Source organism: Ursus arctos, unplaced genomic scaffold (assembly GCF_023065955.2).
Source record: "Ursus arctos isolate Adak ecotype North America unplaced genomic scaffold, UrsArc2.0 scaffold_6, whole genome shotgun sequence".
Taxonomy (NCBI): domain Eukaryota; kingdom Metazoa; phylum Chordata; class Mammalia; order Carnivora; family Ursidae; genus Ursus; species Ursus arctos.
Genome location: NW_026623078.1, coordinates 52,535,200 through 53,688,632, shown reverse-complemented (window position 1 = coordinate 53,688,632; position 1,153,433 = coordinate 52,535,200). Strand labels below are relative to the sequence as shown.

The 1,153,433-nt window shown below is 42.2% G+C and overlaps 6 protein-coding genes, 3 long non-coding RNA genes, 1 other non-coding gene and 2 pseudogenes across 37 annotated transcripts; 7 read left to right on the top strand and 5 right to left on the bottom strand.

Annotated features, from left to right (window-relative positions):
- Nucleotides 1–31,301: 31,301 nt before the first annotated feature.
- Nucleotides 31,302–37,969, top strand: KLF10 (KLF transcription factor 10). The gene is made up of 4 exons (XM_026495608.4): nucleotides 31,302–31,491; nucleotides 34,627–34,860; nucleotides 34,975–35,887; nucleotides 36,367–37,969. Exons 1-4 carry the CDS (start codon nucleotides 31,456–31,458, stop codon nucleotides 36,624–36,626), a joined length of 1,443 nt encoding a protein of 480 aa, XP_026351393.1. The 5' UTR covers nucleotides 31,302–31,455; the 3' UTR covers nucleotides 36,627–37,969.
- A 12,779-nt stretch (nucleotides 37,970–50,748) lies between these two features.
- On the bottom strand, nucleotides 50,749–62,795 carry LOC130542942 (uncharacterized). The gene is made up of 2 exons (XR_008957869.1): nucleotides 62,620–62,795; nucleotides 50,749–51,376 (listed from the first exon to the last, which is right to left on the bottom strand). It is a non-coding gene; the product is annotated as an uncharacterized LOC130542942 (long non-coding RNA).
- A 23,616-nt stretch (nucleotides 62,796–86,411) lies between these two features.
- On the top strand, nucleotides 86,412–109,951 carry LOC123000844 (uncharacterized). The gene is made up of 6 exons (XR_006409190.3): nucleotides 86,412–86,613; nucleotides 97,835–97,957; nucleotides 98,966–99,087; nucleotides 101,284–101,337; nucleotides 102,965–103,115; nucleotides 106,876–109,951. It is a non-coding gene; the product is annotated as an uncharacterized LOC123000844 (long non-coding RNA).
- ODF1 (outer dense fiber of sperm tails 1) lies at nucleotides 104,926–113,395 on the bottom strand. The gene is made up of 2 exons (XM_026495609.1): nucleotides 113,079–113,395; nucleotides 104,926–105,367 (listed from the first exon to the last, which is right to left on the bottom strand). The coding sequence occupies exons 1-2, from the start codon at nucleotides 113,393–113,395 to the stop codon at nucleotides 104,926–104,928; spliced, it is 759 nt and encodes a 252-aa protein (XP_026351394.1).
- A 44,180-nt stretch (nucleotides 113,396–157,575) lies between these two features.
- LOC113252684 (40S ribosomal protein S12-like) lies at nucleotides 157,576–158,888 on the bottom strand (annotated as a pseudogene).
- A 61,473-nt stretch (nucleotides 158,889–220,361) lies between these two features.
- On the top strand, nucleotides 220,362–355,046 carry UBR5 (ubiquitin protein ligase E3 component n-recognin 5). Of its 10 annotated transcripts, none has more exons than XM_057308118.1 (59): nucleotides 220,362–220,467; nucleotides 261,955–261,999; nucleotides 262,371–262,452; nucleotides 262,913–262,989; nucleotides 263,963–264,082; nucleotides 275,193–275,382; nucleotides 275,587–275,746; nucleotides 276,330–276,479; nucleotides 278,352–278,545; nucleotides 288,023–288,139; nucleotides 288,223–288,333; nucleotides 288,964–289,118; nucleotides 289,933–290,050; nucleotides 293,751–293,935; nucleotides 296,294–296,403; nucleotides 297,247–297,359; nucleotides 298,755–298,898; nucleotides 298,995–299,106; nucleotides 299,347–299,501; nucleotides 300,034–300,231; nucleotides 302,472–302,682; nucleotides 303,767–303,893; nucleotides 307,883–308,034; nucleotides 308,511–308,555; nucleotides 308,899–309,022; nucleotides 312,628–312,725; nucleotides 313,522–313,670; nucleotides 314,200–314,291; nucleotides 315,397–315,543; nucleotides 315,633–315,751; nucleotides 315,830–315,956; nucleotides 316,046–316,175; nucleotides 317,269–317,429; nucleotides 317,548–317,787; nucleotides 321,928–322,051; nucleotides 322,637–322,748; nucleotides 323,768–323,899; nucleotides 324,308–324,565; nucleotides 325,117–325,385; nucleotides 325,558–325,769; nucleotides 328,756–328,986; nucleotides 329,440–329,513; nucleotides 330,723–330,895; nucleotides 330,999–331,112; nucleotides 332,099–332,319; nucleotides 333,656–333,776; nucleotides 333,867–333,971; nucleotides 336,657–336,900; nucleotides 338,553–338,664; nucleotides 339,248–339,392; nucleotides 340,273–340,403; nucleotides 341,732–341,792; nucleotides 344,031–344,206; nucleotides 344,434–344,518; nucleotides 345,869–346,024; nucleotides 346,669–346,782; nucleotides 348,254–348,398; nucleotides 349,641–349,726; nucleotides 352,789–355,046. In XM_057308118.1, exons 1-59 carry the CDS (start codon nucleotides 220,406–220,408, stop codon nucleotides 352,999–353,001), a joined length of 8,334 nt encoding a protein of 2,777 aa, XP_057164101.1. In that variant the 5' UTR covers nucleotides 220,362–220,405; the 3' UTR covers nucleotides 353,002–355,046. The 10 variants fall into 10 exon arrangements, with proteins under 10 accessions (XP_057164101.1, XP_026351398.1, XP_057164099.1 ...); XM_026495613.4 differs by having other exon boundaries at nucleotides 308,460–308,555; nucleotides 333,867–333,965; XM_057308116.1 differs by having other exon boundaries at nucleotides 308,460–308,555.
- Nucleotides 355,047–376,693: 21,647 nt separating this feature from the next.
- Nucleotides 376,694–441,538, top strand: RRM2B (ribonucleotide reductase regulatory TP53 inducible subunit M2B). 2 transcript variants are annotated; one of them, XM_026495615.4, is made up of 9 exons: nucleotides 376,694–376,955; nucleotides 387,233–387,388; nucleotides 391,128–391,244; nucleotides 392,011–392,144; nucleotides 392,565–392,659; nucleotides 399,318–399,451; nucleotides 403,539–403,643; nucleotides 411,415–411,528; nucleotides 418,113–422,129. In XM_026495615.4, the coding sequence occupies exons 1-9, from the start codon at nucleotides 376,908–376,910 to the stop codon at nucleotides 418,263–418,265; spliced, it is 1,056 nt and encodes a 351-aa protein (XP_026351400.1). In that variant the 5' UTR covers nucleotides 376,694–376,907; the 3' UTR covers nucleotides 418,266–422,129. The 2 variants fall into 2 exon arrangements, with proteins under 2 accessions (XP_026351400.1, XP_057164093.1); XM_057308110.1 differs by lacking the exon at nucleotides 418,113–422,129 and adding an exon at nucleotides 441,200–441,538 and having other exon boundaries at nucleotides 376,729–376,955.
- A 33,301-nt stretch (nucleotides 441,539–474,839) lies between these two features.
- NCALD (neurocalcin delta) lies at nucleotides 474,840–865,300 on the top strand. 13 transcript variants are annotated; one of them, XM_057308107.1, is made up of 9 exons: nucleotides 474,840–474,912; nucleotides 555,111–555,190; nucleotides 591,030–591,082; nucleotides 681,185–681,233; nucleotides 709,694–709,774; nucleotides 786,224–786,269; nucleotides 845,164–845,560; nucleotides 859,373–859,478; nucleotides 862,675–865,300. In XM_057308107.1, the coding sequence occupies exons 7-9, from the start codon at nucleotides 845,183–845,185 to the stop codon at nucleotides 862,770–862,772; spliced, it is 582 nt and encodes a 193-aa protein (XP_057164090.1). In that variant the 5' UTR covers nucleotides 474,840–474,912; nucleotides 555,111–555,190; nucleotides 591,030–591,082; nucleotides 681,185–681,233; nucleotides 709,694–709,774; nucleotides 786,224–786,269; nucleotides 845,164–845,182; the 3' UTR covers nucleotides 862,773–865,300. The 13 variants fall into 13 exon arrangements, with proteins under 13 accessions (XP_057164090.1, XP_048068665.1, XP_026351408.1 ...); XM_026495623.4 differs by lacking the exon at nucleotides 786,224–786,269 and adding an exon at nucleotides 605,519–605,610 and having other exon boundaries at nucleotides 474,853–474,912; XM_057308106.1 differs by lacking the exon at nucleotides 786,224–786,269 and adding an exon at nucleotides 483,311–483,384 and having other exon boundaries at nucleotides 474,873–474,912.
- LOC113253111 (small nucleolar RNA SNORA67) lies at nucleotides 512,141–512,282 on the top strand. The gene has a single exon (XR_003315247.2). It is a non-coding gene; the product is annotated as a small nucleolar RNA SNORA67 (small nucleolar RNA).
- A 3,838-nt stretch (nucleotides 865,301–869,138) lies between the features above and the next one.
- Nucleotides 869,139–1,025,374, bottom strand: GRHL2 (grainyhead like transcription factor 2). 3 transcript variants are annotated; one of them, XM_057308103.1, is made up of 16 exons: nucleotides 1,025,138–1,025,374; nucleotides 981,379–981,574; nucleotides 976,072–976,139; nucleotides 971,387–971,780; nucleotides 961,023–961,078; nucleotides 957,785–957,941; nucleotides 953,544–953,655; nucleotides 931,641–931,735; nucleotides 913,766–913,924; nucleotides 907,594–907,681; nucleotides 906,993–907,132; nucleotides 902,576–902,607; nucleotides 891,541–891,635; nucleotides 887,428–887,513; nucleotides 874,438–874,502; nucleotides 869,139–872,541 (listed from the first exon to the last, which is right to left on the bottom strand). In XM_057308103.1, the coding sequence occupies exons 2-16, from the start codon at nucleotides 981,544–981,546 to the stop codon at nucleotides 872,427–872,429; spliced, it is 1,830 nt and encodes a 609-aa protein (XP_057164086.1). In that variant the 5' UTR covers nucleotides 981,547–981,574; nucleotides 1,025,138–1,025,374; the 3' UTR covers nucleotides 869,139–872,426. The 3 variants fall into 3 exon arrangements, with proteins under 3 accessions (XP_057164086.1, XP_026351402.1, XP_057164085.1); XM_026495617.4 differs by having other exon boundaries at nucleotides 869,140–872,541; nucleotides 1,024,935–1,025,374; XM_057308102.1 differs by having other exon boundaries at nucleotides 869,140–872,541; nucleotides 891,541–891,632; nucleotides 1,024,935–1,025,373.
- On the top strand, nucleotides 1,024,773–1,044,850 carry LOC130542953 (uncharacterized). Of its 4 annotated transcripts, XR_008957884.1 has the most exons (5): nucleotides 1,024,773–1,025,076; nucleotides 1,028,005–1,028,069; nucleotides 1,030,091–1,030,264; nucleotides 1,039,464–1,039,674; nucleotides 1,040,615–1,044,850. It is a non-coding gene; the product is annotated as an uncharacterized LOC130542953 (long non-coding RNA). The 4 variants fall into 4 exon arrangements; XR_008957886.1 differs by lacking the exon at nucleotides 1,039,464–1,039,674; XR_008957887.1 differs by lacking the exon at nucleotides 1,028,005–1,028,069 and having other exon boundaries at nucleotides 1,024,774–1,025,274.
- Nucleotides 1,044,851–1,053,036: 8,186 nt separating this feature from the next.
- LOC113252685 (40S ribosomal protein S15-like) lies at nucleotides 1,053,037–1,056,310 on the bottom strand (annotated as a pseudogene).
- Nucleotides 1,056,311–1,153,433: the final 97,123 nt, after the last annotated feature.

The window sequence follows — 1,153,433 nt, the reverse complement described above, 5'->3', positions numbered from 1 at the left end:
CCTGTTTCTTTTATCATGCGAGTAGGTAAATCTGAGCAAAAGTGCCAAGGAGACCATAAAGTTGAGACTAATAAAATCAATAAATCCAATGCTATTATTTTAAAATAAATAAATATGCATGTTATTAAATTGATGCAAGTATAATGATAACAATACCCAATATCTGAATGCTTACTATGTATTAAGAACTAATTGAAACACCAAGTATATAATCATAATTTGGTCCTCACAGGAACCCAGAGAGGCGATACTACTATGATCTCCATATTATACTCGGAGAAACTGCAACACAGTGGCTAAATATATCGCCCAAGTTCACAGCTTGTCAGCTGTGGAACTGGCATTAAAACCCAGGTCTCTTAGACACCTGAGTCCTTTGGGGTAGATGGTCTCCCAAGAGAGAATATATACACAGGTGCTATTCTATGCATGGGAAGCTTCTGAAACTCCCTGTAGGAAGGAAGACCAGAAACTAGAATGGTGGGGGAGGATACAAGTTCTCATTGTCTGCCTTTTCTTATCATTCAAATTTTTTACACTCTAGCTGGCCACCAATACCCATTCTACCCTTCTTACTTTAATTATAGAAATCCTGAGTGTTAGCTGGGCGTGTGGGAGCCCACCTAGAAAGTGTACTTCCCAGCCTCCTTGGTAGAAGGTATGACCATGTGACTAAGTTCTAGCCAGCAGAATGAGGGCAGAAAGGATATGTGCAAATTCTGAGCCATGTCTTTAAAAGGAATGGATAAAGATTACCCTAACATTTTTCCCTCTGGATTGCTGGGATGTAGACATGATGGCAGGAGCACAAGCAGCCACCTTGGACCTAGAGACAAAAGGAATATATTGAGAATAAGAGAGCTACCTTATCAAATCTGGGGAGTTTATTTTTCAACCTTTACCTGAGGGAAAAAAATCAAATTTCTATCATATTTGTTTATTTTTTAAAATATTTTATTTATTTATTTGACAGAGAGAGAGCACAAGCAAGGGGAATGGCAGGCAGAGGGAAAGGGAGAAGCAGGCTCCCTGCTGAGCAGGGAGTCCAATGCAGGACTCCATCCCAGGACCTTGGGATCATGACCTGAGCCAAAGGCAGATGCTTAACTGACTGAGCCACCCAGGTGCCTCAAATTTCTATCATATTTAAACCACTATACTGGTAGATCTATTTTTAACAAGCTTCTACTGTATCTAACACACATGCATATATTGCCTTTTCCAATGAGAAAACCAATTTAAAAAATCATGACATAGGGAACATAACCACAGTTATATATTTGAGACAAGTATTCAGGGAAATAGTAGTAAGTGTTTATTTTTTATTATTTATTTATTTATTTTATTTTATTTTTTTAAATGATTTTTATTATATTATGTTAGTCACCATACAGTACATCCCCGTTATCTATTTTATTTTAGAGAGAGAGAAAGAGTGTGAGAGCTGGGGGTGGGACAGACAGGGAGGGAGAGAGAGAAACCCAAGCAGACTCCTAACTGAGCACAGAGCCCAAATTGGGGCTCAATCTCACCACCCTGAGATCATGACCTGAGCCAAAACCAAGAGTTGGATGCTTAACCAACTGAGCCACCTAGGCGTCCCAGTAGCAAATGTTTAAAAAATAGCTCTTCTGGGGGCACCTGGATGGCACAGCGGTTGGGCATCTGCCTTTGGCTCAGGGCGTGATCCTGGCGTTACGAGATCGAGCCCCACGTCGGGCTCCTCTGCTGGGAGCCTGCTTCTTCCTCTCCCACTCCCCCTGCTTGTGTTCCCTCTCTCACTGGCTGTCTCTCTCTCTCTGTCAAATAAATAAATAAAATCTTAAAAAAAAAAAATAGCTCTTCTGGGGCAGGGGGTGGGGGAAGCCCTGACCTGTAGAATTTTCCAATTTCCCTGGTGTAAATACTCCTCCAGGGCTGATTTCAAGCTACCAATGTGAGGTCACTGGGTACAGAGTTGGGAAGTGATGGTACACAGTTGGCTCCCAAGAGTTAATATGAGCTACCTCTAGCATACCATTGCAATGATCCCTGTAACCTTTGGAGAAAATGCTTTAAATACGAATTGCAACAAACTCTGGACATGATCAAATAGGATTCGCAGGAGCCTCTAGTGTAGATAAATTAGAAGGATTTTTTTTTAAAGGTGTTTCCTTAACTGTAAGACATTGCTTAAGTCAGAAAACTTTACAAAACATGAAAGATAGTTTTACTTATCAAACTATGGGTTTGAACTCTCTATAAGTTTCAGACTTACTATAATGGTAGTATAAAAAGATGAAAGCTAGAAATGATGCTGAGAACACATAGTCCTTTAACAAACATTTATCATACCTGCTAGAATGGGAGGGCAAGAGGGAAATTGAACATGGCCCCTGCCCTTGAAACATTGGTGGTTTCTCTCTCTCTCTCTCTCTCTCTTTTAAGATTAATTTATTCATTGTAGAGAGGGGGTTCCAGAGGGAGAGAGAGAATTCTGAAACAGACTCCGCTGAGTGCAGAGACTGACGAAGGGCTCAGTCTCAGGACAAAGATATCATGACCAGAGCTGAAATCAAGAGTTTGCTGCTCAAATGACTGAGCCACCCAGGTGCCCTGAAACACTGGGGGCTTTAACAAGCAGTGTCTAGAAATGAAGCTTCATTTATCAGTTGGTAAGATTTCTGATGGTTATACCAAAGAAGAGTATTTCTCTCTGTCCAAAACCACAAATTAAAATGAAGTCTTCCCTGTTAGTATTTTAATTTAATTTTACATGAATTCACTTCCCCTCATCATAAGAAGCAGTGGCAAGTTCTACCAAGAGCATACTCCACGGGAGGAAGTAGAAAGTGGGTACCGTTGGGGTGCCTGGGTGGCTCAGTCAGTTGGGTGTCTGACTTTTGGTTTCAGCTCAGGTCATGATCTCAAGGTCGTGCGATTGAGCCCTGTGTCGGGCTCTGTGCTGGGCATGAAGTCTCCTTAAGATTCTCTCTCTCCCTAGGGCCCTCTCTCCACAGAGAGCTCCCTCTCTCTCTCTCTCTCTCTCAAATAAATAAATAAATCCTAAAAAAAGAAAAGAAAAGAAAGTGGGTACCCTTGGGAAGGGCTGACCACACAGAGCAATGGCCATAGTTACAATGTTTTTAAACCTGAAGGACAGTGAGATTACAATAACAAATGCTGGAAACTTATGGGGCTTCAAAAGTTTCCCTAAGGAAACGGTGGAAGCCCTCTTGCCTCACCAAGTCTCACAGATAAATTTCAAAGAATCTGAGATCATAAACATCAGCTTATCAAATTTCCACAGGTCTTTTTCCCCATGAACCAGTGTCAAAACAAAAATACATCTGGGTGAAAATAGCTGAAGAAATGCTATATCATGGTCTGAATTCTTCTTTTACTTGAAACAATCCTCTACACCTAGAACTTGCTTTATTTAATCTAGAATCAAGTGTTTTAATCCATGGCTCTGACTACAAGGTCTGGTTGGGACGGGATTCATACATCAACTGAGACCCACATGAATAAATGTCCTCAGGGTTACTGCTGCATTTGAAAGGGTAGGAGCCATCTCTACTCTCTAGGAGCTGCATAGAAAGGAAAGGAGAAGCATGTTGGATCCCAGGCTGTCTCGCTACTGGTGTCTGGTGTCATTGCAGAGGTCACCTGTGGCCCAGAGTAAGTCCAGCTGGCAGATGGTTGGATAGCCTACAGGGCTACCCTGGGCTTATCTTCTTGGCTGCAGCGTCTGAGCTGTGGGGCCGTGTCTGAGCTGCCGGATTCCATACCAGCAGGGACTTATGCCACTAGTGACATCCAGCCAGTCAGCAATGAGCTTCTGGGCAATTCTTTCAAAGGACTGGATGGACACCTGGAGCCAGACTTTATCAGACTTACTGAAGTTTGACCCTTATAAACAGTTCAGTTTTCCAGAGTTTTCTGGCTTGCATGTGGTTGGAAGTGGGACTGTGCCAAGTTCTGAGTCCAGCTTTGAAATGTTTATCCTCTACCACCTGCTCCAGAGCACGAGGTGAGTAAGTGGCCAAGGCTCATGGGCTGGGTATGTGTGGGGCTGCCTGACACGCCAGGGTCACATGTCCATACAGATGGCCACCAGCCATGCTTCTGGGCTTTTAGCTCCTGACAGTTTCCATTTTGGCTCCTCTGACAGGCTGTGGTTCGGGATGATATTGGGGGACTATGTTTTCTTGTGCCTACTGCCATCAGGAAAACTGCATACTTTGTGCCTATAAACATCGTTCTTCAGAGTTCCCTGGGACTCAAGGGCAATGACAATGATAAAACCAACTTGAACAGTTTACCTGAGTTCAGTTTACCTGAACCCCAGTCAGCAAAAAATTACTATTGCCTTCTAAATACAAGGTACTGTCAGGGCACCTGCGTGGCGTCTGCCTTCGGCTCAGGTCATGATCCCAGGGTCCTGGGATGGAGCCGCACATCGGGCTCCCTGCTCAGGGGGGAGCCTGCTTCTCCCTCTCCCTCTGCCTGCTGCTCTGCCTACTTGTGCTCTCTCTCTCTGTCAAATAAATTTTTTAAAAATTAAATACATACATACATACAAGGTACTCTCCTGGGAAGTATGATGTGGGGGAGACACTAAAAGAAGTAAAACTGGGTACAAATACAAAGTAAAAAATGTGGTCCTTGCTTTTATGCAGCAGAGGAGGCAAGATCTGAAACAGTACTTCCTGTGTCTCTCCTCCTCGGTGAAGTCTGATCACTGCCCCCAGCTCAGTCCGAAGTATTTAGGTTAAACCACATTTGTGGATGCACCATACAAAACTGCTGTTTTTTCAGTCAAAAAGGTAGAATGTCAGCAACTTCATTTGGTTCAACCTAATAATCAGTTCTCCCAAAACACTTTGCCTATTCCTGTGTGTGTGTGTGTGTGTGTGTGTGTGTGTGTGTGTGTGTGCGTGTGTGTGTGCGTGTGCGTGTGCGGTGTTCCAAGCAGTGTGCTGGCGCTGTGGATGAAAGGCTAAATCAACAAGGTCGATGTCCATGATGAGCTTGGGTCTCAGTGAGAGACACAGAGAAAATTTCATACCATCAAGCAGGGTTCGAGAGTGGTACTGTTGGTGTTTCCGATCAGGTAGTTCCTTGTCGTGGGGCTGGCTGAGTCATGCCTTGCAGGATGGGCAAGCAGCGTCCCTGGCCTCTACCCGCTAGATGCCACTGGTATGCTGTCCACCCCCTGACCCAGTTGTGACGATCAAAAATGTCTCTAGACGTTGTCAAGTGTCCCCTCAGGAACAAAATCACCCCGATTGAGAACCACTGCAATAGATGTGCCGGATGCCAATTGGTGATTCAGAGAAACTTCCTGGAAAGGATGACACCTGGGGTAGGTCTTGAATGACGTGTAGGAACTAGCAAGGTGAAGCAAGACAGAGGCCACGGCACAAGCAAAGACATGACATCTCACCTGCACTTTACCTTCACTAGGCACAGGTGTGGCCCACACATGCGTGAAAGCCAGCTTTCCAAGGTGAACTCAAACAAGAATATTAGCCCACATACGCACTCTTTAAAAAGTAGATCTTGCCAAGTCTTGGTTTCCGATATAAACTTCTTTCCATGAATTCCTCTACTTTCAACAGTGCTTGACCCAAACATAGGACCTTGATGAATTAGGTGAGGTCCCTCAGAATGGTTTTAATACTTGTGCAGAAGCAACTTCAAGAGTTATAATAATACTATCTTCTTTTGTCAAGGTACTTTACAGGGCTTTTTTTCTCTCCACTATTTTCTTTTTGCATTAATGTTTTAAGTGCTTAAGATGTTGAATACATACAAAAGAATATTTTTTTGTTTTTTATTTTAATTCCAGTATAGTTAACATAAATACAGGGTTACATTAGTTTCAGGTATACAATATAGTGATTCAATAATTCTATACCTTATTCGGTGCTCATCACAAGTGCAACCCTGAGTCCCCATCACCTATTTAACTCATCCCCCACCCACCTCTCCTCTGCTAACCATCAGTTTGTTCTCTATAGTTAAGAGTCTGTTTCTTGGGGCGCCTGGGTGGCACAGCGGTTAAGCGCCTGCCTTCGGCTCAGGGCGTGATCCCGGCGTTATGGGATCGAGCCCCACATCAGGCTCCTCCGCTGAGAGCCTGCTTCTTCCTCTCCCACTCCCCCTGCTTGTGTTCCCTCTCTCGCTGGCTGTCTCTCTCTGTCAAATAAATAAATAAAATCTTAAAAAAAAAATAGTCTGTTTCTTGGTTTGTTTCTCTCATTTTTTCCTTTGTTCATTAGTTTTGTTAAATTCAACATATGAGTGAAATCATATGGTATTTGTCTTTCTCTGACTGACTTTTTTCACTTAGCATAATACCCTCTAGCTCCATTCATGTTCTTGCAAATGGCGAGATTTCATTCTTTTTTATGGCTGAATAAGATTCCATGGTGTGTGTGTGTGTGTGTGTGTGTGTGTGTGCGTGTGTGTCTGTGTCACTTCTTTATCTATTCATCTATTGATGGACACTTGGGCTGCTTCCATAATTTGGTTATTATAAATAATGCTGCAATAAACATAGAGGTGCATATATCCTTTCGAATTAGTGTTTTTGTATTCTTTGGGTAAATACCCAGTAGTGCGATTACTGGATCATAGGATAGACCTATTTTTAATTTTTTGATGAAACCCCATATTGTCTTCCAGAGTGGCTGCACCAGTTTGCATTCCCACCAACAGTACACAAGGGTTCCTTTTTCTCTACATCCTCGCCAAAACTTGGTTCTTGTGTTTTTGATTTTAGCCATTCTGACAGGTGTAAGGTGATATCTCATTGTAGTTTTGATTTGTATTTCCCTATGATGAGTGATGTTGAGCATCTTTTCATGTGTCTGTTGGCCATCTGGATACCTTCTTTGGAGAAATGTCCATGTCTTCTGCCCACTTTTTAATTAGATGATTTGTTTTTTGGGTGTTGAGTTGTGCAAGTTCTTTATATATTTTGGATACTAACCCTTTATCAGATATGTCATTTGCAAATATCTTTTCCCATTTAGTAGGTTGTTTTTTAGTTTTGTTGATTGTTTCCTTTGCTGTGCAGAAGCTTTTTATTTTGATGTCTCAGAAGTTTATTTTTACTTTTGTTTCCCTCACCTCTGCAGACATATCTAGAAAAATATTGCTACAGCCGATGTCAGAGAAATTACTGCCTGTGCTCTCTTCAAGGATTTTATGGTTTCAGGTCTCATATGTAGGTCTTTAGTTCATCTTGAGTTTTAATTTTGCATACAAGAGACTATTTAACATGCAAACACACAGAGTACTGATGAAGCATGTAACTTCCAGGCAGCCATAGACCTAGAATACCACCTCCACCTTTGACGTCTCCGCGTGCTCCTTCCTGATCCCATTCCTCCCTCTACCTCCGAGGGAGAAAGATTTTTTTTGTTCACATTTATTCATTCAACAGACATTTTCCTGAACACCCCACTAGCTATGGGTCAGGCTCCGTGCTCTATAGTAGTGGACAAAACAAAGCCTTCCCCTCCATAACTTAGAACACCTTCATGTCAGCCATTTCTATTTGATTTCATGGTCTTAATATTCCAATGAGATACATATAAGCAACTAGTAATTACTCTTTCCCTGGCCTGCTTCACGGATGAGGAAAGGGAGACTCAAACTATTGACTTGTCCCAGGTTATGCCATTTGTAAGTGGCAGAACTGGAGCAAGAAGACAAGTGGTTGCATCCCTCCTTTCCGCCTCCTTCCATTGCGCCACATCTTTCCTCCTCCTCTCCTGGCTTCACCTGATAGCACACTGGGGGTTCGGCTGCTGCCAAATGCCAAGCTTAGCAGCTAATGTGAGGCAATTGCAGAGCAGGGAGGTGGGTGGGGTCCAGAGACCCCTAACAGCTGTGATAGATTCAAGACAAACCAGCCTGCATGTTGGGAGGGGAGAGTCCTCTGCAGTGAAACAGCCCCCAGTGGGGCCAGACATGTCCCCAGGCATTTGAGTCCATATCCAACCCGCATGTTAAAGTTGCACTGTATCATACTCACAAAGCCATCTTTTTGCCTTTTCCATTTGGGGAAAAAATGGTCTATGTGTGTTCCTTTATTGATTACTTAAGTTGGATAAAGTTGGGGCCGTTTATGTATGATTCAATTTCTGCTTCCCTTATTGGTATTCTTTGGTGAAGGCCTCCAGGTAAACAAAATGACTAATGCCTTGGATGGCCCAGACGACAGGAAGACAGCTCTTGGAGGCTGCCCAAGGGTGAAGAATGGCCTCTATCTAGTGTAGCTGCTCTGCACCATAGGCAGTAACTATCTGGGGTGTTTGTTGTCTTGAGAAGGTTTGAGGACCATAATAGATTAGCAGTCATGGGCTCTGGAGAATGGAGCGGGGGCTCTTACATCACATATTTTATCAACCCTGAGTGGCCTGTGATTAGTCAAGATTAACCAAGAACCAACAAAGGCCTCAGACCAGAGAGGACTACGGCACCCAGTAACTGGCCTATCCCTCTGTGTGTGAATCACATACTCAAAGGGAGGCAAAGATCTGGTTCCCGGTTCCAACCCCTTCAAGCGAGGATATAGCATGATAAGAAAGTCCCAGCTCTAGAACCAGATGTGACCTCTTGCGACATAATAAAACATATATATTTGGCTTCTGTCTGCAATTCCTGACACAGAGCTCCTAAAACCTTTATAATCTCCTGAATGGTAAAGATGCTAGGACATCTTTTGCTCTAATATTTGGTCTTTGACACTAGTTCCTGACAGAGCTCCTAAATCTCTAGGAGTTTCCTGGGTGACGGGAGCATCTTTTGTTCCAATGAGGTGACTCTTGGTGAGTTCCTAGATAGCTTCAGGATGGGGGCTGGTGACCAGAAAGACCACACCATGATTAGAAGCTTGGAAATTTCAGCCCCACCCCAACCCTCCAGGGAGGGGAGAGGGACTGGAGATGAGTTAATAATCCATCATGCCTATGAAATCCCCCATCATGCCATAAAAATCCCTCAACTATGGGGTTTGGAGAGATTCTGCACTGGTGAACACTTCCATGTGCTGGCCACCCTATGGAGGTGCCCCAACTCCATACGGACAGAGCGTCCTGCACTAGGAATCCTTCCAGACTTTACCCTATATACTGCTTCATCTGGCTGTTCATCTATATTCTTTACATCCTTCATAATAAACCAGTTAATGTAAGTGTTTCCCTGAATTCTATGAGAAGGTCTCAAACCTGAGGAGAAGGTCATGGGAACCCCTGATTTATGGCCAGTAGGTCAGATATAAAAATGACAACCTGGGACTTTTGATTGGTGTCCAAAGGGAATAGAGGAAGACAAGAGTTTTCCTTTAGCTCTGTTTGACTCATTAACTCAGTCCACAAATATTCATTGCATGCTCTTCTGTGCCAGGTGCTCTGCTGGACACTGGGGATCCAAAGGTGACCAAATCAGAGACCCTATCCTCGGGGTGCTTGCTTACTGTCAAGTGGGTAAAACAGACATTAAATAAATAGTAACATTGAAGTATGGTGAGGGCTATGATAGGGGAAATGAAGGATCCTACCAGAACTTGGTCACATGGGTGGTCAGGAAAGGATGGCTGCCCTCAACACTGGTGGCAGAAAAAATTGTACAATTGTGCAAAGAATCCCTATCCTCCCCTGAAGCATGTTGGTGAGGTTGTTTTGTGACCTGCCTGTGCTTGATGATACCAGGAAAGCAGTTAGAGGCTGGACTCTTTGAACTAAAGGGCAGAATAGGTACCGCGGGCCACTATGAACAGTTATGCAGGTTACGGCTTGCATAGGGGAACCAGCTAAAGGGAAAAACAGGAGGAAGGAAAGGGTGATTTTACTAATTCTGCCCAAAGAGGTCACCTTTTCCCAATTTGCCTGAAGTCCTATATTTGCCAGCAGAGAATGTAGGGGAACTGTATTTGTCAATTGCCCTGTAATCCTGGAAGGTAGGACTGATTGGATTACCTTTTAGCTGCTTTCATGGTGTCTACACCATAATATCCTTTGGATCTAAGTGGACATTTACACACTTCTTTGGATCTACATGGAAGGCTAATTCCCAAGCGTTTCTTGACTGGTCAGTCAGGGTTTATTCAGAGAAGCAGAAGCTGTGGGTTCTGGTATAAGGGATTTATGATAGGCGTTAGCCTAACTCGACTGAAGGAGAAGCTGGAGAGATGAAGGCTCAGGAGGGCCTGAGGGTCAGAGAAGGAGCCACCAAGCACTCAGACAAATGAAGTCGACCTGCCACTGTGGAGGGAACAGAAGGAGAAGCCTGTGGGAGGTCTTTTGGGGACTGTGCCCTGTGTGGGTCCCTCTCTGTAGATACGTCACCGAGCATCTGAGAAAGTGTCTGGGGCTGTTGTCAGGTCTAGAATCAGCAGTCAGTAAAAGAAGCTTGATGTGGAGTGGGGGAGAATGAGGACAAGCGGGAACCTGGCACTAACCCTAAGGACCTTCCAAGAGTAATGGCCACTGCTTCCCTTTCACCTTCCAGACCCTGTGCAAATTCCTCCGTCAGCCAACTCGAACTCAGAACCACATGGGAAAGGGGGTCCGGGAAAGGTAGTTCCATTTTAGCCAAGTTGCCAGAGTACAAAGCACCACACTTGAAGAAAAGGCCGTGGGTGAGGGCAGCTCCCACCCTGCTTTAATAAAGGAACAATATAATAAATTTAATAAAGATCCTGGCTTTAATAAAGAAACTAACACTGCAGAAGTTCCTACTTCAAAGCACCAGAGGTTCTGAGACTCACGTGTGTGGCTGAATTGCTTGCGGAGCTGTTAGAAAGACCAATTCCCAAGACTTATCACTCCAGATTCCAACGTGCAGCTGGGCGCCTGTTTCAACAAGCTCGGTAGATGATCCCGATGGGCATGAAAGCTTGAAAACCACGGTCCTCAACCTTACAAGCAAATAAATAGGTTTTTAATCAATTCAACTCAAATGGCCTTCTGTTTGAAGCCCTCAATCAATAACCTGACGTTTAGGGACACTGGGATGGTGACCCAGATGTCATCACTACCCCAAATTCCCTCCTGAGCCGGACTTGATGGGTCCTCCATCTCCCTGCCTGAGCCCTTTCAAAATCAGAGTCAAGATTCACCCCTGAACTCTTCTCGAAGGAAGCCGGGTGTGGCCGGACAGCAAGAGGAATCTCACGCTGATACTGCCAAGGGGCTGATGGATTGGGAAAGCCGAAGGTATGCTCCACCCTGCAAACAGGGTTTACTGGTAATCACACAATTGATTTATTTCATTCAGGTGATCACATTAAACAGCATGCATCTGGGGGCGCTTGGGTGGCTCAGTCTGTTAAGCATCTGCCTTCGGCTCAGGTCATGATCCTGGGGTCCTGTGATCAAGCCCTGCATTGGACTCCCTGTTCCTCGGGGAGTCTGCTTCTCCCTCTCCCTCTGTTTCTGCCCCCACTTGTGCACATTCTCTCTCTCTCTCTCTCAAATAAATAAATAAAATCTTAAAAAAACAAACAGTATGCATCTGACACCTTGAAGTACATGGGCATCCACGCAGGGTACTATGTGAGGCAAGTAAAAATGATAGGTGCCTGCCCTGGAGGTCAGGGATGACCAGACTTGCAGACCCTCCCACGTTCCTTGTTGGCCCTGGGGCTCTCAGATCCTCGCCCAGGCACATATCTACCCAACTTGCTCCTCCCCAGCACCACAGAAACTTTTGACCTTCCAAAGCTCCTGGCAGTGGCAGCCTCTCACTCCTTAGGGAGGTAAGGGAGGCAACTCCAGAATCTCAGAGGAGGATGGCGCAGGGCCTGAAGTGCTGCAGCTAAGGCGCAAGCAGAGCTGAGAGAAGATCTTCCGGCAGAGTTCCACAGGGTCGGAGTCAAGGCCAGCATGCACCCCTCAGATTGCCCCCTTCCCATGCCTGCCTTTCCTGCCTTTGCAAACAGAATCACAGAGGAACTGAAGCACAGTAAAATGCCCTTCTCCCCCTTGGTCAGTTTTCGCATTGCGGACTGAGCACATTGGTGAGGGGGCTCAGATCCTCACCCTGCAAAGTGCCCTGACCCGCCAGGGAGCTTGTCAGTGATGCACATTCCTGAGTTCCACCCTCAAGAAACCTGACTCAATGGGTGAGACTGGGATGCTGCATTTTCAATAGGTGTCACCAGGGATTCCCACTGAGGTGGTCAGAGAGAAGATTCTGGACAACACTGTCCTGGGCAGACTGCCTGTGGAGGTGGGGTGAGCAGACGAGGATGTGCAGAATATGACTTCAGCCGAGGTGGGAAGGCAGGTGTTACACAAATGAAAAAGACTTAAGGATGGACAACATGCACAGCCTCACCTGGGTTCACCTGGATCCGTTCATCTGGGTCTGCTTTGTTCACGGCTATATAGCCAGCAGCTAGTAGAGTATAGACAAGGGGGAGGCAAGCGAGGCACCCAGGGCACAACATTTAAGGAAGCTCTCACGCCCAGTTTCCGGCCCTGCATTTGCACAGCCCTAGAGAGGGCACCTGCTAAATGTTGCCCCCCAGCATAGCCCAGGCACCTGCAGCCATGCCTGGCGCATAGTACGCACTCTGTAAATATTTGTTGAGTGAGTGAATCAATCTATTTCACAGGCATTTCCTGAGTGCAAGCCTTTACACTAGGTGTAGGAGGTTGGGTGTGGGGGTGGGTCCAGGAGAAAATCACAGCCTCAAAATGAATAGGACACAGATCTAGCTCTGAAAGAGGTTTATGATCTGGTAAGTTTGGCAGGTCCGGAAATAAAAAATGCGAGGAAACAAAGGCTGGTGGAAATGGAAGTCTGGGGGCAGCAGGGAGGGGTCTGATAGATGCCTGCCAGCCAACACCCTCCGTGAGAACAGGGACCCTGGCTCCTCTGACAGTCTCTGTTCCTGCACAGCGCAGCTACGTGGCGGACACAATATACATTTGTCAAGCGACTGAATGCTAAGTGCCAGCCCCAAAGTTCTGGAGATATACCTTGGTGTGCTGTGCGGTTTTATAACTGAAACTAAGTCCAGAAAAGCCAATGCTTGGAATTAGGTGAGGCTTATAACAAAGGCCCCACTAACAATCCAGCCTAGTGGTTGCCACACTTGGCTGATTATCCAAAACACCTGAGGAGTGTTTGGAAAATAATGATTCCCAGGCTGTGCCCCAGAGCTACCAAATCAGGATCTTTAGGGCCAGAACTCAGGGATCTGTATTTGAACTCCCTAGGCAGTTCGTGAGCACCCAGGCTTGGGAACTAAGGCCCTAATGGCTCTAATCAGGACTAAAAACTCCAGCTTTTATTATTTTTTCAAAAAGATTTTATTTATTTGAAAGAGAGAGCACAAGTAGGCAGAGCGGCAGGCAGAGGGAGAGGGAGAAGCAGGCTCCCTGATAAGCAGAGAGCCTGACGAGGGGCTCGATCATGACCTGAGCCAAAGGCAGACACCTAACTGACTAAGCCACCCAAGGACCCCAAAACTCCAGCTTTTAGAGAGCACTGGACCCCAGCCTCCAGGAGTGGCCACAGCCCTCACACAACCCCAGGCCAGGTGAGGAAGCAGAGGCAGGCAGGGCAAGGAAGGCAGCCTGCCTGGGCTCAAACCCAGCTGGATGACTCATTTTGGCCTTTAAAATTATTTATTTAATAGAAATTAGATCAGAGTATTCATGATTAGATTACTAATAATTATTTAGCGTTAATATAGTAACTATTAATATATAACAGTAGATAATATTATTAAATTAGATCAGCATGGATCATAGTACTGGTGATTATATTAGCTATACTTATTGGTTATTAATGTATTAATTGTTATTGATGCATATATTAGATAATTACTGTAATTAGATTATTAATAGTTATTAGATTATTAATGTATGCTGGAATGCATTTAATGGTATGCTTTTTTCCTTTCCCCCCTCAATCTTTTACTGTGATAAAATACTCATAAAATTTACCATCTTAACCATTTTTAGGTGCACAGTCGGCGGCATTAAGGACATTCACGTTTTTGTGCAGTCATCACCACCATCCAGTTCCAGAACTCTTTTTTATCTTGCAAAACTGCAACTCTTCACTCATTAAACAATGATTCCTTGTGCCTCCCCTTCCCCAGCCTCTGGCAACAACCATTCTATTCTCTGTGAGTTTGGCTACTCTAGGTACCTCATTGTTTCAGTCTGTTCAGACTGCTCTAACAAGACACCATAGGCTGAGTGGCTGGAATAACAAACATGTATTTTGCACAATTCTGGAGACTGGAAAGTCCAAAACCATGAAGCTGGCAGATTAGGTGGCTGTGCGCACCCACTTTCATTCCATAGACAGCCATCTTCTCACTCTGTCCTCACGGGGCAGAAGGGGTAAGGTAGCCCTCTAGGGTCTCTCCTGTAAGGGCACTAATCCCATTCACGAAGGCTCCATCCCCATGACCTAATCACCTCCCAAAGAGTCTACCTCCATCACCTTGGGGGTTAGGTTCCCAAACATATAGATTTTGGAGGGATATATTCAGTCCATACCATTCATACAATTGGAATCATACAGTATTTGTCTTCAAGTTTCATCCATGGTGTAGCAGAATTTTCTTCCTTTTTAAGACTGAATAATATTCCATTGCATGTATAAACCACATTTTACTTATCCATTCATCTGTTGATGGACACTTGGGTTGCTTCCACATTTTAGCTACTATGAGTAATGCTGCTATGAACACAGGTGTACAAATATCTCTGAGAGGCCCCACTTTCAATTCTTTTGGGTACATCCCCAGACATGGAATTGCTGGATCATCTGGTGAATCCTTTTAGTTTTTTGAGGACCCACCATACTGTTTTCCACAGGAGCTGCGCCATTTTACTTTCCCACCAATGGTGTGCAAGTGTTCCCATTCCTCTGTATCTTTACCACACTTACTTTCTGGTTTTGCATTTTGTTTTGTTTTATTTTAATTGCAGCCATCTTAATGGATGTGAGGTGGTATCTCCTTGTGGTTTTGATTTGCGTTTCCCTAATGATTAGTGCTGTTGAGCATCTTTTCATGTGCTTATTGGCCTTTCACAGATCCTTGTTAGAGAAATGTCTGTTTGAGTACCTTGTCTATTTTTTAACCAGGGGTTTTTTTTGTTGTTGTTGTTGCTGCTGAGATTTAAGAGCTCTCTATATATTCTGGACATTAATCCCTTATCAGATATATGACTTGCAGATATTTTCTCCCATTCTGTGGGCTGCCTTGTCACTCTGTTGACAGTGTCCTTTGATGCACAAAAGTTTTCAATTTTCATGAAGCCCAATTTGTCTATTTTTGTTGTTGTTGCCTGTGCCTTTGGCTTCATATCTAAGAAATCATTGCCAAATCCAATGTGCATGAATTGCTTTTAAATTTCTTTCCATGTGTCTCAGTTCCTTCTGCTGTACAAAGAGAGGATACAGGTAGCTTGAATGAAGCTAAGGGAGGTAATCTTCATAAAGATTTAGCCCAGGGTCCGGTGGTAACATGTGGTCATTGTCATATGTGCCTTTCTAGCAACATACCCAGCTTCTCAGTTTCCTTTTCTCTTCTCTACCAAAGCCAGAAGTAGCATCAAAGGATTGGATGCCTATGGTGGAACTTCACTGATGCTTGGAAGCCTTTGCAGGGAGTTCCATCTGGGACCCAACTGAGGCTCAGAAACCTGATTTTAGAGCAGTGCTAGTCTTACTGACGTTTTCTTTCAAACACAGCTGCACCCCTGTGCACTGTTCTCCCCTCCGGCTCCTTTCTGAGTCCTCTTCCAGCATCCCTGCTCTTCCTGCCCTGCACCCTCATCTGGGGTACCTGGACATAGAGGGGATGGGACTTGTGACTTGGGGAATAGCCAAAGCTGTGGGCCCACAGGGCAACCTCAGTGGGCCTTGGTTCCCCTTACGAGGAGGGGAGCATCCTTCATGATGCTTTCTTGGGCTGGTTTCTTCCCCCAGGTAAATGATGAGGAAACGGGGCAAAGGAAAGCCCCTGCGTTCCCAAACCTGGAAGCATCCTTCAACTTCAAAAATAAGAAAACCCAAGGATGACCTTCTCCCTTCTACATGCTGTCCACCAGCCTCTCCCGTCTTCATCCAGGGAAATGAAATTGCCAAGAGGCTCCTTCTTCCACTGTAACAAGCTCCTTCGATTTCTAAAAGGGAAGAATCAGCCAGATGGTAGCTACCGAAACTCAAGTGCCATCTCTTAGAGAACCTCTGCTTTGAAAAGAGGTCAGTTGTCAAAACAAGCTAATTCAGAAGCGCAGCCCCTGGAGGCTCTCAAGCTGTAGGCAGAGTAGGAAGGACGCCTGGGTGAGGCCCTAGAAGTGGATTAACAACCTGGGACCTTGCTTTACTTCACTCCTATTAGGAGTTCTAGACCCTTTTACATAGTTGTCTGGGGTGGGGGAGACACCCTTTGTTTTGGAGGATTATGCAAACACTTCTTCAAGTGATTTATTGGCCTGTGTTTAACCTTTACTTAATTGGTCCTAATTCACCTTTACTAATTGATGCCCAATGCCAAGAAAAGCTCTGGTTCTAAGTTTACAGCCTACTGAAAAAGTGATTAAGATGTGTAAACACAGCAGGAAGATTCTCACCACAGTTCAGGTGACAAGGGACTTCAAATACAGGAAGGGCATCCCCACAGAAAAGGAGCTTTATTTGTTTGGGGGAGGAAGCCCACAATGGCAGAACTGGGAGTAGTGGGGATGGGAGCTACAGGAAGGAAGATACCCACTTGATACAAGGAAAAACTTTTGAACAAGTATAATCATTTTAAAATAAAAATAAAAACAAAGTGCTGTGGGAGGTGGTGAGCATCTGAGCACTGCAGTGTTAAATCAAGGGGTGGAAAGATCACCTGTCAGGATGCTGGGAGGGGGTTGAGCTGAGGTCAGAGGAGGTCCAACCCAGGTCTGGGATTCTGTGATAAAGGTGTGGGCTGGAAAGCTATATATCTTATCTGGGCAGAGTTATCTTCTGTCTAGGGCCAGGGAAATGGTTTTCAGACTGGACAAAGGAGAAGGGATTTCTACCTCTGAAGACCTGTTGTAGAACATTCCCAGTTATTTCAACAGGTAGTTACCAAAATAGAGCATGCATGTGAACTTGTTTACAAAAAGGAGATGGTACTATGCACCTCAGCCACAGGGCTGCTGTAGATCCCAAGTGAGAAGATACGGGATTGGGCTTGGAAGGGAGCCTTGGCTCAATACGAGTTAGTGATTACTATTAGCATTATAATAATGCATAAAAACTAGCGGTCAGTTTCTTTCTTAGGACACAGTTATTAGACAACTAGAGAAACTACTGGAAAGAGGGGTGCCTGCCTGGCTCAGTTGGTAGAGCATGGAACTCTTGATCTTGGGATGGTGTGTTCAAGCCCCACGTTGCGTGTAGAGCCTACTTAGGAAAAAAACAAAAGAAATTATAGTAATCTATGAAAATTGCCAGTGGCAGAGTATGGGGAGGGAGGTTTTTGAGTTTAGAAACTAAAATTTACAATAACTTATGTTACATGGCATATACTTTACAATGTACATTTACCTCTTTTGTGTATATATGGGGACATATGGGATAAGTATTTATATGTATATTTATATATATACTCAAGTGTTCATTATCCAATTCCTTAAAGTTAGGAAGTTGAGTAGTGAAGATATATTTTAATAAACAAATCACTTATAAAATTGGTCCCTACTAAAACATTTCTCAGCTAACACTCTTATCCTGTCAATAAGGTGTATGTGAATCAGTCTCTTGCTATTTAAAAAATTTAGCCAATATAGTACAGTAAAACTGCCAAACTTGCAAAAGATGCAGGATTTCATGAAGTTGGACAAAAATACTATTGGTGAATTGCTTGCATCTCAAGCAAAGACATTGGCAAATAAAGAATTGACATTTTAAAACCAGTTTACAATTGAAAAACAGAGCTTTGAGAAAGGCGTGCCATATAAGCCCTTCAGAAGAAAATGATTTAAACATCAAAGGATAAAGAGAAGCTTTAGGAAAAATTGATAAACTTCAATATTTTGCAAAAGCAACAAACAAAACCCCAACACCCTACCTCTTCTATGACAGGGCTTTAAGTCAAAGTGAAAGTTGCTATGGTATATAATTTTGTCAGCTGAGAAAAATAACTAATACCTAATTCATTCTTTAAGAATCAGTGCAATAAACTGAGGGTTGCTAGAGAGGAGGGGAGTGGGGGGATGGGGCAACTGCGTGATGATGTTAAGGAGGGCATGTGATGTAATGAGCACTGGGTATTATATAAGACTGATGAATCACTGGACTCTTTCTGAAACTAATATATGTTTATTAATTGAATTTAAATTTAAAAAATAAAATAAAATTTAAAAAATGCCAAAAAAGAATCAGTGCACATTTGCAATTATAACCTAGATTTGTTGAACTCAAGAAAACATGTTTTAATATCATTTAGTATCATTTTTCAATATGAATTTTCTTTCTTTTTTTTTTTTTTAAAGATTTTATTTATTTATTTGACAGAGATAGAGACAGCTAGCGAGAGAGGGAACACAAGCAGGGGGAGTGGGAGAGGAAGAAGCAGGCTCCCAGCAGAGGAGCCTGATGTGGGGCTCGATCCTGTAACGCCGGGATCACGCCCTGAGCCAAAGGCAGACGCTTAACCGTTGTGCCACCCAGGCGCCCCTCAATATGAATTTTCAATCAAGCCCCCCCTGACCTATTACCAAACCGTGATTCTCTTTTTAAGTGGATTCATATTAAATGTCTTTGATAGCAATTATCCCCAGATGTGGGAAGAGAAAGGGAGGGATTGTGAGCAAGCACTAGAGACCTTTCTCAACAGTTGCCCAATTTTTCAGCTAAGTAGCAATGTGAGACAAACAGACCCACTGTCCTTCCTTTAAAGTCTTGTGAAATGGAGGCAGAAAAACATTTACTAGAGAAAGCCCTAGAAAGTTACCTGGGTTCTTTGACCAGACTTGTGCTGGTCAAACTCTCCCAGAGTTTGTAGGGTGAGTCTGAAGTAGATAGCAACATTCAAGTCAGATACTTAAAGACATTTCAGGTTGACTTTCAACTGCTATTTGACTGTATTCTTAGAACTTCAGATCTAGAAAACCATTTTACAAAATGACCCCTAAGGGTCAAAACTGTTGCTTTTGGTCAAATACATTTGGAAGCAATCCTTTCATTTCATAGGTAGAAAACTAAAGAGAAAGTGAATATGTGACTTCCCCAGACCACACTGGCTATTAATGGCTTGATTAGAATCAATCTTCTGAATCTAGAGCTGTGGTTCTCAACCTTGGTTGCACACTGGTGTCACCTGACAGCTTTTAAAACTACTGATGTCTAGGTCTCATCCCCAGAGGTGCTGACTTAATTCATCTTGAGTGCAGCTAAACTGGGTATTTTTAAGTGTTCCCAGGTGATTCTGACATCACCTGATGTTGAGATCCTGATCTTTCCTAATTTTTGCTCTAGCAAAATGACCCATATCACTTTCCACTATAGTCCTTCGTATGCTTCCACTCTTCCCTCCCAATTAATCCTTTTTCTTCTCTAGTGTTGTCATATCGTAGTAATGATTAAAGCCCAATGCTCGAAAAGGAGAGCTGTGGGACCACAGAGCAGCAGGCACCTAGTCGCCTCACCTGCTTACCCTGGACAGATGGCGAATTGCAAAGCCGAATGTAGCACAGAACCAATGCCACTCTAGCAGCAGCCGTATACCCAAATTTAAGTTTAAATATTCTGCATATGCTCGGTTTTGGATTCTCTCCTGGAGCTGCAGGCAGCAGAAGGTAACCACCCAAGTCCTAGCAGATAGCAATGACTTTTGGAGCTAAAAACTGCACACTGCTGTGGCAACGGGAGCATGAAGCCAGGCCCTGGAACAACCCATTTCACCACCTAATTGCCCTTCCCTCAGCTGTGAGGCGGTCTTTTCGTTCCACTTAGCTGGGTATATAAAAATGAGTGTTGGATCCCTGCACAAGAATAGCAGTGGTGAGGGGCGCCTGGGTGGCGCAGTTGTTAAGCGTCTGCCTTCAGCTCAGGGCGTGATCCCAGCGTTTTGAGATCGAGGCCCACATCAGGCTCCTCTGCTGGGAGCCTGCTTCTTCCTCTCCCACTCCCCCTGCTTGTGTTCCCTCTCTCGCTGGCTGTCTCTCTCTGTCAAATAAATAAATAAAATCTTAAAAAAAAAAATAGCGGTGGTGAAAAAGCAAACCTAAAAATTAATCTCTTTTTGAGAAAAGTGATCAGTACAAGGAGACAAACCCATCCCAGAAGCCCAAGCCCTTGCAGGGTTGGGTTTTGGGCCCACGTTGATCATAACCGTAAGCAATCTCTCCACCCCACTTTGAAGAGCACCAGGGCCAGGCTCTCCAGTCTTGTGAGAAGATCTGACCCCGCCTCTTGGAGAACGAGCCAATCAGAACAGGCCCGCTGTGGTCGGCCCTAGTGTGGTGGATTCCCATGATGCTCTAGCACAGAGACCTGTCCTCAGGAGGTCGGTGCTGATGGCTGCTTTCTGTTCCCGCCACTTGGAAAGTGGAAGTGCAGGCTTTCCAGTGAACAACCAACCAAATACCCGAACTGCTGGCCCTGTGCGCTCCAGACCTCACTGTACAGAAGGTAGCTTCCATTTTCCCCAAGACACAAGGGCCCACTGATGAATACCCACTCCTTTCCTGTGTGGGCTTTCACCTTTTCGGCGATTCGGATTTCCATCCCAAACCATGGGATTCCAAGAGTTCACCTTAATGGTATTCAAACTCTCTTTTTCGTTTTATCCAGTCATTTCTGGAGCATTCATTCCACAGTTTCTTGAAGGATAGGAAAGTAGAGACGGTACTTTAATGCCTCAGGACACAAAAACTTGAGCAACAGTCATATATTAATTTTGTGACATATCCTAGGACCGTAATACAACGCGTAATATAAACTCCCACCAATTATAGTTTTGAATTAGCTCCATAAGCTAATCAGAGGCCAGATTGCTCCACGTTTTGGTTTGGGGGTCCAGAGAAGCCATTTCTCAAAGCTTATTAGAGAGGTGCCCCTTATGTGATTAATTCTGGACAGTGGACACAGACGAAGTTCTGACCCTCCCTGAGTTTACAGCCTAATGGAAAACAGAGATCCTTGAATTATAGATAACCACGCTGTGTGGTAGGTCCTGCAGGAGAAAGATGCACGATTAAATGACTTTCTAAAGTTCTCTGTCAAATCAGCGGTGTCACCCAAAGCTCAGGAAAGCAAACCCCCTGACTTAACATAGCCTAACATATCTTTGGCTAAAGTTGGCCACATGGCATTGGGACACAGCCCCTGTCTGCTAGGGACCAATTGAAGGTGAATGTTGCAAGAGGCCCCGGTGAAAGGAAGCGACTGCAGCCCAAAAGATGTCAAAGAGAGGATGTTGTGATGATGTTGTGACCTGTTGTGGGGTAACTGTGAAGAAGATGGCACCTGAAATGGGGAGTTGATTTGGGGTTAGGTCACGTGGGGCTGGATTGTAAAGCCTTTATACATGTGGTAGAGGAGAGTTTTAGGGGGTTTTGTTTGCTTTAATCTTTTTGGGTTTTTTTTTTATCCCAGGTGAAGAAATTTTAGTTAGAAACTCAGTTTTTAAGCAATTCCTCATTAATCTATGCAAGATTCTTCTCTTATTTTACTTTTTCTTTTTACTTCCAAACCCTGCTTTTATTTTCCTTTGCCCCCGTAACACCCACTCATGTTTAATATATCTTTATATGTACATATATACCTTCTTGCAAAAGGTATATCATTTTTATGCCAGTGTGTCTTTACAGAGATGATAATGTGCTCTAAATCCCACTCTGTCTCCTATATTTTCCCCTTGATGCTAGGTGTTTAAGACCCATCAAAGTTGCCGTGTACCTCTGGTTGACGCTTCTGTTACTTAGTTTTCAACAGCGTGCATCTGCCATGTTTCACTCATTCCTTTCTCCAGTGATAAGCATCTTCATTGCTTCCAATATTCAGCTACCCCAAGAAATTCCATGATAAACATCTTTACAGGCCTGTGGGAGAACTTCCTAGGAATATAGATTGCAGAGTTTTCCCACAGATCATAAGGCATGTGCATGCTTCATCTCAACAGCTGCCAGATTCTTTTCCTGAGTGGTGGCACCAGTTGGCACTCCCTCCAGCAATGCTCCAGAGTTCCATCTTCTACATTCTCAGCTGCACCATTATCTCCCTTCTGACCTTGCCCATTCTTAGACATTCAAATACAGAGCTCAGAGTAGATGGAAACTATCTAAAGCTCTTCACCTGTGAGTGCCATGAGAAAGAGGATGCTTTGGAAAAATTGTGCAGGAATGATCTGACTTGCAAAACCAAAAAATGCAACATAAACATATTCTCTGGGAAGTATAGGAGATATTTAGCATTACAAAGAAAAATATTTTCTACATATACTTTTTTTTTTGGTACAAATATCCTATTCAATATTTGCTCCCACTTCCCATGTTTGGTTAGTTTGTATGACTTGGTTTGAAACCTGATTTGACGTGGCCATGGCCAGTCTTCACCATGGCTGGTAGTGGGAGGCAGGCAAGGGGAGGCAGAGCTAGGAGATCAGAGTGTCCCGCTGGACAGAAGCCTGACCTCACTTGATGAGCTGTGCCTCCCTCCCTATCTTTAGCTATCATTCTCCTCGTGTCGGAAGGTTGGGTGGAATATTACAGTGATAAAGAGTAACAATGAACATTTGTAGAGTACTTGCTACTCAAAATGTGGCCCTCAGACTGGCAGCTTAGGCATCACCTGGGACATCATCTTGGATCCCACTCCAGGCCCACTGAATCAGAATCTGCCTTTAGCAAGATCCCCAAGGGATTTTATGCACATTAGCACTGCTTCAGTCTTTGCCAAATATTTTCACCTAGACTGTCTTGTTTACACTCTTCCCAACACCCCTGATTTCTTTGGGTATAGCTATTATGTACTTCTCATGTTACAGTTGAAGAAACTGAGGCTTGGCAGGTTAAAGTGACTAGCCCAAGAGTACCAGAAGAGCCCAGAGCAAACAGATTTTCAAACTCTGCAACTGCTCTCAAGGTCATACTTTGTTTATACTCCCATCTCCCCATGCCCATTTTCCCTCTTTCCAAAAGGAAAACACCCAGCAAGAGCTCATTTCAGAGCCAAACAAAAGTGGAGTGGAGGTGAAGCCTCCCAGTCTCCCCAGGGATGTAAACTGCTACTGAGACAAGAAGCAATCACTGCTGTTCAGCCTCGTTCCTCCTCCTGCTGCGTGGCAACTTTGGGTTAAGGGAGGCAGCCAGATCTTCACTGAGTATGAAGTACATGGAGATATTGGTGGGTTCCTCCCTTGAGTGAAGTGTACCAAATTCCATTTTTCCTTCTTAAAAGCAGGCCAAGCAGGGGTGCTTACTCTGGGGTTCCCCAGATCCCCAAGGCATTCGTGGGTAGAATTGAGGAGTCTGGGAACTTAGCCTTTTCTGCACCATAACTAAAGGAAACAAACCCACAGCAGCAGCAGCAGGACCTGTGACTTTGTAACTAACAGAAATCACAGATATTTCCATACCGAGTTGCAACTGTTGCACATCTCCAAAGCTCGTTTATGCTCATCGTGACTTCAGTATTAGGTATTAGACCCACACTAGATCTTGTTATTGAATGTGTTCAAGAAAGGGCCCTATATTGCTTAATGACAACTGTATTTTTTGATATTTTGGTAATAGTATATCAATATAATGGTTTTCTTTGTGATCTTACAAATTTCATCTATGAGCATAAAAACACTATTCTGAGAAGGAGCTCATAGCCTTCATTAAACTGTAAAAGGATGCTGTCAGATTTTGGAAACTATCACATCCCTCAGTCTGGTTTTGGTTGGTTTGGTCACCCCCCTGTATGTGTTTACTGGTAGCAACATAGCACCTAAAGCCAAAAGGGACTATGTGCTTGTCTTCAGGGGTGGAAGAAAGGATTTCCTGAGAAGGCTGTACTCCATTGCACAGCCAGGCTTGGTGGGAGTGAGGGCTGAAGAACTCCAAGGGAGAACATTTATGACTATTCTGTTATTCTAGAAGATCTTCTCAACATTCAGAAGATTTCAATTAAAAATGCCATTCCACTTGCTGGGCAGAGGGACCATTAACCTTAGCTTTCTTTGGTCACTTGCTCTTCTGCAGGTTTGTGTTATGGTCTCGATTATAATCGACAAAGAAGCTGGAAGGTGTTTGGCCTTTGAAAAGGAGGACCCTTGTTTCATACCCATAACATTAACCAAGATTACCAGGATTCTGAAGTCTGAAAAGGTAAGTTAGTAACTGGCACTATCCAGAGAAAATGCAAGCTCAGACTTTTAAGTAAGCTGTAAGAATTCTACCTTGATAATTATCAATGTGCGAAGAGATGTCCATGATAGATTAAGCCTTTTTTTTTTTTAAGGCAGGATACAAAATAGCACGTTTTATTATATAGAGAGAGGGGAAAGTGAGAGGGCAGGGCAGAGGAAAAGAGTCTGAAAAAATAAATATCAAAATATCAGTTGTTAATTCTGGGTAGTGGAATGATAGGAGATGTTCATCTTTTATTTCTTTTTGTATTTCTTCCTTTTTTATGATCAGCATGTATTACTTTTGTTTAAAGAAAAAGACAAGGCAATGAGGCTATTTTCACTTTGTAAAAGTCAAAATGTTTAATGACTCTTTTACTGCTAGTCGGAACCTTGCAGAGCCACTTAACCACTTACCTAGCTTCACACCTCTTAGGGAGATAAAAAAGAGCAGAATGGAAAGTGGAAAAAAAAAAATCTGTACCAAAAAAAATTCTAACATAAAGTGCTGTAATATACCATGGACTTTGTATAGTGGGTCAAATTAGGTCCCCCATATTGTTAATACACCAGGCAGCCACTGGTACATAGCAAGCCCTCCATCAAAGTGAGCGCCCTTCCTTCTTTCTATTACACGTTTATTTCCATCACAGAGCACTCAGTAGAGTGCTTGGATGGGGGGGGGTATATTTTCCCTTCCAGATCTACATACTTTCCATTTTTCCAAGTTATTTCTTACTCCAGTTGTTCTTCCTTTCCTATTTCATCAGTTTTTCTAGTCCTCCTTCCTGGGCCTTTCCCCCAGCTGTTTTTACTTTTTTTTTTTTTTTTTTAAGTATTCTTATAAGATGAATATTTTGAACACTGTGGCTGCCACTGCAGAGCTGATACAGTCACACACCCACTGTTTCAGTTATTTCTTGTGGCACAGCAAACCACCCCAAAACCCAGGGACACTCCTACAGGCAGAAGGGGGGGTAGTGCCTCTCTGGTGGAGGGGAGGCAGGAAATGCTGCGTGGGTTGCCCCTCCATATATCGTTCATGATTCTTTGGGTCAGGAATTCAAGTAGAGCTCATCTCTGCTCCAGGCTGTGTCAGCTGGGCCTGCTTGGCTGGTGCTGGAGGGTCCCAGGTGGGCCTGCTCATGCATCTGGAGTCCTAGGCCTGGCTGTCAGTTGGGGGCCTTGGTCTCGGTAAGGCCATTCTCCGTTCAGATGTTCTTATTCAGTAGTTCAGTCTCTGCCTAGTGGCTGGTTTCCAAGAGGGTGAAAATGGAAACTCCAAAGGCTTCTTAAGACCTATGCATGAAGTCCCACAGCACCACCCCCCTGATTCTGTTGGCCAAAGCAAGTCACAGGGCAGCCCCCGTTCATGGGGTTGGGGAAACAGATTTCACCTCTTAATGCAGGAATAGCAAAGTCACCTTGGAAAAGGTTATGCAGAGTGGAAGGGGTTGGTGTGACCATCTTTAGAAACAATCTACTCCACATAAAAATTTCAAGATTTTATTATTCTCATTTTTATTTATTTATTATTTTTAAAAATTAAGCTGTATACCCAGTGTGGGGCTTGAACTCACAATCCCACGATCAAGAATTGCATGCTCTACCTACTGAGCCAGGCACCCCTGAGAGTTCAAGATTTTTTTTTTTAATTTTAATGAGCTTAAAAACCATGGTAATTAGTGTAATGAAAATAATACATAATACTCATTAGTCAGAGAGGATGTTTTTCCTAATCTGTGTGACACTTTCACTTTCTGAATCAGCCCTTGCTTGCCTCTCACCTCTACTTCATGTCATAGTAGGCCAAGAAATCCTAAGTTCTGGGTATGGAAGAGAAGTCCTTGTGTGTCACCCTTCGCCAGCATTTCACCACATGGCTGTTGCCTCTCAGCCTCGCTCCTGAGCCTGTAGTTCTCCAGAGACCCACCCTCAGTTCTCTTATCTCTTGTTTACTCTTCCGAGGGAATTGCAGCCACTCCTCTGGCTTCAGCTGCCACCTATACCCTGATTACTCCCAGATTTTAATCTCTGGCCCAGATCTTTCCTGGGCTCCAGACCTGAAATTCCAACTGCCTCCTGGGCATCTCTATTTGGATGTCCCACAGGTAATCTTATCTTTATATGTCCTAAGTCAGATTTGGCATTTTATTCCTTTCCACCAAAACCTACCTCCCTATGGCCTGTTGGTTGGGCAACAGGGTTCTGTTTCATCCAGTGAATCAAGCCAGGACCTGGCAATCCTCCACATCTCCCTCTTTCTCATGCCTCCTTCCAGTGAATTGCCAAATTCTGTTGTTTCCTGCTATTTCTATTCTGTTTTTTCCATGCCTGCCACTGTTTCCTTCATTTAGGCCAGCATCATCTTTGCTGCCTACATGACTGCAAAAGCCTTCTCACTGGTGTTAGACCTCCACCCCTCTGGTCCATGCTCCACACCGCTCCAAAATGGGCTTTCTATACCATCATTCCTTGCTAAAATCTGCCAGTAGGTCCCCATTATCCTCAGGATAAAAGTTCTACTTCCACATTCCTTAGCATGTCAGGCAAAGGCCCTTTGTGTTTGGGGCTGCTTCCCTTAACGCCCTAAGCTCCTCATCCTACCTCACAAATCTGTGATCCAGACAGTTCCAAGCATCCTGAATCCCCAACGGTCTCTCTAGTCTCCACCTCCACCCCTCTTCTCCTCTCCTTTAAGAATCAGCTGAGGGGAGCCTTCCCTCATCCCTTTCTTGGCCCTCCTAGGACACTTGGTGCACACCCCTTTCCTAGCATTTACCACACTCTGTAGTCATGTTGGCCTCATATATTTACTTCTCCTGCCATACTGGAAGCTCCTTCCACGTACTTTTATTATTTTTCCTCAGTGTTCAGTTAGTGCCTGCAATATGGTGGGGCGATGGATGAATGGTGATGATACCCACTGACTTTAAGGAGCAATGAGAAGATGCTGTCAGTTACACCATGTTTTAATTCCATAACTACACTGAGGGCTCTTTACATGTCAGCCCCACCGCCACTTCCTTCATTATTCTGATGGAAGGAGAAATCAGCACCATCAGCAGGAAGGGTCAGCATCTGTCTGAGTACTGCTTACTACTGCCCAGAACTCTTTTTTAGTCATGCCCGAGATGACAGCTTTGCATGTATGTTCCTAAAATGATGCAAGCTAAGGGTAAGGTATAGAGAGATCTATACTTCTGCCCTAGGTATTTGTCCACATTCTCTCTGTAACGCCTTTGGGTCTTCAAAGACAACCTACAATTTTATTTCCTCCATTAAAAAAATCTTGAGTGCCTTGTATAGAACAGACACTGGACCAGAGAGATTGTGACATGGCCACCACCTTGAAGGAGCTCAGATCTGGGTGTAGTATGAGCAGGTTTCAATACTGTAAAATACTTCTTGCAATAAGATGTGATACGTGCTCCACACCAAGCATGGAGTGTGGACAAAGTGCTGTGGGAACAGAGAACAGTGGATTCATCTTGAAGTTATCAAGGAAGGCTTCAACAAGGTGGCAGTAGAACAAAGGAAGCCAAAAGAGCCTTTCAAAGATAAAAATATACATTTCTTCCAAGATACCATGGCTCCTGTTACACTTTAAAGAAAAGCTGTATTTCACGCTGTGACCTATAAATTCCTCAGTAATCTGGCTCCTCCTGCCTCACTCTCCAGCCCTGCCCTCCGCCATCCCCCACTTCCCCCAGCATCCTCTAACCTCCAGCCACAGTGCATCACAGAGCAAACTTCTTCCTGGTAGGACGCTGTCATAGCTGTTCCCTCTACTCAGGCACATTCTCACTGAATCTGCCTGTCCTCTCACTAGGTTTTCAGCTTAAGTCTCTTCCTCAAAGCAAGATTCTCTTATCTCCTAAACCAAACCACAATCATAGGTACAATCATATTATCCTCTCACCCCATTGCAATTCTATGTGTTGTAGTTAACTTCACCTTCATAAGTGATTTTATTTTAGGGGCGCCTGGGTAGCGCAGTTGTTAAGCATCTGCCTTCGGCTCAGGGCGTGATCCTGGTGTTCTGGGATCGAGCCCCACATCAGGCTCCTCCGCTGGGAGCCTGCTTCTTCCTCTCCCACTCCCCCTGCTTGTGTTCCCTCTCTCGCTGGCTGTCTCTCTGTCAAATAAATAAATCAATAAATAAAAATCTTTTTTAAAAAAAGTGATTTTATTTTATATATATATAGAGAGAGAGAGAGAGACAGAGACAGAGACAGAGAGACTTGTCTTTGTCTTCCCATCTAGGCTTTTTGAGAGCAGGGACCTGGACTGTTTTGTTCCTTGCAGTTGTCGGGGTACCTAGAACACATAGTAGGTGTTCAATAAATACTTGTTGAACAGACTGGATTAATGAGAAACACAATCTTTACTGAATGAGGACGTGGCTTAGAGATGTGGAATTGTAGCATGTTTGAGGAACAGCAAGTCATTTGCTATGGCTTTGGGCAAGGGTATGTCTGCGTGGGAGAGGAGCTTGGAAGGGTCGGGAGAGTAGTTGGGGGCAGACTATACAGCTTTGAATGGAATAGCCTCTTATCTCCTAGGCAACAGGAGCCAAGGATCCTCTTTAAGTAGGGAGTGTCATGATTGGATCGTGACTTTCAAAACCCCACTCTAGTGGCAGTATGGAGAGCTTGGGCCCTAAAAATCAGCTGGGGTGGGGAAATTGCAGACTATTTAATGCAAGGGAGAGTTGATACCAACTGACCTAGAGTGACAACTGAAGGACAGAAATGAAAAGTGAGGAAAAGATAGTATAGAGGCAAAACTGTCGGGATCTGGGGACAAACTGGACCCAGGGCTTTGAGGGAGAAGGTGAAGGCTGGATGGGAGATGACGAATCCATACAGGAAGGAGCAGAAATGATTTTAGTTTTGGTAATGTTGAGTCTGAGGTGCCTAAGGAACATCTTTCTCTGAATCTCTAGGAATTGTGCCACCACACTGTTCCTCCTACCCCTTTTCTCTTTTCTTTCCTGTCTTGAATCACTCCCACAAGCCATGAATGCTCCCTGCTTCTCAGCGTGCTGGGGCATCATGCCAGCAGGCCCCACATTCCTGAAGAAGGGACTAGGTCCAGACCTGGAGGGGTGGCTGGCTGTGGCCACCCGAGGGGGCGGCTCCCTGACAGGAAGGAAGGCTGGCCTGCTGGTTGGGCACAGAGGGGAGCTTCCACTGCTGTAGCAGGTGCCCAAGGCCAGCTGCTCCAACCCCTCAGGCTGGGATCAACAGGATGGGACAGCCCAGGGGGAAGGAAGCCTACAGGAAGGGACACCCCTGCAGACAGAGTGGGGGCATGGGGTGGAGGGGAGATAGGAAGAGCTGCCTGGGGTGCTGAGCTGGCACCCCTCCAGCTGATTCAGGAAAGGCAGTGACAGGCGGCCATTCAATCCCCAGCCCTGGTCAGCTGTATTATTACTAGTGTTGTTGGCTATCCTGGGCCTTAGCTACACCAGAAGGAATCACTGGAAGATGTTCATGGATTTGCCAGTTTCTAAATTCCCTTTCTATGCTCATTCTGTGGTTATTGGGAAAGAAAGGTCACTTGAGTTAGCCTTTCAGTTACGAGAGGTGAGACAGCTTGAAGGAGGGGCAGTGATTTTTGCCACGTGTTCAGCCTGTCCAAAGGAGATAAAATCTCTAGTTTGCTTTAAGCCGGGTTATCACTGCCCGACTCTCCCAACAACAGCTGCTGTGAACTGGCACCCAACGGCCAAAAGGGGGCAAATTGGGAACGAAAACAGAGTCACCGGCTCCAAATCTGAGGCCCTGGCTCCCCTCAGACCAGCTCAGGGGGTCGGAGGTGGGGTTGAGGGGAGAGGAGGGCGGGTGGCACCTTAGAGGGGGTGGTGTGTCTTTGACTAGGCGGGCGTCCCCGCAGCAACCCCACCCCCAGGCGCGCCCGGGCGGGCGCTGGGCGACCCTAAAAGACCCCTCCCCACAAACAGTTTCCAGGCAGGGCGTTTCCGGAGGCCTTGGCCCGGGGTGGGGGTGGGGTCTACCTTTGAAACAGCTTGTAGACTGCAATTTAAACTTCCATCGAGCTCAAAACTCGATTCTGCAACCGAGAGTCGGCGCCACAGAAGGATAAAAACTCGGGTCAACAGCCCCTCATCACCCCATTGGTCCAGTTCTCAAGGATTCCTGCAGTCCCCACACCGTTCTCTCGGCTGCCTGGAGGAAGGATGGGCGGGGAGGGCAGGGGCGGGCACTGCTGCCTGCAACCTAGAAGGCGAGGGCGAGCCCGCGCCGGTGGCCGGGGCGTGGGCGGGGGGCGCAGGAGCAGGTGTCGGCTCAGTGACAGGGTTCCCACCCCTGCCCTCCCCGCCTCAGTGCTCCCCACAGCTCAGGGAAGCAAAACCCAGCAAACGCTCCAGAAATGCAGCTCAGTCGGTCAGCGGGCTCTGCTTTCTTGCCAGACGCCTAAGAGGACGGCGCTTCCAAATGCAAATCTCTTGGCTCGGGTGCCTTGGCTAGCAGCCGCCGCCTCCCCCGCCCGGCTGCCCGGCGTCCCGCCCACCCCGCGGCGGGCCGAGATGGGGCCCCGAGCGGAGGGGACGGGGCGGAGCGGGCATCCCTCCCCACCTCCCACGTGGGGCCGGCCCTCCGCAGTGCCTGGGCGCGCCACCGCCGCGCCTCCGGGCTAGGCCGCCGCCCGCGGCACCGCCCCCTAGGCCGGGGCGGAGGAAGGCAGGGGAGGGTGGGCGAGGGGTGGGGGGCGTCACTGAGTCAGGTGGCGGCGGGAGTTCCCTCGGGCAGGACTGAGGGAACACGCTGCCTGGGATTGTGTACACGCTCCACTGACACAAGCTTCACGCTGCCGGGCAGCCGCTGATCACGCGTGGCCCCGGGAGCCCATTGGCCGGCGCCTCACACACCTTTGTCGCTGATTGGCTGGCCTCAGGCCCCGCCCCCACCCCCGCCCGCGGCGAGGGGCAGGCGGAGAGGCTACCTGAATGGGGAGGGGGCAGACGGCGCGGAGCGCGGCGGCGGCGGGAGCGGCGTCGAGTGTCTCCGGGCGTCCGTCTGTGGCCAAGCAGCCAAGCAGCATAGCAGCCAGTGAGCTCGCCGCCGGCGGCCAGGCAGCCAACCATGCTCAACTTCGGCGCTTCTCTCCAGCAGGCTGCGGTAAGTCACCTGGGGATGCCCCTGTCCTTCCCTTCCTCACTGCGTCTGAGGGGCCAGCCCGGGCACCAACCCCGAGCCCTTGACATCAGCGGCGCCAGAGGACCGGGGCTGCATTGGAGTCGTGGGGAAGGAAGGGGCTTTCTGCCTGCACACTGGGCATTGGTGAGGGCGTGTGTGTCACGGAGTGGGTCAGGACAGGAGGGTTGGGATCTACAGACGAAGGGACAGGGGTTTTTGCTCAAGGTGCAATGAGGAGGGGAAGGGGCAGCTCCGCTGGGAGACTTGAGGCAGGTGAGGGGGAGGATGACTGGAGGGGCGCGAAGAGTGAGGAGGAGGCTGCTGCCCTGGCAGCGAGGACAGGGGAAGGTGTGGAAGGGAAGTGGCGGGGGGGTGTGTGTGAGAAGGGGGCTACCCTGCACCTGGCACCCGGGAGAGATGCCGCCGTCTGGATCAGGAATGCGACCCAGGGCGGGAGGGGGCTGCTTACTGGCATTTGAGGGGCGGGGTGTCCACAGGAGAAGCGAGGGGGCTGCCCCTCTCGGGGGTCTGAGCGGAGGCTTGTGGTACTGGGGTTGCTCAGCAGACAGCCGGGGGGCTGGGGGAGGGGGGCGCCCGGCGTGGGCGCGGAGCAGTGGCACGTGGGGCCCGGACCGCCCAGGGGGGACGAGGAGGTGCGCCCCCAGACGTCGGCAGGGGACTCCCCATCCCCCGCGGAGCAAGTGGCCGCCTTTTGAGGACCCCCTGGGAGGGGGTGTAGGGAGCTGCCTTGAGGATGAGAGGGTGGAAAGCGAGAGCCAGCAGCGGGGCGGGGGATGTGGGCGGGGGGAGCCGGGGCCGCGAGACGCGGGGGCCGCGTGTCGAGGCGGGAGCCGCGGGCCGTGGGGCCGCGCGTCTGGAGCCGGAGCCTGTGGGGGCTGCACGTCTGGGAACCTGTGGAGACTCGGCGGGCGGAGATGGAGCTGCCGGAAACCGCGGGGAGGGGGCGCAGCGTCTGCGGGAAAGACGGGGTGGTCTGAGGTCCCGCGGGCGGCGTGGGCGGGAAGCGCCGAGGGCTCGGCCGGATCCCCGGGGGCTGCGGCCGGGAGGAGGGCGGGGGCCGGGTTTCCGCGGGGACCCGGCTCCGCCTCCAGCAGCTGAGGCGGAGGCTGGGGGGTGGGCCGGGAGCGGGTGCGCCCAGGGAGCTTCTCGTCCCCGAGTGACCCAGCCCCGGCCTCCGCCAGGGGCGGCAGCGAGGCCCAGCCCCGCTGTCGGTTCCTAAGGGAACGGCGGCTCTCCGGGAGCGGGGAGGGGCGGGCGCTCCCGGAGCCGGCGCCCGCAGCCCCGCCCCTCCCCGCGGGCTCGGGCGCGCACTGCCGGGCGGTTGGCGGCGGTGCCCGCGGCCCCTCCCCCCCGGCCGGCGCGAGGGCGGGGGCCCGCGGGCTCAGGAAGTAGGTGAAAGGTGATGGCGCGGCAATTCCCAGTTCACGTTTCCTGCGCGGCCCGGAGCAGCCGCTGATCACGCTTTGTTCACATGCCTCGCCCCCACCTCCCCCGCGCCCCCCGCCCTTCGCGGTCCAGCCAATCCGGGCCCGAGCCGCCGGGCAGGCTGGCCAATGGCGGGGGCAGGGGCGCGGGGACGTGCGAGCGGCGAGGAATGTTCCCAGTGACTCACCCGCGAGCCTCATTGAGGTTAGGGCGGCCCCATCCGTCTGTCCCCGCCAGCGAGGATCTCCCCCGCCGTCCGCCCCCGCCCCTCGTCTGCCTCCCCCGCCCGCGCCTCCACCCGCTCTTCCCTTTCCTGCCTCGAGCCCCACTCCCTTTCCTCCCCTCCCCGCTTCTCTTCCTGCCCTTCCCAGCTCACGCTCCCCTTCCCTGCTTGCCTGCCTTTTCTGCTTTTGCTTTTCTTTGCATTGGCGTCTTGAGGCTTTTACACATACAAGCGCTGTCCATTGCAGCTTACATAAAGGGGCGCGCGATTATGCAATAGCGTTATTAGTGAAATTTCAAAAGCGGTGGCTCCTTTTCTAAGGATTTCAACACGAAGGGTGTATGCATTTTTTCAAACAAGCATTGAGAATAATACCTTGCAGCGTAAAGAATGCTTTTCGGTATTTTTACAAGATCTCTACTCAGACCAAAAGAATAGGATCACGTTAATGGAAAATGGGAGGTGGTGGGTAGTACCATTTTTTTTTTAAAGTGCAGTTTAAGGAACTTTAATATGAATCGTTGAACACTTGATAGAGGGGTTGTATAAATAAAACTGCCAAGCATGTGCTGTCATTCTTGTCATCAAACAGTTATTTTAAAAAGAAAATATGTTCGATTGGACTATTGCAGACTCATTACAGTCAGTTTTTTGCGAATTCTGGGTAGAAGATTAAATTTTATGATTGGCCATTTTTTAGTAGTAGTGCAGTAGCTGGTCATCGTTGTGCATAGCAAACCATTGTGTTAAATAGATCTAGTGAAAAGGAACATAAACATGAAAAACCTGAAGTTTCAAAAAGCTTTGGGATTTTTCCACATATTTCACTCTTTGTCTTTACCAGAGATAATCAAGCTATGAAAGATTTCAAATAACCTAATGCAGTAATTTTAAAGAGACTGAGGATTCAATGCTGTTGATTTTATTCTAAAGTGGAAGGAGACTTTCCAAAGGTCATGCCTATATCATCAGGCCAGAGCTCTGTCCACTGCACTTTGCCTTTTTAAGAAAGTTGTGGGTTTTTTTTCCCCTATTAGGAACTGGTATCTCAAAAGTCCTCATGCCACACCTGTAGTATTGAAAAAAGAACTTTTGTGGAGCCTTCCCTTAGTTATTTTGTCTGACCCCAGTTGCAGATAGCTACTCTGGGAAGAATATAAAATTTCTAAATCAGGTTCTTCTCTTTTTTGGATGATGTATGCATTGTTATCTTTAGCCTTGGTCTCCTTAATTGTAAATAGGAGACCTTGCAAGCATATCAGTGTTCAACTCTAAGTGAGAAAGAATGAGGAAGATTTGATTTTTACCATTATTATTAGTTGGGGTGAGAAAATTTATTTCAGAAACTTGGAAAGTTGTGCAAATTGTAAAGAAAAAAGTTGTGTGTTGCTCTGTGTGTTATTTGGATGACAAAAATATGCTTATAATCATTTGATATTTTTTTCTAGGAGGAAAGGATGGAAATGATTTCTGAAAGATCAAAAGAGTGTGTTTATTCATGGAACAAAACTGCAGAAAAGAGTGATTTTGAAGCTGTAGAAGCACTTATGTCAATGAGCTGCAGTTGGAAGTCTGATTTTAAGAAATACATTGAAAACAGACCTGTTACTCCAGTATCTGATATGTCTGAGGAAGAGAATCTACTTCCGGGTACACCTGATTTTCATACGATTCCAGCATTTGTAAGTATCATATATCATGTTTTTAAGATGAGAATGCAGATGATGGCATTTTTTGTAATTTATATAATGAACTTAATTTCTCATGCCCGTTGCCTGTATGTTTTTCTTTTCTAGTGTTTGACTCCACCTTACAGTCCTTCTGACTTTGAACCCTCTCAAGTGTCAAATTTGATGGCATCAGCGCCATCTACTGGACACTTCAAATCATTCTCAGATACTGCCAAGCCTCACATCGCTGCCCCTTTCAAAGAGGAAGATAAGAGCCCAGTACCTGCCCCCAAACTCCCCAAGGCTCAGGCCACAAGTGTGATTCGTCATACAGCTGATGCCCAGCTGTGTAACCACCGATCTTGTCCAGTGAAAGCAGCCAGCATTCTCAACTATCAGGACAATTCTTTTCGAAGAAGAACCCACATAAATGTTGAGGCTGCCAGAAAAAACATACCCTGTGCAGCTGTGTCACCAAACAGATCCAAGTGTGAGAGAAACACAGCGGCAGATGTTGATGAGAAAGCAAGTCCTGCACTTTATGACTTTTCTGTGCCTTCCTCAGAAACCGTCATCTGTAGACCTCAGCCAGCCCCTGTGTCCCCACAACAGAAGTCAGTGTTGGTCTCTCCACCTGCAGTATCAACAGGGGGAGTGCCACCTATGCCAGTCATCTGTCAGATGGTTCCCCTCCCTGCAAACAACCCTGTTGTGACAACAGTCGTTCCTAGCACTCCACCCAGTCAGCCACCAGCTGTCTGCCCACCTGTTGTGTTCATGGGCACTCAGGTGCCCAAAGGCGCTGTCATGTTTGTCGTACCCCAGCCCGTTGTTCAGAACCCAAAGCCTCCAGTGGTGAGCCCAAATGGCACCAGACTCTCTCCTATTGCCCCTGCTCCAGGGTTTTCCCCTTCTGCAGCAAAAGTCACTCCTCAGATTGACTCCTCCAGGATAAGAAGTCACATCTGTAGTCACCCAGGATGTGGCAAGACATACTTCAAAAGCTCTCATCTGAAGGCCCACATGAGAACACACACAGGTACCAATCATTTCTTATTTGTATCTTAGAAATTTAGATGAATATTTTTAGTCCGTGATCACAAATACAAACCAAGCCTGTTAAAGAAGAACTTGCTTTATTAGCCAGTTCAGGGGCTGGTATTACCAGGACAAGTTCCTACAAAAGATTTCATCAAGGTGTTTTTGTCTTAATTTTGCAAATGATTCTTTAAGTGAATATTTACTTTAGTAAAGCATTTCTAAAGTCTTTGTACCACAGTTGAAGTCAGAAAACCTTTTTGTTTTTGGCTTTTTATACAGGGAAGTTTCCTATAAATGTGACAGTGAAAGTCGAAAATAGAGCAGTACACATATTCACTTAACAGTTGATTCATTTAGTAGCTTTTGTTTTGAGAAGATTCTCTTAAGATATTTTAACATGTATGTATTTAGATACAATTTGATTTCCAGTGATTTGGTAAATGCATAGTAATGATGATCTGAATTTGTTTGTCTCAGGAGAAAAGCCTTTTAGCTGTAGCTGGAAAGGCTGTGAAAGGAGGTTTGCCCGTTCTGATGAACTGTCCAGACACCGGCGAACCCACACAGGCGAAAAGAAATTTGCTTGTCCCATGTGTGACCGACGGTTTATGAGGAGTGACCATTTGACCAAGCATGCCCGGCGCCATCTGTCAGCCAAGAAGCTACCAAACTGGCAGATGGAAGTGAGCAAGTTAAACGACATTGCCTTACCTCCAACCCCTGCCCCCACGCAGTGACCGCTCAGAAGGCAAGAATCAGAAGTAACTTTGGTCACAGCCAGGAGCCAGTGGTGATGTAAAAATGCTTCCACTGCAAGTCTGTGGCCCTCCAGTGTGGGCCGAGAGCAGAACCCTGCAGCCTGAGGGGAAGGCTCAGCCTGGGTTAGAGGACAAGAAGTGCTGCAGCCACAAGCAGGTCACAGAGTGGCAGGATTCATTTCTTATCACATAAGAGAGATGAGAAAGCTTTTATTCCTTTAAATATTTTTTGAAGGTTTCAGATGAGGTCAACACAGGTAGCACAGATTTTGAATTTGTGTGCACAATTTATTACTTCATTTTCACCATTTATACTTGAGACCAACATTTCAATGTGATTCTTCTAAAGCACTGGTTTCAAGAGTAGAGAGACTGGAAATAAACATTACGGTACAGAGATGGAGATGGAAAATTGATTTGTATTATTACGAATATTGGCATCTTTTCCTAGTTACCTTGTTTACTATTCCTAGTCTTTCCAGTCAACTTTGTGGATGTAGTTGTTAAATATATCTAGAACTAGCATTTTTGTACTTGCTAACATTTGGAATTAAGCAGCTGTATATTGCTAAAGAGGGCCCAAAGAATTGGAATCCTCAATAATTTAATTGCTTTGAAATATAGCTACAATTTTTTTTGCGTTTTTGTTTTGAAAGTTTAACAGATGACTATATTTAGGCATTTTATTATGCTTTGAACTTTAGTTTGCCTGCAGTTTCTTGTGTAGATTTGAAAATTGTATACCAATGTGTTTTCTGTAGACTCTAAGATACATTGCACTTTGTTTAGAAAAAAAAAATTTGAAGATAAAAATATATATTGTAAAGAAGGGATACCAAGAATTTTAGATAACTCCTTGGAAAAGATGGCTTATGTCATCAGTAAAGTACCCTTATATTATGAGGATGTAATGTGTGCTTTATTGAATTAGAAAGTTAGTGACCATTATTCACATGGACAGATGTTGTCCTGTTAATTTATAGGAGTTTGGGGTGGGGTGGTAGGGGGGGAGGTGGAATTGGGTGAGTAGAAGTTGGTTAAAACATTCACTTTTGTTAACAGTATTTCTGTTACATTCTGTTATATAGTGGATGATACAGTGGTAAGACAAAAGTAAATTGTTTAAAATATATAGTGAAAAATGGCACTATCTTCCCATTTAACATTTTTCTCTTGGGTATTGATTTCTGACATCAAAACTTGCTGGACCCTTCGAAAACAATTTTCTTTTAATAAAAAAAACTTTGTGATTTACAATTTGCACAATATTTCTTTTGTTGTACTTTATATCTTGTTTACAATAAAGAATTTCCTTTGGTATATTTACTTGGTTGATTGCTTTTGTTGAAAACCATTCTCAGTCTAACTGTGACAGCGATCACTTACGGTACTATCTGAAGACTTAGTGTCTGAATTTCTCCAGGAGCTTCATTGAAATTTAGAACTGTAGGAGTGTCTCCTTAACATGAATCAATTTACAGAGAGTATACAGAGTGAGGCCAGTCAGTATCCACATATTCATTGAGATAATTTGCAAGCCTGCCCAGTCTAAGAAACCACCACATTTTAATCTTTAAACATTCTTCTACATTTTGATGATTTGGGATTGAAATATAGCTTTGGCTCTCAGCAAAACCTTAAGTAGCATTAAGTTAAAGGGCATACCACGGTGAATAATTACAAGCAATGAGGCTGCTGCAGCAAATGAAAAGGAGCCTGACCTATTAAATAGAGCGTAAATTACTCACCTCTGGAAGTTAGATTAACTCAGGCCATTAAGTGAAACCTTAAATGCAATAAACATACTGGTACTTAAGCTGCATGAAAGGTAATACACCTGGGAAGAGAAACACTTGCTAGTCACTTGTCAGTGGAACTAGGAGCTGTAAATGCTACTTGGTGTATTGAGTAGAATTCTGGAGATTGCTATTTTAGTTGGCTCTGAAACCCACTTGTCATGAGAGAACATCTTTCACAGTGTCCAACTTAACCATTGACCTGAAGTCTGACTCACTGTTGAACACCCATGGTAAGGGGCAATGTAATGTACTCACTTGGCACCAGTTACAAGACAAGCATCTCGGGTTATCTGTGCACCTGTTGCTATTTATTTCTTGGAAACTTAACACCACCCAAGTACAACACAGCTGCTGGGGAGGGGCCTTGCTGTTCTGCGGCTTCTGTGCTGGGAGCCTGGACCATCCTGACTCAGTACCTCATGACGGTAGGTCTTCAGAAGTGGGAGTACAGGAAGGTAGCTGACCTAGTACCCACCCCCTTATAATGACATGACCAGCAGAAATGTGCCACCCATTGCTGTGTTCCCAGTCCTAGTTGGCATCCGAGACTTTTCCTTAAGAATTTTGTAAATCAAATCTTTTTAACAGTAATAAACTTGAGTTGAATGTTCATGCAGGCTCTGATCTTGATGCAAAAGTTGCCCCCAAACAGGAACATCTGGAGCATGTAATAATGTACTAGTGTAGCTTTAACACTCGTTTTGGTGGTTTCCTGTCTGATATATAAGTTGGACTGTATGAAATCGCTGATATTCAAGCTGTTTTAACAGTTAATTCTTTTTGGATAATTTTAGACTTGGAGTTGCAAAAATAGTTTCCGTTTACCATTTATCCAGCTTTCCCTTGTAACATCTTACATAGTCCTAGAACATTTATCAAAACTAAGACATTAACCTTGGTACAATACTATTAACTAAAGTATAGAACTTGTTTGGGTTTCACTAGTTTTTCTACCAATGTCTTCTTTTCTATTAGAGGACCTAATCCAGGATCTCTAACATTGACTTGTCCTATCCAGTTTTCTCAAATCTATGGTCATTCTGTCTTCTCTTGTCTCTCTTGAATAGTGCTTGTCAGTTATTTTGTAGAATGACCCTCAATTTCGGTTCTCATCATGTTTTTTCATGACTAGATTGAGATGATGTGTTAATTAGGAAAATAACCACAGAGTGATGACTTCGGTGCTTCATATCAAGAAATACACGATAATCTGTATCACTGTATCAAGGTGATGCTAACCTGGATCACTTAGGTAAGTGATGGCTTCCAAAATTTTCCACTGTAACCTATTTTTGTCTTTATAAACTACTTGGAGAGAGGTACTTTAAGACGAATAACCTGTTTCCATTTATACCTTTGCCCACTCAGTATGAGTAAATAGATCTTGCTTATGGCAGTTATTACTGTGATAGGCTAATAGCAATTTCCTATTTCCTTCATTATTTACTAACTGGAATTCTGGGGGAAAGAGTTATTCCTCCCCCGTTTATTTATGTGTTCAGTTATTTATGTCACTATAGGATTAGGGATATTTATGTCATTCTTTGAATTATAATATAATACTTATTTTGTGACTCAATTGTTCTAACTTTTGCCCTTGTTACTTCTTTCACTATTCAACCATTTTTGATTGACAAAGATGGAAATTTCATAGAGGTTCAACCTATCATTTCTCACTGGAATGAGAGCTGTTTGATGTTAGTAATTTGACTTTTTGAAAGTTTTCTCTATGCATGTTGCTACCACTCATCTAATCCACCCTCTTTCACTTAAACAACCGCAACTATCCCAAACTGGTCTCATCTTGTCTCCCACCATCCAGCCTCCTCGCCAGTCTTCCGAAAATGCAAACCTGACCATGTCACTTCTCCATTTAAGACATTTCAAAACCTTCCCAATGCTCTTAGGATCAAGTGTAGGTCTTAACACGGTCTAGAACAGTCCCGTCTAATAGCAATATAATGTGAGCCACATATGTAATTTGAAATTTTCAAGTAGCCACATCAGAAAAAAATTTAAATTAATTTTAATATTTTTATTTGACCCAATAATCCAAAGTATTATTGTTTCAACATATAATCAATATAAAATTATTATTGAGGTAGTATATCTTTTTTTACACTAATCTTCAAAATCCAGTATCTATTACATGTGCACAGTACATTCAGTCAGAACTAACCCCATTTCAAGTGCTCAGTAGCTGCAGGTGCTAGTGGGGGCCGAAGGCACCGAGCAGAGCTAGAAGACCCGCGCTGCTGCACTTCCACCAACCCTGCACCACTTCCCACCTTGTTCAACACACCATGTCCAAGCTCTGAGCCTCCACCTATGTATTTCTTCTGCTGGAAATGTTTCCCTGCCCTTTCATGTTGACATTTCTGCTCTAATAATTACACTTTGCCAAAACTGCTTAATGTCTTTTTCCCTTGACTGTAGAACAAGGACCCTGTGAGTCTTGCTCACTGCTCTATCACCAGCATCTCACACAGTGCCTGACACACAGCAGGGGCTCACTAAATTTTGTCAAACTGAAAACTGAACTGAGAGGAGCTCTGTGCAACTTTAGGGAGTAAGAACAATTAAGGAGTTGTGAAATGACATGCAGGGTACAGACAAAGGCGATGACAAGCTGAAAACTGCCTTTTTCTTATTCCCATCGATCTCTACTAGTGCTGGAAGGACCTTCCAAGCTCTCAAAGAGGCGCATGGAATTTAAGTTCTTGTCATTGTATTTTTAACTGGGCAGGGAAGAAATCTGATCAAGATGGACATACACAAGGTTCACCAAAGCCCTCTCTGTGAGTCTAATTCCTCAGCCTGGAATGGCTCAGCTCTCACCCCACCCGTTCTCTTTGGAGGAAACTCAGAATGAGGCAAGGTCATCAGTGGGGATGTTCGTTGAGAGCACTGGACAGTCAGCAAAACCTTGGAGTTAAGAGAAATCTTTTGGGAAATGAAATCAAGGGACACCTTAAGGGAAGCCTTTTTTCTAGAGATGTCTCACTGATTTTGTGTGTATGTGCATATGTGTGTGTGTGTGTGTGTGTGTGTGTGTGTGTGTGAATCCAATTCTGGCATTTTTCTGACCAGCTTAAGAAGAATTTGGGAAAAGGCTTAGAGTTGGTTCTCCAATAGAAATGCCTCTCCTTTTCTACACAGGTAGCTGTGCCCAAGAGAAGGCGTAGGAGAAGAGCACCGGTGGAATTACAAGACCTGAGGTATTAGGGGTCTCCAGAGAAAGAGAACCAATAAGATTTATATAAACAGATTAATGATAAGGAATTGCGTCATGTGGTTACCGAGGCTGGCAAGTGCCGAGATCTGCAGTGGGCAAGCTGGGGACCCAGGAGAGCCGATGGTACAGTTCCAGTCCAAATGGAGACAGTCTCAAGACTCAAGAAGAGCTGACGTTTCAGTCTCAGTCTGAAGGCAGGAAAAAACGAATGCCCCAGCTTGAAGGCAGTCAGAGAGCAAGTATTCCTCCTTGCTCAGTCTTTTTTTTTGTAGTCAGGCCTTCAACGGATTGGAGGAGGCCAACCCACATAGGGAGGGCAATCTGCTTTACTCAGGCCATGGATTCAAATACTAATCTCATACAGAAACACCCTCACAGACACAACCAGAATAATGTTTGATCAAATATCTGGACACTCTGTGGCCCCATTAAGATGACACACAAAATTAACCATCACACCTGAATTCTAGTTCTGATTATACTGATAACTAGTTTAGTCCTTGGGAAAGTTGCTTTATTTTTCTCGGTCTCTGCACCCACTTTAAGAACAGGGCTGAACACACCTGTCTTATTCAGCTCACAGAGCTATTGGCAAGCTCAAACAAGGTTATGTATACAAAAGCTGTTGGGGGGGGGGGGCGCCTGGGTGGCTCAGTCTGTTAGGTGTCTGCCTTCAGCTTAGGTCATGATCCCAGGGTTCTGGAATTGAGTCCCACATTGGGCTCCTTGCTCAGTGGGGAGTCTGCTTCTCCCTCTGCCTGCCACTCCCCCTGCTTGTGCCCTCTCTCTCTCTCTGACAAATAAATAAAAATTTAAAAAAAGAAAAGAAAGAGAGAAGTTAAGAATAACCCAAAGTGGTGAAGGAATGATCACTGGTAGGCTTTTGTAGATCAGATGAGATTCTCTGATTAGACTATCTGAGCCTTGACTATCACTTTTAAAAGGTACCCTTTTATTTTGCACAGTCTCACTGAAAAGATAAATACAAGCATTGAGTGTTTATCACCACCGGACAAAGTAAAACAGTGTGGCCCTGTAACGGGAAACTTCTTCTGGGGCCATGGAGCCCGTGTGCTGCTATCAGCTCTGAAATGTCCGTAATTATGAGCTCAGCAATTTAATTTCATGGCTCTGTTTCATCAGCTATAAAATGGGGATTTTAATGCTTATCTGACCTGCTTCTCAAGAGAATTAGATCTGAAAACTGAAAAAGTAAGCAAACCAATGCTAAGAGATCTATCCCAGTACAAGGGGTGGGTACCGCACTGTCACAACTCAGATCAAATCATGAAGACAGAAAAGGCTCCAAAGTTTTTAACATGAGTTAGAAATTGTGATGGTGTGGTCCCTCTTAGGAGGGATGGTCAAATTCCAAATGTTCACAAAAATGTTCACAGTTGGAGGCTAGAAGTCTGAGATCAAGGTCTCAGCAGGGCTGGTTTCTTCTGAGGCCTCTCTCCTTGGCTTATAGGTGGCCATCTTCTTGCATCTTCGTGTGGTCTTCCTTCTATATCTGCCTGTGTCCTAATCTCCTCTTCTTTTACCGACACCAGTCATATTGGATTAGGGCCACTCCAATGACCTCATTTTACCTTATTAATTCTTTAGAGACCCCATTTCCAAGTACCATCACATTCTGAGTGAATTTTGAGGGGACGCAAAGCAGCCCATTATATTGGTCAATCTGTGTCAGTCTGTACTGTTCTGTCTTAATACACAGGAAGCAGTATTTTCTAAACTGGTTTTAAGTTCCTACTTCCAGTGTCTGGTAAATTTCCGATGAGAGCTAAGCATCTTCAACCCCCTACCCCATGTCACACAGCGACATCATGCCCAAAGCAGTGCGTCATTCCTCGCCATCAGGGAGATATATTTTTCTGTGGTGCACTCAGGTATTTCTTAGTCATGGAATAATCTTTATCCTCAACAAAGTTTTCCTTCATTACATACTTATAAACATTATTTGTAAAGTAATTTGACAATCCCTTCTTTTCTCTCAATTATCTCAAAAGATAAACTTGTTCTGCCACGGATGTAAATCAGATTCAGAATTCTCTGCCCAATCCCAGCAATATCGTGAATGGAATAGGCATCATGATGGTCTTTTGATATTCTTGTTTGGATTTGCTCATTTTTATTTTTTTTTCTAAGAGATTAAATATTCTCTTCCCAAATTTTAATTTGATTCAACTAGGAAAATTCAGTCAAGGCTGGAGTCAGCCTTGTAGGTTGGAGATATAACCCAGTCCTGTTGCCTTCCAACACCATTAATCACATCCATTCTGTTCTTTGTCAGTGTGGTTCTAATAACAGCGATCTTCAAACAGAAAGGGCGCCTGGCGGGGTGCTTGGATGGCTCAGTCGGTTGAGCGTCTGTCTCTTGGGTTCAGCTCAGGCCCTGATCTCAGGGTCCTGAGATGGAGCCCCACGTCGGGCTCAGCGCACAGATGAGATCTGCTTGCCCCTCCCCCCCGCCCCACTCTCTCTCTCTCTGGAATGGATAAATAAAATATTTTTAAAAATAAATAAATTAAAAAGAAGGGGAGCCTGCGTCCCCATCCCTGACCCCTAGAGGGGTCAGAATAGTGAGTTCATCAAATGTTTCAGGCTCTTTGCTCTTTGGACACGTGCTAGCATTGCTCTTCTCCCTTGTGGCTGGGCGGGGTCATGCATTCAGGTCTGGTTAATTCAGTTCTGTGAACGGAAATGCTGTGTCACTTTCTTGACCAGAGTATGTAACTGCCCATGTTAGGCCCTCCAGATCTTTCCCTCCATTATGGCGACCAGCAAAATTCCAGCTAGTCAACCTTAGCTCTGGAACGTGTATGACAAGGAGTGAGAACTATATCTTGGTAGTTTTTAAAACATTATGATTGGGGGAATTATTGGTTGCCAAGGCATAAGCTTGATTTAGAAATGTATACTGACTGATACAAGCCCTTTTGTCCCATGAGGCTGCTTTGCTCCCAGGGAATTTATTTACCCCCCTCCAGGGACCATTTCACCATAACATGAGGTATTGAGGGGTATGACTTTAAAGGGAAAAAAGATCTGTTACACTTCCCCCCATGACATTGGGTGCCTTATATTTGCATAACTAAACGGGGCCACATCCCCGTTCATGGATCCTGAACAAGGAAGCTCTTCTGCAAGGTGTTTGCTCATGTCTAGCTAGTCTACCTAGAGAGAGCAAGCTGCTTTAGCACCCCCTCCCCCCCATGACACCACCAGCACGCTGCTGGAGACAAAGCAAAGGTTATAAACCACTGTTTGAATAGCACGATGATACCATCCTAGATAATGCACGAGACATCTTGGAATTAATGCCTTAGTTTTGAGATTCACAGGTATTTAATGGGGACAGTCTACTCCTTTCACCTGAAGCATCTTGTGTGGAAGGAGGAAGGCTGGAGGGTGGAATCCTCTGGGGAGTGCGGAAGCTAACAATGAAGGGTGAGCAGGTCTCTCCGGCGTTTTGTTCGCAGCAGCTCTAAGGACTAGGAGAGAAAGAGCACAGTGTAGACAACTGCTGCCTTGTGCCTGGCTTTGATGGTGAGGGTATCACAAATGCTAAGTGAGTAAAATGCTGATCCCCTTCCCTAAATATTTTAAGAAGGCAGAGTATCATGACGGCCCAAAGCGTGAGTTCTGGACGGTCGTTGACTTGCAAATCCTAGCTCTACCATTTTATGGCTTCGCGACCTAGGGCAAGCTCGGATTAAGTATGAAGACAAGTGAAGTAGCATCTATAAAGCACTAAGAATGCCTGGCACAGACTGAGCACAGCCTGGAAGTGTGGATGAGAATGGTGGTATTCCACATTTCAGATGCCCCAGCCGCAAGGATCCTGTCCGGACTAGATCACCTATTTGCTATCTCTACCTTCAGGGGAAGAAAGAGGGGGTTCTAACAGAGGGCTTTAGAGGCATTTGGACTAAGGGAGGACTTCATAGGCATACAGTTTTTGCAGGACACGTGTGCTCTTTAGTCATAAATTCCAGGTTGGGCCAGACAGCGGAGTCCCTGACCGTCCCCTGCTTTGAGCTGGAGCTACAAGCCAGCTTCTCCCCAGGCCTGTCGCTTGGGTGAAGAGGTGTTTAACCTTTTTTTCTGAATCTGAATGTTTTAGGGATTGTTTGGTTTTGTGTTCAGGCTTTCCTTGGCAGCTGTGAAGTAAATCCTTTTCAGCAGGAGTAAGTGTGGCTGCTCTCAAACCACCCTGCGTCTCTTGGCCAGTGTGCGGGCAGCCTGGGTGGCCTCGGCGTAGCCACTCGTCACTGTGGGAGAGACTTGGAGCAAGGACTTGGCCCCGGTGCTGGCTCCTCTGTTCTGGTTTGGCTGGCTCCACGCGGCATCTGCCCAGTGGCCATGTCTGGGATAGGGATCACAGGGAGGATTGACTTCCGACTTCTGGCTGGGCTGGTTCTAGAAGATTCAGCCCAGCCCCAGGCTACAGGCCCAGGGAGCCCAGGCCAGCGGGAAGATCCGAGTGAGCGTTAGGGCCCTGTCCCACCCTCCTGTGTTTGGAAAGTTGAAAACATTGTGATCTTGGGTTCAAACCATGGTTTTCTCACTGACCTAATCTTGGACATATTGTTCAGCTTCTCCGAGCCACATTTTTCTCATGCATCAAATGGACTGATAGTAATACTTATCTCGAACACATTTGTTTTAGGGACAGGCGGATGTACTGTGTTTGACGCGGGAGGCACGGGAAAAACTGGCACTGTCACCTGCACTCCCGCCTCCCTCCCCGTTGCAAAAGCATCGTGTCTGGGCTCATTTCTGCTCACCTTACTTCTCTCGTCTCTTGTCTAGAAATCTCTCTCTCTTTTTTTTTAAGATTTTATTTATTTATTTGACAGAGATAGAGACAGCCAGCGAGAGAGGGAACACAGCAGGGGGAGTGGGAGAGGAAGAAGCAGGCTCATAGTGGAGGAGCCTGATGTGGGGCTCGATCCCATAACGCAGGGATCACGCCCTGAGCCGAAGGCAGACGCTTAACCGCTGTGCCACCCAGGCGCCCCTAGAAATATCTCTTTCCTCTACACACGCAACTCTCATCCACTATGGAAGTCCGTTTCCGAGCAGGAACGGGGAAGGGCCCATCCTGGAACCCCTTGGCTCAAATCTGCATGAGTTCACCAGGGCTGCCGTAACAAAGCACCACAGATTGGGGAGCTTAAGCGGCAGAAACCGAGGTCCCACAGTACTGGAAGCTATAAATCAGAGATCGAGGCCTCGGCTGGGTGGTTCCTCCTGGGGGCTTCTGTGCCACTCAGCGGCTGCTGGCGGTTCGCAGGCAGTCTTCGCCTTCCTCGGCGGCACCCGGCTCTGCTTTCATCTTCACAGGGCGTTCTCCCTGTGTGCGTGTTTCTGGGTCCAAATTCCCCCCTTCTATAAGGACATCAGTCGTGTTGGATTAGGGCTGACCCTCACGACCTTATCTTAACTACATCTGCAACAACCCTATTTCCAAATAAGGTCCATGCACAGGTCCTGGGGATTCAGACCTATGAATTCGGCAGTGATTGGGGGACACAAATGAACCCATACAGGACCCAGCTCTAAACCCGGGGATTCCTCCTCGGGATTCCTCCTCAGGATTCCTAAGGCAGGCCTCTGGGAACCAGGGACCCCACCTGCTTTCCTCTCCTGGGCCCACGCCCCCCCCGCCCTTGGTCCCTGCTCATTCTGGTTTGGCTGCAGACGGGGACTCTGGGGCTCCCCTTCCCTTTCTCTTTGCTGTCCCCTATGAAACTCACAGGAAAGGCTTTCCATGCAATTGAGTACTGAGAAACAGGTGGCCGCTGACAAATCAGGAAAGGTCTGAGCCCCGGGAGCGGCTGGGGATCCCCACAGAAGCACACTGGACCCCTGGATTCCCAATGTTCAAGCTCTCTTCCCTGGGGAGGAAGTAATATATAGAGTGGGTGGTATAGGTTGGCCACCCTGAAAACCACTTTCCTCCAACCCTGAGATTCTTTTGGAGAGGAGAGTCCAGGGTCTCAAACCCAAACATCTGTCGGAAGGGTGGGGTGGATCCTATAAAGGACCCAAGCCTCACGTGTAGGAAACAAGCAGAGATGGCCAAGGTACCAGTGTTGCTATGAGGAAAAGCAATTTTCAGAACAGTCCTATTTTTTTAAAAAGCCGGAAATCTGGATTCTTTTTTATTGTGGTAAAATATATGTGACACAAAATGTTACCGTTTTAACCATTTTCAGTATACAATTCAATGGCATTGAGTACATTCAGGATGTTATGCAATCAACCTCACTGTCCATGGAAATTCAGATTTTTGTATCAAACGTCCTGATTTTTAACTTTGGCATCTAATTCATATAAAAATAAACCCTTTATGTTGGCAGGTAGCCAATTTGGAACTTCTAGGCCCAGGAAGTGATTATTTGCTGTTTTGGCCCCGGGATGGAACGGATGCCCGGGGCAAAGGCAGGCCTCAAACACTGGAGCCCGGAGGCACAGCCTGGTGGGGGGTGGCCTTTCGGAGGAGCGGGCCCCTCCAGAAGCAGCTGCCAAGTTCGTGGGCACAGCTGTTAGGTAGGAGAGCACCGAGGTTTCTTGTGCGGAGTGGAGGAAGGGGGCCCCTGAAAGGACTGACTTCATGTTTCTCCCCACCTTGGCAAGTAGAAGCCAGAATGGATTGAATTTGATAAAAGGTAACCTTTCTTGCATTCCTAGAGTCCTGGGGGCAGTTTGTAGCAGTTATAGGTGTGATGTTTGCAGGCGTTCGCACTCGGTTTCTCATCTATGGCTCCCAGCTCCCCTAGCCCCTCCTGCTCCCAAGATGGTCCCTAGTGGCCATTGGAACCTCTGTCCTCCGTGATTATTTCCAAGAATGGGGCTCATCAGAACTCCCCCTCTCTTTGTGTCCTGCCTAGAGAGAAGCCTCTGAAGACTTATCCCCTGATGCAGTCACGAGGCAGGGAAGCCAAGGTGTGGGGTGTTGGCAGCAAATACTTGGTCCAAAGGCACAGTCTGGGCAAAGGCAGAGTGTCCCCCCCAGAGGGTCTCGGAGGCTGGGGGAGAAATCTAGCATTACAACTGAGGCAGACCAGATTTTGGAACAAAGACTACAGCAGAAGATCAGAGTAAAGGAGCACAGATGCTCCAGAAGGATGGGGGTCCAGACCCCAAGCCTCCTGAGCTGGGAAAGGATGGAATTTGAGCAGCTCTGGGTTTCTGTCCAGTGGGTCTTTGTACCCACTTGGCCTATTCTGATCCTTCCTCCAGGGGGGCCAAGACCATCCTGGATGCCACACCTTCTTGCCATGCTTATGCTGAGCTCCATCCTTTCCATAAAATTTTCTCGGGAGTCTCTGCCCTCCCTACCACGTTTCTCTTTCCTGAATGTCCACTGTCCTAAGCTCCTCAGCCCCTGGCAACACCCTGTCCTGACCTGTTGCCATCTAGGCCCATGACCTGTCACCTTCTCTGGGTAGCTTCAGTGTCTGATGCAATGTTTATCTCACTCCCTGCACAGAGCTTTGGGCTGGACATGTATGGTGTTGACTCAGCCCCACTGAGTTGCCCAGGACTCTCCCTCAACTTAACCTTCTTGAGGTGAGGGATTTATTGCTAGCACAAATGACCCACCAGGACTTCTCTGGACCATAGACTTCCAAGAATATTCTCAGGCCAGACAAGTAAAGGAAGAGAAGAAGGGAAAAGAGAGAGGAGAAAACAACAAAACCCTGGATTCCAAAACCCTGGAGGGGCCTGAAATCTCCACGTGAGCTGGGAGCGGAGCCGCCTTCTGACTCCACCACTGGCTGGCATCCCTCACCAAAGCTGTCCTACATGCACGGGGCACAAATGGAAGATGACGTGACGTCGTCTGTATGGCTGACGTAGACTTTTTTCTGACATCGGACCTGGCATTTCCGATCCTTACCCTCGGTGACCTCTGTCTCCATGGACTCACTCTCGGGGAGCAGAGCTTCGCATCCCGCTAGCCGCTGGGGAGCCCACTGGAAGCCAGCCAGCCAGCCACATAGTTTCCTGCTTTCAGCGGGGGTGGCTGGGAGGCTGGGGGGCGCGTGCGTGCGTGCGTGTATGCGTGCGCGTGCGCGAGTATGCGTGCGCGAGACTGAAACACGCTGTGTGGCGAGCAGCAATACGGCATTTTGCTTTCATTCAGCTTCGCAAGTGTTTCTTGTGGTCTTACTCTGCAGGTATGGCTCCCAGAGTTGGTGTTCTACAATACAGATCTTACAAGCCACTACTGAGAGTCACCCCAATGTCCACAGAGTGGGGTTCAGTCTTCCCTCAGCGTTCGGGGGACTTCACAGCCTGACCTTGGCCTCCCGGTCCAGCAGCCTGCATGACCACTGCTTCCTGATCTGCAGGAGCGGGGGTGGAGGGGAAGACGACGCAGAGCGTCCAACAGAGCATATGCCTGCCACCAAGGAGCTCGGTGCTGGGAGGGAGGCCTTGTCTCACCTCCAAGGGTCAGGTTTACATGGCCGAGCCCCGCTAGAGAGCAGCTTACGCTGCACTCCACGGGAAGGAGCCTGGAGGCGGACAGGGCCGGGCGGAGGTGCCCAGGGCTCCAGCTCCTCGCTCACCTTCCTTCGCTCCATTCTTCCTCTCCTGCTGTTCTCAGAAAGAGCCTGCCCTCCCCTCTGCCCTCCTGGCCCGCCTGCTGCTCCTTCCCCCCAGCGAGCCCCACGTTTGCAGTCGCTGGGGAGGAGAGGACCCGCTCAGCGGCACACTGTTTCCACCCAGGAGAGGCGGAGACCGGGATGCGTCCTGGCTCCCAAGTTGGCCCAGCCTGGCCTCCACTCCCTCGCGCCCCGTCCAGGAGCAAGCGGGAGGTTTGGGGGCCGTGGGAGAGACCACGCTAAGGGGTGTGTGTGGGGGGGAGAATCTGCCAGAGGGTGGCTGGGTGCAGACTAGGCCCCTGGCCCCAGTTTTGTTTTTTGCGTTTGGAGGATTAGGGTTTGCTTCTCGGCTTCCCAGTTCTGACAACAGGACTTTCAGTGTATTTATAGATGGTCTGTCTTTTCAGAGGCAGACGAGAATTACAAACTCCACAAGACTGCTGTGCAAACCAGAATGCCAATTTATTGCTTTTCGGGGCAGGGGAGGGGGTCGTTAAGATAACTCTGGCCGCTGTACAGATACATCCAGAAGGGAGGTTTACTGCAGCTAACAGGGCTTCTGGCCCACAGGTGTTCCTGCTCCCTCCGAAAGGTGAGGCAGGGACCCAGGCTCATTCCGTTGGACCTCTGAGGGCTTGTCTCGGTGCCAGCCAGCCAGAGGGGCACGAGCAGGGAAGACTGCCCTCGCGAAGGGTTTAGGGCCTGAATTAGTGCCTAGGGCTCCCATAACAGATCACCACACCCTCATGTCTTAAAACAATAGAAGCTTCTTCTCTCACAGTTCTGGAGACCGGAAGTCCAAAATCAAGGTGTCAGTCTTCATTCCTTCTGGAGACTCTCAGGGAGAAGCTTTTGCAAGCCTCTCTCCCAGCGTCTGGTGGCTGCCAACAATGCTTCGCATTCCTTGGCTTGTGTATGCTTCGCTCACTCTGTGCCTCTGTTTACTTGGCCTTCGCCCCTGTGTGTCTCTCTGCGACTTCTCCTTTGCTGTCTCATATGGACACTTGTCATTGGATTTAAGGTCCGCTGTAATCCAGATGATCTCATGGATCCTTCTGCCGAATAAGGTCCCTGGGACATAAAAAGAAATATATATTTGGTCTCCATCCCTAGTTCCTGACAGAGATCCTGATACCCTTATAATTTCCTGAGTGATAAAGATGTCAGAACAGCTTTTCTTTTAATATTTGGTCTTTGACCCTAGCTCCTGACAGAGCTCCTAAATCTCTAGGAATTTCCTGCGTGACAGGAGCATCTTTTGTTCTAATGAGGCGACTCTTGGTGATAGCTTCAGGATGGGGGCTGGTGACCAGAAAGACCACACCATCATTAGAAGCTTGGAACTTTCAGCCCCACCCCAACCCTCCAGGGAGGGGAGAGGGGGTGGAGGTGAGTTAATGCTTACGTGATGAGCCTCTGTAAAAATCCCTCAGCTACAGGGTTTGCAGAGTTTCCAGGTTGGTGGAGTTTCCATGTGCTAGGAGGATACTGTATCCCGACTCCATGGGGGCAGAAGGTCCTACAGTCAGGACCGTCCTGGACTTCGCCCTTTGTACCTCTTCATCTAGCTGCTTGTCCGTACCCTTTATTATATCCTTTATAACATTTCCCTGAGTTCTGTGAGCAGTTCCAACAAATTCTCAAACCTGAGGAGGGGATTGTGGGATTCCCCCAATTTAGAGCTGATTGGTCAGAAGTATGGGTGACAACCTAGGACTTGGGATTGGTGTCTGAAGTGGGGTCAGTCTTGTGGGAGTGAGCCTTCAACCTGTGGAGTCTGTGTTAACTCCAGGTAGTCAGTGTCAGGACTGAGTTCACTGAGAGGAGACCCAATGGGTGTCCACGGAGAAGTGGAGAATTGTTTGGTATGGGGACCCCATTGGGGTCAGAAGTATTCAAGTCTTTCTTTTGGTCACATCTGAGGTTCTGGGGAGACGTGAATTTTGGGGAGACTCTGCATCCCACTATGGAGCCTACGTGGATATGCTGCAGCTCTTGTGCTCACTTTCCACTGGCCAGAAATTAGTCCCATGGCTGTACCTAATTATGAGAGACACTGGACACTGTCATCGAGCTGTGGCCAGGATGACTAGGAAACTGGTTTGGGGACCAGCTACCAGTTTCTGCCACATGGGGGAGGGTTCTTGTCCAGGACCCAAAAGCTCAGGCCTCCGGGGGAGGAAGGACTCCCCCTGAAGCAGAACCAGTAATATACTGACAAGATCTCTTATCTAGTCCCCTTGTCTGTGGCAAACACTGGCTGATCTGCCTCAGACATTTTCTCTTTGATTCGCAAGTTTCCAGGTCTGTTGCAGGTGCTTGCAGAGCTAACGAGCTGGTTGCACCACTCGTGCTGCAGGTGAAATCCTTCAAGGCCCTAGTGTTCCAGAACACCTGGGTCCATTGCAAATTTTTCCCCACCCTCCAAGGCAATCTGGCCCTCCTCTTGTTTGTAACTCTTGTCAGGGGAGAATACATCTTCCTCATTGCAGGTGCTTCCTTCGCGGGACAGTGTTTCCTCGGACCGTGCGCTCCTGGTAACCCCCGTCTACCACTTGCTCCCTGGAAGGAGACGAGACCCATCAGGTTGGTGATTGTGGAAGGTGGAACCCAGGCTCTTCCTCTATCCTTTTTCTCGGGTGCTAGTTTGTTTGTTTGTTTCTTTCTTTCTTGTTTTTTTTTTTTTTAAGATTTTATTTATTTATTTGTCAGAGAGAGATAGAAAGAGAGAGCACACAAGCAGGGGAAGTGGCGGGCTCCCTGCTGAAGGGAGCCCGATGTGAGACTCGATCCCAGGACCCTGGAATCATGACCTGAGCCAAAAGCAGATGCTGAACCAATGGAGCCACCCAGGTGTCCCTTGGGTGCTAGTTTCTAATAAGGAATGCAAGTTATCTTCTGTTCCTGCAGTTGAGTGTGCAAGCCTGCCTGATTTGAGGCTTCAGAATTAGGAAGCCAGTTTGCCTGCAGATATCAGCCAGATGTTTCAATATCAACTTAACAAAGATGATATTTTTAACGCTAAACACCTTACTCTTTTGTCATATTTCTCATTTGGTTTCGCATCAGGCTGGGAAGACGGGTGCTGTTGATTAAGACTTAATATCCCCAGCACCCCTGCTATAGTCTTTTTTACTTCATGCTACTTAACTGGATACATTTTTATTTTTAAGGGCCTTGCCCAGTGCCTGACACAGTCAGTGTTTGCATTTGTTGAATGAATAAATGAAAACTGGGAAAATGATACACATTACAGAGAAATATCACCTCTTTAAAAAAAAAGAAACCAGGAAACTGCAAAAATGGGACATTAAAAATTCCTCGTTTTCTGGAGCATAATTTGGCAACATTTATCAAGAGCCTGGAAAATGTTCCTACTTTTAACTCAGGAATTCCACTTCTAGGAATTTAACCTATAGAAATGGATAGATATGTACAGAATTGTGTCCAGCGATGTCAGCCCCAACATTATTTAAAATGGCAAATGCTGAAACAACATAACCATATATATTATCTCCAGGAAAACCAGGGAATCAGGCATGGAGGAGGTCAGAAGTAACACTCAGAATAAGCCACAGTATATCTAATGAAGACACCCCTGCTGACACCCCTGGGCACAAACACTGCAGCTAATGCTGTCAGCACCACAGCTGCTGAATGGCAGGGTTCTGGAACCTTCTGGAACCTGTTGGAGCTGTCACCCCTGTCCCACCTTAACCAGCTGGAGGCCTGAGATTCCTGCTTCTTCATGCTCCAGTTTCTGGGGCAAATTCAGCTCATTGGCATGGCCCAGGATATGGGACCACATTCTCAAAGCAAGATAGCCGGGAAAAGTATTCTCTCCAGCTTCCCTTGTGGGAGGCAGGTTCTATCTCACTGGGTGGAGAGTAGCTAGACGTAGGAAAAGGGTTCAGATACAAAGCGTACTAAGTGGTCCACAAAAATGGTGATTATCCATTACAGTGTCCCCTCAGGGCTAGTGAGTACATTATGGTACATTCAAATAATTCCATTCTATGGGAGTTTCTAAAAATCATGCTTTAGAAGCTGTAATGACCTGAGGAACGTAGCATTATATACAAGTGAAAAAAATTTGAGTTATAAAATAGTGTGACCCCAAATACATTTTTTAAAACTTGACGGGCATAAAGCAGAGAAAGACAATTATCATATGATTTCTCTCATCTATGGAACATAAGAACTAGGAAGATCGGTAGGGGAAGAAAGGGATAAAGAAAGGGGGGTAATCAGAAGGGGGAATGAAACATGAGACACTATAGACTCTGAGAAACAAACCGAGGGCTTCAGAGGGGAGGGGGGTGGGGGAATGGGATAGACCGGTGATGGGTAGTAAGGAGGGCACATATTGCATGGTGCACTGGGTGTTATACGCAACTAATGAATCATCGAACCTTGCATCAGAAAAAAAAGAAAGAAAGAAAGAAATGGCAACTCTGCAACATCTTTAACAATCTTACATTCCTTCAAGACTTAAAAAAAAAAAAACAACTCGACGGATATGAAAAGGGAACTATATACAGCAGAATGTTAATAGAAGGACTCTGGGTGGTGGGACCTTTGTGAGGGTTTTTTTTTTTTTTTCTATTTTATACTTTTCTGGGATTTCCAAAGTTTCTAAATGAGCATGCATTTTTTATAATTAGAAAATAAGTAATGCAAAGATTTTAGAGAGACTAGAAGTGAGCAAAACAGAAACAGTAAGAGAAATATCTTAGTAATCAGCCTGTCAGGCACACACTAGCACTTCACTTGGAAAACACTGACTGCAGACTTCTATCAAAACTTCAGACCCACCATCGTCTCTAAGTCTGGAAGACTGTAGGCCTTCATTTTCACTAATTCTTATCTTGTCAGTTTTGCCCAGAGGAGGCTCTTATCTAGAATAGGCCTGGGGGGCTGTGTGGAGGTACCATCCTCCACGTTCCCCAGGGAACACAGTTAAAAAAAAAATTTATATATATAAATACCACAGGTGAGGGGAGGGCACCTGGGTGGCTCAGTGGGTTAAGCATCTGCTTTTGGCTCAGGTCATGATCCCAGAGTCCCCAGATTGAGTCCTGCATCAGGCTTAGCAGAGAGCCTGCTTCTCCCTCTGCCTCTTACCCCACTTGTGCTTGCTCTCTCTCTCTCAAATAAATAAATCTTTAAATAAATACCACGGGTGGCCTTTGCGGGGGTGGGTGGCAGGGCCAGTTCTGGGCCAGAGGTTTGGCTGTGGGAAGGGTGTCAATGTCCAAGTGGGACACAGGTGGAAATGAATTGATTGCTCCGATGTGAGCCCCAAGACATTTTCAACTAGGGAGCCTTTGGTGTGTGAAAGAAAAGGTCAAGCTTTCAGGAGTTTGAAAGACGGGATAAAAAATGTGACAACTGAAGGTGACTTAAAAACAAACAAAAAAACCAGCTAAAAGCAAAAGTGGGACAAAAATCAAAATTAGGCTAAGAACATAGAGCCAAAGGTTACTGGCATTGAAGAGAAGGAAGAAAGAAACCAACACTTACTTGTTGAACATTGCCAAAGTACCCAAGAGGACTAAGAGCTTTAGGGTATATTTATCTTCTTTTAGTGGGTTAATCACTCTGAAGGGGCCCCCAGCGTAGCGTAAGCCAAGGGCTTGAGGGTTTCAGACACCATTTTCCTTTCAAAGGGCTTCCAAATTCTCACCACTAAAATCCTTCGTTTTTGTCAAACCACAGAAACCAGTGAGATCTCCAGAAGTATGTTAGAATGCCTCTTCATTGTTCACTTCAGTTGGAGGGGCGTCTTAAAAGACAGATTCCTAGGGGCACTGAACCCACTGGATGCTCTGAGGAGGGTCTGGAGATTGGCAAACACACTCCCCAGTGAGGGTTAATGACGGTCATGTTTGAGAAGCATGTGACCAGCTGCCTCCCCAGGTCTTCTGGCCGGGCTCTGAGCAGAGGCACAGACCTTGGTCCTCTCAGCAGGTCTGTGACTTTGAGCACTTGCTCCACCTCTTTGTCCTCTCAGATACCCCTGTACTTCCTGGAGGACAAAATGAGATAACAGAGATAGCAGAAATGAAAGTGTGGTGAAAGCTAACTGCTCTCTGCAAAATGAGGCAGTGTGACCACATCAGATAATTTCATCAACTTAGTCCAGAACTCAGTGTTCGGGGGGGGGCCAGGATGGGGGAGCTGCTGTACTGCATTAACTAGCTAGAGCTGGCTCAGGAAGGCCAACCTCGCTCCGGGGAAGGCTGGATGGCAGCTCTGTGTGGTTCAGTGGGGTTAAACCTCTGGCCTCTCTTTGGGCTGACCCCAGCACCTCCCTCCTGGCTCAGGGTGGTGTGGCTGTCTGCAGACCTGAGGTTGGTTCCTGTTCTGTCAAATTCCAGTCCTGAGAGCCCAATGTGGTTGGTCTGGCAGTTTGTTGGAGAGAGAAGCATCTGACTGCAGGGTGGCCTTGCTAGGCCCTGGGCCAGGGCTGGGGCTGCTCAGATGTGGCTGAGCCGTAGGGCAGGGCAAAGGAAGGCAAAAGGGGCAGAGACGCCAGGCCCCACATAAGAAGAGTTCAGGAGGCCTTGCCCTGGCCTAGGCAGGCCTGAGCCTTCCAGGAGACCCTTCTTCTGCGAGCTAACTCCCACCCCAAATGACGGGGATATAGCTCCCGGTATTCATTCATCCATCCCCTAAATGACTGCTGATCACTTACCAGTCACAGACCCTGTGCCAGGCTCCAAGAAAACCACAGCGGACAACACACCATTCCTGTTTCAAATTGCTTGCAGTTCAGTGCTTCTTACCCTTGAGTTTGGATCTAAATCCCTAGAGAGCTTGTTAAAAGGGCTGATTCCTGAGCCCAAGCCCCAAGATTCTGACTTAGCAGGGCTAGAAGGGGGACGAAGCATCTTTTGTGATTCTGCTGGGGGCGGGGGGAGAGGTGGGGATCTTGCCACCAGGCTTGGAGAAACACTGCTCTAGCCCAAAACTTTGAGGAAGAACGAGGTGAGATGAAGCCTTGAGAATGTTGCATGTTCCACGGGGACCACCCATAGGGTCAACTTTGGAGGGGGAAGGAGAGGGTGCACCCTGTGAACAAGGCTGTTTGTTGGAAGTTGGGGAAGCACTTTTTCTGGATGGGGTTACCCACCTTCCACCAGGCAAGTCCCTTGCTAGCCAGCCTCCTTCCTCCTCGCATTTTCAGCACCCTGTGGGGTGAGTGAGATGTCTTGCCTGGCTGGAGGCTCACTTGGACTGGATTCCCCTGGAGTTTGTAATTGTCTACAGCCGGCCCAGCTGGTGCCTTTTGGGTTATTTTCTGGGTGCCTTGCCCCTTGATTATTTTCCATCCTGGTTTTCTGGCAAACTGTGAATCTGGGTAACTCTGTACTTCTCATGCATTCTAGAATTTTATACAACATGTCTGGATTTAGATTCAGAAAGCTACTGTAATTAACCCAATCTACCCTCTAATCCATTTTAATGCAGAATCTGGATTAGGAGACCTATTACATGCACTGTGAAGACTCTATTCCCTGACCACCACCCACCCCCGCCCACAAGTTTTAAAAGTTTTATTATCAAAACTAGAACATTTCTTTAAATGGAAAATAAGCAGGTTTAAGAAAAATTTTAGTCTGGGATGCCTGGCTAGCTCATGGGTTAAGCATCCGACTCTTGATTTTGGCTTAGGTCATGATCTCAGGTCTGTGAGATGGAGCCCCATCCTCCTCACCATCCATGATCAGTGGGGAGTCTTTTTCTGTCCCTCTCCCTCTGCCCCTCCCCCTACTTGGGCACGCATACACTCTCTCTCTCTCCCCAAAATAAATAAATCTTTTTAAAAGAAATTTATTTGTTTGAGAGGATAAATCGTTTTTTTAAATTTTTATTTGAGAGGAGAGGGAGCGAGCATGTTCAGTGCTTGACAGGGGGGTGGGGCAGAGGCAGAGGGAGAAGCAGACTCCTGGCTAAGCAGGAAGCCTGATGTGGGCTTGATCCCAGGACCTGAGCCCAAGGTAGACACTTAACTGACTGAGCCACCCAGGTGCCCCTAAATAAACAAATTTTAAAAGAAAAGAAAAATTTTAATCTGGAGGAAAAGAGACTAGGGTCTTGAGTCTTGTGTCCAGAGTACATTTGTATAAGATTTTTGCTGTGCCTGGGGCAAGGGTCTCCAAGAATCTCAATGTTAATTATTTTTAAGGGTTTTTCTAATACCCAATAAAGGGAAGGGGCAGTCTCTCAAAAGTTTCTAGAAAAGAAAATGAAAGAAAAGAATGAAAAACAAAAAGTGAAGCTTCCATATTTAGAAATGTTTAGATGGTTTGTTGCATCATTGGAAAAATAGCACTAGTGTTAACTACAGTGATTTGGAAAGGATGGAAAACAAACCAAAGAGGTTCTATGCCTGGGCTCCCCTCAGGCTCCACCACTTACTACATGACAGGCTTCCTAATTTCTGAAAAACTCAGCTTCCTGACTGGTAAAATGAGGATATGAAGACCAGCTTATAAGTTGATTAAATGAGATAATTTGTGTAAAGAGTTTAGTGCAGTGCCTGACACAGAGATGTTACAAATCAATGCCTACCATCCTTATCACCATCACCACCCTCATCACCACCCTCATCCTCATCTTCATCCTCATCACCATCCTCATGACCATCCATCCTCATCCTCATCACCATCCTCATCACCACCCTCATCACCATCCTCATCACTATCCATCCTCATCACCATCCTCCTCACCATCCTCATCCTCATCACCATCCATCCTCATGACCATCACTACCCTCATCACCACCCTTGTCACCACCCTCATTACCATTACCATCCTCATCGCCATCATCTCTCAATGTTAGAGAGTCCACCACTTTGCTCCTATAGTGAAATGTAGCCACTCTAAGGAGTAGTTTTCTCTTGTCCTTAAGGTAATAGGCCCTTTAGTTCTGTCATTGAGCTAAGCTTTTGGGGATTTTTTTTTCCCCCCAAAGTGACATTTATTGACTAGTGTAATGCCAGGTTCTGAACTAGGCACTTTAGCTGCCAATTCTCTTTTCATTCTCTCAACACTCCTATACGGTTAAGTTCTCCTGTTGTTAACGTTTAGTACAGATCAGGAAATTGAGTCAAAGAGAGGATTACAATTGTCAAGGTCACACAGCTATTAAACGGCAAAGCTCTTTAATTCAGGTCTACTTGAATTATTTTGCTTGAGGAAATACTTCACCACTGTGAACTCTGATCTTCATCTATATAGAAAATTATAGAATCATTGTTAAGAGCAACTTACGAATGATCGATAAATTACTCAAAAATTGAAATTATTCATTTCATCTTGAAGATGCAGGATTGTTATGAGATTTAAATGAGCGATCATATTTTTATAAAGCATCTAGCATATTATAGTCATTTAAGAAATGCCAAAGTCCTCTTATTTATACCTTAGTGTACCACCCCATCCTGGACCTGCCATGGGGTATTAGGAGTAAGTGTAGTATTCATTTCTTCACTGAATGAACCTGAGCTTCCTGAAGGGCTTCTAACTGAGAAAGTGTCCTCCAACTCTTGGTTGCCCGCCCTGTCCCACAGCAGACCCTTGGGATGGCAGGGCCCTAGGCACTGCTGGTCCCCTCTATTCCTTGGGGTCTCTTGCCAGAAGACTGCTGGAGAAAATGAGGAGCAACAACGAATATTTGGAGGGTTGAACAGAGGTTGCAGGAGGGGAAAGGTTAGAGGGAGCAGATGGAAAAAACCAAGGAGACATAGAAGGAAGGTGAAGGCCATGGCCTGAGAAACAGGGCTTCTTCCTTTCTTTCTGCTTACGTACTGGCATGCTCCAGGTCCTGGGATGCCTTCATGCTGTCAGTCGGGACCCTGTCCATTGCAGCCTTTCCTCCATCTTCCCTCTATCTGTCCCAGTGGCCTCACTCTTCAGGTCCCAGTTACCAGCTAGCACTCGAGTAGCCTGCCTATCACGTTACTTAGGACACAGGCTGGGCTGCTGCAACAGGGGGCTGGGGTTTAGTTTCCTCACAGAACGGTTCGGCACTCCAGGGTTGGTGTGGGGCTTGGTAGTGCCAGAGGCCCGGGCTCCTCCCATCCCGCTGTCCTCCCACCCAGCTGCTACCTTCCCTGCACAAATATGGCTCAGCCCCAATCCACAGCCCATGAGGAGAGAGGAAAGGGAAGCATGAGCTCCTTGCTTTGAAAGCACATGATCTGAGAGTTGCACATCCTATGCCCTCTGACCCTGCTGATCACAGGGATTTTGTAGTATTTTGCTGGGGCTGTCATAAGTACCACAGACTGGGGGGGGGGGGGGGGGCTTAAACCATGGAAATTTGTTTTCTCCCACTTCTGGAGGCTGGAAGTCCAAGATCAAGGTGTTGCCATATTTGGTTTCTCCCGAGGCCTTTGTCCTGGGCTTGTGAATGGCCATCCTCACTCGTGCTGTGTCTTCACATGGTCTTTCCTCTGTGCATATCACTGGGACCCCTCTGTGTCCAAATTTCCTCTTCTTATAACAACACCAGTCCATCTGGACTAGAGCCTAACCTAAGGGCCTCATTTTCATTCAGTCACCTCTTTAAAGGTCCTATCTCAGTCACTTTCTGAAGGAATGGGAGTTAGGACTCCCAGCTGACAAGCTGGCCCCCTCCTTCCTGCCTGCGCCCTGGGCCTTCTGCCTCCACGCCGATGCTTAGGCGGTAGGTGTCCCTGAGGACATCTTCCTCCCACACTGAGCCTTGCCATGCTCCCCACCTCCTCCCTCGGGTTCTTCAAGGTCCTAAGTGCCATGTCCTTGATAAAAGTTGTCCTTTTTAAGTCCCCATAAAATGTCATTCCATTTCCTCAATCATGCATTCGATCAGCACATTCCTGTGACACCCCACTGTGCGCAGGGCTGGATGAGAGGCTGGGTGCCCCAGGGAAATGAGAGTCCCTGCCCCTCAGTGCTCACAGTCTGGCCACAGAGTCTTCACCACTCTGCTCTCCTCAGCGTACAGGACGGATCGCGCTCAGTTTCTGAGGGCCCACTGTTGTGCGTCCCCTCTACTCTCCACGCTCTACTGCAGGGTCCTTCTCTTCTGACACGCATCAAGCAATCCGCAAAACCTGCTGGCGTCCTGAAATTCAGCTCGATGCTGATACTATCTACCTGGAGAAATAGGCCCTCGGGTCAAGGACTTAGTCCACGGGTCTGCCCTGCCGTTCATGTCAGACCCTTGTCAGGAGCCCAGATTATCCCCTGTGCTTCTGACCCCCTGGCCATAAGTCCCAGGGTTCCATGACCCCCTCCTCACGTTTGATTAATTGGCTAGAGTGGCTCACAGCACTCTGAAAAGTTCACTTACTAGGCTACTGGTTCGTTACGAAAGGATATAACTCAGGAACAGCCAGACAGAAGAGAGGAATGGGTTGAGGTACATGAGAAGGGGTATGGAGCTCCCCTGCTCTCTGAGTGTTTGGCCCCCCTGTCCTTTTGGGGTTTTATGGAGGCTTCATTCCATAGGCATGACTGATTAAGACATTGGCCATCGGTGGCTGATTCAACCTTCAGCCCCCCTCTTCTCCCCAGAGGTGGGGCAGTGGGGGTGGGATTGAAAGTTCCATCCCTCTAATCAAGGTTGGTGCCCCCATCCTTAGGTTACTAAGGGCTTTACAAAAGTCACTTCCTTAACATAAGGTGTGGTTGAAAGGGGCTCGTTATGAATAACAAAATAACAAAAGATACCCATTTCACCCTTCCGGCTCTGGAGCCACTTTAAGAACCAGGAAGAAGAGATGCCTCCTTGGCTCCTATCACTTAGGAAATTAAAAGGGTTTTGAGGAGCTCGTTCCAGAGCAGAAGACCAAGTATACGGTTCTTATTAGAAATCACGATATCACAAATGCCTAGGCCGAACTTTGCTGTGTGAGGCTGCTGTTTACACGCTGGCTTTCTCTCTTCTGGAGTGGAAGGGCAAGGTCCAAGGATAAGCATACACTATGAGCTGTCTGAGTCAATAACATTTAATTTTAAAAAGTAAACTTGATCCACTTCTGGGTATATGCCCAAAAGAATTTAAAGCAGAACTCGAGCAGATTTTTGTACATCCACGTTCCTAGCAGCATTATTCACAAGAGACAAAACATAGAAACGACCCAAATGCCTGTGGATGGATGAATGGATACGTAAAAACTAGTATATCCATACAGTGGAATAGAAGCCGTAGAACGAGGGGAAATTCTGACACAAGCTACCATGCGGATATACCTTGAATCCATTATGCTAAATGAAATAAGCTAGTCACAGAAGAGTAAGTACTGCATGATTCCACTTACACGAGGCACCTAGAGTAGCTGAATTCGTCGGGCGCCTGGGTGGCTCAGTCGTTAAGCGTCTGCCTTCGGCTCAGGGCATGATCCCGGCATTCTGGGATGGAGCCCCGCATCAGGCTCCTCCGCTGAGAGCCTGCTTCTTCCTCTCCCACTCCTCCTGCTTGTGTTCCCTCTCTCCCTGGCTGTCTCTCTGTCAAATAAATAAATAAAATCTTAAAAAAAAAAAAAACCGAGTAGCTGAATTTGTAGATACAGAAAGTAACACAGAGGTTCCCGAGGGCAGGGGGTTGGGACAGGGACGTCAGAGATATTGTTTCATGGGAACTGTTTCCGTTCAGGAAAATGAGAAAGTTCTGGAGATGAATGGTGGTGACAAATGCACAACAATGCAAACGCATGTAATGTCACTGAATCGCACACTCAAAAGTGGTTAAAACAGTGAATTTCATTATGTCTTTCACCTCCCCCCTGCCAAGGAAAAGTAAAGCCGATAAGGTGGGCGTCTTGGGAAGCACCCCTCTCCCATGGCCAGCCCAAGCCCGCTTCCTGTCCGAGCGCCGTGGGAGGGTTACCCCTGCACGCTTCGGTTCGGTGTCAGCCCTGGAGAATCGGGGTTATGATGGAGGAGAGGAGCGTGAACAGCTACTTCCCGTTCGCCTGGAGACATGGGTGACCCGCTACCAGCTGCACTCACAGAAAGCAGAAAAAAACACATGAGCTTCAGTTGTGGCAGGAAAATTTACACATTTTTTCCTAGCAGTGTATTTTTTTCTTTAACTACTAGAACAATCCGTCGACATCAAAGACGCAGAGTTTCTATTGGTACGAAGGACAGAGTCGTCGTCCTGGTCCCGGCATCCCGCAGGACGCAGTGCCTTCTTGGAGCCCTGGGGTCCGACTGTCAATAACCTTGTGGCTCAGCCCGCCCACTCCCTCCAGAAAGATCAGTGATGGACCGCAATCCTCCCCGGGGCTTCACCTGTACCTCCCCCCGTCACAGGAAGGACCAAACTTTGAATCCAACTAGGTAGGTGGTGGGCAGGGAGGACCCTTCTTTGAATACGTTTTATTTTTTTTAATAGTAACTTTTTATTATGTTATGTTAGTCACCATACAGTATATCCTTAGTTTTTGATGTAATGCTCCATGATTCGTTATTTACATATAACACCCAGTGCACCATGCAATATGTGCCCTCCTTACTACCCATCGCCGTTTTAAAGAAACATGGGCACCCTTTCTTGATGCCTTGCTGACCGCTCAGGGAGGGCTTTGGCCGCCCCAGACTTGTTCTGTGAGCTTTCATAAACCTTTGATGCAGCATTGACTTCCAGAGCTGGCCTGGCCCAGCTATTTTTAGGAGAACTTCTGACCCCCGTCTAGCTAGGAAGGAGTGTCTGACAGCCCCCAGCTGGCTAGGCCTGGAGGTAATGAATGCTCCTGTCACTTTCTCGTCCGGGGTTGCTCTGCCTAGGATGCCTCTTCATGCCAGAAACCCAGGATGAGCTCGTCCCGTCAGAACTTCTCCTGCATGTTAGGGGCACACTCCTGTGCCCACTGGGCTAGCTGAGGAGTCCTGTTTGGCTTGATCCCTCACTGTTCTCAATCTTCCAACTTCCTGGAACCCGAAGTATGTGGAAATTAGGGATTTCCTGTGTTTGTTGGAAGTAGCCACTATGGAAGGCATCCTGGTCCTATTGTAAAGGAATGAATTATTAATGGAAATGAATATGCCACGTGTGGTCCCACACATGGTGAAGTTTAGAATGGAAAGGAGTGAAAAGCTCGTCTTCCTGGGTTTAAACCCTAGTCGTGTCACTTACTATGTGACCTTGGGTAAGTTATTTGACCTCTTTAGCCTCATTCTCTGTATCTGTAAAATGGGACTGCTAAGTAGGTACCTCATTGAGATATTGTGAGGCTTAAATGAGATATTACATATAAAGTGCTTAGCAGGGTGTCTGGAATGAATATGTTAGTTATTGCAATTGTTATTTTGACATTCAAGCAGAAGAGTATATTCATACCTAACTTTCACTCATGATATTTTCTAAGACACGTTCATGCCCCTGTCTGAGGAGGCAGTCAGAGGCAGAGAACTTGAAGTTCTGAACCTTGCCCTCCAAAGAACACAGATCTAACCCAGGACTCCCACCACCACACCACTCTGGGAGACCAGGCTGGAGTGCTCCATAGTCCTTAACCTGTTTTACATGGCTCATCTTTAAAGGCAAGACAGATTTTTGTGAATGAGAGCCTTCTTTACCAGTGCTTGGAGCCGGCTTGACAGAATGCGGGGATGTTTGTCATACTTTGGCTGTATACAAAGGTCAAAGTTTAGGATCCTGGTGTGAGATGTTCACATAATATAGAACAATACAGAGAAGACCGTTTCCATTGATGTGACCAAATCATTTCAACAACTGGCTTTTACTCTGAAACCATGAATAACGGTGCTAGTTAAAGCTGTTGCTTGGTGACATGCCCACGGGTCCATGTGGCTACTACTAACTTTATAGGACATCTTTTTCTTCTTCTTCTTCATCTGGTAAGGTTAATCCATATTTAGCAATAGGTTAATCTCCTTATGTAAGCGTCACCCCGAAAATCTTCCCAAACATTCACACATCTCATCATTTTCCGCAACTGAAGTGTGTAGTTCGTATGACCAAACCTACGAGCATGACTTTGGACCTCATTTTTATGTTTCTGGTGTTTGAAATGCCCTCTAAACATCAAACCACACAGTCTGATTAATGTCCAACATTACACCTTACAGATCGTTAAGTATTACAAATCCTAATTGAATGTAATTGTGCCAGTATGATTTCCTATAGCATCCTCAGTTTTCCCTTTCCTTTCGTGGGACTCAATTATTACTCTATATCTAGATGATGCTAGTGGCCCCTTGCCCCTTTAGAAGGCCCTTCGTATACTCTAAATTGCCCTCCTCCCATCAAGAGTAATGATGAACTTGCCCTGAACCGCATCTATCTCACGCTTGTATGCAATGGCATTCATTTCACAAATTGGGAATGTAGCGGGGATTTGTCACCTCTGTTGGCTCTGAATTCATTTAAATTTTTTAAAAAGCATCTGATTTTCCTTAGGAAACCACGTATTCCCCACTCTGAGTGCATGTGGTTGGAGTGGCTGAATCCACGACCCCACTCCCAACGCCCCCTCCCCTCTGCTCCATGGGCCACTGTGCAATGCAAGCCTCAACTGGCTGTATAATCTACCCCTAGGTGCAGAGATGGGCAGGAATGAGTGCTTGCTGCAGATGGCCCCATTAGACTTAGTGTAGAGAGGTTTACTGGAACACTTGTAAAAAGAATCTTTGTTTCCCGGGGCTGGGGGTGGGGGTCCAGATTTACTGGAATGGGAACCTGGAATAGCTGGTGGCCCTTTCATCTCTGAGTGGGAGGAGCCTGTTTAAATGAAACTAACACAGAGAAAGTAGAGCCAAAGGACAGAGATGGAGAGAGACCAAGTCCTAAGGACAGCACTGGAGCCCCTGCAGATTCCCTAAATTTTCCTCTGGACTTTGGTTATAGGTACTAATCATAGAACCTTTTTTTTTTTTTTTAACTTAAGTCAATTTGGGTTGTGTTCTAGATGGGTGAATGAATGAATGAATCTGGCCACACACCAACAAACACCAAGAATACCTGCTACCATCCCAATCGGTTTGTGTGCCATGGCCTTGTAGAACATTCTGTCATTGAACCTCAGTGAGACATTCCCATGTATGGCTAGTCATTGTTAGTTGCCTGCCCACCTGCCGCTTCTCCCGTCCCCTCCCTCCCCATTTCTTGTTAACAGGGCAACCAGGTTCCAGCCTGCAGGGATAAGTCATCATTGCTCTCTAGTGTGTGATCTCAACAGACTGCACATGACAAGACTTTTAGGATAGCTGGTCCCCACTCATTAAAAGACAGTAGCCATTTTTGACACCTAAAAATGCCGTCTGCACTCTCCACTGTCCTCCCCCACACTTTCAAACCCCTGTTACTCCTTTTTGCCAAATACTCATTTTCCCAAATTTCATTATTTCTTCATAAGATATAAGAGGAGTGAAGTTCTGCTAAAAAAATAAAATTCTTTCTGGTCCCCACTCTCTTTCTTCCTACTTTGAATACAAGGGTGTGGGGATGTGATATTTGATGAGTCAGCAGCCATATTTAGACCATAAGTGTATTCCTTTTCTAGAGGTTCTGTAGCAAATTACCACAAACTCAGTGACTTAAAACAACAGAAATTTATTTTCTTGTCACTTTGGAGGCCAGAAGTCTGAAGTCAAGATGTCAGCAGGGTTCGTTTCTTCCAGAGCCTCTGAGTGAGGATCCATTCTGTCTTAGCCTCGGCTAGCAATCCCTGCAGGTCCTCATGGACACATCACTCGGATCTCTTCCTCTCTCTTCACAGCGCCTCTTCCCCTTCTCTTCTAAGGACACTTGTCATTGGATGTAGGGTCCATCCTAATTCGAGATGATCTCATCTTGAGATTAATTATATCTGCAACGACTCTTGACTCTTGATCCAAATGAGGTCACAGTCACAGGTTCTGGGTGGACACCTCTTTCATGAGGCCACCATTTCACCTGCGATAATGTAACAAATCGAGGACAGAAAGTCAACGTGTGAGAATGCCAGAGAAGACTGTTAGAAAGATCCAGGGTTCTCAATGAGATTATCCACTTGTGGATGGTTCTTGAACACTTGTTCAAGCCTAGAGTTTGTCACCTCCGAGGCTTATGTCAATTAATCAAGAAGTCTTAGAACAGTTCTTCCTCAGACAGGTCACTGCCTGAAGATTTCACTGTAGTTCATTTGCGGCTTTCACCTAACAGTCAATTTAGTGGAACCTGGCAGATTCCGCAATAAGACAGGGAAATTCAATTTAATTTAAATTACTCCTTTCGGTGGATGAGGAATGGTGTGAGAAACAGGAAAAATAAGGGCACTGTATCATTCAGTGTTGATTTATTTTGACTGGGAATGTTTAATTTCAATTATTCATGGTAAAATTTTGTAGGCAAGCAGCTAATGTGTTCTAGGAAGCTGTGTTAAGGGAACACATGAAGCCAAACTACAGCTTGTGAGCTTGCAGTCCTCCGCACAAAAGCCTTCCCTGGGGTAAGACCTGGAAGAAAGGAGGGAAGAATTAAGCCCTTCCTGCAGTCAGGCAGCTGGCATTTTTTTTTGTTTTGATTCTTTTAAAATCACCCAAGTAGCATGTATATTGTCTTTGTCTTTTTAATTTTTAAATTTAATTTCTTTATACATGCCTTAACATATGCAAAGTTTGTCCAGATGTATGAGGTTCCTCTTTGTTTTTCTTTTGCTTTTATTATTGGCTCCCCCTGCCCTCTCTGGTCTTCTGGTCTTCCCTTCACCACATGATCCCTAACCCCTACCCCTAACCTCACCCCTGTAACCCCTGTTTACAATTATGTGTCTGTCCACCTCATTCCCCATCTACACACATACCGTGTGAAGCTCTAGCCAGGCCTGCCCACAGAAAACTCCTCCATGGCCATGAATTGTAAAGTCCTGGATCCTGCAAATGCAGACACAGATAACGGGAAGCCACACAACCTGAGACTCAGGCACCACAAAGGGGAGTCCCTCAGTGTGGACAAGCCAGCAAGGGTCAGCTCTCAGGCCCTGGATGGTGGGCCTGGCTGGCAGAGTTTGCAGAGCACCAGAATGTTGAGTGATGTGTGATGTAAGCTGAGATGCTGGCCGGGCCTTTGGGGGTGAGGGGGCGGTGGAAGGCAAAAGCCCAGGAAGCCTCTATTTTGGGTGGCTTCCTGCCCTGGCAAACCCTGCAACTGCCCTCTCTCAGATGTACTCTCTGTGCTGTTCTCATCTACTTCTTAGACTCCATGGAGCTTGGAAGTAGAACTGAGCTGGACTCAAGGGCTTCCTTTCCGCCATCTTTGAAGCCAGTTCAGGTCTTCTCAGATTCCGGTATAAGGCCTAAATACAGAGGAGTGTCTTTAAAATGAGTTTGTACATCAAAACTTGGATTCGAGTATTTTTTGCATTCTTCTGTATCTTCCTTCTTGCTCAAGGAATCCCCGTCAGTGTAACGGGTGTGGTGCTGCTGCATTCTTCTGTAGTTGTGTGGTTTCCACGCCCCTGCTGATGAACCAGCAGCCGGGGCACTTCTGGTTTTTTCTTTCTCTTCCTTTTTTTCCTCTGTTTTTTCTTACTGTTGTGAAAATTTCTGCCGTAAACATTCTTGTACGTATATCCTGAGGCACGGGTGCCTCTACTGCTATGGAATGGACTCCCAAGAATAAGATTACTGCAACATGATGAACCTTGAACATATGATACTAGGTGAGAGAAACTGGTTATAAATAATCCCATATATTTTTTTAAAGGTTGTATTTATTTATTAGAGAGAGAGAGAACAGGAGAGAGCACAAGCAGGGTGAAGGGCAAAGGGAGAAGCAGACTCCCTACTGAGCAGGGAGCCCGATTCAGGTCTTGATCCCAGGACCCTGAGATCATGACCTGAGCCGAAGGTAGACACTTAACCAACTGAACCACCCAGGCACCCCAAATAATTCCATTTGTATGAAATGTTCAGAGTAGGCAAAGCCAAAGAGACAGAAATAGGTTATTGGTGGTTGCCTAGGGGTGGGTGGGAGAAGAGAATTGGGAGTGATTGCTAATGGATGCAGGGCAGGGCGGGGGTTCCTTTCGGAGTGATGAAAATGTTCTAAAATTGGTCGTGGTGACGGTTGCACAACTCTGAGTATACAAAAAACTATAGGACTGTATACCTTAAACGGCCGAATTGTATGGCACGTGAATTTTAGCAAGAGAGCTGTTATTAAAAAAAAAAAAGAATAAGATCACTGGATCAAATGTGTATATATTTTTATTTTAATAGGTGCCACTACTCCCCAAAGAACTGTAGCTCTTCCCATTTCCAGCAGCACTGTGAGAACACCCTCTCCCCACAGTCCACCAGCAACAGGCCTTACACTTTTTTCCAGTTTCACCAATCTGTGCAGAGAAAGTGATTTCTCATTTTTACTTTAATTTTGTTTTTGCTGAGTGGGTATTCCAATAATACTTAAGTATACACAGTAACAAGTACAAGTTCCCTTTCACCTCCTATGTCACTCCCCATTCTCCCTTTTCCCCAGCCCCTGGCAACCACCAATCTACATTCTGTGTCTATGGATTTACTTATTCTGAATATTTCATATAAATAGAATTATACACTATATGACCTTCCGTGCCTGGCTTTTTTCACATAGCATTTTTTCACTTCGTATTTTTGAGATTTATCACCATTGTAGCACATATTAATACTTCATTCCCTTTTATGGCTCAATAATATTTCATCGTATGAGTAGACCACAGTTTGCTTATCCACTCATTCATTGATGGGTTGTTCATACATCTTTGAACTCACACATCACTCATGCTCATTGAACTAATGCTCATTAATGATGTACCTGGAACTGTTCTGTTGCTTTAAATGTAGAAACTCATTTAATCCTACAGCAGTCCTATAAGGTAGGTCCCTTATTCTACCTTATATCCTCAGTCCCAGACATCACCGAAGCACTAAATTCACCAACTCTCAGTTTGCCTACCTCCTCACTTCTTATGCTATATGATACAGCCCTTATTGCTTAAACCATTTTGAATTATTCTATTACTTAGAGCCAAAAGCACCCTAATTTGTCTATAATCACCATCTGCCTTCCCTCCAGCCCCACCTAGACTCTAGGTTCCATGAGAGCAAAGACTGTGTCGTTTGAGTTCATCAGCTCTTGGCCCAGTGCCTGGCACATAGGAGTTGCTCCACCAATATTTGTTGAAGGGTGAACAAATAAAGTGCTTTGAAATTGAAGCTAAGGAAACAACAGTTTTTGGGTTGAGTATTGAGAAAGTCATCTTCATCAACCTCGGAGATGAATCTGAAAGTGGGTGTCCATTGGGTGAGAAATGGCACTCCTGCAGAAGGAAAAGTCTATGCAAGCGTGGGACCTGTGAGCCTGTGCGGCATGGTTCCAGCACCAGGGAGTGGGTCTATGTGAATTGAAGAAATGGGAAAGGCAGGAGATGAGGTTGGAAATGTTGGCTCAGATTCCAGAGTCTAAGGAATGCCAGGCAAAAGAATTTGGATGTTCTCCTCAATGGCTGGGAGTCATTGAAGAGTTCTGGGCAGGAAGACATGTGTCTAGATCAGCAGTGTAGAAAGATCCATCTGGAAGCCGTTCAAAGGATGGGTTGGAGTCTGGAAAGCCTGGAGGCAGGAAGACCAATTAGGAGATACATTTTTAAAAAGATTTTATTTATTTATTTGAGATACTTTTTTTTTTTTTTTAAGATTCTATTTATTTGTTTGAGAGAGAGAAAGAGAGATCACAAGCAGGAAGGAGAGGGAGAATGTGGGGCTGGATCCCAGGACCCTGAGATCATGACCTGAGCTGAAGGCAGACGCCTAATCGACTGAGCCACCCAGGCGCCATTAGGAGATACATTTATCAGGTCCATTTTTGCTGCAATTAGCAAAAATCCAATTCAAATGGCAAAAAGTGGAATGTACTGGCTCACTGGCCACAGGAAGGGCAGTTGTATTATTGGACTTCAGGAACACCTAGAACCTGGGTCTGGATCACTGCCAGGTCTTCCCTTAGCTGTCCTGGTCACAGTCAGAACTGCAGGTTTCATTGTCTGCCTGGAGACAAGTTCCCAATGGGAAAGGCTTGAAGCTTCTCTCTAGCTGAAGTTGAGGCTGTTGCCCTGGGCAGGAAGAGAAGCCCAGTTTCCACACGGCTGCTACCCCCCAGTGGCAGCCTCCCAAAGAAATACCAATTGGAACTTTCCACCTGGCCTTGACTTTGGGTGGAAAGAAGGCTGGGGGAACAGAGATGATAGTGTCCCTCCTGGTTGACAGGAGGGCGACGTGGTTGTCCTCAGCTCACCCTGTTGTGGCTACTGGCTGAAGGCCTCTGGCAGGCTGGCTGGGGCTGAGGGGTGAGAAGGGGCGCTCAGCCAAGAGAACTCACGGGGACTGGCGTCTCTGCCCGGTGTCTGTTAGCAGAAGCATCTGGCTGAGAGCTCAGCAGTTCCACCCAAGGCCTGGGAAGCCAAGGGAGGGGCAGGACCCACTGCATTCCCCCAGCCCCAGGGGGAGGGAGAAAGCCAGAGGCCTTCCCCAAACCTGGGCCAAGAGAGTCTCTCTACTGGGAGAGGAAAGGCCCCAGACAGTTTAGGTGAAAGTGAGGTGAAGTTGGTGGGGCTGGGTCGGGGGTGGAGGGGGATTGTTTTAAAGCATGGGCCTGAGCTGCCAGGAAAAGCTTACCCTACCTGGAAGATCCAAGGAGGCTCTTAGTGGGTCAGACCTTTGGGTTATTTTTAACTCTGGATCGGGTTACAGAAAGCATTTAGCCTGCAGTCTGCACAGCTCTGGAAGGCAGACCACTGTGCTGGCGGGAGCTGGCGAGAGCAGGCCCAGCAGCTGATTCTTCGGTCACGCTGACGGGAACAGCTGCCAGCACCGGGGCTAGCCGAAGTGCAAACCCACAGCGTCCTGAACCACAGCTGCGACCTGCGTCCAGCTCGTGCCATGGGCCCCCTTTCCCCTCAGGAAGTTTTGCACTTTAGTAAGAAAGTGCTGAGAGAGTTAGATTCACAGCAGGAGGAAGGAGCGTGTAGGGCAGGGAGTGTGGCCAGGGGCAAAGCTCAGGGCTATCCCTCAAGGACGAGTCATCTGGGCACATTGAGGCAGGCTGGGTCAAGGGCCAAACAAGAGTCTATAAGCAAAGGGCTACAAACGCAGAGAAGAATGGGTGTCTGGGGTGGGGGTGGGGTGGGAGCGAGGACTCAAGGCTGGGACGCAGGAGGAGACAGCAACCCCTTGGAGGATGGGGAAGGTTTGCCAGGCCCATGGGGAATGGGGGGCACAAAGGGCTGCAGAAGAAACAGCCTGAGCCAGAAACAGGAGGGTTCTGGGCCCACTGGGGAATGGTGAGATGTTCTTCTACCCATAGTTTATGACTCCAGGAGTCCAGGAGAAAATCCTGGAAGGGTCAATTGTAATTGCCTGTCAGCGAATTTGGACTTTGAGCCATAGGTGGCAGGAGTCAAGGAAGAGTTTGAACAGGGAGTAATGTGGTCTGAGTTACACTTTACAAATGCTTCTTGGAGGCTGTGGGTAAGGCGGGGCTGGAAGGGGAGAGCCTGGAGGAGGAGGGAGTGGGTGGGAGGCTGGTAGAGCAGCTCAGGTGGTGGGAAGAAAGAAACAGGAAATAGACAGGAGCCCCTATCTGGGGGTTAGAGTAATGTGGGAGCACAAGGCACCAGGGCACCAGGAGGGGAGTTGAAGATGCTACCGGATTTGGGGCCTGAGGGACCCGGCGGGTGGATTCTCCTCCAGAGGATGGGGAAGGCAGAGGGAAGTTGTAGGGAAAGCATGCAGGTTGATATGGGTGTGGGGTATGCCCGGATGCAGTCAGGCTAGAGCCTTGGGGTCACTGTGTGGAGAAGTGAGCTTCTGCAAGGAGCTGGGGCGAAGTACCCAGGGAGAGAAGAGAGAAAACGAAGACAGGGAGGCTGGCAGAGACTGCTCACTGTTACCAGGATCCACCGTCCCTAGTTTGAGCTGGACACCTGGCCACTCAGCTTGAGATGATGAGTCCCAGGTTCCCCCACAGCTTCCTGTGGCCACGTAAGCAGGTTCTGGCCAGTGGGATGTGAGTGGAAGTGGTGACGTGTGCAACTCCTAGGTCATGCCTTTTAAAAAGCAAACGGTTTCCTTTCTGCCATTCTCCTTCCCTCTTCAGCAGGCTGGGACACTGGGAGGCAACTCTGAACACGGAAACATGGGTACCCCAGGGTGCCTGGGTGGCTCAGTCGGTGAAGCATCTGCCCTCAGCTCAGGTCATGATATCGGGGGACCTGGGATCGAGCCCGGGGAGTCTGCTTCTTCCTCTGCCTCTGCTCATTTCTCTCTCTCTCTCTCTCTTAAATAAATAAAATCTTTTAAAGAAAGAAAACACAGATACGGCTCCTAAGGATGGTAGAAGAGCAAGGCAGAAGGAAGCCCGGCTCCTGGATGTTCTGTGAAACATGGTGCCTCCGCGCTCCAGGCTAGCAAGTGAAGGGGAAACACACTTCTCTCGTGTTGGGGCTGCTGCTGTCGCTTACTCCGGGGAGAAGGGCAGGGAGAGAGTGGCTTTTTGTTATAGCCACTAAGCCTGTATCCTAAGTACTACTGAGTTTTCGTTCTGTAGAGAATAAAACTCTGAGAGATGCCAACACCGGTGAGGTACCACTGGGGAAAGTGGAGACAAAAAAGAGAAGAGAAAAACCAAAGAAGCAAACTGTTAGAGAATCCAAAGGAAGGGCAAGCAGGGTGAAACACAGCAGGAAAGGCCACAAAAACCAGGATCACCGGGAGACTGATTTGGCGAGTTCAGCAAACTGATAGGGGCTTCAGTTAGGCGTAGGAGCTTCCACCAGCAGAGAGAAGAGTAACATTTCGCCCATCTCCGGGCAGACTTCGTGTCAATGTGTCCCTCATTTGGACATTTTTAGTTCTGCATTGGCCTTTTGATTAAGAAAAAAAAAAAAATCAGGGTCGTGCATGCTTGTGCTCATGAAATCATCCAAGTGTGCAAACGGGTGCTTACCTGTATGAGTCATGATTTCTGCAGTATCATATGCTGCCAAAACAAAATTTTTTAATATTCAAGTGTTTATGTTCATCAAAGAATGCTCACTTTTCTCATCAGTTGACTTTGTAATAGTAAAGAGTTACACAGGCTGAATTATAACGTTGGTGAACTGAGCTGCACTAGCTAGGGCTTTTTTTATTGCAAGTGAAAGATGGTAACTCAAACCAAACTTTTTTTAAACAGAAGGAGAATTCACTAGCTCACCAAACTGAAAAGGTCAGGAGTAGGTCTGGCTTCAGGCACGGTTTGATCAGGGGCTCCCATTTTGTTACTGAGACTCGGGTTGTCTCTTTCTTTCCCTCAGTCCTATGTCGGCTTCATTCCTAACCAAGCTTCCTCCCTGTGGTCACCAGATGGCTGTACTGCTGCTCACATCTCCCCCACTTCAAGCGCGGGGAAGAACAGAAGTGTCTTAGTGAGAGGCCCCAGCAATTGCATTTAGGCTTTTATTTGGTCATAGGTACAATGCTGAACCAATCATACCAGTCTGAGGAAAATAAAGTATTAGCTGTGCACCTTGGGCAAGGGACTTAACTTCTCCATTTCTTAGTTTTCTTCTTTGTAAAATGGGGGAAAATAGTACTTATCTGATAGGTTTGTTATGAAGCTTAAATAAGTTAACATTTAAAAAGTACTTAGAAGAGCACCTAGCTCAGCATAAGCACCATGTAAGTGTTTATTGAACAGATCTGTTGACCAGGCCTGAGTCACAAGTCCCCATCACTACCCCCTTAGACCACAGTGACCGTGTGGGAGGAACAGCAGCTGTGGGACAAAGGGGAAGTGGATCCCGGGGACACAAGTGACTCAGGTTCTCCAGAGAGCTGGAATGGCGGGAGTTGGATGAGGCAGACGGATAGATTCGGAAAGGTGGGAGATTCTGATCCGGGAGGGGAATTTCAGGGTTGGAGGCTTTAACAATGCTACGGTTCTGTGATGCAGAGGCTCTGTGAGCGGTTGTATTTTGGGGTTACTGAAGTAGAGGTGGAAGGTAAAGACAACTAAAGGGCCAAGTTATCTGAAGATTTATCTGTGACAGTCCTTGGAGACCTTTATCAACTCAATTGGGCTGAATTTTCTAAAAATTATATTTTTAAAAGAATGTTAGTTTTTAACATTCTAGGTTCTATACCAAAATATTTTAGGCTAAGTTTTAAATAGCCCAAAGCCAAAGCATCTTTTTTTTTTTTTTTTTTTTTGGTAGGAGACTTGCCCTTATTCCTTTTTCTAGTCTCTTTTGTCCTTTGAATCAATTTCATAGGATTTTAGGCCCAAAGAGGTGTACGAGGTCACCACCAGCCCAGCTCCTTCAGGCCTTGAGGGTAAAGGGATTTAACCTGAAATTGAAGGGTGGCGGGAGGCCTTATTGTGGGATTGAGGGCCGCCATCCCTAAATGCCCTGTCCCTCCTCTCCCTCTCCTGGGCTTTGTCAAATAGACAGGAAGAACAACAGCAGTGAAGTGAAGCATGGGTTTCATGGCCAGTAAGATTAGATCAAACAACTCAGGACACTTGGGGTGGAAATGGGGTTTCTTTTCCTCCCCTCTCAGGGTTGAGCTGTCCAGACTGGCTAGCACGAGTGCCCCAGCATAGGCTTGCGAGTGGATGCATGGCTCTTGGCTGTATCTGAGGCCGGGCTGGAACCAGGCACATGGAGGCCTGGGGAGCAGTCAGAGCAGCCCTTCCTCTCCAAGGGAAGGTGAAGGGAAGGGAGAGGGTCTGAGTTTGCTGGCTCAAGTATCCCACTCACTATTGTCTTTATGGTTCTCATCTCCTTAAGCTGTGTCCATGGAGAGTCCTCTGAGAACCTAGATATTCTTCTGTCAAAGCACGGAATCCTTCTTGCATTTTTGTTTAGAAATCCAATTTGGGGAAGACTCCACCCTCCTTCCTACATTGATTCCTACTGTTTTCTCTTTTCTCTCTTCATGTTAAAACGTGCCTAATGGGGCAGTGTAAGGGGTGGGATGTTAAAAGGACAGCACACAGACCTTGACTGAATCCCAGCCACGTCCTAACCATGTGACTTTTGGGAAAGACAGTAGACCTCTCTGAACATCAGCTCTCCTTTCTGTAAAATGGGGATCACAATGGCAGTTACTTCGCGGGGCTGTACAGGGGGTGGGGGTGGAGGGTTACATGGAATAATGTTTGCAAGGTGTCTTGTGCATCCCTGGAACATAGTAACATATCAGTAAATGTGGGTGATTGTCTTACTTCCTAGAAATCTGTGAAAGATTTGCATGGAAGGCTCGACTGGTTATGGCCTCACACCCTGTCTTCACTGGACGGCTCTCCCCTGACACATGAGTCTTTGTTTTGAAGAGTCTCAGCGGTGTGGTCTCTTGTGGGCTCAAAATTGCTTTGTAGCCTCGAAATCACTTCCACAGCAATCTTGTTTGCCCATCATTAATCCTGTTTTTAAGCAGTTTCCTCTAGCGATTAAAACAGAAAAAATGATGTGAGGCAAGTTGGCGAGTGTGTGCCCCACTGAAAGCGGTGGTGAGATGTAGTGTGGACTTTTTATAAGTGTTAGTATTGTTTGTTTCATAATAAGCAAGGATTTGATAGTTGGATCATATTAATATAATAAAATACATTTATATGTTTCTGAAATGAAAGTATAATCCCCATAAGCTAGTTTCTATGTAATTTCCACAACGGGAATGCACTTAGAACCTAAAAATAGAAACATTTAGAGGTCTATTTTTATTGCTTGCTTTCGTTTTTAGTCTGTCAAACCTGAATTTTATTTTAGCCTTTACCTTGTTTAAAATATTTTTTAGACATTTTATTTATTTATTTGACAGAGTGAGAGTGAGAAAGCAGGAAAGCGGGGAGGGGCAGAGGGAGAGGGAGAAGCAGAAGCAGACTTCCCGCTGAGCAGGGAGCCTGACTAGGGGCTCGATCCCAGGACCCCGGGATCATGACCTGAGCCGAAGGCAGACACTCAACTGACTGAGCCACCTAGGTGTCCCTCAAATATTTTTTATGAAGCTGCAGATGTTTAAATTTTATACTGTGAGGCTTGAGATGGAAGCCAAAGAAATAATCTTCTGTGAGCAGATTTTTAGGGAGACAGCTTTATTTCACTTGGGTATTTTCTATGGCTACAAACTGAAATCCAGGACCTGGGCTCCATGTTCTAAGAACCAGGTAGTCTTTCTAGTTACTTTATCTTTGAACTCAAACTACTTAACTTTTATACTAATGGGAAAAAATAGTTCAAGAAGCAACTCCTCTCCCTTAGCATTGCATAACGGCAATTAACGTGCAATTTACAGCTGTAGGTAAAAAGAGAAATCCATCCCTTCCTCAAATATGGAGAGCCAGGTGTCTTATGTTATAGGCGAAACTTAACACCATTTCACTCTATTATATTTTTTGCTGTTTATAAAATTATCTTATCCTTTTCTGACTGACCCGGAATCAGTGCTTTTCAGGCAACTTGAAAAACAGCATTATCTTTTGAGCTGATCCTAAGTTTTGAAATAATTCACCTTTTAAAAATCTTTCCTTCAAAATCGACGACATAACATGTGACTCAGAAAGCAATAATCAGAAATACACGTAGAGATTTCATACAGAGATGTTGTTTCATCACAATGAGATGATGTAACAAACACAGTTTTCATTTATTACAGGGAAAAATTGCCAGCCACCCGGATGTTAGGGAAAGGTAATCTATTCCTACCAACTAAAGTAGCTATTACAAATAATAGATTATGTAGCATGTTTCCTTTTTATTTTCATTATTGGCTCCTTTTTATTTATACATTAACTCAGTACAAAGTGTGCTGACTGAAAAGCTTCACAGCACAAACCCTACACGGGAAGGCCTGATTTTTAAGGACTTTACTCCTAATCCAGTGATAATCGAGAAAGGAAAAACGTAAAATTCAACATACAGCTTGACCTCAGTCACATGTATTTCTCTGGGGTAATATACCATAATAATGCAGGCTGCCTCTGGCTGGTAGAATTCAGATCGTTTTTCATTTTCCCTCTTTCTCTTACTTTCCAGCATATTCCAGAATCTCTATAATAAGCATGTAAACTTTCATCATCAAAATGAATAAAAGGTAAAAATTTGAAAAGAAAAATATCTAGTAGAAAAGAAAAAGACAGAAAATACAAAGGCCAAAGCATTTTTTGGATGTTGGGGAGAAAGACCACACCCGCCAGTGAATGTGTTTTGGGCTGTTTTATCCAAACAGCCCTCAGCCCCGGGATGGTTTCCGATGTCATGAACAAGCTTTGTTCCACCACTAAAGGTGCTCACGTGTCAGCCTGGCTGCTGCCATGTGGCTCTTCTCAGGCAAGCCGTTTCATCTTCAGGGCCTTACTTCATCCTTCCGAAGGATGGGGTCCGCCCAGGGTCAAAGTCCTAAGATTCAATTTCATATAATCTAATGTGTATTTTTCTAAAACCAACTGTTGAAAAATATTCCGCTTTGGCTAAGAACGTTGAATTCTATTGCACACACTTGCTTTCTGCCAGGTCCTGGGATGAATTGGACATAGTCAGGCAAGGAACGATCCCGGCTTTAAAGGCATTTACCATCTGATGAGACGGCCAGATAGGAACAGTGCACGGGGATGTGTTAAAAGGACCTGCCGAGAGCTGAGAGCACAGAGATGGGCCTTCAGACCAGTCCTGGGCTTGGAGACATTCTCCCCGAAGAAATGATATTCAAGCTGCATTGTAGAGAAAAAATAAGGACGCCCGAACCAGGAAGGTACAAATGGCCTTCCCTCCTTGCAGTACACTGGCGGTGCTTGGGGAATGAGAGTGGTCAGTTTTAAAATTCAAGGAATTCAAGGCCAAGAGACTTTCTAGTGGTTACTCTATAAGGCCAGTGAGTAGTTAGTACGAGGTAGAGCCTGTCATCCGTTGTGATGCCTCTCAACATCTGGGAGGACAGGAGACACTCTTTCTTTCTTTTAATTAACATACAGTGTTGGGGGCGCCTGGGTGGCTTAGTCGTTAAGCATCTGCCTTCAGCCCAGGGCGTGATCCCAGAGTCCTGGGATCGAGCCCCACATCAGGCTCCTCCGCTGGGAGCCTGCTTCTTCCTCTCCCACTCCCCCTGCTTGTGTTCCTTCTCTCCCTGGCTGCCTCTCTCTCTGTCAAATAAATAAATAAAATCTTTAAAAAAAATACAGTGTTATATTAGTTTCAGGTGGACAGTAGAATAATTCAACAATTCTATAGGTTACTCAGTGCTCACCATAAGTGTGCTCTTAATCCCCTTTATCTGTTTCACCCATCTCCCCTCCCATCTCACCTCTGGCAACCACCGGTTTGTTCTTCGCATTTAAGAGTCTGGTTTTTTTGTTTCTTCTTTCTTTGTTCATTGGTTTTGTTTCTTAAATTCCACATAGAAGTGAAATCACATGGTATTTGTCTTTCTCAGTCTGAGTTATTTCACTTAGCATAATACCCTCTAACTCCATCCATGTTGTAAATGGCAAGGTTTCAGGGTTTTTTTATGGTTTAGTAATATTCCATTGAATATATATATATATATATATATATATATATATATATATATATACACATATACCACTTCTTCTTTATCCATTCATCTACGGATGGACACTTGGGCTGCTTCAGTATCTTGGCTATTATAAATAATGTTGCAGTACACATAGGGTGCATGTATCTTTTTGAATTAGTGTCTTCATATCCTTGTGTAGATACCCAGCAGTGGAATTACTGGATCGTATGGTAATTCTGTTTTTAATTTTTTGAGGAAGCTCCATACTGTCTTCCACAGTGGCTGCACCAATTTGCATTCCCACCAACAGTGCACGAGGCTTCCTCTTTCTCCACATTCTTGCCAATATTTGTTGTTTCTTATCTTTTTCATTCTAGCCATTCTAACAGGTGCGAGGTAATATCTCATAGTGGTTTTGATTTGCATTTCCCTGATGGTTAGTGAGGCTGGGCATCTTCTCATGTGACCATTGGCCATCTGGTTGTCTTTGGAGAAATGTCTACTCAGTTCCTTGCCCATTTGTAAATCAGATTATTTGGTTTTTGGGCGTTGATTTATATGAGTTCTTTATATATTTTGGCTATTAACCCCTTCTTGGCTATATCATTCACAAATATCTTCTCCCATTCAATAGTGGCCTTGTTGTTCTGTTGATGATTTCCTTTGCTGTGCAAAAGCTTTTTATTTTAGTATAGTCCCAATCATTTATTTTTGCTTTTGTTTCCCTTGCCTGAGGAGACATATCTAGCAAAATGATTCTATGGCTGGTGTCAAAGATATTACTGCAAAAGGGGCACCTGGGTGGTTCAGTCGGTTAAGTGGCTGCCTTTGGTTCCGGTCGAGATCCCAGGGTCCTGGGATTGAGCCCCATATTGGGCTCCCTGCTTGGTGGGGAGCCTGCTTCTCCCTCTGCCCCTCCACTCCTGCTCCCCCTGCTTGTGCTTGCTTTCTCCCCTCCCCACTGTGTCAAATAAATAAATAAAATCTTAAAAAAAAAAAAAAAAGAAATTACTGCAAGAGACACTATTGTTAACAGGAAAAAAAAAATATCTGACTTCGAGGGTAGTCCTTAACTTTTCCCATGGAAGCATTTTAACATTCCTACCGAGAGACCACCTTCCTTTCGGAGTCTTTGCCTCTCTGATATCCTCCCCATTACCTTTCTCACTGACCAGGCTACCACCATCACCACCGTCTGTAAGACAGCCTAACCCTCCTCTTGCTTAATTAGACCTCTCAGAGCACGACTTGCATGAACTGGGCCACAGAGAGCTCTGTGAACCTGCCCTGTATCTTTGGACACATGCCAAATGCCCTTGCCCTTTTCCCCATTGATAAGATATAGAGAGAACAGTAATAAAAGCTGGATATTAAACTAGGCCAAGACACTCCCCACTGGTCCTGTGTCCAGCATGCTCGGAGAGACGGGTGGCCGATTAGTTATGCAGAGCCCCCAGCAGGTGCTGGTTTACCAGGCAAGGTTTCCCTCGGTGCGCGCCCGTGCATTTCCCTCCGCTCTCACCGCCCTAGCTCACTCCAAAATAGACACAAAGATTGTGTGCAGCCTCTGACCTCAGTGTGAGTCCTGCAGGCTTGCAAGAGAGCTGCTCAGCTCTCAGAGAACGGTTCAGACTAGGGCTGTGGGAAAGGAGAGGAAAAAGGGAGGCAGAGGAAGGGATGGAGTGGCTGCTGTTTTTGAAATCAGGGCAGGTGGGAAGGACACATTGCCTCCAAGACAAGTGGAAGGAAGGGAATGATCTTGGAGATGAACGGCCCTCGGCTGTGGTCCCCTCAAGGGTCCCTGCTGAGGGAACAACTGTAATACTCAGGCTCATGCAAGCTGCTGCTTCTCATCAGCCGCAAGATGTTCAGTGCGGTGACAAAGGTCTCTTCCTTGCTCCCGTGACAGTTCCTTGCCCGCATTCCTGAGCAGGGGCAGCTTTGCTGGGACAGACACTGCGTCTGCTCACTACAGGGAGCTTTGGCTGCAGGGTATAGGAGGCTTCGGAGGGGAGGGAGGAACAGGATGAGACTAAACAGCCATCCTCCAGTCCCTCCACAGAGCCCTGTGTGTCCGCCCTGCCTCCCCTTCCGAAACCTGGTCTCGTGGGGGCAGTGCGAACAGACGTTGTAGTCAGATTCGTGCTCAGATCCCAGCTCTGTCACTTGCTGGCTGTGCCATTGGGGGCAATTTACTCTCTGAACCTTGGCCCCCTCACTTGACAAACAAGGATGCTAACACCCCACACGGTTGTTGTGAGGATAAAGCGACGTTTAGGACATTTACATCAATACATGTTCTTCCTCTAAGCAGGGCCCCTTGACTGGCCTTCGAATGGCTCTTGCTGCTCCAAGGAATGCAGAGAAATGGTGTTAGGGTCACGGCCACCTAGAAGAAAGCAAAGCAGAATTTCCTGCCTCTTTCCTCACCCTCAAATAAATCCAAGATTCCTCTTATTACTTGGAGTGGATGCTCGTGGATGCCTTTCTGAGCATGATTCAAAACCCAGAAACTGTGCAGGGAAGCAATGGTCAATCTAACTATAGAAAGATAAATATCTGCCGGGGGAAAAAATAGATGCAGTGACAGAGAGATGACACGTTGTGAACATTTGCGACCCTATCCAGAAGGGCTAATTTCCTTAATAAATAAATAATTCCTATAAATCAATAAGAAGAAAGCTAACCACCAAATCGAAATGGTCAAAGCCTTAGACGGTTCCCAGAGAAGAAATACAAATGGCTTTTAAGTTGAAAAGTTGCCCAACCTCCCTCATAATAATATAAATGTAAATTACGACTACAGTTAGACACCAACTTAAAATCTTCAGACTGGCAAAGATCAACTACTTTGGTAACACTGTGAGTGAAGGTGTAAGGGAACAGCTTTATATATATTGCTGGTAGGGGTGGAAACGGAGTCACTCTCTTAGGGAGACTGGTCTGATAATTCTGTCAACATTTAAATTTCATATACACTTTGATTTAGCAACGCTACTTTATGGATTTATCTCGTAGATGCATAGCTATAAATTACTTAAAGATTGGCAGCAACTTAAATATCCATAAATAGGAAAGTTGTTAATGAGAATATGATAATGGCACGTAAGCAAGTGCAGGGTTAACTATATGTGAGGAGAGGGAGACTTTGCCAAAGCAGAAAAAGATGAAGAGTGTAATGTGTGTCTGGGGTGTGTTTTCTCATTCAGGTTTTGACAAAGTAGTATCGTCCCCATTTTACAGCTGAAGAAAGTGAGGCTCAGAGGGAGGTAGGCAGCTAGGCCTGAGTCATCACATAGTCTGTGGCTAAACAACAGAAGCTGGCCAGGTGCAGGGCTATCTGGTCTCTCTGGTAATGAAATCCAGGTTCTTCACACCATCCCTTAGGGCCTTCCCTAACCTTGTAAGCAAGGGACTTTCCTACCCTGTTTCCTACTTCTTTCCTTCAGATACTTCCACAAACAAGACTGAACTTTTGTGCATTTCTTCACACACGTCTTTCTTTACTTTCCCACACATCTCTGTGTCTTTGTTCATGCTGCTTAGAGTTCTGGATGAGCCGGATCAAATGCTTCCTCCTTCAGGAAGCCTTCATTGGTTGTCCCAGAGAAAATCAATCTTTGCCTTTTCTAAAACCTCTAGCACTTTATCCCGTTCAGAAATCCTCGGAGGGTGGGTTCTAGAGGGAGTAAGACCAAGGAAGGGAGAAAAGAAACGAACAGTTATTGTGAGCCTACTTTGTGCCAGGCACAATGCCAGTGCTTTCACACGAGTCTTCTCATCTAGTATGTTAAGTATTTATGATTGGGCCATAAAATCACTGAGGGTAGGATCCATGTCTGATTGATCTGGGCACCTCTCCAAGGGCCCAGCACAGCTCCGTTCCTTCAATGCAAACAATGTTTGAGATTCTACGACATGTCAGGGACTGCGTTGGGTCCTGGGGAACCAAAATGAACAGGGTAAGCAGGGCGGAGTGTCAGGCCTCCAGCTGCGGACTAGCGGGGGAGGCACTAAATCATATTTGAACATTGTTCATGAGGGGGCGTGGAAGAGGTTTGTCGGCTGGTTGGATGCGGGCATCTGCTTGCATCTGTCTGATGCCTACCTTCACTTCAAAACTCGCAAGGTTCATCATGAATCCAATCCTGTGACTGCCCATCTCACGCTCAGTGCTGCGGTTACAAAGGTCTCCCTCTCACATTGTCTAGAACTACACTGTCTGATGCCGGTAGCCAATAGCCACAGGTGGGTATTTAAATTTAAGTGACTTATAACCTCAGAGAGGTGGGAAAGGCTGAGAGGCCGGTAGCAGCATCCAACATACTGCAGAGTTGCAGATAACTAGCTGCTTCCCTGAGAAAGCAAGCACCCCCTCTGCTCGGAGCCTCTCTGATCCTTCCTACTGCCACCACGATAGGCAGCGGATCCAGGCTCCTACGTGGTGCGAGGCTTGCCAGCAACCCAGCCGGGCCACCCCTCGAGCGTGGGACATGGGGCCACAGAGGACTTTCAACTCTCACGGCAAGCCCACCAGGGGTGCAGCCAGGCGAGGGGCACCCTGAGGCCACAGTGCCCCTCTTCCTTCCAAGCACAGGACAGAACCTCAAGGCAGGAGTGGCTTCCACGCTGGCTCCCCTTGCAGGCTCGGGCCCTCCTGCCATTCCCAGGGCTGAGGCCTCCTGGGGGCTGCCTGGAGTCAGCAGGAGCTCCTGCAGCTGCCAGCAACCCGGCCTGTTTTCCTGCCTGGGGGTGGGGAGTGGGGCAGAAGAGCCTGGCACCCCCGTGGGAGTAATTTCCCTCTCTCCCTCTCCTGAGAAGGAGACCTTCTCAGCCTCTCCTCCCCAGGGACGCCTGCTCTGCGCCATCGTTGGCCCAGCCTCTTGGCAGTTTCAACCTGGCTCGGAGTCCAGAGCCAGCCACTAGAGGGGAGTGAAAACCCTCTTTTTCATCCTGAATAAAGTGGGTGAGAAGGACAGCTCCCAGGGTGCTCCATGCTCCCAGCCCTGCAGAAGCAAAAATAAAGCAGAAAACATTTAAGAGAGAAATTAATGCAAACTCTATTTTCATGTGTTATATGAATTTCCAGGTAGATGTGAATCTGAAGAAATCCCTCAGGAAGTCAAATAAGAAACCTCCCAAAGCAAGATGTTTCGTGCCCGCTTATTATTGTGGAATCTGTATTAGTAAATTCCTCTGATACGTGTCCTGCACAGCGCTGACAAGCGAACAGCATTGCAGTAGAATACTGTTTGTTCTCCAGGAGCTATTTTCCAAGGAAGGACCAATATGTAGGTTTCCCTCCCTCCCTTGGCATTCTGCAGTCTCTTTTATTATATTTGTCACATGGCTTAAGAACTAAATTTAGAAATGAGACAAAAATTCAATACCTGCTTCAGCTACTTCTTGACAATTAGCTGTGTTCTGTCTTTTCTACCCACGCCAGGGAAAGCCGTGTCACTTTGCGATCAGGCCCTTTTTGTTTCCACACACGAGCGCCCCCTAGTGGTGACACCGAAGTCTGACCAGGGACATCACCTTTCACCTTTGACCCAGCAAGCTGGGGGTTAACTACCAATAGAACTGAAAAACTCCCCAAGCTGCTTTTCTGTCTGCCTTTCGGAATATAATCTGTATTGCCATGTACTATTTTTTATCTCCAATGTGTTTGCATATCTTTGGAGAGAAATAAGTTCCATTCCTTATGAGGCTGTTCCATTTTTTTCCCGACAGGCAAAACAGCACAGAAAAATTCTTGCGTAAATCCTGAGAGCTAGATTGCACGGTGGCATTTTCAAAACAGCCCTGGAAGGGATGCATTACTCTCCCTATGTTGTAGGTGAAGAAAGGGGAAGTGTCCCTGGAAGTGTCTCAGCCAAGGCCACACAGCCATTCCCCCATGAAGCCGGGATTGGAAACCTGACTGCTTTGTTCTCCCCTCTGATGAACTCCTGGAGGACAGGAAATGTGTTGGGTCAGAGTCTTTGAAACCCTCTGGCACCTGGCCCCACCACTGGCACATCCTAGGCCCTCAGAGCACTGGAGTAAGAAGAGGGTATGGAATTCCCAGAATAAGAGAGGGGTAAAAGAATCAACAGGCCCATTATGGAGTCCCTTGTGCTAGACCCACATCATTAAACTGGGACTTAATACCTCACCTAATTGCAGTTTCAACCCTTCCCAGGAATGTCATCTTAACTGGTCAGTCTGGAATTTCCTGGTTAGCACTGGTAAGAGAATTCAGCAATTAAGGAAGGTCTTTTTGTCCGCCAGAGGGAGGTGATCTTGCCCAAAATAATCTTTTTCATTTTTTATTTATTTATTTTTTTATGACTTCCTTGTCTTGCCTTTAAAAACCTTTCCCTATCTGTAGCCCTTTGGAGCTTCTTTCGATTTGCTAGATGGGATGCTGGCCTGATTCATGAATCATTCAGTAAAGCCAATTATTGTCTTGAAAATTTACTCAGTTGAATTTTTATTATTTAATAGGAGAGAGATCAAGAAATTACCAGACCCCTGGGACCTGAGGGATATATTGTGCTTTAGCGAGCTTGCTGGGGGCTGGGGGGTGGAATACAAGGTCTGCTGGCCTCTCATTCCTGCCTGTTCCTTGCTGATTCCATTTTGCAATCCTCAGCTCCGGCCCAGGCCACAGAGAATGGAGGCCACGCACTGATGGGACCAGGTGGGGGCGGGGAGGCAGAGAGAAATCCAGGGATGTGCCTGGACTTGCCTGCGTGCATCTCAGCGGATGACAGCCCTGCTCTACCGGGAGCCAGGTGGGTTTCTTACCTTCAGCCAGGACTGAGGTGGTTTACTGAGGACCTACTTGGTGCCTCTGATGTTTGGCAGTTATTTTATTTAGTGCTCTCAAAACACAGCAAGGCTATATCCTGGCTACAGTAAGAAAAATGCATCAGAGAAACTAGTTACTTGTCCAAGGAACAAAAAAGCTTTTTTTTAACCTTCCTTTGTATACATAGTTCCCAATTTAAATGTGTTTTTATAAAAAGTGGATGTAGGGCAAGGAAGTGGAGAAAATGTGGAAATTTTACTGGGAACTGTGGTTGAAGGGGGTAGGGGGTGGGGAAAGGGTTTGCTTTGCTTTGCTTTGTTAGAGAAGAAGAGGCGTGTGTTGGTGTGGGACTGGGGAGGCTCTAACAGGGAGAGAGGAAAGGATCTTACCAGAGAAGGACGGTGGGTTTGGGGTGGCAGGCTTGGGAGTTGGATAGCGGGAACAGAACCCAGGTGCCTGGGAAGGTCTCATGGTGGCCCGGGCCACTTCATCTGGCTTGCTCCCAGCTTCTGGCACCGGCTAGAATTGGGAGGGGGCAGGCAGGAAACCGCTTATTCTTTCTCTGTCTCTAGGGGTGTTTTACCCACTGGGGGTGCCTCCTCCCACTTTCTGCTTACCATCTTCCAAGTCAGTGTGGGCCATGAGCCAGCAGCACAGGCGTCGCCTGTCAGAAATGGAGAACTTAGGGTCCCCTCACCTGCCGAGTGAGAATCTACAGGTTAACAAGAGGCCCAGGTGACATGATAAACAGTCAAGTTTAAGGAGCTCTGGCTTACAACTCCCCACAGCCCCCCAACTTCCAGCAGCATCCCTCTTTGCTGGGTCACCTTGCCCCTCCAGACAGATTCTTCATGTGTGTCCCTTTTTAGGCCCCCCAAGTCCAGCCTCCTTCCACCCACTGACACCTGGCCCCTGGGAAACATGTGTGTGTGGGGGGACTTTTTCCTCTGCCCATTTTCGGTTCTTTGGCTGGGGCCCTTGGAATTAGACTGACAAAAGACAGAATAATTACAAAAAACAAATAGAAGTTTAGTAACAGGTACATTTGCATGGGGAGCACTCAGCCATGAGTAACTCCGAGGGGTGGTTAGAACTTGGACTTATACAGCATGACAAAAGAACAAGAAAGTTTTAGATAAGTGATGAGACAAAGGAAAAGAATTTCGAGCTCCCAGGGATGGCAAATTGTGGGAAAGCATATATACGGGGAAATAAAGGCTACTTTTAGCAAGGTTTGCTACATAGACTCCTTTGGTGCTTATAAGAGTCTAGAGTTATCTCCAGTGATTAACTTCCGTCCTTCCTGGTAGAGAGGGCAGGGGGAAAACCTTTACAAATGTCCTGCTTTTAGGCAAATAGGGGGGAGGGTAGGGAGCTTTTCTTGTATCTGCTTCTTCTCAATTGCCTTTAGCTCAAAATAATCCTTATACCGAAGTGACATATTGGGGATGGCATGGTCTGCTATTCTGCACATGCTCACCTCCTGCCCTCTCAGATCTGCAAGCCTGGTGGAGCCACCCTTAAGCAGAACGGCTCCCTTGTAGAGTTCCCAGGTGGGGTCAGGTACCAGCCACTCTTCCCCCAGATCCAGGGGACACACTTCAGACTCTCTGAGTGTTCTCTCAAAGCTTCTATAGGGAAGGAAAAGGTTTTCCTTGACCCTCTTGGGGTACCAGCTAGGTCTGAAAATTAAACTGACAAAGACATGAACAGGAGGAAAAACATCCAGATTTATTTGTGGTGAGTTTTATGTGACATAGGAGCCTTCATACGGAAATGAAGACCTGTGTATTTTAATGCCACGTCTGATGAAGGGTGGTACAGACGAAGTTGTGTAGAAATACGGTAGTATGACGTAAGGGTCGTGAACGGGGTGGGGGGGCTGTTTATTAGGGTTCTTGTCAGTGTTGAAGGGGAGCAGATTTTGCCACCCCAAGATATGCTGCTTTGGCATATTGATTATTTTAAGCTGGTTGTTTTTAAGAAACTGCAGACACATAATAATCTTTGAAAACTGAGCCGTTTCCCTTTCACAAGGGACATTTAGATTTAGAAGAGGCATCTCCATTAGTAAGGGCGCCTCCCTGTCTGTCAGAAGGCGACAGCTTAAATCTGCATAGCAACCTTGTCCTTGTTCATTGTGCTTTTCCTGGGACTCTCCCATAACGGACTCCTACCCCAACATCTTCCTTTGTCTTTAGCTTGAGATGGTACTTAAGGTGATGGCTTTAGCCATTTTGGAGAGTTCCCTCATTGTCCTGGGTCTCTCCCATGTATACTGGAGGTATACATGTTATTAACCCTTTGTTTGTTTTCGTCCTGTTGATCTGCGTTACGTCAATTTAATTACCAGGCCAGCCAAAGAGTGTAGTAGGGAAGATGGGAAAACTTCGAGTCACTACACGAGGACACTACAGTGTCCTGCTGTCTTCAGATACTAGGATGCTCCTTTCCTCCAGGGGCAGGGAGGGCTTTAGGACTGATTCAGAGAAGGGCAGGGAAAGGTCAAAGTGAACTTTTGGCTTCTGCTGTTTTCGCATACACCTCCAACTTAACATATCCAAGAGGCTGTTTCAAACACTTAACCTGAAGAATAAAAATACCAGTTATTTTACCAGCAAAAATGAGTTTAGTTGGGAATAGCAGAGGTCTGCAATCTAGGATGAGCAAGCTAAGGCAAAACCATTGGCAAGTCCAGAAAACAAAGGTGAGGAATGCTCTTTTATGGAGGAAAGGAGAAACTGGAAAGGCTGGTATAAAGGAAAAGTCCATTGAGTAAACTAAGAGTTTGAAGAGCAGTGGCTTTTTGTTGGGACAGTGTCTCATTGGCTGGGCTGTTGCTTGGGAGAAGAAAAGCCCTTCTTGCTCTTGCTGAGAGAGGAAAGGGGTATGCAGGTGCCAAGTCCTCTCCTGTTGGGTCTGGGATTGACAGTGAGGAGTGGTAGGTTATGAGGGCTCCCCCTGCTGGCCTCCCAAATCCATTCTAGATGAGGTTTCCTTTTATTAATTTTCACCCCAAAAAAACCCAAAAAACAAAACAAAACAAAACAAAACAAAACGAATTTCAGCTGAGTAAATCTGAAGATTTAATTGACCTTATTCTATGATTGGCAAATCGGACAGCATCCCACCTAGCAAATAGAAAAGAACTCCAAGGAGCTCTACTAGACCGAAGGTTTTTTGTAAAGGCAGAGGGGAGGTGGGACAAAAGTCATAAACAACAACAGAAGGATGATTTTGGGCAAGGTCACTCCCTTTAGCAGAGTGGTACTAGATGATGGGGGAGGGGGTTCTTATCAGGTGGATCACCTCATGTGCTGACCAGGAAATTCCAGACTGACTGATTAAGATTACATTCCTGGGAAAGGTTGAAACAGCAATCACATTAGTCATTAAGCTGTGGTTTGGTGGTATGGCCCTAGCACCAGTGACTCCATTTTGAACCTGTGGTTTTCTTCTTAACAATGCCAAGGTGCCATATTTTGGGGTAGCATGTCCTGAACTCCATCACTTCCCACACTAGTTGAGGTGAGGTGAATGTATTCGCACACCAACATATATCTCTCTTTATGGAAAGCCTCACTACCACCTGCTTCCATGACCAGTGAACCTCCAGCCTTCTTAGAGATTAAATGAGGTCATAAGATGGGCCATGATCCAATATGACTGGCATCCTTATAAGAAGTGGGATAGGTACCAAGGCTTGTTGCATAGAGAGGAGAGGCCATGTGAGGACACAGAGGGAAGGTAGCCATCTGCAAGCCCAGGACAGAGGCTTCGGAAGAAACCAAACCTGCTGACACTTTGATCTTAGACTTCCAGCCTCCAGAAGAGGGAGAAAATAAACCTCTGTTGTTTAAGCCACCCTGTCTGTGGGACTTTGTTATGGCGGCCCTGGCAAACTGATACACTGTGAGTCAGCAAAGCACAGCTTAGCTCAGTGCCTTAGGCTTAGGCTCTCTCCCAAGGCTGCAATCAAGATGTCGTTTCAGGCTGCGGTCATTTCAAGGCTTGACTGGGGAGGATCCACTTCCAAGCTCACTTTCATGGCTGTTGGCAGGCCTTGGGGCCTCACTGACTGTTGGCCAGAGATGTCAGTTCTTTGCCAGGTGGGCCTCTTCGTAAGGCAGCTCACAACAACGGCAGCCAGGTTAACTCAGAATGAGCAAGGGAGCCTAACAGAAGCTGCAGTCTTTTAATAACCTAATCTCACAGTGACATCCGTCACTTGTACGCTATGCTATTTATTAGGAGTGAATCACAAGGCCTAGCCCACACTCCAGAGGAGACAACTACAGAAATGCAGGAGGCCCAGGAGATGAGGATCAGGGGGAGCTATCTTAGGGGCTGCCTGCCTCTGTAGACTAGTACTCCGCTTTAGGACTGAGGAGTACTTAGCGCCTTTGGCATTGTTTTTTGTCTCTGTCTTCAATCAAAATGTGGGCAACAAGGAAAGGACCATGTGACATCCTGTTACACTAGTGACAAGAGAGAAGACAGAGAGTGTGGATACATATCCTGGTGGATTTGGTGGTAGGAAAGGGAAAGATCTGAATGGTTCTATTTTCCACAGGAGTAGGAAGTGTGGTCATTAGCTAGAACTGGGACTGTGAAAGGTGTGAAACCTTGGCTACATGTACAGCAAAGACTCACACTCCCTCACGTTCCCCTTCCATATTATAGTGTTGCCCTGCCAGGAACTACATATCCCAGACTCTCCTACATCTAGAGGGGACCACATGACTAGTTGCCAATCGTCGATAAGGAGAACCAGTTTGTGGCATTTCCTGGCTAAGGAAGTTATGCGTTTCTCCATTTTCTCTCTCATATATATGCACAAGTTGTGGGGTGGGTCTGGAGAACTTTAGGGCTCTAGAAGAGAGGAGCCACAAGATGAAAAAAGCACCTGGTTCCTGGAAGCCATCTGCCAACCAGAGAATTCCTGTCCCGGACTTTTAAGTGAGCAAGAGATAAACTTATTTTCTAAGCTACTGAAAATTTGGAATTTGATTGTTGCATTACTCTAGGTAGCATTACTCTAATCCTGGTGTGGTAGATTTGAGAATTGGGAAGCAGTATGAAATACTGGTATTGGTGAGTAGGCATAGAGGGAACAGATACTCTCAGTGGGACAGACCACCACATGACAGGACACAGGACAAGGCTGACCCACTCAGATGTCTCCAGAGTCAGAGATGGGCCAAGGAAGGGCAGAGCTGCTCAACAGAGGCTGCGGGCCAAAAGACTCCTCAACCCTCAATGCCCCGGACCCTAAGAGGAGGGTGCCCTCAAGATGACTGAAAATGGACTTCCCACCACCCACATGAAAAAGGAGTATGAAAGTGCAATGACTCGCCCTCCATAAATATAGGTGTGCCAGAAACATCCCACATTTTTACTTTGAATCAAATTTAGTTGCTAAGCCTCCACCCTGCCAAACTGGGTGGAAGGTCAATTCCAGGCGTTATTGGTGCTCCAGCCCTCTCCCTAATGTTGCATAGTATGCAGGAGGCCAACATGGTGTTCCAACCAGGCCAGGCCTATCGTCTTTGATTCAGGGTGATCAGTGCCGATACTCTTCAAGTGAGCGCCCCAGGTCCTCTGCAGCCCTGCTATATTCTCTGGGCAGTTGTAGGAATAGGACCAAGTCCTTTAACACTTAGAAAGCCACCAATCTCAGGAATTTCACCTTATCTCTTTCTACTGCCCAGGACCCAGTCTTTTCCCCCTGCCATCTTTCCCCTGGAGCAACTCTGTTATACGTCTTTGTCCTCTGCCTTCCACCGTCCTTGATCTTGTCATCACGAAAAACAAGCTGAGTGAAAGTTTCAGGCAAGTCCTAGAAAAAATTTAAATTCTTCCTGTTAGTTACTGTCCTCACTAAATAAGAGGTGCCACCACTCCATGAATGATGTCATTTCCATAGTCCAAACATAGACCTCAGGCTTAGTTCACAAACGTTTGTGGACAAAACTGAGGATGCCGCGGTGGCCGCGAGAATGCATCACTCACGCCCAATGGCAGGGAGCGCAACTGACCAACAGCCTCAGAGGCGCTCTGAAATCTTTCACGTGTTCACACCAAGACCACGCCTCCCAAGGATGCTTCCAGCCACTGAGGGAGCGGGCCCATGGCGGGCGTGGTCTCCTCTACCTGGAGCCTGGTTTGGGAACTCCCTGACAGCCGTGCAATCCTTCCTTAGATGCAAGGCAATCCTAGTCAGCCCCGACCCCGACCCCCCAGAGTGCCTTCTTTTCCTCTCTCCATCACATAGCGCCGGACCCCCATTATGGTCTGAAGCCAGGCTCCCCCAGCCTCTTCCGACTCCCTCTCGGTTTTCTCTTGCAGATGTTTCCCCAATAAATTTCTCGCACCTTTCTTCATCTCACATCTCCTTGGCAGAGGACCCAGCCTAATCTGTTCTCCCCATTCGGTACACTCACTTTACTTTTTATAAGTATATCATGTATTTAGATAGCAAATATCAGTCAAATGTACTTCCTGTATTTCAACTGTGAAGTGCTATATACAAGGATAAATGTTTTAAGTATAACTGTTAAGACTTCTTCGTACCTTGAAGAGTTAACTCTTGTTTCAACTGCATTTTAACATTGATTTTTGCTAAATGTGGCAACTGCTACTATTCAGTCTGAGCTTTAAAATCTCAAGTGGCTGTTGAGTTCCCTCATGGCCCTTAACTCTCCCTAGAAACTTTGAACTACTTAAAAACAAAAAAGTCAATGGCATTGAAAATACATAAAAGCAAGGTAACGTCATTCAGAGTAGTGTAGAAGACACAGGAAGGGGATTTCCCAGGATGCCATCATCCTAACACAAGAGCTGCCATTTTAGGGGCCGTGTCTCCTCCAGTACCTCTCCTTCTCTCCAGGGCCTACTCCTCTCTAGATGGTTGTTCACAGAGCTGCCTGTGGTCAGCAGGAGCCTCAGGTTCTCAGACCTGTGAGCACATCAGAATCATCTCTGGAGCTTTTAAAAATGATTAAGACCTGGGGCGCCTGGGTGGCTCAGTTGCTTAAGCAGCCAACTCTTGGTTTCCCCTCAGGTCATGATCTCATGTATCATGGGATTGAGCCCATCAGCGGCTCCAGCTCCTCTTGGAGTCTGCTTGGGATTCTCTCTCCCTCTCCTTCTATGCCTCCCACTTGGACACGCTCTGTCTCTCCCTCTCTACAATAAACAAGTAATTCTTTAAAAAAAAAAAAAAAAAAAGAAAGAAAGAAAGAACAAGAAATGGCGAAGCGCCAGGCCTGAGCGGGCTCTCACTGACCGAAATCTTCTCTTCTCCCGTTTTGGAGCCCAGGTGCAGAGCTGAATTGGTCAGACTCTATCATGTGTACCACTTTACCAGCACTGGGTTATTCAGAGAGCCTCGTTTTTTACTTCCTTTGACCTCTTGGTCCCTGATCCCTATCTCACCCCCAAGTGTACCCCATGGGCATTATGTATGTTCTGAAGTCTGCATACATGCTTATGAATGTGTAATGTTCTTTGGGTGTCTGTGTTCTTAATGTAGAGTCATAAATTTCATGATTTCTTACCTTTTCCCCCACTATGTTTTAAGGTTCTGTCTTTATTGACATGTGAATATCTACTCACGCTTCTCATTACTGCACAGTATCCCCCACATTTTGCTTTCCATCTCCTAGAGATGGACACCTGTGTTGCCTTTAGCTGTGCTCTGGCCCCCGCTGTTCTGCAGCGAGCGCCCTCATGCATGTCCCCCTGTGAGCCTGGGTGAGAAGCCCCCCTGGGGGAGTGTTCTGAGTGTCCTTAGCTGATTCTTATCTGATGCAAAGCCAGGGTTTGAGGACAACTGCCATCCCTCAACAAACTTTATGATCTTTGAAGGTTTTCTTCACACTTATCTCCTATGGGACGAACTCTTCCCCATCTGAAGTCTGAGATACTTGGGCTACTTTTTTTAAAGTTTTTATTTATTTATTTATTTATTTATTTATTTATTTTTATTTATTTATTAGAGAGAGAGAGAGAGAGTACGCATGAGCAGGGGGAGGAGAAGAGCGAGGGGCCAGAATCTCCAGCAGACTTTGGACTAAGCACAGTGGGTTACCTTTTTTTTTTTTACCCCATAAAAATCTCCCTTTAGGAACTCAAAATACTAAAGTAAAAGTGATGGATATCTTAAACGTGACCCTGTATTTATTTCCTACCATGGCTCTAGCAAAGTACCACAGTCTCGGTGGTTTAAAACAGCACAAATGTATTTGCTTACAATTCTGGATGTCGGAAGTCCTAAAAGTAAAACATCAGCAGGAATGTGTTCCTTCTGTAGACTTTGGGGGAGAATTCATTTCCTTGTTTCTCCCAGCTTCCAGAGGCCACCTGCATTCCTTGGCTGGTGGCCCCTTGGCTCACATCACTACAACCATTGCTCAGTCCTACCCTGGATGGGACCCTCCTGCCTCCTTCTTCGAGGGACCCTTGTGATCACATTGGGCTCGCTTGGATACTCTCTCCATTTAAAAATCTTTACTCACACTTGAAAATGTGACTTAAAACTTTTTGCCACGTAAAGTCACATATCCCCAGGTTCCAGGGGAAAGACTGGTATCTTGGGTGGGTGGGGAAATCACTCTGCCTACTATGTGACCATTACATTTTTCATTTTAACTTTATTAAATTTCTTAAAATTAAAAAGTAACCCACGCTTGTTTTGTGTTACAAACACTACAGAGCGGTATAAGGAAAAAGATGACGGCTCAGCCCACCCTTTCCTGATACTCTTGTGAGTAAACAACACTGCATCCATTTGGAACACGGCATCCATACCTAACCTCATACAGTCTGCATGTTGTGTTGTGTGGTATGGAACCAGAGCCATAAACATGAATCTGCAACTTTTTCCTCTTCATTTGTCGTGGAATCTGTCTAGACCAATCCATAGGGACCTCACCCATCATTTATTTGAAGTAGCTATATATTCCACAGGATGGGTAAACTGTAACCGATTCAGCTATTCCCTTATCAGGAGAGATTCAGGTGGTTTTCTGATTTCCACACCTTCAAATCAGGCTTCAAAATGTGTCCTTTTGCTTGCATGCACCAGTGCTGTTATTTCTGGAAGATTCCCTGAAGTGGAATATGACCTCCAAAGATAAGTGCATTTTTAGTAGACAGTGCCAGATTATTTTCCAAAAGTTTTAGTAATTCACACTTTTACCAGCAAGAAATGAGTGTGTCCACTTTATTGCAAAACTGCCTCTCAGCCAGAGTAAAATAGCATCACTCTCTATAGTTTATGCTAATTTGATGTGTGAAAAAGAGGACGCCATTGTTTTGATCCACATTTCTATGAAGACCACAGGCGTTGCGATGTTTTGTCCATGTTTATTGACTATTTGCATATTCTTGTCTACAAATTGCCTATTTGTATTCTTGCCTATCATTTTTGAAATTTTTATATTATTATTTTATAAAGCACTTTAACAACAGTTTTAGATTTGCAGAAAAATTGCAAAATTGGTTCAGAGAATTCCCATATAGCCCAAACCCAGTTTCCCCTATCAATAACATCTCACATTACTACGGTACATTTGTTACAACAAATGAACTAATATAGATACATTTTTATTAAAGACCATACTTTATCCAGGTTTTTTAGTTTTTACCTAATGTCCTTTTTCTGTTCCGGGATCCCATCTAGGATCCCACTTCACAGTTCGTTGTTAGATCTCCTTAGGCTCCCCTTGGCTTTGACAGCTTCTCAGACTTCCCTTGTTTTTGACCTTCACAGTTTTGAGGAGTACCAGTGAGGCATTTTTTAGAATGTCCCTGTACTGAGATTTGTCTGATCTTTTTCTCATGACCAGATGGGTATTGGACCACATACCGTCAACATGATTTATCACTTTTGTTATTGACCTTGATCACCTGGCTGAGGTTGTGTTTGTCAGATTTCTCCACTACAAAGTTATTCTTTCCCCCCTTTTCCATATTGTGCTCTTTGGAAGGAAGTCACTAGAAACAGCCCACACCTAAGGAGTGGGGAGTTATGCTCCACCTCCTTGAGGGTGCAGTCTTCGTGAATTATTTGGAATTCTTCTGCATGAGAGATTTGTCTCCTCTCCCTCCTTTAATTATTTAATCATTCATTTATATCCATATAGATGCATGGATACTTACTCTACACTCTGGGTTTAATCCAATACTACTTTACTTATTTTCGTTTTTCATATTGTTCCACGTTTGACCACCGGGACCTCTTTCAATTGGCTTCTGTGTCCCTTTGACGTACCCCCAACAATGTGGTTTTTGTTTTTTTGTTTTTATGAGTACTTCCTTCAGCAACCACGGTCAGAGCATAAGATATGCTCATTGCTAGTTGGGTGTTGCTGCTTCTAGGTCTTCTCAGCTGACAAAGCAAGGAAATATATGTGTGCCATACAAACCAGTGTATATATACATATCTATAAATAGTTCTATATGAATAGGAGCTCATTTCTATGCCTGCAACTCTAGTCCACAACCAAATGGATCATTCTAGTCTCCTCCCCTAGCTTATTCATAAATGACCACTCCAACAGTGAGAAGTCTGGCTCCCACCATCCACCAATATTTATTCAACTGTTCATTTCCAGCATATGGGTATAATAGTAACAGAATTGTTAACCCTGTCCCCTGATGGGAAACAACTCCATCAACAAGAGTACAGTTTTCTGTACAATTCTTTTTGCCTTTAGTTTTATAATTCCGCTTGTTTCCAAAGCTACTTAGGTCACCACCTTTTCTCCCACCTACTTCAATGAGATACTTTAATACATTTGTAGTACAGATTCTTTTGTGACAGTGTACATTCTATCCTGGTAACCCTTGACCTCCTAAATGTTTTTTTTTTTAATTCGTGTATACTGGTTCACTCTTTGTGCTTTAAAGTTCTGTGGGTTTTGATAAATGTATGGTGTCCTGTACCTACAGTCACAGTACCATACAGAATGGTCTCACCACCCTGAAAAGTCCCTCTCCATCTATCCAAGCCTCTACCCCCTCCTACCAACCCCCTGACAATCACTCTTTACTGTCTCTCTAGTTTGGCTTTACCAGATCTCATATCACTGGAATCATACAATAGGTCACCTTTTCAAATTGGCTTCTTCATTGAGCAATATGTATTTGAGTTTTATTGTCTTTTTGTGACTTGATACTCTTTTTTTTTTTTTAAGTAGGCTCCACACACAGCATGGAGCCCAATGTGGGGCTTGAACTCATGACCCTGAGATCAAGACCTGAGCTGAGATCAAGACCCGAGCTGAGATCAAGAGTTGGATGCTTAACCAGCTGAGCCACAGGTACCCCTGTGACTTGATACTTTAAAATATATATGATCTATCACAGAATTATATCCTGTTCTGTGGATGTACTGCAGTTTGTTTATCTATTTGATGTCCTGTTCAAGGATATCTTAGCGGCTTTCAGTTTGGGGAGATTATAAATAAAGCTGCTATGAGCATTCTTTTTGCCCATTTTTGAGTTGCTTGTCTTTTGTTTTTCAAATTGTCTATTAAGGTTATATACTTTGTCAACTTTCAGCTATTTTTTCCTAGCCTATTATTTTCCTATTGACTTTACAATTTTTGCCTCGATATTTAAAAATGTAATTGAATATATCTGTATTTTTTGTTATGGCTACTGAATACCCTGTCTTTTTTTCTTCTTTTTTTGAAGTATTATCAAATTATAATTACATTTTTAAAAATAGAAGTACAGTTGACATACGTTTTAATCTCAGGTTATAACATAGTGATTTGACATTTTTATACATCATGAAATGTTCACCATAAGTGTAGTCACCATCTGTCACCTTACAAAGTTATTACAATACTATTGACTATATCCTCTATGTGGTACTTTCCATCCCCATGACTTCCTTATTTTATAACTGGAAGTCTGTAGCTCTCAATCCCCTTCACGTATTTTGCCCATTCCCCCCACCCCCACCTCCGGCGACTACCAGTTTGTTCTCTGTATTTATGAGTCTGTTTCTGTTCTGTTTGTTCATTTGTTTCTTAGAGTCTACATATAAGTAAAATCAAATGGTATTTGTCTTTGTCTTTTGTCTGATTTATTTTACTTAGCATAATACTCTGTAGGTCCACCCATGTTGTTGCAAATGACAAGATCTCATTCTTTTTTATGGCTGAGTAATATTCCGTTGTATATATATGCCACATCTTCTTTATCCATTCATCTGCCAATGGACATGTAAATGCTTCCATATCATGGCTATTATGGGATAATGCTACAGTAAACATAGGGGTGCACACTTCTTTCTGAATTAGTATTTTCATTTTCTTTAGGTAAGCCCTGGGTGGCTAACCTCATTGGACCACATCACTGGGCTCCCTTGCCTTCTGGTCTCCTCCTGTGGTTGGCCAATGGGATGTGCCCTCAGGGAACTGGAAGTCGGGAGGACAGAGAGGTGAGTTTTTATTTCTCTCATGCCCCACCTGCTGGCCAGTCCTCTTGGCAGCAGCTACATGCTTCTATAACCCCTTGTCCAGGGCTCCAGATGTCATCTGGACACCAGTGGTCCCATTTCTTCCCTGCTTCTGCAGGTCAGGTTGAGAGCAGCTTCCCTCTGTTGCTAGTTACCGTAGGCATCAACATCCCTTTTTACTTAAGTCTTTAAAAAATCCCAGCTGAGTGTTGGCTCAGTTTCCTGCCTGGACTCTGACAGGTCCCTAAAGGGCAGGAAATAGGGAAAGCAGCAAAAGGAGCTTTGAAGGATAAGGGAGCTCCTCAGAAGAACTCACACAAACCCAGGAGGAACACTTCTTATTCCTCTCATTCGTCCACTGAGGGAAAGAGGACTTAGAAAGAACTTGTGTGAGACCTGCCAACCACTGGCCCGCTTGAGTCACCCCAGCTACCCCGCAGCTAGTGCCTCTGTCCTCTGTGTGCCCCTCAGTGCTTGGTTCTGTCTCAGTAGGAGTCCTTGATAAGGTGTAATTATAATTTACCTCTTCATGTGTCTCCCACGCTGGAATGAAAACTCCTCAAAGGCAAAGATTTGGTTGTGGACCATGTGTGCATCCTGCCTTGCTTCTCTCGGCTGCTGGGCACAGAGCGCGTCCTTGCGTGGGTTCACATGAAGAAGGAATGAAGGCTGCTCCCACAGATGGACCCTATGGGCCCACTCGTCCAGAATCCACCCCTTCTAGAAGGTAGATCCACCTCAGAAGGCCCTGGCCAGGCCCTGAAGGCTAAAAATATTTGACCCTGATAATACCAGAAGGTGACTAAGCTGCTGACTCAGGAAAACCAACTTCCTCTTCCAAGACAGTTGCCTAATCTATCATCAAGTTGTTTTGCCCAGACACAAGCTAGTCTCAGGCATTCCTGCTGCCTTTGAAAGCTTCTTCAAGGGCTGCCAGTTTGGCTCAACTGTCTTTTTTTGCCTTTATTCTGTTGCTGTTATCTGAACGATCTGTCCCAGCCCCTTAACACCTCAATCAGGAGACCCTGACCACACACACACAGGCAACACGCATGGCCCACACCCTTCCATTCCCAAACCAGGACACCGTCACTTGGAATCTGGGCTGTTCCAGAAACTCTGTGATATATACTCATTATATTTATAGAAGCAACGCTAAGCCTTGATCCATTTTCAATTCAAATGGCTTTAATAACCACAAACATATGGGAAAAAAACTGGCAAACAAAACTTATTTGTGTTTGACTGTAGTTGTTTTCACAGGCATGGTGACCATATTCTTATAATTTTCTCATGCAGTATTAATTTCAAATGTTCCATGAGTGGAAATCTTTTTAATGCTAAATATTATGACTTTTTAATATTGTTGTATTGCTTTCGATAAAAGCAGTTGTTTACATGTATAATAATGACATTTTCTGCACCACTGTAAGACTTTTTCATCTAAAATCACTGACCAGATGACCAACCCTGGAGTCATCCCAGCCCAGGTGCCAGATAGCGAGTGAAGCAGCCTCCAGAAGATTCCAGCCATACCCTGTCTGAATTTCTTACTTATGAATTAATTCAGGAGTGTAAAAAAATAGAAAAACCAGGGTACCACTCTTTTCAGACCATTTTCCTTAGGTTAGTGTGTGCAAATGCAGTTATCACTGAAGTTTGAGCTGAAGAGAAGGGGTATCTTCCCCCAGAACCCTCCAGACTCGTCATTCCAGGTACTCCAATGCTTAGTGGTCCCCATTCTACCTAGAGCAGAAGTAATTCCAACCAGCAGGTTTATGTTCATGCCTCTGGGGGCGCTCCCTACTGTGCAGAGAGAAAGATGACCAACCAGAAGAGGTTCTAACTGGTGGATCAGTTGCCTCAGGGCCAGTGAATGCTGGATTTCAAACACCCTTTTGACATCCTAGTTCTAGGACTCTTCCTGTTATGGGCACGTTTTCTGAAGCACACCCAAGGCCCTGGCATCATGGGCTTCATCACCTGTCAACAGCCAGGTTTATGAGCCTTCAAGGCATAGTGCTACACCCGCCAAGTTTGCTGACCTCTGTGTGACTCATACTGGTGCCAGACCTTGGGAGTGATTAGGGAGAAGAGTACGCACGTCTAATTGTCAATTTTCGTCAGGATCCAGAGACCTAAGCAGTGATGTATTTTGTTTTTGTTTTATAATTTCAGGGACAGGAACCAATACTTACTGTACAGCTTCAGACTGGAAAGAAGTGCTTCCAGGTCAGCATGGAAAGCAGTTGCCCCCTGAGGGTAACTTCTGAGTTGATCTTCCAGCCATGATCACAAACCATGTGACCCATCTAAGAGTCTGTTGAGAACTTGCTATGATACATGCCAACAACCCTACAAACTTTGCTTGACTTCATCGAGGTCACCCAGCAAGACTGTCCCTCCCTTCCTTTGGTTACAAACCCACAGTTTCTTCTGGTTTCAGTACCAATTTGACCTTAACTTTCAGGGTAATGTCCTCAGCCAAAAGGCTAAACTGGACTGTCCCTACCTTTTCCAGTCTGTGACACTCATAGGTTTGTATGGGAGAGAGGGAGACAGAGAAAGAGAAACAGACAGAGAGAGACAGAGACAGAGATGGAGGACTTTTTGTGTAGGGAAGAGAAGTTGAGATCATTTAAAACTACTTATTCCATCAGTTCTGGGGACATGAACAATTTGTAAATAAGATTACTTTATGACTGAAGAACAGTCAACTAAGGATCTTTGATGTCATTTTAGGGAACACTACATGAGTTTTAAAAGAAGCTCTCAAACAGTGTGTGGTAGCCAGTGCAGTCCCCTCAATCCTGTATTTGAGAAACTTTTTAAGTATAATGCTGTTAAGCAGCTCTTTGGCTCCGGAATGTACCCTGTGTTCACTCAGAAGCATAACTACTATCTTCGGCTTTCGTTCTAGAATATTTACCCAGCATGTGTATAAGAAGGTGGCATATTAATATGGCCTTTCGTTGAAACATGCTGGACAGTGAAGCAGCTCAGAGGCTCCCTTGTCTTTCAGTTACCCCCCAGGCCAATTTCTCACCTCTGCCCACTCAAGAGTCTCCCTGCCCTTCCCATCTCCCACCCTGGTGGATGAAGGACGGTGTTTCAGTGGGACTTGGAGCTGCAGAGCTGTCTGAGCCCCAGGGGTCCATCCGACCAGGGATGACCAGGGAAAGACAATTTTGAGAACAGCAAATATTTCTTCTTCTCCCTCATATCCACTTTCTCCTCCTTCTCAGGAACCTGATTCATTCATGGAATGAACCCTGCTTTCTGCCTCCCCTCTAGGATGCAGACAAGACCCACACCCAAGCTCTGCCTCCTCTGGCCACGTCACCTCCCAGCCCTCCTCTCTGAACTGAAGGCACTTTGCACCTACGCCAGACAATTTAGTTCTTGATTCCACACTGTCAAGTGTCTTGACAACTATATCATGGGTGTTAGTCTTGTCTTGGCTAGGAGAAGCTCCTGGAGAGGAACTGCTCCTTGATAATAGCTCCTGGCACTGTGCTTTGCTCATAGCAGGTACTCAACAGATAAACATTTGTCTTTATATCAAGTCTTTCCCTGTGAGGCTGGTGAGCAGACTCGGGCAACCAACCCACTACAGGCCAGGCTCTGAGCTGAGGGGTGGCCTCCGGCTTCCCCTGAAGCATCCTGCAAGGCAGTGGTGTCAGCACTGCATTCCATGCAAACGCCCAAGCTCTGGAAGGCCCCTCTGGCCTCTCCTAGCCCTTGAAATTCAGTTTCTTTGGCATTCCCTTCTTCCCCAATCCCTCCACACTACCCCTCCTTGAATTTAATTTGAGGCCTTTGTGAAAGGATTGTTTTCTTCTCTCTATCCCTGATGCAGAGCACAGTCCCTGGCACTTAAAATCATAAAGTCTGCGGGGCTCCCCACGCAAGGGCAGACGGGGCAGGAGATGCCATGGACCCAGCCCCGGGTGAGGGGCCCAGCTGATGCCTCCTTAGCCGGAGCTTGGAACAGACTCACAGCCAGCAAAGTGAGTTCAGTGGCTGAGGTCACATACCCTGCCCAGGGGGCCTCATAACCCAATTCAGACTACTCTTCCCTGTCCTCTTTAAAAGAAATCATAAAGACTCACTGGTTGAATGAATGAATTTCTGGGCTAACAGGAGGGTGAGTACACGAGTGGGGGAATGAAGGAATGAACAGCTGCCAGGAGCGCCTTCCAGAGGACAGAGATTACTGTTTGTCTAAGACCCACGTGGGATTTTGTTTGACTCCACAGAGTGACATTTTTTCAGAACCATTTTTAAAAATGTGTAACTTAGAAACTAGAATATTTATAAATGAAGTTATGGCAAGACGCTTGTAAGGGTAACTCTACAATTTGGTTCACACGAACATACTTATTTATACCTGGTTCCTAGGTAATAAATTTTTGAGATGTTCAATGTTTTTTATTCACCACCTGTATTAGAGGGCCATTACTTCCCTCAATTGAAAGCAAAATATGTCTGCCATCACCATCAATATTCTTTAACCTTGAACTTGAAGGAAGCTTTTAAAGAAAAAAGGCTGGGAGAGCTTTAAGATCCCATGCAGAGTTTCTCAGCCTTAGCTGCATGTTTCAGTTACCTGGGGAGGCATTTAAAAGTCTTGATGCCCAGGCTGCACCTCAAATCTATTACATTAGAAACTCTGGAAATGGGCCCCAAGCATCAGTATTTTTTTTCTTTTTTAAAAAAGGCCTCTTTTTCCTTTCTCTTTTTAATATTTTTTGCTCTCTCTCTCTTTCTTTTCTTTTCTTTTTTTTTCTTTGGTTTGGCAACCATATTTTTAAAGCTCCCCCAAGTGATTCCCATGTGCGGCCAAGGCTGAGAACCACTGCTTTAATCCACATGCAGCTAAGACCATTGAAAGACTCACTGTGCAAACATGAGAGTTTTATGTTCCCTTCACGAGTCAGCTCAGAAACTGGCTAGTGTCTCATTCTGACCCCTCCCAACAGGTCCTCCTTCCTTTACACTTATTTCTGTCGTGACCATCATGGATGGCTCATGGGTGTATCCGTGAGGGTCCACCTTCAGGTGAAATAGGTTATCATTTTGTGATACACTAGCATGATGTGAAAGCTGTAGTTTTTTACTCATGAACTTTGAACTGAACTTCTGTGCCTACAAGAAGTTTCAGGGCTTGAGAAAAGCAGATATTTGAAATCACTCACAAGGAGGTTGGCAAACCAGCCTGAACCAGGGCTGGCCATTCCCCCCAAATCATAAAAATGTTGAGAAATGAAAAGCTGTCTATGGACACCCAACCTTAAGTCCCTGAACGTGCTTCCCCCCACTCCCGTGCTTTTGCACTCTGATCTGTTGACACAGGAACACCCCAGCTCATTTCCCTGGGCAGAGCATGCGCCTTAGTGTTCCCCACTGTGATAGGTTTGCAAAGTGCTTGCCTTCACTGGTCTCCATGTCTGCCTAACCAGTTTGGTTTCTGAGCTAGGCCATCTCACTGGATGGCTTGGAAAAACTGTCTGGGGATGCTCACCCAGAGAGTATCTTTTCCTGGAAGTTGGCGGTAGCTGGTACGGGGGGACACAGGGGGCAGAACTCCCCTGCTGCTCTTCCGTTCCTGGCCGTCAGTTCTCGAGATGCCCACTAACCGGGCCGCGCTCCCGCACTGGGCTGAGCCAAGAGACTTTCACACACCACCGGCAGGTTGCAGTTATGTATTCAGTTTCCTAGGGACTTGCGTACCACGGGCGGTGGGAAGGGGAAGAGAAACACTGGAAGAGCTGCCTGGCTGGAGTACGGGTTTTCCACTAAGTCATGGGCTCCTACGCTTTACAAAATCATCTTTCTACAGGAAAATCTGCTCCCGCAGGGATAGCACGGGCTGCAGGGGTCACAGGGGTTACAGGGGTTGCAGGGGTTGCAGGGGCTGCAGGGGCTGCAGGGGCTGCAGGGGTTGCAAGGGTTGCAGGGAGACGTGCAGGGGTAGCATGGAGACTCGATCTTGACGCAGCTGCCCAGCCCGTAGGAGTACGTCACGTCCTTCTCATCCACGCAGGGCGGCAGGCTGAACTCTTTGCAGATGTTCATGTAGCTGTACTTTTTCGACCCGAGGCAGTCGTACCTGTTCTCCCGCTCGGCCGACACGCACACCTTGCCGTCCTTCACCCGAACTTTGACTTGATCAGGCTCAAAGCCGCACACGTTTACTGATCCTAAAATGTTACTGCTACAGCAGGAGGAGGCCAGAATTCTGTTTGTTGTTCTTCTCAGTCTGGAATTTAGAAAAAGGAAAGGGTCTCAGACACAGATCTCAGACACTGCTTGAGAAGCAAGATTTTGATCTCTATTTTTTATTACTATTATTTCTTAAGTAAGCACTTGGCCCAACTTGGGGCTTGAACTCACGACGCGAGATCAAGAATCACGTGCTCTAGCCAGCGAGGTGCCTGATCTCTATTTTTTTAAATAGCAAAACTAAACACTAGCCATTGTGGAAAGTCAAACTTTACAGAATTGTATAAAGTAAAAAATGAGAGCCCTCCCATGTAAATCACACTCTCCCACATGTAAACCTCTATTAACAACAGATGGCTGCTTGGCCTTCCAGATCTTTCTCTTGCATTTGAGTCCCAGGTCCTTCTCTTATTAATTATGGAAACTTGCCTCAGTTTCCTCATCTGTAAAATGGAAATAATAATTATAGGGTTTTTGGAAGATTAGATGAGATTATGAGTTTTGCTTAATGCCATCCTTGACACATTATAAATCTTGCTTAATTATTACCGTGATTATTATTAGTACTACTATTAAATGTAGACTCTTAAGACTTTTTTTTAAAAGGGATCCAACTGATAGATGATTTAAAATCTGCATGTTAAAGATGTCTGTCAGCCTCAGAACCCAACCCTGCTACCCGCAAGCCTGGTGCCGCCACCGGGCCATTCCACAGACACGGCCTGAGAGCTCCATCAACAAATGACAAGGCGGAAGTGCCCAGCGGGCTCTGTCCCCCAGGGGCCTGCCTCCTTCTGCTGCTGTGAGGCTGCTGCAGGCGCGGGATGGCTGGCACTGGCAGGGACAGTCAGCTTAGAGGGGCCGAGCCGGGAGCTGGATCGGGGTCCCACCAGCTTTCCAGGGCTCGTGGTGCCCATCGCTAGTCCCTCCCCTGCCCCCATGCACTGGCTTCGTGTTGACAGCTCGAAATCAGTCATGGGGGGGCATTTACACGATGGAAATTGGAAAACACTACAAATCAGGGCTCTTCTCCTTCACCCCCCCCCCACTTTGCTAATCGTCCAATACCACTGTCTGCAGCCCCTGGAGGAGCAAACACAGGTCCCCATGGGTCCTAGAGAGCTGCCTTGCTGCTGCTCAGCTGTCCTGTGTGAATCCTTCATAGTCGACGAAATAACAGCAGCCGCTCACGCCGCTTGAACTCTTGCCGTATATCGAGAAGTAGTAAAGCCAAGTGCCTAAGAGCACAGGTTCCGGAGCCAGAGTTTTTAGGTTCAAGCGGTGGCTCTGCCATATGGATAAGTTACTTAGCTTCTCTGTGCCTCAGTTTCCTCATCTGTAAAACTGGAACAACAGTAGTTGCCTACTTCTAGGGTTGTGAGGCTTAAATGAGTTAATGAACAGAAAGTATTTATAGTAGCGCTTGGCACACAGGGTGGGCAGCCGTGCATGCTTGGGCCTTCCTTAGGGTCCATTTCTTTTCTATTTGCTGATCTTTCCAAAGACAACCTAATATTCTGAAAAGGTCTTTTTATCCCTTAACAGGAAAAAAAAAAATCCGTGTTCTAAAAGACAGTCCTGGCAAATCTGCTTGCATCTCTTGGCCCCCGAAGGTAGGTCTTGGAGTGTGTGATTTCTAGGCCCTCTTCCAGTTTGACAAATCTGAAGTCTGCAACTAGATGACTGGTGTGAGATACCTTTTTAATTCTTCCCTTTTATGCTGAATTTTATTTATACTCTTCTTTTTGTTATATTAAATTATATGAGTTCATTGCAGAAAACTTAGAAAATATACAGATAGGCAAAAAGATGGAATATTTTGTAAAATACCCATAATTCTATATAGCATTTAACATTTTGGTGTTAGATTTTCTTCTCTGTATTTCTACATACACATGTAGATTCTTGTGTGTGTTCTTATGAAATCATGCTATACATACTGCTTTGAATTTTTATTTTTCACTTGATAATCCCTAACAAGATTGGTTTAACAAGTGTGAGGCCTTATAACGAAGGTTACAAATCAAAACTCATAAGAGGCTAATTACAAATGATTAAATGGAATAATCTCCTAGAAGACATCGCGGCCAACAGAAAAAACTGTGCAAGGCACCCAGAGGACTGTGACACTCAACTTCGCTTCCACCTCCAGCCCCAAGGAACGTAGGGTGCATGGGGCACCGATGTCTCTCATGCCCGGAGTGTGCCAGGATACCCACAGGCCATACTATGGAGAAGGGAAGAGAACCAGACTTTAAAAAAAAAAAATCTTTATCTCTATGGAACAAAAGAAAACAAACAGGAGAAAAATGCACTCTATCTTCCCTGGATGCACAGAAAACAGCTCACAAAGATGGCCCGTGTCCTCTCTGGATGGTTCAGGGCCTGGAAGCCTGAACAGCAAAGCCAAGAGGGGAACAGAGTGCAGAATGGGTGCACCTGGATCTCTCAAGAAGCTCCCATGGTGTGGACATGGGCTGAGAATGAAAGTTGTTCTGCTCAGCTCAGGCCTTCCTGCTGGAGATGAAAACATCACACCCTGCCATAAAGGGGGCTGGGCCTCACAAAACAGGGCCGAGGACCCCAAGCGGGATTGCTAGAACACCTCACTACTGCCTTACTGATTCCGTCAAAGGCCTCCTGCCCTTCACAGGAGATGGATCTGAGAGCCAGTTCTACAAGTCAAAGCCAGCTTCCAGATCCTTCTCCTCCTGTCAGCAGTCTAAGTCTTGGAGTGCAATTGCATGTGTTGTCGTTGTTGTTGCTGTTGTTTTGCTCAGGTCCCCCCGCGTCCTCTGGGTCTGTCACTCTCACCCCTTTGCCCCTGCAGCAGCTGCATAGACATCTTGCTAACACGAGTCTGCAGGTAATTGCCTATAAAGTCTTGGCCAAGTTAGGCATCTTCTTCCTTTGGCTTCTTGGTCAGGGGTTATCAGTGGGGGTGTGTAGGTTTAGGAGAAATTGCAGGAGCCACATTTTACTCCTCAGCTATAACTCTGAACTTGCAGCTTGGCTCCTGTCTGGCGATGTACCTATCAGCCCGCAAGGGAATTTCCATGGCTCTGTGGTGTTCTGGGCAAAGGGAGATCGCCGCCTGTAACTGTTATCATGAGGGTGACGCTGGACCACAGTAAACGTAGGGAAATCAGCCCCTTGGTTCGTTGCGGAAGCCTCCCAGAGAAGCTGAGGGAAAGCGAGTGACCGACGGTGTCTGTGTCTGGGATGCCCGCTGCCCTCCCCGCGGCAGCTGAAGTTCTCCTGAACGTACCACCAAGCTCCTGAAAGTGACCCACCCTGCCCATGGCCATGATGAGCTCGATCATCAGCCATGTTCACAAAGGTATGAATGAGGTCCAGCCTGGTGCTAAAGAAAATGATGAAGATGTCAAAGACGCCTAGCTCTGTGCAGGAGCAAAGGGAAGTAGGTCTTCTTGTAGCCGTCCTTAGAGGACTTGGCTTTTTCTCCTAATTTTAGACCCTTTCCAAAGACCCACTAAACTCCATTTTTCCTTTCCAACTCATCTTTCATTTTTTCTTCTTTTTTCTCCCTCTTCCCCTTTCCTGCCTTGTCTCTCTTCTGACTTTTGTTTGCTCCTGAAGAACAGCGTTGCTCGTCACTGGTGGGAGCAGAGTCGCAGGTGCAGGTGCATTGGAGTCCCCAGCGGTGCCTTAGATCACAGGTGGCTGCACCCCACCCCCAGTTTCCAATTCAGTGGGCTGAGGGTGGAGCCAAGAATTTGCATCTCTAACAAGTTCCAGGTGATGCTGGTCCAGAGCCCACTCTCTGAGCACCGCTGACCAGGTGGTTAAGCACATGGATTCCAGACTCAGGCAAACCTGGCTTCAAGTCCTGGCTCTCTCAGCTCCTAGTGGTCAAGAACATTGCTCCTGAATCTGTTTCATCATCTCTAGGACAGACAAGATGTTACAAGGATCAAAATGAAGATGGAATGTGGCACCGAATTTTCGCTCAACAAAGGGTAGGTCTCTTTATCAGGCTGGACCTAGCTCCACCTTACTCCAACTTCCCTGTTGCCTGAGGCTTCAAGTCACCAAGTTCCACGTCCTGTATCATTAAACAATAAGTCAAACCAAATAATAGACATGCTTTGGCTTAGTTGGGCTGCCATGCCTCCCCCTGCCTCACTGGGGGGGACTGGGCTCCGAGACCTGGGGGTAGGAAAGGATTATGAGGAGAAAGGAACAGGGGGCCACACTCACTTCCTCTCTTGCAGGGACGCTGAGGGAGAGAGTGCTGTGCTCTGCCCTGTGGGTCAGAGCTTGGAGGGAAGGAGAGATTTCCCGAGGGCTTAGACCGGGGGAGGGGCTCCTAGATCCCCTGAGACTGACAGTCATCAGCCACACCAAGTTAAGAGTGAGTCAGTGAGTCTTAGAGCATGAAGGAAAACAAGGAAAGAAAGGAGAGGGCAGATTTTTGAAGTTTGCAGAAGATGGCGCCCCTCCTGTGTGGGGATTTTCGAGGGAATTTCTCACTGAGATTCAGACCAACCATAGAGAGTTGGGTGAGTGAAGGGAAGCGCAGTCTCAGTCTGAGTCTCCAGGTATTAATTAGTAACGGGTGTGAGTTTGAGCCCAGTGAACCCCTACAGCATGGCTTAAATCAAGCATTTGTCTGCAAGGACTAGCGCCGCCGCGGGAGGGCGGGGGCAGAGCCAAAAAGGAGCATCCATTCTTTAGATAACCAACTCCTCTTCGCAGGGCCCGGGAGGGGCTGGCTTTTGTTTGTTTATGCCCCTTCTGTACAGAGGATCGGGAAGGCCACAAAGCGTGGTGGTGAGTCAGGGGCAAACTTAAGACAGGCCAGTGGTGGGGCCTCTTACAAAGGAAGCCAGACTCCATTCCCGCAGTCCCTCTAAATCCAGAAGAGGAAGGAAGAGTCAGGGGGACCGCTGGTGCTTACAGTGCAAAGTGTAATTTGGGGAGGAAAAGAGAATATCAAAGAAGCTAAAGAACAGAAGTACTTACTTGAATCTCTACTAAGGAAGTTTCCGCCAAGGTGTCTTTTGAAGCAGCTGCTAGGTACACAATGGGATGGATTGGACCTACACCTAGTCTAAAAACACACACGCGCATCAGTCAAATAGCATACACTCGGGAATGCTCAAGCAACTTAGGGGAGAAATGTCAGCCAAGCCTTCTTACTAGTATTAAAAGAGCAGATTGACTCTCACACAGAAAAACAATTGCAATGGGGCTGTGGCAGCTATAGACCAGGGAATTTTTCCCATTGGACAAACAGCCTGGCATCTGAAAGGACGTGTCCTACCTAACGAAACTGGTAGGATTATTTAAAGGGGCAGAAGGTCATGTGAATATGATTTCTAAACTCACAAGGCCTCGGGCAAGTTTTCACACCAAAGATTGTTTAAAAAAATTGAATCAACATGATATTTCTGGATCTATTTAGTCATGGATTGGGAGCTAGGTGAGAGATAAGGAAAAAGAGGCATTTTATTGGAATAAAAAATAGTAACAGTAGGAGTCTTCCGGGACTGGGGCTAGATCAGGGTTTAACATTTTCATCCATGGTCAGGAAAATTGAATATTTAGTTTGCAGGTGACACTAAGCCCTCCCGGATAGTGAAATGTCAAGCTGTCAAAAATAGAGCATAAGAGGGTTTCACAAGGTGGTATGAATGGGAAGAAAGTGGCCGGGAGGAGGCACAAGAGGGTAAGCCTGAGGTCATCTCCAGAATGGACTCAGAATTATCAGTTCAGAGAGGGGGGAATCCACGTAAAGACATGACCAACTTCATATACGGCCTCCGGCAGAGGAAAAAAAAATCAGCAAAAATCCAGACATTGTTGAGAAAAATATCACAACCCATAGAAAGCAATATCTCTTGTATAACCCACACTGCTGAGAATTAAGCTTGAGGTTGGGTCGACTGCATGACAAGAAATAGGGACTCCTGGAGTTGGTGGAGGGTGCCTGGAGGGTGAAGAACAGAGAGGCATTCTCCTTGGAGAGTCTGGAGAGGAGGGACAGCCAGGAGACAAAGCCTGGAAGGACTTGGATCAAGGGTATTCAAGGATTCAGAGGCACAGGGACAGTGGATATAGGCCTGCTCACAAGTAACCCTTCACGTAGACCAATTAAAAAAGGAATCCCTGACTCAGGGGGCAAAACTTACTTATGTAACTTGATACTCTGAAGGGTAAAAATAAAAACTCTTTCAAATTGAGTGTAGATGAGTTAATAGGCAATACCCATCCCAAACTATTGAGAGAGGTTCATTCCTGACCTTTGGTGACCGATGACTTGGACAATAGCTGCCCTATTGCTTCTTCTGGTGGAATATCCTAGTCACTGTTATCAAGTGTCTGTCTCTGTCTCAAACTCTCTATTTTTCCATCCATCCATCCATCCATCCATCCATCCATCCATCCATCCGTCCACCCATCCATCCACCTACCTATTTGCCTACCTACCTACCCATCTACCCATTTGATCTATTAATCTACCATGGGGATAGGAAGGATGTTGTTTAAGGACAGAAACTTGCAATAAGTCCCGGAGATCTAATGCACAATATAGTGAATATAGACAACAGTATTATATTATAATCATCAGACTTGGTAAGGGACTAGAATGTAATTATTCTAACCACTAAAAAGAAATGATAATTATGGAACATGATAGAGGGGCTAATTATCACTACAACGGCAATCATCATAATATATTAATGTATCAAACACACTATATACCTTAAATTTACACAATGGTATATGTCAAGTATATTTCGATCAAAAAAATCTATCATCCATTTGTGCCCATCTTGTTAAAAGTAGTAGCATATTAAGTCGTTTTCCTTGCCTCTCTCACTCAATACATCGACGCATAAAATGCTTCATCATTCTGCTTTACATCCACCTAGTGTCCAAGTGTATGGTTTATTTATTTATTATCATAAATAAATGTATTTAACCAGAGGACAGTTCTTTCAATAATTGTTTTCATCAACTGTACCAGACTAGCTGGCATACAGTGGAAAGGTAGAAACAGAAAGCTTTCTCCAGGCCATCAAAGGAAATGTAATCAAACAAAATTGTAAAAAGGGGCTTTTAAAATTACCCAATTCAATTAAAGCCCTCTCAGCTCTGTTCTGAAAGCTGCGACTCTCGGTTCTAAGGTTCCTGGGCACAACCTTTGCTGCTGCTCGAGGGAGAGGCCGACATAACAGGCCCTACCCCAGATGGATTTTAAAGCTGCCTGGAGTTGGGGAACGGGAGAAGGGTTCTCCTACAAAACCCAGGGAGCGCCTCTGTTTTCAATTTGCTCCCCTGCTCTTAAAGCCTCTGGCAAACATTAAGGATTTGATCAATTGTTATTGCTTCTCCTGTAGTCATTTCTGTAAGCCCAAATATACTCAAATCACTTTACTCATAAACAGAAAAAATGTTTAGTTTGCTTCTTCCAATAGCTTTTTAATGACACCCCCTATTTCTTTCCCTCATTAAAGCCACATTATTTATCATGTTGGCACTCCTGCTACAAACCCACAACCACCTTGCCAATCGACATCATTACACTGTCTTTGGAGAATCTCACAATTCCCGTCATGGACCCATTTACTCTTCTTTTCTTAAATCTTTGCTAAGTCACCAGAGTCATTATCTGGAGCCCTTTCCATCTTTGTTCAAGTATCCACTGTTCCGTCTCCTCCCCCACTTCGACTCATAAGGCTTAATACAGCAGCTCTAAAAATCTTAAAAAGTTCTCTTACTTGGCGAGCTCTCTCTTCTCATCCTCTATGGCTCTGATGGCTTTCCTCTCCAGACTTCTGAGCGACGGTCGCAGGCAGTAGAGCTTGACGTCACACAGGCAGCACGGGTAGAGGTCGCAGAGGCCGCAGGAGCGCGCCCGCTTGGAGTAGCAGAGGCAGTAGGGGTAGGGGTGCAGGTCGCAGCAGCAGTAGGGGTGCATGTAAAGATCGCACAGACACCGCGTGCACTCGTCAATGCATCGCAACTGCCTCAGTTCTCGGTCCACCTTCTTGATGTCCCTTCTGACACTGTCCAAAAGACAACTCAGTGCAGCCATTACAGTCACACCTTATTGTTTTGTGAGTACCTTTGGGAAATGGCACTCAGGGGGAAAAAATTGTTCTAAGCTCTTCTCAGAAGTTTCTTTTAAAAATAAATGAGGCACACATGGTTCACTTACTTTAAAGCTTGGGTTCTGTGACCTCACCACCCTCCAAGTATGTCATAGTCTTCTGGTTACCGTGTGAACTGTGCACAGTCATGGTCTCCAGAGACCCTCCTTAGAGTCACCCAGCTACTCTCAGAGCCATACTAACGTTGAGATTTCACTTACCCTGAAGTCGGGGGGGGGGGGGTGTCCCTCGAGCATTTACAGCTCTTTGGGATTCATGGTCACAGCCTTCAGTGTCCTCGGCCTGCGTATGTCCTTAGGACTGGCTATGACTGCCAAGATCGCAGGGTGGGGGGATGGAAGGAGCTGCTCTCCAGCTCTCCCCGCTCCAGCCTTGCCTTGACCCTTAGCCTTGCCCCTTCTACTCAGAGTCAGGAGTCATTCTGGCTCCTAGTCTATATGTAGGAAGCTCTCTTTCTTTACAGAGCTTTCTTGTGTTCTTACCAAGTCATTTTCAAGTCAGCCTCGGTCCTTGACCTTCTTAGCTCCATCTCTAAGTCCTGCCCATTCTTTTTTTTTTTTATAAAGATTTTATTTATTTATTTGAGAGAGAGAGATAGCTGAGAGAAAACACAAGCGGGGGGGGGGGGGTGGAGAGGGAGAAGTAGACTCCCCGCTGAGCAGCAAGCCCGATGCGGGACTCGATCCCAGGACCCTGGAACCACGACCTGAGCCGAAGGCAGACGCGTCCTGCCCAATCTTTGCTATCCGGCATCCTTGTTGTCCTGGAGCTTCAGTTCTCCAGTGCCCGGGGTCCTGCTCTTAAGCTCCCATCTCCCAATGCTCAGGGTCCTATTGGTCACTTCCTCCCAGCAATTTCACCACCGGTCTTTTGTCCAAACCTCTAGAGGCCTTGTCCCCAAGTGCTTCTCAAGTGTTGCTCCTTGATACTCTGACAGCCAACTGTCTGAAGCTGCTTAAAGCCAACTACCTGAAATCCTCACCTAGGCCAGTTTCCTGTGCTCCCAGCTGGATCGGTATGCTGGACCTGGGGCTCAGCCTCAGCCTTGGCTCAGGCACTTCTGCTCTGGGCCAGTCCCTTTAGCCTGCTATCCAGCTCTCAAATCCCCTTTTTGTGGAGTAAGGCATAGGGTACTTGAGGACAAGCAGTTGAATGTGGCACCGGAGGAGACAAGAGCCAGGTTTGAAGGGACTTGTGGGCCAACTAAGGGGTTTGAACTTTATTTTGAGCACAGTGAAGAATCACTAATTTTCTTTTCTGTTGAGAGAAGTTGAAAGGTAAGTCCGAAAGATAGATATATACAGCCCCCAGCACTGTAAGGGGACAACAGTAGAGATGACTTCTGTGGGAAAGAAAGGACAGTCAAAGACTGGAATGGGGTCATGGCCATAGGGATGGCAAGAAGGAACCCAGTGGGATCCCCTTCCCCTTACATCCACTCAGACCCATCCAATCTATTCTTCACATTGCAGCCAGAGTGATTTTCGTGTATGAATCTGTCACCCCCTACCCCCACACCCTTCTCTGTCCTCTTAGAAAAAGGACCCAAATCCTTATAAAGTGCTGAACAATAGGGCCTCCGCCTCCCTCTCCATCTCCTCCCCCATTATTATTCCCGTAATTCATGATGCTTCAGCCACAATGGCCTCTCTCAAAGTCTTACCATTTCACTTCATTCTGGACTGGTGTGCACACTGTTCCATCTGTTTAGAAATTGAACTCCCCAGCCCGTGCCCTTGATCTAGTAGTAGTTAACTCCTGAGGCATTCTTAGATATCCTCTTAAATGTCCCTTCCTCAGAGAAGCCTTCCAGGCCCACCTGACCACATTTTATAACTGCATATTCCTTTTACAACATCATTTGTCTGTCTCCCCAACTAGACTGTAAGCTCTAAGGAGGCGGGACCTTGTCTATTTTTGCTCACCATTAGATACCTAATGCAATGCCTGGAGCATAACAGGGGCTTAAAAGTCATTCACTCAGTGAACAAATGACTGACTTAAACCGAACTTAGTCAACAGAATGTGGATGAAGTGAGGCAAGCAGCAGTAATGCCTCCTAGGTTTCTACTTGGCAGAATGGTTGCCATTGACTGAGGAAGAAGAGTAAGTTTAGCAGACATGCTACATACAAGGTATTACTGACAACTTTCATGTGGAAATGTTGAACAGCCTGCAGATAAGTGGGTCTGGAATTTAAAAGAAAGCTGGGCCAGAGATATAAATGCAGGAGCCACAAGTTCATACCCCATTGGAACCCTGGAGTAGACAAGATCATTCAGGAGAAGGAGTAGATTCAGAAGAGAAGAGGGCTCAGGTACAATCCCAAGGAACAATAACAAGAAATGGAGGAAGTGAAGGGGCTCATGATTACTCATAGAAGGAGGAATCAGAGAGGTGGGGGCCTCCTGCACCACAGGCTCTTGTGACCAGACCAAGCCTAGTATTCCCCAGTGTTCCCCAGCTGGGACCCAGGGGGCCCCTTTCTGTGCAGATGAGGTGTCCTTGTACAGAAAATAAGTTTCCCTGGAGGTATTAGAATGGGAGGCTGGCCCCTGACTCACATTGGATATGGTAAAGCAAAAGTGAATCATCCTTCTCTATAGACAAATGCTTACGTCTTTCAAGAGGGATCCCACCCAATTCTGAAGAGCAAACTCTGTTAATAGGAATATGGCCCACTCTTTCCTGGGAGTTCACTGAAGGAATTATACAGATTTCTTTAGCTCCAAGTGATAGACTTCTAAACTCTTATATCACGACGAATTCTATCCCTTAGCAAATGTCAGCAAAGGTTAAAACAAGCAAGTTTTTGGTCTTAGACTCTTAAATACACAGGTTCAAGAATTTAAGTACACGCATCTGTATATACATGGCATGTTACACAGAAGGTTACAGCTTTATTTTAGCTAGGATTCTTCCATGATCCTATCCTCCTAGTGATTTTACTCTTCACCATAAAGCATATTCTTGATATCATTTCAAGTGACTTAAAAAAGATAATATCTCCTTTAAAGATCAGATGGAAATGTGACCTATCCATGTCAGAAGGAGATTGTAGAAATTCACCGATTCTACAGAAATTCACAGGAATGATCTACTCACTGTCCCCTGAAACGTACACACAAGGAGCTTCCATGGGCTCTCACATGGAGATAGGGGCCCTTTCTTACATAGAACTCTAGCTCTGGAGGCTCCCATCCCCCCTGGCTCATGCCCAGATAGAACCACCTCTGGGATGGAAAGCAGGCCTTGGCAATTTCCCAGGCTGGGCAAAGTAGATGCTTGGTCCTCAGTGTCGGTGAAACTATGAGGCAAGGAGGTCATTCTACCTCTTCCACCAGCTGGACAGTTACAGGTCAAGTCCATTCAATGGGCCTTTGTTACAAAGATGCTCCTCTGTCAATCATCTGATTGATATGCGATACTTACCCATTGAATACAAAATCCTATACATGATGAGTTCTCAACTAGTTAACAAGAATTCATAGAAGGTGAGAAACCCCTCAGAAATTAGCTGTGGTTATCTCTGAGAAGTGGAATTATAGATGACTTTTTAAATTCTCTTTTCTAGACTTTTTTGGTGATTTTTTAAGTGTCTTCAATGATGATACTGCCAATTTTAGAATGAAACTTTTTGAGAGTGTACTGTCTGTCACACTATCAGCTTTGCACTGAATTGCTAAGCCCACCTCTGGCTTCTGCCTCTAAAATCCAAGTGGGCTTCAGGACCACCCTCCAAGGGTTGCTGTCCAGGAAGTCCTCCTATAATGGACATCCACTGTTTGGTTGAAGGTGCCTATCATCCAGGGCACCTTCTTTTGGTTAACTAACTATCTGCCCTCTGCCATTAGGTACTACCAATAAAGTTGCCCAGTCAAGGGGGAGGTACACAACCAAAGATGGCCAATCCAACTCTCTTCTGAGAATCTGATCTTTCACAGGGAGACTAGTGACAGCTGGAGCTGACAGTAGACCCTAAAGAGATGATACCTTAGTTACCTGCCCTATGCTGTTGTTTTCAAATTTGTTCTTCAGCTTTGCTTTGAGTCTGCGAACTCTCCATGTTTTTCCAGTAAATTCTTGTTTCTCTTAAGTTATTCTGTCACTATTGTTACTTATAACTGAAGAACACAACTGATACGACAACCTGTTCCCCCGGACCCGTCCAAAGAGAACCACTCCAAGTTGAACCTGTAGGTCACCTGTTGCTCCAGCGGATGTGGTCCCGTGCTAGCCCAGCTCCTTCCTCTTAACCCAGAACTAGCTGCATCAAGGTAGCCGCCATTACTGAAGGCCCTAAGTAAATGCACGAGAGCATTTTATACCACTGATGAATCAAAACCTGATGCTGCTAAGAAATGTTGATTCATAAAAACCAACTCTCTCTCTCTCTCTCTCTCTCTCTCTCTCTCTCTCTCTCCTCACTCTCTCTCTGTGTCTCTCATCTGGGAGGGAAGAAGCTAAGGAGGGGAGAGAGCAAACATGGAAGGCTCCCAGAATCTGCTATTTGTATGACCTACAGTTGGAGCTTGGGGAGGAGATGAGCAAATGGACCAATAGTGGTGATTCAAACTAGGGAAGTGTCTAGAAACACCCGGGAAGGCCCATCCATGGGCACTCTCTCTGGGGCAAGAGAGACGTCACTGAGGTCAGAACCTCAGAACTTCAGCTTTGGAAAGCTGGAGTCATCCAGAACCGCTTCCTACTGAGCCAGGAATCTCTGTTCAAGCACCTCAGGCAGAGAAGCATGGAAGAACTGGGGGTTGTATATGGAATGGGGTGTCCCCTTAATGGTTAAGGATGACCAGGACTCTTATGACCAATCATATTGGCTCATATAATTTTATCCCCCCACCCCAGTCCTACAAGGTCTTTAACAAATATCTTCCTGCTAAATAACGTGAGAAGGGATAACAAGGAAGAGGATGTTGTCGCTAGCTTTCCAGCTACTTCCAACAGGAGTGAAATTGGGAGGGAGTTTGCTCTTAACAGACAGGGTCTGAAAAAGCATCTCAGCAGTTAGTTCCTTCTTTTCTTTCAGCAAATAAGATCATTCAGGAGTTATTGGGAAGGAGGCATGGGAATTTTATAGGCCAAATATATACACGAGTAAATTTCCTCATTAAGATCTAAGGAGTGGACATGGTGTTAGTGATCACCGTCCTGCTTTGCCTGGGACTGAATGCTCTCCTGGATGTGGGACTTCAATGTCAGAGCTGGGGCAGGGGATGCAGGCAGGAGAAGAAGGCGGGAGTACAAAGTGCCTCTCGTGGTCCGTCCACAATGTGCCCAGTTTAAATGATGGGGCTAGCTTCCGTGGGGTCCAGACCTGTCTTTCTGCTTTAAAGGCTAGTAAGGAGCCTCATTCTAAGCACTGGGTTCTCCATGACATCCATGGGCTCTGACTCCTCTTTCCCCCTCCCACTCAGGTACCCACTTGTCCCTTCTCCTCCCCCTCCCCTTGAATTCTCCAAGAAAAATTGTTAGCTCCAATCTGGATTGTTCTTGATGAGGACAGAGACCAAAACACTTCCTTGAACTTCACACTGGAATCATTCACACATAGGAGCACATTTCCTTGTCCCCCTGCCAGAAACAGAAGGCCTTGTTTCTCCTGCAGACAGTGTCCCAATGAGCTCGAGGAGGGTGAGAATGTTTATTCTCCAACCACCACCTCAGGACTGCCCAACTCCTAACAGATGCTTATTTGAACGGTAATGATAGTTTCCATTTAATGAGTGTTTGAGCCTGTGTCAGGCTCATCTCACAACAGCCCTGTGAAGGAGAGACTATTTATCCCCATTTTACAGATGAGACTGAGGCACAGAGCTCACACAGCAAGCGGCAGAGCTAGGGTTCCGCCCAGGCAGTCAGCCTCCAGTGTCTTCGTCTTCAAAGATCAGTGGCCCTTAAGACGATGTCTCTTGGGGTGCCTGGGTGGCTCCATCCGTGAAGTGTCTGCCTCCGGCTCAGGTCATGATCCCAGGGTCCTGGGGTCAAGTCCTGTGTCAGGCTCCCTGCTCAGTGGGGAGTCTGCTTCTCCCTCTGCCTGTCCCCTCTGCTCATGAAACCTCGCGCGCGCTCTCTTTCTCTCTCATGCTCTTTCTCTCTCAAATAAGTAAATAAGATCTTAAAAAAAAAAGATGATGTCTCTTCCCTTTCACCTTAAAGATGAAAGAGGAATTCAGTTTGAACATTAGGACTTTTGGGTTTCCTGCTTCTGTCATTATCCACACACCTGTGGCTTGATTGCCGCACACGGACTTGTTCAAACGGAGTCATGTGCCTTTCTGCGCTGCTGCACCCCTGGGTCCCACCTGCGGTCACCTTGCCGTGGGTGAGGCTGCTTCCCGAGCGCCTCTTCAGGGACTCAAATGCTCTCTACTGTCAACAACCGTTTCCCTCTCTCCCAAAAGAACACCTCTGAGCAAGAACTCCTTCCCGCGCATAGCTTATTTTGTGGAGAAGCAAGAACTCCGTCAACTCCTACCGAGGAAGATGCATCCAGAACCGATCATTCCCACAGAGCAGACGCTGCATCTTCCTGCCAGCAGCCTCTGCACGCAGTGGATTTGCCACCTCTCGCTGGGGCTGCTTTTAACCAAAGAACATGATATACGAAACACTCTTTTTACCTCATGTTCGTCTGACTCAGCTTTCCAGGGAAAGTGCCCGGGAGCTGAAGTATGCTCAGATTCCTGACTCCTTCCCAAGTCCCTGCAGAAGCCCAGCAGAGAGAGAACGAGGTGGGACCCTGGATGCCAGAGCTGGAGAGAGGCAAGACCCGGGGTTCCTTTGAGCTGTGGGGCAGGAAGCCCAAGGAGGAGGAAATGGTTATGTGGGTCTTAGTTATTGATATGCACCGTATTAGATATTAAAACTGAGAAGTTTACAGACTATGCAGTCATTTAAAAATAATCATAGGGCGGCTCAGTCGGTTAAGTGTCCGACTCTTGGTTTCAGCTCGGGTCATGATCTCAAGGTCTTGAGATCAAGCCTCTCTTCAGGCTCCACACTCAGCGGGGAGTCTGCTTGTCCCCCACCCCCACCCCCGCCCCACTCAGGAGTGCGCTCTCTCAAATAAATACTTAAAATCTTTTTTTTTTTTTTTAAGTAGCAATAGGGGGCGCCTGGGTGGCTCAGTTGGTTGGGCATCTACCTTCCGCTCAGGTCATGATCCCGGGGTCCTGGGATTGAGGCCCACGTCCTTCTCCCTCCCCTCCCCACTTGTGCTCTCTCTCACCATCTCTGTCGCTATCTCTGTCTCTCTCAAATAAATGAATAAAATCTTTTAAAAAAAGGTAGCAATAGTAAACATGTTAATATAGGTAACATTTTTTTATAGGAACTCTGTTTCCAAACAGAAAAAATGAAAATGATGGGGCATTATTTTACATTTTTACAAATCTTTCTAATGTCTGGCTTTATAGAAGAGAGCTGAAATATCTCCTTCTGCCTTCCAGTCTGTTGCGATATGTCATCTTTTGTTACAGTATGTACGCTTGAGGTATAAGAGAGAATCCAGCTTTACATCCACATATGTGTAGTTGAAAGAGGAAGAACATCCCATTCTCCTGGAAGGGTCTTGGGGATCACATGCTGTGAATCGCTGCTTCACTTACAGTTCTGGAAGTTATATGGCACCCTGGCCCCTCAGAGCCGCAAGAACTAAGCTTTCCCTAAAACATTCCGTGCAGCCTTGCTTCGTAGAACATTGCTATAGAGCTTTGGGGCATGTGCTTACCTGTTGATCCCCTTCTCTAAGAACTGAACCCACTCCACCCATCAGGGGGAAGATTTGGGGGAATCCTGGCAATAATCCTTCTAAGACCTGACCTGCTTCCCACCCTAGGTATAAATTTCTGCACCAAAGGATGTCCCCAACCACAGCTAGTCAGCCAGGCTCTTTCTTCTGGGACTTGAGCATTTGGGAATGTGGACTAAGGGAGTATGAACTCAGAAATCAAGGCTGCCATTGTGGGTCAATCCCCTTAGCTGTGAGCCCTTGGTTCTTCACGGCTTCTAGATCCTGCTTCAGATCTCCCCAATGACGAGGCTCCTGTTTTAACACATTGCTAATTTATCCCATTTATTTGTTCTTCTAGCAAACATCCAAAGGTCAATAGCAACTGTGAATCTCAAAAGAGGAGGAAGAGTTAAAAGTTCAAAATCCAGGTGTGAGTGTGTGTGTGTGCAACTGTGGGTATGTAAAAGAGAGAGGAGAGAAGGTCATTAGTTATAAGTGAAATGTAAAAATGTATGCAGCAGGATCCTGGCTTCAGCCAAGTTGTAACGCCTTTAGGGATTTGGTTGGGTCTGATTCATCCGTGGGCTGGAATGGTATAGTGTCCGTTTGCTTCTTGAGAAGGAACCTGCCTAAAGGAAGAGGGAGCCCAGACTGGAGGGAATCCTGGACATAGCACAGCATGGAGTCCATGGCCCGATTCTGTTCTCAGCCCCGTGCTACGTCCAATCCCTCCCCTGCAGAGATTCACGTTGCAATCTCAAGTGCGAGGACATAGTCAGAGCTTATGACAGAAAAACAAACAAACAAACAGAAAAGAGGCCTTTTTTGTTAGCTATTCTGTAAGATAAGTGCTCTAAGCAGTAATGATAGCTATACATCCCAGGCAATATTTGAGGTGCTGGTCATGTGTTTGTGTATTCGGTCCTCACTGCCCACCCTTTGAGGTGGGTGCTGCTATTATCACCGTGTCACAGGTGAGGGATCTGCAGCACGGGGCAAGACTGCCCAGCTGACAAGTGTCACATAACCCCCAGAGCCGCTGCCCCCATAACGCCTTCAGTGAGGAAATGGTATTCTTGGAACCTGGCACAAGGATTTCCCTTAGGGAAAAACTCTCTCTATTCAAGAAGGGGAGGTGGAAAGGGGATCAGGGGAGTGAATCCTGAGGGGTCAGGAGCCAGGGATGAGACAGCTCACTTCCTGTGCCTTAGAAACCAACAAACAGGGGCGCCTGGGTGGCTCAGTCAGTTTAGCGTCTGACTCTTGATTTTGGCTCAGGTCATGATCTCAAGGTCGTGAGTTCAAAACCTGTGTCAGGCTCCATGCTCAGTGGGGAGTCTGCTGGAGAGTCTCTCCCTCCGTCCCTACCCTTGAACGCACATGTGTGCGTGCTCTCTCTCTCAAATAAATAAAGCTTAAAAATAAAAAGAAAGAAAAAAAGAAACCAATGAACGGGACTTGCAGGTTCCAAGACATGAGTGGGAAGGGAGAGGAGAAGGAGGAAGATGAGATGCCAACATAGCCGATAGAAAATCCCTCCATGGCAGGAGGACTTTAGTTAACATACCCATTATTGAAGAATAACATACATCTTGAAAGTGACACATCACGAGCATTCACCAAGAGGTGAATTCTCACAAAGTGGACGTACCCACAGAACCCATACTTACCTCAAGAGAAAGGACATTCTGAGCCTGCCGGAAGTCCCGGCCATGCCTCTTTCTCGGCCTTAGCCTCCCCGCCAGCTCCTAGGTGCCAAAAACTCATCTTGCCTGGTTTTGAATGTTCTGTAAATTGGAAAAATACAAAAATCTCCCTTTCATGTCTCTCTCGTCTCTGTCAATGGTCTAGTTGTGAGGCTCACCTCTGTTGGCGTCTGCAGTTGTGCTTTCCCGCTTTCCACTGCCGTGTGGTGATCCTATATGCCACAGCCTGCTTATGCTTTCCACATGGATGAACATTCCTGGGTGGACTTCAGGCATCCTCCATCCGGGGCTGTTGTTGGGACTAAGGCCACATGGTCTTTCTCACACACATCTTGGTGAACATTCGTGGCGTTTTTGTGGAATGGAGTTGCTGGGTCAGGGTGCAGGGTAGGCATGTGTTCAAATGCTACTGGACACTGCTGAACAGTTTCACAACGTGTGTATGCCCCTCTATAGTCGGTAGTGGGTTGTTTTTAAGACTAAGGAATGTCCAATCTCTTTATGAATTTGTGCTGCTGGGATAGAAACTTCCATCTCCTCCTCAATGTTCAGTAATATCTAGCCCATCTCACAGATCACTTCTATGAATGGAGGGTGGGGTTTTTGGACAAAAATCGAAGAATAAGCTGAGGTTCATGGCAGGGCCACACTGGTATAAAGCACAAAATATCACATGGGAGCTGGTGAGGGACACACGGGCTGTGAGTGACAGCAGACACCCAAGCCCGGACGTGGCTGTGAGAAGGCCAGCCCCCTACAGCGGTCTTGGAGGGCATCTCGGGCATGCACAGAGGGGTCCAGCCTCTAAGTAGCCAGAACCAGAGGGGTCCCAGCTGACTTGTGGTCCCACACACAAGAAGGGGGGAAAGAGTCTCCTCATTTTGACATGTAGTGGGAGATGGCTTTCTTGCATCCAAGGCTCCAAAAGGCAGAGCAGAGCTCTGCCGCCTCCACCCTTCACCAGCAACGGCCCTAGATGTGTCCAGAGCTGGCCTAGGGGAGGTGCCAGCGGTGCGAACAGAGGCATCCAGGGGCAGTGCGGTTCCACGAAATTGCTAGAGGCAACAACGGCGCTGGGAGTCCCAGGAGATGGCACCCTTGGCTAGGATGTCAGAGTCCTCAGGCTAGCGCTTCCCCAGGAGAGGTGACTTCTAGGCTAGAGGACCAGGAACCTCCCTAGAGTGAGCGGGAGTAGGAGATGGGCAGAGTGGCAGACTCCAAGTGGGGCCAGAGAGGGCCATTTGTGAGCTTCTGGAAACACTTGTGCAGAGATCCCAGAAATAACTAGGAAAGACTCAGCAGAAGGCTGGGGGTGCTTGACCATGGGTGGGCACCACCTGAAGAAATGTGGTTTGTTACTGTTTAAGTTACCCTTCCAGGGGTGCCTCTGGGTGGCCAGAGAACCAGGGTACAGTCAGAATACTAGTAATCCCTGAATTTATGTTTCTTCTTTTTAATTTCATTTACTCCTACTTTTGGAAACAAATGTTTATCTCTTATGTAAATAAAGCTGGAGCGCTGTTTTCCTGATGTTTCTCCAAGGTCTGTCCCCAAACCCCAGCTTTCACTATGATCCAAATTATGCCACACACACACACATACACACACCCCACAACAGAGCAGTCCACCACCAGAAGCAGGGACAAACCACGGAAGCCTCCCTTACAACCTCCCTGTGCTCTCCCAGGGCCATGGCGATGGCTGGAGGGTCTGTGGTCTCAGACATGGTCTTTTCATCCAGCAATCCTACCCTCGCCTCGGCCAGGTCATTCTCCGTCTCCCCCACTAACTCCTGCCAACTCCCAGGCTGGCATCTCTCTGGGTTCTTAGTGTCTTGACTTGCTTGCTTCCCATTACCTTCCCCTACCTCTGGCCCAGCCCCAGCCCGGTCCCTCCAGCTTCAGTGACCTCTCTGATCTTCATTCCAGAAGCTCTACTTTCTGAACATAATCTCTTAGTCTCCAACTTTCTTGTTTTTTTAATAATACACTGAAGGGTTTTGTTTTCTTTACCTTATGGAGGACCTCAGTTCCTGAAGAATCCCACCAGCCACCCCCACTCCCGCCTTGCCTAGCCTGTGAGCTCTTCCTGGCCTCTCACCACCTCCCCACCATGCCAGGGCTCTGGCTCATCTGAGCTGCGTGAGGCACGGCAGGAGAAGTTCCCGAAGTGAAAGGGAGCACAGATTGCAGACAGCAGCACACACCTCCCTCTTTCTACCTCAGGGTCTTGCTGTGTCCCCCACGTGTCACCCCCGCTGCTTAGCTAACACCGCTCGTGCTTCAGCTCTCAGCTCCAACGCCGCTTCCCAGGGGTCAGCCGCCTCTGTCCTCCTGTGCCAGGCTATGTCTCAAGCACACATCACAGGGGTGACCATGGGCTTCCATGTCCAGAGAGTCAGCCGGCCTCGTGCACGTCTGTGTGCATAGTGCCCAGCATGGGACCTGCCGCACAACAGACACGGAGAGGACTGTTTGGGGGTGAAGGGCCTGCCAGAGAACACACAAGGGGCTGTAGCTGATGGCGGAGAGGCAGAGCCCAGGCAGGGGTATCTGTCAGGGTCAGAAGAGAGACTCACGCTCCTGGGCTCCCTAGCCAGAGGCATGTCAGGAGATCCCCTCAGGTAGAGAAGCTCCTCGCCCTCCCCTGGGACCCTCTCCTCCCTGCTGGGTGTGGACCCCTCTGGCCTGGAGCTGTCAAAGCCCTGCCATGGAATGAGATCGGCCTCTCCCGACACCCCTCCTGACTCAGCTGGGGCACATCCTTGTGGCAGTTTCTAAGGTCCCCACACTGCTGGTAGCTTCAAGGGCCCCGCTGAAGCGGACTTCCTCTGGTTCTATTGCCATAGCTCCCGTCCCGCAGGACTGTTCCTGCTTCCCCCACCGGGCCGCCACCTCCATCATATGCACCTGGGAACCATTAGTTGGTTGAGATGGGGACAGCGAGTGATTTGAATGCGTGCATGATAAGGTCACTGAAACACCGACCTGGTACAAACAGGTTACATGAACCACCTCCCACCCACTCACATGGAACACTCTTGTGTTATCACCCCGAAGAAGATTATTTTCACTGTAAGTAACAGAAAACACAGTGAAAGGGAAAACAGGACTGACAATAAAAGGGACTTGTTAACCAACACGATGAGCATATATAACCTGCCTGTGTGCACAGCAGAGCTGCAGGCATGGTTTGATCAAGGCTCTAGCTCCATTTCTCTGAGCTTCTTCCCTCGTGCCCTCCTCGGCATGTTGGCTTCATACCCGGGCTTGCTACCCTCATGCTCCCAGGATGGCTGATAACAAGAACCAAGGTTACATGTCTCCTGAGTTACACCTGGGTGAGAAACAGAGTCCACTCTACAGTGCTCAACCAGAGTCCTGGGCTTTGTCCTAGTGGCACCTGCTGATGTCACATTACTATTAGGATAATGCTCAGCACGTCCCGAGTAAATACTTGGATTGGAAATTTGCAAGTCTATGATTCTCTGTGACTCCATCTTTAAGAACAAGGCTGATAGCCACTGCCCTGTTGCCTCTGTCGTACTTCACAAAGTTGTAAATGATGCAGGATCCGGCGCCAAGGTCTCCCAGGGCTCCGAAGACGAGTACTTCCTAACACTTACCTTGCTAGCAGTACCACTGCCGAATGGAAGGCTTCTTAATTCCACAGTATTAAGAGCCCCCTTCCCGTGGTCTACCAGGCCAGCAGGCTTGAAACCCCTATGCCTACACTGCCCTAAAAGTAAAGTGCACCGACCCCAAGTGCCTGTCAGAAGCGTAATGGACTGAATTTTGTCACCCCGAAATTCCTGTGTCAAAGCCCTCACTCCCAATGTGATTATATTTGAAGGTAGAGCATTTAAGGAGGTAATTAGGGTCAAATGAGGTCATATGAGGGACCCTAATTCAGTATTACTGGTGTCCTTCTCGGGAGAGGAAGAGACATGAGGGTTGTGAACAGAGGAGAGGCCGTGTGAGGTCCCAGACAGAAGAAGGTGGCCCTCTGCAAGCCCCAGACAGAGACCTTAAGAAACCAATGCTGCCCATCCCTTGATCTTAGACTTCTAGCCTCCAGAACTGTGAAAACAGAAATTTCTGTTGTTTCGGCCACCTGGTCTGTAGTGTGTTGTTATGGCGGCCTGAGCAGACTAATAACATACATGGTTATGATCCAGCCTCTCACTGGGATAACCTGTCAGCAGCGGCAGGCCTGGAACAGCTGGCTCCCCAGCGACGATCTGCCCGATGTGTAGGATTTGCCAGTTACCATGGTGTAAATTTTCCCACTAGGGCCTAGTTCAAGCTATCAGTGTGACGTCACTGATGACACATATGGTCCGGGGGCCGTACGCCGTTGGCTCTCACCAGCCAGTGGCTCCAGCATGTGTCAGCCAATCCCAGGAGCAAATATTTAGAGTAGCTGATTGTATGGCAAGATCTCATTTGCTTGTTTTTTTAAAAATGGTATTTTACGAGCTTTCCCTCATTCCTACCCCAAACACACACACCCTAGGCTCCGATTCTCAGAACAGGAAGTGGCTTAAAAATGAAGCGATCCATCTATTCTCCTGTCCCTCAACTCCTTATCTTTTACTCCAAATCTGTGCGGCACGTTAACAGAACACAGGAACAGAGCAGAGTTGTACACTGTTAGCTACCTTGGTTTTTTTTCTGCCTTTTGTTTCAGAGCCAACCAGTTCTCCTTAAGGGCCAAGAGTGGGAAAGATATTTCCCATCCAGCTTGGGAATCTGCATTTTTGTTTCTTCACTCGTGCAAAGGAGGTAATTCCCAGAGACCTCTGCTTTCTTTTCCACTATTTACCCAACACATGCTAGCCTACTTGGGAAAATATGTGCTAATTTTATTTCCATCCTGGGTTTCACATCTCTCCCCGGAGCAGTTCTTTAAAGTACTTGAAATTCATAACTGAGCATCATGGTTACTTAGACACAAATTTGAATGATTAATTGGATATCTTCCATTCCACTTCAATTCAGGTTGTACAGAATGTGTTAGACTGAGCTCTCCCACCTCTGCCTGCGGCTGTGGCTAAGGTTGGAGAATCGGCTTATGCATGTACCAGGGCTGCTGGCAACACCCCCATTTCCTTTACTGCGAACTCGGAGTCTTTATTGAGTGATTACTAGCAGAGTTCCAAAAGAACGCCCTCCCCTCTTCCCCATCCTGAGATTCTGAGTGCCTGTTTCTTCTGCATGTCCCCCCACTTCGCTAGAACACTGGGCTCTGCCTTAGACAGACGGCTGACTTTTTGTTCAGGGAGTGTGTGCCTGGGCATCAGGCATCAGCTCCGGGGGGGGGGGGGGCACCTGCGGAGCTCAGTGCGTGTGCCCTCAGGCCCAATTACCTCCCAGTGTCTGCCCCGTGGGGATTCCATTAGAGTACGCTTTGGTGATGGTGCTGCAGATACTGCCGGATCAGGTGTGCTGGAGCAGGCGTGTGCCAGGGAAAAACCTAATTCTGTGCATCTCTTGACGTCGCATTCAGTGATATCGCGGTGGTAGCCTGAAATCGGCCACGGAGGGAATATTTATCGCAGGGAAACCAGCAAACATTACAGATCAAGACTAATTCGTTTTTTCCCCAGGGCACCCACTTCCCGCACACCACTGGAAATACCCCTTTAAAAGAAATCTCTCCGAGGAACCAGGAGCCTGTGCAATTAGAATCTTCTCCATGCCACTCCCCACCTCTCTGGAAGCCCCGGTGCTATGTGAGAGCAAAACAAATGTGAATTACACAACCTCTTTGCAAAGGCCCATTTTCTTTTCAAGCCTCATCGAATGCTGTCCCCTTATTCGGACATCTGGTAGACTCCACTGACTGCAAACTTACAGTTCCCCTGCCATGTGATATCTCCTTTCTTTTCTTTACATTGACTTCTCTGGGGGTTTCTCTCTAACAACCCTATGAGCCAACAAGCAGTGCTGTCTGTTCACAGAGGTTCCAGAACCCTAGGGAGGATTGCAATGAATACAGATTTCAGGGCCCAGCCTCCAAGACAGTCTGTCAGTGGCTCTGGGTTGGGGCCCAGGAATCTGTATTTTCAGTGAGCTCCCCAGGTGGCTCTGGTGTAGCCAGCATAGGTCCAGAACCCTGGGTTGGGCTGACATTTGGAAACCATTGCAGAAAGATCTGCGAATATGCTGGGCTCCTCGGCAGCCTCTGAGTGGCGAGCCAGCTGGGGTGAGGCTGCAGGACTCACTCAGCCTGTTCTGTTTTCCGGGTTGACAGGCAACATCTGAGAGCTTTGCTCTGTCATCCTTCAGCCCACAAGACACGGCGAGTCTCGGTGACTTTCCTGATTACCCAGGGACACAAAGACTGGCTCTGAGGTACAGGAGGGGGTGAACTGATTACCTGCCTCTTGAAAAGCTTAATTGCACATCATTTTCTAATTTGTCACTTCCAAATGGAGCACAGAGGCTGCCAGGTGACCTCAGCTGCACCCAATCAAAGGTCAGGCACATCACTCCATGACTCACAGTTACACCCCAATTTTTGCACTGATGATGAGTGAGGTGCCCCCCCAGTGACTCCCAAATTTCAGGATGCTAATGAATCACCCAAGGAGCTTGTTAAAAAGCCTGATCCCAGGCTCCTGCCCAGGTTCCTGTTTCAGTAGTTCTAGCGTGGACCCGGGAATCCCCTTGTTCAACAAGCTCAGTGGGTGAATTTATTTGATATAGCTAGTTTGATTGAAAGCAAAAAGTTTTACGTGAAATGTCCAGTCTTTAGGGTATTATCTTCCCTTAAGGAATTCCTCTAGAGTAACAATGAATCAGCTTTTTCCATAGCTCTTTTTAAAAATACATACTGAGTTTCAGAAACCCAGCCATGCATTCCAGCAGAAGAAAGTGAGTAACGTTGGGGGCCATCTGCCCAGCGACACGGCCGCTCAGAAAACTGGTATATGGTGAGCGACACGGGAACACCCCCCAGGCAGGTGGGCTGTTCCTTCCAGAAAGCCCTGGCTGTAACAGCTGGATGCGATGTTCCCCCACCAGGGTTAATTCAAGTGGTTTCTTTTTGTGAGGGTAATCACCAAATTAAATGTTTTAATTACCGAAATTATATATGCATTTCTTCTGAGAAAAGAGCATCATCGGAACACAGTATCCACTCCCCAGAGGGTAAAGCTGCTTTGCTTGCTGGGAAGGGGCTGTCTGGAGGAGTCCATTTTAATTTCATTATAAAACCAGCTTGAGAAATAAAGGCATAGATTGACACGTATTCCCAGCCAGCTGTGACTTAATGAGCACAATTCAGAGCTTGGAACCTGCCAGCCGCATCCATATTAATATGTCTGTGAAAAAAACAACAACAACTGAGAAAGTGACAAACTACTATTTCTAGTATTTGAAATGAATTTTAAATTACTGTTAAAATGGCTAACGCGGGTGAGCATCACTTCGAGGCAGCGCAGCTGTCGGCCTCCCCGCCTGTCAGTAATGCCCCTGGCTGCGACAGCAGACAGGGTCCTGGAAGGAAGAGACTGTCTTCACGCAGACTGGCAAGCCCCTAGTGCTGGGGACAGGTCAGCGGGTTTAGCAGCAGAAGTGTGGCTGCTCCTGGTTCTGAGACAGATCTGTGCCCCCCCCCCGCCCCCCTGCGCTGAGCCAGATCCGTGCCCCCGCCCACCTCCGGTGCTTTCCTCTTTTGCATTGCTTGCTGCATGACCGTCCAAGTCATCACGATCCTAAAAGTCTTTGTGATTCTGATTTCCCTAGTCATGAGCACAGGAAAATAATAAAACTGTGTTGTTCCAACATTTTGAGATCCTAAAAATAAAAGGTGCTGGGTAAGCCTGCAGTGTTAATAAGTACAAAGTGAGAGGGTGGGTGGGGGAGACAAAGGAAATGCTGCGTGAAGAGAAACCTCGGTCTGTGCATTTCGACATTCAACGAGAAATAGCCACCTGCTCCGGGGGAGGGGAGAGGGCCCCTGGGTGAGCCATTCTTATAGGACCGTGTGGGTGGGGGGAAGGCCCCTTCTCGTGGTTCTGGAGAGCAGGGTGTGAACACTCTCAAGGTGACGATATTTGCAAAGGTGACGATATTTGCATCTCCCTAAACTTGAACTCTGCTGAGTGTTTGTTGTTGGTGGTGATAGGTGTGTGTGTGGGTAGGTGTGTTGTGTAACTGGGGGGCAGTCATGATTCAGAGCATGGGCTATCAAATCAGACAAATCCTGACTCTTCCACTTATAAGTAATTCAATTAGACAGTGGGCCTCCATTTTTTCATCTGGAAATGAGGCTAGAATACCAATCTCATTGGGCCTTTTCTGTGAGTTAAGTCAGAAAATATAAGTGCACACTTAGACTTGGGGCGTAGTCACGATTCTCGGTACCATCTCTGACACAGGTCCCAGTGGCGTGGAGTTTCCGGTTATTCTTCAATTAAAAACATCTTCCAGCACATGTGGGGCCATCAAAAGTCAGCATTTCAATTCGGTGCCTGGTCATAAAACTCTGAGAGTTGCAGCTCCTTTGAGAAAAAAAGTACAATGTTTCACTTCTACTTTCATATGATGCTCATGGTTAAATCCAGATAAAGGATGTGACTCAATGAGTCATGTCTAAAATGAAGAGATGGGGGACTGTCTCCAGAATCACTGACTAGCTTCTAAACCCACCTGCAGTCCAGGAATGGAAGTGACGTAGGCATGGCCACAGGCAGCAAACCCCACTCTCTCTGGTAGACCACAACTAGAATCCCAGATTGATTAAGTCCTAGTCTATAGACCTCACCAGGCCTCAGTTTCCTCATCTGTAAAATGGTCATGCTGACACCTACATCACAAGGGGAGAGTGTGGAGTTAAGAGGTGATGTTGGCAGCGTGTTTACTAGAACACCGTGCACATAGCAACACTCAACATACGCTAGGTCCCTTTCTCAGCAAGGTGCAGACTCGAACGTTTCCATGTGCCTGAGGCCTGGTCAGTCCCTTGGGGACACCTACGGTGCTTAGCAGTCATCCTCCAAAGCTTAGCAGCTTGGACTGTCTTCATTGCCATCTGTTATGACTTGAATCATGTCTCCCCTAAAAAAGATATGTAGAAGCCCCACCCCCGGTACTTCTGAATGTAACCTTATTTGCTGATAGGCTCTCTGCAGAGGTAATCAAGTTAAAATGAGATCATTAGGGTGGGCCATATGCCAGTCGGACTGGTGACCTTCTAAAGGGGAGCTGTGGACACAGAGGACAAAGTGAAGACACACAAGGGAACACTGAGTGAAGACTGGGAACTTGAGCATCGTGTCTGCAAACCAAGGAAGGTTGGGGGTGGCTGGCAAACACCTCGAGAAGCTGAAAGAAGCAAGGAAGGATTCCCCTACAGGGTTCAGAGGAACAGGCCCCATCAAAACCTTGATCGCGGACTTCTAGTTTCCAGAACTGTGAAAGAATAAATTTTTGTTGTTTTAAGCCATCCAATTTGTGCCAATTTGTTCGGGCAGCCCCAGGAAGCTATTACACCATCCTTCTCACAGAGGAAATTTGGTTATGCATAGGATAGAAATGAAGATTTGGGAATGAGGTCAAAGCAGGGTTGTGGGAACGCACCAGAGGGTTCCTCAGGGATAAATTGAGCAACCGAACTGAAAGGAGGAGGTCACTTTGCTTTGAGATGCACAAACACACACTCATTTTCACCTCCAACAACTATTTCTCAAGCTCTATTCCCTGAAATCTTCAGGTTCCTTGCAGAATTCTATATACAGTTGCTTTAGGGTGCCTGGCTGGCTCAGTCAGTAGAGCATGCAACTCTTGATCTCAGGGTTATAAGTTCGAGCCCCAACATTGGGTGTAGAAATTACTTAAAAATTTTTTTTTAAATTTGTTTTTGATTTCCATTTCTTTCATATATTTTAATTGTTTTACTGGTGTTAAATAGCAAGGTTTTATCAAGTTCTTTACATGAATAGCTCATTTAATCCTTACAACTACCCTCTGAAGTGGGTGCTATTGTTACACTCATTCTACAGGTGAGAAAATTAAGGCATAAAGAAGCTAAGCAATTTTCCCAAGACCATGTAGCTAGTAAATGGTGGAGCTGGTATTCGAACCTGGGGAATCTGACTCCAGAGCCTTTGTTTGTAACTACTTCACTAGAGTGTCTCTAAAAGCTCCAACACACACACACACACACACACACACGTACACTCAGACATTCCATATCAGATTTCAACATGGCGGACACTACCCTCACACAAACTTGTGCTCCAGACTAACCCTTCTGTAGAGAAAATCTCATTCATTCATTCATTCATTCAGTTAGCATATGTTTATTGGCTGTGTATTACATGCTTCTGTGACCTTCCTATAACTACATTGAGTAGGAAGATCATAGTTTTATCTTCATTTCTGAAGAATATTCCGTGCATATCCATTCACTTAAAACTGAACCCGACATCATAATGAGTTGTGCAATAATTGGCACTTCAGGTGGTAAACACACCATATTAATCATCTTAATGTTTATTATAGTTTTGGATGATATCCGATTGCCTTTTTTACTCATGGTAAGAAATACTAGCAGTTAGAAGAGAATGCTAGTGATTCAGTTTTTGAGACAAAAAGTTTCTGCTATTCTTCTTTCAAGCTTTTAGATCAGTTTAATTGGAGAGTATCCCGAGGTTGCAAAGCAGGCAGTTAAAAGCTGTTACCACTTACAAAAACACACACGTGGAAATCAGGGTTTTATTGATTCCATGCAACAGAAGCATAATACAAACATAATCTAAACCTAATTTCAATTTTAATTTTTAACCAAACAGCCCATTTCCCTTGTTGTTTGATTACTATAAGTGGTAAATACTGCCATTTGAAGTTATAAAATATGGGCGCCTGGGTGGCTCAGTCGGTTAAGCATCTGCCTTCAGCTCAGGTCACTATCTCAGGGTCCTGGGATCAGGCACCACAGTGGGCTCCTTGCTCAGCAGGGAGCCTGCTTCTCCCTCTCTCTCTCTCTGCCCCTCCCTCCTGCTTGTGTTCTCTGTGTCAAATAAACAAATAAAATCTTTTTAAAAAATAAAACTGGGTTTATATATACTGGAATTCAGTGTAAAGTTTGTTTTGAAAATAAATAAAAGGTTTGCCAGACCACCATCCGTCCAGATGGCTACTGGGCAAAACGGACAGGCTTCATTTTTCATCTCTGTTCAGCTGCCTGGATCTCCTCTACCCTGTGATCATGGATCCAGTCTTGGGATAGTTACTTCCAATCAAGTGTGCAATCTGCTCTAGAGTATTTCAAGCGGCAGAATGTCAGATGCTGTGGTTAGAGGTCACCCCAGAGGCCACTCATTCTGCCTGTCCCCACAAGGCAGAGCGGGGCCTCTGAAACGTCTGGTTCAACCTTGTGGCGGATAAAAGTGTCCTGGAAATCCTCTGCTCCAATATGGTTCTGAGGAAAACACAAGGGCTTCTCTTCATGGAAAGTCTTCAGTGTCAAAGCTGTTTTCCGCTCCTAATGAGAAAGAATGAATTTCATAGAAGTGAGCCTCCTTCCCAGGCAAGAATGGAACAGAATACTTCTACCAATGACACATTTATCAACTTGATTGGAGGAATATTTTCTCATTATAGAACCGATTTCATAGATAGCTTATTTTCTTGGTTACATAGTTAATACGTGTTCATCGCCAATAAAATGAGAACATTCAAATAGCAAGAATAAGAAATAAATTAAGATGTTCATAATCTAAATACTCAGGAAAGCCCACTGTTAACATTTTGGTATACAGCCTCTGGATCCAAGCTCAGCAAATTTTTCTTTTAAGGACTGGATAGGAAATATTGTAGGCTTTATAGGCCAAGAGCTAAAATGGAGGATATTATGTAGGTACTTATACAACAAGAGAGAATACAAATTGCCCTAAAATTCTTACTGACAAAATTCAAAATATAACAATAACAACAATAATAGGGGCACCTGGCCAGCTCAGCTGGTTAGGCATCCGACTTGATTTCAGCTTAGGTCATGATCTCAGGGTCTTGAGAATGAGCCCTGCACAGGGCTCTGTGCTCAAGGGGAGTCTCCTTCTCTCTCTCTCCCTCTTCCTCTGCCCCTCCCCCCGCTCCTGCTCTCTGTCTCTCTCTCGCTAAAATAAATAAACAAATCTTTAAAAGAAACAACAATAATAATAACAATGCAAATAATTACCAATAACAGATAATTTTTGGTAATGTAGGTCTACTAATGGTAAGAATGGAATTCTTTTTTTGAAACTAACGTTTTGCTTAATTGGAGTTCAAAGTTAGTGTTCCTACTAGCATTTGTCAAGATCTGTTGCAAGTGTTCATCTGTTAATACTGATCTATAATGAGATTTTGTGTATTTCATCTTTGAAAATGTCTTTTCACACAGCTATGTACTACCAAGTACTGCTATCAATCCACAAACATATAATGTTAATTGAGCGCATTATTAGAAATCTTTTAGATTCTCTTCCTACTGGCCTGTTCACCTATCATTACAATGCAATAATCACTTCCAATTGAAGGTTATGTGGAAGTTCCTCAATTAGATTTTAATATGGAAATTCCCTTTATACTTCCATGGAGGTTCAAAAAATCCTGCTGCAACCGTAGTTTGAGCTCTGACAATATCTCACCTGAAAATCTATGTGGGACTGGAGGGCTCTCTTCTCATTTTAACTTTCGAAAGCAACTTGACACTACTTGTGATTCAAGCAACATTAGGCGTCACCAAATGACTACTGCAGTGTATAAGTTTGGTACATACACAGTGTAGTCTTCTAATTTTAGACTGAATTCCTTAAGAAGCATTATCAAGCCTGCTGCCGAAGTTAATTTTCAAAGCCATTCAGTGTTCAATAATAATGATTGCTAAATAAATAAAGATAGATAGATAGATAGATAGATAGATAGATAATAAGGGGAAATGCTTCTCATTCAGAAAAATGTGAATCTCAGGCCCAAGTTCAAAATTTGCTATAAATCTTTACCAGTGCTAAGTCCCAGAACTGTAGTGTAGTAGTGAAAGTCAGGGTATTCAGCTTCTATTTGGGACAAAAATCCACAGACTGACAACGACACGACGGATGACACTACCAGTTCAATACCACATGATGGATTGAAGTATTTTCTACCAAGTACCAGCGGATGAATAATACAATGAATAACCATGGATTTTTAATATTTTACATTTCCACAAGCTTTGTAAAAATTTCCAACTAATACTTTCTCTTTCTGCTCCACACCTGTTTTTTATCACCATCAGCTGTAATACATCTTAGCAGGTTCCGCTTCAGTTTGTACTGAATTAATTAACTTCTTTGAAAATATTCTCAACTCTAGTTGTTCCATGCAGACTCTTCATAGAGGCTCAGTCCTCAGCCACTTCAAACTTGGCATTGACTTCTCAAACAGTAGACTGGTATCAGTAACATCTATCATCTCAGCAAGGGCCACAGAAAACCACTCAATATTATTTGCTTTGTTTTTTAATTGACTATTTATGTTGCCCTCAAAGTCCTCAAAGTCTTTAAGCAATTGAAGAAAATCTAATAAACAAGTTTATTTTCTCTGGACCTGTTTCTTCAGCTGTTGTGATCAAACGTGATTTAATTAACCCATTATCAATAGTTGGTTTTCCTTGTTTGGCTAAGCATGGGCCACTCAAAAACGAGCCACTTTGGTTGTGGCTTCAGTTTCATTTTTTATGTTTGTGAAAGAATTCTACTACCATGAGGTATGCCATTTTAAATTTCCTAACTTCTCTGATTGTTGCTTTCCTGTGAGTGGGAGCACTGTGATGAGTACTTAATCTAGCACTGCTGACGTATACTGTCTTCTTTTAGCAGAGCTGTGGTGTGATCATGTGCTTTGCCATCAGATTCAACAATAACCCATGCTCCACTGTACCCTAAAAGATGTGACATTCCAAGTCCACTTTTCTTTTTTTTGTTTATTTTGACAGGACTGGAATACACATATATACACATATTGTGTATCAAATAATAAAATACATTTAATGCCACCACATTGCAGTGTGATTTGACCCTGAACACACTGTTGAGTTGCAACTGTGCCACTGCAGTTCATTGGGCGCTGTTGCAGTGCGGTTCTGGCTCCAACTACCTAGAGGTGGACCAGATTGCACAGGGTAAGGGCACAGTTCTCGGCAAGATTCCTCACACTTTGGACACCAGTCTCGGGCCCTGGGGTTTCCAGGTCATCCACACTTCTGACCAGCTGGCTATAAATTTAGAAGGCCCCACTGCCCCCTCAAGTCTAAGAATGCACTAGGAGAACTCACAGAACTCAGGAAAGTATTATACTTCTGATGACTGTTTTACTGTTAAGGATACAAACCAGGACCAGCCAAATGCAGAGATGCAGAAGTTTCCCCAAAGTGAAACTTCCCATGTTCTCAGGATGTGACACCCTCCCACCGTTGCGATGTGTTTCCACAACCAGGGAACTCATTCAAGGTTTGTGTCTAGAGTTTTAATTGGAGTTTCATTACATAGACACGATTGAATCAATGGCCAAGCAAATGAACTCAATCTCCAGCCCCCCTTCCTTCTCCAGATGTCAGACTGATATCACGTGGGTCAAATGGTTCTAATCACATGGTTGGCCTTTCTGATGTGACCTGTCCCCAATCTGTACCGTCTCATTAGCATAAACTATCAGGCCCCACCATGAATATCAAAAACATTCCTAACACGTGGGAAATTCCAAGAATTTAGAGGGTAACTTCCAGGAACCAGGAACAGAGACCCGGCCATCTTTAGTACACAATAGCCACTGAGCGACGTGCAGATCAGTGAGGGTGCCACTTACAGTCTCTGTGGCATCTATTCAATTCTGCCTTTGTAGCATGAAAGCAGCCATGGCTGACATGTAAACAAACAAGTGTGTTCCAATAAAACTTTATTTATGGACACTGAAATTTGAATTTCCTACAATTTTCATGTGTCATAAAATATTCCTCTTCTTCTCTTCATTTCCCACTCATTTAAAAACATGTAAAAGTCATCCTTAGCTCACAAGTTACAAAAACAGAACACAGGCAAGATTTGGCCTGTGGGCCATAGTTGGCTGGCTCCTGTCTCATTTAGATAAAGTATTAACCAACAAGGGCTTTTGGGCCAAATCCTGCACACTGCCTGTTTCTGTAAGGAAACGGTTACAGGCACAGCCATGCTCATTCATTGATGTATCATCTGTGACTGGGGGCTGCAACAACAGAGTTGTGTAGTTCCAACTCGGACTGTGGTCTACAAAGCCTAAAGTATTTACAGTTTGGCCCTTTATAGAACAGTGGGCTGACCCCTGCTAGATCCATGAAGAGCAGGAATCCAGGTACTGCCTTGAACACATTGATGTCATTGTTTCATCTAATCCTGTTAGCACAGGCAGGTAGGAGATGCTATCATCACCTTACGAACAGATAACTGAAGCTTAGTGAGGTGAAGGAACTTGTCCAAGGTCACACAGCTTATAGTGTTGAAGCTCAAATGCAAACCTCTGGCAACTCTTGGCATTTCTTGGCTTGTAGCTACATGACTCCATTCTCTGCTCTGTGTCACGTTGCCTTCTCCTGGGTCAAATGTCCCTCTGCCTCTGGGTTATAAGGTTACTTTGTGATTGCATGTAGGACACACTTGGATCCTTAATCACATCTGCAAAGATCTTTCTTCAGTATATGGTAACACTTAAGAGGGTCCAAGGACTTGGACCCGATTGTTGAGAACCATTACACGCTTCCTAAAAGTGGTAATGCCGAATATCTATACAGGTATTATAAAGAAATAGCTGCTCTTTCACACTGCAATTGGGTGTGAAATTAACATCTTTCTTCATGGCACGCTAACCTCAGTTTGCCTCTCCAGATGCACTCTTCTACCCTTCTCCATCTTTCTGTGCCTCTGGGGGCTGACCAGTGTGACCCTGGGTTTTGGCCTCTGGCTGAGCCCTGCCAGTGAGAGTTACGGGAAGGGCCTGGGAAGATGGGAAGAGGGTGAGGATACTGTTTCCCTGGCTTCCTCTGCTGCCTAAGCTTGCTGCATCTCCGCACCACAGGGAATAGCTCCTCTCAGGTGACCCTACCCATAAGTTACCCTGTCCAGCTTCTGGCAAGTGCTGCCTCTTTGCCCCCTCCAGTCTAGGGGTGGTAATCTCCCTGGGCACTGTACCATCCCTAGCTGGTTTCACACCTTTATACACCATCCTTTTATTAGACGTCCCTTCATTACCCAGTTTTAGTGTGCCACCTGTTTCCTGTCAGACCTGACTTATGCTGGCAGTGTGTGTCAAATCAAAGATCTATTTATAAGAAAGTTCATTAGCAGAATTATTTATAATAACGGAAACTCAAAACAGCCCAAATAACCAAAACAGGAGACTGGTTACGCAAATAACGGTGCCTTCACATAGAACATAAAAATATATTAACAATCAGGGCGCCTGGGTGGCTCAGTCGGTTGAGTCCAACTCTTGATTTCTGCTCAGGTCCTGGGATGGAGCCATACGTCTGGCTTCTCCCTCAGAGGGGAGTCTGCCCCTCCCCCTGCACACACACACTCTCTAAAATAAATCTTTAAAAATATATATATTAACAATCATATTGTATAAGAATATTACCAAAAGTATATTCCAAAAGTAAAAACCCCACAAAATTGTATATATAATAATGTCCCATTTTTATAAAGAAAAAAATGGGGAAAAAATTAAAACCATATATATTACATTTTAGTAAAAATATATCAATATGTGCTTGCATATCTTACACGTAAAATGTGAATATTTGGTTGTGTATGTGTTTTATACCATATGTTATATAATGTAATCGTGTTACATTTATATAATATATACTGTATATTATTTAGATTTATTATATTGTATATGATATCACTTTTGTAAAGAATGATCTAGGTATCTACTTGTACATGTTTTGTCATGTGTGTTATATATAACATAACACGTAATATACATGTGATAGAAACCATGCGTGTATATGCATACATGAATGTATATCTCTTCCAGATGTGGGCTGAGGTCATTCAGCCCTCTGGGCTTGAAATAGAATGGGTTGTATCCTTTAATTCATATTTGTGTTAAGTACAATGTACGATGTCCTACTCAAGATTCATCCAGATTCCCAGGGGCTCACTGCTGTCTTCAGAATCTCAGCCCACCCAGGCTTCTTTTCCCCTTTCATTGCCCCAGCTCAGACATTGGATTCAGCTACTTCTCTGGAATCAGAGAAATTCGAGATTTCTCCAAAACCGCCTGCACAAGGCAAATGTGTGCGTGGTGGACTTTTTCTTAAGGTTCAGAGCACTATTCGGCTACCTTTCCTGCTGTTGGCATCTCAGGGGCCGCCGCCTCTCAGGGTCTGCCCACAGTGGGGGCGGGCGGGCTGTAGGGGTGGTCGGACGTGGGTGGGCGTGGCCGTGGAAAGCCGTGGGTGGGTGTGGCCACGGACCCAGCCTCAGGCTAGACGCCACACCAGGGCAAGCCCTCTCTCTAGGCTCTCCTCGGGCCAGCTTTCCCCACCCCCTCTTTATCTCGTGCTCTCCACCACAAGATTACAAACCAAGATTCCTTGATGACTCTGGCGGAGGTCACTCTGGGACAGAAGACCAACCGGGGGAAACTGAACCGTGAGTCCCTCCCCTCTGCTAGTCTCTAGAGGGAAGCAGCTGAGCCCTTGCTTCTCGCATAGGCTGGAGCAAATCCCGGCTCGCCACTTGCCCGCAGTGTGATTTGGGGCACAATTCTTCACGTGCCTCAGTTTCTCTATCTACAAAACAGGGATGGCACTAACAAATAAAGCTGTACTGGGAATTAAATGGGTTAAATACAGATGAGTATCTTTGGATTTGGTGGTAGGCAAAATTTTCTTAGAGTTAATATGTATGAAGTGTTCAGGATGTTTGGCTCAAAGTAAATATTATTAAATGTTAGCTATTTTATTTTATTTTTCTCCACAGATATGCTTTATGTCTCCCCCTCCCCCTCCCCGGAACATGCAGGAGTGGTAACTACAGTCAGTTTGGTTTTGAGTTATACGTACACAGCTATAGCTATATCTAAAATATCAGAGGAAAATATTTCAATACGTGGGAGGCTGGATTATGGTGTTTACTTTTTCCTTTGTGCTCTTTCAAGTTTTCCTAGTTTTGTACATGGAGCATTTGTTATTTTTGCAACTATGGAAAATGCAAATTTTTTTCAAAAGAAAGGCAAGTGAAGCCTCTTGGGATTGTGGTGGTGTAGGTTAGGAGAAATCTGTCCCCAATGTGTAAGTAGATTAAACCCTGAAGACTAGGCACGGCTTCTTGGCTCCTTGGGAAATGGGTAGACCTTTAAAATTAATGATTCCCCACTGTTTGAATTTCATAAGAAATCTGTGATTATTTATTGCTCTTCAGACTTGCCATTTCAGCATCTTAAAAAGAAACCAAACAGAGAAATTAAAGTGCAAGACTCGATTGCTTCCTACAAACCAAATTGTTCTGAAAATTTCCCCTTCGATTCCTAGATTTTAAGAGGCTTAGCCTGCTTCCTGCCCCCTAATTGCTCTATTAATTTAATCTGTTCAAAGTCTCCCCTGAGTCTAAATCATCGGTCCTCAGGGCTGGTTCTGGCTGGTTCTAGCTGGTCTGGTCTCTTCCACAGACTTGTGCTGAGCTGTTTTACACGTTACCCTGAGTTCTATTTTACTGGCTTTTTCCTTCCAAGAGGGTTTCTCCTGGCCTAATTAAGTGAGCTCTGGTATTTGCACAAAGTTGCACATTGAGTGAAATGATGTGCACTCATTTTCCTTTTCTCAGTAGATACCTGGAGCTATGTATTTGTCCTAATTTTCCTGTTTTGGTTCCTGATCATTTCTCTTATGGGCACTCAGTAGCTTTATGTTTATGTAGCATAAATCGGTTCTTTGCACAAAAACAGACCCCAAGCAAGTGAGTTCACGTTCATTTCCTTACCTATAAAGTGGGGATAAAAGCATATGTATTGGTTTCCCAGGGCTCCTGTAACAAATGACCACAAACACGGTGGCTTAAAATAATAGAAATTGATTCTTTTCATAATTTTAGAGGCAGGAAGTACAGAATGAAGGTGTTAGCAAGGTCAGACCCACCAAAGGCTCTGGAGGAGAGTCCTTCCAGCTCTGGTCTTCCTCGGTTTGTGGCAACATAACTCCCACGGTCTGCCTCCAGCTTCACGTGGCCTTTCCTGTGTCTCTCCTGTCTCGTGTCCTCCTTTCTCTCCTAAGGTCACCAAGTCATCCAATTTAGGGCCTCCTCTAAATCCCCGATGATCTTATCCCGAGATCCTTAACTTAATTATATCTGCAAAGACCCTGTTTCCAAATAAGATCATAATCACGGGGACTTGGGATTATGACTCGGGCATATCTTTTGGGGGCCCCCCGGCCACCATTACGACCTGTCGACCTTGTTGAGTTGCTGTGTGAATATTAAAAAAAATGATATGATAATACACGTAATGTGGCCCTCGCAGAGCCTGACATACAGTAGGTGCTCAACCAGAGAAAATTATTATCACTGAAAGAATACTTACACTGGGCCAGGCCTGACACCAAGCCTCTCTCTGCCTCACCCCACGTACTCCTGCCGGCATCTCTGTGAAAGAGATGACGCCCCGCAGTACAGATGAGCAAGCTGCAGGTTCAGGAGCGGCGAGGGGATGGTCGTAAGAAGGGGAGCTGGCCCTCAGACCACGGTTTTTGCGACCACAGAGCCCACGCCTTCTCTCCATTGCACTTGATCACCTCAGTGCTGCTTGTCTTTCTGCTCCTCTGCTGTGACCCGGCATCTTCCCCTCACCCCAGCACACTTTGCACTCTGACCCAGAACTGGGTTTGGTGGGAATAATTAGCAATGGAGAAAGAAAAGCCAAATGCTTCTCTGGGTTTCCACACCTGCTTGAGTGTCCTGGTGACATGGCAGCTGGCTTGTCCCAGGGTGAGTGACCTGAGAGAAGAAAGTCTTGGTGCCACTTATGTGCTCACCTGGGAAGTCACACACATCACTTGTGCCACATGAGTCTGTTGGAAGTGAGTCCCTAAATTCAGCCCGTACTAAAGGGGAGGCGAATTTGGTATCACCCTTTGAAAGACCTATCTGTGGCCATATTTAAAACTACCACACTCCATGAGAGGAAGATGGCCTTCATGGAGGAACTTAACCTGGCTATTTAAACTAAGTTAGTTATGCATAGGTTTAGGAGAAGGAGCTGAGGAGAGCTAAATTGGTCCACATAAACAAGTGGAAAGATTTGAACATTAGGTCAAAAGAAGGGAAGAAGGAAAGAAAGTGAGGAGAGGGAGCATGCGCCTGCCAAAGACTTGTAAGAACAGGTCTCGCTAATATGTTTGATGTTGACCAAACGAATAAACTTTTCTAAACACACGCACACCATCTTTTTTTTTTTTTTTAAGATTGTATTTATTTGTCAGAGAGACAGAGAGCACAAGCAGGGGGAGAGGCAAGCAGAGGGAGAGGCAGACTCCATGCTGAGTAAGGAGCCCAACAAAGGACTAAATCCCAGAACCCTGGGATCATGACCTGAGCTGAAGGCAGACACCTAACTGACTGAGCCACACAGGTGTCCCACACACACCATCTTGTGTGAGAGGCTTTTTTTAATTGTTTTTTTTTTAAAGATTTTATTTATTTATTTGAGAGAGCGAGAAGGGGTGAAGGGGCTGAGGGGGAGGGAGAGGGATAGAGAATCTCAAGCAGACTCAGCGCTTAGGTCGGAGACCGACACGGGGCTCCATCTCATGACCCTGAGATCATGACCTGAGCCAAAATCAAGAGCGGGACACTCAACCAACCAGGTGCCCCGCGAGAGGCTTTTAATGGTGATTATAGAACGACAGTTTCAGAGCCTAAGCAGGGACCACACTTGAGGACAGTAAGCCGATTTGTGAATTTACACTATGTTACAGAAGCAGATGCTAGAAGCCAGAAGGCCCCTGGGAATTCTCAGAAATCTTGAGCAAAGCAATGACATTTGCATGAGCTTGGAAAGGGAGGCCACGTGAAGAAGCAATAGGCGGGCCATGCTCTGGAGTTGTTGCTGAGCGAGAGGGCTTCACCTGGGAGGGCAGAGCCCGTCCTAATTTCCAAGAGCAATCTCAGGCAAGAGGATGGGTACTAGCTGCTTGGGGTTAATTTCGCTATGAACTCTCTTTGGAGGATTCAGGGTTTCTGATAAAATCCTGAGATGCCATTTTGTAGTTTTTCTTCATTATTTCAAGTCATCTGCTCCCCTCTTCTAAAATGATTGGAGATGGGCTATTTTGGGGGCTTCAGCCTTAATTAAACCTGAAAGATAAATTCAGTGTCACTCCGCTTCAGGCATGATGTCGACATTATTGTGCCCATCGTTCTGTTTCATGTAGTTACAGTTACTGCATTTGTACATCTCCTCTCTTCTGAGAAACATAAAGCCCTACTGAAAAAGCTCTTGAAGAGCATCCCTCATATTTTGACATTTAACAAAAACCCTTTTCACAAGGAGAGGCACCAAAGGAAAGAGGGTTAATTGGAGGAGAGAACATCATGAAGCTCAAATGTTGACCATTTCTCCAAGACTCTATTTGGCCCAGTCATTACACACTTAAAAGTCATGCCTGGCTTCTTTCTTGGAAGTCGCTGTGCCCACCGAGGGAGGGTCCTGGCTCTCCCTGGAACCCCAGTGCTCCACATGGTCTGTGCACTGTAACTATTTGTTGACTCGGGCATTCCCAAGAGATTGTTAACACCGAGAGATTAATTAGGATCTAGTTCTAGAGAATTCCCAAAGGTAAAAATACTTTGGAATAATGAAGCCCCTGAGCAAAAGGTCCTGAATTTCCTCGTTCTTCACCAATTTTGATCAAGATTCAGGAAGGCAGAGGGGGCATATCCCAGGGTGGGATTTGGGGGGAAAGTGGGGGAAGATGGCAGAGGGCTGGTGGATCTGTCCATGCTATATACACACATTTAGGTTAGTGCTTTTTGACATCCTTTGGCCTGTTTTCAAAAACCTTGCTACTGAAGGTCATTCAAAATAACTGAATGGTGAATAGACTTTGAAAGAGTTCCATCACCCACTGAATTAGATACTGTCTTGTATTATTCTCCCTTACCTTTACCCCTACATTTTGAGTCCCCAAATAGATGTTGAGTTCCATGAGAATAGGGCTGTATCTTTCCTATCTCAGGCCCCTACAGCAGCTTCTTTGGCCCTACCCTCCCTCCGTTACCGACCTTCTTCAGGTTCACAGTACGTCCTGCCTTCGGGCTCAGCACACTGGCCCAGTTCCATAAACAACGGATGCATCAGCTGGAGCCTTCTTATCCCTTAAGACACAGAGAAGATTGTCTCAAGTACCCCATTCCATAGACTTAGGAAAGCCTGGTGCCTTGTGCATGTTCCTGGGGGACCTACATTCTGGGTTACCTCTTGTTCTGACCTTCTGTTCCTGTGAATTAGTTCACCTCAGGGCTTGTCTTGCTGTTTTGTAGAACCCAAATATGAGACTTGGCCATTTCCTTATTTTCTGTAAATCCACATGGACATATCTTTGTATGGATGGCAGACTTTATTTTTACTAAAAATTCGGGAAGACGGAAAGTTATGTGTCACAGAAAGCCAAGCAAGTTCCTTTACTCATTCTTTATAGCCTCCTTGGTCATGTTCTTAAGAACATCCAGTGGGGGCACCTGGGTGCCTCAGTCAGTTGAGCATCCAGCTCTGGATTTTGCTCAGGTCATATTCTCAGGGTTGTGAGATCAAGCCCCACATTGGGCTCTGCACTGGGTATGGTGCCTGCTTGGGATTCTCTCTTCCTCCTTCTCCTGCTGCCCCTCCCTACCCCTACTCCCATCCCAGCTTGCATGCTCTCTCTCTCTCTCTCTCTCTCAAACAAAAACAAAAACAAAAACAAAAACAAAAATCAAAAACCAAAACCAAAACCAAACAAAACCAAAAAACAGCCTTTTGCCAATTCTTCTGCCAGGTTATGTAATCCTCCTCTCCATCTTCTTCTCTCTCCTTCTCTCTTTTCCTTTTTCTTTTCTCTTACGAGAAAACAAAACTATGCAACCCCTCCCCTCCCCAGTTCTTCCCATTTTCTGAGCCTCCCATACATATTCAAGGACCACACTAAAGGTTTAAAATTACCACCCCCAAGGAAAAGCTCTTCTTAAATTCTAAGACAAATCAATTCCCATGCTAGTTTTTGTTTGAATATTAATTAGTAGGAGATATGGTGATGGTTTAGTTTCCGAGTTATTCTGATCCCCAGTTTCCCCACCTATTAAATGGGAACACTGTAGCGCTTGCTTCGTATAGGAGATATGGGAATGAGTAAGTTAATGCTTAAAGTCCTTAGCAGAGTGCTTGGTGCGCGATCCACCCACTCTTATTTGTTCCCGCTCTTCCTGCTTATTGAGGTTCTGTTCAGACATTTAGGCCCAAATCAAGTGCCAGCTTCCCCGTAGAGACTGTGGTGAGCTCTCCTAGCCAGAGCTAATGGGTCCTTCTAATCACTCCCTCCTCCACGCATTCCTGTGGCACTGGATCTGCACTTCCCTTTGGGCAAATTACAGTGTGCAGATGCATAAGGCAAGCCCCTAAATGAATTTACAGTCGGAAGGGAAAGACAGACACGGGCATATAGATAGGGAGTGACCCAAGGAAGCTAGAAATGGGTGGAGGAAGGACGAGCAAAGAGGTGCACTCACAAGCTTCAAGGTCTTAAGTTCAAAGTCAGCAGGGTGATCGTAATGATGCCGGTGTTGTCAGCCCTGAATACCATTATGCAGTTCTCTTGTCAGGTTTTCGTCTGGTGCAGATTTTACCGCGGTGTAGTTTCAGGGCTTGCCGCTGTTACACTGTATTGATTATTTCAGCATGTGTGTATCAGTCAGGGCTTGATCAGGGAAGCAGAGCTGCTGTGAGTTATGGGATAAGGAATGTATGATAGGAAATGGGCCTTACATAATTTTGAGAAGAGGTAGGGAAGGAAAGGTCTGGAAAGAGGAGTTGAAGATTCAGAGAAGAGTCGCTAACCAGACCTGGCTTACAGGGAAATGTGGAAGCCAGGCAAGTCCAGCTGCTGGAGTAGGATTGGGAGGGGAGCCAGGGTAGAAATCTATAGGGGATTGTTGGCTCTTTATGATGGCTTCCTCTGTATGTTCCCAGCACAGCATCTGCTGGCAGGCCCAGGGTTGCTGCTGGCAGAGCAGGCAGACAGGAAGGATGCAGGGTGGGGAAAGATGAAGGCAAACTGGAATGTGCTAGCATGTCTATTCATCTCGCCACCTCTTACCAATGGCCACCGTTAGACTGTAACATTACCTGCCTCATTTCTGCTTTCTAAATCTCGTACCACTTCACTTCTGGCCAACTCAACCCAGAGTCACACAGAGAAAGGAATTCTAGGAAACAGTTCCCAGTAGAACAATCCGGCAAAACATTCATTATGAATCTCAGTATTCATTGCAAATTGGAAAAATGGCTGATTGCTAATATCTGCTTCTTGGAACAAAGAGTAAAGAACAGAGAGGGAGAAGTTATAGGATCTGGGTGAATGGCACAGTCAGATTTTTAGAACAGACAGTCCATAATCAGATTCACACGTGTACAGATACGTGATATATGATAGAGATGGTTCTGTGCAACAGTGGGGGAAAGGACAGTGCTTTCAGATTAATGGTGCTGCGCCAATTGGATGTTCAAATGGAATAAATATTAATCTTGACTTTCTATCTCACAGCATATATAAATATCAATTCTAAGCACATTATAGATCTGAATGTGGAAGATAAAACAGTAAATCTACAAAAAGATAAAATAGGAGGTTATTGGGGTGCCTGACTGGCTCAGTTGGTAGAGCATGTGATTCTTGGTCTCAGAGTTGTGAGTTCAAGCCCCATGTTGGGCATGAACTTAAAAAAATAATAATAAAAATTAAAATGCAAAAAAAATTTTTTTTTAAAAGAAGACTGTCTCCATGACAGGTTATCCAAGTTGGGTAAGATTTCCTAAATAGAACCCAAAAAGCACTAATCCCTTTTGAAGAAAATGCAGAACAATTGTAAAGTACAATTGTCGGATGGGGTGTAAATTAATTCAGCCACTTTGGAAAGCTGTTTGATGGTGTCTATTAAAGTTGAATATTAGATATGTACCCAATATAAATATATGTGTAGGTTTATCAAAGTATTTATCTAAGAATGTTCATAGCTGCTTTATTAGTAGTCAAAACCAGGAAGCAAGCTAAATGTCCATTAACAAAAGAGCAGATAGGGACGTCTGGGTGGCTTGGTCGGTGGAGCATTTGCCTTCAGCTCAGGTCATGATCCCGGGTCCTGGGATCGAGCCCCGCATTGGGCGCCCTGCTTAGCCGGAAGTCAGCTTCTCCCTCTGCCTCTGCCCCGCCTTCCTGCTTACCCTCCTGCTCGTGCTCTTGCTTGCGTGTGCTTTCTCTCTCTCAAAAGATTTTTAAAAAATTAAAAAAAAATTTTTTATAAAGAGCAGATAAATAAATGTGGGTACATGTATGGAATACTATACAGCCATGAAATGAACACCTGTTCCAGGCAAAACCCAGATGAATTTCACAAACATGATTTTGAGCAAAAGAAGCCAGACACGACTGAATATACAGTGTGTGGCTATATAGAGTTCAAAAGGGATAACACTAACCTATCATGCCACGAGTCAGGAGAGTGGTGTCCTTTAGGTAGCGGGGGTTAATGGCTGAGAGGAGGTATTGAGAGGGGGCTTTGGATGAGCTGGGAATATTCGGTTTTTTACCTGGAAGTTGGTTACAATCTCTGATAATTCATCAAGCTGTACATGTATGATATGTATGCTTTCTCTATGTATGTTTTACATCAAACTTTTTCAAAAGCTTATTTTTTGAAAAACTGTTAAAATGTCTTGTGTTATCTATCTCCAACTGTCATATCTAGTAGTCTTTCTCTTACTTTTTACCTCTTTTATCCCTCCTACATTATTTGCTACCCTCTGGCTCTAAACATGTGTTTCCTTTTATAATTCTTCTTGTACATTGGACCCCTGACTTTATTGCTCGACAGATATTTCTTATCTACAACATGCCAAGCACTGACCAGGCCTAGAGTTCATGATGGTGACTAAGCTAGCAAAGGCTTTGACGTCATGAAGCCCCGGCTTCCAATGGAAAGAGGCTTCTAGATAGCTAATTGCATCATACTGACTCTTCTCTCCCCCTCTCAAAATTTAGGCCCTCCCCAAATTTCTAGATTAAAGCCAGCTTCTCAAAATCCACTGTTTGTGCCCATTACTGACCCTGTTTTCCCCACATCATTGCTGTGTAAGACCTCAGCAGCAGCTGTGACAATTTCCTTCATCCCGCATCCCAAATTCTGCCTCATCCTGCACTTTTCTACCTCTGAAATGTATGCATCCACTCCTCCCCTCCAGCCCTGTTGCTTCCAACCAAGTTGAAATCCTAACTCCTTCTGTTGCCCCCTCATTTAGCGTTAATTTGCAGAATAGAAGCCACTCGAGCTGGTTTGATCAGAACTCAGGTTCAGGGGCGCCTGGGTGGCTCAGTCGTTAAGTGTCTGCCTTTGGCTCAGGTCATGATCCCAGGGTCCTGGGATCGAGTCCCGCATCGGGCTCCCTACTTAGTGGGGAGCCTGCTTCCCCCTCTCCTGCTTCCCCTGCCTGTGCTCTCTCTCGCTCTCTCTGTCAAATAAATAAATAAAATCTTAAAAAACAAAAACAAAAAACCACCTCAGGTTTAGGTAGCTAACAAATTGTCGAAAACTCTGCAGAAGGCTTCTGAAACAGAGCTTCCAAGAACAACCCCCAACCCTTGGAATCCTACTACCTCTGTCAACAATTGGAAAGTGACTCCTGGCTCTCTAGAAGTCCTCGAATTAGAAAGCAGGTGATCCCAGCACCTTGTTCCCTCTGTATCATCAATGTCCGCAACATGGATCTTTGTCCAGAAGCCCAGCTACAAAGAGGGCTGTGAATTATAGTTTCCAGCTTACCAGCCTTAGGGGTACAGGTTAGCATGGATGTCGAGCATGCCAGACCTCACGGTCTCCCTCACCTCCTAGCTAGACTTCCGGCTTCCCTGCTCTTGCCCACAATTTCCATTGTCCTCATTGCTTCTGGCTCTGATTATTATCACTCTGCAGCTCAAAAGCCTCCCATGACTCATCCTCTCCACTGAATTAGGTTAAAATGCCCTCACCTATCATTCAAGGCCCTGTGTGATCTGATCCCAACTGGTTTTTCTGTTTTATGTCCTCCTCCACTCCTACATTTTCACTTACACGTTCTGTGCTTTCCCACCTCATGCCTTTGTGCATTCTCTACCCTTCCCGCCATCATTTCCCATTAAAATACATAATTTATTTAGACGTTGTGTCTGACAACAGAGATGTGCTGGAATCTTAGCTCTGCCTGGGAAAACAAGATCATCCTGAACTCAAAGCCTTAGTTTTCTGCCCTATAAGATGGAGATAATAATAGTACCTACTTTACAGGCGTGTTGGAAGGAGTGGTGGAGATAAGAACCTGAGCTGCTAGTGCACATCCTCTGCAGGGGGCGACTACAGGACTGTCCTCTTGACCTTTGCACCCCCTGACCCAGCTGCTCAGGAGATACTTGTGTAATGAATGGACAGGCCAAGCCAAGCAGCCGCATGGGCCTTACCTAAGCTAAGGTCAAATCAAGGTGATACTTGGTCCCTTCCTGGTCAGTATCAGGACCCTGGGTGGGGTCAGTTTACAACACAGGGATGAGTGGATGAAGAGTTTCCACTTATTTTATCAAGTCAGGAGAAATAAGAGCTAAGAATCTCAACAGTTGGGCTGGGACACAACCCGATGGTGTAGGCCACAGGAAGTTACCAGTGCCTCATGGATTGAAAGCAGTTTGGCCAAGATTCCCTTCCCAAGCCTTTATTTGGAGGGCTGTCATCTCTGTGCTCAGAGAAATAGCTACCCAGACACAGAAAGTGGAAGGAGGCAGGAGGTCTCAGATCAGGAACATGCCCATGTGAGCCCCAGTGGAAAATCTTCACGCAGTCTCAGATGCTGCTGGAGGAGGGAAAATGGATATGCTCCACTTTGGAGATCCATTTGGCAGGATTTATTAAATACGAAGGTGCACATGCCCTATGGAGCAGTTCCGCTTTTAGGTCTCCGCCCAGGAAGACGCTCTCACAAGGAGACTCGCTCAAGGAGACGTTAATAAAGTCCAGGAGTATCCATCAATGATGAATAAATAAAATGTGCATTTAAACATTAAAACAGAAAATAGCAAATGGGAAGGCATGAACTAGATTTTTGTATATCAATATGGATAGGTTCCAAAAGTATAATTTTGAGTGAAGAAAAGTTGCAGAGCGATGCACTCAGAATGTTAAATATATAGGAGCGATGTATATATCGTTCAGGGATACATGTCCGCACAAGCTTTACACAACGGGCTGAAGGGACACAAGCTGAACTCATCATTGTAGTTGCTTTTGGCAACAGGAATTAGACCAGGAATCAAGAGGACTTAAATTTTGTCTATAATATTTTTTTGTCTTTTAATTAAAAAACAAAACCTTAAAACCTTAAAGGACAAATATTAACAACTGAATTTAGTATGATGTTTGGGGTATAAGAACACTATTCTAAGTGAGAATACTCCTTTTGCCTCAGAAAACAGAGCTACGGCAATGAGTCTGATTTGGGGTCTCTGTCTGTGCGGTGAGTCGTGCTGTGCTGGATAAGGAGGTCCTGGTGAATAACTTTCACCGTGGTCCTTGAGGAATGTCCACGCGCAGACAACAGAAATTAATCATGGCCATGGCATTTAAATGTGAACAACTTAAATACCTATGGACCTTTGTGACTCTCTGATGAAAGTTATGGCCTCTTGTTTGTAGGGGTAAAATATTCATGCATACAATTTGGCATATCATGTTGTGGGGTCTGGAGGCTTTGGGTTGAATCCTCACTACTGCGGGAGATCCAGAGGTTGGCTTTTTTTGACCTCCAGAACCACTATTAGAAATGCGTGGCAGGGAGACCAGAGAGACTTGTTAACATAATATATAAATATGACGCTGTCTTTGCAGAAAGACAGTTTGAAGTGAGGGAGGAAGGGAGAGAGAGAGAGAGAGTGTGTGTGAAAGCTACTGAAACCCTATAAGAAATACGCACAGCTCCTCAAGAGCTGTTCGTTTGCATCCTGAAGTGTAATGCCAGTGTAAATGCCAGCATCCCAGCATCCAGCATCCCAGGCCTTGGAATTTGCTTCTCTCACCCTGGAGCAGGACGGTAGAGAGACCTGTTTGGTCTCAGTGGTGTCTGTTCTTCCCGCAGGGACCTCACAGCGTCCAGCTTGCCGCACGGCCAGTTTCTGTTGCTCCTTGCTGGAAGGCCTCCGGCTTTCACCCAACATCCCTGATGAGATGGAGACTCCCCATGAATAGCATACGCCACCCCTTTTGCCCCCTGACCTCAGGCAGGGACTAAGATGGCTTTTGAAACGGAATGTTTTCTAAAGAATCATTTTGGTATTTGGAATTTCTGAATTTGACTTCTAGCAAAGGAATTAAAATAGAGGCTTATAATTGAGAAATAATTTGAAAATTTTAGGTCTGCTGCATCTTTCCTAGTTGATACAAAGGTCTGTTGAGCGGAGAGTGACAAGGTGCCAGCCCCCCCCCCCCCCAGTACCCCAGGGCAGCTTCCCGACAGTCGCATTCCCAGTGGTATCGCTGTGGCCAAAACACTAGAGAATGCATTAGACATTTAGAGGAAACTTAATCTCTTCCAAAGACCCAAAGTCAGATGTAGCCTTAAATATTTTATAGGAAAATATTTGCAAAAAATGTGACTTGGCAATAAATCACAGGATGGTACTTATTAAGGTTACTTGCTGACAGAGACAACTGGCATGATGGTCCAGGCCCAGAATTATTTTGGAGCCATGAAAAATCTATGAGATATATACATACAATCTTGTTCTTTCATTTTGCCAAGGCGAACTTCTCTGGGGTTGGGTGAATAAAGCCCAGTTTGCTCCACTCTGAAATCCAGAGAAGCAGCGTGACTGGGGCCGCTCACGCAGAGCCCTCACTCCGCTTTGGCTGAAACAGAAGAATTGGCCTCCCCATCCCTAGTGCAACCGACTCTCCTTCAGAACCCCACCTCCGCAGGTGGGGGCAGATTTTAAAGAATTCCTTGCCTGTAGACCAGCTCCGGTTCCCCAGGGCCTCCCCTGGAACCTCGTGTGGGAGGCTCTTGTTCAGAAGCCCATCTGGGGTTCTGAACGCACACAGCCCTGTGCCAGCTCTCGGGGCAAGTCTTTATTCCCAACAAACACGCACCCGGAAGTGCCGGGAGCCAGATGGCAGTGGTACCCCGTGCGCCTCTACCCCAGAGAAGATCCTAAGTGCCCCTCCTGCACGTGGTGCCTTCTTTGTGCTCACAGGCTCCGTTCTGCTAACCTGGCTGCCAGGGCGGATGTCAGCGGCTCCTAGCAAGAGCAGTGGTTCTCAAACATTAGCTTCAGAATCACCTGCAGGGCTTGTTAGAGCAGAGGCTATTAGGCCCCATCCCCAGGGTTTTTGATCCAGTAGGTCTGGGATGGGGTCCCCAAATTTGCATTTCTAGTAAGTTCCCGGTTGATGTTGATGCTGCTGGTCCTAGGACTGCACTTTGAGAACCACTGTGTGTGCTTTTCGTCTGAGATACCCCTAATTCCTCAGCTTGGGTCCAGTCCCAGAGTGTAGCCCTCAACAAACAGCCCTCCTCTACACAAACATCTTGGAAGGAAGGGCAGTGCAGATGTAGTTAGCCAGACAGAGTCCAAAGTTATGTATAAAACAGCCCTTCCATTTTATGTTCAGCAGAACATTCTAATCCATTCTGGAGACCACAAAGGGAGTCTGGAGCGGCCTCTCTGCTCACGCCCACCAGCTGGCCCTTCTTGGGACTCTCTCACTAAGGAGGGGCCTCCCTACGAACCTCAGGCACCCAGGTGGCAGCTCCCTCCCTTTGGAGGAAGAGCCTTTTCTTCTAGACATATTGTCTTGTCCCCCTTCTCCACATGGCCCCTCATTTGGTTCATTTCTTCTGCTCGGCTGTGCCTTGTTCATTTCCATCTTGGTCTCACAAGGCTTTGGGACCTGGGGAATACAAGATGGAAGAGGGGAGAAGAGGCATCCCATCATTTCTGCCCTCAGGATGTGTGTATAAGATAATCAGAACTTTCACGCTGCCCGGTTAACAATGCCATGACTATGTCCCGTGGTTATTACGGTAAAAGAGTCTGTTATCTTAGACTGAACTGTATCCAATCCTAGGGACAATTCCAGGAAAGGGGAGAGGCCATCTGCTGTCCTGCAATAATGGATCAGGGTGCTGTTGATCTCCCTGGTAGCTGCTGCCTTACCTCTCAAAGGGCGGATTTAGTGCTGGGAATCCCTACTCTCAGTAGCTGAGATGGTTTTGCACAGAGGTTTTTGTTATCCTTAGACCACATCCAGTAGGCATCAGTTACCTTTTGTATGACATATTCACCCTAATTAATATATAATTCCCTAGCCATGGTTCCACCCTGGCTGTCCTCAGAATTACCCAGGAAAATACAATAATATGTATTCTGAAAAAATACCTACAACACAGAAAGTAAGGATATGCTTGTTTTCTTAATATAGAAAGAGTTCTTACAAATCAATAAGAAAAATACTAAAAACTTGATAGGAAAAAAAAAGGACAAAAGGTATGATTAAGGAGATCATATACATACAAAAATTCTAATATTAACCTGAAAGTACAATTGGTATCACTCATAAAGGATGAACATTGAATTACCATTTTTCACATATCAGACTGGCGAAGATAAAAATGTTTAACAGTATTAACAATTTATTGCCAAGAATGTGAAGTAAACACATTCTCATACATTGTTGGTGGGAGTACATGTTACTATAACCTTTTTGGATGGCAGTTTGTCAGTCTAGGAAAATACGACAGGCATATACCCTTTGGCCCAGTGTTTCGCTGCTACTAGTTCAGCATAGTGACGTCTTAACACGTGAATGAAAGTGTACATACAGGACGTTCATAGCAGCATTGCTTGTGATAGCAAGATGCAGAGGCAATCTAAATGTTTATCAATAAACAGTGGGTTAAATAAAGTATGCCATGGCCATTCACCAAAGCTCTCTGCCACTATAGAAAAGGATGATGTTGATGTGTGATCATGTAACAATCTCCAGGATGTTTTGTTAGGTGAAAACAGCAAGGTGCATTAATGTGTAGCAGACTGTCATTTCTGTAAAGATATAGGTGTTTCATATGTGTATACATATATGCATATTCAGAAATATGTGTAGATTATTCTGAAAAGAGTTATAAGAAACTGGCATTAGGTTTCTTTTGTATAAGAAGATTGATAGACTCTCACAATATATTGACATACATACATATATACATACACGCGCACACACACACACACACACACACAAACACACCCTTTGCATTGTTTGAATTTATTTTTACTATGAGCATGTTCTATTTCATTTAATTAAAAAATAAATAAGTGTTCTTGAGCTCCCTCCCTAGACCAACTGGATTTTAGTTTCTGAGGTTGGGAGGCAGGAATTTATATTTTGAAAAGGAACTCTAGGGGCACCTGGGTGGCTCAGTCAGTTGAGCATCTGCCTTCAGCTCAGGTCGTGATCCCAGGGCCTAGGATCGAGTCCCACATCAGGCTCCCTGCTTGATGGAGAGTCTGCTTGTCCCTCTCCCTCTGCCGCTCTCCCTGCTTGCGCTTTCTGTCTGTCTGTTAAATAAATAAATAAAATCTTGAAGAAAAAAAAAAAAAAGAAAAGGAACTCTACTGGGAGAAATAGCTGATTCTAGAGTTGGGGTAGGACATATACAAGATGAGCTTGGAGCACCTTGTTAAGATGCACAAAAAACCAAAGGGTGGGGTGTGTCAAAGGGACACAGAGCTCAGTCTGAAAAAGCTTCAGGTGACCAAAACTGGAAAATTTGAGCATAAAATACATAACATAGTATTGGATTATAACCTAGAATGTAGAGTAAATATCCATGAGCCCATATTGGTATACATAAATTATTAAATAAGTAAATAAATAAATGGGGAAGAAAAGATACATCTCCTTTACAAAAGAATTTCAAGAGTTCCAAATAATTTATGTAGATAACTCTCCATTCCAGCAAGTGAACCTCAATTCCCACCTCCCCCTTTGTTGTGGGTTGTGCTTTGTGACTCCAAAGAGAACAGTGTTGGGGTAGAGAAGTACTTACAGTGGAGAAACATGGCAAACACTATGTTGGTCCGATAATCGAGGTTAGCATCAACAGTGATAAGTCTTGTTGAGAGTAGTACCTTTGATATGATATGATAAGAAGGATACTTCCCCTGTTATTCGTCCCCCAGCCCATAAGCCCGGTATTACTATGGGAAAAACATCAGACAAACCCAAGTTGAGGGGCACTCTATAAGATAGTGGCCAGAACTCATCAAAGCTATCAAGGTCATAAAAATACAAGGAAACCCTAAGAATCTGTCACAGACCAGAGGAGACTGTAAAACACGATGACTGATGGGGCGCCTGGGTGGCACAGCGGTTAAGCGTCTGCCTTCGGCTCAGGGCGTGATCCCGGCGTTCTGGGATCGAGCCCCACATCAGGCTCCTCCGCTAGGAGCCTGCTTCTTCCCCTCCCACTCCCCCTGCTTGTGTTCCCTCTCTCGCTGGCTGTCTCTATCTCTGTCAAATAAATAAATAAAACCTTTAAAAAAACAAACAAACAAAAAAAAAAACACGATGACTGAATGTAATGTGGTCTCCTGGATAGGATCCCGGAACAGGAAAAGGATTTTGGTGGAAAAACTAGTGAAATCCACATCAAGTATAGAATTAAGTTAATAATTGGGGCGCCTGGGTGGCTCAGTCGTTAAGCGCCTGCCTTCGGCTCAGGGCGTGATCCCGGCGTTATGGGATCGAGCCCCACATCAGGCTCCTCCGCTGGGAGCCTGCTTCTTCCTCTCCCACTCCCCCTGTTTGTGTTCCCTCTCTCGCTGTCTCTCTCTCTGTCAAATAAACAAATAAAATCTTTTTTTAAAAAAAGAATTAAGTTAATAATTAAAAACAAAAGCAAATCTCCAAGCAGGTCTTCTGCAGCCAGCTGGCCCCAGGCTGCCGTAATGCACTTTGATCACCCAGTACGGTGGAGGTTCTCAGACCTTGGTGTGCAGTGGAATCACCCAGGGAGTTTGTAAGCTCTGTAGATCCTGCCACAAAAATTCTAAGGGGGTTCATAGTGGGCTTGAGATGGACATTTTTTTTTTTTAAAGATTTTATTTATTTATTCGACAGAGACAGAGACAGCCAGCGAGAGAGGGAACACAAGCAGGGGGAGTGGGAGAGGAAGAAGCAGGCTCATAGCAGAGGAGCCTGATGTGGGGCTCGATCCCACAACGCCGGGATCACGCCCTGAGCTGAAGGCAGACGCTTAACCGCTGTGCCACCCAGGCGCCCCGAGATGGACATTTTTTTAAAACAAGTGCCAAGTTTATTTGTTCACTTTTTGCATTTGAAGTATTCTTCATGACATCCTTGAGACTCTTTTGCGCTTCACCACACAACTGCAACTAACCACTCTTCAGGGTTTCCCCTCTCTGTCAGTTTTACGAAGGCCTGTCCATCCCCCTAGTTTCTTATTGTCATGAGCCTTAATTAGGCTGATTTGTTGTTCGCCATGAAGGGCCTCCACCAACTTGACATACATGGACTCATCACAGTTGGATGCAAGCACACAAAGATGGGCTTGGTGCCAAGACACGGGCAGCTTTGCAAATTCCATGTGCCAGAGCATGGTGGAAGAGGGCAGTCTTCAGCACCTCTTATAAAGCAGCATTGCTGTCCATTACCCCTCCAGTAGCAATGCCATGGCGGCGCGTTACGGGTGAAGCCAGATCTTGAATGGACCTTAGCCTCTGCCCAGTTTGTTGATGGCAGGGAAAGAGGGAATATGCATTTTTTTAAAAGATTTTATTTATTTATTTGACAGAGAGACAGCCAGCGAGAGAGGGAACACAAGCAGGGGGAGAGGAAGAAGCAGGCTCCCAGTGGAGGAGCCTGATGTGGGGCTCGATCCCAGAATGTCGGGATCATGCCCTGAGCCAAAGGCAGACCGTTAACGACTGCGCCACCCAGGCGCCCCGGGAATATGCATTTTTAATAAGCACTATAAAGGCTTCTGAAATGCCACATGTTAGACACACTGCACTGGAAACCAAATCTGATATTCTACTCATAATTACTATGTCCATCAATAAGATGTGAGTTCAATTGGAACAAAAACCTTCTGAAGATAAAAAGATCATGAACTTCCATTCATTATGTAACATCTCTAGTCTATTTGGGGCATTCAATGAGTTTCTTAATAGAATTCTTACCACCATTTGACATGTGATAAGTGTGAAATGAACAAATACTGAAAATAAGGAATTAATAGGAAACCTCCTGACACATTCTTTCTGATCATCCTGACCTGGTATAGCCAGGAGAGTTTATTTCCTATGGCACTTGATTCACATTTAGGTGATACTCTTATTTTTCAATACAGGCACAATGTCACCCATGAATTTGTTTGCAGAATTAGAGCCCGATGAGTATGTGTTCTTTTTTCAAAGGTATCCTATGCCCTCTCTCTTCAGGTTCTTCCTGCCCACAGTTCCCTCTCCCTGGGACTGTTTTACCAAACCAATCCATAGTACCCCCACCCTCCCAAACACACATTCCTACTCAAGTCTTAACTTAAAGATCATTTCCTCATCTGGCCTCTCACATTGGTAAGGGCCCCTCCAATATGGTCCCAGGGCTGTAGTCATTCCTGCAATACTACCATTACTTAAAAGAAATCTAGAATCCCTTTTTTTTGTGTTTTGTTGTTTTTTAAATCTGTTGCTTGTGTTCCAGTACTGTCTAGTAGAACTTTCTATGATAGCAGAAACGTTCTTTATCTGTGCTCAATCCAAGAAACCTGTTGCTTAAGCCTGTGCCCTAAACCACCATAGGAAAACTACCTCCTGACACCAAATAATTAATTACTTCATTTGTAACTTACCTTTTCTGTTAAGTTATGTGTTTCTTCCTATATTCATTCATTTGGCTGAGGGGGCAGGAAAGATTAGAGGAAACTCTCACACAAGAGGTGACATTGGAGAAGGTGGAGAGCAGTGAAGAGGTATTTCCTTGCAGAACAGAGAAAGGTCCTTCAGGCAGATGAAACACCATGGACAAAGGTTCAGAGCTTGAAACAGCAAAACAAAGTACAGGAAGTCTCACAGTCAAAGACAATGTCTAAGGAAGATGTGAATGGAACCCAACATAAAAATTTCATATAAGATAGGGGAAATTTTGGGGCACCTGGGTGGCACAGCAGTTAAGCATCTGCCTTCGGCTCAGGGCGTGATCCCGGCGTTGTGGGATCGAGCCCCACATCAGGCTCCTCCGCTATGAGCCTGCTTCTTCCTCTCCCACTCCCCCTGCTTGTGTCCCCTCTCTCGCTGGCTATCTCTATCTCTGTCGAATAAATAAATAAAATCTTAAAAAAAAAAAAAGATAGGGGAAATTTTGATTAGAACTTGATACTGGAAAGTGAAAAGAAAAATTACAAATATAATCTATATTGTCATATATATTTAACAGAAGTTAGGTAGTGGCTGTGAGTCTGTCCTCATTTTTCAGAATAAACAAAATTAGTTGATTTAGGGCTTGGGAATCTACTTTTAAAAAACAAAACATATCTAGTAGCACATTTGATGTGGTGAAGTTCTTCATTTTTCTCAGCTGCCTCCCTTAATCTATGATCTTCAAATGCTTCTCTTTTGACGATCCTATTATGTCCATTTTTTCCTCTTTAATTATAAACCGGTCTAACCCTGCAAGACTTATTTATCAGTGTTTGCCTGATTCTAGCATTTCTCCAACATCACTTCCATTAATTTCATGAAACCCTGAATCAGGGTTATTCCTATTATGATGATTTTTGTGTCCCAAACTAACCAGAGACATTTGGATAACGATTATCAGTTTAGGAACTGCCTACAGTTCAGCATGGCCGGAGTGTTGGGTGTGAGGTAGGGAGCAGTGGGAAAACCTTGACATTTATAAGCTGGAGGTGTTCAGTAAGTAACTGACTTTTTGACCTTCAGATTTCTCTTCTATTTTGAGGAAGCCATTGCGAGAGTTCAAGAAAACTGCAAAAATGAAAGTATATGCCAGGAGGATGATGGTCCCTCAGCAAACACTCATGGTTTTTCCTACAATACTTTGGCTATCCTGTATTTGATAGCCACATTTGATGGATTGATTGACTTGTGCATGATTGGATTTTTTATCTTGTTACTCTGTCAAATAAACACAAAACCTGATAGATGAATTTGTATGCTGCAAAGGGACAAAGTAAGGAAAGGCCTGTCAATTTTTAAGACAGGGGTTTCTAAGAAGCTAGTTTCACATTGAATATATAGAGAAAAGCAGAACAGGAATGCAAGATATGACATATGCTGAGGATGATACCACTGAGACTAAACAGAGCTGGCATCTGTAAGACATGCAAAGATTTTTTTATTCCAGGGCCAAGGGATTCTGGAATCCAGCCCTTCCTGCCTGTCATTCATTCTAGAGAAATAAGTTAATTAGACAGTGAAAGAGGAGGATGAGCATGCCTCATTGCAGTCTTAAAATTGAATTTATAAATAAAAATAAGAAAATGGAGCTCATCCTAGGCTCTTCTGAGGAATTATTGACAAATTTGGGACTCACTGACATCTAATCTGAAATGCAATTTTTCTGTCTATTGTTTTCTAAAATCATTTTTGAATTCATATTTTAACATACTTGTTTTTAGAATGTTTTATTTCCTTCCCTCAAGAACAAAAGAATTCTTGGAAAGGAATTGTATGTGAAAATTAGCTGAGTGGTTTGCAACCATTTACAATGGAAATTTCTGTGCCGTGGCAGTGTCTAGAATATCGCATTTACCTTATCATACAATTCCCATTACTACAAAGATAGCTCAGAGACAAAATCTCAGCAAGGTCCTGATTTTCTAATGAGAAACTGAGAATAATAATGAGATTTGTTATGAGATTAGAATCAGAATCATGAAATCATGGACAGAGGAAGGAACAAATTTGAGATTTTAATCTTTGTGTTTTGTGTTCCAACCACATAGTAAAGTATCTCGAAAGAAATTTTTTGTAATTTCCATGAGGTGGTATTTGGAGCTATTTTCCTGGTGTGGGTTAATTTCTTGGAAATAAGTCCTAAGGATGAATGATCATGTCTAAAGGAGAACAATGCTAATAGGCTGTATCTTAATCATATACTTCTCCTTGGGAAAATTTTAACCAAGAATTGAGCATGGAAGCGTTGAAAGTCATACTATTTTTTTTTAAAGATTTTATTTTATTTATTTGACAGAGATAGAGACAGCCAGCGAGAGACGGAACACAAGCAGGGGGAGTGGGAGAGGAAGAAGCAGGCTCATAGCGGAGGAGCCTGATGTGGGGCTTGATCCCGTAACGCCGGGATCACGCCCTGAGCTGAAAGCAGACGCTTAACCGCTGTGCCACCCAGGCACCCCCTGAAGGTCATACTATTGATTTGAGAAAAACTGTTTTGGAAGAGCAAGACCAGATATTAACAACAGGGCATAGTGAAAATCTAAGCTTCCTGACACAAATGTTGTAAAAGAACATTCTTTTAGGTTAATTTTATTAATATATAAATAAGCTTTTCTAAATTGATAAGAGAAAGCTCAACAATTCAACAGAAGACATGAACGTGCAGTTCACAGAGAAAGAAATGGCTTTTAAATAGGAAAAATGCTTTAAGTAGGCAATTATTAACTCAAAGAAAAATAGAACGTTGTACAAGAGATGCAATCTTCCTTCACAATTTGGCTCAGCAATAAATTATATAGAAATAATAACCTAAATGCTGAACCTAATATACCTGTAAGTAGCTTAGTGAACAAGATGGACTTGGAAGGCTCCTCTGCCATCTTATTTTTTCAAGCTCCATGTATGGAATATCAGACAATTTCTATCACTTTTCTAAGTACTTTTAGGTTATTAATGAAAAGTCTCAATTTTTTTTCAGGTTATCCAAAGTCCAGTGTAATCTGATATCAGACAGCTAGCTCTTATCCAGTTTATACTTCTCCTCTCCCACAGCTTGGGCCCGATGCAGCCTTGAAATTTGCAGTGGGCAAGAAGTACAGGCAGGGCTGCCAAATAAAACACAAAACGCCCAGCTTAATGTGAATTCCCGAATGCAACAAATACTTTTAGGAAAATTATGTCCCAAATATTGTATAGGGTGTACTTATACTAAAAAAAAAAAAAAATTCATTGCTTATCTGAAAGTCAGATTTAACTGGGTATCCTGTACTTGTATTTGCTAAATCCGGCCTCCCCGGGTAGAGGATTGACGTCACTTTATTCCGTCTTGCTCACTCTGCTGCCTCTGGCTCCTCTAGGGTTTGATGTAGACATGGAAGGGGTACAAAGGACAGGAAGGATACTCTTGGCCTGCAGGATTGTCATCCATGATGGGTACCTCCTCATATGTCTTAAGTCCAAGGCTCACCCATGGGAGCACCTCCATCTTTGACCACTGACAACTGTCCAGTTGGCACCTGGCTTCTGGTTGTCCACTCTTTGTGGGAGTCATTTTTTTATCCTTCCGTATGGTACTAATGGGTGGGAAACTTTTGAAAGCCACCTATTGGCAGCTCTCCTCCACAGAATCCAGTCTGGCCTGCAGAAAACCGCATCCTTGCTCCACCAGTCCTCAGAAATGCTGGCCAACCTTGACACTTTGTCGTGCTATCGGGAAGGCTGCTCCTGCCAGCTTCTGGCCTGCCAACTTTTTTTCAGGTGTCAGTCACCAAGTATGTGCTTACCCCCTCAAACTTCAGGGAACACCTATGGTTCTCTCTGAGGAACCTCTTGAAATCCCCTTTATCAACTTTAGGATGAGTAGGAGGAGTGTTCCCATCCTGCCTTGGGGATATGGTGGAAAGCAATGCTGCTAACTCCATCCAACGTAAGCTCTGACACAGGCCACTTCAACACCCTAGTTAATTCTCTCTATTTTTTTTTAAGATTTTATTTTTAAGTAATCTCTACGCACAATGTGGGGCTCGAACTCATGACCCCAAGTTTAAGAGTTGCAATCTCTTCCAACTGAGCCAGCCAGGTGTCCCCCCTCCTTAGTTAATTCTTGAGACCGCAGGGGGTTAGTGGCTAAGGCTGGAAGAATCACTCTGGGGCCACCTGATTTGCAAGCCTTGCATGGATTGTGTAGCTTCTCTAGTTGGAATGTGGGCGCTCTGTACCTATTGTTCTCATCTTCGGAGTCTCAGTTCAGTCTCAGAGACTTAGAAAATCTATTTTAACAACCTATTGCATAACTAAAAATGGTTATATAATCAAATTGTGACGATAACAAGAGGGTGTGTGTGTGTGTAGGGATAGGGGTTGTCATAAATGAAAATCCTCATTTATCATAACAGGAAGGCAGAAGAGAGAATTTCAAACTGATAAATCAAGAATTAACAGTACAAGCACATTACTTAGAAATATGGAGATATGGGTGGGGGGATGGGTTAGCCTGGTGATGGGTATTAAGGAGGACACCTGTTGCAATGAGCACTGGGTGTTATACACAAATAATGAATCACGGACTACGTCAACAACTAATGAGGTACCGTATGGTGACTAACATAACAGAAAGAAAGAAAGAAAGAAAGGAAGGAAGAAAAGGAAGGAAGGAAGGAAGAAAGAAAGAAAGAAAAAGAAAAGAGGGAGAGAGGAAGGGAGGAAGGAAGGAAGGAAGAAAAGAAAGACAGGTGGAGATAAATACCAGATGGAAGATCCGAGTGATTCAAAATGTTTGCCTTTGGGGAGTGAGACTGGGGGTTTGAAGATGAGTAAAGAAATGTGCTATTATTATTCATTGTAAGCCTTTAAGTACTAATTTTTTAAACAATGCTGTGAGCTTGATAATAAATATTTAAATGATAAATTTTGCCAAAACCACAGGAAAAAATATGCAGTCGTTAAAAAGCATGAGGCAGATCTCTACAATAATGACAGCTGACACGTATGCAGTATTTGATGAGTGTCAGGCATAGTCGAAAGTCTGGGCACATAGTAACCATCTAATCCACGTGAGTTTGTTGGCTAGGGCCACCGAAACAAAGTACGACAAACTAGGTGGCCGGAACAACGGATATTTGTTTTCTCACAATTCTGCAGGATCGAGGTCAGAAATCAAGGTGTCAGCAGGGCCCTGCTCCCTCTGAAACCCGTAGGGCGGGGTCCTTCCTGTTCTCTTCCAGCTTCTGGTGGCCCCAGACGTTCCTGGGCTTGTGGCAGCATCACTATCACCTTCACATGGCTTTCTCTCTGTGTGCACGTCTGTGTCCAAATTTCCCCTTTTAATAAGATCATCAGTCCTTATAGATGAGGGCCCACCCTCATGACTTCGTTTTAACTTGATTACCTCTCAAAATACCCCATTTCCAAATAAAGTCACATTCTGAGGTATTAAGAATTAGGACTTCGACTTTTCCTTTTTTGGGGAGACACCATTCAACCCATAACACCATGCAGAAACCCAGTGAGGTAGGTACCATTATCAGTACCATTTTGCAGAGGAGGAAACGGGAGCACAGAGTGGTTAGGTAATTTGGTCAAGAACACACAGCTAATTGAAGGTGAATTTAAACCCAGGAAGTCTGGCTGCCAAGTCCTGTACTCTTAGCCACTAGGCCACACTCTCTGTATTAAAGGCACAAAGCAAGGCAAGAGCAGTGTGTAGAGTGTGCTGTCCTTTGTGTGAACAAAATTGGGGATGACTAGGGGTGCCGGGGTGGCTCGGTAGATTAAGGGTCTGCCTTCGGCTCACATCATGATCCCAGGGACCTGGGACTAAGCCCCACATTGGGCTCCCTGCTTAGTGGGGAGTCTGCTTGTCCTTCTTCCTTTGCCCCTCCCCCTCCCCTCCCCTGTTCCCCACTCGTGCTCCGTGCTCTCTCTCTCAAATAAATAAAATTTTTAAAAATTGGGCATGTCTATTACACACTTGCTTGCATATGTACGGTACGTCTTTGGAAGAGTGCCCAAGAGGCTGACAGAAATGTCACATCTGGGGAGGAGAATTTGGGACAGGGAACTGAAACTTTTCTTTAATATATATATTTTTTAACACTCTGAAGTTTGTTGTGGGTTGTTTGTTTACCAAATATAGGAATTAATTTAAAACATTTATTTTTATTTATTTTTAAAGATTTATTTATTTTAGAAAGAGAGTGCGTGCAAGTGGGAGGGGTGGAGGGAGAGAGAGGGAGAAGCAGATTCCCTGCTGAGTGTGGAGCCTGGTGCGGGGCTGTGTCTCACCACCGGAGATCACGACCTGAGCCAAAACCAAGAGTCGGGCGCTCAACAGACTGAGCCATCCAGGCGCCCCTAATTTAAAATATTTAAAAATGAAAGCAAGAAGAACGTCCTTTCACTAACGCCATCCTCCCAGACTACAGAGCTACTTGGATAATATTTTAGGCAAGTGTGTAAGGAATCTGGGCAGAAATGATCTAAGTAAGCATTGGTTCCCAGACATGCTCTTTAAGAAATACCAGTGCCTTAAAAAAGGACTGTTTTGGTGGCTATAGAACTTTGGAAAGAACTTTGGATAATGGAATATTGCGTAGCCCTTACACTTCATATTTATGTAGCATTTTTAAATGATAATGAGAAATATAAAATATTAAGTGAACTTGTATGGATAGGTATTTGTGTCTCTTTAAAAACAATGCGAAATAGAAAAAACCAAAACCAAAGCAAACAAACCAATGCTGAGTAGGAAAAGCTGGAAGGAAATGGACCTAAATATTAACCATGGTTATTTGGGGGGAAGGTGAAAGAATCATGGATAATGTTTCTTTTTCACACCTTTTCTTGCTTCATTTAAGTCTGAAGATAGAATTTAAAGCATTTCTTAAAATGTGCTAGAAGTGTTTCTGGTGAGCTGGCATCGTTCCTACATCGACCGACACCGGCTGCCCTGAAGAGAGCGTAATGACCGGATGAGTGTGTCTGCCTCATGGTTTCTCTCCCTCAGAAGTCAGCCTAGACGTCTGTTTCCCCGTGTAGGCACGTCCGCTCAAACTGCCTCTTTCCTAGCTTGAGCCCTCAGCGAGATTTTGTAAAAGGGGAGCCAGAGGTGCGAGGGTATTCTGTAGGGCATCAGCATTGCACTGGGGACTCCAGAAGGATGCTTCTCTTTCAACTGGCCGCAGGACAGAGCTCGGTCGCACAGGCCCAGCCCCAGCTGACCGGCCGTGGGGCCGACCCTTAAGGCGGTAGCACCGTAGACTCAAGCTTTTGACCACGTAGACCGATGAGAATAGTGTGTCCTAACGTAACCCACGACAGCTGTCAGCTTAGCTTCACCACCAGCGGTGTGTGTCTGCATGGTGGGCTTCCCTGGTGCCCGCTGGCCCATGGCTCCAGCCCAGAGCCCACCTAATTCTCCCAAGAGCTGGGGCTCAGGCCCTCGGGTCTGAGTCGCTGGCCAGCAGGACTTCTGGGCTTGCATTCTAGAAAGGATTTTGTGGCGTGCTGAAGAATGGCTATGTTTAACGTCAGACTAAAGTAAAATCTGCTATGAAGTAAGGCAAGAGTCCTTCAGGGATTGGGAACGCTCTGATCTGGAGTCCTCCCTTCCAATCCGCCTGGGAGGCTCCCATCACATCAGCCTTAATCATTCTAATACCCGGAGGGACGTACGTAACATTGTGAAGCCTATATAGGGCTGCTGACATCCAGGTCATGTGATAGAGCCGAAAAAGTAAAATACAGAAGAAATATTGCATGCTTGATCCGGTCTATGCCATGATAGCCATAAATCAATATGATCTAATTATATAAATATATGAAGAAATATTTGGAGGAAGTTCACTTAAATATTATCAGTGGTTATCTCTGGATGGTAGAATTTGGTGCTTTTTTTTTTTAACTTTTAAAAAGTGTAATTCTCAGTCTTATGAGAACTTTTAAAAAAAACCATAAGCAGGGGTGCGTGGGTGGTGCAGCTGGTTAAGCATCTGGCTCTTGGTTTCCACTCAGGTTATGATCTCAGGGTTATGATCTCAGGGCTGTGAAATCAAGCCCCGGATTGGGCTCCGTGCTCAGCACAGAGTCTGCTTCAGATTCTCTCTCCCTCTCCCCCTCCTGCTTGTGCTCTCTGTCTCTCTCTCTATCTCAAATAAATAAGTCTCTTTTTTTAAACCAATAAGCATGCATCTTTTTTATAGAGTAAAAACAGAAATATTACTTTTCTAAAGAAAAATTACATCTCTTTTGACATGTGTATAACCTTAGGCAAGTTAGTTAACCTCCCTATGCCTCAGTTTCCTCCATTATAAAATGGAAATAATAAGTTTCTACTTCATGAGACTGTGAGGATGAAATGTGTTAATATATGTAAAGTACCCAGAACAGTGCTGAAAACACAAGCCATCAATGCTGTTACTATTTTGGTGGTGATGGTGGTTGGTATTAGTTTTATTATAACCCCACATTATGCAATGATGTACATGGGACAGGACTTACCTGGAACAGAAAAGTCAAACTATTTTTGCAAGGCCATGAGATGGATTAGTGATAGTTGAAAAGAAAAATACAAGTATGTGGACCCATTTCCATAGAGAGCCAAGCGGTCTAATATGTTAGTATAACTGATGATTAGTTTGCTAGTAAAACCAAATGTCAGGGGGTGAAGAAGCTTCAGTTGGGCAAGTTTCTAAGCATAACTTTCCAGGAAAAATATAGCGATTTTTAGATCGATGAACTTCAAAGAAATGTATGAAGGTCACAATGAGACAAAAACTTGTATGTGAATGCCCTTACCGCACAGCCCACCTGCACCTACCTGGTCCGTCTCATCATCACAGACCCTTAAGAATCTGGGAGGGGTGGAGGGCCAGGGCTGGGTATATTCACTCCGTAGGCTTTTATTTGCGGCGGGGGTCTCTGCCAGGCGTGCGCACGTTGTGAAAGGCGCAGCGAGTGGATGGTTGGTTAATGTGCACAGTTCAGGGCACCAGGTTCTCCACGTGGTTGGGCGGCTGGAGCCGACCCCTGCCATACTTTGAAGCTCTCCCTGGTTCAGTTCCGGGCTCGGATGCCTCTGGCCGCAGCTTTCTGGCGGTGAGGGCCCCTGGACTTGAATCCCCGGTCCGGGTTCTTGTATCCGATGACAGCTGGTGGAGGATGTGGTACAGAGCTGTCATCATTCAAGCTGATTCGAACCAGAGACCCAGGTGAAGAGACCAGTGTGTGTGTGTATCGCCGCCAACGATAAACTCTTGAACAAAGCCATTTGCCCATTGAGGACATACAACAACCGAGATCCATTATCATTCCACTTAGAGGAATTCTGGGCTGAAAATTCCACAGTCAATGTAAGCACTTTTCACTAGCAGTGTCACGGCTGAAAAGAGGAATTACTGTCAGCAGCATGAATAGATAATGTTTATGAACTCAGCCACGAGAAGGGCTTCCTTCTGGCAGATGAATTGCTTTGTCACCCAATGTCACCCCATGACAAAAGTAAGCTATCAGAACCACTGGTGGAAAACAGACAAATGCAGACTCTTTACAAGGAGGAATAAAAAACTATTTTCATGTATATATATCAGTTCTTATAAAGACTACGAATATTTTGAAGTGATATTTAGCTTACTGACCTACATGCTTTAGGTTCAATGTTACCTTATTTTGTTTATTTACACCCTACTGAGGGTGGAAAGGATGACTTAGAAAATTATTTGGGGCCTAGTCTAATATAGATCATGGGAAAAAGCCTCAAGCCTCCACCCCCATAGAGATACAGAAATGATTTTGACCTTGAAGGGTTTTAGAGAAGTTATACCAATGACCACCTGGGTCAATAAAAGAGAAATCTTTATTGATCTGAGCCACACGACTTTTTGGGGTGGTTTCCAAGATAAACAAGTCACAAAATATTTGTTTGTCAGTATTTGTTGGGTACTGAGATGAATCCCAAGCGTCTGGAATAAGATGGTCCTCTGAGAGCTAAACTATAAAATCAAAACACAGTGGATTGAAGTGGAAATCTTCACTGACAGAGAATGCTGCCCAGGTGGGGCTTGGCATGGAGGGAAATACAAGCATGGCCCAGGCACGGGGCGCTGTGTAGGAAACTAGGAAATCTTAGTCAACGACTTTTGAATCTTGACTCTTTTTTTTTTTTTTTTTTTGCCTGGAAAGGCCATTCCCCGTGTGGGGGAAGAAGCAGGAGATTGTCACCAGGTGACCGCAAATGTTCAGATTCCTAGACAAGAACTTCCCCAATGCGAGCTGGGTGGATCACGCTGGGTGTGCCTGACACCATTAAACATTCAATTAATCCCACTGCTCTTGTTCTCTTTCCATGTTTATGAGCAGTGTCTTGATTACTGTGGCTTCCCATGTCAGTGGCCCTACGGAGGAATTTTGTATGGAGAATATGGGCACCATGTATTCCCATCAGAACAATTATCTTTGATGTGGTAAATGAATTTAATTGTTACTCAGTTTAAGACTTGGCTTCTCATACAACTTGACTACAGAGAGAAAATGGGCTGCTTGTGCCCACTTGGGTATTCCAGTCTATAGTCTCCATTACGTTTTGATTTTGTAGGCCTCGGTCTCAGCGGGCAACACCTTTTTTCATGGTTCTTAGAGAACACCCTCTTTGTAACCTCAAAGCATTGATGAAAGCATGTATGGAGCACGCCTTTCGGTACATCACTATGTTGGTGTTTGGGTTTTATATCTAATCTCATATGGCTGGTGAAGGTGAGCATAACAAAACTAGGTTTCTAAGCTCATAAGACCAAGGACCACCCAGGAAACCATGGAAAATTGCCAAAGGTAACAGGTGTCACCTGAGACCTCCTGAGAATCAGTCTGACCGCCTTCCCTGCAAAAGCACACTCTCGTTTCTATGTGGGCAGATCATGTCCCTCTTCCTTTTCTATATAAATCTCAGATTACAGATGAGCTCACTGGTCTTACGGGATTATTTGAGACAAACTAGTAAAAAGTTGAGGGATAGCTACTCAAAACAAAACAGTGAATTTGGCTTTTGGATAATTGACCTGAAGCTGTTCTATTTGTCAATAATTAGCCGTTAGGACCGAATGCCTGTTAAGACCACCCTTAGAGCACGATAAATCCACATGTGTAGGCTGCGTACAACAGAACGTTTGTGTTTCTGTTCTCCATTACAGGAAGTTAGGCGTCCAGCTGACCCAAAAGTAGTAAGAACGTTATTGTGATCTAGATGAAGTCTAAGGCTAAAGGAGGGGAGGCCAGAGCAAATCCGGTTTTATCCCATTAGTGATTCTTACCTGATCTTCCTATTCTGACTCTCAAGGTGGTTTATGGTGTAGGTTCTTACGAGCGTCACTGGTCAGGGGTCATGCAACTTAGCCCGGACCCATTTGAAGTCCATAAAGTCACAGCCCAAGGAAAAGCCTGTTAAGAACCACCATTCATGTTGTTATGGACAGATTTCTTTTCCAGGTAGCAAAGAATCTACTAGTGGCTTATAGTGGAACAGTTATACCTAAAACCCCTGGCTCACGTTAAGGACTGGCCTGCAAACCCAGACCTATGTTTTATTCCATAAAAACTGGCCACCTGTTCGGGGTGCCTGGGTGGCTCAGATGGTTAAGCATCTGCTTTCGGCTCAGGTCATGATCCCAGCGTCCAGAGATCAAACCCCGCATGGGGCTCCCAGCTCAGCGGGGAGCCTGCTTCTCACTTGCCTTCTGCTCCCTCTGCTTGTGCTCTCTCGCTCTCTCTGTCAAATAAATAAATAAAATCTTAGAAAAAGATTTCTTTAAAAAAAATGGCCACCTTTTGCCTGGAAGATCTAATAAGTTGATAAATCTGTAATCAGGCAAGGGAAAGGGTTTTCCACCTTTTTTCAATGAATCATTTTGTTTGGAGATAGCTGTAGATTCATTTGCAATGGTAAGAAATAATGTAGAGAGATTCTGTGCCCCTTTACCTAGTTTCCCCCGGTGGTAATATGCTGTAAAACTGTAGAACAAGATCGTAACCTGGATCTTGACATTGATACAGTCAAGATATAAAACATTTCCATCACCCCAAGGATTGTCATGAAACCTTTCCATAGCCACACCCACTTCCCTCCCATTCCCATCACTCCGTGACCCCTGGCACCCAGTAATTAATTCTCCATTTCTGTAATTATGTCATTTCGAGAGTCTTATATAAATGGAATCATGGCTTTTTTCATGCAACGTAATCTGGAGATTCATCTAGGCTGTTGCATCTATCAATATTCAGTTCCTTTTAATGGCTGAGAAGTTTCCTATGGTATGGATGTACCACAATTTGTTTGACTGTTCATCCATTGAAGGACAAATGGGTTGTTTCCAATGTTTGGCTGTTCTGAATAGAGCTGTTATAAATATTTGTGTTCAGGATTTTGTATGAACATAAGTTTTCGTTTATCTGGGGTAAATGCCCAGGAGTGCAATCCTGGGTCATACAGTAGTTGCATGTTTCATTGTTTTAAATAAATTGCCAAAGTGTTTTCTAGAGTGACTGTAGCATTTTGCATTCTCACCAGCAATATGTGAGTGACCCAGTTTCCCCACATCCTTGCCAGCATTTGGTATGGTCACTATTTTTTGTTACACATTTTGATGGGTATTAATGATAACTCATCGTGGTTTTATTTTTTTTTTTAAGATTTTATTTATTTATTTGAGAGAGAGAGAGCATGAGTGGGTGGGAGCGGCAGAAGGAGGGAGAGGGAGAGAATCTTCAGCGGCCTGGGTGCTGAGCACAGAGCCTGACTGGGATTGGTTCTCTCAATCCTGAGATCATGATCTGATCTGAAATCAAGAGTGGGATGCTTAACCGACTGAGGCACCCAGGCACCCCTTGATGTCCAATTTATTAATTTTTCTTTGTATGGATCTTGGTTTTGCAGTCAGAACTCAGTTTTCTTTTTTTTAAAGATTTTATTTATTTATTTGACAGAGAGCAGGAGAGCACAGGAAGGGGAGTGAGAGAAGCAGGCTCCCTGCTGAGCAGGGAGCCCCATGCGGGCTGGATCCCAGGACGTGGGATAATGACCTGAGCTGAAGGCAGTTGCTTAACCAACTGAGCCACCCAGCCGCCCCAGGACTAAGTACTTTTATCTAGTTTCAGGTTCTGAAGATTTTCTCCTGTTTTTATTCTATAAGTTTTATAGTTTTACATTTTACATTTAAGTCTGTGATCCATTTTGAGTAATTTTTTGTATAAGGTATGATACTTAGATTGAGGCTTTTTTTGTTTTTTTTGCATATTTGTCCGACTCTGTTTTTCTTTTTCTTTTTCCCAAAGGTTTTATTTGTTTATTTGTCAGAGAGAGAAAGCAGAGAGAGAGCGAGAGAGAGCACAAAAAGAGGGAGTGGCAGGAAGAGGGAAAAGAAGGGAAAAGAGACGCAGGCTCCCTGCTGAGCAAGGAGCCCAATGTGGGACTTGATCCTAGGACGCTAGGATCATGACCTGAGCCGACGGCAGATACTTAACCGACTGAGCCACCCAGGCGTCCTTGGCTCTATGTTTTGGTTCTCTAGTCTGTTCTGTTGATCTAAGTCTATTCCTCTGTAGTGCCTCACAGTTTTGATTACTGTTGTTATATAGTTAAGTCTTGAAATTGGGTAGACTGATTTTTCCCACTTTATTCTTCTTTATCAAAATGGTTTTAGCTGTTTTAGTTCCCTCTATCTTTCCATAAAAATGTTATAATAATCTAATCTAGTAATGTCTACAAAATCTTTTTGGGGTTTTTATAGGAATTGCATTAAGCCTATATATCAATTTGTTGAGAATTAATAATGTTAATAAGTTGAGTCTTCTAATCCATGAATACAATATGTCTATACTTATTAGGTCTTCTTTGATCTTTTTATTAGCATTTTTTAGTTTTCAGCTTTCAAGTTCTATATGTATTTTTTTTAAGATTTTATTTATTTGAGATAGAGCACATGTGCATGAGAGAGAGAGAGAGCATGAGCAGGGAGGAGGGGCAGAGGGAGAGGGAGAAGCAGACTACCCACTGAGCAGGGAGCCCAATACGGGGCTCGATCCAAGGATGCTGGGATCATGACCTGAACCGAAGGCAGACACTTAACTGACTGAGCCACCCAGGAGCCCCTATATGTGTTTTGTTAGATTGATAACCTAAGAATTTCATTTTTTGAGTGACTTTAAATGGGATCATATTTTTAAATTTTGGTATTCACAAGTTCATTACTCGTATGTAGAAATACAATAGATTTTTACATGTTTATCTTCACCTGGCAACTTCAGTGAACTCACTTATTATTTCTAGGGTTTTTTTGGGGTGGCAAGGATAATTTCTCAGGATTTTCTATATAGACAATCATGTTATCTATAAATAGGGACAGTTTTATTTCTTCCTTTTCAATCTGTATGTCTTTTTCCTTTTCTTATTATTCTGGCTGAAACTTCCAGCATTATGTTGGATAAAAGAGGTGAAAGCAGAAGTCCTTGCCTTGTTTTCTATCTTAGGGGAAAAGCACTCAGTCTTTCATTATTAAGTATAATGTTAACTGGAAGTCTTTTGTTGATGTTCTTCATCAGTTTGAGAAAGATCCCCTCTAATCCTGTTTTTCTTTTTTTTTTCCTGTGTGCTTTTATCATGGATGGGTGTTGAACTTTGTCAAATGTTGTGTGTTCTTTTTTTCATGAACTGATATGATCAAGTGGTTTTTCTTTTTCAGCCCATTAATATAGTAGATTACATTGATTTTTGGGTATTGAACCAACCTTGCATTCCTAGTATAACCCCATTTGACCACGGTGTATAATTCTTTTTGTATATAGCTGCATTCTCTTCACTAATATTTTGTTAAGGACTTTTGACTCTATTTATGAGGAATATCTCACTGTAGGTTTTTTCCTTTTTTTGTACTGTCTTTGTCTAGTTTTGTACATGCAGTCCCCAACTTAATGATGGTTCAACTTCTGATTTTTTGGCTCTACAATGGTGCAAAAGTGATAAATATCCAATGGAAACTGTACTTTGATTTTTGAATTTTACTCTTTTCCTGGGCTAGCAAAAATGGTACAATACTGTCCCATGGTGCTGGGCTGCAACAGCAAGCCACAGCTCCCAGTTAGCCATGTGATCACAAGGGTAAACAACCAATACACTTACAACCATTCAGTACCCATACAACCGTTCTGTCTTTTCACTTTCTGTATTCAATAAATTACATGAGATATCTAACTCTTTGTATTAGATAATTTTGCCCAACTGTAGGCAGATGTTAGTATTCTGAACACATTTAAGGTAGGTTAGGCCGAGTTATGATGTTTGGTAGGTTAGGTGTATTAAATGCATTTTTCACTTATGATATTTTCAACTTACAGTGTTTTTTTTTTTAAGGTTTTATTTTTTTTTTAATTTTATTTATTTATTTGACAAAGAGAGCACAAGCCAGGGGAGCAGCAGGTGGAGGGAGAGTAAGAAGCAGGCTCCCCACTGAGCAGGGAGCCCAATGCAGGTTTCCATCCCAGGACGCTGGGATGACCTGAGCCGAAGGCAGATGCTTCACTGACTGAGCCACCCAAGCACCCCTACAATGGGTTTATTGAGACTACAACCCTGTAGAAGATGTAAACTGTTATATAATTGAGTCAAAGATGGCCTCTATGTATTGGCCCCTAGGTTGTTTATTTCTTCACTGCAGACTGAGACCCATTAGCTCACTGGCACTCAAATTTTTACACATCCAAAATCCAATTATTTAACAATAGTATCAACAAGCAAATGTTTAGCCATTCTGGGTTTGCCTGCTCTGCATATTCCACAAAACCTAATCCATCATCTCCTGGTCTTCGATAAGATAGAGCCTTGTGTTGTAAGATACCAAGCTGCTGCCTTTCAGAGTTCTCTGACTCAGAGATTCCCTACCGTGCTGCTAAGAGCCATCACCTAGGCTTACATGTCTAGGGACATATAACTCCTCTGGGAGTTCCCCTGTCCTCCTCCCCTTCTGGATGGTGGCCCTTTTGCCCTAAGCTTCTGGATGGTCTTATCCTGTAACGGACTTCCCTTCATATGTAACACTGTCTAAACATAGCCCAATGAAGTGTGCATGTTATTTCCTTTGTGGTGATATCTTTTTTTTCCTTGGTCATCCCTTAAATCCTTCAAATCCCTCGTAGAAATCAGAGTAATATTAGCTTCATAAAATGAATTGGAAAGTGTTCTATTTTCTGAAAAAGATTGTGTAGAATTGATGTTAATTTTTCCTTAAGTGTTTGGTAGAATTTTCCTGTGAAAGTCCATGGGCCTGGAGGTCTCTTTTTAGGATCTTTTAATTAAAAGTTCGGTTTCCTTAGTAGTTACAATGCTATTCAAGTGATCTATTTCATTCTAGGTATAGTTAGGTTGTTTTTGTTTTTCAAGAAATCCAGTATGTTTTCATTACTATCCTCTTTCTCTCCTCCTTCCAGGAATCTGATGATAGAAGTATCAGGTCATTTGTTGTAGTCCCACAGGTCCCTGAGGCTCTGTTCTTCTTCTTCTCCCCCTTCTCCTCCACTTCTTCCTCCTCCCCCTCCTTCTTCTTTTTCTTCTTCTTCTTCTTTCCTAGTCTGCTTTCCCTCTGTTGTTTAGATTGGGTAATTTCTATTGCTCTATCTTCAACTTCACTGGTTTGTTCCTCTGTCTCCTCTGTTCTGCTGTTGAGCTCATCCACTGAGTTTTTCATTTCCATTATTGTATTTTTCAGTTCTAAAGTTTCTGCTTGGTTCTTCTTTCTATCTTCTCTTTCTGTGCTGAGACTTTTCTATTTCTTTGCTGAGTCTCTTTTGTTTTGTTTCAAGCCTGATCTTAATTGCTCATTGAAGCCTTTTTATGATGGCTGATTTAAAATCTTTCTTAGATGAGTCTGACATCTCTGTCATCTTGATAATGGCAACTCTTGATTGTCTTTTCCCATTCAGTTTGTGCTCTTTGTGGATTTGGGTGGGATGGTGAGTTTTTATTTAAACCTGAAATTTGGGATATTATGAGAATGTGGATCTTATTAAAAACTTCTGTTTTAGCTGGCTTTTTCTGACATTGTGCTTTATGGGGAAAGAGGGTGCTGCCTCATTACTGCCAAGTAGGGGTTGAAATCCAGATTTCTCTCTCAGCTCTGCTGACACCTGATGGGGGGGGGGGCGTGCTCCTCATTACTACTTGGAGGGGGATGGAAGTCGCAGCTTCTCACTAGGCCTGCACTGGTACTTCTCTGGCTGGGAGAGTTAGGGGTGCCTTGTTACTGCTCTGCATGTGGCCTTATTCCAGCTGAGCAGCGGTAGAAGTCCTGACTCCCCACTAAGCCTCTCCTGATATCACTCCAGTGAGAAGGAAAGGGGTGGCACCTCATTGTAGGCAGAGGTGTAAGTGAAGCTCCCTCCCTGGGGTCTGGTTACTGCCCATTGCTGACGAAATTCCTGGCCTCTATTCTGCCCTCTCTCACACCACCCTGGCTGTGAGTTTAACATTTTACGTTCACAGTTTACATTACAGCCTCATGAGGGTGGACATCTAGGCTCCCCACGCAACCTTCGCTAGCATTGGTGGGGGTGGGCACAATTTTTCTATGGTGTTTGGCCACTGTAGAGCAGTTTCCAGCCAAAAGTGTTCTGTTCTTGCTAGGCTGCCCTTTTTCTGTTCCTTTGGCTGGAGAGAGCGGGCTTTGTTGGGGCTTTTTTTTCCTTCTTAGTTTGTTGGCATTTCTAGGTTGCTGGCTTCTTTAGCTCCAAATCTGAGATATACAAGGCAAACAAAGAGCTCAGAGAACTCACAACTGTGCTGTTCCTCAGGCCTCAGTGTTTCTAGCTGGTCTGCCTTCTTCTCCCCACCTTTGAGTCTTCTTATGTTTATTTTATATGTAATGTTCAGGGGTTTGTGTTGGACTTAGTGGGAAGAAGTATATCTATATCTTTTCCATCTTCCCAGCAGCAGAAGCTCCTGGATGGCTATTTTGAAAAATAGAGAGACCCACACTCTGGGTCATACCAGAGAGCAGCATATCCATGGGATTCATGAAGGTGGCCCGGTTAATAATCACCTGAGCCAGCTGTTTCAGTTGGTCCTCCAAGTAACTTTGAGGGCTGGAAATTTCCTCCAAGCATTTATTCAGCTCGAAGTTTTTGATCAGCTATTTGAAATGAGGTACAATACCAGGTTCCAGTCAGGGAAAGAGCTGAGAAGTGACCTTGTTTTGTAAATCAGTGGGAGACACCCGCATCTCAAGCAGGATCTTTGGCTCCACGACCTCAGTCATCAAGCTTATATCTTTGCTAACTGTCCTTAGATTCTATACTCGTCACTGTGTCTGACAACCAGACCCACATCCTCCCACTGGGATTTATAATTTCTATTTTTTTAAATGATGAGAAACTTATAATAAGCTTCAAATCCGATGATATTTTAATCACATGTATATCATCAATCTTTGTCAGCGTAAGTATATGGAGAGTATCTACCACATTCACCAGGACCCTCTGCACGTAGAACTGATTTTTGGTTATCAACAATTCATTAGTGAGTGGCCTCAAAGACAGAGTTTTAAGTAGATCTCAGCCAGTCATCGATCGCATTGAAGGTCTTGGCTCTAACCTCCCCATTCCAATCTCGTGTGCAGGTAGACTCTGCATTAGAAAGAAAGGGAAAAGAGCTCTTTCTGCCTCATCCAGAATATTCATTCTAAAGATGGGAACTTTATCAGGATTCGACTAAGCTGCAAATGAGACAAAAATCAGAGAGAGAGAGTGGTTTTAACAAGATAGTAATTTATTTCTCTTTTATATAAAAATCGGAAAGGGCAGTTCAGGGCTGGTGTAGTGGCAGTCTGCTGAAGGGACTCACACACCTTTCCTCTTCTTGCTCAACATACGGCTTTCAGGTTGTGGTTCAGAGAGAAGTAGGACACACCCTTTCCTGTAGTAAGACTTCCTCAAGGTCAGGACTGCCCCTTCCCACTGGCCTGCTCTGGGTTACGGGCTTACAGTTAGTGGCGGGGGAGGCTGGGTAAGGTTGTGCCTATTCTGAGTAGCTAAGTGCCCACATAACTCTCCATTCCATTACTGAGAAGGAAAGGGAGAACAAATATGGGGGGTGAATAACAATTTCTGTCACTGGGACTGACAATAATAAAAATCTATAATGCTGGGGCGCCTGGGTAGCGCAGTCGTTAAGCGTCTGCCTTCAGATCAGGGCGTGATCAGGGCGTGATCCTGGCGTTCTGGGATCAAGCCCCACATCAGGCTCCCCCGCTGGGAGCCTGCTTCTTCCTCTCCCACTCCCCCTGCTTGTGTTCCCTCTCTCGCTGGCTGTCTCTCTGTCACATAAATAAAGAAAATCTTTAAAAAAAAATCTATAATGCTAACTATGGGTGACCACTCAACCCCTGATTTACCATCACATGCTATCACCCCTAAGTATTTGAGGATTTTCCATTTGCGACTACATCTGTCATTAAGAGTAGGGTCCATAAAGGAACAACCCTCCTCTTCTCCAGCAGCTCCAAATGAGTATGATATGACTCACCAGCAGGTTTAATGTTCAGGTTCCAAGAACGATTAATTCTGCCATGGAGTCTGTGGAATAATACAGAATAAATATTATGGCATAGAGATCAGAAGTCCAAGCAAATAGCATGCCCTTGGCAGGGGAAATACAAATGTTAAAAACAAATCACATCCAGTTGGCCAGAGAGCCAGATCAAAATTGCAGGAAGCTCCAGTCTCTCTAAACTAGTAGAGATTTTAGTGACCAATTCAGCTTTCTCTTAATTCCTCACCCCCTCAAATTCATAGAGAGACAGATCCACAAATATTCTAAGTCTGGCTCAATTTTAGGCATATGATGTGAAAACCTACCTGCAAAACTAGTGTTAAAAGGTTTATAATTTCAGGGTACCAGCTTGCTGTGGCACCCAGGGACTCAGAACTAAATAACTGTATCTGAAATTTACCAAAATGAAAAATTGCCTGCTGGGGCTCCTGGGTGGCACAGCGGTTAAGCGTCTGCCTTCGGCTCAGGGCGTGATCCTGGCATTATGGGATCGAGCCCCACGAATATGGGGGGCTCCTCTGCTATGAGCCTGCTTCTTCCTCTCCCACTCCCCCTGCTTGTGTTCCCTCTCTTGCTAGCTGTTTCTATCTCTGTCAAATAAATAAATAAAATCTTTTTAAAAAAAAAAAAGAAAAGAAAAAGAAAGAAAAATTGCCTGCTGATACATCTCTACTTTAAGATGAATATTTTTCCTATTTACAACCTCTCACTTTTCTAGAGCTCAGCAATCTGCAACCTCTTAGGAACATAGCTGAGAAACACACGTCAATGAGAAAATAAAATCGGTGTTATAAGAACTCATGTATTTTTTTCCCTAAGGAAGTCAAGACTGTCCACTGGGTCCTGACTCACACTCCATGTAGTCTTGTACTACATACAATTCTAATAAGCGTGTTACCTGGCTTCCAACTCCCAAGCATATTGAAACTATAGAAGCAAGATGAGGGCTGTGCAAAATGGCATACGAACAGCAATGGAAGTGATAATTATCAACCTGCCAGCAGGAGAGGAGACAAAAATCTACAAAAGATAGAAGGGAACTCCAGTAAATCTGGTTTCCACAGACATGTAACGGAACGACAAAGAAACATGCACCTTAGCAAGCACTGGTTAAAGTACCATGTCTTCACTCAACAAACATTCATGGAATACTTACCCTGTTACCCTTGCATCAGGACACCAGTGAATTCTGGCCAATGGATGTAGACAAAAGTGCTGGGTGCTGTATGTGGGTATGGTTTTTAAAAATATCTTGTAAGGTATTTCAAATTCTCTCTCTCATGTGTTCCCACATGCAGAGGACACAGGGATGGAGTCTGAAGCCCTAAATAATATTAGAGCCCCAGATAAAAAGAGCCTGGTTCCTGAATGACTGCATGGTGCAAAGTACCTCTACTGACCCACACTGGACTGTGATGCCAGCTAGAAATAATTTCGTTGGATCAAGCCACTGAGCTATGGGGTTGTTTGTTACAGTAACCAGAATTTCTCAACCCAACTAATACAGAAATTAGTACTGAAAAATGCCGTTAAAAACGACACCCCCAAAACACCCAGTAGGCAGCAAGAAAACAGATCTAGCAGGCTGATGGCTAGAAATCCATGTAATACAGAGGCAAGACTTTGGTAAAATTGTCACCTGTGATATTTTGGATGCAGACCATGTACCTATTGAAACTGTAACTCTGTGGGAAGAAATTAGAAGACAAAATATTAGTAGTATATGTTGGTTGTTATTGGCTGCATTTGACAGGCTATTCACAGAAAGAGACGAGCAGGGGGAAAAAGGCCAATATGCAAGCAAAAGTGAAAGGAAATAGAGAAAGTCCAGAAAATCAGAGTCTCACAGAGTTGGAAAAGCCAACCTTTGTTGGGCTTCAGACTGGAAGATATAAGAGCAAATAGGGCTTTGGGCAACAAAGTCCAAAGAAAAAATTCTCCGTTGAACAAATTGGCTGAGCCTGGCATCAGAGTTCAGATTGAGGGTATTGCCTTCCATCCCAGGTCTGATAGTTTGAAGGCAGCCACCATTAAGTTGAAGAGGCATGGGTGAAGAGGGTGGGTTGGGAATAAAGAATAAGGCAGGCTCAAAAACTGTAAGAGGTATTTTGGGTGAGGCTACTGGGACATGGAACTCGCTGGAAGTAAAGCGATGAGAAGCCTATGAAGATTTTGAAGCTGGAACCCAGACGAAAAACCTTTTGCCTAATCAAGCTTGGAGCCCCTAATCTTATTCCAAGGAAGGCATCCTCCCAAATACACACTTCAGTTGTAGCCAAAGAAAATCACGCATAACAAAGACCATGTCAGAGGCTGAATCTAGGAGCCACGGAAAACAATGGGAAGTTCCTCCCAGAGAATAGAATTAGGGCCTAATCAAGGGTAAGAACCCCTAGAGGATTTCAGATTTTTATTGACCAATGACTGTGGTGTGTTTTTCATTTTGTCTTCCAAATGTGAGTGATTTATGTGGCAATTTTGTGTTCCTCCATTTTATATTAATATGTGTAGAAGGTAGGGCCAGGACCAGGATGAGCCAAGTGAGTTGCCTAGAGTGTGAATTTAAGATAAGTGCTCATTCTCAGCGGGTGCAGGTGCTGACTTTGCACACACAGAACCATAGCCAGACTGGATAGAACTGCACATGAACACCTTATCTGCAGATCCTGTTTCTTGAGCTGAACGTAGTAACTGACTGAGACTTTGGATTATTCCTCTTTGAGGGTGAAGGGGCAGCGTTCTGTGTGTGAAAGAAGGAATGAAACAGACATTTGGTTACCAGAAGAATTGACATTGGCAGAGACTGTTAAGGCATTCCCCAGTACCTATGCTCTCTCTTCCTTGGCACACTGGTAGGCCACATTTTTTGTCCCTATGCATTGGCGGCGAGGGATGGGGGGGTGGAGGTGGGTTGTGCTCATGACTGTGTTTTGCCCAAAAGAATGTGTGCTGCTTGAAAGAATAGTATGCAGCTTTAGGCCTGGACTGTAAAACCTCTGGTGCAATTATTACCTGCCACCTGATGCAAACAGTACGGTGAAGGGCTCTCAGACTCTAGAAGGCAGCAGAACCTCAAGGTAGGAAGAGCCCTAAAATCTATCTTGTCAGCAGAACACGCGTTTTTCTCAAGCTTACACAGAACATTCACCAAGAGAGACCACACTGTGGGCCACGAAACACATCTTAACAAATATAAAACAATAGAAATCATACACTGTCTGCTTTCAGACCACAGTGGAATTAAAGTAAAAATCAATAACAAGAAGATAATTGGAAAATCCTTAAACACGTGAAGATTAAACAGCACACTGCTAAGTAACACATGAATCGAACAAGAAATCTTAAGGGAAACTAAAATATATTTTGAATAAAATGAAAATACAGCTTATAAAAATGTGTGGGTTGCTGTAAAAGCAGTGCTTAGAGGGAAATTCGTAGCATTGGATGCATAAATGTAGAAAAGAAGAAAGATCTAAAACCAATAATCTAAGATTCCACCAAAGGAAACTAGAAAAAGAAGAGCAGGTTGAATCCAAAGTAAACAGAAGAAAAGAAATAATAACAAAGTTGTAGTCTCTCTGTCCATCACTCCTCAACTAGAAATGCGTCAGAAAATGAACAGAGCTGGACATTGTATGTGTATTTTGCTTTCATCTAAAAGTTATCCGTAGTGCTACTCACCCCTCTAAATAAAAAAAAAAGATGAAAGGAACCTGAAATCATCTAAACAAAACTGACCTAAGTTCCCCAACCACTGATAAATCCAAAAACCAAGTATACTAAATTCCAGTTGCTAGGAGGGGAAATTGAATGAGGTTTGAAGTTGGGGAAAGTAAAGATGAATGAGTGCGTATGTGTTTCCATTTAAAGAGTTCAAAAAAAATCAATCTTGATTTTTACGTAGATTTCAAGAACTGGGATTTCTAGTTATGTCTATGGTTTCAAACAGTTTTTGAATCGTGGACCACTCTGGGAATCTAATGAGAGCTATGGACTTCACTGTGAGAAAAATGCCGATATACACATACATAAAACTTTTCATGTAATTAATTATATTGCCTTGGAATTTTTTCCCCCTTTTCTTAGAGGATTACAAAAATGTAATTTTTTTTTCAAGCAAAAACTAATGACCACTTCTTGAAAAAATTACAATAAGCACAAGTGCACATAAAACTAAGTTAATTCTGCTTGAAAGTAATTTTAATGAAAAAGATGCTGTTCCTTTGGTTTGTCTATTTTGCTCTTTTTTTTGGTGGGGGGGGGGAAACCGTCTCATTATTTCAGAGTTTCTGTTGGTCAGAAGTTAGAGCACGGTAAAACTAAGAACCCCGCAGATGTCATTGGAAATTTAGGGTACCCTTCAAGGCCCATTCTGATTGTTAGCAGAATTCTAATTATAGGGTTGAGATCCCCATATTCTTGCTAGCTGTTGACTGGGGATCACTCTCAGCTCCTGCGTGCTGCCCTAAGTTTCTTACCGTGTGGCCTCCCTAGGCAGTTCCTGGCATGGTTGTTTGCTTGCTTCCAGGCCAACAGGAGCATGTGTCTCTGCCTTCTAAAGGGCTCAGTTCCTTTTAAAGACTCACCTGATTAGGTCTGGCCCCGCCGGCTCATTTCCCTTTGGCTGAACTCAGAAACGCTGATTAGAAACCTAATTACAGGAGTGATGGCCTATCATATTCACAGGTTCTGCCTGCACTCAAGGGGAGGAGATGATACAAACTGTGTATACCAGGGTGGGAGGGAGTGGGGGGTCAGCGGTGGGTGGTGACTGGGATCAATGGGGGCCATCTTAGAATTCTGCCTACCACAGCTACTTTGCCACAGCTGCCTCCGGGGAGACTCCTTTGGTTTAATATGCAGTTGTGTGGTTTTTAAAAAGGTAAGACAAACATCATTATTATATAATTGACTTTAACTTTTGTTTTAATGGAAATGGCGTTGCTGCCCTGACTCACTAAGGTCTGTGGTAGCAAATGGAATCAGTGACCAGTTAAGGATGGACCTGGATCTAGAACACGGGGACGCTAAAATTCTTCAAGTCGAATTCATGTTACTTCATTTCTTTTGTTCTCAAGTCAATGAAGTCATCTTTGGCAAGGTCTGCCCCACTGCTGCTATCTGTATCAACAAGGAAAGGATTACGGATTCACTTTCCACTTGAAGATTGAGCAGAAGGAACATTCAGAAGTATTCTGAGGGCTTTCAGGTTGCTATACTTTATGGACTGCAGAGAAATCAAGAATGCTTCATTGTCGCTCTCAATTCCAGCCTGTAGAAGCATTTGCTTCAGTGGTAGGGAGTTTGAAACTTCATCCCTCCAAGTTATTCCTCCAAGTATATAGGCTTGGCCCAAAGAGCTTGTAGTTTTGTTTTATTTTTCTTAGCAGAACTGCACTGCTGACTCCAGGACCTTGAACTGAAGGGTTTACCTCATTCAGTATGATCAAAATGATCTGCCTAATCATCTAGGCTGGGAGCAAACTCCTTCCAGTAGCATTGCTTGGATGGCTCTCCTTTTCTTTTTGTCTAAGCACCCGCAGGAACTTCTGCTTCAAGTTCAGTAAGCACTTCGTGACCTGCCTTATTCTGTGTGGTTGATAATATTCTGCTACTGTTTTTCGACGAAATCTCTTTAAAAGGTGGTGGTTCAAGGTCCTGGCTTGGAGGAAGATAAAGATACCCACTGCTTAGACAAGGCTGTCCGTAGAGTCTTTGGCACCAATTCCTGCTGAGAAACGTGTAGAGAGCTGCTTTCTTCTAGAAGACAGTGTGACCAGGTGGGCAGCTCAGCTTCCAAGGGTGCTTCCTAGAACCTGAGCTGGGAGTTTTCTTTCCATCTAAGTTTGCTTGGCAAAGACTTTTCAGAGTTTTGTTGTTGTTTTTGTTTTTTTAATTATTTATCTTAGTGAGCGAGAGAGAGAGAGAGAGAGAAAGTGCAGGGGGGAGGGGCAGAGGGAGAGGGAGAGAGAAACTCAAGCAGACTCTGTACTGGGCAGAGCCTGATGCAGGGCTCGATCTCATGACCCTGAGATCATGACCCGAGATGAAACCAAGAGCTTAACTAACTGTGCCACCCAGGAGCCCCCTTTTCACAGTTTTAAAGAAGTTAGTGGTATGTATATTTTCAAAAATGGGCTCAGAAAGCATGGGGTTTTTTCTCCAATGGCATTGGTCAGTATGCAAATAGTGAACAAAACCCAGAAGGTCACGGAGGAATGTTTAGAGTTTCCTTCTTTTCCATGACAAAAAGAAACACTATCACTTTCAATTATTCGAAGATCTGCTTCAAAATATGAGAAAGGAATATCACATATCTTGGACTGGATGGCACCAACAGTAATATTCCGTCTCCGCTTCAAGCCCCCAGATGGTCCAGGTTCTGGGTATGTGACTTTGCCAAAGTCTCTCCAATCACTTGTGGATTCTGTGGCTTGGCAGTAGGATGAACAATCTTGTGGGATGCTTCAAAATAAGGTTCTTGATTTGAGATGAATCCATGGATAAGATTCTGATATTTCCAAAACAGGATTCTTCTTGTGAATCTACACTGTCTGACATCGATTTTAGGGTGTAGAAGCATTAGGTCTTCCTTCAGCTTTGTTGGTCTTGGGTTTCCACTGGCAGAATCCTACCCCCCAAGGCACCAAGACTTGGTATCTGATTGCATTCAGCAATGAAAATAGACCAGGAAGCACAAAAGTTTGGTCATGTTATGCTTTCTTTCCTTCAACATTTCCAACGTAAGCTAGACCTAATAAAAGCAAAGGCAGATATTGGTATTCAAAATACAGAGTATGTTTTATTTAATTCTCATCAATGGTAAACTATTTTAGAAATCCTAAAATGGCAACAGTGACAACTGTATGTTACCCAACCACACACCTAACTACGCACGTGATGAACACAATTTCAGCAAGCAGAAAGTCGAGTTTGGAAGTTTATACCAGCTAAATATTCCATTCACTAACTACCTGTGTAATTAAAGAGCCAATTGCAAAACCTTTTTGAATCTTCCAAAAATCTCTGGAAGTTCCTTACTGCTGATAAGGAACTATGATGTCCAGTTCTGTAGGTTTAAAAAGAATCGCATAGCTTCCAGTGTATTATACTTTCAACCGCATTTATAAATGTTTTTCTATTGCCAGTATTTTCACAGATACATGAGCAGTAGAAAACAAAGACGACAGTATTGAGAGAACTGTGATGTTCTTTCACTTCCCTGCAGACCTCCTATGACTAGTATAGAGGACGAGCATGACATGGGCACCTGGGGAAATAGTCTTGGCTTTTCTTATGCTTCACGGAGACTCTTTGCTAACTTGGCCATTCTTGTTAGCAGCACAAAGGTAGACAAAATCGTATTTTATTCATATTGACTCTGATTTACTGCAAATAATCTTATAACCATGGAGAGCTAGTGTTGGCCCTGTCTTTATCATCAATGAAACTTACTTTAAGTGTAGAATGTGATGTTTTCTGTGATCACCTTGCATAAAGCAATAGTTGTGCTTTTTCTTTGAACTATCGGTCTTTTGTAAAGTAGTATTGAATAAGCCGAGGAAAAGGATCCATTTATCACATCTTGCAACGATCCTGTCTTTACCATTCCAATGATTGTGAATTTGTACATTTATAGAAATCAACTTGTGAATGCTAAAAAAATTGCTTTTATATATAGATGAAATAAACTGTTAAAGGTCAATGGTATTTTCTAAGAAAAACAAAATATTTTCACCTAAGAATGTCAGGTATATTTTACTCTTTCAACTTGTCTTGAGTGAGTGAAGGTGTAATCTCTTATCAATGGTTTTACTACCAAAATCAATATTCACTTTCGAGTTGCAGTATGTTCAAATGTAGAACTTCTTCATGGTCTCTGAAAATTTTCAATGCTTCCTAAAAAGTCTCAAAGCTCTTTTCCATCAGAGATTCTTAATGACTCACTTTTTTAAGTGGGGGAGACCAATAGGTATAAGTAATAGGATATCGCATTCTTTGTAATACCATATTCCAAACACTGAAACAGTTTTCTGAAAGCTTTGCCATTTACCCAGGATGTTTTGTAATCTTCAGGTAAATTTGTATTGCTACTTCCTAACGTGTAGTTTCATGAACTTCAAACTATATGCAGAATCTCAAGTGAAAGCTGAGTCGGTCTCCCGTATGGATGAGCTCTGGTCAGTTATTGGTGATGATAGAGGCCTCCATTGCCAGTTACCAGCACTGGCATCATTCTTCAATTTACAGTGGAATATTAGCACATTTTGTAAAATGTAGCAGTAGACTTTTGTTTTTACAATGTTTTAAAACAACCACAGTTCCAGCAGCACCTGGCTGGCACAGTTGGTTAGGCGTCCAACTCTTGGTTTCGGCTCGGATCATGATCTCAGGGTCATGAGATCGAGCCCCATGTCGGCTCCACACTCTGTGTGGAGTCTGCTTGAGATTCTCTCTCCCTCTCCCTCCGCCCCTCTTGCTCATGCTCTATCTAAAATAAATAGATAAATCTTTTTAAAAAGTAAAAAATAAAATAGCTACAGTTCCAAAACACAAAATTCACGCAGGTATACACAACTGACCACAACTGAAATGTCGCACTTCTAAAGAAGAGCGACGGTGGGGGCGCCTGGTGGCTCAGTCTGTTAAGCATCTGCCTTCGGCTCAGGTCATGAACTCAGGGTCCTGGGATCGAGTCCCGCATCAGGCTTCTTGCTCAGTGGGGAGCCTGCTTCTCCCTTTGCCTGCCACTCCCCCTGCTTGTGCTCTCTCTCCCTCTCTGACAAATAAATAAATAAAATCCAAAAAATAAAGAAGAACAACAACAATAAAACGTGCATACCAAGCCTTGCAAAACTGTTAACAGAAGAACAAATCCGCATTAGAAGAGAGAGACAAAACATCCATTGCACAGCAATGCCAGGTCTCACGATCATTGCAGGTGAGACGCTCCACAGTGCCCTCGGTGTGTTTAGGCTGCTCTAACAGAAACACCACAGACCAGATGGCTTACAAACAACAGAAATTCTGAAGGCTGCAAAGTCCAAGATCAAGGTGCTGTTAGATTCAGTGTCTGGTGAGAACACTTCCAGGTGATATCTTGTCTCTACATGACAGAGAGCGGAGAAGGGAAGCAAGCTGTGTCATGACTCTTAGGAGGGCACCTACCTCGTTCATGAGGTCTCCACCCTCAGGACCCATCTAATCTCAACTGCCTCCCAAAGCCCCCACCTCCTAATACCATTACATTGGGAGGCAGTTTCAACATGTGAATTTTGGGTGCACACAAACCTTCAGTCCATAACATATCCCTAGTTTGTCTTTGTTTTTGTCTACATGAAAAATTTGGGTAATTTTGCATTTACATTTGGATAATTTTACATTGTCTGCATGAAAAATTTGGATAATTTCACATTTTCACAAGGCAAATGGAACCATGACTTACATTTTATCATTTTCATGGCTGGTTTGAGAGGTATAATCACTGTTCCCTCTGGAATATTGGGTAGCCCCATGCCCATCACATCCCCATCTCCACCACTACCTCATCCTCAACCTGTCTCGCCATTCCATTTATGTAGTTCTTCCAGAAACCAGATAATACCCACTTAGGCATAGGCCTGTTTTTTAGTATATGGTACTTTTTACAAAAGCTTAAGTACTTTAGGGGCACCTGGGTGGCTCAGTCATTAAGTGTCTGCCTTCGGCTCAGGGCGTGATCCCGGAGTCCTGGGATCGAGCGCCACATTGGGCTCCTCCGCTATGAGCCTGCTTCTTCCTCTCCCACTCCCCCTGCCTGTGTTCCCTCTCTTGCTGGCTGTCTCTCTCTGTCAAATAAATAAATAAATCTTAAAAAAAAAAAAAAAGCTTAAGTACTTTATTATTTCATAGTTGAGAAAAGGAGGCTGTGGTATTGTCCTTTGAGGTCATTAATCAGTAAGATTTTAAAGTATGCTTTCAAGTGCCTTTGACAATGATTTCAGAGAAGAAATGACAGGGTTACAAAAGGAGCTAGAAGGAAAGGAAGCAAAGCTTACTAGCGAAATATCAAGTGTCCTTATTTGCCACAGATATGCAAATAAGTGGCAGGGATATCACAGGGGTCCAGAGAATGGTTTCGCAGGCAAATGGAGTACTCCTTGCAGAGTTAAGAACTTCCAAAGATGACCTGAAGACCGCATGAACCATTTCACATGTAAATCAAGGGCTCAAAGCCAAGGAAACTGATAGAGCTTTACCCCTCACAGAAAAACTGAGAAATGACAACATGACCAGCTTAGTGGGCCACTGCTGTAATGACACCTCTTCGTAAGTGAGGCCTGGGAACCCACAGCACCCACTAGGGCTTCCCAGGTTCGGAGGAAGAGCTCCATGCTAAGTGGTATTCCTTGCTTCAGAAAGTCGCAGTGACCTTTTGGGCCTGGGCATCCATTTCTTGCACTAAGGTTGTGTCAAGTGTCACCAATAACTAATGTACATAGTAACCAAATGAAGAGCAGAGATCTGAAATACAGACTGGGAATTCATGTTGGAAAATGAGGATAAATAGACTATTTTAAAAAGATGCAAAATAGGGGCACCTTGCTGGCCCAGTCAGTGTAGTGTGCGACACTTGGTCTCAGGGTTGTGAGGTCAAGCCCCGTGTTGGGTGTAGAAATTACTTAAAAATAAAATCTTTTTAAAAAAAGATGCAAAATAGAAAAAGAAGCAAGGTATTCTGTGAAATATAATGAAAAACAATGAAAACATAATTAAAATACAATTTTAAATAAACTTTAAATGTTTGCTTATTGTGATGGTTGTTTTTTGTTTATTGCTGTGGCATTTAGAAAAATCACAAACAGGGACACCTGGGTGGCTCAGTTGCTTAAGCATCTGCCTTTGGTTCAGGTCATGATTCCAGGGTCCTGGAATCAAGTCCCACATCATGTCAGGCTCCTTGTTCAGCGGGGAGCCTGCTTCTCCCTCTCCCTCTGCCTGCCATTCCCCCTGCTTGTGCTCTCTTTCTCTCTGACAAACAAATAAAATCTTAAAAAAGAAAAAAAACAAAAGAAAAACCACATTCAAAACAAAAAAATTACAAACATTCAAATCATATTTAGAACTTTCCCAAATAAAATTCTTTACCTCCATAGTACACCCTGTGAAATCAGAATAGTGGTTATCCTTAAGGATGGCAGTACCTGGATAGGGTAGGAGAGGTCGTCTGGGCTACTGGTAAAAATCTGTCGTATCTGGAAAGAGTTGCTCAGGTATGTTCCAGTAGCATGCTGGAGTCCCTGCAAACAGGCTATGAGGACTGATTATTTTAGTTTTCAGGAATGTGTGGGCCAGTTGCTAAACACAGGCATCATTAAAAATTAAACAATGTAGGGGCATCTGGGTGGCTCAGCACTTGAGCAATCAGCTCTTGATTTCGGCTCAGGTCAGGATCTCAGGGTCGTGAGATGGAGTCCGGCATCAGGCTCCACCCTCAGTGGGGAGTCAGTTTGAGATTCTCTCTCTCCCTCCGCTCCTTCCCCCGCTCGCGTGTGCAGGCTTGCTCTCTGTCTCTCTCTCAAACAAATCTTTTTAAAAAATTAAATAATGTAAACTTACAATTAAATAAAATACACTAAAAAGGGTCCTCAAAACTTCCCAAGTATTTTACTATATTTTATTATGATGCATGCTCTTGAGGTTATTTATACATTACGTCCGTATGTGGGAAATATAGACGATACATAGACGTTTATGTTCTTGCACATCTCTTTCCAGCTCTGCATTCCATGATGTCACGTTGCTAGCTTGAAATGGGCCATGGTGGCCCCTTTCATTTGCACCCCAGAAACTGACAAATGCTACAAATCAGAGCTTGAGTTTTGCTGATTTTCTAAATTTAGGAAAGTAACCACAAAAACTCTAATGATGCAGGTTAAGCGTAAATGTACCTCACATCTGTAGCAATTGCATTGTAAATAGCACAGAAAAATGAAGAAATATCCTTCCAATATTTGAAAACTATTATCCAATTCAGTCAAGTTGCTCACATCATTGACAAATGAAGTTCAGACACACCTCGTCATTCTTTCACTTCTGTCTTACACTTTAATGTAAAGAAAAATATTAACCAAGACTCATGTTGGGATTACATTCACTGTCAGTTGCAACCTGAGATTGTCTCCAGGTACAAGAACTCAGCAAAATCCAATTTTTCCTTGTGATTTCTTTATTTCCACCCCTTCCCCCCCCCCCCCCGTTCTCTTTTTCTGTAATTCTAATTAATGAGATATAGACCTCGTTACTCGTGTATTTTCCACCTATTATTCTACTTTCTGAGAGATTTCTTCAACTTTATCTTTCAAGTTTTCTATCAAATCTTTTAAATTTGGCGATCATTGTGAATTTCCAAGATTTCTTTCTCGTTCTCGAATTCTACCTATTTTTACAGCACCCTTGTTTTAAAAGTGCAATCCATATTTCTCAGTTATTTTTGAAAATACACAAAGGCTGTTTGTTTGTTTGTTTGTTATCCACTATTCTCAGAATCTCTTGTCTCTTCTTGGATCAGTTTCTCTGTTTAACTTGGTCCTTCTTTTTCTTTGTTGCAGCCTTTTCTCCCAGTCTTGTGATCCTTGGTTGCTCATTTATATTTAAAAATGAAGCAATAGAAAAGCTCATTGGTTGGGAGCTTGGCTTTGTGGATGGACTCTTGAATGCCAAGCTTTGTTTTCAGGTGAGACCAACCAACTTGCTTGGGGAACTCCAAAATGCCAAAATGCAGAGGTCCTGCCCTCTTATCTAGCTGTCTCCAGGCAGGTGATCAATTTCCTTAGATAAGTACCTTCCTGTTTATCTTAAGTTTGGGGACAGCCTGGTATTCTGTGACAGGGACGGGAAAGATGACTGTTCCATAGTCAGGCTCCTGTGTTCCGCTACACTTGACATCTGCCATCTGAAGTACCGGCCATTTTTGAGTCTTTGTGTTTTTGAACCTGAGTTTCTATAAGCAAATGAGCTTCCTTCTTGGTAGCAGGCCACCTCTTAGGTAATCCAACAGAGTTTCCTTCACCCTGCTTTATCAGTCAACACTCCATTTTCTGCTTTCTGTCTCCAGAATTGTGTGGAAATTCTCAGTAGTTGATGGCCTCCCTCATCAGTTCACCATCTTGAAACAGGAGGCTCAACTCATTCCTGACCCTGTTTGAGACTTAGCTTCATAAACTAGAGAGTTTCCTTTGTGGGGGGAGGGCGTAAGAAGAGTTATGGGTATGGGGGTGTTATTATCACTATTTTTTAAGATCTGAGCTAATATTTCTGTAATTACCAGTTCATGCAAGGCCTCTCTCTTGTTTTTTTTTTTTTTTAATGCATTTATCCCCTTTCCTCACTCCTCTCTCCCCTTCCACTAGGCAACCATTTTACTGTGTGCAATAAATATCCTTCTATTTGCAGGTACACCAGTAAAATATGTATCATTATTCTTTGTCAACTTATTTTTAATCCATGCAATGGATATTGTGCTAAAGATCTCATTTTCCTTTTTACTTTTTCCAGTGAGCTCAAACCTCTTACATTTTTCAGAAATTCCCTCATCTCTATTGTTTTTTATCCACTCGATCTGGCAGTTAAAAATCTCCAACTATAACTTTTGATTTATCAAAAGTTGTTTATTACATATTTGAGACTGTTTAAGTGCTTATATGTGCATGATGGTTCTATCATTTTGTATTTATTACTAAGCATACTAACTTTTATGCTATTTTTTACTTGGATTTTATTTTGTTGGATATTTAGATTGCTACCTCAGCTTTCTTTTAATTTCTCACTTTTGCCTGGTATATTTATTTCTGCTCTAATTTTTCTGTGTCTTTCTGTTTTAAATGTGTATTTTATGTATAATATCTTTCCTTTATTCCAACATGGACAATCTGTTTTTTAATCAGTAACTGTGATGGTTAATTTTATGTGTCAACCTGATGAGGTCACAAGGTGCCCAGATACTTAGTCCAACATTATTCTGGGTGGGTCTCTGAGGGCACTTTGAGATTAGATTAATATTTGGCTCTGTCGACTGAAACAAAGATTGTGCTCCCCAATATGAGTCGGCCTCAACCAATCCGATGAGGGCCTATATAGAATAAAAGGCTGACCCTCCAGCAAGTGGGAGGGAATTTCTTCCTGTGCGACTCTCTGGAGCTGGGATATTGGTCTTTTCTTGCCGTTGGGCTTGAATTAAAACATAGCCCTTCCTGGGTCTCAGGCCTACCAGCATTAGGACTAAAAATACATCATTGGCATTCCTGGGTCTCCAGCTTGCTGACTGCTGGTCTTGGTATTTGTCAGCCTCCATAATCACGTGGGCCAATGTTATATATTTATATGTAATTATATATATAATTATTTTTTAAAATATTTTTTCACCTATTTCACGCATCCTCCCACCCGCCTCCCCTCTGGTACCCTACCGCCCGTTTGTTCTCTATATTTAAGAGTCTCTTTTGTTGTTTGTTTCTTTTTCTGTTTGTTCATTTGTTTTATTTCTTAAATTCCGCATATGAGTGAAATCATATGATGCTTGTCTTTGTCTGACCGACTTCTTTCACTTAGCATCCCAGGATCCCTTAGATCCCCCCATGTTGTTGCAAATGGCAAGATCTCATTATTCTTATGGCTGAGTAATCGCCATTATGTGTATATAGATACACCACATCTTCTTTGTCCATTCATCTATAGATGGACACTTGGGCTGCTTCCATAATTTGGCTTTGTAAATAATGCTGCAATAAACATAGGGGGCATGTATCTTTTTGATTTAGTGGTTTTGTATTCTTTGGATAAATACCCAGTAGTGGAATTACTGGATCATATGGTAATTCTACTTTTAATTTTTTGAGGAACTTCCATACTGCTTTTCACAGTGGCTGCACCCATTTGCGTTCCCACCAGCAGTGCACAAGGGTTCCTTTTTCTCTACATCCTCGCCAACACTTGTTTCTTGTGTTTTTGATTTTAGCTATTCTGACAGGTGTGAAGCGATAACCCACTGTGGTTTTGATTTGTATTTCCCTGATGATGAGTGATGTTGAGCATCTTTTCATGTGTCTGTTGGCCTTCTGTGTGTCTTCCTTGGAAAAATGCCTATTCATGTTTTCTGCCTATTTTTTAAAATTGCATTTTTAATACATTAAAAACCATTATGTTTTATTAATTAAAATGTATTACATTTATACATAGATTAAGTTACGCATTTCAAATCTATGATCCTTGTTCAAAATACAGAATATAGGCATTCAACAAGCATTCTTTTTTTTTTTTAAAGATTTTATTTATTTATTTATTTGACAGAGATAGAGACAGCCAGCGAGAGAGGGAACACAAGTAGGGGGAGTGGGAGAGGAAGAGCAGGCTCCCAGCGGAGGAGCCTGATGTGGGGCTCGATCCCATAATGCCGGGATCACGCCCTGAGCTGAAGGCAGACGCCTAACCGCTGTGCCACCCAGGCGCCCCTCAACAAGCATTCTTATGCTGAAATAATGATTTGGGAGTGGTGATTTCCATAATTTCAGGCCTGAGGTAATTATTAAGAAATGTGGGTATACAATTATGTGCCCTATTAAGGAAGAGTTAGCTATCCTCTGGTATCTGTGAAGATTTCTTCATTTCAACCACATCAACTATTATTTTCTACTTCTAATTATTGCTGTTATGAAGATATGTCAGTTTTTTACTGGCCTGCCACCTCTTTTTCTTAAAGACCAATGGATAAAACATTTTATTTATCCAATTCAGAATGTTCCTTAGTCTTACTAACACAGAATAATGATGCCCCAACACCTATTTCATGGTAACTTACATCAATGTTGTAAGTCAACCGCAACATCCTCTCCATTTAGATCTTCTTCATATATATTATATTATATTTTGTTTTTAATTAATTTAATTAAAACTATGTTTTAAATATATACTTTAGAAAATACCAGAGAGTGTGTAAAAGAAAGTAACTCGAAGATACAAAAATATAAGGAAAGTAGTTAAGTGAAAATCAAATGTAAATAAATATAACAGAATTCACAGTAGAAAGCAGTAAGGCAGTAACTCTTTTCAGGCATTATTTTAAATCAGAGTATTTGTTATAGGGAGTAATCCAAAGTTAAACCCTTAGATAAAGTATTTGCTAATATGCTACAAAAGATTAAGGGAATGGATTTTGAACAGGTATAATTAATTTCAACATAGGCTTTTTTATATTGACCCTGTTTGAGATTTGTGACCAGCACATATTAATGTATTCTACTCTCAAATCCCTCCATGAAGTACCTTTATTCCTAGTGGGCGTATGAAATCATGTGGCTGATTATTGCTGCATCAAATATATGAGATGTCCTTTTTCATTAGGTGGGATTCATGCATATCTAATTTTTCATGGAAGATTAAGGACAATATAATATGCAGTATATGAAGAAGAAAAAAATATATCTCATTAGTTCTGTTTCTCTGGAGAGCCCTAATGTCATAGCTTTACCATTTACTTTAATTAACATTTTATTGGGATTGATTTCTTATTTGACATTTCTACTTTTATTTTTAACTTTTCCTTCTTTCCTGCTTTCCTTTTCTTTTCATGAAGAAAGTATATACTACAGAATGCCTCTCTAGTCAATGTTTTATCAATAAAATGCTTCTTAATTTTTCATACCCAAATGTCTGAGTACATAAGTATATCACAATATAAGATTTTGGGGGATTGATGTTTATATAGCAAAAACATTTGTTTACATTCCCCAAGCTCAGTACAAAAATTTTAACAACACGATGTGAGGGAAGTCTCAAGTTACAGTTACATTCCCAATAAAAGTGGTAAAACGTCCAAATCATGTGTGGACATTTTGAAAAGTGCACTGTGTGCCAAGCAAGGGGACACATGTTTCAGATGTTGTAGAAACAGAAACAGAGGAAACAGAAATTGTAAAGCTGTAAGGCGTATGGCTGAGTGGTAGGACGGAGTGGGGAGGAGAGCCAAAGCCTAGATAATTCAAGCAAGAAACTCAGCATGATCTGGCAGAAATCAAGCATTTAGCAGCATCAGGTCATTCTGAACACAGGGAAGAAGTATAGTCTGAAAACAATGGCAGAATAAATTTTAAAGTCTACGTTCTATACCACTGGCCCCTTTCCCAAGCTCAGCTCTCATAACACTAAAGGGCTGGGCTTATTCCTATCACCAGCTCCACCACAGACTAAGTTCTAGAGGATTACCCTCCAGAGAAAGTGATCAGCCAACAAAGAAGAAATCTCAGACACTTTCATCTGGGAGGGTTGCCAAAAAGAGGCTGGGACCCCATCCAATACCCTTTAGAAAATGCCATCAGAACAATCCCCAACCACTCAGAGCTTCCAATCAGCAGCTATCAAGTGATCACATGACTTTTCTCGTTTCATCTGTTTCACTAGAGTTCTGTCAACCAACTTACATTCAACTGATCAATACTCACCCTCTCTTGGGAAAACGCACTGACAAATGTTTGTGCCGTATTGCACGCTCATAGCTAGTAAGCTACTCTCTATATAATTACATACTTCTCTTCCTCCGAATTGAGTTGTTCAGTTGTTGTTTGTGCCCAAATTGCTTTTGCCACTTGTAATTGTTATTTTAAACACTTAATTAAATCAAATATTTCATGACTTGTGAACTATGAGTATAAAGCAAGAGAGCTGTCGATTCTATTTAGCATAAGCAGAATTCTAAAGATTTTCCCAAAGATTCCTGTGCCCTGGTTATTCAAACTCTAGGTGCTGATCGAAAGGATGGAATGAAGATCATTAATCAACTGACCTTGGAATAAGGAGATTATCCTGGTTTTTCTGGAAAGGTTCAAAGTAATCACATAAAAGCAGAAGAGGGAGGCAGGAGAGCTGAGGCAGAAGCAAGGATCAGAAAGATTAGAAGTGTGAGGACACACCCCACACTTGCTGGCTTTGAAGATTGAGAAAGGACGCCAAGAGCCAGGGAATGTGGGTAGCCTCCAGAACATGACAATGACCCCTGGCTAACAGCCCACCAGGAAACAGGGACCTCAGTCCTACAACCTCATAGAACTAAATTCTGCCAACATCCCAAATGATTCTGGAAGCGATTCTCCCCCAAGAGCCCCTACTAAGGAATGAAGCTCTGTGAACACCTCTATTACAGCGTGTGGGACCCTAAGCAGAGGCCGCTGAACTGCGGACCTCCAGACCTATGAGACAGTAAATGGGTATTGTTTTGAGCAGCTGCAGGAGCGGCAGTTTGTTACAGCAGCAATTGGAAAGTAATACACTCTTGAAAACTAAATTTATTACCTCAAAAAGATTCAATGAGTTGCTGAAAAAGCTGGTTTTGAATTCAATGTGAACACCACAATTGTAAAAGATTGGAAAGAAGATTGGAAAGATCTTGCAGAAAAATGCATTCCATTTGCTTCACAAATGCCCTTCAGATTTTGCTCTGCGTTAATAGGACTCAAACTGGAACTTGAGGGCAATACATAAGAGTGTGTGGGAAAGACATATGCAAGAAAGACAACTCAGACTTCCACTGATCATTCCACAAGAAAGGAACTTCGCTCTACATTTGAAGACTGGTGTTTATATGTTTTAAGTTAAAATAAAATATAAAAGTGTCTCTATTGTCTTTTTTTTTTTTTTAAGATTCTATGCTCTAAGTGAGTTGTTTGATGAACAATCTGTCCGCCCTGATTTCCTCTGAAAAGAGAGCATCTCAACTGCTTTCCTAAAGTTCTACGCCCCTGCTCTGACTGGCTCTACACTATGTCTTTCACTGTAAGCTTTCTGCAGAATGGTGCCCGTTGCTCTGGTGAGGCCTTTCCTTTCTGGACTGAACCGTGGCCCCCTCCCACTGCAGCTGCCTATGTTGTAAGTGTGAGAATAATTTCCTTGGTCATCATGAAACTTCATAGGAATTTTCAGTTCCAAGTTGGGTAGGACCTGAAGTAGCCTCCCCCCTGCACAGAAGTCCTTGGATTGCCGAGGTGACACATTCCTGGCTTCAGCATTTCAGGTTTTTACTGTCTCAGGGGCTGCAAACTGAAATACTTTCAGGGTGAGGCAGGGAACCTGAATGAGAAAAGCAGGAGAAAGGGAGGGGTGAGAGCTGGCGTAAGCAACAGGGAGTGGTTAAGTCCAGCCACTAAGTCCAGCATGCCTTCCAAAAAAAAAAAAGAACAGAGTGCCTGTTAGTGACCACTGATACTAATTTCATGCCCGCTGCCAGCTGCATTTTAAATCTTTTTTTAACTTTCACTTTTTCTGCTTTTAAAGAATTTATTTATTTATTTGAGAGAGAGGGAGAACGAGAACACAGAGGGAGAGGGAGAAGCAGGCTCCCCGCTGAGCAGAGAGCCCAACGTGGGGCCCCATCCCAGGACCCTGGGATCATGACCTGAGCTGAAGGCAGCCACTTAACTGACTGAGCCACCCAGGCGCCCTTTAACTTTCACTTTTAATGGCCACTTTACTGACCAAAAAAATATGCATGATTTTATGAATAACTAAAAGGTATATTCAATGAATCATGGAACACTACATCAAAAACTAATGATGTACGGTGACTGACATAACGTAATAAAATAAAATTAAAAAAAAATTAAAAAATAAAAGGTATATTAATTACAAGTAGTTGCCTAAAGCTGTGTTTCGTAATATAGCACAATATCTCACCCTGTGCCTCCACGAATAACTGATACACTGTTTTGTCATTGTATTTTATTTTCATATGATGAAAAGTAACCAGAAGGTGTCGGAGGAACAGTTTTCTGTTTGTGGAGTGAAAGTTGAGAAAAGATAAGAGGAAATTGAAGGAAGAAATGAAAAGAACGAGCAAAAGAAGAATTTTGAGAGGCACTAGGTGTAAAGGCCTTTGAAATTTTTAATCACTAACTTGGAAAGCACAGTTTTCTAGATTGTAGGCACATAGGGTGCTCAAGAGTAAGTTCAGCTGTAGACCATGACTTCTTAAATACTGCTCTATACCCTGCAAAGGGTCATAAAATACTTCTGTGTGCTTTTGAGGAAATCTTGAGAGGTTCTTCTCTGATCATTGGTGAGAAATTTATTTTAAATGACTTCTGAATCCCTTCGAGAAAAAGTTGTATCTATTCTTTCCCACAGCTTAATTGCATTAGAACATTAGCCCAGAGATTTTTGGCAGAGCAAAATCTAGGGTATTCTGACTATTTAAGTGTTAAAAGTTTTAGGGCGAGGTTTCGTTTTGTTCTACAAAGTCTGCCAAACTCTGGCTAAAACAAAGCAAATAGGCCAGCAGTGTAATTTAGGCACGAGTTACCCGTCTTTTTTCATGAAATCCATTGCAAGTAGATAACTGTGTAAGAAAATTATGGGGGCACCTGGATGGTTCAGTCGGTTAAGCCTGTGCCTTCAGCTCAGGTCGGGATCCCGGGGTGCTGGGATGGAGCCCCATGTTGGGCTCTCTGCTCAGCAGGGAGTCTGCTCCTCCCTCTCCCTCTGCCCCTCCCCTGGTTTGTGCTGTGCTCTCTCTCGCTCACTCTCTCTCTCAAATAAATAAATAAAATCTTAAAAAAAAAATTATGGAGTTGTAGTAGTGAAAAGAAATTAAAAACTTTCTGAGATGCGTCCGACCCAAAGGTTCAGAAAGAGCTCTGCTTCTTGGTTCAAGCAAATGATAACCAAAAGGTATAGAAGTAATTCCCTTATTGCATTATATTTGGAGGAGCTATTGAAGTTGCTGAAGATTAAGGATATTGAAACAATTAGAATTTTAGAGGCTGTCTTGTGATGTTATGTGGTTTGAAGCAGGATGTGATTAGGAGGTAATTTTTTTACTAAAAGGAAATAGGCAGGAATGTCTAGAAAGAAAATTTAGGATAATTGCAAATTGACAACTTGTATAATTCATGGATTAATTATTAATATTGAGGATAAAAATATTTGATAGTGAAACCTGAATAACTAGATGAAAATGAAATTTACTCATAGTAGGGAAATTTCGTTTTTGACATTTTATCTCTTATGTGCACTTAAATAAGAGTTTTACAATAAGCATTGAGTTTTCGAGGAATTATTTTAGGGAATAAGCCAGGATAGGAATAAAAGGCTAAGTAATGTCAAAATCAAATGCCCTTCATGAGCCAAGCAGAAGACATAGTGATGACGGTGGTCCAGAGTGAGAACAAGGGGAACGGTGGAAATGGGGACCAACTGGGAGGATGCATTCCATCTGAGCGGGGCAACTGTTGACATGTGGGAATCTGGGTGGAGGGCTCTTCAAAAACTTTAAAGAGATTTTGGATATCTGGATTTTATGTGACACTTTTGGTATTTAATTCAGTAAACATTTCAATTTTAAAAAATACTCTGAATCAAATTAAAGTCATGTACTGTCTGGATTCAGCTTGTAGACCATCCCTAGATTTCCAGAATATGGTTGACATTAGTATTAATCGAGCACTTATTTCATGCCAGTTAACAGACATAAGTTTGTTTTTATCTCAGGTAACTCAGCACATTAGATACAGTCATCTCCAAACACAATGAAGAAATCAAGGCTTATAGAGATTAGCGTATTATTTTTTTAAAGACTTTATTTATTTATTTGAGAGAGAGAGCGCAGGAGAAAGCGAGCCAGCATGAGCAGAAGGATGGGGTAGAGGGAGAAGAAGAAGCAGACTCCCTGCTGAGCAGGGAGCCCAACGTGGAGCTGGATCCCAGGACGCTGGGATAATGACCTGAGTGGAAGGCAGATGCTTAACCGACTGAGCTACCCAGGTGCCCAAGAATAGCATATTATTGGTAATCACTTCCCTGGGTAGCAAAATGTTTAATAAGAAACAAACAAATCGAGTGATAAACAGACCACAAATGACCTAGTGTAGAACAGTTGTTTAACAGTAATGGGGGAAATTAAGGATGAAACTGGTATATTTCACAAAACTCACTTATGACTGTATGAATAAGATAATGTTTTTGTTTAGCCTTCCTTAGGCAATTTAAACTTGGAAAGGGCTCTCTGCATTTGTGGGCTCGATTTCCATTTCAGAATACTCAGTTTTACTGAGACGGCTCCGTGGTCTTTCTCTGACTGTGATCCTGTTTTCTGCATTTCCACTCACAGTAGAAGAGAGAGGAGTGGAACCCCCGAAACAATGTGTAGTTACGAAAAGAATCTCTTCTCTCAGGGTATTTGAATACCAAGTTCCAGAAGAAAAGGTTTTCAAGACCAATGGCTGAGTTGGTGTAATGTAGAAATACGGTAGACATGCTCTAACCATATCATTGCATTAAGGATTTGAATTCTTCCTTATACTCTCTGAATTTAATTAAAAATTTTTTTCTTTTTCTTGTACTCTCTGAATTTTAAACATACATTATTTTAAAATAATAAATGTTATTTTTGATGTTTATTTATTTTTATTTTTTATTTTTTTAAAGATTTTTATTTATTTATTTGACAGAGAGACAGCCAGCGAGAGAGGGAACACAAGCAGGGGGAGTGGGAGAGGAAGAAGCAGACTCATAGCGGAGGAGCCTGATGTGGGGCTCGATCCCAGAACGCCGGGATCATGCCCTGAGCCAAAGGCAGATGCTTAACGACTACACCACCCACGCGCCCCTATTTTTGATGTTTAATTGATACAGGAAATAGCATACAGCACATATAAATCAAGCATCAAGTATGTAAACGTCTTAAAGAAACACGTTTCCTGGATGACTTAGCCACTAAATATTCAATCATCCCCCCTTTAACCCCTGAGCTCCCGTGTCTGCTTCTGTATTCAGGCCTTTCAGCCTCCTTGGAACTCCATGACCTTGGTCTCTTTGAAGACTCACTCTGGATGCATTGTTTCTTCTCATCTTGCCCCTGGATTTGTCCATGATGGCTGGCCAGTGTGGGTAGGGAATTCCTTCTAGATCTGCCCCAGTCCAATTGCCTTCCTCCTCTCTGAGAACACTGTCCATTTTCTTCTCTTCTGGTTTAGGAGTCATTCATTCAATTTCTCTCTCTCTCTCTCTCTTTTTTTTTTAAGATTTTATTTATTTTTTTTAGAGAGAGAGAAAGAGAGCACAAGCAGGGGGAGAGGCAATGGGAGAGGGAGAAAGAGAGAATCTCAAGCAGACTGCACTGAGGGCAGAGCCCCATGTGGGACTTGATCTCACAACCCTGAGATCACGACCTGAGCTGAAACCGAGAGTCCTCTGTTTAAGCGACTGAGCTACCCAGGCGCCCCCATTCAATTTCTATTATTATCCTGGTTACCCTTAAATCTTTGGTTAAGCATATGTAATTTGACAAAGTTTAAGTTAACCCACATTGCCGCATCTATACCCTCTCTCAGACCAGACTAGGACGGTAGAGTGTCCTTCTCCTTCTAAACATACTTTTTTGTAGTCCCTTCCGTAAAGTCCTCATGGTGGGGAGCTCTCTCTAATGCCTGAAAACATGTTTCTATTTCACTGTTTCTCTACCATGGTAGGTAAGCTAGGTTGGCAGTTATTTTCTCTCAGTGCTTTGAAGATATCATTCCATTAGTTTCCAGTTTCTCCTGTTGCTTTTGCTGTCAGCCTGTGTTTTTCTTATGTGGGTAACCTGTTCTCTCACTCTCACTCTCTTTGGTGTTGTGAAATTTCCTGCAACGAGTCAAGGTGTGAATTTAATTGTTATTTATTCTGCTTGGGACTTGGTGTGAATATTGAATTTTCTATTGTAATCTCACCTTCAGGCTTTTACCAGGAGAGCCCCTGTGCCTCCTGGGCCGAGGGCGTGCTTTTCAGAGCTGTGTACTGGAGTGAGTGTGTGTTTGCTTCTGCTGCAGGGCTAGGAGAATCATTGGCCTAGAACCACATTCTGTGTTAACATCTTAGCTTGAAGATTTGCAAATCACAGAAGTGGAATACACTGGAGCCCCAAACTCCTGTGAGGGTTAAGCCATGGCGACAAATAACCAGCTCTCTTTCTTATTTCCACCTGGAGCTGGGACTGAAACAGACATGCTTCCTTGTGGTCTCGCTAGGATGGTGGGTAGATAGTTTCTAGTTCTTCCCCTCCTCAAGGACATAGCCCTTCAAGGGGTGTAGGCACAGGCCTGGCTCTCAGTTCCAACTCTCTGCCCACTCTCCTGTCCGCTTGTGGCCAGAAAACCCCGAGTGTCCTGATGACCTGGCTGGGGGCAGACACGCCGTCTAAACTGCTGCGGTTGCAACCCTGGCCCTTCTCTCGCCACTTTTCAGTCCCATCTTTCATTTGGACCTTTGGATTTTGCTTGCTTTCTTAGGAGCTCAGCTATACATTTGAAGGGATGTTTGTTGTGTTTTATCTAGCATTTAAAGGAGTTTGTGGGGGCACCCGGGTGGCTCAGTCAGTTGAGCGTCTACCTTCGGCTTGGGTTATGATCCCCGGGTCCTGGGATCTTGCCCCAGGTCTGGCTCCCTGGTCAGTAGGGAGCCTGCTTCTCCCTCTCCCCTGACCCCTGCTTGTGCGCGCACGCTCTCTCTCTCTATTAAAAAGGAAGAAAGGAAGGAAAGAAAGGGGGAAGGAGGGAAAGAAGGGAGGGAGGGAGGAAAGAAAGAAGGAAGGAGTTTGTGGAGGGAAGGGTTTTATGCTCTGACCCCTGAAAGTTCTGGAAATGAAAGTCCATGTGGTTCCTCTACATTTCCTTCTTTTTTCTCTTCCCCCGTCCAATCTCTCAGACCAAAGACTCCTGCATCCAGAATGTGGACAGGAGTTCTAGACTTGGTTTAGAATTCTTCTTACAAAGTAAATCCCACCCCAGTCTCTGGGATTAAATATTTTATTGCAGCAGCGACAGTTCATTAGAGAGCACACAAGCCACCCAGGAGAGTAGCTTCCAGGGAAAGACCCCAGGTCTTCTCCTTTTATTCTAATTTTTGCAGATTCATTGAGAATGGGGAAAAAAATCTTTTTTAAAATTCAATAGATGCCCATTAAGGTTACATCTCATCCACATCTTTGAGATTCCGGCAGTTGGGGAGGCAAGCTCTTTCATTGAGAGGCCGAGCTAGAATGATGGGGAGGGCCTAGTTCTCAGAGCCGCTCTTTGACAGGCGGCTCTGATTCACTTTCTATTTATTTGGAATGAAATTCACTGAAACAAGCTGATAGTCTTGTTTGTTTGAGAGGAATATTTTTTTCTTTTTTCTTTTTGGTTCAGGTCAAGAAACAGTGCCTTAGGGCGTGTTCCTTTCATGTAGATTGATTGCAATGATGCCGTTGAACAGTAAAGGAATTGGCAGGGGTGGGGGGGAGATTAGGAGCTTTGAATTTGTAAAGTAAGGATCAGAGTTAAGGAGGAGGGAAATGCTGGAGACTTTCTGTGAAGGGGGTGGAAAGAAAACAGGTTGAAACCTGAGGAGGAGCAAGCTTTCCGATGGTGTACTGGTTGGGGGTCTGCCTGAAGTCAGATGGCCTCTCAAAAGAGGCGATTTAATAAAATGTAAGGAAGGGACTATGTGGAAAAACCAACAAGTGTTGGGGAAGCACCTGGGGGAGAGCAGCCCCCATGTTCTCAGTCCCAGTTGAAGAAGAAAGGAAAAGAAACAGTGACTGGAACCTGGGGAGAGCCTTAGCTGTAGGAGACAGCTGAGCCTGTCAGTCGGGAATGCGCATTCCTCTGAAACCTTGACCTTACAGGGAGGGAGCTGGGGGTGGGGGGATAAATACCGATCATTCTCTATCCTCCAACACTTTGATCTCCCCAGCTCCACCTCTGACCTAAGACAAGTAGAGGCCAGAGGGCAGGGGAGCCCCATTGTTGCAGTCCGCAGAAGTTAGCGTCTGAGGACCAGAACGCTGTGGAGGGTGTGCGTGATGGGGAGGCAGACAGACCTCCAGCACAGGTGCCCCAGCAGCTGGGGGCATGAGGCTAGTGTGGCCACAGGGCAAACACAGAAAGCAATGGCACTCTTTGACCACCTTCCTTTCATTTTTTCTAATCTTGGTTTTTCAGTGCTTCTAATGGCTTTTCATGTCAAAATAGTACCTAAATAATTATGAAGAGGCGCCACTTTGGGAGACCCATCTTCAGGGGGTGGAAATGCTTTTCCTGTTCCCCACTTGCCCTTCCGAGCTACACTTTTTCAGGGAAAGGTGACAAAAATCAAGTCCATCCATTAAGTAGGGCACGTGATGAGCACTGGCTGTTATTCGCAACTAATGAATCATTGAACACTACATCAAAAACTAATGATGTACTATATGTTGGCTAATTAAAAAAAAAAAAGTCAAGCCCATCCCCCGGCAGGTTTCCAGTGTCTGGTAGCAGTCAGAAGGGCACTGAACAACCGCAGCGGTGTGAGTTACCCTCCTGTGGAGGAATGTATGGGGGCAAATTCTCCAGCGGAAATGACAGTCTCCCCGGTCTCCCCGGGCCACCAGGTCTGGTCTACCCTCTCCAGTTTAGCCTCTTGTGTCTTCATTGAGTAACTGTAAAAAAAGAGTAAAAAGAGGAGAAGGGAGAAACGAAGAAAAGATAGCACATGGCCTTGTCCTCTTTCTCTCTTAGTCATGGAAATCATACACTGCTGATTTTCCTAATGCATGGGGCTGGGAACACTTGAACCCGGTCAAGGGAGGCTCCAGAGCCAACCTTGAATCATTTGTTGATTCAATAACCATGGCCTCTAATATTATTCTCAGCACTGATGATGACATTATTCATAATGACTGCTATCTTTGTGTGTGAACAGGGCTCGTAGACCAAGGCTAGGCTCACGTTTCTTCTTGGGCTGCGCATACAAAATCTATTTTCTAGTCTGTGGGAACAGCCGCTAATTGAAGCATCTGGTGCCGTTTGTGAGCTGCCTTTTTTGCCCTATGGCAGGTGACTTCCCTTTTGTAAAACTGGTCACCCCGTCTCTGTTGACAAAGTATGAGGTTGGTCTTTCTGCCCCTGTCACTTCTCAGCTAATCATAAATATGATGTCCCAATTCTGGTAACAGTGCCGTGTCTTACACATAGGTGCTCAAAAACATCTGTTGAATGAATAAATGAATGTTCTCGAGAGTTACATTTATGACTTCAAGGTGAAAGGGTATAAGAATAATACAGCTGGGAATTTAAAACCAATATTGGGATAATTAATAATAGTGTCTACCTACAGGGGTTGTTGAAGATTAAATGAACTAATATATGTGAAAATAAAACTTTAAAGCCCTTAACACATGTTAAGTATTGCCATTATATATAGATGTTGTCTATAACTAGTCTCTCTGAAAAGAACATAAAGCCCTATACACATGTTAATTATTACCATTATATAGAGATATTGTCGATAACTAGTCTCTCTGGAAAGAACATAAGATTTAGACTCAGAAGATACGTCCCCTCTTCACAGTCCTCAATTGTGTGACCTTGGAAAGTTGCTCACAGTTGCTCTCTGAGACTTGTTCTTCTCATCTGTAAAATGGGGGTATTAATATTGTTATTTTCCTTCCATATGAAACTCTGAGAATTGTTGAGAAATGCTTTGAAAAGTTGTAACGCCCAATGTAAACATTGATTTTTGTTTTTTTGGTGATTTGTACGCTGTGATCCAGTGGACAGAATCTCCATGGGATACACATATTACTCCAGAATGACAATAAATGTGAAAATATGCATGACTCAAAAGTGTGTTTATCTGAGACCAAGACCATATGGTTGTTGAAGCTCTGGGCAGCCGGACCCCTGGGTGGCTCAGCTGGTTAAGTGACTGCCTTTGGCTCAGGTCATGATCCCGTAGTCCTGGGATCGAGTCCCGCATCGGGCTCCCTGCCTATGCGGGGAGCCTTCTTCTCCCTCTGCCTGCTGCTCCCCCTGCTTGTGCTCTCTCTCTCTCTCTGTGACAAATAAGTAAATAAAATATTTAAAAAAAAAAAATTGTGGGCCACCCAAGGGTGGACACCATGGCCTTACTACCAAAGCGGATGTGCCAGGCGGCTGGCCTGACAGAATTCAATCTGTGGGAAACTCCTCCTCCTCGTGGTATCAGGAAACCACTCTCCCATCCAGCCCTTCCTGTGACTTCTAATGGAGAGCAAAATGGGAAATTTGCATTCCCTGATGGGTTTAACATTAACGACACTGGACAGAGAATCAGAAACTGGGTTCAAGACCCAATTGTTGTACTTTCTGGCTGTGTGATCACAGACAAGTCATTTATCACTGCTTAGCTGGAAAAGGAGAATAATGAAATCTATTGCACAGGACTGTTAGGAGGCTAAAGTAAGTTTGCCTATGTAATGTCATTCTGTAGACTGCAAAGCACTAAACAAATGGAAGTATTAGTATTCTTCCCCAGACGCCGAGGGAGATGTTACTGAGCAGTAAAATTTCCTCACACGTAAATAGCAGAAGTGAAGAAGAAAAAAAGCAAAAGGGCTGGATTATTCACAAACTGGAATAACCAGCTCCTGAATCATATAGACTCGGCGAGGCTGGGTCCAATATGGAGCCCTCGTGGCAACTTCAGTGGCGGGAACATGGGGCTTATGAGGAAAAGCCAAAGGGGTTATTTCCTCAAAAGATGAGATACATGGGAGGGAACCTGTGATTTCCAAGTACGGGTGAAGCAGGCAGCTGTGCCCCATTCCACAGAAAACGGGGCTTGTAGGCGGCCGGGATGAGGACCTGCGGGGTCAGGAGATGGGAGTTTTCTGTACGTGTGATGGAGCAATGGGGCCGAAGCCAGCGCCAGAGCTGTTGTGACTGGAATACGTACTCGGCCAGACTGCCCCTTCCAGACCTGGCTTGGGGGGAAGAGACTGTCATGGAGTTTAATCATGTTTCTGTTTTTGTTTTAAAGATTTCATTTATTTATTTGAGAGAGAGAGAGACCGTGAGTAGCGTTAGGAGTGAGGAAGAGGGAGAAGCAGACTCCCCACTAAGCAGGGAGCCCGATGTGGGGCTCCATCCCAGGACCCTGAGATCATGACCCGAGCCAAAGGCAGACGCGTAACCGACTGAGCCTCCCAGACGCCCCTAGTTTAATCGTGTTGACCAAAGATGGGCCGACCCTTAAGACTGAAAGGTTAATCTTTGTGAGATGGAAGCTAAAGGGGCCCATGGGACGGGAACCTTATCTGAGCAGGTAGCTCAGCCCTAGACCTAAACTATACTTTAATCCCTGCATTGGTTACGTGGGACAATTGACTACAGACGTTCATAACCTTGAATACAAAACAAAATTTGGAGATAGCCGTCATTCATTCATGCACGCATGCACACATTCATTTTTTTTTTTTTTTTTTGTTTTACCTATTGAGCCAATACTGGTGACAGTTACTCAGGGGCAGAAAACCCCAGGTGAACACGGTAGAGTCATTTCCATGAGGGAGCGGGAGCGCACTAGCTGCGTACGGAGGGGAGTTAAGCCCACAAATAACAGGGACAGTAGATGGTGAGAGGGGAGGTGTGTAGCGTGAACCTGGGAGGTTCCGGGGAGGGAGCAATCTCACCTGACAGTGGAGATGAGGGATACCATCAGAGAGAGAGTGGCATTTGGACCAGGGGCTGAGGAGGGGCTGCTTCGGGCAGGATGTTTGTGGCAGTGGCTATAGCACGAATTTTTGTGCAGAAGTATTTGATTTTTTTTATTCATGGTTTTTCGTGACTGTGTCTTTAATCAAAGTGTAAATCACTTTGCAAAGACTAGTGATTGTGCAGGACACTTCTTTTATGACTGTGCTGCTCGCCCCAGTCTTCCTTCCAGATTCAGAACGAATGTCCCTTCTTTCCACAGTTTCTCTGCAGAGACTCTAACAAAACCCTTCCCTTAGGCTTTTATCTGTCATTCTTGTGTTCAGATCATATCCATCTTGCAGACCACCTTCCCTTTTGTTCCTGGGGAGAAAAAACTCAAACGCTTTCTAGCGCTTGTTTATAAAGCTGAACTATACTCAGCTGTTGTTTCTGTAGATCAAAAATGGTCAAATACTGACAGTTTTATATGGGTCAACCTAACGTAGTCTCGTCCACTGAATTGGCACTCACTTGGTCCCACTTTCTAGGACTTCCCATGAGTAGAGTTTAAATTACCTTGTTTCTTTCTTTCTTGGCTTGCCCTGTCTCCCACCCCTACTCCCACCAAATGTAAATACCATGAGATTAAGAAAGGTACTGTCTTACCTTCACTGTATCCCTAGCTTCTAGGGACTGTAGGGGCTCGATATTTGTTTAACGACGAATAAACACCCCAGGGTTTGGGCATTAAACAGATTTTTTTTTTTTTTTTTTTTTAGGATTTCATTTATTTATTTGTCAGAGAGAGAGAGAGAAAGGAGGAGGGAGAGAGGCAGGCAGAGGGAGATGCAGGCTCCCCGCTGAGCAGGGAGGCAGACATGGGACTCGACCCCAGGACCCCTGGAATCATGACCTGAGCTGAAGGCAGACACTTACCCGACTGAGCCGCCCAGGCATCCGGGGCATTAAACAGATTTTATCTAGCTGTGGGATTGGCTGAGTCTTTCCAGGTTCTCACTGAGCTCCAAAAGCTAAGTTGTGGTGTGTACTAGGGCAGTGGTCCCCAAAGCTGGCCGCTCACCAGACTGGCCTTTGGAGAGTGTTAAAAATGCAGATTTCAAGGCCCGCTCCAGGCCAATGGGATCACTATAGTGGGGAGGGGCCCAGAAACCTTAGGTATCTTTGCCTCCCAAGATGACTCTTACAGAGCCACCGAAACAGCCGTCTGCCTGCGCTTGGGTACCACCAGACCCCAAGGAGTCATGGGGAGAGGCCTGCTCACTGCCGGGTTCGCAGTGCGAGGCTTCATGTCTAACACGTGGCAGACAGCGACGATCAATCGTTGAATGCACGTTGGAGGGCTTTTCCATTTCTGAGGGGCATCTTAGGCTGCCAAGGCCCATTAGGTTAGCTGAAAGAGGTCTTACATGGATTGACCTTGAGAGTTTTTGAAGGTCTGAATTGAAGATGCTTGTATATTTGTGACAGTGTGTAACACGCCACATGTCATTGGGCGGTTTCACCTCTCTGAGCCTTAGATTCCCCTGTGAAATAAGGGTATTGGGTTAAAAAAAAGACCACCAGGGTCCTGTTGGACTTTACCGTGCTTTCCTTAATGACTCTCTTACTGTGTGACTTTGGGCAAGCGACTTCCCTCTTGCTAAAGGACCTGTAACCCCATTCTCTCAGCGCTCACTGCCCGATTGTTAGTACCCCCAGCGCAGAGACCTTGCCCATCCCACTGCAGCTATCCACGCTACTTATAAGTGCTTGGCATGATTCATCACTCAGGAAATCATTTTTTGGATGAATGACAGAGACTTTTAAAAAAATGCAATGAGTAGATAGAAGCTAGCTCCCTTAGTTAGAAATTGTATATATTAGCCTGAGCTCCAGGCACTGGTGGCGGAAGTATACGGTCATACAACAACTTTTCTTTCCATTTTTGAATGATAAATTTATTAAGATACAATTAACATATCTTAAAATTAACCCTTTTAAAGTGTAAAGTCAGTGGTTTTTAGTATTTCACAGAGTTGCACAACCATCACCACTCTCTAATTCCAGAACATTGCCATTCCCACCCCTGCCCCCAGCCACAGCCCCATGTCCCTTAGCTGTCACTTTCCCTTTACTCCACCCAGCCCCTGGCAACCACTAATCTACTTCCCGTCTTTATGGATTTGCCTCTTCTGGGCGTGTGGTATGAATAGAAATGTACTATACTTTTGGCCTGTTGTGTCTGGCTTCTTTCACTTACCATAATGTTTTCAAGGGTCATTCATGTGGCCTGCATCAGTGTTCCAACCCTTTTTATGGTAAATAATATTCCAATGTATTGATATCCCACATTGAATGTATCCATTTATCAGTTGATAGACATTTGGGTTGTTTCCACTTTTTCTCAGTTAGGAATAATGGTACTACGATCATTTGTGTACAAATTTTTATGAGGACAGAAGTTTTCAATTCTCTTGGGCGTCTACCTAGGAGTAGTCGTATGGCTACTACTCTGACCTTTTGAGTAACTGTGAAAACTGTCAAAACTGTCAAACTGTTTTCCACAGTGGCTGCTCCATTTTGCAATCCCATCAAGAACGTAGGAGGGTTTCAATTTGTCCGCATCTTCTCCAGTGTTCCCTATTGTCTGTCTTTTTGATTTTCACTGCCCTTGTAGATGAGAAGTGCTATCTCTTTGTGAGCTTGATTTGCATTTCTCTAATGACAAAAGATGTTGAGCATCTTTTCATGTGTTTATTGGCCATTTGTATATATTCTCTGGAGAAATGTTACTCAAATCCTTGGCCTATCTTTTTCCTCAAGATTTTTAAACTTTTATTTGGCAGCGTGGTGTATGTTTAGATGGTTCCGGAGGCCTGTCTTCATTTAAGACAACTCGGTGCTCTCCGATAGTCTTTTTCTCCTAATCTGAGCTTTAATTGTTCACCTTCAAAATCTGTATTTTCCTATATAGGCCAGACTGCGCTCTTTGATGGAGCAATCAGGAGTAAAACACTGTCTTTTGTCTGCTGCTTGTTAATTTTTCTACACCTTCACAAACCAGTGCTTTACCCTTTCTTATTCATCTTCTTCCATAAAAGTTAGCTCATCATCAGCCTTTTCTGCCCCCCCCCCACACCCATTTCTAAATCGGATTTTTGTCTTTTGATTGTTGAGCTGTAAGAGTTTTTCGTATAATCTAGATGCTGGTCTCATATCAGATACACGATTTCCAAACACCATCTCCCATTCCATGGATTGCGCTCCTACTTTCTTGCTTGGTGCCCTTTGAAGCATAAAAGTGTTAAATTTTGATGAAGTCTAATATATCTATTTTTAATAATTGTTTGCGTTTTTGTCCCTAAGAAACAATCGCCTTATCTGAGGTTATGAAGATTCACTCCTGTCTTTTCTCCTAAGACTCGTAAGTCTTCAGCTCTTACATTTAGGTCCGTGATCCATTTTGAGTTAGTATTTCTATATGGCGGGGGTGCCTGGCTGGCTAAGTCAGTAGAGCATGCCACTCTTGATCTCAGGGTCATGAGTTCACTGTTGATTTCAGGGCATAGTTCGAGCCCCACATAGGGCATGGAGCTTACGTAAAAATAAATAAATACGTAAGATTAAAAAAAATTTTTTTAATTCTCTATGGAATGAAGTAGAGACATCTTTCTTTTTTCTTCTAATTTTTTTATTTTTTTGAGAGAGAGAGAAAGAAAGAGAAGTGGGAAGGGGCAGAGGGAGAGAGAGAGAATCTTAGGCAGTCTCCATGCCCAGCATGGAGCCTGACGTGGGCTCCATCTCAGGACCCTGAGATCATGACCTGAGCCAAAATCAAGAGTCAGACACTTACCTGACTGAGCCACCCAGGTGCCCAAGCCATCGTTCCTTTCATTTATTTATTTATTTAAATATTTAATTTATTTATTTGACAGGGAGAGAGAGAGAGAGAACAAGCAGTGCGACAGGCGGGGTGGGGGGGGAGCAGGCTCCCCATGCGGGACTTGATCCCAGGACCCTGGGATCATGGCCTGAGCCGAAAGCAGCTGGTTAACCGATTGAACCACCCAGGCGCCCCTCATCTTTCCTTTAAAATATCTTTTTCTGTAGTGAGATGTAGCACACGTATAGAAAAGTACACCAAATAAAAATGTATAGCTAAATAGATTACCGTAAAATGAACATCCTGTAACCAATCTCCAGGTCAGGAAATAGAACACTGTTAGCATTCCAGAAGGTCCCCTTGTGCTGCTTCCCAATTAATATCCTCCCGTCCCCATGAAGCACCTACTACCCGTTAAGGTAACCTCTTGTTTGCTTTTCTTAGTTTTACTACCTAAACAGACGTCCCCAACCATATAGTTTCACTTTGCTGATTTTTGAAGCTTATATCAACAGAACTGTACATCTCTGGCTTTTACTCAACATTATTTTTTTGAGATTCATTCAAGTTTTGCAAGTAACTGTAGCTCATTCATGTTTATTACCGTATTGTGTTACTTTGCATGAACATACCATAATATTCTATTTTTGATGGTCATTGGAATTGTTAACAGTTTGGAGCTTTTATAACTAGTGATGTCATGAACAGTATTTTTCTTGTCTCTTGCTGCACCGTGCATGCACGTGTGTTGAGTGTATACCCTGGAGTGGAATTGTTAGACACGTGTGTGTTTCACCCATGCAGAGAATGACAGACTGTTTTCCAAGGTGATTATCAGTTTAAGCTCGCACCAGCTGTAAAGGAGTCCTCGTTCCACACTCTCCCCTCGCCAGGACTTTTTAGTGCCAGTTTGTTTGATGATAGCCATCCTGGAGGGTGTTAGTACTATCTCATTGTGGTTTTTTTTTTTTTTAATTTTTTTTAAAGATTTTATTTATTTACGTGACAGAGACACAGCCAGCGAGAGAGGGAACACAGCAGGGGGAGTGGGAGAGGAAGAAGCAGGCTCATAGCGGAGGAGCCCGATGTGGGACTCGATCCCGGCACGCCGGGATCACGCCCTGAGCCGAAGGCAGACGCTTTAACGACTGCGCCACCCAGGCGCCACTCATTGTGGTTTTAATTTGCTTTTCCCTGATGGCTGATGAGGTTGAGCACCTTTTCATATGTTTATGGCTCATTTGTGCATTTCTTTGGAGGAGTGCCTATTCTTGTCTTTTGCCCATTAAAAAAATTTTGGTTCTCTTTTACTTTACTATGTGATTCCTAAGAATTTTAAAATATATTCTGGATGTGAGTCCTCTGTCAATAATATGTACTGCAAATATCTTCTTTCATTCTGTGGCTTATTTTATCAATCTCTTAATGGTTGTCTTTTTGATGAACAGAAATTCTTATTTATAATATAGTCTAACATAATGATCTTTTCTCTTTATGATTAGAGCTTAAATGTCTAGTTTAGGAAGTCTTCCCCTATCCTAAGGTCGTATACATATCCTTTTATATTCTCAGAGATTTTATTATTTGCTGTTTGTTTGTTTGTTTGTTTGTTTATTTATTTATTTATTTAAAGTAGGCTCCATACCCAGCGTGAAGCCCAGTGCAGAGCCCAATGCGGGCTTGAACTCACCACCCTGAGATCAAGAACTAAGCAAGATCAAGAGTTGGCTGCTTAACTGTCTGAGCCCTCCAGGTACCCCTATTATTTAATGCCTGATATATTCAGATGTACAATCTACCTGGATTTTTGTGTATGATGTGGATAGGGGTTAAGTTTAATTTCTTAAAATAATGATATCCAATTGTCCTGGCACAACTTATTGCAAACACCTTTCTTTCCCACCTGCCCGGAAGTGCCTATGATATTAACGTCATGTGTTCATTAACCTTTAGTCTATGTCTGAGCTGTTTATTACTTCATTGATCTCATTGTCTCTCCTATACTTTTCCACTGGGGTGGAGAAGTGTCAGAATTTTGGCTGAGATGATGCTAAATCTATAGGTTAGGGAGAATTCACAGCTTCACCATATGAGTTGTACTAGCCCACGAGCATGCTATATTCCTCCATTTATTTAGATCATCTTTGACTTCTCTCAAAAATATTTTTAAGTTTTCTGTGTAGGGGCACCTGGGTGGCTTAGTCATTTAAGCATCAGACTCTTGATTTCGGCTCAGGTCAGGATCTTGGTGTTGTGAGATTGAGCCCCACATCGGACTCCGCACTCACTGTGGAGTCCGCTTGGGATTTTCTCTCTCCCTCTGCCCTTCTCCATGATTGCTCTCTCTAAAAATAAATAAATAAAATCTTTAAAAAATTAAGTTTTCTGTGTAGAGGTTTTATACATATTTTATTGAATTTGTTCTTAGATATTAGATATTTTTAGTTTTCATATCATCTTACATGGTATTTTAAATATTTCATTTTCTAATTCTTTTTGGTTTTTTTGGTATATAAAAACAGTTGATTTTTGGTAGACATTAACCTTATTTCTGGTTATTTTACTAAACTAGCTTACTAATTCTAATTTTTTGTGTATTAAAATATGTCCTATGAAAATAGTGATGCTTTTATATCTTACTTTCTAAAACCTATACATATCTTTTTTTTAAAAGATTTTATTTATTTATTTGTCAGAGAGAGAGAGAGAGAGAGCACAAGCAGGGGAAGCGGCAGGCAGCGGGAGAAGCAGACTCCCCACTGAGCAAAGAGCCCAGTGTGGAACTCGATCCCAGGACCCCGGGATCATGACCTGAACCGAAGGCAGTTGCTTAACCAACTGAGCCACCCAGGTGTCCCATAAAACCTATACATATCTTTTAAGGGATGAACAGTTTTTATTTGTCTCAGATCAGGGGTCTATGAGTCTTGGAGATCTCTGTTCATTTGTTGGTTTTCTTCCCCATGTTCTCCTTGGATTGTTGGAGTGACTCCTCCCTACAGTGAATGTTGGCCTCATTCTACTTCTTGTTCTCCAGGGTGGCTATTAACATCTGGTACTTCTGGCCAGTCTCATAAGTCAGGTGCCTCAAGTAGACGAACTTATGTGTGGGCTTCAGACACACAAATTTGAGGAGAAATAATCACTTGCTCTTTCTTGTTAGACATCCTCAGGTACTCTAAAGTGGCCTAGCAATGCTTGATCTTGTGGGGTAGCATGCATCATACATTCTACCTGAAGATGTGCTTGGGGACCCAGAAATGGTAGGGACCATGGGGTGAGTTGGTGTCTGTGTGTTTGTGGAAGAAATCCAAGGCCTGGTACCTCTCCTTAATTCTATAGAAGTTGCCAGAAATGTTGTCCTTATAGTACATGACCACCACTTTCCAGTCCAGCTCTACCTGCCTAGTCACTCTGGCCTCCAGGTGACCCTATAGATGGTGTTAACCATTGATTACCAGCACTGCCCCTCTGCTAACTTTGGCAGCTGCTTTGGAAAATTAATCCCTATACTGTAAAATTGTTTTTCTTATCTTGTTGCACTAGCTGGAACCCTAGTGTGATGTTGAAAAGAAGTGTTGAGAACAGACATTCTTGTTCCCAGTGTTAGGGGGAACGCTGTTAACATTTTGCCATTACAAAAGATGTTTTCTGTAGGGTTTTTAGAAATACCCTTTATCAAATTAAAGAAGTCTTCTTCTATTCATAGTTTGCTAAGGAATTTTCTTCATGAATAGTTATTGAATTTTATAACATTTTTCTTACTCCTTTGAAATGATTTAATTTTTTCCTTCTTTCTGTTAGTATGGTGAATTACATTTGTTGATTTCCATGTCAAATTATCCAACTTGTTTATGATCTATTCTTGCTATATCCTGTTGAACTTGTTTTGCTAATATTTGTTTAAGATTTTTTAATAAACTTTATATTTTAGAACAGTTTTAGAGTCACAGCAAAATTGAGAGGATAGTACAGAATTTTCCATATACTCGCTGCCTCCACACATGTATAGATAGCCTTGTCCATCATCAACATCCATTACCAGAGTAGTCTGTTTGTTAAAACTTATGAATCTACATTGACATGTCATGATCACCCATAGAGTACATTAGGATTCACTTTAGGTGTTATAAATTCTATGGGTTTAGACAAATTTATAATGAAATGTATCCATCATTAGAGCATCATACAGAATAGTTTGATTACCTCAAAAATTTTTTGTGCTTTGCCTATCCATCCCTCTTTCTACTAATCTCTGGTAACCATTGATCTTTGTACTGTCTCCACAGTTTTGTCTTTTCCAGAATGTCATATAGTTGGAATCATAGAGTATGTAGCCTTTCAGATTGGCTTCTTTCACTTAGTAATATGCACTTAATATTCCTTCATATCTTTTTATGCCTGATAGCTCATTTCTTTTTAGTGCTGAATAATATCCCATTGTGCAGGTATATAATAGTTTACTTATGCACTCACCTACTAAAGGACATCCTGGTTGCTTAGAAGTTTTGGCAATTATGAATAAAGCTTCTATAAAAACCTGTGTGCAGATTTTTGTGTGGACATAAATTTTCAAGTCCTTTGGGTAAATATCAAGAAGTGTAATTACTGGATCATATGTTAAGAGTATGTTAGTTTTGTAAGAAACCACCGAACTGTCTTCTAGAGTGGCTGTACCATTTGCATGCCCATTCTTGTTGCTCTACATTTTTGCCAGCATTTGGTGTCAGTGTTTTAGATTTTTAAGCCCCATTGTTTTACTCAGCTTTTATATACCTACATATTTTCTTCCCTTTTCATTCTTCTTCATAACTTTATGCCTCTCTGAGCTTACACTGGGGCATCATTTTCCTTTTGCTTAAGGAATACCCTTTTAGATGGGTTGACTGTCAAAAATCGCTCACATTTCTTTTCTTTCTCTTTCCATTTTTGGGAATGTCTTTTCTTTCATTCTTTGGCCTTCTGAGTATGCCTTACCCACAAGTGGGGAAAGTGGAAAGTGTCAAGGAGCCAACCCAGGAACAATCCTCAACCACTGAGGGATGGAGTTGATGGATAAATACCTCTAGCTTCCTCCCCACTCAGTGAGAGAATTCTGAGGTGTGTCCCCCACAGTCTCTCAGATGGTCCCCAGTGGGATTGCATTCCAGTTGCCCACAGTGTTAAAACATGCATCAGCCCAATTTTCATTAAGCTTTTCCCCATCCCTGTCTCATTTCTCCATTCATTTGTTTTCTTTTTTTTTTTTTTAAGATTTTATTTATTTATTTGACAGAGATAGAGACAGCCAGCGAGAGAGGGAACACAAGCAGGGGGAGTGGGAGAGGAAGAAGCAGGCTCATAGCGGAGGAGCCTGATGTGGGGCTCGATCCCATAACGCCGGGATCACGCCCTGAGCCGAAGGCAGATGCTTAACCGCTGTGCCACCCAGGCGCCCCCATTCATTTGTTTTCAAAGGGAGATTTAGTCCAAATTATTAGAAGAGAACCCTCTCTCCCCCAGTCTTGTTTTCTAGGCTTGTGTGGTACTTTGATACTTCAAAGAGGCTCTGCTTGAGCCCTGCTTAGCTCCATTCTCTATCTGTGTTCCCTCCTCCCCTGTCTATGTGATGGGCTTGCACAACTCCATGCCTTTATTCTTGTTTTTCTCTGTAAAGTGTGACCTACCAAAGTGTTGGGGATCTAGAAGAGGAAAATTCTCCCTAACAAGCCAGCCTGGGACAACAAAAAGGTTGCAATTCCAAAATGGTCATCGAACACCAAATGTGCAGTTTGAATGGACTGTCTAGAGTGAGAAGACTGGCCTTCAACCAGAAGAGAAACTCTCAGAATCAAGGAAACAGTGTGGAAGCACAATGAAAAGATGAAGAAAAACAGATATGGAAGAAAGAAGCAATGGATAGGTGTGGTGTGGAGTTTGTTTGGGGGCAAATATAAAATAAATTAAGTTTAAGCTAGATACTCTATTTGCCCTGAACATTCTTGAAAGCTCAGCTTAAATGACTTTTCTTAATTGTCTTGGCTTGAATCACTTCCTCTGTTAACTTCCATAGCACTCTGACTGCATTATCATATCACATTTTTGCTATGGCTTTGAATAATCTGTTCCTTTTAAATTATTAACTAGATGGCAGCTGTGGCATAGTGGAAAGAGCAATGTAATCAGAGTTAGATGACCTGGGTTTTAGTCTCAGCTTCAACACTTACCTAAAAGTGCTTGAGCCTCAGTGTTCTCATCTATATAATGGGGATAATAATAATTACCCCATAGTGTGATTTGAGTATCAAAAGACGTGAGTATATCAAGTGGCACATAGTGAGCATTGTTGACACCTAAAAGCTTCCATTTGCTGAGCCTACTGAGTGTTATGAGCTGCTCCAGGTGCTTGACAAACATTATCTTATTTAGACCTCACCATAACCCTATGTAGATCTGTAACTCGGGATATTTTACAAATGAGAAAAAAGACATAATAATAGACTAAATAATTTAAATAAGGTCACATAATTAAGTAGCAGAAAACAGGACAGAAATCCAGTGCTGTCTGGCTCTAAAACTGGCAGTGTCCATTGGTCTACCCTGCTTCCTATGGCTTTCCAGGACTAAATGCCAGCCTTGAAATCACTTTTTAGTCTAAACTAATCTGGGCCAGTTTTGGAGCTGGTGACCTACAAAATTGTTCCATTATCTGTCTCAAGGGGGTACCTACTCCATCCTGATTTATAAATAAATGTTCATATATTTTGCTCAAAAGAACTTCCTAAGCAAAAGTGTGTGTGCATATGTAATACATTAACAGAAGAAAAGTGACATTTAATATTAAGAACGTTTCCCAGGACCCCTGATTTAACAAACATTCACACAAACTGGGGAAGCAGCTTAGTTTTTCACTCTTTGCCTTGAAAGGCGTACTTGATTTTTTGAAGGAGCCATGGAAGCCTTTGAGAAGAAAGCTATGAACTGGTTCCCTAGAAAAAAGGAGTTCCTTAGAAAAAAGAGCCATTCAAGAATTTGCTGTTTTGATCCCACTGATCATGAGTTGAAGAACGCTTCTATAGAAGAGATATATCATCTTTCATTTAAAAGTAGTTAAAAAACCCCATGAATCATCTAAGTCAGAAAATTAGTGGAAATTTCCACATTTTGTCTTTGTGCGGGTATGTGATGGTGTTGCTGGGGACACTGGAGAGACTAGGGTGATTAAAGAAGTTGCTGCAAAGTCAGCTCTCTGATCCTACGATAGCACCTTCTGGAAAGGTCCTTACATAACTACCTTACTTCTCCAATAAAAGACTGTGTATTTCTTGCCCCTTAACTGATTCTGCACTTCCACTTTAAATATAACTGCGGATGAACGGCGAGAAACAACAAAAACCCCCTAAAGATCCGCAGAATAATTAGGGCTGCCCCAGGGAAATCAGAGCGAGAAGCGCAGGAGCCCCTCTTCCTTCCCACCTCCCCGGGGACACACACTTAGCCTCCCTCCCAGACTTCTTCCCCGCCCCAGCGGACTCCCCTCCTCCTCCTCCTTCCCTAACACGTGCTCTCCGGAACACTCACTCGGGAGCTATCCCACCCCCCAGGGGGCTGGGCTCGGGGCCGAACGGACCAATCCGCACGCGCCTTACAGTGCCGTGGCCCGACAACGTTGAGCCGCCCAATCGAAAGGGCCTTACCGCCCGTTTCCCGGAGCCCCGCCCCCTCGCAGCCGTGCCCCCGCCCGCCGGTCTCCTCCCTCCTTCTCCTCCTCCCGTTCGCCCCTCCCCCGCCGCTCGGGAGCGGAGCCTGCGAGACGGAGAAACTGGGGCAGAAGTGAAGATGGCGGCGGCGGTGTTGGCGGTGGCGGCGGCTTCTCGCCAGTGACGCGCGGTGCGGGCTCATCTCCCTCCCCACCTCCCTAGTCCGGACCCCGTCCGCCGCCGGGACCACACCGTCCCCGCAGCCCGCCCCTCTCCTCCCTCCCCAGTCGCCCCCTCTCCCGACGACCGGCCGCCGCTGGCGGCGGCGCGCCCCGGGTCCCGGCCGCCGGCCTCGCACTCCTGTGCGCTGTCGCCGGGAGAGCGGGTGGCGTGTTGATCCGCCCTGCCCGCCCCGCTGCACCGCGGGGCCGCGGACACACGCCCGGCAGGGAGGCGGCGGCGGCCCCTGCGCATTTGCTTCCCTCCATTTGGGGACTGGGAGGCGGCGGCGGCCGTGGGTTTTGGGGAGGGGAAGGGGGTTGGGGGGGGTGGGCGAGAGCGGGAGGGGGCCGTCCTCGGGAGGAGGACGAGAAGGAAGCACCATGACGTCCATCCATTTCGTGGTTCACCCGCTGCCGGGCACCGAGGACCAGCTCAATGACAGGTAATAGGGCCGGCGGGCTGGCGGGCGGGCGGGGGGAGGGGCGCCTCCCCGCCCTCCCCTCCCCCACGGGGCCGCGCCGGGGCGGGCACCCGTGTTTACGCGCCGGCCGGCCGGCGGGGGGGGTCCTCACTGCCCCCGGCTAAGCCCCTTCCGGGGTAAACTTCTGGTCCCGGGCTCCGGGGCCGCGGGGGGAGCGCGGTGTAGACGGTGCCCGTGGTGTAGACGGGAAAGCGCGCTGCAACCTCCTCCCTCCCTCCCTCCCCCCCCCCCCCCCGTCTCCCTCCGAGGAGCCGCGTTGAACTCGGCGGAGATGGGGGGGGATCCGGCTCCGGGGGGGGGGCGGGCTGTAATTACCGCCCGGCCCAGGCCCGAGGAATCCATATTAGTCAAAGTTGAATTGAGACAGACAATGCGGATGGGGGATGGTGGAGGTAAAAAGAGAGGGAAGAGGAGAAGCGGGGCGAGGGGCCCCGGGGTAGACCGGGCTCGTCCGGGCCCCCGGGAGCTGTGTCCGGTGGGGTGGTCTGGACCTGCCAAGCCTGGAGATCCCAGGGGAGGGGGAGGCTGATTCCCGGCAGATCGCGTTGCGGGGGGGGGGGGGGGGAGGAAGCGCCATGATTATTGTTATTATTATTAAATTTGAGCTCCTGCAGTGAGGTTTGCCGGCCTGGGGAGGAGATGAATTCAGGCGGGGGTGGGGAAGTGGATTGGATTCCCTTTGCTCTCCTTCTTCCGAAACGGGGCTGGTGTGCTCCCTTCTCCCAGCCCCTATGGTGCGAGCTTTTTTGTTTCCTTTTTTATTCTAATGATAGTGTTTTCCTGAGTTGTAATTTGACAGCTGAAAACCGTGCGTAGAGTCAAAGGAAAACTCTTACGTTTGCAGTTCGCAATGCTGCTTTCTTAACAAGCTGTAAATTTCTGGGATGGGTTTGCTATGGGCGGAGGAGGACTTATGATTTTTTTTTTTTTTGTCTTTAATAAGAAGGCTATTTTGGCTGTGGATTCCTCCCTTTGCCTCCTCCGCCGTTCCCAGCCAGTTTAGGATATTGAATTGCAGGGCCGCATGCTCTCAGGGAACTAAGATAAAGCAGGAAAAGTTCCTTCACTGTTGCAAAACAGAGACTCGGAGAAGGTTGAGGGAGGCCTCCATTAAAGTAAGTCTTTGAATTTAGGACTCCAATCTAATGATGGGCTGAATATTTACGGGGCCAGAAGGTGGGGCATTTTAAGCCTCCCTCTCCCCCAGTGATATAACTGCTTTCGATTTCTTTTGAGTATAAATGGCCATCCGGACCCAAGTTTAGAAGTTAGATACGATTTTTGCTAAGTGACTGGGTGACATAAGTTGCATGACGCCGTTTGTCATGCGCTTCCCGGAGGGAGGAAGAGGCCTAACTTGCTGCTAAGATATTGGCCTCGGTCTCCGAGTATCTAACCGCCTCAGGTGGGGCGGACAGCTGCTCAATCCGAAAGCTGGCGGCTTAGTTTGTGGCTCTGGGTTCAGATTTGTCCAGTCTTTTCTGTATCTATTTTGTATTTTAACATGTTTGTGAAACTTTTGAAATACTTTCTAAAAATACTGAAATAAGTTTTGTCATTTAGCATTTTGTTTTACGATCCTTACTCTGATTTTAATTTCATTAGATTTAGAGATCTGTGAGATTTTAACATAAGAAATTTTTGTAAATTTTGGAACCAGACTATTAGTGAGGATAGCTCTACTGTCATTCATGGAACCACGTTAGTAGTGCTTGTAGTGTAACTTGTCTTGTAACTTAGAAAATTGCACCAGGCAGGCGAGAGGTAGGCCATGTTTTCTCTATTAGTCCTACTTTATTTATACCGAGAATCCTGACTAGCTTACTCAATTGACTGTGTATGCCAAAACCTATTTTGCCAGTTGTCTTGGCATTTTGACTAATTTTTGAACATTCCTTTTACTTCAGCTAGTCTAGGGAATTTACAAGTAATGTATCCTTTTTTAAGCTACTTTTTTTTTCATTCCTAATGTAAACAAGTAGTCAGTTTTGGTTTTGATTACTGCAGTGTCCGTACACAATATTAAGAATATTTAAAGCACCTTGAGTTTTTATGAAACAGAAGTGGATCTGATTCATAGTATAAAATATGTGTGTTGAGGTGGCAGATATTTGAGGAAATAGAAAGTACTGTAGGTAAAATTTTGGGAACATATAGTTGAGCTGGTAGCAGTAAAGAATGGTCTGTTGAGATTTGTGAGGACAGCATTTGAGACAGCCATGCCCCCCTTTTTTGATGTAGCTGACTTATGGTGGAGCTGTTCTGTGTCTTTCCCTTCAAAGGGAAAGATCCTCTTTGCATACCTCGTTGCAGAGTTATAGGAGAAACCTATTGCTGCGTTGCTTGACAGAAATCTGTTTACAGAGCAGACTGGCTTTCTGGAGCTTTTTAACTGGAACCAAAAGCCCAGAATATTTTCATCTTCAGATAAAAACTTTACCAAGATTTAGTAAGTTTTGGTAATCAGAAAGAGTGTGCCACTATAGCTTGACTTTTATATGAGAAATGTATCCATGCCAGGAATGAAATGATAAATGATATTTTTGGATGAAAAATGGTATAAATAAGTAGACTTTATTCTTTACATGAAAAGCAGTAAGATTGAACAGGCATTATGGTATTGCAAATAAATTGGTGAGTTAAAGAAAACATAAGGGGCCTCAAAACATCAATATTTTCTTCTCCAAAAAAGCTTTCTTTTTAAAGTAGCCGCATCCTGTTAAAAGTCAGATATTTTGTTCAGTATAATGATGTGATGTCTTAAATATCTAAAATATACTCGTATAAAAAAAGTTTATGTGATTTTTTTTTCCTTTGTGTTTTCAGACTTGCTAATTCTGCAGTAGTCTTTGTATATTGGGTTAAAATCTGTAATCATTGCCCTGGGAGACCAAATAATGAATGCAGTTGATGAATATAGGTGGGGGTGGCTAGGGCAGAGCAGAGGAATTCAGAGAGCCCAGAATGTTGGCTGTGGCTTCCCAGAGTGATTAGAGAGTCCCTAGTGCGGAGTGGCCGGCCCTATGTAAATACTCACTGTATTGAATTGAAACCATCCCTGCTCAGATACTTTTGTGACATTTTGATTTTCTTTCTAGTGAATTTCTTGAGTTAGTACTATGTTCCTGCTTAAATCATTATTTCAGAGAAACAGCCAAAGGATATCAAGAACATGGGTTCTGCTGTGGAGTTTGAGGGAAGAGCTGGAAGTGCCTGCTAAGATCTGGAAGGTGCCAAAGAAGTTATGTAGACCAGTCTTTTCACTAATGAGTTGAAAAAGACAGTCCTGGAGCTTTGTAGAATTTATCCAGGGGTACACAGTGAACTACTGACAGATGAGGTCCACATGATGGGTGTGCCGCCCCCCTCTCCCCCCAAGTCCAGGTCTCTTCCCACTGTTCCACATGGCCTGTGTTCTGAGATATTGTTGCCGTTGGAGGCATGGCAGCCTTAGACCTTTCTTAGAGTTTTGATTTCTCCTTCCCTACACCTCCTCCTTCCACTTACGCCTTTTGTCAGAGGGCTGACCCTCTTAACCCTTTCCTAGAACTGGCCTAGGAGAGGCCTTTTTAAAGTGATGTGGGTATGCCCTGACTTGTCCCTGTCCTGAGTTACTCCTCACGGTGTAGGTTGGTTACAATAGGAACCAGTTCTCATTGTCTGTCTGTGGAATTTTCCTGTGAGCCTTGCTTTTTGGCATTGTAACATGTTGTGCAATCAAACAGTCTGGGTTTAGATTGTCATATCAAAAGGATTTTCTCTAAGGAGCTTCCCTTTAGGTGCTGTAAGGCTACCAGGTTAGATAATACAGAGAGGAATTAGAAATTCGGAATTCCTGAATCTGGGTTTGTCTCAGTCCTACTGCTTATTAACTATGTGCTGGTTGGCAAGTCATTTAACCACTTAGAGCCTTACTCCCTTGTCTCTCTCCCTGCCCCCCCATCTCTAAATCAGGCGTAGTACCCATCTCAAGGTTGGTAAGGAACAACTGAGATAGTGGGTGGGAAAACACAAATATTATAATGTGGGTAATGTGGAAAATATGAAGAGATGGTTACTTTTAACTCTTATGTGTTGTCGGATTTTCAAGTCAAAAAAGCAGGAAATCAAAGAGCTTGCTCTAGAATATCCTTACCATTGAGTACAGAATCCAGACTTAGCCTTAGATCAGTGGTTCTCAATTGGGTGCAGTTTTGTCCCCCCCAGGGGATATTTGGCAGTGTGTGGAGCTGCTTTTTTTGATTGTCGCAGCTGGAGCATTGCTGCCGGCCTCTAGTGGATAGAGGCCAGGGAAGCTGCCCACCGCGACAGTGTGTAGTACAGCTCCCACACGGAAGGTTGTCTAGTTGTGCTGGGCTTGAGAAACTCTGTCCTCGCTTATCTTGAATATATGCAGATGTAAAGATAAATGGAAATGACTTTTACGAAGAAAAATTCCAGCAACGTAAGTTGTTCGTCTCATAATGTGACTATTGAAAGTTAAAATTAAAAAGTCCGTTTCTCGGCAACACTAGCTACATTTCAGGTGCTCTGTCACCGCATGCAGCTAGTGGCCACCGCACAGGACGGTGCGGATGTGGACCGGCGCCACCACTGGAAGTTCTGTTGGACAACGACGTAGGAAGTGCTTTTTTTGCGCAGGGCATGGCATTCAGTAAGTGGTCCTGGTTTTTATTAGGAACTGTTGGGTTTTAAAGACTCAGGGATATCCTTGCCCTCTCAGTAGGCGCCTGAAAACGTGCCAGGGATTACATGGAGCTGAACAAAGGTTGTGGTGGGTGGATGTTATAATAGTGGAAAGCTGCCTGAAATGTCACTGCGCTACACCAAAAACCACAACTGTTAGTCTGTGTGGGGTAGAGCGTCACATCGCCAAACCAGAGGGAAATCTCACTGGAGAGTGTTAGCCAGACAGTCACACTAGAGGACTGTACTGGGAAGGTACAGGCAAGTTTAACTGCAATGATTAAATGGAGCTGATTAAGGAAAATAAGCTTAAGGACAGGGTATGAAATAGCCAAACAAAAACTTGAAAAACAAACAGGGGCAGATCAGTTTTATAAATCAAGAAATCAGAGACTAAATTGTAGGCTTAGGGGTAAACACACTTGTGCAGGAAATTACACTGTACACGGAAGTGCAACTAGGAATAGTGCAGCGAATTTTAGGAAAGATAGAGATTTTTCCCTAGCAGTTAGGTTATTTAGGAACTGGTCTCTAAAGGAAAGTGGAATCACTGAAGGCTGCGTCAAATGGCACTTCAGTGGGGGCGCCTGGCTGGCTCAGACGGTAGAGCATGTGACAGTTGATCTCCCGGTTATAAGTTTGAGCCTCATGTTGGATGTAGAGATTACTTAAAAAAAATAAAATCTTTAAAAAATAATTACACTTCAGTAGCTCCTATGGGGTGTATTGAAGGAAGCAGTTTTATGTTGCAGGAGAATGTACTTACAGCTTCTTTCCCCCATTTTTATCCTATCTACTACTAATGAAGAAAACAAACTCCATTTGTAGTCTGTTTTTCTGTCATTTTGCCACCTTGGCATTCTGAGCAAGTGAAAACAGCCTCTCCTGGCTCGTTGTGATTATGAACTGTTGATTTATTATTACAATTGATTTTCAGGTTTTACTCTGAGAATTGTTTTTAAACTTGTTATTATGGAGAGTTTCAGGCATTATACAGAAGTAGAGGCCATTGTGTGATGAACACACAGGTACAACAGTTGTCCCCTAATCACGACAGTCATCACATCAGTGGCCCTGTCTGGTTTCAACACTTTCCCCATCAGATAATTTAATCAATATATCTTCAGGATGCATCTCAAAGATGAAAACTTAAAAAAAACCCAACCCACCTAAAATGGTTCCTTAAAATCAGAATTCAGTCTGTTTAGGTTTTCCTGTTGTCACATAAATGCTTATTTTTCATCAGCGTTTTACATGGTAAGACTAATTGGGTTGTGGCATGTTACAAAAATTTGACTTTTTTAAGAATAAGACAAAATTTGTTTGGATTGTAGCCTTAGAAGGAGGGGCAGCATTGCATTGGAAATCTGAAGGCTCCTTGTAGCTTGATGGGGTCACTTGTCAGCCTCCAGTGAGAGCATTGTGTTAGCAGTCACTTGTGATGAAACTATGAGATTTTCTGTAGGGCACATTGAGGAATAATAAGTCATGTGAAAAGTTTGCAAGATTCTTCTAATTTAATGTATAGAAGTGAGACTATTAGTAAATTGAACTTGGCTATGAGACATTATTCTCTAATGAGATTGTGTTTCATATTACTTTCTTGATAGAATTAGTGTTGTGGTTATAAATCTCTTGAAAATGAGAGATATGGTAAGTTCATTGGTAGCTGTGTTTTGCGACATTCCCATTTTTATCAGAATATTAAATAAAGTGTTAAAATTTAATGTTATTTCACGTGTAAATAAGACACAATTTGTCTTATCTATGTAGAAAAAGTAAAGTTGTTTGGTTTCTGATGGTATCATTTACCTTAATAAAATGTTTTCAACTTTCTCTAATTTTATTTTGTAAATCAGCTTTATTGAAGTATAATTGACATACAGTATAACTCACTTATTTAAAGTATACAGTTTGATGAATTTTGACAAATGTATACAGCTGTGTAACCACCACAGTCAAGAACATAGAACATTTCCACCACCCCAAAAAGTTCCCTGATGCCCCTTTGCATTCTCAGTCCTTCTCTCTTGTCCCCGTCCCTGAAAACCACTGTTCTTTGTCTCATTGTAATTTTGCCTTTAGAATTTCGTAGAAATGGAATTGTGCGTCTGGTGTCTTCTACTTGGCTTGCGTAGCATGTAGTAGTTTTTTTCCCTTTTGTATTAGTGGTGGTATTTCATTGTTTGGATATGCCACAATTTCAGATCTGTTTTTTTGCTAATTTAAATTTGGGTTGCTTTCAGCTTCTGGCTACTCTCTAGTTTTTATTTATTTTTAAAAATTGCTTGTTATAAAAAACATTTTTGCAAAAGATCTGGAAAATACAGAGGATAAATTTAAAAAGTTTACTTTTTAAATGTTAACATTTTGGTGGCTTTCTAGTCTCTTTTTCTGTACCTGGATATTTTTGTTTTTATAATAGTTGTGATCATCCTGGGTATGGTTTTGTATCCTTGAAACTTTTCTTGACTTTAATATGTTACAGTATTTTTCATATGAAAAATCTGCTTATAAGAAATCTGCCTTTTTCTCGACAGCAAAGTTTTACGTTAATTAAAGTATTTGTATATGTGAAGCGAAGATCTTTGGCACCGTTGGGAGTGATGGTACTCCAGATTGCATATAGAGATAGGACAGTGTCCCGCGTAGGAAGCAGTGTGGACCGAATGAATGGATAGATTGAATGGATAGGTGTTCCAGATCGTTATGGGAACTCAGATACTAGGTCTTCCTCACAGCCGATCTGAAACTCCAGAGATGGCCTTTGTGTGAATGGCTCCCACGCCCCCTTACTTAGGGGCTTGGTGGAGATTGATCTGAGATTTTCTGTGACAGTCTGCTTGCTATGGTGTGAGACGTGGAGGATGACGGGTGTCCTAAGCCTTAAGAAAAGGCCAGATTGGAGATTAGGAAGTTAATGTGAAGAAAGTTAAGAAAGCAGAGACAGGGATGCCTGGGTGGCTCAGTTGGTTAAGCGTCTGCCTTCAACTCAGGTGGTGATCCCGGGGTCCTGGGATCCAGCGCCTCCTCGGACTCCCTGCTCAGTGGGGAGCCTGCTTCTCCCCTCTACCTGCCGCTCCCCCTGCTTGTGCACGCGCGCTCCCTCTCTCTCACTCTCTCTCTGACGAATAAATAAAATCTTTGGGGAAAAAAAAAGAGACTATATGGTAGGGTTATTTTAATGTCTAAATGATGAAAACCGGGTTCTCTGAAAGGCTTTTCGGGTTGTGATATTGGGTTTTTGCAGTCAACATCTATTTTCTTATATTGTAGGAATGGCTTTGTTTCTTGTCCAGAAGTAATTTGAACTAGTCCATTTATTGCTCTGTATCATCATCTGCATATAGAAACGCTACTTTGTCTTTAAAAGCACCAATCAAGTGATTTTTCTTAAATTGTGGGCGTATTTAGTGTAAACGTTCCATTCCCTTAACATGCTTGTATTTCTAGTGGTGTTCAACCTGGTCTTCATCTCCTGTCGGAGATCCCTGTTGTTTTCCTTAAGCGGTTGTGTTTTTCTTCTTACCGGGTGTTCTGATTGTTATGTGTAGACGGAGGATAATCGAGGGGGAGTGAGTACTTGGATGCTGTGGACAGTGTGCTCTTGCCTTCCTGGGGGGAGGTAGAGGAACCACTTTTTCTTTGCCTCCTGCAGTGGCAAGCAAGGGATGAATCCGCATTACTGCCGCGCGTTCCCCCTGAGTCCCTGGTAGGTTTCTGTCACTTCGGAAGGGATGCGGACCCGGGAGCGGGTGTCTTCATTGGGCAGCCTGGCAGCCCTGCGTGGTCTGTAGGTCAGAGATGACATGTGGGCTGATGTTGCTGGCAGCAACTGCTCTTCTTTCTGGCACTTTGAAGAGCTGGAAGCTGCTGAAGGACGTGCATGACACCTGCGTCCAGAGACAGGAGTCGTATGTGGTTAACAGCCACCCCCATACCATTCCAGAATGTTTCTGGATTCACAAAACTCTCTTGAGTGGAGGGGCTAGGGCAGTTGGTTTTTTTCTTTTCTTCTCCAGGGCCTCTTGATTCCTCAGAAGACTTTTGGAAATGTAAAAAGCTTTCTCAACTTTCATGAAGATTTGATCATTCTTTGGTGAACTTAGGACATTCTTGAGGGGTGATAGCATTGGTTTTTGGGCGTGGTATGTTTAAACCGTTTTTTTTTTTTTTCTTTGAAATGGAGTTTTTCTGACAACATTGAATTTTTGTAAGAGTAACATAACCGAACCAAATTGTACTAAAAACATTTATTGTGGCTTTTCTGATTAAGAGGTTCTTTGATTTAAAGTAGTACTTCTCACAGTGTCTAAACGGACCACCATCATCAGGAGCACAAAAGCTTAAGGATTACTGTATAAAAGGCTCTTGTTCACATTCCTTTGTATTACAATTAAAATAATTGATGACAGCAGATAGAGCGGTGCTTGCCAGGGCCTCACTGCCCCAGCCTTCCTCTCCCCCTTAGACTACAGGTTCTGTGGCTGCTGCTTGAGAATAGGGTATTTTCTTGCTCCTCGAGGCTAGAGTAATTTTTGTTTTTTCCGCAGATGAAATTTTAAAAGTTTGAGGAGAGTTACATAAATATTAGGTCCTCCCTAGAACTCTAAGACACTGAGAGGGGTAGCTTTTTAACAACACCCGTCAGTCCTAGGGTTACAGTCCAGCTGGGGGAGTGAAGCTGGTCCAGACCACTAGCAAACTTCGAAAGACCGGTGCAAGAGGTAGTCGAGTTTAGCCTGCGCAAATATTTGCCGTGTGCTGCCAGCACAGAGCTGGAGAGCTGCGTTAGATTAGTTTTCCTGGTTCAGTAAATGTTTGTGTGCTTCTCACCCTCAAACGTTGTGCTAACCCAGGAGTGGGTTTCACTTGTTGCACCAGCCCTTTCTGGAACTTGGGTTGAGAGGCAGCTGGAGCATTTTCTGCCTCATTGGGCAAGTTTGGAGAATAGTGAGGCGATAGTGGGCGCAGGGAGTGGCATCAGGTGGGTGTGCCATGTACTTTTTTTTTAACTGTTTACTTTGAAATAATTATAGACTCACGAGTAGTTGCAAAAATAGTGCAGAGGGCCCGTGTCCCCATAACCTGGCTTACCCTAATGGTAACATCTTGATTATACCACGTATTTTTGACATCCTTGCAAAGCACTAGAGAGTTAAAGGAGCATTTTCCCCATGTGCATTTTTGAAAATTGCTTATTTCTTTGCTAAGATAGCATAGATTAGAAGACACAAATTTAGAGAAGACTTGGTATTCTTAGATGAGTTTGAATTGATGAGCTATATCCTAGGTAGTGATTAAGTTTTTAGTCATTTGGTCTTTGACATGATGGTGACTGGAATATAAATTGGAGGAAGTCAGTGGTCAGGGATTTGGGTTTTTTTTTGTATCTGACACTAATTGGCTATGTGACCGTGAGTCAGTGATACACCTGTTACTTGTAAGTGAGTGAATTGGGCCGGATCATGTAGGTTTTCTCTGCTCAGTTTCTATGCTCTTAGGGTTGTGCTAGGGCAAAGGATTTTTGTATTGTAGAATGGTTCAGAGGGAGAAGAACTGTGTCTACGGTTGTCTATGATTTCTTTCACTTAAGTTTCATTGATGAATGGAAGATGAACAAAGAAAGTGGGAGAATAATTTTTTACTCTTTTACTCAATTCAATAACTATTTTGCCAACTAAATTACATACATTGGGATACAAAGATAATGGCCTCTGCCCTCATGGGGAATTCATTTTACAGGAGAGGCAAACATGTCAGAGGGAAATAAGTGCTACTAGATAGTATAAATGACAGGGGAGACGGACCTGATGATTAAACCTGGTGCTTACGACGGGCTTTGAAGACAGGGTTGCAGGGTGTGGAGACTGGTTCATCCTCTTACTTCTGTTCTCTTTGAGCCTAATGAATTTTCTTTTAGAGGCGTGGAAGATACTGTCAGCAATCAGGGCTTCACCAGGGGTGATATTGATAATCAGAGTTTTAATAGTAGTGCAGAACTCTTGTTCTGTGTGAGAGCAGTTTACATATGGACAGTGGATTTTTTTTTTTTTTTTGGTTCTTTTGCTTTTTGTTTGCAAAAGGTACTGTCGAGGGATAAGACAAGAAGATAGGACTCAGTGGGGTGTGAAAACAGGTTGTTTCGTCCTGATGCTTAGACTGACTTATTGTTGGAGTTGGCAAGGAGGGAAGAGGGTTGAAGAGCTTATATGGAGAGTCTGTGCTCCTTTCTGCTCACTCATGTTGCACAGGCTGGGATTGACCCTGTGACCACCTTGAATACTACCAGGAGAGAGACCCTAAAATGTGAGACTGTGTCCTCTGATTCCTTCATTGTTATTGTCTTCATTTAAAATACTTAATTTCAGGGGTGCTTGGGTTGCTTAGTTGGTTAAGCATCCTACTCTTTTTTTTTTTTTTTAAAGATTTTTTATTTATTTGACAGAGACAGCCAGCGAGAGAGGGAACACAAGCAGGGGGAGTGGGAGAGAAAGAAGCAGGCTCCCAGCGGGGGAGCTCGATGTGGGACTGGATCCCAGAACGCCGGGATCACGCCCTGATCACACCCTGATCTGAAAGCAGACGCTTAACGACTGCACTGCCCAGGCACCCCCTAAGCATCCTACTCTTGATTTCAGCTCAGGTCCTGATCTCAGGGTTGTGAGATCGAGCCCTGCTCTGCGTCTAGCTCTGTGGTGGGTGTGGAGCCTTCTAGAGATTCTCTCTTTCCCTCTGCCGCTCCTCCCTCTTAATAAATAAAATACTTAATTTTATATAGCACTCTGCCAGAAATATTTCAAGATTATTTGTGGTTATAGATATTCGTGGAATAGAACTGTTTTAATGGATATGGAATTTCATATCAGATTTAAGACCCCAAGGTGAGATGAAATAGTCAAAAATATGTGGGGGCACCTGGCTGGCTCAGTTCATAGAACATCCAACTCTCTCTCTCTTTTCCTTTTTTTTTTTGGGCAACCAACTTTTGATCTCGGGGTCATGAGTTCGAGCCCCAAGTTGGGTGAAGAGATTACTTAAATGCATATCTGAGTTTAGATATATCTGCTTAATCCTTTAAGTTTTGTACTAAGTTTTTATCTGTCTTTAGGTTTGTTTTATGATACCAACATTCATTATCATTAAAATTCCTACAGAATTTGGGTGTGTTACTGTGTATGTGTAAGATTTTATGTACGGTAGATGGGTCCTGATGGGAAGAGCTGTGAGAACTAAAAAGCCCCTGGACTCGGTGTCAGGAGGCTTGGTCCTTCTGCTAACTAGTTGTGTAGTCTTGGGCAAGTCATTTGCCTGCAGTGATTCTTAGTTTACTCATCCGTCAGATGAGGGGATGTGTTTGATGTCTGAAAGCTCATTTCCGCTTTGAACCTGTGTGACGGGAGGGCTGTACATAGTGGTTTATGAGCCGTAGTTGATGGGTGTTTCTCAGCTTCGCCACTTCAGGATTTAACTTTTATTTCCTGCTTTAGACCTGCTCTTCTTCCTTTTTTGTACTCCTTCTAATAAGTATGTAAAAGCAGTGGACATTCTAAATTCTTACCACCTTCTTAGGTTAAGTGGAGGGGAGCTCTTGAAAACTATCCCAACTCTTCTGTATCTTTTAAAAATATTAAACAGCGAGAGCCGATGTATTTAACTTGACATAATGAATTCAGTGCAGTTGTATTATTTTTTAATTACATTTTCCATGTAAACTTAATGGGAAGTTTCCGTGTGGCAAAAGCTTATTTGAAATCAGGTGTGATAAAGCGAAAGACATTGACAGCGTTGCCGCCTCCCGGGATTGGGAGTGTTTGTTCCCCTTTGATTTCCAGTGAAGTTGAGACTGTTCTTTTTGGAACGCTGTTTAGTAGGTCCCAGTACTGTGAGGTGCCCATCAGGAATTTGTTCACATTTCCAGGATACCTATTATCATTCTGTATATTAGTCTGTAATAGTTGATGTTCGTTTTTAACTTGAGTAGCCTGCGAGTCTACTTGACATCAACTGCTGAGTCATTTTTGAGATGTTCAGAATTTTACACCAAGGGGTATCTTAGGGTTTTCATATTTTACAGCTGAGGAAATTGAGGGCACAAGGGCCCAAGTGATTAGTTAAGTGGCAAAGACTAGACTCTGCACTAACTCAGCTTTTTTTTTCCCCCCAAAGATTTTATTTATTTATTTGAGAGAGAGAGAGAGAGCGAGCGAGCCGCCGCAAGAGAGAGCACACAAGCGGGAGGGAGTGGCAGAGGGAGAAGGACAAGCAGACTCCCCGTGGAGCCGGGAGCCTGTGGCAGGGCTCCATCCCAGGACCTTGGGATCCTGACCTGAGCCTAAGGCAGACGCTTAACTGACTGAGCCACCCAGGCGGCCCTGTACTAACTCAGCTTTATTTCTTTTCCTTTTCTTTTTGTTATAGGCATGCGAAGTTACTTGTTTTTCTGATACATATTTATTACCATATATAAATGCAATTAAATATTGATATACACACTTTGTGTACACACATGCCATGAAAACAGCAAATTTGGGGTGGGCTTCTGCATGTCGGTTCTAGTCTTGGGTGCACGGTGGTGGAGCTTAGTTGGTGGGAAAGACAGGCCATTATGCGGCAGTGTGATGAGTACAGTGAAAGAAATTTGGGATTCTTCACCAGAGGTCACCATAGCCTGGTCTCGTGAAGAAGGAAAGCTTTTCAGAAGAACTGTCAAAAGGAGGACCAGGATTCTGAGTAGGAGGTAGGCTGAGAGGGCCATGGCAGAGGTGTGGCACAGGGCAGGGCGCTGAGGACTGGAAGAGCTTTGTAGGCAGAAGGGGCTGCATGTGTGAAGACCCTAAGGTGAGAGAGGGCAGTACATTTGAGGAACTATAGTTCCTCCTTATAGTTAAGGAGCCCCGACTGTTAGAGCAATGAGTACAGAGAGTTTCAGATCAGTTGAATAGTTCTTGTAGAAAGGGATACAGTGTTAACTATCTTAAAAAATGAGCTTGGTATTATCATGAAAATAAATTTGATGTGCTAGGTTATATATTGGCTGTAACTGACTTATTTAGTGGGTTAGACTTAGCAATTGAACCAGTGCAGTAAAGGGTGTGAATTCCATCCCAGTTTAGGACAGTTGCTTGATTTCATGGCTACAAGTAGCATCCTTTACCTCCATCCAGCCTAGTTGTTGGGATTTGCTATTGTTGATGAAGATGAACCAGCTTGGGTGGATGATTCAGTTCAAATGCTTCATTGCTGTTGGGAAAACACTGCAAATTCTACAGATGAGCTAGTAATATCACTGAGATGAATAATAATGCATTTTTCTAAGAGAGAAAATAGCCTATGATCTTAACCATGTTAAGGACAAAAGTTTCATAAGAAGTGATTGAGGAAAATGACAGTGCATTTGTCTCTGGGTTATGGATGAATTACTTTTGATGTCTCAGTGTGTTTTAGCATTTTATATGCTGCTATATGTTTTTTAAATAACAGAAACAATAAATCCCTAACCAAGTGTTTCAGTTCAGTTAGCTGGTCACATGTACTGTTCACATATCTACTAACTACAGTGCCTCAGGTACTGGGAATGCAGGGACCACCCACAATAACCCTGTCCTCAGAGAGGCCACCTCTCAGCGTGCCTGCAGAACATGGAAAGCATTGAATAAAGAACACTTAATTTCATTAAATTTTTCTCTAGAAACCTCTTATAAGGGGCGCCTGGGTGGCTCAGTCGATTAAGCATCTGCCTTCAGCTCAGGTCATGATCCCAGGGTCCTGGGATCGAGTGCCACTTCCAGGCTCCTTGCTCAGCGGGGAGTCTGCTTCTCCCTTACTCTGCCTGCCTCTGCCCCAGCTTGTGCTCACTCTTGCCCTCTCTCTGTCAATATAAATAAATAAAATCTTAAAAAAAAAAAAAAGAAACCTCTTATATGAAATAAAATTGTTTGTATATAACTGAGGGGTGATTCTATAAATAAATTTATTTTTAAAAATTTATTTTGAGCTTTGATATTGAACAGAGTCCTAAATTAAGATTAGATATTTGGGCATAATTTTTGATTTGAGCTTAAGGAAATTTGTTCACAGCCTGCCCCCAAAGGAATGGTAATGAAAGCCTGTTGGATTTTGGACAAAAACTTATTTCCATTTTACATTCATAGTTCACCCAAGGAGAAGACAGCTTGTAAAAAACAGTGTGGTAAAATTTAAGCACTTATTTTTCTAGTAAACTGGCAGAATTTTTATTATAACTTAAATATAAATGAACACTATGAGAAAGCATTTTTAAAAATGCGGCCTAAAGTTTGATTCATTCGTTCATTCATTGTTAGTCAACAAATACTTAATTGAGGCCTTGTTTTGGGCCAGACTCTTGGGCTACAAAAATGAACAAAGGAGGCAAAAATTCCTGCCCTTGGTGGAGCTACGTTGTAGTGACATGCTTTTTGTGTGTTAATAATTAGGAAACCCTGCTTTTAAATGAGAGGTGTTTAATTTCCATGTTACATCTATTCGAAATGTATCCTTATTAAAAATTGTATTCAGTTAGAAATGGGAAAGCCCACTGAATTGAACTGTTCTTTGTAATATCCCTAAGTGGTTTTTTAAACATTTTCATCACTGTGCAGGGCCATTCTTTAAACTTGCTTTCCCTTTACTTTGAGCCTGTGAGTGCCATCTGGGAATGCTGAGAGGTGGTGTCTTTGAAGACAGGCTTATTGTGCGTGGTCGTTGCATTCATAGTACCTGAGATATCATAGTTAGTACATATTTTTATTAAATTAATTTGAACTTCAAAAAACAGAATATTTTAATAAAAATTGATTCTTACAACTGTATTTTGATCTTTAGAATAAGGAATGAATTAAGTGTATGGATTTTTTTTTTTTGCATATACTATTCCAATAATAATTGAAAGATACCGCAGTATAACTTCAATGCCCCCTCCCATATTTCATGTCGGAGGCCTTCCTTAAATGGTGATCCTTGACTCTGCGTGTGTGTGTGCGTGTGCGTGTGTGTGTGTGTATTTTTGGTTAGGTTGATTCCCCCCAACATTCTATTATGAACATTTTCAAACATGCAGAAAAATTGAAAGAATAAACAATAAATTACCTGGTAATACATCTTCTAGATTCAGTAATTCTTATCATTTTGCCAAAATTGCAAAGTGTGTGTGTTCATATATATATATATATATATATATATATATACACACAAGATAGATACCAAAACTTTGGATTATTTGGAAGCTGCAGTCCTCATGATGCTTTATCTTTTAAATACCTGTACTTACATCAACCACCATAGCATTATCACACCTTAGAAAATGAACAAGAATTCATTAATACCGTCCAGTAGCTAGTGTATATTCAGTTTTCCCCACTTGTCTTTATATAATATATAATATATATATAATATATAATATATAATAGTTGGGTTTTTCAAATCAGAATTCAGTCAAAGTTCACACATTGCATTTGGCTTCATTTGAATTTTGTCATGGAGTCATTTTTACAAAATATTTGCAATTTTTACAGGAGTCGCCCTTAACGATCGAAATATGGAAGTCCTTCTGTTTGAAAGTGCAATTGTCATTGTTTTTAATTTCATGAATTTTTAATTGGTCTGTGTATACAATTTTCATTTGTCAGTGGTGTGTGGATATTTTGATGAATTTTCTAGTATTGCTTTTCCTAGACCTCATGAAATCTTGCATCTTTTGCAAGATTTACAGTTTCACTTTGCATCTATTTTGCATCGGATTACATTGTATTGTCAGATGGCATCCCATGATCAGCAACAGCTTGACTCCAGAAGATGTGGAAATGATAGCCAGGTTATGTAGGGATGTTTGAGACCATTTTAATAAGAGATAAGTGGTTGGAGAAGGTTTGGGCCTTGTCGGTTTTTGTTTCCTTATGCAGTCTCCTGACCACAGGGATGAGGAAATGAGAACAATCTATCAGTGTATATTTCCTGGTGTGATTGACAGGAGAGTTGGTTTGTCAGTGTTCTATAAGTTACTGGGGAATATAGAAGTGAGGGGTTTTGTTGATGTCACATAAAGATTGGTTTTTATTTTGGCTAAGATTTACTATTCAGATAAGTTAAACAGATTTGTTAAATAAGCTACTTGAAGTACATGTTTAAGGGAGTTTACGTGTGTAGATAATACAGAGTTTTGTTCTTAAACTTAGCACAGTTAAAGGAAGCTGGCAAGAAAGATATCAAAGATTAAGTATAAACGAGGCTTTATTCATAAGCCAGTGGAGCTAGTACCAAAGAAAATGGTGAGGTTTGCTTTGATCTTCATTCTGGTTTTTTACTGCTGTGTAAGAAACCACTCCGAATTTAATGGTATAGATCAACAGTCATTTATTGTTTCTGGAGATGGACAGTACTCTGCTGGGGGGTCCTTACTGTAGGTTTCTTATGCAGTTGTAGTCAGATGGTGGCCGGGAAGACTCAGACAGCGGGGACCTGGAACTGGCGCGGTTCCTCAGGCATTTCCACCTTGGGTGGGCTCTCCGAGTGGTCTCTGCAGCGTGGAGGCTCCGAGGTTGCTAGACTTCTTAGGTGGCGGCTCAGAGTTTCAAAAGCATGTGTCCCTGTCCCAAGAGAGAGAGTGCCAAGCTGGACTGCTTTTGTATGCCATGGCTTTAGAAGTCCTGCAGAATCACTTCTGTCTGCCTCATGCCCTTCTCAAGAAGCAAGTCAGAAGGCCTGGATTAAAGAGGAGGTAATTAGAGTCTACCTCTTGGTGGGAGGAGTGTCAAAGGATTTATAGATTGTTTTTAAAAAGGACCTTGACCATTAAAAAAGATGATAAACAGGGGTGCCTGTGTGGCTCAGTTGGTTAAGCATCTGCCTTAGGCTCAGGTCCTGATCTTGGGGTCCTGGGATCAAGTCCCACATTGGGCTCCCTGCTCAGATTGGAGTCTGCTTCTCCCTCTCCCTCTGCTCCCCTTCCCTTGATTATGCATGCACTCACTCTCCCAAATAAATAAAATCCTAAAAAAAGATGATGAACTAATACTTACCAGAAGGAGATTTGGGTGCCATGAAAGTTTTAGAAAAGATTGATACCATGTATTTGAAAATAGAAACAATGCGGACTTGAAATTTACTGCACTGGACATAATGCATTTTGTGGTAGTAGTAACTGTTAATGAACATAGTATTTCCAGACGGAAGTACTGAACTTGTCAGTTCAACAGGTGAACGTCGCAGAGGCCCCCGCCCCCAAAGGCATCCAGGTCCAAATCACAAAGAAGTTAGTATAATGTGTTCTTTTGACATCATTGGTATTACTCACCAGTCTGGTGGTTGATTGGGTGCATTTTTTAGGAAATAATGAAACATTTGATATGTTCTGAGACCTTTAAAGATTGCCACATGGGCTAGTGGTTATTAGTTCTTTACTATAACTGTGCTCAGATGTAGGATGTATTTCCTGTGAACCAGAATTTTCTTTGGACTAGAGCTTCTCGGCTTCATCATCATTTGATTAAGCTTTAGGACTGAATGTTTCCTATTTGCAGACACCCATGTGCCCTGAAATGACTAGGTTTTGATGCTGAGTCTATTTATCTTAATACTCATTTGCATGCCTACTATGTGCCAGGCATTGTACTAGGTATGGCTATGCAGTGGCATTCAAAAGAAACCTTCTAGCCAGTTCCAGAAGGAGAGCTGCAAACATTTTTGGGGCAGGGTCATTATGATTGAAATAAAGGCATTGCTTAACAGTATGATTAATAGGAAGATGATGTCTATTTGTACGTAATGTTTGTTAGAAGTAGGCCTTCATATTATTTCATAGCTTTGCCTGAGGTGGTATTTTGATATTATTTGTGGTCAATTTTAAAGGAATGTTAGTCGTGTGCCGTTTTTCTTGGTGGTTTTGCTGTTTTTGTTAGAGTAGGTGATGAAATTGCAGCATCTTTTGTGTCAGTGTGAAAAAGAAGGACTCTGTATTTATTTTGTACATTCGGTACCTTCTGTCGTTTTGTCTTTTTCTAATCAAAAGAGGCTTTGTTATTGTCATTAGAAAATGAGTGTATGGGATCAGATAGTTATTAAGGGCCTTCCCAGGTCTAACACTCAAAGCTGGGGAAGAGAGTGGGTAGAAGTTCTGGTTGGTGAAGGTGGCAGGAGGTGTCAGTGAAGTGTCAGTTTAAGTTGATTCATATTTTAGACTTTCTAGAAGCTGAGACAAGCAACGGCTGAAAAATAACATTGCTTATTATGTTACAGCAGAGTGAAACTTTTTCTTCACAGAGAAATTTCTGAGAAATTCCTGGTGAATCTTTATTACATTCAGAGACATTAAAAAGCCCAATGGACAGCGAGTTTTATAATTGACATGCAAGTTTTCTTGGTGATTATATTAAGCATTGGTAAAAACTGAAGTTATAGTAAGTCCTTGTTTTGTTGAGACCTTCTTTAGGGATCAAAGAGTGTAACTTTCTGGGTTAGAATTCAGATGTTTGGATTTTAGAGGCTGATCCTGTACATCCTGAGGTTTACTTATTTATTTTATTTTATTTTATTTTATTTTATTTTATTTTATTTTATTTAAGATTTTATTTATTTGAGAGAGCGAGCACGAGCAGGAAGGAGGGGCCCAGGGAGAGGGAGAAGCCGACTCCCTGCTGGACCCTGGGATCATGACCTGAGCCGAAGGCAGATGCTTAACCAACTGAGCCACCCAGGCGCCCCTGAGATCTGCTCCTTTTAAACATTATTTTTAGCGTTGTTATTTCTTACTACGTGCAAAGCGCTATGGTTTCCAAACATCTCATGCAGCACTCTGTGAGTTGCAGGAGGTTCAGCGCGCTTCCCAGGCTGCACAGCGGGGGAGTGTTCGGTGGCTCTCTGAGCGCAGGCCCTTAGTTATTCAGTTGCATCAACAGGCTCTGCCGCTGAGGCTCATGGGTAGTTTTATGTGAACGGAAGTTTTAAACATTCATAGATAAAAACAAATGTCGTAGTGAAGACCTGTAAGCAGTACATTAGCAGTTATCTCCTACCTACAGGAACACATTTTTTTATTGCTTTAAAATTTTGATCTGTTTGCAGAGGACAGGGTCATCATTGTGTCTTTTCTTCCGTCTTGCCTGGGATTTGTTGGAGGAGAGGGGACCACCGTGTGAAGTGACGCATAGTCTCCGTGTTCAGTTGAATGTTGAAACTAGCACCACGTTTCATTTCTGAAGCCAGTATGCCGATACCTACTCATTAAGCTCTTGCTGCGCTCTGTCCTGACACGCTAGCGTGTGAGGTGGTGGGCTGGGGCGTGCATTGGAGTCACTGACGTAGTGACACTGAATTGTTGCTATCCTTTATGTGGCGTTTGGGTGAGAAAGGTTGTGAACAGTTGGGCTCTGGTTTTGTATAATAGTTTAGTATTTTTAATCTATGCAGTACTTAGGGTGTACTTAAATACACAGATGTGCAGAAAGTTAAGTCATAGGTCATACCCTCAAGGAGTTTACCTGTATAGTTGGGAAAACCAAATAGATCTCTAAAAAGTAGAATAGCAATTTCAGAGAGAACAGTTCAGAGTAGTGAATGATTAATTGCACAATTGAATAATTAAGTTCTGGAGGCGGTCAGAAGAGGAAGCAGCTACTGGACAGTAGTGTCTTAATTATATGTGTGTGTGTGTGTGTGTGTGTGTATTATATAAGATTTTATTTATTTGTCAGAGAGAGAGAATGGGTGGGGGGGGTGGACAGAGGGAGAAACAGACTCCCTGCACGACCCTGGGATCATGACCTGAGCTGAAGGCAGACGCTTAACCCACTGAGCCACCCAGGCGCCCTTAATTATACTTTTTGTAGATATTTCATGGGTAACTTGGGAAGGCTAGAAGTAATTCCAAATGTAATTTGGAGAAGGTGAGATAACCAGCATTTTAACAGATGCCATCGCATCACCCTTTTACAGTACATGGGAACTGAGAAGTCCAGTTTTCTCCAGGAGCTTCAGTTGTGTCTCATTGGTCTTGTCACGTGTCAGTTAGGAGAGCTACTTTGGATGGCTCTCCGTGCTTGTTTTTTAAAAGGGTATGACAGTAAATACTTGGAGTTGTGCTTTGCTGTCTTCATCCAGAATGGTACTGCCCATCAGTTAGAGAGTTCTCCCCAGATTCCTCTTAGTGCAGTTTTTTCCCCCTTGTATTCGGTCAGAAGCAGTAATGACTGAAATAGCAGGAGCAGCTAACATTGAGTACCCGGCTGGGTACTAAGCATATTGTGTGCCACAGTACCATGTTGGTTCAAATGTGTAAGTAAAATTTGCCGTGATGGGAGTAAATTTGTGGTCTAAATTATTTCTTGGATGTGTTGAGGAACTCAGAAACCCTTTGTAGATATTTCAGATCAAAATGCTTGATTAAGTTTAAGGGTCAGGCTTTTAAGTCCTGATTGTTGTGGTTAGAGTTTTTCTGGCTTGTCTGTTTTATAGACTCCGGTCAAGCCAATAACTCATAGTAAGAGAGTTTAAAAATAAAGAAGTAGGGGTCAGGGTGCTCTAGACTTGCTAATTTCAGGGAATGTTCACAAGAAACTCCTCTAGTTTTTAAAGAGACCTTTGTCCCTAGGGTTTGTTTTGTTTGTTTGGCTCTGTTCCTTGCTCTTGTCCCTTACCCCAGGCTCTTGGCTTTGCTGATACTCAGTCATCTTGAGAGTATTTAAGGCTGTCCAAAGTTGCACATATACATTAAAACACAAATAGTACCTTTACTTTTCTGTGACTTTTGTAGATGAGACCACAATCACTGCTGGGAGGTTGGTTGGACAAGTGAATCTATTTAATTTCTATGTCCGAAAAGGGAGGCGGACGGAAGTTTTTTGTCTGTTTCTCATTTAGTTAACTGTTTGGTGACATGCTAAGGAGTTTTGGATCCGGTTTTGATAGTTTGTTTTAAAGAGGTTTTGTTTGTTTGTTTTAAAGCTCGTACCTATTCTGTGTGCCATTTTGCTACTTTATTTAGATGGAAACGAATTTAATTTTTGTCTGTACACTGTTCCTGGCTAAGTATGTACTTTCTGGTTGAGAATAATTTTTCCTCAGAATCTTGAAGGCGTTCCATCATTGTCACGTAGCTTACAGTATTTCTTTTGAGGAGTTCAGTGCCACGTTGACTCCTGATCCTTTCTACTGCACCTACACCCCCAAAGCTTTTAGGGTCTTTCTTGATCTCTGTTGCTGAGAAGTTTCATGCTTGATGTAGGTCTTTCCCCTATTCACTGTATTTTGGGCCCCAGACACTTGGTAGGTCTCTCTATTCTGGAAGCTCCTATCTGAGCTTCAGTTACTGGAAACTTTGTTGCATTATTTAATACTTTTTTCTCCCATCCATTTTCTCATTTTTCTTTTTTTTGAGGGGGAGAACTCCTCATATTTGGATGTTTGACGCCTCTGTTGCTACTCTGATTTACTTATCTTTTCTCCCCTATGTTCCATTGCTTTGATTTTTTTTTTTTTTTTTTTTTTGCTTTATGTTGAAGCTTTTTTTCTTCTGTTGGGCCGTTTCCTCAGAGAGGAATCCTGGAATTTAGAGTGTGGCCGTAAGCATCTGGGATGGGGGCTGGCTTACTCCTCATTTCAATAAATAGCTTTCACTTCTTCCAGTGTGCCCATACCTGCCTAGCTAGATATCCCCAGGCTGTTGTTCTGTTTGAATTTCTGTAGTAGGGAACAGTTCTGGCAAAGTCTGGAAGGGACAGTCTCCTCATAGGGTGAGCATCTTAATTGCTCCTTATGCAAACTCCAAACAGTCTTCCTGTTTAGGTACCCCCAGACTTCATAAGTTCTTGGTGCTTCCAGTTAAAATTGCGGAGACACAAGCAGGGGGAGCAGCAAGCAGAGGGAGAACCCACCGAGCAAGGAGGCGAATCTGGGACTCGATCCTACAACCCTGGGATCATGACGTGAGCCGAGGGTAGACGCTTAACTGACTGAGCCACCGAGGCATCCTGTTTCAGTTTTCTCTTATCTGCTGGGTCCTTTGCCACTTCCCCATCTGCTTTCCAGTTTCCAGAATTATTTTGGCTTCTCTTGCTCGAATGCACTAGCCTTCTCTTTCTCTTTGTCCTTGTAATTTTAAAATTCATTTGTTGTCCTTTTAGAGGATTGCAGGAGGTAGTGGAGAGAAACAAGTTTAATTAGAAGTCCTGTACAAGAAAATGATTCCTCCTTACTGTAAGTACGCTAGTTGTCCGTGCCCACTGTCACAGTCTGCTGGCGCTGCTGTAGCACAGGACTCGAGACTGGGGGCCTTAAGCAACGACGTTTATTCCTCACGGTTCTGGAGCCTGGAAGTCTGAGATCAGGATGTGGTGTCATAACGGCCCAGTTTTGGCCAAGGCGTGCTTCTTGGCTTGTTGATGACTGTCTTTGCGTTGTATCCTCACATCATCAGAGAGCACAGAGTGAAAAGCCAGCTCTCCTCTGTCTTAGAAGGGCACTAATCCTATCACGAGGACCCACCCTCATGACCTAATTACTAGCCGGAGACTCCATCTCCCGTTGCCATTACTTGGGCATTAGAGTTTTACCATATGAATTTTGGGCGGTGGTGGGGGTGGGGCACAAACATTCCCTCCATAGCAGCCAGTGTGATTTTTTTTTTAAAAGGTGATTCTCTCTTTAGCTTGTACACATTTCCTGTAATCTCTGCTTATGTAGCTGTGGTTCTTGGCCATGGCCGTGTTTGCTCCAGAAGTGGCTTGAAGTGTACTATTGGCTTCCCTGTAACCCTTTGTTTTCCTCCTGAAAATGAATATCCTAGGATGTGCAGGCTTGATAATTTTTCTTTTTCTTTTTCTTTTTTTTTTTAAAGATTTTATTTATTTATGTGACAGAGAGACAGCCAGCGAAGAGAGGGAACACAGCAGGGGGAGGGGGAGAGGAAGAAGCAGGCTCATAGTGGAGGAGCCTGATGTGGGGCTCGATCCCGGATCGCCAGGATCACGCCCTGAGCTGAAGGCAGACGCTTTAACGACTGCGCCACCCAGGCGCCCCAAGCTTGATAATTTTTCAAAATGTACTCAAGCCTGACTCAAAATTTAATTTTGGGAGGCCTCTCCTGGTCTTTGCAGATGTGACAAAGGTCCTTCAAAATTTATTATGATCAGGGCTTGTTTTCTCTTTTACTACTTTTTTTGGAAATGTTTTCTTATTTTTCATCCAGTGAGGAGCAGGAAGAACGAGTTTCTTTTACTATGTCTTCTTACTTATTAAGGTTCTCTTCAGAGCACTCAGGTTCTTCTTTGCAGCCTTCATTGTGTGTGAGTCCCTGGCCGCACCAGGTAGCCAAGTGCAAGGAGTCTTGTGTCTGTGCCCCTTGTATCGGCTGCGTTAGCGATGCCCACATCTGCGAGGTACAGTCATCTTTCTTATTTGTGTTTCCGTCCTGCCCGCTGCCTTTAAGTAGTCTGTTTTGATACTTACTCAGTTGTAGTCAAGGGGAGATTTTGATTCCCAAAGAGTAATTAGTTGAACACAGGAAGGTGGCGCGTAGTTTGCCTTTGTTACTTGTTGTCGTAGTTGTAGGTTATTTATTCTTGTAATACTAGCAGACTGCGTTAGCGCTGTCCACTGTTTGGTGACTTGTCAGAAAAATGAAATCATTCAGATCTGAGAATTGTCTTCTTGGCTTCTTGAAGTGTTTTGGAGAACTTTATTTTTTTTTTAGTCATGTAAGAGCCAGTCATTCTTGTTGTTGTTGTTTAATAAATCATCATAAATGTTTTCACTTGAATATGCCCCTTTTGTGATGAATGCCAGCACCCTTTATGGTCCATTTCAAAATCCTGGTGCCCCTGAAAGCCCTGGCGCTCCTTCATGAGATCTTCCCCCCTCTTTTAAACTGATCTCTTGGGGCTTGAACTCGACCCCAAGATCGAGAGTCACATGCCCTACTGACTAAGCCAGCCTGGAGTCCCCCTCGTGAAATCTGACCCCAGATGAATCCTGTCTTCTCTTAGTAATTCACGCTTAGAGCGCTCCTCTCAGCCCCTGGTTACTGTTTTATTTTTTATTTGTCTTTCTGTGTGTATAGCTTGTTTTTACAAGTAGATTGTAAACTACTTAAGGTGTGTGGATTGAATCACTGGGTTTTCAATGTTCCTTTTTTCCCCAGGCTTCCCAAGGGGTAGATCCCACTGTCTTCCTTATGTGGCTCATGGTTAGGGGCAGTATCCCCACGTGCGTAGAAAACTCCCTCGGGTGGTTCGGTTTGGCTCCGGTCCCTCCTCAGGGTATTTTATTGGGCAGTTTATTTCCTGTAATACTTAACACCAGGCCTCAGACTCTGGGTGTTCGGGAAGTATTGTTGATTGAACGGGACCTTTGGCAGATGTGGTATGATGGCAAGAATAGAGGCCTGGAAGGGTTTGTCTCATACTCTCCCTCCCATCTTTAAATTGATAATTACAGGTAAATCGATCTCTATAGCCTGCTGTTTTCTCAGATGGAGAATAAGGACACTATCACATCAAGGACTTGATATTAAATACAAAAATCTGTGTGTTTGTTTTCCTGAAATCAAATTAGGTACAAATTAAGTACAGTTCTGTGCTGGAGCAGTTTCTAAGAAAATTTTCAGAGTCCATAACATTTTAACCAGTCCATGGTTAGAAAAAAAATATGTGGATTGTTTTTACTACTTCTTAAATTTTAAAATTTATCTTTTTATGAAGTACTGGTAATAGTGGCTTTTTCCCTAAATCTTACTTGGCAAAGTGAAAAGTTGGCAACCTTGTCTTTGTCTTTATAATTTGAAGAAAATTTTATTTATCTGTTAAATCCACTAGTCAGAGATAACATGATTTATACCTTTAAAAGAAAATCTGTGACACCCCTTTGGAGACAGTTTTCTATATATTTATTTGTTAGCTCAAGCTTGTTAATGTATCTTTTCAAAGTTTCTAGCTTTACTAATATTTTATCTGCTTGAACTATCAGCTTCTGATAGAGGTATGTTAAATTTCTCATTGTAGTTGACCATTTCTCAAATGGTCAGTTTTTACTGGGTATGTTTTTGAGGTTATGGTATTAGGAGCATTCAAATTTATGAATGTTCAATGTTCTTGGTGGATTCTTCCTTTGATTGTTATATAGTATGTCTCTTTATTCCTATTAATATTTTCTTTCCATTACTCTGATAATTTTTGACTTTAATTAAAAAAAATTTTTTTTAAACCGTTTAATTTATTTGACAGAGAGAGACAGCGAGAGAGGGAACACAAGCTAGAGGAGTGTGAGAGGGAAGCAGGCTTCCCGTCGAGCGGGGATCCTGATGCGGGGCTCGATCCCAGGACCCTGGAATCATGACCTGAGCCAAAGGCAGACGCTTAACTGCTGAGCCACCCAGGCGCCCCAATTTTTGACTTTTAATTGTGAGATGAACAATTTGAATAAGTAGATTTATTTCTCCTGTCTGAATTTCATAACTTCTGATCCCTTTTTTCTGCTGCTTTTTCCCCATTCTGTTAGAGCCCTAGTTTTCTGCATTCCCTTCCCTTTTACCTCCCTCTTGGTTTGGAAGCCGTAGATTGTATTTCTGTTCTTTTAGTGGTTACCATTAAAATTTTCAGCTGCAAAGTCAACATTTTCGAACAAAACAGGCAGCCCACCTCCAGCTTCCACAAGGAACCTGGCTCTGGTACCCGGTCTCTCACTGGGGAGTACCTTTAGCTTTCTTGCCCTCCTGAGAAGAAATGTTGATCTTGTGTGTGGTCTCCACTGAGTCTTTTGGTTTTCTCTTTTCTGCAGTTGTCTTTCATGGCTGAATATTTAGAGGAGGGGAGGTTCTCCCAGAGTGGACTCACTGTACCAGCTCTGCTCTCCCCATTTTTCCTCCCCTCTGGTCTGGATGCCTATACGTAGTAGTCACTAAGTACTTGTTACATACATTGTGTTCCTTCCGTTTGTTTTAGTTTTAGCCACTTACTTTTTTTTGGCCTCAGGTGGAAAGGAGGGGAGGAACGGGACCACCCAAACCTGTGGAGGGCCTTCACTGACTGTCCACCTCAGGCTTGGTGGAGTGCTTAGTGTTAAGAGGAGGGAGGTACAGAGAACTAGTCCAGGACAGAGCAACTGTAGGGTCTTGGTGCGAAGTGCTCATCTTTCCGAATCATATTCTCATTGTAGCCTGGCTCCATTTTGTTAGGTTTGTTAGCTGTTTTGGTCTGTCAGCACTCAAGTAGTACAAGCAAGTGGGAAGGCCACGCTACATGTTGTAGCTGTGATGATGCCGACTAAGTTTTACAGGCTTTCCTGTTCTAGCCCAGCGCTTGCACTTGCAGCGGGATGGGGATGACTCTGGAGAGCGCCAGGCTGCAGGGCGGTTTGTGTCTAGATGTACCTCAGTCATGATTCCGCCATCTTCTCCTTTCGTGGAATTGACGCTCGTCATGCAGAGAGGAGGTAGCTGATAAACCAGTCAGCCTGCGAGGGTCTGGTGCCGCAAGGTTGAGAACTTCGTTCTCTGGCTACTAAGCAGTTTTCAGGCATTAAACAAAAGCATGGGGACAGAATTGAGCAGTTTGGGGATGAATTTACGGTTTGCGGACGGTAATAAGGGCTTGGCAGGGACGAGGCTGATGTCCTTCATAATGATCTTCCCCAGGGTTAGCCCTTTTAAAGTATCATTATCCGCACACTGTCTAAAAGCACTAGTGTGTGTGTGTGTGTGTGTGTGTGTGTGTGTGTGTGTGAAGTGGTTGAGAGATGAACAGAGTGGGGACTGAGATGGGGTGCAGACCTCTCTGTCCGTGATGTCAGTCTGGAAATCAGAGACTTATATTAGGTTGAGTGTTTATTGTAAGACAGAGAATGGGAAGCATTTATTGGTGGATTTCTGAAGGCCGGACTGGGGAGCCAGGCCTTTGCGCTGGTGGCTGTGTTGCCAGAGAGAACTTTGTATTCATTTGTGCTCCATAGTGATAAACAAAAGGGATCTGGTAGAGCCCTTACATCTCACGCTGCTGTTCTGGAGTTTTACATTAGTTTGACTCCTTCAGGTTAGCTCTCTGAATTGCTCCTAAAGGAAGGCTTTCTGGATGAGCGAAGCGGTGTCGAGAACGCTTAGTAGGTGCAGATTTTAAGCCATTTGATACAGCTTTCGGAACCCCTGTGGGCACACTGATGAACATGCTTTTGTTAATAAGTGGGGTTGCTGGGCAGTTTGTGACGTTTACTTGACTCGTCTGGCTTCATGAGAATAAAGATGCCCAGCAATGTCTGCTTATATTGTAAAAGGAAAATGATACTGAAATCTATTGCTGTCTCTTAAAAATAGATGATTTCGAATCATAGTTAAAGATCTTTTATTTTTCCACTCTAACGAATAAAAATGCCTATTGCCATATTATTTGGATTTAAAAATGATCTGCTGTAGGTAGTTGCATTTTTTCAAACAATATAATTTTAGGCAGAGTAGGATTGGTTATGCTATTTACTTTTTTTTAATCCTTGAAGCTGATTAAACGGTAAGAAAATTGGGACATAGTTTTGGTTTAGGTAAAGAGAAAAGACAGTAAAGACAGCCTGTCACTGTTGAGCTCAATGTTTTGGGAAGGCTTTTTGTGTGTTGGGCACTCTCTAGGGTTCTGGGGTAGAGAGATGGTTTCTGCCTCAGGGAATTTGGATCTTTTTTTTTTTTCCTTTTTTTAAAGATTTTATTTATTTATTTGACAAAGCGAGAGAGCGCAAGCATGGGGAACAGCAGAGGGAGAGGGAGAAACGGGCTCCCCACTGAGCAGGGAGCCCGATGCGGGGCTCCATCCCAGGACCCTGGGATCACGACCCAAGCCGAAGGCAGATGCTTAACCATCTGAGCCACCCAGGCGCCCCAAGGGAATTTGGATCTTAAACCAGTGTCTTCTGGTTCTCCAAGATCTTACTAGAAAAAAATGACCTGAACAGTGTTTCATGTTCAATTTCAGTTTGGGAAGCACAAGATAAGCATAGTAAATGGGTTTCTTTATTGTAGGACTTATAAAAGTCTCATAGAGGTATGTGAATTGTGAATTTCTGAGACGGAGCTATCCTAAGCAACATTTCTAAAACTTGAAATAGTAGGGTTATTAATGTCTCCCTAAATGAACTACTAATCTTACGACTGTCTTAAGCAATCCTTAATGTATTTGTGGTATTTAAGAGTAGTGATTTCCAAAGTTAGTTAATCACCAGAATCACTTTGGGTACTTAGAAATTTAAAAAAAAAAACAACACAAAAAACTTTTGAGTTGAGAATACGTTTTTGTGGTTTAAAATTCAAAAGTGTACATTGGCACACAGTGAAAAGCCTCCCTCCCTGCTCTGTTCCTTAGCTGCCTGCTTCCTTTTCTCATAGGTGACTAATGTTACACCTTCCAGAACTCTTTCATGCATGTGCCATAACTTATTTAGCCAGAATAGCAATCACTGAGCCTTGTATTTGGAGATCTCTGATTTAGTAGATTTGAGTGGGTACAGGGAATATGTCTTTTAAAATGTTCCCTAGAGATTGTGAGGATTAGCTAGATTTAGACACTATTATTTAAGATGGCACACATTACTTTTACATGTGGCGTATTATCCAGTTCTTAAGACATGGTGATGACCATTTTTGGCAGAGGTGGAAACATGAGAGCAAGTGTTAAATGACCTGCTCAAGGTCATGCTCTGTCTTTAATGGTGGAGCTGAGACTCACAACCCAGGGCTGTTGCTCTGTCTAGGTAGGACTGGGCTGACACTCGTGTTGACTTCATGGCTGCCGTGCTGGTGATTGGCTCTGCAGCCACAACAGCAAAACCAGACAAAAAATATGGACACATATATCTGATTCTTCCTATTTTGATACCACATTACATGTTAGAATATTCTATTGGATTACTTGCCAATTGATGTCCAGTGACCAGACTTTCTCTAGTTTGCATTTTAAGGCACTTAGCCTGTTAGACTCATGTTACTGATTTCAGGTACCTAAACAGGACTTTTATCTGTACTGTTGCTTCCTGGTGAGCCCTCTTTCTCTCTTCCTTTTGCTTCCAACTTCCTTCGGGCCCCTTCAGCCCCTTTCCCTAACATCAACCCAGAGTAAACTATAGAGGGGGGAAGGAGGGAAAAGAGCCCCTCCTCTAGGTGGAAGGTACTGAGAGAGTATCCCAGGCTGTGAAGTACTGCGTGGTTTTCCTCACTGCTCGGTAAACTCTTTCTGTAGATGAATCTTGAAGGAGTGTCAGAGTTTCTCATGGTATTGCAGGGGCATTTGAATTAGGTCAGAGCCTCCAGGGGATATTTTGTAGGACAATATTCCTTTGGTGTATTTTAAAAAACGTAGTCTCATAATATCGGTCACATAAGAGAACATCTAAAAATCTTTAAAAATAGCTATGAATCCATCATTTTGAGGTAGTGAGGACTTGGAGCCAAGAGGTATGAATGTCCATTCCTTTGTTCAGCCGCCTGTCCATCGGCACATGGTTCAGAAGGATTTACTATGTGCCAGGTCGTAGGGATTTAGAAGTTAGTAAAACATGTTTCTTGCCTTCTTAGAATTTGTTAGGCGGTGAAAGAGACAAATATTTCATCAAACAAGTAGTTACATCATGAGAAGTGCTCTGGAGGAAGTGTGCCCAGGTATAAAGTGGGACTCAGAGAAAGGCCTAGGTTAGCTGGGAGTGAATGGGGAGTTAAGGTTCCCCACAGGCTGTTTCGGCCTGGCCTAGAGGGCCTAGTAGCTAGGTGTATAGGAGGCAGTGGGGTCTGGTTACTGTAGGCTGAGGGAATAGATGTACTCAGAAAGTGAGAGTCGTTGATGAGATTAACCTAGTTAGGGAAATGGGAGAGTGTAGTGATATTTGGAGTATAGAATGCTCTGGAAGAGTGAAGAGATGAGATTAGAGAGGTAGTAGAGGCGAGAAGAGGAATCTCTCGTGCTTTGTGAAATAAGAACCCTTGCACAAGAAACAGGAATTATTGTGCATGTACAGATTTCTCATACCAGGAATTCCCGGACTTAGCTCTCATTCCCTGGATGCCATTCCCTGGATCCTCAGGTTCCTACCCTTGATCTCAGGGTTTGAATTGGGCCCTGTTTAGTTTGGCAACCAGTTAAGCCAGAACTTGGTGGATTTGAGCAGCAAAATATAGCAAGCTGTCTGGGGATGAAGAATATAAATATAGTTCAGTGATGTGGACGGCTGTCATTTATTGAGCTTTTAAGTGCTTGGCTCGTTCCGAGGTACATCACAGAATTCCCTTTAATCCTTGTGGCAGCACTACCAGACAAGTGGCTTTATCCCCATTTTAACAGACCAAAAGACCTTCCAAGTTCTGGGAGGTTTGAGTAAGCTTGCCCAGGGTTCTGGAGCCAGCTAATGGCAGGGATGGAGTCAGACCCAGGTTGGTTTGTCTGACACCACAGCTCATTCTTTGCCAGCCCTGTGCCCCTCACGAGACTGCAGCTGTGGTCCCTAGGGCGGGTGGAATGGTGGCTCAGGAATGTAAAATGACCATTTCAAAAGCAGTAAAACTGCAGTTTTATCTTTGATGTTAATGTTATCAAGATTCCTTGGTTAGGAATATAACCTAATTGTCTTGTTTCTGTGGGAAAGTTGGGTTTCATTACAGGTGTTTTACTTCAGTTTACAAGTCTATCTCAAGGATCGTGTAACTTGCCAAATGGCCGTAGTTGTACTAGGACGAGTATCAGTTATCTCATGACACGTTCGATTTGTATATAGAGTTGAAATTGGGATTCTAATGATTTGAATACATTATCTGCATCTGGCAGATACTTTAATGAGTGATGTTGCAGATATTCAGAGTGCAGATATGGCCTAAGGGTGAAGAAAACCAAGAATTTCCTCTTGAATTTTTGGCTGGATGCTAGCAACCCTTTTTGGATGGTAGCTCAAAAGAAGGCTTCTCATCCTGTTAGCATACTTCCATTCCTGTATGTGTGTATAGTCTTACTCTTACCAAGATGGAATTAGGCAGAAGGACTTAAGAAATTGTCAAGAAGAAGTAATGTATAAAGGCCATATCTTGTATCTTTTTCTACCAAATTTCTTGTCCATTTGGCATGTGTGTTTCCCTTTTCCTGTTTTGAATGGAGCTGAAAATAACATGGTATTTTGGCTTTAAAGGAAAATGACTCATTTTGTTGTGTTCGGCATTTAGTTTCTGAGAGATGTATTTGGCTTTTCAAATGGCACAGGAGTTTGAGATTTTGGTCTCCATTTCATTTTATTAGGAAAAATGTTATTTATGACACTATATAGGAGTTTGTAAGCAGGATATTTTCCAGGTTAGGGGAAGAAATTATTTGTGAGTGGGATGCCATTTTTTTTTTTTTCCTGTGCTGGTTTACAGAGCATTTCTGTAAAATGAATTTTCTTATTTTAATTTTATAGAAGTCTTTTAACAGTTTCAACTGAAAACCATTTTAGGGGAAATAATTTAAAGAATTTCCCATTTAAAAAAATGTGTATCATTTCATGAATTTATAGTATTATTTAGAAACTTCTTTTCTTTTTGGTCTTGAATGCATCGTGAAGGTGGATGTCCTTTATCATTTACTTAAAGTGAACACATTATATAAACTAGCATTTGTCATCTCCATAAGCATGAAGTATGTATATATAGTTCCTACCTATAATTGTCATTCAGGAAGCTGACAGATGGATTTTCCCTCTATAAAAGCCGTCATTTGTGTGATTTGGGGTCTTTTAATAGTAAAGTCAGATGTTTGCTGCTAGGCTTAGATCTCTTTGGGTAGGCAAAAAGTGAGAAAAGTCAGACCACTATTTTAGAAATTGTAAAGTCAATTTAAAGAAATAAAATGTGCTTATGACTTATGGCTGAGCAAAGATATATTAGGGATCACTGTACGTGCTGAGATTTGAATTATAAAACTGAGCAGATTCCTCTTCACCAAGCAGATACCTTTTTAAGGGGCTGGGAGGAGTATTCCATATCGCTGGCCTCAACCCAGGTGCCTGCAGGTGCCAAGGACCTCTAGGTTAGGGTACCTCTCGTCACCATACGGGAACAGAAGGGCAGTTGCTCGATCTCATTTTTCAAAAGAAGCTAAAAACCTGAAATTCTGTGCAAAATTCTCCCAAGTTTAAATGTTGGCCAAGAATTTTTAAAAATCTTTAAAAAATTTAAAATGCCGTGTGATTCAGTATCATGTGTATATCTGTAGGCTGGCAGTTTGTGACATCTTGAGGCTCCTCCTGCCCCCTTTTAGTAATTAACTGCAGCTTTTGCATACAGATCTTAAAAGAGGCTCTTCTGTATCCTTACCCCCAGTGCCTCTCTTCATCTGTTGAAACCCCTGGTAGGAGGGCGCCTGCGGGGCTCAGTCAGTCAAGCGGCTGCCTTTCGGCTTAGGTCATGATCCCAGGCTCCTGGGATTGAGCCCTGCATTGGGCTCCCTGCTCAGCGGGGAGCCTGCTTCTCCTTCTCCCTCTCTCCTCCTCCCTGCTTGTGTTCTCTCTCTCTCTCTCTCTGTCTCAAGTAAATAGAAAACCACTGGTTAAGTCAGTTATAGTCACTTAATGTCTTTCATGGGATTTTAATACTATCAGGGAGACACTACTAAAAATATTAATATGCTTTATGCTGCTTCATGCTACTTTATGGTGCCATTTTATTTATTTATTTATTTTAAAGATTTTGTTTATTTATTTGACAGCGCGAACACAAGCCGGAGGAGCGGCAGCTAGAGCAGCAGAGGGAGAGAGAGAAGTAGGCTCCCCACTGAGCAAGGAGCCCGATGGGGGACTCGATCCCAGGACCCTGGGATCATGACCTGAGCCAAACGAAGGCAGACACTTAACCAGCTGAGCCACCCAGGCGTCCCTGTGGTGCCATTTTCTATCTAAACAGAATCATACATGGGTAGATGATTTATTCAGAGTACAGGGCAAACTGGCAGGTTTTAGTATAAAACAATATGGAAAGTTCATTGATAGGGTTTCAGACTCCACATTGCAGCCAACCTTTAAGAAACTGTCACTTGCTGAGTTTTGGTGTAGTATCAAAGACTATCCGTAATTTTAAAGCTATTTTAAAAGTATATCATTATTTTGGTTGACATAGTGGCTGTATTAGTAAGATGAATGAACGATTACTTATTTTTTCCAACATTGACTTAGCATTGGCTGCTTTAATGGCACTGTGTATTTTTTTTAATTACTTTTATCTGCTGCCTCCCCCCCCCCCCCCTCCGGTGCATTTTAGAAGAGAGGACTGCCATTCTGAGTGTGGTCTGCAGGCTCTGGATCTCCAAGACCTTCTCATGGGCTCTAAGGTCAAAACCACCTTCATAATAGGGGCGTCTGGGTGGCTCAGTCCGTTAAGTGTCTGGCTTCAGCTCTGGTCATGATCCTGGGTCCTAGGATCGAGCCCCATGTTGGCTTTCTGCTCAGTGGGAGGTTGTCTTCTCCTTCTCCATCGGCCTCCCCCCGCTCGCACGCCTTCTCTGTCTTGCTCTCTCAGATAAATAAATAAAATCTTTTAAGAAAAACTGTCTTCGTAATAATACTGAGACTTTGTCTTTTTCACTGTTCTGAAATTTGTGCTCTTGTTCAAAAGCAACGGCAGGTAAAATATTGGCTTCTTAGCACACATCAAAGTAGTGGCACCAAACTGTATTGAAAATTATTGTATTCTTCACTTTTTTGCACTTGCAGGAAAAGATAGTTTTCACTCAAGGGTGTCTTTGATGAAGTGGTAAAAATACTAATTTTATTAAATCTTAACCTTTGGGTATACGTCACTTTAATATGCAGTATGACAAAATGAAAAGAACCTTGGCTGTCTTGAAGAAAAACACTTCCGCAGTTGTTTTAGATGCAAGCTGAGCTAGCTGCTTTCTTCAGGAACACTTATTTTACTGAAAAGACTTGGGTACTTGACAGATGTTTTCTCAAAAATGACCATAGTGAGCCTGTCACTTGAAGGAAAACAACTGAGGTTGTTTGTTGCCAGTGATAAAATTAAGCTTTCGAGCAAAAATTAGAATTTTGGGAAATTTGTATCCATCATTGTGAGTTAAACAGACATGATTTTGAAGATCTGCGTAAGTCAGCAAAGCCATTATTTTCCATATGACCAGCACATGCTGTTACAGACTTGCACATGGGCAAAAGATTTGATAGGATTCCGCAGATTTCACATTGCCCCCAGCCTTTAAGGAAGAATCACTTGTCAAGTTTTGGTGTAATATCAAAGAAAATCTACAGTGATCTGTAAGGGGTAGTGAAATATCGCTCCCTTTTCCCGCAAGTGATTTATATAGGGCCAGCTCTTCTCGCAGACTTCAGCCAGAACAGTGTACTGTGACACGCTGAATGCAGAGCAGGGCAGAGCATCTGGCTGTCTTATATTAAGACCGATAACAAAGAGGTCTGCAAAAATGTCAAACGGTCCCCCATCAGGAATAGTTTTTGGGAAAACAGTTACTTTCCATAAGGTAATTTTTGTCTGTGTAATGAGTTTATTATTTTTGTAAGAAATATTCAAAAAATTTCTTGGTACTTAATATTATAAATATCAGTGTTTGTGACCCCCATAAACAAAAGCATTTTGGGGTCCTCAATTTTTTTAAAGATTTTATTTATTTGGAGAGAGTACAAGTTGGGGGGGCAGAGAGAGGGAGAAATAGGCTCCTATGTGGGGCTCAGTCTCAGGACCCCAGGATCATAACCTAAGCTGAAGGAAGCCGCTTAACTGACTGAGCCACCTGGTGCCCCTGGGGTCCTTAATTTTTAAGAGTGTAAAGTGGTTCTCAGATAAAATTTAAAATTTTGAAGTACATTATGAGGGGTCAAGAAGGGAGGCTTTTGGGAAGACTCTTAAGGAATATTTGGGGAGGTGAAAAGTGTGCATCCAGAGATTTTGATTTACTTTTAGAGAAAACCCTTTTATAGGAGATACAAAGAAATAAACTAAATGGTCTCTGTGTTCTTGAAGCCTAAAATCTTTTGTTTCTGGTAAATTTTTAGTCTCTCTTTGGCCTTTGCCGTAACCTTATTCCTTGGTTACTTAGTGTTAAACTTCGAAGTTTTCTGTAGTCAGCTGTGACATGAGAACAATTAAGGACAAAATAAGAGTTTCTAATACAGCTAAATTTATTTAGTTTCTATTACTCTAAGATTATGGCCTCCTTACATTTTTGCTGTGAAAATGAGGTGTAGTGATTTTTTTTAACGTGTGTGTTGTCCGTATAGCTACCTTGCTTCTCTCATTATTCATCCAGCTCCACTCCCATTTACTGTTCTGGAAATCCCGAAACTGGGGAACCCATGATCAGGGGTACATTCAGATAGAAGCAGTACAAGATGGATTTCAAAAAATGTATCTGAAGGTTGGACGTCTTGAAGTCAAATTTCAGACCTCCAATGAGTCATAATCACAGAGATGGAGAGAATTATCCCTGATGTGTTGGTGCTTCTTGCCTGCCAAGACAGCCCTAATCTTTCCAGGTTCTTCCCAGCCATCCTCAGCCCCATGGGTCAAGGTAGCTCTTAATATTTAAGTCATAACACAGAGTTGGGTAGGTAGCAAGACAGGTTTTATCCCCTTCCTAGAAAAACAGATCCCCAGTGTAGCCTGAGAAGACTCGGTTGACCCCTTTCTCCCCAGCACCTCCTAACGACGCTTCCCCGTAAACACGCCTCAGGTGGTTTGCTGTCGGCTTGCCCCAGGACTGTGTGGAAGGGGTTCGGGGTTGGATGCTCTCCGGGCTGGATTGAGTAAGGCAGCACCAGAGTTCATTTATCTGGTGGGGCTGGGAATGTGCCTACTAGATGCTGGCACAGGAATGACCGTTTGAAAATAGCCTCTGCAGCTTTGCCCGAAGCAAAGCCTCTTCTCCCAGTGCCAGTGGGACCGCCGCACGATTGCTGGAACTTATTGATGGACTGACACGTTGTACTGAATGTTGAACAGCTGACACGCAGAGTTCAGAGGTGGCCGTGTGTAGTATGGCGTGACATTTGTCTGAAGGAACAATGCGGAAGTTACGGACTGAGTGCCTGTCCTTAGGGAAGTGCAGGGTGACATAGCAGAAAAGACCTTAAGTTTGACTCCTGTCTCTGCCGTCCATCTAGCAACATCGTTGCTTGAAGAAAAAAAAAAAAAAAGTTCACTGCTTCTTGAGTTTTAGGCTTTAATAAAGATTTAGAGTTTCCTTTTGGGGAGATGCCTGAAGTATTCTTGCAGTATTTCTTTTCCACAAGAAAACAACCTGGGCACGGGTTTTGAGTGTGTGATGTAGCGTCGTAGGTAACCTTTACCGCTGGCTGTTGTTCCTTTGTATGGGTTAGTAAGCCCTTTCCTCCAAAATTAAATGATACGGGTATGTGAAAGTTTTATTCCGAGGATGGCTAAGTAGAGGTCGGAGTGAGGTCACTTTAAAGGCAGGTTGCTAATATGATTGGGTAAGTGGTGAGTTATTGAATATTTTCTTTATGTTAACTGGTCTGCTTATAAGAGCTAATATGGGCAACTATCCTAAAAGAAACCTGTATGTTCGTACTTTTCTTAACCTGTTTTAAACTTCAGTTTGAGGTGGAAGACTTGGGGAGTTAGTTTTGTTGAGATTGGATCAGGAACCTGTTCTTCCTCTGAAGTGGATTGTACGCGAGTATTCTGCATTGTTCGCTGTTGCAGCTGTAGCCGAAGTCGTGTAAGAGTGGGGAAGGGGGTTGTTTTCGCCTGTCCTCCCTGGCTCTGGAGCCAGTTCAGACGGAAACAAGTGAATGCAGAGTAGGCACGAAGGTCCTCTAGGAGGGAGAAGCTGTCGACTTCTGTAGGAAGAAAAGTAGGGCTGTCAGGACAGATTCATGGAGGAGGTAACATTTGAGCTGGGCCTGAAATAAGCAGGAATGAGACTGGAAGAAATGAACTGGTGGCAGATTTTGTCACTTCCCCGTTAAGGTGATTGCTACTAAACATGAAACATGGCTGGGTGGGTGGGGGTACCCGGGCTTACACTTCCATATATGCTAAGACCTTCGTCTTGTAGAAGGTGGGGTGTCAGGAATGTCTCTATGTCCTGGAGAAGTGAAGCCTTTTTGGGATCTAAATGTACCTAAATTTTTTTCATTTTAGAAATACAGCTAGAAATCCGTCAGGTTTCATTCAGTTTAGGGGTATGTATGTGTTAACATGCAGGTGTGGTATGTGATGGGTAGACAGAGAATTCTAAGACTAACGGACCCGCATGATGCTATTCCCAACTGAGGATCGGTGAGAGGATGAATTATCTTTGAAATTATAATGTTAAATTTGGGAAAAAGGAGACTGGACTTATAGGGGATTTTTAGGGCAGCGGCGAAACATGTTAGATTCCAGCAGGTTATACTTTGATTTCTTGTCTCTTTTTAAACATTAGTTTGCTGTTACCCTAGGTGCTTTAAGAAAAAAAAATCCGGCCTCTGGATCTGTAAAAGTCCTGTAAATTTAAAGGAATGAAATAGGTTATTGAATTGGAATATAGAATAAATCTTTGGTGTAGGAGTACTAAGGATTGTCAGAAGCTTATTGCTAACCTATCCATTGTGTGTTACAGCCACCTCACAAAGGCTTTCCTACCTGTCCCTGAATGAGATTAAATGCTGAGTTATGAGGTTATTTTGTTATGTTATGCTGTACTCTTAAAATTGTTTTCCATCACAACCACATGTAAAGATTTATTCTGAAATGGAATTTGGTGAGTTCTAGGGGAGTTTTCCTTTTATTTTAAAAACAAGGGAGACTTTTGTTCATGTTGCTACTAGAGGAAATAATAGTTAATGACTTTAAGCATTGTAAGCTTTTGGGGAAAGATCCTTTAAAGTAGACGAGTGGCTTATAATTACGTGAAGACATTCAGTAACTTAGTAATTGAATGTGATCTTCATATGCAGCGATTCTGTGGTTTCCGTGTCTGCTGAGGACTCTAATGGTAAAGGGGGAGCTACATACTTGTTATTTTATGGTTTCTTATTTGTGGATTTTTTGTCACTATTGTCTGGGATTTATGCTTAGGGGGCCAATTTAGTCCTGATAACTGTTTTGAGATTTGCAAGCATGATATATTTTGTGTAAACTTGGGGAATTGAATTTAAGAAATTAAAAAAATTTGGTATTTGGGAAAACATCCTAAATGACCGTGTAAATCAGTTTGAATATGAAAGTTTCAGATGGGTTAGATGAAATTGAATATGACAGTAAGTGCTAATCCCATATAAACATTATATATGTATCCCCGCTGATCTGTTTGCTTTTCAAACATTCATAAGAATTCCAGGACTAAAAAGAACCACAGATGACTATTAATCTTCCCTTACATAGATGAGAACCTGAAGCTTAATAGGCTCAAATGAGCCCGGTTGGTACTAGATGAGCTGGGAGTAAGCTCCAGATTTCTTGTTACCCATTGGGCATTGTTTCCAGTACAAATGGGTGTATATTTCAGATGTGGTTAAGAGTCCACCATGATTTTTAAGATCAGAAAATTGAATTGATGGGAGTGACCATTTCCTCTGTCCCCTAGTGGCCTGAGATTTGCTGTCCAGTTCTTGACTTCATACTTTTAGCGTTTTGATGCTTTCAAAAAGCTTATTTTAGTGTCATAAATACTGTTTAGGTGGAATGGAAGGCATGAAAGCAGCATTTAATTTTTAATCAACGTTATTGCCCAGTTTTAAAAAAGCTTTGACAAATATATTTATCTGCCCGCCCCTCCCCTCCCCACAACTGTATACTTTGTGAAAGCTCTCAAGACCATGTTGGGCGAAGAGAAAGGAATGGGAATGAATGGTTTAGTTGTGTGCAGGAAAAATGTCCCTTCTTGGAGTACTACTATGGTTTTGGGGAAGTAAACCTTTCTTAGCCTTCTCTCTCCAGCTCTCCTCCTGCCTCTGCTCCAGGATTCTGAAGGCTGTTGTGTGGAGCCTCCCAGTTTATTTGATCCCCATTTTCTAGTTGGCCTTCTCTAGAGCTCATGAATCCCACACAGTGCATTACTCTTATGGCATTTTATCTTTTCTCGGAATCCAGAAATGTGCCTTGTAAATGAGCAAACTGGGATTTGGTGGAAAGACTTGACTTTATAGGCTAAGGAAAATACATTTTTGTTAATGAAAGTAAATGCAACACCAGGCAACAAAATGAAAATGTATTTTATGGGAGGCCAATTCACACATGGTCAGGTTCTGTTCTTTAGGAATGAGAATAAAGTCACTAATGAGTGGGAGAGAAATTAAGTATGGCATCATTTTAAAGTTATTTTTGCTTAGGAGTAAGATTCAGAATTGGAAAGTAACTGTGTATATGTTAGTGTTTGAAAGGTGCCTCCTCAACATTAAACAGAGGATAGAATTTATAAGGATAAAATAAAGTTGAGAGACAGTTGTGTCCTACTAGAATCTCTTACTGAAATAATTAGGTCATTTGCCCATATATATAATATATGATTTATGGCAGCTTTGAATCCTAAAGTGGCTTTAAGCTGTGATTTATTTTTGGAGTATGTATAGCACTTTCATCTGTTAGTACAAATGATTGAAATTTGATTTTTTGTATTTTTGTCACTTTTCAGAAAGCAGAATTCATGGAATTTCCTATTTAAAAAGTTTTTTTAAAAAAGATTTTATTTGACAGAGCGAGAGTGCATCGCACGCACAAGCAGGGGGAGCTGCAGGCAGAGGGAGAGGGAGAAGCAGACTCCCCGCTGAGCAAGGAGCCCAATGTGGGGCTTGATTCTAGGACCCCACGATCATGACCTGAGACGAAGGCAGACGCTTAACCGACTGAGCCACCCAGGCACCCCCATGGAATTTCCTGTGGATTTAATATTTTAATTTTTTTCTATTGCTTTCTAAAATTCTCTTTTTATTTTTAAGAGAATCATTTATGAAAAAATTTTGAAAGACCAGACAGTTGTTTTGGTAACTTGATAGACTCAAACTCTTAACAGTCTCTGCATATGATTACATCTTTACATTATAAAATGAGTTCCTTAAGTTGACCAAAGTGTCTGGTTTAAATGAGTATTATAATATTTTGTATTAATCCAAGGCTGTTTTCTTGAGATAAACAGCCAAATCATAATTGATAATATGAACTAATATATTTCAGTTATGCAGCCCTTTGAGACTTTCTGAAGCATATTTGATACTCTTGTAGAAATGGGGGAGGTGTTATCCTTGTTTTATAGATACGGGCATGGAGGTTTTAATTTGTATAGTTTTGTGTCAGAAGGCCCTTCAGGAACTTGAAACTGTGTCTTAAGTCAATTAGGCTTTCAGGCTATTTCCTGCCCCATTAATGTTAAATTCTTAATAGATTTATGCTACTCCAGTATCTTCATTTTATGGTACACATGCACATTTAAGGATCTCTTCTGGCATATATAACACAGTGTTTAACAAGTGCCTTCCGTTGGTGTTGGTTCAATTACCAGTTCTGTTGCCACTTTGTGTATTATAAATACCAGGAGCCTCAGTTTCCTCATCTGTAAAATGGGATTAATATTATTATCAAAGTTGCTAATGGGGTGGTGAGGGAAGGGAATTGTAGAGTTGACCAGGGATATTTGTTGGGACAAAAATCAAAGATAATATAAAAGACATTCTTGCCATAGCAGATTTTTTGTATACTACCGTTAGAAATCACCAAATAATGATACAAGTACCTATCAGAACTATTTTGTTTGAAAATACTTTATACATGTGGTTTATTCATATTTCATTTTGTTTTTAAAGGTTACGGGAAGTTTCCGAAAAACTGAACAAATACAATTTAAACAGGTAAGAGTTTTAAGATATTTTAAATTTTCTGAAAAGAGCATTTTTTCTTTATTAGGAAAAATTATTTAGGCAGAAGCTCCCAGGAATATTTTAATCTATCAACTTTTTATGAGTTGGGTTCGTTTGAATAATAGGTTCTATTCATACTGATTTTTAAAAAATCTGGCATACCAAGGACATACAGTCACTGTAAGAATATCATAATTAATATTTTTCAATTATTGCTTATTGTGATATGTAAATATTAATTTTTAAAAACAGGTTTGGCCAGCTCTTTTTACCTTTGGTTAATCAGATAAAAACAAACATACCAACCCTAGAATGTATTTGCCATTTAAAAAATAATTTTGTTTGACTTTTTTATTCCTTAGCCACCCCCCTTTGAATGTATTGGAACAGGCTACTATCAAACAGTGTGTGGTAGGACCAAATCATGCTGCCTTTCTTCTTGAGGTAAATTGTTCACTGTAAGATACAGAAATGAAAAGGGACTTAAAATACAGTCATGTATTATCATGTATCTTCCTTTTTAACCAGGCAAAATAGAAGTTTCTTGGAAGAGTTATTTCAGAGATCACCCAGTTCCATTTACTTACTGTGTACATTCTCTGTCTCAGAGAAAGCTTCAGTGATTTACTACAGCTTGAAACCATAGTACTGGAGAAGTTCCTGATACCCAGTCATTTCCTTACTCTGAATTCTGTTAGAGATACTTTAAATTATTTTCACTGGCATCCTGATAATGTAACGTAAAATATACTTCCCCACGTCAGGCATGAGTGCATTCTGGAAAGGAACTTATTTGTCGTCTTCTGTATTGACAGCGATGGTGACATAATCTGTTTATTGAATAAATTCGTATTTTAATACACATTTTTACTCTGGCGATTTCTTCTATTTTCTTGGCTTTTAGGATGGTAGAGTTTGCAGGATCGGTTTTTCAGTACAGCCAGACAGATTGGAATTGGGCAAACCTGATAATAACGATGGGTAAGACATTAATGCCCTTTCCATTTAATAAATATTTAACTCTTAAAAGGTATTATATTAAACCGTGTTTTGATTTTGATAGCCTTCAAGTTTAAAAAAAGGCATTGTAGAAAATGAGGCACTTAAAATAGTGAAATGGTTATCTTGTAGTTTGATTTTAATTTTTCTGCAAGCAGTGATTTATAGCTAAAATACTAGTATTGAAAATAGCAGAGAAGTCGGTCACTTAACAGCAATTGAGTTATCAGAGAATGATTTATGTATGTGGTAGGTCCCAAGTCAGATCTGTTCTTTGATTGAAATGTCTTTTTAGATCTTTTTTTTTTTTTCTTTTCCCCAAGATTTTATTTTTAAGTAATCTCTATACCCAGTGTGGGGCTTGAACTCACAACCCTGAGATCAAGAGTCACATGCTGTACCAACTGAGCCAGCCAGGTCCCCTTCCCCACCCTTTTTAAAGTAATACCTATATCCAATGTGGGTCTTGAACTCAGGACCCCCCAGACTGAGTCACATGCTTTACCGACTGAGCCAGCCAGACGCTTCGTGTTTTTTCCTTTTTAATGTTTCCAAATCAAGTAACTCAGTTTGAAATTGACAAGGGTCTTTAAAATTGTGGTTCTTTATAAATGATTACATATAAAAAAGCATTGCTAGATAACGTATGATGAATTTCAGTTGCCTGCCTCTAAGGAAAGCATGATTACTTTAAAAAATCTAAAGAGTAATTCGTTTGCAGTTAAGCCATGCAAACGCTTTGAACCAGGAGGGAGTGCTGGATTGCTAGGAGGCTGTAAGCTGTTAGGCTTGCTCTTTGACAGGAAGGACACATTCTAGGAGAAGCAGTCGGAGAAGAGCGAGGCTGGTGTTTCAGCACAGTCACTTGCAGAGTAGTGAGGCCGGGAGTCCCAGGCTTGTGCCTAGCGAGTTTGGGACTGTTCTGTGACTGTTGTACCTTCTGTTTTTTTCCCAGGTCAAAGTTGAACAGCAACTCGGGGGCGGGGAGGACATCGAGGCCTGGGAGGACAAGTGACTCCCCATGGTTTCTCTCAGGTTCTGAGACTCTGGGCAGGCTGGCAGGCAACACCCTCGGGTAAGTTGTGGTCAGGTGATGGCCTGCACTGGTCTGGGCTGGCGCTCTGTGAGTGCTCTCACTCGGAGAAATTGCTTTCTGTATTACCCAGCGGTGCAGTGAGGAAACTCCTGAACTCTGGGCAGGCGTTCTTGTTGCTCATGGCGGGGCACCGTGATAAAAATAACCCATGCAGGCTAATTACAATTAACCCAGGCTCTTGCCCTTTTAAAAGTGTCTGATGTTAAGATGTGTTTGTTTTATCGTTTACCATGTCACTTATGTTATTTCAGTTTTTCAGTGGTGCCGATTTTGGTCTTACTTATGCTAAGTCCAGGGTAAAAAATCTAAAATTTCTTTCTTTCTAGGTTCCAAATCTGGTAGTTCTTTTTGAATTAATTTAGTGAGGTTTGAAAATCATGTAATTAAATTAAACCTGACAGCCTTTAATTAAGTTATTTTTATTTTTAAAGATTTATTTATTTCTAGAGAGAGTGCAAGTTGGGGGGGTGGGGCAGAGAAAGGGGAAGACAAGCAGACTCCCTCCACTGAGCAGGGAGGCTCCCGATGTGGGGCCCGATCCTAGGACTCTGAGAACATGACCTGAGCCAAAACCATGAGTCCGATGCTCAACTGACTGAACCACCCAGGCACGCCAAGTTATTTTTATTTTTTATCAATATACAGTTGACATGTAACATTATATTAGTTTCAGATGTATAGCGTAATGATTTGATATTTATGTATTGTGAAATGATCACCACAATTAAGTCTAGTTAACATCCATCACCACACATAGTTTTTTGTTTTTGTTTTTTTAAAGATTTTATTTATTTATTTGACAGAGCACAAGTAGGCAGAACAGTAGGCAGAGGGAGAGGGGGAAGCAGGCTCCCTGCTGAACAGAGAGCCTGATGTGGGGCTTGATCCCAGGGCCCTGGGATCGAGCCTGATGCAGGGCTTGATCCCAGGGCCCTGGGATCAGGACTGCAGCTGAAGGCAGACGCTTAACCGACTGAGCCACCCAGGCGCCACTTTATCACCGTGCATAGTTACAATATATTTTTTTTCTTGTGATATGAGGACTTTAAAGATTCGTTCTTTTACCAACTTTCAAATACGCAATACAGTATTATTAACTATAGTCACCATGTTGTACATTACATCCTTGTGACTTACTTATTTTATAACTGGAAGTTTGTACCTTTTTACTTTTAAATTATTTATAACGTGTATACCTCTTAAACTAGATAATTAACTTTTTCATTTTATCTAAAGTTGATAAGTTGTCAAATTAAAGAAATCATACACAAATTCTAAGCCAGATGATTTTACTCATTTTATACCTTGATTCTTGAATACCTAGATTTTCTGAAATTACCTGATGAGTGATTAGATAATGCCAAATCAGTCAAGTCAGCAAATGTGTTCAAAGGCTGATCAGAAAAATATAACTAGAAGCAATTTAAATTGTTTCAAAATATGGCAAAAGGAGGAATATTTTAAAAATATTTTGACACTGTGAATTTCTAGGTAAAGTTAGATTTGAAAATTGAGAGCCCCAGATGCTTATTGTTTCTTTGCCTTTTTGTTTTTATGCTGAACTAAGTTTATTTTGAGGTCAGAGGAAGGTCACTCAGTGGAGTACATCCTTTATTTAGCTCCTTCAGTGCTAGACCTATTAATAGGAAACCTAGATCTGGTCTTTATTAAAATATTAAGCATCTCCGTGCACACAACTAACATAGCAGTGTATGATAAAGAATTCTGAAAATGATATATAATAACAAATGAAATTGTCATTTCATTTAATAAACCTGAAGAAGTTTGATTATGTTTACTTAAGAAGGAATAACTATTATGTGTTACACCATGTCAAACTATACCTTCTTTAAAAATTTGTTTAATTGCAGGGTCGGCAAACTACAGCCTACGGGCTGAATCCGTTCCCTCTTGTTTTTATTGAAACACAGGCATGCTTGATACTTTACTGTCTGTGGCTGCTTTGTGCTGAGATGGCAGAGATGAGTAGTCTTGACAAAGACTTCAGCCCACAAAGCCTCAATAAATTATTTGCTTGTCTGCTCTTTACAGAAAAAGTTTGCTGATCCCTGTTCTAGCTTATCCATTTATGTAGTGGCATTTGTTAACTAATTTGTACTCTATTTTTAAAGTAAAATTTTTATTTTGAAATAATTTGACTTTTTTTGTTGTTCCTTTTGTTGTTCTTAAAGTACATTACTAATTCGACTTTTAAAAAGTTGTAAAGGGGCGCCTGGGTGGCACAGCGGTTAAACGTATGCCTTCGGCTCAGGGCGTGATCCCAGCATTCTGGGATCGAGCCCCACATCAGGCTTCTCCGCTATGAGCCTGCTTCTTCCTCTCCCACTCCCCCTGCTTGTGTTCCCTCTCTCGCTGGCTGTCTCTATCTCTGTCAAATAAATAAATAAAATCTTAAAAAAATAAATAAATAGAAAGTTGTAAAAACTTTCACCTAGTTTCCCCAGTTGTTAACATTTTACATAACCACAGTACAGTGTTCAAAACCAGGAAATTAACATGATCAGTGCTTAATCTACCAAGTTATTCACATTCCACTAATGTCCCACTAACACCCTTTTCTCTAGTCCAGGAGTCAGCCCAGGATCCAGTATAGCATTTAGTTGCCATGCTTCTGTAGTTTCCTCTAGTCTGGGGCAGTTTCTCAATCTCCTTACTTTCTGGACCCTGATGAGTATGAAAAATGTCTGATTATTTGTAGAATGTTGAATTTGTCTATTTCCTCATGATTAAACCCAGGTGATGGCGTTTTCTTTTTTCTTTTCTTCTTTTTTTTTAAGTCTTCTTTTTTAGAGTGGTTTTCGGGTTCACACCAAAAATGGGAAAAAGATACAGAGATTTCCTGTATACTCCCTGTCTCTACATGTGTATAGTCTCATGTTATCAACATCTCCTACCCGAGCAGTCCATTGTTACGATTGCTGAAACTACATTGATACATCATTATCACCCAGAGTCCATGGTTCCCATTATGGTTCACCCTAGATGTTGTATGTTCTGTATACAAATGTATAATGACATGTATCCTCCATTATAGTATCAAACAGAGTAGTTTCATTTCCTTAAAAATCACCTGCACTCTGCCTGTGACCCTTCTCTCCCCTCTGACCCCTGGCAATGGCTGACGTTGTTACTCTCTCCATAGTTGTGTCCTTTCCAAAATGTTGTGTAGTTGGAATCCTGTGTCTGGTGTACTGCAGGTTAGTTAGGCACTCACCTACTGAAGGACGTCTTGGTTGCTTCCAAGTTTTAGCAATTATGAATAAAACTGTTAATCAGCATTGTGTGCAGGTTTTTTTGTGGATACAAGTTTTCAGCTCCAATACCAAGGAGCGCATTGGTTGGAACATATGTTAGGAGTGTGTTTAGTTTTGTAAGAAACTGGCTACTGTTTTCCAAAGTGGCTGTTCCATTTTGTTTTCCCACCAGCAGTGAGTCAGAGTTCTTATTGTTCCAGATGCTCAGGCAAAATTGGTGTTGTCAGTGTTCTGGATTTTGGCCATTCTAATAGGTGTGTAAATGGTATCCAGTTGTTGTAGGTTGCATTTCCCTCGTGGTAAGCGATGTGGAACGTCTTTCTATATGCTACTTGCTATCTGTGTATCTTCGCTGGTGAGGTGTCTGTTAAGGTCTTTGGCCCATTGTTTGATCAGTTGTTTTCTTCCTTTCTTGCTTGCTTTCTTTTTTTTTCTTTTCTTTTTTTTTAAAAGGTTTTATTTATTTATTTGACAGAGAGAGAGAGAGTGCAAGCAGGGGGAGCTGCAGGCAGGGGAGAGGGAGAAGCAGGCTTCGGGCTGAGCAGGGAGCCCCAGGATGCCCGGGCGGGGCTCCATCCCAGGACCCTGGGATCATGACCTGAGAGGAAGGCAGATGCTTAACCGACTAAGGCCCCTCTGTATGAACTTAGAATCAGTTTATTGGTATCCACAAAATAATTTGCTGGGATTTTGATTGGGATTGCAGGTGATGGATTTTTGTCAAGAGTAGCACAGAAGTGGTGCTGTGCCCTTCTCGGTGCATCATATCAGGTGGCACGCGATGTTGATACGTCTCATCTGGTGATGCGATTACCCCTGATTAGTTAGATAAGGTGATGTTTGCCAGGTTTCTCAACTATAAAGTTAGTATTCTCCTGTGTAATTAATATGTATTCTGTGGGGAGATTTTTTGACTATGTAAGTATTTTATCTTTATGCTTGATTTTAGCATCCATTGATGATTTTTTGCCTTAAGTATTTCTGTGGTGTTGGCCAAATAGTTATTTTTTTAATTTTCCATTATTCCTTTTACACTTATTAATTGGAACTCAAGCATAAGGAAGAATTTTTCCTCCTTGGTCCATTTATTTCTTGTTTATCCTGTTCTGTTTCTCTTCTGTTATTTATATCATGGTCTCATGGATATTTTATTCGATAGTTTATAATTCATTACTGTTTATTAGGTTGCTCAAATTGCCTTAGATTCAAGTTCTCTTTATAAATAAAACTTGGATATAACCAATTATAATAGAATGATAAAAATAGCAGTGGAATTTTATGATTTTGCTAATAAAATATGTAACATATAATAATAAACTGTAGTACATTTGATCTTGAATAAAACCCCTGTAGATCTACCCTAAAGAAGATTAGGGCTAATCTTAAGACTTTAAAATGCAGAGAGAAGCGATTTTTGAGTCCCCCTAACGCGTCCTTGCCCACATTGCCTTTCTGCCCACTTCTTTCTGTCCCTTACTCTCTTATCCACACATATGCCCAGAACAAACTTAGCGTGAGGTTTCTTTGGCATTTGATTGATGAGTTGCAGTATTGAGAAATGTCACAAATGTCAAGGTGTCCACTGACTAAGTCATTGCCAGTCGTTTGTTTACCTTTATTTGGTCTTGTAGGTGTCCGCAAAGTGTAAGCGCTTGAGGGCTGATTGTTTCTCTTGGCCTCTGTGAAAATTCCCAGTTTGTTGATGGTGAGATTGTGATCAAGTTATTTTGTAAATTAAGGAATTTTATAGAGTCAAAAATATTTTTCTTCATTATACGTTTTTTTTCACCCATGAGTTGCATAGTGAGTGTTTGTTCCTCTTTCTTTGTTGATTACAATGAACTTTAAAGAAGTTTGCAATTTATAGCATGCAATAGAGAATCTAGGACAGGCAGATCTTGAGACCCCAGAGGGCATTCTTATCCACAATTTTACTAAATGCAGTCAAATAAGAAAAAGTCCATCCCCATAGCCTGTGGTTGCCTGCCCCCTTCCTTCAGAGTCCAGGCTTGCTCCCTTTGGGTTGTGAATCAGGGAGTGAAAGGTCTCTGTATTTGAGAGCTACATTTGAAAGAGTTGGGGATAGTTGGTTTTTCTTTCCCATCAGCATAGGTAATTGATAATTGATCATTTATTTTGATTGATTTTTCTTAGGAATGCAGAGCAGACAAAATTTATGGGACTTTTAATATTTTTCCCTTTGGCCTTTTCACTGTCAGCGGGTGTTTGTGCTAAAGATTTCTAGTTGCTCCTGTTTCCTCCCTTTCATAGTTACTCAGATTTATCCTGGGAGATATTTCCAAAATCTCCTAGGTATTTTTGTTAAACTCATTGCAGACCAGGTTAAGGGTAAGAACACCAAATTTACTTGGGGAAGAGAGTTAATTGTGCTCCATAGTAAGTTTAAAATGGAGATATTAGTATCTGAAGTCTGTTCATTCTGTTAGTGGGCACTGGATATAATAGATGATAGGTGTAAGCTGCTTTTCATTCGAGCTGCCATATTTCCTTTGGAGTCTCACTGAGCTCATAATTAGCCCTGGATTTGGAATGTAAAAGCCAAGGAGGTCACTGTAGTTTTAAATAGTTGAAGCTGGCCAGGTGGGTAAGGTAGTACGTAGTAGGGCTGTGACAAACTAAGTGAATGTCCCTTTTAAAAGTAGGCAGCTGATCCCCTGATTATTGCCACAGGAGAATACAGAGCCATTGTTATCAAATGCAAACTTCCATGCCTCCCTCCACTGTTTCTTTTTCTTTTTTTTTTTGAAGTGAGCTCTACGACCCTGAAATCAATTGATTGAACCAGCCAGGTATCTCTCACCCAACACCTTTTTTGGTCCCCAAAAAAGCTGTAATTCTGGATCTTTATGTGAATATCTTGACTTATATGTTGGAACTAATTAATATTTTCATGGAAATAAATATATACATGAGGCCATGTACCAATCATATACATGGTGTGTGTGCACGTCTGTGTGTGTATATGCTCTTTCAAATAAACTTTTTAAAACAGTTTGAGATGATAGAAAAATTACAAAGATAGTACTGAAAGTTCTCATATATCCTGCACCCAGTTTCTACTGTTACTAATATCTAACATTGATATGGTAAATTTTTTATAATTAATGTATATTGATACATTATTAGTCACTGAAGGCTGAAGGTTATTCATATTTCCTTAGTTTACTCCTACTGTCTTTTTTCTGTTCCAGGATCCCGTCCAGGATATCACATTACAATAAGTTATCTCCTCAGGCTCCACTCGATTGTGATAGTTTCTCAGACTGGCCTTATTTTTGATGATGGTGTGTGTGTGTGTGTGCACGCGTGCGGAGTGTCTTTCTTTCTTTCTTTCTTTTTTTTTTTTTTTTAAACTAACCAGCCAGGTTTATGGACAAGACTTGGTCCATGGGCTTCAAGTTTGCAGCTGTGGACTAATTCCTGTGGTGTGATTTCCTCAGTTGATTTTGAGTCATTCTGTTACCCCGAGTACTGTGTAATGGGATAAAAATTGTAGGATTAATTTTGATGAGCAAAGTACAAGTAGTAGAAACTCGTTTTCCCAGTACTTTTGAGTTTAATGTTAAAAATTACATAGCTCACTAAAATTACAGATTAAAATAATCACCCATTCCCATACTATATTTCTTGACCACTACTTAATCTATTAGAGTATGCTTGTTGGTTCAATATCTTATTTTTTTTTTTTTTTTAAGATTTTATTTATTTATTTGCCAGCGAGAGAGGGAACACAAGCAGGGGGAGTGGGAGAGGAAGAAGCAGGCTCCCAGCAGAGGAGCCTGATGCGGGGCTCGATCCCAGAACGCCAGGATCACACCCTGAGCCGAAGGCAGACGCTTAAGGACTGTGCCACCCAGGCGCCCCCTCAATATCTTATTCTCTCTAGATAGCGAGTTGATCAGAGGAAGGAATGATGAGGAGCAATTTAAGTAGGGAGACTGGTAGGTTGTTTGCATCGTGATAGAAGAAACACTCTACACAGTGGGTGTAAGTGGGAAAACATGGTATGCTCCTTGGTAATAGGTTAATGGGCAAACCAGAGATATTTTGACATCCATCTTTCAGCTAGCCTCTGTTGAGGGTTTGTATAGCAGAGGTTGCAAATTGGCAACCATTGGTGTTTTGATGGAAGAATCCACAAGTGAATTTGGGTATTTTAGGTAGGCTGATACTCTCCACTCTTCCCTTTTATCTTAACTTCACTTATTTATGTGACTTATGCACCCCTCATGGAGATTTGTGTTAATGATACCTGTAAGGTCTGCCCAGGAGTAGATGTGTATTTGGATAGTATATCTAACCAGGTTTCTAGCATTATTTGCTTGGGGGAGAAATGGTATGCATTCCTTGGTGGAAGTCACAAACTAGGACATTTTGGAGTGAAATTAATAATTAGGCTCAGATAGTAGGCTTAAACAGGCAATATCTCAAACCAGGACATATTGTCACCCTGATTATATATTGTTAAGACTTTGAGAATATGGTTCTCCCTTTTTTCAAGTTGAAATAATATATTTAGCTATGAATGTTTAGAAATTTCAAAAGTAATTCTACTTGGAAGACTTTGTTTTTAGACCTTAATAGGAAACCATGAAGTAGAAATGCTGATTGAATATTTGATTTGAATACCTGTTTGTTTCATTGATCCTTTATTATTTTCTATTGCATAATTGTTACAATGTATATAACTTGAAAAGAAAATATGTACTTTCTAGGATATTGCTTTCTTTAATAACACATGACTTAATTTTTTAAATCAGGGTATAAAACACATAACAAAATTTACTGTCTTAGCCATTTTTAAGTGTACAGTTCAGTAATATTAAGTATACTCATGTTGTTGTGAAACAGATCTCCAGAACTTTTTCATTTTGCAAAACTGAAACTTTACACCCATTTTAGCCCATTTATGCCCTCTCCTTAGCCCCTGGCGACTGCCATTCTACTTTCTGTGTCTATGAATTTGACTACTTTAGATATCTCATATAATTGGAATCACATGGTTTTTCTCTGTGACTGGCTTCTTTCACTCGCATGTCTTCAAGGTTCATCCATGTTGTAGCCTGTGACAGGCTTTTCTTTATTTTTGAGGCTAAATAAATTCCAGTGTACATATATACCACATTTTTGTTTATTCATTCATCCTTTGATGGACATTTGGTTGCTTCCACCTCTTGGCTACTGTGAATAATGTTGCTGTGAAAGTGTGGGTATGCAGATACCTCTTGAGACTGTTTTCAGTTCTTTTGCATATATATCCAGAAGTGGGCTTGCCTGGGTCATATGATAGTTCTGTTCTTAATTTTTGATGAACCTCCATACTGTTTTCCATAACATTGCACCATTTTATAATCCGACCAATAGTGCATGAGTGTTCCAATTTCTACACATCCTTGCTGCTAACACTTGTAATTTTCTGGTTTTGGTTTTTTGTTTGTTTGTTTCAATAATAGCCATTCTAATGGGTGTAAGGGGATATCTTACTTGGTTCTGATGATTAGTGATGTGGAATATCTTTTCATATGCTTGTTGGCCATTTGTGTATCATCTTTGGAGAAATGTTTATTCATATCCTTTACCCGGTTTTGAATTGAGCTATTTTTTGTTGTTGAGTGTAGGAGTTCTTTCTATATTCTGGATATTAACCCATCATCAGATATGTGATTTGCAGATATTTTCTCCCATTTTGTAGGTTGCCTTTTCACTCTGTTGATTATGTCCTTTGAGGCACAACGTTTTTATGTTTTGTCTATTTTTGCTTTTAGTGCTTGTGCTTTTGGTGTCATACCTTAAGATCGTTGCCAGGTCTAACATGAGGCTTTTCCCCTATGTTTTCTTCTAGGAATTTTATAGTTTTAGGTCTTATGTTTAGGTCTTTAATCATTTTAAATTAATTGCTGCATATGGTATAACATAAGGGTCCAGTTTTTATTCTTTTGCATAGAAATACCTCATTTTCCCAGCATCATTTGTTGAAGACACTGTCCTTTCCCCATTGAGTGGTTTTGGCACCCTTGTCAAAGATCATTTGACCATACAGGCAAGATTTTATTTCTGGGCTGTCTATTCTATTCCATTGGTTTATTTGTCCTTATGCCAGTACCACACTTTCAATTACAGTAGTTCTGTAATAATGTTTCAAAATCACTACTTCTTTTTCAGAATTGTGTTGGCTCTTGAGGGTCTCTCAAGACTCCACATGAATTTTAGGATGAATTTTTCTATTTCTGTAAGAAAATGCCATTGGGATTTTGATAGGGATTGTGATGAATCTGTTGCTTTGAGTAATACGGACATTTTAACAATATTAAGTCTTCCAATTCACTAACATGAGATTTGATTCTTTTTATTTGTGCCTTCTTTAAATTTTCTTAGCTGTGTTTGGTAGCTTTCAGTATACAAGTCTCACCTCCTTTGTGAGGTTTATCCTTAAGTTTTGTTGTTTTTTTTTTTTTTGATGCTATTGTAAATGGAATTGTTTTCTTAATTTCCTTTTTGTTAATGTAATATACTTTTAATATTCCTTTGTTTTTCTTTTGGTCTGTGAGTGGTTCTTACATTTATGAAATCTGGCACATAGCTGAGGTTAAGTGATGGTTCATACTGTAGCCCTGAGAATGCAAAAATACTGTTTTTCTCTAAAATTATCTTGGACAGTTCTTAGGCCATAGATATAGATACATATAAACAATTGATAAGAGCACATCAGAAGTAGAAAAACCATCAAAGGGTGACACCAGGTTTTCTGGAGATTTTTTTCCATTTTACCGTGGAAACTATTATAGAAGTTTTTTTATTTTTATTTTTGTTTAGACAGAGGTTGGGCTTTACAATTAAGTGAGAAGAGATCGAGTAGTTGTGTATTAATTTGAGAATTGTTATGATTAATATAGTCAAACATTTTTAAGGGAAAAAAGGCTTGGGAAATCAGATTTAAACTAAATCTCTTTGCAACGGGAGGTTGAAGGTTTCAGTCTTAGTTGAGTACAACGAAGAGTAGTTGAGAGTAAAGTAGCTTTCTCTAGATTGATCTCTAAGTATTAGATTCATTTTAAAGAGGCATCAACTGTACTCAAAAATTTTAAAAGAGACTGGCACTGTCATGATTTCTAATTTTAATGTGATTTGGGGGAACATTTTCTTTAAGATCCGATTGAATGCAGAAAAGCAGTTGTTTATGGTTATCTAGCTCAGTTGATTTGAAGATCCTTAACACTCATGTTGGGGGCAGAAAGTGAAGATGGAAATGTCATGCCCTTTCTAAGTTTTCTCATACTTAAGAAAAAAATGATTATTTTAAGTAGTAGTTTCTTTTTGGTCAAGGTAGTTAATAGTACTAAATATTAATGGACAAATATCTTTGCAAATTAATGTTTCATTCCATGCAAAGCAGTTTGAGCCCTAAACTCTGAATACACTTCTTGTGTAACACACTGTTGGTAGTTATGTCCAGTGAGTCTTTGATGTAGAGGCAAGGTGTGTCCTATAACTCATTCTAGAATTGTGACTAGAAATACTTGGTATGTGGAGCTTTAAAACATGATTTCAAAAGATGCAAAAGTGTGATATATATCTTTCTAAAGAGTGAATTTACATGTAAGCATTTTAAAAATTGGAACAGTTTTATTTTAAGGCTCAGTTCTGTTACCTTGTTCTGTTAAAATACTGTAAAATATATGTCAGTTAGACAAATAGCTTTGTCTTCACTTAAAGGGAATGAATGTGAGACACAAGGTAATCTTTTCAGAGTGATTGTTTAAAATGCTAATTCTCTAAAATTCTTTACTGTTTAGAAGTCGATGGAGTTCTGGAGTAGGTGGAAGTGGAGGAGGGTCCTCTGGTAGGTCGTCAGCCGGAGCTCGAGATTCCCGCCGACAGACCCGAGTTATTCGGACTGGACGGGATCGAGGATCTGGGCTTTTGGGCAGTCAGCCCCAGCCAGTGATTCCTGCATCCGTCATTCCAGAGGAGCTGATTTCACAGGTATAGATCTTGTAGAACACTTCACATAAGGCCACAGGAGAAGATGAGATTTAACTGAATATCCTGGGCTATAGTCATGACTCACAGCATGGATTGGGATTGTGAAATACTGCTTTTCTGTAGTTGCCCTTAGAAAGCTGATTTTGAGAAAAAGTGTAAGCAAAAGAGAATTAGCGTAGCGCTCTTCTTTATTTTTTATTTCAGGCCCAAGTCGTTTTACAAGGCAAATCCAGAAGTGTCATTATTCGGGAACTTCAACGAACAAACCTTGATGTAAACCTTGCTGTAAATAATTTACTTAGCCGGGATGATGAAGATGGAGATGATGGGGATGATACAGCCAGTGAATCTTACTTGCCTGGAGGTTGGTGGATCACCATCATGGTTTTCTCATCTCTGGAGGGAGAGACGTTTTTGACTGGGGAATGGAATTTTAAAGTACAATGGATTTTCTGATGGTTCTTCCCAAAGTGGTAGATATTTCTCACTGGAGTATTTAATTTGATTGTAAAATACTTTTAAGGGAAAATGGGAAATGTTTTTGTTCAATAGACTTGTGTTTGGTTCCAGTAAAGACATGGATGTATGTGCATGTCTTTATCACTGGCTGATGGATGACTCTGGAATGTTGTTTTTGGTGCCCTTATTATTATGTAAAAACTCCGTTTAGAGTTTGACTGCATTATCTCTAATACAAATATATTAAATAGAGATTTTTTTTCTTGTGATTATTTAATAGGTAGCCCAAGTGGCAGTCATGCATTTCATGTTCCTTAAAATCTTTGTTAATAACGTTAACTTTATTGCCTAGGTAGTTACTACTTTTTTTCTCAGGGTATATGAGTAATGAGTGTTATCATTTTTATCTGATTTAATTTTCAGAGACCTTTTGATGGTCTACAGATATTTTCAGTATCTGCTTTATTTATATTTGTTTCTGTTTATAGAGGATCTTATGTCTCTTCTTGATGCTGACATTCACTCTGCCCACCCAAGTGTCATTATTGATGCAGATGCCATGTTTTCTGAGGACATTAGCTATTTCGGTTATCCTTCTTTTCGTCGTTCATCACTTTCCAGGCTAGGCTCCTCTCGAGGTAATTTTGCATTTATTTCTTTGTGATCATTGGCTGGCTGAATGGAGAGACAGTGGTAGAATTCACTGTGTTTGAACTTTTAATATTACAGTAATTATACAATAATAAATTATTACTTATTAGTGTGTTTGAGTGCTTTGGTATTAAACTAGTTATTTTTGATTTCGAAGAGCCACAAATAGTACTTTACTTCAGAGATGATCTTATCAATATTGTGGAATACTTATCAAGGGTTACAACTTACCTACCTATATTTTTAATTAGGAATATGGATTCTGAACTAAAAGCAGAATTCTACTTTACAGTGACATGCAGCATTCAGAAAACAAGTCTCTCTAGTGTATTTGATTAATAAAGTGATTATTCTGTTCATTTTAAAACTTGGTTAGATGGAAGAGTGAAATAACAAAAAAATTTAATAGAATGGGCTTGGCCAATAATAAATATGTAGAAATGATTATCTTATTAAAATGTTATTTTCAAAAGTTTGAAATCCTTCAAAGGTATAGTACATAGTAGAGGTTAGAAGATTTTGAAATCATATAAATGTAAGACTTTCTCTGTTTATGTTGGTATAGATTTAGCTTGCATTTTAACCTTATTAAGTCAATATTTTTACTTTCCTGAATGTAAAACTGCTTGATTCAAATAACATACACAAATCGGTTATATATTATTTACTGATCATTAGTAAACTGGAAAAGATGCCATGTTATATTAGGACCTTCCTGCAAATATCTAGTACTTAAAAGCAAAGTTTAAAAATAATAAATCTATGATGATCTTTTAATATACTGAACCTATTATTTAATAGCTTTAAAAATTTTTAAATAAGTCCATACTTTATTGCCTTAAATATATCAAGTGTTGCATTTTCAAATATTCAATATCGAGCACAAATAACTCCTTCTAAATTTCTCCCTTTTGCTTCTCCATAGGTCATTCTGTGTAGGCATTTCTTTTTATTTGAACCATATGAAATTGCTGGTACTTGACCATGTTTGACCTGCACGGATGGCAATTTCATATGGTTCAATTTAATATGATTGTTTCTAGTCCTTTGTATCCAAGTCCTGGAAAGTATATTTTGATCATGTACTTAAAAAAAATAATGTATGAGCAAACAAAAAAACAAAACCAAAAACAAACACAAAACAACTAAACTGGTGTTAGAGAGTTTGTAGGTCAATTGCAGGGGAAGCATTTTTGTAAGGAAATCTTTCTGTAAAGATTATTTAAAAAAGAAGCTTGTCTGGTTTCTCAGAAATGTGTAAATGAGACTGACCATGAAGATCCAGCCTGTAAAATTACTCTAAACAAAGGCTTGAATTAGAAAAATTTTTATAATTAATGTTAATGGATTTGTATTTTAGCTTTTGCAAGTTTTTTCCCTGTATGTGTAGGGTTTTGTTTTTGTTTTGTTTTTTAATAACTGAAGACATTCTAACAAATACTCTTTTTTGGTTTACATGTGTATCTAACATGTTGAAATTCTAATTTATGAACATTTTCTAATAAATAAAGTTATGGTAAGCATTTTTAATGAAAGCCAAAAATTTTAAACTCCATTTTAAAAATCCAGTTTAAACAAATAAAGTAATTCTGTTCTAAAAATGTGTAGTTGGAATTCAAAAAAGTCTGCCTCTACATAGTTCTTAAAAATACTAGTTTATAATTTTCTTACCTTCACTTTAAAGAGTTAATGTTTTGAATGTTGCATGTCAGGCTTATTAGATACATATTTAAACATTAAATTTTTGTGAGTGGATAAACTGCTGTTAGTTGCATCCTGAAGGGTCTTTACTAGAGAGTGGCTTACTTTTATCCCACTGGTGTGACCCAATTGCATACCAGTTCTCCTTCTTCCCTTAGAGAGAGACTCTGAGCTGTTGCGTGAACGTGAATCCGTTTTACGTTTACGTGAACGAAGGTGGCTTGATGGAGCCTCATTTGATAATGAAAGAGGCTCCACCAGCAAGGAAGGAGAGCCAAACTTGGATAAGAAGAATACCCCTGTTCAAAGCCCAGTATCTCTAGGAGAAGATTTGCAGTGGTGGCCTGATAAGGTATTTGGAAAAATTCCCACCCTTTCTATTTAAATGGATTCCTGGCAAACCCCACCCCCTCAGAAAGGTTTCTTTTTTCAGATTTTTGTGTTATCATTATTTAAACACACACACACACACACACACATAAAGTGATATTTTTGTTTTAAAATATACATAGAACATCTTTATTTGGCACTATATGAGTCATCTTAGTGAGATATGCTCAGTGGTGCTATTATTTAGGTTTTTTTGTTTTATTTTTGCTTTTCCTACTTGATGAAGTAAATCAGAGAAATCGGAATGGGAGTTCCAGATAACACATCAGCTATTTTGTTTCAGGACTTCTTTTCTGGTGATAATTTTGCTAATAACTGATGGCCCTTTGTAGAAATTTGTTTTGTAATGTCACGTGGACCCCAGTTACTGTGTGGCAAGTTCGTGGTCATTGATACAAGCATGCATGTCAGGGCAAGATTAGGGAGGGACCTGTGTTTCTTTGATTAGTTAGCTGTCCTGTTTCATGGTGAATTCCAGCAGACCCTTTGCTCGCAGTGCTGTGGGAGACAAAGCAGTCTGAACAGGAATGGACTAGAGGAGTTCTGCTCTGTGTCCTGACGAGAACTATAATGACTGGCTTCTAGAAAGCATCCAGGATTTGTTAAGTTTATTTGAATCTTTAAAAATACATTACTGCCGCATATGAAGCAGAGTGTCTACATCCTATTGATACTGTGTGGGTTTCATTGTCGTAAGTGCTTGGTGATGGCTCCTGTAGGAAGCCATGTTTTCTCTCTCTCTTTTGACATGCCATTTTCGTATTTCCAGAGCCAGTGGGTAGGAAATTTTCTTAAGTAGAAGTAAAGTAAAAGAACATAAGAACTTTGAGGTTAATCTCTAGCAGATAAGGAGATTCTGATAGGGATTTCTTTTCTTTCTTTCAAGTTGAATTTGAATTGGGGATATTAAAGGAAAATATTGTTTAGCTTTCTGAATTTGTTTATTTTTCATAGTAATTTTGAATCTTGATGTAGTTCATTTATTTTCCTCTGTATTCAGCTCATGTGGAAAGCCTGAATGCAAGAAGGAACATGAATTTTAATCAGTCTCTTTGTAAGGAAAAGGTTATTCTGTTTTCTTTGGCAGCTGACAAACTTTCCCTGAATTGGCATTCTCTGACTTATTTCCATAAAACTAGACATGTCCTAAGTTCTGCTTTTATTCCATATGGTAGAAGGTGATTTAAACCTAGGCTCCCCCCCTCATTTTCCTCCCCTTTTTTTCGTACATTGTTCTTTGTTTCCTATTTCTCTTGCCTGGATCATATTAGGCTGTGTCTACTTCGTGTTGGGAGGAAGTAATAGAGGATTCATGAATCTTGTTTTAATAGTGCCATCACATATATATTAGTCTGGGCTTCTTTATCATGTATTATTTTTGATGAATGAAAGTGTTTTAAACAGTACAAGTTTAACAAGCTTCTTCCCTGGCCAGTGTACGCCTCATAGATTTAGCCAGTGTTTGTTGGTCTTTACTGATGGGCATGTTTTTAGTACAACTTGTTTTCATAGACAGTTAATAAGTACATTGTGAAACACACTTAGTGTGTTATTTCCTTGATGTTTGGATATTGAAAGAAGGAGGAATAGGAGTGTGTGAAACAAAGTACATCCTACTATAGCTTTTTTTTTCTATTAAAGCCCTAATTTAAAATATTGTTACTGAAACAGGATCATAGGGGAAGAGAGGGAAAAATAAAACAAGATGAAATCGGAGAGGGAGATAAACCATAAGAGAGTCTTAATCGTAGGAAACAAACTGAGGGTTGCTGGAAGGGAGGGGGGTGGGGGGGATGGGGTAACTGGGTGTTGGACATTAAGGAGGGCACATGATGTTATGAGCACTGGGTATTATATAAGACTGATGAATCACTGAACTCTGCCTCTGAAACTAATAATACATTATATGTTAATTGAATTTAGATAAGAAAAACATAAAATATTGTCGCTGGAAAAGATCTACTTTTTATTAGCTTATGTTTGAAATTTAGACATCAGAAATTTCAATTTAGGGAAAGAAAATAGCTTAAAAGCCTAATCAAACTCTTAAGCATTGTCAGAGTTATCAACAAATACCAGTAAGTGATGTGAGGCTGACTGCTCCCTCAGAGAGTGCAGAGAGCTAACTATTGAAGGCAAAAAGACCTGGCCTGCAGATAACTTTTAGACAACACGCAGAACTGTCTTGAAAGGGCATAGGACCAGTGCTACATGCAGAAATAGGTAATATGTGGGACTGTATTGGTCCCCCCAAATTGGGGGTAGTGATCCCTTGGGACAAGGGTTTTGGGGGAACGTTTGATAGGTGATCGAGAGTCAGGTGGAGAGTACAGGGAGGTAGAGCGTTGTCAGCACACACTACTTAAAAGTAGGGTCTTTCTCTTTCTTTCTTTTTTGAGGGGAGTGAAGGTCAAAGAACGCCTCCCAGCATAATTGCAGAAGTGACCTAATCCAATATTTTTTAATTGTAAGTTTGGGTAGTATCCATAGTATTTCAGTCTTTGTTTTGTTAGGGTTCATGAGAAATTCCATTGGTAAATTATCTGGATCAGTACTGACTTTCCTACCACCTATTTAGAGAAACAGCAGCTTCTTCAAAATTTCACCGTTTTGTAGGCTAATAAATTAGTTCCTTTAATAGTGGAATGAGTGTTTTCTTTCCTTAAGCCTTTTGTAGTATAGTCTTGAACTGAAAATATTTTAGGTAATCTTAAATTTAAATATTTCCGTGAGTTATTCTTTGAGCTAAATGTCAAAGCTAGTATATATAAGAGCATACTTGGGACCACTTATGCACTGGTGGTGGGAATGTAAATTGGTAAAGCCATTATGGAAAACAGTATGGAGGCTCCTCAAAAAATTAAAAATAGAACTACATTATCCAGCAGTCCACTTCTGGGTATTTATTACAAAGAAAATGAAAACATCCAAAAAGATACACGCACTGTCGTGTTCATTGCAGTATTATGTGCAATAGTCAAGATATGAAAATAATGTTAAGTATCCATCAATGAATGGGTCATGGATAAAGAAGATGTAATACATACATATACTCACACATACACTTGAATATTATTCCGCCATAAAAAAGAAGGAAGTCTTGCCATTTGTGACAACATGGATGGTACCTCAAGGGCATTATGCTGGGTGAAATAAGTCAGAGAAACACAAGTACCGTATGGTCACTCTTATCATCTGGAATCATCAAAACAAAACAAAACAAAACACCAAGCTCGTAGATACAGAGAATAGATTGATGGCTACTAGAGGCAGGGCACTGAAAGGTAAAAAGAAAAAATTTTAAAAATTGTTAAGAAAAAAATAGGAATAAAAGTTTTATCCTTACCAATTTTTTAGCATCTTAAAAATATGAAAATTGGAAATTATCATAGGGATGTTGAAAGCGCCATGAAGACAGAGGTGAGGGTCATTCAGTCAGTGTTAATTTAGTAACCTTGATTCATTGCGTACTTTCTGTTAGGCCTTTTGCTCAGGTGTTAGGGTAGGAGTTTGTAGAAGGCAGAACAATGATGCTAATGCTGTGGAGTAAGTACCATTACAGAATTAGGTACAAGAGGCTTTGGGGAATCATTGGAGGCCAGGGCTAAGTGCTAAGAGTGCGGACTGTAGAGCCCAGACTACTGGAGTGTTTGTATCCTGGCCCTGCCACTTACTAGCTATGTGGCCTCGGTCAAATCCTTTAACCTCCCTGGGCCTTTGTTTCTCATCTATAAGATGGGGATAATAACAGTTCTTATGTTGCGAGATTGTCATGAGAAGTAAATGATTTGGTATATGTAAAGTGTAAAGGGCAAGGAGAAGCAGGGTCCTGTTCTACAAAGAGAACAGGCAGTTTCTGTGGGTCATAGAAGAGTAAGAGCCATGGTTTGGGTATTCCAAGTTGGACCATGTGACAATAGTATTTTGTGTGCCAGATTCTCTGCTGGTACAGAGTTGGGCACAAGCTGAAAGAGATACGGACCATGTCCTTAGTCTGACTGGGCTATAAAATGCAAGAAATGAAAACATTTCATTACAATAATAATGTAGCATAATAGGAAATTAACGGGTAGTCTGTATCTACCTAAGGAAGAAATGGAGGGAGGGCCTTTAAGTCAAAGATCTTGATCACAGTTGAACTAGCCAAGTTTATACTAGTTTCTTTCTTTTTTTTTTTTTTTTTTATATTTTATTTATTTATTCGACAGAGATAGAGACAGCCAGCGAGAGAGGGAACACAAGCAGGGGGAGTGGGAGAGAAAGAAGCAGGCTCATAGCAGAAGAGCCTGATGTGGGGCTCGATCCCATAACGCCGGGATCACGCCCTGAGCCGAAGGCAGACGCTTAACCGCTGTGCCACCCAGGCGCCCCTATACTAGTTTCTGAAGAGTTTTACAAAAACCGAGAATCTCAACATTCTTATTAGGCTGCCCTGTCTCTTCATCTGTCATTCCTTCCTCCCTCCCTAACACTTCGCTATCCCATTTCTATCCCTCCTCCTGTTTGCTTTTTGTACCGATATTTTTGGAAGTAGTTGTGATAATTCAGTTACCTTGATAAGAAGATGCAGTCTTCCCATTAGGTAATTCTGTCACATGGCTTCGTTTCACTTCTCAGTCAGTTCTGAAATTTACTTTTCTCAGGCTAGAAATTTAGTTTTATGTTGCTGAATGTCTACATGCAAACTGTAACTATGTACGCATCTATGCCGGCCTACTTCCAACCAGGACCTAAGGTGACTTACAAGGGAAAGAAGCTGCAGCCGCAGTCACGAAAGACTGTTACCAAGAGAACGCCCAGATGAGAGTGAAGTAGGAGACGTGGGAGGGAGAGGAAGGAGTCAAGTTACATAGAGATCCGTGCTGAGTAAATCTGCTGAAACTGAACATAAAAATAAAAACTTCGCTTTGTGCCCCATAACAGGCGCTTTCAGTGAAAAGCACGCACATATCCTTTATTTTCAGCAAGTGGTGAGAGAAGAGTGTGGTGAGAGTTGTGTGGTGGGCAATGAAGGAAAAAACTGATGGGGCAAGTCCATGCTTTTAATTTGCAGCCCCATTCCTTAGTGTTGTGCGCTCGTTTTCATACGGTCTGAGGGAAATAAGGAAATGACATTCGCACTGGTCTTTTGAACTGTAGAGTTGCATGTGAGTCTCGGTTTCTTTGAGTGGCATTAAGAGCAGATAGCGCCACGATTCTGGTTCCTTTCTTAAGCTTTTGGAGCAGCCTCACTTTTGGAACCAGTTATCAAACGTATTGATCATACTGCTTTACCTTCTGGGTTCTAGAAGGTAAAGTGGGGAGAGGTCTTTGTTGGTGTTGTTTTATTGACACTTGGAAGCTTCCTGTAGTACCTGTTAAGAATTAGCTAGATGTGTCACAGATGTAATTTAATAATGAAATAAGAGCAAAAGGAGAAATGGTCATAGAAAGGGAAAGAAGGCAGACATAAGGAGACTAGGGCAAAGTAGATAGGCCAGGAGAAATGAAGTGTGAATAACTAGAGTTGACCAAATACCACAGAGGGACCTGTGGTTGTATTGCATCCACTTCAAGCATAATACACGGTACATCGCTGTTGGTGCTGGTACTTACTGGGAAAGCTAGCGTTGGCTGATGGTAGGCAAATTAAAGCAACTACAACAAAAAGATGAAAACGAAGTTTTATGGGAGAAGTTTAGGACTAGAAAGACCAACTTTTCCAAAGTAGAGGTCACTAAATGTAGATGTGGTCAGCAGGAATTCACGCTACCGGACTATGCGCTTTTCAGATTTTGGCCTGTAGGTAATTTCTGCCATATTTTTGACAGTTTCCATCTCCTTTTGGGGAGAGATTTCTTGTTCGATTGATGACCTCAGTTCAATTATTTAGTGTTCTTCAGACAGTTGGAAATTTATTGAGTACGTCAACCACTAGTGACTTGATCTTTGTTTAAAAAAAAAAACAGAGCTACAAACTCCTGATCTTTAAGGAAACATGCATATCTACTTTTTCCAGTTGGGTTGAAGCAAGCCCCAACTTGTTCAGAGGCAGCCGTTATGATTTCATTAAAACAATAAAAACAGTGTTTTCTATGACATTATGAAATGAGTGAGCTAAAATACTGTTCTTTTGTGTTGTGTTTGATTGTTTTCTATTTCTTCACATAACGAATCTAAACAAGGCCAGAAGCAATAGGTGATTATTCCATCATCTTCCTGTGGTTGAACACACAGATTTTCCACATTTGTCCATAAAGGATTTTAGGGCCTTTGGGGTTCAGTTAGCTCATTCAGGACTTACCTGCGGAACGTTGGCTATCTTGGGAGGATATAGGTAAGTCACTTCTGAGGGGCCTCATGCACCATGCTCTTGCTGTAGGGATGATTTGTTCAAGATTGTACTGCTCTGGTGAGGCATTTTACTTGAAGTTGGGAGTTGAAATTCATTTGTTCATTCCATTATCCGGGTGCTCCTGCTGTGCTGCATGCAAAGCTGGCCTGTGGGAATGTAGAGGTGAATAAGACACGGACGCTCCCACAGGGGATTCAGTGGGGAAGACAGACATTCACAGACAATATAATGTGTTCACAGTATGTGATCGGTGATAGACTTGATGGTGTGAATGCAGTGCTAGGGGCTCACAGTGGGGGATGACTGATACCACCTGAGAGATTTGGCAGAGACTTCAAAGAGGCAATGATATCTGAGCAGCATTTTTAAGGTTAAGTAGGCATTGACCAAGACGCAGAGGCATTCCAAACACATCCAGCATGGGCCTCGAGCATGAAAGGGCACGGTGTGTGTGTGGAACAACGCGAAGTTCAGGCTTGCTGCATGTTGTAGGGAGTAGAAGAGCAAGGTGGAGCAAGACTGGGAGTCCCCCAGGCAACTTGCCACAGGGTTAAGATGTTCTGTAGTCACTAGGAAGCAAACAGTTCTTAGAGAAGTGACATGGTGAGATTTGTGGGGTTCTGTTTGTTTTATTTTTTATGAGGCGAGCATTGTGGGAGAAAGATAGGAATAGGAAAAATCTGCAGTCTTTTCAGAGACTGGTAGAATTGTGGAAAGGAATTGTGAGCATTTCAATCAAAGCAGTGGCAGTGGGGACAGAGGAAGGGGAGAATCTGAGGTGTTTGAGGCAAAGGCAGCACTGGTTTACTAGTCACTACGTTGTTGAGAGAGAAGAGGAGGAGATGACAAGAGTGCCGAGGTTTTCATGTCTGTCTCCTGTTACAGGGTGGGTGATGGATGTCATTCATGGAGAGGGACTGCAAGGGGCGTGCGGCTTTGGAGGATATGGTAAATTCGTTTTATGGATGTTAGGGTGCTTTAAGACATCCGGGTCTTAAATAGATAACTCTTGCAGGTTATCTTTTGCAGGTAGGAGATGTACATGTTTAAAAGCATGGCGCCCCAGTGGCTACAGTCCATTAGGCTGAGGGTGAAGCATAATTTGAATAAGGGACAAGGGCAGAATCTGGGGTAGGGAGTGCATGGTGGTAGGGAGGAGATAGAGAAAATAGGCATACTGAAGATTGGAAGAAGACCAGTAGGGAGAAGTGACCTGTGAACGAGGGACAGGAGAGGTTCCAGAACAGATGAACAGGGTCAAATGGTTCGAAGAGTTTAAAGAGAAGATGGATTAATTAAATGTGGGGCTGATACGGTGCCGTTCTGGCTCTGAGTGAAAGCTGGTAAAGTGAAGCATATGCCATGGAAATCACTTTACCATGGGTAGGATTGAAAGAAAGATTAGTTTGGATGGTTGTTGGGATTATGAGAGAGGCTTACAGCCCATGTGTGGAGGTTACCTTTAAATAAGAGAGAAGGATACTTGTTTTCTCAGATGAAGGGGGGGAGGAGAGGAAAGTGGTGTTTTTTTTTTTGTTGTTGTTAATCAAGAAAATAGGAATATTCAAGCTTGTGCTTTTCTGGGTGAGTAGGAGGTGAAGTTGGGGGCAGAGTAATCATGATTGAATTTGATTGAGCGCTTATTGGTGCTGGGCTCTGTGCTGTGTACTTTATAAATGTTAGCGGTCTTTGGTTTTTTATCCTCTGCCCCTTAGAGGTGAAGAAAGAGGGGGTTCAGGGACATTATAAAACTTACCCAAAGTCACATACTTGATAAGTGTTAGATTCTGGTTTGGGGCTCACTTGGTCTGATTCCATCATCCTTTAACCAAAGGAAGGAGAAGGAAGTGTGAGATAGAGATGTTAGCAGCAAGCAGCCGTGGAGAGAGTAGATGAGGGTTTTCAGACACCTATGGTGAGGGGAAGAGAGAAATTGCTAACTTGCAGAATTTCAAATTTGGTCTTCCATCCCTCTGTGGAATGACTTGAAAATAAGGCTGGCTGATATTGGTGAAATAGATTAAACTGCATGTTCTTTCAGTACACCTCTGCAGCGTAATCTCTTGTTACGTTATAAACTGTGGCAGACTTCATAGGCTTTAGCTGAGCATTATAACCCATCTGACCAAATAAGATTGGAATTTGACAGAAAAGCAAAATGACACCATTAGTTTAGCATACTTCAGAGCCAGAATTCCAAAGAGAAGCAGTGTATAGACCAATAGCAAAAGTACAACCAGAAATCTCTTACCTGGCAAGTTTTGCTGTATCATTTCTGGGTAGCTTCACGACTCCGATCATATTAACATATTATGTTAAAAAATTATTATCGATAGTCATTTACATTTATTGTCCAAGATTTTTAGAATTTAACTGCATTGAACTCCTGGCATGTGCATCACCTTAAAACTAAATGAACTTCTGTGAACTTCTGCCTTTAAAACACACAAACACACACACACACACACACACACACACACACTGTAGACCTTTGTTTCAGCAGCTTGGAAGAGCCTAAAGGGAAGCAGTCTTCTGTCTTGACTCTCCCAGCTTCAGTTTCTTCTTCTTTTTTCTTCATTTATTTGGCAATTTATTGAGCGCCTACTCTGTGCTCTGTTCTACAAAGTGGGGATATGGTGGTGGACAAGACGAAGCTTATATTCAAGTGAATAGACTATCAGTGAGTAATACAGTATGTCAAGTTGTGAAATGCAATCACCTAAAAAGAAAGTAGAGTAAGGAGATGGGATATGAGAGTGGTGGTTTTGTAGGTAGTGTGGCCAGATGTCTCATTTGGATAGGCTTGATTAAGGAGAGGGATGAGTCACCTAAGAAACAAGGCAGGGGACTACCAAGGACATGGCAGGATCCTGCGGACGTGGTCCAGGAGCTGAAAGAAGGCTGATGTGACTGGAGGACAGAGAGTGGAGTTCAGGGAGGGAGCCAGGGTGTCAGTCCGGAGGGCCTTGCAGGCGGTGCTCGAGACTTTGCATAGCTGCGGTTTCTATGTTCACAGAATTAATCCAGATTTGATGAAGTGACTAAAACCATTAGGTTTGGCAATATTGTTATATTTATACTCTTGTATTATTTTTTACTTTATAGGATGGAACAAAATTCATCTGTATTGGGGCTCTCTATTCTGAGCTTTTGGCTGTCAGCAGTAAAGGAGAACTTTATCAGTGGAAGTGGAGTGAATCTGAGCCTTACAGAAATGCACAGGTATGTTGTCATATGAAACTTGCATTGAATGGCTCTATATATTGACACACAAAATGGTAATCATTTTTCTTATGCTTTTAAAGAATCCTTCACTGCATCATCCACGAGCAACATTTTTGGGGCTAACCAATGAAAAGATAGTCCTGCTGTCTGCAAATAGCATAAGAGCAACTGTAGCTACAGAAAATAACAAGGTACAGAACAGTGTGCATTGATGGAGAAACATTTCCTGCTTAAATTCTTGGTTTTCTTCCTCTCCCTGCCCCTTTTCTATCTTTTCATTTTCTGTCTTTCTAACTAGATCCACAAACACAAAGCATCTCAAACCTAAAGAGAGTAATCCAATGTATAGTTTTTTTATTGCTGGTTTATCCCTATATTATAATCTAGCTTATGGAGAGGGCTTTTTCCTTTAAGGGAAAGAAACAGTATTCAAGATAAGGGCTGACAAAGCCAGAAGAGATGCACTGGGAAAGTACGGGGTATTATACCTTAGACTGTCAGTTTGGCTTTCGAGTCACTAAATTCTTTTTGAAAATTGTTGAAGCAAATGTTTAATTTTGATTAATTTCTTAGAGATGGCTTTAGACATTCATATCAATAACTGCTACTTTGATTTATTTGTGTGAAGAAAATATTTTAGGTTCTAGTCTTAATTAAGAAAGTTTTCTGAATTACGTATTTTTCTGACATTTAACTCAAAGCATTTTGGAATTTCAGTCCATAGAATATGTATGTATGCCTTTTCCTAGTTTTGACCACAATGCTTTTCCAAAGATTACTTGTATTTTATTTATTTAAGCCCTTATTATTTTACTCTTTAGGTTGCTACATGGGTGGATGAAACTTTAAGTTCTGTGGCTTCTAAATTAGAGCACACTGCACAGACTTACTCAGAACTTCAGGGTGAACGGATTGTGTCTTTACATTGCTGTGCCCTGTACACCTGTGCCCAGCTAGAGAACAATTTATATTGGTGGTGAGTACCACAGGGAAGGGGAATTCCGTATCAGTGAGTGCTTTTAGGTGCATAGATAGGTGCTTTGAGTAGTGGAATACCAACATGAGAAGGCCGGTCAAAAGATAATGCTTTTTAGGGAGGGAAATTTCACTTTGGAGCAAAGTAATATTAGAAAAGAAAACACCTTAAAAAAAAGAAAACCTTATACAAGTAACACATACTTAGTGACTATAATTATGAAATTTTACAAAAGTATGAAGTAGAAACGAACATCACCTACCATCCTACAACCTAAAGATAACTACTGTTAGCATTCAGGAGTATTTAAATCTTATTTTCCTATACGTGAATGTGTACTTTGCTTTTATGTAATTGGAAGCATAGGCTATAAGGTATCTTTTCATGCTTTTTTTCATTCAACAGTATTGCTTAAAATACAACTTTAAAGGTTATTCAAGTATTTTGTTGGATGAATATTCTGTGCCTTCCTTAATTATTCCTTTACTGTTAGGGATTTTAAATGTATTTTCTGTTGTGTGTTAAGGAGTTAGTAGTAAATTTGCATTGACAGAAATATTATATAGGGGAATCTACGAATGAGATATAATTATTTGGAAGAAATTTTGGGTGACCAATTTTCTGTAAATTTTAATCCCTAAAGGCTTAATAAAAATGGATCCAGTTAGGTGTTAAACTTGTGATCAAGTTATGATTAAGAATGAGTTGTACATGTTGATACTATTCTGAAGCAAAAACCCTATTATATGTGTAATTTCAGATTTATTTAATAGGCTTTTTGCTCGCTTGACCAGTTTATCCTTTTCCTTTTCAGGGGTGTAGTTCCTTTTAGTCAAAGGAAAAAAATGTTAGAGAAAGCTAGAGCAAAAAATAAAAAGCCCAAATCTAGTGCTGGTATTTCTTCGATGCCGAACATCACTGTTGGTACCCAGGTAAGTGATTAGAATGAAACCTGTCCTAAGGGACGTTGTTTCTCTTCAAAATCGCTTTCTTCCCCTGTTCGCAGTTTTACAAATGAATGTCATTTGAAGGAGCAGGTTCCGGTAGCATGTGCTCTTTATTCAGTAGTTGAGCAGAGAGATTTCTGCCCCAGTGTCAGTAGATTAACGTATGGGGCAAGGTTCCCAGATTTGCCTCATTTTATGAATTACTCGGTACTTAAATGCAGAACGTGGAGCTCCTTACCTGAAACGTTTCTTCAGTTTGTCTGGGGGTACGGCCCAAGCATCATCGTGTTTCACAAACATCGCAGGTGATAAACAGCCAGGCAGTTTGAAAGATACTGCGCTTGGGGATGCTGTCAGCATAAGGCAGGAGGCATTGTCAGATCTCTGTTTCTACCAGTTTCTTTTTTTTGATTCTGAGACGGTTTTATGCTCCCTATTTTATAGATGGGTAATTTTTCTGAGACCTCAGTGGACCAAAGTGTGGTCCGAGGACTTCTGCTGGCTTTTCCATTCTTTCAGGGAGTCTGCAGAGTCCTTTCTCTCTCCATTTACATATCTGTGTGAAGCTGAATTATCTTCCTACACTTCAGTCAGACTAATGTAGCACAACAGATGGAATGCAGACGCAAACATGGGAGTGTCTTGTGTTAAATCAGACATTAAGAGATTTGCAAAATTGTAAATAATGCCACTTTTCTTGCTATTATTTTTGAAAATGTAGTTACGTTTCATAAAATTGTTTATATTAACTGTTAAATATTTAAAGATTTCTCCGTTTTAATTAATAATACATTAAAAACCAGCTAGATAGGACCCAAATAAACGAAAGATTTTTGGGTCCTCAGTAATACTTAATAGGGAAAAAGGATTCTGAGACCAAAAGAGTTCGAGAACTGTTATTACATTTCTCATTCATAGACTTTCTAGAAGTTTATCTTCAGGATAAAATTCGATGCCCATATTCATTACAGCAAATGCTGCAATAAATGTTTAAGGGTTTTAAAATTCCTATCACTTAGACAAATTTTAATTTTTTTTACACAATTTTTTTTTTTTTAAGATTTTATTTATTTGACAGAGATGGAGACAGCCAGCGAAAGAGGCAACACAAGCAGGGGGAGTGGGAGAGGAAGAAGCAGGCTCCTAGCAGAGGAGCCTGATGTGGGGCTCGATCCCAGAACACCGGGATCACACCCTGAGCCGAAGGCAAACGCTTAACCGCTGTGCCACCCAGGCGCCCCTTTTTACACAATTTTTATTACACAGTGTGGTTCTAATTTTGTCATCTTGCACTTTCCTTCAATTTTTTTTTTTTTCCTGATCACAAGGTGGTATTACTTATATTCCCTATGTCTTAAAAAAAATAGTCACCACTTTAACTGTTACTTTTCTACAAAGCCCAGCTTGAATGTACCCAATTTTCTTTGTGGCTCTTTTTTTTTCTTTTTTTTCTTTTTGGGGGTCATATTCATGGTTGTCTTGTTCTGATTCCTTTCTTGTCCTCCCAGCTAGGAAGTCTTCAGTGATTACCCACTGTTTTGAATAATATTGTTCAGCCTTCATCATTTATGTCAGTTGCTTTGGGCAGATCTCTCTCAAGGAGGCTCCCCTTTTCCTGTTTAGTCCAAATTCTGATTTCTGATGTTCTCAAAGTTCCTTGTTCACTGGACTCACATAATAGCAGGATATCCTAGCATTTGCCTTATTAGCTTGTAGGATGACATTGTAGGATGACGTTACTATAGGTAGGGAGGGTAGAAAAAATACTTTAAAGATGCATTGAAAAAAAGTTTTGTTTTTTTTTTTTTAAGATTTTATTTATTCGACAGAGAGACAGCTAGCGAGAGAGGGAACACAAGCAGGGGACTGGGAGAGGAAGAAGCAGGCTCATAGCAGAGGAGCCTGATGTGGGGCTCGATCCCATAATGCTGGGATCACGTCCCGAGCCGAAGGCAGACGCTTAACTGCTGTGCCACCCAGGCGCCCCTGAAAAAAAGTTTTAAACAAAATAGCTTCACACTAAATCGCTGAGAGGTAGTGATGTATTAAAATATTTTGGTCGTAAAGCTAAGATTTCGTTTTAAAGCTGTAGGAAACTAGAGTTTAAAGATAGTCACAGCCACAGAACAAGGAAAGTGTCATTTGATAACTGTTGATCACTTAGAGTTTTCAGCTACACCTGCACTCTTGGATCATAGTTGTTGCGAGTGATGTATTTAGCAGTTATTCATTTGCATGTCTTGCTATATGCTGGACCCTGAATACACATCTCCTTGTCTTTAAGGTGCATTTATTTTTTTTATAAGAAAGCATTAATAAATAACCTATCTTCTAATATAATGCCTTAACACATTTCTCTTTATAGTATAAACTTTCCTTTTTTTTTTTTTTTTTAAAGATTTTATTTATTTATTTGCCCGAGAGCGAGTGAGCATAGGCAGAGAGAGAGGGAGAAGCAGACTCCCTGTTGAGCAGGGAGCTGGATGTGGGGTTCAATCCCAGGACCCTGGGATGGGATCATGACCTGAGCTGAAGGCAGACGCTTAGCTGACTGAGCCACCCAGGCGCCCCCAGAATATAGACTTTCTTATTTAAGATTTTTATTTATTTGTTTGAGAGAGTGAGCGACAGAGAGAGAGAGCACAAATGGGGAGAAGGGGCAGAGGGAGAGGGAGAAGCAGACTCTCCGCTGAGCAGGGAGCCCGACATGGGACTCTATCCCAGAACCCTGGGATCATGAGCTGAAGGCAGATGCTTAACCACCTGAGCCACCTGGGTGCCCTGTACCACCTTCTTCTATGTCACTTACGGTTAATTATAAACCACCAAACGCATGATCTTCACATATGCCACTGTCAAGTACAACATAATCATTAGTTACTGGATGACTGAACAGAATGTTGGTAATACTGAGCTATTGGAGAAATCAAGAGATTTCCAGAAATAATGTTTGTCTCTCATTTGGAACTATTGTTGGTGTCTTTGACAATGCCACCTTGCAGGTTATTAGTTTCAGGGTATGACCTAAGGGTGCTCGTTGGCAGTGAGATGTTTTAGGTTATTCAGTCCTGAACTCAGTTAACTTCTAACACTGATGTTCTTTTTTAATGTAAGAAAAAACATATTATCCAGTGAAGCGTCTGGTTTTTAGAAAACAGTCTTCTGGAGGAAAGAAATACCCATAGAGATGAAATTACAGAGCCTGTATATACTGTATAGCATCACGAATTAGGAAAGTAACTTCAAATTAGAAGAAACCGACAAAAAGTGTTACTGTTTTGTTCATATTTTATTTTTTTAATGCCAACCTTTAAAAAAAGTTTCTTCTCTATTTCTGTTCTATTTCCTTATAGCGGAATTGTCAGGATATTTGTTGCATGAAATTTGTTTTGTTGCATGAAAAGTTATTTTTTAGCTAATGTGCTAAAATCATTATTGCTCCTTAAATTGGGGAACAAATTCTTGATGGAGACCTTTTTTGTTTTGTGGGGTTTTGTTTTGTTTTTGTTTTTGTTTTTTTGATGGAGACATTTAAGAATGCTTTATCAGCATTATCGTTGGTATAAGACTGTTTTGGGAAAACCTAGGAAACAATACTTTCATGTATTATATTCATACATTTGAAGCAACTCTTCTAGTTTTAAAATTATGTCATTTTGATGGTGATTCTTCTTTCGTATGCTAGGTATGCTTAAGAAATAATCCTCTTTATCACGCTGGAGCAGTTGCATTTTCCATTAGTGCTGGCATTCCTAAAGTTGGTGTCTTAATGGAGTCCGTTTGGAATATGAATGATAGCTGTAGATTTCAACTTCGATCTCCTGAGAGCTTGAAAAGTATGGACAAAGCTAGCAAAACTACTGAAGCTAAGTAAGTACTATAATCTAATTATGGTTTTATAGTAGTTTCCAGTTTGCTCTGTATATGAGGGGCTAGTCAGGGCTGACTTAGAGGTGCACAGTGACATAGAAGTGTGCTCCCGTGGTGGGTCTCATGAGGATGCCTAAGAGTTTTGAACAGAATTGGTCAAATTAACTGTTTGCAGCTTGGTTACTATTTGTGTATTATAGTTCTTAATGTTCAGCAGCTGGAGTAGAGATGTAGGGATCTCCTTTGGTGTCTTTGTCTGTCATTAGAGTGTGTCCTTTGCCATTGTTGTGTGGCAGTAATAATGTTTTCAGCCTTACTTGTATCGGCCAACTTTGCCCTTCTCTCTCTGTGTGAAATCATCTTAATTTCTACCTAATGTCTTATCTGCATCTAGATCCTTGGAAGGGTTTTACAAGTTAACATGCCAGGGAGGGAAATTCTATAAAGGATTTGTAAATATTGGGGTTGGAGGGATATGTGAACAGAAATACCACAGAATTGTGTGGAGCCCACACAGAGTCACACAGAATTGTGTGGAGCCCACACAGAGCCCACACAGAGTCTGGCTTATTGTTTGGGAGCTGGATACTTAGATCTTGTTTAACTCTGGTACTTCTTAGAAGCATCTACTTGTCTCTTAAAATATTGGTATGTAATGTGATTTGGTTATTATATGAACTTTAAAAACATTAATAAAGTTTATAAATAACCTTTTTTCTTAATCTTACATAAAAATATGTGACCATTATAGAAACATGGATGAGTAATGTTATATTTCAGAAATAACATTTTAAATGTTATTATGTATTTCCTTTTTTAAAAAATGTACACAGGTGTTGAAAAGACATGATGGGGATTGTACCATACATACAGATTTTTAAAGTGCTGAAATTTTTTTGTTTGCTCAAATGAATGTAATGAATGTAAATTTGCTGTCTTTATCGCTACTTTTCCTCTTAATGTTAAAGATGCAAATTGAAGTTCAGAAAACACAGGGATTACTGTTAAATAAGTTAAAAAAAAATAATCTTAAATAAACCAAAGCTATTATAACTTCTGCCAAATTAAGGCTTCTTGCTTTGTTGTAGTGCTCTCTCTCTCTCTCTCTCTCTCTCCCTGCCTTGTTTTACAAAATAGATTTATAGACTTCCTAATCACAGTGATTTTTATCCTAAAAATAAAAGTGACAAAAGACATTTTAATTATTTATGAAACTTTGTAAAGAATGGTTGAAATATTTTTGACGTGTACAAATATAAGTGAGTTTAAAATAGGATATGCTATTGAGATCGTGTGATTTATGAAGTTTTTCATGTCTTCTTTGAAATTTTCCATCTTTATTAATTAACTTAGTAAAAGAGCTTAGTGAAATTAAATGTTAAGAACATAGTCATTTTCATGTGAACAGACTCTTCTTTGCTAAGTCGTTGACGTGCGTTCACTGTAAAGGCATGCTAGTGATGAGTCAGTATCGGCCCGTTCGCAGCATCGCAAGATTTGCAGAGCAGCCACGAACGAGTGTTCACGTGTGCTTGTACTCAGCGCTTTGCCAAGATGCTGGTGAAAATAATACTGGTTTTCTCTGGACTTTTTCTAAACTCAGGTGAAATTTCTGGTGGAGGTAATAGGAGACGAGTAGGTTAAGATGATGGCCCTGATTATAAAATATACCAGAATGATCTATATATAACACATTTCTTAGTAATAGGTGACTTTTCTGACTAAAAATTGACTTTTGCCTTTTAATGACTAAACATATTTATGTTTTCACTATCTGTAGAATATCGTGTAGTTGCTGACTGTAGGTATCTTCTTAGGTATGGTAAATGAAATAACTCAGTGCAAAGGGATAGTTTACTAATTCTGTAATTTCTCATTTCGGTTATAACATAATGGTTCAAGAATACATTTTTGTAAACCATTGTGAGTAGAGTTCCTTCTTTGAACTCTAAGAAATTAATGATCTAGTTGGCATTTTATTTATTTTCCTTTACCATTTTCTTATGTCCAAGTCAGAGTTCACTGAAGTGTGAAACTTGTTTGCTCAAGAGGCTTAGGCTAAATTGAGTGTAGTTTTTGTTGTTATTCCGAGATAAGGCTTATCTGAATCATTGTTCCACGTTGTTGATAGCTTTATGTGGTGTATTTTTCTTTCCTTTCTTTTAAAACATTCCTGAGAATTTAAACTATGCACTGTGTACCTTTTTCAGTACCTTGAGTTCTAGAAATAGACCACTTTGTACAAGTTTTTAGTATTTCATTCCCGTACAAGAATAAACTTGAGTCTTAAAAATCATCTGACAAGTTCCTCATATTTCATTTTCCTAATAATGAGGAGAATCTTATTTCTAATCTCAGGCCTGAAAGTAAGCAGGAGCCAGTGAAAACGGAAATGGGTCCCCCACCGTCTCCAGCGTCCACGTGCAGTGATGCGTCCTCAATTGCCAGCAGTGCATCGATGCCATATAGTAAGTTTTATGTGTAGTGTACATTGGTCAAAATAAGGTCCCAGGCAGACAGCTGTGTTCAGTCTGTTTATGGTTTGAGGCAACTCATATACCATTTTTAATATCTTTTCATAGAAGTTGTATTTCTACCAGTTTGATTTTTTTGTGTGTGCACAGCTTTATTTAAATGAAAAAAAAAAAAAGCTATTTACAGTGTTGCTATTCCTGTTGTTTTTGAGAGTTAGAGTGTTTTATAATTTGTAAAATGCTTCATAGTAATAGTGGGAAATAACTGCCACTAATTAGAATATCTGCCCACCTTTGTTGAGACTGCTTTTATTGTAAATTGGTTATGGTTCGGTCACAGTTTTTGCTCTGAATTTGTAGAATTCATGAACCTATACTCACTATTGCACCTTGGATTTAAAGAGTTTTTTTTCGAAAAGTCCTCAAAATAAATTTATTTTATAATGTATTTGCTTTGCACCTGAGGAAACTGAAAGTTAGACTTTGAATAGTTATGTTAAAGTTTTAAGAATAGCCTAATAGATCTTTTATTTTAAACCTTGGTCAGATAACTCTAATTTTAAGGGTTCAAAATAAGTTTGTTATTTCTTCTTTGTGGTGTTTGCAGTAGTATTAATATCACTAGGCATTAACAGATAGGGTTATTTTTCACTACGAGGTCATTTGAAGTGGAAGTTGGTCATAAAACGTCATAAAGCAGTAGTTCACAGCATTGTTATTTAGATATCTCAGTTATGTATCCCTTTACAGATGATCTTTTTTCACAAATTTAGATGAAATCTATAAAGTCTTTTTTACATTTTCTTTTTGGTACTTACCATTTTGTTGTTGTCTAAGAACGACGACGGTCCACCCCTGCCCCGAAAGAGGAGGAAAAAGTGAACGAAGAGCAGTGGTCTCTTCGAGAAGTCGTTTTTGTGGAAGATGTTAAGAATGTTCCTGTTGGCAAGGTTTGTTCAAAATATCTAAGAATTAATTATTACCAGAATTAGAACAGTATCGTTATCCAAGAATTTATGGTTGGTGAGTGTTCAGCCCTTTCCTCAAAGCTGCTCTGTTTATCACTTTCAGTGAGCCCTTAGCCTGTTGCAGATATCTTCTCTGTCCCTGAGATGCATAGATGACTCTGAGGCCTCTTCTTGAGCGTTTATGGTGATATGTTGCTTTCTTAAAAAAGTGTTATTTTGGAATAATTTTAGATTTGCCGAAAAGTTGCGAAGAGAAAAAATATATATATTTTGAGATTACATGTTACTTTTTGATACACTCCGTTCTTTGGAGCTATTAGTTCTGAAGAAGAGATCATCTTCCATAACATTTAAAAACTTCCTTAACATTTAAAAGTCTTTGGTGTCTTCAACTCACCTTCTGGGTTCTTTTCCCTTCTTTCTGGAGAGGGTCTCACTTTCTAAGAAAACAAGTGGGTAGAGTCCGTCAGCTGGAATGCCATTAATTTTGCCATCAGTTTCACCTTTCCCGCCACACATACTGAAAAACAAAATGGATCTCTAGCTGCAGAATATCTGCACAGTAAAGGTTTTTCTGATTGTTCATTTGTTTCTGAAGTTGATGGTCTTTCATTTGTACTTAAGGGGAAGAGTAGGTATGCCATCCCCTGGAGTTTACAAAGGCCTTTTTCACACACTATTCCATTTGGTTCTCAAAATAGAACTGTAGTTTATGGGCAGGTATTTCCTCTGAGAAGATCACACTGGCTCAACATCAGAAACAGCAAGTAGCTGAGGTAGAACTCATGTACTCTGGTCTCAGGTCCTGTGCTTATCTTTCTGTATATTGCTGACTCTCTACCTGTGTTGTCCAAAACGGTAGCCACTAACTATATATGTGGCTAGTTAAATTTACTAAAATTAAATAACATAAAAAAGTCAGCTCTTCAGTCACATTAGCTCCATTTCAGGTGCTCAGTAGCCGCTTACGGCTAATACCTACCATATTAGGCAGATATAGAACATTGCCATCATCGTGAAAGTTCTTTCACACAGCAGGGCTCTGAACGAATAAAGAGGAAGGATGGGAGAATTTCAAGGGTTATACTTCATTTTTTCAGTTGATTGCTAAACATCTGCTGGCCGTAAGCGCTGGCTATGTGGGTCAGTTGTGGTCTGGTAAGCCTCACATGCAGACATCAACAGCAAAGCTTTGGTGCGTCTGTTTAGGTTAATTTTTTTCTTTCCAAGCTCAGATTAATTTTATAACTTGGTGATCATTAAGAAAATATAAGAAAATAAATGCCTTCAACGTTAAATTAGTTCAATGGATATAATTTGCACATTAATTTCATATAAGTTGGTGTTAATACCCAGCATATTTGCCTGTACTTCTAGGTGCTAAAAGTGGATGGTGCCTATGTTGCAGTAAAATTTCCAGGAACGTCCAGTAATACAAACTGTCAGAGCAGCTCTGGTTCAGATGCTGACCCTTCTTCTCTCCTGCAGGATTGTAGGTTACTTAGAATTGATGAACTGCAGGTAGGTGTAGAGGGATCACTCAGCAGGTGAATGTTGGGACTGACTACTTGAGTGTGTTCCGGAGTTTGAGAGCAGGTTTCCTTTTGTGTCATGTAGGTTGTCAAAACTGGAGGAACACCAAAAGTTCCTGACTGTTTCCAGAGGACTCCTAAAAAGCTTTGTATACCTGAAAAAACAGAAATATTAGCAGTGAATGTGGATTCCAAAGGTAAAGATTTTGTAACTTTTTCAGCTCTCCTACTTTATATCCTATTAATACTTGTGTAGTTAATGGGTATAGGATACAGCGGCTTGAGGTGTTTGGCAGTTTTTGTCCCTTGTGTGTAATGCTACAGAATGAAATGAACCTACATTTCAAATGTGACCAGAGATGTTGAAATTTGGTAGGCACTTACTAGAGATTACTAAAGATGTACAACTTTTTTTTTTGCATTTATGTTTTCTGAAGGTGTGCATGCTGTTTTGAAGACTGGAAATTGGGTACGGTACTGTATCTTTGATCTTGCTACAGGAAAAGCAGAACAGGAGAACAATTTCCCTACAAGCAGCATTGCTTTCCTTGGTCAGAATGAGAGGAATGTAGCCATTTTCACTGCTGGACAGGTATAGAGGCTTATTTTTGCTTTCGAAAATTGATAGGACAACATTGACATTTTTGTAAAGCCTAGGGTTGAACTCTGATATGCTTGTAATTAAACTGTTGAAGAATTTAGACTATCAAGCACAATTAATACTGGATTTCTTATTTGATCCATATAAACTAATCTAGGGGCACCTGGGTAGCTCAGTTGGTTAAGCATCTGCCTTTACCTCAGGTCATGATCCTGGGGTCCTGGGATTGAGCCTGCATTGCGCTTCCCTGCTTAGTGGGGAGTGTGCTTCTCCCTCTCCCTCTGCTGCTCCCCCTGCTTGTGTGCACTCTCTGTCAGATAAATAAAATCCTAAATAAAAAAAAAAAGAAATAGTAATATGTAAAAGTGTGTGTATATATACATATATACACATACACACATAGACTAATCTAATTGAAAATCTAATTTGAATCTAATTTGAAAATAAATGTACCTGCTGTAAAAATAAAAATCAAAGCGTTTTTGATTGGGAGCCAAATTTTATTATTTCCCCTCTATTATAGGAGTCTCCTATTATTCTTCGAGATGGAAATGGTACTATCTACCCAATGGCCAAAGATTGCATGGGAGGAATAAGGGATCCTGATTGGCTTGATCTTCCACCTATTAGTAGTCTTGGAATGGGTGTACATTCTTTAATAAATCTTCCTGCCAATTCAACAATCAAAAAGAAAGCTGCTATAATCATCATGGCTGTAGAGGTAACTTGACTTTTGAAACTATGTGGCATTTTAGTTCACAGGATACTGCTAGAATCTAGGGAAGACAATCTTGAATAGATTATTTGTTAACCCTCGCTATAGGTGGTAGTAGTCTCTTAGGACAAGAGATAAGTGAACGGGAGATGACACTCAGTGTGTAAGGCATGCCCAGTATTGTAAGAGCACAAAGGGGAGGGATATAAATCAGACTGTGACTGGAGAGAAGGCTTCTCTGAGGAGGTGATGCATGAACACAGCTTTGAATAGTCAGCTAGGAGTGTCCTTGACAACAGCTAAAGGTGGGAGGTGTTATCCCTAGCACCAAGAACAGCCTCTGTGAATCTCAATATGTTGGGAGACCGTGTACATTCTGTTGATATAACCAGAAGAGAAGGCTCATATGGGTCAGTGAGTAGCAAGTTGCAAAGTCTGGAGAAAGGCACTAGGGTACCTTGTGTGCTAACCTGAGGGGTATGAGCTTTCCCCTGAAAGTCGAGAGGAGAAGAATTTCAAACTACCTTTTTAAAAGAAGTAGAGACCAGATAAAAAGGCTTGTGAAGTTATCCAGGTTAGAAACAAAGTAAGCTTGAACTCTCGGAAATGAGGAAGAGGGGTGGATTCAAGAGATCTTAAGGAAGTAGAAGCTTTAAAGCTTGGTGCTGGTCATCAGCAGTAAATGACAGGAAGGAGTTACAAGGCTTCTGATATCGGTGTGGTTGTGGGGAGAGGAAAAAATAGGAGGGACAAAAGGGATGAGGGAGTGCCTTTGGGATATGCCTTTGACATATTCTCTCAACATGTGAATTGAATTGTTCCACATATGTTGCTGGACTTTGGAAAGTTTAATCTTACGCGTTCTACCTCAAACTCCTGAACTAGAGCTTAAAATGTATGGTCTCACCTCAGTGTTTTAGTGCCACAGTCAAAATGGCCTGTCTCCCATGGGGCAGGTACTGAAAATAGTTTTTTAACTGTATTTTTTGTCTTTCCTCCCCCACCAACCCCCACTTTTACGTTTCCTCCTCTCTGTAAGATTGGGGGAAGGGATAGATTATTTAAGTAGTTTGGGGGAGAGGTGATAAAGTTGTTCAAATACACCTTTCTTCTTCCCTTTGTATTCCACACACTCTTTTCCCACTTCTTAATTCTAGTTAAAATGAACAAATTTATGCATTTTCCAAAACTAATGCTTTATATTTAGTCTGTTAAAATCTCTTAACTACAGTGTTAACTCTGGAAGAAGTACATTTCAACTCCTTGATTTATTCATGCTGTGTCTTAGTCTGTTCAGGTTGCTATAGATTAGACTGGCTTATAAACAACAGAAATTTCTTAGAGTTCTGGAGGCTGGAAGTCCAAGATCAAGGTGTGGGCAGATTTGGTGTCTGGTGGGGGCCATTTATTTTTTCATAGACAGCCATGTATTCTCATTTGGTGGGAGGGGGAGAACTCTGGTCTCTTCTATCCCTTTTAAGGGCACTAATCCCACCCACGAAGGCACCACCCTTGTGACTTAATTACTTCTCAAAGGTCCCACCTCCAAATACCATTACACTGGAGATTAGCTTTCAACATATGAATTTTGGGGGCCATAGATACTCAGTCTGTAGCATGCTGTTTCTCAGGTAGTTCTTGAAATGTTCTATAAATTACTAGTATTATCATGTCTTTGATAATGAAGTATATTAGTTGTCACCTCTGAGGCATTCCATCTGCATCTGTCGTGATTTCTGGGGGACTTGAAGGTTTTGGTTTTCACGTACCACATATGATAGAACCTTCATGAGCATAAGAGGGTGTGAGTAAGCCTATATAAAATACATACTCTTTGCCTAATTGATTAACAATACTAATAGAATTCTAATTCGTTAGTTACATAAGATCTAATACAAACCAGGAGTTGGCAGACTGAACTGCAGGCCAGATCCAGTCACCGTCATTCATTTGTGTATTGTATATGGTGGCTTTCCTGCCACAGCCAGAGTTAAGTTAGTTGCAAAAGCTGAAAATATTTACTGGTCCTTTACTGAAAATTTATCTACCCTTTTCTGTTCCTGTCAGTTATATACTGTGCTTAAAGGATATCCTTAATTTTAACTCCTTTGACAGGCTACCTTGTCTCCACTTACTTTCAGAGCTGATTATATTATTGTGTGAAATTATAAAATGAGGAATTTTTGACACGTGTAATGTGCTATTCAAATTCATTGAAGTTTTTTCCCTAATTTGTCTGAGCACAGAAACAAACCTTAATGCAGCACATTCTACGCTGTGACTATGAGGCCTGTCGACAGTATCTCATGAATCTTGAGCAAGCGGTTGTTTTAGAGCAGAATCTACAGATGCTACAGACGTTCATCAGCCACAGATGTGACGGAAACCGAAATATTTTGCATGCTTGTGTATCGGTTTGTTTTCCAACCAGCAATAAGGAAACTAAAGAAGAAGAGGGTGAGAATAAGAACTCTAACAAGGTTTTAAAAGGAATTTTAGGCAGTTTTGAAAATATAACAACTATTAAAGGAAAGAAAAGGAAATCACTGTGAAGATTTTGTGTGTACTTTTTCTTTGTTTTGTAAAACCTAGGAGTTTTCGACATTCATAGGAGGTAAAGATGTGTGTCCTCTTGTTAGGATGAGTATGTAACATAAGCAGATAACTTTTTATCAGTGTGTTTTGTTGTTTTGAGTTCTATTATCTGATACATACAAACTATATGTGTAATGCTTAATGAGATTTACTGATTTTGTAATAGCAGATGACTTTTATGACCATGAGAATTAATTTAGCTAGTTAAAGCAAGTTACACTGAAGCAACTTTTATCCCAATTTTCAGAATGTAGAGGGAAAAACCACCTAGTGAGTTATGAGATGTTTTGGGAAAAATAACCTTTTTTGCCCTAAAGGTTTTAAATGGTTAAATGAAGGGGAAATCTGCAAGCCTAAGTGCAATTATGTGGTTCATAATGTTTTTCCCCATTCTAAATTCCACCAATGATACTCCGGTAGCTAGTAGTGGTTTTGCAGGTTTCTTTTTTCTTTTTCTTTTTTCCTTCCCTTCCCCTTCCCTTCCCCTTCCCTTCCCTTCATTTTCTTTTCTCTCTTCTCTTCTCTGTCCTTTTTTCTTTTCTTTTCCTTTTTCTTTTTGGTTTGTAGGTTTCTAACCTTTATTTCCTTATCATTAAAAAAGGATAAGTAGTATATAAGCCAAGACTGAGGTGCTGAATTGTGGGTCTTCTTCTTCCTTGGTAGTGAAAGCTGATTTCAGTCTACTTATAAATAATCTTATTTTTTAACCTTTGGGGGTTGAAAAGTAAGGCAGAATAAGGAAATAATTCACATATTAAAGGTCATAGTTAAATCTATCTTAAGTGTCTGTTGCTCCAAGGAGGAACAAATTAAGCTATTCATTATCTCATATGTGAATTAGAGTACTAAAATACATAGCAGTTAGCATTTAATGGCCCATACATACTTAATCTCTTAGTTATTTTTGAGGTTTAAATTGATCCTAATTTCTTCTCTTATGTTTCAGAAGCAGAGCGCTCTGAAAGAAATACATTTGCAGAAAGGCTTTCTGCTGTTGAGGCCATTGCAAATGCAATATCAGTTGTATCAAGTAATGGCCCAGGTAATCGGGCTGGATCATCAAGTAGTCGAAGGTAATGTGATTTTTACCAGGAAAGTTTAATTGGCGGAAACAGAATCCAAATACAGAGAAATGTATCTCTTACCTATCATATGCATGAATTGGTGGGTCCTTCTGCTTTGTTTTTGTTCCTTCCGGTATCACCCTGGGAAAAGATCTGATAATATCTAATAAGGTTTTAAGTGTAGAACAGTAGGATCTAGGATGCTTCAAAAATTTGAGATAATTTAGACCAGTAGTTCAACCTTGATTCTTTGAATGTGTTTTAAGTTTATCATTCTTGTTTCCTAGGAAGTTATTTTCTTTAGTTGGAGATCAAGTAATAACAGTAATCGAAAGAACTTCAATCTTTTATTTTCAGATTACTTATTTAGGTCAATTTCTCAGATGTATTAATGATCTGGGAAGAAGTGAAAGGCTGGTGTGTATTGTGAATGTTGGTATTTTAAATTTTCAGGCTCTCTGGGTTGCGGGATGGACAAACCTTAATAAACATAAAACATTACTAGGTGTTTGAATAGATGAAGAATATAAAGAATTCAGGATATAGTTGTTTTTTGTTTTTTTTGTTTTGTTTTGTTTTTGTTTTTGTTTTTTTTTCTGAAGGAAAAAGCACGTTTATATTAGACACGAGAGCCAGAGTTCTTGGACACTTGACAGAGATCATTGACGGGAGCACTGCTCACTGTGCTGTGATAGGTTGTAAAGTCTACTTAAAATGAAGACTCTCTTTGCCTATTTTCTGTTTCATATCCAGCTTTCCCTTTAAAAATGATTCTTCTAAAATCGATAGCTTCCCAGGTTCAAAAATGTCCTGAAGTGAGATTTATCACAAACTATTTATGGGTGACCAAATTATAATTTAAAACAGTACAAAGACCTTATGTAGACTATACAAAATGGAAATTATCACCAGCTTATTTGTTTAGGATTACACTAGGCAGACAAAATGCTTGGTCTAAAATGGAAAACAACTTAAATTCTTCATGAAGAAATTAGTTTCTGAATTATTTCAGGTATTTCATTTCCTCAGGGAAAATACAGGTGCAGATCAAGTTGGACTCTGATATGGTTGGTCCAATGCCAGTGCTGCCATCTTTTTTTCATGTAAGGATTATTTTGAAGGCAAAGACTAAAAGGAGCTTCAAGAGTGGGTGATGTGTTGCTCACAGAAATAATTTGCAGAGTAAGCTCCTTTGAGGCATTTGCCGAAGATTTCACTGCAGTGCTCTTAACCAGTTCAAACTCAGGGCTGCCGGTTGAACAGATGAAAGCACAGGAGTCTTATTATCCACGCCGGGCAGTAGGAAGTCCACAGACTGCTTCATTGAAGTGAAACCCTCCTCTAGCCTACAATGGATTTTCTAGGCGATGCCCCTTGATGAGTATGCAGGCTGGGATTCATGAGCTGTAAGCTCAAAACTGATGCAATTTCAATATTGAATGGAGTACTGTTAAATGTCTTCAGATGATGATTTGACTCAGAAGTTTTGTTATGTGACTCATAGTTCCTGAGTACAAAGGGCAGATTTAGTGGAAAGCTTGATTGATGCATCTGATTGCAGGTGTATGTACTCTAGAGATTGTTAATCTGGAAGACACATGACCTTCGCTTTTTTGTCACAGTGGTATGTTTGAACATGACTGGATTCTAAGGCTTCTGTAGCATGGATATAACGTGCTTACAAAGAGGAAATTACATCATCCTTGAATTCTTCCATATTGTCAGAAAATACGATGACTCCAGGCAAGCCTTTACGAAGAAATGTCAAAACTCTGAATCTTAGCAGCCAAGGTGGTATCTCCTCAGTATTGTCCTCAGCCACTGAGGATACAGGTGAATCTTCATGAATTGTGTACAACATCTTGAAGAATAATTTTCTTTTTTTTGTTTTTTGTTTTTTGTTTTTAAAGAATCTATATGAGGAGCTGGGCATTGTACTTAAAAATGTTCCCAAGACCTAATGAAGAAAAGTGGTTAAGGACAATTTTTTAAAATGACAAAGGAATGACCCCCTCATTTAATATTGAATTGACTACATCACAACAACAGAGTTGGGAGTTTGCAAGTTCAAGATGAGACTATGGTCTCAATTTATCTTCATTTTATTCTTAGCCTACTCTAAGCTAGAGGTTGGAGAATAGCCCACATGTTTTCTTTGTCCTGTGCACTGTTAAAATTTTTTTTCTTTAAAAATTTGAATGCCTTTAGATAAGCATGTATACCTCTAGTTTGCCATTACTCCCTACTTCTTAGACCTGACTGCCCTTTCCTCAGTTGATACTGCCTTCTGGGCCCTGTAGGCATTGATTTTGTGACCCTGATGTAAGCATTCTTCTTAATAGGCCCCAAACATGCATTTATTTTCAGGTTATTTGCAGTGCCTCCCACTTAATTGCTGCTTTTCTCTCTCTCTCTCTCTCTCTGTGTTTTGAGTAAGACACACTGGGATACCAAGTGTCTGTGTTGAGCTTAATTAAGATTATTTAGGAACATCACAGTGTGAACAGTCACCCTGGTGTGTGCTGTTACCTGGTAAGGAGCCTGCCTTTCTCTCTGGATGAGGTCTTCGGACAGAGAAGTGACCTCGACTGAAAGAATCCCTGTGCCCTGCTCCCTTCCATATTCTAAAAACTCTTAAACTCAGATTTCTAAATTGGGAGAGGGAAGACATCGATTCCATAAAAACATTAACTGTAGGTATTTTTTGATAGTGTATACTATAATAATGAATATATTATTTGAGACATTAAAATTTACTTTGCAGTATCTTTCCAAAGAATGTTTCTCTTCCCAAAGGTACATCATCATACATAAGCTTTATAAAATAGATGTGTTCCTGAAAGTAGCCTCTAAAAGAAATTTTGTAAAAGCTTTTAAAAAAAGTCCTTATAAAATGGAAAGTGTATCGATATGGAAAACACATTTACCCTTGGATCACACAACAATTATAATTAGAAGATTCAAACATTAATAAAAATCTCTAAATTACTTATTTGTAGACATATGAGGGTCACCTGGTAAGGTGGTAGGTCTTTCACATCAGAGAAATGTCATGTCTTTGGGATTAAATCTGCATGGGAGAATGAAGTCCCTTACGTGTTACCTGGCCCTTATACTTGAATTTTTAGTCTTTATTCATTTAGAGACTCTAAAATTGTGGCTGATGGAAGGGATTTGCCTTACGTGCTCTCTTAATTGCTGTTAGTGTGTAACATTAATTTTGTAGGCTTTGTAAGCTTTTATTCAGAGGTATAGATTTTTATACAGGTAGTTACCAGTTCCCCTAACAAGGTCTGTGTTTGTGATTATTTCCTTTTCTTTTTAGTGATGTGCACACCTGTGCAGTATTTTTTTTTTCTTGTATAGCAGGAGAAAAAAAAAATCACACCCAGACATTAATCTAACAACACATTTTACAAGCTCCAGTTTCAGTAATTTCCTTGCGATGCAAGTTGTACTGTTAAAACTTTTTTTTTTTGTATAAAAAATAAATCTAAATTGGTCTTTGTTTTAAAACTACTCACTGTGTGGACGTTAGTTCAGTTGCTTTTGAGATCACAGCAAAGGGGTTTATTTAGTGAGCTAACAGTTTTGGTTTTGTGCTAATCAGTATGTTTGCTGATGTCTATTATTAAACTTAATTCTTACTGATTATAAACAGGGGACAGAAAATTTTTTTGTCTTAATGTTCAGCTGTTCATTTACCTTAACTGTATGAAAGATTATTTTCTAATCTTCACTGCAAGTTTTGTTCCCTGTGCTTAAGTTTGTGTGGGAGCTTAATATAGTGGTATTAGTGCTGAACTGGGTGCCCCCAGTTTCATTTCTATCCCTCACTGACTTACTCTGTGATTCCAGAATTGGTATTTGTACTTCACTTCCCTTGCCTGGAGTATTTGCTTATAGAACAAACTTTGATCTCAGATGAGAAGTTCTGTGCACCTTTTCATTACATTTAGCCATGGTAGTGAGCACCAATTTTGTCCATGTTCTTCTAGTTTGAGATTACGGGAAATGATGAGACGTTCGTTGAGAGCGGCTGGTTTGGGTAGACATGAGGCTGGAGCTTCATCCAGTGACCACCAGGATCCAGTTTCACCCCCCATAGCTCCCCCTAGTTGGGTTCCTGACCCTCCTGCGATGGATCCTGGTAAGATCTGTTATTTTATTTAGTGTTTAACAAAAAAACAAGGTCCTGAAAGAAAGGAAATTGAACATTTTAATAGGTTATTTAGAAATCTGATGTATTTAAAAGTAGCATAATGAGTAAACTATAATTTAGTTGTAGAGATTTGGTTTAGGCGGTTTGTAATTTAAAAATTAAAATTCTAGAAGCTCTTTCATTGAAATATGTATTTCCATACTGGCAAGAAGCTTATTAGTAATACATCAAAATAAATCAATAATTTGTCTAGTGAATTCCTTCTCTTATAGTTTGGAAAACAAATTTCCACTTAAACCTCTGTCCGATTTGACCTTTGGCTTGCAGAGAAAAGCCGTAAGGCCAGTTATGAGAACATGTTAGGGATATGTTGCCTATAATGATGTACATCCTGCTATTCTGTTTACTGAAAGATGGTGACATTGATTTTATCCTGGCCCCTGCTGTGGGATCTCTTACCACAGCAGCGACTGGCACCGGTCAAGGACCAAGCACCTCCACCATTCCAGGTGAGAATCTGTACTATTTTATTTGCCTAGGCATTTGGGTTTCTACAGATCCACACTTAACCTCAAGGAGATGTCCTTGGCTTGAAAAACATCTAATTCTCTGAATTAGATCTTCCATATGTCAGTGAAATTGTGGGGTGTATGAACATACATTTCATCAGTCGGTAGTTGTAAAATGTGTTAATGTGTTTAAATTCTCTATAATGAAGTTATTAATTTATTACTGATAGAATATTTTTCTGGTGGCTTATTTAATAGATACTTGGTATGTTATTCCAGAATATTCTTTTACTTTGTCTTGTTTACTCCTGTTTTGTTACCAAATGGATCTGCTTAATTACAGGTCCTTCCACAGAGCCATCTGTAGTAGAATCCAAGGATCGAAAGGCCAATGCTCATTTTATATTAAAATTGTTGTGCGACAGTGTTGTACTGCAGCCCTATTTACGAGAACTCCTCTCTGCCAAGTAAGAAGTTTAACATACTTTTGATATAAAGATTTAGCATAGCTCTTTTTACTATTTAAGTTGATCTTGCAATGTATGGACAACAGTTATCTAATGTGAATTTAAAATAATTGATCAGAATCTAGCATTGTATTCTTCTATAATTAACGAAGCTCTCTTCAGTGAAAGGCCTTTCTTAATATAATTCAATGTACACTAAATGAATACAAACCCAATTTTATGGAGCTTTATAATATATATACAATATGTATACGTGTTAAAAAGATGACAGTAAAGTTTTTTTTAAGTTTTTGTTTTTTTTTTTAAAATTTATTTGACAGAGAGAGACATGAGAAAGGGAACACAAGCAAGGGGAGTGTGAGAGGGAGAAGCAGGCTTCCTGCCAAGCAGGGAACCTGATGTGGGGCCCGATCCCAGGACCCTGGGATCATGACCTGAGCTGAAGGCAGACACTTAATGGCTGAGCCACCCAGGCGCCCCAGATGACAGTATAGTTATTCTCAAATGTGAATTCATAAATTTTATCACTGTCACCCGGAGAGCTTTAAAAATAATACAGATTCTTCCCCAAGCTTTGTACTGGAAGTATGATTGAGTAGGTCTGGGATGGGGCCTGGAGTCTGTATTCTAAAACTCTGGATGATTCTGATGGTTTCTTTGGACATCTTTTTTGGTTTACAAAATCATAATGAGATTATGCAGAGTTTTTGGTAAGTATTATGGGGCAAATGCTCATTAACCATTGACAGATTATAGCTCTGCTTTCAGCCTGATTGCTTATGTTCCTTTACAAACTTATAATAACAAGCATTTTTATAAAAGTTAGCTCTTATTTGTGCCAAACTGTACTCGTATTAACTCTTCTACTTCTAGCAATAGCAGCATGGAATAGGTAATATTATTTCTATTTTATATTTGAAGTAATGGTCTTAGAGGTTAATTAACGCGCTCAGGGTCATGAAACTAGTGAGTGGCACAGCTGGAATTCCAGCTGTGGTCTGTCTCTTGATTCCAGAATTGAGACTCCCAGTCATCGCCCTTATGCTCCTTCCTCATATTTAAGAGCAAGAAGGTGTTTGAGTTTTTTATTATTGAGGGCAAGGGAGTTTTTGTTTAAGCCTTATTGGCCTTAGGCCATAATGACCCAATGTATGAACTTACTATTACTTTAATGAAGGCTGCCCCACTAGTAAAATAAATCACTGAATTGGAAATAAGTTATTACTCCAGAAGCAGCTTACTAATTTAATTTATTAGTGGTTTGGGGCAGAGATATTTGTATATATACAAATAGATACTGTTTTTTCTATTTTTTCTCAATCAGTTTTAGTTTCTATTTATGGTGTTTTTAAGGATATTATTTTGTATCATTTCTTCAATTGTGTTACCTAAAAATTTATCGTATATTCTTATTCCCTTTCTCTTTATCAGTATTTTAAAAATAATAATTAGAAGGACGCCTGGGTGGCTCAGTTGGTTAAGTGTCTGTGTTCGGGTCAGGTTATGATCCCAGGGTCCTGGGATCGAGCCCCGTGTGGGGCTCCCTGCTCAGCGGGGAGTCTGCTTCTCCCTCTGCTCCCCACCCTTCTTGTGTTCTCTCTGTCTTTCTGACAAATAAATAAAATCTTTTAAAAAAAAAGTCTTAAAAATTGTTTTTATTAGAGTGAGCACAGGTGTGCACGAGTTGGGAGGGGGTGCAGTGGGAGAGATAGAGGGACAAGCAGGCTCCCCCACTGAGCACGAAGCCCTACATGGGGCTTGATCCCAGGACTCTGAGATCATGACCTGAGCCTAAGTCAGATGCTTAACCAGCTGAGCCACCCAGGTGCCTCCCTTTCTCTTTTTAACCCATTTTGCATTTCTAGTTCACCAGTCCTTTCTTTTAGTGCCCTCCCCAAGCCCTTATATGAGAAAATACATAAACTATCTGGAAAGCAATCAATATGCCATTCTATTAATAAGCTTGTATTATTGATGACGGCTTTGAAGCAAATTAGAGAAAAGGGAAAGTTCTTTTCCTTTTTAGGTGATAAGCATAGGAATTCTCAAACTGGTCCTTTGTTTCCTTTTTATATTTCAAATATAGGAGAATTCATTATTTCCAATTTAATTATTCCCCCCCTTCTCTCCAGTCCCAGGTGTGGGTGGTTGGATTTTGCTTTTATAAATAAGCTAAAGAAAGCAAATTTTTGTAAAAATTATCCTGGTTAGTAAAGATGCAGAGGATTTTATTCTCAACCAGCTCATTCTTACCTGAGCAGAGAGGTAGTATGAAGCTTGGGGAACAGGTAGGGAGAAGAGTGAACAACAACCTAGAAATGGAGAGGTATAAACGCTTTTGATGCACCTGATTAAAAGTGGAGGATTAGAAGAGGAGAGCAGTAGCCAGTGAATACGAAAAGCCACCACTTTGTTCTCTATTCTTTGGGCTTGAACCCTCAGAATAATGGCTTTGGTTAGACTAATACTATCAAAGTGGGTTTAGTAAGAGCGGTAATGTGTTGGTTGCATAAGAAAGAATTAAATAGGCAAGAGTAGAGACTGGAGTTGAGGTTTGGTTTTTATGCCCATCTGTTGTCTTTAGTATGCGTGTTATAATAAACCGAACTGGAAAATGGAAAAGAAGGATTTGATGCAAGAGCAAAAAAGTGTTTTAGAAGGAAGACTTCATGAGGAATCCAAATTTTTTATCTTAGTTCCTAGGAACAGTGGTGCTGTTGGCTGACATAAATCAGTTAAAGAGCAGGTTTGGGGAGAAAGGTGATTTTAGTTGTTAGACATGTTGAAAGTGAGGTATCACTGGGAAATCCTAAGTAGACTTACCAAGTAAGCAAGTGCAGGTGTTGGTACTGTGTTACCATCATAGAAGGGGTGCTCGCTTTGGTGGATCAGAGAGGGAAGCACAGGTGGTTGAGGACTAAATTTTGGGAAATGCAAAGGATCCAGAAGGGAATAGAAATTCATGGAAGAATACTGAAGGTACATTTTTAAGAGAAGATACATAATAATTACTGAATACGTTTTATTTGCTAAACATTGTGTTAAAAGCTTTTAAGTAATAATTGATTTAATCATCATCATAGTTGTAGGCTATTGCTAGCCCCACATCTAGAAAATATTAGTTTGACTCTAGAGCCCTATGATCTATTCTTTAGTTTCACTAAGGCCAAGAAAGGAGACCATGGTTGAGAGAGACAAGGATTCTTAGAGAGATGGCTTTTTTTCTTAGATAGTAGGAAACTAGAAAATACGACCAGTGATTTTCTTTGAGTGGTAGGACATTATTATTTAATACAGCAGAACTACTTTTTTGTGTAATCATGAATATCCATTTCTTTATAATCAAGGAGGAAAATAATTGATCATTATTTCTTTAAAAAGATTTTATTTATTTGAGAAAGAATGATCAAGAGAGAGAACACAAGCAGGGGGAGCAGCAGAGGCAGTGGGAGAAGCAGGCTCCCCGCTGAACAGGGAGCCTGACGTGGGGCGCAATCCTGGGACCCTGGTATCATGACCTTAGCCGAAGACAGACGGTTAACTGACTGAGCCACCCAGGTGCCCCTGATTATTAATATTTTTATGTATAATTTTTCTCATTTTAGGGATGCAAGAGGGATGACCCCATTTATGTCAGCTGTAAGTGGCCGAGCTTATCCTGCTGCAATTACCATCTTAGAAACAGCCCAGAAAATTGCAAAAGGTAATTTATTTCAGGTCCTAAAAGAGTTATTTTTTAATTTGGATAGACTCTCTTCTACATATATATTATTCAAACCTAATTTCTGTGTCTTGAAATGATACAATTGAGTAGAAACAATTTATTCTTTCGTGCATTTGTGTGTGTGTAAAATTCATGTTTGCACTTTTTCTAAGTATTGTGTCTTCTAACTTTCCACCAAAAAAGCTGGTATAATTTTTTAAATTAAAAAAAAAAAATTGCATAGTGGATAATGTAATGACTACTACTTAGAAAATAAAGATGGATTACTGATAGAACCTGTCAGTGGTTAATTGGTGGTAGTGATAAAATTTTATAGAAATAATAGGCCAGATGTCTTACTGTTCTTCCTTCTGACTTGGAATTCATGCTTAATAGAATGCAGTAAGGAATATCAGTTCCTGCCATCCAGCCTTTAAAGGACTAATGTAGTTTAAAATATTGGTTATAAGATTTATGTGATTATAATTTGTTACATGGAGCTGGAACTTTAATCTTAACCGCATAACGTAGAGCTATGTATTCAGCCTCTGTATGATGTATTGTCGTCATGTGGTTATGTGGTATAATTACACTTTGCTTTTACTTTGTACCAGAATTGACTGGATTTCTTGCACATTAACTTGTATATATCAATTTTAAAACTGTTAAATTAATGTATAGTAGTTTTTGATCTATACTGTGTAAATGTTAGAGCTTTTGCATTTGAGTAGAGTAGTGATGGCTGTGATTAAGGGCTTTTGCGATACCTGAACTGCTGTGTTCTTAATCTTTTTAGCTGAAGTATCCTCAAGTGAAAAAGAGGAAGATGTGTTTATGGGAATGGTTTGCCCATCAGGTACCAACCCTGATGACTCACCCTTATATGTGTTATGTTGTAATGATACCTGCAGTTTTACATGGACTGGAGCAGAGCACATTAACCAGGTAAGTTATTTTTTATTTCCTTGTATTTATGCTGTCTTTGGGTATTCTTTTCCTTTTTTCCCTTTCACCATCACTACATTATAGTTCTTAGCTCTGGAATTCTAACTCTAGTATTTCCTTTTATTCTAAGTTACAAAATTCTTTAAAGAAAATTAATTTTTATTTAATTCCTAAATAAGTGAGGAAAAGGAGGTGATCGTTAAGTAAATTAGGAGATACCTTGAAAATTAGAAATCTTCACTCTAGTCTAATCTGATCCACAGCTCTTGATACAGATTTTATTACTATAATTACTTTTTGGGGGGATGATAGGAGTTATTTTTGCCCTACTGGTAATCTTTGATTTCCACTTGTATAATATTACAAGGTGTGTATTTGCTGTACCCATTTATTATTCTGTGTTTACAGAGCACATGAGTTTTGCTCTGCTTTCGTTATGATTGACTTGTTTCAGAAAATACCAGAAATAATTATGATGATGAGATGTACATATATTCTTCTTTAAAAAAATAAATCCTTCAAATTTTAGGATATTTTTGAGTGTCGAACTTGTGGCTTGCTGGAGTCACTCTGTTGTTGTACAGAATGTGCAAGGGTTTGTCATAAAGGTCATGATTGCAAGTGAGTACAATTCTAGTTTTCATTAATATTATAAATTGCTTAGATTCATATTGCTGTATTAAAATAATCTTTAACAAGATAATGTTCTGTTTCTTAATTAAGGAAGCATGAGGTTTTGTCAAGTTGTTCTCCTTAAGCTACTTTATGTATTAAAATATGGTGGTTGATTTAGAACGTACTTTGAAATGTTTTTCATTTGCTTTTGTCTGTATTCTCCAGCCAAAGTCTCAGGCCCTTGTAGTAGGGTCTGCTAGCAGGAAGTCACTGCAGGTATTAAGTGAATCATGGTGTATGTTTATTTACTACTGAAAGTGAATGTAATAACCTTTCATCCAGCAATAGAGTTACCATGGCTAGGTTGTTTATTTTCACAGACTTAAGAAGCAATAAAATACTCCAGCATGAACATTTGCAGTGCCTCAGAGTCTCAACAGAGACATCAGCTATAACTGTGCTACAAATGTGTAGATGTTACAGTTAACAGAGAATTGGTTTGTAAAAAACCATCTTTTTTGCTTTAAAATAAATTATACAGGACAAGTAGAAGATGTTTATAGATATTGCATTGGTCCTTATTTATGATTTTTATTAAAAGAACTTTGGCTAATATGTTTGTTTTCCTTATTTTAAACCTCTAAAAGTGATAATCTATTTATTCATTGATTGCTTACTAAGTGCTCTCACACACTAGATGCTCGCGTGGTGGTGGACAAGAGAGTCCTTGTCCTAACAGGGTTTACAGTCCTTTGAGAGGACACAGGCAAGAAACATCTGCCCCTAAGGGTTTTTAGGGTTTATTAGATGCCTATAAGAGGACCACCTACCCTGAATGGGGGATGTGGGGAATTAAGGAAGACATTCCAAAGGAGGTGACTATACCCAAGTCATTATAAGATCCCTCCTCTCGTGAGAGTTTCTTTATAGACTTCATGCCACTAAGTAATCCTTCTAATTAAGTATGCTTTTAAGAATTACATTTTGCATTTAAAAACTAACAAGGGTTCTATCTGATGTAAGTTATACCTCCATAATTTCAAGGGAGATTTGTGTGTGTGTGTGTGTGTGTTTCATTTCAGTTTTTATATTGTGCGTGAATTCTTTCTAGACTCAAACGGACATCACCAACAGCCTATTGTGATTGTTGGGAAAAATGTAAATGTAAAACTCTAATTGCTGGACAGAAATCTGCTCGTCTTGATCTACTTTATCGCCTGCTCACTGCTACTAATTTGGTCACTCTGCCAAACAGCAGGCAAGTGGGATTTTTCAGGACGTAAATTGAAATAACACAGCACGTCTAAGTAGCCCTCTCCCTGCTCACAACAATGTTCTATTTTGCAGGGGAGAGCACCTCTTACTGTTTTTAGTGCAGACAGTTGCAAGGCAGACAGTAGAGCACTGCCAGTACAGACCTCCTCGGATCAGGGAGGATCGTAACCGAAAAACAGCCAATCCTGAAGGTGGGTGAGTCTGACAGTTACGACACACATGAAAAGCATTGTATTTATTTCTGTCTTACTCACTATTTTTCATTTTAGATTCGGATATGCCTGATCATGATCTAGAGCCCCCGAGGTTTGCCCAGCTTGCACTGGAGCGTGTTCTACAGGACTGGAATGCTTTGAAATCTATGATTATGTTTGGGTCACAGGAGAATAAAGACCCGTATGTATTCATTAAAAACGTTTTAAATTTATGTATTTCCCATGTTAATATAGGTGACTACAGTGCATTGTCTTTCTTTCCCCCTTAAGTCTCAGTGCCAGCAGTAGGATAGGCCATCTTTTGCCGGAAGAGCAAGTTTACCTCAATCAGCAAAGTGGCACCATTCGGCTGGACTGTTTCACTCATTGCCTTATAGTCAAGTGTACAGCAGATATTTTGGTAAGTTCTTTGGACGTTTATATACAAGTACATGAAAAGAATGTTTCCTGACTTCGTTTCCCATAATTTTATTGATCTAAACTCCTAAGTACTGATGAGCTTTAATTGAACAGTACACTAAGGGGAGTAGAATTTTGGGGATGATTTAAATGTCTCCGTTAACAACAGAAACTCCTTTTATTCTAAACAAAAATTCTAAAATGTGTTAAAAAGACAACAGTATACAAATGTATGGAACAGTGTTCAAAACTAATAGTAACGCGGTGTAAATTTTTGTCAAGTACTCCTTTTTGCTGTGAAATTAGAAAAGAATATAAACCATAAAACCTAGTGCTGGTGACATTATGGTAAAAAGAGCAACTTCAGACACTGATGGGGTGGCATCGCATCTGATATTTTTAGAAAACAATAATATCACGAGCCATAAAAATATCAGTGCCCTCAGAACTTGTCATAAATAATTTATGATACGAGAAAGAAAAAATCATGTCACAGAATAATAAAATACGAAATACTTGATGGATCCACTAATAGTGGATTACTGAATCAAATTATACCCCAGCCACTTGTTGAAATGTAGCAATTTAGAAATAAAGGTTATTTTAAGTAACATGTAAAATGAAAACCCAAATAACGTGAAATTGAATGTTCTCTGTAATTAATATGTATATGATTGACGATACATAGAAATGAGACAAGAAAGTAACAATAATAATGACTAAGTGAGAGGGATGGGATTATGAATTTATTAATATAAGTATTTTAATCTACTTTGCTTTTTCAATATGTACCCTATAGTGAGTGAAATATATTCTTTCTTTGACTTGATTTTTCTTCTAAATATTGATATTCATAGAACTATAAGACTATAAAGGGAAATCAGACATTGGAGACCCACTGTAGGTCAAAGACATGGAAAGCATGTGGCGTAAATTAATCACTGACGTTAGAAATGTTTTGGTTAAATTTATTTGAGATTCTTATTATGAAATGTTAATATTGAAAAAGTGTTGGAACTTTTTACTTTATAAATATTTGTCTAAACATATTGAGATATCTCAACATTAATAAGAGTGATTACAATTTTTTAAAGCTTTTAGATACTCTGCTAGGTACACTAGTGAAAGAACTCCAAAACAAATACACACCTGGACGTAGAGAAGAAGCTATTGCTGTGACAATGAGGTTTTTGCGTTCAGTGGCAAGAGTTTTTGTCATTCTTAGTGTGGAAATGGCTTCATCCAAAAAGAAAAAGTAAGACCTCCTTGATTTGGGCTTTTGTATCATTTTACACACATTTTTTGTGATAATGATAACACTGTGTATATGAAAAGATTCATAAAAGATTCCTGGATTTTCCTTTTTGCTCTAGCAACTTTATCCCACAGCCAATTGGAAAATGCAAGCGTGTATTCCAAGCACTGCTACCTTATGCCGTAGAAGAATTATGCAATGTAGCAGAGTCACTGATTGTTCCTGTCAGAATGGGGATCGCTCGCCCTACTGCACCCTTTACTCTGGCTAGTACTAGCATAGATGCCATGCAGGGCAGTGAAGAATTGTTTTCAGTGGAACCACTGCCACCACGACCATCATCTGATCAGTCTAGCAGGTAAATTTCTACACGGTAACAGATTCTGATTAATTCTATCTCCAGAAATACCACATTTGACTTACTAAACCTTGGCGTAAGCACTCAGGTGGTGTCCATGATCATTTATGCAACAAGTGGAAGAGATTTTATTTTGTTTGGAACATGTGAGAGCACTTTAAAAATTAAACATTGTGTCGACACGTCTAAGGTAATAGACACATAGTTGTGGGTTTTATTTTTAGTTTGGAAAAACACTATTTTTATTATGCCAATAAAGTAATCTGGTAAGAAAGTTCAGACCTCTGTAAGCATCATTATTTCCTGTCTTTTCTTACTTTAAATAAAGCAGTCTGTAAGGCCAACTTGAGAAATGAAAAGACCTGTAACTTTCTCTGTGTCCAAAGGCTTGGGCTAGGGGGCAACTTTTTATTGTGTAATATAAATAACCAGAATGCTAGAATTCAAAAATATTCTTTACAACAACCATATTATCTAAGATAGGCCTAAAACAACTCAATAAGTAAATGGTCCTAGTTGTAAGATTATTCTTAATTCTCATTCATCTTTTCCATTTGTAACTAGACCGTAAGCTTGTTGAGTCAGAATATTTAGAAACTGAAGTGTTCTGGTGTCTTTTAGCACAGTGCCTCTCAAAATTAAATATGCAAATCACTTGGGAGTCTTATTAAAATACAGAGGCTGATTTTGAAGGTCTGTGTGGGTCCTGAGGTTCTGTATTCCTTATAAACTCTAAGGTCGTACCAGTGGTACTGGTTTAGGGGCTACACTTGAGTTGCAGGGCTGTAGTGATCTTTAGCAAATATTTTATCTTTGGTTTTCTCAAGTCTGATTTTGTCATTGTGTGTGTGTATAATGGTGTTTAATAAAGATCTTTGAGACCTAAGGACCCTCTTTTTCTTTCTGGAAAACATCTCTGGGTTTCATCTGGGTTGATGAGTTGATTATCTACTCTCTCACTGTTCTCCCCTTACTCCACGTGCCAATATGTGTCCCAACTTTCCCTTTATTGTCAGGTCTCCTAGGATACCCTGGAATCTAAATCCAGGTTTGTCTGTCAAAGCTTTCCCACAGTAGCCTTGTCACTGTTATACTTCCAGGAGTTGCTAAAAATGGTTACAAATCAAACTATGTATTTTCAGACTCACTAAATATACTTCATTATCCAGTGATTCTATTAGCAAAATCTGCTTGGGCTCCATATGATATTCCTGAGCCTGACACCCTGTGAGGAGCCCTCTAGTTACTTAAGTGATATTACTTTGTGAATTCTTTGGGCCCTCTCCTTGGTTTTGCTCCAGAACATAAATGTTTTTTTATCTGTTGAACAGACGTTGGAATGATCTCATCTTTAAACAGTGGTGATGAGCCTGTTCTTACTAAGTGTCAAGACTTTGTCCCTCGCCACTGCTTCTTAGGCTCTTTATTTAAGTACTGTGCACTCCTTAGCTCTCCTCTTCACTCCATTCCCCTTGATTGATTCTTGAGTCAGTCTCTCAAGTCTTCCCAGAAGGACGTCTCATTTGATAATCAAGAGAGATAATAGTGTAATGTTTTCTACAACTGTTGATATAATATAGAAATCCTTCATTATAATACAGTACAATCATCACTCCTTCTTCTAAGGGTGTATTTTGATCAGTGTTCCAAGCATGTATTAAATAAAAAGTACACACTTGACTAGTCTCTGTGATTTCCCTTGTGTTGGATGGTAGATGGTATATATCACTCCACTGAGCATAAAGTTTTGAGTTTAGTATTTTTGTGTTTTCTGTTGCTTCCCTTCACTCTTTAACTCTTAATGTCCTTATTAATTAACCTGTTTCTCTATCTCCATGCCTCTTAGAAAAACTGTTAGCAGAAATTTTATTATGAACTAGGAACTTTAAGTATTGTAAATGCATGACCTGTTTTAATCTTCCCAATAATTCATAACCACTATCATCCTAATTTTTAAAATGAGAAATCTGAGGCTCAGAGAGGTTAGGTAACTTGTCCAAGGTAAAATAACTATTAAAATTTAAAGATAGTTAGAGATAATTCTAGACAGATTTTTTCCTCTTTTCCTATACTCCTGAATATTAGATGGCAGAGTAGGGGGAGATACTGCTTTTTGGTGCATTTTTTTTTAAGATTTTATTTATTTATTTGAGAGAGAGTAAGAGAGAGAACATGAGCAGGGGGAGGGGCAGAGGGAGAAGGAGACTACCCACTGAGCAGGGAGCCCACCTTGGGGCTCCATCCCAGGACCCAGGGATCATGACCTGAGCTGAAGGCAGATCCTTAACTGACTGAGCCACTTAGGCACCCCCGTTTGGTGCTTATTGACAGTGTTGAGGCATTGGATGAATCCTCACTGAAGCCCACCCTACCTCACAGCACAAGCTGTAGTCCTAAACTCTCATGAGTGCAGGTTTGTAATTAGAAGTTCTCTGAAGAGACGTTTTTCCTGTCCGCATCCAGCCATGGCTGATATAGGCAGATCTCTTGAGATCAGTTGCCTTCTCCTGATTTATGTTTGGCTTTATGTATGTGAGGGGGACAGAAGAGGGAATTTCTATGAGATAACTTCCTATTTTGCTTACATCCTAGACTGTCTCCTATGAAATGTGTGGCTCCTTGAAACCCTTCTAGCCTGAGACAGGAGCAAATGCCTTTGGTGTAAATGGTGGCACCACTGCTCTCAAGTTTAGTGACATAGGATTGTTTCCCTTTATCACCGGGATAGTTGTGCTTTGTTTTTTAACATTTTATCTAGCGTATTTAGGTAATCTACACCAAGGGGGATTTCTCTGCCGTTTGGCAAATTGCTAAAACTAGAGTTCCCAAACTTAGAAGTATTTTAATGGCTCCTGTTAGACTGGGTTTCAGGACTGTAGTTGTGCCATGAAATCTAGTGGGGAAAAGAATTGAATCATGGTACGAAGAAAACTGAAGCTCCTTTCTGAATGGGAAGTTACAATACATTTTGGGAATTAGTAGTATCATACGTACTTAGTGCATAACTCCGTTGAGGGGATAGTAGATCTTGCGGATGTTCCAGTATTTTTTTTTTTTTTTTAAGAAATACTAATTACTTGTGGCTTCACAAATGTTGACTTTTATTTTTTAATATTGGAAATGTTGAAATCTTAGGTTGGAAATACCCTTTTCATCTTTTCAGATTTTCTTTTAGCCTTCTCATATGCTTTGTAATACACTGTCTCTGTGAAGAACCGGTTACTTAAATTTCTAGTATTAAACGCCATATTGAGACTGCTTGTGTGTTTGAAGGCAGTGCCTCACTTGACTCTTCTTGTGTAACTGGTTTCTCATTTCTAAGAGCAGCTGAGGTGAGGAAAGAACACTGTCCATGTAAACACCTTTAAAGGTCCTTTAACTTTAACCTCTCTTAAACTGTGTTTCTTAATCTGTAAATAAAGGGTAATAGTAGGTTACAGGGTTGTTTTAACATGCATCTTCTGATCTCTGACTTACATTTTAAGCTGCATTCTCTCATTCTCCCCTTCCTTTTATAATGGAGGCATCTGTCCTTTCTTGGCTGTTTCCAAGGCATATTTTTAGGGAAGTGGAACTATTTGGCCATCCACCTTTTGTTATGATTCTGTTTTCAAATTTATACTTTTGAACTGATGTTTTTCCTCTGCACACAAGTCAGTGGTTAATAAGCTGATACAAAGTAGGTCTTGTCAGGTCTCTTAAAAGAGTAGATCACTTGTAATTATAAGCGCACTTATTACCACACTTTGTTAATGGAGGAATGCTACAGTTGGAGCCTTTGGAAGTTGAGGACTGTTGGCATTGAAAGCATGGAGAAGGAAAAATATTTCCTGTAGAGCATTTCAATGGGAAGGACTCCTAAAAGGATGTGCATTAACAAATTTGAAGTGACTTACTGAAAAGTAAAAACAATTCTGAGATTTCTCAGTTAAATCTCTATGGTAAAATTAATTTCTTTGGGCTTCATATTTTCTGATATGCTATAGATTAATTATTGTTGGTTTCCAAGAATTTTTAGGTCAGATTTAAAATAGATTTCCTAGCAAGTGGGACACACTGAATGACACTAGAAACATAAAAAGTGTGCTGTGTGGCAGAGGTGTGGCAGCAGCGCCCTCATAAGCTCCTGTTTCTCCACAGCTCTAGTCAGTCTCAGTCTTCCTACATCATCCGGAACCCCCAGCAGAGGCGCATCAGCCAGTCGCAGCCTGTGCGGGGCAGAGATGAAGAACAGGATGACATTGTTTCAGCGGACGTGGAAGAGGTGGTTGTAATTGTCTTCACTGTGGTAGATGAGAGGCTTTTATATGGGAGGGAAGAAGTTTTAGTAGTAGCTTACTACCATTATATATATTTGCTTCCAGGTTTTAGACTTTTGTTACATATTCTCATTTGTGGTTATACATATTAAAAATACTTTAATAATCCTCAATTTAGTGGAGAATACAAAATTGAAGCATAAGCTTATTTTTACTTAGGGTTAATTTTTAGAAAAGATACCCTTAAGGTTAAAAAAAAGTTTTAGTAGTTTTGTGCAAGGCAGTTTTGAAGGCAGAGAGGATACTGCATCTTCATTAGGTAAGTTTTATAACTGGAAGTTTAAAAAACATAGTCTCTACACAATTGTTATAATTTTAAGGTTCTGTATATGGACAATAATTACTTTAGGGTATGTTGATACAATTTTTGATAGCAAGTTGTCACTAGCCAATGATTTTCAAACTCCTTAGTGTTAAAATTCTCTGTAATTAGGGATCTTCGTATTGTAGTTACTTATTGCTGTGGAGGAACACTGGTAGAGATGTGGGTTTATTATGTACTTTGTCTACAAATAAGATTCTGGATTTAGGTTGAGGTGGTGGAGGGTGTGGCTGGAGAAGAGGATCATCATGATGAACAGGAAGAACATGGGGAAGAAAATGCTGAGGCAGAGGGACAACATGATGAGCATGATGAAGACGGTATGCAGGTTATTTGAAAAATTATTCAGTATGAATAAATCAGGTACTTTTATGGATATTAATACACAGAAAAGCCCCATTTGATGTATAATGAACATAATGTTCAGCATGTTTTCAGCCTAGGGATTCTGTAGCATTCGTTCCAAAATTTTAGGAAGCAGCTGTACACACATACACAAATATATACATATATGCTTATATATATTTATACATATAAAATAATTTATCCTCTTCCTCCTTTACCTTTTGGTTTTGACTTAAAAGTTTTGAGTTTCTCTTTTCTTAAAAGACTTTCTAGAAGTTAAAATGATCATAACCACATTAGTAAACATTTGCAAATTAGAGAAATGGAAAAAAATGATCCATAATCCCACCCAAAATAGTTTGTATTTTTATTTTCAGTCCTCCCCTGTGCTGCCCCATTCCCATGCATGTCTTAGATATTGTATGTATAATTTTTGTGCCTTTCTTTTTTCACCAACAATAATCAATAATTACTTTGGCCTTTTTGCTACATAGTCATCATAACTGTTCTTATTAGTAGCCATCAGATAGACTTTTTGGGGATCGGCTTTATTGAGGCATAATTGACATACAATAAACCACATATTTAAAATTTATAATTTTACATGTTTTGACATGTATATACTGTGAAATTCTAGACAGATCTTTTTATCTTTCTTCCCCTTTTGGAATCCCTATATGTAAAACAGATGAAAATGGAACAGTGGACCTAGCGCAGAGCTCTGCCCACTGGTGGAGGTTCCCCTGCCCAACCCTTTTCACCTCAGGCTATGCAGAACAGATTCTGAATTGGAGTGTAATAGTCTCCTGAGTACCATAACTTGCCTAGTCATTTTTCTCCTACTAAGCAGGCAGTATACTTACTATAGTAGTAATCCCTCCTCTCTGCCCTTTCCTCCCTTCCCTTTCGTTAACGATATTCTGGCTTACTGGAGCCTGTCTTGTTCCACAATGAGTTTGTACTTTTTTTCTCCTTATTTAAATATATTTTCTAGGGAGTGACATGGAGCTGGACTTGTTAGCAGCAGCGGAAACAGAAAGTGACAGTGAAAGTAACCATAGCAACCAAGATAATGCTAGTGGGCGTAGAAGTGTTGTCACTGCAGCAACTGCCGGATCAGAAGCAGGTATGTTACCTTACTCATATCCAACTTTTTTGCTTATACTAAGGCTGTGTGTATATTTAGCATGAGCTGGTTAAACTATACTCCTTATGATTTGCACAAGGGTGGCTAAGTCTTTTATAACTTAATCCTTTTTCCTTGTGGATGTTAGTAAGGAAGATATTTTAATGACTTTTTTTTTTCTTTTCTGATTTTTGAATAATGGATTAATTTTAAGGTTCATTTAGAAGAGTTGTTTTGTAATGAAACTATTTTAATGATGGGTTTTGTGGACTATTGACTATTGACTCTGTTCACAGTATGGCCTGGTGTTCTGTTTAATATATGTATATTTTCCTAAATGAGGGAGTACACTGGTTTTAAATATCAACAAACTGATAATGGTTTCGGTTTTAAAAATAAAAAATTTAGGTGCGAGCAGTGTTCCTGCCTTCTTTTCTGAAGATGATTCGCAATCAAATGACTCAAGTGATTCTGATAGCAGCAGTAGTCAGAGTGATGACATAGAACAGGAGACTTTTATGCTTGATGAGCCATTAGAGAGAACCACAAATAGCTCCCATGCCAATGGTGCTGCTCAAGCTCCCCGGTCCATGCAGTGGGCTGTCCGCAACACCCAGCATCAGCGGGCAGCCAGCACAGCCCCTTCCAGCACATCCACGCCAGCAGGCAAGTTTGAAAACTTTGTATTCTTAAAATACTTAAATAGGTTTTTAAAATTAGGTATGTTCACCTAGACCAATTAAGTAGTTTCATAATAGTTCTTCATTGTTTTGCTGGGTTCAGATACAAAAAGTATTTACATACGCTTATATCAAGGTTTCTGTCTCTGTATTATTGCTACTTTGGGCTGAATAATCCTTTATTTGTGATTGTGCGCTGTAGGATGTTCAGGTCCTTGACTTCTGTGCACCAGATGCCGGTAGCAGCAGCCCCCCCTACCCCCTGTGACAACCAAAAATGTCTGTAGACATTGTCAAATGTCCCCTCTTTGGAGTGGGGGCAATAGCAAAACTGCCTCTGGTTGAGAACATTATAGTAATTCTTGTCCCACCTCCTCATCGCCCTCCCTAATCTAGTGTGGTTTAAGGAAAAGTTTTTTGTTCACTTGCCACATTTGCCAGTGCAATTGATCTTTTAGCTTATTTAAATATATACAGTGCTAGAGAAACACAATTAGCATCTGACAACTTGTTGTGGTTGTCCTTTTTTCTTTATAGCGAGTTCAGCGGGTTTGATTTATATTGATCCTTCAAATTTACGCCGGAGTGGTACCATCAGCACGAGTGCTGCAGCTGCAGCAGCTGCTTTGGAAGCTAGCAATGCCAGCAGCTACTTAACATCTGCAAGCAGTTTAGCCAGGGCTTACAGCATTGTTATCAGACAAATCTCGGACTTGATGGGCCTTATTCCTAAGTATAATCACCTAGTGTACTCTCAGATTCCAGCAGCTGTGAAATTGACTTACCAAGATGCAGTAAACTTACAGGTATGAAAACATTGAAAAGTTATTCATTCAAATAAATTTTTTGGCTGTCATTTATGAGCATTCCAGTATAATGGGAATTAATGTTACAAATATTTAAATGTTTACATACTACTACTATATCAATTTTAACTTTATTTGGATAGTTTTAACTATTTTAGTTTGGTCTTCATAGAACTATGTAGAAGAAAAGCTTATTCCCACTTGGAACTGGATGGTCAGTATTATGGATTCTACTGAAGCTCAATTACGTTATGGTTCTGCATTAGCATCTGCTGGTGATCCGGGACATCCAAATCATCCTCTTCACGCTTCTCAGAATTCAGCTCGAAGAGAGAGGATGACTGCACGAGAAGAGGCTAGTTTACGAACCCTGGAAGGCAGACGGTATGAAATTCTTCATATATGCTTATATGTTTAGACAGAACCCTTATGTCCTAGAAAGTTAGCGCTTTTTGATTGCTCTTATATAAGATCTCACTCTGTTTTGAAGAAGGGAGGTACCTTGTATTACTTCTTTTTAAATTGTGTAGTTGAAGCAAAAATAAGTTAATTATAATCCAGGCTATTTTTAAAAAATTCATTCATATTGTAGGAATCTGATGCTACACACTTCTCATTTTTGAAGTAGTTGATATATATTCTTGTGTCCTTATCCCTCAGGTGTCCCCCCTCCCCCTTGAAAGGCATGTATTCATGGGAAGACTTATTTTGGCCATGGTTGAATATGAATGCACGTTGTACTCGGGAAGAGGAGAGTGTGTGCAGTTACCAAAGCTGCTCTTTGATTCCCTCAAATCAAATTCCTTTTCCAACATCTCCCAGTCTGTTGAATTGTATTTAAAGTATATTTCTTTATGTATTTTTTTTGAGATTTTACTTACTTTTTTTTTGGTAGTATGTGCACGTGCAAGAGAGTGAATGGGGGGCAGAGGGAGAGAATCTTCAAGCAGACTCCCTGCTGAGCACGGAGTCTGACATAGGGCTCAGTCTCACGACCCTGAGATCATGACCTGAGCCAAAATCAAGAGTCAGACGTTTACCTGACTGAGCCACCCAGGCGCCCCTGTATTTGTTTTTTTTCTGTTCAGTTATAAAATGACCTTTTTCAGGACTAAGAATTAGCCCCAAATTGAACACTAGAGCAGTGAGGCAGTGCTGTATATTGAAAGCACTGCATACCTGAAGTTACAGTCCTAGGATTTGGTTCTAGTTGTGGCTCAGGTGAAACAACCTTGCTACTTTGGGAGGAAGACAAGGGCTTAGGAGACTGCTTAGAAACCTTAACAAGATTGTGGTTGGAGTCTACCATTGCAAAGTAATAGTTATTTAAGTAGGGCAAGTGAAGGCCAGGAAGGTGGAGAGAGAGAAGCACTGAAATCTTATAAACAGAATTGAGGGTCTTGTTGAAGGATGGAGCAGGAGGAGGCAGAATTTACACTTAGACTTTGATTCTAAATAAACTAATAGGAAAATTAAGAGAAAAATCTAGAAGAGTATAGAATGGACATACTTGCTTTTGAAAATACTGAGAACTGGGAGAGGATTTGGTGGAAATGTCTAGAATATAAAGTTGAATGCTTGGCAGAGAGCTCTGGACTACTTGGGAAGCCTCTGCTTTCTTGTCCTGGGAAGCCTGCTCCACAAAAAGACACAGATTGTCTTTGTTAGGCTAGTCACTCCCTGAAGAACAGAGTTCTGATAATAAATCTAGATTGGTGACAGGGTTCTCCCTTTATCTCACTATAGCTCTTACATTAATAGAATAGCCTTATTGAGATATAATTCACATATTGTACAATTGACCCATTTAAGTGTACAGTTCCATACTTTTGAGTATATTCAGAGCTATGCAACCATCATCACAATTAATTTTGGAATATTTTTATCATTTCCATGAGAATATCTATTAGTAGTCATGTTCTATTTTCCTCTACCTTCCCACCCTAAGCAACCACTGATCTACACTTTCTTTGTAGTTTTTCCTATTCTGGACATTTCCTATAGATGGAATCATACAATATATATGGTATTCTGTGCCTGGCTTCTTTTACCTAGCATAATGGTTTGAAGGTACATCCAGGTTTAGCATTATCAGTCAATGCATTACTTCCTAGTAATATTTCATTGTATGGATGTGCCACATTTTTTTTAATCCATTCATAAGTTGGGTTTTTCAACCTTTTGGCTCTTGTGAATAATGCAGCTGTGAAAACTTGTGTACAGGTTTTTGTATAGACATGTTTTCAGTTATCTTGGGTAAATACGTAACTGTGGAATTGCTAGATCATATGGTAATTCTCTCTTTTAACCTTTTGAGGAACTGCCAGACTTTTCCACCGTGGCTACACTTAATAGCAGTGTGTGAGGCTTCTAATTCTCTACGTCCTAGCTAACATTTGTTACTAACTTTTTTATTGCAGCCATCCTAGTGTATGTGAAGCGGTATCTCATTGTGGTTTTGATTTGCATTTCCCTAATGGCTAAATGATGAGCATCGTTTCATGGGCTTATTGGTCATTTGTATATCTTCTTTGGGGAAATGTCTGCTTAGATTCTTTTGCCCATTTTTTAATTAGCTTGTCTTTTTGTTATTGAGTTGTATGAGTTACTTATATTTTCTGAATGTAAGTTCCTTATCAGATACATGACTTGGCAGAAATTTTGTCCCATCCTGTGTGTGTTTTCTTTTCATTTTTTTGATGGTGTCCTTTGAAGGATGTAAGTTTTTAATTTTGATAAAGTCTAATTCTGTGTGTGCTTTCTTGTTGTGTTTTGGTGTCATGTTAGGTAGTAGTTCTCACCATGTAATTCCGCAGAATAGCAGCATCAGCATCACCTAGGAGCTTGTTAGAAATACAAAATTTGGGGCCCCACCCTAGACCTACTAAAAACTTACGGAGATGTGGCCACAGTCTGTCTCAACAAGGCCTCCAGGAGATTTTGATAAGACACTAAAGTTTGAGAACCATTGTCTTTAGGGAAGAAGTTCCTTTTCCCATTCCAAAGGATACTGGAAATCCTTTCCCGAATAAAAGCATAGGACAGTGGGGCGCCTGAGTGGCTCAGTCAGTTAAATGTTTGACTCTTAATTTTGGCTCAGGTCATGATCTCAGGGTCATGAAAGTTCCACGTTGGGCTGAGCTCAGCAGGGAGTCTGCTTAGATTCTCTTTATCTCCCTCTGCTCAGCTCCCCCCCACTCTCTCTCTAAAATAAGTAAATCTTTAAGAAAAAAAAGTAGAGGACCACCCAGGGTTAATGAGTTTTGATTTATTGATATTCTCAGTTCCTAATTTTACATATTTATGATTGTGGTAAGTTTCACATTTGTGTCCTTTTTAAAAACATTTTCATTTCTTTTTCCTCATACAGACGTGCCACATTGCTTAGTGCCCGTCAAGGAATGATGTCTGCCCGAGGGGACTTCCTCAATTACGCTTTGTCTTTAATGCGGTCTCATAATGATGAGCATTCTGATGTTCTTCCAGTTTTGGATGTTTGCTCACTGAAGCATGTGGCATATGTTTTTCAAGCCCTTATATATTGGATTAAAGCAATGAATCAGCAGACAACATTGGATACTCCTCAACTGGAACGCAAAAGGTATCCATACTTACCATGAGGTTGGTTTAGGAAATACTTAATTGCTCAATGTGGTCTTTATTAGTATATTGTCCGACTTTGGGAGCGAGGAGAACAGCGTTGCAGAAGAGAAATAGTACGGGAACATTTCATGTGGGAAAGAGGGCTTGAGTCTCCATAGCTACTCCTCACTTAAAACAGGAAACCTGAGAATCCAGTTAAGCTTTATGTTTGATGTAGTTTGTCATGTTTTCTATTAGAGTTTGTGTAAGTACTCAATATTTCTTAATGTGATTATCCATTTGCTTCTTTGAGCCTATTTTGTAATTGGAGTACATTTGGCTGGTCAATCTACCATTCCCAGTGTTTGAAATTGGCTAGATACTTAACTGACTTTTTCAGTGCTTTTTGCTTATAGTTCCCATCACCTTTGCTCCATACTTCATGTAAAATGACTCACTTGTCTTTTTAAAGGACACGAGAACTCTTGGAACTGGGTATTGATAATGAAGATTCAGAACATGAAAATGATGATGACACCAATCAAAGTTAGTGTACAGAAAATCTGCTAATCTACTTCAAGAAATGGCTGCCTCAGTATTTCCCCTTCAAGCTTTTTAACTTCATTATTTTCTGTCGGGGTGGGAATTTCTCTTTTCTTCTCTATGTCCCATTTCTTTGCATTTTCTGTCCATTTTTCCTTATATATCCTTGAGTTATTTGCTTCATAAATAAGGATGAATTAAATGTTATGAACTTTTTAACAGTTGGAATTTTTTTCTATTTTATCTTTGTATCCTTTGTATTTTAGTTTTATGTTTGCCTTTATATTTTTAAGTATGTAAGTACAACATTTTTAAAAGTCTTAGCAGAACCTTTATTAATGCTAATGCAAAATAGGTTTAGTCAAGGAAATGAGAAATACAGTTATATATCCAAATATCAAAACTCTTTAAGAGTTAATGCAATAAAAAGAAAATATTCCAAACTCAAGAAATTTTGGGATCTTCTGCCGTCTCTTTGTAGTTTTTAGCTATTATTTAAGTGGAATTAAAAAAAACTTTTTTAAGTGGGGTCAAATATCCTGTCCCCTTGCCTATTTCTTAACAGCTAGTACTTTTATTCAGCCCAGAGAAAGACAACTGACCTAACTGCTGTTGTTTGAAAACCCACCCCATAGCTCACTATTTTTACAGCATACTGTACACTGTCTAAAGTTTTATTCCATTAAGGTGTTCTTGTTCTGACTTACTGTTGAGATGAATGAGATGTCCAGACATTTTTGTCGTGTAGAGAAAGCAGAACTTAAAAGTAAGCAAATGCTCAAATCTCACCTCTTGACCTTTTCCTCCTTTTAAGAGTCATTAGTGAGCCATGTCCTGAATATGCTTAGGAAGCTAGCTCTATTCAGGTCTGAATCCCTAGAGAGAGAAAGATATGGGAAATGTTTGTCTAATACAAAAATGGAATAATATTTGTTACTGCTAATACTTTTTTCCCCCTAAGTTTTTATTGTTGTGTTAAAATACACATAATAGAATTTACCATTATACTCATTTTAAATTGCTGATATTTTGAATTATCACCTAAAGATATCAAAAGTTTGGACAATCAAACTTGTTTTTGGTTTTTGGGTGACATTAAAATTTCATAAAGAGGGAACAGGAATTTTGGATTGAGCAGATTAAGATTCTTTTACCCTTCCCCAGTAATTAATATTTTCTAAAACACAAACACTTTTATCTCTTTATGTTTAGGTGCTACTTTGAATGATAAGGATGATGACTCTCTTCCTGCAGAAACTGGTCAAAACCATCCATTTTTCCGACGCTCAGACTCCATGACATTCCTTGGATGTATACCCCCAAATCCATTTGAAGTGCCTCTGGCTGAAGCCATCCCCTTGGCTGATCAGCCACATCTGTTGCAGGTGATTTAGATAAATTAGTCTTACAAGGTTTCTTTTTAAGTGACTTTATTTATTTATTTTTTAAGTGTTCAGTGTAACTAGAATATTTCTGTTAAAATTCCAGCCAAACGCTAGAAAGGAGGATCTTTTTGGCCGTCCCAGTCAGGGTCTTTATTCTTCATCTGCCAGTAGTGGGAAATGCTTAATGGAGGTTACAGTGGATAGAAACTGCCTTGAGGTAAGATAATAAAAATCTTCACAATATAACATTTGTGTATGAGAACTTGTCCCAGTATCTAGAGTTTTTGGAAATGCATTAATCCAGAATATTGTATTGCCTCAAATAATGGAAGTATCAGAAATTCCTACCTTATGACATAATGCCATATAATTTCATAATTCCGTCAGTGTCACTAACCTGCTTTGAGACTAACTTGTTTAATGTCAAGTGTCTTTGTCTATGAAATGGCAGTTTCATTATGTGTTTTGCCGATTTCACAGAGTTGAATTTTGTAATGCTGCTGGAAATTAAATCTATATATGTAATGCATATTATCTTATATATATGAGCATATAGTGTAATGGCCTGAAACTTTTCTTTATAACTGTAGAATGTGAATAAATAAGGTAAAATTATTCAACAAGACATTATTAATATTATCTAGTAGGTGAGGTCTCAGTCTTTATAACCATGTTGAGTAGAAAGCATTTTTATCCTGATTTTATGGGTAAAAAATTAAGGCTTACGGAGATTACATAAATTTCTTGTGGGAATGTCTGTTGTTATACAACTAGGTAAGTAGCAGATCTAGTTTTCAGATAAAAGTCTGATTTGAGAGCCTAAAATTACACAGTCCGTACTGTTTTTCCAGTGAAAACGTAATAAACACATTTAAGAGCAGAATTTTCTTTATTATATAAGTGATAAAAGAGAATGCAATCCTGCAAATATTGAAAATACATAGGATATTATAGTAACCACAGATACTATAAAGAATCCTTTAAAAGTTCTCTGAGGCTGGTATGGTAAATGCATATTCGTGCAGTTTTCATTAGTGGTTAGCAAAGGGAATCAGAGAAAAGAAACAGGCTGCATCTTTGTAGTTGAAGCACTAGAAAGGAATTACTTAACTCCCATGTGATTTCTGTGGAGTACCAGTAAGTTGAAAAGGAAATCTAGTCATTTTTTTTTAATGCATAACTTTTATATGTAAAAATTCATAGGTTCTCCCAACTAAAATGTCTTATGCTGCCAATTTGAAAAACGTAATGAACATGCAAAATCGGCAAAAAAAGGAAGGGGAAGAACAGAATGTGGTGCCAGAAGAAGCTGAAAGTTCAAAACCAGGGCCATCTGCTCATGATCTCGCAGCACAATTGAAAAGCAGTTTACTAGCAGAAATAGGACTGACTGAAAGTGAAGGGCCACCTCTTACATCTTTCAGGTATTTGCTAAGTGGAGATAGTTTTTCTGTTGCATTACTTTATGGGTATTATAATTCTTATGAGAATTTTTATTTAGTAATTGTATGATTTTATTTCATTTGTATGTAAATAATAAAGTGTTTTCCTGATTTATAATCAGATATTTAAATATGTGAGTTTTCTGGATTTTGGGGGTGACTATATAGTCATTGATTGGCATTCTGATTTTCTCCTCACTTCACTGAGGAAATTCTAAGACTCTGTCTTTTAATGTTCAGTACTGAGTTAAAGTATGTCCATGTCAAATTGTCAATTAATAGACGTGTTACCAGCAGTTCAACAAAGGAAAACATGTGAATGACTAGAAAAGAGCTTTCTAGATTTGTGACTCTCACACTTGCTTGGGCTCCTTTGCCCAGGTTCACAGTTGGTTATTATCTTGTAAGAAAGAGGTAGGTTCTTTGCTTTCCCAATAAAAATTTGCTAGTGCACACTGTGGCTCAGTATGGCTGATCATCAAATGATTTGTTGAGTACAAATGGCTTACAGAATGTCAGAAAATTATTTTTGCTTAGGAAACTATATACATTTTATATACACAGTCCAACAACTATAAAAGGCAAGGAAGAATTGTGGACTGGGGGGGCCCAAGCTTTTTAGAGATGATATGGCTTGAGCTGAGATGGTTAGAACGTGTAGAAGCAAACACTGAAGGAGAGAAGAATGAGAGGTTAGGGAGACGAGGTAGAAAGCTGTTACTAGTTGAGGCTAGTGGTAAAAAGGGGCTGAAGTAGAATATTGCGTTTGGGGATGGATAGGAAATTACAGAGAGAGAGAAACACATGAAGGCCTTAATCACCGTGGAAAAGCAGGGGAAAGAGACATTTAAAATTTGTTTCAAGTTTGTGCAATAGGGAAGTAGATGCCACTACTGAAAGAAAGCAAGAGGCAGTGTCTTTGAAGTTGAAGAGGTTATATTCAGTTTTCCTTTGTTGAGTTGGACTTGTGTGAATACAGTGGAAATTCTGGTCTGTTATGAAAATTTGAACTGGAGAGGGATCTAGGAGTCACCCAAATGAAAAGGGATGATGGACTTTAAGAAGAGGTAAAATTGAAGATGAAGGTAGGCAGCTGGGAGATGTATGCTTATATAAAGGACAGAAGAAATGATGGAATAAAAATGAGAAGTTCTGTGATGAATGAGTAGTTACAGAAAAATTCTGTTAGGATGTGATTTGAAGTACTTAAGACTTCAGAATATGAAAAGACCAAGAAAATTATTGTCATTGACCAAAAATCAGGGAATTTTTGTAGTTGGCTAAATTACTTCCCACTCTCCCCTTAAACCTCTTGCAGGCCACAGTGTAGCTTCATGGGAATGGTTATTTCCCACGATATGCTGTTAGGACGTTGGCGCCTTTCCTTGGAACTATTTGGCAGGGTGTTCATGGAAGATGTTGGAGCAGAACCTGGATCAGTATGTATTTTGAGCACTTTTAATTCTGTTCTGCCTGGTAAGAACTTATGTCAGAGAATAATTCTGTCGTGCACTTTTTTTTTTTTTAAGATCTTAACTGAATTGGGTGGTTTTGAAGTAAAAGAATCAAAATTCCGTAGAGAAATGGAAAAACTGAGGAACCAGCAGTCAAGAGATTTATCACTAGAGGTAAAGGTATTCAGATTTTCTTATACTATACATACAGTGTGCCATTTATATGAAGTTTAAAACCAATAATCTTATTAGGGATATGTTTTGTGTAATTAAAATTTTAATAAATGGTAATCACCATATTTAGAGTAGTGGTTATCTCTGGCGGTTGGTTTCCTAACATCTTCTCATGATCAGTGAATATTTTCAGTTTTTTTAATGTTTTTGATGTCCTTTATTCCATTGAGGTTATTATATACCATTGATGTTCAGATTGTCTCTTTGGCTAGTGGGAGTCCTGAGTCCTTTTTGGCTCCTCTGTCCTTTTGACAGGACTCCAACAATCTTCAATAACTTCTTTACTTTTTGGTATGTTTCATCTTTTGTATTTCCTGTCACAGACCTTAAATCAACCATTTCTTCAAGAAGCCTTGGTTCCTTTTAGTAGGAAAAGTATTTCGAGATTATAATCTGGGCTGTAGGTTGCTCATTGCCTACTAGGTTGGTCATGGTTTCTAGGTCTTTTCAGTGGATAGAGCTAGGAAATTTTCCTTTTAAAAAAAAAGAGAAATTACATCATAAGTGCATACTTGATACTTCCAATTCAAATTCAAGATTTAGGATCACATAATTGTTTTATTGCCACCTCTTAGTCTTTATCTCCTTTCTTCCAAACCAAAAATCCAACTTCCCAGCTACACTAAGAAAATTTACTCATTTGCTTTTATCTTAACAGCATATACCCGGCAGTCTTAGAATCATGACATCAACACTACCACCCCAAAATGATTATTGAAAATAGCTTAAGATTTATTTGCAGTTTTTTGTCCTTAGAGATATAGTCAGATTACTTCAAGTCACTTGAAAAAATTTTTCTTTGCGTGGTTTTGCTACTAATCTGCATATAATCAGGGCCTTTTTCTTTTTGCTTTCAGTTTTTAGGGATTGCTTTCTCCCCTTTTCTTGGTTTGATTTTGTCATTAATGTAAAATATCTACAATAGTGCAAGGCCAACTCTACAGAAGAAGTTATATTTAGGGAAATCTAGTTTCTATTTCTGTCTCTTTTACCATGCCCCCAACTTCTCCCCTTCAGGGTTGTTTTTGTGTTTTGTTCTTTTTTTGTTTTCCCTCCTTTAAAAAAAAAAAAAATAATCGTGCATGTGTGTGTATGTATTCATTACCCATCTCTCTTTCTACTCCTGACCCTGAGTGTGCTATACATTTTACTCCATCTTGCTTTTCCCAGATAACAGTACATCCCACTGGTGAAGCCATCACTGTATAGAGCAGTGTTCTGCCTTCCTTTTACAGCTGCTATGTCATAGTACTGCATTTTATGGTTTTATCAGTTTTTTTTTTAAGATTTTATTTATTTATTTGAGAGAGACAGAGATAGCGACAGAGAGCATGAGTGGGGAGGAGAGGGAGAAGCAGACTCCCTGCTGAGCAGGGCACGGGACGCGGTACTTGATCCTAGGACCCTGGTATCATGACCTGAACCGAAGGCAGGCGCTTAATTGACTGAGCTGCCCAGGCACCCTGCCAATCTCTTATTGATAGACATTTGGGTTTATTTCTAATCTTCTGCTACAAATAGTGGTTTGTGTTTTTCTTTTTGGCTAGTGTGTATGTCTTTGAGATAGATGCTTAGATGTAGAACCTAGACATGGGTCAAAGGGTATATATATGCATATATAATTTTGGCAAATACTGGAAGATAACTTCTGCGCAATGGTAATATATTTTTGCACTTGCAACACATTAATGTGAGATGCCTCTCTATTGTCCTGCCAGCAGTTTGTCAAATGTTTAGATTTTTGCTAATCTGATAGGTAAGAAATGGCATCTCGTGTAGTTTTAATTTGCGTTTCCCTTATGAGCAAAGTTAAACATTGTTTCATATATTTAAGTATATTACTTTTTCTATGAACTGTTTGGTATATCTTGCCCATTTTTTTCTATTGTTTTTTTCCCTCAATTTTTTAGATTTTTATAAATATGTTATTTTAGAATGCTATGTATACTATTGGATGTATATCTTTGTCTGTAACAGAACACACCCACCAATCATTTTCCCAGCTTGTCATTTTTCTTTTACTTTGCTTGTGGTTTTCTGTCACCAAAGGAATATCCTGTGTATTTGCTGGTTTTTTTTTTTGTTTGTTTGTTTGTGTTTGGTTTTAAAACACACTTTTGATTTAGTTGGAATTATCCTGGTATATTCCAAAATTGAACAAATTGGTGTTTTCCAGTAGGCTTATTAAGAAAATGTTAGACTGAGTTAAATTCCATTATCCTGATCTAATAATGCAAGACATTTTTATATGCTTTAGAGTGTTTTTTTATTTGGGGCCGGGGGTGGCGAGTGGGTGGCTCAGTTGATTAAGCGTCTGAGTCTTGATTTCAGCTCAGGTCATGATCTCAGGATCGTGAGATCTGTGTGATACTGAGCCCAGTGCAGAGTCTGCTTAAGATTTTCTCTCTCCCTCTCTGCCCGCCCGCACCCCCATGCTCACTTTCTCTCCCTCTCTCTCTCTCTCAAGAAAAAAAATTTTTTAATTTGGAACTATAAGCTTCTGAGAACCCAGATTACTTTGTAGTTAAACTCTCAAGAAGAAACTAAAATTACAGTTTCATATTTTATATAGAAAAATTTCAAGGTGGTTTCTAACATTGAACTTCACTACTTTTTGGTGCATTTTAATAGGTTGATCGGGATCGGGATCTTCTTATTCAGCAGACCATGAGGCAGCTTAACAATCACTTTGGTCGAAGATGTGCTACTACGCCAATGGCTGTACACAGAGTAAAAGTCACATTTAAGGATGAGCCAGGAGAGGGCAGTGGTGTAGCACGAAGTTTTTATACAGCCATTGCACAAGCATTTTTGTCAAATGAAAAACTGCCAAATTTAGACTGTATCCAAAATGCCAACAAAGGCACTCATACAAGTAAGTACTCTACAGATAACAAGCATCATAAAAATTATTTGGATGGATGGACTTAGTAAAGGGGATTAAGAGGAGAAAAATTCTTGTTTCGTCAAAACAATTATAATCACAGTTAAAAGTATAGTGGGAGCACGTTAGTGTACATTCACAACTTTATACAATTTTATTCTAGATTAATGATTTAATCTTGTTTAAACGACTGTAATCAAACAGTTTAGCACTTCGCTCTTTTACTGCCCCATTTATTTTCATAAATGTGATGGTAGTAGTGAGTTTCTCATCTCAATTGTTACATGTTTGGGGAGTGGGACATTGTAAACTCTTTGGTAATAGAAAAACTCATTGAGCACATTACAGTATTTCCACCACCCCGTGTATTTAATTAGCCACATACACTTACGAAAATACTATTCTCTAGAGCAGTGCTATTCAGAGTACAATTTGCAGAGTCGCTACCAGTCCCCAGTGAGATAAGGAGCTTGCAACCAAATATAGATTGGCTGACTGTATTACTAACCTCACTGTATAATTTAGCGAGACTTTGTTTTTTTTGGTAATAAGATTTTCTGTTTAACATCCTGGCTCAAGTTCTATCTCCATAAGGACCAGCAGTTAGGGATTAGGATTCTTACCTAATTTTCAAATTAAAAAAAAAATCTGAAAATTAGAGATGCCTTAAGTAGGTTATAATTAGGGATTCATGTAAAGTGGTGGCAGAAATTGTCATCTTGTAGGTGGATAATTCAGCGGGAGGGAATTACTAAGAAAATCCTGTATTTCACCTAGACTGTAGTGACACTGTATTGGGAGTTCTGTAAGCAGCCACCATAGAGGCTGAATGAGCTCCAAGAAGGACTGAGGATGAAAGATGCGTATAGTACTCCAGCCTTTCATCATTAGTTTTACCATTTGACTTTCTGTAGTCTTATAATAAAAAGAAACTGGCAAATGTGAATGAGGGAACCTGGGAAGTCATAACACTTCAGAAGTAACTTTTCTGCACTCTCTTTAGGAAACCGTACTTTGGCTTATTTTGCTCAAGGTTTTGAAAATAATAATAGCTGATGTTTTGGGTGTCCTATAATGCTTTATGCCCAAAACTAAGCATAAAGAGGGGCGCCTGGGTGGCACAGCGGTTAAGCGTCTGCCTTCGGCTCAGGGCGTGATCCCGGCGTTATGGGATCGAGCCCCACATCAGGCTCCTCCGCTATGAGCCTGCTTCTTCCTCTCCCACTCCCCCTGCTTGTGTTCCCTCTCTCGCTGGCTGTCTCTATCTCTGTCGAATAAATAAATAAAAAATCTTTAAAAAAAAAAAAAAACTAAGAATAAAGAAAATAGGACTCTAAACACAAGAAATCTCAGCATTATTTATGGTGAAACTAACAGCCCTGGTTGCTACATATTATTTCACAATTGTGACATAATTCATTAAATACTGAGTGAACATCTATTACATGCCAGGTACAGTCTATACAATTACCCCCAACCTTCAAAACTAGAGGGAGAATCAGAGAAAGGTACTAACACAAATGCTACGAGAGATAACCTTCACCTGTCATGTTATTTGTCTCATGTCCTCACATAGACTTTGAAAGTTAAAGTAGTTGCATTTACATGTATCTAAGCAAAGCGTGTTTCATATTTTCTTCCAGGTTTAATGCAGAGATTAAGGAACAGAGGAGAGAGGGATCGGGAAAGGGAGAGAGAAAGGGAAATGAGAAGGAGCAGTGGCTTGCGAGCAGGTTCTCGGAGAGATCGAGATAGGTGAGATCATTTTGTATCTTTTACTGAATATCACTTTTTTGAGTGAAATTGGAGGTAGGCCTATAATGAGAGGGTCTCAATTATGGACTGTTTTTTAGAAAAACTTTTAATATTTGGGTAAATGAGTAGTAACTATAGTGTTAGTATAATGTTCTGCTTTTAAAACCGTGGGGCAGCTGAAATTACATAACTTAATATCACTCTTTCCTAAATTTGTCTTAAAATTTTAATTGTGGAAATTGTGTTATATTTAAATCTCTTAATTTTTCTCCTATTAGGGTGGGTGGCATTTTACTTTGGACTAAAATTTCCAGGAAATGTAGATGGATTTTTGATTTCTGGTATTTTATGGTCCTGTTCCCTTAGAGTCAAATTGAACTTTGCATTGCAAATTTATAGATTTTGAAGTAACAACATCTAGAAAATCTTTATTTCCCTTCCATCATCTGTTAGGCATTCCACCACTTTAATCCAATAACTGGAGCTACCTGTATGCTCTGGTTTTTCATCTTTATTACCAATTGTGCTGATGTTATTTTGCCAACAAGGGAAATAAGATATAATAGCTTTGTTCTTCTTACAGAGACTTTAGAAGACAGCTTTCTATTGACACTAGGCCCTTCAGACCAGCCTCTGAAGGGAATCCTAGTGATGATCCTGATCCTCTGCCAGCACATCGTCAGGCGCTCGGAGAGAGACTTTATCCCCGTGTACAAGCAATGCAGCCAGTATGTATGGTGCACTTAGCTTCCTCTTAACTGTGCCATTTTTGTTTTTCAATTAAAGTTGGCATTGTAAAAGTGTTAGCTACTGGCAAGCCATGTGATTAAGGAAGTAAAAAAGGAAGCTTAAGAGGGGAAGCAGCAAAATTTGCTGGAGGGTAGCTTGAGGGAGGTTTGTTTTTTCTACCTATGCTAAGTTGGCATTCTACCTAATAAGTTCCTTTTGTGCTAAAGTAATTATCTGTGCATTTAATTTGTACCTTTATTTGTACAAATTGTTACTTTTTGAAGCAGACTTTTTAATCTGTTAACAAGTTGTAGCTAAAACATATTGCAAATAATGTATGTTATTGCTGTTATGTATTGCCAGAAGATTTTTATGTAGAATGTTCTGTCAAAGGTTTCTTTCATATAATATGAAACAAACTAGTGTTTGTTTTCCTTTATACATGATTTACATGTGTTATAGCAAGAGAAAATAAAACAGAAAACCAATTATAGTTCTTTCAGTAAATCGTTAGCCATAAATACAGGCATCTTTTCCCTCTTTCACTTCCTCCCTCCCTTTCTTATCTTCTACTCGACATGAAAGAAGTGTTTCTCGCTCTCTGAGGGGGAAAAATGGAAACTAGGTATTTGTATGTTTACTCATGGATAGCAAAAATCTTAAAAGGCTTGTCATACAAATTTTAAACTAGCTTTAACAAGACTACCAAAGTTCTCTATAATTAAGCTTCCAGTTTAATAAAATATCTTACTGGTTCAGAAATTTTTTTGTTATCTCAAGTGTCTTACATTTTCTTCTTCTTTTTTTTTGGATAAAAGATTGTTGATTTAGACAAGACGATTCAGAGTAGGGACAACTAACTTTGTTCATTGTTTACAGGCATTTGCAAGTAAAATCACTGGCATGCTGTTGGAATTATCCCCAGCTCAGCTGCTTCTCCTTCTAGCAAGTGAAGATTCTCTGAGAGCAAGAGTGGATGAAGCCATGGAACTCATTATAGCACATGGACGGTAATGTGTATAATTGGGAAGTCATTTCAGTTTAAACGTCAACTACTTTAACTTTTAGGATGTATCTTAAAATATATACTATACACAACATCAAATGGTTTTATAAGAGATGGCTTAAAATCCATGAGTGAGACAGTTGAGTTTCACATGTATTAGAAAGTTAGAATTTTAGCAGTGACTTAGGTTCTAAAAAATACCTGATGTTTAGAAATTACTTATAAAAAGTACATCCCAAATTCTCTACCAGAATACCCCTAATGGCAGAGGCCAGATACTTCAAGGAATTGGGGTGTATGTAGTCCCGGAGTTCTTGCCACAAGCATGAAGTTCCTTTTTGATCTCCTAATTTATCTTAAAAATCCGTGCACGTTTTTGTTTTCTGTTGTTAATATATTTGTTTTAATATAAAATTTAGAAGTATCTAATAGTTATTCTTTTCCCAAGGTGACAGGTAAAAGTGACCTCAGGAAGATATGCCAAACTTACTCTGTGCCTTCTATCCTGAGGCTACTCTCATAGCCAGTTTGAGGCCTTTTAGATGCAAATTTCTGTCTTTCCTTCCTAGTCATGATTTTGCACAGGGAACTTAGATTGGATATAGTCCTAGAAATAGATAAGTGGGTAGGCTAAGCACTGAAATGTAACAGCCACTTACTTACCTATTTCATAGCTTTGGAATGGTCTAAGCCAAAAGACTATTGCTAGAAGTTTATTTTCTTTGCTGGTGATTACTGTTTTTCTTCTCTGGACTTTTATGTACTGTTTCTTCATTCCTTTTCTATCTCTGGAGGTAATCAGCACCCTGATAGAACTCAGCCCATTATAGAAAAGGTTAAGAGGAATGTGCATTTTGATAAAAAGATTTTTATATGTAAGGATTGCTAATTTAGTAGTATTTTCTGTTGAATGCAAGTAATGCATAATATTGATTCCTTTTGGTTGGCTATATAAAGTGAACAGTGAATGGATTCTAGAATTAAACACACTAAAGAATTTGATTCCTATTCTGAACATTTTCTGTTCTTTTACAATGCCCCCTGTGAGCCTGAGCTTCAGTACCTCTATGAAGACTGCATTATTTTTGTCTTAAATCAGGTAGCCCTTAGCTCATTATCTTGAATCACACATGTAGCATCTACATTTTTGTGTATATAATACTGACTTTTCTGTTCCTATAATTGCACTGACTAGTAAGTGTCCTGGGTATTCTTTAAAACCTTTAATAAATGTATTTATAAATCTTTATAAATTCAAATGCATGTTTCTCTATAGTAAATTCTAGAAGTCTCAATTATCTGGACTGTGAAAGGTTTCTGGTTTATTTTTAGGGAAAATGGAGCTGATAGTATCCTGGATCTTGGATTATTAGACTCCTCAGAAAAGGTACAGGTAAGAGATACTGTGTACATGCACTAATAATAAGCACTTGGAACTCCAATTTAGCACAGCCTGAATTAAGCTTTAATTTAGAGATGTCATGAATTTCTTAGGACTTGTTCCTCAAGGAAGAAGTGAGTGCCAAAGATGCAGAGAAAATGAGACATGTGGAGGAGCAGTAAGGAAGGCTTTTTTAGTTCCCTCAGAACTTCAGTGCCAGCCATAGTTTAGCAAACCCAGTATAATCTTATCTCTTCCACTGATTACAACTAAAAACTGAACAAAACATGAAAAGGAACTACCTGAGGATTCCGAAAAGTAGACAATAGCACACAGGTTATAGAGGAAAGTCAAATTGAAAAAACAGCTGGTGGGGTGCCTGGGTGGCAGAGCGGTTAAGCATCTGCCTTCAGCTCAGGGCGTGATCCCGGCATTATGGGATCGAGCCTAAATCAGGCTCCTCCGCTATGAGCCTGCTTCTTCCTCTCCCACTCCCCCTGCTTGTGTTCCCTCTCTCGCTGGCTGTCTCTATCTCTGTCAAATAAATAAATAAAATCTTAAAAAAAAAAAAAGAAACAAAAAACAGCTTGGTATGGCATTGTTTCAGGTGGAAGGTAAAGCTGATCTCTTTTACTCCCATCTTAGTTGGAAGAAAGAAAAAAGGCTTTGAGAACTAAAGTGTAGTATTAAACCATTGCCCAGGTCCCAGACTATCCATGGTGCATATGCAGGGCAGACCCAAAAAGTATAATAAAAAAGACTTTGAAAATTTGTTATCAGAACTGTTGCACAGATGATAACACTTCCAATCTGAATCTAATCAGGTTGATTGCCTACTAAACCCCAAAATGTCAACATTCTCCCTATCATTTTAACAAGACCCAGAGTTTCACAACTTAATATTCAAAAGGCCAGGGTATGCTCCAAAATTACAAAAGACCCACCAGTTCTCCTGGGAAAAGAACCTGTAGATGCTGACTTCAGGATGACCTACTTGTTGAAATTATCAAAGACTTCATCTCATATTCTGTGAGATGGGGGTATCTTTATCTGATAGACTATGAAATAAAGTTAAGCACTAGTGAACTGAAAGAGGATCACAGCAGAGAAATAGAAACTTCAAAGGAGAACCAAGGGAAAAGTTTAGAATTAAAAAGTACAATGTCTAGGGATGCCTGGGTGGCTCAGTCCGGTGAGCGTCTGCCTTTGGCTCAGGTCATGATCCCAGAGTCCTGGGATTGAGTGCCACACTGGGCTCCCTGCTCAGCAGGGAGCCTGCTTTCCCCCCACCCCGCTCATGCTCTTTCTGCTTCTCTCTCAAATAAATAAAATCTTTAAAAAAGTACAATGTCTAAAAGAAAAAAATTCAGTAGATAGGTCAATAGCAGAATGAAGATGATAGGAAAATGTCAGTTTGAAGATTATCTACTCTGAAGAATAGAAGATTTTGAACAAAAGAATTTCAGGAATCTGTGGGACCATAATAAAAGATCAAACATCCATGTCATTGAAGTACCCAGAAGAGGAGAGACTACTACAGGAAAGTATTTGAAGAAACAGCAGCTGAGAACCTCCCAAATTTGGTACGAGACCTAGATTTATAGATTCAAGGTGGTCAGTGAACCCTAAATAGGACAAAGGGAAAGAAAACTATGTCTATATATATTATGATTGAATTGCTGTAAAACTAAGCAGCCAAAAACAGTGCCTTACATATGGAAAACAGTGATTTGAAAGACAGTGAATTTCTCTTCAGAATGCTACGGGCCAGAAGACAATGGTTCATTATTTTTATATCCAGCAAAAATATCTGTAAGGAATTAGGGTGAAAGAAGCTACCAGTTTCATTAGTGATTTTAAAAGGACAGAGAAATTAAAGATTTAATAGGCATGAGTTCTGAAAGGATGAATTAAAAAGTTTACATTTAAATATAAATGTTGCTTTACCTACCTCACTTCACTTTGAGTGATTTTAGACAACTAGTTCATGTGGTTTGTTTTTAAAATCAATCTTGGGGCACGCCTGGGTGGCTTGATTGGCAGTGTCAACTATTGATTTCGGCTCAGGTCATGATCTCAGAGTCCTGAGATCGAGCCCAGCATCGGGCTCCATGCTCAGTGCAGAGTCTGCTTGTCCCTGTCCCTCCCTACCCCCCTTGCATGCACATGTACTCTCTCTCAAATAAATAAATAAAAGCTTTAAAAAAAATAAAGTCAATCTTGGGACTTAATATTATGTTCTATTATTAGGAAAACCGAAAGCGTCATGGCTCTAGTCGCAGTGTTGTAGATATGGATTTAGATGATACAGACGATGGTGACGATAATGCCCCTTTGTTTTACCAACCTGGAAAAAGAGGATTTTATACTCCAAGGCCTGGCAAAAACACAGAAGCAAGGTTGAATTGTTTCAGAAACATTGGCAGGTAAAATAATGCTAATCTTATATTTGAATTTTTTAAAAATTTCAGTTTGAGACTTTTCTAAAACATACTAGTTTTTTAAATGTGTGTATGTTCTTCATACTGATTAGAAATGAGGCTGTAGAAAATTTCTCAAAATACTGTATGTATATTATGTATGTATATGTGGGGTTATATGTGTTTTAGAATTATTTTCAAATTTAAATGTATTTCCCTGTTTTTATTTTTAGGATTCTTGGACTATGTCTGTTACAGAATGAACTATGTCCTATTACATTGAATAGACATGTAATTAAAGTGTTGCTTGGTAGGAAAGTAAGTGATTTTAATGAACCTAACTGCTTTTACAATTGCAAAAATTTCCTTTTATAGCCATTATAAATCATTTTCAAATATTTAATGACATGGGAGAAAAAATCTCAGTACATGGAGGAGATAGCATAGCAGAGTGGGTGACACTGGTGGGTTTGGGGGTGTCTGACAGACCTGGATCTTGATGCAGACAAATCCCCTCACACCTATGGCATATTTTTCCATTTGCAAAATGGTAAAACTGTAGTGCCTGGTAAGTGCTCTATAGATTTTAACTATTACTATTTGTTCAAACAGGTGGTAGTGGAAGTAGAAGTTGTATTTTATTGAAAAGAGTGTTGTTGGCTTCAAAAATATATGTAAAATGTACAGGAGGGAGAGGGGACAAAAGAATGTGAGAAAATACAGCATAGCATGCTTGATATTTATCTCTGGGTGATAGAATTAGCTTAATTTCTTTATGTGCTTTGATAGTCTGACTGCCTGCACATTCTTTTTATATGGGGTGGGGGAGGACCACATCCTTTAAAATTAATGTATAATACTAATTATGCAGCTTTTGATTTAAAACACAACTGCCAGTGTTCCTAAAGGTATTATAAAGAAATTACTTGATACAAAACAATGAAATATTTTAGTCTTTTCCAGCAATGTATATCACACGTGTGATATGAATTAACATTGTTGAAGCTGTCGTCTAATAATTTTCTTGAATCAAACCCACTGATGAATAGTTTTCTATTAATACAGCATATCATTATATATGTGTGTGTACATATGTATGCAGGTACATATAAAATGGTGTAAACTCTGACCCTGTTGAATTCTTGAAAGTATTCCAGCTAAAATGTTCTTGTGCAAAGAAGAACTAGATTTAATTCAGCAATAGCTCAGTAATGTTGATGCATTGAGCCTTTTTAACAAGGTTTATGGAAAAGATGGAATCAAGTAGACTCAAGTTTAACCCAATGATATATCCTTCAATAAGCTACTGAATTCCTTTGAGCATCAGATTCATCATCTAGAATAATCTATATTTTATGATTATAATCAAGACTAAATAGGACGTATACTAAGGAGCAGCTGCTCAGCATGATCACTGTTTGATAATTAGTGCAGGTTTTTGCAAATAAATTATTTTGGAACTTAAACTCCTCCACTATTGGCTTTAAATTTTTTTCAAAATATATACTTATTATATTTTGAAAGTTAAATAATTATCAGAGCCAAAGATTAACATTTTACCTCTTCAAATCAGTTATATTTAGTGGAATATTATTCTTTATATCTTCAAATTAGATAAAATTCAGTAAAGATGTTTCATAATTGAGTTTCATATGATTACTTTCTTAGGTCAATTGGCATGATTTTGCTTTTTTTGACCCTGTGATGTATGAGAGTTTACGGCAACTTATCCTCGCTTCTCAGAGTTCAGATGCTGATGCTGTTTTCTCTGCAATGGATTTGGCATTTGCAATTGACTTGTGTAAAGAAGAGGGTGGAGGACAGGTAAAGCAAATATGTAATTTTCTGATTCTGGCAAGAGAATTTGATTGGTCTGTTTGCTTATCTTATACAGAAATAATTTAGATGGGGACAGAACAAGAGACACAAACATATGGAGAAAAAACACAGCAGATATCTGGACAGGCACAGAGAGAGAGAGATGGAGAGTTAATGAGACAGACTGAGAAGTAGAAGAGTTTTTTGTACTTATTTTTTTGTATTTCTTAGATATTTGTCAGATACAGAATTATCTTACTTTTTTACTTTATTTTTTTTTTAAATTTCAGAGACAGTGAGGGGTGGGCAGAGGGAGAGGGAGAGGGAGAGAGAGAAACTGTGCACACAGCGCTCGATCTCACTACCCTGAGATCACGACCTGAGGTGAAACCAAGAGTTGGGACGCATAACCAGCTGCGCCACCCAGAGGCCCCCAGAATTGTCTTTAGACTTTAGAATTTTAGGAAATTGTTTTATTTATTTTTTATTGTATTATGTTAGTCACCATACAGTACATCCCTGGTTTTTGATGTAAAGTTCGATGATTCTTTGGTTGCGTATAACATCCAGTGCACCATGCAGTATGAACTGTGGACTTCCTACTGCTTTGACAAAATAGCTTTTAAATGGCAATGCTAAATTTTTTACAGGTTGAACTTATTCCTAATGGTGTAAATATACCAGTGACTCCCCAGAATGTGTATGAGTATGTGCGGAAATATGCAGAACACAGAATGTTGGTAGTTGCAGAACAGCCATTACACGTGAGTACTCTCTTGCAAGTGCTCTTTGACCTGATGAGGCTCTTTGTGTCTTCATGTGTGATAAACTAGTTAAGAGTGTATTCAGCTTGCCTATCAAAGGTTAGAACTTCTAAACCAAATTAATTTATGTACAATGTAAATTACACCTGACTCCAGACCAAGCACTCTCTTTTCAGTAAAACTATTTGGAAAACCCATGTAATCGTCAGAAAGTCTATTTGGTGAGTAAAAGTTTGGAAAGGATTCTTGCGGAACTGAAATGACTACTGTTTGGGGGTCCTACCACCACCCATGTCTAGGTGACTGACTAGATGGAGTCTAAGGCAATTATAGTCATGGTTTATTATAGCAAAAGGACTCAAAACAAGGGAAAAAGTACAGTAGACCAAGTCTGGAGAAAATGTACGTGCAGCCTTCCAAAGTTCTCTCTCTCAGGCTGTGGGCTATCACAAAGAACCTATTTCTTTCCTTCAGCAGTGAATTATAGAAACACACGTACAGTGTTTATGTTTAAAGAAGCCTGCTTAAGAGCCACAGCCCAGGTTTTTGTTTTTTTGGAGGCCAGTCCTGTAAGCATTTTCTGCCTATGCATCCAGCCATGATTATTGAAATTCAGACTCTTAGAGGAAATTCATCATAAATCACACTGTTTGCACATATGGTCTAGGCAAGCTGATACAGCAGGGTTCATTGCTCCAGGCATTAAAAATAGCCATATCAGTAAAGCCAAGTTTCAGATGCCAGCCAAAGACACCCCCCCCCCCCCAGTGAGGGCCTTCTAAAGAGAAACATCAGGCCTGCTGTGTTTGTCAAATGTTTTGTTTTATTATTTGTCAGAGAGAGCAGGCACACAGGCAGGAGGGAGAAGCAGGCTCCCCGCTGAGGAACAAGCCCATTGTGGGGCTCCACCCCAGGACCCTAGGATCATGACCTAAGCCAAAGGCAGATGCTTAACTGACTGAGCCATCCAGGCGTCCCTTGTCAAGTGTGCTGGGAATAACTGTGCAAGTTCTAAAGTCCTACTGTCAGGATTCAAATCATGGCTTGCTTAGAACAGTTCTTGGCACATTGTAATTTCTTGGTAAGCTTCTAGATTTCGGATGTGTTTTTTTTGCCATTATCATACCTTTCATAGGATGTGACAGGATAGCATGTTTGACACATTGAAGCTATTTTTATTTAATGACTAGCCTGTTATTAACATAATTAAATTATGTTCAGTTAAATCCTACTGTATAATAATACTATTTCATTTTTGAACCTGTAGCCTATTCATGATGCCTTTTTTCCCCTCTGCCTCTTTTGAATCTATTAAATTCAAAATACAGAACTTAATTTCTTTCTTTCTGGTTTAAAATGAGAACTAGTATTCTTGTTCTGCTAAAATTAGATATTGGGGTTTAGCAATAATGCTACATGGAAAATAAAGTACTGAGATTAATAAAAAGGTAATTTTTAAAATATTCTGTAGGCAATGAGGAAAGGTCTACTGGATGTGCTTCCAAAAAATTCATTAGAAGATTTAACAGCAGAAGATTTTAGGCTTTTGGTAAATGGCTGTGGTGAAGTTAATGTGCAGATGTTGATCAGTTTCACCTCTTTCAATGATGAATCAGGTATGAAATTTTTTGAATGTTTAAGGAATAAACTCGATAGATATATTTACAGGACTTAGAAATGCTGTTACTCAGGTGTTTAAAACGTTTTCGGTTTACATTTTTAAGATTGAACTATGATGACTTGGCATTAGGTTATTCTTAATTCTTTTAATTTTTCTAGGTTTTAAAGAATATATGGTTTAGTATAAATACAAGTAAAAATTCTTTATGGTGAGCAACTACATAAAAGGATTTTTATATACTAAGAAAAAATAATCCATGTGACAATTCTACTGGCCTTTCCTAATTCGCTTCTCTTAGACTCTCTCATTGAAGAATTTGACCATATGGTGTTTGCTTTGTAGAACTGGACCCAAAGTTCACTTACAAAGATGTAATAACACACAAACACACGGAGAATCTAGAAAGAATTAATAAGAGGTAGTGATAATCCTCCTAGGATAACATTGACCTTCAGGGCCTGATTTGTTGCAACTCTGTTTTCAAAGTCCAGTAAGCCTAAGGATAGAATTTTAGCTGTGACCGTACTATAAAACACTGGAAGCTCCAAGAAATTCCTTACAAGATGTAGCTCAAAATTAACTGTGTACATGAAGGTACTAGTTTTCCTCCTTTACTTACATTTTATAAACAGCTTTTTGGATTAATTCTCTGTGCTCGGCAGCATATAGATTCATTGTATTGTAGTTTTTGTGCTACTTTTTAATATAGTTTTCAGTACTTGTGAGATAAGAATTGTCTCATTTACAAAACAAAAACCTAAGAGGGGAAAATAAATACAAAAGCCCCTCCAGATATGATCCTCAGATAAGCAGCATCAGCATCATCTAGAAGTTTTTTAAGAATGCAATCTCCTTTCCTTTCCTCCTCTCCCCCCCCACCCCCGACCTAGTAAATGACAATCTGCATTTTAAAAAGATCTCCCAAGTGATTCGTAAACTCATTAAAATTTGTGAACACTGGTTTAAAAGTTCATGAAAAGAATCATGAATTACATATGGGATTAAAGTCATGTGATTATCATTTTTGAGGCTAGGCTGGTGGTCCATTTTTCTTGGTCATCTTAAGTCAGGATTGACTAATGAACTATTATAGGTTTTACATTATGCAAATGGTCCTAATTTCCTGTATTAGGAATTAGACCTCTGATCCTAAATTTCAATTTTAATCTATTTTTATAAGAAGCAATTTTTAAATATAACTGACATAGTATACTGGATTTATATTCTTCATTCTTAGGAGAAAATGCTGAGAAGCTCTTGCAGTTCAAGCGTTGGTTCTGGTCAATAGTAGAGAAGATGAGCATGACAGAACGACAAGATCTTGTAAGTTAAAAATTTCACAAAATTTGTAGCAAAGATATGAAATTTTAAAATATTGTGTATGATAGCCTTTTAAGTTTGTAAACAAATGGTCATTTTAATTTTGGCTAAGGAAATTATAGAAAGGTCAGAAATATAAGGCAGTTTTAGTTTTTCTACTCTAGAACTGAAAACCTAAAGGAGTAATAAAGCCTTACAGGCTTTAAATGCAGAGTAAAATGCATTTAGCTATTTGATATGTTATCCTTAGTTCCAGAAGATAATACCAGTTAATTGTTGAGACAGGTTTCTTTTTCCCTATAGTGCTTATATATGCTGGCTGCTCCTTTTATATATCCTTAATCCTTTTGACCAGTGGCAAGTCTTAGCAATCAAGATACTATTCAAAAATTTTGAAGTCTGTAAACTAGGAATAGAATAGCTTGTGATATGTGGGTATTAAGTCTATGATTTTAATCTTATTAGAATCATTAACTAGATAATATAGTGAAAAGCCTACCAAGTCAGTGGAATCTATGTCCAGCCTTGAGTATATAACCAAATCAACCTGTCCATTAATCTTGAAAGGCAATCTTCACCAGACTTTCTTTTAGAAATTTGAGGGACGTTCCTTACCTGGAAAATCCTAGGGAATCCTTTCTACTCGTATTCCTCATGGTTCCCTGAAACATATCCCCTGTCGAACCAGCCTTAGTTCTCAGTAACTAAAAACAGACTACTTGTGGAATATATAAAAATGATCCAACTATCCTCCAATTTTATTTGAGAGGGAAAATGGTTAGTTGTGCAGGAAAGCACGAAACTTGCAGTTTCCCCTTTATCTTCAGTTGAGTCAGTAACTTTTTTTTGGGAGGGGGTTCTGCATTTAGGACTCCTTAATTTTTACATGGTCCCTTCTAATATTTCTGCACTATAGTGAGACAGATTTTTTGGTAGTCCTAGCTGTCATGTCTGTTGGTTCTGTTCTTGGTTTTAGACACTCTGGTAATTTCCACTTAGGTTGTCCTCTAGGTAGAGTCCATATACTTGGTTCCATGTAATTCAATCTTGTGGATTCTAAAGTCTCTGCCAGTGCTAATACCGTATCTGTCCTTTTCGGTTTCATTGTCAGGGTTCTACCACCTATAGTCAGTTTTTTGATTCCGGTACCTTGTTTCTTAAAGCAAGGGGCCATATCAGTTCTATAAGACATAGCAAAAACAGAAATGATTGGCTGTTACAATTCTAAGGTTTTAATGGACTATTTTTTTATCCCCTAGTTTTAATGTTCTGTTTTTAAACCAGTAAATCCTCAGTTCTGTCAGTCAAGTTAAATTGCACTGCAGTTTCTGCCTTCTACTGGAAGATAAATTTGCTAACTATTCAGTTTTTGAAATGAAAGAAAGAAGATCTCCCTTTGTAAAAAGCCTCAGAATTTCCTATAAACAGCTTTGATTTGTGTTATTCCTCAATTTGTAGGGCTTAAGCAGCATATTAAGGGGTCTTTTCCCTGTCCTCTTTTGGGAAGAATGCTTCACGGTTGTTGGTTTTATCCTGATGTATCTGAGGAGAAGAGCTGAAGGACATAAGAATATCACAGATTATTCAGAGTAAACTGTTCTCCCTTGAATTATTAGTCCTGCAAGTTATAGGGTATTTTGGGCTAATGGGCAACACATAGTTTATTCCCCTCTTAGTCACAGTTTACTAATAAAAGTTCTGAAAAATCTTGTAGTATGGATGTCCAGCAATGGTAGTTATCTATCTACCCTGGCTAACCATATCCATCTTTGGAGGAGCACTTTAAGTTTGTTCTTTACTTGTAAAATGAGTGAATTGGACCAGCTTTATCTCTAGAGCATCTTTTATAAAGTTCTTTGAAGATTTTGTAGACCCTGACACTTAGCAGGGATTCTTTTCTGCCCCCTTCTATAGAAGTTAGAGGAGATTTCTCATAAAACCATTCTTCAGGATAGCAGGTTACAGTTGACCCTTGAATAATATGGAGGTTAAGGGCACCAACCCACTATGCAGTTGAAAATCTGAGTATGACTTTTGACTCCCCCCAAATCTTTACTATAATAGCCTGCTATTGACCAGAAGCCTACCAATAACAAACAGTCCATTACACATATTTTGTATGTTGTATGTAATATATAACTGAATTCTTAAAGTAAGCTAAAGAAAATGTTAAGAAAATCATAAAGAAAATATATTTATAGTACTCTATGTTGTGTATTTATAAAAAAAAAATTTGCATGTGGGGCACCTGGCGGTCTCAGGTTGATGGAGTATGCAACTCTTGAGATTGTGAATTCGAGCCAGACACTGGGTATAGAGGTTACTTAAAAAAAAAAAAAAAAAAATCCACATGTAAGTGGACTCATGTAGTTCAAACCCATGTTGTTCAAGGGTCAACTGTAGTTCATTTAGGTCTTCTAGTCACTCTGGGAGATTGGATATATTTGTCTTTTTAGTTGTGCATTTTGGAATGCATTAGATTTAAAAAGGCTTACCTTTAAGAAATAGGCACTGGGCACTGTAAGAATGTAACGTGTGTATATATGTATAGATCAATGAGGAATGATGTAAAGTACAGAAGTTAACATTTATCTTATTTACTCGATGTCACAAAATGTGTAGTAAAATTCAATGTGAATATGGCTTATTGCGTGGATTTTATGTACAGTAGATACTCCCCAACACTTTAATTATTCCTGTGTCACAATATAGCACTGAAAATACTGGATTATTTTGCTGGTACATAAAATGCAAAACAACTTTTTTGATAACCTTTGTGAATTTGAAAACTTTTTTGGGTACCTTGTGCCCTATTTCCACTAAAAGATACTTCAAAAGCCACTGGAAAGGCCCATTGAGAAACTGAGGCCCTAGAAACAGTCACTTTTCTACATACCTGACACTTTCTTTTCTGACCCCGAACCTTTTCAGTACAAGAAATAAATTTAAAACCCAGTTCAAAATAATATCCCTCTGTAGGTTTTAAAGAATGGGGCTCTCTCTATTGCCAGAATTAATATTAATCTTTTAAAAGCCAAAATTGTAATTATTATATTCCTGTTTAGGTTTACTTTTGGACATCAAGCCCATCATTACCAGCCAGTGAAGAAGGATTCCAGCCTATGCCCTCAATCACAATAAGACCACCAGATGACCAACATCTTCCTACTGCAAACACTTGTATTTCTCGACTTTACGTCCCACTCTATTCCTCTAAACAGATTCTCAAACAGAAGTTGCTACTCGCCATTAAGACCAAGAATTTTGGTTTTGTGTAGAGTATAAAAAGTGTGTATTGCTGTGTAATATTACTAGCTAATTTTGTAGATTTTTTTCCATTTGTCTATAAAAGTTTATGGAAGTTAATGCTGTCACACCCCCTGGTGGTACCTTAAAGAGATTAAATGCAAACATTCCTTGCTGAGTTTGTAGCTTAAAGGCCTGAGGAGCACTAGCAAAAATTTGACTAATGGTTTGCTAGTCTACAACTTCTGGGTCTAACCCCAGCCAAAGATGACAGCAGAACAACATAATTTACACTGTGATTTATCTTTTTGCTGAGGGGAAAAATGTAAAATGTTCTGAAAATTCACTGCTGCCTTTGTGGAAAGTGTTTCAGCAAAGGTTCTTGTATAGAGGGAATAGGGAATTTCAAAATAAAAGATTAAGTATGTTCTGTGTTTTCATTTTAACTTTTTTTATGGTGTTTAATTTGTGGTTGGCTGCAATTGTGTATCATGTATATGGAACTTGTAAAAAGTTCTGGACATTCAGATCTTAGAGATGAAATCACTTTTACCTATGAAAACCACTTATTGCGGTTTATTTTAGCTGCATTGAGCTCTAGGATATTAAATGATATCACTAATATTTTGCATGTAATTTGTTCATTTGAGTAAGGGCACTTTTTTGTACATATGATGGGGCCAATGCACAGTACTTTATCACAATCAACTTTTTTTTCTTTGTATCCCTATTTCAATGAGCAGTCAGTCAGGAGGTTACTGCACTTCAGCTCTAATTAGACATTTGTACTAAGGTATTTCAGTTATGTAAACTCAGCCTGGGCACTTTCTGATAACTGTAAAATGTTTTATAAGATCATGATTATTGAAGATACATTTTGGAAAATTTTAAATGTTCGTGAGCAGCTTAACTACTTTTGTATCTAGCCTTTTTTAAGTATCTTGTTACATTTACTTTTTTAAATAAAGAAATTACAGAAGAAATGTCAAGTAATATTGAAGAAACAATAGTTTTTATTTATGTAGTTGTACATTTTTAAACTAAGGGTAATACACCAACATGGTTATGTGCATAAAAATTTTTTGATTTAAAGAACTGAAAGTTTATATACACATGGACTATAAGAGAGAGAAGAAAATCAGTCCACATTTTACAGTTAGCAGAGAATCCTGAATGGCACTGGCCAGGCCATCTTTTCTTTTTACAAATGAGGGAAGTGAAGTGTGACCCTTACTTGGCATAGGAAGTTAATTCACTTATACTTAGCAACTAAGTGACAGGTTCTTTTTTGATGACCCATTAATTATGTAGCCTAGAACCAATATCTCTAAATTCTTGTGGTTTTAGTAGCTTTATTCAAAGGCATAAGGAACACTGTTTTCTCACTAAGTCTTCAAAAAGTGACTTAAACTAGTCACTTCACATATTGAAAATGAGAGAAGTTCTCTGAAATCTCTACCTTTCAATTCCTTTAAGAGGACTCCTGGCCTTTGGGATGTTTTTCATATTCAAAGGCACTATGCTTTTGTTACATAACTTCCTGCAGAAGACTGAACCATGTGATATTCTCAGCCCTGCTGACACAATAAATATTAAAAACTAAAATGATAGTAGTGAAACTCATTGTATTACTTAAAAGTTACACAACATGCTGTATTAGATTTGTGTAAATTAACCAAAGGTTATTTTACAAAGTGAGACACTGGTTTTTATGTCTAAATGCTATTTCTGAGTAAATGAAATAGTAATTAGATTAAGAGCTAATTATCATCAATGTGTCTGAAAGAGATAAAATTTATATATCTCCTTAACTTCTGTATGCACATGATGGGATAAAATATTAAATGAAAACAAACTAGATATGATTAGGACATTTGAAACCCTAATTGTGAATTTATTTTTAATAGTTACTGAAAGAATGAAAATATTTAAAATAATGCACAATGTCTTAAGTCTTCCTAAATCAAGATTTTGGTTAAAATGCTTTTAGGACTATTAAAAGCAGAGTGAGTTTTTTTTTTTTTTAAAGTAAAGCATAAAATGGTTCTAAATGGAAAATAAAGTCATGTAAAATAAAGTTCTCTTTTGGTCTTGTTTAGTGATTAATAGAATTGAAAACAAATTTAGGACGAGAAGACCAAGAATGAACTTTACTGAGGGGTTTTCAAAGTTTTGCTACTTATACCCTCTCCCTCCCCCCCCCCACGCCGACATAAACCATCTGACTATCTTGACTATCCAGTATAATAATAGCTTACTGAAACTGACTTGAGGTTTTTAATAGTATGATGTCACTATTTAATACTTGCCCCTCAACATTTCTCTTCTAAAGATGATCATTTCTGTTTAAAGGTAGCCAGTGATTTCTAGGTCTGAACTCAGAACAGATCTTCCCTTGAGGTAGTATTTGTCAGTGCAGATTTCCCTAATCTTTGCCCATTCTTTCAATCACATTCTGATTCAATAAGTCTTCAGTGGAGTACAGAAATCTTTGTTCTTAAAACAGCATCCCAGGTGATTCTGAAACACTGCAAGAACATTCTTTTTCACGAATGTAAATCCCCCTGTTGTCTCCTACTTACAGCCTATGGAAAAATACTTCTGTCAATCATCTAGTCCTGGATTAGGTTCTTTCTCCTAATAAAGGACTTGGCTGGAAGTGTCAATAGGCCGATTGAAAATATTTTCAATGTTTACATTAACCTAAGCAGGTGGGCATGGACAGAGATTAATTCTTCTCTAAACATCATTTGATTAATGTAGAGATATATTTAAAATGTGATTTATTTATTCATCTCAAGATACTTTATAAGAAATTACCTTGTTACCTCTCTTCAAATTAAAAATTACTGCATTGCTATGACTGTGCAACATGAAGTTTCTCTTAATTACTAACTTCTATTCAGTACTATGTGCCAGGCACTTTGTCAAGTGCTTTACATACAGTATCTCCTTTTATCCTATGAGATGGGGGCTGTTGCCATCCTCACAGGAAACTAGACACAGGTTAAACAATTTGCTCAAGCTTACACAGTTAATAAGTACTAAAGTGAGATGACATTAGGCATTCTGGAGCTTGCATTCCTAAACACTGGGCTATGCTATTTTGTGGAAAGTATGATTATAAGCAAGTGAGTTGGTCGATAAGGGTTCTAATACCCAATTTGTGTGTGTTCACGGGATTTCATCCATACCACCAAACACTGGGCAATTTTGTGGAAGATAAGCTTATAAGTAAGTGAGTTGGTCATTAAGGATTCTAATACTGTGGGGAGGGGGCGGGGGGATTTCTTCTATACCACCAAGCATACCCACAGTGTGTGTGTGTGTGTGTGTGTGTGTGTGTGTGTTGTAGGGGATGTCCTCCATACCACCAAGCAATGCACCAATACTAGCACAATTTAACTCATTCTGACACTACCTACCTGGAAATAGCATCTGATTCTCCAGGTCAAGGGCTCAGTGCCACAAGACTGCCCTTCACTTCAGATGTCAATTGCAAGCTCACGTTGTTACCGGTACTTCTGACTGACCAGTTGTAAATCAGAGGTTCCTGTGAACCCCTCCTTGGGTTTGAATGATTTGCTGGAGTGGACCACCAAATTCAGAGGAACATTTTGCTTACTAGATCATTGGTTTATTATAAAAGGATATAACTCAGGAACAACCAGATAGAGGATAAGTATAGGACCAAACATGATTAAAGGGTGTGGAGCTTCCATGCCCTCTCTAAGCATGTGACTTTTTCCTGCATCTCTACATGTTCATCTGGAAGCTCTCTGAACCCTGTCCTTTGTGTGTTTATGGAGGCTTCATTACAAAGATTAAATCATTGGTCACTGATACTGATTCAACTCCCACTACCTTTCCCTCTCCCGAAGTGTATGTGTGTACATGGACGGTGCACGTGGGACTAAAAGTTCAACCCCTGAAATTACAGGGGATTCCCCCTGGCAACCAGCTTCCATGTTTAGGTGTGGTCCAGAAGTTACCTCATTAATATAACAAAAGACAACTTCACCACTCTCATCACTTAAATTCCAAGGGTTTTAGGAGCTCTTTGACAGAAAGGAGGACGAAGACCAAATACATATTTCTTACTATAAATCCACTCCTGAGTCTTCAAACATGGGTACTTTTATAGCAAAACAATCAAAAAGGTCAGAAGATACCAGCATATTACTAGAATCCAATGTCATTAATAACTATCTTAGTCTACCATCCTATCACATGAAAAATGTCTTCCAGGGCGAGACCATTTAGGTTTGCAAGCTTCCATTGTTTCTTGTCAGGTTCCAAAAGCAGGAGTGGTGTCAAATGTATGCCTTCATCATTTGAGGCAGCTGGTGTCATCAAGCTAACAGACAACACAGTCTCTTGCTCTGAGCCTCTTTCTAGGTGTTAAGGTAATACTGGATTTCCCTCATTACATAGCCCATTTATTCATTCTTTTGCCCATAGCTACTGTTTTTCCTTTTCTCCATTTATACCCAAACTTTTCCACCTTTGGAAGGGACATTAGGTTTGGCCACTGTGCTTGTCTAGATTGCAGGCACCAGTGCTAGTCTAGCAAGTCCCTCCCCCTCCAGTCCACTTCTGTTCAGATAAAGTAAGGTTACACAGGTGTAAAACTAATGGACTATTTTTACTATCAGGCAATATAGCTGAATTCAGTTAGTCCGAATATGGCAGATGGGGCAGAGGTAAATCCTGCCTCATCAGGCCCTTAGAAATTGTGACATAAAGGTTTAAAAACAGTTTCTTGCTTAAGAATCACCCCTGCTTCCAGCCCTGTAGTTGCAATAGCCCTGATCTATGGCCAATGTATCAAGTAGGAGGGAAAAAAATGGAAGTGATGTGGGGAAGAAAGAATATTCGTACCTTCCCCCAGCCTCTCTTCCCCAGATTTAACAAAAAAATAACAGAAATCTATCTAGTAGGGACACTTCTTTACCCCCACTCAGGTTAATGTTGAGTGTCAATACATACTCATAAAGGCATAAAAGCCAGCTCTTCAGCCCTTTATTCCCCCATTTTAGACAACCAATGTTTTTTGTTTTCTTGTTTCTTTTAAAGATTTATTTGAGAGAGAGAGAGAGCACAAGCAGGGGGAGCTGCAGGCAGAGGGAGAAGTGGGCTCCCTGCTGAGCAAGGAGCCTGATGCAGAACTCGATCCCAGGACCCTGGATCACAATCTGAGCCGAAGGCAGACACTTAACCAACTGAGCCCCCCAGGCGTCCCTAGAACAACTTTTTTTTCAAGTTAGGAGAAAACCTAACTGACCCCTGGTTTGAATGGGCAAATGCAACAATCCTTGTGAATGAATCCATTAACAGTGCCACCTTAGTGGAAGTGGTTTGCCCAACAGGATTTATCTTTGTAGTGGTTATCATTCTCCTTGGGTCTATGAATGCCTCGATGGCTACTGCATAACAGGGCAATGCCTCTTAGGTTATTCAATTATGCCCCTGTTACATCTCATTGGTCAACTCCCCTGAATTTACACTGTCAAATTAGAAAGGAACTACGAGGATGGCTGGGAAGATGACAGAATAGGACCCTAAGCTCACCTCCTCCCACAGATACAACTAGATAACACCCATATCAGCATAAATAACTCAGGAAACAATGCAAAAAATGGCAGAACTCCACAACTAAAAGGCAGGGAAGAGGCCATATTGAAGAAGATAGGTAGGGTGAAGATGTAGTCTGGGAACGAAGTGGACCATGGCCATCTACAGTAGGGAGGGAGTTGGTGGCATGGAGAAGGGCAGAAAACAGACTTCCACACCAGGGAGCCCACAGAGGGGGAGGATGACTCTCCGTAATACTTACCTTTGAAAGTGAGAGGTGCTGAATTTCATGAGTTATCAAAAACAAGTCAGACTTAAAGCCTGGAATTTTAAAAATCAGCAGGCTCAGCTCTGGGTGAGCCTGGAAGGCATTAGAAAGCCAAGTCCCTACCCTTAAGACAAATAGCCCATGCAGATACAACTAGAACCAGCAGTTTGAAAAATGCTAGGGGCAGACGGGAGGGAAAATGATTTGCTCATCTCAGAGTGTGCCCAGAGAGACAGAGATCACGGAGACTCCCCGCCCCCTCCAGGAAGAAAGAAGTTGGCAGGTGCCATTTCCCTTCCCCATCACCCAGCATAAACATCCACCTGTGGAAACCAATGCAGCACCAACACTAGTTACCTAACTTGCTTGCACCAAGCTCTGACTTCCTGTGCTTCCTTGGAATCACCCTTCCCAGTTACACTTGCCTGAGTCCCAGCACTGTGGGCTCCTCCTCCAGAAGACCAGTGCAAACGCTGCCAGCACCACATCTCCTGACCTGACAGATTTGAGGGACCTCACTTCTGGCAATGGTGGGGACAGGTCTCATTTTGCAAGCAGACCACCACGTACCTTGCTGCCCACAATAGGCAAAGAAAACTTCTGTAGACAACTAAAGAAAAAAAGAGGCCAAGACTCAACAGCAGAGCACATACAACACATTGTAGACACCCACTGAAGTGCCAGGCCCCGGGGAACAGGGGCCACTGGACTGCAGGGCACTACAGGAGCTCTTCTTTATAAAGCTATTATTGTTAACAGCAAGAGAAGTAGCTGACTTTCCTAACACACAGAAACTGATGGAGAAAGCCAGGCAAAATGAGACAGAGAAACATCTCCCAAATGAAAGAATAGGACCAAATCACAATAAAAGACCAAAGTGAAACAGAAGTAAGTAATATGCCTGATAGAGAATTTAAAGTAATGATCATAAAGATACTCACTGGACTGTAGAAAAGAGTGGAAGACATCAGTGAGACCCCTAACACAGAGGTAAAAAAGAACCAATCAGAGATCAAGAACACAATAAATGAAATTAAAAATACACTTGATGGAATGAACAGCAGGACAGAAGAAGCAGGGAAACGAATTAATGACCTGGAAGACAGAGTAATGGAAAGTAACCAAGCAGAGAAAAGGAGAGGAAAGAGAATTATGTAAATTGAGAGTAGTCTTAGGGAACTCAGAGACTCCATCAAGCATAGTAACATCTGTACTGCAGGGATCTAAACAGAAGAAGACAGGGATAAAGGGGCAGAAAATTTATTTGAAGAAATTTATAGCCAAAAACTTCCCTAAACTGGGGAAGGAAACAGATCCAGATCCAGAAGGCACAGATATTCCCCCCCAAAAGGAGCTCCAAACCAAGACAAAGAGTGATTAAAGTAGCAACAAAAAAATTTTTAAAGCACCAAGAAAAGAGAAGACAGTTACACACCAGGGAAACTCCATAAGGCCATCAGTGGATTTTTCAGCAAAAACTGTAGGCAAGAAGGGAGTGGCATGATATATTGAAAGTGCTAAAAGGGAAAAACCTGCAGCCAAGAATAGTTGCATTCAGAATGGAAAGAGAGATGAGTTTCTCAGGCAAACAAAAACTAAAGGAGTTCATGACCACTAAATCAGCCCTGCAAGAAATATTAAAGGGGACTCTGAGTGGAATGGAAAGACCATAAGTGAAAATATGAAATGTAAAAAACAGAAAAGCAGTAAAAATGAATATGTTAAAAAAATCAGTAAAGGAACTCATAAAAGGATGTAAAATATGACACCATATATCTAAAACATGGGAGGGAGAAGAGTAAAGAATGGGTTTAAACTTAAGCAACTATTAAGTTAATATAGACTGCTATATGCAGATGTTATATACAAATCTAATGGTAACCACAAATCAAAAACTAGTAATAGATACACAAAGAATAAAGAGAAGGGGATCCACGTATATCACTAAAGAAAGCCAACAAATCATGCAAGCGAGCAAGAAAGGATCAGGAAAAAAATCTATAGAAACTACCACAAAACAAGTAACAAAATGGCAATAAATATAAATCAATCAATAAATACTTTGAATGCTCCAGCCAAAAGACATAGGATGACAACATGGATTCAAAAAAAAAAAAACAAAAACAAAAAACAAAAAAACCCCAAAAACAAGACCCATCTACATGCTGCTTGCAAAGACTCTTTTTATTTTAAGAAGATGGGGGAGGGAAGGGGGGAGAGAGAATCTTAAGCAGGCTCCACACCCAGAGTGGAGCCCAATGCAGGGCTTGATCTCACAACCCTGAGATCATGAGCTGAGCCAAAATCAAGAGTCGAATGCTTAACCACCTCACCAACCTAGCTGCTCATTTTAGACTGAAAGACACCTGCAGATGCAAAGCGAGGGAACGAAGAAACATTTATCATGCAATGGTTGCCAAAAGAAAGTCAAGGTAGCAATACTTATACTGGACAAAACAGACTTTAAAACAAAGACTGTAACAAGAGACAAAGAAGGACTTTATATAATAATAAAGGGGACAAGGAATGAAGACGACAGCTGCAAGGAGGACCCTAGGCTCACCTCATCCCATGAATACAACTAGATAACTATAAAATCATCCTAAATACCCCAGAAATCAATCTGAAGACTGGCAGAACAAACTTCACAACTAAAGGTAGAGAAGAGGCCACACTGAAGAAGGTAGAAGTGTGGAGATGTGGTCTGGGAGAGAAACAGATTGTGGCTGCTGCAGTGGGGAGAGAACCACAGTCACAGAGAAGGGCGAGAGACAGACTCACACACAGGGGAGCATATGGGGAAAATGAATCCCCACAGCAACTGGCTTGGAAAATGAGAGGGCCTGAATTTTGTGAGTTCTTGCACCTAGCAAGGCTTAAAGCCTGGGGTTTTAAAGTTCAACATGGTTTAAAGGTCTGGGAGAGCTTGGAGGACACTGGGGCTGCTCTTGGAGAAGAGGCAGGGCAAAGAGCCTGCAGACATACAGCATGGGAACAGCAATCTGAAGAGCCCTGGAGCACACAGTGGGCAGGTTATCTACTCATCTCAGAGGGTGCCCCAAAGAAACAGCATTCACGGAGAGACCCCTCCTGGAACAAAGGAACTGGCAGGTACCATTTCCCTCCCCCACCCCTCAGCATAAGCACAGAGCCACCTGTGGAAACCAGCACAGTGTGGACACTTGTCACCTAACTTGCTTGCACCAAGCCCCTCCCCTAACCCCCATGCTAATAGTGGAGCTGCCCTTCCTAGTCATGCTTGCCTTAGTCCCAGTTTGGCAGGCTCCCTACCCCAGAAGACCAACCCAAACCCCTACCAATCCTGGGTCTTCCAACTTGGGAGTTTTGTGAGGCCTTGGTTCTGGCAGCAGTGACAGGTCTCATTTCACAAGCAAACCAGAGCCCATTTAGTTAAAATGTACCATATTCAGGTCAGAAACCAAATGCCCATAATGGGCAAAGAGAGCCTTTGCAGATGACTGGCCTGAAGGATAAAGCAGCCAGGACACAACAACAGAGCACACACAACACATACTGAGACACTCCAGGAAGTGCCAGGCCCTGGGGAACAGGGCCTATACTGCAGGGCACTATAGGACTTCTTCCTCATAAAGCCATTATCCTCAAAAACTGGAGATATAGCTTTCCTAACACAGAGAAACAGGCACAGAGACTTAGACAAAATGAGAAGACAGAGGAATTTGTCCCAAATGAAAGAACAAGACAAGGCCACAGCCAGAGATCTAAGTGAAACAGATATAAGTAACATGTCTGATGGAGAATTTTTTTTCACTTATTTTTTTAAAGATTTGAGAGAGAGCATGCACATGAGTGTGCAAGCATGCAGGTGGGGGAGGGGCAGAAGGAAAGGTAAAGGCAGAGAATCTTGAGACTCCCCACTGAGCAGGGAGCCTGACATGAGGCTCACTCTCGTGACCCCAAGACCACGACCTAAGCTGAAAATAAGAGTTGGATGCTCAACTCACTGAGCCACCCAGGTACACCTTCTAATGGAGAATTTAAAGCAATGAGCGTAAGGATACTCAATGGACTTGAGAAAAGAGTGGAAGACATTAGTGAGACCATTACATGGAGATAAGGAATAACATAGCAGAGATAAAGAGCTCAGTAAACAAGATGAGAAATACGCTTAATGAAATGAACAGCAGTCTGGAAGAACAAGAGAAATGAATTAATGACCTACAAGAAAGAGTAATGGAAAACAAGCTGAACAAAGGAGAGAAAAAGAATTATGCACAAAAAGAATAAACTTAGGGAGCTCAGTGACTCCATCAAACATAATAACATTTGTATTATAGAAGTCCCAGAAGAAGAGAGAGAAAAGGAGGCAAAGAATTTATTTGAAGAAAGAATAGCTGAAAACTTCCCTAATCTGGGAAAGGAAACAGATATCTAGATATCCAGATACAGGAGGCAGAGAGAACCCCCAACAAAATCAACAAAAGCAGATCCACACCAAGTCATATTGTAATTAAAATAGTAAAATATAGTGATAAAGAAAAAATATTAAAAGCATCAAGACAGACTCTTAGCTATAGAGAACAAATTGAGGGTTGCTGGAGGGAAGGTGAGAGGAGGGAATGGACTAAATGGGTGATGGGTATCAAGGAGGGCACTTGTGATGAGCACTAGGTATTATTTAATGATGAATCACTAAATTCCAGTCCTGAAACTAATATTATACTATATGGTAACTAACTAGAATTTAAATAAAAACCTGAAACAAAAACAAAAAGTAGCAACACAAAAGAAGTCAATTACATACAAAGGAAATACCATAAGGCTATCAACAGATTTTTTGGCAGAAACGTTCCAAGACAGAAAGGAGTGGCATGATATATTCAAAATGCTGAAAGGGAAAAACCTGCAGCCAAGAATACTCTATCCAACAAGGCTTTCATTCAGAATGGAAGAAGAGATAAAGAATTTTTCAGACAAACAAAAACTAAAGGAGTTCATGACCACTAAACCAGCCTTACAAGAAATATTAAAGGGGACTCTTTGAGTGGGACAGAAAGATAAAAAAAAAAAAAAATAGTAGTATGAAGGTAGGAAAAACAGAAGCAGTAAAAATGAATATTTCTGTAAAAAAAAAATCGGTCAAGAAACTCATAAAATAAAAGGATATGAAATATGACACTATTCAGCTAAAACATGGGGAGGAGTAAAGAATGGATTTAAGCTTAAACACCATCAACTTAATATAGACTGCTGCATGCAGAAGATGTTATACACAAACCTAATGGGAACCACAAATCAAAAACCACTAATAAATATTCAAGGAATAAATAGAAAGAAATCCAAATATATCACTAAAGAAAACCAGCAAACCATGAAAGAGCAAAAGACAATAAAGGATCAGGGGAAGTCTTCAGAAACAACAACAAAACAAGCAATGAAATAGCAATAAATACACATCTGTCAATAATTAGTTTGAACGTAAATATACAAATACTCCACTCAAAATACATAAGTCTTGTTTTTTTTATTCATTCTATCACCCTATCTATATGTTGCCTATAAGAGACTCATTTTAGACCAAAAGACACCTGTAGGTTGAAAGTGAAGGGATGAAGAAACATTTATTATGGAAATGGATGTCAAAAGAAAGCCAGAGTAGCAATACTTATATCAGACAAAATAGACTAAAATGAAGACTGTAAATTGTGGCGTCAGGGTGGCTCAGTCAGTTAAGCATCTAACTCTTGATTTCAGCTCAGTTCGTGATCTCAGGGTTGTGGGATCGAGCCCTGCATTGGGCTCTGTGCTGGGCATAAAACCTGCTTGAGACTCTCTCTCCCTCTCCTGTTTTCTCTAAAAACAAAAAAAACAAAACAATAAAACAAAACCCAAAGACTGTAACAAGACACAAAGAAGGACACTATATAATAAAGTGGACAACCAACAAAAAGATATTACAACTGTAAATATTTATGCACCCCACATGGGAGCAACCAAATACATACAAACAGTTAATAGCAAACAAAAGAATTAATTGATAATACAATAGTAGTAGGGGACTTAACACCTCATTTGTATCAATGGACAAATCATCTAAGCAGAAAATCAACAAAGAAACAATGGTTTTGAGTGAGACACTGAACCAGATGGATTTAACAGATATATTTAGAACATTCCATCCTACAAGAGCAGAATATACATTCTTTTCAAGTGCACATGAAACATTCTTCAGAACAGATTACATATTAGGCCACAAAAGAAGCCTCAAAAAATTCAAGAAGATCAAAGTCATACCATGCATCTTTTCTGAACGTAACACTATGAAACTAGAAGTCAACCACAAGAAAAAAAAATCGGAAAGACCACAAATACATGGAGGTTAAACAACATGCTACTAAACAACGAATGGGTCAACTGGAAAAGAAAAGAAAAAAATACATGGAAATGAATGAAAATGAAAACAATGGTTCCAAACCTTTGGGGCACAGTGAAAGTGGTTCTAAAAGGGAAGTTTATAGCAACACAGGCCTACCTCAAGAAGCAAAAAAAATCTCAAACACCCTAACCATACACCTAAAGGAGCTACAAGAACAAAAAAACCCAAACTGAGCAAAAGGAAGGAAACACTAAAGATTGGAGCAAAAATTACAAAACAATAGAATAATGATCAATGAAACCAGGTGCTGGTTGATAAACCTCTAAATAAACAAAATTACTAATGAAAGAGGAGAAATATCAACACCACAGAAATACAATTATAGGAGAATATTATGAAAACCTATATGCCAACAAATTGGACAACTTAGAAGAAATGAATAAATTCCTAGAAACATACAAACTACCAAAACTAAAGCAGGAATAGAAAATTTGAACAGACAAATCACCAGCAATGAAATTGGATCGGTAATCAAAAAACTTTCAAAAAACAAAAGTCCAGGACCAGATGGCTTCACAGGCAAATTCTACCAAACATTTAAAAAAAGAGTTTATACCCATTCTTCTCAAACTACTCCAAAAAATATGAGGAAGGAAAACATCCAAATTCATTGTATGAGGCCAGTATCACCCCAAAACCAAAACCTGATAAAGACACCACAAAAAAGAAGAACTACAGGCCAAGATCTCTCATGAATAGATGCAAAAATCCTTAACAAAATATTAGCAAACCAAATCCAACAATATAATTAAAAAACCAGGGGCGGGGGCACCTGGGTGGCTCAGTCGGTTGGGCATCAGACTTGGTTTCTGCCCAGTTGTGGTCTTGGGGTCATGGGATTGAGCCCTGCGTTGGGCTCCATGCTCAGCACGGAGTCTGCTTGAGACTCTCTCTGCCCCTCCCCTCCACTCTCTCTCAAAAACAAGTAAATCTTAAAAAAGATAAATAAATGATGCATTTGTTCCTGATGAAAGGCAAGTGATCTATAGAGCTGCTGTTGTGGGAAAATGGAGTCCTCTATCCCATGACTGGAATGCAAAAGACCATACTTCATTAACAGTTACTACAAAATTCACACCGATGCAATATAGTTTCTGCAAATCATCACCCATTGCTTAATGTCATAAATTTGAGGTCTACCATTCCTACAGTTTTGTTTGCATTTATTTTTACTTTTTAGTTGTATAAAGCTGTAAGAATTGGTAGTTTATAACTGGTATTTAAGTATTTATAAGCTTAAGACAACATATACAGCTTAGGTCAACACTGAATGGCTGTGAGAACTTTTTTCTTTAAAAGAGTTTGGGATATAAAGTCTGAGATATGAGGATCTACTCATTGAAGGATACACAATAAGAATAGCTTGAAATTACACATTTTCTGTACCATAGGCTAAATTACCTTCTTAGGCCATTACCACACAAATCTTTGTGAGTGGAATGGAGGCTGTTCCAGTTACTATGGTTGCAAAACAAATTATCCCCAAATTTAGCAGCATAAAACAACCCTTTATTATGCTCATAAATTCTGTGGGGTAGGAATTTAGACACAACACAGTCATGACATCTTGCCTCTGCTCCAAGATGTCTGGGGTTTCAAGTAGAAGACTTGATGACTAGGGGTCAGAATCCTCTGACAGTTCCTTCACGCACACATCTAGAAGTTGATGCTACCTGTTGGTTGAGTGCCTCAGTTCCTTCCCACATAGACATCTCCATGTCATCTCTCTTTGTGGGCTAGTTTTTGGCTTCCTTAGAATGTTACCTAAATTCCAAGGGCAAGAGAGAGAGAAAGAACCAGTCAAACACTGTATTGTATACTTTATGAGCTAGACTTGGAAGTCATGTATTTGTTAAAAGCCACTCGACTCCAATGGAACAGAATGAAAAGCCCAGAAATAAACTTACGCATACACAGTCAACTAATATTTGACAAGGGATCCAAGAATACTGAATGGAAAAAAAAATAGGCTCTTGAATAAATGCTGCTGGGAAGATTGGATATTCACATGTAAAAAAATTAAACTAGACTTCTATCTTACACTACTCACAAAAATTACCTTGAAACAGATTAAAGACTTAATTATAAGACCTGAAAACATAAAACTCCTAAAGAAAATATAGGAAAAGTGTTCTTTGACATGGGTCTTAGCAATGATTTTTTTTGATAGGACACCTAAATACAAGCAACAACAACAACAACAAAAAAGTGGGACTATACCAAACAAAAAAGCTTCTGCACAGCAAAAGGAACAATCAACAAAATGAAAAGACAACCTACAGAATGGGGAAAAATATTTGCAAACCAAAAATCTGACGAGAGGTTAATATCCCAAATATATAAAGAACTCATACAACTCAATAAGAAAGCAAATAATTCAATTTAAAAATGGTCAAAGGACCTGAATAGACATTTTTCCAAAGAAGATACAGGGATGGCCAATAGGTACATGAAAAGTTGCTCAACATCACTAATCATCAGGGAAATGCAAATCAAAACCACAATAAGACATTATGTCACACCAGTTAAACCAGCTAGCATCAAAAAGATAAGAGATAACACTGGAAAGTAGGAAAAAAAGGGAATCCTTTTGCCCTCTTGCTGCAACTGTAAATTGGTAGTCATAATGAAAAACAATATGGAGGTTCCTCAAAAAATTAAAAATAGAATTACCATATGATCCAGCAATTCCACTTCTGGGAATATATGTGAAGGAAATGAAAACACTATGTCGAAGAGATATCTCCATCTCCGCGTTCATAGTAGCATTATTTATAACAGCCAGGCAAGGCATGGAAACTTGTGTCCATTACCAGATGAATGGATAAAGTGTGTTATATATTTTATATACATATATAATGGAATATTATTCAGCCATAAAAAGGAGGAAATCTTGACATTTATGACAACATGAATGGACCCTGAGGCCATTATGCTAGATGAAAGAAGTCAGAGAAATACAAAATGATCTCACTTATACGTGAAATCTTAAAACAAACTCATGGAAAAAGAGATCAGATTTCTGGTTACCAGAGGTGAAGGGTAGGAGGAGGAAGAATTGAATAAATGTGGTCAAAAGGTACAAACTTTCAATTATAAGATAAATAAGTACTAGAGGTGTAACATACAACATGATGACCATAATCAATCCTGCTGTATGGTATATATAAAAGAGTATAAATCCTAAGAGTTCTCATCTGAAGGAAAAATACTTTTTTTGTATCAATGGATGATGCTGACTAAACGAATAATTTCACAACTTAAATAAGCCAAATTATTATGCTATATACCTTAAACTTATACAATGCTGTATGTCTATTATATCTTAATAAAACCAGGAGGAAAAAACAAGTCTAAGGACAGCTTACATTCAAAGGGAAGTATCTTAGTCTGTTATGGTTGCTATAACAAAATACCACAGATTGGGTGGTTTATAAACAACAAATAATAAACAACAAATATTTATTTCTCACTGTTCTACAGGCTGGAAATCAGAGCAGGGTGCCAGCGTGATGGAGTGAGTGTGCCCTCTTCTCACAGACTTCTCACTGTACCCTCACTTGGCTGCAAGGGCCAGGGAGCTCTCTGGATCCTCTTTCATATGGGCACTAATACACTAAATTCTCCAACCAAAAGACACAGAATGGCTGAATGGATTTAAAAAAAAAAAAAGACCCATTTATATACTGCTCACAACAAGTCAGCTGTAAGGACATACAGACTGAAAGTGAAAAGATGGAAAAAGATATTCCAAGCAAATGGAAACCAAAAGAAAGCTGGGGTAGATACACTTTTCTGTAAATTTAATTTTTTTAAGATTGTAATCATTTATTTGTCAGAGAGACAGCACAAGCAGGGGGACAGGAAGGCAGAGGGAGAAGCAGGCTCCCCGCTGAGCAAGGAGCCTGATGCAGGACTCGATCCCAGGACCCTGGGATCATGACCTGAGCTGAAGGCAGATGCTTAACCGACTGAGCTGCCCAGGTATCCCTACATATACTTTTAACAGACAAAATAGACTTTATTAAAGACTAATAAGAGACAAAGAAGGGCATTACATAATGAAAGCAGGGGTTAATCCAACAGGAGGATATAATATTTGTAAATATTTATGCACCCAATATAGCAGCACCTAAATATATAAAGCAAATATTAACATATCTAAAGGAAGACACAGCAATACAGTAATAGTAGGGGACTTTAATATCCTGTTTATATCAATGGATATATCATCCAGGCAGAAAAATCAAGAAGGTAACATTGGCCTTAAATGACATGTTAGACCAGATAGACATAACAGATATATACAGAATATAACATCCAAAAGCAAAAGAATACATGTTCTTCTCAAGTGCACATGGAACATTCATCAGGACAGATCATATGTTAGGCCACAAAACACATCTTAAATCTAAAAAGATTGAAGTATATCAAGCATCTTTTCTGATGGCAGTGGTATAAAACTAGAAATCAATTACAAGTAGAAAATGGAAAAATTCATAAATATGTGGAGGTTAAACAACATGCTACTGAATAATCAATGGATCAAAGAAAAAAAATCAAAAGAAATAAAGAATACCTTGATTGTACAGTGAAGGAAACCATCAACAAAATGAAAAAGCAACCTGCTGAATGGGAGAAGAGATCTGCAAATGATATACCCAATAAAGTGCTAATTCAAAATATACTCCTGCATCCAACACCAAAACAAACAAAACATGATTTAAAAATGGGCAGAGGACCTAAACAGACATTTTTCCAAAGAAGACATACAGATGGTCAACATGAAAAGATGCTCAACATCACTAATCAACAGGAAGATGCAAATCAAAACCACAATGAGCTAGCACCTTACACCTGTCTGAATGGCTCGTGTCAAAAGACAATAACAAGTGTAAAGATGCGGAGGAAAGGGAAAAAGGGAACCCTTGTGCCCTGTTGGTGGAATGTAAATTGGTATAGCCATTATGTAAAACAATATGGATGTTCCTCAAAAAATTAAAAATAAAAATACCATATAATACAGCAGTTCCACTTCTGGGTATTTACCTAAAGAAAACAAAAACACTAATTTGAAAAGATACATGCACCCCTATGTTCACTACAGCATTATTTACAATAGCCAAGATATGGAAGCAGCCCACGTATCCATCAATATATACGTATGATGGAATATTACTTGGCCATAAAAAAGAATGAAATCTTGCCATTTGTGACAACATGGGTGGACCCAGAGGGTATTATGCTAAGTGAAATGAGTCAGACTGAGAAAGACAAATGTCATATGATTTCACTTATATGTGGAATCAAAAAAAAAAAAACAGATTCAAATACAGAGAATAAACTGGTGGTTGCTGGGGGATGGAGGGATGGGTGAAATAGGCAAAGGGGATTAAGAGGTACAAACTTCCAATTATAAGTCACAGGGATGTAAAATATAGCATAGGGAATATAGTCAATAATGTAATAACTTTGTATGGTAACAGATGGTAACTATATTGTTCTAAGCATTTCATGTTATATAAATGTTGAATCACTATATTGTACACCTGAAACTAATATTGTATGTCAACTATATTTCAATTAAAAATAAGTTAATTTAAAAATATCTTGAGACAAATGAAAATACAACATGAAAATTTATGGGATGTAGCAAAAGCACTTTCTTGAAAAAGATTTTATTTATTTATTTACATGAGAGAGATAGAGAGAGACAGGAAAGTATGCAAGCAGAGGAAGCAGAGAGACAAGCAGACTCTGCACTGAGCACAGAGCCTGACACGGGACTCAATCTCACGACCCTGAAATCATGACCCGAGCCAAAGAAAATCAAGAGCCAAAATCAAGAATAGGACACTTAACTGACTGAGCCACCCAGGCGCCCTAGCAAAAGCACTTCTAAGACATAAGTTCATAGTGATAAAGGCCTACATCAAAAAATGAATTATCTTAAATAAACCTTGAGGAACTAAAAAAAATTACACCTCGAGGAACTAAAAAAAAAAAGAACAAAGTTGGCAGAAGGAAGGAAATAAGAAAAATTAGAGCAGAAATAAATCAGAGACTAAAGAGACAATAGAGAAAATCAATGAAACTAAGAACTGAATCTTTGAAAAGTTAAAATTGACTTTAGGTAGACTTCCCAAGCAAAAAAGAGGGCTCAAAATCAGAAATGAAAGAGATGTTTCAACTGGTATCACAGAAATACAAAAGATCATAAGAGACTACTATGAACAATTATATGCCAACAAATTTGGCCACCTAAAAGAAATGGATAGATTCTTAGAAACATACACCCTACCAAGCCTGAATCATGAGAAGATATAAAATCTGAACAGACCAATCACTAGTAGGGAGGTTGGCTCAGGAATTAAAAACCTCCCAACAAACAAGTGTCCCGTACCACAGTTTCACTGGAGAATTCTACCAACATTCAAAAAAAAAAAAAAAAATTACACCAATCCTTCTCAGACTCTACCAAAAAAGGTGAGGGAACTCTTCCAAACTCATTTTATGAGACTAGCATTACTGGACAATAAAACCAGATAGGGACACCACAACAAATTTACAGGCCGATATCCCTGCTGAACATAAATGGAAAAATCCTCAACAAAATATTAGCAAACCAAATTCAACGATACATTAAAAAGAGCATACACTAAGATCAAGTGGGATCTATTCCAGGGATGCAGGGGTGGCTCAACATCTGCAAATCAATGTCATACAACAAATTAACAAAATGAAATATAAAAAATCATGATAATCTCAGATAATGCAGATGGAGAAAAATCATTTGACGAAAAACAACATCCACTTATGATAAAACTCTCAAAGTATAAAGGAAACACACCTCAGTATAATAAAGGCAATATATAACAAGCCCACAGCTAACATCATATTCAACACTGAGAAGTTGAAAGCTTTCCTTCTAACATCAGGAACAAAACAAGGATGCTGGCTCTTCTTGCCACTGATTAAACATAGTATTGGAAGTCCTATCTGGAACAATTAGTCAAGAAAAAAAAATGGCATCCACATTGGAAAAGAAGAAATAAAACTGTCACTATTTGCAGATGACATATTATACGTAGAAAACACAAAAATCTCCACCAAAAAAGTATTAAAATAAACATTCAGTGAAGTTGCAGGACACAAAATTTACAGAAATCTATTGATTTCTATACAATAATGAGCTACCAGAAAGAGAAATTAGAAAATACTCCCATTTGCAATTGCATCAAAAAGAATAAAAACCTAGGGATAAATTTAACCAAGGAGGTGAAAGACCTGTACACTGAAAACTATAAGACATAAGTAAAAGAAACTGAAAACACAAATAAATGGAAAGATAGTCTGCCTTCATGGATTAGAAGAATATTGTTAAAATGTCCATTCTACTCAAAAAAATGTCCATACTACTCAGAGCAGTCTATAGATTCAATGCATCCTGTATCAAAATTCCAATGGCACATTTCACAGAAATAGAACAAACAATCCTAAAATCTGTATAGAACTACAAAAGACCTTGAACAGCCAAAGCAATCTTGAGAAAGAAAACTAGAAGCATCACACTCCCTGACTTTAAATTACATAGATGTAATAATCAAAAGAGTACAGTAGTCACATAAAAACAGACACATAAGTTAATGGAAAGAATAGAGAGCCCAGGAATAAAACCATGCATACATAGTCAATTAATTTACAACAAAAGATCCAAGAATATATAATGGGGAAAGGACAGTTATCCAATAAATGGTGTTGGGATACCTGGACAGCCACATGCAAATGAATGACACTGGCCCACTATCTTACACCATACACAAAAATTAGCTCAAAATGGATTAAAGATTTGAACATCAAATTAAAGATTAAAGACTGAAACCATAAAACTCTAGAAGAAAACATAAGCGGTAAGCTCCTAAACATCGGTCTTAGCGATGATTTTTTACTGGATCTAATACCAAAAACAAAGGCAAGAAATCCCAACATAAGCTGAAAAGCTTCTGCACAGCAAAAGAATCCAACAACCAAATGAAAAGGCAAACTACTGGATGAGAGAAAATATTTGCAGTCATAACCTTTTTAATAGGTTAATATCCAAAATATACAAAGAACTCCTATAACCCAATACCAAAAAAAAAACAAAAACACACAAACAAAAAAACCCATAACAATCTAAGGGCACTAATGCCATTCATGAAGGCTCAACTCTCATGACCTAATTATTCACCTCCCAAAGGCCCTACCTCCTGAAACCATTACCTTGGGCATTAGGTTTTCAACATAGGGATTTCAGGAGACACAAACTCGTAGACCACAGAAGAGGAATTAGACTCCTTTTTTTTTTTTTTTTTTTAAGATTTTATTTACTTGAGACAAAGAGAGCATGGGCAAGCATGAACTGGGGTGGGCAGAGGGGAGGGAAAGGGAGAAGCAGGCTCACCACTGAGCAGGGATCCAGACAAGGGGCTTGAACCCAGGACTCTGAGATCATGACCAGAGCCGAAGGCAGATGCTTAACTGACTGAGCCACCCAGGCGCCCCAAGACTCCACCCTTTGACGGGAGGGATATCAAGTTTCTGAAACAGCATGTGGGATCAAAAATGTTGAGGGTATTCTTGGAAAATATGCTGCAGGGGCTATTTGAAGATGTAGAATCCTCTTACTCCCAGAGATCTTTCAGTTGCACATTTTATATCTGCCCTATTAACTTTAAACATCAAGGGAAACTTACACATACTGCCTACTATGCACCAGGCACTGTTAAAAGCACTGTAATGTGTTTTTCCTATTCTAAGATTATTCAATTCTGCTGTAAAAATTGAAAGAAACTAAGTGTGGGAACAACTGGATTGTAAGACCTATGGAGATTCGTTAAGATATGTTAAGTATAAATAGTAAATAGGTTATTAACCTACGAGGCATGTTAAAGACAAATAAATGGAACATAATTACGTTGAACATAGATTAAAAAAAACAATGGAACAAACGTTAAAGAGAGAAATGGTTGGAAGGAATAAGTAGATCTTTAAATATTCAAAAAGTAAAGACCACATCACTTCCATATTGACAACTATGTTATCCCTAAATCAGCCACCAGTTGGTGACATCCATTTTGGCCCCATATCTGCTCTTCCCAGGAAACACAGATAAAACCCATAGCTGCTCAGCAGGCTAATTTACGGCAAATTACACCTGTGAGCAGGTCTACTTGATCCTGCATCTCCAAAAGAGCAAGTGTATGTTGGCTTCACCTTCTGTCTGTTGAGACCCCTTGTTAATCCTTAGCTGTTTTTTTTTCTTAAGATTTTGAGAGAGAAAGAGAGAGCACAAGTGGGGGGAGAGGGGAGGGAGAAGCAGACTCCCCGCTGAGTGCAGAGCCCTTTGAGGGAATCGATCCCAGTACCCTGAGATCATGACCAGAGCCAAAATCAGACACTTAAACGACTGAACCACTCAGGCAGCCCTTAACTCTGTTCTTAATAACTATACCACTAGTCAGGAAAGCTGATGCAGCAAGGGCAGGATACATGAACATTGACTAACACTGAGATTTGGATAGTAGGGTCCTTTCTTCCAGTCCCTCCCCTCCCCACACCCTATCTTAAATATGTTAGCTGCCACAACTCTTTCCCCTTGATGTAAGTTTTAAATTAACGTAGTAAACTGTGTTAATTCCAGCAACTTAATTTGATCTGAACCCTTCTGTTCCATGACCTCCATGATTAGTAGCACAAGTGTACTTGGAAGCTACCATTTTAATTCCACACCCCAGTAAGTGCTTTACAAGTAATATATGATTAAATCTACACAACAATCTTTTAAGGAAGGTATTATCATTCTTATCCTACAGGTGAGGAAACTGGATCTTGCAGAGGCTAAGTAACTTGTCCAAGGCAGCACAGCTAATAAATGGGGGAGCTAGAATTCAAGCCTATGAGGATATCGCTCCAGGATCCATGTTCTTTTTCACTAGGTTCGTTCATTTTTGTTTCTTCAATACCAAATACGTTGCCTGACATATAGCAGACATATTGTTTGATAACTTTAAATGATATAATCCTTGCTCTTAGTTTATTTGCCATGTGGCCAATAAATTATCCGAGTGAAGACTCAGTTTCCTCACAGAATTTAGCTATTATTTGAAGTCGATATATGTAAAACATTTTCCTCAGCCCTTACCCCTAGTAATTGCCTTAAGAAAGATAACTCTCATCCCCCACTCTGGGGCAGGTTTTTAGAAAGAGCCGTCGGGCACTTTCAAAGCTTAGTTTTCTATCCTATTTTACCATACTTCCCACGGCTATCCACAGAACAGGTGCATGGTGTTCAAGGCATGACAAGGTTCTCCCAATATTTCAGCTTCAAGCTAGTGAACCTCTTTCACCTCATTTTTATTTGCTAAACTATTTTTTCTTTCTGTTGTAGTTATCTTTAGATCAGCCCGCCCCCCCGCCGCCCCCGAGGTGGGTAGCAGTCAATTCAATCCCTTTATTGTGACTCTCGGCACCGACTCCTGCCAAGACACGGGGTGGGGGCGGGGGGAATCTCTCTGTCGCTTCTTAGTTAACTAATCTTCGTGATTTATCCGCCGCCGGCGGCGTGTCTTCACCTGTGAGGAGGGGCACGGCTGCACCCACCTCACACGGCAGTCCCGAAGCCGAAATGCCTAGCTCACAGAGGCGCTCAGTAGCTACTTCAAAAGCTTAGTTTGTTGAAACAATTTGCCAGAGTTTCCACGACATTTTCCTAATTTGAGTCCTTTCTGCCTCTCGTCCTCACTCTGGGAGCCCCACCTACCCCATTCACACACTTTTCCCTCAACCATTTCTTTCCGGCAGCTGAAATACAAAACAAGGCAGCCTTTTCTCCTCATTAATTTTTTTAACAGTGCGGTTTTCTTTTTTAACCAATAGTGTGGCTTTTCCCACCACCGCTTCACACGCGAAGAGCGCTTTCTCCTCATCTCCTCCCGCGTCTCCTCCCGCGTCTCCTCCCCCCCGGGGCAGTCTCTCAGGACACGCCGAGTTAGCGCGACTTACCGTGTTCCTGAGGCGCGGCTAGAGCTAGCTGGGGAGTCTCGGCTCGGAGGGGCGACCAGGCGCGTCCGGGCACCTCCCGTACGAGCGAGTAGAGCCCGGAGCCCGCCACGCAGGCGGGGCCAAAAGCCGTAGACCGAATCTCTCACGCCCCGAGCGAGGAGGCGAGGCCCTCAGGTTCCGGGCGAGTTCTTCTGCGGGCCGGCGGGAGGCGGGGTCGGGGTCCGGGTAGCGGTAGCGGAGTGGGGCGGGGCCTCCTGGAGTGGGCGGGGTCCTGAGACCGGGGAGGCGGGGCCAGCAGGCGCGGGGCGTCCCTCACTGGGCAGGCGGGAGGCGGGGTCCGCACGACGGATGCTGCGGGGTTGGCCGACACCGAGAGATGTCCTCAGGCCGCAGGCGGGAGGCGGGGCCGGCCGGAGTAGGCGGGTCCCTGAGGCGGGGGAGGCGGGGCCAGGCCGGCGCAGGGGGAGTTGCTCCATCGGCTGGCCAGAAAGTGGGTACGGCGGGAGTAGGAGGGGTCTGTACAGCCGCAGGCGGGGCGGACTCCTTGGACCCGCGGGCCACCTGGGTCCTGCCATAGTTGGAGGTGGCCCAAGGCTCTCAGTTCCTTCTGCTGTAGCTCTGGCGGAATCTGCGCGATGGGTGACCCGGAAAGGCCGGAAGCGGCCAGGCCCGAGCTAGATGAGGTAAATGTTGCTGCCGTTCCCTGTCCCGCCCCATAGTCACGCCTGGCCTTTAGGTTGCAGGTTGCAGCCGGGACCTGCGAGGTGCAGGACTGCTGTAGGAAATTTTACCCGTTGTGGTCGGCAACCCAGTGCAGGCCCAGCCGCGAGCCCTCGCCGCAGCCTGGTTTCGTGGTTGTGAGTGCTCGGGAGGCCGTCCCCGGGGAGGGGTGACGAGGGAGCCGGGTTTCTGCTCGGTTGCTCTGCTCCGGGGCCAGACAAGGGCGAAGCTCTGAGGTTTCGGGGCGGCCCAGGAGCGCCCCGCCCCCGCAGTCTGCCCCGTACTCTCCTCCCATCTTTGATCCTCTGGAGCCCTGGCTGGGGAAACCCAGGCAAGGAATGAGGACAGGTGGATTTACTGGAGAAATGCATCCCGAATCTGTGAGATGGTTAAAAGGAGTTGGAGGCCGGGTGTGGAAATTGACTCAGGTGGATGGGGTGGTGACGATAGGTAAAAGGGCGACGGGAAGTCCTCACAGCAATGAAAAACATCAGGTTAGGAGGCCATTTGCTCACATTGGGCCACTTAACTAGCTGTGACTCTCTCGGGTGTCACTTCATTTATTCAGTGGACGTGATACTTCCCTCACAGAAGATTAAGTCAAAGGCTTTATGCAAAGTGCCACGGAAGTTGTGGGTGCCTCCTAAAACCCAAGTTAACATGTTTATCTTCCGCTTCTATAATAGAAGTACATAATAACAGGAAATCAGTTTATTAGACTGTTGTATGGTAGTTCAAATTGTTGCTCTATAATTTTCATACCCTGTTATTTCACAAATACTTCTAAACCATTTGTGTACAAGAGAAATACTTTTTGTATTTATTTTGAATCTGTTGGCTGTGTGTGAATATCTTTGTTTTAGCAGTTTCAGCTTACAGAGACTCATACTTAGCCCTACATTTCTTTAGAAACTTGTGGAGTCCAGATTTGGGGTTTTATATTATTTGATTTTGATTTTGTAAACATTTAGTAACTAATTAACAAGTTGTAAATATCCTTCAAACTTTTTCTTCCTCTTTTAAAAAATACATTGAATACCAATTTCCTCACTCCAAAAGGACAATTCGGATTTTTCTTCTTGTGCTACAGTCATTCAGACTTAAGACCTGGAAGTTAACTTTTATTATCCCTTTCTCAATGACATAGGCCCACAAAGACAGAGGCAGAATATTAGCTGTAGAATGAATTCTAGTGAGCATCTGGTCCAAAAGTTTTTAACTTGAGTTGCAAGGATGCTTCAAGCACGTTGTTTCTCTAGATATGATGGTGCAGCATGGGCCACCTGCATTAGAATCACCTGGAGTTGTAAAAAATGTAAATTACTGGGCCTAGATTCTAGACATGGTAAATCAAAATCTCTTGGGAGGGTTTGGGATTGCATTTTTAACAAGGACTTCAGGTGATTCTGATTCACATATTTTAAGAAACACTGCCTTGGGCTTGAAGGGTGTTTATGAATCTCCTGAAGTTTATAGATTTTGTATGTGCCCATGTGAAATCTCCTGACAAAGAGGTCCTTAGCTTTCATCAGTTTCTTGAAGTTAACTTTCATTAATCTAATTGATAGTCCCTATTTTCAAGGTAAGAAAGTTTAGGCCGGAAAAGATAAAATGACATGCCGAGGACCACATCATTCAATAGCAGAGCTGGGCTTAAAACCAAGTTCTTGCTTGTGGGCCAGTATTCTGTTTTATCAGATTTGGTAGGAATAGAAAAATGAAAATGAAAGTGACACCTGGGCAAATACAAATAGTGTATGACTATAGCAGCATCCAAATAGTCTTCTTCACCTGAGAAGAGAGGCCAAGGCAAACAAATGAAAGTGGTGGAATTGGGGCTGGATTGAGAGGGAGGGGCCTTGTAGCATGACAGCCTACACCAGGAAATGGTGAGTGCTAGCTGGGGAATCTGCTCGGGCATATCCTCTTGGGATGAGGTGACCAGAAACTAAGGCAGGCAGAAACTAGAGGCACTAGTCTGGAAGACACAGTGGAATGTTGCCAAAGAATGCTTGTGTGTTCTGAACTTTATTTCAGGGTTTCATCACTTTACACCGGTGCAGCTACAACAACTTGTCTGCCTACCTCCAGTCTTACCCACTGTTTAATCCTTTTTACCATTCCTAAATTCATCCTTCACTAAACCAGTGCCTTTATGTCACTCCTCCCAAGTAGAAACTCTTGAGATGGTCTCAATTCCCACCAAAAACACCCAATTCTGTAGGCTGGCAAAGCGCTGTTGAAGCAGCTTTTTCACGCTGACCACCACATCTTAATTCAGGCTGCCCTGACATTTTCCCGAAGAAGACATACAGATGGCCAACAGACACATGAAAAGATGCTCAACATCATTCATCAGGGAAATACAAATCAAAACTACAATGAGATATCACCTCACACCTGTCAGAATGGCTAAAATTAACAGCACAGGAAACAACAGATGTTGGCGAGGATGTAGAGAAAGGGGAACCCTCTAACACTATTGGTGAGATGCAAACTGGTGCAGGCACTCTGGAAAACAGTATGGAGATTCCTCAAAAAGTTAAAAATAGAACTACCCAATGACCCAGCAATTGCACTACTTGTTATTTACCCAAAAGATACAAAAATACTGATTCGAAGAGACACATGCACCCTGATGTTTATAGCAGCAATATCAATCATAGCCAAATTATGGAAAGAGCCCAAAGGTCCATCAAATAATGAATGGATAAAGAAGATGTGCATACACACACACACACACACACACACACACACACACACAGTGGAATATTATTCAGCCATCCAAAAGAATGAAATTTTGCCATTTGCAATGACATGGATGGAGCTAGAGTGTATTATGCTAAGGGAAGTAAGTCAGTCAGAGAAAGACAAATACCATATGATTTCACTCATGTGGAATTTAAGAAATAAAACGGATGAACATAGGGGAAGGGGAAACGAGGGGGAGGCAAACCATAAGAGACTCTTAACTATAGAGAACAAAGTGAGGGTTGATGGAGGGGAGGTGGGCAGGGGATGGACTAAATGGATAATGGGTATTAAGGAGGGTACTTGCTGCGATGAGCACTGGGTGCTGTATGTAAGCGATGAATCACTAAATTCTACTTCTGAAACCAGTATTACACTGTATGTTAACTAACTAGAATTTAAATAAAAGCTTGAAAAAAACTAAACAAAAATTCAGGCTGCCATTTGTACCTCTGAGATCAATACCATGGTTGCTACCAAAATCTAGGGATTTTTCTTTTTCCAGTTCATCCTGGATAGATATCCAGTGAATCTTCCTGATGCCACCCCTATTCCTGCTAATTCATATTCAGAAACTCTCCATGACTGTCCACAGAAATGATTTTCAAACTGCCCTACAGTGAATGTCAGTACCTGGGGGTTGGGGTCAAATGGTGAGTGTTGGAGTATGATCCTCTCAATCCCCCAGATGTTTAAAAATCTTTGGTCCACAGAATTAATTTCTAACCTCTTACCCTGATTGATATCCAGAGTGTGGATCCTTTACAGAATTCTTCTCTGTTCCATCTGTTGACAGAGATGGCTTTAGCCAAATCAGATCACTTCTGCCTTTGCTTTTGATTGTCCTACATCCATTTCAGCCACTCTTTTTCTTTCTTTTTTTTAAAAAGATTTTATTTATTTATCGGAGAGAGAGAGATTACAAGCAGGAGGAGTGGCAGGCAGGGGAGAGGGAGAAGCAGGCTCCCCGTTGAGCAAGGAGCCGGACGTGGGGCTCAAGACCTGAGCCAAAGGCAGATGGTTATCCAGTTGAGCCACCCAGGCGCCCCTATTTCAGCCACTTTTAATCCCAACTGGCTCCTCTTCTTCCATCTGCCCTTCCAATGTCAGCATTTTCTCAGCTGCATCCCCAGGTGTGCTGCTTCTCTATGTTTTTCTCCCTGGGTAATCCCTTTGGTGACTACTAATGGGACGGATAGCCACCACTCCTCTGCCATTGTATTATATTTTTAGCTACCTACTGGATATCTTCAAACTGAACAAATTATGTTTTTTATTGACCAACTTGACTTTTTAAAAACTTTTGTGTTTGTAACTATTGTTGTTGTGGCTTGGGTTGGTGGGGGAGTTCATTCAAATTAAGCTTTTTTAAAACATCTAACGTGAGAAGCAAGAAATTTGGCTCATTTATTCAATTATTCTCCAGATGCTGAGCACTTTCTCTGTGTCTCTTATTTCTTGATATGATCATTCAGTTGCTGGACATCTCAAGGGCCTCTTCAACTGTTCCTTATCCTGTTCTTCAAAATCCAAATTTTTAACAAGAATGATTAATTCTACTTCTGAATATCTCTTATAGCAGTCTTCTTTTGTGTTTCTACTGCTGGTACCCTAGTTCAGGCAAGATTTGGGTAGGGTAATGATTTTTTAATTGTTCTCTCCACCTGCAATTTCTCTTCTAATCTGACCATATTTCTGGATAAGTGATTTTTAAAAAGATTTATTTATTTATTGAGGGGTTAGGCAGAGGGAGAGAATCTTCAAGCAGACTCCCCGCTCAGCACGAAGCCCCATGTGGGGCTCCATCCCACGACACATGAGATCATTGACCTGAGCTGAAACCAAGAGTCTGATGCTCAACCAACTGAGCCACCCAGGCGCCCCTCAAAAAGGGATCTTCAAACAGATCTGGCTATGTTTCTTACATAATTCAAAGTCTCCCAATAGTCTATGTGATAGAGGCCAGATGCTAAAGTGTTCTGTATCAAAACAGACCACTTTGATTTCTGAAAATTTTTAAATATCAACATCTTTATATCTATTTACTATTCAAAATACATACCCACCTTAACCTCAGATAAAGCTTAGAAATGGAGTATGTATTTTAAAAGCTAAAAGTTAAAAATCTTTGCTTGTTTCATTTCATCAGAATGATGACATTGAGGTAAAAAAGTGTCAAAACAGTTGTATTGGAACGGCTACAGGAAAATAGTTGTGGCAAAATTCATATATATTTACATTGAAGGCCCTCCTCCCATGGCTTTAACACATGAGCCTAGTTTTCGAACAAACTTATAAGTGTAACACTAATGATAAAACCCACCTTTATTTTATTAGTATTATTTTACTTAAGTTAATATATGTAACATTACTTATAAAATCAATTAATGGAATAGGGAGGCTATTTTGATGAAACCATCATTTTGAACTGGGGTATGGATGATTAGTGAAGATTTCTATCAAACTTAGCAAGCAATTTCTTTGCATATTCATCAGAAGTTTTCTTAATCAATTTACTACTAGCCAGGTCTGTGGATTTATCAAGCCTGTAAAATATGTGGATACCCATTGGCTTTAGAATGCATGAGTAGCAGCTTCTTCTCTGATGCACCCACATATTTCTGTTCCCACTGATTGAGTTATACCTTACCAAATCAGTTGTCTTATTTCCAATCTTATTTATACCTATTGTATTTGTATTGTAATTACTGTAGTTTAATTAAGTGTGTAAACTAATATATGAGAATGAGAAGAAAGTTGTTTCTATAAAACCTTAAATTGAAAGCTTTGGAAAACTCAGTAAAGATGACTTGTTAAAAACAAATTCTGGGGTGCATGGGTGGCTCAGTCAATTAAGCGTCTGCTTCAGCTCAGGTCATGATCTTGGGGTCCTGGGATGGAGCCCCACATCAGGCTCCGTGCTGAGCAGGCTCCCTGCTTCTCCCTCTGCCCCTCCCCCTGCCTGTGTTTTCTCTCTCTCTCTCTCTCTCTCTCTCTCTCATAAATAAATAAATAAGTAAAATCTTAAAAAAAAAACAACCCACAAATTCTGTAGAATTAGGTGTAAGCAAGACAAGTATAATAAGATTGGGAGGGAATCCTACAAGAGATAAGAACTCTGCACTCAGACTATTCTACCTTACGTATGTTAAAACTAGGAAGTGTAAGTGATGCATTAGGTCGCTTTGACTCTATAGCAGAAAATGAGTAATGAATGTAAATTACATGTTTAAGTTAAATAGTTTAAGGCATATATCATTTTCTTTTCTCTTTTTTTTTAAGATGGTACGTTTTATGTTATGTGTATTTTTTTTTAAAGATTTTATTTATTTATTTGACAGAGATAGAGACAGCCAGCGAGAGAGGAAACACAAGCAGGGGGAGTGGGAGAGGAAGAAGCAGGCTCCCAGCGGAGGAGCCTGATGTGGGGCTCAATCCCAGAACGCCAGGATCACGCCCTGAGCCGAAGGCAGACGCTTAACAACTAAGCCATCCAGGCGCTCCCATATATCATTTTCTTATGATTCATTCCTTTAGAAAATTTCTAACCACCAGTTTGGATCATTTCAAATAAGAGGGCTTCTACTGTATTATTATTACTATTGTATTATTGTTTTTTCCTTTTTGTTTTTTTAAAGATGTTATTTATTTATTTATTTGACAGATAGAGAGAGCGAACAAGCAGGGGGAGCAGCAGGCAGAGGGAAAGGGAGAAGCAGACTCCCCACTGATCAGGGAGCCGGATGTGGGGCTCAATGAGGGGCTTAATTCCAGGACCCCAGGATCATGACATGAGCTGAAGGCAGCTGCTTAACCAACTGAGCCACCCAGGCACCCCTCCTTTTTGTTTGGTTTTGAACAAAATCTTGGTTCACTTCTTTTTTTTTTTTTTTAAGATTCATTTATTTATTTTAGGGGGTGAGGAGGAGGGAGAGAATCTCAAGCAGGCTCCCTGCTGAGCGCAGAGCCCCGAGGTGGGGCTTGATCCCATGACCCTGAGATCATGACCCTGATATCACAACCCAAGCTGAAACCAAGAGTCAGATGCTTAACCAGCTGAGTCACCCAGGCGTCCTTTAGGTCACTTCTGAAAAGCAAATACAAATGGTTACAGGGGTTTTGTTTTTGTTTTGTTGTTGGCTTTGTTGTTGTTTTTGACTGCCTTTCTCTTCATCTCATGTATTCTTCAGTTAAGCAGAGATGGCTAGAGAAACTTTCATCTGGGGTCATCCAAAAAAAAAAAAAAAAAGGAAAGAAAAATGACAATCTGGAAACACAAGTTTATGCATTGGTGGCTTTCTGTATAGTTTAGAACATTTCTGTTGTTTTTTACTACTATTTTAACAGGTTAAAAACACATTTCATGGTGAAATCTTAATCTAGCATTTAGTGACATTAGAGGGGCTGCAGAGTTCTTCAGAACACATTTGGGAAGTCTCTGCTTGCTTTCTGGTTTCTTCTCTTTCCATTGTCCCTACAAATGGTTAAGTCCAGACTTAGAAAGTTACTTCCAGTTCTTTAAAAATGTCACATTCCTGGGTGCCTGGGTGACTCCGTTCGTTAAGCAGCTGCCTTCGGCTGGGGTCATGATCTCAAGGTCCTGAGATCAAGCCCCACATTGGGATCCCTGCTCAGTGGGGAGTCTGTTTCTCCCTCTCCCTCTGCAGCTCCCCCTGCTTGTGCTCTGGTGCTCACTTTCTCTCTCTCAAATAAATAAATAAAATTTTTTTTAAAAAGTCACATGCCATCATGCCTTTTTCCCCATTGCTTTCTGTTCTAAAATATAGGTTCTTAGTCCAGGTCCATAGAGGATATTCCAGAGATCCTAGAGCTTTGGAATGTATGGTCCTCCTGACATTGTATTAAAATGTGTGTGGATTTTTTAAAGCATCATGAAAATAAGCAATATATCATCTTTAGCTCAATCCAGAGGTTTATGTTACTTAAGCCCTCCTCTCTTCACCATTGCAAACTCTTTCATAATGCTCTCCTAATCCAACTTCTTCTCTTAACAATGCACACGTTATCAGAATGGAACAGGAAGAATATAGGTACAAAAGTGAGTTTCATTCTTTTTCTAAACATTTTATTTATTTATTTATTCATGAGAGGCAGGGAGAGAGAGAGGCAGAGGGAGAAGCAGGCTCCCAGTGGAGCATGATCCTGGGATCATGACCTGAGCTGAAGGCAGACACTTAACCAACTGAGCCACCCAGGCATCCTGAATTGCATTCTAATTGAAAGGTGCTAGTCTTCAGCAGTTTTCATAGATCCTAACATTGATCAATTATTCAGTCAGTATTTAAAAACTCCCTCAGGGCCAGGGTGCTTGGTACCAAAGAGTTACTGCTTATGATGGTTCACAAAGCAAATACAGTGAAGGTAAGGAATTCCAGCTCTGAATACATGCCCGTACCCCAGGGACAAAATATATAAAGGCAACACAAACAAAAAACTTGACAGCTTCCATTTAAAAAATTTGCTTAAATATTTGGGGGAATGAATATCAACTAAATGCCAGGTACCATACTGGGTTCTAGGGATTCCACAAGAGTAAAGTTGGTTTTTACTCTCAAGAAGCATAGTCTAGAGGAGACTATAGACGAATAATTAGGAATTAAATTGCAGTGAGCTGTATGCTATGTTAGGGACCTAACCCAGGCCTTTAGGGCGATGGGGGAAAGGGAAATGTGGGAGCACTCAGAAAAGGCTTGATTTGTGTGGTTATCAGGTTATCTCAGTGATGTATTGTGGTCTTATGTTAAATTAAATTCAAAAGGTATCCAGTAACCCAATCACAAGATAAAGAGAAATTAGCAGCCCATTCACTTACTTAGTTAATGGTTTTGTTTTGTTTTTAAGGTTTTATTTATTTTATTTGAGAGAGAGAGAGACAGCCAGCGAGAGAGGGAACACAAGCAGGGGGAGTGGGAGAGGAAGAAGCAGGCTCCCAGCGGAAGAGCCTGACAAGGGGCTCGATCCCAGAACTCCGGGATCACTCCCTGAGCCGAAGGCAGACGCTTAACGACTGAGCCACCCCGGCATCCCTTACTTAGCTAATGTTTATTGATGTTATGCTTGACACAGTACTCTGGGAGCATCATAATAAATAAAAAGTGGTTTCTACTCTCCAGGGCCTACAAGTGGTTTATCTTGGAAGGCCTACACCTTCAAATAAGTAGTTACAAACTAAGACAGTCTCTACTCTAACGACCGTATGTGTGCAGTGTGCAAGCCTTACCTGCATTTGTATAGCCTCAGGCTTTGATTTTTTGTCTTTTTCTCATCTTGCCTTGCCTTAGCACATTTGCTTCAGAGATGTGTGATTGGCGGAAGCAATGATAAGGACAAAAGAACGTGATTGACCTGGCACTGGGGAGAGAGAGACAGTTTGAGTTAGGAGTCCAGAATTTAAATGTATCCCAATAATCTTGATTTATACATTTTAAGCCTAATTGTATATACTTTGCATATATTCATTAACATGCAAGGTACGACTCTTCTGATACTCTTGCTGACTATTAAAATATACACATATATTTTAAGTACTTAAAATATGTATATACCTGGCACTGTCCCTCTTTGGAATGCCATCATTTACAAGTAGTATGTATACAGGTGTATGTGCTTCTCACTTGATTCCACAAAGCTTTGAGCCAGCCCACGGTGAGACCATCTGTAATAATGTTAACAAGTAAATAATAATAACAAATTGGCATAAGGGAGGGTTCAAATGAACAAAGGTTGGTAATTTGTTGGTAAGGAGTTTTCAGGTAAGTATTATGATAGTTCAGATTAGTAAAGAAAACATTAAAATAAGAAAATAGAAAAAAAAAATAAAGTAGGGGCACCTGGGTGGTTCAGTCAGTTAAATTCGGTTTAGGTCACAATCCCAGGGTCCTGGGGTCAAGCACCCTGCTAAGTGGGGAGTCTGCTTCTCCCTCTCCCTCTGAACCTTCCCCCTACTTGTGCTCTCATGTGCTCTCTCTCTTAAATGAATAAATTTAAAAATCTTTAAAAAGAAAATAGGAAAGTGGTTTATAATAGTATTCTGTTCATGCCAGCATCCTATCTCTGAGAAAGGCATTGAAGGGGCGTTCTGTGCACAAACTTAGAAATTTGCACACCATGACATTTATGGATCTAGTTTTGTGCTTATCCTTAAAGTAGCAATAATGACAATTTTGTTGCATGCTTATTATGTACCAGGCTCTGTTTAAAGCACTTTTAATCATCAAGATTAACCTACGAGGTAAGTGTTATTTTACTGATAAGGAAAAACCAAGGCTCAGAGAAGTTAAGCAACTTTTCTATGGTCACACAACTAAGCAAACACTATTAACCAGGAACAGATAACAGTAAAGGATTCAACCCAGGCAGAGGGGCTCCTCAACCTATGCTTCTCTTTAACTTCCCCCAGTGTGTGTTTAAATATGAATAAAGAGGGAATGTCTACACAAAATGGGTGTTTGTGCTTTATTTTCCACAGAGATTATCTTCAGATACCAATGAAAATGAAGCAAAGTCAGATGAAGAGCCACTCCTACGAAAGAGTTCTCGCCGATTTGTCATCTTTCCAATCCAATACCCTGATATTTGGAAAATGTATAAACAGGCACAGGCATCCTTCTGGACAGCAGAAGAGGTAAGTGTCATTACCTTTGCCGGCAGGCGCGTTCTGTAGTGCAGTGTCACATCTGCTGTCATGGGACATGGAAAAATGTTAACTTAGATTGTAAGATACATTGAGTAAGACAGTTGTATAAGATAATGCTTGAAATTACAGAAACTAAATGCAGTGTTCTCCAATGTTTTATGTTTAGATTGCAGTCTGTAAACATGCTTCCTGCTGCAAAAATGGTCTCTCAGTCTGCCAGGTTTTTACTTCCAATATATTTTAGAACATTTTCTATTTTTAAATAGGCTTTTGATTTGCTGTGACCCAAGTAAGACTAGTCTTTATTTATGGCCAGCAGCAGAATCAATAAAATTGCGTTATGGCCAAAAAATGAGAGTGAACGCCTTAGGCACCCTGCTTTCCATTGAGAAACTTAGCTGATTGTGCAGAAAGGGCCAGAGCAGAGAATCTGACTGCACTCACTTCTGAGCGGCCAGCCGGAGCTCCTCCCGGTCCAGCCCCGCTCTCAGTCACATGAAACCTGGCACTGCTGCCCCAGCAGCCAGGACAGCAGGAGAATGCTGGATGTTAGGGTGGGATTTTCCACCTAGAAAATGAGTTGAACACAATAAATTAGAAAATACTGAATGGTTTGGCAAGGACAGTTGGTCATGTAAGTGGTTGCTCTGTAGTCTTGAGTGAACACGCAAATAATCATTGTCTTCATCTTTGAATATGATGGATGATACCTGCATTGCGTACTTGCTGTGTGTGTGTGTGTGTGTATTTATCTATATAAATAGATAGAGATATGTATCTATTTTTCAGAAGATTGTTTCTGTACACATAAACACGCACTGTTAAGAATGTACGCTCTGGAGCCAGATGGCCTACGTACATATTCTGACTCTACCACGTACTAGCTATGAAACTGGGAAAATTGCTTAACCTCTCTGTGTGTCCTCATTGGAAAACTGAGCTAACGGTACCCGGTTCATTGGGTTATTATAAGGATTAATGAGATGAGTCTCATGAATGAGATCAGTGAGATGTTTAGAATGCCACATGGTGCTTAGTAAGCACTAAATAAATGTAAGCTATTTTACACAGAATGAGGGAGATTTACATTAGAAATCAGAAGGCACCAATTGTTGGAGCTTCGATGACACTAATTTTACCCATTTATCCACCTGTGTTATATTGTTAAAAATCTTAGTTATACTCTCTCTAGTTAACATACAGAGCAAAAAACCCAAAACAAAATAAAACCCAGTATTTTCAAATTGGGTCATACTGCTTGGCACACCTGACTGTTCCTAACTGTGGTTTTCTAGGATGTCCTTTTTAGATATGGTTAACAGAACAAGTGGAGTACACAGGTGGCTTTTTCATTCATCATGTTAAAAAGCTACTGTGATACTTGGGTTTCTTAAAATTTATTTGAAAATTACTTGCATCTTTTAGCAAATGTAATACATGTTGTATTATGACTAAGAAACACTAATTAAAAAATTAAAATACACAGGTTGGTACGTATTTTGTTTAAATACACATTTTAAAAGGAAGTCAAACATATAGTTCCACATATTTTTCCTTTAAACAAATTATGACAGCTTTAGACTTCATTGTTTTATCTGTGGTTTAACTTTATTCCTAAATATGGCAATCATCAGAAACCTTGATTCAGAAGAAAAATGTCTAGGGTTTTGGATTTTTTTTTTAAAGCTACCAAGCAATTCTAATAACCAGCAGTTTGGAATCAATATTTGAAAGTGAAATTGAGAATTTGTTCGAAGAAGATATAGCTGGGTAGGAAGGTTTACATTTTAAGAATGGGACATGACTATTGTAGTATAAATGAAATGTATAAGACTTTTTAAAGTTGAGTGTTGGAAGAGTTTTATATTTAAGAGTGAGCATATTATAATATAAAATTTAATATCAGGAGTATAACACATAAAAATTAGGAAGGTGTCCTTCAGTTAATCCTGAGTTGAGCTCTTAAGAGAATAGGACCTGATATCTAGCTTCTGTGTTTTAAAAGATACGTACAGGTATACCCCCCAACCCCATTGTATCTCCAACACTTATTTTTTTTTTAAAGATTTATTTATTTATTTGAGAGAGGGAGAGCAGAGTGGGGAAGGGACAGAGGAGAGGGAGAATCTCAAAGAGACTCCCCGCTGAGTGTGGAGCCCAATGTGGGGCTCAATCTCACCACCCTGAGATCATGACCTGAGCCAAAATCAAGAGTCAGATGCTTAAATGGTTGAGCTACCCAGGTGCCCCTCCAACACTTATTACAGAGTCTGACATGTAGTAGGTGCTCAGTAAACATTTAAAGAATAAAGTAACAGGAAAAAGAATTTCAAAAAAGAACACAAATAAGGAAATGTTAATCCTTTTTGGAATGGTCAAAGAGATTAGGGCTTTGTTAGATTAAATAAAAGGACAAAGGACAGCTATATATTTCAAATGTTTATGAAGTTTTTGTGAAAAATACTTAGAGATCTTCCTAAGACAAAATAATATCTATAAGGTGTATTTAAATACTAGTTTAAATTGTAGATTCCATCAAACTCTAGAGTGCCTTACTCTATTAATTCCAAGGACTAGTTCTAATAAACATATTTAAAAATATATATATTTTAAAGATTTTATTTATTTATTTGAGAGAGAGAGAGCACAATTGGGGAGGGGCAGAGGGAGAGGGAGAAGCAGGCTCCCCACTGAGCAGAGAGCCTGACGTGGGGCTCTATCCCAGAACTCTGAGACCATGACCTGGGCCAAAGGCAGACGCTTAATGGACTGAGCCACCCAGGTGCCCCTCTTTTTTTTTTTTTTTTAAGGTTTTATTTATATAAGAGAGAGAGAGCACAAGCAGGGGGAGGGGCAAAGGAAGGGGGAGAATAGGCTCCCCACTGAGCATGGAGCCCATGCGGGGTGCCATCCCAGGACCCTGAGATCATGACCTGAGCAGAAGTCAGATGCCCAACTGACTGAGTCACCTAGAGGCCCCCCATTTTAAAAAATGTCTCTATTCCCAGAAGAAGCCATACCTTTAAATTGCTTTAAAACCGAGGTTGTTACATGCCTGATATTATTTTTGGTTATAAAAGTAGATTGGCTGGTGGTAAAGTAGCAGCTACTATTGCTTAACAGGTAGCTAATCTAACACTACAGTAAGTATTATATGTCATGTTAAAGCAATGGCTGCTGAAAGTCATTAGTTTATTCTGCCTTAGTTAGCCAGAATATAGAGTCCTTCAAAATGCTTTTATTTTATTGTGTTCCTTTGTAATAGTCTTAGACAGTTATGGGTTGCTATAATAATATCTTAGATGGGATGGCTTACAAACAACAGAAGTTTATTTCTCATAGTTCTAGAGGCAGATTTGGTATCTGGTGAGGTCCCAGGTCCTTCTGTTTTTCATATCGCAGAAGGGGTGAGGAAGCTCTCTGAGGACTCTTTTATAAGGGCACTAATCCCATTCATAAGGGCTCCACCCTCAAGACCTAACCACCTTCTAAAGACTCCATCAATCTCCAAAACCATCCCATTGGGGATTAGTTTCAAACACATGAATTTGTGAGTGGGGGGGGGTGAACATTCAGTCTATAGCAGTTATGTTAACATTTTTTCCTTTTTCACACTTTACTGCTAATGAGTTGTCCCTCCCTAACTTTGAGATGGAAGTTAGTTTTCCAAACTCTTTGAGAAGAATTAAACACCAAGTTAAAATTTTTGAAAATCTTTTTATTTCAGGTTGACTTATCAAAGGATCTCCCTCACTGGAACAAGCTTAAATCAGATGAGAAGTATTTTATCTCTCACATATTAGCCTTTTTTGCAGCCAGTGATGGAATTGTGAATGAAAATTTGGTAAGATTTTTGTTGTTTTTCTGTTTCCATTTAGCTGAATGATGATAATGGCAGTAAGATAGTTATGCTAAGCCTGAAAAATGACTTCTAGAAAATGAACTAGATATAACTTAACTCTCAAAGATGTTTTTCTGATGAAGTGTCAGAGAAAAGGATACATTTCTCCCATTTGACCAGCAAAATATCATGAAATCAAACATATTATGCCAATCAAAACTACTTACAATGCATAGACATGAGTTCAATTTTTACCCTTAGATAGTAATCTCAATAGAGAGCCTGCACCTTAATAACCCTTCTGGAGCTCTGTAAGAGAGCATGGCATTCTGGCTTCCCATTTTTAAATTTGTATTATGGTTGGCCAGGAGGCATGCTTTCTTGTTAGAGAGAATTAGAAAGATGCAAACTTTCATCATGAATTAGAAGGGGCTTCAATCGATCTGTCTGCTGTGGGGAAAACAAAAAGACTTAAGGTCAATTTTACAAAGCAAAGGAATTATTTTTGATAGCCGTTCTGAAATATACTTGGCTTTATAGGAAGTATCTCCACCTATTAGGTCAATTCATTTAATTGCTTAAGAATACATTATGCAACTAATTTATTGTGGAGGATTGATAGATAATCCTGCTTAAAATACATAAATTCTGTCTAACCTGTTTGTGGCATGATAGGTAATTTTTAAGTGATAATTCTGGTGTCCAGGTTCTGATTTTCAGTGTTTAATGAAAATCCACAGAATTGGATATGTTTCCCTTATTTTTGTAGGTGGAGCGCTTTAGTCAGGAGGTACAGGTTCCAGAGGCTCGCTGTTTCTATGGCTTTCAAATTCTCATCGAGAATGTTCACTCAGAGATGTACAGTTTGCTAATAGACACTTACATCAGAGATCCCAAGAAAAGGTATTACCATTGGGATTTTACTTACAAAGGTTTATTGCTATTGCTTATGTTAAAAGCAGAATTTACTCCAAAACCAAATGTTAGAGAAAAATTATTCAAATGTTTTCTATTGTTTAATAATGTGTTGGGTTAAAAAAACTTGTATAGAACCAGTTCATCTTTGGGTAGTATATCTTTAAAACTTGTGTAGCACATTGTGTTTAGAAATTGAATACTAACTTTAGTCAATTTTGTATCAAACCAGATCCAAGTCACTAATTTGAATTTTAGTTTCATTTCTATACTTTGTGGACATGAAAAATACAGAAAAATGACAGATCTGATTGCATATCATAGGGTTGCAATTATTATTGATGATTAATGAAAATTTATTATTAAGAAAAACAAATGAATAACTTTGCCATTCTTTTGTTTTTACAGGGAATTTTTATTTAATGCAATTGAAACAATGCCATATGTTAAGAAAAAAGCAGACTGGGCCTTACGATGGATAGAAGATAGAAAATCTACTTTTGGTAAGTAGCTTTAATTTAAAAATGATCAGATTTACCTCAGTTGACATAACATTTTTTTTGTGGTGTGACTATCAGGTACTAATCAAAGTCCCAGAATGGAAAAGAAGTACAAATGTCTCCACGTCCACCTTTAGTAGAATCATTATTCCTAATGATTAGGAACCAGTGATAAAATAATCTAAAGCTGTTATCTGTTTCGTTTAATAAGTTGAAAGTTAAAAGCTTAAGATGTCAGTACATAATTACAGGTAAATAAAAGTCATATAGAATCTGACAAGAATATTGTAGCAATCAGTTTGTCTCTGCTTTCATGAATGTTTATTTAAGGGAGTTAAAGCAAGTCAAAGTCACATTTTTTTCAGGGAACAAATATGTAGTTTCTGAAAAATTATACATAGTAGTTGCTCAATAAATATTTAATTTAATTAAAATATTCAAATACTTCATTTGAATAACTCTAAGTACATGTCTCATACTTATCTATTTCATAATTAGTGGTCTTTACTTTCTGGTTTTATTCATTATGGGGGAAGCAAATCTCAAAATTTTTGGTCTCAGGACTTCTTTGTATTCTTAAAAATTATTGAGGACTCTCCTATTGGTGTGGGTTATTGATATTTCCATATTAGAAATTAAAACCAAGAAACTTAAAAAAATATTTATTAATGCATTTAAAAGTAATTGTAATAACCCATTATATTTTATTATAAATAACACATATTTATGAAAAAACACTACTTCCCCCCTCCTCTAAATTTTGCAAACCTTTTAAATGTCTGACTTAATAGAAGACAACTGGATTGTATTTGCTTCCACATTCAATTTGTTGCATAATATTGCTGTAGTTTCTTGTATAGTTATGAAGAAAATCCAGTCTTATTCAGATGTGTAGTTAGAAAAGGGAAGACTAGGGGTGCCTGGGTGGCACAGCGGTTAAGCGTCTGCCTTCGGCTCAGGGCGTGATCCCGGCGTTATGGGATCGAGCCCCACATCAGGCTCCTCCGCTATGAGCCTGCTTCTTCCTCTCCCACTTCCCCTGCTTGTGTTCCCTCTCTCTCTGGCTGTCTCTATCTCTATCAAATAAATAAATAAAATCTTTAAAAAAAAAAAAAGAAAAGGGAAGACTATTTTACCAGGCTTCTCAGATTATTGTGGATATGTCATGTAGCCTCTGGAAATCACCACTGTACACTCAGGTGAGAAAGATAGTAAAAAAAAAAAAAAAAAAATAGTGTCTTAGCATTATTATGAAGATAGTTTTGACCCCACAGACCTCCTCAGTCTGTGGATTTCCAGGGACCCCCTGGACCACACGTTGAGAACCAGTGATGTAGAGTAAGGTATGAGACAAGCCTGTTATATATCAGGGAAAAACCAGATATGTTTGCATTGCTTTCAGTTCATTTCAAGAATGAGAAAAGTGATGGTTTTCAGTGTGCATAAAAATTATCTGGGAGTTTTGCAGAAAAACCTCAGGTAGGACTGAGGAATCTGCATTTTATACCCAGCTGATTTTCTCACAAGTGGTTTGAGATACACTGGCTTTAAAGAAAAAAGGAGATAAATATCAAGGTGTTCAATATGCATTGAAAATAGTATGGCTGGATACCGATGGAAAATGATGAACAGGCTTGCAGCTAGCATGTATTTCATAACTACCAAAGAAAGTAACCTAGAGAGAAAATAAAGGAGGGTGGCAGTCACTGTGTGACAACAGCAGGGTTCCAGCTAAATTCTGCATATTACTTGCTCTCAAGGCAGAGCCATGCTGCAGATGCAGAAAAAGCATTAGACAAAATTCGGTATCCATTTATGATAAAAACTCTCAAAAAAGCAGGTATGAGGAAACATGCCTCAACATAATAAAAGCCATATATGACAAACTCACAGCTAACATTATACTCAATTGTGAAAAGCTGAAAGCCTTTCCTCAAGACCAGAAGGAAGACAAGGATGCCCACTCTCACCACTTTTATTCAACATAGTATTGGAAGTCCTAGCTGGAGCAATTAGGCAAGAAAAAAAAGGCATCCAAATTGGAAAGGAAGAAGTAAAACTCACTATTTGCAGTGACATGATATATATAGAAAATCCTAAAGACTCCATAAAAAAAAAACAATTAGAGCTAGTAAATAGATTCAGTGAAGTTGCAGGATACAAAATTAGTATACAGAAATCTGTTGTGTTTTTATACAATAATAACTATCAGAAAGAGAAATTAAACAATCCTATTTACAATTGCATCAACAAGAATAAAATACCTAGGAATAAATTTAACCAAGGAGTTGAAAGACCTGTATATTGAAAACTCTAAGACAGTAATGAAAGAAATTGAAGATGCAAATAAATGGAAAGATATTCCATGCTCATAGATTGAAAGAATCAATGTTGTTAAAATGTCCATAATACCTAAACAATCTACAGATTAAATGCAATCACTATCAAAATTCCAATAGCATTTTTCAAAGAAATAGAACAAATAATTCTAAAATTTATATGGAACCACAAAAAAATCTCAAATAGGCAAGCAATCTTGAGAAAGAACAAAGCTGGAGGCATCATGCTCCCTGATTTCAAACTATTTTACAAAGCTATAATAATCAAACCAGTATTGTATTGGTATAAAAAACAGACATGTAGATCAATGGAACAGAATAGAGAGTCCAGAAATAAAACCCATGCATATATGGTCAATTAGTTTACGACAAAGGAGCCAAGAATATACAGTGGCAAAAAGACAGTCCCCTTGATAAATAGTATAGAGAAAAGTGGACAACTACAAGCAAAAGAATGAAACTATGAATTGCTGTCTTACACCATACACAAAATTAATTCAAAACAGATTAAATATTTGAATGTATGACCCCAAACCTTTAAAAACCAGAAGAAAACATAGGTGGTAAACTTCTTGACATAGGTCTTGGCGATTATATTTTGAATCTGACACCAAAAGCAAAAGCAACAGAAGCAAAAATAAGCACGTGGGACTTCCTTCTGCACAGCAAAGGAAACCATCAACAAAATGAAAAAGCAACCTACTGGTATCTTACAAGGGGCTAATATCCAAAATATATAAAGAACTTATATAACTCAATAGCAAAAAAAAAAAAAAAAAAAAAAAGATTTTAAAATGAGACTAAAAGGAGAAGATCTGACTAGACATTTTCCCAAAAAGTACATATAGATGGCCAACAGACACATGAAAAGATGCTGAACATCATTAATCATCAAGGATATGATCAAAACCATAATGATATTACCTCACACCTGTTAGAATACCTATTATCAAAAGATAACAAGTGTTGATGAGGATGTGGACAAAAGGAAACCCTTACACTATTGGTGGGAATGTACATTGGTACAGCCACCGGGGAAACCAGTGTGGAGGTTCTTCAAAAAATTGAAAATAGAGCTACTATATGATCCAGCAATTCCTCTTCTGGGTGTTTAGCTGAAGAAAATGAAAACATGAATTCAAAAAGATATATGCACCCTCATGTTCATTGCAGCATTATTTATAATAGCTAAGATATGGAAACAACCTAAGTGCCCATCAATGGATGAATGGATAGAGAAAATGTGTGTGTGTGTGTGTGTGTGTGTGTGTGTGTGTAATGCATATTAATTAGCCATCTCACCATTTGCAACAACATGAATGGACCTTGAGGGCATTATGCTAAGTGTAGTAAATCAGACAAAGACAAATACTATATGATCTCTCTTATATGTGGAAACTAAGAACAAAAAAACCTAAAAACTAAAATCTGAGTTCATAGATAACAATAGATTGGTGGTTGTTAGAGGTGGGGGGTAGGGGTCAGGAGAAATGAGTGAAAGGGGTCAACAGGTTTAAAGAAAAGAGGGGCTATATGGCTTACTTGGACAAATGTCAGTCATCAGCAAAACAAACAGGCTAATGTGTAAACTTTTGAAAAAAAAAAAAAGAATAAATATTTCCCATTACAGTTGACTCTTGAACAACATGGGTTTGACCTATGTGGGTCCACTTATACACAGATTTTTTTGATAAATGTAGTACAGTACTATAAATGTATTTTCTTTTTCTTACGACTTAATAAAGTTTTCTTTAGCTTTATTGTGAGAATACAGTATATAATACATATAACACACAAAATATGTGTTGACTTATCTGTCAGGCTTCTAGTCAACAGTAGGTTATTAGTAGCTAAGTTTTTGGGGAGGCAAAAATTGTACATGGATTTTCAACCGCATAGGGGCTTAGCACCGCTAACTGCCATGTTGTTCAAGGGTCAACTGTACATGCAAAAAAAAAAAAAAATCTAGAATTCCACATATTTTGTAGAAGATCCTGAGAACAAATAATTGGAAGTATAATTTTAAAGAATAAGCTTTGGGGGCGCCTGAGTGGCTCAGTCAGTTAAGCATCAGACTGTTGGTTTTGACTCAGGTCATGATCTCAGGGTCATGAGATTGAGCCCTACCTCAGGCTCCACACTCAGCGGGGAGTCTGCTGGAGATTCTCTCTCCCTCTGCCCCCCACCGCGTGTTCTCTCTCTCACTCTCACTCTCTAAAATAAATAAATAAATCTTAAAAAAAAAAAAAAAAGAATAGGCTTTGTACCAACTGAAAAAATATAATAAAAAACAATTTCCTGAAATGGAGGAAGACATAAATTTATACATCAAAAGAATCCTTCATTATGTAGGACCTGCATAATAAAGAACTATACACTCTGAGTGAAATTATTGAAAGGCAAAGTTAGAGGAAATACGGCAGAAATAAAGTTACTGCCTAAAGAAAAAAACCTATACTCTACTTTCCCATCTCTAAAACAATTCATGAGGCCTTCACATTCATTATAGCTTTTAGAAGAAATATTTTGGAAGTCTCTTTTTAATTTACATCTACTCTTGAAATTTGTAAAGTTTACCTCTCTCAATCCTTTCCAAAAAGAATAGTCTTCTATAACAATTTCTGTCTTGATTTTCATTCTTTAGCATTCACGTGAACGCGTAGAATAGTTAAAATAAAAATTTCCTCCTATACAATTACAACACAATGTTTGTATTATAATCTAGTTCTTTTACATTTAAATGTGCACATGACATTACCTTAAGGACAATGAAGAAGGCATCAGTTTGTAACTATCCATTATCTTACTAACAGCAAGATGAGAATATAGTAATCTGTATGTTAAAATAAGGACAAATCTTCATTTCAAAATATAGCTAGCCTAAAGAGCCAGTTTTTTTTAAAGACCATAGTAATTATTATTATACTTTGTATTTAGTATATAGTACACTAAAGACTTCTCTTAATAATTCCTCTACACAGTATATACTCAATAAGAACTTACGTAATTTACATTTCTTCTGTTATTTTTTCTAGGTGATTTTTAAAATTGTAGAAATAAAATGTTATAAAAGTTTTTCTGATGTTTTGGGCTACTAATAGACAAGTATTTGATATAATTGATCTGATTTTATTTATTTAAGATAATCAGGGAAAAGAGCGAGAACAAACCAAAGCGCTATTTAGAGACTGCCAGAAATATTTAAGAAATATTCAAATTTAAGTCATCTTTCTTTTTGAAATTTAAGTATTACAATTACCTTTGTTCTGAAAGTTATTAAGTATTCTGGATCAGATTTTAGCAGTTTTCATAGAATGAATAGTAATGTCTTTTATCATCTAGTGCTTAAATATTTTTTATTGATTCAGTTCAGAACACATTTATTAAGCACCTGCTCTGTTTTTCGTCCTGTGACAGTACTGGGATACAAGCTGTGATGTTATCGATGAAACAGGCCTGTAGTTTGTTCAAGCACTCAACTGCCTTTATCCCGTAGTCTTATAGACCAAACCTTTCTCCCTAGACAGACATATATATAAATACTTCTCTTGAGCATATGCAATGTGGTGACATTTGTTTGGGTGAGACTTACAATCAACCCCTAGAGACAGTGTTACAGATATGGTTCCAAAGGAGATGGGCTTCTGCAATGTCCTTGCCTAACAGTGAGTAACCTTTGAAACTGGGCTTTACCTATTTAGCAGAAGATAGTATTTTTGCTTATGTGATAGGATATTTTATCCAACAGATATACTTTCTCTCTTTAGCTGGATTCATATATTTTTTTTAATTGCAGGTGCATGGCAATGTTTTTCGAAATGTTTACTGCTAATCTCTAAGATATTTTAGGTTTCTAAAAATAAAACCTCAGCAACCTCCCCTCCCTCAACCAGAAAGAGGGAGACATTTGTCATAAAATCTTATCTTCTACTCTCTATTCCAATACACGCACACACTTACATGCACATACTACACTCATAGACATGTGTGGTGTGCAGATAAATCACTTTTTTTTTTTTTTGAGTAGGGAAAGATCTCCTTTGTCCAGATACCAAGAGTGATAGGAGTCCAATGTCTGATACGAGATTTCAAGTAAACATACCTATGTACCCTTCTGCTGTAGTAGGTAGAGGTGGCATTATTTCCTCCTCTGAAGACCCTTGGCCATGGCACTAATTTGTTGATTTTGTTTCTTGGCAAAATAGTTGTGATATTGGTATAAATATATATATGTTAAAAATATGTATATTTTATAGACATGAGCTTGAAAATGTCTACAGGATGTGATATTTCAGAAAATAAAACTATTTTATGTCTCCCAGGGGAAAGAGTGGTGGCTTTTGCTGCTGTAGAAGGGATTTTCTTCTCAGGATCTTTTGCTGCTATATTCTGGCTAAAGAAAAGAGGTCTTATGCCTGGACTCACATTTTCCAATGAACTCATCAGCAGAGATGAAGTAAGGAATCAACTATTCTTCTAGTTGTATTTGTATTCATATTTGGTGTTCATTTATTTTTCTTTCCCCTGGAAAATGCTGATGATGACACAGATATCCTGGTCATTAAAAGAAAATAGGAAGTAATTTCTTCCTTGGTTTTTAAGAATTGTATTTTTCTCCTGCCTCTTACTGTTGCTCCTCAGTCTCCCCTGCTCATCCTTAAATATCATCAAATCCTGGGTCCCCACCTTGGCCTCTCTTCTTCACTATACATGACCTCCTGGCTGATCTTATCTATTTCCATGGGATCAGCTACCATTTAGATGCTCGTAAACAACCCAAAACTTGGGCACAGACATTCTTTCCTGAGCTCCGAACCCAGGTGTTCAAGTGCATGTTAGTTTCTCCTGGAAGGCTCCACAGATACCTCAAACCTAATATTTCAGAAATCAAACTTGTTCTGTTTTCCCTGTCTCTTTGAGTGGTGCTACCTTCTATCCAACCATCCACATTTGAAATCTGGGTGTCATTTTAGATTGCTTTTTTTCTTTCTCAGCCACATCCAGCCAGTAATTAGATCTTGTCTCCCTTTGCCTGCGATAACCCTTTCCATCTTCCTGCCATTTTTTTTTTCATCTGTTGATTACCTTCTTACAAGTGGCAACTCAAAACTTCTCTGACTCAGGTGGAATTGACCACTCTTTCCTTTATGTATCCCTTTGAAATGGAATCTGTCCCTAACACATGCTGTACTTCTTACCTCTCTCCTCTGCTGGACTCTAGGCTCCCTGTGTGCAGACACCTTGTCTTACTTTTCTCCCTGTTCTCGGGGGTTAGCCCATCACAGCCTTCAGTTCATATGTATTGACTGCACTAATCCTGGCCCCTCAGTTTATTCCTAAGTGACCTTGTTATTAACTTCTCTGAGCCTCATTTTCTTCAACTATAAATCTTGACAGGTCTTTGTTAAAATAAAATGAACCAGTATGTGTGAAAATACTTTATAAGTGCCATAAAATGCTTTGTATAATTTTTGTAGTTTCATGTCTTTCAATTCCTAATAATTTTTATCATAATTTAGTCTGTGGTGATTATTGAGAATTAAGAGAATAAAATCACTCAGTCTTAGCAGAGAGAGATAATCACTTTTAGTATTTCATTGTATTTCTTTTTAGACAGTTTTCTACATTTAAACCTATGTAGATATATATGAACATAATTTTATAATTTGAAATATTCTTTTTTCATATTTTTATGAGCTGAGATATTTTTAGCAGAACAGTGTGAGAATTTTTCTGTGAAATTAAGCATTTTTTGGAAAGAGTAGTTTTAAAAAAAAGAGTAGTTTTGTTATATATATAATATTCTAATGAAACAATGTATCACTTATTTGACTATTCTGTTCTTGGAAATTTAGGTTGTTTCCAGGTTTTTTATTTCTTTTGCTATAATGCAAAATGAATATCTTTTGTGTATAAGCTTTATCCCATTTTCATATTATTTTCCTAAGGTAGATTGCCTAGAAGTAGAATTACTACGTTATAAGGTACGAATATTTTGAGGTTATCCATACTACTTTGCAAATTTCTTCCCAGAAATTTTATAGAAAGCCCCACCCAGCAACGCATGAACATGTCTTTTCTTACCATAACCTAACCAGAATTTGCATTTATGTTTTAAATATTTGACAAAGTTGATAGGGTTAATGGTTTCTCATTATTGGTTTTATTTGCATTTATTTGATTACTACTTAGAGTGAACTTTTTTTTCTGTATTTACCTATTCTTGTCTCTTGCCTCTATTTCTGTTGCTGTATATTCCCAGTGCATAGTGACTGATAGGGGGGCTCTTTCAATAAGTGTTTGTTTATGAATTTTTGTTATATTTATTGTATGAATATAATATAAAATATTATTTTTGTCACATTTTTGCAAATATTTTCCCAGTTCGTCCTTTGCTTTTTAATTTTGTTTTTTCTTGTAACATACAAAAACCTGAAATTGATGTGATCTACTTCTAGAGATTAGTTAAGTAATCACACATATTTTCCTCTTGACTTTATAACATCTAACTCTGTAATACCATTGGACTTTGTTTAGTATAAGTACAGAATTTAGTATAAATGTAGTATAGGATAAGTTAGAATTTAACTTAATTTTATTTCATACACTCAGGAAATTTTTCTAGTTCTCCTTGTTAAGTAATCCATCCTTCTCCACTGACTTGTGACGTCTTCTGTATTATATATTAAGGTCTTTAAGTGTACTCAAATCTGTTTGGGGGCTCGTTTTTCCTTTCATTAGCCTATCTGTCAAATTTCATGCCAAACAAACTTTTTTTTAAGGAGGGGGAGGGGCAGAGGGAGAGGAAGAAAGAGAATCTCAAGCAGGCTCTGTGCCCAGTGCAGAGCCTGATGCGGGGCTAGATCTCACAACCCGGAGATCATGACTTGAGCCAAAATCAATAGCGGGATGCTTAACCAACTGAGTCACCTAGGCGCCCCCAAACACTTTTATGTTTTGATAACTAGTAGGATAAATCTCATAACTTTCCTATTAAAACTGTTTTTACAAGATTCTGCCCAATTATTCTTCCAGATTAATTTTTTAATTGAAACACATTTGACATATAATATGGGAATTTAAGATATATAACATGTTAGTTTTGTACATTTATATATTGTGATATGACCGCCATTGTAGCAGTAATTGGTACCTCTATCACATTACTTATCCTTTTTTTTAGTTGTTCAGATAATTAAGTTCTAGTCTCCGATTCTTTTAACTAAAAACAATCCTATTGAGATTTTGATTGGAATTGCTTTAAACCTCAAAATTAATTTTATTTACTTATTGATTTAACAATATGAGTGCCTACCTTTGATTTACTCATCTCCGTAATAGGTAGCTAGCTGTCAGTTCTAATCAACACTTCTTTAACAGCTTTCATGGTTTATTTGAAATTCAGCCTTTGGTAATTTGAAGTTTCCTCTTGAGTCCAGTCTGGGAAAAATGTTTGCCTAACAAATCTTCTAAGATTAGCCATTCAAAGAGGGGTTTTTTTCCGATGGTTTCTTCTGGGAATGATAACTAGGAAAATAATCCTTGGAATACAACCTTTGATTTGAGTCTTATCTTTCATTTGTCTTTGGTTTTTGTTGATTTATTTAGAAAAACCCAAGCATACTCTGATTTGTAATCCTTTAAGGTGCACATTCCTTTGTCCTCCTCGCCCCTTGGTGGCTTACAAAATTACTTCTTTTTCTTTGTAGTTTAGAAGTGTTCATTGACTCTGCCTTGCTTAATTTTACAGTCTCTAGCTTAATTTTGTTTGGCACTGCATCATCTTTCCCTGTCTCTGGCCTCTTTCTTTTTTTGTTTTGACTTTTTGCAATTACTTCTGTTGTTTTCAGCTTTATACCATCTGTTCTGTGTTTTGGAATCCTGATTATTGTAGGTTGGATCTCCTTGCTCTGTTCTGTAATTATTTAAAGCTCTATCACATTTCTTGCATTTGCATAACCATTCTGTTCTCAAGGTATTTCACAAATTTATTTTCTTCTTTGGTTATCTGCAGTGTCATTTCTGCTTTGTACAGCTTCAAATGGCATTCTTAATTCTTTCCATTTTCATTGCACTGAATTTATTTTTATCTTGAGCCATTCTTATTTAATATAAATGTTGTCTTTTTGAAATCTGAGTTTCACCTTTTCTTTAAACACTTATTGTTTTCAATCATTTCTCAATTTTTTTAGCATTAGAAATGAATGAATTTTCATTTCAGCTCTTGCTTTGTTTTCCTTTCCAAAATGATTTTGGTTGCAGATTTGTTGTTGTTGTTGTTGTTGTTGTTGTTAGTTAATTCATCATTCCTGTTGACAAATTAAGATTTGCCAGCACTGAATATTTTTCATGATAGGTTGTTATAGTTGGCATTTTAATGAGATTTGAAGGAAAGTAGTTCCTGGTACTATGAATCCCTCTTTTATCTTCCAGAAATTCTGTGTTGCATTCCTAGAACCTACTTTATATGATGCCTGACACATGACAGTGTGAAAATAGGTGATTAAACATTCTTTGACAGTGGTATTTTTCTTCTGTTTTAGGGGCTTCACTGTGACTTTGCTTGCCTGATGTTTCAATACTTAGTAAATAAGCCTTCGGAAGAAAGGGTCAGGGAGATCATTGTTAATGCTGTTGAAATTGAGCAGGTAAGCAGGGAAGCTTGTATGATTAGCACATCTCTTTTTTCTCTGATGTTTGTCCCATTATTGTATTGGGTTGACTCAGGAAATTGCCACTTGTAGGTCAAAGCAAATATCAGCAATTTTATATAGTCAACCTGACAGTACCAACAGATGATACATTGCAATTATTATGTCAGTTGGTAATTTGGTTTGTAAGTAAATGTTATATGTTAAAGTTTTATGTATACTAAAGTCTATTTCAGGACTGTTTTTTTCCGTCTTACTGATCTGTCACATTTTATGCCATAGCAAACTATTTGAATTATTTTAGCTTTATTTATTTTTTTTTTTTAGATTTTCTGCTACTGAAGGGCAGTAATGGTTTCTTATTTGTTTTGTATTTTCAAAACTGAGCAAGGTACCTAGCTTGAAGCACACATTAAATGTTTATAGAATTAGTAAATCAATGAATTAGCAAACAGTAAAACTTAATATATAGAATGTAAAAATCTCTAACTACAAATACCTAGATGTTCCACTTAGCATGTTTTTTATCATTTGAAAGAACTAGTTTAAAAGTAAAATGAATTTAGAACGGAGTTAAGATGGCGGGGGAGTAGGGGACCCCTTTTTCAGCCGGTCCCCTGAGTCGAGTTGGATAGGTACCAGACCAGCCTGAACATCCACGGAATCAGCCTGAGATGCAGGAAGATGCATCTGGATCTCTACAAATGAACATCTCCAGCGCTAAGTATTGAGGTATGAAGCGGGGAGCCGTGAAACCGCGCACAGATATCGGAAGATAAACGGAAGGGGAAGGGAGCCGCCGCGTTCAGGCGCTGGGAAGCAGTAGCCACCTGCACAGGGGAGCGGGCGGACTCGCAGATGGCACCCGCGAGAGAACAGACTGTGACCGTGAGCGGAGAGCGCGCGCCACCAGACTGAAACGGAACTCCGGTGTGCTCACTGGAACCAGACTGAGACCGGGAGCTCTGGGAGCGCGCGGGGGCGGCTGGCGGCTGGCGGTGTTAGAAACACAAAGGACAGAGATGCGCCGGCCCTGGAAGTGAGGGCTGGGACTCCGGGTGTGGGGCGCACATCCCGGGACGCTGCAGGGTTGAGCAGCACCAACAGAAACAGAGTTAAAGTGGCCAGAACATCAGTGGAGAACGGTCCGCGATCCCTCTGTTCTGAGACAGAGGCTGAGATTCGGCCGCTGCTGCTCTGACTCTCAGAAGAGGCACAGAAAACCGGCAAGGAAAGCCGCCAGAGAACAAAAGCCTGGAAATACCGGCTCACAGTGTACCCATCCCCATCTCCCCTCGCAGGGGACATGGAGACTCTACCCAATCAGGGTTGCCTGAGTATCGGCGCAGAAGGCCCCTCCCCCAGAAGGCAGGCTGAAAAATCAAGAAGCCCACATCCCTAAGATCCCTATAAAACAAGGGCGCACGGCCTGGGTCCTGGTCAATAATTTGGGCTCTGGACAACCCCGCAACCTCTCCTCATCAGAATGACGAGAAGGAGAAATCCCCCCCAGCAAAGAAAAGACAATGAGTCTGTGGCCTCTGCTACAGAACTAATGGATATGGATGTAACCAAATTATCAGAAATGGAATTCAGAGTAACAATGGTCAAGATGATGTGTAGACTTGAAAAAAGTATTGACGAAAATGTTAATGAGAATATAGAATCTCTAAGGGCGGAAATGAGAGCGAATCTGGCAGAAATTAAAAATTCTATGAGCCAAATGCAGTCAAAACTAGAGGCTCTGATGGCCAGGGTGAATGAGGCAGAAGAACCATATCAGCAAATTGGAGGATGGGTTAGTAGAAGAGAAAGCTAAAATAGAATCTGGACTTTAAAAAATCCACGCTCAAGAATGTAGGTTACGGGAGATTACTGACTCAATGAAACGTTCCAGTGTCAGAATCATCGGCATCCACGAGGGGGTGGAGAAAAACAGAGGTCTAGAAGAGATATTTGAACAAATTGTAGCTGAAAACTTCCCTAATCTAGCAAGGGAAACAAACATTCATGTCCAAGAGATAGAGAGGACCCCTCCCAAGCTCAACCACGACAAACCTATGCCACGTCACGTCATAGTGCAATTCGCAAATATTAGATCCAAGGATACAGTATTGAAAGCGGTCAGGGCAAAGAAATTTCTCATGTACCAAGGCAAAGGTATCAGAATTATGTCAGACCTGTCTACACAGACCTGGAATGAGAGAAAGGGTTGGGGGGCATTTTTAAAGCTCTTTCAGAGAAAAACATGCAGCCAAGGATCCTTTATCCAGCAAGGCTGTCATTCAGAATTGATGGAGAAATAAAGACCTTCCAGAATCGCCATCATTGACCAATTTCATAATCACGAAACCAGCCCTACAGGAGATATTAAGGGGGGTTCTATAAAGGTAAAAAGGCCCCAAGAGTGATACAGAACAGAAAGTCACAATCGATAGAAACAAAGACTTTACTGGCAACATGGCATCATTAAAATCATATCTCTCAATATTCAGTCTCAATGTAAATGGCCTAAATGCTCCCATAAAATGCACAGGGTTGCAGATTGGATAAAAAGACATGACCCATCCATTTGCTGTCTACAAGAGACTCATTTTCAACCTAAAGATACATTAAGACTGAAAGTAAAGGGATGGAATACCATCTTTCACACCAATGGACCTCAAAAGAAAGCTAGGGTAGCAATTCTTGTATCAGACAGATTGGATTTTAAACTAAAGACTATAGTTAGAGACACAGAAGGGCACTATATTATTCTTAAAGGATGTATCCAACAAGTGGATATGACAATTATAAATATATATGCCCCCAACAGGGGGGCAGCAAGATACACAAGCCAACTCTTAACCAGAATAAAGAGACATATAGATAAAAATACGTTAATAGTAGGGGATCTCAACACTCCACTGTCAGAAATAGAACACCCAAGCAAAAAATCAACGAAGAAACAAGGGCTTTGAATGCCATACTCGACGAGTTGGACCTCATAGATATATGTAGAACACTACATCCCAGAACCAAAGAATACTCATTCTATTCTAATGCCCATAGAACATTCTCAAGAATAGACCATGTCCTGGGACACAAAACAGGTCTCAACTGATACCAAAAGACTGAAATTATTCCCTGCATATTCTCAGACCACAGTGCTTTGACATTGGAACTCAACCACAAGGAAAAATATGGAAGAAACTCAAACACTTGGAGACTAAGAACCATCCTGCTCAGGAATGACTCGATAAACCAGGAAATCAAAAATCAATTTAAACAATTTATGGAGACCAATGAGAATGAAAACACAACGGTCCAAAACCTATGGGATACTGCAAAGGCAGTCCTAAGGGGGAAATACATAGCCATCCAAGCCTTACTCAAAAGAATAGAAAAATCTAAAATGCAGTTTTTATATTCTCACCTCAAGAAGCTGGAACAGCAACAGAGGGACAGGCCTAATCCATGCACGAGGAAGCAGTTAACCAAGATAAGAGCAGAAATCAATGAATTAGAAACCAGGAGTACAGTAGAGCAGATCAACAGACCTAGAAGCTGGTTCTTTGAGAGAATTAATAAAATTGACAGACCACTGGCAAGACTTACCCAAAAGAATAGAGAAAGGACCCAAATTAATAAAATTATGAATGAAAAAGGAGAGGTCACAACCAACACCAATGAAATTGGAAGGATTATTAGAAACTTTTATCAACAGCTTTATGCCAATAAATTAAGCAATCTGGAAGAGATGGAGGCCTTCCTGGAAACCTATAGACTACCAAGACTGAAACAGGAACAAATTGATTTTTTAAACAGGCCAATTAATTATGAAGAGATTGAGTCAGTGATAAACAACCTTCCAAAAAACAAAACTCCAGGCCCGGACGGTTTTCCTGGGGAATTCTACCAAACATTCAAAGAAGAAATAATACCTATTCTCCTAAAGCTATTTCAAAAAATAGAAACAGAAGGAAAGCTACCAAACTCATTCTATGAGGCCAATATTACCTTGATCCCCAAACAGGCAAAGACCCCATCAAAAAGAATTACAGACCGATTTCCCTAATGAATATGGACGCCAAAATCCTCAACAAGATCCTGGCTAATAGAATCCAACAGTACATTAAAAGGATTATCCATCATGACCAAGTGGGATTCATACCTGGGATGCAAGGGTGGTTCAACATTTGCAAATCTATCAGTGTCTTAGATTTTATCCAGAAAGAAAAATTCAAAAATCATATGATTCTCTCAATAGATGCAGAAAAAGCATTTGACAAAATACAGCATCCTTTCCTGATTAAAACCCTTCAGAGTGTAGGGATATAGGGTACATTCCTCAATCTCATAAAAACCATCTATGAAAAGCCTACAGCAAATATCATTCTCAATGGGGAAAAGCTGGAAGCCTTTCCCTTAAGATCAGGAACATGACAAGGATGCACACTCTCGCCACTATTATTCAACATAGTACTAGAAGTCCTTGCAACAGCAATCAGACAACAAAAAGGGATAAAAGGTATCCAAATCGGCAAAGAAGAAGTCAAAATGTCTCTCTTCGCAGATGACATGATACTGTATATGGAAAACCCAAAAGAATCCACTCCCAAACTATTAGAAGTTATAGAGCAATTCAGTAAGGTGGCAGGATACAAAATCAATGCTCAGAAATCAGTTGCATTTCTATATACGAATAATGAGACTGAAGAAAGAGAAATTAGGGAATCCATCCCATTTACAATAGCACCAAAAACCATACGTTACCTTGGAATTAACCAGAGATGTAAAGGATCTATATTCTAGAAACTGTAAATCACTCTTGAAAGACATTGAGGAAGACACAAAAAGATGGAAAAATATTCCATGCTCATGGATCGGAAGAATTAACATAGTTAAAATGTCCATGCTACCCAGAGCAATCTACACTTTCAGTGCTATCCTGATCAAAATACCGATGACATTTTTCAAAGAACTGGAACAAATAGTCCTTAAATTTGTATGGAAACAGAAAAGGCCCCGAATCGCCAAGGAACTGTTGAAAAGGAAAAACAAAGCTGGGGGCATCACAATGCCGGATTTCGAGCTGTACTACAAAGCTGTGATCACAAAGACAGCATGGTACTGGCACAAAAACAGACACATAGACCGATGGAACAGAATAGAGAACCCAGAAATGGACCCTCGGCTCTTTGGGCAACTAATCTTTGATAAAGCAGGAAAAAACATCCGGTGGAAAAAAGTCTCTTCAATAAATGGTGCTGGGAAAATTGGACAGCTACATGCAAAAGAATGAAACTTGACCACTCTCTCACACCATACACAAAGATAAACTACAAATGGATGAAAGACCTTGATGTGAGACAGGAATCCATCAAAATCCTAGAGGAGAACATAGGCAGCAACCTCTACGACATCGGCCAAAGTAACCTTTTTCATGACACATCTCCAAAGGCAAGAAAAACAAAAGATAAAATGAACTTGTGGGACTTCATCAAGATCAAAAGCTTCTGCACAGCCAAGGAAACAGTCAAAAAAACTAAGAGGCAGCCCACGGAATGGGAGAAGATATTTGCAAATGATGCTACAGATAAAAGACTGGTATCCAAGATCTACAAAGAACTTCTCAAACTCAATACGCGAGAAACAAATAAACAAATCATAAAATGGGCAGAAGATATGAACAGACACTTTTCCAATGATGACATACAAATGGCTAACAGACACATGAAAAAATGTTCAAAATCATTAGCCATCAGGGAAATTCAAATCAAAACCACACTAAGATACCACCTTACGCCAGTTAGAATGGCAAAAATTACAAGGCAAGAAACAACAATTGCTGGAGAGGATGTGGAGAAAGGGGATCCCTCCTACATTGTTGGTGGGAATGCAAGTTGGTACAGCCACTCTGGAAAACAGTGTGGAGGTCCCTTAAAAAGTTAAAAATTGAGCTACCCTATGATCCAGCCATTGCACTACTGGGTGTTTACCCCAAAGATACAGACGTAGTGAAGAGAAGGGCCATATGCACCCCAATGTTCATAGCAGCAATGTCCACAATAGCTAAATCGTGGAAGGAGCCGAGATGCCCTTCAACAGATGACTGGATTAAGAAGTTGTGGTCCATATGTACAATGGAATATTACTCAGCTATCAGAAAGAACGAGTTCTCAACATTTGCTGCAACATGGACGGCACTGGAGGAGATAATGCTAAGTGAAATAAGTCAAGCAGAGAAAGACAATTATCATATGATTTCTCTCATCTATGGAACATAGGAAATAGGAAGATTGGTAGGGGAAGAAGGGGGTAAAGAAAGGGGGGGTAATCAGAAGGGGAAATGAAACATGAGAGACTATGGACTATGAGAAACAAACTTAGGGTCTCAGAGGGGAGGGGGGCGGGGGAATGGGATAGACCGGTGATGGGTAGTAAGGAGAGCACGTATTGCATGGTGCACTGGGTGTTGTACGCAACTAATGAATCATCGAACTTTACATCAGAAACCAGGGATGTACTGTATAGTGACTAACATAATATAATAAAAAAACATTAAAAAAATAAAAGTAAAATGAATTAAAAAAATTTTTTTATTATGTTCAGTTAGCCAGCATGTAGTACATCATTAGTTTTTGATGTAGTGTTCAACAATTCATTATTTGTGTGTAACACCCAGTGCTCAGCACAACACGAGCCCTCCTTAATACCCATTACCCTGTTACCCCACCCCCAACCCCGTCCCTTCTGTAACCCTCAGTTTATTTCCTGTAGTCCAGAGTCTCATCGTTTTTCTCCCTCTCTGATTTCTTCCCAGTTTTCTCTCCCTCCCGCTGTGGTCCTCCATGCTATTCCTTATGTTCCACATATGAGTGAAACCATATGATAGTTGTCTTTCTCTGCTTGACTTACTTAGTAAAATAAATTTTTTAAACTTTTAAAAAAAAATACTGTATAGTTCAATAGCTCTGGTTTTCATATTGGGAAGGAGAAAATGCATAAAATGCATTTTGGTATTTTTAATCATTTCAAGAATTCAGATGGTTAATGTTTTTGTTTTTTTTTAATTTTTAAAGAAGATTTTATTTATTTATTTTTGAGAGAGAGAGAGTGAGAAAGAGCACATGAGTGGGGAAGAGGGGCAGAGGGAGAAGCAGACTCCCCACTGAGCAGGGAGCCCAATGCAGGACTCCATTCGGGACTCAATCCCAGGATCCTGGGATCATGACATGAGCCAAAGGCAGACACTTAACTGACTGAGCCACCCAGGTGCCCTAATGTTTTTATTTTTCTCCTATTAACACTTTACCACTATCTTTCAGCATAGTTGGAGTTCAATTTATCTTCCAACCCCCACATACATTTTTATTATTTTCTCATTTTCTTTAAGTGTGTTCCTGTCTTTCTCAATTCCCTTCCATAATCATGTTCCCCACAGTGATCACCTTTGGTGAATTTTTTTCCAGATATTCCAGAACAAAATATCTCATTTTTTTTCAATGGAGAAAGCCTATGACTTAAGGTCCTATAGTGCTGCTGTGTAAAATACCAGTAATTTGATAGTTTCAATTTACTTAGGCTATTTGAGAATGTGAAATACTGTGAATAGTAATACCCCAAACATTTTTAAACAAATGGACATTGCCATGTTGAAAATTTACCCTAGCATACTATCCTCAGGGACTTAGGAGATTAAAAAACTAAAACCCTGTTTTTGTTTGGAAAATACATATTTATTGTTCTATCTGTATAGTTTATTCTGTTTTTGTTCATATCTCAGGAGTTTTTAACAGAAGCCTTGCCAGTTGGCCTCATTGGAATGAATTGTGTTTTGATGAAACAGTATATTGAGTTTGTAGCTGACAGATTACTTGTGGAACTTGGATTCTCAAAGGTAAGTTATTTAAAAATGTGTTACTTATAACTTAAATGTTATAGCAAGTAAGGCCACTAAAATACTATATTTCATTGAAAGCATTTGTAACATACTAGTCTACTTTTTAAATGTCTGTGACAGCCTTGCTTTGCATGAACAAATTGGTCTTGTGAAATCCTTTGAAACTTGGAATTCTTAACAGAAATAGGAGGCTGATAAATCTTAGAATTAGTAAGTTCAATAAATTACTTGTAGTAATTGTAGGTACTTAATAGGATTATCTTTAAGTAAATTGGATTTATTATGCATATATATGTTTACCCTCATAAATCCCCATGGGTCTATTTATCATTTTTATGTTAATATTTTTTAAAAGATTTGTTTATTTATTTTAGAAAGGGAGAGAGAAAGAGAGCGAGCTCAAGTGGGGGGAAGGGCAGAGGAAGAGGGAGAGAGAGAGAGAATCCTCAAGCAGACTGTCTGCTGAGCATGGAGGCCACCATGGGGCTCCATCCCAGGACCCTGAGATCATGACCTGAGCTGAAATCAATCAAGAGTCTCCTCTAATTGACTGAGCCATCCAGGAGTCCCACATTAGTATTTCTTTTAAGGCCTGTTTACCTTTTATTTGTTTAGTGAGATTAGTCCATCAGAAATTAATAGTTTTATTTTTTTATTTTTTAAAAAGATTTATTTATTTATTTGAGAGAGAGAGAGCTTGGTGGGGCGGGGCAGAGGGAGAGGGAAAGAATCTTAAGCGGACTCCAAGCTGAGCATGGAGCCCCACACAAGCTCCGTCTCATGACCCTGAAATCACAACCTGAGCTGAAACTAAGAGTCAGATGCTTAACCGACTGAGCCACCCAGGTGCCCCGTGAACTTTTTAAATATGAATAGTTATTAGGAAGACATTAACTGTCATAATTTAACCCTTTGAACTCAGTTGTCTTTTAAGTTATTTTTCATTTTGTTTATCAGAGATAATATACCTGAATTTCATAAAGAGGTATGCTTTTTCACATAACATATGGAAGCTGCAGCCAGTCTACCTGGGTTCCAATCCTGGTTCTGCCACTTTCTAGCTATATGACCTGAAGCAAGTTGCTTAACCTCTTATCCCCATTTCCTCATCCATGAAAGGGAGATGATAACAATAATACCACAAAGGATTGTTGATGAGTTGGTATACTGAAAGCACTTCGAATAGTATGAGACATACAGTAAATGCACACTAAGTGGTCATGTTGTATTCACCATAATTGGAACATTCATAGAACTTGACTATGTAGTATATATACGATGGTAATTATAAATTACAGGTTTTAACTTCTTAGCATGGAAGTATAAGTTTAAATTGTATTTAATGAGAAGCCTTATGAAATCCATGATGCTGGAGTAATGATCACCTTTCTCAGTAATGCATTTATATTCTGGTAACCACAGAAATACCATCATGAAAGAGTCAGATAGGGCAAAGGTTTTTGTTAGATGAACTATCTTTTATTATTTTAGTTATAAAATCCTGTGTTTACTGATAATGAATGGAGAAATCAAAATTATAATTGCATTAATATGATCTCTTAAATTTCTAAACTGTATATTTTTTAAAAATTGCGTTTGTTCCTAAGTTATACCAATATGTTTGTTACAGGAAAATTAATTTACTCACTTGAGCCTTAAAGTGAACTCACTGTCCTTTAACCTACTACCATATCCTCACACTCTTACTTCCATGTTCTCCTGCTTTTTAGAAAACTGTGACTCCTGGGCCTAGTTTTCTCTTTGGGAACTTGCTCACTGTAGATGTATAAAACATCCCGCCTACAGAAGAAAATCTAAACATAGTATGAAACGTCATTTTTCCACAGGCCTTCAACATATCTCAAATTCCAAAAAGCAGAAATTGTACAGACCTTTTAGATTTTAGTGCAGTAAAATTAGAAATTAACAATGAAAGATTGCCAAAAAATTCTGTCTACTTAGAAATTGAGAAGATATCCTCTAAAATGAGATTAAAATGAAAATATAAAGTAATAGAAAATATGAACTAAATGATGATAAGGTTACTATATATCAAAACTTGTAGAATACAGCCAAATAGATCCTCAAAGGACAAATTATAGCCTTGAATGTGTGTGTTAAGAAAACAAGTTTAAAATACATGAACTACACTTTGAACGCAAGGAACTAGAAAAAGAACTGTTCTTACAATGACAGTTTTTGGCAAAATAAGAGATTTCTTAAATTAGCAAATGGTTGTCATTTATACAGAATTCTAAGTAGGAGCCATATTAATGATGTTTTCAACTTCTCTCTTAGTTTGGGATTAGTCAAAAAATATTTGAGTACTTCTGTGTGTCAGAAACAAGCCACTTAACTTATTTTTTGGTATTATTGAAATGTAGTTGACATACAGTGTGATACTAGTTTCAAGTGTGCAGCCGACTGACAATTCTATACATTACGCAGTGCTCCCCACTGTAAGTGTTGTTACCACTTGTCACCATACAATGTTATTAAAATATTATTGACTATATTCCCTATGCTGTACTTTTCATCTCCAGGATTGACTTATTTTATAACTGAAAGTTTGTACCTTTAATTCCCTTCACATATGTCACCCATCCTCCCCCCAACCCCTCTCTGGCAGTCACCAGTTCATTCTCTGTATTTAGGAGTCTGTTTCTGGTTTTTTGTTTGTTTGTTCATATGTTTTGTTTTCTTTAGATTCCACGTAGAAATGAAATCATGTGGTATTTCTCTTTCTCTGACTTATTCCACTTAACGATAGTTCCCTCTAGGTCCATCCGTGTTGTCACAGATGGCAGGATCTCATTCATTTTTTTAAAGATTTTATTTGAGAGGAAGAGAGCACAAGGTGGGGGAGGGGCAGAGGGAGCAGGAGGAGCAGACTCCCCACTGAGCGGGGAGCCCAAAGAAAGGGCTCCATCTCAGGAGCTGGGGATCATAACCGGAGTGAAGGCAGACACTTAACTGCCTGAACCACCCAGGATCCCGGATCTTGTTCTTTTTTATGCTGAGTAATATTTCAGTGTGTGTGTGTGTGTGTGTGTGTGTGTTTGTATGTATATATACATAGTATATCTTCTTTATCCATTCTTCTGTTGATGGACACTTGGCATAGATTCGCATATCTGCTGTTGTAAATAATGCTGCAATAAACATAGGGTGCATATATCTTTTCAAATTTGTGTTTTTGTTTTCTTTGGGTAAATACTCAGTAGTGGAATTACTGGATCATATGGTATTTCTGTTTTTAAGTTTTTGAGGAACCTCCATATGGTTTTCCACAGTGGCTGCAACAGTTTACATTCCCAGCTACAGTGCATGAGGGTTCCCGTTTCTCCACATCCTCACCAATGCTTGTTATTTCTTGCCTTTTTTTAAAAAAAAGGATTTTTAAAAAATTTATTTTAGAGAGAGCATGAGAGTGAGAGAGCATGAGTGGGGGGGGGGTGCTGGGGAGGGACAGAGGGAGAGGGAGAAGCAGACTCCCCGATGAGCAGGGAGCCCAATGCAGGGCTCCATCCCAGGACCCTGGGATCATGACCTGAGCCGAAGGCAGATGCTTCACTGAACCACCCAGGCACGCCTGTTTCTTGTCTTTTTGGTAGTAAATATTCTGACAGGTGTGAGGTGATATCTCATTGTGGTTTTGTTTTGCATTTCCTTGATGATTAGTGATGCTGAGCATTTTTTCAAGTGTCGGTTGACCATCTGATATCTTCTTTGGAAAAGTATCTAGCTTCTCTGCCCATCCCCCCCCCCCCCCCCCCCCCCCCCGGGCCATTTTTTAAGTCAGGTGATTTGTTGTTTTGGTGTTGAGTTGTATACATTCTTTTGATGTTTTGGATATTAACCCCTTATTGGATATATCAAATATATAAAATATTTGCAAAGATTTTCTCCCATTCTGTAGGTTGCCTTTTTGTTTTATTGATGGTTTCCTTTGCTGTAGTCTCAGTAGTTTATTTTTGCTTTTGTTTCCCTTGCCTGAGGAGATATATTCATATATATGTTGCTAAGGCCAAATTCCAAGACATTACTGCCTTTTTTTTTTTTTTTTTAGGAGTTTTATAGTTTCAAGCCTCACATTTAGGCCTTTCATCCATTTTGAGTTCATTTTTGTGTTTGGTGAAGGAAAGTAGTTCAGTTTCATTCTTTTGCATGCAGCTGTCCAGTTTTCCCAGCACTATTTATTGAAAACAGTATCTTTTCCTCATTGTATATTCTTGCCTCCTTTGTCATAGATTAATTGAGCATATAAATATGGGTTTATTTCTTGGCTCTTTCCTGTACTATTGAACTAGTCTAAAATAGACTAGTGTCTATTTTTTGTGTCAGTACCATATTGTTTTGATTACTATAGCTTTCTGGTATATTTTGAAATCTGAGATTGTGATACTTCCAGCTTTACTTTTCTTTCTCAGGATTGCTTTAGCTATTCAGGGCCTTTTGTGGTTCCATACAAATTTTAGGATTATTCAAGTTATGTGAAAAATATGTACACTTAATTTAACTTGGTCTTAGTTACCTTGTCCATGCCATGGATGATTTAAATCAGGTTTTTTGGAAGGCCCCCAGTTTTAAAATCCAGTGAATCTGTAACTATTGGTTCAGTACTTTTTTCACCATATCCTGCTAGTTCAAATTTTCACTTCCTCTTGACATATTATTTCTTTTTTTTTTAAGATTTTATTTATTTATTTGGTGGAGAGAGAGACAGCCAGCAAGAGAGGGAACACAATCAGGGGGAGTGGGAGAGGAAGAACCAGGCTCCCAGCGGAGGAGCCTGACGTGGGGCTCGATCCCAGAACACCGGGATCACGCCCTGAGCCCAAGGCAGACGCTCAACGACTGAGCCACTCAGGCGCCCCTTGACATATTATTTCTGACAGGCAATATCACTGAATTCTACGACTCAACCACACACAACATATGATCTTTTGTTGAAACTATATATATATAAAATATAGATAGATTTTATTAAGATGTTAAGCTTTTTATTAAGCTTTATTAAGATATATCACAGAGTATGCAATTTACCTGTTAACACAAGTACAATTTAATGGTTATTAGTATATTCACAGAGTTGTACAACTTAACAACAATCTGTTTTGGAATATTTTTAGCACCCCACAGAGAAACTCTGTACCCATTAGCGATCAGTCACTTTCCTTTCTTTCCCCCCACCCCCCACCTAACCCTAGGCACCACTAATCTAATTTCTGTCTCTTTAAATTTGCCTATTCTATCTATATATCCCATTTCAGATCAATGGAATCCTACAATATATGGTCTTTTGCGGCTGGCTTCTTTCCTTAGTATGTTTTCAGGGTTCATTCATGCTGTAGCATGTATCAGTACTTTATTCCTTTTTATAGCCAAATAATAGTCCATTGTATGACTATACCAATTTTATTTATCCATTTATTGGTTGATGGACATTTCAGTACTTTTGGCTATTAGGGCTATTATGGATAATGCAAATATAGACATTTACTTAGAAGTTTTTGTGTGGACAGATGTTTTCATTTCTTTTGGATATATAACTATAAGTGAAATTGCTGGGTCATATGGTAACTTTTTAATTATTAGAGGAACTAACAGACTGTTTTTCAAAGCAACTGCACCATTTTATATTCAGCAGTGTACAAGGGTTTCAGTTTCTCCACATCTTCGCCAACACTTGTCTTCAGTCTTTTTTATCACAAACATCCTAGTGGGTGTGAAGTAGTATCTCCTGCAGTCTTGATTTGCATCTTGCTAATGACTAATGATTTTTGAGCATCTTTTCATATGTTTCTTGGCCTTTGTATACCTTCTTTAGAGGAATGCTATCTAGTCAGACCCTTTGCCCATATTTAATTGGGTTACTTGAATATAGTCTTATCTGTGGTGTTCATAATCCCTGCTGGAATACCCCTAAATTCAGAAATCCTGTTTTATTGCCCCTCATGGATCACTGAAGTGTTTAGTGGTTTTTTCCTCAAGCTGTATTGCCAAGTCTGCTTCCTGAATTCAGAAGCAGTGAAAAAGCTGCTTGTTAACATATATTCCACTTTTTGTTTGGAGACATCTATGGATAGTGTTTATTCTATCTTTTCTCATCATGGTCTCTTAACATCAATGTGTTAATTATCTGTTATGAACTAAGAGATATGTTTAGGGTCACAGTACATTATTGGTAATTCAATATTTTGTAATATCATGCATATGTGACTACCTAATGGTTATACCTGTGAAAAGGTCTGTAATATCTATGGTGTTTTGGATCTCTCAAGCTGCAAAAAATATTTTAGTATGATTCGTATTAAATCTTTCCTTTCTGCAATAATATGTGTCTTCTTTCTACTTCTTAAAATACCAGAAATGCTAGTATAGTTTCTTAAGGTGATTAGTGGGTGATCTCAGTTGTCTTACAATTTATCAGCCTTGAGTGCCTCGAGGACCTTCTGGAATAATGGATCCTACAGGTGACTAGGCAGGTGTTAGGAGACCTGAGCTTGTTAGTTATCTGTTGTCTCGTGGGTGTGATTAGGCTTCTTCAGAATGTCTAATAACATGTCTTTTCTTTTTAGGTTTTTCAGGCAGAAAATCCCTTTGATTTTATGGAAAACATTTCGTTAGAAGGGAAAACAAATTTCTTTGAGAAACGAGTTGCAGAGTATCAACGTTTTGCAGTCATGGCAGAAACTACAGATAATGTCTTCACCTTGGATGCAGATTTTTAAAACCCTTCCCATATATAAACCTATCGCTGGTAAAGAGCAGTCTGTTTTTCTTTGCTTTAAAAAAAACCCCAAAACTTAAAGTACCTCCTTTAGGAAATAGAAGTTTGCTTAAGAGGAAATCTAAAACCAAATTTCAATCAAGTTGGATTTATATAAATACACTCTAATTTTCCTGTTTAACAACCAGAGTGTGACTTAAATGCTTTTGTTTTGTCACTAAAATATAAGGTGACATTATGTAGCGATTAAGAGCATGAGGTGAGGGGTCAGATATGAGTTCAACTTTCTGCCCTTACTGCTTGTGTGATTCTTGGCAAGTCCTTTAATCTCTCTAAATCTCAGTGTACGTATCTTTAAAATGAATGTAATAGTAGGTCCTAAATTTATCATGTGGATGTGAGGATTAGGCCACAAAATAAATGCTTAGCCAATATTACCACCACCACCACCACCTCCACTACTACTATTACTGCTTATTAATAGTGTTAATTATGGTGATGTTGTGATAAAATGCTCCCCTGTCCTCCAAGTAATTGTGATTCTAGGTCTTAAGATCTAGATTAAATCTTTGTATTTTTAATGTTTGAGGGAGAATATAAAGATTTCATTTAAAAGATTATAATTCTCATTAACTTGAGAATCACTTCTTTGAATTTCTCAGCATGTGGTAAAGGAAATTTCGTTCTTAGTTGCTTTGGGCAGGATACTTATGAAGTGGAATTCAGGAGGTTATCCTGGTAGTTGACCTTGTAAGTAAAATGATTCTCCTCCTTTGGAAATCAAAGTGGTCGCTATTGCCAGATGTAGCCTTAAAATGTTTAAAGCCCAGGTGAATTAGCTAGAATAGCATTTCCCAAAGAGTATTCTAAGAGCTGTTAACCCCTCTAGATATTTTGTGGGGGGGGAAAGGGGGGTTCTGTGGTCAGATGAATCTGGGAAATGTTTATCCTCCCTTCCTCTTCAGAGCATAGGGTCAGTACATCAAAGACAGAAATTCTGCGGTACATAAGCTTATCCCCCCTTCCTCCTGCATATCCCAGACAAACACAAATCTGTTTTTCACCTGTTAACATCTCACCTAACTGGTATTCCTCAGAACATAGTCTGGAAAAAGTTGGCCTAGAACCATTTTATACTCAGAGGAAGGAGTTGGGGACTGAGTTAAGGAGACCTGGTGGGGATTACTGAACCATTCATATTTGTGCCAAGCTGAGTAATGTACCTGAGACTGACTTCAGCTGTGCTTCTTTAATACTCTTTAAACTCTTCTAAACTGTTTTACGCTGTTTAAGGGATAGTCCTAATAATGGGACTGTGCCTCCTGTACAGTAGCAGATGGCAAGGGAGACCAAGGTCTCTGCAGAGGAGACTGTGTGAGGAAAGGCCAGGAACCCCTCGTTATTGTTAGGAAGAGTCAAGAGGTAGCCTGAGCCCCCAAAACAGTGTGGTTTTCCACTTACAGCAAATTTTTATAAAATTCTGCAACCTAGAATTTAGAGATTTTCAGTTTGCATACATTTTTGCTCCATTCACTAGGCAATGATCTAATTGACTTCATAAAACTGGGAGTTCTCGAGCAGGTGCAAGAGGGGCAGGTCATAACTTTGTTAGGGAGAAGGTCAGAAACTGGGTATATTTTCGCCTGTGACAGTGCCATTGATTTGTTCAGTTTGTCTGTGCTGCAGAGTTGGCCAGCTGTTTTTACATCCTCTCATGTGATCCCACAACAGCCTTAGGAGCTTGAAGAATAGCTAGTATTGACATTTTACTGATGGGAGAGAGTGAGGCTCAGAGAAGTTAAATGACTTGGCCAAGATCTGCTCATATCACTGTCCCTACAGTAGCATTCTTTTTCCTTAGAGATTATCATCTATCTTGTATTTAGTCCTTTACATCCATCTTGATGTGATTTTGTCTGTTTCCTCATTCAAGTATCATGTACTTTAATTAAGGCGTTAAATAAATTATTTAACCATATTCAGGTAGTATGTTCAAAGATGTGTCTGCTACTACACAAAAACTGAACACTTAAAATTGACAATATCTGCAATGATACCAGAATGAAAGAAAAATGTTTTCTGTGCATATTCCCTTTGTTTCGGATACAGATCTTTCTTATAGGTAATGACAGGTGCCTTAATATGAAGCTTATTTATCGTAGCAATAAACCTAACTGTATTGAAATGAAGGAGTTTTAATACTGAAATGCTGGATTTTTAATACACTGGTTTATTATATTCAGTGTTCCAGATCCTTTTCCAAGCCTCCAGGTTGCGTATTTATTTATTATGTTTAGTTTTTTGGTTCTTAGCTCTTAAGCAATGAGGCAATTGTGAAATCTCTTTTTAAAACTTATCTCACAGGTAAAGAGAAAAATTCAGAGTATGTTTACAACTTTTTTTAACAGCTCATGTATTTATTGAGCAATTATCATTGCTACAGTAGTTCATTATTTAGAAATATAAAAACTTGTAGTTCATGACAGATTGCACTGATTAAGATTTCATTACAGTGTGTAGACCCATGACTTGGGAAGACTTGGGAAGACAGTTTGACCCAGTGCTTTCAGACAAGGCTGTTTTGATGTTCAATTACATACAATAATAAACAATTATTTTTACATGTAAGCTTACTCGAGTCCTGTCTTAGTTGTCTCACTTTGGAACATCAAATTTTTCTGCTTCTTTTGCCGTTTTATTTTTTATTCATAGAAAAGTGGTTACAGTTGACCTTTGAACAACACGGGAGGTAGGGACACCAACCCCCCTGTGCAGTTGAAAATCTACATGTAGCCTTTGACTCTCCCAAAACTTAACTACTAATAGCCTACTGTTGACCAGAAGCCTTACCAATAACACACTTGGTTAACACGTATTTTGTGTGTTATATGTATCATATACTGTATTTTACAATAAAGTAAGCTAGAGAAAATGTTATTAAGAAAGTCATAAGGAAGAGAAAATACATTTACAGTCCTGTCCTCTATTTATTGGAAAAAATCTGCATATAAGCGGACCCATGCAGGTCAAACCCATGTTGTTCAAGGGTCAAATGTATTGAGAAAATGTAGCAGTTTGCGTATTTAAAAAATACATTATTTGATATTCAGAATTTTGTATTTTACATTCATATATGCTAACATCAGTGTCATGGAATCCCCAGATTGCATTTGTACAGATTAAGCTAAGGGCTAAATGTCACTAACTGATCTTTCAGTGATAAAGAAATCTGCTCATGCGCTGCATGAAAGCCGGCCTAGTCCTATAGTCAGGTATTACATTACTAAATTAAGTGAATTGGCAGCCAACTCAGGAACTCTTCCTTGGCAGAAGCTGTATGAGTGGCACAGAAGTGAAATCTGTATATCTTTGTTTTTCCCACCCTTTAAATAATCTCCTTTTTAGACAATTACAAGTTTGCCGGAAAACTTGATATTCCTAGGGCCTTAGGAGGAAAGGATTTAAGCCTTCAAATTTGGGGCTTAATTCTGTAAGGAAAATATAGGTAAAAATGGAAGGATAGAGAATGGGTGTTTTTTTGTTTTGTTTTGGTTTTGGTTTTTTTGTACAGAGAAAAATGTAACAATTCAGGCTTTCTAAGTTCACGAGATTGTTAACTTACGCGTTTGACTCTTTTATAAATATGTCCTGATTTTTCCAAATGTATGGTAATGTAGCAAAGTTATTTGATATCTATTGTGTATATAGAGAGAGCTTTATTAGGTGTGGTGTACCTAAGTCTTTTTGCTAAAATATATTATGGTCAATCAAGCCAATCCTGCCTATTTGGAATTTGGGGCTTTTTCAAAGAAATAAGTTGTTATTTTTTTGGTTTAGTGTGTTGAAATAAACTATTTCATAGCTACATCATTTTATGTGTGTCCTTTTTGAGTAAGAGTGTTTCTTTATAAGTACAGGAGCTACTCTAATCAAGGAATGTCTATATTTTCTGTGTTTGTATACAGATACGTATTGGTATTACTTTGTTCAACTCACCCTTCCTCCTCCCACACTGTTCTTTGACGTAAGCGGGATCCCCGGGTCCTCTCCCTCATCTCCCTTCACCCAATCCATGAACCTTTCTTCATGTCTTTTTAGATCCAGCTGAGATTCCACAATCCATCATCTGATGAGTACTCACATTCTTTACCGGTACTCTGAACTCTCTTCTTCATCTGCATTTCTACCATTCATCAAAAATCAAGGAAATTTTCCCCACCCTGTTACACATATGACAGTTTTTCCATATTTGCCCTCTAGCAACCAAATGCTGCTAGAGAAAAAGGCATATAAGACAAATTGGATCTATTTACTATAAATCCATGGTTACCTACTGTCTTAGGCCACTGGAGCTGCTGTTGAAAACTACCTTCTGCCTGGGTGGCTGAAAGAAGCATTTATTTCTCATCGTTCTGGAGGCTGGGAAGTCCACGGTCTCGGTGCCGACAGATTCAGCGTCTGGTGAGCCTTGCTTCCTGGTTCATAGACTGCTGTCTACCCACTATGTCCTCACGTGGAGGAAGGGTGAGGGAACTCTCTGAGGTCTTGTTTATAAGGGCACTAATCGCGGGGCTCCTGGGTGGCTCAGTCAGTTAAGTGTGACTTAGGCTCAGGTCATGATCCGAGGGTACGGGGATTGAGCCCCACATTGGGCTCCCTGCTCAGCAGGGAGTCTGCTTCTCCCTCTCCCTCTCCCCCACTTGTGCTCTCTTGCTCTCAAATAAATAAATAAAATCTTATATGGGCACTAATCCCATTCATGATCCAATCCCCTCTCACAGGCCTCACCTCCAAACATGATCATACTGAGGATAGGTTTCAACATGAATTTGGGCAGGACCCAAGCATTCAGTTTATAGCACCTGCCTCTGCACTGTCTGATAATCCTAGTACATTTTCCTGGTAAACTTGGTCTCCATTCTCCACCATTTCTTTTCCACGCTTGTCTTCACTCCCCAAGAAGGTGCTTTTAACATCTAAACAGATGTTCTTGGTGAATCGTGGCCCCACAAGAGATATTCTCAGCAGAAAAAAATTGACCATTAGAGGAGTCCTAAGTCTAGAACCTACGAAGCTGGCAGTCGAATTCAATATACAAATGTCTATGCATGATTTCTGTTCTGTGGAGTCACTGTGCTCAGAATGGTTAAGGATAGTATCTGTTTCGCTGTCCTTTCTTCTGGGAATCGGAGCCACTTATTAGTGGAAGCTGCTGCTTGCACTACCACCATGTGGTTCTCGTAGGACTGCCAACACTAGTACACACAGCATCTATCTGGGTCCAGGGACAGGCATGTGATCCAGTGGGGGCCAGGTCCTTACCTAAGTGGTTTCTCAAGGAAACTAAAGGAAGAGAATCACTTTTATTCTAATGACAAAGCTCCAGAAAATATCCCCCCAAGGCCTAACCATATCCCTATTCTGTGCAACTTTTCATTATCAAGGTAATAAATGCCTACCTTTGGCCTTAAATAGTTTAAATTTCCTGATTTGCAACCAAAAGGACCCTAGGTAAAACAAAAATTGGCTCCTGGATACAAAAAAGGGGAAAGAACCAGGGTGTTCGGGTGTGTATCAAAGAGCTCAGAGCCCCAAGTTTGCTCCTGGGGTAGACCCTGAGAGCCAGGTGAAGTCTTTGGTGAAACTCAAGTGCTGTTTAGAGGGTAGGGTGAAGAGTAGGAGAGGGAGGTACAGCTGAGATGTGAGTCTTAGAAGAGTAGCGTTGTTACACACGAATGGGGTGTGCCTGGTCTGCATGGTCATCCAGCAGTAAGAAAAGCAGCTGTCCTTGTTTTATGGTGACCTTTCTCTGCCTCGTGCATCGAGGCTTTCTGCACACTGCCAGCTCTCACAACCACATCTGCTCTGTTCATTTCTTCAGGTTAGCATGTTACCATGTCATAGGAAACAAGAGCATCCTCCAGTTTGCCTGAGTAAGGGTCAAGGGGGTATGTTCTTGATATTCTCTCATCGTTAACAATAGTGTCCAAATTCTGCAAGGAAAATTTAATGCCCAGTAAAACAAGAAGTATTTGTACCTACTTCAGTGCTTATAAGATGATTTTGCAAACTTTTTATTCTAACCACTTCATCGGTCCACTAGTTTTATGAGGAATTGCTATGTCCCAATAATATTATTGATAAGGGACCTGAGGCTCAGACAAGTTACTTGCCCAAGGCCAGGCAACCAGTAAAAGAGGCAGGTGTTATGGCTTTAAATCCCATCATCTTTCACTGAGTGCACCCAAATTTCTGTTCCTACTGCTGGTGGTATTCAAGAAGATTTTTCACAGGATATGATCCCCTAGACCTCAATTCTCTCCCTAACACACTCCATCGACAGGTATCAATGTAGAGCTTCATGTGTCCTCCCCCAGAGCTTGCTGGCAATTGTGTTTAAGCATCACTTCATGGAGGGAGGGAAAGAGGGGTGACCTGCTGGGGCCTGGCCAGAGTGGCAATAATGTTTGAAAACATCAGAGCTGCAAGGGCAATTGATACTTATTTTCTAATCATATCTGGGAAATACAGCTCCAAAAATATTGCTTGAAGTAAAAAGTAATGTAACTTTAAAGTATTAGGTAAAGCAATAGGACAGGTGGAACTCAGAACGGCATAACCTGGCAGTGGTTACATACGGCAAGTTTGGAAACCCTAAACCACATCTCTACTGTCTAAAATGTTAAGAGCTGTCCAGGTCAGAGCTTCCCAAGGAGTCCTTCTCAGAACTCAGATTGTAAAGTGGTACCAAATAAAGATACACTTACTTCAATTTGTTTAAATTTCAGTTGATAAGGCAGCACCTGCCTCTAATTCCCCACATCTGTTGGTTTGGGTCTCTAGCTTTAGAGCCCCAAATCTCAGAGGACTCCCACCATCCTTCGTGCGGCTCTCCACAAGCGAGTCCAACCCACTGAAGGCAACATGCAGATACAGTCAATCTTTACATTTCCGAGAAAACAGATGAGTAAAAATCTCTTCCAAGCGTATCTCCTGTGTCACAATTGTCCTTATCTCCAGGGACACGGCTTCAACAATGGGACACAGAGTTTGACACAGAGGATTTTTCCCTTCCAGATTTTTTCTCTGCGTTTGCCTTTTTCCTGGCTAGTCCCTGCTCATCCCCTGGGGCAGTCCTTTCTCCGTGTGCTCATAGCTCGCTCTATCTGGCGCACGACGTCTTAACATTTAATTGAGCCCCTTTCAGGTGAGAGCAGGGCTCTTTACATTTGTATGGTCCATGTGGCACGCAGTTGTTTGTACTCAATGAATGAATGAATAAACGACAGTCAGAACTAGTTGAATCGTGAAACCTGGTTTCATGGAATCAGCATAGGCTGGTAGCTAGAAACCGTCATTTACAGAGCACACATCCTCCCTATGCTTCAGGAATCTCATGTCATTTAATGCTCTGAATCCTATTGGGAAGGTTTTTTTCCCCCCTTCCCTCCACAAATATTTATCGAGTGTATCCTAAGTGTGAGACATCATGCTAGGTGCTGGAGATCAAACCATGAAAAACACACATGACATCAGCCTCATGGAGCATAGCGGGATAAACACGTAATAAGCAAAGAAAATGTAATTGCCCCTATTTTGAAGGTGACTTGCAGAGAGGGCTTACTTCTTACTGACTCCTTGCTTAAAGTAGTACAGATAAAGCCAGAATGCTCTCCCAGTTCTGCTTGATACCAAAGTTCATGCTTTCTCTAGAATCTCTCGATTAAGACATCACTGCGGCTCTGATGGGTGCAGAGTCTCAGGTCCTAGGGGTGACGGGTCCCAAACCACCTCAAAGGGCTGTGCGGCCTGAGGTGAGATTCAACTGCAGGCGCTGCTCAGGCTCAAGGGGAGAGAAGCCCGTGGAGGCCAAAGTCAGACACCGCGGCATCCCCCCGGCAGCTGACAGGCAGCCCTGCTGCAATCAGTGTGGGATTTGGTGGGCAGGGCTGATGGGAATTTAGCAAAGCTAATTCCATCTCATTCTCTATGAGGGAAGCATAGCTTCAGGATCTCGCCAGCTGCTACCACGGTAGAGCTCAGAGTTTGCCAGCTCCCATGTGTCCTGCCTGGATCTGGAGAAAGCCAAAGGAGGCTGCTGTCCTCAGCCTTTCCTGAGGTCAGGGGAAGCCAAAGTGACTCGGTGGGAGGTGGGGAGGGGCACACGGTGCCAAGTCCCCTTTCTGGCTAGACAACTGTGACCTGGCCACTCCGTTGGCCTCCTGTTCCCCATCTAGCCCTTAAGTTCCTGCAGGTGGTTTCTACCCACTCTGAAGATGGTGGAGATGTTCTGCCAGAGTTTCCGATTTCCTGACTTCCTCATGATGGAGCCCTTGAGCCACTGGTTTCTCAGCTCAGAGGCGGCTCCTTCACTGTGGGAGCTAAAGAGGGAGATTAAAGAAGAATGATTCTATTTCCAGATGAGCTTGGGCTGCTGGCCTGGAGGGAGGCCTCTGCACACACTGAAGAAATTCCTGCTCAGCACAAACGCCCTTGGGGAATTTCACCCCTGGCTGGCCGTCCCGAAAGGAAAGTCTAGGTGACACTACCATAGGGAAGCCCTGCGTTTTGGTACCAGGTAAAAAAGGAAAGCTGCTTTCCACAGATGGGTGCTGAGCACGTCTGAAGCAACTGACAAAGCTACATATTTTCATGAAGCATCAGGAGCCCTGGACTAGTCACAGAACCACCCGTGATTTTGTTATTTGCTTATCCATCAGTTTTGGGGAGGGGTGGTGGAGAGGGGAGGGGTGGAAATGGCAGAAAGATAACACTTAAGCTCTGGCCCATTCTGGGAAGATCTAAGCGTGGAGGGGAAGGTACCAGCTCTTGTCTGTTGTACCAGAATGGATCATGCCACTTCCTTTGGCCCTGGATTGCTGGAGCTCCTGTCCACCTCAGTCTGAGGAGGGAGATGCGGATATCTATGGTCAGGGCAGGATATTTTCACAATTGGGGTGTGGGGAGCAGGTTTCTTGAGAGCTAGGGGATCATTAAATGATACTCCATCCTATGAATACTAAATCTATCTTGACTTAGTTAACTCACTTGCAACCCACGGGAAGTACCTTGTAATGTGGGACCTTGCTATGGTGAGGTGCAGAAGAGCACAGGCTCTAGGGCCAGACTACTGGGGTTCAAATCCTGGCTCTACCATTTCCTGGCTAGATGACATTGGCAAGTTAAATGTGTAACTGGGAAGAACAGTAGTGTGGACTTCTGCTGTTGTATAAACAGGCAGAACACTTAAAATAGCACCCAGTGCATAGTAAGCACTCCATAATTGAAGCTATTATCTCAAAGTTTCTGTTTAGCATTAAAATTCCAGTGGTATGCCTGGAACATTTCCATTAGCTCAGAGTGACCTTAAAGTCAATAGCTCCTCGAAGGCTGAGCTATTGGCTTCTTGCTATGTCTCCTTTAACAATTTTGTCATTGTATAGGTTTCAGTTCTCTCTTACAGATTGGTTATTTCAATTTTAAGCATAAATTTATAAATGGTCTTAGTATCTAGCATGTTAGTTGGCTAGGAAATAGATTTTTGTGTTTCCTTAACAAATACAATGGTTTTGCCCTCCCAAAACATTAGCAGTAAGTGAAATTCAGTTCACCTTAATTACCTGTACAGGTTTAACATCCTTTGTTGTTGTTTTCATTAGCCTTATCACAAGCCCTAAGAATGAATAATTCCTATTTGGTTCTGTAAGTAGCAAAGTCAAACAGCTTTAGTGCCGCCATGTATCACTGCTCTAAGACTGCTCAGTCCCAGTAGATCTTGTCCTGTTGTTCCCTCACTAGACTGAGAGCTTGAGGGTAGAGAGTCTATGCTCCTCTGCTTTAAAAGCCCCTCCTTGCCTCGGGTGGGATTCTGACTGGTTATCATTGGCACTAGGGAGCTTCCCTTGAGCCTTAAACCCCACCACTGGGACTTAGGCGTAGCTGGGTCATGACTCACTCATAGGGTGGCTCAACTGAAGTTTCTTAGCATGGGGTTTCCTGGGAGAGAATCAGCCCTGGGGCCAGGAGGGGACAGATCTGATGGGTTTGACCCAAGTGACAGGTTGGGCAGCGATTCTGAATGTAGCACAGAAGCCACTACGCAAATCCTACCAGGTAGAACAAGGAGGAAGGTAGACCTTGAAAGAGTGGTTTCACACAGCCTTGCCCATGTTGGGATAGGACCCACACAAAGGATCACACAAAGGGAGAGGTCCATTCCCCTTTCCAGGCCGATTTGTAATTGGCTTTGGTGCCTCAAAGAGCATTGTGAAGTAGGGTTGCTTGGTTGCTCCAACTTCTTGCTCTTATAAACATAGGTGGTGAACTTCCATATATGTATTTATACATATGCATGTATATAAACACCTTTATACAAATCCATGATTTTCTCTAGGCTAAATTGGGTCAGAGGAAAGTAGGTTTCTGAAGTTGCCTCATTTTTCTTTTAAAGATTTATTTATTTGAGAGAGAACACAAGTGGCAGGAGGGCCAGAGGGAGAGAATCTTCAAGCAGACACCACTGAGCGTGGAGCCCGCAGGACACGGGTCTCGATCTCATGACCCATGAGATCATGACGATCATGACCTGAGCCAAAACCAAGAGTCAGACACTCAGCCCACTGAGCCACCCAGGTGCCCCCCTCACTTTTTTTTTAAACTTGTATGGAAGTGAAATATGCATATACAGCCAGGCCTGTCTTTTTTTAAATAGTACAGATGTTCACATACAATTTTTTCTTTTCTTTTCTTTTAACTTAAACTGTGAATACATTCTAAAAGTTTTTCTTTGAACTTAGGTGAAAAATTTTTGTTTTATTTTTATTTCCGGCCACATTTCTATTTATGGCTATGGTAGATACACTTAGCTGTCTACTCCAAAGCCATTCCCAGCCCTTGCCCACTTCTAATAATACAAGTAGGGAAAGCTCCATACTTGCTTTCCCAGATTCCCTTATAGCTAGAAGTGGCTAAGTGGCCCAGTCTGGCTAATGAAACATAAAGTAAAGCCTGTTGGGTTAGGGGGAAATAGTTTTTCCACTCTGCTAAGAGTCAGGCTTATGAAACGAAAATCTCTGCCAGGAATACTCCTTTTGTGTCCTGCCTTCAAACTGTTGTGTGAGGATATAATCCTTGCTAGAGTGGCAGCCACCTTGTGATCATGAGGCAACATGCATGAGGAAGAACAAAAAAGCTAAGATATTGATGATAGAAAAGGTAAAAGGCAAAAGATGCCTGGGTGTTGAAGACAGCGTCACATAGACCAACTGTGGTAACTCCTACCTCCCATTTTCTGTTCTGTGAGACAATATGTACCAAGATTCCCTAAGCCATCTTACTCATGGCTTCTATTATTTATAACAAAAACGTCTTATTTGAAACAACCTCCCTCTTTTAAAACAATTCAAAATGAGAGCATTATCCCTTCCCTCTCCTCCTGCCTTCCTCACTCACAGGGTGGCTTAAATACTCCCGCTCTGATTACATCCTGTACAAAAACGTTTAAGAATGTAAGACACCCAGATCCATTTCTCAGCAATCCTGGCATCCTTCACAAACGTTCCTGCCCACCCAGCCCTGGTTCAGCCTGGCTTTTCCGCGTTTTGGCAGAGGACACAAGGTAGCCGTGAGCAGTCAGCCAGCTTCCCTGGGGCCTCTCCCTGCAGTCGCACCCCTACGCCTCTGTGGCCACGAGGTCAGAGAAGAAGGTGTCTGAGGCACTCAGTTCTGTCCTGGGGCTGCCCTGCCTGCTCCTCAGCTTAGGACTGTACCCTCTTCCTGAGCGGGGGGTACAGTGAGTGGGATCTCTGTGTTAGTGCCTTTTAACCAAGATCAAGTTAGAAAGGCTTAATGTTCAAACCAGAACCTTTGTCCTGAAAATAGTACATGAGGTGCTTGTGCCTGGAATACAAAGGGCTCAGCGATTCCTTCAGACTTAGACAGCTGGGCTGGGTTTCCCTTCTGCAGGTAGGTTTGGACTGAGCAGAGTGTTTGATTGCATTACTCCTGAGTGGCTGGTTTCCTGTGGTGACTTAGCTAATATTCAAATTTCCAGCAACGGGAATAAATGACAGGGCTTATTTCCAGCCTATAGCCCGCATTTTCACCAACAGCAAGGGGGAATGTGGAAGTGTGTGCTCATGCCAAGCTGGGGTGGGAGGGGCAGGCAGGCAGGAAGGCCCCCTGCCTGGTTCAGGGCTCCATAGCCAAGCAGAGAGTGGGAGGAGGGGCAGAAGGTCCAGTGGAGGTAGTGCAGGAGCAGTTGGCAGAGACCACGGCTCCCGGGGTGGGCTGCAGTGAAAACAGTCCTGCCTCAGGAGTCCCAGAGAGCTGTTAAGTGGAGAGATGTAATACGTGACCCAGACAGGAAAACGGGATAGGAAACGTTTCGGCTCTACCATTTATTAGCCATGTGACCTTGGGTGAGTGGCTTATACCCCCTCTGAACCTCAGTTTTTCTATCTGCAAAATGGGAATGCATATTGATCCAAGGTTGAAAGGAGTTGCAGTGTAGGGCATGCACTTCACTGCAGAGAATTAAGAGGAACTCAGATCTGAGCTGAGGGCGGAAAGGGCGGAGCACTGGGAGAGAGGGGAGGGGGTCAGGTCCCGGTGTGGCTGAGCTGGTCCTGGTGGGGTTTAACTGTTAAATGGTTTAAAGTGATCACCAACTCTCATGTGGTCAGGCCAGGCCCCCCTTAAAGCTGCGTTATTCTCGAATGCTACCTGATCATCTGGTGTAGGCTTGCTCTGGGGAGAAGGGGCTAAAGTCCAGAAAAGTCAAGAACCTCGCCTAAGCTTCCATAGCTGTTGCAAGGTAGAGCAGTCGCTGCAACTAGACCTAGGTCTTCACTTTTAACTTTCAATCTGGCTTGGAAACTTGGCTTTTAAAACTGTCAGCCTCAGGTCAGCCATAGGCAAAATTAGATAAAATGAAAAATTGACAGGCTGTCTTCACTCTTCATGCCCTTTTACTCCTCCTCACCCTCCAAATTTTCTCAGCTATGAATTTTCCCACAGCCAACCTCACATTCAACAGAAAGCTTTCCTCCAAGCTCAGGAACAAGACAAGGATGCCCACTGTAACCATTGCTATTCAGCGTAGTACTGAACATTCTAGCCAGAATAATTAGGCAAGAAGAAGAAATAAAAGGCATCAAAATTGGAAAGGAAGAGGTAAAGCCATCTCTTTTGCAGATGACAATTTTACATAAAGATCTGAATTTTACTTGTTCAGAGTAAAGTGTAAATGACTGATAGCCTCTTTGAGTATTATTTTCTCCCCAGAGGTATTTAATTTCAAATCACCGTGGTAAATTCTGCGTATGAAATTTATTGCATCAATCAGCTGATATAAACTTAAAAGAAAATATTCTTAACTTTTCCATGGCCACTGAAATCCCAGTATCCACAGACGAACTTGCCCCCCCCCCCGCCCCCGGCACACATTGCCTCTTATCAGGCATCTTCCTTCTTCTCAGGCCAGCTTCCACCCATCCACCCCTTTTCACCTGTTTGAGGGAAGGATGGGCTCTATCAGTGGTTCTTAAAGTGGTACCCACAGCAGCAGCAGCAGCACCTGGGAACTTGTGAGAATGCAGATTCTCAGGCCCTGCCCCAGGTTTACAGAGTCAGAAGCCCTGGGTTGGGGCCCATAGATTAGAGTTTTCATCACCCCCCTGGGTGATTCTGACACAAATATAAATGTCTTAGGACCACTGGACTATAGAATGGAGTGAAACTGGTAATTTATTCCTGTCAGAGGATGTTGGGATATTAGCCAAATAACAGTAGGGAAGTTAAAGGCAATACACTCGGACGTGTTGCACATAGAATATGCCAGAGCTGGCTAAGTGTGGGAGTTCAGCAAGAGCTGCCTGCTGGGCTGTTGCCCTGTCTCCTGCCCAGCTCCGAGTGCTCCCTAGGCTCTGCCTGGCTCTCTCACCAGCCTGCCTTCCTCTTCCTCCTCCCGCCTCGCCACACACTCTGGCTCTTTCCCAAGCCAAAGCAGATCCCAACCCTCTCAATGTGGTGACACCGTTTTCTAGATAGCCCCCTCCTCTTTATCCCCTCCCATACCACCGCAAATTTGGTCCTGAGGCTCTGAAAGCTTGGAGGCTCAGCTTCTTGAACATTTAGTTCTCTCTCACCAGCTCACAGAAACAATTGCACCAGAGTCTCCATCACTGGGGATGGTTCCCTGTATCTTCCCTGTTATTGCGCAGCTCTACACATAGTCTTTATCCCAACCCTCAGAGCAAAGCAACGGCGCCTCGCTTATCTGCCTAATTCATTTGTTCAAGGACCCTTTCACTACTGATCTCATTCGAATCAACATGCAACTATATGGGGGGCGGCAGACGCCCTGGGATGAAAAGTTCCTGTTTTAAAAGGCCAACTCTTCACTTGGCAGCCAGATGGCACTTTTGTCACCTTGGAGCCTCGAAGCAGCATGACCACTTTCCAAGGTTATTCCTGCTGCCAGTGGCACCTTGTGTGAGGAGAGGCACGTGGAGAGTGAACCCTGGCAGTCATGGTGTGCTGATTCTTTCCAACCTTCAGTCTCATTGTGGAAGTGAAAATGTCCCCAACTTTTGGCGCTATGTGCAAGCCCGGTGGCCTGTTACTGTAAGGCAGTGTTTGTCAAAGCTTGTGCCTCGGTGCACTATCTTCAGAAGCACGTGAAGGTCCTTGCTGGCGGATTCTTGAGCCCCAGATCCACATGATTTTCTGCATGCTTAAAGAGAATCTGAAAGTGTGTCTTGTGCTCTCTAAGTGGACTTGTTTCCAGGCCACGATTTGCCCCAGAAGAAGCCTAAATCTGTGCAGCGTGAGTCATGCTATATCCAGGCTTGACCGTTATTGCAAATGCCCCCATTTTGTGAATGGCTCCTTCTTGGTTCAGAGATCAAGGCTGACTCAGTGGTGGGCACGAATAAAGCCCACTTTCATCAGTCTCCCAAATTCCCAGTCCTTACCCTCACCTGTTTCCATGAAATTCCCCCAGACCGTGGGAGTTTGAGAAGCTGGCAAAGTTGCCTCAGGAGGCTCCCGTTCCAGTCTCCACAGGGATCTGCCACACCTCCACCCTGCCTCCGACTCCCCCTGCCACGTCCTGCATTCACCGAGACACTTTCCGTCGTGCCCCGGGAGAGTAGTACTGGGTGTGCCTAGTGTCTCACAAATTCCCTTGTGAAAACAGTTCCTCCAGAGTTTGGGTAGGCCTGCACAAATGAGCGTGCACACACACACACACACACATACACACACATGTACGCACACACGGGCTCCTTAGGTCCACCAATGTGCAAATAAACACCCTGAACAGCCCATGAAGTTCTTCAAGGAGCCAGACCTTGGATTCCAGTCTGGACTGAACGAGGGCATCCTGGTAGTTAAATACATGCCGGGACGCCAAGTTCATTAGAGCCCTTCAGAGCAGGAAGATGAAGACTTTGACTTTACGTTTTCTAGTCCGTCGTCCAGTGCATAGACTCCAATGGCCGGATAGCTCTCCTTCCCTTATATACATCCTCCTTACAATTCAAAACAGTTGCTAATTTCGCTTTGCAAACTCAGTTACATCCCAGACAGTTGGCCATAGGGTTTGGAGCGTGAAGGGCATCCTTGGAGCCCTCTGTGTGCTGACATTTGGACTCCCCACTCCACACACACACAGAGAAGAGACACTTCTTGGAGATGGTTCTTTGGTTAGCAGGAGAGTCTGAGTGGGACTTCTCAAAATGTTAAATAAAATTGTAAAAAATGTAATTATAAGAAATTCACTTTCATCTCAAGCCAAATGCCTTGGGGTTTGTGTCTGTCACTCACAGGGTGTTTTTTAACTTGATGTGTTAACACTTGGTTCATTAGCCCGGGGGCAATCACTGACTAGATGGAGAGAACCACATCATCACAGACAGGACCAGAAGGCGGCCTGCCTCTCGCGAGCTGCTGTCTGAGGGCGTCCCAAGCTGACCTTCAGCTTGGCTGCCCAGCATGCCTGCAGGCATCTGGACAGCATTTCTTACCCAGTGAACTCTGCTGTTGTCTTTCCTATTAAATCTAAAAGGAGAATTATGGTTTTCCCTGACAGCTTAGTCTTAAGGCTTTTGTTACTAGTAGAAGGGGAAGATGACTTAAAAGGGCTGTAACTGGGGCTTAATTTCAAAAGACCACAATACAATGGCTGTCAGATATGAAAATACATGCGAGACCAATCCCCAGATGCAGAACGTACACAAGAAATTGTGCAGAACTATTCCATAGCGCTTGGGCCCTTCGGCCAGATTAAGGATATGAATAGGGGTTGAAGTGGAACAAAGAGAGGATGTGGGTGGATTTCTTTGGAGAGAAATGTTGCCCTGTCGTGAGTCCCACATTCTCCAGGGAGGGATGAGGGCTACTTCCATTTCAGGTCTAGTGAGGGAGCTTCTGTAGGATCCCTCGGAGAGCTTGACGTATGTTCCCTGCAGTTGAGAACCATGGTGGGCGGCGGGGGGCGGGGATCTGTACTCACAGCTGAGAGAACTCTGGTGTTGTGGCAGCAAAACTGAGGTGGTTGTGCTGGGCTGGACTTGCAGGAATTCCCATGGACCAGAGAGAAAGAGCTGGCTGGGATCTGTCTGAATCCTAACCAAGAGCAAAGGAAGGGCACTCTTTTTTTTTTTTTTAATTTTAATAATGATTTTTTATTATATTATGTTAGTCACCATACAGTACATCCCCGGTTTTCGATGTAAGGCTCGATGATTCATCAGTTGCGTATAACACCCAGTGCACCATGCAATATGTGCCCTCCTTACTACCCATCACCGGTCTACCCCATTCCCCCACCCCCCTCCCCTCTGTAGCCCTCAGTTTGTTTCTCATAGTCCATAGTCTCTCATGTTTCATTCCCCCTTCTGATTACCCCCCCTTTCTTTATCCCTTTCTTCAAGGAAGGGCACTCTTGACAGTGAACGTATGTGTGGGGCGGACCTCCAGGAGAGCGGAAGCTAAAAGTGATTGAAAGCTGCCAGAGAGTAGAAAGCTGGCATCGTTCACATCATGAGATTGCAACTGGAGTGGCCCATGGGGGACTCCTCCCCAAATCTTCAGAAAAGCCCACAAAAAGAAAGAGCCAGCTTTAAACTTCTGCCGGACTAGGAGGTACAAATCTAGCTGAACGAGGTACCAGTTTCGGGAAGAAATTTTCTGTCCCTTACCATACTTCCTTCCCCCTGTTCTGACGTAGGCAAACCGGAGCAAGGGGAGAGGTAGAGAGGAAGACGGAAGTGCCCCCACCAAACAGCTTCTTTGTGAAAATCAGGAGAAAGTCTGTGGACATGAGTGGTGACACTCTTCCCCCACCCCCTCCCCTCCGGCAACCCTCAGTGTGTTTCCTATAGTTACAAGTCTCTTATGGTTTGTCTCCCTCTCTATTTTTGTCTTATTTTATTTTTCCTTCCCTTTACCTATGTTCATCTGTTTTGTTTCTTAGATTCCATATATGAGTGAAATCATATGGTATTTGTCTTTCTCTGACTGACTTATTTCACTTAGTATAATACTCTCTAGTTCCATCCACATCATTGCAAAGGGCAAGATTTCGTTCTTTCTGATGGCTGAGTAATAGTCCCTTGTGTACGTACACCACATCTTGTTTATCCAGTCATCTGTCGATGGACATCTGGGCTCTGTCCATAGTTTGGCTATTGTAGACATTGCTGCTATAAACATCAGGATGAATGTGTCTCTTCAAATCAGTATTTTTGTATCCTTTGGGTAAATAACAAGTAGTGCAATTGCTGGGTCATAGGGTAGCTCTATTTTTAACTTTTTGAGGAACCTCTATACTATTTTCCAGAGTGTCCGCACCAGCTTGCATTCCCACCAACAGTGTAAGAAGGTTCCCTTTTCTCCACATCCTCGCCAACATCCATTCTTTCCTGAGTTAATTTTAGCCATTCTGACCAGTGTGAGGTGGCATCTCATTGTGGTTTTGATTTGTATCTCCCTGATGATGAGTGATGTTGAGCATTTTTTCACACTGCGTTCTTAGGCAGCCATCTGGCCTTGCCTTTTCTTGGTCTCTGGGATTTTCCATGTTGAGCTTGCTTTTGCTTACATTTTCTTCCACGTTTTGCCCTCTGCATGGCCTCTGAAGACTTTTTCTTAGGTACCTGTTCATGAAAGCTGAATCTTCAGATTTCAGAACTCTGAAACAGTGTTTCCCAAACTTTTATGCATTATGGCACACTGAAAAAATGACATTTTATTATGCACTGTGACAAACTGGCAAGACTTGGCCCCAGTGGAGGCTTCAGGATATGAGGGCTCCAGGCAATGGAAGATTGAGGGGTCAGTGTCTTGGGGTACACTTGCAGGGATGCTCTGCTCTAGGAGACTTGCCTTGTTACCTGACAATGAAGTTAACATCTGCGCTGGTTTCCTAGTTCCTTCTGGTGCTGCTTACCTCTCTGACCACAATGGGCTATGCTGTGTCACTCAGCTCAACCTGGCCTCACACTACTTTTACCTTTCTTACTCTGAGCGGGGTTTCATATCCGCACTGTAGACATCACCTGGGAACTTATTAGACATGCAGAATCCCAGACTTACTGACCTACTGACTAGAAATCTGCATTCTTATTCCCACCCATCTGGTCATAGTCCTACAGTTTATCCGGGTTACTTTTCCACATCAGTCTGTTGGTATGTTGATCTCTGAAAACAGTAGCACAAGTTCTCTCTTTGAGAAAGAAAAAGAGGAATCAGAAATACGAGTCTTCCTTTAAGAAGGAAATCACTTTCCTTTTAAGATTTTATTCATTTATTCATGAGAAACAGAGAGAGAGAGGCAGAGGGAGAAGCAGGCTCTCCATGGAGCAGGGAGCCTGACGCAGAACTCGATCCCAGGACTCTGGGATCACGACCTGAGCCGAAGGCAGATGCTTAACCGACAGAGCCACCCTGGTGCCCAAAGAAATCAGGTTTAATAGGGAAACTCTGAAGGAAACATTTGAAACTTTTATTCCAGCACTGCCTGTAAATTTCTTTCTTTTCTATTTGCTGATAAGAAAAGTCAGAGGATTTGGTATATTTTTGAACTTCAGGAGCTAAATATTTATTCATTGATTATGGATTAATTATAGAATGAATAATTAATGGAGACAAGGTCTCGAACTTTAGTCCTGTAGGTGGTGAAGTTCTTTGTTATCCACTGTAAAGTAGCATGGTAAGGACTTGCTTGATATCAAATTATTTTATTATAAGAACCTATTTTTACACATCTACTATGTAAATTTTCATACATATTTTGTGCCCCTTGAGGGGTGTTTGTGCCTCTCAAGGACCATGTTTTAGGTAATTATGAGAAGTCACAAAATGTGATTAGAGAAATAATGGTTCATAAACTATATATATTAGTCAATTCAGATATAAGTGACCTGAAATTAAACCTTCAAGAGTTTAAATTCTGTTAGTGCCAAAAGCTAAGTTTCTTGTTCTAACACTCACCATGTTTTAATTTCTGGTATGTAAAACACTAGTTCTCTGTTTCCCTTTGTATAGTGGTTAAAATAAAACCAAAACACAAGAGCAAGCTTTGTTTATTCTTTACTTCTACACTCTCAACACACTGATCCTATCATTTTTGGCAGGAAAAAATACCTTTGGGACACAGCATTGTTAAGAAGACTGACCCTCCTGTCACCTAACAGAAACTTAACTTATTATATTTTACTGTTTCCCTTTATAAACTTCTCCTCTGGCTGTTCACAACCAGTGTTTAGGAGCCAAATTCTGCTATGACTGATAGAAATTATGTTTATGGCTAAAGAAATACCTTATTTCATTTAAAAATATTCTATGAATAATCCCATCCTCCTTGTGTTGGGTTACTTGTACTATTCTGTTGAGGGAGTTCTGTAGCTATGCCAGGGCAATTTTGACCTGCTCCCTCTGATTTGGTCGTTCCACTGCCCTCACGCATTTCACACAGCGTGCTTCAGCCACATCGACCTTGCATTTCATAAATGGTGCCATTTAAGTTGTTTCACATTTTTCAATGCCATAAATAATTTTGTGCTGAATTTCTTCATCTATGCAATAGCTAACATTTATTACCAGTGTCTGCGTGGGGAATAGACTCTAAAATGGCATTCCTAATCCCCAGCTCCTCGTATTCACAGCTTTGGGTAATTTCCTCACCTTGGGTATGAACAGGACTTGACTTAATTCTAATTGGTAGAATATGACAAAGTTGATAGGATGTGATGATCTTACATTATATAAGGCTCAGTTTCTCTAGCAGACTCATTCTAGGGATTTTCTCCCTTGCTAGATTTGAGGAAGTGGCCATGTTAGAAGGCCCATGTGGCAAGGAGTTGAGGGCAGCTGCTAGGAGATGAGGATGGCTTTCATTCAAGAGCCAATAACAGGGGCGCCTGGATGGCTCAGTTGTTAAGTGTCTGCCTTTGGCTCAGGGCGTGATCCTGGAGTTCTGGGATTGAGCCCCATGTCAGGCTCCTCCGCTGGGAGCCTGGTTCTTCCTCTCCCACTCCCCCTGCTGAGTTCCCTCTCTCGTTGGCTGTCTCTCTCTCTCTGTCAAATAAATAAATAAAATCTTAAAAAAAAAAAAAAAGAGCCAATAACAGACCCTTCTCCCATCAAGTCTTCAGATGAGAATCCAGCTCCAGCTGACACCTTGATTGCAGCTTTGCAGAGGACCTAGCAAGCTGTATGCAGACTCGCACCCCACACAAACTATGAGAGAAGAAATAAATACTGTTGGGGCGCCTGGGTGGCTCAATCAGTTAAGCGTCTGCCTTCAGGTCAGGTCATCATCCCGGGGTCCTGGGATGGAACCCCGCATCAGGCTCCCTGCTCAGTGGGGAGCCTGCTTCTCCCTATGACTCTGCCCCTACCTCCCAATTTGTGTTCTCACACACTCTGCTCTCTCTGTCTCTCTCTCTCAAATAAATAAGTAAATAATCTTAAACAAAGAAATATATATTGTTATAAACTACAGACTTTGTGGTAATTTGTTTTGCAGCAATAGAAAATGAATATGCTCTGTAATAAATATTTTACAGTTATTATCTCAATTGACTTTCATGACAGGCTTAAGAGGTTGATAATATTATTATTCTAGTGTTTATAGATGAGGAGAATGAGGTCCAGGAAACGTGAGAAACTTGTCCAGTCACACGGCAGGTAATGGTAAGGATTTGAAGGCAGGCTTCCAACTCTAGAGCCCATCGTCTAAGATTCCTACATTCCTACAGTCTAGAGACACAGTACTAACCTTTCAAGAAGTTTGTATCAGTTTATAGATTTACCAACAGTGGGTAAGGGTACATATTTCTCAATATTCTTTTCAGTATTGGTTATTTGTTTTAAAAATGATAAATTTGTGAGTTTTTTGTTTTGTTTTGTTTTTTACTCTGTCCTGGGATTTTTATTTTCTAGCTCTATTCTCTTTTTCTCGAGCCATTTATAGATAGCATTCTCTTTGGATAGTATGGGAGGAGACGTGAGCTAGTAAGGAAAGCATCCCCAATTTTTGTCTTTTCAAGTTAGAAAATAAAAAAACTTTTTTGGATAGAATATTAATTTTATTTTTATTTTTTTTATAATAATATTTTTTATTATATTATGTTAGTCACCATACAGTACATCCCTGGTTTTTTATGTAAAGTTTCATGATTCATTAGTTGCGTATAACACCCAGTGCACCATGCAATACGTGCCCTCCTTACTACCCATCACCAGCCTCTCCCATTCCCCCACCCCTCTCCCCTCTGAAGCCCTCAGTTTGTTTCTCAGAGTCCATAGTCTCTCATGCTTCATTCCCCCTTCTGATTACCCCCCTTTCTTTATCCCTTTCTTCTCCTACCGATCTTCCTAGAAAATTAATTTTAGATTAAATTAAACTCATGGTGAAATGGCCAAACAGAGAACCGACATAGAATGGCATTTGGAAGCCTAACATGCCTGCTCATTTATGGACTGTATTCCAATCATACAGCCCATGGCTATCAAAGCACCTAAGAAAAATTCATTCCTATCTCAGGAAGGGAAATATTCAGACCTCTATGAATTCTAGTTAGTCACTTATTAATGTATATCTTCTTTGTGCTTGGGTAAATGATCTCTGGAGCTCTATAATTAATTTTTTCTATTGTGCCTTACCAAAAAATGCCATCCCACAAATTGTGCTTCACCCAGTAACAGTCTGAATATGCAGAGAAAATAGCTTGGTAGCAATTAGGTTTAGAAGGCAACAGTTTTTGATAGATTTAATTTTCTCTTTTCTCTTGAAATAACCCTACAAAGTTATGAAGTTTGCAAATTTACCCAAGGAGGAAGTACAAAATGACTGATTTCTGTAGTAATTTTCCAAGACATTATTATTAGAGAGCAGATGTTTTCTCTTTCTGAATGAAGACAAAGAAATCATTTCAGTTCATGAAATCACAAACTTCAGATACGTCTCAATGAGAATGGAAATCGTTCAATTATGTAGGCACTCATTTTTGTGGTGCTGTGATTGATGCTAAATTTAATGGGAAAAACAATTAGGATGTAAAACCCAGACTTTAAAAACCATTTAAAACAAAGCATTAAATCATTAATCAGTTAATTAATGAGATACATTGCAGTGTTTTTGAAATCAGAAATCTAGAACATGTAATTACACTATGAACATATTTGCGGAAACAAACATTACCTCCCCGACCTGTGGAATGTTTTGTGATTGAGGTACCATTGTACCTCCCTAGTTGTATAGATTGGCTTATCATGATATAGAAGCTGATGAAGCTGATGATTATGATGACTAATGATAGCTACGCCTGAGTAAGGTCTTGTCATGTGTTGGGAGTATTACATGTATCTCATTTAATCTTCATCATAACCATATGAATAAGTCAGATTATTATCCCCATTTTACAGATGAAGAATCCAAGGCTCGGAGATGTTATATTGCTCAAGGTCACATGGCTGGTGCAAGAAAGAGACAGGATTCAGATTCAGGTATGCTCAACCTCAAAGATCACTAGCTTTGCTAAACCAGGTTATGCAACTCCACAAAGTTGTGTTAGTTTTGGATTAACTCAGAGGGCTGAATCTCACATCTTGATTCCAGAGACGCAGCCAAGAGAGGATCACAGACAAAGGTCTTTTTATTTTCTTCTTTCTTATCAGGATCACCTTTTAGACATTTCTCTGACATCTGAAGATACAGAGATATCTATAACCCTACCAAAATGCCTGTGACTTGAATATACCCTGTTTTTATCCCAAGTATATTTGGATTATTAGATACCGGGGGTGAGTTGCCATGACTCAAATGGTCCTCTTACTTGGAAAGGTGATAAGCCTGGCTGTTTACTCCAGAACTCCACACCTCTTAACAGTGAGAAGTATGGTCACTTTCTCACAGCAGACACCCACCATGGGAACTGTCCATGGTGGTTCCTTGCAGAACTCCCAAGTCATATTAGGACTTTCTAGCATTAGACATGGTGCTGAATTTCTAGTGAGGCCTTCACTCTCTCCTCCTTCTTTCCCTCCCTCTCTTTTCTTCCCTCCCATCATATATTTATGAATTAGATATATATCTATCTAACTTGTCCTCCTACATTATGGATTTTGAGGTTCTAACTTTCTGATGATTAGAAATAGCAATATGTTTAAACAAGTTTAAAACAATAAAATAACGATCTTTTATGAGAAAGATCATAGGAAGTCTATAATACATTCAAAATATATGGCACCTTTAGGTATATAGAAATGCAAAGAGCGCTATAGTTACAGATCCACTTTGACTGGATTTCTGAGTATATGGACCATCTTTAAGGGGAAAAATAAACCACCTCACTGTGGTAGACTATATTACTGTTTACCTGTAATTTTGGTACTCCTTTCTATGGTGTCTCTGTCTATGGGAAGATTATCCATCACTGCCCTATTGTACTCAGAAGTGGCCATGTGACTTGCTTTGGCCAATCTAATGTAGGGCGCTTCTGAGTTGAAGCTGTAAGTCAGTATGTGTGGTCCACAACGCCACAATAAGACTTCTCCATTACCTTGAGTCCCAAAGTGAAATTAACTGGATCAGAGCAGCAGCTGACCCTAACTTGATAAGTAGAATAAGGGAGAGACAAATCTTTGTTGTTGTAAGCCACTGAGGTGTTTAGAGACACTTATTGCCACAGTATAACCTAGTCTATCATGACTGGTACCTTTATCAACTCTCATTTGCCACTGCAAAACCCTCTAGGGAAGAAATAGTCACAAAATAACTTTCTAGTAGTGATAAACAGTACACTTTGAATTTAATACAATAAAAACCATGTGGATTACAAAATTCTCAACTTTCTTTTCTCTCTGCTGGCTTGAAGCAAGACTTCTTTTCCATGCTGGGATATTCCTGATAGTGCTTCACACTAGTTTCTGTGCTGCCTATATTAGTTTACCTAGGCCACCATTACAAGATACCATAGATTGAGTGGCTTGAACAACATTCATTGGTGCCTAACATGCCAAAAAAACCATGGGTGGCTGTTAAAATTCCAGTCACTATGCATAATATTTCTTGAAAAAAAAAGTTTCCTAATTTCAAAACAGAAACCTAATTGCACCTAGTACTAACCTAAAATTAAAGTAATTCCTTGTTTTCTTTTTCATTGTGTTTACTTTGTTAGAATGAATGGAAATTTTAGATCTTATATTGGGTTCCCTTGGAAACAGATCCTGAGACAGAGAGTTATATGCAGAAGGCGAGGGAAGTGCTCTTGGGACATACGCTTGTAAGGACACAAAGAAGGCAGGGTTGGTCAGAGTGAGAAACTAATGAGAAACATGGTTGCAGCTGAGGCTTCAGCTCATCCCAAAGGGATCTGGTCTTCATTATCCTGAATCAACCAGTCATAGCTGTGGGCTGCCCTCTGGAAAGGGTCATAGCTCTGGGCAAGTTGTAGCCTGTGGCTGAGGACAGTGTTCAGTGAGGGACACAGCCGTAAGTTGTCAGCAGCTGATATTAGCAGCTAGGGGAATATAGTGCGCTTCCCAAGAGGAGATCTGGGTGGAGTACCACAGAATCCATCGCAGCCCGCCCTTGTGCCATTAGTATTGACTTGCTACTTATAGTAACTTTACCCCACCTTGGAGCAGCTTACACAGGATTCTGGTTGATCTTGTGTTCTGGGGAGTGAGGGTAAGTGGGGTTATTTCTATGTCATCCCTTAGTCTCTTCAACCCATGCAATCTACACAATGGCCATTCATTTGGAATGGCACCCAATCCCTTCAGTTTATCATCTCTGAATTGGCACCTCAGTTACGTCCTTAAGAGACTGTTCTGTTGCTATCCGGCTGATGGCTTCTAATGGTGTGCAATCTAATAGGACCAATGGATGCCATGGTCATGTTGCCATTACTCCACTTGTTTCCTGGAGTGGGAGTCTCTCATTCTAAGACAATGTTATATGGCATTCCATGTAGGTGAATGAAACACTCTGCAAACCTTCGTTTGGTAGTTTTGGACCAAGGCCCTGTAGGAAGGAAAAGCAAACTTATGTCCAAAATATGTATTGATCTCAGTCAAGATAAATTGCTGCCTCTTAAAGGGTGAAAATAGTTGATCTCTGTGAGGGATGGTATCATGCCAGGGGGCTTAGCTTTGTTGCTGGCATGTTAGACATTTAGCAGTGGCAGTAGCTAGATCCGCTTTGATGAATGGAAGTCCATGCTGTTGGGCATAACCTTCGTCCCTACCACCATGTCTATCATCCATGAGCCCATGATGCCAGTAGTGGGATGGGTGATATTAGAGGCTGGATGATGACAACTGGCCAGTCATCCTGTCTACTTGGTTGTTTACTACTTCTACCATTATGGATGATCTCTGGCAGGTGTTAGCATGTGATACATTGATATTTCTTGCCAACTGTCATAAGTCCAAATGTCTCTTTCTCAGATCTTTTTGACCCTGGTATTCCAATCTTCTTTTTCCAGTTCCCTGACCAACCAGCCAAGCTATTGCCACTCCCCATGAGTCTGTATATGTTCTTATGTCGTTTCACTTCATTTTTCCACACACGGTGGGTGACTAGATACACCATTTGGAATGCTGCCCAATGGAGGACTTCCTTACCTTTCAGAGTTATTACTAACTGATGTTGTGAATTAGCAACAGGCTCACACCAAGCTGTGAGTCTGCTAGGTCTGTCATAACAAAGTACTACAAAGTGGGTGGCTTGAACAACAGAATTTATTTTTTACAGTTTTGGAGGCCAGAAGTCTCAGACCAGCGTGCCAGCATAATTAAGCTCTGGTGAAGGCTCTCTTTCTGGATTGGAGACAGCCACCTTCTTGCTGTGTCCTCACATGGTAGAGACAGAGAGAGAGCAAGCTCTCTAAGGTCTCTTCTTCTATGGGCACTAATCCCATCATGGGGATCCTGATTCATGATCTCATCTAAATCTAATTATCTCCCAAAGGCCTCATTTTTAAATACCATCAAATTGGAGGTTAGAGCTTCAACATATGAATTTTGGTGAGGCACAATGCAGTCCACAGCACAAGGCAACCCATCCATGAACCAGGACCAACCTATTTTTTTCCTCTTTCATCTGATCATAAGACTCCCTTCTTCCCTGATATAACTATAAATATGAGTTAAAGTAGAGGGATTCGGGGCCTTCTGCATCTGTTGCTTACTTGTACCCTCTGGCCCTGCTTGTGCCTGATCCTGGATATACCACTTCTATCTTAGGATGGATTGCTCACCTTTGACAGAGCCTATCCTGTCATGGGCAACTGCATGGTCACTGATGTTCCGTCCTCCATTTCTTCTAAGGCCTAGTAGCATGCAAGTAGCTGCTTTTGAATTGTATATAGTGCATATATTACCCATAATGATTACAAATGACTTTTTAAATGTAATCAAATGATTTAAAAAGCTGGATTCCTATTACCTCCGTGATAAAATCTTTACTAACTCCTCACAGAGAATCGAAGGCCCCCTAGGACCTGGTTCCTGCCAACTTTTTGTCCTCATCACTCTTGCCCCATGCAGACATACACTCTATATTCCAGAAATTGCTACGTAATCTACACATGTATCAGACAGAGTCCTGGCAGGAGACAGATGATACACACAAAAGAGGTAACTGAGGAGTTTATTGGACTATTTACAAAGGTGTGGACAGGGTTAAGGGAAACGAGAATGGAAGGTCATTACCACCTCTAGACCTAAAGAGGAAAGTGAGGAAGATGTCCCCTGGATCTACAGTGAGGTGGGTCAGCCTGGGGAGCTGGAGCTGTGGCCTCCCTGCTCCTCAGAGTGGGAGCCGGGGTGGGGAGAGGGGAGGACGCATATCTGAACTTTGTCTCCCACTTCCCTCCATTCTCTACCTGGTGTATCTCATTGGCTGAAACCAATTAGAAGCCAGAAGTCAAGGGAGCTCCAGAGATGCATTTCACAGAGGCCAGCTCCAGGGCACAGGGCAGAGTGGACAGGGATGGAGAGTGGCTCTGGAGAGGCAAACAGAAAATGGAGCATATACACTATGCTTCATGCTTGTGTGTGTGTTTTTCCCTCTGCCCAAAAGGCTCATTTGACCCTGATCCCCTCTCCTTGCTGCCTTGCTCATGTGAAAAACTCAATCCTCAGCCATCAATACTCATGCCCAACCTTTCAATTCAGAGAGCGTCCCATGCATATTCTCAGTTACAGCATAAAGCACATTGCAAAGCAATTGTCTATTTACCTGTCTGTCTCCCTGACTACGATGGGAGCTCACCCATGCTAAGAGCTGGGCCTTTTGTATCTTTCTATTCTTAGAGCCCAGCACTGTGCCTGGAACTTAGTGGGTGCTCAATAGCTATCTGTTGTTGAGCATCTTTGTTTTCCTGAAAGTGGAAGCTCCTTTTTGTAAACTTCAAAACGTTAGTTACTTAAGAGGAACAGTATTCCCTTGATTTCCATGTCATAGCAAAGTTGTAAAAGCTCTTTCTTGATTAAGGAACAAAGCCACTTACCCTGCATCCCATCACTAGTGATGTCTGAGAAGTAAGTAGAACCCACGTTGTCTATCTCTTGATCTGTGGCTCATTGCTCTTGTCACTAGACGTCCCCAAATGAAAGTGAGAGCATTAGATGGCTCTGTGGAGACAGCTCATACAATTTTACCAGGCGGCAGTCTCAGAGGGAACATTTGGAAGGAGTGAGGTTTTAAATGCCTACTTGAAGAAAATGAACCATTTTGATAATCTCCTACTTTCAGAACTTTGCTGGGTCAGTAAGAGCTGAAGTCCAAGAAAGGAGATATCCAGTTACAAAAACTAGGTGTTTTTCTTTTCTTTTCTAAAATGAAAACATACTTTTGTTGACTGGATTGTCATCAGGTGTTGGAGGTCAGGCGCAAGTCTCCTTAACATATGTCTCTGTCAGCCTTAGACAGATGTGTCAAAGGAATGGCACATTATACAAGCCGACCAGATGAGGTCGATCCAGCAACATCTGGAGTGGTTCCTGAGATGCTGGCTTTGGTTAACTGCATAGTAGGAGAGTAGTGGCCACCGCTGGTTCGATGCCAACATCCATTCCCAGCTTTGTGGTTTGGGTGTGATTGACTTTAAACCCCAGGTCTACAGGAGGGCCCTGACTGGCTGATCACATTCTCTTGGCCACAGTGATCTGTCCAGGAATGAGCCAATGATGTGCAAAGGTACAATCACCAGGAATCCTGGGAGACTCTTGACTCTCTTCTTGCTGGACATGAAGGAGAGAGGGTGTAGTTGCTGGTACTGCTGCTGTCATCCGTGACCACATGGGTCAGATGTTGGAACTAAGGCCAAGGAAGGGGAGAAATGTAAGGCGTGGGAATCCTGTCCTGGTGATACCGTTCGAGACTTGGATCAAGTTGTACCTGAAGCCACATAAAAGCGAGCCGCTACATTTCCTAGTCTTAAGCCAGTTTGAATTGTGCTTACTGGGGGGAAAGGGGCACATCAAGGGAAGCAGCATCTGTGGGTGAGGAAGAAAGAAATGTTTCCTGTGGCTTTTCATGTTAAGCCACAGAAATTACTGGGTCACAGATAAAGTCATATAGCAGAATAACCTAGGGAGATTTTCAAACCTGTCTTGCCCTCCTTCTATACCAGGACCCATTCTAGAATCACTGGTGTGTGTGTGTGTGTGTGTGTGTGTGTGTGTGTGTGTGCACGCACATGCATGTGCACACGCGCAAGGTTTAAAAGCTCTGCCCCAAGTGATTCTGATACAAATCAGTCCAGTCACAGGAACCCCTCTCCCACAACAACATGATGCCTTGTTAATTCTATGGGAGGCCCAACAAAGAATCCTCCACGCTAACTTTATTTAGGGTATTGGACACTCAATGCTCTCTCGGGTCTTTAGTAGTGCTAAGGCTTTCTGCATCCCTGTCCTCTGGGAGAACTGCCCCATGCTCTTTTATTTCCTCTTTATCTCCCAGCTCACCTCTTCAGACTTAATGAAGGTTGATCTTTTAGGTCCTATTTACTCCTCTAGTTGAAGAACTAAGGAATTAAAGGGGTGAATCCATGATATAATTTCTACTGACAAAAGCTGATTACGAGGATTTGGAAACACAAAAGAATAAGTATTTAAAGTGATGACGAGTGGGACACGGATACTAGGAAATAGGGCCTCTGAAGCTTAGAAGTTTGGCCCCTTCCCACCCCCTCCCACAGTGGGACCACACCAGTTGTCTCTCCTTTTCTTTCTCTTTACCAAATACTACTTAGTTAAGATGTTGTATTGTAGTTTCTCATGATGCAAAACCAGTTAATTCTGCCTGCACTTAGCTGACCCATTATAATTAAAACATTGTTTAAAGGAGCAGAGGAAAGAATATGCTCTTGTACCACATTTTTATGCCACAAAAGAGAAAATGATATGAATCAAAAAACAAAATTGTGAGCATGGAACCTTCAACTGAAAATGTACAATTGAGTATTTAGATAGACTCTTCACAAAGAATGGCTTCCCGGCCGCCTCCCCCAGTAGACGTGATAGTAGCTGCTTGAAGAAAGTGAAGGGAGGGGACTAGGAGAGAGGAGGGGAAGTGTTTACAGAGAATCATTTCTCAGTTTCTCTGGAGAGAAAAGTTTCTAAAGCTCCAGAATGTTCCATTTTGATATGAGGGAAAGACTTCCGAATAATCTCTAAGGTGACCTAAATCATTTTGCTATATATACTATGCTCTCTATCAGTGTCCAATAGATGGGACTATTTCTCCCATAGCCAGGATTGATGAACCTTTGATTAAAGAGTAGGAATGGGGGGCACCTGGGTGGCTCAGTCGTTAAGCGTCTGCCTTCGGCTCAGGGCGTGATCCCAGAGTCCTGGGATCGAGCCCCGCATCAGGCTCCTCCACTGGGAGCCTGCTTCTTCCTCTCCCACTCCCCCTGCTTGTGTTCCCTCTCTCGCTGGCTGTCTCTCTCTGTGTCAAATAAATAAATAAAATCTTAAAAAAAAAAAAGTAGGAATGGGAGTGGCTGGTGTACGTCAGTACAATTTTTGCTTTCTATCTTTGGGTCCTTAGGTTCTGCTGGCCTAGAGATCTAAGTTTCAAAGGGAGAACTACTTCCACAAACAGACACAACAATGATTCCATTGACCTGGAAGTTGAGACTGTCACCTGGTCACTTTGGGATACTTATGCCTTTGTATCAGCAGGCAAAGAAAGTCACTATACTGCCTGGGGTAACTGATACTGATTACCAAGAAGAAACTGAGCGCCATTACACCATGGTGGTAAGGAGGAGTATGTCTGGAATACAGGATATCCCTCAAGGATGTCTCTTAGTATTACTATGCTCTGTAATAAAAGTCAAAGGAAATACAACAACCCAATTCAGGCTAGACTGATCATGTTCCAAGCCCTTTAGGAATGAAGTCTTGGGTCACCCCACCAGGTAAAGAAACATGACCAGCTGATGTTCTTGCTGAGGGCAAAGAGGATGTGGGATGGGAAGCAGGAGAATGTAGTTATAAATACTTTGGCCAGGTGACCAGTTGTAGAAATGAGGTCTAATTGTTCTGAGTATTTATTCCTTATTTTTAAATTAATGTATATTAAGGAAATATTTGCTTCCTTCCCACTCTTATTCCCTTATCATCTAACATAATATGTATTTGTAATTGTTAATTTTAAGATTTTATATATTTGTCAGAGAGAGGGAGCACAAGCAGGGGGAGCGGCAGGCAGAGAGAGAAGCAGACTCCCCACTGAGCAGAGAGCCTGACACAGGGCTAGATCCCAGGACCCCAAGATCACGACCCAAGCCAAAGACAGATGCCCAACTGACTGAGCCATCCAGGCTCCCCAGTAATTGTTAATTTTATATGACAGTATTTAAGTTACAGGATAACAAAGGAGAAGAGTAAACAACACCTAAGAACTTTGCATCTCCTTCTGGGGAGAGGGCTAGTGAGATTTCAGTCGTACACAGGGTAGTTATATCACGTTAAGCAGAAGTATGACTTTGTTATTGCCTTTATTTGGAGATCGACTGTGATTTCAGGAAATGTGTACGGGTGCATGTTGACAAGGGGTGGACTGTGATGGTCTTTTTGACATGTCAACTTGATGAGGCCAAACTCTTCAGTTATTCTATCAAATACCAATCTAAGTGTTGCTGTGTAAATGTTTCAAGATACGATTAAAACCCATGATCAGTTGGCTTGAAGTAACGGAGATTTTCCTAGATAATGTGGGTGGATCTGATTCATTTGAAAGGCCTCTAAGAGCAGAGCTGCGGTTTCCCCGAAGAGGAAGTAGTTCTGCCTATGTCCAGCTTCAGCCTGTGCCCTGGGATTCATTCTGTCCTTCCTGGTGGTCTGCCCTATGGATTTTGGACTTGTCTAGTTGGCCCCCACAATTACATAAACCAATTCCTTACAATAAGTCTATGAAAATATATCTCCTACGGGTTCTGCTTTCCTGGTTGAACCCTAAGTGAACCCAGCTAAAATGATATTTGCGAAGTGCTAACAATGATGATTTCTCAGGAATGGGATTGATTTTAGGTGACATTTTTTTTACTCTCTTTTTTGTTCTTTGCCATAGTGTTCAAGTGTTTTAAAAGAGCATTTTAAAAACAGAACAATAGTTTTTAAAAAATCAAAAATTTATCAAAAGTATCTAAAGTCTAATTCCATTTGCAAAATGTCTCAGAATTCTAGCAAGTTTTTGTAAAACAGAATTTCAAAAAAACCCTTTGGTCTTTTTTCACAGAATTGAACAAAAAAAATTCATCTATGCTGTGATCTATTGTGGCCTTTTTGTTTTTTGAATGTTTATTGAGCCTGGGGACCATATCCTACTCTTCCTTTGCTCTTCTTGCTATGCCTAGCTCAGGGCTGAGAACATTGTAAGTCCCTGTCAACACTTCTCAATAAACACACCCTGCATGTGAATGTATCTGTTCTAGTTTCCTTAACTTTTTCCTGGTTAATTCCCCACAGTATCCATTTCATCCTTTCAAACTAGGATATCAAGTACTTCAATTTTAAAGCATTCTAAACATTAAGTTGTTGCATATACATTTTCTTTATTTTATTAAAAATATGTAGATGGTACTTATTTTTATGGAATTGAAATAGCACGCACTTACCATTTCATACTTTGCTCTTTTACTAATGATATTTCAAGCCACATAACCTCAAGTCCACACAATCCATAAACTTGTCTTTTTAATGATTATAGAGCAGTCTGTCATGTAAATACACCACAGTTTGCACATCGAAATCTCTATTTTTGGACATTTGGATTGTTTCCAGTTTCTTTCTATTATAAATAATGTGACCATGAAGGCTTGTTTAGACCAGTGGCTTTTTAAAAATTATCTCTTTGGGGCCATTTCCTTAGGTCAATATTCCTAAAGATAAACTATTTGGAAAAAAGGCAGGAACATTTTGTTACCTATTGCCAGACTGCTTTCTAGAAAGCTTGAAACAATTCTACAGCATTGTCAACAATATGTCTCCCTGGAGCCACATTTCCATTGGTTTGTTGACATTATTATTTATCTTGCTAGTTTACTAGGTGTATACCAGCATCAAAGTTGTTATAACAGCCTTAATATTCTTAGAAGTTCTATTGCTGGGGGTCTACAAATCATGCCCTTAAGAGATTTAGAAGTATTTTTGTCTGGCCTAAGGATCTCTTAGACACCAACTTAAAACTTTCTGTCTTTGCAAAAGATCTTGCACCTTTGATCTGAATTTCACACTGAAGCTATGTTTTATTGATAACACCCTAGATTTGATCTTTGCCTTCAGGCCATTTCTTACTTTGAGAACATTTGCTACCTTGAAGACTTCCTTGTACCCTTTATATTTCCTCCAAATTCTACTGAAATTGTTCTTTATTTAGTTCATTCCTTTCTTCTTGTATTTTGTCATAGCCTAGGAAGCTAAGAGAAGCCAACTGGCTCTTTCAACATTTTGCCTGGCAATCTTCTTAGCCAGATCTAAAGGTTCGTGAGGCACCCTTTCTATTTGTGATGTTAACACAAGTGACAGTTTCAGTAAAATTTCTCCTGGTATATAAATTGTATCCCCTTTGCTCCAGTATCCAATAGGGATCTCCTCACGCTCTGCCAGCCTTCATCAATAGCCTTCTTGAGAATCTCCGGCTTCCTCCCACCATTTGCTCCCAAAGCCAGTCCTCCATGTTTTATGTTTTTCTTACCGCAGCATCATATGACTAGGTGCTGATTTCTATTTCAGTTATCTATCACTGGGTAACAAATTACCCCCAAACTTAGTGGCTTAAGACAACCACTATTGTATTAGTTTTCAATTTTGTTGGTCGATTATCTTAGCTGAGAGGTAGTTTTGTTCCATGCGATGTTATCTGGGCCTGCGGAGGCTAGACTGGGCTGGAATGTCCAAGATGGTTCATTCATATGATTGGCAGTTGGTGCTGGCTGGCAGAGGATGGCTGGGCTGGAGCTGCCATAGAAAGGACTTGAATTCTCCTCCATGTGGCTTGTTTTTACATCATGGTTGCTGAGTTCCAAGAGGAAGGAAATAGAAGCTTGTAGTTTTCTTAAAGCCTGGGCCAAGAGATCCCAGTATTTCTACTTCATTCTATTATCATAGCAGTCCTAGAGTATGCTTAGATTCAAAAGAAGGAGAAAAAAACTCCCCTTCTCACTGGAAGAAAGGTGCAGACATATGAGGAGGGAAGAAAGTGATGGTACGATCTTTGGAGTTGATCTATTATGCCAGAGTGACTGGGTCATTACCAGCTTTTCTCGGGAGTCCTGTGGAAGTAGAAGAAACCTACTACTCATTCATCCATTCACTCATTCATTCATTACCAGCTTTTTGCTGACCAGCTACTGTGTGCTGGGCTTTGTTCTAGCCATTGTGGATATAATGGTTAGAAAGACAGACAAGGTCTCTGCTCTCATGGGGCTTACAACTGACTTGGGGAAAAATCAAAATTTTAAAATACATTAGTATTTAAATAAACAAGAAAATTCATAGTTATTGTGGGTTGAACTGTATGAGTCCTCCCCCAGCCCGTTTACACATATCTTTCCCAATAAACATGAAATTCCTCCAGAGACCATTCACCATCAGTCTTACAGAGATCTCTAACTCATTGACCCCACCACTATTAAACACAGTATGACCTCACTTTTCTTATCCAGTTTAGACACCTAGGCCCATTGTTTTAAATACTCCTTCCTTAACTCTCCCTTGATTACACTCTCCTGGAATATTCCAAACCTAATTAAATCCAACTATCTGCTGACTCCCTGCCTGAACCCATGCTTGTGACTTACTTTGATCAATGAAAGTGATTGGAATTGATGTATGCTATTTCTTTTTTTTTTTTTTTAAAGATTTTATTTATTTATTAGACAGAGATAGAGACAGCCAGTGAGAGAGGGAACACAAGCAGGGGAAGTGGGAGAGGAAGAAGCAGGCTCATAGTGGAGGAGCCTGACGTGGGGCTCGATCCCATAACGCCGGGATCACGCCCTGAGCCGAAGGCAGACGCTTAACCACTGTGCCACCCAGGCGCCCCTGATGTATGCTATTTCTGAATGGAAGCTTGAAAAAAACAATGCATAATTTAGGGCTCTCTATCTCTCTCTTTTTTCCTGCCCTAGGGCCCGACGACACTCCAAATAGGGGCTGCTCTATAAGCCTGGGTTCCTGAGTAAGGCAGACTCAACAGAACCCCCAGCTGACTCATGATGAGTGAGAAATAAGCCTTGAGTTTTATGTCACTGAGAGTTTGTTGTTTGTTTCTACAGTACAACCTAACCTATACCTACCAGTGCAGGTGTACAAGTCTGCCAGTAAAAGTATCTCATGCAGAAAGAGCATTGTGTAAAAAGGCACAGAGAAGTCTGGGGATTTCTGGGAATATAACCCACATTGAGCAGAGTGAAACTGCAAGCATGAACTTGGAAGAGCGAATTAGGACTCATTTGTGGAAGGCATCTAATGAAATGACATGGAGTTTAACCCTTGTCATGGAAGTAATTTGGAATCAGTGGAGATTTACTCATCTTTCCTTTTCTTCTTTTCTTTTCTCTTCTTTCTCTTCTCTTCTCTATTTTTCTCCTCTCCTCTCCTTTCCTTTTCTATTTTTTTAAAAGATTTTATTTATTTTTTTCTGTGAGAGAGAGTGGTGGTGGTGGGGAACAGAAGGAGAGAGACAGACTCTGCACTGAGCACAGAGCCCGATGCAGGGCTTAATCACGCTAACATTATGACCTCAACCAAAATCCAGGTGCCCTGGAATCAGTGGAGATTTTCAAATAAGAGATTATTCCTGCTCAGCCGTCTTTTAAGAAGATTATTTAGATTTTAGTATGGAGAAAGAATTGCTGAAGCGGAGATAGTCAAGATTTCAAATATGGAGGAATTTGGGAGAGGGTCCTTTTTACAGTATAGAAAAGAGAAGATGAGGACATGAACCTTGGTGACATGAATGTTTTATCTTTATAACACTAACTTTTTAGTAAAGAAAATATGAGATTGTAGTTAAGACCTTTCTTCTGGAATTAGTTTAAAACCTACTTTTACCTGGCTTTGTTACCTGGGTAAGAGCTCCTCAACCTTTTGGCCTCAAATTCCTCTTTGAAAAGTAAAGTAATAATGATGTCTCCTTTTTGAATTGTGAGACTTACATTGACTAATGTGTGTAAAACACTTAACATGAGCCTAGCACAGAGTAAGTATTCCACAGATATTAGGTACAGTGGTCATAATGGTAGTGATAGTAGTAAATGGTGTGTGAGACATAGATTCACATTAATTCTTCTCAATCTGATTAAATGGTGCAATGGAAATAGATTGGGATTTGGAAACAGAAGGGTCTTAGGCATAATACTACCATTCACTGGCAGTGTCATTTTGGAAAAGGCAACCAACTTTTCTTCCTTTCTTCCTTTCTTTCTTTCTTTCTTTCTTTCTTTCTTTCTTTCTTTCTTTCTTTCTTTCTTTCTTTCTTCTTTTTTTACTAATTTTTCTAAAAAAGACTATATTTTTTTAGAGCAGGTTTATGTTCACAGTAAAATTAACAGGGAGGTACAGAGCATTCCCATATATTCCTTCTTCTACCACATGCATAGTCTCCCACATTATCAACATCACCCACCAGAGTGGTATATTTGTTACAGTTGATGGACCGTCAGTGACACATCGTAATCACCCCAAATCCATAGTTTATATTGGAGTTCTCTCTTGGTGTTGTAAATTCTGTGGGTTTGGGTAAAAGCGTAATGCTATGTACCCATCGTTACTGTTCCATACAGAGTATATTGACTGTCCTAAAAGTCCCCTGTGCTCACCTACTGATCCTCCCTCCCTGCTAACCCCTGACAACAGTGATATTGTTACTGCTTCCACAGTTTTGCCTTTTCCAGAATGCTGTATAGTTGGAATCATATGATTCACAGCCTTTTCAGACTGGCTTCTCTCACTTAGTAGTGTGTATTTAAGGTTCCTCCATATCTTTTCGTGGCTTGATAGCTCATTTCTTTTTGGTGCTGGATAATATTCCATTGTCTGGATGGACCGCTGTTTATCCATTCATCTTCTGAAGAACATCTTGAGCATTTCCAAGTTTTGACAGTTAAGAATAAAACTGCTATAAACATCTGTGCGCAGGTTTTGGTGTGGACATGTTTTCAAATCCTCTGGGTAAATACCAAGGAACATGATTTCTTGATCATATGATAGCAATATGTTTAGTTTTCTACGAAGCCACTGTTTTCCAAAATGGTTGTACAATTTTGCCATTCCCATCAACAATGAATGAGAGTTCCTGTTTCTCCACATCCTCACTGAGCATTTGATGTCATTGTTCCGGATTGTGGCCATTCTAATAGGTGTGCAGTGGTATCTCATCGTTGTTTTAATTTACATTTCCCTTATGACCTATGACATGGAGCATCTTTTCATCTGTATATCGTCTTTGGTGAGCTGTCAAAGTCTTTGACTCATTTTTTATTTGACAATCAACCAAATTTTATGACCTCCAGTTTTCTCATCTACAAAATAGGGGCCTTGATGCCAGGACTGTCTCCATCACAGGGTGTTGAGAGGTTCAAGGTGGGATAAGATCTGCGGAAACCTTTTGTAAGTGATGAGGTTCTAATACATAGAAAGTGATATTTATCTGTTGTCCCTTTAACTGCTATTCAGCAAGATTTTTTTTTAAACAAAGATTTATTTATTTATTTGAGAGAGAGAGAGAGATTGTAAACTGGGGGAGAGGGTGAGGGAGAGGGAGAGGAAGAGAATCCCAAGAAGACTCCCTGCTGAGCAGGGAGCCTTGTTTGGGGCTCGATCTCACAACCCTGAGATCATGACTTGAGCCAAAACCAAGAGTTGGATGCCCAACCCACTGAGCCACCTGTACACCCCTATTCAGCATGATTCTATTCTTTGTTGGGTTCCTTCGGATATGTGATTTAAGTTCTGAGACTATCAAATTGGAAAATTAAAATCCAAAAGATAAATTTCACAACTAAAGAAAGTAGCACTCAACAAGTTCTGAATTATTCAAACTCTGGGGCTCCTGCGATGAATTGGCACATCTCCCTTCGCAAGGGCTTCAGTGACGCAGTCTTGTTTCCACCCAGATGGGAAGGGGGATGTGGTTGCCTCCGAGAACAGACAGGGAACAAAATGAGCAGAAGTTCTGCTCCCTGATGTGCCCAGAGCAGATGTCCTACCCCAGGCCTAGCTTTAAAAGGAGAGCCTTGTGCGGTGTCTGTTCCCTAGATGTCAATGGAAGCAGTGCTAATTGAGAGAAATGCTGTGCCAAATCCACATTTTAATATCTGAGAATTTGCTTCATATTAGCTGCACCGGTAGTTGTACACCAGGGTGGTTCTCTAAGACTCACTTGGGGAAGCTTATAAACAATTTCATTTATTAAAAAATATTTGTTATGTCTCTAATATGTACTAGTACTAACATGTTCTCTAAACATGGGGATACAGCAGTGAACAAAAAAATTGGCTCATATGGAGCTTACACATGAGCTAGACACAGGAATATATAATACATCAGATGATCTCAGGTGCTATGAAGAAAAATAAAGATGAGTGAGAGTCATAGATAAATGATAAATAGACACATAAATATACAATATGTCAGATGGCCATGAGTGCTATAAAAAATACAGTGGAGTGGGGGTCATAGAGGTGATGGGAATGGGGACATGTTATTTTAGACAAATGGTCAGAGAAGACCTCTCTGATAAAGTGACATATGAGCAGAGGCCTGAAGGAAGTGAGAGAAGAAGATACGTGGTTATCTGGGAGGATATCTGGGTAAAGAGCCATTAAGCAGAAGGAATAGTATGGGCAAAGTCCTGAGATAAGAGCAATTAGGCCAGTTGTGACTAACAATGAGTGAGTTGGGGTAGAGGAAGACTTCGGAGGTGAGAGGAAGGAGCTGGAGGCTGGGCTTAGATTAGGAGGTACCTTTAGGCCATCAGAAGGATTTAGGATCTTACACTGAGTGAGATAGGGAGGCACTGAAAGTTTTGAGCAGAGGACTGACAAGATCTAACTCTGGGTTTTAAACGATTCCTCTGGCTGTCCTGAAGAAGAGCATAGACTATAGGAGAGGGGGACAGGGATGGAGGCGGGAGTCCAGTACATACATGTGCCGAAGGGCACCGGGCAGGAGTTGACGGTGGTCTGCACTAGGGGCTAATGGTGGAGATGGTATCAATATCTGTATTTTCACTGCCTCCCCCGTCCACTCCACTTCCAAATTCTGTAGAACAGGAAGTAGGACTCAGTGTTGTAAAAAACATTCTCTAGGTGAATCTGAGGCATGGCCAGCTTTCAAAGCCTGCGACTGGGGATGAGAAACCACACCCTCCTTCCCTGTGAGGTCTGGCCTGTGGATCTTCTGCCTGCAGAAGATCCTGTTCTTACTTTCCCCTTGGGCTCAGGCCTCTTCTGTAGAGCTCTGCTGCCCTCACTGTTTGTCTGTCCTCCCCGGGTTACCTTCTGCTAGTGTCAACCCGCCAAAGCCCAGGGAACTGCCTACTCGCACCCTGGAGGTTAAACCCGCGTGTGCTGCTGCCTGATTTCTCTTCCTTCGATCCCCTTTCCTTTGTCTTGTGTCCCCATCAGAGTCTTTCTCAGGGTTCTGCTCTGCCCCCGAGATAAACTCCGATCTGCTGGCCCCTTACAGCCGGGTCCCAGTCAATCCTGCCATCCGGGGGACCATCCCATGGTGCCCCCCAGTCATCCTCAGGGAGCCCGAATGTTTCGTTCGCCTTGCTTCTGCAACAACACAGAGGTTCCCATTTCTGCCTCTTGGTGCAATGTATTGCATCAGCTGGCTGATGCCGTTCCTTTCTGCCTTACCAAACGCTGTGCGTCCTGCAGGGGCTTGGCACAAATTCTTATCAAAAACATAGTTTTAGAAAGTTTGAATGATTAACACATGAACATGATTCAAAATTCAAAGGATTGGGGAAGGATATATATTTAAAAATTACTTTTCTGATACCACAACTGACAGCCAATCAGTTCTCCACCCCAGAGTCTTGACTCTACAAGCTACCTGTGCACCCGTCCACAAATATTCTCTCATATTTAGTCATGTAGGTGTGTTTATATTTTTTATTTATAAATAGTTCTTGTTAACAGATACACATACACATACACACACACACACACACGCAAGAATATTTGTGTTTGTCTGTGTGTTTGTTCTACTAATGGTAACATGTTATTCACGTTGTTTTGCCCCCCTTTTTTCATTTAAAATATTCATCATTGTTCACGACCAGTACACACAGGACTGTCTCCTTCTTCTTCTCCTCCTCCCCCTCCCCCTCTTCCTTCTCTTCTTCTCCTCCCCCTCTTCCCTCCCTTTCCCCCCTCCCTCTCCGTTTTCCTCCTCCTTCCTCTTCTTTGTCTCTGTCTCCTTCTTCTTCTCCTCCTTCTTTGTATCCTTCCTCTTCTTCTTCTCCATCTCCGAACTTAGTAGTTGCATCATTAAATCATTTCATTTTGGAGTCGTATTTTTTTATTGTGGCAAAATATACATAACCTAAAATTTACCATTTTGATGCTTTCTAAATATACATTGCAACGGTATCAAGTACATTCACATTGCTGTGCAACTGTCATCTATCTTCAGACTTTTTCATTTTCCCAAACTGAGATCCCACATCCATGAAGCACTAACTCACCATTCTCCCCTCCCCCCAACCCCTGGCATTCCACTGTCTCGGTTTGCGTCTCTAAGAATTTAACGACTCTAGATAACTCATACAAGTAGAACCTGTAGTAGTTGTCCTTTCATGGCTGGCTTATTTCACTTAAAATAATGTCTTCAAGGTTCGTCTGTGGTACAGTGTGTGTCCAAATTGCCTTCCTTTTTAAGGCTGCAGAATATCCCATTGTATGTGTAGACCCCATTTTGTGTCTCCATTCATCTTCGCACGAACACTCGCGTTGCTTCCACTTGCTGCCACTTGGCTGCTCCGAAAAGTGCCGCCGTGAATGTGAGTGCGCAAGTGTCAGTTTGAGTCCCTGCTCAATTCTTCTGGGTATATACCAACTGATAAACCCTTAGCAAATCCTAATCAAGGGGGAATGGGATAGACTGGTGATGGGTAGTAAGGAGGGCACATATTGCATGGTGCACTGGGTGTTATACACAACTAATGAATCATCGAAACTTGCATCAGAAACCAGGGATGTACTGTATGGTGACTAACATAATGTAATAAAAAAACATTAAAAAAAAGAGAGAGAAAACCCAAATTACCAATATCAGGATTGAAAGAGGGGGCATCACCACAAGAGCCATTAAGGAGGGCGCGTTATGTGATGAGCACTGGGTGTTATATGCATCTAATGAATCATTGAACGCTACACCAAAAACTAATAATGTACTGTATGTTGGCTAATTGAATTTAAATTTTAAAAAATTTACCCTTTTAAAGCATACAATTCAGTGGTTTTTTTAAAAATTATATATTAAAAATTGTGCAACCATCACCACAATTTAATACCAGAGCATTTTCACCTCGGCTTTTTAAACTATAGCTCCTTTTATTTATTTTTCATTCGTTGTTCTAGGGATTACACCATACATCTTTAACTGATCACAATCTTCTTAGACTTTTTATTGAATTACTTCAAGAAAGATGTAGAAATTTTTCAGTAGTACAGTTGCATTTTCCACCATCTTTTTTGCTATTTTTACCATATATATTACCTCTATATACATTTTTTGAGATATGATTTACATACCATAAAATTCACCCTTTTATAGGAAAAATTGAATGGGAAGAAATCAGAGAGGGAGCCAAACCATGAGAGACTCTTGACTCCAGGAAACAAACTGAGGGTTGTGGAAAGGGAGCATTTTCATCAGTCCCAAAAAAAACCCCATACCCATTAGGGGTCACTCTCCATTCCCCACTCCCCCTCCCCCAGCCCTGGCAACTACTCATCTATTTTTTGTCTCTGTGGATTTGCCTATTCTGGACATTTCTTATACATGAAATAATGTAATACCTGATATATTTTAAACCTAACAACACAATGCTATACTTTTTGTCTTAAAAAGTCAAATGAATTCAGACAAATTAAGAGAAGAGAAAGAAAAACATATCGTTTTTATATTCATCCACATATTACCATTTTTGATGCTTTTCATTCTTTCCTGTCGATCTGAGTTACCATATGGTGTCATTTCCTTTTATTCTGAAGAGCTTCCTTTAGCATTTCTTGTAATTCTCCCTTCCCCGTTTAAGATCTTGTGCCAAAACAGGGGCCAAGGAAGCTTCTGCCGTATGCCAATTCCATTACTTGGTAAATTGAGATTTTAAAGGAATGTGCCCCTTTAATCGAAGTTATTGAACACATTGGCATAAAATTGTTGATATTATTCTCTTCACATACTTTTAATGTTGTGGCTCTTGTGGTGATGCTCGCTCTTTCAATCCTGATACTGGTAATTTGGGTTTTCTCTTGATTAGGATTTGTTAAGGGTTTATCAGTTGTGATCTCTTCAAGGAATCAATTTTTGGTTTTATTAATTTTCCATATTTCTTTTTTTTTAAATTTCTGTTGTGTCTTTATGTTTGTCCTATTTATTTTAGGTTTAATTTGCTCATCCTTTTCTATCTTTCTTAGGTGTCAAGTTATGTCATTGCTTTTAACCTTTTCTTATTCTCTCATATAAGCATTTAAGGTTATAACTTTCCCTCTAATTATGGCTTTCAATACAGCTCCCAAATTTTCATATGTTGCAATTTCACTATCATTCTGTTTAAAATATTTTCCAATTTTCCTTGTGATTCCACCCCCACCCCCCCAGCCTATTTAAAAATGTGTTGTTTAATTTCTAAATATTTGGGGCTTTCCCCATTATCAGCCCCTTCAGGGGCAGTCTCTCTCTCTCTCTTTTTTTTTAAGATCTTATTTATTTGAGAGAGAGAGCACGCGCGGAGGTGGGGAGGGACAGGCATGAGGGGGGTGGCAGAAGGAGAAGCACAAGCAGACTCCCTGCTCAGCAGGGAGCCATCGATCCCAGGACCCTGAGATCAGGACCTGAGCCTAACGCAGATGCTTAATCCCAACTGCGCCACCCAGGCGTCCCCTAGTGTCAGTCTCTTCAGGGCCTTGTCAATCTTGCCCGTGTGCGATCTGATCATGGAGGGCTGAATTCTGCGATAGCCCTCAACGGTCTCCGACCTCCTGATATTCATGCGCTGATGTAATCCTCTCCCCTTGAGTGTGGGCTGCACTTAGTGACTTGCTTTAACCCGTAGAATACAGCAGAAGTCATGGCACGTCAGTTCCGTGACTAGGTGAAAGCACGTCATGATTTGTGTCTTGCTCGCAGACTTGCGGGCTTTGATGAGCAAGCTGCCATACTGGAGAGGCCTTTGTGGCAAGGAACTGAGGGCAACCTCAAGCCAACAGCCAACGAGGAATGAGTCCCTTGGCCCAACAGCCCTCAAGGGACTGAATCTTACCAACAGCCAGGTAAGTGAATTTGGAAATGGATCCTGCCTTAGTTAGGTGTTCAGGTGAGACCCACCTCTGGCTGATTGCAGCCTCATGAAAATCCTGAAGGATTTTCCCTAAATGGATTCCTGAGCCACAGGAACAGCAAGATGATGAAAGTGTGTTATCTTAAGCTGCTAAGTTTTGACGTTTGGCAACAATGCCTTAACTAACACATCAACCCTTGGCCAAGGAGGTGCAGTGGATCCTTATGTGTACTTCTGATGCCCCTCCCCGTCTACCTCATCTTAGGTACCCTGCCCTGGAAATGCCAACAGACTTACTAGCCCAGAACTCTGCTCTCTGTATATATTTGGGTATTTTAAGAGAAAGGACTGAGTTATAAACATCTTCATATCCTCCACAGATTTTAATTTAATATCAGATTTGATTATTGACTGGCATGCTTTCCAACTTGAACTGCCCTAATGCAGCTTGGTCAGGGGCACATCTTTTTTTCTTTTTAAGTTTTAGTTTTAATTCCAGTTAGTTAACATACAGTGTAATATTAGTTTCAGGTGTATAGTATAGTGATTCAGCGCTTCCATACATCACCCGGTGCTCATCACAAGTACACTGCTTAATCACCGGGGGCACCTCTTAATGGGAAGTCGGGACACCCTGAGCAGGGCTCCGCAGTTTGAAACCCCAGGCCTTTATGAACCATATACCTCACACACAGAGCTCATCTGCACTGAGTCACTCCTTCCACTTCTAGACCTGGATGGAGTTCCGTCGTGCAGGCGTGGAATCTGGTTTTGCCAGTGGGCTCCAGCGGTTTCGATGGCACAGTGTGGCAGTGCAGGGGAATTAGCTCTCCATGGGGTCGACCTTAACTAACAGGAAATGGGAGATGGGAGTAAGCTAGGCAGATAAATTCCATTTTCTTTCTTCCTTCTATAGACTTTTATGATGTTTAGTCCCTCTTTTAGCCTTTCTAGAAAAGTCCCATAGCCCCAGCAAGTGCAACTGATGAATGACCCGCAACATCTCTCTGTGACTCATTAAAGGACCAACCAGCATAGTCACAAATCACACAGCACTGCTTTGTATCTTCCTGTGTCTCAGTTCCACTCTTCTTCCCCCTCACCTCCTGCTAGGCTCACACTTCTCAAAGAACACATCCTACCTTAATACTTACCTTAGGTTCATCTTTCAGGAGAACCTGGGCTAACAGAGAGAGGGCATCGTGGTTGATCTTTGCTTTGTGTGTTCATCTTAATGAAAAATTTCTGAGGAGTATTCGTTAGCATAACAAATAGAACCAGGACTCACCCTTGGTAATTCACAAAGCCAATTTCACGTGTTACTTACTTTGTGTCACATTCTGTTGTGTGTTGCACATCCTCTCCGCTTCTGAAACTCTATGCTGATGGTGGTGAATGTTAACCTAGATGAATTGGGGAAAGAATCAAGTTGAAGGCAACTTGACTGAAGACGTTGTTGACGGTGCTCCTCGCCCTCATAGTGACTGGCTAGACGGAGCTAAAGTACTTTAAAAAAATGTATGATTTTCAAATGTGCTCAATGAAATTCTGTTACGGTCCAGGAAAAGCTTTTGCCTGCATCCCATCTCACCGTCCTGCCGTGGCTTCGTGCCATTTTGTGCCCTCTCTCTTCAGTCTAGTGAAAATGTCAGGGGATTTGTTGAAAGGGCAACCCACAGACAGAGAAAGGCACGGACCCCTTTCTTCTCTAATCAGTTTTGAGTTTCAGCAGCATACCAGGTAAAAGTAAGAACTCAGAAATGTTGGAGGCTTTTTTTCCCCTGAAATAAGCGGGGAGCCTAAAAGGAAACTAATTACGTGTATGTGCCTGTTTCTCTCTCCACAATACCGCATGCAGTCAGATGAAAACGGGTCTTCCTAAGCCTCATGTAAATTACGTGCAATTTATTTTCCCTTCAGCCTCAAAGCTTGATAAGTGTAGCCAGACCAGAAAGACTGTTAATAAAGCACACTGTAGACATTACACAAAAGCAAGTCTGTTCTAATGCTTTTCATTATATCAGAGCCATAAACTGCAGACTCTTTCATTAGCATACGTAGGGTTGAAGAGAGGGTGTCTGAGAGGGTAGAAGTTACCTAGTTCCTTCCCTCTCCACTCTGCCCCCCTCATGGTTTAATGGAGCTTACCACAGCCAGGGGGTGCCCTTCATGGTTCTAGCAATCAAGTGACCATGTGGGGCTTGTTAAAAGGACTCTGATCCCCATATGCAGGAGACATTATGAGATGTCAAAGAGAGGCCCCTAATTTAGTTCGGGGGTGGGATAGGGTTGAGGAAAAATGAAGGGGACATCCTTTTAGAGTTTGACACCACTGAGCTAATTCTTGAAGGCATAGTAGGAGCTAGCCATATAAATAAATGGGATGGCATATAATCATTCTTTGGGATAATGAGTTCCTACTTTGTCTCAGAGACACTTTCTCGGGATAGCAATAAGGGTGTACATATAACAGGAATAAAATATAAGATGATGTGTATTACCTCAGTTAAATAAATAACTGCTATTCATTTCTCTTACGTTATAATCTCCTAAATAATTTTCTTCTCGAGTAGCCTCCTTTCAACCTACAAACGTGTTCAAGTCAGCTCTATCCAGAGAGAGAACCCTTATATCCATTAGGATTCTTTCAGGTAGAAGTTGAGGTTGAGACAGGAAATCAATTATAACCAACTTAACTAGAAAGGGGATTTTGGGAGATTGTTGAAAATCTAGGGTTGTCTAACTAAGGGGCAGCTGGACTCCGTGGCTCAGATAATGTCACCAGGACCTGGTTTCTGTCCATCTCACTGTTCTGATTTCTGTAGTGTTGGTTTCATTCTCTGCTAGGCTCTCTTCTTAGGGCAGGGGAGAGGTGGGGATGACTGTAGAACTCAGAACTGCTTCTCACTTCTAATCTTCCCTCCAAAAAGAGTAGCTGCTTTCCTGATAGTTCAAGTGAAAATTCCAGAATTGTGTCTATAGGCCTAGATTTTAAAGGATTTGGGTCATTGCCCCATTCATGCCAGCCCTTGTGTTATTTCCAAAGATGATTGCAAAGAGAATGCGAGTGAAACATGCTGTGTTGATTGAAGCCTAGGCCACGTGTCGACTCATGGGTTACCTGAAGTCTATGGGATAAAAGTAGAGAACGTGCAGTTTCCCTATTGCAATCCAACTTGTCACCAGAAGAAGCGGGTGGTAGATGCCGAGTGGCCAAGTCAGCCCACGTGTGCTACGGTGCCTTTGCGGCTCTTCATCAAGCTAGTGCCCCGTCTTCAGGATGTGGGACTTTTTACTGTTATTTATTTGAGAGAGAGAGAGCGAGCGGGAGCAGGGAAGAGGCAGAAGGAGAGATAAAGGGAGAAACAGACTCTCTGCTGAGCAGGGAGCCTGATATAGGACTCGATCCCAGGACCCTGGGATCATGACCTGAGCTGAAGGCAGATGCTTAACGCACTGAGCCACCCAGATGCCCCACCTAATTGTGTGACTTTTAGCAAGTTTCTTAATCTTTTTAAGCCTTACTCTGTCCATCTATGAAATGGGGACAATAATACCTTGCTGGGCTGCTGTAAGGACGCAATAAAATCAAGTACACATAGGACCTAGCAAACTGCTTAGCTCACAGGAAACTCTTGGCAAAGTTAGTCCCTTTGCTTTTCCAACCTCTGTCCCCTTCACTTTGCTGCTAACACCCTCCAAAGTTTAGTTGACACCCACTTTCCGTTAATCTCCCACCTTCCGTTTAGTTCTTCATCTAATACGATCCAACTCTGCCTTACCCGCTTCACCAGAAGGGCTCCGGACAACGAGCTCTTCGTGGGTTTCATCTTATTTAATCTCTCTGGAGCATTGGGAGCCCTGGACTCCCTCCTTTTTTTCAAACCTCTCTCTTTCTTTAGCTTGGAGGAGAGAGTAGCCAAAGGGATAAACTGTGTCAGTTATTAAACTATTGTCTCTCAATTTTAACCCACTCTCTATACCGTTGGAGACTTCACTCCTCTTGTAATTAACAGAATAAACAAGAAGGCAGAAATTCATCAAGGATATAGAGGTCCCAAATAACACTATTGACTTGATAAAATTGACATTTCTAGAACACTCCACCCAACACCAGCAGAATACACAAAATTTAATGACTGACACAGTTCATCCCTTTAGCTACTCAGCATTCATAACCACTTTCTACACGTTTTAAACTTTCCCACAATAACAAAGACTTCTTTATGCTTTCACCTAACAAAGACAACTAGTTTTTTTGCAACTAAAAACATTTCTCATCTTCTCCCCAAATGAATAAAAAATTTCAAAAGTTATTGAATCAATCTTTATGAGACAATCATCGTAGATATCTCTAGGCTACATTAATTACTTCTGAAATACAGTCACAGTGCTGACTGAGTATTTTTTTTACCTAAAGGTGAATCATAAAGTTAATTAACACCGTCAACCTTCGTATATAATAATACGGGAAAAGAGAGGAGTAGAGGGAGTTACAAATACACACATGTACACACTCTAATAATTAATATATACTATTATAGTAGATATTATATTATTACCTATATTAGTATGTATACACACCCACATATATACACAAATATATACAGATATGTACCCAAAATACGCATAACAAGTGAGGAAGGAAATATGCCTAACTGTTAGAGTCCTCGTGTCTATAAATGGCCACAGGAAACTGTTGGACTTCCTTCTCCCCCTACTATTCCATGTTTTCTTTGTCCTTAGCCAGAATCTCAGTTGATCAGAGTTATTTACTTGAAAGGGTGACTCAAACTTTCATACCAAAGGGTTTGCATCCTCAATAGCCCTGATTTTTTTTTTTAATTTTCATTACCTTTTATTCTTGGATACATGAGTATTAAGAAGCACCTCAGAGAACTCCTCGGGTTCTAGATATAATCCTCTTCCCTCTCATTGGGTAGCAATCTATTCACCTTTGGTAGTTGGGATAAATCATGCCAGCCGGAAGGGTGATCCTCTTCTTTGCCTATTGGTTCAGAAGTACAAGGAATACAGAATGGCCAAGCATGTCAGCTTCCAATTCAATGGAACTTTTGTTGTGTTTCATGGTGGAAACATTTCTCTCTTAAGAACCAAGACCTCCAAACCAGCAGAGTTCAAAGTTGCAGGGGAAGCAAAAATTCTGAAGGGAATTGTTAAGTGCAAGAGTGAGAGAAGCTACTCTCATTTCTACCTCTTGCTTCCTAGAACCGTATATTCTGCGTATTTAGGAAACGTTGCTTTATCTTGGTTGTTAACTTAAAGCATAACTGCATCTTGCCTTGTCCGTTCAGTGTTGTCTCCCAGCTGGTGCCGTAGTTGGGTCTGCAGCAGGCCCTTCCAATGTCCTATTCGGCCAGCTGCTCCGCGCGATGGAGGGTTTCCTGGGCATGAATCCACTACTGCACTGCTTTGTGTACTAGAGCCAGAAACAAAGGCATTTTAGTATGAATGGCAGCACCAGCAGTAGAGATCATGTAGTTCGATGAGATAAGAGAATCCTGGAAATACCATGATCTTTAATCCCCAATTTTGTATCTCTGTGTCAGATCATTAGTTTTACCTGCATACTTTTCACAAAGACATGAAAAATATTGATCAAATTCCATTGTCAGTGAACTCCAAATTGTTTTATTAGAATTTCTTGAAACAGGGCACCTGGGTGGCTCAGTCGGTTAAGTGTCCGCCTTTGGCTCAGGTCATGATCCCAGGGTCCTCAGATTGGGCCCCGCATTGGGCTCCCTGCTCAGTGGGGAGTCTGCTTCTCCCTCTGCCTCTGCCCCTCCCCCTGCTCATGCTCTCTCTCTCAAATAAATAAATAAGATCTTAAAAAAAAATTTCTTGAAACAAATGGGCTCCTACATGGATGAGTCTTGTCATCTTACCATCTTAATTACCCTGGAATTTGCTAAATTACCCTGGAATTTAAATGTTCTTTAAATGTGCTCATGATACAGTCTTGGCCTTCAACATAATCATAAACATACTTTGCAAATATATGTATATATGGCTCATAGGATCTATGGGTAAGGAATTTAGGACCAAATATTTCAAGCTATACATGCAAAAATATTGGCTTACAGTCTTCTAACTTAGAACTCAGGAAGAGGGTTCTAGAAGCAAGGCCTCGTGCTTTGAAATGAGAAAGGGTTGGGTCTATGTATTGGTTTCCTATTACTGTTGTAATAAATTACCACAAACTTGTGGCTTAAAAAATGCAAATCTATTATCTTATAGTTCTGGAGTTCTGAAGGCTGAAATGGGTCTCACTGGGTTAAAATCAAGGTGTTAGCCTGCTGTTTGCCTTTCTGGAGGCTCTAGAAGAAAATGTTTCCTTGCCTTTTTTAGCTTCTAGATGCTGACATGTTTCTTGACTCTGGGATCCCCTTCTCCATCTTTGAAGCCAACAATGCTGCATCTCTTTGTGTTTTCTGTAGTTTGTATCCCTACCTCCCACGCAGCCCCCCCCAACTCTTCTTCTGCCTTCCTCTTCTACTTCGAAGGACCCATGGGATTGCATTGGCCCACCTGGATAATCTAGCATAATCTCCCTATCTAAGGCCAGTGGGTCAGCAATCTTAATTCCATTTGAAATCTTAGTTCCCCTTTGCCGTGTAGGGTAAAATACCCGGATCCTGGGATTTAGGACACAGACATCTTTGAGGGGCCATTATTGTGTGTAATGACCTTATTCTGGATTCCAACCCAGTGTCTTCAGAACTGTGTAGCATTGGGCAAGTCACTAATTTTTCAAAAAGCCTTATTTGATAGCAGGGTAATGGTGGGCATTTGGTGCAGATCGAATGTGCTGATATCTGCCATGCACTTGAGTCCCTAGCACACAGCAACAGTGAATGTTCGCCAGTTTTGTTTTAGAACTTAAGTATGTTTGCTCTCTGTGGGTCTGGATCAGAGATCCCTCTTCTGAACTTCCACAGAAGCCTGTCCTTCCCTGACCATTGTGTATCCAATATTGCAATGTCACATCTGTTTATGTATCTTTTTCCTCTATTAAACAGAGTTTCCTGATGGTAGGGAAACTAGTTTATATATCTTTGTAACCCCCTCATGCTTGGCACAGAAGAGGCTTCCCAATAAATGACTGGATTAAAGTGTGTTACCATTAATTATGAAAAATGAGTCTTTTCCTAACCATAAGAAAAGTGAATGCATAAAGTTTTCTCAACTGCATAATTTTCTCCTATAGCATTTTCTTCAAACTTTGGGGACTGGTTACTCTTTGTCTTCTATGAAACCCTTTCTCATTAAGCAAAATTATTATTATTAAATGTACTAATCGATGAAAATTATTTATTTTGGAAAATCATTATTAATGAGGACATTTAAAAAAGAACTGATATTCAGCTCCCACTGTCAGAAAGTTACTAGTCTGCTTTTCTATAGAGGCACGTTGGAGATCAAGAGAGTACTGTGTAAGCAGCAGAAGAGAATCCATTTGAACGAAAACTCTTCTCTCCTCAAGCCCCCACAGTGATGTTGTGATTTTTGGTGGAGTATGTCAGCATATCCTTAGCTAGTGGGCATGAGCTATAATTAAATGAAGACTATATTATTAAATACACATGTAGGAGGGAAAACACATGATCTACATGTGAGGTGTGAGGAAATGATCATCCCCGACTAGAGATGAAGAAAGAGACCTTTAAAAGAAATAATCTCATTTTATAGAGCTTGTACATTGAAGAGGGAAAAAAAGAAATCCGAGGAGAAATTTTAAAATCTTACTTAAGATGACAGGATCAGATTGTTTCAAAGGGAGTCCACACATTCTGAAACTCCATAATGAAGAGGAAAGCTCTGTGGGCAAAATCCAGAAAAGATTGGCGTTTAGGTGGCTATGAGGAATATAGCTTTGATCTAAGGCACAGTGGCTTCAGTAAGAACTCAGTAGGCAGACATCCCTCCTTCTTCAAGGATCTAGAAAATTAAGAGTAAGTAATGTGAGTGCACAGAGCATTTACATTGCATTGTAACACAGGCTTAGGTGTGTGTCTCCCACTAGACTTTAAGGTTGGTGAGAGCACATACTGAGCTTTAATTTCTCCATATAGGTGCCTAAAATTGTGCCTGGCTATATGCCAGAAAACACGGAGTAAATATTTGTCATTAAACGAAGGAGCTTGTCTCAGGGAATTTAGGAGCCAGAAGGGAGTATAGTTATCTTCTAGACTGTACGTCTTCAAATCTATCTGGACATCAGAATCACCTAAGGAGTGGGTATGGTGGGTGCTTTTAAAGAATACAGAATCTAAAATACATAGGGGATACACCCTTTACTCCCTCCAAGGGAGACAACTCAAAGTGCCCTCCTAATCAGACTAAATACTTTCCCTTAAGATCGGAAACAAGGCAAGGATGTATTGCCCTGCCACGGCCATTCAATATAGAACTGGAGCTTCTAGCAAGTGCAGTAAGACAAGAAAAAGAAACAAATGTATTTAGATTGGAAAAGAAGATATAAAACTTTCTATTCACCAGTGCCATGACTGGCTTCGTAGAAAATTCCAAGGAATGCACAAAAATTTCTGAGAACGAGTGAGTTAGTTTATCAAGGTCACAGGTTACAAGGTTAGTATACAAAAATCAATCACATTTCTATGTACAAGCCATCAATAATTGGGAATTGAAACTTACATTTTCAACAGCACCTACTTAAAAAAATACATAGTTATAAGACTGACAAAAATGTGCAGGATCTTTATGTTCAAAGCTACAAAACACTGATGAAAGAAATCAAAGATGATTTAAATGGAGATAGTCATCATGTTCGTGGATTATAAAACTGAACATTGTTACAATCCTAATCCTCCCCAAATTGGTCCATAGATTCGGTGCCATCACAAAATATCAGTAGAAATTTTGTAGATATTGACAAGATGATTCTGAAGTGTATGTGGAAAGGAAAAGGAACTAGAACAGTCAAGATAATGTTGAAAAAGAAGAAAAAAGTTGGAAGACTTGCCCTGCTTGATTTCAAGACTCATTAGAAACCTACAGGGATCAAGACGGTGTGGTACTGGCAAAAGGACAGACACATAGGTCTTTATAACAGAATAGTGAGTCTAGAAATACATCCACACAAGTAGGGTCGATTGATTTTTGAGAAAGGTGCAAGAGGATTAAATGGAGAAAACAGTGTTTTCAATAAATGCTGTTGGAGTAATTGGATATCCATGAACAAAAAGAACCTCAGCCCATCCCTTGTGCCTTATGCACAACTGAACTCAAAGTGGATGATAGACCTAAATAGAAAATGTCAAACTAGAAAACTTTTAGGAGGTGACCTGTGTGACATGGGATTAGGTGGGTTAGATCTGGTGCCATGCGGATCGTACATAAAGGGAAAATGGATAAATTAGATTTCCTCAAAATCCAAACTTCTGCTTTGAGAAGGATCATGGTAAGGGAATGAAAAGACATGCCTCATACAGGGAGAAAAATACTTGCAAATCACATAACTGATGAGGGGTTTGTATCCAGTACATACAAGGGACACTTAAAACTCAACAATAAGGAAGCAAATGAACCAATTAAGAAGTAAGAAAAATTTTAAAATAACATTTCAATGGAATTAACTAGGTGACATATAAGTATATAAAAATGCTCAACATTATTAGTTATTAGGGAAATACAAATTAAAATTGTTATACACCATTTAAAATGACTTGAAGCAAAACACAACAACAAAAACCTAGCAATGTCAAGTCCTGGAATGGATGCGAAACAACTGGAATGCTCATATACTACTGTTGGGAAGGTGATTTCCACAGCAGTTTGGCAGTTTCTTTTCTTTTCCTGTTTTATTGAGGTATAATTGACATATAACATTATACAGTTTCAGGTGCATCGTATAACAGGCCGTTTCTTAAATAGGTAAACATACACTTATCACAGGCTCCAGCAATCCCAGGCCTATGTATTTACCTAAGTGAAATGATAACTTGCTTTCACACAAAAGCCTGTAGGCCAGTATTACTGCAGCTCTACTCACGATTGTCCCAAACTGAAAATAACCTAAACTTCCTTCAACTGGTGAATGAATCAACGACCTGTCGCACATTCATACAATAAAAGGAACAAACCACAGATGTGCTCAACAGCACAGATGAATCTCACTTGCATTATGCTAACTGAGGAGAGCCAGACTTGAAAGGCTACAGACCATACGATTTCATTGATATGACATTCTTGAAAAGACAAAACTGTAGAGGCAAAGAATGCATCATTGGTGGCCAGACGTTAGGGTTCAGGGGAGGGCTTGACTACAAGGGGTAACAACACTTTTGGAGTGACAGTACTGCTTTGGATGTTGATGGTGGTGGCGGTTACATAATCATGCATTTATCAAAATTTGCAGAGCTGTTCCTTTAACATTTACTCTACATGAATCTTTAAAAGGCTCGTCATTAGCCATTAGGAAAATGCAAATCAAAACTACGGTGAGATACCACTTCACACCCCCTAGGATGGTATAACTTAAAAAGTGGCAACGACCAGTGTTGGCAAGGACGTGGATCAACCGGAACCCTCATACATGGCTGATGAGACTATAAAATGGTGCTGCTATTTTGGGAAACAGAGTGGCCGTCCTTAAAATGTTAAACATAGAGTTACCACGTGACCCAGCCATTCTAGCGCTAGATAGACACTCCAGAGAAATAAAAACATACATCTGCATAAAGACCTATACATGAATATTCACAGCAGCATTATTCATAACCGCCAACAAGTGGAAACAGCCCAAATGTCCATCAACTGATAAATGGGTGAGCAAAATATGATACTATATCCACACCATGGGATATTATTTGTTCCTAAAAAGGAATGAAGTACTGATGACATGGATGAACCTTGAAAACATAAGTGAAAGGAACCAGTCACAATAGGCAAATCTATAAAGATAGAAAGTAGATTAGCTGTTGCCAGGGACTGGGGCCTGGGAGATAGAAGAGAACGAGTGCTAATAGGTATAGCATTTCTTTTTGGGGTGATCAGTTCTAAAATTGATTGTAGTGAGAGTTGTACAACCGGTGAATACACTAAAAAATCATTAAATCGTATATTTTAAATGGGTGAATTGTACGCTATATGAGTGATATCTCAAAGGAGCTTTTTAAAAAGCAAAGATCATTAAAGCAAAATTAAAAAATAAAGGGGGTTTTTAAATCACTATCTCAGAGACACCCTTGTCTCGAAGCACTTCCGCCTTCCCACCACTGCCTTCAACCAACCCGGGTTCTTCGTGAGGTCTGCAAGCCAGGAGCCCGTTTTAACAGCTGACAAACTGATGACCTGGGGCCCCCTTATGACCTATAAACTCTTCTTTCCTGGCCTATCGAGCATTTAAAAGATTTTAAAACTTAGTAACCAACATTTTAAAATGAGAAGAGTTCACATTAAATGTGGATTCCTGGCTTCTCCAGGAAAAACAAAATGAAAAAAAAATCCAACTTGATCCACGCCAGATCTGCATTTCCCACGTTGAAAAATGGGACTGCCCTCTTTAGGGCACGATGCTCTCCCTAGTTTGCCACTGTACGCCCAGTCTGAATTATTTCATTGTCACTCTTTTTAATGCTTTAGGGACATCTGAGGTTTGCAATGCCTGCTCAGACCTTTCCCTGCATCAAAACTTTCTTATTTTGCATCCCATTCCCTCAGGCCCTGTTTGATGATTGGTTAATCCCGGGTTTGCTAACCTTGGCTGCACGTCAGAGTCTCCAGGGGCCAAAGTAAAAAATCCCTAAGTAAGGGTGCACCCCTGACCAGTTAAGTCAGAATCTCCCCGGGGCGTGGGGGCAGAGGCACAGACCTAACAATACAAAACAAAACAAAAATCCAACTTCCTAGGTGATTCCAATTTGTATCTAGGGAGGCAAACCACTGGGCTAATCTGCTAATTCAATTCAAGAAAAGGTTCTAGTATCCAGTAATGGCTTAATGGTCTCTCACATAACTTTTGTTTTTCAAGCATTGCCAGAATGAGTAAATGATGTGGAAATTAAGGTGAAACTAAAAGAATGGCTTTGGTTAGGTGAACCTTTTACTTAATTTTCCAATCGGAGTGGGTGGGTGGTTGGACCTAAAGGTGACTGTCATTTCTACAACTAGTCATATTAGAAGATTTTGTAATCAATGTAACAAGCATGGACAAGTCATGATGCCTTTACAGCTTTACATGTGCCTTTCTGTTATTTTTAAACAGCAAAATTTTTAATCAATGAATTCGAGTTGCTATTGAGACATTCTGTGGGTTCTGGCAATGTCACTGGGGTTGACAAGTACAAGAAGTTAACAGTGCCTTTTTGAGAGGTCACGAGTGGCCAGAACAGCAAGACAGGAACACATGTTGGCAGCCATCGATAAAGGTGGGTTGAATGAATGGACAAGACATTTGCTTCTCGTCATCCGCAGTTGAGATGGAAGCTTTGGAGACATTCTGCAGTGGGGTTGTCCTCCCGGGTTTTTTGTTAAGCCATCCCTAGACGGTTCACAGAAGGCTCTGGGTAGAGAAAATATTGGTTAGGCAAGAACAGCCCCCCTCCGCCTTGTGGGCCTGTCCTCCCAAGGTTCCCTTGAACTTCATTGCTTCAGAGACCCCAGACTCCCCCTAATCAAAACCTAAAAGAAGGTGCGGTCGGTTGAATCTCGTCTCCTAAGACCCGAACAGGCAAACAAATGGCACCCCTTGGAAAGTACGAGTGCAGCCTGGCTAGAACCCTGGGCCGTGGCTAGGACTAAGGGGGCACAATGGGAATAGGGCCAGCGGCCGCACCCGGACAAGCAGGGCGTCCACTGCACCTGCAAACCGCGCGCCTCCTCCTGGCCCCCCTGCATTCCCGCAGTCCAGCCCCCGGGAGAGGCTGCCTGCGCGGTCGCAGTGCGGAGGGGGGTCGGCGGCGGCGAGGAGGCAGGCACCGCGCGAGGCAGGGGAGGGGGGCGCGGCGGGCGGCGGTACTGTCCAGGGGGAGGCGGGCGGAGGGAAGGCGCTGCCGCCGCTGCTGCTGCCGCCTCTCCGGCGGCGACACAGACGCCGGGAGCGGCCGAGGCGGTGAGTCGCAGCGCCTTCCCTCCGATTCCCTGGAGCCAGGGCACATCGGAGTTGCAGCCAGGGTGGGTGTGCGGGGGGCCGGCGGCGCCGGGAGCTGTTGCTGGGGGGACCCGCGGGCTCGGGGCCGGGCGGGCGCAGGGGTGGGCGCGAGGAGCCGCGCCGTCCTGGGGACCCGGTCGCCGCAGCCGTTCCCCGTGCAGCTCACCCGGTCAATTCCCTTGTCCTGCCCTCAGTGCCTTCGAGGGAAAAGAAAAGCAAGCCGAAGACCCCGAGGATGGGTGGCTGGAAAGGAGAGAGCAACTTTGCAGACCAACGCGCCGAGGCGCGCGGGGCAGGCGGGATGGGGGCGCACTGGGTCGGAAGGGGGCGTTCGTGCGCCTGGTGGCCCGGGGACCTCTGGAGCAACCCTTCAGGGCGGGGGTTGGGGTCGAGGGCACTCGCTGGTTCCCCCGCCTGCAGAGTCGGCCCCGAGAGCCTACAGGAGGCGTGTGTGTGGGGTGTGGGGGCCAGGGGAGGGGGCTTTGGGAGCCACCGAAGGCAGTAGTGGAACCCAGAGGAGGAAGTAGCATGCATTTGGGACTCAGGACCTGAAAGATTTGCGTCCCTTGCCCTCAGGGACTCGGGAAGGGGTGTGCTGGGGAGATGTGTTTGAGTGTTTTTCAGTGCATACCGATTTATTTTTAGCTCCTAGAGAAGCAGGATGTGCAAAGTGGGTTGTATCAGCCCGGGAGGGGCAGGAGGTCTCCCTGTCCGCAGGAAATACACAAGTTTCTTGCTGCAGATGCTTGCTTTAACTTTCAAGCCCGGAGAAAGAAAGCCATTCGGCTCTGGGAAGATCTCCCTGCCAGGGCCACTTTCTTCCTGCGGGTTTGTCTGAAGCTGCAGGCCAGGCAGGTCAAGTGTGCTTCTGCTGTTAAGGCTGGCCCCCAATGATGGTACGCGTTCTGTTCGCAGGGCAGCTAGCGTGAAGCGCCGAAGTAGGGCTGCCGAGGTCTCGCTTGCTGAGAAGGAAACCACACGAGCTTGCTCAAAGTTTTCCAAGCTTTGTCTGATTTAAAAATAACAGACTAAAGCAGCCGTATTACCGAGAGCAGGATTCTACGTCCAGGTTTCTCAGACCTAATTGGCCATGCTTGAGAGGTTTTTCACTCGGTCTGGGAGATGCCTGTGTTTTAGGGTAAAATGCAGGGTGCAGGGACTGCAAAGAGAAGGGGGTGGTGTGATGGTGGGAGTGCGGGTATATGGGAAGGGGACCTCTGGGAGCTAAGTACAGATCTGGGGAGAGGCTTCCGTCGGAGGAAGAGGCTCAAGAAACTGAAACCCAAATGTTCAGGTGCCCAAGCCAGAGCCCTGAAATTATCTCCGGAGTCTCCCCCATTTCAACCAGTCAGCACCAGTCCTTGAGGACCCACTGCCCCTCTGTAAGTGTGCTAGGTGAGGGGCTGTGAGGAGCATGGGCCGAGCAGCCAAACTGCTGGATCTGAGCTCTGGCTAGGACGCCAGTAGTTCCCCGACCTTGGGCTCCTTACTTAACTTCTCTGTGTTTCCTGATCTGTGGCATGAGGTTGATAATAGGTACCAAAGGTATCTCAGGTTTGTTGTGAAGATAAAACGAATTAATACACGGAAAGCACGTCCCACAGTGCCTTGTCATCGATAAGTGCTGCAGAAATGTGAGCTGCTATCATTGTTGTTACGTGGCCCCCTTCTCTCTGCTTCTACGGTCACTAATCCTGTTCACGGCCGTATCACTTGCCTGAACTGCTCTAGTTGCCTTCACAACAGGCTCCTTGCTCTGAATCAGGACACTCTTCCTCCAGCTCATTCTCCACACTGCCACTAGAATGCTCATTTGGAAAACAAAAATCTACACCAGTCACGCTGCTTCATTTCCTTCAGAGGTTTTCCGTGGCTTTCAGGATAGAGTTCAGACTCCAGGGAATTTCATGACCTCACCCTCGTTTCCTCCCCAGCCTCATCTCCCGAGCCTCTCCCTGTGTAGCTTCAACCCCTCTCCCCCTTCCTCGTCTGGGTTACTCCTGTGAATTTTCCCCTACTCATCTGCAGCGACACTAACTACCAGCAGACTTCTTGGCAGCTCCCCCCCCCCCCCGGCCCCGGGCCACCCCCCAGCCCCTCAGCTAATTGAGCTGCGCTTGCTTCCCGTGACCATGTTACTCTGCGATACCCCTCCCAGCGCCCTGCGTCGTCATCTATGTATCAGTTTTCCTCACCTGCAAGTGCCTTGAGAGATGGATTGTGTCAGTAAATGTTTGTTGCATTCATAAATGAACGTCAAGCAAAGTTCAGTCCTTTTCGCTAAAGCCGGACATAGACATGTAGAATAATAGAAAGACCAAACCAGTCTTTAGTGTAATACTGTACAATAAAGAACTTTGGGAGATAGATATTAAGGAATCAAACGTTGGTCAAAAGCAATGTGGCATAAAATCTTGGAACCATTTCATAGGTATTTTTTTTTAATTGTGAAGGGTCAGACTAATAATGGGGAAGTGTAGTGATTTGAACTCTTAATTCTTTCCCTCATAAAAAGGTGGGGCATCTCACATTTGGCTGTGAGGGGTGCAGGTCCAGCTCTTTGAAGAGGTTGTGCAGTGAATTTGGTTCTGGAGACAGAGGTGAATGTTACCACATGCAGGGCCTTTGTAGCCCTTCCTTGGATTGTGGCTTCCTCTGGAGCGTGGGTTTCAGCTCGTCCTGGGATTGACATGAAGAGAGCAGGAACTATGCTGCCATCAAAGCTCCGCTGTTACATTTCAGTCAGTTCAGTATGTTCTGTGGGTGCGTTTCTGTCTGAGGCAGTATTTCCAAGCATTCCATTACTGGGCTCTCAGGAGCCATGTGGAGGGAGCTAAGATGGTACCCAGTTCTCTGGGAACCTCTCAGGGTCTGATTTCAAGGCTCCAGAGCAGGGAGTTTTGTACAGCTGAGGAATCAAAAATGCTTTTTACACTTTTTAAGGGTTGTAAACAAATCAAAATACAAAGAAGAATATGGAATGGAGACCATGACTAAGATACTCACTACCTAGTTCTTTAGAGAAAAACATTGCCAACTGCTGTTTTGGAGCTGAGACCATTGAATTCATTTTTCATGTCATGATTTTTCATGATTGATTGGTAGTGGCTGCCTGGAAAGCGGGGTTGAATAAGAATCCAAGGCTGGATCCAGGCTCAGCAGGAAAGAGTTCTGTGCTCAATTAGTGATGTCTGTCAGGGCATGGGATTAGAAAGTGGCGGCCTACAATTTTTGTTTTTACCATCTTTCTATCTTTATCATCATGAAAGAGAGTATCATTGAGGAATAATGAAGGCAGAAATCAGGGACAGAACACATGAGTGAAAAGTCAACCTTAGAAGAAGCCAGGAAATTTCTACCACTACCATATGCTATCACCAGCATTAACATTAGTGTTTCCATTTATCCGGTGTGTACTCTGCATGTATATAAAGATCCCATTTAAACTTCGTAATAATTTTTTCAGGATTTCAGGATTACTTACTGTAATTAGGATTCAATTCTGTTGCAAGTATAAAATAATTTTAAGTAAAAAAAAAAAAAGGAACATTATTTTGGCTTTTATAACTCCTCAGTCCAGGGGAAGATACTTCAGGTATGGCTTGATCCAGGGCTTAAGCATCATCCCCGGGGCCTGATTTCTCTCTCCATATGTCTTGCTTTACTTTCTTGAAGTCCGCAGTATTTTTAGGTTCCATTTCATCGTGGGCTTAAATCCAGTCAGAAAGGGAGAGACTATCCCAGCATCGCTTTCAATGCTGTGGCTTTATTGGCTTTGATTGGGTCCAGCGCCTCTTCCTGTGGCCTCAGTGCCACACATTAGAACAGCTTGGGCTTGATCACGTTTTATCCTTGAGTCATAGACTGAGGGGCAGGGAGCAGGGTAGTTCTCCAGGAGAACACTGTTGGAGAACATTGTTATTCTGCCACCAGGAGATGGGCCAGTGGATGATGGACTGCAAAGCAATAGAGGTCCACCACAGTACTGCTAGCGTTGCCTCTTCAGAGATGAGGGAGACAGGTTCAGGGACACTCCATCACAGCCCAAGGACACATGGCTAGTAAACAGTGGCATTCTCATTTGAAATCCACAATATGCATGGTTAGTAGAATTATTTGTGAACAGAACAATGTTTTTTTAAAGTAGGCTCCATGCCCAAAGTGGGGCTTGAACTCTTGACCCTGAGATTAAGAGTCTCAGCTCTGCCAACCGAGCCAGCCAGGTGCCCTGTGAAGAGAACAATTTAAAGTGAGCTCAGTAAAAAGCTCTGATCTCTTAGATCTGAAAATATAGCTAACTAACTTCAAGAAATGGTAAGTATTGGCCAGCTAGAAGAGATGAGGGAAAGGAAGACATGGACTTCTTTGGCTGGAGTTTTAGTCACATTTTCAATCAATATTTTTTTAGCAGTTTCCACATGTTCAACATGTGTTAAGTTCTAGTGATATAAGATGAATAAGATCTAGTCCCCTACCTTTAAGAAATTTATATTCCATGACAAAGTGCAAGACATACTTAGGGGACAGGTTGACTGGAATGAGGACTATGTGGGGGGAGATGCAGGAGGAGAGCCCCCTAGATGGGGACAGTGACCTCCCAGTTCGTTTCCCGACACATCCCCACTACAGTGCTTTGTGTGATAGGCAAGCAGTAAGTGCTTCTTGAATAGGTTATTTTTTCTTATTGTGGTTAAATACAAATAACACAACATTTACCATGTGAGCCATTTTAAAGTGTAGGGTTCTGTGGCATTAAGGACATTCACATTGTTGTCCCACTTTCACCACCATCCATCTCCAGAACGTTTTCATCTTTCCAGACTGAAACTCTAGACCCAGTATACGAACAGTCTCCCTCCTCTCCTCCCCCCAGCCACGGCAACCACCATTCATTCTACTTTCTCTCTGTATGAGTTTGACTGCTCTAGGTACCTTATGTCCTTATGTTAAGTGGAACCATACAATATTTGTCATTTTGTGACTGGTTTAATTCACGTAGCATATTGTCTTCACAACTCACCCGTTTTGTAGTGTGTGTCCAAATTCCCTTCCTTTTTAAAGCCGAATGATAGTTGATTGTACGTATACACCATGTTTTGTTTATCCATTCGTTCGTCAGTGGCCACTTGAGTTGCTTCCCCCTTTTGGCTATTGTGAATAATGCTGCTGTGAACATCGACGTACGCATATCTGTTTGAGTCCCTGATTTCAATTCTTTTGGGTATATGCCCAGAAGTGGAATTGCTGGATCATATGGTAATTTTGTTTAATTTTTCGAGAAACTGCCGTACTGTTTTCTGCAGCAGCTACCATTTCACATGCCCATCAGCAATGCACACAGGTTCCAATTCCTCCACGTCCTTGCCAACACTAGCTATTTTCAGGGTTTTTTGTTTTTTAAATATAGTAGCCATCCTAGGGGTGTGAAATGTTTAATATAGACTCGAAAGTAGATTGGGATCGAATTGTGAGGGACAGTAGTAGAGTCGGAATCTCATTCAGAGGAGCTGTTGAGTGTTTGTTGCCCATGGCATTGGCGTGATCACTTCCCCACAGTAGAGAGCGAGTGAAGAGAAGAAAGACAGCGGAGGAGTTGGGGGTTATTTTAATTATTCGGAGAAAGAGAACCTAATGGTTTTCTCCACATTTATACAACTGAGGATATTATATTTTTTGCCACACTAAATGGTACTGGACTTGGGGAGGAAAGGTAAACATGGCACCGAGCCGTCTCCTGACAGAGGATGGCACAGACAAGTGACTGCTGTTGGTAATAATGACAACAAGGATGCAAATGTCTTGATGTACTTCCTGTGACACGGCAGTGTTCTAACATGCACCGAATTGATTCTGAGGAATCCTCTAGAGTGTTTATCAGCCAGGATCCCACAAGGAGGCAGATGACACACTCCTAGCGTCTTACTGAAGAAAGTTTAGTGAAGGGACTATTTACAAAGATGTGGGCAGCCTTAAAGGAAATCGCCAAGAGTGGCCAGCGATGCCTGTAAGCGTTTACTACCCCAGCCCCGAGAGGGTGATGTGAGAGAGCACTTTCTGGAATTGCTCGTTAGTAGAGGAATACAGCTTCTGCCAAACTGTGGCCTGGCACAGTGCCATCCAGGTGAGTGAGTCCCTAATCACTCCTTTCTCCTCTCTTTGGTCTCTACTGGTGCCTCCTGATCGGCCAACCTAACCAGAAGCCAGAGGGCAAGAAAACTTGATGTAAGGATTAGCTTGTATGTAGAAATCAGCCTCGCAGGGCTGAGAGTGGAGTGGGGAAGGGAGGAGGCTGGATCTGGAGAGGAAAGCAGAGAGGATCCAGCAGGAGGAGGGAGCGCTATGATGATCCTTATTTCACACGTGAGAAAACTGAAGCATCAAGAGGTTGAATGACCTACCCAAGGTCACTAATAAATTGTGGGGTTGGGATTCGAACCCAGCCAGGAACATTTCCACCCTACATCCAGTCAGATCTGGAACCTTAGATTTCCCCCCAAACCTGTGTGTTTTGAGTCTTTGGGAATAATCTGATTTGTACGAACTTCCCTTGGCTGTCAAAATGTAGAGTAAGTGACTGCTCAGAATTTCCCCTTTTTCCCCCTAAATGACGTGTATTTCATATGTATGTTGCATTGCTGAATGATTATATTTAGATCAAAAAAATCTTTTCTATATAATTGGTGGGGGTGACAATATGTCCTTGAAACACATGTGAGAAAGATAGGTTTGTTTTCTTTTGCTTTTAGTTGAAAGCTCCAAAGAAGTTGACAGTATAACTTGGCTGCTTAAACATTAATGAGACCTGGGGCAATGTTAGAAGAAGAGAGTCCAGAACAAGGGAGATGGTATTTCTGCGCTATTTTGGCAGAAGGGAATGAATGCAGAAAGCACTGTCTAGTGCGGGGGAGCCCACCTCCCCCAAGGCATGACTGAAGAGCTCTCTAGCCAGAAAAAGCTCGGTGGGAACCCAATTATTGTGGTCTCCAAATACATGAAGCATTGCATCAGAGAAAAGGCCTATTCTGGGGTCAGAAGTCGGCCCCCGGTGCAGAGTGGGCTGCATTGGAAGGCCTCATATTTTCCATGCCTGGAGGTTGTGAAGCTGAGGCCAGAGCAGAGCGATGTGGCTGAGGGCTTATGTTAGTTTCCTGTGGCCTCTATAACAACTTACCACAAACTGGGTGGCTTTAAATAACAGAAATGTATGTTCTCACCGTTCTAGAGGCCAGAAGCCCAGAATCAAGGTGTGAGCACAGCCAACCCTCCAGAGGCTTCGGGGGAGAATTCTTGCTTGCCCGTTCCAGCGGCTGGTGGCTGTCGGCATTTCTGGGCTCCAGGCTGCATCACACCCATCCCTGCCTCCGTGGTCACATGGCCTCCTCTCCTCCGCATGTCTTTCATAAGGACAGTTAGCATTTGCTCTAGGGTTCACCTGGGTAATCCAGGGTTATTTTATTTCAAGAGCCTTAACTTGATGACCTCTGCAAAGATCCTTTTTCCAAATAAGATCACATTCACCTGTTACCAGGATTAGGACGTAGCCACGTCTGTTGGGGGGCCACCATTCACCCCCCTACAGGGCTCATGAGTGTGCACTGCAAACCTTGATCCTCTGATTCCATCATGATGCCCCTAGGTTTGATGTACCGCCTGGATTCTAGGCGCCTGGACACAGTAGAGGTTGGTAAACCCTTTTGATTTGGCCTATTGACATTTTATTCTAACTTGAAACAACAAAACAAACAAAACACTCAAAATCCACCATCCCTTATTTCTGACATGGAGGAGTGAGTGAAAGAGGCTCTCAAAAACCAGTTTGATCCCTGCCTCGGATGGAAGTTTTCTGTGCTTTGCTTTGCTTTGCCCAATGGCCTTGGAGGAAATGATGGGAGAAAGAAGACATTGGCCCTGTCTGGCTTCTCACCTGGGCTTTCCCCAGATGCTCTCACAGCGGTGATTTCTCAGAGGAAGGCTACGGAGGTGGCGGTCTCTCAGGAAAGGGAAGCAGCAGCAGGGTAGGCCCCAGTTTCTAGGCTTTCGGAAAGCGTCAGCTTAGAAATACGGTTTCTAAGTGTTGCTGGCCCATCAATGAGCCTTCTGTGCATGTGTTTTCAATACTTTGTCCCAAACAGGGGCCTGCGTACGCTGGGCACACGAGGCAAGGTCAGGAGTAGTTTTGGCAATTACCTGGCTAATTTGAAGACCATATCCCATCAAATGGTGGACATCGACAGAGTCCACCCAGGGCATAAATTATTCTGCTTGGTTGTCTGCACTGATCACCTTACCTGGGTAAGAGCCAGAACCCATTGCCTCTGTGCTGTGGAGAGGCCTGTAATTAAATTCCGTTTCTCTCCAGGGGGCAGCTGATTTGGGTTTCTCAGCCACTTTGCAGTTTGACTTCAAAAGAGAAAGAGGAAAGGAAAAAAAAAGGTAAACTGTCCCCTCACTTTACTATGCTCTATATTCTGCGGTATCATTGTGACTCTGGTTAATATTAACTTTGGGTCTGTTTGCTTTGAATAATATACTTGGAATCTTGTGATACTTAACAGAATTCAGTCTTACTAGCTGAGGAAAATGGTTTGCCTTGCCCAAGACCGGCTACTTAATTTGTGAGGCCCAGTACAAATTGAAAAAAATGTGGGCCCGTTGAAAAATTATCAAGAATTTTGGGGTGCCTGAGTGGTTCAGTCAGTTGGGTGTCTGCCTTCAGCTCTGGTCATGATCCTGGGGTCCTGGAATCAAGCCAGGCTCCCTGCTCAGAGGGGAGTCGGCTTCTCTCCCTGTGGCCATCCCGGCTTGTATGCTCTGTCTCTCTTTCTCAAATAAATAAATAAAATCTTTAAAAAAAATTATTGAGAATTTCAAAGTGGTGTCAGCAGAGCATTAGACTAAGTGTGGGACCCTTCCAAGCATGGGGCCGAATGTAATTATAAAGGGCACTTGCCTGTGAACTGGCTCTGGCCTCACACCTAGGCTGAGGATGACATCTTCTTGCTAATGTAGCACCTTCCACGCCCCTGCAAAGAGTAACCGGGCCGGTTTCCTCTCCTTGGTGGGAGCACACTCTTCTGCAGGGCAAGGACACAGCAAGCAAGCTGGACATCTCTTGTTGGCTCCTCTGTGTCCTCTTTCCTCCCTCATCCACCTGCTCTGTGCCCCGAGAGGCGTCAAGGGCCATCTTTGCCTTTGATTTCTGGTATAATTTGGCCAGGGGCGGGTCCAGCCCACCACGGGGAGAGTGGGAGGAGAGTGGGGAAGGCTGTTTATGTCCCCGTTCCCTCCTGCTGGGTTGCGGCCTACAGGTTGGCTTCATCTGTGCGCTGAAGGCTGCAGGTCCTGCCAGAGGCCTTCTCCATCCAGCCACCTTCTTTGGAATTCCTTTACGCCCCCGCCAACCCCACATATCACACACTGAGGCCTGGGGATGGTAATGGCTTCCTGCTGTTGCCAGACTTCACTGCTTTTCTAAACCCTTCCTTACTCTCTTCTCAGTAGCCTCTCCAATAGGAGGACTCCTCAGTAGGATGAAAAAGCACCCCCTGTTTCCTACCTGGGCCCTGGCGGACTGAGCAGCCCTCTGCCGGGATTGCCCCACACCTTGCGCGGTTACAGAGCAGGAAGAGAAGCTGATGGCTCTCCCAACTGCTGCGCCAAGCCCGGGTCAGGCTGGGCCAACAGGAAGCAGTGTGCACACATCCGCCGTGGCGGGGAGCATATGCCCTGGGTCAGGTGTTTGAATTCTCTGGTAACACTTGGGGCGAGCCCTAGAAAGTGAGCATAATGACAGTTCACTTCTAGGGTTGTTTTGAGCCTGGAGTGAGGTCACATGGGCATGATGCCTAGCACAGTGCCTGGTATACAGTAAGTGCTCAAGAACATGGTTGCTTTTACCACAATTTCTATGGAGTATCTCCCTCAAGGGGATCCACTGTCTACTTGGTCTCTGATCTGAACTGTGGCACTTCGGCCTGGATTCCATGAATGATCATCAATTTTTCACTGCTTCGTGATTGTTTTGGGTTTTATTTCTGTCTTCTCGGTTAGACTGTAGTGTTCTGGAAGTCAGGGATTCTATCTTATAAAATTTTTTTGAACTAATCTAAGTTCTCAATCTAGTTGCTAGCGTGTTGTTCATTGGTTAAGAATTTGTCTTGGTTAAATACAAGGGGACCGTATAATTTATTGTTCATGCTGGGATACTTTTGAAAGTGAAAGAGGAATACTTTTTAATAATTACACCGACACAAGAGGCACAAACAGGGACTGTCTTAGGCAAACAGGGACATAGAGTCACTCTAGTTAAGAGGAGCTTAGGATAGTTTTCCAAATGTTGTTTTAAAATTTGCCAGCCTACCCTCTTTTGTATTAGTCTGCCTTTGGTTTATGAGATCAAAACTTGAGATTTAAAAAATATAGGGAAAATATGTTTAGTATTCCTAGTAGATTTTTGGCCCAAATTTGAGGCAGTGGGTTAGGGCTTCTCGTGTAGAGACCTACCTTTGTATCTTATTAGCCTACTTTACACTGGATACCTGCTTATGCAACTTTCTTCTGTACTTACCTTTTTCCTCTTTCCATATATAGTCTTAGTTATTGTCCTTCCTGCAATAGTGATCACTTATGTTCAAAGAAAGCAAAAATAGATTTATATACATATATTTTTCTGAACATCTCTGTCTTTGTATTTCTGGTTGCCTAGGTGACATTTCCAGGAGAATGCGCGCTAATCTGCTATTATTACAGCAGAGATAAGATGGAAACTATTTTTAGGTCCTTTTATACCTCTCCTTTTCTCCACCAGACCATTTAATTGGTTTATTTCTTCTGTTTCCATGATTGGAAGGCCACGTATAACTTCTTTCTCCTGGTGCTGATCTGGGGACTGTAACTTTCTGAAAATTGATGTAGTAATTCGGTCCCTTCTTCCTTTAGACTGACGAAATTGGTACTGGTCGTCTATTCGTTTGAGGAGTTGATACCACTTGTTTTTCTTACAGATTGTCCAAGCCAGACTTGGGCAGGAGAGATTTTTGGTGCAAGTAAAACAGAATGTGGGTGCAACGTGTAGTTCTGTAGCAACAAGAGCATATCCGCTCTGGAGTCGGATTAGCCTGGCCTCATTCGGTCTTCACGCTGTCACTTACTAGCGCGTGACCTCCTGGAACTCGTACCGTTAGGTAACACCTAGGGGAGCATGGCTCTGCTTCCTGGGGTTGTTGTAAGCGTTGAGTAGGTTAAGTGGGCTAACACATATGAGCGTGGGGTGCACCATCTCACGTATAGAAGTTCAGCTGCCGGTGTGGCTGTTCTTCCGTAACAAGGGTGCAAGTGCACCACCATTCAGAAAATGATGTCACACGAGATACTGCAAATACTTGAATTTACTAAGCAGATAAATTCGAGAGGTCATTATTTTCTTCACTAAAATTTTTTTTACCAACATCTTTTACTAACATATTCTTTTATAAATTGGTGTTAATATTTGGAATATTTTCTTTCATTATTTTTTGTAAATATTGTAATTTTGTAAATATTTTTTTAAGTCATCTCTACACCCAATGTGGGGCTCGAACTCAAAACCCTGAGATCAAGATCAAGAGTTGTATGTTCTACAGACTTAGCCAGCCAGGCTCCCATTGTTTCATTACTTTTATGTAAAGATGTATATGATGCATATCTCCGAAGTACCGTGCGGTAAGAGATTGTGAGTGTTTATCTGACCACTTAATGTACCCGAAGGGGAAATATTTAGCCTGGCTCAGTATTAGGGATAGGGCCTGAAATACTGCAGTGGGATCTGAGACTATGAATTTGGATTGTGTGGTAAGTGTGAGATGAGAGATGGACTTTAATCCGTTGTTATTTAAAATTGTTTCGTGTTGGGGTGTGGTCCCGGCTGGAGTTCCTTTGGTTCTCACTCTTTTGCATTGTTTTTCTATTCAGATAAATAGATTTATCACTTATCACTTAGATTTAGCATTTGAGAAGTAAGGTAGATTGCTGCATCCTTGTCCTAGAGTTTGTTTTGCTGCCTTCGAGGCTAGAGAAAGGGAGGAGGAAGCATAGACAGGCAGATGCACAGACAGATACACAGACACATTTCTTTAGACATGTGATCTAAAATTTCTAATAGAACATTTATAGGAAGGGCTCTTTGATGGGGTTTTGTACTGTGACTTGTTGGAAGGGGAGGATTGGGATGTGGGAAGCCTGTGATGTTGAGTTCCCACCACCTCACCCTTTGGAAGACATGACAGCCACTTCTAAGCCAGGCCAAAGGACAAACAGTGAGAATCAGAAGTCAGTTCTGGCCTCGGAAGTTTCTTGAGAGAGCAACAGGGAGACTGTGCTTAGATTTTTCAAATGCAGTCATTTAAAGAATATGTTCCCCAGACCTTGGCCGCTGTTCCCTCCATACCTTCGACCCTACCATTATAAAAGTAAGGCACTATCATGAAATAAGATCTACATACTATAGAAAATTAGAAAAAAGAAAAAAAATGTTACCATAATCCAAATATTCAAAGGCAAACACAGTTAATATTTGGAACATTTCTTTTCATGATTTTTATGAGGAAATATTTTTCTTGCATAGTCATATTATTATATAATTTTAAAATTAGTTTTTCATTTAACCTAAGCTGCGATATTGGGATATAATAAGAAATATATATTGGGTCTCTGTCCCCAGTTCCTGGCACAGAGCTCCTTAAAAACCCATGGAATTTCTGAGTAATAGGGGTAAGAAGAGTGTCCTGTATCGTTCATAATAAACCCCTTTCAACCATATCTGCATTTATGCTAAAGGCGTGACTCCAGGAAGAGAGGGGCTGGTTGCCAAAGGAACCAACCATATAATTAGAGGGTTGAAACTTTCACGCCCCTCTTCTACCCCCAGGAATGGAAAAGGGGCTGGAGATGGAGTTCAATCACCAGTGACCAATGATTTAATCAATTGTGTCTACATAAAAGCCTCCCCAAAATACCATATGATTTCAGTCATATGTGGAATTTAAAAACAAAACAAAGGAGCAAAGGGACAAAAAAAGAGAGAGAGGCAAACCAAGAAACAAACTCTTAACTATAAAGAACAAACTGATGGTTACCAGAGGGGAGGTGTGGTGAGGGCAGGGGTGATGGGTAAAATAGGGGGGTGGGGATTAAGGAGTGTACTCGTTGCGATAAGCACCAGGTGTTGTATGGCAATGTTGAATCACTATATTGTACACCTGAAACTAATACTACACTGTATGTTAACTAACTGGAATTTAAATAAAAACTTAGAAAAAAGTCTAAACAGTGGGGTTCAGAGAGCTTCCAGGTGGCTGAGCACATCAAGGTGCTGATAAGGTGGCTTGCCCAGAGAAAACATGGAAGCCCCACACCCGTCCCCCCATACCTTGTCCTAGGCATCTCTTCCATCTGGCAGTTCCTGAACCATGTCCTTTCATAATAAACCAACAATCTAGCAAGTAAACTGTTTTCCTGAGCTCTGTGAGCTGTTCTGGCAAATTATTGAATCCAAGGAGGGTGTCATGGGAACCCCTGATTACAGCCAATTGGTCAGGAGTACAAGTATCTGGGACTTGCCATTGGCATTTGAACTGGGGGGCAGTCTTGTGGGACTGAGCCCTCAGTCTGGGGAGGCTGCACTGACGCTGGGTTGTTAGCAATTGAGTCTGGAGAGTTGGGGGATTGGTTGGTATGGAAAAAACCCTCCCATGTTTGTGTCAGAAGTAAAACACTGAGAGTAAAAGAAATGGAAGTTTTTAATTCTGTGAGAATTTTATATTTTGTTATATATTCTCTGTAGACAGTGTTTAATTGGACATATAATATTTCATCAAATGGATATATCTCGGTTCACTTAGCCATTCCGTTATTGGTCATTTGGTCAAAATTTTAAATAATTTTTTTTGCTTTAATCATTTTTGTACAAAACCTTTTTCTCTATATTAGATTATAGCCTATGATGTATTTCCAGTGGATTTCCTAGGTTGGATGTTTGAACTTTTATTAAAAACTCTCAACTCATTTTGCCATTTGCTTCCTAAATGGAAATTTGGAAATTGGTTTGGAAATTTAAGCAATTCACATTGTGTGACTGTGTTGGTTTCATCTGTTTGTCTCTTACCTTGAATATCATCACTTTGAAATTCCTTTTCTAATTTGGTCACCAAAAAAACTTTATTTGCCTTTCTATTTCTTCGATAAGAAATAGTGGGGCTGAACAGTTCTTTTTCAGATTGTATACTAGTTGCATTTCTTCTTTTCCTAATTTTTTATGATATGTTCTTTGCCTTTAGATGTTTTTCACATCAGTTATAGTTAATTTTTTTTTTTCAAGTTATAATTCAGGACAAAGACATGAAGGGCTTTCCTGGCCAGCCTTTACTCCCATGCCTCCCCGGTGTGATGAGCACGGGGTATTATATTTAACTAATGAATCATTGAACACTACATCAAAAACTAATGATGTGCTATATACAGTGGCTAACTGAACATTAAAAAAAAGTAAAAAACAAAAGCTTAAGGTGTGTCTTCCCACCTTTCTCCTTGTTCGTGCATATAAATACAGTCTTTTTAAAGATCAAAGGAGGCTCATTTTTTATTACCAAAACAGTCATATTATACACATTTTTCTGTAACCTTGCTTTGTTTTTCACTTAAGATATATCTCACGGGCATAAGGTCGTTAATAATCTGTAATAAAATATCTTTGGGCACATTTGCTACAGTTATTTCCCCAGTGAGTTGCTTGCACGTTTGATACAGTTTTTAGTTGTTAAGTGGGCAAATGTTTCCCTGTGATTTCTTCCATCGATAGGACAGCCTGCTCCATTTTTTCACAGGGTTTGATAAATATTCAGCTCTGTTTTCTACTGGTTTTAAAGATTCTTCACATTAAAAGCCCCATATTATTATTTAACACAACTCTAATTTATTTTGGTGTAGAGCAGGGAGGAAATGAGGAGGTAAGCTGATTATTTTTCTCTTTTAACTTGCTAACCAATCGTCTCAGCACACTGTACTAAAAATGGTGTTTTTTTTTTTTAAGTTTTATCTATTTATTTGAGAGAGAGAGAGCTCGTGAGTGGGGGGAAGGGGTAGAGGGAGAGGGAGAGAGAATCTCAGGCAGACTCCCTGCTTGATCCCAGGACCCTGAGATCATGACCCCACCTGAAATCAAGAGTCGTATGCTCAACCAACTGAGCCACCAAGGCTCCCCGGTGTTTTGTTTTTGGTTTTTGGTTTTAACTTTCCATAAAGCAAGTGACTTTTCTTATTTGTGCATTTTTCCCCCAACTATGAACGAGTGGCATGGTAACCAGAAGGGTCTTTTCTTTTCTTTTTTTTTTTTTTAAAGATTTTATTTATTTGTTCAACAGAGACAGAGACAGCCAGTGAGAGAGGGAGCACAAGCAGGGGGAGTGGGAGAGGAAGAAGCAGGCTCATAGCGGAAGAGCCTGATGTGGGGCTCGATCCCATAACGCCGGGATCACGCCCTGAGCCGAAGGCAGACGCTTAACCGCTGTGCCACCCAGGCGCCCCCAGAAGGGTCTTTTCTAAGGCAAGGACGATTTTGCTTTTCCCTGGAATGAGGTGGTTACACTGAGAATAACTTGGTCCCATCAGGCCCGGCTTTTGCCTTGTAACGTGGACATCCCCATGCAGCTTGCCGGTGTGTCTGAGAAGCCTGGAGTGTGGCTGTTCGTCTGTCTCTACTGCGTGCCACGAGGTGATAGGGCCACAAATATAATCTCATTTTACAGGTGAAGAAGCAAGCAAATCTCAATGAGTCACTCAGGGTTATTTCTGCTTTTCCATCTGACCGTTCATTATTTTCTATCATGCTATCTGTTGTTCCTTCTGATTCCCTTTTATAGTGTTAAGTGTATTTTTGAAACTTTGAGTGGGACTCTCAGGGAGGTCATAATGATAGTTTTGCCTAGAAATGAAGGCTCTCCCTAGGATTATTATTATTATTATTTATTTATTTAATAAACATTTGTTGTGTGTCTGCTCTGTTCAAGGTACTTTTGCCAGATGTGGGAAATACAAGGTGAATAAAACACTTTTTACCCCTCTCAGTGGATTTATACTCATTACTTCAGTGTTGTTTTAGTTACTTTTATTAAGTTGAGTCCTTCGCTAAAGGATGTCAGTGTTTTATGGACTCACTCTACTGTCTTAAAACCTCGTGACCGGGGCGGTGTTTTCTAAGGAGCAGGTCTTGCGAGCGCGCTGGGCTGGGCGCCGTACCCTTATTCACAACACTGCCTCGAGGTCCTTAAAACACCTGAGGACCTGCCCGATGCATATTTTACAAGCTAAGACCGGCCAGAGATCTGCAGTATCAGAGTCTCCTGTTTCTAAATACACTTTTCGGCCCCAGCGTCTCTTCCTTTGGACATTTAGGTTACTCATTTGGCTAACCAGGATCTAAAAATAAACCTAGAAACTTTGAGAGTTTTTTCCTTGGCTGATTGATGTGTGTTTTTGCGTCTTCCAAACGGCGCCGTGTAACTATTTACTTCTGCGTTATGTATAGCACTTAGCAACCAGCAGTGGAAATGAAAGCTAAGAGCACAGGCAGTCCCCAGCTGAGCTGGGGGGACGGGCCAGCCCAAGCCTCAGAGAATTCTCCTTCCCTCCCCCCAATTCCTGCGCGCTGTGGCCCTGGCATCCACCCTGCTGGCCTCAAGTTCCTGCTTTTTGCCTTCTCTGCTGGTGGCCAAGTGGGGACCAGAAGGAGGGACAAGAAGGACCCCTCCTCCTTCTGCCCTTGGCCGTCTTGGTGCCCTTCGCTGGTCAGTGTGGGTGGGGTGAGAGGAAGGAGGGCAGGCCTTGGCCACCACTGATGTCTTGGCACTGGTGACAGCCCTGTAGGGTCAGAAGCCCTGAAACGCTATGTCTTATTTGGAACTCTGAATGCATTTTCATAAAAGAAGGTCACGAGTTGTGTCTGGACTGTGCAGGACCCACAGGACAAAACTATGTGATTCCTTAGGAACTCTGGGATTAGCATGGCTCTTTTAGGGTGACATAGTCAGTGCTTAGAACATTGTTGTTAGGGGAGAAGACATTCTAGATTCTAAGCATTCCAGGTTGGAACTTGATCAGAAACCTAGCATGACCAGCTTGTAATTCAAGGACTGACTGTAAAGTCAAAAAGTGGCTTATTCCCACGTGGGAATGTCCTCTTGCCTGAAACTCTGGACTGCGCCTGACGTGTCTAGCTCTTCTCTCCCCTGGCCCTCTTCTGTAGCTGTAAGAATATGCTAGTTCTCTGGTTTTTAGAGTAGCAGTTGTACTCAAAAACTCGTATCTTGATTCTACCAAAAGAAGGGAATATAGGTTAATCCTTTGACTATTGCCTTTTAGCAAAGAATGCAAAATCAAACACACCAGAGTCTGTGTGAAAGGCCCTTGTTTTTTTCCTTAAGAAGTCAAACTTCTGTTCCTTTCTCAGGACTCCTGTATGCCTCTTACTCTTCATACATTTTGGGGAACAGATTTGAAGAATATTTGTGTGGATTTTTTTTCCCTATGGAAATTGATTTTTTTTCCTAAATAAAAAGGATCTTTGAAAGGTGATTCATATCATTTTTCTTTAACAATTTTTTTTAAGGCTGGAAAGCATGGACTAGCAGTTCAGAAAGATTGAACAATATTTTTTTGGAGAGGGACAAAGTCTGTACAGTTGTTTGTGTAGCTTTTGCAGAAGGGGACAGAACAGTTAGAGTAAAACCCTCAGCCTGGAGGTGAATTTTTTTCCAACCTCAGAAGGGGTGGGCCTGCTCAAAACAGGAAGTAATCACGGTATAGCGGTTTGAGTCATGAGAGAAGGCTTCTGGATTTGCCTGAGCTGTTGCCTTCATGCCAAAAGTCTCCTATTTCTCACAGCACCTGCATCTTTGGCGGGGCACGCACCGCGCCCCCATCACCTGCCTCACAAGAATAACTTGCTGCAGAAAGAGCTAGAGCTGGAGACTGCAGTTGAAGAGGAGGCTAAGCTTTGAGCCATTGCAGGCAGAGAGGAGAAGTCTCAGGAGTTGGCCTGTCAGCCCTGGTGTACAGCCCTCGTGTAGTACTCAGGGGTCAGTGCGGGACCCTGGAGGAACAGGGCACAATACAGAACGAGGATGAGAACATCATACTGTCAAGTGTTACCAGGTTCAGCACTTCTGTGTGCTACCCATGGCTTAGGTTTTCCCCTATTACAGAGGATTTTACACTGTAGTTATATCTGGACATTGAGAATTCTATATATGTTGTGTAGAAATATAGTCATATTTCAGTTAATCATTTAGCCAATTGTTGCTTTAGTTTGGGACCTCTCAATGGTCAAGGACTAGGACATCACTTCAACTAATGCAAGTACGAGGGGCTTATTGTGACAGTCACTGCAACTATCATTACATTATTCTGAGGATATTATCACACAGACTCTTCTTTCCTCTCCTGGGGGGCAGGGTGTTATTATCCTTGTTCTGTTGAGGAGGAGCAGTGTAGAGAATATGGCCTCAGGCATGTGGGTGGGCAGCAGGGGTCAAGACTCACACCCAGGTGGTCACTTGGGAGCCATACTCTCGAACTCCTGTACTGCTCTGCCCCCTGATAGGATTCTGTGTCTGTCAAACAAAGCAGAGCTGAGTCTCATGGTGGCCTAAACATAGGTCTGGAAAATTCAGAATGGAGTCAGTATTTTTCTCAGAGGTCATGTGGTCTCTGTTCAATCGTCTCCTCTCTTTTTCTCTCCTATCTGCTTTTGCTGCTTCATTTTACATATGGCCCCTGAATGGCCAACCCATAAGGCCATTGGCTGAGACCTCAGTATTTCCTAGCTTGAACTCATAAGTGAGGGTTTCCTATTGGTCCAGCCCACCGAGCCAGGCCGCACAGCCATTGGAGCCTGGCCAGCAAAATAATTAGCTGCCCTTGGGTTGGTTGTTCATCCCAAGTCCATTGGTGGGCTGCCTTATGCACAGACTTCTTTAGCACCATTTCCCTGAGCAGGGGTTGTGGGTAAGGCAGCACATGCTGGAATGGCAAGTTGTTCATAGCAGGGATTTAGCATCTCTGGTACAAGCTCATTTTATACTTTAATATTGAAAGCTAACTACTTTAACACTTCGGCTACCTTTATAAAGTCTCATCTTAAAGGAATCTGTATCCGTTATGACTCTTCAGGTTGCAAAGGATAGAAACTTAATTCAAAGGGACTTAGAAAAAAATCAAATTAATCGGTTCTTAGAACCGTAAAGGCAAAGGTGTGGATGGATCCAGGTCTCAAACAATATCCTCAAAAGTCTATCTCTTGTCATCTCTTTGCTCTGCATTTTTCTGCATTGGTTCGTCATCAAGCAGACCCTCTGTTCATGACATCGAAACACTAGCAGAAGCTCCAGGCTGACTAGATGAGATACCCCAGCAAGCAGCTTCTCTTTCCCTATAGTTCCATCAAAATTCTCAATTCTCATTGTCCTGAGTTGGTTATATGCCAATCTTTCAAACAAACATGGCAGCCAAGCTGATTGGTCAGTTCTGGGTCATGCTGACCCCTGGAGAGGGATTAAATCACTCTCTTATTAAAGCACATGGACTGGGAATGGGGGAGTACGGTCTCCAGTGACAGTTGAGATGTTAGTACTCAAAGGAATGGGAATGGATGCTGCCCAGGCATGTTATAAATCACAGGAAACCCAGAATCAAGGTTTTGGGACTCAGGGTAAGATGTCTGGGTCACTGACCTTATCTTATTTGTATGTGATAAATCCAAAACCCTAGGAAATCCAAAGTGTTTGGAAAGGCCTAGATCTTCTGTTTGTTAGGTCATTAATCCTGAAAGATGATGCTATTAAACCAAAGGAAATTGTTATTAAGATGTGCATCTTTTGGGGAAAGCTAATTGCAGGATGGCTTTGTCTTCGATTTTTATCAACTATGGGGATAAGGCTTGAAAGGCTTTTGTTAGGTGCCCTCTGTTTAAAGTCTAAGTTATTCTGGCATTGAAATGACTTTGGTAAATTACATAAAAGTTTTATGTAAACTTTCTCAGAGCCTGGGATTTAAGACCCAGTTTATCTAGGTAATGATTAAATTGCTGTGTTTATATATCAGTGATCCTAACGCCCACTGGGAAATAATTGGTTTGTTTTTAAGTAGCTCATAAATCAAAACTTCCAGGCGGGGAAAGGTTATAATAGCAAGTCCTCATGCTCACAGATAGAGGTTGAATCTATGAAACCTCAGGTCTTGAGTGCTGGTTTGGGAGTAGGGGTGTGTGTGTGTGTGTGTGTGTGTGTGTGTGTGTGTAGATATAACTTTATGCTGACAGAATTGCCCTATCTCTTTGCTTACTTTTCATACTTCAATGGTCCCAGCTGTCCTTTGCAATAAGCAATCAGCTTCTTTTTCCAAAGTTTTGCAGACAGTTGCCTTAATTTCTTTTACTTATTTAACATGTTATATTTATAGGATTTAAAAAGCCCCCTCATATGCCAAACTACAATTCTTTTCTCTTGACTTCCATTTAATTGTGCAACTATTACTTGGTTTTATGCTGGTTTGAGGTTCTCAGTTGCAAACAACAGTGCCCATTCTGGCTACTTTACACAGAAAGGGAGTTTTTTAAAAGGCTATTAAGCAGCTCGGAGAATTTCTGGGAGGACCAGAGTCAGACTTGGAGGCCACGCAGCCAGGAACACTACACAAATTATACCACTAGTAGCTCCAGTGGAGACCCTGGTGTGGCTACCAAAGAACATAGCCCCCTCGCTCGTACCAGAGAGTGAGTTCTTTCTGGTGGGCTCCCAGAGATCCCATCACTGTGGTGTCTGCAAACTGGGTGTCTCTCTGCCATACTCCACCAGTCCCCACCACGGTGAATTCCACATGATACCTCCTTCTTTCTTCCTTCCTCCCTCCCTCCCTCCCTCTTTCTTTATTTTTTCAGATTTTAATTTGTTTATCTGGGAGAGAAAAAGAGAGCAAGTGCACGAACAGGGGGGAGGGGTGGAAGGACAAGCAGATTCCCCACTGAGTGGGGAGCCTGACCCAGGGCCGATCCCAGGACCCCAAGATTATGACCTGAGCCTAAGGCAGATGCTTAACTGACCGAGCCACCCAGGTACCCAGTACCTCCTTCTTTAACCCCACTCTTCTTTTTTTTTTTTTTAAGATTTTATTTATTTATTTGACAGAGAGAGACAGCCAGCGAGAGAGGGAACACAAGCAGGGGGAGTGGGAGAGGAAGAAGCAGGCTCCTAGCAGAGGAGCCTGATGTGGGGCTCAATCCCAGAACACCGGGATCACGCCCTGAGCGGAAGGCAGACGCTGAACAACTGCGCCACCCAGGCGCCCCTAACCCCACTCTTCTGAAAAGAATTTTTGCATGGATGCTGCTGATTGGTGGATCCCAGGTCACGTGCTTGCACCGTAGGTACAAGGTAGCTGGGTAGGCAAATGGCTGACTTCCGTCTTGGGGAGGTGAGGATTCATAAGGTAGGCAGTTTCTCAAATGTGGAAGAGTATTCCAAAAAATGCTATTTGGTCACAAAATATGAGAAAGCACTACACACCCTCAAGAAAAGGGTCTTGTCTTATATCTGGATACTTTGCTGTTCTAAAACAGTGGTTACCATTCTTAGCAGTAGGACTATTCCCTACTGAGTGTAATTTGAATCACCCCAGGAAGGACCCCCCCGCCTCCCCCCACATGAAGCCTTATGGGAGATGCATTACTTTTAATTAAGCAGAAATCTAGCTCCCAGACCTCCCACCTCTTTACTGCCCTTGGTTGCCTCAACAGTATGAGCTAAATCAGTCTCATCCCATCTCAGACCAGCAGGGGGCTGGTCTATGAAGCATAGTTGAGGCTTCTGATGCTCAGAGAGGGTAACCCATCTGCCCAAAGTCACACAGCCCATCAGTGATATACAACTGAAGCCTGTCTCCAGAGCCTACTCCCTTGAACAATTCTGCAGTATTGCCTTTGGAAACTTGACGGTTTTTCTCATCAGTTGTGTGTGATGAACCTCTGCTGACCCTCAGCATTGTCTTTCTGCCCCTTCAAAGATGAACTGTGCAGTGTAAGTGAGGACTGTGGGATTTACCTTATGTCTTTGCCAGGGCTAAGCCTCTGATAAAACCAGGAAATGAGTATCATTATTTGCAAATTGAAGCTTTAAAGACATTCACTGGAAACTTCTAATTATATGGTTTTCTTTATAGTATGATTCACTATTAGATGATGCCATGGACCGAATTGTGTCCCCTCCACCCTTCCCAAATTCATATATTGAATCTTAACCCCCAATGTGACTGTATGTAAAGATTGGTCTTTTAGGGAGATAATTAAGGTTAAATGAGGCCATAAATAAGGGTGGAGCTCTAATCTGATTGTATCCTTATGAGAAGAGGAAGAGACACCAAAGATGTCTCTCTCCACATGCAGAGAGAAAAGGTCATGTGAGGACACAGTGAAAAGGTGATCTTCTGTAAGCCAGGAAGAGTACCTCACCAGGAAAAAAAAAAAAAAAAGCACCTTGATCGTGGACTTCAGCTACCAGAACTGTGAGGAAATAAATATCTTTGTTTAAGTCACCCAGCCAGTGGTATTCTGTTATGGCGGTCTGAGCAGACTAATATAAACAGATTTGCCTTCAATCCTGAACTGGGAGGTAGGGATGGTAGTTACAAGTGGTGCAAAAGCTAGAGGAGCCATGGGGCCTGGAGGAGGGTGAGGCCACATCTGGTCAGGGGAGCTTTAGAGGCTTTGCCAGAGGCGGTACCACGAGAAAAGGGCACTGAGGGAATTGGAGTGCTTTGGACAAATCCCTCACCTGAACAGGTGCCTTATCTGTGCAGTGGAGATAAACTCCTTACCTACTGAAGGCGGAAGATGGCCGAATGTTCTCATGGTGTCTCTTCCAGCTCTAACACTTATGCCCTAACAGAGTGACTCCCACCAAGGGCTGGGGATATTACAGCACAAAATGTTTCTACCATGTGGAGCTCCAAGAGGAGCTCCAGGGTAGCTTCTGCCTGCCCTCTCGTTTTGTGTTTGCTTTCCTTGTTGCACATGTGAAGTGTCGGCTAGGTTGTTTGGGTGTTAATGGTGGGGACAGTGGATGGACACAATCCTTGTGTATTATCTGATATGCCCATTATAGCCAGTATACAAAGAGTGCTCACTTAACACTTGTTAAATTTAATTGAATATTACTGCCTAGCAATCAATTAACTCAAATTGCGTTTTTATACTAAAGACATTATTTGCTTCATCTGTAGAATAGGAAAAATAGAATAAACACAAAAAATAAAATTCATTATTTTGAAGAACAGAGAATGCATTTTAAGGGCTATCACTTCTGTTCCAGAGTCACATTTTTAAATTAATGACTTTTAGTAATAAATGTTAGTTTATTCTAAGATGTTTTATTATTTTGAAATTATCACCCTGTCTCCCAAGTTCGTGAGATAGAAGATTAAAACATTGATTTTTTTTTTTTAAGATGTTATTTATTTGTCAGAGAGAGAGAGCGAGCACAGGCAGGGGGAGCAGCAGAGGGAGAGGGAGAAGCAGGCTCCCCGCTGAGCAGAGGGCCCCATGCAGGACTGGATCCCAGGACCTTGAGATCATGACCTGAGCTGAAGGCAGACATTTAACTGACTGAGCCACCCAGGCGTCCCAACATTGATTTTGTTTTAAAATTCAGGTTCCCACAGCCCCATTTGCAAGAGTTAGGGGGTGTTAATACTGATAAGTTGGCCTTCATGTGATTTGCATAAATGCTGATCACATTTTTATTCTACCCTTTCTTCAGTGGAACATTCATTTCTTATCTGAGACTAACTGTCTGTTAGTCATTTCACATCTGAGACTATCTGTTGAACTGGCCAACACGTGAACAGCCTCTTCTTACGTGTGCGAGCATCCTAAAGGCTGTCCTTTTAGATATGCAAAAGCAAAACTAAACATACATGAAACAGCCCATTTCTACTTGTTTGTAGCTTCCTAGAATAAGCTTACCGTTGTGATATACTTGTGTGCTTTCTGATCAATGGCTAGGCTGGCCACAGGCTGGAAATAATTCCTCTGCACAAGCTGGTGTTGTTCAGGGCTCAGCTTTCTCCCCTCCATCGGGGGGCCTTCTTTGCCTAAAGAGAACGCTGTCAACTCACAGTCTAAATCCAGAGCTGCATGCTACAGGCCTGCAGATGGGCTTTATTTGACCTGTAGGGTTTTAGGAACTTTAAAAACTTGTTGCCAACTTTAAAAAGGACATAGAAGATGTCTCATAAAAATGTGGATTTCAGACTTCTCTTGAAAAATCATAATATCTGCCTATAATACTGGGTCAAATTCCTGCACGGCAGCCGTCAGCGAGCTGAGCGACGCCGGTTCTTTTTATTTTTTTATTCTTTTTTTAATAATAATTTTTTATTATGTTATATTAGTCACCATACAGTGTATCTTTAGTTAACACGGGTTCTTTTTAGAGAGGACAGATACACCTCATTTACCAGAATCTCCGCTCTTCCTGCTGTTACAAACCTCACCCCGCGTTACTCACCCCCCCAGGCCCCTGTAAGCATTTGCTTTTTTGGGGGCTGGTGGTGGTAAAATATACGTAGCATAAAATGTGCCGTTTAACCATTTCTAAGTCTCCAGTTCAGTGGTATTAGTCATATTCACACACTGGGCAACCATCACCACCATCCATCTCTAAAACTTTTTCATCTTTCCCACCTGAAACTCTGTATTCATTAAATAACTTCTCATTCCCTCCTCCCCCAACCCCAGCCCCTGGCAATCACCATGTTACTTTCTGTCCCTGAACGTGACTAGTCTAGGTCCCTAACATAAGTGGGACCATACAGTGTTACAGTGCTCGTCCTTTGTGACTGGATTATTTCACTTGGCGTTAGTGTCTTCCAGGTTCCTCCATATCGTAGATGTGTTAGAATTTTTTTTTCCTTTCTAAGTCTGATTCATAGTCCATTGTGGTATAGACCACATTTTGTTTCTCTGTTCATCTGTCACTGGACAGGGGTTGGTCACCTTCCAGCTATTGGGAATAATGCTGCTATTAACACGGGGGCACAAATATCTATTTGAGTCCCTAAGCATTTGCAGTTTGGGGCCATTTTCTTGACAATTTCCCAGCTATGCTTTCTTTCAGCTTTGTAGTTTCAGCTTTGCTTTCCTGCACCGGTCTCCCCAAGGCAAAGCCCTCCAGGACCAGGCTTTGGCTTAACAAATTAACTTCTTTGGGAAGCACTGAAAAACCTTCTTCTAGACAGCTCATAAAAATGACTTCGAGTCTTTAAAATTGTAAAAACTGGTTATTGTGGGATTTTTCAAACTTAATATCATATTAATAAAAATATCTGGAAGTACCATCTTGTAATTTATTCAGTCTTGAATTCAGTTATGAAAAGCTCCTGTTTGAGGAAGAAATCTGCAATGTATTTGGTTTTCTTGATCCGAATGAAGCTCATTCATCTTGCTTTGGTGTGCTACTTATGCTAATGAGACCTTTTTCTGGTAGGTGTTGATAAATGGGAAATATAAAAATTATTTTGATTTTATTTCTGAATTTTCAGGTTGCATTAAGCTGAGAAAAGTGTAGGGTTTTGTTTTTGTTTTTGTTTTTACTGAGTGCTAAATGGAAAGGCCAAATAAGTTTTTGCTCTTACTTTTGACAGAGCACTGTTTCTGATTTTTTTATTAATGATAACATTAGCCTAAATGTCGCTCTCTGACATAGCCAGATGGCGCTTCCATTTTACAATTATGTGAACAAAATCTTGATGTCAGACTTGGAATTCGATTATTTAGATAAGCACTGGGCTAGAATTGGGCTTGCTGATATTTATTTACCATTTTGGACTAATGCAGTTGTGGCTATAACTTTAGGAAATCAAGAGGGCAACTATCATTGCATAGAGAAAAGTGAACTTTGAAGAAACAAATTGTTTCTAAGTACTTACAGAAAAAGTTAGCATTTACAAACAGTGGAGATGCAAATCTCGAATCTTTCTAATCTTTTCCTTAAAGCTGGCCCTCTCCCCGTAGCTGTCTCCCTACTACACAAGCTTTTAGAGCTGTCAGTTTTGGTGTTTTCTTGAAAGCTTTATGATTGCATTTCTTTAAGAGTGTGGTGTAAACTAGACTTTTAAATTAATGCAGTAAAGCTTTGTCGGAATTATTGCTTTAATTGCTTTTTGTTATTTTCAACGTGCCTCCAGTTTTAAGAGAACACGCTAGTCTTCATGTGCGTGGGCACATTTTTCACTTCAAATGGGCTTAAGCATTAAATCACATTTCAAGGACCAATTCTGTATCTTGATATAGACCTACTGTCTTTTGATAAGGACTTACCTTTTTTTTTTAACTTATTTTAAGATTTTATTTATTTATTTGAGAGAGAGACAGAGTGAGTGAGAGAGAGAGCACGCACGAGCAGGGTGAAGGGCAAAAGGAGAAGCAGACTCCCCGATGAGCAGGGAGCCCAAAGCAGGGCTCCATCCCAGGACCCTGGGATCATGACCTGAGCCAAAGGCAGACGCCCAACCGACTGAGCCACCCAGGTGCCCCATTCTTAAACTTATTTTGGAACTAATTAATACATTTTAATGTTAAGACATCTAGGGGAAAGTTAAGCATTTGGGGTGAATTCCTCATTGGAAGGGCAGGGTCTGGTGTCAGAAGAAGAAGAAAGATGCCCAGGACACCAGGTATCCTGAAAATGCTCTACAGGGAAGGACCAGTTTTATTCATCTTTACTTTTTTTACAGTGTGTGACAAAGGCCTTAACAGAGTGGCTCCATTAATGATCACTGAATAAATGAACGTATAAAAGGGGTGATTGAGGAGAGTATAATTAAAGAATTATTTATAGGATGTCAACAAGCTTAAGGGAAATCATTGAGGGATGGCAAAGTACCTCAGGGCCAGGAGCTACTAGAAGCTCTGAGAATCCTCAGGCCCTAAAGGGCTAAGGGGAGGAATTGCTCTGGAAGCAGAGAGAGCAGTAGCTGAGGAGAGGGAGGCCTGACGGTAGCCAAGGTCTTGGACAGAGACGCACCAACCTGTGGCCTGGTGGGAAGAACTAGGGAGGAGAAATACCTTGATCTGTCTCTCATCCTGAATTCCAATCTCCTGCCGTGCTTCCCATTGCCTGAATCCATCTAGAAGCCGGAGGGCAAGAGCGCCCTAGTGGTGTAGTGCACGCAGGTCAGTCTCCAGGGATGCGGAAGGACAAAGAGAGGTCATCCAGTCTTCTTTCTCACTCTTGGTCTTCCTCTGACCTACCCTAAGGCAGATCTTCTTAGATGTATCCATGCTTCTCCTAGGACTCGTACCCCAAGTGCGGACTATACTTCTTGTACTGTCTCTGCCTCGTGCCTTCGCCAGGGTGCTACTGAGGCTGTGTGGAGAGCGCCATTCACATCCTACAAATGGCGTACTCTGCAACTGTGCTGTGTGGCCTGCTTTGTGGCCCTGCCTTTGCAGTACATTCTGAATTGTGTTGGCTGGTTGGGGGGCTGGAGTGGGGTGAGGGTGGGAGAGTCCAAGGAAAAATGAGAGAAAGAGATAGAGTGATGATTTATTATGCCATAATTTCAAATTTGATAATAATGGCTTATATACCTGTCAGGGCTGCAGACTCTGTTTTACAGGTGATCAGACAGGTGCTGTCAGGGCAGAGAGCAGGAGGACCGAGGTTTCACTGGTAGAAATGGTGGGAGAAGTCCAGAATGAGGAGGTACTTTGAAAAGAAGTTATTGATTATTGTCAGAGAATGGGTGCTAACAAGTAAGTTCTGTTCAGCCTCATGCAGGCATCCGGAACTCCTGGCCTTGGCCTTCGTAACTCACTCAGTTTCTGTTGAAACAGCATCTGTGTGTGTTGACCTTATCTGGAGTGATAGATCTGGAATAAACATGTTGTGGTGATGAGCCTCAGAGGGCACAAGCACAATAGCAAGAGATACTAAAATCTCCTCCTGCTTGAGCACCCTTGGGTTTGGAGCTTGGTGTGGGGTCCCCTTGGTTGTGACTATGAACTCTGGGAAGTAGGCACAGACTATCAAGTGTGGTATGAATGTTAGATGTAGTGAATGGTCCCATTGTTTGCCTTTCTTCATTTCTGTCTCCTGTCCTAGTTCCTTTCAGGTTCCTAATGCTTTGTTGACCCTTTTGTAATGTCTTAGGCATTCCACATCAGGCTCTGACTTAGGTGAGTTAAGACTTCAAAGCATAGGTCAGTTATCTGGGAATTGCCAGCCTTCTCAAATCCCTACACATCCATGACTTCTGGCTGTGCCCATGTTTTCAGGGCTGTGATCCTATTTCTCAGAAGTCACCAGAAGAGTAACCCATTGGGTCTCATATGTCTTTTCCCTAGCTCACCCTGGAGAAGAGGGAGCGCCACTGCCTTGGACGTGCAGCTAATTCGTGTCCATTGAAATAACAAAGAGTTACCAAGCACCTGCTCTGTGCCATCCACTCTTTTAGGCTCTAGGAATATGAGGCTTTAAAAGGCAAGTAAGGGTTCTGCTCTCAAGAAAATAAAGTTAAAGTAGAATTAAAGAGAACTAAAAGTAGAATTCTAATTAAAGTAGAATTATATCTACTCATATAGAGTAGAATGACAATGGGATCATATTTTGTTGGGTGGTCAGGGAAAAATCAAATTGCAAATGACAAAAAGGAACATGTCAGGAGAATAGCAGGGAAAGAGCATTCCAGATGGAGGCAGGGGCAGTGCAGAAGCCTAGAGATGGGAGTGAGCTTGATGAGTGTCACGGGCTTTAGCCTAGAGGGCAAAAGAGAAACGCTTATAGCAAGGCTGCCCAGGCACACAAGGGCTTGTAGGCCAGGGTAGTGGGTTCGGATGTGTTCTAAGGGCAGTGGGAATCTATCCATGAGCTTTAGGTAGGAAAGTGGCGTAGTCTTTTTTACATGTAAACAATGGCTGCTTTTGATAAGAATGGATTGTAGGGAGTAGAAGCTGAAGCGGGGAGACTCATTAGGTTTTGTTGTGACCCCAGACGCGACAGTGGCTTGAAAAGGGCAGAAGTAGTAATGGAGCAGGGAAAAGGATTAGAGCCCTAATCCAATGCTGGGGTTTTTGTCAGAAGAGTTTCAGACACAGACACACACAGATGGAAGACAATGTGAAGACAGAGAGAAGACAGCTGGCCATCTACTAGTGAAGGGACGATGTCTTCAAAGAAAAACCCTGCTGATACCTCAATCTTGGACTTCAAGCCTCCAGAATTGTGTGAAAATCACTCTCTGTGGTTTAAGCCACTCAGACTGCAATGCTCTGTTATGGCAGACTAAGCAAACTCATACGTGTAGACCCAAGAGGGGATGTTAAGTCACCATTTGGTTGTATGGACCTGGAGAGGCATGAGTGCTGCAGAGAGATTTGGGGATTGTCAGTCTAGTGTTGGTATTAAATCCTGGACTGGGGGGGACAACCTGGGGTGTGAGCGTAGCTAGGAAAAGAGGGCCCGTGGCTGAGCCCTGGATAGTGAGGGCTGAGCAAAGAGATAGTGAGGAGCAGTCAGTGAGAAGCGAGAGGTTACCAGTGTGAGTCCACTTGAAAAGTGACCTTTGATCTTCAGCCTGCTAGCCTCATTTTGGATTCATCTCTTGGACCTATTTGATTTCTAAGATTCTTCTTTGAATATACGTTTTGGGTCTTTGCAGCAGTTTCCTGCCCTGTGGTGCTTGCTCACATGACCATTTCTCGTTTATTAGAGGTAGAGTGACAAACTGTCCTGCTTTGCCCAGGACTGTGGGGTTTCTGGGATGTAGGCCCTTCAGTGCTAAATCCAGGACATTTCCAGGCACACTGGAATGAGTTGGTCACCCTAATAGAGGGAAAGTTTTGGCAAGATTTATTTCATCTCACTGGCTTCATTGAAAGGTGACTGGTTTAAGAGAATGTCATAACTAGTAGAATTAACATCTTTGAAATGTTTATTTTTTCCTAAAAACTATCTAGAAATGGGTACTTCCACCATGAAACAAGCCTAACAGTGAAAAACGAGTTTGAGATACCATTCAGTTCCATTATCCCCTACTTAGTTTCATTTTAACAAGAATATTTTCTTGGCTTGAGTTTGTATCATTAGTAATTTCATACATTTCAGGGTGTACATTTTGAGTAATTATTTCCCCAGTGATTTTAAGCATTTGCTTCAGGTAATTGAACCCTTTAATGAACCCGCGAACGGCATCTTTGGCATTAGACAAAATGTCAAATTGGATCCAGCCACTATTCTTTGGGTTTTAGCAGGTCCGAACCTAACAGATGTTCAAAATCTAAACACAGGACTAAGTTGGTCTGCCTTTTGTGGCCCTAATCTGGGTGAGTGGAAAAAATGAGGTCCTTCAAGTGTTCAGGTCTAATAAGGAGGGCTCTGGAATCACCATCCTGAATATTTGTTATTTGCTCACATCTCACTGGCCCAATTTGGTTCTTAAGTCCAAGCTGCCACCACACTTTGTTCTGCCCCTCCCTCCACCTGTCGCTTTCCACCTCTCTCATCCTCTGGGCCTTCCTGGACTGGGCAGGAGGAGATACTGGACACATTGCCAGCTCCATCTGACCGGTGCCTCACTCCCACATCACATGACACGGACATAACTTTATACTCAACCAAACATATGTTCCTGCTAAAGCCAAAACAACCCAAAGTCAGGGTCAGCTTCTGTATTAGTTTCCTAGGGCTGCTGTAACGAATCACCATGAGCTGCATGGCTTAACACAACAGAATTTTATTCTCTTATAGTTCTGGGGGTTGGAAGTCTGAAACCAGGGTGTCAGCAAGGCCATGCTCCCTCTGAAGGCTCTGCGGAGAATCCTTCCTTGCCTCTTTGAGCTTCTGGTGGTTGCCCACAATCCTTTGCATTCTTGGCTTTCAGACACATCACTCCAATCTTGGTCTCTGGCTTTATATGATGTTCCCCTCTTAGTGTGTCTCTGTGTCCAGATTTTGCTCTTCTAAGGATACCAGTCATTGAATTAGGGCCCTCCCTAGTCCAGTATGACCTGACCATAATTTGATTTTACCTGTGTAGACCTTATTTCCAAATAACGTCTCATTCACAGGTACTAGGAGTTAGGACTTCCTATCTTCATATCTTTATGGAGGACACAATTCAATCCACAAGAACTTCTTGCTGATTAATCCTGTGAAGAAGAGCATTTGCTCATTAACAGGGTTTGGTGAAGTCAACCACACACTCAAGATAATAATTGCTGGCTTTCTCTGATACCAACTCAAGCGCATGTTTTTTTCCCCACACCAAAAAGCAATTAACTCAATTCTGACATTATCTACCTGGAGATAGTGACTGATCCCACAGGTTAAGAGCTTAGTCCTAAAATCTGCCCTCTGCACTCAGATGCCAATCACAAGTTCAGGCTGTCATTAGTGCATTTGACTGACCAGCTATAAATCAGAGGTTCTAACAACCCCTTCCTTGGGTTCAATTAATTTGCTAGAGTGGCACACAGAACTCAGAGAAACATTTTACTTGCTGTATCACCAGTTTGTTATAAAAAGATATAACTCAGAAACAACCAGCCATGGGGCAAGGTATGTGGCAAGGGACTTAGAACTTACATGCTTTCCCAAGATGTCACTCTCCCCACATCTCCATGTGTTCATGAACCTAGAAGGTCTCTGAACCCCATTCTTTTGGGTTTCTAAGGAGGTTTCATTATATAGGCATGACTAAGTCATTGGCCACAGAATTCAATCTTCAGCCTCCTCCACTCCCCAGAGATCTGGGGAGACCGAGTTCTAACTCTTTAATCATAGGGTTGGTTCCTCTGGTGGTGATCAGCTCCTAACCTGAGATGACCTAAGGGCTTCCCAAAAGTCACCTCATTAACATAACAAAAGACATCTCTATCGCTCTCTGCTCTTAGACTCTAATTCCGAGGTTTAAGAGCTCCTTGCCAGGAACTGGGATGAAGATCATTTATTTCCATTTATTTATTTATTTATTTATTTATTTATTTATTTATTTGATGTTTTTTTATTATATTATGTTAGTCACCATACAGTACATCCCTGGTTTTTGATGTAAAGTTCGATGATTCATCAGTTGTGTATAACACCCAGTGCACCATGCAATACGTGCCCTCCTTACTGCCCATCATCAGCCTATCCCATTCCCCCACCCCCCTCCCCTCTGAGGCCCTCAGTTTGTTTCTCATAGTCCATAGTCTCTCATGTTTCATTCCCCCTTCTGATTACCCCCCCTTTCTTTATCCCTTTCTTCTCCTACTTCCTATTATAAATTACAATATCACAAGGCAGGATGGGGTAGTGAAAATGGTACAGGACGTGGAGTCAGAAGTACCGGAGTCCCCCCTTAGCTGAGGTTTCGCTGGCTGCAGTTTCGCCAGTTTCGCTTCCCGCTTCCCGCGGTTTCGGCGCAGAAGTAACCCCGCCTCCTTCTGACGAATCGTCAGCCAGTCAGTGGTAGTGTAAGGCTACGTCACAGTGCCTGCGTCACTCGTCATTCATGTCACTTCATCTTGTCACGTAGGCATTTTATCCTCTCACATCATCACTAGAAGAAGGGTGAGTACATGAAGAGATATTGTGAGAGAGACCACATTCACACTTTTATTACGGCGTATTGTTATAATGATTTTATTATTGTTGTTGTTAATCTGTTACTGTGCCTCATTTGTAAGTCAAGCTGTATCATAGGTATGTACTTACAGGAGAAAACAGCATACATAGTGCTCAGTACCCTCCTCAGGTTCGGGTATTACTGGGGGTCTTGGAATATATCCCCAGTGCACAAAGGAAGACTACTATGTTTAAATCCTAGCTCGCTACTCATTCGAGAAGCCTTGGGCAAGTCACTTACCTTTTCTGATTCGGTTTCCTTGTTTTGAATACAATAGCTACTATATATAGCTGTTTTGAGGGTCGCATGAGATAGTTTACACAAGGCATCTGGCTGAGTGATCAATGCTATCAGTGCTGTCTCACACTTTGCTTCCCTTTTTATTTTTTTGAAGACTTTTTTTTTTTTTTTTTAATATGAGAGAGAGAGAGTACAGGCTCGGAAGAGGGAGAGAGAGAAAGAGAATCATAAGCAGGCGCCATGCTCAGTGCAGAGCCCGATGTGGGGCTCTATCCCAGGACCCTGAGATCATGACCTGAGCCTAAACCAAGAGTTGGATGCTTAACTGACTGAGCCACTCAGGCGCCCCTAAAGATTTTATTTTTGAGTAATTTCTACGCCCGATGTGGGGCTCAAACTCACGACCCCAAGATCAAGAGTCGCACTCTGTACTGACCGAGCCAGCCAGGCACCCCCTCTCACTTTCCTTTTAAACTGAGCTGACGTCATGTAAATTAATTTGCAAGTTTCTTTGAACTTTTAATAGAATTTAAACATTATAACTGTATGGCTAGTGTTGAGATTATTAACCAATCTGAGCATTACTCAAGGTTTGTATTTTAAGAGTGACTTTTTTTTGGGTGTGATTGATAATTTTGGAAATGCAGTGGGAAATGCCTTTTCCATCACAAAGTGGTGGTGTAAGGTCCATCGCAGGAAACTTCATAGATAATCAAATAACTTAGTTCAATTAGAAACAACTGCCTTAGGAATTTGGTTGGAGTTGATTAGCCCTGATGATTCCTTGTGGCTCTCGCTGGGCCATCTATTTTATCCTCAGGAATTTGTGAGGTATTTAGGGGCAGGATTTGTCACTTTCTATTAACTATCACATCAGTTAGGTATTATGTTTGGTTGCTGGGAACAAGCTGATTTCAGTGGCTTAAAAACAAGGATTTATTATTTTTTCTAACAATAAATAATGGGAGGTAGTCTGTCCAGGGACAGTGTGGCTGTATCTTGGTCCTTGGGACCTAGGACTCTTACAGTTTTCTGTACATTTCTCTTCTTGAGGTAGTCTTATATGAGAGAAAATATTTGCAAATCATATATCTGGTAAAGGATTAATATCCACATTTATAAGGAACTGATACAACTCAGTAGCAAAATAATAAAAATAATAATTTAAAAGGGTGCCTGGGTGGCTCAGTCAATTAAGCATCCAACTCTTGATTTCAGCTCAGGTCATGATCTCAGGGTCATGCCTCTTGTTGGGCTCTGTGCTGGGAGTGGAGCCTGCTTAAGATTTTCTTTCTCTCTGCCCCTCCCCACCCCATGCTTGTGCATGAATGCGCTCTCTAAAAATAATAATAATAATAAAAATGGGCAAAGGACCTGAATAGACATTTTTCCAAAGAAGATATACAGATAGCCAACAAGTACATGAAAAGTTACTCAACATCACTAATCATCAAGAAAATGCAAATCAAAAATCACAATGTGATATCACCTCACACCTGTTAGAATGACTATTCTCAAAAAGACAGAAGATGATAAATGCTCATGAGGATGTGGAGAAAAATGTTCCCTTGTGCACCGCTGGTGGGAATGTAAATTGGTACAGCCATCCTGGAAAACAGTATTATTAAAATATGAAAAATATAACTACCATGTGGTCTAGCAATTCTGCTTCTGGGTATATATCTAAAGGAGACAAAATCAGGATTTCAAAGAGATCTCTGTATTCCCAAGTTCATTGCAGTGTTATTTATAATAACCAGGACTGAAAACAACCATATATATATATATATATATATATATATATATATATATATATATATATATATATATATATTTTTTTTTTTTTTTTTCATAAAAAAGAAGGAAATCCTGCCATTTGCAATGACATGGATAGACCTTAAGGGAATTATGCTAAATGAAGTAAGTCAGATGCAGAAAGACAAATACTGTATGATCTCATTTGTATATGGAATCTAAACACAAACTGAACTCAGAAGCATAAACTGGTGGTTGCCAGGGGTGGGGGAAATGGGTAAAGGTAGTCAAAGGGTACACACTTCTAGTTACAAGATGATTAAGTTCTGGAGATCTAATCTGCAACATGGTTTCTATAGTTGACAATACTGTATTGTGTATTTAAAATTTGCTGAGAGAGTAAATCTTAAAATTCTCACCCCACACACACTAAATGATAATTCTATGAGGTGATGGATATATTAACTAACCTTATTGTGATAATCATTTTACAATATACATGTAAATCAAATTATCATGTTTTAAACCTTGAACTTATACAGTGTTATATACCAATTACTTCTCAATAAAGCTAGAAGAAAAAAAAAAGATAGCCTTATAGTCCAAGATGGCTGCTGGAGGTGGCGCCATCACATCCATGCTCCAGGTAGAAAGATGGAGCAAAGAAGAGGATAGAGCCATAACTCTCAGCTGAATCAACACTCAAAGCCCTACCTTCCATTTTATTTTTGTTTGGTTTGGTTTTTTAAATCTCACCAACTATGCTGGTCTGTAAGGGAGGCTGGGGAAATGCAAATATTTTTAGTAGGACAGTTTGCCACCCAATAATACAGAGAATGAATACCTTGGCATTTAACAATCTCTGGCTTAACTCTCTCAACTCATTTGGTCATACCCTTCATGATAAAAATGCATTTCCTTTTACCCAACCACAATTATCAGTCATACTGAAGAGTCACCCATAAAGAGCTAAAGAGTAGTTTTTTCCCTAGACCACATAGAGTAATTCTTTAGCTCATGGGAACTTAGTGAAGTCATTCATTTAGTACAAGTGGTAAGTTGTTTGTGTCTCCTAAATGTCTGGCAAGGTACAAGGCTCTGAGGACAGAGCAATGAGTAAGACAGGCAAAGTCCCTTCTGTCCTAGTTACAGTCCAGTGGAGGAGCAGAAGAGCGTGAATCAAAGTGGCACATAAAGACATGAAGCATTCCTATGTGACGACAAAAAATGACAAGTCGTAGGTAAAATAAAAGGAACTCTCTGGGTATAGAGTTAGGGAAGGCTCTTAACTCTATGGATGAGTTGAAATTTGATGGATGGGTTGGAAATAACTGGTTGAAGGAGCTGCGTGGGTAAACAGCATTCCAGGAATTCCACGCATTCCAGAAAGAAAGAATAGTACAGATGAAGGCCAATAGTGGGAGGAGCATAGAAAAAGGCCAGTTACTGTGACTGGAGCACCAGAAGCAAGAGGAAGCACATTAGGACAGGAGATTAGAGAGAGGTGGGCAGGGACTAGCCTTGTGGGGTTGTGTTAGGCATGTTAAGGATTTCAGTTGTCCTCCCAAGAGCAATGGGAAGTCACTGAATTTTAAGGTGGCGTGGCGTTAAGGACATGTGAAATGAATATATTAGCTCTTTGAAAAGATTACTGTGATAGAGGATAGACTGGACTGGATTGAATAGTGGCAGGCAGATTAGAAGGGAATCCAGGTCAGTGATGAATGGCGGCTGGTGCAGGATGCCGGTAGTTGTGGGCATGGAAAGAAGTAGATGGATTCAGGAGGACAAATGTAGTTCTGGGGGCCACTTGACTTTTGAGGGCTAATGGTGTTCTGGATGTGTCTTTCTGAGATACAGAATTTCATCTTTAATATGAAAGAGAAAGTGATTACATTAGATTTATTGATAGTAACATTAGATTTATTGATAGATTAGATGGATTGGTCAGGGTTAGGATGAGATTTGGTCCTGGTTTGGTCTTAGTGCAATGTTTTTGATTTCGTATATTTTTCTAACCCTCAACTCTGGGATTTTGACAAAATGGTACACCAAAGGCCTATATGCTCTTGTACAGTCATGAGAGATGCTTAGGTGATGTATTTCTTGCTGCCATGAGAGTTGTTAACTTTCTTCATTTACCAGAATTTGAGAATTAAAGAATTGAGAGGTTTCAGGTTAAACATGATGCCCAAATGCAATGTTTATTTTGCAGTGTTTACTGTCCCCCATTCTTAATACCACTAAAATGACAGAGAAAGGATTACACAACATTAACTCGTGAGGACAAAAAGAATAGGGAAGGAGATGACTGTATACAAGAGATCCCAGCAAAATTTTGAGATATGGAAAGTAGATGGATTAATGGTAACTGATTTGGGTTTTAGCTTTTCCTGCTATAGCCAATAATAAGCAAGCTCCTTTGTGTCACAAATTCAAGACAAGCTCAGACATTGGTGCCACTAGATACCTCTGAAGGTGAGGCTGAGTTTAAAAAGGATTCCCCGTCCAAGGTGATTCCCTCTCCAAGGGGCCTGCCCGTGCCCGCTTCAGGAAAGTAGCAGCTTGGAATAAGATCTGGCATGCCTCAGGTTACCGGGCGAGAGGGCACGTCTGTCTCCTTCGCCTGCCTTTGGCTGCCTACACGCGCTGCGGTAGGGGCGCCTGGGTAGCGCAGTCGTTAAAGCGTCTGCCTTCGGCTCAGGGCGTGATCCCGGTGTACCGGGATCGAGTCCCACATCAGGCTCCTCCGCTATGAGCCTGCTTCTTCCGCTCCCACTCCTCCTGCTGTGTTCCCTCTCTCGCTGGCTGTTTCTCTGTCACATAAATAAATAAAATCTTTAAAAAAAAAAAATAAATAAAAAGGATTCCCTTCCCCCACTTGTGATGCTAGACAAGTACTCTTCCTCCACTCTGCATAGATAGGTTTATGTCTAGAGAAGATGAACTTGGGAGCTCCCAGACTACAGGAAAAGTCAACTGATAACTTGGCAATACTTGGAGACATTTTTTTGTTGTTGCAACTTGGTGGGAATTTGTTATTGGCATCTAGTGGGTAGATGCCAGAGATTCTGCTAAATAGTCTACAATACACAGGACTGCCCCCACAACAAAGAATTATCTGCCCCGAAATGGCAATAGAGCTGAGGTTGAGAAACTCTGAGTTAAGTGAAAATCTGGGATGAGACTCCCTGCCTCCTTACCCACTGTAGACATGTGCTTGCACAGGCACTATAGGAGTTGGTAGAATATCTTGATTGGGAAATGGACTAGCAAAGACAAACATACGGGCATCTGTAAACGTTCCAACTATGTGACAGGTTCCTGCCAATCACTCATTATAAGTTCTAATCCCTCTCCCAGATCTTCCCTTTATCTTTTTGAGACTGTCTTAAGTATGACCAGAGAGCAAGCCACAGAGTGAAGAGACTCCCAGCATGAGACTCTCTTCATAAAAAATGGAGATAAAAATGAAGAGGAAAAGGGGCGCCTGGGTGGCACAGCGGTTAAGCGTCTGCCTTCGGCTCAGGGCGTGATCCCGGCGTTGTGGGATCGAGCCCCACATCAGGCTCCTCCGCTATGAGCCTGCTTCTTCCTCTCCCACTCCCCCTGCTTGTGTTCCCTCTCGCTGGCTGTCTCTGTCTCTGTTGAATAAATAAAAAATCTTTAAAAAAAAAAAATGAAGAGGAAAAAAGAGGAATCTAGAAGAAAAATAAAGAATGCAAGCAACAGAAGAAAACATTAAAAGTAACTTATTCTAGTATCTCTAGAGAGGTAAGAGATGCTATTGCACTTCTTAAACTAGACCACTAAGCTATTAACAAGAAAGGAATAGTGATAAAACAAAAGAAGTTATTAGAAATTAAAGCTATGAGGGCAGAAGTAAAAATAAAGGGTTGGGTAGTAAGGTTGAAGAACTCTTAGAGAGTACAACAGAAAGACCAAGAGATGGGGAAATAGGAGAAAAAAGTAGAACAATGGAGGAAAGTCCAAGAGGCCAACATCCAACTAATAGTGATTCCAAAAGAACATGAAGGAAATCAGAAAAGAAAAAAGAAAAAAACAAGAAAAATCCCCAAAGGATAGGAGTTTCCAGATTAAAGGGCCTGCTTGGTGCCCAGTACAAGGGATGCATGTCATCATGAAATGTTATACCAGGAATGAAGAGAAATCTTAGGAACTACCAGAGACAAGAAGAAATCAGTTATCAGAGGGGAACTAGACTTTTCAACAGCAACTGTGGAAGCTAGAAGTTGATGGAGCATTGCCCTCAACGTCTTGAAGGAAAATTATTTCCACTTAGATTTCTGTATTTTGCAGAACTTCAGGCAAATGTAAAGGTAGAATAAAAGCCTTTCCAAAGTTATATGACTGAAGGTATTTAACTCCTGCGTATCTTGATTTAGGAATATGCCGCCATATGTGCACCATCAAAAAGGAGTATAAATCAAGACGGAGGAAGCCATGGGACTTGGGATCAGGTCAAGGGCCCACACAGAAAGAGAAGGGAATACCTGATTTAAAGTGTGCATCAGGCCCATGGAGCTTGGGCAGATTTTAACAGGAGGATGGAACACTCCAAGAGGGGTGTGGTAAGGAGAGCAAATGAATACTACAGAGTGTAATATATGCAATGAGAGGAATTTTAGAGAATTGTGGGAGTTTTCAGGATACAATAGTGAAAGTTATATAGAACGTTAAGTAAATGAAAAATGAGGCAAAAAAAAGAAGATGAACAAGAAAGGAAATGTGTTTTGATTGTGCATTTAGAGAGCACTCATTTTATGCCAGGCACTCTTTTCAGTGTTTGCGCATAATTATTCATTTAACCCTCACAGCAACCCATGAAGTGGGTGTGGATGCAGTTTTCATTTTACAATTATGGGAAATGATGTAAAGGCCACATAGCCGGTACCCGTTGGAGTAGGATTTCAACCAAGGCAGTCTAGGTTCATAGTCATAAAATGTAAATTCTATATTGCTTTAATCAAAATAGTGGTGTTACTCTCTCGAGGTGATGGTGGGGTGGGGAAACGGGAGGAACTAATGTAATTGCTAGATTCTAATCTTTGACAGTAGGAAGTAGTAGATAATGTCCGCGTGGAAAAAGAAAACAAGAAATAACAATAAAGCATCTAATATTAAAATATGGAGGTTTTGATGGTAGGAAATAGATAAAAAGAGTTGGGAGTTGTAACCTGTGGGAAATGGGATGGGGAGGTGGGACGGGGGGGGGGGGTAACAGGTTGCTCATTTTTCTTCTAGCTTTACAGTGCAATTTGACTTTTTAAAACAATATACTTGATTTGATTTGATTTAAAAGAAAAGTTAAATGAAAATAAAAGGAATAAAGGAATTGTTTAGCCTCATGTTGGATCACCCAGTTGGAATCTAAGCTGCTGCACAGAAAGGGTCCCTGTCTCCATCCACAGGGGCACTACACCTTTGATATTCATGGCTGCAGCCATCATGCTATGACTGCTTATGGGAAGGCTTGTAAGGGGTTCCAGAATGGTGTGTGTTAAGTCCAAACCATGCTGAGCGGGTTTGAAATACTGTTCATGGATTGTTTCAATTGAAGGAAAGTGTCTTCTTGGCTTGGATTTGTGAATTTAATTAGACAATTTCAGAGTCAAAGTTGTGCTGTTGCCATTTTAGGGTTGAGTCAGACTTATGAACTCACCGGCAGGGGAGACACTCGGGTCCTATTTTTTTTTTTTAAGAGTCTTGCCTCCTGCAGCTATTTTTTCAATCCTTATACACCAGAAGAAAAAGAATCATTGTTAATAAACACAAGGAGTGAAATACATTGATTTTTCTCTTGCTCTTTGGAAGTAGGGGGAGGAGATGTGCATATCTCAGTAGTAATTCTTGTTTTTGTTCTGACTCCTTTATTGCATTTTTCACCCATGGACTGCTGAGTGATTTGAATCAGAGCTGTGGTAGAAGGGCTTCAGCCCTTCGATGGAGAGAGGCAGGCCAAATGCTCCCATGAATTTGCAGCCCCATTACAAATGCACCCTGCTGGGAGGGAGTGCTCAGTTTCTTTTGCCAGAAAGTCTTCTGAACAGAACAGGCTTCAATTTAACCATGTGTTATCTTGAAAACTCTCTCTTCTCATTTTTTTTTTAAGCTGGAGATTTCTTTAGTGATGCCTCCCATCAGAAAGAAAAACAGTGATTATAGCAGTGACTGAGGAAATACTAATTTTGAATATTAAATAACACATAGGGATGTTTTCTCTGTGGGACATTTATGGAGATTGTGTATTTTAGACCATTTGGAATGGATGTTGGGGGGAGGTGGATCCTCCACATCTATTTTAGTTGGAGAAGGATTTGGGGAGAAACTGCAATTTAAAGAGGCCTTTTAATTTTATCAATTTCTGCCAGGGACAGAGAGCTCGTGTGTCAATCGTATCTCCAAAGAGAGTTTTCCTCCTCAAATTACTGCTGTCTAAAGGGCTGTTACTTGAAAATAATAAGCACAAAGAGACAGTGTCTCAGGACAAATGGTGATGCCTTTTTTTCTTTTTCGTACTCTTAGAAGTGAAATACAGTTAGCTAACTTAGCTGTGGCAGCATTAGTATCTTCAAGATGGGAGTGCAGAGTGGTGGGCTATGAAGCCAGATTTGGGAAGGCAGTTTAAATACAACGCTCAACTCTGCTCCTTTCGTTTTGTGATTGCTGCAAGGCAAAGCAATAGGTTAGGATCACATGCATAGGACCAGTGGCCACTCGTAGCTCACATTCCCACCAACAGACCAAATTTCTGTTTCTAGGATTGGTCTGGCAGCTGCTGGCTTCCCTTAGGCTTGGTATTGGTGAAAGCACCAGCCATGTCCCGTGGAGCATTTCTCTAGTGCCTTGTAAAGGAGCTTGCAGCTGAGCTCTTTAATTTTTAAAATATGTTTATTAAATGATTTCCATCTTAGCTGGGGCTGCTATAACAAAATGCCACCAAGTGGGGGACTTAAACAACAGATATCTATTTCTCCCAGTTCTGGCGGTTGGCAAGTCCAAGATCAAGGTGCCAGCAGATTTGCTGTCTGATGGGAGCCACTCCTGGCTTGTAGATGGCCTCCTAGCTGGGTGCTCATACAGGCTTTTCTCTGTGTGTGCGTGGTGCATGAACGTGGAGAGAGATTGCTCTCTTCCTGTCTTATAAGGGTACTAATTCCAGTATGAGGGCTCCACCCTCCAGAAGAAATCTAAGCCTAATCCCCTTGCAAATGCCCCCCCTCTAATTACATCACATTGTGGTTAGGGCTTCAACAGAAGAATTTGGGGGCAACATAAATATTCAGCTCATGACAATGTTCTATCTTTATTTTTCTTCTTATGATGAAAAGGCAATCATCTTTAAATACCAGTATGATGTCTGGCTTAAGGTATGTGTGCAGTACTTTAGCTGGCTGGAGGAGCCGGTGGAGAATTCGTAGAAAAGGAGTGTAGGAGTGCCTGGGTGGCTCAGATGGTTAAGTATCTGCCTTCAGCTGAGGTCATGATGCCAGGGTCCTGGGATCAAGCCCTGTGTCGATCCCCATGTCGGGTTCCCGGCTCAGCGGGGAGTCTGCTTCTCTCTCTCCCTCTGCCTCTCCCCCCACCCATGCTCTCTCTCTCTCTGTATCTCTCTGTCTCAGATGAATAAATAAAATCTTCAAAAAAAGAACAAAAACGGAGTGCTATTTGGAAGAGGAAAGAGAGTGTGCATGTGTAGGAAACCAATGGGCTTTCCGTTATCCGAATGCTTCTCAACATTCAATCAATCAGTGGCGTAAATGGGCTAAACTGTTTTTAAGCTCAGGGACTGTTTGTGCTAAGGTCCAGTCTTGTTTTCGTCCGTATGACACCAATACTATTAAAGACTAATGTTCTGTAGGAGAGGGGCTTTGCTGAGACAGTGAATACCAAAGGACTCATTAGAGGTTTAACCTCAGAAATAATGTGCTAATGCATTTGAATTCTAAGCAGACCCAGTTGTAGTCTGGTCATATTGTATTCATGTGATTTATTGACATTATGGTAAACACTACAGTTTCTAACATTATTGAAAGCGTGAATATTTTGTTCTACCTTCTTTTTTTTTGACAATAAGAGACAAACCACCAAGAGAAGGGGTCATAAAAGACCCCCTTTATTGCTTCTATTCTTAAGGGACTGGTTCTCAAATTTGGGGAGCTTACATAAAATACAGATACCAGGGCTTAGATTCAAAACATAAAGATAGGGGCCCACAAATCTGAATATTTAACAAATGCCACAGATAATTATGCTGCACATGGTTGAAGCATCAAACTTGGAAGAGAAAACACCAAACCAAACCACAAAAAAATCCATTCTTCAGACTCTCTCTAGCACCAAAACTTGTCCCACATATCAAACACTTAGGCCTTAGTATGCTCTTAGAAGCTTGGCCTTAATGCCTAATGAGTGGGCTGGAGACCTAGACTAGTTGGAATCCCTCAGAGCCCTCCAGTAGTAAATAATTGGGGAACAATTTGTTGGGTACAACACAAGCCAGTCCTGATGTCTCCTTGTAATTCCAGTTTCTGTGGGGGCCCTAAGACCTTCATGCCCACCATGTGGAGTGGTCACAGAATTTTAGCATCCCCCAGAGGTTCCCCAGAGCCCATGCTTTTTTTTTTTTTTTTTTTTTGAGGATCTTCCTTTGAAGTAAAATGTAACTCCCAAGGCTTTCTGTTTGATTAGTGGGAACAATCAAAAATGAAAATTCCCTCTCCCTACTCAGCCTCTACCAAGAATACTTTAATCCAGTGGGGTTGAGGTCCCCTGAAGTTTCGTGACCAACTCTGACAGGAACAGAACAATAATATACTCAGGAGCCAACCCTTAAAATCCTCAGTGAAATATTTGGCTCGCCTCCTGCCTCCATTTGTGCTATGTGGAAGAATACCGTGGGGTGACGTGGTATATTGTTTTTGGATAATTCTGCAGGCTAGTCTTGAAATGAATGCTTATAGGAAGCTGTCAAGATGAGCCTAGTATTAGGCAATAAAGGTCGGCCGGGGGTGGTTTAAATAAAGGTATTTGCTTGGGATTGTTCAGAATAATGGAGCTCTTAGGTGAGAAGTGAAAATAGCAAACACGGCTGGCTGCTGACAACACACGGGGCCCTTACCCTTTTAGTGAAGTCATTGGAAGAGAGATGAATTATGCTTCCTGGGCGGATTTTTTTTTTTTTTTTTAACGAAGGTGGGTGGCAGCAGGGATCTATTTTTATTTAAAAGGCTTGAGAAGTGCAGTGGAATGGCTATGCCTTTGCCATCAGGCCTTTGCCGTTGTTTGACAAGGCCTGAGCAATTGGCGGCGGAAGAATGTAGTCCTGCCTGATCACTGTGGCACTTCGCTGGATGTGCTTTATAATATTTGGGCAAGTTTGCCATTATCCTTGTGTCTTAATTTCTCACTTCCTTAAATATGATTTAACGCCTCGTGGCATGACGGGATTTCCTTAAATGTTGGCAGATTGCTTTGTACGTTCAGATGTGCAAAGGGAAAGTCATCCAATTTATTAATTATGCATTGCAGTTAATAATCATATAAAGCTGTCAAGCGATTAGCTGTAGGAGGTGTGTGAGAAAAGGACTGTTAAAACAGCAGCAGTTGTTGCTATAGATAGGGCTCTCTGCTGTACGCTCATAACCTTTTGAAGAAATGCACAGTTGTAACTCCAAAGCATTATTTCATGACAATTGCGTTCTGGATGGCAGAGTTGTTTCTAGTCCCCCTTTTGTGGAAAGTGAAGGCTGTCATGCTGTGATTGTCTTCAAAAGAGTGCATTCCATGTAGTAGGTATAGAGATCATCTTTCATGAGAGGAAGAGTTAATCCTTCCTATCTTGAAATTCTAAGTTTGCCAGGGACTAGCTGGCTGTCACCAGAAAGACGCCTACACCTCTGGGTCACGTCTCTCCCTGTAGAATGGAGACATCCTACAGTTGTTTAGAGGATCCTCTCTGTCCAGTTCACTTCCTCAGGGTGATTTACCTGTGTTAGGGCTAGAAAAGGAACAAATAACAGGCAGCCGGTGGCGTTGCAGTCTCTGCTCTAAGCTGGTACTCAGTGCTCCGTGCGTGCACAGAACAGATGCTCTCTGAAGCTGGCTCCGGTAAAGGAGGAAAGGTACAACAGATGGATTCACTCAGAGGCACTGGAATGCGGCCAGCCTACCTGGGAGCTGCTGTGGGAAGATGGCTCAAAACCCAAGCCCAAGCCCTGGTCTCTAGCCCGGCTTCTTTCACCTTGAATCTTCTCCTCTTAGCTGGCTTCTTCCCCTAGGTTCAGTCAGGCCCCCAAGATTGAGTATTTATGACCCATGAGGTCTAGAAGTCACTGCTGACCGTCTACAGGCTCCAGTTTTCATCTGCATTCCTTTAACAAGTAGTAATGAGTGCCTACCCTGCTTCAATGCCTGTTGTGAGTCTTGCTCTCAGTGGAAGTTCAGACAATCATCAGATAAACAGGCAAGTGAATGAATGAACAGTGCACTTTCAGATATAGATGAATGAATAAAAAATAAAATAAGATGACGGGATAGAGAGTGATAGAGATGGGGGATGTTGCGGCACTTTAAAGAAAGGAATCAAAGTAGTATTTGAGTAGACTTGAATGAGGAGCAGAGCCAGCAATGTGGAGATCTAGGAGACACGAGTCCAGGCAAAGGCAGCAGCGTGTGTGAGGCCCGGAGTCAGGAATGAAAGTGATGGGTAAAAGGAACAGCAAGAAGCCATAGTGATGGTAGCCTAATGAATAAGGGGTCACGTGGTGGGAGATGAGGAGTGGGGCAGCTCATCAAGGGACTTGCAGTTTAGTCAGGAGTTAGGAGTTTTTCTAAGTGAAATGGAAAGCCATTGGAGGAGTCTTAAGTTGGACCGCCATGATCTGATCCACATTTTTATTTTATTTTTTTATTTAAAAAAAATTTTTTTAAAGATTTTATTTATTTATTTGACAGAGAGAGAGACAGCCAGCTAGAGAGGGAACACAAGGAGGGGGAGTGGGAGAGGAAGAAGCAGGCTCCTAGCAGAGGAGCCTGATGTGGGGCTCGATCCCATAATGCCGGGACCACGCCCTGAGCCGAAGGCAGACGCTTAACCGCTGTGCCACCCAGGCGCCCCTGATCCACATTTTTAAAAGGTCACTCTGTTGGCTATGTGCAAAACAGAATGCAAAGGGGCCAATGTGGAAGCGTGGAAGCGAGGAGACCAGGGAGGAGGCTGCTTGCTGCATGAATCCCCGTGAGAGATGATGGTGGCTTGGGCCGGGTTGGTGGTGGTAGAGTTGGTGAGAGCTGGCCATTTAGGGACATTACAGGATTTGCAGATGAGCTGGTTGTAGGGTGTTGAGAAGGAGACAAATCAAGTGTTTTTCTGGAGGAACTAACTGTACAGGATTTACATTTGCTGCCATGGGAAGACTGGGAAAGGAACAGGACTGAGGGGAGAAATTAATTTATGTTTGAGACGTGTTCAGTTGTGAGATGCCTCCTAGGCATCCAAATAGAGATGTCAAGCAGCTACTTGGATGTTTACATCTGGAGCATGGGAGAGGTGGGGACTGGTGATTGGAATTTGGGAGCTAATTCTAACCAGGGCTCCAGCCAAGATCACCTAGAGAGATCGTGTTTATGGGACAGAGACAGAGGCCCAGGATGAATCCCCAGGGTACTCTGACAGCTAGAGGTGGGGAAGGGGAGGGAAGCCAGCCAAGAAGACTGAGGAGGAGGTCAAATTCCAGAGACAGTGCATTCAGTTGATATCTAGCCCACCAATGTGTAGGTCCCCTTCAGGTTTGCTAAATACCCCTGGTCCAATCAGTAGTGGCCAAAGTGAATGGGCGGAGAGGACTGCTGAGGTCCACTGAGTTTTGTGGGCAGGATCAGATTTCTTTCTTTCTTTTAAAGATTTTATTTATTTATTTGACAGAGAGGCAGCGAGAGCAGGAACACAAGCAGGGGGAGTGGGAGAGGGAGAAGCAGGCTTCCCACTGAGCGGGGAGCCAGATGTGGGGCTCGATCCCAGAACTGGGATCATGTCCTGAGCCAAAGGCAGACACTTAATGACTGAGCCACCCAGATGCCTCCAGGATAAGATTTCTTGAGAAGGGGAAAGGACAGGTGGGGATTCTAAAACCTGGCCTAACATGTAATTGAAATTTTGTTGACCGACTCTTAAGGATATTCCTTCTTACTCTTTCTCTTTTATCATAGCTTTCTTTTAATTTATCTTATTTTCATAGACTTATTACTAGGTCTATCTTACCTTTTACCTTCCAAAGGATCTCAGAGGCCCTAAGTACCACCAGTACCTAGATTTCTTTCCCCTTTTCTGTTTTCTTTCCTTTCGTGGCCCAGCCTTATAAAATTTCCTTTCCACATCCACATTCATGGATATGATCCAGCATCCATAACCTGGAACTATCTTATGGCTTGGGGTCATAGGATGGGGCCACCACCATAGTCGACTCTTCTCCAGGCAGTGGTGAAATGATCCTCTCAATCTCATACACATTAAAACCTTCACCCAAATAGTGCTAAGGCATCCCAGTTCCCCTCAGAGAGACAGGGAAGCATTACTTAAGTTCAGGAATGCTGCGAGCAGATGTTGATTAAGAGACCTGACATGATTGCTAAGAGAAGGGGGCTGTCTGGGGAAGCTGGTTTAGCATTGCTTCACTCTAGTCCCTGAATTCTCCTCCTGGCCAGCTGTGCAGATGTGGGCTGTAGGTGGGGCACAGGCACAGCGGGGTGAACAGTGTAGGTGATCGTACAAATCCATCATCACCATTAGAAAAACAGCTTAAAGTGTGCGTTCTTGAAAAAGGAAGGCATGCCATTCATTGTATGTAATTGCAATTACCTGTTCACCAGCATTAGAGGGACACGCTCAGAGATACAAAGAGTACTTCTTCAACACAAAGCCTCTTAGATGAATGCAGGTATTATTTCATGACTGTTCCTTCGATTCTCCTCGCTTGTGAGAGGATGTATTCTCCCCAGCAAGTCATTTCGAGCTTCTATTTATCTCATATAACTGTGGATAATAGAGTTGACCTTTCTCACTTAGATTATTGAGTTTAATGCCCTTGAAATGTGGCAAATGCTACATGGCCGCTAAAATGTTATTCCATTTCTCTTCTCCAACCCCTAGGTCTTGTTTTCAGGGAGACATTCTGTTGGACCCAGCAAAGCAGTGGCCTAGAAGGCAGGTGGTTCAGCACCTTCCTGGAAAAAATGAGACTGATTTTCCTCATCTGCAAACCTATCTGGTCACTCAGCTTAACTTGATAATTCACCAGTGTTCTCTTAGCAGAATGTTTTACGATATTATAAAGATATCTATAAAGATTTTATAATTTGTAAGAGATTATAAAGATATTTCAAAAGTTTAGAAGGAGGGAAAACCTCTCAGATCTTCCCTAATAAACACAACCTTTTTCTTTCTTTATTCCTTTTTGGTCTTTCTACTGTTTAGAATTTTAATCATGGCATACACAAAGCTTGCATATTCTTCTATAATTTTTAATAATTTAATCATTTTATTTTTCTGAATACTAGTCCATAGGTTAGAATGACCATAGTTTATTTACTTTTCTTCGAGGGCATTTACTTTGTTTCCAGTTTTCCACTCTTCTGTCGCTGCAGGCTCTTGTCCTTTCTTTTGTGTTATTTCCTTAGGATGACGTCTTGGGGCACTGATAGGGGTAGGGTTACCACATAAAACACAGGATTCCCAGCCACAGTGGAATTTCAGATAAACCATGAATATTTTTTTAGTATAAGTATGTCCCGTGTAATATTTGGTACATACTTATACTAAAAAGGCTTCATTTTTATTTGAAATTCAAATTTAACTGGGTATCCACAATTTTTATTTGCTAAACCTGGCAACCCTAATTGTGAGTCAGAACAGGAACATTTTCATGAATCTTGATACACATTGCCAAATTTCTGTTAAATTTATCATTAAGATTTTATTATTGATTTAAATAAGGAGGGGAAAATTTCAGAGGGGAGAATAACGAAGAACATGGGAACCCTTATTATCTAGGTTATTACATTTTTAGTTTTTAGGAGACTTACACAATCATATAGTATTATATAAACATGTAATATTATATAAATATTCATAGACACATAAGGAAAAATTTTTTGGACCACACATACTTCTGGTAACATCTACCCAGTTTGTACCTGGTTTCTTGGTGGGGCACTTGCTATTAGTTGCCTACTTGCTATGTGTCCCCCTTCTTTCTTACTAACAGAACCCTAATTTTTTTCAGGGCAGCAATGGGGCCAGTTAAAAACTCAATTTCTCAGGCTACCTGACAGCTAAAGGTGGCCATGGGACTCAATTCTAACTAAAAGAGGTGAGCAGGAGTCTGTGGTGCTGTATCTTTCCCTTTGTCCTTTGCCTGGAATGTAACTGTGATGTATAGAGACACAGCAGCCATCTTATGATGTGGAAAAAAGCCATGCATATGGAATGGTGAAGTGGTAAAATAAGATTCACAGCTTGTACGCCCATAATTGATTAAATAACTTTGTTCCAGTTTATTGCATATATTTTTTATAAGCTTCTTCGAGTCCTTTGTAGAAATAGGTCTAAATCTGTATACACATCAATAATAAATATGTTGTGGAAGTCAGTATGCCCACAGGAAGAGGTTGAGGAATTCTTGAGGAACTGGCATGACCATTGCTGATAAAGTTCAATCAGGCTTGAATGCCAAGTCTAATTCCTGAGACTCAGAGACCAATGAGAAAGGATACAATTCACCAGTCTAGCTTTGGGTACAAGGTTTAAGATCTCAAAGGAAGTAAATGTGACAAACAGGAAGTTAGGTCTGACTCTTAAGGCTTCAGAGTCAGTTGTCACACCAAGGTCAGGAACTTCGGAGGTAATAAAGGCAGGGAGAACTTTACAGAATAGGACAGGAATTTGTCCAGGTAAGTGGATCAGAATGAGAGAAGCAACCCATGGACCCTATGCTGTACTTCTGGTGCCGTTTTCTCCACCTAAATCTGTTTAACAGTTTACCCTCTGCCTTGGTTCCTCTATAGTCATAGAGAGTCCTGAAAAATGAGGGCAGATGTCAATGAGAACTGAACTGTCTGCTCTAGTTGGAAGATCTTTTCCATAGGTGAGCTTCTGGCTCTGTGCGTTTCAAACCTTGTTTCTCGTCTACTGCCCACATACTTCCAGTGCTGGGCACTTTGGGACATGTTCATATCCTCTGGCCTTGCACCTTCATGAAATGATGCTGGGTGAGTCAGCACAGTGGGTGGTAGGAACATTCCTGAAAACCCGTGTCTATCCTGGGACATCAAGCAGTAACCCAACTATACGTGGAAATGATCACAAGCCTCATTAACATGTCCTGTGAAGCTTCAAACTAAATATATCCCAACTTAATTTCCTTTTATCCAGATCCCCAAAATGCCCAGGGCAACTCCAGTGCTACCTGATGTAGACAAAGTATGATGGAGAAGAAATGGTGGTGGATAGAGACGGCGATTTTAATCTGTTGATGCTGAAATAGCTTACTAATGTAAAAGTAAAAACAAAAACAAATGACCGTGTAGGCACATTATTAGGACCCCTCCTAGAGTTCTAGAAAGCCCTGTGTGCTCTTAGAAAGTGTCCCGAAGCTTGGGCTTCTTTAGCTTTATGGTAGACCTATCTCTGTGCATTCCTTTGAAGAGATGTGCCCGTGGTTCACACATACATTTTGGGTTGCCTTGAGTGCTGCCTGACAACTTGAGAGCAATGGATTTTTTAAAATAAATAATGTTTAGTCTGTTTTAAAATTGTAGGCAATCCTTGCGGTTGTTAAAAACAAAAAATAAAACAAAAAGAGCAAAAATACACATGTACTATAATCCTGCCATGTGGGGATTTGAGTGTATTTACTTTTGGATATTCTTTTTATTGATACCTTTATATCCATCATCATCAAAAAGGGGACAACTTCAAAATGTCATTTGGAAGATTAGATTTATGGTGAGCTTTCTCCTGTATCATTAAATATCCTTATAAAAGGATGATTTTTTTTAAAGATTTTATTTATTTATTTGACAGAGATAGAGACAGCCAGCGAGAGAGGGAACAGAAGCAGGGGGAGTGGGAGAGGAAAAAAGCAGGCTCATAGCAGAGAAGCCTGATGTGGGGCTCGATCCCATAACGCCGGCATCATGCCCTGAGCCGAAGGCAGATGCACAACCGCTGTGCCACCCAGGTGCCCCTAAAAGGATGATTTTGAAAAAAATAACTGTATAATATACTCTTAAATTCCCCATTATTGGGCATTTAAATTATTATTGAACATTTAGGTTATTTTATTATAAATAAGATATGGTAAACATCTTTCTACATATATCTTTATGTGCCTTTTTTATTATGCACATAATATGTTTTTAGGACAAATTCCTAGAAGTGAAATGACTGAGTCACAACATATGAAAAATTTAGAGAATTTTATACATACGGATACGTTGCTCTCTAGAAAGTCTGTATGAATTTATACTTTTGAAAGAAATGTGTGAGAATGTTTTCCTAAACCCTTGCCAGAAACATATACTATTATTTTAAAAAAAATCTTTGGCATGGTATCCCATGGTTTTAATGCTTATTTCTCTGATTGTTGTGATGCTGAACATTTCTGATATGCTTTTTGGCTTTGTGTATCTTCTCTAAATTGTCAGTTCATGTCTTTAGGCAAGAGTTTTTTTTCCAATTGGACATTTTTAAATTAAGGCAATACATTTCCCAAAATGCATAGAGCCTTTTATTCTTATTTTCATTATTATATGTTTCCTTGTCTGCTCTTTTCTGGCTTTTCTTCTTCTCCCTAAATGGAGGAGTGGCCCAAAGAGCTGCCCTTGACCCCTATTTTTTCCTTTTCTATCAGACCGAGTCATATGAAACTGCAGTTTTTAGAAGGTCAAAAAAATGGTAAAATACCAGCTATTTTATATGGATAAACCTGATATATTTCTCTTGAGAATCTGATTCAATCTTCCTTCTTCCTCCTGTCTACCGTTCTGTCTGTCCATTTGTTCACCCTCCCAACAAATATTTTTAGCCAACTGCAGCATGTCACCACAGAGGACTCCCCAGTCATCGTTAGCTCTGACCTCTCTTCTGAGCTCCAGCGTCTGTTTTCTGGATTGGCAAGTCAGCCCCACACTGGCTCTGTAATATTACTCACATCTTCTCTGTTCCTATTATATCCACCTCAGTTCAGATTTTCATTACTTACTGTGTGTTGTAGTCTGTTTGGGCTATCATAACAAAACTGCTATAAACTGAGTGGCTTGTGAACAACAAACATTTGTTTCTCATAATAAATACAGAGGCTGGAAGTCCAAGATCATGGTGCCAGCAGATTCAGTGTGTGGTGAGAGCCCGCTTGCTCATAGATGGTACGTCCTCACTGTGTCCTCACATGGTGGAAGGGGCAAGGGGGCTCTCTCAGGACTCTTTGATAAGAGCACTAATCCCATTTGTTAGGGATCACCTTCATGACCTAAGCATCTCCCCCACTTCCAGTCTCACCACATTGCAGGCTAGGATTTCAACAAATGAACTTGGGGGAAAATATAACCTCCCAGACCATAGCAATGTGTAATGTTTTCTCTCCCGCAATATTCTTTACCTTCTCTTACCTTCACACTACAGTTATTTAGATTCAAATCTTTTCCCTCTTTCAAGGGTCATTTTTTTTTTTTAAAGATTTTATTTATTTATTTGACAGAGAGAGAGCCAGCCAGCGAGAGAGGGAACACAAGCAGGGGGAGTGGGAGAGGAAGAAGCAGGATCCCAGTGGAGGAGCCTGACATGGGGCTCGATCCCAGAACGCCGGGATCACGCCCTGAGCCGAAGGCAGACGCTTAACGACTGAGCCACCCAGGCACCCCTCAAGGGTCATTTTAAACGTAATACTTTTACCGATCACTGCCTTCTCTTCATCCTTCACTACCGACTAGAAATTTCACCATTCCAATAGCCTTTTATATGCACATCTTTTCTGGAACTTTCTCCTCCTACCATCTGGTTATTTCTGTACTTTCTTTTATATTGAGAAATCATTTACATATAGTAAATGTAAAAATTTTAATTGTACAACTTGATGCATTTTTACATATGCATATTCCTTTGCAACAACCACTCACATCAAGACACAGAAAATTTCCATCACCTCAGAAAGTTCCCTTATGCTCCTTCCCAGTTAATAACTGCTGTCAGCTACCAAAGGTAATTAATGACTGTCCTGATTTCTATCACCATAGATTCGTTTTCATGTTTTTAAATTTCAAATTGATGGTGTTATACAATATGTACTCTTTTTGCATCTGGCTACTTTTGCCCAACATGATGCTTTTGAGTTTCGTCCATGCTATGTATCTATCAATAGTTTGTACTTTTTTTTTTTATTGCTGTGTAGAATTCCATTGTATGAATATATAACGGTTTGTTTATACATTCTTCTGCTGGTGGAGACTTGGGTTGTTTCCAGTTTTTCACAATTATGGAAAGATGCTATAAACATTCTTGACGAATCCTTCTTTTTCTTGCACACGTACCTAAGAATAAGTTGCTGGGTTATAGGGTAGGCATATGTTTAACGTTAATAGAAACCAGCAAACAGTTTCCAAAGGAGTTGTGCCATTTTACATTCTCACCAGAAGTATCTCAGAGTTGCTCTACATTCTTGCTATCATTTGATGGTATATATCTTTTTTATTCTATTGTGTGTGTAGTGGTATCTCACTGTGATTTTAACGAGGCATGTGGTTTTAATTCCATGATGAATAATGATGTTGAGCACATTTTCATCTGCTTATTGTCTATTTGAATATTTTCTCTTTTAAAGTGCTTGTTCAAGTTTTTTCACTATTGTCTTAATTTCTGTAGTTTTATGGTAAGTCTTAAGTCTGGAACTTTAAACCTACCACCTTTGTTTTCCTTTTTCAAAATTGTCCTGGCTATTTTGGGTCCTTTGAATTCCCATATAAATTTCAGAATGAGTTTGTCAATTTCTACCAAAAAAAACCCCAACAACAACAACAATAACAACCTGTTGGGATTTTAACTGAAACTTTGTTGAATGTAGAGGTAAATTTGGGAGAATTGGTGTCTTAACAATCCATGCCTATGGTACATCTCTCCATTTACTTAGGTTTTCTTTCATTGTCTTCAGCAATGTTTTCAATGTAGAATTCTTGCATATATCTTGTTAAATTTAGTCCTATGATCTGATTTTTTTTATGTCAATATGAATGGTATTATTTTTAAAATATCTTTTTCTGATTGATTTATAGTATATAGAAACATAACTGGTTTTATATACTAACTTTGTATCGTTTCCTACCCTTAATTCACGTATTAGTTGTTAATAGTTATTTATAGATTAGTTCCTTTGGATTTTCTAGATACATAATAATGTCATCTGCTATTAAAGAAGTTTTACTTCTTCCTTTCTAATCTTTATAGCTTTTATTTTATTTTCTTGACTTATTGCACCATTTCTGTACATTTCTTTCCCCCTTCACTAGACTGTAAGGCAAGATTTTTTGTTGTTTGTTTTTGTTTTGTTTTTTTTTAAAGGATTTTATTTATTTATTCGACAGAGATAGAGACAGCCAGCGAGAGAGGGAACACAAGCAGGGGGAGTGGGAGAGGAAGAAGCAGGCTCATAGCGGAGGAGCCCGATGTGGGGCTCGATCCCATAACGCCGGGATCACGCCCTGAGCCGAAGGCAGACGCCCAACCGCTGTGCCACCCGGGCGCCCCTAAGGCAAGATTTTTTGAGACAAAGCCCCACCATGGTGCTTTAAACATGGGAGATATTAAGAAAACTTTGGTTGCTGTGTAAATTATGATGGGGAGGGGCACCTGGGTGGCTCAGTCGTTAAGCGTCTGCCTTTGGCTTAGGGCGTGATCCCAGTGTTATGGGATCAAGCCCCCCATCAGGCTACTCTGCTGGGAGCCTGCTTCTTCCTCTCCCACTCCCCCCGCTTGTGTTCCCTCTCTCGCTGGCTGTCTCTCTCTCAAATAAATAAATAAAATCTTAAGAATAAATAAATAAATAAATAAATAAATAAATAAATGAATAATGATGGGGAAAATAATGAATTAAAGCTGTAATTTATTCTTCTGTATGATCAGTGAACTACCACCAGGAAAAAGGATGCTGGTTAAAATCTGTAAAACCTCAACATTCAAGGGTTGTTACAGGTGACTTGAAGACTCCTGGGTTCATTCTACCTGGTTTGTGGTTTTTTGGTTCCTGGATACTTCTCTGGTGTTATGTTAGTGTTCATTGTGTTCTTTTATAAGACTCTTGCCAAGCATTTTGAAACTTCCAAAATAGCATTGACTGCTTCTCCCCAGGATAGCATGGAGCAGATGGATTCCTGGACCTCGCTGCCTTCAGTCCCAATTCCCCAAGCTTCTGTTGGTGTAGAAAAAAGAATCTGCATTTTCAATATTACTGGAGTGAAGCCTGGGAAATTTTCAGTTTTGAGCCTTTAAATTCCAACGAGCAATGTTATTTTTAGATTTCTAGTATGCACTTGGGGTTTGTGAGTGAAATTGTATTAAGGAGTGAAGATGAGGGCTCACGTAAGGGGGCGGTGGTCTTTTCCCAGTAAGCAGCCGTTCCTGCCTGTTCATGGGACTGGGAAGTGGCAGCCTGTGAGCTGCAGACACCCAGGGCAGGAGCAAAAGCACTCACTGGACTTTGATACCCATTTTTGCATTTTGGGTGCAGTAGTCATCTTTCTTTTATAGATTCCATTGTCCATGTGGCTGGACGAGGATGTTTCTTGCATTGAGTGAGGAGTTTGTGTCTCAGGAGGTAATTCCATTGTTTCTTTGTTTCTTTGCAAGCTGCAGATACTGTGTTAGCTGTTTAAACAGTAGATTGGTAAAGTATTTAAGGCAGTTTTGACTCTAGGCCGCAGGGACTGCTTTCTGTTTCCCTTTGGTTGACAAATTAGACACATCAATAAAGAACTACCATATGAATGAGCTAATTATGTTTTTGCTGTTGAGTGAATAAGGATCACTTTGAAAAATCAAAGTAACAGAGAAATAATAGAAATGAGAAAAATCAAAGAATGCATACCCTTGTAAATTTGTATTAAATAATATAAATGCAGGGTGATTACTTTTTTCCCTAAATACTTGGAATTTTCAAATTTTATGTATTTGGGTCTCTTAAAAATGTTATGTATTGACATTAAAACAGTGTTGTAAGTATCCCTGTGATTATTATTAATAGAACACTTCTCTTTGCCCCTAGTGATGGGCACTTTGCCTGATCACCTGAATGCCTGCTACCCAGAAATAATTACCGTTTTTTCCATATTTTGTTTTCATGCTATAGCTGGTATTTGGAAATCTGCTTTTGTCACTTAACAATCTGTAATATGAATATATTTTCATGTTGAGAAAGACAGACCTACATTATTTTAATAGTTACCCAAGATACACTGCGTGTGTGTGTGTGTGTGCACGTGTATTAAATAATTTAACTGACAAGTTCTTTGTTGATATTTTTATTTTAGATTCTTTTTTTACTATTATAAGCAACATTACAGTGGGCATTTTGCATATAAATCTTGAGCATTTATCTGATTAGTTTCTTAAGATAGATTTCTGGGAATGGGATTTTGGGGCTCAAACTGTGTATATTTTACATTTTGATTTCTTCTGCCAAACTCCCCTGCAGAAAATATGAATTCATTTATATTCTCATCAACATCAAATTGAGAATGTTTACCTGTACCATTACTAACACTATTTATTGTAAATCTTGACTTGCTTATATTTTTGAATTCTTGTATATTTGTCTCTTCATGGGGATTGTAAACTAAATTAGTCAGGATCTAGTCAGAAAACCCAAGTCGACACTGGTAATTCAGATAGCAGGGATTTCATACAAGGAATTGGTTCCACACATGCTGGAAATCTGAAAGAGCAAAAGAAAATGCTGAAGTCACCCAGGGGCAGTCGCAGGAAAGGGGTAGAATGAAGAGAACCAGGAGCTCTGGGGAGGCGCCCTGTGGGGCAGGGCTGGGCCTGGGGTGGTGCGCAGCCTGGCTGCTGAGGGACTGCAGAGACAGGTCTGACTGCCAGGTGGGTGTGGCCCAGCTGCTAGCACATCTGAGGGGATTTGGGGTGGCTGGTGTTGGGAGGGTAGAGAAAAGCTGGGGTATGATGCCAGCAGAAACTAGACACCAGAAAGAAGTCCCTTCTTCCTCCTCTTGCCTTCCACTCTCTCTGTAGGGCCTTGTGTTGGCACAGCCATAGAAGACACCAGCTGACAAGGGAGTAAATGAAATAAATGTTGCAGTCCCAGCCTCAGCATCACAGAGCAGAAAAGAGATGCTGGGCTTGGAGCTAAGAGGCAAGGGGTAACGAACCAGCCGTATTTGTTTGCTTGGGCTGCCGTAACAAAGTACCATGAACGGGGTGACTTCAAACAACAGAAATTAATGTCTCACAGTTCTGGAGCTTCAAAATCAGAGATTAAGGTGCTACCCTTTTTAGAAGGACACTAGTCATATTGGATTAGGGGCCCACCCTATTCTAGTATGACTTCATCCTAATTGAATTGCATCTGCAGTGATTCTATTTCCAAATAAGATCACTTCATGAGATGCTGGGCATTAGGACTTCAACGTAGGAAGTTTTGGGGGAACACAATTCAACCCATAACACGCTGGTGCATAAACTTCTTTAGAACAGGGCCCTTTTAGCCCTAAAATGCTATATTAACTCTTTTGTATTCTTCAAGTTCTGGGTACAAAGAATGTGCCTAATAATTATTAAACAAATGAATAAATACTAAATTAAATGATGCACATTCATCTTCGGGCTGTTAAGTCTAAAGTCATGTACATTTTAAATTGAAATTACAAAGAAAATTCATCAGAATCTTAAATGTTAGATATTCTCAGATTTTATAAACAGTTAAATGTCAAATGTATCCAGAGTATCCTGATGATAAGAAACTTAGTCCTAAATTTAACGTAAGAATATAATAAGTTTGAGTTATTTCATCTCTATCTGTAATGTCAAGAAAATCACATATCCTCTAAGAAAAGAGATTTTCTAACTTAGGTGGACTGAGGTCATCTCCAGTGGGTGGTGGCTACTTGGTCAACAACTTAAGACCACAACATTGTTGTTTTTTGGTTAGGATTTGAGTCTAGGACATAGGACCTATCTTTATCTTTTCTTTAGGGTTCCTTCTGGGGATCCAGGCCAATGTGATTTAGCATGCTGTGGTCACCTGCTAGCTTCTACAGAATTCAGAAGGCTTTGTTGGGCATTTACAACAAAAATGGAGTTGTCAACGGCTGAACTACTAGGAGATTTTTTTTTTTTTTCACAGCCATGAATCCCAATGTAGGCTTCCTCAGAATGTTGATTTCATGAATGGGAATTTTCTCTTTCCCAGCCTTAATCAAAGAATGATATTTTCCAAATGTTAAAGAAAGACGTTAACTAATGAATGGAATTAAGTTAGGTGACTACTATGGCTTCTTCTGCCAGCAAGCACTAGCAGATGTCAAAATGAATGAACAAGAAGTCGCAACATTTAAAAACATTAATATGCAAAAGCAGATGATCTTGCTTAGTTCAACAGCTCATTTTTGTGGGCTTGTGTGTTTCCTGCTGTAATTTCATATCACATGAACACATATTATGCAGTAACTTGTTCCTAATGTATGGGTTAGAATTCCATTAAGTTCTGCAAAATGTGTAGAACATTGTGACCTTTGAGCAAGCTAGATAAACTGTGGTTCCAGCAATTAGATTGATATGGTTCCTACCCTCAGGGAACTTACCAAGGAGTGGGGAGTTAGGAGTTTGTTTAAAATGCCTGTGCACAAAGTCAAACCTATGATGGAGGAAGCTAGTGGTCAATGTCCTGGCTCCTGTGGTTTGATGTGAAACCACGAAACTTACCTTTGACTGTGGCCCTTCCTCCTTTATCTCTTTCCTTTTGTGATACTTCTTCTGAACTCAGAGTGGGGGGGAGGCATTCTGGGGGAGAGATGAAGTCTCTAGCCTTGAAACCCTTTCAGTTCAGTGATGGAGATAAACAAATACTCATACTCAGTAAGATGTGTGCTGGAGCAGAATTAGACAAGCTCTGGGGGAGACCACGGGCTTTGGGAGGGCCAGGAGTCCCAATCTTTTTGTTTTCTTGGATCTTAGCAAGGGGCATGGAACCCAGTCAATATTTGTTGAAGGGGGCAACACAGTTAGTCCTGGGAGTGTTCAGAGAAGGAAGTTACATTTGAACTGGGTGTTGAAAGACAAGAAGAAGATGATGGTGTAGGAAAGGAACCCCTTTTATCCATATCTTTTGTCCCTAAACCCCCTTCCTTAGATACCACTAAAATTTCAGTTATGGCCATGGGTGTGACGTGGCCCTTCACTCTGTAGGGTGTTTCTTGGGTAAACTTCTTTCCCCCAGATCTCAGCACAGGGCTGACTCAACCAGTTGTCAGGAACCATGGGCAGGGAGTCTAGGAAACTGGATTCCAGTACCAGCTCCATCACTAACTTTGAGATTTTGAACAAGGCATTTAACCTTTATGGATAATAAGCTAAATATGGGTAATGCATTAAAATGTATGCAACACCATATAGTTATCAAGCATTATTGTGAGTTACCATCTTACCTTAACACTGATTTTGTGTACATGGATTACATGGAAATTACTTCAGGAGACGGACATCCAAATGAGGGAGCAGACTCATGATCTGAAGTTATGTGGGGGTGGTGAGTGATTCTGGGTTAATTTGTAAGGACTCATGGAGGGTTTGTTTTAGTGTATTACTAATAGAGTGCTGAGGGTGAACTGTTGCCGTCACAGGGGACAGGCTGAGCCAAAAGCGGAGGATCAGAGCAGAGAAATCTGACAGAGTGAGTGCAAATGAGGTTGTTTATCCATTCATTCTTCAATTACCTATCATGTTCCTACTATGTGTCAACAGGGATCAAGACAAACACAGTTTCTTCCCTTTTGAAATTATCTATCAAGGAAAATAGTGAACAAATAACTACATAATGAATGAATTATATTTATTATAATAAGTGGGAGGGAGGAAAAGTACAGTGTGCAATGGAAGCAGAGTATAGAGACCTCACCTGATGTGTATTGAGAGGCCGGGGAGCTGAGACAGATGAATGAGTTGGCCAAGGGGAGAATGGTCATGGGAGAGAAATCAGTGTAGCAGGAGTCTCATATGTGAAGGTTGAGATGACAAGAAAATGGGTACCTTCCAGAAACCTGAAAAAGGTTGGGACAGAACATGATGAAGCTAGAAGAGGGTAGGGCAGTATAGACTTCGTAAAGAATTTTGAGCTTTGTCCTTGAGCTCTGGCAACCTTGGGTGTGTTTGGGTTGAGCAATTTTGGTCCCTATTGGGTAAGTGGAGATGAAGAGAAGTGGGCAGGTATTAAAGGAATTTCAGAGGAACAATTGTTTAAATTGGAGATGGCTTTTATGTAAGTGGAAATGAAAGGGGAACTATCTAGGTTGACTGCAGGTTTTTGGGTGGATAGTGAGGCTATAGATGAGAAACATCTGAAGGAGATACAGGCTATGTTGGGGAAGATAATGGCCTCAGTTTTGGATGTTATAAACATGTTTTGTGAGACATTCAAGTGGAGATGTCGATCTGGAAATCAGAATTTGGTCTCAGGATGGGGATCTGGTTGGATTGTGGACTTAGGTGTCTTTAACGTATGAAAGGTTATAATTGTAACCACCTGAATGAATGAGATTGGGAATATAGGAGAGAAGGAGAAAAGGGTTCTTTCTATCTGTTGGGAGTAGAAATAAAGTAAAGGTGGGCAGGATAACAAAAGGTGATTATTTCAAACCTGAGTCCTAGAGCAAAGCACTTCTGTTCTTATTAGTCAGACACATTCTTAATTTGGAGGCTGCTGTGCTCTGACTCCGGGGCTCTTTTGATTTGACTTAAATTTCCCTTCTCTCCCTTTGGGAATGGTCTGTGGAGATGACCCATGACATTGGGCCTTCTGGAAAGGTTGGCCTATTTTCCCTTGAGTTTTTTGTGTGGTTGTAGAGTCTTGGCATTAAGTATTCTTAACTGACACTGGAGTCTCAACCTCCCTCAGAACTGCATTTCTTATCTGACTTTTTATATCAAAGATTTTTTGTTTGGTTATTTTTTCCCATCAAAACTGTCCTCAAAATGTCCTTCCCTTCATATATTTTATTTTTATTTTACCTAACAGCAGTAACAATTTATATTGTCTATGTCAAGTTTTCTTAATGTTGACTTCTTCTAAGGGCCCCATTTGGTTTTTGTTTGTACATTAAATCAAAAACAGCATGTTTCATTTGGCAATCAGAGCTTTTATTTTAACAATTTAAAAATAACATGGATTACTTTTATGTAATATTAGAAAGTTACTACCAATCTAACCAAGTCTTATCATCTTATCAGTTTTATACATCAATTCAGTTTATTCTAAAAACAATGAACAATATATATATTTTTACTATTGTGTGAGTCTAAGCTTCGTAGGGGAGGTATTTTTGTTAGATTTGTCTGATATATCTCAAGCTTGTAGAAAAGTGTTTGGCACATAGGAGGTGTTCAATACATATTTGTTAAATAATTGAATAGTGTGCGTCAGGAATACAGATAAAGGTGTTTAAAAAACATCAAAATATCAATATACTTACCCCACCATCCTTCTCCCAAGTTTGGTGAACATCTTTATGACCATTACTTTGAACGCTTTATCAGGTAAATTACTTCTCTCCATTTCATTAAGGTTTTTTCCTGAGGTTTTGTTTTTTTTTCATTTGGAACATGTTCCTCTGTTTCCTCTTTTTACTTGACTCTCTGTGTTTGTTTCTATGTATTAGATGAAACAGCTTCCTTTCCCAGTCTTGAAGAAGTGGCCTCATGTAGGCAATGAACTTTATTGTTCAACTCTGCTCTAGCTCTTGGTTATTTCTTGAATCTTTGTGATTGTCCAAGCAGTCTATTTTATTTTTAATAGCTCCCAGTTGTTGGGGATGTGCCAAAACCTGACCACGTCCCAAAGGGGAGGATATCAGTCAGTACCTAGATTCAGGCCAATTGGACGTCAGATCCTGAGACAGTATATATATATATATATATATATATATACTGTATGTGTGTGTATATATATATATATATATATACACACACATACACACAGTCCTATGGGACCATAAGCATAAGCCCTGCTGGCCACTAGACCGGGTGATTTGGAGGTGTCCCCTAGGCTACAGTCACAAAAATTGGGGCTCCAAATGAGTATATAAGCTCCTTTCTGAGAAACACCTGTGAGCTGTAGCAAAGCAGTGGGAGAGCACAAAGATGGCGTCTGGCAGTCTGCATTCCCTGAGAGCTCCTTAGTGGCCTCTAGATGTGTGCCAGACCTGAAGTCGGCCCCTCAGCCTGAAGCTCCAAGACAAACAACTAGGTTTCTTTTACAGACCAGGAGTGTGTTTCAGTCTGCTCTCTGTGCAGTGCCCTGGGGATGGTAGCCTGCCAAGAACTCTTTCCCATTGTTATAGTCCCATGGGACCTAGGAATGCAAGTCATCCCCTCCACCCTGCCAGACTCCACAGCCAGGCGATCAAAGGGTGTCCCCTTGGCTGAAGCTGCAAAATGTGGGACACCAGATGTGTACAAAAGCTCCACTCTAGGAGATACTGGTGCTGCAGAGTGTGTCAGAGGGAGAACATGAGGATGGCACCTTCCAAGGAAAAAGAAAAAAAAAAAAGAGGTGGCACCTGCTGCTTGGAATGTAAAGATGGCAACTGCCAAGAAAAACAAAAAGTCTGGAGTTAAAGAAAAAAAGAAAGAAAAAGCCCCACTGGCTTTAGCAAGGGAGAGGGAGAACAGGAAAAAATGGTGCTCACCAGCGCCTCCATCCCAGAGGGTATCCCGATAGGTCTTGTCCCCTCAGGGAGAGGCTTTAAGATTAGCAAATAACTCTCTTTGACGTGAAGTCTGGTTGTTTTTCAAATGGCTGCTCCTGCACTGGGCCCTGGGGTGAGCGAGTCCGCATGCAAGCCTTTTAACAAGCGTTCGTTTGCTATAGCCTTTTGGTCTTGTGGATGTGCACTCTATTGGATTTCAAAGCCAGATATTTTGGGGATTGTCTCTCTCAGGTGCAGGTCTTAAAAACTGGGGTGCCTATAGTGGGATGCAGACTCTCTTTGTTTCTCAGGGAATAGCTCTGGATTTTGAGTTCCCTGCTGATTGCGGGTTGCTTAACCGTGGGTGGAGTTTATGGTGGAACCAGGTCTCAGCCTATCCTCCCTATCTTGATGTGGCTCTTTTCTTGTTTGCTGATGTGAAGCAGCTGCTCAGCGAGTGATCAGGTCTTTTTCTAGAGGTGACTGTTCCATGTGTATCAGGATTTGGTGTGTCTGTGGAAGGAGGTGAGTTCAGGATCTTTGGTACACCCGCCATCTTGCACAGCCTCCCCCAATGTGCTTGCTCCAATCAGCAAATTCTCCCTGCTGTGGCATTGGATGAATGGTTAGCTGAATTTCATTAATTTTATACTTTTTTGGGTTAAGAGTGTTTTATTTTTGCTTTTTGGTCTTTGTGACTGTGGGATTGCTAATCTCTATTAATTTATTCAACTAATGTAGCAGGTAGAAATTTCAGTCCCAAAATTTAGACAAGTAAGAAATATTACATGTTTATTTTTAAAAATTAATTTAAATTTGACTTGGAGCTCTCATCTTCCAGACTACTGAAAATACAATCTTAGCTGTTCTGGAGGCCCTTTTCCTTATCAGTGTTGTACCAGAATGGAGAAGGCTTATGGTTAAGGTACTTGGAATACAAATAAAAGGCCTCTAATTGCAAATAGTGGGACTTGGGCATAGAGTTCGGACCTTCTTGCTATAACACAAACACACACACCTTGCCGTGTCCTTAGGATATTGTCACTAGGGGGTGGTAAGATCCTTCCCTTTCATTTTGTCTTCCAGCCCCACCCAACTTGTACTAGCCATGGTGGACAACTGTTGAAACACACCCATATGCCTTTGTTTAAGATAATAAATATATTTTATTTCCTCATGCACTGTTGACTGCAGATATTCTGGCTGGACAGCTCCCCTCTAGGCACTGACTCGGGGCCCTGGGATATTTCCATCTTACAAATTCACCATCTTTCAGGGACTCAAAGTCCTTTGCTTCCCACCATGTGGAAGGAAGAAAAGAATATGGGGGATGAAACTCTTGGCCAGACAGGGACACACACTTCCTCTCATTTTCCATTGATGAGAACTACTCCACGGCCTCACCTAGGTGCACGGGGAACTGGGAAATGTGTCCGTGGCTAAGCAGCCACTTTCCAGCATCAATTCTACACCACGGAAAAGGAATATGAATCTTCAGTGGCTGGTCAGCTATCTCTGCCACACTCCATTCTCTTTTTGCCAGTGTCAGTTAATTTTTACTCGTATCCCTTTGTTGTCTTTAAGGGCACTTAGCTAATATCTTCAGTGAACTCAGGTTTCGGGGGAAAACATCAGGAAGGAAAATATCTTGTTAGAAACTTCACTTCAAACTTTGAAAAGCAAGATTTTTCCAAGAGAGTTTGGCTTGACTACTTTCATAGAACAAGGGAGAGAGAAATACAAAGAGAAGAAACACAAGTTAATTTAGTAATTAATTATCTTGTCATGCAAATATTTATTGGACAGCTACTATGAAAAAAAAAACTAGATTATTTCAGAAATAATAAGTAGACTAAAGGAAATTCAACAAGGTGATGGAATTGAGAGTAACCAGGCTGGGGTAGGAGGTGACTTTAGATTGGGTAGCCAGGGAAGGCCTCTCTGGGGACTCGAAGATAACTGTTAGGCTGAGATCCAAGACAAAAGCAGCTCTAGTGGGAAGAACATCCTAGACAGAGAAAACAGCAAGTGCAAAGGCCCTGTGGCAGAATACAACTTGGCTTATGTGAGGGAATAGGAGAGAGGCCAGAGTGGCTTGAAGAGAGAAATGGGATATGATGTGCACTGAGGCTGGAGATGAAGGTAAAGACCATGTCAGCCAGGGATTGTAGGCCATGGAAAGAGTGGAATTTTTTCTGGCTGTACTGGACAGCCACAGGTGGATTTAAGCTGGAGCATGAGATCTCCCTGGTCACTCTTGGCCTGGCACCTGTCACTTGGTGTCCAGCCTCTTGATGAGCCTGATGTACTTCTCCAGAGCACACCTGGCATGTAAATGCACGAAGTGGCATTTCTCTGACCTTTAAACATTTTGGGCTTGGATCATGGTAGATCACGAAATTTGTTCTCAGGTGGGATTGTGGGTAAAACACCGGAAAATAAAGCCAATCGTGTAGAACAAGACAGGTAAAAGTGGAGGACTGGAAATGTAAATGCAGTTCTCCAGAACAGAGCAGGTGTGGTGCATGTGATGGGAAGGATTCTGGCATTGTGAAGCCAGATGGAAAATAATATTATTAGACGAGAAAAGATAGAAGGGCAGGAGCCGCAGGCCTGTAACATGAAAGGGGAAGTCTGTTTGCTAGATGTGGTTCAGTGTAGCCCTATAGTCTGTATTTCTGTTCCCTCTTTCATTGCGCCCCTGGTTCCTGCTGCAGGATTGTGAGGTGTGGTAACACAATATGTGGAATGTGGTCCTGAGCTACAGATTCCTCTAATCAGGAGGAGTGGGTACAAATGATACAGCTTAGGCTGCTGAAAAGATGTATGTTTAACTTTTAAAATCTGGTTTATATTATTTCACAATTCAAAATACCAGGTATCAGGAGGAGGTTGTGATGATTCAGAAAGATAACTCCTCATGGTACTTAATGAGAGTCTCTTCCTGGAAAGTCCTTGTTAAAGGGAAATTATATCATGGTCATATAAGGACAGTTGTGTGTGTGTGTGTGTGTGTGTGTGTTTGGGACAAGAATGATTCTGTATCACTTAAAAGAACACAGGATGAGAAAAAAGCCATAGCAGAGTTAAATATTTGGATACGTTTTTTTCCAATGATCTGTGATCTGAGCTTGGTGTCCCGATAGACTGCTGATTTAGAATCTGTTTTTGTTTTAAAATGGCTTCACGTGAAAAAAGACACAAACAAAAAAGCAGACTCTTTAATATAGGGAAGAAATTTGTTCCCAGAGGGGAGGAGGATGGGGGGACGGGTGAAATAGGTGATGGGGATTAAGAGTACATGTATCATGATGAGCACTGAGTCATGGAGAGAATTTTACACCTGAAACTAATATAACATTTTCTGTCAATTATACTAGAATTTTTTTTTAAAGTTAATAAATAAATAAATGGTAGTCCATAAAAATAAAAACCTGTGGAGTCCGACGCTACCTCTAGTAGTTAGTGTCAGAATTGAATTTAACTGTAGGATACCCAGCAGGTGTCAGAGAATCGAAGAGTCTGAAAATTGGAGAACTGGTTGTTGATTCCCTACCACATTTTGGAATGGCAATAAAAAGGAACGCAGTATGGGTGCAGGCCACAGGATAAAGGAACCTTGAAAACATGCTGAGTGAAAGAAGCCGGTCACGAAAGACCGCGTGTTGCATGATTCCGTTTATAAGAATGATCCAGTGTAGGCAAACCAGAAAGACAGCAAGCAGACTGGTGGTTGTCTAAGGCTTGGGAAGGGGGTGGTGATTGGACGGGCTGCTGAAGGGTAGCTTTCTTTTTGGCGTGGTGAGCATGTTCTCAAAATAGGTTGTGGTAATAGCTGCAACACTGTGAATATATTAAAAAGAAAAACCCACTGACTTGTATATGTTGGGTGAAATGTGTGGTATGTGAATTACATCTTAATAAAACTAAAAAAAAAGAGAGAATGTGACACAAATGCAATCAAGGTGTTCACCTTTTTGGTGTTAGCTTTTTTTATTCAACATAATTCTCTAGAGATTGATCCAGATGCTTGTGTATATTGGTGCTTCAGTCCATTTTTACTGAGGAGTATTCAGTTGTATGGGTGTGCCACACTTTCCGTTGTTTTAATATCAATACTGAGAATGAGCTTCTTCTAAGGTACTTGCCAATCAATTGCTATTCTTTCTCCTCAGCATTCTTTTCATACCCTTGGCCCCATTTCCTACTTTCCTTTTTTAAATTAGTCTTTTGTCATGTATACTATGAATTCTTTTTCCCAACTTCACTTTGCTTATGAGGATTTTTGAAATAAAGTTTTTGACTTAAAATAATAAAATAAAAAAATAAAATAAAATAAAATAAAATAAAATAGCTTCAAATGCTTCCCTGTCACCTTAGGTGCTCCAGAGGCGAATGTGCTCGAAATAAGCACACACAGAAATAAGAGTTTGCACGTATGTGAGGGAGAATTCAGGGAGTGGACCCATTTCTCCCCGTGGGTTAAGATTGCACAAACATTTTGGAGGACTCTCTATGGAAGGGAAGATTTGTTGGGTCAAGCAGACATCATTTTATCATTTTAATTTCTAGAATCTGAAAGATTTCTCTTAGTCTCCTGGAATCCTCCCCCCCCTTTTTTTAAGATTTTTTTTTATTTATTTGAGAGAGAGAGAGAGAACATGAGCAGGGGCAGAGGGAGAGGAAGAGGGAGAAGCAGACTCCTCGCTGAGCACCTGCACCAAAGGCAGACACTTAGCCGATTGAACCACCCAGGCGCCCCTGGAATCCTCCTTTAAAATGCAAATAATTCAGACCTAGGCCGTTGTCACTTAATACCTACATTGTCAGCTAATGTTTCTGCTGGAATTAGTAGAAATGAGCTTGGGAGTAGGTGTCCTGTGATGGTTGGAGAGGGGTATTGCTTGGAGGAGGTCAGAGGGGGTCGGAACAAAGTGTTACAGGAGCTCTAGAAGGACTACATCAAGGACAAGCCTCAGGCCAATGCCTCCTTCATAATTTGGGGCTGTGCACAGGAGGACTGTCTGAAATGTGCAATGGTTGAAGACTTTTCTTTAATATTTCGATTTAACATCATTTTGCGCATTTTGCACAGGTGACTTGGGATACAAAACTCGTCACTTTCTCAGAGTATAAGAAAAGTAGAAGATTCCTTTTCAGACATGCCTCACAGTGAGAGGTTAACCCTCACTGCTGACTTTTTCCTCTTCTCCCAAACTGCAAGTCTTGAAAGGAAATGTTTTTCACAAGTCGTATTCTTTTTTTTTTTTTTAAGATTTTATTTATTTATTTGACAGAGAGAGAGAGCCAGTGAGAGAGGGAACACAAGCAGGGGGAGTGGAGAGGAAGAAGCAGGCTCCCAGCAGAGCAGGGAACCCAATGCCGGCCTTGATCCCAGGACTCTGGGATCACGCCCTGAGCCAAAGGCAGACTCTTAACGACTGAGCTACCCAGGTGCCCCACAAGTTGTATTCTTTAAAAACTAGGGTCACAATTGTAATTAAATAGCTATTGATGTAGTTAATGATTGCCCCTCAGGCTATGTCCTAAACCTCACAAGGGCAGAGCTGTGTCTTGTTCCGGCTGTGTCCTCCAGGTCCAGAGCCATGCCACTCACAGAGTAGGGGCTCAGTAAAGATTCTAGAACTACTGAACAAAGCTCTAATTAATGGCAAGGTGGTATGAGAGATAGAAACCTCTCATTTTAGGCAAAAAGCCTAAACTGATCTTAATAGCAAATGCATAAGGTCCTAGGAAACCACCACCCAATTCATAAAATACATTTTAGGAGGAGTGAGGAGGGAGTTGGCCTTCATGAGGCAGGAATTATTTCCAGTTCTGTGTCCTCGTAATAATTCCAGATTACGGGACCTGCGATGTCTCTTTTTGGACTTCTCTGTGCTGCCTGCATTTTGATCATTTCAGGATTTATTGGCCTGACCATTCAGGGAAAGGGAATGTGAAAAAAAATGACTCTCTGTACTTCTTGTTAGCAACTGTGTGTTGGGTACAGAAAAGTGAAACTAATAGCTGAAAGAATGCTGATGGGTTTTCTAGAGACTTATTTATCTTCCTATGAATAATTGAGAGCCATGCATAGTTATAAAATTATTAAAAATTGTCAAGAAAAACCCCATGACACTATCTACTTGGAAATGCCGTTGGGTGGAAATGTCCTGGATTGTTTCTTTGTTTTTTTGAGGGAGGGTGGTGGTGATGTTTTTAATATTAGCTCTCCAGTAGATAACTTTTGTAGCCCGGGGGGAGTTGGGGTCAAGAGTTAGAATGCAGGTGATAGGGGCAGAAGCTGAGTTCCAAAAGACTCAATGCCCCTCCCCTGCCCTTGGTGTTTCCCATTTAATCACTCAAGAGCCCTCAGCGTTGTATTTATGCATTTGAACTTGGAGGAATAACCTCCCACAGGTTTGAAGTTAACTTCCTTGGGGCTCTGCCTGTAGCTGGGCAGGGGCTTGAGTGGTCCCTGGAGCTGTTCACAGCCCCACCCCACCCACTATCCCTCTGTCCCTGCCCCCTCTTTTCCCAGGAGGTGGCAGGTAGCCTGCAGATGGGCTTCATCAGGAGGTGGTGCCTGTGTTTGGGGCAGTGGAAATACATGGCGGATATGAAACAATGCCGCACTGATTCATATCAGAACAAAGTAATGTGACTCTGCAGATTAGCAGATTGAAATCTGCTGCGACCTCTCAGCATTTCTATTTTGGGACTGGAGAGCATCTTTCCAACTGTTTCTTTCTTTTTTTTCCACTCCCCCTTCAGGCCCCAAAGCCCATTCCGCTTGTGAGCTTTTTCATTTTTCCAGGGCTGTGGAGTCCACTGCCTGTGGTTTCTTGATTGTTTGCTAGGCTGGGAAGAATTGTTGTATCTGATATTTTATCATAGGCTGGATTCAGTTGAAGAAATCTCAAGCTGAAGGAGGCCCAGGTTCTCTGTAAATGCTGGTTGAATGGGTGGGTGCATGAGCAGATGACGACACGCGTACAGAAAAACACCAAAGAATAAAGGATGAATTTCTATGAAGGGAATCATTCAGTCCTGGACACTTTGCAAGGGCCCTTCCCAGTGCCACTGATTAACTTTGCACGCTGGCTCAAACATTTGTGACGGAAAGGGTGTGTTCCTGTTTGGCAGGTAATTTTGTGCATATCATACCATCAGTACAGCAAAAAACTTGGCTTAGTTGTCAGAGACAGTGGCTAGCTGGCTAAGGAGATATATACATATATATATGTATTTTTCCCTTCTCTGTACCTCTGCTGGCTTGAGCAGTTGTGCAGGTGTTTGGCTGTTTACTAGGATGGGACAACTGAGAGAGATAAACTCAGAAGTTGTTGAATTACATTTCACAAGAAATGAAGTACAGATGCTTTCTGGTATTTCATGCAAGAGATAAAATATTTAGAAATTGTTTTTAATTTTGATATTTTGTTTCTAGGGAACACTTAAATTAAAAAAACTCTTTTCCTTTTATTTTGCTCTTAAGGGCCAACTTTGCTAACTTTGCTAAATTGAACTATTTTAGAATTAATCTCTTAAATGTGTCTATTTACTTGTACTGAGTGCTGTTGATTTAGCTTTTCCTTTAATTGGTTAGTTGCAGTATTTTTTTTTTAAAGGTTTTATTTATTTGAGAGAGCGTGCTCACACTCAAGCAGGGGGAGGGGCAGAGGGGGAGGGAGAAGCAGGCTCCCTGCGAGCAGGGAGCCTGATGAGGGCCTCAATCCCAGGACCCTGAAATCATGACCTGAGCCGAAGGCAGATGCTTAACCAACTGAGCCACACAGGCACCCCTGCAGTATTTTTTTTTAAAGGTTTATTCATTTATTTGAGAGGCTGCACAGGGGGAGGGGCAGAAGGAGAGGGAGAGAGAGAATCCCAAGCAGGCTCCACACTCAGCACGGAGCCTGATGTGGGGTTCGATCTCACAACCCCAAGATCATGACCTAAACAGAAACAAGAGTCCGACACTTAAGTGACTGAGCCACCCAGGTGCCCCTTGGTTAGTTGCAGTATTAATGACAGTAAGTGATGTTGAAGTTTCTGTTTTAATTCCCATCAAGCCACAATTTATGAAAAGCCTTTCCTTCTCAAAATCATCATCATCATCATCATCTTATAGAAGTACAGTATCTGTATCTTCTTCCATTTGTCTATTTTTAGGTATAAAATTAAAAATAATAAATATTCTCATGTCATCCAAAAATAAGTTGTTCCAAGAGTAACTTCAGCTTTGGCTTAATGTGTGTTACATTTCATTAAGTGTCTCTCAGTGGACTTGGTTAATAGCTGTAATTTATGAATATAAAACTGGGTAGGCATCTGAGGTATTCGGGATACAATATGTTTATAATGCACGTGTAATGTTTTTCCTTCAGTTTTTCTCGAGTCCCTTTGTAGCAGGTGTTGGAAGGAATAGGAGTGAAACATGTCCATCTTGAGCCATTTAATTGGCACCTGCTATAGCAGGTGGTATGGAGAATAAAGGCAGGGTCTCCACTCTTCAGGTGTTGAAGTGAACTTGAACTGGCATATTTTTGTCATAACAGTGCAGTATAGTAGCCAAGAGCAGGGACTCTGTGGCCAGATAGCCTGTTTTTGAATCCTTACTCTCCTACTTTCTACCTGGGTGAATTTGGGCAAGTAACCTAACATCTCTAGACTGTTTCCTAATTTGTAAAATTAGGATGATGATAGTGACTACCTTCTAGGGCTGTTATAAGATTGGATGTTAATACACATAGATTCTTCAAACAGAGCCTGGCACAGGGTAGATGCTGTATCAATATTTGCGATGATGATGATGATGATGATGATGATGATGATGATGATGATGGTAGTGGTGATCCAGAAGTGCCTATGTATATTCTGGGATTGAATGAGTAATTGATTTCAGTCATCCTGCAAAATGAACAAGTTCATCGAGCAGGTACTACATGCAGACTCTGTGATTGACCCTCATGTTTTGAAAGTCAGTGAGATTTATTCCCTATCCCAAAGGGGCTGTCTGTCTGTGGAATGGTGTTTGTTTTTGACCTGTATCAGTTGTAGAAGTGGAGAGGGCTCCACAAGGGAGGAAGGGAGGGAACAATGTTCAAACAAAGAATGAAAGAATATAAAGTGATTCAGCAGGTATTAGTTGCATTTGGAAGACTTGAACCTAGTTGTGCCAGGGAGGTGTGGCAAACTATCCATTGGTTCTTCTTCAGCTTTCTTTGCCCCAGTGCACCCATTTGAGGGGTCTGGGAATGGGTTAGAGGAGCATAAATCTGTTTGACGCAAGTATCCAGTGACCCTTGCCCTGAGCCCTGACAATGTGGGCAAGTGACCTTTGTCAGTGCTCTCTTCTGTTGGTGGGAGTTCCTAGAGCTCTGGGCTGGAAGACGGAAGAGGAAGAGTTAATCCCAGGGCTGCAGCAGCTGAATATACAGCATAAACAGCATTTGGGGATGAGATCACTTCTGTTTTGGGAACCTAAAGGCAAACACAGTTGCATTTGTTCGTGTAATCATTGCCTTGTTTGAAATTGTTTATGTTTAGAAATTCATGTCAGAATATTTATCAGTTGGGGTACAGAAACCAACTCTGGTTACTTAAGCCAAAAAGGAATCCACCAGAAGGCTATCCTGCAGCTCCTGAAATTGAAGGAAAAGCATGAATGGTGTATAACTTGGCCTCAGAAAGGAGGTTGGGCAGTTTTGGGGTTCTGAATATTGGGCAACTAAGGGATAGACTTTTCAGGACTCACAACAGGATGAACCAGCTATAGTCATTTCCATCCGGACATTCTTTCCCTGGAGATTCAAATTCCTGGAAGAACAAGTTGGCTGGGTCATTTTGTCTATCCCATAACCAGAAGGCCCACCCAGACTGCAAGCAGGGGTAGAGGGTAGTTCTGGTGAATGCTGAGAAGGCAGACATTGACAGCTGTATGCCCGCGATGACGAAATGACGGTGTATTGTGCAGGCTTCCTTCTTTCTAATCTTTTTGGCTATTTAGTCTTAGATAGTCTATCAAGAATACTTTTGAGGGGCGCCTGGGTGGCACAGTGGTTAAGCGTCTCTCTTCGGCTCAGGGCGTGATCCCGGCGTTATGGGATCGAGCCCCACATCAGGCTCCTCCGCTATGAGCCTGCTTCTTCCTCTCCCACTCCCCCTGCTTGTGTTCCCTCTCTCACTGGCTGTCTCTATCTCTGTCGAATAAATAAATAAAATCTTAAAAAAAAAAAAGAATACTTTTGAGCTTTTAGAGCATGGCTTGGGGTTGTGGTGGACATTTTGGTGACTCTAAATAACAATGGAGAGGCGACAGATGGAGCTGTGGATCCCAGAACACGAGGGTGTGCTCAGAGTGGCTTTATAATGCACTGTGGATAGAAAGTGGTAGATTGGAGAGGGTGGGCTTTCTCGGTGTTTCTCTACCTGAGGTCTTTGTTTCTCTGGGGGTTTCCCATGAGTGTTTAAAAATTTTGAGGTTTCATTTAAATAATAGTCTTAAACATATGGCCGTTTATCTACTTATTCTGAATCATGTGATGATACTTAACACAACAAGTATTAATCCTTCTCTTATTTTTGGTGCATTGGGTTTTCTGAAGCGTTGGCTCTGAATAGAAATTAATTAATTGTCATGGTCTAATGAGAAAAAATAAAAGCAGGCTTTATATAAAAATACTGTGTTTGCATCAAGTGCAGACCAAATGATATCACTGGGTGCTGTTTTTAGAAGAGAGAAAAGTGTTTGGGAAATGGGGTCTTCATATGGCATGTAGCAGGGTAGGCACGATGAATGCAAAGGAGACTGGACCGTAGAAGTCAGCACTGTAGTCAAATTGAAAGCAGCCATTTAGTTTCAACGAAACAACATAATCCTTTATATGCACTAATGGTATTTTGAATTTTATTGGCTTTGCAGTTTTGTCTGGGTTTAGTTCGTACATTTGCTTTAATAGAGTGCAAGGTATATATGTCATTTTATATTTCTATATATTTAAGTGAATTATAATAAAAATAACTGGCCAACTGTAGAGGTCCTTGAGGAATTTTGTTTTCTTTAAAATGAAAGGAAAACACCTAATTCAAGTTTTGGAAATGCTGGTCTATGGGAGACACTTGCTCCCTCTCCACTCTACCTCCATGGAAGGACCATACTTCCTCATCTCACGGATGCTGGGTGTGGCCATGTGACTTGCTTTGGCTGGTGGGATATTAGCAGACACAAAAGCAGAAGCTTGAAAGGAGCTTGTGGTTTGGCTTGGCCTCTTGGACTCCTTTCTCTCTCTCTGGGAGAAGATCATGGCTCAGGCGCTGGTGGACCCAAAGAGGATGACAGACATGGAGAGCTGACCAGAACCCAGCTGAAGCCAACCTAGATTAGCTAAACTCTAACCAACTGACAGACATGTGAGCAAGAAAGAAATGCTTATTATTGTACGATCTGTGGTTGTTTGCCACACAGCATGATTGTGGCAATAGCTGATTGATATGGTCTAGCATATTGATTAGTTAGCCACACTGCAGTGTGTAAGCTTGGATTTTACTGAGCACTTACTACGTGCCAGCCATCGTTGTAGGTGCTAGGGCTACAGCATCGAAAAGACACACCGAGTCTCAACCCTTAGCAAGTAATACATTCTAGTAGATGACCAGTAATTTCTGTTTGATACTTATGTATCTGATGAATGCTTTGTTTTTTCCCTTTTCCACATAGGCAAACTAACTTTCTCTGACATGTTTGGAAAGTGACAATTATCTGATAGATGTGATCTTGTCTACATATGGATTTTATATTGAACAAAACAGGAAATAACTTGACGACTGATGTTGCCACCATTATCATCAAAACTGTCTCCATTAAGGCATTTAAGGCTCTTGACTCATGTCTAGAAATGTCTAGAAAAGAATATAAAAATAGATGAAAAAAATAAGAACATCATCACTTTGTCTACCAATTTCGCTCTCGCTTGATTTTGCTTTATACAAAGTTTTGACTGGGCTCCTTAACTAAAAATAATCTCCCTGTGTACGTGAAATTTCACCAGGGTAGATGGCTGTGTGTGCACTTACATTTATGCACGTCTGAAAATTCTGCCGACTGTGGAGGTCGCTGGCGGCTGGTCTGGAATGAAAACATCATCCTGGGAAGGGAATTTGAATGTAACGTTGAATACATTTAAAAATAGTATTCAAATGACTGGAAAGTTCAGTTCTATGAATTCAGGACTATTGGGAATCAACAGCAAAAATTCACATTTCTTATTCACTCATGGAGAGTGGAGCTGAAATGCAGCTGTAAATATTCAATCCTCAGAGGCCTGAAAGTCGCAAGGCCCATTTCAGGTTTAACTCCCAGGAAGTAAGGCTTGCTTGCCCAGGTCAGTGCTGGATAGGTGAGAACAAAAAGCAGCCAGTTCGAAAAATAATTTATTGCAGTTCAGAATGCAGTGAAATTTGGACTCTTCTGCTTTGATGCCCAGGTCCCTTATGTCTAAGGCCTCAAATGTCAGTGATCTAGGGCTGGTGGGTACCCTACTGACCCAGTGATGAAGTACGTGGATGTCCATCAGAGCCCTAGAAGATCTTTGTCCACCCACCCTGGGGAGCCATTGGTGAGAAGTCTCAGAGAGACTCTGGCTTGCCCCTCTGTCCATTCTGCAGGTAACTGTGCTCTGGCTAGGCTCGACCACCCGTAATCTTTGGGATGATGTTCCTTGTTCTTTCTCAGAACCTCTGCTTTATCTCACTGTTTTCGTTTGTCTGTTTGTTTGCTTGGGGCGGGGAGAAAGCGGGGAGGAAGGAATTGCAAGTGTGTGGGGTGCCTTTTTGGGGGAGGAGTTTGACCATCTCGAGTCTGAAAGAGCACAGTCAATCTAAGCAGTGAGAAATGAGAATAGGTTACTATTGCCTTGTTTCCAGATGTAAATAATACTGCTAGGCCATGCAGAATTGGGAGGGAATTTTTAGCTATATTTTAGAAACAGTTCACCCACTTAGAAATGTTTTATTTCTATGTAAATGGTTCACCCATTTAGAAACGTTTGGTTTCTATATAAAGAAGTTAATATTTTCTTTCTGATTGAGTTAAGCCCAAAGCATTCAGGACACAGTTGCCCAATTATAATGTGATCTCATCACATCTGCTCTCTTGGCTGTTAGATTCCCTGGGTTGTCTGATAACCCACTGCTTCCCAGGGCCTGGATGCCATGGCTGGTCTGTTTTAATGATCAGCCTCTGGGCTCCAGTCAAGGGAGAGGTGTTGCAATGTCAGCGGGAGAGGATTAGTGCTGGGGAAACTGAAGCTGAAATGAGAGTTCCCTCTGTAAGAGAGATCTCGTGTGCTGGGGGAGGGGAGGAAGGAAATCATTTTACCTGACGCTTTGGCCAAGGGATACTGGCCAGTGCCTGGACGAAGTGAGGTCTCCTTTGACTGTCCAGAGAAGTCAGAGTGGTCAGAGCCAGAGGTCTGGGGTAAGCCTTGCCCTAGATCAGTGTTTCTTAAAGTGTGTTTTCTGGCTGGCATCTTCCAAATCACTGGGAATGTGTTAAACATGCAACTTCACAGCCCCCTTCCAGACCTGCTGAATCGGATGCTCTTAGGGTAGGACCCCAGACAACACATTGTAACAAGTCTTCCAGGAGACCCTGAATTGGCCAGCCGCACCCCAAAGGTGAAGTCAAGGGCACTAGGAACCCCAAATCTGTCACCCACGACTTGAGTTGGAGAGTGCAAAGCTCATCACAGAAAAGAGAATTTCCCCCTCCTACTCAGTAGTTAAATTTAGCAGGATGGTAATTTGTAAGAATTCATTAAATGCTCATTCATTTTCCCCCCTAAGTGTTACACTAGTGTAGCAGTGATTCATGGCAGATTATAAACTTAGAAAAATGGATGTTTAGATCATATTTTGGTATTTTACTAATAGTTTTACATTGTTATAGCCTGATTTCTTTTCATATTTGCCCTGACTTCTTTTAGAAGCCTGTGACCTCAGTTTTTTTAAACATTCACTCGTTCATTCGGATACCATGGAGTATCTGTTACATGCAAGATAGACCCAGCGTTTAGATGAAAACATATAGTCTCTGTCACCAAGGAAAGTAGTATGGGCAGATGATGGAGTTCTGTTTATAACAGTAATCACAGTATGCCCAACTGGGGTGAATATAAAGAGATTTGGGAACAAAGGGGATGGAGTGACCCACAGAACCTGATAGAAGAGTGGCCCTTAGGATGTCTTCATAGAGAAGGTGATATTTGAACAGAGACCTAAAGGAACAAAATGTTGACCAGGTAGTCAAGGCAGGGAAGAGTGTTTTAGGTGGCAAGAATACATATAGGACTGTATTTGCTATAATAAATTCCCACAAACTTGGTAGCTTAAACAATATGAACTTATTTATTATTCTGTGGATCCGAAGTCTAACATGGGTCTTAATGGGCTAAAATCAAGGTTGGCAGGGTGCATTTCTCTATGGAGGCTCTAGGGACAATGCATTTCTGTGCCTTTTCCAACTAAAAGAGGCTGCATTCCTTGGCTCGTGATCTTCCCCTGTCTTCAGTGCCAGCAACGGCAGATAGTGTCCTTCTCAAGCTGACATCTGTCTGATTGTCTGGACCCATGTGATCAGACTGCACCTACCTGACAAATCTAGGGTAATCTATCTACCTTAAGGTTGTTAACCTTATTACATCTGCAAAGTTCCTTTGCTACATGAGACAACATAGTTACATATTCTGAAGATTAGAGCATCTTCAGGGATCATTACTCTGCCACTGGGAAAGCATGGATGCCTGATAGTGTGCAGAATGTCTTAGAATGAATAAGAAAGCTCTGTATGGCTGTGCTATTGCCAGGAGTGAGAGAGGAGGTGCCGTGGAGGTGTGGTAATGTGTAGATGGCAAAATGGAACAGAGTTGTTCTTTGCAGAGGCCCAAGTTCTAAGAATCTAAGTTCTGGCTGACTTAATTCAGTTGACTATTTTAGAAAGATAATCCCTTTCTTTGTAGAGGAAACATGGATGTTGGCCACAGGGACAGGTAGGTAGAGAAATTCCATTTTTTCTTTTTCTAGTTTTTCTTACTTTTTTTATCTGTCTCACTCACTGATCCAGAAATTTAATGGGTAAGCCACTGTGAATCTCAGGAGTTTTGGTAAAATTATAAGGATTTGTTCCTCAGTAAAAACTAGCATTGCAGTGCTGTAGGTAAAAGAACAAAAAAGAAAGAAGAAGAAAGAAAGAAAGAAAGAAAGAAAGAAAGAAAGAAAGAAAGAAAGAAAAGAAAAGAAAGAAAAAAACCCTATATTCACAGTACCTGAAGGTTACAGTGTCCCTTAGCAGTGAAATAACAGTAAATCTTGCTCATCTCCCTTTCCAACCACATTGTTTGACCTTTGTCCTCATTCTTTTAGCTGCTTTCAAAGTTAAAGATGGCATATCATAAAGTGAGACCTTGCCGGCTGTTTTGAAGTCCCTAACAGTGAGGTCCCTAAGCTGGGAAATCATCTTTCTTAGTATGATCTAGAATGCATTTTTGAATGGTCATCAGCCAATATTTACTGAATATTTATCGTGAGCAATAATGGACTTTAAATTGGCCATAAACTATATATCTTCTGATCCAATCTCCGTCAAATGCTTTGTTATATTAAAAGTTCAGACTGTAAGAACTTGGTGATACCAAATGCTTCATGCTGCAAAACTACCCTGAATGTAAGTAGGTTATCACTGTTAAAAACTATTTTTCCCTTAGTACTTCACCACTGGGACGGAATAAGAGAGAAGAAAGTCAAGAGAGTGCACGTTAGATGGGTCTGAGAGCTAGATGTGGAGGGAGTAGAGTCAAAAGAAGTAATTTTAACTTAAGCTGAGAAAAATAGTAGATCAGGGTAAGATTTGACTTGAATTTAAATCCTACCTCATCAAGACAGAAATGTAAAATGAAAGAGTTATTTTAAGTAGTGGCTAGAGTTTGAAAATTTTAGCAATACATGTTTCTAACAGGGAAACCATAAACATAATCAAACTTACTTATACAAGATAACTTCTATTCTATATCTAGCTGTGTATTCTTGCAAACCTTCTTCAGTATACTTACAGATGTTGAGGTCATAGCGAAGGGATTCTATAAATAATGTCCTTCTCTTTTGCTTGAGTTCAGAACCAATAAAGAAACACAGGAGCCAGACAGATAAAAAATATTATATATAAATTATATATATAATCTCATATTTTATAGCATATATTAGATATTACGTTATATAATTATATATATATATATATATATATATATATAATGGTTTCATGTTTTGTTTCATCTTTAAAAAATGGTCTCTTGACTGGTCTTGACTGAGTATGTATTTATGTATGTGTGTGTGTGTGTGTGTGTGTATCTATAAAACCTATAAAACCACTCAGCCTCGTGTCTAAAGCCACATTCTTTAATCTAGGTTTAATCAGGCATTAAATGTGAGGCTAAGTGGGTTTGTGGATTCCTTCCCCTGAATCAGCCATAGGCAGTGCTCGAAGGAGGATGTGTGTACCTCAAAGGCAGAGACAAGAGGACTGGAGAAGGTATACTCTGTGGGCTTGCAGGTTTACGGAGAGGAGAGAGCACATGGGGCCATTGCTGCCCCGCTACCAACCAGATAATTCACTGCTTCTTTTGGCGCGAAAACCCATATTGCTGCTGTCTCAGGGCAGCCCCTGTCTTGCCTCATACCATTCATACAGCTGGACTTAGCACTTTGCATTCCCTTCAAAGAATCCACTTAGATTTTACTGAAGATTTCTTGATGAAGTTTGGGGATGGGGTGGGGAATTATCAGATAACATATAGGCGCCCCCCCCCCCCCCCCCCCCCCCCCCCCCCGCCTTAAAAAAATCCCCAGTAGACATTTCACCTAAGTCTCTGATTTTAGGTTATCAGTGACTGGATCTCTTCCCATTCTTTCTACCATTCATCCTCCCCTTCTAGATCTTTCTCTCCCTGTCTTCCCTTTTTCACATGCAAAGTGACTTTGCTTTATCTAACCTCCTGTAGTCTTGTAAGCTGTAACATTAAACCCTTCATTCACCCTACTCAGCAGACAACGGACCCTTTAGGGGTCAAGACTCATTGAAGGTTATTTAAAGGTATAAGGATTAATAAATACTTTTTCCATATATATATATATATGTATGTATGTATGACTGTGGGATATTCAGCTTCAAAGGAAAAAATAAGAACAAAGCTTCTAAAACTTAGTCTTCTCTTTTCATTTTGCTGTGATTTGGATAAAATTAACAAAGTAGTCACAAAATTCTGTAAACTGTAGAGTTGCTTGGCACCATCCGGTTTCATGTTTTGTTTCATCTTTAAAAAAATAGTTTCTGGAGTGAGTGGCAGACGCTCATAGGATTTTAGACTAGCTCATATATCACCCAGGCTGTGTCTCATGTCTCAAACAATCATTTCTCTCTCTGTCTTTTCTTATTTTAGGTGTAATCAGGAAGGAGGACTTCCGTGTAATAAGTTTTGGAAGAAGAAATTGATATACCACGGCTGACACATTGTATGAGGCAAGTTTTGTAAGGCTTTCCCACCTGTCAATGTTGTGAACCTTTTTCTTTCCTTTGGAGGCTGGGGAGATTCCTGTGACCTCTAAGGCCCTGAAGGGGTCAGGGCTCTTCTGTGCTGTTCTTTCTCTTGTTCTACAGATAGCAGATTACCATTCATTCATTTCAATATGTATTTCACTTGATTTGTTGCTTACGGATCACTGACTCCATGCAAGACACTATGCAAGGTGCTGGGGGTCCCATGTGATCAAGTTCTTGTCAATTCATAGCTGGCTGTTGCAAGTGCCTCCTAATGATCTGTCCACCTTCACTCCAGCCGTCTTCCAGACTATCCCCGCAGTGCAGCCAGTGATTCTTTTAAATCACAAGTATGATCTTGCTACCCCTGCAGTCCCACCCTGTGGCACTGCTCCCCTTGCTTTTAGGGGCAAGTTAAGCTCCTGAACATGGTCTGCAGCGTGACAATGCATGGTTGACTCCATCTACTTCTGCCAGCCTCCTCCCCCTCCAGGCACCTCACCCTAGGCTTCTGTGCTCCTGCCCGCTGGCCTCCTTTAGGTTTGCCTTCCTCCCTCCCTTCCTCTGGAGAACTTGGAGTGTGTGTTTGCTCTGCTGGAGGGCTCCACCTTCTCCCTTTTCCCCAGATAACCACTGTGGTTAACCCACTTCTGCCTCATTCGTAGAGGCCACCTCAAAGTCTTCTTTGCCCTTCCTGACTAGGTCAAATGCTTCTCAGAGTCCCTGGGTAGCACTTTGCAGTTGGAATTTTATATTTATTTGATGGATGCTTGTCTCCTCCACTAGACTGTAGGTTGTCCAAGGGTGGAGTCTTGTCTGTTTGGGTTGGTCATTATATTTCCATTGCCCAGCAATAAACGTTTGTCAAATAGATGCATGAACAGAGACAGGTTCTCGCCTTCTGGCAATTTACAGTTTAGTGGGAGGAAGATGGACTCTTAAGCAGAAAATCAAAATACGGTGTGGTAAGGACTGTGTGTAATGGAGGAAATACAGAGTGCTATGGGAATAATCTGGGGACATTGTGGCAGGGCTCCGATCCCAGACTCAGGGATGGTAAGGAGGAAGTGGGAGCAGTACACATTGCTGTGGTTCAAAAACACTGGCTCTGGACTCAGGCACAACTATGTTCAAATCCTGATTTTTACCCCTTCTTAGTTGGGTAGCCCATGAGAAGGTCACTTAACTTCTTTGTATCTCAGTGTCATTTTCTGTAAAATGGATTCAATGATAAAACATACTGAAGTCTGAAGCCTTCTTCTACCTGGGATGCTGTATTAGGTATTTATTATCATGTAACAAATTCCCCCCAAAGAATCTTAATACAGTAAACATTTGCTATCTCACGGTTTCTTGAAGTCAGGAATCCAGGAGTGGCTTAGCTGGGTTCTGGTTCAGGGTCCTTCATGAGGTTGCAGTTACGCTCTTGGCTGGGCCTAAAGTCTTGACTGCAGGACTGTAGGATCTTCTTCCAAGTTCACTTACACAGCTATTGGCAGCAGGCTTCCTTCCTTTCCTTGACTGAGGAGCCTCTCCATAGGGCTGCTCATGAAATGGCTTCCTCCAGAATGAGTGATCCAAGAGGACAGAGCCCCAGATGAAAGCTGTAGTCCTTTATAATCTAATCTCAGAAGGGATATCCCATCACTTCTGTCATATCTTAGTGGTCACAGAGACAAATGGTGACCAACCCTGTATAATGTGGGAGAGAATGACACAAAGGTGTGAATACTAGGAGATGGGGGCTGTCTTGGATGCCGGTTACCTAGGTGGTCAGATCTCAAGGGCACCTGGGCTTGGTCTTTGATTTCACATCCTGAGGTTACTCTGAAGTGTGAGTGGTCAGACATAAGCTCACTGGTGGCTATTTTCAAGGCAGGGTACACTTATACACTAGATAGTGTTCATTTGGAGTCTGTACCCAGCTGCACCAGATCAGCAGAGCATAGTGAACATTGTCACAAAGATATAAAGACCTCTTTTAGGAAACTAGGGTGAGGTGGAGAAACTGGAGGGACCAGGTGGGATCCTCATTTCTGTCTGGTGGTATCAAGGGCAGGAGGGTACCTTCATGGGTCTTTGGTGGTCACACGGCATGCTTCTGAGACCCCAGCTCTGCAAACCACCTTCATGCATTAAGTACTATGTTCTTTCCTTTACCACAGGTGACTGTATCTTCTGCCTGTGGGTGATAGTAACTCTGTGAGTTTTATTTCTGCCAACCCCATGACAGCTTCTTGCCACCTCAGAAGCTTGTTGTGAGAAGTCAGTGAGGCAATTTGTAGAAGGGACTTGGCACACTACAGAGCATGTGCAAAGGCCCAGAGGCAAGGGGGAGCAGGGAGGGATAGAGGAGTTAAAGGGTTCCTGCTGTGTCTGTACCATGGGATGCCCACAAATGAGGCCAAAGGAGTAAGCAGGGCAGATTACCAGAGATCTGCAGGTCATGTCATGATTTTTCACTTGATTCCAAGGGTTGTGGGGAGTCTTTGAAGGATAGTTGTCAGGGCTCTTAGTGAATGACTACAGCCACACTCTATTTTCTTCTCAATAAATTCAGAGTTTGTGTCTCAAAAATAAGTACTTGCACTGATGGCTCCATAGCCCTTGGTATTGTGTCCAAGCATGAATAGTCAGTGATGTAAACCTTATCTTTACCTAATGTTTAAGAAATATGGGGCGCCTGGGTGGCTCAGTCGTTAAGCATCTGCCTTCGGCTCAGGGCGTGATCCCGGGGTCCTGGGATCGAGCCCCACATCAGGCTTGCTGCTCTACTGGGAGCCTGCTTCTTCCTCTCCCACTCCCCCTGCTTGTGTTCCCTTTCTCGCTGGCTCTCTCTCTCTCTCTGTCAAATAAATAAATAAAACCTTAAAAAAAAAAAAAAAAAAAGAAAGAATGTTGCTCCATGAGAGTCACATTGATCTTGTTGACCAAGGTATGCACCGCCCTTTACCAAGTGCCTGGTACACAGTAGGTGTGTAATATTAGGCTTTTTTCTTTAAAGAGTCTTTAAGTCTCACCAGCCAGGTGGGACAAGAGAACAGGTCTTTGGTACGATAGAGATGGAGGGTAAGGGAATCGTAGCTTCTTTGTGGTTTCTCTCAGCCCAGGAGTCTGCAGTCAAGATGGAGGACTCTAGCCCATGAAATGATATGACTTCCTCACAATGACCAACCAGCCCTGCATAGAGACTCTGGGATTGTTTATTCGATTGTTCACTCACTCATCCACACTTACTGCACTTACTGATGGTGAAGTGTAGGTGTGCAAGCTCTGTGATGAGTTTTGTCTCTTTGGTTTGGTACGAAATCCTCCTGGGGTGTGTATGTGTATTATTCCCATTTCACAGATCTCAAAGCTGGCACTTAGAGAAGGTGACTTCCTCAAGGTCATGTAGCTACTAAGGGAGCAGCCTTAGAGTTCTGATTCAGGATTATTTCACCCAAAGCTTGTGCTCTTCAAACAAACAAACAAACAAACAAACAAACAAACACAAACACAAGCATAAGCCTTACTGTTCTTACTAGAGAAGTTGAACAAATTCTTTGTAGAAATTTTAGAAAATAAACAATACTATTAAATCTTCCCCCGTATTTAATGATATTACTTTTCCTTTTGGATAATTTCTATGAGGTGGAATTGCTTAGTTAAAAGGTGTGCAAAATTTTAAGGGTTTAAAAATATATCCGGGAGACTGACCTCCTCGAAGCATAGCAAATTATCTTCCAAAAATGTATATTCTTCACATTACCCTGGTCACAAAAGATAATTAAGGCTATACTGAAACTCACCTCTGAGTGTTTGCTGTGTGCCTACCATATGCTCCCTGTGCTGATTTTTAATGGCTGTATTTTGATTTACAACAATAGGAGGTAGAAAAAAAATGAGGCTCTAATAATTGTTTGGTGTTCACCAAGATCTACTAGGAAATAAAAAGAAAGCAATAAGAAAGCTGGAGGAGAAATTAGATTTTAGTTTACTTTTGTTCGGTCAGACATTCATTGTGACATTTCACACAATGGTGTGTTGTGTGCTTAAGAGAAAGATAGTGTAGTTCACACACCAGCTGACTGACTGATGATTGACCACTTCCCACTCTTCATTAATTTGGCGATAAAAGAATCAACCATCTGTGTCTGAGCAGAAAGGGGTGATTCTATCAGAAGGGCTCACGTGGTCCCACCATGAAGAGGGTAGAAGTGCCAGGGAGAAGGCAGGTGTTTTTTAGCAAGTCACTTAAAATGAAAACAATGAAATGTGTATTTTTATTATCCTTAATGATAGCTAATGTTTATCAGGTGCTTATTACATGCACACACTCTAAGGGCTTTCTTCTCTTTCTGTCCTTAATGTAGGCGCTTGGGGCACCTGGGTGGCTCGGTCGGTTAAGTGTCTGCCCTCAGCTCAGGTCATGATCCAAGGGTCCTGGGATCAAGCCCCACATTGGGCTCCCTGCTCAGCGGGGAGCCTGCTTTTCCATCTCTAACTCCACCCTGCTTGTGTTCCCTCTTTCACGGTCTCTCTCTGTCAAATAAATAAATAAAATCTTTAAAAAAAAATTAATGTAGCCTCTTCAGTCTGGGGTGTGGGTGGCTGGTAATCTGGGGGTGCAGTAGAGTCCAAATATGTTAGGTACAGTTCCATTGGCTTTTGTAGCTTATTGTGAATGGATGTGACTTAGGTCTGGCTTTCTTGAATGATTTGAGATGGTTTTGAAACTTTCACAGGAAGTGCAATCATTCTTAAGAAACTTGGAAATTATTTTTGTCAACTCAGCAGTGATTCCAGTGGGTCTGACTATGCAGTGCCATGTGGTTTTTCTTCTGGGTTTGGGTCACAGGATGAATGCACCTTTATCTTTACTAGACATAAGTCGATTGCACCCCACAGTGGTTGTACAGGTTACACTCATACTGGCAGTGTGGGAGAGCTCCTTTTGTCCGCATCTCAACAGTCGGTGAATAGTTTTTTGCCCATTCAGGGTTCTTTAGAGAAACAGAACCAGTAGGATGTCTGTGTGTATATATGTATATGCATATATATGTGTGTATATATATAAATAAATAAAAATAATAACAAATATATAAATAAATAAAAATAAAAATTAAAAAATATATGTATACACAGAGAGAGAGAGAGATATTTATTTTCAGTAATTGGCTTATCTGATTGTAGAGGCTGGCAAGTTTGAAATTTGCATGGCAGGCTGGCATGCTGGAGACCCAGAGAAGAGTTGATGTGCAGCTAGAGTCCAAGGGCAGTCTGGAGGCAGCATTTTCTCTTTCTTGGAGGACCTCAATCTTTTTCTCTTAAGGCCTTCAACTGATTGGATGAGACCCATCCACATTATAGAGGGTAATCTATTGAGAGTCTGTTGATTGAAATGTTAATCTCATTCATTTTATTTATTTATTTATTTATTTATTTATTTATTTATTTATTTTACAGATTTTATTTATTTATTTGACAGAGAGCCAGCCAGCGAGAGAGGGAACACAAGCAGGGGGACTGGGAGAGGAAGAATCAGGCTACCAGCGAAGAAGCCTGATGTGGGGCTCGATCCCAGAACGCCAGGATCACGCCCTGAGCCAAAGGCAGACACTTAGTGACTGAGCCACCCAGGCGACCCAAAATGTTAATCTCATTTAAAAAATACTTTCATGGTAACATCTAGACTGGTGTTTCACCAAATATCTGGGTACCATGTTCTAGCCAAGTTGATGCATAAAATTAGCCATCACTGGACACTATCCAGTTTTTAAACATTCCTGTCCCTCAGATAATAGCTCACACATAGTAAACATGTTCAGTGAAAGTGTTTTGGAATGTATGTGAATCAATGGCTGAACGAAAGATGTGACTCCAGTAATGTCTTAGTTCTTTACTTGTGAGGGATGCCATGAGGGTCAGTGAGAAAAATCACAATTACCATGTTCTAATATCTTAGAAAGGAAGATGTTCCTGATGGACTTGGAAAGGATACAACTTGTATGTGAATAAGGAGTTAAACTTTTGTGAGTGGCTAGGTGGTTATATATATTTTACCTTAACTGGTGAATCTGCAGCTTTAAGAATGAGGGTCCTTAAAAAAATAGGCATCCACATGTCAGTAAAAGTAATCTATAAATACCTAGAGGAATGAGAAACCATTCACATCTTAAGAGATTACTGATTTGAGGTCAAAGGGAAATGATGCCTAACCTATCTGACGTATGTCAGTGTTGCCAGGTGGTTGACAGTGCTGACTTTGGGCCTAGACTGTCTGGGTTTGGATCGTGGCTCCACTGTTCACTAATTTTGTGCCCCATCATTCTCCCCACTCTAAAATGGGGATAACAATGATCAGCCCCTAGAGTTGCTGTAAGGATTGAATGAATTAATCCAGTGCTTAATCTAGTGCCTCGTGTACAGTAAGTGACCAAGCAGTGTTACTCATTAGCACCTGTCTTCATATTTAACTTTTAATATGCTACTTTTAATAGCCAGTTAAGAATAGAGATAATATTTTAAAATATCCCAACTTTAAGTATTTAAAATATTTAATATTAGTATTTTTTAAAGATTTGTTTATTTGTTTTAGAAAGAGAGGAGATTGAAGGCAAGTGGGGGGAGGGGCAGAAGGCGAGAAACCTCGAGCAGACTCCCTACTGAGAGTGGAGCCTGATGCAGGGCTTGATCCCAGGACCCTGAGATCATGACCTGAGCTGAGATCAAGAGTCAGCTGCTTAACTGACTGAGCCACCCCGGTGCTCCCATATTTAATATCAGTACTTAAATATTTAACATTTTAAACTTTCCCAATTTTTGAGAAGATGTATTAAATTAGATTTTAAACAAATCAAGATTTTTTTCATTAGGTTTGAATTTCGTAGCACATGTAAAATGAGATTATAACATATATGGTAACTTTTTAAACGCAGGTGCTAAATATATCTAGGGCATAGGGTTCTTTATATTTGTAAATTGGAAGCTTGTCTTCTTATAGGATTCCACAGGTCATTGCAATAGAAGCATCTGGTTCCGGTTTGTATTGTGACTGTCTAATGTTTTGAGATTTCTTCTGAGGCAAACTGTGACCTGTGGGCTAAATTTGACTCAGTGCTTATTTTTGTATGGCCCTCAAGGTAAGAATGGTTTTTACATTTTTAAATGACTGAAAAAAACAAAAACAAAAACAAAAGAAAGGTATTATTTCACAACATAGGAAAATTACATGAAATTCACATTTCAGTGTCCATAAATAAAGTTTTATGGGAACACAGCCACGCTGATTCCTTTGTGTCCTTGTTTATGGCTGCTTTCATGTTATAGCTGCAGAGCTGAGTAGTTGTGACAGAGACTATATGGCCTGCAAAGCCTAAACCATTTACAGGAGATGGTTGCCGACATCTGTTCCGTTCTAAATGTGGTAAAACAAAGAAGTGAGATTCAGCTTTGTCCATTTTGGAAAGTGTAAGCAGGTGAGGTTGGAGACAGAAGCGTTTAAGTAAAAAAGAGTTCCTGGATTATGTGTGGCTTTAACTCCCTCAAGTCCTCCTCACCTTGTGAGATAATGCATGTGAAAACCCTCAGAAGTGCTGTGTGAGGGAAAGCTAAATGCCTTCACAGTTGATATCAAAAGGTTGTCATAGCAGGTGGGCTTGCTCCTTAAGGCAGTCAAGAAGGAGCCTATGAATAAAGGTCTGTAATCTGTAATTTTTTAGGCCAAATGTATTAGATAAAAAGGACATAACCCAGTGGGAGTGTTTTCCCTTTTCTTTTCTGATATTCTTAGGCTGTAATCTTCTCAACTGCTTCATCAGGATTTATCTGCTGTAATTACTGAGATCTGTGGTACATGTTATCAACCTGTCAGAAGAACCAAGAAATCCTTTCCTTAAAAATTAAAAAAAAAATTATCTTAAGCTGCCAACCATAAAATGCTTAAAAAAATAGTTCTTTGTATAACTACATAAAGCACTTCTGAGAGATTCTTCCTGTTTACCTTGCTACTGATAAAAATCCAAAGAACATTAAATTCAGTTTCATTCTAGATAGGAAAATTCTGATGGGTAGAATTCCTTCCAGCAAGTTTAGAAATGTTCATTCTTCTGCCCATGTGAAGACCTAGTTTGCTTAAATTTTTGTTGAAGTTCCTTTTTCAAAATATCTCCTCATTATTGTTCAGAATGAACACCCTAGAGAAATGATATCTTCCAGGGGTCTCATGTTTAAAAAATATTGAGATAATGGAACATTGTGCTAACCTGATAAACTGTGGTTTGGAGTCTGAGTGGCACACCGTCGTTTTCAGCTTCTGCATTTGGATGGCTTGGTTATTGGGCCAAGACTGTTCAAGGCCTCATTGAGATGGTTCCATTAGTTCTTCCCATTGTCTTATCCCTATTGACCTTTGGAGTACAGTGCTGTTGAGTAAAATTGTTAACCCTGATGTCAACGTAGCACTCAGCAGCATTTGGAAAAGCTACTGCAGTTGAGTTACAATACCTAATTGACAGAAGGAAGAAGAGAATTGTGGAATAGAGAGGACGTTTTTCTGTGTTTGAAACAATGAAAAAAGTGAGCATAAGTTCTTAAAACTCAACAATAAGAAAACAAACAATTAAAAATGGGTAAAAGATCTAACAGTCACTTCACCAAAGAAGATACACAGATGGCAAATAAGCATATGAAGGTATGTGCAACACCATATGTCACAGGAATTGCAAATTAACACAACAATGAGATACCATTATACACCGAAAATTCAAAACACTGACAACACTAAATGCTGGCAAAGATATGGAGCAACAGGAATTCTCATTCATTGCTTGTGGGAATGCAAAATGGTACAACCATTTTGGAAGGTAGCTTGGCAAGTTCTTACAAAACTAAACATACTCTTGCCATATAATCCAGCAATCACATTCCTTGGTATATACCCAAATGATGTGAAAACATGTTCACACAAAAACCTGCAAGTGAATGTTTATAGCAGCTTTATGTATAATTGTCCGAACTTGGAAGCAACCAAGCTGACCTTCAATAGCTCAATAAATAAGCTGTGGTATACCCTTTCAATGGAATATTATTCAGTGAAAAAAAGAAATGAACTATGAAGCCAGAAAAACATCAGAGGAGCCTTCAATGCATATTGCTAATGAACAAAGCCAATCTGTAAAGGCTACATGTTATATGATCCCAACTATATGATGTTCTGGAAGAGGCCAGAGTATAGAGACAGTAAAAAAGATCAGTGGTTGCCAAGGGTTAGGGGAGAGGAAGGTAGAGCACAGGAATTTTCAGGGCAGTGAAAGTATTCTGTATGATACTATAATGGTGGCTACATTATATATTTGTCAGAACCCATAGAATGTATAATATAAAGACTAAATCTAGTGTTAATCATATATTTTAGTTAAAAGTAATTCATCAATATTGATGCATCAATTGTAACAAATGTATGCCACTGATGTAAGATGTTAATAGTAGCAGAAACTGTGGGGTGGGGGAGGGAGTATATATGGGAACTCTGTACCTAAAATGGCTCTAAAAATGAAGTCTATTAATTAAAACAAATAAACGGGATAATAGCAACATCTAGGTTCTTAATCTATTTCCATTCTTGTTAACATTCATTAGTTTTTGAAACGCTCAGCCCCATTTATAAGAGAACAGCAATTCACCCACTGTTTCATAATTAATTAGAATGTATAATTTCCACTGTTGCTCACATTGTACTGAAATATATTTTGAGTGGAATGAATAAGAACAGGATGGAAGAATGAATGGAGAAGACTGGTGAATCCCATTTTACTTAGAACAAAAGAAGACTTTTGTTGCTTTGTAAGTGTTCTGAGGGCTGGGGTGATGTCTTAGCAAAGATCGGAAAGGTTTTTGAATTTCTATTTCTTCAAGTTTCCAATTCAGAGCCAATTGTGGCGTAACCAAAGAGAAGCGAGGATAAGGAATGTTCAACCAGTTGACTAGTGAGCCAATATTTGTTGAATGCTGCTGTGTGCTAGGCCTAGATACATGGGTATTCAATATAGACATGATCTTTCCATTCAAGAGCTAACAGTGTAGTTACTTTGTTCATGAGATCTGGGGTCGACAATTGGATTTTGATTCTAGCTTTGACAATTTGAGATTTTGGGCATAAGATTTAGTGCAGGGCTCTCCATCTGTAAAGTAGAGCTAAAGATCATCCCTGCTATTGATGGATCTGTGAGGCTTAAATTAAAGCATATAAAGCAGCTCACACATTGTATGCATACAAATTAGAAAAATGTTTCCTTTTATCTCTCTATGGAATTGGAGGTACATTAAGGATGTCAAAGGCTTTGTACCCCTTTATCCTCTTTAACCTAACTTTCCCTCCACCACCAGCTCAAGGGAGCATAGTGAGGACAAAGCTCAGTAAGAGGCAGCTGTGTGCTGAAGGGTAAGAGGCAACTAAGTCCTTTAACGGTCTGACCTGATAAAGACGAATTGCCTCTCCTTAGAAAATCCCCTTAAAAAGTAAATGTTCCAAAGCAGAATGTGTGCGTGTGTATGTGTGTGCATGCACGCGTGTTTGATTATTTCTCCTCTTCAAATAGGGAGAAGAAAGTACATGAGACAAAATCCACAAGCAAATTTAAAACACTTAATGAAATGTCAGTCTATCTCTGTCTCTGTCTTTCTGTCTTTGTCTCTGTCTCTGTCTCTGTCTCTGTCTCTCTCTCACTCTCACACACACACGCACACACACACCCACTCAGCTCAATTGTAAGTAAATGGCAACAGATAGTTCTTCACTTATAAAGATTTCCCATGTTCGCATGAGAGAGCATACTTGTAGAGCCAAGTACCCATTTTTCCTGTCTGTTCTCCTGTGCTGAGAGTGGAGGGGGCCGCTAATCCCCCAGTCCAGTGTCTGAGTGGTCAGCAGTAACAATGGAGAGCAGAGCCCATTCAGAGGGGACCAAGCAGGGAAGCCACATCTGTGTTAGTGCTGGATGGGCAGAAGGACACTTACATGCACTCAAACGATGAGCTCCTGGGCTACAGGACTTCTCAGAGAATTGCCTTTACTGACTTACATTTCCTGCAATATTGTCTGCTTTTACGGAGGAGGAGAGGTGGGAATTGCTTGAGTATCCTGTATCTTTAATGAACACTGCACACCAGTTTGATTTCTTTGTCAAGAAAAAATCAAGGAACAACAGATTTTGTGTACATTTTTATTAATTAATTGTTTATTATTAAGTTACTAAATATTTGCTTTAGCTGGAAAGCTTTAGTTAATCCTCTCTCTCAGAAATTGGGTGCTTAAAAACCTTCTTACATTAATTTTTTTTCAAATGATCTCTGCTTTTTATGATTCTTAAATATCTTAAACACAGTTTAATCTATAAGTCCCCCCCCCCCCCGCCAAATCCTCTCAGAAGCAGGCAAAAATAAATCTCAAGTAAATGTAGAAATAGTGTCATATCCTCAAGTGGGCAGAGATTCTCCAAACCATAAACACAATTTGAATTCTAGTTTACCTCTTGATCTCAAACCTTTTATTTAAATCACAGAGACATTTGTTTTTAGAACTGGAAGAGTCCTCAGTCATAGAGTTTTTCTTTCTTCAGAGGCCAGTCTTGGGCACTAGGTGGAGGGGATTTTTTTTAAAGGATAGAGAAAAAGTCATTTATTCTCAAGTCTCACGTATAGCTCTTTTTTCTATCAATTGAAATGAAAGTCACACACACACATGGCTAGTGGATATTGTAAGAAGTTCCGCTCTGGGGGCAGACCGGGTTGGAACCTCAGCTCCATGCCTTACCAGCTATGTGATCTCATTTTCTTCAACCAAAACCACAAAGAATGATGATGGTACTTACCAGATAAAATTGTTGTGAGAAGCAGATTATATAATGTATATAAAAAGGGCTTAGGCTAATGGCTGGTCCCGATAAATACTCAGTAAATAGCTCCTTTGATTAGTAATTTATCATCAGGATCATTGTATATCCTATGATAAACACTCTAAATCTGCACTGATATATTAGCTACTAGCCACATGCAACTGTTTACATTTATAGTAATTAAAATAAAACCAAACTAAAAATTTAGTTCTTTGGTTGCATTCACCACATTTGAGGGGCTGAGTACCGCACGTAGCTAATGGCTATCGTATTGGACAGTGCAGATATAGAACCCATCATCAGGGAAGGTTGTATTGGACAGTGCTGCTTCAGAGTCGTCTTTCAAGTATCAGCTAATCAATTAACGCCATTAGATATGATCTCTGTAACATTTTAAAAAATACTCATTTTGAGATGAAGTAGGACAAAGGTATATTAGTAATGATGATGATGATGATGTGGCCAGAGATTCAATATTTATCTACCTGGAAAACTTGCTGGCAGGGGAATGCACTGCTTTTACTCTTCTCATTTGTGAACATTGCCAAAGAACATGTAAGGGAAACACTTAAGAGTATGTGATTCTGACAGAGAAACTTAAACAGATATGGGGAGGTCAGAGACAGGGAAGAGCACTCTCATGGTGGTAACAGACTAAGTTTACATTTTTTAGGAGACTCCATTCAGGTTCTGGGAGGATTATCACACATCGTTCCCAGTTGGTGAAGTGGAGTTTGTAGGTACTTGGTGCAACATCAGGGGACATCCACCCAACAGTGAATTATTTTAATGTTAATTGATGGACAGGGTCTCAAGTAAGCTATGGTCTGTAAAAGCAAAATTAGTATCAGCATTGCTTATTTATGAGGTATCCTGCGTGTTTTTTATCATGTATGCGAAGATATTTTTAGGTGTGGATTATATAATTTGAGAATTAAGCATTTGATGTTTTGCACCGTGCTTATCACATTTTAGGCTCAGTCGACATTCATGAACTCAACTGAGTGTCTTTGTGAGTTCCTAGAAATGGTTGGCAGGAATGGTGCAATGCAGCATTGTTGAAACTGTAACTGGTTCGTGATAATAGTATCAGTTTAGGGGGCCATGACCAGCATTTGATAAATGGAATGGAATGAAAAGGAAAATACCAGAGTACACTGTGTGTATCAAGAAAAAAATAGCATATTGTAAAAGTATTTGCTTCAAATAGGTATGCATGGGCATCCTGAGTCTCCATGAATTTTTTTTTCCAACATGGGTTATGGTCAAAAGTGTTTAAAAGCCAGGGGTAGAAAGGAGGTTCAGGTATCAACTGGATAGCCGAAACTTGTTGATAATGATAATGATAATGATGACAAGAATACCTAAAATTTGAATGTTTATCATGAGCCAATGCTTTTACTTTCTTACACAAATCACATTTTATTTGGAAAATGCTATATATATATATATATGTTATGATTCTATAATATAATGTATGTAGCAATGCTATATAAAATAACTATATATAGTAAGTTATGTAATAAAGGATAAAATGTAGGAATTTTCTAATTTCATTCTCACCTTGGTGAGAGTGGCAAGGTAGGCACATAATACTCCCGGTCTACACTTGAGCGGGGTTAAATCACCTTCCTGTGCCAGTAGAAGTTATGCTGGCTTTCCCCTCAGTCCACAAGAGCAACTTCTCAAATGTTCCTCTGTCTCTGGACCCATTTCTGTGCATCCTCAACTTCCCTAGCAAGGATGAACTATTTTTTTTCCATTGGTTTATTCATTATTTAGAGTTGTAAATAATAACTTTACAGCCTCTCCAGTATCTTCTCAAATTCTTCTGTCTCTTCTAGTATTTTATCAGACCGAATTATCCGATTTAAGAGACTCAAATTCTTTAAAAAAGAATTATTTTTAAATAACTCATGTAGCAATTTTCCCATGCCATTGTTTTAAACATGTTCTGCTTAAACTGAAGGCCATCACTGGCGGCAAGTAAGTGAAAATATGTTGAAATGTCAAGTGTTGGTGCTCGGGGAGTCTGGAAACATTTTAGTTTCAGTCCTTGGAGGCAAACTAGCCTCTTTAGACAAATACTCAATTGTTTTTCTTCCCAGTAGAGATGTAACCAGAGTCCTAGAGCCGAGGAAAAGCTGCCAGATGTCTTCTTTCTGGCCTGGCTTATTCCTTCAGGTCGGAACAGGAACAGCAAAGAAAATGAGTGGTTTCGAACTCTTCTTCTTCCAATCCCCACTTCTAACTCCAGCCTGATTTAGTACAACATATGTAGCCTTTTCCTTTTTCTTTTTTCATTTTGTGTGATATAATGGTGATGCAGAACAGCTGCTTGCTAACCTCACATTTTGTCTTTCATGCTCTCAGCCCCAATTCATGTCAGTTCCTCATGGTCTCAACTCTCTTGACTTTTCCCTTTCCAAGCCCCCAAATTCTCAGCCTTCAATTATTTTTATAGCATTTTGCTCACATCCACATTTTCAATCTGTGACAGCCTATTTGTGTTTAATGGACAATGCCAGTCCTTGTGGCTGGAAGAAGGACACGATGGCTTTCACTCTATGGGAACAATTATAGAAACCAGCAGGAAGAACACCGAAAAAACCCCAACTAAACAAAACCCAGAGCTCTAAACCCTTTCTTGCTAAGTAAGAATTTCCAAAGCTTAAATTCAGTAAATATTATCCTCAAATGGAAATGGGTAGAGAACTCACATGAGCCATATGCTAATTGGGGAATCTAGTTAAATGCCTATAGTTATCTAAGTAAAGTTAAAATAAGAATAGGCAGGTGTGACCGATGTGACTTCCTTGTGTGTTCCTATTTTGCTCTCGACACACCGATGACAGCAAATCTAAGATAAATATCAGGAGATATTTTTGTTGGAGTGGCATTTTGTTTGCAGTGGGTATTTTTGCTAGAACGCGTGGAGAAGGAATGTGGTTGGCTCCTTCACTTGGCTTCACTTCTTCTGCCCATCCTGTGACTGTTCAAGTCCTCCCTGTTGGGACAGAAAGATAATGGGAGCCACCAAGTTTTTACTTGATATCATGGCTGTTAGGTAGCTTTATACTCCCTGAGACTGGTAGGGGTTTAAGGCTACTTTTTTTTTTCTCCTGGCTGTTTCTGTGGGTTTTTTAGAACCTGTCTACTCCCTCACCCCCAGTACCGCCCCATTTGCCTAGTCATTGGGACCCTTTCATCTGTAGCTGCCTTGATACAGATGGTGTACTCTCTCTACTCTGGCTCTTCATGTACTCCTTCGTCGCAAGGAACCTGGAGTCATCTCCCGCTTTCATCAAGCGTCCTGGAGACCCTACAAGACAAGACCTAACATGGCCTCATACCAGCACTCCTGTGAGTGGCCCCATCTGCATCTCATCATGGGAAATACACAGGCATTCTCTGTGCAGATGAGCTCAGGCCCACCCAAATTCCAACACAGCTGCCTCTCCTTGAACTCATGTTGGCAGCTCCACTGCCCCCCCCCCTCCCGTGGCATTTTCAGTTTCCCGTGACTTCTGTAATGCAGGAGTCACATGTCAAGCTCTCTGAGTGGTCCCATTGAATTGCCCTTTACCAGGCTTGAAGTGAGAATAGACACCCCCAGCCGTTCCCACAGGTTTAAGTACTGCTCTCTCCAAGTACATCCTGCTTACAAATCCTTTTCTTGGTTGCTTTTCTCTCATCTCTGACTTTGATATTCTTGTTGTAGGTGAGGGGTCTGTGTCTTCTAACTAGTTCTTGGACACTGATTTGAAATTCTCTCTTGGGCTTCTTATCTCAAAACTGAGAGGAAATTTTCCATTTCAACATTCTGTTATACATATAACGAATTGACGCAACTCTCTGAGGACTGTATGTACTAGTAGGCCTAGATCAAGCTTTGCTCGAGCAAAGTGTGCTCTCGAGGGAGGTTAGCAGGGAATTCCTCCCAGGAAAACAGACTATTTTACAGACCTACCACTAGGGAATGCCTGGATTAGTGGAGCTTGCTCCTAAATGGTTTGAAACCCACTCTACCACAGGAGGTGGTTGAATTTTTTAATTAGAAAGAGGAAACATTTTTCTTTTATCAAGATCTCAATGGTAATTGGGTGCCAGCTGCTGAGGCATTTCCTCTCGACTGTGGCCTTTTGTGTTTAGACTGCTTTGTTATTCCAGCCTTCCATTGGACTTCTAGGCTGTGCCAAGTGGAGAATTTAGAGCTTGCAAATCAACTAGGTTGGCAATTTTCAGAAAGTTCCAGTTGCTTTGACTTTCTGTTTGAGCTCCACATGTCTTTGCCTGGAGGGCTGCATTCCCTGTATCAAATTGGCCTTTGCAAGAGCCTCCTACTCTCTAGGTCAGGGGTCGTTATAAATTAGTAGCTCCAGGCCACACATGGCCCACTGGTGAAATTTTTGTTTGGCTGTTTTGTTAGGTCTGCCCAGCGTTTTAAAAGGCAAGTCATCTAGGCTCATTTTAACTTAGATTGCGTTGTTCCTGTGTGCTCATTGCACACAACCTTCAGACATTTGGACTTTCTTACCTCTTTTTGGATCTCTTAGGACATCTTCCAGTGCAAATTAAGGTATACTCTGAAATAAACCAATATGCCTTTGTGCAATTGGGAGATAAGGCAAAGTACTTTCAGCTATAGTTTTCCATTTACTTTATCAATGATTGATGTGTTGTGGGGGAGGAGGAGTGATGGGGAAGTAACAAAAAGATAGAAAGGGGAAACTGGAAATGCCTCTCTGCGTGGCATGAGGACTGTGCAAGTGAGGGCTGGACACAAAAGAGGGGATATTTATTACACACATACACACGCACACACACACAGAGGGAGAATTAGATATTTACACAGATGCTCATACCCACTCCCCAAACACACACCAGGAGTACTTTAAAACTTAAATTGAGAAATTAGTAAAACAGATGAGGCATGACTAAATAGGCTTTTGGTTGGTGGTACTTTAATGGGACAAAAACCACACCGGGAAAACATACGTTTAATACTCTTGGATATTCTTTGAACTAGAAAGTGTCCTATTATGAGTTTTGTCTCTGTGGTATGAAAGTGGGTACACATTGAGCAGTCCCACCGACAAGGCCATTACTGTCTTCGTCACATGTGGATCTGGCAGCACCTCAGGAGGCTTTGCCAGCCCGCCTGTGCCCACCCCAACTGCCAGAAGAATTTAGGGAAGATGCTTTTTTTTTTTTTAAAGATTTTATTTATTTATTCGACAGAGATGGAGACAGCCAGTGAGAGAGGGAACACAAGCAGGGGGAGCGGGAGAGGAAGAAGCAGGCTCATAGCGGAGGAGCCTGATGTGGGGCTCGATCCCATAACTCCGGGATCACACCCTGAGCGGAAGGCAGATGCTTAACTGCTGTGCCACCCAGGCGCCCCTAGGGAAGATGCTTTTAATGGTTTAACTATTTCATGTCCGCTTGGAAGGAAGGAGCTGATGAACATGGCATCAAGCCACAGGCAGCTCACCCGGGTTCCAGGATGTGTTTGGCACAGGCCCTGTGAATCTTTGTAGTGGCAGGAACCTGCTTGTATCTGTGTCTTATCTCAAATCCAGAATTCTGTTGAAACCAGGGTTCTCTTTACCAGGCTAACTAAGGAAGCCATCACACTCCTGCTTGCCCCCCGATCTGTGGTCCTTTTGGGGGTGGGCAGAAAGGCTCATTCTTTCTTGCCTGTGCTACCCCCATTCCACTCAGGACATCAGCTAGAGGGTGGAGGCCCGTTCTTTCCCTGCTTTGGGTTACCTTTCTGCAGGAGAACACACAAGCTCACTGTTCCAGAACCTCTTAAAACCTTAGGCTGCAGTTCCTGCAGCATCTCCTATTGGAAAGTGAAAAAAGCTAACTTTGCTTTCCTAGGGTGTTTAGGTACTGCCGTTGATAGCAGTCACACTAAGCACTTATCCTGTGCTTACCAGGAGCTAGACTTTGTGTAAAATCATTTAATCCTCATAAGCCCCTAGGAAGTAGGGATTATCATATCCCTCTTTTACAGGTGAGGAAACTGAGGCACAGAGAGGTTGAGGACTGGTGTGAGCCTATGCAGTGACTAAGTGGCAGAAGAGAGAGTCACATCCAGGCAGCCTGGCCCCTGAATCTTTGTTCCTCATCACCACTGCCCAAACTCACTCAGATTAATGATATAAAATTCAGATGAGATTGATTTGAAAGTTAAATAATCTCCAAACGGTTATATAAATATCAGTTATTACTCTCCTTGGGGGTGAATGTTATAGACCTGACTTCCTTCTGAAGAGTGGAAGTCTGAGAAAGAATATCAGCGGCCCATGTTCTGACAATGTCACAGGGGTCATCGTATTAGTTTTCTATTGCTGTGTGATAAATTATCACAATTTAAGAGCCCAGGCTTCAAACAACACAGATTTATTATCTCACAATTCCTGGGGTTCAGGAGTTGAGCACAGGCTAGCTGGGTCCTCTGCTTAGGGTCAAATTAAGGTGGCAGCAGGGGCTGTGATCTCGGAGGCTCATGGTCATCTTCCCAGCTCACTGGTTGTTGGCAGGATTCATTTCCTTGAAGTTGGAGGCCTGAAGTCTCTGTTCTCTTGCTAGCAGTTGGCTGAGATCACCATCAGCTCCCAGAGGCCACCTCTAGTTCCTTGCCAAGTGGTTCCCATTGGTAGTTTGCAGCACAGGTGTTCGCCTTGTTCAGGCCAGCTGGAGGGCATCCTCTGACTTCCCGTCTCCCGTTGGCCAGCATGGAGTAGCTCTCCCATCACCACTAGCCATGTCATGTAACCTAATTGAGGAAGTGGCCATACCATCATATTTATAGGTTCCACCCACACTCAAGGAGAGGGAATGATACCAGGTGTGCACACCTGGGGGTGGGAATCTTGGGGGCCACCTAGAATTCTTCCCATTTTAGTCATTGTGGTTTTGGAGCCCATGGGAATGAATTGTGAGAAAATTATGGAATGGGTTACTAATGAATACGGATACACCACCAAATACGAATCACATTTCTGTGCTCTTCTGGTTAGTTCTGCAGAATCTGGAACCCTTGTACTTAGGGCTTTGAGGGGCTTTACTGCCATCAGAGCAAACAAGGCCACCGAATGCCCAGTGGTGAAAATCGCCCAGGTGGTTCTCGGACTTGCTCCTGGAGAAAGTTGATGCAGCTGCTCTTGCAGGCTCATGGGCTCGCCTATTTCTTACAGACTCTGCAAGCCCCATACAGAGTATTCTGCAGCAAACATCCGTTATCCAGGGCAGAGACTGTTCTTTGAGAGAATATAATTACTGCCTCTGTGCCACTGACCCAAAGGCAATTGTTTCCTTCCCATACAGTGTGGGCAGAGTCTGTGTGGGAAGGTGCTGGTTTAATTTCTTTCACATATCACTTGCCCTTTTCCTGGGGCAATTTAAATCTCAAAAGTGGTTCAGTCAGGAATTAGCATGGAGGAGCTCCAGGGTCAGCGTAGTACAGTAAGGCAAAGGCCTTCAGGAAATCCCGGTGAGTCATGGGGCAGAAGGCTCTAGAGTAAACAATGCTGTCCTCACCAGGCTGGGAATTTTGTTTGTGAAGTTAATTATCTGCACAGATATTTAAACACAGATCACTTAGGGGTGAAGGAGGGGAATAAAAAGACTTTATTTGGACACAGGTTGGGTGCTTTGGAACTTTAGGTGTTGAAATAATAAAAATCTTTTATTGATATAAGAGGTTATTTACAAAGTGCTATCAGTTGAGGTCAGGATACTTTATTCTTTCGTTTTCATGAAGATTTAACAACAACAACAACAACAACAACTGCATCTCACGGTCAAGTAGGAGGTAAACAGGGGTGAAGCATTTCCGTTTATTCATGTCAGTAGTCATGTTAAAAATTGGGTCCTCTTAAAGTTCTAGGCTGAAGGCAGTAGCCTATCAGGAATACTTAAGTGATGGTACTGAGAGCATTATATATATATTTTTAAAGATTTTATTTATTTATTTGACAGCACAAGCAGGGGGAGTGGCAGGCAGAGGGAGAGGGAGAAGTAGGCTCCCATTGAGCAGAGAGCCCGATGTGGGACTGGATCCCAGGACCCTGGGATCATGACCTGAGCCAAAGGCAGACGCTTAACTGAGCCACCCAGGTGCCCCTCATTTTTATATTTTGATTATAAATGTAAGTAATATATGTTCATTGTAAAACAAAATTTAAAAAATAGAAGACAGAAGAAAGTAAAAAAATGACCATAATTCCAATAACAGCTATTGCTACTTTGGTATACATATGGATGGTGTTGTGCACACACATACATATATACAACAATTTGTTAACATCATTTAAAAAATTATTCCAAGTATATTTTGAGATTTTTAACAAGATTTTAAATATTCTTCTATAGTATAACGGTATGATGGTGAAGCGTATGGAGTCTGGGATCGGATTGGACTGCCTGAGTTTGAATACTGGCTCAACATTATCTAATTTGGTGGTCTTGGGCAAGGTACTTAACTTCTTGCCTTAATTTTCTCTCTGTAAAATGGGGACAATATTAGTACTTACATCATAGAATTATAGTAAAGGTGAAATTAGTTAATGTATTTAAAAGTTGCTTGGAATAGAGTCTGCCGCATAGTAAATACTGTATAATGTTTGCTTTTATTAATGGTTGCATGGAATTTGATTTTCTGGGTGAGCCATAATTGAATCTATCATTCATGGCTTGATATTTGGTTGTTTTCAATTTTTGATTACAAATTATGAAACCCTTGTACTCATTTTTAATGTGTTTATTTTATTTTTATTTGTTACTTTTTAATTGATTTGTTTTACTCAAGTATCATTGACATACAATATTACCTTAGTTTCAGGTGTGTAACACAGTGATTCGGTATTTATATATATTATGAAGTGATCACCATGAGAAATCTCATTACCATCTGTCACCACACATAGTTATTACAATATTATTGACCATATTCCCTGTATTGTGCTCTACAGCTAATTAAAAAAAAAATCATTTCTTGAGGCTGTATTCCAGGAAATAATGTTTGGACCAAAATATATGAATCTTTTAAAGGTTGCTGTTATTTATTAGCAAATTTATCTTCTGAAAGTTTGTACCAGTGTACACTTCCACCTATAGTACTGAGAGCGTCTGTTTCCTCTTAATCCTCACTTGTTCAGACAAAAGTAGTGTCTTATGTTCTTTTGATTGGCAGTCCTTTGATTACAAGCTAGATGTTTTCCCATCTGTTTATTTGTAATTTACATTTATTCTTTATAAATTATTGCTTTCTGGATTTTACTTATTTTTACATTTCTCTCTCTCTTTTTTTTAAAGATTTTATTTATTTATTTGACAGAGAGACAGCCAGTGAGGGAGGGAACACAAGCAGGGGGAGTGGGAGAGGAAGAAACAAGCTCCCAGCGGAGGAGCCCGATGTGGGGCTCCATCCCAGAATGCCGGGATCACGCCCTGAGCCAAAGGCAGACGCTTAACGACTGAGCCACCCAGGCGCCCCTACATTTCTCTATTAAAGTAACATTAGTGCTTCTTATCAAAGACCTATTGAGTGCAGTCAACAATGAGGAAGATGGCGAAGACAGTTGTCCAAGGTGGATAGCTCATGCTGCAGAGCCAGTAGCCTCATGTAGTCGGGTTTTCGTGCAAGGTTGGTCCAGCCTCTGATCTTCCATCAGAGATGTTTTGTCATAGTGTCTGTGTTCTTCAAATTCTCCATTATTGTTGTTTTTGGGTTATGCTTCTATAGCAACAGTATAAATGTGTGGTATAAATAAATAATGTATTGTGCAAATTATTCAGGGAAGTGTTGGCATGAATGATTCTAGCAACACTGTGTGATTGAGATCTTGCCTCTGAAACTTCAGAAATCATTTTGAATTGATAGCTTTTTGTCAGGGAAATTTCATTAGCGACAGTTTTTGTCCTTACATCATGGTGAATGTTATGACTACCTGGGAGAGAATCTTTCAGTTTATTAAATTGCTAAGTAGCCACCTAACGGGAAACTGTCAGTAATTTTGTGAACATGTGGCAGAATATTTTTTTAAATTTTTTTTATTATATTATGTTAGTCACCATACAGTACATCCCTGGTTTCTGATGTAAAGTTCGATGATTCATTAGTTGCGTATAACACCCAGTGCACCATGCAATACGTGCCCTCCTTACTACCCATCACCGGTCTATCATAGACAGAGTACTTATTTTTAAAGGTCCGGATGTGCAACAGACCTCAGGAGCAAGCTGGATTCACTGTTTAATTAGTTTCTGCATTCTGCTGCCTTCCCCTCTGGCTACAGGCTACACTGTTGCTGAGTGTTGGATATTAACACTGTTGATATTCTCCTGCCTTTATGCAAATCTTGCGGTCTCATGGCAGGCTAAAATATACCCGATAAAAACATTTATAAAATAGCACAAAAACATGTAAACTTTGGAAGGTGGAGGGAATGTGCTCTGTTCTGGATCAGTGGGTGGAAGTTCAACATTTTAGGTTAATGTAAAGAACTTTTTTTTTTTTTTTTTTAAATCACAAGAAGTACTCAGCCGTAGTGTGGCTCAGCATTTAAAAACTTGCACTGGGATTCTTCCAGCAGAGATCTGTTGATCAAAAAGTAGAAGTTACTGAATATAAGGTGAAAAGGCAGGATCTATGCATTGGGTTGAATCTCAACTCTGAGATTTTACAGTTATGTCAGTTTAAAAAAAAATGTTTTTAAAATCATGTGACTACTTATCTAAAACTGTCAAATTCATAGACACAGAAAGTACAATGGTGGTTCCACAGGTTGTGGGGAGGAGGAAAAAGGAGTTGTTATTTAGTGGGTATAGAATTTTGGTTTTGCAAGATGAAAACCTTTTGGAGATCTGTTTCACAATGTGAATATACTTCGCATTACTGAACTGTGCACTTAAAAATGCTTAAGATGGTAAATTTTATGTTGTGTGTTTTTTACCACCACCACAACAAAAGCAAAACAACCATGTGGCTACTATGAGTTTTGCCTTAGGCCAGGCACTGTAAGGAACACAGAAGTATGAGACAGTCTCTGTATATAGTTGGCTTATAGTTCACTTCTGCTGTTAGAACCAAAATGGCTGTGCAGGAGCCCAGGCATCCACAGGAGCTGGCCATAATGTCATCATTGCTACTGCCACTGCTTTTCCCTTCTTCTTGTTTTCCATTCTTCTGCTAGTGCCCCAGTTGAGAGAACACAACAGGCAGTCAGTTGGTGAGTTAGTCTGAGAAATGCGGTGTGCCGTCAGAGGAGGGTACATAGAAGAGAGAATGTGGAATTGAGCAAGAGCAGAAACTCTTAGGCACAGTCCACCCCTTTGTCTCTTCTGAGCCATACACAGCCTTCTATGCCAACCTAAACTTAAAAAACAATAGCAGCAACGTTATAATGCTTCTGTGGATGCTACTGTCCCTTTCACAACTGAAGGTATACTCACTCTTTCCCTGATAAGGGAGATACAAAGTTCCACAGTGTATCCATACTGAGATGGTATTAACTTTGTTCGTAGGTGAGCCCAAATCCTATTTATTTTATAACCCAGAAAGCTTAATTATACAGTGAACTATCAACCAACATTCCTTATATGACATAGGGAAAAAGAAAAAGGGGAAGTTGATTTCTATATACAAAATATGAACATGAAGAACAAGAAAGAAAACAGATGTAGTTGCTACAGTTCTCACTTCTGTAACTGACCTTAAACCATAGTTAATATATATGTGTATATCTAAATCTATCTGCATACAGATATCGAACCTATGTATATAGGTCTATATCTATGTCTATAGCTATATATTTTCCTTCTTTCCCTATCCATTTCCCATGTTTCTTTCTCCTTAAATAGCCCTCTGCTTGTAAACATTCTTTTGCTGGTAGGTTGACACAAATCTTTATTCCTGGAGAATCTGTCCTTAGACATCCCTCCTTTATTGATCTGGTAAAATCTTCTATTAACTTTACTACTAGACATAGAAGTAATAACTGGAACCCCAGAGAATCCTCTGGATTACAGACGTGCCTGTATTGTGCAGCTGCAAGCCTATTTCATCTTGATAATTGGGACCAATCACCCCAGTTCATATCGTAAAACCTTTCTTTGTCCATTGGTTCAATGGCATGAGGACTCTAAAATGACCAGAGGCAGTCTCAAATTTGAGTTCAGTGGAACCATTCTTGTGCCCACAATGGAAACATTTTCCCTTAAGAACTAATAACTCTAAACGAGCAGAGCCCTAAATCTCAGGGCCAAGCAACAAAATTGTGATTAGGTTATTAGGTGTAACAATAGGAGCAGGTTCTCCAACTTAAACTTTTGGTTCCCAGACTTAAGTATTCTAGTTATGGAAGAAATAATGTCTTCCATGGGTTGTGGATTCAAGGTGTATACTGCATCCTGTAAGGTAGTGCCATAAAGTTTCAAGGTGTTATCTCCCAGTGAGTGACATAATTGAGGCTTCAGTAGGTGCTTCCACCATTCTGTCAGGCCAGCTGCTCCTGAACAATGGAGTATGTGGCAAGGCCATAGAATTATGTATTCATAGCCAGTTGCTGTTCCTTCATTGAGAAATTTCCCTGGACAGAAGAAATGTGAGGGGGACTATGATGGAAAACAAGGCATTGTCTAAGTATGTGGATGGTGGTGCTTGCAAAAGGCAGATCCATATCCAGAATGTGTTTGTTCCAGTGAAGACTAATCTTTTTCTGCCCCATGACGGGAGGGAACCAATGTAAATCAACCCCTATCAGATGGCTAGCTCATCTCTCAGGGCTCATTGTTGGCGTCTGCTCTTGGAGGGTTGAGTACTCAGTAATGGTGGGAGCCACATTTGCCTTGGCGAGTCTATGCATAACCTGCTTCATGGCTGCCATGGACACTCTCAAGAGAAGTCCTTGGATACAGCACGGGGTAGCTGAGAAAAGAAGGCTAAGTGACATCCTCAGAATGTTTTATCTTGTCTACCTGCCTGCTCTATAGTAGACTATGCACATGAGAGATGAATACTTCATACCCTTTACCCATTTCAAAAGGTATGCATATACCTATTCCTCAGTCCTCCTTTTAACCAGTTTCTTATTTCTCTTCTTTCTAATCCTGACCATCTGGCCAAATCATTAACTACTATTTATGAGTTAGTATAGATTTGTACTTCTGGCCATCTTTCAGTTAAAAAAGTAGATATCCAGATATACTGTAAAGTTCTACCAACTGGGAAGATTTTCTTGCTCCACTATTTTTCAGGGCCACCCTTACTTCCAGCAAGTGCTGATATATAATGGAGAATCATCTGTAAAACATGCCTGAGTCTTTTTTTCCACCATCAGCTGGTTACAGGGAATTCCTCATGAGGTCATATGTGTGGATTGAGAGAAAGCAGGGTAGCCAGAGTAGGTGGCGGTCGAAATCCGAGTCGCCTAATCACGCAACTTATTTGTACCTTCAAGACATGCAACAGACCCATCTTACATATCACTTCCACTTGGTGACAGTGTGGCTGAACTTACCTGATTTTATAGCTTGGTGGGTCAAATGACACAGTTAGTTTATTCTGGGCAGTTCAGGGTCATCAGGTGTCTAAGGCTAGGAGTCCTACCTCCACAAGAGCCTAGGAACCGGCTTTCAAGGGTAAATATCAGCAGTTGTTTCTCAGCGGCAGAAAATTAGCAGAAAAGCCTAATTTTGTTCCAAAATGCTAGTATTCTAAGTTGTGATTCTATATAGGGCTTGCCCCCAGATTCCTACAGCATCCCTTCTTGTACATGGAAGATGGGCTACAACATTTTTGGGGATCACAGGGAGGTTCGTTAGGAGTGGAGGCCACAGAGTTCTACGTAACAGTGAACATGTTTTTTTCAAGGTTTCCTAGTTGAACTATAATCCTTTTTAGTTGATTTTTTTCTAGTATTGATTGTAGAAATGTACTGAGTGTATTTTAGCCCCAATAGGAATCATTATTGCCTTATTTACCTATCATAACTCCCCCAAATTTGGAAAATATCAAGTGGTTCTTTAGATGCTTTTTCATCTCCAGGGAGTTTACGGGAAATTTCTTTCTTCTTTTTTTCTTTTTTAATTAATTAACTTTATTGTAAAACAAAGCACAGAAAGACACTCCCCCTTCCAAATAAAATATGTAGCTTAATAAATGTTCATAAGGCAAAAAATATTTGTAATGACCATGCTGGTCAGGAAATAGAAATTTGCCACCTACTCCAGAAGTCCCTTCCGTGTGCCCATTTTCAATCATAGACCCTCCACTTTCCTTCATAAGGGACCATTATTCAGACTTTTATAGTAATCACCCAAATGTGTATCCCTAGATAATACTTTTTTATAAATATTCACTCATTTAAAAAATTGATGCACCTTTCTTTTAATATAGGTTCTCTCTCCATCTTTTTCTTTTCTGTGTAGTTTAGGTGTGGATGAATCCAGCCCTCTGACCTGTAGAGTTTCTCACAGTCTGCATTCTGCTGATTGCATAGTCCTGATACATTTTACCGTGTTTCTCTGTTTTCTGTATTTCCTGCAATGTGGTAGCTGTATTTTAAGGTTTGATCAGACTCAGATACAATTTTTTGGCAATATTAGAGGAGTGTTCTTCCATCAGGAAGTGCATAATACCTGGCTCACTAACAATTGTTGATGCTCAATGCTTAGATTTACTTATTTATTGGGATTGGTAAAATGGTGATATTCTAGTTTAGACTATTTTTCCCCCCATTCATTAGGGGTAATACTTTTATAAAGAATTGTTTCCCTTCCTCTACTTTTTGGTCACCCGTGTTATAGTTCATATAGGAGAGACAAGAAAAACATTTGATTCTTCTTTATTTATCAGATTTCAAAATAATGAATTTGTCCCCTTTCATCCTCCACAGGTGTATATGCATGTGTGACTTGTGGATGTAGGCACGTATGATGGGCAGCATTTAGTTGCAATTATCTTTTTCAAAGTTCAAAGCCCAGTGGTAGCCTTTTAAAGTTGGCTCCTCTTTACTTTCCCTGGATATCCTTGTAGATATAAAATTCTATGGATTGAAAATTCAGGAATTACTTTCTAGATCAGCCTTTTCTTCATTCATTTATGGCCTAAACTGACCAGGGAATAGTTTTTCAATAGGGCTCATGCTCTATAGAAAGGGAATATGTGCTTTCTGTTTACAAATATTCTAGGCTTTGTATTTAGGGACCAGAGCACTGGCTTCCTGTTGGGCCATTCTCTTTGGAAATGAGATTGCTTTGCCAGTGTTGTTCACCTTTTCCGGAAAGATTTGATATTAATAGTTTTCTCTGGAATGACGCATTCTTCTATGAGGCATGTGCTCTTGTCTGTCTAGTCAAATATCTGGAATAAAATTGAAAACAGTTGAAACACCGTCTTTTAATTATTCCCCCCTGAAATTCTCTATGTAATCCAATAAATATCTACAAATTAACCTTTGGGGAAAAATTTAATTAATCTTATTAAATATGAGATCGCCTCAGGCTTTTTTTGTGTGGGGTAGAAGAACTTGCATTAAAATTAGCTTTGCCTTCAAAATGTCATTTCCCAGCCTCAAAGGAGACTTATCACATCCCTACTCTTTTGGTAACTGCTTTTCCTTTAGCTCAAATGCTGTTTTCAGTTTTCATCTTCTTGAGCTTGGACAATTCTGAACATTTTAACCCTCTCATTTCTGTTCCTGTGACACTGGCCTTCAGGCAACAGGGCTCCTGAGAAAATTTGACAGAAGTAATACTTGACCCAGCAGACAAAAAGAGAACCGTCCATAAGAAAGAATAAAGGTTTTTTAAAAGAATCTTATGGTATCAGTGACTGTGACAATTTTCTTTTGGTTTATATCATTCATGTTTTCAGACTGGCTAATATGGGTTTACACTTATGGGTGTTCTTATCGTAGAAGACTGTTCAATAAAAGATCTGATTTTCTGGCCTTAAGTCTTTAACTGGACATCCAAGGCCCTCCATGGCCTTATTACTGTCCTTCTCAAAAGCCCTCAGTGACTCTCTGTTGCCCAGTGGACTGAGTACATACTTTTCACTGTGGTTTTAATTTACCTCTGCAGGCTCACCTCCTGTCTTTCCTATGGATACCTCTTCAGACCCGCTACATCAGATTGCTTCCATTTCCCTGGTATAACCTCGTGCTTTCCTACTTTGGCCTTTGCTCATACAATTCTTTCCATTTGAAATGACCTTCCCTTCCATCTCTATGTACAGAAATAGTTATTGTTTTAAGACCCGTTTGAAATGCTCCTCCTTCATGAATTTCTTCCTGATTCCTCCAAAGGAATTACTTTATCCCTACCTTTGAACTCTCAAGCAATTTGTGGATGGCAGCTGCTTTGTGTTATTTTGTTATATGGTTAAATTAATATTGCTGTTACCATCATTTATGTATTTGTCTAATATACCCGCTCATGGAAGATAATAGGATGACCATATATCCAAATGTTCCTGAGACAGCTCCAGTTTTCCTGGGACAGTCCTAGCACCCTCTCTGGTTAGCATCCCCTTTCACTCTCCAAAGTATCTTCATTTGAATAATAAATTAAGTAGTCACTCTTAGAATAAGTAACTGGAGGATTGGGGCTTCATTCATATCCATGTTGAATCTCTGGTCTTTTATCAGGAAAGGCAGTATAAGGGCAAAGAAGTTCACAGAAACAAGACTGTCTTGTGCAAGGCCACTGTGCTGAGGCCATCAGGAAATGTTGAAGGGATTAGTTTGATTCCTCCCAGGCCTGTTCTCCTACTGGCACTGCCCAGAAGCTATTACTTTTCCATCAGAAGGCTAGGTTCCCTGAGGGCTTAATGAACAATCCTTTTCAACACGAAGGGCTATGGGCATTGTTCCCCCTTAGGTCAATGCAGTTAGAGCTTCAAAGGAGAATATTTAGTGCACACATAAAAGGGACTTTATTTCCTTCCTTATTATTTATTTATTTTTCATTCTTTTTTATTTTTAAAATTAACCTACAGAAAAGTTGATAGAATAGTACGTAGTCACAATTTCTTCATTTCACTCTGTGTGCTTTCTCTCTCTTGCTTGTTCCATAGATACACACATTGGGCTAAGTTTGTGTTTAAGCAAGATTGATCTATAAATGTGCACATTCTTTTCCTGACCCTCCTGAATATAGGTTAAGAACATCATGATACTTCACCCCTAAATACTTCCACATGCTTTTCCTGAGAACAGGGACATTATACATAACTGCAACGTCATGATTATACCCGAGACGATTAACAATAATTCCAAAATCACCTAATGCACAGTCCATACTGAAATGTTCTTAAGCAGGTTTTGGGTCCAGAAGCCATTTGATCCATGTCTCTTCTATCTCTTTTAATCTTGCAGTCTCTGCCTCTGTGTGTGTGTGTGTGTGTGTGTGTGTGTGTGTGTGTGTCAGCAACACATGCTGTTCGTGTGCAATGCTTGGAATTCTACCTGCTCTCTTCCTCAGAGAATTTTGTTTTCCTCACTCAGTTTCTTCTTCCTCTCTGATTCTCTAAAGATATTTCCATCTTTGTCTAGTCTGCTCCTTGCTTTTTATAATTGAGTGATGAAGAATCTGAGATGAGTTAATGGGCTGGAGTAAAGGAGAGGTGGGAGGAAAGGTGGGCAGCTTTGGAAGTCCTAAGGCTTTAGAAAGGCCAAGGTTCCTCCTTGTAGCCCACCCAACCCAGTAACTTGAAGATGTGGGGGCTGGGAGAGGAATGGAAGGAACTTTTGCAAAGTAAGTGAGGCTGGCAGTACCATGAATTGGTTGAAAAACTTTTATTGTGTGCTAGGCACTGTGCTACTCTGGGGGTAAACTTTGGACCTGAACCATCCCTGCTTCACAGAGGTTAAGTGTCCATTGAAGGCAATGGGCTTAGAATGAATAACCTTTATAATAAACATATACATCAGCTATGATTAAGTACAATAAGGGAAAAGAATAGTTACCTACAGAGTATGTAGCAGAAGAACCAGATTTTCTTTTGGGGCTCAGGGAAGGTTTCTCAAAGAGAGTCACTTTGAACTTGAGACCCAAAGAATGAGTTCAGGTTAGGCAAGTGTAGAGTAGTTAGAAAAGGGCATACTACATGTGCAAATGGCTGCCCAGAGCAGACCCTCCAGAGGGCTGGGAGAGCTGGAGCTGAACAGTGCAGAAGGAGGGTAGTATCAGGTGAACAGAGAGGTAGGAGACAGACTGCGTTTTCCCAGGGAGGAGTTTTCATCTTGAAAGAAGCAGAATTGTTAGATGGACCCTTCTGGAGGTGGGATGGGGAGGGGTTGGTTGGTTAGAGAATACAGAGACCTGGATATCACAATCAATGGAAACTGTAAGCAGTGTGACAAGGCTGGAGCATGCAGTATGAGGGGGGACACCATGTTGAAGTTTAAATTCTTCCTATAAGTAACCCATTGAAGAGTGGGTATGAGCAGGGGAATGACATATCAAACATTAACTTGAAAAAGATAAATGTGAAGGACAGATGAATTAATTGAAGACATCAAAGGCTAAAAGACCTTGAAATTGTCCAGTAGATAGGGGGTAAAGACTTGATCTAGGCAGTGGCAGTAGGGTAGAGAACAGGAGACCAAGATGCTCAGCAGGCACAATCTATAGAATTGGTTATTGATGAGAGGAGGAGTGTTAAATAATGTTCAGCTTCCTGGCTTGTGTGATAAGTGGAAAGGGATAGCAAGAGGGGAACAGTTTGGGGCAATGGATGATGAGTTATATTTATCCCTGATAAGTGCTAAGTGCTTGTGGGAGATCCAGGCTGATGTTACCCAAGTAACTGATTAGTTAGTGTTTTCTGACATTGACGAAATTCTCTCTGAATATTTTTGATATGTTAACATGGTATTTATTGAGAGAGTTGGAAGCATGCAAACTACTTATAAAGGAGTACTTGCATTTTACAACTGACAGATTGCTTTATTCTGAATGGCTCATGACAGACTTGTTTTTTTGTATTTGAGAGACATTTGACTTTGTCACAGTTTTGAAAATATGTTATTTTTGGTATGTTTAGATGGTGGGTTTTCAAAAACAGTTAAATATTACAACTAGGCTTGCTGCGTTTTGTTTTTTTCCCATTCAGTTTCCCATTAAATATACAAGTATAACATCTGGCACTCTTCTTTTTAAGGACTCTGAAAAAAGAGCTGCAAGGATTAGACTTAGCACTTGACAAATCATCCAACTGTAATATTTTCATCTAGAGTTGAGTCTGAAGCTGACTGAAATGGCCATGTCAGGAACAGTACTGTGTAATGTCACAGAGAAGCCACTTAGGAGAATTCCTAATATGGTCAGGGCATTCTTGAGATGCATGGAATAGCCCATTCGTATGGTATCATCCAAGATGGGAATGCAGCTATAACATGTCAAGTGACAGGATCCACGGAGCACTTCTTTTCTGTTATTTGTCAGACTACAGCCTCGTTGGCTGATAATGGCAGTACTTTCTTCTTTCTTTGCTTCATTTTTCAGTAGCAAATCCTTGGACTCTGAACTGGAAAGTTCCCTTCCCACTTGAAAGTCATATATTCTTAGAGTTGGAAGGGACCTCAATAATTATCTGAATCTGAACCCTGGCATTTTTGCACATGAGAAAAATGAAACACAGAGAGGTTAAACGATTTGGCCACAGTCATCCACATAATTATTGAATTCTCCAGCCCACCTAGACTCCCCCTTCCAAATGGGCAGAGTGGCAGCCTCCCTCCTCCTTTTAGTTTATTTGCCAGAAGTTAGTCTTTTTTCACATTATGAAGCCACTTGGAAATAACCTAACTCCTTTGAAAGGAGAAATGACATGTTTTACTCAGCAAACTTATTTTTTCCAAATGGGTTTTCATTCTAACCCTGTGTGACTCCCCTCTCTCCTGAGAGAGCTTTCACGGCACTGTGTGACATCTCTCTAATGGCCGGCACTGCCCAGCTGGATGTCTGCAGAACAGTTACAGCAAAACTCCATGCACTTTGCAGCATGGCATTGCCTCCAAGTTCAGGAAAGGAGAGATGCTAGAAACTGGTCAGCACCTTTGCCTGAGCCCTTGGAACGGATGATACCAGGAACTTCTCCAGAAGCAACCATTTATCAATATGAAACTTTTAAAAGGATCCTTGATTCTTTCAATTAAAAATCTCACACTAGTGTCCTAGGGCTGAGCACCCCTGTGACTTCCGAGGCCTGTAGTCTTTGCTGCCACTGGAGGACGGGTGTGGGGTAGGCAAGGTTTTCCCTGGAGGATGGCCCAGCCAGGGGATGCATGGGAGACTTGGAAATGAGTTTGAGTGAGAAGAGGGAAACTTACCATTTACTGTCTCAGCTTGTGGGGAAAGGATGTGGGAGCCTGGTACTCAGGAAACATAATGTCTGCTCAGTCCTTTCTCTCTACACTTTCCCCCAACAAAATAATCGTCTGGGTCTGGGGTTGGGTGGGGTGGTGGGAGCAGGTGGTAAGCATTGCTCTAGCTCTGTTGTCTGTGCTCTGTGCTGGGGTTTCGAAAGCCAAAACCCTTTTCTCTGCTCCTGCTGGAACATCTCTTCTGTGAGACGGTGGACACTACAGGATCCTCCTTCCGGAAAAGGGGAGGGTCTCAGGGGATAAGACGAGGAGGGGGAAACATCAATTACTAGCTCAAAGCAGAATCCTGCTACATTTGTAAGAGCTCAGTTAAAGGAAAACAGGGACTGCTTAGTGCGATGTTCTCAGTCTGAGCTGTTTCCAAGAGCAACAAATGAGTGCTGTTATCTGAGCTAAGCACACAGAATGATGAGAAAATGCATCCTGGTGGATTATCCTCAAATCTTTGGAGTAAACAGAATTTTTTTCTTGCTGTAGCAAAGCTTAATTCTGTACCAAAATGGTTATAGAATATTGGAATTTTATGGGAACTCAGAGATGATGTGTGCTGGATCTTCTCTGTCTTCCCAGAGCTGGTCATCCCCCTACTCCACGTTGTTCCGAGACCTGCGACACTGATCTCCAAGGATCACATCGATGGGCTTATCTGCCCTCCTGCTTCTCCTTGGATTTGGCCATTAGGAGGTCCCCACTTCACTACCCCTTGGCAGTTTCCTTAACCCTGTGCATGCCTTGTAAATAATCCCCTTCATTAAAACTCCCATTTAAGTGTGAAACCTTTTTCTTTCTGGGACCCTGAGTATGACTGCTTTACAGATGAGAAAACTGGCACAAAGAGAGGCCCACTGGCTTTTCTGCTTTATCTCTTTTCTGCTCCTTTTTCCGCCATGGTTGAGCATTCGTAAATTGAGACCCCAAGACCCTGGAATGCTGGACTGGGGATGAGGGAACTGTAGTGTGCTCTGCTCTAATGTGGTGGCACATTTCTAAGAATTTTCCTTACTTAACAAGGGTGTTCTTAAAAATGGTATTTTACATGGTATGTACATACGATGGAATAGTATTCAGCCTTAAACAAGACGGAAATCCTGTCATTTGCAACAACATGGATGAACCAGCCAGTCCTTCATGATTCCACTTATAAGAAGTGTCTGAAGTAGTCACACTCGTGGAGCAGAAGGTAGAGCGATGGCTACCAGAGGCTCAGGGAGGTGGAAAAGGAAAGTTGCTATTCAATGGCTGTAAGATTCAATTAAATAAGATGGAAAAGTTCTAGAGATCTGCTGTACCACATTGTACCTGTAGTTAACAACACTATTATACAGCTAAAAGTTTGTTAAGTGGTTAGATCTCTTATTTTTTAAATCATACACACATAATAAGAAGCAAAAAAAAAAAAAAGAGGTATTTTAATAGGTTAAAAAGTCATAAGGGAGAGGACACACCTAGGGGAGGACTCTGTCCATGAGGGCGTGGCTGGACTAGTGGAAAGCCAGGAAATGCTTTCTTAGTTCAGGATGGAAGCACCGGTGCCAGGGCCTGGCTGGAGGACAGGGGCCAAATTTATCCCACGCCCCCTCAGCCCAGTGCCTTGAGCACTCATCACCCTCCTTCAGTGAGTGACCAGTCAAAATTTCAGGTCGTGCTTTTGAGTGTGTGTGTGTGTGTGTGTGTCCGAGTGTATAAAAGAGAGAGAGAATGAATTTGCATTCTTCCTTTTATGAACTTTCCTAAGTTCTCTGAAGAGTCTTTTTTAACCTCTCATATTTCATTGATTCTAAGACAAGTTTTATTTTTCTCACATTTTGAAACTCTGATCTTTTTTTTTTTTTTAAGATTTTATTTATTTATTCAACAGAGATAGAGACAGCCAGTGAGAGAGGGAACACAAGCAGGGGGAATGGGAGAGGAAGAAGCAGGCTCATAGCGGAGGAGCCTGATGTGGGGCTCGATCCCATAACGCCGGGATCACGCCCTGAGCCGAAGGCAGATGCTTAACCACTATGCCACCCAGGTGCCCCGAAACTCTGATCTTTTGTTGCAGTTGGTCAGGTGGTAGTTGTCCTGTAGTTGCTTTGCCTGGGCGTGTGTGAACTTGGTAGTTCTGGTAGCGTGACAAGACAACTGAAACCCCTTATTGTTTCAGTCAGTGATCCATTTGATGACCATCTGAGAAAGGAATGCAAGTCCTAGGTGTTGACTGAAATCTTCTGGCATCTATTAGTAAGATTTTCCTGCCAACACTTGTGGATAAGTATCAGAAGCTTAGAAGAAAATCCTGAATGCAATACTTGAGCACTCTTTTAGGAAATGCTGCAGTACTAAAGCTCTTGGTGGTAGAGAGGACAATATTGTGTGGGAAAACACACTCCCTGGGTATTGTGTCAAATGTGATTCAAAGAGTGGCTTCTGAATGCGAATACCTAAACCAAAGTAAATTTGCATACCTAACCAATTTATTCCACTCACTGTTTCATGTTTTCCTTTTTTGTGGCTAGGATAAAACCCAGGCCTTACAGAAGTCCAATAGAGCTCTTTCAATAAGTATGAAATAAAAGTTCTAAATCGTAGTGTATCACAGTTTAATGTGCAGTCGATTTTTTCTTCCTTATTGTTACATAAAACAGCATTGTGTCTCACCATCAGCGAATCTTAACAATCGATGATATGTGGTAGGAAAGTAGGAAGTCTATTAAATTAGCAGCATGAATCAAAAGATGAGTTAGAAAGCTAAGGAGTGAGGAATGAGTTTAGAAATTCTTTTACTCTATAAATATTTATTAAATTTTACTGTGAGACCAGGGCTAGGCGAGGCTTAAGGTTATAGCTGTGAGAAAAACAGCTGTGATCCCTGGGCTCACAGAGAAGACAAGATCTACTGAATTAGTAGTTACATGCATGATGTTACAGAAAAGTGCGGGCTTCTTTGGAAGTGTAAATAGGGGAACTTAGGATGATCAAGGGGAGCAGATGGCTGACTGAGGAAGTGACACTTGAGTGGAGAATGGAAGGGCAAGTAGGAGTTAGTCAGGTGGAGGTGAGTGGGGGAGGGGGAGGGGTAATCCTGGCAGAGGGAGAGAACAGTGCGTATGAAAGCAGGGAAGTGGCAAGGAAAGAGAAGCTGAAGGAAGTGCTGTGTAGCTGGAGTGCAGACAGTGGTACAGACATGAGAAAGCTGGAGAAGTAGGTGGGCCTCAGATGATGAAGGGCTTTATAGGACATGATGGGGAGGTTGCCCAAGAGTAAGAAGTTGTGGAAGGGGTTTCAGGAGGGGTGTACTGTGTCATGCTCAAATTTTAGAATTGTCATTCTGGCTGCTGTGCAAAAATGGAATGCTGTAGGTCAAGGGCAGATGAAAAGAACATGGTACTAGCCATCCTCACTCGCTTCCAGGGAAGGAAGTTGGAATGGGCAGAAGTTATCAAATGATGCAGGGGAGTCCTGGAGTAAGCAATAGTTCTCATCACCGGTTGCATTCCTCATATATTATATCCTTAGTTCCTGATAACCTAAGACAATAACTTTCTTTGTTTTTGACAGAGTGACTTCTTCGGACTTGAGGTTACAGCGTGCTTTGAGAAATCTGCCACCAGGTAAATACAGAACAAGAGTTTTCAGGTTTATAAGCCACACTTCTCTCCCAACACTCCCTAAGACCTAAATTCAACATCTTAATTTGATCCTGCAATAGCCCTATGAGTCAGGTGTTGCCTTATTTTCATCTTGTACATGAGGAAATTGAGGCACAGAGAGGCTAGGCAACTTTATCAACATGCACAAAGATGTTTATTGCAGCATAAATTATAATGAAATGAAGCAAACGAGGAGAGAATCTAAACATCCAATAGTAGTTAAATTGTATCAAATCAATTATGGTACATCATATGATGGATGTACTTTACCAATATTCTTTATCAGATTCAGAAGTTTCTTTCTTACTCCTAGTTTGTTAAAAGTAAATTAGTTCACCTGTACATTGAATTTTATCAAATGTTTTTCTAATCTACTGAGGTGATAGTGATTTTTATCCTTTGATAAAAATTTTGTTCATGGTGATTTACATTAATTGATTTTTTAATGTTAAGCTACCTTGCATTGCTAAGATAAAACCAACTTGGTCATGATATATTATCCTTTTTGTACTCAGTAATATGTAGTTTGCTAAATTATAGTCCTGAGACTGGCTAAAAATTTCCTGTCTAGTATTTTCACTCTCAGGAATGGTTTTCAGAATATTAGAATTACTGGCTACTTGAATGTGTGATGAAATCTGACACTAAAACAGTTTGGGTGTGGTGTTTTCTTCGAGGGAAGAATTTTCACCTACTATTTTAATTTCTGGTTTGTTTAGATTTTCTATTTCTTCTTGAGTCAGTTTTGGTAAGTTTGGTTTTGGCTACATATACACATTTCTGTTGGCTTTGTATGCAGGAGGGGAATTTCTGGGTCTTGGAGTAGGTATATGTTCAGCTTTAGCAGACTCTAGCAAAGAGTTTTTTTCAAAATGGTTGCATTAATTTAAAAATTTACATTCATGCAAGAATATCTGATAGTTCCAGTTTTCTGTATTTTTTCCAATACAAGGTATTTTCTGTTTTTGTTTGTTTGATTGGTTGGCTTTTTATTTAAGCTCTACTGGTGGGTATATAGTATCATATTATAGTTTTAATTTGCATTTCCCTCTAGACTAATAAAGTTGAGTGCATTTTCATATGTTAATTGACTGTTATGTATCTTGTTTTATGAAAGTCCTCTTCAAATCTTAAAAAAACTGAGGTGATTATTCTTGTGTTTTGAAAAAAATTGAGTTGTCTTATTGAATTATCTTTCTTACTGAATTGTAGACATTTTTAAAATAATATGTATTCTAGATTTGAGCTTTTGCTAGGATATATGTGTTGTAAATATCTCCTCTTTTTCCTGTGGTGTACCTTTCACTCTTTTTTAATGAACAGTAATTCCTTTTAAATGGTACAAATTATTTTATTTTATTTTGTGGTTGGCACTGTTGAGCCCTCTTTAAGAAATCTTGGCCTTATTCCAAGATCAGAAAGATGTTTTCCATTTCCTTCTCAAGCTATATTATTCTACTTTTACATTTTGATCTATAATACATCTGCAGTTGATTTTATTGTGTATAATGTGAAGTAGAGGGTCAAGATTAATTTTTTCTATGTGGATACACACTTGACCAAGCACCATCCTTTGGCCATAGTACTAGTTATCTATTTATTTATTTTGGGTAGGCTTCCTGAGGGATAATTAACACACAGTAAAATTTACTCTCTTGAAATATATGGTTTGATAAGTTTCAACAAATTTATACAATCATGTAACCACCACCACAGTCACAATGTGGAGTATAGCCAACACCTGGAAGAGTGTTCCTTCATACTAGATCTACTTTCCCTACTTGCAGCCCTTGATAACTATTGATCTGATTTATGTCCCAGAATTTTTCTTTTCTCATAATTTCAGACTTCTTTCACTTAGCATAAAGTTTTTGAGATTCATGAATATGTTTGCCTATATCAGTAGTTTGTCCTTTTTTATTACTGAGTAGAATTCCACTGTGTGGATGTACCACAATGTATTTATCCATTCACCAATTGATGAACTCTGGGGTGATTTATAGTTTTGGCTATTTGAATAAACTACTGTAATCATTAGTTAATGGGTCTTTTTATAGATCCATGTTTTCATTTTTTGTGGTTAAGTTACTAGCAGTCAGGGGCACCTGGGTGGCACAGCGGTTAAGCATCTGCCTTCAGCTCAGGGCGTGATCCCGGTGTTATAGGATCGAGCCCCACATCAGGCTCCTCCACTATGAGCCTGCTTCTTCCTCTCCCACTCCCCCTGCTTGTGTTCCCTCTCTCGCTGGCTGTCTCTATCCTGTCGAATAAATAAATAAAAAATCTTAAAAAAAAAAAGTTACTAGCAGTCAGATTATTGGATCATATGGTAAGTATAGCAACTGTATGTTTTAATATTATTTGAGAAAAATCCCTCTGGCTGTTTCAAAAGTAACTATGTCATTTTGTATTCCAGTCAGCAACATATGAAAGTTTTACTTGCTCCACAGCCTCCCAGCACTTGGTATTAATCAGTCTTTGTAATTTTAGCAATATGAGTTGGTATACGGTGGTACCTCATTGTACTTTCATTCTCATTTCCCTAGGGATTAATAATGTTGAACAGCTTTTTGTGTGCTTCTTTACCATCTGTATATCTTCTTTAGGAAGTGTCTGTTCCAATCGTTCAACCATTTTTAAACTTTCCATGTCTCTACTGATTTTTTCCATCTTTTCTTGTATTTTATTCTCCTTTTCCATGAGCACCTTTTATATATTAATCATAGCTATTTTAAAATCTCAGTCTGAGTGTTCCAAAATCATCTCTGTCTAGTTGCTCTATCTTGACAATGGGTTGTTTATCCTTAGTTTTAAAAATATGTCATAATTTGGATTGAATGTTGGACACTGCTTATTGAAAAGTAGTAAATAATAAAGTAAACAGTAGTGCTACCCAGAAATGGCACACTCTTCTTTTGTAAGGTGATTGATGGGAGGGGTTGTATTAATCTTATTAGCAGACGACAGGATCAGTAGTTAGTAGGGAGTTAACTAAGGTGGGGTTGGGCTCCTGGTTGCTGGAGTTACCTTCAGCCCAGCCAACTCCAGCATTCTCCAGTGGTGGCCTGTAGTTACCTCATGCTTAGTGTGGCCAGTGTGCCAGAGGGTTTTTCTCATTGTCCAAACTCCATCCTCAGCTTTCAGCAGACCCACCACACCTGCTCCACTGAAGGGATCTCTCTCCATGTTGGTGCTCATCTAGAAGGAGACGTTCTTGCCCTGTGCTCGGTGTAATGCAGTGGCTGTGGTGGTGAGGTTGTCCATTCTTCTGGTCCAGCCTCAGTCTTAGGCAGGCCTGTGTGTCTACACCTCATGACCTGGTCTTTGTCCCTGTTCCTGTTCCTCTTCATGGCAGTCAGTCTCTGCCTCATGTCTGTGTCTTGGAGGAAGAGAGCTTCCTGCCCCTCCCTGAGTGGTAGCCGACCTCTTCTTCCTGTCGGTACTGGACTCTGGGTCTGAGAGTTTGTTGTCCTTGCATCAGGGCAGATAGCTTTTGCTTCTGCCCTTCTCAATAATCAGTGGATCTTTGCTTGGATCTTGGGAGTGGGAAGGTTTTCTGGTCCTCTCCCAGTGGTTTAAAGTTCTTAATGTGGAGTAAAGTTGTGGGCAGTGAATGGGTTTCTTGCCTGTGCCCTTCTTTTTTTTTTTTTTTTAGTTTTTTTTTTTTTTTAATGATTTTTTATTATATTATGTTAGTCACCATACAGTACATCCCCGGTTTCTGATGTAAGGCTCGATGATTCATTAGTTGTGTATAACACCCAGTGCACCATGCAATATGTGCCCTCCTTACTACCCATCACCGGTCTATCCCATTCCCCCACCCCCCTCCCCTCTGAAGTCCTCAGTTTGTTTCTCATAGTCCATAGTCTCTCACGTTTCAATCCCCCTTCTGATTACCCCCCCTTTCTTTATCCCTTTCTTCCCCTACCGATCATCCTAGTTCTTATGTTCCATAGATGAGAGAAATCATATGATAGTTGTCTTTCTCTGCTTGACTTATTTCACTTAGCATTATCTCCTCCAGTGCTGTCCATGTTGTAGCAAATGTTGAGAACTCGTTCTTTCTGATAGCTGAGTAATATTCCATCGTATATATAGACCACAACTTCTTAATCCAGTCATCTGTTGAAGGGCATCTCGGCTCCTTCCACAATTTAGCTATTGTGGACATTGCTGCTATGAACATTGGGGTGCATATGGCCCTTCTCTTCACTACGTCTGTATCTTTGGGGTAAATACCCAGTAGTGCAATGGCTGGATCATAGGGTAGCTCAATTTTTAACTTTTTAAGGGACCTCCACACTGTTTTCCAGAGTGGCTGTACCAACTTGCATTCCCACCAACAATGTAGGAGGGATCCCCTTTCTCCACATCCTCTCCAACAATTGTTGTTTCTTGCCTTGTCTATTTTTGCCATTCTAACTGGCGTAAGGTGGTATCTCAGTGTGGTTTTGATTTGAATTTCCTTGATGGCTAATGATTTTGAACATTTTTTCATGTGTCTGTTAGCCATTTGTATGTCTTCATTGGAAAAGTGTCTGTTCATATCTTCTGCCCATTTTTTGATTTGTTTATTTGTTTCTCGTGTATTGAGTTTGAGAAGTTCTTTGTAGATCTTGGGTACCAGTCCTTTATCTGTAGTGTCATTTGCAAATATATTCTCCCATTCCGTGGGCTGCCTCTTAGTTTTTCTGACTGTTTCCTTGGATGTGCAGAAACTTTTAATCTTGATGAAGTCCCATAAGTTCATTTTATCTTTTGTTTCTCTTGCCTTTGGGGATGTGTCATGAAAAAGGTTGCTTTGGCCGATGTCGTAGAGGTTGTTGCCTATGTTCTCCTCTAGAATTTTGATGGATTCCTGTCTCACATCGAGGTCTTTCATCCATTTGGAGTTTATTTTTGTGTATGGTGTGAGATAGTGGTCAAGTTTCATTCTCTTGCATGTAGCTGTCCAAATTTCCCAGCACCATTTGTTGAAGAGACTGTCTTTTTCCCACCGGATGTTTTTTCCTGCTTTATCAAATATTAGTTGCCCAAAGAGCCGAGGGTCCATTTCTGGGCTCTCTATTCTGTTCCATTGGTCTATGTGTCTGTTTTTGTGCCAGTACCATGCTGTTTTTGTGATCACAGCTTTGTAGTACAGCTCGAAATCCGGCATTGTGATGCCCCCAGCTTTGTTTTTCCTTTTCAACAGTTCCTTGGAGATTCGGGGCCTTTTCTGTTTCCATACAAATTTAAGGACTGTTTGTTCCAGTTCTTTGAAAAATGACCTTGGTATTTTGATCGGGATAGCATTGAAAGTGTAGATTGCTCTGGGTAGCATGGACATTTTAACTATGTTAATTCTTCCGATCCATGAGCATGGAATATCTTTCCATCTTTTTATGTCTTCCTCAATGTCTTTCAGGAGTGATTTATAGTTTCTAGAATATAGGTCCCTTACGTCTCTGGTTAAGTTAATTCCAAGGTAACGTATGGTTTTTGGTGCTATTGTAAATGGGATGGATTCCCTAATTTCTCTTTCTTCGGTCTCGTTATTCGTGTATAGAAATGCAACTGATTTCTGAGCATTTATTTTGTATCCTGCCACGTTACTGAATTGCTCTATAACTTCTAATAGTTTGGGAGTGGCTTCTTTTGGGTTTTCCATATAGAGTATCATGTCATCTGCAAAGAGAGACATTTTGACTTCTTCTTTGCCAATTTGAATACCTTTGATCCCTTTTTGTCGTCTGATTGCTGTTGCAAGGACTTCTAGTACTATGTTGAATAATAGTGGCGAGAGTGGGCATCCTTGTCGAGTTCCTGATCTTAAGGGAAAGGCTTCCAGCTTTTCCCCATTGAGAATAATATTTGCAGTAGGCTTTTCATAGATGGCTTTTATGAGATTGAGAAATGTACCTTCTATTCCTACACTCTGAAGGGTTTTAATCAGGAAAGGATGCTGTATTTTGTCAAATGCTTTTTCGGCATCGATTGAGAGGATCATATGTTTCCTGAGTCTTTTCTTGTTGATATGATGTATCACGCTAATTGATTTGCGAATATTGAACCACGCTTGCATCCCAGGTATGAATCCCACTTGCTCGTGATGGATAATCCTTTTAATGTACTGTTGGATTCTATTAGCAAGTATCTTGTTGAGGATTTTGGCGTCCATATTCATTAGGGAAATCGGTCTGTAATTCTCCTTTTTGAGGGGGTCTTTGCCTGGTTTGGGGATCAAGGTAATATTGGCCTCATAGAATGAGTTTGGTAGCTTTCCTTCTGTTTCTATTTTTTGAAATAGCTTTAGGAGAATAGGTATTATTTCTTCTTTGAATGTTTGGTAGAATTCCCCAGGAAAACCGTCCGGGCCTGGAGTTTTGTTATTTGGAAGGTTGTTTATCACTGACTCAATTTCTTCATAATTAATTGGCCTGTTTAAGGAATCAATTTCTTCCGGTTTCAATCTTGGTAGTTTATAGGTTTCCAGGAAGGATTCCATCTCTTCCAGATTGCTTAGTTTATTGGCATATAGCTGTTGATAAAAATTTCTAATAATCCTTCCAATTTCAATGGTGCTCGTCGTGACCTCTCCTTTTTCATTCATAATTTTAATAATCTGGGTCCTTTCTCTTTTCTTTTGGATAAGTCTTGCCAGTGGTCTGTCAATTTTATTGATTCTCTTAAAGAACCAGCTTCTAGTCCTGTTGATCTGCTCTACTGTACTTCTGGTTTCTGCTTGATTGATTTCAGCTCTAATTTTGGTCAACTGCTTCCTCGTGCGTGGATTAGGCCTGTCCCTCTGTTGCTGTTCCAGCTTCTTGAGGTGAGAATATAAAAACTGCATTTTAGATTTTTCTATTCTTTTCTTGGATGGCTATGTATTTCCCCCTTAGGACTGCCTTTGCAGTATCCCATAGGTTTTGGACTGTTGTATTTTCATTCTCATTGGTCTCCATAAATTGTTTAATTTGATTTTTGATTTCCTGGTTTATCGAGTCATTCCTGAGCAGGATGGTTCTTAGTCTCCAAGTGTTTGAGTTTCTTCCAAATTTTTCCTTGTGGTTGAGTTCCAATTTCAGAGCGTTGTGGTCTGAGAATATGCAGGGGATAATTTCAATCTTTTGGTATCGGTTGAGACCTGTTTTGTGTCCCAGAACATGGTCTATTCTTGAGAATGTTCCATGGGCATTAGAATAGAATGAGTATTCTTTGGTTCTGGGGTGTAGTGTTCTATATATATCTATGAGGTCCAACTCGTTGAGTATGGCATTCAAAGCCTTTGATTCTTTGCTTAGTTTTTGCCAGGGTGTTCTGTCTATTTCTGATAGTGGAGTGTTGAGGTCCCCTACTATTAATGTATTTTTATTTATATGTCTCTTTATTCTGGTTAAGAGTTGGCTTGTGTATCTTGCTGCTCCCCTGTTGGGGGCATATATATTTATAATTGTCATATCCACTTGTTGAATACTTCCTTTAAGAATAATATAGTGCCCTTCTGCGTCTCTAACTATAGTCTGTAGTTTAAAATCCAATTTATCTGATATGAGAATTGCTACCCCAGCTTTCTTTTGAGGTCCATTTGCGTGAAAGATGGTACTCCATCCCCTTACTCTCAGTCTGAATGCATCTTTGGGTTTGAAATGAGTCTCTTGTAGACAGCAAATGGATGGGTCATTTCTTTTAATCCAATCTGCAACCCTGTGACGTTTTATGGGATGGTTCAAACCATTTACATTAAGACTGATTACTGAGAGATATGATTTTAATGTTGCCATGTTGCCAGTAAAGTCTTTGTTTGTATTGGCTGTGACTTTCTGTTCTGTATCACTCTTGGGGCCTTTTTACTTTTATAGAACCCCCCGTAATATCTCCTGTAGGGCTGGTTTCATGGTTACAAAATTGGTTAGTGACTGGCGATTCTGAAATGTCTTTATTTCTCCATCAATTCTGAATGACAGCCTTGCTGGATAAAGGATCCTTGGCTGCATGTTTTTCTCTGAAAGAGCTTTAAATATGCTCCCCCAACCCTTTCTCTCATTCCAGGTCTGTGTAGACAGGTCTGACGTAATTCTGATGCTTTTGCCTTGGTACGTGAGAAATTTCTTTGCCCTGGCCGCTTTCAATACTGTATCCTTGCATCTAATATTTGTGAATTGCACTATGACGTGACGTGGCGTAGGTTTGTCATGGTTGAGCTTGGGAGGGGTCCTCTCTGCCTCTTGGACACGAATGTTTGTTTCCCTTGCTAGATTAGGGAAGTTTTCAGCTACAATTTGTTCAAATATCTCTTCTAGACCTCTGTTTTTCTCCACCCCCTCGGGGATGCCGATGATTCTAACATTGGATCGTTTCATTGAGTCAGTAATCTCCCGTAACCTACGTTCGTGGGCATGGATTTTTTTAAGACCATCTTCTATTTTCATTTTTTCCTCTATTAACCCATCCTCCAATTGACTAACCCGTTCCTCTGCTTCTGCGACCCTGGCCGTCAGAGCCTCTAGTTTTGCCTGCATTTGGCTCATAGAATTTTTAATTTCTGTCAGATTCGCTCTCATTTCTGTCCTTAGGGATTCTATATTCTCAGTAACCTTTTCGTTAATAGTTTTTTCAATTCTACTCATCATTTTGACCATCGTTACTCTGAATTCCATTTCTGATAATTTGGTTACATCCATATCCATTATTTCTGTGGCAGAGGCCACAGACTCACTGTCTTTTCTTTGCTGGGGGGGGCTTCTCCTTCTTGTCATTCTGATGAGAGGTTGCGGGGTTTCCAGAGCCCAAATTATTGACTGAGTCCCAGGCCGTGCCCCTTGTTTTATAGGGATCTTAGGGATGTGGGCTTCTTCTTTAAAGATTTTATTTATTTATTTATGTGGCAGCCAACCAGCGAGAGAGGGAACAGAAGCTGGGGAGTGGGAGAGGAAGAAGCAGGCTCCCAGCGGAGGAGCCCGATGAGGGACTCCTTTCCGGAACGCCGGGATCACACCCTAAGCCGGAGACAGGCGCTCAATGACTGCGCCACCCAGGCGCCCGGGTTGTGGGCTTCTTGATTTTTCAGCCTGCCTTCTGTGTTCTGGGGGAGGGGCCTGCCGCGCCGATACTCAGGCAACCCTGTTTGGGTAGAGTCTCCGCGTCCCTTGCGAGGGGGGATGGGGATGGGCACTCCTTGAGCCGGTATTTCCAGGCTTTTGTTCTCTGGCGGCTTTCCCTGGCGGTCTGCTGTGCCTCTTCTGAGAGTCAGAGCAGCAGCGGCCAAATTTCAGCCTCTGTCACAGAACAGAGGGATTGCGGCCCGTTCTCTACTAATGTTCTGGCCACTTTAACTCTGTTACTGTTGGTGCTGCTCAACCCTGCAGCGTCCGGGATGTGCGCCCCACACCCGGCGTCCCAGCCCTCACTTCCAGGGCCGGCGCGTCTCTGTCCTTTGTGTTTCTAATGCCGCCAGCCGCCAGCCGCCCCGCGCGCGCTCCCGGATCTCCCGGTCTCAGTCTGGATCCAGTGAGCGCACCAGGATTCCGGTGTTCCGCGAGATGCCTGGTGGCGCGCACCCGGCTCACGGTCTCAGTCTGCTGTTTTGCGGGTGCCGTCCGCGAGCCCCGCCCGCTCTCCCGTGCAAGTGGCTACCGCTTCCCGGCACCCGAACGCGGCTCCCTCCCCCTTCCGTTTATCTTCTGATATCTGTGCACAGTTTCATGGCTCCCCGCTTCGTACCTCAATACTCAGCGCTGGAGATGTTCATTTGTAGAGATCCAGATGCGTCTTCCTGCGTCTCAGGCTGGTTCCGTGGTTGTTTAGGCTGGTCTGGTACCTATCCAGCTCGACTCGGAGGACCGGCTGAAAACGGTGTCTCCTACTCCTCCGCCATCTTGGAAAGCCCCTTGCCTGTGCCCTTCTAAAGGATTACTCTTAGGTCTCTGACCCTGCCCTTAATCCTTCTCAGGAGTAGCGGAGTAACACCGGAAACCTATGGGAAAAGAAGCTTGAGAGAGGCTCCCAAGGATTCCATACTGTCATACTAGCATTCATTAGCCCTTTAGGATTCATTAAGATTTTGGCTGTTTTCTTCTTCCCTGCTTTTATGATGGCCAGTCCCTCCGACAGCACTCCGTCAAAGGTGACAGTGTGTGTGTCCCATCTGTCCTTGGAGATCCGTGCCATTCTCTAACTTAGTTCACCTGGTTGTCTTGTAACCTCAGGTCTCTGACAGGCTCAATACAAGTTATGCTTCTGTTGATTATACGGCTTTTTCTGTGGCTTTCTGTATCTTCGTGGATGCAGAACGATGTTGCAGCTTTTTAAGAGTCACTGGTATTAAAGGAAAATTTGAGTTGTAAATAAAAATGCCAGTCAGAAATGGATAAAAGCCAAATCAAAAGAAGGCAATAAAACCAGAATCCCAAACTTAATGGGAAAACTGAGAGGCTTTAAATTTTCTTCTCTTGGTTGACTCTACTTGCTTGGCATTCTTCTTTTTTCTTTCTCAAGAAGTAACTGCTTACAGTGGCAGGAATCACTCAATAGAATAGCTTGATTCTGAGGGCGGGGGTGAGGGAAGGAGGAAGATCACCTCTCCCTGCCCTCTTTGCCTTCCTGAGAAGGAGAGGAGAAAGGGAGGCCTGGGAAAAGAAAACAAGAAAGAGACAGCAAGCAGGCACTGCAGAGGTTCGCAGCTTCTCAGGCAAGGGGTGTGAAGGGCAGTATCCTGAAGAATGGCAGATGTCCACAGTGCCAGGGAGTGCAATATCATGATTCCAGACAAGTCTTGATTCCCCAGCATCCCAGGCACAGTCACATCAACTTGCAGCTTGGATATGTTTAACCCTCTGCATCCTTGCTACTCCAAGCATGGTCTGGGGACCAGTAGCAGCAGCAGCACCTGAGAGCTGGTTAGAAATGCAGAATGCAGGTCCCGTTCAGACCCGATGAATCAGAACCTGCATTTTAACAAGATCCGGAGGGATTCTTATGCAGTTGGATCTTTGAGAAGTGGTGTTTTACATAATCGCTGTTTCTTTTCCCCTTTAGCCAACTGTGCTTTTAATAATGAGATTAAAATCCTTCAAAGTCAAAATATTGTGAAGGTAATCCTACCTTAAGAATAAACTGGGACATAGTGCACAAAATTAAGGCATTTAAATGAATTTTCTAGTTAAATTAATTTAATTGAACAATGATCATTGATAGATATGCATACTTAAAGCTTCTTATTTTCAGATTCTTTCTTGAGTTTTGGTTCCTAGCACTCAAAGACCTTGACTCTTGCTTGTAGCAGGGATTTTTCTGTTGCTTCTTCATATAAAGGTATTTCTTAGACCTATGAAGCTAGCCTCAGACAGGCAGTTTGGCCTTCCTTTCCACCTTGGTTTCAGTTTAAGAAACGGGTTCCTGCGTGAACCTTCTATTGATGCTTCAAAACCTGGCCTGAAGGGTTCCAGCAAGGACCCATCCCTCTGTGAAGGTCCTTGCCAAGAGCCCTCAGCTTTCGAATCTTCGCAACTTCGAGTACCTTGTGATGCAACGGTGGGAATGTGCTGCCAGAATTCTAATTTTCTTTATTTTTCCTCAACTTTCAATAAAAGTTAATTTTACATTGATCCCAACTCTTAAGTTGTCCTCTTTCCTTTGATGCTGTAAAAAAGCCAGCCATGCTCCTGGATTATAGTGCCGGCTTCCTTGTGTCTTTCCTTTCGCTTTTGTACCCAGGTATTTTAAGGCCTGCCTTTCCTCCCCTTCAGTGGGAGACATGAAGTCAGAGAGTTCTGGTGATATTATTACATTGTTTTAACATATCCTTTTCAGGTGGGACCATCACGTGTGTGTTCTCAGCAGGTAGACCGAGAAGGGCACAAGGTCATGCCTCCTCGCTGAGCCAACCCAGGCAGAGTTGTCTCCGTTGCCCAAGGCCACTAAATTCTGCTTTAACGTCCGTGGTCATCCTTAGCTGCAAGGGAGTCTGGGAAATGGATCTTTGAGTTGGGCATATTGCTGCTGCAGAGGAAATCAGGGTTGGGTTTGCTATGGGTGGCGAACAAAATGCAGACTGCAGACAGGTAGCTAAACATTGGCTTTATTCCCAGGGATGCTGGACTGGAGAAGGAGCTTAAATTATGGTCAGGGTCAGCTGTAATCAGGTCTCCTATTACTTTTGCTGCTGAAATATTCATTAATGGCAAAGAAAAATAAATACTGCTGAGGCCAGAAGTAGAAGGGAGGGTGCCCAGACCTCCGAGTCCTTTCCCTCACTCAGTCTCAGCCACTTGAGAAGTCACTCCCTTGAAGAGGAGTGAAGGGATGCAGCAAAGGGAAGCAATCACCTTCTAGTAGTTTTAAGAAGACAAAGGGTTTTGTTTTATGTGCCCAGGGAAAGGTCCTGGGGAGGAGAGCATGGTGCCCCTCCTTAGAATTGTTATAAACATATGCGTGTGTCTCACACACACACAAACACACACACAATCTTAGTATATATTATTCCGTAGTGTGATGTGGTTGTGTTGTATTTGTTTCTTTATACACTTTTCTTGACTCCTGCTGTTAATGACCTTGTAGTATAGACAGTCATCGGCTATGGGAGTTAAGAAAAGGGAGAATTCGCATGTACTGAAGTTGTGAATTCCTCACAAAGGCGGTGCAGACGAACTGTGTATACACTGTAAAGTGTGGGTAGTGTTGTCCCAGGTAGAGAAGGGTGGTGATTCCTGGCGAATGCAGCATGGGCTGTAGCCAGCAGACTTCTAGCTACTTTGGAAGCACCGTGCAGGATTCTTCATAAGGTCCCCTCCATTGCCACACAGCAACCCACCAACAAACAAACAAGCTGCTGCTACTCCCCTCACCCGCTGGCATGCAGTTAGTTCTGGCCCCTCTTTGCAGGCTTGTCATCCTTGACTCCTACTGTCATGCTGATTTGGAAACCCACAACAAGCCCAGCTCCCTACACAAGGCTCAGCTCAGGCTTGTGAGCTGACAGCTAATTGTTGCTGCTGATTGCTTTGCTGACAGTGCTTTGTGGCTATTTTGGTTTTTCTCGAGCATTCCTTAATTAGAGGAAATGACATCGTGTGCTGTCCAATCAGTCTCTTGTTGGATATTATTACATTTGTAGGAGAATCAGGCAACATTTGGGTTTCTTCCTGACAAGCTGGTATGAGGGTCGTGGCCTGCGGTGCAGTTGGCTTTTGGCAAAGTAGTGACACCCCCGAACCCAGTTCTGAGACAGGTGTGCCACTGGTGTGAGGGAAGAACATTTTACATTTCCAGTGTGGACTCAAAGTACTCGAGGCTCCATGGGGCCCCCTGTTCATGCAGCAATGTCACACTGACACTGTACTCATCATAGCGGCTGTTGCCCTGATGGGATGCTGACTCTCTTCTCTCTGCGATGAATTATTTCAGGGTTCCTCTGATATTTACCTTTCTGGTGACATGGAGAGATGCTTCCGTTTTTCCCTGGAGACATACATATATGACCAGAGGATGGCTCCTATTTGGTGAAGTTTTAGAGGTGGTTTGCTATGTAGTATGAGAGAGATAGTAAGTGAGATCTTGCTACATTGCTTTAATTAACAAGAAGAACGAGCTTGTTAGAAACTATTCTGAATTATAAAATAAGTTTGAAGAGCTTTACAACTCTTCACAGAATAACTGAAGTCCACAGAATAACTTTTACTAGCTGTATTTTAAGTAGGACTACCTTCTAAAGCTACTTTGCTGAATGCTTTATTTTGGAATAGCTGTGTTTATTTTCACATAAACCATGTGTGAAAGTTTAAAAAATCAGTTTATCTGTCTAATGAGTATGGACCGTATTTTTTTTCCCTAAGTTTTTTGGTTTTGGTATTAACTGCTTTGCAACAAGGATTATTAAGCCTGCTAGGATGCCGTCAGGCTTACCAAAACAGCATGAGACACAGTTCCTGCCCTCAAAGAACTTACCTTCTAATTGGGAAACTAACATTCTCCAGTAGTCCTTTCTGCATGGCTTCCTCAAAGCATCTATGTGGTTATGTGGTTCTTCTCCAGGAGTGTTGAGTGTTGGAGCAGAGAACACAGAATACAGGATGACTCCAGGGTTAAAAAGGGAAGAGAACAAAGATACTGAGGGTTCTGTGGAGAGATCATAAGCTTCTCAGATTGTGCCCAGAAGGAAAGGAACCCAAGAGGTCTGTGTGTGTAGGTGGGGAGGGGTGGGAAGGATCACGAAGATGGAGGAAGTGATTAATGGACATGGCTGGTGGGTGGACGCCAAAGACAGAAGGACTCCATGAGGTCACCAGAGACGTAGAGAATGTTAAGGGGCAGGAGAGATAGAGCAAAATGCTACCTATTTCCTGCAAGTCTCTCTTATCTCTTCAACCAAAGGGTAAAAAGGGGCCAGGCCTGATGTTTCTTTTGTGTCTCTTTCAGCTCTTGGTTTACTCTGATGCCCTAGCATGTGCTTCCTAAATATTTCCTGAAGAAATTCAGCTCACTCCTGGGTGTTGTGAAGATCATCTGGGGTTAGTGATCTAATTTCTTTCACACATATGGAAATGATGGAGGTGCTCATTGGTTCATGTCTCTGGTGAGCCCCAAAGTGATTCCTGGCATAATCTGCTGGCGTGAGCATGCACACATGCGCTACAGTGAGGAGGAAGTCTCTGTCATCTGATATGTGTTCATTACTGTTGGGTGAAGGGAAAATATGATCACCCGGGAGACAGTCTATGTAGACTTCAGAGAGTCCCACGTGCCAGATGTGATTTTTGCCGCACCGGTAAAGCCAAAAATGGTTTCTTTATATAGGCCAATAGTTTTCATTTTCCTTTTCATGATTTTTCCGGCTAAGTGCATTTGAAGCTCCACATGAGCAACTTAAATTTCTTTCTGATCTGTTGAGCAGGGGTGCTCAACATTTAACTTCTTCAGTTTATATTTAGTTGAAGCCGTCCTCATGAAAGACTTCCACGACTGAAGTCACAGCAAAAACTAGAGAATAAAATTTTAATTTGGAATAAAAGCTAAAACTTTACAAGATAATTCCTATACACTCTTGTATATTTTATAAGTAACTTCCTGCTCCCTGGGTGCCACGCCCACTGTGAGTTCTTTGCAAGGGTGTCCTACAGTCACGGGGTTACCCAAGTGCCGGTCCAGCGCTGGGACACAGCAGAGGCTCACAACTGTGTTTACCTGTGGCGAATGTGTCAGATGTCCAGTTCAAACACACCCGCAGTGTCTCTAATGCAGATTTTCTTAGATAGCATTGTAAGGTTCCTTAACCTGTACCCCAGACACCACAGACTTGATCAGAATCATGCGGTTACCATGGTATCCAGAGAGCCCTTAGAAGCTCATCGACTTCTCCAGGCAGAGAAAAAGATGGTAAACTGCTCGAATAGAACATTTTCTACCTTTAAGCTAAGAATAGACACTATCTTTATCTGAAACAGCAAATCTGATTTTTAAGACTTCTCTCAAGCATAATCTTTTATAAGATATCTGCTGAAAACTGCTCACAGGTTTATATGTGCTAGAACTGACGGTAGCAGATTTTCTTTCATTGCTGATCTGGAAGCTTCTTTTTGAATAAAATAGAAATGTGAATGGCTCTGGCTGAGAAATTCCTTTCAATTTTAGAGAAGAGTCAAAGTAACCGAGCCCTCCTGTTTGTTCAGGGAGAGTGAAGCAAAAATGGGTCTACCATGAATAAAACGGCAGCCCTACTTTCTTCACAGGAGACTTCTCCTCTCTGATGCAGTTCTTTGATGTTAATCTAATTCTCACTAATTGCTAACTCCAAAGCGACAGAGTTTAGATCTTTGAAAGGATTGCTTTTTATAAAATCTTACTGTCTGAAATTTCTGGTTAATGGAAAGGCCACTGAACTACTATCATTTTGCCTTAGAATTAGTGGACAGGGGCTGTTTAAGTCATTAATTTGTATTGCTTGACATTTTTATAACATTTTGCAATGTTCAGAGCACATTTACATCCATTATTATTTGAGCTATGTGACAACCTTTATAAGGCAAAGAGAGATTTTTTTTATTCACTTTTTTTTTTTTGAATGAGGGGATTGAGAGTGAGAAAGATTATGTCTCCTTTAAAATCAGTTCGTACCAGTTCTTCCTGTTTCTAAGTCATGGTGGGCAAAGCGTGAGGATAGGAAGGATGAACCTATAGCTTGTTTGGTACTTATCTGTTTAATTGTCTGTCTTCCTGATTTGACTTTAAGCTCCCTGAAGGTGGAAATTATTTTATTCATTGTTAGATTTCCAGGGCCTACAGTAGTGCCTGGCACATAGTAGTGCTCAATTAACGTTTTTCTGAATAAACAAGTAATAATAATGGTGACATTTTCACCTCTACCTATCCCACTCCAATGGCATAGAAAATGTTGAATATAAGAATTACAGGCTTCCTAAAATAAATAGTGCTGTGGATAAGTGGGAAGCACAGATCATCAGTCCATCAAAGTAATGGGTGAAGAATACTGAACTGAGCTGTACTCACAGTCTGTTTGGTTGGCCCTGCCCTCTTGGAAACTCTGTTGGGAGAAATAAAAAGGACATGCATTGCAAAAAACCTTGATCTCAGAGGGAGGAGGAAGTGGAAGAACTCTACTGTCACTTTCTTTGTTTGGTTCTATAATTACCTGTACCTTTTCAAGTGTTTTTATGCAAGAAACTAAATACAGAGACTGGTCGAGGGATGAATCATTCTAATTAACTGGGATAGAAGGTGAACTTTGACAAAGCTTCAATTGCCTCTTTTCTTTAAATAGTCAAGTAATTATGCTGTAATTTAGCATCAGTAAACAATTCTTTCCATCCTTATCTCAACCAGAACTAATAGTTTCCAAGTCCTTTAGGGGTGGTGTTTTTTAAGGTTCAGTCCTCGAACCACCTGCTTAAGTACCTGCTGCTGAAATTCTGATTAAGGGGTCTGGTGCAGGGTCTGGGAATCTCCTCTTCTTCTTCTTCTTCTTCTTCTTCTTCTTCTTCTTCTTCTTCTTCTTCTTCTTCTTCTTCTTCTAATAAATGTGTTACTTTAGAATAATTTTATATTCATAGAAAAGTTGCAAAGGTAGTACAGAAATTTCCTATATTTCCTTCACCTAGCTTCCCCTAATGTTAACCTCTTATATAACCAGAATGTATTTGTCAAAATTAAGAAATTAAATCAGCAATAATGCTAAGCTACAGACTTTATTCCAGTTTCACTAGTTTTTACACTAACATCCTTTTCCTGTTCAACCTAGGACATTCCATATTCCATTTTGTCATCCTACCTCCTTTGTCTCCTTGGATCTGTGATGGTTTTCCAACTTTTCCTCAGATCTGCATTTTTAACCCCGGCGTTCAGAAGCATGTGGTGGGAATGCGTAGGGGGGAAAGGGAATGTGAGTTGGGGGACCTCCCCTTGTCTGAGGAAACCTTGTGCTTTTTGTTCCAAGTCATGCTCCTATTGGTCAGGGACCCAGCAGGAAACAGGAGGCATACTCTGCAGGACTCTGAAGAGAATTGAGCAAAAGTACTATTTACAGAGGCGTAGACAGAATGAAAGAAACAAAGAAGGGATATTAAGACAACCAGGAGTGCTTCATAATGAGAAGCTTCTACTGTCTTTGAGTTAGGGCCACTCAGGTGGAGCAGTAGTCAGGGGTGTGTAGTTGGAGAGCCAGCCACTGCCAGAACTGTGGGATTCCAATGTACAGAGGACATGGAGGAGGGAGAGCCAGGTAGTTATCGTCTCTACCCTGGCCTCCTGCTCGTGCCTCCCACTGGCAGAACTCCACAAGGAGCCAGAAGGCAGGGGATGGGCAGCATAGTTCCTGGGCACGGATGAGGGAAGGTTGGGTGGAGAATGGGTCTGGAGAATGGATTAAGAGAGAGGTGGAGGTGAGAATCAGCACCGTGTGAAGCAAAATGCGGAAGAGAGAGCCTCATTAGTTCATTGTGCCTGAGTTAAATGTCTGCTCGGCTTATTAATTCATAGCTCCTGTGTCATTAGGGGCCTGTAGCTTAATAATAGTAATAAAAAAGGGGATCCATAAAAGCATTATATTTAGCCTTGGAAACTGTGCAGTTTATCAGCTTGTTGCAAATTTACAAATATCCATTTGGTGGGTTAATGATAATAAAGAGAACAGTAGTCTCCAGCTTAATAAAGAAATATCCAGAGTGAAGAAAAAGAGGAGCCATCTGAGATATAGTCTTAGAATTGATCATGTATTTTTAGTGTCATACCACCTTGTACGATTTGGATAAAACAGTGCTTTAAATTTTTTTTTCTATTTTGTTAAATGGCCCTAGTTTTTGAAAGGCATTATCATCACCCTTTCTACAGTATAGTGAATTGAATTTGGGCACCGAAGGAAAAAGATTCAGACAATGTTCTTTTTCTAATTGCAAAAGAATAGGAATGGAATAAAAGCTCATCTTTTTCAAGCGTCCATGTGACTTATGGAGAATCTCTAGTCTTCGGAACTGGCTTTCCTGGGGTTTATCCGATGGGAATATATTGATGGTGGGGATGAAAGTGTTATATTTTCCCCTCTCATTTCAAAAAAGGAGAAGTTAGAAAGGAGGAGTATTAGCTGTATTTTGCTGGTTTTGACATTAAGCTTGACATTAAATCATTGTTTGCCCAAACAGAAAGCTTGGTGGAGGTTTGTTTTGCTTACGCATGTTTTTCACAGATATTGGTCTCCTTTTGTGTTTGCTCGCCATCCTCAGCCAGGACACAAACACTTCTGTATTTATTTTGCACAGTGGTTGCTTTGGGATCTTGGCAGGAAACAGAATTCACCTCAGAGGGTTTGAATGAAGAGAGTTTAATGACGGGGCTGTTGCAGACCTGTGGGCTGTTACAGGAACAAACAAGGGGTGGTTCAGCACCCAGGAACTAACTGCAAAGGGGACGCCATTGCCCAGGCTGAAGGGACAAGAGGAACAAATAGTAGAGTCCAGTGAGGGTTGTAATTATGGAGGAGGGGCCACTCAACAGAAGCCATAGCTGTGAAGGGAGAGAATTCTTGCTAGACACTGTGGTAAAACAGAGAGAGAATAGGGAAAATAGCACCACACTGCTTTCTTCCCACTTTCCCATATTTGACTGGTGTCCCCCATTAATCAAACCCAACAAGAAGCTAGAGGCCCAGGGAGTCTAGGTGATCACAGCCCCTCTACCCCCCACCTCCGGACACGAGAAGTGGGGTATGGTTGGGGGTGCTGTAGAGGGGGGATTGGGAATAACCAACAAAGTGGCCCATTGCCACTGAACCCTCAGGATGATTACTTGTGACATTAGGTCTGGAGAAAATGCAAAGTGGATGCATTAAATTAATGAGCAAATTAATTTTATATAAAGCCACTTTTATCACTTTAAAAACTTACTACTTCTCTAGAGTGTTCTGAATTTTAGCTCATAAAGACTCTGTTTTCTGAAGTTTTCTTAGCCTCACTGTGTGGTGAGAAACATACTGACCTTTACCATAATGTGGAGCCTCATTTTGACCTCCAAGGGCCCTGAGGGAGGGTATCACCATATAGCTCATGTTATTGGTTGTCCCAACTGCCATTTTCAGAGTTAAAAACGGTCATTAAAACAGGTGCAGTAGTTCCCTCTTATCCATGATTTTGCTTTCCGTGGTTTCGGTTATCTGCTGTCAACTGTGGTCCACAGGCTGATGATCTTTCTTCTAAGTATCATCAGGTCAGTAGTAGCCTAAGGGGACATCACCGTGCCTGTGTCGTTCATGTCACTTCATCTCATCACATAGACATTTGATCATCTCACATTATCACAAGAAGAAGAATGAGTACAGTAAGATATTTTGGGAGACCACGTTCATGTAACTTTTATTGCAGTGAATTATAATTGTTCTATTTTATTATTAGTTATTGTTGCTAATCTCTTACTGTGCCCAGTTTATAAATTAAACTTCATCATAGGTATGTATGTGTAGGAAAAAACATGGTATACCTAGGGTTTGGTACTATCTGCAGTTTCACGCATCCACTGGGGGTCTTGGAACATAGTCCCAACAGATAAAGGGAGACTACTATATGCTTTTATTGTTTTAATGGGTTGTTTCTGTTGAAGCTAAATGTAATTGCCAAATAATCATTTCCAGTTGTTCATTGATTATTTGTGCATGAATTATTTAATGAGAATAGACCCAGGTAACCAAGTGGCAGAAAGGCTCATTTTTTGGGAAAGACATTCACTCTAGCCCATACACCTAGTTGGAGATTAGTTGAAAATAAAAGCAAAGTAGCAAAGCCATCTTAAAAGCTTCTGACAACTTGAACCAAACCTGGTCCCGGGATCATTTAAGAATTTTTTCTAGGAGGCTCAGAGAAAGAAAGCTGAAAATAGACTGGTTGCAGCAATTTCAGAAAAAGGACCTGAAAATGTTTTCTTTAGCTGAGGGTTTTTGGTGAGTGACAAGTCAGCAGTGCCCAGAAAATTGCATTATTGGGAAAAGAAATTCATATTTGATTTTCCTTTTCCTTGTGGGCTATTTCTCTTTAATGCTTTATATCTTCAATCTTCAAATGTGATGCAGTGAAAGCGTATCAGTCTCCCTTATTTTCCGTAATAATTTTTTCTATGTAACCCCACTTTTTCTTTCCAAATTTGTGATGGATTCTTGGCAGGGCTACCTTCATCTAAAAGGGTCCAGAAAAAAATAAAATCATGCTCTTTGAAAATAGTATTCACTTATATAAGTTAGTTAGTTTACAGTATCAGTCTCAATTGTGTTTCCTGTTTCCTTAGCTTCGAACAATGTCTGGCCTGCCTTTGTCTTCAGCCACAGTGGCTGATCTGTTTGTATCATGAAAATGTTAAGGAAAAAGGTTAAAAAAAAAAATCTATAAGCTATTCTTCTAGTAGTCGATTGGCTTAAAGTTCAAGGGTTTTTCATAGCTTAAATGAGTTTAATTGCAATTTTGAGCAAAACTAAAGGAAAAAAAATCTGTCGATCATGCCTGATGACAAAGGGAATGTCATCACTTTGAGTAGCTAGAATCAATAAGCTGCTGATAGTTACTCTAAGTGGATACAAAGACCTCATTTGCCCTTATTGATCTGACCTGCGCAGGGTGTTAGAGCAGGTAGGAAGTGGTTAGTGCAAGGCTGTGCTACTTACTCTAACTTAAGAACCTGAACCCGTAGTAACGGGCATTCGCGCAGGTATCAAGATCACTTCTGTTCTTGCAGCTATTTCTGTCTCTGTCAGGATCGTTTTCCAGTGATCCCGTGGTGGTAAACATTGATGCATCTTTCTTTAACTCTGGTGCCTTCCACGCTCCCTCAAAATCAGTTAGTCACCATGGTGCTAGCTTTGCAGAAGAGATTCATTTCCTTTCCACTGTTATCTCAATAGGCAAGGACCTTCCTAATGGCCTGGTTATTGAGATAACCTCCTGCAAGGCTGCCAGCTCATAGTATTAACTTGCTCCTAGAAAGGAAGTGTCCTAGACCATCATATTTATCAGGATCTGCCTCTGCTCAGAAACTCTCAGCCAGTTATCACCTACAGAGTAAAATGCCTGTCAGTAACCAATGAATGAATTTCCACGAGCAACCGCTGTGGGCAAGGCCCTGTGTCCAGTGCTGTAGGAACACACACCATGTCCACTTGCCTGTTCACCTTGTGTCCTTGATTAGTTTATCATTTCCTATCGAGCAGGGATTATACTGATGTGTATAAGAGCACAGCAGCAACACTGGCTTCTAATCAGTGTTCCTGATTACGTATTTTCAGCCTAGGATGGCTCTTGAAGATTCGCAGCTTGAAAAATTATACACGCAGTCCCCTCAAGGCTGCTTGATGTGGCTCCTAATATTTTTGAAACTCTCTGTTTACAATTATCTTCTGAACTCTTAAGTTATAAAAGCAAGAGTCTCATTACTGCATTCTTTTGTTCAAGACACAATTTACGGAATGCCTGCTTCGTACCAGGTGCTGTGCCAAGTCCTTGGCATGCTAAGCTATGTTGAAGTCCACCAAACAAAGATTACCAGGGACACACCATAGTCAAACAAACTTAGGTTTATTAGCTTGAGGCTGCAAGGGGGAGCACATACCATGGAGGGTTTGGGGGCATTTCAATAGGGTGGAGATGGAGTTTAGGGAAGAATATCCACAGAGTTTGTAAAATTGGAGTTAGTCACAGAATGGTCTTGGCTAGAGATTGGTCAGAATTTATAAAGTACGAAGTTGCTGAAACAGTCCATGGTCTTTAGGACATATGACTTCGTGTGGAATTATTCTTAGACTAGTTTGTCTGTGGTCTGATGTAGAACACCATGGGTCTGAATGAGCTGGTGTTAAAGAGTCTGAACTTAGTTTGCTTGCATGTCATGGTTTGGTACAATTTTTCTGTTTTCGTGAGTCATAGTACAATTTTGCAAGTTGTGGTTTCTGTTTCAATTTTCAATCCCCCCCCCCCCCACATCCTATGGCCAGCAGAACTACTTTTCCCCTTTTTCAGAAGAATAATGACAAAGTTCTTGTCCTCAAAGTGTTCTCAGCCTAGGCTATTATAATATAATTTGATATGTTCCGTAATAGAGGTACAAAGAAGGTGTTACAGAGTTCAAAAGAAATAACTTTAAGAAAAAACTACTGTTTTGTTGAAATCCTAACATATACCGAGCTCCACATATATTACATACAAGGCAAGTTACATACATTATATTATTTAATCCTCAGAAACCATATGAAATTGGTGCTACTTTTCTTATCCTCATTTAAAGGCAAGAAATTGAGATATGAAGAGGTTAAATAACCAACTCAAGCTGATTACCCAGCTAAGAGATGATAGATCTCAGAGTTTATTAGACAAACATTTGCTAGATACTGTTCTAGGCGCTCTACATAATCTCCTAAATAGACCTTTGAAGTAGCTCCTGCTCTTTATTTTATTTCACTAACGAGGCAGCTGAGGATTGGCAAGGGAAGTAACTCATCTAAGGTCACAACTGTGACCGTGTCATAGAGGCGGGGTTCAGACCTGGGCAGCTTACTCCCTGGTCCATGCACATCGCTGCCTTGTCTGCTGCTTTTCTGGAGTCCTTGTCTGGCTTCTCACCTCTGTGTTATTTTTTTTTTTTAAGATTCTATTTAAATTTAAATTAGTTAACATATAGTGTATTATTAGTTTCAAGGGTAGTATTTAGTGATTTACCAGTTGCATATTACACCCAGTGCTCATTACATCAAGTGCCCTCCTTAATCCCCATCACCCAATCCCCATCCCTTCCCCCACCCCCCTCCCCTCCAGCAACTCTCAGTTTGTTCCCTATAGTAAAGAGCCTCTTATGGTTTGCCTCCTTCTTTGTTTTTATCTTATTTTATTTTTCTTTCCTTTCCCCTCTGTTCTTCAGTTTTGTTTCTTAAATTCCACATATGAGTGAAATCTTATGGTATTTGTCTTTTTCTGGCTGACTTATTTTACTTAGCATAGTACATTCTAGTTTTATCCACGTCATTGCAAAAGGCAAGATTTCATTCTTTTTGACGGCTGAGTGATATTCTATTTTATATATATATATATATATATATATAAAACCACATCTTCTTTATCCATTCATCAGTTAATGGACATCTGGGCTCTTTCCATGTTTTGGCTATTGTGAACACTGCTGATATAAATGCTGGGGTGCATGTGGCCTTTGAATCACTATTTTTGTATCCTTTGGATAAATACCTAGTAGTGCAATTTCTGGGTCATAGGGTAGTTCTATTTTTAACTTCTTGAGGAACCTCCATACTGTTTTCCACAGTGGCTGCACCAGTTAGCATTTCCATCAACAGTGTAAGAGGGGTCCCCTTTCTCCATATCTTTACCAACATCCGTTATTTCCTAAGTTGTTAATTTTAGCCATTCTGACCAGTGTGAGGTGGTATCTCATTGTGGTTTTGATTTGTATTTCCTTGATGATGAGTGATGTTGAGCATTTTTTCATGTGTCTGTTAGCCATTTGTATGTCTTTTTTGGAGAAATGTCTGTTCATATCTTCTGCCCATTTATTGACTGGATTTTTTGTTTTTTGGGTGTTGAGTTTGATAAGTTCTTTATAGAGTTTGGATACTAGCCCTTTATGTGATATGTCATTTGCAAATATCTCCTCCCATTCTGTAGTTTGCCTTTTATTTTTGTTGATTGTTTTCTTTGCTGTGCAGAAGCTTTTTATCTTGATGAAGTCCCAATAGTTCATTTTTGATTTGGTTTCCCTGCCTCTGGAGACATGTCTAGTAAAAAGTTGCTGCAGCCAAGGTCAAAGAGTCCGTTGCTTATGTTCTCCTCTAGGATTTCGATGGTTTCGTATCTCACATTTTGATCTTTCATCCATTTTGAACTGATTTTTGTGTATGGTGTAAGAAAGTGGTCCAGTTTCATTTTTCTGGATTTTGCTGTCCAGTTTTCCCAACACCATTTGTTGAAGAGACAGCATTTTTCACAGAGCTGGAACAAATAATTCTGAAATTTGTATGGAACTAGAAAAGACCCGAAATAGCCAAAGTAATGTTGAAAAAGAAAACCAAAGCTAGAAGCATCAGAATTCTGGACTTCAAGCTGTATTACAAAGCTGTAGTCATCAAGAGATTATGGTACTGGCACAAAAACAGACACATTGATCAATGGAACAGAATAGAGAACCCAGAAATGGACCCTCAGGTAGAGGGACAAATCAGGAAAGAATATTAGACAAAGCAGGAAAGAATATTCAATCACCTCTGTGTTCTTAACCGCTGATAGAAGGGTTGACATGGCTGGGATGTGGTGGTTAAGTGGGATATTTCTGGATGGACTAGGGAAAAAAGGCTGTGCCATGCCATTTAGGAGGAGTAGCCTGCACAGAACTCTGGGAGCAGGAAAGGCTCTACTTGTTCAGGGAATGAGGAACCTTGAGTGCATAGGATGGGGGAGTGGTAGAAACAGATAGAGCTGGGCACATGTATTGGGACCAGGTTGGGACTTGACGGTCGTTCCTTTGGCCTATGTTTGGCCAAAAAGGTGCTCCTCTTCTCAATACTGCACTTGGCTCTGAATGACCATTCTGGTCATAATGCATCTGCAAAGAGATTTGTCATTACTGAAGATACTCATGCTGGCGACATGGGATTCCAAAGGAGAAGTTCCAGAAATGTATTAAGCAAAGGAAACTTTAGGGGGAAAAATTGCTGCCTAGAGATACCTTGAGATGATTGCTTTGAAGAGCATAATATTCGTTTGAATGTCTATGTCCTTGTAAGTGAACAAAAAAATACGTCATCACTTTCAATTAATCCAGAGTCCTTGATAGCAGCTTTTATTTATGGAGTTTGGGGAGTTGGCATGCATTTAATCTTTATCTCAGTCCCATAAGGTAGATATGTCCCAACTGTATAGAAGAGGAAACTGAGGCTCAGAGGACTCATGGGACAAGTCACACCATGGGAGGTGGTAGAACCAAGATTTCAACCTGGTTTGTCTCATTCTAGAGCCCGTACTACCATACAGCCTCCAGAAGTCTGTGTCCTTTCAGCTTGTGGAAGTGCAAGCAGTCAAGAGTTAGTAGACAAGAGAGCAAAGAGCAACGAGGGGACCATGAGGAAGGGACTTAGAAAAGCTTCAGTTATCCCTTTCCCATTCTGTATCAGACCTGCCCCTTTTTGCATGCATCACTGAGATTTATTAGTTTGTAATAGTATAATCACTCAGTGTTACTCCTTGGACACCAAGAGGTAGTCCAAAAAGCTGAGGCTGAAATTCTGGCCTTCCTTGGGCAATGGAGACCCCCTCAGGCTTGCTGGGACATGAGTTCATCAGCCAATTAGTAGATACATTTGTATTGACCTTTCTTAAGAGGAAGTGATTTCTAGAGGTTTGCTTATTTAGCTAATGACAAGTGCCCTCATTAGGAGTGTGGGCACAGAAAGATCTTTGCTGAATGTGGACAAGTGATGATCTTTGTTAATTTTGGTACTCCAGTTCTTCACAGCATCAGGGAAAAAGTGGTAGCAGTAGCTAATGAGCTTGGACTACGCATTCTGGAAACAAAAGGCATGATTTGTTACCATTTTCTCTATAGAGTATGCTTGTGGATTAATTGTATTAATTAGTTGACTTAACCTAAGAATGACCTCAGCCCTTTGGCCTAATGTTTGTCCCTACCAGAGGCAATGGTAGATAGCATCGCCAATGAGGAACTGAGCTGGAGTTACGCCATCAGAGTCTGAATCCTGATGCTTGGTATCTTGGGCAAGTTACTTAAACTTTCTGCACCTCAGTTTCTTCATTTCTAAAATGGGACTAATAAGAGTACCTACCTCAAAGGGTTATTTTGCAGATCAAGCAAGAAAATCCTTGAAAATTGCTCAGCATGACTCAGTTCATAATAAGGACTCAGTAAATGATAAGAAAAGCAAATACTGAGTGAGCACTTGTTCTGTACCAAACCTGGACATGGTTGTGCACTGCACAACTCCCAGGGGAGCCTTCCACATAGACATGGGAATGTCATCCTCAGTGTCACGCAACGTAATGGTGCTGTGCCAGGACCCGCCCTGGGCACTTTACATGTTTTATAACTCTTTAATCCTTATGACAGGTGGTTATTAATCCTGTTTAGACACAGTTGAGAATTATCTTGCCCAAGTTTAGCTAGCTGATAAGCGGCAAGGCTGGGATGTTGGCCATTCATATTATTATGGTATAGAGCAGCGTGGTTGACAACCACAAAATGGAACGATGATCTCCTTGGTAGCTTGGTGTTCTTCATCAACCCATAATGCATTGGTTATCCTTATGTCTTTCGGTATGTTTGGAATTAGTGGAAATTCATTAATTCACTTGACCTTGGGAAAAGGTTATATGACTTTCCTTATCATAATTCAATTATATATGATTAAGGTTGAGGGAGGGAGGAAGTGGGGGAGAAAGAGAAAGAAAGAACAAGCCCATTGAACATTTGCATAATAGCAGCAATCCTATCTACCCTCCATCAGGATAGGTCACAGCCCATGCTCTTTGATCAGATGTCTTCACTTCTCACATGACTTCCATGGTGTGAGCATCTTGCCACATGTAGTTTTAATAATGTACTTTTCATACAACATGGCCCCAAAATGAAGCCAGGTAGTTCAGCTGGCACACAACCAACGAAACAGAGGTTTACTCTAGTGCCAGAACAAAACCCAGCTGTGCTGAAGTTTTTGACGAATGGTATGGCAAGGTCCCAGGAAGACACCTTCCTGAGGGACTCTCAAAGCAACTGCTGCTTTACGAGATCCCATTTGCCCTGGATGGTGGGCATTGAGAGGTCAGAAGCATGGCAAGTGTTTTAATGTATTGATGGTGCCTTCCGAATTGGTCTGGGTTCTCTGTGGTTCCCGCTTTGTCCACAGACATCCTATAAAAAGCACCTCCAGATTTGTTCCATTCTCCTTTGTTTTCTCTTCTCTATGGCACCTCCTCTTTACCTGACCCCTTTGCTATTAATGGGTTGCTGAGCTCTTCCTTTCCCTGTCTCTTTGGCCCTGTCTTTTTCTTGGTTGGTATCCAAACCTTTGCCCTTCTTGGCTTTCCCTGAACTACCTTTGCTCCTATAAGCCTAGGGGAAGAACTCAGGCACACAAGTTAGTACTATTTATGCCAAATAGATAACTTTTGCAAGCTTCTGCATGTTTTAAATTTTTTTTTCTCCTGAAATTTTATTGCAGAGGCCAAAGTAGGAATATTTCCAAGTTACGGGTTTTGTATTAGTAAGATTAAAATGGAGATAGATCAGTGTTGAATTCCTTTCTTCTTAAATTCTCATCCTGGGTGAAGCTCTAAGGGTCTCGGGCTCATGGGAACAAGTAGCATTAGTGGTTTTTCCATGAGAGATTCAGGGGCACCTGAGAATTTATAGCAGTTGTGACAAGGCCGTGTCAATGCGTGGTTTCTCCGACTTATCACACTGAGGCTACTCAGGACACCATCGGCATTGGAGAAGATGAATCTTTTCCATAACAATAGCATGTTGTCTATACAGTGCCCAGCAAAAGAGTATGATTCAGCATGTTCTCTGCCACCTTTAAAAAAAATAACAAAATATAGTTTCTTTTCTATTTCCTAAAACCAAAATAAACTACTTCCTACTACTATCATTCACAGAGCCAGATGGAGAGAAAGAATGTTTTCATCTAGGACAGAGAAAATCAAAATGGCAAGACTGGAAGTTGATTTGAGGGCCTGGCCCACATTGGGCAGTTGGAGAATGTTAGTTCATCTGCTATTTGCTGAGGGGAATTGGTTCCACCAATTACTTTTCTGATGTCTATTATATTTGGAGGCTGTGTTTAGAAGAATGTTACTCACCCTAATGCCAGGACACTCTATGAGAATATGACTTAGAAATGAGAATACAGAGTCTGATTTGGGCCTATTTCCTCATTTTTCCTACATGATTGATTTGACTTTATTAGAATTTGAATTAAGGGAGCATGTTATCTCCTCTTCCCTGACTTCCTCAAACCTGGGTTAGGTGTGCCTCCTTGGTCTCCCTATACTTTCTCTCTCGAGCCACTCTTCACATGTTATGAGAATTACCTGTTTCATCATCTTTTGCAAGTTGGGACTGTGACATAACCTGTACCCAAAATGGTATCTGCAACATAGTTGGTGCTCACTTGTGGAATGAATGAGTGAATGAATGAGTGGTGTTAAGATGTTATGTTTCCACCTTTTTTGCAAGTTCCTTAAATAAAAAACTAGGTGTAATTCTACAGATTGTGTGGAAGGGATCACACAAGCTCTCAAAAAAAACAAAACAAAAAAAAAAAACCATTGTTCCTGGTTCTCTGCTTGCTGCTTCAGGCATGCTGGGACAGTTATTTCAAGAAATGTGTTGTGAAAAGCTTTATTAACCCTCTGAATCCAATTGTCAGAGAATATGAAATTTAAAAAGCTTTAAAACCAAAAGAATAAGTACAAAAGTTTGCTCTCTCCCTCTCTCCCTCCCCCTACCTTCCTCCCTTCTCTCTCTCTCTTTTTCTTCCTCCCTCCCTCCCTCCGCCCCTTCCTTCCTTCCTTCCTTCCTTCCTTCCTTCCTTCCTCCCTCCCTCCCTCCCTCCCTCCCTCTTTCTCGTTCTTTCTTGTTATTTTTGTACTAGAACTAAGGAGAGCAAGAGGGGCGAGGCCCAGATCTCTCTAAGTTGGATGGGCAATTGCAGATATTAGTCTAGTTGAATAAGGGTTACTCTTAGAAAGTCATTTAGTCTGAGGAAAATAAAGGGGTTATGAAAGCCTGGAGAAGCCTGGGCTGGCCAGAGAGCATCAGCAAACAGGGCTGTCACCTGTAATTCTAAAAGCGGTGTTATTTTCTCTGTCCTTTAAGCTGGATGTAGATAGCTCCAGGATTAGCATTACGATTCTGGGTTTTTATAATTTAATATTACATCATAACGTTTTTTCTGAGTTTCACTATTATCATTTTGAACAAAGTCGTACCTTTCTATTAAATCAACATGCTCTATTTTGGTTAGTTGGTTGGTTGTTTCCATTTTTCTACTATTATAAATAATGTTGCCATGCGCATCTTCTTGTGTTCTAAATTTTTTTCCTTTAGGATGAATTAGCCCTGAGTGAAAGAGGACAAATATTTTTATGGCTCTGGATACCTATTGCTAAAATATTTTTTAAAGGGCTATAGTGAATACGTGTAGGGAATATTTTAGTTCCTTTTGAAAGCTGTGTGCTCTACTCATGACATTTACCACTTTGTGTTAATCTGCTCTTGTTTTAAGCCTGAAACCACGTGCTTCAAATTGTTCTCTCTGCAGAACTGGTTATACATATAAAATCTAGGTTCTCATGAGGTCCAGTCTCAGCACAACATCACGTTCATGGAACAACATCCAACTACCAAAAGCAATTGCAGAAAATTAATTCCTATATTTATTGTATTTCTCAAAAAACTTAAATGGAGTTTCTTAAAACTACAGTGTCTGGGGGGCACCTGCGTGGTGCAGTTGGTTAAATGTCAAACTCTTGATTTCAGCTCAGGTCATGATCTTAGGGTCCTGAAATTGAGCCCTGTGTCTGGCTCCATGCTTAGAGCGGAGTCTGCTTGAGATTCTCCCTCTCCCTCTGCCCCTCCCCCCTCTAAAATAAATAAATAAATATTTAAAAAACCCACAAAACCTACCATGTCTTTTTCAATACTATCACATGGTGCAGTTGCTAGAAGCTTTTCCTTCTCTCTTCACATTGCTACCTCATTTCTAAAGTCATCTGTGTTCCCTTGCTGCTGACACGTACTATCTAGCTCAGGCATTCAGCTGTCTTCCCAAAAGCCCACACATTCTACACATAACCCACTTTGTTACATAGAACCTCCCCTGAGTAATATAGTCTAAATGTTCTCTGGGAGATTTACTCAAACCCAGACTCAGACTTCACACAAGAGAAAGCCCTAGAGCTGACCCAATGAATAAGAAAGATATTGTCCTTAAAAGAAGGGAGGGAAAGGGGAAGACTATGCATACTCACATATCGATAATCTTGTACCTGTCACAGATAATAAGGACAGCTAGTATTTGTAAATGTTTGCTATAGGACAGTCACTATTCTAAATCCTGACATGTATTGTCACTGAATCCTCACAACAACCTTATGAATTAACAAATATTATCAACTCTCTGTTTTAAATGAGGAGACTGAACTAGAAAGTGTTTTAAGTAACTTCCTCAAAGTCACAAAGTCAGTGCCAGAGCTGGAATTTGAACTAGGTGGTCTGACTATAGAGTATGGGTTCTTAGCTACTGTACTATACTCCTTAAATTTCAACATATATACGATCCAGAGATCTATGTCTGTATCTATGATCTGTAACTTTTCCTTCTTTTCTAAAATATTGAACAAGAACTTGAAAACAAAGTGGAATGCTCATTTCTTATAAGTTACATTTTTAAATTAAAAATCACTTGGGGACTTTCTGCTACTGTCTCTGTCAGCCTACCTGTCTGATCTTACTGATCTGGACTGTGGAGTTGCTTTTATTACTTCTTGTTATGAGAAAGGCCTATTTTGACAAGGTCAGTGGAAAGATGTAATTCATCTTAGAATCTGACATATAAAATGTGGTAAAAAAGGATTTGCTAGTATACTGATAGGGAGCAATTGTTGAGCCTCTTAGAGAATAGAGCTCATAATTTAAGTTGCTTTTATCAATTTCTCGAGTCGATGCACACATCCAGCCTATGTTCTTGGTTTTTAAGGCACGGGCTTTCATCTTTTGTATTTTTCTTTCAGATATGCCAGTTACGTGGTCTAATTCATTGCTTTCAGCCCAGAGACAGTGTGTGATGCAGTGCTCAGAAAAGACGTCTTCGGCTCTGGAAAAATTGCTTGCAAATTAGATCCATAAAACACATCTTTCTCAGTCAGAGGGGATAAAATAGATTTTTGGTTTGTTTTTCTTGAGAAGAAAATGTCTAGCAATTAAGGTCACCCTACATAGTAAAAATTGACTTTAAAGCCATCATTCAAATGTTCACCTTGAAACACTGCCTGTAGTTTGCTCTTCAAAGAGGAATGTTCATTGAGAAAAGGCAACAGTCCTCCAGGTTTCTGTTGTGGAAAGAATGCTGGAACAGGAGTCTGGAGACCTGAGGTCAAGGCCATTCCTGCTGATAACTAGCTGCTTTGGGGCTTATTACTTATCCTCTCTGAGTCTTACTGTCTTCATCTGTAAAATGAGGTTGACGTTAACTTCCACAGTTTCTTCGTACATAATAAACACAAGATACATTTCTGTGCTAGGTAATCTTAAAGATCCTGCCCATTTGATGCTGGTAGGATTCAAGGGCTTCCTGGGCATGTCGAGCAACACCTGGGCTGCCACCTCCCTGTTGGGGGTACCCCCACTTCCCCCAGATACTTCCTGACTGACCCTAACTGGCTGGCTCCGACTCAGAACTTCCCAATTAAAGATTCATTCCTTAAGAGTAGGCAGTGGTAGGCAGTGGTTATAATAAAAATATTCCTAGAAGGAAGTTTTATAAGCTATTTGCTACATTATTTAGTTCATTTACCTCATCTAATAAGCAGCAATTTAGCACAGAAGGTACTCAAGACGCCAAGTGGGGCTCTGAGTGTGTTCGGAGTAGTGGGGAGGAATGCAAAGATGCTGAAGACGTGGTCCTGCCCCTGAAGGACCTATGAACAGTGGTGGGGAATGGGCAAATCTGCTCACTGTGGATTCCGAGTGCTGTAAGAATTCAAATAGGGAGAGGGATTGTGGTCACCTGCCATGTTTAGGGAATTTTTTTCTTTTTAAAAAATTGATAAGAGTCTTGAACGTGGCTTTGAAAGATGGTTGACTAAGAAAGACATAGATAAGGGGCTATGGCTTGGCATGAATCAAAGCTTGGAGGTGGAAATAACCAAGGCACATTGGGAAAGAATTAAATACATAAGGTCAAACCATGGTACCACAAAAGATGGACAAAGACAATTAATTTAATACAGTAAATAAAAAGGGGTGATCATTTGTTCTTGAAGGAGAGGAGGACATGCTGATGGACAAATTTCAGGAACTTCATGTGGCAGGGGTGTGCAGAATAGTTTTCAGGGAAAACAGCCCCTGAATCTTCAAAGCTTCAAGCCTTACCTCTTGCATGTTATTGAATGAGTGTTTTTGGAACTCAATCTGATGTCCTTCTAGGAAGAAGGGTTGACTATAAATAATCTTGCCAGTGAAAATAAGCGGCTTGGGAAGAAAAAGGAAGCGTTTGAGGGATCTTGAAGTGAAGGAACAGGGATTGGCATGCCCACTCGTGTCTGGTTCTCCAGCCCTAGCAACATTAATGTTGAACACCTCTCCTCTTCTAATTTTTCTAGCCCTTAAAAGTGAGTAAAGTGTCAAACTGTAGAAGGTAACAGGTGCTTTCCCCCCCCATTATATTTAGGTTCTCATAATAAATATGACAGTTATAGAATCTGCCTCATCTCTCATTTCTCTGTCCTCTCACTAGATGAGAACATATTTAACAAGTCTTATATTGGAATTACCAGTAAAAGTTTGAGTCTAAGCATCTGTTCTGGTTATCTATTGCTGCATAAAAAAATCACCGCATAACTTAGGGACATATCACAGCAATCATTTATATACCTCCTGAATCTCCAATCTGAGCTGGGCTGGATGGGAAGGCCCATCTCTGCTCCATGCAGCATCAGCTGGGGAGTGGGGGAGGGTGGGGGGGGTCACCTGAAGACTGAAGGGTTCACTTCTAAGATGCACCCACATGGCTAGCAAGCTGGTTCTGGCTATTAGCTGGGAGCTTTGGGGGGAAGGATGGAGTAGCCAGAAATCTGGAATGGAGAGGCCTGGTTCCTCTTCATGTGGGTCTCTCCATGGCTGCCTGGCTTCTGTGCAGCCTAGTGGATGAGTTCCCAAAGCAAACAGCCTGAGTAAGAGAGAGAGTGCCAGGCAGAAGCTGTATCATCCTTTGACCTAAATTACCAGCATAGCTTCCACCATATTTTATTTGGTACACAAGTAACTTAACTCGTAAATTTAAGAGGAAGGGAATTCAACTCTACTTCTAGATGGGAGAAATGTCACAGAATTTGCCATCATGTTTTATTTACTACTAAAACATTTCTTTTTAAATTCCAGGATAGTTAACATACCGTGTTATGTTAGTTTCGGGTGTACAATATAGCGATTCAGCAATTCTCTACATGACTCAGTGCTCATCATGACATGTGTACTCTTTAATCCTCATCACCCATTTCACCCATCCCCAACCCACCTCCCTTCGGGTAACTATCTGTTCTCTATAGTTAACAGTGTGTTTTTTGGTTTGTCTCTCCTCCCCCTGCCCTTTGTTCATTTGTTTTGTTTCTTAAATTCCCTGTGAAACCATATGGTATTTGTTTTTCTCTGACTGACTTATTTCACTTAGCAGTATACTCTCTAGCTCCACCCATGTTGTTGCAAATGACAAAATTTCATTCTTTTTTATGGCTGAGTAATATCCCATTGTGTGTGTGTATGTATATGTATTTATCCATTCATCTCTCAGTGGATACCTGGGCTGCTTCCATAATTTGGCTGTTGTAAATAATGCTGCAATAAACATAGAGGTGCATATATCCTTTCGAATTAGTGTTTTCATGTTCAGTGGTGGGATGACTGGATCATAGGGGGTTCTATTTCTAATTTTTTGAGGCGCCTCCATATTGTTTTCCATAATGGCTGTACCAGTTTGCATTCCCACCAACAGTACATGAGAGTTCCTTTTTTCCCACATTCTTGCCAACACTTGTTTCTTGTGTTTTTGATTTTAGCCATTCTGACAGGTATGAGGTGATATCTCATTGCAGTTTTGATTTGCATTTCCCTGATGATTAGTGATTTGAGCATCTTTTCATGTGTCTGTTGGCCATCTGTATGTCTTCTTTGGAGAATTGTCTGTTCATGATTTCTGTCCATTTTTAATTGAATTATTTGGTTTTTGGGTGTTGAATTGTATACCTTTATATATATATATATATATATATATATATATATTTGAATACCTACCCTTTATTGGATATGTCATTCGCAAATATCTTCTTCCATTCTCTAAGTTGCCTTTTAATTTTGTTGATTGTTTCCTTTGCTGTGTAGAAGCTTTTTATTTTGATATAGTCCCAGTAGTTTATTTTTGCTTTTATTTCCCTTGCCTCAGGAGACATATCTCAAAAAATGTTACAGTCCATGTCAGAGACCTTACTACCTGTGTTCTCTTAGAAGATTTTTATGGTTTCAAGTCTCACATGTAGGTCCCTAATGCATTTTGGGCTTATTTTTGTGTGTGCCATAAGAAAATGGTCCTGTTTCATTCTTTTGCATGTAGCTGTCTAGTTTTCCCAACACCATTTGTTGAAGAGACTGTCTTTTTCCTATTGCATATTCTTGCCTCCTTCATTGAAGATTAATTGACCATATAATTGTGGGTTTGTTTTTGGGCTTTCTATCCTGTTCTGTTGATCTATGTGCCTATTTTTGTGTCAGTACTATACTGTTTTGATTATTACAACTTTATAGTGTAACTTGAAATCTAGAGTTGTCATATCTCCAGCTTTATTTTTCTTTTTCAAGATTGCTTTGGCTATTCAGGATCTTTTGTGGTTCCATACAAATTTTAGGATTGTTCATTCTAGTTCTGTGAGAAATGCTGTTGGTATTTTGATAGGTACTGCATTAAATGTATAGTTTGCTTTGGGTAGTATGGACATTTTTACAGTATTTGTTCTAATCTATGAGCCCCAAATATCTTTCTGTTTGTTTGTGTTGTCTTCAATCTCTTTCATCAAAGTTTTATAGTTTTCAGAGTATAGGTCCTTCACCTCCTTGGTTAAGTTTATTCCTAGGCATTTTGTTATTTTTGGTGCAATTGTAAATGGGACTGTTTTCTCAATTTCTCTTTGGAACTTGCCAACATATTTTATTTATTTTTTATTTTATTTTTTTAAAGATTTTATTTATTTATTTGACAGAGAGTGCGAGAGAGCACAAGCAGGGGGAGTAGGGGGAACAGTAGAGGGAGAGGGAGAAGCAGGGAACCCCATGCGGGGCTCGATCCCAGGACCCTGAGATCATGACCTGAGCCAAAGGCAGATGTTTAACCATCTGAGCCACCCAGGCGCCCCTGCCAACATATTTTAAAACCACCACAACATCTATAGGATTCCATCCCCAGCCCCATCCTTTCGGTTCATCTTCCCCTTTCTTTAATTATATCTTTAAATGTTCAAAAGAGTGGATCTTGAACACCATCTCTGACAGGGCCAAATAGGTCATGTAGATAAGTAAAGTGGGATGGTGTAAAGGAGAAAAAGAACTTACTTCACCTAAGCTGATGGACCCGGCCTCCCCAGGCCACCAGTTTAGAACATCTGACTAGATGAGGGAAGCTACAAGACTGTTTTTTGTTGTTGTCCAATTAGTCTCCTTGATTTTGTTTTGTTTTGTTTTTTGAGAGAGAGAGAGAGAGCGAGCACAAATGGTGGGGGGTAGGGGCAGAGGGAGAGGGAGAGAGAGAATCTTAGGCAGGCTTCACACCAGTGTAGAACCAAATGCATGGCTCGATCTCACAACCCTGAGATCATGACCTGAGCCAGAATCAAGAATTGGACACTTAACTGATGGAGACAGCCAGGTGCCCCTCCTTGATTATTTTTAAGGTCTGGATAGCAGGTGATATAATCTTTGAGAGGTCAGAAATGGAAACATCTTCGAAGCTGGTGTTTAAACAACAGTTCTCAGGGAGTGGCAGAATGCTGGATTAAAGGGAACATGGGACTGACCTTGTTTAGAGTTATTTTGTGCTCTAATAAAGTAGATAATTTCTGGATAGTTCCTTCAGCTACATAGGCCCTTTAGCTTCCATAAAACCCATGTCCTTGACTCTGGTGTCCACTGTCACAGATTATTTGGATGGCTGGTGTCTGTTTGAGGTCTTCCAGTCCCAGAGTATGTGGGATGCCTGAACTAGCATCAGAGATGAGAAACTGTGTCACAAAGATGTGGTCTGAACTGATGGCGGGAACCCCTAAGTGGACTTGTCTTGGAGAGTCACAGAGTCAATCGTAAAAGGCCATTTTCTGTGATTTGGAAGTCAAGTGCTTGTTTTTCAGAACTCCCTTAACCTTGCTTTTAAAAGAAACTTAATCAAGAAAACATTACTGTACTCTGTTTTCTTCAGATGGGTTCTGCATGGCTGAAGTTATACTTGATAGCTTCTGGCTTGTCTTGAGTTTCAAATATGGGGGAGAGCAGATGTTATTTAGAGAGTCCTTTAAGCCCTTTCCACTGATGGAAAGAACATGCTTCAGTACTTGTTGATCTCCCAGGTTTCTGAGAGTTGTTTTTGAGTCATTTAGTAATAGCTGAACAATTTCCGTATTGAATTCCAAACTCCTTTCACTTAAGAGCTTCACCATTTAGTCAGCTGTCCTGTAGAGCAGGTTTTTATTCTTAAAGGCTTAGACCATTTCTCCTCTAAATAATACTATCTGCTGTCGAAATGATATATGCTGTATACTGATATTTATTAAGACTATGTCATGAAACCATATGCTGGCAGAGAGCTTCATCTATATTGTTAGTCTTGGGAGCAGAAACTTGTTCTAGTGGATGCAGAGCTTAAAATTGTGGTATATGATGTTTTAATTAAGCAGAGATTTTTTTGGCACTAAAATCTTTAGAAACGTTAAATAATTAGAAACAGAGAACTGCCCAAAGAATAAGGAATGAGTTATTTTTATAAACAACGTATAACCACTTGATTTCTTTCCTCTCACCGGTTCCTTTGGTGCTCATGGTTTGTAGAAACCTCAGGTGGAGGCATTTCAAGGCAATGCTGGCTTGAAAGTAATGTTACAGAGTCCAGGCAGGAAATAGATGGCAAATCATGCAGGGTAGTTGTGAGAGTTTAAGGAAAGACCTATTTATAAAAGTGTAGGGATGCTTAGGGGAAACAGCAAAGAACAAAGAAAGCACCCTGGGGAGCCATTATTACCCCTAGGCCAGAAGGAGCATAGGAAGGGAACCAGGCTTAGATGTGGGAGAGGCCACTGGCTGGGGCTGTGCTTTTGGCAAAGGAACACATTCCACCCACCAGGAAGAAGGCTTCAAGAGTAAACCCTCCAACTTCTCTTTTCTTTTCTACTAATCATCTGCCAGGGCCTTCTATTAGCAGACCCCAAGCAAAACTCAAAAGAGAAGACAAGAAGCCCATTGTTACATTCTGTAAAATTTAGCCATCTAGGGTACAGAGCAGGGTGGAGAAGAATGGATAGTGGATTTGAAGGGGCCAATGGAAAATATCCATCACAACAGATAAACCCAACCCTACAGTTTTGGTTTGTTAGTTGTTCTTTCACAAAGACAAGCTTATTGGGTTGGCCTAGTTGTATGATGAATTTAACATAAGCTTCTCTTGACTAGGATATGGGTGAAAATTCAGATTGCATAAAATCTACCCTCTCCTTACTGCCCCTTCCCCCGCCCTGCCAGGCCTTGCACTCCCTGCTAAATTCATTAGGTTGGGAATGAAGGGAGTTTGAGTCTTCCTATTTCTGGCTTCCTTCAGGCCATGGTATGAAGGTGGAGTTCTGAGGGTAGACAGCAGAGGTAGTCGGAACTAACTTTTCCTAAAGAAAAAGAGACACTGGTTCCATACTAGGAAATAAACCCTTGACAGATCCTCTGAAAAGGCCAGGGACGGGGATGAGGAGGAAACTTGCCAATCAGTTAGAATGCAGCAGCCCTCACTGCCTGGTGCAGAGAGATAGGACCTCAGAGGCAGGTGATCTTCTGTGATCAATGTTCTGAGAAGTGTCCAACCTGTATCTCAGAAGTGTATTTATCTGGTGGAATCTGGATATTTGGGGGTTTAGAACTATTCACACCGTGGTTTGTTTCTTCCTTAAAAATGAAATTGTCGATACTCTGCTTACCCAGTAGGGTCAGGCAAGATAGAAGGAAGAGCATATGTCTACTGAGCCCTTTACAGTTTCCAACATATGCTAGTTGGAAAATACATCACATGGAAACGGTATGTGGAAATTTTTATGTATAAAGAAATCATAGGGATTTTCAAGGCTATAAGCTTTTTATAAGAAACCTGACAACATGCACAGTGGTTTTCAACACATAAAGTGGGTCTGTGATGTTTCCCATTCAATCTGTCTTAATCCCAAAGGAGCAAAAGGACTTGGTATATGGCACGTTCATGGTGCCTGTTCAAAAGCAGTATCTTAAAGCAGTTTCAGCTTTTTAGGCTTTGGAATGAAGTTGGTTCCTTATCCAAAAAAATAAGGTTGTGGACTGTCCTCCAATACTGGGAATATGTTTACATCAGAAGCTGTGTTTGGAAAAAGAAACGTTCACATAAATAGGTTATAGTCCTGGGAGGATCCACATTCAGCAAGTGTAGCCCTGTGAAGACCCAAAAGGGCTAAAAATTTCATTATGGTCATGCAGTTTGAAAGTCACCTTAATTTGTTATTGGCCTTGAATTCAAATATTCACAAAGGCAGCCTCTGTGGGAGAATAAATCAGTAGTGTTAATGCACTTGTTTAATTCAACCGTGAGAAAAATTAATCCTTTCATAAGTGGTTGGTTTTCTGGATGACATTTTCTGCTGGTGAAACATTCCTTTTATTTTGTGATGGAAAAAAAGGTTAAAAATGTTTTTAATTAAAAGCGTCAATCTTTTTTCCCCTTCTCTAAAAATATGCTGTGGAAGAATACTATTTTAGTTGGAAGAAAAATTCAGCTCAATAAAACTAAAATATAACTGAGTATAATCAGGAAATAAAATAATCGGGATCAGACGTCTGAAAGAGCCCACAGGGTTTCTTGAATGGATGCATACAAGAAATTTATACTGAGTTCTACAGTTTTACAGCCTAGGCACTGAGGCATCTTGGGCATTTGCTGTGTGGAAGGCACATGTCCAGTTCTAGAAATATAAGGTGAGGTTATTGCCTTCAAGCAGCTATTGTCTGACTGCAGAGATGGAACCTGTGAAAGGCAATTGAAATGCAAGAAATAAATAACTGTTCAATTGAAACAATGCCACAGGGTTGTTCATGCTTATCTGCCAGATAAATGGTATGGGTAATGAGTACTTTATTCAGAAAAGGGAGAGATGATTATGGAAGGGCCAGCAGTGACTTGGAAATGGAACTTGCATTGGGTTTTTTAGGGTGGGTAGGGTTTGATAGGCTTAGAAGGACTTTGGGCATCGTAGGAGGAAGTCATGAAATAATAAAGCTTAGAATGGACAGGGCTCCTCCTGGTCACGTGATCTGGACCGTACTTGAATACCTCCCATGAGTCACAGCCATCATGGGTAACCTGTTCTATTTTTGCTCAGCATTAGTCACCAGAAAGTTCTTTTGTTTGGTCTTCAGGTGAAATGTATATCCTTTCCTCATTCCAACTCTTTAACCTCCATTTGAGTTCTTACAGGGAAACTTAAATCCCTCTTCAGACGTGAGCCCTTGGAGTATTTGAAGGGGACTGTTTTGTGTCCCCTCAGTCTTCTTGTTCCCCGGGGCTTTCAGCTGTTCCCCATTTTTCATTACTTCCAGATACTTCGCCATCCTGGTCCCTTTTCTGTATGTATCTCAACACCCTTCCTTTGCCAATCCATCTTTCTCCTGAAGAGAACGGATCTGGTCTCTCCACTGTTGAAAAGCTTCAGTGGCTCTCCTGTGCCCGCAGAATGCGCACAGACTTCTGGTTACCTGGCACTGTGACATCATTGGGAACCAAAAATGTTTGCACTATGTCCCTGCTTCTGTAAAATGCCACCTGAGCCTGAAGACATGGTGTAACGGTGATGCTGCATCTCATACGTCCCCACCTGCACTTCCCTGGGAGTGGATTGGCTAATGCAGGGCAAGGTGCTGGTGGGGGAGGGAGGGAGCGGGGGATGGGGGTCTGGGATTGTGGTATTTTTCCTTTGGCAGGGGAGCAAGGCCATTGCCTGAGTGTCCTAAGTACTGTACTTTCTTGGGGGCTCAGGCGCACACACAATTGCCAGGCCTCCCTACTGCTCTGGCCTCAGCCCAGGGTTGTGTCTTGCTCCTCAGAGCTGCCAAGTTTTTGATTAAGGCAGTGCCTCTACCACCCCTGTGCTCAGTGTGAGCTCATGAGGGCCCTCAGGCCCTGATGTAATGCAAAGGCTATGTTGGCTGAGTTTCTGATTTTCACCACTCCTTGAAGCTAACAGGGTCTTCCGTGGCATTTAAACTGGCTGGGAAAATAGGTTAGTTCCTGGAAAGAGAGCTGACCAGGGCCTGCAGAACCCATCCTCAGAACCGGTATAGATTGAGTTTCATTCACATCTTTCTGTTTGCTGATCTTGCTCTGTCTTACAGTGTTTTGAGCTGCTGTAGTCCAACTCAGCATGCTTATTGCAGTATTCTGAAAGGAGGAGTCTATCTATAAATTCAGGGAAGAAGCGTAGACTGTAGCTTTTGGCTTTACTTAGAAAACTCAGAATGACTTCCTGGTTTTAATGTGTATTTTAAAGTTGGTAGCATGGTTTCTCTGCAGAGCCCGTGTTCCATTCTGACGTTGCCCATATTTAGTTGTTGATTTGCTGTAGGCTCTGTGAGAGCTTCCAGCACACTATTTTAATTCTCTGCATAGCACTCATCACTTCCTGATATTTCTCATGTCGATTTGCTGATTTGTTGTAAGCTGCATAGGAGTAGAAACACTGGCTTTATTCTGTAGTCCGTCCCTGGTATCAGTACATCATAGACATGCAGTGAGTATCTGTGGACTGAATGTTGGTTACATCATTCTTGGTGTCAAATGCCTTCTTCTCCATACTTTGAAATGTGGGTGGCCTTATGAAGGTTTTTTGGTTTTAGCAAAAAGAGAAAAATTTCGAGAATGACTGCTATCTGAAAGATGCTCTCCTGGTTACTTATTGGTCCTTTATGGTTGCTCCCAGTGTCCCACTACCAATGGTCATTGTGTACCCCCACTCCTGGGATCTTCTGCCTGCTGCATTATACTTCCCTGGGGTTCTGCCCATTTATATGTGACCTGAACAGATTGATCCGAGTGCCCCATTTACTATATGACAAATATTTTGTTCCTAGTCTTGTTCATTACTCCTTTCTCTCCTGGACAATGGAAAAACTGCCTCCTTATTTCTTAAGGGGCTGGAGAATTCACACCCAGGAGTTGAGCTTCAGACAGTTACACATTTCTGTCTGCTTCTTTACCAAACGTACTGTTTTCTTTTGAAAGACTGCCTGCCTGCCTTCCTCTCTTTGTACCACCTCCTTCCTTCTTCCCTTCTTCTCTCCCTTCGTTTCTTCAACAGGCATTTGCTGAACACCTTCTATGTACCACGTCCTGTGCTAGGTTCTGGGGATACCATGGTAAATATGATAAACAGGATACCTGCCCTCTCAGAGCTTACAGTCATGAATGTTTATTAGAGACTACTATAAAAACAATGCCCCGCCCTGCAAACACCGCCACACAATACATGCTTCAGTTAAAGGGTTAAGTTCTATTTTAACAAATATCATTACAACGTGGAGATGTATGAATGGAATTAAACAGACATGGGCTGATATCCCAAGTCTTCCATTTAGTAGGTGACCTTAGGCAAGTAACTTAATCTGTTAACGCTTTAGCTTTCTCATTGGTGAATGGGGAAAACACTAATATTCACCTTTTGGAATTCATGGGAAGATGAAATGAAATACAGTTGATGTAAAGCACTTAGGGCAGGACCTGAGTCTTAATAAATGTTGGAAATGAAAATGAGGTTGTTGATAATAGCTGGGAGCCTGGATGAAGCATTTGGAAATAGTTTGACCTTGGTTATGATATACATGCTCTTTTTAATCTCCAGTTGCTTGACCAAAGGATAATAGGGTCTGTTTAAATTCACAAAAGAGAAAAAGACATAAACATAGTTACATATGAGTACAGTAACGGTATTTTCTGAGCTCAAACAATCAGCCCTTGTAGTCTGACAAGCACGCATATGCATTTCTCTGGGGAGGGGGCTGAATATTTGCACCTGGGCCACTGGTCACTGTGTATATGGGCCACACATCTTCTGTAACAACAAAGCTACTCAGAGAAGACAAGGGACTTGCCAGGGAGGAGCTACAGAGCAGGGAGAGAAGAAAGAGAGAAGACAAAGCTCCTGGGCTTTCTCATTTCCTGCTCTATTTACCATGACTTGCCTCTAGCTTTTTTAGCCTTATTTTTAAATAATTGAAGACCATCTTAAGTACCAGGACCTTCTGTAAATTGCATGAAAATCAGTAACATGCCCTATTGCCCAATGCTGACTAGATGGAAATTCTGGGTATCTCACTCTGGGAGGACCGTTGTGTGTCGTCTCTGAAATGGGAAGGCAGGCACCTGTGTGCAACAGAGCTGGATGCGGGGGCGGGGGAGGCAGCCTGAGAGAAGACCCAGAAACGCTTAGGGCAGAGCAAATTCACCTGAAAGGACAGTGGCGTTGCCTTGAGTATTCACATGTGTGTGGCCTTTAATAGGGTGTCTGTTTGAAATAGGTATAGAGCAGGTAAGTGTCCAAAGGGCCATGTTGAGATCCCCTCATTGACACAAGCTTGCTGCTTGAAAAATTCAGCTTATTTGACAATTGGTTCATTTTTTTTAGTGCCTTTTAAGTAATTTGAGCACTTAGAATGATTCTTTGGGAAACTTAACAATTCCAACAAAATGTCCTAAAGGAAAGAAAAAAGTCTCCCCATTCTCTTAGAATACTTTGAATTTTTCAGCAGAGGTATCTAAACATAGTAGAGTGTGAATATGGAATAAAAATAGTTTAGGACAAATATAGAAAATAGACTTGTTCTCCGGGTGTGAAAACACGTGTAACAATCACAATATTTGTCTTTTTTTTCACCTTAACCTTTGCTGAATAATGTTTCATGCTGGACAGTTGTTTCTCCTTCTCTCCCTCTTTGAATTCCCTGCCTCAACCTTTTCAGAAAACTTGCATTCCTTATGTCTTTCTTCTTTAAACTTGAATTTCAATTAAAAGAAGATTCAGAAAAGACCATTGTGAGATGAAGTATGTCTCCTGAAACCTGCTGTTTCTTTTGCAAGTTCAGGCTACCCTCCCTGCAACCTCCCCTCCCCCTTCCCCTGGTCTTGCCCCTTTTGCCTGATGTATTCTTAGCATTGATCCTGTGCAGCATTTATCACAATAGTGATCTAAGAATAAATTCTGTAATTCATTTTTTAGTATCTCCCTCTTTTACCAGACTGTAATCCCATGAAGGCAGGAGAGGAGACTGTTCTGTTCACCTTCATAGACACCAGGCCTGACCCAGTGCCTGGCACATTGTAGAGCTCAGTTTGCATTGTTGGGTAATAGCTAACATTTATTGAATGACCAGCATTCTGCTAATGAAAGAATCAATCTCCTTGCAAAATACTTGCAAACTATCAAACAAATAAAGTTTAGAAAAATCCATGTGTGAGGTTTGTTTTGTATGTAGCTTTGAATTTTTAAGCTATGGCATACATCAAATGCTACAATTAAGTTAGATATGAACCTTTGAGTTTCTGAAAGTGTGAACTGATTTCAGATAGACTATTTTATCTTCTCATCCCTGCATGAGATAGAGAAGGGGTGGGTAGTTCTACTAAATTGGGACTAGCATAGGGAGAGTAAGTAAGTAGGGGGAGGTCTCTAAGCCAGCGTCTCTCATGAGAGCAGTCAAGGGTCCCAGCTGGTATACCAGTCAGGGACCTAGCAGGAAGTGGAGGACACCCTCGAACTGGCAAGTTGAAGAGAATTTAATCAAATGATGATTTTCTAATGTGAGGGTAGTGTTTATAGGAACTGTTGATAGAGCAGTAGCCCAGGGCTAGCTACAGCTGGGAGGCGTACTCCTCTAGTCCTGAAGGGAGAGGATGGAGAGTTACCAGACCCCCAGGGAGGGCAGCTGATAGGCGATAGCCCTCTGACAGGGGCTGTGCTCTTTGGTAACTGAACACGGCTCACTCAGTGCACCTTGGTAGGGAGGAGTCTGGAGACCTCACTCTTCTGCCACCTCTAACCTTGTGCCAGTGCCTTCTATTGGTACAACCCGACCAGAAGTCAGGGGATAAGGGAACCCATTGGTTTAGTCCATAAGGTCAGATATGCAGGTCCTACAACATGGTGGGACAAGGTGGAGAGTGAATGTGGGGTGCAAAGAAAAGATGTAAGGTAAAAGAAAATAGAAGACACAGCTTGAGCCTCCTTCACTGAAACTTTCCAGAGGACACAGATAGCCTGGAAAGTGTGAAAAACATAATGGAATGAGGATATTCATGGGAGGACCTTGGAGGTTCAACCTGGGCACTTTCCAATGATGAGAGGTGTTGTATCCGATGTCACAGAGCTGCTCCATGGCAGCTGCTAACCTGAAATCCTAGAGGTCTCACTTGTTGGTCATTTGTTCAGCAAATATTTGCAAGTACCTCATTGCGTTGGGTATGAGATCTTGAAAGGGAGATTTTTTTTTTGTGCCCTCATTTTCCAGTAGTGCAAGGCTCTATCTGCACACTGTCCTTTAGTGCAGATCCTCAAGATGAGGGTCCCAGACCAGCAGCACCAGTAGCACTTGGAGGCTGGTTAGACACGCAAACCCATGACCACTCTCTGACCTTTGAATCAGCATATTTGGAATTAGGGTTCAGAAATCTATGTTTTGCAAGCTGTCCAGGTGATTCCCATGCAGGCTTGTGTTTGAAAAACTTCCTTACGCCAGTTAGAATGGCAAAAATAGACAAGGCAAGAAACAACAATTGTTGGAGAGGATGTGGAGAAAGGGGATCCCTCCTCCATTGTTGGTGGGAATGCAAGTTGGTACAGCCACTCTGGAAAACAGTGTGGAGGCCCCTTAAAAAGTTAAAAATTGAGCTACCCTCTGACCCAGCCATTGCACTACTGGGTGTTTACCCCCAAGATACAGACGTAGTGAAGAGAAGGGCCATATGCACCCCAATGTTCATAGCAGCATTGTCCACAATAGCTAAATCGTGGAAGGAGCCGAGATGCCCTTCAACAGATGACTGGATTAAGAAGTTGTGGTCCATATACACAATGGAATATTACTCAGCTATCAGAAAGAACGAGTTCTCAACATTTGCTGCAACATGGATGGGACTGGAGGAGATAATGCTAAGTGAAATAAGTCAAGCAGAGAAAGACAACTATCATATGATTTCTCTCATCTATGGAACATAAGAGCTAGGATGATCGGTAGGGGAAGAAAGGGATAAAGAAAGGGGGGTAATCAGAAGGGGGAATGAAGCATGAGAGACTATGGACTATGAGAAACAAACTGAGGGCCTCAGAGGGGAGGGGGGTGGGGGAATGGGATAGACCGGTGATGGGTAGTAAGAAGGGCACGTATTGCATGGTGCACTGGGTGTTATACGCAACTAATGAATCATCGAACTTTACATCGGAAACCGGGGATGTACTGTATGGTGACTAACATAATATAATAAAAAAATCATTAAAAAAAAAAAAAAGAAAAACTTGAGCAGATACTACAAATGTTTGGAACATGAAGATATAAGCTCAGGGCTGTGAATCACACACACACACACACACACACACACACACACACACACACACAGAGCCCTACATCACTGCTGCTCACAAAATTTTATCTTAATCTTGGCGTATTTTCAAATAGTCCTATAAAATAAGGAAATTGGATTAAAGACATGGTTTTTCAGTGTTGATCTGATCCCTTCAGAGCCGGGGGAGGAGGGTCACTGGGACAATCCACTCAACTAAAATGATAAACTTATTTTTATAGTATTTCATTTGAATGCTTAAGAAGCATTTGAAAACTGTGGCTTGAGATGATCCAAGGTTTCCTCTGTTCAAAAGTTCTATGGTGCTATGTGTATGTTTGTCCATTGCATTGATTTGGTATGTATGGAATCTTTATTTGTAGCTTACATAGATGCATATTTTGTTTTATTTCAAAATATTAGCATTAACTTATGGCCAGAGGTGCTATTTTTCCACTTCCTGTCCTTTGTGGTATAGCTAAAAGGGTGTGCCCATGAACCTTTCTATGCTGAACGCATGTGTGATTTTCAGAAGGGCAGTCACTCCTTGGCAGCATGTCCTTAATTGCTTTATCTCCTGCTGCTGTTTTGAACAAAAAACATTTGCAGAAAGTGTCATTGTAGTTCTTCTTGCATTATCTCACATGCCTAAGCTGTCCGTGTATGCATTAGGCTATTAAATATTTTAAAATGGAGAGTGCTGTCGTTCAGCAGGCAGGCTTGGAGTTGTTCGAATACTGGTTCTGAATGTGATTTACAAATCCAACAGCTTGGGCGATCGCCCATCACTTTTGCACCTGTGTTTTCTTATTTATCGAAAACCCATAGTAGTATATTACCTACAGTGTCACATGTGGCTGTAGAATTTCTACATGAAGAGGGTTGGGGACAGTAATCTTGTTGCTGGGGGTGGGGAGTGAGATAGGGATTTACTTGTTTTGAAAGTAAATTTGTAAAGGAAGCACACATTGTTTTTCTTAGTTTATCAAAGTCCATAAGATTAGAAAAATCTTCCAAAGATGCTTTTATTTATAGGATGCAGAGAATTGATAAAATCGTGATGAATGATATCAAAGAATACTCTTTAGAAAAATATCTGAGTTGGTATGGGAGAGAAATATTGGGGCAGGAAGGACCAAAATTCTTGCCCCCAGCCACTTCTTGACATTGCTTCTGAGTGCCCTGGCATATTGTGAAGATAATAAGCCAATGGAAGAATTGAGCAAGTGCAAGAATGGGAGGATTATCAAGCTGGTAGCATTCAGATTTCCTTAAGGCTCTTTAAAGAAGAAGGAGTGTTGGGTTAATTACTGTGTCTTTCCCTAGTTCCTTGCACACAGTGCAGTGCCTGTCTTTTAGTACCTGTTAAATAAATACTTGAAGTGCAGATAAATGTGTAACTCAGATGTTACCTGGGGTCACATGTTCTCTGGAAGATACATAAAATGGACTTGAATTCCATCCCAGGTGCTCCAAAATCCTGGAGGTTGATGGTCTTATGGCCCACTCTTGCTCTGATTTCTGGTTGCTCCTTAGCTCGTGTGGTTCATCTATTCTCCTCTGTCTGCCCTGTGTGGACCCACATGTACATTCTAGCTCCTTTTCCTTGGTTCCCCCAAACAATTCTCATACCTGGCATTTGTGGGCAGTAGACTTCTCTTAACTAGAGATACCAGGTGGGGTATAGTAGCACATAGATAATTTAGGATAAAATATTAGTTTTGTTCTTAAAAATTGTCCTGGGGGAAAATACTTCCCATTCCTTAAGTGTGGGCTGCACATAATGACTTCCTTCCAAAGGGGACAGTAGGGGAATGTGGGGAAAGAATAACTTTATAGTAGAGAAACCTGACAAACATGACTGCAGCCACGTGGACAAGGTCAACATCAACAGTCATAAAACATTGGTAATATGGTACATTTTCATCTCTCTGATCATCCTCCTCAGACCCCATAACCCCAGTCTAATCATGACAAAACATCAGATAAATCCCAGTAGAGGGCTATCTTATAATATACCCGACCAGTATTCCTCAAAACTGTCAAGGTCTTGAAAAACAAAGAAGATCTAAGAAACTGTCATAGCCAAGAGGGGCCTGAGAAGACATAACAACTAAATGGAAAGTGTTAGCTGGAACAGAAAAAGGGCATTAGGTAAAAACCTAAGGACATCTTAATAAACTATGGACTTGAGTTAATAATAATGCAGCAATACTGGTTCATTAACTGTAACAAATGTACCATACTAATATAAGATACTAATAACAGGGGAAGAGGTAAAGTATATGGAACTCTCTTTACTATCTCTTCAATTTTTTTATACATCTAAAATTATTCTAAAAAATAAAGTCTAATATTAATAATAATTTTAAAAGTCCCTAGTCATATACCTGGAACAGAAAATTTCTCTCTGCCAATTTTCTTTCTTATAGTCCTGGTTAAGGTGCTGGCCCCAGCATCCTGCCCCTCCACATCACTGCCCTTCTCCTCCTCATACCTCTCCTGCTTTGGGGCACCTCTAAATTTTGTCCCCCTCCCCTAATCATCACTACTTTCTTTCATGGAGCGCTTTGGGAGTTCTTTGTTCCATCCTAGCTCATCCAGTTGCTCTTGAAGTTACAATTGTTTCTCCCCTCTGCAAATGAACAAGTAAACTGACTGAGAGCTGCTGGCTAGCACTGATCCAGTTTACCCTACACAGTGCTTGGGGATTCCGAGGTCATAGTCTTTCCGTGTGGTCTAGCTCAGGGCAGCTGACTTGTACTGAGGAGATCAGTGTTCATTGTGGAGAAGAGGGTTTGCTCTTCTTTCAAGACTTTTTCTCAGTATTAATTACATGTGTTTTCCCTCCCAAACTTAACATTGAAATATTTCTAAACTAAGCAGGTTGGGGAAGAATGCTGGGGATACTTTAAAAATGTGCTTAGTGATGAAGGCTCTGGAAAGAAGTTGAATATAGTGAGTAGCGGATTTCACATTAGCTTTCAAAGTTCATTGTTCCTGCTGAAATTCTTTTCAGGTTGCAAAGTAGCTCCTGATCCATGTTATTCTCCTCAATTCCATCCCAAGGAAAAGAAAAGAAAAAAAAGGGAACAGATACTTAGCCCCACGTTACTGGAACAGTACATTGGTTATCTCATTTAATTCTTAGGACATTTTGAAGTAAATAGTTTTGTCCCGTTTGTAGATGAGGAAGCTGAGGTGAATGAACTCCAGTGTGGTAGCTGGTGCAGCCCGCGAGTGGCCCACCCCCGTCTGGAGCCCAGAGCTGCCTGACTCCAAATCCTGGCCTTTGCTCACTGTGCTGTCTCCTGACCCAGTTCTATCAGCCTTGCTGTCTCTGTCATCAGAAGCACTTGGTTTTGTTCAGGTCCCTGGCCAGTGCTTTACAGAAATTCAAGTGTTACTTTGCACGTGGGTTTTTGTCCTCAGCAGCATTCTCCTCTCCTCTTCCTCACATGAATCAGTTGATTCCTGCTGGGGATTCTGTGAGAATACCTTGGTAAAGTTATTTGGATCTGAGTCCCTTCCCAGCAAAGACAAGTCTAAGGGCCCTCTCTCCCAAGTACAGAAGATGGAATGGCTGTCTCCTGGTCTACTACATATTTTCTCTTACCTTTCTAGCTTTCTCATACATGAGACCTAGAAGATGAAGGGGAAGGGGAGCATAGTGGGGGTTAGGTCGGCAGCCAGGTGGAGAAAAATAGAGAGAAGTGGCCAAGTCACAGGTTCTGGGGTCTTCGTCTTTTATTCAGCCATCTAAGTAAACAACCTGAAGGAGGCAAGCCTTTGATTGGTGCCCACCGTGGGTCCAGTACCACTGTGGACCATCGCTTAACCTTTGCACTCTGAGGGAAGGGGAGATGTTGCCAAGACAGCGGAAATTAAGTGGAAGACCATAATAGGCACCAAAGCTTTATGTTTTGTATCTTTAGAACCTTCAGGGAAATGACCTCAGCAGGGGGAGAAATTTAACACGGTAACAGGCACAGTTGATCCCGCATAGAGGATTTATGAATGTCTTTTGAATTAAAAAGCAAACAACAAAAGTGGAAGCCTAATACAACAATTGGCAGAAGTAGAATTCAGTAAATTCCTTCTTAAGAAGAGCCAGGTTTATGTTAAACCACGTGTTAAGATTTAGCCCTGAAACTTAACAACGATATGGAGTAACATATTGCCAGAATATGGTTCTCTTGTAAAACTATTTTGAGGCAGATAGAGCTTTACTGCTTGGGGCCACACAAACTCTGCAAAATGTTCAGGCTCTTTGAATGGTAGAAATCTCTCCTCCAGGAGGGGGCAGGCAGTAGCAGTGATGGGAAATTTGCATGGAAAAGTTTTGTTATTGCAACACTATTACAATGCAATACAGCAATGCGGTGAAAGTATCTATATGACTAAAAAAGGTTGGAAGGAAAAGTAGAAGTCAGCAGAAGCAGTTTAAATAAATGAACCAAAACTCCACAATTTCCTTGTTCAGAATAAGAAATAAAAGGCATACAGAAGGCTGTCATTAACTGCATTCTCAGTATCTGGAGAGTACAGGCTGAAATAGGTAGGGACTCCAGCTTGGAAACAGTTTGTGTTAGCTAAATTACCTACAGAGATCAACCACTGATTGGAAAAATAAAGCTATTAAGAAACACGTTAGAGGCAAGGTTCTTAATGTTTATGGTTGTATTTATTGATTTACTTAATATTTACATACTGCTGTTATTCTGATAGCACGTCAGGAGCAGTATCTCAGTGGCTAAGTCAAATGATTTATGCTTTATTATCTATAAACACACACATGTAATTAGATTTATTTCTGCTTTGTACATTTCCCAGACCTGGAATAAAATTGAGAACTTGAACCTATTTATTCTACAGAAGGTTGAAAGTGATAAAGTATTAGGTTGAATCATACGAAATTGTTGTTTTTGTAAGTCAAAATAAGCCAAATAGCAGCATTTCGTATGATTTCATCTAATTTGTGAAAGGGCTTGGTAAGTTCTATATGTGTCACAAAATGTAATGAAATGTCATCCATTAACTGGTGGTAGTTATCAAGGATGAAGCTTCATGTTGGAAGAAATTAAAAAGCCCTTCTCTGATTTATCTTAAAACGAGGGGGTTTTTTTGTTTTTGTTTTTTTTGCCAGGGGGAAACGATCCTGGGGTCTTGTGGGCAGTGGGCCCACCTGGGGGTGAGGATACCTGTGTTCTACTTATGACTACATTAAAAGAGATGATAATTAATGTAATTAATACCTTCCTCCAACCTATCGCTTTCGGTCAAATGAAATAAGTGTTGAAGGGCTTTAAAAAGTGAAAGTTTATGGTGGGTAACATAGTGTCATCATCATTGCTAAGTGTGGGGGAATTTGGGCTGTTCAGAGACAGGAGGACGTAATCTTCAGCAGGAGAAACCACCCAGACTTCTCTGTCTGTTTTGAGCAGTGTTTCCACCTGCTAATGCAGATGGGGGATTTCTCCCCTTCATGTGAGAACAGGCCTGCAGAGCTTGATTTAGATAAAAATGAAGACGTCATCTGGATGGCACCATATTATTTTTTTAATTAAAAATATCTTTAGCTTTGTGCTGAGAACAGCGAGGAACAAATGGTTCTGTATGTCACCAGATCTAACGGAGACAGGTGGTGTGTTCAGCTTTGCCCTGGGTGCTTTCCTCACATGCAGAGAACGCCTGTGTTGCCAGATTCTAAGGTGGTTTAGATGACTGAGCCAATGGAAACTCCCACCTGCTTTTTTTTCCTCCTGTGAACATAGGAGAATCCTATCACACTACACTCTGCACTATATCCAAAGCAACCTGGGGTCTGCGGAGATGCTTACCTTGCATTTTGCTAACAGGTGTTTTTCACAAGGCAGTGGAGCTTTAAGCAGGCTGCTCCAGGAGTTTATCAGTTCTGTTTGCATTTGGGGGTTTTGCTGAGATTTTATTTGGAGGCCAAAAATCACTGGTAGAGTTTGAAGAGCAGACTATAGAAAGCACACGCATGCCATTTGGATTAGCATTTTGTTTTTTATTTTCGTTTTTTCTTTGTTGTATATGAGAAGGGTGTGGAGGAATTGGGGTGTGTGGGGGGGGTGGGGAAGGAAACTCAGCACTTTCTTTGTGCCAGATTATTGTGCATTTATTATATCATGTGTCCAACACCCATGCATCTGTTACATCATGCATTCTTCATAGCATCCTGAGAAGTAGGTGGCATTATGACTTATCTTACAGATGAAAAGACTGAGCTTCAACAGCAAAGAACTCCAGGCAGTTCATTGGTCTCAGTCACTGACTTCAAAGAGATGACCTTTGTTTACCATGACTTAGTCCTAGATGGTTCAAACTGCAGCAGGGAAAAATCTATTAGTCACAAAAATTGTGTATTGATCTCCTTGATGGATCCAGAAAGGTGGTTCTGAGATATAGGGGGCCTGGTGAAGTGGAACTTAAATCTTTTTTTTTTTTTTTTGGTTTTGTTTTAAAGATTTTATTAATTTATATGTGAGAGAGAGAAAAAGAGAGAGAGCAGGAACGGGATGGAGGGAGGGGCATCGGGAGAGGAAGAAGCAGACTCCGTGCACTGCCCACTGCAGGGCTCACCCCAATTCCCCAAGATCAAGACCTGAGCCAAAGGGAGACAGTTAACTGACTGAGCTACACAGGCACCTTGGTTTAGCACATTCTTGTCAACATGGTTACTAACCTTTAAAAATGGTTTACTAAGTTGATTTGTAAAATATGGGTAATTTTTCCCCCTTTTTGTTTTGATTGCTACTAAATCAGACTATTTTATTATACTGATAATTTATATTTTCTGAATTGTCTAATCATATTCTTCATTTCCTCCATCCGAGAATTTATTTTTTATTATTTCATTGTTTTCAAGAGTTCTTTATATTTCAGGGATATTATCTCTTTGTCATAATCATTTCAAATATTTTCCCAATTTTACAGTGTTTATTGACATACAGAAGCTTTAATTTTCACATAGTCAAATCTCTCCTTTATGATGTATTTCATTTTATTAAATATTAATAATGATGTGAGAATAACAGCACAGCATTACTGTTCTTTACAAATCAGACTACAGAAAGTCTTTTCTAAAAATAAATGTTTTTACTTTTGACCTATAGTTGCTCTTTTATTATGCGTAGAGGAAATGAATTTTACTAATATACTCTTTAGGAAACCTTTGGAAGCATTCTTATTCAGGTGTTTCCTATTCCATGCCAAAATATTTTCTATTTTTATGAAATATAAAAATGTTCTCCCGTCCTTTTTCTTGTAGGACTCTCCTTTTCTCCTTTCAAAGTTAGTCAAGTCCTTGACTGTCCTTATGAATAATTTGGATTTCTATAAATGTTTAGATATTTAGACAAGTGTTTTGATGTTTTCATATGGTATTCGTGACAGAGATTGGCTGTTCACCAAGCTTCATCCTCTTTCTTCTGATCACACAGCTAACTATATTTCTCATGCATGTGTTTTTAGTCAGGTGTGATATATCACTGGGTTATGGTCAGTGGAATGGTAGTGGGAGTGATGTACACTTTCAGACTTGGCCCATACCTCACCTTTTACTAGATCCTCCATGTCCTTTCTGTTTCTGTGGTAGCTTTGGAAATCACGTGTTGAAGTTGGTAGAGCCACAAGAGGGAAAGATCCTGGGACTGTGAATCATAACCAACCAGAATCCTGCTTTTATCTTTGTGAGGGAGAAATAAACTATTAGATTAAACCACTGAAATTTGGTTGCAGCAACTGGTGTCACCTTAACTAATATTATATTCTTGGTGGTCAAGTTGGAGAAAATTTAGATTTGTAGTAGATGGAAACACTGTGTGCAAAAAATATAGATTCATGCAAGCTGGTACCAATGTGTAGGAATATGTCTAGAGGTATACCATTGGGCTCTGTCCTTTCTGTAGCTAAGAAGTGGTGAGATGTCTGGAAACTGGAGAATAAGGTACTTAGAAGAGAGCCATGATCAAAATTTTCATATATCTCAAGGCCTTATTGGGTGTGGTTTGAGAGAGAATTATGGCTAAAATAAATTTTAGCTTGTCACAAGGAATTTAAAATAATGGAATGTACTGCCTTGGAAGGACATGAATTTCCATTCACTCTAAGAGACTGGTAATTACCTGTCATGAATGCCTTCAGTAGGAAGTAGAATTATAAGATCATTCAGATCCTTTCCATACCTAAGTGTCAATGAGACTATGAACTACTCTAACATATTGTTATCACAATCAACTCCTCAGTTGATCTAAATATATTTCCAAATAGTTTCTTTCTTCCTAAGATTACAGGGCTGGTAAGAACCATTACAGGTTGTGTTTACGATGGCTTTATTTGGTTTCACAGTGATGTGGCTTGTTGTTCCATTAAGGAACTTTCTTCTAGGCCCACTATTAGGTTTGCTTTCAGTTGTAGTTATAGAGCCTGGATATTTATTGGTTTATATAATAGAAAGTCCACAAGATGGGCAAGTTCAGCAAAGTTTGATTCAGAAACTCGAAGATGTTATCAACAGATTCTGTCCATCTCTCCACCTGCCATTTGCATTGCTAGTTCTATCCTATGGCAGTTCTGTCCTTTATTATTAGATGGCAACAACTGGAGTGACATGCTTCTTCAATCACAGCCTCAAGACTTGGTGGGTTGCAGGAAACAGAAGTGGGGAATATGGTGCATGTTAAGGGGATCTAGAAAATGAAGTGGGATAAATGCAGTATGAGGAACGAGAGGTAGTTTTGAAAAACAGGAAAATAAGATTAGATATATGTGCTGAATAATTAATAGGGAAGTTTCTTAGGTTCTGAAGCAGAGGCATGGCATAATGAAAAGTTTATATTTAAGATGTCTAGCCTGGTGTTATTTCATTTTGAATAGGTTTAAGTGAAGTGTGGCCATGACTTGAAAATAAGTTTCCTTTCTGAGGGTCTTTAGTGATGTGTTGGAGTAGTTCATTGTAATTCACAACAAATCATAAAAGCTAATTTCTAAAGTTTCTAGAATTTTACATAACAGTTGTTAAATCACTGGTAGCTTGAAATTGATTATGGAGTATTTACACCATGAAAATTGGCAAGAAGTACAAATCAGCGCATTTCCCCTCCAGAAAACCAATTTACTAGCACACCATTGATATTGCTTAATACATCTGGTTTTCTTAATGTGTTCCAGGATTATGAGAAATCCTATTAAATAAAAAGGAAAAATAAATTTGAAGACCAAAATAATATCACGAAAAGACCTTATGAGGTTAACAGTCAGTTATTGCTCTATGGTAGAAAAGCCTAATAATCTCTTCTCCTTCTTCCCAAATGAATAGGGACTGGTTGTGAATAAGTTTATTTCATTTGAAGTAAATACCTCAAAGCCATTATCCTAACTTATTCCTTCTCAGACTTTAGTGTGCATGCCAATTACCTAGAGATCCTGTAAATATAAATTCTAATTCAGTAGATCTGGAGAAGTGCCTAAGATTCAACATTTCTAGTGAGCCTGAAGGTAATGCTACTGCAGCTGGTCCGGGGACTTTGAGTAGCAAGGCTTCAATCCTTAAATTTTAAAACGTGTTTTGGAGAAAAGGGTGAGGATGAGACTGTTCTTATATAACAGAAGTGTTAGATCAGAGGAGTCCTTTCTCCAGGTGACATTTTGCAATAAGAACAGGGAACTATTCTTTTCATGTCTGGTTCTGCTAGGGAAACTGACTTTGGTTAAATTGATTAAATGGAAGGAGATTTTCCAGGTACACACCAGGGAAGCAGACTGTTGGAAGCACTAAAAATGATTTGATTGAAGCTAGTTACCAAACGACCAGCAGCCAAATTGGCTCGATTGGTGCAAACAAATCAAGGAACGAGAGCAAGCTGAATGGAAAGAGATGCTTATCCCTTTTGTTTTGTGTTTATTTTATGTTGTAGGTAGATCATATGTTCTGTTGGACTATCAAGGTAAAAAGACAAATGCAGACTCCCAACTTGGGTTTGGCAGACTCTGCCACAACACAGCTTTGTCTATGAGACACATTGCTTTGTTTTTAACCTTGTTGCTCTGGAATTGTTTTCAAGCGTGGATGATTGCTAAACCAGTGAATTCAAGGTCATGGAGGAGACTCTCATGAGCTTTTGTATGGGTAGTATAGGCTTCTGCAGTTTTTCTGGAAGTATCAAAATGCATGATGCATGGCTTGGTTCTCTGCTTTAATAGTGTTTCTAGGAACTCTCTTTGGAGATAAACTGATGTCTCCAGGATTGTGGAATTCTATCCAGGGTCCAGAAATTCCATGAAGACTATCTGGGTGAAACACCAATCTTTACTGATCTTTTCAAAGTTTTCCTGGGTTTTGTTTTGATAAATCTTTCCCTATGGTCCAGGCCAAAAACCAGCCTCTGTTTTGTGTCTGGAAATTAAGGAAAGGGAAAGAGTGGAGGTGCAGTGAAAAATGCAAGAACTCTGCAAAGTTGCCTGGAAACCCCTTGTAAACTTAAGCTAAAAGTATAGTTAGCAATGGAAACTGGAATACCCAGGCAATACTAAAATGAGACTTTTTGAGATGCCGCTAAGGCAACAGGAGTTCAGTTTTTACCAGCGAAGAATTAACTTACTGTTGAGCAAGCCTGGAAACTTTGACCACAAGAAAGGCAACACCACCGAATTTTAAGCCTGGAAGAGACCTCAGAGATGTTCTTACCCACCCTGCAGCATTTATAGATGATAAATTAAGGCTTAGGGAATTTATAGCTCACTCAAAGTTACCCTACTAGCTGGAGGAAGAGCCAAGACTAGAACTGGGTATCCAGATCTTTTTTTACTATACCACAGATTGTTAATTTACTATGTACCAGGTTCTATGCTAAATATTTTACTTTTATTATCTCACTTAATTCTCATGAAATTATATCAAATAACTACTGTTCATTCATTCATTTATGTCATTCAGACTTATTTATATACCTTCTATGGGCTAGCCACTGTCCTAGGTGCTGGGGATACAACTAAAGTTACTGCACTCATATGCTCATATCCTAGTGAGAGCAATAGACAATAATTAAGTAAACCAACAAATATGATAATTTCAGATGGTGGTGAGGACTGTAGTGAAAATAAAACAGGCTAGTAAATAGAGGGTGTCTGAAGTAGAAGAAGATGATTTTAAATTGAGGAGGTGACATTTGGGCTGACATCTGAGTGTCACTGAGTATTTCGGGCAGAGAAAACAGTAAGTGCAAAGCCCCGAGGAGGGAAGGAGCTTGATATATTCAAAGAATAGGAATCACATCAGGGTGATTAGATTATGTGGTAAGGGGAAAAGTGAAATATGATAGGAGTCATGAAGGATCCTCAAGGCCAAGGGAAAGAATTTGGAAAAATCAGAAACATTAGAGTGGTGGTGGTGGGGTGATTAAAAAGCAGAGAAGTGAAATGATCCAATTTATGGTTATTATTGGCCCTTTTCTGTCACTTTGTCATTTTACAAATGAGAAGCCAAAGTATACAGAGGTGCTGTGACTTTCCCAAGGTCATTCAGCTAGTAAGTGGCATAGGTGGCATCAACTCTGAATTGAGCACCAGCAGATCCCATGCTATGCTGTTTTCCATTTTTCCCCCATACTCATACTATTCCTACATGCAAAAACAGTTGTCCTAGTACATAAATGAATTTTCTTTTTCTTTCTTTCTTTTTTTTACTTCCAGTGATTGAGCTAATTTCCACCCCCCTGAAAAATGGGTCGGGGCAGTGTGCTTTCCTGCATTCTTCTCTTAAAGGAGTGAAGAAACTTATGTTTTCCCTAGATAAATTCTGATGTTTGAAAGTCTTCTAGTAGCTACTTCAGTGAGTTTTGTTCTTCTGATGTTGCCATTACCTTTTGGACCCTGACCAGGCTAAAGCAGCAGAATGGTTTGGTGGGCACTGGTGCATCTTAGTGGGAAGATACAGAAAGTGGAAATTGATAATGTGGAATTTCTTTAGTGTTCCTTCTTTGTGAAATTTGTGAATGAATTAGTAAACAAGGTGATCTAAAGGCAGGCTAAGTCCTCTTCCTCTGTTCCTCCTGAACAATCCAGTCCAAAATCCTTTAGACAGCATTTGTATTTATTTAGTGTGCATGGTGGGGTGGGGAAGGGGTGGTGAGCATCATGGGATTAGAGGAGGGATGCTGACATGGCTCAGGCAGGATGTTGGAGCCCAAGTTGGATGATAGGGGTGTCTGCACAGTTATGGGGGTATTGAAGCTGGAGAGGGATGAAAAGGATTTTTATATTGGGGGTGAGGAAGGCAATGGCAGCAGGGAGCAATAGCTACGAGCACTCCCAGTGCCCACATATTGGTTTCTATATACCATTTTCCACTAAAAGAAGCCAGAACTCTTTGGAGAACTGGCTGATTCCAGAGCTAAGGCAGGGAAAGTACATGATGAACCTGGAGCATCATATTGTGCCAGAAAGTAAGAAGGTACTTGAAAAATGATGGAATATGTCAAAAGAACACAGAAGCTGGCTGGAACAGTCTCCCACTCACTGGAATACTTTGAGCATTAAAAAATGTGCAGATTGTAACCCAATGAATAAAATAAGAATCTTTGAGTCCATATTCATATAAATGAATGCATACATACAGAACTTGAAAGTTTATTGAGGAATGGGATATTTACAGTCTCAAAGTATCTTTTTATGAAAAACTTATAAATTACAAAGAAAAAACTAGTAGTTTACATTGATGGGTCTGCTAGGTTTCTCCAGTGAACATCACCAGGAATGGGACATGTCAAAATTACAAGCCACCTGATAAGTGCAGTGAGAAGAATACAGCATCATTTCTGTAATATTCCTGCCAAAGATCAAAACCCAAATCTAATCACAAAGCTATAGTAGAAAACCTCAAATTGGGGCCCATTCTTTGAAATAACTAGTCTGTAATCTTCAAAAAATGCCAGCGTCACAAAAGAAATGATGCAGACGCTATTGCAGCTTCAAGGAGAGTAATAGCAATACAATTAAATACAATATGTGATTTTCGAACTGGATCCTTTTGCTAGAAAAAGCGTTATTGGGACAAGTGGGTGAACCTAGATGGGGTTTGAGGATGAGATGGTAGTAATTCTTCCATGTTAATTTCCAGGTTTTGATGGTTGTGTTTTGATTACAACATAAATGCACTAAAGCTTTCATGGTGGCAATGAGGCAGAATTCTAGCAACTTGCTGTTAGATGTTCAAATGTACTGTTTTTTCAACGTTTCTATATGTTTGGAATTGTTTCCAAATAAAAAGTTTTTTTAATTAAATAAAAGCAGGCTAGAAGATAAGGGACTGATGTCCCTCATATGCTGTACAGCTGTGTTTAAAATGAAACTTTGTTTGAAATGTGCTAGTTCTGAAGCCAGATTGTCTGAGTTCAAATTCTCGTTCTGAGTGTCTTTGGGTGAATTACGTATCCTCTTGGTATCCATTTCTCTCCTCTATTTGAGTACATGGTGTCTAATAACCCATTTTATAGGTTTGAGAGGAGATTTTAGTGAAATAATCATGCGAAGACTCTGTGAACAGATCCTGGCATATGGTAAACAGTCAACAAATATTAGCTATTATCCTTATTATTCATTAAGCTGGTAAAACATCTATGGAACTTATCCCCAGTCCTTTAACAACACAACTGCCTTGAATGAGGTCCAAGAAGGACTCCTTGTACTGGACTCTTCCTTATGTTCAGTGGTGGTGTAGCCAAGCTCCACTTTATATGGCCAATTATGCTCTAAAAGTAAATTCCCACAAACATGAGATTATGGTGACAGAGTTATAAACTTCCTAAGAGCTGTTGGGGATGCTGTTGGTCCATCTTTGGCTGAGTACACATAATTGTGAGATTTGGCCAGATGAAAACATGGTGATTGCTAGCACCCTTGGCCAAGATTGTCAGAGACCAAAAGTTAATTTTGAGGGGTTTGGAATCTAGAATCCCTCATTGTGATTTTATTTTTAGAACTGTAAAGGACTTCAGAATTCATCAGGCTCCACCCTACCATTTTATGGGTTAGGGGACTGAGGCACAGAGAGGTAAAAGATGCCCCTGGTAGGATCATAGCATTGGAGTTCAGAGACATCCTGACATGGAGGTAGAGTAATCTGGGCAATGCTGAAGTCTGGTGACAGGAGAAAAGTGTTGCTAGTGGAGAAATGCACATCTTTCAGGTGACAGTGGAGGGATTGACCAGAATCCGAGTAGGGACTTGGCTGTGGGGGTACCCTGCTACATTCCAGCCTGGGGGCTCCACTCCAACAGCCCACTAAAGCTCTCAGCTGTGAAAAGCTCCCAGTTTTTCTCAAGAAAAAACTTTTCATTTGTATCTTTTATAATAAAACTCTGATCATAACTATAGCACTTTCCTGAGTCCTATATCATTCTAGCAAATTACTGAAACTGAAGAGGTAGGGGAAGCCCCAAATTTGTAGCCAGTTGGTCTACAATGATTCATTACTTGTGTATAACACCCAGTGCTCATCGCCACACACGCCCTCCTTGATACCCATCTCCCGGTTACCCCTCCCTTCTGTAACTTTTGATTGCCATCATTATGTTCCAGCAGGTTCTTATATAGCCAGGCAAGGTATCAGGCCCTTCCTTAGTCTTGAGCTCCTGACCAATCTTCCTGATTCAATGGTTAAGTCAAATTTAAGTGCTCTGATCACTTAATGTCCATTCCATAGTTTAAGAGACTCCAACTATTTTTGGTCAGAAAACAAATATCCTCCAGACTACCAGCAAGTTTGCCAAGACACATCCTGATTCATTATACAACCACTGAGATACAAAGCCTAAAAATAGGGAACTTGCTTTAATATTTCATTTGGCATCAGGATGCTAAGTTCATATTAACTGCAGGCAGTACTTTTGACTGGTTTCATTTGACTTCCTGGGTATTATGCTCTTTGGCTGTGGAGGGCAACTTCTTGTTTATCTTCATCTCTGCTTGGCTTCAGATTAAGGCTTTGTGCATTAAAAAAAGAAGAAAAACTTTTCTTTTCATCACCCATCTGTTTAATAATTATTTTCCCTTTTCTTTTTTTAACTCACTTGTTATGCTAACGTTACTGTGTCTAAATAGAATGTCTATATTTGATTGCATTGTTCATTTTAAAACTTTTTTCCTTGTTTGTTTAATTAAAATTTAGAGTATGCCAGAACTAGAGCCCTTTCAATAATGCAAGAATCAAAATTACTTTCATAAATCCCAGTGGGTTAATGATAGTATCTGTGTTTATCTCTGAGATCCATTAAGGAAGAAATCTTTCCTGTTTTCATTTATGTCTTTGGGTAAGGGGAAGCATTACGTTTTTATTTAAATAGGACTTGTTCAGAATTTAACTTTTTCCCGGTTGGTATTTCTATATTCTATTAAGCTGCACAATGAACTTTGGGTAAAATGTATTTTAAGAATGAAAACGAAGTGTAATTGTGACATGAGCATACCCTTCTACTGGGGCATGATGTTGTGGGTTAGGTAAAAGGATATTCAGCCTTTTAAAGCATATTCTTCTTTCAGTCATTCCCCTTGCTCAGTTCTGTGAGATTAAGTATGAGTGAGACTAGGGTTTAACTGATTGTCCATATTATTTCTTGACTATCATCCAAGTAAGCAAGCCCTGTCTCCTTTACTGGCTGTTTGCGTGACCTCGGACATGGGTCTAAGCTCTACTATGCAGATAAAGAACTGAGGCTCAGACAGAATCAAGGACTTGGTGAAGTCATAGATAGGCTTTTACAGAGATAAGGCTCCTCATCTTCACTCTGCCACTTACTAGAGCAAGGGTTAATCTTCCTGGAAAAAATCATTTATGAAAACATTAATTATTACTCTAGAGCCATGCCTGGCACATAGTGAGTATTTAGATTGATGACGATGGTGATTCTCATTTCTTTGTTCTCTATAACACAAATTTGAGGGTACCAGTCTTTTTATGCTGCTGGGCATAGCAGGCAGGTTTCATTTCAAGTGTTAAATGGACCGCTTCGTAGGGCCTTCCTGGAGCACCGTGGATGGGGGGAGAATTCCTGAGAACAAGGGAACCAGGTGATCACATGGTTGGTTTTTCCAGCATAGTCATCCTCCATCCTGAAACTATCTTGGGGGCTACCATTAGCCACCTTGTTAGCATAAACTCAGGTGCGGTCCAAGGAGCCACCAGGGGCAACAAAGACATTCCTGTCACTTGGCAAATTCCAAGGTTGAGAGCGTCCCTTTTAGGAACCAGAGACAAAGGCCAATTCTTTATTATACAGTAGGAATGTTCAAAAAAGCATTGTTTGTTCAAAAAAAAAAAAAAAAAAAGGTGAGTCTATTAACACCTATAAAATGAGGCCTGGTAGAAACAGTGCCATGCCTGAGGTGCTCAAAGAGGGTGGCATCTGAGTGAGCTGGAATGACTGAGGGTTTTGACAGGCAGGAAGTGGAGAGGGGACAGGAGAAGGCAGGGTAAAGAGGGAGGATAGGAAGGTCCTGGGGTGTGAAGACTCATTATGTATGTCTCCAGGGAATGAGGGTTGGAGGCACAATCAGCAGCACCTCAAAACGTGTGTCTACTCTGGGCAGGCCCATATTTTATGTCCTCTTAAAAATGTTATGTGGGTATTTTTCAATATATATTTAGTGAGGGAGGCCATAAATCAGTTTCCTATTAATAATTCTTTACTCCTTCCTTTATGTTTTAATCCACATGTCAACTGATCCTTTTCCCCCTTCTCTGGTCTTCTTCAAAACAAAATTCCACCTACACAATCTGTAGCAATGTGTGAGCAACATAGGGTGGAGGGAAAATGCAGAACAGCTTGGAGTCTAGAGTTGGACCTGGCTCCATCTCTCACTAGCTGTTGGAACTTGGACAAGCCACTCAACCACTCTGCATCTCAGTTTCTTCATCAGCACAATGGGGATAGCAGTATCTCCCTCCTAGGCTTGTGTGAACTACACAAGCTTATATAGGTAAGTCACTTACAGCACTGCCTGCCACGTTATCTATGCCAGGTATCGTTCTTAGCTACTATTTCAAAAAGCAGAAGGAGAAAAAATCTGAATCATTTCATTTGAAAGGATCTGGCTGTTCTCTCAAGATTTGCTTCTCCACCTTGCAGCTGCTGGGTTACCTCTGCCTTTTTCCCCATTCCCACACCTGGCATACCCTTCCCTTCTCAGACTGTTCCTCCTTGGGCCTCTCAGTCCTTTACTTCAACTAGTAGACTCCCAGGCTCTGCTGAATCCTGTTTTGATGAATGCCAGCAGCTTTATACTGAGAATGTAGATTTTGCTTGCATTTGTTTAGAGTAAGACCTTTCATTATGTACCCTTTATGGACTGGACATCTGGCTAACCTGCTGTTAATTGACTCTGAACATGAGGGAGAAGCAGGGAGTAGGACAAGATAGGCAGCCAAGGGCCAATGGGATCAGATTACGCCTTGAGTAGCCAGGGCTTAAATCCATTGGCAGTAGGGAGCCATTGAAGGCGTTTGACCAGAAGAGCAGGTACAAGGGAAGCATTTGACAAATGGTTCTCCAAGTACGATCATTCCAAGACCCTCTGCATCCAAGCAGAAGTAAGCCAGTTGCAATACTATAAGGCAGAGCTGGCTGTGCCCTCTGAAACTCACATAGACATTTCATAAACAAGCTGAGTTAGTCTCCTTCTAGTTCATCGGAAACAGCATGCATTTATCAAGTGCCTTTCATGAGCAAGAGTCTGGGCCAAACTCTGTCCTCCACATAAGTGGTTTTTACTGCAGGACCTCCTGAGGTCTCTGATCCTTCATTTCAAAATAACAAGATTTCCTTGGCTCTTGAGAAGGGCAAGTGATAACTGCACTGACATCTTCATTCTACAAATTATTTAGTGCAAGGTAGATTATACTCACGGTCTCTCCAGATTCCAGACAAGACAGACACTGAATTAAGCATGGTTGAATTAAGACGAGGTCCTAATAGCCATCAGCTGACCCTTTGTTTATGTCACGAAAACTTCAGTAGGGCTCTGGCAACCTTATGCTTCCTATGATGTTCCTTAAGTGGGGAAAATAGCCAGCAGTCAGATACTCCCAGTTTGAGGACCCTGTCACCATTAGTAGTGGCCGTTCTTCATCTAGTGACAGATTGGGTGGGTGACAGAGGGGCAACCACTGCCCCATATCTGCTTCAGTGTGAAAGAGATGCTGCGTTTCTTCCAAAAGCAAATGCGTGATTGTCCTGGCAGCTCCCCTCCGCTTAAGCAAGGAATCTAGGTCCTGGGCCAGCTGCAGAGGGGCCCCTGAAAGAAATCCAGGCCTATTAGATCCAGGATGTGCAGCCACCCAAACACCTCAAAACCTGTGGGGATGAAGGAGAGAAGGAAGACAGAAGGGAACTTGGGAAAGAGAAGGTGTGATTCCTAGGAAGAAGACGATGGCTGTTGCCTCCCGAAGGCCAGCTCTGTCAGACACGTGTGTTCGGCTGGCAAGTAGCAAGTCCTCCTGGAGATATATTCTCTCATCTTGACCAGGTGGAGATCTCTTGGCTCTCCTAGCACCCTGGGAAAAAAGTAGCCCCAGGAAACTTCTCAGGGCCATCCACCTGTAGATCTCTCTGATGATCACGGCATGCAAGCCCAATGCCTCCCCCCCAAACACTGTTCCCCGTGTTCCTTTTCCCTCTCATCTGCGAGGTATGTTAGGTGTTAAGCTCTGTCTCCTTTGTTCCTTGGAGCTGATGAAGAGTCCCCATCGAGAGCCTGCTGGTGACAGGTGTGCTCTGCAGCTGTGATGGGCGGGGCAAGTGGGCGCAGGGGGGTCAACACTGGGACCGTTTCTCTTGGAATGAGGGCTGAAGTGTGTCTGATGGGCATTGCCTGCGTCGCCCTGCCCCGTGCCTGCAGCCAGGGAAACCGGCAGGTAAAATGAAGTGCATTGCCGCCCGCCCGCCCAGGAGGGTGAGGTCCCAGGGAAAGGGAGATGCTGGAATCAGAAAGAGATGCCAGGGCTGGAGAAGAGAAGCAGTTTGTAAGCCTGGTCGATTTTCAGCTGGTGTAGTGTGGTGAGCGTACGAAGCATAAGAGATGAGTACGTGAAGATGTGAGCTTTTTAGTATTTTCATTTTACAGATCTGGAGGCCCATAGCTTATACTTGCATTCATGCATGGACGATGCCCACTGCCTGCAGCTGTCTCAGGGATGGAGGACTGGGAGGGGCAGTGTCTGGGGGTTACTCCTGGAGCCACACAGCAGCCATTTCCTGTTTGCCTCCTGCCTAGCATCTTCTGGGGATGCTAAGAAGCACCTGGATGTAAGACTGCCCTCTGAAGAACTTGCTCCTTTTTGCTCTAATGACAGAAAAAAAAAAAAAAAAAAAATCCTTGGTAGCTGAAATAGAACTATGGTCTTTAAACAATACATAAACTAAATTTCTTTCCCTTCTCTCCTGTTTAGTCAAGCTTGGCTGTGGTGCCTTGACTTTGGGAGAAGCCAGGACTCAGCGTGGAGGGGCTAGATCTTTTGGTTCCTATGGCAGATGCCTGAGGGACAGTCTAAAGCTGAATGGATCCCAGAAATTCCCAGGCCTCTCTATAGCTTAAGAATTAGAACAGATATCCATTGTGGAAACCGAACATTGGGAAAGACCAAGAGAATTAAGTCAGGGGGGTTAAGTGACTTAAGATCATTTATTTATTTGTTCAAGAAACATTTGCTGAGTACCAGGCACCAGGAGAAATGTGAAAATATAGTGTGAATAATGTGCTTTAGGAGTCACCAGTTCCAACATGCTGCAGTTCTGCCCAGGGACAGGCACAGGAGTCTTTTCAAACCCAGATGCTTCCAAATCAAGTGGGGAAACACCACCAAAGCCTCAGTGGAGAAAGGTAGGAGTTTGGGGTCTGCACTCAGTCTTGTGTCCTGAGTGCAGCTGCATACGTCCACGGAGCACGGGCTTGCCTCTCAATCCTTGCACCTGTGCCCACTCCTATGTGCTTTGGCCTAAGGTTGCTGAGGATGCCCTGGTCCTCTTTGTCAGCATTCGGCCTGGAAGCCTCCTTGCTCAAGGCTTTGAGTTCATTAGGTAAATTTTCTATCTTCCGAGTTACCATAGGTGACAATTATACCAAATGTTTTGCATTACAAAACATGGGACACCATTTTTTTCATCTTTTATAGTATTTTCCTCATTTTTTTTAGCCTCTCAAAATTTATATATTGCCATATATAAATATATTAGTATATTTATCCATATGACTACCTGTGACCTGTTCCAAAGCCAAATACTACATCCTTCAGTTTTGTTCGGGCCACAGACCTATTGCATCTCAGTCAACTGTGCTGTGTGACACAGAACCACACAAGATCAATGGCATATCACAACAACGAGCATTTGCTTCTAGGTCATGTGACTGCAGGTCGACTGGGCTTGGTTAGGCGTGGATCCAGGCTGTGGGCTTAGATCAGGTCTGTCGTGTGTGTCTTTCATGCTTCTTGGACCAGCAGTTCCTGGGGGCAGAGTCTTCCGTGGCCATGTCAGAGCTGCAACAGGGACATGCGGAAGCACACAATGTCTTTTAAGGCCTAGGCTCAGAACTTGCTGCGTTGGCCAAACACAACATCAGTGAGGCAGAGATGTATATTCTGTTTCTGGGGATCCGACAGTCTCTTAAGGAGACTTTCAATTAATCCTCTTGCTTTTAGCCCCAGCGTCAACTCCTTCTTCCAGAAATACCTGGTCCTGCCAATTCCTGGGCCATTTGGGGGGTTATGTAAATCTGGTTGCTTCTTGTCTTTCCCACTACCGCCTTAGGATTCATATTTTCAGGTTTGTTGAGTCAGTTACCACTCGCCCATCTGCTTTCCAGCTTCCAAAATTTCATTGCTTTTGTTTCTTTTCATATTTTATTTGTCCTCGTGGGTTTATGTCTGTAATAAAATCCTTTTACTGTCATTTCCATGGGGCTTGGGGAGAGAGTAAGGCTAAATGCATGTTTTCAATCCATCATCATTCCCACCTGGCTCTTCCTTGACACCTTAATGATCAGCCTCCTCTCCCTCTTCAGCTGCTCTGGCTTTAATTACGCGCTGCTCAGAGCCCCTTGTTGCCCGGAGACAACCGAGCGGAGGAACTCTGAGGAAGTGCCTGACGGGGTGGTGACTCACTTCGCAGTCTGGCTGGTTGTTGGAACATGATGTGAACTGCAGAATAACCCTTTCTGACTCAGTGTTGTGTCCATAAACACAGATGCATTTGAAGAAGTCATCTACCTCTTCAGAGTTCTGAATATACAACATCACTATTTTTGATCTGAACGTGACACATAGGACCCATTCAGCTGAACACACACACACACACACACACACACACACACACACACAGAGACATGCACATATGTGTAATAACAAGCTGGATTTCCTTATACTAAGTTGAAATGCAAAAGAATACAAAATGCAACCACCTGCTCTGTTCTGATTGCCTTTGTTCTTTTTCTGTCAGTTCATTGAAATAATGGCGGTGAAGGAGGAGTACTCTATAACTCAGTTTGATCAGCTCTTTCATGTTTTCCAAATGTGAATTGACTATTGGAGCTTACAATTATCCAACGGGAAGACTGAGGACAAGAGTGCTATAATAGTAATAATACTTAGGTACTAAGTTGTTTGACCCACAAGTCTCTCTAACAGTGCTAGGTAGTAGAAGGGGTTGTTGCAGGTGAAAAACATCTCGAAACTGAATGGAAGCATTGTGGAGTGCTATTGGGACAGGACCTCCAACATATATCCAAGCTGGGGAAGAAGGGAGACTGGTAACAATTAGTGAATTGTTAGTGTAACATGTATGTTACAATGTAACTGTTACTAATGTAACAATTAGTGAATCTTAAGCCAGAAAACCAGGGTTCGGATCCTGATTCCACTTCTTACATTCTGTATTCCCTTGGGTAATTTTCTTATTCTCCTGGATGAGGAAACAAGCTTTCTTGCTCATAGGGTTGCTAGGAAAATGAAAGGCAATGAAAGCTCTGTGAAATAAAAGTTCTGTTCCAGTACAAGTTTTATTTGAGGATAGTTATGAATGTAAGTAGTTAATACAAGATTGGTAGTAAGAAATCCATTCTTTATACCTTCCATTGTTTGGAACACCTCACTGCTGGTGAGATGAATGAACTCAGCAAATTGTTCACAATCTGCAAGTTTTCACTATAAGGGACAATTAATGATAATTAACACCTGATGGGCACTTGGTAAGTGCCATCCCTCTTCTAAGCACTTTATAAATATTAAGTCATGTAATCCTTAGAGCTACTCTATAAAGTGGGTTCTATAGATGTTATTGTCACCATTTTAAAATGAGGGAAACTGAGGCCCAAAGAAGTTAAGTAAGTTGTTATGGTCGTGTCATTTACTAGTGGAGCCAGGACCTACCTACAGGCAGCCTGGCTCAGAAGTCGGCCTGGTGCGTGATCCCAGGGTCCTGGGATCGAGCCCCGCATTGGGCTCCCTACTCTGCTGAGAGCCTGCTTCTTCCTCTCCCTCTGGGCCTGCTTGTGTTCCCCCTCTCTCTGGCTGTCTTTCTCTCTCTGTCAAAGAAATAAATTTTTTAAAAAATCTTAAAAAAAAAAAAAAAGAAGTGTACCTTGTAGCTGCCATATAAACTCAGGTGTGGAATGGACTCCCTGCGTACCTCCAGTTCTCTCCCTAGACAGTCTTTTCTGGGTTCTTCTTCCTTTGATAATCCACTAAATGATTTTTAGTGTTCTCCCTCAGGCTCTATTCTTATCTCACTACCCTCTCCCTGAACAATTGCTATAGCCATGGCTTTAATTACTATCTATATCTAAAGAGTTCCATCGTTAGGTCCAGCCAGATCTCTCTCTTGGTGCCCAGAGGGGTTTATTCAATTGCTTACTAAGTATCTTCACTCAGATACCTTGAAATTACCTCTAATTCTTCATAATTAAATTTTATTCATGATTTTTCCTTCTTGTCCAGTAAACTTGCTCTTTCTCAGTCTGGCAGCACCATTCACCTAGGTGGGCAGGTGAGACATGGGTCATCCTTGAGACTCTTCATCACCTTCCGTGTCCATCCAGTCCACCCTAAGTCCTGCCAACTCACTCATCCAAGTTCAAGTCAAGCTCGACCATGTCTGAGGCTTTGTAAGTTGAGTCAGTATTCTAGTCCAGGCCAGCATTGTCTCCCATGTGGATTGGTGCCACGTCTTCCCTAAACAATGCCTCCCCTCTAGTCTTGGAATGCTCTAGTCCTTATCTCATATTGAGTCAATATGATCTCACCAAAACATAAACTTAATCATGTATTTTCTTGCTTAGAACTCTTCAGTGGACTCCTGGTAACCTTAAGATAAAGGCTAACACCTTTAACTGGGCTTCAGTGTGGTTATGACCCAGCCAAATATGACAACTTCAACTTCATCTCCCATCTCTTTTTCTTACATCCCTTCCTATAGCCATAGGGACTTTAGGTCAGCATCCCTACGCACCTCTCTCTCATGCCAGTACCTTTGCACATGAAGCTGGTTTTTTTGCCTAGAACAGTCCCCATCCCTCACCCACTACAGCTTTCTGTTCAGCTACACATCCTTTATTTTTTATTTTTATTTTTTTTAATGATTTTTTATTATATTATGTTAGTCACCATACAGTACATCCCCGGTTTCCCACGTAAGGCTCGATGATTCATTAGTTGAGCTACACATCCTTTAGGTAATTAACTTAAAGTGACAATTTTCTTGGGAAAGCTTTCCTTGACTTTTCTAGTTTTTATTTTAAAGTGTCTTATAAGTATCCTATGTAACACTTACTATAATTTTTTTGCAATTGCTTGCTAATTATCTGTCTTTCTGACCACACTAGAAATCCCTTAAAGGCAAGGACCATGTAGGTTGAGCTCATTACTGTATCCCCTGTGACTAGCATAATGCCTTGCATATAATAGGAACTCAGTAATTATTAATTGACTATTACATGAATATCATATAAAAACATCAAAAGTTGTAAATTGCCCCATTCCCAAAATAATACCCCCCAAAATTCAATGTTCTTTTGTCTCTAATGGATTATTACATAAGAAGGTAAACTGAAGACATATCTTTACTACTAGTTATCCAAGATATTGGTGAACTAAAGAAAGTAAGAGGAGGACTTTCCTCCTCTTTTTTTCCTAGAAGTTTTGACCGCCCAGAGTGCCTGGGTGGCTCAGTTGGTTAAGCCCCGACTCTTGCTTTTGGCTCAGGTCATGATCTCAGGGTCCTGGGATTGAGCCCTACATCAGGCTCCCCACTCAGCAGGGAATCTTGAGATTCTCTCCTTCTCCCTCTACCCCTCCCCCCGCTTGTGCACTCTCTCTGTCTCTCAGAAGTTTTGACACCCTATTAACTCACATCACTTGTACCTTGAGAGAAGCAACGCAGTGTTGAGGAGACGATAGTGAATAAGGTGGAATAGCTTCTGAGAGGTGCCATTCTAAATGCTTTGTGCCCTCAGAAAAAGGGAATGATGAGAACTTTTCCCCAAATTGAACAAAGTTGGTGACTGACACCCCTTTTGGCCTCATTTCACACTTCTTCAAACACTAAAATTCTTGCCTCTCCAGAGGCACGTTCTCTGGTGATAGGAAATTTTGGAAGCAGGGATTGAGGACGGTGTCTGGACTGACCTGGCCACTATAATACTTGTCCTCCTTATAACATACTTATCAAAACCCAGCCTTATCTGTTCTCCATAGCAAAAGGAGGTGTTGGAGGTGACATGGCTTTGCCCTATGAGCCCAGGCATTTTTACCTAAACATGCTTAAGTTACAGTCTTTTCCATATTCACTTTTTATCTGTCTCTTCATCCATAAGATGGGTAGTTTGGTCAATAGCAACTCCAGTCATTAAATAGAGTCAGTCTTCTAAATGAGACTTCCTATTATTCTCTTAGCTTCCAATTTTCCTTTGAGTCGCTTGTCAAGGTTTGTAATTAAAAGCTTATTTACATGATTACTTGTTTACTCTCTGCTCCATAGCTACTTCAAACCCTGCCTTCTCTACTTCCCTGACCACTGTAAGATCCATGAGGGCAAAGACTGTGCCTGTTTTGTTTGTCAGTTGATCCCCAAAGCCTTGCATGATGCCTGGCACATAGTAGAGGCTCAATAAATGCTTGTATAAAAAAATCACTGGTTGAACAAATGTCATAACGGGAAAAGGCTTGTAGGTGATGCCCTGACTCCCGCATAGATTACTGAGGCTCTCCGGAGTCTACACAGGTTACCTCAGGTGAAAAGATTTATTTAACAGAGGAGCAGGGAAGAGTGAAGAGCCTCTTAGCAGACTTCATTCCGCTCACTCTTGTCTTATTGCTCTCTATTTTGTGTTCTTCCACAAATCAGCCCCAGTGGACAGAAAAGGCTCCCAGGCTGGCATTTGAAAGGTAATTTAATGACAGGATAGTTTATAGATGTGTGGGCAGGAGCAGAGGAGCCAAAGTGGGTGCTGAAGCAGCCAGGCACAACAAGAGTGAAAGTCACTCTTGAGCCTAAAGGTAAAAGCCATAGCTGTCAAGCACTGGAGGTAGGGACATACTTGTAGAATGACAGAGTCACCGCCAGAAGCATGAGGCAAGGCAGGGAGGGAAAAGGGAAGATATGCCCAAAACTCTTCCTCCTCCCACCCTTTGATCTCCTGCTATATCTCCAATTGGCACAGCTCAACAGGAGGCCAGAGAGCAAGGGATCTCAGGTGGTGCAATCTATAGAGATCAGCCTCCTGGGAAGAGTAGGAGATGGATCTAGATGGGAGCCGGAGGAAAGCCAGCATGTGCCAATATTGTTTGTAAGTGATTCTTTCTTTAAATGGAGAGAGGCTGCTGTGGCCAACTTCATTTTGCTCCCCACCACCCAGATCAATCATGGTGCCTGCTATTTCCTGACATTAGTTTACTCATCGGTCTTTCTGCACTCTATGGCCTACTGTTTTTTATATGTCTTGTATTTAAACTCTTCCAGAAAAAATCTGGTGGTATCACTCTCTAGTATTGGACAGAGTGCTCATAGGACAGCCTATAAAACCTGCTTTTGGGTCACATGCTTGTCTCTGGTTCAATTAGCTACAATGCAGGCTGGCCTATGATGAACACTCTCTCAAAAAAGGTTGTGGGTAGTAGACTTCTCAGAGGAAACGGTCTGACTGGAAGCCACCTTTCATGTCCAATACATTGTCACCCCTACTTCCACCCCAAGGTGACCATCCTCCCTAGTGAAGGATAATAATATCAATATCCAATTGCTGGAGGGACAGGCTAATGCTCACTGTTAGAGTCTACGGACACAGGACAAGTTGCCTCTGTCAATTGGATTCACCAGATGTGGCTAGCATTGGTGTCTCTTCTTGTGTGATGCATCTTCAGCTTCCTCCTCAGACAGCTGTCGTGTCCCAGATGTTATGTTCAGAGTCTGGTTCATAAGCTGATGGTGTTCTGCTTCTAATCAGAATACCCATATTCATTAGTCTTCATAAAAAGTAAATGACTCTGTCAGTGAGGTTCCTGATAAAAGGAACAGGGCATGATGCTTTTTATTCATAATCAGCTCTGCAAAACCTCCTGCAAACAGGAAATGAGTGTTTTCTGGCATTTTGGATTATGTTGAAAGTTGAATTTACAAAAAATGACAGCAGCTGCTTGTTGGTAAAGTTCAGGATGGCCAACTTGACTGGTGGCAGGGATGCTCTTGTTTCCCAGTGCCCATTTCTCTCTGGTGTGGCATCTCTTTTGAGTCACCCCCTTCAAGGACAGATCAGTGGGGCAACCCTAGAGTAGTTACTGAGCCATTCCAGACCACTTGTCAATGTCAGAACTCTCCACGATGGATGGCTCTCCACACATGCTCTTCTCTCCTGAGAACATCTTTTCCCTTTCTCTCGATCTTGTGAAATTCTCATCCTTCGGTCTCAGCACAGATGGCTCTTTCCATGAGATAGCACTTGGGAGGGCAGGCTCTGCAGTCAGACCACTTACACTTTCTATCTAGTCCAGCCATTCATCAGTTGGACCTTAATTTCTTTATCTGTAACTAGGGGATGGTAATTGGCTGCAAATATTAGTGGTTAAGCATGTCGGCAGCAGAGCCAGATTGTCTGGTTTCAAATGGTGGCTCCACCACTTCCTATTTATATGACCTTAAGAAAATTAATGAACCCCTCAGTGCCTCAGTTTCTCCATCTGGAAAATGGAGGTCATAAGATCTATACAGATTTGCTGTGAGGATTAAATGCGTTTATTGAAGAAAAAGCCTTTATTTATTTATTTATTTATTTATTTATTTATTTATTTATTTTTAAAGATTTTATTTATTTATTTGACACAGAGAGAGACAGCCAGTGAGAGAGGGAACACAAGCAGGGGGAGTGGGAGAGGAAGAAGCAGGCTACCAGTGGATCAGGGAGCCCGATGCAGGGCTCGATCGCAGGACTCCGGCTGGGATCACGCCCTGAGCCGAAGGCAGACTCTTAACAACTGAGCCACCCAGGCGCCCCAAAGAAAAAGCCTTTAGAGCAATGCCTCACACATGGTGATGTTTAATGAGTGCTGTACTTTATTATTTTCTATCTCATTGAATTGTAAGGATTAAGTTAGGTAATGCATATAAAGCATTGGAATCATGCCTGACCCAAAGTCAGTTCTCAGTGAATGTTGGTGGTAGTTGTTATGTTGCATTTTTCTTATTATTCTCCAACATGCCAGAGAGAGGTCGTCCATCTCTTGTGTTCCTGTGGTATATAAGTCACACCTCTAATAGCATTTTTCAAACTATCCTTGTTTGGATTTTGTCTCTCATGTTGGACTATGCAGTCCTTACAGGCAAGCATAAGTAATAAATAAATATTTGAAATTGCTTAATATGAAAAATTGCTATACCTTGATAAGTTTTTTGTTGCTAAGCTTGTCAGGACTGATACTGGTAGCTTGTCAGTGAAATTCGTTGATTAGTGAGAGGCCAGGAGCAAATGGGTTGACTTTGGTTTTGGGTGCATCTGTCTCTCCTTATCAGCTCGTGTGGTTTACCGAGTGCATAGTCTGAACGCAGACTCTAGTGCCGAGAGTGGTCTTTCTCTTCTCTTCAGATAAGTGATATGCAGTGTGTGAATTGAATGGTGTTCAGTGAGACTTGGGGCCTCTCCTTTCACTCCCTTTGTGTAGAGCATTTGCTTGCTTTCAAATGCCTTGACTCAAATTGGAATTCTACCACCACAAAGCGTGTGCTGTGAGGACAGCCATATCCAAAAGATGACTCATTCAGGTGCTAACTAACTACATTCCTTCCCCAAGCTTTATGACTTGAGATGTCTGGGGATAAAAGAAAAAGAAAATAAATAATGATCTATCACTTCCTGTTTTGGGCCTTTCTGAAGTAAAAAGAAATATATCTTTGTCTGACTTGAAATGGTTTGAGCTGTGCTTGTGATACATTAATGACTGTAAAAGAATGGACATCAAACAGTGGTTTACTTCAGAAATTGCTGTAGTTAGGCTGAAATGATGCTTTCAGTCAACACGATGTCGAACTGTCATCCGTACTCTCTGGTAAACATCTTTGCAGGTGCACGCACGTGACAAGCGCACCATGAAATGCCCAGTGTGAGCTCTTGTTTGTCGCAGCAGTTGAAAGGATCCACAGATGCTATTTTTGCCATCTGGTTCTTACGTTTCTGTTATACATCAGAATAATTGTAAACATTAGTTCATATAGATAGTAGATGGATGGATGTCATATTTCTGATAAAAGACAAGCGCAGACGACTTTTGAGGTTTACGTGGACTACGGAGGGGAATTTATCCAGTAGACTTTCTCCATTAAATTTGTGATTTCAGACTGGATTAAAGTCTTAAATGTGTTGGCTTTATTTGTTGGTAAAAAGTTGGTACTTCTCTTAAAAACACATTTGTAAACAGCCTTAATTTTATCATAAAATATGTATAGCTTTGGTGGTGGGTTCTACTCAGAAGCCTCTGGTGCATCCAGATGTGTTCTCTGCGACAATGCGGATTTAGCTGTTCTGTGGGATGTGCCTTTAATTTCCAAACAATTTGGCCTTGTGTGTTTTCCATTCAGCAGCCAACCAGTTAGCTTCTGTACAGTTTATCCAGTATATTGTGGTGCTTTATAATATCTTTTATCCAGACCTTCAGCTTGTCTCATTCTGGGTTTGGATTGTCTGTTGGCCTATCAGCTGTGGTCATTGTACTCTGTTTGCCCTCTGAGTTTCCCCGAATCAGCTGTGCATACTGCTGTTTGTCTAGGCTCTGGGGGACCAAAAGGCTGTCACGCTGACGGTTAAACAGATGCTGGGGCTCTATCTAGATCCTATTATTTGGTGCTAATTTTTAGTATATTTGTATATGGTTTGTATTTTTAATTTCCAATATATTATTATGTATTGAAACCTTAAAAACCTTTCTGGCTGGGGAGACACTGCCCCTCTCTGGGCTAGCCAATTCTTAGAGATACCGAAGGCCTCAGGGACAGCATGCCTTTGATAAGAAAACTAACCTATCCAGAACTGTGCCTCCTCCATCTGGCTCATTCACACCAAGCCAGCATTTCCCCTGCCCTCACTCATGCCAGGGCCAAGTACCGGGCAATGACAGACCACCACTATAGCCCCAAACCTGCTGGAGTTATTCAAACTAGCCAGTCCTGAACTGTTTCCTCTGCCCTGCCTTGCCTTTCCCATGGAAGCCCCAGTAAAGACTGTGGCCTAGATTGTCCCCTCACTCTTGTTTTCTGCCTCCCAACCACCCCGAGGCTTTCCCAAGTGGCCCTACATGGCATGGTGTACCTCCTGTCTCCAGAACCTGTGAGTATAATAAACTTTTGTCTTCCTGAACCTCTCCTGTGTCTCCCCTTATGGCCACACCGACTGACTATCACACAAAACTGCACAAAACAATTTGCATTTTCACCAGTAGTGTCAACGTTTGAGGGAGACATGTTGGAGTCATTTAAAAATAGACCATGCTTTTGCTTCCATATACACTTCCTGTGACTGATGATGGATCACTGATTGTTACACATATCTTCACACAAGGGTGCCACTAAATGTCCTTGGTTCATTTCAGTGCTTATGTTGTCTTATTGTCAGGAGGTTCTCCTTAATATCTAGGCCAATTCCTATCTATTGCTACCCAAGGCAACTGATTTTCCTGTGTCTCTGCCTTAACAGATCATTTTCTAAAAGTATTTGAGATTCATTTCAACATGCCAACTCCAGAAGATTCATCCAGGTACTCTTTCTCCCAAAATTGCAAATGCAGCAAAATCTGCTGGGCCCAAGATGTCAATAAGTGTTCAAAGAGCACAACTTCACCCTTGAAAAGAATATTAAGTGATAAAAAATAGCACTAAGTGCATGCTGACTACCTCTCTCCTAGAAGCTCTACTTCTGCACGGAGTTGGTTCCCAGAGAATTGGGTCTTTTTTTTTTTTTTTTTTTAACACTATGATAAAGGAAAGCACTCATGGGCTTTAAAGTAAAACTGCCCTAGGATCACATTGGTCATTGTCACTTGATCTTAAGGCCACTATTTCATGTCTCTGAATCTGTTTCAGCATCAGTAAAATGGGGGTAATGGTAGCTGCCTCATGGTACTGTCATGAGGATCAAATGACATTATCACATGGAAAGTACTTCCCAAATGGTAGCTATTCCACAGGGTTGGTTTCTCTCTGCCAGGTTTGTTAATGCAGTGCGATCGTAATGCTATCTGGTGATAAGTACACTCAATTTAATTTTTACCAAACCACATTCATTAAATCAGAATTTGTAGCTATTTAGACCAGATTGAGCAGAAGTTTATTTTTTTTACTGAGAAGAAGGGATTTGCTAAGCAAATTTTTCTGGCAGCTGGAATGATGCTAAGGAGAAAAGTTAAGCTACTTACAGCTTTTAAAAATTCCTCCTTGCAATAAAGAGAAAGAATTAATTAAAACCAACCATTATCTAAGTCATTGAAAGGGTTGGGGAGACAACCTGTTTAGTAATGCTTGCCACTGATTCGTGTGCAATTAGTTTGTGTGTGACTTACAAAGGCGTGCCTCATTAAAACTAGCCTGTATTTCAGACATCTCATCAGTTAAGATGTGTTTCCCTTTCAATTAATCTGAATCCGTGAGTTTCTCTGACACTGCAAAAATGGAACATTGAGTTCAGGTAAAGAGCTGTCCATCCCTCACCAAAACTGTGGCAAAGACCTTTATTCACTTATGGTAATTTACATTATATTTACATTACACTTATGCTAATTATTGCTGCACTCCTATTTCTTAACCTTTCATTAATTCATAGTACATTTATTGATAGCCAATCAATGACCTGGCACTCAATTATGAAGAATTTTTCTCCTGGCGTCAGGGAGAGAGAGAAAGCTTGCCTTACCTAACCAGGAAGTTTGCTTTTTCCCTCTACGTGCAAATCTTGATCAGATCCAAGCACTGTTGGATAGCCAGGTTTAACAGGATGTTTAATAATGACATCTCACGCACATTTTATTCCATCCTTTGAATGAATAAGGACAAGGCAAGAGTTAATTATTTGACATCCGGAAGTGAATATAGGGATGACCTAGCCCTTAGGGAAGGCCAGATAGACAGGGGTGATCACTAGGTAATTACCAGGGATCTGTAGGGTCATGTGCCTGTGCTCTGCATAGGTTGAAAGTCTGACCTCAACTTCAGGCTTAAGGATACACTATAGTTCATTGTCATTATTAAGACATTTTCAGGATGCAATTACTTATTGCATGTTTCTATTGCTACTTGCAAATTTTTACCATTATTTCTTTGCTTGTTCAGTATTATTAAGAAATGATTAGAAATGACAGGACTGAGTTGTATCATGTTATTTGCCTGCCCATCCTGATGTTACAATTTTGATCTTTTCTTAACAATATTCTCTAAATATGTGTAACTTGAAAGCTCCCAAAACCTTTTGTCAAGGTCATCAGTGACCTCTTGATGTCATTTCTCAATACTCATACTACTGGACTTTGCAACAGCGTTTGGCATGACTAATCATTCCTTTTTTCGTGTTCTTTATTTTCGTCTATCATTTTAATTATTTGAATTGTGTTGTAAACTTTAAATTCTTTAGTTTTATACTAGATCCTTCAAAATCTTATCTGGCCACTTGATTTCATGAAAGAACATTTTAATGTCATTCTTGAGCAAAATTTTTTTATTTTTATGTTTATTGCTATTAAGTAATTGTAATCCTGTCCTCCTACGTCAGTGCTCAGGGAATGTTTGCCGAATTCGGGGTGACTGTGGAAACTGGGTTTTGGAATAGTCCTTTATCTCCTACTTTATCATTATAACGTAGTTGTCTGAAATTCTCACCTTTTTCTATTTTTTTTTACCTTGTAGTTTTTATAAAATTTTGTGTAAATATTATTGATTTTGGTTCTTTGATGAGGAATCCACTCCTTTGGCCTAAGCATCTTCAACTCTCCCCCACCCCCAATTTCTCTTGTTCATCTGCTTCCAGATCTTCTTTATTCTTTTGGGGATCTTTAATTTGAGACTTCTTTGACAAGTTTTTTTATATATAGTCTCTTTACTTCTAAAATGTTTTTGTTCTTTCCAGCCAGCTTCCCCTCTGTTCTTGTTGTGATTCTTGCACTTTAGCTTTGTCTTAAGTTTGAGAAGAAGGATCCAAGTTGATTCTTATCTTCTCATTGTGTATTTAAATCTTATCTCTTCATTTTAGTGGCAGCTTGTAAAGCCTATTTTTGTCTCCAAAGTTTAAAAACCTGACAAGCAGGCATGGTTCTCATTCCCTTGTCAACCAAGATACTTGAAAGTCCAGTCTCAACATGGAACTTCGATTACTTTACTCCCATTTTCTCTTTTTTTTAATAATATTTTTTTTTATTATATTATGTTAGTCACCATACAGTACATCCCTAGTTTTTGATATAAAGTTCCATGGTTCATTAGTTGCGTATAACACCCAGTGCACAATGCAATATGTGCCCTCCTTAATACCCATCACCAGCCTATCTCATTCCCCCACCCCCCTTCCCTCTGAAGCCCTCAGTTTGTTTCCCAGAGTCCACAGTCTCTCATGGTTCATTCCCCCTTCTGTTTACCCCCCCTTTCTTCTTCCCTTTCTTCTCCTACTGATCTTCCTACTTCTTATGTTCCATAAATTAGTGAAACCATATGATAATTGTCTTTCTCTGCTTGACTTTTTTCACTTAGCATTATCTCCTCCAGTCCCATCCATGTTGCAGCAAATGTTGAGAAATTGTTCTTTTCAGTGGCTGAGTAATATTCCATTGTATATATGGACCACATCTTCTTAATCCAGTCATCTGTTGAAGGGCATCTCGGCTCCCTCCACAATTTAGCTATAGTGGACAATGCTGCTATGAACATTGGGGTGCATATGGCCCTTCTCTTCACCATGTCTGTATCTTGGGGGGTAAATACCCAGTAGTGCAATGGCTGGGTCATAGTGTAGCTCAATTTTTAACTTTTTAAGGGACCTCCACACTGTTTTTCAAAGTGGCTGTACCAACTTGCATTCCCACCAGCAATGTAGGAGGGATCCCCTTTCTCCACATCCTCTTCAGCATTTGTTGTTTTCTGCCTTGTCAATTTTTGCCATTCTAACTGGCGTAAGGTGGTCTCTCAATGTGGTTTTGATTTGAATTTCCCTGATGGCTAATGATTTTGAACATTTTTTCATGTGTCTGTTAGCCATTTGTATGTCTTCATTGGAAAAGTGTCTGTTCATATCTTCTGCCCATTTTATGATTTATTTGTTTCTCGCGTATTGAGTTTGAGAAGTTCTTTGTAGATCTTGGATACCAGTCTTTTATCTGTAGGGTCCTTTGCAAATATCTTCTCCCATTCCGTGGGCTGCCTCTTAGTTTTTTTTGACTGTTTCCTTGGCTGTGCAGAAGCTTTTGATCTTGATGAAGTCCCACAAGTTCATTTTTTCTTTTGTTTCTCTTGCCTTTGGAGATGTGTCATGAAAAACTTGCTGTGGCCGATGTCAAAGAAGTTGCTGCCTGTGTTCTCCTCTAGGATTTTGATGGATTCCTGTCTCACATCAAGGACTTTCATCCATTTGTAGTTTATCTTTGTGTATGGTGTGAGAGAGTGGTCAAGTTTCATTCCTTTGCATGTAGCTGTCCAATTTTCCCAGCACCATTTATTGAAGAGACTGTCTTTTTTCCACTGGACTTTTTTTCCTGCTTTGTCAAAGATTAGTTGCCCAAAGAGCTGAGGGTCCATATCTGGGTTCTCTATTCTGTTCCATTGGTCTATGTGTCTGTTTTTGTGCCAGTACCATGCTGTCTTTGTGATCACAGCTTTGTAGTACAGCTCGAAATCCGGCATTGTGATGCCCCCAGCTTTGTTTTTCCTTTATACTCCCATTTTCTCTAAGCCCTTTGCAATCCGGTTTGTACTCTCATTGTCTAATGTACCTGCTCTGAGAAAACTCAGTTCTGGTTTTCTCTTGACCCTTTAAGTACTCATCTCACTCAACTCCCTCCTTCCCAAAGCTCTATACCCTCCTGGATTCCATGACACCATTTTCTCTTGACTTCCCTCCTGATCCTCTTGGTCTTTTTTGGACTCATTTGTGAGCTTCTTTTCCTTTGCCTTCTCTTTAACCCTTACTCCTCTCCAGGGTTCTGTCCTTGCTCCTCTGTTCTTGTCACTATGCATAATTTTCCTGGGGGAACTCATCCACTTATATTGATTTAACTACCCGCCACTCTGCCTAGGACTTTGTGCTATTTCCTCTACCATGAATGCTCCCCTGCATTCTCTCTCTTCTACTCCTCCTTCAAATGAGTCATTACTTCCTCCAGGAGAGTCTTCTTCAGCTCATCCTTTAGACTAAATGTCCCCTCCACTGTGTGCCCAGAGTACACTTGTTGACACCATTATCACACCACACATTACATTAGGATGAAATTATCTGTAATCTCCTTAAGGTCAGGAACTATGACTACTTTTGTATCCCTGTGCCCAATATAGAACTCAGAGCTTCCTTTGAGGCTTGCTTCTCTCTGAGTGAGATATAATCCTCTTCATGACCTAGCTGAGATTGTACTTCAGCTGAAGATAAATTTTTAAAAATTATATTCTAGAGCACATTTTCTCTTAACTTTCTATGGTATCTCTGATAGACCTATTATTTGCAAACTAAATCCCCTTGATCCACTTCCTAGTTCAGTCAAGGTCACTGTCATGTATTTACATGGTCTAGCTATGGTTTGACTTTAACCATCACCTATAAGCTGATGACTCCTAACTCCTTTTCAGTAGCCCTTACTGCTGTCCTAAATTATTTCTGCACATCCTACCGCTTGCATGCAAGCATTTCCTATCCTCACGGTACAGAGTTTCTGGTGCCTTGAGGTCTCCAACACCCAGGGCATGTTGTTCAGGGTTGATGAGGAGAGAACTACTTCCAAATCCCTCATTTGAATGTAGTGTGTAGGTTGGGAGGGGAGCAAAGGTGGGTCCTGGTGAGGTCATCAAAGAAAAGAAGTGTCAGGGTGAGAAGGTGGTTGTATCGGTTTCATATGGCTGCTGTAACAAAATGCCACAAACTTAGATTAAAACAACACGAAGTTATTCTCTTACAGTTCTGGAGGTCAGAAGTCTGACATTACTTTCAATGGACTAAAGCCAAAAGTTCACCATGGCTAGTTTCTTCTGGAGGCTCTGAGGGGAGAATCCATTTCCTTTCCATTTTCAGCTTCTAGAAGCTTCCAGGATTCCTTGGTTTCTGACTGCATCACTCCAATCTCTGCTTCCACTGCCTTCTGCCTTAACTTTGACATGCCCGCCTCACTTCTCTAAGGACCCTCGTGACTACACTGGGCCCATCTGGATAATCCAGGGTAATCTCCCCATCTCAAGGTCCTTAATTTAATCATAGTGGCACCTCTGCATTTGCCATATAAGGTAGCATTTACAGGTTCTGGGGATTAGGGCACAGATATATTTGAAGGGCCATTATTCAACTTACTACAAGTGGTCCTGAGTCAGGGTGGAGATAGACGCAAGAGTGTCTCTGCCTGCAGTGGAAGGAGATCCAGAATCTTTGATTTTTACCAGATGTGAGGGCCAAGGTGTATGTGTGTCTAAGAAAAACTGTTGCTTTTGGTGCCATTTCTAGGTAATAGAAAACTAATGTCAAGGGGAAAAAATTCTACATAATTTTCTGTGTAAAAGTATTAAACCTTAGAGTCATTTATATGAACTGCCTATGATTTATGCCTAAATATCTGATGGCAAAATAATATTTTCCAACTAATTGTTACATATCATCATTTAAGTTTTGTTTTAAAATACTCTGCTCAGGTGTCTGCTCCCCACCCTAACAAAGCCAGAGAGCATTTGTGTCAGTAGCTATGATGAGCTCTCCTATTAGTGGGGCTTTGAAGCTGGACTCCAGGACTCTGGGCAAAGGAAGAGAGAGAGATTTATAGCTTACTTTTTTCTCTTACATCCTTTTCTTTAGAGGGAACTGTGGTTAAAGGAAATAACTGGTTAATGGTGAAAAAAAAGTAGAAAGTTCTTCATATGAGAAAGTTTGACAGCCATAGAAAATGCACTCACGTTGAAGCAGAAGGTCTGCTAACAAGGCAAATAGAATCAAAAGGGTCATTGGAAGATGTCTTAGTTTGGTTTCTCCTGAGAAACAAATTTTGAGGTAAGGATTTGAGTAGGCAAATAGAGATATGGTTACTTTAGAATGTCTCCCATTCTGGAGTTGTATCTAGAGGGCAGCAGGGTCTTTATCAATCAGTTCCCAATTTCTACTGGCCAAGAACCATCCCTCGGCTTTTTTCCTCTGTGCTTCCTGGCTGTACCTACAGACTGTGGGTCCCTGTGGCATTGGAGAAGGCCTGGAGGCAGCAAGTCAGAAGATAACCAGGGGCATGACTAAGAGGGCACTGCCAGCTCCAGAGGAGTCTGCATTCCCTTCCATCTACCTTTCAGCCATAGCTGAAAGCAGAAGGGCGGGCAGAATGTGAGCAGAGTGCCAAAGGCTTCAGAAAATCTTCTTCTGAAGTGGTAGGTAGAATGCAGTGAGGACCCTATGATGGCTATCTGTTTATCAAGAGAAAGATGCCAACATTCCTAATGGAACAGGTCTGGGCTGTGAGTGAGACAGATATGGAGTCACACCCCATTAGTACAGCTGTCATGTCCCTAAGCCTCCATTCCTCACAGTAAAATATGAACAATTTCTCCTTTTTGGAATTGTTACGTGAAGTAAAAGAGGTTATGCAAAGTGCTTTGCATGGCAGCTGGGACATGCCTATACCCATAAATGAAAGTAGTTGTGCTAACAGGAAAATGGAAGAGACAGGAAGAAGAAGGAGGAGGAGAAGAGAGGGAGGGGGGAAGAAAAAAAGAAAGAAAGGAGGAAAGAGAGAAGGAAAGAAGGAAAGGAAGGGAGGAAGGAAAGAGGGAAGGAAGGAGAGAAATAGGAAGAAAAGAAAGGTTATTGATTGTCACCTCAGGCATCTGCTGCAAGAAAAGTCACGCATGTTCATATTTCTTGCTGAATAATGTCTGTGACTCTTTCATGGCTCAGGACATGAAGTCATGCACGTGTTTTGCTAGAGTCCTGAGTCTAGATTTCTTTTGCTTCCCACTGCCTTTCCTTGGATTTTCTCTGGTAGAGTGTCTGACTTCAGATACACACTCTCCACTTCAGCTTTGCTTCAGGGCTGCCAACATGACCTGGTCAGCCTTGAGAGCATGGGCCTGACCTTCATCCATTGGAGGAGTCTTGGTTTGGCACCCAGACAAAAGATAAGTGAACTGCTGGAGGTCATCAACCAGGTTCTTACGTAAAGTCCAAAACACCACTGGGCAGCAACTTTCACCTTGGGATGAACTTTGCTTGTTCATTGGTGCTTGGACTACAGATAATCAGTACTTAATCTGCCATAGGCCGGCTGACCCTGTGGTCCACAGAGAAATTCGGTAGAACAGTCCAGGCTGGCCAAAGGCTCAGCAATGTCAGGAACAGTGGTGCTGGGGACACAGTCTTCTCTTCCTCCTTATATGACATTGATAAGGAGTTTCTAGTTCAAAAGGCAACATCACTGGTGAAATCCCCCAAAAAGGAGTGGTACAAGCCTTGCAATAGAAACAGATAGAGGCTGCCAGAGCAGCAATGTCACCACTTCTCTGGAGTTGAAAAAGTCAAAGTAATGACCAAGGCGGTTGATGTCCTGGCCAGAAAGGGACATGTTCACTCCTACCCCCACACACTGGTACTAATGAAGAATGGCTTGGATGCCACTATTTTGATCTCTGTCTCAGGTAGAGCCAGGACGTCATAAAGCTCCAGCGGGATGAATGATGCTAACTCATCCTGCTGCACAGTTTCCATTGTGTTTCCTGAGGGAGGCAGCACATTTTGATGAATCTGGATCAGAAGACCCGACCTCTCCTGACTTGTTAAGCCAGAACATGGACCCTTTTCTGCTTCCTATTTGGTGTGCTGTGGGAGGAAGAGGACCCTCTGATCATAGGGATAAAGCAGACTTGGAGGAGGAGAAAGCACAGGGCCAGATGTACTATGAGCTCAGAAGCTCAGAATGCTACTATTTGGCTCACAAGGCCAAACGTTCTTGTAAGATTTTAAGGAGAAGGAGTTTTGAGAGCACTCTCTCCGCCATGACTGCATTTACCCTCATGTGTGAAAACAGTGGCATAGCCAGAGGCATCTTTGGAATCAGTCTAAGAGGAAGCTGAATTGGGGATACATTTTGTTTGTTTAATTAGATGTATTTATGTGATGTACAGTCACTTCCATGTATACATGTAACTGGTGGTTAATTAATAAAAATATGCAATTATGCTAAGGTATTTTTCAGACTTTGGAGCCACCTGTTTCAGGTACTTTTTTTTAGCAGGTCTCACTAGGAAACTCTTCTTAATTCTTTACATGGCATAGGAAAAAAATCATAACACAATGTGGAATGTGGGAATCCTGAATTATAAGCACGGAAGCTAGTGCCTCTACCTTTAACTCCCCCCACTCCCTAAGGATACCCATCTCCACCTAATCCCTAACCCTGACTCATCTGACCTGACCCTCACACCAGTGGCACGTCTAGTTATTTATCACACACTTGAAATTGTGTTTCCCAGGAGGACAGTGGGGAGCTGTTAAGATTGTGGTCTTCAGAGTCAAATGCTGGCTCAGCCACCTGGTATAGAGTGGGAGCTTGGCTCGGTTTTAAAATGGGACCAGGTACTCCTGGAGATGGTTGTAAAGATTAAATTGGATAACTCCTATAAAGAGCTTCACTCAGTACCCACGCATGGTTAGTGCTTAATAAAAATTCTTTACTCTGAGTCTTTCCAAACCACATTCATCTTTTAATCAGCTCCTGTGGTCACAGAGAGCTTTGAATGTAATCATCAGAAATAAACTGAGACTACCAGAGCCAGGAAAAAAAAAAAACTTTGTTGGAAGGATATTAATAGCTTAAAGAGCTGAGGGAAGAGCTGACCAAACGGGTTTTGGGGAAGACAGGAACTAGGGCAGCTGGGGTCTTGGAAGCCAGAACACGTAACCCGTGCTTCTGAGATGCTGCTGCTCCTGATGGCCCAGCTGCCTTTGCTCCTCGCTCTTGTCCACTGTAGGTTTCAGTGCCCAGGGGGGAGAACCAGCTGGCCTAGTTGGTTGGCATCCTCCGCCGTGGTCGGAAGAGGAGGTGTTTGGGATTGCTTACCCTATTAAGGCCACAGGGAGCTGGGAGACAGTTCTACGAGGTCAGGACCCTGGGCAGACAAACTACCTGGACTCCGTGGACCTATTGCCAGGTGTCCCTCAGGACCTGCCCAGCAGACTTCTCTTGACTGACTTTCAACTTCTTTGTCAAAATGTAATTGCCTTTTGTAATAACCCAACATCATTTCCTCCCCTCTTTCCAGATAATCATACCTTCTTTTGAATGACTTCTATAATGATTATTTACTCATACATTCATTTCTAAGTGTTTATTGAGCACCTACTAGTTGTTAAGTCCTGCTCACCTGCAAGGACTTACTTTCTAGTGGAAGGAGACGGAAAACCAAAGTAAACAAATAAATCTATGACATGAAGTGAGGATGGTAATGACCAAGTGCTAATGAGAAAAACCTTCAGAAGGGAAAGGGAAGGAGGAAGGAGTGTGTGCAAGTATTGCTCAGACCGGCTCTTCAAGTTTATGTGAGTCTGTCATTCAGCTGTTCACATTTTGATTATTTTATTTGTTTACTTGTCTGTCATAAGTGACTAGCCGGCTTCTCCCCTCTAGGAGTGAGCATCTTAAAGGTGAAGTCCTATCATTCATTTCTAGTCCCTAGAAATGACCCAGCCTGCCATTCGCCCACACAGGGCATTGCAGGTGGCCTGAGGAGAGGGGGTAATTCCATCTGGGTTCTGCCCTTATAAGGTTCTCTATAAACGTGGCCGACTGACCAACTGGCTAGAAAATACATTTGTATAACCTCCATTTATCCAATTTCTCTTCCCTGGAGTGAATTTGGTTTCTTTTTTATTATTATTGCTTTTTGTTTTGTCATAACATGCTTTCTGAATTTAAGACCAGCTTTAAGAAAGAAATGAGAAAACTATCCATTCCTCACAACTTGAGTCACAGAGTCATGGCATCAGAATGCATCATGGCATCTGAAAGCAGCTTAGGACAGCACCCAGCATAAATGAAGCTGTGCCGTGAGGAACAAGGGCAATAGCAATGATCCTTTAATGGAAACTAGAATCCTAGTAAGTCTATTCCCTCCATACTCGATTTCCATAAGTGGAGAGAACTAGATTAATCCTCATTTAAGTACTCAGTCTAAAAGTAGAAAACAAAAGAATGGAATGTTTTAAAATATTTTTATTAAGCGTTTTGTAAAATAGGGCAGTGTTGATTGCATGATAAGTTTAGAGGTGGCCTCCAGCCTAGCAGAATTCATGGCTTTTCACTTTAGACCATGAGTGGACTGCCATGGACACAACTTTCTGGTTGCGATGGTAGCTGTGTTTATAAATGATCAACTGTGCTGTGAATATATTTAGCTTATGCTAAATGCCCCTGAGAGGATGAACATCATCTGTGTCTAGTTTAATTGTGTTTTGGAGCATGGCACATTTTTTTTCCCAGATGAATAAATATTAAGCCTTTTCCACATCCTGAGGAAAGTTAGGGTTGGATTCTGATATTCAAATTATTAGACTTATTAAATCATATTAAAATGAAAATGTAAAGAGCTATTTGATTATATTTACAAGTTCTTGTCACAATATACTGCTCAGTGAAAATGCTATGTTTTGGCATCTAAAAAACTAGATATCAACACTGAGCCCAGAAACCATTTTATTCATCATTAGCATGAGTGGATGTTATGGCTGATGGATAGGATAGTTAGAAATAGGGGTGTTGGTAACTAAACAGTATCCTCATACAACACTTAAAACATTTCAAAGCAGTTTTAATCTGAATGTTCTCAGACTTTCATATCATAAACCTTGAAATTTGTATCTGCAACCCAAAATACATAAAGTAACTATTTTAAGTACTGACACCATTAAAAAAGGATTCACTTCAGGCTTCTGAAAAAGCACATTTGGCCACAGCTGCATTTATTTTCTCATAAACCATAAACTTCCTGGTGGAGATCTTAAAGGCAAAGTAAGGGCCAACCTGAAATGGATGTCAGAAAGGGGTTTTAGAGTAATACATGTACTTGTCTGTATAAAGAGGCCTAGTGACGGTAAGCGGCTGCTCTAAAGTTAGCCCACTGCTAATAATGGCCAGACTGGGGCTAGACCCCAGAATTCCTGTCCTTTCCACCTTATCTCCTTGTTTCCCTGAAGTGATCATTTAAATTAGCAAGATATACATGTAATCTACAAAATTTCCCTTATGTATATGTTACAATGAAAGCTGCTATTATATAAAAATAGATTCTATACTTTGTTCATTATTTATACCTGTATTCCTATCTATATTCACACCCCTCCCACCCTACCTCCATCATTGCCCTAGCAATCTCTGAGAAAAAATAGGTAAGACAGGCTGTGTTTCAATGTATTCCTGTGGGCAAATCAATGAAACTTGTCTGGGGGCATAGAGAACAGGCAGAGCTTTTAATACCTTTCTTGCGATGTTCTCTTCTCCTGGTCTCAGCCCAGCTGACTGAGATGCCGCCAACGAGCTTGGTCTTTAATGGCCTGTCCACTCTGCTACTAGCGAAAGCTGTTGGGGTCCTACATCAGGCCAGCTCTAGTCTCGTTTATCTACCTTGCCATTTTAACTAGGAATCCTTTGTTGTTGTTGTTGTTTCAGTAAAATCTGAAAGTCTGAAATGGAGTTAACTATATTTTAAAATATAAAACACTGTGAATTCACGTTGACTAGATTCCACATCCTAACAATGAAAAACTAAAATACCACTTCTCAAATTGTAATCTGTTTGTATGTCAACAAAGTAACTATGAGATAAAGGAAAATATATAAAAGCCATTTCACAGATTTTCTTTCCAGTTAAAAAAAATCATGGTTGGAAAGATTACATTTTATGAAGCCAAAATCTCATCTAAATATCTATATTATTAAAATGTATAGGTTATTATAAGTAAGAAAAACATTAAGAATCTATCTTAGATCAGAATTCTTAGATTGCTGGAACTAAAAATAACATACTAACTATTATTTGTGGAAAGTCCAGAGGTTTAATAACTGAGGTCCTTGCCACCATCTTACCTCTGTTCTATGTTCAAAGGGACACATTTATTGACTCTTTGGTAAAACTCCTAGTTCTGCTTTAAGTATATTTAATACTTTGTTAAATGCTTGGAGGAATCTGAGTCCTTGGTATATTGACTGAGATACATTTTGCAATGATTGGTATCTCATCAAATACACAGAAATCAGTAGAATGTTAACTTTTTTCTAACATGTCAGTTGGAACACCTTTTCTTTGAATTATTACAAGATTTTAAATAAAAAAGAGGCTATTTAGAAACCCAAACAATTGCACATTTCTTGATGTTTTATTCCTGATAAAAGTGATACTTTGATATTTAAGAATTCAATGATATGAGTTGGGACTTTTTTTTCTACACGTTTCCCAAGAGGGCTTTGACCCTGTTGATAGTTTTGAAACTATATTAGGTGGACTAATTAGATTGTCTAGACTGGTGCCCCCAGAGGTACCAAAATGCACTTTCTTCTCAGAGAGAGGTTGTAAATGTCAGAAACAAAATCTGAGAGACCACACCTCTCCCATGTCCATTGGCAAAGGGATTCGATAGATCACACCCCCTCCTTGAAGTCTTCCTAATCAAACCCACTCAGCTGAACTAAGTTAGCTCTTCACAGAGCTTTGATTATTCCTTTCCCCTGAACTATGAATCTAATCAATACATTATTCCCGTTTATTGATCTATTGTGTTGTGATTTCTTATTGCTTCATTAAGGTACTGTGTTTGCTAATTCTTTTTGGAATGCCCTTAACCTTTGGTACATCTGGAAGGTGGCTCGTTTGATACTTGCTCTAACCTAAAAAATGAAGGCCCATATTCTTGACTATCCCTTCCCTTGAATCCACGTCCTCTTCCAAGGAATTTATAAATTTCAGCAAGAGGTCAATGCAAGAGTCCCCATTGTGTTAGCCTCCGCCTTCTTTTTCTTCTAGGTGAGTCTTTTCTGCCAAACCCATCTCCATCCCACCTGCCTTCCTGTTCGCAAAACATGTTATTGACAACTAAAGCCAGGTCACGGAAAGCTTCACAGAGCTCTGCCACTAAATATGTGGGGATAGATAATATTGTAATCCTTGAAGATATTTGCATTCAGCATGGTTATTTTGCCTGTTTCCTTTTAGATTCTCTCGGCTTGGTCTCTGGGAACCACCCGCCAGTGACAGTCGTAAGGTAAGTGTACATTTAAAATTTTCCTCAATCAGCTGTAAATGGAAATCTCAGTTTTGTTCAATGATTTTCACAAAAGACAGTTTCAAATATTTTACTTTCAAATATTTTATCAGTGAACAGTGGCATAATGACTGGGTGTTTCATATATAGGAAAAGATAATAAACCCTTTCTTTAACATTTGCGAAAAGGATAATAGAAAGATAGGAAATAAAGAAGGCACTGCCTCTCACCCTTGAATATTACCTGTAGCATAATAAAGTGTATTTGCATCCTCTGAGCGAAGTGCTTTCATTTCACCATCTTCGTCCCACGCAGCTGCCAGAGTCCTCTCAAGGGGCACATTACAACAGCCTCTTCCCTCATTTTAAATTGGGCTGTAGCCCAAGAAAGTATCTCAAATGGCATTAAGCCAATTAACATCTAGCACAGAATTTAGCACCTAATGGGCACATAATAGGTATTTGTTGGAGAATGAATGTAGGTGGATTCATTTATCCATTAATTTTCTGCTCTGTGAGGTCCTTGCCACTGTGAGGCAATGTGGTGTAGTGGTTATTCCCCCAAATCTGGAGCAAGATGCTTGGGTTCAGTCCCTGGTTCTGCCACTTACCAGCTGTATGACTTTGGCCACATGTTCAAACCTCACAGTATCCCACTTTTTCCGTTCATAAAACGGGGCTTGTAACACTACTTATCTTGTTGTTGCTAAAAGGTTATTACAAGGATTAAATGAGTTAATATTTGTAAAATGCTTAAAATAATGCCTGACACATAGTAATCTTTGTAAAAATGTTTGTTGAATAAATTAAAATACATGAAGCATAGAGGAACATTCCAAGGTCCCATGTCTAGAGACTGAAAAATTGGTTTGGCCTAGAAGCAATGACATGTCAGTAGCAATAAACACACCTACCACCCAAATCTTGGTTTTAATGCTATTTTCCAATAGAACTGGGGCTCGTTGAAGAAATGGCTACGTTAGGGCTGGAACAAGAAATACACAGAAGGGGTCTGGAGCATTGTATAGTGCCAGGAAGTAAGGTAGTGCTAGAAGAAAAATGAAAAACAAAACAAAACGAAAAACACCTCACAATGGTGTGACACAAAGTGTGTCACAAGGATACAGGAGCCAGGTGCGCCTGGGTGGCTCAGTCGTTAAGCATCTGCCTTCAGCTCAGGGAGTGATCCCAGGGTCCTGGGATCAAGCCCCGTGTCAGGCTCCCTGCTCCGCTGAGAGCCTGCTTCTTCCTCTCCCACTCCCCTTGCTTGTGTTTCCTCTTTCGCTGGCTGTCTCTCTCTCTCTGTCAAATCAATCAATCAATCTTTAAAAAAAACCAAAACCCTAAAAACCCAAGGATACAGGAGCCAACTAAAAGTACTCCCCATTGCCAAAGCTGGAACAATTCGAGCAACAAAATAAAGTAGTGGTATAACCCAAAGCATAAAATAAATTCTATTCAGATATCAATAATTGGATCAATATATGAAGAGAATAGACAAATCTCCCATGCTGATGAATTCCAAATATTCTATGTAGATACTCTGCTTTCTGGGAGGTAAAGCATGACTCCCTATGGGGGCTGCACACAGTGATTTTCTTCTAAGGAGTACAGTAGAAAAGGGAGGAGGGGAAAAAGAGTCACATACCATTGAGAAACCTGACAAACACCACCTCAAGCCCCGTCATCCAGATTAACACCCACAGTGGTATGTCATCGTTATAGTAGGTATCCTTCACAAATGTGATAAGAATGATGCTTTCCCTCTATCTTCTTCCCCAAAACACATTACCCCACTCTAGTCACAAGAAAAATATAAGACAAATTTCAATACAGGTACATCCTGCAAAATACCTGGCCATTATTCCTCAAAATTATCAAGGTCATTAAAAATACTGGCAGTCACAACCAAGAGAAGCCTAAAGACTCAAGACTACTAACTGTAATGTGGGATCGTGGATGGGATCCTGGAACAGAAAAAAGGACATTAGGTAAAAACCAAGGAAGTCTGAATAAACTATAGGGTTTAGTTAATAATAATATATCAATGTTAGTTCATTAATTGTGAAAAATGTCCCATACTAACGTAAGATGTTAATGATGAAATCTGGGTGTGGGATATACAAGAACTCTCCATATACTAATAATTCTGCAAATCTAAAACTGTTTGAAATAAAACATTTATTTAAAAAAATAAGGAAGTGTGAACATAAAAAAAAAACTGGTTTGGAGGTATACTTTCCATTTTCCAAGTACCAAAATATAGTATTTTGAAAATTTTGAATTTAACTAATTTATATTTTGAGAATCATACATGGAGAATTATATTCTTCATTCAAGTTTTGAGTTGGATAAATGTGTACACATCTATAAAGCATTCTGCTATATTTCTGCTGTCTTCAAATGGAGGAAGAAGATAACAATTGGCAACACAAACCTTTTTTTGCAAGAATAACAGTTTTTGGAGCTCAAAGAGGATTATGACTTGTGCCTTAGTTCTATATTGTAGCATAACAAATTACCACAAATGCAGCGGCTTAGCACGGCATATAATTATTATCCCACAGTTTCTTTGGGTCCGGAATCTGGAGGTGCCTTCGCTGGGTCCTCTGTTTGAGTCCCATAAGGGTATAATCAAGATGTTGACTATGCTATGGTACTTTTGGGAGCTTTTTTCTTCCAAGTTCATGTGGTTGTTGGTGGAATTCAGTTAAGGTTGTAGGACTGAGGTCCCCTGTTTTCTTGCTGGCTGTCACCTGGGTGTTCTCATCTCCTAGCTGTACTCACAGTTCCTAGCCATGTGGCTGCTTGCCTCTCACAGGCCCTGTCACAACATGGTAGCTGACTTCAGAGCCAGCTGGAGAATCTCTTCTCCGTCTGCTAAGGGAGAGACTTGCATAATGTAATCGTATCAAGGGAGTGACTCTCCCATTGGCTTTGCTGTATTCTCTTGGCTAGAAGCAAGTCACAGGCTGTGCCTTCCCTCAAGAGGGGAGGATCACACTAAGGCCTGACTCACTGGGGATCACTTTAGAGCATATCCACTACAACAGGAGAGTTTTGAAACGGATCCGGGCAGCTGGGCATAGATGAGCAAACTAAAGAAGAGGAGAACAAACTGGAAATGCTGGCTTCTTATTTTCAAAGCAAACTACAGCTTGAAGGAAATAAATAAATTTCATCCCCCCGCACCCCCCCCACAGAATTATGTTTAAAAATACTCCTCAACGTTTAAAAATATTCTTCAAAGTTATCAAATGAGAGTTCCAATTATTCAAGAGGAAGAAGCCAGAAGAATATATTTGGAGATCATTCATAAATACATCACATTTTCCTAACTAGTGTTTTCTTTTTATTAGCAGTGAAGAAATTTGGACAAAATTTCAACATTTCTGCATTTTAAGAACTCTCATAAAAGTTTAAATAATATCTCATTTTCAACATTTCATGACTTAATTTTTTTTTCATTTTTGAGACTTATTGTTTTAATACTTAGGTTTATAAATTCAGTCTACTAATAATTATTAATAGTTTGATATTGTTTAGGTAGTAATTTTTACATTTTACATGATACTTAAAATTTGTGTATTTTAAATATATTCAATATTCATTCTCACTGAGGTCTTTTTCTGGATTCTGAATCCTTTTCTTATAAAATGTTAAATACAGAAATACCGGTATTGTCATTTTGCTCCAGTTTTGTAATCACCGCCCAGATTTTCAGGATCTCAAAAAAAAATTTTTTTTTTTTCTGATTGCTCCTTATAACACCAGATGTTCCAGAAATCCCAACATTTCAGCATTGGAACAACATTTGCCACGTTGCTGCTTGCATCTGGAAATAAAGCACATGTATCATTTGTTAGACCCTGTGTCTGATTGCGGGTTTATATCATGTGATCACCGAATCTATGCATCGGCACAGAGATTAATACAAACCTATCAGCTGATTGAGCCAGAGACCTTTGCTGCTTATGTCTCAAATATGCAGCCGCCTTGAAGAAAACAGGCAACTTGTGAAAATGAGGCTTATTAGCAACGAAGCTGAAATGAAAAGGAAATATATACATATTGCAATAATTCAATTAAGAAACTCAAAGGAGGAAGGGTTTCTTGTGGTTCCTCCTCTCTCACCCTTTACCTCTTTTTCAAGTCTACCTATATTTTTTTCTTTTCACTGCTTGGCTCACAAGTAAGCCTTAGGGTGTAGCTATTGGTTTCTCTTATGCAAGGTGTACAAAGGGTTGTTATTCAGAATGGTGAGAACATAATCACCTGTAGCTATTGGTTAAATAACTCATTTAGCATATAAAGGTCAAAGCTTACTCGCTTTCTTCCTTCCTTTCTTCCTTCAGGTTGTTTTCTTTGTGAGAATTAAATAAAGGGATCTTTTTGAAAAAAATACCAAATAAGTTAGAGTAAATAGAAGTAACCTTTCCTGCTTGTGAAGGAAGTATTCAGTGAAAGCCCAGAAGAAGTGCATTTGGCTTTTGCTGGAAGGTCACAGGATAAAGCCGTTCTTTATCACAGCTGAATTCAGTGGAAGGTCTTGGAATTTGCCAAGGTTCTTGGCCCATGGTGGTCATCAGATCTCTTTCCTTCAGTTTTGGAAGGGCTTAGACTTGCCTTTGCCATCTGTTTAAATATATAAATGTGATACTTTCATCTATTACTGAAATTCTGGATTCATTCATTATTACTGAAACAACCATTAGAGCCTTTCATTTAAAAACCTGGACTTCATTTGAAGTAATATATTTTCTAAATAGTATCTCTGTACATTATAACTGTCTTCAGATTTTGTTTCTAGATCATCCTAACATCATTTTGCATCATGGTGATTAAATCCAAGTTGAATTTCCTTGTTTGGGAGTGCTGAGGTAGCAATTGGTTGTGGCCGACTTGGTCTTCTCTCGGCATAAGCTAGGCTTTCGCCGAGTCATTCAGTCTGTCTCTTTATTTGGTAATACTGTGCTTGAGGCCCCATGGACCCCAGTGAAACTGAAACTGCCTCCTTCCACACTGAGCTCTTCTTTTTCCAGGTTTCCAATTACACGTATATTCCGTGCTTGGTCATTCCTGTCTTGTATTACTCACCCATTGTTTGCTATTGATAATTTTCCCCACAAAGAGACTGTAAGCTCTTCGAGGGCAAGGCTTCTGTCTTCTTGTCCTTATGCCTTCACAAGGCTCAGGGTCCTCGGCGTTAGAGGCCCACCTGCCTCCATGCCCCAGGCCTGCAACTCTTACACCTGATCAAATGGTGTTTCCTCAAATTGAAGGAATTATATACATTCATTTGCCTGACTCTGTGCTGAGGACCACAAAGGTGGGGCCAGTCCAACAAAATGTCCACTCCTGTCTTCAGAACCTCCTGTTGTCCTCTCAGGACCACTGTGCCCACTCTCAGCGCTGCCAGGCTCCTTTCTGGGCATCTCTCCTGTGACTCACTCTCCGAGGCCCTGACCCTCACTGAGGTCTCAGCTGAGTATGACTCCTCTTAGGGCAATTATGTTCTAATAAATTATGTTCTAATAAAGCAACCCTGAAGACCAGAAAGACTCAAGGCCCAAAGTAATGCACCTCCAGGGGTAAAATTCCAGGCACTGTGCTAGGCAACAGTGGAGATATTTTTAACCCATTCTTGTCCAGCTTCCCTTAAATCACATCACATAGGCAGATGCCTACTGTGCCTGCTTATAGTCCCACCCTGCCTAGGGACTGTTAAAAAAATGGAAATGCTAATCTCTGTCCTTATAATGTGAATAATCTAGCAGGGGAGTTGGACTACATGTGCCTACCAAGGCAGACTAACGTACTAATTAAGAACCTGTCTAATCACACAGTCCTGACTTCTAATCTCAGTTTTTCTACTTACCAGTTTTGTGGCCTTTTGCAAGTTCTGAAAATTTTCTGAGGTTCATTTCTTTCATCTGTAACACCAGGATAACAAGGCCCATCCCAAGAGGTGCCTGGCTGGCTCAGTCAGTAGAGTGTGTGACTCTGGATCTCAGGGTTGTAAGTTTGAGCCCCGCATTGGATATAGAGATTACTTAAATAAATCTTAAAATAAATCTTTAAGAAAAATAAATCTGAAAAATAAATCTTTAAAAAAAAGCAAAGCCCATCCCGAGTTTTTTATGAAAGTTCAACAAGCTACTATATGGGCCATTCTTGACACATAATAAATATGCATGACACGGTGCCATCAATAATAATAACTAGAGCTAGGGAGGATTGTAAGTCCAACAAGGCAGTTTGGAGGTCTGAGGTTGAGAACAGGTATGTAGAGCAAGGCATTGATGGAGGTGGAGGAAGATGGAAGAGAACTTTCTAGAAAGAACTTCCTTTCCTCAATATGTCTGTGCTTGCTTAGCTATAGGTACTTAATTCTCTGATCACTTGGCCTAAAGAGGCATTTTTGGGTTAGAAGCAGCCTGCTGGGGAGTGGACAAAATAACAGTGGAACCCATGTACATTGTTACTATGCAGAGGAGGGGTAAGGTAGCTTCACCCCTTCTCTGAACTGTTTGTTTGTGAGTCTGTCTCCTCCATTGGACTGTGTGGTCCTCAACCCAGGATCCAACTCATTCTGTTATCCCCAGGCCACTGTTGAGAGTATGTGCTCAGTGCTTAATTACTGGTAGAATGATTGAAAGGATGGAAGATGCTGGCATTTTGCTGCATTATAGCTTCTAGCAACACAAGTGATCATATAAAAGATTTACTAAGATTCAGTATAAGTATGTGAACATAATTTCCTTGCATGCAAGAACATGACTCAGTCAAATGAAAGATGGAAATATTGTGGTATGTGGTTCTCCAAAGCAACTTCGTTTGTGGGGTCAGAGAAGAAGAAAGAGGTGACTTGGGAAAGTTGCAGCCTTGAAAATGCTGGTTGTGCTGCATGGAAGGAAAAACCAAAACCAAAAAACAATCCCCAAGCTTGTGAAACTGGAAGAGGAGTCTGTGCAATCCAGCCTGGTGCCAAAAGGGACAAGTTGGCAGATGGGAATGGATCATTGCAAATTTCTGCAGCCACCTGGCTTGCGATTTAACACTTCTCTGAGCTTTTGTTGTTCCATGATATTTGGGACTGAATTTCTTCCCATCTTATTGTCCTTGTCAAAAGCAATGGTTTTTTTAAAAGTTGTATGTTTTCTTTCCATTCTTGTTTATACCTTGCCATCCTGCTGTTTATAAGATTGGTCTCTCACACTCTGCCTGGGGTGTTTTCTATTCCTCTGTAGTTAAAATTGCCAGAGGATTGTTAGAACTGTTCTATTTTGAAGAATAGGGAAGCCATGTTGCTCTGTGGAATCCCAGCGTGGTGTGGCATCTTCCCAGTGAAAGAGGCACATAGCTCTTATGAACTTGTGACTGGCTGTGAAATTTTGCACATTCAAGTATTTTAAACACTTGAGAGTGCCTGTTGTGCATCTTGTTATAGAGATATAATATCAGGTGTGACTTCTCACATGGGCTGACGCCTCCTTGGAAGTTGCCTGGAGTAACATGAAGTGTGATTTCTCTCCAGAATGGAGTGCCTGCCATTTTCTCCCCAGCTTTGGGTTGGAAGTGATGTCCTAGGGTCTCGTGCCCCTCCCTCTGCTCCTGTATCCTGTCCTCGCTTTGGTTATTCTCTCCCATCAGAATGGTCTCCACAGTGTTCTGTGTGATGCCCTTCTTGATCACAAAATCATGGTGGCATGTGGAACAACTGGAAGTTGGAAATGATTCCTTTGCTTTCTTGCAGCACGGAATCAGGAAAGGTTAGGGCGTTTGAACAGAAGTTGCTTTCATTACAGTTGCTTTGATTATGATTACAATGCCTCCTAGCCCCAAGAGAAATGACCCTTGGCAGAGGTGAAGCCAGCCAAGGTTGGCCTTGCCCTTCTGAGCCTCTTAATGGTGCCATCCTTCTAGAGGCTTCTAACACCCCCTACACTCCTTTAAACCCCCTAAGGATACCTCCTAGGTACCCTTCTCTGTTTCTGATGCCCCTGTTTTCTTCATACCTTCCTCATCAGGGTAGTTAGTACTCCATACTTTCGATTCCTTCCCTTATGTGCTAATTTCTTCCTATTTCCCAGATATCATTCCTCAGGTTACTCACTGTGATCTGAACATGGATAGTATTGGGTCAAAGATACCGATGCTGGGTGTGTTCCTCTGGAATGGAAAGGATATAATGAAAACTCACCAGGCCTCAGATAATCTGGGTTTTTAATTCTAGTTTTGCCACTTATTAGCTGGTGACCTTGGGTTATGTCACTTAATGTCTCTGAATATGTTCTCACTCATAGAATGTATTTGATGAGTTCATGCTAGCACGTCTGAAATATGAGATTTTCAGGGCACCTGGGTGGCTCAGTCGGTTCAGTGTCTGGCTCTTGATATCGGCTTGGGTCATGATCTCAGGTCACGAGATCAAGCCCCACATCTGCTTGAGATTCTCTCCCCTTCTGCCCTTCCCGTCCCCCCCACCCCAGCTTGCGCTCTCTTTGAATAAATAAATTATCCTTAAAATGTGAGATTTTTACCTACGATTATAATAAAGCTCATATGAGATGAAGCATTTGAAAGCTCTTTATGAATGAGAGTGATTCTGTGCAAATATAAGGTAGGAAGGCAATGTCACCTTCTTGACAGATAATGTGAGGTAGCATAAAGCTTCAGCCTGGCTTTAGCATTTTCTATAATCTCATTTTATCTGAGCCTCTGTTTCGTCATGAATACAAAAGAATATAATCAAACCTCATGGGATTGTCATGAAGATTAAATGAAATGATGGACATAAAGTTCGTGAGCATTACCACTTGGCAGTTAGTATGTGTTTAATAAAATGTTAGTTCCCTGTCATCTTAATATGTCTCTTAAGAAGTGACTAGAGAGTCTGGTACAAGATTTTCCACATGCTTCAAATCCACTTCTGTATGTGGCAGATCCAGTAACTAAAATGGTATCGAAGCAGCCAAGAGGAATGGTCTAGTTTAAAGGTAACATTATAGAGTTGTACATCATTCCCTGAAATGGGCATGGACTTTGACAGTGCAAAGGGTGACATGGGCTTGATTCTAAGGGGTGGGGAGGAAGGTGAATAGGGCACTTACCTAGGCACAAAATTAAAGAGGACATTGTAAAACTCCATAATCAAGATGAATAATGTTGAATACAGTAGTTTTTAAAATCAAAATTAATGCAAAAAAATTCATGATGAACAAAATATCAACATTTTAAATAAAAGTATTTATTTAAATACCTTAACAGAAACAGTGCTGTGCAGAGCCATATTAGAGCCCGAGACTAAAGAAAAAATCAGTTATAGTGATCATGTCTTTACTTAAAATGTTGATGCTTTGTTCATTGTGGATGTTTTTGATTTTCAAAAATATTGCACCAAAGTATTATTTATTTATATTATTGAGTTTTTTGGTGCCTCTTTAAGATTTTGGTGCCCAAGGAGAGTGTGGTACTCATCCCACTTGCCTCATCCTGTCCCTACCTTTGGGTCGTGTCCACTGGGCTGGGAAGAAAGTCCCAGAGCCAGCTTCAGGTCCCCACTTTGTATTTCCCCTCACCCACTTTGGGGTCCTGAGTTTGCTTTAAGTATAATTTTGTGGGGGGAAAAAAGACTATATGAGATGAAATTCTAGCCTTCTTTCCAATCAAGAGACTACCACAGTGAAATATAGTTTGGAAAGAAAACATGAAGTAAATGGTTCATCAGAAGCTTGATTGATGTTGGGGGGTCAGAAAACAATGACCCACAGGCCAACTGCCTGTTTTTGTAGGAAAAGTTTTATTGGCACACATACCTGCTCATTTGTTTTTGTGTTGTCTGTGGCTGCTTTGGGGCCACAATGGCAGAGTTGAGTAATGCAACAGAAATCATATGATTTGCAAAGCTGAAAATATTTAGGATCTAGCTTGATGTGGACCTCTGATTTAGATTATCAAAGCACTCAGATGTTTCTGGATCAGTATGTGTGGTTGACAACAGTTTAGAATATACTGTCATTTGGAAATTTATGTAACAGAGAATTCAAGGACATTTAGAGAGAATATTATAATCTTTCGTTTGTAAGAACTGGGGGAAATGGGGAAGGTATCAGAATTCAAAAAGTAAATCAAGAGAGGCAGCAAAGAGTGGGTGAGATCTGTGTCCATCTATGCTCCTGTAGGTCCTCTGTGAGAGTCCAGTTGTGACTTGACATCACAAGACATGAGATGTTTATGAGAGTTTGATATTGCCCATAACTGGTAGAAGAAAACAATGGCTTTGTTGAAAAAGGCATTCATTAGTATTATCACATAAATGGTTTGTGGATTTAATTACTTCATTTCTGTTAATATGGATAACTGACTTCACAAATTCAACAAGCATTTAGTGAGCATATGTATATGCAGGAATTGTAAGAGTCACCCTCAAAGTAGTCTACTTCCAAGTTTGAGTGTGAGCAGAGATAGGAAAGCCCCAGACATGGTGTTCTGATGTGCCTTAGGTTTGGGGTGCATACAGGAGACAACAGGGAGATAAAGAGGAGAAAGATCAGCTTATGGAAGGCCTTGAATGCTGGCTATGGAGTTTGAACTTTAACCAGGAGCCAGTAGAAGCTTCCTTGACCAAGGAAGTGGCATATCCATACCTGTGCTTTAGTTGGGATATTAATTGAGTGTGGAGGGATGGAAAGTGGTTGAGAATAGTAGTAGGGGGACTAATCAGAAGGTGATTCCAATAGCCTAGTATGGTTTGTAGTCCTCAGAGATGACATGGGCCTCTAGTTATCCATGGGAATAGGAAAAAAGACACATCTGAGAGTACTAGTGAGAGTAGTAAAATTAATCAATATTCAGCCACTTCAGGGCTTCTGGATTTGGAATTGAGGTGACTGGGAGGGTGGAGAAGGTATTAGGAGAAATAGAGAAGCCAGGCAGAGAAATAGGTTTTAGGGTCAAAAACACTAAGTTTGGTTTTATATAAAATGAGTTGAATATACTATAAAAAATCCAGGAGAAAACAGAGGAATGCATGAGAGAGAGGAAGGGAGGAAACTGCTGGAGATGGATGTTTAGAAATTATCTGATGAAAGATAATCATTGAAGCCGGGGCATCAAAAACATCATAAGGGAGGAAGTGAGAGAGCGGAGATGAGCATTGAAGAAACAACTATGGTAGAGTTGACAGATAAAATACAGGATGCTCAGTTAAGATTGAATTTCAGATCAACAAAGAATCATGTTTTAGTATAAGAATGTTCCATGCAATATTTAGCATACCTATACTAAAAATATATGTATACATCACTGGTTTGAAATTCAAATTTAACGGAGTGTTCTGTATTTTTATTTACTAAATCTGGCAACCTTTGACTGTGGGGATGGCCCATAATTATGGGATGGTCAGAAGAGGAGGAGATAATAGAAGAGCCTAGGAGTGGACAGATAGATCTCAGGAAAACTAGGATATTGTACTATGAAGAAATCAAAGGATAGAGTGGGTTTCCAAAGTGATGAACAAAAAGGTCAAGGCCATTGCATTTGGCAGTGTGAAACTCATTAGGGTCCTTTGAGAAAGCAGATGGAGGTCTGGTTGCAAAGGCTTAAGGAGTAAATAAAGTAAGGGAGATGGAAATAATCCGTGTAGATCACTCTTTTAGAAGCTGTGATGGAGAACAGAAGGGAGATATGAGATGGTAAAGAAAAACAAAATAGAAGGCAGGTTTTCATGATTAGAGAGGCTGGAGCTGTTTTCCAGCCCCTGAGGAGCCCAGGGTAGTGGCATTCTGAAGATGTAAGAGGGGTAATGGGATTAGGGGATGGAGTAAGCTGTGGATGATGCTGGAAGGGAGAATCAGGACAAAAATGGAGGGATTAACCTTTGATGGAGGATGCTCCCTCCTCATCCAAGTTATGAGAGAAGGAGGAGGAGATAAAGATGTGGAGATTTTGAGAGCAGGGAAGAGGAAGGAAGGCTTTTCTTTTTGCTGTTGAGAGTACATGTTATGGAGGAGGGATTAGGAGAACAGGAGGGGAAGACTCAGGCTCAAGATACTCCCTGTTTGCTAACTGCATGGGACAGATATGATGAAGAGCCCAAAAGTACATATAATTCATCCAAGTGGGAACCGTTTCTTTTCCTCGTGTTATATCTTCTTCCAGCTTTCGTGATCCATATCAATTCATAACAGAATTGAATTGCTCACCAAGGAAGGGAAAATGACAGAAACAGAATTGAACAGATTTACTCTCCTCCATTTTATTAGACCAAGAGACTCTGGCCATGAAGGATCAGTGTCATTTATTCATGTGTCCATCCTAGAAGAGGACAATAGGAGCACCCAGCAGCAAAAGCCATTTTGCAGGAACATGTGGAATTCCTACTCTGTGAGATCCTATACCCACCATGTAGATTGTGTCATGTAGGGTTAATAGCTTTGCCATGTCACACCCAGCATACCAGGCACTCAGAGACATACAGGTGACACACACTGATCCCAACCACCCTCTACTCTCTGGGAACTGAGATCAAAAGACGGCCAGACTATTCTATAGTTGAGAGAGCATGAAGTTGCGGAGCAAAGCAGCCTGTAACCTCTTAGCTGCTTTTCCTCTCTTGCTGTCAAGAACAGGCATGCCATTTGCAGCACAAGGAGGAAGCCATTTGCAGAACTGTGGAAGCCTGAGAAAGCTGAGAAAGAGTTATTTCAGGGAGGGGGTGGGGTGGTGCTGTCTGCCTGGGGAAACTCTTAGTGCCTCCACCTCCAGAGAACATTAACATTTCCAGCCCCTTTTCCACAGCCCTCTTTCTCTCCCTCCTCCTCGCCCCCAACACAAAGGCACAAATGAAGTTCCTAAAAGTAGACTACTTCTGCCTTGTTATTTTTAGTATTTGCTGTTAGTATTTATCAAGCTTTTCGGTGTTAATTTGTCCTCCCACCCATTTCTCTTCCTGCCTCCACGTGCTGGGCTTGGGATGGAAGGAGCATGTACAAGAAGCAGCTGGTGATCTCATAGAAACATCCCCTAGACAGAGGAGGCTATGGACCTTGAAAATCAATCTCCCCCACCCCCACCTTGAAGAGAAGAAAGAAAGATCTGTATTCCATTAGCTTTGGAAAACAACATAAGCATTGGTGAAGTGAACCCATTAAAATGTGTAGGTGGTGTTTAGCCAGGTCAGGAGCCCCAGTCAAGGAGCTGGGTCAGGGAATTGACACAAGCACAAAATGTCATAATGCACACAAAAAGGTTTGGAGACCACGTAAACAAGAAGGATGCCAGAGGAAGATGATGCCAGAGAAGAGAAAAATATAAAAATCCATGCAAAGAGTAAAGCATCTGAGGGAGCTGAAGGGTTAAAATAAGAAGTGGTAGAGTTAGGATTGAAAAGGCCAGAGGAAGAAAGTTCTATGTCACCATAGCACTGTAGTATGTTACAGCTTAATACTAAAACATTGCTTGTTCCTGCCTCAACTGCCTGCCCTGGGAGTCAGTTATGCCCAGAACAGCCACATTGTTCTGGAGAGGAACCCCCAGGACATGTTCTAAAGAGGGGTGTTAAATGGAAACAAGACCTTATCAATCTGCATGGACATTGGACCCCTTGTCTGTTCATCAATGTATTCATTTCATAGGAAGCAGAAAAGAGCTGTTTCCTTTTGCCACTTCAAAAAAATGTTTTTGCTTGATTTTTGTGTTCTTTTAAAATTTTATTTTCTTTTTCAGTTTCCTAGAAATTGAAAAACATAATAAATGAAGTGAAAAATATTTAATGGGTGGGCTCAACAGTAGAATGGAAGAAACAGAGGAAAGAATCAGTGAATTTATAGATAAAATAATAGAAATTACCCAATCTGAACAACAGAGAAAATAGACTGAAAATGGGGAAGGAGAAAAAGCCAGACAGGGCCTTAGGGACCTAAAGGAATATAAAAATTGTATAGCATATATATCATCAGCATCCTGGAAGGAGAGAAAGAGGAGGACAAGGCTAAAAAAAGTATTTGAAGAAACAATTGCTGAAAGTTTTCAAGTTTGGCAAAAGAAACAGACCTATTGTGTTGAGAAGTGGATTAAAACCCCAAACGGGATTAACCCCCCAAAATCCACACTAAGACACACCTCAATCAAACTTCTGAAAAATAAAGTCAAAGATTTTAAAGCAAAAGAGAAATGAGACCTTATCTATAAGGGGAAAACAATTAGAATGACAGTGGATTTCCCATCAAAAACCATGGAGGCCAGAAGTAAGTGGCAGAAAATTTTCAAATGTTGAAAAAAAAGAACTGTCAACCCCAACAATGAAAACATCCTTCAGAAATGAAGGGGAAATGGAGACATTTTCAGCTGAAAGAATACCTAGAAATGTGTCACCAGCAGGCTCATCTTAAAAAAGTAGCTCAAGGAATTTCTCTAAACAAAAAGGAAATGATGGAAGAGGGAACATCGATATGGAAGAAAGAACAAAACAAAGAGTAAAAATAGGGATCAATGCAATAAGCTTTCTTCTCTTAAGTTTTCTAAATTAGATGACTGAAGCAATGTACTCTCAATGTACATTTTTTTTAAGTAAGCACTACACCCAATATGGGGCTCAGACTCATAATCCTGAGATCAAGAGTCCCATGCTCCACCAACTGAGCCAGCCAGGTGCTCCATAAAGTTCTCAACTTTTCTTTTCTTTTTTTTTTTTTTTTTTTTTTTTAATGATTTTTTATTATATTATGTTAGTCACCATACAGTACATCCCCGGTTTCCGATGTAAGGCTCGATGATTCATTAGTTGTGTATAACACCCAGTGCACCATGCAATACGTGCCCTCCTTACTACCCATCACCGGTCTATCCCATTCCCCCACCCCCCTCCCCTCTGAAGTCCTCAGTTTGTTTCTCATAGTCCATAGTCTCTCATGTTTCATTCCCCCTTCTGATTACCCCCCCTTTCTTTATCCCTCTCTTCCCCTACCGATCATCCTAGTTCTTATGTTCCATAGATGAGAGAAATCATATGATAGTTGTCTTTCTCTGCTTGACTTATTTCACTTAGCATTATCTCCTCCAGTGCTGTCCATGTTGTAGCAAATGTTGAGAACTCGTTCTTTCTGATAGCTGAGTAATATTCCATCGTATATATGGACCACAACTTCTTAATCCAGTCATCTGTTGAAGGGCATCTCGGCTCCTTCCACAATTTAGCTATTGTGGACATTGCTGCTATGAACATTGGGGTGCATATGGCCCTTCTCTTCACTACGTCTGTATCTTTGGGGTAAATACCCAGTAGTGCAATGGCTGGGTCATAGGATAGCTCAATTTTTAACTTTTTAAGGGACCTCCACACTGTTTTCCAGAGTGGCTGTACCAACTTGCATTCCCACCAACAATGTAGGAGGGATCCCCTTTCTCCACATCCTCTCCAACAATTGTTGTTTCTTGCCTTGTCTATTTTTGCCATTCTAACTGGCGTAAGGTGGTATCTCAGTGTGGTTTTGATTTGAATTTCCTTGATGGCTAATGATTTTGAACATTTTTTCATGTGTCTGTTAGCCATTTGTATGTCTTCATTGGAAAAGTGTCTGTTCATATCTTCTGCCCATTTTTTGATTTGTTTATTTGTTTCTCGTGTATTGAGTTTGAGAAGTTCTTTGTAGATCTTGGATACCAGTCCTTTATCTGTAGTGTCATTTGCAAATATATTCTCCCATTCCGTGGGCTGCCTCTTAGTTTTTCTGACTGTTTCCTTGGCTGTGCAGAAACTTTTAATCTTGATGAAGTCCCATAAGTTCATTTTATCTTTTGTTTCTCTTGCCTTTGGGGATGTGTCATGAAAAAGGTTGCTTTGGCCGATGTCGTAGAGGTTGTTGCCTATGTTCTCCTCTAGAATTTTGATGGATTCCTGTCTCACATCGAGGTCTTTCATCCATTTGGAGTTTATTTTTGTGTATGGTGTGAGATAGTGGTCAAGTTTCATTCTCTTGCATGTAGCTGTCCAATTTTCCCAGCACCACTTATTGAAGAGACTGTCTTTTTCCCACCGGATGTTTTTTCCTGCTTTATCAAAGATTAGTTGCCCAAAGAGCCGAGGGTCCATTTCTGGGCTCTCTATTCTGTTCCATTGGTCTATGTGTCTGTTTTTGTGCCAGTACCATGCTGTCTTTGTGATCACAGCTTTGTAGTACAGCTCGAAATCCGGCATTGTGATGCCCCCAGCTTTGTTTTTCCTTTTCAACAGTTCCTTGGAGATTCGGGGCCTTTTCTGTTTCCATACAAATTTAAGGACTATTTGTTCCAGTTCTTTGAAAAATGTCCTTGGTATTTTGATCGGGATAGCATTGAAAGTGTAGATTGCTCTGGGTAGCATGGACATTTTAACTATGTTAATTCTTCCGATCCATGAGCATGGAATATCTTTCCATCTTTTTATGTCTTCCTCAATGTCTTTCAAGAGTGATTTATAGTTTCTAGAATATAGGTCCTTTACGTCTCTGGTTAAGTTAATTCCAAGGTAACGTATGGTTTTTGGTGCTATTGTAAATGGGATGGATTCCCTAATTTCTCTTTCTTCGGTCTCGTTATTCGTGTATAGAAATGCAACTGATTTCTGAGCATTTATTTTGTATCCTGCCACGTTACTGAATTGCTCTATAACTTCTAATAGTTTGGGAGTGGCTTCTTTTGGGTTTTCCATATAGAGTATCATGTCATCTGCAAAGAGAGACATTTTGACTTCTTCTTTGCCGATTTGAATACCTTTGATCCCTTTTTGTCGTCTGATTGCTGTTGCAAGGACTTCTAGTACTATGTTGAATAATAGTGGCGAGAGTGGGCATCCTTGTCGAGTTCCTGATCTTAAGGGAAAGGCTTCCAGCTTTTCCCCATTGAGAATAATATTTGCAGTAGGCTTTTCATAGATGGCTTTTATGAGATTGAGAAATGTACCTTGTATTCCTACACTCTGAAGGGTTTTAATCAGGAAAGGATGCTGTATTTTGTCAAATGCTTTTTCGGCATCGATTGAAAGGATCATATGGTTCCTGAGTCTTTTCTTGTTGATATGATGTATCACGCTGATTGATTTGCGAATATTGAACCACGCTTGCATCCCAGGTATGAATCCCACTTGATCGTGATGGATAATCCTTTTAATGTACTGTTGGATTCTATTAGCAAGTATCTTGTTGAGGATTTTGGCGTCCATATTCATTAGGGAAATCGGTCTGTAATTCTCCTTTTTGATGGGGTCTTTGCCTGGTTTGGGGATCAAGGTAATATTGGCCTCATAGAATGAGTTTGGTAGCTTTCCTTCTGTTTCTATTTTTTGAAATAGCTTTAGGAGAATAGGTATTATTTCTTCTTTGAATGTTTGGTAGAATTCCCCAGGAAAACCGTCCGGGCCTGGAGTTTTGTTATTTGGAAGGTTGTTTATCACTGACTCAATCTCTTCATAATTAATTGGCCTGTTTAAGGAATCAATTTCTTCCGGTTTCAATCTTGGTAGTTTATAGGTTTCCAGGAAGGATTCCATCTCTTCCAGATTGCTTAGTTTATTGGCATATAGCTGTTGATAAAAATTTCTAATAATCCTTCCAATTTCAATGGTGTTCGTCGTGACCTCTCCTTTTTCATTCATAATTTTAATAATCTGGGTCCTTTCTCTTTTCTTTTGGATAAGTCTTGCCAGTGGTCTGTCAATTTTATTGATTCTCTCAAAGAACCAGCTTCTAGTCCTGTTGATCTGCTCTACTGTACTTCTGGTTTCTGCTTGATTGATTTCAGCTCTAATTTTGGTCAACTGCTTCCTCGTGCGTGGATTAGGCCTGTCCCTCTGTTGCTGTTCCAGCTTCTTGAGGTGAGAATATAAAAACTGCATTTTAGATTTTTCTATTCTTTTGAGTGAGGCTTGGATGGCTATGTATTTCCCCCTTAGGACTGCCTTTGCAGTATCCCATAGGTTTTGGACTGTTGTATTTTCATTCTCATTGGTCTCCATAAATTGTTTAATTTGATTTTTGATTTCCTGGTTTATCGAGTCATTCCTGAGCAGGATGGTTCTTAGTCTCCAAGTGTTTGAGTTTCTTCCAAATTTTTCCTTGTGGTTGAGTTCCAATTTCAGAGCGTTGTGGTCTGAGAATATGCAGGGGATAATTTCAATCTTTTGGTATCGGTTGAGACCTGTTTTGTGTCCCAGAACATGGTCTATTCTTGAGAATGTTCCATGGGCATTAGAATAGAATGAGTATTCTTTGGTTCTGGGGTGTAGTGTTCTATATATATCTATGAGGTCCAACTCGTTGAGTATGGCATTCAAAGCCTTTGATTCTTTGCTTAGTTTTTGCCAGGGTGTTCTGTCTATTTCTGAGAGTGGAGTGTTGAGGTCCCCTACTATTAATGTATTTTTATTTATATGTCTCTTTATTCTGGTTAAGAGTTGGCTTGTGTATCTTGCTGCTCCCCTGTTGGGGGCATATATATTTATAATTGTCATATCCACTTGTTGAATACTTCCCTTAAGAATAATATAGTGCCCTTCTGCGTCTCTAACTATAGTCTGTAGTTTAAAATCCAATTTATCTGATATGAGAATTGCTACCCCAGCTTTCTTTTGAGGTCCATTTGTGTGAAAGATGGTACTCCATCCCCTTACTCTCAGTCTGAATGCATCTTTGGGTTTGAAATGAGTCTCTTGTAGACAGCAAATGGATGGGTCATTTCTTTTTATCCAATCTGCAACCCTGTGTCGTTTTATGGGATGGTTCAAACCATTTACATTAAGACTGATTACTGAGAGATATGATTTTAATGTTGCCATGTTGCCAGTAAAGTCTTTGTTTGTATTGGCTGTGACTTTCTGTTCTGTATCACTCTTGGGGCCTTTTTACTTTTATAGAACCCCCCGTAATATCTCCTGTAGGGCTGGTTTCATGGTTACAAAATTGGTTAGTGACTGGCGATTCTGAAATGTCTTTATTTCTCCATCAATTCTGAATGACAGCCTTGCTGGATAAAGGATCCTTGGCTGCATGTGTTTCTCTGAAAGAGCTTTAAATATGCTCCCCCAACCCTTTCTCTCATTCCAGGTCTGTGTAGACAGGTCTGACGTAATTCTGATGCCTTTGCCTTGGTACGTGAGAAATTTCTTTGCCCTGGCCACTTTCAATACTGTATCCTTGCATCTAATGTTTGCGAAATGCACTATGACGTGACGTGGCGTAGGTCTGTCATGGTTGAGCTTGGGAGGGGTCCTCTCTGCCTCTTGGACACGAATGCTTGTTTCCCTTGCTAGATTAGGGAAGTTTTCAGCTACAATTTGTTCAAATATCTCTTCTAGACCTCTGTTTTTCTCCACCCCCTAGGGGATGCCGATGATTCTAACATTGGATCGTTTCATTGAGTCAGTAATCTCCCGTAACCTACATTCGTGGGCATGGATTTTTTTAAGACCATCTTCTATTTTCATTTTTTCCTCTATTAACCCATCCTCCAATTCACTAACCCGTTCCTCTGCTTCTGCGACCCTGGCCGTCAGAGCCTCTAGTTTTGCCTGCATTTGGCTCATAGAATTTTTAATTTCTGTCAGATTCGCTCTCATTTCTGTCCTTAGGGATTCTATATTCTCAGTAACCTTTTCGTTAATAGTTTTTTCAATTCTACTCATCATTTTGACCATTGTTACTCTGAATTCCATTTCTGATAATTTGGTTACATCCATATCCATTATTTCTGTGGCAGAGGCCACAGACTCACTGTCTTTTCTTTGCTGGGGGGGGCTTCTCCTTCTTGTCATTCTGATGAGGAGAAGTTGCGGGGTTGTCCAGAGCCCAAATTATTGACTGGGTCCCAGGCCGTGCCCCTTGTTTTATAGGGATCTTAGGGATGTGGGCTTCTTCTTTAAAGATTTTATTTATTTATTTATGTGGCAGCCAACCAGCGAGAGAGGGAACAGAAGCAGGGGAGGGGGAGAGGAAGAAGCAGGCTCCCAGCGGAGGAGCCCGATGAGGGACTCCTTTCCGGAACGCCGGGATCACGCCCTAAGCCGAAGACAGGCGCTCAATGACTGCGCCACCCAGGCGCCCGGGTTGTGGGCTTCTTGATTTTTCAGCCTGCCTTCTGGGGGAGGGGCCTGCCGCGCCGATACTCAGGCAGCCCTGTTTGGGTAGAGTCTCCGCGTCCCCTGCGAGGGGGGATGGGGATGGGCACTCCCTGAGCCGGTATTTCCAGGCTTTTGTTCTCTGGCGGCTTTCCCTGGCGGTTTACTGTGCCTCTTCTGAGAGTCAGAGCAGCAGCGGCCAAATTTCAGCCTCTGTCACAGAACAGAGGGATTGCGGCCCGTTCTCTACTAATGTTCTGGCCACTTTAACTCTGTTTCTGTTGGTGCTGCTCAACCCTGCAGCGTCCCGGGATGTGCGCCCCACACCCGGCGTCCCAGCCCTCACTTCCAGGGCCGGCGTGTCTCTGTCCTTTGTGTTTCTAACGCCGCCAGCCGCCAGCCGCCCCGCGCGCGCTCCCGGATCTCCCGGTCTCAGTCTGGATCCAGTGAGCGCACCGGGATTCCGGTGTTCCGCGAGATGCCTGGTGGCGCGCGTACCCGGCTCACGGTCTCAGTCTGTTGTTTTGCCGGTGCCGTCCGCGAGCCCCGCCCGCTCTCCCGTGCAAGTGGCTACCGCTTCCCAGCGCCCGAACGCGGCGGCTCCCTCCCCCTTCCGTTTATCTTCCGATATCTGTGCACAGTTTCATGGCTCCCCGCTTCGTACCTCAATACTCAGCGCTGGAGATGTTCATTTGTAGAGATCCAGATGCGTCTTCCTGCGTCTCAGGCTGGTTCCGTGGTTGTTTAGGCTGGTCTGGTACCTATCCAGCTCGACTCGGGGAACCAGCTGAAAACGGTGTCTCCTACTCCTCCGCCATCTTAACTCTATCCAGTTCTCAACTTTTCTGATGGTGGAAACTCTAACAGTTGGGAATAGGTTGAACATGCACAGATTGTGCCTTAAATAAGAACTTTCCCGGACACCTGGGTGGCTCAGTCAGTTAAGCATCTGCCTTCGGCCGGGGTCATGATCCTAAAGTCCTGGGATCAAGGTCTGCAGTGGGCCCCCTGCTCCATGGAGAGCCTGCTTCTCCCTCTCCCTCTGCCTGCCACTCTCCTGCTTGTGCTTTCTCTCTCTCTCTCTGCCAAATAAATAAATAAATAAATAAATAAATAAATAAATATTTAAAAAAATATTTGAGGGGGTGCCTAGGTGGCTCAGTTGGTTAAGCATCTGCCTTTGGCTCAGGTCATGACCCCGGAATCCCAGGATCCAATCCCACATCAGGCTCTCTGCTCAGCGGGGAGTCTGCTTCTCCCTCTGACCCTCCCCCCCCTCATGCGCTCTCTCTCTTTCTCACTCTCAAATAAATAAATAAAATCTTTAAAGAATATATTTGAAAACCAATCCGTGTAATCCACCGTGTAAACAGTCTAAAGAAAAAAATCACAATCATGCTAATTGAAGCAGAAAAATTATTCAACAAAATTCAGTAACTCACGATTAAAAAAAAAAAACCCTCTCAAAAATAGGAATAGAGGGGAGCTTCCTAAAATTGATATAAGAATATCTATCAAACACTTGCAGCTAACAACATACTTAGTAGTGAAAGACTGAATCCTTTCCCCATAATATCAAGAGCAAGAGAAGGATGTCCTTTCTCATGACTCCTGTTCAACATATTACTGGAAATTCTACACCATACAATAAAGTAAGAAGAGAAAATAAAGGCATAGAGATCCAAAAGAAAGAAATAAAATTTCTACTATTTGCAGATGGCATGAAAAACATCCAATGGAATCTACGAAAAACCAGAACTAATAAGTGAGTTCAGCTAAGTTGCAGGATATAAAATAAACCTAGAAGAATAGCAATTTTATTTCTATATACTCGCAATGTATATATGGCTATCAAAATTAAATATACAATATCATTTATAAAGCTCAAAAACATATAAAATACTTAAGCATAAATCTAACATAACATGTATAGGATTTGTATGCTGAAAACTACAAAACGCTGATGAAAGAAATTAAAAAACATGGATAATAAATAATAAATAAATAAACGGAGAGGCATACTATGTTCGTAGATTGGAAGATTCAATATAGTAAACATGTCAGTTTTCCCCAAATTGATATTCAGTTTTAATGAAATTCCTAAAAAAAATTCAGGAAAGAAAAAAAAAAATTCCAGAAAATATTTTTGTAGGTATAGATAAGATTACTCTAAAAATGTATATGAAAAGGAGACGAAGAGATGGCCAACAGATACATGAAAAGATGCTCAACATCACTCATCATCAGGGAACTGCAAATCAAAACTACAATGAGATACCACCTCACACCTGTCAAAATGGCTAAAGTCAAAAACACAAGAAACAAGTGTGAGCAAGGATGTGGAGAAAAAGGAACTCTTCTTATGCTCTGTTGGTGGGAGTGCAAACTGGTGTAGCCACCGTGGAAAACAGCATGGAGTTTCCTCAAAAAGTTAAAAATAGAACCACCCGATGATCCAGTAATCGCACTACTGGATATTTACCCAAAGAACATGAAAATATAAATTCGAAAAGACATACCAAGAAGTGGGAAAAGACAAGCTATAACTTGAGAAAAAATGCTTACAAAACATGTACCTGACAAAAGACTTATACCTATACTATATGGAGAACTCAAAACTTAGCGGTTAAAGAAGAAACAGTTCTATTAGAGCATGGGCAAAAGATAGAGGCATTTCACTAAAGAGGATGTATATAGATGGCAGATATGCACATAAAGAGGTGTTCAACATTACTAGCTACTAAGGAAATGCAAAGGCAGACCACTACTCATCTATTAGAACAGCCTGAAATAAATAGCGATAATGCCAAGTATTGGCAAAGATGTGGCAAAACTGAATCTCTCATACATTGCTGGTGGTTAAAATGGCACAACCACTCTGGAAAATAGCTTGGCAGTTTCTTAAAAACTAAACAGAAACTGAATCATCTGACTCAGCAATCACTATCCTGGGCATTTATCCCAGAGAAATAACTTACATCCACACAAAAACCTATAGACAGTTTTTCCTAACAGCTTTATTTGCAATAAGCCCAAACCCAAAACAACCAAATTGCCCTGCAGTAGATGAGTAGTTAAACAAACCAAGGTACATCCAAACCATGAGATACTATTCAGTCAGAAAAGGGAGCAAACTATTGAGAGAAGCAACAACGTGGGTGCAAGCAATGCCTTGGATCTCAAGGACATTATGCTCAGTTAAAAAAACAAAACAAAACAAAACAAAAACTAATATCAAAAGGTCACATATTATATGACCTCTAAATATCAAAGGGTCACATATCAAAAGGACAGTATCAAAAGGTCACATTTATGATTCCACTTATTAACGTTCTAGAAATAACGAAATTATAAAGATGGAGAACAGATTAGTGGTTTCCAGGGATAAGGGCTGTGAGCAGAGGGGATGGATGTGCTTGTAAAATGGTAGTAGGATGGAGTTCTATGTGATGATAAGTAGTTCTGTGTCTTGACTGCAGTGCTGGTTACACAAATGTTCACATGTGACAAAACGTTATGTAGCTATAAAAAATGTATCACATATGGGCTTACCTAAACAAAAATATTGTTTGTATTTGCTATTCTTGGGTCTTGTTTGTTAAAAAAAAAAAAGTCACTATCTGTATATAGTTACCTCATACTTGCTTTTTTTCATTCATTATGCTGTTAAGGTTCACCCAAGTTATTGCCTGTAGCCCGGATTTATTGATTTTCCTTGTTATCTATTATTTCATTTTATGTATATAACTCAGTTTATTTAATTGCTTGCTGGTTGATGGACATTAGTGTTAAATATAGCTTTTCGTTGTTTTTAAGAAAGCTGTTATAAACATTTTGTGCGTGTCTTCCAGGGCCAATATATAAGAATTTCTCTAGAGAATAGAGGTAAGAGTGGGTTTACTCAGTTGGAGGACATACGAACATTCAGCTTCATGACTGAAGGTTAAATTGTTTGCAAGTGCTTCTATCAACTTCTACTCCCACCGTCAGTTTAATTTGCATTTTCCTGATTACAAATGAAGTCGCTCATCTTTTTATATGTACATTTACCATTCTTGTTTTTCTCCTCCGTGACAATGTGTCAGATCTGTTGCTCATTTTTTTGTGTGTGTATTGTCTTTTTCTTTCTGATTTGTAACATATCTTTATATAATCTGAATACCGGTCTTTTGTTTATTTTACTAGTTGCAAACTCATCTCAGTTGGTGGCATGCCTTTTGCTTTCTTTATTGTACATTTTTATAAACAAAGATCTTAATATTATAATGGGGCAATTTTATCAGTCTTTCCTTCTGTAATTAGTACTTTTGTGCCTTAAGAATTCCTTTCCCAATCGGAGATTCAAAATATGTTCTCCATGTTTTCTTCTACAAGTTTTCACATTTTGCTTTTCACAACTAAGTCCTAAATCCCTCTGGAATTGATCTTTGGGTATGGCTTCTCCTTGACTTTTGGCTCAGTGAATTATTTCAACCTTCGTGAGAGCCCTGCTGTCTTTTAACTCCATCTTCCCGGCCTTGACTGGACTGATGCTTGCCCTGTCTCTTCAAATTGTGATTTTTTTTCCTTTTGGTACCCTCTGTAATTTTTTCCTGATAGCCAGACACGATGTACCAGGTGATAGGAACTGCTGTAAATAGATCTTTAGTCATGTGGTGGTGACGTTTTCAGGGAGAGGAGGCACTCTGCGCATCCTACGATTAGGTCTTTTAGGGAGCACGTTTCTCTGGACTGTGACCTTCACAATGTTCTAGATTTTTTCTCCCCCTTTTCTCAGGATGGCTAGTGTTGTCCGAAGGTGAATAGTTTCCTTCTTCCACAGTGGAAGGCTAGAGAAGACTTCATCCAGTATTTCCCTTCCCCAGGTCAGTAGCTTCTCATAACACTCCAGCAGTTTAGGCTCTAGTTAACTAGTTTACTTGAAGGACAGGCCTTGTTAAGAACAGAGTGCTCTGTCATATTTCCAAATAGTTCCTTTTCCCCTTTGCATTCTGGAAGCTGGAGGAGGTTTTTCTCCGATATTGACTGTGGGAATCTGGTAGATGTCCTGGAAGTAAATCTCGCAGTATTGTGAGGGCCCCTCTTTGACTGGGTCCACCTAGTGCTTTAGTTGTCCCCACAGAGATTCCAGCAATTCTTTTTTTTTTTTTTTAAGGATTTTATTTATTTATTTGACAGAGACAGCCAGCGAGAGAGGGAACACAAGCAGGGGGAGTGGGAGAGGAAGAAGCAGGCTCCCAGCATTGGAGCCTGATGTGGGGCTCGATCCCAGAACGCCGGGATCACGCCCTGAGCCGAAGGCAGATGCTTAACAACTGCGCCACCCAGGCGCCCCGATTCCAGCAATTCTTAAATTACAATTCAGGTTTTCCTACCCCCACACTGCTCCCTATGGCAGCTTCTGCTGGGAAGCCCCTGTCAGGGAAGCCAAGACTCCCTGTATTCCCTGCTCCTCTTTCCAATCTTGGGAGCAGTGCTTTGCCCTGTGTCCTTCCCTCTCTTACAGATCCGAGAAGAGTGATTGAATTCGACCTGTTGTTAGGACGGAGTGGTGATTTCCAAGCTCCTTACATGTGCAGCCAGACACCAAAACTCCTCTTCTGTCTTTTAAAACCTGGAGAAGGTCCAGGAAGAAACGTCAACCATGGCAAGATTTGGGAAGATGGCTAATTCTTCCTTAGGCAGCTTTGAAAGAAATTTTGGTCAAATGATGGGCTTCCTTTACTGTAGCCAAGGCATTCGTGTCTGAGCGGTTCTGCAAGTGCTTGAGTGGCACATGTTAAAAAGCTGAAGAAACCCAGAACAAAAGCAATGAATCTCTTCTCTCCATTTGAACTATGACTCAGATCATTTAAATGAGCTATTTGTTGAAAAAGAAAGCATAAATTTAAAATGCCTGTTTGTATGGTATGCAGAGGACGATTCTGCTTTTGGAGAGGCACTGCCATTTATTGGAAATATCGCTGGACAAGGAGTCAAGAGACCCAGAATTAAGCCTTGATCTGTCATTATGGGGTTGCGAAACCTCCTTGTATCCAAAGTATGTTCAGCTGCATGTAACAAGAATCCTTCTACAGTAGCTTAGCCAAACAGAGGGTTTTGTTTTTTCTTTTCTTTCTTCTTTTTTTTTTTTTTTTTTCTCATGTAACAGCCCGGGAGCAGGCAAACCAGGCCCAGTGTAGTGGCTCCTTTTTTTCAGTTTAGTCTTCACGGCATGTGGCTTTTGTCTTCATGCTTGTCACTTCATGACTGCAAGATACGTCTTTATCTCTGGCATTGTATCAATGTTTCAGGCATGAAGAAGAGGAAGGGCAAAGATTAATAAGCGAGTGGAGAGCTCTTTTAAAGAGCTTTTCTGGGAGCCCTATGTCGTTACTTCAGCTTCCATGGCCCGGGGCCCAAACTGTTCCACCTGCTTGGCCTTAGCTGCAGTCTTTACAGGGCAAATTGCTGCCCTGAACAAAATCAAGGTTCTTTTTTTTTTTTTTTTTAAGATTTTATTTATTTATTCGACAGAGATAGAGACAGCCAGTGAGAGAGGGAACACAAGCAGGGGGAGTGGAAGAGGAAGAAGCAGGCTCCTAGCGGAGGAGCCTGATGTGGGGCTTGATCCCATAATGCCGGGATCACGCCCTGAGCCGTAGGCAGACGCTTAACTGCTGTGCCACCCAGGCGCCCCCAAAATCGAGGTTCTGTAAGGAAAAACCGGTAGACTAGGAATTGGCTAGGTAACCAGCAGTGTCTGCCCCACTCTCTAAGCTTCCAATGGGAATGGCGGTCCCCTCATCCCCACTCCCCACAGGGTTGTTTGTTTGGATGTCAAAATGGAAGATCAAATGTAAGAGGTCTTCATACACTATAAAATGTACTTCAGAAACACAGTGGAAATATTCCCTTTTTTAAAAGATGTATTTTTAATTAATTTGTTTGAGAGCGAGCGGGAGAGGTTGACACAAGTAGGGAGGAGGGGCAGAGGGAGAGGGAGAAGCAGACCCACCCACTGAGTAGGGAGTCTGATGTGGGGCTCCATCCTGGGACCCTGTGATCATCACCTGAGCTGAAGGCAGAGGCTTACCCGACTGAGCCACCCAGGGGCCCCCAGTGGAAGTATTCTGACCTATTTTCTTAGAGAGCAAATCCAGTGTTAACAGAAAGTCCAACTGAATGTAAAGATTTGGGTAATCAATACCTCTTGAACCTCAGCTCATTCTCTTGTTGACATCTTTAAATAGTGCAAGAACTTGTGTTTTCATGAATACGCATCCTCAAATACCTATCTTCAGATTATTGTCAGACGCTGTGGTGGACATTTGTTGATTTCCTCTGTGACAATCTCTTTTCCCTTCCTCTCAGTATCCTGAATGACCTTCCGTGTGATTTTTCTTTGGGATGATCCTACCTTGACCTCCAGGGATAAGCCTTGATTAGTTTGAAGTGATTCAGCAAAGTATAGTGACTGCTTCAGTGATGGGCAATCTGAGTAGCCTCAGAACCTGGGACTGCCAGGGTGCTAACACTATCTTCTTGGAAGATACAGATGTAGTCTTGAACTGCTACAGCGAATATTTTTTGTACCAAGGGGAGGCAGCCTGAGGTGAAAATCAATCTGCAGAGAATACCTGTGCCCAGGGAATTGCAGAGAATCAAATGATGTAGCGAACCTCTGTTTTCCCAAAACCAGCCCTACATCTGGACATTGTTTTCCCCAGCTCAATGAACCACAATATTTCCTTGTTTTGTTATTTATTTGAATAAATGAGTTTGAATTGAGGTTTCTGTTATTTGTAGCCAAAAGATTCCTGAATGATAGTTTCCATATATGTTCCAGGAAAAAAATATGTTTTTTAAATAGTACATTACTTATATATGTATATATTTTAAAATCATATGTTACTTAACATAGTATATATTTATGTATATATATACATGTATGTATGTATAATATATATATAATACATATTCATACATACATATATTGGTATATATATGAGTTTATTCTGAGGTTTATAGTCCTTCCAGGATTAAGGCCATAAAGCCTGAATGTTACTAAGAAGGCCTGTTTCTCCCAATAGTAAATGGCCTGCATAGCATCTATCTAGAGGATTTTTAACTGTGAAATATTAGGACCTGAGTCCCATACTTTTGTGGACTGTACTTATCACCCCTGTAAAACAAGACTCGCCCCTGGGTACTTTGAGCCAGAGACCAATTAGGCTGAGATATGTCAGTGTTCTTGTAGGTGTGTTTCCTGTTTCCTGTTTGCAAAGGCAACTACAGAAGAAATAAAAGTAACGGCCTTACATAAACTGCTTACTGAGCTGTCAAATGTTCAAGTAAAATATTCATTAATTATGAGTGATCTCAATTGCAGGGCCATAGAACTGCTGGTGATAAAATCTGTCGTGATACCGTGGAAGGCTCTGTGATCCGAGGTGCTGCCTGACTGCATATTGTGAGTTCCTTTTTTAACCTCTTGAATGTCTGGGTTTTAAATGTGATTATTATTAAGTTATGATTCAGAATGCAAAAATGTTACATCTCTGTTAGGCTATTGTGTGTTTATATGTTTGTTATCTGGTAAATGACAAATGCTAGCTTATTAATCTGCTATCAAACCTTGGTCACAAGGTATATATTTCCACTTTAACTCTTGATGAAATTGTATGTTACTGACAAGAAAACCATGGTACATTCTCATTTTTAAAAAAATCTATTCTGTGGTGACTCTGATTAAATGGAAACCTTATGTAAGAAATACATAAAATGTATTTTTGTAAGAAATTTACTTTAAAAGACAAAAACAAACAGGAGACATGATTAAGAAGTAAAAACCTGACTTTCTTCCTGGAAAAAAAAAAAAGCAATATGTATGTGCCCTTCCTTACTTTCTAAATCTACTCTTTTGGTCTGGAAAATTGAAGAAGATATTGTGCAGCAAGTAGATGGGATTTTTTTTTTAATCCAGAAACAATTCTTTTGAAATTCTATTATGATATAATTAGGGCAGCAGCCCCATAATAGTGGATTTCCTGTTAAGATAGGAACACTATTACTTTCCTAATTTGTTGATGTGGGTCTCAAAAGCCATCTCATTGAATATTTAGGAAATTGGCTTTTCAGGAAGGGAAATCTACTGGTATATGAAGTTCTTGGAAATTTTTCAAGATATGCTAATGGCCCCAGATGAGAGCCAGATAAGATTTGTAGGCAAGGTAATAATATGGCTTAGGCCCTGGTGAAACTTCTTTGTGGCTGTTTGTAAACAAGGCATCAATATTAATCTAATGTTTACTTGACCAGATAGTTTTAAATGAAGAACAAATGGCAAAAATAAAATAAATGTGGGTAAGAACAAAACCTGATTTTGTATTTTCCTGATGTTGCAGGGAAGGGAAATAAGTTGATGTAAGATGAAATTTAAGCGTACTCATTTCTTTCTCATCCCACTTTCTTTATCCCCATTAAGTTTCTATGGTTTAGGTGTTAGATGCACAACATGGTTTATCAGGATGTAACAAGAAAGTGAAAGTGAAAAGTCTGTATTCCAAATCTGATAGGCCAGTCCTTTTAATGAGATACATAGGACAGTAATAAAATATTTGAGGTTATGCTAAGCAAACTCTAATTTTTTTTTTTCTTCGTATCATTGAGAACTGAGCCTCAACCCCAATACATTTCTTCTGGAGGCCACGATAGAATTGCAGCCCTAGAGGCTCTTTCTTCTTGTGATAATCTTGTTGAAGTACTTAGGATTATCACAACCATAAACACAATATAGCTATTGCATTAGTTCCTTGGATCTTTCTGACATCAAACTAAATAGGAAAATGTGTGTTCTTGCCTAAAAGACAGGAAAGAATGAGTATGATTAAATATAAGAACCATTCCCCTTGACATGGAAGTGCAGAGAATCAATATGTCTGCTATTAGCTTCTGGTGTCCCTGTCCCCCCTCAAGCATGCAGGTCTCTCTTCCTTGATCTCAGGGACAGGTCCCAGTGAGCCCCAGCTACACTCTACTTCATTTCTGGTTTATGTGGAGCAAAGAGAGGCTAAGCTGCAGGGGTTCATGCTGCAGATTCAAGGTAACTTCCAAATCCAAAAGAGGACAATTTGGTCGAGAAATTGACAGGAAAGGTCTCGAAGCAGTGAAGGAGCACTTTCTGCTCAACGACTGTTGTCTTGAGAGAGGAGTGGGCAGGGCAGGGATGAGGATGCCCTCTGTAACAGAGGCTAACCTCCTCTCTGGGGCTTTCCAAATGGATGGCCGAAGTTAGCAAATACTGCCCCATTTCTTGTGCTTTCTGGAATTTTGTTCAAGAATTTCAGATACTCTCACCTAATGACAGAGATCCTGATAGCAATAGATAGGAAAGATATATGTAAAGAAACTATTTTAAGGTGAAGTATGTGAATAGACTCCAGGTTTACAATTATTTCTGATTTCCTGTCACCTGGGTATCTCTCTTTAGCTCCTTTAGGCTAGAGTCATTTTGTATGGATCCTTAAGAAATGCGTATCTTCCCCAAGGCTTCCTTTGTAACTAGCTTCTTAGTTACATGACATTACATGGAATTATATTTTTCTATAGTTTTCTGCACTAGAGACTCCTTTCCTTCTCCTCTTAAAAAATATTACTTTAATCCTTTTAGCCTGGGAGCTCACTACTCTTTATTTTCAATGTCCTATAAATTCTCCTCTATCAAAAAAAACCACAAACACCTATTGTGTCTACAGAATATCTTTCATTCAAGAACAGTAATGAGGAGAGATTATCTCAGAGGCTGAGAACACAAGATGCCAAATATCTGGGGGATAATTAAAGTATGCTTCCAGATGTTTTCAGATAGAGACAAATACTGACCATCCAAATAATTGATTCCCTGACAACCATTTTCCACACAGTCATGTTCTTAATTTCAAAATAGCCAATAAATTCAGTGAAAAAAATAATAAACCAAGCTTTTTTATTAGTATATAGAAAAAAGAATAGAAAGAGAGCAATTGATTTCTAGCAATTTTGCAACATGTAGACTTAGTGTCATGTAGACTTAAGAGCAGATAGTTTAATGACAGTAGATAAATGATTCCAATTAACCAAAAAGCATTGATTAAGCACCTACCAATTTGAGCCCTCGTGGAGAACAATATAGTCTAACCTGGACTTGTATATTTGGTAACATAATGTTCCTAGAAACAATTCATTTATTCATCCAATAAATATGTATCAAGTACTTGCTCTGTGACAGGCACTGTGTTAAATGATAGCGATATTAATGGGGAACGAGACAGGCATGGTTTCTGCCTACAGTTGACTGGTGTGGGATGGGATGGACATGGTAGTCAAATAATGGCACACATTTTATGTGATCATCATAGTAATGATGGGAAAAAAACAAACATGGGAAACAGACCATATAGGCACTGTACTTAGATAAGTGGTCATCAGGGAAGACTTCCCTGAAGAAATCTGAAGAGGTTGGGAACATGGGGGAGAGTGCTTTGGGGAGGCCCTAAGGTAGTAGGGAACATAGCACTTACCGGGAACTGAACCAAGGCCAGTGTTGCTGGAGAGCAAGAGGGACACGATGTGAGAGAAAGCTAGAAAGGTGGCAGGGGCAGATGATGAAAGACTTAGTAGAGAATGAGTGAACATGAGTAGTTTCTAACTATTGTCTTCTATCACTAGTGTGAAAATAAAAGGAGTTTGTGATTCTATAATGACTGTGCTCTTTGGGAGATGATATTCATTCACTCATTCAGCCAATACACACAAGACAAAATCCCTGTTCACATGGATCCTAAATTCTAGTGGAACAAGCAGATCATATGCCAATAAGGAAATGTATAGGTTTTACAGCAAGTTTTTGTTTGTTCATGAGTGATGTGGTTAGTCTTTAGGTGAAGTTTAAAAAATAATTTCAAATATCTGTTGTATTGCATCTAAGTGTAGTGATTCCTTTGTTTAGTTAAGTAAAGTAATATGTTCTAGCAGCGCTAAGACCATGCTTAGCACGGGTGTTCTTCAAGGTACTTAATTCACAGTTAAAGACTTTGGAGAAACTCCAAGAGAGGAACATAAGAGAGGGAAGCCGTGAGATTTGTATTCTGGTTTCTGAGGATCTAGTGATACCACAGCCCTCCTTGCACCTTACCTCCTCTTCTTGGAGTGGTGGGTGGAGGATGAGGGGAGCAATAAAAAGACTTCAATGAAAACAATGGAAGCTAACATTGATGGAGAAGGACCCAAGAGGGAGAATATTTCAGAATCCGTTTGTTTTAACACAGAGCTTAGTATGTCGTATTATACACTTAATATACTTTATAGATTTTGTACATTTACCATCTCTAAAAAAGATACACATCTTAAAATCAATGTATACATTTAAGGAAAGGTATTTCTTTGCCACATTTCCAAAGCTGTTATTTAATTGATGATGCATCTTAAAATAATCAGTGACTTACAACTCAGAAAATCATACATATCTGGAACCTTCCTTGAGTTTTCAGTCATGCCTGTCTTTTCTGAAGATCTGCTTGAAGATTTCCTGATTGACAACGTTTCCATATCTGCATCTAAAGTATCACTATTGATGGAATTAAACCAGGGCACCTGTGAGAGTCACCTTCAGGTCTTGCTTGCGAAAATCAGAGGATAGTTCATTATAGCCAAGGAAGGCATAATAATGATCTGTTCCAGTCTCTGGGAACTTCTTTATTTCCAGTATTCAGATTGCATGGATCAAAATGATTATTTCCATGTATGCCAAGAAGAATAATGGAAATGTTAGTGGGATCCTTTAGTACAGGGTTTCTCAACTGCAGCACTGTTGACATTTTGGACCAGATCATTGTCGCGAGGGGCTGTCCTACACTGTGGAGAATGTTTGGTAGCATTCTGGTGCCAGTAGTATCCCGCCGTCTGGACAGTCATTTCTTGCATTGCCAAATACCTCCTGGGAGGGGCAAACCCACTCTTGGTTGAGAACCACTTCTTTAGATATCATAATCAGTGAGTCCCTGTGCTGTGTTCTAGCTTTGTATTATGGTTATATTGCAAACATGTCCAATCCTAAATGCATAGCTTTCAGTTTAACAGGACGGTATCTTTATGATTCTATGGTTCTTACATCCCAATTAAAAATAATATTATGAAACCAGAATTAGAAGGGTAATTAATTAGATTTTTACTCAGTCAAACATGTGAAATCCTAATGTGGCAATACATTTTTTCTGTGGGGGGAGGGTGCCCACACTTTGAGAGCCTTGTTTTATTTGTTAAAATGTTATAAAATTTTACTCTCAAAGTTTAAAACTTACTTTGTGGCTCACCTGTTTTTTTAAAAAGATACATTTATGGGAATCTTTAAAAGACTCCGACTCAGGTGCAAGCATCAGTAGCCTTGTAGTGACACATAGAAACTTAAGTGAGGCACATTTAATGAGTGCAATTCGAGTTTTATGGGAAGTTAAGAACAACAGGGAGAAGAAAGTGCCATTCTTGTGTCCTTTGTGATGGTACTTGACGTTTTAGTGTAAGTTATTACAATAATATATTGGTTTAATGTTCCCTTAATATCTGTGGTTTAATAAAAGTTTCTGAAAATGGGAAGAATGTGCGTTTTCTCTGTCACTGTTAAGCTAAGAAATGGCATTTGAAAATCATCACTTCAATCATGCATGATTAGATCTTCTAAAGTGGTGTTTTACTATGCTGTGGTGCCTGGGAAGACTTAATATTGCATAAATTTACTTAGACATGTGACTAATATATGGCACCATTAGGGGAACTATTTTTTAAAATTCCTTTTTACTGTCATTATTTACTTTACCTCAGGGCCTCCTGCCTTAAAATGTTGCATATAGTTCAAATGAGACCAATATTATTTAGTAAAACAGAGCTTTCTTTCATTTCCTATCATGTTCAGTCATATTGAAAAACTACCAATTGTCTCAAAAATAAAGTTCTAATTCTTTTTCATGGTGCTTAAAGCTTTCTACTAACTGACTACAACCCACCTTTTCAGTTTCCTCTTCCTTACCTCCGTTCGCTCCTGTCCCCATATCGCTCTCGAAAAGCAATAAACCAGATGGCCTGAGTAGCACAAGGAACTACTGTACTACTCTCTCCCTTTCTCTCCCCTCCCTTCGTCTCACTCTCTCTCTGTCTCTCTTTCCCTCTCTTCCTCCCTCCTTCCTCCCCTTCCATTCCTCTTTCTCTCTTTCCTATCATGCTTGGAAAGCACTAGACTAGTACTTTTCAAACTATCCATGGGGAGGGCTAGATTTTTTTTTTTTTTTTAATTTCCTATCCATCACATGCCAATATGTATCCTCTTGTCTATGACCAGTACTTAGACTGCTCTGTGTGAAGCTTACTATTCAAGTTCTGCATATACCCCATCTATACTCCATTTAATGAGATGAGTCCACTTGATCACACGTTTGGATGTTACAGCAATGTCCAACTACTGTAAAAATGTCTAAACAATTACTTGCAATATCTATACTTATCCTGTTGTGGTCTGATAAGAATAGTTCATGGGGTGGCTCTGGTCCACAGACACTTTAAACAGCACCGCTCCAGACTATAAGCTTCATGAGGACAGGGCTCCGGTCTGCTTTTTTCATCATGATAATTCTAGCCCTGGCATTGCCTGTCACATAGTAAGCACACTTACTACATGTGGATGTATCATCCTATAGATAATAACACCTATCTCCAGAGTAGCTTGGGTCAGATCTTGATCAATTTTTAGCACCTATAGGATTATCATGCCTTACTTATATCAGAAAATAGGAAGGAATGAGAATATCAGACTGATTTATTTTAAAAAATACTGCTCTTTAGTGTAAAAGCTACTGAAATAAAACATACCCCCTTCCTCCTACTGCCGGTATGGCCTGTATAATCGAAGATCACTTGATCAATAATCTAATTTTCTTTCACTGTATAGTTGCAAAAACTCACCGCATTCATAGTCACTTAAGTAAAATAAAAGGAGTGTAAGAGAAGTCTAAAACACTTAGCCTGTTAAATAGTAATATTGAAAAATTGTTTGAGAGAAATGTATTCCTAGAAGAAAAAAAACCCCACAAAAACAAAATATTTAAAACCTTTTTTTTATGCCACTCAAGGGGACACATTGAAAATTTTCAGCAGTCTTAAATTGTATTTCTGAAAATGAGACTCACATGGAGTTAATTTAACATCTACCACTGTAATTTCTACTGGGAAAAACACCTGGGACATGAGTAACATTTTTCAAAATTTAAAATGTAATTGATTCAGAATAAATTACTTGATGATGCTATTTGAACATAGATTTCTAAATTTCAGTAGCTCAAGAGTATCTTTCTGAAGTGGTAAGAAGTCGCTGCAGTTGGATACTTTTCATTGAATATTTCATTATTTTAAAATTAACAGCCAAGAAAAACAACATTTACTATATGTTTTTCCCACACTTATTAGCCACTTATTTTTCCATGGAACATTTGTTATTTCTGGGAAACATATGGCATATGACCAGAACCATAATTAGTAACAGTTTGGTGTTATAGGAATTCAAATTTTGGCAATTTCTAGCTTCTCTAGATCAGTGACTTCCTCTGAAATATAAAAGCAGCAAATACAGATCCTAAGGTTGCCTTCTGGAGTCAGTTTTTTCCTCCTTTACAAACTGAGGTATTTCCTTGTTTTGACCAGGGAGGTATTTGAAGATTCTTGCAAATGCTTGTATAACTCTGCTCCAGAGCCAAAAGGTGCCAGAAGGAGGCACTGTTTTAAGCACTTTGCATATATCAGCTTACTTAATCATTGCAAATAGAGGCAGGAAGACATTAATTTGCCAAAGTCATTTCAATGGGAAATTGTGTAGTTGAGATTTACCTTAGAAAGTCTGGCTCCAGACTCTGCTCTTTCAGACAGTCGTGTCTCTTGTGCAACATTGCTTGGCTACGGAGATGAAAAGTTCCAGAATTCCATTGGTAGAATCCTGCTGAAGAGGTTATTTTCTTGCAGACTATTTCTGTCTAATACTTAGTAGCTGGGAAATGTTGGGTAACTGGGAATTCTGGGTAACTGGGGGGAAGGGGCAAGAAGCCATTAGTTGGCAGCTCATTCTGAGCAAGTTTCTAGCATCTATAAACCAAGAGGTAGTTGTCATCAACACAGGATCTGGGACTGGTCGGCAGAGTTGGTCACCTTCACACAGAATCCCCCAAAGCAACACTACCTTTGAATCGGAAGGATGGATATTTGTAGAATCATTGTACTACAAATCTTTAAGGGTATGACATTTAAAATTCACAATTTTCAAACACTCCTTACATATACATATGTAATAATCGAGAAGCAGCATTTTGGGGAAAGAATGTGTGCTTATTTATCAATTCATGTATTTTTTTTTAAATTTAAGACTTAAAGTACCATGGGAGAGGGGTTAGCAGAGAACACTTAGACTTTCCAATAGGACATACACCACTGAGTTCTAATATGCATCCCAGCTAGGGGACAAAGGATAATCATTTTTGCTTTGTGTTAGGAGCCATGGTTGCTGAGGCTGATTATTCACAGAAGGAAGGGAAAGCATCTCATCAATCTCAAAATGTAGTTTGTCATCCTTTGTTATTAATGGAGTTATTAAGGACTGAAAATGCAACATTGCTTAGCAACATGCATCATAGTTATTTACTCTTTTGAGCAGCAGCGGCAGTAACAACAAGTCTGTCTTATTAATGACTTAGGGGCTATTTTCATTTTCCTTTCATCTAACCTTGCTCATATTCATTGCCATGGTAGTAGTCAAAGTGCTTAGACCGTGGCTTGGTGGGGTAGGTTTAGGTATACTCCCTTAAGCACAGAAATGAGCCTGACTGCTGGTATTAGTTCAATCTAAAGCCAAAAGGAAATTAGGCTATAGGTGAGAAACAGTAGTGAAAGATTCCTACAACTCTAATGTTCTATATAAATCTTCTAATTTTCCCTGCTGGCAAGTGTGTGATGGTAGTGATGTCACCCCTGTGAGATGTGGGAACTTGCCGTAATGCTCTTCAGACTTCTTTTGTTGGCTCTGGCCTTTCAGGCAATAATGAGAGTCCATAACAACCAAAAACCATAGATGATAATCCTTATATCCTCCTAAGAAAAAGGCAACCAAAAAAACCCAAAAGAAATCATCTTTATTTCTTCCTAATGAAAAGGTGACTCTTTCACCAATAACAGTGCTAGTACCCCGTTGCCATTTACACTTCACAAGTGTGTTGGAGAATGAGTTGGTGTCTGGGGAAAACTTGATCTGGATAAACTTCCACCAAGGCCCTCCTTTCTTCACCAAACTGGAATAGTAACTGTACATCTGAGAATCCTCGTATTCTTTTACTGTCCTCCCGTTCCTGGCTGCCACAGTCAACCTAGTTTGGCCTCTTGAATCCTGGTGTTCTAACATGGCCTCTGTTCTGATGATGAGCAAGAAACCCCAGGGGTTGGGACCATCATGCAGGAAATACTGTCTCTGGAGAGGCTTGAACAACTGTGGGAGGAAAGAGGGGCCAACCTTGTCGTATGAAAACAATGGGGACTGAATCGGTTCACTGCTAAAAAACAGAAGCAACCATTCATCCTGGAGGGGCAGATGTTCCACTTGGGACTGTCACCCAGTGATTGATGTTGTTCAATCCCAAAATGTACGGAAGGGCTTTGGGGATTTGAATTAGTGAGTGGATTGTTCGATTCTTTGCCCCTCGTGGGGAAGGGTCCTGGAATGCGTGTATCTTCTTGTAGTTTCAGTTTTCAGTGCTTTCCACATCCTTGGCTTTACTTTTGCTTTGTTGTGTCCTAGAATCACTAATTAATTATGGACCCAGTTCCTTCTGTGCACTTGCTAATTGGATGTTTTGGAAAATTGCTCCATGCTGGCTTAAATAATAAGGAGACAATTAAAAGGCTGAGAAGTGCTGGGAAAGATAAAGAGGCCATGGCCATAGGAAATCCAGCAAATATCACCCAAGATATCTGTTACCCAGTAACCAGGGGAGACAGAGCGCTGGGACAGAGCAGTTACAAAAAAAAAAAAAAAAAATCCTCACAATGAAGTGCTGAAAGGGACAGGGTCAGCAAGAGGGTCCATTGTTGAGAACATTTTCATGGAAGGAATTTTGTTTGAAGGCTGTGCTGGGTAGCAGCCCTGGCCAGCTGGTGCCCGCCTGTTGGGGAGGCAGGGTTCCCTAAAAGCAGGAGGAAGGGTCAGGACTTTGAAGTCTGACATAATGACGTCTGTGTCTGGACTCTGCCATTTACTAACTGGGAGATTCAGAGCAAATGATTTTACCTCTCTGAGTATCCAGCGCTTCATCTGTGAAATGAAAAATTATCATACTTGTCTCGTAGAATTGTGGTGAGGACTAAGTGGGATCAAGGTGGTGAGTGTCTAGACCACTTCCTGACACATAGCAAACTCTCAGTTCTGGCTAGCCATTATTATTATGCAGTTGTGTTTTCAATTAATGATGTAATTGTAACAAAGACATTAACATAGGTAAGGTACTCAGCCTGACACAGCTCAGGAAGGGTTGACTTTAAAATACATTCGTTGTAGGAGATTTAATATTCTCATTCCTTCCTTTCTACTCTTTTTTCTGGCCAGTTTGTTTTCTCCCCTTCTCCCTCAGCCCCCCTCTCCTTCTTCGGTAGCGGAGAATAATTTAAAAATTGAGTAAGAAAAGTACAGCTGTTCAGCCAGGGGCTTTGGTTTGGTGATGGAGGCTACCAGACCACAGCTGGCCAAATAACCCATGGGAATCATTCCCAAAGTACAGTCTATCATTCTGTGCCACTACTTATTTGTCATTTAGACATGGGTAATTTGCAATTCAGATTCTAGATTTTTCTCCCTCATTAGAATGTAAACCTCCAAGACAGCAAGAATTTTTGTCTCTTTTGTTCACTGTTAATCCTCTAGTGTCTCAAACTAGTCTATGCACATGGTATGTACCCAGTGATTATTAGTTGGAGGGACAGTAGGAGGAAGGGAGAAGGGAAGAAGTGAAGGAAGGAAAGAAGGGAGGAAGGAAGGGAAGAAGGAAGGAAAGACAGATGAATGAACTTTACCTAGCAGATCTTAAAGCCAAAAAGAAAAAAAAAGGGGGTATTAGAAAGGAGACTCTCCTGGCTAGTCTAACAGGTTGACAGACAGAGGAGCCCTATAAGTGTTCAAATAGCAAACATTTAGTGAGCACTTGTACCTGGCACTGAACCAGGTGATAGCGAGGTAACAAAAAATAAGATGCCATCGTTGCTACCAGGGACAGAGGTCTAGGAAGGATCCAGATGGTTTTAAATGTGATAAAACTGAGATAGCCTTTGGAGTAAAGTGGATAATTTGTGTGTCATCAGATTATAAAGGGTAGAAAATAGTATCAAACATGTAAGTGCTGTATTAGTTTCCTAGGGCTGCCATAACTAAGTACCACAAACTGGTGGCTTCAAACAACAGAAAGTTACTCTGTCACAGTTCTGGAGGCTAGAAGTCGGCCATCAAGGTGTTGGTAGGACAGTGCTCCTTCCAGAGTCTTTAGGGAAGAATACTTCCTTGTCTCTTTCATCTCCGGTAGCCTCCCAAGGTTCCTTGGTTTGTGGCACTATAACTCTAATCTCCACTTCTGTCTTCCCTTGTCTGTCTTTTTGTGTGTGTCTCTATCGTCTCCTTTTCATCTAAGGGCTCTAGTCATATTTGATTAAGGATATTCCTGTATGACCTCATCTTAACTAATTATGCCTGTAATGACCCCATTTTCAAATCAGGTCATTCTGAGGTACTGTGTGTTAAGACTTCAACGTATCTTTTGTGGGGACACAATTCAACCCATAACAGTTGCTAATCTAGGGTTTTAGAGACAAGGTGGAGACTTTAAGTTGACACCAGGTGTCAATATTAGGCCAGTTGATTCAGAGTAGCTCTGGGGATATCAGTATAATCTTATATTTATACTGAAAAAAAATATATGTACATATACACAAATATGCACACATATATGTATGTATGCACGTATATATACTCATATACAAACATATATGTACATATTTTATATATATACAAATACACACAGAAATTAATATTGATATATGTATATATATGGATTCATATACATACATATATTTTCTGGCTGTCTATTGAGAGAGCCTAGAAGCAATGACACCCCAGTAAAGATGAACCCACCCAGCTCCCACATCTTGGTTTCTAATTACCCTTCTCCAGTCAAAAAACCAGGGGGTACATGGAGGAATGGCTGATTGTAGAGCTAAGGCAGGGAAAATGCGAGATAAATGTGGAGATATATATATATATATATATATATACACACACACCTATATTATATATAAACCTTATAATGCTAGAAAAATTGAAAGTGCTAAAAAAACCTTATTTTTTTTTAAGGATAGAGCATGTCAAAAGGATACAGGAGTCAACCTCAAAGTTCTCTATAAATAAAGCTGGAACAATTTGAGCAAAAAATAAAGTAATAACAATATTAGATTATAACTGAAAGAATAAAATAAATATTCATGAGCCCACAGTGATATAAATAAATGATTAAATAAATAAATGGAAGAGAAAGAGCATATTTTTTAACAGATGAATTCTAAACTATAAATGTAGAAGAAATGTGGGCAATAAAAAATCATCATTAGGACATTACAGCAATAATTGCTGCAGGCAAGATCCACTGGCGAATCCTAAGATCATTTGGCAAACATTTAAGGAGAAAGAGAATATTTGCATAGCCTCAATGTATTTCTCTCAAAATATTTACTAACGACGGTGGTAGTTTTAATGTATGTCACAGATACTTGGATAGTTCTTCATCCAGGAGGTGGAGCTTAATTTTCTGTGGGTGTAGGCTGGACTTAATGACATGCTTCTAACAAACAGAGCATGGAAAGGAAGAGAGAAAATTTTCAGTGGGTAAACCTCACAGACACCACTTTAAGCAGGTGATCAAGGTTAATGTCACTGTTGATAAGTCATACTGATAGCATTTATCCATTAATATGATGCAATGAGAAGAGCACTTCTTTCCCCAAATCCCTGATCCCAGTCTAATCATGAGACGAACCCAAACTGAGGGAAAGTTTGCACAATACTTGACCTCTTCTAAAGTGTCAAAGTCATGAAAAGCTCTTAAGACAAGAAGCTGTCACAACTTGGAGGAGACTCAGGAGAGCTCATGACAAATGCAGTATGGTATCCTAGGCTGTATCCTAGAAGAAGAACAACAAAACAATGAAAAATACCGGAGGAAATCCAAGTAAAGTGCTGTACCAATACGAATTTCTTAGTTTTGATAACTACACCATGGCTGTGCAAAAAGTTAGCAATAGCTGGGTAAGGGGTATATGGGACCTGTCTATACATACTACCTTTGCAAGTTTTCTGTAAACTAAAATTATTCCAAGATAATATATTTTCTTTTTTTTTTTTCCCCAAATAAAACATTTTAAAAGAGGGCTCTGTGAAGGGCACTCTCTCTATAGCAATATTATCAGACTGTCCTAGTGACAGTTCTCTGCTTATGTCACTTCCTCTGGCCCTTTTGCCAGAAGGAGACACAGCTATTAGCTCCACCTTTTGCCTGAATCCCCCCAAAAGTTGTCATACTGGCCTGCAAATCCTGATAGAGTTTCCCCCGCCACCTTATATTGCCTCTCTGGTTTTACCTCCTGCTACTCTCTTAAATCTAGCTAGATAGAATCCAAAATAAATAAGACTTAGGTGTCAGAAAGACTCATCTTTATAGAAAGATTTAGAATGAGCAAATTTTGGGCTTTGAGTTCTAGCTCTGTTACTATTCACGGGGATGATACTAACCAAATCGTGTGACCTCTCTGGGCTTTTTAGCTTCTAAACTGAGAGGATTTTATCAGAGTGCTTCTAATTGTAAATCAATGGTAATGTGATCCTTGGTAATAGCAGGATATGAATTTGATTTATCCATTCAGAAACATTTCTTACATATTTTGGTCCCTGGTGTGAAATTGTGAATCCCATCCTCGGTAACAGCTGCATTCCCACCCTCTGCCCTAAGCTCAGGGCTTTGCAAGGAAGGAGGAGGGATGGCCAGAAGCTGACATCATGTTCCATTCTTCCTAGTTTCAAATCATTTCCATTAAACAACGTTGCCCAAGCTTTAGTCATCATGTCCCAGCTTCATGATTTTTACCATATCTACATTCCATCTATACTATTTTTTACTTAGTATCTTTCTTTAAAACACTCCCTTTTATATTTGAACTTACATTTGCCCTAAGCAGTAATAGCTGTGAAGTTACAGATTTGAAATGACAGTTGTATTTTTTATAATGCACATTACAAACAGACAACCAAAATCTACCATAACTATGCACTACCTCAAATTGTCTTGAGTAACACCAGTGGGATATACTCCACACTTTGGGAAACACCTCCGTGAAGGTGAGGGGCAGAGCCCTGGAGATTTCACTGTTGTCAGTGTCCCTCCCCCAGTGATCTTAAAGCTTGGGAAGATAGAAAAAGCCATTGTCTCAATGAAAATATTGGGGACTCCATTCTAAGACATTGGGGATTGTTTGCTCCATTTTGGTTTGGAATGAAGTACAGAAATGACTGAGCCTTCCCTTTGTGGAAGAGGCCCTAAGGAGCGGTAAGGAGGAAACAAAGGTATTTTTCTGGCTTAAAAAATGGGAGCGAATGGCAGAGGAAAGGGCTGAAGAGAAAGTAATTAACTGGAATAAGATAAAGTAGCAGGAAAACAAAGGGGGTGGTGGTGGAGAATACTAGAGGGAAATGCAGTTGCTCACAGAAGCAAAGCATTAAAAGAAAGGTGGGAGACTTTGTAGAGATCCTCCTTTTTTTTTTGTCTCCTAGACTCTCATTCATGGTGTGAGAACTGATTCAATACACTTGAGGGGCGGCTTGAAGGGCCCAAGAAATGGTATTCCTCAGTAAACTTGCTGCTATGGGATCATGCTCTGAACATATGACGCATGGCTTTGGCACGAAAAATGGATTTAATGCTATCAGACAGAAGGAGTTAGAAAAGTCTAGATTTTCTCTAGAATCCTTTCACACTTAATAAAGAGAGGGAAGGATCTTTGTTTGCTTCGTCATAATACAGATCTGATTGATTCAAATCCGCAAAGGGGCAAGGGTCAGTCATATTTAAAGAGTAAATATTTTTTTAAAACTCTGAATTCCAAAGGATTAAAATATCTCTCTGTTTGCGAAGATCTCCCCTGGCACACAGCTGAAGTAAGTGCCTGCAGATGGTCACAGCCCTGTTGTATGTGTGTTGGGGGGGTGCATGGTGTTGGGGTCCAACATGCATTGTGCTGGACTCCTATAAAAGCTGCTGAGTCCTGGGGTGCCTGGGTGGCTCAGTCAGTTGGATGTCTGCTTTCGGCTCGGGTCATGATCCCAGGGTCCTGGGATCGAGCCCCCCCTTCGGGCTCCTTGCTTGGTGGGGAGCCTGCTTCTCCTTCTGAGGCTCCCCCTGCTTGTGCTTGCTCTGTCGCTCTCTCTTAAATAAATAAATAAATAAATAAATAAATAAATAAATAAATAAAATCTTAGGGGGGAAAAAAGCTGCTGAGTCCCTTTCCCAATGAGGAAAAATTTCTGTGTTGCTTTGTATTTTTCCAGATTTTCTGTTTAAAAATAGTGCTCTCTAAAAGGGAGTGCTGATATGGTTTCTACCCTTTCCAAAAGAGGACAGGAACTTGGAGGCTCTGAGGAGACTGGGTATGGTCCATACATTCAACAGAGCAGAGTCGGCCACAAGACAAGAAGCTCTCTGTCAAACTGAGCCAAGAGTGCTATTGATTACCCTTTCCTGAGATGAAATTAGGAAAAACCCAAGAAATTGCACTCGAAGTACATGAAATGCAGCCTCATATACTGTTCTTCTAAAACCTCAACTAGGATATTTATAATAAGGTTTTGGTTTCCTTCCAGACTTGAGAGAACAGTCATCTGAAATTGTATTTGCTGGTCAATTTCTGCAAGATGTTCTTTAGATAACTTACGAAAACTTGTTTCTTTCTCCTTTTTTTCTCTTTTTGTGAGAGCACTGTACCTTGAAGTTCCCTTTCCTCTTTACCTATTTTCTCTTCTACATTTTATACTTGGCTCTCTTTAGAAGCAGACCCATGGACAAAGTCTTATTTCTGCAGGCCTTTCCCCTCCAAGGAGGGGAAGAGAGGGAGAACACATGAAATCACTTTTGCACATGCCTTGACTTTTCAGAATTTTCAAGACTACGTCAAGGCTTTGACCAAGTGAAACCTTTGTACAGAGTGAATCTCAGCAGCAGCCTTGGTGAGTTGGCCTCTTCCAGAAAAGCATTCATCACATGGTATGGGCCAGTGAGTTAATATGCATTTGATAGCTCAGCTTATGGACCTTGGCTGGATCCTGGAATGATTCAAGCAAAGTGAAACTTAGATCATTGGACCAGGGGAAAAAAAATAAAGTAGATTCTTTCGTGTGGTTTTGATTCCTGTTTGTTTACTTTTTATGAACTTTATGTGAACAAAGTGACTTGTAGCAAATATATATACAACCAAATCAAAATTGAAGAGAACCTCCTGAGATAAAGCAGAAACTGTGGGGAAATATTTTCTTATTAGGTATTTGTTCCGCCAAAACCCTCATTTCCCACACTGCTTTCTAGTAGGGAAAGGTGTCATTGTTCTGTAAACCTAAGCCACGGAAGCAAACACATTTATGATGGGGAAAATGTTCCTTAAGGATATGGGTTTGAGGACTCTGAGTTAAAGGGCCAGGACATCCAATACAGCCCTCCTTTCTCCTGGTGAATTACCATTGTGCCCATGCTGATGACCTGGTGTATTTTCTGTTTTTAATTTCCTTAATTTTTGAACTGTAGAATAACATATTATGATGTCTGTTTCCTGGGAACAGTAAATAACGTAAGTAAATATTTGAGAAATTTGATACAGAAAATTTGGTTCAAAGCTTGTCAAAAAGATGCATGAAAGTCCCAATAAAATGTTATTCTTCTTTGTATCTGGTTTATCATGATTTGATGAAATTATTCCTTATAGCCCTATCCTGAATAATTTTATAACTTTAGCGTAAGTGGATGGATTACTTGAGTACTGTTGCACTAACAATACCTGGCATTTTGTCCACTGCACGGACATAACATGTAAAGCTTAAAATATATGTGTAAGCTATTGTTTAAGTCTTTCATGGAAACAGTATCTTTTGAGCCTCTATCACTATAAATTAGTATTTGATGCTGCCTGAGGCAAAAGTACAGATGGAAGCCTGAGCTGGCAGTCCCTCACTTTCTCTTCCCTTCCCATCTCTGGCCCCTCGCAAGAGGCCTCCCATGCAAGCATGTTGTATTATTCTCCTGTAGCTGTTGTGACAAGTTGTCACAAACTTAGTGGCTTAAAATAACTCCAGTTTATTATCTTGTCATTCCAAAGGTCAGAAGTCTAAACTCAAGGTCTTCACAGGGCTTCATCCTTCTGGAGGCCCTGAGGGGACACTCTGTTCCCTTGCCTTTTTTAGCTTCTAGAAGCTGCCTACATTCCTTGGCTCATGGCCCCCTTAGTCTCATCATTCCAAGCTCTTGTCTTCATCCAAGACTCTGATCTTCCTGCTTCCCTCTTATAAGCACTCTGATGATTACTGGGCCTATCCAGATACTCCAGGATAATCTTTTCATCCTAAAATCCTTAACCTCTTCATATCTGTAAAGTCCCTTTTACCGTGTAAAATAACATATTCACAGGTTCTAGGAACTAGGCTGTGGATTTCTTTGGAGGGCCAACCATACATGTGAACTTTCCAGTCCTGCATTTTTAAGCTCCATCTTCTTACCCACCCCCTGACACACACAAAGAGCTGCCCTGCCTGCCCTTAACCACAGCAGCACTACTGGTCTGCCCTTGGGAGGGCCAACCCAGGCAAGGGCTCACCCAGGTCCTAGAAGTGGCTCAGACCAATTGGACAGGAAATTCCGGGGTCCTTGGCTGGAATGTAGTCTAGACTTAGAAGAAGGTCAGTGCAAAGTTGATGTGGGCACATGCCCTTGGCTCATGGACTCCTTAACTCATGAGGAGTAGTGTAGCCAAAAGAAGACCTCTAAAGCTAGAGGTTCAGAGCAGGGACCAGTCTTGCCTCCAGAAGCCAGATGGGTGACATAATTGGATGTCTGGAGGTGGATTGTGTAAAATGGAGACTGTCTGCCCCTTCTAAAGGAAGCAGCAATAATACGGTCTCAGAGGAAGGGGGCCCCGTGTTGCATTTTTTTGATTCTTTTGGACAAAGCTACAAATCTGTTCTTATTTTATTTTAAACACTGTACAAGAAAAAAAAAGTACACAGGGCCACTCAGCTCTCCAATTTGTAACTACCCTCTAGTTTAAAGGAATAAGCACAGACTCCCTAGGAATAAACACTATATTGTATGAGTGAACAATGAATATAGCTGCTAAGTTCAGAGATGATGCATTAATTAAATTACTCAAAGCTGGAAAATCCATCCCTAATTGTGCCACATTGTCCAATAGGCTCATCAGAAATTTAGCAGGAAGTTTAAATGACAATAAGATAAATATTAACGAAATGCCAACAATACAGCAATGCCTTCAATTTGGTATAAACTTTTTCCCATTGTGAATTTCACAGAGAAAAAGTCTACAAATTAAAACTCCAAAGTTAAAGTCCAACAGAATTAAGGTCCCAAATCAAAAGCTCTTGCCCTTGAGAGTTAAAAGTCCAACAAAATCAAAGTTCCAATCATTAAGGTTTAAAATTACTTCTGTAAGTTTGAAATTACTTCAAAAATTTCTGAGAAATTGCTTCACAGTCATTTAGTCACTCAACAAATAATTATTGAGCTTTTCCAATGTGCCAAGCACTGTGTTAGTTAGTCAAGATACAGCAGTGAGCAAAACACAAAAAATCCATTCCATTATGGAGTTTGTATTTAAGATACTAAAACATGCAAAAGTGCATGAGCAGGCATTTGAACAGATGGGTCTGGAGTTTAGGGGAGAGGGGCCAAGCTGGAGATATAAATTTAGCAATTATCAGTATATAGATTTTATTTAAATCCATAACACTGGATGAGAAAATCTTAATTTCTGTTTCACCAGAATTCAGTAAGTCTATCATCTATGATACTGGAGATGAGAACCTGTGAATCCAAACTTAAGGGGAGAAATACACACCCACTATCACCATCAGAAGATGGTGGGGAGAGAGAGAGATCCCCACAGGGATAAGCCCTGCAACCCTAAGCAGATGCCGAGAGCATACAGGAGTAGATACTTCCTGTAGGCAGTTAATACCCCAAAGAGAAAAAATACATAAATAAAGTAAGGAAGGGCTGCTTCTTATCAGCCTGCTTGCTTCCTATCTTCAAAGTTCTTTTTTTTTTTAAAGATTTTATTTATTTATTTATTTGACAGAGATAGAGATAGCCAGTGAGAGAGGGAACACAAGCAGGGGGAGTGGGAGAGGAAGAAGCAGGCCCATAGCATAGGAGCCTGATGTGGGGCTCGATCCCATAACGCCGGGATCACGCCCTGAGCCGAAGGCAGACGCTTAACCGCTGTGCCACCCAGGCACCCCTCTATCTTCAAAGTTCTGATTCAAGAAAACATTGTTTCTCCCCTAGGACAGTGAGGCAGGGAGGAGAGAGGCTAGGAATATTGCTCCAGAAGTCCTCACATAAACACAGAGTCAGAGGAAGAGGGATTTGACCTCCACACTCCAAGGCCCAACAAACACAACAGGAAGGGAAATTCAAACTATTGTATTTGGTTGATTCTTTGGTGTAAGTCTGATTGGCAACAATGATAAAAATTTCTTTGGGAAAGATGAAATTAAGAACAAGGGAGCTTTCATTATTCAAAATCTCTCTTATTCTGGAAAATCAAGCACTGGGTGCGGAGTTTTGATGCACATAATCTTAAATGCACATGTGTACAGGAGAAACCGGAAGCCCCTGTATGTTGAGTCCTTGAGTCTGACCTGTTGTTGGGAGGGATTGAGTTACATCCCCCTCACCAATCTTCATGATAAACCCATGAACAGTTCCATTTGGAGCCCTCCGTTCAAGATACATAAAGGTTACAAGTACTCTTTGTCCTTCTAGGAAATTAGAACAATCCTATCAGGTCATATATAATATGGGTGTTCTTGTCAAATCTTTATAAAGAAGCTGTTTCTTGTTACCTTAAATGCTTAGCTCCCCTCTGTCTCCTGGTTGTTCCTTTTCTTCCATCAGCATCTAAGAGTGCAGTCTTCCAAACAGGTGTTCATAATTAATCCCATTGACCCTAGTCAGCACTGGCATCCCAGCACCTAATATGCATGGTGGTTCTTATGGGTCATAGTTCTGTTTTCTCCTTGGATGTTGATATCCATGTATGAAGAGTAGATGCATTTTCACTCACTGTGTTAGCCTCTCGGAAAGAGACTGGAGCTTAGAATTGCCTTTGCAAGTGACTTGAAGCAAAAAGCTCTGTATTTCCTAAGTCACCATAAGGCAGTAAGTAGACTTGCTTCATGTGTCTTATAAGGTCAGTTGAGATAATTGGGGCTACAGTATGTGAAAATGCTTTCAAAATTACATAATGCTGTCTGATTTAAGGGGGCGTTGTGATTGCTGATTAACGTAGTTCAGTTCCCTGTCCTCCTGCCCGTTAGAGTTACCTCAATCTCCTCAAAATGCTTTTGTGCTTTTTAAAGCACTTAATGGCTACCTGCTATGATATTAATATATGTGGACCGATAAGGCATTTAAAATTCCATTTCCATGAAGGAATGGGAACCTGCCCTCCAAAGGTGTCATCCCTAAATTTCCAATACTCTATTTAAGAATACCCACTGCAGAATGCAATGCTAGCCTAAATCCTCCTGGCTGGTGGGAAGAAGCAGATGATAGAGGAAGCCTGTTTTTTTTTTTTTTTCCAAGTGAGAAACATAGTTTTGAGACATTTCAAAAGAAAGGGGAGGAGATCCAATCTTTCTAAAAATTCAAAGCAAGTCTTTGGCAGAGGCCAAGCTGACAAATGGAAGGGAACTTCATCCCTACAGTTACAGAGCCAATATCCAGATTGAGTGAATCAATCTGGTTGGTCAAAGAAAAACCTCAGAGTTGAGAAAAAAAATAGTCATGACTGACAGATATGCTCCATTCTTCAAACTCACACCTCACATCCTGATGAAAGGCAATGAGAAGGCTGTTGGAGTGAGGGGCTGGGGAGCTTGGCGGAAGTTTCAAGAAGCCAAGCCTGAGCTGGTGGAATAGCAGGCTCTAGGGTCAGCCTTCTTGGATTTGAACCCAACACCACTGCTGAGCAGCTATGAGGATTTACAGACTGACCTTCCTTCCTGTACATGCACTTTCTCATCTATAAGGTGAGCGTAACAGAAGCTCCTGCTGTATCAGGTTGTGAAGATTTAATGAAATATTATGGAAAAGTTTTAGCAGAGTACTTGAGAACTAGCAAATGCTTAACAAACATCTACCATTATTAATGCTTTTTTTAAAAGTATGAACTAGCAGAGAAAGCTGGAAAAAGTTTTCTTTTAGTCATGTGGCATTAATCCCAGGGAGCCAGGAGGAAGACATGTGACCAGTCTTTGGCTCCTCCCAAAATACTGAAAGCGTTTTCTATTTGTCCGTGTTAGGGAAAAGTAATGTTAAAATAAACACTATGTCACAGTAGTCAACGTTATGAGAAATGTACAAAGCTGCGCTTGGGTTTTTCTCATTTTAAAAATATTTATGCAAATTGTGTTCCTTTTTATTATGCTATTAGCAGTTAATCACTAGGTAATATTTGCTTGTAATTTGAGTAGACAATTTTTAGGAAAAGCATAGTAAAGTGAAGCACATGCTAAGCATTTTCTAACTTTTGTCCAAGACTTAGAAAGACCAAGCCTAGGGGCACCTGGGTGGCATAGTTGGTTGAGTGTCTGACTCTTGGTTTCAGCTCAGGTCTGATCTCTGAGTCGTGGGATCAAGCCCTGAGTTGAGCTTGGGATTCTCTCTCCCTCTCCCTCTGCCCCTCCGGCTCACACTCTTTCTCTCTCTCTCTCTCTCAAATAAATAAATAAATCTTTAAAATATAAAAAAGAAAGATAAAGCCTAAGGATGACTTCATGGATCATAATTAAGAAAACACTATTCATTTGGAACCAGCTACCAAGTTATAAGCTTTGTGCCTATGGCCTCAAAAGGATAACTGGCTTAGGGGAAATCTGTTAAGTCCCAGAAAATGTCATAATTACATAGTAGTGCATTAATTACTATATAGATATACTTTAACTTACATAAAAACTGTTCCTGAACAACTGCGCCTAACAAAATTTTTATAATTCGTTTCCCATTTAATGTACGTTATAATATCTGTGAAACATTGTCTTTGTTTCTGATGGATTTTAATTCACAGTAATTCCTAATTCTTTGTCGGATGTGGTAGTTAAAAGCCTATAAATGAATTCTTAGTGACATTAGGAAACATAACAGTCTTGTTTGTTATTTAAGGGCAGCCTGGAGATGAACCCTTTTGCAAATTTAAGGAATTTTTTTGGTAATGACAATTATGTAATCATGAGATATTAAGTGATTATAAGTTCTCCAAGAGCAAGAATTATATCTTCTACCTATCACAGCACCTTACTGCAAAAGCAGTTCTTGGGGAGGGGGAGAAGTTTATAGTGATAAACGCTTGCATTAAGAAGCAAGAAAGTTCTCAAATAAGCACTCTAACTTTACACCTCAAGGAACTAGAAAAAGAACTGAGCCCAAAGTCAATAGAAGGGACAGAAATAAAAAGATGGGGAGGAATAAATGAAATTGAGATTAAAAAGACAATAGAGGGGCGCCTGGGTGGCTCAGTCATTAAGCGTCTGCCTTCGGCTCAAGGTGTGATCCCAGAGTCCTGGGATCGAGCCCCACATCAGGCTCCTCAGCTAGGAGCCTGCTTCTTCCTCTTCCACTCCCCCTGCTTGTGTTCCCTCTCTTGCTGGCTGTCTCTCTCTGCCAAATAAATAAATAAAATCTTAAAAAAAAAAAAAGGCAATAGAAAAGGTCAATGAAACAAAGAGCTGTTTTTTTTTTTTAAGATTTTATTTATTCGAGAGAGAGCATGCAAGAGTGGGGAGGGGCAGAGGGAGAAGCAGGCTCCCCACTGAGCAGGGAGCTAACCCCTCAATCCCAGGACCCTGGGGATGGTGACCCAAGCGGAAGGCAGAGGCTTAACCAACTGAGCCACCCAGGCATCCCACTAAGAGTTGGTTTTTTAAAAGATAAACAAAACTGAGGGCTTCAGAGGGAAGGGGTGGGGGATTGGGATAGGCCGGTGATGGGTATTAAGGAGGACATTTATTGCATGGAGCACTGGGTATTACATGCAACTAATGAATTATGGAACACTACATCAAAAACTAAGGATGTACTGTATGGTGACTAACATAACATAATAAAAAATTATTATTAAAAAAATAATAATAAAAATAAATAAATAAAAATAAAAAATAAAATTCTGATGCCGGGGGAAAAATAAAAGATAAACAAAATTGATAAAACTTTAGACTAAGAAAAAAAGAGAATAATTAAGTATAAGAATATATAATTTAAAATAAGTAAACCTGAGCATCCGTTTCTTGAGTGGGTCTATTCCTCTAAATACAGCTGACTGTATCTGTCAGGGTAGACTATATTATGCTGCTATAAAAAACAATGCCCTAAATCTCAGTGGCTCAACACAGCTAAAGTTAATTTCTTACCCATGTGAAATCTCTTGTGGGTTCAAGAGACTCTTCATGCGTTGGCTCAGTATTCCAGGCTGCTCCTCATCTTATGGGAACTTCTTATCAGCATATGCTTCCAAGAAAAGATAAAGCTGGAGGATCTCACATTAGCAATCAAATAATCTGGTTTAGCAATGACATATATCACTTCTGCTCACAGTCCATTGGCTAGACCTAGTCATGTGGTCCTACTTAACAGCAAGGGGCATTTGGTATTACCCTCCTCTGTGCCTAGAGGAGAAAAAAGCCAGATATGGGGGAATAATAGAAGTTTCTATCATATTATCAAGCCAGACGGGATCATCCTGAATTTCTCTTTCACTTGTTACATATTCAGTCACTTAGCCTAGTGTCATTGTTACTCATTCCCTCTGAATATATCTCCTCCAGTCATCTCTCTATTTCATCCCCATCACCACTGCCTTCATTTTGACCCTTATTGTATTTCACCTAGATTACAAAAATAATTTCTTAATAGGTGTACCTGCCTCTCATGTGGTTCTCTTCCCACCCACCCTCTAACTGCCTCCAGAGAGATGGAGAATGTTTGAGTGGCTCCCATCTCCTTCAGTATAAATTCCCTCCCTTCATGTGACCTTTCATGAGCTGACTCATGCAGACTTATCTGTCCAGCTTCATTTCTCATCACTTTCCCACACACCCCAGCCAGACCCAGTGGCCAGAAGACCTTGCATGAAGCCATATACATTCCCTTTCCCTCACTTTGCACCTGCTATTCTGTTAGGGATGCCAGTCCCCTCTGACTTGGCCTGTCACTCATCCTCCATGCTCAGCTTGAGCATTGTCTCCAGGTGTCTTCTCTAACGACTCCCCCTCGTCCCCAGTAAGCTCCGGGAGGCTTGGACCCACGCTTCCAAAGCACTCTGTGCTTACCTCTAGCCCAGCCCGCTCTCACTGCTCTACCTACATGGGGCGTGCCAGTCTCCCAGTTGTACCAGCTCAGTAGCTGCATTATGGATCTGAGTATCCCCCCTACTAACAGTGCTTGGTAAACACAGGTACTCATACAGGTTTGCTGTATAAGGTGAATGGATGAATGTTGTAAATTACTAAAAGAATGATTCAGGTGCCCAGTCCTAATCTGGTATCTTGTGACATTTTTAAAAAGCCATATGATGTATCAAAACACACTGTTAACACTCCAGGATAATAGCTGTGCTGGCTAGCCCTGTGTTTAGACTTAAGGCCCATGTATTCTTTCGTGGCAGATTGGAAAAACTATATTTATTCAGTAGTAAAATACAGTTTTGAATTTAAATAAACTATTGATTGATTGCTGGTCTTGTGCTAGATTGAATGAAACATGAAGAATAAGAAAAGGCTTACTGGAGAGAGGGGGAATTTAGAAATAGAATAGGAAGCCACAGGCTTTGAGGGGAGGTGGAGTGGCAGGGAGGGGGAGAAAAAAGGTAAATGAGCAGTAGAAAAGTGAGTATAGGGCCTTCCTTCCCACAGGCTTCAGGACTACAGTTCTCCCTCCAAATACCGCCTGGTGTCTTAGGTTTCGAGTAGCCAAACTGCTTGATTGGAAGTGGAGTGTCTCCCATCTTGTCATCATGAGAATCAGTTGATCTGTTGGAAGGAGAGGCTCCTTGTCCTCAGGCAGCCACACCCATCTCAGGGCCAGCAGCTGGTGTCCACACCAAGTCCAGACCTCAGAGGGACCCCTAAGCAGCAGCTGCCACCCTAGTTCCAAGTACTCCGAGAGACCTCTGCACAAGGAAACACTAATGTCTTTCTAAGTCGCAGGTATGAGCTAAAGGTTACATTTTTTTAATGTACTTTATATTTCTCACCTTGTGGGGCTCAAGCTGGGTCTTAGGTCAAAGCAGATGTTAGGCTTCTGACTTACAGTCCTCGAAACAGCAGTTTTTCCTAAAAGTCCCTTTTTACTTCTTTGTGTCTCATATAGTGACCTGTAGGTCAACCAGGCCTCTCCCATGACTTCCGATGTGTAAGGGCTTGTGTTTCCATTGGGTTTGGTTTTCTTAACCTCACACTGGGTTGGTGGAAAGGAGGTTAAATGGGATGTTGGGGTCTCCTGGGGAGCTTTAACAGATGGAAGGTCATTGTCTCTTGAGAAGAGAGGAAGCTTCTGTCCCATAGTCAGCTGCTCCTTTTCTGCCTGTTAGCAAAGAACAAGAACCAATTCCCCAACCACTGTACATAACCTTACACTGTCTCCCACCCGAAACCTACCGATTAACTGAGTTCAGTCCAGATTCAAACATTTCAACGATCATTTGTTTCTTCCTGCGTGTAGGAGATACCATTTGCTTTCTCTTTCAGAATTGCCCAAGTCTTGGGGAGGATTATTAAGGCTAGTAAGAAATATCAACTCAAATCTCATCTCCATACAAAACCACCAGATTTTAGTGCTAGACTATTTTGCTGCCACCAAAAATGTTGTACTGAAGGTCCCTCATTTATCACCACCTGTTTTGTAGAATCTCTTGTTTCAAAATGTGTTTCTGTCCTGGTGAGCTTAAACCTGAGTGAGAAATTTGAGTGTATCTGCTATGCAGGAAGTTCCAAAGCTGGCCTGGGCAGGCTTTCCTGGGAAAGCCGTTTTTTAGAACTTTTCGATTAAGCACTTATTTAATTCTTAACAAATGCCTGATACTATTAAAAGCACTTTATGGATGTTAATTTGTTTAATGCTCATTAAACCCTGTTAGTAGGGACTGATACAAAGGAGAAAATGAGGCAAAGAGAGGTGGCAGGAGAGCTAGTGAGTGACAGAGCCAGGATCTAGACGTGGGAAATCTGGCTGTAAGGTTTATGTCTTAAGTACTATGCTCTGCGGCTCTCAGGTTGCTTATTTATTTTCCTACTCAATGTTCTAGATCAGAGGATGAAGACTGGCCCACAAATATATTTTACATGGCCCATTCACAATCCAAAATTTTAGAAAATTTACATAGAAATCTGAATTTTTTTAACTTTTTTTGAAAATGGGAATATCAGGCATTATTAAGCTCATGTTTCCAACTCAGCAACAACAACTGAGCGACAATTGGCTGGACGAGGCACACACATGCCAGTTGGCCACAGCCTCACCACTGCAGACCACAGCATCCAAGCTCTTAAAAGTTTGTGAGCTTGGGACCTCTAGTCTAGCTGCTATGTGTATGGACACTGCTCCAGTACATAGGGGCCAGCTTCAAAGTGTGGTCTTCAGTCTTCTAGACTCCTGATTTCCTCCCTTCTTCCTATAACTATCATTCCGTTAAGTTCTGTGTAGTGGTAGATCTGTCCCAAAGATAAGACTGAGTGGAAGTGAGTCACTCCCTCTGGCCTCGGGTCCCAAATTCCTGTTGTTCTGGAGCAGGTTCTAGCCAAGAGGCTGATGTTATGGGTTGGTTCCCCACAGTCAGCTGGATCATAAGACATGCCAAACTTGCATCCAGTAGTGAAAAGCAAGGTTCCAAGACCAATACAAGTCCTGGGTCTGGAGGACCAAGGGCATCACAGAGGCTACAAGTTCACAGTTGGGCAAAGAAGTTAGGAGAGTAAGAAGTAAAAAGAGCATAGTATGAAGTAGCAATAGAGGAGGAACTCAAGTTGGGATGCTATGACTCCTTTGAAAAAGTGAGTTAATGTCCACTGAGCTTACACCGCCTTATTCATATAAGGAAACCGGTGCTCCAGCCTCACCACGCTGCTGTGGGCAGTCCATGAAACAGTGTGCTCTCCTCGTTGAGTATGGCGCCCAGGATGATCCACGGTGACCAAAAGCACCCAGGAGGTTCTGAGTGACCACTGAGAAGACTAGTGGGTGTTTGCAGTTTGCGGACATGTAGAGGGGGTGCTTGGGGTATGGGTGGGTCCACTGTGTTCTCAGGGGCAAATCCATGATGGAGACTGATTATTCATAACCTAAACATGGTTTGCCACTATGTGTTTTATTTCCATTTTTAGTTGCTTGTTTATATTTAGTTTTATTTTTAAAAGTAGAAAGAAGAAAGGAAGAGAAAGCTAGGGTAGACCTATGGGTGATAACAATCAATGCTTTTTTTTTTTTAATCGAAACTATTATTTGTATTTTTTAAAAGTTTAGTTAGAATGCCCTACACTTCCTTCTCTTTTTACACCTGGTATTATGACATGGACAATGATTTATAAGATACGTGTGATCTCAAATCACCTAAGATTTTGCATTTTGTCTTTTCTTTTCTCTCTCACCCCCTTCCTTCTTTATTGCAATTCACAGGTCTTACCTAGCTCAGCATTTCCCAAAATATAAACCAAAGTACACTAACCCCACCAGATTCTCTAGGAATTACAGGTTTATAAATAACTTGGGAAATGCTTCATGTTTTATGTCCCTCTCGGAGATTTGCTACACATGTTAAAACATATACAAGGCTCTGAGTTGCCTTTAAGTTAAAAAAAACAAAAACCGAAAACCTCTTAATCCAGTATTTCTCGAATGCAATTTTCCGGGGAGCTTTTCCTTTCTCACGGAAGCCCTGTTAACACCCTGCAGGATGCACTTAGAGAACTGTTGAGCGAGGTCTACTCATCAAATGACTTTCTAACCCTGGCCCTGGCCTGATTATTGTCCCTGCTGCTTTCATTGAAGGTGTCACCCTCTATACTTAGAGATTTATCTAACTCCCAAAGACCTCACTTAAAAAAGAAAATCAGAATAGCAAGTCTTCTACTCTCTACTTCACACATCTTTGAAGACAGAAGGCTACACGATGAGAAAACTCACACACAACATACATAGAAATTGTTTCATGTCTTTCACCACTTTACCTTCTATCTTCTAATGGCTCGAGATATGGTTTTATTTTGTTTTGTTAAAACATCCAAGAGTTCCCCAATAACTTATGGGTTTACATATTCCTTTTCTTCCCTAAGTGGCCTTGCATTTAAGGAAAACACTAGCCCAGTACAGGTTTTTCTTTAGGACAAGTATGCAACATTTTCCCCCCTCACAGGCTCTGCACACATTTGAACTTCTCTCTCATTTACTTACAGAAAATATGATCTCCTAGGAAGCAATTTGTTCTGTGTTAGGTTCATTTACACAGCAGGTCAGCTGGTGCGTGCTGGCTGTATGTGGGCAGCTGACTCCCGGTATCTTGGAAGTGTTTTGACCCGGGGTTCATCTGGGTTATGCCCTGTAGAAGAAGTACTTCCAGGTATTAGGTAGCCCAGAAGAGATAGGACTTCAGATATAGTGAGTCTTCCTCTGCAGGGCAGGTGGCTGATGCCAGGGCGTGTGGCTTTTTGAAGCCTAAGGCCCCTTCAGTGATATGTACTCCAAAAGGCAGTACCAGGTCCCTCTGAGTAACACCAGCCAGAGCTAGGCTGAGTACACGCTCAGTCTGAAGACCTTTTCGGATGTGAGAAGGGTATGGCTAATTGGATACGGAAAGTACTTTGAATTAATATCATCTGAGAAAAAACCTTTAAAAACTTTTATTCGTTTGGGGCTCCTGGGTGGCTCAGTCAGTGAAGCATTTGCCTTTGGCTGCGGTCATGATCCCAGGGTCCTGGGGTCAAGCCCTGTGTTGTTAGGCTTCTCCCCTCTGCTTTTCCCTCTCCCTCTGCCCCTCTCCTCTGCTTGTGCTCTCTCTCTCAAATAAATAAATGAAATCTCTTTTAAAATTTTTTTTATCAGTTTTACTGAATGTAGAAGAATTTCCTGAATTATGTGGGCAGTTGGGGAGCCACAAGAAAGGGTCGCTGTCTTTCATGTGAATGGACTAAACTGCCTTGCTCAGAGCCTGACCTTTTGTTCTTGCTCTTCCTTTCAGATTCCATGTCAGTCAGGGCTTCAGAGATCATAGTTGGCATGAGCTTGTCTCTGCTCACTTACAATTCTGTCCAGGGCAGGTTTATGAAATGAGTGTTTCTTTCCATCATAGTGGCCGTGTTGGCTAATTTTAGAAAGACTAGAATGCAGGAGACTTCCATTCCTATGCTAATGCAGCCAGGCAAGTTGCTAGCATCATTAAAGGATAGTTAGCGAATTTCACCTTGGCATGTTTTCTGGCTTCCTATCTGGAAAATCAGCAGGAAAATGAAGGCCTTTTACAGAGTGACATAATGAATAATTGACAAAAAAATTTATTACAGGGCACCTTATAAATTAACAGCTTTATATTCAGGCTAAGTATCAACATGTACTTTTTTATCTTATAAGAAACAAAGTGGTCACAAATTCTCAGCACTCTTTGAATGAGATATCAAATTCTACTCATTTGTCTTACACTTTTTAGAAGCAAAATTGTAGAACATCATTTTCCAGGCTGGATTTTACCTTTTTCTTTTCTTTGTTAATGTCAGGCACGTGTAAAACTTCAAAGTCAATGTCATAGATTGTATTCCTTTAGTACAGAAAGGAGAGAAGGGACTCAGTTAAAGAAACTTCTTAACCCTCAAGAACAAAGAACAACTGAATGCTAAAAATCTTAGGAGCGTTTCGGTGTGACTCTTCATGCAAACCCAGAGATGCTGGGAACCATGGCTTCTTCTTTTCTAAACATAATTTCCCCAAACTTAGGATAAAATGCTATTAGGGCTGGAGAGCACTTTGAACATGGGTCTTCTGAGAGGTCGTTAGACCCCCACAAGCTTGTTTGTGTCAGTATGGGAGTTAATAGTTCAGCAGACTTAGGACATGTTTAGGATGTCTCAAATTCCCAAACAATACTTTTTCTCAAGTTTCCTCTTGCTCCTTCACCTCTGAACTACATCATGGTATCTAAAACACTCATTTTTCCCCTTGTACCTTCATTTTCTCCCCCATAAGTTGGTCCCAGTAGCTCACTGGTACTCTATGGAGGTCCCAGGATACAATAGGGGAGGGGAGGTTGCTAGCTGACCTTTTGGGTTCTCTAACTTATTTAACCAGAATAGCTCCATTTTTGGCTGTTTTTCTTATGATGCTTTCTTAAAATAAGGACTCCATGGACTTAAAATGTTTGCAAACTATGCTGTCCCCTGTCAAAATCACAGGCTCATCTTCCTCAGCATTACTGCCTGACTTCCAAAGTCTCTTTATATAACTTTGGATCATTTCTCTTCTTTATCGAGACATTGCCTTTCTTCGACTTTGGTAATTCGTGTTCCTTCTCATTTCTCTTCTATACCATAGATAATTCTCTGTTTACATCCCTATTACAAACCTGAACATTTCCCAGCATCCTCTTGTCATGTAGCATCACTGTTTCTCATGAGCTTAAATGGATCTCTTATTTCAAGATTTCTAAATTCAACCTCATACCTCACTCTCCCCACTATTCCCTGATCTAAATCTTTCTAAGACAGTTGCTCAGAATGCCTGGAAGTTTTTCTGGCTGCTATTAACCTTCAGGCCTCTTGTGTCTCACATTCACCCAGGAGCAGCGTCTACTTCCTGTCTTCACAGTTGTATCCTAAGCTCCATGAGGGTAGGAAACATATATTTTCCATTTTCACATCTAGCACTGGTCTTTAAAATGGTAGGTGTATTATTTAAGAATTTCACTGGCTACAAATAACACAGATTCCCAAACAATGGCTTACATAAATTAGGGGTTTTCCTTTTTTTCACATAATCAGAGGTCTAGAGGTAGGCAGTCCAGAGCTGGCATGATAGCTTATGTTGTCATCAGGGACCCAGGCACCTTTGTCCATTCAAGCATTTTTGGCATTTGCTTGTCACCCGAACCCTTTCTGGTATCATGTTCACGTTCCAGGAAGGAAGGAGGAAAATGGGCAGTGTGTGGTGGACAGGCTGGTTGGTGGAAGATACCAACAAAGCAACAGTCAGCCAACCCCCTCTAAAAAGCTTTCCTAGAAGCACCACCTATTACTTCCACTTACATTTCATTGGCAAAACTGTGGGCATTGTAGCTGAAAGGAGTCTGAAAAATGCAGTGTTCTTGAAGCTAGGTATGTTATTGCTCTTAATAAAATTGACATTCTGCTGGGGGATAAAAGAGATCGTGGACATTTGGTAGGCAACCTGAAGTCTTTACCAAGATAAGTATCAAAAGTACTGCTTTTGTATAAAAATGGAATGCCCCTGCAAATGGACCGTGTTGAGTACCTGAAAGAGTCATTTTCCAAGTGTGGTCCCCAGACCCAGACCCAGGCTCTTTCTATCCTGACATCACCAGAGTAGGCTTGGAAGGGTTGGCGACCATTAGACACTAGAAAATCTTTAAAAAGCAATTCAATTCATCCAAATAGAGTCAGAACAATCCAGGATCATGATGTTGCTAGGTGCTGGAGGAACTTGAAGGAAAACCTTTATGAAGGTAGAACCAGGCCAACCAACTTTTAGCTTGCTAACAAATGTCCAACAAATGCTTCTTTCCTTCAAATGCCACCTTCCTTACTACTCATTTGAAGGACTTCTGTCCTGTGCAGTAGCAAAACAAAGATTACTCTAGGATTTTGTAATTAAAGATTATTTGAAATGTATCATGCTTAAGCTTCAGTGGCTTGTGGGAAGGAGATTTTAGCTCTACTGTAATATTGATCCGTACTTCCTTCAAATAACCCCCAAACTAATAGTATTAAGTAAAAACTGATCACAGAACACGTGGAGCTCTAAGCTAGGTCTTCTGGCCCAGGCCTCCCAAAGTGTGGTCCAATCCAAGAACTCTTTGTTACTGGTCTGCAACAAGATAAAGAACTTGAACTAGAATGTAAGTCAAGTGCATTACTAAGTTCATTGTATATTTCATTCAGCTGACATTGTTTTCATACTAAGATTTTCTCAAAGGAGAAATTCGAGCAGGTGAGAAACAAATAGTTTGCCAACCGGCTCTGTTGAGAAGCACTATTCTAATGGGTCGAGTCCAGCAAGACAGCCACCCCGACCCTTCCTTCCTGGAAATTCTGGACCTGCCACTTTAGGCATCCTTCTGTCATTCGTTTCTTTCACAAACACACTTAGCTGGGGCCCACCATGTAGCAAGCATCATGCTGGGACACAGTGGGCAACAAGACAGTCTGTAAGGATATCATTTGTCATCAAATGGTAGTATCACATGGGAAAGTATGTATGGAAGGGCTTTATAAGCCTAACTATATTTAAGAATCAGGTAGTATTTTCTTTTCTCCATTAAGCAAAACAAAAGGTGCAAAGAGAACCAGCACCCCACACAATATTGCCACAATTAGAACTCACTACTCCTGGCATCTTTGCCATTGGCTGAGTTTACTTCATTCTTTGCTCTCTCGATGGTGGGTCTCATGTGAAAGAACATTGCTCTTGAACTGAAGAAGAGGCAAAAGAAGTTAGAGTTGCACTTCGGGCAAGAAGCTTGTGATATTGGTCATTCAACTCACTCTCAACCTCCCTCATGGGTGTCTGAACATAAAACCAGTCTAGCATCTACCATCAGAACCTAAGGGAAGGGGTAACAAAGCTCCAGGTGATGGAAATTGCTAGTAACTAGGCCTCTGGGGGAACGCCAGCGAGAACATGCACTCCCATCACATGATTACTGTCTCTTAGCCTAGGATTTAGGAAGCAGCAGGAAAAGGTCAGGATGCTTAGGAACAGAGACCATCTGTTGGAGAGGGTTGGATGAAGGATGGGAGAGAACAGTGCCAGGCCTCACAACTTTAAAAAGACATGCAAGCAATTATGGTGCATGTTAACAGTTGTTAAATCCTAAGAGTGTGTACGTGGGTGTTTTATATTTTCTCTGTACTTTTCTTTATGTTTTAATATTTCATAATGTAACATTGAAGAAATTTAAATAAGATCCTAGAACAGAATATTGCCTTGAGATGATCAATGTAACACAGAAGAGAAATTGTAGTAAATAAAATATTCATGGCCCTAAAATTATGAAGGATGGGGTATGTGTGTTTGTGTGTTCAGAAGCTTTAGCCTGTGTCCACATCCCTGTAGAATGTTTAAGACACAGATTACTGACTACCTACTCCCGACTCAGTAGGTCTGGAGTGAGGCCCGAGAATTTAGATTCCTAATAAATTTTCACAACAAGGAAATCCTAATGATCCCTTGTAGAGTAGATGTTATGTGCTCCTTCCACAATGATCTGGATTGGTTTAATTCATTTATTCAACGGATGTTTATAAGTATCTACTGTGTGCCAAGTACTATGTTCCATGCAGTGGATATGGAGTTCATCGTACACTTGTAACTCCTTATCAAGAAGCAGTCATTAAATACATTTTATATTTTTATGCCAAAAGATGAGAAATCATGTAAATGCTTAAGTAAACTGTTGTGTGTTATAATAGCTATCAACAGGCTAGGGGAACACCCTGGGGAGAGCTGTGTATGAAAACTTATCTTCTTTGTATATGGTAATTAATAATGATTGTAGATAATTTTCTTCTTCTTTTTTTGTCTTCCCTCCAGCCCCCTCCTATTCTTTCCTCTCTGTCCTCTCTCCCTCCCTCCTCTGGATAAACATGGTTGATTGACTAATCCAATAGCTATCTCAATCCCACTGCTTCTTACTGCTTGTAATCAAAGTTTCTAGAAAGCCAGATATTTGCTCTGCCAGATTCCCTGGTAGCCGTGGCTGGCCACATGACCCAGTTATAGCTAATGAGACATAAGGGGGACTCCTGGGACAGATTTTGTTTCTATATTAAAGGAACAATGATAAGAGGAAGATCACTGGTACAGCCTGTTTCCCTGTCTTCCTGCCTTGAAGGCAGACACGATGTCTGGGGTTGTAATAGCTATCTTGTGACCATGAGGCCACAAGCAATAGGATGCAAAATCCAAAGGTAGCAGAGCTGAAATAATGAAAGAGCCTGCCCTTTCGTGATTTTTTTTTTAACCAGCTGAACCAGTGTTAGCAGACCACATGTATTTAGACTTAATATCAGTGAGAAAAGCAGTCTTATTTGAATACACTTTTAATTTCTATCACTCGCAGAGGAAATAATTCCCAACAGATATATCCCCTTCTCTCTTTTTGTCTTCTTGTCATTTGCCTCCCTTTCTCATTTTTCTTCTTTCCTTGTTATGGGCTGACTTGCATCCCTCTCCCCAAATTCATATGTTGAAGCTCTAACCTCTAATACGTGACTATAGATGGAGATAAGGTCTTTTAAGAGGTAATGAAATTCAAATGTAGTCATTAGGATGGGTCCTAATCCAATATGGGTGTCTTTGAAAGAAGAGGAAATTTGGACACAGAGATGTAGAGGAAAGACTGTGTGAAGACAGACAGAGGAGATGGACATCTACAAGCCAAGGAAAGAGACCTCAGAGCAAACCACCCTGCTGACATCCCTATCTTGGACTTCTAGCCTCCAGAACCATGAGACGAATTTCTGTTGGTTAAGATACTTAGTCTGTGCTGCTTTGTTATGGCGGCCCTAGCAAACTAATATACACCTTCCTCCCCCCTTTTCACTCTCTATTATTTCTATTATTTATTTTCCTTTATTTGTCATATACCCAAAGGGGTGTCTACATGGATGTGTATGTGTGTGCATGTGTGTGCTTGTGTGTGCGTGTGTGTGTGTGTGTGTGTGTGGTATACCCACAAGGGACACCCAAGAATGAGGAATCTTTTCACTGGGGCCCCTCAGCAGACTTCTGCTCTGTCCCCTTGCATAAACATGTGCTTGTGTAAACCAAGAGCTGAGAAGGGGAATGGGACCACCATAATTGATGTAGACCAGTAAATATTTGATTTCTTTGGCTGGGAATGGAAGCCACTTATCCTTACAGCTGGTAGATGCTCACAGAATGATGGGGACAAGATCTTAAACAGGGTTCTGGAAGAAAGAGTGGTTATCATCCAGGATGATTTGTCCTTCCTATCCCTAACTCAAGGGGCATTTGGTAATGTCTGGAGACATTTTTGGTTGTTACACCTAGGGGCTAGGGGAGAGAGTAGCTATTGGCATTGAATGGGTAGAGGCCAGGGATGTTGCTAAATGCAGTCCCCTCAACAAAGAATTATCTAGCCAAAATGCCAACAGTGCTGAAATCGAGGAACTCTGTGTTAGAAGAAAGGAGGAGGGATGGCTGTGGGGAAGGCAAGAAGCAGTGTCTGCTGTGGGTGGAACTCTGTGTGCAGGGCCTTCCTGTGGGTCTAGCTGGCTGCAGGCTGCAGCCCCCCTCAGGGCTGGCCGCTGATCTGATTACACTGACCAGACAGCCCTTCGTCCACAACTGTGTGTCAGAGACACGAGTGAACCAGAAAGATTTGTGCAGACTAAAATTAGAAAAGAGAAAACAAATGATGATTTGGAAATAAATTTGAATATGCCTTTTTAGAACTTCTGAGACTGCAGTCAGATACACACATAGAACTAAAAATATAAAAATATGGTAACCTATCAGTCTACTCACTAGATTACTCTGTTTATAATAATGCCTTAGTCACTGTATAGCATTAATGCCTTTTTATATTTAAAAGACATTAATGACCTTGCTTTAGTATATTCTTGGTATATATTTAATTTACTTTCATAATTTTGAAGAGTAGCTCTTTAAGCACTATAATCAATGATTAGGTTTTTTTTATATCCACCTATCTGACATTTTACCACAAGTAATAAATGGTATAATAAAATATATTTAAGGGTTTAAATAATACCTCAACATTTTTTTAAACTTCTTTGCAAACACTATTTACATATGATTTATATATGTGAATGGTAGGCACATTTGCTTCTACAAAGGTAGCTAGATTTAAAAAAAAAAAAAATCAATGCCAGGACCTGCAATTTCTTTTGCAAATATGTAATTTGTCCTGTTTGCTTTATGGCTACTGTTTGCAAGATCACATTTTTTTCCCCTCAAATAAAAATGAAAGAAGTGACATAGGAGATGTAGCCAAATTGGCTTACAAGGTCATGGTATCTGATTTTGTTAAAGTGATCATCTGCCTACTCTTAGGTATATTGTAGTCTATTGGCTTTGGGTATAGCAAAAAGCCCATAGTTAGCTTAAATCACCCGGCATTTTCTGGTGTCTAGGCTACACCTGACAGGGTCTACTAAGCAGCCCTCTCGCTTAAACATTCCTTAGTCAGTTCACAAGCAGTTGCCTGGGACTTCGTTTCTTAAAGCATCACCACTCATATAGTCACTTGTTTGTGCTCTTATGCGTTCACGTATATTTTTTTCTGCATTTACTCCTTTTCTTTTAGCCACTGTCTAGAAGCCAGACCAGGATTTCATTCAGTCTCCAGTTTATCATAGACCTAGGGTCTTCACAGGAATATTCATTCAGGTTGAAGATGCTCTGAAGCTGTGTTTTTCTATCTAGTGGCTTGACAGATAATGATGTTTTACACATTTAAGAGCACTTCATTTCCTTAGGACACGGACGTATTTCTGATGGCTCCGGGCTCTTTACTATGAATAGCTGCGGAAGATGCACAGTACATCTAATTTAGCACTGCCTGGGGTGACACAATCGCTTCTCAGGTATTTTACTGCCAGTATATACAGCTTGTGCCACAGGGAGTCTGGAGCTAATTGACAAGATCCCTGCCCTCCAAGACGGAATCCAAAACAAGCTTCTCAGGCAGTTTTCCTCTTGGTGACCTCTGCATCCCTCATCACTCCAGCTACCTTTGGTGTGGTGCCATGACTGAAATAAGAAGGCAAGCCACCTCCTAGGTTTGACTTAATTCAGTTTCATTTGACTTGACCCACGCACATCCTTGTGGAATGTGGAAGCCCTCCAGGGCAGCTCCTGGGTTTCTGCATATTTAGGGAGAGTGATACAGAAAACGGCTAGGGAACTTGAATGCGTGTTTGCAGGGCCAACATGTTTTGTTTTATTTTAATTGTGTTTTTTTCCGATGGATATTTGGTGGGGGGAGGAGTATAAAGCCCCCTGAGTCACCCTTTGGCAGAGCTGCCGGTCATTCTCCTTGTGGAAATTTCCTTTTGGTGCTGCCAATGAAGGCCAATTATCTTAGTATGGCTTTTCAGATTATAATATTATTATCATTACATCATTATAATATCATTATAATATCTCTCAGGCCGTACATCCCATTGTCTTCCCATCCCAACCTCCCACGTAGCCAAGCTGCAACTGCACAGGGCTTGTGACCATTCCATGAACAGGACACAGAGCTTTCTCTTTTCTTTTGTTCCTTAGTTTTTGGTATTCCCAAAGTCTAGATTCTCTCCCCTCTCCCACCCCCAGGACCTCTACCAAAACCCCAGGTTAAACCCTACTTCTTTTTATTTCTTCCAGTTTCGTTGACATAGAATTGATATACATCGCTGCATACGTTTAGGGCATACAGCATGATGGCTTTGACGTACAGCTATTGTGAAAAGATTGCCACAGTAGGTTTAGTTAACCTCCATCATCTCATGTAGATACAATAAAAGGAAAAAGGAAAAAATGAAAAAAAAATTCTCCTTGTGATGAGAACTCTTAGGATTTACTCTCTTAACAACTTGCCTGTGTAGCCTGCAGTGGTGTTAGCTGTTGTCACCATGCTGTACCTCACATTTTTAGTAGCCCAGTACTTATTTGTCTTATAACTGGAGGTCTGTACCTTTTGGCCACATTCCTCAAATTCCCCTTCCTGCCACTCCCTGCCTCTGGAAACCACAAATCTGATCTCTTTTTCTATGAGTTTGGATTTTTTTGCTGGCTTCTTTTTTTTTTTTTGTTTTTAGATTCCACATGTAAGTGAGATCATACAGTATTTGTCTTTCTCCATCTGACTTATGTCACTTAGCATAGTGCCCTCAAGTTCTATCCATGTTACCACAAATGGCAGAATGTCCTCATTTTTTATGGCTGAATAATTTTCCATTATATATATAATTTCGTTGGATCTAGTCCCAGAAATGAAACTGCTGGATCATATGATATTCTACTTCTAATTTTTTGAGTATCCTTCATAGTGTTCCATAATGGCTGCACCGGTTTACAATCCCACTGACACTGGACAAGGGTTCCCTTTTCTCCACATCCTTGCCAGCATTTTTTATCTCCTGTCTTTTTGATGATGGCCATTCTAACATTCATGAAGTGATCTCTCATTGTGTAAATGCTACTTCTTCTGAGAAACCATCTCCAACCCTCCCCACACAGAATTAATTACACCCTCCCTCCTGTATGCTGACAGCACTTCCTGGTCACCACAGGCCTGGCATGGAATTCTAGCTGTCCAACAAACAGCTTTCCTCAGCATTGGACTGTGAGCTCTTTGAAAGCAGGAACCGTATCTTACTCCCTTTGACATCACCAGTGCCTAGATGGCTTCTGACTTTTGGCTGGTGCTCAGTAAAGGCATGTTGCATTAAGCTCTCGCTGTTACTATGGTACTCTGTCTTTACCAGCATTGACGTAGAAGGAGGTGTGACCCAATAGCCTGGTGAACAGGTAGCTAAAACATAACCTTATGAATGCTGAACCATTTTCTGGATAAAAAGTATATCACTGCCTTAGTAAAAAGGCCTAGCCTATGTTTCGCTTCTTGATTTAGGAATCTTGTTGTGAGCATTAGTTATTACACTGAGCTCTCATCTTATCAGTGTTCCATAGCCTATAAAAGTGCCATGGAGTAATGCTTTCTAAATAAAACATACAGGGGCTCCTGGGTGGCTCAGTCGTTAAGCGTCTGCCTTCGGCTCAGGTCATGAAACTAGGGTCCTGGGATGGAGCCCCGCATCAGGCTCCCTGCTCTGCTGGGAGCCTGCTTTTCCCTCTCCCACTCCCGCTGCTTGTGTTCCCTCTCTCGCTGGCTGTCTCTCTCTCTCTGTCAAATAAATAAATAAAATCTTTAAATAAATAAATAAATAAAACATACATATTGACAAAATAAAGCGGTGATCCATCCCATGACCCTCCAACAAAGCGCCAAATGTTAGTCTGTCAGATTTTTATTTCAGTGAATGAATACAGGTTGACTTGGCTTACAAAACATCTGGAGGACACTGATCTTTCCCTAAATCATTTCGTGTGAACTTCTCCAAAATTCTCCGTTTCTGAAAAGTGTTAATTTTGGGGAAGGAAACTTTTAAATACCAATATTTACCACAGAAAGCTATGTGATCTTGAACTCTATTGCCTTTTTTCACCTCTATTAGAGCATCAAATTGTGGTCACAACAAAAATGGCTACATACCGTATTAATAATGGCCCATCAAATGACTTCGTATGCCTTTTATCCATCGAGTCATTCAACAATGACCATGTGCTAGGCATTGTGCTAGGACCATGGGACCTAAGACTGAACAAAATACACATGATTCCTGCCTCGAGGTGTTCATGTGTAGAGAGAAGAGACCAAGCAGCAAGCAGAAGTGCAACAGAGGATGTGTTTCAGTTTTGAGGCCTTTACCAGCCCTTAAAACATTAGCCGCCTCTGCCAGGTCACTTGACATTCCAACAAACTTTCCATTGCTGGTTTGTGAGACTGTCATAACCCAGACAAGGGCCAGTTGTATCCTCCAGTGGCAGGGATCAGGGTTTCAGTGAGGGTCCGCAGTGATCTCTCTAGACTTGGTTATTTTGGGTATTTTTGCAGGTATGGTTGGAGGGCTGGCTAAGGGTAACAAGATTTGTATTTGTAATTTCAGTGCTTTGTCTGTGGAGGAGAATGGTGATGCCTATCAGTAATGAGAAGGGGTGGACACCAATGGGAGCCCCAATGTCAATGATTGTGTCCAAGCAAAAAAAGTAGGAAGTAATTTTTGCTATTGACAGTTGGAGCAAAAGTTCCTACTTGGGGAGTTCCTAGAAGCACATTTTGTGTGTACCATAAGATATGATTGACTTGCATAGATATCCAAATGTTAGTATGGAATTAAAGTCTGATTTACACCTGTTGGTCTTTGTCACATGTTTCTTACACTAATGTTTAGTTATTTATTGGTTATCTATTGTATGCAAAGAACCATGCTAGATACTGAGGGGGCTCTGTTTTGTTTTCAGTGGGCTTACAGCTCAGGAATGGCATCAACCAAGGACACAGGGCATGCAGGTTCAAGGTTACAGGAAGAATAGCGACCATGAATGGAAGCAGATCTTGATTCCTAATGGGAAAACAAGATTATTGTTGTGTTGGGGTGTTGTAAAAGCTCATCGCAGTGGAGCAATTGGCAGTGGAGAGTCCCCCCACATCTTAGTACAAGAGGAAGGATCCCTTAACCCTATCAAAGGAGCATCCTTGATAATAGCAGGTGCTGGGCTTGAGAACAACTGTCAGAGGTCACACCAAAAATCAAATTTATTAGAGATTTTTGAGATTAAGGTTATCTACATTTGATATATAAAAATTCAATTTAACAATTATTTGAAATCTACCAAGATTCTTCTCTTTAGGCCATGAGGGGTTTTATCATATATTCTTCTACATGAATGAGACTAACTTTAAGACTCAAACACTTCCTGACAGACGTATATAGAGAATTAAGCAATTGGGCCAACCTAATTTTGCTTTCTTACTGGTAATTTAAAATTTAGAGGTGAAAAATTGTCTTATTGTGGGATGAATAGAGGCTTTTACTAAGATTGTTCTAGTCATGAGGACTGATCCATGGAATGTTAGTATTGGAAATGTATAGTGATGTCTGCTGGAGGGTTTTCAAATGTTGTTTGGCCATAGAATCCTTTATTTAAACAGAATTTTACACTAAAGTGTGGTGTATCAGACAGACAAAAGTGGAGTTGGATATGGGGACTACTTTCCATTGGCTAGCTCCATTTGAGCTCTAAGGGGCTTCCCAGGACACAGTTTGCAAACCACTGCTCCAGGCCAATTTCCACAGTTTGCCAATGAGGGCACCAAGGCCCAGGAGAAGAAGTGAATCTCTACATCGGTACTGCTTGTCAGATGTAGAAATAGGTCTAGGTTCAGATACTTTGACTTATTTCACCGAGCTTCCCTCTGAAAACCTAACACAATTTGTATATGCTTTCATTTGTGTTTCTAAATGCCTGTGTCCTCTGAAGCTGGGCCACTGTCTAATAAGTGATAGTAACTGTGGAAAAGAATGATTGCTGTGTCCTGGCCTGAGAGGAAATAGGTTAAATCCACTGTGTCTTTCTTATCCTGTTATTGTATTTGACTGTATTCATCTTCGCTCCTCAAATAGAAAAAGAGAATCTTCCAAGAGCCATAGCCCAGCCTCCTCCTCTCAGTATGAAATGCAGTTCTACATTGGATAAATATTGTTTATATTATTTCATGGATTTATTATATTCAGGTGGATTTCCATGTCTTTGTATGAGACTTTCTGTGTGATTCTGGCATCCAGCAGCTAGTGCAGGCTTGCTCTCATCATGCTTTTTGTGAACACCAAGAAGTCCTTTGTAGACTCCCTTTGGGTGCTGCCACCCTTTGGGTACCAAGGCTTTATGTGATTCTGCCTTACCTGTTTAGTTCATTTCATTCTATAGTTTGTCATCTTTGTTCCTAAGTGTATTCAGCTGAGGAGACTCTGGGTGGCAGGCTGGTACCTGCCCACTGGCTCTTTGTGCTCCCCCACTGTGTAGCATAGATTTGTTTCTGGGACGTAGCTACTCGGTCAGAGATCACATCTCTCCCACGCTGCACCCTCACACCTCCCACCCGCCCACACACATGCAAACACACACATGCACACACACACAGAGTTAGGCCACATAGCTAAGTTTTAGCCCATGAGATGTCGGTAAAAGTTATGTGCGCCACTTTTAGGTCTGGCCATCAAAGCTTCCCATGCAGTGCTTCCTGGTGCTCTTTCCCTATCTGTCGGCTGAATGGGTAGAATTCAAGGACCCACACCAAGGTTTCTTAAGCTCAGCACTATTAGAATTTGGGGTTGAACAATTCTTGGCTAAAGAAGCCTATCCTGTACATTGTAAGATGTTTAGCAGCACCCCTGCTCACTCAAAGCCTATAGCACCTGCCTCTACTTGTAACAACCAAAAATGTCTCCATACATTGCCAAATGTTCCCCTGTTGGGGGGGAGGGTAGACAAACTGACCCCCAGTGGAGAACCACTGCTTAAGGTACTGCCAAGCCACAGGAGAGAAGGAACATAGGTCCCTGCATTACCATGAAATCAAAAGCTAACCAGGAATTACTGCATTGGATTATTAAGCTGTAGAAATTTTGAGATTTGTTACAAAGCATCGGGTGGCACCTGACCAGACACAGTGCTTTGATCTGCTTTGCGAATTGGACTTCCATGTAAGATTTCCTTAAAGAAAGGGTTTCCCTCAAGAAGAATAAAAATGAACAAAACCTTTGGAAACTTTTTACCCAGTTCAGCGTCTTCCCTTTAGAAATGAGAACCAGGTACAAAGAAGCAAGATGACTTGTCCAAGATCTCACAGCTGGTGAGAAGTGAGGTGACCACTTGTCCAAGATCTCAGAACTGGTGAGAAACGAGGTGACTTGTCCATGATCTCGCAGCTGGTGAGAAGTGAGGTGACTTGTCCAAGACCTCACAGCTAATGAGAAGCAGAGGTAAGGACTCAGGCCTCCAGATACTTTGAGCAGTGCCTTAACCTACGGTCACCTACCTCTCATCCTTTCTAATCAACAACAGATGAAAGTGATAAAACCAGCCACATTGAAAAGTACCACTGTCTGAAAAACCTTGGTGCAGTTTAACTTGGCCGAAACCTGGGCCAATATCAATACCTAGTCCTTCAGGTAGCGTGAGTAGGTAAAGTGCCTTCAGTTACTTTCTGCCATCACGTGTCTTCTGCCTGTTCATTGTATTTTATCATCTGAGTCACTAGTTGGGGATATTCAAAGACCTTGTTCAAATGCAAGCTATTCCTAGAAGGGATAATGTCATTACATATGCTACCCATCAGTTTAGATCCCTTTATTGCATTAGTCAGCAAGCCCAGAAGGACGGGGAAGGCCTTAAAGTGGGGTTTAGAGCAGATCAGTCCCTAATGCAGGGCCAGCATGGAGTTGCAGCTGGGATGAGGAGAGGACTGAGGAATGAGGAAACCAGGAAACCAAGGGCCTGGCAGGTGGCCTAACCACACCTGGTGTGTGCACTGAGCCAGGGAAAAGCCTCATTGCTGATAGAAAAGATGTTTCCAGCAGAAGTTGAAGCCTGCTCTCATTGGCTTATGCTCTGGGCGTGCTAAGCCTGCAGGCCTTTCCTGGGCAGCTGGGTGACACTTGTCCTAGCACGGAGGCACTGGCGTGTCCTCACACATTAGACACGTGAACCCCAGCTGTGCAGTACATGTGCTAACTAATGCACCTTGCACATACTTTCACACCCTCTTTCCTCTGTTCCACTCTCCCTTTACTCCCCCCAAAGCCTATTCTGAACATGTGGGCCCTGACAGCATTCCAGGATTTACAAATTCCCCCCAGAAGGCTCCAGTAATGCAGTCCTTTTCTAGCTCTTTCTTGTCAATTATGGAGGGAAGAATCACTTACTTTCCCTGGCGTTATTACAAAACAATGGTCATCTGTCCCAGGTAGTTAACTTCCTATAAATTCTCACAAGTAGCAGAAGCCAGGCTCTCACCACCACCCCCTGCAAAAGAAAGCTGAGTGCCAGCTTTACCACTACCAAATTCATTCAGATCAGTTGCTTTTCTCTTCTGCTAACTATTCCTTTCAGCTCAAACTTAAGGTAGAAGAAGGAGGACAATTTTCCTCACTCTTTGAGAATTACAAATTGTATTTTAAACTGGGAGACTCGCCACGTTTAAATACTTCTCTCTTTCTTTCTCTCTTTTCCTGTCTGGATAACAATTCAGCCTCAGGATGTTTGAGTTGGGGGCTAATTGTTGGATTTTCCTGAGCCAACAGCATTCTTACCCAAAAAAAAAAAAAATTTCATCTGAATTGCTCACGGAAAAAAAGGTGAGGAAATGTGCAGACATTTGAGGTCCCATGTGCTTTGTTAAACTAAAAACTCTTAGCAGTCCTGGCCAAAGCAGATTAGTCTGCTGAACTGGGTTACAGTTAAGAGACTTCAATCTTTAGATACTTAGCTTTTCTGTTTTCTGTATTATGTGGCTACATTTATTGCTTTACCTTTTTGCATCACTTTGAATTGGAAAAAACTGCAGCACTGGGCGTGTCTTTAGAAGTCATCTAACTCCTTGCTGCTCAAAGTGTGTCCATGGACCGAGAGCAGCATTAGCATCTCCTGAGACCTTGCAGACCCCATCCCGAACCTAAGGAGTTTGAATCTGCAATTCAGCAAGATCCCCAGGTGGTTTGTGTACACATTAAAATCTGAGTTACACTTGTCTAGTCTGACTCCTTCATCTGACATATGAAGAAACTGAGACCCAGGCAGGTTCTCAGAGTACAAGGGGAAGCTAGGGCACAGGAAGAATTTTTAAAAGCGAGCTGCCATGAACCTTGTCGTCTCCCCTGGTGCAGGCCCATGGGGTGGTGGAAAACTCTGTCATGGTTTGCCATGGCGGGCACTTTTCTTAAAGCAACAATGAAAGACTTACCCCCTGCGGGACAGGTAGGGGCTGGCATGGTCATTTCAGACCCGGCAGGTCAATAATGAGTCACTGTGTACTCAGACCCCTGGCAGTGACCAGTATCTCAGGGATAGCAGGAGCACAGTTTTCTCTGCTCTGCAAGGAATCTGGAGGTCAGACCCCACAATATTTATGTTGGAGTTTTCACTGTTTATAGGAGGAAACATCCTCATTAATCTCAAACATGTCTATTGTTGAGTAGGCCCCTGGAGTCAGGTGTTCTTTTAAAACAATAAACATAACCTACTTCTCATATTTCAGGCTTGATGCAGATGCTACCTGAGGCAGCGTAGTTCTTTGGGGGCTGTGTTAGATTTTATTTTTACTGTAAATAGAACCATAAATTCAGTAGAATTGGTCACCCATGTATAGATTCAACATTTTGCTGTCATTATAAAAAAGACATTGTTTCTGATTGTCACGTCTCCCTGTGTGCCAGGAAACAATGAAAACATTTATTGTAGAAATCAAGATAAAGAGAACAAAATGCCATATACTTTTGATGGGAGAAGAAGAAGTTAAGATGTCTTGTCGCATGTTTGGATATAAATTTCCTGCCTTAGACACAAGGGTCAGGTTATTAGAGACCCCATAAGAGGTCCCCCTGGGTTTATGGGCCTGGTGAGTGGGAGAGAGGGGGAATGTTTCTTTACCCTGAAGGGGATGGAAAAAGGAGGATTTGCATTCCTTTGCTATTGAGGGTGGGGTGCATGAAAATGAGATAGAACCTACCTTCAAATGCAGACCAGACTGAGAAGTCCAGCACACAGGAACCACTCAATATATGTTCTTTCCTCCCTCCTCTCTCTCCTCGGTGGAGAGTCAGGCTGATGACACAGCCCTGCCAAAACCCAGAGGCAGACTTGATTTGTTCAAGAGGACTCGATCTGTACTGGCGAACATAAAGGAGAATGTTTCCATCGTTGCTAATCACAGAGACACTCTATGAATCATGGCTGCTTTGTGAGAACAGCAGCAACAGAGGCGGAATCTTTATGCCTCTGGGGTCATGAGAAGTTTAGACTTCCTGACAAGGACTGGGGTTCCTGTGGGTTCAGGTTGAAATGATGGGTGCAGAGCCCACTGTGACCCACAATTGGCCATCTGGATCTGGAATATTCTAGATGAGGTCAGAAGGAGCACATGCCAATTCCCACTTAGTTCCCTGTGCTGAGGGCTCAGTGGGACTTGACTCCTGGGGCAGAAGAGAAGATGCCCAGGGGTCTGCTCCCTCAGGAGGTGATTCTCAGGGTTCATAGAAAAGGCTACTCTGAACCCACAAAGCAAACAATCTTTAAGGGGAAAACAAGTCTGTCTAATGCATTACTGTTTTTCTTTAATGAAAATGTATAGGTATAAAAATGGGGAGGAGGGCAGAAAGGCAGTGATCTACTTAGAGTTTCAAATACCCTTTGGTAAGTGCCCTCCATTAGGTTATTACAGTTCTGATTCTCTAGGGAACTGGAGATTATTTTGAGAATGGGTACGTATAAGGTAATGGACTTAGGTTAAGATAATTCAAACGACACAGGTAGATCTTCCTGAGCAGTAACAATCTTTTCTTTCACTGGCATGGCTTTTCAGTTCACAGACCATTCTCTTGGCAGTCTTACGAGGAATTTCCCTCAAAGGCTATCACTCTTCCCACTAGACCAGTGACCTCTAAAATGGGCAGCCCACTACACTCTCAAGAGTACACAAGATAATCCATTGCCTGAAAAAAAAAATTAGATATTTTTTTCTGAAAAATAAAAAAAAGAAGAAATGAAAAATGAAAAAAAAATTAAGCTCATTTCTGTCAGTTTGTATGTCAGGCAGCCCTGCATTACATGTTCCCAGGTGTGGTCTCCTGAGGACTGAGGGGCTTCCCACATCTCAGAGGGTCAGAGTGACTCCCTGGCTTGCTTGTTCACTTTCAGCCTGTTGCCTCATGTTGCCCTTTATTTAGCTCTAGTGAAGTGAATTTATAGATTCCATTGTCTTCCTTTCTCTGACAGAGTGGACAAGCAACGTAAAATGTTTCTTGCAAAGAAATTATCAGTGAGGGTAATGCTAGTGAAGCAAGCACACGCCAAGCCCAGAAAACAGCAGAGCCAATGCTGTTACTCCTGGTCTATGCTATTGTCAGCCCTTACATGATACCGAAAACGACAATCTCATCTAAGCTAGCAAGTTGCCAAAACATTTTTGCGAAGTGAATAACCTTCACTATTCTTGATGATGAATGTCACCCAAGTATCCTTTGTATCTTGAAATATAAGCTCAAAGAAATTAGGAAGCCATCGTGATTAGCAATTCATTTAAAAACTAACATCCAGAACATGAAAACAAGCCTCTACAGCTTACCATCCTCCCCCGCCACCTGTGGTGGGTAAAGATTTTATTTTTTTTTAAGTAATCTCTACACCCAACATGGCACTTGAACTTACAACCCCAAGAATAAGAGTCCCATGTTCTAGCGACTGAACTAGCCAGGTGCTCCTCAATAGTACTTTAAATGTTTGCCAAATTTACTGACAGATGTTTTAAAGTCTCTTTGGAGATTTTTTTTTTTTACTTGTTAGTTAAAAAAAGAGCCACGTATGACTGGGTAAATACTTGCCCTTCCTAATGCTGTTAAAAATGGTTGAAATAATACAAAAAACATATAGTGACAAACAAAATACGTTTCTTTGCCAACTAATACTTTCAAAATAGAAGTAGAAAATATTGGGGCGCCTGGGTGGCACAGCGGTTAAGCGCCTGCCTTCGGCTCAGGGCGTGATCCCGGCTTTATGGGATCGAGCCCCACACCAGGCTCTTCAGCTATGAGCCTGCTTCTTCCTCTCCTGCTCCCCCTGCTTATGTTCCCTCTCTCGCTGCCTGTCTCTATCTCTGTCAAATAAATAAATAAAATCTTTTAAAAAAAAAAAAAAGTAGAAAATATTGCAGCATGTCTGAAGACACAAGGATTAGAACAGATGATGCAGGATGTTTGCTGTGTTGTGGTATAAAAGCATGTATGCTGTTGATTGTTTCAGCTTACAGTATTTGCTAGATTCTATTTCAATTCAGAATTATGAGAATTTTAATTCAGAGCTTAAAGAACTACTTTACGTTGTGTGTGCGCACACGTGCGTGCATGTGTGTGTGTGCATGTGTGCGTACCACATATGGGAAAATGTATTGGGAATGATACATTTTCAACAATTCAATTGCTTCTTTAATTAAAAGGTATTTTATGGAAAGCCTAGGTGAATATGACTACCAAGACAAAGATAGGACCAGATGAAAGTCTTTCCCTGACTCATACACAGTAAAGATTTTATAACAAAGTAGTTAATGCCAAAAAATATACAAAATGTTAACTTTGTAAAAACCAAACCTTTAAAATATAGTGGAGTCTTTATAACACTGTGAAATGAAATGGATAGTGACCATGACAATCTCGTGTAATACATAAAGTTTCCCTATAAATTCCTTGAAGTTATCTTCTGTCAAAATATTAAGGGATTGTTCAAGTCAGGATGACTTACTCATTTTTCTTTTATTAAAAGATGAAACCCAATAAATAGGCTAACCTTTTCTGCAATGACAATTATACTTTCTAGAAAATTAGCTTTGAAAAAAATAAAATTAACACTTAAAACTGTCATGAAGAATTAAAGTGGGAAGGAAACATAATCATTATCTGATTGACCCATGAAGGGTGTGACCAGGTGAGTGGAGTATTTGCTTTCCCAAAGCCCATCACCTCTGGCTAGGTTATGTGTCCTTGTCTTTCACTCCTGTAATACCCCGTGTACACATCCACCCATTCATCCACCTATCTTTCCATCCATCCATCCATCCATCCATCCATCCTCCCATCCATCCATCCATCCATCCATCCATCCTCCCATCCATCCATCCATCCATCCATCATCCATCCATCCTTCCATCCATCCATCCATCCATCCATCCATCCATCCTCCCATCCATCCATCCATCCTTCCATCCATCCATCCATCCATCCATCCATCCATCCATCTATCCATCCATCCTCCCATCCATCCATCCATCCATCCTCCCATCCATCCATCCATCCATCCATCCATCCATCCATCCATCCATCCATCCTCCCATCCATCCATCCTCCCATCCATCCATCCATCCATCCATCCATCCATCCATCCATCCTCCCATCCATCCATCCATCCATCCATCCATCCATCCATCCATCCTCCCATCCATCCTCCCATCCATCCATCCATCCATCCATCCATCCATCCATCCATCCCCCTTTGATCCAGCAAATCTGTGTTCATCACTTACTAGATGTCAGCATTCTAAGTGGTGGGCACACAAAATAGTGAACAAAACTATCAATAATCCCAGCTCTCATGAAACTTATATATAGGGGAAAGAAATCATTTTAAGAAATGAATAAGTCATATAATAAGTTAGATAATGATAAATGTTATGGGAAATAACAAGGGAGAGAAGGAAATCAGGTTGTGCCAAGGGATACATTGTAATTAATTCAATAATCAGAGAAAGCATCACTGAGAACGTGATGCTTGAATAAACCCCTGCAGGAGGTGAGAAGGTGAGTCCCGCAGATGTCTGGGGAGAGAGTTTAGCCATCGCAGAGGGAACAGTAAGAAAAGCCCTGAGGAAGGGTTGTGCTTTGGGCTTAGTTTAGGAGGAGAGGAAGCAGCGGAGGTCAGACAGGTGAAGTGCTGGGGGGGTGGGGCTGGCAGTGGCAGACTGGGCGGAGTCTTGTGGGCCTTGCAAAGTTTTTGACTTTTAGTCCAACTGAGATGGGAAGTTCCTGGAAGGTTCTGTGCAGAGGACATGACTTGGTCAGACTTAAGTGTTAACAGGACTGCTTTGGCTGTGTTACTGAGAATAGAATGAATGGGGTGTCTTAGTCCATTTGGGCTGCTGTGACAAAGTGCCATAGACTGACCAGGGGGCTTATAAACAACAGAAATTTCTTTCTCATAGTTCTACAGGCTGAAAGTCCAACAGGGTGCCAGCATGGCTGGGATCAGAGCCTTTGTCCAGGTTTTTAGACTGCTGACTTATCCTCACACGGTAGAGAACAGAAAGAGGGAGCAAGCACTCTTGTGACTTAGAAGAGCACTCATGCCATGATGAGGGCTCCACTCTCACAACCTCATCTCATCCTCATCTCATCCTCATTACCTCCCAGACACTCCACCTCCTAATGCCATCACATTAGGGGGCAGGGTTTCAACGTACCAGTTTGAGAGGGTGGTGGGCTACACAAGCATTCCATCCATAACATGGGGCGAGGGCAGAAGTAGAAGCCTATTAGGAGACTTTGCAGTGATCCAGGTGAGAAATGGTCCTAGGTGGCTTGGGCCAAAGTGGAGGTGGCGGGAGGTGGTTGAATTCTCCATCACTAGGTTATATGGAAATTATCGACTTACTCTGTCGTCTCCTCCACCTGCACAGTGCATTCCCAGCACCTATCACAATGCCTCACTTAGAAAAATCAGCGCCTGGGTGGCTCAGTCGTTAAGCGTCTGCTTTTGGCTCAGGGCGTGATCCCGGCTTTCTGGGATCGAGCCCCACATCAGGCTCCTCTGCTGGGAGCCTGCTTCTTCCTCTCCCACTCCCCCTGCTGTGTTCCCTCTCTCGCTGGCTGTCTCTCTCTGTCAAATAAATAAATAGAAAAATCATAAAATCTTCTTTTGGGAAATAAATTATGCCCATTTTGAGGGTTCTACAGAACTAATTCTCAAGCTGTGAATACAAGGTGGTTGAAGTAGAAAATGTAATTTGTTTAAGAATTAAAGGAGGGGCACCTGGGTGGCTCAGTCAGTTAAGCTTCTGACTTCAGTTCAGGTCATGATCCCAGCGTCCTGGATGGAGACCCAAGTCGGGCTCCCTGCTCAGCAGGGGAGTCTGCTTCTCCCTCTCCCTCTCCCCCTCCCCCTGCTCATGCTCTCTCTCTCTCTCTCCTTCTCAAACAAATAAATAAAATCTTAAAAAAAAAGAATTAAAGGAAAAATGTAGTGGGTGGTAGGTGTTATTATGAGAAAGAGGATGATTGGGGGCATATATTCTTGGTCACAGAGGTTGATTTTAAAGGAATCCTTCCTTCCTCAATACAACTCTGGGTGTTTGGGTCAGACATAAAACCGTTTCGATCTGATGTAATATTTGGAACCACTGTACTGCACAATTCCAGGACACGACCTCTCCTGTCGAATGCAGCATGGATCCTTGAAGTGGCACAATGTGGCGATGACGTATGGCTATCTATCTGTCTATGTCTTTTGGAAGTCTCTAGCCAGGGGATCTGATCACAGATCCACATGGTCACAGGAACAAAGCAGAAGCCATAATCTTAAATACTATTGGTTCAGGGACTTGTTCGGTTGGATAGTTATAGTAGATTGGATAGTGGCTTCTTAGAATGTCAGGTCCTCATCCCTGAAACCTGTAGATATCACCATATGTGGAAAAAGGTATTTGCAGATGTGATTAGATTAAGGGTTTTGAGGTGGGATATTATCTTGGATTATCTGGGTGGCTCCTACCTGCGATCGTGAGTGTCCTTCTAAGTGAAAGGCAGAGGAGGATCTGACACGGACAGAAGAGAAGGCGAGGTGACACAGAGGCAGAGACTTTAGTGATAGAGCCATAAGCTGACAGCTACCAGAAGTTGTAAGAGGCAAGGAACAGAATCTCCTCTAGAGCTTTTGGAGAGAGCTGGGCCCTGCCAGCACCTTGCTTTTGGCCCAGCGATACATGATTCAGTCTTGTAGCCTTCAGAACTGTAAGAAAATGAGTTTCTGTTGTTTTAAGCCACCAAATTTGTGGTAATATTGTTACAGCAGCTGCAGGAAACTAATACACTAAAGGAGTAGTGAACTAAGCTTTAATCTATTTCTTGGTTAGCTATTTGTACTTCAAAAGAGCAGTTAGGTTGTCTTCAGATTTCTCCATGAATATTTCAGTAATGACTCTATGCACAAAAGTGCTTTTAAAGCCAAGGCAGGGTGATTTATAGGGTATCCTGATATCTGCTCAACTGTTAAACAGAGACCCTCCTAAATTAGGTTGTGAAAAATTTGTTTGCCAATTAGCATTTTTATAAATAGTAAATAGTAGCTGGAAGGAAATTATACTACTGAGCCATCTTGCTTTATGCTTTTACTTAGTCTATGGTTAAAATTCAATCTATCCAAAGCTTCCAAAGCATCTACATACATATCCATCTCTCTCTCTCAGTCTCTCTCTGTCTCTCTCTTGCTCTGTCTCTCCTTCTCCCTCCTTTCCTCATTCTCTCTCTCTTTTTCCTGAAAGAATTAAAAGCAAGCTTCTAACTGGAGTAATTTGCTCTACTGGGCATGTAGCAGATGATTTTACACTACACATGATGAAAAACATCTAATTAAATATGATTTCAATCTCAGTTATATTTGAGCTTTCTTCATCCAGATACCTTGTAACCCTCCAACCCAGGAATCATGGGAAGATCCACGAAGTCTTTTGCAGAGCAAAACCCTGGGGATGGTGAAGTGGTCTTAGCTGAAATGCTCATTACTGAAGTTCCTATAGTCTCCTGAAGTGATTTTTTGCTACCGTGCCCCATTTAGGCATGGAACTTATTACCAAAGATAAATACCTTGCTTCCTAGGACCACTTCATGGTCCTCTCTGTGGACCCATTTATTTTGAATGCTCGGGGGTGGGTATTTATTTTATTTTCTCTCCCCATTTATTTTGAATGCTGGGAGTTGGGGGTGCTGGTCCCAGCTATTTACAGAACCCCATGAAACTTAGCAATATTTTATTAATGTAACTAGATGCTTTTTCTGCTGTCCAAATTCCCTCATATCTCTTCCCTCCTCTAAGCATCTTCCACAAGCTTTAATTTTTGGAAACAATATGGGAGATAGTCTTTAGTTAACATCTTTTGGCCTGGACATCTAAATCTTCTAAGTCAAGAGTCAGATATCTATGACCTGTGGCTAAATCCAGCCTGCCTCCTGTTTAATTTTTAAATAAAGTTTTATTGGAACACAGCTGTGCCCATTGTCTAGGGCTGCTTTTTTGCTGTAACAGCAGAGTTAAGTACTTGGACAAAGATAGATAGGCCTGCAAAGCCTAAAAGATTTACTGTCTGGCTCTTTACAGAAAGATTGCAGATCCCTGCTCTAAGTCAAGGACTCAGACCCTGCTGACTGTTTTTTAACGGAGGTAGAAAAGTACCGCAAGGACAGAGCTGAAATTAACGACTTGGCATATTATCCTGCCATCGGATAACCCACCACTTAGTTCCAGGGGTTTGCGGGAGTCTGAATTAGCTTGGAGGCCCAAGTATGATTTAGATCCAGTTCAGAATGACCCTTAGCTTCCTTCTTGAGCTATCACAGGTGTGGTGGAAAAACACATCCTAAGGATTATCTTATTCTCTGTTTATGCACATTCTAAGGTGGCCAGATCCAACAAGATTACTGAAGAACCCTTCAGCTGGGGCCTCCTCTCTCTGTCTTCATAGGTGTTGTCACACTTCCTTAGCCTTCAGGCTGTTCCCTACATCAGTGCAGTAATGGTAGATCCTCAAGGACAAGCCCTCCAGACAGTGACCCCCAGCATACTGTCCTGTGCACACTGGTGGCAGAGAAGCCCCCTTACTGTGTGCTGAGTCAATTGGATGACCCAGCCTTCTGCTCAGAGGTGACAACAGGTGCATGAAGCCATCTGAGGCTGGCCTTTGGGGAAGTGCTACTGGAAGACAGTAGTGACCTCCAAACTTGGAGGAATTGCTGTAGGGTAGGACAGGACCAGTAAGTTTTGCAAGCTGCATCTGTGGGTGTAGTCACACTGGGACACTTCACAAAGAAAGGAGAGGAGGAAAACTGATGCCTATGTAATTGCCTCTTGGAAAAGATTCCCGGTCACATTTCAGAAGCAAAGTTCACAGTGTAATGATGCTGGTAGTTAAGAACATCCAGATTTCTCTTCAGTATCATGTGATTTATTATTGGTTTGTGTGGAATGATGATGGCCTCTGTCCAATCTGACTCCCATAGTGTGGCACACTCAGAAGAGCTTGGATTTTCAGATCAAACAGACACAGATACAAATATCGGGTTCATCTCATTCTACTTTTACTATTTGTGTCAATTTGATTATGTCCAATTTTGTCACCTGTAAGAGGGGATAATACTTTCAACTCAAAGCATTCATGTCAGGGTTAAGTAAAAGAGTTAATATGAAAGAATTCCACACTGCCAGGCAAATAGTAGACATGCAATTCTTTGCCCTCTTCAGCTGGTCTTTTTGATGAAGGAGAGCAGTAAATTTAATGAGCTCACTCTCTGAAGAGTTGGCAGGAACAGTGGTTCAACCAAAAATTAAAAAAAAAAAAAAGAAGTAAGGATTTATATAAAGCAAGAGGATAAATATAAATTTATAGTGGGTTATTAAGGGAAAACAGGATCTGTGCATATTTGTACCCCAGTGTGGTGGTTTTATCTGTAATTTGGAAGCTGTTGTCATGCTGTGAGAACAATAAGAATATTTCCTTCATGGATACAGCCTTGGGCACCATCAGGACCATGGTACAAAAGGCCAGTGGAAACTAAGAGGGCTCGATAGATAGGGAAGTTGGCGCTTATCAGTAAGAAATACTGCCAGTAATAATAACATCTTCCAGCTTCTATGTAGAGGCTGGGAACGGGCCAAGATCACAGTTAGAACAGAGCATAGGTTCTGTGCTCTACTTACAGAAGGTATTTTTTTTTCTTCCCTTATTTTTGAGATCAGAACAAAGAAACAATTGACTGCATGTAGACGTTTCATGACAATTAAATGACATTTTGTTCAAGATAATTATAGGATTTACAGTTTCCTTTTGACAGCTGATCAAAGGGAAATAAAAATTTGCAAGGCAATCTGCCCCCATGTAGATCAATAAGTAAGCTGCTACATTTAATTTTCTTCCTCGGATTTTGGAAGGCAGATGGAGGGATCTTTCCAGAATTTTCTTTCTCAGTTGACTCCATTGGCATTGCCCTATATAATTACTTCAACAGTGCTGCCCGTGGGTGGTTGTCATCTTCCACCACACTCAGAGAAGTTTGTGGCTTCTCTCTAGGGCTTTCCTGCATCCTGATCTTAACCCGCAGTTATGGAACAGCACATTCTGATTACAGTCTTGATTTTTCTAGTATTTTGAGAACATATCTGATGTGTAAATACCCATTGGCTCCTCCTTCTTTCTAGAAATGATTTTTCTCCATGCTGTTGACCTTAAGAAGCCTGGAGATTGATCTTTTACATTTGTATTTGCTCAAAGTCTTGCCAGGATTGGCCACAAATATCGTTAATACCTTTGTCCTAAAGAGCTCTTGAAATTATAAGGTGGACCAAACTCAGGAGATTTGTTGGACTGGTATTTGCCAATGGTGAGGCCTAATGTACAGAAACTTAGACTCGAAGGAAGAATATTGAGGGTAAACAGAAGTTTCAGGAGCTAGGTTTTCAACCAGCTCCAAGCTCTCTCTTTTTCTTTTCTTTTGATTAAGTAGAAAATTTCATGGCCTTGCTAACAGCAGGAAAAAATATTTTTCACATTTTACATGCTCACTATATTTTAATTTCCTAAAACTGCAACTATTTGCCAAAAATATTCTGTTATTTTATGAGGAGGTGCCATTTGTCATCAGAAAACTTTTGAACTCTACGTAAAATATCAAAGGACATATTTATATCCTCACAAGGCTCATAAAAACAATTAGACTGCATTTTATGGGCTTTGTTTGGGTTGAATATGATTCCAGTCTTCAGAAGGGGATTTCTCATTCATTTTTTGACTAATTATATCAGTTCAGTTTTAATTAGAAAAATAGAAACTATGTTAGGTATGTCACACAAAGGAGATTTAAAGCAAGGGTCTGAAGGAACAAAAAAGGGGAGATGGGTTAACTCAGACGTGAGAGCGTAAATCTGCTACTACTGGAAGACACAAGCAGGGGTGCCCCAGAGCCCAGGCACACATTCATTGCAGCTGCTGGAGGCTGCATCTACTTACAAACTTCCTGATGCTGCTGGAACAGCCAGCACCCCTGGACCCAGAGCCACCTGCTACCGCCTTGGTCAGAACACGCCCACCCCGCTGGACCTCAGCTGGAAGCAGAGGGGAACGATGGCTTCTCTGCTCCAGATACACATGCTGGTGTCTCCCAGCACCCGGATCTTGTGGAAGTCAGTTGGCAGGATTCTGGAGAGTGGAGCTTGTAGGGTCTACTCCCTGTAAAACAGAGCTGAGCATAGAAGGGAAGAAATGGAATTAAGAGCAAATAGGGGCTCCTGGGTGGCACAGCGGTTAAGCGTCTGCCTTCGGCTCAGGGCGTGATCCCAGTGTTGTGGGATCGAGCCCCACATCAGGCTCCTCCGCTGGAAGCCAGCTTCTTCCTCTCCCACTCACCCTGCTTGTGTTCTCTATCTGGCTGGCTGTCTCTGTCAAATAAATAAATAAAATCTTTAAAAAAAAAAAAAAGAGCAAATAAATGAGTGATCAGTGCATCTCTCTCCTTCACACAGAGAGGAAATGTGTTCTAGATGAACCTGACACGAACAACCCAGTGTGTCACTCCCCACTGCCCCACTTCATGAATAAGGAGATGTTCCCATGACTTTTGCTTCTCCAAAATATTTTTCGTTTTCAATAGCTTTCATTTATATGACATTTAAGGATGGGATATGACTGGGAAAAAATCAAGCAATATATTCTGTAGTTTATCTTTTATAACATGTTTCTTTAGAAAGTTTTGGAAGGAGGCAACTGACATTGACCTATGCTTTGACAGAGATGCCAGGTGATACACAGATATTTCTCATTTAATACTTACAACAACCTTATGAGGTAGGAATTACTTTGATCCTCCCAGAAAGCAGTGTTTCAGAAAAAGCTTCACAGCTCTTCATTTCCAGAGTTGGGGCAAGAATTCTGCCTAACCAGTTTCCAACCAGTATGTGGTGGCCTATCTCCTGGAAGACATTAAGAGTTTTTACTCTCGGGGCGCCTGGGTGGCACAGCGGCTAAGCGTCTGCCTTCGGCTCAGGGCGTGATCCCGGCGTTCTGGGATCGAGTCCCACATCAGGCTCCTCCGCTGAGAGCCTGCTTCTTCCTCTCCCACTCCCCCTGCTTGTGTTCCCTCTCTCGCTGGCTGTCTCTGTCTCTGTCAAATAAATAAATAAAAAATCTTTAAAAAAAAAAAAAAGAGTTTTTACTCTCAACCCAGGGGATACCTGGATATGGAGAAAATAGGATTTATAAATAGGTTGCCAAGGTATTTTTCCCACTGTAATGTTGCTATGAGTTCAAAGAAACCGTGTGCACTCCAATGGGTGGAGATGCCCGTGCCGAGCTTCTCGAGCTCTTTGCTTGAATCTCCTTACAGCACAGGGTTCTGTATGCTTTTATAGTATTCATTGGCTTGGACAAAGCCCATGAAGAAGGAAGACACTTAGGTAGAGATTAACATAGAGCTGACGCCACCACCATCATCATCATCACCATCCTCCCCTTCCCCCTCCTCCTCTTCATCATCCTCTCACCAGGGTAGATTGGGAGTAGGGGACAGAAAGATCTGTTTTTGGAATGTGCAACGCTGTGTCTGGTGAGGGATTGAAATCTGAGTCTCAGTGAATCAAGAAGCAGAGGTCCTAAATATTATACACAGACAAGGAAATACAAATGACAGACACTTACATGAAAATATGTTTGACCTCTCCAGTAGCTCAGGAAATAAAAATCCAAGAGATGACAAGTTATTATTTGACACTTATTAAGCTAAAAACAATAAATAAACAAGTATCTATGATTTTACATATATATGACTTATATATATAAACATATATATCTGATGCAGTGCTGACAAGCCTGTGAAGAAGTGGTATATTCGGTTCTTGCTAGTGGCAATTAAAACAATTAGTTTATTTAAAAGTCTGAAGAGAGGGGTGCTTGGGTGGTGCAGTCGGTTAAGTGACTGGCTCTTGGTTTTAGCTCAGGTCGTGATCTCAGGGTTGGGAGATCGAGCCCTGCGTTGGGCTCAGCTTCAGTGTGGAGTCTGCTTGAGTTTCTCTCTCCCTCTCCCTCTGCCCCTCTTGCTCATCCTCTCTCGTTCTCCCTCTCTCTAAAATAAATAAATAAATCTTTTCTAAAAAAGTCTGAAGAGAAATAGTATCAACAGGCACAACAATTTTCATAACTTAGAAATTGCTCTCATTAGAATTATTCTTAAGGATACAAGTCAAAGAAAAAAGGTAAATGTATGATGTTTGTATGTTGCTACTTATGATGGGGAAAATCTAGAAGTAACTGAATTCTGCAGCAATCAGGGAATGGTTAACTAAACCGTGCATTCCCGTTCAGGGAATAGGATAAATATGAAAAGGATAAACATGGAGACTTTGAAGGCTTGTAGAAGGTATTCATTGGCCCACATTGAATGGAAAAAAGGGAAAACCTCTGGCTTCTAAAACCTTTGGCTTGTGGATTTGAGTGCCAGCTCTTGCACGAATGGTCTAACTGCACAAATTAGGTCAGGCATCTCAGGCAAATGATGACCGCTCTCCTAAGACTGAGTTTTCTGTACTCCGTAATAATGAGCCTTACCTCATGCAGCCGTTGTGAAGATCCCGCAGATAATTTACATGAAGCCCTCAACACAGTGCCAAGTGTAAAACAAGCCAAAAAAATTCTAACTACGTTTATTTATTTTTTTTATTTGTCAAATTAAAGGTTAGAAGAGAACACGAGAGGCAAAATGGGGGAAAGGTCTTGAGCAGCATAATGGGATGGGTGAATATTTTATTTTTGAGCACTTCACTGGGTCACATTTTATCCTTTTAAAACTCGGGCACTTTAAAACTATATTTAAGCCCAGGGCAAAGTCCTCCTACCAGGGCCCCTCCTCTTCCCAGCAGCTGGAAGGCCAGACTTCACACCCTTCCCACTGCACTCAGAATACAAACGTGAAGCTGGGGAGTCCGCGGCACAGATTTTAAATGGACGAATTGTATCTTTATACTTTCTGCAGCTGTTTTCGGAGAAACTGCTGTTCTTAGATGCCTGATTATTCCACACCTGTGAGGGGATAGTATTGCTCCCTGAGAACCAAATCACATTGGAAATTTCTGGTGTCAGATGGTTTTTTTTAAAAAATGGATGGCTTAGCGTTTCCTCAGAATGCTGCATTCAGGGGAGGGGTCTTCCACCTGAACTGTTGGGAACAATGCCTCTTTCAGGAGGCCCGCCGGCCACAGTGAATGGGACGCTCTGAACCTCCTCTCTTTAGGGTTATTATTCTGAAATCCTCATTGTTGGCTATGCCCTCTTGGCAGCTGGATGGTAAAATGCATCTTTCTATCAATTCAGTCTCTTTATTTTGGGGGGTGGGGGTAGCGGATTGGCTAAAGAAGCAAAAGCCAGCAGAGCTACACTTTATTTCTGTGCACCTGCATTATTTATGCTGTCAGAAACTCAGGGCAAGAGGCTGCAACCATAATTATTATTAGGTTGGGAGCCACGAGGACGGGCAAAGAGACTCTTTTAATGGGTGGCAGGGAAACAAAATGGCAATCAGGAAAGAACAAATTCTAAGGCATGAACTCCTAAAACAATCTGCCAATTAACTGTGAAGAGGATGGCATTTTAATCAAGCGCTTTATCTGCTCCCCAGGCTTCCCAGGGCTTGTCTGCTTGCCACATCAACTACGGGGAAAATGCTCGTTCCATTAGGGTTGCAGGGCACCTTCGCAGGAGGAAGAATGGGGGCTTCTATTCTGGCACATGAATCCTTATCGGAAGTGCTCAGTTTGGGTTTGACCAAGGGACAGAAGCCGCCAGGAGTGCGGGTAGAGGCAGGGGCATCCTAAATGGCTTCTGTGGTCGGGTGATTAAAATACCGTCGACTGATTTTGAAATGGGTAGAACTTTTCTGAAGACCAAACCATGAAGAAATGAGATGTGTGGATGTCATTTTTTAGAGATGCTTTTCTGAGTATGCCTACTAGGTTATCTTCAAGTCTACAGCTGTATGCAGTAAAAATGGGCAAGCAGCTGACATATGGGGAAGGGTCTGGGGTCCTTTGTGTAATGGACAGATTTTCAACATGAGCCCTAGTCCTGAGACTTTTCTATGGCTCAATCTGGACAAATCTGATAATGAAAGACATTCTGGAGATGTCTGCTGTCTGGGGGGATGGATTTGCTGAGGTTCATCATGTGATACTGTACGTCATGTCAGGTGTGTACAGAGCCCACCTAGGGGCCATTTGCATAGAGGTCTTGTGCCAATAGAAGATGCATTTGTTCTGTAATCAGCATGTGTTGCCTTTAGAATCAGAAAAAAAAAAAAAAGAATCAGAAAAGAAATTTTAAAAGAACATTACTCTAAAATGTTAATTGATCTTTATATTAGAGCTCAGATGACTTAGGCTCCTCTTTGCCACCTAGCAGCTGTGTGTCCTTGAGCAGGGACTCAATTACGTTGCTTTATTGGCTCACAAAGCCCTCCACACACTGCTCCACAGTCAGCTCGCTCACACGGTGCCACTTAACTCTTCTCAGCATTCTGCCATCCTGGCCCCTTTTCAGCTCTCTAACGCGCCAGGCTGCCTCCCAGCCCTGAGGTTTCAAACTCACTGTTTTCTCAAGTCTCATAACTCCTCAACTGTCTCCCTTCTCTCTCTCTTCTTCGCTCATGGGTCATCGTCTCAGGGAGCTCTTCTCTGAAATCCCAGGCTGAATTAGGTCCTCCTGGGCTAGCACCAGGTAGCTCTCCTTCTATTTCACTCATTATTTATTAAATGTTGTCATTCTTCATAACTGTAAACTCCATGAGGCCAAGGCTGGCGTCTTTCTCATTCACGGCTGTATTTCCCCCGGCCTAGCACAGTGCCTGGCACACAGAAAGCACTCACTGAAGACTTTTTAATGAATGAACGAATTGAGCTAGATAACCTCCAAGGTCTTTTCAGTTTTGAGAAATCAATGGCACTAATTCAGTGAAGGACAAAGACATGCTGATTGTGTTTGTATTAGAGCTCATTTGCTTTTGAACCTATGGTGGAACTGTAGGAACTGGAGAGGCCCCGGGGAGCTCAGAGGCTGTAACTGGGTTCTCCCGCCCCCCATCTCCAGGCCCCTCATCTCATTCTTTTGGAAGGTCCCGCTGTTATTCATTCCCAAGTGGATCACTTTGTCAGAAATTTTCCTTTCATCTTGACTCCTGATTCTCCTTCTTTGGTGAGGGTTACCCCCACCATCCCCTGCCCCAACCATTGCTTCTCCCATCCCTGTTTCAACACTCTCTACTGGCAGTTGAGGATGTCATGGTAAAATCCCTTATAAAAATTGTTTGGAGAAAAGGCCAGCATGAAGTCTTGTTGCTCCAGAAATGTTTCTGAATCCCTTCCAGCCCTGGCACAAGTGCATCCGGGCACTGTGGGCTCTCGCTTCTTCGTGGCAAGGTTGCTGATACCATGGCTGATCTCCAAGGATATTGGCAACTTAATATTATGGGAAACTTAATGATCAAACATCTCATTTTACATGTAAAAAAAGTCAAGGCCCTAAAAGCCCTGGTGAGGAGCTTGACTCACAGACTCTTTTGGTGGTGGTGGTGAGGGGCTGGGATTTGGGGATCCCCTGTCTCCACCCAGTGCCCTTTTAGTGGTCACTGTGCCTCTTCAGAGAGAACTTATATTTTGGTTGTTTGGTTGATACTAATATGACAATACTGTGGCTTCCCACAGATAAGAGTGCAGGAAACTAAAACAGCCTCAAGGCAGATTTGATAGGACAGCTGTCCAGGATAGCTTTGGCTATGAACCATCTCATCCCAGCCAGTCTGAGAATGTACCTTCTCCTGTAATGCTGGTCAGACTTTAACTATAGATGATAGCAAGAGAGCAGCGTGGTCCCTTGGTTTCTTTCTGGCTTTGCCATTCAGCATGTTCTCTGACCTGAAGCACATTCAGACCAGCTCTTGAAAATATTGTTTCTGTAATGCAAGTTATTTTATAGATAGAGTTTCTAGAATCAGAGGACTTGATGGAACGACCAAAGGTCAACTAGGGAACCCCTTTGCCTTCTGGGAAGGCTGCTGTGAAGACACTGCAGCAGGTTTTCTAGTAGTGAGTTTGCTTCCAACTGGGAGGGACAGTTCCCTTCCCTGAGGCCCCATGGCACTTTGCTTTGCTTCTCTTGGGATATTTGCTTTCTCCCCTTTTCTGTTCTACTAGCTCCTGAGTCTAGACTCATCTTTATCTCCTGCGTGAAGTCTTGCTTAGAAGGTGTGCTCAGCACACATTTCTTGCCTGTATTAGTTTCCTATTGCTGCTATAATAAGTCATCCCAGTTTATTATCCAACAGTTCTGGAGGTCAGAAATCTGAAACAGGTCTTCCTGGGGCACACTCAAGGTATAGACAGAGCTGTGATCCCTTGTGTAGGTTCTAGGACAGGATGCACAGGATCCACTTCTGTTTTAGTTAGTTTGCATGCTATAACAAAAATATCTTAAACTGGGTGCCTTATAAATAACAGAAATCCAGTTCTCAACAGTTCTGGATGCTGGAAGTCGAAGATCAGGGTGCCAGAATGGTCATATGAGGGCCCTCTTCCAGGGTTGCAGACTTCTTGCTGTATCTTTACGTGGTAGGAGGGTCAATGGGGCTCTCTGGACCCCCTGTGTAAGGGCTTTATCCTCATGACCCAATCACCTCTCAAAGGCCCCACCTCCTAGTACCCATCACATTGGGGGTTAGGTTCTCGACAAATGGATTTTAGGGGGACATGAACATTCAGATGACAGCAGTTTCCTTTCCTTTCCCAAGCATGCAGGCTTGGCTCATGGCTCCTTTCTCTCTCTTCAGAGCCAGCAACATTGGGCCAAGACCTTTTCAAGCTGCCATCTTTCTGTCTCTCTCTTCCACTTTTAAGAACCCTCATGATTACGTTGGGCTCATCAGATAATCCAGAGTAATCTTTCTATTTTGAGGTCAGTTGATTGGCAACCTTAATTCACCTTTGACATGTAAAATAACATATTCACAGGCTCCTGGGATTAGAAGAGAGAAAGATCTCGGGGTAGGGGTGGGGGAGAGGGAGAACATTAATCTGCCTATCACGTTACTCAAACACAATAAGTGAAATAAGTAGTCTGATTATTAGGACAACAGTCAGGAAGATGGATACCTCTTTTAGTAAAATGTCTTTCTGAAAGTTGTAATGGATCATTTTTTTTTCTGTAGTTGAATTAGATTTTATATGCCCCAGAGGAAGTAGTTACACTTTAAATGTTCTAATTAATTATTTTGCTGCATTAAGATTTATATAGATTTGATTTTATTAAGGCAAGATTCACATATTTTACAGTGTTAGAACATTTGTTTTATACTTGCATTTTAAAAACCTATAAATTTGCAGTTCTTGGAATATGTGGTGTGTGCTTTTTTTAGGGATGGCTTTTTTAGAAGAGAAGCTAATATCAGTGAACTAATAAATTAATGTCCTATTTTCCCTCTTTTATGAGGAATAAATAATTTAATAGGCTAAATAGGATTCTGTGCTGTTGTTTTAACTGTCATCAAATGCTATTAAATGGAAATATAGGCTATGGAAATATAGATTCGTAGTTCTGCTGATATTAAGAACTATTATAATTTACTCTTTAAGGAATTCAGTGAAAACGGAAAGTCATACTTCGAGTAAATTTGTTTTTTTAGAAAGCATTAACTTAGGGTAAACTGGACCTTAATTAGCATATCTGTTCATTATTATTTAACTAATTGTGAATATTAGCTCTGTCTCTTGAACTGTAGCAGATGCGCTGCTAATTTGAACATCATTCTTTATAACCACCTTGCAAGGTAGTTATTATTGTTTGCATTTCACAGATAAAAAAAATCAAGGCTCAGAGAGGTTAAGTAAATTGTCCAAAGTCACCGAGATAAAAAGTCATATTTGGGAAGCTTACATTTAAATCTGAGTGTACCTGACCCCAAAGCTCATACCCTTTCCATTCTAATACGGCTGGAATCCTTGATCCCAACAATTTGCACAAAAACTCAACAAACTGTATGACTTTGGGCTGAAGATGAATTTCAGGGTGGCTTCTCTCTTCTTGTTGATAGGAACTGCACTTTCAACAGGCACCACAAGGAAACCATCTAGATTCTTCACTCCTTTTGGGTTTATTTCCTTATCCTTTGGAAGTAGGAAATAATAGAATCCTTGATGACTTGTGAAAGTCAGGCTTATAAATGTGCAACAGTATCAATCTGACAGCAAAGAAAGAGTTATGGTTCTAAAGCAGTTTTTCCAAAAAAGCAAAACCAAAGATCTTATTACAATATTTGCTTTAAATGTACTAGATGTTGCTGATGGAAAGTGGCATTTTGCAGCTTTTCTTTTGTATGGGAAATTAAATATAAAGAGATGATTTGTGGACAATTTTTCTACAAAACAAAATCCTTAGTTTTCTATGAAAAATTCTCTTTCTTTGAAAAAAGAATTTATTTCTCTCATTCAATCTTTGAAAAGGCAGGCAGGGTGAAAGAAGAGGCCATTTTTATTCTTTGAATGATTTTGTTGTCTCTTTTCTTCTGTTTCTTTATCTTCTAAGCCATGTGATTCCTCAGTGTCCAGAAAGACTTTAAGGAGTCTTTCATGAATATTATAACTAAAGAGTAATCGTTTCCTTGTTTGGAGAAATCAAGAGCTGTTATCTAGCACTTCTTTTGCAATGCTTTTGGATATATTACAGTTTATTTTCTTCTCTAAAGATTCCTGGGAATTTCATGAAATTCCACAAGCTTATTTAACATGTGGCATTTCCCTTGCACAAAGTTCCCAACTTTTTAGTTACTTGTTTTTTTTTTTTTTTAAATAAGCACTACACCCAACATGGGGCTCAAACTTATGATCCTGAGATCAAGAGTCCCATGCTCCACTGCCTGAGCCAGCCAGGTGCTCCATAAAGTTCCCAACTTTTTTGATGGTGGAAACTCTAACAGTTGGAAGTAGGTTTAACATGCACAGATTGTGCCTTAAATAAGAACTTTCCCAGGACACCTGGGTGGCTCAGTCGGTTAAGCATCTGCCTTCAGCTTAGGTCATGATTCCAGGGTCTTGGGATCGAGTCCTGCATTGGGCTCCATGCTCATCGGGGAGCCTGCTTTTCCCTCTGCCTGCTGCTCCCCCTGCTTGTGCTCTCTCTCTCTCTCTGACAAATAAATAAATAGAATCTTTTTTTAAAAATTTAGGAATTTTCCCTTTCTCTCTCTCTCTCTCAAACACACACACACACACACACACACACACACACACACACACACACACACAAGTCCAGAGGAAAGTAATGTAGAACTAGAATGGCAGCTTTTCTCCATGAAGGCTTCAGGACCCAGGCTTCTTCCAGCTCACTTCTCCACCATCCATCTCTAGGATATATAGCCCACTTCCCCATGGTCCATAGTGGGGGCCATTGCCTGCATGCTCCCAAGCAGTCAGATGGTAAATGGAAAGAAAAAGAAAAGTCTAAGTGTTCAGACAAGTTTGTTTGCTCATTTTTTTTTAAGGAAGTTCCTGGAAGCTACACATGGCATATCTATTTACATCCAATTGGCCTGTCCTTAATCACAAAGCTACAAAGCTACAAGGGAGGCTGGGAAATGTCTTTATTCTGGGCGGCTGTTTCCCAGCTAAGGATTCTATTTCTATGAAGGAGAAAATGGGTATTGGGGGACAGCTAGCAGCTGCAGACATAATAGCTACTCCTTTAGATCTCTGAAGGGCCATCATGTGAACCAAAGGATTCTATTTACTCTTGGTAGCATCAAGGAACAAAACATGCCTGATATTAAAGTGATGGGAAAGGTACATTTGGTTCATTATAAGGGAGAACTTTCTAACGGCTGGAACATTCCCACAATGGATGACTTGACATGTTGTAGTGGAGAGCTCATTATGTCTGGAAGGTATTCAAGCAGCAGGTGCTTACTACCACTCAGGCATAGTATAGAGAGGATTTCTCCACTGGAAGAAGGATAGGACTGGCTGACTACTAAGGTATCTTCTATTCCAAGAACCTGTGAAATCTACTATTTCTTAACATCTGTAGGATCCGTAATGATGTCCTTTTAAAAAATTACAGATATTTGTCATTTTTTTTCTTGCTCCTTCTTCTAGGTGTTTATAAATTCTATTAATTTGTTTAAAGAATCAACTCTGACTTTCTCATTTTCTCTATTGTACATTGTTTCCAACTGAATTAATTTCTGCTCTCTTTATAATTTCCTTCCTTTTACTTTCTTTGTTTTAATTTTGCCCTTTTTTCGCAACTACTAGAGGTAGAGACTTAGAGTGTGCATATTCAGCCTTTTAAAAAATTAAATGCTTGTATTGATTCAGGCTCAAATGAAATAGAATCATGAAAGTAAACCATAGCACAATACAAGGGTGCTATTCATACCACTGTTTAAGAGACTGCCCAGTCACCCTGGGAAGACTAATTTTAGTATGACTCTCTGGCTCTTGCACTGATCTCTGCTATGCTATCTGCTAGTTTGGTATCACACCCAACTGTTAGGCTTCACTAAGTTTTTGCTGATTGGGCTAGTATTTCTTACAATGCTCTGGGGCATAAATTGCACCATAGTCTCACCCAATTACATTCATCAAAGGGTTTTTGAGGCCAATCTTTGAGGTTTGTTTTGACCCCAAGAGGGCTATTTTTAGCTGCTTCTTAGCTGGTTCTCTCTGGTAAACTGCTGGTCTGCAGGTTAGCTTTTGCTCTTCTATCAACCTCCTCTGAGTTTTTACCACCCAAATCTCCACTGTTTTCAAGAGCACTCTTGAACTTGAACTGCCCCACACTCTTATTTCAAATAAAGTCATTTGCTTTGGAAAGATCTTCAGAGCTGTCTGTTCCTAAAGACTGCCTCTCTGAAAAAAACTCTGAGTATTCTGGGCACTGGACAATGGTGGTACCCTCTGGTCTTCTCAGATTGCCTCTGACATAGAATCTCTGTCCTACAAGTGAACTGGGTTGAATAAGGCCCCAGCATTTTTTTTCAATACCTATTGTACCTGGAGTAGAACCTGTACTCTCTGTGAGTGGGGCCAAGGTAGAGGAAGGGAGGCCCCAACCTCTTAGCTATACTCAACAGGAATTTAACACCAGAACAGTAGAAATGCTGATGGCCTGCCTTTTCCAGTGAGGCACTATAGCCTTTGATTGAGAGCTGAAGGGAGAAGGAACTCAATCTTATTGGTCACAACTTCCCAGGATTTAGCTTCCATCAAACTGAGCTGAGGGATTGGGGAGGAAGTGGGTCATGACTCAAGTGCCACAGACTCTCAATGTTCTTATTAAGTTTAGTACATTTTCTTGAATAAACATTTCTTCATTTGCTATATGCCCTAAGTAAGATTCTCAGAGACTTTTTGATATTTTAAAGTATTTTTCACTAGTTATGCTTGTTTCACTGGGGAGTAGGTCCATGGAGCTCCTCAAAGCACCATTCTAAAAGTAGAACCTGTGTGTGTGTGTGTGTGTGTGTGTGTGTGTGTGTGTTTTAATATATTTATACATTTCCATTAGTGCTTTAGGTGCATGCAAGTTTTGATGCATTGTATTTTGTTGCTCAGTTCAAAATATTTCTAAATTACGATGTAACATTTTTAATACATGGGTTACTTAGAAGTGTATTGCTTGGTTTCCATTTAGAGGTTTTCTATTTGTCTTTTGAATATTGATTATTAGCTTTGCTTCACTGTGTACAAAGAGTTTACTCTGTGATTTTGATCACTTATAATGTATTGAGACATTCCTAGGGTCCAGCATGTAGTCGATATTGTTAAATACATTTGAGGAAAAAATGCGTATTTTGTAATTGTGATTATTCTTCATATGCTAATTAAGCCAGATTGGTTAATTTTGTCATTGAAATATTCTATATCTCTACCTTTTTTTCCTATTTGTTTTATGAGTTATTGAGAAAGATATGTTAAATTGGTACTATGATTATGGTTTTTTCTGTTTATCTTGATTCTATTTTATTAGGTGCATATGCATATTTAGAAAAGTGACTTATGAAGTTTCCCTCTCTATAAACTACTATTTCTTGATAGTAATATTGCTACACCAACTTTTGCTTGGTAGTTTGTATATCACTTCCCATTTCTTATATCTAGTAAAGTTGGAATTTGCTTATTAATACAATCTGATGTTTGCTGTCTTTTAATCAGGATATTTAGTCAGTTTAGGTATTTTGGTAATAATTGACATGTTTTAGATTAAATCTTTGATGTCACTATTTATCCTATTATTTTCTTTCTTGTCTTTCCTCCTTTCTTGCTTCTTCTGGGAATTAAGTAATTTTAAAAATGATTTTCCTGATCTATTAGTTTATTAGCTATGGATTCTTCTGTTATTCTTTTAGTGGATACAAGGATTACACTGTTGTACTAACCATATTAGAGACTTATTAATTAGTGCTTTTACCAGAATGTAAGAATCTTAGAACGTCTTAATTCTATCTATCCTCTCTTACCATTTGTGCTAACTTTGCCCTATATTTTGAATCCGCACATATTTTGAGCACCTCAAGACATCATTTTATAAAATCAGTATTTTTTTAGATTTATCTATATAATTGCCCTTTCTATATCTCTGTGTTTCCATCTGAGATTATTTTTTTCTCCCTAAACAACTTTTTAGAAATTTAGTGTAATTCTTTTAAAACAAATTCCCTAGTTTTTGACTTAAAATGTCCTATGCTATCTTCATTTAAAAAAACTTAAACTTTTATTTTGCATTAAGTGTAAATTCACGTGCAATTGAAAAAACAATACAGACAGAATCCAAATATCTTTTACCCACTTTCCCTTAAAGGTTACCTTTTGCAAAACTGCAGCACAGTATTACAACCAGGATACTGACATTGATACAGAAGTTGTCAAGGTACAGAAGTTTTCATTACCACAAGGATCCTTCATGTTGTACTTTTACAACATAAGCACTTCTCTCCCACCCACAGCCAGTTTAATCTCTGGAAACCACCAATCTGTTTTTCATTTCTATAACTTTGCCATATCAATAATGTTATGTAAATGGATCATATAGTATGTGACCTTTTGAGATTAGTTTTTTCACTCAGGAAAATTCTCTGGACATTCATGTAGGTTTTTGTGTGTATTAGTAGTTTGTTCCATTTTAGTACTGAGTAGTAGGTGTAGAGATAGTAAAATTTGTTTACCCATTCACCTATTGAAAGCATCTGGGGATACCTGGGTGGCTCAGTCCATTAAGCAGCCAACTCTCGATTTCAGTTCAGGTCATGATCTCAGGGGCCTGAGATTCAGCCCCGCATTGGGCTCTGCTGTCAACACAGAGTCTGCTTGAGGATTTCTCTTTCCCCCAACCCTCCTCCCCACTCGGTGAGTGCACACACTCATGTGCTCTCTCTCTTAAATAAATAAATAAATAAATCTTAAAAAAAAAAAAAAAGAAAGCATCTAAATTGTTTCCAATTAGCACCCATCACAAAGTTATAAGCTTTTGTGTACAAGCTTTTGTGTTAACATAAGTCTTCATTTCTCTGAAATACCAGGAGTACAACTGCTGAGTCATATGGTAGTTGCATGTGTAATATTTTTGAAAAACTGCCAAACCATTTACCAGAGTGGCTGTATCATTTTACAACCCCACCAGCGATGTATGAGTGATTCAGTTTCTCTGCATCCTTGCCAGCATTTGGTATCGTCACTATTTTTTATTTTAGTCATTTTGAGAGTTGTGTAGTAATATCTCATTACGTTTTATTATTTTTTTTAACTTCCATTTCCCTAATGGTTAATGATGTTAGAAAATCTTTTCATGTGCTTATTTGTCATCTGTATATATTCTTTGGGGAAATGTCTCTTCCTGTCTTTTGCTGATTTTCTAATTGGATTGTTTGTCTTACTGTTGAGTTTTGCTGTTAAAAAGTCTTCTGTTTGCCTATAAAGTTAATATGACTTTATGGTCTCACTGCTTTTAAGAAATTTTGTCTTTGTGTTTAGCTTTCAGCAGGTTGGTCATGATGTATTTATGTGTGATTTTCTTTGTAGTTATCCTGTTTGGGTTATATAGGGCTTCTTAAATCTGTTGTTTTGTAAATTCTGGAAATTTCCCAGCCAATTCTCTTCAAATATTGTTTCTGTCCTACCTCTCTTTCCTCTCCTCTCCTCTCCCAAATACAAATGTTAGCCTTTTCATTTCCCATACGTCTCTTACATTGTTTTCTGTGTTTCCCATTCTTCTTTTCTTCTTATACTTCAGTCTAGATAGTGTCTGCTGATCTGCCTTTCATTTCACTATTTTTCTTTTGTGATATCTTCTCTACTCTTGAACAAATCTATTGTGTTCTTAATTTCAGCTACTGTATTTTTCAGTTCTTTAAGTTGAATATGTTCCTTTTTCATAGATTTAATTTTTTTACAGGTGGAATGATCCCTCTGGCCATTTATTTTCTTGAACATATTAAAATTACAGCTATTTTAAAATCCCTGTCTGATAACTACAAAAGGTGAATCACCAGTGGAGCTCTCTGTACTGTCTATTTTTCCTCTTGGATTTTGGTCAGTTAGATCTAAATCTTGGCATGATTAATGATTTTCGATTGAACTGGAAGTGGCGTATGAAAAATGGTAGAGGTTCTGTATGATGTCATCTTTCTTTAGAGAGGGTTAATTTTTTTGTAGAAGATTGTTGGAATAGGGACAAATTACCTTGATCCAACTAGGCATTGTACAAGTTCTGGGATGGGTCCTGGTGTTTGTGAGGGTGCATCTGTTTCCTGTTTTCCATTACTTCTAGGGCATAGCCTTTGAGGTAGGAGATCTGAAAACTTAGGGTGTTTACCAGCTCCAACTCCTTGGAGAATCCTGAATTTTTGTCTCCCTAGGACTATAAGACTGCTAAACTCTACCTTTATGTTTTTATGCTCTTTGCTGTGGTTTATGCTTTTCTTCTTGTTCTTTTGCCTAACATCAGTTAGGAACTGGCAGATACTTCAATGGGAAGTTCAGAAAGTTAGTATCACTTCTCTATGATACTTTTTTTTTTTTAATCAGGATCTCAATCCCCAAAGTCCTGGGTGCTTTTAAATATTTGTACTCCCAATTTTTGTCTGTCTAGTCTCTGAGAATGCCAGAAGCCCCACACCACTTAAGAATTATCAAATAATTTGAGGAGAAAAGCAGCAGATAACGTGGAGAATGTTGGTCTTATATCAATAGATATTCCTTTTACCTGAGATCTTGGAGCTTAAAGATTTTTCTGCCTTTGCTGCTCTTTGATGCCTTCCAACCACTTTTTTTTTTTTAAACCAGCTCTTATTGTTATCTCAGTGAGAGTATTGGTTTGAACACATGAAACTCCATCATAATGGACAACAGAAGTTACCCAAGCCTGTTCAATCAAAATAGTTGCTTCAGTGAAAACTATAATAATTTGGGCACAGTTTTATTCAGGATATTTTCACTGTTGCACTTTGCCCATTTTCCTTGATTCAGATCTTCCTGATTAGATTTTTTTTTTTTTTTTTTTTTGCCATATTACTTGTTAGGCCAAAGCTAGATTGAGATCATTAGAATTCCCAGATATAGAAAAGTTGGCCTTCTCTCCCTCATAAAATATTGAAAATAAAAACCATTCTCAGGTATAAAATAAACATAAGAAATAATTCAATTCTTTCTAAAAATACATCAAATGCAAATTATTTCCCAGAATTTATGAAGCCAGGCTTCCAGGGTGTAGATCCTGGCTCTGCCATGTACTAGGTAGGCAAGTTACTTGACATCTCTATGCTTAAGGTTCTTCAGCTGTGAGATGTGGAAAAGAGGAGTACCTGCCTCCTAGGGTTATTATAGTGAGTGATTTAATATCTCTGCAGCACTTAAAACAATGCTTCACATGTACTAAGTGCTCAATTAATGTCAGTTACTATAAAAGATTATCCAACATCAACAGTAATAGCCATAAAATACATCAGCATGTAACTTATGTACACTCATAAAAAGTATTCATGATTTAGTAGAGATAAGTTTGATTTACTTGGTAAATTTATTTGAACCCTTTCATTGCTAGAAAATTTTGCAATAACCTCACAGTTTTATTTTTCCTTCCTTTGCCTTTTTTGGGGAGTTAAGGGGAGGCTCTCTCTTCTCTGTTAGTGGGAAGAAAAAGGAACCATTTCTTTCTGTTGCTCAGCAGTGATTTCCCAATAGTTGAGACAGATACTCAGCATTTATTGAGGACTCATTATGTCCTGGGCCCTGTGCTAACCAAAGAGTTTTAGAAATGAATAGGAGTCTCTCCTTTGTCTGAAAGTCTTTGTAGACTTATTAGAGTCAGACAGATAAACTGGAAATGACATACATATTAAGCCATCTACCCTGTGGCTGGGAGTTAGAATTTTAGAATACACTAACTTTATAATCCTTACAACAACCTTAGGATGTAGGCACTGAGGATCAGAGGACAGAAGTAACTTGCCCAGATGAGATTTGAACCCAATGTCTCTAAAAAATAGGTCTGTGGCCTTTGCACTAAAGTTAAGATGGGGAGACAGGAACATTTTTATCTAGAAACATCAAATAAAAGGCCAATTATAGTTGTCTACTCAATGGCCCATACCACCTGTTAATTCAAGTGTGTGAACCTGAGTCAGACTCCTTATTTTGTATGTATTAGTTATTTCTGGCAAAGTGGTCAAACTAATGATAGGCAGCCTGACATTCATACAGCAAGTGAAAACTATGGTGCAGAACTATTTTTGAATGGGTATTTTTAAATTCAGTGAATCATTTTCACCTTAAAAAAATGAGTTGTCATTTAAAAAATAAAATGACACATATTCTGTAATGCGGTGGGCTGTGATTGGAGAAACCGTCATCTGTATTTCCTGTGATATTTTCAACTACATTTGGATTAATTAGCCAAATTGGTAGAACCTAGTCTCCGAAAAGATCATCATTGCGATTTCAACTCTGCAGGTGACTGGTAGCTTCTTTAGCTGTAAGAAGAATCTCTAATCCTAGGTAGTTTGCAAAGGGAAAATGAGTGATTACAGGTTGGAAGCATGCTACAGAAAGAAGGATTTACATGCATCCACTTTCCATTTTGAGGTTCAGTCCACTGATTATTTTAACTTATGGTGAGTTTAAGCCCAAGTCAATATGTAGTGAAGTATACCTCGTCTTAAAAATGATCAAAAATTCAAAATGAAAAGGTGTTAGTTTTTGCTAAATTTCAAACTAAATTTCAAAAGAAAGCCCTGGATTTTCAGCGTTTTCAGAACCAAGAACTTCTTGTTTCCGAGGACATCACCTATTGGCAGAGTTTGGTACTGCAGGTTTGCTCCGATGCTGGAGCTGCGGGAAGAGCAAGAGTCGATCAGGCAGCCATGGATCTGGAGTCAGAGAGCTGATAAAGCAGGCAGCTTGGAGAACGTGGGTTCCTGGAAGTCCGGAAAGACATGCTTTCTCTGCTCTCTTGCCATTCCACTCATTACTACGATGTGCATTTCTGAGCAGAAACCCAGAGCTATAACTGCAACAAACTGCAAAATGGTGAATTGTGGCTGTTGCTGAAATCGCTCCGGGTGAGACATCCTGACCCATTTAGGTGGACACTGGGTTCAGTGAGCCGCCTGTTCTTGTGCCAACAGGTAAATTCCCACCTGTCCTGTCTCTGAACTCATTGTAGCGTTGCAGCTTGATTTTACTTCTGCGCTGCTACACCTAATAGCGTCAGGACAATAACTGTTCAAATACAAATATATCTTTTCTCCCAGTTGGGGCTGGGACAGACATGGAAGAAGAGAAAGCTGGAACAGAAGGATTTTATAGCCACATTTTGGACATTGGTCCTACGGCACAAATGTAATCTCCTCAGGTGGTTTAGCTTCCATTTATATTTCGTAGCACCCGGAGCATCTCTCTCTTTTTTTAAGAGCCAGAATAGAAATCCTGATCACACTAGGATGGAAAGGTCCTTCAGGTTCTGAGAGCCAACTCTTTCCCCCTGTCTTTTAGCCTTTTTGCCCTTTGAATGAGGATACATTTTCTGCATATATTTTCCAGAATACCTTCCTGTGGGCTTCATTTCATTTTGTTTAATTGGCTTCCTGTTAATTGAGAGGGAGGATGAACTGCGAAATAAGCAAGTTAGAAATAAGCGGGGATTGACCTAAAGGAAATGAAGCTGGAGTTAGAAAACGTGCAGGTCCGTGACTATATTCTGCGGCTCTGGGCTCTCACTGCACTCTGCGTTTGCGGGGCATTCGCCCATTTACTCTGCACTGAGCCCCAAAGGGCTGTGCATGAGAGCATTTAGGAGGAGAGGATTTGGCACCTGTACAGTGACCTCAACACAAGGTCTAAATGTGTTCTAAATGTACTCACAAGGTCGTTTTAAAGTGGTGCAGTTTTGCTACTTTGGTCATCATTCTCGCATAGACATTTTACAGTGCAGGACTCCGGAATTCATCAGCTGTTTCCCCCCAACCCACTTGGTGTCAGGGCCGTTAGATTCTCTCCTCCGATTCTGGGCCACTATCCCCATGTTTCTTGTATTTCTTTCCATCACTAGCATGGTCTCAGGACATCTCTTCTTCCAACTCCCCTTGAGTTTCTGTTTTTATCCATTTGCTTACAAATAGCTTTAATTAGCTCAGAAAACTACCCCCAGAATGTTTCCGTTTCTTCCCTTCTGTTCCAGAGAGACACGTGCTTCATGCTGGTGATAACGAGACCAGTGGCAACTTCAGAGTGGCATGCATTTTCCTGCAAGGAACTGTAAAGAACAGACACTAAAGTCTTAAAGAGGAAAGTTGTAGGCAATGCTTGAGTCACAACTTCAGAGGCTGAGGTTGTCGGGGAGCTGTCCGTGATGATTGTGGGGTGCATGTGTGTACACACACACACACACACACACCCTACAGTGACAGATGACCTATTGAAATAATTTCAGAGCTGTTCTGTGGTTGCTACGACAACCAATGCTCTCTTGGCTTTCATCTGGCCATGTGACAGGGACTTTGACGTCAGCTGGAGGCAGAGTCTGTGGCTGAGTCCACACAGTCAAAGGCCTGGGAGAATCTGGTGGATGCTGGCCGCTCCTGCCGCTGCTGCTGCTGCTGCTCTGCTCCTGCTCCTACCGCCGCACCGCTGCTTCTCAGGGGCCACAGAGCATGGACTGTTAAATCTTGCACTTCTTTGGTGTGAGGTAATTAGCCTGCTTTATACACAATAGTTAGATGTTTTATAGATTACTGTGGTTTTCCCCTCTCTTTTACCTCCTACAAGTTTATCGTCATGAGCAATTATTGTTGTACCAGGGGAAAAAATGTGAAGCAGCTTCTAGTTGCTAATTTTGTGCGGAGTCTCTGGAATTCGGTTAAATTTGGATTAATGTTCTCTGAAGTAAGTTAAAATATAATCCCCTTTCTTGCTCAACACTTGCTAACATGACATTATTCAGAGATACGGATTTTGCGGCTTGAGCCAAATATTCCCCGTTGAATTCCAGGAATCCTCCCTTCAGCATTGTTTTGGGTTTAAAGACTCCAGCATAGTCTTGCAATATGTTACTAACTTTTTTCTTTTTTCTTTTTTTTTTTTTTTTTTTACAATTGTTACCCATTCTGAATCAGCCTAGAATAGTTTGGAATTTGGTTTCTATCTTGTTTGCAGCATGCATAATTAGCAACAATAGGCACAGCGGGAAAGAACATTATACTTTGAAACAAAAGTTGGGGTTTTTTCTTGTAAATAGGGTATTCTGAAAATACTGGGGAAACTGTCAACAGCTTCCTGTTTAGAGAAAAATAATCTGGAATATGCCAAGGAAGCTGGGGTGGAACCACTTAACATGTGTGTGCATGCAGTTGCTTTTTGTTGTTAGAGCAAAGTGCACGTTTTCACGGTCTTCCTCTGAAAATTCAGCTGTGAAGAGAATGGCATTGGATTCTTCACTAAGGAGTCATGCAAGCTGTTCTTACATTTAAGAACTGAAATATTGCCCACAGAAGGAAACAGTAGCCCTAAAACTAGATTATCATTGGTAGATGTTACTTTAATTCAAATACAGATATAGTCACTAAAATTTGCTCCAGATCTTGAATGAATAATTTGATAACAGTGATTAATGAGGCCTTTTATCTCCTTATTCTTATCGCAGTATACAGGGCAAATTGTTTTATTTGCACTGTTGTAGTTCATTTTCTTCCCAAGTTTAGTAATTTTGGATTTTCTATCATTGGATAAATTGGATGGTTTTGTAGCTTATAATTCGAAGAAAACCTCTGGCATTTAAGTTAATTGAAGCCTACATTTATAACCAGGTTTCTAAGTCTTGCAAATTCAACAGGAAAAATAGGCACATTTTAGAGCAGCACATATACTATACCTACTATTTCGATAGATAGAAAATAATGGTTTAACTGTGTATATGAATATATGTTTTGTGATATGTGAATTATATCTCAATGTAATACAAGAATATATTGTTCTTATTTTTTATGTTCTTTGTTAGTTTTAGAATTCTGATTGCATTTATTTTTCTCTTGAAGATGAGAATTTTGAACAGTATTTAGCTTCGGTGATAAGTGAATAATTGTGAGTACATCAATAATTTTTCAGTACCTTTCAATGACTGAATATTCATTGAACTGACTGGCATTTGCTAAATCTGTTTTTGGCCCGAAACCCCATGGAGGATTTTCCAAAAAGTCTAGTGTGCTTACAATCAAGGCACATCTACTGAGGCATCATCTCATCATTTAATTTATCTCATAATTATAGTAACTCAGAGGCCACATTCTTGACACCCCTAGAAATATGTTAATTGATTTGCAGCCTTTCAAATGAGCATGGATAGGACTGGTAGCATGTCATTTAAAAGCTCTGTCTTTGATGAAGTACTTTGATGTTTGCTGCTTTTATGAAAAATAAGTAATTATCATTATAGCTTAGATAGCAAAGATAGAGCAAAGATTTTCTATATATCTCCCTCCATGATGTTTTATATTAAAGCTATAAAATGATTATAGTCAATGCCCTCATAAAATACACTGGATTTCAGCAGTGTGAAATATAAGAGAACAAGTCGGTGTCGATGACAAAATGTCAATGATAAAGTTTATCACTACAAGAGAGCAACCTATGCTATGATCTCAGAGATGCTGTAAAATCTACAGGTTTTTTATTGTGGCAAAATAAAAAGAAAATGACTGTCATCACAGTGATCTCCTTAGAGCAGTGAGACCGTGCTGATTTCAAGGTCAAGTTTGTTTCGGCTTCAAAAGATAGTGGCAAGGAATAATTTGCGCTGAAACCCGGTTGTTGCTTTGTGTATAGTTTCCGGGATTTTTAACCTTTTTTGGTGTCATGGGCTTCTTTGGCTACCGGGTAAAGCCTATAAGACTTCTCAGAATGATGCTTTTAAATGCATAAGTTAAAGTTTACAAGATTATAAAGGAAACCACTTTTACTGAAATACATTAACCAGATTTTTAAAAAATTGTGATATGTGTTTTGCTAATAATTTATTCTTAAAGAATACAAGCTAGCAGCAGGTGTAACTACCATAATTTTGAAGTAGTGATGAGTGTAAAAGGTATTTTAGAATGTCTATACTGACTATAACATGATGTGAGAATATCCGTGATTTCTCTTGGTGACAAAATCACAGGTACTGTGGTTTGTAGCCTACATTTTAAGTAAAAGAAATACTAAATTTCAGTTTGAGACTGGCAAAACTAAAAGTGTCATTTTTCCCATCCAAGTTCCTGGATCCCCTTGAATTCTGTCCACCCCTGAATTAAATGATATGTAAGCTAGTGATGCCAAAAGGTCGTAGAACTGCATTGGACAAAACACACACCACCATTTCCACATCCAGTTGCACATCTGATTTTATTCTCTGAATGTGTGAATTTCACAGTATTCTTGAATTTCTGTGTGAAAAGGAATGGTATATCCAGACAGCGACCAAACTATAACTCTCATTCACTTTTCTCCTTGAAATCCATAAGCATTCTTCTGTTACATGGACTGGGTAACTCTTACCTCATTAGATAGGAGTGAAGAGAAAGACTCATAATGTTAACGCAAGTTATGCAAGTTAAAACCATGGACCACAGAAGTAAGACTAAAGCTAGTTACAAAACGGCCTTTATCCACTCAGAGAAAATAAGCCAGTAGTACTCAGATGAAGAATACAGGATGTTATGTGAGATCATTTGAGAACTTATGTAACTTTCCAATGTAATGTAAAGCACATACTTGTGTGAATCCATAAGCTGTAATGTTACTTTGTTCGTTACTCAGGGTAGAGCCTGTTAGTTTTTCTACCAGAGGTCTCCAGGATGGACCACATTCAAAATGAAATGGGGAATGGAGGTATTTCCCAAGTAATTTGAACTCAGAATTCTTTTTGACTTATTGGATATTTAAGAACAATACAGGAGGTATTAATATTGTTTAGCATCATGACTATGTAAGCAATTGTCTCGTTCTCATGTCAGCTTTGAATTTGCAGAGGATATTGCCTAATGTTCTTCTCCAACCTACTAGGTAGCTTTGCAGTTGGTTGGCTGACATCATATATCATTACCTTTCCAGCCCTGCCTTTAGATTGTCCAAAGCTGTTCTTTCTATTACATCAGCACCCCCCATCTCAGCGTAAGAGAATTGGAGCTGTGACATTTTGTACAAGCTGTTGTCTAAACTCAATCCAAATCCCTAACATTTGAAATGGAAGCTTAGCAATTTTCCTTCATGGGTTCTTGGGGAATTATGAAAGAGGATTTTTCTCAAACATTTTTTATTCATTGGACAAGAAAAGAACACCTGCTTTGGGGGCTTTGAGTTTCTGAGGCAACTTGATAAAGAAACTTGGAAAAAGTCTAAAATCTCTGACTCCCAGCTGTACTGTTTGCCTCTTTGATGGCAGGTGTTTGAAATTTTAAGCTCAGAAAGGAATGTGCCATTACTCTTCATGAAATCAACTGTTATTTAAATGGTGCCCCATGATGGAAATCCAACTAGAAATAGCGCTCCAAAATATAGTATTTTTTATTGTCTCCAGAAGTGATGCCGTAAAAGTTAGTGCTCATTAAGACTTTGATATAAAAATTATATGATAAATATTTAAATTCACTGGAGCCATGTTCTCCAAACTAAAGACAGTCTGTTCTTTTTATCTCTGCAGTGAACCTTAGTTTTTTGGGACATATTTCTATAAATGCCTTTAATTAGAGACACAGCATCTCCATAAAATTTAGTTTACACTAATGTAGTAAAATATAGTATACTTAGCTAACATTAAGGTTCTATATTTGATTTGCAGGAAAGAAATCTCTAATCTGAATGATATTGAGCTGCTGCTTATCCTAATGTAACGATCATTCATATTTTCTGAATTCTGTCCCAATGACTGCAGGAAAACCAAAGTCTGCATATTGCTTTTATGCAAGGATGAGTCTTTTAAAGGATGATTCTAGATTTTTTTTTTTTACTTTTATGAATTTAAACCCTATCCATTAGAGGAAAATATGGAGAAGTGTTATATTCTTTGGCTATCTGCTCAGCTGACTCCCACAGACTTTCATGGGATTCATACAACTAAAACCACAACCAATTTCGTGATGACCATACTTACAACATCCTTGGAGGTAAAAAAACAGCATTCCACAAAAGCTGTCCCATCTTATACCTTGCCAGGCATCAGGTGCCACCGGAGGCAAACATTTATTAACTGGCTACTGCACCCACAGTATTACAGGAAGCATTTTGAGCCCCTCCCTCACACAGTCCTTGAGTGATATGTGCCACTGGCATAAAAAGCTCAGCTTACTTAATGAACTTCTGATTTTTGTTTGCTTGAGCTTTTATTCAAACATTCAGTCTTTCATACATTCAACAGGTTTTGCACACCTACTGTGTGCCGGGCATTAGACTAGACACCAGGGATGCTATGGTGAACAAGACAGGCAAGATCCCTACCATCATGAAACTTACAGTGCACTTTTAGGGATCTTATGTATATCAACAGCCAAAGTTTCTTCCTCATGGTCATGCTGGCCAGTGTAGTCAAAACGAGAATTATCTTTAAAAAACAAACATCAAAACAAAAGAGACAAGCAAAAAACTGGGAGCCATTAGATTTTACACCTGAGTTAAACCTTCGAAGAGGCATTCTTCAGCTGGTGAGCAGCCAGCCTAATTTGTGAGCAATCTGTTCATATCAGTGTCAGGCATTCCAGATCAGTACGCCCAGCCCTGTTCTCGGTGGGCCAAAGGCTGTCTGTCTGCTAATTCGGAAAACAATTAGACTAGTAGGAACCGACCTAAAGAATGATTTTCTTTTAGGCAAATATGCTGTCTTATGCAAATAACAAGAGCCATTTTATTTTAAGAAAAGAATCCTTAAGTTAGTGGTGCCCAAGTGCAGTTGACCCTTGAACAACGTGGGGGTTAGGAGTGCCAACCCCCCATGCAGTTGAAAATCCACATATAAGTTTTGACTCCCCCAAAACTTAACTACTAATACCCTACCATTGACTGGAAGCCTTATCAATACCATAAACAGTCAATGAACTCATACTTTGTATGTTATATGTATTATATACTATATTTTTGCAATAAAGTAAACTAGGAAAAAGAAAATGTTATTAAGAAAATCATAAGGAAGAGAAAAGAGTTACAGTAGTATATTTACCAGAAAAAAAATCCATGTATAACTGGACCCGTGCACGGTTCAAACCCATGTTGTTCAAGGGTCAACTGTGTATCCATCTTACCTTTCCTGTACTAATCCAGTCACGATAGGCTTACTGCATAACCCCAAATCCCAATGGCATAGTACCATTCATTTTTCACTCATCTGCAAATCAGATTTAGCAGAAAGGTTCTTTTTTTTTTTTTCTTAAAGACTTATTTATTGAAAGAGAGAGAGAACATGAGTGGGAGGAGGGGCAAAAGGAGAGAATCTCATGCAGACTCCCCACTGAGCATGGAGCCAGGTGTGGAGCTCCATCTCATGACCCTGAGATCATGACCTGAACTGAAATCAAGAGTTGGACACTTAACTGGCTGAGCCATCCAGGTGCCCCTGGGAGAAAGGTTCTACTCCACACAGTTATCCAGGAATTTAGACTTCTATCTAGTTAAGCTAATCTAGGGAAAATCTTACACCTACAACTTACAGGTGTTACTTTGGGCAAGTTACCTAAGTCACAGTTTTCTTACCTGGATAATATTAGTGCCTACCTTATTGGTTTTTAAGCCAACTTACTTGGCATAGTAAATGACGGGTATTGGCTGTTCAATAATGTGAACTGTCATCATTAATTTTCTACCTCTGGTAGTGCTACCACCACCACCATTTCCCCAGAAACCGTGATGTGCCACTGCACAGATTAGGGCGAGTATCTCCCTGGTGTTATGATAGTAGCTAACATTTAGGGAGCGAGATAGACTTCTAAGCTCTTTTCAAAATAACTATTTTTTCTGGGGCGCCTGGGTGGCACAGCGGTTAAGCGTCTGCCTTCGGCTCAGGGCGTGATCCCGGCATTGTGGGATCGAGCCCCACATCAGGCTCTTCCACTATGATCCTGCTTCTTCCTCTCCCACTCCCCCTGCTTGTGTTCCCTCTCTCGCTGGCTGTCTCTATCTCTGTCAAATAAATAAAATCTTTAAAAAAAAAAAACAACTATTTTTTCTTCACAGCATCCCAATTTTATAAGTGAGGAGACTGAGGCACAGAGCTTAAGTAAATAGCCCAGTGTTACACAAGGATATATAACAGAGTTCTAGGTATCTGGCCCTAGAGTCCTGGCTCTTTACTCACTGTGCTATATTGCTTTTCAAGCTGGAATATATTTTATTTTCCCTATAAGTAGTATATTGTAGCAGATTGTACTCTCCAAAATTGGCTGTGTAATTATATCAACTCCCACATACTCTTCTGGAATCTTGCCACTCACCATAAAGAGCTGGACTCTATTGCCCTCCCCTGGACCTACATAGGTTTGTGATTGGTCCAACCGATAGAGCACAGTGGAAGCAATACTAGGTGACTTCCAAGGTTGGATCATAAAAAGATACAATTTCTTTGTCTCTGGGCTATTCTTTGTTTCTTTCACACATGACATTTGCTCTTGGAAGTCAGCTGCCATGTTGTGAGGAAGCCTAGACCGTATGGAGGGGCCATGTGTAGGTGTTTCAGCCAACACCTCCACCTTAGACCTCAACCAACAGCCAGCATCAACCACCAGAGATATGAGTGGGGAAGCCTCCAGAAGATTTCAGGCCCTAGTCCTTAAGTCCCTCTAGCCCTCCTGATGCCAAGTGGGCCAGAGATGAGCTATCGCTGCTGAGCCCTGTCCTAAACTAGAGATTCATGAACAAAATAAACATTGTTGTTAAGTCCGTACGTTTTGGCATTATTTCTTAAGCAGCCAGAGTAACTGGAACATATGGGGTAATTCGATATGACTAAAAACCTGTATAAGGGACTCAACTTCAGGTACATATAACTTAAATAGGTTTTTATGATTTGGGATAAGTACCTAACGTAATTAAAACAACTTCTAGAGGAAAATGTATTTGTTACCACATTACAAATGGTCATTAGGTACACATCTTGTTTGTAAATTCAGAACAGTGTCATACATATTAATGCTGTTGCTGGTTCTGGAAGATTTGGGCTACACTGAGACTTGACTATTTGCCTTAGCAAAATCTCCCTCATCACTTCTGCCACCTGGGAGCCTCTCTGCCAGAGAGTCTGTGTGGACAGCAGTACCTGTGCAATTTTTCCTCGGTCACTGCTTAGTCCTCCTTACCGGTTTTTGTCTCCCTTGCTCACACGTACTCTGTCTAATCTGCTGCCTACTTTTCTATTGTTAGACCCTGCTGTCTTCTTGACACTCTCTTTTGGCTCATTTCCAATGCTTCTAAGCCTGTTTTTCTGCTCTAATGGTTTACAGTAAAGCTAGGGAATTCCTCTTGGCCAGGTAAGATTTAGCTCATTCAGCAAAGTCTTCTTACAAAGCTGCCAAAATGGCAACTGTCCCACTGGCTTGTGGCTCCATGTGTTGGTCAAATGTAGCACTTGGAATACTCAGAAATGTAGCCTTTATATCCTCATTCAAAGAGACACCGCTGTCTCTTCTGCTGCAGAGATATCAATACCTCTAATTTTCTTCTCACTGAAATGTCACCCTATCTTGATGGTCTTCCCACCATTCCTTTAGAAGATTAATTATTTTTTTCACTCATTCACCATTTATTAATTCTATATAGTGGGCCTGTTGTTGCATAACTGTGGAAAGACTTCTTTTGTGTCCCAGGACTGGTGAGGTTCCTCCAGTTGTCTCTCATTTGCTTACCATTGACACCAGGCAGATGTGGTGCAATGACCCAGACGTTTCAATAATCAACACATGTCCCACCTCGTTCGAGATGTTCCAGCTAAGTAGGATACTGCAAGCATAATACAGGACCAGCCAGTCTTTGAAAAGGTTATACTACAGTTGGGAAGGCTAGACAGCATATGCATCTGAAATTGAAGCACTGTGTCTTGGTTACAACCTCTTATAATGCCTAGTGTAGTGCTCAACACATTGTATCTACTCATTAAACCTCTGGTAAGTGATTAATGAATAGACTAACCATAGAAGGGTATGTGGCATTGAGAGGCATCTTTCTTCAGGGAGGAATTAAGCTTTGAACTGGGTCTTAAAGGATGGGGAATACTTGGCATGACCACAGAAGAAAGAGGATCTTCCATGAGTAACAAACATCATGGGCACATCCTGGTAACAGAAACTGACACCCATCTGGGATTAGAAAATGTCTGGGAAATGGGGGAAAAAATCAATTTCAGGTAAGCTGAATTCGATCAGATAGACAGCAGGAAGCTAGTGAAAGTTTGGGAACGGGTCAGTGATGTACGTGTGAAATGTATTATAATATTTTAATAACCCTGTTTAGTTTTGCTTTATACAACTTATTTTAAAATCCCAAATATGTATTTAAGTGTTTCCTTTTTGTCTATTTTTCTCATGGAAAAGTTCTAACTTTTTAAATTAAAAAAATGTGAATTATCTTCTGCCTTCAATGCTGTGCAAGTGGCTCTTTTAACTTTAGCTGGGTAATATCTGTAGAGAGAGCTATGTAACTTCATAGTTTTAAAACTATAATCTGTTTTTAGCAAAGTCATATTCACATAAAACCCAAGCCAAATGAAAAATTGAAGCCTTCCTAACATTTTCCATAGAATTATACTATAGTGATAATTGATATTCATAATAAAACCCCTGGGACATTGCACCATTATTCTGATGTCTTTTAATTGAGTTATTAATAAAAGACTAAATTATATTCAGTGAAGTTCTAGTTGTAAGTATGTTTCATTATATCTAGTGTTTGAAAACTGGCCATCAGTATATGGGTTTGGCAACTATCAGAATGTTTTTTTATTTTTGCTTTTTTTTTTTTTTTAAATAGGCTTCAGGCCCCATGTGGGGCTTGAACTCACTGAGATCAAGAGTCCCATGCTCTACTGACTGAGCCAGCCAGGTGTCCCACTATCAGAATGCTCTTAATCAGAATATCCCATTCTCAAGAAAAATATTGTAAATTATACATACAGACGTGTGCACAATATATAGATATTTGGTGTATATATATTTATATATATTATATATGTGTATATTTATATACATATTACATATATTTATACACACACAGTAAAAGAATAACAAAACATCATTTGTTAATGCTTCCAGTGAAATGTGATTCACGTACTGATATTGATGATATCTTTGCCACAACCCCATGCAGGTTAGTACTGTCCCTAAGGTCCAGTGCCTGTCAGGAATCGAATCTGTGGTATAGTTGTGAAGTTTCCAATCACAGAAGGATTTTAAAGCAATTGAGGACAGAAAGGGGTTATCACCACCTCGGACAGAGCGTAAAGGCTGTGCTTTACGCGTACAGAATATGACTCGCCACTGCTGTTGGCAGTTGTGCAAGTTTGGAAATCGATTCTGTTTCCTGAGCCCGTTGTGCGCGTTGATGCTTCTTGCTGCCTCCTGGCTACTCGGCAGTGAACGGGCACGGAACACTTGGTGATCCCTGAACTCTCTTACAAGACCAGCTGCTGGGGGCAGTTAACTCAACCACTCAACTCTCTTGGGGACTTTCTTTATAGAGACACTGAGCAGAAGTTTAACTGCAAGTGATAGTTTTCATGAGATTATTTTCTGGCATATCCAGAAGATGTTTTCACAGAAAAGAAGCTATTAAAAAAGACGCAACCCCTGGTCCAAATTCCATTTTGTAAAAATAACTATCATTAAAATCTGCTATGTTCACCTCCAAAAATCTCGGCCAACTCCCACTTTAAAAGCCCAATCCACTATCCTTCCAAAAAGAACTGACTTCTTCGTCTGGCCCTCAAAACAGCCTAGACCAAGAAGCCTTACTGCTGTGTCGGGGGAATGCTTGCCAGGACGATTACTTTGTTAAAGTCACAAAGGGTCTTGTCAAGGGCACGAAACTTATTTATGCTGCAGGTTGACAGAAAGATACTAATTTTGAGATACTGTAAAACAAGAAAAAAAAAAGGAAAGGTCTCACTGAAATCACAAAATCATGTTTTCTGGATTTAAGAAACAGGGACTTTTTTTTTATTGTGGTAAAATATACATAACATAAAATTAACCTAAAAATTTTAATAGTTTTAAGCGTACAGTTCAGTGGCGTTAAGCACATTCATGTTGTTGTGCAACCACCAACACCATACCTCCCCGGAACACTTTCATCTTCCCGAACTGAAATTCTGTACCCATTATACACTAACTCCCTGTTCTCCCCTCATCCCAGGCCCTGCTAATCACCTTTCACTTTCTTTAAGTAGGTACATTTTAAGGAAGTTTAAGATGACCCTATAATTTCTCTTTCTCTTGTATATACACTCTTCAATTAGTAAAATCCCTATTAAAAGTCCCCAAATAACCTGAAGTTTCTTAGGTTTACAAGTGGGCAGAGTTTATGCAGAGTTCCATGATGTAGAGATTTCAGACACACAGTGGAAATGTTGGGTTGAAACATGTTTTCCAGACCACCTACTTAAATCCTATTCAGTGCAATTTTTGTGTAATTATTCAGCTTGCCACTTTGCTTGTCGAAAAGAAAGCCGTTGAACCTGAGACTTTCTGGTCCCAGTGATATACTTGAATAGTCTTCTATTAGCCTTCTATGAATGTTCATTTTAAGTAACTTAAGTATTGAGCAATACATGTTTATGATCAAACATCTGGACAATGTAGAAGAACATGAAGAAGAAAATAAACCTCACTCTTAATATTCTGCTGCCTAAATAACCCCAATTAATATTTTCAAATTAAAAAGCATTACAATTCATTTTACTTTACTTTAACAGAGAAAAAAACTCTGAAAAGAACCTGAGGATTTGAACTTCAGGCAATAATTTCTTTAAAGCAGGAATTATTGGATTCCAATGAAATTGAATTGCCAGTTAAAAATTTTGCATCAATCAAATACAAGGAGATTGGGAAATCAACATTTCTTAAAAACTATTTGTTTCTTAATGGGTATAGGTTTGTATTTTCAGTTAGTGAAGCTTAGTTAACTGTCTCATGAAGATCAGAAAAGACCATGGATAATCAAACAAAAATACCTTTGGGGAAATAAAAGGTTTTTAACCAGAGTTCAAAACTCAGTTCCACCCTTAGGAATATTATCCTGAAAAAAAACTAGATAAAAAGCATAATCTGTAAGAAACACAGTCCATGAAGTTATAAACTACTTTCAAAAGGAAAAATAAATCGTACAATAGGGAAGCAGTTGTAATACCCAGTGAACTAGAAGTCACAGAGATTTTAGAGGAATTCACTGTATCTGTTAACCTTGACCACAGAGGCTTACATTCCTGTGCTTCAGACACCAGTGTTTTTTAGATTCCATTGTTTAAATACAAACTGTATTTTAGTTTGCTTCATATCTAGCCCATGATTGCCTTTCATGGGTATTTATCTTTCTAGCATTTCTCATTTTCTTTCTCTTCTCTGGTTGACTTGGAGAAACTTAAATCTTAAGTACATATGTGGCATGTCATCATTTTCTTTGTGATTCCTAAGTATCCAGTCGATCATGATAACCTTTTGTTTGTTGGAGATTTTTTCACTGTCCTGTTTCTTAATTCAGACTAAATCGGCTATTCCTCTAGGATATCTTTCCATCAGAACTGGATTATTTTCATTGTTTCCAGGTCTACCTATTTCTTGGATTCATTTTCAATTTTTCTAGAGCGTATTTTTGAGTTGTTTCATCAAAACAGCAGAAGGGCTAACTCCTTGTAGACTTCATTTTGCCCTTATAATTGAAATATAGATTCAAAATAACTTTCTACCACAATTTTATGGGCTTTGTTCCAATGTGTTCCAGCAAACCCAAAAGCGGATGCGAAGTCTGCTGCCATTCTCTTTACAGATAGCTTTTTTACTCCCTCCCTGAGCTTTCACAATTTTCTTTTTGTATCTGGAGATCATAAAATTCCCCCGGAAGAGTCCAGGTATGTCATTTTTTCATTATTCCACTTCAAGCTGTCTTAATCTGAAGATTCAAGGTTTATTCAGCTCAGGAAAATATCCTGTTATTTCTTTGAAATATCATCTTCTCTATCATCTGTGTTTTCTCCTTCAACAGCTTTTATTTGGAAGAATATTGTATCTTTTAGCCCTAGAGGATACTAGAGCTCTTGGATCTTCAATCACTCTCCTCTATGTTCTTAAATTTTCTCTGATATTTTCTCTTTCCTTTTTCTTTCTTTTAAAAATTATTTATGTATGTATGTATGTATGTATGTATTTGAGAGAATGAGAGCACACAAGTCAGGGGGAGGGGGAGAGGGAGGAGGAAGCAGACTCCCAGGTGAGCAGGGACCCCCACGTGGGGCTTGATCCCAGGACCCTGAGATCATGACCTGAGCTGAAGGCAGATGCTTAACTGACTGAACCACCCCGGTGCCCCTCTCTCTCTTTTCTTTTATGTGCATTCCAAGAATTTCCTCAAATTTGTCTTCCAGATCTCAGATTTATTTTTGTGTCATTTCATTTCAGTAATTCAACCTTTCTACTCAAGGTCTTTTTAAAATCTTTAGTTTTTATAAAAATTTTTTTTTTATGGCTTCTTTTTCAAAGCACCATACTCTCATTTATGGATACAATATTCTCCCAGATTTCCCTGAAAACAGTAATAACACTTAAAAAGAAAGTTATCTTCCATGTCCTGTTTCAACTCTATTTTCTTTGTCATCAGTTGTTCTGTTTTTCTTCTGGATCCTTTTCTTTTATGCTCTTGGTTTTTCTTAAATAACTGTTGCCTTTTGACTGGCCCAATCATATTTATAAAGGAAGTGCTGAGTGGACTAGTAGAGGTACCTGCTGGGTTTCCTTGGCAGTTATATAGGAATGTTTTCCTACCATGCTTCTCATGCAGGGCACAGCAGGCAGGCAGGCTTATGGCAGGCACATTTGAGAATAAGAAGCAGGCAGGCAAGCTTATGACTGCCCAAACTGCCCAAGTCAGGAAGACTATATTTTGAACAATGAGCTGCGTAGGTGTACTGCCCTTTTGTGCAGAGTTTGGAGTGGGTGGGAAAAGGTGGAGAAAACGCATTCTGCAGAGCCCTTCTATTAATTACCCTGTCTGCTCCTTCTCTCTGTGGCTCCAGACCTGAATTCTCTGCGGTTCTGTTGGGAAAAACAGCTCTCACCTCTATATCATCTCTCTCTGAAACCTAATCTCTGTGGTGGTTTTTATTGGCTCAATCCAACCATGTCTGTTCACTATTTTCCAGAAATTTAAAACAATTTCTGTCTACAGATGGTAACCTTTTCTGATTTCCATCCCTGTTACAGATTATTTCTTTTTCATACATATTTTCTGCCACTTCAGTGGAACTTTTGGAGGTAGAATACACAAACTTACATGCTTAGTCTGCCATCCCAAAGTGAACTTGTATTAACATTCAGAATGTTTATCCCAGTGTGTTAGTGCATGAGACCAAGGCTCATGTCTTTTGCTCCGCGAGGCCATTTCTCTTTCTTTCATGGCCCCAGAGAGCACTGTCAACCCTGGTTAGACATATGATCAAAATGGATCGTTTATACAGAGAGCAAAATGAAAAAAGATGGATCACATGAGCTGATTCCATCATTAGACTCATATTATCTGCCTCCAGTAGGTACCCCCTCATCCTTCAGGACTGCACTCAAGCCCTCCCTTTTCTAGGAAGCCTTCCTAAATTCCCCTGTACTCTTGCATAATACAAACCACTATTATAACACTAACTACACAATTTTATAATTTTCTATTGTCTCTTCCATTAAATTTCATGCTCCCCGAGGGTAAATGAGGTGCTTTGTTTCATGTCTGTATCCTCAATATACCCCCACAGGGGCTGACATGCATTAAGTGCCCAATACAGGTCAAATAACCAAGTAACTGAATGAATGAACAAGGAAATGAACAAGTTTGATGTTGACCTTGGAAACTGGTGTGTTGTATTTCTTTGCTGAAAACCAGACCACTCACCTCCTGATTGTCAGGAGAAGTTTTAGGAAGGGTGTTTCAGGCAGGAGGAGCATTAGGGGGGGAAAGCCCAAGGCAAACTGGGACATGGCTTTTTGGGGGAACTGGTGGAGATTTATTCCCAAAGTTGCTGTAGATACTTGGTTCATCCAAATACAATCTCTTATTTCTGCTGTGTCCTTTTGTGCTCAGTGGCAGTCTTATTACAAGGTTCTTTGATCTTTGCCAGTTCAGTGGATGCAGGTCTAATTAGAACTGTTGTATTTTGGCAAAAATGCTGGTGCCCCAATTCCTTAGTTGTTGATAAAGGATCCTTCCTGGTTCTTTTTAGTCACGACTTAAAACCTACACCAGTCTTCTTTGCCAGTTTATGTGGAAGGATCTGCTTATACTTGTTTTCAGTTATCATTACCTGTATTGAGCCCTCACTTCACAGGAACAGAGTGAAACCACAGACAGCTTAGAAGGGGGCTTCCAAGCCCTACTGGGCTTCGGTAGCCTGCTGGAAATTGGTAAAGCAGGAATCCCTCAGTCGCAGAGCTCTGCCTCTCACATGATTACCTGGCAGAACTTCCTTGCTCCAATGCCTCCGACTCCACTCACCACCTAGAAGTCCTCCCTAGAAGTCTGAGGGCCTCGCCTCCCATTTCTGGTAACTTAATAAAGGAGCTACTGGTTTTCAGAGCAAGTAGGCTCTCAATTCTGGGTTAATTACAGTGAGTCTTTTCATTTCAAGATGTGTTATTCTATCCACATAGCAGGTGTTCAATAAATAGTTGTCAAATGGGTGGAAGAATGAATGAAATCCAAGAGGGATTGGGTTTGCCTTTTCTGAAATTAGACTCTAAAGCACATTTGGTGGAAATTACACCAGGTAGATGCCGGGATCTGCTTCAGATTGCAGGCCATTTACTCCTTCTCAGTCATTTCAGTTCCACCACATCATGCACACGTCACCCATCTCTCCTCTTTGGGGCCAGTTCACTCCAGGCTTTAGACTCTCCCTAAATATGTCTCTGTAGGGTCCTTTTATTTGCTCCTCACACAAGGTTGTCTGGGGAATATGCTGCTCCCTGTGGGCTCACTGCTCACCTGCCGAGGCGGATCCCTGACTGAAAGGGTGCCTCCATCACACCCTCAACTTCTCAGCATCACATTGAGCTTGTTTTTAAGGGTGAAGCTATGTGGCCTCCCAGCAGTCTGGTGTTAGATGTGGGACAGTGTGAAGGAGGATATTCGCAGTTGTATGACTCAGGAGCCACCTTGACAACATCAGTGAAATGCCAGGCCATGCTAATAGAAAAACGAGGTCTGGGAATGCTAACGGTATAAAATGACTGGCAAAAAGGGACACTTTTTGGCAGCCCTGGCGGTAGTCAGGGCTGGAGACATAAGGAGAGAAATAGCTGCATGAAGATGACACAGGAAGAGACATTCAAGTCCTCTCATTATTCAGAGTCCCAGCTGGATCTGAGCTGCTGGGTCGGTGGGTGGGAACACCAGCCCAACTGACCGCCATGGGCTCTCGGCTGGGATCTTCCCAGGAGCCTGGGAGGAGAGGCACAAGGTCTAAACACAAGCCCCCACACTGAGGTCAGAATCGCAGTGGTGTGGTTAAAAAACAAGGCTGAATTGAGGACTTTGGAATCAGAATCTAGAAGGCTGGGGCTTGGGATCTGCCTCTTCACAAGATTTTCTAGGTGATTCTTAACTCTCAGCAACTAACCCTTGACAGTCACCAGCACCTCTTAATCTTCTCAGTCTACAAGGATCTCTTGCTGTGCACAGACTGCCCAGCACCAGGAATTTCAGTCAAGCATGTGTCTGGTCAGCATGTAACATGAGGAGGCAAGCTCTGTGCTCTTGGATTTATGTATTTGTTTTATTTATTTATTTTAATTTATTCTTTTTTTTTCTTTGAGTAGAGTTGACACACAATGTTATGTTAGTTTTAGGTTTACAACTTAGTGATTCATTATGCTATGTTCACAAGTGTAGCTACCATCTGTCACCAAACATCGCTATTACGATACCATTGAATATATTCCTTATGCCATGTCTTTCATTCCCGTGACTTACTCATTGCATCCAGAAACCTCTGTTTCCCACTCCCCTTCACCCATTTTTACCCAGCCCCCACCTCCCCTCTGGCAGCCATCAGTTCGTTCTCTGTATTTATAGATCTGGTTCTGCTTTTTGTTTGTTTATTCATTTGATTTGTTTTTTATTCCACTTACGAGCGAAATCATATGGTATTTGTCTCTCTCAGTCTGACCTGTTTCACTTACCATAATACCCTCTGGGTCCATCCATGTTGTTGCAAATGGGTGTGCCCTTGAATTTAACAAGTGATTCTAGAATACAGGCACTGCTTTAGGCTTTGAATGCAACCCTTGCCTTTAGGGATCAGTAAGTTATGAAGTCACAGTCTCCCCTTTCAACCCAACATGACTACTTAGCATGACTGGCATCGCTAAAAACTCCTGTTGTGGATATATGCCACTGATCACAAAAAGATCTGATGCAAAGAAAAAGTCATCAGCCCAGATCACTACCACAACTAGAAAACAACTCCAAGTTCCTTATTTGTGAGGAGAAACCTAAGGATGGAACTAATTCACAGAGCTTACAAGAGAGCCTACAGATCTCTTAAGTAGAGCTATCAAATTCAGCAAGTAAAAATACAAGTTAAATTTGAATTTCAGATAAATATTGAATTTTTTTCATATAAGTGAATCCCATGAAGTATTTAGGACATACTTATGTTCAAACACTAATTATTATTTATCTGAAATTCAGATTTCAATGGGCTTCTCATTTTATCTGGCAGCCCTACCCCTAAGCTTACTTAGGGACACTTCCCAAAAGATCAAGGCTGTCAGATTTGGATATCTGGTCACAGTAAGTTGACAAGCGTAGAGGGCAGGGAGCATGCCCTGTTGTCTTCCCCTTCCTTAGACAGCCTTCCTTAGTGTGTAGCACTCAGGGTATAATAAATACACAAGGAGTTAGTGTCAGATGGTTCTTATTCAAAGGAGGCTAACCTCGGTGCTGGCCTCTTACGGCTGTAGAAGGAGAGAGCCTGGCTAACAGAACTGATACCCCACAGGTGGACCTCCTCAGACCCGTGGCGGTGAGAGCTTCCACCCTGCCTGCCCATGCTCTCCATCACTTGCCACATGAGGTGGTGGTTGGCAGGGACTGAAAATTGTATCTTGCAACCTAAATATGTCTCTTTCTCTTAGAGCTATTTCTAGCTTCACAGGAAGAATATCATGAGTTACTGTAAAGGTTTTATAAGTTAAATCCCATTTCCCCACTGGTTAACGTGATCATTTCAGCATTCTGTCTCCATTTTGGAATGACTTTTTTCACCCCAAGAGTAATAAGTTAATGAACTATGCACAAGGGGAGTTTCTATTTCAAGAAAACTTTCTAAAGTGGAAGAGTGCTTTGGTTATTTTCTTTCATTGTAGGGCCCCATTCCCTTTGAGTCGGGGCACACCTGTTTCCAGGAAACAGTTTGTCAGCAAGACAGCACCGGTTTTCTGGGAGTGTGCCAAAGGACCTGTGTCCTTTTCTTTTGATTTATTTCCCCAAATTGCTATCCAGAAGACAGACATTAATGGGAGGAAAGAGCAGCAGCCATCTACGGATAATGAGTGAGGCTGTGCCATCTGCTTCATTGCAATCCACTCCAGTTCACATGTATAACTACTGAGGCTTTCTTGGTAATATTTAAGAGGAAAATCACTCAAATCCCCTTGTTTGTCATAGGCATTTTAACTTTGCCTAAGTTGGTGGGTACCTAACCAAAAAGGTACCCACCTTTGAGGTACGTTAGTATTAATCCCTCATTATTGTGTGAGAAAACCAAACCCCAAGGAAGCTGATTCTGGCCCAACAGTACATGGTGATCAGAGTCAGGCCTGTGATTCTTTTTTTTTTTTTTTTTTTTTAAGATTTTATTTATTTATTTGACAGAGACAGCCAGCGAGAGAGGGAACACAAGCAGGGGGAGTGGGAGAGGAAGAAGCAGGCTCATAGCGGAGGAGCCTGATGTGGGGCTCGATCCCATAACGCCGGGATCACACCCTGAGCCGAAGGCAGACGCTTTAACGACTGCGCTACCCAGGCGCCCCTAGGCCTGTGATTCTTAAACCCCTTTCCCTCCTCCGAGTAAGCAGGTTGTCATCTTTCACCAGCACCATGGGATGTACAAAGACCTAAATTTAGAAAACACGTTTCCACATACAAACATAGCCCTATGTGTGGGACCGGAACATTCACTCTAGTGTTAGACAGGAATCACCTAAACCGCCAGTGCTAGGGTCCCACTCTGGGCATTCTTAGTCGCTTGGTCTGGGGTGTGGCCCAGGCATAGGTTTCTTGTTTAAAAAAATAAAGCTTCCAGGATGCTCATGTGCAGGGAGGGTTGAGAATGTTGGTCCAGGCAAAATAAAGAGGGATTCATGGGATGCTGAAGTTTCAAATCTGACCCAGTGATGGTAGGTCTCTATCATCTTGCCATTAGAGATCCTGCATATGGAGTCTCTGGAGACATATACACTTAGCCTGGTTTAAAAGCATTTTGTTACCACAAAGGGAACATTCACTCGGAGTAGTTTCCTAGTTAACTCTAGTAGAAATACATTGCTGTGACAGAGGGACAGGGAGAGGAGAACAAACCCAGGGTATGGTGTGCTGACCAGCCCTGAAGGGGTGATGTTGGGAACCCAGTCTGCCCCAGGATCATGACCACAGAAGAGCACCATGCTCCTGGGCAGTGGTTCCAGAAGGTGAATAGGTAGACCTTTTTGGGGGGAGGGCGGGGAATCAAGGGAAGCTTATTGATTCAGAGCAACATGCACTCTGAGGTCAGACTGCCTGGGTTCAAATAATCCTGGCTCTATCACTTAGGTCCTGTGACCTTGGGCAAGTTACTATCTCTCAAATGATCAGTTTCCTGATTTGGAAAACAGGTAAAAATTTCAACTACCTCATCATTTGTTGGGACAATGAAATGAGATAATATATGATACCTCAGTGCCCCACCCCTCGATCTTTCTAAGGTAACTAGATCACTGTGAAATTTTCTTGATTAAAATGGGATGGGGGGACAATTACCTTTGCCTTCAAGGTAACTAACTAATTGACACAAGGCGACACAAGGTTAGACTTAAGGTAGTGAGCTGTATGTTGACTCAGAAGCAAGAGATTTCATGTATAAAACTTTACAAGAGAGCCCCTTGGCCTCAGAGTTGCAGGGTAAAGCTATGGGGTCCAGGATCAGGCTGTCATTGGACCAAAGAATGAGACCAGTTACCAGGAAGCCAAATGGGGTTATGACAAGACTCAGGTCAAAGATGATGGACAGCTACCAAAGTCAGAGGTTATGGAGCCAAGCCCCAAGAAAATCCATGATCCAGGAACGGAGGAACGTGCCTGAGGCTGAAGGGGGACGGTTGTAGGATTACCCTTCCAAAGCCCCTGTTGGGAGCCAGCACGGCTTCTTTGTCCTCTGCTTCCTTTGAAACTTGCTTAAAGCCAAGGAGGTTCTGGAAGTGAGTATCTTACCAGGACTTTCTGACAAGTGTGTACGCTGCTAGAAAAATGTGGTTTCTAAATCAGAGCCCTCTAACTGCACTTGGAGACTGTGGACCTATCAGCATTTCCCACAGTGGGACCCACAGAAGGCAGATTCTATGGGATGTTCCACGGTAAACATATTTGCTGGATGAAGGAGATTTAGCCTGCTTCTTAATTAGAAAACTTTTCAGTGCTTTTAATTTGCTCATAAATGTCTAAGGGGAATATATGGTAAGATGTGTTTCCCAAACTAATTTGCCCATGGAACCCTTTCTTCTTGGGACCTAACTCCTATGGCTCTTTTGCCATCTTCACTTCTGAGGCTTTTGACTTAACACCCTTTCCTCATTTCTCAGGGGTGTTGTAGAACCCTCTATGGCCTCACTCCAGGTCCCTACCGTTCACATAAAGAATAAGATGAGGCTATTAACTGTAGGATGGCAGGCCCGTGCCTGTCTTGATCTTCTCTCTGGCACATAGTTGGGACTCAAATAGTGCCTATTTGTAGAATGATTATTCATTAAATGAATGAATGAATAATCTAGTTACTATTTATAACTCCAATTACTTCCATAGAAAATGCCTTGGGTGTTCAGGGTTAAATATTCAACTGACCCACTCTTGTTGGGGGGAAGTGTTTTCTGAGATTATTTTGTTAATAGGACCAAGAATCGAGAGATGTGAGTTATGGTCTTAACTTGGTGCCGTTCTTTTCCACATCCAAAATGACTTCTTAATAATCTTGGCAACCCACTTAAAAACAGTCATGCAAGTAGTTTGCAAAAATTAAACTCTCCACAAATATAAAATGTAATCTTAATGATTCCCTTATGAATTTGACCCATCTGTTAATGTTTTGTTGGGCCCTTTAGTATCTAGTCTGATCCTTTCTGAAAAATCCAGGCATAGGCAGTAAAGACTACCCCCAAATATGTCTTATAACCATAGGCTTCAAAAACTAATGATGTACTATATGTTGGCTAATTGAATTTAAATTAAAAAAAAAAGAAAGTTGCATTCGACACAGAAAAAAGAAATAGCCATAGGCTTTGCATGTAAAGATGGAACAAGATGGGCTATTTTCTTTGACTATTTTATAGTGAGTAGTATTTATTTTCAGCAGTTTCCCAAATAAGTAAAGCTTTTCTTCTGTGCTTCGGGCTACTGCATCCCAGGAATGATGCATTTTTGTGAGCTTTCTCCCACTCTGACCGACCTTGACTTGCTCATCTGGAGGTATTATGATGCTGAGGTAGTTGCTGCTAAAACTGCAGAGGGTCACGTGAGACACACAGCCTAATGTAGCACGGCTGTGCAAGGGGTCGGGGCTCATTATTGCTTGTGGGTTCGCCCATCTGCACTTATTGGATGGCAGTCACTTTTTATTTTTGTTTTTTGGAGAGGGTGAGCAGAAGGAGGGCAAGCAACTTGATAAGGGGGAATTGGGACTTACATCAGGTCCACAGGCTGCAATGACAAGGAAAGAAAGCTCATTCTTTTGAACTCTTGTGCGTTGTAAATTACACTTGACTTGGGGAGTTAAATTTAAACCTGATTAATGCACATGATAATGTATAAAAATACAGTGATCATATTATCTTAACCTTGAATTGTAACACAGTCTAAAGATTTTATCTGTTTTTTAAACATTTATATTAACAGTCTTCAACCAGTATAAGGATTAAACCACATTTAGTTGTAGATTAAACAAGTCACTATATTGAAAATAGAATTATTTGAAATCATGACTTTTGGGAGATCTGGACTGTGTCTGTCTCTGCCCCGTGCTCTGGGAGAGCAAAAGAGACTTGGAAGTTCATGCTGTTTGCCAAGTGGGTCAAGAGTCCCTGTTGTCCCAGATGACAGCTGGCACACAGAGCCAAGCCACTCGCTCTAACTTTATTTTTTCCTGGTAAAGAAATAGCAATTATTTGCCATCCTACTTCTTTGAAGGAAAGCAACAAGGTGTTTGTGTAGTGATTCCGGCATTTTTAATCATTCGTTCAGTGTAAAGTGTTACTATCACAGAATAAGAAGGAGCCAGTTGACAAGGAGACCATTGGTAACTGGGAAGATCCAGAAAAAGAAAATAATCACATTAATTTCAGCTAACCAGTATAATGCCAGCTTTAGATGAGATTTCTTTAAGAGACTTAGTCTAGTGTGCCAGGCACAGAGCTGTTTGGGGCTCTTGATTGGAGAAATTAGTAATACAAGAGAACTAACTAATGTTCCTTTGGCTATTTCAAAGCAGTCTGATATCTACACAGAAACATCAGTTATTGTGGCGTCCATGTGGAGAGCACAGGGATACGCAGCAGTTTTTTCCAAAAACCGAAGCCTACTTTCTGAAATGTATGGCCACAAGGGATGCATTTCTGAAATCTGATGTTTTCTGGCTTATTCAAATATCCATGATGGTGGTTAGGAACCTTCCAGAGCTAGACGACTCCCTGTCATGCTCAATGACTAGGACAACAAAAGCCTCATCAGCCTGCTAACGATCTTCACTCTGCTGTTTGAATTCTGTTCCTGGGCTGCTGGTTCTTCCATCAGTGTTTGTCTTTTCTCTCTTCAGTCCGGCTGGCCAGCATTATCCAGAGTCCTGTGAATGTAAGTGGCTCAGCCCTGGTTAATTAGGTTATTTGATTCCTTTTCTCCCTGGTGTCTAATTTTGTTTGAGATTTCACAGTGCTTCTAAATTTATATTTGTAAACAAACAGGGACACTCTTTTCTTCAAGTCATTTATCTGAATCAAAATTAGGAAGACCTTTTAACCTACGTACAATCAACCTGATGAAAGTTGCTATTGTAGGTGGGTGTTGAAAATCTTCACAAGTGTCTCAGCAAAAAAGGGAATTTGTATTCAGTTCCAACCATGCCTGCCTGTTTTAGATTTGTAAAGCTGTGGGTCAGTGAGTGAATAGGTCTCAATTAGAGGATAGCATGCCCAGGCCTTCTACTCCGAGGTTTTGGAAATATGTAGAGTTTACAGTCAATGTTCAATTAAAAGCTCACAAGTGGTATATTATTCATTTTCTTTATGAAGAGGGAGAGCCAGATCAATTAGGACATCACTGATGGGCTCTTTGAAGCACCAGAAAACATTAATCTTATGGATTCAAATAAATTTGGTATAGGACTTCTAGTTTAATGCTAGGACAATATTGTTATAAGATACTTGGGATATGGACATTATATTAGTTTCCTATGACTGCTGTAACAAATCCCCACAAATATAGTGGCCTTAAGCAACAAGTTTATTATCTTACAGTCCTGGAGATTAGAAGCCTAAAATGGGTCAACAGAACAGAGCTCCCTTCTGGAGACAGTAGAGGAGGGTCTTTCTTTGCCTCTTCTAGCTTCTAGGGGTTGCCTGTGTCACTCTGACCTCTGCTTCTTCTGCCTCGTCTTCTCTCTGACTCTTAACACTCCCAACTCCCTCATGAGCATCCTTGAGACCATCCATTACCCACCTGGGTAATCTAAGATAACTTTCCCATCTCAAGATTCTTGACTTAATCGTATGTGCAAAATCTCTTTTGCCATGTAAGGCTACATATCCTCAGGTTTCAGAGATTAGGACGTGGACATCTTTGGGGCCCATTATTCTGCTGACCACACATAAAGTGTGGTTACCCTTTCTAATCAGTTTTCTCATCGGTCTTCCCACAAAGCTGAAGGAGTTCATTGCAGCTCTGGTCTGCAGGGGTGGACCGTGAATTTGAACGTACCATGCTGCAGAGAGAACTTCTATGAGAAGAAAGCCTGCTGTGGAAACTGCTCTGTCTAAGGGAACCTTCCAATGGGTACCAAATTGGTGTTTTCTCCTTGTCCACCCAGGTCTTACGAGTGTAACATGTAACTCATTACACAGAATCAAAAGCTGTGGGGGTAGCATTCAGAAGCACCAGGGTTCTAGGGGGCGCCTGGCCGGCTCAGTCAGTAGAGCCAGCGACTCTTGATCTACGGTGCAAAGTACTTAGCACATGCCTAGCATGTAGTTGCTCCCCGTGAGTGGTGAACTGCCCTGGAGCTGAGCTGCCAGGCACACCAGAGGGAAGGAGTGGACACGAGCAGGGCAGAGAGCACTGGAGGCCAAAGCCGTGCATGTTCATACATGAGCCAGGCCACCAGCATCACGCAGAGGCTAATGGACTTCTGCACTGCCGCTGAACGCGCAGCATTTGCAGACGGAGTCTGAGAGCTTAGCCATAAGACCCAGAAGTGAGAAGGCAAACCCACTGGAATGAGGAGACAGGGTATGGATCATGACCTTCTCAACATCACAGAAGAGGAGGATCCCAGAGGGTCCCAATCAGCTCAGTCCACGGGCAGTTCCTTTAGCCATGCTGGAGAGGCTGACAGCGGCTGACACCTGCTCCTCTGTCAGATTTACAGCTGTACAAATCATCATTTGCTTGCTGACTTACTCCCACGGAATGGATAATACCATCTGATTCCAGAATGTGGCTTCAGCTTTAGTCTCAATAATCCATTTTATTGTCATCCTAAATCCTGATTTTAAAAACCTTCTCCAGATGTTGTTAGATATGTGAATGTGGACTGAGTGCATTCTACCTCCTGAAAACACTACTGTTTATTGAATATTTAGTCTGTGCCAGACGTTGCAAGCGGTGGCTTCCTAAAATATACTTCATTATTTATTCCTTGCATTAATGCTATTATAATTCGAATTGATTTTACAGATGACAAACCTGTGACTTCTAAAGTTTGAGTAACTGACCAAACTTAATGGAACCTGTACATGGTGGAGCCAGGCATCCAATTCAAATTTTTCTGTCCTCAAGCCCCAGATTCGGGCACTTAAAGGGAAAAAAAACAAGTGATAAAATAATAGCAGGAATTACAACTACTTCTAAAATGGGAAAATATCCATAAGTGGAAAAAAATGAGTTGCAGGGTTATATGTAGGTTATGATTAGGTTTTTGTAAACTAAATAGGAATATATATATATGTTATATATATATGCATATATATATTCATATATATAGTTATATGTGTTATACTTTAGATGTTATATATTCATATATGTAGTTTACATATATCTGTATTTTGCATACATGTATATTTTTAGGTATATACATATTTATATTTATGTTGAGCTTTTTTGAAACCTGATGGAAGTTACAGTCCCTTATCCTTAAAAATGCATCTGCATACATGCACACAAACTTTCTCACACAACTCTAAGACGTTAAGGTCAGGGATCTCTAACATATATGTATTACATATAGAGAATAATCTGGAAGGATATTCATAAATTATTAATCATGCTCTTTGAGGGATGGGATTGTTGAAAATTTTCACATTATCCTTCATACTTTTCTGTGTTGGTTGAATTTGTTTCCAATGAAGAGCATGCATCATTTCTATAATCAAGAAAAAAATTTTAAGATTATGAATGAAGTTCAGTTGTTCCAACTTAAAATGGAATTTACTGCTTATTTTTCTCCTGATGACCAGGCTTCTAATGTTTGTGTCATAACGCAGAGATGATGGAGAGACCTCTGAAATCTGTAAAGAACACCTCTGTGATGTGTAGTGAATGCACTGCCTATGAGCTATTTTGTAAAAAAACAAAACAAAACGAAACAAAAACCCACTCTCCATAAAAGTTAGTAACTGAAAATAAGTAGGTGTGTGTGGGAAAGCATAAAGGGCATTTCTGAAAGCATTATCAGTGTTCTCCACTGGGAACGAGAAGGCCGCCAAAGGCTTTCGGTGGAGCTCTGTATGTGAGAATTAAAGCACCGTTTATGCCTAGGAACGTATGCTCTGTAAGAACTGCACGGTGAACGAGGGTAGTGCGACATTGCCGAGGAGAGGAGCTGTGCAAATTATCCTTGAGCTACAGTTGGAAATGACCTCTTAATCCTCATTTCAGGCCAGTCTAGCACTAATTGAAATGGCTGTTTCCAGGGCATCCTGTCTTAACTGAGGGAGATTCCATAAGCTCTTCACCTGCTAACTCTTGCTGTCCCTTGAATTGAGGTGTCAGGCTTGTCATCTTACATAGTAGCACTGGGTTCAGAAGACTCTCTCCTCATTCTTACCCCTCCCCCACATATACACCCCATTTCTCTTCAGGGAATTTCCATACGGCTCTATAATCAAATCTTATTCTGAGCATGAACAAAGATTCCAGGAGCAACTTACTTTTCACTAGGAAAAAAAAATTAATCATGCAGTTTTTAAAAAGAATCTGTTATATTGCAGCCTGATTTAATCTTGGTGTATTGGATTTTTGTACGTGTTGGGACTGGACAATAGCCAGAGACCCCAGGAGTTCTCACTGTCAAGGCTAGCAGTGAGCCTCTTCCCACAGCACCCCATCTCCAGAACAGCGTCCTCCTCTGTTTCATGGCGCACCTGCAGGAGCGGCAAATGTTCACGTAGCTCCCGGATCCATACCAGCGTGCTAGCCAAGAAAGGGCGCGACTGCTTTCCACTACCCTGCCTAATCTGAAAACAGAATTTGCACGCTACTGCCTGTTCCTCTCCTTGGATGTGATGTAAGGGTGATTTTCATGGAGTGCTCTGTATAGAAGTCCATGTAAGGATGTTGTATTATCCACTGCCTTCCTAAAGGTTGGGACTGGAGGAGGATATAAATCTCTTTGCACACTGCTCTGCACAGTTAGGAGCTTTCCACATCCCCTGAAAATCCTGACAGTTACCATTTGCCCGGGGGCCTTGCAGGCCTGATCTCCCTGAGGGAAGCAGGCTCGATGACTCGCAGGCTGTTACGGGAGGCAATAAATAGACTGTAGTGGTAAAGAATCCCTGTTTTCGAGTTAGAACAACCTGGAATTAAATCCTGGCACAACCACTGACTAAATGTGGTTTTATAAAGTTTCTCACTTTCTCTTAACATCTGTTTCCTTGCATGAAAGGCAGAAGTATTAATGTCTGCATTGCAGAACCATTATGAGGATTCAGTAGGTTGTCACGTGTAGAGTACCTAGCACCGCGGTAAAGTGCCCCATAAATGGCAGCTAACGGTATTACTAACATGCCGTTAGCTCTCTTGTTTAAAAAAATTCCTTCTTTTGGTCCCCTTTCCTCTGGCAATGACTGCCCCGGTTTTTTTGCATCCCCTTTGAACAAAGCTCTTTCAAAGAGGGTTCATACTCCTCACTGTCTCCAACTTCCCTTCTCATATTTACTCCTAAACCCACTCCACCAGGCTTTTTTTTTTTTTTTTTTTTTTGTCAAGGTCACTGATGGCCATGGAATTGCTAAATGCAATGGCGTTTACCAATGGCAGTGACCAATGGGCAGCATTTGATAGAAGAGAACCTTCCTTCCTCCTTGATGTGATTTTCTTTTTTGCTTCAGGACAACATGCTTCCTTGGTTTCCTCCTGTCTCTATGGCTGCTCCTTCTCAATCTCTGTGGCTGACGTCCCTGATATTTAGACATTTAGAGACCCAGGACTCAGGAACCATCCCTCTTTTCTATCAATATTTATTCCTCAGTGATCTCACCCAGCCTTCTGGCTTTAAATACTATCTTTGCCAGTGATCCCCAAATATATAATACCAGCCCTAAACTCAGTTCCAAACTCCAGACTCCTATCCAACTGCCTACTGGACTTTCCCTTTGCTATCTAGCACCACACATTAATCAGGTTTTCTGGAGAAACGGAACCAAGAGGATGGATGGATGGATGGATTTTTCTCTATTGTAAGGAATATGAATACAGGCAAGTCTCAAGATCTCTAGGGTGAGTTGGCAAGCTGGAGAGGAGAACTGATGGTCTAGTTCCAGTCTGAAGCCAAAGCTTAGAACCAGGAAAGCCAATGGTTTAGTTCTGGTCTGAAAACCAGCAGGCTCAACACCAGGAAGAGCTGATGTTTCAGTTTGAGTCTAAAGGCAGGAAAAAGCCCATGTCCCAGTTCAAAGGCAGTCAAGCAGGAAGAATTCTGTCTTACTTGGGGAAGAGTCAGTCTTTTTGTTCTGTTCAGACCTTCAGTTGATTGGATGAGGCCCACCCCATATCTACTGATTCAAATGTTAATTTCATCCAAAAGCACCCTCACAAAAACACCTGGAATAGTGTACACCAAATACCTGGGCACCTTGTGGCCTCTCCTGATCTTCTGGACAAGATTACTCTACCTACACCTTTCCTTGTATTGGTTGACAACTACATCCTTCCAGTTTGTCTTGAGCCAGAAACATGAGACCCTTGACTCCATACCTCCTCTCACATCTCACATACAGCCTATCAGAAAATCCTGTTTACCTTCAAAACAGATCCAGAATTCAACCACCACTTGCCAGTTCCACCGTTACTACCCTAATCTGAGCCACTGTCATTGCTCGTGGTGCACTGTTGGGAGCGCCATACTTAAAATTGCTGCCACCCGTTTTCTTGCTCTCCTCTGCTCTCATTTTATCTACAAGTACATTGCACCTTTTACAGACCATGTAATTTCCTTATTCATACTGGTTGTCGTTTTTCTTTCCGCCTCAGGTGGATGGCCTAGAACAGTGCCTGATATACAGGCAGTAGATGTTGGTTGAATGCATCGCCATTGTAGAGATGAAGAAAGTAGGCTCAAAGGAAGTAAGAATTTGCCGAAGCGACACAGTTCATAGGGAATAAAGCGATTCTAAAACAGTACTGACCAAAGTCACAGGCAAGAAACACTGATCGATGTTAGGTATGTTTCTGCAGCACTGTTGCTGGGCATCTCTTTTCCATTTTTTGTTAAAACTATACCTTATCCAGATAGCAGGGTCTGTAGACCAGTGCTAATTTATGGGACTGTGCTTGACCACAGGAAAAGGTCTGTTCTCTTATTCTTTTCTCTATGCCTTTTGGTCATCTGATAAAATCCTCTTATGAAACAGCTTCACCTTTCATACACTAACAGGTTAATGTTATGTTCCCCATGTCTTCTTTTTTTGTTGTGCTCTTAAGAAGCGCAGCTAGACATCACTCTAGAGTTGTCCTTATAAGGTAATCTTTTTATTTTCTTATAATACGTATAATGGTATTAAAGTATTTCACAAGAGCAAAATGGGATTTTTATTAACTATATCTCTGTATCATCATGCACAAGTATGAGATGAGCACTTACTCTATGTGGGCTCCATGTTGGGGAAATAAAGAAACTTCCAGAAATTCCTCATCTATTAGGGAAAATATATATATGTTAGTTGGGATATTGATTCAGCTGCTTTAACAGAGACCAAATAACAGTGGCTTAAATAAGACAGAAGGATTCTCTCTCCCTCTCTCTCTCTCTCTCTCTCTCCAGCTGATAAACAGTCAAGGGAGAGGAGGTGGTCTCCCAGGGTCATACAGTGCCCAACTCCTTCCACGTCGTTGCCCCACCATACTGTATTTTCACGATGGTAGAATTTAGCTCACACTCCCTCATACACATTCTAGGCCCTGGGAAGGGGGCAATGGGGAGGAAAAGTAAGCAAGTGGCTTCCTTTTAAGGATATGACCTGGAAGTTGCACATCTCACGTCTACTCACATCTCATATCCATTGGACAGAACTTAGTCTCATGACCAGACTGAAGACAAGCTGAGAAACATCATCTCTAGCCACATGCCCAGCTTGGGAAATTCTATTACTAAGAAGAAGGAGAGATTGACGTTGGGAGACAAGTGAAAGTCCCTGCTTGGCCATGCCTATAAATATTTTAGCCTTCTCCAACTAAATTAGGTCTTTTTTTTTAATAATGATTTTTTATTATGTTATGTTAGTCACCATACAGTATATCCTTAGTTTCTGATGTAGTGTTCCATGATTCATTACTTGCGTATAACACCCAGTGCACCATGCAGTATGTGCCCTCAATACCCATCACCGGCCTATCCCAATCCCCCACCCCCCTTCCCTCTGAAGCCCTCACTTTGTTTCCCAGAGTCCACAGTCTCTCATGGTTCATTCCCCCTTCTGTTTACCCCCCCTTCATTCTTCCCTTTCTTCTCCTACCGATCTTTCTATTTCTTATGTTCCATAAATGAGTGAAACCATATGATAATTGTCTTTCTCTGCTTGACTTATTTCGCTTAGCATTATCTCCTCCAGTGCCGTCCATGTTGCTGCAAATGTTGTGTAATCATTCTTTCTGATGGCTGAGTAATATTCCATTGTATAAATGGACCACATCTTCTTAATCCAGTCATCTGTTGAAGGGCATCTCGGCTCCTTCCACAATTTAGCTATTGTGGGCAATGCTACTATGAACATAAATTAGGTCTTGAAGGGCAGAGCTGCACCTTCCTTTCTCAGCACCTCGCATCGTGTGTGTGTTCAATAAGTATTTGTTGATTGGGTGGTTTGGTTAACGCATTTTCATCCAAGAGATTTTATGGAGAGTTCTTATTATAATGCCCAAAACAAACACCATTCAATCCCAGGGTAAATACTGAAGGAAAATAAATGCCAAAGGGCAGCACTGTCAGAGATAGGTTCTCCGCACACGCACACACCCCTTCCTGCTAAACTGGAGACGCCGCCTGTGGTAAAACAGATACAGGGTACACTACACGAGATCGTGTTCCCGCCGATCGGCTGCTTCACGGGTGCACCCAGAGACAGAGCCACTGCTCCAGCAAATTTGCTGACCTAATTCTGGAAACTAGAAGCCAGAGGTAAGTGTGGTTTCATGGCATACTTGCATTCCTTTCGTAATTCATCCTGTTTCATGGGAACCAGGATCCCAGACTTCCCCTCCCCCAGGTAGCTGTCAGGCTGGTAGAATTGTTCTCTCTAGCCCGCAAGGAAATGAAAGCGGATCCTGCTGGAGGAAGTAAATAGAGCAACAGTAAAGCGTCCCTCCCCCTGAATCTGAACATCTGTTCAAACTTTTCACAGCTCCCATGAGGAAGGGACGGAGCACAAGGCTTCGCGCTGTAAAGGAAAACCCTCATCCCCTTGCACGCTGCTAACTGGCCATTTATGATCATTTGAACTGAACTGGCCCTGGTTTATCTGTGATGCCTCCGGAGGAAGGCCAGCCCGGCTGGCTAAATCAGTATGGTAAATAAGAGTAGAAGGGGTGATCCTTACCGTCTTCATGAGAGCAGACCCTGGCAGGGCTCAACTTCACGAGCTGTTGGATTGCAATGCCTGCTGCTGCTTCTGCCCAGCGGGAGACAGATTCGGTAGCAGAGGGCACAGCGTCGCCTCCGTTTGGAACTTAGGGTTAAAATGAAATTGAGCTGCTTCATGGATTTGAAAGAAACAGCCTATGCTCTATGGTTTTAGGAATTTCACTGATGCACACCGGCCTTTTTCATTTGTCTGAATTAGCAAGGAGCGTGCTGCGTCTGGTGAAGACAGTCAGATGCTCTCTGGGAACCTCAGCTACCCCTAATCCACGTGTCCGTTTGCATTTGCTTTGGGATGAACGGACTCCCTTCCCCCTCATGTTGTCATCTGTCCTTCCCAGAATATTTAGTGGTGTGGCCTTTGGCCAATCCTTTTCTTCTCCTAGTGTGGAAGGCTCCAAGTGGCTGGCTGGGCCCCCAGCTGGCTCTTGTTTCCAGCTGCTACAGGGCCCACTGGCCTGGAGGTAAAGCTGCAGTGATAAGCACTGTAAAAATAAAGTCTGTTGCTAGCCAGGCCAGCCAAGCAGCGTGGGAGTAGTGGAAAATCCAGGCTATGTGTTCTTGGCATGACAAATTGTCAGTATCTGAGGTGTTCCACTGGGAGAAATGGGATGAGATGTTCTCTAACCAGGCCTAATCTTGTATCATCAGTGGGCAGCTATTAGAAAGTCATGTCAGAACCAGGCTAATGGGACTGGAGCCATAACCTTGAGCCAGCTTGTTTTCTGCCCACCATCTTGACTGACCTCTTGGGGTCTGGTATGACTAGTGACAGAATGCAAGAGTGAATGCCCTTTATTGCATTACTAAGGGAGAGTAAGTTTGGGGCATCGTTTCATCAGGAACCGAGGCCAGCCTCTCCTCCGATGTGAGCTATTGACGATACATTGTTATCCAACACTCTGCGCATCAGATAGTGCTACCCAAGTCAAGCTTTGGGGGGAGCTATGTATTCTCACATTTTTTTTCACACAAAATTATTAATAGAGATTGCTGCCCTTAGAAATTCAATCTGGTCACCTGAAACTTTGGTGATTTTTTCTGGTCTTCTTTGGGGATGTATGTCTAGCTTTATGGCTCCCTGCTCCTTGTTCTTCAGAACTCTTTGTTGTATGACTGAATTGAAGTAAGAGTGGAAAAGAAAATACTGCTCTCCCAGCCCTGAGAGTATGCAGGTCCCTGCGATATTCTCAAGACCAACCTGGAATTTAGATGAGAGCTCCTTCCAGTAGGGGTTTAAAAAAAAAAAAAAAAAAAAAAAAAGCTTGTTTTCTTCATTTTACTGATTATAATTTCCCCTATGTACGAGGGGATTAAAGGCAATTCTTTTCTCTCTCTCTCTCTCTCTCTCTCTCTCTCCTACCTTCCGGGTCCCTTCTTCCTCCTTCCCTCCCCACCACCTCCTCTCCCTCTCACTTTCCTTGTCTTTAAAGACACTGACAACCTTTCTGGCATGTTGCCAAGGCTTAAAAGACAGAATCTTTATAAAAATTTCTTCTAGCCACTGGCGTGGAAGCACTGTATAAATCAGCAAGACATTTTGTTGTAAAACTTTCTCATTATCAACATTCACTACTGTTTCATTTTATGAATGCTTCTTTGTCTTCCAAAAAAACATTTCAGATTAAGCAATGCTGTCATTGAAAATGTGGGGTTTCTGCTTGTATGCGTGGCTGGTTGAATTGCAGATGGCTGCCATGACTATTACAATGCCAGGTTCCTACAGATGAATTCAAAATAATAATTTATGGAGTAGGTTGGAGATGGAAGTAGAGATTCCGCTTCCTTATCCAATCGAGTTGCTGGATTTGCTCTTTTTTAGGTAAAAGAGCTCTGAGATCTACATGTGGTTCAACTATCTGATACAACAGGAGTTGAGCTTCTTCCTGTTTCTGGATGCATAAATTCAAATTCAATTACCTAAAAAAAGTGTTTTGCACGCAGATATATAACTACCAGGCTTGCTATTGAGGTGTTCACAATCCGTCCTGGGAACTTTCATCTACCAGCAGCAACTCTCCTATAATGTGGTGAGCACTTGCTAGAGACAAATGGCAGGGGGGTGGGGTGGAGTGGGAGATGGTATACTTGGTGGGTAAGCGTAGCTGGTCGTTGATGGCAGATATATGGGGTTAAATCCTGGATTCAGCATTATCAAGTAGATGCACAAGTTAGGGAATGAATTGATCCCCAACTTTCATTGTTCTTATTGGATAATAATAGAAGAGAATAAAGGAAACACTGGAATGGTATATAATGTGCTCACGACAGTGTTTGACACCCAGGACATGCTCAGTGAGTGATCATTTGTAACTAGAGACTAAACGTTGATTCAGGCTTTATTTGGTGGAAGCTGGGGCCATATGAGGAAGGGCAATAAGAACAAGAGCTCATGGCCATTTAATAAGAGCCTGCCTCTCTCTGTGCTTACAGCTGCAGTGAGTGGAGAGAGGGTCAAAAGCTTTAGAAAAGACAGGTTGGGCCAGATTTTGAGGCAATTTGTAATGTCAGACTGAGAGGTTAGACTTGACATTGAAGACAATGGGGTGTTATTGGTATTTGCAAGCAACAAAGTGGCATAGAGAGATGTGAGTTTTTAAAAAATGACCTCTTTGATAGCTGTGTGAGGAATAGTGTCGAAGGAAGATTGGTTAGGAAATGAGTGCACTAGTGCAAGCAAGAAATTACGTTCACATTCACTCTATCAGCGTCTGTTGAAGGCCGATTTTATCTGGGCGTTTTTTTAGAAACAAATGAAGGCAGTGTGGGCAAGGGGTGCAGAAAAGGGAAACAATAAAATAAACTTTTCTGAGATTGATAGCAGATGTATGTGGTTAATAGAATGGATAAAAACCAGTGACTTTCTGGAAATGGGGGTGATGGAGGACAAATGAAAAATAATGTCATGGGAAAATGAGATTTTTTGGACTGTTAAAATTCAAGGTACTTCATCTGACTGAAAAAAGGAAGAAAAACAGCCAACTTTCCTTCTCACCTCTCTTCTCCCCCTTCTTTCTTATTCTTTAGGAAGAGGAATCATAGGAGTTAGTGATGGCAAGCCCCTCTGAGCAGTTGGTCCAGCAGCCTTCTGAGTTTGGGCCATGTTCTTTATTGGCTTCCACAGAGACAATGAAAATTGAGGGAACAGTGAGAAATTAGCAAACAGCACTGGATAATATTCTCATGGTTCACCATGGTTGAGTGTACAACCAATTTTCTTTTTAAAGGAGAGGCTAGCACTGGACTTTGGAAAGTTGTTTTCCTGTCGAAGTGGAAATGTTATGCGAGACGATATTAAATAATGGAAAATCTGAGGTTATTTGATGAGAGGTTGAGGACAGGATCTGAAGGCCATCATAGGCAAACAGTAGGAGTGAGTGGTGATGTGTAAATATTGACATGGAGCCCAGGAGGAAGCAAGGAAAGGAAAAAGGCTTACAGCGTGAGATCGTTTTGCTTATTGGAAAGATGTTGTTGATAAGGGAATAATAAAATCTTAAAGAGAAGACATTGACATAGGCAAGTGAGAAGGGGCCACTATTGCCTTTGATTGCATTAATCCCTTCAGAAGTTATCATGGGTACCACGGTGTAATTTATTGTCAGGGTGAATAAGAGTCAATGTGTACGTACACATTGCGTAGCAGAAATTCTAATAAGATAAATTTAATAACCATGAAACAAAGCACACTATGTATAGTGTATGTTTGAGCCAGATTCTTACCAGAACAATCTCATCCAGCCAGATTCTCTTGTCAGATGCATTTGCAACTGGGTAAGCTATTCCACAACGTGGGGTGTGAGTAAAGTGACATCTCTCTTATTTTTTAGTTAAATTTTCAGAATTCCCATATATCCTACAAGCAGGCAAACTAATATATCTCTCTTGATCTTATCCTTCCTTTAATGGTTCAGCAATCTCTGGGGCGTATTCAGTTCAGAAATGGCCTTGACTTCTACATGCCTAGACTAAATTGCTAAGGTCTCACTGGTCTACCCCATACTTGCTTCTCACTGTTACACAGTGGTGATGTTGGACATTGACCCTGTGCAGTCTGACAGTCACTGCTTGCTCATTGCTTCAGGGATACCTAGCTGGTCCTGCTGACAAGTCAGGCAAGAGGATGTCCCAACCAAGAGAGTTCCCCTGTACAGCCACTTCTTAGGATGCCAGTGAGCCCCACGTGTGCTGAGTCAAGACCTCTTAAAGCATCTGCCACTTCATGGAATCTCTTGCCCAAGGTTTTTAACACAGTGAACCAGCTTTTTCTTATTAAATTGTCAGAATAAAGGATCTTGAAACACTCTTCTCCATAGATAGCAAGGCCTCTAGCTCTACATTTATACTCATAAAGGAGGCCACCAAGATCTGATTTTTGCCATTTGTCTTAATAAAAAAGGGGGGGAACAAAAATTTAATCTCTGGTAGGTCCCCTCTGATAAGATACCTCAATATGCATAGTGTGTTTAAGAATTATTTTGCTTCTTGGGGCACCTGATTGGCACGGTCGGTTGGGCATCCAACTCTTGGTTTGGGCTCAGGTTGTGATCTCAGGATCCTGGGATCGGGACTGGCATTGGGCTCTGTGCTCAGTGCAGAGTCTGCTTCAGATTCTCTCTCCCTCTCCCTCTCCCTCTGCTGCTCCTGCTCATGCTCTCTCTCTCAAATAAATAAATAAATCTTTAAAAAAAATTATTTTGCTTCTTATTCTCACCTCATTAGTCATAATTAATTCCAGAACTCAAAGTAGTTTAAGGTGAGCTCACAATGGCATTAACTTTTGGGAATCTCTTGTTGCCACCTGATACATTTTTGCTGGTAAAAACAAAACAAAACAAACCAAACTATATCTATCTATCTATCTATCATCTATCTATCTATCTATCTATCTATCTATCTATCTATCTATATATGATAAATATATCATATATATTGATAATGATATATAATGATAATGATAATCTCTAACCCCAAAGCCACTGTCCTTCCTACCACATTCTGTGACTGTCATTTCTTCCCCAGCTTTGTTGAGGTGTAATTGACAACCCATGGCTATCATTTATTTGGCACTTAGTTAGAGACCACTTTGAATAGTTCCGGGCAATTTCTTTGTGTATGAGTCTTTTCTTTACAGATTATCAATTCCTTGGGGTGGCATAGCTTTTCTGTAGCTCTCATAGCAATCAGAATAATGTATCTTTTTATGTACAGACATCCTCTCACAAAGCAATGATAAATAAATATATATAGATATACATAGATATAGATATAGATAGATAGATATAGACCATGTGACCCCACATTCACAGAACATATACATATTCACAGATGACATAGAGGCCAAAAAGTAGATGGTTAGCCACAAAAGGTTTGCTTTTTCCTATCTTACTGTTTACAAAGGGGTGTCGATCTTTAGATTAAAAGGTTTTAGCCATGAACAGCTGCTAGACAGTAAGAGAATTGTTAGAATGCATTTCCCTGACTTTTCAAACTTATTACCCCATTTCTGCTGGCAAGCCTTGGGATGTGAGATGTGGGCTGGAAAGAGGTTCCTGGAAGGGAAACCCGAGATACAAAGGAGAAGAGATTTTGAGAGACTGGAGAATATGGGATAAATGGGGGACAGAAGAGGTGGGGGGAGTATGGTAGGCTCTGTGCATGAAAGCTCTCTGTGTTCCAGCATTGAATATGAACCTTGACTACTGTTGGATCAATCCTGATCCAAAAACAGCTGTGCTGGGCATGGTTGATGGAGCATAACTGAACAGGCCAAACTAAGCTCTTGTTTACCATGATTAAGGTGACCATACAATTTGTTGTCCAAACAGGATTACTTTTCAGAGTATGGACATTACTCTATTAATAATAAAGCTGGGGCAACAGGTGTAAACCAAGATGATTGCAGGCAGACCAGGAGTTATGGTCATCTTCACCATGATAGATCAGTATATTAAGGATACTATATATTTTTTTCTTTAATTTGACAGAGACAGCCAGTGAGAGAGGGAACACAAGCAGAGGGAGTGGGAGAGGAAGAAGCAGGCTCCCAGTGGAGCAGGGAGCCCGATGTGGGGCTCTATCCCAGGACCCTGGGATCACGCCCTGAGCCAAAAGCAGACGCTTAATGACTAAGCCATCCAGGCGCCCCAAGGATACTATATTTTAAAATCAAGCTCTTAGGTAGGAAAAAAGATACATTATTCTGATTGCTATGAGAGCTACAGAAAAGCTATGCCACCCCAAGGAATTGATAATCTGTAAAGAAAAGACTCATACACAAAGAAATTGCCCGGAACTATTCAAAGTGGTCTCTAAGTGCCAAATAAATGATAGCCATGGGTTGTCAATTACACCTCAACAAAGCTGGGGAAGAAATGACAGTCACAGAATGTGGTAGGAAGGACAGCGGCTTTGGGGTTAGAGGCCTGTGCCAGGTCATAGACCTGTCTTTAGCTGGGTGCCTTTCTGCAAGGTACTTAATCTCTTTGAGCACCTGTTTATTGCATACGATCGATCGGTTCATTTATCCAATAAACATATGGACTTGCTCTGTGTGATTGTATTATGGTGGTAAAGAATATAACCTTTACAGAGAGACATACGTGGGCTCAAGTCACTAACTTTGAGACCTTGATTTTATAATTTAACCCCTCTGAGTTTCAGTTTCCTCGTCTGTTAAATGGCAATGATAGTACCCCACTCACAGAGCTGTTGTCAGCTCTGTAAATGAGGAGATAAAATGAGGAAGTAAATGAGATTTTGTGTATAAAACATTTAACAGTTTTTGACACATAGAAGAAGCTCAGGAAATGAGAACAGTCTTTTTTTTCTTTTAAATCCAAGTACTGTACTAGTAGCTGGAAATGCAAAGGAAGAATGGGGGAGAGGGATGCTGTGCAGGTTAAAGCAGACAGGACTATCTGCCTAAACACCTCCCTGGACTGTTACGAGGTAAAAGAGTTTCACACGCTGTCTAACAACCTGAGCAGAAGAAAGACATAGCTATTATCGGTGGTGGAGGCGTTGTCTAGACTCTTCCCTTTTCCTATCTGTTAGTATGCTATCACCTGCGAATAAGGGAATAGTATGCTATCACTCCATATGTCTGCAATAATCCATACAGACATCCTCTCACAAAGCAAGAAGTGCAGAGCTGGAGCGTTTCCAGGGGTGGGTAATTGCATGGCTGAATGATGTCATCAAGAGTCCCTATATCCACTCTGCCATTCTCAGATGTTGGTTGACTCAGCTCAGGATGACACTGGCTGCAGTAGTTCCAGCCATTATATCCTCACCACAACCCACACTAGAAGCAGAAGGAGACTTTCTCTTCCTTGTATTTGTTCTTAAGATCTAAGACGCTCTTCTGGGAATCCCACCCCCACCCTTGCAGACTAATCTCCAAGTCTCAGTTGGCCAAAATTGGATTTCATGTTCCTTCCTAAGCCAGTCAATGATAAATAAAGTTACTATAACTGGCTTATGCTAGATAATATCCACCCTCCTGGGGCAAGGAGTCCTTTCATCTTCCTCCCACCCCCTCAAACGAGGCACTGCAGAAGGTGCAAAACACCTGAACAAAATCAAATTTCTGTTAAGAGAGAAGGTCAGAGAAATGGTTGCTGGGTAACCACGTAGGATGTCTTCAACACTGTCTCGTCATTTCCAGTTAGTCACTATATCTCCTAATTCCACCTCCAAAATAGCTTTTAAATCCACCCTGGCCTTTGCCCTGCTTCCCAGCATCTCTTGTCTAGACTGTTGATTCCTTCTATCCTTGTCCCAACCATCTGATCTTCCCTTCAGCCATCAGTCAGCTCTTCATACAGTGCAAGTCTGAGTAGACATGTCCTAACTGAAACACTCTCAAGACGCAATTCCGATGCCACCATCTCTTTGAAGATGCCCCAGACGTTTTATTCATGGCTCTTATATAATATAGCCCTGATGAGGCCGGTCTTTCTTTGAGCTCTTTGCATATTTTCTATGCCTCTTGCTATCTTCTCTGTTCAATACGGTAGCATTGACTACATGTGGCTATTAAACATCTGAAATGTGGCTGGCCCAAAGAAGATGTGTTATAAGTACAAAATACATTTTGAAATTCAAAGATTTAGAACAATGACAAAAAATGAAGGACGTAAACTACTTCATTAATAATTTTTAAATTGATTACATGTTGAAATGATAATGTTTCAGATACATTTTGGCTAAATGAAATATATTAGTAAAATTCATCCAACTGTTTCTTCTTAATTTTTAATGTGATGACTAGAATAGTTTAAATTACTTATAAAATACACATTTGTAGTTCTCATTGTATGTTGGTGCACTAGACTGCTAGCTCTTGCAGAATAGGGGCTCCATTTTATTTATTTATTACTCATCACGTAGCTTTCCTTCCCCATTTCAACGTCCATCAGAGTTGGAATCTCGTCGAAATACTTTATTTGGTTAAAAGAAAGTGTAAGACAACTCCATTTGCAGGTGAAAGAACACAGGATGATTTCATGTTATTTGACTGCTGCTTCTGGGTTTCTGACACATGGGTTTCTTTTCTCTGTTCTAATTAGTCTGAAGCTTTTTAAATTTGCCAGGTACTTTCTGTTGTGGTTACTTCTGGGCACTAAGTTGTTAGGAATTAATCCAAATTGAAAGAGGAGAAACTAGAATTTAAATACTTTGATTAGGTTTGCTTGTCTCTTGTTAGTTTTCATTCTGTCTTACTAGACATTCCTCAACAAATTATATTTTATGCTTTGGAGGTAGAAGTGTCTCCATGACTACAACCTGGAATATTTTAGTTATTTTTACAGTTGTTATTAGGAATAAAGATGCAGATGTAAGTTATGCTCTTTCTATTTAACTCCACTGAATTATAGCTGGCAGTTGCTTTTCTTCATGGGTAAAAGAATTATATATATGAATATATTTTTACCAGTTATGATATTCTTAGCCAGGATTATTAAGAAGACCAAAAAAATTAACATATTCTAGAGACATTTTAGGAGGAAATCTGTTTATAATGGCACAGTAAAATCAGAAACTTTTTTAATATTTCATGAGCAGAAATGAGGGAGTTAAGTTTTGTAGTTAACAGTAGCCAAAAAATGGCATTGTTTGATGGAAATCATCCTTTCCCCCACCCCCAGAAATGTCTAGAGAATTTACAGTTCTAATTTGGAAATAAGTAATATCTATGGTCATAAATCATGTGCTAGAGACTATAACGGGTTTATTGGGTGACTGTTTGGTCAAAGGTCCAAGCAGCCTTGGAAAGCAGAATCCTGCCTGCCCCTCCCTGCCCCCTGGGCCTGCTGACCCCTTGAATGTACAGAAACAATCATGGAGTCCATTATTTTTCAATGGGACTGCTTTAATAAGCGCTCTTTGCCAGGTCTTGTGAAGAGCATTCTTTCCTTTGGCTTTGATCTTATCTTGGCCACTCAGAAAAGCCTGCCCCAGGGACGTGTGGATGCTGGGAAGTCAGGGTGGAATTCTGGGGCCCTTCTATGGAGTTGGTATCCCAGGACTGCTAGGTAGTTCTTTCTTTTTCCTTCAATTTTCTTTTTCTTTCTTTCTTTCTTTCTTTCTTTCTTTCTTTCTTTCTTTCTTTCTTTCTTTCTTTCTTTCTTTCTTTTTCTTTCTTCTTTCATTTCTTTCTTCCTTTATTTCTTGTGGTAAAAGATACATAGCATCAAATTTATCATTTTAACCATTTTTAGGTGCACAATTCAGTGGCATTAAGTACATTCACAATGTTGTGTAACCATCACCACAATCCATCCCCAGAACTTTCTCACCACCTCAAACAGAAACTATACACAGTCAGCACTAGCTCCTTGTTCACTCTATTTCTCCTAGCCCTGGTAACCTCTCTTCTACTCTCTGTTTCTCGGAATTTGACTATTCATGCAATATTTGTCCTTTTTACGATTGGCTTATTTCACTTAGCATAATATTTTCAAGTTTCATCTATGGTGTAGCATGACTTAGAATTTCATTCTTTCTTAAGACTGAATGGTATTGCGTGGTGTGTATATACCACATTTTATTTATCCTTTGATCTGTTGATGGGCGTTTGCTTTGTTGCCACCTTAGCTACGTGTGGTTTTTAACAGAGCATAAAAACATGTAATGACACTCTGGCCATTTCTGCATTTGAATCCATTTTTGATAAGAAGAAAGAAAAGAAAAGAAAAGAAAAGAAAAGAAAAGAAAAGAAAAGAAAAGAAAAGAAAAGAAAAGAAAGAAAAGAAAAGGAAAAGAAAAGAAAAGAAAAGAAAAGAAAAGAAAGAAAGAAAGAAAGAGAAAGAAAAGAAGGAAGGAAGGAAGGAAGGAAGGAAGGAAGGAAGGAAGGAAGGAAGGAAGAAACCCAGTCTGCCTTCCCTGCTGAAAAGAGAGCCTGCTGTATGGAAGGATGTCATCTTTACAGTCCAGATTTCCCAGGGCCAAATGCAAACACCTCTCAGAAAAGGCGCCCTGCCTCAGCTCTTGGCAGAAGATGAGATGCATGGCTGCTTACTTCCCACCATCCATACCGAGGCAGGAAGGGCGGACGTTCTGACAGAAAGCTCTAGCTGAGCACTATCTGGCTGCTAACACAGGAAAGGGAATTTTGAAAAAGGGAGTGGAAGCGTCCCTGTCTCTAGAATGGGAGCATCTTGGAGGAGGATTGCGTATTGCCTTTGTTAGGAGCGCGAAGCTTCTTTTTGGAGTGTGCTGGCTACCACTGTATTCCATGAGGTGGTGTTAGTTGATGTTGTACCGAGACCTGGAGATACCCAAATCCTGTTCTGCCAGTCCCCTCCTCTTCCCACTGGGAACCATAAACATACAGACCTCGGGAAATCAAAGTGTCTCTTATCATTAGCCGGACAAGCAGGTCAGGCCTCTCCATGGATCAGGTTGGAGTGGACGATTTAGGCTCGAGGCCCATGAGAGCCCTCCACCCTCTCAACTCAAATTTCAGCATTACCACCATCCAGCAGCTAAGCTGGAGAAGATAGAGTCGCTGTACTACCTGTAAGCAGAAGGAATGAGGGAGAAAGTGCCAGAGATTTCTGCTTATCTCTAGAGCCAGGAGAAAGCGAGAAGCGAAGGGAAGGTACTGGACTTGAACAAACTGTAATCCTTGCTCTTGGCAAATTTGTAACCTGGAACTTACTCAGCGACATTAGTGCTTCCTGAGGAGTGACCTGAATAGAGGCAGGGGGAGGGCACCTCTTCCTCCTTCCCCGTGTATGTAAAGGCATTTTATGTATGTTTCCTTCATAACAACCACAGGTACCCCACGCTCTTCATGGTCACTACTTTGCAGGTGATGACACTGAGGACCTGAGAGTGTGCATAGATAGCCTGCCCTACGCTTGAGTGGCAGAGCAGGATTTGGACCCCAATCTGTTGGACACTGTGGCCTATGATCTAATAATTATTCCATAATATTCCTGTTGCCAACTTGGTCTCAGAAAGAGGTCCACTTTCTGCAACACTTGCTTCAGTTGGTCCTCTTGCTAATCGTGTTCAGTGAATAGACTGGCATTTCTGCGACAGGTCAGTTCTAGTAATAAGGCTTGGTTCTTTTGGGAAGCATTTCTGCCCGTGGAGACCATCCATCCTGCAAAGCCATTCATAAGGCTTAATTTAGAAACAGCTGAAGTGATTATAATAAGAAAATTGTTTAAAAGAAAAAAGACAAATGATCTTATTTCTGGATAATGTAATTATTTTAAGGGCTTCTTTCTAATGAAGAGCCAAAAGCCTGGTTAAAATGAATGTCAGAGGACAAAGCAGCAGCTTTGAGAAGTTGGGTGGTTTTTTTTTTTTACAATTTATTTTTTTATTTAAGTAATCTCTACACCCAACGTGGGGCTCGAACTCATGACCCCGAGATCGAGAGTCACAAGCTCCACCAACTGAGTCAGCCAGGCACCTCGAAAAGTTTTACTGAGGAGACTGTAAAAGCACGCAGAGTTCAACCCCCAGAGCTGGCAAGATGCTACCGCAGTTATACTGACGCCTGGCATACGAACACACACACACACACACACACACACACACACACATGTGTGCACATACTCCAGGGTGAAAGGAGCAAAGGAGACCACACCCACGTTACACAATGATTACACTGTGGCACCAAGAAATCTCACATGCCCCTTCCAGGTGGCAGGAGCCCTCAGGCCTCCTAGGGCCCTGGTCACCCTCACCCACCTACCGCAGCGTGCTACGCGGATAATGTTCTCTTCTGTGTGTCCTAAGACATATAAAAGGCCACGAAACACTGGCTGTGTCCCATCACAAAAATTCTCACAGGTAGTTTCCCGACCAAGCCTGACCCGAACAATGAAGATATATGGTAGATAAACTAATGAAACAGGATCCCTGCTCAGCCTGAAACTCTGACTATAGATTTCTTTAAACCTTGACAGGGAGAAACTTTAAAAAAAAAAAAAAAAAAAGGCTTTTAAAAATCTGCAAACACTATCTGTCTTGCTAGAGATGGAGACCTCTGTATTACTTTGGAGCTATTTCTTTGACTATGAAAAACACCCAAGTGAACTTTGAATTATGCAAATGTGAAGCCATGATTCTTTTTGGAAATGGAGATGTTTAAAATGCTGTAGTTTCAAGAAGCTAAAAATGTTTTCTCTCTCTCTCTCTCTCTTTTTTTTGCTTTGTGGTGGGGTGGGGGTGGGGGTGGGGGGTATTCTGGTGAGACAGAGCTGGGGTTCCTGTCTGGGTCTATCCAAAAAGACCATCCTCCAACGCCCATGCTACGTTGCCTCCAGTGGGGAACATTGGTGGAGGGGGGGATGTCAGAAAGAAGGCTGGATGGATGCAGAGGGACTGGGCTGGAGTCCTTGCAGAGAATCATGAGGACCCTGAATGCCAAGCATGGTGGGAGCTGAGGAGGGAGATGGCCCAGGGACTGAGCCTTGATCGGTCTTTGAGCCCTCCACCAACAAATCGTTTTCTCCTTGGAAGTCACGCAGGGGACTTCCTCCAAGTCAGTGCCACGTGCTCTTTATATCTCAGGGTTTTTCCACCTTCTCTCAGGAGTTACTTGAGGATACACGCTCCAAGACTCTAAGCCACCTCTGGGATTTCCTGTCCAACACCATGGCCCAAAGGAGTCCTTTCCCCCTCACTGTTGATATTCCAAGTATTGGGGGAGGATCTTCGTTCACCCCATTCGCCTTTCCTACCAAAGCAGAAAGGAACAGGTTTCACCCAAAATTTGGTCATGAGATGCTGTATTCAGAGCTATCCTGCAAGCTTCATCCTCAGGGCATTCTAATAATTCACATCTGATATCATGTCCTCATAAATCTATGAAGAGATGAGTTTATTGTCATCATTTTTCTTCTGGCGTCTGTGACTAATGAAAACAGGCTCCGTATTTGTAGCATCACTCACAGCTCCATGTTTTTTGAGGGAGTCTGAGGACTGAGGGGCAGGGAAGGTTCAAGAGAAAAGCATCACTTTCTCTTTGTCCTCACCTGGTGCATTGCCTTGTTCCCTTGTGACTGTGAAGCGACCTGTAACGTTTCTAATGAGTAGGCTTATAGGCAAAATCCCATCATTCTAACTACCCCTGAACCCAGTGTCACAGTGAAAAGGACTCCTACCCTAAGTGTTTCACGGGTTTCGCATCATTGCCTTGCCTAGATGACGCTCCTTGTAGAGACCATGTCTGTGATGAGAAACAATGGGCTGTCTGGCTGCCCAGCCGACCTGTCTGCCCTGCCATGCCATCCCATTTGAATCCGTCTGTTTGAATCCACTGTAATATCTTGTACCACCCTAGGTACACAACACACGCTTAGGAAATTCTTGCGAAATCATTCAAAGGAGAATGGGATCTCCTGGAATGAAGACATTGCTCTGAGCTTCTCCTGTATGCTATAGCACGTAACTCACAGTTTCACTCCAGGAATGGTATTTGTTCTAACTTTTCAATCCTATTATTTGATCTATTGCAGACAGATTTAAACATTTAAAGGTATACCTTTTAATGCATATGTAAAGTCCCTGTCATCTAAAGGAAAGAAATGATTTTTTAAAAAGATTTCATTTACTTACTTAAGAGAGAGAGAGAGGACAAGCAGGGGGAGCAGCAGAGGGAAAGGGAGGAGCAGGCTCCCCGCTGAGCAGGGACCCCCCACCCCCACCCCACCCCCCATGCAGGGCTCAATCCCAGGACCCTGGGATTATGACCTGAGCTGGAGGCAGGCAGATACTTAGCTGACTGAGTCACCCAGGCACCCCAGGAAAGAAACGATTTAAACTACATGCATACCATGGTTAAAATTCAGATTTTTAAATTTTTATTTTTGGCTTTTATGTAAAAATGAATACAATTCCGTTTTGATCACTGAAGTGTGTCAATTCTAGTGCTCTCACTGTGCTTCTGTGTTCTTGTATTATTACTTTCTGTGCTATTTTTTGCATAATATTCTTATAGTGGAAAATGCTGCTCTTAAAGAGATTGACTCAGAGGATTGGAATAATATTCTGTTATCATTTCATACGTTGTTGTAGATCATAATTCATTCATGAAGGGAGAGTCTTGGCAAATTTATCTTCACCATTATTCAAATAGAATAGTGCAACACTTCCTTATTGCTTTTTTCTTCAATGAAGCTATTTGGGTACATTTCAGATTTTCATTATTTTTTATACAATAGTCATTTTTGTTCCAACTCTATGCATAAAGTCCAAGTTTTACTACTGGTGGAAGCATATGTGAATCTGTGGCTCTTCGAGCAATGAGAAAGCTCTAGGTTGTCAGTTCCAGTCACTTATAATATGATTATAATGGTGCTTCTGAGTACACACTGTATGCGTGTTTCATGAACATAAGGTGCTTGCTAGTTACACGTGATAAATGCACAGTCTGAAAGTCTCCTGTCCTTAGTTCATGTCTGCAGCTCCACACTGGGGCGTATTTGCTGACACCATAATGTCTAAGTTGTGTGCACTAATAAGCCCTTTGAACTGTGAGATTAAATAAAAAAGGCCAGAAGTCACCTTATTCAGGAAAAGACAGGATGTAATTTTCTTTACCGTTTCTGCTTATGAAGTTGGTGCCTTCGATGGGTTCCTATGTGGGTGCCCAGGGACACAGAATGCAGGATGCCTCCGAGGCTTGTCCTTGCCGCGTTAGCAGGGGGTAGAGACCACCCGATATTGCTCCAGCTGACCCTAACCCGGGTAGTGAGATGCCAGGAAGTGGCTACTGTGTTTGCTAGTGTTTGCGGTGACAGAAGGACAAGAAACAATAAGGCAGCTCAATAGAAATGAACCGCTCCCACTGGAATTTAGAAGGAGCAGGAAAAATGTTAGGTGGTTCCTGCTGGGAAGGAGGTAGGTGGGTGTAACAGGATGATAAATGAGTAAACCCACCCAGACACACACGGCCTTAAAAAGGAGGCGACTGCCTGTGTAGACACAGAAACCAAACGCAGAGTTGTACACCATCTCTTTTAGAGATGGTGGGGAACCCTTTGTTCAGATTTTTTGTATCTTGTTCACTTTGCAGATGTATTTTCACCTTCTCTCTTTTCAGATTAGGCTTCTGTTTTCATTTTTTCTTAACAGAAGTGGAAATAGTAAGCAGCGTGCAAATAGCTGATGGGAAGGCTCTTCTTAAGCACAAACACACACACATCCTCAGACACTTGGCAACATCCCCCCCGAGGCTTCGCGCTATTTTCACTGTGAGGCACTGCTCAGTGAATGAAGTACGAAGATCTGTGTTCTGTTCCGCCTCTGACATTAGTAGCCATGGAACCTTGGGAAAACCGTTAAATCTTCGCCTTCAGTTTCTTTAATAACGGGACAATTCATCTTGCCCTTTCTTTTCCCACAAAAATAGAATATGTGAAAGCCCTGTAAACTCTTCCAGGGAGAGATGATGCTTTATTTCAATTTGCAGCATTGGGCAGCCGGCAGAGTGCCTTGCATACACTTGAACTTCAGTTATTAGTGGTAAGGGGGAGGTAGGCTGCACATGATTCCAAACACACTGTCCTCTGTTTTATTTAAAGCTTTATAAGCTGTATGGTGATATTAGGAGCAAAAACAAAATAGGTTAAGTTAGGATTGAGACCAAATTGAATTCATTCATTCAACAGATTCATTCAACAGTAATTCAAATTGAATTCATTCATTCAGCAGTTCATTCATTCATTCATTCAACAGATTTTTATTTTTTTAAAAATTTTTTAAAAGATTTTATTTATCTATTTGAGAAAGAGAGAGAGCAAGCATGAGTGGGGGGGCAGAGGGAGAGAGGGAAGAAGACCCCCCCCACGCTCCCACCCCCCACCGAGCAGGGAGCCTGACGCAGGGCGAGATCCCAGGATCCTGGGATCATGACCCGAACTGAAGGCACACACTCAACTGACTGAGCCACCCAAGCGCCCCTTTTCAACAGATTTTTATTAAGCAACTGATGTATGCCAGGCCTTGTTCTAGGCACTGAGGTTAGAATAGTGAACAAAACAGACCAAAATCTGTCACCTCATGAAGGCTCTATTGTAGTTGGGGAAGATAGACAATAAAATTAAGGTGATAGTATATTATAAGTGTTAAGGCAATCAGCAAAGTAGAGCAAAAAGGTGTTAGAAATTTTTACTGGGAGATAAGGGAGGGTGCTACTGAGAAGGGGACATTGGAGTAGATCTGAAGCAGGTGAGGAAGAGGTATGAGGATATGGTGGGGGGTGGGGGGAAGATTTGAACCATGAGGATATGACAGGAGGCATTCAAGCTATAGGGATGTAGGGTGGTGGCATTTAAACCATGAGGATATGGGAAACATTTGAACCATGAAGATACAGGAAAACAGGGACATCCAAGGCCAAGAGAACAGCATGTGCAAGACCCTAGGAAGGAGACCAGGGAAGCTGAAGTAGAGGGAAAGAATTTGAAGATAGAAGGATATATGGTCAGAGAGACAATAACATGACGATGACGATGATGACGATGATGATGATGGAGAGGAGGAGGAGGAGGAGAAATATTGCTAAGTGCTTACTCAGCCAGGCTCTGCTGCGTTATGTCACTTGATCCTGACAAAAACCCCAACTTACAATTAAGGAGGGCGATGCATGAAGAAGTGTAAGTCCCTAAAGACCATACAACTAGGATGTCTTGTCACCAGGATTGGATCTGAGGGCCCTCTGATTCCAACACCCATATACTTAACCATTGTGTTTTGTCACCCCTCCTGTGAAAAGAGATCATCCCCAAAGAGTGTCTGTTGTATTCTGGGGGACTTTGTCTTTTCCTTAGCTAGCTTATAGTGACTATACTACCATTCCAAAAATCCTGAGACCACTCGGTTTCCTAGGCAAAACAAAATGTAAGGAGAAAGCCAAACCTAATACCATTCCTCATAAACTTTGGCCCTACACAAAGAAGATATTAGCTCCCCACATATTCTTAGTAGAAGAAAGATTCACTGAGGAGAAGTCCATACACAGTAGCTTTGGTCACTACCAACTGAACAATCACCGGGAATATTTGCCAGCCCCCTTGGCTATTCACCTAGCACCAAAATGTGTGAATATCCCAGCTGTCCTCACTTCGTGGAATTCTTGAAAGTGACACAGGCAATGGTCAATGGCAAATAGGCTCAGCAGAAGGGAGCCATCGCTTCTTGAAGATCCTCCACACACCACGTCTTTCCCAGAGCGGTACCGAGACATACCAACAAAACTCCGTGAATGTGCTTAATGCTCACTCAGAAGAGGAAGGACGGCTGAATGGGGGAAGCGATAACCTCCATGCATGAAACACCAAGTAAGATTCAACAAGTAGAGAAGGAGAGAGTCACAGTTTTACTATTGACTATTAGGAAACATCTCGATGTTTACAAAAGGTTTTGTGTGTATTCTCTCGTGAGCTATATTCATTGGCCATTGTGAGGACCAGCGTGGCAATAAAAACAAGTGTACAAGTTCAGGGGAGGGTGTGGAATTTGGTGATTCCTATGAGTTTGGGCATGACCTTGAAGGACCCAGAATGCCAGGCCATGGGGTTTAGCCCTTAATCTGTCATCATTAGGGAACATGGAAGCTTTTTGAGGAACACATGACTTGATCAGGTGGAGTCTTAAAGACGGAGAGCAGTTACTATTTCTGAGCTCAGGTAGGAGATACTGAAGGCCTGGATTAAGAAATTGGGGGGCGCCTGGGTAGCGTAGGCATTAAGCGTCTGCCTTCAGCTCAGGGCGTGATCCCGGAGTTCGGGGATCGAGTCCCACATCGGGCTCCTCCGCTGGGAGCCTGCTTCTTCCTCTCCCACTCCCCTGCTGTGTTCCCTCTCTCACTTGCTGTCTCTCTGTCACACAAATAATAAATAAAATATTTAAAAAAAAAAAAAGAAATTGGGCAATAATTAGAAATAAAGTTGAGAGACGTGGATTTCTCTATGGCTGTTTTCCCCCTGATGATGAATGGAGGTTTTGGGTTTTTGTTTTTGTTTTTTTTCCACCTCTGATCTTCTAATGAAAAGTTGGCTTAAAAACAATAATAAAACAACTGAAATCATTTCTTTCCCCAGGTAAGGAAGAATTGATTCAGGCGATTATTGATATCCTATATTTGTTAGTGGTATCTAATATGTATCCAGTTTGTCCTGAAAATGCCAGTCTTGTCAGCCAGACCCTGGATTAAAGTCCTCCTTATAGCACTAGTACCTTCCCGAGCTGGATGGTTAGTGCTCTGGGGTTTCTCTGAACCTGCTCTGATTCTCCCCAAACCCCACGTAGCCCTCCCCAGCCTCAGGACAGAAGACCAGAGGAAGATACAGTGTCCTGCTGTCCATCCGCTGCTTCTCTCATGGGACCTCTTGCTTAATTTCAGGTTAGAATAATAACTTCCATGCAGGGAAAACACTCAGCTGTGGGGGTCTGGCAGGAGTCCTCTCCGGGGACAAATCTACAAATGCCTTTCACATTTGGCAAGTGATCCCAGGGAGCGGAGTCAGGTTGGAACCTAACGGTGGTTCTCTTATTTTCTTCCCTCATGTGACTGTTTTGCTCTTGTCTTTCTAATTCTCCTTTAAAGCAGTGGGGAGAGTGTTCTCAAATCTGGAAGGCTCGTCTTTGTAAACAACCCACTGAACCCTTATTTCATTTAGATTAATAGTGGATGTGCGCTGAGCACCTGTTGGATGCAAGACACGATGTGGAGCTTTTCCTGGTTCACTGGGACTCCTTTTTCTCGTTTAGTCCTTCAGACAGCCCTAGGAGAAAGGTGTTATTATGCCTACTTCCTGAAGAAGAGTGAGACCAAGAGAGAGGTCAGATGACTTCCCCAAGGTCACATAACACGGGACTGTAAGAAAGACTTCAGTCGTGTTCCTCTGCTGGCAAGTCCAACTCTGTTTCCACACACGCTGCTGGAGGACGCGAGAGCTTAGAGATGCTACTTCATAGTCTTCTTGTTAGTCTTCTCGCCTAGACATTTGTTTGATGGATAAACATTCATATTTCAGCCGCGTTGGCCAGGGTAGAAAATGATCGATCGGGATCTTCCAACCCTTCAAACACCACGGTGATGGAGCAGGAATGTGGAGGGAGGGGGATGGGAAGGAGGCTTCTGATCCTGCTCCTCTCCCCCTCGTCCTTCCGGTAAAATCAAGGTATAATAGTCCTCTCACCAACGCCATAGCAACATTGTAACAATAAAATATTAATGAAACTGCTTTGAGCTGCAACCAGAATCCCAGATTCCCTTCCTTTTCCTATCCCATGTAGAATACTATTTTTTTTAATAAGAATATTCATGCAAAGCCAGGAAACAGTAGATGTTAAACACATGTTTGCTGAATAAATTAAAAAAAAAAGAAGTATAAACTATTCTTAGACTATGGAGGGGCTTGTAGCAATTAACTAAATGCATCTGTGGCCCCGAGAGGATGTCTAAAAACAGGGAGTAGAGCTCCAGTACTTCCGGCTGCTGGTGAAGTGGTGAGGCCTGGATCCCCGTAGCTGACCTGTTTGTCCTCCTCAGCCCATGATGGCTTACTGTTTTGCTTCATTGTTTTATCAAAACCCAAGGTAATGATTCCTGTCTTTTAAATGAGAGAATATTTAGCACCTTTAGTTAAGTAGACATTTCTGGTGATCAGAATTCCACAGAAGTTGGCCTTGGTAGGGTCTTTGCCTATGACAGCCCTAGAGGAGTGTTGAGGACCCCCAGAAGTCCCCCCTCTTTCCACCATGCAGTGACCTGGCCCCTGGCCCCGAGGCAGCCCAGAGCAGGTCTGATGGCAAGGGAACCATCTGCAAGCCCTCAACTTCAGGCTTTCCAGCAGTTTCTTTCTGTGAGACAGCTTTGTAGTTTCTGCAGGCCCAGAAGGTGAGTTTTTAGTATGGCCCCTGGACGCATACTTACTCGGGCAGGTGACGCATACCGTGTAGGTTCACCCCTAACTGCTGACCATCCAGGAGGGAGTGATGGGGAGTCAGCCGTTAGCTGGACGTGAAGTAGCAGAGAGAGGAGTGGACATGAGTGAAGATCGGGAGGGGAAGCGTCAAGAAGCAGAGCACTTAGGGTGCTGTTGGGACAAAAGTACTCTTTAGGCCAGAACAAGAGAGGGGGCATTTCCATGCTCATGGTCATGCCCTCTTGAAAGAGCAGGCTGAGTGTGCCCTCCAAGGTGCTAGAAATAGTAAAGGCTACACTCTCACATGTGTGCCTGTAACTCAGGCAGCCCAGAGGGGCGGGGGTGGAATTCCCAATTCAGTTCCAGTGCTTCTTCAAGTCTAATCCTAGCTGGTGTGTAAAGTCTTGCAAAATGCACGGTGAGGCTGTGAAGGCTCCAGAGGAAAGTGGCTTGTTGGAGAATTTCTAAGGGACGGTCTAGAGATCACGGTACTTACCAAAGACATGAAGAACCTCTTTGTAATATGTATTACCCAGGGAATCCGGGAACCAGGACTAAGGTAAATGCCAAGGGAATAAAAGAAAAGCAGAATCAACCTAAATGTCCATCAAAAGGGATTAGTTAAACAAATACCATGCAGTGGAACGCCAAAGGACCGTAAGCGTCACACTAGTAACCGCTCTGTCAGTTACCTAATTCAATGCTTGGCTCAAGGTCAGTGCTCAGTACTGTCCATTGAATCAATCAATCCATGAAAATTGAGCAATTTAAAAAGATGAGATACATCCATGTGTATAACATGGAAGAATAGGCACAGTATACTTTTCAGTGAAAATAAAGGTTACAGAACAGGATGGTGTGATCGCATTTGTGGTTGGAGTGTACAGATTTCATTTATGTGCATTTAAATGTCTAAGAGGACATATATAAAGAAAACTGTCAATAGTGGTTATCTTCTACAGAGTAATATTGGACCACGCAGGAATGTTCATGTTCTAATTTCTGTGTCCCCTTGTTACTTATAGTTTTTGCAATAATGACTTACTACTTTGGTAAAGAGCAGAAGCAAAAATGATATTTCCATTTTGGGGAGGGAGCTGTTCGATAATGTTCTATTCAGATTCTATCAGAAATATTGTTTTATTGGCAATAATCAAGGAAAACAGAACGTGGAAAAGAGCCCACGACCAGGCCCTCTGTAGTCTGAAATGCAGCGTCTGTAGAATGAGAGCCTGGCTGATCCAGAGACTGTGAGGCCTGTTCACCCCGAGAAGGCCAGCAGTGTCTCCTGGCTTTCCCACGCAGCCCGGGGAGGGCAGCGAGAAGAACACGGCTGTCTCTAGGGGGTCTCCTGCCCACTGCATTTGGGGACTGGTTCAGTTCTCGTCTCAAACCCCGTCACCTCTCTGCCAGGGGAGCAGGCGTCAGGTGTGTGACCAGCAGTCAGTCCCAGGTGTGGGTCAACCTGCCCACCCTCATGGGGAAGAAGGCCTCCCTGCATGCCGTGGCCTTGGGACAGGCCTGGAGGGGGACCATGCTCCAGGCAATGTCAGCAAAGCCACCTTTGGGAGACACAGGAGGTGGCAGGAAATAGGTCTCAGATACTCTTACCAGAGGCCAGAGGAGAGAATATTCTTTGGGCAACATGAAAGGAAGTTAGTGAAATTGTTATGTGATTTCAGTTCTCCCTCTTTAATATTTTAATTCTTCCTCGTATGCACCACTGTCTTATTTCCTGATTTGTCCACTGTATATAAATATATCAGTTTATCTATAGGTTCTCCTTTAAACTCCCACTAAGAGACAAGTTCCATTGAAGAGAAATTTCTGGAGCAGTATGCTCTTCAGATTTTTCTGTAGTTCCCCCCCCCCTTTTTTTTTTCAGTGAAAATCAGGGACAACATACCTAGAAATAAATTTACTGGATTTTAGCCACCTACAAGATTTAGATGGCTGCAATATCTGACATCATAGTAAATGAACACTTGTTCCCATGCATCCATAATTTTTATCACTTCCTTCCTTACATTTTTAGGAAACTTCTTCTGGTTACGTTTTCATAATGTAGACATTCCATCAGTCAAAAATTCAGAGCACCTCTTAGAGGAGAAGGTCAAATGTCCCAGATACGCACATATTTTAATCAACCTAGTCTCTTTCTAGAATCGCTGCGGGGTCTGTGCTCCTTGTCACCCCTTGACCTGACTTCAGCTGCTAGCATCTTGCAAATTCCATTTTAGGGGCCCTCGGTGCCATTTGCATTGAGACTTCTCTGAAGTTAAGCAGGCTTTCCAGAGTGAGTTGGACTTCTCCCTGGAAAATCTCACTCTGGACTCTCAAGAATGAACTCACGGAGTCTGTGGAACTGGATGAGGTATCACAGATGCAAGATACACAGAAGGGAGCACCTGTATCCCAAAAGTGTGTCCACCACTCACCCTTCCCTTTCCTGCGGCATCATTTTTAGGAGCTGTTCCTTTTTCTCTTTGTGTTAAATGGAAAGTTGACTTTATGTTTCAGATTCCTGGTCATGGTTCTTTGCCAGTGGTTTGGTGTCTTCTCATCCTGTATATTTTTCCTTTTTCATCTGTGGGCAGTATTAACCCCAGGTTAATGTTTTGGACCCTGGGAGACTGGATGTGACCCAAAATAAGTTGGGAAATTCCACACCACCCATCCCGCAGTAAACTACTGAATAACAGAACGCTGATGTCTCACAGAGTTGGTGTGCATTTCACTTAATGAAATACAGCACAGATTTGGCTCAAAGTAATCTATATAAATATATATAGTTCTATAAATAGTTATACATTTATTAGATATAGGATATACATTTTATATATATATTTAGTAAACATACATTTTTATGTATCTTATATATATTTAAGATTTGTATATATAGGCATATAAACTAAAGGGTTGAGATATATTTATTACTTAAAAGTCTTGTTCAAGGCCCTGAAGCAAAGGCCCTTAGAGGAACAAGATGGGCCATGTGGGAGGCCAGGGGACCTGGGGCCCAGGGGAATGAGAGACGTGTCAGAGGTGGCCCGGGGTGGCTCACACGGAGCCTTGGGGGCCCAACAGGGAAGTCTGGATTTAATTCTAAGTGCGTTCGGAAGCCCTCCTAGAGCTTTAGGCAGAGGAGTGACATCGTCTGTTGTGTGTTTTTGAAAGGTCACTCTGGGGAGCAGAGGGGAAGAGACTGGGGCAGGGTGGGGGTGGGAAGAGGGGGCATCGGGTGAAGAGGGACATCCCATTGGAAAGAGTGATCCGGAATCCAGGATGGAGATGATGGCAGTTTGGACTGAGGTGGTGATGATGGAGATTCTGAGAAGTTAATGGATTTGAGACAGATTTGGGGACAAAAGGGAAAGGAGTGACAGAGGAGTCCTAGGGCTTTGGAGGGGGCGACTGGGTGGCAGATGTCTTCCTCCACAGATGCAGGGAATGTGGGGGGGAGCACTTGGAGAGGGAACCAAGAACCAGTTCCTTCTGTCCCATACTGAATGCTTTCTTGAGCTGGCACGGAAGACACAGTAGCCAAGCAGGCAACCTTGTGTTTTCCTGCCACCTCACTGGCCTCCTTCTTGTTCTCCCTTACCAGCTCCTTCTCCTCCCTCCACGTCTATGTGCCAGAGCAGATAAGGGCTCACTCGTCTCCTTTTCTCATTCACCCACCGCCATGACTTGGGGCTCTCATCCAGTCTTTGACTATAAATACCGTCTATATGCCGATGGCTCCCAAATTTATTCTCTCCTGGACCTCTTCCTCTAACTCCAGACTTTGCCTGTCTAGCTACCTACTTGACATCTCCAACTGGGTATATGCTGGGCATCTCAGAATGAATACCTGCACGGAAGCACGGATAGCCATGTCCCTGCCTCGCCCCAAAGCCCTGCTTCTGTATTTTTCCCATTTCAGGGTCAACTTCATCATTGTAGTTGCTTAAGCTGGAACCTTGGAGTTATGCTGGACCATTCTCTTTGTTCACAAACCATCAACCAATCCTATGGACTCATCCTTCAAGCTATATCCAGAATCCAACCACTTCTCACCTTCTCTGCTTGCTGCCACCCTGGTTCTGGCCGCCACTGGCTCTTGTCTGGGTCCTTGCCATGGTTCCCAACTGTCTCCCTGCCTCTGCACTACGTTCTTTTAGTTTACTCTCAAAGCAGCAGTCACAGAGTTCCTGTTAGAATATAAACCAAAACCCTGCAATGGCTTCGTCTCACTCGGAGTGGAAAGCACAGCCCTCAGCGTCACCTACGGGTCCCATGTCACCTGGCCTTCATTACTGTTCTGGTTTCATCCGCTTTCCTCCCTGCCCTCCACTCCAGCCACATCCTTGACACACTAAGTCTGCTCCCCGTCTAGACCCTTCTCTTGTGCTGTTTTCTCTGCTTGGAATAGCCTTCTCCCAGTCATCTCCACGGCTCCGACCTTTACCTCCTCTCTTCCTTTCCAAATGTCACTTTCTTGGTGGGGCTTTCCCTGGCTTCTTAGTTCACATTTTGACACCCACCCAGCCACTCCTGGCATTCCCCAACCCCCTTCCTTCTTTACTTTTCTCTGTGGAACAACTCCAGCATTTCCCTTGTTTATCTTATGTGTCCTATGTCTCTTGCCGCTGGACTGTAAACTCCGTGGGAACTAGGGTTTGCCTGTTCCCTGATGAATTCCCGGTACCTGGAGCCACGCCTCCCTCCCAGGAGACACTTAACACCTATTAGTGAATGAGTGCCAATAGGAGGTTGTCTCCTCTCTCTTAACTACTTCTTTCTGTGGAAATGTCTTAATGTCTGTCTGCACTTTGTCCACGGAGTTAGTAGGGCGTAGTAGTAAAAGCAGTGGACAGCGAAGAGCAAACGGAACTTACCATTGGGCTGTCTCATCCCAAGCTGTGTGACTTGGGATAAGTAGCTTGGCCTGAGATTTCATTTCTTTGCTTATAAAATGGAGGAAGCTGTCCTGTCTATCCCTCAGGGTTGCCATCAAGTTTCAATAGAATGATGGATGAAGGGCCATCAAGAACAAGATGTGGTTTTCATTTACCACAGCGTCTGGCCCTGTCTCAGTGCCAGAGCTTTTTGCATATGACTGTCTCATTTAATTCTCAATTCAGTGAAATACAAACTCGCACCACTGAACTCATTTTATAGATAAGAAAACCGAGGCGCACCAAAAAGTTAAGTGAATTACTTACAACCCAAGAGCTAGTCAGCCATTCACCCAGGATTTGAACCCAAGCATTTTTAGTCCATGGCCTGAGTTTCCCCACCATGTTCTACTAGCGCAGTGAATGTTTTAATAACCAAATGGAGTAATGAAAAGGGTTTGACCTGACGTGCAACTTTTGTCTCCAGACGGCTTTTTTCTGGACTGCTAATTAATACAGCATTTCCCTGATGGTGTTTTTATCCCCTCTTCAACTCAAACAGGCAGAAATCTCTGTCTTCGAAAAGAAAAAGGTATTGTCAGGCATTCCTCTATCTTTCCCCTCCTCCCCCAGGGAAAGAAACGCTATCGTATGTCCCCGGAGATTTCTGTTGTACAGTTTAACCAAGTCCAGATGGTTTTCTCAAGTTCAGACATCACACTTAGTCAAGTATTTGTAGTTATCTACTGAAACAAATTCTGGACTAAGTTGCAAACACGGCTTCCCAAATCACTTCTTGCATGCTCTTCTGCCTTGTTTGTGTTATGGCCTTTCTGTGCTAATGAATTTGTAAATGTGGTTTAATTACTGTTTACTGAAAAATAGCTACACACAGATCAGTCTCAGTGGGAGACTCAGCCAAAATGTTGAGGCAATTTGTTTCTAGTGCAAAAACGTCTAATAAGTGAGAAGCACTTTTTAAACATGGGGAAAGGAACTTTAGTTTTGAAGAAGCAGTGTTGTATAGACCCAGAAAAAAAGAAATCATTCTTTAAGAGAGTAGATTTAAATATCAAAATGGTATTTTTTTTTTTTTTCTAAGGCTGGGCACACGGTGATTCGCACAGAACCAAAGTATAGGAACGGTGATTTGATTGAACACCACACCAAAGAGCTGTACTTAAAAAAAAAACCCAAAAAGGAAAGCCCGAAATTACTTGTAAATTTCATAAAAATGTTCCGGAGCTCTGTAAGCCGTGTGTTATGTATTACCTCATGTTTCTGAATTCTTGCCTCAGGCAAATTGCCAACTTAGCAACTAAATGACAGTTTTAAAATTCTAATACAAACCAGCCTCTCTAACTTTGCTTTCCTCCCTCCAGAAATACAGGGACGCACGAGGGAAATGAAAGTGTTTGGAAGGTTCAGTTTATAGATGGTCCGTTTGGAAAGGTAGTTGAGTCTCGCTCTTGCATAAAACGGTGTGTGCCTGCTTTCATGTGAAGAGGGGACTTCCTGCCCCTGCCGCCGTTGGTCCTGCTAATAGGACGGGTGCTCTGCTCGCCCGACCCTTTCGGAGGGTCCCTGTCTAGGACAGGGGGGTGGGGGTGGAGCCCGTTCTCCTCCAGTGCAAAACTCAGAAAACAAAATCAGTCAACTTGCCAATTACTAAGAGCGCTTGGCATTTCCTGAACTATGGATATAATGCAAGAGGTTTGAGCAGTGTGAGATGCAAACACTGCCCTCTAGGAATTTATTTTTCGTGGGGGCAAAAGACAGGGATGCAAGCAATTCAATATAAAAGATCCCAAACTGGGGTGCGTGGGGGGTGTGCAGCCAGGTAAAGGGGGTCAAAGGTACAAACTTCTAGTTATAACATAAATAAATCCTAGGCTATGATACACAGCATGGTGACAACAGCTAACAATATTGAGTATTTGAAGGCTGTGGAGAGAGTAGAACTGAGAAGTTCTCATCACAAGAAGAAAAGATTCTTAACTATGCGAGGATGATAGGTGTTAACTAAACTTAGTGTGGTGATCGTTCCGCAGTGTATTGGGTCATTACGTTGTAGCCCTTAAATATATACAGTGTTATATGTCAATTATAGTTCATAAAATGGGGGGAAAGAAAGAGATTCCAAGACCAAGCCTTTAACTATCAGATAGCTTTAGTGACTCAAATAGCGTTCCCACAGCCAGGGCCTCATCGCTGTAGCGGGAAGCCTCTTTCTCTGGGAAGATTATTACAGATTTCCATGTCGTAATGATTCGTCTGTCTCTCGGTCGTTCCTGTGTTCATTTACTCACCAAATGTTATTCGTGGGGACCAGAGAGGGACAAGTAGTCCCAGTAGAGACTCTGACTCAAGGGGCTGACCCTGCAGAGGGAGGGAGACAGACATTAATAAATAGACACCACAAGAGAAAATCTCAAAGAAAATTGGGACTCGCGATTAAAATGGGGATATGTGGTCTTTCACACAGTCCATAATTTTCCAAGCTTTACTTTCAGGATTTTTTCCAATATAGGAAAAATGCAGAGTATAAGTGCAGAGCCCCTTTATGAGAAGGGGCATATCTTGACCATGCTTAAGTCATAAGACTTTGGAAATGGGAACTAAGGTCAGATATCACCTCCTCCAGGAAGGCTTTCCTGATAGCACCTATGCCCCCTTTTGGCTTGGGTGTCTTCTCTATGTTCTCTCATCACACCACATCCATTCCCCTGGTAACCGTGAACTGAATATCTGTTTCACTGTCCCCTCACTGCCACCACCACTTCTGAACTTACACAGCTGGGGGCCCCTGAAGACGGAGGGGCCACATCTCACTCTTCTTTGAATCCGCAGCACCAGACACCCGCCTCGTTTCTGGTGCTCACTTAATGGTGATGGCTCTGTGAATAGGAAGATGATAATTCTAGTGTTTTCCAAACAAAAGCTGCTTTGTTCCCCACCCTATGTTAAGTTTAAAAATAGGTAACGAAAGTGTACTTATTCTTGTTTTTTGAAATATAAATGTACTAAAGCATATGTTAATAGCATATTTAGATAAGCAGGCATATAAAAAATCTGGAAGGACACACACCAAAATGCTAGCAGGGTTATCTCTAAGTGGTGAGATTTGAAGTGAGGCTAGCTTTTTTCTTTATGCATCACTGTGCTGTTTTACTGTTCTACCACGGTTGTGTGCCACTGTTACGATAAACTATGAAGTTAATTGTATTTGAAGGAAAGTTTGGCCTCTTCTATACGCATGCACATGAACGGTTTACGAAGCCTCATCTTTACCATCTGAACCCAGTGCTGCCAGTGAATTGACCTTGTGAATTTATATAAGCCGTCTGGCTTGGTGGCAGTTAATGATATTAGATGGGCTTGCCTTTTCCTTACTCGTATCTGGTTTATAATATTCAGAAGGTTCCCAAGCAGCACTTTCCTTGGAAATATTCTAGCAACAAAACATAAATTACTCTTTTGTCTCTCTCTCTTTCTCTTCCAGCTCTCCTCCTTAAATTCTCCCTGCTAATGCTTGGATTGAGTGTTAGAGCCTCAGACGTCTTAATGTCAGGCCAAAGCTCTTGCAAATAGATTGGGCAGAACCAAGTAGCCAGTGGCTCTGGCTCTGGCTCTCCCCTCCTTTCTTCCTCCCTCTTTTTTTCATTACAAATCCCTCATTTTCACATGGCTCGGGACAGAAGAAGTATCAGTTTTCTGGTCAGTGGTATTTCTGCTCGGCATCTTCTCACTGCCTTTCTATCATTTTGTTTGGCTGAGTTGCATAACCAGACAGTGTTGTGGACCAGAAGAGTCTATTTCTTTTTCCCAAAGGAACAATCACAAATTATAAAGTGTGCCTCCAAAAAACAGGTCTGAAATTGAGACGTCTTCTTCTTCCTCTGCAGCTGAATCCCCGCAGCCAGGATGGGCAAACAGAACAGCAAGCTGCGCCCAGAGGTCATGCAGGATTTGCTGGAAAGCACGGACTTCACAGAGCACGAGATCCAGGAATGGTATAAGGGCTTCTTGAGAGACTGCCCCAGTGGACATTTGTCAATGGAAGAGTTTAAGAAAATTTACGGGAACTTTTTCCCTTACGGGGATGCTTCCAAATTTGCAGAGCACGTCTTCCGCACCTTCGATGCCAACGGAGATGGGACAATAGACTTTAGAGAATTCATCATAGCCTTGAGCGTGACATCGAGGGGGAAGCTGGAGCAGAAGCTGAAATGGGCCTTCAGCATGTATGACCTGGATGGAAACGGCTACATCAGCAAGGCGGAAATGCTGGAGATCGTGCAGGTACGTAGCGCTAGCCCCTTACAAAGCGAAGGGCATGAGTCACAGGTAAGAACTGGCGGGTGCACCGGCCAGCATGGGGCAGGTGCCCATCTAGGTTTGCCCGTGCAGACCGGTGCCCATCTAGGCTTTGATTCGGCCTACCCAGTGTTTTTGAAAATGCTGAACCCGTATTTCCAAATAGGAGATGACACATGAAAATGGAGATGGGTTGGCATCTCTTGAAAACTCAAATCTGGCAACACTGGGCCCCCATTCTTGCTTGGCCTAAGTCACCTGATTGCTTTGTGGTGACCCCCACCCTACAGATGGACGTACACTCCTCAGCAAATCCTGCTCACTGTGGCCCCTCCATCTGCCCATGCCAGTGACCTGCCCAGACCCCGAGCCTTTGGGGTTATAGCCCCCAGAGTGGTGTCTAATGATCAATCTCAGACCTGGGGTTCAAACTCTGCCCCTTTCAGTCCCTACTGAGAGATCAGTGTCCTCATCTGTGAAGTGGAACTGCCAGCCGTAGCACCCATGTTGTGGGGTTAGCTGAAGATGAGATGTGACTGTCCATGTTCCATGCCTAGCACAGTGCCAGCCACACAGAACAGCTCATCACCAGCAGCCTTAATTCCCGACTTTCTTAGACTCTTGAATAAAGGCAGGGATCTCTGGGCTGCGTTCTGTCTCCTCAGAAATACAAACATTGTAGAACCAAGTCCTCCATCATTTAAATAGAAAGCACTCCATTTTATTTCCCCCAAATCACTCACCCAGAGTAAATATCCTGAACAGAACAGGAGAAGGGGCCCTGGTGTTGGCCACATTTTCCTCATCAGACCCCAAGGGAAGGAGGGGGAAGGGGCATAAGGAGTTGTAAGTGGTCATGGCACTACCAGCTTGATCGGCAGTGAGTGGGACCCAGGGAAGAACTTAGGGGACTGAGACACAGCTCAAGGGAAGGTCAGGACAGCTTCAGCTGCAGGCAATAAAAAGGACTAGGTAGGTGGGCTGGCCATCACTCACCATCTTGGCAGGCGAATGGGCACAAGAGGAAGGCATCTGGAAGCAGACAGCAGTCCAAGAGAGTGGGCATTGGGCTTCCTGGAGGGCTCATCTCAGAAGCCAGCACTCGTTCCAGAGTGTTGGGCTTCTGAGATAGATCTGCAGCCCCTGGGAGAACAGGTGGGGTGCTGGAAGGGAGGGAGCGGGGGGAACACAAGGAGACAGAAAGCATCCACTGCTGGTGAGGTTGGGATGGAGTCCGAGGGGCACTTGCTTTCAAGGAAAGAACCAGGGAGACCCAGTTACAGAAGCTAAGGTCAGAGCCCAAAGACACCCACATGACTGACTTGTCATCCAGCCCTTGTAGCTGAGGCCTAGGGTCTGCCTCTGGGCAGTGGCCTGAACCCGCACGGGCTGTGAGAGGGACAGGCGCACATGGAACCGGGTGCGGAGCAGGAATCCAATTGACCTCTGTACTAGCAAACTCTCCCAGATCTGCCAACTAGTGCTTTCTGCGCTCCTCCTTCCCCCAGAGCAGCAGCTATCTGAACGCGGTGTGCTGAGTTAATCCCTCAGAGACAAGATCTTAAACAGAATAAAGGATTTCAGGAGCGCCTGCATCGGTTAGGTGTCTGCCTTCAGCTCAGGTCATGATTTCAGGGTCCTGGCATCAAGCCCCGTGTCAGGCTCCCTGCTCAGCGGGGAGCCTGCTTCTTCCTCTCCCTCTGCCTGCTGCTCCCCCACTTGTGCTCCTTCTCTTTGCCAAATAAATAAATAAAATCTTAAAAACAAACAAACAAAAAGAATAATGAATTTCTCCCCTCCCTCAAGGATAAATGTATAAAAAATATAATGTCAATGGTAAAAATATGGGGAGTATAGAAAAATGTAAAAGCAAAAGAGAATTCTCCATATTCCCACTCCACCTTCAAAGAGAATCACTGCTATTAATTTTCTAATATTGGAAAATAATATTTTCTGGTCTTATTTCCATGCATTTGAAAACATCTAATTGATTCCATAATGCATATGAAATTTTTATCTTGCCATTTTCACTCAACATAATAATACAAGCATTTCTCATATCATAAAAACTTTTAATAACGATACTTTAATAGCCGCATAATAGTCATACAATATAATTTACTTTCTCTTCCTCTATTGTTGGATATATAGGCTGTTTCCAGGTTTTATTAATATACATGATACTGTAATTTTTAAATATAAAATAACAGATAAGTCTTGTGCATGAAGCTTTTTCTATATTTAGGATTATTCCCTTACAGCGGATTCCCAGAAGTACAATTACTGGGCCAAAGGGAAGGAGCATTGATTTCTGAGGCACTCGACGCTCTCTGCCGAACTGTTCTCCCAAACAAACTCCCTGAGTGGATGAAGGGTGTGCCGTGTCATTGCGCTTTGCCGATTTGTCTTCATCTTTGCTAATTACACAAAAACTTAAATTTCAAAGGTGATTCATTTTAATTAGCTGTATTTTGTCTCCTTTTTGGGGGGTGCTGCGCTCTGCCTCACTGCAGAGAAAGGGTGAGTAGGTTCTCCTTTTGAAGAGAATGACATCCTGATTGGGATCTAAGAAAAAAAAATTCCTGGTAGCTGCTGTGTGATCTCCTGTTGGACATTTGTGCGCAGTTCTGCTGGCTGCCCCGGTCAGGGGTTTGGTGGCCAGTATTGATGAAGATGTTGACCCCCAGTCAGGGAGAACCTTCCAGACGAACATCAGACCATTCATGCATTCGTTTCACACCTCTCGTTAAGCACCTGCTGAGTAGCTGGCCCTGGGAATGAATCGTGCGGGCAGGGCTCCAGACACCCTCCCTGGGCTGTGCAGCTGGTTTGCAAGGGCGGGTGGGGACCTTGCCGAGGATGTGCAGAAGGTGCTAGTAAGCCCTTGCTGAGCCCTGGCCGGCTTCCTCTGTGTTCAGCACGGAATGTAGAAAGTGATCATAAAAACCAAGCACCAGGAGCACCTGGGTGGCTCAGCGGGTTGGGTGGCTGTCTTCAGCTCAGGTCATGATCCCAGGATCCTGGGATCCAGCCCCACATCGGGCTCCCTGCTCAGCCTGCTTCTTCCTCTGCCTCTCCCCCTGCTTGTGCTCTTTCTCTGTCTCTCTCTGTGTCAAATAAATAAATAAAATCTTAAAAACAAACAAAATGAAGGGCCATTCAGCCTCACAAGACGTTTTCTCCACTTGTAAGTAGCTCAGTCCACTCACAGGCCCACGGAGAGCTTCCAGGTCATCACGGGAAGGACCCGGAGTCCTTAATAAATGCTTATCTACTCAGGGTGTTTCAGGAGCCTGCAAATGCAAGCCGAGTTTCCTTAACTGTGTTCTACAGCACCGCACCCTGATGATTAATATTCATGACCGTGGGGAGGAAACACTGCAGTGCCCTGAGGCAATTTCCAAATTGCCAATGAGATTAAATTAAATTTAGAACCATTTTCCTATGAAGGGCTATGTTATTCTACTCTGCTACTTGCAAGCTGACATTCGTGGATTCCGTCTCATTCTTATGCTAATGCCCGGGTTGCCGGTGACTCTGGACGAACTGCAGTGTGGAGGGTAATACCAGACTTCCCAGTCTATTTTTTCCTCTTTTCTCTCTCCACTCTGAAAGTGGAAGCCGACACTCCGAGCCCTGGTCCTGTGCCAAGACGCTGTGTACCTGTGAGCGGATCTGGGGGGGAGCAGGGGGCAGGTTCTAGTTGGTCGGCACCACTGAGGAAGGACCTCTGCAGGGATGCGTGTACTTCAGAGGAATCACTGTCCCTTGGGTTTCTGCTTTGTGTTTGGGTAACTAGATGTTAGGGAGTGATGAGACAAGAGCAAGCTGTGGGCCCCAGAATCATTCACAAATGACGGTTCTATTTGTTAAAGCGAGTAAAACGTGCAGCCTCATTGAAGCGCCAACGTACAAATTCTTGGCTGAACTTCTGCTCCTCCAAGACTCAGAAATGCAAGCAATTTAATGAAATGCAAAGTCATGGTGTGCGCCAACAGATGCTAAAAACTGGTCAGGGTGTAGATTGGGGTCCAAACAAGTTTATAATTAGGCTCAACAATGAATGGAGTGTAGTATTCCATAAATTTTCTAGTTTCTCTTCCCTGACGTTGCTTCTGGTAGTTCAGCTCTGGTAGCCGTAGACTATTGTTTATGGTGACAAGCTTTGGTCTCTGTTGTAGACTAACACTGAAACACACCGCGGGAGTGTCCTCTTGCTGCTGAAACAGATTACCGTAAACTTAGTTGCTTAAAACAACACGAAGTTATTCTCTTAACAGTTCTCCAGGTCCGAGGTCTGAAATCGGTTTTCCTGGACTAAAATCAGGGTGTCCACAGGTTGCGTTCCTTCTGGAGGCTTTAGGGGAAAATCTGTTTTCCTGCCTTTCCTGGTTGCCGGAAGCATTCCTTGGCTTGTGGCCCCTTCCTGCACGTCCAGAGTCAGCAACAGTAGATTGAGTCCTTCTCACACCAGCATTTCTCTGAGCAGCTCACTTTGCTTCTCTCTTCCACTCAGAAAGACCCCTGCAGTTACATGGGGACCAGCCCATTAGGACAGCCTCTCCCCATTGCAAGATCCTTAACTTAATCCCATCTGGAAAGTCCCTATTAGCATGTAAGGTAACATATTCATAGGTTCCAGGGGTAACGACATGCGTACCTTTTGGGGGGACTATTTTTCAGTCTACCACACATGCCAAAATGCAGTTATGTTCCTTTTTTAAAAAAAATAATTTTGTGCTCTATCAACATCTGGATGAACAAACAAAACCATATGCAGATTTATTTTTAGAGTCTTAAATGAACATTTTTACATTCACGTGTTTGTTTTTTTTAAGTGACAAATTCAGGAACGTGGTTTAGGCCCAGTATTTTATTATTGCCTCAGAACTGCCTCTCGCAGTCACAAGCCAGACAGGAAAGAGCGCTGACCTTTCCTCATGTCACAGCAGCTCCTGTCCTCCAGGTGGGGCTGCAAGAGCAGGGAGAAGCCTTCCTGCCCTACACCCCAACCCCTCTGCCCAGCTGGAGACAGGTCTGCGCGCCCACACCTGTCACAGCACAGGGTCTGAGGAAGGGGCCGAGCCAGCGGGAAAGGGGCGTTGCTGATTTGGCCACGGTGCTTGGAAGCTCCCTGGCATGTTAGGGAGCTCAGTAAATGTTGGCTACCATTATTCTATCGCAGTTTCCAGAATTAGGACAGGGTGTTTTCCTGCTAAATAAAGGGAGGTTGTTTCCCAAAGGACAAGGTAATAGGATCTTCTATTAAGTTTGAAGTAAAATTTACCTAGTCCTAAAATGTGTGTTCACAAAGAGGAGGGAGGTAACCCAACGAAATCCTCAATTGGTGGAACTCACAGATATTCTGGAACAGGTGACTTTAGGAGTTCCTGACCTTCACCTGTTACCTTTCCTATCAAACACCAGCCCATCTGGGAGTAACTAAAACTTCTGGGCTACTCTGATGCTCAGAGGACTCCGATAAAAGAATCATCAGCTTTCCAGGAGAGAATGTGTTTGGCACCGGGAATCCCCCAACCCGGACTGTTGCCCTGAGCCCGCAGGCAAACTTCATGCATTGGGACTCTTTGGGGAAGACCTGGCTGGACTGGTTCTCAAGTTCAAGTTAGAGACTTTCCGAGAGGATATACACAGGCTGACATAATGTTACCCAGTACAGTCCTCAGGAAACTTTGAAAACTAGGTTGGCAATTTTCTAATTAGCATATTTATTACTTGGATGTTAATGATCGCTTCCAAAATATTGGTGTTCAAATAATTATTGTCTTGGAATCAGACTCTCCCTCATCGTTGTGATTCGGGGTTAACTGGCATTTTTAATGAAGGCAGGGTGAACGTCAGGACACCCTTACTCTACCTTTTCCTGCCTTTCGAATGAATGAAACCCGAGGGAAGGAGATGGGGAGTGTACCGCAGCTCATCACAGAGATTGCATTTTTGTGTCTTTGAGCAGGAGTGGAAAATTTTTTTCCCTCATTCCCTCATGTGATGAAAGGCATGCAGACCTAGACAGCACTGGATGAGAGGAAGGAGGTGATGGGCAGGCAAACATTTGCCCTCCAGGAGCGCCAAACAGACGCATGGTTTAGTCCCAGCTGGTCGCAAGATCACCAACGAACGTGTGCGTGTCCGCGCCACTGCGGACCAAAGCGAGGACCAGAAAAACTTCCTTACGTTCTCCCAGAGCCCCTTCGTGAGTGGCACTTGCATTTTCCCCCCCAATCATCTTTCTAAATTGATGTCATAGATACTATATCAATTTTAATATGTTCCTCGGAGACCTGAAACACTGTGCTGTTTTGATTGGGGGGGGAGGGGGGAACGTGGGCGATGGGACAAGAGCTTCTAATCCATTTTTATATGGTTCCTGGGAATTCAACTCCACACCTTTGCCTAATTCTCAGTTTTGAATGTGGACCAGAGATGTGATGCTGGACTGCAACTTCGATTTCTTTCCCAGAGGAAGCTCTAAAGCAATTGCTTAGCTGGTGACTTTCTCGAAGAACTAATCTTCAAGCTTGCAGTTGTGTTTGGTTTATCCCTTTCTTATTAGGGGGTTAATCTTATGACCAGAGTTTAAGTCTTAGCATCGAGTATGCCATCTGGCAACATGAGCGAGGCGCCCCTCTGGCCGTTCCCTCCCCGTGGCCTTCGTGGACTCCTCTTCTTTCTTCTGCTCCCTGCACATGAATACCCCCAAGCAGAGTTCTAACTACAGCCTGTGTTTCCTCCAGAAGTCTCCTCTCCTCAGTGCTTGTGATGGGCTGGGACTAGTGCTGGGGCTTTCCACACTGTGTCCGACTCCTAGGTCTGCCGTGACAAATTATCATGAACTGGGGGCTTTGAACAACAGAAATGTATTCTGTCACAGTTCTGGAGACCAGAAGTCCAAAATCGAAGTGTGGACAAGGCTGGTTCCTTCTGGAGACTCCTGGGGCTGGGAGGGGAGGGTCATCTGTTCCATGCCTCTCTCCTAGTGTTGGTGGTGACACAGCCCTCAGTGTTTCTTGGCTCACAGCTGCGTCACTCCGGCCTCTGCCTCCATCATCACGTGACGCTCTCCTCGTGAGTCTGTGTCCAAATGTCCTTCTTATACGAACTCCAGTCACTGGATTGGTTAGGGCCTGTTTGAATCCAGTATGATCTTATTTTAACCTGATTACATCTGCAAAGACCCTATTTCCAAATAAGGTCACCTCACCTTCTTCTCACCTCCACCACCTTCTGGGCGGACATGAAGTTTTGCAGGATACTGTTCAACCCCCTGCACGTGCGTCATCTCCCTGAATCCTCATGACAACCTTGTTAGCCCCACTTTATGGAGGAAACCGTGGATTACTTCCAGATCTCCACCTCTGTTATGTCCAACTTTTTTTTTTAAGATTTTATTTTCAAGTAACTTCTACACCCAACAGGGGGCTGGAACTCACAACCCCGAGATCAAGGCTGCACGCTTCACCGACCGAGCCAGCCAGGTGCCCCTGTTATGTCCTACTCTTAGTGACATCCCCACTGAGCTGTTGCACTGGTATTTCAAAGTCGGCATTCCAAAATCAAACCCATCACTACCCCCTTATTCCCCCCCCCCCCCAGCTGAAGGCCCATCATACAACAGCTCTGGAATGTCTGTTTAGGACAATAATAAAAGGGCTCTTTGGACAGGGCTATTTGAAGCTGCTTTTGCATTACACTTTATGTAAGATCGAAAAAAATATAAACTGTCCTTATCTAAAAATGATGAGTACTTGACAGAAGACAGGCAGGAGGAATGATAGATTTCCGAAAATATTAAGGAGGCTGATTTAACGGGTCTGCTGACTGTTAGATATGGAGATAGATGGCAGAGGCACCAAAGATGTCTTTGACTTGACAACGGGATGGATGGTAGGGTATTCACACACACACACACACACACACACACACACACATACACACACACAAGTTTTGGGAGGGCAACGATGAGTTTGCTTTTTTCAGATTAATGTCTTACATGAAACCTAATATAAGAATGGAGCTCCTTTGGTTGAAAAGGGACAGGGCCTTGTCCCGTCATCCTCTCCCCTCCCGTGAAAGTACCTACAGCACCTGGGTAGAGTGTTAGGAAAGTTCCTGACTTAATGTATTCCTCTAGGCTCTAAACAAGAAACTACTTACACCATTCCAGATACACAGACATCAGTCCTATTTCAAAAGTGTTTCCAAGAAAGATCCTCGTGGCCTGTCTCCACTCTCATTTCCTGATAGGCAAGATCTTTCTATACGGGGTGCTATTCTTTATTTAGAATCTAAACGCAACCCTCTGCTGCTTAACTTTTTGTGCCTTTGGTTGGTTGTCACGGGGCCTTGGCTGTCCTGCAGAAGATCCTCCATCTTCTGGTGAAAGAAGTCAGTCTGGTTTCCTTCAGAGAGAAGGTTGAGCTTTAACTCTTGGAGCTGTGCCTGCCTTCTGCTAATTCTACAACTTTTATCAGTGCAGACGTGACTCCTTCTTTCCCAGCATCCCAAGAGGGGCTTCATTCAGAAGGAAAAAGAAAGAAAAATATAGGCCATGAGGAAGCTTGTGAGAGCCCTGGTCACAGGGCAGGCACCGTCCCAAGCCTACGAAGGGCCAGAGCCAGAGCTGGGCTCTTGGGTGTCCTAGAGCTCTGTGTTTACCCAGATTCAAGAATGAGGCTCTTCAAGTTTAATTAAAAACAGGATGTCCCTGCCGGGCCTCTCATTGACATTGCTAAAAATAAGTAGGGAAGTAGCCTGGCCTCTTCATGGTTTAATCCCATTAAATTTGGGGAAGGGGGGGAACTGGAGCTAATAAAAGACATGATTTGTTTCAGATTGCTGTCTGGAGTTGCATCTTTTCTCTCCCCATGCTGTGGAGCCCTCGATTCTGAAGTTCTAGTGCAATCGGCTCTGGGTTGTTGATGCCGTGGGAAAGGGACAAAGGGACAGACAATTTCCCATATGTGGTTTTGCCAGGCTGCCATCTACTTACTCATCGTGGGACCACTGGGATTTGTCACCTCAGCTCTTTGCTCATTGCTCTCGTGCACACACGTCATAGAGCTGGTTTTGTGAATAATCCACTAATCCCTGTCTGTGAGTTGATGCACATTAAAAAAAAAATCTAGTCTGGAGTTATGAAAGAGCCGTCTGGAATGCGAGGCCTCACTTCCTTCTCAACCCTACAATACACTCAGACATCGTGCCTTTGCCCCATTCCAGAAGTCCTGTTGGCAAATATACTCATGTAAGGGCACCCTGACTTTCTTTGTTGTTTTGGTTTGGGTTTTGGTTTTTATATTAACCATCTTTATTTCTCTGTCCCAACCCCACGTCTTTGGCCGAAGAGCTAAAGGCTAAATCTCTTAAAGGCCTGTTGACTGTGGGGACTCATTTTCTAACACAAATTCATCTGTTTGCTTGGTCTTTCATTCATTCGTTCAACCAAGACTATTAAGGGAATAATCGCTGGGTTATTACACAGTTGGCTTCCCATCAGAATTCCCAGAAGGAGAATTTCATGAGCTCCAACTCTTAGAGGCTGACAGTTCCAAGGAATGCTCCAGACCACGGAGTTTACTCACCATCACGGGGGCCGGAGAAGGCGTAGGTGAAGTTATTAAGGCCTCACTGGAATCACTGTACCATCTGAAAGGTGCTCGTAGAATGGGGTACTTTGGTCACCAATACAGTGTCTCCGAAGCCCTTTGCCAGAGGGTTGGGGAGATATACGATAAGAAAGACCGTATCGGTCATTTTGGCGATTGACTCTCCGCCACCTAGCACATAGTTGACACTCAATAAATAACCGATGAGTAAATTGTGAATGACAGTTTTTAATTCTCTGAACACCACTGCCTGTAAGTAAGGGAGTAGAAGTGGGTTTGGGGAGTAGGTGCAAATAGGAAAATCAGATTTCATATCACTTCTTTTTGTGGCTTATTGGAGAACTTCAGGTACCTTCACATGCTCTTTGGGGCCCAGGGGTCCATCCTGACCTGCTCCGGAGCCACATCTTGTCACACGCTCCCCTCCCCCCCACCCCCCTCCGCACACAAGCTCTCTGCCTCCTTGCCATCCCTCCTACCCAGGTGTCCACGCACGTCTTCCCTCTGTCCTTCTCCTCTGGGAGCTCTCCACTTCCTTCATCTCTTTGCAGTCCTCATTCCTCAGGGATGCCTGCCCTAATCCTCCTGGCAAGGAAGGCCCCCTGCTACATTTGCCTTATTTGACAGTAAACCCAGGAGGGCAAGGCTGGGGCAGATAGGCCTGGAACGTAACAGCCGATCGATAACTAGCTGGGCAATGACTGAGGGAAGGGATGGAGGCGTGAGCAATGGGGAGGGGGTAAACTGAGATCAGGGATTTTCTTTACCTGGGGTCTGTGGGTGGGCTCCTGAATGCACGAGCCCCTAAAGCTGTCTGCAACAGTGAGCGTGGACCCCCGAGCATGTGTGCCTGGTTTCTAAGGGGAGAGCCCATAGCTTTTGACAGACTGAAGAATTGCGGGGGCTGAGGGCAGGCTGCCCCACGATGGCTACTTTGGCATGAAGATTATTTTGAGTTTACAAAGCGCTTGAAACCCGGCAGATTCAGGAACAGCTCTTTACCTCTCCCACAGCTGCCTAAAAAGAATTTAGGTAGAGAATCCAGGACTAGAACTATCAGCACAGAGAAGGACATTATGGTATGAACGAGGTACGGTAGACGGGGAGGAACCCGGCAAGGCCTGTTTGACCCAAGTCCTCCACGTCCCATTGTTTCCGAGTGGCCCGGCACACGTTTCCCAGACATTTACTCTTTTTCATCTTCCTGTGAATGGTTCTCTTTCCTGTGGAGTTCCAGACCCCTACCCTTTCTCCTTGAGTCAAGACAACATATATGCCTCCTTTTGCCTATCTTTGGAATTTTCATGTCTTTGTGGATTCCCTGTATGTATGAAATTAAATTTGATTTTCTCCCATTAATCTGTCTCATGTCCATCCAGAAGGGTTTTTGAAGGGCAGAGGAAAGCCTTCCTCTCCAACAGAATCTTTAAGGAGTTTCACATTAATATGTTTAATTATGTGAAGAAAGGAGAAAAAGAAAAGAGAAGTGGAAGGTGAGAAAACCAAGGATAAAGGGGAACTTTATAATGAGAAATGGAATAGAAGAAAATGGAGAGGAGGAAGAGCCTGAGAGAAGCTGATTTGGTGGTGGTCAGTTATTCCTGAATGAGTCCTCCAAACTTAGGGAGCCCGAGTCTGCGCAAGACCCTGTGCTAGGAACTGTCAGGGGTTCAATGAATAGCCTGATTGGACTGCTGCCCTCCTGTCCAAGAGGGGAGTGTTCTGGGTAACTACAATTAGAGTGAATGGGATGAGATGATCCAAGAGAGGTTTAGAATACAGCCATTTGCTAGCACAGCGGAAGGGAACTTACACATAGCAGAAGGAAGGAAGACCCTAGAAGACTTCCTGGAGGAGGATAACATTTCAACCTGCCCTTAACAGGTGGGTAGGATTCCAAGGAGAGTGGAGAGGGGTAGGTGAGCACTCAGATGAGAGAAGAGTTTAAATAAAGCTGCTGGTCCAGGAAACCAAGGTGGGTGTTGGACGGGCTGTGGGGCTCTTGATAGCCTTGTGACACATCTGAGATGGGAGCTGCCGCACCCTTTGGTCAGTGATAGACACAAAGCAGGTGGCACTTGGAATTACCAAGTGAGATGAACTTACTGAGAGCAGAACAGACTCAGGGAAGAAGGAGTCCACCCCAAAGGAGTTCGAGGATGTGCAATGACTCAGCATTTCTGCCAAAAAGTAAACTCATTGTTTACCTGCAAATGCCTCTCCCATATCACCTCTACAGATCCTGAAATGTGTCAGCTCTTGCTCCTTTAAAGAGGTGTCCTTGTGCGATCTAGTGGGGTACTGATCTCGGGATACTGTCTTCTTGTTGTTGTTCTAAGATTCCTTGGCTTATGAATTCACACAATATTTAGATTGTGTAAGATTGAAATCCGTGTGAGGTGTGTGTGTTCATTAGTTGGTGCCACTGATTCCCTTTGAACTGGGTCGAGTTACAGAAAGCTTCCATGTGGGAGCAAAGAAACCTGAGGAGAAGGTGCTAGATTTCAAGACATTCCTGTTCTGGAAGGAATCCTGCTCTCTACTACCCTTATGAACTATTCACCTGGTCCAGGAAATCTCAGCACCTGTTTTCCCATTTGTAAAAAGAGCTCTATCCTGAGGGGCTTTCCTAGTTCCCTCTAGGAGCCTGGTGTCCCCAGAGGTGTGGCACGTGGCACTCCAAACCCAGCACAGACAGCAGCATAGACCCGAGCTGGAGGGGACAGCAAGTAGGGGTCCAGGAAGAAGACAGAGCATGGCTTGCCCGCTGCCTGCTCACTTCCGTGAACATTTGCTGGGGAAGCAGACTACGGGCCAGGTTTATCCCAGTGACACCCGTCCTCAGGGACAGGGCCATAACTCTGAGCTTGACCTTTCTCCCAGGCAGGATCACTGTGGAGACCACGGTGGAGTTCAGCAAGGGCTTTGGGTGGGTTTCAGACAGTCCTAGGGAGCCTGGCCTGAGGGACCTCTGTGATCCCTAAGGATCGGAACACGGGGTGAGTCAGTTTTTCATTCCTATTTTATTGATTGGGATTAGGATATTTTCCACCCCCTTTCTCCAGAATATGTTGGGGACTTGACGCAGGGTTGATCCTAAGTAAGACTGTAAAGCTAATAAGGTGAGCCTTTAGTATCCATTTTTTTTCTCCCACATTTCCCATTTGGAGGCTACCTTCCCTCATCTGTCTTCCCTTCTCCCCTCTTTCCAACTATCCCATGGCATCTGGAGCTTCAGAACTTTCCAGATTTTTCTCCCCACCCTCTGGCAAAATCTCCTTTTTCTAAAACTCCTTTCCGGGACTAATTAGTGAGTGAATCCGATCAGCAAAGTCCTGGTCTGGGGATGACAATGACTACATTATTTCCAAATTGAAACTCCATTTGACAACAGGCCTTCCGGGCCTTTACTGAGTAGCACAGGGGTCCACGGTGGTGGGGGAGACCGTTTCAGTACCGCTTACAAAACTCAGTAGAACGTCTGTTGTTGCTCATCAGATTTCGGACGTACCCAATTTATCTCAAGCCTCGAGCTGCATAATTATTTAATGCAAAGCTTGAATGGCAGATTGCTTCCATCTTGGGGAGGCCCGGGAGCTTGCTGGGAAGCAATGTGAGGCAACTGCCACATATGGGAGGTGGGCGGGGGAAGAGCATCAGGATGGACTGGTAATGCCTGCCTGGGAGAAGGCACGGGCTGACACTTGTCGACCATCAGGTGTTTATTATTCTTGAGGGACTTGGGTAGAGATGCCGACCTGTCTTTCTGGCCTGAGGAATGTCATCCACAGCCTCGCTGCTAGAAGTGGGGTTCTCAGGCAGTCACAGCAGCTCCACACAGGAGCTTGGTAGAAATGCAGAATCCCGGGCCCCGAGGACCCCCCCCCCCCACCCTACCCACTCAGATTCTGCATTTTCACAGGATCCCCAGGGGATTCATCTGCACGGGACAGTCTGAGACGGGGGGTCGAGCGGGTCTTCTGCCACTTCTCGCTGCAGGAGCGAGCTCTGCTGGCCGGCTTTCCGCACCAGTCACTCCACGCTGCTTTTCTACCGCAGATCAGCAGGAATCGGACCTGTGTTCGTGGGGGACATTCCCTTCGCCCCTCTCCCTGGAGCTTTAATGATAAGGCTGTTCTGTTTCTTACTATCGCGTTCTTTCTGTCCCTAGGCGATCTATAAGATGGTTTCCTCCGTAATGAAAATGCCTGAAGATGAATCAACCCCAGAGAAAAGGACAGAAAAGATTTTCCGCCAGATGGACACCAACAGAGATGGTAGGAGGCTGTGGTGGCTTGGCTTTGCTCAGAGTGGGGACTCCTGGAGGGGCTGGGGCCACCCAGGCAGGCAGATGCCACTCAAGCACAAGATATTAGCCACGAGGCCATGGCTCATAACTCTTTGTGAACGGGGCTCATCCCACATGCTCCCTGGCAGTGCAGAACAGAGAAGGACCAAGGTGGGGACAGGGCTAGGCCACAGCAGGCTGGATCCCTGCAGGCCAGCTAATCAGAAAGCAGAGAGGGACTTGGTGTGATTCTGCCCAGACCCTGGTGGCTTTCACCTCAGCCTGGGAGGGGGGGTAGGGGGCAGGGGGGGCTCTTCTGCGCATGCCCTAAGGTGTTGGGGTTCTTGGAGCCATGTGGTCTTCCCCAGCCAGTGTGGGCCAGGGGAGGAGGGGAGGGGAGTGAGATGGCCAGCACTTTCCACCTGGAGGGTGCCATCCACAACTCACACCCAACAAGAGGATTCACAATGATCCAAAGTGAGAAGGAAGGTTGGATTTCAAACTCAAGAATAGTGGATTTTAGATGTTGGGTTGCCGGACGGAATACAGGAGGCCCAATTGACTTCGAATTTTGGATAAAGAACAGAGGATGTTCTTTTTTTTTTTTTTTTTTTTAAGATTTTATTTATTTGACAGAGAGAGACAGCCAGTGAGAGAGCGAACACAGGCAGGGGGAGTGGGAGAGGAAGAAGCAGGCTCCCAGTGGAGGAGCCTGATGTGGGACTCGATCCCAGAACGCTGGGATCACGCCCTGAGCTGAAGGCAGACGCTTAACGACTGAGCCACCCAGGCGCCCCCAGATGATGTTCTTTAAAGAAGTATGCCCTGTGCAATATTTGGGACACACTTATATGAAAAAAGTTATTGTTTATTTGAAATTCAGTGTTAACTGGGCCTCCCGTAGTTCATGTGCCCGACCCAGCAGCCCGATTTAGATGCGACACCTGAATTTGAAGTGCTGAGCGCTGAGCCCAGCGTGGAGGAAACCCAGTCATTGTAGCCCCTGCCCTCATTCCCAGCTCCCCCGTCTCGCCGGGGGTCCGCAACAAATCTTGTCCGCGACGGGCACTTTCGTGTACCCCAAATGGCGCCGGTGGACAGAACAACGGGAGGCTTTGTGGGTGGCACAGGAGCCTCTCTTTCTACCCCCATGCCCCCCCCCCCGGAGTGCTAGCTGCCTGAGACTTTGGCTTTGCGGGGAGCAGGCCAACCTGCTTGCTTTGCTTCCCGCAGGAAGCTGCTATGACATCCTGTTTCCCCTGATGCACCTTAGTTCACAGCAAGGAGCTTGATTGTTTTGTAAAGACTAGACACGTGCGGCCGTTAATAGCTCCTGAGCTGCAGGGTCTTGCGGGCCTCCGGGGCAGCGCAGGTGGGTGGGCGTCCTGCTCGAGGCCCCGCCCCTGGTGAGAGAGCTCTAGGGTGAGCGCAGGTGCAGCGGCCGCAGGACGCTCACGGCGTGCCGGGCAGGGCAGTAGGCGCTCGCTGGGAGGGCGTCTCAGAGCCCCAACTGGCCAGCGTTCCTGCAGCCCAGCTCGCTGCTCAAAGCCCTGTGCTTTCCTCTGCGGAAAAGGCCGGGGAGGGGGGGCGGGAGCTGTACGGGGGACGAGGAGGGGAACGAGGAGGGGCTCGAAGGCTGGGAGTGGTCAGAGGAATCAGTCCGGCCAGGAGACCTGGTGCTTGGGCGCTTTGGGACCCCGGGCAGAGGCCGGTGCCCTCACCTAGAGTCTCCCGCCATTAGATTCCTCTTGGTGGAAGCTCTTTGCTTCTAGCCCCTGGCCGTGGACTTAAAAAGCCTGGGCCCACAGGCAAGTCAGCCCTGGAGTCTACTCAGAGGCGCGGGGGGGAACTGACCCAAGAGACCCAGCCACACGGAGGAGGAATGAGGGTTTGCCTCGGGGCTGCAGGCTCAAGGTCCCCAGCCCTTACCTTTGGGAGCGCCCGGAGTGTTCAAGTGGCCACTGCATCAGAATTCATCACCATTTTAACCACTGCCAGAGCAGGGGTGCAGCTCTCAAGAAATGGCCAGGAACTCAGCACTGGGGGAGGGGTGTGGGGGAGGGGTGTGGCGAAGGGGAAGACTTTTGATGATGTCTCTGAGTTGGGAGTGGTGAGGGCTTTAGTGGGTAGCGCGCCTCCTGTCTGGGTTTGGAATCAGTTGACATTTGGGAAGGAAGTCTGTAATGGGGGTGCTGACCACGTACACCCAAGGCCACTTGGGAGGGTGCTGGGCACGCGAGTGTGTGCCTGCTTTAGTACAGCTGTCTCTGGCTTCTCTGCCAGCCACTCCTCGAGGAGTCGCCGCCTTTTCTGGAATTGCTTCCCTCTCTCCCAGCCTCCCCAGACCAATGCACACACTCCCAGCATGCTCGGAAGGGCCAGCACCTCCTTCACCGGCCTTGGGTGAGAACACGAGGGCCTGCAGACAAGCCCCACAGCGGGGAGCCCGGTGGGCAGGGGTCATCCTTGAAGGGCTGAGGGAGCAAGTGCCCTGTGGGGGCTCCTATCTGGAGCAGCCCCAGCAGCTCCTCCCGAGGATGGGACCTTCTGGAAGCACCAGAAAGGGGGGAGAAGAGTTGCCCTCCCCAACTATATGACAGGCAGACCTTCCAGAAGGGAAATCAGTACATGTTCCAGCTTACTCACAAAGGGAAAGGGACACAAAGATGAAAGTGGGATCCCAGGGGGCCAAGTCTCCCTCCTCCAGCCTGTTCTGATTGACCCCAGGGACCGGGGGGCACCCCTTTCTTCTTACTTTGGAGGGAGGGGCAGCCCCCTCACCTGGCTGTCCTCCCCCCAGACATCTGTGTGGGCCCCTCTGCTTACATGCAGGGAGAGGGACTCTTGCAGCTGGCCACCCCATGGAGGCCAGAAGGCTCTGGGGACACCGGGAACCCCATGACAGCCTTGGTGCCTCAGGAGTGCCGCCTGCTCTCTTAAAAAGACCAGCTGTCTGTTCTACAAATACCGAGTGAGAACCGCCCCCCCCTCCGGGGAGCCTGTGTAGCCACCAGCCCCCCTGTCAGCGGGGGGACTCCAGAAGCCTCGAGCTGTCCTAGGTGTCGGCTGGGCCGCGGATCTCACAGGGGGAGGTGCAGGGGAGAAGGTGAGCGGTCGCTGCCACCATCTGTAGACTTCTGCGCAGCTGCCACCAGCCCCCGCTCACCTGTCCTCTTGCTTTCTAGGAAAACTGTCCCTGGAGGAGTTCATCCGAGGGGCCAAGAGTGACCCGTCCATTGTGCGCCTCCTGCAGTGTGACCCCAGCAGTGCTGGCCAGTTCTGAGCGCCGCACCCCACGGATCGTAGAGCTGCTTGTGTTCCCGTTCGACCTTTCTTTTTAACGATTTTTTTTTTTTTGCCAAACAATTTTGACGGTGATGCTGTCCCCCGTGCGCTCAGACGCACGTTCCCCGTGCCGCCCTCAGCTTCCTCTGTGGTGGGAATGCGCAGAGCCCCAGCGCGCTTGCAGGGAGCATGGGCAGTGCTGTCGGGCACAGACTCCACGGTGTTCGCTGTTCTATGATTTCCCATTGTTCTGATTGTTATTTTGCTTCTGCTTCCAGTATCTCTGTTCTCAAACTGAAGACTCGGGGAGGCAAGAGAAGGGAAAACAGTCCAGTCCCGGGATTCTGTGGCAAGCCTCCAGGGGCTTGTTTGAAACACAGAACTCCCCACCTGGGTCTGGAGCCACACGCGCCCTGGGGGTTCCCAAGGACAAGGGACCCTCCCGGGCCAGGCTCGGAAAGGGGCCCGGAGGCCTCCACTCCACCCTCTTCCCCAGCAGGCTGTAGTGTCTAAGCTGTGAACATTTCAAGGTCGATTCAGAGAGAAGAGGAAAAAGAGGGCTCAGCTGTTTCTTCACACGTTTACACTAGTTGAGCTAAGATGAGTTTCTTTGGAAATTAAACACAAGTGGTAACTTATATAACAAACCTAGACCCATCTTGTTGCCTATTGTGATTTAAAAAAAAAAAGACTGCTGTATATAAAATATTGGGTATTGCAGACCAAATTAAGTGTTTTGCCTTGTTTAAATGAAATGCATGTTTAGTGAGCACTAATACAATCTTACTACAGAAGACTGTTTTTAGTAGCTTAATGTGAAGTAAGCCAACTATAATGAATGTCTGTGTCTTGTTTTAAAGTCGTATCTGTCTTGGCACAAATGCACCAGTCAACAGGTATATTTCGCATATTCCAGAGAAGTACAAAGTCACCATGACTAGGGCCCAACCTTCATTTTGAATGCATTTCCAGAGTGGCAGTGCCTGGAGGATAGAGGCAGGGCAGGCTGACGTGGGACATGTCCGACGGAGCACCAGGAGGCTCATCTTCCTGGCAGATGTGAGGCGACGGGCAGCCCACTCCGCCCAGTGGCACCACGTACAGTGCTTTTCTGAGCAGATCAGTATTCTGTCGACCGGGAAAAAAAGGAATACCACAAATTTCTTGGGACTTCCCAATGGTTTAATCCACATTACGGTTAGGGAGCCGCAGCTGCAGTGTTGACCTTTTCATGTCCCCGGTGGCCCTTCAAAGAGTCCAAGGTCGGGCAGTCAGCTGACTGGTCGTGAAAAAGGCACGGCCCCGGGTGGCTGTGCTTCCCAGGGCCCACTGTGGGGAATCCGTAAATATTTTCCATCACCGTGTTCTTGGAATGCTGATTTCTATTTTCAGACGTGACAGTGGAAATTTGAGTCACTCTTTGGTCTGGCGACCTCACATACACTAATTGGAATTGCAAGTTAAGAGAAAAAAATGCTGATTACAAATAAGCCAGTCATGTCTTCGCAAGCAGTGGGCCCCGGGGAGTCCGAACACTCAAGGCCGCAGATGGGAGGACCTGCCCCGAGAGGAGGCAGAGAGGTCCCCAGTGGGTTTTCTGCAGCCAAGCTACTTCCTGTAGGCCATGAGCCACAGACAGAACCATGAGGAAGATGATGCTGAGCCATTCTAACTCCAGATTCTTCTGTATTACTTGAGTCCCTTTTAACTGGTAGCAAAAATCCGAATTTGTATGGTTGACCAAAATGAACCAACTTTGCACGATGGAATTTGGAGACCTAGACATGGTAAAATCCTCTTCATCTTCCTCTGAGTGTCCGTTCCTCACAGTGGGTCTCTCCTAAGACTTGCCAGATTCCTCCATGGGCCGAGTGGTAAGATCTGGGTTTGAAAACCAGGGGATTAAACTAAGAGGCAGAGGGCACAGTGAACAAGAGGCCCAGCAGAGGCGCTGGTCACGTTCGGGAAGTGCGTCCCCCCCCCCCCCCCCCCCGTACTGAAGACCTAATTCCCCCTTTCGGTTCTTAGAAGGCGAGTCAGTTAATGTCGGGGCAAGCCCACCTGAGCTCTACCCTCGGTCAGGACATCTTGTTGAGCCAGACTCACCCAGTTCCCCAGAACTGAAAACTGGAGTGAGGAGCAAGGAAGAGGGGCTCCAGCTGTTTAGGAGGGAAAACAGAGCCAGACACACGGCTAATGAGTGCCGACATGCCTGGGATGTACGCAAATAGTCTTGTCCTGGCCTGCCACTGACCCTGTCTGTATTTTCTCGATGGTTGTTTTTTTCCTTCTACTCCTTCCCAGGAAGGGCTTTGTATGTCTAATCCAATGCACTTACATTTGGCCAAGGGACTCTGCAGCACCCAGAAGGCTGAATGACTAAAGGTTTAGGTCATTCCTTTGCCGGGCTGTTCATTGTCATTGCTGTGGTGCGGGACCTCTGGAAATGGAGTCTGTTCTGTCTGAAATCAAGCCAGTCTGTGATGTTCAAGGGACTGGAATAAAGTGGCTTATGACTTGAAGGACGACACGGAGTGGCCGACTGTTCATACCCTTGCTTAGGGTGGGGAAGGGGTGCCGTTCCATCCCTTCTATATGTCCCAGGGGACCCTTTCCACAAATGGATTTAATAATATACACTTGACCCTTGAACGATGAGAGGGTTTGGGGTGCAGACCCCCTGTGCGGTCGAACATCCACATATAACTTTCGATTCCCCAGAATTTAACTACCAATAGCTATTGCCGACCAGAAGCCTCACTGATGACATAAACAGTCGATTAACGCCTGTTTTGTATGCTGGGTGTATTATACACTGTATTCTTACAATAAAGCAAGCCAGAAACAAGAAAGAAAGCCACGAGGAAGAGAAAATGCGGATACAGGACTATCCTGTATTTACTGAGAAAAATCTGCATGGACGTGTACCCGCGTAGTTCAGAGCCGTGCTGTTCCAGGAGCACGTCCGTCTTTGCAGAGCCCAGCTTATGGAGTGTTCCCTGTGTCATGACTTCGTGTCGCTCGAGCTTGGCGTGATTGTCTGGGACGTGAGGGTTTGGGGCCTAAAGCGCCGGCCTGGCTGAATCTGCCCGAGCGAGAGGGCCCAGGTGCCGTCCGCCCCAGAGACGCAGGAGCCCGAGCTCGGAGGGGAGGCCGGGGGAGGCGCCGAGCCCACAGCCCGTCCGAAAGCACCCTTGGTCTGCGCGTGGGCTTCCTCACTTCCCTCCGCTCACACACTTCTCGGCCTGTGCTTTCTTCTCACCGCCCCTCCTGCCTCACAGCTGGAGCTGCGGACTCCAGTCCAAGCATCAGGGGCGATGGAAGGCAACTTCTCTTCTCCCGTCTCAGTCTGGAGAAGAGTGAGGTGAGGCTTCGGGTTAGGGTGGATAGAAGAGATGACATGATGCAGACTCCACACCCTCAAAGCGAATTCAGATGAGCCTTGTGGTTTTGTTGTTTGGTTTTTTGTCGTTGTCATTGGCCCCACCTCCAGCACAGAATCCCGTTCATCTAGAGAAAGGGACTGAGCGTCCGCTACAGCAGGTGCCTCGTGGGCCAACTAGATCTCCTGTAGGAACTGAGGTGGCCTGCAGGGCTTCTGTCTTTGCTCCATAATTTGTCCCTACGGACCAGCAGTGGACACTCCGGAGTCCTGAATACGGACACCCTGTCGTCCCCGGCACCGACGGTGAGGTGGCTGGCAGCCGCCAACCTGATCAGGAGCCGGCATTCCTGCACCTGGTGGAGGCCAACCTGGCCATTTCTGGCGGACTTCCAACACCGAGGCTCCTATTTTCAGGGCATTGTCCTAATACCCCCCCCCCCCCAGCCAGATCCCCTCACAGGCCAGTCCGGGCACGGAGGGGCGCACTGGGTGAGGGGGAATCTGAGTGTTTCCCGAAGTTGAGGTAGGGAGAGCACGAGAACTGTCTCGGGAAGAAACGGAAATACTTCACACATGCCTCTCTTGGCCTGGGTATGCCCAGCACTCTGTTGAAATTTTGTTTTTTGAGGTGGCTGAAGAAATAAGAGAAAGAACATTGAGACCTGTATTTTCCGAGGCAGTGGAGTATCAGCTAAATCCACCTAAAATACAAAGGTGTTACAGAGTGAAAAATGCTCAGGCCAAGGGTCTAACTGATGGTACCTTCATTTCAGACAAGTTTCTCTCTGCTGGAACGCTGACCATGACTTAGACAGGTCCTGGATACTTGCCGCACTGGAAGCGAATGTGTCGTGCGTGGTCCCAGACATCCCTGGGCTTACAAACGATGGTCATTCGGAGAACATTCCACGGTGTGGAGCTACTCCCCCCCCCCAGGGCAGCTGGGGGGGGGGAGGGCCTTACAGAGGCTTATTTCATGACTTCTTTTCTCAGCACTATTCCAGGAAATAGATGGCATTGTAAGTGTTCTCTAGAAGGGATGGTCACAATACTGCAAACTTCTGGGCAGTGCAGCCTGCCAACCCTTATTAAATACTCACAGCTGCTGCCATCATACATATGTAGACAGACAGATGGACAGACTCAGAAAATGTATCTTTCCAATACCAGTATTTAACCACTTTACTGTGCTCGCACGGAGTGTTCAGTGGTGACCCACCATACCAAGTCTTGGCGGTGTGTGCATGCTGGGGGGTGGGCAGGAGTTATTAGCAAAAAAGTAGGAGACCAGGCTCACGGTTCAGCTGGTAAGTTCTGTCCAGCACCCTGAATACAATCACAAAGTAATCCACATCCGTAGCTACAGCGGAGCAGAAATCAGGTTCTTTCCTGAGTGGTGAGTGAGGGGCGTTTGCTACGCAGAAAACAAGCCGGCAACATTTGTCTTTAGTGCCCTTTCAACATCCCCTCTCTTTTGCCACTTCTGGCAGATCAGAGGCCCCCCACTGTTTCCCAGAATTCCAGAGTCTCCAAAATTAACCCCTGCACCCCTTCAGCAGAGCTCAGAAAAGTGTAGGGATGAAGGACCCTGAGGACAAAAGGTGTAACAGCTTAAGGTGGGAGAGCAGGAAACCCATTCAGGGAATGCTTACTTGTAAGAGTAGAGCCCCAGTGAATTTCTATTGCAGAACGTTGACCTTTGTGGTCACTAAAGCGGGGTGTTCCGATCTTCCCTTTTGAGACCCTGCTGCTGGAAGCGCAGCCAGCTGATTGACAGGCTCCAGCTGCAATCTTTGGAGCCACCTCGGCATTTACTCCGAGGCCAGGCTCTCCCGGGCGTCAGTGACTGCGCATGGTGGGGGTATCAGAACTGAGCCATTCCTGCCCCACGTGGGATTCTTCCTGCGGGTGACCCTCACTCAAGGAGACTCTGGGGGGCCTGGCTGAGGCAGTCTGAGGCTCATCCTGCCCAAGCTTCCTCCCTTCCTTCCTTTCACAGGGGTTAGTCCACATGCTTTCCCTGCCTCCCCCTGCTTACTTCCCCTTCATTATGCACATGAATTCCCCCAATAAATCTCTTGAACGTCTAATCCCATCTTGGCTTCTACTTCTTGGAGGACCTGAACTGACACAGTGGCCACCCCCCCCCCATTCCCACTGACCCTCAGATATATGGGCTCAGACACTTGAGTAGGCAGCCTTCTCAAAGCAAGATTCACATTGGTGATTTCTCCTGTTGTACGAGAAGGGTTAAGGGTAGGCAGAGTTGTGTGCCTTAGACCTGGGGTGATGACAGAGCTCTGGCTCTCCCAGGGCGACCCTTTATTATTGTACTAATGACACCAGGCCACCCTCACTTTGCACATACATCCCTGCCTCAAAGGGCAGACTGTGTCCAACCTGCCTCTTTGTCTCAAGCCTGGGCCATAGCACCTGGACCACAGTAACTGGACTGAATGAGCACAGACAGTGGAAGGCAAGAGCCAGGACTGGACCCTGTGGTCCTGACCACTGGTCATCCTCACCCACCTGACCTGAGTCCCGCACCGGGAGGTGGAGGGTGGGGTGGCACACACGCCCGCAGAGTTCACTAACAGCAGAGCCTTGGCGGCCACGGGCCACGGGAGGGGCTACCTCAGGGCAGATGTGGAGGCCAGCTGCAGCTTCTGCGGGACCTACTCAGGCCCGTGGGTCCACTTGAATGCCCGTGGAGGCTGTGGAACATGGAGCATGGCAAACAGGCCTTGTGGCCCATTGCTAATCCCGTGATCCCTCCAGAATCCTCCTCCATCAGCTCCCCACCCCGCCTCCTCTTCCCGGCCCTGGTCCAGGCATCGAAGCTGCTGGGGGCGCCACTGGGGTTAAAGTTGTCAGAGAAGATGTCCTCGAGGCAAATTTTTAGCCAAGATTCGGAAGCCGTGGACATGGACAGTGTGAGATGCAGGAGGATGTAGAAACGCTGCTGGTTGGGAGCGGAGAGGCTCTCCGGCGGACGACGGCCGAAGAGCACGGCGGCTCGGTGGGGAGGCAGCGGCCAGAGACCGACTCGGTATGACTGCGGTTTAGCCACGTGCTTTCAGAGGCTGGTACGGATGAACTGAAGAGCCGCAACGTCCTTGTGAGGACTCAAGTGGGGGTGAGCGAACCGGGAGTGAGGAAGGTAAAAGCGTGCGCACAGGACCTACTGCCTGCCCTGAGGTGGCCAAGAATAACCACTCTGGTGGCCTGTCACTGCCACACGGAAGGCCTCTTGATTTCTTCAGCTCTCTTCCCATGTAACCTTGCGGTGGAGCAAAGTCCACAGGATGAAGACACGCCTGCTGTGTTGAAGCCTAGGACCCAAAGGTGCCCCGGGGGGAGCCTAGAACCTTCCCAAGGCCACACTGAAGCTTCCTTCCAACAAGGCGAAAAGCCCTAACAGCCACCTCACAGAAAGCACCAGACACTGTCATTTACTCAGACGTTATGAATATTTATTTTTTTCTTCTTAAAAATGTACAAAAAATAAAATAACTGTATTTATAGTTTATAGATTCCCCCTCTCCCATTTACAAAACTATTAAGTTACATTTGCCTTTTTTTTTTTAAACATGAGAGCAAATATTGTCCATCTATCAACTCCCTTGCTTGTTTTTAAGAAAGGGCCGTTCACAGAATTTGGCACAAACCCTCTGGTTCTGTTGTATTTTCCTAATTTTAAATAAGAAGGAAAATAAATGTTTGAATCATTTCATGCATCCTAAGTTTCTGGGCTTAGTCTTTTAGGATCCAAGTCCAAGATGACATCTGACTGCATTTTTCTGTTGGTCCCAATTTCCAAACACCTGTTAAGTCTAAGCAACTTGAGTATATATACAAAAAATACTTGTTTTATGTGTCCTCCATCCTACGTGGACTTTTTTAAAAAAGCATATTTATTTGAGTGTGATTAATTTGAGGGACAAAAGGAGGCAGTTTTTCCTATCTTTCTAGAGTGTTTCTGCTCAGAAAGTTGTGCTCATTGAAGCTCTGCTGGCATTCACAGTGGAGGACACGTCCACGCTAAGCCACGGGCACTGTGAGGATGCAGAGGGAACAGGGTGGGGGCAGATCAGATGGGAGGTGATGCTCTCTGCACCACCCCTACTGGCACCGGCCTCACATTCTTTGTTCTGGTAGGTAGGGGTCACCACAGTGATCGCTCAGGGGACCGGAAACAAACGCAAACGCGTTTCCCATTCAGTCTCTGCCTAGGGCAGGACCAGCAAATATTTTCCCGCAGAGGCTAGAGAAAGAAGGGTAGGGTAACCTGCGTCACACTGCCCTAGATTTTTTTTCTTTTCCCTACTCTGGAGTCTATGCCCCAGCCCAGTTGTATTTGCCATTTTGTCCGCCAATCATGTTTGAACCCACCCCTGAGGCAAGGAGCATGGGAAGTGCATAGTACATCATATATTTCCAACACTGAATTTGTCCATCACAGAACAGAGCCGCATCGGTACCCAGGAGGGTCCCCAAGCTGCTGGTCCAGGGCATGGCAGTCAGAGTGGGGGAGGAGGGCACAGGCTGGAGCAGAACTGAATCCAGGATGCAAACCTTTGGCACCACAGGAAGGGGTAAGGTGTCCGGAAGACACACGGAAAGGCGCCCCCTCACCGCCAGCCCGACATCTCCCCCGGTGTGGCCCCTGCTCTCCGTCCCACTCAAATCCTCTGCGGTCTCAAGGAGAAGCAGCTGGGCTGGAAGCAGCCCTCCCGTCCTGCTCTGGGCCTCCGGGGCAGGTGGCGTGGGGGGCAGGGAGGCCTTGGAGAGAGAGCCCCCCAGATAAGACGTCAAAGTGCTTCACAGACAAATCGAGGCCCGTACACAGAACCTGTCCTGGTGCAGGACCTTGGGTAGAGGACACGTCTGGCCACCAAAAGGCTAGTGCTTCAACCCACAAGGGTGAACGCAAACCCCGAGACCACCTACCTGTCCCTTCAAAGAGGACAGCAGCCCAGAACAGCTCATCATCTCGTAATTGTTCAGGGAAGCGTGTTTTCTCCTCTTTGTGTCCCAGGGCATGTGTGGGATGGGAGGACAAGACCTTCTCTCTCCCAGTCCTCCTCGGGAGGCTGCCTGCAGAAGCGCTTCCTCCGCCCCTCTGCCCCCCATCAGGCAGCCCGGAGCAGAGGCGGCCGCAGGAAGCAGCCCTGGCCTGCTAAGCTGTTGGCACGGCTCACAGAACTGCAGCTGGGCTTCTAAGGGAGCCACGTGAGATGAAGGAAGCACTTGTAAACTGTGGGGCGCTCCACCTCGGCCAGGTGCTCACGATCGCCACGGAGTTCTGCAGCGGGCCCCAGCACAGCGCCCTGCAGTCTCTCTGCCAAGCTCCCTGCAGCTGGAGGGGCCGGGGCCTCATGCAATCTGACCTTTCCCACTGACCAGACCGCTCAGAGGGACAGGCCGGGCATCACCGGAACACAAGTGAGGCGGCCCCCCGAGTGTCCTCAGCACCCCCGGAGGTCCCTGACGCCCCGAGGGCCACCTCCCCCCCACCCCCCGCACCCTCCTGCACAGCACAGAGGCAGCCCTCTCGCGGAAAGCGGAGTCTCGGCTCTGCCTCCCCTAGGCCAGCGGCAGTAAACATGCCCACACAGCACAGGTAAAATATATTATTGCGATATTATAAACACTATGTACATGACAGCCAGGCAGCCCTTCTGGGTTACTAATTACATGGGAGTTGAACGTCTTCCTGTACAAGGCCTGGTGGCTACTTGCTGGAAACCCCGGGAGGTGTTTAGCCCCCCTGAAGGTTTCTGACCGCGAAGTCGCGTCCACCTCCGGCCCCCTGACTGTTGCGGCGGCAGCAGCCCGTGTGGTCCGGCCCGCAGCAGAAGCAGAAGGGGAGCAGAGGAGCCAGACCTTCTAGGGCTCTTCGGGGCGAACGGATTGGCTGTGTTTCCCTTGGAAGGGGAGGGCTCCGGACGGTCTCATCTGGGGCCAGCGTGTCCAGCAGCACACTGGTGGGCCTGGGCCCCGGCTCCAGAGCAAGGTGGACAATAAATAAGTGTGTGGCAGGCCCAGCACACCCTCTGGAGGGGCTCAGGCTTCGGCTCCAGTCGGAGCCAGTGCGTGGGCCAAACACGCTGGTAAGGAACGGGGCTCCGGGCCTCGCCCAGCTCCCAGCACAGTCTGTAACAGTGGTTGTGAGGTGGGGGAGCGGGTGTCCGGGTTCCGGGCCCGGGCCTCCATCTCTGCTGCGGAGGAAGGCACTGAGGGCCGAGCGGATGCTAAGAGCAGGGCTCAGATTTCCATGAGTGTGATCTTGAAGCCTTCCACCATGCTCTCCATGTTGAGGATGAAGGTGTCCTCATTCGAGTAGTGCTCAATGATGTTGTCGTCCATGTTCACCAAGATGCTGCCAGGGAGCGGGGTGGGGGGGGAGAAACAAAGGTGCCGTCAACAACGAGCGGCGCGCGAGGGCAGACTCCAGGCTGGGCGGGGGTCCCTTAGCCATTCTTTGGCAAGGGAGGCTGGGAAGGATGGGAAGGATGGAGGAGAGAGGAGATAAGGCAGGAAAAGAAGACCCTCATATTTTCTTTCCCCAGAAACCAGTTTGAGGAAAACAAAGCCTTGATTTGTCAGAACTAAACTCGCGACTCCTTATTAAACAGGTCTTCAGAGATCATTCCCCCCTTGCTTTAGAGATTGGTAAGCCGTGGCCCAGAGAGGTGAGCCTGAAATCACAGAGGTAGCTCATGACAGAGCCAGGTCCTAACCAGGCCCCTAACTGTTTTCATTACACCCTACTGCCTTTTGAAAGTGCATGTCACAGAAGTGCTCCAAAGACGGAGGAAGAGGAAACCCAAGGCGTGTGGCTACCCCTCGCCGAGCACGGAGTTCGCTTCGGTGCTGCAGACGCCTTGTCCTTCATCTTCGGAGCAGCCTTGAAGGCAGGTGTGACCATCGCCACTTTGCAAATGAGAAAACTGAGGGCAGAGAAGCGCAATCAGCTCCCAGGTCCATCCCACGGATGCATGGGTGAGCTCGACCGGAAACAGCTCTGCCTCACGCCGAAGCTCGCACTTCACCACGCGTGACCTACTCCTCAGTCAACGATCCCAAGTGCATTTCGTTTTAAGAGAATCTGGCCCTGACTTGGAAATCAGACAGATCTCAGCTTGCCACTGAAGAACTGACTCACTGGACAGCTATGTGTCATCTGGCAGGTTTGTTGGCCTTTTAGAGCCTCAGTTTATTCTTCTGTAAAAATAAGAAAAACCACCCTGCTCTCGAGCTGTTGTAAGGAGTAATGTATTTAGTGCAGGGCCCAACACGGTGCTCGGCGGGAGTGAAACGTTATCACCACTGGCATGCACGTCTGCACCGAGGACTTCAGCTCGGCAGCCAGACCTCCAGACCCCACCCAAATCGCACCACCAAAGAAAGACACTCAGCCTATTGCACTGACCGTGGAGAAAACTGTCACATGCATTTAAGTGAGCTTGCCGACAAGGCCTCCAGCGGAAAAGGTTTCCCATTTGACTCCCAATCTACCAGGAGACCCATCACTGAGCATCTCAGATAATCAATTTCCTTTATGAGGGAGGCTCAGAGAAGAGATTAAAGACCCATTTTCTTCATGTTGTGGGAAAGTAGCTGCAGAAGCTGACTCAGCGGAAACCCTCTCCTGGAACGAAATCCGGCTCCAAAAGCCTCTACTCTTAGAACCTCAGGCACAGGAAGCCCAGGAGGGCTGGAGACGGTAGCTGGGGGAGGAATAGCAGCGCAGCACCTACCAGGCCCTTGCAGGGGCCCCAGAACCTACTGAACACCCACTAAACGAGGTACTGTGCTTAACAGTGAGAACAAGCAGGTCCAATGGTCATTTCGATCACTTTGTTAATGATTGCCCCCAAAGAATTCTCCATACCCTGAACGCGTCCTGCTCTGTGTCGTCCTGAAACGAATCCCAAGAGCAGCACGGGAGTCTTTATATAAACTCCGCTCTCGGCCCCTCTCCCCAGCGTCCTCACCACCACTGGACGCCTCCATTGCATCGGCTCATCCCGTCGTTGGACGGGATGTCTCAGCTGGCATCACGACAGTGCACCGTCTCTTCCCTCCCTCTCCTACTAAGATCTTCAAAATGCCTTCACTTGGCAAGCGGCTCAGCAATTCTTTGTAAGGACGACACACAGTTTTTATAAAAAGTGGACAACAGAACTAACGAAAGGTAGGCACCATCTTTTTTTTAAAGGCACGATGTAGACTGATCTGATTTGGAAGTCAGTTTAAGCTGTTTCTTTCTTACCCTTTTTTGCTTTTCTTGTAAAGCTTCGTGATCTTCTCCATAGGCAGCCCGTACTTCTCGGATATCTGTAACACCGGCAACAGAAAGGCAGGTGAGCGTGGAAGCGGAGCCAAGCAGAGGCGGGAGGCAAAGCCCCGTTTCACTCCCTGGGAGACTCTCCTGGGCGTCGGTGTCCCTCACTCAGGAGTCAGGCTCCCCGTACGCCCAGGTGCGAGGCTCTCCCTCGGACAAACCTTAAATCATTCAACAGAAGATTCAGCCATGTGGCCGTGTGATCTGTGATGAGGGTCTCATCTCAGGTCAGCACTAAAAGATGGACTCGAACTGAGATGTTGGATTAAATAAGTAGCCGTATCAAAAAAAATTCAACAAGTTAAGCTGGAGCCCTTCTCCACTGCTTTTTTTTTTTTTCTTTTTTAGTGAGCTCTGTGTCCAATGTAGGGTTTGAACTCATGACCCCAAGATCAAGAGTCACACGCTCTACCGACTGAGTTAACCAGGCGCCCCATCCACTTCTTACATCAAAATAAATTTCAGATCAAAGATTTACACGTGAAGGCTGAAACCATGAATGTATAAGTTCTTTATACTGGTATCATCTTCCAAGGAAGGAAGATGGTTCCCACAAAGATATGAAACCTGAAGAAAAAAGGTCAAAAGTTTGATAAAACAACAGAGAATTACAAAAACCAGTAGAACAAAAACCACCAGAGAAAGCTAAAGATAAATAATATACTATGAAACCTTTTCACCACAAATGACAAGCATGGAACTAACTTCCTTGAGTTAGAAAGAAAGAACTGCAAATCCAGACAAAGACCAACAATTCGATGGGAAGAGAAAGAACACAGCGTGAAGCAGTGATTCACAGAGAAAAACACAAGAGGACAATAAGCACATGAAAAAACATACCGCCTCACTTCTCATTTTAAAATTTCAAATTAAAACAACAATAGGATATTACTTTTATGTTATCAGACGAACAAAAACTAAAAGAATGATAATACAGTGTCAGGCAGAGTATGAAAAACATCAACTCTTGTATTCCATAGATGGGAAAGTGACAAGCTCAACTTTTTTGGAGGGAAATTTGGAAGACGCTACTAAAATTCAAAAAGCATATACCCTTCGGCCCACAAATTCCACATCTAGTAGGGAAGGTGGCCTACAGACATATGCTCAGATGTACACTAAGCTTGTCAGAGCATCATTGTTCATAATAGAGAAAACTGTATATAACAACCATTCGTTAAGCATGTTTTGTTATTTTCATAGTTGAAAGCCATTCAGTCACTTAAAAAAATTGTGGCAAGTCTATATGGGAAAAAAAAGTCCTTAATACACTAAGGGGAAAAAAAGCTAACAAACTGAGAAACAGTACAAATAGTGTGACCCCATCTGTATTTTTTTTAAGAAACAAGTATGTAAAGAAATAGAAGATACGTGAAGGACCTGCCAAGCTATTAACAGTGGCTACCCTGTAAGAATGGACAGAAACTAGGAGATCCTTTCACTTTCTACGTTGTACCATTCTGTGGTTTGTTTTTTTTTTCTTTCCTTCTTACAATGATTGTGATTCACTTTTATAAAGTAATCATAGTTTGGAGATGAATTCTGGAAAGTCTATCCTAAATGCCTCTCATGCTTTCTCTGTCCCAAATCCAGTCTGCCAGACTCTCTGGAGGCCAGAGGCTGGTGGGGCTCACACCCAGCTGGAGCAGGTGGGGTCTGAGACGGGGACACCTGGGCAGTGGAGCAGGGGCTCCAAGAAGAGGCTGAGGAGTCCTAGAGCACATGCAGAAAGGGCTTATCGCACAGAGAATCAGAGATTCCTGCCCCTTATTCCTCCTCCTGCACAGGAAGGATTCCCCACCCTGAGAATAAGCCCGAGGAGTAAAACAGCAGGACCAGGGCTGAGAGGGCACCAGGAGCCTGGGGAGCCGGCGGCCCACCTGGCCCACGTCACCGCTCCAGCACCGTCACCGCTCCATCACTGACGGGCCTGCCCCCCACCGCCACAGTTGAGCAGCAATGAGGCCAGGATGTGAAATAATGTGGCCTGGGGGCAGCAAAGGAAATCGAAGCACTTGTGTTGAAGGCATTCATTTGAACAGAACGGAACAGACCACTCATGAAGACGGCGCACACGAGCAAACTTCCCATCTAAAGATACGCTTATTGAACTAAAAACTGTACAGTTCAGTAAGTGAACTGAAGGACTGGCAGTCAATACAGCAAACCCATGGTATCTGGAAAGAGCAATTAGAAAACCAATTTCAAAGTGCAGAGCAAAGGCAGACAGCACAGGGAACTCATGAATGGAATGAAAGATTGGAAAAACAGAAAAGAGAGATCTGAAGAACAAATGCAGGCGCTACGAGGTGTGAATCTCCAGGGTCCCAGATAGAGAAAAAGGACAGATGGAGAAGAGGAAATAATTAAGCAAATAATGGAAGAGAGACCCATGTTTTTGGACAAGAGGGGTGTCCTGAATTCCAGGAGAGATCAGTGAGGAAATACTCATGCATCTGGCCATTCTGAAAAGAGACAGATCTCCAAAGGGCAATAAAAACATTCCGGAACCTCCCAGAACAAGTTACCCCCCCCAAAGAACAGAAGAACAAACGTGGCTTTCAGTCTTCTCATCTGTAACCCTAGAAACTAAAGGATAGTGGGGTAACCCCTCCAGACTACTGAAAAAAGGACTTCACCCCAAGAATCCTGTACACCAAGTTATGCCTCAGGCTGAAAAATAAAATGGTCTCAAGGAAACGCAAGGGTTCGGAGAGCGTTTCACCCAAATATCGCCCTGGAGGAACATATGGACAGAAAAACATCATCTACACACAAAATGCATCAGAAGGGAGACTTCAGCCAGGCAAAGGGCAGAGACAACCAGCGACTAGCGTAGTGCCATAAATAAATTCTTAAATAAATAAAAACTCTACATCCACCCTCTCGCTACGTAGATTCTCTACATTATATTGGTATATCTGTAACTAAAATACACAGTTATATGTCTGTATATAACTGTGTGTGTGTTTACAGAGATGGAGTGGGGATGCAAATTAAGTGCTAAATAAAGATTCTCAAAGTAAAAAGGAGATGATGAAGGGGACAACCTCATTGTTTGCTAGAGTGAGAGCGTTCCACTATCTCAGCAACACAGAGCCGCCGGGAGTTTGTGGGGACAGCGGGGTGAGCACCCCACGCCTCTGGCTAGCGGGAGAAGGCGGCAGGAGAGGGAGAAACAAAGGCTCCAAAGCCTCATCCCCGGGAGCGTGGGGGGAGCTACAGAGCGTTGTTGAGAAAAACAGCTGGAATTTTATTTTCAAATCACAGAGAAATGAGGAGGGACTGAAATAATTTAGGAAAAGCAGAGAATAAGTTTGAAGAAAAGTTAATATATCTGCCAAACTAAAGAGAAAGGAAGAGGAAAGTGCAGCGTAAAATCAATAATGAAGAAAAAGTCACACGGAAGGAAGAAAATCAAGTCTATCAGTCATTATACAAATGAGATGAACTGCATCTTCCCATTGAACTGCATCTTCCCATTGAAAGTCAGAGTGTCAGAGTGGTAAAAAAAAAAGTTAAAAGAAGGATGAGAAAGAAAGAGAACCAGCTGGATGTTTAGCAGAAAAACACTTAACAGGATGCAATGAATAAAGAGGCACGGGCTGGAGGCCTGTCCCAAACACAAGCGGAAGGGGAGTGGGAGCGAGGAGACTCATGGGAGACAAGGCAAGAGTTAAGGTTGATGAGGTCGGAATGGATATTATGTAATGATAAAAAGCACAAGCCATGGAAAGGATTAGCAATCGTTAACAGCGTCTGCATCCAACAGCACAGTCCTCCGGCATAAATGACAGAGGTAAGGCCAACCTGAAAGAACAATTAGGGTGCGAGACTTCAGCTTACCTCTTTCAGAGTTGTCTAAGACAAGTCAGTAAGAACAGCTGAATGTAACTGACATGCCAGATTTAATATTTTGTACATCACACACATACACAGACACACACATCTCCTAAAGAGAATCTATCATGTGTTGGACTGCAAAGATAAGCCAAATCACATTAGCATTCAATAAAATTACAAATACAGAATGTAAGGTTTCCAGAAATGCTTAATTATTTTGGAAGTACAGTAGTCCCTCCTTATCCATGAGGGCTACATTCCAAGACCCCCAACAGATGCTCGAAACCCTATATATACACCATGTTTTCCCCTAACACATACATACCTATGATAGGATTAATTTATAAGTCAGGCACAGTAAGAGATCAATAACTAATAAAAAAGAGAACAATTATTACTGTAATTAAAAACTCTACTGTAATAAAAGTTAATTGAATGTGGTCTTTCTCAAAATAGCTGACATCCTGTACTCTTCTTTATGATATGTGCGATGATAACATGCCTACATGACAAAATGAAGTGACATGAATGACGCAGGCACTGTGACATGGCATTAGGCTACTGACCCTCTGAAGAAACTCAGAAGGAAGATCGGCTGCTGCTGGACTGTGTTTGACCACAGGTACGTAGAACCATGGCAAGCGAGACCAGGAATAAGGGGGACCACTGGATTCCTACAGAACCCCGGCTGCACAACAGCTCAGCATCCCTTCCTCAGCCAAATGCCTTTAGCAACTGTTCGGGAAGATGTTGTTAAACCTATCTAAATAAACTCTAATATGAGCAACTGTCTTCGAGCATCTTAATGCTACTTTCCAAATCAAGTGAGATACACTGAATAATGTTAGGATTGACAGCGACGTTGTCACTCCTCTCCAAGTTCAATACCGTCTCCCTTTGGGAGAATTTCTACCTCCTTTCTCTCTTCTTCCCATGCCTGGCACCTACACTATTTGTCAGGTCTCCCGGTGTGTCCACACCCGCACATGCAAGTCGAAAGAGAAATGCTGACCTGAGCTGGTTCTGCACCCGGAGCCTTGCTGAAGGGACGCAGGAAGGAGGACAGAGGTGTCCACGGCCATTCCTCAGGAGGGAGCTCACCACCTTCCCCCGTCCCTGGGTTCTAAAACCACTCCGCTAACAGAGCTGCTGCACAGAACGAATGCTGGAGGGGCAACTCTCCTCGGCTTCATTTCTAGAGCTGCCACTTCCTCCGCACTTCCTGGCCGGTCTAAGCCAGAGCTCCTTAACCTGGGGTCTGCAGATGCCCAAAGAGTACGCACATGAACTTGGGTGGGGAAGGCTTACCTCTTTATTTTCACTAACCCTCAACTTTAATTTAGCCTTCCCTTCAGTTACGAACATACCGTAATATGAGCAGTGCCTGTGTTTTGTTACCAATGGAAATCAGAGATATTTTCACGTCATAGTAGAATTACCGCAGATATCTCGAAATATCAATTACATGCATCCATCATACTTTGAAATTGAAGTTTCATACAGTAGTTACTAGGCCCGCCTATAGATCATGATAGCTACTGCATGCAAAAGGAGCACATATACTCCTATATCGTAACATTTTTTATTATGACAGCAATGTTATCAATATAATTGGTTTCCTTTGTAATCCAATGTTTTCTATTTTGTACACTGAAAACATTATTCAGAAAAGGTCCATAGACTTCATCACACTACCAAAGACATGCACGGTGCAAAAAAGGAAAAACCCCTGATAAACATTCCATACCTAAGAACTTGCTGTCTGCCTGGAGTCCTGGAGTACATGTTATTTGTACCTAAAAATTCTGACTTGCTTGGTCTGAAAGAGTTGGGTTTTTTAACTTTGGTTGGTGTCATTTGGAACTTCTTTTTAAAACAAAATAGGGACATTTTTCTACCCAACATCACCAGACTCATATCTGTAGGTTCCCCTCTTCCAAAAGAAAAGGGATTCTGATTCTTTGTCTTTTCAGAGGTTTGACTCCCAGCGTCTCAAAGCATGAAAAACACCTTGGCTCACACATCCATTGATAATTGCCCAGCCAGAACTGGGCAATTTGCATAAAACGCGCACAACTCCAGTCTGGCCCAGGGTCTGCTGGGAGTAGCGGCGGCGGCAGCAGCTAGCATTTACTGAGGGCTTACTGGGTGCCTCGCAGGCGTGCATCACTCTGCATCTATGAACTTGCTCAGTCCTCCCATCATTACAGTGGAATAGGTCCTTTTATGAGCCCTGTTTCTCAGAGGGGGCAACTGGAGCTTACAGTCATTAAATAACATGCCCACTAGTAAGTGGCAGCGACAGACTAGAAGGTAACAATCTGGCAGTCTGGTTTCAGACTCAGAACGCTTAGAGAAAATGGACACGTGGGGCTGAAGGGCAAAGCTGTGCCCTCCGTGCAACTGTCAAAGGCAGAGGCAGAGGCAGCTTGCTAACGGGCCACACTGACACGGCGTCCTCTGCCTCCATGCCAGCAAGGAAGCGTGCTTGCCAAACTCAGAACCCTGGAAAAGAAGTGCGACTGTGCAGGATATCATGTGGAAGAAGCTGGCCATCTGTCAGTGGGTTACAGAAGGAGGCCTCCTGCCTGGGACCTGGATGATATCGCCCATAAACCCTCCTTTCTCTGCACAGAAAATACGTGCCACGCCATGGTTTTCTCGAATGGGGGAATTAGTAGGAGAGAGCCTGCTTTTTAATTTCTGCTTTTCAATGTATCTGAAACGATGATCCACTTTCATAATTATTTAAAACCGATTATTGATATTTTTAAAGACCCGAAAAACTTTCTTTACACCCAGGAGGATCCTAGGTCTTGGACATTCTCATCAATGTGTTATTGGTTGTCTGACGATCTGTAATTTTTAGACTTTTCTTTTGTGGAGCGTTCTCTTTGCCCAGACGCGTCAGGTATGTGATAGGCAGAACTTAGAGAATCCCACTGGTTTTCGCCAGCGTAGGACTCAGTCTGCCTTATCTAGAAACATCCAACAGAACAGCCTGCTTTGGAAACCAGTGACTTTTATTTGGAGTTATAAACAGTTCAGTGTGGGCTTTAAGACACGCATTTCAGAAGGAGGGGACTCTTGCTGGCAAACACTTCTTCAGTGGCTGCGTGTGACCTGTCAAGGGGCTCAGGGAGTAATGGCCTTTACTCCACGCATGAACAACTCCATTGAATTGAAGGCATGCTACCGGGTCCATGAGCCAACTCTTCCCTTGTGCGCATCAGCTAGCTGCACCAACAGAGAATGTCGCTACCCTCTTCTCTAGCCCCTGTGGCTCGGCAGAATCTCAGCCTGCCTCCCTACCCATAGTGCTTGCGCTCATCTCCTGTGTACGTACACATGTACCCACCTACCCCCTATGTATGGAGGATTTCTATCTGCTGCTTTTAAATGCCATGTATATGAACTCAGTTAATCTTCACAACAACCCCAGATGTCATTTTATCATTATCCTAATAATAATATCCCATGTTATTATCATCCTCATCTCAGAAATGATGAAACTGGGGTACAGAGAGGTTGAGTAACTTGCCCAAAGTCACACCACGCAAAGTGTCAGCCAGGATTTGAACTCTGACTGTGTGGGATCAACGCCTACACATACTACTTCTTGCCTGATGGTTTCTTGTTGCCTCTCTTCTTTCCTTCAGTTGTGGTGAGCTATGACCTGGAAAGTTTATTCTTCTTGAAATAACTTTTCGTATGTGGACATCACTCTCACTGGACTTAAACTGCTCAAGGGCTTAAGTTGGCTCCGCCACTCTGTGGAGCTATCAGACCTTGAGAGAACCCCTTCCTGGGCCTCAGTCTCCACCTCTGTAAGGTGGTGATGATGATACTTGTGCTGCCACATTCACAGCAGTATTGTAAGGATCAAATGCAGCAATGCATGTGAAATCACGCCACCCGCAGCACTCAGCATGCTGGTTTGGTTCAGTCAAATATTTACGCTCAAGGATCTGGAGATACGCAGAAGACACAAAGTCCCTGTGCTCACGAGCTCTACACTCTACTGGGGAGGAGAAAAAAAATAAATGTCTAGCAAACGGTAAATAGGTCACGTAGTGATTGGTGCTATGAAATAAAGCAAAGCATGGTGAAGGAACAGTGATAAGAGATGCCATTTCTGTAGGTGGCATGATAAGGCCTGTCTCAGCAAGGGCCATGTGAGCAGAGGCCTGACAGAAATAAGGGAGTGAGCCTTGTCCACATGGAGGAAGAACACTCCTGGCAGAAGGAGCAACAGGTGCAAAGGCCCTGAGGTATGAGTAACCTTGGGGGCTCAGAGACTAGCAAGGAGGCTACAGCAGCTGAAGATTCATGTGTAGCATTACTAAGTAAAATCACTTAGAAAAGCCAAAAAAACTGAAAAGTCATGTCACCTCTCCTACCACCATCATCACTACCAAATCCTTGTCTGTAATCAAGTTTAAAAACTAATTATAGGGGCGTGTGGGTGGCGCAGTCGTTAAGTGTCTCTGCCTTTGGCTCAGGGCGTGATCCCGGTGTTCTGGGATTGAGCCCCACATCAGGCTCCTCTGTTGGGAGCCTGCTTCTTCCTCTCCCACTCCCCTTGCTTGTGTTCCCTCTCTCACTGGCTGTCTCTCTCTGTCAAATAAATAAGTAAAATCTTTTTAAAAAATTAAAATTAAAAAAAACCTAATTATAAGGGCACCTGGGTGGTGCAGTCAGCTAAGTGTCCAACTCTTGGTTTTGGCTCAGGCTGTGATCTCAGCGTTATGAGATCAAGCCCCACATCGGACTCGGTGCTCAGCGCATCTACTTGACATTGTCTCTCCTTCTCTCTCTGCCCCTCTCGCTTGTGCTCTCTCTCTCTCTCAAAATAAATAAATAAATAAATAAATAAATAAATAAATGAATAAATCTTAAAAAAATAAACAAACAAAGCCCAACTATAAGAATAAAGAAGCCAAAGTGCATTACCAAAATTATATAAGTGGCTTGGTTGACATGATACCAAACGTGCAGATGACAAGAGAAACAGTCTACTCCATCCAAATGATACTGGGTGTGGGAACATTCGTTAACATCTGCTGACAGAGAACTATTTCTCTTTTCCTATCAAGTGTCTACATCTGTATGGATAATGATTTTGTGGCATGTGAAATAAAGGTGTGGGAGATTCAGGACCAGTAAAAGAAGAAGAATTATCCAGTCCTGTAGACAAGTGACCCAATACGGCAGAGATTAAACAATAATTCCATTCCTCTTTGTTGTGGTCAAGAGTTCTTTCTAAGACAGTGAGAGGTCAAGGGAAGTACAAATAAAACAATTCTTCAAGGTAGGCATGGTCCACATTTTGCGAGGAAGGAAACCAACGATTCTGAGTGTGCCACGTGCGAGATGACACAGTTGTGACTGGAGCTCAATCGCACTTACGAGCCCATTCTTTCCTGGGCGCGCTGCTGTGCACGAGCTTCTGGGGGAAAGTGTGACCCTTTAATTAAGGCAAACTCACTCGCAGCATCTCAAGGGAGAGTACGATGTCTGCTGAGCATAAAAACAACCCGCTTTTTAGATAACAGAACTACTCCACCCTGTTGAGTGACCCAACTTACAGACTCTAGGAGTCTTTGTGGGCTGGAGAAGCACCGTCACCATCTCCAAACTGCTCAGTGAGCTGGCCGGACCCAGACCCCCGCTCGCACCTGAAGGAAGGGTGGCAACGCTGTTCTAGTCTGTCTCCGTGATCAATCAACACTACACCAATGGTTGCTGATGATTATTTTTTTTTAAAGAAAAAAAATGTGTAACTTTTTGGGGGGGCTCTTTATCCCCCTACATCTAAATAATGCTTGGCTGAGGATAGGGGATTTGACTTTAACAGCAGAAGTAAGAGAAGTTTCTCCAATGGAAAGCAACCAAGTCTTCCTGCTGTAGGAGCGGCTGCACCGTCACTGTCATTGCCATCACCTGCTCAGACAAAGCTCCAGAGCACTGTGCTAACTCATCTGTGCTCTTAATGACTCCACTTTACAGACGAGGAAGGTGAGGCACAGCCAACCTTTCAAAGACTAGTTCACAAGGGGAATAAGGCAATGTGAATGTTGATATGAAGCAGGTGTTCCTATTTCAAAAACAACTGCAAGACACACACCTACTTTACACAAGACACACTTTCACATTTGGAGTCGTGAGGTCTGCTCTCCCTGGAAGACTGTGAGAACCTTCCTCAACACAGAAAGGATGTGGTCTTCCCACACCTTTGATGGAGGATGAAGGAAGTATCCTGGACCCAGGCCAATTCCCAAAATAGACAGAGGTGGGTCTACATGCATGAAATAGCCTGCAGGGCCACTCCCCTGCTCAGAGCCAACTTTTGCAGGAACTCTGGCCCCAAAAGAGGATAATGAGGGGGATTATTCCCATTTGAGGCGAATATGCACATAAGACCTTAAGGCAGAATCTGACCCTAATATCAGTTGCCGGCCAACGTACACACCAGGTAGTGGCTCCCAAACATTAGTGTAATTTCAGGTCAACCAAGGAGTTTGCTACCAATGCTGATTCCTGAGCCCACCGCAGAGAGCCCGATTCTGAAGGTCAAGTGTAGGGTTCCTGGATGGCATCACGGGAAAGCACCCTAGGAGAATCCAGTGGAATCCCCCACTTAGAGAAGCAACATCCTAGGCCCACAGTACCTGCAGAGTCCACAATGAGTGGGAGACTGTGCTTTTATAGAAAGCCACTTTCAACCACTGACAGGGTTCAAAGTGATGGCTTGAAGTTAAGTACAATGTCCCTTGATTAAACAGATTTTCTTAAAAGCTAGGATTTTTTTTTGTATGCAGTTTTAAGTTGTTAACCCCCACCCCCCGCCTCCAACAATGATATTATTTTGAAACAAAGCATAGAGACCAGAGTCACATTGCTTTCTCATTTGGAAGTTTTGCTTAATGTGGGGTTTTGGACTGTGGGGCATAAAGATCATTCCTTGGGAGCAGCTTTCTGTCTCCAGGCTCGAGAAGGGGAACTCCCCACACAACATCCAGAGTTTCTGACGCAGTTACCCGCGCCATTTCCATAGCTCCATGCCTTCACTAAAATGCCACGTTAGTGGAAAATTACAGAATGGAATCATGAGCCAAAAAAACTTTCCATCTTTTAGACCATGTCTATAAAGGAGCTGATTATTTGAGAAAACCAAAATCTGAGGAAAAGTTGGAAGTGTTCACGCGATCTTTGCTAGCTCTGATTTCTACTCAGAAGAATGGTTTGATAACAAAAATCTAACCTTATCGGGTACTTAGGAACCAGACAGAGAGTTCTCTGTGTGGTGTCTCATTTCACCCCCACAGCAATCCTGTGAGGTAGGTACTATTATGATTTCCATTTGAAGGATGAAGAAGAGGTTAAGAAGCTTGCCCAGCTAGTCAGAGCCAGTCAGGATCTACATGTGGGTTTCTGAGCCCGAAGCCCACGTGCTGGCTCACAAGGCTGTCTCTCCATGTGCGTGTTGGTAAGTGTCAGGACGGTAAATGCCACACACTAGTGAGGCGCTGGTCCTCAGAGAACACATGCCTTGGAGACAGCTGTTTCTTACCCACCCGAGGCCCTGAAAAAACCTAGCGTACAACTACAGTGTCCTGCCTTCTTACTTCATGGTGCGCTCAAGTCTTCGCTTAAATAGAACCCGTTGTCCCTGGCGGCCACCCCCAAAATGCATGGGCTGCTTGTGTCATTCCTTTGCAGCTCACCGGCAGACCATGTCACATGAGAATCCAGAAGAAGTGTCTCTGGCCCTGCTTGCCCATATGACCCACTCAAGAAGCAAGGAGATAGCTTGTGTTGGTGCCTCAATAAAATCTTTTCTTTCCAGGTTTAACAAAGGGGAGATGAAGCCAGACCTGCCCTAAGGCATCTGCCCAGAGCCAACCTGGTCTCTCCCCGGCCTACCAAGGTCAAAGGATACTCGCACCACTCTCCCCACGCCCACAGCTAAGCAAAGCAAGGAAAGTGTAACGAGTTCCCCTAAGAGATCACAAGCGTGACTCTGCTGTGGTGGGGGAGTGCAGGCCGTGGTTACTCAGTGGCTGAAAACAAGGGTTCAAAGAAAACTTGTACATGTTCACAGTAGCAGCATTCACAACACCCAGAGGGTGGAAAAACCCCAAACGTCTATCAGCCGACACGTTTGGAAAAACAAAATGTGGTATATCCATGCAATGGAATATTATTAGTGATAAAAAAAGAATGAAGTACTGATTATACTATAGCATGTTTGAAACATTATGCTCAGTGAGAGAAACCAACCACAAAAGACCACATACTGTATTATTCCACTTCTAGGTCCTATCCTGTACATTTTAACATTTTGCCCCACAACCCAAGATGCTGTTCCAATATAGCAGTTTTGCAGACCCACAAGTGATTCTGGACTGTCCCTTGGCAGTCCTGTTGTCTCCATTACCATAAACTACCCAGATCTTCCACAACATCGTTGTACAGGAAAAAAAAAAGTGGGAGGGAGAAATATTCAAAGTAGGGTCATATTAAGGTCATATTCAGATGGATAAAATATAAAATAACTTTTCCTGAGCCCAGGTTCCATGAGGCTAGACTAAACTAGGAATGGGAAGGAAGGGAGGGACTTCAGAATCTTACTGAAATCACCGTTTCCCAGCAATAAATATATGTATGTGTGTGTTTCTTAACCAAAAGAGGTCACATTTTTATTTTGGATTACACTATCACAGCTAGCAAGATACTTCCTAATTGTTTTTGTTCGTGCATATTTGGAAGTTAAACGTATCTAATTTGGTTTCATGCAAAGAGACAAATGGAAACTCACAGATGAACTTTCCTCTACGCATCTTACTCTGATTAGTCTTAAACTGGCAGGGAATTAGCAGTTTTTCAAAGTTTCCTTCTCCTAAAATGCTAATAAGCCACAATGGTGTGGAGATCAGTGTTTCCATAAAGCTGTTTTTCTTTTTCTTTATAAAGCTCATTCCAGAGCCATCTAGAAGGCTGCATGTTATCGAATGGACTCCAGCTCAGGAGAACAGGCAGGTCTCCTGGAGGCTGGAAGGCTCTGCTGCTTACCGCTTCCATCAGGCCCTTCACCGTGGGGGACTTCAACATCAAAGCATCGAACACGTCGTCTGTCTCCTTCCGCACATACAACAGCACTGAAAGAGAAGCAGACGGGAGGCGTGACTGAGGCGCCCACACAGCCGCCACCGCTGCCAGGCCGCTTCCTGTCACACACGTGTCAGAGGCTGACAACATCTGCAAGGTCGCGGACAGCAGATGACCCAGACGACTCCTACAGGGGTGACTGCCGCACCTCCACAGTCGACCAGTAGCCAGGGGCCCGGGGGCCCTTCGAGGGAGTGAACGGACAAGCGAGTCACACTTAACGGACTGTGATGCTTTCCCACACTGTTCACACTGGAATTTCTCAAGGTAGGCCCATTATCTCCTTAGAACAGCTCTTCCTGCGACCTCTGTCTTCTATTTATTCATTTGGTCATTCAACAAATATTGCCAAATACCCATCAGGCTGTGTGCCAGAAGTGAATTAAGACACAGTCTGGGGGCGCCTGGGTAGCGCAGTCGTTAAAGCGTCTGCCTTCAGCTCAGGGCGTGATCCCGGCGTACTGGGATCGAGTCCCACATCGGGCTCTTCCGCTATGAGCCTGCTTCTTCCTCTCCCACTCCCCCTGCTGTGTTCCCTCTCTCGCTGGCTGTCTCTCTGTCACATAAATAAATAAAATCTTAAAAAAAAAAAAAAAAAAAAAAAAGACACAGTCTGACCTTAAGGAATTCGTCGTCCCTTAGAGAGGCAGGCATTCCTCAAATAAGCAGCCAGCCAGATGGGGTTGGACAAGTTCAGAAGGAAAAGGACACAAGAGGGTGCTCACAGGGGCCTGAGCTTTTCACAGAGGTGGGAAGGTGGGGCGAGAGGACAGGCAGACAGACCAACGGTGCGCGGGCGCGGGAGGGAGCCAGGCCATGTCAGAGGCACGAGGGAGAAGCTGAGGACCTGGAGTACAACAGGCCTGGCTTTGACCCCAGGTCAGCCTGTCGTGGGGCCCTGCTTGTTTCAACTTCTCCAAGCGCTGCTCTTCCATGGACAACGGGGATAATATCATCATCTACCTCACGGGGTTGCTGTGGGGGTTAAATGAATAGCATCCACGTGGGGCACTGAGCACCGTGCCCAGCACACAGCAAGCACCGCTCCTCAATCAGCCGATGCCATTATGAAGCACCTGTTGTGGTTCTAGTGCCCTCAGTGAAGGGGAATGCGACTTTGTGCTCATTTGTCTGTAACATAACAGTCTCAAGTTGATAATGCACAGACTAGGGGAGATGGTAACGACCCCACACACCATCAGAGAGAAGAGAGTCTCAGGGGATACCCTTCCTTACAGCAACTGCACAGAGGCTTAGCTCTCAGAAAGATCTGGAATTGCCATTCACATGCAACCCTCCAGCCCCCATGAGCCGACTGTGCTTTCTCTCTCCCTCTTCCAATGATGTGGCTTCTGGTTCTAACTTCAGAGGGAAAGAAAAGGGCCAAAGCTGCAGCCCCATCTGCCTGGCTACTACTACAGGAAGAATGTGCAGCCAAGAGACCCTGCTGAGCCTCCGACCAGGGTCAGGTACCAACGGAGCTACAGTCACCACCAAGCTGAAAGAATGAAGTTGGACCTGGAAACTGAAACCAGCTCTAACTCAAACTCCTGCCCCTTCCCCCACTTCTCCCCAGTGCCCAGGGACTTCATTAAAGCTGCCTGCTTCATAAAGGCAAAGTCTACATGGGCACACAAGGGTTCTGCCTACATTCTCTTTCCTCAGGCAGATGTTCAGTTAGTGTATGACACAAAAGAGAAAAAAAAAACCTTAAGTATTGCAAAGTTTCTTCTCTTTACCAAGTACAAAAATAAACTACCAATTAAATAAACAGATTGAACGTGTCTCCAAAGATTTCAAAATTTAGTCCCCTGGAGGAATATTTATAGTCTCCATTTCAGCTGAAACGATTTAGTGGCCCAATGGCATTATAAGAGGACTCAAGGTTAGTGGCACAATGACAAACAATTAGACCAGAGGACTTCAGTTACAACTAGATGAGGACAATTAAACTGAAGAAAAGGGGTGGCTATTACAGTGAACATTCTACAAGCTCCTCCTGCAAGCCCCAATAGAAAAATGTCATTTCCAGCAGACTGACCCTAAGGAAACCCCAAACGTGTTCTATTAAAATGAGTACTGCTTCTATTGGATTTACACATTTTTTCTTTTAAAATCTTTGTCTTTAAAATAGTATGGCTGATACCCTCACTACAGGTGTCGCGGTCGGGGGTTAGAGGGGGTCTGGTGGCATGTGGACAGGCTGTGGTTAAGAGGCCAGGCAGGGCAGCGTCCCCACACCCACAGCTTGCCTGGGGCGGCAGCTTCAGGAACCGTGGGGCCGTGCAGGGCACGCACAAGAATCACTCTGCTAACGACAGCCACAATGACCAGCATGCGCCCCAGACGCTGGGGGAGAGGCAGACAGCCGCAGGGGCCGGCTCCAAGTGACTCCCACGGAGCCACCCAGAGAAGTGGCTAAAAGGCAGAGCAACAAAGAATGGCTTTGGTGATAATTATAATCATTTTCTCTCCTGGAGAACTTCTAATAAATAAACAATGGGAACCATCACTGACCCTGATTCCTCTAGTTTGTCAAAGACCAGCTCCGAATGGGAGCTCCAGGCCAGGGGCTCAGTAACTACACTGTCCTTTTCCAAAGGAAAGCCACTCCCAGGAGCTTGCAGCGCCCTCGTGTGTCTCTGTGATTTAGATGTTTCAAAGGCCATAGACTTGCTTTTTGTCACAGCCCAATAAAATTCCCAGTGGCAATTTTTGTACTGACTTCACCATCTCAAAATAATCTGAAAAACACAACCTTTGGGCTAGCCAGCATGCACTAAATATGGATGCAAGCTACAATTACACTTGCCTGTGTGATTCTTGATTTCCATATAACTCTGCCTTCATTCTAAAGTACGTGATAGAAGAGGCATGCAAGAACAAAGCTCAAAACGCACTCGAATATTTGATGGGAAGCCTGTGAAGTCAATCTTTTAAAGGTTTAAATGTTGCTAATGTAATTAACACCACCCAGGTATTTATGCTCTTTCCATTTTGAAACACTAATTACTTATTCACAATGAACAGAGGTAACTAGATCCAGACCTAATAATAAAAGCCACAGCTATCATAGTGAACGGAGTGCTTACTATGTGCTAGGCACCTGGGTGAAGTGTCTGGCATACACTGAAGTTCCTCGATCCTCACAGCAACTCTGCAGGTGGGTACCCTTGTCATCCCTGTTTTACAATGTGGACTTGAAGGAGCAGAGGGTCCCCCCAAGGTCATACAACTGTGAAGGGCTGAGGAAGGCTACAGAAGGGATGCTCTTGACCATTATGCAAATCCCGTTACAACAAGGAGAAAAGAAATACCATTTCTCAGTAACAAAAAACTCAAGTCTGTGTGGATGGTGAATATATGTAACATGGTAGCCTGACTCACTGAAAGTCGTGTACCGCACGTCTAAGATCTCTGGAAGCTCCTGGTGTTGGCCAAAGCAGGACAGATGGGAAAATGGCCATTCCCCACGCTTTCCTCTTCCTCCAAGGAAGGACAGTGAGTCATGCACAGTATCAAAAGGCAGAACAAAACACTGACCCACTCTCACTTCGTTTCTTACTCTCTTGATGAAGTGGAATAAGCCCTTGACTGAGAGAAAGCGAAGAAGTTGGGATGTCAGAAACAGGCTCATTTATCTGCCTGAGATGAGTCGTTTGCATCTGTGGAACAATTCTCAGCCGCTGCTGCTTTTGAGACATTACTGTCTCTTGTGTAGCAAGAGTTTCTTTCTGACCTCGGACCTCACTGCTGGCTGATCAGTACCCTCATTACTTTTCTCCCGAGGCAAAGGAAAGAACCAGTGCCCAGAAAGAATAAATGTTTGCTTAAGGTGCTTAAAAGGACAGGGCTGAAGGGGAAGGGGAAGACTGTGGACTTCCTGGGTCAGTAACCAATTCCCAGGCCAGCCCTGAACCACAGGGTCTGGGCTGGGCTGCACGGTCTTCTGTGTGAAGTGCCCCCACCATTCATGATGGGAGGGTGGGTAACCCTGCAATGCCCGAGGGGAGATACCTCGCTTCATTCCTTCTTCTTTCATCTGCTTAGAAGGTGCTGGACCAAATTCCTCTTCCATAGGCCTGAACATCCGTTTAACAAGGACACTGCTGCTAGAAAAGATGAGCAGAAATTGTTAAGTAAAGCATGCAGGAAGTCAAAAGAAAGGTTCGTGTATGTGTCTGGCCCAATCTTTTTCCTTTGTTTGTACCATCCATAGCTCCCTACAACTGGATCCACTCAGCAACCTCCTTCCTCTCCCCTGCAGGTCCCCAGTCACCCCTGTCTAGGGCAGAATACACATGCCAATATCTTCAGCACATGGACCAAGGACATATTGCCCATTACTGCATATGGATCCACAAAGATGAGACCCCTGGGTTTTACCCACTCTGTCCTACACCTAACCCTCTTCCTGCTCAAAAGATCAGGGCTGGGGTGGGGATAACAGGAGTGAGCCCTGGGGTCTGTGTGACCACCAAGTTATTAGCTCCTCCCATTTAGTTAGGGCCTGAGTGTCCTACACTCTCTTGCCAGCCCCTTACGGGCACAGTGGGGACCTCTGGAAATGAGATGGGCTTCCCTGGCTGGTTCTCAGTCCTGAGGCTGCCCTGACTTCCTGCTGTTCTATGGCTCCATCTGGTTGGAGCAGATGAGACTGCAGCGGTCAAAGTTCTCCAGAGACCCAGACCTCGGCTGCCCAGTCCTTCCCTCCTCCTTGGGAGGGGGTTTTCAGTATCCCCCGGACTCCATATGGTGCTGAGTCCCCACATGTCACCACCTGAGCCAGTGCTGGTGGAGCTACATTTCCTCCCAAAGTTCCTGTCCATTCTGGGTACTCTAAGAAAGCGGAGGAGCCTTTGAGAGGAATGGAAACTGGAAGCACAGACTGTCACAGAAGAGAAGTCATTGGTGCTGAGTGTTCTGAGCTGCATGTGTGTATCTTCCCAAATTCATATGTTGAAACCCCACTCTCCAGTAAGACGTTAATCAGGGCTGAGGCCTTTGAAAGGTAATTAGGACATGAAGGTAGAGCCACCATGATGGGATTAGCATCCTAAGAAGAAAGGACTGCCATGTGAGGACACAGTGAGAAGATGGCCATCTGTAAGCCAGAAGACGGTTCTCACCGGACACCAACCATACGGGCACCTGATCTCACACTTCCAGCCTCCAGAACTCTGAGAAATACACTTCTGTTGTTTTAAGCACCCCCCCCCCCCCCGCTGCATTTGTGGAATTTTGTTAGAGCCGCCTGAACTGCTTAAACAAGGAGATAATGTTCCTGAATGGAGTCTAGCTATTCTTCAAGTCCTCAAGGGAACAGACAGGTTTTTAGAAATTTTTACTCTCTTTGGAGATTCTTGGAACTAGGCACAGGAAGCAATGCCAGACAGGCAGTTCGGCAGAATTATTAAGACATGAACTCTGGGCCCAGACTACTTTGGTTTAAACCCCTGCTTTATACTTTACTAGCTATGGGCACATGGACAAGTTCCTTAACTGCCCTGAGCCTCAGATTCCTTGTCTTTAAAAGGACGTTGTTGAAAGAAATAAATAAATTTGACCTACGTAAACCACTCACACGGTTGCTGGATATACCGTAAGGGTTACTAAAGTGTTAGAGATGACCGCGACAGTGATGATAAAGGCAGAGAGATTGGAGAAAGAGAGATAAGGAGAAGAAGAAATATGGCAGACAGCTTGAAAGATGCCAAAGTTTCCCTGTACCCTCAGAGAGCAAAAAGTCCGCTTTGGTGCAATTTAAGGACCCATGTCAGAAAAGCTTCCTGCATGGGAGGCTGACATTACATTAGTGCCAAGCTTCCAAGACAATACAAAACCCTGCTTCAAAGACAATTCCCCACTGGCAACATTGTCATTAAGAAGCTATTTGTCAGTTCTCAAGTCAAGCTGGTGGTGGGGTCCGGTGGTACAAAGAGCACAAGGTACAAAACTATGGACGGTCCAGAAAGTGTTTCTATTAATTCTAATAGTTTAAATTATTAAACCGACAGTGCTTTAATCTATCATCTCGTATGCTAAGCGCTCTGAAAAGGTCTATCAGTTTTTTAAAAAGACTTCACATTTTACAAAGTATTTTTCATCTCTTGGTCACTTAGGTCTCAGGAACACTGTGTGAGCCAGCCAGGGCAAGGGCTACTCTTATCCCTATTTTAGTGAAAACCAAATTCAGGCGCAATGTGCATAATTGCAGGGTGATGTGGCTAACAAGTAAAACAGTGGTTTAGAGAATGCAGCTCTGAGGGACAACCTCATGATGAAGGCACTCAATAAATCTGAGGTGACGATGTGAGGGTATAAGAAATGATAGTAAGAGTCAGCATTCTCTTTTATTCCCAAGTAAGTCAAACTGTGAAAACAACTTGAGGGAAAACCCAAACTCAAGTCCCAGTTCACGGTGGTAAGAAGTTGTTAGGGCACTCTTCCCTCTGATTTCACCTCACTACCTTATCATAAAAACAGGTCATGTTATTCCACTGTGTCTTGGAAATGGGGTGACCGTGACCTTGGGAGCAGAAGATTAAAAATCAATTCACACAACTGCCAGTGACCAGTAGGTTAATAACAAGTAATATCACCAGACACGCTCCCATGCTGTGTGAGGGTTCCAAAACCAGTGGTTTCTTTTTTTTCTCACCAAGCAACATTTATTTATATTCTTCCAGTCCTGCTGACTTTTGATAGCACCTCATTCTGAGTCATGACAAACTCTGCCATTAAAATAACATCTTGGATAAACCACATGTCTCTTGGGAATTCAAAAATGCTTTTTCACACTTCCAAATCTATAAAGCCAGCAGGAGTCAATAAGTTTGTGTGGTCTGGATTCAAATGTTTCATATATTTTCAAAGCAAAACAAGAAAAGAGGAGCAGGTATGACAGACCCATTTGATAGATGATAAGAACACAAACTTCAGGTCTCCTAATGTCCTGTCCAATTACACTGTACTGTACCACTGAAGGACTACAGAACCAGAAGAAGGCACTTTCTCTGATGTCAATCTCTACCTCACTGGCAAATGTGTGGCTAATATGTGGGGTGACTCCGGGTTCAGCAGCATATGAAGCCATTGCCCTGCGGGGTCAATCTCAGGGAAAGAGAGTCCCTGAGGTATAAACAAAGAACTGCTAAGTCTCATAGGAAAAAAGGTGTTCAGGTCTGAAGCCTGGGTCTCTGGCCATACTTGCCAGCTTGAGCTGGCACTAGCCACTTGCATGAGGAGACACTGAAATAAAGTGCAGAAACGAGTTGCAGGTACCATGGAGACACTGTTTGTCTATTCCACAGCTCTGCTTATGGTCTACATGCGCTAATTACCATGTATGCCCCCAAATAAACTGAGCTTCCTCCCCGCCTCCATTAGCCTCAGAAAAGAGGAGGCTCTCTTATGTTCAAGTCCTTAGAAGGTCATTCACAATATGGAGTAGGACCTCAATTAATTTCAATAACAAATTACTCTTTGGGTAATCATCCCAAAATGACTTAAATCAATGCTAATTTGGGAATTGATATAATTCATCTGGCACAATTAGCAAAACAAACAAAACCCACACATAGATTTAGTAACGATTACGATAGTTAAGAGCTCAAAAATGCGAGTAATAAATGACTAGGTTCGAAGGATCATTTGAAGAGGAAATAAAGATATTTCTGTTCCTGGTAAGATGTAGCTTGTGACAAGCCAACGTTCTACCCAAGAACAATGTGAAAACTGTATAAAATTAAACAAGCAGAAGACCTCTTGAAAGTACTGGAGACTGCTGATGGGGAGTCAGGGCTTGAGGAGCTGAGGTCTCAGGGAAGAGAACACAGAGAGATGAGCTGGTAATGAGTGAGCCACCGTCCCCTCAGAGCATTTGCCAATTCTTGATTGGGAGCAGAACGTGATAATCCCAGCTGAGGCACGTATGCAAGAGCAAAAATCTGCATAGCTTTTTGCCAATCTTACAGAGTTAGAGAAACAGAAATTGGTGTTTAGGGCTGCAAAGGTATCTAGGACTTACGGAAAAACTTCCAGAAAGTAGGGAAGCACAGAGAAGTGAACCAGACAATGCAGTATTCCTTCCAGGATACTTGCCAAGTCCCTACACTGCACAGGACAAGAGACTACAAAATTAAGCAGAAAGCCCTTGAAAATCACAGAAGAGGCTTTAGTAGTCTCCCCACGCTACAGAGACAAAAATCAGATTTCAGAGCCCACAAAGGAAAAGGGCCCATAGAAAGTCCCTCAGAGCTACAGTCTTCAGGTTAGGATGAAGTAGAGGTAGTCTGAGGCTAATACAAATCACAACCGAGCTTAGGGTCAGTTCTGCCCTGACTGAAGCACAGTGATAGGCATTCACTCAGGCTGCACGCCAGAGGATACAGAAAACCTTCACAAGAGGAAAAGCCTGGTCATCTAGATCTTCCATAATTTTCACATACATTGTTCATCATTCAACTAATGCTTATTAAATATACTAATAAACAGCACCAAGAGAAAAAATAGACAATAGAAACAGGCCCACAGAAAACACATTTACAGCATGTTATTGAGTTACCAGATGTGAACTTAAAATATAATAGTTATTATTGTGTTCATGAATACAAATGACAAGACATATAGAGCTGGACTCTATTAAAATAAATAAACCAATTAAGTGGAAATCTAGAACTAAAAAGTACTATAACTGAAATTAAGAACTCAATAGATGAATTTAACAGAGTTGAAAGTTAGGTCAATAGAAAATATCCAGGCTGACACATGGTAAGCAAAGAAGGATGTTTCAGAAAAGCACATAAAAAACACAGGGACACAATAAAACATTCTAATACACATTTCAAATCTCAAAGGAGTGCAGAGAGAGAACAAATAAGAAGCACTGTTTGAAGAGGTAACAGCTGATATTATTCCCACACTGATGAAAGACATCAGCTGACAGGTTCAGTAAGTGCTATAAAATACCAAGCTGGAAAAAAATAAAGGAAACCTGCATGTAGGAACATCTTAATAAAAATTCTGAAAAGCTAAGAAAAAGAAAACATTTTAAAGCAGCCTCCTCAAACAATAAGAAAGGGAAGGAGGGAGGGAGGGAGGGAGGGAGGGAGGGAGGGAGGGAGGAAGGAAGGAAGGAAGGAAGGAAGGAAGGAAGACATCAACGGGAATGATGGAAACCAAAACTGAAAGAAAGTAATTGACAACCCGGAATTTGGTATCCAGCAAGAATCCTACAAAAGTCACTGTGAAGTAAAAGCATTTATAATAAACAAACAATATGAGGGAATTCTTTGCCAAAGGTTCCACAACAACAACAGCAACAAAAATATTAAACAGAGCTCTTCAGGCAGCAGGAAAAAAAACCCAAGGAAAAACAAGTCGAGGAAGAAATGAAGAGTAGTGGAAAGAGTAATGTAGGTTAAATTTATAAAAGGAGTCTTTAGTTTAAATCTTCCAGTTTGCAAAATAGCGAACTAGTATACAAGCAAGAATAACTGGTACTAATGTAAGAAACTGATGAAAATATTTTAAATATTTTTTTAAAACCTCCCTTGCCTATCTGATGCAGATTTGAGTATTACCAGGTGGGTTTTAAAATACAATATCTAAGAGTAAAAAATAAAAATAAATCAATCAAAAAGGGGGTAGGCCTCCTGACAACTGCATATGCATCTGCCATTATCACGAAATAAAAATTTTAATTAAGAACAATTGAAAATGGGAGGCAACATTGTGACAGACATTTGTGTAACATTTCTATGTTATGAGAATCGATATATGCGGCTTAGGATAAAATTTCCAAGGACAGTCTTGAAGATAAGGATTTAAAAAGTACTGTATCTCCACTCTGACTGTAGTGGGAAAGAATAACCCTGATAAACAGTGTGAGATGACATAATACGTAATCTTAGTGATGAGAAAGAACCTATGTCAAAGATGAATTGTAAAGATTTTGAAAAAGAGTATTTCTTAAACTGTAACTGACATTTCTGAATTATGTTACTCTTTAAATGTAGGTTAATTAAATTAACAAAGCAAGTATCAGTGAATCATTGATTCTTTTGGCAATATCCATAATGGTTTAACTATTCAAAGTGGCCCCAAAGCTTTATATGTTTTCAGCTCCTCTTTGGGAAATTGGGGGAAGTTGTCCTTTATGTTTAACCACCTTATATTTATGTTTTTGTGGTAAAACAGAGCCCATCATACCCTACATTTCATAGTTTGCTGAGCGTCCCTGAGAACTTTATCAAAGAAAAGTACTTGGAGCTCTGTGAAAGTGCTCCTTTAAAAGAAGTAGTGCAGAATTCTAGATTTTTATTTTGTGTTGATGAACACGGGGTGATGACTTTTTTAGAGTTAATATCATGTTGATTAAATGCACTCACTGGTGACTGGTTAATAAACTCTAACTTCCCCAAAGGGTACTGAATTTTAACCAAAGTGTTTGCTTCCATGGTAGATGAGCACAAGAACTGGCTCTTTTTCTCAGCAACACTGTAACCAAGCTCTCGGTTCGGTCTGGCAACATCTATGGGGTTCTCCCTCCCTCTGCCAGCGTCACTCAGCATGATGAGTGACGTCACTCTGGGAAGCTGTCTCTCTGAGCTGGTACGGGACCAATCCAAAAGGTTGTCCTGCCCAACCTTTACCTTCTTCTGGCTTTTGTTTTCCTAAGGTTCAGCTTTTGAGGAGATAATACAATGTGGCCCCAAGGGGGTGTGCTTTGAGAAGAAGCCAGGGGATAAGAGAAATTTCTGGAGAGGATTGTGGTCTGAGGATCCCAAGCAGCACCATGGTGATGACATATTCTTGGAGGGAAACCACTGAGCTCCAGACACAGGACTGCCCAAACTTGCCAAGTGTCCCTGTGCCCCAAATGCAACGTGAAAGCTACAGAGCTGCTAGACTTGAAGGGACCTCACTGCAGGCTGGAATGTGGGCACCTTCATGGGGAGGACCGTAGACAAAAGACAAAGGCAAGAAGGGTTTTCCAGGAACTAGAGGTCAGATGGGGATAGAGACCAGATCCCCAGAAGTAATGGAACAGAATAGCATTTCCCATCATGTGTGACATTTGCATAGCAATTTACATATGATTTCAAGGGGTTTAAAGCCCTTCCCTCTTACCCATAAGAGCCATTCATGAATCCCTGGTTAAGGGACCATATTCCACAGAAACTTCTTTCTGTCTGGCTTGTTCTTTCCATTCTTCTTCCTCTCCCTTTCTTCAATTTCTCAATTAAGTATCACTTATTGAGGGCTTGAAAAGGAACCTTAACAACAATAGTAACATCTATTTTTTTTTTTTTTTGAAAGCACCTTCCACATGCCAGGTCATTTGACATACTAATGCTTATAACTCTATCAGGTAGATATCATTATTTGCTATTTTTAGATGAGACTCCAAAAAGTTGTTATATTAGGTTACAGAGCTTGTAAAGGCCTGATTCAAATCATGGCTGGCCGGCTCCAGAGCAGTGGTTCTCAAACACTGATGAGCTTTAGAATCACCAGGGGACTTTAAAAAGCTCTCCATACCTAAAGTGCATCCCATGCCAATTAAATCAAAATCCCTGGGGGTGTGCTACTTGTATGTGAATTATTTTTCAACTCCCCAGTTGATCCCAAATTGCAGTAAGAGGCTTGCTGCCAAGAAGTGGTGTCCAAAGCCTCTGTATCTAACTTGGATCCCCTGTCTATGAAAAAAACCTGCATGGGGTCTGTCGCTGCCCAAACTCAGCACCAGAAGTCACCCCCAATACTCACTTTATCATCAGACAAAGAGGCAGGAGCAAACAGGTATTCCACTTTTTGTTCCGTTTAGGCACTTGGCTGATGATGGCTCCCCATCCCACCTCATCCGCATTTCTTCTACTTTCCCTCTTTAATCACACTCAGGTTTGCCGGCACTTGAGGCCAGCCAGCTGTACTTGTGAACAAGTCTGTGTCTGACCACCACGCTGGCCTTGGAGTCGCGGGGGGAGGGAGTGGTGTGCCTCCGCTGAGCGACCTCCTCCAGCTGCTGGTCGAGTGAATGCTGCTTTCCAGCACTTAACCAGACGCTTTCACACTAACGGATGTTGCTTGGCATGGAGTGACGAACTGGCCAGAGAGAGCCCTGACGGAGGCTATGTGAATGCCAAGGAAGGTGGCACTCCTCAGGGCTCGGTGAGCTGACACCCCTCTGCCAAATACACTCATCCGGGCTTGTCACAATCTGTGTCCCGCACTCCAGAGGGTGAACCAAGGGTGTGCTGTTGTCAAGGCCAGAAAGCTACCACAACAAGGGCCTGTCTCTGTGCCTCACCGGCAGCCACAGATCAAGAATTATGAGAGTGAGGTGACAGGGCACAATGGCTAAAAGCAGGCCACGGGGAGTGCCGCTAGACAGGGTTCCAATCCTGCCTCTATCACTGCCAGCTGTGTGACTTAGAACACGTTTCTTGGTCCTAAAGTTCCACTGCTCATTATGAAGTGCAGGTAATTACAGCATCTTCCCCATGGGAATTTTGGGAGACTTCAACACAACAGTGCATATAAAGCACTTAGTACCGTGCCTAGCCAAGATATCCAGTGAATGGTAATTATTACTTTTACATATAACAATAGCCAAGTACCAACCATGTATTAACACTGAGGCTCCAAGGCCACCCACCGTGCTCAACTGAACTCTAATTAGATATATGAGAGACAGAGACTCGGGCCTCAGGCCACATGATTATGCAATAACAGAAGGTAATTCTTACAGCCAAGCCACACAAGTTAGAAATAGGTCAATTGGCCACCTATACGTTGCCAACTTGCTAGGAAGGACATCGAAGGCCGAGGTCGATTGCCAGGGGAGGTCTGCACATGAAGCAGCACTCGGGTCTTGGGCTCCTCTCCCTTACGAGGCTAACTTCTCCCAGAGAAGGGAGGAGTAGAATGTTAGTGCTAGATGCGACCTTGAAGATCATCTCACCCAAAATCCTCGTTTTACAGCTGAGTAAACCGAAGGCCAGAGGTCAAGGAGCCAGCCCAAGGCCTCACACTGGTAAGCAATGGCCCCAAAGTAGCATGCGGGCTTCCTAAACTCAGAGTCACTGTTCTTTCCATGACGCCACACTGTCCCGGTAAAATATGTGAGTAACAGATTAGAATCGATAGTGCTAATCTTTCTGCTCCTTCCAGCCACTGGGAATCTACCACCTATGTGCCAAGATAAAAAGAACAATCTAATTAGGTATTTAGGAAACTCAGAACTCTGAATTTAGAGGTCAGATCCAGGACAAGGTTCTGCACCTAACCAGCTGGGGAATTCTTTGACTCCTTTGAGATTCTCTACCCTTTAGGCCAGAGGGTGGCACACTTTTTCTTATGTAAAGGGTCAAATTAGTAAATATTTAGGGCTTCCAGCCTACACGGGTCTCTGTTGCAACGAGTCAGCTCTGCTGTTGTAGCAGGAAGGCAGCCACAGACAAGACATAACGGAATTAACATGGCTGTGCTCCAATTAAACTTTATGGACACTTGAATCTCATTTAATTTTCACTTGTCACACAATATCATTCTTCTTTTGGATTTTTTTTCGACCATTTAAAAAGGTTTGCAGACAGGTACACCCGGGTGGCTCAGTTGGTTAAGCTTAGGTCAGTTGATCTCAGCTTAGGTCTTGATCTCAGAGTCATGAGTTCAAGCCCTACACTGGGCTCCACGCTAGGCATGGAGCCTACTTAAAAAAAAGAAAAAAGAATAGAAAAAAAGTTTGCAGACTGTTCAAAGACAGGTGATGGGTTGCCTTGACCCTCGGGCTGTAGTTTACCAACCTCTGCTCTAGGAAATGAACTCAGCAATATCTGCTCCACTTACTTCACCTTGAAATGTTTTATAAGTAAATACATTAACTGCATAAGTATGGGGAAGCCCTGGTTTGAATACAGTCTGAAAAAAATGATCTGGAGATTTTAGTTATACAGGTATAATGCAAACCAAGATTTTATGTAATATGTACATATGTAATGTAACATAGATACTGAAAAATGAATGTGGTTCTAGGTTGCTTTAAGAGAAAAAAGGGTCCAGGTCACAAGAAGAAATTATCTGAGTATAATCTCCAACTCATATGGTTGAGAACAGATATTTACTTCTGAGAGCCAATTCTAGGGAAACTATTAAAAATTTGGTGGTATCCCCTGGAGTTGGGATGTTGAAAGGTAAAACTATGTCTGAATGAGGAGGAACGGATGGGGCATATCTAAAGAGGAGAACTAGAGCCAATGGGTGACAGTCAAAAGAAGGCAGACATCAGTTCAATAGACAAACTTTTTGAGAGCTGCCACTGTCCAACGGTGTCATGAGCTATCTTACACACAGTGAGAGTGTTCAAGCAGAAGCTGCCTTACTACCTGTCAGAAATGTGGTGTACTGTGTTACATTGCTTAGAAGAGAGGGTCAGCTAAATGACCTTGAAGACTCCATTTTGTTTCTAAAATTCTAGGAGTGTATAAAATGAGTAAATGCACAGAAAGCACTATGCAGAAACTTGATGTGTAAGACACTTGGGAGCCCTGGTGACCCCATGTAAAGCCTCTCTTACCTACAATCCCAAAGACAGCAACTGGATTCTCAGCCTCCCCAGCTGCATTCACACCGGCCTCACCCCTAGCCCCCTGGGCCCATTTCCCAGAGTGAGGGCTTCAAGAGGTTCACATGGGTAACCCGAGCATTACTAAGCAGGGCAGGCTGGCTCCCTGGCTCCCGCCTCAAGCTCACCTTGAACCTGTGTTGAGGCCAGAGATTTCAGTAATGGGATTATTGGTGAAAAGGTAGAATCAAAGCGATGTGTCACTTAGAAGAATAGCTAGGTATTCAAAGGCAGATCACAGCGAAGACTGAGAGAAAGAAAGTCTTGGAAGGAGAAAAGAATTTCCCCAGCCTTCCTCTCAGCCCTGGAGTCAAGCCTTTCTCATTTCTCAGCTCTAAGTCCATGGTTATCCTGTGCTCCAAGAGCCATTTCTACTGACATGAACTGACTCTGGATGTAAAGTGAAAGAACTGAGTGTCTTACCCTTCTCGTTCATCATCCGTGTTGTAATACACCTGTGGAACAAAACAATAGGCTTACTGTAGGTCAGACACAAGAAATGGAAATATATTACATGATACACAGACTTTCCTAGGCTCTTACACTGTCTTAAAGAAGACAAAAGGCAAATCTATTTAATGATGCTGTGTGTGTGTGTGTGTGTGTGTGTCCAAGGAAATACAAATTTAACCTCATATTCTTCCTAGGGTTAATTCTTAGATTTTAAGAAGTAAAACTGGAAATCTGATTATTTCTAGCTCAAGTCATTCTGATCAGACTACCTACAGTTCTAAGCCAGCTCTCGTTTTTGACATTAAAGAAATACTTTAGCAGGATCTACAAATCATTGTTTAGAAAGGCTCTGGATCAAGGCCTGTGAGTAACCAATCCCACCGGGTCCATAGGTGAGCTGACTACAGATACTGTGCTCTGGAGAAGAGAGGGGAGCAAGAGGGTCCCAGGGCAGTGCAGCAGTAACCCCAGGCCTCTGTTTGTGGCATCCCACAGCCACAAATATTTAGAGTCGACTGTCTTCAGGTTGGGGAAAGGTCATGCAGCTCTAGGTGCTCCAAGCTGGAAGACCTCTGAGAACAGATTGGTTAGCGTGGTGGCAGGTAGAATCGAATTTAAAGAAATTATGAAGCATCTCTATTATTTTATGAGACTACAGAAATCCAGAGGGGATCTGGTATGCATGTAGGTCCTCTTGACCCAATTATTTATAAAAATTAATTGCAGACCTTTCTTGAGATTTATGTACGTGCTTCAGGATCATTTTTGTTTGGGTGAAGAACAAGACCCAAGTTAGCATCAGACATTTACATCTTAACTTCAATAGTCACTTTTGGTGCTGGTACACTTCGTCACTGCCCCTGCCCCAGGTGCCTGGGAGAAAAGCTCTGCCTAGACTGATACCCTCCCTACAAACTTTCTCAAAGGCTCCTGGCAGTGCCTGGGATGCTGCCACTCCCAGACCTTGTGGTATAGCGGAGCTAGTTACCTGGGACTCTTCAGGCGTGAGCCATTCTAGTCATTAGTAAGATTTCCACAGGGAACTTACCCTCTTAAAACTTTTTATATCTATTGTTGTATTGTATACTTTGTGTTTTTTTTTTTTTTTAACAGAAAATAGCAGCGGTAAGATGTTTTCTTCCACCATACCCCAGGTTTCAATTCAGCACTGGAGCATCCCCCCATGGAGATGTTCTAGAAATGGGACTGTCTATTTAGGTGCATATGGAGTGACCACATAAGTGCGAGAGCCTGGGCCATAGCACTGGCCACACTACTGGATTTTTTGGAAAAAGATCCTGATGTTGGCCTGTTTTTTGCTGGTTTCTTTAAATGCGGCATAATGCGTCTGCCCTGTTTGATTATATGACAGGGTTATGGAGGGCTCTCTGCAAAGTTGATTGGTGACCCCAAAATGAAACAGCCTTCTCTTAAGTGTTTTCCTGCCCTCCAGAATGGCCTTTACTACATTGTCCCCATCCCTGTCCTTGCACTCTCACTTCTCTCACACAATGACCCACTGTTTCTTCCTTGTTGGCTGTAGGTCTTATTACATTTAGAGAGTGTTTCTCAAACTCTAGAGTGCAGAAAAAATATCTGGAGACTTTGTCATAAATGTGAATTCCTGGAACCCTCTTCAGAGATTTTGATTCAAAAGACGTGGAGTGGAACGTGGAAGCCTGAATCAAGCACTCCTGTGCTTTGGGGGAAGGTGGTTTACAAACTACAACGGGGAAGACTGCTCTTGACGGTGGGAGGGGGGAGCAAAGTCCTCCTGGGGTTCAGGTGCCTTGAGGAAGTCCGATCAGAAAGATGATGCCTGTGTATCTCACAACTTCCCCAAGCTCCCCTTATCACTTGTTTTTAAAGGCATTCCAGAAAAAACCCCAGTGCCAATCTGGGATCTGATGTGAAGAGAAGGACTAAGGATCTCCATAGTGCCTGCACACTGGGTTCACTCCCTCATATTAGTTTTTGATAATTGTCTGATGAATCCACATGTGAATTGATGAGATGACAGAGGAGGAGGGAACGTGTGGTCTGTCAGTGAAAATATTCACTCCCCAGCCCTTGTTCTTGGGCGACTAGGATCGCTGCGCTCAACATGACTGGGGGTCTCGCTGACCCTGAGAGCTGGAGGGCTGCTCACTCTCCAGCTGCTCAGAGCTCTGATGCAGCTGATTTTGACAAGGCTTGTGTCTGCAGTGGTAACCAGGCTGCACACCATCACCTGCCTTTCCCCCTACTCGGGGCCCCATTTATGGTAAAACTGGCCCTTTTGACCCACCACTGCAGGATCTCGTTTTGCACGTCAAAGTCAGCCACCCCACCCCCCCACATCATGGCACTGCTGGCTTCCCTCCTGCCTCAGGACCCATCTCCCTGCTTTCTAGCTCTTCCAAGAAAAGGCTGACTTTAAGTCCCAGCCAGCCACACTGTAGGTGGGCCTTGGGCCAAGTAAGTTGATCAACCATAGAATATTCGCGAATTGTTCCAGAGCACAGCTGACTGTGTTCCTTTGTTGCCCAGAGCTCAGGCAGGCTCCCTCACTGACCCCCTTAACTCTGACTCCAAGGCCACAGGGGAAGCCTGAGGGCTCTGCAAGGGTGGCCCCAGACTGCAGAACTTAACTTGACAATGAGCTGGGGGCGCTGACTGAGCTGCTTTGCAACTGCTAAAACCAATGAACTGTAAAGGCCGCATTTTCCTTCTGATTCAGCCACAGGCTAGGAACCCAGCTCGGACATGGAGAGGCCAAGTGAGGCCAGAAGACTCAAAGATTTGGTCACTTTTCCTCTGAAGATACATTTATAGCTTTGTATATTTCAGGGAAATGTTGCCAAGAGAACAGGTCAGGCTGTCAGCTTTGACACAGAGCCCAAGCCAGAATCATGACAGTAAACAGAAAGAACAATTTAACTCAATTATCCCTTCTTCTGGAAAGTGTGGATACCCAGCTTCATAAAATCCCATGGGGCTAAGACTGTATATATACAAATCACCATACTCTTGGGAATTAAAAAAAAATAGATAAAATGAGGTGCTGGCGCTCATATCTTGATAAATCTTAACATTCTACTTTCCCCTTTGTGACCTTGTTCCTAGTAAAAAAGTAAGACAAGATGGGAATGTTAGTTTTTAGTGGAATCCACTCTAAGAAAAAACTGTAAAGTATTTTGTTACCATGTTCTGTCATGAGCAGCAACAAAGAAGCCCTGCTTATATAACTGCTTTGTCTCATACCTATAATGAAACAACATGGGGAAGGACAATATATTCTTAAGAAAGAGCAAGTTGAGCCAGTAATGATTTCCCCTCCTGACTAAGGTCAATTCCACTGAATGTCTGAACACTTAGAATCGGAGAAAAACTTGAGTACGTCAGTATGGCCCTATTTCTCAAAACAAACCTTTCCTCAGAGGATTTTGAGTTTAAAAGAAAACTAACCCATACAAGATTCGCTAAAACCCAACTGATTTAGTGAAAGACAAATCTGGCTAATGCTAGGAAAGTACATTTTTTTTACCCTATTTTAATTTATCACATAAAATAAATACTACTAAAAATACTAAAGAAAGAAAAAAAATCACCCATCACTTAATCCTACGCATCAAGTGTTACAATTTTTGTTACCTTCAAGTTCAGGTATATATCTAGAATCATGGTACAGACACAAACGGGTATTCTAATTTTTTCTTGCACTTAACATTATCATAACTAGCTCCTATGTTGCTACATAATTTACATAATTATAATTTTAGTGGCCACCTAATATTTCATCAACTTGAGCTACCATAATGAGTTAATTATTGGGTATTTGTTATTTTAATTTTAGCTCTTTAATTTCGCTTGTAGATACTAGAAGACAGGAATTACTTTTAAAAAGGCTTGTCTACAATCTCATTTTTCTTTTGGTGTGGAATGATTTTACTATTCAATGGGAACTGTTGATTTACTAGGGGAAAAGCTGTTGATATGGTTTTCTGTAATCAAAAAATTTTTCCTCTTGGGCAACTTTCTGAAGTTACAGGTGCGTTTCAATTTCCCACCATTAGATGGAGCTCTACTGCACCAGGCTAATCCCACATGACCAAACCGACAACACAAAACTCCCAGCTGATAAACTTTCTTCCTCTTTCACTGCTTTGTCAACACTTCACTACTATCAGCTCACTCTCTTCTTCCCCTTACTAAGTCAGTTTCCTCTCCTGAGACATTCCTTTCTATAAAAATCCATTTTCTTATGAAATCAGTCGACTGGCTTTTTGTGGAATGCATGGATTGCAGGGGTTATTTTCAAGGTCAACACTGCCTCATGGGATCCTGTCTTAAGGCTCCACCAGCCCCGGGGAAGAATGGCAGGTGGATGTTAACAGGTAGGTCCTACCTGTCCCGTCCTCTGCAGGTTTGCAAAGTGAACATCAGGTATGAAGAGGACCGGCTGTGAGTGCAGGTCAGGCATCGTTTTGAAGTAGGTGATGTCACTCTTCTTCTGTAAAGGTATCGCCGCCAACTTCCCATCAGAGGCTGGACGTGAGAGGGTTATGCATGACTAAGAACTCTCAGCTGTGAGCCCTAGTCTGAGTTCCCTGTTTTCTCCTTGAAGCTTTCTAAAAGCCACAGATGTGAACACACTTTACAATCGCCCCCTCTCCCACTGCCAAACCAACACAAAGAGCGTGAACTTCAGGTGAGCACTCTTGAGGGGGAGCCCTCGTGCCCTCCTGTCCTGCTCTGCACCCTAGATTCCTTGTCTGGAGGAGGAAGATGTTGGTCTCCATGATATTACAAAGTCCCTCCCAGCGCAAACAATCTGTGATCATGTGATTCCATTTGCTTTTCACAGAGACAATTCCCAGTCTTCATGGCTAGGGAAAAGCAAACCATCCCTCACATATCCACAGTTTCACCCACCATCCACTTCTTTCCACCTGTTCCCCTAGTGGACGTGGCCCGGCCAGAGCCCACCCTTCCTCAGCAACACTCACAGTTGTTGCACTGGGTTTGGGAGGCCTGGCCTTTCCCCTTCTTCCTGTTCTGCTTCCTCTCTTCGTCTCGGATTTTCCTTTCTGCTCCCTGACAGGGAAAAACAAACAATGCCAGCTATGTTATCAGAGCATGCAATAACAGTGTCCACACACAAGTCTTTAGGACAAGAGCCAAGCCAGGGGTAAAGGGAGAGCAGGCAGCCCCATTTCTGTGCCTCTAGGGAGGTCAGGCCTTGGTTCTGAAGGCTAAGACAGATCCTTATTCTGTGCTATATTTTGGCCTCTGAGTGATCCACTTCTTTGAGATTTCTCCCTTTTTTGAAATCCTGCCTATTAATACAACTTCAATTTGAATCCACAAGAAAGACCAGGCCTAGGTTCCTATGCCAGTGGGGCCAGTTAAATAACTTTAGGGATTATAATAAAATGTCATTAAGATAAAGATTGGCCTGTTAACATCATTCCTAGGCACAGAGAGAGCTTTAAAGTTGAAAGTGAATTCTCTATAAAACTTTGCCTTTGCTTGATGTCACGGAACTTTTAAAAATCATTACAGTAGTGGAAATGAGGAAGGTAGAGTCTAAGGAAACTATATAAAATGTATGATCGCTTTGCACATACAAGTATGATTTCAATTTTTGTTTTAATGTGTTCATAAATGCTTGAACCTGGTGCTTGTTCAACCAAATAGAAAAAAGTTTGGTCTATTCACCTTCTTTTTACTGCTCTGTTCCTGGTAATCTGACTCTTTCACTGGCTTCTCTTGCCAGATCCCACCCTCCTTAACCAACTGACCATCATCTTATATCTCTTTCCTTCTTGGCCTTCAAGGATTCCCTGACGACGACAACGACGACGACGACGACGACGACGACGACTACTACTACTATTATCATCATCATCATCTCTCTTGTGCGTCAGCTTTGCTAACTCATTTTCCTCTTCTCAATCCCCCAAATATATATGTTCCAACGGTTTTCTTTTCCTTTCTCTCTCTCTCCATTCTTGCTGCAGAAGAGTTCACCTGCACCCATATTTCCATGATGCTCTAAACAGGCAACATCCAGATAGACACCCCCAGACTAGACTCCTCCCCTAGATTTCAGATACGCACTTACAGTTCCTGCCTGTCCTTTGTGACAGTATCCGTAGAGTGGTGCATACACTGGCTAGCAACCTCCAGTTAAAAATTGCCCCTAACTCATCACACACAAAAAAGATAGATTTGAAAATATAAAAATTTAATCCTGTTATGCAAAAAAAAGAAAAAAAAATCCATTAAAAGGCAAAGGACAAAATGGTGAAAATATTTGCAACAAAAGATCATAAAGTACTAAATCCTTAATATAAATAATGATTCAAATTTAAAAGACAACTAATGCACCAATTTAAAAAATGAACAGGAGTCATGAAATAGGCACTTCACAGAAAAAGACATCTTTGAATTAAAACACTGAGATACATGTTTTATTTATTAAATTGGCTTAAAAAAAAAAAAGCACATTCCCAATTCTGGCTAAAGTAACTGCACAACACAAGAGATTTGGAGATTTGTGGGCAATGAAGGCATCATAAAGGAGATAGCATTACAGCTAATTCTTGAAAAATGAGTAATTATAGCTAATATTTACATAGCACTTACTCTGTGCCAGGTGAGTGCTAAGAGCTTTACATTGATAAGATCTGGACAGATATAACAGTTTAACCAGATATTTAAATATGTTTTTATGTCAAAAAACTTACTACCAAAAGGGAGTAATTATTTTATAGTGCTTCACTTTTAAGGTTTGAATTGTCATGGATAATTATAAACCATGGAAATTCACAGCAAGAGGGAGGTAAAATATAGAAATACATCCTTTGGAAGTTTCTTCATGATATATTAAGGTTTTGCAGAGTTTTTGTGTCTAGATAACATATAATATTTTGAGAAAATAAAGTGTTAAATGTATAGACATCGCCTTGTTGAAATTGGTGGGAGAAATAAGCAAAAGTCTCCTATTATTCTTTTTTTGTTGGGTCCATAAGACATCTTTCTATGTACTTGGAGTTCTGTACAATATATTATTTAATATAAATAAAAATGTAAAATTTTTTCTATCTGTATAAATTACAATTCACTGAAGATACACCCGAAGGTTTGTCAAGCAGTTTTATTTCTAAATTGGTGCTTTATTTTGTACTATTACTTCAAGGAAAAAGCCTGCAATTCATTTGTTTCAAGACTTATATATGTTCAGGGTCAATTTTCAGGCAATAAAGTCACCTGATTTTACAGGCATTCTTTGATATGTCAAACCAAATGGATTAACATAAAACCTACAGTGGCTCCCCCAGAGCCTAGCCTTGGTGCCACGTCTATATAAGAAATTTCCTGCCCAGAATGCTCAAATATCAGCATGACAAAACAAGTCTGGATAGTCTCCAAACATTTCTAGGAGAACCACAGTTCCTATTTTTAAAATAAAGTTTTGACTTCGTAATGACCCAGGGAAACTCAGATATATTTAATTAAGATGGAGAAAGCTTCCTTGAACATGACCTTCCATGAATTCCTTTATTCCCTTTGATTATTTGTGACCTAAAGCTTCTAAAAGATATTCTTTCGACTCTTACCAAAGTGCAAAAAAGTCTAGCTCTTCCAGAACAGTATAATTTGCTACAAAGACCAAAACTTATCATTTGAAAATAATTTCCTCTACCTAAATGTTCACTTTGGAGAGTTAGATTTAAAAAATATGCCTGAAGATTTCCTGATTACATTGTGATCACTTTTGGCACCTCTTGAAAGGTGATGGCTATCTTTGTTTTATTTGACACTTAAATAATTTCTCTTAAATTTATTTTAAGAATGTGTCCATAACCAGTTGAAAGCTGGCCAAGGTGCCAAGATGGTTTGCAGGGGTATCTTTAGCTTTTCATAATCTTCAACAATCGTCACCTCCAAGATCTTTCCAAACAAGAATTAATAAAGAGAAAAAAATCTACTATAAAAAAAGAACATGGCTTTATTTCTCAAGTTTTGCACAATACATACTTACTCTTTATAGTACTACAATTTTTGTTTTTCAGGAAAGATAATGGAAGTAATTAAATATAGATATAAAGACATAGACATAGGTATTAATACAGGTAGACATATAGACAGATCCCCAATTTTTTTAATGCAAAAACATGTATTTCCATTGAGGCATCATAATATCAAAAAAAATTAGAGAACGTCTTTATTTGATTCTCACAAGTGTGTTAATTATAAATCAAGGTGGAGAACTAGAAATAGTGTGGAACTCCATCTGTTTAAGATTCTTTACTGTGATTGGGAAACTTACGATTTTAAAATGGAATAGCTCTTAGTTCTTTTGGTTTAGAGGAGAATTCAAAATAATCATTTGCATTTACACACCCATTTGAAAAGTGGAAAAATTAAACTTTTTCTCTTTTTAATTTCCCAGGAGTAAGTTTTGCCCGGGTTTTGAAATTAGAGCTGCAAATACGGCAAATTACAGTGCAAGATTTTGTATCTAGCTTATTAGAAAAATGACTAGCAGTTAAGGTTAATACACCCTGCTTGAGATTTCTTCCTTAATCCTTAACATCAGGATAAGTAAACTAAAAACTACCCACTGGAAACACTTTATATCACTAGTTTCTTTGAGTCCTAGGGCACAGGTGAACGACAATGTAACACTCTCTATTCATCCTGCATTTTCCTTTTGTTTTGAATTTTAGTATTTGTCATATCAACATGGTTGAAAACAATTATTATATGAGCATCCCTTAAGGCCTCTCTTTCCCACGTTCAACTCCAGCTGCAGAATAAAGGTTAATGGGCTGCCCAGTGTCTCTATTCCATCCTTTCCTCCCTTTCTTCTTGCCCCAATCCCATTCCTCACTTCCAAGGAGATTCCCGGAGGGGTATTCTACAATCTCCCTTAGAGTATCTGGAATACAATGAGGGAATTCAAATTATTTAAATGCTGTCCCATTTGTACTTTAGAAATTCCATGTTGCACATCATCTGAAAATGCTTTTTTAGTGTTTAATATGCTGAATTAAAGATATTAACTGATTTTTGTATGTTTTCTTTACTTTTTAAAGGCTACCTTGGCTCTTTGTTGAGGTTTTGAATCATCAGTTGTCATTTTTGGCTTTTTATGTGTACAGTTGGTTATCAACTCAAGAAGTGTGGGTTTGGAATCAGACCTATATTTGCATCCAGCTCCCCTACTTTTTCGCTGTGTGACTCTGGCAATTGACACACTGTTTTCTCATTTACACGACTGTGTCTATTGACCTAACTGGCCCTCTGTACTGGGGAGGCTACCTAATTGTCCCTGAGAGTGCTGTTGAAAAGTTTGATGATAAAAGTTTCCTTACAAATGGCTTTTTATTCTATTCTATTCTATTCTATTCTATTCTATTCTATTCTATTCTATTCTATTCTATTCTTAGATGCTCAAAGAATATTTTTAAACTTTCATAAGTCAACAACTAGGTATTGATTATCCTGGGTTAATTTTCCCAAGTACATAGTCGGCTGTTTAAATATATATTTATATTATTTATATATATAGTTTATACTTTAAATTTTCCTAATTTATCATTTTAAGCATTTGATTTGCTCCACTGTTTTAGTTTTCTCCCTCAAAGATTCCTATTACATGTATATTGGATCTTCTTTACCTCTGTCCTATATCTATTATTTTCTTTGCATCTCGTTTTTTACTCCTTTTGATTTTTAAAATTTTTCTCTTTTCAACTTGTATTTCTCTTAAGGCTCCGTGGTTTATTTATTCATTTTTGTTTTGCTTCTAGTGTAGTCCTCACTTCTGAAATATTTTAATCTTTTATTTCTGAATACTTTCTTGAATTCTATCACAACTCTTTTCAAAACAACTCATGAATTTTTCTATGTGATTTATGTTGATCTGCATGACTTCTACGATTTTCTTAATTTCATTTAGCTCATTTTGGAACTTAAGGTGTAGGTGTCATCTGTTTCATGGGCAGGTACCCATTGTCCCCAAGGAAGTCAGGCTGATCTTAATCTCTTTTTTCATGAGACAATGTATGGGATTCAACTGTTTTTCTTTTCTGATGGTTATTTTTAAGCGAAATGAGTGGATCAAGATAGTTCTGCTGACTTCATGGCTCTCATGCTCTCTCTTCCGACGTGTTCACAAAGTTATAAGAAAAAATAGTCTGTATTTCCTGAGATCTGTCTACTCTGTAGCCTTTCGTCCTCATCCTTTTTATTTGGAACTTCTCTTTCTTTTGCCCCTTTTTTTCGAGGAGTGGGGGAAGTCCAATTCAACTTGGATTCTACTCCCAGCAGCTTTTTCTCAGAGCAGAGTTTAGCCCTAGAAGGGAACTTTAATTTATAACTTTCCAGAGTTTTGAGACCCAAACACTTCAATGTTCCATCCCTCTGCATCTACCAGCAATAGCAAATTGGAGTCTACAGAATCTGTACCCTCCCACCCTGGTTTCACATGCTGTCCTCAGATGGCACACTTCAATCTCTAATGAGTACCTTGGGGCAATTTTGTAGGTTTCCTGTTCTCTGGTTGTCAAGTAGCCACACTGGTTTCCCTCATGATGCTGATATCATACAGGTCTCAAAACTACTTGCTGTTTACTCCCACTCATATTTGGGATTTGTAAGGATCTTATGTCACATAACCATAGGATTTTAAGCTTTGCTATTCTAATTGCTGTATCTTCTTATGGTAGGATTCAGAGAGATTAAAAAACTGTATCTCTTCCTGAGTGCATGTTTATTAATGAACTTATTTTATAGGTGCCATTTCTATTCCAAAAAGCTCCAGATGAGACCCCATTTAACCCATAATAAAGGTTATACTAATCTGCTCTGGGACAGGCTTATATCCAGTAAAAACTATTAATCTATTACTCACTTATCTAAGTGAGTAGCACAGTGCAATGTCAATCAGCCATTAAATTAGTGATAAAATGATTGACTAAAAAAAAAACAACAGCTGACTGATGACTCCCTAGATATCAAATAGGAATTGAAAATGAAAGGTTACAACTCCCAGTGTGCTTGATAAGGTGATTAATTCGACACTACTAGACAAGAGAAGGTGACAAGGAGGAAATGTAATTAAAAGTAATATCTAATAACAAAGATACCTTTATGATCTTTACTCACTTTGTCGCAGAAGACCTTGATCTGGCAGTAAGCTCTATGAATGGGTTTATTGCTACGATTATTATAACTGTATGTATCAATCTGAATCATCAAAGGAAGTCCTTTCACCCCTTTCTGGGAGGAGAAATCTGTACTCAGGCAATTCACAGTGATGAAAATCTGAGTGTGGGAGAAAGAAAGGAAAAAAGTTCATAAGTCACCATAAAAAGGATCTATTAAAAAATGCATAAACCTTAGACTTGGAATCAAAATACTACACAATCTCATAAGGACAACTGAAGAATATTTGGATACTCTGAAATAAGAACACGCTGCACACATAAAGTATATCACATAATTTATAATTTAAATATATAAAAATTGTTGCTTTCACATTAAATCTTGAAATAGACAACCAATACTTTCCTTCAAGTGTATCAGCAAAGTTTTTTTATTTTTCAAACATGCATAAATCAGATGTGTAAAACACTCTCTCTGCAACATATTAAAGCCATCACTTCTAATTATATCACTTTCTCAAATCTCTGACCTGTGAGGTTAAAACAAAAAAAAAACCCCAAGATGCTAGATAGCATCTTCCCTTGCACACTACTGCACTGAAGCAGTGATTTGTTTATATATCTGTTTTTCCTACCTGACTCTTAACTTTGAGATTTGAGACCATTTCTTCCGTTTTTGTATTAGTGGCACCTAATGTAGTGTGTGGCGGAGAGTAGGCATTCAAAAAATATGTGATGAATCAATTCATGAGTTTATCTGTAGAAAACCCCCTAGAGATTGGTAGTCAAAGACCCTAAGTTTTATTTTTTTTACTTTTATTTTTTTAAGTTTATTTAATATATTTAGTGATCTCTACACCCAATGTGGGCTTGAACTGATGACACGAGATCAAGAGTCACATGCTCCTCCACTGAGCCCGCCAGGCGCCCCCAAAGGCCCCAAGCTTTAGTTCTAGCTCTAACATTAACTAGCTAAGAGACCTCAGACAAGTCACTTATCGGCTTTGGTTTTCAATTTTTTCTTTAAATCGTTTTTAAAATCCTTCCCTGAAGGGCAGAATGTAAACACCAATATACTTCCAGGTTACCGAAAGGGCAAAAGAAGAGCTGGTGAAGGTAAGACATAAAATGGGAGGGAGGAAATGTAGTAAACTCACTGGCATCCTCATCTTAAAACAAGGGGCATCAAGAGATACAACAGAAATAACATGAATACAAAAAAAAAAAAAAAAAAAGGAAGCTCCAATAAATTATTAAAGATTATAGCACTGACCAACAGAACTAAAAATAATAATTTGTCATAAAACGTTGAGAGGAACAGAAGGAGTGTAAATGACTAAATTTATCCTTATTTTACATAGTGGGTATATCATTTACAGTTGACTTACCAAGGAATAAAGGAATGGGTGCAGCACCTTTATTTATGTGGTAAGTACATCAATATTAAGATGTGGTCTCTGGGAAAAACCAAGCATTTTTTTTTTCATTTATACCACATTTATTATTTTTGTTTAACATAAAACTTTAAATCACTCATTGTTCTAAAATTGTATAGTTATGTATTCTAAAAACCACTTCATTGATGCATCATGTGACCCACGTTTTACTTGGTCCCACCGAAATTTTCACTCACTTTGAAACCCTTGGTGTGCCACAGCAATATCAAAAAGAACAGCCCTGCAAAAGCAAAGAGCCACTGGCATGAGCTGCTTTTTAAAGGCCATTCAAATCTTTGATTTTACTACCAGGACTGATCTAATTCATTTCAAGCTCTATTGCCTGTAGGCTTTTGGTAATTTATACAAACAGCTCATTTTTAGTGCTATATCTTGTATAAAGATCATTTTGTATTTTAGTTTTGAACCTCTTACTTGATCACAAGAAACACCTCAGTAAAGCACCACATCAATAATAAGGCTAAGATGAAAGGTCTTAGTGACATGCTAGTTACAACAACCTCATACAATGTGCCCCGGACTCTCACTTCTCCAGCCACCATCTGAAAACAAGTGCCTAGAGATGATCTAACAATGGCTTCATTCATTCATTCATTCATTCATTCATTCATTCATTCATTCTATTCATTTGCTTATTCATTCATCCTATAAACATCAACACAAGCCCACCGTGGTTCAAACACAGCATCATACACGGGGACAGAGAAGAAAGAAGAAAGCCAGACCCCTGCCTCGTGTAGTGGACGGTCCAAGAGGAAGACAGATGAGTAATCCAGTAATAACCACCACAGGGTGGTCAAGGCTCTCCAAAGAGAGCTGTGTACAGAGGCACTGAGAACATAGAACGCAGCATCGAACCTAGAAGACATGTGTGAAACAAAACTCTCGCAGACACTGGGATGAGACTATGGACTCCACAAATGCTTGTGAATTATTTAGGAATGATAGAGAAAAAGAATGACTAAAAATGCAAATGTCAAGTGATTCAGAGGAGCTGAGTGATAAAGAGCACTAAAAAGAGTATGCCACGCCTGTTTCTCCTCCTGAACATTCACGGTAAAAGTACACAGAAAATGTTGTCTGCTGCTCCTGGAGATGACCTAACTACAGAAAACGTTCATGCACGACACAAATATTTTTAAATACCTACTATGTTCTTGAGATTGTGGTAGGTACTAGCTCAGATGCACTAGTTATGGTCCTATAATCACAGAAGTCAGAGGCTACGTGGAGAGAGAGAGGCAGTATGATGGTGCTCTAAAGATTACAATAACTTCATCAAATGCTGATCTATCTCCAGGTCAAACAAACAAATAAAAGCAACTTTCCTGGGGACACTTGACTTCTTTTATTGTTATTGTTATTACTGACAATGGAGTTATCTTGGCCAGAATGTATAAAACACAACTTTATGTCAGCAAATTAGTGATCCCTCTGGGGAGCTAGGCAGTTGTCCATATTTTTGACCATGTATTTCATAGAGAAATCTTCCTGTAGTGACTGTAATCCATGGAGACTGTTGTTTTCCACTCCCTTATAACTCCTGCCTAGCACTACAGAAGCCAAAAGAGAACAGTGCAGGCATATTTCCTAAGGTATTAGGATTCACAGTCAGGTCAGTGAATTATCCATACCTCACGCGCAGTGGACCACACTCAGACAGGCAGGATGCAATATTCTCTGTGGCCTTTGTCAGCTCCAATCACAACTAAGAGAGCTGGGCTGATGGAACGTATATATTTACAAGGGCCACTTGAATAGGACAGACCCTACTGGCAACATACTACAAGAAATAGACTAAATCCTCTTTGGAGGAGCTGGAACAGTCAGCCACCCAGTAGCAAGGGTCTTTAAAGGTCAAATGAGCTACAACACACTAGATTGTACATGGACACACTTAGATTAGGTTCTTTTAATACAGGAAGATTCTTAGTAGAAGGTCCAATGGGCTCTCTTTGACTCATGGCATCCTGATTATAGAGAGTAAACAACACGAGAATCTGCCTTCTCTGCTACATTAAGTTGGCAGCTTGCAGAATTATCCTAACAGGCAGGGATTTTATAATAGAGTTGGCACCGCTTTCCTCTTGCCTGGCTGCCTGAACCAATAGCAAAGCACAGTGTCAGTGCCTGATGGTATCAATCACAGTCTCGCTGTGCTGCACTCAAACTCTAAGTGGTTGAACTTTAACTGCAGTTGGGGAGTAGAGGGGTTGGGAAGGTATGGAAGGGCATTAACTAAAACCTTGCCTCGAGAACTGATAAGCATTTATTTGTTTCATCTTGCAAACCCAACCATGTCCCAGTTCCATGCACAGCAGGCAAACGTGAAAGCCAATTTCTTGGAAGTTTATCTACAAAGCACTGTTTGCAAATGTGTATGTATTACAGAAACTTAGGGAAAAGGTATGCATTCCCCCACCAAATGTTCATCCAAATGTCAAGCACAGAATATTCTTAACTCCAGTAGGAGTCCTGATTATGTAAAGAGCATATAAATGACATGAACAATTGGGTCTGTCACCCAATAATTATGAATGTTACATATGTTCATATAATGTTTTCAAAATCCCAGTTATTAATTTTCCTGTAATTCTGACAGTATATAATTTATTCTTTAGAAAAATATTCATTAAATCAGGTGTATGTAGGCAGATAACAGATAGTATTTAAATTTTGTCATTGGTTAAAAAATCGATTCAGATAGATTGTTTCTAAGTATACCAAGACCTTTCCAGAAACAGAGGCAGTCTCATGACAATTGACATTTCTTAATAAAATCTTTTTTTACATATGAATTGCAATTTCCATTTTGTAGTTCCTAGATAAGACAAGTGACTTTGTCCAGGTTATAATAATTCTCAGTTGTGCACTATGCATGTAGTAAGATTTATTAAAATAAACATAGATCAATGGGCTTTAGAATTACTACATTAACTTGATTATTAACTCCCAAGATTTTTTCCAAGAGCTTGCCTTTAAAATAAATGGGTGTATCTTTGATTTACAAAATGATTTGAGATTTAAAAAAATCACAATGTCCCTGACTTGATGGAAAACATTTATTTTTTCCTCTTTAAACAACTGTATTTTGCATTTTTAAGAATCTTCTAATTAAAGACAAAGAAAGCTACTTATTTCCTTATTTTGAGACTCTGAAGAGCTCTTTTCGATTAATGCACATGCATTAACCTGCAAATTAAAGCAACATAGCCTACACCAAGAAATCAGCATTTTCAATCTAAAACACGAACAATATATAAATACATAATTGTGGGCACCTGGGTGGCTCGGTTTGGCTCAGGTCATAAACCTGGAGTCCCAGGACTGAGTCCTGCATCAGGCCCCCTGCTCTGCAGAGAGTCTGCTTCTCCCTCTGACCCTCCCCCTTCTCATGCTCTCTCTCTCGCTCTCGCTCTCTCTCTCACATTCTCTCTCTCTCTCAAATAAATAAATAAAATCTTTAAAAAAAAATACATAAGTGTGCTCTTGCCAATTTCCCCACTCTGTTTTCCTCTTGGTTCTTGGAATTATTAAAGACCATATGGATGGTTTTCTTAAATATCAGCATTTTAATTCCATTTTATATGATGGTATTTGGGTGCAGATGCAACACCAAATTGAGACAGAAATATAGATAGCCTAAAAGTAGACAATATGAACATGTGAAAGCTCAGCCTTGGGAATTCATTCACTGCCTTCATGCATTAATTTATCAAATATTTGTCAAGTACCTTCTGTCTGTGCCTGGCGTTATGCTACACGGTGGGACACAAGAATGATGAGATAGACTCCCTACCCTCAGAGAGCCTGCTATTTTGTTGAGGAGCTAAGAAACTCTTAGATTTACTGACACTTCCATTTACATAGCACTTTTAGGGAATGCTTTAGAACTTGACAATATTATTTCTTTATCTTTTCCTACAGATACTCAGGGCATACCTGTATATACATACATACACATTGGGTTTACTCACATAGTATATCACAGTTTTCCATATTTTTTAGCCCTCAACTTTTTCCATTTCGAGAACATACCAAGCCTGTTCCCAGGTGACAGCCTTTGCTATTTGTTGTGCCCTATATCTCCAATGCTGTCCCCACAGATAGCCCCACACATTGTCAGCTCCTTCTTCTCATTTAGATTCCAGTCCAATGTCAACTGTTCAGAAATACCAGCTTTGATTACGCCATCTAGAGCTATCTTCCTCCTCCTCTTCCCACCTCAGACCATGACCAGAAGCAAACTCTATCACACTGCTCTTTTCCATTTTCTTCAGAGTACTTACCATTGTTTGGATTTATCTTGTTGTTTATCTGTTTAGTGCTTAATTATCTGTCTGCTCGCTCATAAGAGGCTGCAAGCTCATAAGAGGAAGCCCTTATCTGCCTCAAGGTCATTCTATTCCTAGTGCCAATCACATGATAGATACTCAACAAATATTTGTCCAATGAATCAAAAGAAAATTACCTTTCTAAATGCACATTTCCCTCTTTATCCATGTTCTTGCCTTCAAAAGCCAACCTTCTAGGAAGCAGAATTGCTTTGAGTAGCTGAAGTTATCAAAATAATATAGCAGAGTTAGCTGTTCTGACCAGATTTACCCTAAAATTTGTTATCCGTTTGTGTATCAACACATGTAAATTGAGCACCAACTATATACTCAGTACGAATATATAGTGGAATATATAGTGTATGTATGTACATGCATATCTGTCATGGAGGATGCTATTTATAGACACTATGGGAAATACGGAAGTACACGGTACAGCCCTATCCTCAAGGGAAAAGAGGGACATAACAGCTTTTGCTACTGTGGAATGTATATCATTAGATACTAAACTGGCAATCCCAACCTACACATGCTGTAAGACTTGATGAAAAATTGAGAAATCAGCAAGTCAGCCAGGGAAGATTTGACGTAGGAGTCTTGAGCTAGAAGAGCTGACTGAAAAGAATGAAGAAATCGGCCTAATGGGAGAGGAGGCATTGTGTTGAGCTTAGAAAGGAGCCTGAAGGAAGGGGGTTGGTGAGGGAAGAGGTCAACCAAAATGTTTATGTCACTGTGATCAAGTAATGAACACCTGATGAGGTCAAGTGTATATTATCGGGGCCAGGACAGATAGAACTCTGGCCATAGTATCCAACATCCAAGTTACAAAGAGGATAAGGAGAGTGACGCTGAGCAAAGGCCACCAGGTTCAGAAGTAAAAGAAGGCCTGCACCCCTTTGAGAGGCCAGACTGATGGAGAGAAAGGCAGGAAGCTAGACTGCTGGGGGAGAAAGGACTTGGAGACGGACAGGGGACATCACAGCTGGGAAGCCTGACGGAGGAAGGAGGGATGAACAGGAACATGGGTAGCAGGTAGCAGATCGCAGGGCCAAACACAGGTGTTCTTCCAAGATTGAGGAGGTGTTCACGCAATAAGAGAGGATGAATACAAGAGGCTGCAGAAAGGTGGGGTGTGGGACTTAACAGCCTCGGACGTAAGGATTAAATAGGATCGACTCAAAAGTGAAGTTCTGTAAGAAAAAAGAGAGCTTTCTCTGAAACTGGAAGCCAAGTGAGAGGAAAACACAGGAAAAAAAAAAAAAAAGTACAGGAAACTCCAAATTATGTAGCTGGTGCAGATCCCAGCAGTGTGCCCTTGGACTAGTTATTGGACTTTTCTGACTCATTTGTAAATAGGTACAACAATCCCTTCCTTGGTAGTGTGACACTTTACAATGTGATGATGTTTTAAACTGTACAAGTGCTATGAAAATCTAAGGGACTTCCTCCTCATCACCATGGTGTGCATCTTCACAGATACCTGGTCTCCTAGTTGCTCCTACTGTCGACCCGGGCCCTTCCTCACCCCCACGGCACAGCCACAAAGCCCCACCCATTTTGCTTCCCCAACTACGCCTGCAAGGCTGCTTCCTCCTGTCTTCCCAGTTCCCCAGATCAAGCCCCCCTTCCTCTCTGGATTCTCTCTCAGGGCGCTTTGTGATACTATCGCCAAATGATTCAAAGGCAGCTTAGCTATGATTGACATTCATTTGAGCAAAAAGATATTTAATTGAGGTGAATTGATTTGAAAAACAAAATCTGTCTCTGCAGGACACTTTTAGAGGGTTGGAGTCACAGGCTTTGACAGGGAGAGGGCAAGAGAGAAATCTCTTCGACAGAACCTTTCTTGCTCTTCAGATTGCAGGCTGCTGCCACTCTGCTGTCACCTGAACACAGCTTGTGAAACAGCACCTCAGGATAAGGAAGAATTCGACCTTGCCTAACAGTGGGTTGGGCTGTTTCATAAATAATGAGCTCCCGGTCAGAGGAAGAATGTAAGCGTAGAACGAAAGATTCGCTCACTCAACTTGCTGATTATTTGTTGCTATTTTGATCCTTTTTGGTTCATGCTTAATACTTAAAACTTGTACTGAGTTTATAATACTATGGCACAAAATTCAAAAGGCACAAAAGGGTTAACTGTAGAAGCACCCCCCAATCCTGCACAGCTCCCTAGTCAACAGTTTCTTGAGGATCCTTCAGTTTCTTGTGTATACTTCCAGAAATATGCTACGCAATACATATCATTATTCTTTTTTATACAAATGGTACCACAGTAAACATACAGTTCTGCACCTTGTTTTACTAAATACATTTTGAAGATACCACTTTTCTTTTTTAAAGAGCCATGAAATATGGAGTGATAATTTAACATTGGGCTGTTTCCAGTCTTTTCATCTTACAATAACACAATGCATGTCTTTCAACATGGATTTTGTACACATGTGCATAAATAAATTACTGGCAGTATACACGCCATGTCACTGACTTTTTAGTCTGACTTTTGTTCCTCACTATTTTACTGAAATTGCTGGCTTCAAGGCCAGCCTTCTTTATAGCAAATTCATAAGGAGGGGTTCTCGAATTTAGTATGCATCCAGGAGGCCTTGTTAAAATATGGATTATAGGGCCCTATCAACAGAGTTTCCAATTCAGTAGGTCTGGGGTGAAAGATCCAGGTATTTGCATTTCTAACTCTCCCCAGATGAGGTGGGTGATGCATGTGGAGGACCAGGCTTTGAGAAACCACTGCCTACAGCACTGACTTCATTCGTCAGTTCTTCCTTCTCTCGCCACCTCCTCAACCCTGCCTTCTTCTGTACTCTTCCTCCTGACCACCCCTTCCTTGTCTGGTCCCTCTTCCAACATCCTTAAATGGGGTGAGTCTAAAGTCCCATCCTTGACCCTCTCTTGCCCATGGTCCAATTCTCTCCGTGGCAATCTCCTCCTCTCTGGTGACTTTTATTCTCCTCTCTCTACAAACAACTCTGAACTTCTCTCCAGAGCTCCACAACTCCCTGCTCTTCTTGAGCTTCCACTCTGCATCTTCGAGCACCCTGTCCCGCCACCTGGCATGCCCTTCTGTCCAACTTCCCCAGACTTAAATTACAACTGACCCTTAAGACACAGCTCATAAGCCAAATCCTCCCCCATGTCCTCCCTGATCCCACAGAAAGGAGATCTCTAAGTGCTGGAGTATTTAGAAATGAAGTATAAATGTGTGTGTGTGTGTGTGTGTGTGTGTAAGAGAGAGAGAAAAGAGAAAGGAAATCTGGCAAATTATTAGCAATGAGTCAGTCTCAGTGAAGGGTATGTGGCATCAATTGTATTGTTTTTTTCAACCTTTCATTTGTAATTTTTTTAAGTAAAAAGTTGGGGACATTTTTAAATAAAAAATAGAGTTCTCTCCGTTTCCAGAACTTTCCTGGCACTTTCACTCTATTTTCATTAGAGTCTTTGTCACTCTTCCCCTCATATTACATTACTTACAGCTATGTCTTACTTCTCAACCTGGCCAAAATGCTCTCTGAGAGCAGACACTCTGCCCAGCTCATCTGTCCATGAATGTCTCCTGCCTAGACTAGCACACGATATGCAGCAGGCAAGCTGCTTCGAGGGAGTGACTGTCCCTTTGTCAGAAATAATGTAGAATATACTACTGCTAGATCCTCCCCATACAAAAAGGCAGTGCTGAAAGAGCACATGCTTTAGACAGTCCAAGGTGGGAGTTCCACCTCTGCTGTGTGTTAGCTGTGCGACTTGAGTTAAGCTAGCTAACCCCTCTGGGCTTCAAATTCTTCATTATTTAAATGAAAAATTATATCCACTTAAAATATGAATACTGCATAATGTATATAAAACAGCTGGCAGAGTGCCTAGTATATAGTAATCACGGAACAAATATTAACTGTGGTGCAGGTGCGTGTGCACGCGTACGCACGCACACACACATCAGCCTCTGAAATCCAAATCTGTAACTTCGTTCTCTGAGCACATACAAGAGTTCATGCATGGAAGTTAGAGAGCCCTAAACAGAGTTCAGTCCAGAAACATGGATACAATACATCCTAACCAAAGATCAGGCCGCTGATATCTTCAGTGAGATGCCTTCCACAGATTATTTCTTCTATATATGAATTAAGTCTAGCTTTATAGCTTTTCCTGCCATCCATTACCTTATAAAACTGGAACAAAGGCACGGCTTTGTTTAAGTTTAATACCAAAGACTCCAGCAAATGTTTACCTTTCCCTTCTAAAACTTCCTTCACCCACACCACGCCCCAGCAAACACATAAAAATGCCATTTGCCCTGCTTCGCAGTGTGGATCTTGACCTTTCAAGACCCCTCCCAGGAGCCTCCCCCAAACCTTGCTTTACTTTTACGACCAGGAAAGATGCCTTATAATATTCTCTAATCTTTCATTAGATGACTTGTTTTGTTTAAAATTGGGTCCTACTTAGACAAAAAACTGGGATGTAACTTTTTCTTAAGTAATATCTATCAACCTGATCTCATCCTAGACTGTCTTATAAGCAGAAAGAGAGCTCCCAGACTGCTAGCAGGGGGTTGGGGGAATGAACGAGGTCATGAACCCACAGGACATCAGGAGTATGGTCTTCTTTGGCCACTCCTTTGGTTTCTTTTTTCATCCTGAAAATCAATATTTACATTTCTTGTCTTCTCTCTTGGTGTCCAGTACTGGAATTTGGCAGAAAGAGAACACAGTCCATTTAGAAACATCCCCCTGGAAAGCAAGATTTGTCAAGACTATCAAGACTGTAATTTTCTAAGTGCTATGAGGTGGCCCAATAAAAACTGATTAAATATTTTACACCAAACAGAAGTAATGGAAGGGAGAGAGAAAGAAGGAGGGAGAGATACAATAAAATTGGGACCATTTAATGGATTCACCATGATCCGGTGAATTTCAAACCAGTCTTTCAATTAGCATAACCTTATTTTCCACAAAAAGAGACTGAATAATTTGCGATGTAAAAGATGGTTAGAACACTTCACATTTTCTCCAACTTACTACTTTTACAGAGGCTGTGATCAAAGCACCGATGTTTCTATGAGCCTGTCTTTTAAGCTATTAAAATTGAGATGATGAGGACAGAAAGCCTGTTTTCCCCATTCATTAGCAGCTGATGGAGCAAAGAGCTAGGCTCTGCTTGCTGACCACTAGTTGTACTTTGAAAAGACAGCATGGGAAGAGAAAGGGTTGACCCATCCAGAGAGAAAAGGAAGAACCCTGGACTTCATATGAACAGAGTAAGTTACCCTACATGACAGCTCTATTTATGTCTCATAATATGAAGGAATTCCTGATGCAGGCCACACCAAATATCCTCAAGTCCAAGGCAGCTGCAGGGCCATGCTGGGACATAAAAGGAACTTCGCTTTCTTCTTTAAGGATGGGTTTACAAATACAAGAGGTAACTTTTTACTCCCAACCTCCACTTGGATTTTCTGGCTCAACCAGCTGACTCATCTCACAGCACATCCATATTTCCACTGCTCAGACTGGTTCTCAGTTCTCATATGATATCCCCTTGGGATCAGAGGAAAATCAGACATAAAGGCAATAAATAAAAGGCACAAATATGAAGGGAAATAGGGCCCAGAAGAAATATAAGCATGCATCCCCTCAATTTGAATTTCCTCACAATTTCAAAAATTACATGGAAATCTCTTCCATAAATCCAGTTCACTTAAAGCATCCAAAGGGGCCCAAAGTTAGAGGAATCTACCTCTAAAATGAATATTGCTTACATGGAAATATTTGCTTCAAATTTAGTAGATTGGGAACTGTGGGCTTTCGTGTACTAGATTTCTTACATTGCAGACATAAAGCTAACAGCCAATGTGTGCCTTCTGCAACCTTCATTTTCTCTAATAATAATCACCGTTCTTGCTTCGAATTTTTTTATGTTGTGCTTCCTGCATGGTATTGCAATAAAGGGAAAAGAACTGTCTTCATGGTTCATAACAGTGTCATAACACATGACAGAAGAAAAAGTAGAAAAGAACAGTGTACAGAAATAATGTATATGAGTATGAAAATGAAATTCAGTACACCAGAAAAAGGAGCTAGAGAGAAGTGAGGAACGTGGGGTACAAATGTATCACACTATGGTGAAGAAGTTACATTACAAAGCATGTGCTGATCTTTAATTAATACAAAGTGAGGTCATGATTATGCAAACGAGATCACTAATGTTAGGTTAACACACACACACACACACACACACACACACACACACACACTCAGTTGAACAGTCCTCAGTCCCATATTCATTCTAATCAATAATACGTACGATTAGATAATGTACACCAGGGCAACCAAAGACAGGCACAGGGAGAGACCTGTGTGCTAGAAGTACCAGGCCAGTGAGACCATCTTCACTGGTGGGCAGTAAAGAGACAGAGGGTGGCAAAAGCAAGGTGACGTGACTGAACCGCTTTACTCAAGGAGATGGGGCTGATCATTTGTTTTCTTTTTTTCTGGACCTGTACTCCATAAACTTCTTTGAGAAGGAAAATCATAGCATGCTTTGGTCTTAAAAGAAAAAAATGCAGTTCCCTCTCTTGGGATGATTAAGAGCATGGACTCTGGACTCTGAGGGACATATGTTTAAAAAGTCCATCTTATCCACTTGCCTAATCTCGCAATGCCTGGTATGTAGAAAGTTGATATTTAGTGGAATCAGAACCCGACAGACATAGGAAAATGATCCATGACGTCTCATAGCCTCTCTGCTCCCCACCCTACCCTGATCAGGTCTCAACCCTGACCCCCACTCAATCTCAGCACAAAACGTTGTTGACAGGGATAAAAACATATGCCTCATCTGTGTCCTTGACCCCTTCTAAAATTGCAACAACTTCCTGTCTAAGAGTTCCTCCCTGAACCCCAAAATGCAGGAAGAACATTCACTGCTGATATGGCAGAGCAGAGGGCTAGACCAGCCAATTGCCCAAAGCCCTTCCTGCAGCTCTGCACAGAGAGGGGAAGGAGGCATGGGGTAGGCATTCCAGAGGGTAATCACTGCTTCTGCAGACAGAGGTGACAGGCAGCAAAGAGGAACCCAGGAGAGACAGAAGTTCCTATTATTGAATTATTATAGATCCTTAAAAAAATCAGAGATGGGAGACAGGGTGGTAGTAGGTGTATCTGACTGCTTGATTATTTAGCAGAGCTGGTATTGAGGAAGGAGGAACATTTTTACTGGATCAAGATCATTCCAAAGGCTTGGGTGCAGAGGGATTAAAAAAGACTTCATGGGAAGAAGCTTCCTTCATCTTAGTTTATAAACAATAAGAAGGGTAAAGATAGAAATGGGGGAAAAGGGGGAATTGCTGTGGTGTTCCAGTGGAAAGACACAAAAAGGAAACTTGTTCCTCAAAGCACTAAGTAGCATCTTAATGCTCAAGTAATTGTCCGTGGTCACATGAGAGAGGCCTTTGTAGCACATCGAGGTTGGTTTAATCTTGCAATCACGGTGAAAAGAGAAAACGGCACTGGACAAAAATAAGGGGCCCGGTTTTCAAGAATCTCTTTAGAAATCTGGGAGAAAGGGGAGTCTATAATTAGGGTTTGCGGCATTCCTGCCCTGGGGGTGATGTCATTGCCTGGAGAAGGGCAATGCTCAGTGCCAGGAATCTGAGCTCACTGCTCTTCAATAATTCAACAGGGTCTTGCATGGGAATGCCTCATTTTGAAGATTAGCGAGCAAGAAATCTACTTTGTAGATACCAATGTTTGGCTAAGGGAAAAAAGAAAAATTGAAAGGACCTTGTAAATGGGAGTCATGTGAAGAATGTAGCACTGTGATCTTCCCATTAGAATCACAGGATCGGACCCTAATACTCCTGTCAACCCTTCCCTGCTCCCCTTCCTGCCATCTGTCCGCTGAGGAAACTGAAGCTCAGGAGGGGAAAGGCACAAAGCCGGCTCTTCCAGGGACAGGACTGGTCCCCGGCTGCCTGAACTCTGTTACAGGGCTGTTTCTTCTATTATCACCCTGTGCTCCGTCCACCCCATCCATTCCCGCTCTGTAACAGAGAGGACACTGAGACCCTCACCCACCCAGATATCGCCTGAGTCTTTCTCAGGGACCCAGGGACACCAGTTCCTGCTACCTGAGCTTCCAGACTGCACAGACCCTGAGGGGAAAAGAATGTTCTGTTGAAGACTATCTCTGCTGCGTGTGTCGTTGCGCAGAAAGGCACTGGGGCACAACCGGCCAAACCGGTTCTGGGTGGAAGAACACTGATCGTTCTGCCAGAACCATGCTGCAATTGAGACTGAGAATCTGGAGCTAATCCCTAGACCGCATTTTAACTAATAGTTTTAACACCTTCCCTAGCCCAACTTCTTCACAACCTTTCCTTTCTTCTATTCATGCTAAAGGAGAGCTAGAAATAAAATGTAAGGTGGCAACAAAAGAAAGAAGTAGGAACTGTGATCTAGAAAAAGCCATAAACCTTTATCATCAGGTCTTAATTATACAAATGTGGTAAGACTACCAAATACCAGACTGTTTTTTTTTAACGAATGTCCCAAAACTTAAATCTCCAAATAAAAGCTATCCTTTCACACAGCGATGACAGGAAAACATATGGTTTTCTCAAATGATGCTGCTGTGACTCAACGTATATTTGTAGTGTTTCTTCTGACATTGCTGTCTTTAAAGCTGGTCTTGTGCAAGACGAATCTCATTTTTAACCGTGGAGTTGTGTTTTCCAACTGGTTGATATGTATTTATATTTGTACCCAAGTGATTTCTGATGTTTTTCTTTAAACATCTTCAAAGATCAAGATTTGCCACCATCACGAGCATTCAAAAGGCCACAGCAACTCTCTTGAACGGTGCCAACACAAGCTGACCTGGCCTGCTGCCAAAGGCCTGGAAGGAACCAGGGAATGCTGGAGGGGCTTCTGGCCCACTCCTCTCTGACATACTGTGTCAACCTCCACTGGGTCACTACTTTCCCCAACTTTGACAACCAGTGAGGATGTAAACTGCATATTCAGTTGTTTAGGGGGTGTGGTTGAGGCATAAAAACTCAAATGTCCTTGAGGACCAGGTAAGGAAAGTTCCAGAATGGAAAAGACTAGAAAAAGTATTAAGAAGAACAGCCACTACCTCACAAGAGCCACTCATCGCCTTGCAAATGCTTGGGCTCATGGGTGCCAGAATCTCATTATCCAAAATAATCTGGAAGCCTAGATTTTAAAAAAAACCATAATCTCCTGATTATGTAAATGTGGCAAAAAAATTTTTAATTGAAATATAAACATAAATGTGTGATACACACACACACACACACACACACACACACACACACACACACTCACATTCTTTGGGCCACATGAAAACTGTAGGTCCTAACTTTGCGTCCTCTGGCCATGTAAACCAAAATAACATGTGACACTGAATGGAGCCCCAGCCTCGAAGCCCACAGAAGATTTCTCTGTGGATGTTAAAAATAGGAACTTGAAGGCAAGTACAACGGCTCCTGAGAAGTCCACCTTATGAAAATCACAACTCTTCTGTGAGAGGGACACTTTCGCTTCTTGCTTTGTTGAAACTGTTTCCTCAACAGTCACACAGCTTTGTTTTTGCAATCTGCTTATTCTAAAGACAATATTTTATTTTATTTTTTAAGGATTTAGTCACTTATTTTGAGAGAGAGAGAGTGCATGTGCGTGCGAGCGGGGGGAGGGACAGATGGAAAGAATCTCAAGGAGACTCCCCACCAAGAATAGAGCCTGCTGTGGGGCTTGATCTCACAACCCTCAGATCATGACAAGAGTCAGACGCTTAACCAAATGAGCCACCCAGGCTCCCCTAAAATCAATAATATTTTAAAGAAATACTTAGGGTGTACAGGTTGAACAAAAAAACATTCTTGCCTCCTTAATGAAGTGAATTTAACTTTCATGGTTTTTCTTTTTAAAAAATCCTTCCAGTAGTTTGGGGGAAATTATTATTTTTATTACTTATTGATTAACTCAGACTGCATACAACTGCAACAACCAAGTAACAGTCACTAAAAGTATATATTAAACAAACAAATTTTGCTCCAATAAGCAATATAAAATAGTGTCCACTGTCATTTGTCAAAGTCTACGTGAGCTTAAACTTGTCAGCCTGGAACAACACACATGCACAACCGCACACACTGAAAGAAGAAAAGTGAGCTCCTACCTATGGGAAATGAGCGATAGCATCTGAACTGGGCTAAAAGAAAGGTCAATTCAACCCCCATTTGACTACCTTGCTGGTTCAGCACAGAGCCTCCATCATTTAAGCTGTCCCTTCTGGTTAGGCATTTTCTTTAACAGGCCTCCCTGACACATTCACTCCCTAGCCCTCACTGTCACAGACGGCCTGATGATGAAAACTGGGGCTATGACGGTGGTTCACATTTATAGCTTGCTTTCCAGTGACAAGGCACTTTCGACGATAGGATCCCACCGACTTCCTGAGCCCCGTGCTCTCCACTTGGTGGGCCTGCCTCTCACCTCTCACACTGCTGGAGGGTTACTGGATCCCCTGTCCCCTCTCCCAGAGCACCAAATCTTCGCCCATCATAACCCCAGCACAAGAGATGGTGCAGCAGAGACAACTGGAACAGTGCTGTGTCTGTATGTGGGAGGGAACTGAAGCCCAGGGAGGTCAGACGGCTTGCTAAGGACTCCAACCCCCGCCCATGGTGCCATTGCACAAGCGGCCTTTCATTATCTACCCCAGTCATCTAGCCTGAGAGTGGGGCATGAAGACAGAGCACAAGGTTTGCACGAGGAACTTTTAATGGAGGCAGAGTGAATCGCGGAGACAAACTTCCCCTACAGTTCTGTGTGGGACCTGACCTCCCACCCATTGCAAGGCCTACTTCCTTCCCTTGGATGCACTGAGCCACTGGAACATTCTCCAGGCTGTTCTGGCACTCTGTTGCTGCTTACCCATTTGGGTCACCTTTCTTGGGCCTAAAGCCAATTTCACTTACATTGTTTCATACCTGAGTGAAATGAGACACTGAGCAATTCTTCTTCTTCCATAACTCATGCCCACAAACTCCCATCCAGTTTCCTTTCTCACCCAGCCTTCCTCCTGCTCGCAGACAATGAAGCATTGAAGGGAACTGTTTACATTGACCTTTTCATTAGTTTGAAGACAGAGTCTTCTAACACCCTCCTAAATGGTACATAACTGAGAGAGAAAATAAGCTTAGGTTTCATCTGGAACCTTCTTTTAAGTGAAAAATAAAGATCAAAGATCAGAAGTAAAGAACACAGGTGAGTGAGCGTAAGCAGAAAGTCTGTAATGTTCATCAAATCAAAGAGACTCACGTCTGGAAAGCAAATCTGAGTATCAGGAAGTCTTACTTTTTTACCCAAATCAGTGTGGTGGTGGATGTCTATCCTCAGGGCACAACTTGCCAGAGATTTTACTGCTGCACTCTCTAACCATACTGGCACCAGAGAAAAACAGGAAGAGCTAAAGCAGTCAGCATGAAAGACTTGGCTCAAGGTCATGGCAGTGGCTATACTGCACGGAGTGAAGGTCAGAGACCTGCAGCCCTGCTTTCTGTACCTCTCCCTCAACCAGGGTATGCCTGGAGGACTCATGGGGTCAGAGGTCTGCCCAGTCACTTACCTATGGAGACTTTAGCTCTGAACACTTTCCTGCCTCTAGAAGGCAGCAGTCAGTGCTGTCTGGGGGAACGGGCAGTGCAGGTGAAAAAGGTTTTCTGGCCCAGCCTTGCCAGCCCCACAGGCTAAAATGAAGCATGGGGAGCTGGAGGATTTGGGAGGGACATGCAGCTTGGCCCGTCCTGCAGGAGGCCACAGCAAAACACGCACACCCCCTTTTCTCTTTTACCCCCAAAGGCAATTTAACATAACTGAATGTGCATAACTTCTAGAGAAAGATAACAGGTTCAGTTCCTTTTTTCTTGGCTCGAGTTAACAGATCTTCCCTACTTACAGAGGCTTTTGTGAAAGAATCATCTGCAGAGAATGGTGGCCTTATTCAAAAGGCACGAAAAATGAATCAATACTATTTTTCCACTCACCTTCGCCTCTTCATTCACGTCCCAGGTGAAGGAAACAGCATTATATGCAATCTCTTCGATGTTTCCAATCGTATTAAAGCTCTCCTTGTAATCAGCTGTAACATTGAAAAAGAAAAAGGTTTTAAGAAAGTAAGGGTTACTAAAGTGATATGTACTGAACTGTCACTTTCCAATGGGGAGAATTTAAACTTTGCCTACTCTTCCCGCTGACTCTCAGCAAGTTAAGGATTTGTGCTTGCTGATATTCTTGTACTAATATTTACTCTGTAAGAATGTTCCTCTATTAGAAAAGTAAATCTAGGTGAAGCAATGTTCCTAAGAGATTTGTCTATTGGTTTCATTTTTTTACGAGGTTTATAAAATTATTAATTTTTTCCCCTCCTGAATCCTTTGCCACCTCCCCACTCCCTTGCCTACTCACTTTCCTGCGGCTTAAGTTTGCTGGAAGTGCCACAGTATTCCACAGGGATTGTTCCGTAGAATAGAATATGGTCTTTATCAGCCGGGCAGTGTCGGCAAGACTTCAGAAATTCCAGGAGAGTGCAGGCAAACCGTTTTTATTTCTTTTTGCATTTAGGCAGTGTTGGGTTAATCATACTCAGCTCACTATCACCACTTGTCCATTCAAAGCCCTCTCTTATTTCGTTGTTTAGGTAGTATTTATGTATTCATTTTTACCTCCACTATCCTCTCCCACAAACACAACACCTATCGATGTGTTTGCTATATACTCTTAGGAAATAAGTTGGGTTGATTTGCCTGTGTGCATAGCTTTTATTTTCAAAAATTGTGTTGTGCAATGGTTAGAGTGGCCAGATTTAGTGATTATTTGGGATATACTTATCCTGAAAAAGTACCTGTTGTTTGTCAGTCACTCAAATTTGACTGGGCACCCTCTATTTTATCTGCAACCCTAGCTATCTCTTCAGATCTAATCACATTGCTGGCTGCATGCTTATTTCTAACATCAGCTGCACAGAATTCCGTGGTAACCATCGGCCACTATTTACTTATCCCCTCTCTCCGGATACAGACCCTTCGGTGGTCTCCAGCTTTCTGATACACAGACTACACTGCCTTATTTATTATGGTCTCCACTGTCACTGCCTTACTTGGCATTAAGGTCTGGACATGATATTCCTAGTTTTAATCCTCACTACCTCCAGAGTGTTTTAGCTTATGCTTACCATCTGGATTTGTACCCCCCTCTCCTTCTGGCCTACCTCGATTCTGTGCTGCATAAACATCGGCCGTGTCCTGCCTGCCTAGCATCATCTGCTTTCCTTTGAGGTCTGGTTCATTCAAAATGTGGTCACGTAATCACAAACATTCTTTCTCTCAAAGCTCCCATCGTTATTTTGCTAAAATGAAACTCAGATGATGTGCTTTTTATAATTTTTTTTATAAGACTAAAACTTACACTATGACCTGTCGTGTCCTTCACAATCGGGCCTGGATATGTCTCTGTGCCCTTCACATTTCAGCCCCACAATGGGGGCCAGAGGAAGATTCAATTCTATGATACTTGGAGGTCTTTTTGTTTATAAAATCTTTCTGAATATTTTTCTTACTGAGGAAGGACAGGAGCTAGGTATTATGACTGACTTCCAGGATGTATAAAGTGGTCGTTGTCTACAAAATCTGACATAGTTCTGGCCAAATGGTCATTTCCTCAAGCTGTGTCCTTCTAAGCTGCCGTGTCACTGCAGGGCTGGTAGCTTCTTGAGGCTTGAACAAGCTATGTTAATGCTGGGCCATTTTGAAGTCTGCTTTCCTAAAGTTCACAGATCTGATCATTTTTATCCATTTCCTCCTCATTTATTATAAAATCTAAGTTCATGGGATCCTTAATCAAGATTTTAACTACTTTCTTTTAGTAATACACCTCATTGTGCTTGTGTGAATTAGGTTGAGAGAAGCAGTACTCCTATCTGCTGTTTCTATCCATGATATAAATAATAATAAAACAAAGTCCATAATAATAACAGATCCATATTAATCCATAATAAAATAAAGTCAGGTTGATTTGGTTTTCTTCTTATTACCAGGACCTGGATTGAAGGCTAATCCCAGAAAAACTTACTTAATGTTCTCTCCAGAACGGCCCTCCAGACCCATTCTCTAGAATGAGTTGTGCCAATAGAGACTTCCGTCAGAATACTATTTCCCTTTTTTCTCACCAAATTTCTCCCCTTTTTTTGACAATCCAATGGGTACAAAGTGGTATCCTACTGACGTAATATTTGCATTTCTTCTTTCACTTGTGAGTTCAAGCATCTTTTCACATCCAGGATAGCTAACCAGGTGTCTGTTTATATAAACTGCCTGTTCATGGCTTCTGTCCACATTTCTATTGGTTCCCTCAGGGAAACTTTAAAGCAAAATTATGTATCTTACATTTTAAATAAAGCATACACACTGTAATACAAAAGCCTGTGTGTTCACCATAGTTAGACAATCTACTCATCCACAACCAACCACTAAAAACACATACATGCAGAACTTCATGTCTTTCCTACCTCAGTCTCTATCTCCCTTTCTCCAAAATACATAAATATTTTTACACAATATTGGAACAATTATTTTTGTTTTTTCCCCCTTAATACTTCTTCAGCATCTTTCCAAGTCAATAAATAAATGTGCGGAAAATACTTATAGTTGCCAAATACAATTATATTGAATTTTAAAAAGTGCCATAACTTTATTTTGCTCTTGTTGGTCACTTAAATGATGTCGTACTTCATTTAATTATCTTTATGGCTAAATATTCACACATACTTCATTATTTCATTAAGATATATTCTTAGAAGTGAAAGGCCATTGTATTTTTAAGGCCCTTAATTCATTTTGTCAAATTGTTCCTGGAAAGGTTGAAACAATACATATTCACAATAACAGTGTATGAGTTCCTGTTTCCCCAAACCGTGTTTCTTTCCAAAATGATATGCAACATGTGGTACCTCATTATTTTAATTTGCAATTCCCTAATTGCAAAAGAGATAGAACAGCCTTTCCTTTACTGTCTGGCTCTTTGTGTTTTTTATATTCTTTCTCTTTGTTTTTAAAATTTATTCATTTATCACAACAGCTTCTTGTTCTATCCATTGCTCATTTTTCTCTTAGGGTATTCAAATTTTCTTATTGATTTTAAAGTAAATACCTAAAGCTAAGAGATAAAATAGAAAGCAAAGAAAGACAGTTTCATACCCTACAAATTTAGAATAAGGCTTTATGGCTTTATTTAGGATGATTTAAATGCAAACCTGTGCTTTCAGCAGGCCAGCCAATCTCTTAAAATTCTGAAGGGAGAAGTAGACTGTGAAATTTAAAGGAAGTGAGTTCCCTAATTCTTCATACCTATTTGTTTTAAAAGCCAGTCTTGTAATTTTGTTTTGAAGTTTTTAATAAGCATTTTAACAGCTTTTAGTAAGTTTTTAATAAGCACTTTTTAAACAGCTTTAGGTCAATTGTAAATTTAAAAAACAAATGTCATATTTAGAAATAAAGATAAACCAAAGCGGTTTGGTCACACACTTTGACCAAGGATTTTAAAAACAAATGCATTGCAAATACAAATACAATGCTTCCTGGGTCCCCTCATCTGGCACAGGGCCTCTCTCAGTTTCTATCATACTCAGTTCATCAGCAAATACATTGAACAAATATGTACTGTGTGTCTGCTATGTGCCAGGCAGTGTCATCACGCTGGGGAAACAGCAGGAAACAAGACGAGGTCCCTGATCATGTGGCTTTTATAGTCCAGTAGGAGATAGAAAATAAATAAGCAGACAAATAAATAAATGAACAACACAATTAAGTTTAATAAGCTTTTTTATGCCAATAACAAAAAACTAAAAGACTGGCAAGGCTACTTTTTACTGGGTGGTTAAATTACCTTGTTTATTTCCTTTATACCATGTGCCAATATTTTATTTATTTGTTTACTTATTTATCACCAGCATTTCCCATTAGCTATTTGCTCTTAAATACCACTGTTTTTTCAGTGCTTACCATCATACAGATAAAACGCATTCCACACATTTGTTGAATAAATGGGTAAGGGAATGAATGAATGTATCCATGAGCATTCTAAACCAAAAATGTAACAAAGAGACTGATGTCATGCCTTTTCCTTTCTTTTTAAAAATTTTATTTATTTATTTATTTATGAGAGAGAGAGAGTACAAGGGGGGGTGCAGAAGAGGGAGAGGGAGAAGCCGACTCCCCGCTGATCGGGGAGCCTGACATGGGGCTCGATCCCAGGACCCTGGGATCATGACCCGAGTGGAGGACAGATGCTTAACTGACTGAGCCACCCAGGTGCCCCATGCCTCTTTCCTTAACCTTATGCAATACAAGAAATGTCCCGCTCATCTTTAGTCTCTAAGCCATTCCTAAAGAAGGTAAATAGCTCTGCTATCATTTATAACTATGAAAGTTTTCTAAAACTAAACAGCTTATGCACATTGATGTTGTTTTGTCCACGTGCTTTTTTGTCCAATGAATAAAATGCTAATAGATATAGCTCCCATTTCTGAAAACCGTATTAATATTTGCTTCAAGGCTGTAACTCATGGTATAGAAGCAGAAACTAAGCAGTCTGTTGTTAAGCCTTCCTTATTTCCTCAAGAAAGTTTTTCAAACCCAAATTTTGTAAATGTTGATACCTGTTCAACTAGTAAAAGGAACTGTGCTGAGCTCGTGTAATAAGCTTTGTTTCCTAGGGCTGCCATAACAAACTACTGCAGACTTGGGAACTTAGAACAACAGAAATTAACTCTCTTGCAGTTCTGGAGGCCAGATGTTCCAAATCCAGGTGTTGGCAGGTTGCTTCCTTCTGGAGACTCTGCAGGTTGACAGGCTCCATGCCTCTCTCCTAGCTTCTGGTGCTTGCTGGCAATCCTTAGTGTCCCTCGACCTACGGACCCATCCCTCTAATCTCTGCCTCTGTCTTCACATGCTGTTCTCTTCTGTGTCTCTGTGTCTGTTCCCCTCTTCTCTACTCGTCTAAGGATTCGTCATTGGATTTAGGGCTCACCCGAATCCAGGATGATTTCATCTTGACCTTAACTTAATCACATCTGTAAAAATCTTTTTCTCAAATAAGGGAAAGGTCCTAATTCTTTGCCAAATAAGGTCCTATTTATAGGCTCTGGGAGTTAGAACATGGGCAAATCATTTTTGAAGGTCACCATTCAACCTCCTGCACCTGGGATTCCCTTCTTTGACTACAAGTCAGGTGATTTGAGTGTATGGCTTTATTCCTGCACGAGAGCCACCACAGCTGAAAAGTAATCACTCAAAAAAAATCATAAAGCACTTAATTATGAACATATTACATTTTGAATGGACTTTCTTCCCCCTAAAAGATGACAAGGCAACATAAAAATTACATGTTTTGTATCCTGGTTTGTAAATATCTATACTAACTAACATCTACTTAGTGAGAATGAGGATATAAATAGGAAAATGGCTTAGATGTTTCCAAAACCCGGCATGATGGAAAAAAATTGGCCGAAACAGGTTTCTAAAAAAAAATGTATGCCAATTTAATCTGAATTTTAAAGGTAGTTCTTACTAATCTTAATAATTTATACACAAAAGAACAACCCTAAAGTATACAACCTGAAGCATCGAAAAGAATGAAACCATGAAAGAAGAAATGGGAGTCTATCTAATGAAAATGAAGTTTATCTCGTTGTTAATGTCATGTGGCTGGTGACAATCAAACTTTTCAGGGTCCTATCTAAGGATGTGTGTGTCCTTGAAATGTCAGAATGAAGTGTATGGGAATGCAAAGCCATATACATTCTCTAGAGCCTGTTAGGATACTCCCCAGAGTTGTAGAATGGGTATTTCTGGATTCCCAAAGGTTATAGGCTTGTGTGGATGTTCTAGAACAGTGCTTCTCAAATGTTGGGATGCATCAGAATCACCTGGAGGGCTTTGGTAAAATGTAGATGTCTGGGCTCCCTCCCAGAGATTATGATTCAGTGGGTCTGGGATGTGGCAAAGAATGTGCCATTCTAACAAGCTCCGAGATGGGGCTGATGCTGCTGGTCTGGGGTCTACACTTTGGGTAGCACTGTTCTAAGGCAGACTGAAATGACTGAATCCTCTGGGCGCACCTGATTCAGACCACATATAGTCTTAGAGAAAGCAACATCTGGCACTGAGGTCCTCTATCAATTATCGATGAAATCTAACAGATTGTTCTTTTTCCTCAAAGATTTCCCCTCGGGTGAACACAAACCACACATATAGGAGAACCAGGCAGTTACATATATGGTGAGCCCTGAGTGCCACCTGCTCCAAGATGTCTGCTTGCTCTCATGCCTGGAATCCCATCCTGAAACACCCATTCCCTTGGGTAAGGATATCATCATCTCGTGACATTAAAATGCAAATGCTCTTGTGATAATAGTAAGTGTCACAAATCAAGAGCTTACTGAGTGCCAAGCCTGTGCCAAGTCTTTTACCAAAATTGCCTCATCTCTGTGAGGTAGGTGTCAGCATCCTCCTCCTACAAGGAAGTTAAGTGGCTTGTAGAAAATCACATGGCTGGTAACTGGCCAACCTGTGATTTGAATCTGGGTCTGTCTCATGCTAAAGGTCATAGTATTAATCACTGCCTATATTTATCTTGCAAATTAAATAATAAATTGTCACCAGATATTAATACCTTATCGAGAAAAATCACAGCACATCCTGCACGGCAACTAGCTGGGAGAGAAGCACTTGGGGAAGTTCCATGAGGCAGAGACTGCACATTTTGGGACCACTATAAATTCCTTGACAAAGCAGGGCAGGGTTGGGTGCTGCAGTGGAAAGGAAGCAAAGAGAGCATCTCCATATAGTGAAGGCACCGTGAAGATTAAAGAAAAGTTCAAAAGTTAGCCCTTCTGAGAAAACAAGAGGTTTGAGGAAGAAAGATGACAAACTACAGTGTCTCAGTGAAGGGTTGCTGAGCATGGGTGAATGAACAGTGCTTTTCACATATGTTTCTGGCAAGTCACATTCTGTAGGGAAATTATGGGATTTAATTCTATTTTAACTGCTATGGAAAGCATGATGGTGAATCCTTTTGCTGTCTTATTCTTTCATTTTTTTGTATATAATCGGTGGTCTGTTAATAGGTTTTTAGACTCAGACTTTGGTAGGTTGAGTTTGCTTCAAACTGTGTGTAACTGTGATTCTGGAATGCTGTCAAAGGAACTCTTAATTCCTTCACCTTAATTACGCTTCACGTGCTTGGTAAATTATAACTATCCCTTTTAATTATTTTTTGTATATATTGTTGGAGATTAAAAGGAATGGTATAATTAATATAAAAATTGTTGCTCTTCCAAAAGGTATGGATTCTGTCTGGACTAGTGAAATAATGAGCCTGGAATGCTGAAAATGGCTCAGGGCACGACTGCCAATTCAGTGTGCTACACCGCACCCTAAGAAGATGTTGTTGTTGTTTTGTTTTGTTTTGTTTTGTTTTGTTTTTAAAAAGCCAGAGATTTGAGGTAGTTTATATTTGGGGTTGGGACATACAGAGGCTCAATTTACAGGGCGATGCCCAAAACATACAAAGAAAGGACATTGGGGGTGGAGACAACACCAACCAGAATTTAATTTCTGTCCTCCTCTCAACAAGCCCTGTGACCTTGAGTGAATTGTGGAAGCTCTCTGAACCTGTATTCCCTCAACTACAAAAGAGAGACAATATCTGGAGCAACAGGTTTAGCGCCCGACTCCTGGGTTCAGCTCTGGTCCTCAGTTTCAGCTCAGGTCCGTGATCTCGAGGTCATGGGATCGAGCCCCTTGTCGGGCTCCAAGCTTAACGAGGAGTCTGCTGGGGTTTCTCTCTCCCTTTCCCTCTGCCCCTCCCCGTGCTCGCACTCTCTCTCTAAAATAAATAAATCTTTAAAAAGAGAGAGAGAGAAGAGAGAGACAATATCTAAGAACAAACCCTGCTAGTCCTTTAGTGGGTGAGGGGAACAACACTGGTCCCTACTCCCCCATCCCACCAGTCCTCAAACATCTGCTTCCCTATGTCTGCAAAAACCAAATAGAATCAGCTCAAATTCAGGAAACACTCAAGGGTCATTCTAGAAGTATTCACTCTGACTTAAAATAGGTAGAATAAATAAACCCTAGTCCAAGTAGGTTTTGAGATTTTTTTTGTTTTTCAAAATTAAAGAAGCAGCTTCTTAAAGCCTGGATGACTCATAAGAACTCTAATGAGTCCATTATATTCTTTACCATGCTTTTCCCTAGTCAGAGGTAACCTGGGTTTCCTTAAGTGTGTTGACACTCAAGCTGATTTTTAGAGGCTCTGAATGTATTTCCATCATTTGGTCCTGGCCCCTGAGCAAATAATAGAATCAGCCACCAATTTTTGAGAGCCAAGTGTGTGCTAAATATACATACTTCACAAACATTACCTCACACAATTCTGATCAGTAGCTTTTTAAATTATCCTTACTCTGTAGACTAGAAAACATGCAAACATGTTAAGCACCTCCCCTCCCTGATAATCACTCATTTTTTAAGCCGCCAAGCTGGGACTGGAACACAAGAAGTTCTGTCTACATACAAAGTCAGAGCCCTTTGATTTCTGTGATGTACGACCTTTCAAATGAGCACCTTTCCACACATAATCTAGAAAAACAATGGCTGAAATTATGAAAACATCATTTGTGACTCATAGAAGGTGACTAGTATCAAGTGACTTTGATACTAAAACTGGAATTAAAATATTATTCCTGTTTACTTTTCATGGTTGATTTTATTACCTTCACAGACATTATTTAAGAAGGAATCTTTCTTGCAATTCTCCCTTTGAACAAAACCTAATATTTTATTTGTGTTTGATTCACCCTCGGTTTCTAGCAAAGAAATTTATAAACCAATGTTCTAGCTTTCAACTGTAGTGACAACAAACTTACAGTAAGGAAAGCACTTTAACTGTAGCCTATTACTGTGTTCCATGTATGTTGGTATTTTTTATTCTATCTGATCCTCTTTTTTTTTTTTTTTTTTTTTTTACAAACGCTGGTCTTGATCGGGAAACTTGATTTCAAACTGAAAGTAAGTCATATCCTATGTGTAGACACACAAACTCATATGCGTATATAGTACCTATATATGCACTACAGCTTCTGGCTCCGAATTTAAATAAGCTTGGTTGGGCTTAAAATTAAGCTCTTCCCATTAGTCTATGTAATTTACTGAGATTTAACTTCAGTCTATTTTTAACTCAAACTCTTTTGTCTCTTGAAAAATAGTGCATGGTACTTTCTGACAGTTTGCTGAATGAATGAAGACATGAGTAAGTGCTTTGGTAAATAATTTATTCTTGTATAAGGCATGAAGTACTCATGTTTAATTTTAGTTGTTCATTTTTCATCTTCTTACTTAATATTCTAACACTCTTAGAGGTAGGTGTGGGGACAAGAAGTTATAGGCACACAGGATTACAAGTTAGTGCCCACAGTGGCCAATGGACAGTAATCATCTCAGACCTACAAATGGGGCTCCATCCCCCCAGCACAACAGTCCCCAACATTTTATCACCCCGATGATATTTTCAGACACTGTAAATTCCCAGTTAAAGCAACTCTGACTTATAAAAGAGAACTGAACTCTTTCTCAGATGACGGTACTTTATCATTGGTAAGAGACCTGAGAACTGCCATTCTATGAGAAGATATTCCAGTCTCTCTCAAAGACCTATTCTAGTGTCTTCAATGTTGGAAATAAGTTTCAAATACATACAATTGTATATTTGAGTTGTGGACTGAAGAAATTCAAATAAAAGAAATGACTTTTTGGTAACTGGTGGTTCAGGACACAGACACATTACAAGAACTGTAAATCCTCACATGGATTATCTTCTGATAAATCTGAACCACAAACCCAATCCCTCTAGCTGCTCAAATTCCACTAAGACTAACCTCCATTTTTAAAAAATTTTAATTCCAGTGTGGTTAACATACAGTGTTATATTACTTTCAAGTGTACAATATAGTGATTGAACAATTCTATATATTACTCAGTGCTCACCAAGATAAGTGTTCTCTTAATCCCCTTCACCTATTTCACCCATCCCCCCACCTCCCCTCTGGAAACCATCTGTTCACTTTAGTTAAGAGTCTGTTTTTTGGTTTCTCACTTTTTCCCTCTGTTTTGTTTCTTAAACTATGCATATGAGCGCATACAGATTTTGTCTTTCTGACTGACTTATTTTGCTTAATATTACACTCTCTAGATCCATCCATGTTGCTGCAAATGGGAAGATTTCATTCTTATTTATGGCTAAATAATATTCATATATATATATTCATATATACACACACATACACACACAAACACCCCATCTTCTTTATCTGCTCATCTATCAATGGACACTTGGGCTGCTTCCATAATTTGTCTACTGTAAATAATGCTGCAATAAAGACAAGGGTGCATATGTCCTTTTGAATTAGTGTTCTCGTATTCTTTGGGTAAATACTCATTAGTGCGGTTACTGGATCATACGGTAATTCTATTCTTAATTTTTTGAGGAACCTGCATACTGTTTTCCACAGTGGCTGCACTAGTTTGCACTCCCACCAACAGTGCACAAGGGTTCCTTTTTCTCCACATCCTCGCCAACACTTGCTGTTTCTTGTAGATTCCCCTCCCTTTTCAACCTCCCCAGCTAACCCCAGCTACCCAATCACACACACTAAACCGGTTACCAGACATAGGAGAGTGAGTCTGTTAAGTGTGTAACGGGTGCAGGGTGAGGGGACTGCACGAGCTATTCTAGTTTGTTACATGAATGATTTCTGCATTAACTGCTACTTGAATCACTCGTGCTGCTATTCCTGTTTATTTATTTTCCACCAATTATTAGAGGATTTAGATATCATTTTGAAATTGAAATTCCAATTCTCTTAAATATATTTCTTCAAGAAGCTCAATGTGCCCTTCGGAGGAGGGAAGCTGTTGCTTGTGTTACTGCTTTCTGTTGTAACGTGGTCCACAGCATCCGGGGACTCTGGTCAGGGTTCAACAGGATCAGCAGCCACTAAGCAAAGCTGCATACTGCTCTCGGCTGGTTTCCCTCTTTGCAAAATGGAGAGATTGCCAGCACCTACCTCACAGGATCAGTGAACAATGACGAGACACTCATTTCTTTAGCGCTCCTTCATTTCAATACTTGTCTCTTCAAGAGCAGAAAAACTAGTGGCAGCTCTGCATTCCTGGAGCCTATTCAAAGACTTTTCTTCAGATTAGCTTCACCTTATTTTGGTTTCTCCAACCTCAAAGAGCTTAATTTAATTTTGGAAAAACTTTCTCTTGGCAAGTTTTAGGTTGTGTCAACAAAGAAGGAAAACTTTAGATTTGCCCAATTTCGCACTTGGGGGTATTGCAAAGACATAAATTTGCTTCTGTTGAAGTGTGCAGCAAGAGAGAAGCTTCTGGTAAATGCTAATGGACAGCTGACAATACCAGCTCTGTAGTTTTGTTTGGTATATAGCTGAGCCTCGTGAAACTATCAGAGTGTATTCTCCAGGTATTTTTTTTTTATAATTTTAAGCCAATCAAATAATGCTAAAAACATGAGACTATCAGGTTACCTGCAGTCTCATTAAAAGTATCTCTGAAGAAAATAATTAGGCACCAAAAGAAAGACATGAAATCAAATAAAAGCACAGATTACATGTTTGACAAGACAGCATGGTCTTCCATAGCTGAAGATACAGAAAAGTTCCCACCAAGTAGGAGAGAGACAGTATAGTGTCCAGTAAATGTGGGGGGAAAAAAGATGTAAAACAGGAAATAAAGGATTTTACAGTATTAAGTAGAGGATCTACTAAGATTCTCAGAGGGGTCTCTAAGCATCCATTCCATACTTTAATCCTTTCTGTAACATTTCTTCTGGTTAACCACTCAGGGCTTTAAAATTGGCAGCAGTAAGGAAACTCCTTGCAGGGAAAGGTTTAGTAAACCTTAATAATGTCCTGGAACCAGGTAAACACACTTCCTAGGAGCAGTGAAGAAAATGATTAAGGGCCACATTCATTATAATTTTTAATTTCCAAATCTAGCTACTTCTTTTTTTTACGTTTGTTTTGAAACAATTTCCTATTTGTTTGCTTCCAGGAAACAGTAAGAATTTCTAGTAAGTTAAAAATGGGACATTTCCCTTGCTTTATTAGTATATGTATTCTATTTCTATGTTAGCAATTAGTCATAGTTATTAAACTAGTTTCATCAAAATGGCTATAGTGTAATAAATATTTAAAATCTAAGAAATTAAGGTACCAAATGCACATTTAGCCTCCTGACATCAAAAAATACTACCAAAAATTATTCTTTCAGCATGGAACAGGAGAAAGTGCAACCCCAGCCTGAATTCCAAGGGAACTAGACCTATGCCTGCTTACAATAACTGTTATTACTTAAACACAAAACCATGCATGGCAGTTTGCTCATCAACTAGTCAACACTGGTTGGGCATCAATGCTATGTCAGGTTCTGTACCAGGTACTGGGTATATGCAAAGGTTAAAAAAATTCTTTCTTCACTCAAGAAGTTCAACACCTAGTGGGATGGACAGAATGTTCACTGATGAACCAAGTGAAACAGTGAAGTGCTATTGACTAGACATAAACCAAAACCCACAGTGGAAGCAGCTGACTCTGCCTGAAAGATGAGGAAGATCCCACCCAAGTGGGGACAGAGGAACCAGGTTTTAAGGGGTAAAATGTCTGCCAGGTCAAGGAGGGAGGGAGGGACATTCTAGGCAAGGAGAGCCATTGAAAGGAACAAAGAAGAGGTTGCAAGTAACTAGGAAAACTAGTGAGGGGCAAAAAAGGGCCTGTAGACTTGGCATTAAAATTTTTTAATAAGGGGCACCTGGGTGGCTCAGTCGGTTAAGCGTCTGCCTGTGGCTCAGGTCATGGTCCCAGGGTCCTGGGATTGAGTCCCATGTCAGGCTCCTGTGCTCAGTGGGGAGCCTGCTTCTCCCTCTCCCTCTGTCTGCTGCCCCCCCTGCTTGGGCTCTCTCTCTCTCTCTCAAATAAATGAATAAATAAAATCTTAAAAAAATGTAATAAAAGGCTGTACTGGATGGAGAGACATGAGTGGTATAGGATGTGGGCTAGTGGACACCTTTTTTAAGAAACAGAGTGGAAGGAAAGAGGAAAACCCAGCTAATAATTTAAAAGGGAGTCTCCAAAATCAGGGCCTGGACATGGGCAGTTTGTGAACTCTGGCTCTGTTCTGGACCCTTTGCTGGTGGGAAAGTGGGGGTACCTCTGGGTCACACTAAGCACACACACCGAGCAGGAAGTGCTTCTCCCCAGAGCTGTTGTCCCCAACAGAATGAGTTTCTAGGACTCATACTGAAACTTGCAACGCAATAAATGAAAACCCACAGTGGCTCAGTGATTACTGAAAATCAATATTTTCTGTCTGAACTAAGAATAAACTTTAAAGAGTACTTGCATTTTATAATGTTTTAAAATGTATAGCTTTAATTAGCCTCCTACACTTTTATCACATAAATGTTTTTCTAACCGAAGTCTGAAGATGAAAAGGAATTCTCAGTCACTGTAGCTACAGCACTTCTCTCAAAGCAGAAGGTGCCCCCCATGTGTCAGAGTGGAGGCAAGGAGGACCCCTGTGGCTAGTGCTGGTCCACCCCACCTCCTCCCTCCTGTGAAGGAAGCAGGGATCAAGGCTGCTCCTCTGATTCAGCTCTGACTCAAGGCCCTGCGTGGAGCAGCCCAGTGATTTCATTCTTAATGTTAGGGGCTCTCAAGAGGTTTTGTTTTATTCTGAGTCAAATTTACTGTTCATATCTATTCAGAAGTGTGAAAATCATCAGATCAAAACTCGAAATTCCACTTAATTGAGTTATCTTTAAAGGAGGGAAGACCCACATCTTCCTGACTGAAGGTAGAGAGCAGGCTTGTTTGACTCTGTGGGAGAGCCCTCCACAGAACAAAACTCAGTGGCAGGTGGGACACCCCAGCCAAGAGAAAGGCGAGCTGTGGGGCACTCTTGTCTCCTAGGCCTCGACCTTGTGCAGTGTCCTAGCTAACTGACCTCACCCGACTCTCAGAGGCAGCAGCTGCCTCCCACCGACCACCCCCGAATCTTCGCCCTCCCACATAACTGCACAGCACTGGGTGGCCCAGCCCAGGTTTGGCGATAAAACCTGCAAGAAAGCACCCTTGTAGGGCACGTCTGAAGCCAGCCTCCTCTAGAAAACAGAGAGAGAGAGAGACAGAGAGAGAAAGTTTTACTTAATTTTAATCACAATCTCTATTTGAAAGAGTTCCCAGGCGTGGACAGAACAGCCAAGCGGAGTAATTCACAGCAAAATTCTTGCTGGAGAGTCTTCTGAAAGGCTTCCCTTCGACCCCCAAAGAAAACTATTGAGAATTAAACTTCAAGAAATGTTTCCATTTCATTAGAACTAAAGTTTTCAAGAAAAGCTTTACCTTAACATAAAACTGGTATTTAAAAATTGGCTCTAAAGAAACAGATTTGGATGAGGGCACAGATGAAAATCCAATAATCACATGCTAATAATCAAAGATGAACTATAATTACCTGCTAATTACCATGGAAAACTACAGGATTAATAGTAACAACATAACTGACACTTCCCAATACGGGGAAAGATTACTGTGAATCGAAACTGAAGACAGAGACGGAATGAAGAGCAAATAGTCGGTTTCACAATTAACTACAAATTTGTATCAATAATGGTTCATTGGATGTGACTGTAAAGTAATGAGGCTTATTTGGATATGCCTGTGGAATCCCCGTCATTACATTACAATCCACACCACCCACTGTGAAAGTGTAAAAACCACAGTCCTTATTTTGGAACATCTGCATTGTAAGGTCGTGAAGTAAGTCTTAATTCTGTTCGGAATAGAGAAATTGTATGTGACTGTGCTTCAATTTATCTATCGTAGCTTCTGGCTCTCATTCTATAAAGTTAATTTTAGTTGTTGAACCTCTTCTAACTTTCCTTCCCTCCTTGAAAGGAAACAAAGAGAAAAATATGCCTTCGCCAGAGAGTGGTTTTGGAATTCTCCACTGTTTGAGGAAGCTTGCTGTGTAGTCCAGTTCATTTTGTCATTTGTGGTTTATTTAAAATATTTTGTTAAATGGCTCACACCGTGCAAAACTGGAGAACCCCACGGTGCAGAGTCATGGGTAAGTCCCACCTACTCTGTGTATAGATGGTGCCTCAGAATCACCACGCCCCTGGCTGAACACAGCCCCCGCCAACATGCCCTTCCTGGCCACGTCCCTCCTCCTGAAACCCCTACCTAGGAGCAGGGCACCCATTTAGTTAGCAAGGCCACACTTTTCTTCTGTGATCCCTTACTTCTCCTTTATCTCCAAAGCCAGTCATCACAGAGGATCTCTCAGTTCTAGAATGTGTCTCTTGTTCTGGGATAACTTTGTATCCTTTACAATGCACTCCTCTGGGTGCACTCCATCATTCACCTGGCTCTAACTGGTCTTCCCACTGCCCATCTCTCCCGCCCTTCACCCTGTCCTCCACGTTGGCCTAGAGTCACCTCTCTGCAGTACAGATATCATCCCACAACAGTGCTGCCAAAAATCTCAATGGTTATCCAAAGCTTCTGAATTCAAGTCCTGCAACTCATTACAGAGAAATGTCATTTCATTACAATATCCTATTTGCCTGTTATTTCTGCACATTCCCCTCCATCTGTCCTTAACAGCCATCTGGAAGACCGATGTCCAAATGGAATACACCCACTTGGATGAATGACAACACATAGATACAATTTTTATTATCCTTCTCTTACGTGTTCTTGGATTTCTAAAATCCACTCGGTTCAACAATAGAAAACATGGATTAACTAAAAACAAGGTATGCAAGCTACAATATAAAAAAGTACACACACACATTTGAATATCTCCCCAACAAAACTGCACAACAAGACTTTATGAAGCCAAGATAGTGTTAAAGCAGCCAAAGGAGAAAAACTCTGAGCTTAATCACCCTCAACATCTGTGATGTGGCTGTGGTGATGCTCCTGTATGAAGACCCTGAGATAGCATTTCCCAAACATTCCACCTGCAGGGCAGGTTTGCCACTGGAACACAGGTGGCATGAGTCAATGGCCCTCAAAGGCCTACAGCCTTTCAGGGCCTGGACCCCACATACCCTGCTGGGCTTGATTAGCCTCCATAGGAGGCCTGGAGTTTTAGCATGTACCACATGGGAACAGCTTTACTCAGGACTCCTTTCAGAAGCTGAGAGAAGCAAATCCCATCTATGCTTCACATTTCTGTCACCCTACAATTTCCCTTTATTTTTTTTTAAGATTTTATTTATTTATTTGAGAGAGAGACAGATAGTGACAGAGATAACAAGAGAGAGCACAAGAGGGGAGGAGAGGGAGAAGCAGGCTCCCGCTGAGCAGGGAGCCTGACATGGGGCTCAATCCCAGGATCCTGGGATCATGACCTGAGTTGAAGGCAGATGCTTAACTGACTGAGCCACCCAGGTGCCCCTATTTTTAATTTTTCAAGATTTGTTTATTTATTTTAGAGAGAGAGAAAAAGAGCACAAGCAGGAGGAACAGAGGAAGAAAGAGAGAGATTTCAAGCAGACTCTGTGCTCACCCCAGAGCCTGACACAGGGCTTGATCTCATGACCCAGAGATCACAACCTGAGCCGAAACCAAGAATCCAACGCTTAACCGACTGAGCCACCCAGGCGTCCCTACGATTCCCCTTTAAAAAGCAAGCCCTTCCACAGCTACTAAACGCTTCTCTCTTATCTCCTCAACCCCATTTACTCAAGACTTCCTTCCTTCACCTTACCCTCTGTGTTAGTTCCAGCAAGGAACAGTCTCACTAGTACATATAGCAGTTTCCACCCCCTCCCACTGTGCTAACAATTTCATCAGACTTGATCAAATGATCTGCCAATCTCATTTTGGTTCTTCTGCCTTGGTTCCTGTAGAAGCCTGTGCTGTCTCCTTGGCTTGCAGCACCCTCCCCCACCTTGTTCACCTCACGCGCTCTTGCCGCGCTCTTGCCGTCCTTTCAGAGGGGTCTCAGAAACACCTCCTCAGGGAAGCGCTCCTCCAGGGCACCATTCACTGTGTGACATCTTAGCCACTCATCGTCTTGCCTCCAGATTCGAGCAGTTTGAGGACAGGGCTCTGTCCTAATTACCTCTGAATTGCTAGTTCCTAACGAAAGGTCTGGCCTATTTGCTGAGTGAATATGGAGTAACTAGGCCTTTCTGCAAGCTGGTGGGAACTAACAAGGGAACAGCACTAACCCTGTGTCCTTAAAAGGGGACGTCCACAATCAGAGACGAGCAAACAACAGAAACAATCTAAGTGGCTCTTCCACACAGGAGGTCTGAGGTCTAATTGGCACAGAAACACTCCTTGGGCTGCAGAATGTAAACTCATTTATGACCTGGAATAATTGTTGTTATTCAACGAGCTCACAAGAAAGAACTTGTGAGGCTTGGAGAACTCTGCTCGCGTGTTTTGAAAAGCAGCAGGAGCCACTAGGGCCAAGGTCTGTTTGTTTTACTTTTATCAAGTAAGAACTAATTGCTAATGTTTCCTTCCCCCCCACCTTCCCCCAAACAAAATAGTTTATGGCCTAATGTACAAGAACCACATATCTGAACTGGCTTCAGAAATGTTAGAACTAGCAGCAACCAAGAGTCCCAACCCCTAAACTGCAAAACGTTCTCAACGTCTGGAGAGGAAGGCACAGAGGCGAGAAGCAGGACGTCAGTGCAAGGTCAGTCAGAGATGTCTGCAGTCACTCTACTAGCCATCAGGGCCTAGTGGGGCCAAGAACTACCTAGGGGTTGCCATACAAAGATGATGTACAGTGGAGCAAGGACAGAGAATAATAAAAAACAAGGAGTGCAAACCAGGCATCCTGGGTTTCCATCCCACCGATACTACTTACCAGGTACAAGACCTTGGGTAAAACTCTTTACCATTCACCACCTCAGTTTTTAAACAACAAAATGAGATGTTTTGAGGACAAAGGACAAAATATTTATATATGTATAGAAAGAGCCTGGTGCCAGAAGACAAGGAACACATGGGAGGTATTATTAAGACACAGTTCACTCCTTCCAGAGCCCTGCCTTCTGTCAGTGTCATAAGAGTTTTATCCACGTGTTTGTTCATTCATTCACTCATTCACTCATTCATTCAGGAAATACTTATTGACAGCTCACTATGTCTCAGGCCCTGTGCTAAATCAGACAAGGGTCTGCCCTCGTGGGCTTTACCTTCTAGTTGGAGGGTGGGTGCAATGAGACACAGAAACATCTATACATAAGTAACGTGCAGGGTAGTGATAAATGCTCTGCAATATAATGAAGGTAGAGGGGCTGGAGAGTGATGAGGGTGTGCCGTCTCAGTAAGGTGACAGGGAAGGTCTCTTTGATAAGGTGACAACAAGCAAAGACCTACAAAAAGTGAGGGAACAAACCACGTAATGTGTGAGTATCTGCCCCAGGACAGCCGTGCCTGGTGTGACGCAGGAGCAGCCTCACCGTGAACTCCAATCAGGACACAAGGAACCTGCGAGCCAAGGCTGCACGTGCTCTGAGGACCAGCCTCCTTCTCTGCACCCTAGGCCCTCAGGCTCCCGCTGTCCTTTGCACAGACCCACAGAAACGACTCCAGTGGGGACACTGAGGGTTCTCTCCCCATCTGGCAACCAGCACTGAGGAGCTACTCAGAGGATCAGCAGTATGTGGGAGATGAGGAGCAGACCTGAAGAGCAACCAACATTCTAATCCAAGTGAGATAAATGCAAGTTAGGACAGATGTAGAATGTTCACCAGCCATCACTTCAGGGTACAGGAGACAACAGAGCAGTTCTTCAGCATGACTGCTGAGGGGATACGGAGTAAGGAAAGATATGAAGAGAGGTGAAAGCTCCACTGGGCTTTGCTTGGAGTGGAGGTAGAGAGGCAGAGAGCTGGAGGAGGGCTGGTTATCCCAGGAACCCTGAAAAACGAGAAGAATATGCACACTTCTACACACAAAACTGTGTTGTGCCTAACCTGGGAAGCTGGAGGTTCCCCTAAGTCCACCCTCAGACTCCGAAGAACACAGGCTCTGAATCTCTGCTTTAGTGAAAGGGCCCTATCTCAGTCTTAAATCCCAGCTTCAAGGTCACTGCCTACAGGGCCCGGTTGAACTTGGTGACCACAGTGACTGGTGGAGATTTAGTAACTGCAACCTTGGAGCCCTGACTATAACCTCCAGCTTCATGGAGGTTAAGAAAGGTAAAACATTTTAAAACGTTGGATTCTTCTTTTTCTTTAGGCTACTAGAGGGTTCTCCACCCACACTGGCCACTACATGGCACATGCACCCTTCAGCCTCTCTTCACTGTCAGCAGGCATGGCTAACCTCCCTGTGGAACCAAGGTGGAGCCTTCACGAATGTCTCAGCACTGCACTCCAGAGCTACCTGCTGATGGGGTGCCACACACAGACGTACACACCATCCCAGCATCAGCTCCGCCTTTAGGTTGGAGATGGCGTTAACCATCCACTGGCAGAGGAACACATGGTTTGATTTTTTTTGTAAGTCTAGTAAAGGAAAGAATTATATAAGATTTTTGCATATTTCCTCATCCTCTGTTGAATAGCTGTCAGGTCGAGGTTGTGGTCAGAAAATCAATTTTCCATTTGAAGTTAAGGGACTGATTTAATACTCCTTGGGTTCGGCTTCGGGGCAGGTAGCCCGAGGAGCCACAAAGCTTCTTAGTAAAAGTCCTAAATCTCAAAGATAAATCATGTGCGTGCATGTGTGCACATGCATGTGTAAAGGGTTACAGAGAAAAGTCCGAAGACAGGCAAGAGGCAATAAAGAAGAGAGATAAGATTTGAAGTCCTGTGAGAGCTGAGAAATGATTCTGGTCAAGAAAAGTAAACCTTATAACAATATCAAAGTTGAACCAACAGGTAAGCCAGTGAAATGTTTTTATTATTTGCCTTATTTGGACCTAGTCCATATTTCTATTTAATTGCTCCTCTCATTTTCTTGGGTAATAATTATAAGGCTAACTTTTCAAATAAAATAAAATTGTTCCTCTGCTCTACGCAGATCAGCTACAAAGCAGGTTAAGGCAAGTATCCCCAACTCCTTGTCCTAGTCAATCGATCTCGTAGTTTCCGTGTATGAGCTCGGTGAAGAAGACTGTCTTATCCTAGCTCTTGCACTAATCATCTGAGGATAAGTCCCTTGGAAAAGTGGGTCAGTGGGCCTCGCTGGGCTTCAGTTTCCTGGTTTATTAGATAAATATGTTTGACTAGTTAATAGGAGGGGTGTGTGTGCGTGTATGTGTGTGTGTGTGTGTGTACACACACAGGCATGCACTGGGGCAAGGAGGGGTGTAACCTTCTTGCAGGATAAACCAACAATCGGTTTCAATATGTTCTATTGTGAGTCTCTAACCCTAATATGATCACTCACCTTGGCAAGGGTGAGATGGAAGGTCTAAAAAATCCATCACTGCAGTATGTAAGAAATCAAAACAATGGCTCAATAATACCTTCTGATACACACAATGGAAACCTTTACTTTGTCTACACTCACTAGGACTGCAGCCTCCTGGTCTGCAAAATGAGGTAAGAAAGCCCATAGATGAGAAATTACTTATTTCTTATAAAAACATCATATAAAGTGTTAAAATTACTTAGAAACACATATATTACTGTCAGTGTTTTTAAGTAATCTCTAAAAACTTAAGATTCAATATCTGACTTCCCCTGTCTTACTCTGTATCCCGGTTGATTCCTGCAAACTGCATTTGCTAGGATCATGTACCCAGTGGCTTCAGGGTAAATTTGGCCCTTCGGAAGCACTGGTGGGAGAGGAGGAGGCAGGGAGAAAACAGGGCATTCCTTCTTCTCCTCCCTCTTGGCATTCTTTGAAAGCTGTGTCTGGCAGTGACTCCTCTGTGGTTCTTCCTCCTCTTGCAAAGCTGCTCTGTCTGTGGTCCCAGCTCCTGCTGGGGCAGCCCCCACTATGGTTCAAGCTCTTACTGGGTGGCTCCCCCAACACCTACAACCTCCTCTCTCTGATCCTCCAGGCCTACAGCGAATAGCAGCAGACTCCTGCTATTGCTCATCTCTGGACTGCCTCACAGTGCCTTCAGCCCTCCCCATCTTTGCAACAAATTCCCTCCATGGGACCATTTGGCATGGGCTCTGCCTTCCTGGCCTAACCCTGAGTCCCACCCAGGGGACTACTGGTCTCTAGAGAACAGACACCATGTTTAAGAATACACAGACTCCAGAAAATGCACTTGCCAGATCTGTTCCTCCTCTACTGCTGAAAAAGATTTTTCAAAGGTTTCATTTGCTAGACCACCTAGTACTATCAACAGCAGGCATGTGTGGAGCAGAAGGGAACCAGAGAGCCACTTTCCATTTTGGCGACCCTCACAAGTGCCTTAGAGCCAAATGATCCTGGGGTTACTCATGTCACAGGGAGATAGGAGTTCATCTGGTCTGCCGGACTGGCCGTTAGGCCCAAACACAGGAGGGCATGGAAACACGTTTTAGAAACTAGCATAGTCCTTGCAAATCCAAATGTATCACTATTATTCTATGAGTCACAGCTGGCTTCCATAGAACAAACAGTGCTTTGCACTCAGCTTAGCCTGATTTTGCTGTCTCCGCCTATTTGTACTAAATGTACTAACAAAGGAAAAGCGTCCAGACTAGTGCCTGGCACATCTTCCCAAGAGCTATGTGGGTCCTCGCTGTGAGTTGTGTGCTGAGCTCTCCTTGGCATCATGACAACATGTCAATTTACCGAAGACCTCACAGGAAGGCCAAGGTCAACTTACCAATGTCAAGGACCCTCTGCTTTGCCGTATGCTGCCGGGAGTGCCAGTACTTCCAGTATTTCAGCTGTTCGTCTCGGTTTTTGTCTTCACTGAAGACCACCATTACCACACTCTGCAGAGGGGAGAACCATACATCTTACTTTCTGTTTGGTGTCTCTGTGGCTTCACAGCCTCCACTTCCGGCAGTTCTACAGCTGTACAGTTTTTGTTTAAAAACGGGCCTACTTAAAAAATGCTTGGGGAAAGAGAACAGTACACAGAAAAAAGAATCCTACATCACTTTTTTTTTTTTTAAGTAGGCTCCACACCCAGCATGGAGCCTAATACAGGACTTGAACTCATGACCCTGAGATCAAGACTGTGCTGAGATCAAGAGTCAGACGTTTAACTGACTGAGCCACCCAGGCGCCCCCCACATCATTTTTACTGTGAGTCATAAACAACCAAATTAACCAATTAATAGCATGTTTATTGTTTTGTGAGGTGAGTGGGAATACCAAAAAATCTTTTTTTTTGTACTGAAAACAAACACATTTTTTAAATTTTGTATTCTTAAATGTTGAATTTGGCGCCATTTGTAAAGAAGCAAGCATCTGCTTCTAGCCTAATTAAGTGCCTCAGGGTGAAATACTGGAGTAATGAGAGAAATACTAAGGTAATGAGAGAAATACTACAAGATGAGTTCATACTGAGGAACACAGATGTAAGCTACAGATATCTCACACACCAAAAGAGACATGGTCAACTATTTTATTCATTTCAAGACAATTTGGATGTACTTGCTTGAGAAACTAATTATATCTTATAGAAATAAGAATCCCAAACCCATTTTGGTTCTAAATTATAAAAACCCACATTAAACTAAATACACATTAATTGACTGTCACTTACGAGATGGAGAAGTTACCAACACAAACAAACCACCCAAAATCCCTTTAACTGCAGTATCAGAGATACTGGCTCTCTCCTTCTTATTCCAAAACCAAAATATTTCTTAGACATTTTCTTACTATTCCAGAACATCTCATTGACTCTCATTCCTTAATAACTTCTCCTTTGTAGCATTTTACACGCTTGTAATCATTTACTAATTATTTACGATTATCCAGTCGATGGCAATGTCTCCCCATTGACTTCAAACTCAAAGACGACAAGGACAGTAGCCCTGGTGCCTGACCAATTATAGATTCCATATACACGCTTGCAGTTGTACTGTCCATTCAAAATCTGGCTTCTTCCCAAAGTATGTGTGAACATTTGTTACACAAGAAAGCAGGTATCTGATAGGAACACTAGTTTAGAAATATATATCCATATTATTTGAATTCACAGGCAGCATGAACCTCAAAGGTACATGGAGAAATGACAAGAAGAGGAACCACTTCTGGGCTGGTGGAATTATGAGCTCCAAGCTCTTCATTCTTCTCTCTCCTGCTCCCTCAAACTTTGCCACTTACAGGTGTCCCCCTTACCCATGGTTTCAGTTACCCACATTTGGTCAACCATAACCTAGAAGCAGATGAGTGCCTTCTGATCTATCACCCAAAGGTCAGCAGCAGACTAACTTATGGTCACAATGCCCACATCATTCATGTCGCTTCATCTCACCACATAGGTATTTTATCATCTCAAATCATCACAAGAAGGAGGGTGAGTACAGTATAATAAGATATTTAGAGGCGGAGATACCACAGTCACATAACTTTTATAACTGTTACAACTGTTCCATTTTACTATTGTTGTTGTTAATCTCTTACTGGGCTAATGTAGAAGTTAAACTTTATCATAGAGATGTATGTAGAGGAAAAACCATAGCATATATACGGCTCGGTACCATCCATGGTTTCAGGCATTCACGGGGCGGGGGGGGGGGGGGGTCCTAGAATGTATTCCCCGCACATAAGGGGGCGGGGACTACTGTATATGTAAAAGTTCACTCCATGGTCTCCTGGTGTTTATTTCTTTCTGTTCCAAAATAAAAATAACAGGTAATTTTTTTTTCTAGCAAATGACTACCTTAGCCTAAGTAATAGAATATTCTGAGTCTGTAAATTTATGTCTTCAGTGATAAACAGAAAGGCAGTTTGAAAATGCTATTACCAAGCGTACATGCTTCAACTCAGAATGAAATGCTATTCTCCAAAATCAATGCGGGTAAGTTCCAAGTGCATCCCTCTTTCCTCCACATTGCTTGCTCTCCCAGAGCTGAGGAATAAGAAAGATCCCCTCTGAGAGACACCGTTCTAACTCTCCAAGTGTATTAGATTGAAGTCCTTAAGAGAGGAGGGCTCATTTTGGCCAGAATGAAACATATGAAAAGAAAACTTCCATAATAAATTATTTACATGATTTCAATGAAGCAGAATTCTTGGAAAAGTCTCTATACTCAAAACTACTGTCATGGCTTTAAAATGCAAACCATCCACCATCTTTTCAGGGTGCTGATAATGGTGTTGTTAAGAGGGTGTATATGAGTTATACACTTCCTTATAATTTACAAGACTGTTTTTTAAAAAGTAAGTTTATCCAGAGTCTTCTTACCAGGCATCCACATGTGAGGGTGCAGGGGTGTGAAGTCTAGCATATATATCCAGAGGGAGATCCCAGGCTAAAATGCCTCTGGCTTTTAGCCCTCCATGTGACTCAACACAGTGTACCTTAGTGGTTAAGAGAATAAATCCAGGAATCTGACTGCCTGGGATATATCCTGGTTCCCTCACATTTTAGCTGTGTAACCTTGACCAGTTACTAGCCTCTAAAAGGCCAAGTTTCCTCATCTACAATATTATAAAAATAGTGCCTATTTCATAGGGTGTGTTGGTTTCAAACGAATTGCTAGATATATGGCACTTAGCATAGGGCCTGGCACAGAGAAGACATACCCAATAAATATTACTTGTTATTTTGTGTCTCTTGTTGTTGTTATTATTATGGCATCTCTCTGTCATTGTTATTATTGTTATTACTATTATGGTTATTATATTATATCCCTCCACCAATAAGATGAGGAGGAGGAGGAAGGCATCCCTCTGCCACAGCCTTGACCACAGGGTAGTAACACACCAATTCCCCTGGCAGGCACACAACACACCAGGTACCTTTCCACCTGCAATGGGCTCAGCCTTGCGTGGGACATGAGCTCCACATCTTCCTATCACTCTCAACTGCCCTGCCTCCTACAGCTCTGATCAGGGACTGGGACAGACTTGGAGGGAGGAAGAACCGCTGGACTGAGAAATGAGCAGCAATCCTTCCTTATCCTTCTCACTGAAACAAAGCCAGAAAACCCTGCTGTCTCAGACATCACCACTGAAATTGTTTTACCTAGAGCTAGCAACAGACGAGCTGGCCAGCAGGTGACCAAATACTCTTCTTTCTCTTCTACCTCATCTGTTACCTTTGCAGGGAAGTCTGGAATGGGGATAAACTCACTACACTCTACACACAGCACGGCATTCTTCTCAATGTGCTGAAGAGCTCAGGAGGCAGTAGCTACAGACAAAATAAGGTGGGGTGGGCACTGTGCACAGAGCATGTAAAATAAATCATTCTACAATAGGGCAGGAAAGCCCTTCAACCTCTTTTCAGAGAGCTCTGCTATGATTTTCCTTCTCAGTAGAGAAGGATTACCAGTTTCCTCCCTTCTTGGCAGCAGCAAGAATGCCAGAAGCTGGGAGGCTTCCAGCACAGTTCCATTTCCCACAAACAGAATTAACACTCATAAAGGTAAAAATTCCACCAAGTCACTCCTGGTAGGGATCATATCATGCCTCACTTGACTCCTGAGTAAGCAAGCACTGTGCTGCAGAAGGCTTTTTTAACCAAGTTGCAAAGGACCCAGGGACACAGAATAAATCATATCTTCCCATACAGAAGACAGCAGTGGCTCTTTTCCTGCCCACAAATAAGGTCTGACTTACAGCTACTTGCTTGAAAAATTAAGATCAATTGATTGAAAACAAGAATAACAACTAGGTAGCACAAAGGCAATGAAGGAAGCTGGGAAAATTCCTTGGATACAGTCAGAAAGCATGTCCCAACCATGTCCCCTCCCTGGCATTTATTGGTTACTGATTAAAATGATAAACTGTAAGCCAGTAAGTTCTCCTGCTCCAACTCTCTGACATTTGTTCTAGAATTATTTATTTTGGAATTTTTTCCACACCCTTCCACAAGACTGCGAGGCAGCAATTCCCTTCATGTGATCCCTCTGCACTTTATTTGAGAAATGAGGCTCATACCCGGACTTTGCTGATTGGGTGTCGGAAGCATTTGTTGTCTCCAGTCTCACTGAGCGTTATGGCATAGAACTGTCCCTTGTTGAGGTAGGTCATGGGGCCCTCCCCCTGCTTCTGACGCAGAGATTTGGTGGCTTCCAGGGTGTACTGAAATGTGCCACTGTGAACAGAAAACAAACAGTGGTCAGATTTACTCGCTTGGACATTTCTGCCTTCCTAATCAATTTCACATTTATAGCATTTTGTATGAATATTAACCAATATTTACTCTACTTCAGAGACAAAACACAGCATATGGCAAAAGAGATGCGACCGGACCAAAGGTCACTGCTAATACAATGTACACAACATTTCTAATAGTGGCTCATAAACCAGATGGTTTAGAAGGGGAGAAAGTCCATGAGGTGCCTGTCCAATTATGCAAGGCTGTGCCAGGAGAACCTGTTAGGTCTTGGAGGGCAATCAGTAATGCCTGAGGCTTAAGAAGTGATAGAATTTGCCACTTTCATGCTAGCAGTAAGCCAAATGTGTGAAAGCTTTTGTTCAATTCATACCTATACTTAACCCTCTTTTTATAACACCAAGATGTTGCAAATAGCTATAACGCACTTTAAAACATTTCAAAATGTGAAAATCTGAAACTCAGACATTCATTATTGAGAATCTAGTTCCATAACAGATTGTTTTTTTGTTTTCTGTTTTTAAGACCACAAAAGAATTCATGAAAGGGTCTCACTACTGCTCCAAATAAGGAGTCTGCAAACAAAGTTTGATCCATTGGCCAAATCCAGCTCCCTGCCTATTATTATAAATAAAGTTTTATTGGAACACAGCTATGCTCATTCATTTAGGTCTTGTTTACAGTTACCTTCACACTACAACAGCAGGGTTTAGTAGCTGTGACATATAGTGTGCCAAATCTAAAACATTCACTATCTAACCCACTGCACAGAAAGTTTGCAAATCCCTGCTCTACACAATTTCCCTAATATTTTAAAAATATTATTTAATTTACAAAACAAAAACACTTGATTTTCCCAACTTTGAAGAATGTATCAATTATTTAAAATAAACAACAAGTATGAACCATTGTCTTTTTTGTTCTTTCAGAAATATTTATTTCTGCTACACTGCAGGATGTCTCCTAGTAATAATCCAATAACCAATGCTTTGTGCACTTTTTTAATCATCAGAAGCTCTTCACTGGGCCTATCTATTTTCTTAGCTCTTTAATTTTATAGTCTTTGAAAGGCTGGGTCTAAAAATGCCTCAAAGTTCACCTCTTAAAATGGTCTACTTACAAGATTATGGGAGACTCTTATTTTCTATGTTAAATATTTCTACAATGTTTAATTTTTTTGTAACTTTCATAAGGAGAAAGAAATTGGAAGGGCATAATAGTATTCCTCTTTCCATGATAAAAACCTTACGTGTAAGCTGATAAACTAAGCAAATTCCAGAATATGTATCTTAGAACAGGGTGGGAAATAAATCATTCAAGACAGAAGCAATTTCACTGTCATTTTGCCTGGAAAAAGCAATTTCAATACAGCCACTGAATCATAAAATTTGAGACCTGGACAGAATATTAGGAATCACCTAGATCAGCAGCTTGCAACCTGTCTAGGGCACAGACTGCGTAAAAAAAAACATGAAAAGCTGTGAACCCTCTCCCCAGAAAAAAGCACATGTGAACAGAAATGGTTCCGAATATAATTTCGGGGAGTACATGCTCCCCCAAGTCTATCCATAACACAGGAAGTAAAACCATCTTCCTCATTTCACAGGTGAGGAGAGGCTGAGAAACTCGCTCACTCCAGTGGGCAATGACAGCAGCAGGAAGAGAAGGCAGGTTGTGACTGGCAGGTCAAAGCTCTTTTCACCAGCCTGATAGCTGATTACATGGTGATTTGGGTTTATAGCATGCTTATTATATATGTATTTCCACATTTTAGAAGGTGATTTGGAATTCTATATTCCCCACCTTAACCCTCCCCCTCACAAACATGACACACAGAAATTCTGACTCGGATGATCTGGGGAGGATGACTGGGGAGCCTAAGGTTGGAGGAAGATCCTAAAGGATCAGGAGGACTTCAGGTGAAACAGAGAGAACAGAAGAGGGCTACACATGTAAAAGCAAAGCAGCAAGAAATGCAGTGGGACACAAGGTTTAAGGTAAAAAGGGACCAGCACATAGAGGGCCCTGACGATCTTCATGAGTAATTTGTGTTTAATCCTGTCTGAAATGGTCCGATAAATTTTGTGAAATGAGAGAGATCAATTCATTTCTTGCCATTCTCTCCTGTCTACAGGCATGAGCATGATCAAGGTCTTTGAACCCCTGGCTCCTCTATCTAGAATGTTCTTAATCTTCCTTCTTTCCCTGGAAAACTCCTGCTCACAGTCCTACAACATGTGGCTCAAATGTCTCTTCCTGCAAGCTTAGTGCCCCTCCTCCACCCTCCCAACCCCCACCACACAGAGACCTATAGGTCCTCTCAGCTTTCTGTTTAAGTACCTCTGTAGCAGGACTGACTCATCATTTAGCAAACTGTATTACAACTGTCCATCACTACATTTCCCCTCCAAAAGTCTATGGGCCTCTTGCAAGGAGAGGTTCTATCTTATTCTCATACCTCTCATATTGCTTGTACATGGAAGGCAACACAGGGTACGATAGCTGGCAGCTAAATATGTGTACAGTGGAACAGAAGGGAAAAGAAAGTGTTGGCAGGAAGATCAGTTATATCACAACAGTTCAGAACATGACCAAGAGTAAGTCGCAAGGGACAGGACAGGTAAAATAGGAAGGTTCAGCACTTGGCAAGCAAGATGAAAGTATAGCAAAAAGTCAGGCAGATCTTTACACCTGCAGAGTGGGTAGCTGGAGGATGCTTACATCATTAGCCATAATAGGAAATAAAAGCAGAACAGATGTGAAAGAAGTGGAGAAAGGAAAAAAGAGAAAAAGAAAGGCAAAGAGTTCCATTTTTTCACATGCTGTGTTGGAGGCCCATGTGTCTGAGATTCAGAGAACCACCTAAGAAGGGATATCTAACCAACAGAAGGACAGAAAAAGGGTACAGACCTCAGAATACAGGTCAAGATTGGAAACAGTAATTTAGAAGTCATTGTATAGAGAAAATAATTTTCTTTTAAAGGTTCAAAAGCATAACTTGGGGTACATTTAAAGTGATATTAGTTCATTAGTTTCTAGAGGCACCTCCTGGTAGCCTACCTTGATGTCTGGTCATACATGTACTCCTCAGCCCCAACTGAAGCACTCCGGAATTTCTGCAAAATTTAAAAGTCATCAAAATTAAAACAAACAGGTAAGTCATCATGCAAAAAAGGGGAAAAAAGTAACAAATGTGCCCAAACTGTTTTATCCTTACTTCAGAAAGGAAGATAACACATTTTTTAGTATTGTGTTTTCAACTACAATGAAAACAGTTACCATTTGTGCACAGAACTTGCATATCACCTGCACACTGAGAATTACACTCAACAGAAAAGGCATTTGTGCTTTGCATATTATTCATATGTCCATATTCACATGTCTGCAGGTGTCCCAAAAGTGTCTGCAGGTACTGGAACATGTTTCTTCAAACACATAAGACATCTCTTCCATTTTCTATTATCTCCAATGCTCAGTCCAAAAGTCACAAATTCTGAGTTAATGGAACACTGATTACCAAGAGACCACATAGCATACACAGCATAGGGCAGTATTGTGGTTAGGAAGACTGTCTAGCATCAATTTCTGACTCTTTTACCTGCTACCTGTATAAACTGAGGCAAGGGCCATATTTTCTCCCTCTGTAAAATGCTCATTTACAGTGATTCAAGATTAGAGGCATAAATGTGTTAATAGATATGAAGTACTAAGTACAGTACCTGGTACATAGTGAGCTCTGTATGTGTGTATTAAATTCTATTATATAGTAATCACTTGACCATATTCAGTACCCTTCTCTAAGATCATCATTATCACAATATTGTAAGAGTAGGTTTTGGAGGGAAGCTCTAAGTCCTAGTATTACACACAAGGAGGCTTGGATCCAGAGATCTCCATTTGTTATTTAGTGCAAGTAGGATGCACTTTGTTATATTTTAAAACCCTTTCAAAAGCAGATGCACAAAAGCCTCAACTCTTGATCCTAAAGTGAATATAACAGAATGAAAAAGCACTTGACTGACCACACATACCCGGTCCCCCCACTGTGATCTTTTGTAGTATCACTTTCAAAGAAACAACTTTCCTGCCTCTCAGGAGGAAAGCCATCAAACGATCAATCAATCAATCAATCAATCAATCAACAAAGCATTCAATGGGAATTTTCTGGGGCTCCACCAACTGATTGGTGCCAAGAGAAATACAGAAAATATACAGAACACTGTCTTGGCCTCAAAAGATAGAAAATCTAGTCAAGAAGACGGGTAAAGTCACATAAGCAACAACAAATGGAAGTAAAATACAGCAAATGACTAGACGTGAAAGTCTATTTAGAATCATTCATTCACTCACTCATTCATTCATTCATTCACTCATTCAGGTGACCCAGTAGCTGGAGAAGCACAAAATGGGCATTATCAGGAAAGGAAGGTCAGCAAGATTACAGGAAGATTTCATGGAAATTGTGGAGATTGCTCTAATCCCTGGGAGCTACAGAGAAGCTGCATTAATTGAAAGAATTAAGAAAAAGTAATCCAGCAGAGAGAGGACCAACATGATCCAAGACAAAATGATAGGTACAAATGTGGTGCATACATTGGACCAAGGACATAGGCTTGATTTGATTATGAAGAAAGGACTTAAAAATCTAGGTCAAACATTTAGTTCCAGACGGCAAGCAGCCACAGTTTTAAGTACTAGGTTGCCATATGTGGCTAGTAGCTACTACATTGGAGAAAATAAAGGAAAATTTCCATCGTTGCAGAAAGTTCTATTGGACAGGGCTGATCTGTGAAAAGGTATTTACACTTAGTATAGTTAAGAATTAGGAAATTTTGGAGTAGGAAGGTAGCATGATGAAAAGGGCATTCAAGGAAGAGATAGAGGAGATGCACTTCCAAGGTCTTCTTTGAAGGAATATGCAGTGACCAGTAGTAACAACACAGGGTGAACCAGTACTAGTAAACGTGGTGCTCAGTCAATCTACCATCCATGCCACAGAACTCTGAAGCCTAAGGATAGGCTAGCCTACTACAACACAGTGGATTGATAAAGTCAATGGTTCTAATCCCCAGGTGATGTGAGAAGGTGTGATACACCACAACTGCTCAGATTCAAAAGACTGTCAACTATATGCTGACTAAAATAAAGAACCCTACTCTAATAACTGAGTACATATGGACAAGAACTTGAAAAAATAAAAATAGTAGACATGTTAGCAATGTGGATATTACTTTTTTCAAGGTTAAAATTGTATCCTGAATTCTCTTACATTGTCTTTATAATTTAAAAAAAAAAAAAAAAAGAGGTTATTCCACCCAGGAAACACCATAATCCTTTATGAGACCTGATCACATTAATGGGTCATCTGGCCTTACATGATTTAGTACTGGGATTATAGGGTCATTCCAGTTACAGTTACCAACTGTTTGGAAACCTTTTAATATAATTTGTAGGATGCCCAAAGGCAGGCAGACAGCCAACATCACTATACCTTACTGTGATCTGATATAATGCATCCATACATTTCTTCATTTGGACTGAGAAAAATGATAGTAAAGAAGGTATGGTAACATATAGTTTAATGACTACCCTGAAAGGACTTGAGATATCAGGCAATATTAGACTGTTATATTTAAATTTTGAATATTGAATTCTAATGTTTTTCTTGGGTGGGAGGAAAGAGACATCTGCTAAGAATCTACTGTAAAAAGACAAATGATTCTTCAGCTGTCAGAAAATCAGATATTTTCTGATTCCATGTCTTTGATCAGCCACCAATTTCTTTAGGTCTTATCATTCATTTATTCATTCATCCACTCTTCCAATAAAGACTGAGCATCTACTTTGTATCAGGCAGCATGCTAGGTGCTATGGGTACCAAACTGAACCAAAAGAGAAGAGGTCTCTGCTCTCATGAAGCTTCTGGTCCAGGAGAAGAAACACATTCCTTAAAAAGTCATTCATTCAAAAAGTTACAAACTGTGTGCAAGCACTCTGGAGAAGAGCAACAGAGTCCTAGGAGAGCACAGCACAACTGAGAAAATAAAAATCAGTCCCACTGACTACTACTACTACTTCCAGTGGCACACAGACAATGCCCATAGGAACGTTGCCAACAGAAGCTCAGAAGACAGTAACACAGCCACGAAGTGAGTAACATGTCTTCCTTCTGAGGGACCACTGCTTTCCTGACAAAGGCATCCTCGGTCTTGCTTTGCTTATCTCATCTTCTGAACAATGGTTACCCAGTTTCCAGGCTGCCTCACCGTCTTCTTGTACCCAGTCCAGAGCTGGCTGTCACTTCTGGAATCCCTCCTTACACTTATCCAGTATAAGCCCAAACACTATGAAGAGCTCCTCCCAACTCTGTCTTACTGAGTTGTCCCTAAGGGTCCCCTGCTGAAGCAGGCTAAATAAATGTCATCCTGATTACAGATGTGTTCATGGTAGTCTTTGGCTGGGAGACTTAGATACAAAGAAAATCGACTCTACTAGGAACTGAAGGGAGGACGGGGAGGGCTTCCTTGAGAAAGTCACACAGGAGGGTGTGGGAGGTGGCGAAGAATATTCTAGAACAGTGTTGTCCAATAGAATTTTGTGTAAAAATGGAAGTGTTCTGTATCTTCATTGTCCAATAAGGTAGCCACTAGTCACACTGAGCACTTACAATGGTAGTTAGTGGGACTGAGAAACTAAATTCTTGATTTTATTTAATTCTAATTGCCACATGTGGCTAGCAGCTATGGCATTATACAGCACAGTTCTGGAACATGGAGCAGTGTGCACAAAGGTCCTGAGGCTGGAGGAAGTATATCAGGTTCACAAAACTGAATGGAGCCCATGGCAGAGAGCACAAGGGAGAAAGAGGTACAAGATGAGGTGGTATATGTGTTAAAGATTTAGATTTTAATCCTTAAAGCAATGGGATTTAAGGGGGGGGGTTGTGACATTATCAGATAAGCATGTCAAAAACACCATCCCTGGTAGAGTGTACAAAAGCAGGCAGTACTATAGGACAGAGATGATGACAGATTGGGCCAGCATGGTGGAAGCAGAATGGAGACAAATGGATGGATTTGAGAGATATTCAGAAAGTAATACTGATAGAACTGATAATGGATGATGAGGGGAGAGTAAAATATCAAAAAACGAGGATAGTGATACCCACTAAGGTGGAGAACACAAGGAAAGATTGTAAATCAGATCTGGGATAGGTGGAGAGTCATATGCAGTTGGATATAAAGGTTTGGAGCAAAGAGGAGAGAACAGAGCTGGAGAAAAAAATTGGAAAGTCTTTAGGATACATGATAACTGAAGCTGTAGACAAGAATCCAAGAGCATTTTTAAGAGGGAAGAGTGATCAAACTATCAAATGGTGCTGCAAAGTACCAGCTTTAACAGATGTGGGGTTTCCATAGCCATTTTATTCATGAGGTGGGAAGATATGAATCTGAATAATGGGTCATCCAATTTCACCAAATTTCACCACACATAGAGAAATCTCAATCTTCCTCAAGTATAAAATGTATATGCTAAGGATTTTCCAAAACTTTACTTGATGCAAAAACAAACTGATGTAATAAAATGATAAAAGCCTGATGGTACCATATACATTATATCATATGTTTAAAATAAACATAGTAAAATCAGGTGCATTAATCACAACTGAAGTTATATTCCAATTTAGTACTTGATTCAACATTTTTAAGATTTTTATTCTTTAAAATTTTTTTAATCTGAGTATAGTTGACACACAATGTTACATTAATTTCAGGTGCATAACATAGTCAACTTCTCTATATGTTATGCTGTGCTCACTAGAAGTGTAGCTACCATCTCTCACCATACAACACTTTTACAGTAACGCTGACATTCCTTCTGCTATGCCTTTTGTCCCCATTATTTACTCATTCATAACTGGAAGCCTGTATCTCCCACTCCCCTTCACTCATTTTGCCTATTCCCCTACCCTTCTTCACTCTGGCAACCAACAGTTTGTTCTCTGTATTTATAGGTCTGATTCTGCTTTTTGTTTATTCATTTGTTTTGTTTTTTAGATAGCATATATGAATGAAATCATATGGTATTTGTCTTTCTCTGATTTATTTCACTTAGTATAATACCCCCTAGGTCCATCCATGTTGTTGCAAATGACAAGATCGCATCCTTTTTTTAATGACTGCTTATTATTCCATTTGTGTGTGTGTATGTGCGTGCGTGTGTGTGTGTGTGTGTGTGTAATACACCATATCTTTCTCATTAAGTTTTTATTATTTGAATACGTGGGAGGAAATGAACTCCCAGTTAAAAGTTAATCATGCTGGACAGGGCTTAAACTCAGGATAACTTCCAGTATCAGTCTACAGATGAATATAAAATCAATAGACAAACCACCATATATCTCTTGAGCATGACAAATAATCATCCTTTGCTTTCATTTCAGGATTCTCTGCAAACTATGTTAATTTGACAAATAATATACCAGGGTTAAATCACAAAATACTTGATAGAAATATCTGGTGCTTGCCCATATATAGTTCTCATTCCTGAGTATATGGCAGGACTAAACTTCTCAGCCCTCTTGCAGTTAGTTAAGACCATGTGACTAGTTCAAGCCAATGAAATATGAGCAAGAGTGATACAGGTCACTTTCAGGTCAAATTATTTACAAGTTAGTCTGTAATCTTAAGATCTCAGTTCCCCAGCAGGGGTAACCCAGAAGCCACATATAGAAGTGGTAATGTCATAAAACGGAGGGAATCTGGATTCCTGAGATATTAATAAGAAAAGAGGTCTGCAGACATGTATCAGGATTATTATTAACAAGAAATAAACTTTTAACGTATTAAATCACTGAGATCTTGGTGGTCCTTCATTCATACAGCTAGGTGGACTACTGTTAACTGACACAAAATTATAGTACAGAATAAGAAAATTCTTCCTTCCACTTTAATTCTTATTACAACTATATAAGTTTTCTATAAAACCTCTTCCTTCCATGTCTTAAGTTTTACATTTTCCTAAAAACATCCTAGGTGGTAGTACCTCCCAGATTTATATTTATCAGTTATATTCCTTTGCTTATTAGCTGTGTGATCTTTGGCAAGTTTCTTAACCTCTCTGAAGCTATCTTTTCATCAGTAAAATGGAAACAATAACACCTTTTTGGAATTATAGTAAGGACTAGAAAAAAAATACGTAAGCCACAGTGGCTGACACACAGTACCACAAAATAAATGGCAACTATCATTATTTCTCTTCACAAATATAGACAGAGAGTAAGCTTCTAGAGGACAAAAGTCAAAGCATCCTTCCTTCATCCCACATCTAGCACAGCATCTAACACCAGTAGAAGTAAATATTTACCAAATGTTATTATAAAGGGGCTGGAGAATAAAATGTAAATCAAATTAGCTAAAATCAATCCATTAAAGAACTCTTTAATGCTACCACTGTCTTAAAAAAATCCCAGCCTGAGTTGAGCCAAACTGCTCCCTTCTCTGATACCCACCTACACACACATACAGAAGAATCAATCTCTGATAAAAAAAATAAAATTTGCTGGGGCACCTGGATAGCTCAGTCGTTTGGGTGTACAACTCTTGATTTTGGCTCAGGTCATGGTCTTGGGTTGCGGGATTGGGGCCTGCGTCTCTGTGCTCAGCACGGAGTCTGCTTCTCTCCCCCTATCTCTCTCTCTCTCCCTCTGGCCCTCCACTCGTTTGTGCTCTCTCTCTCTCTCAAATAAATAATTTTTTTTAAAAAATGAAATTTGCTAATACAACAAGAATCTCAGGCATTTTAATAGTTTGCCTAAAAGAAGTACTGGATTTAGACAAATTTTTCTTAGTGAAATTTACTTGGTGAAATTACTCTGAGCTCACCTAATCTTAACCAGTTAGCGATGCCATGACTAAAGATCATTCTGTTTAATTTATGTCAGATTTAAATACAATAGCCAACATAAACACTGATTTCCAAGTCTAGGAGGGCAGCTAAACCAAATTTAGTGAGAACAGTCTTCACATTGAGTTTCTGGTAAGTTATTTTCTCATCTATTTCCAAATAAAACCCAAAATACAATACTTTCTTTTCACAAGCCTCCTTATCTACAACACAAACACAACTGATAACACATCCCCCAAACAGCATGATGGTTCTGTTGACATTGGGCCACATCCATGGGATCTTCTGTGACTAATGGACTATTTCCACACCTGGTGAGAAAAACATCAGTGGCAAACTTTAAGTGAAAAAGCATGCATCTGACATTCCCATGTGGAGTAATTTGCTTTTCCTACAGAAGCGCTCCAACTAAACTATTAACCATTTCAAGCAATATGGCTCAGGAAGCTAAGGAAGCTAAGTTTAAGACAATATTTTTATTATAAGGACATTAAAAGTTTGATTATAAAGCTACCAGAACTCAAGAAATAAGGTAGCCTCTGAAGGGCAGGGAATTCATCTTGTCTCACTCTGCTTTTCCCTGATTTCAGAGAACAGAGCAGGAACTCAGGAATGGCTATGACCAGTAGAGGAAGGGCCACCAGAGCAGCTTGTCTGCCTAACTCTCCGCCAACACTGCAGACAGCCAGTCCCTTTCCTCTTCTCCCCATCTGAAAGATAAGAAACATCTAATGACATTGATAAAGGACACTCAGTTTTTTAAAAAATGTTTGGGTGAGTCACTCACTGTGTTTAGCAATGAACTACTGAGGACTAGACCTGCACAGTCTTCTTTGAGAGTGTAGAGGCGATGGGGAAGGATACTGGTCCTGGAGCCTGAGTGCTTGTGATGAGTCCCACCTCTGCCACTTACTGCAGTATGACCATGGGCATCAGTAGGCTCTCTGTGCCTCAGTTTCCTCATTTGGAAAATAGAGATGACAGAAATAGTACATACCTCATAGGGTTTTTGTGAGGATGAAATGAGTATATCTCACTTGGAATGATGCCCAGCCTATGGTAAGTAAGGTCACAAAATGTTTATTATTTTTTAAATATTGTTATTTGGGATGCAATCTCAACCTCAGGTAGCTGCATGCTGTCCCAATGGCAACTAAGCGGGCAACAGGCTGCAAGTATTTGCCACGCTGCCAGCACACAACTCCTCTTTAGGAAATCAGAAACCATGAGTTTTGCCTTTTGCCATTGTCTTTTATTGTCCTGGGTGGACTGAAAAATGGGAAGCCAATGACTATCATCTCAAATACAGAAGCACTGCTCCTAAATGTCAAAGAAGCTGACCTGAACCAATTAAAAAAATGCATTAAATATTCTGGGTCAAAAATTGGAGAACTAACCCATGATTATGCCAGTTCTACAAAGATCCCAAGGCAACTAAATGCAAACAAGACTGTGTTTCTAACAAGTGGTGCTGGAACAACTGGATATAGATATGACCCCTCCCCCAAAAAAAGAAAAAGGACCTCAACCTTTTCCTTACGCCATTACAAAAGTTAGCTCAAGACGGATCATAAACCTATATGTAAGAGGTAAAACTATTAAAAGCCTAGGGGAAAAAAAGCAAGAGAAAATCTTTGTGACATTGGGTTGGACCAAGACTTCTTAAACAGTACATAAAAAGCATCAACTGTAAAAGAAAAAATTAATTAAGTGTACCTCATCAAGATTAAATACTGATGCTCTTTAAAAGACATAGTTTAAAAACCAAGAAGGCTGCCAGACTGTACAACATGTAACTGGCTTCACATTATTTAAGAAACTCTTAACAACTTAACTGAAGGAAGACAGATAACCCAATTTTAAAATTGGGCAAAATATTTCAACAGACATTTCACAAAAGTTGTAAGAATGGCCAATTATGACACATGAAATAATGTTCAACATCACTACACATCGGAGAAAAGCAAATTCAAACCACAATGAGACACCATCCCATATCCACTAAAATAGCTCCTGTTAAAAGAGCCTGACAGCCCCAAGCTTGGGAAAGGATGAGGAAAAGAGAAACCCTCATATACTGCTGATGGGAAGGAAAAAGGCACGGCCACCTTGAAACACTGTACGGCAGTATCTTATAAAGTTACACACACATTTACCACATGACCCGGCAATTCCAGGCCTAGGTATTTACCCAGGAAACGAAAGCACGTGTCCACGTGAAAGCATACACGTGAACGTTCACAGCAGCACTATTCAAAAGAGCCCAAACCAAATCTGTCCATTAATTGGTGAACAGATCAACAAATTGTGATATATGCTTACCATGGAATACTATTTAGCAAGTAAATAAAACAGTCTTTTAATAGAAGCAACAAAACAGAATCTCAGAAAGTGAAAGAAAAAGTGAAACTATAGACAGAAGGCAGATTAGTGCTGGCCCAGAGCAAGACAGGAGGTTTCAAACGCAGGGGGCTCAAGGAAACTTCTAGGGTGAGGGGAATTTCTATTGATTCTGATGTTGTATACAATTACCGAAATATTCAAATTTCACTTAAAACTTGTGAATTTAAAACAAACAGGCAGGGGGCGCCTGGGTGGCTCAGTTGGTTAAGTGCCCAACTCTTCGTTTCAGCTGAGGTCATGATCTCAGGGTCGTGTGATCCAGTGAGCATGGAATCTGCTTGAGATTCTCTCTCTCCCTCTATCCCTCTCCTCCCTCTTTAAAGTAAATAAATAAATCTTTAAAAAATTTAAAAATTAAAAAATAAATAAAACAAGCAATCCGAGAACCTTGTTTATATAAGTTCTACAGGCACATGAAAAGAATACGTGATCTCTACCCGTAAAGTTTAAAATGTATATACATATAACAGCTGATTATTGATAAGACAAATTCTTTCTTGAGTATTTAGACTATGTCTTAAAGAGTTACGTTGTTTCAAAAAATGCACACGCAACATCTTTAGCTACCATTTGAAAGGTTACAAACTAGAACAGGTCAAAGTGAAAATTTTACAAAGTAGGAAGTTTCCACACAAGCATCTCTTCATTCCTCATAAATATTTAATTTTAAGACTGAAACTAAAACAAACAAAGAAATGTCATTTAAGGATCAAGAAAAATTTTTATTTTATTTTTTGAGAGAGAGAGAGCATGCAAGCAGGGTGGAGGGTAGAGGCAGAGGGAGGAGAGAGAGAATCTTTCGCAGGTTCCACGTCCAGCGTGGAGCCTGACATGGGGCTCAATCTCATAACCCTGAGATCATGACCTGAGACAAAATCACAAGTTGGATGTTTAACTAAGTCATCCAGGCACCCAGGAGTCAAGAAAAATAGAAATATTCCTCCATACACATAGACCAAAGATTTATTAAAACCTTTTTATAAAGATACAGACATATTTTTTTAAACCCCAAGCTCACAAATTAATTTATCTCACTTAAGAAGCAAACAGAAACAAAATTAGCCGGGGTTTCTGGGTTTAGGTCCTGGCTGCAGATGACAGAGCCAGGGACTCACCTCTGTGGTTCCATCCTTGAAGCTCTCGCTATAAGTGCTGTCCGGGGTGCTGCGCTGGTCATCCTTGAGGTAGGTGCTGTGGCTGGCCATGGAGGGCACACCATACTGAGTCTGTTCAAAGATAACCACACGTTGCTCCTCACCGTCTCCCCGGGGATAGTGCACAGGTGGGGCCATGAAAACAGGTGTGAAATCTTCAGCTTTCACCACTGTGATTCCTGATACGGGGATGATGGCTGGGCTCTCGGAGATGTTTGTGCTGTACTGTTCCCGTTTCGAATTCTCCAGGTGGTCTTGATTTAGGGAAAGGTTCACTGGAACAGTCTTTAGGACCTGCACTCGGTTTTCTCCTCCACTCAAAGTACTCTGGGCTTCACTGGTGCCAAGACAGTTTCTGCATGTTGAAACCCCCACACACACACACAACATAGCAGAATTAGAAAAATCACCATTTTGCAACTCCTAATAAAATAACTGATGCAAGCAATTATCAGTGGATATTAACGCCATCAGGGGAAAAGTTGATGGTGAACTTTACAAGGGAATGCAGTGGATCTTTGCATCACCAGAAGTAGGACACGTGTTTCCCAGTACCATGCAATCAGCCCACCTAAAAAGTACAATTAGAAGCAAAAAAAAGTTGACCCTAAATTTAGCAAACCTTCATATCTAACTCCCAGCTCTCAGGAAATACAGGAGGCTGGAAGAATGACTTAAACAACATCAAAAGGAAACAATCATACAAACAGAAATGAAGCACATCTTACTGACCTGGTTTCTTCAGTAAATTAGAGGCATGAAAAAAAGAAAGGAGGGTGGGAAGCTTGTTCTAGATTAAAAGATTTGAAAGACATAACAACCAAATAGATGAGTAGATAAGTGTCTTGTTTGGATTCTGATCTGGAAAACCAAAGAGGCAGTTATGAGACAATAGGATCTCTGAGGCAATTGAATATGGACTGAGAGTTAGGTGATATTAAGGAAGCATTGTTCATTTAGTCAGGTGTGATAAGGATTTTGAGATTATGTAATAAAACATCCTTTTTATTTATCGATACAAATGAGAAGTAGTTAGAGATGAAAAGACATGGTGTCAGGAACTTATTTTAAAAATCACTGCAATAAAAAAAAGAAGGGAAAGAGAGAAAAGGTAGAGATTAAGCAGGTGTAACAAAAAGTTACCACTGCTGAACCTGGAGAACTGGACGGGTATTTGGGGGTTCATTATACTGTCCTCTTTACTCCTGGATATGTTTGAAAACTTTCAAAGGAAAAAATTATAAAACAGCTTTTTGAAAAAGCTGGGGGTGAGACAGTAATTTGAAGGGGGGAAGTGGGAAGAATATTTTACTGTTCTGTGGGCTAAACTCCTTGCAAGAAAAAAAAGGCAATGAGAATTTATCATTAAAATATTTTCACCAAACTGAGAAACATGAGCTCATTGATATCCTTAGCACTGAATTACTTCTGGGGCTTGAGGGAGTGGTGTAACTGGGCTTATGTAAAACAAGATCTCTCAGATCTCAGACCTCCTGGCTGGTACAAAGAGAAAGGAGAGGGTTTGGAAAATTAATTCTCACCAGGCTGGGATAAAATACTTTCCATTTCTACCACAGAATTCTGGGAGAGAGCAGAAGCAAAGACAAATTAGTCAATGGAAAAGGATGGTTAATAGCACAATGATTTTACTAGCAAAGCCCCTGTGGTCAGTTAAATTGGGGGTCACCTCTCATTTATGGATTATTCTGAATGGTACGGACAAAAAGAAATACGTATTTTGCATGGAGCCCTGTCCCCAGTGTCTGCTGTTTTGGGTTTTTGGTTTTTTTGGTTTTTTTCCCCTTTTAAACTAGCATGATCTTTCTGGGGCTAACTGGCATCTCTCCTAGAGAAAGAAATATTTGAATAAAATTGGCTCCTCCCAGAATTAAGCTCTCCTAACTCCTCTGAGCTTGCCTAACTCTCAAGCAGGACTATGTATTTTTAGCTTTGATTTCTCAGACAAAACCTCAAAGTGAATGAAGGAAAGAATGGCTTCACATGAATAAAGCCAACAGAAAAATACTTAAACTTCTTGGAGTCTGTCACAAATCTGAGAAATCACTCTAGAAAGAAATCCTTTAAAGAATAAAATTGCAAGTCTACAAACATGCTGCTTTAAGTAATAACCTGCTTTCATGGTCATAGCAATACAGTGACTCCGTATATAAGACACAGTGAAAATTTAGAAATTATGTTTAATCTTGAGTCCAGTTAGCTAGATAATGCCAAACCCAGACCACCCATTTATGTCAGCATTTCCTAAACTCCATTGTTTAGAACATTGCATGGAATGTTAATAGATGTTCCTCAAAGAAAGGAGTCCGTGATAAAATCAGTATTTTTTTTAAAAATTGCCGTAACAAAACTAGCCTGTGTGAGCCACAAACATTATGAACACAGTAAAGGCCCCCAGGCATTCCTTCACCTGTTTAATTATAACCCAGAATTTCCCAAACTAATTTTATCCCAGACTCTTTTGTGGAGGATTACCTATTAATACTTGTGGATAATGCCCTGTAGGTTGGATGTAAGGGGGCTGGGCTACATCGATTAGCTAACAAAGAAGTGTCCAGTTTCCACTCCTCTGGACTTTGCACAGGCACAGACTTACTGCCTTTGCCAAAATACTCAAAGTTAACCAACTCCTCTACAGTTAGAGTCCATTTCAGGCCAAAGTTACTAATTCTTTAATTCATGCAAAACACATGCATTCTAAACAAGAAACACAAGTCAAAATATTTGGGGCATTTTTATAAACAAACATAAGTGTACTACAGAGTTGTATAAACCTAGTCGAAGCATCATTACCATATGATGAGGGAATATTAGACACAGCATCATCCTATAATGTGTACCTGCCTCTGCAGAACAGCAGTAGTTTTAGAAGCTAGAGAACCTCAGGAAGACATCCAAAAAATGGATGTTTAGAACAAAGTAAGAATTACTGGAAGCTACTGACTCACCTGCAATGGAATTTAAAATTGAACTGAATATTGTAACATCAGAAAAAATGCAATGCTAAGAATGGTGCATTAAATATACTTTTTTAAAAAACTCGATCATGACATTGAGATTTTCAGTTATTTTTCCAAGTACCAACTTCTAAATACAGACAGTTGTAATGATACCATGCTAGTACATGGCACCTAAATTCACGAATACATTGCAGATAAGTGATATCCTTCTAATTACGTTCAACCAGAAGTCTAAGTCAAAATTAGTCTATACAAGGTGGTTTTATCTACACCTCACTGCCAGTGTTTTTGAAGGTGCTCCACCGAAATCACAAAAATAACCATTAAAATATGATGAGGGGCTGTCACTCTTTCATGTTGTCCTAAAAGATGCTTTAACAACAACAACAAAAAAAATGGTCTCTTTTGTCCATTATGATACAGACAGAGCACACATCTTAAACATGTTTTCCCCTGACCCTTCTATGATCACTGGTATACGATTAGCAGACAGCAACTGCTTAGCTTAATCAATGCTGGCTAAATGGAGGGGAAGTCACAGGACCTGAAGATTGTCAGCCTCTTTCTCCCTGTCATCACTGCATCAAAAGATCCCTTTGAAACTGCAAATCAGATGCAGACAGCCTTAATCTTTGCTGTGGGTGTACTCTGGAGGTGATGCACAGCCCAGGGCTGCTGGTTGGTGGGGTGACTCCCACTGCTAGTCATATAACAAGATCATACTGTCATATGCAGCTCCTCTCAAGGCCAGGTAAGATTCTGATGTATGTGCTAGCAGGGGATTTCATTTCTCCTGGCTTCATATTTCCATATGAAAGAATCACCAATAGGAAAACACTGTGGCTTCTCCCCATTCCTCTGCAGAAAAGAGACAGATTTGATTGATGGGTTTGGGAGAAGTAGCTAAGTAAGGTGGTTCAATCCCTCTGGTTCCCTCTTTAGGTCTGGATCATCCCAGCCAAAGAGAGGACTCTAGTCACTGCTGCCATACCACAGTGGCCTGTCCCTTCAGAGAGGCCTGGAGTCCTGCCTGAGATTAGGTGAGCAGACGCATCTAAATCAGGACTGACATGTTGCAAACCGTGGTTTCAAAAATCTCATTCTCTGTTGGCTTAATCAGAAATAAAACTGATTTTTTTTTAATTTCAATCTGTCTGTACCTTGTTTTTCAGTTGGTACTTAATTCAGGATTGCAGGAAAGGGGTGTCACATAATGATCTCCTAACATCTTTCTTGCCCCTGTCCCTCATGGTGTCTGCTACTACTCATGGCTCTCTACCAGCTGCCTCCTGGGGTGAGAAACAGTCTAGCCTCCTTCCTCTCCCCCTCAAGGGCTTGATTACAGTTATCCAGCCATGGGACTGATCAGAAAAGTTCACCCCAGCAACAGGCTATCTTGCCAGCATTTCACCTCTAACCAAGGATTTTCAGCCTTCTTGAAAGAGCCTGCTGATGACCCTTTGGATGAACAACCAAAATATGCAACTTGCTCTCCATACAGAGAGATCCAGTTTTGGTCCAGACTCTAAAAGACAGACAGTAGAGGCTAAACTTCTTGATCCCATCTCCTCTCAAGAACAAAAATTATAGCTTAATACTGCTGTTTTCAAAAACACAAAAAAAGAGTTATTTGGAGAGCCAGGCATATTCCTTTACATGACACCATACCTTTTATCCTGCTCTTCTTGGCTGTCACTTGCTTTGCTTACAGACAGCAGCCTCTTGTCTCGAGGAACCTAGAAATATGACCAACCACTGGTGAGACTTACACAGACGCAACTGGGACTAAGTGCAGAGCTAGAGACTAGCACAAGCAAAGAAACTGAAATGACATGTTCTCCGGGAGAAGGTGGCAAATTTGCTATAGGCAGGTGACGGTTAAAGGTGAATAGCATGAGTGGCAATGACAGTGCATCAGACACAAACGGGTGATGACAATCAAACAGAAGGCCATAATGATCATGGTTCTGCTATGCACCTGCCAACACATGCAACTCTGCCTGGACCTGACCACCCCCAAGCCCACTTCACCTTGGGCATGAATGAGGGAAAGGAGCACCATGAGTGGAGGGTGAAACTGGACCCAGGAACAGACAGAAATCATCTTGGATTTACAGGAAGCATCCTCTCAAAGAACAGGGACAAACCTCCACTCTGATGAGGGACTTCAGGTGCTGACACAGAGGGGAGCAAACTGGGCACGGGCCTGCACTGTGCAGTGGGAGAGTGGCATCCAGGCCTCCCTGGACCATCCTTTAACCACCACCCCTCCGAAGCTTGTAGCCTTGCTTCCACAGTTTTTCTTCTAATGTACTTTTATTATTGTCTTTGCAACCACAGTGCCAACACATTACCTGAAAGATGAGTGAAAAGGTGCTACTAGAGAAAAGAGATGCCCCTATCCAATCACCCTACTGCAGCACAGATCATTCGCTTATCTCTGCCATAGTTTTCAAACACATGAATAGTAGGTTTAGATTTTTTTGTGCAGTTGGTTGGTTGGCTGGATGTTTTGTTTGTTTTCATTTTTGTGTTTTTTTGCTACATCTCCATATCTTCGTGCTAGCCAAACTCCTTTACACCCCAATGCAGCCTTCATTATGTTGACATAAAAGAACATTTATGAGAAGCATCCCTCTTCTGTATTCTTCTAGAAATTGTTATGGTTTCCACTCACCTGGATATATATGCAAGCCCAGTCAGCTGGATGAGGGAGGCAGCATAGCAGTAAAGACCTATACCTGAATGTCTGGGTTTGAATCTCAGCTCTACCACTAACTAAACTCTGCCTCACTTTCCCCATCTATAAACCATGTTTAATGGCAGTCCTACAACTCACAGGGATTTTACTAAAATTAAATGAGTTAATTTTTTTCAAAGCACTTGGAGTATCTGGTACTTTATAAGTATTTGTTAAATAAAAATAAATCAATTGTAAGTCTTTTATTCATGTGTCAATATTAAGGGTCTACAATGTGCCAGACATTGCTAAGCGCCAGGTGGAAATGAGCTGAATGAAACATAATTCCTACCATTAAGTGAAGATGATGACAGATAAACATAAACGTTCACAGCATCATTATTCACAACAGCCAAAAGCTAGAAACAACCCAAATGGCCGTCTACAGATAATGAATAAACTAAATGTGGTATATACATATAATAGAATATTATTCAGCCTTAAAAATGAAAACCTGATACATACTCTAATGTGAGTCTTGAAGACATTTATGCTAAATCCCATGTGACTCAAATCCATCCATTTCCCTCTGGATGTTTGCCTCCTGGTTCAGCCTCTGACATCTCTTGCCTGGGCTACTGCATCAGCCTCCCAACTGGTCTCTCTTCTCCTTCACTTAGTCCCAGCAAATCCATTCTGGATCCATTAAGAAGATCCAGAGTGATTTTAAAAATACAAGTCTAATCCCATTTTGATTGTACTTGAAACTCTTCAATGCTTTCCATTTCTTGAAAACATGGCTTCAAAAAGCTCCCACCTCAACTTGGGCGGACCTCATCACTGCCGTGTCACACTGTATCTCAAACACGCAACGCTCCTCTCAGCAGAGCCATCAAAGTCTTCTCTGCCTTTGGATATCCATTCTACCTCCATATCTATCACCATTGCTGGATGGTCAGCTAATTAGTGAATATTTGTTGAATGGATGGATGGACTGATGGATATACAGATGGACAAATAGATGGCTATATAAATGGACAAACAAGCAAACCAACAAACTGGTTTCTAGCACTACATGGTTAACAGAACAGATGGGAATGAACTAGCCAAAGAAGCATATTTTCATAGAACTAGAATCAAATAATGATGACCCACCAGCTTCCTCAGGGGAAAATGAAGTAAGATAAAGTGAGTCAGACCACTTTTAAAATTCACTAACTAATGAAATCTGTTCTGTTCTTCTGTCATGCCTGAAATTCATCAAAAGTTCACACTTGACTTTTGGAGCTGCTACTGATAAGTAGCTTGAACTGATAGAAAACTGGGCTTTGATTTGAGTCCCTAAACTTTGAGAATTCTAGCAATTTAGTTATTTTTAATAGATCCCATTTAATATGCTTTGAATGAATTTTTTAAAATTTGAACCCATCTTTATTTTTTTTTTTAAGATTTTATTTATTTTTTGACAGAGAGAGCGCACAAGCAGGGGGAGGGCCATTTGGCACCTTTGAACCCATCTTTAAATGGGAGTTCAAAAAAGGCAATTTCTAATGGTGGACAGGTTATGAACCGAGTTGTGTCCCTGCAAAGTTCATACATTGAAGCCCTAACCTCCAATGTGACTGTACTTGGAGATAGGGCCTTTCAGGAGGTAATTAAGGTTAAATGAGGTCATAACAGTGAGGCCCTAATCCAATAGGACTGAAATATACACACACAGAGAAATATATACCCACATATGAGCACACAGCCAGAAGGCAGTCATCTGCAAGACAGGAGGGAAGAGAGGCCTCCCTGGAAAACAACCCTGCCAGTACCTGGATCTTGGACATCCAGCCTCTAGAACTGTGAGAAAATAAATTTCTGCTGTTTAAGCCCCCCAGTCTGTGGTATTCTGTTACGGCAGCCCTGCAGACTAATACAGACAGCATAATGGAATGGAATTAGGAAATGTACAGGATCGTCTTGTGACCTTAAGGAAATCCCACTTAGTGGCCTAAACTATAAAATATAAAACCTGATGGGCTTCGCTGCAGTGATCCTGTGGTGATAGTTTAAAAATGTACATGAAAAGACTTTGAAATGTATGAAGTATTATACCAAGATATGCCTTTGCAGTTTCCAAGGACACAGGTCACCATTTCTTGAGTGCCTGCTATGTGCCACACACTCCTCTCTCTGACAAAGCCTACTACTGTCCCCTAAGGGGTGATGTAGTCCAACCTTAGGGTGTGTTTAGCACTTCCAAAGAGGTATAAAAACATCTACAGAATTTAAGTGATAATATGGCAGTAATTGTTATAATAATTTAACTTCCCAAAGCATACTCAAAAAATAGAATCTATTTTTTCATTAATATTTTACTTCATACAGAAAGGTCTATTCTCAAAGTAGATTTAATTCTGTTGCAACTTAAATGCCATCATATGTAAGTTGTGAATGTCAGAGATCTGACTAAGGCCTGAAAATGATCGTTTGCACACAGTTTTGGGAAACAAGACTAATTCTTGAAAATGTTTCAAACAAAAATATAATAAAGCTTGTGTGAAATAAAAGAAGCCATGTAACTCTACTCATCCATAAAATCTCAGGAAACATTTTATTTAAATATTTCATATCCTAAATTAATAAATTAATCCTGAAAAATATTAATTCAACAGAAAGAGTTATAGACTTGGCACCAAATTGAGTTTTATATAAACTCCCTATTCTGCATTTCAACATATTTACGGATAACAATGTTTCACCTTTCCTTTAAATATCAGAAAGATACAAGAGGACAGGTAACTAAGTACCATATTTACTAATAATTATCCTCTGAACCTATGGGAAATAAAATACATTGCTTTCAAAAATTATTAAGTATTTTGTTTTGAGGTATACTTCTCTCTTCATTAATACAAAAGAATTACCACCTAATATAGATACCTGAAATGATGTCTATTTCAGTGATGGAATAAAATCTATTTTTAAAAAACCAGAACAATATGCCTTCAAAATATATATTGATATGTTTCTTCAATGTCTTACAAAACTACTAACCAACATATTAGTTTAATATAGTTATAATAGCCACAAAAGTAGTTGTCAAGACCCAAGTGATTACATCACGGTCACATTAATGGTAGGAGATCTTTGGAAAGTACAAGAACTCTGGTTTAGGAGCGAGACAGGAAACAACATGACTTGCAAACGTGGAGACTGCTGGAAGGACAGAGAAAGCAGGAAACAGACAAGAAAACACGAAGAGACTAAAGCTTACTAAAAGGAAAGTTGTTCCTCTTGTGTGTTCTCATGATGGAGGGAGTGGGGGGGACTCAGTTCTTAATCTAAAATAAAGCGTTCCCTGTGCCCAACCAGCAAAATAAACACAGCCATTCTCACCTTTGTGCCAATTCCCAGCATAAACCAGTGGTGTTTACAATCAAAGCTGGCAATAAATCTCCTCATTCAGTAAATACATGTTGATTTTTTACACTTCACCAATGCTAAGGGACCAGGTCAAACCTTTCTAAGAGAGAGACCACTGTTTCTCGTTAGGTTTCCTGAAATACTCCTATTTTGAGGGTATTGCATGGCAGGCATTTCTGTAATGTAAGTGAATTATATTCACTTTGTTTTAAAGGTTTTTCAAAATAAATATTTAGTATCCATCAAAACAAATGGAAACAGGGTTATAACAAAATTAGGTTTTGGAGTTGCTGCAGAAGTCTACCACAAAACATTCATTGGAATATTCCTTATAAAACTAAAAAAAAAATCAATAAATCTAGAAATCCTGAATGTTCTTATAAAATGAGAAATCTAAAAGCAACTTAAATGCCCAATAACTGAACGATGGCTAATTAAGGTACAGCCGCGAAGTGTCATTTTTTTTTTAAGTAATCTCCACGCCCAACCTGGGGCTCAAACTTTCGACCCTGAAATCAGAGTCACTTGCTCTACTGACTGAGCCAGCCAGGTGCTCCTGTAATATTTTTATTCACCAAAAACCATAAAGTGAAAATGGCAGCAAGGAAGCATTTGCAATATGGTATGAAGTAGGAATTACACGGAGATAATACGTATGCATGTGAACAGAGGACACAGAAATAACGATCCCAAAATGAAAACTTCCTCTGGGTGTGTGGTGAAGTTGTGCTCCATTGATGGGAAAGCGGGGAGGCAACGAGAACAGGAGCAGGCTGAATTCCAAAGCAAGCGTGGAAATACTCTGTTCTCTCCCCTCTTCCCACCGACAACGAGGGGCGTCTCTGGGGGAAGGCAAAGGAGGGAGGCAGGGCTGCGGGATCTACCTTGTAGTAGTCATACAGCAGGCCGAGGGCAGCAGCACTGTCCTCGTCACCATTAATGCTCATCATCGCCTTGGTGGCCGCCGTCAGGGGATTCTCCAAATACGACTTCCAGGCTTCATCCTCACTGGTGTAGGCTCTTCGGGTATTGAACGGAGGGTCACTGGGCATGGGCACTAAGGCCACCAGTCGTTTATTACTTGAAAGCAAGAGAAATGTGAGGTTCATTATCAGGGAAATGTTCCTTTTTCCACTAAAAATACACACATTACATGGTTAATCTGGACTTCCCTGGAATGGAGAAGGGAAGGTTAAAACTAAAATGGCTGCCACATCGCATTTATAAAGCCCCTATGCCTCTAGACGTAATAATGGTCTTTAAAAGGTTGTATAAGTACTGTAAGTTGATCCCCTTCACACTTGATTTTTTCATATTGTCATTCTAGGGGCCAAATCATTTTTATTTGACTGTTCTTTATTAATATTAGAATGCATGTGACCCTGTGGGAAGCAGGTTTCATTTAACTCTGAGTTGTAATTATAAATAATATGTGCAATACATTAAATATAATCAATACATTAGCAATTACTAAAAGCTTTTACCAAGTTTATTTAATCTACATTTGAAATTGCTTGCAAATTATAGACCAATCCAAGTCTCTTAATTTAAAAAGGGTAGCAGAAGCTACTTTGTAAATAAGACATATTGCTGATATGCTGCATAATAAGGATATGAAGCAACACCCAGACTCTATATGTGATTCCTGTGTTGCCACAAGGTCGTATTATATTTAAATGACAGAAAAGCTCCAGGTTATAAAATCCTCATGGAGAGTGAGCAGAGTATCTAGAGAATTTTCAGTAGATACAGAAAGGGCTTGGAGTCATTTATCAATTCTAACCAAGCCAAACTTGGGTAAAGTAGCAATTGACCAGACAATTTCTTGCAGAGTATGTGACAGTGACTCAAATACCCAACACCTGTGATAGTCCTCAGCAGCTCTCCGGGCCGGGACCCCCGGTGTAAAAGAGCCTAGAGAGGCTTTGGCACTCGCCTCTTGACCCTCTACTGTTTGTTCATTGAAACAGAACCAAAATGTAAAGATGACATATTGTATTTCAATAACAGCTGTAACTCATAATAACACAACACGGACAAGTAAGTGACAGGACCGGTGAATGCAACACCTGAACTAATGAATGGAAATTCAGCCACCATGGATCCTCTACAGTCACTCAGCTCCAAAAGAGGTACCTTTTTGCTGACATTCCTACAGGACCTTCCAATGGGAGATGGTCTCTCAGCTCGCTCTGTGATAGAGAACTGGCATGCACTCTCAACAAAGACTGCGTCGAGGGCCCTTTCTGTGCTGGCATGGTGCCATGCACTGGTGTAAGATCAGAAAATGGCACTGCCATTGTCAGTAAGATCTATCATATCAGGGAGTGCGGGTGGGAAATCCACATTTAGTGGAGTGGAATTCTAAGCTAGATAGTTGCCAGGCCGGATTTCAACTCTGCCAGTAGTTTGGTGAAACCATTTGGGAAGAAAGAGACAATACTGACCCAATTGCAAATGAAGTGGATTAAAAGGGTCTAATGATGTTTCTGGAAGTAAAGGGGAAAACCCCTGGTGGAAGAGTTTACTAACCATGAGATGGGGTGTTGACATGGACTAGCGGTGGGTACTGGAAATGAGTCCTTGCTCACCATTTACAGAGGTAGAAAACTGTCTAAGTTGCAGCTTTTTTATGCCTTAAGTAAGGACAGCAATGCCCACCCTACTTAGGTCACAGTGGAATTGTGAGAAGCAAATAACTTAATGGAGAAAACAGCTCTGCAAACTGCACTGTGCTATACAAATAGGAGGTACTACTATCACTGCACAGTTCTTTGTTCCTGTGAAGTTTGTACATGCACCAATTTTTGGTAAAGTCAATTATAACTGAAAAGTGCTAAAGATAACCATGTTAGAGGAAAACTGAAGTTGTTCACTTAGCGATATTCCATAAGTATTTACTGAGAACTCAACAGGTGCCAAGCCTTATACTTGTCATCAAGGATGCGGTGGCACATCAGACAGACCCCATCCCACTGTCCACATGGCTTGCAGCTCAGTGAACAGAAGGCACCACCATTACAAAAGCAACAGGTGTGAGAAAGGGAAATGGACAGTGTCATGAGGGTACATGACGGAGGGGACCAATCTATCCAGAGGATCAAAGAGGAACCGAAGTTTCGACAAAGACAAAGGAAATGTGTTGGTCCACGCTGAAATGCGCAGAGGTGGGAAATACTTTGTAAAGGGAAGAATGTTTTGGTAATTCGGAAAAATGGAATTTTCTGACAAAAAGAGCACATTTGTATTCATTTTGGAGTCAGCTACAGAAATTTACATATTCTAACAGTAAAATAGCATTTTCTTGTTGTAAAAATTACTCATTTATACAGCACAGGGTTGGACTTGGGGACAGAAATGTTGGTGACATCCTGAGAGTCTATCAGTGGAAGAAATGAGGCCTCTGGGGAGAACCAAGAGAGCAGAGGTGGTAAGCCCAGGTGTGGCAATGCCACCACCACCCCTTCTGCGTTGTTTAGCTGGGGTCACCCTAGGTGATTCTACCACTTAGTGGGGGAAGCAGCAAATTCTGAAACCTAATCAGTGCCCATGAGGGTCCGGCCATCACACACACTTCCTAAAATGCTCAGTCCTACAGGAAGGAATGAAGAGCTTCACATTATCTGCAGTGACCTCATCATCGAAGAAAGTTTGGATCGTATTCTCTTTGATGACTGAGAGAAGCACATATTGCCAGGGGAAGGAAGGTGTTAATTACAATGCTGGCTAATTTCCAAAAGTTTAACAGGAAGTGCCAGGCTGAAGGAGAAGAGCCAACTCCTGGTTTACACTAAGTGGTGTCCTGATTCACCGGAGAGATTTCTCTTCAAGTCTTCCTTCTTAAAGTCCCTACTCCCCCCTGCTGAGTCTTCTGGATTGCTGATTTCACTGGCTCCTAGCACAAATGTTCAGTCATAAATTTAGATTCAACAGCCCTTCCCCTATGATGAAACGGCTGATGAATCTTTACATGATTAGTGGAAAGAAAGAGTCTGGGAAAGCACAACTTTACTAGCTGTTTCTTTACATATTTTTGATGGCCAAAGGAGCCTTTTATGCCCTTTCCTTTAACTGCATAATGACTTTGGTTTTCTTTTGTTTGTTTGTTTTGGGGGGGGTGTTGCTTTTTGGTGGTTTTTGTTTGTTTCTTTGCTTCATAGATTATAATCCCTCTGGTACAAAGCATTGCTGAATAAAACTTGGTTTAATAAAAAAAGAATAATCTCTGGTACACTAAGCAAACATGTAGATTTACAAAGAAAGAAAAGTTCCACAGAGCAGATTTTACCAAAGTTTGGAAGGCATTCTGAAGCTGAGTTTCATCATCATTCTTTTGGAATGGCAGCTCTACTTCAGCTCTGGTCAACCTTTTAAATATTCTTTTTGTAGGTTTAGGTACGGCACGTTCTGGGTAGCCTCAAACACAGAACTGTAAACAGCAGCTATAAACTTGATCCCTGGTCCTGCTTTGGAGAAAAGTTTAGATTAACACCTGAGAGCATTCACAGCAAAGCTAAAGGCCATGTTAGGTCACACACAAAACTTCTTGTTCTCATTTTTTTTTTTCTTTAATCCACTACTTCACTTTGTGGATGTTGGGAGAACAGTTGAGAGATGAGTCATCAGCGGAAGTACGGAAAGAGGTGGGGCGGTCATGCCAATGAGATCACAACCAGAGTCCAGAGAAGCTCCCGGTCACTCCACCAGAAGCAACCTACCCTCCCCCATAAGCATTAACAAGAGTCTAATGCAGGCAGGCTTTGCTAGGGAGAAGCCTAGAAACAGCAGCCTCTGACGTCTTTACCTTCTAAAAATATGTGTAGTAATAATCAATAAATCCAGACATAAATCTATTGCACTTGGGACCACGAAACAAAAATGAGGACATGACATATTCACACAAATTATCACTTTAAGTCCATTTCTCATCATCCGTTTCTTTTGTAACTTATAGAAGGTAACTGGTTTTTGTGCTTTTTTGTTTTGTTTTATTTTGTTGTTGTTTGGGGAGGGGGGCGTCAATCCAGAAGAAGGGTGGTTTTGGAGTTCAATAAATCTCAGTTTTAATTTAAGTTTTGTCAATTATTGAATTTAGATGAGTTACTTTCCTTCTCTGAGCTTCTATTTCTTCGTCTGTAACATGATACCAATCTTTCAGAGCTGTTCTTAAGGAATAACTCAGATATTTACAGATGAAGTGCCTGGCACATTACAGATAAAAACTTCAATTAATAATATTTAAAAGTATTACTTCTCTTTAGAAATGATTCTATTACTTTTCTGTTCAAAATCCAACAGACTGTTTTCAGTTTTTAATCTCCTCGCATTTTCTAAGACGTTTCTTACTTCTGTAGCATCTTGCCTTGCGTAGCTTCCAAGACATCGTATGAAGGGGTGGTTCTCCTCTGCAGCCCATCATTCTTTTCTAGCTTTTATTCCACCTCAACTCTCCTCTAGTTCCTTTAATTCTGACAGTCCTGGAGCCTTTGCTCTTTTGTCTCCACTGCTGATTCTTCTGACTTTCACTGATCCTCTAACCTTCATAACCAACAGATGTATATTGCCAGAGAGCCAGTTTTGCACTTTCTGCTTAGATGCTCCGTGGTCAACTTCAACTCAACCTATCCAAACTAAGCTAATCATTATTTCTCAGTTGGGGGCTCCTCACCGTCATCTGTCCCTGGTCATATAGAATAAAATATTTTGTACTGGTTTAAAATACAGACTCTGGAGCCATATCACCGAGGTGTAAATCCTGCCCGCACTACTTACTAGCTGTGTAGCCCTGGACAAGTTAGTTAATCATTCTGTACATCAGTTTCCTCACCTGTAAAACTGGGATATACCCCCAAATGAAGCAGAATAATAATATCTACTCCCTAGTGTTTTTGTCAGAATTAAATACAGACACAGTGTAAAAGCTGCATACATGTTAGCTGTTGTTATTTCTCTTTGTCCCTTCTACAGAATCCGTTACCATACCCAGCCTCACAGCTTTGGTCTTCTCTCTTCTTGCCTCCAGCTAGTCTCCCTATCCTTCAACTTTCCCCTCTTCAATCCATATTGCAGCCCTGCAGAATAATCTTCCTAGAACACCTAAGTACAAACTGGAGTTTCAAGTACAATATGGGGAATGGGGGGAGCTGTATTTTTCATGTTTTCTAAAATCAATTTATAGCTTATTTGTAAAGTTGGTTGTGAGTATAAAGTGCTACACAGATGAAAGTTGCCTTAATTTTAGGAAGCATAATTGTAAATTTAGCAAGCACTGATCATATGTAAACTATCTTTCTCTCACCTCCTAATCCTCACCTTCAAGTTAAACAAATTAAGGATTCATTCTTCTATTCTTCTTTAATGTGAGCTACATCATTAGGAAACATGCAAACCAGAGGCAAAACAGGGCGAAGACTAAAATCCAATCAGTAAAGGTCCGATACTCATGGGCTGTCCTCCTACCTGTTGTCCATCATACTCAACACTGACCTGAGTTGGAGGCAAAAGGATTTTTCCACCCAGGACAAGCCACTTCCCTCTCTCTCAGAAGTGCAGCTTTTATAGAATTCTCAGGATTTCCTCTACTTCAATCTCCCCCTCCATCCTCCCCATCCTCACCTCTTTCTTGTTCTCTCTCTCTCACATACACACAGCCTTTATCTTGAGATAATATGAATTCTATTCTCCACATAGACTATTTTATCTTATACTCTGAGTGTTCAACTCTTGGGGCTTAGTCTTCATCTACTCCAAATCTTGTAGCTGATGTATTGTAGCTGATTACAGGCATATAATCACTTCAGTTTCCCAGGGAGGGGAATGGGGGTGGGGGCAATATTCAGACCCTAAACTTAAGAGTAAAGTTTCAAGATGTGACAATTATTCTTTCTTTTGGAATCTTGCTATTTTCTCCATTAACGAAATAATACTTGCAAATGGAAACTGATGAACCAATCATCCTAGCCAGGGTTAATGTCACAATTTAAATGCCAACAGTGTTAGTCCTTTCACTGCTGTCTACCCTCAGTAATAGCCCTCCTTTTGGTGCTTGCTAGAGGAAATCACAAGAGATAGCAGACAGTTTCCATGTTAGAACAAGAGTTGAAATTTATTAGGAAGTATCTACACTGAGCACTTGTTCTTAATGACTCTAACCTTAGCCCTTGACCTAATCCATCCAGAATTTGAGAGAAATGAAATGAATCCATAAGCCTGGGGTGATAGTGATAATCTTCATATTAATAACTGTTATGTTATAAAAAGAAAAGATCATATAATTCAGTGAACATAGTATGATACCCTCCACCACGTAAAATGTATAGCTTTTAAAATAATAAACTGTAAAACAAAACTTAAGTTTATTGAAAATAAGATGGTTTCATTTTAGATATACTCATTGCAAAATATGCTGATTCACTGGTTGACACATAATACCTCTCCCTCCCTTCCTCCTTCCCTGGTCCACCTGCACCTCTCTCTTCTCTCTCTCTCTCTCTCTCTCTCTCTCTCACTGGTGCCCCAGCTTTGCTAGTACCCTTAATCCACCCATTAAGTAATCCAGAACTGAGACAGAGAAGATTAGGAAAATAATTAAGAAGCAGAAAAGGCACACATAAAGCACTAGAACAACCATAAGGAGAAAGATACCACAATGGGAAGTTGAAGGAAGAGGACAAGAAAGAATTACAAAATGAAAAGAATTTGCAGAAACTCAGCCTATGATATAACTAAAACTGGTTAATGTTTGTGTGTATGTAAATCAAAATTCAAAATGTTAACAGTAATCGAAGGTGAGTTTTTATCTGCCTCTTTCTACTTTTACACTTTTCAAATAGTATTCAATAACAATAAGTCACACATACTTACTGAGCACCTCCCATATGCCAGATAGAGTTTTCTAAGCCCCTAACATGGGTTAACCATTTATTCTTTACAATAGCCTTAAAGTCAGGCATGATAATGATACGCTCTACACAGATGAATACATTGAGCAGGAAGTGCTAAGTCATCTGCCCAGGGTCACAGAGCAGTCGGCTTAGACCAGAACTGTATCCAAGTGTGAGCTCTTAAGCATCCTTCCCTTTTGCCACTTCTTGACTATGCTCTACTTTCATAATCAGGAAAAAAAAAAAAGTTACTTGAAAAGGGGGAATTAGGATATAAAAGTCCAATATGACAAGGGATTTCTTCCACAGAAGTAAATGAGAGGATGTCCGAATTCAAGGTATAGAAAAACTAGAAAATGCTTAACCGATTGAGCCACCCAGGTGCCCCAGAATTTACTTCTTAAATACAGAGGGAGTTAGCCTTTGGGTGGCTCTAGGACAAGAGAGAGAAATAACTTGGTTAAATGCCTAGAGTAACTTCAAACTACCAAGTGGGAACAAAGAAAAAAATTCAGCTTAAAACAGGAAAATTCTCTCGTGTGTTCAAGCCCCACCCGACCCCCTTGGACCTCACTTGTACATACACGAAGGAATCTTCCAGGTACCCTCAGCACCTGTGGCCACCCTTCCACTAAAGAAAACAGCCCACTCTGGGAAGAGTGCACTCCACTCAGCTAACAAACCCCCCCAGCTCTGATAGATGAGTAGACAAACTCTTCACTTTTAATAGAACTAAAAATCACTAGATATTTAAGGAAACCTAACATGAATGAGAGAGAACCCCAAGATGAATAAAACAGCTTACCGATGAGGAAAATAATGTTGGATACAAGAAATAATGTTAAAAAAAAGATACTGCAACTACAAAGCAAATGCAGGTTACTATGAAAAGGAAACAATCACAGAACAAGATACATAATTTCAGAAATTAAAAAAAATTGTATGAGGGTTAAATTGAAAAATAATTTTAAAAAATTAACGTGAGAGATCGAAGCAAGGAACTTTGCCAATTTTTAAAGAAAAAAAGAAAACTATGAGATGTAGTTAAAAGGCATACAGAATAGATTCGGGGTATAATGTTCAATTAACAAGAGTGACAGAAGAAAGCAATAAAGATGATGAAAAGGAAAAAGAAGTAATCACAGAAATAATGAAAGAAAATATTCTCCAGCTGAAGAAAAACTTGAGTCTTGAGAATTAAAGGCTCCAGAGTGCTGGAAAGGATAATAAAAAGACACACATCTATCCATATCCTGCAAAATTCCTTTTTTAAAAATTAAATGGGGAGGGGGGTGCCTGGATGGCTCAGTCTGTTAAGTGTCTGCCTTCAGCTCAGGTCAAAATCTCCAGGTCCTGGGATCAAGTCTCACATCGGGCTCCCTCCTTAACGGGGAGTCTGCCTCTCCCTCTCCTTCTGCCTCTCTCCCTGCTTGTGTTCTCTCTGTCTCTCTCTCCCTCTCTCAAATGAATAAAATCTTTAAAAAAATTTAAATGGAAAATGCTACAAATGGAAAAAGAACTAAGTAACTTTCAAAAAAACAAGAAACAGTCAACTTTTCGTCTGCATTACTAAATTCTCCAAGATGAGAAGAGACAGGAATCTGAACGTGGAACTGGGAACACAGCAAAATATAGATTCTGTGTAACAGCAAAATGAAGACATGTTTGGTCATGAAAGGATCCAAAACCTATTCTATTCATACATCCTTTCTGAAAGAATTATTCCTCAATTCAAAGTAAAAAAAAAGACATTCATGGGTAGGGAAGAAAAGTAACAAAGTAATCAGAGTATCAAACCAAAAAAATGTTAAATTCATTGTAAATAATTTCAGATCATGGAAATGAAATTTATGCCACTAAGAAAGGATTGTTGAGAATACCAAATGATGTATGGAAGTGCTGAATCATTATATTGTACACCTGAAACTAATATTACACTGTATGTTAATCAACTGGAATTTAAATAAAAACTTTTTTAAAAAGTTTATCTGAGAAAACATCTTTGTGGTGAGAAAACTCTCATTTTAATTACTCCATCACTTTGGATTATTAATGGTAGTATTCATTTTGCTCACTAAGAAAAAAAAAGAATAATACCAAATTCAAATGAAATATCTGAGAAGTAATAGGAGAGTGGCTGTTTTAAAAATATATTGAAAATCTTGCTTTAGGGGCACCTGGGTGGCTCAGTCGGTTAAGTGTCTGCGTTCAGCTCAGGTAATGATCTCAAGGTCCTGGGACAGAGTTCCGCAATGGGCTCCCCAATCAGCAGGGAGCCTGCTTCTCCCTCTTCCTCTGCCACTCACCCTGCTTGTGCTCTCTCGCTCTCTCTCTTTCTCTCTCTCTCTCAGATAAACAAAATCTTTAAAGAAAAAAGAAAATCTTGCTTTGTATGGAGAAAGAGTAATGGATAATGATTAATTCTTGATGTTGATATAAAATATAACTTTAAATATGTTTATTAAAAACTCCATGGTTACAATTACCAGGATAAAGATAGGATGTAGAAATTTTAGAAGAGCAATTCTCATATTATGGTTTGCAGACCCCTGGGGTCTCTTAGATAATTCAGGGGTCCAAGAAGTCAAAATCATTTTCATAATAATACTACGACATTATTTGTCTTATTCACTCTGCTGACATTTGTATTGATGGTACAAAGCTAATGGTGGGTAAAAGTTTTCACTCCTGACATGAATCAAGGCAGGGACATAAAGCTGTCCTTGAGTTATTGTGTCCTTACCAACAACACATACTCACAATAAAAACAAACCAAGCCAACAAACAAACAAAAAGTACTACTTGGTAATGTCCTAGATGTAGCAGTATAAAATACTAATTTTATTAATTTTAAACTCCGAATACACATCTTTCTAATATTCTGTGTGTCAAAGCAGGCAGTACCTACAAAGCGCTCCTGCCTACTGAAGAACACTGACTGCCTTGAGGAAAAAGCATTTGTGCACCTGAGTGGAAGCTGAACTAGCTGCTTTTTTTCACTGCTTAATTTTTACATTAAAAACAGACAGACCAACAAACTATGCTCTCGAACTGGCCTGTTTGGCTGACATTTTCTCAAAAAGAAACCAAGTGTGACTCTGTCACTTCAAGGAAAACAACTGGCAGTATTTGTCGCCAATGGTAAAATTTGAGCTTTCAAGCCAAAATTATAATTTTTGAAAACTTGCATCCACCTGTCACTGATAACTTCCTAATAGTTAAGGATTTCCAAAGAAATTAATGGAGATATTAATAGATGTGATTTTTTGTTAATGTATCATGAAACATGTTAACATTTGGAAGATCTGAATAACTCGGTCAACTGGTACGTCCAAATGCTAATGCGTGACATTACAAAATCACACACAGGTAAAATATCCATTCAAAGTGTAACACAAACCTAGGAATTTTAATGTAACAGAGAGTACGGAAAGTTCACTGCATGATTTCAGTTTCCACACTGCAACTAATATTTAAGAAACTATCACTTGTCAAATTTTGAGGCCATCTCAAAGAATATCTACAATTATCTGAAAAGGCTACAAAAACGCTTTCTTTTTCCAACTATCAGTGTAAAGCAGGACTTTTCTTCATACACTTCAACCAAAATAACATTTTGCAACAAACTGAATGAAGTGGATGAAAATCCAGCCCTCATCTATTAAGCCAGGTATTAAAGAGAATTGCAAAATGTAAAACAATACCACTCTTCTCACTAAAATCCTATGTTTCAGAAAATTTTTCACTTTATGTTAATATATAGTGGGTTTATAATTATTATTTAATTAAGGTGTAAATATATTTTTTACATTGCTCATCTTTAATTTCTATTAGGCAAGTCTCGATATCTATCTATCTAAAATCTACACAAACACAAGCTTTTCAGGGACTTCAATAATTAAAGAGTGTAAAGGGATTCTGAGAACAAAACATTTGAGAACCACTATTCTAGAAAATCACTAGAGAAAAATAACAGAAAAAGAAATATCCTTCAATGAGAGAAAAGTAAGAATAAAAATGATGATATAATATAGGAAAAATAAGAGCTTACATATCAGCAAATTGCAATGGTAAAAATGAGCTAAACTGAATTTTAAAAAGAAAACAATATTTTTTAAGTTCCCATGATACATAAGAAAATTGACACTGTATCAGATCACCTATTTCAAATAATTCCTATAATACAAACTAATTACCTGATCACACATAATTAAATTCTAAATCAACAAAAAAGATGGATTTTAAACACTCTACAATTAGAAATTACAAAACACTCTTCCAAATATTCACAGGTCAAAAAATCGCTCTTAAGAGAAATTTTTAAAAATCAAAAACAAATGATAAAATATATCCTACACATTGTGGGATATACATAAATCAGCACCTAAAGATAAAAACATTTTATAGGGGGCGCCTGACTGGCTCAGTTGTTAAGCGTCTGCCTTCAGCTCAGGTCATGATCTCAGGGTCCTGGGATGGAGCCCTGCATCGGGCTCCCCGCTCAACGGGAAGCCTGCTTCTCCCTCTGCCTCTCCCCCTGCTTGTGTTCCCTCTCTTGCTGTGTCTCTCTCTGTCAAATAAATAAAATCTTTAAAAAAAAAAAAAATTTATAGCTTTGAATGCTTTTATTAGAAATGAATAAAAGCTAGAAGTCAAGGGACTAAGTATACACAATAGTAGAAAAAAATAATAGGGCACATGGGTGGCTCAGTCGGTTAAGAATCTGCCTTTAGCTCGGGTCATGATCTCAGGGTTCTCCGATCGAGTCCCACATCAGGCTCCCTGCTCAGCGGGGAGTCTGCTTCTCCCTCTCCCTCTGCCCTTCCCCTTCTACTTCTTGTGTTCTCTCTCTCTCAAATAAATAAATAAAATCTTTAAAAAAAAATAACAACTACTCCAAAGAAAGAACAAAGAAGGATCTACTAAAGATAAAACAAATTAATGAAGACATGATAAAGGACAATTTAAATCAACAGTCAATTCTTTGAAATGACAAAGAAAACTTACAAACTGGCAAGGATAATCAAATTTAGAGAAGAAAAGAAGACATAATTTCAGATGAAGTTCACATACGAATTTCTGAATTCCTTAACGCTAATACATTAGAAAACTTAGACAAAATGGGAACATTTTTAGAAAAATACAATCAAAACTGAATCAATTCAATTACTTGGAAAGAGAAAAACAGTAACTTTACAGTGGAGAAACCTATCAGCTGCTACTTAACCAAATGATGAAGGGTGACATCACTAGTGATGTCATGATGAGACGAGGACACTTCACTTCTGTGGTATTCTTTCCTAAAATCCATAACTCCAGGCTAATCATGAGAAAAACCTCAGACACACCCAAATGGAGTGGCATTCTGCTAAGTACTTGACTACTGATGACAGGTCTATCGACAGTGTTTAGGGAAATCTAGATGGCTCAGTTAGTTAAACCTCTGCCTTCGGCTCAGGTCATGATCCCAGGGTTCTGGTATGAAGCCCCGTATCGGGATCCCTGCTCAGCTCTCCCTCTGTCCCAACTCCCTGCTCGTGCACGAGCATGCTCTCTCTTTCTCAAATAAATAAAATCTTTAAAAAATAAAAATAAACAGTGCTTAAACAAATAAGTGTGCGAGTCAGTAAGTAAATAAGGTTATGAATTAGAAAAATAAAAACATTTGCAGGTGGAACTGTGAGTGATTTGTCTCTATTTAGCAGATTTTACTTAATACTGCTTATGCAACTGAATATAAATGGAAGAAAAGACCATCCAGCTGATAGAGAAGTACTGGACTGAAGGAATTAGCTTGAGGGAACTAGTAAGTTGGGCATTTTCCTCTTTGTGGCATCCAGAATTCTTGATTTCCCTTTCTCTGCTTCACACATAAAAGCTGGTCACAGCAATGTTTATTTGACTTGTCCCTCCAAAGCATGAGGCTTCTACCACACACCATTCCCTCTTCATCCAAATGGAAAAGTTCCCTCTGCTTCCTTTCAAGAATAGATTTCTACCCTGTGAACCCTCTCAGTTTGTGACCAAAAGGTCTACTTAAAAGAGAAATGACATTTTAAAAAACATCTCATATTTTATGCAATTTGTTCCAAAACTACATATCTATGTATGTAAGGATTGCTGAGGGCCTGAAGTACAACTTGTTTCCATGTTTGTGAAGACAGTCACAGCATATAAGTGCTGAAAGAGATCTTCATCACCCACTCCAAACTTCTCGCTTTACAAATGGGGAAACCGAGATCCAGAAAGACCATATCACTTCCCTAGGACTACACAGGTGTCTTTACTAACATCAAAATGATTAGAGGACATATACACTATTGGCTAATTTATAGTGCTTTGCAGACACATAACCACTCTTCTATTTGAGAATAAAGTGAAAATTATATCCATCTTTGGCAAAAAAGATCCCCCACACACACCCCTGCCCTTAATTTCTCCCTCAATTCACTGAATAAACCTTTATTGAGCTCCTACTATGCAACAGGCACTGACCTAGGTGCAGGGGACACAGCACCGACAAAGTGAGACAAAATATTGGCTATTTTTTCCTTCCTTCCATCTCTCCTTCCTTCCTTCCTTCCTTCCTTCCTTCCTTCCTTCCTTCCTTCCTTCCTTCCCTCCCTCCCTCCCTCCCTCCCTTCCAGTAATCTTATCACCAGAGCTTCCATTAGAAGCCGACAAAAATCTAATCCCAGTGCTCGCACTTGAGGTCCTTTTTCCACAATAGGCTCCAATCCTTAGATACAGGAGAACAGGTATAAAGATGTAACAGAAAATTGGATTGTGGAAGGCATGTATTTCATATACAGAGGCACTTCTATTTATAAACCTCTAAATTAAGACAACATTCACTGACAGGCTTAAATGAGTGCCAACTATGGGCATGGTATTGCTCTAACTGAGATACAGTGATGAAAACCACAGACCCAGTCTCTGCCCTGGTGAAGCTTTTGCAGAAGAATACGTCACTGCAATGTGACAAGTGTTAATAAAGAAAAAGCAGAGGGTGCTATGAGAGAATATGTCATATGGATCCTGAGGTGGCCACAAACACTTCGCAGTCCTCCAACTACAGAAAGCACAATGATCAAGGAGCCCACTGTCAACTCCAAAATCTACCATGACATTTGTGTGGAAGACATGCTTCCTCTGGGCTGCTCCTAGCCAGTCATTGCACATGGCAAGACTACTAGGAAAGGCCCAATCCTTCAAGGCAGGGGGGACTCCTCTTATGGCTGACTTTGGCTTAAAGACTCCGCTGGCCTTGCCGAGCCTTCCTTAGAGTCTTGCAGGCTTCCACTCAACATTCCTTCCCTCTTTCCTTCGCTGGGGGCCAGATTTGCTTGGGGGTCTGACAGCCCTTCTCATCACTGCGAGCTCCCTCCCCATATTTCCTCACAGGTGATTGCCCTAATGAAATCCTTTCATGTTTAATCCCACCTTCAAGTCTTCATCTCAGAAAATGCAGACTAACACAGACCCTAGTTTAGATTAAGAGGGACTATTTAGGATTGGGTTATTGGGAAACTGGGATTCTGGGGTGCCTGGGTGGCTCAGTCAGTTAGTGTCCGACTCTTGATTTCAACTCAGGTCATGACCTCAGGGTCATGAGATCAAGCCCCACACTTCAGGCTCCATGCTCAGCACAGAGCCTGCTTAAGATTTTCTCTGTCCCAGGGCGCTTGGGTGGCTCAGTGGGTTAAGCATCTGCCTCCAGCTCAGGTCATGATCCCGGAGTCCTGGGATTGAGCCATGTGTTGTTGTCCTCCCTATTCAGCGGGGGTCTGCTTCTCCCTCTCCCTCTGCCCCACCCCCACCCCCCACTCATGCTTGCTCTCTCTCAATCAATAAATAAAATCTTTTAAAAGAAAAGATTCTCTCTGTCCCTCTTCCCCCCACCAACCTCACTCTCACGCTCACGCTCTCTCTCTCTCTCTCTAGGAAAAAAAAAAGTGAGACTGGAAGGAGTAGAATTCAGTCAGACGGGGGAAAAAAGGAAAAGAAGTGAAAGAGGGCATTGCAGGAACAGCATGTGCGAGGTCCCTGAGGCAGGATGGACCTTCTTCCAGTCGAGGAACTAAATCAAGGGTAGTGTGTATTTGGGCCACAACATTTCAAGAAGAAAAAAGCAGGGTCTGGTGAAGCCTAAGAGATAGGCAGAGGCCAGATTATGCAAGGATTTGTCATTTAATTCAAGAATTTCAAACTTTTTTCTAAGTGCATAGGGTAGGTAGGGTCTTGAGCAATGGAACGACTTGGTCAAATGTGTGTTTTACAAAGATCACTGAGGCTGCAGTAAACGGATCAAAAAGAAAAGAGGTGCTAGGAAATCAAGAAGGAGGTCACTGAAATGGTCCAGTAAAGAGAAAATTAAGGATTGTTTCAGACCCAATGGGAAAAAAATAATTTCATAGGGTCTCCCTTAAGATACCATGGCACTTTTGTTTACCTCAAGGCATTCAATAGTTTATGCCTTATTCTTTATTACGGTGCAAGTCTTCACTTTCACCATCTTTGTGCACATGCGTATCACATCTGACTCAAATTGTAATCTCACATAACATGTGAATTAATTCATATTCTTCAAAATTAACAGAAATACTCAATAATAAAAACATTAGACTACACCTCTATCCTTAATAGATAAGAAAATAGATCACAGACCCATAAATGTTACACATGGCAGTAATGAGAAAGCCCATACAAAGTTCATGCTAAACACACTGATTACACAAGATGTTCCTCCTCCAAAAAAAAAAAAAAAAATAGGGAAAATAAGTAGGCTTTACTATGTAATAAACTTCACCTAAAATAAAAATGCTAGAAATAATAAAAACCAGTGAAACCTTGGTTTGCCTTATTAGAATTTAGATGGGCTTCTGAGAACACTATCAGAAAAATAAGAATCAATTACTTTTTTTCCTCTTCTGGAAAATTATCAGAGGCACTCAGTTATTCCTCTGTGCTTTAAAGGATACTCTAATTTTAAAGTTGTACACATTCTGTGAATGAATATTAATATGCACATACATACACATGAATCTTTACATAAACACATTTAGGGGTGCGGTGTGTGTGATGTGGGTGAAGGGGAGGAGTGCAGAAAGCAGTAGCAAGAAAAGGAAAGCAAGAAAGTTACAAAAAACACTATGTGGAATACAATCACTGTGCATTTATGCAAATTATGTCTGTATAAAATTATATACATGTAAAGAAATTTTAAAAGAAGGAAGGAAGGAAAAAGAAAAGAACATAAGAGAAAAGAAGAAAAGAAAAGAGTAAGGAAAAGAAATGAAGATTGGGAAAGAAGGATGGAGAAAGAAGGAAGGAAGGAGACTGAAAGAATTTCCCTTGCAATAAATAATAGTTGGAGCAAGCAGGTGAGGTGTTTTATTTCATCTGTGTGTCTGTGTAGTTAGACCCTTACTTGACCATTACAATAAATTCAGACAATTTTTAAGAGCAGTTTAGTACTCAATCACACATACAAAAATAAAGATTATGTAAATGAATCTTTAATCTGCTCTTGGATTTGGGAAGAATTTGTCAAGCACAGAAACAATGGAAGAATCTATGAAGAAAAAAAAGATAACTTTGACCACTTAAATATTAAAAATGTGTAGGGGTGTCGTGTTAAACACATAGAAGTGGGGCTGCAATACAAATTCTCTCTCTCATAAGACCTAACAAAAATGGACAAAAAGCAGCATGTCTGTGTGTGTGTGTTTCAAAAATTTACCAAACAGTGAAGGAACACAATGCCATGTTATACAGTCCAACAGATGGTGCTAAAGAGAAGAAACAGAAGGTTCTGGTACCAATGTGCCTCACCCAGAGCAATGCAAGAGACAGAAGTTAAAGAAACAAATTATGGAGCAATCTCACTAATATCTCCCTAATATGGAGAGAAGCCCAAGGACAGGTGAATAATAGCTTGGGAAAACCTTTCGAGATAAATTATTACTGCCACCATCAGAATTTAGCAGAGATGAAAAGACCTTGGAGTCTTTCTAGTCTGGGAGAAAAGAGGAAAAGAAACACAGAATGATCTCAACCATGTATAGGTAACTGTGGTTGACTAAGAGTGAATCATTCTGTATTGAAAGGACATTGATAGAAGGATAAGTTGTTTCAGTGACTAGCAGGGAGGCACTAGCAGAAATACCTAAGATAAAGATCAGGAGCCTGCAAACTGGTTATGTTCTTGTGACCAAACACATGAGGAGTGACTGGAACTCAGGTGGAGCTCCACCAAGAGAAGAGGAGGCTGTGTGGGCACTATTCCTGGGGGCCCCAGCAAAGTATGCTTTTCTAATGGGAAAAGTCACGTCGACGTTTAATAAGTGATAATCAGGAGGGAAGAAGTACTAGAGAGTTCAGAGAGGGCATGCTATATTACAGACAAAGCGCAAAATCACAGGGGCTAAACCTGCATTATGAATAAGGAGGATCATCTTGAGCCTGGAAGCTCTAGAACATCTAGGACTCTGCAGACACTTGGACTCCTCTGCTGGTCACATGACAGGGTCAGTGGGAATAAGCAAGGTATTGGTGAATCCGAGTTGCCTTACCTCTTCTACCTGGTATCCCTGCTGCATGAAAATGTATAGTTCTATGCCCTGACTTCAGGCATATTGTGCAGATACTAACCGAACTTATGCTAAGCCAGCTAGAAAGACAGGTGGGGTTGCAGGAGACATAAAGCTTTCTAGGAACTGTAGTTGCTTAATTACAACGCTTGTGAAGCTTGTAACAGACTAATTCAAACATACCTGAAGTCTGAAGAAAAGACAAATGTCAATGTGGTAATTTTGATATTATCCAACCCTCTATGAAAACCTCATCTTGTCTGTCTTGCCACTAAGGAAAGTGAGCATTTTAAAAAATTACACAGATTCCCCAACAACTGTTAGAATACTGCCCAATAAAAGTGTCCTACAGAATTCAATCATATACAGTGCACCCCCTGATTTCTTTGACAGGAGGAGATCACTGGAGTGCCAGTGAGCAGTCTTTTGTCCTGGTGGCTTTTGTGACCTGCTGAGATTCTTGTGGCAGCTGTCTGGACCCTTTCTCTGCCAACTTTGTTGTCCTGGGGGCTCTGGTCTAGTCGGAGGGGTTAGGTTGAGTGGAAGAAGAAACTAGTGCTAAATATTCCCAGTAATGAAGAGGAACTTTACAGAACTGAAAACAAAATGGTAGATAAATTCAGTTAGACTCTCTGAAGGAGGGAAAACTGGGGAAGGGGCAGAGAGATCATTAAAAGCTCTAGATGAAGTACATGCCAATCTTCCACTGTGAATTACTAACAATGGTGCCAACACTTAAGGTACCCTTTTCTTTTAACCCAAGTGACTGATAGCAGTGAGAACGGAAACGAGAAATGTGAACAACTAGGATGACTTTCTCTGGCAGAAGCAGAGACTTCTGGTTAAATATGGCAGGTTGAACAATTATCTGAAACCCCATTAAAATGGTAGTTAAAAAGATCAAAGAATTGGGAGAGAAGGCAAAAGCCTATCAGATAATCAATTAATTAAAGAGAGATGTAAATCAGAAGAGTGGCAACTGCCCCAGCATAGCGGAGTAAATGAAGCTTAAATGCATGCAGAGGTATATACAAGAAGCAAGTCATGTAGTACCAAAGAATAGGACAGCCTGGGGAATTAGAAGCATTAGGGATCTTGGAATGTAGGAGCGTGGGGAGTGGCTGAAAACAGGAAGATTGGTTAAAAGTACATAGAAGAGCCTCCCCCTCCCTAAATCTCTTTTCCCACCCCCAGTAGCCAGGCATCTACCTCTCTGACATTTTAGCATGGATGGAAGGTTAATTCTCTGGTAATATTGAACCCAAAAGGCCCTGGGTTTGGGGGCACCAAGCACCAAAGGGAGATAAGGCCCTTGAATGAAAATACAGGGACTGTGTGGCAAGACAACATAATAAACCATGAGATTCCCCTCACCCCACCAGTTTCCAAAATCCCATCCCCTTACTTATAAGCAGAGGGTCCTTCTCTGGTGACAGTCACTGGTCCCAGAGTAAAGACCTAGAGATACTGACTTTTGGGGGTAAGCCAAAGAAAAGGCACTGCCTGGTCATCCTCCAGGGAAATGAGCCAGTCAAGGCGCTGGCCCATTGCTGCCCTCCCTTCCACCACCCCCCACCCCACAGCTTCCAGCCAGCTACTGAGGAGCTGTTGCACTCAGCCATCAAACATGGAGCCAATGAACAGCTCAACGGAGAGGCAAGGATCACGAAGGTCAACACAAAAGCAAGCTACAACAAAAACACAAACAAGAAGCTTCAGGTAATAGAAATGCTGTAAAAAACAGAGGAAAATAAATGTAACATCCTCAGAGTGATAAAAAGAGGTTATTGCATCTCTGCAGTAAAAACAGGAGGCTGGAAGGAAGGAAGGAAGGAAGGAAGGAAGGAAGGAAGGAAGGAAGGAAGGCAGGCAAGCTAGAACTCTCTCAAACTAAAAAAAAAAAAAAAAGTATGACTAAAATGTCAAAACTTCTATGGGAAGTCTGGATGATGAAGGTGAGGGCAACTCTGGAAAGCAGAGTAAAAAGGCAAAGAGACAGACAATCGGAGGGGGAATGCGAGCCAAGTGGAGATCAGTCCAAGAGGCCCAGCGTGAAAACCGTATGAATTCCGTAATGAGAAAAGAGATCTTAATGGAAAGCGATAAAGCGATTACCACAGAAATAACGTGAGAAAATGCTCCGGAACAGAAGGACCTGCATGTCCAGAAGTCCATGGAATACCAAGTACAAAGGGGGGAGGGGGGCATCACCAAGGCATTTATCATGAAATGTCGGAAAACCAAGCATATGAAGTTGATTTTAAAAGCTTCCAGAGAGAAAAAAGCCACACGCAAAGGGTCAGCGTCTTCGGAATCCAGCAACAACTGAAGCAGTGCCTCCGAAATTCTGAGGAAAGAGAATTCCGTGTCTAACCAAACTAGCAGTCACGGACGACGGCTGGTAAACGACCTTAATTTTAAGATAGGCAAGGACCCGCAACCGTACCTCCACTCCTGCGCCCCTTCTCCAGCAGCCTCGGGAGGCAGCGCGGCGCCGACCTCAAAGGAGCACCGCACCAGGAGCACCGTCCCAGGAGCGCGCACGCGCGTCCCACCTCGTGCGCAGGCGCCACCACCACAGCCCCAGGTCACAGGTCACCGGACTCGCAGGGCGGCGGCGGCGTGTGCGCAGGCCTGCGGGCGCCGCCGTCTCGTGACCGCTCCTCCTGCGCCCAGCCCGCGGCCGCTGCGGCCACCGCAGCCATCGGGGCGCCCTGGCCGCTGGCCTCTACCTGCCTGGACAGGCCTCGGAAGGGGACTGTGGTGGAGGCGGCCTGACCTCTCTCAGCGGTGCTCACCCCCTAGGCACACCGATCGCCCCATAACAGGGGCTGGCGACCAAGCCCTCCCACCAGGCACTGATGGCCCCGCGCCCTCTTCCTCTGCTGCAGCGGCGCCCCCACGGTGACCTGGACTTCTCCCTGCTTCTTTGGGCCCCACTGAGGGGTTCTGGCCTTTGAGGCCCTCCTGACCCTGGTCTCCTCAGTTCTGAGGGTCCCAGTGGGACATGGAGCCTCGAAGGTCAGAAGGGGCTGGGAGAATCTTGGGGGGGGGGGGAGCCTGCCTCAGGGAGCCCCAAAGGAGGCACCCCCAAATCTCAGGTGCCCCTAGACCTCGGCCTCAGCCCAAATATCGGCACCGGCGGCTCACCTCCTAGAGCAGCCCAGGGCAGTCCAGGCTTAGACAGCAGGGCTCCTGAGAGTGGCCGGACCCTGCTGAGGAGCACAAGGCCGGGCTGCCCAGCTTCTGCAGGAGCATCAGTTCTGAATGGCCTGGTGCCCTCTGGATGCCAACCCAGAGTTCAGGAACCCTGCCCTCTGGCGCTCTCTGCTGCACCATGGAACTGGGTGGCTTTGGCTTCCGCATGGGAACCTTGACTTCTGGCTACAGCCAGAGCACCAGAACTCAGTAGTCCAGACCTCTGACCTTGACCTTGTCACTGGTTCCTAGTCCTGAGCCTGGGTTCTCCAAACTGAAGCAGGCAGCCTCCCAGTCAGGCCTAAGGAGCCGAACCCATGGACTGGTCCCCCTTGGAGCCCTGGGCAGGACTGACCTGGCCCCTGGGCCTGCTCTGCCTGCAGGGGCAGCCCCTTGCCCTGGACCTGGGGCTGAAATGTGGAAGAGTTTCTCTTTTTTTCTTTTCTTTCTTTCTCTCTTTGCTTCAGAGACACCAGAATTAATAACACTATTTTTTATTTTGGCTGGCAAAAAACCCCACAAACAACTCCTTGGATAGAAGTCAATAGATAATACCTAAAATGGATAGATGAAGAAATGCCTGGGTGGCTCAGTTGGTTGAGCATCTGCCTTGAGCTCAGGTCATGATCTCAGTGTCCTGGGATCGAGCCCCACATTGGGCTCTCTGCTCAGTGGGGAGTCTGCTTCTCCCTCAGCTCTCCCTCTCTCTCAAATGAATAAATAAAATCTTTAAAAAAAAAAAAAAGGCAGTATTTATTACTGAGACATACAGAGGTGAGTACAAAGGGAAAGTTCAGTATGGTTGCTTCTGGAGACAGAATCCAGGGAGGAGAGTGGGTCTCAGGAAACTGCTATTTTTCACAAACTTTGGTAAAAATTAAAAATACGTGTTACAAAAACACCATGTGGGTCATATGAAGTATGTCTGCAGTCCATGACTGCCAGTTTGCACCCACTAAACTATCAAGTTTCTGGTGAAATAAAGTAGGTGGGTGGGCACTGGAATCTCGAGAAAGGGATCAGGAAAGCAGCCTGTTCCCTTTCGAAGACAAAGAAGCATGATGACTAAATTCAGAGGTGGAGACAGATTGCAGGGCTTTCTAATCCCAGCTCTGCTACCTATTAGCTCTGGCACCCTGAGCAAATTACTTAACCTTTCCATGCCCCATTTTCTCATCAACTCTCAGAGGTCTGATTTGAGAAATAATTGAGTTAATACACGTAATGCACTTAGACTACTACCTGTGGCACAGTAAGCACTATATCTACATTAGCTATTAACATTAATATTTTAAGGTTTGAAATTATTAAGCCATTCCTGGTAGACTGAAGTGATTGCAATTCCAGTCAGCTGACAAGAGATACCAGGAGTTTCTTTTTCTTAGGAAGTTTTTTTCTTTTAATATATATATTTTTAAGTAATCTCTATACCCAATGTGGGGCTTGAACTTAGAACCCCAAGATCAAGAGTCACATGTTCTACTGACTGAGTCAGCCAGGTGCCCCACCAGGAGTTTCTAATGGGAGCCTCACCAGAAGGAGAGGGGACTATCAGGCTGATGCCTTGGGTGCGATCTGCAGGTTTTCCTGGGCATCCTACCTGTTTGATGTTGGCAGTCTCTCCCATCCCAGCCTCTAGCACTATAGGTGCACCTCAGGGGGGATAAGGGTGTCCATGAGAACCTTTAAACTGCCTCTCATCAAAACCTGAAAATTTAATGACCAACCAACAATACACCTTGGTTTTCAATAGTGACTCTGAAGGACAGCAGGAGCAGAAAAGGCAGAAAAATGGAGTCTCCCTGGCTGCATTTCAACAGTATTATTTTCCTGACTCAGTTGTGAACCAGGACTGAAACCTTGACCCAAGTAAGCTGCAAGATTCATGAACTTAATGAAGAGACAGGACCCTGGGAGAGAGAGACGGGAGAAAGGCAGTCTGAGTGGAGGGGGAAGGCAGTGGTGTGCTAAAGTGTTTAATTTCAATATTAAAAGAAATGTTTTATTTGTAAACAAAGCTTTAAGAAGTAAGAAGAGTGGTTACACACACCCCACCACGTGCATATGTGTGTGTGTGTGTGTGTACGTGTGTGTGCGCGCGCGCGCGCGCTCGAGAGCACAGAGAGAGACAGAGACAGAAAAAGAGACAAAGGGGAGAAAGAGGAAAGGAATAGGATGAGAAGGATGAGGGTGGGAAGAGCAGAGAGTAGAGGAAGAGAAGAAGAACAGGAGAGAGAAAAAGTGTCGGGGATGGGGGACAGAAGGACAGAGACTCTCTCTCAAATGTAAACACCCCCCACCCTTGCATCCAACATCTCTCTGCTTAAACATCTCTAGTAAGAAGTCTCTACCTTATAAAACACTTCATTCCACTGCTAGAAAGCTCTCATTGTTAGGAAGCTCTTACTCTCTGACAGGCACTCAAGTGCACCCTGCAAACCTCCAGCAGCCTAAAGAGAACTGACAATGGCCCAGGGGCCACTGAAGCCAGGCCTCCCACAGACGGCCCCCTGCCAATGACTAAACTCAGCCTAGGTGCTAAAGCAGGTGCAGAACTGCCCTGATGGCACAAGCTAGAAGACTCCTAAGGCTTTGAGGAAACTTCCGTAGACAAGAGACAGACAAGAGGCAGGCAAGAGGCTTCCACCCAATCCCTCCCTCTCCCACGTTCAGGGTGAGACTTGCCCCTGGGCCCGGGGCTCTCCCTCCCTTACCCGTTGCCCTCCCTACACCCCCTCAGAGGACCCTGGGATAAGGCATTTCCTTCATAAAGTCCTGGCTTATTTAATCTCATCTTAGTGAGGGCTTCGTGGAGGATCTGAATTAGCTTATACATAAACTGAGCCAAAATCTTCTGTATATTTTACCCGAAATCTGACTAAATCTCATTTTCAACTGTTGGTCCCAGTTCTAGCTACATGAACAACTGCCTAAGTCTTTTTTCCTGTGGCCCCATTTTTTCCAGTTGAATGATCCATAAAAGTAATGATGAGCTGTCCTCTGTGTGTGTCTGTATATGGGTGTGAATGTGTGTAAAAGGGTGGGGCTGGGGTGAAGGTAATGGTAGGGGAGGTAAAATCCGATTAACAAAAAAAGGGTGAGAAATGAGAAGACATCCCACTGCTAAAGAAGAGATCAGAAACTGATGATTTCCTGGAAAATATAAATGCTAAAACTTGGCCTCAAGTAGACGGCCTGAACAGACAAAGGAAGTATACAAGAAACTAAAAGGATAGTCAAGGACCTTCACCAGGTATGGGCAACCTTCAAGGAATAGATCACTCCCACATTGTTTGAATTACTGCAGAACATAGTAAGACATGGGAAGTTTCCTAACTCATTCTAATCAGCTAGCATAACATGGATATCAAAACACAAAAGATTGCATGCACCTATACACACGATACACACACACACACACACACACACACACAGGAAACAAGAGAACAGGATCAATTACGATGACAATGATAAGGACAGACGACATTTACTGGGTGTTTACTATGTACCATGGACTTACATACTTCATCCCAATGCTGGGAAGCAAGATCTCTTACTATTATTCCTGTTTTATGGAGGAGAAACTGAGGCACAGAGCGACTAAGGGACTTACCAAAGGTCACAAAGGTCATAATTCCAGTAAGCAGTGGGACTGGGGTGAATACAGCTATAAAATCCCCAAAATAATATTGATGAACTGAATCTATCAATACGTTTTTACATCATGACCACACAAGGCTTGTCCCAAGAATACAAGACTGCTCTAAAAACAATTAGGAAATGTATTAGTGGATATCATTATAGTAAGAGAATAACGTAATATGGAAATCGTTTTTGAGAGTCAAGAAACCTACAGTACCATCATACTTAAAAGTGAGACATTAAAACCACTTCCTTCACAGAATGTCCTCTGCTATCTCGTTTTCAACATCGTACTTGACATCCTGAGCAATGTAATAACAGAGAAAGATTTAAGAAATCTGAAATATGGAAAAGGAGGGGAAAAATCATTATTTGTAGATAACATAATTACTTAATGGACAATCTGAGACTCAGAGAGAGGGGAAGAGGAGATGAACGGATAGATATTAGAATAGAGGAGTTCAGATGGGTAGTCAGGTACAAGATCACATAAAACCAAGAGCTTTTCAAAGGCTAGATCATATTTAATGCTGAAACCCTGAGGACATTAGAAAAGGAGGTCCACTCTCACACCTATTAGTATTAGCTAACATTGTTCTATTGAGATAGATTGATACACTTAGAAATGAGAATGAGGGACGCCTGGGTGGTGCAGTCAGTTAATTATCTGACTTTGGCTCGGGTCATGATCCCAGGATCCTGGGATCGAGTCCAAGTCTCCCTCTGCCTGCCACTCTCCCTGATTGTGCGCGCTCTCTCGCTCTCTCTCTCACAAATAAATAAATAAAATCTAAATAAAAAAAAAATAAAATCTAAATAAAAAAAAGAAATGAGAATGAAATAAAAGGTATAAAAATTGGGAGAGATTAATAAACATTTGCACACACTATGACTTCATGATGATACCCAAGAGAAACAGGGGAACAACTATTACAAGCAAAAGGCAATAAAATAAGGTGGCTGGACACAAACTAACATTTAAAAATCAGTATCTTTCCTATATAAAAACAACCAGCTAAAACATGTAAAGGAAGAAAAGACTCCACTTAAAATGGTACCAAAAAGATAACATACTTTTGAGAAAATTTAAAAATTTAAAATAAACTTAACAATAAAGGTGCAAATCTTTGACGAGAAACATCAAAGATTTAAATAAATGAAGCAAGACATACTCTGTTCTTAAATAGGAAGACATATTAATAATAAAATTATTTAAAATTAATAAAGGATACAAAATTAAAATAAATCATAAAATTAATAAAATATCAACTCTATACCAAAGTTATCCCTAAATTTTAATGCATTCCCTTCCTTCTTTCCCACTCCCAAATCAGGATTTCTTGAGAACTACAGAAGCTGATTCTAAAGTTTATATTGAAAATGAAAAGAAAAAAAAAGGGGCGAAATAACCAGGAAGATATGTTAAAAGAAGAATCATGAGATGGCACAGCACTTTCAGATATGAAAACATTTTACAGAGAGAAATGAATACATAGGTACATAGTTGCTTCTGAAGCATAAATGGTTTGGTCAGTGGAACAGAATAAAGAGTTAAGAAACAGTCCCAAGACACATAGATATTTAGTATGTGATAAGAGCTGAATTTAAATTAAGTGGGGGAAGTGTGTATTACTCAGTAAGTGGTATTGACACAATACGGTGGCCATCTAGAAAAGCAATCAGGTAAGAATCCTACTTCATTTCTTCATCAAGTAAATTCCAGATGGATCAAAGCTTTCAATGGAAATGTGAAATTGTACGTCACGGAATGGCAGAATAAAATTTGGAAAAAACTAGTGTTAGGGGAGGAGAGGGGTTATTTGTTTCTTTGGAACTATCTGACTTCGGAACTATATGCCTTCCTAAGCAAGGCATAAAACCTAGAAGCCATTTAAGAAAACAGATGAGCGACGCCTGGGGGGCTCAGTCAGTTAAGCGTCTGCCTTTGGCTCAGGTCATGATCCCAGGCTCCTGGGATCAAGGCCAGCATTGGGCTCCTTGTTCAGTGGGGGAGCCTGCTTCTCCCTCTCTCTCTGCCTGCCATTCCCCCTGCATCTGCTCTCTCTCTCTGTCAAATAAATAAATAAAAATTTAAAAAAAAAGAACAGATTAATTCAGCTACCTAAAAATTAAAAATCTCTGCAAAGCCAAAAACGCAACATAGTCAAAAGACACATGACAAACTGGTAGACAACAGGCTAATCTCTGGGTATATCCACAGCTCTTACAATTCATCAGGAAAAGACCAAGAGCACCATGTGATCCAGTAACCTCACTTCTGGGTATATTATCAAAAAGAACTGACATCAGGATCTCTAAGAGATATCTTCAGTTCACTGTTCATCACATCACTATTCACCGTAGCCAAGATAGGCAAACAACCAAGTGTCCACTAACAGAAGAATGGATAAAGAAAAATGTGGTGTATACATACAAGGGAATATTATTTCACCTTAAAAAAAATGGAAATTCTACCATGTTCAACAACATGGATAAACCTGGAGGACATTACACTAAATGAAATAAGCCAGATATAGAAAGACAAATACTCTATGACTTCACTTACATGAAGGGTGTAAAGTAGCCACGCTCGCAGAAGGAGAGAATACAACATTGGTGCCAGCAGTTGGCGAGAGGGGGAAATGGGGAGTTGTTGTACAACGGGTTTAAAGTTTCAGTTATACTAGATGAATAAATTCTAGAGATCTGCTATACAACACAGTCCCCGTAGTTAACAATATGGTATTACGCACTTCAACATTTGTTAAGAAGGTAAATCTGATGTTGTGTTCTTAACATACACACACACAGGGACACAAAAGCCTCCGGGAGGTGTTGCATATGTCTATTATCTTGATTATGGTGATAGTATCACAGGTGTTTGCATATGTCTAAACTCACCAAATTGTTCATTAAGTTATGTACAAATGTTACACTAAATATATGCAATTCTTTGTGTATCAATTATACCTCAACAAAGCTGTTTTAAAAAGAGGCCAACAACAAAACAGAATAATAGGCAAAGAGCATTAACAGTCCACCAGGGGAAAAAACACAGACGGCTTTTGAATATATGAGGCGTGCCTGGGTAGCTCATTTGGTTAAGCGTCTGATTTCGGCTAGGGGTCCTGGGATCAAGCCCCATGCTGGGCTCTCCGCTCAGTGGGGAGCCTGCTTCTCCTTCTCCCTCTGCCCCTTCCCTTGCTTGTGCTCTCTTTCTCTCTCTCAAATAAATAAATAAAATCTTTAAAAATAAATGAATAGAAAAAGAAACGTAAAGTAAGAGAATAGATACAATTTTTCATGTCAGCAAAAATTCTGAAGGCTGATAAGATCTATTGCTTGAGGGTAGGCAGAAATGGGTATATTCAAACATTACTGATTAGAATATAAATTAAAGTAGCATTTTTGGGCAACAGCCTAAGATTTCAACATGCATAGCCTTTGCCCCACCTCTATGAATTCATCCTTAAGCCACACACACATATTCATACTGTGGAATACTGTGCAACTATTTTAAAAAAAAAAGTGCTCTGTATTGACATGAAATCATCAAAACTCATGTAACAACATGTATAAAATGGTTTATGCAGAAAAAAATGAAAATTTTAAAAACTTTCAAATACACACACATTCATATGTGATATAATAACTAGGAACACATCTAGAATTCTATCCAATGAGCTGTCAAAATTCTGTTGAAAATGGTAGGAGAAAAAGAACTATAGAAGGGATATTTGTCTTTTTTTCTACCTAAATGTATAGTTATTGTGTAATGAAATTTTTTAAAATATTCATACATTTTAATCCCATAAATTCCACTTATAGAAATTCATTCTAGGAAGTGATCAAAAAATCTTGAAAGGTTTTTTTATAAAAGTATGATTTTATAACAGTGAGAACTATGGGAACAACCTGCATGTAACCTAAATCTAAGTCAATGATAGCAAACCCACAGGTAATATTCTATAGCCACTAAAATATTTAGGGGAAAAAATCATAAAATTATGGACAAATACTTCTAGGGTTAGATTGAAAAAAAAGAAAAAAATATGCAATATGACCAATTACCTAAAGATTCCCCTTCCCTGGCATAGTGCTTTATAGTTTTCCTGGGGGAAGTCCATTATTTGTACCTTGCAAATGGTAGACTTCCTAATCAAACAATTCTTAAATTTACAGCTTCAAGAAAATTTGAAATAACAGGAGAAAGTGTACCATGGATCACATGAAATCCTAGATAATCAAAGAATGTATTTAAAATGAGTTCTACCTTCGAATGGAATTAAATATTTTTTCTTCCTTAATCAGTAGCCAAACTAATTAAGCTGACTTTTCCTTTTCATGCCCTCTTTTAGGTCTTTTTAGGGAAAAAAAAATTATATATCCGAAAGGTTAACCATACGTGGAAGATTGAAGAAAACAGCCTCCATAATTAACAAACCAGATTATGGGTTCCTGATTAATACAGCTGGCTCTAATGCCACCAACACTTAAAACAAATTTCTAATTGTCCTAGATGTTTTAATGTTACAGCTCAGTTTAGAAAAGTACCAAAGCACTTCCATAAATTGCCAGTTTCCACAGATGTTACCTTTAACGCTTCAAGCAACATGCATATGACAAAGCATACTAACAAGTTTTAACCCCATAGCTCTAGAAAAGTTTTTTAATACAAACTTTAATTACAGAGCTCTAGAGATTTATCTTTGAAAAGTGATTCCATTCTAAATAGCCCTACTATTTAGATAAACAACCAAAGTGTTTCTTAAACCACTAATAATAGATCCCCCCAAAAATGCGAATGGATGAAAGCCTGACCAAACCTGAGAAATGAAAAACAGTGACAGTTCTTTTCAAATCAAAATAAAGAAGAAAATTTGAAGACTTGCACTATTTTGTCTTATTTTGGACCTTCCTGCCTCCAATTTTCCCACAACTAATTACCTCCAAAATGGAAGGTAAATTGTGCATTTTTTTTCTAAATTACTTCTTTTCTAATTATATTGTTTAAGATTCTCAGAACTTACACTAGTAGTCTGTTTCATCTTTGGGGTCTCTGCACCTGGCATGGTGCCCAGCTCTGTGCCTGACCTGCAGGCACTCGATAAATCACAAGGTGAAATAGATGGGTGTGGTGACCACTTATTTGTTGTTGCTTGAATGTAGTCATCCTGTACTAGGTCATCATCAGTCAGCTTGGAGATATAGGCTCCTTGTCCCTTGATGCAGTTCCCTGAACTTGTGGTCTTTGATTAGAGAGATTGAGTGCAGACCTGGATCATTGCTTTCACTGGCAAAGAATGGGTGCTGTGTTAAGGACAGTTCTCAGACCCAATGACTCCTACTGAGAGAAAAGACCTGAGAAGGCTGGACCTTCTGCTAACAGACTCTTTTTACTGATGCTAAACTCTCTACAAAATCCCAACAAGAGTCTTTAAGATATCAAAATACTGTATATATTAAAAATAAAACATAAAGGTCTCCTAAGACAGAAAACACAATTTGAGTAAATGGAAAGAAATACAGTCCCAAATAACTTACCATTTTTACCCTATCAAATTGGCAAAGACTGTAAAGAGGATAATATGCATTGTTGGGAAAGGAATGAGGAATCCTTCTCCCTCGGATCACTGTTGGTGGGAGTGTTAATGAGGAGAAAATATCTGGATGGCAATTTGGAAATACGAACCAAATGTCTTTAAAAAGAGCATGCCTTTGATCAGGAATGTCTATTCATTGGAACATTTTTCAAGGACATAACTAAGAAGTATGTGAAGACTTAACTTTAAAGATAATCATCCAAATATTGACTTAGATAGTAAGAAACTGAGAAAAAAATCTGAATGTATGACAGTAGGGAACCGGCTAATTTGGACTTTTCCATTCCATGTAGAACTATGGGGCCATTAAAAATATCATCATGGAAAGTTATCCATGATCAACATTAATTTCAAAGATAAATTATTAAACAGTATGTAAATTATTATCTCATTTCTGTACACATTTGTATGTACATACATTGAAGACATTAAATATATAGATGTCAAAGTGTTAATAGTGTTAACATCTCTGTGTGGTAGTTTTGAAAGTAATTGTGTATCTTAATGTTTTTACAATTAAGTATGAATTAGTTACCTTATCAAGGGTCTTTTTTTCCCAAGAGTCTTTTAAATAACCTTAAAACTGAGGCTAAAATAAAGGAAAAAAATTGTAGTGAGTTAAGTCCCTACAGGATGATCTCAGATTTGCAAATCATGATTTGAGAGCCACGAAAGTACTCACATATACACAGGAGCTGTATTAGCTGACATCAAAAAATGTAAAGCTCTGAACATTTTTTAAATCATGAAATTAAATGACAAGAAGCTGGGAAAATGATAGCCAGAATTTTGACAAAAGGGTTAATAATTACAGGTGTGTAAAGAGCTCTCACAAATCAAAAAAAATAAAAATCACTTTTTTTTTCTTTTTTTAAATGAGTGAAAAATAAGAAAAGGGCACTGCTAACCCACATGGTACATTTGTGCAGATGTTGGAAGGTGCCCTTTTCCCTGGGCAGGGGCCAGAGGGAAGCATAGCTGGACCTCAGCCCCAAGGTCCCCTCGTCCAGAACATAACAACACAACCACATATAGTAGCTAAGGCAAGAGCCAGATCTTCAATAAAAAGAAGTATAAATGACCAATAAACATCTGAGAAAATGTTTAACTTCATTAATTATGAAACCGAAAATTAAAACAAAAATACACTTTCATTTTGCCCTTTGAATGGACAAAAAAATTATAATTATAATTCTCATTTATTGATGACACATTGTGCAAAAGACACCCTCTAACAACGTGGGGAGAAAAATTTTTACAATCTTTCTAGAAGTCATTTTCAAATTATGGATCAAGAACCGAAAAATATTTATGTCTTTTCATTCTTACAGTGCCAGAAACCCATTTTGAAGTAATAACCAGAGATACAAAGATTTATGCACAAGCATGATTTATAATAATGAAAAAGCAAAACAACCTAAATAAAAATAGAAGATGATTGATCTTTAAGTGTTATGTAGAATACTTAAGAGACTAGTAAAATGCTAATAATATAGCATTAAATGGGAAACCCAGAATGGCATGAATGATGTAGAAAAGGGGGATCATAATTTGTATACTCTTTTATAAGCACATTCATATGCAGGTACTTATCAGAAACCGTAAGAAAATGTATAGTGTTAAGATTCTGGAATTATGAGTGATTTTTCTTCTACCTACCTTTCTCTAGTTTCCAGTTTCTCCTCAGGACCATATATTATGTTCATAAAAAAAAAAAAAAAAGTCTCCGTAAGAGATGGTGTTTTAAAAAAACACACGTGCAAATGCAAAAGTGCCTCAAAAATAGTTACAATGAAAGTCAGCCTGGAAGATGGCCTTGGAAGCAGTTTAGTGGGTCGTTCAGAAATGGTGCAAAACAGTGATTTATAAAATAGTCCATTGTATGTTCAGTACAATAAAAATCTCAGAATCATAACTTTTTCAATTTCCTCCATATTCCAGGAATATTTGGTACAACAACGACAAAAACAAACAAATCTGGTTAGTCCTGAAAGCTCTGAATAGAGTGTTCGATTTTGTTCACCTGGCCAAGCATGGGTATGCTGCGATAGAAAAACTTGCAACTTAGTAACTAAATGTATCCCAGGTATCTACCAAACCCGTATTTCATTGTTTAGGAAGGATCAGGAAGTCAAAAAAAAAAAAAAAAAAAGCCTATGGGTCTTTTAAAAGAGGAAAGAGAAAAACAATCTCTACTCCAGTTTATTTCAAGTACTAGAAGCAATCAAATGCATTGTGTCCCAAAATGTGTGGGCAAATTCAAAAAGCAAATTTGTAGTTTTGTATGGCTGAATAGAATACAAACCACACCTTTTAGGTTGTTTACTAAAATTGAAAATACAGGATAAAAAGACAAGCCCTTCGTTCATCCCTCCCACCAGTCCTGTAAGAATACGTGCCTTTATTTAGACTTTGAACATTGAAAGAAAATTTTTACGTTTTGTAAATGTAAGGCACTATTTGAGATCTGATAAATCTCTGCACCATAAGAAGAAACATATGGGGGAGGGGAAACCAGGGAAACCATGGAAGAGAAAGGGACAATTGCAAATTTCACTTTTGAATCCACAAACCAAGAAGTATACCTATGATGAGTTTCTGCTTCACAAACTCTTGTGTTGATTCCACAGCCAAACATTGTTTTGGTTTGCTCCTATTTGCAAAGTTCATTTCCATTTTTTTAAGCCTCTACCCCCTCCGTGTGTGTTTGTGTTTTCCTCTGACATAACTTCAGTGATTCTGTAAGGCCCTTTTCTCTCTCAAGTTCCTATCGGGTACTTTTTGTTCCCCTGCTGTGGATGCTCCTTGGATAGGTTGATAAGCAAATAATTTCACATTTTCTACAAAGACTCCATTAAAGAGACTGCAGGAAATGCAGTGATGCAATCTCATACAGCTTAACTAAGAGACTCCGGCGTGCATCTGGCATGATCTATGTCCCAGCTTGTAGAAGCAGGCAGATGAGTCACACACTCTGCCCTTCAGGGAAAATGCAAGTCTACGTTATGGAAAAAATAAACTGTTGTTAAAGAAATAATAGCAACTCAAACTTGCCTACAACTACTTTTTATTCTTAAAGGAAGTCGTATTCTGGGCTCTACTTATACTCCTAAGGATTAAATACAACTGGACTCACCCCCGAGTCTCTCCCAAAAACACTCAGGTGGAGTCGGGCTGCCTCCTCTACAGAGAATTTTCTTCCAAGCGAAACTACACAGGTGCGTACAGCCTACTGAGTAGAAGGAGTTTCTCTCCTCCTTAGTCATTCCCCCGCTTCAAATTATATGAGCGTTACAAACTCCTACACCATTCGTGCTATTTTGAAAAATAGTTGGAATCTGATAATTGGGCAAATCCAAAAATACAGGGTTGTGGAAACATAAACCTAACTGATCTACAGGTGAGTGAAGCATAGTGCGGAAGACACACAGGGCTCACCAGCAGTGAAGGGCAAGGAGGCAAATGCTTGCATCAGGAGAGAGGTGGGGACTGCTGTGCGGGATCAGATCAATTCTACCTGGGCCAAGCAAGCAGGCAGACTTTTCCATTTTATTTAGAGTACGTATGTGTTATTTTTAAATGTTTCCATGGCAGAATGACTATTTTAAAGGATAACCTTTAAATTTTTCTCTTTTATTACGAAAGCAGTACAAACTCACTAAAGCAAACTAGAAAAACATGGAGAGGCACAAATCAGAGACAGAAGTACCTATAATTTCTGTACACAGAGAGCAAACCACTGTTAACCTATTGTGGTGTTATTATTATTATTATTATTATTAGGTTATATTTTCTATGCCTATAAACATTACAGTAAAAGACATCATGAACATTTCTCCAGCCATTAAATATTTTTCCATAATATGATTTATAATGCTTCCAAAGTATCCTACCATCTCACTGAGCACAATTTACTAAACCAATCCTTTGTAGCTGGGCACTTAAGGGTTTTTTCTGATGTTTCACTTTCAAAAATAATGCTACAATTAATATCCTTGATTATTTCCTTAGGACAAATCCCTACAACTGAAATTCAGGTGTGTTGTCAAGAAGTAGACCCATTTCAGCCAGTTTTGCCAAGCGCCTTCCAGAAAGTTTGTAATAATTTATAATCCTCCTAGAAATGTATTTTCCCCAAACCCAGCTTTTTATAGCTTTTGTGAATTATCTACTCATGTTCTTTGACCATATTCTATTGAGGCATCTGTCCTTTATTAAAATGCTTTCAAAAATATGTAAGATACATATCTTTTTTAAGTAGACACCAAGATTCCAAAGCAGCTAAAAAATTGTGGTCTGCAGAGGAAGTACAATGTACGTAAAGGGTCATGTAACCTATAAAAAGTCCTCCAACATGAAAACCTTCCAAGGGCTACAATCCATTATCCATTTTGTCCTGGTACCGATACTGACCTCAGAGAAAACGGACTTCAGAGACCCTAAATCCTATATATATAAAACACAGTAACATACCAGAGAAGGAAATTTTATTCCACACCTAAATGAATGGTCATTAAGTGCCTGATGTGAGATAATATATTACCTTATAATTGAAGTGAAACCCCAGATACTATTCTTACCCTTATATTATTTAATACCGTCTCTGAACACTTACTAAACTACTGGCTTCATAATATCGCCTAGAAATGGGTGTCCCTGAATTATCTTTTATTCAGAGGAAATGGAAGAGGGAAGAGGAGGAGAGGGGGGAAAGAAAAAGGAAGAAGAAAGGAGAAGGGGGGGGAGGAGGAGCAAGAGGGAGGGGGAGGGGAGAAGTTATCCCATTTGCTTAACGTTCTTAGCTTTCTAAATTTTACTTCATGTTCCATCCATTCCGATATTGCCTCACTCTCACTCCTCACACCTGCCCAGAGGAACCTACTTCCTATGCTGTCTCTGGAAAGAGTTCTCAGCGTACCTGCCAGCCTTTTTTATCTGATTTTCTTGTACCCTTTATCTACCAGCCCAGTGAAGCTGTGCAGGGGTCCTCTAGATAAACCAGATTTTCCTTCCTAGCTGCCCTTCTGAATTCCTCCCACCTGCCATAAGTCTGTTTCTTGGTCATCTCAGACCACTGTTTATTTTGATAAAGGGGTGAGGGTGGCATGCGGGGGTGGAAGCAAATCCCACCGTGCCCAGTACTTCCCTTTCTTGCTAACACCCATCACTGTTTCCGTGAGCCACCACCAGTCCAAATCCCTCTGGAGGGAGAAGATGAGACTCACGGAATGTTGCAGCAGGTGATTATCCTCAGAAATCATTTATTTCAACTTCATTTTACAGATGAAAAATAATGAAAAAAGAATTCTCTGATCTTACGTTAATTCTTATTGGCAATTCAGGAAAGAGGCAAAGCTACCTTTGTTCCTTGCTTTTTTGAAAAGTTAGATCCAAGAAGTACAGAAAGCAATTATTTCATGGGGCTCACTGAACTGAGAACTAAAAACAATGATTTGGGGTGAGTGTGGGAAAGGAAAGTCCTTTCCAACTCACACTAATACTATACTATCAGAATCTTAAACAGGTGTTTCATATATTCATGTTTCTATTTTAAGGAGTAAATAAGCAATGCCTCCCCCATTCCCAATCTCCCTTCCCAGAAAAAGACAACATATTTTTTTTTCAAATTAATGAAAACGTCAGACTTTCAACATACTTACAACCTCAACAGGCAACACAGAAGAAAGAATGCACAGCACTTTTCTCCTTAAACCAAACTTTTAGCTCCAAATCCAATGCTTGGTTACTCACATGCCCTGTGTGATCTCTACAACTCATCCTAGCTCTAGGATTCTAGGCTTCAAGTTAAAGTCAGTATCAATTCCCCAGAAGGGCAGATAACCACATGCCATTCCACACTAGACATCAGCCAGGCAGCAACTCTCCTCCTACTGGGAAAAATGCTGGCAACTCAACAGTGGCTAAAGCATTGTTTCTTCCTGCTCTTTCTCTTCCTCTCTTTTCTCCATTCTTCACTTCAGTGCCTTTTCTAAAACTCCAATCTAAATTCAGAGACCTTAAAAAACAAGACCGTGGCCCAGGAGGGTGAGCCATACTTGTACATCCAGCATTCAGATGAAAGGCGGGCACCAAAGTAAAAAGCAGCAGCAAGCAAATCTTGCTTTCTTTTTCTGCTCTGGAGGGTGTCTGCATTCACACTTGTAAAGGAAGCATTTCCTCAGGAGTGAATGTGAAGTCAGATCACTTTAAAAGTGCTCCCCACAAAGTTCATTGCCATGTTCATTACAAAGTAAAATAAGGCTCTTCATCCGCTGCAGGCAGCAATTGCTTTCCACTGAATGCCCATTCAAATGCATGAACAACCTCCATAACCCAATTTACTGTTGAAATGTACGTTGAAATCCCCTGAAATGTACCAGCTTTTCTAGTATTTTCCAAAGAACTCTAAAAAGGTGTACTTGTATGGTATATAGCAATTCAAAATGTGCTGTTTTTAGAAATAACGTTACTGTAATCCTGGTTGTCCGCAAAACACAAGTTAAACACTTTTAAATCCTCTTCCCACTAAAAATGAGTGGGGGTGGGGTGGGGGTTGGGAGGTAGAGCCTCAAAGAGATACTTTCTTTTTTCCATGCCATTTAATCCATTATAGTCCAGGCCTTTTTACCATTTACCATTAAAAGACTTACAGAATAAAATGTAATTTCCTACTAATAAATGGATAGATGGATGGATGGATGGATGGATGGATGGATGGATGGATGGATTTGAACCAAGGAGCTGGGACTTCTCTAAAGGATGGAAATACACAGGGCTGGTGGGGAGAAAGGTGAATCTGAACTTTGGGGGCCTTCCCAAGATCTGAGAAGCTGTCTGAGGGACTCCTAGGTACTTGTTGCCATTACTAAGCAACCGCTAGTTCTCCTGGGCCAAAGCAAAAATTCCTATTCAACCTGTTGCTGCTCGTTAAGGAATTTTTCCTGGACAAGTTTGCCAAACCAATCACTACTCTATTTCAGCTTAGACTTAGTTGTTATAATTGAGCAGCAATCCCTGAACACCTTTTGAAAAGGAAGAGAAGGTCCACACCCTGATATGAGACCAGGCATCATGAGTGAGGACTCTAAGTAACTTAGGATAAGGCTTTGCTTATACTAAGAATAACTCAAAAGTAAACATTTTCCAACTGAGTAAACTCAGTTGACTTCAATGAGGTTAAGGCAACATCATCTCTGCCACCTTAACTCTTGGGTCAGGTAGCAAGGATGGGGTGCTGACGCTCAATGTAAATGCTAAGAGAATGCAGCAGAGTTCACTGACTAAAATAACATCTAAATTCAGATTCACATTTATCTCAATGCATAAAAGCTGTGCATGTGTCAATTTCCACCAAGTAATACGAGAGGAAAAAAAATCAAGAAAGCAGCATCGGGAGACAGACCAAGGAAGAAAGGAAGGAAGGGAAGGAGGGAGGGGGAAAACATTTGGCTTAGATTAGGGAGGAAGAGGGAAAATATTCTTTATCCCAACTGTTCACTTTTAACCAGAAATGTGTGCCTAGTTATATCAAAGTCACAAAGAGAAACCGAAGCACTTGCTTAAATTACCTAAGCCTTTTCTAAAAAAATAGATTTAAAAACCTAACATCAAAATAATAACCTTGTTTAAATTAACTATAGATTTCCAACAAATAGTTCTTGGGTTATTGGGTATTTGTTGTTTAAATGTGCCTATGTATGTTGGACTTACCTGATCACTCGTTTAAATTCTCCTTTTGACTTAAATCAGATGGCACTGGGCCCATTTGGGTGGACTGATCCCGGCAGGACCTAATTTACAGGACAGTTTAAAACAGGACCTAATTACAGGACAACAGAAGGTCTAGTACCACCTTATCAGGGTAATACTTAAAGCTACCATTAGCCCTAGAAATAAAACTGCAACCATCATCCTATTAAATCATTTCACCAGGGACCAACATCAGATTGGAACTTGTTATCTTTGAACTTGTGCTACAAAATAGATTCCAAATTCAATGAAATGACTGTCCCTAGAAAAATGAACACTAGTTTTAGGTTCTAATGTGAAACTGTAGGTCAAAGCTGACCTTCTAACTCTAACCTAGCTCCCTAGTGAGTGGGCTCCAGCCTAAAATCTGAGCTTGACCCTTAGCTACAGACCTGGCAGAGGCCCACATGGGTGACATCACTCCAAATCAGGTCTTTAGCAGCTCCGGAAATAGATGACCTGTCAAAAGGACCCCATTCTTCCAGAAGAGGCAGTTAAGCAAAACAATGAAAGCAAACAAAATTGACAGGAGGCCAAAGAATTCTAAAGCCAAGTTAAAATTATATCAGAAGCTGCTTAAACGAGATAGCACAAAGAATGTAAAATAAAGCCCCCAGGTTTCATTTCACTGACACACTGGATAAACACCTGAGAAGTCAGCATACAAACTGAATTTATTATGTAAAGTCACATCGTGCACTCGCTTAAAGCATGACCTCACTAACTAACCATATCATGAAATGTACATTAAAATGTAGCTGGGACAATTTTTAAATTAAGATGCCCTAGACCCTCTGATTTCACAGCTCTGGGGTGGGACCCAGGAATCTGTAGTTTTACCAAATGCCTCATGTGGTATTTTTGTAATCAAATGAGTTCGGGAAACAATGATTTAAAGGATTTCTTGGAGATTTCTATTATTAAGCACAATATACATAAACACAGTAGCGTATTTATTACGTACTTACGAAATTCAGCCTTTTTTTAAGTCAATCCGAATTTTCATCTGGTTGTCTAGCATTTTCTTATTTTTCAGGTAGGTTAACTTTGCCTGTATATTACTTTACTTCATTGAAGATACCAAGCTAACCAAAGCATACTGTAGTGTCTCACTTCCAAACATAGTGGATAAGCCTGTGTTTTCTGAAAGATTCAAGTTTGCAGAAACTGAGTGAGGGCTGAGAAGGCAGGAAACTGAGAAGGCAGGAAAAGGCAAGCTTTATTTTGCAGGAGGCTAAAGTCAAAGGGTTGAGATAGTGGCTAAAGAGTGGTAGGTTTCATGACGGCAGGGTGACAGAGCAAACACCATCTGTACTTGATCCCTCTTCTTCAGTTCTAATTCCCAGCCGTCTTCTAGGATGTGTGTACTTATTCATCTCTAAATTAAGGAGCGTGCAGAATTTAATCCATTGTAGGGAAAAGAACATAAGATCTTACCCATTAAACTGGTGATACTTCAGGAAAGAGATAAGACTGATGTTATTAGCTTATTATTTACTTACCTCTCCATTGCCAGGAACATTTATAAGTATGATTTTGTCTGGTTTTGAATATACAAATATCTGGACTATTAAGGAGATAATAGATTCCATTAGTTTACTTAATTACATCCTTGCTTTACAGGCCAAGCACTCTCCCACCTCAGGGCCTTTGCACTTGCTCTTCCTTCTGCCTGTACTCTTGTCCCAGGTATCTTCAGTGCTTGATCTCTCACTTCCTTCAGGTCTCTGCTCAAGGTCCTCTCATTAGAGAGGCCATCCCTGACCATCTTATATAAAATAGCTCCCATTATTCTTAATCTTTCCTTTGCTTTCCTTCATATCACTTATCACCCTGTAATTTGTTATGTATTCCCTCTTGATTGATTTACTTTTTTCTCCCTACTAGAATGTAAGCATCGTGAGGGCAAAGACTCTGTTCTATTTGCTAGTGAATTTCTTCTTTTTTAATAAGCTGTTGTTTTAAACCACTAAGTTGGGTTTTTTTTTTAAGATTTTATTTATTTATTTGGGAGAGAGGGAGTGAGAGAGAAAGAGCACGAGCAGAGTGAGAGGCAGAGGGAGAAGCAAATTCCCAGCTGAGTGGGGAGCCCAGCACGGGACTGGATCCCAGGACTCTGGGATCATGACCTGAGCTGAGGGCGGAGGCTTAACCAACTGAGCCACCCAGGTGCCCCTCGCTAGTGAATTTCAATGCCAGGATCAATGCCTGGTATATAGTGGCACTCAAGATTTATTTATTGAATAAATAAACAGATATTTTTAGTGGTTTGAGGAAGATATGATTGCTTCTTAATATTTGTGATCTTAAAATATATTTTATACAGCCAAATGGAAACAAACATGCATGTATTAAACTAAAGACTAGAAAGTCTAATTAAAATGTTTTATCCTGTTACTTGAAAGTTTATACCATACGAGACAGCTATATCTTTGAGCATTTTGTCTCCTTTCTAGAATAATGGCCAGACTCCTTAAAACACATAAGATGACTAAAAGAAATTGTCCTAGGCAAAAGTGGGGTGAATAGGGAGGAGGATTGAGATATCATGATCTGATGAATACATTATTGTATTTACTTTGTGACTTTTAGGCACTTACCAGGTATTGACTTAATTAAAATTGTGTCTGTTCATGTCTCACCTTGCACAAGAGTGTGAGCCCCTTGAGGACATGGCCTCACCTTATACATCTTTTTACTCTCTCATAATGCCTATCTGAACGTGGTGCAAATAGTTCATCATCAGAAAACATTTGTGTAACGAAAAATACCCGTGTGTATCAAATAAAATTATACTCATATATGTAATATTATATTCTCCCTGAATATATTTTATATTTTTTGGCAGTAAAAAAAAATTTTTCTAAATCCGTCATTGCCTTGCTAGAAAACACAAACTTGTTGACCAAGATCATAAATCTTCAATAAAATTTAAGGGGGAACAGAGAATCTTCAAATATGTACAAACACAAGCTGTCCTAAAAATACTTTGCTTTAATAGTGATAGTATCGACATTACAGAACATAAAAGCAGAACGTTGCAATCTGAAAAGTCCACAGCCGTAAAAAAGATTATGCTACTTCAGTCCATACCTGCTACCTGGAATTACCTTCCTATGCTACTCAAAAGATTACCTACATTTTGATGGGTTTATGGAAAAATATCCTGTGTGTATTCTTTTAGGTTACTTCTAGAAAACAGACAGGCCTCTAGGTGGATTTTCCATGAAGCTGATAAAGCTCAAGCTTCAGGACGCCTCAATTGCTCTGGCAGGAAGCCCCAGTAACTTGCTCTTCTGTTCTTTTTCTAAGAGCCCACACCTCCACCCCACCTAACACACACAATTGCATAAACTTCAGGCGAGTGAAACCGGGACCCACCCTCCGGTCCTCCATTAGAATATTAACATTAAGAAAACAAAGCTAGAATTCCCCAAAATAATCCAAGTGTCATTTATTAATTTCAAGCATTTCTCAAAAGTCCAGGCAGAGAGAGGCAAGTGGGGTCCAACAGTCTTTTGCAGGTATTGTTCTTATTGGCATTACTTTTCCCAGGATACAAAATTAAGTCTTGGAAAGCATGACTAGATAAAAGCTACTTTCATTAAACATAAGTATATGTAATCCCAAATAGTTAGTACCCATAAAAATTAAGTAATGCATCGTGGTGAAACCAGATTGCTAACGCAGAACTTATTTTCAATACTAAATAAATTGTCTGTTGATGCTAGGTATAACAGGTTAAAATAAAAATCGACCCGTTTTCATTCCGAACTCATCTGAGATACGTTGGATTACAAAACTAAGCAGCGCAACCATGTTAATCGTGCGATTTAACTAAGGAATTGCAAAAAATCTTATCCGATATCCACTAGGTTTGCAAGCATTTTTGACACGAAGATCAAAACAATCCAAAAAATCCTGCTGTCATGTCCGGCTTTACGGCTACTGAAGTTTTCGAGCTCGAGTAGTGATTTCTACAAGGTTGCGAGATGTGGGGTGGTGGTAGGGGTATCCTCCTACAACCACACGCCTTCCTATCCCTATTCCTACCCTCTTCCAGCGTTTTCAATACCAGTTCTTCCCCTCCGGTGTGTACCAAGCAATTAACTTTTCGGTGGTGGGTAAAACCGTACTCATATCTATCTGGTAGTGATTTTTGGGGGGTCTGTTGTCCTTGTTGTTGTTGTTGTTGTTGTTGTTGAAGTATGACAGCCTGTGTTGTTAGATACGCCTACTCTACCAGCGGCCTGACTTTGAAGATGGTCCACCCCTCCAACCCTGGACAGGTCCTCAGGGCATTCCCGTTGCTCGCTCAGGGTCGGTCAATTTGGGACTGGTCCCGGGCCACTTCAGGAGAGGCCCCGGCGGCCTCCTGACGCCGGTCCTTGCCCTGGCGGAAACACCCTCGGGAAGGTCTCCTTGGGGTGGCCACAACACCAGAGTAAAGTTACCAAGTAAAGCAAAAAGGTGGCCCATACGCACTTCCAAGAGTGGAACTCAGCCAGTTCCCAGCCCGGAACGCGCCCGAGAGGGGGAAGGGAGTGTCGCCTCTTAATCCCGAGAAAGGCCTCGGGACCCACCTCCGGCTCCCTCCCGCTCCCGCCCTCGGCCCCACCTCCCCCTGCAAGCACAAAGCCGTCCCCAAGGAGGGGGCCAGGCCTGCGGGAGGCCGCCGGGACGCGACGGGACCGGGGCCCGGCGACCCGCGGCTCCGGCCGCGCAGGCCTCTGATCCCAGGCGAGTCCAGAGTTCCCGTCCCGGACGGAAAGGACATGCTTGCCCGCGCTGCCTTCGAGGCGCGGGAAGCCGGACGCTGCCGCCCGGGCCCTCCGCCTTGGCATCCCAGTCACCCGAGAAGGCCCGGCGCGACCCACGCTGCCCAGCCAGCCACGCCCGAAGTGGCGGCCGCCGGCGGGGAGAGCCTGGGCCGGCCCGGCCGCGGAGGGCCGAGGGCTCACAGGGGCGCGCACGCGTCGCTCGGACGTGGGTGAATCGCTAAGTTGCGGGGGTCCTTTCGCGCCCCACGGAGGTGCAAACTCGGGGCCTTCAATCAATTCCCCTCATTCCGTAGGGCCCTGTGCTCCCGCACCAGAGGAAGGCAACCAAACAATGCGAGGGGTGGGGGGGAAGGTGGGGGCGGGGGTGCGACCCCCGCGACCCCGGCCGCCCGGCGCCTCGCCGCCCGACAGGGGCGCACACGCGGGCGCGCACACACGCACTCTCCTGCCCCAGTACGGGAAGATGGCCGTTTCTGCTCCAGGATAAAGGCTCTTTGTTGCGCTCACACAAAAGCAGCCAAGACCCGCTCGTCTCGCAGGCCCTTTGCACGAATCGAAGGAACTCAGGTGAATTTTCAAATGGCCTTAGAAGCCTGAAGCGGTGGGAGCAACTAAAGAGAGGGAGAATAGCAGGCCTCCCGCCCTCATCTACCAAAACCTCTGTCAATATGCAAGTATTCGCCCTGGGAGACGGGAGCTGAGATCATTCTCAAGGGAGGAAGGAAAGAGGAAAACCTACTTTTACTATCAAGGCCCAAAGGGGGTATTAAACATTCACATTTTTGTAGGGCTTCTCCCCTTAACCAGGGTAGAAACATAATCTGGAAAAGTCTGGATACACCAAAAAGAAAAAGAAAAAAAAGAAAGAAAAAAAAAAAAAACCAATAGCAACTTAAAAAAAAAAAAAACACACCAAAAACAAAAACATAACAAACCAGTTGCCATCAGCCCAAAGTGGTAGTAGCAGCAGCCGGCGCGTGTGATCCACTTACTTGTCCGACTCTTGTGACATGTTTGATCCAATGAACTCGCTCCCCTTTTCCTGGAGCCTCAGCCTCTGGTGAAACTGGACTTTCAAGTCTGTGCAGGTGAAGGTGTGTGAGAGCGCCCGAGATGGCAGAACAAGAGCTACAGGTAATTCTGCTTTTCCGTCCCCCCTCACCACTCTCGCTCGCTCGCCCGCTCGCGCCCTCACCTAGCCGGAAAGGTGGGATAAGGGGGGGCCCCTCACATGGGGCCCGAGCTCGGAGGCGGCCGGGCGGCGCGGAGTCCTCCTGGATCGTGGTAATGGGCAGCCACAGAGCAGAAAGTGGCGGACTTGGGCGGCCACAGGTAACTTTCTCGCAAGGAGCTGAATTCTTTCACTAAAGGATACAAGCCCGAGGGACGAGCTGCGCGGTGATTGGCTGCGAGGCTCCCTCAGGTGAGCTGCCATTGGCAGAGGCGCGCTCAGGTAAGGCCCTTCTCCAAGTGCAGGTAACTCACTCCGTAGTTTACCTGAGTGGAGCGGCGGCACGCTTGCAGCTCTGCGCCTGCCCGTGGGAGCTGAGGGTCAGTGCTAGGAGTAGACTTCACGCCACGCTCTCGTTCTTCCCGGAGGCCAGCCGGGGGGGGGGGGGGCAGGGAAAAAAAGCAACACTTGCAACCACTAGGGATTGTGGGTCAAACGGAAGGCCTAAGGAGAGCTGAACTCAGGTACCCCAAGCCAACCGGAATCAAATGCGCGGCACGGGCGCACGGCTTTGAATACCCACTTTAAGAGGACTTTTGACATTGTCAGAAGAGTGAGGGACTGAAGTTTACTTTGTGCTCAGAGGGGGGGAAACACAAAGATTGCCGAGTCTGTTGTGTAATTGCATTTTTAACATTCTTATCCAGAGCAAACACTTTTCGTGTCCCGATGTGTAAAAGATATCAGGTAGATTACCGATTTTCACATAGATGACCATCCCTTCATGAGCTGGGCAGATGGAGAGTGGGGTGGTTTTGATGGGGTGAGAAGATTTGGGGTGAATAGAAGCTAAGAATGCCCAGGCCTGTCTCTTCTGTCTCAACCCTAGCCTGGGATTCCAGAGCTACAAACAACCTCTGAATCCCTTCTACAAACCTGTTGTCATTTGACGTTTCCAGGCAGGCATCAACATTTACATTGTAATTCAATAGAAGCAGCGACTACAAAGGTGCTTTATCCTTTCAGCTTAATATGGTTGCTATGGAAACAATTCAGGATGAAACTGACTTATTTGGGGTTCTGTGTCTCCTGGTTGGGAACAACACAAATTACCAAAGGTTTAATTTATAACCCCTTGTTCCTAAAGAATATTGGCGAAAGTTCTGACAGGAGTCTAGTCCATACATATGAATCGTAGAACTAAGGAGGGCTGGAAGGTATATCATATTTTATTTCAAGTTAATACTACGTTTATTTCAAGTTATTACTATCATTGAGATGATACCCAACTTCTCTTTTAATCTTTATGGGTCAGATGTTTCCTGAAAATTACGTTATGAGACAAGGTTTGGTTGTTCCATGTTTCACGCTCAGCAAATGAATTCAAAAATTTTATTCTTAACTTTTTAAGCACAGTTTAAGCACGCACTTTTTAAAGATAATATTTTAAGACAATACAATACCCACCTTTTCTCTACCTTCTTAATCTCCTTTCTAGAGGCATCCACATTCCACTTTTAGCCATCTCTTCTGTCATTGACCTCCTCATTTCTTCTTCTTATTCCTCTTCTTTGTATAAAGATTTTATTTTTAAGTAATCTGTACACCCAAGTTGGGTCTTGAACTCATGACCCAGAGATCAAGAGTTGCATGCTCTTCAGACTGAGCCAGCCAGGCACCCTGACCTCCCCATTTCTAAAAGATTTGTACTGCTATCTTTTGATTTATCCATTTCAATGCTGTGGTTCGACCACCTGTTGACTTAGATAAGGATTTAGCTCTTTCAAATCCCAAACAGTCTCTCCTTCCACCATTCTTCCAACATAGCTCTTTCCCAGTATAAGGGTAGTAAGTAGCTGCTGACTGCAAATACCAGTGACAACAGAGCCAACTAGTGTACTGTGGTTGTTTTCTTTCTTACAAAACCTTTAATCTGTTTACTTAGTTATGCACCTATCCTAATATTTTTTTCTACAACATATCTATCTAATGACTATCAAATTTATTTTCCAAATGATCAAACAATCCCATTCCCCCCCCCCCCCCTGCTGGAAACATCCCTCCAAAAGTCCACTGTCCTCCTGTTCCAAAGGAGATGCCTTTCTCCAGGACCTGCTGCTCACTTGTCATAGTGGGACATTCATTCATCTCCAGAGCAAGAACCCCATTGCTTTGTCCTGTGCCTTTTTTCTTGGTTTACTGTTTCATTTTTCATGGCACGTGTTCCAGTAACAACCCAAGAAAGGGTACAGAAGACAAAACTTGAAATGGCTTTATTCACCCCTTACTTTTGATGGAAAGTTTGACCCAGGGTAGGATTCTAAGTTGAAATCTTTCATTGAAAAGTTGATAAAAATTGCTTTTTTATCTTCTAATATTCAGTGTTTCTATTTAGAATTCCAATGCCATCCCGGCTCCCGTTTCTTTGTGACCTGGAATTTTTCTTTCTAGAAACTTGAAGAATAGTCCCTTTATTTCTAATATTATGAAATGTCATAATTATGCTCCTTAGTGCTTCAGTGTTCTAAAATTTCACCAGGTCGAAGCCTTCCATCAAAGACCTGCAAACCTGTGACTCTCCATTCATACTTAAGAACGAGATCATAAAACCCCACCAGCAACTTTATGTATAAAGGCGGGAAGGAGTAGGCTTGCTGTAGGGTGACCAGGTGGAGGCTCTTCCTTCCATGGGGTCTTCTTTTCTTTTGGGCTCTTCAGCTTCTCAGGAGAAATATCTGCAATCTCTTGCCTGAGGGGGCATTCACCTGGCTGCCAATATTCTGGAAGCAGTTCAGGGGAAGGGGTCCAGGTGAGTCATTGCTTACTATTTTTCATAATTTTTCATATTCTTTTTTTATTTTCAATTTTTCATATTCTTTTCTTTCCTGTAGGTGCCTTATTCCTGCCTTTCTTTGTGCCTGGCATGCAAGTCTCTCTGCTGTTTCTCCAGCTGGAGGTAATCACCTGGCTGCAAGAAATGGGACAGGGGACCTGAAGATCTAACAACTTCAAATGCCCACATTCACTCAGGCCTCTGCCCCTCACCTCTTCTCCACTTCTGGGATCTTGGGGCCTCTCATCAGCATCACCTTCTGATGATCTCTAGACCCAGAGCACTCTGAAGCTTGGTAGCATATCAGGCTCTTTCTGTATTGACCTCTAGGATGACATTAGAGTGTAGCTTTTGCTGTTGTGTTAAGACAGTTTCTTCTGTTCCATCCACCCCATCTTGCAGACTTGTGTTGAAATACATGTTTTGCAGATGATCCTTCCTTCATGCCCTTTGTTCCTGTGTATTTATCTTTTATGTTCTTTTACTGCCCTTTTTAGGAAACAATGAAGATAAACAAGTGTGAGTCAATCTGTCATCTTTAATTTGCAGCCATTTAAAAAATTACCCAGGGACACCTGGGTGGCTCAGTTGGTTAAGCGTCTGCCTTTGGCTCAGGTCATGATCCCTTGGTCCTGGGATGGAGCTCCTCCTGCTCGCTCCTTGCTCAGCGGGGAACCTGCTTCTCCCTCTGCCTCCCGCTCCCCCTGCTTGTGCCCTCTCTCTCTCTCTGACAAATAAATAAACTCTTCAAAAAAAAAAAAAAACTTTGTAAATAAAAAAATTATGCAAAAGCTTTTATCAGATTTGTCGGTCCCAAATTTTTTGGTGCAACCAAACCAGCATTTATGGCCAAACCTTTCTTTTTATTGGTCAGTGATGGTCAGGGTTTCTTTCTTCTTCTCCAACATTATTCCATTCTCAACCTAGTGATTGTTTATATAATGGTTGACCACTGTCTTTAATTGGAGCAATTAGCACATCAAAAAAATGAGCCTGGAATTTGCTACAGTATAATTCATCATGGACTTAAAAGTTTCCACAGAGTTTAGGGTTCACTTGAGGTGGCAGCAACAAAGTAAATTTTCAGATAAAAAGCTAGTCATAAAAAAGTATTGTTTTTAAACTAAATTATTTCATTTATAAGATTAAAGTTGTAGTTAAATTCACAGGCAAGAAAAATAGAATTGTTTATTTTTATTATCATTTTAGTAGTAATCTTTAGCATCTATTATGTTGGCTCATTACATTTTCCTAAAATAAAAAGTTCAGTATTTGATACTAAATTGTTGTTTTATTATGGCGAATCTTTAATTTCTTATTTTTAAAGATTTTATTTATTTGAAAGAGAGAAAGAGACAGCAGGAGCAGGGGGATGGGCAGGGAGAGGGGGCAGGGGAAGGAGCAGGGCGAGAGGGAGCAGGACAGGGACAAGGACACTCGCTGCTGAGGAAGGAGCTCCTTGCATCTCCATCCCAGGACCCTGAGGTCATGACCTAAGCCAAAGTCAGACGCTTAACCGCTTAACGGACTGGGCCACCCAGGTGCCCCTATGGTGACTCTTTTATAGTGAGACTTTGGAAGAAGGAGTCCAATTCTGTGGCATCTGGGCAGAAATCTCAAGCTTTAAAGGGTTACAGTTTAGTGAAACAAGTCTGGCTGCTGCCTGTTTGCCCACTAAGTTATCACACACAGGCCACTACAGCATGACTGTCATTGAATCTACTGCAGAGCCAGAGTGTTTTGCACTATAAAAACAGCAACTTGTTTGATTGCCTCTTATCCCCAAGAAGAAACCTCAGGAAGAATGAAATGTACCCGGATTTCTGAATTTGAAATCAGCATAAAAATTTATAACTTAACCGACTGAGCATTAAAGAGCTGTTTCCGTGCAGTTTGGGGCCACTTCTGTTTTTCATAGTCGCATGGATAGGTGTATTTGCATGGACATTTACTGATTCCGCAAAGGCTCTTGAACTAGTGGTGTGGAATTCAGCTAGCAGTCAGCTGAGATTTGCATATTTCCTTCAGGAAAGCAAATGTTTCTGTTTCTTGGGCTGGCCATCAATAACTCTTTAGTAAAAAACCTGGTCCTGTTAAAACAGGGTGCATTGAACACATGTGTTTATCTCTACTTCTCCCTGCAGTCCCACTGATGGAAGAATAAGAGCGGAGATGAGAAGGTTGAGGATGACAGCAAAATCTGGGGAGCGGAAAGTGACTAAAGGAAGAAGAAGACACTTGGCTGAGCTGAGAAAGATAAAACTGAGCCTCTGTAGGCTCTGAGGATCAAGCCCAGTTCACCTGCAGAACTAATAAAGGTAGAGTGATCAAGCTTCCAGGAGCCATTGAAGGTGGGAGTGAGTGGTAGGGCTGAAACCCAAGGATTGATTCAAAATCTGGATACAAAACTATTAGGCCCCTAGGTCCCCATCCCCAGCAGCATAATCAAGCTCCCGTCTATATTGGTTTGCTAGGGCTGCCGTAAGAAAGTTCCACAGACTGTGTGGTTTAAACAACAGAAATTTATTTTCTCATAGATTTGGAGGCTAGAAGGCCAAGATTCAAGATTCAAGTCCAAGATTGGGCAGGGTTAGTTTCATTCTAAAGTGTCCCTCCTTGGCTTGTGAGTGGCCATCTTGCCTGTGTCCTCAAATAGTCTTTGCACTGTGAATGCACATCTGTGTCCTAATCTCGTTTTTTTTTTTTTTTTTTTTTAAGATTTTATTTTTAAGTTGTCTCTACACTCAGTGTGGGGCTGGAACTCACAACCCCAAGATCAAGAATCACATGTTCCACCAACTGAGCCAGCCAGGCACCCCCCAATCTCCTTTTCTTATAAGGACACTTGTCATATTGGAATAGGACCCAGCCATATGACTTCATTTTATCTTAATTGCCTCTTTAAAAGTCCTGTGTCCCAATACAGTCACATTCTGAGGCACTGGGTGAGTACAACTTCAACATATGAATTTAGGGGAGACACAGCTCAACCCAAAACCCCATCCCTCCTCCATGCAGAAAGAGACAGAAGTATCAGATGGAACCGGGCAAATTTCAGGCTAGAGTACATTAACCATCAAGAGTGAGGCATTGAGGGATGCCTGGGTGGCTCAGTCAGTTAAGTGTTTGTCTTCGGCTCAGGCCATGATCCCAGGGTCCTGGGATCGAATCCCAGATTGGGCTCCTTGCTCAGTGGGGAGCCTGCTTCTCCCTCTGCCTGCCACTCCCCCTGCTTGTGCTCTCTTTCTCTCTCTCTGACAAATAAATAAATAAAATCTTAAAAAGAAAAAGAAAAAAAGAGTGAGGCACAGGACCTAATAGCAAGGACAGTAAGCAATAGTCCGTATACTCATCAGGGAGACACCATCTATTAGCTCTCTTCACCCAGCTTAGTGAATGCAGAGCCAAACTTTTATCACCACCCACGCCTCCCCCCAACAGTCCTGTCCTCACACAGGGAACCCCTAATAAGCTTTTTGTGCCACACTCTTCAGTATAAATAAGAGACCAGGGATCACCACACATTTGAGAGAAGCCTCCAAAACGAAGTATAAAGACCAGAGCAAAAATGTAATTAAGAGAGTGATTATGAGGTAAACAACACAGGGATGGGATAAAGATCATAGAAGTAATATATCAGAAGGTGTCACAGTCATGAAACGAGAACAGCGTACTATTTAAAAACAATAAAATAATCATCAGAGAACCAAAATGAATTTGCGGACATTAAAATATAAAAGCTGAAATAAAACGATTTATCATATCCTTGAAGATAGAATCTAAGAAACTTCCTGGAAAGTAGAATAAAAAGACAGCAAAATAGGCAATACGAGAGAAAAGATAAGAAAATTGCAGGATCAGTCAGGAAGGCCTAATATGTGACTAACAAGTGTTTCGAAAAGGAAGAATGGAGAAAATGTTGGGGAGAAAAATTTTAAAGGAAAGACAAAATACTGCTTTTGAGAACTCAAGCATTATGAGTCTTCTGATTGACCTAACCATGTAGTGCTCAGTACAGTGGATTCTAAATGACGTAAATTGAAGCAATTATGATTAAATTTCTGGGCTGACCTTTCCAGAGAGTAAAAATAAAACGAAATGAACAGAGAAACTGCTCAGACACAAAGGCTCAAGGATCAGAATACGTTAGCTCTCTCAACGACATTGCCAGCTTGAAGCTCTTTAAGCCATACCTTCGAATACTGAATTCTATGTCTAGACAAGTTATCAATAAAGTGTGAAGGGCAGAATAAAATTCAGTTCCAGGAATGCAGAGTCTCAGAGTGCCTCTCATGCATTCTTTCTCAGAAAGATTTTGGACAATGTGCTCCATTAGAAATTAGGAGAACAAGGCAGAACCAAGAAAGAGACAGTCTTTAAGACTCAGAAAACAGGGGAGCCAACAGAAGAGGCAGTTTGAGGGAGGTCAGAATGGTGGCCTTGTAACAGGCTCAGAGAGCAGTGAAACTCTTTCAACAGAGGTCTCTGGGTGGTGGTAGGGGGTGGAATCCAACGATTACATTTAACATTGTGGAAAGCTATATTGAGAAATTCTTTGAGGGTGTGGAAAGTCTTAGCAATAGGTACAGAGAAAACTAAGTACATAGTTAGCATTCAGTAGCTCCAGGAGGAAAGAAATTATACAAGAGTGGAAATACTATCCTACTAATCTTAGTACCTACTTGGTTTGATAGCAAATGATATTCATACGGTCATAATAATGGAATTACGGAATGATAATTTAGTAAAACTGGTGATAAAACTCAATCAGGAAGGTGGAAGGAGGAAGATAGTGGTGTGTGGGGGGGAGGAGGAAGTGGAAGGTTGTGACAGAGAGTGATGTCATCACCACTATAACAGAAAGTCAATAGTTGTTGCCTAAACCTCATAAATCAGAAACTAGAAACATAAATATTGAGTCAGGAATGCTTTGAGCTGAGAGGAATATCAAGGCTGATTAACAGTGGTTTAGAAATATAAAATTTCGTTTTCTTCACTTTAAAAAAAAAAGATCTGAGAGCAGCTGCTTGCTTCAGCTCTGGTGCTCAGTTTCAGCATCTCTGAGATTCTCTGGGCCTTCTTCTTGTGGATACAGATGATCCCTTTAACTTTAGCCATTATGTCTATGTTAAGGCAGTAAGAAGGAGAAAGAGATGGTGTGAGCCTCAGTGATGCCATGTATCAGGAAAGCAATTCTAGCACTGACATTAGAAGCTGCCAGATGCCTCCTGTCCTTGGCCAAAACTGAGTCACACAGTCGCCCCTCTCTGCAAGAGTGGCTGAAAAAATGGGTATCTAGCTTTCCCAAACTCTAAGGGGGAGGCAGGCAAGAAAGAAAAAAAATACAAATGTATTCTGGGTCAGCCAATCAGCATATTATTTAGAAATACGGAAGTAAATGCTAGAATTTTAAAAAGAAAACTCATAAAAATAGATTGCTTCTTAAGAGTGGGATTGGACAGTGGGGTGGAGTGAGGCATGGACTGCTATTTTTCAATAGCATTAATCAACGTTATATTCTATTTTATTACTTAATGTAATTATTTGACTTTTTAAAACCATGGATATCGTCTTATACCCATATATATCTTATACATACATGTCTACATGTTTATACAATTTTGATCAAAATAAATTTTAAAAATGAAAATGCAAACTGCAAATCATGTTCCCTCTTGCCCAGGGTCTTTGAATTTACTACACTATCTCCCTAAACTTTGGCTCTCCTTTCTAACTAGCTTCTAACTTCCCCTCAGATCAGTGCTTCCTCATCTCATCCTCAAGCTAATCTCTCTGGCTTTCTCAGATTAGGGATGGTTATATTGGGAAGATATGTTTCTCCATTATTTATCAATGTAGTAACATGCTCCTCTTCTTGAAAACACTTATCACAGTTGTAATTTCACATTTACTTGAGTGGTGTTCGGTCATTGGCCATTCCCCTCTGCTAGACTCTAAGCTCTGGGAGGACAGAGATTATGCCTGTTATAGGCTCATCATTGTTTCCCCAGAACTCAACATCTTACCTAGCACTTAGTTAATACGTGATGAATCAATAAATGACAGATCCTCTGAATCATGTGCATCCTTCCCATTCTACAGCTATTCCATGGTCAGTCAAGGGACTTTGATTGAGGGAAACATCAAACTGAGTACTTTCATCAGCAATGTTGAATAAATAAGTGAATTCCAGGAGTGTATATGGAGTACCTTCTGTATTCTGGGTGCTAACCTGGATTCCTCATTTAAGTTTCAATAGTACCCTGTGAGTTAGGTAATGATAATAGTTAAGAATGCTTTCGACAGCAAGTCAAAGAGAAGCCAGCTAGCAGGGGCTGTTTACCCAAGGCTGGTTAATTGATCTCACATGACAACAAGTTAGGATGAACAGGGGGAGGCAATTGCTGACATTAGATTGGCAACTCCATTAACTCAGAGGTCTGGGTCAGTGTCTTTGTGCTTGTCTATCTCTTAAGTAAAGAGTATCATATCTTTACACGACCAAACTTAAAAGCAGGAAAAAGATAGACAGGGCACTCGCTTCAGGCATGAAAATCTTTCCCAGAATCCCCCATCAAACTTCCTCTTATATCTCATTGGCCAGCACTGGGTCACATGACCAGTATAGCTCAGGAGCGGGATCCACCTTCCATGATGTCAAGAAATCTCCACTCAACATTTGAACAAATAAGGGTTATCTTAGCAAGAAGGAAATGGGAGACTGGCCTTTGGTTAAAAAGAAAAACAAACAAATCAACAGGTACCACAGTACTGTTAACTTCATAATACAGATGATAAATTTGATCTTCATTTTAGGGGCACCTGGGTGGCTCAGTCGGTTAAGCGTTTGCCTTCCACTCTGGTCTTGATCCCAGGGTCCTGGGATTCAGCCCCCAGCAAGCTCCCCGCTCAGCGGGGGGCCTGCTTCTCCTCTCCTTCTGCCTGCCACTCTGCCGGCTTGTGCTCTCTCTGTCAAATAAATAAATAAAATCTTTAAAAAGAAAACAAACTGACCTTCATTTTGGATAATCTAAGTAGCAGATCTGGGATTCAAATCTAGACCTACCTTTCTCCAAAGCCTATGCCATGCCACTTCCTAGCCTTGAATATGAACTTCTTCCTATATCAAAATGGGGTAGATTTAGTCAGAAATGACTTCATAGAAGAAAAATACTTTAGGCAAGGTTTTGAAGGAAATAACACAAGTTGAAATAACACAAGTTAAAATAACACAAGGAGAAAATGAGAGGGTAGTTGTTGGGTATTATATTAATACCACCCTTTTCACTCACTTTCGTATAAAAATGCATTTCATGTATCCTGCTGATCATCAGAGCATCTCTCCCTATTTGGGGAATGATTATTGCTTTGATGGTCTAAAGGAACTATAAATAAATTGAAAAGAGATGACATTTACCCAAGGGAAAATGCCAAAATGAGAACCCAGAGACCATGGCTGGGGCTACAGCAGAACAGAATGTTCTCTCTGAGATTTTTAATGAGGCATGCTCACTGTTGATGCTTCAACATACTCTTGAAAATGTCTGAACCTGGAAAAACATATTCAAAAACCTAATATCATGAGACTGTCCCTTCCCTGTTTGAAAACCTTCAGCAATTCCTCAGTACACATAGGGCAATCTAATCTAATCTAATCTATGAATTGAGACCTACCCCAATCTAACTCCAATTGCCTGAACCCAGCCGCACTGGTCTTCTGCTAAGGAAACCCAAGTTGACTGTGGTCTGATGTGAGATCTGCAGGGCTACAGACTGGAGGGAACTCTCCTTGTCCAAGGCTTGGGACTCCAAAATCACAAGTTTGAGCAGAGTCACAGACCAGGAATGAAAATCAGAAGGTGAAGCAAAAATGCCAGAAGGGTATTTGGAGGAAACTAAAGTAAGTGGGCCAAAAGATGATATTAAAACTAGGCCATGGATCTAGGATATCAAGCCAAGACATATGCATGAGTAAAAGCCAGTTGGGAGCACTGAGAGTTGGACAGTAAAAAATCTGCAAGTGTCTGTAGCATTTGCTTGATGGGAATGATTTACTTTTATTATCTGCCCTGATCTTGATAAAGCTCCCTCTATCCTCGGCATCATATGATCTCGATTCTTCCTGGGTGGCTCTGGCAGAAGCGTACTGTGGAGATAGTAGGTAGATCTCTTTGGCACATACTGGTCCATGCCCTTCTCAGTATCCTAGGTTTTGGAGAAAGCCAGAGCACAGTATAGTTTTCATTGTACTTCTTCCATCTACACTTGCAGAGGTTCAGGCAGAGATGTGCATGAAGAGAAGACGAGGAGATGACTAAGTCTAGATGGTCCAGCCCAGCAGGAAGGGGATGGTCATGGGCTCTTGCACTGGAGGCAGAAACCATATGAAGGAGGGTTTCTGAGGCCATGACTAGTCCCCATGTAGTAGTTTCCATGTTAGAAGAGGGCAGATTTGCCAGGAAGAGAACTCTATAGTGTTGCCCGATTCTGATGTTCTCTCTAATTCTTAGGGCCAGTTGTCACATATCATCAGGAAATTTCTTGAAAATCTCTGACTGGCCTATAACTCCTGTGGAATATTAGATGTTAGAGGTGCACTAGGGTCTTGCTTCATAAAGTGTAGCCACAGATCAGTAATATTGGACTAACCTGAGGGCTTATGAGGAATACAGTCTTAGGCCTCCTGAACTGAATCTATATTATAACAAGATTCATGTGCACATTGATATTTATGGAGCACTTATCTAGAGCATGGAGATACAGCCATGAGTGGAAACCATATATTCTGGGGGTTCAGGGCAAAGAAGTACAGTGACCTTTGAACATCACATAGATGAGGGGTGCTGAACCCCTGTGCAGTCAAAAATTCACGTATAACTTTTGACTCCCCCCAAAACTTAACGACTTAGAGCCTGCTGTTGGCCAGAAGCCCTACCAATAACATAAACACCTATTTTGTATGTTGCATGTATTATATACTGTATTCTTACAATAAATGAAGCTAGAGAAAAGAAAATGTTATTAAGAAAATTTTAAGGAGAGTTAATACATTTACAGTACTATACTGTATTTATCCAAAAAAATCTGCATAAGATAGACATGTGTAGTTCAAACCTGTGTTGTTCAAGGGTCAACTGTATAATGGATCGCTGTAAGTAAATTGTAACCAGTGGGCCAGGTCTGTTGTTGTAGCAAAGATTCCTCTTTAAAACTCACTTGGGATTATCAATGGATGAAACTAATATGATGAATGGTTAATGGGAAACTTTAGAATGAGCTGTTAGGTGGTCACCACCTAAACCCATTGATCAGTCTTAGCATCACCAAGAGTAGAACAGCCAGACCCTGCGGGCCTTCTGAGGTACAGCACCACAGTCTGTGGTACCACTTTTGAGGTGTTATTGCCTAAAAATGAAGCCAAATCTTACCAAGCCTTGGGAAATAAGGAAGATAGAGAAACAAATTTAAGGACATCCCAAGAAGCCAATTAGACAAATCTAGACTATTGGGGAGCCAATAGGAAGCAGACTTACTTACTGCAACAAGTCAAGGACATGAAAAAAAAGTTATAGGGTGGGGAGGGGAGGAATCTGCATTAAAGTAGATTTCAAGGATGGATGACTAAATGTAATTTGTGGACCTGGTTTGGATCTTGATTTAGACAACTAACAGTTCAGAAATGTTTGGGGAAATATGTAGAGATGCAATGACACGATATCTGAAATTTACTTTAAAATAATTCAACAAAAGGAAGAAAAAGAAAAGCTAAAGCAAATGTGGCAGAATCTTTCATATTTATTGAATTTAGGTGAATGAGTCTAAGAGCATTCATTGTACTATTTCTCTACTTGCCATGTGAATTTAATTTTTTATAAGCAAAAATTTTGTTTAAAAAGCAACAAAATCCGAAACTCAATTTCCATATCTGCCTAGCTGCAGTGCTGCGGGGAAGGGAGTGGATGGGTGGAGGTGGGTATGGAAGGCTTTAAACAAGGCTTTCAAGAGCCAGAATATGTGGAACCAGCTGAGGTCTTCATGCTTCATTGGCCCCTGAGTGGGTGAGAGCTATGGAAGTCCGTGTGTGTGTGTGTGTGTGTGTGTGTGTGTACGTGTGTGCGTGCACACACATGTGTGCACATGCATTGGGGTGGACACTCAATTTCAAAAGATGATATTTAAGCAAAATGCTACAACTCTTTACTGGGAGCCAGTGAGGACAGAGCTAAGATGAAGTTCCTAAGGACCAGGTTTGCAGCAGGGAACTCCTTTCCCAAAATACCAGGTGATACCCAAACCAAGAAAGAAAAGGGAGCAGAAAGAATCTGAATGAGAAAACAGGTTTCCCCAAAGCCAGGTAGGTCCTCAGAAACAAAGGAACCTCATGAATTCTCAGGAGAAAGTTCATGGTCCAGCCCTGGAGAGACGGAGCACGTAAGACTTGGGGAAAATAAAGCCAGCCCATGGAGAATCATGTATTGCTTATCCCAGCTCTATGGACCAAGAGAGAAAGGACATCAACTTAACTTTTTTCAGTCTCACCTTCTCACAGTCCCCTTCATCGACTCCGCTTCAGGCAAACTGCTGTGCACACTGTGTCTTAAGTACTCACTGAATTTTCCATGGGTATTTAAAGCAGTTTAACTTAAGTACCTCAAGACTGTCAGTGTAGGGGCACCTGGATGGCTCAAGCAGCAGAGCACGAAGCTCTCCATCTTGGGGTTGTGAGTTCAAGCCCCACATTCGGCATAGAAGCATAGAGATTCCTTAAAAATAAATAAATTAATTTAAAAAAAAGATTGTCAGTGTAGGAATAAAAAGAGAAGAAGGTAGAAGAAAGGTTTTTGCTCTTCATTCTAAGGCTTTTAAAGAAATAGGCTTCTTAGGCTTCCACCAGAATCATACATAGTCCAGAAGGAAGGATCCCCAGAAATTACCCTGGCATCGTAGATTTAATCTTGCTTTTTTTCTCATTCTGTCAGTTGCTGCTACGTATTTTCTGTAGCAATGGTGTGCTCAAAGTCAGAGCTGCCTGTAATTTTATGGAGTGTAAGGCATTAATTATTAGATAATTCTCTGCTTTAAAAATGCCTTTGACATTTCAACAGAAGCAAATCATAAAAAGTACAATTTTAGGACTTCCGTTTGTATTTTTGAATATGTAAGCATTTTTAAATGAAACAATGATATATTCATTATCTATTGCTATGTAACAATCTATTTGCTGTTGCATGTCAAAATACAGCAGCCCAAAACAACAAACATTATCTCACTTGGTTTCTGAAAGTTTGGAACCCAGGAGCAGGTGTACTGGGTGGTTCTGGCTCAAGGTCTCTCATGAGGTTGTGGTCAAGCCATTAGCTGGGTCTGCAGTCATCTGAAGGCTGGAGGATCTCTTTCCAAATTCTTTCACATGGTTGTGCCATGGACTGTTGGATGGAGGGCTCAGTTACTTGCCATGTGACTCTCTCCACAAGGATATCTGAGTATCATCTATTAATGACATCTGGTTTCCCGTAGAACAAGTGACAGAGAAAGAGAGAAGGAAACAGAAGCATCAGCATCTAGATTTTATAACCTCATTTCGGAAGTGGCATACTATTCCTTCTGCTGTCTTCTGTTGGTCACGCAAACCCATCTGGATGCGATGTGGGAGAGAACGAAACCAGGATATGAATATGAGGAGGTGGAGATCATTGGAGCCCTCTGAGACGCTGCCTTCCATATATGGGTAATTTTTAAAGCTTAGGGAAAAATAAACAAACAAACTTGAAAAGCAAATGGGCAGAATAGACCCACATGTCTTCATTTATGACAAATCTCTATGCAGTGTAGTAGGGACAGGATGGGCTTTTTAATAAATGAATCCGGGCCAATAAGATATCTAAATTAAGGAAGGAACTTGACCCCTACTTCACACAAAACAAGTTAATTCCAGTTGAATTGTAATTTTAAATGTTAAAAGTAAAACAATAAGCCTTCTAGAAGATAACAAAGAAAAATAATTTCATGACCTTGGAGCAGACCAGAAGAAAAAGAAGAGAAAAGAAAAAGAGAAAGGAAAGAGTGAAAGAGAAAAAGAAAGATGTGTATAAATCCATAAGAAAAAGACAATCCGATGGGAAATGAACCAATAAACTTGAACAAGCAATTCCAAAAAGTGAATATTCAAGTAATCAATAAACATAAAAAATATACTTAAAAACTTGCTTTTAATAATTTATTAAAACAAAGGCTTGTAAAAGTTTTATACATGTGTGAAGACACTGTGTAATATGTAGTTGTGCAGGCATCTTCGCAGAAAATCGAATCAGGTTTTTTTTTTTCAAAGATTTATTTATTTGACAGAGAGAGAGCACAAGCAGGGGGGAAGCAGACTCCCCACAGAGCAGGGAGCCTGATGCGGGGCTCCATCCCAGGACCCTGGGATCATGACCTGAGCTGAAGGCAGATGCTGAGCCCACTGAGCCACCCAGGCACCCCTCAAATCAGTTTTACAGGAGAGCTTAGAATGTTCTATATGTCTCTTATAAAAAGTAGCTTTCATTCTGGATTCTGTAATGATTAGATTTTCTCCACAATCATTGAAATCCTTTTTTGTTTTTGTTGGCTTTTATATATTACCTCAGACATGTTCCCTTTCTGATTTGACTGTGTCTTTCTTGTTTCAGATGTTGGCTGTGTCCCCCAGTTGGTAGGAATTCACCAAGTATCCACCAGTCTACAGAATCAGAACAGAGACTAAACTTCTCTAGTTGAAAAAATAGAATGGGCAGATTCAGAGGGAAAGAAAAGCTAAGGGAAGGAAAGTCTGAGAGTGGAATTTGCCAGCTTGGAATCTGGGAGACAGCGTTGGTGAGTCACCCGGTACCCGGGTTGCCCCAGGGGCAAAATGCAAAATGGATCCTTAGCCAGGATCAGCTCCCCATCCCTACGCCCTCTGTTCCCTGCCCCAGGCATCTCAGCCCTGTGAAAGGAAGGCAGCCCTTCCCGAAGAGGGGCCCCAATCCTGGCCCCCGCAGATTTCAGGACATAGATCGCTTTCAGTGTCCATCCAGGTTAGAAACTTCTTACTGTCTCTGATAATAGGCAAACTGGCAGCCCTTGGGGGATTAGGGAGGATTCTGACAAGAAATGTATATTGCTGTGTTTATTACATACTGAATGACTATCTAAAGAACACAAATTAGTAATTGTCATAAAAACCCATAACTAGAACTAAGATAAATGAGACCATACAGGATGAAAACATTGCCAAACCGAGAAAGAGGATACACATTTCAAGAGTTTGTTGTAACATGTGTATAAAGTCAATGAAGTTGCTGCAGAATGCAGTTATGAATTTGACGTCAGGATGTTTAAACCTTTCACAGATGTGAGTTTGTGGAAGTATTTATTGAATGTACCAAAATATATCTGTTCTAACCAGCGATTGGGAATAACTGGAACTCAGCATGTGCAAAACAGGACTGGAAAAATGAGAGGAATGGTTTGTTGGGGTTGCCAAAGAAGCCTCCAGTAAATTGCACTTTTTCCCCCCCACCTAAGTTCTAAACAAGGTGAGAGACAAAATAAAGATTAGAGATGGAGGCCAGGGACGCCTGGGTGGCTCAGACCCCTTTGGCTGGGGTCATGATCCCTGCCCAGCGGGGAGTCTGCTTCTCCCTCTCTCTCTGCCTGCTGCTCCCCCCGCTTGTGCTCTCTCTCTCTGTCAAATAAATAAATAAGATCTTTTAAAAAAATATAAAATCATCAGTGGTGCGTTCTATTGATGAGCGCGCAGGCACGCATAGTACCCTCTAGATAGGTCTATTAATGATGGCAATGAAAATTTAGATGGGGTCAAAGAATTCTTAGTCACGGCAACTGTCACAGGAGAAGAATTGGTTTTACATCCTGTGCTTTCTCAGCTTACATTGGTAAAATTCATTGTGTGACCTCTGATGGTGTCCCTGTCGAAGGGCAGTGTGAATGTCAGACTTGCTCCAAATCTTAGTCTGTGGTGGGCATATGTTCTCTGTTCATGGAACATACAAATGGAGGCTATTGAACTACAGTAGAACACAGCGACGAAAGCATAATATGCCAGGATTGGAGAATCGAATTTTACCAGTATCTTGGGAGTAGTTACCCTAAATATAAAAACAGGAACCTACATTTGTACATAGTTGTTTTCCATTATGAAACAGAACTCAGCTAATCTCACCAAGGATTCCGTGGAGTGGCACAATGTGAAATACGAGACCTCCGGTAGCATTCAGGAATGTAAGGGAAGGTGAATGTTCTGTGGTTCTAATGAAAGAGGAATGAAATGCTCCTGCCTACTATGTACAGGCAGCCTTGTAGAGTCTCTCTCACCCCTAGAGAATGTCATTCTATAGGTTGGGTTCCCGCAGCACTTGGAATTCATGCTTGTATTAGTTAGGACTCTGAGTTGCAAGGATTTGAGCTGGTTATGCAAGTGGGAATACATTATTAGAATCCAGGGGGCTCACAGAATCCAAAGACATATGTGCAGATAGGTCTCAAAAAGGAGCTGTGACCCACAGCTATGTGGTCACAGAGCCCAGAGCACCCTCTCACTGCCTCTCCTCTTGGTTTCTCTCTGAGGTCCCGCCATTCTTCTTTCTTGGCAAACTACCTTTCTATGCTGCTTATCCATTCAGGGGGCAGAAGATGGCTTCCATTCCACTCAAACTTTTATGGTTGACCTACATGGATGAAACTCACTCTTTCAACCTTTCTCTCAGCCCTTCTCTCTTTCTCTCTCCTTCCCTCCCACCCCTCTTGCTTCTTCCTCATTCTACATTCCTAGGAGAAAAATATGATTGGTCAAATTAGATCAGGTGTTCGCCTTATGGCAGTCAGGATCATGCAGGAGAAATAGCTGCCACTCCCCACACCAACCCTGCCACCACCAGCTTAGAAGGACTGGGCTCGTAATCCAATAGGTGTCTTCTAAAACGTGGTGTGGTGAGTTTGTGGGATTCTTCTGACCACACACACACACACACACACACACACACACCACAGCTTCATAGCAAAACATTGAATCTTACTCCCCTTTCTACCTTCTGTTCCTAGCTCAGTGGCATAGATGATAGTGAAAGGAATACATGTAGTAAACTGAATGTGTATTTGTTATATGACTGACTGTAAAAACATACAGACCCTGCTTCCAGGGCAAAACACACACATGAGTACATGTGTACACACACATGCCTACACACATGCATGCATGTGTGCGTGTGCACACAGACTGAATGAGTTATGTCCCTCAACATTCAATCAGAAGAAATTAGTTCTGGATACTTCAGCCAGAAACAGATTTCAGGGGAAACATATGGATAACTGACAGAATCAAGGGGAAATCCAAATACTCACACAAAGGAGGGACAGGAACTGGGGCTGCTCTCAGGTTCCGAGTCAGCAGGAATGAATTGATGGTTTCCTCAAGATGCTGGCACACCATTTTCTGCCCCTTAGCTCAAGATTCAGATCCCAGAGAGAAGACATCTAATTGGCCTAGCTCTGGCCAAATGGCCTCCTGCCTACTCACCCCAGCACCATGACTGATAGACCCAGCAAATGACATCCACTGGGACAAGGGCAAAGGTCCCTACAGCAATATTGGGAAGAGGGATACAGTCCCAACAGACAAAGCCAACAGAGGTCACTGCAAGAGCCTGTTGCACTAGCAAGGCAGTTATGCCTCTGGTGAGGTGCAAATGGAAAATGAGCTGGCTATTCATTTTGCTTGCCAAAAAGTCTCTTGGAGGCCTCCTCCTGCCTTGGCACCTAGCTGGGACTTCATTCAGGAATGGCACCTGATTATGCTTCCTGTTATCCAATATTCTTAAATAGAGTAGATCTGGAAAGGGGTCTGGACCAATATAGCATTGGTTGAGTTTGACTCATCCCTAAACATTTTGGGGCACCTTCTAAATCATGAAAACCAAAAAGAAAAGCAATGAGCGGAAGAAGAGCGTCCTTTCCCCGGGGCAGCAAGGGAAAACTTGAGCTGGTATTTAGCTAAAGCTTTAGTTAATTTAAACTGTGATTAAGGTGTTGGATTTTGTCAAATGCTCTTTCTGCATCTATTGGTATGCTCATATGATTTTTCTTCTTTAGCCTGTTGGTACGATGGGTTGATGTTAATTGCTTTTTGAATGTTTTATTAGCCTCGAATACCTAGAATAAATCCCACCTGGTTGTGGTATACGAAAACAAAGAAATGAATAAACAAACTGTTACTCAACTGAAGGATTGGGAGTAAATCCTCAAAAGTGTATGAAACTAGCAGATGCCCTTGAGAGTCTCTCCAGTCTTCTAGATTTGGCGTTTTCCAGCCAGGAGATTTTATCTCAAAGGCTGGGAAGCTGAAGTCCACACAGTATTAATTTCCAGATCCTGGATTATTGGACCGAAGTGACTGGCCTGCACTATACAATGACGCATGTGGTTGCCTCAGCCACCGTGTGCCCGTCCTGTTCACGGCTGTTCTAGAACATGGAATGCAGTGCCTGAGAAGAGCTCCATCTCAATTTGAAATCAGACCCCTTCCAGGCAACTTGAGTGCGGAATCCCTTTTATTTAAAAAAAATCTTGCCACAGAACACCTGGGTGGCTCAGTTGGTTAAGCATCTGACTCTTGATTTTGGCTCAGGTCATGATCTCAGGGTTGTGAGATTGAGCCCCGCGCTGGGCTCTGTGCTGGGCATGGAGCCTGCTTAAGATTCTCGCTCCAGGGGCGCCTGGGTGGCACAGCGGTTAAGCGTCTGCCTTCGGCTCAGGGCGTGATCCCGGCGTTGTGGGTTCGAGCCCCACATCAGGCTCCTCCGCTATGAGCCTGCTTCTTCCTCTCCTACTCCCCCTGCTTGTGTTCCCTCTCTCGCTGGCTGTCTCTATCTCTGTCACATAAATAAATAAAATCTTTAAAAAAAAAAAAAAAAAAAAGATTCTCGCTCCCTCTCTCCGTCTGCACCCCCACCCTGTCTCTTTCTCTCTAAAAAAAATAAAAATAAAAAAATAAATCTTGCCTCTGTGGAGTCTTTCCAAAACATTCAATTTAGTTTGCATAGAGACTCTCTTTGTTTTCTCACTTGTATTTCCCTAATGTTCAAGTAAATCACTTCCATTACAAGGGGCAGAAACAGGTCTGGTGACAAACACAACGGAGGTCTGGCACCCTTGCCCCTCAACTGAGGAGGCCAGAGTCACTTAGATAAGGAACCCCCAGCTGTGAATTGGCTTCCTGCCTGTTACACAGAAATATTGACAAGAGTTTATTCCAGTTGTTAGGTTTATGGGTAATTTTTTTAGGTACTATTTTATAGTTTTTATAATAGTTGTGGGCTTATATTACTTCTTATAATCAAAAAAATACAGGTTTTTAAGGACTTATTTACACATTATCCACCCCCATATATTTTTGATGTTTGTTAGGAATATAACAGAGATCATTTTCAAGGATTTCATAGATAAAAGAGACTTAAAAAGGGGGGGGATCTGTTTTTTGATAATGGTAAATAGAAGAGGGGTTTTATAAATTTGTGGAGCACCATTAGGGTTTGCCCTATATTGAGCAAGTCTCTCTATATAAACGGTAATTGAGGTGAGAACTAACCATTATAAAACCCCCTTAAATGAGCCAATGAAGATAGTATTTCTTAAAGTTAGCTTACATAGCATCATATATATATTTTTTAAAGATTTATTTATTTATTTTACAGAGGGAGAGAGGGAGAGAGAGCTCTCGAGCAGGGAGAGGGGCAGAAGGAGAGGGAGATCTCCAGCAGACTCCTCGTTGAGCACAGAGATCCACATAGGGCTCGATCCCATGACCCTGAGATCATGACCTGAGCCCAGACTAAGAGCCCGACCTCTAACCACCTGAGCCACCAGGGCGCCCCTATAGCATCACATATTTTTTTTTATTTCCTCATTTTTTACTACAAAAGTAATGGAATTTATTTCAATAATCACTGTGGAAAGAAAGAATACAATAATCACTCAGAACCTTAACCACCTAACTGTTGGCTTTTTTGTTACAAGTTATTTTCCACTCTAGAACTTCAAACCCTTTAAGAAGTCTTGCCCTATTTTTAGCCTCAGAACAGCATTCAGAACAGGCCAGGGAGATGTTCTTGTTCTCATAAGTGAGGCGTGGCGTCCATTCCTGACTGCTCTCGGCCAGGGGTTTCTCCAGAGACAAGCTGGCTGTGTCAGATGAGGAACACCTCTACGCTGGGGACCATTAGCACATTCCCCAGAGATAAGTCAATTCTCACTAACTAGACTAAGATCACAAGGAAGGACTAAAGTCACTTATTTCAATGATTTTTTAAAAGATTTTATTTATTTATTTGACAGAGAGAGAGAGCCAGCGAGAGAGGGAACACAGGCATGGGGAGTGGGAGAGGAAGAAGCAGGCTCCAAGCGGAAGAGCTGGATGTGGGGCTCGATCCCAGGACCCTGGGATCAGGCCCTAGGCTGAAGGCAGACGCTTAACGACTGAGCCACCCAGGCACCCCTCAATGACTTTTATTTCCTTTTGTGTGTGCGTCCTTTGCTGCATCTCATCTTTCAGAAATTTTGTATTGATTACTTTAAGTTCTTGTAACTGAATTTGATGTAATCATGTGAAATATTGAACCTACCATGTGGGAATCCTTTTTGTAATGACCTGAATACCCATTTAACTAAAATTTAACATGAATTTTTAAATTGTTTACTTTTCTGTGGAAATACAAAGCAATTGGAAATAGGCCAAATAACGCCTCGCCCAACTCTTTAATTATAAAAAGCTCTGGATTTTTTTTAGTACTATAACATTCTGAAACTATTCTCATACCACGGAGTGATTATTTTCATTGGGATAATTTTCTGGTACTTTAGAGTGTTTAAGCCCAGAGAAATTGAAGGGTAGAATCCAAACAAAACCTTGTTTACCTTTTCCACACTTCAGGAACCAGAGTAAATTCAGTCCAAAGAACCCTAGGGGAAAAGGGGGAAAAAAGGAAAAGAAAAAAAGGCTATTCATTGGGCACAATTGAAATTAGCAAAGGAGGCTTTATTTACACTGGACATTATCATCCTAATTAAAAAGGGTAAAGCAATACATCCATAATGATAGATAATTGTCCTTGAGAGCACTATTAATGAGTTTGATAATCAAATGCTTGTGGGGGGGGGCATTTAGATGTTAAAAGAGTCAAATTCTTTGAGCTGCCCAGTTTTTGCAGAAGGAGCATTACTTTGGGGCATCCCCCTTGACAATGCCTTGCCTGGATTCAAAGTGGTACTGTTTTGCCTGGACTGCTTGTCTCTTAGTTAGACTGGCTTCAGTGAGAGAGGCCGGCAGCGTTGCCCGGCTCTGGGTCTAGGCTGGCTGGTCTGTCGGTCTGTCCAGGTGGGCAGCGGGCCAGCCAGCCTGCCTCTGTTTGCTGGTTCCGCTGCCATTCCCTTGTTCCCACCTGTTGGCTCCTAGTGTGGGACGCTGCTGTGGGGCTCTGGTTTTCTACCTCAGTGAGCATTCAACAGTCTGTTTTGATGCCTAGCTTTTAGAACCAGGTTTAACAAAGCAAGAGGTGGAATTGCCTCCCTGGGAAGTCAAGAAAAATAGTGCCATTCAAGCTTCCACTGGGAGGTTGTTGCTACTCTTACCGCTTTAAGTCAAGGCAGGCCTTCTCCCTTCCATGCTGTGTTAGTCCATTGCTGCTCCTTAACCATTTTTTATTCTAAAACTGTCAATTTTATGTGATCAACTTAATAGTTGAACTCCGTGGAGCACCATGGGATGAATTACGGTGAAGGAGGAGAGAACTGACATTCACTAAAGTTACACTATGTGCTAGATATGATAACTCACTCATACCTGAGATAACCCTCAGAATACAAGCTACGTAAGGGCAAGGAGCATGCTAGCCTTGTTCACAATTGCAGCCCTATTTTCAGCACAATATATGGCTCAAGAGATACTCACTAGGCAGTGGCATAAAATAGACTAGGGTATCAATAACGTGAATGTGAGACTCATACATATCTACATGTATGAAAAGTGATCAACGAGGTGCCTGGCATACAAAGCAGCTCAATAAACATTAGGATGGGGAGATTGACACTCGGAGAGATGAAATAATGTGCCCAAAGGTAAATTGCTCAAAAGCAGTGAAGGCAAATTGGAGCATACTCGGTTCAATCCCAAACCCATGTTATTTCCATTGTGCTCATACAGTTGTATTGCACATAAGTTCCAATTTTGGTAGCTCTCTTTCTTCTGCTCCCCACAATCCTCCAACCTCCATTTCCAATTCTTAATCATGTTACCAGTGGGGTCTCTGGAGCCAGAGGAAAGCGCAAAGACAAGAGGACTTGCCTTGGTTGCTTCTCCCCTTGTCCCCTGTGCAGCTTCTGTACCAGTCCTTGAGAACGTGCTGATGGCTGAGAGCTGGCAGACCAGACTGCGCCATCTTGGCAGACGTGCAATTCTGCACCCCTGCTCCGCCTCCCATTTCCAGGGGAAGTCATAATAATAAAGAGCAGAAGGAGGAGGAGGAGGAGGACACTGAGGATGAGGAGGAGAAACACTTACCAAGGCCACTTCTATGTACCAGCCGTCACTCTAAGCTCTTTGCTTGCATTATTTCGTGTACTGCTCACAAAATCCCATGATCACCCTCATTTTACAAAGTCAAGTCCCTTACACAAAACCATTTAAACTTGGCTCTATCTTATTCCAGAGCCCAAGCTTTTAACCCTTATGACCTAAGCTGGAACAGAAATGTCCCCATAGTATCAAGAAGGAGCATGAGAAAAGCTAGAGAAAGGGAAGATTGGAATATCAGAAGACAGGCTATCATTTATCCTTTCTTCTGGTCACAAAAGGTCATCAAGGTTGCAATTGCCCCAAAATTCCTACACTCGTGTTAAGGCTGTCTGGAGGCTCAGTCAGGGACAACTGCTCTGTCATTACGAATAAGGAGAGTGTGGGGGAAGATGCAGTTCTTGGTAAAACCACCCTTCAGGACAGGAGGCAAGAGAATTGGAGGAAGATAACGATGGACGGAAAGGAGAAATTAGCACACTACCTAGTAGAGAGGACAAGAGTGAGGACCCCAGGCCCAACACACTTAGGCTTGAAACCTGGCTCCACCATGGGCTTACTGTGTGACCTTGGAAAAGTTATCTCCCCTCTCTGAACCTTATTTTCTTTGTCTGTATAAAAGAGAACTAATAATGCTGACCTCAGTGGGTGGCTACAGGTTTTAAAATGAGACTGTTTGTAAGGGACCTGGCATACTTTAAAATTTAATAAATAGTGATTCTCCTCCGTCCTTCTAGGGATTAGAGAAAGCAAATTCACTTTGGTTAAATGCATATAAATAGGTTTCAGACAGCTTCTCAGCAATGAAGATCTTCGTCGGTGAATATGCAAACCAGAAATAAAGGGAGTTAAGAAATCTTGGCCAGCAGTATCCCTATCTCTCCTTATGATCAGCCTCATCGTGAAGGCTTTTCTCCTCAGAAAAAAAGCAGAGGCTCCTGTTTGAGACACTCTGTCTCTGGTGGGGATGAACCCCCCCTTCCCTGACTCCAGCCCATGCTGGGCACCAAAGGATCTTGGAGTGGAAAGCCCTCCCTCCCGGCACTCCTTTTGTCATTAGCATATGGGCCAAAACTTAAAAGGAAAGCTGAGGGGGTGGGGGGAGGGGGTGGGGAACGAGGGTGCTGCAGCTCAGTCCTTCTGCCTGCTATGAAATGTGCAAAAGAGAGGACAGCTCATAAAAAGTCACAGGTTTTGTAATTCAAAGCAAGACCACTAACATGCTTCTGTGACCATTTCAACGACATCGTCTGTCTTCAGTATCTGCTGACAGGTAAATTGATCACAGGTACAACTCGTTGAGACATTTAATGCTCTTAACACACACTTTGTATTTCATTGACAAATATAAGAAACAATTTCAGCTATTTTTCCATTTGTAATTGTTTTCTTTGGACCCCGATGCTTTGGTCAGTGTTCATCACTGCTCATCAGAGAGTTTTTATTAACTCGAGTCTTTAGGTGATTTTCTGCCTTAGAAAGGGAGTTGGATTTCAAAGCGCTGCCTTGATGGGGGTAAGCCTGTGTCTTTCCGTACTGTACGATGCTGTGGGAAGCCGAGAAAGGCCTGCATTGCATGGCCCAGTGGTGCACACTCCGCTTTCCCTCTCATGTAACCCAAGGCAAACAGCTCAAATCATTTAACCCCACTCCCCACTTTCCTTCTCCTCTGTTTGATCTCAGGCTTAAAAAAAAAAAAAAAAAAAAAAAAGACTCATTCAAATTGACTTATTCAAACTGACTACATGCAGTTTTATATAACTAGCCCTAAAAACACCATAGGGATGGTCTTTATCATTGTGCAGGATAAAGAAGGAGAAGCAAAGTGATTCAAATAACTGTTTACGTAGTTCAGGAGGGCGTGGGGGCAGCTGGAGAGATGGCATCCTATTTCCTTCCCACTTCTTTCCTCTGGTCCTGCAGATTAGCACTTGGGAGAGACTGCCTGTCCTTCATCTGGCCCACACTTTACTTTGGTTTGGTTTGGTTCTGTTTTAATAACTGAGTATCTTTCGGTTTTAGCCTGATTTTAGCTTTGAGGCCAGATGGTTAGTCTGGGACCCTCAGGCCTTTGCATGCCAAGAGAGGGAAAGGCCAAAGCTAAGATATGTCTGGCTATCAGGTAAGTCTGCTGATGCCTTTCTGGATTAGACAGACACAAGCCAGTTTACTTCCAAAAGCTTGTGTTCGCTCCAGCACATACCTTTCTTAACTTAATGTCGTGTTTATATGGAATACAGTGGTTGCACGCTATGTGAGTGGGTCTTAATTCACAGAAAGAATTCAAGACACCAACAGCCATACTGACTTTGCTTTTCTAAGATGCCCCAACCCTGTTCCACACTCACCAGGTGAGTTCTTAACTAAATAGAGTGTTGGTGTAGTCAAGCAGCAAGAATATATAAAATATTGGCAAAGCAAGTGATTTTCAACCTTCACTATGCACGGTATTCCCTTGGGTGATTAAAATAATATATACAGTTGTCCCAGCTCTGCCCCAGAGATTCTAATTCAATAGGCCTAGGCATAAGTACTTTTTTTTTTTTTAAAGATTTTATTTATTCGACAGAGAAAGACAGCCAGCGAGACAGGAAACACAAGCAGGGGGAGTGGGAGAGGAAGAAGCAGGCTCATAGCGGAAGAGCCTGATGTGGGACTCGATCCCATAATGCCGGGATCACGCCCTGTGCCGAAGGCAGACGATTAACCGCTGTGCCACCCAGGCGCCCCAGCATAAGTACTTTTTAAAAGCTCTTCAGGTGATTTTCATGAGCAGCTGGGGTCTAGAACCCTTGGGCAAGGCTCTCTACTTTCCCAGAAAGATCCAGAATTGTTTTAGAAGGCTCTGTCCAATAGACCTGTGGTTTGGTGGTCTCTAACTACTGAAACGAGAGCTATATGATTGTGCCTTATGTAATTAACCCTTCTATCATTAACACTAGCGAATGCTCTAGACTTCAATCTTTTCAACTGTAAACTCCAAATAGTACTTACTTGGTAGAGCCAAATCTTAAAGCTGACTCCCTCAAAAGGCTGGTAATATGGCATGGTTTCAAAAAAAAGACTTAATGGAGCCCAGCCTCTTGAGACCTTGGGCAGATTTCTTAACCACTCTGCCTCGGTTTTCTTATCTATGAAATGGAATCAATACTAGTACCTGTATCAGAATTCTTGAGATTAAATGAGTTAATCCACAGAAGGTCCTTTGAACATGGTTTGGCGATAGCAAGTACTCAGTAAATATCCGTTGTTATGATGACTACGAGACTCCTTCCTTTGACCCAGGTTCATTTGACTGCAGCTAAAATCCTCTCCCTGCCTTCAGCTTCGACTCTCTCATTAGCTGAAGGAAATTCTTATCAAGGAGAAGAGCGAGCTCAGCTGGCATCGTGAAGGCATGTCTGTCGCTGGAATGCTGCAAGAAAATAGTACTTGAAAGGGGCAAAGTCTAGATGTTTGCGAGTTGCCATGCCTCTACGCAGGATAATAGGGGCTGCCATAAAATGCTTACTCAGTAGGGAGACCAACTTAGGGACACACATCAGAGCAGCATCCGAGATTTTTATTTTGTTCTTGGAAGTAATTCTAGGCTCATCTTTCCTCAGAAAAGAATCAAGCATTCTCTCCGAGATCACACGGAATAGGGTCATTGCAGCTTTTGCCCCCCATCCGGCGGCAGTGTTTCTGAAATACTATGAGATGCAGGGAATCTTCTGGGGATTCTGCTGCCCCCAAATAGACCATATTCTCTAATACAGTGCACACCCTGGCTCCTCCACTGTTCAACTTTTTCCTGTCCAGGATTATAATCCCAAAAGGGTCACTATGACTCTGAAAGAGAACAGCTGTTGATTTAAGCATGATTTAAATTTTCTCTTACCACATCTATTATAGCCTTGGGTTGTTCTTAAACAACCAGAGAAAATAGGTCCAATGCTTGGAGGAGTAATCCCTTCTTCAAATGAATCAAATTGGGACACTTGTTGACTTCTGCAGAAGACAAAGTAAGAGGCAGTGATTTGACTGATTCAAGGATATTTCTCAGCTTACATCATGGCAAAGTTCTCTTCATTGGTTTTCCTATTGCCTTTCAAATATGAGTTGACATACAAGCATTTGATTTGGTGTGAGAAATTAGATAAGGGGGTAGAGTGTCAGAAGCCCCAGGTGGGGATCAGGACATTTGGTTTCCAGTCTTGCCTCTGACTTGGCCGGACCACCAGCTTTTAAAACTTCAGCCTCTTGAGCCATTGTAAAGGATGAATAGGGGTCTAAGGGCCCTATCCATAGTAAAAAGTCTGTTTAAATCCTTTTTATAGGTGAGTTTTAGTCAATCTAACTAAATATTTGTCTCTTTTGTTGTTGTTTTCAAAGAATCAGCTTTTGGTTTCATTGATTTTTTTCCTATGGTTTTTTTCTAGTCTCTATTTTATTAAATTTCCACTTAATTTAATTTAGAGAAGGCTATGCCTTTATTGGTGGAACAGGCTACTTGAGAGGGATGAAGCAGGAGGAGTGGGTGGTCTTGATACCAGGCCTGCCCTATTTCACAGGCACATAGGTGATGGAGAACTTGTCCAGGTACTGGTCAATCATCTCGGGCTTGATTTCCACCTAGTTGAAGATATTGCCATTAAAGACACCCACCATGCTGCCCACCATCTCTGGCAGGATGGATCATGTCCCACAAGCATGTCCCACAACCACCTCCGGCTTCCCCATGTGAGGAGCCTCCTTCTTGGCCTTGGGCAGGCCCTTCGGCAGGGAGTGCTGCTTCCTCCGCAAACCAGGGTGAGCCTCGCTGCTGCTGGGCACTGGATAGCTGCATCAACTGCCTGTAGGCCATGTCCAGTGGCTGGACGAGGTCCACCCCAACAGGTGAGCTCGTGGAAGGTGTGCTGCTGCTTCTGCTCCACTTCCGCCCTCTTGTCAGCTCTTCCTAAATTTCCACTTTAATCTTTATTATTTCCTTCTTTCTGCTCGTTTTTAGGTTTAGTTTGTTCTTCTTTTTCCAGTATCTCAGGGTGGAAGTTCAGGTTATCAGTTTGAGATCCTTTTCCTTTCTTAATATAAGCAGTCACAGCTATGAATTTCCCTTTAAGCACTGCTTTAGCTGAATTCTATACATTTTGGTATGTTGTGTGTTCATTTCATTCACCTCAAAGTACCTTCTTCTTCTTCTTCCTCTTTTTTTTTTTTTAAGTTTTACTTATTTCAGTAATCTCTACACCCAGCCAGGTGCCCCACTTCAAGGTATTTTCCGATTTTCCTTTTGATTTCTTCTTTGATCCGTTGGTTATATAGGAGTGTATTGTTTAATTTCCACATATTTGTGAGTGTCCCAATTTTTTTCCTGCCATTGAGTTCTAATTTCATTACATTGTGATCAGAAAACATACTTTGTATTATTTCCATCCTTTTTAACTTATTAAGGTTTGTTTTGTGACTGCTGTAAGAAAACACCATAGACAGTAGCTTAAATAATCGAAATTTATTTTCTCACAGTTCTAGAAGTAGAAAGTCCAAGATCAAGGTGCCGGCCCATTTAGCTTTGGTGTGAGCCAAAGGCAGACTGCTGCCTTCTCACTGTGTTCTCACATGGTTAAGATGGGGGGGGGGGTGTCTGGGGGGCCAGGGAGAAACAGTGAGCTCTCTGGTGGTTCCTCTTATAAGGACACTTAACCTATCAATCAGTTGAAGTCTACAGATACCTTTGGAAGAATACTTCAACTGTGTGGAGCACACAGTAGTTCAGCTTCTAAGGATTGTTTATATCTATGAAGCTGTGTAATCACAGCATCCTTGTAAAGCAGATAAATAATGATATTGGTATTATACTTTAAAAAAAATGGACAGGTAGGAGAACTTAGGAAGCCAGAACCATGGTGACTGAGTGCCTGAGCAGGGACAGCAGTCACGTCTTCTGAGTGCACCCTGTTACCTTTCTATCAGACTAAACCGCCTTCCTTCTGGACCAGTTAGGAGGTAGCAGATGCTCACATTGTGTGTGTGCATGCGTGTGTGACAGGGAGGGACAGGACGGAGAGAAAGTGCACGGGCAATTGCAATGCTAAATTTCTGTTTGTCCTGGAGCTATAGTCAGGTTTAATCATTCTTGGAATTCTGGTACGTGAACCGGGTGTAGTTTTGGACTCATTTATTTACACAACATCCTCCCCTCCGTCTTGCCTGAGGCAGAAAGGGGCTTCCTGCAGAGCCAGTGGAGACCTCCCCACCTTATCTTTCCTCGCCGAAAGCCCACAAGCGCGCCTGCTGCCTTCTCCGGACTGTCTCGTGAATGTGAACTGGGGTGTCCGACTGACCCTTAATAAGGCAGAGAAGCCGCACACGGCTTCTGTCTTCGGGGCTTCCTGCCTTCCCCCTCCCCCCGCTGTCGGCATGTAGGCATTCAGTCACTATGTATGGATCCGGTTTTGCTGGGAGGCTAGGCTAAGTTGCCCCCTAGTTAATGAACTAGGGACTTCGGGGAGAGGTGGGGCTCACAGATCCCCCCGCAGACTCCTGGTGTCAGTCTCTGAGAAGAACGGGAGACGAAGACTAAGAAGGGGGATGAGAAGCCGCACAGCGACGGTGGGGCACCTGGACTCCGGTCCTGCTGCCGAGGCCCAGCACGTGGTCCGGGAGCCGCAGCCTCCGTGTCCCTGCCTGTCACGTGTGGGTGCCCGACCTAACGGCCTCCAGGGTTTACCCCTGCTTTCACATCTTCTCTGTGAAAGAGTTCCTCCCTTTGCTTGCTCGCTTTCATACTCACACTCGGATTCACAAACATTTTTGGAGTCCCTACTAAGTGCCAGGCGCTCAGGAGACCCGAGCGTGAGAGACGGGGACGCGGACGCGGGATAACAAACGAACCACCGCAGCCCTTGAACCCATCTTGCTGGCCGGGGGGAGAGAATGGGAGACGTGCACGTGGAAAACCAAGACTGGGCAGGAGTAGACTGACGGCTCTGGAGGTGACTCCCACGCACCCGCCTGCCCCGCTGACCCTGGCCTCAGGAACCGGGGAACCGAGGCAACGCCGAGCGGTAGCTGGGAAGTTGAGGGCTCAGTGGGATCCCTCTGGGTATTTAGTTACATTCGAGGAGTGATAGATCATCTCTCACTTGGCCGCTGATGACAATTAGGAAGTAATGGACATGATGGCTGTGTGTCTAGGTATTTTGGGTGGAGTACAGACCCCACACGGAGGCATTTGGGCCATAGGCCGTGTCCACCACAGAGGCCACCGGTGTTCTTTGGCATCGGTGTTCTCAGAGAGCAACAGAACTCAAGCTGGCCCAGAAGGAGGCCCGTGGGTCTTCCAGGACGATGCCCCTGGAATAGTCTCAGTGGCCCTGACCTGCAGCTGAGCGCATGGCATCACCTCACCTCGGCTCAGCTCCGTTCCACACCTGGCGATCGCAGAGCCCACAGGTCAAAGCGGCCCACGAATAACCTTGCTGCCAAGCACGGGAGCCGTCCGCAGTGTCCGCTTTGGGGCCACTGGATGACAGGGCTCCAGTAAAACAGTCTCGCTACCTGTCCTCACAGGGGCCAAAGAGGGAGAAGTCCCACCTCGATCTGTGCACACAACCAAAAAGAGAGGCAATGTGGGTGTAGCGACTATACCACGATGGCAGTAAAAATGACAACGCAACGGAACCGACGGCTCAGCGTGGGCCAGGCACCGCGTTCGGTACTTTATATACATGACCTTACTTGGTTCTCCATCCGATGAGGTCGCTACTCTCGTGGTCCCCATTTCTAGTGCTGGGGAAAGCAAGGCTTGGAGAATTTAAGCGAACGGCGCAGCAATTAAAATCCAGACAGGATAACTCCTGACGACTCAATCTTAACCCGGGTTTGCACTTCTGTCGTGTCTCTTTTACCGTCCGTGCAAATTAAGCACCAGAACACTCATCCTGGAACAGCTTTCTTCTCCTGTGCTTGAGGTTTGATCGGAGTTGTGTTTCTGGAGCATTTTTGTCGGGTGCGTGTTTTCGACATCGTAAGCTGCCTCAAGCCCTTGATGGAAGTGGGCACAGCGTGAAGCCCAATTAAACAAGAAGGCAGGAGAACACACACGGAGACCATGGAAATGGGCTCCAACCTCCGTCTGGTTATAACTGCTTTGGGGTGGGGGCTGGGGGCGTCGTCTCCGTGGCCGCCAGACGGAAGGTTGTTTGAACTTGGCTGGCTCTGAGAGCCGGCAGAGTGAACTTGAAGAGAAAGATAAACATACAACAACTGTTCAAAGCTTCAGGTGTTATGATTGCTAATTGAGAAAGGCTCTAAATAATACCTGCTGGTGTGTAGGAATTTCACTCCCGGGGATTAGTGGCTCGGGTAACGCTGGGATTCTGTTCCTTCAGACTCCCCCTGAAAGCAAATCAAAGTGGCGTCCTAGTCAGGCCTCAGCGTAACCCGGGACAGCTAAATAGCACCTTGATTTCTGAACTTCGTCAGCTGTACTCTTCGTACACACAGGCTATCTCTTACACACACAAACACAATGTCTCACACACAACTCACAGTCACACACATGTGCTCTCAGACACACGCAGGAACACACGCAGGGGCCAGTCTCATGCACACTGGCTCTCCCACATATCCGTGGACAGAGCACACACCAGCTCCCAGAACGCTCATCCGTTCACACGCACTTTCTCACATACACACACATTCCTACACACATACTCTCTCTCTCTCTCTCACCTGCACAACTTCTGGCAAAGCTGCCGCAGCTGTACTAACCTGCCCAAGTTCCTCTCCGGGCCCAGCCCAGTCAGCACTTTCCCAGGCCCAGGCTCCTGTGAGCCACCCTGCTGTCTTCCTCAGGGCCTGTCACACTGTCCTCGACTCCATGTCACGTATGTGTGAGGGACTGGAGGCTGCTGAAGTGGGCGAGGGTGTGTCAAGTGAGTGGCAGGTGGGGTGGAAGCTGGGAGCCCCTCAGCTGACCTCCTCACAGGGACCACCCAGCGTCGCAGCCCCATTCCGGCTCCTTCCTCTTCCAGAGACAGCTTGGTGTGGTGGACTGGGCTTTGGGAAACAGAAGGCCTGGGTCAAGTCACAGTTCTGAGGCCTTGGGCAAGCTCTGTAAACCTCTGAGTCTCGATGTCCTCAGCCGTCAAATGGAGTTGGTACGTGGCCAAGTTGTGCAAAGTATCAAACCCCAGGCCCGGTGTGAACACGCTGTCCCAGTGGGGGTTTAGTAGCAGAGACTCTTCTGGCCGGTCAGTTGTAAAATGTCTCTCCTACTCACTCCTGACTCACACCGGCAAACTTTCCTGCCAAATGAGTCAGCTTTATGTCAACATTACTTCAAAAATTAAAAAAAAAACAAAAGAGGTGCCAATATACTGCACAGATTACCATCACAAGAAAGCATCTTTGTGCTGTGTCTAATCAATGAATGCATGAGGAGAAAACACTTTAAAAACCTTTGTTTTTATGTGTAAAAATTTCAAGAGTAAGTTTACATTTCAAGTGACCCGGGCCTCCGACTTCCCTTGTAGTTTTGAAGGCCGAGAAGCAATGCCCTCTCTCCTCCCGGTCGCCTCGCTTCTTCCCAGAAGTGTTCGATGGTGCTAGTTAAGTACTCATTTTGATAAGACACATGTGAAATACCACAGTTCCCCGGGCGGGGAAGGCGGGAGAACAGCAGAGAGAGAGAGAGGGAAGCTGCAGGTGCTGAATATAAAACATCTCTTTGCACAATTTTTCCGGAGATGGTGCCGTTCAATACCCTCCCGACGGAGAGGATGGTCGTGAATACCAGTCCTTCGGCCCCTGCTATGTCTCAGGCACTACTCGGCATCTGACATCCCTGGTTTTTCTGTCTTGTGGCGCCGACCACAACTGCCGCGATGTCAATATTGTTTTAGTGGATGTAACGCTGATCTCTCTCACTAGAGCACAAGCTGCAGGACGGGAGGGGCCGGCCCGTGCTGTTCCCTGTTTCCGTGTCACGTCTGGTGTCGTGTCTGGCACGTGGCGGAGCTTACTAAACGCTCACTGAGTGAATGGATGAGCTCTAGTCCTTGCCGCAAAGTAGCAAGTTAGGCATAATTATCTCCATTTTACAGATAAGGAAATGAATTCTTAGAAAAGTTAAGAGGCTTTCCAAGGAGATACAACATCGCGTGCTGGAAACGCAACCAAACTCTGTTGAATCCAAACACATTTGCTCTCTTGGCTACTAATGTGACTAAATGACAGCCCCACTGAGTTGCCGTGGTCTGTGTAAACCCTGGAGAGTGTTTGATAATAAACATTTTCCTGGGTTTAGCTCCTGCAGCCGGTCCTTTGTCTCCCTGATCGGTCTTACCTTCAGCTACTCAACTCACTTACTCTTTCCTGTCTTACTCTGTGCTGCCTTCGCTGTCGGCCCCTTTCTTTCTGCTCTGAGCAGAGGGCCCATCCCAGGACAATCCTCATTTAATCCTCCAGGGGTCTTTCTTAGTTCTAGTCCCTTCCTCTGCCCCAGGAACCTCAGCCAGGAAGCAGCTCAGGCTACCTCTCACCACAGCTCCCCCACGTGATTAACAGCCACCCTGACTCCCGGGCTAGAGCCAACGAGAACCTCCTTGTTGCCAAATCCAATAAACACTCCGGTGTTCTCACCCCTCTTGGACTCGCATCTGTATTTGCTACCAGAGCCTGCCCCTCCCAGAAACCACTTGTGTTCCCCACTCTTACCCCTTCTCCTTGGCAAATGCTGGTGTTCCAGGGTTCTCGTTTCATCCTACGTAATGTCCCCGGAGTACCTCATCTCCTCCCCCGTGGCTTTGATACCATCTTTATGCAGAGATTCTCAATGTTAGCGAGCCTGAGGATGATCTGAAGGAGATCGCTCGTCAACCTGAGAGCCGAGTGGTCAGGTCAGGGGAGGGGGCTGCGTTCAGATGATTCAGTACAGGCTGTTCTCAGTTCTCAGACCACAGGATGAAACCCTGTGCCACAGGTTAATATTTCCCAATATCACGCCCTTCCAAGCTCTAGACTGTGTAGTCGGCTTGCTATCTCCTTGACTTTGGCAGTCAGAGCAACTTGCTGCCCAGATCCCCCTTCAGGGAAGTACTTCCTGGCCCAGCCACAGAGAGTGCTGTCTGCATCCAGCCTTCCGCTCTCCACCCCTTCCAGAATTGCCTCGGTTGGAAAGACCCTCCTTGTCCAAGGTCATACTAATTCTTGGGCAGCCACACCCAATCACTGATGAGTGTGAGATATAAAGCCTCCACCATCTTGGCCCAACTTGGAAAAGCTCTGAAAGGCCATCCTAGTTCTAAAGCTCCCTGAGAGGTGAGTTGATGGGCCGGGTTTTCTAATGCCGTGTAACAAACCATCCCCAAATGTAATGGCTTTAGACAATGGCAACACTTATTTTGCTCATGAATCTGTGGTCTGGGCTGGGCCCCAGGTTGGAGAAGGAGAAATCATTCCTCTCTGCTCCACTCAGTGTCTGCTGGGGTAGCTTGGAGGTTGGGGCTGGGTGTAATTTAAAAAAAAAAAAAATTTTTTTTTTAAATTTATTTGAGAGAGTGAGAGGGGGTGGGGAGGGGCAAAAGGAGAGGGAGAGAGAATCCCAAGCAAACTCCCCACGGAGCGTGGAGCCCAACAAAAGTCTCTGTCTCACAACCCTGAGATCACGACCTGAGCTGCAAATAAGTCTGACGCTTAACTGACCGAGCCACCCAGGCGCCCAGGGCGGGGTGCATGGGTGCATTTACAAACTCTCTCACTCATTCATGTGTCTGTCACCTGGACTGGGCACACTCAAGCTGCACAGGGCTAGACCGCTGGCCTCCTCGGGCATCACTCTCTACCTCTACGTGAACTTTCTACATGCTTTTTCCAACATGGAGCCTTCAGGGAAGCCAAACTTCTGATTTGTTGACTCCGGACTCCCAAAATGCATATGGCGAGAGAGAGGAAGCCAGGCAGACGCCATATGGCTTTTTATAACCTAGCCTCGGAAGTCATGCGGCATCACTCTGGTCAAGCAAGTTCAAGAACATGGAGTGTAGACCCCACCTCTTAATGGAGGAGCACCAAGCTCCCTGTAAGAAGAACATGTGGGATGGGCCACAGGTTGGTATGGCCATCTTTGGAAAATACACTCTGCCACAGCCGAGGCTGTCATTGGGCCCGCCCTGCAGCTCAGTCTCTCCCTCTGCCCACTCCCATTTCTTTCCCCTCCTTTCTGTGTTGTGCTCAAGAACATACCCTGTTCATCAAACTGTGTCTCAGAGCCTATTTCCCAGGAACTCTGCCTGCAACTCTAGCCCCCCAAACCAGCACGTTCAAGCAAAATCACCATCTTTCCCTGCCTTGTTCCACCCCATCTTCTCCTCTCCTCTGTGCCTTAACTTAGTGAACGGCCTCGCCTCTGTCTAGCGTTGACCCTCTCCCTCGGGCAGTCTCCATGTCCTGTCTCTCTGGGGTATTGTGCACATATGTCCATTTCTCTTCTTTCCCAGGCCTTGTCCAAGCCACCCCATCTCTCACCCCGATCTGCACAATAGTCCCATAACTAGTCCTCTGTGCCTACTCTTGCCTCCCCACAGCCTCAACTGTACTTGTTGCCAGAATGATCTAAGTTTCATATTTGATTATTTTATTCTCCAGTACCCATGTGATAATGCCCAGACTTCTTAACTTGGCCCACAACTCCTTTTGTAGCCAGACCTCGCTTTCCTTTGGAGTACCAGTTTCTCACCCCTACCTATCAGACTCTCACTGTTTCTTTCGGCTCCTTTGTTGTGTTATGAGCACAGTAAAATCTCTCGACCCTTTCAGGGACGTTCCTCTTGGTGAACAGCACTGTCCTTCTCCCATACCCCTGATCATCCTGTGTGTTTATCTTTCAGATTTGGATCCAAATTTCAACTCCTCCAGCAAGCCCTTCATGACCCACAGATGTGGTGAGGGGCCCTGACCTGAGCTCCTGAAGTGCCCCTCCCACCATCGTACAGGCACACTTCATGGAAGTCCCACGTGACCACCTTCCCTGGAGGCTGAAAGTTCCACCAGGGCAGTGACCATGTCATCTTGTTCATCAATGTAGCCAAGACACAGCCCAGTGAGTAGCATACAGGCTGCCATGTACAACAGACCAGGTTGTGCACTGGTCAACTCCAGGGTGCTCTATTTGCATAAACTACACTGTGGACACATCCCCTAGAATTATGCAATACCCACCCTAGGCACACACAGTGGCCCAGCCAAAAGTTTTGATTGTATAATCAAATGAATACGTGAATTATGCTATCTTTGGTGCTCTCTGTTAACCACGAGATTAATGTTTGGCAAAAGAAACTTACCTGATTTCAGTAGTCTCTTTTCCAATGCCAAAGAATGCAGCATTTGCAACTAGAAAGGAAAAGGCAAAAGCCTAAAACAATGTTCTCAATCCTGGATACACAGTAGAATTACCTGTGGGGAGCTCTGGAAAAATACAGATGCCTGGGCCTCACCATAGGCCCATCACAGAATCTCTGGGGGTGGGGCCCAGCAGTGGGATTTTTTTACTTCTCCCCAGGTGTCTCTCCTGTGCAGCCAAGGTTGAGAGCCTCTGGCCTGAAGAGCATCCAAGCACATCCATGGAGCTTAAGAAACCCACCCAGCAATCATTAACCTTACTCTCAAACACCTCACTCGGGAGCCACGGGCCGAGCACCCAAGATTAAAACCTTAGCGGGTTAAACGTACTTCTCTGGGTTTTGGACCTCAGAGGCAGAGCTGAGTTTGTCACATTCATCAGTTCATAGTACATGGTCTTCATTGGTCCATGCAAGGCCCTCTCTTGTTTTATTTATTTGCTCCATTTTCCTCCATTCTCCCTCCAAGTTTCTGACCCTTATCCCGGGCAACCATCCTAATACACTTGGTACAGATACAGTATGTACTCGTGTTCATATGCAGCCTTATAAAAACATGTTTTGCTGCTTTTTACTCCTGTACTTTTTTATGTAAATGCATTGCGCTGATTCTGATAGTTAAGTTTTTGCCCCATCCCTGTTGCTCCATCCGTGTTTCACTCCATCCAGTCTGTTGCTCTTGTCTATTGCAGAATACTCCAGTCTGCTTCCCCTGCATTTTCCTCGTCCACACCGCCAGTGGTATTCACCCACCTTGCTTCCAGCTCCCGAATACCACAGGGCTGCCAGAGACCCTTGCGTGTGTTCCCTGTGTACCCGTGTGAGAATACATCTGCGGTAAGGACTCTCTCTTGTTTATTAGCTATATATTTTGGATTGCATTACTTACGTGTTTTTGCATAATGGATACTTTCATACCAATATATCAAAAAGAAAAATCCAAGTGCTTTGTGTAACATATTAACTATAATAATGGGGCCAAAACACGATGTGTGAATGGCTATAAGAAAACAATATAACACATTCCTAATGCCACAAGAAGAGCTGGGAATCTGGGCATCTTGGTGTTATTTAATCCTAATATACTATCAGGCTGGGGTTCAGTACAGGAGGTGGTCTCCAGCACCTCAGTGAAAGGTAAGCATCTTGGATCGTTCCAAAATGTCACCGCGTAAGACTTCCAACTCCTATGGATGTTAGTCGAACCTCGTACAGGTTCAAAAGGGACAAAGGCTAAATCCAGAAATCAGGTTGTATGCATTAAACCCACCTCTGTTGACACAATGAGGCAGAATCGGACATTCTAGTTTAGGAAAGAAAAATGTTGCCCAAACTCTGCTTGGTCTAATCAGTATTACAGAATGAATGGAAGGTTTAGAGAAGACCCTTCAACATTTCACTAGTGAATATCCTGAGTGGCAGCAGTTCGCTGAAAATCCCCTCTATAATTGCCGTGTTGTGTAACGGACCAATATCTCTGAGATTTCCAAACCAAAATCTGTGTTTCAAAGCAGTTGTTACAATATCAGAAGTATTAGGTTAATGCTGAGACTTCTGATAGCTTTTCAGCTTGACTGGAAGCCTCAACAGTTACTGAGCGCTCACTGTCTAGCTAGTAAGAGAGTGGTGGTTAATATCACAGGCCACTTCCTAGTTCAGTCACTTAGGGCAAGGTGAGTTCCCACTCTGTGTCTCAGTTTCCCCACCTGAACAACAGGGGTGGTGTCAGGACACGCCTTCTGGTGGTGGTGGCAGGATCAAAGAGGATAACACGGGTAAATCACTTTGCAGATATTAAGCCTCGTGGTGTCACAGGCCCTGGGGTTACTCGGCAAGAATCTTTGTGATGACTTATTTGGACATCCTGGTCAGAGCTGGGACATTTCAAGTCCAAGTAATTTCTCTAGATCCATTTATTTAATGGGACTGTCCTTCTCTGGCTAATCCCATAGCACGTGCTCTTCTGCTCTCTGACTCCCCGTGTCCCCAGGGAACTAAACCACACATACTCTCTTCACTCATCCATTGCTGTAGACAGCCTGTACTTTCATATGCATTTGTTTTATCTACCCAATTAGATTAAAATTGGAGGGAATGAGAGAGAGGCAAACCAAGAAACAGACTCAAAAGAACCTGTTTTTTTTTTTAATATTTTATTTTTATTTATGTGACAGAGAGACAACCAGCGAGAGAGGGAACGCAGCAGGGGAAGTGGGAGAGGAAGAAGCAGGCTCCCAGTGGAGGAGCCCGACGTGGGACTCGATCCCGGAACGCCAGGATCACGTCCTGAGCCGAAGGCAGACGCTTAACGACTGCGACTGCGCTACCCAGGCGCCCCCAAGAAACAGACTCTTAACAACAGAGAACAAACTGGCAGTTCCCAGAGGGGAGGTGGCTGAGGGGATGGGTGAAGTAGGTGATGGGGATTAAGGAGTGTACTTGTGATGAGCACAGGGTGATGTATGGAAGGGCTGAATCACTATATTGAAACTAACATTACACTTTATGTTAACTAACAGGAATTTAAATAAAAACTTAGAAAGTAAAAAGATAAAAGAAAATAATAAAATTGAAGGGAAGTAATGATACCTTCTCAGAAAGCCCTTGGCAAGTTCAAGGACACACAATAGACTGGTAGAATGCTTATGTATAATTTACAAAGTCCTTTTGAATTTGGCTCGCATAAGAATTGTACTTTCTTAATATAGTCTATAAATGCATTAATGAAACCCGAACAGGGTAGCTTTTCCTTCCCTCTTCCCTAGAGAAGTTAGGCTAGTGTTTTTCTGCAGACAGCTTTTGCCAGTTGGTAGGGTTCCTTTTTCTCCCAAGCTCCCATCAGCGTCAGCGTCGATTTGCTTTGGACACAGTTCAGTCCTATTACTTTTCCCGTGGAAGGACTTCCTGTTGAAATCACTGAGAAGCACAAATCCGTATGCATGCGTGTGTTTGTCTAAACACACAAACACTTCCCCTTTACACTGGTATTTCAGCTTCTCAGTGCTCACATCCCGTCGCAGTCCATTATCATTCATTATTATGAAACATTATTACCTTTTACAGGTAGGAAGTTGGATGCATTTCAGTTGCTTCACTCAGCCACTAATTGATTCACGTACTTTTCTGACATTCAAGTTTAAACGTATTTCTTCCACAAACAGGAGCAATACTTTCCATTTGGGGATATGGCCTGCACATTCTTCTATGACGTTCACTCTTAAAGCACAAGCTGATTTCTGCAGACCATCATTGTGCCTTCTGTAAAGAATGTTCTCCCCCCCCCCTTTTTTTTGAGAGAGAGAGAGCAGGGGAGGGGCAGAGGGAGGGAGAGAATCTTAAGCAGGCTCCACACCCGCATGCAGGGCGCGATCTCACGACCCTGAGATCATGACCTGAGCCGCAATCAAGAGTAGGACACTTAACTGACTGAGTCACCCAGGCGCCCCAGATATTTCCCCTTCTGATGTGACTTTTGCTTTAGCTGACTCTATGGGTGCTACTGATGACCCGGTGGATTTTAGTTCTATATTTCTACATTTATAAGCACCAGCGCCACCTCTCCCCTTTTAACTTCAATATTAATTTTTATTTAATTATTTTGTACCTTACCTTGTCTCGGAAAGGACTTACAATGGCTAGTTTAAGCAAAATGTTCCTTTCTCGTATCATTTTCTTAGTAAATCTTGTTACCCTCTCTAGGTTCTGAATCAATGACCTTATTCGTTCTCCAGGATCTTGAATCCCAGCCTCTGGAGCAGAAACCAGAGGTCAGGCAGGCAAGGGCTCCGGGGCAAAGTGAAGGAGCCGGAAGGAGCCCAGGCAACCGGATGCAACTCCTCCCTTCACACTTAGAGTCTTGATCATCTGCTCCCATTCGTATTTATTTCTAACCAAAGCCTGTGGCTAAATAATGTTGACTTTTATTCTCCATAAGGGCAGGAGGCCAGATCAACTGATGTTCTCATGTCCTTCTTGGCACTAACTCAAGACATTTCATCCCGAAGCCCTCTCAGGAATATATGGGCGAGACATTAGAAAGCATTTGGTTCACACTATTTGCCGTGTCCTTTCCACACTGGTTAAAATAGTTCAAATTCAAGCTCCCTCCGCTATGTCTCTAACCGCCGCCAGCCCCAGGACGGTCTTTTTCTTCTGCATCCAATTTTGTTTTTCTCCTCTGAACTTGGGAGCTCTGGGGGTCTCTGGAAGGCAGGGCCCTGGCATTCTTGTAGCCCCCACACCTCGCCCAGAGATCTTGGGTGTGTCATCCTCCCTCAGGCTCTGCCTCCAAGGCTCAGCGTGGCCTCCTCTCCAGCCTCTCCGGCCACTCCCTGCATCTCGCTTTTGGAGCACGGCTTTTCAGACCTCATTCCCTCATAAAGCTTTCTAACTGCTAGAGTTTAAACTAACAGCAAAAATGTGTCTCTGTACCCAGAATTCTTTTCTTTTCTTTTTTTTTTTTTGAAGATTTTTTTTTTTAAAGATTTATTTATTTATTTATTCGATAGAGACAGCCAGCGAGAGAGGGAACACAAGCAGGGGGAGTGGGAGAGGAAGAAGCAGGCTCCTAGCGGAAGAGCCTGATGTGGGGCTCGATCCCATAACGCCGGGATCACGCCCTGAGCCGAAGGCAGACGCTTAACCGCTGTGCCACCCAGGCGCCCCTTTTTTGAAGATTTTATTTATTTATTTGACAGAGAGAGAGACAGCCAGCGAGAGAGGGAACACAAGCAGGGGGAGTGGGAGAGGAAGAAGCAGGCTCATAGCAGAAGAGCCCGATGTGGGGCTCGATCCCACAACGCCGGGATCACACCCTGAGCCGAAGGCAGACGCTTAACCGCTGTGCCACCCAGGCGCCCCCCAGAATTCTTTTCTAAGTGTTATAAAGAAGTTCTTCAGAATGTGGTGGTAAAACTGTCTTTTAAACACTTACAGAAGTGAAAATGGCCAATCTAGGGACTCAGAAAGCAACTGCTCCCAAGGGGCCCACACACCTTCCTTTGAGAGGTCACGTGTTCGCTTGATTTTGAATTTGAGGCTTGAGAGAATCTTTTGATCCCTTTGGTTATTGCCTCAGAGCCTCATTAACTAATTATCTGACCTCTGACTTGTTTAATTACAGAGCGAATTGAGTATTCTTGCGGCAGCTTCTTGCAGAAGTTAAAAGCGTAGGCCTCAACCCCGTGGATCTCGATTAGCATAGACTCTGCCTCCGTCTCAGCTGGCTGGCGGTGGGCAAGTTATTTCGTGTCTTGAAGCTCAGTTTCTTCATCCATCAAGTGGGCATGGGTCCACCTGTGTTGCGCGGTGGTTCTCCAGATTAAATGAGAAAACACATACCGAACGGCCCACTGAACAGTCTGGGGGTAGAGGCCAGGATAGAAGCTGTGCCTGTCATCACGCTGCCGAGAGCCTGGCAGGGGGCTACAAACGGGTTTTGGTGTAGACATTCCTGAAGTGAGCGATGCATAAGCAGGGCCTGCGAGATGGGTAGGGGTTAGGCAGGGAGGGTGTCCCAGGCAGAGGGAAGAGCAGGGGTAGCGTGCCCTGCATCAAAGGTGGGGAGCGGCCTGGGAGGGAGGCTGGAGAGAGGACTCTCAGCTCCCCCATCAAAGGCTACAGACACCATTCTTAGAAGATCCGTTAGGGTGCTGTTACATTAATTCAAATGCAAAACCTCAGTGCTCTAAGCAGGAGTCAGAGCAATGAGGATGTGGAGCAGTCAGACTGGAGAGGGCTTTAGAAGGTCGAATGATCAGGGTTTGGCGATTCATTGGATGTACTGTGTTCGGTCAGCCCCAAGTCAACAACTGTTTGTTGCATGCTCCCTCTGTTGCAGGTAGGACCTCGACTGAGTTCCTTCCTTACCAACCCCTAGGCCAAATGTCCAGCAAACCTCCTCATCCACTCCCAGAGGCCAGGCTGCTTTGGCCTGGGGCAGGGCTCTGACCCTGCCCAGTGGAGTGTGCTTGGGGTAGCCCTGGGCCATTCTAATTTTAGAAAAGGCAGGGCTTTAAAGAGAGCTGTCAACACTTGAGGACTTGGGAGCTGAATACCCAGTACGAAGATTTCTCAGCCTTTACACTCCTCTCTCTGAAAGCCTGCTTTGTGATCGGTGTGGTGACCTAAAGAAAGGGTCAGAGAAGGACAGTCACCCAGTGTCGCTACCGCCGTGTGGTCATTTATGAGCTGTAGCCAACGGAGGAGGAGAATGGTAGGAAAACCCCAACCACGATCCGCAATACCCTCTCTCTCAGAGTGCCTTTTCTCATCACGCTTTGGATTTTTATCCTAAAATCTGTTTAAAACCCCTGATCCCTTACCAACAGATGGCAGGTAGAGGCGTGGAAAAGCGTGAGGGACGGCTGGGGAACGAGCCTGGAATTGAAGGCAGTGTGTGGACAGAGAACTGCTCTGGTGTGGGGACGCCTGAGTGCCTCAGTTGGTTAAGTGTCTGCCTTTGGCTCAGGTCATGATCCCAGGGTCCTGGATTCAAGTCCTGCATTGGGCTTCTTGCTCAGTGGGGAGCCTGCTTCTCCTTCTGCCTCTGCCTGCCGCTCCCCCTCCTCATGCTCTCTCTCTAACAAATAAATAAAAATTAAAAAAAAAAAAAAAAAAAAGAACTGCTGGGGCGCCTGGGTGGCACAGCGGTTAAGCGTCTGCCTTCAGCTCAGGGCGTGATCCTGGTGTTATGGGATCGAGCCCCACATCGGGCTCCTCCACTATGAGCCTGCTTCTTCCTCTCCCACTCCCCTTGCTGTGTTCCCTCTCTCGCTGGCTGTCTCTATCTCTGTCGAATAAATAAATAAAATCTTAAAAAAAAAAAAAAAGAACTGCTCTGGTGTGTAAGGAGCCCCCTTCCCAGTGTAAAGAACTCTGAGTTATTTTGAAGTTACTTTTTGATCATTAGACCTACCGTTCTGAAAAGGGGACACGTGCGTCACTATTTTAATACATTTTATATCGGTGACAACCACCAAAAGAGCTGACATCATATGCATGTCATGCGTGAGGCCCCGTACCAGGCAGGGATGCTGCTGTCTCATTTGTTTCGCACAATGAAGCCGCATCCTAAGTAGGATACTTGTTCCCAGTCTGCAGAGAAGGAAGCTGAGGCTCAGGAAGCTGGGATACGTGGCTCTGTGTTCCGTGGCTCAGCATTTCGTGGCCAGTACACGGTGGAGTGAATCCGGGAAGAGCAGGAGAATGAGGCCGCTTGGCATTTGATAGAAGCTGATGGCTCAACAATTCATTACATGTGGAAAGTTTTGTGTTTGGTAATGAGAAAATAATGCTAATCAGGTCTGTTGTGTAAATACTGTGTAATGTTTATTTTAAAGCAACCGCGCGGTGGTCCACACGTTCCTGAAGGTCTTCGCAAGGAGACAAAGTGCCCGGTCGTCCAGTTTGACCTCTGAAGGCCCCTTCCGTCCATACAGCCCCTTTGTGTGTGTGTGTGTGTATGTGTGTGTGTGTATGTGTGTGTGTGTGTGTCTGGGCACGGGGTGGGCCGGGGGTCACGGCACCCGCAGCATGGAGCAGCCCTCGTGAGTTAATGCTCTCCGGGGATCAAGGCAGGCAGGCTGCTGGCTAGAGTCCCCGCCTCGAGCCCATGCGCTCTACGCTCTGCCCTCCCTGAAGCGAGCAGCTGGAGGAAGGGTGCTCAGCAGGCCTGCAGACTGCCCGACTCCACCATCCCAGAGCCTCAAGGAAGTTTCTGTCTTGGGAGCCAGCCCTGCAGGTTTGGCTTTGGCAGACAAGTCTGAGCTGGATGAGTGAGCAGGAAGTGCCAGATCCTGCTCTGCGTGCAGTGATCCTGAGCTTTTTGTAGAATAACCTGTCCAGCCCCAGAGGAGGACCTCCCCCCGCCCCCCCTCCCCCGCCCAGCCCCAGCACACTGGCCTGATAGCACCACCCATCTCAGAAGAGAGCTTGTGTTCTTTGCCTGGATTTTTGAAATTCCTTAATTGGAGCTCTTGAGAGGGAGCACCTTCCGATGTCACTTCTCTGGCAGTGATCCCGCTTGGCCACAGCATTCACCAACCCCCACAGTCCCTTAAGTGCCTGACTAATTGAGGGACATCTGGTAACCCATGCCCCCTCTCTAAGCCTCAGATTCTTTATCTGCAAAATGAAGCGTTTGGATTCAGTGAGCCCGTAGCTTTGGTTCTGAATTCCGTATCGGTAGCACGAAAAGGATAGTCCATACTACCAAAGCAATCAAAAGAATCAGCTCTCCCACTTAAAAAAGCCTGAACTCACTAGATGAGACAGAGAAGGGAAACACAGGTTAAGAAGGAAGTCTTGTATTCTATCCAGATGGCCCGAGAGGGGAAGCCCATACCTGAGGGAAGTCCCCAGACCTGGTAACCTCATCAAAACGGACCCAAGCTGATCCAGCGTCCTCCTAGCAGCACCCACACCTCCCGCCCAGCCCCAGATAGCAAGGGTGAAGAAGCCTCAGCGCTCCTGTGGGATGCCGATCCCACAGGATCCCGCTACTTTGAGTGGTGCCGGAAGAGGCCTGAGAACCTGCGTAGCCTCTTACTCTTTGCTAGAGAGGAAGCTGAGCCCAAACAGTTCCCACAACTTACTCAAGGTCTCACTCGTCGCAGGTTTGAGGCTGAGCCCATAGGCCACATTCTGTGCTGCCGGCCCAGCGCCAGAAAGGAGAGGAAGAGAGTTTTCTCCTGTGAAGCACTTCCATTTTTATCCACCCTGGGGAATTCACTCTCCATCTGGCCAGGGTGGACAGCCTGTGATTTCCATGAGTGATTTAGGGCTGTAGGTTTCATTTTGGGAGCTTTGCTACCCGGATCTTTGCCTTTCCGGTCAACTTAAATTACCACAGTGTGCTTGTCCAGACACCGCAAACGGTGCGTGATCTGCTTTGCCATCCCTGGTGAGACTGGAGGAAAGAATCTCCGAGCCCGTTAAAAAGTCAGCATTTGGATTTAAATCAGCCCTGGTTAAAATAATCAAGGGAATTGGGGAACTATAGAAAGGTCAAAGGTTTGCAGGTTTAGGGTTTCGTGGGAACGTACGCATGTTTGGACCAGACCCAAGTGCCTGGTTGACCTGTTTGACAGGTAACAATTAGAGAGTAGGAGCTTGCCCGGCTGGAATGTGGCTGCCGAGGCCGGCAGGAGGATCTGGTTTACCTGCTCCGCAGGTGGGGCCTGCCGAGTCGGACAGGCGTATGCACGCACAGCATTCCAGAGAATCGGTTTTCTTTTAAAGACGCAGCAATGACTGCAGGGCACAAAAGGGTTGGGTTGAGCCCTGGCTGGAAGCCGTTAGCTATTTGCAAGGTAAAGAGGCAAAATAAATACTTCCCTCTAGACAGCTCAAGGAAGAAACTGTAAAGACATTCGGGACTTTTTTTTTTAATGTCTAAAATGAATAAGTGCTTCTTGTCTCAGGACCTGAGAAACTCTGGACTGGTACAAAATGCCAAAATAATAGAGGTGAAAAGTCATTCCCCCCTCCCCTGACTTTTTTTTCCCTCTTTTTCTTTTTAAAGAGGCCATAATATTATTGAGAGCAAAACATAGGCTCCTTGAAGGACAGGGTCCGGCTTGGGACAGTCTAGTGACGTTTGCTACTTTTATTAGCACAGCTGCAGAAGACACCCAGGAGACTAAAGTTCCGGATTTTTCCTCCCTCAATAAATTGTACATAATCTGTATATTTTGAAAGTTAAAAATGCTGTTTTGATAAAACATAAAGAAAGTAGGTTTGTGGTTAAAATAATAGAAGATCAGGATAATATTATATATATATATATATAAAAATATATATATAATATATACAATGTGATGGGGAGTCTACACAGACATGGACCCACATATATCATATGAGTTCCTTTTGCTTCCCAGCGTTTTTGGTATATCACTTTAACTTCCCTGTATCATATTCATCATTGAAGAGAAAGGGGAGAATCAAGCCAAGGAAGACTGGGACCTGAAAGCTGATTGCAATGTTATAGGGAACACGGATAAAACAAATTCAAAACTCTGAAAATTTCCAAGTAATTTATTTTTATTTTTTAAGATTTTATTTATTTATTTGACAGAGAGAGAGAGAGATGCAGAGAGAGCACAAGCAGGGAGGAGAGGGAGAAGCAGACTCCCCACTGAGCAGGGAGACTAACAAAGGGCTTGATCCCAGGACCCCAGGATCATGACCTGATGGAAGGCAGACACTTAACTGACTGAGCCAGGCAGGCGCCCCCGACTAATTAATTTTTTAAAAGATTTTATTTATTTGAGAGGGAGAGAGTGAGTGAAAGGCAGAGGGAGAGAGAATCTGAAGCAGATTGCACTGAGCGCAGAGCCTGACTTGGGGCTTGAGCCCATGACCTCGAGATATGACCTGAGCCAAAACCAAGAGTCGGTGGCCTAACAGACTGAGCCACCGAGATGCCCCTCCAAGAAATTAATTATTAAAAATTTGCCAAGTTAGGGGAGCCTGGGTGGCTCTTCGGCTCAGGTCATGATCTCAGGGTCCTGCTGCTCGGGGGATCTGCTTCTCCCTCTCCCTCTGCTCCTCCCCCCTGTTCATGCACTCACTCTCTCTTTCTCCCTTTCTTTATCAAATAAATTAATAAAATCTTTTTAAAAATTGCCAAGTTAGTTTTCTTTAAAAACAAACAACAAACCTCCCCTTCTTTCACGTTGTCTCTCTTCATTGCAGAAGTTATTTAAGTCACCTCCACATAAATGGGGGTGCTTCCCCTTTCTCTGTGTGCTCCCAAAACTCTGAAGTCCGTCATTGGATGCACATCACTCGAGTCCTGGTAGTGAGACGGGAGGGCAACGAAGGATTGGCAGCTGGTGATTACACAGAAAGAGCCTTGCCAGTTCAAAGAGTTAATTATAGTGAAGCAAAGGATCTTAAAATTCAATTGGCAGAAACAAACAAGCAAACAAAAACTTAGCCGTCTCATTGTTGACTATTGCTGGTGGTAAAACAACTGCTACTGTGGCAATTTAACTCTTTAGGTATCTGTGTAATGTGAATGTGTGCAGACCAGGGCTGATGAAAAGTCAGTAGTAACACTAACAAAAAGTCAGAACAGTAACAACTCCCAGTTCCTGAGCTCTTACTTGGTGAGAAGTACCAAGTGGTAAACAGTCCACATTTTCTCATTTAATCCCTGCTACAATTCTGGGACAGGTTTTATTATGATCTCCACTTTACAGACAAGATCGAGACAGAGAGATGTTCCAGAACTTGTCTAAGATCACACCATTGGTAGGTGCAGAGCCAGGATCGAACTTAAGCAGTTCATTCATTCATTCAGTTTTGAAGTCCTGTTCCGAGACAGCCACAGTGCCAGGGATTTACAAGACCACAATGAAGTCTTAAGAGTTGGTCCTTCGTGGACAAATTAGAAGTTACAGAATCCAGTTACTGTTTCTGACTCCAACACCAATTCTCTTGACTATCCTCTAGACGGCCCCTTACAGGTGCACACACTTCAAAGGTTGGAGTCGTGTCTGACGCCCGCGATCACCATACCAGAGCCCACTACCTTCACGCCCCGCTGCTCCTAGCTGCGCCGAGACACCCTCGGTGGCAGCGTTGTCGTGCGGCGAAAGAACATGGTCATTTCCCAGGGCACATACTGCATGTGTACTCCAGGCCTGCTTTGTTTTATTTGCCTGATTCGTGTGGGAGCAGTAAATCCAAGTTCGAAAGTCTTGCAAACAGAGCTTACTCTGGGTGTGAGAAGCTGCCTCGATCACTAAGTATTTCATCAATAACAGATATTTGCATGTTGGTTTTTACTTCTTGATAATTAGAACTTGATCTTCAAAGATTCTGACATAATGACTGCTTCCGGTGAATCCTGAAAAAAAAAAAAAGGCAAAATTAGCTTACACTTCATCTACGCAAAGGAAAGTATCATAAAGCAGTTTCCTTACACATTGCACATTTTCCCACAAGGCTGTTTTTATTTCCTGATGCATATTTCCTTCTGATAGTGTCTATAAACCCTGGACTTTATGCTCTTTGACCAATCTGTCTTTCGTGTGCCTTTGAGCAAACTCTGAAGGACAGACATGGTTTCTCTGGCAATGACCCACTTTCAGTGGCCATGGAAAGGCTGAATGGCCACTTACTTGGGGTAGAGTAATAATAATAAATGGTAATAATAGTAAGTATGCTGAGGGCCTGCTATGGGCTAGGCGCACTGTGCCAATACTCTACACGCATTGTCTCATTGAATAATTACAGTGGCCATCGGTATTATTGTGATTACGGGTAGCAGGGAAGGAAGCCTGCTCGCGAAGCGTACATAACTCGGGTGACGTCACGTAGCTAACTAATGGCAGTGCCGAGACGCAGAACTAGGCCCATTCGGCACTCGTGGGCGTTCTGCATCAGGCAGAATGTAAAAGCAAATGGCCCTTTGGTCTTTAAATTTTTGTGATTCTGAGGTGCTCTTCTCTACTCTGCTTTGAACAATGCATATCAGAAGTGATAACCTTGAGTTCCTCTGGTCCCCATGCTTTTAAGTGGGAAAATTAAAAATCTGAAGCAGGTTTTAAGGAGAACCACCAGTGGAGAAGCTACTTAAACCATGTCACGTGAGGAAGAGTTTATGGAACCAGAAATACTTACGGCCAGATTTGAGGAGACTAGGACTGGGGTGCTGGGGCAGAGCAGGGAGGAGAGTATGCTAATTGCCTTCAAATACTTGAAGGACTGTCAGATGCAAGTAAGAATAGGCTGGTGTTGCGTGGCTCCGAGTTGGAAACCCAGGATCAATAAGGAGAAGTTGAAGGGAAACAGGTGTTGATCCTACATTAAGGCAAGTTTGTTGTTCCTCAGATTAGAAAGTGGTGGAAAGAATGGTCGAACGCCGGTTCCATCACTGTGGTAAGCATTTGTTGTTTCACCTTCCAGAGTCCATTCCTCTTTATTCTAAAAGCAATGGCCTGATTTCTTTTGGGGAAATGACATTTCCCCATTGACAGCAGTCTTGGTGGGACAATTAATCAATTTGTACTATGCACCCCTGGCCCAGCGTTGAGCATGTGAGCCACGTTGGCCCAGCCAGATTCTTTTCCCCAGGACTCTGTACCTGTGAGGGTGGAAAATGGCCAGAGCTGATTCTTCCTTGAGCAGTGCCCTGACCAATGAGAATACCAAATACTAGATACATTTTCTATAGCGAGCATCTCCTTCAAGTTATATTTTCCCACCATTTGCTTCCAGTCTTTAAAGAGAATCATCATGTAATGAGCACTGGGTGTTATATGCAACGGATGAATCACTAAACTCTACCTCTCAAACTAATAATACCCTATATATTAATTATTTTTAAAGAAAAAAAAATTGAGCCCCCCCCCCAATAAAGAGACTCAAGGCTTGTATCTCCAACCTAAATTCCTTATGATGTGGTTTGCTTAAAGAAGACAATTATTACCAGCCCTGTTCCTTATTCTTTAGCATTCTCTCAATTCCATATGCTACTCAGGTCTTCCCAATAAACTCGGTTTTTGCTTAAGTTAATAGGAATTTTTTCAATGCAAGCAAAAAGTTCTGACACAACCATTGACCAGATGTGTGGCTGTGATTGAGGGAAACAATCTGACCTCTCTGAGCCCTAGTTCCCTCATTTGAAAATGACCCCAGTGGGTTTTAGAGTATAACGAGGGTTAGCATCTCTAAAGAGAAAGGCACATAGTGAGTACTCAATAAATGCTGGTTCTCTTCTCTTTCTTTTTTAAAACGTAAATTTTCTGTTTTCAGAAAAAAAAAAAGATGTTTATAGAGTAGCTAGCATAGTGCCTAGCACATAGTAGGTGCTCAATGAATGGTAAATAAATGGTAGCTATGGAAGTGATTTACTTATAATTTTCTGTCACTGGAAGTATTCAAGTCCGGACTGGAAAATGATTGACCAGAGATTTACAGAGGCGATTCAACCATGAGATGAGTGGTTGGGCATGATAGCATCATTTCTTTCTTTTAATTTTTTAATTTTTATTTTTTTAAATTAATTTATTTATTTGAGAGAGAGAGAGAATGAGCATGAGTAGGGGACAGAGGCAGAGGGAGAAGGAGAAGCAGATGTGGGGCTCGCTCCCAGGACCCCGAGATCATGACCTGAGCCAAAGGCAGTCACTTAACCGACTGAGCCACCCGGGCGCCCTGCATCGCTTCTTTCTTACACTGAGGGTCTGTGATTCTAGACTAGAGATTGAACATTGGATATGCAGGAGATGTACAGCTCCTTTAAAGCAAAATGGCAGAGGCAAGTGTCTTGGAATGAGGATGGAACATGGTTGGGTACACCTTTTTGGCTGACATCCAAGCCAACATTGAAGAGAGGTCACTAACCAACCTGCCCCTGGAGAGAGCTCTGATGGTTGCCCATTAATGTCCCATAGACTATAGACTAACTCATTCAGTGCTTCCACCAGTTTTGTCTATTTTTTTTTTAAGATTTATTTATTTGAGAGAGAGAGAGAGGAGGGAGGGGCAGAGGGAGAGAGCGAATCTCAAGCAGATTCCCCACTGAGTGTGGAACCTAACATAGGGCTCGATCTCACAACCCTAAGATCATGACCTGAGCTGAAATCAAGAGTCAGGCGCTTAACCGACTGAGCCACCCAGGTGCCCCACCACCACTTTTGTCTTAATCAGGGACACAGACTCAGTCACGTTGTTCCAGAAATAATGGAGTTTATTGAGAGGCCATATATGCATGGAGTCCTGGAAGATCCAAGGAACGCAGCCTCAGGAAAGGCAGGAACCAAGGCAGCTCTGTGATATGTTCTTTTCGAACTTCCAACTCTCCCCATCACAGCAAAGTCTCTGTATGTTGCCTCCTTTAACTTCTTCCTTGCCAGCTTGGCTACTTCTGGTTATTTGTCTACGCGTAGCCCGACGTGGCTGTTCGGTCCCCAAATCTGCATGGTCATCCAGGTTCAACCACCATAACTAACTTCCATCTGAGTGTCTTTACCTAATTCCGGAGAGAAGGATTCAACTGACAGTTGAGTCAGGTGACATCACAGGCTACCCATGAGCCATCCTGGAGACCAATGTTCTTACCAGGTACAATCAGCTGAGTCTGGGAAGATAGGCTCACCTGGTCTGCTGTCCATGCAGCAGGAGATGCGGACTGATCCGGAAGCATTAACAATATCTGGTAAGAGGCATCTACCTGTGATGATACCAAAATACAAGACGCATTCTGGTATATTAAACATCTCCTCTAAAGTAGATTTTTCTACCATTTTCATCTAGTTTTTGAAGAAAATTTCCAAGGGTTATATCTCCAACCCAAATTCCTTATGATGTGGTTTGCCCTTGAAGAAGATCTCCTGTGACAATATGGACCTTTCCCTTCAGTGGTGAATACAGAATGTCAACTGGGTCTTCAAATGTGTTGCATAAAATTTGTGAACTAACAGGGAAGTGTTTCAACCGAAAGGCTTTGGTTTCCATTGGAGGACAGGTGGAAGGAGGACCTCAGGACATGGGAGTGGGGAGAAGATGACAGTAATAAGGGAATTGAGTGAGAGAGCTGCGGAGCAGCGTGAGAGGCCAGGTGAGAGCTGGAGCTTGGAGTAGGAAGCAAGCCAGCCAAGACCACAAACCAGATGAGAACTGCTGTGTGTCCCAGAACACCTAGAGTGAAATGGGGAAAACAGTAGAGAGTCGGGTAGAATGAGAAAGTGGGGCTGGGTGAGGGCTCGGCCCCCATGACGGTGTGAAGTACCAGTTACGTATTACCAGGCATGTAAGCTCTCTCCAGGCTTGGAGCTGTGTTTATCTCGTGAGACTCTAATCGTCAGCTTGTATTCAGTTTGAACACTTGTATGGTCTTAGCTATGATGGTCTCATGGCCTCTGACCAAAGGGAGTTTCAGGCGGAAGAAGGAGGATCCATCTTTAAGACCAGGTAAATGTATTAAACCATATTTAACACAAAGGAGAGTGCAACATTCTAAAAGGGTCCTTGGACATGATATTCCCTGCGAAGTTTTGAAAGCCAGCCCAGAGACTGTCCTGTAATTTGCTGTAGTCTTGCATGCCATTCAGATGCTTGTGAGAGCCAACCACAGGGCTGGACTCACGTCTTGCCAATAGTTTGGGGATCCTCCTTTGACGTCGTGTCTCTAAGAAAACATTACCACAAGTCTCTCCGTAGGGATGGGGGTTTGATAGATTATCCATGCACCTCCGGGGACTGGGCTAAGAAGAAGATTCTGGGTCTAGAATAGGGGGCCCACACACTTCAAATTTGAGGATTAATGCTTGATCTTCCTCTGAGGGGGGGTTAAGCCTCTGCTCATTGATTCCGAGTGTCCCAGACACAAGTCTTTAAGGTGGGAACCCTGTGAACAATGAAACGGCCCCAGAAAAATGCTGCAGAAAGCTTTACCTTAACTCATTACTCAACTTTGTGAATTTTGAGGACTTAACGAGACATTTTAAATAAAGAAAGGGATTACTTAAAGGCTAAGGATATCTGGGACCAGCTTAAATTGGGCAATGAGAAACCTAAGTTGCCCTTTGAGGATATTATTCACCCTATAAAAACAAAGTAAACATGTCAGAACGGCAGCCGTGTAGACAAGTGTAGACTGGTCGCTGTCCAATCTGCCAATTTGCAGGTAAAAGACCGGGATCTGATAAGTGACAGATTACCATGAGAACATTTGCAGCAGGATCTTTTCTGGTTCATCATTTCAGCGCCGAACATGTAAGTCTATCAATAAAAGTTCAAGACAACTGCTGTTCTCACAATGTATTTACAAGGTTCATCTAAGAGGACAAAAACTCTGTCTGATGGCCACCCTGAATGCATTGTAATCCCACAACCTGTGAACATAAGTGAGCTGTCCTGGTGCTTGCTTGGAAGGACAGGGCAAAACCAGGTCCCTGAACTAGAAGTAAAAATAGTTTTGTTGTATTTATGAGCAGATGCATTTCTTCTCCACCCACGAGTTAACACATCTCTGAAAAGAAGGGAATTACCCTTGTTCAGTGTGTCCCACATTTCAACGAATTGCACACCACCGCACGACTTTTGCCCTATCATCCTACTGTCTGTAATGTTATTTGTGGATTTTTTCTTTTTCTTTCTTTTTTAAAGGTTCTATTTATTTATCTCTCAGAGAGAGAGAGAGAGAGAGCACAAGCAGGGGCAGCAGCAGGCAGAGGGAGAAGCAGGCTCCCCGCTGAATAGGGAGCCCAGTGCAGGACTCAATCCCAGGGCCCTGGGATCATGACCTGGGCCGAAGGCAGCTGCTTAACCAACTGAGCCACCCAGGAGTCCCTGGATTTTTTTCTCTAAACCAACTCACCTTTTACAAAATCGAAATGAGCATATTTCTAACAAAATTGTTAATCTCTTTGAAGTCAGTTTTACCTGTGGAGTCACGGCTTTTGTGAGCTAATAATTTTTTTCTAGTATCAATTGAAACAAATACATAGCTATCATAAGAAAAAAGTGATGGTCCATTTTAGAAAACAATAGGTAAAAACATCTTGTGTAACCATGAGTGGCACGCAGACCACGTGTTAGAAAACACTGCCCAGCTCTAAGCAGGATGCTAGGTGCGAGGGAAACTTTATGCCGTCTGCCCGTTTCTTTCCTGGACGAGGCCAGTTGTTCCAATACTCTCATTAACTGGCTGATCAATCCTGGGTTAGTTACTTACCCCCTACAACTTCATTTCCTCCTCTAAGGAAGTTGGACTAAATAGGCTGTGAGTTCCTTTCTGTCTCTAATCTGTGATTTTTCCATGATTCTGTTGCAGGGCCAAGCACCTCGGTAGGAGATGCTGTCAAGAGCAGGTGGCTGTGAACAGAGTGAGTTTCCTGGCAGCACTTCATAACGTGCTTAATCTTCCTGGGAATTTTGCAGAACTCTGCTTTTCTTTTCATCAGCAACGGTTAAGGAATACTCCTCCCAGCCAGCGAATGGGAGAAAAAGCCCCCTTTCTCTAGTTTGAATGATTTGCAGTAGGAGTTGGGGGTTGGGGGGAGGCAAGTGGGAAACGAATTTGGAAGGTGGCTTTGAAAGGTTGCTGATTTAGCCCCTACTATCATCCCCTGACGTGGCTAACACTCCCACTTCTCTGGAATAATCTTGGGGAAAAGGAGAACCTAAGCTGATTACCCCACACCTGAGAGCACAGTGATGATAAATAATAATCACAATGATGCATAATTAATGTATTATTGGTCTAATAAAGTAACAGCAAGTCGGCTAACCTCACTGAGCTCGGTTCCTCAGTTGAAAAAGACAGATTTTGAAACTGACGATGTGTGACACTTCTGGGGGCTCTCTAGGTCTTTGAATGTAGGACTTCAGCTTTTATTTTTTAGTTATTTATTTTAAAGATTTTTTATATTTATTTGAGAGACAGCATGTGAGTGAGGGAAGAGGGGAAGGGAGAGGGACAAGCAGACTCTGTGCTGAGCGGGGAGCCCGACCCGGGGCTCCATCCCAGGACCCCAAGATCATGACCCAAGCCAAAACCAAGAGTCAGTCACTTAATCCACCGCACCACCCAGGCACTCCCAGCTTTTATTTTTTAAGCAAAAAATTGCTAGATTTTTTTTCTCAGTGTTTTTTTCCCCCATAAGATTTTATTTTTATTTATTTATTTGAGAGGGAGAGACAGATAGTGACAGACATAGAGAGCACAAGCTGGGAGCAGAGGGAGAAGCAGGCTCCTGCTGAGCAGGGAGCCGGATGTGGGGCTCGATCCCAGGACCCTGGGATCACGCCCTGAGCCGAAGGCAGACACTTAACCGACTGAGCCACCCAGGCGCCCCAAATTGCTAGACTTTAAACTTGACAGAATCCCTTTAAAAACTCTGGCATCGGAAGATAAGAATGAATTACCTTTTAGGATAACCACCTAGCAAACCTTGACAGGTGTAATTTCCGTAAGTTTTCAGAACTATGACGTGGTCTGTGGTGCAACTGAATCTAAATGTCACATGTCCGTGTTCTTTATTATCTCATTCACTTATTTGGTCGTTCTTTCTTCAAACGTACACTGCATTCCTCTTACGCAGCACGTAGCAGAACGTGGTGATGAGCAGTATACTTCTGGAGGCAAAATGACTTGAGATTGAATTTCGTTTCCACTACACATTAGCTCTCTGACCTTGGGTAAGTGACTTAGGGGAATCCCCTTGGTTCCCTTATCTATAAGCTGGGAATGACAAAATATTGATCATAATTATAGAATTATAGAAGATTAAAAGAGAAAGCAGGTGGAAAGTCAAGTGTCCCGTATACAGTAAGCCCTGCATAAATGGCAGCAGTTAACCATCCTCTACATCACCGTTGTTAGGGACTGAATTGTATCCTCCCCCCACCCCTGCAATTCATCATTAAAGTCTCAAACCCCAGTACCTCAGAATATGACTATATTTGGAGACTGGACCTTTAAAGAAGTAATTACGGTAAAATGATATCCTACGGTTGGGTCCTAATCCAGTAAGACTAGTGTCCTTATAAGAAGGGATTAGGACAGGGCTCCTGGGTGGTGCATTCGGTTAAGTGTCCGACTCTTGATTTCAGCTCAGGTCATGATTTCAGGGTTTTGAGATCGAGCACCGTGTCAGGCCCCGCACTTAGCGTGGAATCTGACTGTGATTCTCTGCCCTCCGCCCCCCACCCTGTGCTCGCCCTCTCTCTCCCTAAAATAAATAAATAAATCTTAAAAAAAAAAAAAAGAAGAAGAAGAGATTAGGACAGACGTACACTAGGTAAGACCATGTTGAAGGCACAGGGAGAAAATGGTTATCTATAAGCCGCGGAGAGACGGCGTGCAATTAACCCTGCCTTTACGTTGAGCTCGGACTGCTAGTCTCCGGAACTGTGAGAAAATAAGTTCCTATTGTGTAAGCCGCCCCGTCTGTGGTATTTGTTACAGCAGCCCCAGCAGACTAATATCCTCACCATCACCATCCTCCCCGTGTGCTGGGATTCAGAAATGATTCTGCCATTCACTCTCTCTCAGTGAATTCACAATCTAATAGAGGGAGGCAAGCGCATAAGCCAATATCCTTTATAATGCAGCCTGATAAGGAGAAAAATCCGGGTCTGTACCCAGTAAAGCGTGGAGAGAAATGCTTCTCAGTGTGGCCAGGGGAGAGGGTACTTAAGGAGAAGCAAAGGAGAAAAAGGCAAAAGGTTATAACGGGCTGTAGGCTTGCAAAGATTCGGGAAGGTCACTTGGTAAACGAAGGGCCACGGCACATACAGTGGAATTCGCGTGGAACAAGGACGTTCTTCGGGATTTGTCATTGGGGAATCATTCGTTCTCGCACATGGGACCTCACCTGTTTGTGGTAAAGAGAGTCCTAACCAAAACAAAGTGAGACATTGCTCACCTGCTGGCTGGGCTGGTGCCTGAACATTCAGTGCTGCGGACCACATGAGTTAAGGATAGCCCAAAAAGGGATAGCCCATTTGGGCCCACCAGAAGCATGCCAGCGCGAGTGCCTTTTGTTCTGAAGCTAAGATGACAGGACACCTCAGCTTTAGCTCAGAATGGTTAAGAGGACGGTGAGAAGAGGCCGGGTCCCGAGGAGGTGGTTAAAATGCAATCCATTTGTTCTGGTGTATACATACGTGGAGATTCAGAATCTATAAAAATATGATTACAAATGGCTTCGCATAAAGCCCTCATCCTAGGGTCAAGTAACTCATACCATTAAATGAATCAAAATAAGCAAGGTGGGGGAGGTCATATTATTCTCGGCCTGTTTCATGGATTGTTGAGGATTAAGGAGCTGATGTCGTAAAGCTCTCTGGCAATGCAGAAGAAAAGAACCGGGGAACTATTATCCCCTTCCTCACCCCCTGCAAAGCTGAGGGACCAAATGCAAAACAGTCTGTTTCCCTCTTTATCTTTTTTAAAAGAACAAAAAGTGATTAAGGGACACTTTGTTAAAAGACGGACACAAAAATTTCCCATTTTGTGGTTCCACGGTGCCTTCATCTTTACTGTGATTCATCCATTGGTTGTAATCATTCACGTATTTTAAACAGTTACAGATTTTGCATTAGCTTTCTTGTATTTACTTAACATATCATAATTTGTTCATGTTGCTACACAACCTTTAAAATATTATGTGGATGTGTAACTTCTATACCCTAAAATCCACACATTTTAGTGTATAAGTCTAGGACTTTTAATAGATTTATACAGTTGGGCAACCATTGCTAAAATCCAGTTTTAGGGGCGCCTGGATGGCTCAGTCGTTAAGCGTCTGCCTTCAGCTCAGGGCGTGATCCCGGGGTTCTGGGATCGAGCCCCACATCAGGCTCCTCCGCTGGGAGCCCGCTTCTTCCTCTCCCACTCCCCCTGCTTGTGTTCCCTCTCTCGCTGGCTGTCTCTCTCTCTCTCTGTTAAATAAATAAATAAAATCTTTAAAAAAAATAAAAAAAATAAAATCCAGTTTTAGAACGATTCTATTACTTCCCAAATTCCCTTCTTCCTGTTTGTAGTTCCTGCTTTCATCCCCTGCCCTAGGAAACCACGGATCTGCTTTTTGTGTTAGAGATTTGTATTTCCTAGAAATTTTACATAAATTTGCATCTGGCTTATTTTACTTAGTAAAATGTTTTTGAGGGCCATCCACAGTGCAGTACGTGTCAGTAGTCTGCTCCTGTAGAATACCCTATTGTATGGATATTTTGTTTTTCTGCTCACCAGGTGATGGACACTTGGATTGGTCCCAATTTTTGGCTGTTACGAACACTGCTGCTGTGAACATATGTCTTTGTGTGGACGTATATTTTCATTTTCTTGGCCAGATAAGTAGGAGTGGAATCGCTGAGTCATATGGTAGCTCTGTTTAACTTTTTAGAGAAACAACCAAACTGTTGCAAACTGGCTTCACCATTGTACATTCCCATCAGCCATGTGTGAGTTTCCAATTTCTCCACATCTTCGCCAACACTTATTATTGTCTCTCTCTCTTTTTTTTTTAAGTTGGCTCTGTGCCCAATGTGGGACTTGAACTCATGACCCTGAGATCAAGTGTCCCATGCTCTACTGACTGAGCCAGCCACCTGCTCCTATTGTCTCTCTTTTTGATGGGAAGTGATATTTCATTGGTTTCGATTTGCGTTCCCTTAATAACTAATGATGTGGAACATTTCTTCATGTGTTTTAGCCTTTTATATGTGTTCTTTGGTGAAATGACTTCAAGCCATCTGCCCCTTTTTAAATTAGGTTGTTTCTTCTTCTTGTTACTGAGTTATAAGTACTTTTTATATATTCTGGACTTATGTCCTTTGTTAGATATACAATTTACAAGTATTTCTCAGGCTTTTCTTTTCATTTTCTTAGTGGTATGTTTTTGAAGAGAAAAACTTTTTCATTCTAATGGAATCTAACATCAAGGGGGGTTTTGTTTGTTTTTTGTTCTCTTTTTCTTTTACAGATTGTGCTTTTGGTATCATACCTCAGAAATCTTAGCCTAATCCGAGGTCACAAAGATTTTCTCCTCGTTGTATCCTAAAGTTTTGTAGTTTTAGTTCTTATATTTAGGTCTGTGCTCAATTTTGACTTAACTCTTGTGTGTGGTGTAATGTGAGGCCTCAGGGCTTTGGTTTTTGCATGTGCTTATCCAGTTGTCCCACCACCATTGGTTGGCAAGACTTTCATTTCTCTGTTGAATTGCCTCTATACCTTTGTCAAAAACCAGTTGACCATAAATACAATAGTGTATTTTTGGACACTCAATTTTGATTCATTCGTGTCCTTAGGCCAAAACTGTGCTGTCTTGATATCTGTATCCTTAGAATTAGTCTTGAAACAAGGTTGTGTAAATCCTCCAGCTTTGTTCTTCTTTTTCAAGATTCTTTTGGCTATTCTTTGTAACGCTTTTTAATGGCTGCAGAATAGTCCATAAAGTGGGGGTTTTATAGTAAGTGTACTTCATCATTTAACTGTTCCAGTTTGTTTTCTATTGTTATTAACTTTGCAGAGAATACCCTTATGTTTCTACCTCATTTCCTCTTGGTTGTATAGTTGTGGTTTTTGTCTTTTTTAAGATTTTATTTATTTATTTATTTATTTATTTGAGAGAGAGAATGCGCGTGTGCATGAGTGGGGGGGCAGGATCAGAAGAAGAGGGAGAATCTCAAGCAGACTCTGTGCTGAGCACAGAGCCCGATGCGGGGCTCACTCTCACGACCCTGAGATCAGGACCCTGGGATCACCACCTGAGTCAAAACCAAGAGTCAGCTGCTCAATGGACTGAGCCACCCAGGCACCCCTTGGTTGTGTAGTTTCTTTTCTTTTTTTTTTTTTTTAAGATTTTATTTATTTATTCGACAGGGAGAGACAGCCAGTGAGAGAGGGAACACAAGCAGGGGGAGTGGGAGAGGAAGAAGCAGGCTCCCAGCAGAGGAGCCTGATGTGGGGCTCGATCCCAGACCCCCAGGATCACGCCCTGAGCTGAAGGCAGACACTTAATGACTGAGCCACCCAGGCGCCCCGGTTGTGTAGTTTCTTAAAGAGAGTTCTGGAAGGGAAATTGCCGGATCAAGGGCTATGAATGTGTATACCTACCTGTTTGGTATAAAAGGGGCAGCCTTGACAGGTAGGGCAGCGGTTTTCACACGAAGGGCTAACATTTATCAAGCACTTGTGAGGGGCAGGCGTTGTGCTAAATGCTTTATACCTATTATTTCACTGAATCTTCACAACCATTCGCAAAGTGATTATCCCCACTTCACAGGAGGGGGAGATAAGTACTTTGACCCAGTTTGGGCAGCAGATAGATGGGCGAGCCAGGACTGCAGCTCAGAACATCTCTCTGACTTAAGTACTGACATCTCTCTGTTCAGTCTTGTCAGTAGTTACTAGTCGTTCGCTGGAAGGATTGCTTGTGGGGGAGGCCTTGCCTCATGTTTCCCTGTTCCTCACCAGCTATGCTCATCTTCTCTGAGACTCTTGATCAACGCCATCATAGGGCCCATTTTACAGGCAGGAGAAACTATTAGGAGCTTAATAAGACTGCCAAGAAATTAAAGATCAATCCCCAGAAAATGATTCTGATTCTGATTAATGTCTCCTAGGCTTCTTTGGTTTCTCGTAAGTACTACTGAATGAAGGGAAAGCTCTCTAATTTTGTTTTATGTTGTACTTTGAATGTGACGTTTCATTGGAAGTCTTGCCAAAAGTCAGTGCCGGGCATTTGCACTCACCATAGACATTCTTCCTCTTGGTCTTTTTCCATCCGCCCTCCCTTCCTACCCGAGAGCTCTGAAGCCTTTGAAACTGAGGACACAGCACCTCCCGCTCCCTTGGCCTGCAGCGTGGACCGAGAGGAAGACCGAGGGGCGGGTGACAGCGCATGGCGGTAGAGCTGTCCTGCTGAACAAAGCGCATGTCCGAGCTGGCGAGGAGATACCGGCACCGCCGCTCTTCTCGCTCAAAGGAGCGGCCGTGAACAAAGCCGCTGGGGCCCTGCCCGGGAGCCTGCAGCTCCGAGTAATGGACACTCAGCTCCGCTGAGCACAGGTGGCGCACGCCAGGGGAGTCTGGGTGTCTGCTTTGTCCAGGCGGGAACTGGGGCTGCCTGGCCCCGTCTCGGCCCAATCTCGGTCAAAAGCTGGCATTGATGAGGGCGGCGGGTCCAGTTTCATTCCAAGGCTGTGCCCTGGAACAGCACGAGGCTGAAAGTTGCTCTTCCTTCCCTGGGGAGATGCTGAGAATGCACAAAGCTAAAGCCTCATGCCCCCCTTTCCAACCACCTGCAGGCAAAACTAACCCCACACTCCAGGCTATTGTTCAAATGTTTCCTCTGTCCCAAATGGCCTTTCCACCTCCCTATCTGCCTTTCTTCCAAGCGCTGCTCAAATCCTATCTACACCACTGATTCTACACGGATGCCAACCGCATGCTAGGCACACGTCCCAATCTGAAAAATTGTCCCACGTCTCCCTGGTATGAATCATCTCTCCCTTCTCAGTCCTCTCTGAGCACTCCGTCTCCATCTCTAGCGTTTACACAGCTGTGCTGGCATTCTACTCTGTTCTCGGAGCTGAACTCTGGCGCGTCTCCGTCACTCTTGACTCTGAGCTTCCGTCTTCTAGTCTCCAGCTCGGCAAGCTGATTCTGATCTCCTGGTTCTTATTTAACCGGAAGATTGTTTTGTTGTTGTTTTTCTCATCATGTCCCCTAACCAGTGCTTCCTGGCATACACTTTGGGAAACGCTGCTACACGTGGAAGCCCAGCCTAGAAATCTGACTCAGATTTTGATTGCTCCCTTGACTCATGGCTTGATTTTGGCCTTATGACCCCTGGGCAAACCTAAGGTGTGCCCATCCAGCCATCATACCTTTGCAGCAAGAACTGCCTTCCTTCCTTCAATATATATTTTAGTTCTAAGTGATTCTTGCTATAAATACAATTGCCTGAGAGTGGAGGACTTGCACTTATGGTAGTTAGTTGGGGCTGGTATGGGGACTAGACTCCTCTGACTTTCTGGGAAATGTGTTTTTTTTTTCAGAAGGTATTGAGAATGGCCAGTGGGGTTCAGGTCCTATAACTCTGGATGGAAAACACTGGGACTGCAACGTCATCACTTAACTGGCTCTTTGTCCGGTGTAACCTAAGGATGATGAGAAATCTTGATCCCCTAATACTGCCCTATAATTGGTCTTATTATCACTGCTGTGGTCGATGTTCTTTTCCAGCATAAAAATGCTACTGTAATCAGTCAGTCAGTCTGTGTGCAGCTTCCGGGAGCCCCATGCGTGTGCTCAGCACTGTCTGCAATGTGCCATACGAAGAAATTACAGAGATGGCCCTGCCCAGAAAGAACTGCTCTGGGGCTTTTTGCTGAACATGCGATGCCCCCTGGACTTCCCACTCTAACTCATTCACAGGAAGCTGGCTCCCTGCAGTCATGCTCAGTGAACTTGATTTTGTACCCTGGGCCCAGCTGATTGGACCACAGGTGTCCCTTTGACCCACACAGAACAGTCAGAACCTACTCACAGTAAATGTCAGGGTGGGCTGGGAAGAAGGAAAGGAGGGAGACAGACAGCGGAAGGGGCAGGGGAATGAAAGCTTCTGCCTTTAACCCTAACCGTTCAGAGCCACCAGGAGGCCAAGAGCGGCATGAAGAGAGTCACCTGTCCGCTGGCGATGGCAATGCCCAAGCAGCAATGCCCACTTTCAGAGGCGGAATCTGGGCCCCATGGCGGCCTCTCCAGAATTCCTGTGGGAGCTGAGAGCTGGAATATGGTAGGAAGGCAGTTGCTAAGGGAGGTTTTTTGGGTGCTGTATTTGCATAGTATATCCATTGTTTTCAGTGGGTTGTTTGTTTTGGGATAGCTTGAGTGAGAGCAGCTTGTTTCTCCCAACTACCTCTTGGCACTGTTACCGGTTGTATCAATGAGCGATTGCCACATACTGTTGTGTAACAAACCACCCCAAAACTCATGGCTTACAACAGCAAGCCTTTCTTCTCACGCTCTCAAGTCTGTGTGTCTCACAAGTCTGCGTGGATCGGCGGTGACCGAACTGAGCTCCAGTTCCAGCTGGACCGGGCTTCTCCTGTGGATTGGGTTTACCAGTCTGTGTGTTCTCTCTGGGGTCCAAGCCAAAGGGGCAGCAGCCATAAGGGCAAGCTCTTCTCATGGCCTGGCAGAGGAGCGGAAGGGCAATCCCAGGTGTCTGGGCTTGCATTACAACTATTAGCAACCCATTGACCAAAACAAGTCACACAGCTGACGCCAAAGTCAAGGGCTAGGAAACTATTATCATGGAGGTGGAAGGGAAGGCGTGAATAGTCTTTTTTAATTTTATTTTAAAGATTTATTTATTTATTTTAGAGGAGGGAGGGGAAGAGGGAGACGGAAAGAGAGTCTTAAGCAGACTCCTTGCTGAGTGCAGAGCCTGATACGGGGCTTGATCTCACAACCCTGCGATCACAACCTGAGCTGAAACCAGGAGTCACACGCTCAACTCACTGCACCACCCAGGTGCCCCCGAGGTGTGACTATTCTTAAACAATCAGCCATCTACCATGCTCAGGTTCGTGAACATTTCTCCATGCCCCATACGTGCCCACGAGCAGCACCAGAGGTAGAAGGTCTCTTCTCGACAGTCCCCCGTTAGCGCTCAGGCAGTGCGAGCTGATTCTTGCCGGTGCCTTCTCCCCACCGGAGGGCCTCCCCAAGACTGTGGTTTGAACAAAAGCCTCCCGGAGGTCTGACACCGCAGTCCCCACGAAGCAATGATTCCAACTGGCAGTTGCATAATTTGGATTTGTTTACAGTCTGTGGCCTCTTCTCCAGATGATCAGCTTACGAAGGAAGAGCCTGCGTCTGTTTTACTCACCACCAGGGGCCCCAGCGTCCATCACAAAATAGTCGCTCAAAAAATACTTGTTGAAGAGAGGAGTGAATAGGCCCCCAGCAATAGGCTTCATTGTATTGGAGCCCAGGTCCTCAGGATCTCCCCAAATGCTGGCCACAGGCCTCATTTTAACTTCTCCAGAAACCTGCCCCCTCCCCCACTCTGTTGCCAAGGGAGCGAAGGTGGCTTGATGACAAGCTGAGTGGTGACAGAGCCTCTCCATCACTGCCTGGGGTCCCTCCCTGCTCCCGCAGTGACCTCTGTGAGTAGGTTATCTGCCTGGACAGGTCACCTCTGCCCTGATCTGGGCGCCCTTTGGGGGTGTCCTGGCCTGATGGCGATCAAGGTGTCCTGATAGGCTGAGCATTGCTTTCTTTGCTCAGAACTGTCAGGATGTTACACGTGCTGGGTTCCACTGATTTCCTTCTCTTTCTCTGTCTCCTCTTTCCTCAAGTGCAGTAGAATAATCTGATGGTGGAGGATCTGGGGAGACGATTCCTTCATGGGGACCATTGAAATCAAGCCCTAATAAGCCCAAGGCACAGCTCTTTCTAGAGTCAGGGCTTGCCTAACAGGACCTGAGGCAAATAGCAAATGCAAAATCAGGGTACATGCTGGGCTTTTCCAAGGGCTTTAGAGAGACAGATTCGGGTTCCAACCTAATCTCTACTACTTTACTGAGCATGTGACCGAGGACAAGTATTGAAGCTTCTCAGTGCCCTCGGGTGTAAGGGCTGAACGGTGCCGCCCTCAGCGCACTTGGGAAGAGTCAGTGGGAGAGTCTGTTGCAAGCGCCCAGCGCAGTGCCTGCCCACCTCCAGGCGCCGCAAACAACGTGTCCTTCCTCATCCCCACCCCAAATGCTTGTCTGTTTTTTACCTCTAAGTTTTGCAGTAAAGGCAGGTTAGAATAAATATCACATCGACCTTGAAGAAACCAGGTTAACCAGTAGAGTCTGAATTTAGGAGGACAGAACAATCCCAGATTTTTTTCCCTAACCTGCTCAAACTACATGTCTGATAAAGCCTATGATGTATAAACTTAATTATTTAGAATATTTTCTCACCTTCTGGAAGACTTTTGTGTATATTCAAGATTTGAAATCATAACAAGCAAAACTAGGAAACATGTAAGTTGCTACAGAATGTTGGGTATATCAAGGATGTATTGATAGAGATTCAGAGATAGTAGAGATTATCCCAAAGTCCCAACATACCACCAATGATACCATTTCACCATGTTGTACTTCAAAACTAAGTATGGGGCAGGTGTTTCCCACAATGATGTGTTCTGGAATGTTCAATAAAGTTTCGCTTGCCTGCTTATAGTCACCTCAGAGAGCATCACTCGGTAGCACTCCCCCCCCCCCCCAGCTGGCGGGGTCCGAGGAAGTGCTCTCAAGTTCAGCTCCGGCCTTGACCCCTCCCTGACCTCCCAGCCTATGATGGGCCTGCCTGCTGTGCCTCCTGGCTTGGATCTCCCATAAACCCCTAACACCCAACACCTCCGAAGTGAGAGTTACCATCTCCCCCAGTCCTGCCTGTCTCCCTATTTTCCTCCGTCTTTAGCTGTGGGCTTCATCATCCACCAGCCACACAGGCCAGGAACCACGAGCCGCCCACTCGGTCCCTCCTTTCCTGCAGTCAACCAATCTCCAAGTTTGTTCATGGTCAGCAAGCATGCGTGGCCATCAGCTGGGCCAGGCAGCACCTCAGACACCAGGAACCCAGAGGCGAACAAGACAGGCCCTGCGGCTCCTGGAGCTGTCCCTCCCGCACAGTTCTTGCCTTTGCTCTGTCCATCCTGCCCTTACCGCCTCTGCCCTGGCTAGACCTCTTCCACACCCAGGCTGTGGCTCCACCTTCCTGACCTCTCTGCCATGGGCCCCACCGTCTGAAGTCCCTCTCACCTCTTCACCCGTTTTCATTCCAAAATGCAGCTCCGTGTCGCTCCCTTGCTAAACTCCTCCCGTTGCCCTTGACCCTGGTTCCCAGACTTCTGCACTCTATAGGGCCCTTGAAAAGAAAGTAAAGCAAAGTAAAATAAAATAAATAGTAAAATAAAATAATAGTGAAGAGCCAGGTAGAGCTTCCAACTTGTTCTTTCCTCAAGTAAGTCATTTGAAACAATGACCATGTAACGATCACTACTTTTTCATGAAAGAAAGGTCATTATAACCAAACAGTAAAATATATATATATAACTTAAGGGGGGGGGGAAAGTTCTTTAAAAGACACAGATGTCCTTTTTTTTTTTTTTCTCATTTCAGCAAAGCCTGTGAAAACTCCACCATGAAAGACTGTTTAGGAACCAGGGCCTGTGAATGAATAACCAACGGCCCCAGGATACTCAGCCTTGGCCCTGGCCTCCTCCCACCTGTCCCCAGCGCCGCCCGGGCTCAGCCATGCAGAGCGGCCACCGCCTCCGCCCGCAGACCCAGCTGGTCCTTGGCCACCGCCTTTGTCCTTGCTCTTCCACTTGCCCAGAATGCTCCTGCCTCCTGTCTCTGCTGGGCTGCACTTACCTTTCTCAGCCCAGCCGAGGCCTCACCTCACCCAGGAAGCCCTCGTGGTGGAAGTTCCCCTCAGCCCCAAGCGTAGGGTCTGTAGTCGTCCCCATCAACTAGACTTCCAGGGTGCCCCTGCCTTCACGGCTGAGGCTGTCCTCCCTTCTCCAGCCCAATCGTGGCCACCACCGCACCGCCTGTGCCCCTTGTCACCTGGCAAGTCAAGCTCCCTTCTCACGGTTTCCGAGCTGACTTGGGGGCTGCAGGTCCCGTAGTCAGTTTGCGCCCAGGTTCCTGCCGCCTCCTGAGTCCTCGGAGCAGTGCTGCCCTCTTCTTCCCTCAAGTAACCCCGACATATCGAACTTTTACTGAAGGTTTGGGGGAAAGGTTTAGATTGCGGCCAAGCATAATACAGGCAGCAGCTCAAAAGCATGTGTTCGATAGCAGCGTCCGAAAATTCTCCCAATCATTCCCTGCCCTCAGAGAGTCCCCGTCGATGCCTGGCCTGTCACGGGCTGTGTCTCACCCCAAAGTCCATCCACACGTGCCCGCTTTCCTTCCATTCCCCAGCGCTAACTCCTGTCAATTCCCTGCAGGACTTGGGGCTGCATCCCCTCCCCTAAGATCTGGGTCTACTTTTGAGTATCCAGAACTCACGAATGAGTGAGAAAGTGCTGTCTCCAGACACCTGGGTGACTCAGCTGGTGAAGCATCTGCCTTCTGGCCAGGTCACGATCCCAGAGTCCTGGGACTGAGCCCTGACTCAGGCTCCCTGCTCAGCGGGGAGTCTGCTTCTCCCTCTCCCTCTGCCCCTCCCCCAGCTCATGCACTCTCTCTCTCTCTCCCTCTCCCTCAAATAAATAAATTAAAAAAAGTGCTGTCTGCCACGGATTGGTCCCCGTTAGCAACACACAACAGCAAGAGCTCTGAAATCCGTTCCGCGAGTACATGGGCAGAGAGGCAGCTCCTTCAGACTCCAGGCTCCATCAGTGGGAAGGGAGCCATCCAGAAAGCAGTGGGGTTTGGCTGGTGGGGCTTGGTTTGTTTGTTTGAGTTAGTGATTATTTTCTTAGACATTTGTCAACACAACTTGCCTGGTAGGCTGGAGCTTCTGGGGACAGGGACTTCCTTATCTTTATCTCCCCAGGATGAAGCACTCAGTACGTGTTTGCTGAACGAACTAAAGAGCTCACGAGTGGAACCAGCTCAGCTTAACCAATAGTGAGCATGTGAGAAATATTTATTGAATGAAACACTAATTCAAAGAGATACATGCACCCATATGTTTATAACAACAATATTGACAGTAGCCAAATTATGGAAGCAGCCCAAGTGTCCATCAGTGGATAAAGATGAATGGAGAAAGAAGATGGCGTATGTATTGGAACGGAACGGAATATTATCCAGCCATAAAAAAAGAATGAAATCTTGCCATTGCAGAGACGCGGATGGAGCTAGAGAGTATTATGCTAAGTGAAACAGGTCAGAGACAAATGCCGTATGATTTCACTCATATGTGTAAGTTAAGACACAAAACAAATGAGCAAAAGAAAAAAAAAGGAGACAGAGAGAGACACAAACTAAGACTCTTAACTATAAAGAACAAACTAATGGTTTCCAGAGGGGAGGTGGGTGGGGGGTTGGGGGAAATAAGGGGTGGAGATTAAAGAGCACACTTACCATGATAAGCACAGAGTAATGTATAGAATTACTGAATCACTACATTTTATACCTGGAACTATCTAACACTGTATGTTAACAATACTGGAATTACGATGAAAACTTAATTTAAAAAAAGATAGACTTATTGAATAATAGACTGAATCATGGATTAACGACTACGTCCTGAACTGCTGTACCTTGTTCCACTTTCTTCTTAGCAGGCTCATATCTGTTTGTTTTGGACTCAGGCCGTTAACCTGACCCCCAACTCCTCATGACACGACTTGGTTTGACTTTGGGCTGCACAGAGTTGAGCGCTTAGGGTCCCAGGTTCTGCAATCAGATAGATGAAGTTTCAAATACGTGTCACCTAGGAGTCCTGCATGACCTTGGGCAGGGCACAAGGCTTACTTAAGTGTCTTCCTCTTAAAATTCAGAACAACAGGGGCACCTGGGTGGCTCAGTCATTAAGCATCTGCCTTCAGCTCAGGCCGTGATCTCGGAGTCCTGGGATCGAGCCCCATATAGGGCTCCTCCACTGGGAGCCTGCTTCTTCCTCTCCCACTCCCCCTGCTTGTGTTCCCTCTCTCTGGCTGTTGCTCTCTCTGTCAAATAAATAAATAAAATCGTTAAAAAAAAAAATCAGGACAACAGTAGTACTGACCTCAGAAGGTTTGGGGAAGGATCAGTTGAGATAATCCCTGTAACATACCTAGCTAGCGTGAGGCATAATGCCCAGCACAGAGCAAGCACTCAATACATGATGGGTGTTGTGATTAATTACTGCCATTGTCTCCTCTTTGTTGTTATTCTCACAGGTGTCTGGGCTCAGTGAGAAGGCTCCAAGCCCTTTCCCCAGGACATTATTGCCTCCCTTTGGAGATTACCATTTGCTCCTCTTTGCAAGGTAACCTGCCATGAGTGGAGATGTTCTGATGATTCTAAGTGGGTGGTCTTCAAACCCAGTTGGGGGAGGAGGTGGTTTGTTTTAACAACATAATTTTTTTTTCTCTTTTAACAAAATTTTACAAGAGATGCCAACATACAATGAGATCACAGTGGAGTTTTTCAGGATGTAGTGTTTCTGAATGCAGCTTCTAAAGCCACTTGCCTAATGGCATCCTAATTCCTTCAGTTCCTAGTATGTGAAATTGTCCAAATTATCCAACCAAGCCTCAATTTCTGCATCTGCAAGTGAGTATACTAATGGTTCACACCTGGCAAGGTAGTTACATGAGAAAATAAATAAGACAAATGGCCCCTACTGTGCACTCAAAAGTTAGCAGTTATTATGAGGGTGTCTGATGGTGGAGGGGAGGGTGAACCCACTTCCAGTTATGGTTCAGGCATCTCTTGGACCACATTTTAAAAGTCTAGATCTTACTGGTTACACTATTCTAATCCTGTATCTTCCTACATTGGTGCTACCACCATCATCTAGGAACATTCCAGAGTGCCTCTACTGTGACCAAGCACTTGGTTTCCTCCACAAACTCCAGTAGGACAGAATTTGCTTTGAAGAATATCAGTTATGCCCCAAGTTCATGTCCCTGTCGTGTCCTTTATACTTGACTTTAAAAGCTATATTTAAGGATGGGAAGGGAACTGCATCTGAATCCTGCAGCCCCGCCCGCGTCATACTTGGCTGAACTGGACTTATTCTGAGAAGGACGCCTCTGCCTTCTATTTGTCGGTCGAGAAAAACGAAAGCAGTTGGTACGGCTTAGTATGTGTCTTCAACTCTTTCCAAAGTCAGCAATAACATGAATCAATTTGAATTAAATTGGATCAATCTAGGGACACCTGGGTGGCTCAGTCGGTGAAGCGTCTGCCTTTGGCTCAGGTCATCATCCCAGGGTCCTGGGATCGAGTTCCACATCGGGCTCCCTGCTCAGTGGGGAGTCTGCTTCTCCCTCCGCTTGCCGCTCCCCCTGCTTGTGCTCTCTCTCTGATAGATAAAATTTAAAAAAATTGAGTCGATCCAGAAAAGATCTAAAAAAGATTGCCACGTTTACAAATGTGTCACTTTTGCAGACATGATTCTTTCCGGTTATATAAAGATTACGGATGATTAGGGCGTCATTTGTAAATACAAAAGGAGCTAGATAAAGTAATGAGATATACTTGAAATCTAAATAACATTTATAAAAACTACACCAGGATTTCCTCTATTAAAGAGAGGAAGTAATTTTTAAAAATCAGCAAATAAAAATAAATATAAGCACTAGTTCCTAGATTTTCAATCTAAATAGCCATAGTGATAGGATACAGTTTTAATTGGCTCAACAAATTCTTGATCGGCTGGAATTCTTCAGGAGAGGCATGCTTTCGTTAACTGGATTCTCTCCCCCTTGCAAGAAATTTTTCTAGAACATAGTTTTACCCCCACCTTTCTCCTTCCTTCCTCTCTCCTTCCTATTTTCTTTCATTTCCTTCTTAAAAAATGAGTATAAGGGAAATAATTTGTCTGGCTTTTCTGGACAATCATTCTTTTTTTTCTTTTTCTTTTTTTTTTTTAGATTATTTATTTATTTGACAGAGAGAGACAGCCAGTGAGAGAGGGAACACAGCAGGGGGGATGGGAGAGGAAGAAGCAGGCTCCCAGCGGAGGAACCCAATGTGGGACTCGATCCCAGAACGCCGGGATCACTCCCTGAGCCGAAGGCAGACACCTAACGACTGTGCTACCCAGGCGCCCCTGGACAATCATTCTAAACATGACATTTTACTGTTCAGTTTTGAGGTATGGAAATTAGCCTGATTAATTTTTTTTGACAATTAAATAGTAAATCTAAGGTTATTCGACAGATCCCATCATTCTCTATGACATAGTCTTGATTTCTTCTCTTTCTAGCAATGCAATGCTAACTGCAAAGAAACAATTCACTCATCTGTGTATGTGTTTACTATCTACCTGGCCCTCTCAAATGGAAGCTCCATGGGGGCAAGGACTCCGTCTAGCTCTTGACTGAGTTTCCAGAACCTAGCCTGGCCCAAGAGAGCCGCTTCATGAAAGTTTATTGGAACACAAGTACCTTGGTTTCTGAGTCTTCACCTATCACCAAAAAGCCAAATGTAAACATTTCTCCTGGGTTCTATCTCAATGACCTTGCCAAAATACCATCACAAGAAGTCCCGGCTTTTCGCCGCAGTGTTCTAGAAGACTGCATCACTAAGTGATTGCTCCAAAGCAAAGTCTATTTTCTCAGAAGGAGGGTAAGCTTCCTTTGAAGTAAAGATATTTAATTAGAGAACATCTTGCAAGAACCCATATATATATATGCACCCAAATTATAGCCCAGAGACAAACAACCTCTTAATCACTATTAACAGTCACAATATTAAAATTACCTCCTTGTTCATTGGTCTTCAAATTGTGCTCCTAAGACCCTTGCAGGTTCAGCCAAGGTATGCTGAGGACTTCCTCAGGGAGTGGGAAGGGAGACCAATGAATGGGTCTCCACTCTTCCTCATTCTTCAGCCCCTCTGTCTCACTTAAAGAAGGGATTAAGTTTAAAGAAGGTTTGAAAACCAGGGTTATAGATCTAGATTGCCACCATACTTCACTGTACCTTACAGTGCCCCAACTAATCTCTATTCACTTGCCATTCAAAAATATTTCCTGGGTGTCTCCTGTTGATGGCCCTGGAGACACAGCTGTAAATCAGGCAGACAAAGTCCCTGTCTTCACCAAGCTGGCATTCTTGTGGGTAAGACTACCAAAACCAAACCAAATGCAAACACCAAAATACATATGTTAGGTAATAAGTGCTAAGGAGAGCAATAAATCGGGGTAAGGGGGGGAAGGAGGGTGATGAGGGAAAGCTTTACTGATTAGGCAACATTGGAGTAAAGTCATGAACGAAGTGAGAAAGGAGCTGGGCTGGTCTCGGGGAAGAGTGTCTTACCCAAGGGAAGAGCATGTGCAAAGGTTTTGAGGCAGAAATGTATTTGGTGTCTCCAAGAAATGGGAAGGAGACTTGTGAGGCCACGAAGGAGATAAGCCAGCAAGATTGGGTTGGGCTGGTCATGACTCTGTGGCACTTTGACTTCTCTGAATGACATAGGAAGGCACTGGAGCATTTGTAGCAAAGGAGTGATAAGATCCTTCTGACAGCTGTGTTGAGAATAGATTGCAGAAGGACAAGAATGAAGTCAGAAAACCAGTTAAGACGCTTTTGCAAACATCCAAAATAGGAATGATGGTGGCTTAGGAAAGGTGGTAACAATGGAAAGAAGATATCATATTCAGTACATATTTTGGAGGTAGGACCAAAAGGATATTGCTGATTAAAAGTGCAACGTGAGAAAAGGAAGGAGCCAAGGATGACCCCAGGGCTTTACCCTAAGCAACTGGAAAGATGAGGTTGTTATTTTACTGGGATGCTCAGCTTTCATATAGAACATTCTTGAAAAATGCCCTGGTGTCTTCTGAGAACTCCAGGTGTTGAGGAGAGGGTCAGTCGACCCCCAGAGGAATCACAGCAAGCCTCAGAGCCAGGAGGTCTAAGAATTCACGTAGTTGAATGGGAAAAAGAGAACGTGAGAAAGTGGCCTCCCTGAGAGAATGTTCCCCCAGAAAAGTGGAGGAGACCAGCTGGGACTCTCTCCAACCCCACTCTCCCCCCTGCCCACCCCACCCAGGAATCTCTGGAGGCTTAGGTGGACAGAACCCAAGACTCCCTGAGTCTTGGGATGGTTTGGAGCAGAGAACTATTCCTTCTAGTCATCCCCCTTTTTACTTTCCCTGTGCTGGTGGTCTTGTCCTGCGCTCTTTCCGCTGAAACTGTTCTCATGAAAATGGCTGCTTTCTGCGGGGGCAGAAATGTGGCTTAACCATATTTTTCTCCCCAGCACCTGGAACCTTGCATTTATTTGGCCATCCACCCATCTGAAGATTGGGGAGACAAGATGAAGATGGGTAAAGATTCAGAAAGTCCCACCTTGATGATTTGGTACCCTGGAATGTCTCTGCACGTGTCTAAGCTGTTCCCCTTCCCTGGGCCAGTTTGCTACACGGAAGATACCAGCAGCAGTCAGCATGCAGTAATTAACGAGGCTAGGAAAGCCTGGTTCCCATCTTCATGGTCCATATTTAATTCAAACAAATCAACACTCAGGATCTTTTAAATTCTCCATTAGTAACCTGTTCCTCTATTTCAAACCCTACCACGGGTTTGGGATTCTCTGACCCCATTGTGAAAGTGAACCCATGGGTCCAGCTTTTAGGCAGGCAGAATGGAGTTGAGCTAGAGCTCTGAATCTTGGAAGAGGGGATACAAGAAGGTGAAAAAAGGAATGCTAAAGACAAGCATGTTCTGCCCATTTTCCCCTATTTTTACCATCTTAAAACAAAATGCTTTCTTTGTGTTCCTAGTTGGGTTCTCCCATACATTGATTTTACACTTGTGGGGCTGGGTGCTCTAAAGCCTTTTGTTCGGTTCACCTTCCTTTTCTTTTCTTTTTTCTTTTCTTTTCTTCTTTTCCCTTCTTTCTTTTTTCTTTCTTTCTTTCTTTCTTTCTTTCTTTCTTTCTTTCTTTCTTTCTTTCTTTCTTTCTTTCATGGGCTCCATGCCCAGCATTGAGCCCAATGCAGGGCTTGAACTCATGACCATGAGATCAAAACCTGAGTTACCCAGCCTCCCCAGGTTCACTTTTTCAATGTGCACTGACAACTGCCCGTTGCTTGGTTGAAATAGAATTCCTGTCTCCCTGCATCATTATCCACACTTGCATCTAAGAGAGAGGAAAGAAGAAAGAAAGAAAGAAAGAAAGAAAGAAAGAAAGAAAGAAAGAAAGAAAGAAAGAAAGAAAGAAAAGAAAGAAAGAAAGAAAGAAAGAAAGAAGAAAGCCTGTTTACTCACCCCTTCCAAGCTAGTTATCATGGTGCCCACTGAGCAGGGGAGGTAGGTGATGGCAAGAGTGTTTGGGACCCAAAGATCTCAGCAACTATGCTCAGTGGGGAGGCAAGGGTGATACTGTTAAGATGAACCTGGAGGAGAAGGAACAAATGAAAGGAGCTGACAGGGCCGAGGAAGCCACTAGCATAATGAGGAGATGCCTGTGGACACTGACAAGGATAGACCTGACAGCGGAGAGGCAAGGAGATCAAAGACTGGGAATCTGTTCCCTCCTCCTGCAAAAGGGAATAAGCTGAATGTAAGCAGTTCCAGAGGAAACAAGACTCACAACTTCATGGCCAGTTCATTTGAATTTTGACCTCTTTTTATAAGCAGTTCAACCCAGGACACTGCTATCAACAAAATCTTATGTGTTACTATTACGATGTTTGGACCTGAAAAGGTGAAGTACATTTGTGATCAGAAACGAGAGCCTGGCAGCTGAGAATTGGTTTTAAGTATGCTGGGAAGTGACTGACCTCAATTCTAAGTCCCAGAAGGAGGTGGAGAAGATAAGGGCATAGGAGCAGGGACTCAGGAAATCAATAGCAAAGTGAGAAGTAGGAAACGACAGGTACTTTCCAGAGAATTCGAGCAGCCCCTCTAAATTGCCAACTCTTTCCGCAGGCAGGGAAAGTATGCTCGGCCACTGTGTGCTCAGTAACATTTGCATCCATAAGCCATCCCCATGCATCAATATTCATGATATCTGGCACTTTCTTCTTTGACTGTCAATCCTTGTCTATGGAGCCATTTTGAACAGGTATCTTTCTAAGGTGTAGGGCATGCATTTCTTGCCAGGGCATTAGATCGTAGACACACAACAGGGGGCTGGGACAAGCTTCTTTGCAGTAAGACTTAGAGGATAGAATGGGAACACTGGTAAACCAGGGCTCAGCCCAAACCAGGGATGTGGACAGGTCCTAAAAACCAGCACAGGCAAAAGATAACCATTCTAGGGCATCAAGTAATGCCTGTGGACTGATGAAGTTCAGGAAACCATGTTAGTCATGAGAGAACCCTCTACTTCTTTCTACACTGAGGATTCTGAAGGAGCTCTGCAGATAAGACTCTGTTCTAGGCATTGGCCCCAAATGACCACCTGGAGCCTTTGGCTCTGATGAATGAGGCTGGACCTCATAGAGCAGAGAAGTCTCTTTTGGCCTCAGTTAAACCCAGGCTAATGGCTTCCATGGCTTTCCAGATCTTATCGCCCTTATGGTGAAAAGGGTCGGGAACAATTAATCCAAAGGAGGAGTGCTTCTCCTGAAGGATCAGAGGGGAGCATGAGCAACCCACCACCACCTTGGAGCTGGAGGAGGATAGCAGCCCCAGACCCATCTGCTCTGACAGCCTCATGGGAACTTCAAGGGTGAGAAAGGAGGCAGAGGGAAGATGACACCGAGTCAAGCCAAGACCACAAAGACGCCAGGGCTCCTGACCTCTTTGCTCTTCAGCCCATAAGTTTCACCCTGATCACTGGGACTTGACAACATTGTTGACCTGACCCATATCAGTTCTTCCTATGCCCAGAGACCACACAGGGAGGGAGCCCCAAAGTGCCGCAGCTGATCTGAGCATCAACCCTAAATCTCAGACAGTCAGGTGTGCAAATAAATATTTGTCACCTCCTGACCGCTTCATGCCCTCTGAATAGCAGGCATTTGCTCTGTTTCATAAAGATTTTAATACAGAATCTTCCCTAAAACCTGTATAGGCTAGCTATCCTCATTCTCATTTTATAGATGGAGAAACGAAGACTCAAAAAGATGAAGGAATTTGCCCAAGCTCAGATGGTGCGGGATGTTAGCTCCAAAGCCCATGTTTTTCCTTCTCCACTACATTTCTCCCGGGTGGAGGGTGTGTGAGCAGAGTTGAACAGGGCGGTCCAAGAAGCATTTTCTGTCTAAACCAAAAATAACTTCACCCTTTCTCTGTCACCCAAGAATATCATTGTGAATGTCTTCCATTGAATGCATTATAATTCAGTCACACGCCATGAGATATGTGGTTCTGTTTGCCTGTGCCCCAGATGTCCCCCACCAGCGGTGCATTTATTGGTACTTTTCCTTCTATCACTGCCTGCTGCGGTCTGTCCTTCTCGGCAGCTTCCAGGCTCCTCAGTACCTTCGTGCACGGCTGCTATGAGCAGGCCTGAGGACGCCTCTGCCTTTCCTGTGAGTTCATGAGAGCTTTCTGCAGCTCAAAGACCTTTTCTCTGATTTCGGTATTCATGGCAATACCCTGAATACCCAATTTCAGCGTCACAGAGGGACTAATCAAACTGGACTTACAGATTAAGCTGGGTATTACTGAAACTTTTAATTTTAGATTTCCCAAAAAGTTGCAAAGCTGATGCAGAGACTTCCCCTATAGTCTTCACCCAGCTGCTTCTGATGTCAACATCTTACATAACCGGGGTGCCTCGGTCAGAACGAGGAGGTCCACATCCTCTGTCTGTGTACCCGTGATACGCTGAGGACGGGGGCACTACGTTCGGTAACAGCTAGGTCCTATTTTGCTAGGTGATCTCATTTGTACATAGTAGTCCAGGAAGCTGATTACTTTTTTTTTTTTTTTTTTGAAGATTTTATTTATTTATTTGACAGAGAAAGACAGCTAGGGAGGGAACACAAGTAGGGGGAGTGGGAGAGGGAGAGAGAAGCAGGCTCCCCACTGAGCAGGGATTCCCCAGGACTCTGGGATCATGACCTCAGCCAAAGGCAGAAGATTAACGCTTAACGACTGAGCCACCCAGGCACCCCTGGAAGCCAATTTCTTCTTGATGCCTTAGCTTGCAGAGTTCTTTGTGACAAAGTGTTCTATTTCCCCTGGCCCTGCTGGAAAGCTTACAGCTGTTGCAAATTCAAACTTTGGGTCCTTTTCTTCTTTATTATAGAAATGAATTCTATAGAATTCTATAATTCTGTAATTCTGTATAATTCTATATTATACAATTAAGAGAAAGAATGAGATGTACTTACAGCGGAATAGCAGCTAAGTACATAATTTCACCATCACTGGTTTGATTTCGTTTATCAGGTCCTCTCAGGGGCCCGTGGGGAAATACTGTTTACTTAACCAATTATGGAAGAATAAATACTGCTGCACTCATTTCACTTGACCCAGTGGATAAAATCCATCCGGTAGTTTCTCTCTTCCTTAGCTTTCAGACAACCGGAGTACAGCCATTGGGTAACGTGGCTATTTCTAAGGAAAACTAATAGACTGGGACCATTATCTTATCAGTTCTCTATTTAGCACCTGTGTAACAACCCGATAATACAAACACAGCAAAGAAGAAGGCTGAAGAGACATCCGAAGGGGGGAGGGGAAGAGAGAAAAAGGAGTTTTTTAAAAAGTTGTTGAGGCGAAGAAGAAACCAGGGATGGAGATATACAGGAATGAACTTGGAAGACATCCAGGTGGCAGAAAAGGAGGTAAGAGGAAAACCAGGAGACTTTGTTATCCTAGGTCAGGTCCCCTGGAAAGAAATCCTGAGATGGAGATTCAGGACCTCTCAGGAATAACATCTTTAAGGAGATGAGGGCAAGAGGGTTGGGCAGAGGGAGAAATTCCGATGTGATGTTACAGTAGCCTCAGTCTGTCCAGGCCAACTGAGAGCTCTGGAGCTGGGATGGAGCATAGAGTTGTCCCAGATTGAGGCGAGGGGCCTGAACTTTGCACCCTCCCATCAGCTCACAGATGGGATCCACCAGTCCTTGGGTATGGGCTCTCCCTGGGAAGGGGCTTAAGTTTGGGCAAGGCAGTTTGTTTATCTGAGAGCAATTCTCAGAGATGGACTGAGCCTCGAGCTATCAACCACCAACACACCTGACAACTGGAGGAATGAGTTGCTTGGCCTTCCCAGGGGCTTCTGAGAGGCTCACTGGAGCGTCTATACACGGTATCTTCAAATCCAAGAGGAGAGAATATTTTGAGAAAGGAGCGGTGGACTGTATGGAATATTTCTGAAAGGTTGACACAGAGGAGGATAGAAATATGCCAAGATGGAGGTCTTGGTGACCTTCACCAGAGCAATTTTTGTGGGACTGGAAGGATGAAGTCCAGCTGAAGGGACTGAGAAGAAAATGGAAGATGAGGAGATGGGTACAGCAATATAGATAATTCTTCTGAGAATCTTATCCGCTAATAGGAGCGGAGGGATTGGGTATTAAACGGAGAGAGACGTGGAGCCAAGGGAGGTTTGTTGTTTAAGTCCGAAGATACTAGAACATGTTTGCTAACCCCACAAATGACATGAAGGACGGGGGAAAGTGAGACCTACGGGAGGGCTGGGACAGTTGCAGGAGTCATGGCTTTGAGAAGGAGCAGGATGCAGGGCACAGCTGGAGGGATGGCCTGGGATAGGGGCCGGGACCCAGTGTCCATAGTAGAAACAGTGTAGGCCTCTAGTAGGTACCAAGTGACTCTGCCTCCTTGCTTGTATTTGACAGAAGAGAGAAGAGATAGATCAGGCCTAAATGGGGCCATCAGATTCCCTCTCTGGATTTGGGAGTAGGGATTAAGGGACAGAAGTCAGTCTGGGAATGTCTCTTGAATGGTGATTTAAACCCAGGAACTAAGGAGCGGCCCTTTCCATCCACCATGTGTTCAAGAAAGTGGAGAGAGCGTGAAGCAAGAGCCTGCAGAGATGAGACATGAGACAGGTTCCTGTTGACTTTGCAAATCCAGGGTCCAGGACATATTATCTACAATATGGAGCGGTCCCTGACTGATAGGCAATTAGCGTCACTCCAGATACCCAGGAAGGCATCCCTGACTTGAGCCAGCCTTCGGCAGAGAGTCACCACCTGACTCAGGCTCTCTCCTGGATCTATACCAGTACCATACTGGGAAAACTGGGTATGAGAAAATGTAAAGTCATAAGAAACAATTAAGATAAATATGGTCTATTCTTTCAATGAACTGTATCTAGCTATTCAAACTGATTATTATAAAGACTACATAGAAACATAAAGCAAAGCAGAACACTGATTTTAATGCACACGATCATAGCATTGTAAAGAATGCGTTTGGGAAAAGATGGGAAAAATACATCAAAATGGGAATAGTAGTAATGTGTTAGGTTCATGGGATCATGGGTATTTCCCCCATAATTTTCCTATTTTATTTCTAAAACATGGCTTTCTTATGCAGACAATTTAAAACAATTCTTCTTCCTACAGCTCACATCTGAGCAATTTGGGTAGTTTCTGTGAGGCCCTCAAATCATCACAGAACATATGTATCAAAGGAACTGGGACCCGAGAAGGCCATCAGAGGATGTGGTGTGTTCATCAAAGGGGACGCCCACCTGCTGGCTGGGACATGAATTACAGTCCCTCAATAAAGTCCCGGAGAACGGGGTGACCACTTGAGCACGATCAGATCTTGCAGCCTGTTCCCATTGCAGAAATACTGCCATGAAATCATGGGAGAAGAGGTTGGGCCATGTTGTCCCAGCGAGCACAGCTGCCAGTCTCCTGGCCAGGCACTGCCCTCCCTAGCCCTCCCACTACGTATCCACTCCCTTCCTCAACAGCTCTCCTCTTAAAAGCTCCAAGGGTTTTATTAGGAGCCACTGAGTACTGACCCTGAACTTCATCTTTGCTAAGTGCCTCCGAATTATCTTAATGAGGATTCTCCCCCACATTCTGGGACGTCAGCTCAGGGCTGTCCTAGGACTCTTCTTTCTAGGCAGGTATAATAGGTCCCGAAGTGGCTTGCTCAGAGACCCCCCTGGGAGAAGACCGAAAACAAGAACTTTGTGTTCCTGGGGCTGGGGAGTGTTTCTGAGCTCCCCGAGCCTGGCCAGTGTTTCAGCAGAGTGAGCACTGAGAAGGATAAGCAGCGGAGGGACATGAGGACTTGTGACCCAAGCTCTGCCCTGAGTGCATAGCCACACTTCCCTGCACCTGCCCACTCCCTGAGCTTCCTGTGGTACAAATCCATCAAGCCGTAGCTACCCCTCCAGCTTAATCTTCCAGCTTGTACAAACAGAGGCCAAGGAAGGACGGACTGCTATGGGTTTAAGTTCATCAAAGTAGTGAGACATCCACCCCAGAAGCCAAAATATAAATTAGCTATTGGTCTTAGATTTGTGGGTAGTAATTAGCTCAGGCCGATAGAAGCATGTCAGCAATAAGTTCTTCCCAGAGAGCAAATGAATGTGAAAATGATGTGAGTGGGGACCCCCACCCAGAGGACCAGAGTGTTATCCAAGAAATGCAAATTACTTATTTTATATTACATACTACTGTTTAGTGAATGGCTGATAATTAGCGCAGGCCCTGTGCTCGGTGGGCTTCATTGGCTCCTACCCTCACTTCAGTCTCTGTTTCAACAACATTTCCTCCCAGAAGCCACCCTGCCACCCAGGACTCTAAGTTCCCCTGTTAGATACTCCGATTGAAATTGTAGCATTCATGAGTGTGATTTTTTGATTAATAGTCTGTTTTCATGAAAATAGGGAAGGGAGGGTCTCTTTATGATCACCATTGGGTCCTCAGCCTGGCTCTGGTAGGTTCTCTATAAATATTTAGTGAGCTGATAGCCTTCACAGCCCTCGCCACACGGAAAGGCTGTAAGAGCACTTGGGCATTCATTCTCGGCTGTCCTGGTCATCGCCAAGCTTTCCGGCCCCGCACCCGGGACCGCCTTTGTCTTGCTCTCCACCAGCGCTGGCGCCGTGTCTGCACGTGGTGGCATCCGATACTGGTGGCAGGAATACATGATAGAAGAATAAACAAACGTGAATAACGGTCCCCGGATCTAGAGATGGGTAGGAAAAGGAAGACAGTACTGAGAGGTGAGGAATCAAAGATGTCCAAGAATGGAGCCAGGTGAGCAGAAAGTAAAAAAACCTAGGACTTTTGATTGAGTGGATGTGGGGTGCCCAGATTTTCCTTTCCCGGCGTCGACTGCGTGGGTTGTGTGGCTAAGGGAACACAGAACGCAGGCCGCCACATTCGAGTTGGTAAACCAAGGCCAAGGGCTTCTTGACCCGAGAGGAAAAGCTAAGTCAATCATTTCCTACTCTGCAGAGTACGCCTGGATCCTTTCCTTTTGTGGGATGAAGCCTTGAGCTCCCCAAAGACCTGGGGAGCAGAGGGGCAATGGTTTAGCAGCTGCAAAATCGGTTTCTACCTATAAGGATGTATCCCAGACTCCTGACTGGGAGTTTCAGTGCATTCTGCTGAATCCTGAATCACCGAGGCCTGACTAGTTATGAGGTCAGCCTTACGTCTGGTACGTGGCGATCTGAGCTTGCACCGTTTGGAGCTGCTGCTGCTACAGCCCCTGATCCCTCTTCTTCCCAGCGGTGTGCAGACAGCCTCAGGGAAGCGTTCAGAGAGGTGAGGGAGCCTGCAATTCACAGCAGCGCGACCTCGGAAAGATGTGGGCCGTCTGCAAAGCTACTGGAGGCGTCTCTCATCTCTGTCTTTGCAATACTGTCTCTCCCTGGATCACCCGCTGGAACTGGCTGCTGAGGCGGGGACGCTCCCAGGAGTTAAGAAGCTGTAGACTTTGTGTGAAGAATCAGGAAGTGTAAGCCAGGTTCCAGATGGGAATGGCTGGAACAGTCTTCTCTTTCTGGGCCGCTTCCTCCTCCCTCCACTACCATTCTAAAACTTGTTTTATTAGGCTGTTTTTGAATGAAATTCCCTCTTTTCCCAACTTCAGCTTCCTATTTTCCTGGTCACCAAAAAGAGAAGGGAGAGCATGGAATTTTTAAAGCAGCCGCTCTTCCCCGTCCAACACACACACACACACACACACACACACACACACACAACCTTCCAAAACACTTTATCCATTTTTAGTCGATGAAAAGGGAAAGGAAAATGTGGTGTTTTCGATGCTCTACCTTATTGCCTGGTCAATCCATTTGGATGGGGAATGATAGATTTTATGACAGTGCCTCAGATTTCAGGCTGACTGCGCTGTGATTGACTCAATCTTGCTGCAACAACAAGGCTTTTGTCACTAATCCTTTGTAGGGCTCCTTGGAGGGTACGGGTGGCAAGTTCCCTACACAGTTCACCTAAGGTAGTTTTTAACTTATTTGTGCTAATGTTACCAGTCTTTGAGGGGACAAGTCAAACTTTTCCTTCTTCCTCTGTGTGGATATTCTTTTATTTAGTACTTCAGTCCACATCACCCAAGAAAACTTTCTAGACACATTTACTTAATTTATTTATTTTTTAAATCAAAGTGTCACGAGTGTTGGATATTTAAAAATTGCTCTGAGTTGATTTAAGCCATTGTCTAATTGGACCTTAACGTTAACAGCAACAATAAAAAGCATATGCTACACAAATTCTTTAGTGTTTTGTCAGAAGCCAGTACCTTATACATTTATTCAAATCAAGTGTTCAAGGTCACATTTTTACTACAATACTAGGATATAAAATTTCCAGGGAAGAGGAAAGAGTGGTACCCTAACTTAGAACTTCTTTATTTTAAGATTTACTTATTTATTTGAGAGAGAGAGGGAGCACAAGCAGGGGTGGCAGAGGGAGGGGAAGAGAGAATCCCAAGCAGACTCTGCACTGAGCACAGAGCCCGACTCGGGGCTCGATCTCAAAACCCTGAGATCACGACCTGAGCCAAACCGAGAGCTGGATGTTTAACTGACTGAGCCACTCAGGCACCTCTAACTTGTAACTTTTTAAGGTGATCTCCTCCGCTAATAAAGGGAACGCAGCCTACGTGTCTACATGCCGTAGGCAGGGCACCGTGGCCGGGGTGACCCTGACTGAGCCGACAGACTCCTGCCATGGCCCTGAACTGTCATTCACTTGCAGGCTGTGTAAGTGTGGGTCAGTCCCTTTGCCTTTCAGGGCCCCTCTGTCCCTTCTGAGGGACACAGGGTGACTGGATTTGATAGCTTCTAGCTCTAAAATGCCATGATACTTAGAATAAGGAGGAAATTTAGAATCATCTAGTTTAGGGACCAAGTCTGGCCCACTGCCTGATTTTGTAAATGGCAAGCTAGGAATGGCTTTGATATTTGTATGTGGTTCATAAAATAGTATTTCGTGAAATGAAATTTACATGAAATTTACATTTCAGCCACTCTAAATAAAGTTTTATTAGAGCACAGGCATTCCCACTTGCTCGTGTATTGTCTATGGCCGCCTTTGCACTACAGGGGCAGAGCGGAATCGTTGCCATGGAGACCGTATCCTAAAATACTATCTGGTCTTTTACATTTAAAAGGTTGTTGGCCCTAATCTGGTCCAACTGCTTGACAGATGAGAAAATTGAAGGTTGGGCAAGTGCTGGTTCAAAAAGCCAAAAACATAGTTATAGAAAGAAAGATGCAAAAGGCCATTCTGAAGCATCCAAAAGGACAAACACAATGAACAATATACGAAAGACGAAGGAAGCAAAAGAAAGTTCTTCCTCAAATGACAATGGATAATGAGTTATACAAGAGATAAGGACAAATTGTGAGGCCCTTGGAGCACCCTGCATTTCCTTGTACGGAAGAACCGATGTTTTTTTTAAATCTGGAATCAAATTACGACGGATTCCTGTGGGGGATTTGGAAAGTGGGCAGATCACATCAGAACCGGCTCAAGATTCTTCATGCTGATAAGACTCTTGGAAACTTACCTACCAACTCGCTGAAGGAAATGGAAGTGAACATTAGAAACGCTTTAGTGGGTCTTTTCAAAAGTGTAGGAGGTCTGGAAATGGTGACTGAGGGCAGGAAGCCTGGAATAGATTCGAACTTTTGGTCAAATAGAAACCTAGCCCTGGAAAACCCCAAAGCCCTTTATGACACAGAGGCTCTCCATCGAAGAGCCAGCATAGTTCTGAGAGCCTGGCCTTTACTAAAGGCAGGGCTCATGCCTTGGCAGGACGGGAACTAGGAGCAAAGAAAGTATGGAGTTGGCCTTGGATCGATTTTAGGAAGGTCTATACAAAGTTTCATGGGGAGATAAAGCTCATCACCTTTCACTTCACACAGGACTATTTCCTTTGCCTGGGAAGTTACTGGTGGTGTGAAATAAATATTTCAAGCCCAAGCATGAAACTCCAAGAAACTACTCCAAGATACATACTGTTGGTGACCCACCAGGTATCAAACATTACTCTCGTGGGAAGAGCCCTAAGCAGTTAAAATATGAAATTGAACTTGCAGAACAGATGGGATTTGCCCTGGAAATTCAGATTATTGTCAACATGGAGCAGGTGTTGCTGGGTCTCTCCCGAAATTTAACTCAGCAGCTAACCGCCTGAGTTTACAACTCAGACTGCCCAGGGTTACATCCAAATCCACTGCTTGGATTCAAGGTAATCCCAGGTAAATTACTGAACCTTTCAAGACTCATTGTCTTCTGTAACAATAACAATAATAAAACAAAGAATGGTAACAATAGCACCTACACTGCAGGCTTCCATGAATATTTAAATGAGATTCTTGATAGTAAGTGGGTGGGAGGGGCACCTGGGTGGCACAGCAGTTAAGCATCTGCCTTCGGCTCAGGGCGTGATCCCGGTGTTCTGGGATCGAGCCCCACATCAGGCTCCTCCACTATGAGCCTGCTTCTTCCTCTCCCACTCCCCCTGCTTGTGTTCCCTCTCTCACTGGCTGTCTCTATCTCTGTCAAATAAATAAATAAAATCTTAAAAAAAAAAAAGTGGGTGGGAGATCTCAGAATCAGTGAGTGCTCAGTAAATGCCCCCTGCTCGCTGTGGGCTGCATTGCCCAGCCTATTTGAGAATATGGGTTTACTAAAAATATGGATTCTGGGTTAGAGTTCCAACTTCACCACTGAATAGCCTTGTAACCTCGAGGAATTACGTCAACTCTTTGAGCTTTAGGTTTCTTATCTGTAAAACAGTGATAATAATAATACTTAGCGTAGTGAGGAAATAGCCTCCAAGTGCACGGGAGAGTTTCCAGCACTTATCTATTATGACAATGGTGATGATGATGACGGTCATTATTATTATTTATTGGTCCCCTAATATCCAGAAACATTCTGAAGGCAGGCTGAAACACAGTAAGCCTGATGATATAAGAGGCATACGTGGCAGGCAAGAAATAAAGACTTTTCACATAAGTGATTTGATCCAACAGTGGTAACATAGGTTTGGGTTGTCACGAAATTCCTCCGATCAGCTAAGAGACAAGATGCGGGTGCAAGGAAGATTTTGGAGGAGAACGCACTGGGCATTCCCCATTGGCCCGGGGCCTCCTCTGACCCCAAAGTCCTTCCGTTCCGAGCCCAGAAGAGACGTGCATCTGACTGCTTTGATTCTCTCTTTCAGAATCATTGGGATTCTGGCTTCTTGCTTTCCCACCTTCCTTCTGCCAAATTCTGTTATTCTTGTTTCCTGTAGGGCTGCTCAACATTCGGAACATGCGATTACAGTACCACCTCGAGTTCCGGGTAAAACGTAAGCTCCTGTCTCATCCTCGTTGTCAGCGAGAAGATAGAAACGATGGCCTCTGGAAAGGAAAGGGGCCTTTAGTATCTGGCCCGGTCTCTCTTCTTAGTTTGCGGAGCTGGACTCCTTTTCCGACCATTAACAGATTTGTTCACTTATCTGATATTCCCCAGATTGAATTCCCAGGCATCCACGGTGATGGGGCCTGACAAACCTGCTTTCCCTATTACTTGCTACCCACATCCTTTCACTTCGGCTAACTCCCTCACAATGAACAGAAGGGAGCCTGTCTCCTGAGATCAGGAGTTACGAGAACATGTGTTATAGAGCTCGGTGGTGCAGCATTTAGCAGAAATTGTGATAAGGCCAAGGTGTTGCTTCTACTCAATTTCTTAAGAACTGACGGCCTCTTTTCCCAAATAAGCCAGATTGGAAAGTTTGGCTTTCTTTCCATTTTCCCATATGGGGCTGGGGGAGGGACGCCACTGGGGAATAAATAATGCATGTAACTCAATCCCTGTGTTCATAGAGTCTTTCCTATAAAAGACCAGGGGATGACTTCATCCAACTTTTTCATTTTACTGATGAGGAAGGCAGGAGCTATGGTGACAGCTGGATTCTAGCCAAGCCGACAGGAGCCCAGGCCTCCTGACTCTCAGGCTACCACTCCTGCCTCTTCAGAGCCCTTGTTGCCTCATGGCTGGAGTGGATTCTCCTTGGTGACTTTTCCTATTGTTCTCTGCAGCCAGGACTCATTGGGGGTGAGCCCAGCTTCTTACTCTTTGGTTTTGGCTAATGTCTTCCCTGTGCAGACTGTCCACTGCAGACCTAAAGATTTCCCCCTGTGGCTTATAGTCAGGACAGATGCTTATTTGGGGTGAAGAGTCGGGCTGCCTGAATTCAACTGCCAGAAGGTTTTATGGTTGGGAGGGTGAAGTCACTGCATGTGCTCTCAGCTAGGGTAGCACCCGGAACCCAAGTCTTAGTGGGAAGGCTGACTCTGAGCTAGTTCAGAAACCAAGCAGGCCTTAGACTCTGAGTCCCACCTACTGTCCCCTCTCCGGCAGCCAGTCCTACAGGGCTAGTCCAAGGAGCGTCCTGATGCCTTTTACACCTGGTCATGGTAGGTCGAGTCAAAGGACGATACCAGGATTGTGTCCCAGCTAACACTGATTTTGGACTGCAATGGTATCTACAGAGTGGATGGCCAAAGACAGGAGCCCTGAGGGGGATGTTGGGAATCAAGGTACAAAAGGCTGTCAGAGTGTTTGTGTGGGCAGGACTATCCCTTCTGGGCCAAAACAATGTGGGCATCTCACTTCGAGTTCCTTGAGGGAGATGTTATTCTCCCCATCATAAAGGCCAGGAAAGTGAAACAGGCAAGTTCTTAGGCAAAGTTACAAAGCTAGTGTCAGAGTCAACACTGGAATCTGAGTCTTCTGACTCCAAAGTGTATGTTTTATCCAGGTCACCATGCTGCTTTTCAGAAAAGCTCATTGATGTTCACCAGAAAACTCTGATTGCCATGTATGGTGTGGCATTCTATAATCAGCCAGTCAAAGAGCATCCAGTTCAACAACTCTAAATACATTGATTTCCTTTGCCACATGCCCTGAAGAGGGGTCTCAGGGACTTCACTGGGGACAGTGAAAGAGGATGGCCGTGGGTGACATGCTTTCTACACACTCAATCCCTAATACTTTCCCAACCATCTCTGTACCAGAATTGTTCCATTTCTATGGGTTGGAATCATGTGTTTGAAAAGGGTTTCCACAGGGGTGCCTGGGTGGCTCAGTTAGTTAAGCGTCCTGCTCTTGATTTCAGCTCAGGTCATGATCTCAGGGTCCTGGGATTGAGCCCCCCCCTTTGGACTCTGTGTTCAGCAGAGAATGTCCTTGAGGATTCTCTCTCTTGAAGATTCTCTCTGTCTTGAGGATTCACTCCTTCTGTCCCTCCTCTCCCCACCCCCCCTTCTCTCTTAAATAAATAAATAAATAAACAAACAAATAAATAAACAAATAAATCTTTAAAGAAAAGAAAAAGGTTTCCACAACCTCTGTTCTTCCAGGTGCTGTCGCTTCTGGTTCACCACCTTGTGTAAAAAGAAATTCACAAACTAGGTGGGCTGCAGGATCCTCCAGAGCTGAGCAGATGAAGATATCTGGGTGGTGCCCGTGAAATTGTCTTCTTGGTTGAAAAGCCTGGCAACGCCACCAAAAGTGTGATGGTGGGAAGCTAGCACAACCGCAGACGTTACCGGCTGCCTTAGAATTTCCTCACATTCATTCATTTACTTGAGAATATTTAAGTTAGAGCCATCGTACATCTGGTCCAGCAGTCTGGCTTTCACAGAGGCCCCAGTAGATACTGTTATGGCCCAAACAGGACAATCACTCTGATGTCACCCTCTAAAGACCCAAGCAGGGCACCCCCAAATCACAGGTAATCATCTGTCAGGCATAGCTTGTCTAAACTTTTTACTAGTGCTGCTATTCGTGATTTGGGCTGTCATCGCCTCTTGACATAACTGGTTCAGTAAGTTGCTAACACTATGCACTTCCTTTCCCCCCGTCCTGTATTTACCTCTCACACCTTCCAGGGGTAAAACCCCCAGGTGCTGTATGTTGGTAAACAAGCTCAACCTGATGTGGCAGAAGCACCAGTTGAACAAACAATTCTTGAGCTGACGGTCCTGACAAATGGCGTCACTGCAGATGCATACTGGGTCAGGTTTTCTGTCCCCTTAAACACTTGCCCTCAGTGGCGTTCTGAAATCTTGGGCCTATAAAGCAGTCTTTCAATTCCTTAGGCAGCTGAACAGCTGGAGAATTCTTAGCAGCTGGAGTAGCGATGTTGGGTGTTTCTCTTTTACCCGAGGTCTTTCACATCGACTCACTTTTATCACCCTAGCAAACCATACGTACATTTAGAGAAATGCAAACAATTCTGTTATCTTTTGATATTCTGAGGCCCAAATTCTCATTCTGACCATGTCTGCACAAGTTATCAGTAATTCCAGAATCTCTTTGATGCCTTCTAATACTATCTACCATAGATGCACCCGAGTTAACAGGCATCATGAGGGAACAAGGGCATAGTTCTGGATAAAGGAGTCCACATAACTGTAGGAGTATAACTCTTTAAGCTCCAAAGAGTTTTACAGTTTGTAACCATCGGCAGCCAGAGTTTCTCCATGTAGGTCACACAGGCCTCACAGACTGTAACACATATTTCTCTGTGGTGGCCCCACCGGCCAGTGTGGGACTGTGGTAGTCGTGAAGAGGGGAGCAGGATGGTCTGATGGCTCCAGCCGCAGCCCCTCTGGATCTGCTGTCACATATGTGTCATGTGTGGCCATGTTTCCCATGGGCTGCGCCCAGCCAGCCACAGAGCATGATGGAGTTCCAGGGCATGGCTAGACACAAGGCTCCTCGACCGGGAGATGTTGGCTCCAGAACTCCCTTCAGCCTGGCCGATGCCTTCCGAGGACTGGCCTGCAGTTGGAGACTCTTCCTATTTCCTTCACGGGGGTCAGACATGCAACACGGTCTGTTTACTCTGTCTTTTTCCCTTCACAGGTGTTGTCCTAGGTCGCTCCCTTGACGTCTCACCCTGGTGTGGTGTCTGTTCCTCAGAGGATCTGCACAAACACAGGAACCTCTACCCTGTTCTCCTTTAACTTCGGGTTCACCCACACCTGGCTGTTTCCTGGAGGGTCTCACATGAGTTCTCAGATGTGGGCTGCACGACACCCGCTCTCGTCCTCCCCTCCCGCTCCAGCCCTGGCTTCCTGGGGAGACGCCGGCACATAGCCTCTGATGTTCCCAAAGTCTCCTACTATTGTGCCACATCAGCTCCTACTTGTGGGACCCCTGACACCCACTTCTGCCGATGCTGTGGGTCTCACAAGACGCCGGAGCCCTGTGCTGACCTGAGGCCATGCCCGCTGCAGATGGAAGTGTCCAGGCCTGTCTACTTGGATGATTCCCTCACCCTCATTACAGGGTCCCTGTGCAGAGCTGCCCGGTGCTCCCACTGTCACATTTCACTTTCTGTGAGAAGAGGTCATTCCAGTTTTTACGCACAGTCTCCTTTCCTTTGAACTTAGACTCAATCCTCAACTAAAGAACCAGCTCTGTGCCAGACATGCTATCTACAAAATTGTGCTTCCTTTCTAACACTGGGAGAGCCTGACTTTCTTATCTCTTCAGATGGATGCTTTCCTACAAGACTTCGTTCAAAGAGTCTTCTTGTGGGTCTTCCAAAATGTCTTGATTTCAGAGCGGTTATAGCGAAGACCCAAACTGGGCTGACCATATTCTGGATTTTGGGATTTTGTGGATTCGTTTGTTTGTGTTTGCTCTGTATGTGTGTGTGTGTGTGTGTGTGTGTGTGTGTGTGTGTGGGAGAGTGTAACAGAACTTGTGTAATCCTTGCTTCTCTCTCTCCTGCCTCGTGAATGAGGTCCCTGCCTCCATCACTTCGATGACAAGCTATCTGTCTCTCACTGCCTGTTACCTTCTCAGCCTACTGCCTCCACTCCTGATGCTCTCTTATTATTGCCAATATTTCCACTTGACAACTTTTTGTCACACGTACTTCAGAGCTTTGTTGGACGCATCTAGGGTTAAGGTTGTACTCAAATGGGAAGGGTTACAGGGGAGTACAGTAAAGCAGGGTTTGTAAATGGTGACTAAATTCGGGGGGAAGGAACCTGAAGGAATCTAGGGCTTACCTAGGGAAGAATGTCAGAAGCTACGCTAAGTAGGCTTGGCGGATTTCCAGAAAAATAACGGGCACACTTGATGAAATTTTTGACTGATGAGTCTGCATACACCGGAAATAGTCACATGTTGTGGCTGACATTGGTGACTTTCCTGGGCCCTCTTCACTATCCCTGCGTACTCTTCACCTAGTTTTGGTGACTGTTTACTCTCACAGCTTGTGACTATGACTTTGCTTTGGAACGTTTCCCTCACGTTACTGGAAGGCTTTACTGCATATGCAGAGACAGAAGTGCCTGGGATTTTCCACATTCCCAGACAAGCTTTATCTCATGATGCACATGGTTCGGAGGTATGACGGTCCAGCTCCCTTGCCTCAAGTGGGGACAACTGTGAGGCATAATTTTTATTAGGCCAGATCTTCCCTGGTTATATCAAAGCATCATCTCTCTCCAAAGGCTGACCTGCCATCACACCCTTGCTTGGTTCCTTCTGCTTTCTCGCTGTCTTACTGGCCTCCTCTGGGAGACTCCTTAAATACACGACTTGCACAGGAGAACCCAACTGCACTGGATTGAATAATGTCCTGAAATAATTTATGTCTACCTGGGACCTGTCAGGGTGACCTTATTTGCCAGTGGAACCAATTAGGATGCGGGTCATGCTGGATTAGAGTGCGGCCTAAATCCAATACGACCGGTGTCCTCCTAAGAAGGGGAAAATTTGGACACTGAGGCCTAGGCACAGAGGAAATAGCCATGTGAAAATGGGGGAAGAGAGTGGAGTGAAGCATCTGTAAGCCAAGGAACGCCATGAATTGCTAACGGCCACCGGGAGCTGGGAGATTGGCATGGAATAGACTCTTCCTCGGAGCCTCCAGAAGGAATTGATGTTGCTGGCACCTTGATTTTGGATTTTAGTCTCCGGAACTGTGAAAGAATACATTTCTGTCATTTTTAAGCCATACAGTTGGTGGCATTTTGTTTTAGCGGCCCTAAGAAGCTAATATACCCCAACTTAAGAGGCAAATATAAGCCATAAGAAGCAGATGAGTTATAATCTATATTATATCTTATATTTTACATGAGATCATGCAGCTTTTATCAATATTTATTTTCAAAACTTCATTCAATGGAGTACCTCTCTCAAGTCAGTGGCTGACATTATACTTAACCAGACAAGCCTACGAGCAATCCAATCAAAAATCAGAAGGAATACGACGATGTCCATTATCATCATCATTATTTAACATTGTTCTGGATAATGGATATTCTAGCTAATGCAATAAACAAAAAAAAAAAAAAAGAGAGAGAGAGAGAGAGAGAGAAATCAGGCATAAATATTGAGAAAGATGAGATAAATTAATCATTACCGGCAGACATTGACTACTTGAAAAACCCCAGGCAATGTATTGAAGGAAATATATTAAGAAAGCTCAGGAATAAAAGATAACTTACTTATAGACTTTGATAAATTTTAAAAGACCTGTCTAGATAGATTTTATGCCCTGCTTCTGCATTAAGAACTAACTATTAAAAATTGTGAATTATCACATTAATATATAAATTTACTAAGATTCTCATTAAAGTTTCAATGAGATTTTTTGGGGGGAGAGTGGTAATTTAAAAATCCTAAAATTCCCTTAAAGGAACAAAGACATGAGAAGAGCCAAAAAAAATTTTCAAAAAGGAAAAAGGAGAACTCTCACCAGATATCAAAATGTATCATAAAATTAAAGCAATTGATTGTAGCCAGTAAATGACATGGTTCTGGTGCAGAGATATACAAAAAGGTAGAACAGAACAGAAAGTCCAGAAATAGACCCAAATATTTATATAATCATGATTTATATAATCATTTACAGTATGATAATGGTGATAGTTCATGTCATTATAAAAATATTACTCAATGAATTATACTGGGAAAGAAAGGATAACTCACCCCAACACTAAATACATTCCAACTGAATTGTTTTCAAAAGAACTTCAGTTTTCCAGTAATGGCAGACTAAGCAATTGAGATCAACCATATTGCTGAAAACCATTTAAAAAACTGAACAGTTTAAAATACATTTGCTTGAAGGTTATCTGAGAGCTAAAAACCATGTGAAGAATGGCATGGCCAAAGTCTAAAAGAAGAAGGAAACTTTGGGGCATAAACCCAGCATCTGGGGATGCTTTACTCCTAGAAGGGTTCGCTAATTCCAAATTAGGTGGCTGAGAGGTTGTCTACAACCTCTCTTTTGAGAGCCCTGAGGAGTGAAGGGGACAAAAATTAGAGTACAAGGATAACTGTAAAGGGAAGCCTCTTGTAAACTCCCATGCATCTTTTTGGCATCCTGAAGGGTCCATCTGATCTGGACAGAGTGTGGAAATAGATGAGCCTTCACACTGAACCCAGCTTCCGATCATGTTCAACTCAGGAATTAGATTAGCTTGGACCTGGATTGTTAGAACCCTAAGCTTTCTTTCAGAAGCAAGTGTAAGTCCTCCCTGAAGGAAGACAGTATCCTCATAGACCTAAAAATTATTCTACAATTTTGCAAAAACAGTATCCGAAACTCAATAAAAATAATCAAGTGAAAATGAGACCAAACAATATTACTAAAGTCTATGAAAATCGTTCTAAGATTCTTGCATTGTCTTAGAAAAAAGTAAAAAATCAAGCAATGCTAAAAGACAAATGACCACACAGGCAAAATATTTGCAAATTACATCACAAGGAGTTAATATCATTCCTATGTAATACATAAAAGAAAAACATTACAATAGAAAAAATAGCCATAAGATATACACTGGTATTTGACAAAAGAAGATGCATAAATGGTCCCTGCACATATTAAAATACCAAATCTCACTAATAATCAGAGAAATAATTAGAGAAATGCCCAATCTCACTAATAATCAGCTAATTTTCAAATATGAGATATTATTTTTTTTCATACTTATAAAGATAACAAAAACACTCATAATAATTAGTGGTGAGGAATGTCTAGGAGCTAAGTGGGGGGAATAGAAATAAGTACAATATTTTTCTGGAGGGCAATATAACGACATGTATCAAAAAATTTAAATGCATACCACTTAATTCAGGAAATCCAGTTTTTGGAATTTGGCCATAAAAATTCATATGTATTTGCAAAGATTCATTTTTAAGTATGTTTAAATAGCACTATTTATAATAGTAAAAAAAATTACAAACATCCAAAATTGGCTGTAATAATTTAGTACCCACGCTCAATGGAGTAACACATTCAACCCTTGAAACTATAACAAGGGGAATATTTAACAAAATGAAGTTATGCCTGACACATTGGGAAGAAAATAATGAATGTTGCAAAAACATAACCTCACTTTTGTTATGTGTGCATAGGATAGACAACAATTTATTTTTATTTTTTGTAGAGGCCATTTTTATTTTGTTCACTTGTACATATCTGTATTTTTAAAAATAAAGCCAATTATCCCTTTTAATCAGAAAAAGGGTACTTAAAATCTATTTTGCTTTCAAAATGTCACCTTCCCTTTCATATTTCAAATGAAATGCATTTCTTACTGACCTTCTTCTGTAGAGTTCATTTGTTCGTACATTGAACGGTTTTCACGTCAATACTTGACATAGGAATTGAAGGAAAGTACGAACTTGCTTTTACTAATTTTGGAGCACCCGCTTTACTTATCTTTTTTTTTTTTTTTAACTTATCAAGATGCATGGTTTCCTATAGAAAACTGAGCATCGTTTCCAAGGCCCTGCATTCCTCATACATGAGATAATCCATTCACTTGCGGGAAATATTTATGAAACACACCTCAGTGCCTGTACTGTGCCCACGGCTGAGAACAGAGGACGGGCGAGACAGGTCACCTTTGCCCTGGCGCTCACGGCCAGAGCGCTCCCACCGATGTGTCGCTATCTTGGCAATCCCCCGCTCGGGCCACAGGGTGACCACTTCTCAAATGAAGGCCACTCCTCCAAAATTCCAAAGCCCTTTAGTGCACATTTAATGGACAAAAATAAGTTTATTAGCCTGAGCTTGCAAGTAGCCCTTCACAGATGAAAATGTAGCTTTCTTACTGAAAAGTAAGTATCTGTTTTTTTCAAATATTTCTGGAGCTAAATTAAAAAATGTTTAAATTGTTTTAAAACAGTTATCCTTGAGGAGCGCCTGGGTGACTCAGTTGGTGACGCGTCCGCCTTCAGCTCAGGTCATGATCTCAGGGTCCTGGGATTGAGTCGCACATGAGGCTCCTTGCTCAGTGGGGAGCCTGCTTCTCCCTCTGCTTGTGCTCTCTCGCTCCCACTCTCTGTCTCAAATAAATAAATAAAATCTTAAAAAAATACATGTTATCCTTTAAAAAATAATTTTTAAAAATAATAAAGCTGTGGACACTCTCTTACCCTAAAAGATGTGGGGAGGAGGAAAACGATACAAACGACAACACTGTTACAAAGAATGCATTTTTGAAACCAACCAACCCACCCCAAGCCGTCAGTGCCGGGCTCCTTGTCTGACAGACCGTGCAGGTTTGAATTCATTTCCGAACAATGACTCAGCATCATGACAGATACAGTACAGGCTCAGGGATGAATGAGGGGAGTCACGCGTAAGTCAGCACACAGCGTGAGAATTACGAATATTTGTATTCCCAGTCTGCTCTCAATCGGTTTCCTGTGCAGAGAGCCCAGACGCTGCACTGTCCCCAAGCAGATGCCTGTGGCGTCCCAGCTGGGGCAGCCGGTCTTGGAGAAAGCCTGGAGACACACAGAAACAGACCCTGCCGCAGGTGTGCCGCTGTCTTGGCCGGGCCTGCTTTGCATCCCCATCAGATGGGGATTGTTCTTGTTATCGATTTCTGTGTCATAAAACACCACACAACTTAGTGGCTTAAAACCAATATAGTATTTGTTGTGTGATCATGAGTCTGAGGGTTGAACAGGCTCAGGCGGGCAGCTTTGGTGCTTCACCGGTTGCAGCTGACGTCACGTGGCTGCATTCCACTGGGAACTTGGCTTGGACTGGTGCCCCGCGGGTCATCTCATCCGTCAGGGTCTCTCTCCTTATGCAGTGGTCTAGCTTGGGCAACTTCACAGTGGGCAGTTGGCTGCTGGAATGGAAGCTTCCATGGGTAAGGCCTAAGGGGGCCTCTGCTTGCTTCATATTTGCTCACGAAGCAAGTCGCATGGCCCACCCCGGGGTCAGGGCAGGAGGGGCTGCACAGGTGGCAACGATTTGGGGGTGTGGCTTATTGAGGGCCCCCAGTCCAATAGGCTGCCACAGGGACCAAGCCCTGACACAGGATGAGATGAGGGTGGGAAAGGAGGATTCGGTGGGGGGATGTGGTGGGCACCGACTACGAGCACAGGCCACAATAGGAATGAGGCCAGCACCTAAAACAATGGTTTAATTGGAGGTGGGCGTGGGGACAAGGAGATCAAGCTGAGGTCACCAACAAAGGGACTATGGCTGGTTAAACAGAGACCATCTCTAGCATGGTCAGGAGAGCAGAATAACATTTTTTAAAAAAGCAGGTCGGTGGTGAGGCAGAAGCTAGTCAATGGACAGAAAACAAAAATGATTTCTTTTTCAGAAAGAAGAGAATTGGAAAGATAATGCTTATAAATCCCTGTGCCATGACTTTTTCAAATGAAGGAGCTTGGATTTTCCAAGTAGGCCCTAAGATGTTCTTCCTTCTTTCAAAGGAAGGAGGGTCTGTGGTGGTCAGGTGGCTCTTTAGAGCCCTAGGTGGACCCTTCGGCCCCTCTCCGCCATTTTCCCTTGTTCTCCAGCCCTCCCTTCTCCCAAATGTTGATGCAGGTGCTCCAATTTTGAAGATGTATTTTGAATGTAGCTTAGGCTAATTCTACTTACGTATGTAAGATGTTTTAAATGCTTGTCGAAGTTGAATATGAACTCGTCGAGGCCATTTTGCTTAGCAAAGCACCTGCTTGTCCTTTTAGAGCCTAGGTGTCCTTTGGTGCCAATACTCTTTTTTTTTTTTATAATGATTTTTTATTATATTATGTTAGTCACCATACAGTACATCCCCGGTTTTCTTTTTCTTTTTTTTTTTTTTAAAGAGTTTATTTATTTATTTGACAGAGATAGAGACAGCCAGCGAGAGAGGGAACACAAGCAGGAGGAGTGGGAGAGGAAGAAGCAGGCCCATAGTGGAGGAGCCTGATGTGGGGCTCGATCCCAGAACACCGGGATCACGCCCTGAGCCGAAGGCAGACGCTTTAACCGCTGTGCCACCCAGGCGCCCCACATCCCCGGTTTTCGATGTAAGGCTCGATGATTCATTAGTTGTGTATAACACCCAGTTGGTGCCAATACTCTTAACTGTTCCTTAGGCTGCAGCAGTTTCTCAGCAAAATGAAGACTAATGAAATCGCAGTTGCCAAGGGTTCCTGGCTAAAGACGGTATCATCAGGAGAAAGGGAACGCTGTGAAGCTCCTTTTGAGGAACTGAATACAGGCATTGATTGTATTTGAAATTTTCTTTTGAAATCTTTTCATTCTTTCTTTTAAACTTTCTTTCTCAGAGGTGCTGGGGCGGGGGGGGGGGCACAGTCCATTGAGCATTCGACTCTTGGTTTCGGCTCAGGTTGTGATCTCAGTGTCCTGATCTCAGGGTGGTGAGATCGAGTCCTGCGTCAGGCTCTGTGTTCCACGCTTAGTGCGGAGTCTGCTTGGATTCTCTCTCCCTCTCCCTCCGCCCCTCCCCCAGCTGTTCTTGTGATCTCTCTCTCTCTCTCAAAAATAAATAAAGAAATCTTTAGAAAAAACTTTCTGAGAGAGAGATCACCCCAGGAAACGGCCCAAGATCCTGGTACTGGGAGCCTCATTTCCTTTGTGGAACTTTCATGTTTGCTTTTTTTTTAAAGTAAAAAATTGCTATTGTTTTTTACTTATTGTTATTCACTTAAAGCAGAAAAGCATTTATGGAGCTCTGGTGGCACGCGGAATCTGAAGCCACAAGCCTGGCCGTTGGGTCGTTACAGTTCTATTAGGGAAATCGGATTTGCATGCAACTAACTGCAGTGAAGTTTGCTAACAGTAAAACCAGAGCCATAATTTCCAGCTGGGTGTGGAAGAGGCATTCTGAACAGCTTTACAGAAAAGATTGTACCAGACCCAGATGAGAGGGAGGGGCATTCAAGAGCAAAGCTGCAGGGAGAGGGCGACAGGTGGCATATTCGCAGGATAGTGAGAAGGGCTGTCTGGTGTGGCTCCCCCAGGACCACAGGCAGGAGTGGTGGGAGAAGGTGCTGGAGAGGCTGGTGGGGGCATGTTATGAACAGCCAGAAGAGTCACACTTAGAAATCTGAAGGTCATCCTACAAACAATGTGGAGTCATTGTGTTGAGCAAACGCAGGTCATGCCTAGATCTGTGTTTAAGAAAGATGACTGGGGGGGGGGGCGCCTGGGTGGCATAGCGGTTAAGCGTCTGCCTTCAGCTCAGGGCGTGATCCAGGCGTTATGGGATCGAGCCCCACATCAGGCTCCTCCACTATGAGCCTGCTTCTTCCTCTCCCACTCCCCCTGCTGTGTTCCCTCTCTCGCTGGCTGTCTCTATCTGTGTTAAATAAATAAATAAATAAAATATTTAAAAAAAAAAAAAGAAAGAAAAGAAAGATCACTGGGAGACAGGGCCTCAATCCTTGACCTGATCCTGAAGTGATATCATTCTAGGGGGTTCCACACTTTAGAGGTGATGTGGGTGATCTTTTGGGAGAGGAGCTGTGGAAATCCCAGGCTAGCAGGGGAGCCACAGGAGAGGCCATTCAGGCCGCCAAGACCCCAGAGCATGTCCAGTCCTCCTTGGCAGTGTGTAGGGGACTGTTCGCCAGCAGTTACCTGTCTGCTGTAGATCGAATATTCGTCCCCCTCACCCACATTCATATGTGGAAATCCTAACCCCGAGGTGATGGGGTTAAGAGGTGGGGCTTTTGAGAGGTGAATGGGACAGTGCTTTTATGAAAGAGACCCCAGGGAGATCCTATCCCTTCCGCCATGTGAGGACACAGAGAGAAGATAGTCACCTATGAACTAGAAGCCAGGCCCTCCTCAGACACTGCATTGGCCCTGGTGCCTTGAGCTTGGAGTTCTTAGCCTCCAGAACCAGTAGAAAGAAATATTTGTTGTTTCTAAGCCACCCGGTCTACGGTGTTCTTTGACAGCAGCCTGAATGCACTGAGACACCGCCTGACTACATTTCTCTCGGACTCGCTGCAAACAGAGTTCCCATTCTGAGTCCATGCCCACTGGTAGCAGTGTACGTGACCATGGTGGCCTCAACGTCGGGGGGAAGGTTGCAAGGGTGGGAAGAACATAAGAATGAATCAAACTGAGACCAGATGTTCTCTGATGCCTCCTGAGAGTGTTGCTCCCCTTCGTGTCATTGCTGAGAGCCAGCCACTCCTCCCTGCCCCCGCCGTCCTGCCTGCTGTCCTAGGAAGCCCACCTGCGACAAGGATTTGAGTGCAAGTGGCTTGTTTGGGAAGTAATTCTAGGAAGCAGCAGTAGGGATGCGGGGAAGTGAGGCAGGGAGGAGAAGGAAGCGTGTACGGTGCATTAAAGGGCAGGTTGCTGCTGTGGACAGCTGGGGGTCGATCCCAGGGGGACCTCTGGCTGATGTTGCAGAACAAGGGCGAGGAAATGGAGATATTCACCCACCAACTCCCATCTGTCATTGGCTGCAGGCTGCTTGCAGGGTGTCAACTCTCCAGCAGGCCCGCCCATGGACTAAGCAGGGTCCAGTGACAAGAGCCTCAAACGCTTACAATGGGAAAACCATCAACGCACAGATTTTGAAAACATCTGCAGGGTGGCAGGCATAAAGCTTGGCACTGGGATAAAGGAAAGCAGGGTAGACTCTTACCTGCCACCATAGATTCTTCTCTGGTACCCCCGGGTCGTCAAGATTCCTTCTGCACTCTGGCTCCTACCATGGGGCTGGGTTTGGTTTTGTTTGGTTGGTTGCCCTCCATCCATTTCTTCTCCTTCGACTTCCCCCAGTTTCCTTTTGGATAGAATCGGGTGGAGTCATTCTCATCTCTCTGTTCTCTTTCAGAGAGCATAGGGCCCAGGCTAGACCAGTCAGACACCCCCTCTCCCCTGTGGAAATCGACTGTTGGGCTGAACAGCAGAGATTAAAAATAGTGGCTTTGTCCAGAAGTTCCCGCTGTATGACCCCCTGCAGAGCAGCTATTGTTTTCAACCCTGTTCTCTGTGACTTTGGGGGTTCACCATACCCTTCCTATAACCCCCTTTTTGCTTAATCATGCCAGGGTCAGTTTCCATTTGGTGCAAACAAAAAACCCTGATGCAGCTCCTATTGCAATTTCAGTCATTTAAAAAGTGTTTATTGAACACCTACTGTGTACTAGGCACCCACTAGGCATGGGAGATACCACGTAAAAAAATGTCTGCCTTCATGAGGTTCTCAGCAAAATATAAGGGAAATACTGAATAATTTGTCCCCTAATGGGCCCTAGAGTGACGGGTATGACAAAAGCAGATTTTAGGATATTAAGCAAGTGGGTCTCCAAGATTTTAATTTAGATTGGGCCCAAGGAGATAGCACAGAGGATGTCCCATGTAAGCAGAGACCTGATGATTGAGTGAAGAACATTCCAGGCAGAAGGGGCAGCATCTGTAAAGGAAGACCTGAGCCAGGAAATAGACTTGCCCACCTTGGCTTGACCTTGGCCTTTGCTCATTAATCTGGTTGCACTTCATCAGACCCCTTCCAGCCTCTTCCTGCTCTACTATCACCTAAGGCAATGGTCCTGGCCCCAGGAACTCAGCTCTCTTTCTCCACGAGCTCCCTGCCCTTTATCTAAAGCTCAAGGCCACACGTCAAATCAATCACCTGCATTGAATCTTAGCAATGTGGGGGGTGTGGCAGATGCTGAGAAGAACCACCCAGATGCCCTTCATGACTGAAGAACCCACTCCCTTTCCTGCTTGAGTCTTACTTCAAAGTAGACCATTCTGGAAAGCCACCCCATGTTCAGAACTCTAAGACTTCTCTGAGACTGCGTTGTCACCCAACTTCTCCCTCTGCCCAGCCCACCTTCCCCTTCCCATCTATAGGCTCTGGTCCCAAGAGCGTTCCTTACGACGCTCCCGCACACTAATCATCATCGCAGGGTCTTCTTCCCGGGGAACCACTTTGCAACAGATGGAGGGAGCCAGAATTAAGGATGAGAAGACAGTGTTCGAGCCTGTCACATCCAGACTGTGTTATCTTGGACCCGCCTCAGTACTGCCCACTGGGGTTAGTACCAGGTGCCATGCCTGGTCCACACAAGGCTCTCAAGGACTGCTTGTTGGTTCAGACAATGGACAGAACTTTCTCTGTAAATGTTTTTAAAACACACACAGTTGTTCGTTACAATTATTTTGAGTTGGAAAGGAGAAAAATGAAATATAACTCCAAAGAAAAAGGGAAAGATGGGACAAAAGTTAGAGACCTTGGAGCAGGGACAGCAGGCAAGAGGATGTCACGGTTGTCCAGGGGAGACACGATGAAGACGAGAAGGAGACCAAGCACTTCTAAAAATGAGGACTTGGAAAGAGCAGAGACGCGGAAACCAAAGGCTGTGAACAAGAGCGCAGGAGATGAGCCCTCGGCCACGCGCAGTGCTTCAGAGAGACGTCAAGCACGTGAAGCAACGAGTGAAGCGTCAGATTTGAGAGCACTGCTCCCCTTCACTCTTCCAGAAATGTTTAACTGGCCCTCAGTAGTTGACTTGGAAAGTGGGGCATGTGGGCAGGAACGTATCTGTCTCCTTCATCAGCGTGGACTCGGTGCTGAAGAAGCCGTCGGTGCCCACTGGGCACCTGACAACTATTGATTATTGTTGAGTAACTCTTAGGAGTTTGAAGAGTAAGTGGGTAGTTTATTGTCACATCCAAATAGGATGTTGGAAAAATCTGGGTGCCCTCAATCTGTGCCGCACACGTCAACACACACACGTCCCCGCCCCTCCTCCGTCTGGCTAGCCCAGTTGCTGAGCATAATCTGAGCTACTCCCTGGTATGTGGGAAGCTGCTTGTCCTCTGCACCCACCTGGCAGGGAATCCCTGAGCGTCTCCCTACTCTTACTTAAGGCCTCTATACCCCTTTTGAACATCATAATTCCTTAAAGAGTCTGTAAATGAACCACTAATAAGACTGCATGCTTCTAAATTTCGTCAGGAGAAGGTAAACGCATGTTATAGAGCAGAGATCAGAAACTGAATGGCACATTTTGAAGGGTCTACTAACAGTCAGAATAAAACAGTTCCCCATTCGAAGTGAGACTATATCAAAGCAAGTTCTTCTCACCTTTAATCATTCGGACCTTTTGCCCGAGTAGTGAGTATGGACCCACATGCCCAGTTGAATGAGCGACCAGGGCATAATCTCCCCTTCCCATTTTGGCCAAATCGTGGCGGCCTGTCGTTTCTCTAGATATGACTGTGACACTCAGCTCATCCCCACACAAGGATTTGTCTCTCTTCCGCTGAAAGGCGAACTTTTAAAAAATCTCTGATTCCCTAGCATGTTGCAGGGTACTTGGTGCATGAGAGATACTAGAAGCATATTCCAGGAAAGGGAGGTGGGGGAGGAGATGGAAGGGGGTCCAGTAAGACTCGTGGGCACCATCAGACTTGTTAGAACACTTAGCTCCTGCTGGCCTCCACATAGCTTTCTGATGCTTTTGAGTATTGGGGGGTAGTAAGAAATACATAAAATTGGGGATCTGGAGATTTGGGTTTGTGTCCTGGCTCTCCCATTTAATGGATGTACATCATGAGAGGAGGAACTGAACCGCTGAGCCTCGGTATCCCCTTCTATAAATTGGAAGTCTTGAGTGAATAACGGGAATAATATATATGAAACCATTCAGCAAACTACTGAGTGCCATGTAATTGTTGCTTATAATTATTATTACCCTGGAGTCAGAGCCAACTTCAACTGAATGTTTTGAAGAAGGGGAAAAGATCTGATCTTTCCCTCGGTTTCCTTCTTATTGCAGGGATTTTGCTGTTGCATTTGTACTGGATGACAATCTTTTTAACTATCTGGTGGCAAAAGTGATTCCAAAGTTTGACTAGTTGTCTCTAGTCAAATCAGAATCACTTGAAAACTTTATAAAATTCAGATTCCCAACTCCCAACCCCAAGGGATTCCATTCAATTGTAGAGTGGGGATGGGGACTCTGTATTTTGAAAAGCTGCCCAGATGAGTCTGGTGGGCAGCCAGCCAGGAAACATAGACAGGCTTCTTTTTCCATTTAAGACCGTCTGCAGACCTTCGAGGTCAGCCCTGAGAGTTTATGAATATGCCCCTTTTTACTGGTTGATTGCCTGGAAAATGCGGAGGGGTCGTGGCGTTAGACTTTGTTACTTGCAGCTAGCAACGTTATAGTAGAAATGCTAGCATGAGCAGGACATTCCCCTGACAAATTCACAGACAGGCATTTGGAGCTAAAATCAAAGCTCTGGGCAAGAGTGGGAGATATGGAGCTTAGAAAGGCTTTTAGAGGGGCGCCTGGCTGGCTCAGTGGTTAAGTGTCTGCTTCGGCTCAGGTCATGATCTCAGGGTCTTGGGATCGAGTCCCACATCGGGCTCCCTGCTCAACAGGGAGCCTGCTTCTCCCCCTTCCTCTGCTCCTTCCTCTGCTTATGCTCTCTCTCAAATAAATAAAATCTTAAAAAAAAAAAAAAAAAAAAAAAAAAAAAAAAAAAAAAGAAAGGCTTTTAGAAAAAGCATTTCAGTTGCTTCCATAGAATTTCCTCCAGCTTCAAGAGGAAGTGGCATACGACATACCTCCCTCTCTCAGAGGGAATGTTTGGATCTGAAAATCCATGTGAAAATGAGTGGTTTTCGGACTTCTTGGAAGGACTCACGTGCGTTATCATCTGCCGGGTCAGGTGAGTATTTCTCTCCAGGGTTACCATCCATCCCAAATCTTGGGAAAAAGGCAGCCTGTCGAAATCCTCATACTCGTCAGGTAGAAATGTACATCGGTACAAGCACTTTGAGAAACTGTTCAGCGGTGTTTAGTAGAGCTGAATATTTGCATATTCTATTTCACCCTTACACACGTACTCAACAGAAACACAAACTGAGGGCCTCAGAGGGGAAGGGGGTGGGGGAATGGGATAGACCGGTGATGGGTAGTAAGGAGGGCACGTATTGCATGGTGCACTGGGTGTTATACGCAACTAATGAATCATCGAGCTTTACATCAGAGACCAGGGATGTACTGTATGGTGACTAACATAATGTAATAAAAAAACATTAAAAAACAAAACAAACAAAAAAACCCATATGTTTACCAAAATACATATACTAGAATATTTACGGTCTCACAGGTCATAATAGCTCAAAACTTGAACTACCCAAACAACCACAAACAGTAGAATGGATAAATAAATCGTAAGATGTTCACACAACAAAGAAAATGAATTATCCGCAATCATAAAGTTAGATGAATTTTGTACACATGAGTTTGAATAAAAGAAGCTAGACTTCAGCTGGAAGATGGAATTTACCCCAAGAATATCTATCCAAAATATGGCTGGTGATGCTTACCAAGGGAAAGCCACTATTCATTTATAGAAGGACACCCTTTCTTTTTAAAGATGCCGGAAGAACCCACACACAGTAGCCCCTGAACACTGTTCCCAGCTGACCATGTTGGGTGTCTTTCGGGAAATCTGACAAAACAATACCTGAAAAAAGATATGTCCATAAGGTGTATTTTTAGTTATTTTATTTTTAATTTTTTTAAAAGATTTTTATTTTTAAGTAATCTCTACACCCAACATGGGGCTTGAACTTATAACCCTGAGAACAAGAGTCACATGCTTCACCAACTGAGCCAGTCAGGCGCCCCATGGGTGTATTTTATAAGAGCTTTCAGAGTTGATAATTTAACCATGCCTTCCAAAATGAAGGAAAACGTTGGCCCCATATCCAGAGTAACTTTCTTTTTACCTCAAAACCTGTCGTGAACAGAGCTCAGAAAAAAGTCCTGCTTCACTGGCCAGCTGAGTGAGGTATTCAAAAACGACTGCAGAGAAAAATGGTGCATTTTAAAGAATTTGGAAAAATTATTGCTGTATTGCTGTGTATATGTTTTTTAAATTTTTTCTCCATGTCAAGTCAATTGATATGGAACAGTACAAAGCAGAAATCAATATATCACATAAAAATCACCCCATGTCACCTCCCCAAGTAACTATTATTAGCCTTAAGGACTCTCATTCCAATTAGTCTTTAGGCATAGATAGAAATTATTTGGTAAACATGGGTGCGAATGTAAAAAACAAATTACAAAGGGAACCGGCTTGGGAAAGCTCCATTTATCTCTGCAGCCAAGGAGAGAGGAACTTGTGCTTTGGGACACTGTAAAATAGCTTTTTTCTGGCCATTCCTTTGATGAGATGAGTGCTCTGATAACAAAATAGTTGGAATTCTAAGGCAAATTGTGCCCTTCTGATCAAGCGTGGGCCCCCTCAGGCGGGAGGTGGGATGGAAGGAGAGGAACAGCCTCCCGTTCCCTATGGGGACGTTCGGAAGGAAAGACGGAACCAGGATGTGGACCGGCACAGAGCAAAGAAGGGAAGAGAAGGCATGATCCAGAGCTGCTGCTAAAGCGATAAACTGGCATGTGTGTGTGTGTGTGTGTGTGTGTGTGCAGGGGTGTGGGGGGGCGTGCAGGGGTGTGAGGGGGGCGCGGGGGGGTGGGTGAGGGGGGAGCCGGCCCTGCGACGATGAACAAACAGGAGGAGAAAAGTGACTGGGATAATGAAGACTTGGAAGTTTTGGAGAGTGGCCCTGAATTCGACCTAAGGAAGGAAATAGAACAAAACAGGGTGTCACTGGTCTAACTACTCTTAATGAAAATAATTCTACCTTCTTCCGCAACTTGGAAGAGGAGATGTCTTGGAATTGCTGATTAAATGTGCTAATTCTTTAACTCCAGCTGCACACAAGTGAGCTGAGCCCAAAAATAAAATTCCTCTTTGTTGCATGGCTCCTTCTCCGAGGGTGTAACAACATTTTCACGAGATAAGGATTTATTTAATGGGGGGGGGGGTGGACAGTAAGGGGCAAAGCTGGCCTTTTCGGCAGCTGAGAGGCTGCCCTTCTGCCCCGCGTGACTGCGTCCCCACTCACTCGTCTAGGGGCCGCGAGGACCCTCGGGATGAGGAGAGAAGCTCGCTCTCCCCGCGCCGAAACTTTCTCAAGTGTAAGAGTGTATCCACTACAGCCACAAGGGCAGAAAACCCTTAAAACCTGGCAAATGTCTCCCTGGACCTTGCTTCCATATCAAAATCTCAATTGAATTCTGCCTTTGACATCCCTCCTCCCTGGTTAGTGCGATTGAGGAAACCCGGGCCACTCACAGCCCGCTGTTCTTGAACCGTGTGCGCCCTTCCCTGGCCCATGAACTTCACACGCACGAGCCTAGGTCGTGCTCTTAACTCCATAAAGGAAGCGCCGTTATTATCCCCATTCCACAGATGACAAAATAGAGGCAAAGAGAAGTGAAGCTACTCACCGAAGGCGGCGGAGCTAGTGTGTGAGATTCCGAAGTGGGTACGCGGGGCAAAGGGCCTGGGGCCGAACACCGGACGCGTCAGAACCGGAGGCAAGTGAAGTTAGGATAGAGACAATATTTCCCTAAAACCGAGCCAGTGCCCTTGCCAGAAGCTCCCCGGTGATTTCAAGTGGCTTTGGGGTCACAAAATCCCCAGTACACCGCCCTCTTCCAGTCTGTGATACCGGGTGTTGGCCTCCTGACTTGCGGCACAGTGTAGAGCCAGCCTGCGTGCAGGCAGTAAGAGGTACACGTGTGTGAGTGTGTGGGTGTGTACGAACCCGTGTGTGCGAGTGTGTGTGCGAATGTCTGTGAGCCGGCAGGTATGACTTCATGTAAGTGGAGGGGTTTGACTGCCTGAGTGCTTTTATGAGTGCGTGTGATGTGTACGCACGTGTGTGTGCAGGTGGAAGTGTGAATGAGTGTGCAGGTGAATGACTGAGGGTGGATGTGTGTGGACGGGTGTAAATGTGTCCGGATGAATTTGTACATGTGTGTGGGGATGTGTGTGTGCATACGTGTGCACGTGTGTGTCCATGCAAATGTGTGTGAACGTCCAAGTGTGTGCATATGTGTGTGTCTGAATGAATACATGTGCGTGTGTACTTGAGTGTGTGCGTGGTGTGTGTGTGAATGTGTGAGTACGTGCGTTCTCCCAGCTTCCTTTACTGGTGGCAAGATCAAGTGACACATGAGCTCTGCTCTCTGACAAGAAAGCTTGAGGAAGTTGTCCACGGACTGCCCTGGCCATAGAAAAGAGAGGATGTCAGCCCCGTGCCGTAGGGGGAGCTGCCAAGCGCACTCTGACGGGCCTGCCCACAGCACACCCACCGGGGCCACTGCTGGCCTCGCTCCCGGGGCCACTCCACGCTCATGCTGCCTGCGACCTGGGGTCTTGTGGGTTTTCCTTTTCTGCTAGATGAGTAGTCAGGGGCTGGAGAGGGAGTAGCAGAGGCTTTGGAGTCAGACTTGGGATCAAATTCCCGCCGTGCCTCTGGACCCTGAGTGACTGTGGACAAGGTACTATTCTGTCCTCGGCTTCACCGTCCGGTAAAAGAGAGCAAGAACACCCAGCATGAAGGTTATGGTGAGGATCAAAGAAGCCAATGCGTCTAAAAACAACAACAAAGTTAGGCATAGCACTTTGCACAAAACACATGCTTAATAAATGATATGAGATGGACATTGGGGAGGGTATGTGCTGTAATGAGCACTGGGTATTACAGAAGACCGATGAATCACAAACCTGTACCCCTGAAACAAATCATATATTATATGTTAATTAATTGAATTTAAATTAAAAAGATAAAATAAATGATATTATTGTTCCAACAGACAATGAGAAAAACAATCCTGTGTCTCTCTTCCAAGTTGCCACTTTGGGCCACATCATGAACTCTCCCAGTGGAGACAGGCCCAAGGGAGGTTTGCAGAAGCTTTTTCGCCCATCTTAATTATACATTAGGGCACTTTGGAAACCATTTACAAGTGAGGGTCAGAAAGAGTTAATATACCGGAACAGGGGCAACGCTTCTCACAGTCGGGTTGTTGGGGGGCGCCCGCAATCGGCCCTTCGCTTTCCACAAAGAAATAGGAAAGTTCCTATTTTGCAACAATCCCAATTCGACAGCTGCCAATTCAAGCTGGAGTGAATGATGCCTCTTTAAAAATGAAACACTACACCTGTAAGCGTGAGCTGATTGCCTGACATTTCAAGGACCAGAAAATGAAAAAAAGAAAAGAACTCTCACCAGGGAGGCCACCGTGTCACCAAGGAGAACAGATCAGAACAATGACTGAGTGGCTGGCTGAGGCACCTGCCTTGGAGGAGGGAATTGAGTCAATAAAGGCACTAAACAAACAGTCGGGCTTTAGTGTTCTAAATCAGTTTGTACAGCGGTTAAAGCTTGTGGGCCGAGGAGCACCGAAGGCCTGCACACAGCCTCTCTCAAATCTGAGCCAGCCTCCCCAGCCAGGGCTTTGTTGACTCAGCGTCTTTCATGGCAACATGGCAGCCCCATTAGGGTCAGAAGCTGAGCGGGTGGAGCAGGGGACAGAGATGGCTGGGGACAGGCGTGAGTGTCTGCCTCCACGGCGCGCTGGCTCTCCCCCCTGCAGGAGAAAGTGCTGGCTGCTTACTCCTCGCAGAGAAGGGCTTAGGGTCCCATCGCGTGAGTAAAGCAGACCCTCAGGTGAAGAGAATGACATGGAAGGAAACAGGCATAAAGCACCCTCTGTCAGTCAGACGGTCTTGGAAAGTAGCTTTTAAGCTTCTTGCTCCAAGGTGGGAAAAGGACCTGAGGGGGGATAGAGGGCAGCTTGCAGTGGTTCCGGGTCACCCTGGAGAGCAGCCCCGCCAGCCTGCTCCTCTGCCGTCCATCCGGGTACTCAAAAATGCCTCCATTTTAGCAACGGGGAGTCCTTCAGATTTGGGCAGATTGGAATGAAGAAACTTTGGGAACATGTGTTATGGTCTCATCGGTGATCAGTGAGATGCTGCTGTGTCAGTGAACACCCGTATTTATGACATTCACCAGGTAGCTTTGTCACCATAAAAACCGGAAATGTTATTGCAGGGGAGAGGGTGAGGCGGGACGGTTCGCACAGTAAGCCCTAACTTCACAGCATCGCACATTCTGGAGGCAGTGAAGGCGAGGAGAGCAGCCGTGTTCCAGAGGCCACAGAGCTTCCACGTGGGTGCAAGGCCCTATTTCCCACAGATGGGTCTCGTCTTTAGAGCCCTGCTGTTTCCCGTGATGCACCTGTCTCTCAGAACACGGAGGAGGGTTTTCTGGGGCTGAGACACGAGTGGATCATGAGAAGTAAAAGGGTATCGACACCCGTCTCCCCAACCTTAGCCAGGCCTGGCCTCCTCTAACTCTCCCTATGTTGCAAAATTTCTTCTTCTCTCTTCTTCCATCAAAATGCTCATCCCTTCCACATAGTCATTCTCAACTGGAGGGGATTTTGGCCCCAAAGGGATATTTATCAATGTCTGGAGATATTTTTAATGATTCCAGCGGATGGTTGTAGCGCCGCTGGCGTCTCCTGTGGGTAGAGGCTGGAGATGAGGCTCAACACCCTACCGGGCTCGGCAGAGCTCCCCGCATCAGACAACCATTCGGCCCAAATGCCATCAGTCCTGTGGCTGAAAAAACCCTGCTTCTGTGTCCTGACACCACAGCTTTTTATTTTTGAAAATAATAATTTTATTATTGGAAAGCCTCTCTTTGTACTAATTCACAATCTGGTTTACATGGCCAGTGGTCTACATATAACCCACCAGGGTCAGCTGTCATTTAAAAGAGGTTCTCACTTGTTGGCAGGAATTTAAGTCCTACAAAAAAAGGGAAGTGAAGACCTTTGGGAAGCTACAGGGAGAAATATTTCATCTGTGTGTGCTGGGGAGGCCGTCCTGGCTATGCCTGTAGCCTCATCACGGAGACTCCCACTACCTGTTCCGTGGGCGGAAAGACCGCGCAGGGCACTCAGTCTGCCAAGGGCTGACATGAAGACCCAGGTGTGCCGTGTCCCTTACCTGCAACTGATGGGAGGCACAAAGCATGGACTGACATACCATCCTGGTCCAGGTCACCGCATGATGGGAATGACTCTAAAATATTGAAAGGATGACATAGGTTGCATGGAGAATGAATGCGCCAGTCCCTGATGCCCACTCTCCACAGCTCTCTGCGAGCTGTGAGCAAATGTGCCCTCAACGAACCTTGTAGGTCAGAGGCCCTCAACCTTGGCTGCGTGTTAAAACCCACCAAGGAGGTATAACAAATTCTAATGTCCAGGGGCATTGAATTAAAACCCCTAGAGGTAAAACCCAGACATTAGTATTTTTTCAAGTTCAATTTTTATTGAAGTGTAACATATATATAGAAAGTGCCTTTATCTCCAGCAATTCCACTTGTATAACCAGCACCTAGGTGAAGAAATTCAGTATTACCAGCACCCCAGAAGTCCCCTTTATACCTCCTCCATACCCCCTTCCAGTCACTATCCCTACCCCAAAGGTAATGATCTCCGGACTTCTAACACCACAGTGCAAGTGTCATTTAACAGATATGCAATTTCTTACAGATAAATCATATTTTATCTAACCATCTCCATTCATTTAACTAGACTTGGAAGATGCTTTAGAAAAAATGCATGAGATGCTTTGTGCCTATGTCTTTGTTCACATCTCTCTAAGGGTAGATTGATTCCTAGATGTGGAATTTCAAAGTCCAATGGTATGAAATTTTTAAAGGCCCTTGATTCTTACGGGCATCAGTACTTTTAGAGGTTTCCAGGGAATCAGGATGTGCAGCCACAGTGGAGAATCATTGCCTTGGTTTATGGAGTGTTTTGGATTTGTTCCCTAAGGAATATACTTTGAGCCACCGAGAGTTGCTTGGACTTGATCCCAATCAAAATTCTTCACAGATGCAACAGATATCGATGTGGCAGTTGGGATATCTTTAGTGCAAGGGACGTCAGCCAAGTGCACATCCCTTTAACAACAGTGCTTGTTCTCACCAAATGAGAAAGCTCAGGTATGTAGATAACCCAAGAATTTGGTTAGGAAGAGAGTCAAGTAAATAGTATGTATAAAGCACCCCTTTTAAATCCTTTTTAGAACACCACGTCTGTGTAGCCAGGGAGAAGGGGACCTGGAGTGGGAGAAGGAGGGAATCTAAGTAAATAAATCATAATATCTTAGCCCAGGTACCTGACGAGGTATTAATAATTTACTGGTTTATCGAGTTTGACACGCACACAAGATATGGAATATGTGCGGCTCTATTTTACATGAGGTCCAAGTCAGAGAGTCAAATGATGTGTCCAGGACCACACCGTCCACCAGCAGGGGCCCGGGAACTAACATAATCTCAGTCCTGGTGCCTGGGGCACTCACCCTGCCCAGGGTCAATTCTGACGTACTTGCATCAAATGATCTCCAAGATTTATTTTAGATTTTTTTCATTGATTGGAGTGCTGTTTTCAACAGTTCTGTGTTAATGATCTACTGGAAGCAGGATGAAGGAATAGATCTGAAACCAACGACATTGGCTGTAGCTTCAGGAACCATTCAGGGATCAAGGACATGTTAGCCAAAGCTTCGAGATGCAGCTCACTAATGCAGACTGTGGTGGGCCTTGGGATCCAAAGCCCCATCGCTGTGTGACTCTCCCTGGATTCCGAGCCCTCCAGAGTCCCAAGGCCACCTTCTTCCCCAGTGGATGGGGCTGGCATAAAAGTCAATTGCCATGAACTTGCTTCATGATAGAACAATGTGTGACTGGCCGTGGCCCTTTTGAACTCAGAGCCTTTCCAAGAACATTTCTCTCCTCTTGATGCTTGCCAGCCATAGAATCTACCCATAGAATCTACTTCTATTTCTTGTTCTACAGCACCAGGATAGTCTTTTCCGGGTCCAGCCAGCAAACGGAGGACTCTTCCAGGTTAATTAAGATGAGCTTTCTCAACATGATTCAGAAGGAGCTGCCTTTTTCTGGTCTGTTAGTAATATTTTTACTAGCATCAAAATGCCTTATGAGAAGAGCAAATTAAATTGCCATGAGAACTTCAGAATTTTCTGACATTTTAGAGTTGACATTTTCAGCCTCGAGCTATCCTCAACAAGGTATTAGCATTTAATAAGTTCTGGGATTAGGAGCTTTCTTCCCCAGAGAGCAATATTAGCTGTAGCCCACAAAGATGGCGGTTGCCTCAATGTTGAGTAAACCTGGAATGTTTTCCCCAAATAACCAGAACGCATTTAATTAAACGCTACCTATTTCCCACACTTCCTACAGCTGTTAGCCCAGACTCTTCTTCATGGGTATTCACACAGAAATAAAAAAGAATCTCCAGACATTTCTCAAGTGGGAAATTTTGTGTAACTTTTTTTTTTTTTTTTTTTTTAGTATTCACAATTTTCACTGTGAATAAAATTGATGTGACCAGAAATGTCAGTTTGGGATTTTAAAAAATGACAGTTTAATAAGTCTAGGACCTGGATATTAGTCTTGAAAGAAGAAAAAGAAATTATTTCATTTTTGCAGAGACAAAAATACACTTGTGGGTTTTACTTTGTCTATGTCATTTTGTCCCGTGGATTCAATCCCTCATCTTCCCCGGTTCAGATACCGGCAGCTGGAAAGGGGGCGGCACACTGAGACTTCAGACCCGCGGAGGTTAGAACGAGTGTGTATTGGACAGACCATCCTGGATTTTTCAACATTTACCTTTAAACAGCAGATACTCCATCCATCCAAAGTCACCAAGGGTGACAGCGCTCTATCATTCATGATGGTTTCCATCCACACCTTCTACTAGGATATACAAACACATGCCAAGTCCAGTGGAAAGTTAAGGACACAACTTCACAACATGATAAGGACATATTAAAAAAAATGCTACGCAAGCCTTTTTTTTCCTAGATCACTTCTGATTAAGGTTTTCTTTTTCAAGTAAAATTTAGTTCTTTGTCTGATTTCCTTTTTTTTTTCATTCAAAACTAGTCAGTATCAAAAGGGATCACATGGTTTTCATTTCAAAAAGTGGGGGTGGGGTAGGGGGGCTATTTCTACTCTGGGACATCTTTTTGGTTCTCAACACAGGCCAGACGTGCATCTAACAAGTGTTTCCCTTCTCCCAAACTGCTGGGTGCAAAGTGAAAGGCTCTTTAACATACCTCGTTCGTCCTGAGCCTATAAGGTCAGCCAAGCTGCTGGTTTGTGCTCTTCAGAACCGTCCTGCCAGATCGGTCCTTGGGGTGGATTTTTCCTGCAATGTGACCAACTAACTCATGACTGAAGGCCTGTCACCCCTCAGCTCCTGATCGGTCCTGCTATCGGCTCTCGGGGCTGCAGCCAGCGGCGTGCTAGTGAACATTTTAACAACAAGCTCTCTAAACAGAAAAGCTTCGTACTTGCTGATTCTATGGGTGTAAATAAACGTCGTATGGCTGATTTCAAGCTTACCGACAGTGAGGTCACTGAACACTGAATTAGGAAGAGATGTGCATAGTCGGTTCTAGCAAGCTGGCGTGAGCTGGCCCTAGCACGCCTCTGGCTGGAGCCCTGGGAACCGGCTCCCTGATGGCTGTGCCAGAGTTTCACACCTTCTTTTCCTGGTGGGCAGGGACGGGGAAGGGGCAGGCTCACTGCTGACTTGGCCAAGCAAGAAAGTCCTCCAGACAGATGGCAGCTCCTGTGGGCTGGCCGGGGGTGGGGGGGCTTATTTAACAACCTATATGACGCTTCTGTCCTACTCCTTCCCCAGAGAAAGTAAGCAACCAGCATCATGGAAAATGCAGCCCACGGATGTCGTTAGCATGTGATTATGTCCACTGCGTTACCACTGCTGGAGGTCATTACGCAGAGCTGGGTTTGCAAGTTAAATGCAGTAGAAGTCACATTCGGATTCAGACGTGATGGCTCCTTGCTTGTCCATTTTGATCTAAATTAATAAGCAAGAATGATTAAATTGTCACAGAAAAGAGAGAAAAAAAAAAAAAAGATCTGGAGTTCTACCAAATGCCAAACAAAGCAGGAGAGAGGTATCGATTAGTTAGAAGTGAAGAACTTTATCTTCGAGCCTTATCTTAAATCCACAGGTGGAGTGTGACCCAGATTTAGGACACCCTGGACATCATACATTCATTTCTCCCACATCAATTTTAGCCGAATGATAAAGAGACCGATTTTCACCAGTAAAAGATGCATTTACGCTGCCTTGCCTGGTGAATTTCCTCTAAGTGTTTTAGAAGAGAGCAAATTGTGAAATACATCCTCGTTGGGCTTTCACAGAGGTCAAGGATTGGGTGCATTGCTTTCACGTAGTTTGCCTGATTTCTAAACAGTCTTGGTCGTTGATCCAATCAGAAGAGTCAACTTGGAAGCAATTAAACAATCTAGTGATGTTTACGTATTAGAAAGTAGGTTTAAAACAGATTTTTTAGAGTTTCTTTAGAACTAGTTTGTGAACCATATGACAAAATCCGTCACAGTAATGCCTTTACATGTGAATCCAAGTGGCATCGTCCAGCAGACTCCTCGCCAAATTACTTTTGGCTGCATCCAAAAATAAAATCCATTTTCCATAAGAAAGACCAGCCTCACTTGGGGCACCTGGGTGGTTCAGTTAGTTAAGTGTCCAACTCCTGATTTCGGCTCAGGTCATGACCTCAAGGTCGTGAGATGGAGCCCTGTGTCAGGCTCCATGGGAGTGGAGCCTGCTCAAGATTCTCTCTCTCCCTCTCCCTCTGCTCCTCCACCCCGATGCATGCACGTGTGAGCTCTCTCTCCCTGAAAGAGAGAAAGAAGAAATAAAGAAAGAGTGAGAAAGAGAGAAAGAGAGAAATAAAGAGAGAAAAGAAGAAGGAAAGAAAGAAAGAAAGAAAGAAAGAAAGAAAGAAAGAAAGAAAGAAAGAAAGAAAGAAAGAAAGTCCAGCCTCCCAGAAGTTATAGAAGGAGAGTCTCAGGATCTGGAAGGATTTTGATCCTTTTTTCCCTTTCTCTTCTTTTCTTTTTCTTGTGAAAAGTTCATATATACAGGTGACTATAAAGCAAATATGAACGATTTAAGGAATAATAATAAAGCAAACACATATATACTTACCATCTAAGTTAATAAACAGAAACTTACCCAGGATTGCTTACATGATTATGGGGCCCAGTGCATAATGAAACTGAGGGGCTTCTTACTCAAGAAGCAGGAATAGAGGGGCCTGGGTGGCTCAGTTGGTGAAGCGTCTGCCTTCAGCTCAGGTCATGATTCCAGGGTCCTGGGATCCAGCCCCGTGTCAGGCTCCCTGCTCAGTGGGGAGTCTGCTTCTCCCTCTCCCTCTGCTACTCTCCCTGTTTGTGCTCTCTCTCTCTCTTTGTCCAATAAATAAATAAAATCTTTTTTAAAAAGCAGCAGGAATAAAGTATATTAAATAGACTAAAACGTAAAGCTTTTTCTTCCATATTTCTCCTCTGCTCACGTGCACACTCCATTATCCCATTAGACTTCACTTGTAAAACACACATTCAGAGATAACACCACCGAGTTTCAGACCACCGCAACAGAGCTTAAACCAAGTAGTCTCTCTCTACTCATTCAGCTATGTGTTTCAATTAGAGGAGCTGGTGGTTTTACTATATCCAGCATTTCTATGTGTTTGTAGTAGGAGGGACATGCATATTAGCTCAAATCATTATACTGTCAGAGCCAGACTTCCAGTTCGATGCTCTTTCTGCTGAAATACAGCAGTTTCCCACACAAGACTAACTGGGTTTTCATCACAAACAGAACTTAATCACCCAAACATTAAGGCTCGCTAGAATCTTGTCATGCTCCAGGTCCCAGGAGGACCCACCAAACAAAATCAGATTCCTTGGGCTTTTTTAAGAATTTGGAGGATGGCCATTAAAGAGTCAAATTTGGAACTGCACACCTCTCTGTGCTTTTTTGCTCATTGTTTATTAATTTGTGAAGGTGAACAAATCAGTACCACGGATTTGGTGAAGAATAATAAGCCAGAAATGATTGAAACCCTACATAAAAGTTGTGAATTCATGGGCTTTCTGTCTCCCCTTCGGATTCTGTAAGATGTTACCTTGAGCTCATTAAGGTCCAAGCAGGGGGTCTCTCCCTCCTTCAGAGGTTCTTCTCTTCATGGAGGCAAGGATCTAGACACCACACATAGGCTGTGACCAAGTGAACACGAGAGGGGATGAAAATACCCCTCTTCAGGAAGCAGTGTATCTGGCAGATAGAGAGCCAGACGTGTTCTCCCCTAGCTGTGTTGTCCTGATTGGCTCCATTTAGAAGGTACAACCCTAAAAATATATGGGTGTGGACTTTGCCTTTGGGAGGAGGATGGTAATCATTGACTTCTACCAAACTTTTACTGTGCCAGGCATTTTACAAGCGTTATAGCATTTAATATTGCCCAAACCCATGAGATAGATAGGATGTTTGTCTCCATTTTACAGAAGGAACTGAGGCACTGAGAAGGTAAGCAAATTGCCCAGTTAGTAGGTTAAAGGGACTGGATACAAATGCCCATTCTACGGGGTGTTTATCAGCCTTGACTCCAGAGACTTGAAGGCCTGGTTTAAACTTCCATCTTTAGTTTTAGCATTTCCTGAATTCTTTCCCCTAACCCTATGGCTGTGTTCACTCCTATTACGGCGGCCATCACGTTGCTTTGTGGTGTTTGTTGAGGTAACTTCCCCTGATAATCTGAGCTCCTTGAGAACAGATACAGAATCATATTCCTCTTTGTCTCCTGAACACTGGGAACGGGACCAGGCACCCATGAAGGGAGAGCTGTCCTAACCAGGGTAGTTTTGGTTGTAAGTGACAGCAACTCCATGCAAGCTCGTTTAAGCAAAAGGAGTAATTTAGCGTTTATGTAACAAGGAAATCTATAGCTAAAGAAGACTGCCTTTCCACTCTCATTTTTGCTTCTCTGTACTTATAAGCTCGTCTCTTCTTCCTCTAAAGGCAGATGGACTCATTCCACACGGAGGAACCACAGCTGCTGTATGTTCTCTCTCATATCTTCCCAACCTGTCAATGGAGATAGCAGAGCCCCTACCATCACCACCACCAAAGACGTTCAATCCTAAAAAGTCTCCTTGGCGTAGTGAAGGTGTCTCCTTAGCATGGCTGGGGTCCCATCTCTAGACCTAATGTGAGTAGAGTGGGATGTTGTGATTGGCAGCCATGGATAGAACTGCACAGTTGAAGTAGGGGAGGAGGACCAATTTCCCCAATAGAGGTGAGGAGAGAAATAGAATTTACTAGAAGCTAACATGAGTATTAGGCAAACAAAACAATTTATTTCTCCCATAGGGCTCCAGTTCAGTTTTGTTGGACTGAAATGGCATTGGAACCATGCAAGCCCCACCATATTCTTTTCTGTCTTCAGAGATACTTGGTCTCACCTGACACTCTCAGGAGGCCAATGGAAAATAGCCAGGTGTGATTTCACGTGTTCTTGGAAATGGTATGCCATAAAGAACAAGAAGAAATATATCAAGAAATGGGAGAAACGCCACATGAAGATGTTCGGGGGTCATTTTGCAGGTTTCCCTTAGGAGCAGGCTGGGTCCTGGTTAATCCTGTTGCTGAGGTTTAACTTGAATATATGATTCTTTTAAATCTGCCACTTGAACTTTTAGCCTTGCAGTGCTTAATAAATTGATGTGCCATTCAACGAGCCATTGCACACAAGGAAAAAACTGCCTCAACATCTATGATTGAACAGGTAAGTAAAGTTAGCTTAATCCCTGGTAATTATATCCTGGGTCTAGGGTGCCAGGAACATATGGGAAAAGCCAAGACAAAAAAATGCATCTGGGGTACAAAGAGCAAACCTTCCCCCCCCCCCCGGGAAGGGAACATTCATATTCTGGTAATCCCCAGCTAGTGGGTGCCCCATGTGGAGGTGTGAAAGCAGAGTCCTTTACCTCTCTTCTTCTTTCTTCCCACTGGCCACCGAGCACCAGCGGAATACAACAGAATAGAGACATAGTTCTTGCCTTAAAAAAAAAATCCTACACTTACCTGGAAGACACAACCCCAAATATATACAAGTGAAAGGGCATGAGAGTATTTGCAAAGCAAAGATGTCTTTGGGTGGGAAATGTTTTTCCTTGGAATATGGAAGGAGTGCTGTCTTGGGAGTCAGGACATAGGTTCTGGCCCTAGCTGGGGGCTTTGGCAAGTTCTGGACTTCCCTGCACTTTTGTTTTCTTTTCTATAAAGTAGACAATGTAAACATATTGAAAAACAAATATTATGATTCAGTAAATGTGACCAAGGGCGTATTCTTGCACTTGGCCTCGTGTATCTTTATGAGGAACCATTTTAAAACTAGGACATCCATTAAAACCTAGTATTAAAAATCAATTGACTTTAGGCCTAACCGTTGAAATAAGGTTTTAAAATAGTAATAATTGGGGCGCCTGGGTGGCACAGCGGTTAATCGTCTGCCTTCGGCTCAGGGCGTGATCCCGGTGTTCCGGGATCGAGTCCCACATCGGGCTCCTCTACTATGAGCCTGCTTCTTCCTCTCCCACTCCCCCTGCTTGTGTTCCCTCTCTTGCTGGCTCTCTCTATCTCTGTCAAAAAAATAAATAAAATCTTTAAAAAAAAATAGTAATAATAAAAACATACTACTAAGAATGGACTTTTAGTCATACGGTTTTCAGTAATTTGGTATTGCATAGATAATTTCAATTATTGTTAAAATATTATTTTTCCCTTTTCTCATTCTTTAAAAATATCCTTTTTTCTGTGTATTTTCTATCATACATAATATGATGGTATAGTTGTATATGTGTATTTTTTTTTTAAAGATTTTATTTATTTATTTGACAGAGATAGAGACAGCCAGTGAGAGAGGGAACACAAGCAGGGGGAGTGGGAGAGGAAGAAGCAGGCTCCCAGCGGAGGAGCCCGATGTGGGGCTCGATCCCAGAACCCTGGGATCACGCCCTGAGCCGAAGGCAGACGCTTAACCGCTGTGCCACCCAGGCGCCCCTATATGTGTATTTTTAAATAATGTACAAATACAAAGGCATGGGCACAAATGTTTATTTTGGTATTACTGGTAAGAGACATGATTTTAAAAGTTCAGCACCCACTCTTCCCATCCAGGTCGATGCAAACCCCTGGCAGGCCTTTCCCAGTAAGGCTCCTGGGTGTTTGCAGAGTCACTTTGGTTCACTCTCCTAAGACCTCTCCAAGGTCCTTGAAATATGCTTTCATCATGAGGCCTCACACAGAATACGATTTTCAAATAAGGTCTTCACAAAGGCAGAGCAAAAGCAGCAAGTGCTCTTTCAAAATTCCCAAACCACAGTTTGCACCTTGGAAAACCGCATGCCTTGGCGCTTATGACACCTAGTTTTCAAGGTGCTTCTAAGTCACCAGAGCAATTTAACAATCATTTAAAATTGTCACGTGATTCTTCACCTTGAGACGTGCAACCCCTCCTCGGTGCTCTCTATGGGGACCCCGCATGCATCCTGAAATACAGGCAGCTAGACTGTCTTGCCCTGCTCAAGCAGAATAGAGAAAGGCAACTTCCAAGTATATCCTTGTCTGCAAAGCATGTGTCGTGATACCTTCTCTATGACGAGTGCCCTGTACAATGCTTGGCATATGGTAAGGCCTCCATAAATAGTAATTATTGTTCTCATGGAGTGATCCAGGAATCCAAAGGGTAGCAAAAAAAGAATTTGGATTTTGAAAAATATAAAAAGAATCTAGCTGAGGAAGTCAAAAGATCAGTCCAGAAATAGAAGAGAGGAAAAAAAGACTTTTTGATGAGCTTGGGTCAGGGCCAGGGACCATATTTTATACCAGGAGTGCAGGAATCTTTAAGAGATATAATAATACACCATTCCCCAAGTTGCATGCCAGCTGATTAGGAAATGACCTAAATATACGAGAAAAAAACAACAAATTATAAAATAATTAATAGCATTTAACAGCAGAAGAAAGAGCCCCAAGCACCATGTGATTAATTACCAGATGAACCATCAGAAACCGAAGGTGGGGAGCTCCCAGGCACTGACAATCTCCAGAGCTGGGTCCCATTTTTGGTGGCCATTTCGAATTAGAGCCATATCTCAGGTGACCCTCAGACCAAGAGCACCACTGGCCCCATATCAGAATAAGACCTTTTGCTGTTCTATTCAGCTCCACAAATACTGAGTACTTACTCTATGCTAAGACCTGGGGTGGGTACCAGGAATTCAAGGACGAATAAGACTTGGTCCTGTCCTCTAGGAACTCATGGTCTAGTCAAGAAAACAAACAAAAATCATCATTTCACTACAACAGTTACAAATAATCAAAATAGTCTCCTTTCCATTGGTCTCATTTGATTCTGGAAACAACACTAAGAGGTGACTGAAGGAACCATTCTCATGGCTATTAAGATCTTCATGTTTTACAGAAAGTATATTTTCCTAATTTCAAAGTGCCCTCACCTAATTCACTTCAGTTAATTATTTGTCTGGGGTCCACTGCCTGCGGAACTTTATACTGGGGACTGGGTATATATGGGGAAATGCAACTTGGTTCTAGAACTTTAAAAACATAAAATAGTGTTGGAAAACAGACTGAATAAACATACATGAGGTACAAATGTCAAATGGTAAGTGAATTATAGTTAATAAGTGAAAAATGTATTATTGGAAATGACGTAACAGGGTGGGAAATTGCTTGGCCAGGAGACCAGGAAGCTGAAATGTGGTCTCAGGCACCACCCTTTCCACATCACCCACCTCTACAGAAACCGACACAGACCCATTCGGTACACGAAGCAAGACAACAAATACTTCACTGCTGAGGGGGGCTTTGACCTCAAGCTCCTGTGAGGTGACTGGGCTCCTGGAAAATTCCCTTCCCAAAGTTTAGTTTCTTGGCGCGGCCTAGGATGAAGAAAAGAGGGTCCGATCTTGACTCGACCGCATGTCTTCCCACAAACCAAAGGGAAGCACAACATGAAAATCAGGAACAGATGGCATGCTCACTCTCCCATTGTTGCTTAACAGAGTTCTCGAAGCACACTCCAATGGAGTTAGAAAAAGAAAGGAGACGTACAAATACTGGAAAGTAGAGTGACTGATGATGGGGTTATATTTTGAGAGGGGTCAAGGTGCTCACTCCAAAATTTGGGAACTAAAAGGATCAAAAGGTAGTGATTTCACTAAAGTATACAAATTAATAGTTTGAATATGAATAAACAATAACCAGCCAGGAAATGCAATAGAAAGAATATCTTGTTTTACCATCTCAAGTAAAAAAAAAATAAAATATCAAGAAATAAATTATAGAAGAAATGTGGAAAACATATACACAGAAAAATTTTAAATAACTGAGCAATATAAGAGAAGATTTCTCTTATTCTTGGAACAGAAAACAATAATACAAAATCAAACCTCTCTAAATTAGCCCATAAATGGTGTCATTTCAATAAAATAGTATCTTGGAAGAGAAGGAATATTATAAAATGATACTGGGATTCAAAGAAATGAAAACAAAGTTTGGGGGGGCAGGGGTGGAGAGAATAAGTGACCCCAGCAGATATTAAAGCCTAGGAGCCAATAAAGTCCCATTTTCTTCTGGAGAGGAAATGGACAAGGAATTCAGGAATGGAAGAGAATTCACGAGGGAGGTCAAACTCATAGACATAGTATCTTATGAAGGCAACATTCCAAACCAGTTGGAGAAGTTAGATTATTCAATAAATTATGAGAAAACTGACTGTTTGAAAAAAAATATAAAGCTCAATGCCTGCCTTCCTCACTTACCAAAATAAATGGAAATAGAGCAGAGATTTCAACATTAAGAAAAACTATAGAAGTAAAAAATATATGTAATCTCCGAGTGGTGTAGCAAAACACAAGATCTAGAGCCATAGGCAAGTATTGATAAATTGTGCAAGAAAATAGTTAAACTATGTACATTAAACATAATTGAACGACAAATGACACTTGGGGAGGAAATTATATGCCCTATATTTCTTGAATGTATAAGCTTCTTTAATTTACAAAGAGTTTTAAAATTTTCTTACAAAACCCAAAACAATCTAGTAGAAAAATAAACTAAAAATAAGAGCAGGTAGGTGCAAATGGTTCTTATGATTTTTTAAATATAAAACCAAACAACAAGATGAAACTGTCATACCCATCCAATTTGCAAAAACCAGCACATTTGGCAATGCCCGTTGTTGATGAGAATCAGGTTGTCCGACGTGAAGGCATGATGTGCACCACCTCTTTGGAGACGAATTTGATCAAAATTTCAAATGCATGTGTCTTTTGATCTGGCAATACTATTGCCAAGAAACTTAACCCAAAATCTATTTGCAAAAGTTCAGCAAAGTATATTCTTAGTAATTCTTGCATTGTTTACGATAGCAAAATCTGTCAACAACTTAAGACGTCTCTCAACAGGAGGCTGCTCACATGAATCATGATGCATTTATATGACGAGATACTGTGTAGCCATTAAAAAAAATGATACAGATCCATGCAAGATCTGTGTAAATATAGGAAGAATAACCTAAATAAAATTTTAGGTTTAAAAAGTGAGGTGTAGACCTGTGTGCATAATGCAATCCTTTTTATATTTTTTAAACTACTATTATTCCCATTTTACAGATGAAGAAATGGAGGCACCAGAAATTTCTCAGTTTATGCCAAATCATACAGGTACCATGTGGTGGAGACAGTGTTTAAAACCAGGCATGTCAGGGTTCAGACTAGTTAGTGGTGGTGAGGATGGTGTGATCGTACAATGAAATTCTACACAGCGATGACAGTGAACAAGCCACAACAAATATACCATGAGATAATATCCCAAACACGACATTCGGCAAAATAAGCCAGACCCAAGGGCACCATCCTGCATTACCCATCTACACAATGATCAAAACCAGGCAAAACAATCTATGGTTAAATGGGGAAAGTGGTTACTTTTGGAGAGGAGGGCACAGGCAGGAGCTGGGAGAGAGCACAGAGAGGGCTTTGGGGTCCCGGCATAGTTTCACTTTTTGATGGGAATGGTGGTTAAAGAGTGCTCACTTTGTGAGAATTTTGGGTTATAGACTTGAAACGTGTGCATTTCCCCATATATGTGTGCACTTTACATTAGAGAGTTTAAATGATAAAAAGATGGTCGTTCACCCATTCATTGATCTCTTCATTAATTCATTCAGGAAGCCCTTGCTGAGGGTTGGCTATGATACGATTTAACGGTTAGTGGGTTGCAGTGTAAGTTTCTTATGGAAAAACAACAACAACAACAACATCAAAGGTTCTTGTTTCTCTTTTGACCCCATGATGCTGGGCAGAGTGCTAAATAAAAGGCAAGTGTTCTGGAACAGTTTACTCACAACATTTGGCTTAGTCTCTCCGCCACCGTAACAGGCTGGTGAACGCAGCCAAACCGCTTTGCCTCTCTGGACACGTGATCATCTCTGAAGCGGACGAGCGGAAGTAAATGATCTTTTCTTCAGCTTTGACATTCTAATTAATTCAGTCAGTTTTAACTGAACACGTGTTGTCTGTGCTACTGATTGTGCTCAGGATCGGGGGCGGGGGGGCGTTGGGGGGGCACAGAAACAAGCCATCAAACAGAAACACGGCCCGGCCTTCCAGAAGCTCACAGCCTTGCCGATAGCAGGGGGCCACGATGATACAGAGACGGGCTCCGGTGAAATGTTTGCCCAGATGCTAAGAGAGCACATGTGAGGAGCAGCTAACCGAGACTCCCGAAGGCAGGCGGCCCAAAGCTGGCGGGACACCTGGTCCCACATAGGCTGGGCACGAAGCGCTGCTGTGCGGGATAGTGTTAGTCGGGCTGAGCCACAAACTGAACGGCGAGGGGCAGTGTGTGGAAGGGAGTAGGAGTGCAGAGTGTGGGAGGGCCAGGGCAAGAAAGGCCTTGATTGCCATGATACAAAACCACAAGTCAATATTTACCAGTCAGGAAAGAGCTCCGTCTCCTCCTCCTCCTCCGGTTACAGCTTCCGGGAGTTACCTGCCGGCAGAGCAAGGCCAGGTGAAAGCAAGCTCCCAGCAGACGGTGTAGGAGCGCCTGGCTGCCCGGGGCCTGATGATCTTGCTCGGAAAAGTAACAATTCTAAGGGCTCTTCCAAACCCCAGGGGAATACAGGCCCCCTGGGAATGCGGGTCATTAACAATGCAGAAGTGAAGTGAGCTGCCCAGGGGAAAGCCCAATCAGCAAAACTGGGGACCTGGGTAGACATCCCCACTGGAGACCTTGGTTTGGTGGAGTTAGAAAGAGCTGAAGGCTTGCTTTGCATTTGCTTGGGCTCAGCAGAAGTGGCCATTTGCATCTAGGTAAATTTCCGCATCTAGACATAAAGATCGGCAGGTCTTCAAATTGTTGGATGTTAGTAAGATTGAAACCTGGAGTCTATTCAGCACCCATCAGTGAAATCAACAAATAGGCTTCAAGATGTGTATCAGAAAACCAAGATCTTATTTTAAGGTAGGGAATACTCTTAGAAACGAAACTGAGGGGGCGCCTGGGTGGATCAGTCGTTAAGTGTCTGCCTTCGGCTCAGGGCGTGATCCCGGCGTTATGGGATCGAGCCCCACATCAGGCTCCTCCGCTGGGAGCCTGCTTCTTCCTCTCCCACTCCCCCTGCTTGTGTTCCCTCTCTTGCTGACTGTCTCTCTCTCTCTGTCAAATAAATAAATAAATCTTAAAAAAAAAAAAAAAAGAAACTGAGAAGAAATTTCAGAAACCTAGACAAGCCTGGGTGCCCCCAAGCTCCCAGCTTCGCTGGGAAGGCTTGCCCTGCTCCCCGCTGAGCAAAGGGGCTCTGGTTCCCAGGCCCACTGCCTGGCCCGTTCTGCTCTTTGGAGGTGCTCTTGGTTGTCACTGGTGAGGAGGCACTGCTGGCCTTGAAGGGGGCCTTGAAGGGGGCAGGGCTGGGAGACATCCTACAATGTCAGGGACAGTCCTGTTGGATGAAGAGTCGTCTCACCTCCTGCATGACTTTTGAAGGTTCGCTTTAACATTTACAAATCACAACTTGGAGTGGCACAGAAACATGTAAATTGTGAAACAAGTGATGAGAAAGGAAATGTAGATCATTGCTAAAATACTAAAGATCCATAGGAAAATGGATGGTAACTTCCAAAAGTCCAATTTGGATGTAATCTTTTCAGAATACCTGTGAGGATTAACGGTGCTAGTCTTTTTTTTTTTTTTAAAGATTTTATTTATTTATTCGACAGAAATAGGAACAGCCAGCGAGAGAGGGAACACAAGCACGGGGAGTGGGAGAAGAAGAAGCAGGCTCATAGTGGAGGAGCCTGATGTGGGGCTCGATCCCATAACGCCAGGATCACGTCCTGAGCCGAAGGCAGACGCTTAACCGCTGTGCCAGCCAGGCGCCCCTAACGGTGCTAGTCTTTACCTTGAAGCATTGATGTGTGGGTGGGTGTGTGTGATGGACTTTCAGTAGGTGGAGGCGGTTTAATACACGGAGCCTGGGGAGGCTGCGGTTGGACGCTCATGGTGTGATGTTAACATCCAGGGAAGAACACTGGGGCTACAGCTGGGTTCATAGGTTGAAGATAAGAGCGTTGAGGGGTGCTGGGGCTCCCCTGGTGGAACTCACAGGGGCTTGCTTTGGGGAAACTGTGTGGCATGAGGGTGGAGACCACAGTGTCTCCTATGGGCACATCTCGAAATGCTGAAGATCTTTCCAATCAGTTGTTAGCGTGCATGACCGTGGCCCGGATTGGTGGAAGGCCCTGGGATTAAGAAGAAAGGTGGGGAGGGGCAATGTGAGTAGGTCCCTCAAATGGATTAGTATAAGAGCCCAAGTGAACCCAAACTAGAGACTCCAGAGCCCTCCTTCACTGTTCTCCCTCCACCTTCAGTGGTCACTAAGGGATGGAGTGTGTACTGGGTTGAATGGGTGGCCCCCAAAAGATAGGGTACCTACAAATGCAACCTCATTTGTAAAAAGGGTTTTACAGATGTCATTAAGGTAAGAATCTGGAGATGAAATCATCCTGGATTACCCTGATGGGCCCTGTATCCAATGACCTGTGTTCTTATAAGAGACGGAGGAAGAGAAGACACAGAAAGGCAGAAGTTGGAGCAATGCAGCCACAGCTAAGGAATGTCTGGAGCCCCCAGAAGCTGGAAGAGGCAGGGGAAGATTCCTCTCTACAACTTTCAGAGGGAGCATGGCCCAGCCGACACCTTGATTTCAGACATCTGGCCTCCAAAACTGTGAAGGAATACATTTCTGTTGACTTAAGCCACCTAGTTAACGGTTCTTGGTAACCGCAGCCACAAAAAACGAATGTGGAGTCTGGGAACAAGGCACACCCGGGGGTCTATGCTGTAATCCAGTGTGGGAACCCTGAGCTATCATCAATGCCACCAGAGGCTAAAACACTTTCCCGGGAGAAACAAGGAGGGCTGGTATGGGGAATGAGAATTTCACCTAAAGAAGGGGACAGGGTCCAGGCTGTCAGGGACTACCCGGGTTGGAAGGACTCACCCTGAGGTCAGTGCTGTCCATGAGGTCAGGCTCAGTCTTGCAACACTGGCTTTGCTGAGGCTCTGCTGGAAGCTGAAAGAGAGGGTCGCGCTAATGTCGGGCCTCAGTGGCGCCCCTGCTGGGGGGAGGGGACGGCAGCGTCCAGGCACAAGACGGAAGCAACACCGGGAATGGCCAAGGGTGCAGGGGGCTGAGTAGCCGTATGGCTAGGCACCCCGTACTACAGAGGTGGGCCGGGACCCTTGGTCACGCTGTGCAGCAAGCACAGAGAACAGTGTCCTGTGGGCAACAGCCAGAACCCTGGGCCCAGTTGTGGGACCCAGCCCAACACCTGTCCAGGAGTGGGGCAATCCGAGGCGTGGCTGTGGTCCTAGGGATCCCAACAGTGGTAGAGGTCATGACCACACGTTACACTTTGGCTTACCTGGAATAAAAAATGATTGCTGGATGCCCAGCCTGGGCTAAGCACTTTGCATTCTCACCATAACCCTCTAATCCCCATTTTATAGACGAGAAAGCCAAGGCTTAAGAAGCTTGAGCGGCGGCTGCTGCTCCTTTAACATGTCTCGGCTCCGATCTGTGCCCAGGTCTGTCTGCCTCCTGAGCCCAAGGGCTCGCACTGCCTCTCGCTGGGTGAGGAATGCATTTGCCCAGCCGCTGAAACTACTCTTTGCAGCAGACCGTTTTTCCTCTTTCCCCACTTGGAAAGAAATCTCTTCATCTCTATCTCATTACGCATTTACTTGCCTTATGAAACAGAGCATCGCAGCTAGAACTCTTGCTCAGATGGATGGCTCAGGGCCTTTATAACTGGGTTGAGCCCTGTGACAGTGACTCCCCCCGGGGGCTGTCTGTCCCAGCCCTGCAGTCCCAGGCCTTAAGTCTCATTTCTGTTCTTTTCGTCTTTCTGTTCCCAGGCCTACTACTCTGATTTCTGAGCTTGAGTCTGTCTTTGCACCTGCACCCCCCAAATTGTTGTCTTCCAGTTCTGCTACGTACCAGAAAAGGAGATAGCCTGATTAGAATTATGTCGAAACTAAGAGTAAACAGCTCCTAGTAAGGAGCTCAGTGTCTCTCTCAGGCATAAATTACATGAATTTGTCTCTATGTGCCCACTTTGCAACCATTTTGTTGGTGTAAATGCTCCCTCCCCCACCCCACCTTGCTTCACTTTTAGAATGGGATCTTAACAACTGAAAGTCTGAATTGGGGGATCTCCAAAGAAATGAGATGTGACTATCATCTCCATCGTCGCTCCAAGAACCTACCTTTCCGCTAGGTGACTCTGAGCCCTGTGACTAGCACCTGCTTTCGGGACTCAAGGGGTCACCATCAGAGTCCAGTGGCTCTCCTGCAAGGATTTAAGAACGCTGGTCCCATTCCTCACTGAGGTCCGGGGGTTAGCAACCTGCCCTCCGAGCCCCGCTGCAAAGAAGCTGCCGGAAATATTTGTGCTGCCTTCTTCATGTGAAGAAATAGGATTCAAGAGATCAAATCAGAACCTACTATTTTATTGTAAAATACAGTTACTGACATGAAAATAAAGTCACTGTTTACCGCGTGTAGTAATATTAAATGTTCCTTGTGACACAATATTGCCACCTGCTGACCAAAGTGAAACAGTGACCTCGTGCGCATTGGGGGCCGGTGCAGAACGTGTCTCAGCCTCCACCTTTCAGAGATCTGCGTCCCAGCCCCGAATAACGACAGCATTTCCCGGCTTCACCCGGCGTCAGATCACGTTCCCTTTCTTGCCTTCTTCAGAAATATGCTTCCATCTAAAATAAGAAACCGCAAGTATAAGTTATTTTTTAATTTACTTTAGCCTTTACGGTGACTGAATAAGAACTGTAGGAAGAAAATAGTCGTGGATTCTGTATCTGGTGGTAGAGGGAACCAGAGGAAGTGGGGGGGGGGGGGCTGAAGAGAGACCTGGTCTTGCCGTTCCCCTCCCCCATGTATGAGCTGTGCAAACCTGAGCCTCAGTTTCTTCATCTGTAAAATGGAACTGAGAATACCTACGCACCATACAGTCCTGCAGGATAAACAGCGCCTAACCTGGGCCACGGCACCAGTGGTTCCCGTACATGTTGATCTAGCCTTCTTTTATTCAAGAAACAAGCGTTCTGTGAACTATGCACCCATCCACCATATTTCCTCTAGAACTATCTTAAGAGCAATATGATTTTTAAAAAATATTTTACTTAAATTCAATTTAATTAACATATACTGTATTACTAGTTTCAGGGGTAGG

Excerpts from the sequence above, each read along its gene's own strand:
- KLF10 (XM_026495608.4), top strand. The coding sequence starts at position 31,456 with ATGCTCAACTTCGGCGCTTCTCTCCAGCAGGCTGCG. Across the intron at positions 31,492-34,626 it reads CTTCTCTCCAGCAGGCTGCG|GAGGAAAGGATGGAAATGAT; the intron begins GTAAGTCACCTG and ends ATTTTTTTCTAG. Across the intron at positions 34,861-34,974 it reads TTCATACGATTCCAGCATTT|TGTTTGACTCCACCTTACAG; the intron begins GTAAGTATCATA and ends TTTCTTTTCTAG.
- ODF1 (XM_026495609.1), bottom strand. The coding sequence starts at position 113,395 with ATGGCTGCACTGAGTTGTCTTTTGGACAGTGTCAGAAGGGACATCAAG. Across the intron at positions 105,368-113,078 it reads GAGAAGAGAGAGCTCGCCAA|ACTGAGAAGAACAACAAACA; the intron begins GTAAGAGAACTT and ends TCTAAATTCCAG.
- UBR5 (XM_057308114.1), top strand. The coding sequence starts at position 220,406 with ATGACGTCCATCCATTTCGTGGTTCACCCGCTGCCGGGCACCGAGGAC. Across the intron at positions 328,987-329,439 it reads CCTCAACTGGAACGCAAAAG|GACACGAGAACTCTTGGAAC; the intron begins GTATCCATACTT and ends GTCTTTTTAAAG. Across the intron at positions 332,320-333,655 it reads CCACCTCTTACATCTTTCAG|GCCACAGTGTAGCTTCATGG; the intron begins GTATTTGCTAAG and ends AACCTCTTGCAG.
- RRM2B (XM_057308110.1), top strand. The coding sequence starts at position 376,908 with ATGGGTGACCCGGAAAGGCCGGAAGCGGCCAGGCCCGAGCTAGATGAG. Across the intron at positions 392,660-399,317 it reads AGATAGAAAATCTACTTTTG|GGGAAAGAGTGGTGGCTTTT; the intron begins GTAAGTAGCTTT and ends TATGTCTCCCAG. Across the intron at positions 399,452-403,538 it reads AACTCATCAGCAGAGATGAA|GGGCTTCACTGTGACTTTGC; the intron begins GTAAGGAATCAA and ends CTTCTGTTTTAG.
- NCALD (XM_057308107.1), top strand. The coding sequence starts at position 845,183 with ATGGGCAAACAGAACAGCAAGCTGCGCCCAGAGGTCATGCAGGATTTG. Across the intron at positions 845,561-859,372 it reads AAATGCTGGAGATCGTGCAG|GCGATCTATAAGATGGTTTC; the intron begins GTACGTAGCGCT and ends TTCTGTCCCTAG. Across the intron at positions 859,479-862,674 it reads GATGGACACCAACAGAGATG|GAAAACTGTCCCTGGAGGAG; the intron begins GTAGGAGGCTGT and ends CTTGCTTTCTAG.
- GRHL2 (XM_026495617.4), bottom strand. The coding sequence starts at position 1,024,954 with ATGTCACAAGAGTCGGACAA. Across the intron at positions 891,636-902,575 it reads ACGGATGATGAACGAGAAGG|CAGCAGTGTCCTTGTTAAAC; the intron begins GTAAGACACTCA and ends CATCTTTTCTAG. Across the intron at positions 872,542-874,437 it reads TACAAGAAAAGCAAAAAAGG|CATCTTGGTGAACATGGACG; the intron begins GTAAGAAAGAAA and ends GCTCCCTGGCAG.